The 1,132,326-nt window shown below is 40.4% G+C and overlaps 2 protein-coding genes across 5 annotated transcripts; one reads left to right on the top strand and one right to left on the bottom strand.

Moving 5' to 3' along the window:
• Positions 1–166,480: 166,480 nt before the first annotated feature.
• TLL1 (tolloid like 1) lies at positions 166,481–363,521 on the top strand. 2 transcript variants are annotated; one of them, XM_089670357.1, is made up of 22 exons: positions 166,481–167,523; positions 241,510–241,620; positions 264,772–264,852; positions 264,993–265,145; positions 283,610–283,727; positions 286,769–286,947; positions 289,298–289,403; positions 297,130–297,254; positions 299,698–299,813; positions 308,991–309,093; positions 311,324–311,440; positions 312,239–312,384; positions 320,769–320,964; positions 321,538–321,663; positions 323,406–323,566; positions 339,207–339,387; positions 347,563–347,685; positions 350,860–350,985; positions 353,587–353,714; positions 356,755–356,968; positions 359,255–359,505; positions 361,381–363,521. In XM_089670357.1, exons 1-22 carry the CDS (start codon positions 167,370–167,372, stop codon positions 361,510–361,512), a joined length of 3,147 nt encoding a protein of 1,048 aa, XP_089526483.1. In that variant the 5' UTR covers positions 166,481–167,369; the 3' UTR covers positions 361,513–363,521. The 2 variants fall into 2 exon arrangements, with proteins under 2 accessions (XP_089526483.1, XP_089526482.1); XM_089670356.1 differs by lacking the exon at positions 347,563–347,685.
• Positions 363,522–588,106: 224,585 nt separating this feature from the next.
• SPOCK3 (SPARC (osteonectin), cwcv and kazal like domains proteoglycan 3) lies at positions 588,107–1,114,106 on the bottom strand. 3 transcript variants are annotated; one of them, XM_089670354.1, is made up of 11 exons: positions 1,113,952–1,114,106; positions 1,113,664–1,113,843; positions 920,801–920,846; positions 828,109–828,223; positions 759,073–759,199; positions 720,904–721,018; positions 653,698–653,817; positions 639,755–639,976; positions 606,738–606,800; positions 596,655–596,792; positions 588,107–591,718 (listed from the first exon to the last, which is right to left on the bottom strand). In XM_089670354.1, the coding sequence occupies exons 2-11, from the start codon at positions 1,113,838–1,113,840 to the stop codon at positions 591,555–591,557; spliced, it is 1,287 nt and encodes a 428-aa protein (XP_089526480.1). In that variant the 5' UTR covers positions 1,113,841–1,113,843; positions 1,113,952–1,114,106; the 3' UTR covers positions 588,107–591,554. The 3 variants fall into 3 exon arrangements, with proteins under 3 accessions (XP_089526480.1, XP_089526481.1, XP_089526479.1); XM_089670355.1 differs by having other exon boundaries at positions 1,113,664–1,113,840; positions 1,113,952–1,114,088; XM_089670353.1 differs by lacking the exon at positions 1,113,952–1,114,106 and having other exon boundaries at positions 1,113,664–1,113,870.
• Positions 1,114,107–1,132,326: the final 18,220 nt, after the last annotated feature.

Here is a 1,132,326-nt window from a genome sequence, read left to right as displayed (position 1 = left end):
GAAAGGAGGACAGAGCTTGTCCTACAGATCCTGCATCTGTATGTGCAGCTGTGGCAACCTTTTGTCTCTGCCTCCCCTGGATTCAACTTTCACAGACTCCAGCAGCTGACTCCAGCCCTCCTCTGGTCCTCCTCCAGATCCTGCACATTCTGCATCCCAGCTCAGCTCCCAGCTTCTTCTTGTCAGCACCACAAAGTAAGGGGTGCACTGTGATGTAAGGCAGGGTGGGGAACCTTTGACTTCTGATGGTGGGGGGCTCTTCACATCTGATGTAAGAGGGGGTTTTGGTGCTCTGGACATCTACTTGCATTTATTCTGAGAATACTACAATTCAATGCCAAGTGAAAAGGAGGGTCGCACACTGCTGTTATCATCCCCAAAAAACTTTTTTGCTCATTCAGAACCCAATGGCAGAACTATGTTTTGTGTGAGTAGTTGAAAGAAATTAAATAATCAAATTCATGATTCAGTACTTATATTGATGGCAAGATTGTAAAATATTTTGTTTTTATGATTAATCATAATTAATATGTTTGAATAGTCTTTGACAAATGGTAGTATTACAATTCTTCAGTTATAGCTGAGACCGATAGATATGAGTTGAGCTGAGACTAGCTAAACCAGCTGATAGCTGAGTATTCTATATTTAGGCACAGCTGGTTAGAAATCTCTAGTAAATGTCAAAGGTATTAGAAGTGACTTACTATTACTTCATGTATTTTTTATAGTATCTGTGTGTATTTAGTATAGTTGTTAATATTGATACATATATAGATTAGTGATTATACATTGATATGTTGTAAAGATATGTTCTTAAGGTATATTATCATTTAAATATGAATAGCTGAGGCTTATAGTATTATGTACATCAGCATGTACCTGTCCATCAAACATCATATATATATAGCGTCCCCTGTCTTCTATGATATTGCTTTGCTAGCAGTACTGACTTCCTTACAAGGCCTTAAGAATCTCAAGCTATGACACTCATTCGCTTCACAAAAGGTCCATAAGGGACAGTGGAGAGAGACTCTCTTGGTTTCAGGCACACACACATCGGAGAACCTTCTGAGAATCTGGAACAGGTGTTTGCTGTAAGACAAGATCGTCACTTCCGTCTATTTCCGGATTCTTCCCAAAGTCTCAAGAAGGACAAGAACATGGAAGGTGCACATGGTCAGACAGCCATGACAATAATGGTGACTTTTCTTTAAACTTCTGCTTGATATTTCTACAGTAGTTTTATCTACATGGAACTGTTCATGATACGCTTTACATTGTTATTTTAAGCCATTGTGTGATAAAATAAAATCACACTTTATTTTTTTATTTCAACGGCTCTTTCATTCATAATCGCCTCAAGACACTAAAAGAAGTATTATATGTGTCTAAAATCCAACAGTAGTATTCAATAAAGTTGCTTATGGATGATACCAGCAGTGTGGGGCACTACATTTCCGACTTGCAGCATCTGCTACAGTAGTGAGAATGGGCTCTGTGCCGTTCTTCACATTTGCAACCTGCACTTGAGGGGTCATTGCATTGACACTGGCTGCAGATCGCAAGTGCAGTGTGTTTTGGAACACGGTGCAGGAAACGCAGATGGAAGGTAGGTTTCCCGTACCACCACTTCAAGAGGCATCCGTGTATTATCTTTTCTCTTTTCATACAGTATACCCTGCATTGTCAAGTTTATAGATTGTGGTAGCCTTAAAGTATTGCTGTTGATATAAGTTAACCCTTATTGATCATTGTGCTCCCCTGTGCATTAAAGGGGTATGTATTTTCATACTGCTGTTCTGTATTCCTTTATCTGTATGGCTGCAGTGTGGATCATCTAAGGCAGTACTGCCTGTGACTTCTAGTTTTACCAGATTTGGGTACCAGTCACTTTTAGGTGAAACAAGAAGTAGTTTATTACTCACCACACCATGGGAGAAAGGGTAAGGGTTACAGGTGCTCCATGCTAAACCCCAGTTCATACATATGCGGTAAAAGAAACAACGCAATCCCTGTGAGTTTCCTGCACCCTATTGCAATTGCATTATGTTTCTGATCTGCTACATGTGTCAATATAAAGTTACCGACACCCTAAATGCATTGCAATCACAGTGCAACCCATATAAAACAATCATGCGATGTAGTTTTGGTGCTGCTCCAAAAAAGGTACCTGCACTTCAAAATGAATGGGCTCAAATCGCACTGCACAGAATGGGATGTGAATTGCACAGGAATGCAGTGTGGTTCACATGCTAGCTATAGTGTGAATCCAGGCTAAAGCAGGATTCTTGTATTCCACATCACAGGAAAAAGGACCTTTGAGTCAAATCTTATAGTCCCATGTTTAGAAACCCTCTGTAGATAATGTGCTCAGCAACCATCTTTCTTTAGGAGAGTCAACCAGCACCAACTGGGACTCTATCCTAATCCCAATCTTCTGTAGGAGAGTGAAGCAGCCTCCATGGGACTCCATCCTGCCTCCAGACAGTACCAGTTTCCATATCCAGGCCATAGCTTGGGGGAAAGAGAGTTTGCTACAGCTCACCCCAATTATTTTATACCCTTTCCCATGATGCTCCACTGGCCAAGAAACTCTGGGAAAACATATCAGTATAATCCAAGCCTAATGTGTGATCCCACGCTAATGCCAGAGGTAACAGTGCTACCTACTGACAGAAAGGAAAACTGATAGCCAGTCTGAAGCTGAACAAGACAGTCTATACTGTAAATTGGCAATGGCTGACATCAGTCATGCAGTCTCAATATGTAGAGACACTCCTGCCTATGGCAGCCCCACTGTACTTCACTGTGCATCATGTATGGAGTTTCATTTTAATGAAACATTTCTGAAAGGACATTACTTCTGTAAAAGGTACGGCTGGATTGTTTGGGCTCTCTTGCCCTACTCCATTGATGACCCATCCTATACTTAGACCCAGGTGACACTGACACACCTGTAACATTTAAAATGTGATTTATTGAATAGGAAAAACCTTGTAAATGAAGTTTGGATAGACAACAGATTCAATGGAAATACAGATTCAGTATCACAGAACTCAAATATACTGTAGGTGCATGCCAGCTAACACAGGACATTCCTCACAAGTTCCTCCCCTGTGAAATAATTGGTCCACAACACACACTATAGGAGAAGGACACTGATATAGATATCACAGTAGTAACTGCCCTGATGCCATAAAGCATTACAAGCACAATTTCCAAATGGCCAGTGTAAAAATGATAATAACAGCAAGACAACCTAATTCTGACCCATGGCCAGTGAGCTAACAAGCCTGCTGGAATAGGGTTCTTAGGTTACTCATTGGAGTGCTCACTCCCAACTGGAAATATTTGTAATCTCAGGGTGCTAACAGGAAAATATAAATGTTCATATAACTTCAGCTGCTCATATCTGTCTACGTACTCTATCTTTAGGCATATACAGGCGTACGCAGCCCAGCCTTTGGGTCCCACCAGATCTCCTCTCCCCTTGAGCACTGAGCCTAAAAAGCTTAAAACGCAGCCATTGCGGTGGACAATTCTGCTCTTCTTTGGCTCCCCTTCCTTCTGTCTACTGGCATGTAGAAGTGACGTCCTGCAGAGTAGCTTAAAGGAGCTTAAAGGGGCTTAAAGGGGCTGTCGGTAGGGGCTGCAGTTACTTCAGAAAAACATTTCATGCAGTTAAAAAGTTTATGCACATTGTCTTAATTTTAAGGAAACTCATGGCAAAATGATCAATAAATCCACAGATGCAACAAGCTAAAGTTATATATAAATCAGTCATAACATTATGATGATCCACCTAATATTGATTAGGTCCCCTTTTTGCCAGCTAGACACCAATGTTGGCCATCAAAACAGCCTTGACTTGTCACGGCATGGATGCCACTCAATCTCTGAAGGTATACTGTGGTATATGCCACCAAGCTGTCAGTAGCAGATCCTTGAAGTCCTGTAAGTTGTGAGGTGGAGCATCCATGGGTTGAACTTGTTATTCCAGCACTTCCCACAGATGCTTAATTGCATTGAGATCTGAAGAATTTGAAGACCAAGTCAATAATTCACCTTGTTGTGTTCCTCTAACCATTCCTGAACCATTTTTGCAGTGTGGCAGAAAGAGGCCACTGCCATCAGGGAATATTGTTTATATGAAGGGGTGTACTTGGTCAGCAACAATGTTTTGGTAGGTGATACATCTCGAAGTAACATCCACATGAATAGCAAGACCAAGGTTTTCCAGCAGAACATTGCTCAAAGCATCACACTGCTTTCGCTGACTTGCCTTCTTCCCATACTGCATACTGGTACCATTTCTTCCCCAGGTAAGTGACACACACTCACCCAGTCATCCACATGATTTAAAAAAAATGTGATTCATCAGATCAGATCTGTGGTCCAGTTCCAGTTCTGATGCTCTTTTGCCCATTATAGGAGCTTTTGGCAGTGGACAGTCAGCATGGGCATCCTGGATCTAAATTCATTTGGCGTCCTTTATGCTATTTTTTCTTCTGAACAAATGTTCCTTTATTGTTGGCAGTAGTAAAATACTAAACATAAACAAATTTTAGTGCTATTTATACATATAAATGACCAGCACCAAAAGTGCATAAGTGAGTCCATGAAAACAAATGCATAAACACAAAGTCCCAAAATGCAAAAAGTGACTTCAAAAAGTGTCTTCACCTAGGGAGTATTATTCTTCCTCCTTCCACCTTAATGTTCCACCACCACCTTCTCAATTAAGCCCGCTTACCAGATTATGTTGACTCTCTAGATAACAGAAGTCAAATGCAACTACAGTGAAGGAAATAAGTATTTGATCCCCTGCTGATTTTGAATGTTTGCCCACTCACAAAGAAATGATCAGTCTAAAAATCGAATGGTAGGTGTATTGTAATACTGAGAGACAGAATACCAAAAAAAAAATTAAAAGAAATGCATGTCTAACAAATTATGCACTGATTTGCATGGTCATGTGGGAAATAAGTATTTGATCCTCTAACGTTTAGCAGGATTTCTGGCTACCAGGTGACTTTCATACAGGTAACAAGCTGAGATTAGAAGCAGTGCTGCTAATCTCGTTTTGTTACCTGTATAAAAGACACCTGTCCACAGGAGCAATCAAACAATCAGATTCCAAACTCTCCACCATGGCAAAGACCAAAGAGCTGTCCAAGGATGTCAGGGACAAGATTGTAGACATACACAAGGCTGGACTGGGCTACCAAACTATCGCCAAGCAGCTTGGTGAGAAGGTGACAACAGTTGGTGCAATCATTCGCAAATGGAAGAAACACAAAACAAGTGTCAGTCTCCCAAGGTCTGGTGCACCATGCAAGATCTCACCTCGTAGAATGTCAATGATAATAAGAACAGTGAGGAATCCTCCCAGAACTACACATGAGGATCTTGTCAATGATCTCCAGGCAGCTGGGACCACACTCACCAAGAAAACAATTGGTAACACACTATGCCGACAAGGACTAAAATCCTGCAGTGCCCGCAAGATCCCTCTGCTCAAAAAAGCACATGTCCAGGCCCGTCTGAAGTTTGCCACTGAACATCTACATGATGCAGAGGAGGACTGGTTGAAAGTGTTGTGGTCAGATGAGACCAAAATCAAGCTCTTTGGCATCCACTCAACTCGCCGTGTTTGGAGGAGGAGGAATGCTGCCTATGACCCCAAGAACACCATCCCAACTGTCAAAACATGGTGGTGGAAACATTCTGCTTTGGGGGTGTATTTCTGCTAAGGGGACAGGAAAACTGCACCGCAAGGGATGATGGATGGGGCAATGTACCCTCAAATCTTGGGTGAGAACCTTCTGCCCTCAGCCAGGGCATTGAAAATGGGTCATGGATGGGTGCTCCAGCATGACAATGACCCAAAACACACGGCCAAGGCAACAAAGCATTGGCTCAAGAAGAAGCACATTAAGGTCCTGGAGTGACCTAGCCAGTCTCCAGACCTTAATTCAATTGAAACTCTGTGGAGGGAGCTGAAAGTTTGAGTTGCCTTATGTCAGCCACCAAACCTTAAGGACTTGGAGAGGATCTACCAAGAGGAGTGGGACAAAATCCCTCCTGAGATGTTTGCAAACCTGGTGACCAACTACAAAAAACGTCTGACCTCTGTGATTGCCAACAAGGGATTTGCCACCAAGTAATAAGTCATGTTTTGTGAAGGGGATCAAATACTTATTTCCCTCATGAACATGCAAATCAGTGCATAATTTGTTAGACATACATTTCGTTTGAATTTTTTGTTGCTATTCAGTCTCTCAGTGTTACAATACACCTACCATTCGATTTTTAGACTGATCATTTCTTTGTGAGTGGGCAAACATTCAAAACCAGAAGGGGATCAAATACTTATTTCCTTCACTGTATATATATATATATATATATATATATATATATATATATTATATATACTCACATAGGATAGTCTGAACCTCCTTTTGCATGATTATTCAATATTCAATCATCATCCAAGTTCTAGGACTCCACTGTATCATAGGGAAAGAACTGAGGAAGCCACATAGTGTAAAACCTCTAACTGGAAGTGTATTATAATATACCATAAAGTCACAAAGATAGAATCATAAGCACTTATGTAATACAGCTCCCGAAGCTCAGACAAGCCATTTTTCCAAGTGTCAGGATGCATGATGATGTCAAGAACGTGGTAGTAGTAGTAGTAAAATACTGCATTATAGCTGCTAGGTGGCACTGAAGAACATAGGAAATATATATGCCTTTGCAACAAGAGACACTGGATGAGAATTAGTAAATAAATGTAACTATTAGAATTGACATGTTTCACCCAATTTAGGCTCAATACAAGTGGCACATATAGCTGTATCAGTTCAGATTAAAAAGCACCAGGAGTGTATAATGCACAGGGTGCAGGGGTCAGAAGTACATAATGTACAGGTTAAAAATGTACCCCAAAATGACTCCTTCCTCCCAAGTCTGTACTGGGTCAAATGTTAGAGAGGGTGGGTCTTAGGCGGGGCCCCAGTGATCTGTGTGACTTCCCTCTTTCCTGTTAACTTTCTTCATGGCCTTTCCCTGTCCACATGCACTACAGTCAAAGTAAGTGCATATGTCTTTTTCACAGGTCAAAGTGACACTAAAGAATATTTTATTCTACAAAAGTCAGCCAGATACTACCGGTACTTATTGGCCCTCTAATTCATTTTTATGTGGCTGCTATGTGCCCTAGAAAATAAAGTGGCTGTTCCGCATCCTTGAAGAGGTGGAGGAGGAAAAGGGTGCAAGAGCACTAGAATAAAAAATGACTGATATGCATTCCTAAAAAAGGAAGAGGGGTAAGAAATGTTGCCTGAGCAGGACTAGAAAGGAAAATTCCTTATGCATGTGGTACCCAATAATGGTACTTTTACCATGGTGGATACACTGTGAGCAGAGGCTGCACACCACACACATTCATTCATCCCTAATTCTCATAAAAAGGAAGCAGATTTGTTTCATAAATCTGGCTATGTATAAATCCATGTTGGCTATCATTTATCAAATTATTTTCTAGCAGATACTCTTGTATGTGGTCCTTTAGCAAACCCTGATATAATCCTACTATACAGTAAACGTTAAACCATCAGGTCTGTAGTTATTGTATATACTGTATATTTTGATCCCTTTTTAACAAGTCTCATTCCTTATCGTGTAGTATGAATGCTCCAAAAACCTCATAAACAGGGTATATGTAGCACACCTTGTCACACAGTGGCTAATGGCTGCTGTCAAAAATGGAGCGTCTGAACAGCGTTTGTAAACACAGTGTGATTCAGAAGTACAATGTAACATTGTTATTTTATGTCTACTCTGTTTTAATTATATGAAGTGTTAAGGTTTGACCTTTGGTTTGCATATGGCATCATTGAAGCAACCTTAAAGTAAAATGTATTTTTAAAAATAAAATGTGTTCCTATTTAACCCCTTAATGAGCCTTAGTTAACTTTAAACAGCTTTATTTCACTCCCATCCTTCTCCCCATAGCCATTATTTTTCTGATATTTTAGGTGTTTTTATTGGAAAAAAAACCTTCAATATATTATAATATATACTATTTCCTCTTTTTATTCATTTTGCTAATTTTATTTTAGTGTCACATAAAAGAAAAAAATAGCAAAACTGAAAAAAAGCCTTTATTTAAATTGCAAATATATTTGTAATTCTTTGATACATTATGATGTGAGGGAATTAAAGGAATCAAAAGCAGTAGTCAGGGCTGGGAGCCCTATAATTTACCCCTATTTACACCACTTTGTTATTACCAGAGATAGGAGACTTATTAAATGTACCATTTTATTCTCCTCTAAAACTTACAGTCAGGGGTGGGAGGCCTACAATACACATCCACAACTTATTTACACTATTTTCACAATTTATTAAACATAAAAGGCCAATTAGACTTCCATGTTTACATATCGTCTACTCTGATGGTCAAAGTGGGAGACCTATAATGCACATCCATAAAGATCTCATTTCTACTCTTTAGGGTCTATTTACACAAATTTGCATAGCCATTCATCCAGAGAATCAGCATGTACTTTCATTCTGTGGAAATAGGCAAAAACAAATGTTTAAGCTCTATTTTTTTCTGAACAAATGTTCTTTTTTTATGGGCAGTACTAAAATACTGCATTATAGCTGCTAGGTGGCACTGAAGAGCATAAGAAATACATGTATGTCCTTTTAAGAGAAGCTGGAGGAAATTGGCAAATAAATGTAACTATTGAAAACGGTTCATTACTTTTATTTGCTAATTTACTCCAGCATTCTCTAGAATTATTACATTGAATCTCTTGTTACAAAAATGTGTGTATCTATATATACACTATGCTCCTCAGCTCCATCTAGTAGCCATAATTCAGTATTTTGCTACTGCCCATGAATAAAAAAAGAATATCTGTTTAGAATTAAAAAAATAGCTTAAAGAACATCTGTTTTTGCCTAACTTACAAGCAACAAATGTACATGCAGATTTGCTGGATGAATGGCTATGGGAATTTTTTTTTAGAAAAGTTTATCCAAGACCAAATATGAAAATGTTATATAACATACAGTATCATTAGATTTGCTGGATTAAGTTTCTTTTTTTTCCTTTTTTCATCTGTTGACCCTTTGTGTTGGGACTAAGAACGCCCCCCCCCCCATCTCCTCTTCTCTATAACATGAATGGGGGGATTCTGTAGTCCACAGAAAGAATTTGGCAGGGTTGATAAAACTGCTTGGGATTGAGCTAACTACAGGAAGTAAACCTGCTGGATTTTAGACAGGAATAAAAGGTATAATTTTGTTCTTGCAACAAATCTATTCAAAGAATCAAAACATGAGGAAATGTACATGTTGGAGAGATATACTAAATAATCCTACTCAGTGGCATATTTACCACAAGGCAAACAAGGCACTAGCCTAGGGCGGCATTTTTCAAGGGGGCAGCAACCCCCCCCCAGAAGAAGAGATGAAAGAAGGGACAAACTCCATAGGAACCAGGTGAGATTCGAGAGAGGTAGCAGGCTGCTTGATGGTGTATGTAGAGCCTGACTCTCGCTCCCAGAGATGTCCGGAGCTGTGAAGATGAGTGTCTTTCTCTCTATTGCTGGGGGGGGGTTAGTGGAAAGCTCTGACAGGTTGGAGGTAGGGGTGTTGTTGGTTAATATCAGACTCTCTCCATGGGAGGGGGAAAGGGGGGTGTTGGTCAGTGTCCATGGGGGCAGACGATGTTTGTGTATGCCTAGTGCAGCACAAAACCTAAATACACCACTGTACCTACTTGCAAGCTGTAGCCAGAGGGCTACTCAGGAACTGAGGTAGTGGCAGGACTACTCAGAGACTAAGGTCAAGCAGGACTACTCAGAGACTGAGGTAGTGGCAGGACTACTCAGAGATTATGTGCAGGCAGGACAAACTAATCAGCTTTCACAGCCATTGGCTGAGAGCACTGATCAGATGCTGGTTTTCTATAATTTCCCTGCTACAAAAGTCAGTCCTTAGATTGGCTTCTGTCAAAATGACAGCAGTACACATGGTCTGAATGTCAGCTGGTTCAGCAGGAATTCGGACCGTGTGTACCCAGCTTAAGGTGCAGGCATGACCATTTAGAGACTAAGGTACAGGGATGACAACTCAGTGACTGAGGTGCAGGCAAGACTACTCAGAGACTAAAGTACAGGGATGACTACTCAGTGACTGAGGTGCAGGCAAGACTACTCAGAGACTAAAGTACAGGGATGACTACTCAGTGACTGAGGTGCAGGCAAGACTACTCAGAGACTAAAGTACAGGGATGACTACTCAGTGACTGAGGTGCAGGCAAGACTACTCAGAGACTAAAGAACAGGGATGACTACTCAGTGACGGAGGTGCAGGCAAGACTACTCAGAGACTAAAGTACAGGGATGACTACTCAGTGACTGAGGTGCAGGCAAGACTACTCAGAGACTAAAGTACAGGGATGACTACTCAGTGACGGAGGTGCAGGCAGGACTACTCAGAGACTAAAGAACAGGGAGGACTACTCAGTGACTGAGGTGGAGGCAGGACTACTCAGAGACTAAGGTACAGGGATGACTACTCAGTGACTGAGGTGCAGGCAGGACTACTCAGAGACTAAAGTACAGGGAGGACTACTCAGTGACTGAGGTGCAGGCAGGACTACTCAGAGACTAAAGTACAGGGAGGACTACTCAGTGACTGAGGTGGAGGCAGGACTATTCAGAGACTAAAGTGTAGGCAGGTTTATTCAGAGAACAAAAGCAAAACAGGGTGCTCTCTCTTCGTGCATTAACGTAGTAAACAAATTATTTATTATGAAACATAAAATGCATACTAACAAACCAAAGGGAGATAAAAACAGACAAGAAGAGTCCATAATGACAGTCTACAGTGATGGTAGACCCTTAGTGAGGTAGGCTAACGCGTTTCGGGAGTTTGAAGGGAGTTTGTCTCCTGAAATGTGTTAGCCTACCTCACTAAGGGTCTACCGTCACTTTGGACTCTCATTATGGACTCTTCTTGTCCATTTTTATTCCCCTTTGGTTTGTGAGTATGCATTTTTATGCTTCATAATAAATTCTTGGTTTACTACATTAATGCACAAAGAGAGTGCGCCCTGTTTTGCTTTTGTTCACCAGTATCAAGATTTCCCGATCTTTAAGGGCTGCCCCTTTACGAATGACAGTTTCAGTTATCCTAGTCTGCTTGAAGATTTGAGCGCTGGTTTCGTTTGTTCATTTAGGTTTAGTCAGAGACAGAGGTGCAGGCAGTTCTACTCAGAGACTATGGTCAAGCAGGACTACTCAGAGACTGAGGTAGTGGCAGGACTACTCAGAGATTAATGTGCAGGCAGGACAAACTAATCAGTGTTCACAACCATTGACTGAGAGCCCTAATCAGATGCTGGTTTTCCAGCATTTCCCTTCGACAAAATTCGGTCCTTAGACTGGCTTCTGTCGGAAGGACAGCAGTAAACATGGTCTGAATGTCAGCTGGTTCAGCAGGAATTCGGACCGTGTGTACCCAGCTTAAGGTGCAGGCATGACCATTTAGAGACTAAAGTGCAGGGATGACTACTCAGAGACTACGGTGCAGGCAGGACTACTCAGCTACTGAAGTGCCTACTGGAAGCCTCTGCTATGTACTGTGTACGAAGAAGAGTTTCTTCTTGTAGTAAGTTGGATTAATGAGCAGAAAAGTAGTCACTACTTCTCAACCCCTGAACAGCAATGAAAGTAACCTCTTACTACCAGAAAGAAAGTGACTAATAATTCTAAAATAAATATTATTTTTCACAACTACTTTTTTTTAAAGCTCGGACTCTGCCTCCCAGGTCACATAACATGGGATGTTATGGCTATAGTTACACCCTTGATATTAAACCTTCTAACCGGACTCATTTACTTTTGTAGGTTAGAATTCATTGTTATGGTTTTAATTATAAGGTTTGCAACATCAGTCATTTGAAACAAGCATTTTATTGACTTCTAGAAATCCATTAAATGCTCACATAACAAAAGCCAGGTATTGACTTGTTTTGAGCCGAAAAGGAAGGGGAAGCCAAGGTCAATATCCTTATGGCAGGAGCAATGACTCTTGATATCTAGCTACTTAGTCAAGAGAATGTGCAATGTTTTCACATTGATTTCAGCTATGTTTTACTTTTTCCTATTCACAAATGAAAATCACCCAACAGTTTAGCAAATTTAACTTTATTTTAAATTTTAAAAATCACATAGTATAATAAATTGTTAGTCAACAATTTTGAAAGCATACCTTCAGCCAGAACAGAATTGGTTTTATTTATTTATTATTTCTTTATTATAGGTACTTAAAGAGCGTTGTCAATCTAAGCAGCGCTTTACATGTGTTTTTGTTATTTACAGAGTCTGAGGTGTAAGTGGTTGTATCTCCAGTCAATCACATCACCCATGTAGCACAATTTGTTTCCAGTCACAGGCTAGGACCCATGGAACTAAGCTTATCTCATCACCATTTTTAGTGTGGGACATCAGCATGGTTTAGCCTGCAAATACAGAGCCAACAACCTCAGGAAATTAGGTATTCCTCCAAGGATGGATTTCTGCACAGCCAATGGACCAGAGCAGCAGGATTTCCATTGGCAGCACACAGCTACCCATCATGTTGCCCTTAGTAACACATTCCCATAACTAAAAGATTCCCATTGCCCCATTTGCCATTTTAACATTGAAAATCCTTGCACTACTCCTCTGTTCATCGGTTTTAGCTGCACTTACACAGAGAGGGCAAACTTTTTCTTTCAGCCTCTAGGTTCTCTGCATGCCTTGTGTTTCATTGTAGTCTGTACTTCCAATTAACAAAGGTGGCAGTGTTATGGTTGAAAGTACCCTTAACTGTTCAATGTGGTCCTATTCTCCTAGCTGAGGCCCTACTGTACACCAGTCACCCTACAACTAAATTGTGAATCCGTTCCCTGTCCTGGTTCTCAACAAAGACCCCAAGATCTGTCAATCTTGCATGGTGGCGGTTTCTAGACCCTGTTCACTCAATTCCTTGATTGACTTCCATATCAACTTACCACATGCCTGGAGCACACTCTTACACCTGGCCCTGCAATTTACATAGCTGCAGGTTAGGGCTCTGTATATCTAGCTGAACATCTGAGGCCCATGAGACAAAAGGGTCAGGAGCATGAAACATGACGGAGAGTCCTGTTTGTATCCTGGAGGGAGACCACTTTCCCTGACAACCACCAGTTCCTGAAGTATTTCCTCAGCTCTGCACTCCCTTAGCCTTACAATGCAGGTCCTTTTAAATACACTACTACTTCTGAAAGGGTTTACAGGCATTCAACTGCATACTTGAATTCAGAGAACCATGTGATTGGCATCACAGCCCTAATGCAAGTGCCAGTACCAGTTCCAGATACAGTACATCTAGCATGAAACAATACCAAAAATATGGTAAGGATTATTATTATTATTATTATACAGTATTTATAAAGTACCAATAGTTCGCTCAGCGCTGTACATTACAAAGGGGGACAGAACATGTGACAGAACAATACCAATACAATGCAAAACATGAGGGGTTCGAGGGCCCTGCTCTTTCGAGCTTACAATCTAGGAGGGAGGGGATGGTGGTACAGGAGGAGATAGCTGTGGGGGATGGAGTAGTAGGAAGAGTAGAGGAGGTCGGCAAGTTAGCATGGGGTGGAGTAGACTTCCCTGAAGAGATGGGTTTTCAGGGTGCGCCTAAAGGAGAGGAGAGTAGGTGATAATCTGATGGGTTGGGGCAGGGAGTTCCAGAGGATGGGTGACACCCTGGAGAAGTCCTGGAGGCGGGCATGGGAGGAGGAGACCAGGGAACTAGAGAGAAGGAGGTCTTGTGAGGAGCTGAGTGTGCGTGCTGGGCGGTACTTGGATATTAGGTCAGTGATGTAGATCGGGGCAGTATGGTGGACAGCTTTGTACGTCAGTGTTAGGATTTTGAATTTGATCAGTTGCGCAATCGGAAGCCAGTGGAGGGATTGGCAGAGGGGGGTGGCGGAAACGGAGCGGTTGGAAAGGTGAATGAGTCTGGCAGCCGTATTCAGGATGGACTGAAGCGGGGATAGCCAGCGGCGAGGCAGGCCAGTGAGGAGGGAGTTGCAGTAGTCGAGTTGTGATATGATGAGGGAGTGGATGAGCTGTTTAGTGTTTTCTGGGGTTAGGAACGTGCGTATTTTGGCGATGTTGCGGAGGTGGAGTCTGCATGAGTTAGTTAAAGATTAGACTTGGGGCTGGAAGCATAGGTTGGAGTCCAGAATGACACCAAGTACTCTGGCCTGCGGGGCAGGTTTGATGGTGGCGTTGTTGGATGTGATGGAGAAGTCAATGGGGGGTGGTGTCTGGGCTGGGGGAAGACAAGAAACTCGGTTTTGGAGAGGTTCAGTTTAAGGAAGTGGAGCGACATCCAGTCTGATATGTCGCTCAGTAGGTGTGTGATTTGGGCAGAGACCGAGGGGGTGAGGTGGGGGGTTGAGAGATAGATTTGTGTGTCGTCGGCATAGAGGTGGTAGTTGAAGCCATGAGAGTGTATGAGTTGGCCAAGGGAGGAGGTGTAGATGGAGAAGAGAAGGGGCCCAAGGACAGAACCTTGAGGGACCCCAACAGAGAGGGGGAGTGAGGGGGAGGTGGTAGCATTATAGGATAACTTAAAATCCTGCTAATGCTATTCAGAGGGAGGAAGAAGTCCTTTGAATTGGGTAAAAAAAGAAAACAGCAGACCTAAAGACCAGGTGAGAGACCAAAACAACGGCAGCTGTAGCCACAAACATAGGTCAGGCCTGGAGAGTCCAGCCTGGGACAACAAGGAGGTGGCACAAGGCATTTGCCTAGGTGGGGGGTGTTTGATATATGCAGCACCTTTTGAATATTAGAAAGCACAAGAACGGTTAACTCATTGAAATTAGTGTCAGTGCATATCTAAACATTAGAAACTCATTTAAAACTGCATGTTAACAATTTTTTCATTTCAAGCAACATTCTCATTTTGGTGTACAAGACAGCAGATAGCTTGGACTACTGAACACCAGAAAGCCTGGTCATCTGGGCAGGGCAGCACCTAAACCATTTCCTGTAATATAATCATCCTTGATATACAGATGTCTTAATTAGGTACAGCAGATGTAAAGCAAGTCTAGGAAAAAAGAACATAAGTTGTTATTGCACAACAAATCATCTAACGTAGAACCATGTGGTTTTGGTCAGCTAGTAACAATCATTTAGCACAATGGAAAAAATGTTATACAACTTAGGATCCTTGGCTTACACATTTGATAAGAAATCTTTCCAAGGTGTATATGTCCTTTTCTAGTATTAGTAAAGGATATATTTCAACCTTGAATAGCTGTAAAACTTATTTTGAGTTTTTTTTAGATATTAGCATACTGTATCTATTTTTTTGGCAGCAACTGTAGCCTTATGACACATACTATGTGATATACTGATACATACAAATGGCATATTTAAACTTTGTTATCCTCTTTAAAAAAAAAAGACTAAATTTAATATCTTCGGAAAAAGCCAGCGGCAAACCAAATTAATAATGTGCAAGTAGACTAACTAATGAGCTAGAAAGCTGTCAGCACATTGGATGTAATTTAAATGGCCAGGATACAGGCTTAACAAGGGTCAGATGCTAGCATCCTAGCAGTTTATATGTATTGGGAGATTGTTAATACATCTCCCAGATTTATGGAGCAATGATAGATAAAGCTGTAAACTACGCATGCAGATCATCACAATGTCCTTTATAAAGTGGATTGTATTGCCTGATAACAACCAGCCATCTTCAAACTTTCCAACACTAGCTATCAATTTTCCACAGCAAGTCTGATTTTTGATGTTATGAGTTGCTGCTAATTTCTCTATGCGGGTGATTTCCCTACACATCCTGTCCTAGTCACGCCAGAACATAAAATCAGCATGGGGTCCTCTGGACATGAAATTGCCAAACTCTTTTCCATTCTGCTAAAAAAATTATTTTTATTTCTGTCTCCATTAGAACAATTTCCAACCACTACCTGCCATGATAACCTTGCTATCCAAAAAAAGAAAACTCCAACAAAGTTTGGCTGAAATGTGCTTTAGACACCCAAGCAAATGCCTTATTGTTTTAGGTAGCCTGTCTCTTTTTTTTACAAGTTATTTATTACACTGTTCCTTGTAACAGCACTTTTATATATTTATTTTTCATTAAAATTTACCGATATTGAATTTGTAAAGTACCACAGTTGTAATGAATATAAATAAAAAATGTGGTTGTTTAAATTCTTGCTGGCTTTGGTCGTGACTCAGTGCTGTGATATCACATAAAGCATGCTAAGATAAAATATGGCAATATTGGTGGAGGGGCCACTGCTGTATACATAAAATGCATTATATGCTATTATGGGATGAAGCCACCTAGCATTAATACTTTCCCATGTGGCACCATTCCTATTTGCTACATAAACACCATGTTCTTCCATAATAAGTATGGAAGAATGTGCAATAAGGGGATTTTAAATATGCCTGAATAGGGATAAAACATTACGATCATATACTGTAAAAGAAAATACACTATTACATTGTTAAAATCATCTTAAAACAACAATATAAAGGTACATCAATGTCAGTGCGTTTCATACATGATTAGATAAGTCATATGGTTGTGCAATGACAAACAGGAGTAAGTAGCATACAGTCCCAAATTGGCACAATGGATCAATGCGTTTTACTTCTTGTTCCATAACAAGAAGTAAACAAAAAATAATAGAAATACAAAGTATCATAAAACAAAACAAAATACACAAAATACATTATATATTCATTCTTAAAAATATACATATGCATATAATATCATATATAAAAATACTGTATATATGATGTTATATCTGAATGTATATTTTTAGAGAAAAATATATAACATCTTTTGTATGTTTTGTTTTGTATTATGGTACTTTGTATTTCTATTATTTTTTGTTTTGTCACATCTTTTGTAATGGAATGGTGTGGATCTTAATGAAGCATTATTTCATGAAACACATTGATCCATTGCACCAATTTGGGACTATATGCTACTTATTCCCAACCTGGTCCTGAAAACCCATGAATTGTTTACTTAGTTTTGTTTGGGCTCATGCAGATCATGAATCTTAAGCTCACAAGTACTTCCTCAGTGGTGAGGGCTGAGGAGGACCTTGGGACTCCTCTTTGCCCCTCATTATTGTTGCTCCACACATGGATATAGCATCTTGCTGGCATCACTGTTTTCCATTCCTGTGATGGGAAGCATCCTGTTAAAGTTAAACTCTATGCAGATATAAACAACATAAATTAATGTATCAATTATTAGTACACAATTAAATGCAATTGTTTTAAGGACCTGAATTAGGAAGCAGCCTCTTGCAATCCCTGTACAGCAGAAATCAACTGGGGGAGAGAAATCAGCAAACATTGTGATGCAATGTAATGAGCATGCTGATAGGGGGAGAGAGCAGAATGACAGAAAAATTAACTCATCACTCTTTCACTCTCCAATCACTGGGTGGAGGTGGAGTTTGGACCTGTAAGTGTTAACGATCAGCAGCAGAGAGTGTGTGTGCAGGACTGTGTAAATCACAATAATAAATGGACAGAAATACAAATCCTTTAGTAGGCAAAACAGATCCGTATAGATGATTCAACCATGTTTTTTGCATTATATAAAGATTATTTAATTTACAATTCACAAGTTCCTTAGTTTGCAATGGACATTTTACTAAAGACACATATACTGGACCAATATGAGTTTTGTTTTTGTTTTATGAGCTCTACACTTGAGTATGGGTTTATTTGATGTTTCCGATTTGTATTTAATGGTGTGCTAGCTGCTGGTTTAGGGATTTTGCCCTTTAGTGCAATTTTACATTTAAAAGTAAAATGATGTTCCATTCCAGCATCACCAGATTTGTCAATCTTTTTATTAGATAATTACCGCTAACAAGGACTGACTCTACATCCACAGTGAAGGTTTGAAAAGTGGGGACTTCTAAATGAGTATTTATTTTTTAGTCCTTTAGATTGTAAACTTTAATGAGCAGGTCCCTCCTATACTTCTTGACTTGTATTGTAACTGTACTGTCTCACTTTATTTTGTGCTGTGCAAACTGTATAATAATAATGATCATAATATGCAGTTATTTATTTTATTGGTTATTTTTCTGCAGTTTACCTGAAATGTCCTCAAACCACCATTAGATGGCACTAAAACTTCTTTCACAAAATCCCTGTAGCCAGCAACCATTCCCACAAAACAGATGTATTTTAGTGCCATTATTGCTGCTCTGCTTGAATTGACTGTTAGAAAGAATCAACAATTTCAGGCAATAAACAAGAATGATTTCAGCGTCGCCAGATTACATTATGGGTTTTAACTAAATTATCATAAAATAAACCATATTTTGGGATATTAAACCTTCCCTGAAAAGGATCCTATAAGATCATTTTAAAAGAAAAGCGAAGAAGAGACAGAATTTGGAGGTAATGACTTTGTCATGCTTGTCATTGCATTAAATTAGGAACATAGTATAAGACTCAATCACTTAGCTAATTGTTAGAAGTGATTCATTTGTGAGAAATGTCATGACCTCTCTCCCACGTATGTATGCGTGTTAAAATTGAACTTCAACTGAACTGTGATTTAAGCGACAGCTACCTTCAGAACAATTCATGAACGGGAAGTCAAGCTGCGCTGAATCCATTCCTATATTTTTTAAGGTTGAATGTGCGGGACTATAATCTTTTTTTGGGGGGGGGAGAGAGATGGGGATTCTCATACGGTAAATATATCATATGGGGGGAAAGGTTACGACGACGCCTGTCATTCACAAAAGCAGTTAATATTGTTATCTGTGTGTAATAAAATTCTTATATCTTGGACAGCTTGTTGCAGCATGTACTCAGCACCACAAATCAGATGGCTTCATGACGTTATTCAGGTACTTAGAATCCCTCTGCCTGTAGCTCTTACCCCTGAAGGAGCTGCTTGATGTGTTAGGTCCTGTGTTCCTTTTCCCACGACTCTGTGAACAGATCCAGACACACTGACATACCTGGCCAAGCGGTGAATGTTTCCTGCAGATAACAGTCATCGCCAAAAATATTGGCACCCTGCACTTCTGTCAGATAATGCACCACTTCGCCCCAGACAATTATTGCAGTTACAAATATTTTGGCATTCTTGTGTTTATTTCTTTTGTTTGTATTGGTATGACACAAAAAAGTGGAGAAACAAAAAGCCAAATCTGACACATTCCACACAAAATTCCAAAAATGGACTGGACAAAATTATTCTCACCTTCTCAAAATTGTAATAAATAATTGTATTCCAAGTTTGTGATGCTCTTGTAATTTGTAATTAAACTCACCTGTATCAATGAACAGGTGCTGACAATATAGAAATCACACTGGCAACCCGTTAAATGGTGACAAATTGTCTCAAGCTTTCTGTGTGCCACATGGAGCATGGAGAAGAGAAAGAGCAGCAAAGAATTGTCTGAGGATTTGAGAACAAAAAATGTAGAAAAGCATGGAAAACCTCAAGGTTACAAGTCCACCTCCAGAGATCTTAATGTTCCTGTGTCCACTGTGCACAACTTCTTGTCAAGAAGTTTACAGCCCATAGCTAATCTCCCTGGACATGGATGAAAGAGAAAAATCAAATCAAAGATTGCAATAAAGGGTTGTTCAAATGGTGGATAAAGAACCTCAATCAACGTCCAGACAAATTTAAACTGACTTCATGCACAGAGTACAACTGTGTCAGCTCGCACTATATGTCACCATCTGAATGAAAAGGGATGCTATGGTAGGAGACCCAGGAAGACTCCACTGCTGACACAGAAACATAAAAAAGCCAGATTGGAGTTTGCCAAAATTCATCTGAGGAAGCCAGAATCCTTTTAGGAGAATGTGCTGTGAATAGACAAAACAAAATTACAGCTTTTTGGTAAAGCCCATCATTCTACTGTTTCCAGAAAAAGCAATGAAGCCTTTAAAGAAAAAAAAATTGTCCCTACAGTCAAACATGGTGGAGGTTCATTGATGTTTTGGGGGGGTTGCTTTGCTGCTTCAGGAACTGGATGTCTTTACCGTGTGGATGGTATTATGAAATCTGAAGACTACCAGAGAATTCTGGGTTGCAATGTAGGGCCCAGTGTCAGAAAATTTAGTCTCCATCAGAGTTCATGGGTCTTACAGCAGGACAATGACCCAAAACGCATGTCAAAAAGCACCCAACAATGAGTCCAGTTCTCAATCCCATAGATCACCTGTGGAGAGATCTCAGAACAGCAGTTGGGAAAAGGGACCCTTCCAATCTGAGAAACCTGGAGTAGTTGGCAAAAGAACAGTGATCCAAAATTCCAGTAGAATGGTATAAGAAACTCATTGATGGTCACAGGAAGCAATTGATTTCAGTTATTTTTTCCAAGGGGTGTGCTACCAACTATTAAATTGAGGGTGCCAATAATTTTGTCCAGTCCATTTTTGGGGGGTTTCGTGGAATTTGTCAGATTCGGCTTTTTGTTTCTCCACTTTTTTGTGTTATACCAATTCAAACAAAAGAAATAAACATAAGAATGCCTAAACATTTGTAATTGCAACAATTTTCTGGGCAAAGTGGTGCATTATTTGACATAAATGCAGGGGTGCCAATATTTTTGGCCGTGACTGTACACCCCAATGGCTTAAGGTGAATAAACACCAGGAATGACACATAAACTAGTTAAGTGATAGTAAAAAAAAGTATATTGCAACAGGGAAAACAAAGAAAAAAATATACTCCTGGTATGGTATGGTATGGAGAACAGTAAGAGAACTATAGTACAATGGTTAAACAGTATACAGTAGTAACAATAATTAAGCAATAGCAGTAATACACACACAAAACAAAACCTCTCCTGTAGCTTGTACAGAACAACCCTAACTAGGGAGGAGATGTATATATGGGGGGAAATGTATATACTGTATATGCCACAATAACAAATCAGCAGTCAGTAGTATGCTTCCTATTTATTCTGTTGGCCAGCTGCTTGGGGCACACCATTATGGTGGAACACTCAGGGTAATGTCCCTCTTTTTTGAAGGTGTATTGCAGGCTTGGACAGCAGCCTCTCACCACCCTGTGTCAGCAAAGAAATCTGCTTCTGCTTAGTAGCAAGTTGTACCTCAGTCAGTGTCCTCAGCATCCAGCTCCTCTCTTATGCAGCCGGCTCACCCAGCATTCAGGATGTCCTCTAATGTTCTGGAATGGTTGCCACTGTGTCCCTCTTTCACTCAGGTGCAGCGATCCCCTTTCAGCCTCATTTTTTTTTTGCAAAATGTCTTGTTAAATTTGTGACCTGGTTGTATTTTTTTTTATTTTAGGAGAAAGGTTCAATCCTCAACGAACTGCATGTGAATACCAAGGTAGTAGGACATATATTCTGAATCCCTAGTTTCAAAGTGCTTGCTGAGTACTGCACTTGATTTTGCAATTTGTTTTTCTCTGTGTGATCAGTAATTACCAATAATCATGCTATCAACACAGAGCAGCAGAGCATAGCCATGGATTGGTTATACTTTGTGTGACCCCACCCCCCCAGTCATCTCTTACTCTCTTAACATGCTCTTCAAAGGTGGCATTAAATCCATCACCATAGTTTTTGAATGTCCCTTTGTTCTAGGGGCTTACAAAGTAATTTTGGACTTTAAAACCCATTGACAGTCTATTGCGTGCTTGCCTTGAGATAACTGAGGTAAGCTTTTAAAGTGCAACTTCACTATCTCAATCAAAATTGACCATGTGTAATCCTTATGCTGCTAATATTAGTAAATAGATAGGAAGATATATTGTATTTACTTGTTTTAAACTTTTGTTTACATTTTTTCAGTCACTTAATGATTTACATGCCTAGGCAAATGATGTCATACATCCCAGGAGTCTTCAGGAGGTAAGGAGGGGCTTTCTCAGCTAAGCACACCCTCCTGCCTGTATGCCTGAGCTAAGGGAAGATGGCTTACAAATTCCATTAATTAAACTAATTTGCCCTTACATAAGATGGCCATTCCCAGAAATGCTAGAGGGTTGTTTTTCAGAGTGATTCCTCAGCAAAATAAAGCATGGATACATGAATGGATGAGGAATATTAACAAAATAGTGTTTTTGGTTTGTGCTACTCAGAAGCAGTGTAGTTCTGCTTTAGGCTTGGATCAGGTTGAGAAACTGTTTTAAACTAATTTGTATTACTATTGCACTTCTATCCCTGGGGACTTAAAGTGGAGTTCCACCTGAAAAAAAAAAAGTCAGCATCTACATATACTGTAACTGCTGACTTTTAAAATACAGACACTTACCTGTCCCTCGGTCCAGCGGTGTCCTCAACACTGCTGGTTTCACCGGCCACCTTCTCTCCTTGGCACTGGCATCTTCATTGTGGGCAACCGGCAGTGACAGCTTGCAGCTTCACAGCCGGGTGCCCACTGCACATGTGTGAGAAGCGCTGCGCTTTGTGATTGGCTCAGTAGTCTTCTGTAACCTGTAACGTGTCCCAGTGGACTACGGGGAGGGAGGGAGGCCACTTCCGCTTCCGATCGCCTAGCAGAAGTGGGAGCGGGTACCTGTCAAATACGGGTACCCCCCCCGCTCCCCAAAGATGCCAATCCTTATTGGGGAGCGGGGGACAAAGGCTTAAAGCACTTTAAAAGGTTTTATTTACTGCTGGGACAGATGGTAAGGCAACCATCTTGAGTGCTCTCAGTAATATATCATACTAGGGTCAATCAACTTAAAAGCATGTCTTTGGAGTGTGGGAGTAAACCAACACAAGCACAGGGAGAATATTCAAACTCCATGTAGATAGGTTCCTGAGCAGGAATTGAACCAAGAACTGCAATGCTTCAAGGCAGAAGTGCCAACCACCAAGCCACTGTGCTGCGCATCACTGCTTTATCTGCAACTTTAATTTACATTTGCTGTCTGTGAAGCCTATGTAGCTTTTGCATTTCCTCCCTTTGCTTGTAAATGAACACTTTTATGCAATTACAGCAAAAGTTTATTTTAAAGGATAAAAAGGCAAAAAAAAATGCAGCCACCACATCTAAGAATGTATAAGCTGCAATACATTGCGTTCTTGTTTTTAGATTCAATACTGTTTTAACTGTCCCCACTCTTGTGTGACACCTTTCTAATGAATGCCCTAAAACAATACATTAACAGTCCAATGCTAGAGTTATACTACCAGGTCAATATACGTACATCAGAAGCACTGAAGACCTTTAAGAACCTAAAGTCATAGTTTTTTTAGAGAAAGAATCAACTTATAATACTTTTATCATACACATGTTATCCATACCAACCTATTAGTTTATTCTTATATTGTAGCTTGGATTAGAAAAAACGAGTTTTGCGTCGGTTCGTGAGACGGCCCTTAAAGTTTTAACCAGATGGTATTATACTCCGTCCAGACTACATACATTGTTTCCACAAACATCCAATTTATGTTTCCGGGGCTGTGGCCGCACAGGTACTTTGGTCCATATATTTTTGGATTGCCCGAACATATCTTTGATCTGGCGTAAGATATCTGAGGTGGCTACCTCACTATTGGGCAACCCGATACGATTGTCCATACAGACCTGTTTATTGGGGGTTCATATCCCAGGGGTCCCTGATGCCACTTCTGAGATTGCTACATGCATTATGTATTGCCACTTTGTGGTCCATTGCCCTGCATTGGCGGTCCAATGTTGTACCCTTGGACTCCGTTTTACACAGAATTGACGCTGTAATGCTTATGGAACGTATTCATTATACACTACTGGATAAGATGCACTTATACGATAAAAAATGGGAGTCATGGAAGGATTGTAGACATTTATTGCATGATTGACAACATCCCCGGTAAAGATTGGCTGACATGTATTGTTGATAGATGTATCACTCAATCTATTTTATCATTTATGTATCTCATGCACTCATAACTTTCTTTTTTCCTCTATCTTCTTTTTTATGTTAATATACTTTTATGTATTGTACATTTCAAATATGCCTTATTTTTGTTGACAATATCACTTTCAAAATGTGCTGTTGTTTTACTGTCTACTCATGTACAATAAAATCGTTTGTAAACAAAAAAAAAAAAGAGTTTTGGTCTAATTGCCTGCTGAGAGCAATGGTCTCTTTTACTGTTTATTTCTTAAAGTTTTATATCTGAGGTCCATTGTGAGATCTGATCACTGTAGTAGCCATGGTCATGTATCAACTGAATTGCAAACTCTGTGACAATAGGCTCTACTAAATGTAATAAATGCCTGACTCAACATGCATATAAATATACCGTAGAGTGAAACCAACATGGCATTGAGCCAAAGTAGATTGGCTAGGTGCCTGCAAGAAAAATAGTAAAAGGCAGGGAAGAACAACAGTGGCGTGCCAAAGTACTAACTGTCAGCAGTCACTGTATAGTTCTATACAGCAATATGTTCCATTTGTAGTCAATAACAGCCAAACAAAATAGATTTTTGTGTACTGTAAAGTGAGTATTCAGACAGCTACATCAAACGATTGCATTGATAATATTTATCGTTCAATTCTTTATTCCCAAAGTCTGCTACTGAAAAGAAGTGGTATCTTTCAAATTGCTATTTTTTTCTTCCTACTTTCCTTACATTATAATAAAGGTATATAATACACTCCAATCAACACAGAGATGTATACTTTGAGAAAGGTACAGGGGGAACAGTCTACCCAGTCAGTGCTTCTGTCATCCACACATTGCTGTAGTGCATCAGTCCACCCCACTCTTGTTGGTCAGTGATTTGAGAACCTCTAATATCAAAGATTGCTATTTCCAAATAAATGTACTGCTGACTCTTTACAGGGAATTAACAAAGCTTTAAAATGGCACAGGAATAGGGTTGCCACCTCATCCCTTTAAAACCGAACACATATTAATTACATAGTTTTTGAGGCTAATTTAATGCAGATAAGGCACTAGGCGAGTTTAATTACCACCTTAATCAGCCACAGAACCTGTGTAAATAATATGTGCTCAGTTTTAAAGGGTAGAGGTGGCAACCCTACACAGGAAAGTGTATGCACAACATTATCTAACCAGATAGACCTGCTTCAGGTCTATCTGCACCTCCATCATAGTGAAGTAAGAACTAGTGCCACTAATTACCAGAAGAAATACAACAATTTTCCATATATAACAAGGTGTGACCTGTCATAGGGGAACTGTTGTTTAAATCCCTCTCTCTGCTCGTGCAGTAATTACACTACATAAGCAGAGCTTGGAAGCTTAATAACTCTCCTCCTGAAACTGATCTCTCCTAATTAACAAAAGGGGCTTGTGCCTCTTTTGTTAATTAGAACAGCATCTGCTCTATTTTTTATGTTTAGAGGAGTTTTGCATTTTGCTTGCACCAACCCGGTAATTCCCCCCTCCCCTCCAAAAGAATTTAATGTAATGAATATCATTACAATGTGTGGATGACTGTGACTGATAACAGAGAAAGAAGAGATAAAACTTCTATAACACAATCCTTAAGTGTATTCCCGCCTTTGCAGCCAAACTTGAGAGACCCCCCCACTATACAATATATTTGTTATGTGTTTCCATTCACACAGCATACTTACAAATTGTGCTAAAAACATATTTCTTACCTTTCCAGGACTCTATAGGCAACTTGTGGTGTTCAGAATAATTTGCACCACGCAATTAGTGATACTTTAGCGACAGATTGGTTTAACAGTAAATTAACATACTATACAATTTACCACTCGAGCCTTAAAAAATTTAACCCATTGTTATTACAGACTGTGCCAGTCTAGTTTTACAACTAATAATGAAGATCTCCCAACATAGTACAGACTGGGTAATTATAGTAGATATAACTACCCAGCCCCCTTACATAGAAAGAAAGAAACCTGTAGTATTTTATAGGGATTTTCAGCAAATAAAAGGATAAGCAGCAATTTTTCATTTTTTATATATGAATAAACATGATAATGAACATGTAACAAATATAAAGTAGGTGTTATACCAATTTGGCTGCAAACGTATGCATACACTTTTAGGCCTCATTCATACGAGTGTACTGATCTGTACAACCATGCTAAGAGCTGGCAGACAGACTACATTCTGATTTGTGGATTGTACGTGGGTGTACAATCTGGGAAGCACTTGGAGATCCATACAGGTCCATGCAGCTGGCTGCCATCATTATTCTGAACAAGCTGCCTGCATGAGGCACCTGTGCATCCTACACAGGTGAAAATGACCCTTTACACAGATATATAAATCCCTACGTCTGTGTAAATGAGGCCTTATGCAGGCCATACATTGGTCGATTTCCAAACTAATTTTCTTTAGAAAATCGGAAATTTTGTGCGTTTTGTAATGTGATGGTGCCACCATTGATTTCGGAATGCAACCAATCAAGCCTTCAATTTCTCCTCATGTTGCTATAGAAAAGAATTTTCATGGCCAAGAATTTTCTTTTCTTTCCAGGTCACAGCTTTCGATTTCTTGCACGATTCTCCCATCCTTGATTCGAAATTCATTTGTTTTTCAAAAAATTTCCAACATGCCCATTCACTCAAATTTGATGGTCACATAAAAATCGTCCATTTCTGTGACATTCTAATGGGGCAAAATTAGAACGAAAATTCGTATAAAAGATTTTTGAAAGAAAATAATTTCGGAATTCAACCCGTGTATGACCGGCTTTAGAAAGTACCTGCCCAATGAACCTGTGAGGAGGTGCATAAGAGTTGGTTTCAAGGTTTACAGACAAAGCAAATTCAGGCAAACAGAAGGGATTTTTTTGCCTGTAGCAAAGCTGCAGTTCTTTTCTGGATAGCATTATCTAGTAGCTGATAAATTGGTTTAATTTGTTACCTGGACTTTCTCTTCAAATGACGGCACCGTTTCCACAAGGCAAACAATTAACATTGTAATGGGAACCTATTTTTTTTAACTGTGATATACTAAAGTGGCCTATACGCTGGAGCATTTCCCAACAGATTTTAATGTACACCAAACTTATCCTACAAAGGTTCATAACTCTTTTCAAACATAATGTAATTCTATTATGTGACATCATAGGTATACACAGTAAATAGCTTTTTTAAATTGGTTGTAAAGGCATTTCATTCCTAGAAAAAAAAAAAAAAAAGTTTATACTTACCTGGTCTGTGCAATGGTATTGCACACAGTGGTCCCTTACCTCCACTTCTAGGATACCACGTTAGCTCTCTCCACTCTGTGTGCTCCCATAACAAGCCACTTGCACATGTAGGCCTGCTCCCTGGCCAACAACACCCCCCCCCCCGTTCCCTCTTCACAGGATTTGATTGACAGCAGCAGAAGTCAATGGCTCCTGCTGCTCTCAATCTGTCTTGTGAGAAGAGGACAAGAGGCCAGCACTGCTGCAGATGGGAACATCTCTGGATTGAGAAAGGGCGCAGGTAAGTGTAAGTGGGGGGTGGGGTTGGGGAAGGAACAGGCAATGGGACACTTCTTTACTTTAATACAGTGAATGCAAGGTAGAAAATTATTTGACTTCATAACTAATTTAAGCATATTCCATTGCAACTTTTCAGGAAGGAGAACTGACACAATTATGCATACTAATAGATGGCATAAAGCAGCTGATCCATGGCTTAGTTTACCCTGACCTATCTATATTTTTACTAGAGCAGCCTATTTTTGTAAAATTGCATAGAGATCCTTCCTTATGCAATAACACCCTTAGCCTAAATTTAGTTCATTTGGGCTGTAGTCAGCCTGAGCAAGGTTTCTGGTTTTGTCAGGTTTTCCCTAAGCTCAATGTCATTGTTTTCTTCAACTTGCTGTTGGCTAACCCCTCAACTTGCTGTTGGCTAACCCCTGACAAAAATGTGAGAATAGCCAATAACCTGAGTTATGAATATTTATGTCTCCCTGGCCAACCTCTATTAGATTTATTGCCAGTAGTGATTGCTGAGGAATGGTATAAATATTTGGGTTTAACCTTGGACAGCTCTCTTGCATCCCAGGCTCTTCCCGGTGACTAGGTGTGTTCTGTTGTGCTTCCTTTCCTCCTAGGCTTGCTGCTTGAGGAGGGTGTGCTGTGTTGCAGAAAGACCCAATCCTGGTGCCTGAAGCTTCCTGCTGTCCGGTTGGAGAGTATATCCAGGGGAAATAGAACATGAAGGTGATAGCCTGGATTGGAGCAACAGGAGTAAAGACTTGTTGAAGAGTGTCCTGGAGAGCCAAGCAGCTCTATTGCTGATGTACATTGCAGGAAGTTCTGGTGGCCCATCCAAGGAGTAAGTATGCTGACTTGAAGCTGTTCTACCGTCTGAATAGTATGGAGTTCCAGTCTGGCTTAAAGGTCAATTTTTCTGTATTGATTGTGAGTAGTGTCTGAATGACACTAAGGAGTTTCTTTACTATTTACTAGTCAGGATCACTTCTGCATAAAAACCAATATATCATTGGCTGTCCTGTGTCCCCGGTGCTGGCAACTTAAGTGTGGGCATCTGGCTGTGACAGCTAGTGGCTTCACAGCCGGGTGCCCACTGTGAATGTGTGAGCGGCACTGCCGCATTGTGAATGGTCCCGCAGTCCTTTGGGACCTGTCACATGGTGTCCCAGAAGACAGGGAGGTGAGAGCGGGTACCTGTCAAAATTAGGTACCCTCTTCCCCCTGCTAGCCAAAAGTACCGATCCTTAATGGGGAGCGGGGGACGAGGCCTTAAAATGGAACTTCCCTTTTGGGTGGAGATCTGCTTTAAGGACCTTTCTTATGTTCATCTCAGAGAGTAATCCTCCTGTGAGAGAATAATAGAGGCCAGAGGTATGGACCCTTCAGGAGGAGAACTACTCCAGTTCAGAGGATGGAACTCCCACAAGAGCTTAGAGGAGGCTAACTGTATGAACCTCTCAAGAGGGGAACTACTTAGCCCAAATTTAGCGTAAAGTCTTTCTAAAAAACTAAATGGACTAGTTGGTATGTACCTCTCAGGAGAGGAACTAAGTGGCTCAGCAATCCCAATAGTGCACAGTCACAGGGATTTTGCAGTAAAGCAGTACTCAAGAGGCCAAGGGAGCAGCCTTGCCCATTTATCTTCCTTCAGGTGTCTTCCAATGAGGCTATACTGACTGAATCCTTAGGTGAAGTCTTGGGGTGTCACAGAAACTTTCCAGTGTAGGCCCCCCTGGCTCTGCCACAGCAAGCCTACACTGAATGAACAGCATTTTGAAACAACAGTACGGGTTGGGGTAGGGGTAGCCACCCCTCACCTAAGCAGGTGGAATCCCATTGTTGTTCTAAAGCTCGGGGTTATTTATGTGCTCATCAGCCACCTTCTGGGCACACCTCCCCAGGGGACTGACTGCAGAACAATGAATATTCATGCTGCCTATTTGCCTTTCTCCACCCCAGAACTTTCTAGAAGTCTGGGAAGAGCAATTAAACCTGCAGTCTGGAATCCAGAACAACCAAAAAAAAATCAACAACTGCTCCACTGACAGAGGAGCCAAAAGAACTAAATTTACCTCACATGTTAACAAACAAACTAGGTGAATGCTGCACCACTGTTAAATGTTTCACTTCACACTTTAGCTAGAGGTTCAGTCAGGGCCAAACACCTATCCATTTGTCTGTTTGCACAGGAATCTCCATAGACAGTGTAATGCAGTGGTGGTCTTCCTGTTATTATTTCCCCTTCTTGTCAAATGTTTTTAACCTATAGTGTTAGGCTATTTTCTCTGTTGGTGAAGGTTCTTTAACGTTTATGATCAAATGTTCTTATAACTATTTTCTCTAGGATTGAATGATTAGGGAAGGTTACTTTTGTCTGGTGAAAGGCAACAGATACAAACTGACATTACACACATATTACAAAAATTACAGGTATTATTTGTTACTTTTGCGTGAATGATGAGAAATTCCCAAAGCACATTTTTTATACATAGACCCCCAGTATTATTATTATTATTATTTTTAAATCTTTCTCTTGTAGTGAGAAACAGCTTTTATTAATCTGTGTGACGCAATCCCTAGGCTTGTAAAGTTCTTACAGGGACAGCTCTTTGGAGGAGGAACTTTCAGGGTGCCCCAGGTCAGTTTACTATTGACATAGGCATGCTGCATAGAATTACATCTTCCATGGGCCCTTTCTCTACACACAGTGTATTTTTTACTGAGAAAAACAATTCAAAATAAGTATATGAAGAGGGAAAAAAGGGGTGGAGAACTGCAGAACTCGATAGTTCAGCAAGGGAAAACTAAAAAAAGGCGGACAATACTACTTGGGATTTTAGCGCAGTTTTGTCGGCCAACACCAGGAATGCAGAACAATCAAGTCCCTTAAGCAAGATCCTAGCAGGCTCAACAGTTTTTTTCCTCATACTTAGCGATGAGACAAACATACCTGGGTTTGGTTTGAGCCAAGTTCAGTGAAGATTACTGTTGTTCAGGAGCCGAATATGAACCCCACTGAGGTCACTGGGAGCAGAATGTTAAATTCCACAGTAACGGACATTTTCTAGGCAAATAGACGAGGGATCTTTGAACCAATGGCATGAAGAGCTAGGCATTGCCCTAGGGAACATGTACCAAAGCATAAAAAAAAATTCTAAGTGCTGATTTGCAGGAACTATCAATTTCATTAATGCTTTAAGGGCAAAAAAAGCTAAATTCCTTTCAATAACATGTGGGGGGGGGGGGGGGGTTGCCCTGACCATGCCTGTGAAGTGGTGCATCTGTATGCTGTAAAAAATCTGCTGTACAAAAACTGATATAAAAAAAAATGCTGTTTAAATTGCCAGCAAATGACAGCAGCTTCAACCACTTTACTTCTGTTTGTAAACCAGCAGCTGAGATTCCCTTCATCCCTTCGACAATGGCATGAGATTCCCTCTAAAAATACATACCAGACCCTTATCCTTGATGAGTCAAGTCCTGATGAGTCTTTAGGTCCCAAATGGATTTTAAGGAGGAAAAATTCAAGAAAAGAACCTGTGCCCCCCCCCCCTAAAAATAAAATTCAGACCAGCGAGCCTGGCAGGCCATGAAAGGGAAAGATGAGCTTGTACCCCCCTCCTTAAACATACAGGTCATATGCCATCATCATGCGGGGGGTATTTTTAGGTTGTTCCCCCTGGAAAAAGCATGTTGACGAGGACAAGGATACTGAAGGGGCTGAAACCTGGGTGCCACCTTATTTTTAAAGGGGGCTATCAGATTCCAATAAGCTTCCGCCCGCAGACCCCCACAACCACCTGGGCAGGGTTGTGCGGATAAGACCCTTGTCCTCATCAACTCTCTCATGTTGATGGAATGTGGCCTAGTAGAGTGCAGGGTTTGGGGGAAGATTGCTCAGTTCTTTCCTGGCTTGCCATGTTGCCTGCTCAGAAAAGGGTCTGTTATAGATATTCGAGAGGACTTCATACAATTTTTATTTTAAGGTTATCCCGTAAAATAAAACCAAACCCAAAGAGTCTTGTACAGATTGTGGGGGGATCCCCACACTTTTTAAAAAATTTGTTTGTGTGGGGTCCTCCTTAAAATTCATAAAATTCATAGTCCTAAAGGGCCTGGTAAAAATTAAGGGGGTTATCTGAAGCCATTTTGTTTTGTTTTTTTAACTATCCCCAGCTGCTTTGTTTACATGGCCAGGGATTCCCAGCCAGCAAGTGAAAAAAAAGTCTGGTGACATCTCTGGTTGCTAAGGATGCTGCAGGTCCCGGGACCCATTGCTTCCTTAACAACTATTGATGGCAGGAGAAGGAAACTGTAAGTAGTGGAAGGAAAACATTCTACTACATATTAAGTCTGACTCCTACCAAACAGGCCAAAAGTCAAGTGTTTGGAACATGCTAAAATTGGTACAAACTTTTGTCTTGTAGCTTTTTTCAAGCATTAAAACACTGAAAACGTGAATGTTTTTCAGAGATATACTGTATTTTTTTTTTTTTCAATTTTTCCACACATACAGCATAAAGAGACACTGTCGCCTTCCCCATACAGGCAAAGTGAAGGTGTCTATGCAATGGGCATTCCCCAACTCCAAGTGAGTGCTATAGATTGAGAAAAGTATGAGGAAAGGATATGCTTTGTTAATTTTTTATTACAAGGGTTTACAACCCCTTTATGTAATAAACCACCCATATCTTAAATAGTACTTTTGGGTGGAAGTATTTTAGGCGCATTCAGCAACAATATTGTAGCACCCTCCTTGTTTAGCTAGGGGGAGCTAGATCCTAATGGCTAGACAGGATCTGAGTAGTAGCTCAGGTGCAATAGCCAGAAGGGTCAAATTGTGCTCAGGGCTGAGAGGCTCTGCAGGCCAGCCGCTCTGGAATTTCCCCCTCCTCTGAGGCTTTTGAGAGATGGCCTTTGAGACAGTGTCTGGATCTGAGGAGTGGCTGACTGCACTCTTGAGGGACCTCAGCCAATCCCCAACAGAAGGCCTGGCAAGGGGCTTGACTCCCTTAAAAAGTGTTGAAGCCTGCTCAGTAGCAGGAGTGTGGTGATGGGAGAGGTGTAGAGAGTTTAAGGAAAATGTGAGGTTGGGGAAGAAGGCAGCCAGGAGGTCTAATGGGATGGGGCCTGCCTGCGAGCTTGGAACTGGAAAGGAGAAAAGCTTGGAACTCAATGGCCCCCTCAGTGAGAACCACCTGTATAGAAGGGAAGGAGCAGCCCAGCTGATAGGCCTGGTACAGGGGTAGGCAACCTGCGGCTCTCCAGCTGCTGCAGGACTACAAGTTCCATCATGCCTCTGCAAGTCATAGCTGTAACTGTCAGTTTCGTAATGTTGAAATGTCTCATGGGAACTGTAGTTCCACAACAGCTAGAGAGCCACAGGTTGCCTACCCCTGGCCTGGTAGAAGCAGCTAACCCGCAAGCAATACAGCAGAGGATCTGAGTGAGTACACCTGCACCATCTGGGCGGATAGGGGAAGGAGTGGTCGGAAACCAAATTAGCCCCTTACTAGTGACTGTTTACCTTATTAAAGGGATAGGAGCAAGATCCCCTGCTCAGAAAAATCTCCAGATTGCTGGGTGAAGAGGAGGATTTCATCTAGGGTCTGGGGTGGTACATCAAAAAGATGCTGGCTAGCTCTCCAACAGAGACTTTGTTGCTGAAGAGAAGCTTGTGAATGGTTCCAGGAAGTTTGTCCTCAGCTATCGGTTCCCTTGGGCATCCTATACCCCCCTTACCCTATCACAGTTCTAAATCCCTTCATTAAACAACAAATCAAGAGCTCAAAGACTTGTTTCTGACTTTGAACGCAAGCTTGTATGGCGAATGCAGATTGCCTGGCTGTGCAGGGTTACCCAAATTCTTAGCAACCCCAAGGGGTAGTGCTACAAGATTATCAAATATAAATTCTATTTCAGTATAAATGCATGATATTTTAGGAATTTCCTCTTCTAAATGGTAATTGCAAATTATGTTTACTAGGTACAGCATCTGTTGTAAGAAACAGTAGTCAGCCTTTATCTGGAGCCAGTTAATGACTTGGGGAAATTTCACAAACAGCTTTAAAGACCTAGAAGCCCTTGAGGTTGTACACAGAGTGTTACTCATTCACTGTGTACCAATACCATGGGAATAGTAAGCTGCAAACATGCCCATTCATAGTTAGGAATCAGGAAATGCTTACTTCATTGAGCTGTATTCACTTCTGGGTCAGTTATTTCCTGTATGCTGTTTATTTTAAATTCCAGGAAATATTTCCTCTTTACTCACATTTGCTTATAGTTTAATGAAGGCATCCTCCACTTGTTAAATGACCGGAAAGGAAGGATGGAATAGAAACTGTGTACTGCAGTATTATCAGAAAAATGGTCATCAGAGAGGTCGCTGTTCAACATATATAATGTAGGCTTCATACAACATTTACTCAGCTGTGAAAGCAAAGCCAGTAAGGTGAAAAAACCAAAACATGAAGCTAGGGATACCGGAAGAGATTAAAATGTTAGAGATTGACATGTATAAATATTGTTGTGTTAGAAGCTGATGATTAAATGATGGAAATTGTGACTGATGTCACAATGAGTTTCCTTGTGATAGCTGTGAGAGTGGCACTCTGATTTAACAGAACATCTTTCAAGGAAGGATAGGCTGGAAATTTAATTAGTGATCCAGCTGTATATTATTGAATGTAAAGGTAAACCAAATACGTATTGCACTTTCTAATTCCATAAGAACTCATTTGGAATATTGGCGTGCCATTAATAACTAGCATCAACATGAAAGGTAATGGCTCGCCAGAAATAATAATTTAGTTTTGGGTAGGGACGGTGACCTTATAGAGAACCAGTCATAGCAACGTTTATGCAGGAATCTGAAAATTCAGTCCTAAATTAATATATTTTATGCTGGGTGATATACTATTTGGCACATTAGGCCTGTATATTTCAAACTGTTATTTTTTTTTTAAAATGTATAATCAATACAGGCTGACTTATGAAAGATTGCTTAAGAAGCCAGTATTTGGCGTTGGGAAGGGGTTAAGGTATCTATTCCCGGGGCATGGACTTTTTGTGTTTCATTCGGTTCACCTGTGATATAAATCGGAGGAAGACTGAGGTTCTGAGTGCTCCGATGTACATTGGTTGTTGCTGTCCACTACGAAACTCAAGCCAAGACAAGACTGTTGTGGGCCATTACTACCACCAAGGGTACTGGGGTGCCACTAAGTATGGACTTTGCCACTATGGACTACCACTTGTAAAGGTATGCCTAGGCCACCAAACAGTTAGGTTAGCACATGTTTTGCATTGCACTTTTATATTGTGTTGCACCGAAGATGGTCAATAAAGACTGTTCAACTTCTCCATGAGCCTGGTCTGAACCTATTCAATGGGATGCATACTGGCACTGGTGTATGGACCTGGAAAGCACTAGAGGGGTATGAAGTACATTGTACTACAATGTCAAGTCAGCATATAAAAAGAAGAAAACAAGGCTGTTACGAAGGGTAACCAAGTACACATACATGACATACGGCAACCAGTTGAGGCGTGGTACCTGGGTAAGGTGAGGTGTCCTCCGGTAGCAAGGGGCTCCCTCCCTAGTAGTCCATCTACCATAGCAACTGGGAGCAACCAGTGTTATGGAGGCCCTCAGCCTAACCGCATGGTACGTGTGCAAAGGAGTTAACACAGAATATGCATGAGATTTGTGCTATGTGTTCTTTCTGTTACTGGAAATGAAGTAACAGAGGTACGCTGGCTGGTGGAGGCGGAGTGCCTCAGCCCGCCACTCTTAATGCAACAAGTAGAAGTCACAGTGTATAGAGCGATGGGACACCAACTAATACACACCTCAGCTTCATTAATATACACAGCTCACCTCTCAGTCAATAGACTGCCTTATTGTTAAACTGTTCACAAGACCACAGTTCCCATCTAGTCCAAAGCATTGGTGAGCGTGCCCTTGGGTAAAGGTACCCCTAGTGCATGGGTGTGGTAGGCCCCGCCCACAGGTGCTGCCCCAACAACCGCCTGACTTCACCCACTTGTCTCCCATCTTTTGAATGTGCAATGTATGTGGTTAGGAACATGTCAATGCAGACATCAGGTGTCCTTTCAGAGCAGTTTTATCTTAGTAGTGACAGGTAACAGACTCATATTAATGCCATTTTCCCAGGCTTTTGTCAAATTTCTATAGTCAAAATGGTAAGAAGTGGTTACAACTGTGACAAAGCAGGAACTTTAACCATGCTACATTGTAAGAGCCACAGGGGGGCCTTTTTGCATTTTTTTACTATTGTCAAAGCCATGGTGCTGTAAGTGATGCTTTTAACAAGGTTCCATGCTGCTGGTGTTCTGAACCAGGTCATTTACAGTATCTGTAGGTTGGAAAAAGAATGGGGCTGGGAATAGAGTACTGCATGGAAAGCTGTCATGTATTTAACACACTACATGATCCCTCTAAGTACCAACATACCTTTGTATACAAGCTCAGAGCTGCTCTTAAGTACCACCAGTTTCCTAATATCGGAAATGGCGGTAATTAAAAAAAAAACCTGGTAGCTGCCATAGCAACAGGTTCTTAAAGTGGCATAAGTAAGAACTTCCTCAATTTGCCTCACGTGTCGGTAATGTTACCAACACTGGAGCAAATGCTTGCCTGAACTAGGCGCAGGTAGTTCTTGAAAAAACTGCCTCCATAAAACTGTCATTATGACTTTATTGCATTCCCCAGAAGAACCTGGGGGTCGCTCTTTTGGGGAGCCCCTCACCCAATACTTGGTATTAGGCTGTGGCTGACCATGAGCAGAGAGGTCCACCAGGTCTTTTGGCTAGGTGAGCCAAGGGTGAGCCTTGCCATTGTCAGGAGCATTGCACCCCTGGAGGTTAGGGTAATGTCTTACTTCTTTGGGAGGTGGACTAAAGACAAACACCTTAAGTGCACATTTTATGTTCACTTACAGGTATTTGTGTGCGGGTAGTAAAAAAAAAGATATTTTATGCATTGAACAATATAAAGAATGTATGTCTGCTGTCCATTTCTGGTATTCACATTGATTGGCTGAGAGCTTCTTAAGCTTGCCAAAGACAGAGCAATTTTCAGCAATCAGGGTTGATGGGGGAATCCCTCCCCAGAGCTATTGTGGCAGAGGGGGGAAACCAGGGCCATCCTCGCCTGGAGAACACAGTGATTACTGCTAGTGGCTATAATAGCTGCTAGCGATAATAGTATGTAGAATCCAACAGACTGGTTGTACACAGGTTGACCGATCAATCAACTTGTGTACATTCAGCTTGCCATACATGGTTCGAATCTGAACCAGAATGCTGAACAGGCTTTAGCTTCTTATCTGTGCTCTGGAGATGTTAATTGCATCCCTATTAAAATAGCTTAGGCCAACCATTTTGTGAAAATAGGGAAGTTTTTAACATATGATCTTGGTATGAAAAAGTACTGTATCTATTACATCTGCTACTTATATTACAAGAATCTGTTACATTTACTTAACTCTAGTCTACATGTTTTTTATGTATCATTATTATCTATACACTTGACTCCAATGAAGCTTAATTAATGTGAATTAATGCACAGAAAGAGACGTTTCATGTTTAATTTGTACAAAGCCTGTAATGATAAAGGATTATCTGAGTATTTCATTCTTGATTACATGACATATTCAGGTCAAAGGTGCACAAAGAATTTTACATCAGTTTGAAGATATATATTTTGCTTTAGTTTCATCAGGACTTGTTCATTAACTTGTATTAATTCTGCATGTGAAATTCTTATATGCAATGGCTGCATTAGTTTTCTATTTTATAGGCTTTCTTTTTCCTTTATTTTTTTCTTTCCTTTACTTTCTTCTGGTGATCCATCAAGTCTGAAGTTTTTCAACAAAACACACTGTTTTGCAAATGTAGCAGTTAGAGGATTGAGCCAATCCATTGCCACTGACGGGGTGCCTACAATGGACAGCTTATATTTATGTAAAACCTTTATCCTAATAGAAAAAAACTGTTACTGTATCTGCTTTAAAATGTGTGAGCTGGAGTGTGACCTTAATTTGCTAGTGTATTTAAATCTACTAGTACATCTAGCACTCCCATCCCAGACTGACAATGCTGCTGTCTGCTGTGCGCTCTGTGCTCCTTCATCTAGAGTTGGACCCTCTAATACAGGAGCTGTGTTACTGCTAGATCACCAAGTGAAAACAGTGAAGAAATGAAAAAATAAAAAATAATGCAACCACCACATCTAATCATAAGCTGCAATATATTACATGTTTGGCTTTGGGTTTAATAGCACTTTCAGGTTTAACATAAAGAATTAGGATACAGTTATGAACAACTTGTTACCTAAAGGAAAGCGAAGAGGGACTTCTCCAAGGAAAATACAAATGGCATTAAAAAGACACTTTAATAAGATAAAAAGCATTAGAACTAGAGATGAGCGAATTATTCAAAAATTCGATTCGGCTGATTCGCCGAATTTGCGGGAGAAATTCGATTCGATGCGAATTATTAAAAGGGTTTCTAGGCTTCAGAGAGCCTTTATATTAGTGCAGAACACTGTACCTTTAATTTAAATGCCCTTGGAGTCTGCTGGGGAAGAGAAATAATACTGTCAGTCAGTATGACATGCAGATGAGTGCCGTCGATCTTAGAATCACCGCACACTTCACTCATTTGGGCAGTCACAGGGCACGACGAAGAAGAAAAAGAAGAATGAAAAGAAGAATGAAAAGAAGAAGCGGAAGAATGAAAAGAAGAAGAAGAACAATGAAAAGAAGAATGAAAAGAAGAAGAATGAAAAGAAGAAGAAGAAGAATGAAAAGAAGAATGAAAAGAAGAATGAGAAGAATGAAAAGAAGAATGAAAAGAAGAAGAAGAAGAATGAAAAGAAGAATGAGAAGAAGAATGAAAAGAAGAATGAAAAGAAGAATGAAAAGAAGAAGAAGAAGAATGAAAAGAAGAAGAAGCAGAATGAAAAGAAGAATGAAAAGAAGAAGAAGAAGAATGAAAAGAAGAAGAATGAAAAGAAGAATGAAAAGAAGAAGAAGAAGAATGAAAAGAAGAAGAAGAATGAAAAGAAGAATGAAAAGAAGAAGAAGAAGAATGAAAAGAAGAAGAAGAATGAAAAGAAGAATGAAAAGAAGAAGAAGAATGAAAAGAAGAAGAAGAAGAATGAAAAGAAGAAGAAGAAGAATGAAAAGAAGAATGAGAAGAAGAATGAAAAGAAGAATGAAAAGAAGAATGAGAAGAATGAAAAGCAGAATGAAAAGAAGAAGAAGAATGAAAAGAAGAATGAGAAGAAGAATGAAAAGAAGAATGAAAAGAAGAATGAGAAGAATGAAAAGAAGAATGAAAAGAAGAAGAAGTAGAATGAAAAGAAGAAGAAGAAGAATGAAAAGAAGAATGAAAAGAAGAAGAATGAAAAGAAGAAGAAGAAGAATGAAAAGAAGAATGAAAAGAAGAAGAAGAAGAATGAAAAGAAGAAGAAGAAGAATGAAAAGAAGAATGAAAAGAAGAAGAAGAAGAATGAAAAGAAGAATGAAAAGAAGAAGAAGAAGAATGAAAAGAAGAAGAAGAAGAATGAAAAGAAGAATGAAAAGAAGAATGAAAAGAAGAAGAAGAAGAAGAATGAAAAGAAGAAGAAGAAGAATGAAAAGAAGAATGAAAAGAAGAAGAAGAATGAAAAGAAGAAGAAGAAGAATGAAAAGAAGAATGAAAAGAAGAAGAATGAAAAGAAGAAGAAGAAGAATGAAAAGAAGAATGAAAAGAAGAAGAAGAAGAATGAAAAGAAGAAGAAGAATGAAAAGAAGAATGAAAAGAAGAAGAAGAATGAAAAGAAGAAGAAGAAGAATGAAAAGAAGAAGAAGAAGAATGAAAAGAAGAATGAGAAGAAGAATGAAAAGAAGAATGAAAAGAAGAATGAGAAGAATGAAAAGCAGAATGAAAAGAAGAAGAAGAAGAATGAAAAGAAGAATGAGAAGAAGAATGAAAAGAAGAATGAAAAGAAGAATGAGAAGAATGAAAAGAAGAATGAAAAGAAGAAGTAGAATGAAAAGAAGAAGAAGAAGAATGAAAAGAAGAATGAGAAGAAGAATGAAAAGAAGAAGAAGAAGAATGAAAAGAAGAAGAAGAAGAATGAAAAGAAGAATGAAAAGAAGAAGAATGAAAAGAAGAAGAAGAAGAATGAAAAGAAGAATGAAAAGAAGAAGAAGAAGAATGAAAAGAAGAAGAAGAATGAAAAGAAGAATGAAAAGAAGAAGAAGAATGAAAAGAAGAAGAAGAAGAATGAAAAGAAGAAGAAGAAGAATGAAAAGAAGAATGAGAAGAAGAATGAAAAGAAGAATGAAAAGAAGAATGAGAAGAATGAAAAGCAGAATGAAAAGAAGAAGAAGAAGAATGAAAAGAAGAATGAGAAGAAGAATGAAAAGAAGAATGAAAAGAAGAATGAGAAGAATGAAAAGAAGAATGAAAAGAAGAAGTAGAATGAAAAGAAGAAGAAGAAGAATGAAAAGAAGAATGAGAAGAAGAATGAAAAGAAGAAGAAGAAGAATGAAAAGAAGAATGAGAAGAAGAATGAAAAGAAGAAGAAGAAGAATGAAAAGAAGAAGAATGAAAAGAAGAAGAAGAAGAATGAAAAGAATAAGAATGAAAAGAAGAAGAAGAAGAATGAAAAGAAGAATGAAAAGAAGAAGAAGAAGAATGAAAAGAAGAAGAAGAAGAAGAATGAAAAGAAGAATGAAAAGAAGAAGAATGAAAAGAAGAAGAAGAAGAAGAAGAATGAAAAGAAGAAGAAGAATGAAAAGAAGAAGAAGAAGAATGAAAAGAAGAATGAGAAGAAGAATGAAAAGAAGAATGAAAAGAAGAATGAGAAGAATGAAAAGAAGAATGAAAAGAAGAAGAAGAAGAATGAAAAGAAGAATGAAAAGAAGAATGAAAAGAAGAAGAAGAAGAATGAAAAGAAGAAGAAGAAGAATGAAAAGAAGAATGAAAAGAAGAAGAAGAAGAATGAAAAGAAGAAGAAGAAGAAGAAGAATGAAAAGAAGAATGAAAAGAAGAAGAAGAAGAATGAAAAGAAGAAGAAGAAGAATGAAAAGAAGAAGAAGAATGAAAAGAAGAAGAATTCCAGTACAGCAAAAAGTGTATCTGCAGAGAGCTCCGCTATTTCTGACAGTTCTCTGACAGTTCCTTCACATTTACAGCGGTTGAAACATTGTATCTATTTATTTCCGAATAAAAACATCTGTATCCTAAATGGAAACAAATAGATACAATGTTTCAACCGCTGTAAATGAACTGTCAGAACTGTCAGAAATAGCGGAGCTCTCTGCAGTGACACTTTTGCCGGCTGATCGGGAAAAATTCGATTCGTGCACCCGAAGTTTGCTAAAATTCGGATTTGATGCGAATCGAATTTTTCCTGATATTCAAAACGAATTCCACTTCGCCAGGTTCGATTCGCTCATCTCTAATTAGAACCCCTGCCAAGTTTTACAGTGCCTTGAAAAATTATTCATACCCCTTGAATTTTTCCACATTTTTCATGTTATAACTAAGAATGTAAATGTATTTTATTGGGATTTTATGTGGTAGACCAACACAAAGTGGCACATAATTGTGAAGTGGAAGGAAAATGATAAATGGTTTTCAAGATTTTTTGAAATAAATATGTGAAAAGTGTTGTGTGCATTTGTATTCAGGCCCCCTGAGTCGATTATTATTTAGAACCACCTTTCACTGCAATTACAGCTGCAAGTCTTTTTTGGGTCTCTACCAGCTTTGCACATCTAGAGAGTGACATTTTTGCCCATTCTTCTTTGTGTTTCTATATTTTTGTCCAACCCCTGTATATGTTATTTAAAACAGTATTTGGTCTTAAAAGTACATATTGGAGGTCCACCTATTATTCATTACAGGCATTTATATAGTTATTAATGTACGAGCGCAATGCTTTACATGCTATTCATTCATATCAGTCCCTACGCTCAAGGAGCTCACAATCTAAAGCCTAGTACACACTATCAGTTTTTTTTTCATTCAACCCAGCAGGCTGAATGAAAAACAATGAAGAATTAGTACAGCTATTTACCCGCTGAGCTATTGTTCTGTTCTGACAGGGGGACACACCCCACCACCACCAGAACACACCGGTCAGTGTGTTTTGCTTTTTGGCCTAAAAGCAAAACTCTGCGTGCAGCAGAAAACTAACACTGCACATCACCCTGAACACACCATCCCCACCGTGAAACATGGTGGTGGCAGCACCAGGCAGGGATGCTTTTCTTCAGCAGGGACAGGAAAGCTGGTCAGAGTTGGTGGGAAGATGGATGGAGCCAAATACAGGGCAATCTTCAAAGAAAACCTGTTAGAGTCTGCAAAAGACTTGAGACTGGGGCGGAGGTTTACCTTCCAGCAGGACAACAACTCTAAACATACATAAAGTCCAGACCTAAATCCAATTAAGAATCTGTGGCAAGATTTGAAAACTGCTGTTCACAGACGCTCTGCATCCAATCTGACAGAGCTTGAGTTATTTTTCAAAGAAGAATGGGCAAAAATGTTACTTTCTAGATGTACAAAGCTGGTAGAGACATACCCAAAAAGACTTGCAGCTATAATTGCAGTGAAAGGTGGTTCTAGATAATAATCGACTCAGGGGGCTGAATACAAATGCACACCACACTTTTCACATATTTATTTTAAAAAATCTTGAAAACCATTTATCATTTTCCTTCCAATTCACAATTATGTGCCACTTTGTGTTGCTCTTTCACATAAAATCCCAATAAAATACAGTTGCAAGAAAAAGTATGTGAACCCCTTGGGATTTCGTGGAGTTTTGCATGAATTGGGCATAAAATGTGCTCTGAACGTCATCTAAGTCACAACAATAGAAGAACACAGTCTGCTGAACATAATACTACACAAACATTAGATGTTGCCACGGTTTAATTGCACATAACATGTAAACATTCACAGTGCAGGGAGGAAAAAGTATGTGAACCTTTGGACATAATAACTGGTTGACCCTCCTTTGTCAGCAATAACCTCAACCAAACGTTTCCTGTAGTTGCAGATCAGACCTGCACAACGATCTGGAGTCATTTTGGACCACTTCTGTTCACAAAACTGTTTCAGTGTAGCAATATTCTTGGGATGTCTGGTGTGATTCGCTCTCTTAAGGTCATGCCACAGCATTTCAATCGGGTTGAGGTCATTTTTGGTTGTAACATGACAAAATGTGGAAAAATTCAAGGGGTATGAATACTTTTTCAATGCACTGTAAAACTTGGCAGGGGTTATAATGCTTCTTTATCTTGTTAAAGTGTATTTAATGCCGTTTGTATTTTCCTCGGAGAAGTCCCTCTTCGCTTTCCTTCAGGTAACAAGTTGTCCAGAACTGTATCCTAATTCTTTATGTTAAACCTGAAAGTGGTATTAAACCCAAAGCCAAACATGTAATATATTGCAGCTTACCAATGATTAGATGCGGTGATTGCATTATTTTTTATTTTCTTAGGCTTTCTTCCCTCTGTTTTCACTTGGTGATCTAGCCAGTAACATACCTCCTGTATTAAAGGGTCCCACTCTAGATGAAGGAGCACAGAGCGCACAGCAGACAGCAGCATTGTCAGTCTGGGGTGGGTGTGCTAGATGTACTAGTAGATTTAAATACACTAGCAAATTAAAATCACACTCCAGTTCACACATTTTAAAGCAGATACAGTAACCACTTTTTTCCTATTAGGATAAAGGTTTTACATAAATAAATACAAGCTGTCCATTGTAAGCACCCTGTCAGTGGCAAATGGATTTGCTCAATCCTCTAACTGCTACATTTGCAGAATAGCTTGTTTTGTTGAAAAAGAGAGGACTTGATGGCCAGATCACCAGAAGAAAATAATATTTTTTCAAAAGAATAAGAAAGCCAAAAAAAAGAAAACGAATACACCCATTGCATATAAGAATTTGTAAGCTGCAATATAATGAATGCTTGTTTTTGAGTGTAATTCTGCTTGAAGTTGAAGCTGCTTATTTTGTGCCCCCCCCCCCCTTTCCCTATTAATATGCTAATGAAAGTTTAAAGTAAAACCTGTGCATTTCTTACCTTATTTCAAATCCCCTCTTTGCTTCTCTATGAAATGCAGGCAGATTTTGGTTGGTGGGAGGGGTCAGCAGGGTGCTGTAGTTTCCTGAACACATCACAACACTCTGCCTCTGTACTCCTTTTATTAGCCCTCATGCAAATATCATAATTCATATAATTATCATATGAATGTCAAATATCATAGTCTGGAGGAATTGCCATTTCTAGGCAGGCCATATTTGCATGTAGACTGCCATGGGCAATGCCCACATGGGATACTGAGCCTCCATGATTGAAAGAATTGAAACCCTGTAAATGAAAGGGATGGGCCAGGTATAGTAAGGCTGGAGAGGAAAGGGCTTAAAGTGTTACTAAACCCACAACAGTAAAATCAGTCTGTATATGCAGTAAAGCATGCTTGTTATACTTACTGTGGAACCTAAGGGCTTAATCATCTGCACTGTGTGAAAACGCTGTTTGAGCCTGACTTCTCTGATCCTCCATGTCTTTCAGTGTCCCCCTCTTATCTCCTGATAAGACATATCGTGTGGAGTCATTCTGCACATGCTCAGTTTAGTGTGTATTGCTAGAGTGTTTTTTTTTCCTTTGGAGGGTGCATGTGATCATGCCAATCAGCACTGTCCAGACAGAGGTCAGGGGTCCTGCATCTTCTTAGAGCAGAAAGAAAACTCCTCCTACAAGCTTTAACATGTGTTCAGCTGGACACTGATAGAAGTCACAAGACTGCTCTAACTGCTGATGAGAAAAGGTATTTAGCAGTTTATATTTACTAAAATAATTGCATTTCCATGTTCTATGTACTGTGGCAGACCAGATATAGTGAATACAGGGTCCTGGGTTTAGTAACACTTTAACTAAACTATTTTCATTCATCTTTTTACCATATGCCTTTGTAGTTATAGAGCAGCTTACCGCATATAAAGTGTAATGTGTGACACCCTGAAAGATTTTGTTACTGCAACTATCCAATTTACAACATGATACACATGATAATAATAAGTCAGGCTTATACAGAGCAAAACGGGAAACTCCTATTGCATTGAGGATCACATTTTTTGTGGTTCCACAGTGGCTATAGTGTGTCTATTGTCAGAGTGTTATATCATATATTTATTTCCACATTATGTTTAGCCTACTCCTATTAGCCTGAATGACTTTGAAGTCAGTAAACTCATTTTGTGAAGATCCCCACACATTTACTTCCTGCAATTCTGTGACACTATGCCCCCCGTGAGTAGACACTGCTGTGTCACACATTTCACAGAGCCTGCCTTCTGTGATACAGAGGTACTGAGAGGAGTTTCAGGAGGCGGTGTCAGTATCTACTTGCAGGCAGCAAGGTACCACAGGAATATGTAGTCCTTAGAAATTGAAGGGTAATTTTAAGAAATCCCCTTGGCAAGCCCTCCTTAATCAACCCATCTAAGAGACACCAAGACATATCAAAAGGCTGATCTCCTTCATCCACTTAGCAGCCAGGATAGCTATAGCCAGATCCTGGAAATTGCCCTCCATCCCCTTCGATCTGGTCAAAGTGATATTATCATAGATATGGTAAACGAGAAACTAACAGAAGTTCTTAATGACAAACTAGATTTATTTAGTAAAACCTGGGATCCATGGATACATTATCTTTCTTGAAGCTAGAACATAGACTGGTGTAGTGGGTGGTGATGCATCTTTGACTTCTGACTCTTCTCTTTCCGTAATTATTCCGTTCCTCGATTCTTCTCCTGTTCTTACACTCCTTTCAGGTATTTCCTGGTTTGGATTGTTAATTTGGTATTTTGGGTGTTAAGGAACACCTGCAATCATATGTGGAAGTTGTGCTTTCATTTACTGACACTATGATTATTACCTTGTTGCATTACATTGTGTAATTTGCATTGGATTACATATCGCTGTAACTTGCAATGTATACTATGTCTTGCCTTCCAGGCGATACGTATAACTGTGTTATATTTGTACAACATTTCTTTTGTGTACCTTATGCAAAATAATTAATAAAGATAATTGGAAAAGAAAATAAAGTACACAGCAGAGGAGAAGCTGCAAAGCATGCAGGAAATCCATGAAGTTGTATAAAGAGATGGGCAGTATTGAGGCAGTACTTACAACATGAAAGGAGATTGTTTAGTTTATATTGTCAAATGTAACTGTTGCTTGTATTGTTATTTCAATGCTGATGTTATAAAAAGTGAATGAAAGAAAGTGTAAGAAAGTGTATACTGGGACCATAGATTTCCTTGAGAGCTAATTCACATATATTTGGTGCGGACTAAAGCTCAGGTATCACAGCTAATTGATACAGTAGTTGTTCGGAGGTTCAGGTCAGGTTTACATCAGGTTCAGGACAAGATTAGCTCAGGATCTTATCTTGTTCTCAAATATGTGGTTTAGAAATGGTTCTCATAGAAATCAATAGCTTGAAATAGGCACCTAAACTGGATCCCACTGCTCAGAAATCGGACATGACTCTTTTTAAACCGCACTGAATTTGCACCGCCAGTGCACCGGACATACAGTATGTGAACAGGCACCATAAGAAGCAATGTTTTTTCACATCATGCGGATTGGATGCAGTTCAAACCGCATCCAATCCGCATATATGTGAACAGGCACTAAAGTTGTTTGGTGTGCCACACACAGGCGTACCTCGGTTTACGAATGCCTCGGTTAACGTAATTTTCAGTTTACGTATGAAAATCTGTTGAAAATAATGCCAATTTTTTTTTCGCAATACGAAGCAAGTTTTCCTAGGATGCATTGCGCCTGGGAGGTTTATAGCGCTGGCCCCGTGCCTTTAAAGTGCACTTTATAAAGAGTTTTGAACAGATAAGACTTTTTTTACTTTTTTCTGACCTTTGAAATGGATTAATTGGTTTTCAATGCATTCCTATGGAAAACAGCGTTTCAGTTTATGAATTATTCACAATATGAAACGTCCTGGACAATACATTAAATTCATAAACCGAGGTACGCATGTATTGCCAAAAGTATTGGGATGCCCCTCCAAATCATTGGATTCAGGTGTTCCAATCACCTCTATGGCCACAGGCATATAAAATCAAGCACCTAGGTATGCAGACTGCTTCTACAAACATTTGTAAAAGAATGGGTTACTCTCAGGAGCTCAGTGAATTCAATCATGCGTCAGCATTCCAAGACATTTGGACAATTTCATGCTCCCAACTTTGTGGGAACAGTTTGGGGATGGACCCTTCCTGTTCCAACATGACTGCTCACCAGTACACAAAGCAAGGTCCATAAAAACATGGATGAGTGAGTTTGGGGTGGAGGAACTTGACTGGCCTGCACAGAGTCCTGACCTCAACCCGACAGAACACCTTTGGGATAAATTAGAGCAGAGACTGCGAGCCAAGCCTTCTCGTCTGACATCATTGCCTGACCTCACAAATGCGCTACTCCAAGAATGGTCAAACATTCCCACACACTCCTAAACCTTGTGGACAGTCATCCTAAAAGAGTGCCTTCTTGAGGAGGGGGACCTTGCGGATGCTGCAGGATTTCAGTCCATGGCAGCATATTGTGTTGCCAATGGTTTGTTTGGTGACTGTGGTTCCAACTGCCTTGAGATCATTCACAAGCTTCTCCTGTGTAGTTTTGGGCTAATCCCTCATTTTTCTCATGATCGTCTTTACTCCATGAGGCAAAATCTTGCATGGAGCTCCAGACTGAGGGCGATTGATGGTTATTTTGTGTTTCTTCCATTTGTGAATAATCGCTTCAGCAATTTTCTCCTTCTCACCAAGCTTCTTGCTGATGGTCTTGTAGCCCATTCCAGCCTTGTGCAGGTCTACAATCTTGTCCCTGACATTCTTTGATCTTTGGTCTTTGCCCATGGTGGTGAAATTTGAATGGAAGAAAGAGGTTCTGTGGACAGGTGTCTTTTATACACATTATGAGTTGTCGTTAGAAGCACCTTCTTAAATTGACAGGACTAATCTGTGTACCACATGAGCACATAGCCAGTCTGTGGGACCCAGAGTTATTGTTGGTTGATAGGGGATCAAATACTTATTTTACTCACTGAACTGCAACTCAATTTATAACATTTGTATCGTGTTTTTTTCTGGATTTTTGGTTGATATTCTGTCTCTATCATTTAAAATACATCTATAATAAAATTTATAGACCCTTCATTTCTTTGTAAGTGGCCAAACTTACAAAATCTACAGGGGATCAAATAATTATTTTCCCCATTGTAATTATAAAAGGACAGAATCAATATTTTTACTTTTTAATTTTGATAAATGTATACATTTGTAAGGACACCTATTATTAGAGATATTTATAGAGCACCAATAATTTATGTAAAGTTTTAGACATTGTGCATTCACATAATTCCCTGCCCTCAGGGAGCTTACCTTCTAATGCCCCTTCCTCACATACGCATATTAGAGCCATTTTTTAGACAGGAGTTAATTGACCTGCCAGCATGTCTTTTTTGGAGTGGAAACCCACACAAGCACATGCAAACTCCATGCCGGCAGTATCCTGGTTGGGATTTGAAGCAAAGACCCTAGTGCTGCAAAGCAAGGCAGGCATGCTAACCAAGTGTGTTGCTCAGTACCTATTGACTCACTAACTTATAAGTTATACAGATACATTTCACCAAATTATAAAGAACTTCTGCCTATTTCTTTGCCAGGACTTGTGTAATTCATTATTTTTAATGGATGGAAGGAACTTTCCACAAGGTGGCTTTTTAACTTTTTAAAATACTTTCTTATGTATTTCATTATTTTCTGTCAGTGTGCCTACCTCCCATCATGTTTTTTGACTCCCAAATGATTAACATGCCAAGCTTTTATTAAATGGAAAAATTAGTGTTAATATGAAACTTGAGAGTAAACTACAGTCACAACCAGCAAAATGAAATGTGGTTACTTTGTCAATCTCTACGTACAGGAGTTTATAAAATAAAAAACGTTGCTGCTTTTTTGAAACTGCGCTGTGGTTAGATCATGTTGTCATGTTCTCATTTTTGATGGAGTTTCCTGTTACCTTTTACTCTCTCCCTATTGGATGCACAAAAAAGCTTGCTAAATGCACATACATCATGCACCATGCACATTTGTGGCTGATTCATCTGTTATTTTAGTGCTAAAGTGGGTGTATTGTTGCTAGAAGCAGGTGATATTTATCTGCTATCAAGCCAGATGGATCATTTTTTTAGGAAGAGTTTAGGATAAATAGCTGGTATGTTTTGGCTGTTTTTCTACAAAAGTTCACAATTATATTCATTTTGCGTTAAAAATTCTCCTAAATGCACATAATTTAGATTTTTTTCGGTTTTAAAGGGATGAGGTGGCAATTCTATTCCAGGTGCACATGGAAGAACTTTGCACAAAGCAAACTCAATTTCCCAGCACACTCAGCAGCTAGCCAGGAAAAAAAAAACACAAATGTAAAAAATGAACAAGGTGGTCTCTACAGCAGCGACATATATCATGTCTTTTTTTTATGCAAATTGTCACTTTTTTAAATGTATTAGACTAGGTTCCCACAATCTGGTTTTGCTCTGATTTTCAGTGTGGTCATGTAGTGTGATTTAGTTGCAACTTGGTATGATTTTGCATGTGGTTTTCATATTCCGTGGGGCCAAAATCACTCTCAGTTGCCTTGAGGTGAGTGGACATCATTGAAAACAATGTGATTCCCATTGTCAAGCAATTCTGTGTGACTGAAATTGCATCTTATATTGCACTAGTGTGAACCAATGTCTTCTGACAACTGTTTTGTCTAGCAGAATTAAAGGTCAATAGTTGCTTTCCAGATACACTCACTTCCCTGTTATCTTTGCTAGAGCCCTTTTTGTTTGATAGAGCCCTTTACAGGATATTAGCCAGGCACTCTGAAAACTTACAAGTTGCCTCATTCGTGCCTGACTAACAGGAACACCAAATGAAGAAATTATGGTATCCAGCAGCTTTCCCATGCATAGATTCTCCTCCAGCACTCTGCCCTTACGCTGCCAAATTAAAGCCTTATCTGTTCCAAAAGAAAGAAGATGCATAATAGGGTAGACTATAAATGATAAAAGATATAACGTGTGGAATTGAGTGATCACCATAATTAAGAAAAAATGCTTTGGAATTCAATGGGACCTGTGATGCCCACTGGTTTGCCAAACAGGAATATAACAGAGTTTACATTTTGGTAGTTTTCTTCACAAGGCAAGAATTCTTCACTTTCCAAAAGGAGCAAATAGTGAATCACTTAAATGATTTTAAAATTTAAATTGGAATGGGGTAAAAGAAATATTGTTCAAGAACATTATTTAAAATAATGATATTACAAAAAAATAACAGACAATAAAAACAGAAAAATAAATGCCATAAAAAGATCTCAAATACTTAAGAAGGTCTGCCTGTGGTACTTGTATCTGTACCCATACTGCAGAGTAATTCTGATTCTGGCAATATCCCTGGCCTTAGGAATAATTATATTCTTTTTTTCATTGAAACTGCATTTGTGCATAGTTTCAATGAAAACAATTGAAAGTACCCAGCTGCCAATTGCAGCTGATTTTATGAAACCTTTAGAGCATGTCAGTTGCCAATCTCTTAGATCGTAAGCTCCAAGGAGCAGAACCCTCTTGTATTAAACTGTATTGTTGCTGTATTGTCTCCCGTTATATTGTAAAGCGCTGAGCAAACTGTTGGCGCTATATAAATCCTGTATAATAATAATGCTTACCCAATCAAAAGAGCTGAGGAGTGGAAGGTAGACATGCCAAAGAGTTGAATATTTCACTAGCCACTCCCTAATTAGCAATTTAGATAACTGTATCAATATTTCCAGATGACCATAATTTACAGTCCAAAAACCAATGTATTATGGAATAGAATGAAGTTGCCATTTGAAAAAATCCAAACATGATATACATGAGATATATACATCTTTAATGATATTTAATGTAATCAGTTTGCCTGCTGTACATTATAGCTAGGCATTTCTGGTATCAAATTCATTATGGCATATGTATACATTGGGGTAGACACTTGTTATGATTGTCATTTTATCATATCAGGATTTATGGAATATAAATAAATTTTTAGAGCTTGGTTGTAAGAAAATTGCAGCTTCAAGTCACGTAGAGACAGACTCAAAATGTGCATTGCTTGAACTGCTTTGCTAAATCATTTACAATAGGCATTAGGTCTTGTTAAGGACTGTGCTATGGCAGCTAATTAGCCATTTACTGATTCCATTAAGAGGTTTTGCTGATCAACATGAGCAAAGTAGGATTTATGATCCTCCTGGAAATTTTGTTTATTTAACTTTTATCTATTAGGTTAGCTGCTTACACTCTAAAGTTGGGGGTGTTATATTTATTGTATTAGCTCTCTGCCTGGCCCAACAATATTTAAATGGATTGATTTTTCTCAGTCCTGTAAATGTCATCAAGATTTTCCTTACTCAGAGAGGGGTTCAATGGATGTCATTATTATCTCTGTCTCCTAATGACAATGTATTACAATAAAAAACTCATAAAGTCAATAAAAGCAGATACTTATTTCAAGAATCTAAACAAATTCAAGTTATATGCTGTATCATGAAAAATATTGCAAGGCTAAGCAACTTTTTGATACAGAGACACTGCTGAAATGACCAAGACCTTCACTGTAGGCCACCACTGCTGAAGGACAAGGACTTCAGGAAATGCAATAGTAGGAACCTAAAATAATATCGAACAAGGTAATTAGGTGCATGTATGTTTCTAGTTTACTTGATAATTTAACTGTATAGTCCTTTTCTTATGACAATTCCAATTCAACCTTTTTGTGCTTGAAGTGCAGTTACAATAATATCATTAACAAGGTTATTATTTTGGGGGATCAGAAAGGGATTATTTTCTCATGCCTGAGCAAATTTATAGCGTTTTTTGCCTTCCTCTGGTTTAACTGTGGGTATAGGGCTCCACATAAGGAGGTTTTGTTTATTTAGTTTTTTTACCTAGATGGACCTGTGTCTCTTTTTCAACCTGACTAGCTATGTATCTCTATTTAACATAGTCAAATAACATTTTTCTGCAATGACCTTATTTACCTATCCAGATTTAGATTTGCTACAGTGCATTGTCAAGTAAATCAAGTAAGTACAAATCAGCTTTACTGGCCAGCAATCTCTCTGTGGATGATGTTCTGATTCTGCTCAAGTTCAAGCACAGATGCTTTCTTGTAAAATGTTTAGGTCATATAGAGTATATTTTATCACATGTGTAATCTATAGATGGAAAGAGAGCCAAGGGAAATACTTGACTCCTACAATCATCAGGCCTAAATTAGGATCCAGGGAAAGTATTCATGATCAATCACTGGAAATCTGCATAGTTGAAACCCAAAAATAGTTTTATACACTTTTTTGCCTAATAAAAATGTTACTGCATAATAAATGGGGGTGCAAGTAAACCAGTGGTGGCTGTAGAGAAAACATTTTGTTGGTTATTAACCAATGTAAACCATGTTTAAGAAAAGTGCAGGATTTATTTCTACTTAAAACATTGTTTAAATGTAAAATTCGAAGGGCTTTTACAGAACTACTGTGTAACTCCCCATTGTACCGAGCAGCTTAGATGACACGAAGCTCTGATGACATGAAGCTTAGATTATACCTTGAAGCTTAGATGACATGCGGCTTATGTAGCCTACCTCAGCAATATATTGGTGTGCCTATATTACACTGAATATTGGGCATTGATACATTAAACTAAATATTGGGTTTGGCTTAAATAGGCTAGTTAAAAGAGATTTAGTCTACTTGCAGTACATGCTACATATGCATACCACAATAAGTGCCCCATAAGAGGGATTAGGTTCAGTTTCACTGCTACTAGAGATTTGCAGCAAATGCTGCAGGTGCGGAATTCATGGCCCCACCAAATTTATGTCCAAATATTTTTAAAATCATAAACGCTGCATGACCTTTGGACCATGGGCAGTAGGCTTGGAAGGATCATTAAGGTGGCTTTTGGATAAGCTAGTCCCCTCGCTGTAAAAGGGATGGGCACAAAGGAATCATAGTTTGACATAATTTATTCTGCTGTAGGGGAAGGTAAAGGAAAACTAACAAATTGCAAGGGGAAAAAATAGGGTGAGTTAGGAAACTTTACTTTATTTCTGATTGCCAGCTCTTTTGGACTAATAGCCCATTTGCTGCATTGTTTTTGTTATTGTTGGGGTTTTTTTTGTCTTTGATGTTATTATTAGGTTGATTTGAGGTCAGCTGTCACTTTTAGCTGCTGTCCTGTCTATAACAAACTTTTTTTCCCCTGTAAGGCTTTCCTTTATAAAAAGTGAGCTTTTATTTAATATGGTGATGTTTTGGGGTTTCAATTTGTTTTAAGGTATATTGGTTTTTATTTTATGTTGATAGGGCCTTTATTTTAGGTTACTGCTTTTTGTTACTTTAGAAAAAAAGTGGGCTTTTGTTTTAGGAATAGTATTTTGGGGTTATAATTTCTTTTGGGGGTTTAATGTTTATTTATAGTTTAGTTTATATTTATGCCTTTTTTAAAGATTTGGATTTTCAAAATGCAGCATTCACTTTTTATTGACCATCTGTTCTTGGAGCTGTGGTTTATTTGCAGCACACCACTGTGTTGTTTGAAAGAGAAAACTAAGTAGAAAAACAGTGGGCACCTAACCCACTTTAGATTATATCACATTCATTACCTGCAACCACAATTGCAATAGTAAAAATTAAAGTTAGACATACCCCGATCCTACTGCCGGCCATTTTTACACTGCTTTACAAATCTGAATAGTTAAACATCTGCCTTTGGCTAGTCTACAATTCAGCCAATATTTCCTCATTAAAAATGTTCTGTTGCTGGCATAGCTGACACAGCTATCAACTGTGCTCTCTTAATGCAGAACTAATGTTTTTTTTTTCTTTGGCAAATACTCTGAATTTACAGTTTCAGAGTGGAACTGAAGTTAAAATTGTGCATGTATTCATACTTGCAAATCTATGTTAACTTTTGCATTAGCCATATTTGATATTATCCATATGCCATCTTGTCTAATCTGTTCTATAGGAGGTGCTACTGTCTGAGGTAAGTGATATAATCATTCTCTCATATGAAGTTCTCCGTAGAAACAAATCTTATTTTTTGTTTATACCAGGAACCGGGTCGGTAATGGGGCAGTTCTGTGCCCGCTCAATTCTCTCTCTAGTTTGCATATTTAACCCATGTGTTCTTGTTTTAAAAAAATGCAGCTGTCAATGAATATAAAGCAGAACACAGTACAGAACTGGGAAGAGTTACACCGTCTGTCTGCCCCTCTTACATATATAGAAGTGAATGGGGAGTAGCCAGGTCAAGCTCTCTACTATATAAGAGAATTTGTTTATAGCACCACAGTGGCTAAATGATTAGCACTTCCGTCTGGCAGTACTAGGGTCGTTGGTTCAAATCACAACCACAGCACCACCTGCCTGGAGTTTGCATGTTCTCCCTGTGCCTGTATGGGTTTCCTCCCACCTCCAAAGACATGCTGGTAGGTTAATTGGCTCCTGTTTAAATAGGCCCTAGTACAGCAATGGGCAAACTACGGCCCGCGGGCCGTATACGGCCCGGCGGACCTTTTAATCCGGCCCGCGAAGCTAGGCTCCCGCTAGGCTCCTCTCACAGTCCGCCCTGTTTCCTATGAGGATCTGTCCCCCCTCGACGTATCTGCGCATGTGCCGGAGATCGCCGATCGGCTGCTAATGCCTGAAACTGGCACATGTGCAGATACGTCGAGGGGGACAGATCCTCATAGGAGACAGATTTTCATGCTACACCGAACGGCGCGGGAACAAGAGGAACAAGAGGAACGTGCGGAGCAAAGGTAAGTGAATTGACACAGGGGGGACTTGGGGACTTAATATGGGGGATGAATTAATATGGGGAATTAATTACTATATGGGGGATGAATTACTATATGGGGGATGAATTACTATGAGGGATGAATTACTATGGGGGATGAATTACTATATGGGGGATGAATTACTATATGGGGGATGAATTACTATGGGGGATGAATTACTATATGGGGGATGAATTACTATGGGGGATGAATTACTATATGGGGGATTAATTACTATGGGGGATGAATTACTATATGGGGGATGAATTACTATGGGGGATGAATTACTATATGGGGGATGAATTACTATATGGGGGATGAATTACTATATGGGGGATGAATTGCTATATGGGGGATGAATTACTATGGGGGACGAATTACTATATGGGGGACGAATTACTATATGGGGGATGAATTACTATGGGGGATGAATTACTATGGGGGATGAATTACTATATGGGGGATGAATTACTATGGGGGATGAATTACTATATGGGGGATTAATTACTATGCTTACTATGGGGGAATATTACTATACTTACTATGGATGACACATACACATCATTCATCTACTCTTGGTCCGGCCCCCGGGTCCAATATATGAACCCATTGCGGCCCTCAAGTCAAAAAGTTTGCCCACCCCTGCCCTAGTATGTGTATGTATGAATGTGAGTTAGGGACCTTAGACTGTATGCCCCTTGATTGTTAGAGATTGATGTGAATGTACTGTATATATGTAAAGATCTTCATAAATTGACAGTGCTATATAAGTCCCTGTAATAAATAAAAAATATTTCTCAGCATTAATTTCCTAATTTTGACTAGATCTACTGCACTGTTTGCTGAAACAGGAGATCTGCAATGCATACTACTGAGGTGCGGGGGGTAGCTTGAGCAGAGACCACCAGTGCAATGAGTCTAAGGTCTGCAGCAGTGGGCCAGAAAAAATGTTCTGGATGTGACTGTGAGCTGTAGTTTGGAGGCCCATGCTTTAGACCATAACTGCTTCACTGAAGCCTCTAGACAGGCACCAATGGACTTCTGCAACTCATAACCTGAGATACTGTAACCTTAGGATCATAAGATCCTCTCCCAGGATCTTATGGCTGTTGCTAAATGATTTATGGTCTTTTGGATATTGTAAATCTTTTGCTTGCTGCCTTTCCACGAGAATGGTTTCTTAGCTGCAACACATCATAGAAGTTTATTTCTTAGAAGACTTTTTCCCATGAACAAAGTATCTAGTGGTCATGCCAGAAGTTGCTGCCAGATGCTGAGAAAGTACTGCTTTTTCTTTCCTTTATTTATGTCCTTTTTTATGTTCTATTTGTCAGATATGGACAACTATTTGGGTGTTCCACTGTTGCTTCTGTCAGCCAGTTTTTTCACATTTCTGTGTGAAAGCTTAAAAGGAAAGTATCTTCTTTTGTAAATATACTAAAGTACAACTAAAGGCTCCTGTATGGCAGTTTAACCACCTCAAGGCTAGACTGTTTCACCCCCTCCCTGCCCAGTTTTATGTGCTGCCACACTGAATGACAATTACTCAGGCATGCAACGTTGTACCCAAAAGTAATTATAATTTTTTTTTAGACAGATGAAGATTTCTATTGATGGTATTCAATCACCACTGAGTTTTTAAAAATATTTTTTTGCTATATAAAGGAAAAAAGACTGACATGTTTGAAAATAAAAAATTTTTTGCAAATAAATAATCATTGTTCATGAATTTAGGCCAAAATGTGTTCTGCTACATTTCTTTGGTAAAAAATAACCCAAATCAGTGTATATTACTTAGTCTGTCTGCAAGTTATAGAGTCTACAAACTATGGTATATACAGTATAATAAAAAATTGAGCAATCCTGACGTACTGACAGTCTAAATTCTTGAGGCCCTAAAATGCCAGGACAGTGCAAACCGCCTCCCCTAATGACCCCTTTTTGGAAAGCAGACAGCCAAAAGTATTTAGTAAGAAATATGGTCAGTTTTTCGGCAGTAAAGGGATACCACATGTGTGAGACACAGCCTAGATGCATAGAGGGGCCCAAAATCCAAGGAGCACCTTCAGGCAGCAGAAATTACAGCTCTAATTTCTTGATTAACTATCACATTTGTGGAGGCCCTGGAGCACCAGAACAGTGGAAATACCTACAAAATGTCCCCATTTGGAATCCCAAACAATCAGAGGTATTTTCTAAAAAGCATAGTGAGTCTTTTGAAAATGTAAAGTTTTTGAAAAATGCAGGAAATTAAAAAGTATTTGTTTACATAAAGTTGTCAATTAATAAGATATTTCCAACATACATAATAGGCATACTTAGAATTACACCCCAAAACACATTCTGCTACTCCTTCAGAGTATGTGATACCAAATGCATGAGATTTTTCACAGCCTAGCGATACAGAGGGCCCAAAATCCATAAATTACGCATTTTCCTTCTTCTTCACATTTCCTGACTACCTGTCACATTTTTGGAGGACCTGGGGTACCAGAACATTGGAAACACCCACAAAATGACCTATTTTAGAAAGCAAACACACCATGGTACTTTCTAAGAAGCATGATCAGTCTTTAGAATACCGTATTTTTCGCACCATAAGACGCACCTAGGTTTTAGAGGCAAAAAACAAGAAAAAAAATATTCTGAACCAATGGACTGCGGACACAGTACAGGAGATGACCAGAGACTGCGGACACAGTACAGGAGATGACCAGAGACTGCAGACACAGTACAGGAGATGACCAGAGACTGCGGACACAGTACAGGAGATGACCAGAGACTGCAGACATAGTGCAGGGAATGACCAGAGACTGTGGACACAGTGCAGGAAATGACCAGAGACTGCAGACACAGTACAGGAGATGACCAGAGACTGCAGACAGTGCAGGGAATGACCAGAGACTGCAGACAGTGCAGGGAATGACCAGAGACTGCGGACACAGTACAGGAGATGACCAGAGACTGCGGACACGGTACAGGAGATGACCAGAGACTGCGGACACGGTACAGGAGATGACCAGAGACTGCGGACACAGTACAGGAGATGACCAGAGACTGCGGACACGGTACAGGAGATGACCAGAGACTGCGGACACGGTACAGGAGATGACCAGAGACTGCGGACACGGTACAGTAGATGACCAGAGACTGCGGACACAGTACAGGAGATGACCAGAGACTGCGGACACAGTGCAGGGAATGACCAGAGACTGCAGACAGTGCAGGGAATGACCAGAGACTGCAGACAGTGCAGGGGATGACCAGAGACTGCAGACAGTGCAGGGGATGACCAGAGACTGCAGACAGTGCAGGGGATGACCAGAGACTGCAGACAGTGCAGGGGATGACCAGAGACTGCAGACAGTGCAGGGGATGACCAGAGACTGCAGACAGTGCAGGGAATGACCAGAGACTGCTGACCTTTGGGGAGGGAGGGGGAGCAGGTACCTGTCAAATTCAAGTACCCGCTCCCACGGAGTTGTCCTTACCTCTTCTTCCCGGGCCGGCTTCTGTGACAGCCGGGTGCCCACTGCGCATGCGTGAGAAGCGCTGCGCTTTGTGAATGGCCCGGAGCCTTCTGGGACCTGTCATGTGTCCCAGAAGACACCGGATCATTCACAAAGCGCAGCACATGCGCAGTGGGCACCCGGCTGTCACAGAAGCCAGCGCGGGAAGACTGTGCAGCGCTGGAGCGAGGAACAGGTAAGGCCCTGCAGGAGACAACAGCTGAGCGGCCGGCCCGGTATTCTGACATGGTGGCCGCAAAAATACCGGACCGGCCGCTTTATATTCGCTCCATAAGACGCACTGACATTTTCCCCCCTTTTTTGGGGGGAAAAAAGTGCGTCTTATGGAGCGAAAAATACGGTACTTTCTTTTTTGCCACAAGTTTTTTTGGAAAATATGGAATAAAAATTTATATTTTTACACAAAGTTGTCAATTTCATAGGATATTTCTAGCACAGCATACTTAGGCATACTTAGAATTACAATTCAAAACACATTCTGCTACTCATTCCAAACGTGGCGATTCCACATGTGAGACTTTTTCACTGTTTAGACTGATTATGTGCTAGACATTGTATCTTGTATATCACACAAATCAACCAATTGTGTCAAAACCAATGTACTGTAATGGCCACTTCTGTACAAGTGGTCAGGGAATATAGCTCAGTGTAGCATCATCTATTGCAATTCCAGTTCCTATAAGCCAAGCCTAGCCTACTGGTGCAAGGCTGTCCCCATGAATGCCATGTTCACTGGCATTCATGCAAAAGATTTACAATATCCAAAAGACTGGTACAGGAGGCTGAAGAAAGAGTGAACAAAAGAGTTCATGTGATTCCAGGAGTGCAGTTGTCTGCAGTGGATGGCTAGGACTGGTGTCTCGCAGTAGCATAGTCAGTTGGATATGCAGATGGGTTAGTTAAGGCGGCAGGCAGAGACATGGACAGCAAACAGGCAAAGGATCTGTCTAGACAGCAGGCAGAAATTTGGTCAATAAACAGGTCAGGGTTAGTACAGGCCGCAGGAACAGGCAACACTGCATTAGTGATGTGATGGTTAGGAACACTGTTTTGCTGGTCTGGTGACAGTGGGACTTGTGTAACGGCATTCAGGAACACTGTTGCTGGTTTACACTGGTCTGGTGACACTAGGCACAAGTGTGGTCGGTGGGCAGTAAAACCTCAGTTGAGCTGCAGTTTTACCGCCCCTCAACCACTACCCCTTTTAGCTACAGAGGCAGTGGTGGGGGGTGTACATATGCCTCCTGTACCCCCTGTTTGCCCACTGATTGCGGCCCATTTAAGTTAATGGGGGTGCTTTTGCAGGGTCCAAAGGGTTAAATCAGGTGGTGAGGTAGCGATACAACACTTTCGCACTGCCTGTCAAGTGCTCTCTAAAGAGTGATCTGATTGTAAATGGCCCTTCAGAGAGAATTCTTATGGTGACAAAATGACTGGTGGGGCACTGATCAGGTACACTGGGACTGGTGTGGCAGTAATCAGGAATACTGTTACTGGTGTAATGGTGATCAAGGACACTGTGACTGGTGTTGTGGTGATTAAGGACTATAAGACTGGTGTGGTGGTGATCAGGTACATAGTGTTTGGCGTTGTGGTAATTAGGGACACTGAATGGACAGCAGTGTTTAAGGACATTGAGTGATGCAGCAGACTCAGATTGGTAGCACTGTCTGCTGACATTGTGCTGCTGTGGCAGTGACCAGAGATGATGGCTGGTAGCACTGACTTGCCCAGGTGTCAATTTTTGTTTAAAAACGTGATTCTTGTGAGCTACTATGGTGTATTTTGTACATACATGTCTTTGTAAAGTGGGTAAATGAAATCAAAAAACACCAATATAAATTTATAAAAATTATAAATAAGTGAAATATGTGCAAAATTAATATACCTGTGTGTATAATTTGAATGAATATTAATGAAATGAATAAATAAATAAATAATCAAGTGAGTGGGTCGCCTACACTATACACATACTCATACAAGTGTGTCACTATAATCAAGATCAAATACAAACATGTCGCGCTCCACTAATAACATTAAATGTGAAATATGCACAAAAGGATATATACATAAAATAAATAAATTAATGAATATAATTTAAAATAATTTTAAAAGACATATGTGAGTCCAACTTTAGTTTGCAATCCTACTAAAGCTGCGTGCTTATTTCAAAACAATCGGTGACTTATGTTGTGTCTTCCACTAGTGAGAAATATGAAAAAAGTCCACAAAAACTTTAACTTGTGTGCTCCTTCACCAATGTGCACTCACCTGACTTATATGACCAAACCATTAAGTGAGGTCAAAAACAGCTGTATAAGCCATCATTTTTGACAGCCACTGAGTTTTGATAGCTGCAATTGTCCTCAACTATCACATGGTACATGACCACTGTGATTAGTCCTGTACCATGTGATCACTGTGATCAATCACAGAGATCACAGTAGTAACAAATGGGATCATGAATAAAAGGCATTGTTTGCTACTGCTAATGTGATTGCAGTGATTGGTCACAGTGATCACATGGTATCAGGGTCAATCTCAGTGGCCCTGTACCCCAAACTGTGATCTGCAGTGTCTGGTGGGCACAGCAATCTCAGACTGCATTACTGCACACCCTGAGGGTGCACACGAGGCATGCTTCTGGGAGGATGTGCCCATAAGTCCTCCCAGAAATATGCTTCTCCTACTCGGTCTGTGTAAGTGGCAACTTTGCTCTGAATTCAGGAGCAGTGCAGCATCTTTGCCATTCCATCATAGAAAGCTGCATTAGGTGGACTTTCACCGAGAGGCTTATAAGGTATTTTTGGGATATGCAGGGAGACTAAGAGAAACCTAACTGTAGATGCATTTATAATTAAGTTCTGCAGCACATATTTTAATGAGAGGCCCTAGTTAAAGTTTCTATGTAGAGATTTAACCACTAGAGACAGGGTAGATTAGTTACTACAATACCACAGAGAATGGACTGTTTTTGCTGCCAACTCATAGACTTGTTTTGGAAAAAGGAGTACAGCAATAAGCAGAACCTATACATTAAATATATAATGTATGCATATATATATTTTTATACACGATAAACTGTATATAAATATGATTCCGCATGTACATATTTAGTAAAAAACTATATAGATAGAAACACGTTTTTTCCAACATACTGTAGATTGATAAAATTATCTACGTACTTTAAGACTTTACATTCACTTTAAATACCACATATTGAAAATCTAGTTTTGTGGAATATTGCCTGCTGGCTATAGCTTTGTAAAACTAAGATTTTACTGTTGTAAAAAGTCCTCTAAGCTATATGAAATGTTGGTACTTACTATAAAATAATAATATTAGTTAGGTTGAGTATCTGACATATTTTCCTGCAAAGTGACTTTGAATAACCACTCACATTCTATTATCCCCAATATCTGTATGTCATGTACCTCTATATAACCAATTATTTTCATGATAGAAATTAGACAAAGAATAGTATTGAAACCCAGTTTGTAAAAACACAGCTTCAAGTAATTTATCTAAAACTAAGTGTTGAGCTGCACACATAAAGCTTAATGTTAGCATATTTCCAGACCATAAGTGTGAGCTTTCCAAAATGAATGTGTTTTCTGATGCTGTACATATGTGAAATTATATATTCCATGGAGAAGAGATGTAAAGCTTTGCCAAACTGCTATAATTCTAGGGAAATTTCTACAGTGCATAACACAGCCAAGTCTACTAAAAGAATTCATTGTATATACTGTAACTTGTCCTAGTAGATATAAACATTAGTTAGAGTGCTAGGCCTTGTACGCCCAACTTGCCAGAAAAGGAATGAGTGCTCCCTAGCGCTGGCTGCTGAAACATGTTTTGTGGCCTAAGACTGAATGCACATGGGTGCAAGTGGAGTGATGGCTTAAAAACACATTATTTCATATTGTTGTAACTGTTTCTATTGACTTAAGTGCTTCATCCTTTGTAACCCACTGCCTAGAAGAACATAATTCATCTGAACCAACCTAAAACAGTGAGTAGTGGATGGTTGTTGGTAGATGGTTCTCGTGTGCACAAAGTATCTATAGATACTTATGATTTTATCTTTAATCATAAATTCAAAAGGCTTGGCTGATTACGGGGCTAGTTAGTGCCCGCTACAAAAAAGAGGTTTGGTTGGTTAGATTTGTCTGCCCAATAGCTACAAAAAAGAGGTTTGGTTGGTTAGATTTGTCTGCCCAATAGCTACAAAAAAGAGGTTTGGTTGGTTAGATTTGTCTGCCCAATAGCTCATCATTCTTCAAAATCCATCCTGGGCTTAATTTAGACTTCATTTTGCAAATAAATGTGAATGATAGTGCATTTAGCAGAGGATCCACCTGTTTAGTCCCATGATTACAAATGTAAAAATACAAATTATAATGTGCTCTTGGAACAACACCAACAACTATAAAACTCACTTGCCCCAAATTGTTTTGAAGAATTTACTTGCATATATTCAGAGGTGTATATAAACAGAAGCATTCACTGCTGTTCAGCACCAGGTATCCTTACTTTGCTGTGAAGACAGACGGTGCTCACAAGTGGCTCCTGTCAGCCATTCATCTTCATACCAAAATAATAGAGCAGCACACATCCTCAGACTTGCTTGATTCCTTTATCGATCACAGTAAAAGAGCCACATAGTCAGTCTCAGTGCTAATGCATTTCTGCCCTAAATGGGTCTTAGTCATAGCCATAGTCATGTATTCAGAGTTGGCCAGATAATATGATGAACTGAAGTCAGAAGTGTCCACATTTTGTTAATGTGGTGACTTCACACTTTCACTAATATATTCTTGGGTTGATTTACTAAAACCGAAGAGAGCTAAAACTGATGCTGCTGTGCATTATAGTCAATAAGCTTCCGCATTCAGCTTGTTCAGTTAAACTTTGAAAAAAACTCTGGAAGCTGATTGGTTTCTATGCAGAACTGCACCAGATTTTGCACTCTCCAGTTTTAGCAAATCAACCCTTTGTATTTAAAAATATACACACTTTGTATATTTTATTTACAGGTAAGCTTATAAAAAAGCCTACCTGTAAGTAAAATGAATATCTACTAAACGTGCACCATTTAGAACAGGGGTGTCATACTGGCGGCCCTCCAGCTGTTGCAAAACTACAAGTCCCATCATGCCTCTGCCTTTGGGAGTCATGCTTGTAACTGTCAATCTTGCACTGCCTCATGGGACTTGTAGTTTGGCAACAACTGAAGGGCCGGAAGTTTGACGCCGGAGATATTCAAGTTTTTTTGCAGCCGGCACATGTGCTCTGAAGGAACGGCATACCCATGTCGTTCCTTTGGAGCACTATGCCGTGTCCCGAGACTCCCATGCACATGCATGGGAGTGACATCATCACGGCCCCCGACAGTCAGATAGCCGGCGCTCGCAAACCCGGAAGAAAGACCGGGTGAAGATGGAAGGCTTTACAGCAGTGACAGTGTGCCGCTGGAGGGCTTTGTTTTAAGGTAAGTTTTACATAATGTGCTAATATGTGGCATACTAGCACATTATGTCTTTACATTGCAGGGGATTTATTTTTTTAATGGATGCGGTTTACTTCCGCTTTACAAAATTAAAACCATTATAAACATTATGAATAAAATATTTTCCTCTTTTGCGAAGAATATAAGAAACCCTTTGACTTGGTTAAATTATTTGGACACACAGCTTCAGCATTAATTTGTTTTATTGATAGACAATGCTGGCTCAGCAGTTCTCCTGGAGAACCATACCAACACCTTTTACTGGCCAGGGAATGCCATATACTATATTTTTGACAAATTCCCCTCAATTCATGTGTCCCTTATCAAGTTCCTAACTGATCAATTGATGACTTATTCCCTGTCTCATCTCTTTATAAATTTAGATAAACTGATAAGGGAAGTCACAGACAGGGGGCAAGTCACAATCAGGGAATTTTTTATTGCCTGAGTGTTTTTTTTTTTTTTTTTGCAGAAGTGTTAAGCAGTTGAACACAGCAGTTTAACTAAAGCAGTAAGAAGATTCAACAAGAAATAACTCTGCTCCACTCTGGACTGACTGCAAGCAAACCAACATTTTGTAAAGCATCTCTTACAAGTCTGATTCCCACCCCCTCTACCCTCTTACCTCTACCCTAATATGCCTCCTCTACACTCCTTCTCTTATTAGTATCCTCTGTTCTCAAATCTCATTGGTTTGCTTCTATCCCCACTGTGCACCTTTCAAGCCCTTCCTATCCCTACTTCTGTATCTTTCTCTTCTTTTGAGACTCCCTGTATTTGTCTGTTTTCTCAATTTCTCTATGGATTGCCTCTTGGACCAGTGTTATGCTTCCTTCATGACTGCCTGTCTACCCTACATTCTCTCCTCCGAAATACCCACTATCATTCTTGGTGATTTTAACATCCCCATTCATTTTAATAGCCTGGCTACATCTTGACATTTTAACTTAACCTCATTGTTTAACCTAACACAAGGGATACAGTCTTCCACTCACTCTAATGGTAACAACCTCACCAACACTCCTTTCCTGTCTCTGATCACAACCTTATCACTTCCACTGTTTTCAACCACCTATCTCTCCAAGCAATGAACCCTTACCTACAGAAACCTTTGCCACTTTAGTCCATCCCTTTTCTACTCTTTGCTACTCTATTGACCACCTTTATGACAAAATATCACTCCTGTCCTGCCCAGACCTTGCCACTTCTGTCTACAACAGTTCACTCTCATCCACATTGGACTCACTTGCTCCTATCACTACATGCAGTATCAGGCCCCAACCATTACAACCTTGACAGACTGATGACACCAGAAATCTTAAGAGACATAGCCATGCACTGGAGTGATTGTGGCATAAAGCCAAATCTCTGCAAGCCTTCACACTAAATAAATCTGTTATTCACTCATTCTGCAGTACCAGTAGCTCACTCACAACTTACGAGATCGACAATCATTTCATAAACAAGATTGATGAATTTTGTGTGAACATCTCCACTGTACAGATATCTATCCTACTTTACATACCATGTACAAAACCACTTTCAATGCTTTCCTCTTTTGACTTTGCTACTACAGAAAAGGTCCCCAAACGTTTCTCAGAAACCCGTCTTACACCTGTCTGCTGGACCCAGTTCCCTCACAACTACTATGATCACCCTCTTCTTTTGTCTAAGAAATACTAAAATAATAAATATAAATAATATAATAATATACTGTAGGAAAATGCCACCCTAACCCATAAAAGCATTTCATATCAATCCCAATGGGTTTGGTTTACTAAAGATAAATAGGCTGTTCACTTTGCAATGGAAATTGCACTTTGCAAGGCTTAGTGAATGTGGTGAACGTTCACATTGCAAAGAAAAAAACAACATGTGCAAGGAAAATTTGAAAAAAACATAATTTTTGCTCAAACATGATTGAATGACAAAAGCCAGCAGAGGTTCATCTCATTCACTAAACTCTGGGTAAACTTCCCATGCAAGGTGCTTCTTCCCTTGCAACGTGAACAGTCTTTTTGCATTTAGCAGATCAACCCCGATATGTCCAACACAATGATCCCCAAGGTAATAGATTATCTACAGCACTGGATTGCAGTAAATAATTTACATAATTCTGCCCATAAAATTATAATTATTATTATACAGGATTTATATATCGCCAACAGTTTGTTCAGCGCTTTACAATATAAAAGGAGACAATACAGCAACAATACAGTTCAATACAAGAGGGTTAGGAGGGCCCTGCTCCTCTTGCTTTGTGCACTGGTGCGCAGTTATGTTGGAACAGGAAGGGGCCATCCCCAAACTCTTCCCACAAAGTTGGGAGCAAGAAATTGTCCAAAATGTCTTGGTATGCTGATACCTTAAGAGATCCCTTCACTGGAACCAAGCCCAACCTTTGAAAAACAACCCCATATCATAATCCCCCCTCCACCAAACTTTACTAACTTATATTTCGAGAAGAAAGAGTCTGAAAATAAACAGCTTTTGCTGTGCTCTTTCTGTAGAAAAGCCATAAAGTGCTGTGCATCCTGTGTCAATATATTTCAGACATGAAAAAAACTGTAAAACTTAAAAAAATTGAAACTGACCCCAATCATTAAAACAGTATTGCAGATAGCAATTGTTAGTGATGTTAATTGTTCCCACAAGGTATTAACATTGAACATTTAACTGCATGGAGAAAAAGCACCACGTCTTTACAACTGACATACTATGAAAACAATACGGGGCTATGAACAATGGGTCATCATGTATATACAAGGTAATGGCATATCAGTACCTCTGGCTAATACTGATATGATAATTGAATGAAAGACTTTGAGGAAACACAGAGGAAGCTTGTCATTAACATTCTTGCTATGTTCCCTGCTTTTTTCCCTTTGAAACTACGGGACAATTCTTTAACTGGAATGAATCACCTCATTTGGAACGTTGATAAATAGTATGCATTTTGGGATATACTGGATGCATCATAGATTTCTATAAACTGTAATTAACGACAAAATGCTTAGGAAGATTTTGCATGTTTTTTGTACATAATTATCCATAATATATATATTTATGTTTGTTGACTGAACTGCATTTATTGTATTTATTTAGGTATTTATTTCTTAGCAGGCTGCATCATTATCAATCCATTCATCCAATGAAAGGTAAGTCGTTTGTATCCTGGGTATACTAATATCCACTTTTACTAGCTCTGGCAGAGAACACAACTATGCAAAAAAGTTTTTTTGCTCTTAAAGAACGAAATAATTATCAAGTAAATCTTCTGCCATGGAATGATATCAATTTTGTGTTACAAAGCTTCAGTGCTGGTTCACATATATGCAAATTGGACGCGGTTTGAACAGCATCCAATCCGTATGACATTTGAAAAAACATTGCTTCCTATGGCGTCTGTTCACATATGTCCAGTGCACTGGCGGTGCGGATTCAGTGCGGTTTGAAAAAGAGTCATGTACAATTTCTGAGCCTTCAGGTTCGGATTACAGGCTATTGAATTCTATGGAAATCATTTCTAAACCGCATATGTGTGAACCGGATAATCCTGAGCTAATCCTGTTCTGAACCTGATGTAAACCTGACATGAACTGGTGAACAACTATTGTATCAATTAGCTGTGAAACCTGAACTTCAATCTGCACAGTACGTGTGTGAATCAGCTACCAGACAATTGTTTTGCACAGTTTGTAAAGTTTGCAGCATTCCAGTCTACCAGTCCTAATGTGGTTGTCAAGTAAGGAAAGGGGTCAACAAATTTCTTAAACATTTTATTTGTGAGTAATCTGTCCTTATCACTCAGCTTCATAAGTGTTCAAGCCTTCTGCATCTTATTCAAAGAATATTTCCAAGCAAGAAAGGTCATATCTTGTGATACCATGATTGACCATAACTGCAAAGTTTGAACTGAAACTTGTCATTTTTCAGGCCTGTGGCCATGCCTAGTCTGTGTTCTTTGCCAGACAAAATTTAATGTAATTCTTTCTTGACTCTTGAGAACAACGTACAGTAGCGTAACTGCCAGAAAATAAATGTACATAAATAAAACATGTTTTACTATATTTCTTGAGCCAACAGCCTAATAAAAACACAACAGTCAGTCTTCCCTTTACGTTGTTGCAGATCAGTCATGGAAAAATAATAAACTTGTCTTATTAAGTTTACAAAGTCAACAATCTTTCTGTATATGTTTGTGTTCCAGGGTGCAAGTGGGACAAAATAATATATTACATTGATAAACGTTTTAATGAATTGTGTTCACTGACTGGTCATAAAGCTTGCTATGTCTCCAGTTTTGGATGTTGATCAAAAGGAAAATGTTGTTTTTCTCACAATATGAACAGCACAACCCAGGAAAATGCTTATGTCAGGGCAAAAAAATTATATTTCAAAAGTCTATCAAATGAAACATCAGCTCTTACAGTTTATCCCAAATCAGCAGTTCATTGAAAATGGCTGTAATTTAAAAAACACCTGGAGTCAGCTAGGGTTCAGAGTACCCAAGCGACAAGGAGAATGAGGACACAGACTGTAAATGTATCATGTGAATGACCTGAAGCCCCAGTCTTAATCCAAAAAACTGTAATTTATGGATGCTAATGGATGGAGTGGAGGCATTGCAAGCTAGGAGGGTTGTTAAGATATGAATGCAGGCTGGGATCAGCAGTAAGTGGGCAATCCAGCAGCGACAAGTGGATTTGAAGTGAGATTCAGATCAGGGTCAGCAACAAGGACATGCAGATCACTTTACAGTATCTTTTTTAAGGATACAAACTAGGTTTAGCAACAAGTGGTAATTCAACAAAAGGATAGCTGGCAGGAATATGATCAACTGCAAATTAAGTCTGCCCATAAGAAGAGGGCAGGGTTATAGTCAGAGAGGCAGATGTTCAAGCAAGCTATGAGACAAGACAGGTTACTAACAGAAAGGCAAGGACATATGTCATGTATACTGGTCAGGTAAGCAACTGAGGACCATTTAACAGCTCCAATTTGCAGAGCTGAGCCTCAAATAGGTCTCCTGGGACCAATGGCAGCATTTTGTATGCAGATACTTATCTAAAGGCATACCTGTAGACACTCACCTAGATATGACCCCATGTGCAGGGCCATAAACCAGAAATTGCCATCCGCGTATTCCTGCATCAGCTTCTATTCACTTTGGCCAGCAGAACCATCTTGGCATATGTTCAGAATAATACTTAGTTACACATGGGAGCCTGGTGGGCTATGGCTTCTTTATGTGTCTTGAATACTTCAGTGGTAAGGTCTCCTTGACTCTCTTCCTGTTGGGAGTTTTTGATATTTCCACCAACCTTTGCATGTGTCAGCATCTCCTGCTTTGTTTACCATAAAATTAAATGCAAATCCATCAGGAAGATGATAGCCTCTCATAATAGCCACAGCAGATGTGTAGACATATAAACTTAAAGTGCAAATATCCCAACAAAAGAGTCACCAATTTAATCAGACAGTTTTTCTTTCCAGCACCTACTAAAAATTTAAATATCAGTTTTGAACGGACTGATCTTTTAAAGATAAGATGCGAGCAGCTTACTATAGAAGTACTTGGCAGGGGGAAGGAGACAGGAGTTCTGACGGGGGAACCCAAGAAGAGAAGGATCAGGACTGCTCTGTTCAAAACCATGGCATGGAGCAGGTAAGTTTGACATTTTTGCTATAAAAAATACTTTTAGGTTTACAATCACTTTAATGTTTTATTAACTTATGTGGAGTGCCTGGATAATTTTAACGAGTTCTGAATGGCTCCAAGACATTGTAGCTTTTTAACAACATTTCTTCTTTACTATTCTCTGTTCCCTGAACCCTTTCTATCAATCTCATACATTTCACTGACCCTATTTGGCACCTACTTACATTCAAGGATCATTTTTGGTCACTTAGCAAGTCTAGTAACATAGGACCTGATATACAGTATATACACTATATTGCCAAAAGTATTAGGACGCCTGCCTTTACACGCACATGAACTTTAATGGCATCCCAGTCTTAGTCCGTAGGGTTCAATATTGAGTTGGCCCACCTTTTGCAGCTATAACAGCTTTAACTCTTTTGGGAAGGCTGTCCACAAGGTTTAGAAGTGTGTCTATGGGAATGTTTGACCATTCTTCCAGAAGCGCATTTGTGAGATCAGGCACTGATGTTGAATGAGAAAGCCTGGCTTTCATTCTCTGCTCTAATTCACCTCAAAGGTGCTCTATTGGGTTTAGGTTAGGACTCTGCACAGGCCAGTCAAATTTCTCCATGCCTTTATGGACCTTGCTTTGTGCAATGGTGCGCAGTCATGTTGGAACAGAAAGGGGCCATCCCCAAACTGTTCCCACAAAGTTGGGAGTATTAAATTGTCCAAAATGTCTTGGCATGCTGACGCCTTAAGAGTTTCCTTCACTGTAACTAAGGGGCCAAGCCCAACCCCTGAAAAAAAAACCCCACAACGTAATCCCCCCTCCACCAAACTTTACACTTGGCACAATGCAGTCAGGCAAGTACCGTTCTCCTGGCAACCGCCAATCCCAAACACGTCCATCGGATTACCATAGAGAAGCGTAGTTCATCACTCCAGAGAACACATCTCCAGTGCTTTACACCACTGCATCCGACGCTTGCATTGCACTTGGTGCTGTGAGGCTTGGATACAGCTGCTCAGCCATGGAAACCCATTCCATGAAGTTAGCACTGTTGTTGTGCTAATCTGAAGGCCACACAAAGTTTGGAGGTCTTTAGCTATTGACTCTGTAGACAGTTGACAACTTCTGCGCAATTGTGCTTCAGCATGCGCTGACCCCATTCTGTCATTTTATGTGGTCTACCACTTTGTGGCTGTTGCTCCTAGTTGCTTCCACTTTGTTACAATACTACTAACAGTTGACCGTGGAATATTTAGTAACAAGGAAATTTCATGGATGGACTTATTGCACAGGTGGCAACCTATCACGGTACCATGCTTGAATTCACTGAGCTCCTGAGAGTAGCCCATTCTTTCACAATGTTTGTAGAAGCAGTCTGCATGCCTATGTGCTTGATTTTATACACCTTTGGCCATGGAGATGATTGGAACGCCTGAATCCAGTGATTTGGAGGGGTGTTCCAATACTTTTGGCAATATAGTGTATGTCTTTATAGGTGAACTATAGGCAGTTGGTACATGTACTACCATGCTTCTGCTACAGTCAATAACAAAACAGTTCTAGGTCCATAAGAATACAATATTGTACTTTATCCTGAATGTATGCCATATGTGATTCAGACCTATTGCACAACTTCTATTTTTGTACTACCAAAACCCCAATAAACTTGTATTATTTAAAAAAACAAAAATGTTTTAATAAATTGTCTCTATAGTCTTTAATACTATCTACAATCAGGGACTACTACATCCATGGAACTACCTCTGTTAGCCATAAATGCTTCTTCTTTGCAACCCTCTGATCCTGGGTTCACTTTGTTACTAAGTGATTCATATCCAAGGTCAGCCCACCCCCTGCCCCATTTTCAGGAGTATTTATCTCTGCAGGTTGTTGGTTGGTCCTGTGTATCAAGGAAACCCAGAGGCTTTCTGAGGTAGGTCTACCTGTCTTAGCACAAGCCATGATAAGTTTGCGAAATTCAAACAAACAAAAAAATAAACACACAGATGTGCAATTGTATGCAATTAATGATTTTGAGTGTCTGCATGGCCTTATTTGCTTCCTGTTTCTCATTAGTTGAAGAATTATTAAGCTGTGTTATACTAGGGTATTATCCTTATTTATCTTATGAGGAAGTATAAAGGAAATTAATTTTAGGGTGTAACACAAACTGTACCCATAGATGATTTAATGAACTGACCTCTTGCTGTGAGGAGTCTTCTGTTTTTCCTTAGTGAAATGAAATACTGTGTACTTGGCAGAAATGGTGACTTTTTTGATCTGATTCAGCATTTTCAGAGTTCACTGTGCTTTTACCATAAAAACCTTATCCAGATCGTTGGTTAGGCCAGCTTGCAGTTACAATATGAATGGAAGAATTTTAGCGTGCTGTTCTGATACAGCTTAAATGAACAGTTTTCAATGACTCTTTATGAAAGCACTGAATGTTCTGGTATGAGAGCCATGTGGGTGTTATTCTTGTAGCATTAATGTTTTAAAGGTAAACAGAGGAGAGAAAATATGGTGTTTCAGTGAATGTAAAAAAAAAAAAAATGTTATGTAAGAGACTGACAATTAATTCACATGGAAAGGAAAGGGCAGCATATGCAACATTAGCATTTTCTAAACTCCATGATTATGCCTAATAAAATGTCCCGTTCACTTTGTTATGAAGAATAGAGCAGAATCTATACCATTACATTAAATCATGTTAAACTGAGCATCTGCTGAGTAGGTGGACCTCCTCATGATTAAACACACTTATCATACAATCTATCCTACTTAGGTACCTCACACAGTATAACTGACTTGTTAGCATTAATACATCTTTCAACTGATAAGTGTGCTGGACAGATATATGAGAAGTGTTCTTGCAATGCTACACTGGGAGCCAGGATCTTCTGGTGAATCTAACAATTTCACTACATTTGAATCACCTGACTTCAGTCCATGCAGTCATGCTTTTGCTGTGTTGTTGAGGGCTGAAGCCTCATCAATTCCAACTAATCACTTCCGCTTTACTGAGATGTCATAAAAAAAACACTGCACACCATGGCATAAATAGCTGTGGGTAAGAATGGTAGTTCATATACACTGTATCAATATGGTAGCATGTCTATTGGTAGAGGAAGGAAACAAGCATCCTGAATCATAGCCCGTTCTGGAATTTAGGGGACTAGAGGCCTTCTAGCAGTTGTTATCGCAGCTAACCATGAATGGCAATACTAAAACAAAAATCATCACCTCTGACAAAACTGTGAGTTTGCAAATACTTCATGGCTATAGTCTCTGATTCCCCATCAAGTGTTCACATATTGATAACCAAAGGCATTATGGTGGTTTAAAGAGTCTGTGAATTATAATGAAATGCTCTTTTTTCAACAAAGATTTTCCATATCATAAACAGATTTTATTTGGTTGGTCGAAGACCTCCTGAATCCAAAGCTGTGTGATTTCAGCTCTAACATTTATTAAAACTAAAAACAGCCAGAGGATGTAAATGAATTGAACATAAATGAGGTAAGGCTGCACAAGACTCATTCAGATGTTCATCGTGCCCTCTAGAAGCAAATGAAAAGATGCATTAGTCATAGAGTACATGGAGTACAATGATATTTTTATAGAGTGGTAACATGGTGTAGGCTGGGGAATGTTTGTCTCTCAGAATTCTCTGCCAAAAACCTGTTCCTAGCATTGCAAGTCAAACCATAACCTGAATATTAAACATATTTTATGCTTTGTATCTGTAACAACTAAAATTCTGTAAATATATATATATATATTTCCAATTTTTATTTTACCTAGATAAATATAATAAATAAAAATTTAAAGCCTCTACTTACTCGACCATTGTTCTACTGTTGCTTACTTTTTAGATCTAAGCCAGCAAAATACCATGGTTGTTAAAGCTACCAATGGATTCTATGGCCACAATGTAACATCAGAGCTCTCTTTTGGATGATCCTGGTAGGATGTATAATTTGAGCTGTTGGTCTCATAAAAATCGAGGACTAAAGGAATTGGGATCCTTTCATATTATCACAAAAACACACTCACATAAACACACGTACCCATGCAAAATTATAATCACAAACAAGTATAAATCTGCAATGTACTTTAAAAACAAACAGTGCCACTTTCTGTCTCTGTCCAAATGTCTCCAGGAGGGGTTTCAAGACATGTGGACACACACTCTAAATCAAGGGAGACAAGTGAATTTAGGATGGTAGCACTGCTTGTTTTTAAAATGTAAAAGATTTATAGACGTATGTGATTATTCAGTAGTGCTGGATACACTTGTGCCAGCCGAGTGTTCCCTCTCTTTCTGCTTTGGTTTTATAATAAACATATTACACTACAGTAAGCTTGTCTTTCTGTTTGCTGACGGAGGACGTGTGGACCTAATGGGGAGTACTCTTTAAGCCTGTCACTAATAAGGAGAAGGGATAGATATTATGTAAAGGATATCACAAGTGATTTTTTTTTACTAGCTTCATTAGTGCATTTTCACTACAAATATTAGGGCAGAAAAACTAATTAGGGTTATCTACATATTGTATTATGCATGTGTCCCTTTTATACAGGTGCATACAATTGGGGAAAAATAAAAAGTTTACGTTCATACAAAATAAATAAGTTTTCATTCATAAATGAATGTAGAACATGACCCAACCTGTCAAACCGATAGGTCCAACCTGGGGGAATGCAATGCAGCTTTCATTGTGTAATTATCGGCACTTGTGACAATTGGGCATTGTGTTCCCTTTTTCAGGAGCACCCAGAGCACCTAAAATAGAGCCAGTGGCAGAGTGCAGCAATCTCCCAGTGTAATTTGCAGGACTGAGATACCAGTTTGGCAGCTCAGTCCTGCATAGTGCTTAGGAAAGAGAGGCTCCCACACCAGTTGCACCTCACAATGCCCAAGGTGGGTGCCTTTTCTGTCTTGGACTGGCCCTGGTCATTTCTTTGCAGTGTGTTCCACACCACAAGGTGGTGGAATGTCACACCACAGCATGAACTGATGCATATTTGGGAATTGCTTCATAATTTTGCAAATGAAGAATGAACATAAGATTTGGACTATTTGTTTACTATTTCTGCCAGTAGGTAAGTTTAGTACATGTTTTTATATATTGGTTACACAGTATCATTATGTTTTCTCACATATTTGAAAGCATGTGTCTCCTTTGTTATCCTTGTTTCCTGTATGTTGCTGAGCATATTGCACTTGTGCACCTATCATGCCACCATATTTTACTAGACTTTAGTTGCCACCTTTGAGTCATACAAAAGGGAAAATGTGAACCTCTACACATCAGTTTATGAGCATAAAAGTAGAACTTGAGCCTCCCAGTAAAATAACATTTGCTTCAGCAATTGAGAATACGTTTACTATTAGTTCCTGTGTAAAACCCCATAAATAACTGGTGAGCTGGCCAGTGAAGGCCACTTTATGCAGCTTCCTGTGATGGTGTGGCAATGATGCCGAATGCTGTTGCACTGATGCACTGTTATGCAGGCGGTGCCTTCTTCTACCACAGGAGGCATAGCTATCAGCATGGTCGCTCCTTCTCACCAGCCTGTAGCTCATCAGTCAGCACCTAGTCCTGCACACTGCTTTCTGGACTGACAGCACTGCTTCTTTTTGCTGAAACCCTCCCACTGTAAGCCTAAAGTGGAAGTAAAGGCTAACTATAGGTGTTGTTAACCACTTCCTGGCAGCCACACACATATATTCTGCCTCTTGGTGAGTGGGCTTTAATACTGAACAGCCACATACATGCGTCTATAGGTAAACAGTTTGCAGTGCATAGCACACTCACTACATGCTCCCAGCACAGTAACTAAACTGACATTGAAAAGCTCCCGTTGATGCATGATTTTGACATGCAGCATTGCCATCTAGTGAGAGATAGCTTGATGGATTGGGGACAGGTGAGTATAAGACCAGGGTGGAGGGTGGTGCAATCCAGTGGCATAGCATGGGTTGTCAGTGCCCAGGGCATGGAAAGTAATTTGTACCCCCCAATCCATGGAATTTTAGCACTCCTTGATAGGGGCGGACTGACCATTTTGAAACTCGGGCACTGCCCAAGGGCCCGGGGTCATTAGGGGGCCCCATGAGATGCCCCTGGTACCTTTTTCATAGGCTTTTTTGAGTTTGGGCAAGGACACAGGGGCCCCATGGTCCCCTATTGCCCAGGGGCCCCATGAGTTGTCAGTCCGCCCCTGCTCCTTGAGTCGCTTCCACTAGGGTCATGGTTTGGGGGAGGGGGAGGAGTCAATGTCTATACTCCTCACCTTCCAGGGTCTCCTTCCCTGTCTTCTTTATTACCTGCACTGACTGGTCATAAGTGGCCTTCTAGAGGGGGGGTGGGGTAGAGGTAGGTAGGTTTGGGGGAATAGGTGGGGTAGATGTAGGTAGGGGGTGGGGTAGGTGCTCATTTTCCAGTGTCACCTCCTTCCCCACATTCTTCAGTACCTGAACCACCTGGTCATGGGTAGTTGTTGGGAGGGGAGAGGTAGGTGGTAGAGGATAATAGATAGTTAGGTGCGTGGAGGGGTGTTAGAGGTAGGGAGGTGGGTGGGGGAGAGAGGTAGGTGGGGGTAGAGGTAGGTAGGTAGGTAGGTTGGGGGAGTAGGGTGAGGTAGGTGTGTGGGTGTGGGCAAGGAGGAGGTAGATGGGGGTGGTAGAGGGAGGTAGGTAGGTAGCAAGGGACAGTGCCTGGGCTGCTCACCTTTCATGGTCACCTCCTTCCCCATCTTTTTCAGCACCTGCACCGCCTGGTCATGGGTAACCACCCAGAGGGTAGTAGGATAGAAGTAGGTAGGTTGGGGGAGAAAAGTGGGGTAGATATAGGTAGGGGGCTGGAGTAGGTACCTAGGCTCCTAACCTTCTAGGTCCACCTACTTCCCCACCTTCTTCAGCACCTGCACTGCCTGGTCATGGGTGGCTGTCAGGAGGAGGGAGGTAGGTGGTAGAGGGAAATAGTTTGGTAGGTGGGTGGTAGATGTAGGGAGGTGGGTAGTGGAGAGAGGTAGGTTGGGTTAGAGGTAGCTAGGTTGGGGGGTAGAGGAAGGTAGGTGGGTGGGTGTGGGCAGGGAGTAAGTGGGGAGGTGGTAGAGGTAGGTAGGTAGGTAGGGGGGCAGGTGCCCAGGCTCCTCACCTTCCAGGTTCACCTCCTTACTCGCCTTCTTCCGCACCTGCACCACCTGGTCATGGGGGGTGTTCCTTAGGACTCAAGGAGCCCACAGCAGGAGGCTCAAGTCCACACCACCGTGTCACTGAGAGCCACACAGGGGACACTTCCTGCTAAGGGCTCCTCCGCTGACCTGCCCCTCCTACTTCCCCACAGCCCTGCAACTCCCTTAACCCACCCTTCATAGTCCCTCCCCTCTCCTCCTTTAACCCACCCTCACAGCTCCCCCCTGCCCCTACCTCATACACACACGTGACACCTGCTCGCCACCCAGCAATGACAGACTGGTGTCTGTTCCGTGACATCTGGAGATGTGCTCTTCTAAAGACATGGAGATGATTGCTTGGTCTGCATCGGACCCAGCACACTCGGGGCAGCAGGACTAATTTATGCGCCCCTCACCTGGGGTAACCATATCGGCTGCCCCACACGCTATGTCACTGGGGTGATCTCATTGAGCATGGTAAGGGCAGGTGCAAGCCAAAGAGGGACACAAAAGAGGTTTTCTTACTATTTAAGGACCTTTGCTTTTGAAAGTGGTTGATTATATTTAGGTCTGCATAGTTTACCATTTTATTTATTATGGTTAGGAATAAAAAAAAATTACTTTTCATTCAGGTAATTATGAAATATTGAACAATGATATTTTGTATTTTTAGCCTCTAGCTCTCAGCTCCCCTAGCCCTTCTAAAAAAAAGAATGTTTACTGAAGCCTATAGTACAAGCCTCAATTAACACACACAAACAAGTAACTCTTTATGGTCATTCATTATTTTAAGGTACTTATAGCACAATCAATTTACACAGTGCTTTGCATATATATTGTACATGCATATCAGTACCTGCTTTTAACAAGATTACAATCTAAGGTCCCTAACTCACATTCCATTCATATACTAGGACCAATTTACCTACCAGCATGTCTTTGGAATGTGGGAGACAAAGGGAGAACATGCAAAGTCCAAACAGGTAGTGCCGTGTTTGAGATTCAAACCAACAACCCTAATGCTGCTAGGTGGAAGTGCTAACCACTCAGCCACTGTGCTGCCCACTCAGCCTTTATCAGACACATCCATTCTACATTTTAACCTCCTTGGCGGTATTCTCGAGTGTAGCTCGGGGTAAAGTTTTGGCACCACAAGCGGTAACCCCGAGCTACACTCGGGAATACCTTGCAGCGTTGCTCCGGGATCTTTTCTTCACTTAACTTGTCCTTCTCTCCCGCGATGTCCCTCCCGCAGTGTTCCCGAAAATGTCCTCCGACCGATGCCTGCATCTGTCTTCCGGGTTCCGTTCCCTGCGACATCAGGATGTACGGGGGACGAAACTGGTGGGAAATTTGAAAATTTTTAAAAGTGACATTCACTAAATCACATAGTAAAACATTACTGTATCAAACCATTTCACATACATATTGTCCCTAGTGCTTTGTCCTGTGCCCTGCCTGCATTTTTACTGTTCTTTCTGCCTGGAAACTGAGAAATGTCCATGGCATCCAAAAGCGTCCCTTTAGGTCAAAAGCAGTTTTAGACCAGCTAGAGAACAGCGATAGTAAATTAGAACCACTTGCAGAATTGAGTGATAATGATTCGTGGGGGAAATTCATTATCAGACACTGAAAACGATTTTGCGACTTTGCTCAGTGATGTGCGAACTTTGCGCTATGTTTCAAATTTCAGTGTTTTAGGTTTGATTAAATTATTGAATTAAATGTATTATTATTATTTTTTATGATTATATATTAAATTATCATTTATGTTTCAAATTTTATCATACCCGGAATGTTTACTAGACTCTTGTTCGGACAGATTTCAGTGAGTTATTCCTAAAAATTACAGGCCTATAATAAAAAAAACTACATATTTCCATGCAAAAAAATGTACCGCTTTGAGCACAGAAATATGGACATAATCAGACCGCTAGGGAGGCTACTGCAGGCAGCATGCAGGTAGCTACTGCCGTGTACATATAGTAAACACATATTAAACTTCAGTTTTAAATGTCTATATCTAAACCAAAGAAAAAAGCTGCACAGGAAGCTGACAAGATTTCTGGTAGGATCAACAGGTATTTTTTTCACTTATATAAACCACAATACTTTCAAAATGATATTTAATTGTTAGGGTTTACATTGTAGAGCTTACATACCTTTTAGGCAAGAGTTTGAATCCTTGATGTTCTAGCATGCTTAGGAATTACTATTTTTAAGGTATTACATAACATGAAAACCACAAAATTCGTACACAGATATTTATTCTTATATCACACAAGTGTATCTGCTTTGTTCTGGCTGTTGTAAATGCAATCAGTTCAATCCATTAGTTTTTTTTTCTCTTACGACAAATAGGACAGAGGTATCTGCTAAGATCTTAAAATGTCCATAGCATTACATCTCATATCTAAGATTTAAGAAATGTGCAGCTACAATATAAGTATATTAATTATTTTATCTATTTATAATAAACACTTGTTTGATCATGAAGTCTACTCAAAGTGTTTGTAAGCCTCAGACATTAAATCTGAACAAATCATATCCTCCTTTACAGGGGCGGACTGACAGCTCATGGGGCCCCCGGGCAATAGGGGACCATGGGGCCCTTGTGTCCTCACCCACACTCCAATCACACCCAAAAATGCCTATGAAAGGTACCAGGAGCATCTCATGGGGCCCCCTACTGACCCCAGGCCCTCGGGTGGTGCCTGAGTGCTCAAATGGTCAGTCCGCCCCTGCTCCTTTAATGTGTACAGTACTTGTCTCTATCCAGAGGTTCTCTATCACTAAGTGTTAGTTTAGTCTGCTGCTTTGTTTCTCTGCTATCAGCATGAATGACTTCTGACAAGTTTTCCTGACACAAGAGAAAAATGGTGGCAGGGGAGGGATCTCCAGCAGAGTGATAGTCTCAGCTCTGTTCCTATGTGCTGTGTGAAGGGTGGTGTGCCCGTTTCCTCCAATCATCGGTCAGAGTTCTCCTCTCTGAGCTCTGCAGTTTGTTACTTCAGCTCTCCAACCCTTCTTTCAACAGCTCAGACAAGCTGTATAAATTCTGGACTAAACAGACATAGAGAAGAGAAGACTGCAGGCAAATAAGTACAACTATGTAGGAGGATTTGTTTAATCTCTGTGTATCACCTGAGGCCAGTCACTTCACTGGCTATAGGTAAGGGTTTACAACCACTTTAATTCAGTTATTTCTACTCAGTCATGTGTTACTTTTACATTCCACTATTTTTGAATTCATTGAAATCCATTACACTTGTAAAGCTGTGAATCTGGAATTTTAGAGAACTACAGTACACAATATAGTGTTGGCTTATATAATTAATAAATCAAGAGTCATCCCCTTTCACTACAGAAGAACACACATTTTGTTTAAATTTGACAGTTTTTATTAAAAATAGGTACTTTTCTTCTTCACTTTAAAGTCACTTTATCAGATTTCTAGTTTTACTTTCTGCAGATCCCTGCGTAATAAATACTCGAAAAATTTGAGAGTATTGTTGAGAAAACCAGCAAACAAAAAAATTGAAAACTTTATACTTTCTCAGTAATCCAAAATAAGTCATTATTCCAACTGACATCAATTTATTTTAACTAAATGTGCTATCCCTGTTTACATATATTTTTACATTGTCAGAGTTGCAGGTTTTTTTCCCCAAGTATGTTTTCTACGTAATGGGTCCCTGTACAGCTGTAACATGCACAGGTGCATCTGATACTGTTACCACTTCCAATGTTCTGAAGCAGAGACATTTCCAGGAAATTTAAACTTTTGACTCACTTAGGAGGGCTGGTATTCAGTCAGTTTAGATATTTAATAAAAAGAACAAAGGGCTATGTAAAGTCTGAGCCCAAATCTTAAAGCAGAACCAAATTTACCAATTTAACTGTTTCCCAAAAAAGAAAGACTGGTGATAACTGTCGAGGTTGCAAATGAGCTTATATCACCTCTCCACTGATCTGCCAAACCATCAAGCTAGTGATATACTGTCATGGCCAAAAATATTGGCATCCCTGCATTTCTGTCAGAGAATGCACCACTTCACCCAGAAAATTGTAGCAATCACAAATGTTTAGGCATTCCCATGTTTATTTATTTTGTTTGTATTGGTATGACACAAAAAGGTGGAGAAACAAAAAGCCAAATCTGACATATTCCATGCAAAACCCCAAAAGTGGACTGGGCAAAATTATTGGCACCTTCTCAAAATTGTAAGAAATAACTGCATTCCAAGTTTGTGATGCTCCTGTAATTTGCAATTAAACTCACCTGTATCAATTAACAAATCTTAATGTTCCTGTGTCCATTGTGCGCAACATTGTCAAGAAGTTTACAGCCCATGGCACTAATCTCCCTGGATGTGGACAAAAGAGAAAAACTTGATCAAAGATTGCAATGTAGGATTGTTCAAATGGTGGATAAAGAACCTTAATCAACTTCTAGACAAATTCAAGCTGACCTTCAGGCACAGGGTACAACTGTGTCAGCTCACACTATACGTTGCCATCTAAATGAAAAGGGATGCTATATTAGGAGACCCAAGAGGACCCCACTGCTGACACAGAATCATAAAAAAGACAGATTGGAGTTTGCCAAAACTGACCTGAGGAAGCCAAAATCCTTTTGGGAGAATGTGCTGTGGACAGACGAAACAAAATTACAGCTTTTTGGTAAAGCCCATCATTCTACTGTTTTCAGAAAATGCAATGAGGCCTTTAAAGAAAATAATACAGTCAAACATGGTGGAGGTTCACTGATGTTTTGGGGTCCCTTTGCTGCTTTGGGCACTGGAAGTCTTGACCGTGTGCATGGCATTATGAAATCTGAAGACTACCAAAGAATTCTGGGGTGCAATGTTGGGACCAGTGTCAGAAAGTTGGGTCTCCGTCAGAGGTCACAGGTCACACAGCAGAACAATGATACAAAGCACACATCAAAAAACACCCAGAAATGGTTTCAGACAAAGCACTTGAGAGTACTGAACTGAGTCCAGATCTCAATCCCATAGAGCAGCTGTGGAGAGATCTCAAAACAGCAGTCGGGAAAAGGAACCCTTCCAATCTGAGAGACCTGGAGCAGTTGGTGAAAGATGAGTGGTCCAAAATTCCAGCAGAGAGATGTAAGAAACTCATTGATGGTCACAGAAAGCAATTAAGTGTGCTACCAACTATTAAATTGAGGGTGTCAGTAATTTTGTCCAGTCCATTTTTGGGGTTTTGCGTAGAATGTGTCAGATTTGGCTTTTTGTTTCTCCACTTTGTGTCATACCACTACAAACAAAAGAAATAAACTTGAGAATGCCTAAACATTTGTATTTGCAACAATTTTCTGGAAGAAGTGGTGCATTATCTGACAGAAATGCAGGAGTGCCAATATTTTTGGCCATGACTGTAGGTGGTCACATGTACAACACCATAGGAACTGCAGTTTTAGGGTCCATGCACACTAGCTTAAAAAAAAAACAGCGCTCTTGGCAGAAAAAAACACAAATTTTGAGCATTTTTTCTACTAGCTTTTAGTAGTGTTTAGGAGTGTTTAGGAGCATTTAGCAGCATTTAGAAGCGATAAGTGTATTTTTTTGCCAGAAAACCACTTTCAAAAAATACAAAACAGAAGGGGTTTTTGTTCTGCCTCTAAATGCTGAGTTTAAAATATGCTTCTAAACAGCCTAATGTGCATAGACCAGCAATGGGCAAACTACGGCCCGCGGGCCGTATACGGCCCGGCGGACCTTTTAATCCGGCCCGCGGAGCGTGATACATTGGCTGTCAGGATGTGTGTAGGTGGGGCAGCGTGACGAACGTGAGGGGAGCTAGGCTCCTCTCACAGTCCGCCCTGAAGACCGGAACGGCGCGGGAACACGGTGAGAGGAACGCGCGGAGCAAAGGTAAGTGAATTGACACAGGGGGGACTTGAATTACTATATGGGGGATGAATTACTATGGGGGATGAATTACTATATGGGGGATGAATTACTATGGGGGATGAATTACTATATGGGGGATGAATTACTATGGGGGATGAAATACTATATGAGGGATGAATTAATATGGGGGATGAATTAATATGGGGAATTAATTACTATAGGGGGGATGAATTACTATATGGGGGATGAATTACTATGGGGGATGAATTACTATATGGGGGATGAATTACTATGGGGGATGAATTACTATATGGGGGATGAATTACTATGGGGGATGAATTACTATATGGGGGATGAATTACTATGGGGGATGAATTACTATATGGGGGATGAATTACTATATGGGGGATGAATTACTATGGGGGATGAATTACTATATGGGGGATGAATTACTATGCTTACTATGGGGGAATATTACTATACTTACTATGGATGACACATACACATCATTCATCTACTCTTGGTCCGGCCCCCGGGTCCAATATATGAACCCATTGCGGCCCTCAAGTCAAAAAGTTTGCCCACCCCTGGCATAGACACATAGGATAGCATAAGTTGCTTCTACAGACAAAACCCGAAACTCCTCTAGGAGCAGAGTTTTTTAAGCCAGTGTGCATGGACACACTGCAAAGGCTGCACCTTTCTGGATGGTAAAGGGTAGGTGGGTTTAGTTCTGCTTTAATATCACTATTCTACAAAAAATCCAACTCTTAGATGTGCATTGGTAATGAGACAGAAGAAAGGAGGAATAAGAGATTTACAAATTTACATGGACTTTAATGGAAGGTTTTTCTTGTATGCCAGGGTATAATCTGATCAGGTTGTGGTTAAATAAATGTCTGAAAATTGCAAAAATGAACATGTATAGTTCAGTCCCAGTAAAAGCACAGTCTCTGGAAGTCTAATTTATAGTGTTGCCAAACACACTGGATTGTAGCCAAATATTCACTTACTTCTCTAAGTAGCGATAAACTCTGTGTTAAGTACATACAGCATTTGTAAAACAGATATTTTTGACAGATAAAAAAATATATGAAACACCATTTTACACAATTGTAAAATTTAACAAAATGAAAAGAAATTGACAAAAAGTATTTAACTGGATGATTCACTCTTATACATTGTCTAACTTAGCATGTATTTGCTTCTTTTAACATTCTGTGCATCTTGACATCCTTACGCTAGAACTCAGCTCTTTTTGAGAAGCCTCTCACTGTCATGTAAGGTCAAGTGTTTTGGCTGCATTTTGTCATCAAAAGATTAGGATGAAATATTGCAACAATGTCTTACATGAGCCCAAGTTAAAACCCATAAGAGCAGGAAACATAATACGTCAATGGAAACCCCTATAAACACATGGTACGCACCTGATTTTACACCTAAAGAATTTTTCTCTTATCCTATAGATGTGTTCTCCTTCCTTTGCCCAGCACAGGGAAACAGGCTCCTGAAGCTTGATACACATGAAAGAAATGCCTACGGAATGCCTGTAATATACTTGAAAAACACCTGGAAAAAAAACTCTCCAAAATCACCAGGAATACACTGTGCTTACATTCTGCTCAGGTGTGAGTGCAGGCTAAGTCAGCTATACCTAAAAGTAAATGTGTGCAGCTATTTTTGAATAAAAGAGCTTCCATTAACACACATATGGGCATATGGCTAAATGGTTAGCACTTCCGCCTGGCAGCGCTAGGTTCAAATCCCAACCACGGCACCACCTGTCTGGAGTTTGCATGTTCTCCCTGTGCCTCCGGGCACTCCAGTTTCCTCCCACACACCAAAGACATGCTGGTAGATGAATTGGCTCCTGTCTAAATTGGCCCTAGTATATGTATGTATGAATGTGAGTTAGGGACTTTAGATTGTATGCCCCTTGAGGGTTAGGGACTGATATGAATGTACAATATATATATGCAAAGCGCTGCGTAAATTGATGGCGCTAAATAAGTACCTGAAATAAATAAATAAAATGTAACTATGGGATCTGATCACTCACAAGTCTAACATTAACCTTCCTTTATTTTTGTATTAAAATAATAAATGTGTTATACTTACCTGCTGTGTACAACGGAGCAGTCCCGATCCTCCTCTTGTTGGGTCACCCGGTGAAGCACCAAGCCCAACCTTTTCAGCAGGTGGCCCCATGAAAATCCACTTTCCATTGGGGCACCTGTGCAGACTCTCTCCCAATATAATAAGCACAGGGTGGGTAAGCGAGCGCTAGAAGTCGCTACAGCCACTGAAACACCAAAAGGTTCCAAATAACCTCCAAAATAGCAATATAAACAATGGGTGCTGTGCTTAAATAGAAAATTACCACACATAATGCATAGAATATGAACATATGCAAAGTGACTGATAATAAAGTGCTGATAAATAAATAAATAAATGACGTGACTTAATGTGTCAAATAGTACTTGTCACTGCACGTGACCCATAATGGTGCATACAGTAAAGTGCAAAACCTGTAATCCACACATATAATCATTATCCGTGTCACTGCTCCGTGACTACACATGCATATAAAGTGATATACTGTATGTAAGCATATAGTCCACAATATCCCAGTGGGTTAGGTGCATGGAAGATCACAAGGATTCCCAAAATTGGTAGTTTAATCCAGCAGGTGATGGTGTATCCAAACTGATAAAAGACTGCGCACTCACCGGATGCGCAATCAATATGCGCATTTAAGAGATAACACTCTCAATGTTAGCTGGAAATCCCTCTGGAATATGGTGTGGTCTGCTGTCACTCACTGCTCACTCAGCTGTCAGCCATGGCTCTAACCTCGTTTCACGTGGCTCAGATAATGTGGATTCTCAAGCTGATATAGCTTTGAGAATCAAAAACAGGCTTAGAGGTGGATTGTAGTTTCCTCAGATGTTTTCTCCCTTTAACAATTTCTTACTGAATCTCATGGATTCAAATGCCTCCCAAACAACCGATGATGATCCCTCCTTAACTTCCTCCAAGCTCTCACTCATAGATGGATGGATGGATGAGGGTGATTCGATGAAATTATGACCAGCTTATATAGACATAAAAGCCTCCCAAGCTGCCGCTAATGATTCCTCCTTGATTTCCCCAAAACTCTCTCTCATGGATGGATGGATGAAAATGCATCAGCTCATCCCCCACAGTTATTATCTTTTGTATCACTTTACCCTCCCTTTTAGATTGTAAGCTCTAACGAGCAGTGGCTGTGATTCCTCCTGTTGAACACTATAACGTATGGCTTTGTCCATTTTTTTGATCACCCTTTTGTATGGTGATTTTTCAACAATAAAAGTCTTTTATGTGCAGCAATCCAATTTGCTTTTTTCTATCTATCTATCTATCTATTGTGACAGTGTGGCGATCTGTCACCCTGGATTCTCAACAAGGCAGGTTGAGGGGCTCCAGGGTAAAGGTTTGATATGGAGAAAAGTGGCTTTTCACGTTCCTCCTTTGTTTGTAAGGTCCATTTTGGGAGCTGGAGCCTGGAGATTTCGAAGCGATTTGGGAGGGATGAAATCTCCAATCCTGGGACCAGGTTTTGGAAATGGCCAGGAGACTGATTGCTCAGGTGTGTGCGGGCCTTTTCAGAGAGTCAGGATCAGGGTTCTGGGCTCCACCCCGGCAGATAGGAGTCAGGAGGGCTCCATCTGGAAGACAGGAGTCAGGTGGCCTCCACCTAAGAGAGGTGGAAGCCAAAAGCAGCAAGGGGCTGCTAGAGGCCAGCGGTGTGCTAGAGCCATAATTCTTGAAGAAGTCTGCAGGAGACAGACATCAAGCTGAGTATAAGCCAGGAGGCTGAATCGTTGTTTTGTGTGATGGTGGATACCCCTGCGTGGGAACCTCTTATGTTATTGAACTGTCATTTAAATAAAAGTGGGCTAAAAAGGCCCTGAAAAAGAAAGCGAGTAGCTGTGTGCGTTTAAAAGCTCTACCACTTTGAAGCGAGTGCCCACACTATCTATCTATCTATCTATCTATCTATCTATCTATCTATCTATCTATCTATCGTATATTTATTACACATTTTGGTCATTCTTTGTGTTTTACCACTGGAGGAGGTTTCAGTCCAAGGGGTTGGTGTGCTGTGATTATTCAGGGTGTTCACAAATTAGATCCTTTTTTTAAATTAAAATAAATAATATAGATAACTTTTTTTTACTGCTGTAAGGCTACTAGTGTATAGTGCGCCCATTGCACTTTGAAGAAAAAGGGGAGGATCAGGCAGAAAGACGAAAAACTGCAGTGAGAGCCAAAGAGAGAGATCAGATGTCAGCCTGACGCAGATTCCTAAGCAAACTGTGTCCCTCCTCAGTCCATTGCTTAACTTAAGCCCTGTTCACACAAAGAGAATATTGGATGAATGATCGTCTGTTTTTTTTTGCATGCTAGTCTCAATATCAATAATGAAAAGGTTACCAACGTTACGAAAATTCTCATAGGACAGAATAAAAATAGATGTCATTATTATAACTGTGCTGATTAAATGTAAATTTTACGATCTGGTATTGTATGAGAAAATTTTTTGTTAACGATCAGATTATTGTACGATTGCTTCAATTGCTTCCGCTCATATAATGTTTGTCCCTCTTCCCCAGCTGCTCCTCAACCAATAGTAAGTGGGTGGGGCAGTCCTTCAGAAGGACTTATATGAGCAATGGCTGCTGGAAGAGGCAGACATTGGAGTAGGCACCTGTCAATCAACCTGCTGGAGCTGTCTCTCCAGTTATGTAGGGCATCTACCAGAGAATAGAAGAAAGTGAATGGGGAACCAGGGGAGTTGGTTGAGCATGAGCACTGAGCAATCTAGGAGCCAGCAAATTGGCTGCCATTTCATTGCCACAGACAGGGAGATCTATGAGAAAGACGCAATCAACCAGGTATTCACTAATACAGAAACACTTTGTGCTTGTAAGTTTCTACACATAGGTTTAGTATATACTTTTAAAGAGATAAACATAAATATATATTTGGGTTTAATGAAACTTTAAGGCAAGGATAGCCAAGCACTGAAACAATGGAAACACAATGAAAAGAAAGGAATAATCCATAAAATGGACTTGGAACAAAAGTGTCATATTTTGCCTTACTAACAAAATGTTTAAATTGGTATTTTTAAGTCATTACCATAATAAAAAAATAAAACAATATGTACAAAACTATTAACCATTACCTTAATTATGTATGATATACTACAATACTGTATTTGTACATGAATACTTAATATTTCAAAGTTAGTGTAGAAAATGGCTAGGGAAAGTAGCTAGCCAACTTAATAATTTTTAATCCAAGAATCCCTATTATTTAATGCATATTTAGCCAGATATGGATATGGATGTGATGAGGATTAAACACTTCACAACTGGACGAATTCTGACATTTTTCACATACATGTAAAAGCCTACTTTTTTGCTAGAAAATTAATTAGAATCTCCAAACATTACATATTTTTTTAAGCAAAGGCCATGGAGAGTGAAATGGTTGGTGTTGCAATTCTTTATGTCAGACAATATTTCTGCAGCAAATTTTAGGAAAAAATAAATTTTAATGAATTTTAGTGCACAAAAACACAATTTCAAATTTTTTGTTAAAATGTAAAATATGATGTTACACTGAGTAAATAAATACCTAATATATCACTCTTTAAAGCTGCATACACTCATGGAACGGCGACAAACTATGGTACCTAAAAATCTCCATAGTTGGAGCTTTAAAAGTCTTTATAGGTTACCAATTTAGTGTTACACAGGAGGTCTGGCACTGGAATTATTGCTCTCACTCTAACGTTCGTAGTAATACCTCACCTGTGTGGTGCAATCACCATTTACATATGTGTGCAGGACCTATATATGACTTTACATCTTTTAATTTTCATTATTTAATTTTTTTTTTTTTACATTGTACCCTTACATTTTTTCTATTCAACTTTATTGCTTTCAGAAGGCATGCACAAAATCCCTGATATGTGACATCCCTGAGATGTGATGACACCTGCCATGACAGGTCCTCTCTGGAGAGATCTGGGGTCTATTAGACCATCAGGTGAAAACAGAGGGAAAAAAGTAAAAAACATAACTCTAATGCAGCCACCACATCTAAGGATTGGTAAGCTACAATGTATAACATTTTTGGGGGTTTAATACAGCTTTAATTTATAATATGTCTTTAAAAGTTAGAATTTTTAAGGGGTTTTTATTTTAACTGCAATATGTTCAAGCAACAGAACATCTGCTGATCTCAATTTATTAGTAGCCACTTTTAATAAATCTGAGATATGCAGTGAGTTCTGGTTGTGCCTCCAGTTTTCTCCTTTTATTCCACCTTTACCATAGTACAACCATCCAGTTCCATCCTTTTTGTTTTCTTACATAATGCACTTCCTTATTTTCAGTAGTGAAGGAAATATAATGCTGAGAACCGGACCTGGCTGCTGCCTCCTCAAAGGTTTTCCTATAAGTGGAAAAGGGAAAGTCAGCACTGCCAATATTTTGAGGATATAGCTTATCCTACAATAGCTGGCAATGCTGAGCTAGGCTTTTTTGTTGCCATACTAAGATGAAAGAAATCTATTTCCTGAAGTATTGTGTTAATATTTTGTTGGCAACTCTTTAGTGACTCATAAATCAGAGCAATTTCATTTTTTATTAAGAAAATGGTCTTCAAAAGAACCCTCATATTATATAAATGGAATTTTACAATAGAAAGTTGATGTAAACTATGTGTGTAGTTTCTGTTCTATTCATTTTACTGGACATTGCTAAATAATTAAGCTGTAAAGCTATCAGCAATCACTTTGTAAATGAAATGGATGTCTTACTGAAATAAAAAATGTATCTGTGCTATCATTTTATTGTGCCTACCAAAAACCTAGTCCTGGGTGTTATTTGTATTTCTGTATGTACACATACTGTACATTGGATATTCTATAAAATATAACCTTCTTTACGGTGTGTAGTTATGCCAATATTTATGGAAGGCAATATTATTATTGGCAATATTACTGTATCTATGGTATTATGGACTGCGGGATGATTGAAGTTGTCCATAAACAAATTAATAAATTACTGTATCAAGTAATTGTGTTTATACTGCATATAAACTTTACCTGAAGCATCATATAGTAATTCCATAATTATATCCATGATGGACTGATGTGAACAAAGAGAAAACAGAGCTGGAAGGAGAAAGATGGCAACCAAACTCTAAAAGAAGAAACCGCAATCGAGATATAAGGAGTGGAAGAAGATAATACTTGGAAGAGTCTCTTATAGATAAGAACTAATTAATAGGTGGATTAGTAAGAGTTAAGTTGAGAGCTGATTCTAGGATGTGTTTTTGTTTTCTTTCTTCTCTCTCTCTTCCTTGCCACCCTGCTTACCTCCACCTGCTTTCCTCCCTAGCCATGTGATGTATGGTGGGGGGGACGTGGGTGGTAGATGGGCGGGGGGGGAGAGAGATTTTTGATGGAGGTATGGAGTGTAAGGTATAATGAAGGCAGGAAAGAAGGAGGCATTTTGTTCCTGAACCTATACCCCTTAAAGAGTGGGATGGGGTGGGGGGAGACGTGCATGGACAGAGTCTCACCCCAAACTGAGGGATCAAAGGTGGGACCTGAACCACACCAGCTTCAAGGGCTTGGAATAGGCCACGGGTTTTTAAGGGGAAGGGGATGAAGGGGGGAGGTGTATGGGGGTTGTGGGGAGGGCATAGAAGGTGGGGGGTTTGGGGATGGGAAGGTAGAGAAGAACGGACCACCTTGGAGTCCTCTGGTTTTTCAAGTTAATTATATTAAGATCTCTCTCTATGAGGATTTAATGGAAGGAGAAAAGATGGGAAAAGAGAAAAAAATAAGAGCTGGTGGATAGGAATGTAGTTAATTTTGGGACCTATAATGTTAAAGGATTTAATACTCTGGTAAAAAGACATAAGATTATGAGGGAAATATATCAATGCTCAATAGATGTAGTATTTCTACACGAAAACACATTTATCTCAGTATTCAAGAATTATGTTACAAATCAAGAAATTATCCGGTTTGGTGTTATGCTGATTCCCTAATAATTTGGGCAAAAGGGGTAGCCATAAGGCTGGAAAAGAATGTAAGATTTACTATAGAAGATAGGTGTGTGGACCCAGAAGGTCATTTTTTGTTCTAGAGGGGGAAATTGTATGAAATAGAATGTATACTTGTAAATATTTACTGCCCAAATAAGAACCCAATGGATTATTTAGAGGATACCTTAAGGGAACTAATGGATTTCAAGAGAGGGAAACTGACTGTGGCAGGGGATTTTAATTTTTGCCTGAATCGCCAATTTGATACTTCATTGCATGTAAGGAGGGATAGAGGTAAATGTCTAAGATCTATTAAAAAGAAATTGCACTAATGTCAACTGGTAGACGCGTGGAGGATTAAACATCTAGGCATAAGAAACTATACATTTTATTCCCCTGTACATGTGACATATTCTAGACTGTAGTATATAATGATAGAACATAGATTATTGGAGTCATTGACTAAATCCAATACATGGATGAAGTTACATCACTATCGGATCATGCACCTGTCACAATAAGGTTGAGGACCAGGAGACAGAAGCCAGAATAAAAAAAGAAATAGAACAATATATTTTGTCAAATGAAACAGAGTGAGTCTCAGTGGCCACAGTATGGGAAGCACATAAGGGGTATTTTGATTGCCATAGGGGCGGAAAAAAAGATTGGAAAGGATAAAAATATGTATGTTTTAGAACAATCACATAAAAAGAGAACAGAAATTTAAGTACAACATAAGATAATCTTAGAGAGAAGAACTAAGTAACTTAATGGAACAGGAAACAAATAGGGTCTTTAATATGCTGTTCAGAGAAAGATATCAATGGGAAACATACCAGGAAAATATTTAGCAAGGATGGTCAAAAAAAGGAATTCAGTAAATTTTATAGAGAAAATTAGAAATAAAACTGGAGAAATAGGTAATCCAACTAAAATAATTGCTAGTGTATTTCAAAAATATTATAGTTCCTTATACACAGTTAAATCCAAGAACCAAAAAGAACTGGAAGAAGATAGGAGAATAAAAACCCAGATATATTTAAAAGCGGTTGGACTACCTAGAATAGAAGAAGAAAGATTGGCAATATTAGAAAGACCAATCTCACAAGAAGAAATACAAGTTGCACTAAGGAGTACAGCAGCAGGGAAGAGCCCAGGGCCAGAGGGATATACGGTGAGATACTATAGGAAATTTAGAGAACAACTAGTGCCGAAAAGGTGAATGTATAAAAATGCATTAGGAAAAGAAGTGCAAATAAGGAAGGTGTCATTGCTGGCACATATTACAATAATACCTAAAGAAGGCAAAGATTTGTCTCAATGTGCCAGCTACGGACCAATTTCATTACTAAACATAGACACGAAATTATATGCAAAAGTTATCACCAGTAGGATGAAGGACATTATGCCAGAGTGGATACATCTAGATCAGGTGGGGTTTATACCAGGAAGAGAAGGTAGAGACAATGGCCTGAGATCACTACACCTTCTACAAAAGAGCAAGAAGGAGAAGTCCCCAGTGCTATTCTTGTTGATAGATGCTGAAAAGTGTTCGACAGGGTAGATTGGGGATTTATGATAAGTACCTTAGAGGTGCTAGGATTGGGACCAAAAATGGTCCAGTGGATAAAATCTCTATATAGTCATCCTACAGCAGTGGTAAATATCAATGGTTTATTCTCTCAACCTTTTGAAATGTACAATGGAACTAGGCAGGGATGCCAATTTTCACCTCTTTTGTTTGTTTTATCCTTGGAACCCTTATTAGCAACTATATGGAAAAGTGTAGACATAAAAGGAATTCGGATAGGAGAAGCGGAACATAAAGTAGCAGCGTATGCAGATGATATGTTATTCTATATTAAAAACCCCAGAGTAACTTTGCCAAACCTAATGTGAACATTAAAGTATTACGTAAATCTATCAAACTTTAAAATGAATCTTTCAAAATCTGAGCTTTTAGATATTAATATACCGAAAGTAGAAAGACAGGCATTACAAGAAAAAAATGATTTTAGGAGGAAGGATAAAGAACTTAGGAGTAAAGTTAACCACGTCACTTAAGAGTATATACCAAGGGAACTATATACCATTATTAACCACTTGCCTACAGGGCACTTACACCCCCCTCCTGCCCAGGCCAATTTCCAGCTTTCAGCACTGTCACACTTTGAATGACAATTGCGCGGTCATACAACACTGTACCAATATGAAATTTTTATCTTTTTTTAGACAGATAGAGATTTCTTTTGGTGGTATTTAATCACCTCTGGGAGTTTTATTTTTTCTTAAACAAACCAAAAACCACTGAAAATTTTGAAAAAAAAAGTTTTTTCTTAGTTTTTGTTATACAATTTTGTAAAGAAGTGATTTTTCTCCTTCACTGATTTGCGCTAATGAGGCTGCAGTGATGGGCACTGATAGGCTGCACTGATGGACACTGATAGGTGGCACTGATGAGGAGGCACTGGTAGGTTGCACTGATGAGCATTGACAGGCATCATTGATGGGCACTGAAAGGCAGCACTGATACATGACACTGATAAATGGCACTGATAGGTGGCACTGATAGGCAGCACTGACTGACACTAATAGGCGGCACTGACTGGCACTGCTAAGCAGCACTGACTGGCACTGATAGGCGGCACTGACTGGCACTGATAGGCGACACTGACTGGCACTTATAGGTGGCACTGATTGGCAGCACTGATAGGTGACACTGATTGGCATTAATAGGTGTCAGACTGGCACTGATGGGTGACATTGAATGGCAGTTCAGATGGGCACTGATATGTGGCATTGATGTGTACTGGTAGGCACTGATATGTGGCATTGATGTGGCACTGATGGGCACTGGCATGTGGCACTGATGGGCACTGGCATGTGGCACTGATGGACACTGACAGGTGGCACTTCTGGGGCACCTATCAATCTAAACCTTGCTAATCTATAAGCCTTAGAAGGGATTTGTGAGTTATCAACCTAGGAAGAGCACCCAAGCAATATGGGATGCTGACAAAACTTTTGATGTCCAAGCACCTGGAAGTGCCTGCTATGTGCTGGCAATGATCACAAAGGTAAGTACATGAAACCTCATGTTTGTTCTAAATATGAGTCAGCCACAGTGTTCCAGTTAGTTTGATGTAGGGTTGAAACTTCATGTTTTACCTGCTTCCAAAACAGTTTATAGTTTTCTGTATGCTTCTCTTACACACAATAGTTGAGTGTTGAAATCTAATATTGTCAACAATAGATAGACAATTATGAAAATATGCAGTCAGAAAGTCAGGGAAAGTTTGACCTTAACAATTAAAAGCAATTGAGACTTTGAATTCAGGGTGTTCCTAAAAAAAAACAGAACATTTTGCAAGAATAACATTGCTGTGTATTACTGTACCAATGTTCAATTTTTTTATTTGCTGATTTACTTTTTTGGGTTAGGTGATATACAGTATTTATTTTAAGTAGCATAGGGATAACATCAGACAGTCTTTTTATCAGATGTGCAGGACAACTGCTGGTAAGGCACTGAGGTTACATCAAGTTCAGATATGAGGGGAGTCAGGTCACAAGCCAGGGTCAGTAACAGGTGAAAAGCAAAGCACCGGATTGTAGGCAGGATCAAAGTCAGGATTCAAGGAACAAGCAGAAGTTAGAAATGTGCAGTTAGTGTAGTACCAGGTCGATTAGCAAAATTTTGGAACAAAAGCAAGTCAGGGTTAGCAACAAGGGTCAAACACAATGTCAAACACAAAATGAAAGACCATTCCCCTTGCTTCAGTGCTCAAAATATGTTGTAGCTATTGTCTCTCAGATAATACACTGTAATGTTTATTTTAATATCAAACCTGTCTTGTCTTTCCCTCTTATATTGAGGCTTAACCAAGCTGCTTGTCCAGCCACTGTGCAATACTTGTGGCTATTGCCTCTCAAACCAAGGCAGACTTACTCAACCCTAGCTATGGGCCTGTTGGTTTATACTGTGCGGAATATGTTATTTTTAACATATACAGAATAATGTGAGAGGAGGAAGTTGGAAAGTCTAAGGCAGTGTCAAACTCAATTTCATGGCGGGCCACATCAGCAATATGGTTGCCCTGAAAGGGCCAGTTGTACCTGTAAGACTAGATGTACCTGTAAGACTAGATGTTCTGAACACCCCACCCTCCCCTACATCACAATACACCCCCGTTACCTGCCATTGCTGGGACTAAGTTGGAGGAGTTGCTGGGAAGCAGAAGGTGCAGGGTCTGGAGGAGGACCAGAGAACTTGAATCTGCTGAACGCAAACAAGAGGCTTTAGAGATGAGAGGGTGCTATGGCTGTACATAGAAGTGCAGGGTCTGTAGTTGTAGCTCTGTCCTCCTCTCTGCTGCCAACTGCTGAGACCAGGGGTGGGGGTTGCAGAGATGAGCCTCTCTAGGGTGCATGGAGAAGTGCAGGATTTGGTGGAGGAATTCTGTCCTTCTCCCTTCTGCCAACTACTGAGACAAGGTGGAGACGAGAAGGGTGCCACAGCTGCAGGGGAGGTCTGAGGGCCACATGAAATGGTCTGGAGGGCCGGACACATGTGGTCTACAGCATACCATAGGTGACGTGATTTTCTTTCCTGCAAGCACTGGTTTAAGGAAAGAAAATTGCTTGATTCTCCTATCATCACAGTCAGTGTTGATGGGGGAATCTCTCCAGCACTGCTATTGTGTTCTGCTGGAGGGGAGCTCTCCCTGCTGGCAGAACACAATGATTACTGCTAGCGGACATAGCAACCGGCAGTAATCGTATGAAAAGAATCCATACATAGGTTAATGATAAAGGGGCTATTTAAATAATTTGTAGGAAAGAGCTTGCTACAGTGACCTCATTTAATGTAAATGTAGATGAAGTATAACTGACTCAGCGACATGTGATCCCCAGATGTTGATTGTTGGAATAGTTCACTCTAAGAGAACTTAAGATAACTAGGAGTCTGTCTTATGTGTATAGTAGTAAATATTATTAATAGTACTAATGGAATTGCAAAATCATATTTTATTAACTGACTTTACAGGCTGCCTTGACAAAAGATTATCAGAGTAACCTTTGTTACTGATTTCCCTTTTCATTGTATCCTCAGGGATTTAGCTTCCTTTTCTGTTTTAAAAAAAATGCCTGTCAAATAAATTATAATAATTAAGGATCACAATGGTGATAAAACACGGGAGCTTTAATATATGAACTTGCTTTAACTGTAATGTTATGCATATAAAAGGCCAGCAAAGCTGTAACATACACATGCCTTTTTGTATTTGATAATAGCTATGATAGATAAATAAAAACTGCAAAAGTTGATGAATGATATGAATGAGAGACACCATACCATTTAGATTGATATTTTCCATTTACAATTTAATTAACATTTTTGATCTGTCAGTCTGTAACCTACTGTATTCTTAGACCAAATGAAGAGCTGGATTTACCATTAGGCACAGTGGACCTCTGCCAATAGGTAGTAAAAGCAATGAGGTGCATTTTCCTTATATAGTTATCTGCTACATATCTTTTACCATCCCCTGTACACTGTAGTCAATGTAGTGCCCATTTATATCTATGGTTATTGGATAGGTTCTCCCTGCATTGGTGGTCATTGAAGAAGTCGCTCATTACATTAAAGGTTAGTGGGAAGTATGTTTCCTTATATAGATGGTCAGTAAATACATATATCCTTTAATTGGTGGTCAGTGAAGAATCTCTACACTTTACACTGGCAATCATTCAAGAATTGTCCCCTTATACTGGCAGACATTGAAGAATAATTCCTTTATGTTGGAATTCATTGTAGTGCTCATGGTTGGTGGTGGATGCTGGGGAAGTGTTCCCTTACACTGGCAGTCAGAAGGAGCTTAAGAAATAAATTATAGGTGTCAGCGATGTCTTGATCTGATGCCATTTGCAAGTGATAGGATAGGCTCCATGACCTATTCTATTCTATTCTCAAAGACCTCAGCGGCAGAACTACTATAGGCAAACACTGTCGAAGGGAGATCACTCTACCCAACAGTGACTGTATTACTGTTGGATCTTGCTTGCCTACCATACAGTAGATCTAGAGCATCTTCCCCAGGTGTCGGGGTCTAGCAACACCCATGATCAACAATGATTGTTTGGATTGTTCATTTATAACCTCCCAAGCACACTCTACTAAAGCTAATCAACAGTAACTGGTAAAAGTAATTAACACTACATGATTAGAGAAATGTAAACATGCCAAAGCATGGGACACCTTGAGCTGATCACTAAAAAGAATGTTGATGGTTGAATTTTGATGCTGATTATGTTATGTCCCAAGACTGCAGGTTCAAAATTTTATACCTACAGTATTTTTCAGTGAAGAGTTCCACAACTACATTTACTTTTCCCAGTAATTATGATTAGTTGTGCCTGCTATTGGTTTATTAATAAATCTCACATTACGGGGAATGAAGCATGAGAAATGAGGCATGGGGTTTTCTCCCATGAGAATATTTGTCTTTGTTGCTCGGAGAGATAAATGGCAATTAGTGTTTTACCTAGTACCCTAGCAGTGCCCACCAATTATGGAAATAAACATTTTGGGTGGAGTTTAACTTGTCACATATGGTACTTTCAGCAGAAGTTCTGTGATGGTATTTTTATGCATTTTTATCCATTGCATAGGAATTGAGTTAAAAACAAACACATCCAATAAGATAAAACGAGCGCTGGATAAACATAAAAGTGGAGTTGCTAGCATGAAAGGTAAGAACCTCAAAACCCTCGATAATAAATAAAACACATGCAGCGCTAAGAGTATGTTAAAAAACGTAAAATCATAAAATGCATGAATCAAACATAACTAGATACAAAAGATAATATAAAAGTGACCAAATATGATATCCATATGAATTATAGTGACATAATTAGATAATATAAAAAAATGACCAACTATGATATCCATGTAAATTATAGTGATATAAATAAATACACGCACAGAGGCATATGGTGGAGTATAGATACACTCACTGAGGTGTATGGTGGAGTATAGATGTGATAAACATCCCAAGTTGGCGTTTCAAGGTGCAGACCTGAAATATTAAAGCGGTTAGTCTCTAATTCGTGTAGATCCGTAATGGTGAAAATATAATAAGTGGCTGTAGATTGCACTCACCAGAGAGCGCAAATAAATGCGCATTTGAGTAATTGGGACCAACTCCTGGTCATCAGCATCAGGTTACTTAAAACATCAGGTCATCTGGTGGGCATCAGGGGGGCAAACAGCACACCATCAGGATTTATTCGGCACTGAGATTGGACTTAATCAGCCACCAGGGGGATCACATTAGTAATTATAGCCAGGTCATCATGGGTATCCTTATAGAAAAGACTCACCAGAAGTGAGCCAAAGCAAAAAGACTTCCCATAGTAACTTTTATTCAATCAAAGGATAACAATAGAAGATGAAATGAACTCACAATAAATCAATGATGTCCAAATAATAAAAAGCTGGCAGCCAGGTGTCCATAGGATAATGCACCATGTGTTGTATGTCAATGAGGCAGGCTTCCTGACATGTTTCGTGCTCAAGCACTTTCCATCTATACTCCACCATACGCCTCAGTGCGTGTATTTATACTCCACCATACACCTCAGTGCATGTATTTATTTATGTCACTATAATTTACATGGATATCATAGTTGGTCATTTTTTTATATTATCTATTTATGTCACTATAATTTATATGGATATCATATTTGGTCAATTATATATTATCTATTATATCTAGTTATGGTTGATTCATGCATTTTATGATTTTACATTTTTTAACATACTCTTAGCGCTGCATGTGTTTTATTTATTATTGGAATTGAGTTGCTTATCTGTCCTTCAGCGGCATATGGAGGACTTTAAGAGGATATCCTTTAGTTCTCTTTAAGGCCTTTATGTGTATATAATTGAATCCAGTTAAACTCCAAGGCTTCTTATCTTTTAGACAGATAGTTTTTTTTTCTTCCAAATGACTAACATTGAATTTGTCTAACAGGTGATAAGTCATTTGATGATAAGTAAACTAAATTATTTAATTGTATACATTTTATTTAAGGACAAATGAGAAATGACCTCAAAGCACAAATATGAAGGCATTTTATCATTTAATTACTTTATAACGGTCATTATAGTCATCTTTTTTGTTCAGACAAAGCACATCTTGCTTCTTTGTTGGAACTGATTAAATAAGAAATGAAAAACCACTATGAACTCTGGATGCCAATTTTCCCTCCATATGTTATGGAGGTAGCTACAGGTTTTTGATCATAGAGAGCATATAATTCAAACTCCACATACCATGAATTAAGGTCAAATACAGTCTGAAGATTAAAATGTAATCATTTTTTTCCTTCCAGGCACTTTCAATTTTTTAATATTCGTCAGTTTTGGCCACATGCATTTTTTTTTACAAATTCTGAAGCTCATCTAGAATATCAAGAAGGATATAATATTATTAAGTTTTTAAGCCTAAACCAGATATTTCTTAAATTTTCACTTTGCAACACAATCATCTATATTAGAATTAAAATACTACAGATACAAAAAATAATCTAAAACAAATTTACTTCTGGTTGGAGTGTAAAAAGAGCTCTCATAGCAAAATTCTGCTGCTGCTGCATGTCAAAATCTTCTCCTAGCCTCATTCACGGTAAAGAAATATATAAACCTAATCTCATATACCGTACTTTAAGCTTTACGTTTAAATTGTCATTTCAAAAATAATTATTAATGGTTTTAAATCTGCAGCTTTTAATACAATAATATCTGGTGATCATCCCATGAAGACCCTTGTTTGGTCACTTCCTGTTATATCTCTCAGCTGTGCTTCTGTGTTGCCCCCCCATCACACATGCTTTGGATGGAAACTACAACTGCCTAATTTAACACACATTATGCAAACATGTTTCACTTTTGTCACCATTAGGAAGCTCTCCTGAAGATTGCATGCAGCCAGTGCCAGAGATGTTCTTTTATTTCCAGAAGCAATGAGCATTATATAAAGTGCTATCTTTAGATAACAACATCCGGATGGATAGCAAAATGTATGTTTATTTAATAAATGTAGAAATAAAAAGCATTAAAAGATATTGTAAATGTATAAAATAGATTCATTATATTAAATCACCACATTTTGGGTGGAGTTTAACTTGTCACATATAGTTACTTTCAGCAGAAGCTCTGCGGTGGTATTTTTATGCATTTTTATGCATTGCATAGGAATTGAGGGGCTTATCTGTCCTTCAGAGGCATATGGAGGACTTTAGGAGGATATCCTTTAGTTTTCTTTAAGGCCTTTATGTGTATTTAATTGAATTCCACCTCCAGGGGAAATTCTAACACTGGGTACAGATCTAATTTCTACCCATTGTCTGGGAGAGGGGGTTATGATAGTCACAGAGATGTCTCCTATCAATATGATCATAAAGCCAGACATTCCTATAACCATTACCCACAATTCAGAGGACCTCCTCTGAACTGTATTAATATACCACAACAAAATGTAAATCACTTTTACAATAAGAATTTTTTAGGATCAGGCCACAACAGAAAAATAAATTTGTATCCAGAAGAGGCCCAAGAAGAGGAAAGAGGGTCAATAGACCCCAAAAGAAGGCAAACATAACTAAAAATGGTATATTCAATTTGAGCAGGACAACTTTCACTCCTAATGAGACTAATTTACTGAACAAAGGTTTGAAATATGCCCCTCATGCTAATTTTAATACATTTCAGACATATATTGACATTCATAAATTCACAAAAAATGTTTCTTTGAAAAAGTATTTTCTACAAAACCCAATAGTTAGGAATTCTTTGGCCTTGAGCACAAATAAAAAAATTAGAACTTAAGGAACTCCTCTCTCTTTAATCCTCCAGCTGGTAACAATCCGCATATCACCATATTTGAAAATATGGTACTTAAAGATCTGGATGCATTAAAAGTAAGGCATCAACCAGTCTCATGCTGTTTCCAAGAGTATTGCCAGCCTTTTGGATAACAAGGATTTGGGCATTCAACCAGTGGATAAAGGGGGAGGTGTTGTAATTATGGATAAAATAGATTACATGACTGAAGCTTATAAAATCTTGGATGATAGTTGTACATATCAAATTTTGTCTAAAGATCCTACACTGGTTTTCAAGAAGGAATTAAAAAGGCTTATTAAAGTTGGTTATAGAGATGGTGTCATCACTTAAAAAGAAAGAGATTTCTTATGTCCATCTGCCCCAAGATTACCTATATTATATTGTTTACCTAAAATCTATAAGGAACCTGTCCATTCCCCTGGAAGTCCCATTATTAGTAAATTTTCGGAGGGCTCCAACTTTGAGGGATAAGTTGCCCCGAATGTTATTACCCTCCGCAAGAGAGTTCATTTTTCACCGATTTAAAAGGCTTTTTTCCATGTAATCCTTGCATGATCTGCCAATTAGGAGGGAAAAGACGTACTAAGCTAATTTCCTTTACCTCGAGTGTCTCTAATAAAAGTTACACCATCAACTCCTTAATTTCTTGTAACAGTCGATATGTAGTATATTTATTAGAATGTTCTTGCAATAAGCAATATGTCGGTAGGACAACTAGATGTATGAGAGAGGATGAGAGAGCATTTGTATAACATCAAGAAAGCTATAAGGAGCATTCTTTGTCCAAGCATTTTAGGGATTGCCATCATAAGAACCCGCATGGCATTAAATTTACAGGTATTGATATCTTGAATCCCCATTGGAGAAGGTGCAATAAAAGGAGAGCAGTATCTCAACTAGAGGCTATGTGGATATATAAAACGTTGATATTGACATTAATTGCTTTATTGACAATAGTTGATATGGGTTCGGTCTGTTTAAGTTTTTGTTCATAATTGACATGTATCCCACTATTTTACCATTTGTTATGGTCGGATTTACTCAGATCACCTGCTTTTTAATAATGGTTGTTATCTTTTATTTTTTAATTATTTTTTATGTGTTTGATCGTTACCTTATGGGACAGTATCACCGATCGATATTTCTGCTAATTCCATCATTATTAATTTTTTGGATCATGGCTCTTTGGTGACTGTCTCTTTTAACTTATTTTACCCTATTTTTAGCTAATTTTTTATTTTTGGTATTGGGGAATTTTTCCCCTCCTTGATATTTTTCATAATAGTATTTTAATATCAATCATATTAATTTATACCCTCTTTGCACCTGCTGCCGTGTAATCGTTTATCAGCGGTGTATGTGTTTCCTCACAGACTTTGGATCTATGGCTCCTGGATTGTTACTATATACGGTGAGCGTCTCCTTGTCTGTGAGCTTCAAGAAAATAGCGCCTGTCAATTGGTTGCACATCTTGCAGGCTATTTAAATGGAGTCTGTCCATGACGTTGGCAATGGGTGTACTCCTGAGGACATTTATTTATTTATTTCAGGTACTTATATAGCGCCGTCAATTTACGCAGCGCTTTACATATATATTGTACATTCACATCAGCCCCTAACCCTCAAGGGGTGTACAATCTAATCATGCATACACATACTAGGGACAATTTAGACAGGATCCAATGAACCCACCAGCATGTCTTTGGAGTGTGGGAGGAAACCGGAGTACCCGGAGGAAACCCACACAGGCAGAGGGAGAACATGCAAACTCCAGGCAGGTGGTGCCGTGGCTGGGGTTCGAACCAATGACCCTAGTACTGCCAGGCGGAAGTGCTAACCATTTAGCCACTGTGCTGCCTGTGAAGACATGCATGCGCACAAAATTCATTGGGTGGAGCTTATGTGCTGATGTCACGCTGCCGCATCCATGACTCGGAGCGGCGGCCATCTTGCTTTCTTCTTTAGGAGAAGTCCTTTTTGGTCTAAGATTCTGAGTATACCAGTATTCATTAGAGAAGTTAATTTGGTTAAATGGATCCCTGAGAGATCAGCAATATTGCTACTATACCAGTAGCTTTATGGTGAGTGCATAGCCATAGCGGTAGTGGATTCTCTCACTGGATTTTCACAGCACTTACTTGGAATTAAGCATTATCATTGCTGTGTCTTCTAGTGCCATGGGCACTTTTTTCTATCTTTATTTCTATTGATTTTTTTCATCGCTTTGCTATATTATTGGATGGACTTATGTTTATGCATTATATCACCCAATCACTCATTGATATTATTTATAAACATATTGACTGTTTTGAGTTGTTATCTATTGCACTAATGATGCTATTTAATATTTAGTGCTGCACTTTATTTATTTATATATTGTGAGATTTGTTGTCACTGTCTTTTGTGCTAGTGGCTTTTTATATCAGCGCTCACCATATATCTGTATTTAATATAATTGAATCCAGTTAAACTCAAAGGCTTCTTATCTTTTAGACAGATATAGTATTTTTTCCTTCAAAATGACTAACATTGAATGTGTCTAACAGGTGATAAGTCATTTGATGATAAGAAAACTAAACTATTTAATTGTATACATTTTATTTAAGGACAATTTATTTATTTAATACATGTTAAAAGATATTGTAAATGTATAAAAAAAATTCATTATATTCAATCACCACATTTTGGGTGGTGTTTAACTTGTCACATATGGTTACTTTCAGCAGAAGTTCTGTGATGGTATTTGTATGCATTTTTATGCATTGCATAGGAATTGAGGGGCTTATCTGTCCTTCAGCGGCATATGGAGGACTTTAAGAGGATATCCTTTAGTTCTGTTTAAGGCCTTTATGTGTATATAATTGAACCCAGTTAAACTCCAAGGCTTCTTATCTTTTAGACAGATATATATATTTTTTCCTTCAAAATGACTAACATTGAATGTGTCTAACAGGTGATAAGTCATTTGATGATAAGAAAACTAAACTCTTAATTGTACACCTTTTATTTAAGAATCATTTATTTATTTAATACATGTTAAAAGATATTGTAAATGTATAAAATATATTCATTATATTCAATCACCACATTTTGGGTGGAGTTTAACTTGTCACATATGATTAGTATACTAACCATATGTGTCACACTGATAGTATACTATACTGCATATTGTGGACTCCTAAAAACTATGTTGCCTTGATAAAAAGAAGCAGTGTACAATACCACCAGAGGTTCAAACAAGCAAAGATGGATGACTGCACACTGATAACAGTAAAACTCCCACTTCTTTATTGCAATGGTTGAAACATCCACAGCGCACAAAAGAAAGGCTAATGTTAGCGTGTTTCACGCTATAAGCGCTCTGGCATATTGCAATGGTTAAAACATCCACAAGATCACAGCACACAAAGGAGAGACTAATGTTAACGCATTTCACTTGGCCAGCACATAGGATAAGGAGTTCAGAGGGGCTGTTAGATAAAATGATTCAGACAAAATCATTCGGTGCATAAACCTTTATGTTACATATAATATATATATACAATAAAATAAGAATGCATATTTATTTACTATATTTATTCCTTATAACATATTGTTAAATCAGTATATCTTGTTGCTACCGTACAGAATAGTAGGCAACACTTGTTACAAATGCATTATATTGCACATATTGCAAATACCATGATACCCAGGATACAGGAAAACCCCCCACCTTGAGTAATCGTTACCTGCATTGAGATTGCTTAGTATACTAGGGGATCCCTCCAAGTGGGTACTGCATCTCCTATCACTAAAGGAAAGAAAAACCCATAATTGCTGCATATCATTTCTATTTACCTCATAGCTTTTATCCTTATGTGGGTTAGTTTACTCACTGCTCCCTCAGAATTATATAAATTCTGAAACAACAGATGTCACATGATGACCTATCATTATTAGATAATCAGATAAATCATTATACCTACAGTATACATCTCTGAATGACCTGCCCCAGTTTTCAAGTCTGGAAAATGCTCTCAGAGATCATTTTGAGGAATATAACAAAAAGAATTTACACAACCCAAAAAAAAAAAAATCTCATGTGACTGTCACATACGGCTTTTAAATGTTTTAGTATATGATATAAGAAGAAGTTCTTTTCTTTGTTTTGACCCATTACTATGATATGTCTGATCTTGTCAATTTACTACCAATAAACATGTACAGTTGTCATCCCTATAATATATAAAGCCCAGTAGCAATGGAGCTTTTAGAATGCTAATAGGAGCACATTTTGTTGTATGTCTGATTTTTGTTACTCTATTATATGAACTATAGTACATATTTGTACAATTACACAGAACTTTTTATGTACAGGAGAGGATATGCAGCAAATGTGAAATACATAATGAGCACTCTCATAGTTAAAGCGGTTCTTCAATCTTTTTCCAAAAAATTATTCTTTGCTGGTCTTTGGGTCCTTGGCGACAGCATGTTTGCTGTGGTCAGCTGTGTTTTGTTATGTGAATGGTCCCGCAGCCTACTGTGACTTGTGACATGTCCCAGAGGGCTGTGGGGATCCTTGCAGCAATCTGACTAAAAGTGGGAGCGAGTACCTGTCAAAACCAGGTACCTGCCCCCCCCTACAAAAAAAAATAGAAAAAATGGCAAAAACAAAATATGAGGGGGAAGGGAGAAACATCCCATTTACGGTGAAGTTGTGCTTTATTGTTCTGTTTATATGTAACATATAGGTTTATATCCTGCATGATTTTGTCTAAATAATTTTATATAACAACACCTTTGGACTTCTGATGAAGCCCTGAGCGAAATGTGTCAGTCAACAACTCAGCCCCTTCTCCTGTCACATGAAACAGTGTTGCACAAATATACATGGATGCAGGGCTCTTTTTCTCAGAGAATAAGTGCAGGAACTCCCCCCTTTGTCTCTGCCCCCACCTTCCTCTGAGTACTGTCCCTTGGTTCTGCCCCCTACCCACCTCCCAATAATGCCCCTTTTAGAGAACCAAGTATAATTTTGTGGTGCTAAATAATTTGTAAGGAATTTGTTAATGATAACAAGAAAAGCAGTAAAATAGACCCCCTACAACCAGCAACAATAGATCCCCCCAGCAACAATAGACCCCCAGCAACATTAGTTCCCCCACAAAATAATAGACTCCCCCAGCAACAATGGACCTTACCCCAGCAACAATAGTTCCCTGCAGCAAATATAGACCCCACAGCAATAGATTCCCTGCAGCAACAAAAGACCCTACCCCAGCAACAATAGAGCACCATACATTCTGAATCAGTCTCACCAATTCATGGAATGCACATCACCGCAACACAATAGTCCTTTCAGGTTACCTGCTATGAAAGAAACATGGAGGTTATTACTACTGACACATTATCTGGTTGCCCGGCTGTCATGTTGACCCACTAGCTTTAACACTTTGGGGCTGATTTACTAAATGTAAATAGGTTTTTCACTTTGCAAAGGAAATTGCACTTTTCAAGGCAATTTACCCTTAGCTTTGTGAATATGGTAAAACTCAGCTGAGTTCCCTTATCCAACCGTGTGCAAGCAAAAATCCATTTCTTTTTCTTTTATTTATTTATTTTGCACATGTTTGGGTACTCTTTGCAGAGTGAACTTTCGGCATATTCACTAAGCTAAGGGAAAATCACTTTTGCTGTTAGCAACGTTAGCAAATCAACCTCTTGGAGTCACTGACCTAGCACAAGCATGCAGATAAGGATTTCTGCCTTTACACTGATGATTCTGATCTGCACACTTGTTCTGGGTCAGTGAGTCAGAAATCATAACCACTAGGGAGCTAGCAAAGGCAGCCTCCATATTTATTCCATGACAGGTTAACTTTAATGGGTATGTGGGTAGTACAATAAAAAAGCTTTCAGCAGGTACAATCAGTGCAAATTCAGTACTGTTCTGGGGTCCAAGTGTAGTCATTTTTATACTTATACTTGCAGATACTGTTTAATATGTAGCAACATTGCATTTCACAATAGTGTCTGGTCAAAAAAAACTGGCAGGTGAAATCTACTTTCTAAGGACCAGCAATGAAAGTGTATAATCAGGGGCAGACTGACCATTTGGAAACTCGGGCACTGCCCGAGGGCCCGGGGTCAGTAGGGGGCCCCATGCGATGCCCTGGTACCTTTTTCATAGGCTTTTTTGAGTTTGGGCAAGGACACAGGGGCCCCATGATCCCCTATTGCCCAGGGGCCCCGAGAGTTGTCAGTCCGCCCCTGGGTATAATAAATGTATTATATTATTCATGAATAATATTATAGCGGTCTGTTGTTTGACTTATAGTATTTACGAGTCAACAGATATTCTAGCTCATACACATAATATAATACAACTGGATAATGATCACAGGGTGTCCACACATCAGGGTATGTACAATAAATAAAAATATACATGTACATATAACACAAAACATTTACATAGTACTACATGTAGGTGTTTAGGATTATTTATTGCACATACCCTGATGTGTGGGCATCCTGTGATCACTTTCCATTTCTCATTAGATTAAACTAGATTAGATTAAACTAGAATATCTGTAAAATAATTGTATTATGTTATAGATCATGTACAGATCTCTATACTATTAATGATGAATAATAAACTGAATGTAACCTTTTCACTGCTAGCCCTAAGTAAGTGGATTTCATGTATGAAACATGTCAAATAATAGCCAGTGTGAATTGGAATATTGTTAAAAAGTTCTTTGTCTTGTCCTGACAAAATGTGCTCTTTATTGTGTACCTGCATGTCTGAGTTAGAGACATCAGATTATAAGATCCTCTACGGCAGGTTCTGATGCTTCTGACTTAGATAACAACTCTCTATAAATATGGGGATGAAATAATCCATTTTAATTGACATATTTAACTGACATAATATAATTAATAATTATTTCTGCAACCAGTGCAGTAAAAGTCTTTGATCACTGGAAGGAAGTAGTGTAGACATAGCAAACTTAGTTTAGGATGCATTTGCTAACAGTTTTCCATTTAGCCACTAGTGGGAGCTCTGGCACACAGAAGTCATGCTGCAGTGCATACACAATCCTCAATGTGTAACAGTGATATAGACATGCTAATATTAAATCGGATTTGGCACATTGAAGTAAAAAAAAAACTTTAATTACACTAAACAGTTCAGTGCAATACACTTCAACCTTTAGCTTGAATAATGTTCCTCGGTAATGTCCTATTCACATTATGATGCCTGATGCCAGGTGACGTTCATAAAAATGTTTTTTGGCGTTGTCACACTACATGCGTAGGGCAGCCCATACAGTTTAAAAAGCTGCCTTACGCACGACAAAGTAGCCCATGTATTTTGTTTTTAGCATCAAGCTTCATTCATCTGCTTGCCACTTACGGGGTGCCTTTAATAATGAATGGCACTGCAAGTATTATACACATTTATTTTGCAAGTTTTGTAAATGCACGCATTTACTATAAAGTGAATACAGCCTAATTTCAGAATAACGGAGAAGCCTGCTAGCTCCTTCTCTAAATGCATAACCCATATCCAGGTATAGGCTGGCAACGTGGGAACCACCCTCAATGGTGTGTCTGCCAGGATTTATGGACTGCTATGCCTCCTGTAGGCTGTTCATCTGACTCTGTTCTTAGAGGAAGTAAAAGTAGAAAATTCTGTAATAGTTATTTCACATAGACCACTTTGACATCCTACTATCATTATTCAGTAATGTAAACAATTATGGGTAACCAATAAAGTAAATACAAGTACACATTGTTCAGTATGAATAGGGGAATTGTGAAACAACCTGGTGGTCCTCTGTATCTTCTATCATTAGAATGTAGAAAAATGTAAAAAACTGAAAAGTACATTTAATCATCTTTGAAATAATAGCTGATAAGTGCCCATTTTAGGGCTTAGGTGTAAAGTGAGGATAAGGTTAAAGTGCATGTCAGGGCAAAATTTTAAAAAATCTAGTAAATCTCTGCAGCACATTTACAAAAGTTGCCAAAAAATACTGAAAACACTGTCTGAACTGTCAGAAATGCACTCAGCTATTTTTGTAGTCTACAATCCAAAGAAATGGTGTCATCCCAGGCCAGCTGTATTTTAAATGCCTGTATCCCACCCCCTCTCCTCATCTCCACAGCAAAAGGGAACATTGTTCTGTAGTCCATGATAAGACACCCTGAGATAACACAGAAAGTGTACACAGGACAGCTGTGTTTAACACGGTTAATTTTTATTTTGCAGTTATGGAACAGGTATAACCAATTTTTTTCAATTCTATGTAACAGACCATAAGTCAACAAACTCAAGAGAACTTGACAGTGTAAGTCTACTTTTGTTGTGAAAAAAACAATCCCCTCTGGGCAATTTATGTACATTGCAGGGAATTTACCAAACTTTGTTGCAGATTCCTACCCCTTTCTGCTCTGAAGAAATAGGTGTTTGTTTGACCATGTCCTGTGCAGACTGATTCTGAATAGGAGGGATTGGTTCATTATAATCACCTGGTGCACCCTCAATGATCTGGTGAGAAAAGATGCAATATCTGCATCCTTCTAGAAATATTTAAGACCCTTCAGTCTTACCAAAACTGAAAGTTCTATTGCTGGGGATACCTAAATTTTGTATTGTATTCTAGTGTAAACTTTTGGGAAAATCAGCAAGCCAATCAAACGAGCAGGAAAATACATTTTTGGGGGCATTCTGTACAACAAAAGTGTACAGAACAGCTCTGAGAGGCCATAATTTATTGAATTTTATATAAATTTACAGCAGCTGCAGATCAAAAAGGAGGTAATTTTTAATAACATTAGATTACAATATGGCTTGTGTATCAATTGTATATACTACGTATATATCTGTTTTTATATGCTATTTTTTTCCATGAAAATAGACTTATCTTTAATTTTGGGTTTTACATACATATTAAAGGCTAAGTTCACATTTTCTAATATAAAATCCAGCTCCCCTGTGCACCAGTGTACCATTAATGTACCTCTGTTGCAAAAATATTCAAGCTCTCTTTGATCTGGAGAGAAAAGTCTTACCTTTGCCTTTGGTAAATTTCTTAGAAAGCTTTTTCAATTCTTGGAATGTAGACAGAAGACAGAGAGCCAGTAGGACCCTGGAAGCAGATTACCAGCTGATCTCATTATCACAGGCATCCTGCACTGACCTCATTAGTACACACTCTTCATCCATCAACTATTTTTCACAGCATCCCGGGACCTCTCCCTACGCGCATTTGCCTGGCTACCCCAGCGTCTCTACCCCAGTGGGCTTAGGTTGAGTGATTGGATAGATGCTGTGTCCTCCTATTATATAGTTTTGGTAAATCTAAAGGAGGTTGTACAGAGATTGATCACATTTATACACCTAAAATTAACTATTTGTGCTTTCAGTGTCATTAATTGTTAATGGCACACCAATAAAGACACAAACACACAATTTGCCACATGAAAAAATAGATGACAAATTCAGCAAAATGCGCAGCAAAATGCGCAGTAAAAAATGTGCAACACGCATCACGCCAAAATGTTCCATGAGCTACTTTGCCACGTGCAGTGCAGCCCATTGAGATCAACAGGCTGCCTTTTGTGTGTCACTGGAAAAAACAAGGCAAAAACCATGCGCTCCCTCTACCCTCGGCATGAATGGAGCCTGAAACAGAAATTGGTGTGTTTATACAGAACAAAGAGCCTCCATTCACATCTGTGTGTTTCCGAGTGCATGGCGATCTACACAGAAAATGCACACTTTGCCATGCATTTCAGAAACACATGCATTGTGTTTGTGTTGTCATTACATGTTAAAGGCACCCCAAGTGTGACAAACTTCAGTAACACACCATGCTCTGCTTCAAAAAAGTTCAGGAGCTTTTCTGGGGAGATTGTTGCTTGTATAGCAGACCATTCAATTGAATGCACTGCCCTCTGCGTGACAAGTGAAAATGCTCCAAAACACCCAAAACAAATGCATATGAGAATGTGAGTCTTCACTACACTACACTACAACTGAGTGTCTCCATCCACTCCCTCCTATGTACTTGTATAAAAATGACCATACACTATGCAATCTGATTGTACAATCTCTGTACAATTTCCTTTAGATTTAACAAAACTATGAAATAGGAGGACATGCCTGAACAATCTATTCCATTTGTATCAAATCAGACAGGCCCTTGTACTACATATCTGATGGGAGGAAGGTAGTATTGTAATAAGGGATGTGTGGTCCAAAGTGGTGAACACACCCTATCACACCCTGTTCTGTGATGAAACAAGGAAGTGAAGATTTCTGGGAAGTGGTCTACAGGAAGTGAATGCTGAAAGACCATCTAATGGAAATTATGCAAACTTAAAATTGTTCAAAATCTCACAGAAACTGACAAAAAAATGAAACGTCCTGTGAATGAGGTTAGTGAGAAAAAAGAACATTTGGATGGCTGGGCCAGAAATGGAATTGGAAAACACTTGTTGAAATTGTGCTAAAAAAGGTGAACGTATCCTTTGAGGGCTAAGTGTAACCAAAATAAAAAAAACAAAACTCAGCACAAGAGACATAACTTACAGTCAATTAGCTGTGTCCCTGGTGCTGATGTCTCTTCTTTTAGATAAAATCCTCCCTGTCCATGCCCCCAGTCCCCACAGCCAGAACTGTAACATAGGCTCTCATCAACAGAGCATCAGAATGCCCTCTATTTCCACCCAGATCTGCCATTCAGAGAAGCTGTACTATAGTTTCTAGGAATAAAATAGGATCTATGAATGAATGACAAGCATATGATTTTTAGGGTTGCCCCTTCCATTCATAGATCACGTTTCATTCATAGTTGTAGCACAGCTTCCATGAATATGGTAGCTGGAAAGGGTAGACATAGTTGGATGAGAGCCTATGAAAGCCAGAGAGCCCCTTGGTTGTATTAACCCCCATCGCTTTGAACAGTGGAGGATTTCACATAAAAGAAGAGGCGTCAGCACAAGGGGAAGATTCTACTGTAGGTTATGTCCTTTGTGTTGGTTTTTCTGGTAGACCTAAATGTGAAAGATAGCTACAATGTTTTCATTCTAGAAATGGTCAGCTTACCTGTTTATATTAGATCACAAGCATATAGGAATGAACAGACAAGATAAAATAGTAATAAAGTGAGCACTTTAAAATATAGCAGCTGTAACACTCAACGGCCTGGGATAGAACAATCTATGTTCTCGAACCATATAACAAAGTCCTGTAGGTAACAATTAGAATAAATAGTAGATGAAAACTCCCTCACCCTCTTTATGGCCAAAGGTTATTGAAGCCTAGATGCCTGGACCAAATATAGGAATTTCAGTATGCATCAGTGAAAAAAAACCCAAAACACCATGAACATTAATCTGTAAATTGCAGACGCTCTGCAGTTAACACCTAATTTCTGGAAGCTCACAAGCTGCTACACGTAACAATAACATAAAACACTAATACTACAAATTTAGTAAAATCAGAACACTGTAGTACTACTAAAACATTCTCAAATTTGGACAATGACTCACAAATTACTATATCATGTAAAAAGCTGTAAATAGATATCCCAATGATTACTAGGTTTTTCGAAAATTAAATATTAAGAGGGATCCAAAAAATGTAAGTTTTACGTATACAACACATTTTTATTTTAACTTCTTTACTGTCCCAAAAGCCCCATGGTCAAAAACTGTCAGAGTCTTGAAGCCCAAACAGCAGTATTAAACCCAAAGCAAAAATGTAAAAATTGCAGAATACCAACCACTAAATGCAGTCGCTGCATTTCTTTTCTTTTTATTTTTTGGGTTTTTTTTAAATGGGGTCAAATCAACATTCATTTTCAACCGAAGTGATGAGGGAATTTGAAGAAGCAGGATAGAAAATTTTTCTTGAACAACTAAATTTCATTCTGCAAAGTCGAGCCATTGAATGTACTGAGAATTTTCATACGAATTTTCAAAAGTTTGTCTTGAAAATCTACTGGCATATGGCCAGCTTTAGGGTGTCTTCACTCTGGATGGAGAAGAGCACTTCACTCTGGATGGAGATGGACCTTTGAAGAGCAGCATAAATGTACTGGCAGATTTAGATGGACTTGACAAACAAAGAGAACCTGAAATCCAAACACTTTTTAAGCAGTTACAACAACTGTTTTTTTTTTTATTTTACTTTTTGGATAACGTTTTTTACATAAATTAACCCCTTCACACTGGTGCCTCCTGGCCCTTCAAGGGGTTTCTGATGCCGGGAGACGGGGCGGTGTTTAGGTTCATGTGTCCGCCTTGATTGGCTGTCATGACAGTCACATGATCGGAAAAGGTCCCAATCGCAAGGAGAGATTGGGACCTTTCCGTGGGACAGGAAACGCACTCTCAGCACATGTTTGTTTACAAATGGTACGCAAATATGCGGCCACTGGGTATCAAGGCCCAGCCGCTGAGCGGCTGCATATTTGCGTACGGTCAGCGTGAAGAGGTTAATAAAAGCTGACCATTGTAAACAACCCTGTCAGTGTTAAATGGTGTCAACCCTCTAGCTGCTGTTTTTGCAGGATAGCTTGCTCTGTTAAAGAATGTTGTTTTGAAAAATACCGAACTTACTGACAGGATCACCAGGTCAATATAAAAGAAAAAAAAGAAAAAAGAAAACTAATGCAATGACAATTAGTGAGCTACAATGCATTTTCGTTTTTGGGTTTAATACTGCCTGAATGTAGATGCAATTTGAAGCCCCATGACTTGTAGTGGCAATTAAAAAAAGACATTATCATCTGTTAAGAAATAAATTCACATAAATGTCAGTGCACCTCCATCAATAATAAAAGTGTCAAGGACAATATGGAGTGACAGCAAAAAGAAAGAGCTGATGTTGCCAAATATGTTGTAAACTGCCAGCAGTCTCATCTCTTTCAAACATCTGACATTATGGAATGGATTGCTTGCCTGCCTGCACAGTCTCAGCAAGAGTTGAATATAACATGTCATTCACCACATCTTCTTCTGCCCATCAAAGCATTCTTCTTGTTTATTAGTCCCTTGTCATATTGCTTCTGTTGTAAGGGCAAGTTATAGCTGAGGAATAATAGGAGCTGTATGAAACATTGGAATGTGGTGAGGAATTGAATTTACAAGAGAGACACAATACGGAGCAAAGCATTGAAGGTCAAACAGTTGTCATCAACAACAATTGTGGTGGAAATGATGCCTGTGGCATCTGGAAAGATGAGAGAAGCCTTTGCTCTCAGGTTGTCACTGCTGTGTGGAGCTGTTGCTATTCACTTTCAGGTTGTCAGTTCAAGTTGCAGATGTGGGGTTTGACAGTCTGTAGTGGTGATATGAGGGGAAATCATGTCTGGCAGAATGTAACCATGTATTGTAACCTGTTATTTGCAAGGACAGTGTGGAATGCAAATACTCAGATGCAGACACAGACCCCCTTAACTCCTTTTGCAACATATTCCTGGGTTCCTGGATATGCCTGGGGAAGACACGTTTTTTTCTGAAGCAGAGATAGATTGGACTGCAGTCAGGTGAGAGGCCCTTCACTGTCAGAACTGGTGTATATTTATTTATTTCAGGTACTTATATAGCGCCATCAATTTACGCAGCACTCTACATATATATATGTTGTACATTCACATCAGTCCCTAACCCTCAAGGGGTGTACAATCTAAGGTCCCTAACTTACATTCATACATACACATACTAGGGACAATTTAGATAGCATCCAATTAACCTACCAGCATGTCTTTGGAGTGTGGGAGGAAACCGGAGCACCCAGAGGAAACCCATGCAGGCACAGAAAGAACATGCAAACTCCAGGCAGGTGGTGCCGTGGCTGGAATTCAAACCAACGACCCTAGTACTGCCAGGCGGAAGTGCTAACCATTTAGCTACTGTGCTGCCCATCCTGCTTATTACCTATATCACTATACATAAATGGCCTGGGCAGAAAAATCATCATACCCAGGGGCGGACTGACAACTCATGGGGCCCCTGGGCAATAGGGGATTCATGGGGCCCCTGTGTCCTTGCCCAAACTCAAAAAAGCCTATGAAAAAGGTACCAGGGGCATCTCATGGGGCCCCCTACTGACCCCGGGCGCTTGGGCAGTGCTCGAGTTTCCAAATGGTCAGTCCACCCCTGATCATACCCATACATTCTCCTATGCATGAACCTCACACAGCGGCATGATCTGTGATTGCTATGCCCCTTGAACACAGCAGATCACAGAGATCAAGTACATTGGCCCTGCACTATGAGATCATTGTGACCAATCATAGCGTTCACAGTTGTAATAGTGCACAGAGGCTTTCATTCATGCCTAAGTTTACTACTGTGATTGCTGTGATTGGTCTTAGTGATCACATGGTACCGGGTCAAGGAAATTGGCCCGGTACCATGTGATTGTTGTGTCCAATGACAGAAATCACAGTGGTACACATAGGATTCATGATAAAAATCTGAACAGTGTTAGAAATGATTGCTCACACTGTCATCATGACTGTATAAGCAACCACACTGTAAAAAAAAAAAAAACCTGATAACCCACCCCCAGAGTGATCATGTACAATGGATGGCTGTTCTGATATCACTGTATGTCAGTGTCTCCAGCCATTGTACATGATCACTGCCATATCAGTACAAGGTCACCAGGCAGTGCTGCCAGTCAGTGCACCTAATAACCACTGCAGCTGTTACAGTGTCCCTGATCACCCCCACACCATTCATAGTGTCCCTGATCACTGCCACACCAGTCACAGTGTTTCTGATCTGGAACCACAAGAACATTTTTGTTCACTCTTTGTTCAGCTCCCTGTACTTCCTAGCCAGTAAACATTGCATACCTGGGGCAGCCACATACGAGTAGGCTAGGCTTCACTGACTGATAGGAACAGGGACTGCTATAGGTGATACACTAAGCTATATTCCCCATATATAGATACACTAAGCTATATTACTCATATAGAGGCAGCCATTACAGTACATTTGATACAGTGGTTTGATACAATTAATTGATTTGCGTTATACACAAGATACAATGTCTGGCAAATAATCAGACCAAACACTGAAAAAGTCTCACATGTGGTATCTCCATACTTGGAAGGAGTGGCAGAATGTGTTTTGGAGTGCAATTATAAGTATGAATAAAAAAAATTAAGTGCAGTACTATAAACTCAAATACGATGCTAATAATATCCAATGTGCATCCAATAGTGAAAACAAAAATTGTGCTTAGTGACCATAACATGTGCTACATCAAATATATATCAACACATACATATAAATACCCATAAAATACCCATACAACTACATATACCAGCGCTAAATGAATAGTGTACACAGTACACGTTACATGCTAGCTGCAATATTTGTTTCATAGGAGGTCCATTGCGCTGAGCGTTTTTCATACACAATTATAAGTATGCCCATGCTGCATGTGAAAATTATCCTATTACATTGACAACTGTGTACAAAAAATCATTTTCATTTTCTTTCTACATTTTCCAAAAATTTGTAGCAAAAAATGAAGTTTTCAAAAGACTCATCAGGGGTGTTAACTCTATAAAATGTGGTAATTTTGTGGGTGTGGATGCCCTGGAGCACTGTCCTGGTGCTCCAGGGCATCTGAAAATATGATAGGTAATCAGGAAGTCAGATGTTTAATGTATGCCCTAGGGTAGTCTGAAGGTGCTCCTTGGATTTTGGGTCTCTCTATGTGGATAGGCTGTGAAAAAAAGTCTCACATATGTGGTATTGCCACACTTGGAGTAGCAGAATGTGTGTTGGGGTGTAATTCAAAGTATTCCTATGCTGTGTGTTAGAAATATTTTATTAATTGGCAACATTCTGTAAGAAAATACATTTTTATTTTCATTCCACATTTTACAAAAACTTGTGGCAAAAGATTAAGTTTTCTAAACATTCACCATGCCTCTTAGAAAATAGCTTGGGGTGTTTTCTTTCCAAAATGTGGTCATTTTGTGGATGTTTCCACTTTCTTGGTGCTCCAGGGCCTCCAAACTTGTGACAGGTAGTCAGGAAATTAGATGTGTAGATGTGTATGCCTGACGGTGCTCCTTGGAATTTTGGCCCCTCTGTGTGGCTGGTCTGTACAAAAGGCTTATAAATGTGGTATCTCCATACTAGGAAGGCATAGCAGAATGTGTGCTGGGGTGTAATTGTAAGTATGTCTATATTGTGTGTGAGAAATAACAAAAATGATCAAAACTATTTATTCTATAATTTCTTCAAAAATTGTGACCAAAAATTACAACTTCAAAAAACTCATCACACCCCTTAGTAAATACCTTGGACTGTCTATTTCTAAAAAGGGATCATTTGGGGGTGGATTTGTACTGTCCTGGCATTTTAGAGCCTAAGAAATTAGATAGACAGTCAGAACATCAGGGTTGATTAGTTTTCAATTATATATATCGTAGTTTGCAGACTCTATAACTTTCACACATACTAAAGAATATACAGTGATTTGACTTATGTTTTGCCAAAGAAATATAGCATAATACATATTTGGCTGAAATTTATGAGGAAAGATTATTTCTTTGCAAAGTTTTATAACAGAAACCAAGAAAACCATTTTTTCCCATTTTTTTCCTTCCAATGTTTTTCTTTTGATATAGAAAAAAATAAAAAACCCAGTGGTAATTAAATACCACCAAAGGAAATCTCTATCTGTCTCAAAACATATAAAATTGGCTGCATGTGCTGATTGAATGCTGGATTTCAGGTAGGACCATTTGACAGAAGCTGGTCATTAGACTGGCTTCGGTTAAACAGAGAGGAGTAAGCATGTACCAAAATTTGGCTGGTGCCTGCTGCACCAGCCAAATTTCAGTATGTGCATACCCAACTTAAGTGTTGTTGTATTGTATTGTGCACTTTGATGAATTAGCCCTGAGAATTAACTGAGCACTGTCTATGCTATTTTTTACATTGAAACAGGTATGTACTGTAAGTGACTGATGTGTTGCTGTAGAAGGACTATCACTGTCACACAAGGAAATAGAGGAAGATAAGAAAGATCATTACATGGATTGTAAGAAGGAATAATGATTAATAATAATAATAATAATAATAATAATAATGGCAAACTACTAGTCTCATCAATCTACCATGTGCAACAATGGAGATAAACAAAGGCAGACATGTTTGAAGTTGAACAAGTGTAACAACCATAGCTGCCCCCAAAGAAACAATGAAGGAATGAGGGTAGCCACCCAGGGACAGGACTTGTGCTATTTGCATGATTACCAGGTCAAAATAATAGGGAAAAAGCCTGAAGAAAATAAATCTAATGCAGCCACTACACTGAAAAACTGGTAAGCTGCAATATATACAGTATAATCTATTTTTGTGTTTTAACCAATAGCCGTTTGGCGGCCGGCAAAATGCTGTAGATTTCTGGGTGGACGCCATATGGCGTACTCCTGGGCATGCGCAGTTTTCATGCTTGCAGAGCCGCGCAGCAGCGTGATCTGTCACCGGCCATGTACCTCAGACACGGCCGATGACAGATCTGAGTATCGGCCCCCATTGCAGGTACCATGTGACCTGGTCACATGACAGTTGTATACAATGGATGGCTTCATTCATGCCATCCATTGTATACTAGTGTCTATCTGTGAATGGTCACAGCAATCACATGCACATGTCATGTGATTAGCTGTGGCCAAATCACAGCTAAGCACAAAAAAAAAAAAAAAAAAGCCTGAATGAATCGATTTCATTCAGGTAAATGCTTGCTTATATGCTTATAGCAAAGTAATTCTTTGCTATAAGCAAATTGTGTAAAAAAAAAATACTGATCACTTCTCCAAAATAGTACAATGTTACTATGGTAACATTGTACTACTTTGGACATAGTGAAATATGAAAAAAAATCTTAAAAAAAGAAAAAAAATGTAATAAAAAATTAAAAATAATAAAAAAAGTTAAAAAAAATTAAAAAAAATACATATTTTTTTTTCATACTGTCACCAGTCAGTGTCCCTGATCACCGCCATGCCAGTTATATGATGACGCTGTACTGCACTGGTGACAGTATGTAAAAAGAAAATTGTGAAAATAATTTTTTTAATTTTGTAATTTTCCGAATAATTATGACAAAAAAAATACAACTTCAAAAAACTCGCCATGCCTCTTATGAAGTACGTTGGACTGTCTACTCTGCAAAAAGGGGTCATTTGGGGGATATCTGTACTGTTCTAACATTCTTGGACCTCAAGATTGGCTGTCAGTACTTCAGGATTGATCAATATTCAGATCTTTACCATAGTTTGTGGACTCTATAACTTTCCTACAAACTAAAAAATACATCCTAATATGCGTTATTTTCACCAAAGACATGTAGCAGAATACATCTTGGCCTAAATTTATGAAGAACAATTATTTATTTGCAAACGTTTATAACAGAAACAAAGAAAAACGTGGTTTTTTTCAAAATTTTTGGTCTTTTTTTGTTAATTTAGCAAAAAATAAAAAACCCCGGCGGTGATTAAATACCACCAAAAGAAAGTTCTAGTTGTGTGAAGAAAATGATAAAATTTTAGTTTGGGTACAATGTTGTATGACCGCACAATTGTCATTCAAAGTGTGGGAGCGCTGAAACCTGAAAAATGGCCTGGGAGGGAAGGGGGTAAAAGTGCCCGGTATGGAAATGGTTAATACACTTAAATGCATATATAATATATCAGCAGCCCAGACATCTAGAACTACAGGTAGTGAAGGATAGCAGATTCCTATACTTGAAATGAATGATAGTTTGATATATCAGTTCAGTGCTCAGGACATTTCAAGGATACTAGTATTCTGGCAAGATAGCCAGTTTTTACTACAGCTCTGGCAAAACCAGATACACTAGTAGCAATGTCATCTGCAGCCAATATACTCCACTGGGCATGGCTTCAAAGTTTTTCTGGCACCAAACAAAGCTATATAAGTCTTTTAATTGATCCCAGAAGAGCTATATCATGCAGACTTGGTGACCTGAGCTGGCTTTCACTCTGCATTTCAGGTGCTTGCTTGCATAGACTATCGTATCATGTCTAAAACAGTTGTTGGTTTGCTAAAATCTCCCATTGGTGTCAAGAAACTTCCCACCACAATGGCTGCTATTTGGGTATTTGAAGTGGAACACCAGCACCATATCTACTGCAGATCAAACAGAGGCTAAGATGGCAGTTTCTTTGGCTGTAAAAAGCAGCCCATAGAATATGCAATTTTCTTTCCATCAAAAATGGGTGGAAGGAAAAGAAAATGCTTAATTTCCCTATCGACACAGTCAGTTTGAAAGGGAAATCCTTCCTGCAGTGTTTTTGTATTCTGCTGGTGGGGAGCCTTCCCCAGCGGGAGAACACAATGATCACTGCTGTTGGCTAAAGCTGCCGGCAGTGATTGCATAAAAATTCTGACAGTTGTACTGCAATCGACCAATGGATTGATTTCAGTACAACCAGCCTGTTTTTAAGCTATTACTGCCGGTGGTTAATGGTACAGTACAACCAGCCTGCCCATAAATAGAATGAACCTCAGCCAGTCCCTGCTGAACTAGCTGAGATTAGATCTATCTATTGCAGGATTTCATTTGCGTTTTGCCTTCATTGTTCTGTTAGCTGGGAGTGCTATCCCTTCATTGTTGTTTCAACACAATACACATCATTTAAATGCCCAATGTTCTTGGTCCCCCCCCCCCCAAGAAAAAAAAACAAAAAAACACAGAATTGGTAAAAAGAAAATAATTTCATGGCGTTCTTAGCAAACATATGTCTTTATTGTTTAAACAAATCAGTAGCTCTGCTTTTCCACAAAAAAAAAATTCTGCTCTATAAAAGCATAGTGGGAGAATGTATAATCACAATAGATATTCACAGTGCATTACAATACAAGCTGGTTTGTGGGGTGAATCACACAAATTATCTGTAGAACAGATTTTAAAGGCATTTATCTGAACTTAGGATACGCTCTGCATTTGCCAAGCTGCTCTTTTGTTGAACTAAATCCCAACTCTATATGTGATAAGAGATAAGAAGAATTCTGCTCGCATTATGCACTCTTTCCTTAAAATCTCATTTTGCCCTTTTCCACTTTCTGAATCTGCCAATGTGAGCACATTTTTTGTTGTCACTCTACCCATCAATTTACATTACCCCTTGTGCTTTCTCTTAGTATGTTATGCTTAGCCTCTGTTTATTTTTTATAATGTGTTTCCTATTATTCTGACAAAGAAAATAAACGTTTAGGACCTTACCAGGTCCACAGTAAAAGGTCCTGTCTTATTTTTTTTCTCTGTCCAAATGACTGAATAATTATCTCTAACTCATGGTTTTTCTTGGCCAGAAGAACTCTCTGACTTGACACTTGCTATATCAGACCTTGGATGCATTTCAGTACAGGGATATCCTTTAGAAAACAACATTCAGCCACTACATGAAAAATGTAGTCCGTATATTTGTTTAAGGCCAGGTTTAACAGTTAGGCCCTTCTCTGAAAAGGCAAACACTTGCACACAAAGTATGGCCCATCACTGACAATGGTCATTTTTCATTGTTCTTACTACTCTAAATTACTGAAAAATAAATGTGATTGGCAGGGATAGGTCACTGCTCGTCTTTTCCATATTAAATCTGCTTGTATCTACTCTATATAATTTTTCATTTAATAGCGCATTCAAGGAATGATTGAATGTGGTAGGAAAACTTGATCAAATATACATTACAAGTGTGCCAAGGTCAGATTAATATCAGTGTACCCAAACTCACTCTTCAGTTTTCACAGATGTTGGGGAGTTGATTGATAAGGATTTTAAGAGAAAGTGCACTTATCCTGTTTGCCCCTTTAAGCTGACCTATAAGATAACTCTTCATAAAGACACAAGTAGCTGAAACCAACACAATTTCAGATCGGTGCAATACAAAGGATGCTTTTTTTCAGTTTTTTGAAGTGTAAGCAGACAATGACTTTTCTACTCACTGTCTCTGTAAAGAACTAACACTGACTGAGGGAACTTGTAAGAAACAGGAAGGGTGTACCTGGGTATAATCTAACTAACATTAACCAGGAGGGGAGGACGGAGGGAGATACCAAGTCAAAAAGTAAACAAATTATAGTGGCCTAAAATCACCACTAGATTTCAGAGTGCAAAGAACAATAGTTACCTGATACAATATAATACAACAACAGAAAGATTAGGCAATACAGAAAACATCCATATATACAAATATTTTTGTAATAGTTTATATGTAATTATAACTATCAGAGAAGGGGGCGCATGCGCGGCCGGCTCACGGATGGACGTGCTGTAATCTCCGCTCCGTCCTCACGCTAGCAAAAACTCAGCACATCCCGGCCCCGAGGGACACAACTGTCAGAATCTGACAGCTAAGCAACACGCAACCCTCTCCAATAATGCCCCGCCGCCGAAAAACCCCTGGACAGCCAGGGAAGTTAATTAATTTCTTCCCTGCTGTCACAGGGATCCAAGATGGTGCCGGCTGCAGCACTGAAGTACACAGCAGCCATGAGGGGAACAACACAGCCCAGCAAGCAGATGCCAGGCTGTGATATCCACTATATCCTGGGGACCCTGTTGAGTCATCTCCTCCCCTATCCCCTACAACAAGCAGCCCAGCCAAATCGAGACCCTGCCTAGATTCGGACAACATATCTGCCTGCCAGACCCCCATCCTTACATCACCTCACCTCTACACTGACCCACCAGTGATAAAATCGTTCCCGGCATCCGACCAACCCATCACTGAAATATGCATGAAAAACATGCTACTATCGTTGAGACAAACACTACACAGCAATTTAATGTCATCACTAGCCCAGATTACAACCGTGGTTCAGCATCAAGACCACAAATTACACCATATTGAAACAAGAATGGGCGAAATAATTGTAGCACATAACGACCTGATCGACGCACATGCTGACCATACATCTGACATCGAACAAATTCATCTGAAACTAGCAGATCTACAGGATCGCTCTAGATGTAATAACATCAAATTCAGAGGTATTCCTGAAAATATCACCAATGATGCACTACTACCTTATATCCAACAATATATGAAACACCTCATCCCGTCTCTCTCATATATGGAGCTCGCCATAGATTGAGCTCACAGGATACCCAAACCTTCATTCCTACCAGCATCAATTCCTAGGGATGTTCTGGCTCACATCCACTTTTACCACATAAAAGAAAAGATAATGTCGGCAGCCAGAAATCCCCCTCCACTCCCACCATCACATGCAAATGTCAGGTTATTCGCAGACCTATCAAAGGCCACACTCCTTAACCGCAAAAAGATGATCACTATCACCAAAGCCTTACGAAACCACTGAATAGGCGATCAATGGGGTTTCCCCACAAAACTAACTGTCAAACATCATGGCAGAATCCACACAATTAAAAACCTAGAAGCGGGCATTGACCTACTGAAGATGTGGAACATAATACCCGTGGATCCACAACAATCCACCTCAACCAATATACAACAAATGGAGGCAGAATGACTCTGACTTCATCCACCTCTATTCCACCTCCAACACTAAACCTCGGAAGATATAACCCACCCTACTAATTTCTGGCGTTCGGCCCTGAATAGGAAATTTTCCTGTTACAACAATTTGTTTGGCATGACCTCCTTTACGGTCATTGCTTGTGCAACACCCCCGGTTTTGAAGTAGCACACCTAGCTACTCATGTCACTTGCATTTTACGCAAGTTTTTTTTATTCCCTTTCATCCCCTTCACCTCCTTCTGCTCCTGCACCACCAGTCAACCAATTGTACCACCTGTGCAACTGAATCCTACAAAACAACATGGAATACACCCCTTGATTCATCGATGGAGCCAGCACTACACTACCAAGTCTACAGAACTCTTCCTCTCACGACCGTATACATCCAACTTCCCTCAACATTTCAAACAACAACTCAACTACTCCACTAACCAAACCAAGGATCTACATTATGATTAACATAACATCTCTCAATGTACGTGGCTTAAACTCCCCCTTTAAGAGATCGATGCTCCAAAAGGAAACTCGATCATTTCATGCGGACATACTCTTTCTACAGGAAACACACTTTGCAATGACCAAGACCCCCAAACTACAGCTACATCGATTCTCCCACATCTATATGGCCACTAACTCCAAGAAAAAAAATGGTGTTATTACAGCTATAAAGGACTCTATACAGTTCAACTACATATCAGAAATGGCTGACCCTCAGAGCCGCTATCATATTTTAATCTGCAAAATCAATGATATTCCTTACACTCTAGTAAATGTCTATGGTCCCAACAATAACGAGATGCAATTCTATCGCAAACTCCACACCATCATCTCTTTTCAAAAACAAGGCAGACTTCTCATTGGTGGAGGCTTCTCAATGTCATCGGCAACCCAATCCTGGACTCATCTTCCAGCAAAAGATCTACCAAACAGAATTTCAACCGTTTCCTACATGATCACGACCTTTATGACATTTGGAGATGCCAACACAGTTCCGAAAGAGACTACACCTACTACTCCCCTTCTCACTTATCCTACTACAGAATCGACTTTTTTATTACAGATAAATGGACTCTACAACACGTAACATCATCCAAAATCGGTACCATAACCTGGCCAGACCACGCTCCAATCAACATAACCTTAGACGACAATCAACGTTCTGCAATTCCTCCCATCTGGAGACTGAACTCTACAATTTTGAAAAACCCAGACAACCAAAAATACCTGTTAGAAGCACACAACCAATTCTTTGAATTTGATGCTACACCTGATATTTCTATAACCACATTGTGGCCTGCTTACAAAGCATACATGAGAGGTATCCTCATACAACTAAATTCCCAAATTACTAAACAAAGATCCCAACAAATTGACCAACTTCTAACATCCATAAAACTAAAAGAAGAAATCAACAAAAAAAACCAAAGCACCTGCACCTCTGCCTCCCTAACCTCTGACAGAAACAAACTCCGATCCCTATTGCTTTACAAATATGACCTCAATCTTCAAAAAACGAAATCATAATTTTATTCCCTAGGAAACAAAGCAAATTCACTTTTAACAAAAATAATCAAACAAAGATGTCTTAAATCCAAAATCTCTTTAATTCAACACCCAACTACTCACAAATCGCTCACAAACCCGCAAGACATAGCTAACGCTTTCGCGACATACTACCAAATCCTGTATAATATCAAAGACGATCCAGACACAACCCAACCAACAACAGTATCCATACAAAACTTCCTAACCACCACTAATTTACCCCAACTTACTCCATCACAACTCACATCCACCTCTTTTCTGATCTATCCCACAGAAATAGAAAAAACTATAAAAACCTTACCTCTTAATAAATCTCCAGGAAACGACGGCTTCACAAATGAATTTTACAAAACATTTGCCCCTAACCTTACACCACATCTAACCGATCTCTTTAACCATGCAGCTTCTACAGGCGAATTCCCCAACATAAAACTCTATGCCAAAGTAATAGCTCAAAGACTGCTTCCCCATCTTCCTACATTAATTCACCTAGACCAAGTGGGATTTATCCCTGGTCGCCAAGCACCAGATGCAACTAGAAAACTCATATCCCTCCTACACAGATTAGAACCCACCAAACAACCCTACCTATTCCTATCCCTAGACGCTGAAAAAGCATTTGACCGAATACAATGGCAATTTATGAAACTCACACTTCCGAAATTTGGAATTACAGACTGGATGCTATCGGCAATCCTTTCCCTCTATTCAAATCCTTCAGCTAGAGTATTAACAAACGGCACTCTCTCATATACCTTCCACATAACCAACGGAACCAGACAAGGTTGCCCCTTATCCCCCATAATCTTCACTTTACTTATTGAACCCTTAGCTTCAAAACTTAGAGATGACCCAACTTTCACAGGAATCACCCACCGCAAAAAAGAACACAAAATTAGCCTATTTGTAGATGACATCATACTAATTATCACCAACCCATACAAATCGCTTCAAACGATCCGTACACATTTTCACAACTACTCGGAAGTTTCATACTATAAACTCAATGAGCCCAAATTCTCTATCCTAAATCTCCTGGGAATTAAACTCACCACTACGACCGATCAACTATACGCATCAAACCACAAATTATTACTTGAATCCATCCCACAAGAACTCAAAAATCTACGCACATCAATGCTATCAAAACTAGGAAGAGTGGCTACCCTGAAAATGTGCATACTACCCAAAATCCTTTACATATTTCGCACACTCCCCATCCCCGTACCCAATACCTTCTTCTCCAAATTACAAGCAGTACTTGCCAAATTCCTCTGGAACTCAAAAAAACCCAGATGTACTACAAATCTCTTAATACGCCCAACTTCTAGAGGAGGAGCAGGGCTCCCACATTTAAAATCATACTATAATGCCACGCTTCTAGACCAACTCTATTATTGGTGGCACCCAACTAATGAAGAATCTTGGACTACCATGGAAACATTCCCGCATCTCCTGCCTACATCGTGTAACATACTCTTCTTACCACAAACACCTCACTCCAAAATTCTACCCAAACACCCATGCATCCAGGCTTCCCTACAAGCCTAATATGATTTCTTGGTATCTAACTCGACAGATACCAAACTAATTCCTACTCCAATTACCACTTTACACTTCATTATCCCCTCTCTAAAAATTCAACGTTGGGAAAATTGAGGCATATCTCTTATACAAGACCTCTATACAAACCACAAATTAGACTCATTTTTGACTCTCCAGGAAAAATTTCACCTCCCAGACAATGAAAACTTCACCTACATAAGAGTAGCTCATTCCCTACAAAATATAAACGTTCCACATCTTTTGGAAATTCCTACTACCGCACATCAATTCTTTAATAAAACACAATACCCAAAGAAAGGGATTTCGACTTTCTACGCACTCATAACCAGCTCACAGTTCACCCTACAAACTACTTCTCTATCCAACTGGGAGAAACTTCTCCCACAACCAATACAACCGCACATTTGGGAAAAAACCTTCAACATTACTCACAAAGCATCCAGATGTAGCTCCCATTGGGAATCATATATGAAAATTTTACACCAGTGGTACTTAACCCCTGTTAAACTCTCCTTATATTACTCTCAACACTCATCCGCTTGTTGGAGACAATGCGGAGAAACAGGTTCAACTCTACATATACTCTGGACATGTAAATCTCTCAGATCTTACTGGAACAGCATTTTCCAATTGATCTCAACAGTCACTGATGCCCCAGTGGCTCCAGACCCGGCTCTAGCACTCCTCCACATAGGAATCGACAAACTCCCTAAAGACTCACGCACCATCATTATCCACACACTGGCAGCTGCTAAAACCAACATTACTAAACTATGGAAATCTTCCAAAATCCCTACTCTCTCTGCCCTTATAACAGACCTTAACTTTCAATGTGATATGGAAAGAAGATCAGCCCTCAACAACTCTTCCCATCACAAATTCAATTACCATTGTTCTTGTTGGCTACAGAACCCTAATTGTTCCATAAAATGATAATATTTCTATAAATATCAAACACTAAGACCGATACACTACACTGGTGTTCACGTCACCCCCCCCCCTTCCTCACCCCCTCCCTCCCCCCCGTTCCTTACCCACTTTATACAACATCTCTACCCTTTTTTTTTTTTTTTGGTTCACACTAATCCGAGCATACCTCTCAGGTAAATACGACTCACGTTTATACCGTCCCCAGCCAAATAGTGGGGAATCTACTTTACGCAAAAGTATTGTTGTACTTAACTGTGAACCATGTTAATGTACCTTGTTTTGTTTTTGTATTAAAATCTTTCAATAAAAATACTTAAACATATAACTATCAGAGAAGTTATTGTTATTGAAACAGTAAAAAAGTATATAAATTGCACATATCTGTCAGTTTTGGGGTGATTGTTCTTCCTTACATTTGGCATATGTGCTGTGAATTATTTGGTATTTATTAACCTTGTTCGGTGTGTTTAGAATGGAAACCTAGACATTAACAACTTTATGGAAAAGCATTACAATAATTTTCTTCCTGTTATCTCTTCATGATAGCTGTAAGACGACTTGTTTCCTGTTAAGCTTTGCTCGTTTCCTCGGCATTCATGTCTAAGAACATTCTCTATTTCCTTCTATATGTGGAAGATCACCACTTGGCAATGTCTTCAGACTTATACACTGTCAGTATTCATGCAAGTTTGAAAAGGGTGCTGATGAGGTAAACACAAAAAATTTCACAAAATGAAAAATAACCTTCAAAATGATGTGTATTATGAAATATACATGTTAAATGCGGGAGCATTAAACTGCTCATGCTGTGTTTAAAGTCAACTTCCATTCATTTGTTTTTAGATAGTGTGGGGAGAATTTTGAAGTTTTGTCAGGTTATTCCAATCAATGAACCAATTTGGTAGATCTTCCTTCACTTCCTGTTCTTGTGATGGTTGACAGGAAGTGAGAGGAAATCTTTCAACAGGAACACAGATCATAAATAACTGTCAGAAACTTTTAACTGTTCTTTACTCTGTTTAAAATGAAATAATGTTTTTAGGCTGGAGACTCCATACTCCTGACGCTAAGTTATGCCCTTGTAGGCTAAACCTCCTAATTTCTTCCTTTATAGGCACTATGGAAGCAGTTTCTGTATCAGCAGGAAGCACCTAAGGTACTATGAGCTGAAGAAAGAACTTTGTCTTGAGAATACAGTTTGGTGCAAAATGTTTATATTGCAGTTTAGCATTATTCCACTTTGGCAGTCAAATTTGAAAAAACACCACTGTATGTTTTTTTATGTGTTCCTATTCACATAGAATGCCTAAAAATGTTTTTAAAGAATGTCTTACCTTTTTAGATGTTTTTCAAGAGAAGGTGTCATGGCTGACTGCAAGTTTTTTTGAATAATGTTATAGTGAGCCTGTCCCAGGACTGTCCTCATTAACATACAATGCAAACAGTTTCTATACCTTTAACCATTTGTTAGGACAGACAGTGTTCAAATCTAGTTACATTTTATAATGAAGAATTGCCTGCACAGTATAGACAGGGTTAATTATGGCAAACACAGCTGTCCAACTCTGCTTATAAACAAAAATAATTACATCGGATTTTCTTTGCTGGAGGTTCTAGAATACAGCATGTAAAAAAAAATAAGCTACAGTTTTTAAATATGTTTTAACCTATACATTGTAGGATTTTCCTCACTGGAGGGCCCAGAATAGAGCTTCTAAAAAAGGTAAGCTGAAATTCTTTTTTTTTTATGTGAATGGGGCCATGTAGGTGTCATCCCAATTTGGCTGCAAAAGTGGAAATACACATAGTTACATAGTTAATCTGGCTGAAAAAAGACAAAAGTCCATAGTTCAACCATAAAAAAAAAAAAAAAAAAATTATAATCCTATACCCACAGTTGATGCAGAAGAAGGCAAAAAAAAACCCAGCAAAGCATGGTCCAATTTGCTCCTGAAGGGGAAAAATTCCTTCCTGATCCCCCGAGAGGCAATCGGGTGTTCCCTGGATCAACTTTATCTATAAATGTTAGTATCCAGTTATATTCTGTGTCTAGGAAAGAATCCAGGCCTTTTTGAAAGCAATCTACTGAGCTGGCCAGAACCAACTCTTGAGGGGTCTATTTCATATTTTCACAGCTTTCCGTATTTGGAGAGTGCCTCCTTGTCCTCTGTGATGACCTAAGGGTGCCTTTTATCAGTTTGGTTGCCCTTCTCTGCACTTTCTTCAGTTCCTCAATGTTCTTTTTGTGAATTGGTGCCCAAGACTGAACTGCATATTCCAGATGAGGTATTGCTAATGATTTGATCAGGGGTAAAATGATTCTCGCTCTCTGGAGTCTATACCTCTTTTAATACAAGAGAGGATTTTGCTTGCTTTAGAAACCTCAGCTTGGCATTGCATGCCATTATTAGTCTACCAGAACTCCCAGATCCTTCTCCACCATTGATTCCCCCAGTTGTACTCATTAACCACTACTCCCTGAATACGATCTTTTAGCCAGTTTTCTTTTTTTTTTTCCTAAAATATTTTTATTAGAAAAAGTAATGTATAGCATTGTACATACAAATACGGATCACAGTCCGAACATAGACACATCATGTAGCATCCCGTTTCGCAGACTTGCCATGGGTTTAAACAAAAGTACACATCTGGTTGAAATATATCCTTATTGCAAATGTATATGGCAAACCAGTAGATACAAAGAGTATAGCAATAGTAGATAAATCAAAATAGGTAAAATGCTTACTGACCTATGTACTGGTGAGCCCTTATGTTGAGTGAATGTTAAGTGTCAGGAAATGCTAGCACAGGATGATTTATATGGCAAAATTTGTGTGTCCATTTCGGGAGCGTGTAAGCCATGTGAAATCAGGCACACCTGTATGCTAGATGAAATGCCATATTTTTTGGGAATATATGAATAATGAATAGCTAGAGAAAGAGATGGAAATGTAGAGTGAGGTAGTGGGGGGGAATGAGAGGCGGAGGGAACAAAAAAAAGGGGGGGATGGGTAGAGAGTAAAGGGGATGTTAAGGTGGACAATTGTGGATAAAATCAGTCACATCATTTGGTACGAGCCAGAAAAAAATAGTCTTATAGTTTAGGATGCAATACATGCAGGGTCAGTCAAAGGGGTAACACGTAGGTCAAGAATCTGAAATGTAGGCCATGATGCCGAGTCACAACCCAACCAAATATGCATCAAATGCATCTTCGGTGGACAGGGCGTTCCCTAAAACAGCATAGTGTCTAATCATTCAGTCAGGGGATATAGGCTGTGCATGAACTAAGAGGCGATAGGTAGTGGTGGTTTTGAAATGGCTCCAACAAGCCCATGTCTTCCTGAATCTCTTGGGATGTTCTTTCACTACAAAAATCAATTCCTTCATTTCCTCAATTTTGCTGATCCTAGCAAACCATTCTCAGATAGTGGGAACATGTGTTGAGCACCAGTGGACTGGGATACACTGTTTTGCCGCGTTGACCATGTGCATGGTAAGTGATTTACGGTATGTCCTAAATGGAAGCGTGGAATGGTGGAGCAAGAATTGTGCGGGGGGAGAGGTCTAATGAATATGAGGTTACTTGCGTGATTATGGGTTGGATTTTCTCCCAGAAAGTCTGCAGCAATGGGCATTCCCACCAGATATGCAAGAGTGTACCCGTCGCCTGGTGACATCTCCAACACGAATCTGAAATGTCAGGGTCAAATTTGTGAAGCAGGGATGGAACTCTGTACAATCTAGAGTATAGTTTAAAATTGTTTTCTTGTGTGGAGACACATATGGATCCTTTATGTATATGTTCATAAATGTGATCCCAGTCTTCAGTCTTCTGGCGATAGTTGAAGTTGTAAGTCAGAGCACCAGGCCTTGCAAGCTTTTCTGGAAGGCAGGTCAATGGTGTCTTCGAGGCATGTGTAGAGCTTAGATATAACATGTCTCTGGGGAGAGTCAGTTGAACAAAGTTTTTCAAATGGGGTGAGTGGCCTAGAATAATTTTTAAAATGTGAGGAGCTATGTATAAAGTGGTGGAGTTGTCTGTACATCCACGGCGTCAAGATTAATGATGGCCATTTGATTAGAAGGAGGTCTCCGGGTAAGAGTGACTCATCTTTGAAAAGTTGATACAACTTCATGTTAGCCAGTTTTCTATACATTTACATAAAGATTTTTCCAAGGATGTAGACTTTACCTTACACATTAGCCATGTGTGGGGAACTGTGCACTTTAAAGCAGAAAGAACCTTTAATAAACCCATCATAAGCTAGGTTCACACTTGACCGCACTTGAGTGGGTGGTTGCAGGTGCAGGATTCACAGCTGTTCCTGTGCTCTGTAGAGACGTTGGGGGGCCGCCATTCATTCTCAGTGGCACCCCCATGTATCTCAACCCATAGTGCGTTTGCAGGTGTGTGAAATGCAGGGAAATCACATGGTGCAAAAGCACCATACGATTTCCCTGTGGCCATGTTTTTAAATATGTGCAAGCACCTTCTTTTGTGTTAAATGCAGGTACAACAGCTCATTCAAATGAATGGGCTGCCGTGCACGCACAAACATTGGCTGTAAACCTGCGCAGGTGTGAACCAGGGGTTAAGGTGATTACTGATGTAGAGACTGGACTGGTCATAACTTCACATATACAAATTTAATGTATCTATTTTTTTAGGATTTGGGTCAAAACTACCAAATGTAACTGCAAATCAAGCACACGCACAGCCATATTAATTTTATAAATGGACTTCTCTGATCATTTATGTTAATCTAATCTTTTTCTGTTCTCTTTCTTTGCATTAGCAATCCAGTGTGTCAGGTCTTAAAATAGCTTACAGGGTTAACGATTCCATGCATGTGGCTGATTCAGTTTCCAGGTGGCTCCGAGCTGACAATATCTGATTTACTTCTCGATCTTGAGTCTCCCACAGCGCAGAAGGTAGGACCTTGATGAAATCACAAAGGTTCTCTTGTTATATAAAAATATTGTAAGAGAGAGAGGAATGGGAATAGATGAGAGAAGTATCTTAACCACAAAGGTCAAAAGGGGAATTTAAAACATCTCTCAAGGCATGTTGGTGCTGTCTAAGCACTTAAAATGTTCATAAAAATGCAGCTGAAGGCTAGATGAATTTTATATCATGGTCAAGCAAAATACTTCTATGATGACTATTTTATTATGCTATCATTTATATGTTAATCTATTGATTTTTGTTAAAGCAAAATACTGCAACATCACTGTAGAGCACTTGCCAAATTATGTCTTTAAAGAAATGTTAATTTTTTTTTTAATTATTATTGTTTTAGATGTAAATTTAAATCAGTTTGATGTTTATATGCTTACAAATGTGTATTAATGTTTTATGCAAGCTTTATTTAAATGTATCATCTGCAATTATATATGTACACGGGCAGCCCTATTTATCTATATTCTTATGGTGAATCTGCTTCCTGCTTAGCAGCGCCACACAATGGTTGTGGTTTACTGCTACTCAACACAAAGCAAGTCTATTGGGCTGATTTACAAAAAAAGGGGCTGAGAATCTTTACACAACAAATTGTATGAATATTCATTTTGATGATCAAATCATGTGCAAATGAAATAATTCAACTGGATTGTTTTTCACATAATTGGGTAATTGAGGTTTTACCAGGGGAGATTCTAAACTCCTTTAGTAAATCAGCCTCTGTGATTCAAATTCATGTTTGCAAGGCAGGTTTGAATCAGATCTGAAAACAATAGAGGCAATAGCAATATTTTATTATGTAAACTTTATGTAGAATATTAACAGTGACAATCAGGATTTTTTTTGTCTATGGGATTTGATTTGCTTCAATTTATATTAAATTTTAGGAATTTAAGCTTAGCACTCCTGTAACAGTTATGTTCCTTCTTGTATTGTTTGCACATTGTTGTATGTGTTTAGCCGGGTGGCAGGATGTTGCTGCTTCCTGAAAAAAAGAGTAGACAAGCAAAAAAAAAAAAAAAAAGTCAAATGGGAGCCAAAACTTCCTAAAATGACCAATTAACTATGCACATTGAAACAAACAAAAACAAAACATTGTTCACGTATGCTTTGCATTTTCTCCGCTCTGCATGAGACCTGGAAAGTCTTGAAAAACAAGGATAGGGGATTGATGTAAACTTAGAGATGACATAATCACATAATGTATTGTTGATTTTCTTTCTGAATTGCCACATGTTTTTCACATGATCAATACAAGAGGTCTGATTCAAATTATAAGAAACATGTAATCTATTGCAAATAGAAATTAGTAGCAAACATCTCTAGAAAATATAATTAAATCCTATATTCACTTTAAATTTGCAGGCAGAAATTAATAGCAGGTGTAGCAGACCCAAAGCTGTCCACACATGTTACATCGCTTGTAGAGCTCCCTTGGATGACCAAAGTCCGGGAAGCTCTAATATACAACTACGGCCTTCAATTCTTGGCCGTGCCCCCAAACACATTTGCCAATTGATTTGCTCTTGTGATAAACAGTTTTATAATAATGAAGTGAAGGTGGATCTAGCTAAGCACAAATTCAAGGACTGTTTTTATATTACCATTGTTAAGCCATCAGTATCAGCAACCCAGCCAAAGGAAAAAGAATATTTCATTAAAATGTGCAGGTGTCTTCAGGCTGACCATTTGATGCATGGGTCAGGTGAGTGGTCCTCAATCATGCAGAAAGCAGCCCTGATGTGAAGACATCATTACCATTCTCTGCATCATTGTGTGTTAGTGCAGGGCAATATGGTAATGCCCAGGGGCGGACTGACCATTTGGAAACTCGGGCACTGCCCGAGGGCCCGGGGTCAGTAGGGGGCCCCATGAGATGCCCCTGGTACCTTTTTCATAGGCTTTTTTGAGTTTGGGCAAGGACACAGGGGCCCCATGATCCCCTATTGCCCGGGGGCCCCATGAGTTGTCAGTCCCCCCCTAGTAATGCCCCAACAGGGTAAAGACCTCATGGTCTCTGGTAACACGGTGCATTATGACTGATCAATGCTATTAGAGACTGTGAAAGAGTTAATTGTTTCCAATCAGACAGACCCAATAATAAGAAAATACAGCTACCTATATATATATATATATATATATATATATATATATACACACAGCATATGATTATAAATGACACATTGAAAGAACATACTGATATTTATCTTACTATAAACCTGTGGATAAAAAAAAGTTACAGAATAAATGTGTTTTCTGTAATAAAAATACATAAAGGCTTTCAACCAGATGTACTGCGTGGGTTTGGTTCTGCCATGGTGAGAGGTAAACAATGATAGCGGTGAGTCAGTGAATCTAGAGAATGGACTCCATAAAATGCTATAGTCTTTTTAATTATTTTTTAAATATATATGTAAAAAAGATAATTTTAAAGAGAATCTCTGAAAACAAAAAGTTATTCCGCTAATACTTACCTTCTATTGCATGAACCTTCAGGTGCCTGCATGCTGGGTCTTTTGCTCTGTCCAGTTCCTCAGATCCCAGAAGAGCGCAGTGGATATTTCTGCAGAAAGCAACCAATGCTATCCCTAAAGATGTGGTGCTTTGAAATTTTGGGAACGTACTGTACTCATCTATACATGGGTTGTTGGGAGAAACACCACAATTTTTGAAATATTAAACATTTTAGACGAAAAATACAAGTTTCATATCAAGCATACTGATTTTTGTGGTTGAAGGTGGATTGGAAACATGTCAATTTATAGGACATTTAAATTATAACCCGTATAATTTGAGCTTTGCAACTGTGGAGAATATTCATCAAATCTGTTTTTTTAAATCTGACCTTAAGAACTGCAATAGATGGTGACAAAGTAGGGATACAGTCATATAGGAAACCCGTTTCCAAGAATCTTCAGCAAGGACTGGACAAATTTTGATCCCTCTACAGCACTTCCTGCTTGAAAGAAGTCGATCTAATGCTTGGCTTCTCTTGCACGAGGATGTTGGGAAATTATCTTTCGATCAGTGCATGCAGATAATTGGCTACGGCACTAATCAATGTATTTTGACAGTGGAGCTGTTTCCCTGCTGACAGAATACAGTGGCACAACAGGGAGGATTCCTTCATCTACCTCGCTTGTGTGGATGGAAGAATTTGTTGTTCAGAGAAGAGGTTCAAAGAGATGGAAAAGAGAGTGCTTTTTTTCTACCCAATTTAACATGGAAATTTATGAAGCTAAAAAAGATAGCAAAGGGATATTTAATAATTTTACACAAGGATGAATCCAATTATTGGACATTGGACAATGCGGTACACTTTGGTGTCCGTTTAAGACACAGAGAATAGCTGCGATTCAGAGGATCGGAGAAGAGCTGGAGAATTAAAGGGACCGCAAACTAAGCAGCGATAATTTACCTCTGTTTAGTAAACTGATCTTTTACTGTAATCTCGGGAGATTATAGTAAAATCAGCCATTTTCAGGCATTTGTAGACCGTTCTCCAGCGTTTGTAGACCGTTCTCCCTTCGTTCGGAGAACGGCTTCATAAAAGGCATTCACAGGAGAACTGTGTTCTCTGAGAATGCCGGAGAACTGAGCAGCGATCATTTATCGCTGGTTCATAAACGGACATCTTTGTAGCTAAAATCACCCTAGCTTTGGTACAACAGTTATGTCCAAGAATGTTTCAAAACAAAACAAATAAGTACCACTTGGTTAAATGCAAATGGACTTGATGGAGACACTGGATGTTCTAGTTGTAGAGAGTTAGGATTGGTAAACTTTACCATCTTATGTTACAAATAAACAGTATGAGATAACACTGATGAACAGACCTGTGCCGGGCAGGAAGAGGGGAATCCTCACCAGAGGCTCGTCATGAGGTAAAGCTGGTGACATGGTGGGATTTCACTCCTGGGAAAGGAGACGACAGTGCTGCACCAGACATTTTTCTACACAGGTTCTAAAAGGCTAAACCAAGGTCATCTGAAGCAATTGACATTTGTGACTGCCCAGGAACAGATCTTTATCCCAATTCTCCTTAGTTCTGCTCTGGATATAACCGCACGGTCAGATCATGGAAGAAAAGTGAATTCCTATTGGAGGATCATCCAGTGCACACGTTGCAGAGTGTAAAATCACATGGCATGTCTGACCCACTGGGAACGGGGGTCTGATCTTGTGGTGGGTGCGGTGGGAGGGGCACATGTGGAGGCACCAATTTTGTTTTCCTTCACAGTGCACACAAGCACAAACAAAACGTGTTTGACGGACAGATCTTGTATATGAATTTATTGTCACATTCATGGACTATAGCACTATTCATCATTTATATTATGATTGTTTATTTATTTGTATCTAATTGTTGTGTTTAAACGGTTACTGCACAATACATTAGGGATACAGGACATCCCATGTTTTAAGGGAGGTGTATTGTAGTACCACATTTTCAGTTCACTGTCACTTTACAGCTCTTTAGGAAGAGGGAGGAAGTTCTTTACCATTTATTTTTCACATTTGCATTGGAGCATTGATTAATTTTCATTCACTCTCCATTGTTGCACTTTTGGGTTTGAGGAAACAGTTGGAGGAGGTGCATTATAGCACCACTCATCATCATATGATCACATTCATCAATTACTATTTGTATTTGAATGTTATTACACATTACATTAGGGATGCAGGACAACCCATGCTCTAGTGGAGGTGCATTGTAGTTACATATTTGAATAGTTCACTGCCACTTTTAACCCTTTGGGTAGAGGGATGAAGTTTTTATACCTCATTTTTTAAATTCAAGATGTGGAATTGATTGAGGAGGTACCTGCGGTTTTACTTACCCAACCTGGCCATAGGATATATCCCCGCTTCTCTCATTGACTAGTCCAGTAGGGGGAAGGTGTTTTGCAGCATGGGGGGTCTCTTTCACTATAGGCATCCCAGTTTGTCGCATAACACACCATCTAGTTCTCCTATCCCTCTAGTGGGGGTAGTAGTAACATTATCCTAGGAATAGCGCTACACCCCTATGTTTTTGACCTGCTTTTCACACATTTCTTATATTGTGTGATAGGTGTTGGCAGAAGTTCCTACCATTGTGCAGTACCCATTTTGCTATTAGTATGAGATAAAACTATTAAAGTAGAACTCCAGATAAAACCTAACTACTCTTAAAAATGTTCCTCTTTGTCCATTATGTGGCTCACCTAGACCTTTCCCCATGCATTGGTAGTGACCCCAATGGGACTTCACATCTTCTTATTACTTCAGGACATCTATGTTATTTGTAATAGCCATGAACAGCGAAACTGAACCAACTAAAAGTCAACCCTATCAGTTAAATCTATTTTTGAGGTCTTTGAACCTATTATATACCTGTGTGACGGGAGTCACTTTGGGTGGGGGGCCCATGGAACCCAACTCACTTTGGAGAGGTGGGGAGACCCCTGTCTCAGCTCCCCATATCCCTATTATGTGTAAGTCACCCTGTGCCTGTTAGGGGTACAGGGTGATCTGTCCTAATATTGTGTAGACATGTATAGGTGGGGTGGGGGTTGTAGACCCCCACCCCACTGACTGTGAGTCTGGCCATTCCTTAAATACAACCCCTGCAATCAGCTTCAGGTGTTTGGCTGACTGCAGGGGTGAGTCTCTGATTGCCGAGAGCACCCGCTGGCCAGCCCTGGTACTGCAGACCACAAGGCAGTTGAGTCCCACAATTATTGGCAAGTCCATTCCTGACACCCCTACCCTTCTTCACCTCCCCTTTTTCCGCTTCCTTGCTCCTTTTCAACCTCTCCCTATCATATTTCACATGCATTGTTGTTTGTCTGCCTTTAAATAACTTTGTCCCTTCCTCACTCTCTAGCTAGGAGATGCTAGTTCTGCTCTCTTTTCAGTGTATCTTTCGTTTATGTTCTGAGCAAAAGATCTGCACAAGTTTCAGAGGAAAGCTTTCTATAATCTGCAAGATTTCATTTTTTCTTTGTGCCTCTTTCCACTCCCTTCCCCCCCCCCCCATTTTTATATCCTTAGTTTCTCTCCTCCTTCCCTTTCCCCCTTTTATTCCTCCTTTATTCCCCCCTTTGCTTTCCTTCCCTTCCCTGTCCTATCCCTTCCCTCCCCTTCTCCCTCTCCCTTTCCACCTTCTCCCTGTCTCCACCCCTCTTCCTTCCTTTCTTTCTTTTCAGTATTTCTTTCCTTCCCTCCTCCACTAGGGGATAAAATCTGTCAGAAGGTAGAGCTATTGAACTGGATCAATAGAATTGATTATAACTCTGTGAAAATCGTGTAGTGTGGATTTATTATACATTAAATGATTTCAGTTATTAACAAGGGCAATAGGGTTGCCTCCTGTGTTGTGATGCCAACACTAATCAGGCTCTGCAAATGACTTAGTAGCATTGACAGACATGCGCACTCTTTTCCTGGACTGGAAACAACAGGATAGTGTGCCAAACCATGGCATGTCCGCAATATTTGCCGCCATCTCAGAGATTATACCTTTGGGAAAGGTAAGATGATATTATGAGTCAGAGAAACACAATCTCATTGATGGAAATTGTATTGAACTCGTCTTCTTCTCCATCTGGCCCACAGAATCATTGAGGACAGAAGACCTAGAAACCAAATGCAATCTCTTCAATCCCTTGCTGAGGCAGAAAAACTCTGCCCTGTGTCAAAACATAGCACCATATACCCCAGATAAATTGTCACTTTACACCTGCCTACATCCAATCTGATTCAGTCTGCTAAAAAAAAATGGAAGGTGACCCATCCCCCTCATACTAGAGTCCGTTTATACCCGCTGGTCCATAGAGCAGAGCGGACAAAAACTGAGAGGACTCGAATGTGTCACCTGCCCGTTCTGCTCTGAACGGCAGGAGATCAACAAACAGATCCCTTGCTGGTAATAAAGTAGTCTGCCCAGTGTGAAATGGGCCTTAAGCTCCAAATATATTATATTGGACTGCAAGTATACCTTATCCCTAATATGTAATACAAAAAGAAACAAAACCTAATGGGACACTACTGGTACATTAAGCGGATAACCTCATATTGTACAGTAAACATTTATTGAAATGCACCTTCCAAACACATTATGTAAAAACAGTACTTGGCTAATAAGCCCAAGAAGTCACAGCATCATGTTCTATGGCATCAATGTCCTCCACTGGTCGATGTGTTTCGCTTGTTAGCTTCTTCAGGACCCCAAAACTGGAGGCGAGGAAATCAAATGCCTTAGCTGGAAGATGTGTAAATACATATATATATATACTGTGTATATACATAATGCATGGTTAACAAATTATGCACTGATTTGCATGTTCATGAGGGAAAAAGGTATTTGATCCCCTTCACAAAACATGACTTAGTACTTGGTGGCAAATCCCTTGTTTGCAATCACAGAGGTCAGACGTTTTCTGTAGTTGGCCACCAGGTTTGTACACATCTCAGGAGGGATTTTGGCCCATTCCTCTTGGCAGATGCTCTCCAAGTCATTAAGGTTTGGTGGCTGACATTTGGCAACTCGAACTTTCAGCTCCCTCCACAGATTTTCAATCAGATTAAGGTCTGGAGAATGGCTAGGTCACTCCAGGACCTTAATGTGCTTCTTCTTGAGCCACTCCTTTGTTACCTTGGTCGTATGTTTTGGGTCATTGTCATGCTGGAACACCCATCCACAACCCATTTTCAATTCCCTGGCTCAGGAAAGAAGGTTCTTACCTACGGTACATTGCCCCGTCTATCATTCCTTTGATGAGGTGCAGTTGTCCTGTCCCTTTAGCAGGAAACACCTCCAAAGCAGCATGTTTCCACCACCATGTTTGACACTTGGGATGGTGTTCTTGGGGTCATAGGCAGCATTCTTCCTCCTCCAAACACGGCGAGTTGAGTTGATGCCAAAGAGCTGGATTTTGGTCTCATCTTACCACAATACTTTCAAGCAGTCCTCCTCTGCATCATTCAAATGTTCAGTGGCAAACTCCAGATGGGCCTGGACATGTGCTTTCTTGAGCAGAGGGACCTTGTGGGCACTGCAGGATTTCAATCCTTGATGGCATAGTGTGTTACCAATTGTTTTCTTAGTGACTGTGGTCCCAGCTGCCTGGAGATCATTGACAAGATCCTCACGTGAAGTTCTGGGATGATTCCTCACTGTTCTCATGATCATTGACACTCCACAAGGTAATATCTTGCATGGTGCACCAGACCTAGGGAGACTGACAGCTGTTTTGTGTTTCTTCAATTTGAGAATGATTGCACCAACTGTTGTCACCTTCTCACCAAGCTGCTTGGCGATAGTTTGGTAGTCCAGTCCAGCCTTGTGTAGGTCTACTATCTTGTCCCTGACATCCTTGGACAGCTCTTTGGTCTTTGCCACGTTGGAGAGTTTGGAATCTGATTGTTTGATTGCTCCTGTGGACAGGTGTCTTTTATACAGATAACAAAATGAGATTAGCAGCACTCCCTTTAAGAGACTGCTTTTAATCTCAGCTTGTTACCTGTATGAAAGACACCTGGTAGCCAGAAATTCTGCTGAATAATAGGGGATCAAATACTTATTTCCCTCATGAACATGCAAATCAGTGCATAATTTGTTAGAAATGCATTTCTTTTGAATTTTTTGTTGCTATTCTGTCTCTCAGTGTTACAATACACCTACCATTTGATTTTTAGACTGATCATTTCTTTGTGAGTGGGCAAACATTCAAAATCAGCAAGGGATCAAATACTTATTTCCTTCACTGTATATACACCATTAATCATACAAGTACAGTGTCACAAAAACATCATAAACCTTACAAAAACCATTGTCCGCAGACTCACATACCAACATAAACAGTGATGCGGGGCAACAGCACCCACATAGAGGGTCAAAACATGGTCTTGGGTAAGATTCCACATCCAGGGCCCCTCCCTCTCATCCCCAGTCAAATGGAACACTGCAGAAAGAAGTGACTTCTTGGGGTTATTAGCCAAGTACTGCTTTTACATAATATGTTTGGAAGGTGCATTTCAATAAATATGTTTAATGTACAATATGAGTTTGTCTGCTTAATGTACCAGTAAAGTCCCATTAGGTTTTGTTTCTTTTTGTATTGGCCCTAAGCTCCAGTAAAGTTTTTTCTTGCTTTAGCATTCCCCTCAACCATCACTGACTTCCTGCCTTTTGTCAGATCTGGTCAGACAGTGGTGCAGTTATGGTGGTGAAGTTGGGTACAGACCGTCAGTAGTTCCCAGCTATTCCCAGAAATGCCTGGACCTGCTTTCTTGATAGGAGGCCTCTTCTTTATTAAAGTGGAACTTCACTGAAAAAGTAAGTTCCCCTTTTCTTAATCCTCCCTTTTTTTATAATAACAATTTTTTTAGGGGGAGCTGATACCTAGTTTTGACAGATACCACTTTTGCTGGATTCCACTGGAGGTTTGCTACACCCCTTCCCTCCCTACAACCTCTTGGGATAAGTCACAGGACCATTCATACTTTGCAGCATGGCTCAAGCATGTGCAGTAGGGAGGCAGCTGTGAAGCTGCAAGGAGTCACGGCTGGCTTCTTCCACTTCACATGGAAGTGCAGCTAATCCGGCGACTGGTGAAGCACAGCGCTGGATCCCTAGACAGATAAGTGTCTTATTATTAAAGGCAGCAGCTACAGTATTTGTAGCGGTTGATTTAAAATTTTCCTAAACCTGACTGAAGAACATCTTTAACTCGGGCTTCACCAGATCCCTACCCACAACATACCATAGGTATTCTGCTTCTTCCACCCCAATTGCATATTCTCAAGGATAACAATGAAACCCCTTTTACTTAAGTAGTCCAACGCTGCTTTAACTCGGAGAAGATGGATTCCATAACTGTGCTGACGATTATCATGTTGTCCTGGAAGAATGAAGTACATTTTTGATGAAGTTGTAGCAATTAGTCCATTGCCCTTTGAAAGGTGGCAGGGGCAAAACGTTCTAATGTACTGGAAATGACCATTAGGAGTACAGAATGTAATTTTCTTAGTGGCTGCCTTGGCCAAGGGTATCAGCCAGCCCACTATTGTATTGTTAAATAGGATAGCAAGAAAAATGGCATGACTCTCTTTTCTGTTACTAATTCTTGAGCTCATCTGGTAGAATCAAGAGGGCAAGCCCAGTGGCAGTCCGTGTACAAAGAAATTCCACCGCAACGCTTGCAAAAACAGACAAAGCATTACCATGACAGACAACCAAATTACTGTGAAATTACCATGATATTCTGTCATTATTTGTGTGTTTAGCATGGTTGGTTTTCCCCTTATGAAAATAAGATCAAGATCACAGTGGTAAATGGGACTTCATGCTAATCTGGTCACTTATCATGGAATTTGTGTGTGATAGCATTCTCCCACACTGCCAAAAAGCTTCCTTTTACCGAATTAGTGAATGTGATCATCAGTGTGGAACCATCTTTGTCAGTCAACGTACATAATACAGCAGATGCAATATTCATCTAGCATCCCAAATGTGAAAGGTAATGAAAACATAACACAGCTGCTATAGGAAAAAGGACTGCAGAGGCATTTGTATAATTTTACTGTAACAGTCATATTTTAGCATATAGGTTTATATTTTTATAATACAGAGATTTTAATTTCAAAAGGAATGGGAAATATTGATTTTCTTTTTCTGATTTTGAATGCAAATCAATGGCACAAGCTTCATAGCAAGTGAGGTTTATATAGACTCACATATTTATTTACATAACTACACACTTAGGAGTGTATTTATAGAAAAAAATTAATAGACATTTGGCCAGTAGACGATCCTTAAGTATAATTCCTACCATCTAGTATCAAAATGCAATATTTTCCATTTTTTATCAATGAAAAACAGTTGTCCAGTGCAGGAATTAGCCTAATAACATTAATTTTTTTGGCCCATTTGCACACAACAAATGTATATGCACTTCCAATGCGCAAACTGCTATGCAATTTATTTTTATTAAATATGTGCTGAGATAAATATGTAAGCTGTCATTGCTGATATGATTTCTGAAAAATATTTTTGCCTGATTAAAAACTTTTTTTTTCCAGTGATTCACAGTGATTTTGTAGGTCAAATGTTATAAGAAAAACACTTTTTTTCAAATTTTTAAAAAAAAAAATGCTAAAAAATTCATATGGGTACAATGTTGCATGATTGCACAATTGTCATTCAAAGTGTAATAGCACTGAAAGCTGAAAATTGGCCTGGACAGGAAGGAGGTAAAAGTGTCCAAACTGGAAGTGGTTAAAGAGTAATTTTTTAGATGAACGAAAATGCACATACAAGCATAATAGATTAAAAAGCATCAATCCACAGAAACAAACTGTAAAATGGCGATTCTTAAGCATGATGTCAGAAGGGAGGCTCTTCCCAACGCATTTCGTCATAACCAGCCGTCTTCCGGGGCTAGTTTATTTTTATTGTTTTATAGGCCAAGTGTACATGAACCTATGTCACTTTTGTCAGGGATCACGGCCCATGGAGCCGCGATCGCGGCTCCGTCCCTCGCGCATGCGCGGTGGCGGCAGATCGCGCCGGGACACAGGCACCAGGGCCCGGCGAGCCGCGGCTGACAGGACGCCGCGCATGCGCAGTAGGAGCCGCGGGCGCGCCTCAGGCGTCCAATGACAGCCGGGGGCGCGTCCTAGCCGGCCAATGACAGTGCAGGGCGCACTATTTAAAGATGCCCTGCACTGTCACAAGTTGCCGCAAGGTCTTCCTGTGATCCTGAAGTTCCTGTACCTGCCTGAGACCCTGATTGACCCTGACTACGCTGCCTGCCCCTGTGATTGACCCGGATTGACCCTGACTATTCTGCCTGCCCCTGCGTTTTGACCTGGATTGACCCTGACTATTCTGCCTGCTCCTGCGTTTGACCCGGATTGCCCTGACCATTCTACGGATTGATACCCCCTGCTGACCCTGCGTGTGACCCGACTACTCTTGGCCTACCGATCCTGTACCCCGCTTGCCTCACGGGCTCACGATCAGTTGTTACCCTGCTAGGGCCGTTAGCCACTTCACATCTGGCTCTCCCGGTACCTGTCCCCAAAGGTCTCCTCGGCCGCTGGGGGGCCTGCTCGGAGGTCGTGACCTGGCCCGGGACTGTTTTAAGTCCATCCCCACCATCAGGGGCCCTGGTGAAAGCACAGCCCGGGCTTAGACCCCACGCTCTGAGTAGGTCCGCCAGTTGGCAGCCTGAGGCACCACCGGCGGATCATAACAGTACCTTGCGGCCATGACAGAGCCAGGAAGTGTACCGGCGTCCCTAGAGGATATTTGTCAGCACCTGGCAACCTTGACCCAAGCTTTCCAGAACTTCCACAGTCGCTGCGCCCGACTGGAGGACCGCATGGATTCATTAGCTCCCCTGACTCCCCCTGCGCAGAGTCCTCCACCTGCAGAACCTCCCGCTAACCCGGGATCCGGAGCGGTTGCCACACCCCTAGCTCCCGAACCCCGCGTTCCCCTGCCAGAGCGATTCCGTGGTGACCGGAACCGCTTCCGAGCCTTCCGAAGTGCGTGTACCCTGTACTTTGACTTACAGCCCCGCACGTTCACCACCGAGTCCATCAAGGTGGGGTTTATAGTCTCTCTCCTGCAGGATGAGCCCCAGGATTGGGCTCATCGTCTGATGGAGGGGCACGACCCACATCTTGACTCCGTGACCGAGTTCTTTCGGGCCATGGCCGTCTTGTATGACGACCCTCAGCGGGCTGCATCCGCAGAGACTACCCTATACTCACTGCGGCAGGGCCGCCGGGCAGCCGAGGAATATGCGGCCGACTTTAGACGTTGCATGGGAGACACCAGATGGAACGATGCGGCCTTATGTCACCAGTTCCGCATCGGGCTGTCTGAGTCTCTCAAAGACGAACTCGCACGAGTAGGTCTACCTGACACCCTGGAAAAACTGATCGAATTGGCCATACAAATTGACCGTAGACTAAGGGAACGTCGGCTGGAAAGGAGCAGCCAGGGTCAAAGGGTGGCATGGATTCCGTCCAGAGATACAGCTCCAACCCCAGGGAACCATCCGCGAAGCACGGAAACAGGGGACAACCCGGAACCCATGCAACTGGGATTGGCCCGTTCCCACTTATCGGTCGAGGAACGTCAGAGGAGACTATCACGGAACCTATGTCTGTACTGCGGGGAAGCTGGTCATCAGGTGCGCTCGTGTCCTGCTAAAATGAGTAAGTCCACGCCCGTTTCTCTTACTTTACCGGCAGGAAGGGATGATCAGTCGAGTTACCTGGCCATTCCTGTGTCTTTGCAGCTCCCCGGAGGAACATTGTCGGTGACCGCAATCGTTGACTCAGGAGCCTGTAGTTGCTTCATCGACCTGACCTTTGCCCACCGGCAAAAGATCCCACTCCAGACCAAAGAAAGGGGGTTCAACATCTTCTTGGCAGATGGGTCCCGTATAAAATCAGGGGTGGTGGACCAGGAGACACCACCCATTTTCACCACAATGGCAGACCATCACCAGGAGTTCCTCCGCCTGGATGCCATCGCATCCCCCCTTTTTCCAGTCATTCTGGGGCTCCCTTGGCTGAGGGCCCATAACCCCCAGATTGACTGGGAAAGGGGGACAATTCAATTTCGCTCCCCTTATTGTTTGAGTCACTGCCACGTCACAGGACCCATAGTGCCCCGGTTCCTCCTGTGCTTGGATGGCGACACCAATCTATCCCAGGTTATTCCTCCGGCCTACCACGACTTCTTAGACGTCTTTAGTAAGCGAGGAGCAGATGTTCTCCCTCCGCACCGTTCCTACGACTGCCCCATAGACCTCCTACCCGGATCTGAAATCTCATTCGGCCGTATCTTCCCCTTGTCCGAAACAGAATCGGGTGTGCTGAGGGATTATATTGACGAAAACCTACGGAAGGGATTTATTCGTCCATCCACATCCCCAGCCGGGGCCGGATTATTCTTCGTAGAGAAGAAAGACAAATCGTTACGGCCTTGCATTGACTACCGTGACCTGAACAAAATAACAGTAAAAAATCGTTATCCTTTGCCCCTAGTCCCCGAGCTCCTCCAGAGATTGAGATCCGCAACGATATTTACTAAGTTAGACCTGCGGGGGGCCTATAACCTAGTCCGTATCAGGGAAGGGGATGAGTGGAAGACGGCATTCCGTACGAGATTCGGCCACTATGAATATTTGGTGATGCCGTTCGGGCTCTGTAATGCTCCGGCGACCTTTCAGCACTTTATCAACGATGTTTTTCGTGATTTTCTCGACATTTTCGTGGTGGTCTACTTGGATGACATCCTAATTTTTTCCCCCTCACGGGAGGTTCATCAGGGTCACGTAATACGGGTACTAGAACGGTTGCGTCTACACGGGCTATACGCGAAGGCAGAAAAATGCTGTTTTGAACAGCACGAGATAACGTTCTTGGGACTGGTTCTCTCTTCCGCGGGGGTCGCGATGGATCCCCAGAAGGTCACGGCGATCTTGGATTGGCCAATACCCGCCGACAAAAAAGGGGTACAGCGCTTCATTGGGTTCTCTAACTTTTACAGGAAGTTTATTAGGAACTTCTCCGGTCTGGTCTCCCCAATCACACAACTGACGAAACTAGGGGTCCGCTTTAAGTGGACTCCCGAAGCGCAGACGGCATTTGAAAGACTCAAAGAATTGTTCACCTCTGCTCCCATTCTCTGCCATCCAGATTCTTCCCTCCCATATGTTTTGGAAGTGGACGCCTCCGAAAATGCGGTAGGAGCGGTGTTATCCCAAAGGAATGGTACCAAGGAACTACTGCACCCCGTGGCGTTCTTCTCCAGGAAGTTGACACCAGCGGAACGTAACTATGACATTGGAGATCGGGAGCTTCTGGCCATAAAGACTGCTCTTGAAGAATGGAGGTATTTATTGGAGGGAGCCACGCACCCAATTCTAATATTCACAGATCACAAAAACCTTGAATATTTAAGAACGGCGAAACGACTGAGACCTCGCCAAGCAAGATGGGCCCTTTTCTTTTCTCGATTCTCATTCCATATAACGTACCGACCCGGGTCTAAGAACACTAAACCAGACGCTCTGTCCCGCATGTTCGAGGACCCCGACGACGCTGTGCTGCCGGACACCATCTTGCCTTCTGGGAGTTTCCTCGCTCTACAAACGGAACTTCGCTCCCGGCTTCTCGATGCTTCCGTAGGATTACCAGTTCCGTCTGGGTCACCCCTCCAGAGCCAGGGGGGGCTGTTTTGGAAGGAAAACCGGATCATGGTCCCAGAAGAAGTGCGAACCTTGGTCCTGGGGCACTGCCACGACCATCCCATGGCGGGCCACTTCGGGGTAACGAAAACTCTGGATCTATTACGGCGCTCGTTCTGGTGGCCAGACATGATCAAGGATTGTGAGCATTACGTCCGAACCTGTCCCACCTGTCAAAGGAACAAGCCCTCCAGAACTAGGGCATGGGGACTGTTACGTCCATTGCCCATACCCAAGCGGTCCTGGCAGATGATAGCCATGGATTTCGTGGTCGAACTTCCACCATCCCAGGGCTACACTGCAATAATGGTGGTCGTCGACCGCTTTTCAAAGATGGCACATTTCGTGCCCTTGGAGAAGACCCCATCAGCACCAGAAACGGCACGGATCTTCATCAAGGAAGTGGTGAGGCTTCATGGGGTTCCCGAAGATATAGTGTCCGATCGGGGGGTCCAATTCACCTCCAGATTCTGGAAAGCCTTATGTAAATCGCTGGGAATCAAGCTATCGCTTTCATCCGCCTACCATCCACAGACCAACGGCCAAACTGAGAGGACCAACCAGACGATGGAACAATACTTGCGGTGCTACACGTCTTACCTCCAGGATGACTGGCTGTCGTTGCTGCCTTCCGCGGAATTCTCGTACAATAACTCGAGTCATTCAGCTACGGGTCAATCCCCGTTCTATGCCAATTACGGGTATCATCCCACATTCCTCCCTGACCTTATGCCTGAGAATCCGGTACCGGCATCTCAAGACGTCTTGGAATTCCTTTCAGTCAATAACAAGACAATTCAGGAAGCCATCGCTAAAGCCCAAGAGGACAGTAAACGAGCATTCGACGGTAAGAGAAGAGGAGAATTACTGCTTCGACCAGGAGATCGGGTTTGGCTAGCAACAACCAATTTGAAGATGCTGTGCCCTTCAAGGAAGCTGGGACCCAAGTACATTGGCCCGTTTCCTGTAAAACGAGTCATCAACAGGGTGGCCTACGAGCTCGAGCTTCCGCAGACACTCAGGATACATCCTGTGTTCCATGTGTCCCTCCTGAAGCCATCTAGACCGGATCCCTTCCCGGACCGTGAATCTAGACCTCCCGAGGCAGTCACCATAGGTGACCAGGAGGAATATGAAGTGGAGACTGTCCTCAGTTGCCGAAGGAGGGGAGGCCAGACGCAGTTCCTGATAAAATGGAAGGGGTATGGTCCTGAGGAGAACTCATGGGAACCCGCCCGGAACGTTCACGCGCCCAGGCTCATCCGGGAGTTTTTTCGTGCTCACCCGCGGTGGAGAGATCAGTGGGGCTCCCGGAGGGTGCCCATTGGGGGGGGGCAATGTCAGGGATCACGGCCCATGGAGCCGCGATCGCGGCTCCGTCCCTCGCGCATGCGCGGTGGCGGCAGATCGCGCCGGGACACAGGCACCAGGGCCCGGCGAGCCGCGGCTGACAGGACGCCGCGCATGCGCAGTAGGAGCCGCGGGCGCGCCTCAGGCGTCCAATGACAGCCGGGGGCGCGTCCTAGCCGGCCAATGACAGTGCAGGGCGCACTATTTAAAGATGCCCTGCACTGTCACAAGTTGCCGCAAGGTCTTCCTGTGATCCTGAAGTTCCTGTACCTGCCTGAGACCCTGATTGACCCTGACTACGCTGCCTGCCCCTGTGATTGACCCGGATTGACCCTGACTATTCTGCCTGCCCCTGCGTTTTGACCTGGATTGACCCTGACTATTCTGCCTGCTCCTGCGTTTGACCCGTATTGCCCTGACCATTCTACGGATTGATACCCCCTGCTGACCCTGCGTGTGACCCGACTACTCTTGGCCTACCGATCCTGTACCCCGCTTGCCTCACGGGCTCACGATCAGTTGTTACCCTGCTAGGGCCGTTAGCCACTTCACATCTGGCTCTCCCGGTACCTGTCCCCAAAGGTCTCCTCGGCCGCTGGGGGGCCTGCTCGGAGGTCGTGACCTGGCCCGGGACTGTTTTAAGTCCATCCCCACCATCAGGGGCCCTGGTGAAAGCACAGCCCGGGCTTAGACCCCACGCTCTGAGTAGGTCCGCCAGTTGGCAGCCTGAGGCACCACCGGCGGATCATAACAACTTTGCTTTTGCCTTAATATACAAAGACAAATGATTAGGGTCCTTAAAGTTTTTCTAAACCCACAACAGTAAAATCAGTTGGTATATGCAGTAAAGCATGCTTTTTATATTCACTGTCTCCACTGATCCTCCCCTTCTTCTACTGTCCCCAATCCATCTGCTGATAGAATAGAGCCTTGGGGGCAAGCTGCACATGCTCAATTTGGTGTGAATTGCTAGAGAGTTTTTTTTATCTTAGGAGAGTGCATGTGTGTCACTTACCTGACTGAAGGCTGCAATAGAGAGAGGGCTCCCCTTACGGCTAAGTACAATGCGCCCCTGGAGGTGGAAACAGGAGGTGCAGTGCCCAAAGAAGCACAGGTTGCCAGTAGTCTTGCTGCTTGGAAATGCCTGATGAGATGGAACCCGTGGGTGCTCCAGTTGCAGGATGAGTTTCTCCAGAGAACACATGGATCCCGGAGGATGGGTAGAGTAGTCAGTAGCCAGAGCCAGGATCAATATGGAACAGCAGACAAGAGCAACGTCAGAATCAAGCCAGGGTCATACACAGAGTAGCTGTAGACAGGAGCAAGGTCAGGATCAAGCCAGGGTCATACACAGAGTAGCAGCAGAGAGGAGCAAGGTCAGGAGCAAGCCAGGTCATACACAGAGCAGCAGACAGGAACAAGGTCAGGATCAAGTCGGGTCAGTAATGGGTAATCAGCAGTAAACTCAGGAACACAGGAACGGGAGGGGCTGATGATAATCCAGCAATCACTGAGCAGAGCTGCAGTCCTTTATAAAGGCCACTGAGTGTCAGCAATTAGTGCACCCTTCGTGTGCCTGTGCGTTTTTGTGCACAGGAATGCATGATTAAGTGCCGCCCGCCTATGCACATGCGCACTTCTTTGCGCGAATTGGACTGGCCATATTGCGCATTGGCGCATTTGCTCGGGCTTCCTCTTCTTTTTCTCTGGCAATGTGATCAGCACAGGGCCAATCAGCACTGTCCAGACAGAGGGTCAGGGGTTATACAGCCTCATAATTCAATCAGCGGGGAATGAAAACTACTCCCACAAGCTTTAACCAGTGCTCAGCCGGACACTGATAGAAGTCACAAGTCTGCTATGTACTGCGGATGAGAAAAGGTATTTAGCAGTTTATATTTACTAAAATAATTGCATTTCCATGTTCTGTGTACTGTGGGAGACCAGATATAGTGAATGCAGGGTCCTGGGTTTATTAACACTTTAAAAAAGAGCTGGATGCATTCCTAAATGCCCAAAATATAACTAGATATCAATATTTAGCAATAATGACATGGGTAGTTTATCCAGAGAATATCCAATTGCCTCAAGGGTGATCACAACTGGAGGAAATTGAATCATGTTTTATTGGGGGGGGGGGTGCTTTCCTTTGGATCAACTGTGGGTATAGGATTGTGTGTATGTAGGCTTTCTAATCGCTTGTGTGCATCTTTTTTTTATTGGTTAAACTGAATGGAATAGTGTTTTTTTTTAACCCAACTGTGTGACTATGTAAGACTGTATAATTACCGTTCTCCCACCTGATTTCCTCCATCAGTTCCCAACAGATTAATTTTTAGATCACCATTGCAAACAATTTGACTTTGGGGTTGGGAAATTTTTTTTATTGATTGGACCTTCCATTTTCATGGAAAAAAAAGCTTTTGATAAAAACAATTGCAACCGGCAACAATGAGAAAATGCATGCAGCCTATAATCAGTGGACGGGGAAGGCTGTAAAGACTGCAGGACATCAGCAGCATTAAAATGTAACACCTACAGGTCATGCAGTAAAACTGGGTACACACAGGAAGTTTTTTTTTTTTGTTCAACCCAGCAGATTGAAGTGTGATATTAGTGCAATCTCCAGGCTAAGCTATTGTGTTCTGACAGGGGGTATACATAGAATTCATCAATAAAATAAAACTTTCACAAAACCAATAGATTTAGATATTTAATATTTTTTGACAGGTACACACACACACACACACACACACACACACACACACACAAACAGCACTTCCAGACATTTTTGGCCACTTTTAGACCTGTGTGTACATAGCTTAAGGGTTTATAGCTATTTTAAAAGGCCTGCAACTGCCTACAAGCCCTACATTGATCTTCCCTATGCACTTTATCAGCAGTACCCACCAGGGGCGGACTGACCATGTGGAAACCCAGGCACTGTCTGAGGGCCCAGGGTCAGTAGGGGGCCCCATGAGATGCCCCTGGTACCTTTTTCATAGGCTTTTTTGAGTTTGGGCAAGGACACAGGGGCCCCATGATCCGCTATTGCCCGGGGGGCCCCATGAGTTGTTAGTCCACCCCTGGTACCCACTATGCTTTCCATATCACAGCTAAAGCATATTGCTAATGTGATTGCTATTACCTTACCCTGTTATAGTGAGGGGGTCAGTTTATCCAAAGGCACCCTTATTGTCTCCTCTAGGCCAGTTAGCCTAAGTTCAAATGCCAGGCAATGCGTTATGGTTGCAAAGAATTTGGTCTGGTGAATTCTTGCATTATTCACCAAGTCCACAGGATTTACTGCAAATCTACAGTATGGTACAAACTAGCCTCATCCCTTCCACTGAATGGATTGAAAACACTTTCAGGAATAATCTTATATATGTCTATCTTACCTATACCTTACCTGTGACTGCACCTACTTGCAGTCTTCAAAAAAAGCTGTGTTAATAGAAAAGGAGGCAGTCGTTTTACTAGCTGTGATAAGTGCTCCCTTTGTCCAGACTAACTGTAAAGGAAAGGTATATTGCTTTTGCATGAATTTTCTTTATTTATTATGCTCGGGATTACAAAAATATTTAAAAAACTTTTTCTATTTTCAGTCAGATAAATATTAGCACAATGTTGTAATACTATTGCACATGAGCATTTGATTTTATTATTTACAGCCAGCAGGTGGAGCTCAAGACTTCTTTTTTTGAGTTTACCTGGCTAATTTTAAAGTAGAACTCTAGCCAGGCTATAGAACTCTAGCCGGGGCTCAGCTCGCTCAGCTGTGTCAACTGTTTACAGTATTCTGAAAATGGGAAAACTACAAGTTACGACAGCCTTTGGGGCTGTCAGCTTGTGGTTCTCAATGAACAACCACGACGTTGTTGAGTGGTGTAGTAGTTCATTGATTCTTCCTGTCAGTGTGTATCTGCTTGCCCATACAATGTACAAACACACAGATACACGAACAGGTATGCAGGAGTCCTGAATGGTATGAGCAATCTGTGGGTCGCTGGTGCAATGCTTACCAGACTTCCAAAACAAACAATAGTAAATGCAAATTTTTTTTACCTGCAAAAAAATGTGCATTTTTTATTTTTTAGTTAAAAGGTGAACTTATCCTTTAAAGACAGTCAATATAAAAGCAAAGAGCTATTGTTGTACTCTCTCTTCAGAAGACCCGTATGACACAACAATATCAATCCTTCAATAAAGATTGTATTTAAAAAAGTTTACAAATCGTCAGTTTGTAATATGTAATAAATAAACACAATGCATATATAAAATAAAACTTTCACAAAACCATTAGATTTAGATATTTAATATTTATTTGACAGGTCCACTTTAAATGGACAATAATCCTATATTACAGCAACAGGAACACCAGAAGTGGAGATGTTTAATCCTATATTACATTTTGAATTATAACTGGAGTACTTACATTTTTTTCTGAAGCATATAAAAATGATTCAGAAGTTAATCATATCTATGATTGAGATAAATCTCTGATATCGTGGGAAGACATTTTCCTACACAAATTCTTTCCAATTAGTAATTTAAATGAAACACACATCAAGCAGGCTCTTGCCAGCCTCCTCCAGCCTAAAATAACTCACTTTCTTAAAAAAAGGGTACGCGTAGCAAAAATAAACACAAAATGCAAGCATCTCACATTTTTCACAGATATAGGAACTTTTACCTATAGATTTATATTATAAATTACATATATATTATATGATTTTAGTATGCCTTTTGGAAATACTGGTCCTCTAAAAGGTATGTATATGTAGGCATTCTTTTAATAGTATTTGAACATGATGTCCTTCAGCTCACATGATTTTTGGAAGAAGAAATAGGTATCTTTATGTATTTGTCAAAGACAAATAATAAAATCATTTCGATTGTATATTTAACAGACCTGTATGTCATTGGACTTTCAGTGTTTATACCGAGATAATACCTGCAGCTGCTGGCACCAATCTGGTATTGTTTTTTTCAGCCGGCAATGCTCTGTTTTTAAAATTAATCCTATTGGCTGAGCCACTGGATTACTTTTACAAGTGCAGAAGGGGGGCCCCCCTCCACTGCCTTCCGCCGCCTACCCAGGCTCTCCCGTACCACCGGGGAGCACAGGACTGCACCTGTCTGACCATAGAGCTGATTGCAGAACAGAATGGCCCTGATCATCTTTATGGTCTAAGAAACTGGAAGTGATGAGTATTATATTGTGCTTTTTGTATTGAAATAAAATTGTATTATTTCCAAAAAATTGGCTTTTAAAAAACTGCTGCAGAAATACTGTGTGACATAAAAAGATGAAACTTCCATCATTTTATTCTCTAGGGCTTGTGCTTTATAAAAGTACATATATTGTTTGGTCGTTTTAAGCAATTCTCTTGCAAAGAAATACAGATTTTTACATGTAAACAAAAGGTGTCAGAAAAGGCCTGGTATTCTATTGGTTAATTATTGAGGTTTACATACACTTTAACAACATAAAGGTGATTGAGTTGGCTATAAAGCCTAGTACACACTACTAGTTTTTTTTTCCTTCAACTCAGTGGGCCAAATAAAAAAAAAACCTGACAGCTCACGAGGTGCCGCTATACTAACTATCCGATGTTAGTAAAGCAATCTCCCCTGCTCTGCTATTGTGTTCTGTGCCCCCAGACAGAACACTCCAGATCCTATTGGCAGACCTTTTTCAGCTATGCCCCTTCGACAGAAGCCGACCAGGTGTCTGGCTTCCGTCGGACCGGCTGCCATACACACGGGCAGAATGTTGGCTGGTTCTATTGAACGGGCCAATGCCACGCGACATTTGGCCCATTTGTACTAGGCTTTAAAGTTTCATTGAAACCTGCTGCAAGTGACAGCTTAATAGATAGGCAATAGTGTATCAAGCAGCTGAATTCTTAACCATTATACCATTAAGAACAAATATAATTTATTAAAGCTACACTATGCCTATTCCAAATTGTTCCTGTAATGACAGAGACTCAAACCTATCTTGCAAAGGTTTGGATTGTGTTACATATTTAGGTAGACTTGTGCATTAGAATAAGGGTATTTACAAAAAACGAAAAAGTATGCTCCTGAATTGTAAGTTTGACTGGTGCCACAACGTGGAAGCTTTCTAATAAGAAATAAACTGGTACAGTAGGCCATTGCTTATAAAGAGTATAGCAACCTAATATGATATATACAATTTAGAAAGAAAAAAGGTATAATAAATTGTCCGAGGCTGAATGTTCACAAATGATAAATCATAAACTTGTACAATGCCAGCTACATGGGAAGAAAGCCTGATGCTTTCCCTTTAAGAAGTTTGTTCCTCTTTCATATCATATCTGATGATCTACAAATAGTCTATTTTGTCAGGAACAATGCCCCTACTTGCTGTGCACACACATAATTACAGTGATAAGACTGAGAAGCCTGAGAGGATTATATACTAAGCATGGGAGACAGGTACTATATATGGCAGGCGTGGACTAGGTTTAATTAATTGTTGACAAAACTGATAAACAACCTTTTGCCATGCTGAAACAAAATAAGATCATCTTCATAGCAGAGGTGGTTCTGCATTTCTTCATGTAAATTCATTAGGCCAATGATACCTCTAATTCATGAAAGCCTTTACTTGTAAAGCTTCTTCCATTTGTGTTTATTTACATAACCATAGGAGATAATTAAGTGGTTGTTGTGAAAATAAGCTCTAGAATTGAAGGCATACTAAGACATTCAATGACTGCAATATCTACAATATGCGTATAGTAGAAACATCTAGCCATTGATTCATGGGGGAAGGGTCATCACTTGAGTTGAATTTTTCTCTTTTCTTTTTCAAAGATAATGCAACATCAATAATTTCTGTCCACTCGTTGACTGATGTGGAACTGATGGCACGATCAATGCTTAAAAATATTTTGCCGCATATCTGCACCCTAGGATTATACATAAACCAAGCTGGACATGGTTCATAGACGATCTGACTGCCCTCAGGCACAAAGACATGCTGTACAACCATAATCAGGTATGTTATGCTTGATGCAAAGTTCCTGTTCATGTTAATGGTTTAGATAGGTGAAAGGGGAGTAGATGAGTGGTGCTAGCAGACACTTCCAACACTGTTTATCTTAAGAGCAGAAGTGATCAGGGCAGAGCAGTGCTTCTATCCCTGGCTAGTGGTCCCCACGCCACAGCCCAAGAGGCAAAGAAAGCCTGCACTCTTAACAGTTCCAGCATTATGAAAGCTTTATTGATTCAGGTAAGCCCCGCTCGGGACTTGACGTGTTTTACCCTGCACTTCTGTGCCAGGCTACCAGGTGCAATACCATACCAAAGGTTGCTCTCAGTCCCCACATTAAAGTCCTAAAGAAAAATTAAGGCTGTGCTCTACAGTTACAGTGTTAATTGGGGTACACACTATGAAAAAATCAGAGGAAACATTCCGTACAAGGAACGGTCATTCGGTTTTTGTATAGTGTGTACATAACTTCGACATCTGATTCAGATTTTCAAAACAAAAATTGTTTCTCGTATGTGAACAGAACTACTGATTGACCATGATCAGAAACAATAAACAACAATAATCTATGCTACAATGTTTCTATATCAAACATAAAAAAGAGCCTTTGTTGTTCTAGAATTTTCATACAGTTAGTACCATCCTCGGGTTAGACTTGCTGTGAAACATTAAGGAAATCTGAACGATCGTTCACTCGATTTTCTTATTTTGTTTAGCCAGCATCAGAGTCAATAAACTTTATTGATCATTGTGCTTGATAGCACAAACAATGCCCCACTTGGGAGCTTCCTCTTTAATGCATTCCACCCGGATATCAAGATGGAGATCCAATCATTCACATGAGATTGTCACTAATCTGGACATAAACTAATGGGTTGTGCGTCTATCTTCTAATATCAAGGAGAATGCTAACGTAAAACCCCAGCTAAATCATTTTTTTCTTTGTTTTAGATAAACCGAAGAAAATTTTGAACCTCTGTCTGACTTTTATTGTTGTCCTCAATGTTTAGGATCTCTGTCACTTCATGCCACTGTGACAGTAATCATGCTTCATTTCATCGGTGTCTGAAAATGTAGGTTATGCAGGCCATAGACGGGTCGTTTATCGGCCAAATTTTCGTCCGAACGAAAAATCGGCCGATATTCACACCGTTAGTGGGGCAATGCCGTCGGCCATTTTTCGCGGATCTTCTCATTTCTTTTTATCGGTCATGCTGGAAAATACACATCTGACATGAAAAGCATAAATATAATGCTGCTGCATGTTTGGATACAGTAGATATACAATAACTACTGAATGATATTTGTCATTGTGTAGGCTGTAAAAATGCTTCATGTTTGCCTACCAGAAGCATTTTTATCAGATAATTACTTTTGGAAGTTATGTTTTTTTTAATCCAAACAAAGCAGAATTCAACAATGAAAGACATTAGTCAGCATAACACCGATGTGAATGAAGATACCTGTTCTCTTGCCATTTTTAATAGTGAAATGCTATAATGTAAAAGCACCATTCACCTCCACACTTTATACTGAAAGTCATACAGTATGACCTCACAGTTCTGCAATTTCTGAGTCACACAACAAAGATCCAAATCATGATCACTCTGTAGATCAGGGACATTTCTGAATGCAGTGATCCTGTGTGTAAGATCATCAATTGGGCCCCCTTCCTCAAGATTCTATGATACGCCACTCTCTGCTATGGGCGCATAAATACTGAACTGATGCATTCAGCATGTATACAGCCAGTTCAAGACCCTGGATGCAAACCACCTGTGTCCAGGTTCGGCCAGAGACACTGGTCTCATGTAATCACGTGTGTACCATTGATTTGCACCCAAGAAAACTACTATGCCCTCATTATTCAGTGCTTAAGACTTCATACTATTATTATTATATTTTAAATTTTAATACATGTAATCATTTGTAGGGACTGAAGAAAAGCCTGGCCCGCCCATCTACTGGCATTAGCCCGTGTTATGTGCCTACTTGAACAACATACGATCGGCATTGCAGTGCCGGCATATGTGAATCTGAGTGTCCCAAAAAACAGTGTTGCAGAGAGGAGCTCTTCCCCAACTGAATCACCAGTGTGTGTAGTAAGTGGGCCCCTTCCCCATTGGGACATTCACTGCATGCACTTCACACATTTGGGACATGCTTTAAATACACATTATCTAGGATGTAATGTCTGGGATACAGGGGCCATTCAGCTAACTGTGCACTTTGTGTACAGAATAAAGCAGAATTATAATTAGCATGTTGATTTGTAGCCTGTTTTCATTATGTTATCTGTGGCTCTAGGAGGCTTATTAAATTGCGTCTGTTTATTAGCAGTAACAGGCCAGTGTCTGATGAAGACTCTAACTGTTCATGAAATATGAAAGAAGGTCACAGCTAGTTTTAGACTACTACACAAAGGTTTCTGGTGATGTAAAAAAAGGTTTCTGTGAAATCCTGAAATGATTTATCTTTGTCTCATTTTTTACAGCATCGAAACTTGACATTTTAACAGGGGTGTGTAGACTTTTTAGATCCACTATATCTTATAAATACATTACAGTGAAAATACAAGTTTTTTTTCTAATATAAAAATCGGAGAGATTAGATAATCTGACTTTTACAGTTGTACATTACCCTGTTGAGAAAGATTTCCCCTTCATTCCTGTAATAGTGATGGTTGTTACCAGCATAAGAAGTGAGGGTAAAGTTTTTCATTGACATTTTAATCCTACTAATCTCTTACAGGTAATCATAGATTGTTTACCACCTCTTTATACAACATTGTGATGGGATGTCATAATGATGTCAGATTCTGATGATCAAGAATCCAAGACATGGGGCATACAATGGCAGTGATTTGTTACCTCCAGTAACGGGGCTACTAGGCAGTATTAGCTGTCACTCCATGGTCTCATTGTGGTACAATTAAAACCAGTCATAAAGTTACCATTCCCTGAATTACCTGAGATAATTAGTGTGATGAATTAAAGTCTTGGAGTTATCAGCAACCACCAAGTCTTCTGACATAAACTGGTGTGATCAAGTAATGTTGACTAAGGCAGGCCATATATTATGCAATTTTCTTTCCTACAACTACAGGTTACAGGAAAGAACATCAATTGATCACCTGATCCCTCCCATGGAGCTATTGTGTTCTCTCCATAGGGAAGAGGGAGGAGGGGCTGCATGGGAGCTGTCTCTGCCTGGAAAAGAAATGAATATTGGTAGTGGCATTAACCACATGCTAAAAATCCGACATGCTGGTTGTACCCAAGCCAAAAGATCGGCTTGGGTACAATCGGCCTGCCGAGATTCGATCCATCTATGGCCAAGTTAAATCTGGCCATACAATAGTGGATTTCTTTCGTAAAGCCTGCAGACACGATGAAAGAAAACCAACAGATTTGTTCCTCCACAGAAACAGTGATGACTAACCCCCTTCTGCTCTGGGGTACTGAATTCTGCCAGCCTCTGGCACTGTCATAATATCCATACAGTTTCTCTGAATGATTGGCTGCAGGCACTGTTTGGCAGACAATTTTCAACCCAGCTCCTTTAACAAAGGAAAGTCAAGTAATCGACTTTTGTCAAGCCTGCAGGGTCGACAGCCACTGTTGGAATTTTAGTGTATGCCAAGCTTTGGTGATATCTGTGTTGATAACTGAATCATATATTACCAAGGCCAACTACTGGCCACTTGGGACAGAACTGAAATTTTAAACAAACATTTCCATTGCTCTTACCTAATCTAGACTATAAACCTGACTGTGGAATCTCTGGCTATGCGATATTAGCTATTCACACATTAACCAAATGCATAGGTCACCTTCACACGACAATTACCTTACTTCATCTTTAGAAGCTGTTTAGTAAGAATATTTTTACCTGGATATGTCAAATTCCAAGATTTTCAAATTAGTAATCCTATCAATATATATACAAAAGGTAGTATCTAATTCAATCCAATGCTCAATAATAATGTCACATTAGGACTAGAGTTTAAAATTGATAACAATTAAAGGATTAGTGATGTGAATTAGAAAATGTAATCAATGCTAATTGGAAACTTCAAATGCATTTCACAAGTTTACACTTAGGTTGCTTTGTAGGCTATATAAACATCAGTTTGTCCTATTACTGGTTATTCGAATAATCACCAATGGCCTTTTATCCCTGGTTAAGGCAATGATAAAATTAGTTATTGACAAGCTCTGCTGTAATCAATGTTGTTTGTTCTCAACACTCCTTTAATAATGCCACAATTCAAGATCATTGCTCAACCTCCACCTTTATCTGTACAAGGTCAGATCTGATTGTCAAAGTGATCACTGCAAATATTTAGATTAAAGGCATGCCACGCTCTCATTGTCATTTATCACTCAAGTCTTTAACTGGATCGAAGCACTATAGAAGACATGTAAAAAGCTAGCATTTATTTTTATAGATACTGAATAATTAAAGAAGTGAAGTTACTTTCATCTAAAAGGCAAACATTTTCCCTTGACAAATTACAGTATAAGGCTGTAAAGCTGGCCACACGTTACATTCTCTGTACCATATCCTTCAAAGAGGTATTAAACTCAAAAGCAAACATGTATTACATTGCAGCTTACCAATCCTTAGAAGTGATGGCTGCATTAGTTTTCTATTTTAGGCTTTCTTTTATTGTCATCTGGTGATCCAGTGAGCAAGTTTGGTGTTTTTCAAAAGAACAAGTTGTCCTACAGATGTAGCAGTTAAGAGGGTTGAGAAAAAACATTTTCCACTGACAGGGGTGTTTACAATGATCAGCTTTTATTTATTAATGTAAAACCTTTCTCCCAAAAGGACAAAAACTGTTACTGTAACTGCTTAGAAAGTGTTAGCTAGAACTGAGCTTCAATTTGTTAGTGCATTTAAATCTTCTAGTACTTCTAACACTCCCCTCAGACTGACAATGCTGCTGTCCAGAGGTGTCTCTGTGCTCCATTTTATTGTAGGCTCTCTAATACAGGAGGTGTGTTACTGGCCAGGTCACCAGGAGAACACAGAGAGAATAAAGTCTAAAAACGGAATGAAGTGACCAAATCTAATCATTGGTAAGCTGCAATATATCAGATTTTTAGTTTTGGGCTTATTACCACTTTGAGCTTGGCAAACCTGGGTCAGTTTTTTTCAATGGTATATTTGAGAATTCTGAGCACCGGAAAACAATAGCAAACTGTTGGAGCTATATAAATCCTGTATAATAATAATAAAAAATCTGTGGTGGTGTAAGTATGTAGTGCTACAATACACCTCCCCCTTCAGTGTGCAAATGTGTGAACTAAACAAGAATGCCAATGGTGCATACCATGTTGCAATGCACCTGTCTACTTAATGGGTGTAGACCTACAAATCACCGTATTGCATCATATTACAATACACCTCCTTTAGATGAAAGTACTTGTGCAACACTCTATAGTAAAAAATAGCAGATGAGATACCTTTGATAATAAACCATAGGTGAGAAGCCCTATGTGGCAAGCTGTGAATAATGTGGGGACTACAACACACCTTCCCCAAAAAATGGCACACTAATAATGCCGAATGTAGACCTATGAATTATATGTTCTTAGATATAAAGTATACCATAAACCATGAAATGAGGACACTATATATCAAACTATAAATGTAACAAGGACTACAAAACACCTTCCCCAAAAAAGTAACACACTATATTAGTTGTGCTGGAAAACATCCTTTTAAAAGAAAGTGTCCTTGAGAAATTAATATATAAATACAATAAATGTGCCAGATCATATTATAAAGTCCTGGTGCTACAAAGCACCTTCCACAATTTTTATGACATAGTGACTTGGTGATATTAAAAAAATGGTGATAAGTGTCATCACTCGTGCTCCCCCTGCAGAACCTCACTTACCGCAAGGTGTTGACCCCCTAAGATTAGGTAGGTCAAAAGCACTTTTGGGTGCTTTGTTTCTTCAAGCCCCTGCAATGGACCAGCCTCCTATGATCCCCTTAGACTGCTATCCGCTGAACCAGAATCTTCCCAGCCAGAAGGAAAACTCCAACACCAGACGACTACTTTTCCTCCTCCACCGTAGTAGGAATAATCAAAGGGAAACTCCCATAGTATTATATTGTTTTTATTCCAGTAAAATCAAATAACATTGCACTTACATCAAATCCATGTATGTAGCACTTTAAAAACAATATTTCCTAGGACGCTATTGCACTCTGTATACACCCACGTGTGAACCGTGTGACATAATTAGCCCCGCCCAATGTGTTTCATCATAGTGACGTCATCAGGAGCCCCAGGAACAGTAATGGGGAGGAGGCCTGAGGAAAATAATAGGGTGGGGGCTGTGTACAGTAATGGGGAGGTGGGCTGAGGACAGTAATGGGGAGGGGCCGGGGACAGTAAAGGGCAGGGGGGGTTTGAAGATAGTAAAGGTGAAGGAGGGTGAGGACAGTAATGGGGAACTGAGGACAGTAATGGGGAGTGGGACTGAGGACAGTAATGGGGAGCGGGACTGAGGACAGTAATGGAGAGGTGGGCTGAGGACAGTAATGGGGAGGTGTTCTGAGGACATTAATGGGGAGGGTGGCTGAGGGTAGTATTGGGGAGGGGGGTCTGAAGACAGTAATGGGGGGTTGAGGACAATAATGGGGAAGGAAGGTGAGGACAGCAATGGGGTGTTGGGGACAGTAATGTGATGGTGGGATTCTGATTTGAAGGGGAGTGACTGTGATGTGAAGGGGGGACTGAGGTTGCTGATGTAAAAACGGGATTATGATATAAGTCTTGTTTCAGATCTGTGCCGTTTGACTGTCATGGGTAGGGCAGACTATTCATTGCAATGGGCTGCCTTACCCGCGAGAAATGCAAGGAAAGAATTTATGACCCATTTTTCTTTTAAATGGTGCCACACCAAACCACATGGTGCTGCAGCACCTTGTGGTTTGGAATGCGTCAAAATGTGCTGGGGGTGCCATTACGAATTTATAGCATGTCCCCCATGTATCTGCTAAGGTGCAGCACATTTTTCTGTGGGTCAGGAATGCATGCGACTCCATGCATGTTCTCCAGCCACAGAGATGTGAACCTAGCATAAGGAGAAGAGGGCTGTGATATGAAGGAGCTGAAGCCTAACACAAATATGTAATTCGGGTCTCTACTGGAAGAATATTCTACTGACAGGACCTTTGTGAATTTTTATTCAGTACCCCTGCCCTACACTATGGAAAACTCGGCAAAACTGACAGGGGAGAGACCCGTGTGTAAACTGCACAGGTCTCTCTGCTGTCAGCATGGACATGCTGCTTTGTATCTCTCTGCACAGCAGAGAAATACAAAGCAGCATGTCTCCAATGTAAAACAGCACACACCACAATGTAAAACACACACAGCACACAGTTAACCCTTTGATCGCCCCAGATGTTAACCCCTTCCTACCCAGTGTCATATGTACAGTGTCAGTGCTTTTTATTGGCACTAATCACTGTATTAGTGTCACTGGGGATGTCAGTGGAATTTAGTCAGTTCCCACCCAGTGTCAGAATGCCCTCCGCCATCCCGCTATAAAATGCTGATCACCACCATTACTAGTATAAAAAAAATAAAAATTCCAGTATAAATACCACCATTTGTAACTGCTATAACTTTCACATAAACCAATAATATACAATTATTGTGATTTCTTTTTTAGCAAAGACATGCAGCAAAATACATTTTGGCCTACATTTATGAAGAAATTCGATTTTTTAAATTTTTTTATTGGACATGTTTTATAGCAAAAAGTCAAAAATATTGTTTTTTTTTTTCAAAATTGACGGGTTTTTTTGTTTATAGCGCAAAAAAAAAAAATTCTGAGGTTGTCAAAAACCATCAAAAGAACGCTGTTTTTGTGGGAAAAAAATTATATAAATTTAATTTATGTACAGTGTTGCATGACCACGCAATTGTCAGTTAAATTAACGCAGCACCGTAACACAAAAAAATGGCCTGATCAGGAAGGGGGTTAAATCTTCTAGAGGGCAAGTGGTTAAACTGGCCACACGTGGGTCCATTTTGTTTTGCTTACCCAGTGGGTTTAATGAAATGCCAATAAACAGCCCGTCTATGGCCTGCCTATTGCCTGTGGCACTGATTGAGAATAAACTGACAGGGAGGTTGAACAGAAGTCGATCAGTAGATCGACTTCTATTCAACCACAGTGACCACACATGGATCAAAATTTGGTTGGTCCCTGCTAAACCAGTTGAATTTCAATCCATCTATTGCCAGCTTTAATTTTCCATACACTAGTAGAATCCCTAGTAAATTTCTGTTTTACATTTTTCACTTTCAGAACGTTCAATTTTCTAGCCCTTAGCGGGTCAAATTGACATTTCTTTTTGACCATAGTGGCAAGAAAATTTGAAGGTACAGCATGGAATTTTTTCTTCAATTACTGAATTGCTAACATGTTAAAAGCAAACAAAAATTTGAAGTACTTTCAAACTCCATTTGTCAAGTCTGCATAGGCATTATCAAATACAGTGACCAGATTTTTCCTAGTAAAAAAAATCTAACAATATATGGCCAGCTCGAAGAGGCATCCCCTGAGACCTGAAACTGATCTGAAGGGTTGCTCTGGGGTACAAATGGTTGAGAAAGGGTGCAGTACCCCCAGGGTCAGGACAAGGGGTGGGCAGGAGGGGCATCTGTTCTGGGGCAGCAGTAGGGGGCACCCCCTCACCACATACATGCTCTAGATCAGTGGCTGGGAACCAGTGGGCTTCATGTCTACTCTGATAGCTACTGCTGTCACAAAAACACCAAGCACATGTGAAACTATATTTTAGAGAGCATGAGACTGGCCATACATCTGCAGTGCACCCTCCATGCCAACCATGTGGTGAGGGGGCAGAGAATGAGAACAGGGCAGTACACCTATTGTACGCCATGCCTTAGCACTAGATATGTGTGTTTCGTTATGACTCATTTTGCGGACTAAAATTTAATTATTGCAAACAATTCCCCTTACTGTATTTATCAACCTATCCAACGAGCAAAAAAGAATCGTCTCATCTTATACAGAGGGAAAAGTACATGCTATTTTTACCCATAAATTCATATCTTAATGTATTACACTTTAGCTGTTATTTATATAGCAAGTTATATCCAGGTCGATGTTTAGTCCAAAGCGATTGTTTGTCTTCCTTTGGTAAACCCACTTGGTCTCCATCCTAGAGATTTCCCTTCTACAATTACTGCCTCTGAATTTGTCAATCCCTAAAACTCTCAGTTCACAGATCCTTTTATGGCAAGCTGCAAAATGCTGGGAAATGCTATATTCTTTAAATCCCTTACGTGTATTATTCAAATGCTCCCCAATTCTTGTCTCCAGGGTATGAGTAGTTCTACCAATGTACTAAAGTCCACAAGTACATTCCAAAAAAACATAAAAAAATAAATAAAGTGGAGTTCCAGCCATTTCTGTGTTTATTAAAAGTCAGCAGCTACAAAAACTGTAGCTGCTGACTTTTAATAAACACACACTTACCTGTCTTGGGCTCCAACGATGTGCTTACCCACGTAGCCCCTTCTCTCCATCTGTCCTCCACGGTGCCGGCATCTCTACTGTGGGAACCAGGGTATGATAGCTTGCGGCTTCACAGCCTGGTGCCCACTGCGCATGCTCGAGTCGCGTCACACCTTCTGATTGGACCTGTGCAAGGAGGGAGCCGTACTTCCGTGTCACTTCGCCACAGTGAGCTGAGCTGGAAGTGGGAGCCGATACCTGTCAAAAACAGATACCTGCTCCCCCCCTTGCCCCCAAAAGGTGCCAAAAATAGTAGTGGAGGGGGGGGGGGGGGAGGAGACAAATAAGTGGAGCTCCCGCTTTTAAGTGGAACTCCGCTTTAATTATACATCTGAATCTCTGAATGGACATAGTAATGAATGTCAATTAAGCAAAAAAAAAGTTATATCGAAATTAACTAATGCATTTGTTTTATTTGGATGACATGATGCAACAGTAGATCAGGCCCATGGGAAAATGAATTCAATTTTCTACTTTGTTCAGTAATTCACATTTGGATAACGAATGGATCCAGGGGCGGACTGACAACTCATGGGGCCCCCGGGCAATAGGAGATCATGGGGCCCCTGTGTCCTTGCCCACACTGAAAGCACACCCAAAAAAGCCTATAAAAAGGTACCAGGGGCATTTCATGGGGCCCCCTACTGACCCCGGGCACTCGGGCAGTGCCCGAGTGCTCGAATGGTCAGTCCGCCCCTGAATGGATCTATTTGTTAATTTGGATGCACATGACACCAGACGGCTTTGTCCAATCAGTTCATGCCATTTCTCTTGGCGGTTTGGACTAGCGGCCAGAAATATCGAATCCATCTGATTTGATAATATATCGAATATATAACAATTTTACAAGAAAAACTGTAACATTTTTCAAATCCATCCAGACCAACAAACATACTAAATGAATGCCGATGATAGGAAACGAATTCTGAAAACGAATCGGGTCAACATAATGAATATGGTAAAGCGAAATTCACCAATGAACGAATGCATCTGAAAAAAACAAACTTTTTCGGTGTGCACGTGCCTAATTAGCGGCGGTGGTGGGAGTCACAATTCCGCATCTTTGCCCTGGGCGCTGGATGAACCTGTCCCTGTACTAAGTACCCCCTACAATCCTTGACTATGAAGGCAAGACATGAAGGTGTTGTTTCACCCAATATCCATGCCCTGGGGTCATGCAGGACAGAGAATAGAACCTGGCTCCTGATTCATAAGGACAGCAGAGCAGTTTTTCCAAACCTTGGTGTCAAATGTGACACCCTAACGGGATTAGAGAGATGTCTGTGAGGGAGCCCCCCTCCCATCAGATGGGGAGGAGAGGAGGAGGGGCGGGAGGCTGAGCTCTGTAAATCTCACCTTACTTTGCTACGACTTTCAAATGTAATTACTACACCGGGATTATCAATAGAGCGATCAGGCAGTGCTCTCCTGTGCCGCTTCCCTGAGCGGCTCCCTGTCCGGACCCCACAAGGCTCCAAGTTGGTCCTCCTGTCCCCAGCTCTGCGCACCATCCTCTCTCCTCAACGGGGACACACGTTCTGATTGAAGGATCGCCCCAGATTGTGGACTAGTCTCCAGGAATAGTTACATTTTATTTACATAGTTGACTTCTTTTTCTTGGCCTGGACTCCCTTGATCAATGAATGGATCTTTTATGAAGTGTGAAGGCTGAGCTGTGGGCACAAGGAGTGAAGTTGATGTGTGTGCAGCTCGGGAGGAGAAGCCCTCGTCTAGGTGTGTACATCGAGGTGTGAGTGTGCTGGTGTCCGATCGATCATTGATTGTAGGAAGGAGATCGCAGGATGCTCTGTGCATGGGACCAGTCTTGTTTGATTCCCCCGGTGTGAATGGGCCCCCTTAGTGCACAAGTGTAGTGCGATCCCTGCTCTTGGTTTATTTTTCTTTTTATTATTATTTCCCCCACCCCGATCCTAGCCTCTCAGATGTGCTGTCTGTCGGATCAGGTCCTCCAGGCAGCCGGGCTGTGTAGTGGCAGAAAGTGGAAGTGGATGATTGAACCGGAGAGCCCTGTCTACAGGCGGCACTCATAGGGCGATCGATCCATTGGTATGATCTCAAGTGATAAGCATCGCTCCGATCACTAGACAGCGGCCGATCCGACCAGGAAACTCTCCCCACACACCCCATTCTGTCCATGCATGCTGATCGCCGATCCAATCTGATGAGACAAGGACAAGGTTTTTGATTGGGGGGGTCGCCATTACCTAGCCGGCGATCGGTCACCTCCTGTCACAGATCTGCAGCAAAGTCGTGCGATGAAAATGCTCTCCTGGCTCCTTTTCCTGCTGACTGGCTGGACTTTCTGTGAAAAGTTATCTCTGTGCCATGGCCTTGAATTCAATGACGATCTGCTCTACTACGACGAGGAAAAAGCCGATTCCTTCGAGTACAACGATCCCTGCAAAGCACGTAAGTCACTTTTTATTTTTCTTGTAATTCACTATACCAGGGTGATGATGGTGGAGGATCTGCCTTGGCTCTAATACCGCTTTGTATCAACTGGACTTACTGCATTAAAGGGCTCACGTGTGCCTGGCACTGGGGAACTGACTGGGGGGTACTGGAGGGGACTGGGACTGTCATCCATCGCCTGGGATGGCAAGGCAGGGCAAGCGGATGCTCCTGTCATTGCTTCATGGTGATGATGGAAAAACATTGTTTGGCTGTCAATGATCCACAATGAAAACAAACATCAAGCAGCTGTCATTAGTCTGGTCATACTTTGTAGCTGGATGCTGGGATGTGCCCGATTGCTGCAGGGGCCCATCATTGATCAGAAACATCACAAAGGATCTGATGCCCCCCCCCCCCCCAGGAAAAAAATTATATATATGTGTATATATATATATATATATATTCCACTCATTGCATCAGCTGTAAAAAGCCCCCCCCCCCAAAAAAAAAACATAAAAAATATATGTTCACTTATTGCATCTACTCCATAAAGAGCCCCCAACTCCCCCCCCATAAAAGAATATATATTATTAGTCCCACTTATTGCCTCTGCTGTATAAATAGCATATATGTATATATATATATATATATGTCCCACCTACTGCATCTGCACCCCCCCCCCCCCCCCCCCCGCATAAAAAGTATATTGATATTTATATTAGTCCCACATTTTGCATCTGCTGTATAAAGAGCCCCCCCACCAAGAAGAATATATATATATATTCCCACTGATGCATCTGCTGTAAGAGCCTCACCAAGAAAATATATATATATATATATATAATCCCACTGATTGCATCTGCTGTATAAAGAGCCCCCTTCCCCCATACACAGGTATGTAGACACCAGGCTCTCCTCCAGGCATACACGTTTATATTGCTGTGACATCAAAGTCCTGGCGCTCTCCATGCCTGCTCCCGATTATTGGCAGCCTATAAGAAGTGTCAGGAAGGATGGGGGGCTCGTGGCTTTGTATGTCATGGGGTAGGAGGTGGACAGGGATTCCCAGCTTTTATGTTGCCTTCCTTTGATCCTGTGCCATGTCATAGCGCACTGCTACCTGTATTGTGTGTTACCGGTAGAAGTCCTCTTTGTTTATGAACATGTCACATCCTATCTCGGTCTTCACGTGTCAGGATGGAGAGGGTGGAGGAAGGAGAGAGTTGGGTGTAACTTTTTAAACAGGAGGAGGAGGTGCTGTCTCCTTCCTCTCCGAGCTTTATTACCCCCTCACGCATATCTAAGAGGCTGCAATTGTCCTGATGTCTCCCCTCACAGCCCGCGGCCTGGCCGGCTCCATTCTACTCCCTGTCTGGGCAGCATGTACCGCCCTCACATCTCTCTGACTGACCGGGTGCACACGGTGCTGGGGGCTCCACAGCCACCCAGAATACCACAGCTCTTCACTATATCACTGTCACTCAGTATACTATAGTTCTTCACTAAGCAATAGTCACCCAGTACAGTATAGTTACCCAGTATGTTATTTATTACAGGTACTTATATAGCACTGTCAGTATACACAGTGCTTTACATATATATACTGTACATTCACATCAGTCCCTACCCCTCAAGGTGCCTAACTCCCATTCATACACATACTAGGGCCAATTTACCTACCAGCATGTCTTGGAGTGTAGGAGGAAACCCACACAGGCACAGAGAGAACATGCATACTCCATGCAGGTAATGTTGTGTTTGGGGATTCAAACCAACAACCCTAGTGGTGCCAGGCAGAACTGCTAACCACTTAGCCACTGTGCTGCCCGTAGTCATTCACTGTACACTAGTCACCCAATATGCTACAGTCACCCACTATAGAATACTCACCCAGATTGAGACACTCATCCAATTTATCATACTCAGTCACCCAGTATAACATAGCTATTCACTATGCAATATATAGTCACCAAGTATATCACAATCATTCAGTATAGTACAGTCATCCAGTCAGCCAGTATATTATAGTATAATACAGTCAGCCAGTTACTTAGTATATCACATTCAATTACCCAGTATAGCACAGTCATTCAGTCATCCAGTATACTACACTCATTCAGTCACCCATTATACTACAGTCATCCAGTATACCACATTAACTCAGTCATCCATAATACTACAGTCATCCAGTCACCCGTTATACTACCATAACCCAGTATACTACTCACCCAGTATACCACAGTCATCCAGTCACCCATTATACTACAGTCATACAGTATACCACAGTAATTCATTCATCCGTAATACTATAGTCATCCAGTCACCCATTGTACTGCCGTCACCCAGTATACTACACTCATTCAGTCACCCATTATACTACAGTCATCCAGTATACCACATTAACTCAGTCATCCATAATACTACAGTCACCCAGTCACCCGTTATACTACCATAACCTAGTATACTACTCACCCAGTATACCACAGTCATCCAGTCACCCATTATACTACCATCACCTAGTATACTACTCACCCAGTATACCACAGTCATCCAGTCACCCATTATACAACCATCACCCAGTATACTACTCCCCCAGTATACCACAGTCATTCAGTCACCCATTATACTACCATCACCCAGTATACTACTCACCCAGTATACCACAGTCATCCAGTCACCCATTATACAACCACCACCCAGTATACTACTCACCCAGTATACCACAGTCACCCAGTCACCCATAATACTACAGTCACCCAGTATGCTACATTCGTCCAGTTACCCATAATACTAGTCACTCAGTATGCTACATTCATCAAGTCACCCATAATACTACAGTCACCAATTATACTACTTTCATCAAGTCACCCATAATACTACAGTCATCCAGTCACCCGTTATACTACCATAACCCAGTATACTACTCACCCAGTATACCACAGTCATCTAGTCACCCATTATACTACCATCACCCAGTATACTACTCACCCAGTATACCACAGTCATCCAGTCACCCATTATACAACCATCACCCAGTATACTACTCACCCAGTATACCACAGTCATCCAGTCACCCATTATTCAACCATCACCCAGTATACTACTCCCCCAGTATACCACAGTCATCAAGTCACCCATAATACTACAGTCACCAATTATACTACAGTCATCCCGTCACCCGTTATACTACCGTCACCCAGTATACTACTCACCCAGTATACCACAGTCATCCAGTCACCCGTTATACTACCATTACCCAGTATACTACTCACCCAGTATACCACAGTCATCCAGTCACCCATTATACTACCATCACCCAGTATACCACAGTCATCCAGTCACCCATTATACAACCATCACTCAGTATACTGCTCACCCAGTATACCACAGTCATCCAGTCACCCATTATACAACCATCACCCAGTATACTACTCACCCAGTATACCACAGTCATCCAGTCACCCATAATACTACAGTCACCCAGTATGCTACATTCATCCAGTCACCCTTAATACTACAGTCACCCAGTATGCTACATTCATCAAGTCACCCATAATACTACAGTCACCAATTATACTACAGTCATCCATAATACTAGTCACTCAGTATACTACAGTCATTCAGTCACCCATAATACTACAGTCACCCAGTATACTAAACTCATCCAATCACCAGAAATATACTACAATAATCCAGTCACCAAATATAGTACAGTCACATATTATACTACAGTCATCCAGTCACCCAATATATTACAATCACTACATTCATCCTTTATACTACAGTCATACAGTCACCCAATATACTACAGCCATCCAGTATATCACAGTCACTCAGTATACTACAGTTATTCACTCACTCATACTACAGACACCCAGTATCCTCACACCCCCATTGCCACAAAAACCCAACACAAGATCTATATTCTAACCAATGTTAATTTTGTTGATTAAAATATTTTCGTTGTCAAAATTAACACTATTTTAGTCGCCTAAAATACAACTAAAACGCCATTTTATTCAAAAGACTATGACTAAAATTAAATTGAAATTTGATGTCAAAATGAACCCTGACGCTAACACCAGGCTGTGTTCTTGGAAATTATGTACATGGGGGGCTATTTAGAAGCACACACCCAGGATTCACACATTTCTCCAATTGACACTCATCAGAAAATGTGTGAATCCTGGGGGAAAGTGGTGTGAAATATTCATAAACAGAATCCAGGGTCATTTTGTGGAAATGCGGGGATTCTTATCAGCTTTTAGTCACATTCCTATCTTCATTTCTACTGACTAGATAAAAAGGAGCTGTGATTTGATAGAAATGAGCTCATAATAGGCACTTCCAGTCCATCTCCACCCTGGTTTTGGTAGTTTGGTCACCAGAAACCAGGAAACGATTGTAGTTGGAAGCTGACTGGAAATGAGAGAATTGCGGAATGTATGTTGACTATTTGTGTAAACTGGCTACAGCATACACTGATAGATTTCTTTTTTCACCTTGCGGTATGAACATGAGAAATCTCATACATGGCTCCATCCTTACAAATTGTGTGGACGGACAAACCCCCTGTAGCAGGCTATTGTATACTGAGAGTGGATAGTGCCAACTGTCAGAATACACAGACAATGTCTGCTGCTGATTGGCTGAAGGTGCTGTTCGGCCAACAATGTTCACCCCATGTCCTTCAACAAAAGTCAGTTGAGTAATCGGATGAAATGTCAACAGTGTATGGATAGCTTTAGGTCTCATTTACATGGGTGGCCGAGGACCAGTAAAAACACGGTTGAGCCGTGGTCATGCTAAGCCAGTGGCCATATTAATACACACTGCCACGGTTGCGGTGTGATGAAAATTATATCCCTCTTGTATTTGGCAGGTGGAACTGCTACCAATTGTGACCCATTCATGGAACCCGCGCAGCAACTGCTCTGCAACTGTGTGTAATGCACCCATTGTATACAGGCTATACCTAACTAATCATAAAATGTCCCCTCCTCCTCCTAACGTCTATGTTGACCAACCTGTATACAGTATGAACTTACCTATTTTCAACCGGCTGTGTCCCAGTCACGTGATCTTCCCTGTGTCAGCCATCACCAACTGAAGGTGAGAAGAGAGAGCACTCTACAATGGTTGGTAATGCCTGGGAGCAGTGATGTCACCCTCGGGCTTCAATCCATTGTTGGCACTCCCATCACACTCCTGCAGCCGCTGCCGGCTGACACAAGGGTTCATATGACTGATCCGGAGCGGGCTGAAAACAGCTCAGTATATACATCTTTGTTACACAGTTTAGTCAGCATTGGTGTGAGGCCTCTTCCACATGGGGCGGGCTCCATGTAGAATCCATTGCTCAACGGGGGATCTGTCCGCTGATCCCCACTGATCAGGCAGATGGCTGGTCTTCATGCAGAGCAAACAGAGACACAGCCTGCTCTTCTCGGATGTAAACTGACCTGCCTGTTTACACTTGACTGCCATCTGATCTGATCCACTAGACCACATGAGTCAAACACAAGGCCCACGGGCCGTGTCCAGCCCGCCAGGCCGTTTCAGTTGTGTCACCACCCTTGTCTCCGCCCCTACTCTTTGAAAAGAGGAAAGAACTCCCCTACTTTTCCATGGAGCCGCAGAGAGGCTTGTCTCTGCCCCCCTTCCCGTCTCAGCAGTTGACAGCAGACAGGAGGACAGAACTCCTCCTGTAGATCCTGCTCCTCTCTTTGCAGCTGCAGCAACTTCTCATCTTCTCCTCCCCTGGTTTCAGCATTCAGCTGACTCAAGCCCTCTTCTGGTCCTCCTCCAGACCCTGCACTCTCTGCTTCCCAGCTCTGCCCCCCAGTTACTCAGTTTTTTCCCAGCAGCAGCACAAGGTAAGGAAGGGGGGTGGGGGTGCTTTTAACATTTAGTCGTAAAGATACAAACGGCCCTTTGAGGGCAACTATAATGCTGATACGGCCCCTGATGAAACTGAGTTTGACACCCCTGCACTAGACGAAAATTGGATGTTGCCGGGTGTAAATAGACACGTGCCGATTTAGTCCTGCCATTCCACAGAGGAAAATGGAGGGTCCGGTCAGGTCCACCTGAAAAGCTAACAGGCTGACCCGACTGTTCCACTCATGCGCAAGAGATTTTAGTGGGGGATGGATTTTTTTTGAGACTGAGGCCTGGAATTTTTCTTCAGCAGGCCAACATAACGCCCTTGAATCTCTTGGTTAACCGCTTCCCGTCTGCCCTGTAGCAGAAATACTGCTACAGGGTGGCACGGGTGCGCAAAATCACACATATATATACGTGATTTTACATTTCCAGGTAGGGGGCGCGCGCACACCTTACCCGCGCTGCCATTCGATATTCGCTGTAAATTACCGAGTCCCAGCCAGTAATTACTTGCCGACGCCCAGTGATTTCCGAAGATTTCAGACGTGGAGGAGGACTGTTTTGTTTACTAACAGTTCTCCTCCCTTTCAGCTCGGGCACACTGCTCTGGATGGCTGTGAACAGCACAGCCATCCAGAGCAGTGTGATTACAGTGAAGCACACTGACACAGCCCCCTAGTAAAACACTCCCTGCACACAGTTAACCCTTTGATCACCCCTCATGTTAACCCCTTCCTTCCCAGTGCCATTAGTACACTGTCAGTGCTTTTTTTTTTAGCACTGAACACTGTATTGGTGTTACTAGGGATGTCATTGACACCAAGTCAGTTCCCCCCAGTGTCAGAATGTCCATCGCAGTCCCGCTATAGGTTGCTGATCGCCGCCATTACAAGTAAAAATAAAAAAATGTAAAAATCCCAGTGTATATACTGCCATTTGTAAATGCTATAACATTCACATAAACCTATTGGGATTTTTTTTTAGCAAAGACATGTAGCAGAATACATTTTGGTGTAAATTTACGATGACATTCGATTTTTTAATTTTTTTTACTGGACATGTTTAATAGCAAAAAGTAAAAAATATTGTTTTTTTCTCAAAATTGTTGGTATTTTTTTTTATAGCACAAAAAATAAAAACCGAACAGGCAATCAAATACCACCGAAAGAAAGCTCAATTCGTGGGGGAAAAAAAGGATGTGAATTTAATTTGGGTGCAACGTTGCATGATTGCGCAGTTGTCAGTTAAAGTAACACAGTGTCGTAATGCAAAAAAAATGGCCTGGTCAGGAAGGGGGGTAAATCCTCAGGAGGGCAAGTGGTTAATGTGGTGGATGGCTACACAATTCAATAAATATTCACATACAATTTCTCACCAGTGCTGGTATCTTTTTCTGAGTGCCAGTCTCCATGCCTCTTCATTGGCCTGTATGGGATGATGTCTAGGGTTGCCACCTCATTCCTTTAAACCTAAACACATATTAATTACACAAGTTCTGAGGCTAACTTAATGCAGATAAGGCACAAAGTGAGTTTAACTACCACTTTAATCAGCCCCAGAACCTGTGTAATTAATATTTGTTCGGTTTTAAAGGGATGAGGTGGCAGCGCTAATGATGTCACTACTGCACCTGCGTAGGAGCCAGTCATCCTGGTACTCAGAGACCGGCATGTCGCTGTAAGCTGAGCTGCGCATGTGCCGGAAAAGACAGCGACCAAGCAGGTAGGACATTTGTATGTGTCTCCTATAATAAAAGCCTGCCTGCTTGCTGTTTTTTTACAGTGAAACTGTAGTTCCCATACCATACAACATATACAGACAACATGCAGAAAAGTCAGTAGTGAAAACCAGGACTGGGGCTCTCCTTGGGAAATGTAGACAGCTTGTACATACATTAACTGCTTCCTGACCACCCTATAGCAGAACTACTGCTACAGGGTGGCAGGGTTGTGCAAAATCACATATATATACGTGATTTTGTATTTCCGGGTAGGCAGCATGCGCGCCCTACCCATGCCACCTACAGCTGTCGATCACCGGATCCCAGCAGCGATTCCCTGCGGTCACCGAGGAACATTGATGGGGAGAGGTCTGTATGTAAACAATACAGATCTCTCGCTTGTCAGCTCCAGCACACTGCTTTGTATTGCTGTGCATAGCACAGCAATACAAAGCAGCATGCTTACACTGTGAAACACAGCACACAGTAAAACACACAGTTAACCCTTTGATCGCCCCAGATGTTAACCCCTTCCTGCACAGTACCATTAGTGCAGTGACAGTGCTTTTTATTAGCACTGATCATTGTATTAGTGTCACTGGGGATGTCAGTGACAGTTAGTCATTTCCCCCCAGTGTCAGAATGCCCACCGCAGTCCCCCAGTCCCGCTATAAGTCGCTGATCGCTGCCATTACTAGTATTAAAAAAAAAAATTCCACTATATATACCGCCATTTGTAGACGCTATAACTTTCACGTAAACTATTTAATTTACATGTATTGGGATTTTTTAGCAAAGATGTAGCAGAATACATTTTGGCTTAAATTTATTTCAAAATTGTCGGTCTTTTTTGTTTATAGTGCAACAAATTTAAAATGCACAGGCAATCAAATACCACTGAAATAAAGCTCCATTTGTGGGAAAAAAAGGACATAAATTTCATTTGGGTGCAGCGTTGCATGACCACACAATTATCAGTTAAAGTAATGCAGCACCATATCGCAAAAAATGGCCTGGTCAGGAAGCGGGGTAAATTCTCAGGAGGGCAAGTGGTTAATATAACAAACTGTATATGGAGTATGACCATTCCGTGTTCATGTTTGTTTTCTTTGTATACATTCTACATGACTATTTGTGTGGTACTTTGGTGTAGAGTACAGACTCGTGCTTTGATCTAAGTAAAATGTGGTTTCAATGCTCCATTTTGCAGATGCCTCATATGAAACCTAATACAAGGCAGCTTTCTCTAATTTACATGGAAGAACCATTCTGAAAGTGAGACATTTAGCCCTAGGTCAGCTGGGAGGTCTAGTGTTGGGTTGCCACTTCAGGCATTTCTAAGTGGACACCTGCAAAAGATACATTTGTACACACATTTCCAGACTGCTAGAATGCCTGAACTCTTACGCAGCAAAGCATGGTGTGTCTGGAATTCTGGCTTTTTATGTAGTTTACATTTTATCCTAAAGTGATATTGAGCCCTGTGTTTTTTAAGTACTTTCTGCAGCTGATTTATGGAGCAGTTTTGGTCCGTTTTGCATACCAAAACTGCAGGAGATAATAGAAGTCAAAGGGAAAGCATAGGTAACCTACATCAAACCCATGGGTACACTGCACTGCTCTCATGGCGTGGCTAACTGCACCACATCAGTGGGAAAGCAGCCTTAAGTTGCCCATAGATGGATCGAAAATCTGGCAGGTTCAGCAGGGACCAATCATATTTCGATCCATGTATGGGCAATGTAGTTGTACAGAAGTCGACCAACTGATCGACTTTTGTGCAACCACTCTGTCGGAAAATCAGTGCTGCAAGCTATAGACTGCATCGCTGATCTGTGTATTCTGATGGTGGGGGAGTCTCCCTACGGTCAGAACACAATGACATAGCGAGGAGGGTTCCCCCCATCCACATCGAATGTGTAGATGGGGGAATTAGGTTAGTTTTTTTGTTGTTCAGCCCGCTGGTTGAATGAAATAAACTGACCCATCTGTGGTACATTTTACTGAGCCTGCAGCTTCTTTAGCTATTTAATTATTGCCTATATACAAGTTGAAGAGGTGCCACGACAGCTGCCCCAGGTTTTCTTTTTTCAGGGTAACTCCTTTCTCATACAGTGTCCTGTGCAGCCACGCTTCAGACTGTACTAGTGTCAGGGACACCAGTGGCTGCCATGATCGCGTGCGGATCTGCGTATGCACGGTGTGCCCGGCCGCACTAGCGTGCGAGCATTGGGACTAGGGCACCCACTATTGCAGTGGTGCTCGCTCAAGCGTGACACCAATCAGGGCGCAGGGCGCCCTATTTAAAACAAGATCAGACTGCAATGAATTGCCATATGGTCTTATTTGTGTTCCTGAGTTCCTGAGAGTAGATTGTTTGTTGCCGACCCTGTCTGACCCTGATTTGCTGTCCGTCTCCTGCTCTGATCCCTAGCTTTGTCTGACCATTCTCCTGCTTAACCCCGTACGTTCTGACCTCCTGTTGACGAACCCGGCTTGTGACCTGTTTCTCCCTCTGCCTTCTGATTCTGTACCACACCGCCACCATGGTTACCGACCCGGCCTGCCCGACGCTGCTCTAGCTACCTCCTCACATCAGACTCTTACCCGCTATACACCTTCAACGGTGCTTCTACAACAGCTGGGTGAACCCAGGGGCCGCGACCTAGTCTCGGCCTGCTCCAAGTCCATCCCCACCATCAGGGGCCCTGGTGAACAAGTAGGTCAGAGCTTAGATTCCGCACCTTGGGGGATTCCGGTCTGTGGAGTGCTAGAGGCTACCGCGGTTGGATTCCTGACAGAACCATACGGCCATGTCAGAATCTGGAGGAGGACCTTCACCCTGGGAAGAGATGTGCCAACATCTGGCGGCACTCACATGGGCAGTGAAGACCCTGGAAGAGGGATACAAGCACCTGGAGGGACAGGTCCAGAGCCTGGCTGCGCCAGCACCCACAACTCCAGGCCCAGTGGGTACGCCTCCGACCACAGGTGCAGCGGGGTCTGCAGTTGGAGCAGCATTTACCATTCCCCCGCCAGAGCCAAGAGTACCGACCCCTGAGCAGTTCAGTGGGGACCGAGGGAAGTTCAGGGCCTTCCAAAATTCCTGCCAGCTGTACTTTGACCTGCAACCCTGGACCTTCTCTTCCGAATCGGTGAAGGTAGGATTTGTCATATCCTTGCTACAGGGTGAGCCCCAGGGATGGGCTCATCGCCTGATGAAGGCCCACCACCCACATTTAAGTACTGTCGCCACATTCTTTAAGGCGATGGCACAATTGTACGATGACCCGCATCGAGCCGCCTCGGCCGAGGCAGCTCTATTCATTACAACAGGGACATTGGGCAGCGGAGGATTATGCCGCTGAGTTCAGGCAATGGAGTGGAGACACACAGTGGAATGATGCAGCTTTACGCCACCAGTTTCGGTTGGGACTATCAGAACCACTGAAGGACGAGTTGGCGAGAACAGGAGTTCCAGACTCCTTGGAAGATTTGATCGATCGGGTCATACAGATCGATCGCCAACTGCGGGAAAGGAGACAGGAGAGGTCCAGCCAGGGGCAGAGAACTTCATGGATGATGCCTAGAGTACCAGTCATGCCAAGGGTCAGTGTCGGCAGTCAGAGCCCCGAGCCGTCGAGGGGGCCGAGCCTATGCAGCTCGGCCTGATGTGGCCTACTCTTTCTACTGAGGAATGACAGAGGCGTCGAGCCAATATACACGGACGTCGTGCGTAAGAATTTTGAGAAGGCGGAGTTAGTGTGGTAACGGATGAAACAGGAGCCTATCTAATCGATCGGGACCCTACCTACTTTGGGCCAATCCTGAATTATCTTCGACATGGGAAGCTAATACTTGGCAAAGAGCTAGCAGAAGAAGGCCTTTTTCCACGGGCTCTTTATTTCTGGGGAGCCTGTAATTCTGAAGGTCCTGGGGCTGTGCTTAGCAAAGGACACATCTGCAAGTGACATCCCTGGATCCATGACACAGCTCCTCCTGGAACGGATGACATCTAGTGGTCGCCCTATAGATGACATCCGCCTGATCCTCTAATACAGTGGCTGGACTCAGCTTCCATCCGGATAGATGACATCTAGTGGTCACCCTATAGATGACATCTCCTGGCTCCAGTGATACAGTGGCTGAGCACCAGGGGCAGGTCTTAAGTGCTCCATGCGCTTTAATATGCGCTATCTGGTTAGTGCATTATTTGGCTATTATCATTTCTGAAAGTCACTACTTTTGGTTCTTTACATATTGGAGACTGTATGCACTTTCAGCACATCTGATGAACTTACACTGACATTTTACTGATCCACTATCATATGTGGTCTATCATATGTTTAATCGCTATTTGGGTTAGCGCTGCACTCTCATTCTTTATCAATTACTTTGGAGGTTCCCGAGGTGCCTTTTTGTGCAAGCAGCTACCGTACTTACACCTATACACTGCGCTCGATTTTATATATAGATTTTATATATAAGTTTATTTTTTTTGCGTCGAGCCAATAACCTGTGTCTTTACTGCGGAGCAGCGGTTCATATGGTGCGTTCCTGTTCGGAGAAAGACTGTAAGTTCTCTTTTATTCTTTCTGATATATCTACTATATGTGCAGGCAACCCCACTCACTTGGCTGTACCTGTGTCTTTTCAGCTTCCCGGAGGAAGCACACAGGTGATGGCTATCATTGATTGCGGGGCCTGTAGTTGCTTTGTCGATCTCGGTTTTGCTACCCAGCACCAGATACCGTTGCTCGCCAAAGAACACAGGGTGAATATTTTTCTGGCGGATGGGTCTCAGATACAATCGGGGACGGTAGACCGGGAGACCCCTCCTATACACACCACGGTGGCGGGTTATCACCAGGAGTTTCTCCGCTTGGACGCCATCACGTCCCCCCTATTTCCAGTTATTCTGGGGCTCCCTTGGCTACGAGCTCATGACCCCCAAATTGACTGGAAGACCGGGTCGGTCCAGTTCCACTCTCGATACTGTCAGGAACATTCTCTACCTAGGGCATCACTAGATACCCTGGCCTTGTTAACCGTAAGCTCTGATGCCGAGCTAACGCAAAGGGTACCTGCAGCTTACCACCAATTCTTTGACGTGTTTAGTCCAGGGGGGGCAGAGGTTCTTCCCCCACATCGGGCCTATGATTGCCCCATCGATCTGCTCCCAGGCTCCGAGATTCCTGTCGGCTGCATTTTTTTATTATCTGAGCGGGATCTAGGGGCCTTAAGAGAATATATAGATGAGAGCCTCCGGAAGGGATTTATCCGCCCTTCCACATTCCCGGCCGGGGCAGGGATTTTCTTTGTTGAAAAGAAGGACGGATCCCTGAGACCATGTGTGGATTACAGGGACCTCAATAAGATTACGGTCAAGAACTGCTACCCCCTTCCTTTGGTCCCAGAATTGTTTCAGAGGTTGAGAACGGCATCCATCTTCTCAAAGTTGGACCTCAGGGGTGCCTATAACTTGGTGCGGATACGTGAAGGGGATGATTGGAAAACAGCATTTTGCACTCGGTTCGGACATTTTGAATGTCTTGTCATGCCTTTTGGGCTATGTAATGCACCGGCCACCTTCCAGCACTTTGTCAATGAAATTTTTAGGGACTTTCTGGATATCTTTGTTATTGTTTATTTGGACGATATCCTGATATTTTTCTCTTCCCTGGAAGCACATCGGGGACATGTTAAGAGTGTGCTCGAACGCCTCCATCAGCATGGCCTTTATGCGAAAGCCGAGAAATGCTGCTTTGAACAGGAAAGCATTTCATTTTTTGGCTTAATAATCTCCACTACAGGGGGTTGCTATGGACCCACAAAAGATCTCGGCCATCCTGGAATGGCCTGCCCCCACGGATAAAAAGGGAGTTCAGAGATTTATTGGGTTCGCCAGTTTTTATAGAAAGTTCATAAAGAACTTCTCAGGCCTGGTAGCGCCCATTACCCAGCTCACCAAGGTAGGAGTACGTTTCCAATGGACTCCAGCTGCACAGGCAGCTTTTGACGCATTGAAAAAGCTATATACAACGGCTCCCATTCTGAGCCACCCTGACGCATCCCTACCCTACATACTAGAGGTAGACGCATCGGAAGTGGCTGTAGGAGCAGTATTGTCACAGAGGGTAGGGGCCAAGGAGCTAATGCATCCAGTGGCTTTTTTCTCCAGGAAGCTATCCCCTTCCGAAACGAACTACGATATTGGGGATAGGGAGTTACTAGCCATTAAGACAGCCCTGGAGGAATGGCGATATCTGCTAGAGGGGGCCCTACACCCCATTCTGGTCTATACTGACCACAAAAACCTGGAGTATATAAAAACAGCCAAACGCCTCCGTCCACGCCAGGCCAGATGGGCACTGTTTTTCGCTAGATTTAGTCTTCACATAACGTATCGTCCTGGGTCAAAGAACACTAAGCCTGATGCCCTTTCTCGGATGTTTGAGGATCCTAGGGAGACGCCCAAGCCAGACACCATCCTGCCGGCAGGTAGCTTTCTATTGCTACACTTGGAACTATTGTCTAAATTGCAGGCTGCCTCCAACCGGGTTCCTGACCTGCCTGGGGTCTCCCTGCTGAACAAGGAGGGTCTTTTTTGGAGGGGGGAACAAGTCGTGGTTCCCTGGGTGTTGGGGTTTTGTCATGACCATCCCCTTGCGGGACACTTCGGGATACATAAGACTTTAGATCTGACACAACGTACCTTTTGGTGGCCAAACATGGCCAAGGACTGTGAAGCATATGTGAAATCTTGCCCCGTCTGCAACCGAACCAAACCCACCAGAGACAAGGCCTGGGGCCTATTGAAACCTCTGCCAATACCTGACCGACCCTGGAGTATGATCTCGTTAGACTTTATTGTTGAATTACCACCCTCACGAGACCACACCATGATCTTTGTGGTGGTGGACCGCCTGTCTAAAATGGCCCATTTTCTTCCACTAGCCAAGACACCATCGGCCTCCAAAACAGCCCAAGTATTTATTAAAGAGATTGTGAGGCTGCACAGAGTGCCAAAAGAGATTGTCTCGGACCGTGGAGTACAGTTTACTTCCAGATTCTCTAAAGCATTATGTGAAGGGCTGGAGATTAAGTTATCTTTCTCGTCAGCATATCACCCCCAGACAAACGGGCAGACAGAGCATACTAATCAAACGCTTGAGCAATATCTGAGATGCTATACATCTTTCCTGCAGGATGACTGGCTGACACTTCTACCAATGGCGGAATTTGCATATAACAATGGGAATCATTCCGCCAGCAACCAATCTTCGGTTTTTGCTAATTATGGGTTTCACTCTACCTTCCTGCCAGACCTGGTGCCTGAGAACTCAGTCCCGGCGGCCCAGGACACTTTAGAATTCTTCACTACCAATTACAAACTACTACAAGAGACAATGGCTAAGGCCCAAGAGGACAGTAAAAGGTTCTGTGACGGGGAGAAAGGGAGAATTGGCTATACATCCTGGAGATCGGAAGTTTGTGGGGCCCTTCCAGGTAGAACGTAAGATTAACGAAGTAGCGTTTAAATTGGCTCTCCCTGAATCCCTCAAGATACACCCAGTCTTCCATGTATTGCTGTTGAAGCCTGTGGTTCCAGACCCCTTTTTAGACCGCAGGTCTAGACCTCCAGAAGCCATAGACATCAATGGGGAAGAAGAATTTCAGGTGGAAGCAATTTTGGATTGTAGGAGGAGGGGTGGTCAGGTACAATATTTAATTAAGTGGAAAGGCTATGGGTTGGAAGAAAATTTGTGGGAACCTGGCCAGAACATCCGTGCCCCCAGATTAATGCGGGAATTCCTACATAGCCAGCCCCAAAGGAGGAATCGGGTGGGCATCCGGAGGCTGCCCGTAAGGGGAGGGCAATGTCAGGGACCCCAGCGGCTGCCACGATCGTGTGTGGATCTGCGTATTGCGCGGTGTGCCCGGCCGCACTAGCGTGCGAGCATTGGGACCAGGGCACTCACGATTGCAGCGGTGCTCGCGCATGCACACTCGCGATCATGGGCACGAGCACGGCACTAATCAGGGCGCCCTATTTAAAACAAGATCAGACTGCAATGAATTGCCATATGGTCTTATCTGTGTTCCTGAGTTCCTGAGAGTAGATTGTTTGTTGCCGACTCTGCCTGACCCTGATTTGCTGTCCGTCTCCTGCTCTGATCCCTAGCTTTGTCTGACCATTCTCCTGCTTAACCCCGTATGTTCTGACCTCCTGTTGATGAACCCGGCTTGTGACCTGTTTATCCCTCTGCCTGCTGATTCTGTACCACACCGCCACCACTGTTACTGACCCGGCCTGCCTGACGCTGCTCTAGCTACCTCCTCACATCAGACTCTTACCCGCTATACACCTTCAACGGTGCCTCTACCACAGCTGGGTGAACCCAGGGGCCACGACCTGGTCTCGGCCTGCTCCAAGTCCATCCCCACCATCAGTAGCCCTGGTGAACAAGCAGGTCGGAACTTAGATTCCGCACCTTGGGGGATTCCGGTCTGTGGAGTGCTAGAGGCTACCGCGGTTGGATTCCTGACAACTAGCCACTGATCCAGACCTCTGCTTAAGACTGGCCTATCCTGGCCTTTCCTGCACATGGTCAACTTGGCTGCCGGTCATCACAGTCTGTCTCCACTCTTTATTAAAAATAGGAAAGAGTCAGCCCCACTCCATTTAGCTCTTCTTGCAGTATTTTTTATTAATCAGTGCATTGACTGCGTTCAGTGATGTCTCCAACCCAAAACCAGCCTTCCTTGATGCATTTCACCACTCCTGGCTGGATAAGGACTTCCCCTGAGCAAGTCAGGAATGGTGATACGCGTCACGGAAGGCTGGTTTTGGGTTGGAGATATCACTGTTTGCAGTCACTGCAATGATTAGTAAAAAATAACTCAAGAACATCTAATTCGAGTGCGGCTGACATTTTACTATTTTCAATGTAATGGCCGCTGGATATGTCTTTCCTGTGAAGATCAGATGTTTAGGGAAGCAGCACTGAGAGAACAGGAGCCAGCAGCACTGAACATTGCACAATGCTGTTAATTTTATGAGTTAAGCTTAAAAACACAGAGGGTTTAATATTACGTTAAGTAAGCCAAGGCATACAAAATGACTCATTTCTCAGAGGATACTGTGATCTGTTTTACACCCTGTTTAAGTGATAATGTAAAAACACATTATGCAATTGCATAATTTGATGGGAAAGTGATTAATATTGTAAAAACACATTATGCAATTGTTGATTTTGTTGAGAAATAAAATAAAAAAAATGAAAAGGGAATAAAAGTGGAGCCGAAAAGCAGTAGTGTATATGCTTTGACACTGACACAGAGGTTCACACATGATATACCCATGGCTATGCTGCAGCGATCCAATGGGTATGACATTACTAAATGACCTTTATGAGGGGGCAGTATTGTAGTTAGAGTCACGTATGGAATGATTGGTTTTAGAAGAACTATTTCTAATGTTAACTTTAAGGGTGTAGACCTGGATATGTGGAAGGTATGCACTGTCAGCAATTCCCAAATACCAGAGTTTGGAAACTCTGACTTACAAGAAATCACTTTTTAAGGGATCTTGATGAAGGCTTAAACAAAACCTGTATAAACACACTACATAGCCTTCATCCTTATTCCTCGACAAGTAAAAGGAGATATAAAAATAGAGGGAATTACTGCTCCGGTAGTGAGATTTTTCCTCAATTCCTGTCCTGATGATAATGGAAATGAAGGAAACTGTCCATCAGCAACACTGACGCAAAAATATTTTCCTTTAGTAGAGTGGGGGAGTGCTAGAACCCTTCTTTATGGAGCGCCTGCATGGACGCAGCTTCTGCTCCCAATTTGACAGTCATGTGGGTGTAGCTGCACGACCCCAAATGCACACCGTTTGCATTTGGAGCTGTCAAATCGGGCTCGGTCTGTGCAGCTGCTGTCTCCCAATTGAAATGAATGGGACTTCCTGCTTCAGGGATGCAAGGAACACCTGTGCATACCCGTGGGGGCAAATACAGTCCTCGCATTGGCATCCTCTATATTACATGAACAAGGCCTAATTTATCCCCGCTCTAAAAAAACTATTGGATATTTCCTTTCTCCATTTCAGAGCAGTTTTTTAGGTTAATGCAACTCTCTATTTTTCAAGGTTTTTATAGCTGCTGGTTAATATTCCTTCCAAATATATATATTTTTTTGTTCCTTCAGCTTCTGCTTATAATTTGCCAGCGATCATTTAATACAGATAGCCTTGTTGGCAACAGTGTTTTTGTATATCTGCAATTTCTGGAAACAAGTTTAAATAATGTGAATGCATAATGATGATTAGCCAAATGCTACACAGATGCTATTCTGTCATATTCATGTAGAGAGGGGAGGAAGTGTTTTCCTTAGGGCCGATATGGATTGGCAAGTAAATATGAGGTCACTCCGCAGGCCGAATAAAAATTTAGAGCAGCAGATCAAGGTGAATGATTGTATACATATGTGTTGAAAAATGGTATGTGTGATCCCCAGCATGTTCACCTTTCATCAGTCCTATTTCTTATGCTTTCAGTTCATGCCACACCGCTGCCATGGAAAAAAAAATAGTACATGCTGTACTTTTTTCAGTGGAGCAGTTTGTAACATGAACCATCACATTACAGTGTGGCTGCCCCCGCTTTGTTGAAGAGACATTTTGAAAAACTTTTGGTGATCAGCAAATTCAGACAATGGCAAGTCCCGAAGTCAGAATATGCTGTCCTGACAGGGAAGATTCCTCCATCCACCTTGTTTGTGTGGATGGAGGAATCTGCTGCCCTTCTATGGCCAGCTTTAACCACTACAATCTTTGAATCAAATTATCCAATCATTCCATTTCATTTCCACATGTTAGACATTGGTCATACATCTTATAGATGACACTTCAGGACGGGCTGAAGGAAAGGTAAGTACACTCTCCAGCCAGTTTATTAGGTATACCTTGCTACCCGGTGTGGTGTTCTGCTGATGTAGCCCATGTGCTTCAAGGTTCGACGTGTTGTGTGTTCAGTATTAATATTCTGCATATCTTGGTTGTAATTAGTGGTTATTTGAGTTACTGTTGCCTTTCTATTATCTTGAACCAGTCTGCCTATTCTCCTCTGACCGCTAACATTAACAAAGCATTTTTGTCCACACAACTGCCACTCACTAGATATTTTCTCTTTTTTGGACCATTCTCTGTAAACTCTAGAGATGGTTGTGTGCAGGGGTGGACTGACAACTCATGGGGCCCCTGGGCAATAGGGGATCATGGGGTCCCTGTGTCATTGCCCAAACTCAAAAAAGCCTATGAAAAAGGTACCAGGGGCATCTCATGGGGCCCCCTACTGACCCCGGGCCCTCGGGCAGTGCCCGAGTTTCCAAATGGTCAGTCCGCCCCTGGTTGTGTGTGAATATCCCAGTAGATCAGCAGTTTTTAAAATACTCAGACTAGCCTGTCTGGTACCCAACAACCATGTCACCTTCAAAGTCACTTAATTCTCCTTTCTTCCCCATTCGGATGTTTGGTTTGAACTTCAGCAAGTTGCCTTCACCACATCTAGATGCCTAAATTGAGTTGCTGCCATGTGATTGGCTGATTAGCAATTTGTGTCACCAAGCAATTGAACAGGTGTACCTAACAAAATGGTTGCTGATGGGGATGGAAGGCACTTGTTGCCTTGCTCTGAAATCTTGTCTCTAGACTGCTAGGGTCTGAAAGTCTGAATGAGATAACTGGTTGTTTTCAGAACTCATTTACCAACATGTTTGATACTTGCTTACAATATTTGCTTTTATTGTTACTTGATGTAATGTTTTGCTGTATGGTTTCTTTCCAAGTCTTAAAATGTTTGGACCTGTAACAATGTGATTTTGGCCACTTTACATTAAAACACTTCCAATTTACCTTATGTATTGGAGCTTTTCCTTCCACTGCTGCTGCCTGCTGGCTAAGCTGTCTTTGTGGTTTGGTTTAGCATGTTGACTGTCTTTGGCGGCCATTCTCAACCAGGGTTCCTCCAGAGGCAGCTAAGGGTTCTATAAGCTGTGCCCAGCTGATCTCCCATATGATGGTTCCCACATAGTTCCAGTTTTTTTAGCTGACAGTAAGGTTACTTTCACACATATGCATTTTTACCGCATTTTTACCATGTTTCCAGTGCATTTTTTACCTGATGGGTGACTCTAAAAAAGCACCAAAAGTGCAATGGTGGGTGCATTGTTGATGCATTTTGCCACATTTTTGGTGCTTATTCCATTCATTTGAATAAGGGAGGAGCGTTTTTGATGCACTTTTCTTGCAGGTTTTTTATGCTTTTCAGTTATTTTCAAAGGGCAGGTGCATTTTTGGTGTGTTTTTTTTTCTTTACCACACCAGACATACACAAGAAAAATGCAGCAAGCAGGTTTTTGAAAAACACAACTGATTCGCAAATGAACACTGAAAAGTTCCATAGGCTTTTATAGCCATGCGTTTTTCTTCTGTTTTTTTTTAAATACAAAAACTAAAGAAAAACAGATCTGTGTGAAAGCACTGAAAAGGGAGCATTCTTTCCACAGATTACCAATGTAAAGGGCATTTTTTTTAATGATCCCCAGTTGACATATCTTAGCAGGGGTTTCCCAAGACCTAAAAATAATTTCTGGGGTTCCTCTGGGGTAGAAAGTTGAGAAAGGCTTGTCTAGGGGAATGGTACTAATTTCATCATAATGCTAGATTTGAATCCTTTTGGTGTTTGACATGTTCATCAGGATATCCATCCTGTTAAATTGTATGTAAAGTTTAGTCAACTGTGATTGTTATCCACAGTGCATGTTTACAGAGTTGCAACTTGTCACAATAGAAATATATGAGTTTCCTTTGTTGAGTCTGAAGCTCTGTACACATGATGAGAATATCGGACGAATAATCACCTGCTTTTTTTTTGCATGCTAGTCTCATATGGAAAATGAAGAGGATACTAAAGTTGCGAAAATTCTTGTTCAACAAAATAAAAATTCAGAAGTGATGTAATGTATTGTATTTTATTTGTATTGTATTTTTGGACGAAAACTGTACTGATTAAATCAAAATCGTATGATCTGGCATAGTACGAGAACAATTTTCATATTTGTCCCTTCAAATAATTTCAGACGAAAGCTGTGTACTAACAATCAGATTATCATATGATCACTTTAAAAGCGGTATTTTTGGTATGATTTTCTGATCATGTGTACTAGGCTTAAGTTTGATAGTACAAGTTTTGGGGCATCCTTCCTACAGTGCCTTGAAAAAGTATTCATACTCCTTGAAATTTTCCACATTTTGTCATGTTACAGCCAAAAATGTAAATTTATTTTTTGGGGATTTTATGTGATAGACCAACACAAAGTAGTTCATAATTGTGTTATGATTTTCAAAATTTTACAAATAAGTATGTGAAAAGTGTGGCATGCATTTGTATTTAGCCCCCCTGAGTCAATACTTTGTAGAACCACCTTCCACTGCCATTACAGCTGCAAGTCTTTTTGGGTATGTCTCTACCAGCTTTGCACATCTAGAGAGTGAAATGTTTGTCCATTCTTCTTTGCAAAATAGCTCAAGCTCTGTGAGATTGGGTGGAGAGCATCTGTGAACAGCAGTTTTCATGTCTTGTCACAGATTCTCAATTGGATTTAGGTCTGGACTTTGGCTGAGCCATTCTAACACATGAATATGCTTTTATCTAAACCATTCCATTGTAACTCTGGCTGTATGTTTAGCGTCGTTGTCCTGCTGGAAGGTGAACCAGTGCCCCAGTCTTTTGCAGACTCTAACAGGTTGTATAAGATTCTAAGATTTCCCTGTATTTGGCTCCATCCATCATGCCATCAACTCTGACCAACTTCCCTGTCCCTGCTGAAGAAAAGCATCTGCACAACATGATGCTGCCACCACCATGTTTCACGGTGGGGATGGTGTGTTCAGGGTGATGTGCAGTGTTAGTTTTCTACCACACATAGCGTTTTGCTTTTAGGTCAAAACGTTCAATTTTGGTCTCATCTGACCAGATCACCTTCTTCCACATGTTTGCTGTGTCCCCCACATGGCTTCTCACAAACTACAAACGGGACTTCTTATGGCTTTTTTTCAACAATGGCTTTCTCCTTGCCACTCTTCTATAAAGGCCAGATTTGTGGAGTGCATGACTAGTTGTCCTGTGGACAGATTCTCCCACCTGAGCTGTGGATCTCTGCCATGGGCAGTTACCATGGGCCTCTTGGCTGCTTCTCTGATAAATGCTCTCCTTGCCTGGCCTGTCAGTTTAGGTGGACGGCCATGTCTTTGTAGGTATGCAGTTGTGCCATACTCTTTTTATTTTCAGATGATGGATTGGACAGTGCTCCGTGAGATGTTGCTTGGAATATGTTTTTTATAATCTAACCCTGCTTTAAACTTCTTCACAATTTTATCCCTGACCTATCTGGTGTGTTTCTTGAAAACCATTTATCATTTTCCTTCTACTTCATGATTATGTACCACTTTGTGTTGGTCCATAACATAAAATCCCAATAAAATACATTTACATTTTTGGTTGTAATATGACAAAATGTGGAAAATTTCAAGGGGTAGGAATACTTTTTCAAGGCACTGTAGCTGGTGGGACAGTGACCTGAAATAAGTATATGTACTGTACTGTACATAAAATGAACGCAGATACTTGTTCTAGGTCACATACACCTTGAAAAAAGTCAGCATTAGCCACTCTATATGTCTATTGTGACAGGTTCCCTTTTAATAAGAGGCTTTTCCTTTCCTTTTTGCGAGGCTGTTGCTGTGTTGAGTTTTCTTTAAAACATGTTTGATTGTCTTTATTAGAGTAGTTCCAGTTGTTTTTGCCATTGCTGGACAAAATAGCAAATGTGGAAAGGCTGCAATGCCAAAATACCACTTAAATGGTGACAACGAGCAGCTGAAGAAACATTATGTAAAAGGGTTTTAATGTGTTTTCTTAATGCAGCCAGTGCTAAATAAAGTGTCTATTCAAACCCGAATTCTGATATAAGCTTGACAGAGATATAAAACATCCTCCGTATTTTGATAATAAGATGATAAATATTGTTTGAACTATAGACAGATACCTGACAGCATAGGCAATAACTTGGTCACTGGATGATAACTGTGCTATTGATTTTAATTATATATTGCTATTGATTTTAATTTAATATTGTGCTCTAGAATTTAATTCCATTTTAACACAGCCAAGTCCAGACTTCCATCTGTTTTATTTCAGGGTGTAAAACATTACTGTTATTTTTTTGGAAATATTTGCACAATTTTATAATGTACTGAAAGGCACACAAATATTGTATACATTCTAATACATTTATTACATTTAGCAGAACATCGATTTTCTCCAATACTGTTTTCACTGAAATGTGTTATTCTGGTGCTGCGAGCATTCACTATCCATTCTGCTGTATGCGGAATGTGGCTAACGTGTGTCAGTATGCTGAATACACAGATATTCATTCTTGCTGGCTGTCCTACTCTGGACTTCACTTCCTCTGCACTGGATTTCAGTTATTTACTCACCTTGGACATTTATTTCTCTCTACACAGTTCTATATGCCTTGTATAAATTCAATATGTATAATCCATATGTAATATAATAGCCTATATTCTTTCAGGTTGAAATTATATTGTGCAACAAAGGAAGTCATTACCTTTACATGTTCACACCATCGACCTAGGCCCAAAGCAACTTTCCAACTTTGTAAGTTATCCTATCTGGAAAGAATACTGCACTTGGACATAGTGTTTATAAACAGTGGATATAAAAAGTCTACACACCCTTGTTAAAATGTCAGGTTTCTGTGATGTTAAGAAATGAGACAAAGATAAATAATTTCAGAACTTTTTCCACAATTAATGTGACCTATAAACTGTACAACTCAATTGAAAAACAAACTGAAATCTTTTAGGGGGTGGAAAGTAAACATAAAAAACTAAAATAATGTGGTTGCATAAGTGTGCACACCCTCTTATAACTGGGGCTGTAGCTGTGTTCAGAATTAAGCAATCACATCGAAAATTATGTTAAATAGGAGTCAGTACACACCTGCCATCATTTAAAGTGCCTCTGATTAACCCCAAATAAAGTTCAGCTGTTCCAGTAGGTCTTTCCTGACATTTTCTTAGTTGCATCCTACAGCAAAAGCCATGGTCTGCAGAGAGCTTCCAAAGCATCAGAGGGATCTCATTGTTAAAAGGTATCAGTCAAGAGAAGGGTACAAAAGAATTTCCAAGGCATTAGATATTCCATGGAACACAGTTTAGACAGTCATCATCAAGTGGAGAAAATATGGCACAACAGTGACATTACCAAGAACTGGACGTCCCTCCAAAATTGAAAAGACGAGAAGAAAACTGGTCTGGGAGGCTGCCAAGAGGCCTACAGCAACATTAAAGGAGCTGCAGGAATATCTGGCAAGTACTGATTAAAAATAGCAATAAAAGTGAGCGCTCTTATGGTAAGCAGTTGAACACCCAAGGAAACAAAAGAAAAACTCGTCATATACATATAAAATATGTGCAGCGCTAATCAACAAATCAAATGGAGCATGGTATGATAAATGTCCCCAATATCAAAAAACGTAAATAAATGACAGTCTATATGATGGAAATATAGTGAAATATGACTTTAATCCAGTGGTGGTGCTCCCAGTGGTAAGGTAAGAATTACGCACTCACCAGAAGCGTAATTAAATTACGCAGTGTGTATATCAACAGGGATCCCCTTCACAGGTATAGGTCCGGACTGGAACACAAGGTGATTCTATCTCCAGGAAATAAGGATATGAGCCCTCAGAGGATGTGAGTAGATCCAGCTGGCCAGAGGTCCCTTTAAAGGGATAGGTGGGTACAGATACCTGCTTACAGGTGCTTCCCTCTCTGGGTAAGGTGGACCGGAAACTGGATCGCAGCAGGGCTCTATAAATAATATAGCTCCTCTCCTCTGCCTCCCTGGGCCACAACCATAAACAAGCAAGCCACCAGCAGACCCAGCTCAGCCAATCACAACAGAAGAAGCACTGAATGAGGAAAATGTGATTATTTACTTGTGGAAACGCAGGACTGTATTAAACAGAAGTTTATCTTAGCTGTGTAATACAAAGTGCTTGTGAGAGGAGATAAATGTAAAAATGATGCGTTTTGATGTACTGATCTTCTTCGTGCTGTACATCCACTCTACTGAGCTTCGCTATATGCTGTCTAAAACAGTCCCTCAGCCTGGGATCTGAGTAAATCACCAATCTGCAAAGTGGGACTTCATCTACTGCCACTTCTTTCCACCAGCATATACAATGTGAACTTTCCATTATTGTAATTACAAGGTGTGCAATCTTACTCCTGCACTCCTGTCAGCATCTTATGGATTTTATTCAGCCAATTGAAGGATGTCAATACCCTGCATGAGCAGGGTAAATCTTTGCATTCAGCATACTATCAGCAGTTTTCATGGCTCTTTGAAAGTGATTTCATTTCAGTCTTGGCAAAGACAGAGCAATTTAAGATTTTCAAAGGGAGTGTTCTTGTTTTGTTATAACTCTGCATTTCATTTATATACATGTGGTTTTGCCATTGTGTATGAGTATGTAGCCATTAAAGTATACAGTATCCTCCCTTAAAAAAAAAAGTATACAGTATCAAAAGCCAAATATAACATTTTTTTAAATTGTGGATGGAGTAGAGAAGGGTTAGAACCTTTACTAGGTATTTATTGCTGTCTGTGTCTCGTTGGGGTGAATCACCCTGTTCATTTGTCCTGAGGATCCTTGTTACCAGGGCTAAAAGTAAGAGAAAAGGCAACATCTTAGATTGTAAGCTCAAAGGAGCAGGGCCCTCCTAACCCTCTTGTATTGTCTCCCTTTTATATTGTAAAGCGCTGAGCAAACTGTTGGTGCTATATAAATCCTGTATAATAATAATAACATTTTGAGTTGTCGCTGGAAGGTATACACAGCCATTTTCTTTCCCCCATCCACTCTATACAGCACGAATGCTAAGGCTATTGTGTTATGACAGCCACAGCTGGTGCCTGAATGGCATTGGCATCTGATTGGATGCAGCTGCTGTTTGGCCAACAGTTTTTTGCACGGTTCCTTCAATATTTAACCCAAAGATGTCAGGCTGGAGGTGGCCAACAGGGCCACCCACGTAGCAAATTTTAACTAGTTCTTGAGGTACTGGACAAAATGCGTATAGTGTGTACCCAAATTTGTCCAGTATGTGTATGTATGAATGTGAGAGAGGGACCTTAGATTGTAATCTTCTTGATGGCAGGGACTGATGTGAATATACAAATGTGTGGAAATTGTTGGTACTATATAAACACCTTTAATAAATAATGAAATAAATGCAACTATGATATAGGGGAAATATTTAAATGGGGACACTTGTTCAAATGTACCTTCCTTTGGAGAAATCTTCACCACTCAATGTTGTGTCTCCAGAATAGAGAATGAAGAAAAATATCCTGAAAGTGACAATGAAAGTTAAAAATAAAGGACCTGACAGGGGTTTTCATCATTCCCTACTCTATCCAAAGCTTGTAAAATAAAAACAATAATTATTGAGTTTTAATATACTTCAAATATATCTGGCAGTCAGTGATCTGTGACAAGTTACTAGTGAGCAGTCAAAACTGATCTGCTTTGCTTGTTGCCGATCAGTGACTCCAAGTATTGACACTACTAGCCAATAGCATTTCAGGACTGGTCAACTTGTGCCAATGTTATTCTTTTATTACAGTCATCCTTTTAGATCCTAGCAGAACCCCCTAGGCCACAGGTGTCCAACTCAGTTTCATTGTGGGCCGCATCAGCATTATGGTTGCTCTTAAAGGGCCAGTTGTATCTGTAAGACTAGATGTCCAGAGAACCCCATCCCTCCCTATCTCAGATGTCAAGAGCCCCCCATCTTCCCTTACATCACAGTACACCCACCTTACCTTATGCTGCTGCTGGTAAGAAGCTGGGGGTGGAGTTGGGAAGCAGAAAGTGCAGGGTCTGAACTCTGGAGGTGGACCAGAGGAGGCTGGAGTCATCTGCTGGAGTCTTCTGAATGCAGAGACAAGTTGAGACAAGGGGGTGCTGCGGCTGCACAGAGAGGTGCAGGATCTGTAGGAAGAGTTCTGTCCTCCTCTCTGCTACAGACTGGTGGGATAAGGTGGGGGTGGAGACAAGGGGAGTGCTGCTCCTGCAGCAGAGGTGCCACATGAAATGGCCTGGTGGGCCACATTTGGCCCTTGGGCCTTGTGTTTGACACGTGAGCCCTAGGCTGATGAATCACATACTTTAATGGATGGGGGAAGAGGTTTCTACCAAGTTGCAAAATTTTTTGCACCCCAAATCACAATCTCATCACACGCTATAGTTCATTTATATATCTTAGCATGTCTGTGTACATATGTTGATGAAACCAAGAAAAAAACCTCCTGTGTTCAAATGTGGTGGTAAAAGAACTTTTAAGAACTCTCTACCTTAATGGCTTATAGACATAGCACAAAGCATCTTGCTGCCCACTCAGGACTCTGGGTGTCCTTTCATATATTAGGAAACAGCAACAAAGACAGGGCACACTGACCTAATGGATTACCATATCACAATTTTATTAGGGATATACAAAAAGAAGTGAATACTCACAAAGGCATGACATGCACAAGTGTATCAAGAGTTGCAAATGAGACCACCACCAGATCCACAGTGCCCAGTTGATGGCATGGGAAGACCTCATGGCATCCAGAACAGCTTATGTGTTTCGAGGTTTAGAGCCTCTTCTTCACAGGTTCTGAGGAAGAGGGTTTGACTCTGGAAATGGGTAATGCGTCGTAAGCCATTTTGGATGCTATGATGTCTTCCCATGCCATCCGTTGAGCACTGTGAACATGAATGCAGTCTCATTTGCAATTCTCGATACACTTGTGCATGTCATACAGTTGTTACCATTCACTTGTAACCACATATGTAAATGATTCTGTGGCCTGGACTCATTTCTATATAAATATCAGCCTAATAGCCCCTTCACATGATTGTGTTGTAACCGCTCTAACCTGTGTTCACAGTGCTCCAAAATTGCAGGAAAAATTGTTTCCTTTATAATCTATAAGGCTCTTCACATTAGTGCATTGTGTCACATTAGAGAGCGCTTTTTTTTGAAGAATCCTGTTTGGTTCTTGAAAAATGTCTTACGTTGTAGTCAATGGTAACACATTGAAAACAAACTAAAAATGTACTAAAAGTGCAGTATGTTTTAATTTGTGTGCTTTCAGCCACTTGTCCATGGATTAATGTTTGCAGGGAGTGAATAATGAAATTTTACATGTATAGCACATGTATAATTAACATTAAACATGCCTTGCTGTTTTTCACATTTTAACACCACCCCTGGCAAATACTTAATGCAGTTTTAATAAAACAGATATACATTTCCCAATGCAATGGTGTGAATGGATCCTTAAATTAAATGCACTACTTGGATGTTGCATTCATTTTGTTTCTGAATTAAACTAAAGACCACTTTTATTGTTTTTCATATATATTTTTTAAATGCCCAATTAGCGATGTAGTTTTGATTTTTGCTTAAGCAGCAGACATCCAGTTTAGTCCTATAAGAATGTGACACTCCAGTTCAGTCCAGTTCAAAGACTTACTGTAATTAACTTCTCCAAACAAATGTACATTTACTAAAACAAATAATTAGTGTTTTTTGTTTCTTTGCTAATGAACTACAAATTGTGATTTTAAGGAATAGTTGTTTTGTTTGCCCTTATCTTACTTAGTTCTTATCAACAAGCTGGTAAACATAAACAAAGGACCTGTAGTGATAGCTGACCATACACAGATCACATTTCATCTGATTCCTGCTCAATCCTCTGAAATTTGTTTCGTTGGTGGCTCTGTTGGCACCACCCTGCTCAACAAAATGTTTTTAAAAAGCCAGTTAGAAAATTCTTGGCCAAACAACACTTACATCCAATTAGATGCAGTCACAGTTGGGATATTTAGGCATTCATGACCGCAAATTTGTCCATCCACGATGTTTAGCGGGACTGGGGGAATCAAATGATTTCTCTTGTTAAGCCTGGAGGTAGGAGGATTGGTGAGCAAAAGAAAACTTAGGGCTTATTCAGACGTGCAAATAAATTTGAGCGCGCATTGATGTACCTAATGCATTAAAACACTTTAACGGCATTTTGCATTAAGAAAACTGTTGCCCCCTTTGTGTTGGTGTTCTATTGTATAGATTTTTGTATTATCATTTCAGCTAGTAATGCTTTCTAAACACATCTCAAACTCGCTGTAAACATCATAGTGGAGTTTGTGGCGTTTACATTCAGTGGAAGTGGTAAAGCCTGGCAAACAACACATGTTGGGTCTATCTTAATGCAATGCTAATGCTACCATGTGAGCAACATTGGGCTCTGCAATGCTTTCAATGTAGAAGCAGCTCAGTGTTATCCTAGGTGTCTTTGCACATTAGGACAATTAGAGGCATATTTTAACCTCTCCACGCCGAGCTTACGCAAATTTGCGGCCTCTCAGTGGCTGGGCCTTGACACAGAGCGGCCGCATATTTGAGTATCATTTGTAAACAAACGTGCTGAGAGCGCATGTCCTGCGCACTCCTAGCACATGTGTCGGCACCCCACGGGAAGGTCCCGATCTCTCTTTGTGATTGGGAGCTTTCCGACCATGTGACTGCCATGACAGCCAATCATGGCGGTCTCATAACCCTAAACCGCACCCTGTCTCCTGGCATCAGAAACCCCTTAAAGGGCCAGCGTTTGAGGCAGGTTTGCATTTTTGATTGGAGCTTTCTGGCAGAAAAAATGTTAAACTTGCCTAAATTGTGTACAAAAACTCTCTATATCAGTATTTTTTTCTGCCAAACTGACATTTTTTAAAGCCCAGTGTGCATGGAGCCTTAATGTATATTGCTAACTTTTTTAGACTATACACAAGCCCTCTGTTTGTTCTTCAGACTGCAGTTCTGTATAAAAAAGCATCTGATCTACTTATGTACTCATTAATAATCATTATCCAGCAATGCAGCCAGTGTTTGGCATTGGTACTGTATTCAGGCAGTCACTGGTGCGAAGTACAATATCAGCCAGTGGAGGTTCCTCCATCCATGCCCTTAGTCTAGGTTCACATCTAAGCGTTTTCATTTTGCAGTAATGCACTACCGTCCATTTAACATGATTTCCTATGGGACACGTTCACATCTCTGCGTTTTCACGCGGTACATTTTTGGGAAAGGGTCAGGGACTTTTTTAAACACAAAAAGTTGCATTTTTTGTTCTATAGACTTCAATGGAGACCCTTTAGAAAAGCATGTAGTGCGTGTTTGCTGTGTTTTTGAAGCACTTTCAGTTTTAATCTGTTTTAAAAATGCAAAACGCTGCAAAAATGCGTCAAAAACGCATGTGCAAAAACGCAACTGCAGAAGCACTGCAGAAATTGATCAAATGCAAAGTGCATAGGTGTGAACCTAGCCTTAGCCTGGGTGAGGGAATAGACTGATTTTCTGTTGGTCAGCCTGCTGGTTGAATGAAAATCTAGCCATGTATGGCTCTTTAGCAGTGTAGGTTTACTCCTGCTGCAGCTTGTAGTCAGCTCTAAATGTAATCCTGTATGCCTAATGCAAGCTTCCTCAGTCTGTAAAAATGTCTTCTCAGCTGAAAACTGAGAGCTGAGGTCTGAAGTTCTTGGAAAGAAAAAAAAATAAACAGTTTAAATAATGTTTCTATTCTTATTATATAGTAAGGGGGGGAATAAATAAACAATTACATAATAATATAAAATATTGTGATGGTTGTAGAGGTGGTTATTATTGCTATTAAGACTCGTGTGTGTGTGTTTTTTTTAATGACTAATAGACCATTTATTTCAGCTTTTGCTTGCTTTGTGTGGCAGTGAAAGGGGCTCTTGTGACTGGCAGTGTCACCTGTGGCTGCTTGTGGTTTCATAACATTGCTGGCTATGAAATGGTAAGTGGTTCTTTGGTCCACTTTACTACTTCACTGAGTAGACCGGGTTTTCTGGCAAAGTTAGTAGCTTTTCAAGGAGAGCCAGCCAGATTTGATAATATAATTGTTTAACCCTTGTCCCTCATACTTGCTATTAAAGAATATGTTACTCCAATATTTCACACTCCTGATATGTGTCTGTTGTACCATGTACTCGTGTTAAAAAGTATCCAGTTCTCTTTTTTTTCTTCCTTTGTGTGAAATACCTGGTGAGCCCACCAGTCTCCTTGTTTTGCTATTTCAAACTGACCACAGTAGGCTTGAGAGCACATACAGTACATCCCAACATGGTCAACTTTCTGGCTTTGCTGGGATCACAGGCTGCCTGTCCTCCAATGACCAATACTTTATTTATTTATTTAAGGTACTTATATAGCGCCGTCAATTTATGCAGAGCTTTACACACACACACACATATATATATATATATATATATATATATATATATATATATATATATATTGTACATTCACATCAAATGGGGTGTACAATCTAAGGTCCCTAACTCACTTTCAAGGGGTGTACAATCTAAGGTCCCTAACTCACTTTCATACATACACATACTAGGGACAATTTAGACAGGATCCAATTAACCTACCAGCATGTCTTTGGAGTGTGGGAAGAAACCAGAGTACCTGGAAGAAACCCACACAGGCACAGGGAAAACATGCAAACTCCAGACAGGTGGTGCTGTGGCTGGGATTCGAACCAACGACCCTAGTACTGCAAGGCAGAAGTGCTAACCATTTAGCCACTGTGCTGCCCATACTGACTTGTGCTGTCATGCCCCCCTGCAAAGCCACTTACTGGGAAGATCAGTGTACTGCTGCTTCTCCACCCACAGCTCTCAAAGCTCCTTATGCAGTTGAGAACAAAGATTAAAAAAAGAAACAAGAAGGAATTTATAATGATATATAAATATATACACTGCTCAAATAAATTTAAGGAACACTTTTTAATCAGAGTATAGCATCAAGTCAATTAAACTCTTGGGATATTGATCTGGTCAGCAGAGGGGGTTGTTAATCAGTTTCAGCTGCTTTGGTGTTAATTAAATTAACATCAAGTATACTAGATTAGCAACAATGAGACACTAGTTTTGCATTTATCTAGGGTCAGTGTCACAGCTGGAAGCATTTGGAAGCATAAGGCGATACTTGGACCCCACAGAGGTTGCACAGGCAGTTCAACACCTCCAGGATGTCTCAAGAGCATGAAGGAGATTCCAAGAGACAGGCAGTTACTCTAGGAGTGCTGGACAGGGCCGTAGAAGGTCCTTAGCCCATCAGCAGGACTGGTATCTGCTCCTTTGTGCAAGGAAGAACAGGAGGAGAACTGCCAGAGCCCTACAACATGACCACCAGCAGACCACTGGTATGAATGTCTCTGACCAAACAATCAGAAACAGACTTCATGAGGGTGGCCTGAGGGACCAACATCCTCTAGTTGGCCCTGTGCTCAGTGCCTGGTACCATAGAGCTCAATTGGAATTTGCCCTTGAACACCAGAATTGGCAGGTCAGGCACTGGTGCCCTGCGCTTTCACAGATGAGAGCAGGTTCACCCTGAGCACATGTGACAGACGTGAAAGGGTCTGGAGAAGCTGTGGAGAATGTTATGCTGCCTGTAACATCATTCAGCATGACCGTTTTGGTGGTGGGTCAAGTGATGGTCTGGGGAGGCATATCCATGGAGGGACGCACAGACGTCTACAAGCTAGACAATGGCACCCTGACTGCCATTAGGTATCGGGATGAAATCCTTGGACCCATTATCAGACCCTTTGCTGGTGCAGTGGGTCCTGGGTTCCTCCTGGTGCATGACAATGCCCGGCCTCATGTGGCGAGAGTATGCAGGCAGTTCCTGGAGGATGAAGGAATTGATGTCTATGAATAGTCCCCATGCTAGCCTGACCTAAATCCAATCGAACACCTCTGGGATATCATGTTTCAGTCCATCCGACACCACTAGCTACAGGAGCTCAGTGATGCCCTGGTCCAGACCTGGGAGGAAATACCCCAGGACACCATCCATCGTCTCATTAGGAGCATGCCCCGATGTTGTCAGGCATGCATACAAGCACATGGGGACCATACAAACTACTGAGTACTATTTTGAGTTGCTGCAATGAATTTTCAGCAAAATGGACTAGCCTGATGCATAATTTTTTCATTTAGATTTTCGAGGTGGCTTTGAATTCAGTCCTCCGTAGGTTGATAATTTTCATTTTCATCAAATGATGGGGCATCCTTACATTCCTAACATAGTACCCAGTCCATATCAGTATAGATATCTAGCATGATATCTTTCCCCATTTAGATCTGATGTGTTTTCAAAGTGTTCCTTTATTTTTTTTTTTAGCAATATATATAAATATATATATGTATATATATATATATATATATATATATATATATAAATATATATATATATATATATATATATATATATACTGTAGTATATATAAATGTTTTGGCTTTCATTTCTATTTTAAACTGAATGTTTTTTTTTTTACAAGGTGAGGGTTCACGTATACTTAAAATCAATTAAAGCTGTTGGTATTAAAATGTGATTTCACAGAATGTTTATGTGGAGACTAAATACTGCTAGCAGCATATTTCCATTTATACAAATGGTCTTTTTTTCCCAACATAAAACAAGTTCACATAGAAAAAATAACTTTAATTCAGTGCTGGGGGGGGGGATCACTACAAAAATAATTTCCAGATTGGCTTAGTATCTTAGTATGAACAGAAGTTAGTCAAGGGTCCAGGTACCTTTGCAAGTATGTAAGTAGAACATGCAAAGTTATTTATAGATAATTGTAAGCACAGTATTTGCTGCGTCACCAAGATGGGTCATCCCATTAAATAGTAAAACATATTGTACTAATTTTAAAAACTTTTGAAATCCAAGTTTTCATCAAATGTTTTGCAATGTCCAGTTTCAAGAGATCATCTGTGCAATCTCTACCTAGCCTTTGTCAGATGACGAACATGTTCTTGCAATTCAATATTGAATTCAGTTACATAAACTGCAATGAGTTGCAAAACCTTTTGGCATCTTCTTTATGAGAAGTAATTTGAGCACTACAAAGGGATATTGAAGTTCTCAGATGCCATTGTGGTCTTGTTCTAAAACTTTTTTCATGATGTTAGCTACCCACCTTATTGAAGGTCTAGCTGCGCAACATAGCCTTTATGCTTAATCCTTGTCACATTTAGCTGTATACATGTACACTTTTTAGGTGGCTATCTTTTAGGCACAAATCTGGCCACCAAAAGTTTTGTTATGCTTTTCTGACCAGAAAAGTGAAATAAAGCATCTAGTACAGTGTATTCAGCAATTTTTTTGGTGCATCATACATTGCTTTTTTTGGGGTGATATGGCAACGCTTAGTTGGTAACAACAGTACACTAGGTACTAATGAAAAAATGTGGTGACTTCATATTCAAACTTGATGCATTGGACATATATCAATGGAGGTAGTGAGACTCTGACTGTATAGACAAGGGATCTTCAGACTTTTTAAACAAAGGACCATGTTCCTTCTGACTGTTGAACGGTCAGTGGTTAGTGTGAATTCTCCGAAGTCAGTAGAAGTAAAATATGCACAGGGGGAATAAAATATTTCCCAGGTTTGGTGGGAAGAGGAATAGTAGCCCATCATTGTAGTCAATGGGATTGGGAAAGCCAATTCCAGCTTTTGTGTTCATTGGCCTCTTACCCTTGTGTATGTCTTAATGTCTCACACTGCTTCTGTATTGGGAGGGTGACATAATGGCCAGAACTAATGGTGACGCATCCTCCCCCTAGACTTCAGGGCAGGCCCAGGACCCACACCCTCTATCCTAGTGAGAAAAAACACATACAAAGTGAAAGGTGACAAAACAATGAGGAAATCAGTCAATCAATAAATAAATAAGTGGTCGTGCAATTGTGCACTGGCCAGGCTCCGAGGCCTGTAGCAAAAAAATTGTCCTGGGCTTAGCCTAGCCTAGCCCTAAAATGCGCAGTGCAGAAAAAGTGTTTAGAACAGTGACCATGTGCACTTTTCACACTTGGGATCCCTTCCCCATGTGTTACTAAGAGCACCCCTGAGGTGACCACTCCCAGGGGCACTGCTCCATGGACTCTCTGCCTCCCCGGCCCCTGACCAGACAAGGTAGACCCATTCAAATCAGGAGGAACTGGGCCCCTCCAATTTTTCTGGGGGAATTACTCCTGGGCCCCAACAGCCTGTGGGCGCTTCGGTTTCTCTTCCAGTTGGTACTAACCTTCAGAGCCCCCATCATACCAGCAGAAATACTATACAGCCAGCCATCCTCACCAAAAAACAAGAATGATAACGGAACACCCCTACTGGACACTGATAAGAACAGATACTACACTTGATCTTAGCCAATAGGCTAGTGCTACACTACATTGTTGGGTGCTGAAACCCTCTGAGCACAGGCATGCTGGGCCTTCAGGTATATATGGGATGCAGTTTGAGGACAGCTGGTATAGACAGACCTATCATGGCCATCCTGATTAGTATAACCAGATTGGCTCGGGCCACTGGGAAATCACTATATACTACAGTCTTAATAGAGTAACTTTCAATTGTTTGGGTTTGGAATGGCTTAAAAGGTTATCAGAGTCATATTGATAGGCCCCTATTATTTCTAAATTGTTGATGACATTTCAGAAGTCTTTATATTTATGTTTTTAAATGTGCTGGACCATGAAGGGCCTTGTTCATGCACATCACATTATATCAATTCTCTGTCCTCGTCTCTCAGTTGGCCTCTTCCATCGTCGCAAATTCACACACATTTCTAGAGGGTACTATGAGCAGCTGCACCAATGCACAGTGCATAGGTATTTGGTCACCCTGAGCAGTAATGTACAGCCACTATTAGAATACATAAATGTTGACAGGAAGGAGTTGCAAAGAGGATGCTTCATATCATCACAGTGGTGTAGTGGTTAGCACTTACAGTACTGTCTTTCAGCACTGAGGTCCCTTGTATGAATCCCAGTCAGGACACTATCTGCATGGAGTTTGAATGTTCTCCCTGTGCTTGCATGGATTTCCACTGGGTACTCCTGTGTCCTCCCACACTCCAAAGATACAATATGTTGGCAGGTTAATTGGCTCCTGTCTACATAAGTCCCAGTATGAGTATGTATGCATGTGAGATAGGGACCTTCAATTGTAAGTTCCTTGAGGGAAGGCACTGATGTGACTGTACAGTATGTTAAGCAGGTTAATTGGCTCCTGTCTACATACCTCCCAGTATGAGTGTGTATGTATGTATGTATGTATGTATGTATGTATGCATGTGAGATAGGGACCTTCAATTGTAAGTTCCTTGAGGGAAGGGACTGATGTGACTGTACAGTATGTTAAGCAGTGCGTAAAATGTTGACACTAAGGAGGTTATTTACTAAAACCGGAGTGCAAAATCTGGTGCAGCTCTGCATAGAAACCAACCAGCTTCCAGGTTTTATTAGCAAAGCTTAACTGAACAAAGTGAACTTAGAGTTCAGTTATAGTAATCTACTGTATTTCCTAATACAGTGTCGAATGTTCACTTTATGCTTGGATTCATTATATGAGCCAATGTTGGCTGTTCTTAGCCAATATTTAAGAACAGCCGTGACTGTCCTTGCACCAATCTATTCATTTATTGTGTATTTCAAGGCTTTAAAATTCTCTTTCCTGTACATTTTGTTAGAAAATTGCAGTCCCAGAAGATTTTCCTTCCTTATATCCAAACTTTCTGACCAAGTGCCAAGCTGGAATTTCAGAAAGGTTTGCAATGAAGTGTTTAACTTTTTTTTTTGCACATATAAACTCAGAACCTTGCAGTGAATTAGCTGTTGCAGTTTATATATGCTTTGCGTAACAATAGCACCGGGACTTCAATATTTGATTAGTTGCCTTTTATCAGATGAATAAGGGAAGTTAAATTCAGGAAATATACAAATCCAATGTTGAGATGATAAAGCTACTCTACTATTCTTGGTGTATCCTGGAGGTTTCTAAATGTTTTTAACCCTTAGGATTAGTCCTAGAGATGTGTATTTTGCATTAAAAAGCAGAACAATAAAATCTATAACTTTTCACCTTATAAACTTTATCCAGATTAATTTCATAAAATGCCAGCGAGTTACAAATCAGGAGCTCTATTTTTGCAGCTCTTGACCAGGCATAATCCATTCTTTCTAAAGAAGAGAAGTTAAAAAAATAACTGAAGATGCTGTTATTGCCTCTTTTGCCTGATCCTTCCTACCATTCTTAATTAGTAGGAAAGCAGTAGTGAAATTTGACAAAATTTGGCAAATGATTGCCCGATGCTTCAGAAATAGAAATCCCAAATATCACCAGGAAAGTCCAGCCAGTAGTACCCCGGAGTGCTTGTTGCTGAACTTTAAAGTGTTACTAAACCCACAACAGTAAAATCAGTCTGTATATGCAGTAAAGCATGTGTGTTATACTCACTGTGCAACCTAAGGGGTTAATCCTCTGCATTGTGTAAAAAGGATGTTTGATCCTCCCTTTCTTCTACTGTCCCCAATCCATCTGCTGATAGTACAGAGCCTTGCGGACAAGCTGCACATGCTCAGTTCTTGGGAAAGTGCATGTGACCAGCACAGGGCCAACCAGCGCAGTCCAGACAGAGAGTCGGGGTCCTGCAACCTCATAGGACAGTGAGAGGAGAAATTAAAACTCCTCCTACAAGCTTTAACCAGTGCTCTGCAGGACGCAGATAGAAGTCATAAGACTGCTCTAACTGCTGATGAGAAAAGGTATTTAGCAGTCTATATTTACTAAAATAATTGCATTTCCATGTTCTGTGTACGGTGGGAGACCAAATATAGTGAGAAAGGGGACATGTCCCAGAAACGCATCAGCAGGTCAACCTCACCACCAGTCGGGTACTGTTCCATCACATTGGGCCATCTCAGCAGTTTTACAGGCTTTTATACGCATCTCTATATGTGAGTATGTTCTTTGTTTTTCAATTTTTCATTAACCTTGGAGAATGTGCTAGGTGTTTGTGCCCCCTGTGTACTTTTCTTAACACTTTAAACTAGTTTGCCAAGTGTGCCCCCCACCAGTAACCCACAGTTTGGTTGTGCAGACTTTACATGGCAGTTAGTCAGGCATGCAAGATCCGGCTGCTAAAATATTAGTCTGAAATGGTGCAAGTTTGCATTTGGTGAACTTTTACGTTTAAGCCTGTAGAGTCAGTAGGGTACAAGGAGCAATAGTGATGCTGGATCATGGATTCTTCTCTGCGGAAGATCAGCTAAGTGGCAGTGTGGAAGGTTTACAGACGCATATGAACGCTTCTGATTAGGTTGAAAACAGCCTGACTGGAAGGATATTCCTTTGCACCTGCATCTTTGCCATACATTTCTAATTCCAACTAATTGGCTAATTTGAATCAATAAAGATAATTGCCCCCTGTCCTGAGCCCCGTAACAGCTATGTGGGCTGCTATAATTATGCCACTATGTTAAATAATACATCTTGTGATTGTCAGTGCATGAGTTCAGATTGCTAGCAAAATGTGTATATTTTATCACTGACTTTAAAGTGACTGTAAAGGTAAATTTTTAAAATTAATAAACATATCATACCTACCTTCTCTGTGTAATGGTTTTGCACAGAGCAGCCTGGATCCTTCACTTCTGGGGTCCCCCACCGGTGCTCCTGGCTCCTCTTCCCCCATAGCAAGAGCACCACTTGTGTGGACTCAATCCTAAACCGGTATGTGTACATCTATTACCCACAGCTCGACCCCACCTCTTGCTCCCAGGATTTGGTTGACAGCAGCAAAAGCCAGTAACTTCTGCTCTCAGGCACAGCACTGGATCGAGATCAGGTTCAGGTAAGTATTTTGGGAGGGGGGGGGTGATGATCAAAGAAGGTTTTTAACTTTAATGTAGAGAATGCATTAGGATAAAAATACCTGCCTTTACAACCACTTTAAATCAGAATGAAAATCCTCCCCTATTGTATGCAAAGTATTTCAGCTTTTTGTCAGGTAAGTACACCATTTAAGCCAGCTTTTATCACTTCATTTAAATATTGGTTCAGGATTTGCCATGTTCATGAGTTTAGGATTACCCTAATGGGGGTTACAAAAATGTTTGTTTTAATTATGTTTTAATGAAAAGCTTCATCTCTCCAGCTTGGTCTTTACCTTGATCAATGTTTACCTTACTTGGACACTAATGAAGTTTGGTTAGGGACTCAGGTCTTATCCAAAGTGTTGTCTTTAAGGAAATTAACAATGTAGTAACCTCATTGTTCCCAATAAAAGGATTTATTTAGATGTAAGAGGATTAAGCATTTCAGCTCCTGTCTCTAATACTTAACCTGTGAATGCTGGTCTGGAGCCAGTGTGCCTTGTATGCAAATCTGCTGTCCACTGCTTTGATGTCTTTGACCAGCCTGACTCTACTGACAGTAAATAGCTCTCCTGTTCTCACCAGAGGTGTTTATAGCAGCCATGTTTGCTTAGTGCAAAATAAATGTGTTTGTCAGTTGTTTAGTGTGTTGGGTCCTGTTAACTCCAGAAACTCCAGCTTGCATGGAAATAAAATATACAACCAAACAGTTCTCTGGTAGTAGCTACTACCTGTGTGGGAATGATAGGATTTTCCAATCACGTTTTGCCTTCTGGAAGAGTTTGTGTGGCTTATAGCCTCTGATCTCATTTCTTCTCTGAAGTGACGCCAAACTCTGGTAGAAAAAAATCTATTCAAGTATGTATTCTTAACTCAAAGAAAGTATGTTCGGTTGTTCTCAGTCTCCTCCAAATCTCCAAATTCCTTTTTTCAGCTGTGATCCAATTTCTTGCTAGAGGGTGACTATGTTTGTTTTTCATGGTCCCACTGTATATAGGAACTTAGCAACCCTCTCGGTCACTCCAGAGATGGACTAGGGACTATGGAACTTGTAGTGTGCATAGAGCAGTGCACATGGCTGCAATTAACATGGATTGCTTGTTCCAAATAATGGAAGTGAGGAGGATAAGGAGATGTTCAGGAGCTCGCATAGGACATTACAGAGTGGCAGGAAAATGCAGTATGGAAAAATAGATTACAGGGTCATTAAAATAGAAGTATGGGGTTTCCTTTTTTTTTTAATCATACCTAGATGGATGCAGCGTCGGTCTGCTGCTGCATCTGTCCCCTGCCGCTCTAAGTGTGATAACTCAGCGATCACATGACTGCTGATCGCTGAAATCTCACAGCTGCTCAGAGCAGAGAATGGTAACTGTCAGTCACCACTGACCTCTCCCCCGCTCACTGGAATGCTGGGCCATGGAGGTAGAGGGAGCAGCTGGCTCAGGCTCTCAGCAGATTGCTGACAGGTTGAGCCAGGTGCCGCTTCAGACTCTGCGGTGGATCCTGACTTTGAAGTCGGTATCTTTCCCCAGCATGGACTGGCTGAGTGATGTCAGCCGACAGCCCACTGTGAGCTGAAAATGGATCACAGGAGTGCAGAATGAACTGCACTCTTGTGATCTACAGAAGTACAGTCAAAAGAGCTTTGGCTGTACTTCTCCTTTAAGTAGTGCTTGTGTATGGGTTATTATTGAAGAATAAGGAAATTGTTTAGTGTCTCTATAATGTTTCTTGGACAGGTAAAAATGAATGAGTCTGACTGGCTGTTATGGACAACAGAGGAATACTTCTCAAACAAGTGTACATGGGCCCTTGTTGTGCCACGTCTCAATAAAGCATATCCAAACCCAAGAACAAAAATGTAACATATTGTAGTATACCAATCCCTAGGTGTGGTGGCTGCATTTGTTTTTTTAGACTCTTCCTCTTTATTTTCATGTGCTGATCCTGCCAGTAAGACACCATACTGTACCATACTCACTCCTCTACTCTTCTCTATAACATAGAGAGTTTGAGTCTGTAGTCCTGTCCTAAATTTTTATCCAAACTCATAAAGAAAAGGAGAATTCTGCAACATTGAGACTATGGAAATAGCATACTTTAAGGGCAGATATCACCATCACTGAATCCCTTGACTATGCAGGCATTTGATAAAAACAAACAAACAAACACATGAGGTCCAAAATATGAACATGACTTAAAAAAATGCAACATTAATGTATTGGTTGCTCTACATCAGGGGTCGGCAACCCCAGCACTAGTGCCAGAGGTGGCACCCAACAGCATCAAGTACGGCACTCAAGGTGAGTCCTGGGAGACCCACCTCCCAAACAGTAAAGCTGGCTAGTGCCTGCATACAGAAGAAACAGCACGGCTGGTGCTCAACCACCTCTTTATCTGTTGGTGTCAGTTCCTGCATTGCTCCCTCCACACTGAAAAGTCGAGTCGGATTCCCCAGGCTGCTTGCTCTCATTTTCAAGGGGTAGGTATTTTCAGTATTTTTCCTCCCCTGTGGAACAGTACTCCTTTAGCCAAAGACGGCTCATGGCCAGGCTTTTCCTATCGGTGTACCTGCCCTCCCTATGAACATTTAACTCCCTTAGCATCCATGTGCCTGGCTCAGTTTGGAGGGGATATAGCTAAAGAGGTTTATCTTCAAATGGCTATTAACCCCTTCCACAGCAAACTTTTATGAGCAAAATGTGCAGGAATAGGGGTGGGCTGAGGTTTGAAAGTGCATTAATTGGATGATCTGTGGTGTGAAGGTGCAGGAATAGAGGTGATCTGAGGTGTGAATGTGCAGGATTTGGGGTGAGCTGAAGTATGAAGGTGCAGTAATTGGGGTGATTTGAGCTGTAAGGGTGCATGAAGTGGAGATGATCAGAGGTGTAAAGGTGCAGGTATTTGGGTGATTTGAGGTGGGAAAATGCAGGAATTGGGACTGATCTGAGGCCTGGAGGAACAGGAATTGGGTCTAATCTGGGTTGTAAAAATGAAAAAATTGGGGTGAACTGAGGTCTGGAGATACAGAGATTGGGAGTGACCTGAGGTGTCAAGGTGCAGAAATTGGGACTGATCTGAGGTTTGAAGGAGTAGGAATTGGGGTGATCTGAGGTGTGAAGATGCAGGGACCTGCAACCTGTGGAAAGAAAATTGAAGCATCTACAGGTGAAACTTGAAAAATTAGAATATTGTGCAAAAATTCATTTATTTCAGTAATGCAACTTAAAAGGTGAAACTAATATATGAGATAGACTCATTACATGCAAAGCAAGATAGTTCAAGCCGTGATTTGTCATAATTGTCATGATTATGGCTTACAGCTCATGAAAACCCCAAATCCACAATCTCAGAAAATTAGAATATTACATGCAATCAATAAAACAAGGATTGTGCATAGAACAATATCGGACCTCTGAAAAGTATAAGCATGCATATGTGCTCATTACTTGGTTTGAGCCCCTTTTGCAGCAATTACTGCCACAATGTGGCGTGGCATGGAAGCTATCAGCCTGTGGCACTGCTGAGGTGTTTTGGAAGACCAGGATGCTTCAATAGCGGCCTTCAGCTCTTCTGCATTGTTTGGTCTCATGTCTCTCATCTTTCTCTTGGCAATGCCCCATAGATTCTTTATGGGGTTCAGGTCAGGCGAGTTTGCTGGCCAATCAAGCACAGTAATCCCACGGTCATTGAACCAGGTTTTGGTGCTTTTGGCAGTGTGGGCAGCTGCCAAGTCCTGCTGGAAAATGAAGTCAGCATCCCATAAAGCTCATCTGTGGAAGGAAGCATGAAGTGCTCCAAAATCTCCTGGTAGACGGCTGTGTTGACCCTGGACTTAATGAAGCACAGTGGACCAACACCAGCAGATGACATGGCTCCCCAAATCAACACAGACTGTGGAAACTTCACACTGGACTTCAATCATCTTGCAATGTGTGCCTCTCCATTCTTCCTCCATACTCTGGGTCCTTGGTTTCCAAATGAGATGCAAAAGTTGCTCTCATCAGAAAAGAGGACTTTGGACCACTGAGCAACAGACCAGGTCTGTTTTTCTTTAGCCCAGGTAAGATGCTTCTGACATTTGTTGTTCAGGAGCAGCTTGACAAGAGGAATACGACATTTGAAGCCCATGTCCAGGATCCATCTGTGTGTGGTGGCTCTTGATGCACTGACTCCATCCTCAGTCCACTCCTTGTGAAAGTCCCCAACACTTTTGAATGGCCTTTTCCTGACAATCCTCTCCAGGCTGCGGTCATCCCTGCTGCTTGTGAACCTTTTTCTTCCACACTTTTCACTTCCACATAACTTTCTATTAATGTGCTTTGATACAGCACTTTGGGAACATCCAACTTCTTTTGCAATTACCTTTTGAGACTTTCCCTCCTTATGGAGGGTGTCAATGATGGTTTTCTGCACAACTGTCAGGTCAGCAGTCTTTCCCATGATTGTGATTCCTACTGAACCAGACTGAGAGACAATTTAAAGGCTCAGGAACCCTTTGTAGGTGTTATGGCTTAATTATCCGATTAGAGTGGGACACTTTGAGCCGAGAATATTGCACCTTTTCACAATATTCTAATTTTCTGAGATTGTGGATTTGGGGTTTTCATGAGCTGTAAGCCATAATCATCACAATTATGACAACTCAAGGCTTGAACTATCTTGATTTGCATGTAATGAGTCTATCTCATATATTAGTTTCATCTTTTAAGTTGCATTACTGAAATAAATGAACTTTTGCACGATATTCTAATTTTTCGAGTTTCACATGTATAGTCAAACAGGCTAGAATACTTGCCCCAGTTGCAGTAGCTGCTGTTGATAAGCCAACAACAGCTACTGTTGCCCAATCTGTCCATTTACCATTTCTTGAAGATTTAACTACGAGATCAACTAAGTGGTGCTTGCAGATTTAAGTGGCTGTAGTGTTATTCTTTTGCCTGATGGTAGACCAAGGCCTAACAGGATTTTTACAATTCTTGACGCTATCTAACACTAAAACATTTTGGATTTTTGCAAAAATGCTGAAAGACCCAGAAAGGGGTCAATAAATCCCATTGCTCCGTAGTAAGTGAAGGAACAGCTACCTACACATATTCAAGGTTCATTTGTCAAGTCAGCTGGTCAATACCCTCCAAAGATGAGTAATCTATTTTGAATGGTCTTACCCATGAGACTGAGATGTCTTGTAGGAACATTGATCAAGCAGGTTGAAAAGTCTTTCACAATTGTTATTGTTTTTTCTTGAAATAAACACTACCAGTAGCATATGCCTGCTCTTCTTCCCCCTCACCTCTGCATCTCAATAAACGAGATAGGTGGATAGAGTTGACATTGTTCATTTATGTAGGGCAAGGAAGACAATGCCTGCACATCCAAACTTCGTCTAATATCTATGGGAAGCCTTGCTTTGGCTTCCGTTTGTCATTAATGCTGTATATATTGATTTTTTGTACTTGGCACACTTTATGCATACATTTCTGTGTTATTACTCATAGCTGAAACTTGACAGTTTAAGGTTTGGTTCCTGAGCCAACAGAGAGTGGGTAAACTATATAGTATATGATGTTATTGAGCAGCTGATCCAATGCTCACTAGAGATAGAATAGACTAGAACTAGCATTGTTTCTAAGTAAATAGCAAAGCAGGTACTATGAATGAATATGCATTAGCTACAGAGATGTATATGTGTGCTTGGAAATCTGTGCCTGATGGATATCCTGAAACAATAAACCTAAGGAGAACTGAATAGCTGTGGGTTCAGGCTAGCCATCCCAAAGATTTCAATGAGAATACACAGTACTTAAACCTTTTTTGTTACTTTTGAACAAAAGATGTCCCTTTGTACAACTGACCTGTACAGTGTAATACACAGCCAGGTCTAATCATCTTTGCTTACACAAAGAATCTTTAAAGAGATGCTGAAAGGTTCATTATACTGGCAACAAAGTCTGTACATCTACAGTCTGCAGCATTAGAAGGAATTTTCAGATTTAGGGATTGTGCACATGAGCACTGTAAGAGAGTCTTCATACCAAGTGCCCTCTGGCCTCCAGTGTATGAGAAGTGTATTAAGCTGGGTGGCACAATTAACTCTAGTGTGTCTAGCGTGCTGGTTGAGTATTCGAGATAAACTGCAGAATTCACTGACACTACAGTCTCTGTTCAGAACAAGTGCAGGGGCTCTTAAGCAAATCAGTTGCACACCGCTAGACATTCATATGTTCATGCTCTGCACTGGATTGTTTTTAAAGCCATTTGGTTGCTGTCCTTATACCTGACCAGCTGCTGGGAATTAAATAGGTAGTGCAATGTGAAGACAGGTTACCAGCCAGTTGACAAAGTGACTCTGATTTATAGGTGAGGACACATTTTTGCATGTCTGTGTCCTGTGTTTACAGTCAGTCAGATAACAGGAGATTGTTCATAGACTGTCTTTTTATATTTTAATGTGATGTGTGAAAGAATTCTTGTTTGTGTTTACTGTTGTTGATTTTTATTTTACATGTCACATATGTAGGCATTTTTACAATGCATGGGGTGTGTGTGTGCTGATTTTTTATTTTTATTTTTATTTGAATTACTTCACACTTCTCAAGAGTACCTGAGCTGGCATTCCACATACCTTTTTTGTTTTTGTTTGTCTGCAGTAACACTTTTGCTTCTTTTTTTTTAAGCATTCTGTCAAATGCTTACTTATATATTTGGCTAGCCATACATAGCTTAATAGCTCCCAGAGATGCAATTTATTTGAGTAGCTTTACAACAGTTGGGCCACAACTGCTGAACTCTGCTGGAAGTCTTTGTTGTTGGGTGCAAGCCTACATTGGGGTCATAGAAAAGAGCAGAGAGTGTATCTTTGCTTTAGTCTAGCTGTGGATTGGTGGGTCCTAAAGGAATAATTCTAATATTAGGAGACAGATCTAATCTCAGGGACTGCTTTAGCAAGTCATCTCTACCAGATTTCAACTGCCATGTCCTTTACAAATGAATGTGTCATACCTTGTATTCTCCATATTGTCACACACAATCATGGAATTCGATAGTAAAGGAGTGATACCTTTGGGGTGCTGATGAACACAGAAACCACTGCAAGGCAATCTGAAAAAAAAATGCTCATTCAAAACTAAAATACCAGTTTGTCTTGATTCAGCCTCTGAAGAAAATGTGTCAGCTGGAGGTGCCCACACATGCCTGCAGCAGCCAATATTAACTGACCCTTGTACTACTTTAGGTTTGGAGTTGATAAAAAAACAGTTATATTTAACTTATTCTTCATTCCACTTGATTCCGTCCCAACTGCACAAGTGGTCCCTCAAAGTTGCTTATCTTTGATGCTCACTCGATAGCAGGTACTCTAACATCATCACGTATAATGTGAGATCACCAGCTCCGCATTCTAAGTGATGATGCTGGGGCTCACCTACAACCCAGAGCATTGCAGAAGGAGAAGAGTGCTGGCTGCTGGGTGATGTGGGATAACCACTTTTTTGTTATGCCTAGACAAAAACAAGCAGTGCTGGAGAAGCCCCACTGCAAGGATAGCTTCTTATTTTACCTGGAGTTTAGATTTAAAGTAACTAGCCATTACTGTAGGTACATGTACAGTTAGGCTTAAATAAATGACATTTGATTTTGTAAAGCCCCAAACCTACATAATGTATGTTGGTGCAACTAATGGCACTCTCCAACGAATGACAGTATGATGCACAATTGAGAGACAGGAAGAGAGCTTTGCCATCCTATAATAGGAAGTGCCTGAACTAAGACCTTCATGGCAGTATTACATGTTGGTATAGTGAAAATTGCAGTTTTAAAAATGGTGAGTACTATTATTATACAGGATTTATATTGCACCAACAGTTTGCCCAGCACTTTACAATATAAAGGGGGACAGTACAATTAAATCACAGTTCAATACAGAAGGAGTAGGAGGGTCCTGCTCATGGAGCTTACAATCTAAAGGTTGGGGGGATATTATTTTTGAAATCACATTAACATGTTAAAGCTTACATTTAAGTGATTTGGGTTTACACGTTCTTTCATTTTGGGTCAATCAGTTTATTGGTGTATTTAAAAGGAAGATGTACATCTTCTGGTATTCCTTCGTTTTACAGCTTAGATAATCAACAGTGGGCCAGCTCATCTTTCTAGAAATGCCATGTGTTTCTGTCCACAGTACAAATGTTCAGTGCGAAAATGGCTCCAAGATAAATATCATGAAATTTTAACGCTGCCAGGTATTCCTGTGCATGTTATTGTAAGGAAGACATGATGTGAATTATTGGCTCTCCACTTATCTAATATCATCTCTGCTATTAAAGAGCAGAATGCACATTGCCAACCTTTTGTTATCTAGTTTCCCGACAGCAGTACAGTATTATACACTGCCAAACTTGCTTACATTTTTTTTAAGTATTCACCATTGACTTGGTTATCTCTTCCTGGTAGGCTGCATCCTGCCTCTTAGCTGGAAATGTCACATACTCATTCTCATTCATGTTTCCTTCAAAGAGATTTTCTTAAGTTACATAAATTGTGGAGAACAAGTCATTAAGTATGCTTTCTAGTGTTACACAGAGATATGGATAACCATAAAATGCTGACTATATGTCAGTACAGTATTTAAACCAATGCAATTTTTAAAGATAACCATCAACCTTGAAGTCCGTCTTTATTATGGACAAAACAATAAAAATGATAGACTGCAGTCTCTTTGAAAAATTAAAAAAAACGGCTCCTGCTCCTCACTCCAACTCTAGTGCTAGCATGATTACGTGATGCTGCTCTCATGCAGCATTCAATCCACCCACCATTATGGTTGTAGGGGTGCACCTCTGGGGAGGGGATGGGGACTCTTGAGCCCAGAGGCTGGCTTTAAGACAATCCACATAGTTATAAAAATGAATATTAGTGCATGTTTTATATTTGTTGCCACCAAATCATAATACCTTGCCAAATATACTTCAAACAAATGTGATTGGACCTATTTAATAAGGAAGAGCAATGCTAACTTGTAAAATTCAGTGAGCTATAGCTTCCACATTTCTAGTAGCTTCCAAATCTAATTCAATTTTATTATAATCTAGTCATCTGTTAAGAAGAATTCTGCTCTGGTTGGCATTGGTTGTTACCACAAAATAAGCCTGGTGTTACAGAAAAACCATTTGTAAGAGAAATATGCTGTCATGAAAATTCTAATTACCTGACTGTTTAAGTATTGTGACCTTCAAGAAGCATGTGTACAGTGAAGTCAGTACAGTGAAGTCAGAAGCCCTGATTTACATACCTGTTCCAAGTTGATAATAGTATTGAAGCTAAAGACTTTGTATGATGACCAAGTAGTTAGCAGTTTCAAAAGAAGATTGACTAAGGTATTGTATTTCTCACAGCAGAGCTTTCCATTCCGGATCTGTCCTCTTTTCTTGCCATACATTCACGTGTGTATGGGTCAAAAGAAAACTTGCATAATATCTGCATATACCCAGGGCTTTTTTTTTTAGCAGTAACGTGGGGGAATTCAGTCCCGGCACCTCCAGCACTAAATATATGTAATGACAAGGGATGTTGGGGGTGTACTGTTGATGTTGGCTACTGGGGGATGTATTTTTGCTGCCAGAGATATATTGTTGTTAGGGGCATCTCTTGTTGCTGGGGGATCTATTGTTGCTGGGGAGGGTCTATCATTGCTGGCTGCAGTGTATCTATTTTACTGCTTTTCCTATAATTATTATTAACAAAATCCTTACAAACTACTTAGCACCACATAATGGTCCTGTATTCCATAAAAGGTGCAAAACTGAGAGATGGGTGGAACCAAGGGACGGAACTCGGAGGTGGGTAGGGGGCGGAGACAACTTGGTGACTTAGGAGGAGGGAGTACCTGCACCTATTCTCTGAGAAAAAAAGCCCTGTATACACCTTTTCAGAATTATCAAGAATAGTTACTACATTCCACTATTTGTGATACCACATAAAATAATCAGAGTGACAGACTGATCAAACTTACTGCATGTTACTATTTACTTAAAGTTTAACTGAATTTTGCTCAAGCCATGAGCACATCTTAAACAAACATTTCCTTAACTGAGTGACTTCTGTGAGGGGTAAGTATTATTGCTACTGTCATTCTGTCAGTGGTCTCTCCTAGTTTTTATAGCTAATTTCAAGGCATTATTGATAAAATACAAGGGCAGAACTACAATAAAGGCCTCACTACCCTTACTGAGGATAGAAGATCAGTCGGACTGGAAGTAGTGGGAAATGTCTCCAGTGGGGAGAGAGACAGAAACAAAAACACTAATTTAATAATGTGAGGAAAGTTGCCAGTCACTGTGTAGTTGTTAGTGCCAACTTCGCCTTCCTGTCCCAGTGACTCCTAGTCTTCCTTTTTCTTGCCCTGGTGTCACAGGTATAAAAAGGTGCAATCTGCCCAATGGAGTCACAAACCTAAATAAAAACCTACCAGACCTTCCAACCCCTCCCACTGTTTCCAAACATAAAAAGAGGCTGTAACGACAATCTGTGCTAGAGTTTCCCAACCAGGGTTTCCTTGGAACTCTAAGGGCTCATGTACACTAGCAGCTGCTAAACTCGATTTTAGGAGCTTTTGGCATTTTTTTTGCCAAAGCTCCTAAACTCAACTTCATAAAAAACTATGTGTCCATGTACTCTTTTAGAAGAGTTTAGGAGCTGCCTTGTTTAGGTGAGGTTAAACCTCCCTCTCCTGAACGTGGAAGAATTGCGGTACCGCGGTTTTGCCGTGATTTGCGGTTTCCCGTGGCCGGCTGTAAAGGTAGGCCTCGTGTACATGGAGCCTAAGGTTCCTCAAGAGGTTGCTAGAGGCTCTTTGAACAATAAACAATGTCAGTAACTGCTGACACCAATGATCATTTTAGTTATCTGTAAGGAGGGTATGCTTCCCAATGATTAGAAGTGAAAGGAGAATTGTTCCCATTGACCATCACGCTAATACACCATGAGCTGTGGATATAGTAATTATCAGCTGGGGTTCCCTGAGGCCAGAAAGCTTTTTCAAGTGTTCATCCATGACTAAAAGATTTGAGAAAGGCAGATCTATGCGTTTGTAACCGTTATGGGACCCATTAAATTTAGAGGGCCTGAAACAGGATTTCTCCTTTTTAATTTCAGGGGTTTTCCTACTTAATGATAATCATATTCTATCTTAATATCACCTATTATTTGAAGCTTGTACAGCCTGTTTATGCTTCCAATGTGTGTCACCATAAGCAGTACAGCGATCTTGTAATTGGAGTATGGTCTCTCATTATGGATATTTCTTGACAGCATATTACTGAAAATTTCACATGCTATTGCTGTACATATAATGAAGACTCAAAAGCTGCATACTCAGCATTTTTTTTAATTCCTCATGATCTTGTTCCATGCAGAAAATACTCACATCATAATCAGCAAGAAACTTACTTTCGTGACTAAAGAATTATTTGCGCTACTGCTTACACAAGAAGCTCATGCTCATCTACCACATTCCAAGGGACAATAAGCACTCATTATTTTCCAATGTATGGATGGGAATGAATCGACAAGTCTATTAAAGTGGTGTTTAACAAGTGTAAATGTCATCCAGCTTAGCAATCATATCATGCACTACTTCTAGACCATGAATTCAACTGAAAATTCACTAATTGCTAGCTGCTTTACAGTAGCTTAGACTGTGCCAGCTAACACAGCCAGTAATCATCTGTGTTCTATTTATTTTCATGTTTGACTTTTATATATTTTCTAAGGTCGCAGTTTTTTGTTGTTTGGCATCTGTTCTTTATATATTTGATATTTAACAGCAAAATATTTCAAACTTGTTTCTGGTAATTTAGCACTTTCCAGCTGGTGGAATGAGCTGTCTATAAGCAAAGGTTTGCAAAGGGAAATGTAGTTCTGAATCAAGTGTTTATGGAATTTGGTGCAGAAGTACAAATGACAAATCAAAATATGATATAGAAATGTACATAATGAGCATATATGAGCTTTGCCAACCCTGCTGCACCTATTTGTTCAGTGGGTTGAGGGATAGGGAATGACTATTTATGGAATTGACTCAAATGCTGACCAATAAAGGTGTCATGGGAACATCCCATTTGTATATGCCTACATGGAAAGTTTGTTTCCTAAACTGTCCTCAGTGTCTACTAAGGTCAACATAGGTGTGGAAATTTAGCAAATCTTTAACCACTTCGATACTTTTAACCCCTTCCTGTCCAGGCCAACGTTCAGCTTTCAGCACTGTCATCATATGAATGACAATTGTTCAGTCATGCAACACTGTACCGAAACTAAATTTTTGTAATTTTTTTCCACACAAGTAGAGCTTTCCTTTGGTGGTATTTAATCACCACTGGGTTTTAAATTTTTTGCTAAATAAACAAAAAAGACCAAAATTCCTGAAAAGAATCAATTTTTATTTCTGTTATAAATATTTTCTGTTTTAAATATTTGCAAAGAAAAATTGTTCTTCATAAATTAAGGCCAAATGTATTCTGCTACCTTTCTTTGCTGAGAATAACCCAAATCAGTGTTTATTTTTTAGTCTGTAGGAAATTTATAGAAAATCGATCAACTCTGATATACTGATGGCCTATCTCATTTCTTGAGGCCCAAAAATGTCAAGACAGTACAGATATCCCCCAAATCACAGTCCAAGATATTTAGTAAAAGGCATGGCAAGTTTTTTGAAGTTGTACTTTTTTGTCATAGTTATATTGGAAATTAGTAAATTAAAAAAAAAATTTTTTTTTACATACTGTCACCAGTGCAGTACAGCATCATCACATAACTGGTGTGTTAGTGATCAGGGACAATGGTGACAGTATGAAAAAAAAACAATAGTTTTTTTTAATTTTTTTTTTAATTACTTTTTTCTTTTCTTTATGATTTTTTTTATTCCTAACTTTGACCAGAGCAATATAATATTACCATAGTAACATTGTACTACTTTGGGGAAGTGATCAGGATTTTTTTTTACACATTATGATTGCTTATAGCAGTGAATTTAATTGCTACAAGAAAGCATTTTAAAGAATGAAATCGATTAATTCAGTTTGTTTTGTTCTGATTAGCTATTATTGGCCACACCTAATCACATGGTACAGATGTGCAGGGATTGGCCATGTCTGTATCATGTGACCACTGACCAATCACAACATACAACACAACTGTAACAATGATTGGCATAAATCAAAGACATTTATTGTTTACAATTGTTATGTGATCTACTGTGATTGATCACAGCGATCACATGGTACCAGATCACGCCCGCAGCACGGCCTGTTGTGGGAGGATGTTATGTGATGTCCACCTGGAATGACAAAAGTCCCGCCCAGCCGTAAAATTACTATAGGCCAGGTGGAAAGTGGTTAGCAAATATTTTTTATGTGATCAGACAAGAGGAGCACATTTTTTAAAACATTTTTGGTAAACATTTGGTAGTGAAATGAAAATGTCCAGTTTGACTAACTGACTTTTCTTCCAATCTACTGACTGGAGGTTTTCAGTTCAATGATTTCATTAACTAATCTAGGTGTCCGTTTATAACACTGAGATCAGTGGTGATCCTGAGATCATTGCTGATCTCAGTACATTAGGGGTTTATGAAACAGAGATGATCAGCGGAGAACATGTTCTACGCTGATCATCTCAGTACACAGAGAATCTGTCATTGACAGAAACAGAAACAGCCAGTTTATGAAGGAGTGATATCAGCCCTTCACTGGCAATCTGTGTGAAAATTCTCCCTCCCAGATTCTGCAGCCCAGAGGTGAATCCTGGGAGATCTGAGGAGGAAGATTATTGACTTGGTTCTTTCTCAATCAGAGCCCCCAAGACAGTGGAAAAAACCCCTGACTTTCACAACCCCAGATGGGGTACAGAAAGTTAAAACCACAATATTTATTTTTATATGTGTGTGTGTATGCAGTATAGTGAGGTGCTGGGTGGTCTGCTCTGAAAGAGACGCCCACACAGCAGCAGTAATTTACTGCTGCTTCATAAACTGTGTTTGACTGATATCTTACTGTAATCTCACTGTATCAGTATATAAAACAGTAACAGCTGCCATTTTCTAGAGTTCAGAGTGTTTGTAGATCACTTCACTCCTCATTAGGAGAAGTGATCTATACCACTTCATAAACAGGCAGTCAGAGGAGAGCTCTCTCCTCTGAGAATGCCAGAGAACTCAGCAGCGGTTATTTAGCGCTGCATGAAAAAAGGACACCCTAATCATTGAATAATGGTTGGAAAACTGTTAACTGGGGAAAACATAGACAATTGAGTGATTTAATGGAAGGCTGAAGGAAACATGGAGATTGCCAAGGCTTACCCCTCTAGTTGCTTGGGAGCTATGTGGATCTGTGGCACATTAGTACTTTTGAATTACTGACCTGGAATACAGTCTTGCCTTCAGTCTTCTGTTGAAGCAGTCTTGCAGGGTTTCTAAATATGACTGCAAAGTCTAATAGACAACAGGTTTAGACTCCTTAGTGCTTCCAGTAAACAACTCTCAGTAGGGCTGACATACATGGATTGAAATTTGGCTGGTTCAGTTGGGTTTTTCGTGAATGATCAATGCCTACGCCTATAGCTGGTAACATTGATCAGTGTATTCTGATGGTGGGGAAGTCTCCTCAACGTCAGAATACAATAGCTCAATGGAAGGATTTCCCCATCCACATTGAGTGGGTGGATGAGAGAATCGAGCCTGTTTTTTTCAAACCTGTCGGTTGGTCAAGAAAAAAATTATTAATGTATGGACAGCTTAAAGTGGTTGTAAAGGCTGAAGGTTTTTGCATGAAGGTAAAAAAACCTGTGTGCTGCACCCCTCACAGCCCCCCACCCAATACTTACCTGAGCCCAATCTTGATCCAGTGCCATGCACGGGAGCCTTGGCTGTCCCGGATCTCTCTCTCCTCATTGACTGAAATACAGCAGCAGGAGCCATTGGCTGTCACAAGTTAGCCTGCAGCTTCTTGTGTGTTTATTCTTACCTCCTTGCTGCTCTTGATTTCTCACATGTGTGTTTCTCTGTGCTCACCTGTGGGCATCATCTGCTATTTCCTGGGTTTTAGGTCCTTCCCTTTCATCACTTTCTGGGCCGCCTCCTAGCTGGCTTGTCTATTTAAGACTTCGTATTGTTGTCAGAGCTCCCTTGTGTTTCTACTGAGAATCCTTTATAGTCTATCTGTGTACCAACCCCGGCTTTGTTCCTGACATTGCTCCTATATAGTCTATCTGTGTACCGACCTTGGCTTCGTTCCTGACATTGCTAGTTTTCCGCCTGTCCTGACCTTGGCTTGACTACTGGACTCCCTGTGTCTACTCCCGTTGTACCCTGCTCCCGCTAGCGGTCTCCTCTACCTCAACTGGGTGTACCTGGGGGCTGCGACCTGGTCCCAGCCTGCCCTGGTGAACAAGCAGGTTGGGGCTTAGATTCCGTGCCCTGGGGAACCCCAAGTTGTGGATCAAAGAGCTCACTACTACAGGTGCTGATATTGGCTTCCACTTCTGTCAATCACAGCCAGAGAAGAGAGAGCATGGGTTGGGGCTGAGCCGCACTCTACGGGGTTGATTTACTAAAGGTAAATATACTGTGCACTGCAAGTGCATCTGCAAGTGTAGTTGCTTTAGATCCGAAGGGAAACTCTGAATTTAGGTGAAGGTCTGCTACTTTCTTTCATGCAATCACCTTGGCTTGCCTACTGGACTCCCTGTGTCTACTCCCGTTGTACCCTGCTCCCGCTAGCGGTCTCCTCTACCTCAACTGGGTGTACCTGGGGGCTGCGACCTGGTCCCAGCCTGCCCTGGTGAACAAGCAGGTTGGGGCTTAGATTCCGTGCCCTGGGGAACCCCAAGTTGTGGATCAAAGAGCTCACTACCACAGGTGCTGATATTGGCTTCCACTTCTGTCAATCACAGCCAGAGAAGAGAGAGCATGGGTTGGGGCTGAGCCGCACTCTACGGGGTTGATTTACTAAAGGTAAATATACTGTGCACTGCAAGTGCATCTGCAAGTGCAGTTGCTTTAGATCCGAGGGGAAACTCTGAATTTAGGTGAAGGTCTGCTACTTTCTTTCATGCAATCATGTGCAGGCAAAGCAGTTTTTTTATTTCCTTGCATGTTCCCCTCAGATCTAAAGCAATTGCACTTGCAGTGCACAGCCTATTTGCTTTAGTTAATCAACCCCTATGTGTCTTATAGACCCACAGAGCTGGGCTTGGGAGTGAGCATGCACAAGTGCTCTCAGAGCAAGCCACTTGCTCTGGGAGCACTCAGCAGGGAGGAAAGGCCAGGAGCGCCAGTAGGGGACCCAAGAAGAGGAGGATTTGGGCTGCTCTGTGCAAGATATTATATAGATATTTTAAAGCATTTCCAAACAAATTAATTTACAGATAAAAAGGTATAAAACTTCAATTAGGCTTTTAAAAAGGTAGATAATCACTCATATTATATAATTTAGTATAATATATTTATTATTATTTATAAATGTAAATGCCGACTCAGCTTAGCTACTTCATACAAGCTTGGTTTAACATATTCCAGTGTATGCTTGTAGAATTTATATGGTCCCAACCATAACTCTGTAGTTGTCTTATCTCAATATATGCCAAAATGACTACAGATCAGGCTGTTCAGGTGCTAAAATATTAACTCATGAAATAACATAAGATGACAGATAGTGTTAATCATAGCTGAGTGCCTGAGTGCCTTGCAATTAAACACCAAGTGGGACTTGACATTTAAAATACAGACAAATGCTACTCACTGAGCTGTCTCCATTCAATTAGCACTGTTTGTAATTGATTTTTCTTGCACTGTAATATGAAGCAGATGATCTTTGAATAGATTAATACTATTGCTAACTGCTGCTAATTTGTCATTAATGGATACTTTATTTTACATATAGACTTGAAAGGGGCTTTCCTTATCTGCAGCTGTTGAATGATGTTCTTATTATGTTTGCTGACTTAAATAGATAAATGACTGAATGAGTAATCTTCTTAGACATATAAACAATGGATTTGCACCAGTCATTGTGGTGCCCAAGTTTACAATTACTAGTAAAGCAATAAGAATATTTGCGGACAAAACCAGTGTACATGTGATATCATATGGACAATATTAATAGGATGGGGTCCATTTTATATTTTACATGTAATTTGGGCACAGCTCATAAAAATGAAATCTAGGGATTAAAGGAGTTTGACCCATGCTATAGATCAACCCAGAAACATGATGCTTCAAAGACACGTTTGATATTGTTGCTCCCATGAAAACTTGTCATGCCAGTCAAGGCTATTTGGCTTATTAAAATGGACTTCAATAAGTCTGTACATATGCAGGAAAGCTTATGTACTGGGGCTACGGAACCTGAGTTTCTGCAGCTGTTGTGGAAAAGCAGATAAAGCTGCTAGATGCCAGGAACAGCTGGAAAGCCGCAGGTTGCCTAAGCCTGATCACAGCTTGCATCTTAGAACGGATGGTTGCAGATTTCTGGTAGGAAAATGTTCACAATATTTTGTATGCATTGACCAACAGTCACAGTTATTTTTAAGGTTATTAGGTAAATATCTAATTACATGGTGCCTGAGGATTGTGTTTGTGATGTCTATACCGAAAGCAAAGATATAGTATTTTATCCATACCAAACTTGTTTGATGACAGACTTATCATGCACGGCTAGAGTGCACCACTAGACACTACGCATTCTTGATTCAGGATAGCCATTTTTACATAATTGCTGTAGACCATTTTTTTCTGCTTCTCAAGCTTATGACGTGATGACATCTCATCTTGTTTTACTTAGAAAGGGTAATATTTTTGGCTATTAGTCATAAAAGGACCATTTCCCTTTACATTGTGGATATCTTACATTCACTGGAACTACTTGGAATGTCTGAAACCAAACCAATTATTTTGTTTTGTTACTGATGAGAAGGGAAAAATGTTGGAAACATGAGCTTGTTACCCAATCTAAAATAAACTGCAAAGGACGTGTGATGATAATAAGATATTTGTAGCTAGGTTTAGTTTTGTATCAAGTTAATATATCAAAACAACACAGTTTTAATTTTCATATCCGTGTAATAAAAAATAGAAAGTGAAATCTTGACAATTATCCAGACAACACAGCTTTCCTGTTCGGTAGATTTCCATCCACACATTGCTGCGGTGCACCTGCTCACCCAACTTCTGTTTGTTGGAAATCTACTTGATCTTGGAACACACTTGTTCGTGATGTTGGAAAATTCTCCGTTTCCTTTCACATACAACAAAAAAAGGCCAGTTAAAAGATATTTCCCACAGCCACCAATCACACCTCAAACCTCCATTGGATGTGATGCTGGTACAGGATACAAAGAAGTAAGTTGTACACGATAGGCTTTTGGTTTGTGTGCTGTTGTTGCCACAAATAGCAAAGCTGAGGTTCAGATAAAGTGATTGAAGTTTGTCATCCTAGTGCAGCTGCAGTGTGCTGGAATGCATTAGTTACTCATTGATTAGTTTACTAGTTGCATGGCATTGCTCAGGCTTTCCATCAAATTGGGTTGCTAGGGTGATGGGTGGTCTGTTGGGGGTAACCAAAGGAGATCTTTGTAGTCAAGCTGCCATACCTGCTGTCCTTCCCTCAGTGTAAGATGAGCATTTACACACTGACAGACCATGTTCTCTACTGTTCAGATGCAGTTTTGTTGACATCTCTAGCCACTCTTGCAAATTGCTTGACTGGTCTATTTCCTGAGGATCTCTCCTGTGAAAAAGCATCACTGGCCACTCCCACCTCTTCTCCTCTCTGGGCAGCAGTAACAGCCTGCCTTGTGGCTTTCTTTGTATGATTGAAACTTCTAATATCAGTTTGTGTAAGTCTGTGGAAGACAAGGAATTATATTTATTTATTTTATGCTGACCATATTAACTGTTTCCTGCCTGGCCTATAGACAAATGACAGCCAAGTGGGAGCTTTCCCATCCTGGGTGGACATCATATGACGTCCTCCCAGTCATGTGCCTTGCACGTGCCCTAGCAGCCATGCTGCAACACGATCTTTCACCTGCTGTGTTCACTTGACAAAGCGGATGACAGATTGTTGTCCCGGTACCATGTGATTGCTGTGACCAGTCACAGCGATCACATGACAGTTGTACAAAAATGAATGGCTTTCATTCATAGCCATTCATTGTGTACTATTTGGTGATCTCTGTGATTGGTACACACAGGGCCAATCACAGGACATCTGTACCATGTGATAGCTGTGGCCAATAACAGCTATCACAATAATGTATGCTGGCAATGAATTCATAAAAATGATTGTTTATAACAACTATCATCATTATTATAAGCAATCATAGTGTAAAATAAAATCTCGCCTCCCCAGAGCAATACAGTGTCACTATGGTAACTCTGCACTGCTCCGGTCACAGTATATTAAAAAAAATTTAAAAAAAGAAAAACTTTTTATTTAATTTGAAAAAAAATTTTTTTTTTACATACTGTCATCAGTCAGTATCCCTGATCACCGCCACACCTGTCATAAGATGACAATGTAATGCTCTGGTGATAGTTTATTTTAAAAAAGTGTCAAAAAAACAAATATTATTTAATTTCTTTTCCAAAAAAGTGGCAAAAATTACGACTTAAAAAAATATCACTATGCCTCTTACTAAATACCTTGAACTGTCCACTTTTCAAGAAGGAGCTATTTGTACTGTCCTTGTATTTTAAGGCCTCAAGAAATTAGATGTCAGTATATCAGGATTGATCAATCTTCAGATATGTATACAATAGTTTATAGATTATATAACTTTCACACAGACTAAATAACATACACTGATTTGGGTTATTTTTAACAATGAAATGTAGCAGAATACATTTTGCCCTAAATTTATGTAGAAAGATAATTTATTTGCAAAATGTTATAACAGAAACAAGGAAAAATTTGTTTTTTTTACAACATTATTTTTATTATTTCTATAGCCAAAAAAAAGAAATTTAGTGGTGGTTAAATACCACCAAAAGAAAGCGCTCTATGTATCAAAACAATTATAAATATTTCATTTGGGTACAGTGTTGCATGACTGAGTAATTGACATTCAAAGTGTGACAGCGCTGAAAGCTGAAAATTGGCCTAGGCAGGATAGGGGTGAAAGTGTATGATATTAAGGTGGTTAAATTATCAAAATGTGAAGAACATATTCAAATTGTCTTCTAGACAATGGGCAACAGTCCTTGATGCACAGTATTGTATAGCATGGTAACATAAATCTAGCAGTGATATGTTCACCTCTTATTTTACTTTGATCCTAGATTGTAAGCTCCAAGGATCAGGCCCTCCTAACCCTCTTGTATTGAACTGTATTGTTGCTGCATTGTCTCCCGTTATATTGTAAAGCGCTGAGCAAACTGTTGGCGCTATATAAATCCTGTATAATAATAATTAAAAAAAAAAAAGGTTTTCTGCCATCCCCTGCTGCCTATATTGTACAAAGCCATGCACTTTCTTTCCTAACAAAGAAAGCTGATATAGATTTGCTTACTAATAGGTTATTGTTCAAGCAAAAACAATGCCAGAATCTGTTCATCCAATTTCCATCTTTTTTTTCTTTTCTTTCTATAAATGTATTGACTATGAAATGCGGCAATCTGCCAAGAGCTATAGTTTTCTGCAAGATAAGCAATTACAACAACAGAGATTAGAATGCCTCGTAAAAGGAATTAATTAAAAAGGTTTTGCTTTTTAAACACAAAATTGCAGTTGAAATTTCTGTGTAATTTAAAATAAATTCTATGATGGGACTAGTTTTAAACCTGCTACTAAACTATAGTATATGGCATAGATAATTTTTCAGCATATCACCTTTGGTTGTAAGTGCCACCATTGTTGAAATTTATTTCCTTTTGAATACAGCTGCAATTTATTCAAAAAATATATTAAAAACTTATATCTCTCATAAGAACAAGATTAAAAGCATGTGTACAGTAGATCATGCACATAATGTGGTGTCCTACTCTCTCCTGCAACACTAGGATCACTGTCAATCATACAGGCGGCTGTGTATATCTCTTACTTTCAGAGCACTGTCCTCTGACCTCCTCAGATAGGCCTGACTTTGCCTGTAAAAGCGTTCCGTCATAAAGATGACTTCTTTTGAGGGAAGATGCGTGATTTAAAAGTGCTTTTAACCGCTTGCCCACTGCCCTATAGCAGAAATACTGCTACAGGGCAGCAAGGCTGTGCAAAATCACATATATATATATGTAATTTTGCATTTCCGGGTAGGGGGCATGTGCCATTGGTGGCTTCAGCTGTCGATCACCGGTTCCCCGCCGGCACCCGCCGATCGCTGAGTATCACTGACAGGGTAGAGGTCTCTATGTAAACAATACAGATCTCTCCCCTGTCAGCTCCAGTATGCTGCTTTGTATTGCGCTGCATAGCAATGTGCTTACACTGTAAAACACACACAGTATACAGTAAAACAGCACACAGTTAACCCTTTTTTTTTAGTAAAGACATGTAGTAGAATACATTTTGGCTTAAATTTATGATGAAATTTGATTTTTTTACATTTTTTTACTGGACATGTTTATTAACAAAAAGTCAAAAATATTGTTTTTTTTTCTCAAAATTGGCCGTCTTTTTATGTTTATAGCGCAAAAAATAAAAACCCCAGAGACGATCAAATACCATTGAAAGAAAGCTTCATTAGTGGGAAAAAGGACATAAATTTCATTTGGGTGCAGTGTTGCATGACCACGCAACTGTCAGTTAAAATAACGCAGTGCCATATCGCAAAAAATGGTCTATTTAGGAAGGGGGGTAAATCCTCTGGAGGGCAAGTGATTAATCTTGTTCCTAGGTGTCTAGATGTAAGTTTTCAATAAATTATTTGAATTTTAAGGTATTATACTATGTGGTGCTCTGTTTTTTTGTTGGGAGCTTTGTATATAATCATCTGGAACCGACTAGGAAGTCATGAAGAACTACGGTAGTTGTAGATCATGCATTCACAGGAAACTGTGGGCGCGTGGGCAGAGCCGCACTGCTTTTGAATTGTGGCAGCGGGTGCAGGGAGAAGATCCATTACCCGCTGTCACATTGAGCCAGGGATTGAAGGAACTAGCTGCTGGAGCTGGAGCATGTTACATGTTCCAAAAGGTGAACCTATCCTTTAATTTATTGCAGTTTAAAAGCCCTAATATGTTGTAGCCTAATTAGTTGTAGTTTTTCAGGGTTTTTTCCCTTTATTAACACCTGGTGATCCTGCCAGTAATACCCTTCCTGTCTTAGGTTGACAGTGCTCACTCTGTGGAGGAGCAGCATTATCACTAGACACTGCACAGGAAAACCCATCCTCTATCTGTATATGTGTGCATGATGGAATTGTATTGACATATTCCCTTTAAGATCCACAGGTACCGTGAAAGATTGTCCTACAATCCTGTATGTATACCCTGGATGAACCCTTATTTTTGCTTAAGATCAAGAAAGAGAAATCGGCAGTGATCGCAGAAAAAAACCCGGCAGACTGGTTGCACTGAAGTTGATTGGTGGTCTGCCCATAGATTAAAATTCTTCTGGTTCCTGCTGAACCTGCTGAATTTGGATCTGTCTATGGCCGACTTAAGGTGGGGGTTTAGTAGGAGATAAAGGTCCCTGGATCTAGATGTTTGTAGCAGTAGTGGACACCCACTGTGCTACCACTCTAACTAGTAAATGGAAAGATGGGTTCATACAGTGACAAGTCATTTTTCTTTCACTCTGGGAATAACCATTTGTTTCTGCTTCCTTCATGCACCTTTTTCTTCAGATATACAGTCAACCTTGAATGAGCAAATTGGTCAAGAAAGTTGGAACATGCCTGCTTATTTGATTAACATCTTAAAGTCCAAGAGTAGACTTGAATAGAGTCAGGAAGAGTTTATTGGGTGTTTATTGCTGTCTGTGTCCCTATTCGAAAGATTATCTTCACTTTCTAACTTTGATGGGTGTAAAACAGAATAGGAAGTGAAGGGAAATCTACCCAGCAGGGACCTAAAAGGCAATGAAAACATGATTTACTTGTACAGTAGGGGATGTTTAAAAACCTTTAACCAGGTTTTATAGCAGTTTGACTCCATTAGGAAAATGTACTCTTTGCTCCTATTCCTGTGACAGATGGCCAGCAAAAAGTAAAGGAACATTTCTTTGATAGGGACATTGAAATAACATAGGGACATTGAAATCCAGAAAAGTTTTAACTGTTCCCCACTCCAGCCAAATTTTAAAGTAAATGATTTGGCTGTAGTTAAACCTTGAATTTATGACCATGTTTGCCTCATTACACTAATTGTTTTATATAACATTGAATGTGCTGATTGTTTTCTGTAGTGAAATCACAACATTCTGAAAATCTAGGAAGAAATTATCTTGCTGATACGCTTGTTAAGGTAAATGACTACTGCAGGGCCTGAAAAAAATGTCTGCCATATGATCTTCAGAACATATGGCTTATTGTAAGAAACATATGTTGGACTATAATAACTATGTGGATGAGAGCACTTCACATTTTGCCATAAAAAGGAACTCTGGTTACTGGATACCGTGCACACTGAACCAAATGTCGGTTTTCTAGCCTACTCTTTCCAAAGAGGTAAATTCAAGCTGCATGTGGCATCAGGCCCAGAATAATGTAAAACCTGTAGATGGAAGCAAAAAACAGTAGCCACTGAGTATACATGATTGTGCTGTTAATTATTACTGGATACTCATTATATGGAAGAGAATCAAACTCAATAAAACACTCAGTCCTCAGTCAACTTCTCAACCCTGACAGCTTTAGTAGCCTACATAAATCTTATTTTTTTGACAGGCTGCTTCTGTCAAATGTTATAAACTGTAGCAAAGCCTCTCAGCATATTTTGCTATATGGATAGGAATAAGAATATTTAACTTTTGTCATCTGCTCAGCAGATTGAACAGAACGTGTTCTCTCAATGTTTTAATTGTGAGATATTTTAAGTATGTAGAACACTGGGATGACAGATACTGTATCTGTTTTTTCATATTTAGATTAGTAACGTTTAGCTTCCACATATTGTAAAAAAAAAAAAAAAAAAAACAAAAAAACTTTGTGAAACAACTATACCTAGAACCTATCTGTCTTTTTGCCTGCCTATCTGTCCATCTGTATTTCTGTCTTTCTGTTTTCATCTGCCTAGTTATGCCATGTGGGCCGGGTTGTTAGAGTCATAGCACTAGCTAAGAATTAAAAATGTAGGTAAAATAGTTCACTATTTGGGTTGTAATCCCTTTAAAGAAGATGGCTTGCAGTTATTGTTGAGTACTCAGGGGTTCTCGTCAATGCAGGGTGAAGGGTTTTGTGGTAGTCTGGTTGGTAAAGAGTGGACTACTTTTGGATTCCTGGATTCCTCGTTCCTTATTAGGGACCCAGAATTTTGGAGATTTAAAGAGTTTTGGGTGGCAAGAACTGACAAACCCTGATTACAGGGACTCTGGTCCTGAAGGGGTTTCACATGCAAGAGGAGTTCTGAAAAGGAAGAGGAAACAGTTGGCACCTGGCTGTGAGGGAGAGAGAGAGAGAGAGAGAGAGAGAGAGAGAAATGGACACACTTGAGCAGGGGTGGACTGAAAACTCATGGGGCCTCCGGGCAATAGGGAATCATGGGGCCCCTGTGTCCTTGCCCGAACTCAAAAAAGCCTATGAAAAATGTACCAGGGGCATCTCATGGGGTCCCCTAGTGACCCCGGGCCCTCGGGCAGTTCTCGAGTTTCCAAATGGTCAGTCCGCCCCTGCACTTGCGTGAGCAGCAAGATCTCCCAGCAGCCTGCATTAATAGACCATACAGCAGTCAGCAACAATAGACCACTCCATCAACAGTAGATCCGTTCCAGAAACAATATATCCTCCATCAGCAACAATGGACCTCCTCAGCAACAATAGATATATCCTGCACAGTGACAATGTATCCCTAAGCAGCTTGCATCAATAGACCCTCCAGCACATCCCTTGCCATTGCATACAGTACATTCAGTGCTGGAGGTGCTGAAACCACATTCTCCTGCTTTCTATAGATCTATATATCTGAACACAGATCACATCAATATAAAAACATTTATTATACATTGTTTTAATATATTGTCATTGATGGAATAATCATAACCTTTTATAAGGTTATCATTTTGGATGCTTTCCTCAAAACTTTGAGTCACTGGCTGACTTTTCTCTTCTTAACCTACCTATTTGGAACTCTGTGAAGAAGTCCTTTAGGTCAGCATTAAAGCCAGAACCTTTAATGTAAGTGATCACCCCTATATCTATAGCTTAACAATAAAAAAAACTTATAAACTATAACCCTTTAAGTAAACTAAACCTAAATTCATTAAATAATAATGTCAAAAATTAAATCTTGTAGGAAGTGAAAAATGTCAATGCATGACATACACCTACAATTTCCTAATGTTATTATTTAAAGAATATTTCTATGGTGTGTCTATGTCGTGCATATCAATTTCTGTTTTCAATCGGTGAATTGCTTAAAAAAATATATCTATGCTCAGATCTTGTGTAAGGGCCAGTTCAAAACCAAACCGTATGCTAAGATTGCCTGACCAGGAAACTGATATGATAGCATGGGTTAGGTCCGTAGGTGTACACTGCTTCCAAATGTCTGCACCACTACATTAATTCATCTAGTTTTGGGAGGAGTAGAGATACAAAAACCATTAGAACATGATATTTGTTTTGCAATCCATCTTGAGAAAAGCCTGATGTTCAAACAGACCCTGATAAAAACTCTTAAAAACACTTACCTCAGCAACAAGATGAATTTATAAGATGTTTGAAAGTTCAGAAAAATATGTCCAGCAACAGCAACTATCTCCTGTCTCAAAGGAGAGTTTGGTATGAGTGTTTAATAAGACCCAGATTTAAGAGCAAAGGGTGTGAGATGTACTAGTCTCCCTTAGGACTATGCTCATAAAAAGAAACAAAAAAAAATAATTCTATCTCTACAATAAGCCTTGCCAAGAAGAAGATTTTTTACAGGTGGCAGTATTTCCATTTAACATCTAGTGCAGTGCTGAGAAAACAGGAGAAGAATTAAAAAATGTTTAAGACAACATCATCTGTATATTAGCAAAGTCATCACATTATTCTCATAGGAAGATCATGTCAAACTGGCACATGATAAAGTAAAATGACGTATGCGAACGTAACAGATTGATGAACTCTAGACATGTGTTGAAACTTTTAGGGCTGATTTCATTTCCTTTTTGTAAATAATTATATACAACATTCTCCATCTGTATTAGAAATTTAACTTCTCCCCACCTATAGATCATCAATCATTTATTTTTTAAAGAAGGACAGTTTAGGGTTGCATTAGTAATGAAGGACAGTTGTATTAACAGATCGTCTTCTTTATGAAAATTCTCCAGCTGTTGCCAAACTACAAGTCCCATGAGGCATTGCAAGGCTGGCAGTTATAAACATGACTCCTAAAGTCAGAGGCATGATGAGACTTCTAGTTTCGCAACAGCTGGATGGCCGCCAGTTTGACACCCCTGGTCTACAGCATAACATACTTTATACATGTACTGTTCAAAAAGCATTACGTCCAGGGGCGGACTGACAACTCACGGGGCCCACGGGAAATAGGGGATCATGGGGCCCCTGTGTCCTTGCCCAAACTCAAAAAAGCCTACCAGGGGCATCTCATGGGGCCCCCTACTGACCCCGGGCCCTCGGGCAGTGCCCGAGTTTCCAAATGGTCAGTCTGCCCCTGATTACGTCATTTTGATGACTGCAATAGGTTCCAACAGAAGAACGTATATGTGGTTCTATGTTTTTCTGGGATTCTGATAACCTGGCAGGATATTAAACAAACTAAACATTATATAATAATGAAGAACAAGTTTAAAGTGTTACTAAACTCAGAACCAATCAAACCCACAATCAGTCCATATATGCAGTAAAGCATGCTTGTTATGCTCACTGTTAAACCCAGGGGGTTAACTCTGCCTTGTGTAAAAAGGCTGTTTGATCCTGTCTTCTCTGATTCTCACCTTCTTCCACAGTTCCCAATCTATCTGCTGAAAGCACAGATCCTTGGGGGCAAGGTTTTGTGTATATTGCTAGAAAGTTTTTTTTTGTTGGGAGGGTGCATGTGATCAGCAGTTTCCAGACAGAGGGTTAGGGGTCCTGCAGACTCATAGGACAATCAGGGGAGAATGAAAACTTTGGCTACAAGCTTTAACCAGTGTTCTGCCAGACACTGATAGAAGTCACAAGACTGCTATGTACTGCTAATGAGAAAAGGTTTTAGCAGTTTAAATTTACTAAAATAATTAAATTTCCATGTTCAGTGTACTGTGGGAAACCAGATATAGCAAATGCAGGGTCATGGGTTTAGTAACACTTTAAAGCAAACTAGATTTTGCAATTCTGTTTCCTTGAAGGAAAGAAAATCGCTTGATTCCCATTTTGACACAGCCAGTGTTGATGGGGGAATCTTTCCGTCTGCGTTATTGTATTCTGACAGCTGGAGGTTTCCCAGCCCTTAGAGTACAATGACTACTGCCGCCTGCTATAGCTGGCGGCAGTAATCACACAAAATTAATAGATAGCAATCGATATATCGACTTCAATAAAACCAGCCATCCCATAGATCTGAATTCAGCCTGTTTCATCCATCTATGGCTGGTTTTACCGACCATATCAGATTCCATTCTATGCCTTTTCCTATGCTTAACTATTATGCCTTTTTGCTTGCTATAAGTTGAATGCTAGTAGCAGCAAACCACTACATCAATCAGTGCTGCAACATCAAAGCTGATATAATTGAATTTTGCAAATACACTGTTGCTCCTCATCTAATACAATTAGCTGCTTAATGTGTGGCTATTCCATTTGAAGAGAAGGTGCTCTGATTACACAAGGATTTTCCTCGCAGATAGCAGCATCGTCTAGCTGCAAAGCTACATCTAGTGATACCGTTAATATCTGGATATGAAAGAGAACATTTTTTTAAATACCAGAATGCAATCAGTTGTACATTAACTTTAAATTTTGATAATGTCTGCCTGAAAAAAATGACTTTTTAATGCGACTAGAACAGCATCTACTTATCGAGTTACAGGTCTATGATCACAGATATGCATGCCTTTCGTCCATTATCTGTGTTTTTAGCAGGATCAGGAAAAAACAGCGGACATCAAGAACTCATTGGGGGGATTGTTAGCTCATAGCCTCTTAAAGAAGAAACATCTTTTCTAGGATATCTACTTGTCTCATACATGCTTTAAAGAAGCACAAACCTTTAAATAAATGGTGAAAAAATATTTGTTGGTGGAGGCTTTAAATCTTTTCCAGATATAAATGTTGCCTTGTACCTTTGGCTGTAATAACATACTTTAGAAAAGAAACTGAAGTCAGTGGGCACTGCGAAAAGCCACCTACAGAGCAACTTCTAAGAGCAAATCTGTGTAGGAAAATGCTTTTATACTAAACACTAGTATTCTAGTACATTATGTTCTTTTAAATATGCTAATAAACAGGGCCAGATTTAGACCTTGGGGGGAGCAGGGCACTTCAGGTTCAGTGGGCCGCTGATACACAAAATTGGTTTACATTCTCAATGACAATTACACATTTTCAAAAGGCATAACACAAGTCATGCACACACACACATGCAGTCATAGGCTACCTTCCTTAAGGCATGGTTCACATATATGCAGCTGTGCATGCCAAAGATGTGTGGTCACATCAACCCATTAATTTGAATAGGATGCGTTTTCTGCAGGGAAAAGGTCCCTGCGCCTCTTTTAAAATGTGGCTGCATGGAAAACGCATAGTGTTTTTGTATCATGTGATTTCCATATGTTGGAAACTGCACTGCGTTTTTCAAAGTTATAAGAGTTTTTCAGAGAATTAAGAGTTTATGGCACCCCCACACGGTTTCCGTGAAACATTGTGTTTTGTGTGCGGCTGCATGCGGGTGTGGGAAATGTGTGCGATTTACACACATTCCTGTACCCGCATATATGTTTACCTAGGCTTAGAATGTGTATGAGTGGTTTTCTTGAGCTGTCTAAAAATTAGTTTTTAAATGCGATACAATTTACCAGTCCAGAGCAAAAACTTTTACAGAGGATGGCAAGCAAAATTTTATTTCCTTGATACATTTAATAAAAGAGTCATTTTTTTATTATTATATATTTATATTATTTATTTTTTATTGCTTTATACATTTTCTTAATATTGTTTTATATTATTTTTGTATAGAGGGAAGCCCCTTCTGTAAAGGGTGCTCATGGCAGTTGCCCTTTTTGCCCCCTTAAAAATCCGGCACTGCTTATAAAACAAAGAACAACAACATCTTTCTTACAATTTATAAGGGCGCTGCTGCACAAGGGTGTACTGGGGCATGGAATGTAAAATATGGAGATTGATAGCCACAGTTGTTGCGTACAGACACCTGTACAAATGAATTACAGGATACGATTGCGTCCAGGGGCGTACACTGGCACGCTTGGAGCCAGGGGCGGACTGAGAACTCATGGGGCCCCTGGGCAATAGGGGATCATGGGGCAACTGTGTCCTTGCCCACACTCAAAGCACACACAAAAAAGCCTATAAAAAGGTACCAGGGGAATTTCATGGGGCCCCCTACTGACCCCGGGCCCTCGGGCAGTGCCCGAGTGCTCGAATAATCAGTCCGCCCCTGCTTGGAGCTGCGTATACCCACACACAGCCATGCCTGTGGCACTGAGATACGGTTGCATTTTACTATATGCTCCAGTATGCCTGTGTGGATGAGCCCAACTAACACAGCTATCTAGGGCTTCCAAACCTAGTCAATTTCCTAACCTACTGGATAATTTGTATTTATTCTGAAGCTGGGAGGGCTGAGCTGATATTCTCCAGTTTTTGCTAGCTGAATGGGTGCTCAGCAGGCAGGTCTGACTCCATTTCAAAGGCAAGGTTCTAAAGATTTTTAAGTGGGTACTGAGCCAAACTGGTGGCATTGTTTTCCACTTTATTTATATTCCAAGTACCACAGGGAAACCTGCATATTTTGGCACTGTATTTCACATACAGTCAATTGGAGGTGTTAGAAGCAAACAAGAAGTTTCCAAGCAGTAATTACCTGACTGATTACATTGTAAAAATGCAGCCTACAGCATTTTAGAGGATCTGATATTGACAGAAATATTGACTGGTTGTTGTTGAGCAGTCTTCAGACTGTGGTGCTATAAATCATCATAGTGATTTTAATTTAACACTGTTGTAGCAAGACTTAAAAATCAATTGTACTCTGGAAATACGCTGTGCATTTATTACCTCCCAGTAAATACGTTGCTGAGTACGTAACTGCGTGAGATCCCCAAACAGAAATCGGTACAAATATGCATAAGTACTGTATATATACACATATATTTGTTTTAGTCTTCTGTAGGGACTTTAGAATTGGCAGTAACATCCATTACAATACATATTATTCATATTAAATTTCTGAAAAAAAGAAGTAAAAGGAGAAGAAATAAAAATAAGCTCTTCAGCAGCCCAACAATACATAAAATGTAATTCCTGTAATATTTATCTTCTTCTAGAGACAGTTAATTCGTAAGCAGGCCATAGATTATGCAATTTTCTTTCCTTCCACCACAGGTAGAAGGAAAGAAAATTACTTCATGCTTTTCATGTGCTAAAAGCTGCCGGCAGTAATCATTGTGTTCTGTGAATAGGAAAGGCTCTCCGCCGGGGGATTCCCCTATCGATACTGACTGTGCTGATGGGGGAATCCTTCACGATTGGCAGAACACAATGATTACTATCGGTGGCTTTTAGTACTTGAAAAAAAAACTTGTATTTTGAATTGGCACGTGCTGTAACACGTTTAGAATGCACGCAAGACACGTTTGCAAAATCTATCTGTGCCAGTTTCTGCCAGTACTCCAAAATAGAGTTGGTCTTAATTAGCTCCACTTTTATAAGATGCGACGTGTCGGTATTTTATTTTGAATATGGTGCATTCATTGCGCCACAATGTAAAAGCAGCACATTGTAAAACTACCTGAATTTGGCGCACAAGTCTTAGTCGGAACCAAAAGTGTCACACATAAATTTGGCGCAATACGTTAACAAGAGGGATTAATGCCAGAAAATCCTATTGCTTTGACTGGTTGATTGCCATGTACTGGGGGATTTATGGTAGTTAATTTTCAAATTTTTTACCAGGGGATAAAATAACAAAATGCTTATTTTTTCATTATTAGAAGAAAATTCCTTGATCTGAACTTCTCCATTTATAAGTGAAATTTACTTGTTCAGTTAATTACTGTTAATGTAAATTTAAATATGCATGCTGGTTTTAGAGTATTACATGCTTATTATTTTTATTTGCTTTTGTGGCAATGTTGCAACAACAATATCCCCGTGAATTATTGCACATGAGAGCTTTGGGAAACTATTTGTTGCAGGGCATTTTGTGGTTTAATAAAATGTTTGCTTTGATCCTCACTCACTCTTGACTCTTGATTCTTAACAAACAGTAATAGAGAGATTGCTGAACAAAGGGTGTGTATTGGTGATGAAAGAGGTTGCTGAACCCTTAGCACCCAGGACCTGTGCCCTGGGGCTTTTTATTGCGTGCCTGTGGTCTCCTTTGTATTAATTATTGCCATTATTCCTTTTATGATCTTAACAACAACCATAGTGCAGTGTTTGATGATGTTTGAATTTAGTTTTGTACCTTTTATATCCACTTTCATACCTCTACTGATATCTGCTTTTTCTTAAAGGTCCTTAGGATAATTTTAAAGTGGAGTTCCACTCACCTACCAAAAATAAAAGCAGCTACAAAAGCTTTAGCTACTGACTTTTAAAAAACAGCCACTTACCTGTCCCTCGGTACCATGGTGTGTCCCCTGCAGCCCATTTCACCAGCCGTTCTGGATTCCAGGAGGCCGGCATCTTCAGTGTGGGCACTGTAGCTTGAGGCTACACAGCCAGGTACCCACTGCGCATGCGCGAGTAGCGCTGCGCTTCATAAATGGTCCTGTAGTCTTATGGGACCTGTCACGTGTCCCAAAAGACTACAGGAAGGGAGGGAGGGAGGACACCTTCTGTTTCTGATTGCCTAGGCGACTGGACCGGAAATGGGAGCAGGTACCTGTCAAATTTGGATACCTGCTCCCCCGGCCCTCCAAAGGTACCAATCCTTAATGGGGAGCAGGGGAGCAGTCCTTAAAGCGGAACTTTTCCTTTTGGGTGGAGCTCCGCTTTAAGTAATAAAATGTATTGTGAATTAGAGAATGTGGCATTTTGAATGAATCAAAGGGTTCCTATGTTTAAACTAACTTCACCTAAAGCAGACCTTTTAAGTAGATCCCAAACACATAAATCTCCCATGCTTGCATCTCTGCATGCTAATCCCTAAACAACTTCAAATAAAAGAAAAGGCCTGTGTTGAAATAACTCCCCACAATCAGGTAAACAATGTAAGTCCATCCCTATGTGTAAGTTTGTTTAAATCTGATGTTTGCGACTGTTTTCATTATAATTCATTGCAGTCTCGGAACCACAATGCTTCTCCATTCATACAGGTAGGGCGGGTGGTGGGTGTGTTTCCTTCCTCTTGTTAGAACACTCTCATGAGTGAGGATGCTTTTTTATCCTCATTCATTAGAATACATATGGCATCATAGACGGGGCAGGGCTGGGCTTGACTGTGGTGGGGTTGAACATGGCAGAGGCAGTGCTAAGCGGGGAGGAGGTGGGGATGACCAGGCCTTTGCTCTGCTGCTTGCACAGACACCGACAATGGTACCAGGAAGTGCCTGTTTTCAGCTGCACATGCACTCCGTTGTTGGTGAAGCACTGGAGAAAGGCTGACCGTCTAGGTTAGATAGTTGTTTCTAAAAAGACATTCAGTAACTATAATGCGTAATGTTAACCTTTACTATATTATTCATATCGGTCAAGTGTAAATTTTGCTATTTTTAATAAAAGTTATTTTTTTTATTTTTGTGATCCAACTTCCTGGTTTTGTATTGGCACTGGAAAGTAGTCAGGGTCTCACAGCTGCCTACTGGGAAGGATATGTCACCACTGTCTTCCCAGGGAACTCCCATAGGTAAACTGCAAAATCCATGTAGAAAAAAAAGGAATGAATGTTCTTTTTCCAAGATTTTGTGACATTTCGGGAAAAGACCATTTGTTCTCTTTTTCTATGAAAATACGGCACTGTCCACAAAATCTTCAAAGGGTTTATTCATAATGTTTAATAATTAGAGATGTTATGAACCTTATACTTTTGGAACAAATATAGAAGACAGGAAAGAGATAGTAGAAGGGGAGAGTGGATGGCAGAATTTCTGCTGCCAGCTATTTTATTCAGGTAGCAGCAGCACAGTGGTTGCTTTAATACCCAAAAAGTGACTGCATCTAATTGAATTCTGAGAATCTTACATCCAGCTGAGTCAATTTGAAAATATTTCTTGAACCAGGTGATGCCAACAGGGCCACCTGGAGCTCGTATTTTGGTTAATTCTGAATTCTATCTGAAGTTCAAGCCGTGTATGGCTAGCTGATGTAGAGATAACCTCCATATGAAATTAACTACTATGGCTGCCTCCACATGCATAATTTATTAAAAATTATATTTTTTTGAGACATCAATTTTAAATCTTTCGTATATACTTTTATTATATCAAGCTGTTTAATTTCACAAGCATATAAAAAAATATTAAAATCCCTCAAGTATTGCATGCGTTCTACTTAGCTCACCTTCTATAGTTACACAGCATGTCATGTTTACCTCTCAAGGGTTGGACAGCTCAAATACATAACTATTGTTTTTAAAGGCAATTTTTCTGCTGAAATAGAGATGTGTAAAAACATAACTTTAGTGTTTAGTACTATACCATGCCTTACTGTTTCCCCCTTTACCAGCAGTATGTTCTGCTGAATATAGGGTCATTGCTGAAATCTCTCCTTTGCAGCCTATTTCACACATAGGACAGGTCGTGATCTCTTCTGACTGGCTCCCTTTGTTCTGCATTGGCAATAAAATACTTATACTGTAAACTTCCTTTTTATGCTTTTAATATATTTATATATTTTGATAGTTTGATTTTCCTAAGCAACCCTTTACTTACTGCTACACACTGAGACAATTGGCCTGGTTTTGCCAACGAGGTTTTATAGTGCTAATTCCTTCATATGAGAATTTCAATCCCAATTTTAACACATGGGTGATTGTTAATAAGTAACCTGTTTTTCTTAATTTTTTTTTCAAGATTTAGTTTTACAAATTAATTTGCATGTCTAAAAGTAATGTAATGTGGCAATAGGTTTTACTACGTTTACAACATAATTGTTTAGTGATTTAAAACAAGTAAACTGTGTGGATGCAGTTCACCTTGTAGTGACCATGCCTGTCAAGCATCTGTCTTTGGTGATTAGATGTTGTTGATGGAAGCCATGCAGGCACACCCTCAAGAACTCTGCTTGGTAGTTGTACACCTGTCAGCTTGATGTGAGTGAGATCCAGATTATGGTCAGCTAATAGCACCCTGCATCACCATCAAAAGAACAGTATCCTAATTTTTTGACAACACATTATATTCTGCTTGCTTCAGTAATCTTTTTTTGTATTTTTCCTAATTGTTTGTCTTGTAATTATTATTATTATTATTTTTTTACATTGTTTTGCAATTATTTTATTGGTCACCAACTTATTGCTTAACTCTTTATATGTAATGCTCTTAGCAAAACATTATGATTTGATTTATTTATCGGGTGTTTTTAGCTATACAATTATTTGCACAGTACTTTACAATATCATTACAAAAAAGCATTAGATTATTTGTAAATAAATATTACTCTTTTCACAACAATGTATATAGGAAACCTCAAATGTGTTGCAGTCAGCTACACAGACATTTCGTTTTTGATGTTACAGATCTTTTGAATAAATGCATATATATGGCAACTGTAAATCAAATTCTTAATAATAATAATAATAATATTAAGAAGCAAAATGTATTTTACCAAGTATTGTGACAGAAATGGCTGCGTCATATTTGTAACCGAAAGGGCATTGCTATGTTACATGCCTGCTGTAAATATCTTTTGTGAACGTTTAATTACGTTTCAAGCATGTGAACATTCTCAGAGAATGCCAGGAATGTATGTCACATATTTACGAATGGATATATATGACCATGTCAGTTTTTGATTATCAGTCCGAAATACTACAGTCAGTGGCCTTTGCTAATGTGATGGAATGTTGTTCTCATAGATTTGAGAAATATTTATTTTTTTAATAAACTGAAGAGCGCACACAGTTATTGTTCCTAATCTTTCTTTTTATCTTTTTTTTTAGCTGTCTTTTGGGGAGACATTGCCTTAGACGAAGAAGACTTAAAAATGTTCCAAATAGACAGAACAATTGACCTCACTCAGCACTCTAATGATAACTTGGGACACACCACAGGTAAAGCTATACCTTCTTTTTTGACAATATATGTCTGCATGGTACAGTTTGAGTTGAAATATTTTCTTAAAGTAATCCTGCTACAAGCTTTGGTAATAGAATTAAGCACATGTGAAAAATTCATAAACTGAAGTAACTATTTGTGAGAACAATCAATAAATTAAGATATATGCAGAGCTGAAGTTAGTTGAAAATCTTGACTTTTCCTGTAAAGGTTGATATCAAAATTGCTACTTCCTCCTGGCAAGTCTACCTATTGGTCAGTGAAACAACTGTGCATGTTAAAGGGCCAACAGCAAGACAGGAAGAGGCAGGGCCAAGTTTAACTGTTACATGGAAAGTTGGGAATAACTTTAGCTCTTATATCTCCTAATTTACTGATTGGTTGATTGTGCGTTTTAACAAAATGCAATTCTGTTTTATCCTTTCTCATATCTGACACAACTGAATGTGGAGAACAGTCCTAAGGATGTATTACAAAACCACAGATACCCATAATTAGGCCTTACAGGGGTTAATATAAAAATGAAAATCTGTGAGATTGATGATGGTTCATTGACTTTTTGTGTGGTTAAGAATCCTCTTGCTGTTTATGAACATAAAAGAAATGCTACATATGTTTTAAAAGTCCAGTGGCATTGGCTGGAGCACTAAATAATCATCATCACTTGTTATTAGAAGACTCCTTGACCATTTATAGTAAAATATGTAAAACATTGGTGTCCATCTGTGCCAACTATTGTATTCCGACTACTGGTGGATAGTTGTGGCCATTCAGCCAGTACAAAAAAATGACAGAGAGCTGCCACACTTGTATGCAGGTGTTCGGCTGTAATTGCATACAGAGTGATTACCTGCGGTTAGAGACAGATGATCAACCCAGGATGCAAACAGCTTGCATCTAGGGCCATCATCTGTCCATGTGTGATTGTATTAGTGGACAGTATAAACTCTGCACAATACCACCTCTGCCAATATAAACACACCCAGAAAGAAAAGTCAAAGACTTTCACCCTTGAAAGTCAACATACATATTATCAAACTTTCCTTTGTTACTAAACTATCCCAATTTAAATAAATTCATACATCAATAAGTATTAAATAAATCCCAAAATTAAATATCCCAAATAATAAATGTCCAAAAAGTCTCTAAATAATAATTGTCTTTTCCACCTCCAAACCAAATAATATCTTTCTTGAGATGATCCCAACGAAACTTATCCAGAATCTTTGTTTACCTCAAAAAATATAAACTTAAGAAAATGTATTACCTTTTATATAAAACGATAAAATGCCATAAATCGTGTATCATGCAAACGCATAACAAGTGCACTCAAATCACACGTGGAAGGAAAAAAAAATGCATGATACACGATTTATGGCACTTTATCGTTTTATATAAAAGGTAATACTCTATCTTAAGTTTATATTTTTTGAGGTACACAAAGATTCTGGATAAGTTTCGTTTGGATCATCTTAAAGACATTATTTGGTTTGGAGGTGGAAAAGACAATTATTATTTAGAGACGTTTTGGACATTTATTATTTGGGATATTTATTTTTGGGACACTTATCATTGAGCATTTTGTGATTTATTTAATACTTATTGATGTATGAATTTATTTATATTGGGATAGTTTAGTAACAAAGGAAAGTTCGGTAATATGCATCAGTGGACAGCTGCAGGCCTCTCATTGCTCTGTATCAACTGATTGACATTATTTGGTTTGGAGGTGGAAAAGACAATTATTATTTAGAGACGTTTTGGACATTTATTATTTGGGATATTTATTTTTGGGACACTTATCATTGAGCATTTTGTGATTTATTTAATACTTATTGATGTATGAATTTATTTATATTGGGATAGTTTAGTAACAAAGGAAAGTTTGGTAATATGCATCAGTGGACAGCTGCAGGCCTCTCATTGCTCTGTATCAACTGATTGACTGTGACTATCTGAATCCTTCTGTGAATTCAACTTCAGCAATTCTTCAGATTCTTGCTGCAGGTGGCACATAGGTGCCATGTGCACGAGGACACTGCCTTCCCACCAGAAGCATAGTTCCAAATACTCTGATGTATAATTTCAGGGTTGGATGTTGGCTTCCAAACTCTGCTTGATGGAAGCTATGACAAATCATGGCCTGTACATAGCCAGCAACTTAGATCTTAAACCTTTGGATCTCAGGTTAGAAACTTGACTTATTAAGTTTGTTACAATATTAGCAATATTAACCCTAAAGCCTAACTCCAGATTTTTTTTGATGGAGAGAGTGAGATTTTAATTTTGTATTGAATTTTTTTATCTCTCTATGACCCCACTAGAGAAATTATCACTTCCTGTTACACAAGTACATGAAAAGAGGGAAGCAGTCCACAAATGTTTTTTTCTGTGTCCCTGTTGGAGAAATCTTCAATCACTTCCTGTATATATTTTCTGATACTGATACAGAATAAAGAGGACCTGTCACATGCTGTGTTAATGGCTTTTTCACGAAATACATAGCCGATTGCTTGCCTTGCATAACACATGGCAGATTCTATTTTGTAGAAGAGATACTATGCAAATTGCTTTGCATGCATATATGGAGTGTTGGATCGTCTGAGTCGTGCCTACACCTGGGCACCATCTTCCTACAGCTTTTCTAGAGTCTATTACAGTCTTTCCCAGCAGCTAATCACTTGCCAGTGCAACGGTTCACTAAAAATCATTCATCCTGTTTAAAAGGTGTAGGATGAAAATGTTCACCTGCCTGGATGATCCATCAGTCTGGTGGTAGAGCCTTTTATCCTGGCTGTCAGCATGGACTGTTCTGTGGGACTCGAGAACATCTAATAAATCATGTGGGATAACATTTTACTTGTAAAATGCATCATGAAGGCAGCGGATATATTCACTAAGTGTAACTCTAAAATTACTCTCTTCTTTATCATGGTATTAAAGAGACACTGTCATCAAAAAAGTCTTTTCAGACTTCTTGTCAGGAAGATGCTCGCCATAATGCAGCTGAGGTCTCTGGGCTTGCACACCAGCATAGGCGCAGATGTGCGAGGGACTGTTCTGCAGTGCATTGTCGTGCACATTTGCGTTTGCACACGCGGCTGCCCGTTGCTAATGTTGGCGCCAATCAGACTATTTAAACCTAGCAGCACTATTAGCCTGTGCTGTCTGATCTTTAGCTCCACCTGTATTCCTCTGCCTGTTCCTGTGAGTGATACCTGTGTTTGACCCTGGCTTGCTTCTTGGACTCCGCCCCTGCCTTCTGTCTCTGCTTGATCTGCTCCCACCATCACTGACCTTGGCTTGTGACCCGACCATTCTTCTGCCTGCCGTTTGTGCCTGATCTGCTTATCTGTTACCAACCTGGCTTGTCTGACCCTGCATACAGTCTGCTACCAGCCTGTTCCACTGCCTGCCTGCTCTGCCACCAGCCAGTCCAGCTGTGATGTCTGCCTGCTACCAGCCTGATCCACTGCCTGCCTGCTCTGCTACCAGCCAGCCCCGCCGTGCTGTCTGCCTGCTACCAGCCTGCTCTGCTGCCAGCCAGTCCAGCGATCCTATCTGCCAGCGAAGTGCCAACAATTCCTGCACAGACTACAGGACTGACCAGGAACTCATACACCGCCATGCTCTTGTGGTTGCTGTTCCACCTTCAGTGGCCCTCAAGCCAGAGCTGTACGAGAGGCCTTCCTCTGCCATCAGGCTGACAAGTAAGGTACGTGACACTGCTCACATAAATAAAAAGTTTACAAAAAGCACTTACTGATGCTGCTGTTGCTATAGCAGCTCATTTTGATTTTTGCCAGTAGCAGTGATGTACATTATATTGCCAAAAGTATTGGGACACCCCTCCAAATCATTGGATTCAGGTGTTCCAATCACCTCTATAGCCACAGGTGTATAAAATCAAGCACCTAGGCATGCAGACTGCTTCTACAAACATTTGTGAAAGAATGGGTCATTCTCAGGAGCTCAGTGAATTCAAGCGTGGTACCGTGATAGGCTGCCACCTGTGCAATAAGTCTATCCGTGAAATTTCCTTGCTACTAAATATTTCATGGTCAACTGTTAGTGGTATTATAACAAAGTGGAAGCAACTGGGAACAACAGCAACTCAGCCACAATGTGGTAGGCCACCTAAAATGACAGAGCAAGGTCAGCGAATGCGAAGCACATAGTGTGCAGAAGTCACCAATTGTCTGCAGAGTCAGTAGCTAAAGAGCTCCAAACTTCAAGTGGCCTCCAGATTAGCACAACAACAGTGTGTAGAGAGCTTCATGGAGTGGGTTTCCATGGTCGAGAAGCTGCATCCAAGCCTTACATCACCAAGTGCAATGCAGAGCATCGGATGTTGTGGTATAAAGCACGCTGCCACTGGACTCTAGAGCAGTGGAGACGTGTTCTCTGGATTGATGAATCATGCTTATCTGTCTGGCAATCAGAGAAGGACATGTCTGGATTTGCTGGTTGCCAGGAGAACGGTACTTGCCTGACTGCATTTTGTCAAGTGTAAAGTTTTGGTGGAGGATTATTATGGTGTGGCTTTGTTTTTCAGGGGTTGGGCTTGGCCCCTTAGTTCCATTGAAGGGAACTCTTAAGGCATCAGCATACCAAGACATTTTGGAGAATTTCATGCTCCCAGCTTTGTGGGAACAGTTTGGGGATGGCCCCTTCCTGTTCCAACATGACTGTGCACCAGTGCACAAAGCAAGGTCCATAAAGACATGGATGAATGAGTTTGGGGTGGAGGAACTTGACTAGCCGGCGCAGAGTCAAGATATCAACCCGATAGAACACCTTTGGGATGAAGTAGAGTGGAGACTGTGAGCCAGGCGTTCTCGTCCAACATCAGTGCCTGACCTCACAAATGCTTTTCTGGAAGAATGGTCAAACATTCTCATAGACACACTCCTAAACCTTGTGGACAGCCTTCCCAGAAGAGTTGAAGCTGTTATAGCTGCAAAGCGTGGGCCAACTTAATATTGAACCCTACGGACTAAGACCGGAATGCCATCATGTGCATGTAAAGGCAGGCGCCCCAATACTTTTGGCAAAATAGTGTAGTTTTCTTCAACCTCTGTCAATTCTGGACCTGAAATGTGTCCTCCTTCCCTTCTCCTGGCCCATCAGGGTGTTGACCTACTGCTTGTGAAGCTTTCCCTGCACTGTGAGTTACAGCAGACTGTGTTTTCTCTGCCAGTGTTGTCAATGATGACATACAGGCTGTCTCCCACACACAGCTTCAGGTGTCAGACATTTCAAAGGCAGCAGTCAGACACCTTGGTGACATCAAGGCCAGTACAGGAACTTCTACAGAAACCCTATCACACTTCTAAAAGTGTCTCTTTAAGGCTCACAGATTTGATGTTGACATAAAAAAACTGCAGTTGCAGTAGTTTCATATGGTGTGGGAAAACCATCTTGCACCTTATGCTGACACACGGAAAATATTAAAGATCTACCGAGCCTACCTAAAGTGGAACAGAGTGCCTATGGCCTCATAGCTGCACAGGTGAAACTTGCAAAATTAGAATATCTTGCAAAAGTTCATTTATTTCAGTAATGCAACTTAAAAGGTGAACCTAATATACGAGATAGACTCATTACATGCAAAGCAAGATAGTTCAAGCTGTGATTTGTCATAATTGTGATGATTATGGCTTACAGCTCATGAAAACCCCAAATCCACAATCTCAGAAAATTAGAATATTACATGCAATCAATAAAACAAGGATTGTACATATAACAATATCAGACCTCTGAAAAGTATAAGCATGCATATCTACTCAGTACTTGGTTTGGGCCCCTTTTGCAGCAATTACTGCCACAATGCGGCGTGGCATGGAAACTATCAGCTGCTAAGGTGTTATGGAAGACCAGGATGCTTCAATAGCGGCCTTCAGATCTTCTGCATTGTTTGGTCTCATGTCTTTCATCTTTCTCTTGGCAATCCCCCTTAGATTCTCTATGGGGCTCAGGTCAGGCGAGTTTGCTGGCCAATCAAGCACAGTAATCCCACGGTCATTGAACCAGGTTTTGGTGCTTTTGGCAGTGTGGGCAGGTGCCCAGTCCTGCTGGAAATGAAGTCAGCATCCCCATAAAGCTTGTTTGCGGAAGGAAGCATGAAGTGCTCCAAAATCTCCTGGTAGACGGCTGCATTGACCCTGGACTTAATGAAGCACAGTGGACCAACACCAGCAGATGACATGGCTCCCCAAATCAACACAGACTGTGGAAACTTCACACTGGACTTCAATCATCTTGCAGTGTGTGCCTCTCCATTCTTCCTCCATACTCTGGGTCCTTTGTTTCCAAATGAGATGCAAATTTGCTCTCATCAGAAAAGAGGACTTTGGACCACTGAGCAACAGACCAGGTCTGTTTTTCTTTAGCCCAGGTAAGACGCTTCCGACGTTGTTTGTTGTTCCGGAGCGGCTTGACAAGAGGAATATGTCCAGGATCCATCTGTGTGTGGTGGCTTTTGATGCACTGACTCCAGCCTCAGTCCACTCCTTGTGAAAGTCCCCAACACTTTTGAATAGCCTTTTCATGACAATCCTCTCCAGGCTTCGGTCATCCCTGCTGCTTGTGCACCTTTTTCTTCCACACTTTTCCCTTCCACATAACTTTCTATTAATATGCTTTGATACAGCACTTTGGGAACATCCAACTTCTTTTGCAATTACCTCTTGAGACTTTCCCTCCTTATGGAGGGGTCAATGATGGTTTTCTGCACAACTGTCAGGTCAGCAGTCTTTCCCATGATTGTGATTCCTACTGAACCAGACTGAGAGACCATTTAAAGGCTCAGGAATCCTTTGCAGGTGTTATGGCTTAATTACCTGATTAGAGTGGGACACTTTGAGCCGAGAATATTGCACCTTTTCACAATATTCTAATTTTCTGATATTTTCTGAGATTGTAGATTTGGGGTTTTCATGAGCTGTAAGCCATAATCATCACAATTATGACAAATCACAGCTTGAACTATCTTGCTTTGCATGCAATGAGTCTATCTCATATATTAGTTTCACCTTTTAAGTTGCATTACTGAAAATAATGAACTTTTGCACGATATTCTAATTTTTTGAGTTTCACCTGTATATCTAGCATGAGATTTGGTAACGACACTACTGTGCTCCTCGCTGCTATCTTTGCTGGAATATCTGACATGATGAAGAAAAAGCCCTGCCTCTACCAACATGGCCACCTCCTCACAGGGACACAGTGCAGAACAAGACATGGTAGGTCAGTAATGGGCAAAGAGTAGCTGCAGGGAATCTTAAGGCAATGCTGCTGAGTAGTCCTTTGTCCCTTGCTCACCTTGTTTTGGCCACAGCTTTGAGTTCAGTTCCTTTTTCATTGTAAATACAGTTTTATATATTGAAGTTCTAAAAATCTAAAATGCAGACTGCCTTTAATAACAACCGCCAAATTAAAAAGCAGGGTATTGCTTTAGAATGAACAGCTTTTAAATACACTACATTTAACACCTGAGACCATAAAACATTAATTTTTGTTACTCTGTCTACCCCTTTCACTATAGCTTGATGACAGCTTGGCTTATAGAAAAAAAAAATGATGCATCAGTGGAACATTTTTATTTTGTCCCTAATCTACTGTGATAATTGAGCAGAGTGTTGGTTGAAAGTCCTGTTTCCATAATTGTTTGAGATGTGCAGAGCCCATAAACAATGATGTTTTTTTACAAAATGGCTATTCTGCAGTTCTACTGCTTAGTTACATAGCTTAAAAGGTTCAAGGTTCATATGTAATGTAAATAATGAGCTATGCTTTTGGCTTTTTGTCTTTGCAAGTGATAAACCTTTTTTACATGTCTCCAAACCTGATTTCTTGTAAAAAGTGTACCGTATATATATTTTTTATTCCATAAGTCAAATTGAAGTCTTGTATTATAGGATCTGACTGAAAGACCGCAGAAAAGCCCTTTCTCTGAAATGTATTATAATCTTGTAATTTGTTAACAGAAATAACACAGCTGAAATATTATTTTAGCATGAATGTAAAGTAAATACCTGCCAGGCATACTACACATTCAGAAATATGCCAGCTATTTTGTAGTGCTAACAGACTGAGTAATGTGAATTATGTCAGCCATCCCACATTTTTCCCTCTCCATGGTCTGGCTGGGAATCATAGGAATTACAGCTCGAAAAGTGCAATGTCAAAGAGTGATACATAGATTTCATGCTTCACTCTATCCAACATGTTTGGAAAACAATTATATTCTCATTCCCAGCATACTGATCGTAATTGCTACATATGCTAATTATTTGACATGTTCCTGATGCATTTGACTGGTTTCCATGACTATATGTCATTGGAAAGAAATGCAGTCTTTTTGTAAATAATTTTGAACTTACGCATGTGCATATCTCTTTACTAATCTAAAATGTCCCTTTATAAAACAACTGTTAGAAAATACATATTATCTCATACTTAACAAAGCAGCCAAACTATTTGAGTGTCTAATAATTATTTGAAATACATATACGGTGAACACATATTACTGTATATATTGAAAGGGCTTTTTATTTCCAGTATAACGATAAAGAAAATCATGTAAGCCTATGATCTTATTCTGTCCTTTTGAAATATATTAGCACTTGGATAAAACAACTGTGTTTGAAAGGATGCTGCAATAGGAAGACTATTGCTATCTGTTTCCAGTAAACCAGTGGGCTGGCTATGAAAAAAACCCCTATGTGTCAATAGGGTCACCACACAAGTGTCCCCATTGGAAAATTTCCTCTCTGTTACTGCTCTGAAACCAACATTTGAATTTGGGAAAACTAAAAATAACTTTAAATCTAGGATAGGACTAGCTGCGTACTCTAAATAAAGGTACCTATATAAAATGTGATACACTCTCTAAACTAGTACTTACTATGTTAAAACAGATCTAGCCATCAAAATCTGGCCTATTCCTAAATAACGGTGGTGCCTTGGTAATTAAAATGAGCGTAGAGGCTGAAGGTTTTTTACCTTTATGCATTTTATGCATGAAGGTAGAAAAACCTCTGTACAGCAGCCTCCCCAGTCCCCCATAATACTCACCAAAGCCCCTCTCGATCCAGAGATGTGAACTGGAGTCTCGACAATCCCAGGACTTCCTCTCCTCAGTGGCTGAGACAGCAGCGGAAGCCATTGGCTCCCATTGCTGTCAAGCACAGCCAGTGAGCCAATGAAAAGAGAGAGTGGCAGAGCAAAGCCATGGCTACGTCTGTGAATGGACAAATGGAGCAGCAGGTGCCCCCATAGCAAGTACATTTTTATCCACATGTTTATTAATTTAAGGGGGAAGGAAAAGGTCTTCTAAAGTACCATGCCCTGCAATTCTGAAAGTAAGAGATTGCTGATATACCACAAAATGTGCTGCAAACTCTGTATCTGTATTCCATTCCATGTAAGAAGGCAAAAAAAGTCTGTGTGTGGCAGCCCACCCAGCCCCCCCCCCCCCAACACTTACCTAAGCCCCCAGCAATGTCCATTAGAGACTCAGTTCTCTGGGGACTCTGAGGCAGCAGTTGGAGTCATTGGCTCCTGCTGCTGTCAAGTACAGTCAGTGTGCCAATCAGGAGAGGAAGGGGGCAGGGCCAAGCCACGGCTTTGTGTGTGAATGGGCACGCAGAGCTGCGGCTTGGGAATGTGCTTGCTCGGATGCCCCCATAGCAAACTGCGTGCTGTGCTAGCACTTGACAGGAGGGAGGGACCATTAGCACTGGCAGGGGGACCTGAGTAGAGGAGGATCCGGACTGCTCTGTGCAAAACTACTGCAGAGAGCAGGTAAGTGTGATGTGTTTTTGTTATTTATTTATTTTTTTAAATTTAGGCCTTTAATATCACTAAGTTCATACTAACGTAGTATAGTACTAGGTTTATACTAACCTAGTATATAGATAGTAATGCCAGTATCATTGTAAATGTTTAAGTAGTATCTTTTAAAATATTTTTTATTGTTTTTAATGACCAAATTAGCGCTGTGGCAGTTTTGTGTTACATGAAGAATTTATAGGCTTTAGTTTAGATTGGGCTACTATAATTTGCTATAAACAATCGCCATATTAAATGTCAATGCATAGGTGGTCACAGCCCAAACATCACACAACTCAACTTAAAGCTTAAATACCAAAAATATAAATGCAGACAACATTTTGAATTTAACAGTCCAGCATAGAACAGCTAGTTTATAACATTATACTTGTCAGTTACTGCATAGGATAGACATGTCCATGTATCATAGCAAAACATTTATTGCAAACAGAATGTACAAATTGGCAGGAGCCAGCAACATACTTCCCGTACTATGGTGACAGGTCTCACTGTACTGTATCTGTTAATAATCAGTGTTGTCACCCTAAGACAAGAAGTGTGTTAGGGCTATAGAACACTTCACCCTTTGCTTGTCCCCATAACATAAGGGGAATTATGTTATGAGGCATAGCAACCACCCGTCTTACAAACAAGGAACCAAAGGGAATTATCGGTTTGATTTGAAGATGAATAGGTTTTCTGAGAGCAACTACTGAGTAAACGAAAAGAGGGATGACATGTTCAGTGAAGGTAGGAAATCAGCAGCAAGAACATGTAAAGAAGTTTTTGCCCAGAGTTCTGCTTTAACAGAGAAAATTGAAGCACGTAAGAGATGTTCATTGTTCATGTATACATAAAGTACAAGTTAGAAAACACCAACATTGTTCCTGTTCTTGCTACAGTGCTGTTTGCATTTTGTTTATGTATGTATGTATGTATGCATCTATGTATTTATTTATGTATTACGTATGCATGTATTTTTGTATCAAACTTTTATATAAGATCTGCACAAGAGGCAACCAACCAACACACCAAGCATATAGGAAGACACTGTTCCCTTTGCCTGGAGGGTCACAGGAGTTCTTATCTCAAGAAATAATGGCCTGGTCAGTCTTGAAAGCCTTTTGGCCGACTATAAAAACTGATTACATATATTGATAGTAACCTTTCAGCCTTCAAGTATCCTTATAAGAACCTTTACCAACCCCTTAGTACTTTTAAACTTTTATGTAAAACTACCCCATCTTTTCCATATGAGATTTTGTGTTTGGTTAATACATTTTAATAAGGCATTCAATAATACCATCCAGAATTCCCAAAAATCTCTGTATAAATCTAACCACCAACACTCCACTCCGCTCCCTCTTTAGATTAGATGTCTTATGCCCCGTACCCACGTTAAGAAGATTGTACAAATATTTTGCGTAACCACTGATAGAGCGATTTTCTCTTCGTTGATGAGCAGGATGTTTTAACCGATAACGATATTGTGAACGAAAAAATCCGGTTGAACAACAGTGAAAAATGTTGTCGTTTCGCATACGAACTACCGATTTTCTATGCGGTGGTATGACGGTCGTAGCGGTTTGCAGCATTTTACCACGTTTACCAGCATTTGAGCATTTTTACAGCTAAAACACTCCTCTAGAAACCCAGTTCTGTTTTTTTCCAGCCAAAAAACGCCCCTGACAAAAAACACTGATTAAAGCCTATGTGTACATGGACACATAGAATAGCATGCTGGGGAGTTTGCTGGCTGTACAAAAGAAGCACCAAAAGCCAAAAAGCAGCAGTAAAAACATTCAGTGTACATGAGACCTAATAGGCATTTAAAAACATAACAGACCATGAAAGGCTGCCAATTTAGAAGTTCACATAATTTCTTTAAGACCCTACAGCTCAAAAGTCTTATTCCCTATTCTTAGGGCTCATGTACATGGGGCGTTTGGAAAACTCTTCTGAAAGATGGAAACCGACTGCTGGAAAACGTATGTTAAAAAATGTCAGTTTAGCTGCGTTTGCATAACGAGTTTAGCCGCGTTTATGCACATTTGCGTTTAGAAGCGTTTTTAAAAGATAACCTCAGGAGACCTTCCCAAATGCACTGAAAAATAGTAAATTCACTAAAAAAGGCTACTAAAATACTGCATGAGTTATTTTATCAAGTCAAGCTGTATTTTAGTAGTGAAAATCATGCATTAATGTTTCAGCTGTCAGCGGAGTTCCCACTGACAACTGAATGTAAAAGAAAGAATTGCCGGCAATTAAAAAAATAATAAAAAAACTTCCATCCATACCAAGCCCTTCGGGTCTGGTATGGATCTTGGGGGGAAGCCCCATGCCAAAATTAAAAAAAAAACGGCGTGGGGTTTCCCCCAAAATCCATACAAAACCCTTATCTAAGCATGCAGCCTGGCAGGTCAGGAAAGGGGGGGGGGGCAAGCGAGCGTGAGCACCCCCCTCCTGAACCATGCTAGACCAAATGCCCTCAATACAGGGGGGTGCTTTGGGGTAGGGGAACTTTACCCCCCCAAAGCACCTTGTCCCCATGTTGATGGGGACAAGGGCCTCTTCCCCACAACCCTGGGCTGTGGTTGTGGGCGTCTGCGGCGAGGGGCTTATCGGAATCTGGAAGCCCCCTTTAGCAAGGGGTCCCTCAGATCCTGCCCCCCTCCCCCACGTGAATGAATATGGGGTACATGGTACCACTACCCATTCACAAAAAAAAAGCTGTAGTGTGAAAAAAAGACAGAAGTCATTCTTTGACAAGACCTTTAATAAAAGAATGTCCCCCCGAAGCAGATCCAACATCAATCACGATGTCACGATGTCTACCGCCGCCACTCTGCTCAGAAGCTGGTTTGACAGTTCTTAAATATGTAAGGGGCAGGGTCACCCGGTGACATCACCAATGCGACCCCGCCCCCATGTGACATCATCGACCCGGTCATGCTGGTCACTGATGTCACATGGGGTGGGGTCAACCCCCTAACTATCAATTTTTGTGGACAGCGTGGTCTGTAAATGGAAGATGAAAAGTAACAGACTTGCTGTCCAGATCATCAGGGGAAAATAAAGGAAAAAAGACTATAAAAAAAGAAAACTAATTTAGCCACCACATCTAAGAATTTGTAAACTGCCAAATATTGCATTTTTGCTTTTGGGTTTAGGTATACTTTAACCACCTCCCGTCCAGCCGTTGTATATAAAGGGCCGGACGGTGGCAGTGCAGGGTTGGGTGGCCGTTTATAAACGGTTTCCCCACACCCTGCTTGTGCGCTCCCTGGGAGCACGCAGCACCGCGATCCAGTGCTCGCTGTGTCCTCCGGACACAGTGGAACACCGATTGTCGAAGTCCCGATCATGTGATCACTGATTGGCCGATCAGTGATCACATACAGAGTAGTAAGCAAGATGTCACTTCTGACATCATTGCTTACTACATGTGAAATCTGTGAATGATCACAGAGGTCACATGGTACAAGGCTATTCACAACAGCCTTGTACCACGTGACAAGCTGTGACCAGTCACAGCTCACACAGTAGTTCTCAATGGCTGCCAGAATGCAGCCAGAGAGAAGGAGAAAGTATTGCTTTTACAGCCTTTATGGGTGTAAAAGCAATCAGTGTAAAAAAAAAAAAAAAACTTCATCACCCCCCACAAGTAGTACAGTGTCACCATGGTGACACTGTACTGCTAGGGTGAGAGTGTGTAAAAAAATAAATCAATAAATAAATAATATATAAAAATGTAAAAAAAATGTTTAAAAATTATCATTTTTGGTTATAAACTAATTTGGGTTATTTTTTTTTTAATAAAAAGATAACGAAATACATTTTGGCCAAGATGTATGAAGAAATACTATTTATTTGCAAAATTTTATAAGAAAAACACTTTTTTTTCAAATTTTTTTGACTTTTTCATTTACAAAAAAAATAAAAATCCCAGTGGTGAATAAATACCACCAAAATAAAGCTTTATTTTTATCTAAAAGAAATGCTAAAAAATTCATATGGGTACAGTGTTGCATGACCGTGCAATTGTCGTTCAAAGTGTGATAGCACTGAAAGCTGAGAATTGGCCTGGACAGGAAGGGGGTAAAAGTGTCCGGACTTGAAGTGGTTAATAACACAATTTAAAATGTTTTTTTTGTTGGAATTAAATAACATTATGGAGGTTTGCTATTTATAACTAGGTAATTTTAACTTATAGCAAGGCAACTTTGGCTAATATGATTGCTCTGTACATTGTTATGCCTGTATATGCTTTACTTCTTGGTTTTTACCTACCTTTTGTTTTACTTTTGTACTTTATATGACACTAGCCTAAGAGAATGAAAGCCTTGATTAGCATGCTCTCTTCTTGGTCAAAACAAAACAAAAAATGCAGCTAATAAAAAGGAACTGGGTTTAGTCTGCTTGAAAGACAAAACTTTTGCATTTGCTGGTTTAATTAAGAGGTATGTTCAATGTGTCTGTCTTTATTCAGAAACCCCATTGGTGGTTACATTTGGGGCAGCATGTCTGTGTTGTGGTTCTAATAAAGAATTAATATAGGAAGCAAGTCCTGGACTAACTTTGGTTTTCCAAGCTGTCATTGGTTAAGTCGTTTATTAACTTAGTGTAAAAAGGAAACCTAATCACAATAGTTCATATTCAAACAGTTGTTATTGCCCATTAGAACAACCCCACACATCCTAATTGTTAACATTCTGTGGCTGTGAAGAACCAACCTTACAGGTTCATAATGAGCCAATGTTTTGCTACAACATGACAACCTGTCAGGCAAAGTTCCTGAGAGAAATTATTGCCATGGTTGCTACTTAGCTCAACTCTTCCATCAAGCCTATGGTAAATGAGGCCAACCATAACCACCCATTCATTAATGCCGAAAAAAAACACCACTGGAAGACTTTTTGCCTGGTATCTTACTGATGTCTGTAGACGTGCATAGGTTTTATGGCTGAAATAATCTTTCACATACCAGTTACTTATTTAAATCAAATCCTGTTGCTTATTTTAATGTCATGTAATAACATATGCTTGAAGCTGTATAATTTTTTATTATACGTGTTAAACAGAAAAGACAGAGGGAGGTATTGAATAAATACTGACACCCTCCACATGTGCATATACACTTTAACAATTACAGCCTTGTCTAGCCTCATTTTCTACCAGAGCTCATTGTATATTATATTAGTTTGTAAAAAACAAAGCACATGTTGACTTATAATTGATCCCTTTGGATCAGGAGTAAGTAACCTTTGGGCTCATTTGCACCATATGTGTTGTTGTAAAATTTACATTGTTTTCAGTAAAGTCTGTAGAGTACAGTAGTGTATTTAAAATAAATAAATGAGGCCCTGCATGCTGAATTTGGGTGTATTGGGCTAAAGCTAGTCATTTGCATGGGCTTTGAATGATTTGAGCTAGGCTTTGAATGATTTCAAAAATAATTTGCATGACACTTCAAAGCAATCTTTGTTAATCTTACAAGCTGGTTGAAAATAGCCTTTCACAGGCTAGAAATCTGTTTGCAATACACTGAAATGAACATTTTAAATTTGACATTTTGAATTTTGACATTTCTGTGGTTTGGCATCCAAACGTCTTTTGAAGTGCGACGAACAATGCTCGAATCAAACCCAGGTCAGATCATCCCTTGTCAAGATGGGTTTATCTCGTTTTCTTTTCTCTCTTCCTGGAAGTAAACAGTTATCCACTCCCTCACTCATGAGACTGGTTCATAATCACAGACAGTTTCTCATGTTTCATGAATTCTCTTCATCAGTTTTCTAAAAAAACTATCTTCTCTGATCTTCATCTGAAGGCTGCAATATTTTTTTTCTCCTTTGGAAAAATGTAAATCTGAATGAGTGACTCTTGGACTGGATAACTGACTGTCCACTTTAATCATTGTTCAGGGTATATTTTTTGTCCAATTCATTTCCTTTTGTTCTCTCAACTATTGCTGTCAGATACATCCAACTGTTGTTCCATACCTATTACAGTGGGGATGGGGGTAATACATGTGAGTGTGTCTTTTTCCTTACACAGAACATCCTTCTTTTATCAATCCTGTTCTTCCTTGTAAGGTCATTGGACAGGGCTCAGTTACCTAGTCACAAGGGGTATTCCGGCAGTAGCTTAATGCAACTTTATACACTTTTTGTGGGACCTAATCATCGGAAGATTGATCCTCTTCCTACCCTCTACCTCTACCTAATTGTCCCAGGTGATAAGTTGAGTACTACCACATCCCTTATACAACCTTTGGACATGAGCTGAAAGGTCTTCTCACCTTTCTGGTCCTTAGGCCCTTTTAGCCAATTTATCCCTCATTAGCCAGCCTGCCCTTTTATATGGATGCAGCATATTTCCTAACCCTATGCCTGAAGACATTTGGGATTACTACTCATCTCTAATTCCTATATTCTCCATGCAAATATCTTATTATTGGAGCTGTCTTACTCATTCATATCACTTGAGAGAATTCTTCTGTGTCAGATACATTCTGTATTTTAAGGATGTTCCTTTCCTTGAACCTAAGGATTAAGGGTGTTCCAGCTGTTAACTGATTACATGTTTTATCCAAATATACCTGATCTATTTATCTTTCCTTTCCCTGAAGTCAAGGGTTAAAGTATAACTAAAGGAAAAACATTTTTTTTAGTTTTGTAGAGAGGGATTAGAACACCCATTAATTTTTTATTGCTGTCTGTGGCCCTGTTAAGATTCACCCACTCTCTTTGTTACCATTATCATTGAAAATGAAAGCAAAAGAAAACTCCAACTTTTCCGCTGTCCCCAGAACCAGAATGGTTGTATGGTTTTTATACATCAAATATGGACTTATACTATGAGATGTCCTTTGATGGGTTTTTTTAACATGGATTTTCTGATGAGGAATTGGAGAAGAAGCCAGTAAAGTACACTTACAGAGGATTTTGGGTTGATATTAAAACGCATTTGACCTATATTCCTTATAGGTCAAAATGGGAGGTGAGCGTGCACTCTAGCTGGTGGAGGAATTTTAAAGCCACGTGTGAAATATATGCTGATTTGAAGATTTTCTGCATTACAGATCTCGATTTTTCTACATTTACAGGCTTTTATTCACAGACTGTCACTGTGTTGAGGGCCCAGCCGGGTGTTTATTTAAATTAACCCCTTAATGCCTAAGGATAAAACAAATCTTAAAGCCTGAGCACAATTTTGCAACTTTGACATGTCCATCCAGGTGGATTATACCTTGTTTTTTTCAGGACAAATTGGGCTTTCATTTGGTGGTAAATGGCAATGGATATCTTATGATTTTTTTTTATTATCAAAGGAAAACTGACCCAAAATAGTAAAAAAAAAAACATTTTTTTAATTTAGTTGTATATTTCTTGCTACTACCATATCCAACCACCAAAGAACAACCCAAAATAATTTTATCCTGCTCCTGATGATTGCAACGATACAACATATGTGTATGATAGTTGTTGTTTGTACCCTTAGTACGGCCAGAAACAATAGTGCACATTTTGCTGTTTTTTATCCTGTCACTAACTGACACAGATACTAATAAAAAAAATATTGACCCTTTACCCTGACCTTGACCTTTGTCCCTGACCTTGACCCAAACACTAACCCTGGCACTGACCCAAATCAAACCTTAATCAAGGTATTTTTTATTTATTTATTTTATTTTTATTTTATATTTTTTCAAACACTTTTTTTTTCTCTCTGAAAAGACAGAGACAGATAAAATGTGTCTCCTCCATTCAGTTAGAAAACAAGGGGGGCGGGCTTCACAGTGACTGATCACTGTGATATTCAATCAGAGGCTTTCACAGTGATCATGTGACCTGGAATCTGGAGTTCTGGGTCTCGTTTGTTAGAATGGGACCCTGGGCTTTCACTGACATCGTGGTCTTTGTGCTGGGAGCATGCCGTGCGGCGCGCTGCCAGCACAAAGGTAGGTGCGCAAATTAGCAGCCCCATGGAAAAAAAGCCCAGTCTAGTGTGGCTGCTAATTTGCGTACCCTCAGTGCCAAGGGTTTAATATTATTTAATGTTTTCTTTATATTTTGGGTGTTTTATTATATATATTATTATTATTATTTATGCCTTGATATATATTACTCAGATTATCTGTTTTCATATATGTTGAAGTTGTACGCATTGTATTACCTTAGGGGCTCTGTCAGGTGTTTACTCTTTGCTTTATGGTTAGGCTTAGTGAGTAGTGTAACGCTATTTATTTATTTTTTTAGTGTTGTGGGAACGCAATTTTGTGTTTGCAACCACTCGTAATTTATCATATCAGGTTTGGCAGTGCAAGAGGATTTTTTATTTATTTATTCTAGCTGTATGTTTTCTAGTGCTGGTTAGGAAATAGGGGTCATTCTGTATTCCTACTATGGGCAACCCAGATATTTTTTTTACTTCACGGTCCAATTGAAAGTGTGTGCTGTTACATATAGAAATCAATTACATCTGATTGCAGTTCTATTTTTGACAGGCAGGTCTATTATAAATGGCCAGGTGGCAGATCTATGCCAATTGAATTGAATTTAATCATACTGCTCAAAGAGTATATATGTCTTGTAGCTCTGCTGATTTCAGCTAGCAATTTAATAAAATCTCATGAGTGAAATATGATTTATAATTTGTTGATATGGGTTACTGCAAAGGTTTTGACCTACCCCCATCCCCATACACATAAAAAAAGCCACGATGTGCAGTGGCCCTTCACAGCAGTTTATGCATTAAGTAAGATGTGCTGAAGGAACAGCTGGATTAACATAGACCACACATTCCCTCGTAAATGCCATCTCTTCCATTCCACAAATAAGCATATAATAAAGTCAAAGCCTTTATGGTTTATAAAACAAATGTAACCTTGGATGACTTCCGCACTTCTACCACCAAGAATGCACTAGTTCTTTTAGCAAAGAAACATGTCTGTGAACATTAATATTTTGGAGTCATTAGAGGTTCTCATGAGACCGGACACATACTTTCCCAAAATTAACAGCGTTGTAGGCTGTTATTCTATTGAATTATCTCTATTAGATTGATTGACAGGCGAGACATTAATTCACAGGTTTCACATTTCAGTGCTGCAAAACACTGTGGAGCAGTGATTGGCCTGGAATATTTGCAATGAAAACAGCACCCATAAAAGGTATAAAATATGTCTTAGGAATCCTATTTGCGAGGGTGAGAAAATGACTTCATTTATAAAATAAACTTGATCTGAATTTATTTTTGAGAATGCTAGTTAATGAGCTTAAGTGACAGAAATATTAAGGGGGCAGCTATATTACCTGTTTTGTTGCACTTTTCTTGTAATCTGGGGTGGGGTGTAGTCAAATATAGTGATGTATAGGATGTACATCATATTCATGCAACAAAAAAGGTCTTTCTTAGAGAGACATTGCTGAATTTGGCATGAAAAACAGTCCACATTTGTGTACAGCCATGCTTAGCCTAACTCACTTTTAAAGGGATGCATAAGTGTTTTTCTGACTCGGGGCAGCTAGAATACATGTTTGCCTGTTCATATTGAGGGCTGAAAAAAGCAAAAGAGAATTTTTAGTACATATTTAAAAAAAAATACAATTTGTGGAAAAAAAACATAATTGAAAAAGAGTTCAAACCCCTATATGTAGAGTCAGCAATTACCATTCACTGCACTATTTACTTATACTTCCGTGTAAGTATGCATAGACCTAAGATAATCTTCCGATGGTCGGTACTCCAGGGGGTTCCAGTTCTTTAATCAATTATACGCTAATCACCAACTAAACTCCTTTCAAGATATACAGCAGGAATTTGCTATCCCCTCTCATAGGTTTTTCCAATACCTCCAACTTCATCCATGCCAATTGTGGACCAGTTAGCTACTATTAAAGATAGTAAAGGCATCATTTCTTCCATGTATAAATAATTGCTGGATAGTTCCCTTGGTAAACAGCAGCTCCCTGGTAGGAAAGGATGGGCTAAAGATATTGCTGCTGTAGATGGGGATGTATGGCAGATCGTGTTAGAACAGGTTCTACTAGTGTCCCTTTCACCAATACAATGACTATCACAACTCTTCGTCATACATAGGGCGTGTAGAATGCCACATAAGCAATACTAATGACACTGTAAAGAAAGTCTGGATTGCCCCAGATGTGAAGGATCCCCTGCGGATCTGTTGCACATGCTTTGGAATATTACCGCTTCTATTAACATGGCATTCCAGACTGTTTTACAGTATGACCCATTGACATGTATACTGAGATTCTTGGATGAGGAAGTATATAAGTTTAAAGAAAGACAGATTTTGCTGCAACGGGACACTCCTTACAAATTTGACAAACTATGGGACCCATGACTGCAGATTCCAGGACTAGCCCCTCTTAGCATTAGTGACCATGCAGATTCTACAATATTACGTTTATTGACGTTGATGTTTATTTTGGAATGACTGGGGTATAGTACTGGTGGATATAGATGGCTGGGACGCACAGTGGGTAGACACGCTTTAGTTGAGAAGTGCTTGTTACTTGTACTGGACAGAGTGGTGGTGATGCTTCCTTGTCATCCTTGTTTGGCACGTAAAAACCCTTCTTGCTTCCTCTCACATCTGTGTGCATAGTGGGAACTGGGTTGCACTGAATATGTTCTGTGGTAATTGATGCATAGCTACTGACCTGTATGTATTTATGATGTTTTGTTATTTATTTTATTTATTTCAGGTACTTATATAGCGCCGTCAATTTATGCAGCGCTTTACACACATATATATATTTTGTACATTCACATCAGTCCCTAACCCTCAAGGGGCGTACAACCTAAGGTCCCTAACTCACATTCATACATACACATATTAGGGCCAATTTAGACAGGATCCAATTAACCTACCAGCATGTCTTTGGAGTGTGAGAGGAAACCGGAGTACCCGGAGGAAACCCACGCAGGCACAGGGAGAACATGCAAACTCCAGGCAGGTAGTGCTTGGTTGAGATTTGAACCAACGATCCTAGTACTGCCAGGCGGAAGCGCTAACCATTTAGCCACTGTGCTGCCCATATTTCTTTACATATGCTTAAATGTATAGGAATTGCTACTCTAGGTGCCTGTTCCCAGGGAAAACATGACTGCTACTTATTTATTGTAGTTTGTTTTCTTTCCTCTGTTTTTTTTCTAATTGTTTTTTGTAAAACTGCAAAACCTTGAATAAAAAGCACCTGAAAAAAAAAAGATTATCCTCCTATTATGTTATCAGACTATTGCATGTCTATGGTTACAAAGCAGCTGTGGATATAGGTTCCATGATGCCTAACACAAAATTTTTTTATGGTGCCCCATTACATTGGAAAAGGTCATTCTTTCTCTCCCTGACACAACAAAATGTCCTTGAGAATGGAATGCTTTACTGGTTTCCCATATCCTTATTGCTTTTTTAAACTGAAATAATACTATGTTGCCACAGTGATGCAAAGGTTCTAGATTTATTTAGTTAATTATATGCTGTGATTTGGAAAAAAAAAGATTTACCAGTGTATTTAAGAGGCTCCTGCTCCTTTTCTCTGCTCATATTTTGCTTTTTACTTGAGCCATCCAAATAAGGCTAGAGGCGCCTTGGTACACCACCTGTTTAATCTTTGCACCAGTTTCCTAAGTCTGAATGAGACTTCACATTTTAGAATAAGAAATTTACCATACTGTGGCTGAAGGAGTTAAGAACCTTCACAAAATATTGTTGAAATATTCACTTCAATTATCCAGTTATGTAAAATGCTAATTCCTGTTTATTTATTTTATCTGGACATGATTAGATAATTGAATTGAGTATTCTCACAATTTAATTTGTGCACATTTGCAGATCCCTTAGTGAATCGGTTTCACTGTGTTTGCCCTCCTCAATTTTAGTTGATGCAATGCATGCAAATGAACACTTGGATTATAAACCCATATAAAATGTAACCCTTCTACATCAAGTCAATGTATGTTAACACCAAAGCCTGCATTAATTTTGACATGTAGATAAACAACCATTTGAGCTGTGTATAATTACATTTCCACTGTTCCCAGGTGAGGTATACTATATTTGTATAGTATATACAAATACACTATGGGGGAGATTTTCTGAAACTGGAGCACTCAGAATCTGGTGCAGCTCTGCATGGTAGCCAGTCAGCTTTTACCTTTTTAGCTTGTTCAATTAAGCTTTGATAATAAAACCTGGAAGATGATTGATTATTATGCAGAGCTGCACCGGATTTTGCACACTCTAGTTTTAGTATATTTACCACTATGAAACTATAATTTAACAGATCAAGGTTTTTCTTTTCTTACCAATTTCTTCACAGGTAGATAGTAATATATAACATTGGTTTACAAGGCATTGCTTAGTATTGCTACATGTTATCTCTGGTCACTGCTTTTAACAAAATTACAGGATTGTACTGTGACTGCTGGCATACATTTTTGCCTTTGGAAGGGCTGAGAGCAGAAAGAGAGGTCTCCAAAATGTAAAGAAACTACTCACAACTTCTGGATTACTTTATGATAATGAGCAAAGCTTGTTATTTTATAACTGTTGTCCCCTGGCTCTTGGCTAGGTAAATGGATAACAGTGCGCTAAATGTACTGGATGTTTATTATGACCCATTTTCTTTGAACAAGGCTTTTGATTTATTGCACTTGTACAGTAAACATTTTCCTCTTTCTTTTTTTCCCACCCCCTTTGATCATTAGCCCTTTTCAGCTTGTATCTGAGGCTCTGAGCTATTGATTATAAAGCTACACAGGAGAGCCTCTGAGATCCGATTACAACCCACCAGTGCTTGATAGCTGTGCTGTTCTAGTGTGATTAAAGGATGTGGTTTCTCAGATCCATTTCAAACCCAATAAAGGTTTTGAAAAAATGTTACTACGCTGCATTTTTGGGTGTTCTTTTTTTAGAAGGTGTAATTGCTTCTAGTTGGAAAAATTTCATTACCAGAAGATGAAAACAGTCAGCGGTATGCAATCTAGATGAAAGCAAAGCATCTGACTGCCAATCAATATGGCACAAAAGATGTGAAGGTCACACAGAGCAGAGACACTTTAGATAATAATTTGGTGATGTCATTGTCATGACTTGTCTGAAGAAGGGAAAAAAAGATCTTGGCATAGGCCCTGGAATTTAGATGAAAATGACTTCAGTTGAATGTGCTTTCCAAAGTCAGATGCAAACTTACTTCCTTATAAATTGGTAACATTGTTGGTGATCTTGTACTTGACCTGGCAGGGACAACACTCATGATTTTCTTTATTCCATTTTCAAGGTGGCCTTGAAGAGCATGATCTATCAAAAAAAAGAGGCGCACTCTATCAGCTTATAGAGAGGATAAGAAGATTTGGCTCTGGTATTTGAACTACTTATATATGCCTTTTAGATCACTGCAGTGGCATTTTTAAAGCTGCATAAATAGTGTCATTCACTATCATTTTATTAGGTTCTTGACCCGTGACAATAGATATAATAGTACTTTCCCTTTCAATGTAGGTTATGAGCGCTCTAATGCAACTAGTGAAAAGGTAGATCCAAAATCCTCAGGGAGAAGTGAGAAGAGACGAATTCCCAGAGCTGCTACATCACGCGCTGAAAGGATATGGCCTGGGGGAGTCATTCCATATGTTATTGGAGGCAACTTCACTGGTAAGATGCATTCCTGTATTACCACTCAGGAACTACACTACAGTGTTTTCTTTTTTTTGCGTGTAAACTTGTGCAACTAACTAGCTTCTGCAATGAGTGTCACCAATCTGATATTAAGCTCAGCCCATGAGGTCTTGGCTCTTCTGCCAGAGAAGAGTCTAGCGCTGCAGGCCTGGGCTACAGATTATACACCAATTCCTATAGGGCTCAAAGAAACAGTAAGCAGGGGATAAATAATAACCTTGACCCATGTTGTCTTGGTGTTGGAGCAGCGGTGTTTGTAAGAGAAGGTTTATACTGATTTAAGTTTGAAATGCCCTGTGAGTAAATGTTACAGAATAAGAAATATTAGCTGAAATATTAGTTGAAGCCAGAAAACTTCTGTTACAGTCAGTTAGTTTTCATCGGACTTGTTTTGACTGCCTGGTCTATTTCACTGCCAATAAAATGCTGTCATTTTGATACATATGGAAAACCCACTTTTTATGTGTGTCTTTCTTTGTGTATAATAAAAGTTGTAAAGTTATTATAGAATAAATGAAAATACAAATAGCCATCAAATTGAACCTTCCACAAACCTAATTAATTTTGGTTCAAAGGAAAGCAAGAGAACACCCCCTGAGTAATGATTCCCAATTTTACTCTTTAGGTTGAAAAACAATCTTAAAAAAAGCGGTTGGATCAATATCCTGGATCAAAATATTACCGTACTGTCTGTAGTAGTAGCTTTAAATTTGGAAACCACTAGTCATAAAAAAATCTTCCAAATCTGCTTTAAATTCCATTATTATCTCATGTGTTTGAAAAGCTAAAACACTCTTATCATAAATAACCTCTTTAAAATCTTGTTCCCTCTAGATACCACTGACATTCCATGAGAAAAAAAAATCTGGCAAATGTTTATACTGACTGTTGATATAAAAATACATATTATTTGATCATCTTTAAATCTCTTTTTCCCAAACTGAACCTGCCAAGTTTTCGAATCTCATTTTAAGTGAGACCCCCCTTTTTCTGCTAGATTGGTTGCTTGTCTTTGGCACTTCTCCAAAACTGTTGATATCCTTTGAACAGTGTGGCACCCAAAACTTTTGTTAATTTTCAAGATTTATCCTTTCTAATGATTTTTGCAAGGACAGTTCTATACTTCTGCATCTTTCATTGGCTCTTTTATGCATCACTATGATAACCAATAATTTCACTATGAAAATGGACAGTAAAATCCACAATGATGGACCATTTGGCGTGAGGATAACCACATTTTTTGGGACACGGGGTATATGAAGGACAGAGATGGCCAGAATAACATCAGTTATGAACAGTTAATTTTATAAATGAACGTTTCAGATATGCACTCTCAACTGTTAGACTCAACTGTCATGTTAGAAATGCACTGGTATTATTATTATTATTATTGTTATTATTATATAGGATTTATATAGTGCCAACAGTTTGCCCAGCGCTTTTCAATATAAAGGGAGACAATAAAACAACAATACAGTTCAATACAAGAGGGTTAGGAGGGCCCTGCTCCTGGGAGCTTACAATCTGACAGGGAGGGGCTGGTGGTACAAAAGTTCATAGTTGTGGGAGATTAATTTATAGGAGGAATAAAACATTCTGTTATTAGCTGAAGGCAGGATACACTTCCCTGAAGAGATAGGTTTTCAGAAATCGCCTAAAAGTGGGCAGAGTAGGCGATAGTCCGATAGATTCGGGCAGAGAGTTCCAGAGGATGGGGGGGCTCTGGAAAAGTCATGGAGATGAGCATGGGAGGAGGAGACAAGGGAGCTAGAGAGCAGGAAGTCGTGGGAGGAGTGGAGAGGATGGTTTGGGAGATATTTGTAGACAAGATTTGTGATGTAATTTGGGGCAGAGTTATAAATGGCTTTATATGTTATTGTTAATGTTTTGAATTTTATCCGTTGGGCAATGGGAAGCCAGTGGAGGTATTGGCAGAGAGGGGTGGCAGATATGGAATGGTTAGTAAGGTGGATGAGTCTGACAGCAGCATCCATGATAGACTGAAGAGGGGATAGCCTGCGATGAGGCTAATGAGGAGGGAGTTAGAATAGTCAAGGCGAGAGATAACCACGGAGTGAATAAGTTGCTTAGTGGTTTCAGAGGTTAAAAAGGGGTGTATCCTAGAGATGTGAAGTCTACAAGATTTGGACAGTGATTGGATTTGGGGCTGAAAGGACAGATGGGAGTCTAGGATTACACCTAGCACCCTGGCATGAGGGAAGGGACTGATGGTTGTATTATTGATCTTGATGGAGAAGTCAGGGGAGATGGGAACGGGCTGGAGGGAATAGTATGAGTTCCGTTTTGGAAAGATTTAGTTTGAGGAAGTGGAGTGATATCCATGCTGATATGTCACTTAGTAGGTTAGTAATGCGAGAGGAGACTGAAGGGGCGAGGTAAGAAGTAGAAAGATAAATTTGTGTGTCATCAGCATAGAAATGGTACTTAAAGCCATGGGAGCTTATCAAGTGACCAAGGGAGGAAGTGTAGATGGAGAAGAGAAGGGGTCCAAGGGCAGAACCTTGAGGGACCCCTACAGAAAGAGGAAGTGGAAAGGAGGAGACAGAGTTATAGGTAACGCTGAAGGAGCGTTTGGATGGGTAGGAGGAGAACCAGTAGTCTTAGAGGCCAAGAGAGTGGAGTTTTTTGAGGAGGAGGGTATGGTCAACAGTATCAAAAGCCGCAGATAGGTCAGATAGTAAGAGTATGGATTAGTGGCCATTGTTTTTAGCAGTTAGTAAATTATTAGTGAGTTTTAGTAGGGCAGTTGCAGTGGAGTGGAGTGAGCGAAAACCAGACTGTAAAGGGTCAAGAAGGTTGTCATTGAGGTAGGAGCTGAGGCGATTGTAGACTAAGTGTTCTAAGAGTTTAGAGGTAAATGGCAGCAGGGAGATGAGGCTTAAGTTGTTCAGGTTGGTGGGGTCCAGCGAGGGCTTTTTAAGTATGGGAGTGATCTGTGCATGCTGTAGAGGGGCTCGGAAGGCACCATTAGAGAGGGAGAGATTGAAGATGTGAGTGAGTGAGCATAGAACAGAAGAAAAGGGTGACTGTAGTAGTTGAGAGAGGACAGGATCCAGGGGGCACGTAAAGAGACAGGCTTTTGAGAAAACTTTAGTGACCTTTTCAGTAGTAGCAAGGTCAAAAGAGGAAAGTGTTGAGGGAGGTTTAGTATAAGGTATGCTAAGTGAGATAGATGTCTATGTAGCAGAGATGAATTGCATCAATCTTGTTTTTGAAATGATTTGCAATCTCGTAAGCAGTGAGTGAGTTACTGGGTGGAGGTGGAGGTGGAGAAAGTAGAGAGTTGAAAATAGAGAAGAGACGATGAGGACTGGATGACAAGCTATTAATAAGAGTGACAAAGTAGGCTTGTTTGGCAGCATGGAGGGAGGAATTGTATGTTAAGAAAGCAGATTTATATATTGCGAATACTTGCCCATATTTGGTTTTATGCCACAATCGCTCCTGTGCATGACTATGATTTGATTATGATTAAGAATATGATTAAGATTTCTGGTGTCATCAGTCTGCCACAGTTATAATGGTCGGGGCCTGATACTTTGTGTAGTTAGAGGAGTAAGTGAGTCTAGTGTGGATGAAAGTGAACTGTTGTAGACAGCAGTGACCAGGTCAGGGCAGGACAGGGGAGAGATTTTGTCATAGAGGCGGTCAGTTGCAGAGTGGGAAAGAGAAGGGTTTAAGTTGTGAAGGTTTCTGCGGATAGTTGTTTGCTGCTTGAAAGGATAAGTGATTGAAGATGAGGACATTGTGAAGGTGATGATATGATCAGAGAGAGGAAAGGGGGTGTTTGTGAGGTTGTAGGGAGTGCAAAGATGGGAGAAGACAAGGTCTAATGTATTCCCATCAGAGTGAGTGGAGGACTGTGTCCATTGTGTTAAGGCAAAAGATGAGATTAGGTTGAAGAGTTGGGATGCCACATTAATGCGGATGCTAAAATCTCGAAGAATGATAGTGGGTATTTCTGAGGAGAGAAACTAGGGTAGCCAAGCAGAGAAATCATCAAGAAAGTGTGACTCCGTTCCAGGAGGCCGGTAGATCATGACAATCCTCAGAGAAATGGGAGAAAACAGCCAAATGCAGTGAGTCTCGAAAGAAGAAAGGGATAGAGAGGGAGGGTTAGGGAGGACTTGAAAGGTGCTCAGTGGGGATAGAAGCAAACCAACTCCGTCTCCTTTCCGACCACTGGGTCTGGGTGAGTGGGTCCAGAGAAGGCCTCCATAGGAAAGTGCTGCAGGAGAAGCAGAATCTGATGCTGGAAGTCAGGTTTATGTAATTGCTAGTAGGTTAAGGGAGTGGGAGACAAAAAGGTCATGGACAGAGGTGAGCTTATTACAGACAGATCGGGCCTTCCAGAGTACACATGATAAAGGGATGGTGTTTTTTTCGGAGCATGGGGATTGAGATTAAATTGAATGGATTGCAGCTATTCCTGGAGGAAGGAGGGTGTCTGGTGTAAGGGTAAGATACTGGAAGACCAGGGTTTAGGGAGATATCCCCAGAGGGTAGGAGAAGAAGGAGGGTGAGGGAAGTAAGATGAGAGTGGGATGTATACGAATGCACATGCCATCCTGTCCTGGTGTTTGGGTCAGCAGGTGTGTAAAGTATTAGCAGGAGGTGATGAGAGCAGTAATAGGGAGATGGTAGAAGTGAGGGTGATATGTATAAGCCTTGGGGTAAAGAAATTAGATTTTTAGAACAGAGGATAGTAATATAAAAAGAAGGTGTAGAGGAAGCATATTAAAAGGTACATGGAGTGAGAATCAAATTTATAGGAGATGTTTCCCAGGGTGTTTTTGCTTGCAGTCCATCCAGCATGCAGTAGAGTTATTTGTTGTATCTTTCTGCTGCTTTAGTTATCCTGCTTTAGTTAAATTGCTGTGTTTAACTGCTGTTTTGCACTCCAGCAGAAAATGCACTCACGCAGGACAGTGCCCCATCTGTGACTGTACCCCCCCATCTGTGATCACCCATATCAGCTGGTCTAAATTTATAGGGAGATGATCAGATGAGCAATTCTTCTCCGCCCCAATTAGGAACTGATAAGGATCACATGAATTTGGGGGGAGGTTGGTCAAAACCAGACCAGCCACAGACACAGGCCAAAGTCATAAAAGATGATTGATTCTTTGATCACAGAAAGGCAACGGAGGTGAGAATCAATCACCACAAACAGACAAAAAGATATAGGACTAATTATCCTGAGTTTTGCAGAAAGTCAGTGCATAGCAGGGAGACAGTTTAAGGTGGAGATCACACAACAGCATTTACCCCACGTTTGCAGAGAGTCAGTGCATAGCAAGGAGACAGTTTAAGGTGGAGATCGCACAGCAGCATTTACCCAAAGTTTGCAGAAAGTCAGTACGTAGCAAGGAGACAGTTTAAGGTGGAGATCACCCAGCAGCATTTGCCCTAAGTTTTCAGAAAGTCAGTGCTTAGCAAGGAGACAGTTTAAGGTGGAGATCACACAGCAGCATACAGCTACAATCTTGATTTAGTATTTCTAGTTTCTGAGGGTTCTGGGGTGTTTGAATTGTGTTTTTTGTAGCCTTCTTACTCATTTTTTACTTAGGGTGATATTATATAACAAGTGATGAAAGTAGACACATAGGGCACCACATCCCCCAATATTATATCAAAAACACAAAGGTAAAGAAACTGGTAATTTTAAGCTGCTCATACTCTCAGGAAGAAACATACGACTGAAACATAATATTAAAAAATGATTCCATTTATTTAATTTGCAAAGGTAAAATATGCCCCTAAAAGCATGCTAAATATTTGTAATAGCATTTTCACAAGAAAAAGAAAGGTAAAACCTAATGGTTAGACACCTCATATTAGACCCCAACCCTGTGGATTTATCTACAACTAGTCCAGTGATTGCCAACATATAATCACTGAGGTGCTAGTGATAAAAACAAAATTTATTGGAACGTTTCCCATGTACTGTATATCAATGCATAAAAACAAAACAATTAAAAAATGATATATTGCAAATACATTTGCAGAGGTAGCACCATGTGATATAGAACAGGGAGCAAACAGAGAGCCCAGCATCATATATGGATGAGAAGAACAGCAGACAACTGTGAGCCCCAGATTATGGACTATGAACAGGCATGTGCATCTATATACAGAGATGATCCAATACTGTAATATATCTTTGGGGTATAATATTACATTGAATTTACACACAATACATGGAAAGTGCCAAGAAAAACTAAACCCATCCCCCCCAAAAAAACAACCCAACCCCCCCCCCCAAAAAAAAAAAAAACAGAAAAAAGGGGAGTGTGGCAAACGCTGAATGGAATATTTAGCTGTGCTCATGTTACATCAAAGAGAGCTGTTACATTGAAATATAAATGTGTATATATATATATATATATATATATATATATATATATATACACACACCCATATATATATTTATATACTATATTGCCAAAAGTATTGGGGCACCTACCTTTACAGGCACACAAATTGTAATGACATCCCTGTCTTAGTCCGTAGGGTTCAGTATTGAGTTGGCCTACCCTTTGCAACTATAACAGAGTCAACTCTTCTGGGCTGTCCACAAGGTTTAGGAATGCGTGTGGGAATGTTTAACCATTCTTCCAGAAGCGTATTTCTGAGGTCTGATCTCGGACAAGAAGGCCTGGCTTGCAGTCTCCAGTCTAATTCATCCCAAAGGTGTTCTATTGGGTTGTGGTCAGGACTCTGTGCAGGCCAGTCAATTTCCTCCACCCCAAACTCACTCATCCATGTCCTTATAGACCTTGCTTTGTGCACTGGTGCGCAGTCATGTTTTAACAGGAAGGGGCCATCCCCAAACTGTTCCCACAAAGTTGGGAGCATGAAATTGACCAAAATATCTTGGTATGCTGACGCTTTAAGAGTTCCCTTCATAAGAACTAAGAGGTCAAGCCCAACCCCTGAAACAATCCCACACCATAATCCCCTCTCCACCAAACTTTACACTTGGCAAAATGTAGTCAGGCAAGTACAGTTCTCCTGGTAAGCGCCAAATCCAGATATGTCCATTGGATTGACAGACAGAGAAGCGTGATTTGTCACTCCAGAGTCCAGTGGCGGCGTGCTTTAACCTTCCTGGCGGTATGATTATTTCCGATTTTTGGTGCTGAAAGCAGTACCATTTTTTTGCATGGAAATATGTAGTTTTTTATTGTAGGCTGTAATTTTTAGGAATAACTCACTGAAATCTGTCCGAACAAGAGTCTAGTAAACATTCCGGATATGATAAAACTTGAAACACGAAATCATAAATTATAATTTAATTAATAATGATAAAAAATAATAATATAATAATAATAAATTTAATTCAATAATATAATCAAACCAAAAACACTGAAATTTGAAATACAGAGGCAAATTCGCACATCGCTGAGCAAAGTCGCAAAATCGTTTTCAGTGTCTGATGACGAATTTCCCCACGAATCATTATCACTCAATTCTGCAAGTGGTTCTGATTTACTACCGCTGTTCTCTAGCTGGTCTAAAACCACTTTTGACATAAAGGGACGCTTTTTGGACGCCATGGACTTTTCTAAGTTTCCAGGCAGAAAGAACAGTCAAAATGTAGGCAGGGCACAGGACAAAGCAGTAGGGACAAAATATATGTGAAATGCATTGAAACAGCAATGTTTTACTATATAATAATCATTTTTTAAAAATTTCAAATTTGCCGCCCGTACGCCCGTACGTCCCGACATCACAGGGACCGGAACACGGCAGCCGGATGCCGGTATCGACCGGAGGAGATGGCAAGGGATGCTGCAGGGGACACATTGTGGGAGCGAAGGACAAGGTAAGTGCTGCAGGGACTCCCTGAGCAACGCCGCATGGTAAGCCCGAGTGTAGCTCGGGGTTACCGCTCTTGGTACTGAAATTTTCTCCCGAGCTACACTCTGGAATACCGCCAGGGAGGTTAAACCACTGCATCCGAAGCTGTACATTGCACTTGGTGATGTAAGGCTTGGATTCAGCTGCTCGACCATGGAAACGCATTCCATACGCACTGTTGTGCTAATCTGAAGGTCACATGACGTTTGGAGGTCTTTAGCTATGGAGTTTGCAGACAGTTGTCGACTTCTGTGCACTGTGCGCTACAGCATTCGCTTTCAATTTGCTATAAGACCACTAACTGTTGACCATGGACCCATTCTTTCACAAATGTTTGTAGAAGCAGTCTGCATGCCTATGTGCTTGATTTTATACACCTGTGGCCATGGAGGTGATTGGAACACCTAAATCCTATGATTTGGAGGAATGTCCCAGTACTTTTGGCAATATAGTGTGTGTGTGTGTGTATGTATATATATATATATATATATATATATATATATATATATATATATACATATACAGAGCTCAAAATAATTAAAGGAACACTTTTTAATCAGAGTAGAGCAACAAGTCAATTAAATGCCTGGGATATTAATCTGGTCAGTTAAGTAGCAGAGGGGGTTGTTAATCAGTTTCAGCTGCTTTGGTGTTAATGCAGTTAACAACAGGTGCACTGGATGGGCAACAATAAGACAAACCCCAACACATTTTTTCCCCTACTCATCCTTTCTGACTGTTTTTCACTAGTTTTGCATTTGACTAGGGTCAGTGTCACTACTGGTAGCATGAGGCGATACCTGGAACCTACAGAGGTTGCACAGGCAGTCCTACTCCTCCGGATTGCACATCAATATGTGCCATTGCCAGAAGGTTTGCTGTGTCTCAAGAGCATGGAGAAGATTCCAGGAGACAAGCAGTTACTCTAGGAGAGCTGGACAGGGCTGTAGAAGGTCCTTAACCCTTCAGCAGGACCGGTAACTGCTCCTTTGTGCAAGGAGGAACAGGATGAGCACTGCCAGAGCCCTACAAAATGACCTCCAGCAGGCCACTGGTGTGAGTGTCTGTAACCAAACAGTCAGAAACAGACTTCATGAGGGTGGTCTGAGGGCCTGACATCCTCTAGTGAAACCTGTACTCACCTGCCGGCACCAAAGAGCTCATTTGGCATTTGCCATTGAACACCAGAATTAACAGTTGCGCCACTGGCGCCTTGTGCTTTTCATAGATGAGAGCAGGTTCACCATAAACACATGTGACAAACATAAATGGGTCTGGAGAAGCCGTGGAAAATGTTATACTGCCTATAACATCGTTCAGCATGACCGTTTTGGTGGTGGGTCAGTGATGGTCTGGGGAGGCATAACCATGGAGGAACACACAGACCTCTACAGGCTAGACAATGGCACCCTGATTGCCATTAGGTATCGGGATGAAATCCTTGGACCCATTGTCAGACCCTTGCTGGTGCAGTGGGTCCTGGGTTCCTCCTGGTGCACGACAGTGCCCAGCTTCATGTGGGGAGAGTATGCAAATATGCAGACAGTTCCTGGAGGATGAAGGAATTGATACCAACAAATGGCACCCACGTTCACCTGACCTAAATCTAATAGAACACCTCTGGGATATCATATTTAGGTTCATCTGATGCTGCCAGGTTGTACCTCAGACTGTCCAAGAGCTCAGTGATTCCCTGGTCCAGATATGGAAGGAAATACCCCAGGACACCATCCGTCGTCTCATTAGGAGCATTAGTATCATTTTGAGTTGCTGCAATGAAATCTCAACAACATAGACTAGTCTGCTGTATCATTCTATCACTTTGATTTTCGGGGTGACTTTGAATTCAGTCCTCTGTAGGTTGACTATGGGGCATCCTTACATTCCTAACACATTGTTTATACAAAAAAACTTATTCCTGCGCCAAAACTTTCCAAATAACACTCTAAATCTGCTGCTGTGCCAATCGTGAAAACACAAACAATATGAATATAAATAAACAGCGCAAATTTAGATGATTAATCAATATAGTAAAAAATATAAAATAGGTGCATAAATTAATCGTGTTTGTCCTTAATCTTTAAACAAAAACACCCAAAAGTCCATGTGCTGAAAACATAATTAAATTGTTAAAATAAAAGTGCAAACTTCTTTTCTTCAAAAAATACTTTCACCTTCCACCCGTGCACAAACCAACATCGAATACACTCACCAGAACTTGGTGAGTAAAGGACCTTTAAGGAATTTTTAGGGATCCTAAACCCTCTTTGGTGCCACGCTAGGGAAAATCTTCACCCTCCGAATAGACTCCACCATCCAACCAAAAGAAAAAAACTCACATAGCATAATATTGTCACACAATAGTAACTTTTTCCAAATGGAGATTAAGGCCACTCACATGTTAAACACTTGCTTAAAGGCATGTTTATTATGTATAATAGGCTTCAGTTCCAGCAAATATACAAACTTTTCCTTCTAGGAATCTCACATCCACAGTGGAACAAAGACAGGACTCCTCTTAGACCCAAACAGTGAACCAAGATGGCCGCTGGAACGCACCGCTCAGCGTGCGTTCCACTCACCGGAAATGACGTCAGGCGCATGGAGTGTGGACCGGAAATGCGTCAACGCGTTTCGCCCCTCCCATAGGGCGTTATCAAACTCCTAACACATTACCCAGTCCATATTAGTATATATATATATAGTATAGTATATATGTATTAGTATATATATCCAGCATGATATTTTCCCCATTGAGATCTGATGTGTTTTCAAAGTGTTCCTTTAATCTTTTTGAGTAGTGTACATATATATATATATATATATATATATATATATATATATATATATATACATACATACACATATAGTATATGTGATAAAAATTTGAAAAAGTTGACCGGACCACACGTTCCAATATGTCTAGATTTATCTATTGTCCCTCCCAACTCCTGGAAATTTGCCCCCACCCCCCTGTTCCTCATGGACCACATGATGACAGCTCCAACTGAGGCCCTACATGCAATCTATAGTGACATACTTACAAAACATTAAATGCAACATAAATCAAAATTAAAGCAAATAAAGTTGATACATGTCTAAGGGTACAATGGATAATCTAATAATCAATTTATTTTTGAAGTAGTCCCTATATTTCAAATTATAGAGACATAGTAATATACAGTATCTCACAGAAGTGAGTACACCCCTCACATTTTTGCAAATATTTTATTTTATTTTTTCATGTAACAACACTGAAGAAATGACACTTTGCTACAGTGTACAGCTTGTATAACAGTGTAAATTTGCTGTCCCCTCAACATAACTCAACACAGCCATTAATGTCTAAACTGCTGGCAACAAAAGTGAGTACACTCCTAAGTGAAAATGTCCAAATTGGGCCTAAAGTGTCAATATCTTGTGTGGCCACCATTATTTTCCAGCATACCTTAACCCTCTTGGGCATGGAGTTCACCAGAGCTTCACAGGTTGCCACTGGAGTCCTCTTCCACTCCTCCATGACAACATCACGGACCTGGTGGATGTTAGAGATCTTGCACTCCTCCACCTTCCATTTGAGGATGCCCCACAGATGCTCAATAGGGTTTAGGTCTGGGACATGCTTGGCCAGTCCATCACCTTTACCCTCAGCTTCTTTAGCAAGGCACTGGAGGTGTGTTTGGGGTTGTTATCATGTTGGAATACTGCCCTGCGGCCCAGTCTCCAAAGGGTGGGGATCATGCTCTGCTTCAGTATGTCACAGTACATGTTGGCATTCATGGTTCCCTCAATGAACTGTAGTTCCCCAGTGCTGGCAGCACTCATGCAGCCCCAGACCATGATAGTCCCACCACCATGCTTGACTGTAGGCAAGACACACTTGTCTTTGTACTCCTCACCTGGTTGCCGCCACACATGCTTGACACCATCTGAACCAAAAAAGTTTATCTTGATCTCATCAGATCACAGGACATGGCTCCAGTAATCCATTCCTTTAGTCTGCTTGTCTTCAGCAAACTGTTTGCGGGCTTTCTTGTGCATCATCTTTAGAAGAGACTTTCTTCTGGGATGACGGCCATGCAGACCAATTTGATGTAGTGTGCGGCATATAGTCTGAGCACTGACAGGCTGACCCCCCACCCCTTCAACCTCTGCAGCAATGCTAGCAGCACTCATACGTCTATTTCCCAAAGACAACCTCTGGATATGACGCTGAGCACGTGCACTCAACTTCTTTGGTCAACCATGGCGAGGCCTGTTCTGAGTGAAACCTGTCCTGTTAAACCACTGTATGGTCTTGGCCACTGTGCTGCAGCTCAGTTTCAGGGTCTTGGCAATCTTCTTATAGCATAGGACATCTTTTTGTAGAGCAACAATTCTTTTTTCAGATCCTCAGAGACTTCTTTGCCATGAGGTGCCATGTTAAACTTCCAGTGACCAGTATGAGAGAGTGAGAGCGATAACACCAAATGTAACACACCTGCTCCCCATTCACACCTAAGACCTTGTAACACTAATGAGTCACATGACACTGGGAGGGAAAATGGCTAATTGGGCCCAATTTGGACATTTTCACGTAGGGGTTTACTCACTTTTGTTGCTAGCGGTTTAGACATTAATGGCTGTGTGTTGAGTTATTTTGGGGGGACAGCAAATTTACACGGTTATACAAGCTGTACATTCACTACTTTAAATTGTAGCAAAGTGTAATTTCTTCAGTGTTGTCACATGAAAAGATATAATAAAATATTTACAAAAATGTGAGGGGTGTACTTACGTCTGTGAGATACTGTATATTGGTACTACAGAAAAGGCTTAAAGCTAATTTTCTCATGGGAGACCTGAAAATTTCACAGCCTGCAATGTGTAGTCCATTTTTTTTCTAATTGTAGGAGCTGCTTGCCAATGTCCCCCCCTCACCGAACCCATAACATGTTCCAGGGCAGAAAAATGTAATAGCTGAAGAATTAAAGCTATGGTATAAGCCTACGCTTCTACTCACTGTGGAAGTCATCTTGCCATTGTGAATTAAATAAATGTGGTCTTGCATTCTTTTCATTTTTTTCTCGCATAGAAACCACATTGCAAGAGCAATGCATGATGTATACCCACCAGTTGTTTTACAATCGATGTCAAAGCATGGGGTCAAATGCTTTCCATTTATTAGTTGTATACTCCTAAATCTGGAGGGTATCCATTCTGGTATATCTGTAAGATGACTTCTAATGATCGCGAAGATATCTCATCCATCTAAAAGTGATTTCTGGCTTCATCCCATATACATGGGAACATTCTAATATAATATGTTTTTAATATATTTATATATGTTCAGGGTGGGGGTTGGGGGGAATCTAATATGAGGTGCAGGGGTGTTGAAAGTTTTGAAAAAAACACTTGTCCAGGGACTAAATTGGGTTCCAATTTACTTGTCCCTCATGACAATCTGCTTGTCCAGATAAATAAAATACATTTTAACTAAAAAGGTATTTAAATCTGAGATTCTTTATGGTGACTTGAACGTTTAATATTTTTAACATTGCACTGTTTATCTCCTCCTCCCCTCCCTACCTGTCTCCAGCACCGCACTCGGGGACTAGCAGGGAGGGGAGAGACCTTGCAGTGTAATGAGCACTGATTGAGTGCTCATCAGGAAAGGAGAGTGTCGGGCTTATCCTTTATCCCTTTTGCTGCCAGACCGTTTTTGTGTTTTTTGCACACATTTAAAAAATAATTTTAGGTCTGAAGATGACACAAAACCCCCAAATATTATATATTTTCTGAAAGCAGGCACCCTATAGAATAAAATAGTGGTGGTTCAAATTTTTTATGTCGCACAATATTACCGATATTACCACAAAATTTCAGTAAAAAATACACTTATGTTTATTTTAGAGCACAAAAAGCAATAAATACCCTATTTGCTTGTAAAGTATAAAAAACGAAGTTGCAGCGAGTAAGTAGATATCCAACATGTCAAACCTTAAATGTGTGCACACTCGTGAAATGGCGGCGAACTTCAGTACCCTATGTTTTCTATAGGTGACACTTTTAAAGGTCATCAGTGTAGTGTTAAGGAGGAGCTCTGGTGCTTGAATTATTGCTCTCATTCCGGGGTGCACGGCGATATATAACATGTGTATCGCAATCAACGTTTTCATGCGTAGGCACCCCAGTGTGTGCTTTTACGTTTGTATGTGTGTATATGTGAGGGTGGGAGGCCTCAATTTTTTATTTGAGGGGATATTATGTGCTTGGCTGTAACTTTAATTTTTTACAATTTACAATTCATCACACAGGGGACAATAAGTCCCCTATGTGAAGATTTTTGGTGACAGGTTCTCTTTATTGAGACATCCGGGGTCTAAAAGACATCGTAATGTCACTTCCGGGTCAGGCCAATGGCGGTGAATCGGTCCCGAGACCCCAGATGGGCAAGCGGAGCCCGGGAGACAGTGGGCGGGGGGCAGGTTCACACGGGGGGGAGGGCAGAGGCTGGCACTGTGGGCTGTGTGAAAGCATTCGGTCGGCAGTGCTGCCACCCAAATGCTTTCACCTGACAGGTGAGTCCTGCTCCTTGCCCACAGTAGGGCTAAGGGTTAAAAAAAACTACCTGCCCGGCATCCAGAACTGCATGTCCTGGTAGTCGGGCGATAAGAATTCAACATCCCTGAGGTGTCTAACCATTATGATTTACTTTTTTTTCTCATGTGCAAATGCTGTCACAAAGATGTGACATGGTTTTAGAGAGCTATTTTAACTTTTCAAATGGAGCAATTTTTTAATCTTATGTTGTACTTGTATGTTTCTTCCTGCGAGTATGAGCACTTTAAAAGTCCCAGTTTCTTTTCCCTTTGTGTTTATCATTTAGAGTGGCCTAAATAAAACCCCAATGAGTACGTGATTAAAATGGTATTTTCTCTGTGCTTGCTTACTTGCATGGATTCCACACGGTCAGTCTTAAACTCCTTAAAAGAAAAGTTTGAGATTTTTTTAAAATTACATTCACCTAGGTGGATGCAACATCGATTCGATGCTGCATCTGTCTGCCGCCTGCTCTAAGGCTGAGAAATGAGCAATCAGACACTGCTGATTGCTCAGTTCTCTCTACTGCTCTGAGCAGTCACCCTGTCTGCTCTGTCCTTCTAGCGCTCACTGGAGCGCTGGTCTGTGGAGGGGGTGGGAGTAGTTGGCTCCTGGGTGGATACCAAACATATGGTCTCGATCTTTCCCCAGCCTGGTCTGGATGAGTGACGTCAGCCAACAGCGGACTTTAGCCCACTGTCGGCTGAAAATGAGTCACAGGAGTACAGAATGAACTGCACTCCTGTGATCCACAGGACAAGTACAGCCAAATATCTCTTTTAACCCCCCTGGCGGTATTCCTGAGTGTAGCTCAGGGTAATGTTTCAGTACCACAAGCAGTAACCCACGAGGTAACACTCGGGAATACCATGCAGCGCTGCTCCGGGATCCTTCGATCACTTACCTTGTTCTGCGCTCCAGCGATGTCCCTCCTGCAGTGTCCCTGGCAATGTCCTCCGGCGGATGCCGGCATCTGTCTTCTGGGTTCCGTCCCCTGCGAGCGACGGGATGCACGGGGAACGGAACGGCCGGAAATTTGAAAATGACAAAAAGTGACATTCACTAAATACACTAAAATCGCATAGTAAAACATTACTGTATCAAGCCATTTCACATACATTCTGTCCCTAGTGCTTTGTCCTGTGCCCTGCCTACATTTTTACTGTTATTTCTGCCTGGATTCTGAGAAACGTCCATGGCATCCAAAAAGCGTCCCTTTTGGTCAAAATCGGTTTTAGACCAGCTAGAGAACAGGGATAGTAAATTAGAACTACTTGCAGAATTGAGTGATAATGAATTGTGGGGAAATTCGTCATCAGACACTGAAAATGATTTTGCGACTTTGCTCAGTGATGTGCGAACTTGGCGCTATATTTTAAATTTCAGTGTTTTTGGTTTGATTATATTATTGAATTAAATCTATTAATATATTATTATTTTTTATAATTATTTATTAAATTGTAATTTATGATTTCGTGTTTCAAATTGTAACTGGGGATGTTTACTAGACTCTTGTTCGGACAGATTTCAGTGAGTTATTCTTAAAAATTACAGGCCTACAATAAAAAAAATACATATTTCCATGCAAAAAAATGTACCGCTTTGAGCACAGAAATATGGACATAATCAGACCGCTAGAGAGGTTAAGCAATGTCTATCACACAATGGGGTTGATTTACTAAAGGCAAATACACTGTGCACTGCAATTGCACTTCAGGTGCACTTGGAATGCACTGCAAGTGCACTTTCAGTGCAGTTGCTCTAGATCTGAGGGGAACATGCAAGGTAAATAAAAAAAAATTATTGCTTGCACGTAATTGGATGAAAGAAATCAGCAGAGCTTTGCCTCATTTCAGAGCTTCCCCTCAGATATAAAGCAACTTCACTTGCAGTGCACAGTATATTTACCTTTAGTAAATCAACCCCAATGTGTAACCTTCCAAAAGTATTTACCACTGATACTTTATTGAGACAGTTTTTTAAAATCTCTAATATGTCAAAAGCCGTGTCTATTAAGAGCAATTTGTTAAAAATTTCATACATGTTAGCAGCATATGTAGTTTTAATCACCTCTTTACTCATACTACGCCCACCATATGCCCAAAAGCCTTTGCTATATTTTCCCAGATTCCAATTTCACCTCTCCAGCATTCACATAATTCTTTCCCTCTGCATAACCTACCCATTAAAGTGCAGCCTGACTTTAACATAGATTCTGTAGCTTATTAAAATATCAGAATTAACTTCTCTTATTGAATTCAAAAAGCTACTAATGTTTTTCTTATGTGACATCTGAAATCTTGGTGGCTCTAATTGTGTGTATGTCTGCTAATACTCTTAAATAATTTTGATGTGATGATGTGTACTGTAACCACCAGAGGTCTTTCCATCAATCTGTATATCTGATCTTTAAATTGATCCTATATAGTGATCTTTAAATAAAGAAAACTCAGGACCAGTTTGGCTACTGTTGAACTACAACACATGAAGTTATTTCTTCACTATCGGCCAAACAAGCATAACTATTAAGGTGGGCCAATGCAAGATTAGCTGAGTCTTTCTGAAACTCAAATTCTTTCTCCCCTTACCTTTCCACTGTCCTTGGCTGGTGCCTGTTAAAAAGGTACCTTTTAAACTGTTAATGTTGCTCATTAAGATACAGGACAGTGGCTTCCAGATACCCAGGCACACCGTCAAATGCCTGTGCAAAAGAAGTACTCTGGACACACACTATTAAAGTGTTAGTAAACGCACAACAGTAAAATCAGTCTGTATATGCAGTAAAGCATGCTTGTTATGCTTACTGTGGAACCTAAGGGGTTAACCCTCTGCATTGTGTAAAAAGGATGTTTGATCCTCACTTCTCTGATCTTCCCGTTCTTCCAGTGTCTCCCAAATATCTCCTGATAGAACAGAGGCTAGGGGCAAGCTGCACATGCTCAGTTTGGTGTGTTTGATCCTGTCTTCTCTGCTCCTCCTCTTGTTCAAAGTTTCACATCTTGTCTCCTAATAAGAAAGACTGAACCAAAGCCATTCTAGTTTAGTGTGCATTGCTAGGGAGGTTTTGTTTTCCTGGGAGAGTGCATGTGGTCAGCACAGGGCCAATCAGCACTGTCCAGGCAGAGGTAAGGGGGTTTGTATCTTCCTAGAGCAGAAAGAAAACTCCTCCTACAAGCTTTTACCAGTGCTCTGCTGAACACTGATAGAAGTCACAAGACTGCTCTAACGGCTGATGAGAAAAGGTATTTAGCAGTTTATATGTACTAAAATAATTGCACTTCCATGTTGTGGGACAGATATGTACTGTGGGAGACCAGATATAGTGAATGCAGGGTCCTGGGTTAGTAACACTTTAAGCTACTATATATTTCATCATACACTGACACAGTTATAAATGCACATGCACTCATGATATATGTAATAAAATGAGCACTTAAACTTTACCTATGCCTAAATGATGGCCTGCATCTGGACTGGTTTTATTATGTTGTAATTTTAAGAATTTTAACTTCCTCTTAACGTCCAAAAACTGTAAAACTGCATTATGGTACCTTTTTAATTATAAATTAGAATTATTGTGTCGTTCGTTCAATTAATCACCATTTCTGTACCTGGTAAGTTTAAAAACAGTTCCAGGCATATGATATAGGACATCTATGCCTGTAGCCACATTGAAGATTAAAAGGAAATCTATTCTGGTCTCATTAATCCTATACTGATTTCAGCCTCTTTACACACGTGGTGAACATTAAACTGCATGGTAATCCACACTGGTGGTGATGACAATTCAGTCACATAATTCTAATCACTAAAAAAAACAGGAATATGAGAAGTTGTAAAAATAGTGAATGATGAAAAAAACTGTACATTTTTTTAAGATGGTTATAGTGCCAGTTACTGGTGATTATTTTTCATGCAACAGCCCAACATATTTAAAATTGTTGCATTTTCTTTCTCACGTGCATTTCTTCTAGGCAGCCAGAGGGCTATGTTCAAGCAGGCCATGAGACACTGGGAGAAACATACTTGTGTGACATTTATAGAGCGCACTGATGAGGAGAGCTACATTGTGTTTACATATAGGCCTTGTGGGTAAGTATTTCTGGTTTACTACCTTGTCAGGTTATGTTTTCAGTTACTTTATGTCTCTGGGTATATTAAGAAGAACAATGTGTTTTAAAGGTACTGTAATCATTTAGGATCTATGCACACTAGCGGTTTTTTAAGCTCCTAGAAGCTATTATCAGCAAATATTTTTCTGCTCCTAGAAGATAAATAGTGTTATCATTTGTGTCCATGCACACTACTTTAGGCTATTAGCATTTTTTGAGCTTCAGCGTCTAGGAGCAAAAATAAAATTGTTTTTGTAGAGTTGTTTAAGTGTTTTTTCAGCAGAAAAAAATGCTAAATGCTCCTAAACGCTACTAAAATGCTCTAACGGCTTTTTTCTAGCTTTCCTTTTTTAAATTCTACATGTACTGTAAAAATGCTAATAAAACGCTAATGCTCCTAAACATTTCTGAGCGGTACTAAAATGCTACTATAACCAGCATTTTTTAGCCAGTGTTTTTTCCCAGCTTAAAAAAATGCTAGTGTGCATGGAGCCTTAAGGTTTTATGAGCATAGTTTTGCCAATATGTGTTTTTACTTCAGAATCAAATGGCATTTTGATTTATTACATTGCACAGTGAAAGAACCAAACACTTATGCAACAGTAAAAAAGAGAGTAGAGTAGAGTAACATTATGTACATCAGCCATGCATGCTCGTAAAATACGAGTGTGAATGTAGGATTTTTTCTTATTGTAGCGCCTTTAAAAACATATATATGTGAATTTGAACAATGGAGTTATCATTTATTACACTGATGACAATGAATTTAAAGTGGTACTAAAGCCTTGTTTTTTTTTTTAATAACAAACATGTCATACTTACCTGCTCTGTGCAATGGTCTCCTCTTCTCGGATTCCCCGCCGGCGCTACTTCCTTCCTGTCAGGTTCCCCCAGAGCAAGCAGCTTGCTATGGGGGCACCCGAGCAAGTGTGTTCCCAAGCCGCTTCTCTTCTTGTTAATTCACAAACAGAGCCGTGGCTCGGTCCTGCTCCCTTCCTCTCCTGATTGGCTGACTTGCTCCCACTCCTGCCTTAGAGTCCCTGGAGAACGGGGCTCTTGTGGACATTGCTGGAAGAAGAGGAGGCGCTGGTAAGTGTTGGGGGGCTGTTACACACAGAAGGAGTTCTACCTTCATGCATAGAATGCATGAAAGTAAAAAATGTTGAACCTTTAGAATCACTTTAAAGTCCCAAATTTTAAATGATAAAAAAGGGAGTACAGATACAAAGTTCGCAGCACATTTTGTGGTATATCAATAACCGCTTCCTTTTAGCATTGCAGGCATTGTACTTTGGAACACCTTTTCCTTTCCCCTTAAATGAATAAACATGTAGATAAAAATGTTTTTGATCATTATCAGTAAATTCCAGTGCCATGATAGTATGCATTACAAGGTATTTTTAGGAGCCTGGGCAGTAAATCTCACCCTAGATGTACAAAGATATAATCTCCATTTAGCATGCACTAACCTTAACTCACCTCTTGTAAACATTTGGGCATATGATTTTCTGATATGAATAGGTTTTCAGTGATGTGAGAGACAATTAACAGGTAAAACAAATTGTTCCTGTTACTCTTTGTTCCCCAAGCGGAAGCACTTGAGTTTGGCAGGGACAGTTTAATGTAACATTTGTTTTGCCAAATGGTAGTAGAAGATAGACTTTTATTATTTCAAAACTATTAATATATAAAATATTCCTTAAGATGAATGGAGTGTTTATCTAGTAATTTATATCTGGTTCATAGCCGAATAATTTTTCAGGGGATCTTCAATGCTTAGTCCCAGGCCAAACAACAGAGAAACTTTTTGTAGCATTTTTCAGTGCTTCCATTCTTCTTTAAATGCGTTGTGGTGCACTAAAGGACTGGGGCATTGGATGCCAATAAAAATTCATTGCAACAAATCACAACCTACATACAGTGTGTGGTTGTACTTTACATAGAACACATATTCATGTGAATGTAGCCTTAGCGATGACAGGTCTGCCTATTGTAAACAATTTGAACATAATAAAATTAGTTACAATGTGTACAGTAACAATGCCTACAAAAATGGCTGCCTACTATCCGGTACAAAATTGTGAACAGGAATGCCTGCAAAACTATTATTGTGACTAGATTGCTTTTATTCAAATCATACACAAGAAATGTGCACAATGGCAGACTCTGGTAGCCATTCTGATAGAATCTGCAACTGGATTGTATGCAGTAATTGTGAATCATAAGATAAGTGCAAACTGTAAGGTTGAATCCAACAAATGGGCACTATCAAACAGGGTAGCATTTCACAGATACACTTTATTTTATAAAGAATTGTAAAAATCAATGATTCAAAATAGGAACCTAAACTGCCACAAATTTGCAACTCAGTGTTAAAAAGAACAAAGTACTATCATCATAGGAAATAATTTGTCACAACAATTTTCAAACATAGCCGAAGGGCCTAGAAAGTTGTCTGTCTTAGGTACGTGATAGCTCTTAGTGCCCTGTTAACATTAAGAACACTACATAAATGTCTTTAAATCTAACTGAAATATACACACTGAATTGTCTGAATATATTAACACTACTCCAGGCCCTTCCCATGATATCCTTCCATTTTGATGTTTGATGGACTGTTTATTTCACCATGAATTACAAATAAAGCACTTAGAAAATCATTTTAGGAATGTATCATCTACTGTATGTCTGAACTAGATGTGAAATAAAAATTTTAGAGGAAATCTGTCAAGGATACAATTAAACATTTGCACTAAAGATAAATAATAAGATGTCACCATGCTAAACCGTATTTTTAGTAAAAATCAATACATTGTGCAGTGTTCTCAGAATGGTTGTTGCTATGATACGATGGAGATCTGTGAGTGTAACAGATGTGACATATAATAAATGATTCAAGTGTTTCTTCTATTAATAAACTTAACTCCTTTACTGTTTGAAATGCCTGCAAAGAGGTTAATAATTAAGTGGGAACCTGTGACCGCTTCTAGGTGTTATGGCTGTGCTTCATTTATTCAACAGGTGTTGCTCTTACGTGGGACGAAGAGGAAATGGCCCCCAGGCAATATCAATTGGCAAAAACTGTGATAAATTTGGCATTGTAGTCCATGAGCTGGGTCATGTGATTGGCTTTTGGCATGAGCACACTCGACCGGATCGAGATGATCATGTGACAATCATCAGGGAAAATATACAACCGGGTATCTATTTTCTTATTATGGTTTTATAAATATATTACTAGTAACAAATGGCATTTGAACTATTAAGCTACAGCAATTCAATTGTGTTCACAGAAGTCGAAAAACTCAAACATCACTGAGGTCCCATGAAGGCATAACACACTTTGTTTTAAAAGGAATGATATTTAAAAATAGGTAGTTAACCACTTCAAGACCGGACACTTTTACCCCCTTCCTGACCAGGGCAATTTTCAGCTTTCAGCGCTATCACGCTTTGAATGACAATTGCGCGGTCATGCAACACTGTACCCAAATAATTTTTTTACCATTTTTTTGAGACAGATAAAGCTTTATTTTGGTGGTATTTATTCACCATTGGGATTTTTATTTTTTTTGCTATGTAAATGAAAAAGTCCAAAAATTTGGAAAAAAAGTTTTTTTTATAAAATTTTGCAAATAAATAATATTTCATCATAAATCTTTGCCAAAATTTATTCCGTTATCTTTTTAGTAAAAAAAAAAATCCAAATTAGTTTATAACAAAAATTATAATTTTTAAACATTTTTTTTAACATTTTTATTTAATTTTTTTATATTATTATTATTTTTTTTTTACATACTGTCACCCTAGCAGTACAGTGTCACCATGGTGACACTGTACTACTTGTGGGGGGTGATGAAGATTTTTTTTTTTTTTTTTTTTTTACACTGATTGCTTTTACACCCATATAGGATGTAAAAGCAATCATTTCTCTTTCTCTCTGTCTGCATTCTTGCACTCATTGAGAAGTACTGAGTGAGCTGTGATTGGTCACAGCTTGTCACATGGTACAAGCCTGTTGTGAATAGGCTTGTACCATGTGACCTCTGTGATCATTCACAGATTTCACACGTAGTAAGCAATGATGTCACAAGTGACATCTTGCTTACTACTTTGCATGTGATCACTGATTGGCCAATCAGTGATCACATGATTGGGACCTCGTACAGAGGTCCCGTCCGACGATCGGTGTTTCACTGTGTCCGGAGGACACAGCGGGCACCGGATCGCGGTGCTGCGCGCTCCCAGGGAGCGCGCACAAGCAGGGTGCAGGGAGGCCGTTTATAAACGGCCACTTGACCCTACACTGCCACCGTCTGGCCGTTTATATACAACGGCCGGTCGGGAAGTGGTTAAATGAAGAAACAGAAAAAGGAGTATTCAGTATCTTCACATTATAAAAAAAAATACAAACCTAGCATGAGACGTGTGATAAGTAATCTGTAACTGTACCACATGTATTTTTTACCTCTCACAGAGATCACATGACAATAACTTAATTTGCTTTTCCCACTAGAAGGATGGTACTATCTTTTGTTCAGGCAACAAACAGGGCATCATCTTTTTCCTGGACTACAATACAATTCACAAATGTCTGACACATGACAGTTCTTAGTGCAGCTTCTCACCTTACTACAGAACAATTTGGTCAATAGGGGTGAGCAGACTTAGGAAATGCTTTTACCTGTCTGCAGCAGATTGATGGCATCCCAACATAGGCAGTTTCAACTGGGGCTTTTACTAATAAAAAGTAGAGCTTTTATGAAACATTATACTGTTGCTGTATTTTGTGACTTGTCAAAAATTTACTGATACAGATTTCAAATCTGAAGAGCAAAGTTACAGATTGTCCACTTTAATGTTTTACTCTAATGAGAGAACATAACTCCAAAACTGGTATAGAGGCACTCACGGGTCTTGCAGATGAGATAAAGGTGATGAAATACAACAATATTTTTATTGTCAATGTTTCCAGGAAGCTCAATCCATCTTTCTCAAGACTGAGTCTTTTTCATCTACCTCCTCTGCAAGACCCATGGGTGCTCCTATACCATTTTTGGATTTATATGGATTTCTTTGTGGGTGAGCACCTGGGCATTCACTTCAAACATAGAGTGCCGTGGCTACCCTTGGAACTGTCTATTGAGAGAACATGATATTGGTCTCCACTAATTACTTTTTTGATTCTACTAATACTCTATAATGAAATAAGTGTTTTGATTGACACATTATGAATTTTTTGTTAAACTTTGACTCCCAGCTGCACCCTGATTTGCACAAAACCAGACAAGGGCTGTAGCTGTCATGGCAAACTAGCTGAAGCTGAGGTTTCACATGTGGGATTTCACACTTTTTAGAAACCTCAGTAAGACAGTAGACAGGTAAACTTGCCTAAGTGCAAAAAATAGACATGTGTGGATTTATCATCTAAAGTGACTCTGTCAACATATTTTTAGTTATGTCATTGCATTGTAGTTTCAGTCATTTAATATGTGTTGGTAACTGTGCACTTTAAATATTGCTTACATGCTAAGTGTCTTTAATTTCTAGGTCAGGAATATAACTTTCTGAAAATGGAGCCTGGGGAGGTGAACTCTCAGGGAGAGCCATATGATTTTGACAGCATCATGCACTATGCAAGGAACACCTTCTCAAGGTTGGAACCTCAGGTTATAATTTTTGTCTTTTAATTCACTTTTTCATATTTGATAATGAACTATCATTTGCTTAGTGATGTGGTATAGTGAAAATAAAGATAGATAGGTAATAAAAAAAGCATTTGCAGATCCACAATATTTTTCTTTTTACCATTTATGCCTGAACATTGAAACCAGTAATTTCAGCAATTCATTAAAAAAAATGGGTTAGATGGATTCAGGTGTTAAGTATGTTTAAAGTAAGTTTTTCTTCCTAATGTAGAGATTTTATGTGCATAATTTTCTGGTGTAAATATAAATAGTTGCATCAATAGCAGCATAATTACAGTTTTGTCTGCATTTAAGTATGGATCTTTGTACATATACATCAAGATTATGCTAGATTCTTAAAGTCTAAAATAGGCCTTACCATAATCCTAAAAATCCTATGCAAATGCTAAGGTGTTTCCTGATAGATTGTTGACAAGCAGTACACCTGCAATGTAATTGCTGCAACTTGACAGCTACTTAACAACCCTAAAAATGTAGATTGTTTTAACTGTGATATGTTTATTCCAATGTAGCTAAAGTAGTATAAAATGCACCGATACCAATGTTTAAAACCAATGTCTGTATTTAAAACTCATTTACAAATTGCCCATACACATGCAGAACATCTTTAGACAAAATTCAGCATCTGCTGAATTTTAACGCTAAGAGCTACTGTATGTACATGGATGCTAATTGACCAAGATGGACGATTGTACAAGTGCCTCATGAGCATTAAGATTTTGTAAAGTTTCTTCCAATGTCCCCTTATGGTATGAACAGTAAGGACTTTCCGAAAATTCCCATGTCTGTCAGGTTTCAGGTTCAGGACTGTCCAAGGTTTATTTTCTTTTGACATCCCCATCATTTATATCACATTATCATCATTATTAAAATCATTTATTATTCTATATCTGAATAAAAATTATTTCCATTTAAGCACACTACATTCTGGAGACAACAATTTCACAAGCTGAAAGTGTCTATATGTGGACTGACACAGCAGTTTCAGGAAACAAAACAGCAATGGCAGCCCACATACTGTATCAGTTTTCCCTACACTCCTATAAACTTTTACTCAAAACTTCATACATAAAAGGAAAACCAAAACACAAATTTAGCAATCTTCTTTATTCTGTATTATAATAATGTTACAACTAGGGGCTATGTCAGCAATGGGCAAACTACGGCCCGCGGGCCGTATATGGCCCGGCGGACCTTTTAATCCGGCCCGCGGAGCTAGGCTCCTCTCACCGTCCGCCCTGAAGACCGGTGTAGCATGAAAATCTGTCTCCTATGAGGATCTGTCCCCCTCGACATATCTGCGCATGTGCCAGAGATCGCAGATCGGCTGCTAATGCCTGAAACTGGCACATGCGCAGATACGTCGAGGGGGACAGATCCTCATAGGAGACAGATTTTCATGCTACACCGGAACGGCGCGGGAACACAGCGAGAGGAACGCGTGGAGCAAAGGTAAGTGAATTGACACAGGGGGGACTTGGGGACTTAATATGGGGGATGAATTAATATGGGGGATGAATTACTATAGGGGGGATGAATTACTATGGGGGGTGAATTACTATGGGGGATGAATTACTATATGGGGGATGAATTACTATGGGGGATGAATTACTATGGGGGATGAATTACTATATGGGGGATGAATTACTATATGGGGGATGGGGGATGAATTACTATATGGGGGATGAATTACTATATGGGGGATGAATTACTATGGGGGATGAATTACTATATGGGGGATGAATTACTATGGGGGATGAATTACTGTGGGGGATGAATTACTATGGGGGATGAATTACTATATGGGGGATGAATTACTATGAGGGATGAATTACTGTGGGGGATGAATTACTATGGGGGATGAATTACTATATGGGGAATGAATTACTATGAGGGATGAATTACTATATGGGGGATGAATTGCTATGGGGGATGAATTACTATGGGGGATGAATTACTATATGGGGGATGAATTACTATGGGGGATGAATTACTATATGGGGGATGAATTACTATAGGGGGGATGAATTACTATAGGGGGGATGAATTACTATATGGGGGATGAATTACTATGGGGGATGAATTACTATATGGGGGATTAATTACTATGCTTACTATGGGGGAATATTACTATACTTACTATGGATGACACATACACATCATTCATCTACTCTTGGTCCGGCCCCCGGGTCCAATATATGAACCCATTGCGGCCCTCAAGTCAAAAAGTTTGCCCACCCCTGGGCTATGTGAACAAAGGGGTAGTACTATACCACGTATTTAATAAGACAATTCAGACATCATCTTCCATTGTTTACACTTAAAAAAAAGTGATTAATTGTGATGTCATACTAAGTACGTTAAATCATTTGTACCCCTCTAATAGAGGGTAACTTAATTTGCCATTACAAGCATAGAAAGCAGAACAGATTTGGAGTAGGTGATTGGCAACATGATGGTAAGTGCAGTTTACATAGAACACTCACCTGTTCTTGCTCCCTCTTGCTGCGCTTTAAAAACACCCAGGAGCTTCTTGATGATAAATATTGTTAATCAATCCTTTTACCATTTATAAATGGTGTATTTGTTTCTCATAGCAGCTCATCAGATTCAACCTCTTATTTTTAAGTGTAGATTTAACCCCTTCCCGCCTAAGGGTAAAACAAATGTTGATGCCTAAGCACAATTTTGCAACTTTGACATGTGTTAGTAAAATTGTACATGTCGTCACAACTACTTTCTGTATCCAGGTGGATTATACCTTGTTTTTTTCTGGACAAATTGGGTTTTCTTTTGGTGGCTAATGGTAATGGATATCTCTTGATTTTTTTTCTTATCAAAAGAAAACTGGCCCAAAATAGTAAGAAAAACATTTTTTTTTAATTTAGCTGAATATTTCTTGCTATTACTATGATTTACCACCAAAGAACAACCCAAAATAAATGTTCCTGCTTCTGACAATTGCAACGATACTACACCTATGTATGTTAGTTGTTTTTTGTACCCGTAGTAGGGCCCAGAAATGATGGTGTGCATTTTACATTTTTTTTATCCTGCCTAAAACACACTGACACTGATACTAACTAACACTGATTCTAATTTAATTTTTCTTTTTTATTCTACCAAAAATTTCCTGACCATGACCTTTGTCCCTGACCTTGACCCTAACACTAACTCTGGCAAACCTTGATCTTGATATTGTTTTCTTTATTTTGTTCTTTATTTTTTATTCTTTATTTTTAATTATTATTTTTTTTACACACTTTTGTTTGTGCATATCTTCCTCTCCTGCTAGAAGAGAAAGCTACAATATATCTTTCTCTTCATTCAGAAAAAGAAGTAAACACAGGGACGGGCTCACAGTAACTGATTACTGTGATAGCCAATCAAGGCTATCACAGTGATCAGGTGACCCAGGACCAGGAAACCTGCAGTCGCTGAGAGCTCGGTCTCTGTGCTGGCATGCACTGTGTGATGCACTCCCAGCACAGTGAGAGATAGAAAAGACTCACTTCCGTGATGCCACATATGTCCATACGGATGGTGAGAAGGGGTTAAAATAGAAGATTATATCTGACTGATTGCAATTCGAAATGTTTCCTTTTCTCCAGTATCTATGTATGAATTCCTCTGGGGAAACACGAAAAACATTAAAAACCGCACATTCACAAAAGCTGACAAATTGTTTATGTGACTGGATTTTGCAAGTTTGGTATTCTTTTTCTGCTTCAGGCTATTGTGTGGGCACAGATGGTGTACACCTGGGACTATGAAGTCCTGGATATCCAACACAACCTTATCTGCTGTCTGAACAAACCAAAGATATGTTGCTTTTTCCTTCGCATCCCTTATTCTCTTCTCCTACTTTCTGATTTCAGCCTTGTGTGACCTTATGAGGACTTTCAAAAGTGAAGCTCTACCTAATTAGGATAATAATACAAAAAAGTACCACAAGGCCTGAACAGGTCAGCCCAAAGATCCAAAGATTTTTTTCATACAGTACCTCTTTTTGTCTTGCGTGAGAACAGGTGTTCTGTACTTGCAAAATCAGAAAAAGATAAATTTGAAACCCAAGTTAAGAAAGGAACATGAGATAAATAGAGGAGCTACAGTAGTTCCACTCAGTTTAATTTACAGTATACTGGACTCAGAGAAAGGAGCTATGATTTATTAGTTGCAAATACTGTAAATACAGTATTCAGGAGTCAATAGTGGGGAAGAACCCAGACTGCGCGTGCTACATGTCCACGCCCCAGCAAATCATGTATAACTATATACAGAATATGTAGTCATGGACTTTGTGTGGACATATAGAATTGAAACGGAGTACTGTAAAAAAAAAACTTTGTTATGTACCATTAAGAATCTATTACACAACATTGTGCTCACCTCAAAGTTTGACCCATAGTGACAGATCAAACTACACTTTTCCCTTTTAACCTGGGCAGGTATATATGGTACAAAGTCTTCCCACTCTTTGCCAACTCTTTGCCAACACTTTGTATAGATCCAATCCACTGCATAATCATGTAAAGAAATTCTGAATATTGTGTAGTATGTACAACCAAAAATAGCCTTTATTAAAAATATATATATCCACTCACATTAAAATGTGTCCTCCTGGGACACCACAGTGTAAAAAAACTCACTATACAGTGCTCCATATTGTTTAGATGCTGTAATCCCACTTGCAAAATGGCAGCACGTAGACTTCTGGTTTGTGGCTTGACATCATCGGCACACCAAACGCGTTACGTCACAACATGTGACGCCTGATGATAGGTAGGAGGAGAACCAGGAGACAGCAGAGTCTTGGAGGCCAAGAGAGTGGAGTTTTTTGAGGAGGAGGGTAAGGACAACAGTATCAAAAGCCACAGAGAGGTCAAGTAGTAAGAGTATGGAGTAGTGACCATTAGTTTTAGTAGTTAGGAAATCATTAGTGAGTTTTAGTAGGGCAGTTTAAGTGGAGTGGAGTGAGCAAAAGCCGGACTGTAAGGGCTCAAGAATGTTGTTGTCAGTGAGGTAGGAGCTCAGGTGATTGTAGACTAAGCGTTCTAAGAGTTTAGAGGTAAATGGGAACAGGGAGATGGGTCTTAAGTTTTTCAGGTTGGTGGGGTCCAGCAAGGGCTTTTTAAGTATGGGAGTGATCTGTGCATGCTTTAGAGGGGTGGGGAAGGTGCCAATAGAGAGGGAGAGATTGAAAATATGAGTGAGGAAGCATAGGACAGAAGCAGAGGGTGACCGTAGTAGATGAGAGGGGACAGGATCCAGGGGGCAGGTGGTGAGGCAGGCTTCTGTGAAAAGTTTAATGACCTTTTCAGTAGTAGCAAGGTCAAAAGAGGAAAGTGTTGACCGAGGTTTAGTACAAGGTATGCTAAGTGGGATAGATGTCTGTGTAGTGGCAATGCCTCTACGAATTGCATCAATCTTGTTTTTGAAATGATTTGCAATCTCGAAAGCAGTGAATGAGTTACTGGGTGGAGGTGCAGGTGGAGAAAGTAGAGAGTTAAAAGTAGAGAAGAGGCAACGAGGAATATATGACAAGGTATTAAAAAGAGTGACAAAGTAGGCTTGTTTGGCAGCATGGAGGGAGGATTGTATGTCAAGAAAGCAGATTTATATAGGGTGAATGCTTGCTGAAATTTGGTTTTACACCACAATTGCTCCAGTGCACAACTATGTATCTTAAGATTTCTGGTGTTGTCAGTCTGCCACATTTGTAATGGTCAGGGCCTGATACTTTGTGTAGTTAGAGGAGCAAGTGAGTCTAATGTGGATGAAAGTGAACTGTTTTAGACAGCAGTGGCCAGGTCAGGGCAAAACAAGGGAGAGATTCTGTCATAAAGGCAGTCAGTTGCAGAGTGGAAAAGACAAGGGTTTAAGTGAAGGTTTCTACGGGTAATTGTTTGCTGCTTGGAGGGATAAGTGTTTGAAGATGAGGACACTGTGAAGGTGATGAGATTGTGATCAGAGAGAGGAAAGGAGGTGTTTGTGAGGTTGTAGGAAGTGCAAAGATAGGAGAAAACAAGGTCCAGTGTATTCCCATCAGAGTGAGTGGAGGGCTCTATCCATTGTGTTAAGGCCAAAGATGAGGTTAGGTTGAAGAGTTGGGATGTAGCTGGGTTGTTCACAGTAATGGGGATGTTAAAATCTCCAAGAATAATAGTGGGTATTTCAGAGAATAGAAAGTAGGGTAGCCAAGCAGAGAAGTCATCCAGAAAGCGCAGCACCGGTCCAGGAGACTGTTAGATCATGGCAATCCTCAGAGAAATGGGAGAAAACATCAGAATGCAGCGAGTCTCCAAAGAAGAGAAGAATAGAGAGGGAGGGTTAGGCAGGACTTGAAAGGTGCTCAGTGGGGATAGCAGCAAACCAACTCCATCTCCTTTCCGACCATTGGGTCTGGGTGAGTGAGTCCAAAGAAGGCCTCCATAGGAAAGTACAGCAGAAGAAGCAGAATCTGATGCTTGAAGTCAGGTTTTTGTAATTGCTAGTAGGTTAAAGGAGTGGGAGACAAAAAGGTCATGGACAGAAGTGAGCTTACTACAGACAGAGTGGGTTTTCCAGAGCATGTGGACTGAGATCAAATTGAGTGAATTGCAGCTATTCCTGGAGGAAGGAGGGTGGCTGGTGTAAGGGTGGGAAACTGGAAGATATCCCCAGAGATTAGGAGAAGAAGGAGGGTAAGGAAAGTAAGATGGGAGCGGGATGTATATGAGTGCACATGCCTTCCTGTCCTGGTGTTTGTGTTAGCAGGTGAGTAAAGTATCAGCAGAATGTGATGGGAGCAGTAGTAGGGAGATGGTAAAAGTGAGGGTGATATGTATTAGCTTTGGGGTGGAGCAGAGGAGTAAAGAAATGAAATTTTGAGAATGGAGAATAGTAATATAAAAAGGAGGAGTAGAGTGGGCATATTAAAAGTTACATGGAGTGGCAATCAAGATTGTAGGAGATCTTTCCCAGGGTGTTTGCTTGCTGTCCATCCAGCGTGCAGTAGAGTTATTTGTTGTATCTTCCTGCTGCTTGAGTTATCCCGCTTTAGTTAAACTGCTGTGTTCAACTGCTCTTTTGCACTCCAGCAGAAAATGCACTGCTGTGTTCAACTGCTGTTCTGTACTCCAGCAGGAAATGCACTCACACAGGAAAAATGCCCCCATCTGCGACTGAACCCCCAGTCTATTGCACATGCTATGAATTACAGTCTACCCTACTGAGTGATATTACTCTATTAAACATTAGGAGTGGGTTTCAGTGTGCTGATTCCATTACATGTGCGCCTCAAGAAGGATTCCCAAAATACATTGAGGTCACATGGGAACGTTAATCAGAATCTTTGCATGTTGTGAACCCCTATGTGGAGAGTGATTTTTAATGTTGTGTAATAGATTTTTAATGGTACATAACAAAGTTGTTTTTACAGTACTCAGTTTCTCTTCTATATGTCCACACAAAGTCCATGTCTGCATATACTGTTTATAGTTGTACAGTGTCCAGGAGTCATATGTTTGTGCAGCTTTATAGGTGAACTGGTTGCGTGTTTGATGTTTTATATATATGTTTGCCTCAAACACACACTGATAAACATGAAGCAAACAAGTACAATTTAAAGCCAAGTGTATATGATGTGAGTGTAATAGAACTGATGATTCTTTTTGTGTGTGTATCATATTTTAGGGGTATGTTTCTGGATACAATTCTTCCATCCCGCGATGAAAATGGTGTGAGGCCTCCTATAGGTCAACGAACACGTCTCAGTAAAGGAGATATTGCACAGGCAAGGAAGCTCTATAGATGTCCAGGTACTGCAAAACTGTGCATTGTTCAGCAAAAATACTTCAGTAGCTTAATTCAATGCTGCCAGAGTTCAGAGGTGGAGGAATGGGAAATGTGACAGCAAGCTTAAAAGATTTGGAATTGTCAGCCAAATGAGCACGCCCTAATATCATGTAACCTTTGCTAGCATTTCACTTATCAGCTTTTATTCTACTTTACTAGTGTAAAAAGGCAGCATGATTTTACACGCAGAGCCTCTTTATCTAAATCCTGATAACTAAAGAGAAATGAGCCCTCCCAGGTCTGCCATTTTGGTATGTCTCCAAAATAAATACAGTCAGCAGTCATAGTACCCATGTAAGTAGTTAACTCTCTAAAGTTACTGTTATGTATGCACTATAATAAATGAATTAACACGGTTTCTAGATGAGATGTAACATGCCATTTTGGCTATAAAATCCATTGGATTAAAATCCACATATCTGTCATTTTGTTATGCAGCTTGGTGCATTCATGTTGAATTAATAATTCTTATTGGGTATGAGAATGGCAGCTGACGTGCTCACAAAGTTTATCTTCATATCTTCTCTGGCAATAAGCTCATATTCTGTGTGACAGTGGTTCTATTAAATATATCTGTATGCGGAAATAGCTTTTTGCTTTTAGATCTGAATTGTCATTCTTGACTATGTAAACCTAAATGTACTAATTCTGTATAAGTATGAAAGAAAGCACAGGGAGTTGTTATATGAATTATTTTTTGGGAATTTTGGTGTAGGCATATATTTTGTTAAAACATTTAAAGGAGCAGTTTGCCTAAAATTAATAATGTTAAATCACTGAGCTGCCAAAACACCTGTCAGAGCGCCAGAAAGGTCTTTCTCACATGTCCTGAATTTTTCAGTTATTTAATATTAAGGAAAATACAGCATGGTTCCTGAAATACTCCCTGCTGCAGCAGTAGGCACAGACGACTTGGGAGGCTGAGCTGGGGAGAGCTTTGATGGTAGTACTTGATTAATTTCAACCAGGACCATCTATATCTGAAATAGCAGGAATGAGAGGATTAATCATTTTACAAATATATACATCACCCAGACAATTTTCATGGCTTTTCATTTTGTGAGTTACTTAATCCTGCTGGCTACAGGAAACAGAGAGCATATTTATCACAATTGTGTATAACCTAATTTTTGCACCCTAGATTTTATTTTGAGACACAGGTGTATTGTATGTTTATTCACTCATACTGTATATGATTTGTTGACATTTATTGTTTTTCTTATTTTATGGAATTGCACATTTACATAGATACTTATCATTGACTTTACAGAAAGGGTTTAGGGCAGCACCTTTTTTTTGCAAATAGGGAGCACTGCATTGATATTTATTCAGTGTAGTTGATAGTCAGTGTAAATTGGGTACTTTCTTTTTTTATAAATAACTATCTTTATTGAACATTTTTCAATACAGAAGTAAGAAACCATGTACATAGCTCAACAGCAGCAAGGCTGAACAGCAGGTTACAATGATCCGGTTGTCAGGAAACAATAGAGTTCCATGTAAAGTCAGAGTAAAACATGTTAGACATTCTCATATATGATCTGATACTAAAGTAGACTGATGTAACTAAAAATATTGTATGCATTTACTGAGACTATCGGGGTACCGTGTAAGATACCATCCCAGTTAACATTGTGAGACATTGGGTAAACAATATGGCTATGTAACAAACTAAATAAATTAAAAGAGAAAGAAAGAAGAGAAGAGGTGAATCCATGTCTCCCCGTATCCTAGGCCCGAACACTAAATTAATAGTCAGGTTATCCAAAGCAGATCAAGAGATCCTCTAGGATGAGACTTCTTTTAAGTGTCAGGTTATCCAAAGCAGATCAAGAGATCCTCTAGGATGAGACTTCCAAACCTGGTTATACCTATGCATTGTAGCCCTTAGGCGTGTGGTCTTCATTTCAATAAGTTCCACATCCCTAATTAAATGGGGTACTTTCAAAGTTAAGATGCAATATATGGAGCCCAATTAAGGAAGGATAGCTACTTAATTACATAGATGGACCAGAAACCACTAAAAAGTGGAAAACATCTACTCACAAGTAGATGTCTAAGATAGTCAAAGAAGACAGTATATAGACGGGATTAAAAAATATTTGTAAATGCAACCCATGTGGTGTCAATACAACCAAACTTTGGGAATGGAGTACCTTATGACTTTTTTCGTTTATCAACTTTCTCACTGTGCTGGTTCTTGCTGTTTGATTGCTCAGACACCAAGCACTGCCACATAGGGGCAGGGAGATGGTTATTGGCCTCTGAATTTTTCATGCATTATTTTTTCTACGAATAAGGACATAACTGGCTTGACTCATTTTGAATTTTTTTTCCTGTCATCTACATACTAGTTTTTCATTGTGACTTAATATTGTAATCACCTTTGTACTGTATGTCTTGCAGCTTGTGGAGAAACATTACAAGATTCCACAGGCAATTTCTCATCTCCTGGATTTCCAAATGGTTATCCTTCATACACACACTGCATTTGGAGAATTTCCGTGACCCCTGGAGAGAAGGTAATCATTCCTTAATGCGATTTTGACAGAGTAAATGTTTATCTTATCTTTTCATCTCTCTTGTGACTTATAACCATGTGTTCTTAGCTCAAAACCTGCACTTTATTTGCAGAAGTACCACATCAAAATCCCTGTAAATATTTTTGATCTTCTTCTCTGTCTACTTCTAAATGGTCTCTAAAATAGTAATTTACTGTCTTGATAATGGATGAGCTAGAGTATAAAAATAACAGTTATGACTTTACTACAAACTTAGCGTATTCCTCTACAGCTTTTCTTTATGTGACCCATAAATCAATTGTGTAACACTTGTCTTATAAAAGGAAAGCTTCATCCACTGTATGCAGCATTGTGATATTTGCACCTTCATGACATTAAATTACAGAAAAAAATGTTTTCAGTCCAGGTAGAAGAATGAACACATTGGGGTTAAATTACTAAAGGCAGATAGGCTATTCACTTTGCAAAATAAATTTCCCTTCACTTAGGGAATGTGATGAAAATTAACTTTGCAAAGAATACCCAATCACGTACAAGGAAAAACAGTATTTTTGCTTGCAGATGATTGAATGATGGAAGTCAGCACAACTACACCTCATTCACTAATATAAGGAAACATTCCCCTGTGAAATAAAATGTCCCCTGGGAATTTTAAAGGGACATTTTCCTTAATAAGGTGGAGTCACTGGGAAGAAGTGCCTAGTGGACAGAAGGCGTTGGAGGATCAACCCAGCTGAGGAACCTCAGTGTGTGAATCCTTACAGGCGCATTGATATTATACTGAAGGTGTCAGTTCTGTGAGCACTGAGGTGGCACAACCTAAATCAATGGAGCACTCACTATCTAAAAGGGATACTTTGCATAAGAGTTTCTGTGTCTATCACAAGTTCCTGAACTGTATGGACATTTAAATAGGGACATTTGGATTTACTAGACATTGTGAGAAGCAGTTGGATAGTAATATATAAGAAGCACTTAATATATGTTTTTTATAGCATTTATACGTTGATGTATGCACTTCAAATACTTATATTTAAATTTTCTTTATTATTTTTCCATCAGCATATTTAGGTTGATGGTACATATACATGTTATTAGATGTTAGTGATGCAAACCACACAAAATGTTAATTTTTTTTTAGCAACACAGCATTTCATTATTTTATTTGAGTTCACAGCTAGATTGTGGGAACACAATTTTGATGCTAGCAGCTGTTTACATCAAATTCATCCACCGGATTTGTTTGCAAACACTATTGCAGGTAGCACAGGAGTAACACTTTGCATATTTCTAAGTATTAGAATTGTCCCATATTTTACATAGTGGGTTTTATGGAAATGGCAAGTTTGGTATACACACTGCTCACAAAAATTAAAGGAACACTTTGAAAACACATCAGATCTCAGTGGGGAAAATATCATGCTGGATATCTATACTGATATGGACTGGGTAATGTGATAGGAACGTGAGGATGCCCCATCATTTGATGGAAATGAAAATTATCAACATACAGGGGACTGAATTCAAAGATACCTCAAAAATCAAAGAGAAAAAATTATGCAGCAGGCTAGTCCATTTTGCTGAAATTTCATTGCAGCAACTCAAAATGGTACTCAGTAGTTTGTATGGCCCCCACGTTCTTGTATGCATGCCTGACAATGTCGGGGCATGCTCCTAATGAAATGATGGATGGGATCCTAGGGTATGCCTCCCGTATCTGGATCAGGGCATCACTGAGCTCCTGGACTGTCTGAGGTGTAACCTGGGAGCGTTGGATGGACCGAAACATGATAACCCAGAGGTGTTCTATTGGATTTAGGTCAGGCAAGCGTGAGGACCATTCAGTGGTATCAATTTCTTCATCCTCCAGGAACTTCCTTCATACTCTTGCCACATGAGGCTGGACATTGTCGTGCACCAGGAGGAACACAGGACCCACTGCACTACCATGGGGTCTAATAATGGGTTCAAGGATTTAATCCTGATACTTAATGGCAGTCAGGGTGCCATTGTCAATCCTGTAGAGGTCTGTGCATCCCTCCATGGATTTGCCTCCCCAGACCACCACTGACCCACCAGCAAAACGGTCACGCTGAACAATTTTACAGGCAGCATAACCTTGTCCACGGCTTCTCTAGACCCTTTCATGTCTGTCACATGTGCTCAGGGTGAATCTGCTCTCATCTATGAAAAGCACAGGGCATCAGTGGCGGTCCTGCCAATTCTGGTGTTCAATGGCAAATGCCAATCGAGCGCTATGGTGCCGGGCAGTGAGCTTACGGCCCACTAGAGGACCTCGGGCCTTCAGGCCAAGCGTATGAAGTCTGTTTCTGATTGTTTGGTCAGAGACAATCACACCAGTGGCCTGCTGGAGGTCATTTTATAGGGCTCTGGCAGTGCTCATCCTTTTCCTCTTTCCACAAAGGAGCAGATACCAGTCCTGCTGATGCGTTTACGACCTTCTACGGCCCTGTATCGCTCTCCTAGAGTAACTATCTGTCTCCTAGAATCTCCTGCATGCTCTTGAGACTGTGCTGGGAGACACAGCAAACCTTCTAGCAATGGTAAGTATTGATGTGCCATCCTGGAGGAGTTGGAATGCCTGTGTAACCTCTGTAGGGTCCAGGTATTGCCTCACACTGCCAGTAGTGACACTGACCCTAGTCAAATCCAAACCTAGTGAAAAACAGTCAGAAAAGATGAGTAAGAAAAAAATGTCAGTGGTCTCCTCCTGTAAAACTATTCCTGTTTTGGGGGTCATCTCATTGTTCCCCATCTAGTGGTTAATTTCAATAACACCAAAGCAGCTGAAACTGATTAACAACCCCCTCTGCTAATTAACTGACCAGATCAATATCCCAGAAGTTTAAATGACTTAATGCTATACTTTGATTAAAAAGTGTTCTTTTAATTTTTTTGAGCAGTGTGTGTGCACAGAAGTATATTCAAGTTCTTTAGAGTAAAAAAAACAATCTTTATACAGACTCCACAGACTAGTAGAATGAGGTGCTGAAACTCTGCTGCATTTGTTTTATGCTACATGCTTATTAGAACACAAGACTGATATACTCAAACACTATTGTCTCAAACTTTGAGCTACAGACAAATTTCCCACACAATGTGGATACAGATGTATTCTGATGTGTCTATACAGAAACAAGTCTGTATTAAACATGCCAATGTGTTTGTGTAAAATCAAACCTTTTGCGTTTTTAAGAAAAACGGATTATTTAGATTACAATCTTTACCATATAAAGAACCAACATCAAGGAAAAATGGTTTGTGTTTGATTATTTTTCATTGTTTATTTTTCTTAATGGACCTTTTTGTATCCTTAAATGTATTTTGGTGCTTAGATAAAATAAGGTTACTATTGCGAAATCCAAGTCACCATTTTGTACCTATAATAGAGTAAGCATCTTTGATATGTATTCATTTTCACATACTTTTTATAGTTCAAATCAATTACTATTCATATTTTATATATATATATATATATATATATATATATATATATAATATACGGGCTGATTTACTACAGGAGTTGAAAATCTTCACACCAAAAATTTGGTGAACATTCATTTCAGTTATCCAATCATGTGAAAAGCATTTGCACGATTGTGTATTCACAGTGAACAGGAATTAGCTTTTCATATGATTAGATAATTGAAGGCGAACATTCACAGAATTTTTAAGTAAAGAATGTGTAAACAACAAAGTGGCTACCCCATCAAGCAATGAGCATCAGCAGAGTAGGTCTAGATAGTACAGTATTTGCTTTGGCCTAGGTTCACACTATTGCAGGTGTGGGAGCGTGGATAAATCACATGTATCCCAGCACAAGCAGCCAGAGTGGGCTGCTCTTTAGCAGATGCACGTGAGTGCCATACATTCTTAATGGAACCCCCACACGTCTGAAAACTGTATGGTTTCACAGCACCATGTGGTTCGCTGTGCTACATTTCGAGAAAGGGAAGTAAACATGAAAAACCTTTTCTCTGTGTTTCCAGCAGGTACACCAGATGAATCAAATAAATGTGCTGCTGTGTCCACATAAATGTACTTGCACAGAGCCGTGTGAACCTAGCCTTACTGTTAAATTTGATTTATGGTTATATTAATTTATTTCTCCCACACAGATCTTCACATACACAGATGATAAACATTACTGTTAGAACGATTTTTCATAATTCTGTTACAAAATTTTCATTTTGATATTATCCTAGCTGCAACTGTGCGCTGTACATTGAACTATTGAAGCATTATATCTAAATACTATGATGAGTTTTGTCCAACAATGTTAACAAGTTTATAAACTGGTTTTCTATATATTTTATTTTGCTTCCTTTTTTTTCTTACATTGCCTGTTCACTTGTTGGCTGCTTCTATCTAATTTTAAAACTTATACAAGCTTTTATGAACTAGGTAATGGAAAAAAGGTGTGTTCCTACGCCTGAGTTTAATAATTCCTTGTTAAATCAACATATACAAAAACACTCTATATTCACTTTAGGTAATCTGAACAGCATTTGTGCTGTCAAGGTCAATGAGATGCATGACAAGTTACATTAACTGATGCTATAATGCAGTGGCAGAATTTGCTTACGAGGCCAATTCTGTGCTAACTAATCTGACATCCTGTGTCTAATTATTTACAATGGAGATTCAAAGCAGTGCTTTCTCCTGATCTGTCAGGCTCAGCAATCACTACTGCTACATAATGCAAATAGATATAATGAGATTTCACATTACACACCTCTTCTATCTCCCTCTTGTAATGTATGGCAATAAACCTGTGTATATAAGGAGGGAATTGCATAAGTGATGTACAGCAATTTGTTATGCTGACAACAGAAGGGCAATGATACAATCTCAACAAGCTGATCTTGTGTTAATAATAAAAATATTCTACATGTTTATTTCTACTCATTGCTAGCAGTAGAGAGGAAGAGAGAGAGTATATATATATATATATATATATATATATATATATATATATATTTCATTATTACAGGTACTTATATAGCGCTGTCAATTTAAGCAGCGCTTTACATATATATTGTACATTCACAGTTCACAGTCCCTAACCCTTATGGGGCATACAATCTAAGGTCCCTAACTTACATTCATACATACATACACATACTAGGGCCAATTTAGAAAGGATCTCCATGCAGAGGAAACCCACGCAGGCACAGGGAGAACCTGCAAACTCCAGGAACTATATATATATATATATATATATATAGAGATATACAGTGGATATAAAATGTCTACACACCCGTTAAAAGGTCAGGTTTCTGTGATGTAAAAAAATTAGACAATGATAAATAATTTCAGAACGTTTTTCACCTTTAATGTGACCTATAAACTGTACAACTCAATTGAAAAACAAACTAAAATCTTTTAGGACGGGGGGGGGGGGGGAGTAAACATAAAAAACTAAAATAATGTGGTTGCATAAGTGTGCACACCCTCTTATAACTGGAGATGTAGATGTGTTCAGAATTAAGCAATCATATTCAAAATCATGTTCAATAGGAGTCAGTACACACCTGCCATCATTTAACGTGCCTCTGATTAACCCACAATAAAGTTCAGCTGTTCTAGTAGGTCTTTCCTGACATTTTTTTTAAGTCGCATCATACAGCAAAAGCCATGGTCCACAGAGAGCTTCCAAAGCATCAGAGGGATCTCATTGTTAAAAGGTATCAGTCAGGAGAAGAGTACAAAAGAATTTCCAAGGCATTAGATATACCATGGAACACAGTGAAGACAGTCATCATCAAGTGGAGAAAATATGGTGCATATGGTTACCAAGAACTGGACTTCCCCCCCAAAATGAATAAAAAGAAGAAAACTGGTCGGGGAGACTGCCAAGAGGCCTACAGCAACATTAAAGGAGCTGCAGGAACATCTGGCAAGTACTGGCTGTGTAGTACATGTGACAACAATCTCCTGTATTCTTCATATGTCTGGGTAGAGTGCAAAGACGGAAGCCTTTTCTTACAAAAAACACCTCCAAGCCCGACTAAATTTTGCAAAAACACATCTGACGTCGCAAAAAGCATGTGGGAAAATTTGTTATGGTCTCATGAAACCAAGGTTGAACTTTTTTTGGCCATAATTCCAGAAGATATGTTTGGTGCAAAAACAACACTGCACATCACCAAAAGAACACCATACCCACAGTAAAGCATGGTGGTGGCATCATCATGCTTTGTGGCTGTTTTTCTTCAACTGGAACTGAGGCCTTAGTCAAGGTAGAGGGAATGATGAACAGTTACAAATACCAGTCAATATTGGCACAAAACCTTTAGACTTCTACTAGAAAACTGAACATGAAGAGGAACTTCATCTTTCAGCATGACAACGACCCAAAGCATACATCCAAATCAACAAAGGAATGGCTTCACCAGAAGAAGATTAAAGTTTTGGAATGGCCTAGCCAGACCCCAGACCTGAATCTGATCGAAAATCTGTGGGGTGATCTGAAGAGGGCTGTGCACAGGAGATGCCCTCGCAATCTGACAGATTTGGAGTGTTTTTGCAAGGAAGAGTGGGCAAATATTGCCAAGTCAAGATGTGCCATACTGATAGACTTATACTCAAAAAGACTGAGTGCTGTAATAAAAGGTGCTTCAACAAAGCATTAGTTGAAGGGTGTGCACACTTACTGCAACCATATTATTTTAGTTTTTTTATTTTTACTTCTCTCCGTCTAAAAGATTTCAGTTTGTTGTTCAACTGAGTCACACAGTTTATAGGTTACATTAAAGGTGGAAAAAGTTCTGAAATTATTTATCTTTGTCTCATATTTTACATCACAGAAACCTGACATTTTAACTGGGGTGTGCAGACTTTGTATATCCACTGTACCTTGAAAGTCTACTGGATTAAACATGTCCAGGTTTTCTCTTATCACCTCCTCCCATGCTCGACTCCAAGACTTCTTCCAAGCTTCTCCCATCCTATGGAATTCCCTACCCCAATCTGTCCGATTATCTCCTAGTCTATCAACCTTTAGATGACCCATGAAAACCCTTCTCATTAAAGAAGCCTATATATTATGTTGCCAAAAGTATTGGGACCCCTGCCTTACACACACTTTAATGGCATCCCAGTCTTAGTCCATAGGGTTGAATATTAAGTTGGCCCACTTTATGCAGCTCTAACAGCTTCAACTCTTCTGGGAAGACCGTCCACAAAGTTTAGGAGTGTATCTATGGGAATGTTTGACCATTCTTCCAGAAGTGCATTCATGAGGTCAGGCACTGATGTCGGAAGAGAAGGCCTGGCTCGCAGTCTCTGCTCTAATTCATCCCAGTTCATTCGGGTTGAGGTGCAGGCCAGTCAAGTTCCATCATCGCAAACTCGCTTATCCATGTCTTTATGGACCTTGCTTTGTGCACTGGTGCGCAGTCATGTTGGAACAAGAAGGGGTCATCCCAAAACTGTTCCCACAAAGTTGGGAGCATGAAATTGTCCAAAATGTCTTGGTATGTTGACGCCTTAAGAATTCCCTTCACTGGAGCTAAGGGAACAAGCCCAACCCCTGAAAAACAACCCCACACCATAATCCCCCATCCACCAAACTTCACAAGTACCGTTCTTCTGGCAACCACCAAACCCAGACATGTTTATCGGATTGCAGAGAGAGAAGCATGATTCATCACTTCAGAAAACATGTCTCCATTGCTCTAGAGTCCATTGGCGGCATGCTTTACACCCCTGCATCCGACGCCTTGCATTGCACTTGGTGATGTAATTTAAACATCTAAAATTACCCATTTAATTTAATTAAATATAAACATCTAGCCATGCTATAGAGATGGGCTTAATTAGTGAGCAGTCCATCTTCCTATGTACAGAGAATTAAGAACCTCTTTAACCTTTTTAATAGTAGTGTGAAAAATTATATTTTTTCTCAGTTTTTTACCAATGGTTAACAAGTGATGTAATTAGTAGAGTATATAGGCAAGTAAAAATACAATGAACACATAGTTGTAGCCCTCAGAAATAAAACATTGGTGCCTACCATCATAATCTTTCTCTGTACACAGAAGACTGTTTAATATAGATATCTTTTCCAACCACCACCATCCTTAACATTTTGAAAGCATTTTCTAACTTCAGAGCCCTGAACAAGTACCAATAAGTTAGATGTTCTCAATATCTCTTTATCTTCCACCTTTCTTACGCAACCACTCCCTTTTACATAGCAATCAAAAGCAATTCAACATTTAGGCATCTATATACCAGCTGATCTGCGGAATATGCGGAACTTTGCTGAACCCACTGACATTATTCTTGATTTCCTCTCCAGATGACATTCTCTCTTGCTTTCCTATCTACAAAGAGTAAATATCATCTGGATAGACATTGTCTCCCAGTTTTTTTTGCAAATTCTAGATGATTACACTACTAAGCTCATTATTTTAACATAAAACACCTCCCTTGGTAAATGTTTACATGCTGACCAGAAATATACTGATAAGAAATACAAAAGTGTCCAAATTTATCCATCTAATTTAAAAAATTGCACTACAATAGGATGCTGATTCTTTCCTACTGTAATATTATAACTAAAGCAATGCATGTCTGAAAGATTACTAATGAATGTGTAAGTACCTAAATAAAAGCCATTATGTGTTTATGTAATTTTTTTTTAAATGAATACATAACTGCATTATTTTTTACACGCTATATTGCTTAGAGCTCAGCTTTAAGCCTATGGAGAGTAAAGCGTCAGGAGGAGAGAGATCCAGAATGATTGCTTATCTGTCAGGAAATAATGACAATTAAACAGGTTGGGCTGCAGATCAGTCGTTTGTGGCTGCCTGAAGGTACCACAAGCATGAAGTTGAAAGGTGCTTACCTAAGGGTATCCTTAGGGAAAATGAACTAAGGTATAGAAATTTGAGTTTGTTTTCAATGTTAATAATCAAAAATATAGAAAAAAGGTCTGTCTTTACTGGCCTAATGATCCTGGATTGGCACTACAGATTGGTATTCCAATAGCCACAAAAAGTAATTGCAACTTCTAATACATTGGCACAAGTGTTTTTACTACTTCTATATTTGTAAGAAAAGTTTGACATATCAATTTGAGAAGGTTGTAGTTCCAACATAACCCTTTGTTAAACAGCATGCATAATCCAACTTGTTGTTTTGCAGATTGTCCTGAATTTTACAACTATGGACCTTTATAAGAGCAGTCTCTGTTGGTATGACTATATTGAAGTTAGAGACGGTTACTGGAGAAAATCCCCTCTGCTCGGTATGATGTACAAAGTACCTTTGTTTGACCTATTTTTAAAGCAATACTCTGCTTTTTAAATAGACTAGAGTTGTTCTTAAGTTTGAACTCCTAGATAACATTATACTCCCCCTTTTCTTTTTATTAAATACCCAGATTGCCTTTGTATACTGCTGATATATTTTACATAACATCTATTACACAAACCAACACACATTTTGGTGCATCAAATGTTAGGCCTGTTTCTGGGTATATTTGACCCTGTGTCCAGTTCTGAAGACCTCACTTACAAAAAGATATTGATAAGATAGAACGAGTCCAGAGACAGGTAACAAAAATGGTGAAAGGTCTGGGTGATAAAACATATCAAGAGCGACTTCAGAAACTTACCATGTACAGTCTGGAGGAAAGAAGGAAAATGGGAGACATGATTGAAACCTTTAAATACTTCAAGGTGAATAAGGTTCAGGAGGGCAGTATTTTCAACACAAAACCAAAATCAAGAACACTGGGACATGACCTTAAACTAACTGGAGGAAAGTTCAAAACTAGTCTCAGAAAGTACTATTCTACTGAAAGAGTAGTTGAGCCAGTCAAAAGTAAGTAGCTTCAATATGCTCGGGCCAGGCATAGATCTATACTCAGACAAAAGAGTTAACAAAAAACAAACAAAAAAACAACCCCCCACACACACAAAAAACCCCCACAAACAAACAGAAGCATACAAACACCCCCCCCCCAAAAAAAAACACCCCCCCCCAAAAGAAAAACAAAACAGGCAAACTTGATGTTTAATACACACATGTTCATTTACTTTTATTATTGATACCTGTAGCTACATTTGTTTTCAAAGAGAGAACACTGCTTTTTATATGAACTTTTTCATGGCCCTAAAATAGACACTATGGGGTTCATTTACTAAAACTGGAGAGTCTAAAATCTGTTGCAGCTGTGCATGATACACAATTTGCTTCTATTCTAACCACAGCTTGTTCAAATAAGCTTTGACAAATAACCTGTAAACTGATTGGTTTCTATGCACAACTGCACCAGATTTTGCACTCTTCAGTTTTAGTACATCAACTCCACTATATTTATTCAGTGTATCAATGCTCTGTAACTGAAACACAGGTACTGTAGATTAAGTTCAGTTTAATGGTATTTGGCACAGATAATTCCCAGTGTAGGTATTTGGTGCCAAGACAAGTTAGTGTTTTTCAACATTTCCGTGGATCTGAACCTTGAAGTATACTTGTCATTAAAGAGATATACAGGTTTTCATTGCTGGCTTCCTTGTGAAAATGCTATTTACTCTGCTGTGTTTGGCTTCAACATTTCATGACCTGGAACAATCAAACAAGCAAATTAAAGTCTGAGAAAAGTCAGAATTCCTTTCCCCCATACTTATTCATGGTTAAGCCATGTCATTTGCATGGCAGCCATGGAACTAGCTTATTCAGAGTTGAGAGGTCAGTGGTGCCATTTTTGTTTAATCTATGCTGAGACCCTGCCTTTACTAAAACACTGCATTTTATCCTAATCCCTGAAATAGACATGTAACTTCCCCCCAGCAACAGCTAACTAAGCTTAATCTTTAATACATAAAGAATAAGTCTACATACAAAGTCAAACAAACTCACACTTGCCTTTCCCAGTTGCATCCTTTGGTGTTTCCCGAGTTACTCAGGCCTGAAGACCTGAGACTTATGAGCATATTTATAAAGCAGTGAATGTGAGATTTACCAATTATTCATTGCAGGTGAATCTGTCTGTGTTTTAAATGACAGGGAATGATAACGCATCTTGAAAACCTTAATAAAACCTCCAATGCAAAGTAAATCCCCTCAAATGCTTACCCACCTTGTTGGCATCATCAGTGGAAAAGTGTCCTCTCCTATTCTGAAATCTACCAGTGCCAAGAAATTGGCACTGAGAACCACTGATCTGGAAGATTGTGGCCACAAGTGTAGCTGCTGCTTGGAGCTTTGTTAATATATGGGACCTGGACTCTGTAGTTTTTTTGTACATCTATTACAAATTCTAATGTTTCAGCAAACTTAAATGCCCTATTTCTGCATGTACTGTATACATGAACCCATGCAAACATAAGGTGAAGGCACAAGCCCAATTCTGATCTAAATATCATAAATGTTAGCCTCCAAGCTGATGTGTTTTTATGTAATAGCATGCATTCTTTGGTCATTTAACATGTTAATTTTTCTAAATTAGAGTATATTCTTAATTATTTTAGGCAGGTTTTGCGGTGATAAAGTGCCAGAGGTCCTGACAACAACAGACAGCAGAATGTGGATAGAGTTTCGAAGCAGCAGCAACTGGGTTGGCAAAGGATTTGCTTCAATCTATGAAGGTGAGATAATGTATACAGGGTGACTTAGGAAGTCAGTTTATTGTCTTGGAGTAAAGTATATGTTTAGCCCAAACTTTTTCCTAGTTTTAGATTAAAGTATGGAAAAATGAGTAGCTATGTCATGCGTACATTACCGCCTGTGTCTCTACTGGTTAGATTTCCTCTTCTCTGCTTGTCCTACTGACCATTGTCACAAAGACAGAAAGTGATGGGAAATGGAAAATGTTTTCATTGTCACCAAAACAAGAGGTGACAGTAAATCTTTCAGTGAGACATGTGCTCTGGTGGCAACTGTCTAAAAGGGGATTCTACCCCATTTTGTAGAGATTTCCTCTCACTTCCTGCTGCATCTCCAGGACAGAAAGTAAAGGGAAATTTCCCCAACAGGCTAGAGACAGGACTTTACACCTTTCCTTTTGCTACCGAAGTCTAAAGAAAAAGGTTTTGGCTATTTAAACTCTTAGGCAGTTCAAATCATGCTGTGCAGTTACTAGTGTTGTACATGTACAATACATGCTTTAATAACCCAAGAGTTAGCTATGATAATTTTAACATACTGTATCTCTGCATTGTCAGGGAAATTTGAGAATTGTAGTTCATTAGCTGCTAAACTGGTTTTTAAGCTGTCCATATTTATCTTCAAATATGTGATCTTTCTTAACAAAATTGCTAATTAGATATATTTTACTTTCATGATCTGAGATAACAATCAAATTTAATCATTTACACTATCATATATTCACGATAACAGTACCTTTTGTCAAATCTGATTTTTTTCTATTTACCCATTTTTTTCAGCTATTTGTGGAGGAGAAATTCACAAAGACTCTGGCCAGATTCAGTCCCCCAATTATCCAGATGACTACAGGCCATCCAAAGAATGTATATGGAAAATAACAGTAGCTGAAAATTACAATGTCGGATTAACCTTCCAGGCATTTGAGGTAACATTATCTGACCTAAACTGGTGTTAGGATAAATTATATTGCTTTCAGAAATCTCTAATCCAGACTGCAGTGAACAAATTGCCATTGACAGGCCAACCTCCAGGCTAGACTCCTTTTCTATGCATACATTTTCAAGAGGATTAAATGAATATAAGCGTATTGGTTCTATTTGCATTAAACAGGTTTAAAGCCCTGATAATAGGCACTTTTCTCAGCCTCTTAATTATTTTAAATCAAGCCATAATGTAGCACCATTAAGTAAAACATCATTTAGTGGTGATCCATCTTTTTCTAATAAAACTAATGGTGTGTGTACATGTGTTGCATTTCATAGCCACTTCTATAAAAAATCCTTAATATCCAACTATATTTATTATGGTGCAGTACAATTTTGTGATGTCATTTAGCTGCTTGGTTTTACAAAATGTTAACATAAGGGCAGTGAAGGCTTGGTAACATTGTCTTATGACTTCATTATATACTGTATTTTCAGTATTGTTGCTTTGGCACTGTTTAGGAGAGCTTTGTGAAGAAAAACTGCTTTAACGATGAATCCCAGTTTAAATAAACAGCCCTGGTTGCTTCTTACTACAAACAAGGTGGGGATTAATCAGGGTCAGCATTTATATTGCCAGATGATTGCATGCTATTTTTATATTTCAATATTTTTATTGAAAAAAGAGATATACAAAAACAAGAACATAGAGACTTAGCCCACCTACAGGGTGAGTAGAGGCAAATAAACAGGTTCATAAGTATATAAGCACGTAATAAATATCAATCAATAATATTGTAAGCAAAAAAAATACAGCCCCCATGTGGAAGCAAATGTTCCATTGGTCAGTAAAATGGGCAGTTTAGTAACAAAAAGCCAAATAAACAAGAACATAACAGAAGAAAAAAAAAAGAAAAGAAGAAGGGGGGACGAGGAGAGAAAGAGAAGGAAAAAAGAAGAGGGGAAAGAGATGGTCAGCCACATTCCCATTAAGTGATAGAGATATACCTAACCCATGGTTCCCATGTGACCTCAAATTTAGAGGTATTATTGATAATGATACTCGTAAGTTTATCATTTATCATGATCCAATTAAGTTTTTGTTTGACCCAGTCTCGCGGAATAGATGACTGTTTCCAACTTCTAGCTATTGTAATTTGTACTGCTAACAAAATATAAAGAATTAATTTAACTGATTTCTTGGGAATATCAATGGGCAACAGATGAAATAGAGCTACCTCCGGAGTTCTGCGAATATTAATTCCCATTACTGAATAAAGAAAATTAAATATTCTAATCCAAAATCTATGGACCACTGGATATTTTCACCATACATGGAGCATAGTGCCCTCCTGTCCACAGTGTCTAAAGCAATTGGGTGACACGGATGGGTACATTTTAGCAAGATGTGTTGGAACTAGATACCAACGAAGAAATGTTTTATAATTGGATTCGATAAGAGTAGTATTGATCGAAATTTTAGATAGGGTATTGGCTGTAGTCCGCCAAGTGTCTAAATCTAAAGAGCTGTTCAGATCCCTTTCCCATTGAATCATATAGGATAGCTTGGTGAGTGGATCAACAAGGGGAGCATAGATAGCGGATAATCGACCCTTCATCCTCCCAGTAGCCCCACAGGAGATCTCTAGATGGGTGAGTGTGCAAGGTTCTGTGAGTAGATTGAGTTTACTGGTAATAAAGGACATCAGCTGATGATAACGGAACCGTTCACATGACGGCATCTGAAAAGTTGCCAAAAAGTATTGGAGAGAACGAGGATGAAGACCATCGAAGTAATCCCTAGTATGAAAAAGACCCTTATTTATCCACCAATGGAATACAGATGGCGATAGGCCATTAATAAACTTGGGGTTACAAAAGACAGGAGCTAATGGGGTATGTGGAGAGCAGAGAGATTTACGCGCCCGTCATCTATCCCAGACCGTTAAGGAATAGGATAATGTAGGACAAAGGATAGGAGGATGCAACCTTTTAGGAAGCCACATGAGAGCGCCAATAGCATGAGAATGACAAGATAAGGTCTCAATACGAACCCATTGGGGTACATAGCCCCTGGCAGTAGTACAAGAGAGCTGTGCCATCTGAGCTGCCTGAAAGTGAATCTGGAGATTAGGAAGTCCCAGACCACCATGCTTTTTTAGGGAGAATATAGTTGACTTGTTAACCCCAGGGTGTTTTCCTTTCCATATAAATCTAGATACTGCTGTTTGTAAAAGTAGAAGTTCCTGTTTGGGTACCATGATCGGTAAAGTCCTAAAGTAGTATAAAAGTCTTGGTAAAAAGGTCATCTTGATAGAATGGATTCTACCAAACCAGGATAGAGGAAGGTCCTCCCAGTCATGTAAGTCAGCTTTAAGTTGTTTGAACAGCGGGGGATAATTAGTCTTATAGAGTGACGAGATAGAGCTCGTGAGGTGAATTCCCAAATAAGGGAGAGAGCTGGAGGCCCATTGAAAATCAAAGTTATCCTGCAGATGTTGAACCTCTGCATCAGGTAGAGAAATGTTTAAAGCAGTTGTTTTGGAGGGATTAAGAGTGAGACCAGAGACCGTAGAAAAACGACGGAACAGGTGGAGGAGACTAGGTAAAGATGTTCGAGGGTTAGATATATACATGAGAACATCATCAGCAAATAAGGCATATTTAAGATCTTACTGGCCACAGTGGATACCAGAAATAGTGGGGTCGGAATGGATAGCTATAGCAAGTGGTTCCATTACCAAAGCAAAAAGTAAGGGGGAAAGGGGGCAGCCTTGTCTAGTACCTCGCTCAATAGGTAGAGAAGCTGATTTGTATCCACGGATGGAAATCTGAGCTGAAGGATTAGAATAGAGAGAGCCCGTGTTAGGGTCAGGAAAGAAAGGCCCAACCCCAACCTTCCCAGGATCTGGAATAAATATTCCCAAGACAAACTGTCAAATGGTTTGTGGAGATCTAATGATAGTAGTAGAATTTCCCTCGGTGAGGATCTATCCCAGTTGGTATGGACAGCTGACAACAATGTCAAATTTGGTCTGAATTTTGTCGACCGCTGATGAATCCGGATTGATTGTCATGGATATAAAGAGCTAGAAATTTATGGAGGCGTAAAGCCAGCATTTTAGTAAGAATCTTGAGGTCACAATTAATTAATGAGATAGGACGATAGTTAGAAACCAAGGTAGCGTCTTTATGGGGTTTAGGGATAACACTAATAAATGCTTTATTTTCGTCGGGAGATACAAGTCCCCCATCCCATAAATAATTGAAATAGTGGGCCATACGTGGAATCAGAAGATCAGGGAAGGTCTTATAATAACTATGAGGAAGGCCATCTGGTCCTGGGGATTTATGAGGGGCAAGAGTTTTCAAGGCATTCCGAATCTCCTCACAAGAAAATGGCTACTTCATTGACTCCCTGTGGGCCTTCTAAAGAAAAGGAAGAGCAACAGAGCTCAGAAAGCTGTCAGAAGATAAGGAAACATCTCATCGAGGCGATTGGTATAGCTCAGTGTAAAAGTAATGACATTTTTGAAGGATCTTACTGGGATCTTGAGATAAAGTACCGTTATTTAATCAGTAAGTTTAGGGAGAGCCATTTGAGAGTATTTAAGGCAATTTACGTGCTAAAAACGTACCTGGCCAATCTCTCCAAGTGAAAAATTTATGGTTAGCCCATCGCAACTGCTTGTCAGCGGTAGTAGTGAGGCATAGGTTAAGTTCCAAATGGGCTTGGTCAAGTTTAACCAATAAGTCTGGATCAGGGTTCTGTTTGTGATGAGTTACCAGGTCAGTATATATTTGAGTTTTAGTAAGGATTAAATCGTTACAAGCTTTTTTAAGCCTTGAGGAAAGTTGAATAAGAAACCCCCTAACCGAAGCCTTATGGGCTGCCCAATTAATAGCCGGATTCATATCATCTGCTTTGTTGATTTCAAAATACGCTTGTAGATGTGACAAAATATCCTGACAATATGAAGCATTGCCCAAAATAGCTTCATTGAGGCGCCAATGAGGAACAGTCCTACCATGGGCCCAGGATAGAAATGTTAGAAAGATCGGGTCATGAGGTGTGGAGAGGATTTTAGCTGGAAGAAGTCTGGGAAGTGAGTGTGTACCAAGAAATACATGATCAATACGTGAGTAGCAATTATGAGCTCTAGAGTAATGGGAGTAATCTCAAGAAGTTGGGTTAGCTTCTCTCCAGGCATCAATAAAGTCATAACAGTATAGCAGCTGAGCAAACTTAGGACTTTGTCTAGAAGGGGACTGAAGCATGGCGGTCCGGGAGTGATCCAAAATCTGATCCAATGTTAGGTTAGAATTACCAGCCAAGATAACATCGCCCTCAAATTCCGAGGCCAGGGAACTCAATAAAGAGTGAAAAAATCCACCTGATTGGTGTTCGGAGCGTAATAAATCAAAAAAGTAAGTAAATGTCCGCCCAAGTGGGATCAGAAGATAGCGCCCTTCCCGATCCCGGATAATTTTAGATTCAGTGAACGACAAACAGCGGGACAAGCAAAGGGCAACCCCTCGCTTCTTTTCCATAGCATTAGCAAAATAACATAGGGGATAGTCCTTGTGAACATATCATGGTGCAAAAGAAGGGGGGAAATGTGTCTCATGTAGGGCTACAATATCCGCCCCAAAGGAGCGGTACGAATTAAAGGACTTAATACACTTAGTGGGAGAGTTAAACCCCTGAAGATTGTGGGATAATATGCGGAGGACCCCGCTGTTAGACCGTTAAGGTGACATGGTGAACAGTCGATACTCTGTGTACAATGGGAACCATTCGCTCTCGGAGCACAGGAATGGTCCAGAGAAACCAGGAACGCAGACAGCTGACCCTCAAAGAAGGAGAAAAGAAAAGCAAAAAAAGACCCAAAGGAAAGAAGTAAAAAGGGACACTCGGAATGTAAACATCCTCGTGTCCGGTAATCAAAGGTATGGTACATAATGATAAAGTCGAATCAAACAATATACCAATATACCAACAATTTCAGGACTAAAGCCCTGTAGAGGAATGGATCTACCCGGAGAGACAACTCAGGGAAGAGTCTTCCAAATCGAGGAGGGCCCATAGACACTCCCCGACACCAACAAAAACAGTTACCCATTATAAACATAGTGCAATATAGAAATAACCGAGCCCCATAATATTACTAATCAACAGACGGACTTATTACAACCTCCAGAATAACATGAGGGGGAGAGAGAACCCCCCCCACTAAGGTGTAGTACTACACCCACTAGTTTTTTTGATATACTCTGTTGTGTGATTTGTTGAGAGGTATTAGCTAGAAAGTCATGCAACCTTTTTTCTGTTTTCTTGTATATTTACTTTGGGATGTGGTGTAAACTCTAATTCTCTAGTAAATCACTAAATTCTGCACTTTGCCTCATATTTAGAAAATGTTAATCACCAGTCAATATTAAAGCTTCATTCCAGGCAAACATGAGACAAATTATTGCAGCTCTTTATACTTTACCCCTCAGCGACTGGCTGCAATTTATCCATAGAAGATCGGTAGCTTGTCCCAGTGTGACATGGCAGAGGGCACATTTGCTCACATGTTTTGGTCTTGTTCAAAATGATGTACTTTCTGGGCAGGAGTGTTGGATACAATTAACACAGATACCATTAACACTAGGACTTACTGATTCTGTGGAGGCATCTAAACATGTTAAACAGTGTATTTCCTTTATGCCATACTGCTAGAAGGGAAATCCTGTTGAAATGGAAATGGCCTACTCCGCCCATGGCTTCTGGCTGGAAGGCAGTGGTCAATAGGGCTCTTCCCTTATATAAGCTTATGAACATTAGCCAGAACTGTCCTGCTAAATTTGACAGAATCAAGGCTGGCTGGATAGAGGCACAGGGCATTACTGTCTAGACATTGTGACTAGACATTGATACCTCTCCCTATATGACTGGGGTATGGCATTGTGAATAAGAGAGGGTAGAGGTTCATAAATATACTGTATCACCCAATATATGGTTTCTGCCCAGTAACCAAAAAACATGCATACAAAAAAGAGGGGTTGTGAAAGAGATTCACGGAAAAGTGGTTACATCATGGACAGAATGCGATACTCAGAATAATTCCCAAAAATTATGCTTTATCACACAATGATTATAGACAATAGGGTAAATACCCTGGTTCACCATCACCTCAGTATGAAATAATATACAAAGACCTAAAATCACATAAAAGCAACATCATGACCGGTCTTAATAAAAATGTGCTGCATATGCAATGACAGAAACCTGTCTAGTGCATTTGCAGCACCAACACATTGGTTACACCACCGGCAGGGGGTGTGTCAAAAAATTGTACCATCAGGCATAATACTGTACAGCGCTATGCAATAATGGCTGATAACAGGCACCATATATTAATGAGATTACCCATGACCCAATCAAGGCAATGTGGGTGAAAAAATTGAAAATATAAATGGGGGTACGGATGCTCCTATAATGACAGGATGATAGGATAATAGCAATACAGCCCCTATGTAGGGCACGAGTGAGTAACATGTACAGATTCACAGTGGACATGCCCATATGTAGAGATGCAGTCATTCATGAAGGAATCACTGTTGGTATCCTTAGTGAGATAAAGATGGCAGCACCCTGCTTCACGAGGTTTCTTGCCTGCAAGATCCTCCGTCTCTTGTAATATATAATTGGTGCCTTGCGCCTAGATAGTGAATCATATTGTCCCCATCCTGCAATAAATTGATGACAAATGGACAGTCAATCAATATATTCTGGCCAATGTATGTGTAGAGTGGCGAATAAACGCCTTTTCATCTAGCTGTGTGACAGTTCACTCACCACCCGAGCCATAGGTGATACTTTCTGGAAGTTACCTCCGTCTGGATTACCAGGCATAGTCCCGGCAACAGCCGCTAACATTGGGACTGTGACTGGCAGGCTCCGTTCTCCCCTTGGTGCCTGTGCAGCCTTGCACAGCTCGTGGCACACAAATATGGCCGCTTCCCTGCTGGTCAGCGTGTATGGCGCCAATGCGTGTACCCGGAAGTGACGTATCTGACATATGACGTATGGGTTAGGCATTGTACCTCGGGTATTGTTCCCTGCCCACAATGGTCCTTTCCTGCTGTTCTCTCCCCCCCTCCCCCCCTTCATTCTCTCTCTCTCTCTCTCTCTCTCCTCTCCTCTCCTCCCTTTTGTCCCCTTACTCACTAAACTCCTCCATTCTCCTTCTTCCATGTCCCTCTTCTTTTAGCTACACTCTGATCCATGGTACGTCCAGGTTCTTGGTAGCCACATCTCCCTAGGCTATTTCTTAGTCCACTCACTGAACTGTTTTGGATTATTGATTGATTCTAAAGCACTCTGGGGCACACTTGTATGTGTTAAGAAATTGTGCTGTGACTGACCAGTAATAATACTTGCACATTTGCAAAATCCAACTTGGTATTAGTTTGGTGCCCACACCAGCTGTTCTGAAAATACCAAAGTGATTATCCACATCTGGCTGTATGAAATCTGAATTCTGGGTGTGGACTATTTTGCATGTATGTATACATGTTCCATACCTGGCTGATCTCTGTGAAAGCTGAAAATCGCTATAGTGGACACTGCTACTGCAGTGATTGCTGATGGATTCCATATCCCCTGCTGAGTTTCTGTTCTGCTGCTTAGTAAACACAAGAGGTAACTCGCTTTTCATGGGTGCCAATCAGAGGACAATTTTAAAGTTCTCAATGTATGCAAAGCATTCTCTGATTAGATGAGGTGGATATTGTGATGTCACCGGCTCACCTCTCCACTTCACCCAATCATTGAGAAAATGCAAAGTGTTTTCTGAATGGCTCCTGTTCCAAGCAAGAGATTTCCTGTGTACACTAAGCAGCAGGGCAGCTGCTCATTTTGAGACCCAAAAAACAGATGTAATCACTGTAGTAGTGATGCTCACTACATCAATGTCCAGCTTCCACAGGGATCCTACTGGTATGACACATACATATCTACACTGGTCCATGCTGGATCAATGTCCCTATGCAGAAAAAAAAAACATACCTGGAATTCAGATTTATACAACAATTTGTAAATATATTTTTTAATAAAATAATCTATAAGATAATAATCAATTTAATGTTTCCAAGGTAAAAGCAAGGTATCTTCTGGAGTAACACCATAGTGGCATCCTTTGTGTGAGACAACATTCATATAATAGTCTGAACTTCCTAATGAAGGCTTTTACCTCTCATTTCCTATTGTCTGTCAAAATCTCTGGTATTAAAATAATTATTAGAGATCATCACATTGTCATGAACTTGTACTGTGTTGTCATGAACTTGTGTCATGCATATTTTTCAGTAATCACCCAGTTAATGATTTCCTTTACAGATAGAGCGTCATGACACCTGTGCTTATGATTATCTGGAAGTACGAGATGGGAATAGTGAGAACAGCCCCCTGATTGGACATTTCTGTGGCTATGATAAGCCAGACGATATCAGATCTACCTCTAACACCCTGTGGATGAAGTTTGTCTCAGATGCAACTGTAAACAAGGCTGGCTTTGCTGCTAATTTCTTAAAAGGTGCTTTATACTTCCTAAAGCATGATTGGCTATGTAGATTTGATTTAAGACATTTTTTGGCTTTCCATTATGACATAAGGTTAAAGAACAATAAATTGTCCATTGCAGTGTAACAAAAGCAAGCTAAACCTCTGCAGTGCTGTTCAACTTAGATAATACACATACAATTAGAAGTGTTCATTGAGCCAAAATACATTGGGATGCAATCTTTGTGCATTTTCTTCCTCGCTTAAGGAATCTATAATTTCTTTTAACAAAGCAACTGTGTTTTATCTTGACAAACAGTGTGCAGTTTAGATATGTCTGTATCCTTAAAACATGCCACTTAATACTCCCTTTTTCATCACTGAAAAAATATGTCAGGATTTAGGGATTCTGTTAATCTGTTTTTGAATATAGCCTAATGTTCAGGACAATGTGTAATTTAGTCTCCCATAGAAAAAAAATCCTTCATATGACCCTGAGTGGTATTGATATCATTCATTGTTGTTATTATTTCTTTATATTTTGGTTATTATTTTTTAAGACTAATGGAAATCAGTGTACTTTACACATATATTTTCTTATATACAGAGGAAGATGAATGTGCCAAACCAGACAATGGGGGCTGTGAACAGCGCTGTATTAACACTCTTGGAAGTTACAAATGTTCCTGTGATCCTGGCTATGAGCTTGGTCCTGACAAGAAGAGTTGTGAAGGTAACATTTCATCAGTGATGTGTAAAGCTAGCACTGTGAAACCAGTGTTCTTTGTGCTTATTTCTTCGAATTTGAAAATGGTGTACAGTGGAATTCAAGCCACAATATCTTGTTTTGGAAGGAGTAGGAAGAGATACATTCACTGTCAAGTCTAACACTCCTCCCTTTGTCCAACGTTCTGCCATAAACCATGGTTTGATTAATATTGTGACATGGAAGGAAGAGAGTCTTGTGAGGTCCCAGTTTGTGCAATGAGAGAGATGCATTTGCTCACAAAATTTATGTAACATGGATCATACACATCAAATGACACAGTCATGGCTCATCTACCATTTGCAGAAGGTGTCAGAGGGGACACCAATACACATCCAGACTTTGACTGTTTTGTCTGCAGCAATTGGTTTTTTGTTTGGTTGGGGACGACTGGATAAATGAAGCTTTTGTACACACTTGTAATTAGCTAAAATGCCTGGCATGAAAGCTTATCATTTACTATACCAGGCACAGTTTCTTGCCCAAATTCTGTAAAATGCTGCGGAAATACAGCAAGTAACATTGATAGATCATCAATTGCCTTTCTTTTTGCCTTTTCAAATAAAGTCTTATAATCAGAATAGTAAGCACTATGAAGTGTCTGTATATTTCCTGGCACTGCTGAACAAGCTCCTGTGCACTTCAGGAGTCCCTGAACACAAAAAACCTGTATGCAAATACTGACTTCTCTCTAAGGGCCCCTTTACAATTGTGTTAGCCCTCTAAAGAGTGATTTCTTGGTGGATTGTTTATCAGAGGGCATTTGATAGGCAGTGAGGAGGTATTATGCTACTTCCCTGCTGCCTGTTTTGGCCTCATTTTCTAGAATGTACCTGAAACAAGTATGCAGAAGTGAATTCTGACACTTTAATGACATTGCTGATTTTTATACTTGTTACAAGTTAGTGACTCAGACATATTGAACCTGGGGGTATCCAGGAAATAGGTATGCTAGTAGAAGGAACTCAGAAATGGCAGGCTGACGTTTTTTTCATGAGGCTCCATGCAAACTGGCTTAAAAAACACTGATCTTAGAGGAGTTTAGCGTTTTGCTTGTAGAAGCAACTAATGTTATCTTATCAGTCCATGCACATTAGGTAGTCTAGAGGCATTTTTTAAGCTCAGCGTTTACTTGAAGAAAAAAAAACCTTATGGTTTGTGTTTTTGAGAGCATTCTCTGGCAGAAAAAAAACATTATAAATGCTCCTAAAAGCTGCTAAACACTTCTAAACGCTAGTACAAAAGTGCTTAAAATTAGCTGTTTTTTTCTGCCAAGAGCACTGGCATTTTTTTAAGCCAGTGTGCATGGAGCCTGAATGTGAGTAAACTGATGCTGTAGTAAAAAAATAGTATCATTACAGCTTCGTACTATGTAATAACAGACATGCTCAATGTAGTAAGGCTTGACTTTAATGCATTTATGAGTTTATATATTGGAAGGACAGCTCTCAATCACCTTTGTTTACTACCAAACATCCCAAGGTCCGTTGCTATAACCAATTAATGCCCATTCAGGTAAATTTCAGCAGTGGCCAGGAAGCTCTGTGGTCAAGCAAATATGCTCTGTACTAAAAAAAATTCTGCACAGACATTTCATTATTGGCCTCAAGTAGTCATTCTTGCCTAAACAAAAGTAACTTTAGTTTAATAGGTTGTTGTGAGTAAATTCAGGGCTATGTTTTGAGATGATGTGTATTTTGTCATTTCAGCTGCATGTGGAGGGCTGTTAACCAAGCTTAATGGAACAATAACCACCCCAGCCTGGCCCAAAGAATATCCACCAAACAAGAACTGTGTCTGGCAAGTTGTTGCTCCTTCTCAGTACAGGATATCAGTGAAGTTTGAATACTTTGAATTAGAGGGTAATGAAGTAAGTATTTGCTTCTGTCCATTGGCCTTAAAGCTACACAAGGGTGACTAAACCCAAAGCACAACCCTAACCTCGAATGAAAAGATTAAGACATTTCAAAACTCTTTAGATTGGATTTCCACTTTTCAGTCAAAGTTGAGAAAACCCCACTATATGTTATGTGCTTCTTTTTACCCATCATACAAAAAATATATATTTCTTATCTTTTAGATGTTTCTCAGGAGAAGCCCTCCTGGCTTTTTGAGCAGTGTCAGCATGAGCCTATCCTAAGGACAGACTGAGTCTCCTTTCATTAACATACAATGTAATAAGCCTAGCTTCTATGGACCCCAGAGATATGGGGGTTTATTTACTAAAACTGGAGATTGCAAAATCAAGCTCACTTCTGCATAGAAACCAAACAGCTTCTATTAAGCTGCTATTCAGTGCCTCTGGGTCACACAGTACACTACCTTTGGTCACCGCCATAGATTTAGCTATTGATTTAATTACATATAGTAAGCTGGAGAATCTAATATATAGGTATTAATGATTAAAGGAGTAAGCTGAAAAGACAATATCGTTGTTGTAGCAAATGGCTGAAGTAGAGCTGGTGTTATAAATGGGGTGAAGGAGCAGGTCTTGTTTATACATCAGTCTCCCCTGGCACCCCCACCTAAAAGGTTTACTTGTATTTTATAAAGTAAAGAACTTTCTTTATAGTTCACTGAAGGATACATGAATTTAGTAATTCTTGGGCATGTGGGTTATATCCAGGTTCCTTCACAAGGTGGACACTGGCAAACAGAAAAAAGTTGAAGGCCAGCCTGTGTATAACCCCAACTCTAAAGCCAGCCATAGATGGTTCAGATCCCGGGATTCAAACCAATCTATGGGCAGGCTGATTGTATCCAAGTAAATTGTTGTAGGATTTGGTTACAGCCAGCATGTCAGATTTTTCATGCAATTATTGCTAGTGGCTATTATAGCTGCTAGCGATAATTACTGTGGGGGAATGGGTGGGGTGGGAGTCATCCCTGCCAGGAGAACACAAGCAGGAGGGATTTCCCCCATCAACACTGACTGATGAATATCTTTCCTGAAACCAGTGGCTGTGGTCATGTATGGCCTGCTTAACTCTAATGTTTCCGTTTTTTTCTAGTATCCTAGGGTTTTGGGTGCTTTTTCATCAGCTTCACTGAGGAAAATTTTGGATTTTTTACAAAATTTTAATCTTCCATCAGCATGCTCTGTATTCCATAGATTTCTTTTGTTTCATCAGTCAAGACATCCAATATGCTGCTTGAGCTGGTCTCTATACAGCAGCTTTTTGGATCAGCACATCCTCAGCAATAGCTTTGGAGGCTGTACCCAGACACTGCTGTACCCAGTAATGTGGGGCTAGCCTGTAATGTCACCATCAGACCCTGGGCTCTGTATTTCCGAACGTTGGTGTACTGTGTTAGTCACAGAGCACTTTCCAGGTCCAGGGCCATTGCACAGCCTCTGGTGTGACAGAATTTCTAATGGTTCTCTTTGTGAATAAGGCTCTGGCAGTACCAACAACAACCTGGTAGGTCATCTTCTAACACTGCGCTCTGCATTGCAGTTATTTCTAGAGTCTTGTGCACTGTGTTAGCCACAGAGCTATGTTCATGTCCAGGGCATTGGCACAGCTTCTGTTATGACCCAGTCTTTGCTGTCTCACTGAGTGAATCTCTGATTGTTGTTAACATGTCCTGATGTGTGACCTTTGGGTAATGAACTCTTTTTGGTACTTTTTAGTCCTTTGTGTACTCTATTAGTAGTTCACAGAGCTCATTCTAATTTTGGAGTCATGGCACAGCCTTGTAGTGTGCCCCAGTCTCTCACAACCTATTTTATGTGTATGGCCGGTCGAGCTGCAGTAAGGCTACATTCACACCAGCAATTTAGGCCGGTACAAATTGCAGCAGCAGGAATCTTCTGATTTCTGCTGCAGTTGTCAGCGGCTAGGTATGGCAGCTGTCCCTGTTCACTATTATGACAGGTCGCCACCAGCTGCAGCTATTCACAGCTGTCCGTACAGCCAGCAATTACTTACGGAGATCGTTGCTGGATGTACACAAAATGCGATTTGCACTGGCCTATATTTCCAGGTGTGAATGTAGTCTAACAGCAGCTATCTCACAGTTTTGACCGTTGAACACCAATTTAAAATTCCTGCCCTTTTTACTGAGGTAAAGTCATACCTGAGTGAACTCAGTACTTATATTACCCACTATGTGGAGTTTGTGTACACACATTTCTTTCCCACTTTTCCTTTGCCTTTGCACTGCTGCTACTACTGCTGCTGCTTTATAGCAAGTCATTTATCATCTGTTCTCTGATATTTTTCCACGGCCTCTATACAGCGACTTGATCACCTCTGCCCACTTATGACCCTTATCAGTACCAGCTGCCTTGGTTTGTAAGTATGAGAGGCCTTGCTTTGGTCCTAGTTGTTTACTGATGAGTACTGCAACATGTCTTTTGAAAGACATTGAAAGGACAGTTCCACTGCAATTGGTGACCCCTAATAAGAGAAGCAATTAACTGATATCCTTAGAAGGTACCAACTGTAATCTCTATCCTGGGACTCCTATTTCTATTAGGTCATTTTCATCAGCAATATTTATAACCCTTACTGCCTGAGTATGAGAGAGCTGTACTGTGTCTTTTAGGACACTTATATCCATCTCTTAACTTGTGTCAGTCTGTGCACAATTAACCCAGAAATCTACTTTACTCTACTCATGCTTTTGGTGCCTTCCATCAAAGAATTTACTTCTGATTGTGGTGGGCCTTTATATCTCAGAGAGCCTGAGGCTCCTATCACAATCTCTGATTCACTACCAGTGTTGTTACAACCTACCATCTAATGAAACCATCTAATATTATTGAGCAGATGCTATATAACTCAGATATGCAAGCTGTTGTTTTCAATCTTATTGATGCAGTACACTCTACTATGCATCAAGTGGATGAATCTGTTGTACCTGGTATAGGGCCTTTTAGATCTTAACTGCCACAAAGACTTTCCCTTTACACTCAGTATTTAAAACTTCTTCTATGGGGACTGGGAACATCCCATGCAATCTTGACTTCCTCCTGATGATGTGATGAAGCTATTACCTTTGGCTAGGCAATCTTTTTTTTAATGATCCCTGACTTCTGTGAACCCTCCATTTCTTCACCTTTAGACCTCTTTCACACGGGCTTTCCATATGTCCATTTTTCATCTGTCCGTTTACGGATGAAAAACGGACCCCCATGTATTTCTATGGACTTGCAAATGTAATCTTTTTACATCCGTTAATGTCCACATCCGTTAACATCTTTTTTTTGAGCGGAAGAAAACCCTATTTTTCTTCCACAAAAAAGACCGGATGAAAAATGGAAAACGGATGTCATCGGATTGTATGTAGCCTGGCAGGTCAGGAAAGGAACGAGTGAGCACCCCACCCTCCTCCTGAACCATATCAGGCCACATGTCCTCAACATGGGAGGGTTGAGGCTCCCCACTGACAGCTGATGTGAAAAAAAAAAAAAATTGGCGGCAATTAAAAAATAATTTTAAAAATGGCGTGGTGTACCCCCTCCATCCATACCAAGCCCTCCGGATTTGGTTTGGATTTTGAGGGGAACCCCCACACCAAAATTTTTAAAAAAATGGCGTGGGATCCCTCCCAAAATCCATACAAGACCCTTATCCGAGCATGCAGCCCGGCTGGTCAGGAAAGGGGGGGGGGCGAGCAAGCATGAGCCAAAACTTTGTAGAACCAGCTTTCGCTGCAACTACAGCTGGAAGTCTTTTTGGGTATGTCTCTACCAGTTTTGCACATCTTCTTTGCAAAACAGCTCAAGCTCTGTCAGATTTGATTGAGAGTGTCTGTGAACAGCAATGATTATGTCTTGCCACAGATTCTCAATTGAATTTAGGTCTGGACCTTGACTGGCCAATTTTAACACATGAATATGCTTTGATCTAAACCATTCCATTGTAGCTCTGGTTATATGTTTAGGGTCGTTATCCTGCAGGAAGGTGAACCTCCACTCCGTTCTCAAGTCTTTTGCAGACTCTAACAGGTTTTCTTCTAAGATTGCCCTTTATTTGGCTCCATCCATCTTCCCATCAACTCTAAACAGCTTCCCTGTCCCTGCTGAAGAAAAGCATCCCCACAACATGATGCTACCACCACCATGATTCACGGTGGGGATGGTGTGTTCAGGGTGATGTGCAGTGTTAGTTTTCTACCACACATAGTGTTTTGCTTTTAGGTCAAAAAGTTCAATTTTGGTCTCATCTGACCAGAGCACCTTCTACATGTTTGCTGTGTGCCCCACATGGCTTCCTGAAAACTGCAAATTGGACTTCTTATGGCTTCCTTCAACAATGGCTTTCTTCTTGCCAATCTTCCATAAAGGCCATATTTGTGGAGTGCACGACTAATAGTTCTTCTGTGGACAGATTCTTCCACCTGAGCTTTGGATCTCTGCAATTACCATGGGCCTCTTGGCTCCTTCTCTGATTAATGCTCTCCTTGCCCGGCCTGTCAATTTAGGTGGATAGTCTTGTCTTGGTAGATTTCCAGTTGTGCCATGCTTTTTCCATTTTCAGAGGCTGAATTGCACAGTGCTCCATGAGACGATCAAAGCTTGGAATATTACTTTATAACCTAACCTTCCTTTTAACTTCTTCACAACTTTATCCCTGACCTGTCTGTTGTGTTTCTTGGCCTTCATGATGCTGTTTGCTCACTAATGTTCTCAACAAACCGCTGAGTGCTTCACAGAACAGCTGTATTTATACTGAGATTATTTACACACAGGTGGACTCTATTTACTAATTAGGTGACTCCTGAAGGCAATTGGGTCCACTAGATTTTAGTTAGGGGTATCAGAGTAAAGGGGGCTGAATACAAATGCATGCCACACTTTTCAGATACTTATTTGTAAAAAATTTTGAAAACCTTTTTTTATTTTTCCTTCCACTTCACAATCATGTGCCGCTTTGTATTGATCTATTACATAAGCTCCAAATAAAATATATTTATGTTTTCAAAATGTGGAAACATGAGAGGGGTATGAATACTTTTTCAAGGCACTATATATATATATATATATATATATATATATATATATATATATAGTTAGGTCAATATATATTTGGACACAGGCACATTTTAACTTTTATTCAGGTATTTACCAAAACATATTCAAGCTGTAGTTATCTAATGGATATGGGCTGAAAGTACACGCTCTCAAGTTTAATTTGAGGGTATGTACATCCAAATTGGAGGAAGGGTTTAAGAATTACAGCTCTTAAGAGTAGCCATCCCCCATTTTTCAAGGGACCAAAAGTAATTGGATAGTTGAATCAAAAGCTGTTTCATGGCCACGTGTGGGCTACTCCATTATTTCTTCGTCAATTAAGCAGGTAAAAGGTCTGGAGTTAATTCTAAGTGTGGTATTTCCATTTGGAATCTATTGCTGTGAATCTACATCATGCGTTAAAAGGAGCTGTCCATGCAAGTAAAACAGGCCATTGTAAGGCATCAAAAATTAAACAAATCCATCAGAAAAATAGCAGCAACTTTAGGAGTGGCCAAATCAACAGTTTGCTACATTCTGAGGAAAGAAGAACTCACTGGTGAGTTCAGCAACATAAAAAGGCATGGCCGTCCATGGAAGACAACAGTGGTGGATGATCGCAGGATCCTCTGTATGCTAAAGAAAAACCCATTCACAACATCCAGACACTCCCCAGGAGGTGGGCGTATCATTGCCAAAGTCTACAATCAAGAGAAGACTTCATGAGAGCCAATACAGAGTGTTCACCACAAGGTGCAAACCATTCATAATAGAATAGAAAAGCCATATTAGACATTGCTAAAACACATGTCATCTGTCTGTGCTCATGCTGGACTCAAAGCCTTGTTTTTGTATCTTTGCACTCAATGTTTCCTTCCTTTCATAATAAGGGTTCTGATCATAAATGCAATGCCTTTTCCTTCCTTACAAGGAAATAGCCATTTTCCCAGAAAGATGTATGGTACCTGGCTGCAGAGTTTCCCAAGGTGGAAAACTGTAATTCAGGAAGTCCTTATGGGACTTATTTACTGGAAGAAATATCACATTTCTTATCTTCATCACACTGATTATTTGTACATATAATCTGTCAATTGTTACTATCACACCTCTGTAACAACCATGGGTGTGAGTAGGAAGATCTATCTTCCTTCCTTTCCTCTTTCCCTTTGCTGCTGAGAGGGCTGTTACATTGTGAAATGACCCTTTCTCTTTTCTGCTTCAACTTTGGTTGTTCACTGGTTGGTCTTTGGTCAGGACATACTGTTTTGCCCAAGCTTGCTTTCCCTGAGATTAAGGGTTAGGTATCCTAGGCCTTGGCTTTACCCTAGTAAATATTCATATTTCCTGACCACTTTAGGTGTTGGTCTGAGTTTCTTTCAAATATTTTTTTTATGGTGTTTGGTTGTTCTCCATATTTTTGTTGAGGTCTATCACTTTTTCATCTATGCAGTCTCCCCCTAGTGGTACCACCTGTCATGCTCTGGAACACCATATTTATTTTTTTGTGCCTTTTCTCTTTTTGCCTGCCCCACAGTCAGATTGCTTTCTGATGTCCCACATGTCCATGAATTACTATATTCCTTAGTCCCTCAGAGGATGGTAAAAAATATTTTTTAATTACCATAAAATCTTTTTCTTGGTGTCTGTTAAAGGACACTTGCCCTATCCTCTGTTTCTATTGGCTATATGTATGAGATGCTTGCAAAACTGAGGCATGATAGGGTTGGGTTATATGGGGATTGGACCTCAACATTTTTTTTCCCCAGTGTCCACCTCCTGAAGGCAGCTGCATATAAGCCACCTGTTCACAAATTACTATTTTACAGTGACCCTCAATGGACTGCCAAGAAAAAGATTTTACAGAAGGTACAAAAATCAAATTTTCTTTCTCATTCATTGAGGGACACAGGATTCAGAGAAAATTCAGTTATTCTGCTACCTACAGAAGAATTTTGCAAAGGCAAGCAAAAAAAAGTGACCTGTCATTGTATCCCCTCCCACTCCCAGCATATCCCAGTTTTTTGCTAATGTCCTGGGATGATGGACTTCTATCTCTTCTGAGAAAAGTTTAACCATTTTTGCTAGTCATTTTTTTTCTTTCTTTATCCAATCAATAGTTCTCTGCTTGAGCCGATCTATTACTATCAGCAACGTCTTTAAAGGCCATATCTGGACCCCATTGCACTAAAGGATTGCAGGGCCTATCTGGAAAGTGACCTTCGAGCACTGAGCTCAGCTTGCAGTGCTTTCCAGACCTTGGGTACTATGTTAGCCAAAGAGTGCTTTGCATGTCCAGAGCCTTGGCACAGCCTGTGGTGTAACCCAGCCTCTGAAGATTCATTTTTGAGTAAGCCATGTGGGTTGAGCATGGGGAGCTACTCTATCTATTAGAACCATTGGCTAACATTTTTTCCCTTTATTTCCATTTGTCTTCAAGGAAAGGGTAAAATGCAGAAGTACTGAGTGCTGTATCACTAGGTAGAATTTTGAGCACACTCCTTGCTACTGTATGTTCCTGTCATTTTAGTGTGAGGTAGAATCTTCCTACCTTGTCACCTCTGGCCATTTGAACCTCTACTGCATTCAGGAACCAGTGTAGGAGTAGCTAACGTTTTTCCTCAGCTGATTTGTCTCTGTTAACCATGTCAGATCCTAAACGCAAGGGGAGCAATCCCTCTCTATCCGATCTCTCCAGTTCATAATCCAATTACAGCTCCAGGGCGGCCTGCAGTACCCCTTCTCATAGGCCTGACATTGACAGCCTGTCCCTTGCTATGGAGTCTTCCTTAGTTCATTTGGGCATGGCCCCCACCTCAGCTCTATCCAAGGAGGAATTCTCCATAGTTATGAAGAAGATTATGGACCAAATTGCGACACTGATTGCTGATTCTGAACATAAAGCATGTAAGCTTACCTCAATAGCTCTCCAGAATCTTTGTCTGATATACCTGCAGCAGCATCTGAGTCTTCTGCTGTGAATGCACTGTTTGGTGCAGACTCGCAAATCCTTGCTGGATGATTTTGTCCCTGAAGAGTCACAGGCATGTGCCATAGCGCTCAGCTTTCAAGTAACCATCTTGACCCTTATTGATGCAAAGTGTACCACTTCAAAAATAGAAAAGCAGCCTTTGGCTGTTACTGTGCTGCCACTAGACTGGGATCCCTGAGAGGCCCCAAGACTAATAAAACCTTTTTGGTACACAAGGTACTTCAAGGCATCATGTATGGAGGATGAGGAACTCTCGATAAACTATTCACGTCTCCCAAATACTTTTCAGAGGAATATTCCATTTAATTAGGTGGGCAGTCCCACTGTTGATCAGACAGTGCTCCATCTTAACAAAGCATTGACCATTCCTGTTTAGGATGAGAGAAAGAAAAGACAATTTCTGATAGATTGCCACCATCCCTATACAACTGGATAAGGATATAGAAAAAGCCCCTAGACTAAATGGAGCTTTAAAGGCATCATACATAAAATTGAAATTGTGAAATCTTTATTTTATCAAAATTTCCATATAATTTATGGCATAAAACACCATATTACAAAACAGTCATGTTTAAAATAATATCATATCACCATAAAAGGATGTCATGCAATTGTTAAACAATGGTCCTGAATTACAGAGATGATTCTGCAAAATAATGACACATTTCAGAGTAATGTAACTCCTTCCTCAAGGATAGCAAACACTCTGTGTAAGGGTGATATAGTAGTATGAGAAGATCAAAATGTGTATGAGTTTTCAATCGTATAAAAAACAGACTCCAAAATGCCAGCACCTCCCGACCAGCACACCTGCGGGCACTGGGCATCTAAGGATCCCATCAAGACAGAACACAGGGGCCACCCAGATCACCTTATACTTAACAGAGGTCTCGATGGTCCTAAACAGATATATTGGCATCTGCATAAATAGGCCATAGGCCGTATATACAAAGATATCCACTAATCTCTGTCCAGTCACACCATGTGCCCCATCACGGACAATGTCAAGGCATAGTCATAAGAGATCCATAATGGCACCTCTAAGCAAGGAATGTCTGACATGAAGCCCCATTTAGTCTAGAGTTTTTTTCTATATCTTTATTCCTGTTTAGGATACACAAATGTTTAAGCATCTCATTGACAATGTATCAAATCCCTTGCCAAATCCGTGTTTTCGCTAGCAGACCCTGCATTGCATTCTGTCATGGTTGTGATGTTAGTCTGGACTAAAGCTTTGACTAGACTAAATGCCAACAACTCATACACTGTTGTGTAGACTGGTTAGTTAATATCTCTCCTATTAGCGAATATGCAAAGTACTATTGTTTGAAATGTGGGTCTGTGAAGCAGGCATATACAAAGTGTCTGCTGCACATGCCCTTTCAGGGGGAATGCCTCTTTGGAGCTGCTTTGGACACTCTTATAAAAAATATCAAAGGGGTTAAGAGTACTCATTTACACCATCTCAAGAAGCCTAGGCCTCAAGCTTGGAAAATTCCTATTCCACCCCTCTCCGAGAGTAAGAAGGGTTTCTTACTTCTCCCAGGCTTTATCCTCCAAGGTGAGACACAAGTATGGAACCGAGCATGGCTGCTATTAAAAGCTAGGAAGTCTACCTCCCACATGGTCAGCTATTGAGCATGGGTAGCACACGTTAACATGTGCAAGGAAATACATTTTCACACGAGGAAATACTCTTTGGTACGAATCCAGACCTTTTTGCAATCAGGCCTGGATCAGCTTTTTTCCTTGAGCACCGTCAAAGGGCAAACCATGACCCATTCAATCTTATTCTAAAAACCTCCCATTTTTTTGCTAAAACGTTTGTACAAAGTATCTCTCATGTAGCTCCTCCTCTGCATCCTACTGTGGCTCTGTGAACATTGAACTTGGTTCTGTCAACACTTCAGAAGTGTTGACAGAACTTTTGAACTTCTTGTGCATTTAATATAGATCACAAGTGCAGTGTCAGGCTCCTGCAGACTCTCAGTATAGCTGTCTGTCCATGCCTCCCGTATGAGCAGACAGTTACTGAAGAGCAGGAAGATCAGTCAGCTACGAGAGTGCTCACTAGCTCCCTCACAGTTCATTGAGAACTACAAATGATCTGCTTTAGTGGCAAATGAAATTTGTAGTCCATTCATTCGCTGTGTTTACATGACACGGTTGTGTGAGCAGAGCACCTCACAGCCACACTTTTTTAAAATTGTGACAGCAGAGTTCGGGAGAAGAACCCCGGCCTACTTCCACAGGGGGAGGATGGAGGGGTGCGGGGGGTGTGGTACTGCTGGAGCATGTTACACGTTACTCCCTAACAGTGTTAATTTGGTCGACTAAAACATTTTCATTGAAGAAATTACACTATTTTAGTTGACTAAAATACGACTAAAACTAAAACAATTCAGATGACTAAAATATGACTAAAACTGAAATGGCATTTTAGTCAAAAGACTATGACTAAAACCAAATTGAAATTTGACATAAAAATGAACACTGGTTATATATCACAGCAGCTAAACCTGTGTCTGTAGTGCATGTTCAAATCTTAATACCATAAATAATAAGTTATTCAATTTTTACTCCTGGAGTTTGAAAATTCTAGAGAAATGCCTAAATAACGCATTACAATTTAACTGGATTTTAGTCTACTAAAATGATTTTAGTCAAATAAAAGGTACTGGAGATTTTAGTCAACTAAAATTTAGGAGATTTTAGTCAACTAAAATGTACTGGAGATTTTAGCAGACTAAAATATGACTAAAACTAAAATAATTCAGATTACTAAAATACGAATAAAAGTAAAATGGCATTTTAGTCAAAAGACTAGGACTAAAACTAAATTGAAATTTGATGTCAAAATTAACACTGCACCCTGAAATATGGGTGTAACGTATAACATGCTCCCAAAGAACCACATTTTTTGGTAAGTACAAAAATCCTATTATATCAAACAGTCTGCATTGAACATAGCAACCATCCAGATTATCCCTTTCACATTCTTAGTACAGTGCATTTCCGAAAGTCTGCAATGTGGAGCCAAATACAAGTCTCCAAAAAACAGATCATTGTTGAATATCATTAGTTCTGTTGAGCTCCTAAAACTGTCACTTCAAGCAACTTTATAAGGCCCATCTTCTATTTTAGGTTTATTTGGGTCCTTTAATGAACCTGGAATAGATCAGTACAGACATCCACATTTATAGCCTGAGGTCTCACACATTTTTTCACACAGCTGGGTAACACATAGAATCACACATAATGTGGTTCTCACAATTCTTAATATTAGAATCATGTTACTTTCCCTGATCAATGAAGTTACATTTGGCTTCAAGTATTGCACCAATTTTTTTGTACAACAGAAGCTGTGTTCACACAGCAGTAATAAATGAAGAAACATTAATGAAAGCTACAGGAGGTAGCAACTTTAGCCAGGATTTTTTTTTTGCATAATTTGTTCTTCCGTCTGTTTTTCAGTAACTGACTGTGATTTATGGACTTTGAATTAATAACACACATTGAGCCTCAAATAAACTTTCTTAAGCATAGTTGTGACTGGAGGGAATGACAAAATTGCTGCAAACAACTGGTGTATTCTCTGAAGCAATTTACATTTCATCATAAGAAGCTTAGAAAATTCCTGCATAAAACACTTTCTATCAAATTCATCAGATTATGTAATGGAACAATAATTCACACATTGACATATTGAACACAGTTTGTAAAATGAACTTTAAAATTTGGAAGTTAACTCTCTGAATGCAAAGCTGCAGAAGGATACATATCAACAAAGAGTTAGTGTAGATGTTCAGAAATTTTTGATGGTCAGCCAGATGTTAAAAGTACTGTAATGGTAAAAGTTTGTTCATTAAGGTTAGGAAGTAGGGTTGAATGTAGTACGTCATCCACTTCAATTGGGACCAGGTACCCCACATGCACCCAGGAGTGTGTTGAATGCTGAATATTCTATTCTATTCCCACTATTACTTTATAACAAAACAACATTTTATTTACCAGAGGGGTAAGTATGAAGAGTCTTCATTTGCAGAAACCATAATTCCTTTTTAAACAGTCACTTTAACACCCTAAAGTAATTTTATGTTCAATGTTTTAAATATGAAGTTTTTAATAATACCTTATGATCCTGCCATGTTCTTTTTAAGGGACTTTTTGTTATAGGATGACAACCCCCTGCCTCCCAGTTGCTCTCCTGCAAGGACACTCACTTTTTATTTTTTAAAAAGAAACAAACATTCTTGCCAAAACCATTGCACAGAGCAGCCCCGATCCTCCTCTTCTGGGTCCCTAGCCAGCAGTTTGGGCTCCCCCTACCCCTGCTGGATGTCACCAGAGCAACTCATGTGTGCCTGCTCCTGAGCCCAGCTCTGTGTGTCCATAGGACACACAGCACAGTGCTCACCCCCCCATGAGTGACAGCAGTGGGAGTCAATCTGAGCCAATGAGGCGTGAGAGAACTGAGACAACCTTGGTAGATTGCTGGATCGAAATCAGGCTGTGTATTTAAGGGGGTCTGCGGGTAAGCTGCATGCAATTGCTGCATATAATTCATTAAGGTAAAAAAAAACCTTCTGCCTTCACAGCCACTTTAACAAATGCACCCAGTGAAGATTATATGTGTTGTATACAACATATATATATATATATATATATATATATATATATATAAATGGCATACCATAATAACTACAACTGAAAGGAATGCAATTAATGAACAGATCAATGCATGAAAATAAATAAAAACTCATAATAAAAAATGTTGAAATCAAAAAGGTGCATAAACGAAATGCATCATTAGTTCATCCATCAAACAATACAGTGAAAAAGAGATAGTATATAATAAAATAATCAGAAATCCATTAACCCATGCAATGTGTAAACAAACATCTTCCACAAGGTGAGGAATGTTATAGCAAGTGTTCAAGTGCCTGTGTTTCACACCGTTCAGGAGTGGTATAACTCACTCACCAGGGGCTTGCCTCCACACTCATCTCTAAGGCTTTGGCTCACTGATCGAAATCGCTAGACAGCTTATGTCTTGGGTAACACTTCCTTGTATCTAGATCTGCAAGGTGTTTTATGTGCTGATCACTTAACCCTCCACAGAAGACAGTATTTCTGGCTCTTTTTACTCACAGCTGTTTACAGTTAACCAGAAGTTAATATTTAGCCCATCTTGGACTTAAAGGTCCTCTCTCAATGCCTCTGTTTGCCTTCAAAAGTTTCAGATGGAATCCATTTTACATCAATATAAGGGATGCATATGTTCACATTCTCATCATTCCAGATCATTGGCATTTTCACTGCTTTGTTGGGGGCGACAGCCACTATCAGTTTGTGGCTCTGTTCTGTGGCTTTGGCGTGGCCGATAGTTTTTACATAACATTGAACCTTTCAATGGAACATTAACAAGGTGTGGGACAAATCCAGTCTGCCACTGGACAAGTAATTTGGTTATGTCCTTGAACCAAGACATCTCTGTCAAGGTGGTTTCTGTCCTTGTGTGGTTACAGACCAGGTTCTTTTTCCCCTTACAATGAACAGTTTGTATTGAAAGATGCCAGTCTTCTGTGTCGAGGTAAAGTTTTGGACCCTTTGTCTGTTCAGGGTTGTTGGCCCCAGTCAGAATCTTCACTTCTAAAATTTGACAGATTTTTTTCTCCAGGAAGTGGGGTTTAACAGTGAATACAGCAGATGCCCTTGTGGCACCGTATCAGTATGCCCTGTTCTATACTTCCACTGAAGCCTTTGCCTTGTCTACTGCCAAGTAAAGAGATTGATAACATTCCAGTCATTCTGATAGCTCTCAATGGCTTTACAGAATAGTACACTGACCTGTATGTGAGTTTCACCATGTGCCTTTTCAGTGGGCCATGTGTTTTTTTTCCTTCAGTTGTGGTTCAGTTGGCCCCTAGTACCATCAAAGGTCTGCTGTTTGCCCTGTGCATTCTTTTCTAATGCCCTCTTGCTAATCATTCGCTGATTCATACTGTTATACAAGGGGTTGCACACATTGCTTTGTTAGGACTCTTCTCCAATCTTCTCCAAAAAGTAAATATACTTTTTATATTTCATAAAAGTCTAATTTAGTTTATATAATATCAGTGGATTATTAGTTAACCCTTAAGGTTCCCTCAAGCTTTAACCAATCTCATTTTATGGTATCCATTAAGCCTCATATCCAAGTTAAATCAAATGTGTTTTAAAACATAATTTGTAATTTAATGTAGGAATCTGTAGCATGCACTAGGCATCTGTAGTATCCATGCATAAAAGTGGCCACCCGCCCAAGTCTATAACTGGCTTATGAAGCAAGGACACATAAACAGGCATCACATAGTGAAAAAAAGGGGGAGAGAACAATGTTCTTGGACAACTTGCCAGCCAGCTTGCTAACAACCGAATTAACCTGTCTAACAGTATGCGTTTATAACAGGGGTTTAGTTAGCACACATTTGCAAATACATACGTAAGCCACAGAGCCACGACACGGCACCCTGATCATCTGTGGTCCTAACTCTAAAATTTGTGAGTCCCCATAGTAGAGGCACATGCATTTAATGGATAGATCAAGGGCAGGTGGACCTGAGGAAGCCACCCCTCTTAAAGGCAAAGGAGTGCACTGGACCCCAGCATGTAGCACAATGGCAACCAGGGCCCTAGTGCACCCACGTACCAAAAAACTCAAACATGCATAAAAGTGGCCACCCGCCCAAGTCTATAACTGGGTTATGAAGCAAGGACACATAAACAGGCATCACATAGTGAAAAAAAGGGGGAGAGAACAATGTTCTTGGACAACTTGCCAGTCAGCTTGCTAACAACCGAATTAACCTGTCTAACAGTATGCGTTTATAACAGGGGTTTAGTTAGCACACATTTGCAAATACATACGTAAGCCACAGAGCCACGACACGGCACCCTGATCATCTGTGGTCCTAACTCTAAAATTTGTGAGTCCCCATAGTAGAGGCACATGCATTTAATGGATAGATCAAGGGCAGGTGGACCTGAGGGAGCCACCCCTCTTAAAGGCAAAGGAGTGCACTGGACCCCAGCATGTAGCACAATGGCAACCAGGGCCCTAGTGCACCCACGTACCAAAAAACTCAAACATGCATAAAAGTGGCCACCCGCCCAAGTTTATAACTGGCTTATGAAGCAAGGACACATAAACAGGCATCACATAGTGAAAAAAAGGGGGAGAGAACAATGTTCTTGGACAACTTGCCAGCCAGCTTGCTAACAACCGAATTAACCTGTCTAACAGTATGCGTTTATAACAGGGGTTTAGTTAGCACACATTTGCAAATACATACGTAAGCCACAGAGCCACGACACGGCACCCTGATCATCTGTGGTCCTAACTCTAAAATTTGTGAGTCCACCATGCTTGCTGTTTTTCTTAAAAACGACAGTTTTTAATTTTAAATAGGAATATTTTAACTCCGTAAATCATTTTAGGAAAAACAAATGCTTTCTTAGCAAAAGATATCTTGGCCCGTTTAGCATATTTCTTAACCCTTTTGAATATTTTGTCTTCAGGTATGCAAGTATGATTTTGTGGAGATAAGGAGTGGGCTATCTTCAGATTCCAAGTTACATGGGAAATTCTGTGGAACAGAAGTGCCTGAAGTCATTACTTCGCAATACAACAACATGAGAATTGAATTCCGTTCTGACAATACGGTTTCAAAAAAGGGCTTCCGTGCACACTTCTTTTCAGGTATGGTAATACCTTCCTTTACTTTTTGCTTCTCTATTTCAGTCGTATTTCATCTGTAATTTTTATACAGCCATACAAAACAAAGCATCTCAGTGGTGGTCGTGCACTACACCTACTTTCCTCTGCATTTAATACAAACGCTTTTACATGCCAGAATTAAAGAAGGAAAAGGGTTTGTATTGTGAACAACAAGCAATAAGGACTGAGGTTTTTATTGAAAGCAGGTTAAAATATTAAAGATAAGAGCAGGGTGTATCTTCTGAATACTTAAAACAGATTGCAAAAGTGCACATATGAAAAGACTGGTAATCAGATTTGAGCCACTGTCATCATTCTCTATATAACTCAGATTAAGATTTTCTTTTGTGGCACTCAAAAAGTACCACAAACCAAAAACACTATTTAATTATTTTTTTATAATATTCAAGCCAAACTCACCCATCTATCCATGTCTTAAAATTTTATTATGTTGGGGAATCACTTTGAAAAACATCCCCTAACATTTATGACTGTGGGCATGTTAAGTAAGAGCAAATGATTCATGTAGAATTTACTTCCTGGAATCCATCTGCCTTTAGTACAGGCATGCAGGCAGGAGGATGTGCTTAGCTGAGAAAACCCCTCCTCCCCTCCTGAAGACTCCTGGGATGTATTACATCCTTTGCTTAGGACTGGAAACCAGGAAGCAATTGGAGAAATGTAAAAACAAAGTTTAAAACAAGTAAATATGATATACTTTCCCATCTATTTACTAATGCTAGCAGCATACTGAATACAAATAGTCTTTGTTGATCAAGAGAGTGAGGTTCCACTTTAAAGCATTTACAAAATATTTTTTGCAGCAGAGGAAGCATTTTCAGTCCAGAAAAGGAGGTTAGAAGCACAGTGGATTTCTGGCAATATCAGCATGTATTTTTCTGTATTTTAAGCATTTTTAAAGAGACAGATCATGGGAAAATGTACATGTATTGCAGGGATTTGCTGAGTACGTTTTGCCAGATATACACTTTAGCTCACCTTTTTTCCTACAAAAACCTAACCTCTGGTCTGGATAGAAATATACAAATGAAATGCAAATATGTTTGTATTTGTAGCTGTCTCATATAAAGTAACTTCTTATTTACTAGCCTAAAGCACTCTTAAAAGCATATTTGTAAAATAATGGCTTAAATCAAAAATGCACTGCTGGTGATTCAGTCACTGTCAATTCAACACATATGCACATGGAATATTTGGAATGATTGATTGTTTGTAACTAGGTGTCATTCTAGACTCCAATCTGTCTTTCCAGCCCCAGATCCAATCGACAAATTCATGCAGACTCCACCTCCGCAACATCTCCAAAATACGCACGTTCCTAACTCCTGAAACTACAAAGCAACTCATTCACTCCCTTATCATATCACGACTTGACTACTGCAACTCCCTCCTCGCCGGCCTACCCCAACACAGGCTATCCCCGCTTCAGTCTATCCTGAACTCAGCGGCCAGACTCATCCACCTTACCAACCGCTCCGTATTCGCCACCCCCCCCCTCTGCCAATCCCTCCACTGGCTTCCGATTGCCCAACGCATAAAATTCAAAATATTAACATTGTCGTACAAACACTTAACACTGCCCCAAACTATATCACCGACCTGATATCCATCTACCACCCAAAACACACTCTCCACTCCTCACAAGACCTCCTACTCTCCAGTTCCCTGGTCTCCTCCTCCCATGCCCATCTCCAGGACTTCTCCAGGGCTTCCCCCATCCTCTGGAACTCACTACTCCAATCCATCAGACTGTCACCTTCCCTCCTCACCTTTAGGCGCACCCTGAAAACCCATCTCTTCAGAGAAACCTATCCCGCCCTCACTGCTGATCTCCTCCGCTCTTTCCATCACTCCATCCCCCACAGCTATTTCCTCCTGTACCATTATCCCCTCCCTCCTAGGTTGTAAGCTCCAAGGAGCAGGGCCTTCAAACCCCTCGTGTATTGTATTGTATTGTTACTGTACTGTCTCGTGTACTGTCTCCCATTATAATGTACAGCGCTGAGCAAACCATTGGCACTATATAAATACTGTATAATAATAATAATAATAACTATAAATATGCCCTTTAATCCTTTTGCTTCCAGGCCTGTATGTCCTATGGACCTACAGCACAGCCTCTAGCTGGCCAGGTCCTCCTGTGCTAAAAAGCTTATGGTCACTCCTCCTCTGCTAAAAGCTCATGGTCACTTCAGACGCTGCTGAACAAACTGATGAGCCAATGATTAGAGCTATTTACCTAAAATGTGACAAATCCCCACCCTCAAAGAAAAAATGTAAAAAAATAAAAATGTACCTCTACAGAAAACAATTAAGTTGTAAAAAACAAAACAAAAACAACATAGTATGGGTAGATTTACACATGTGTCTAAATCTCCTTCAGATCACGCTCCAGTGGCTACTGACAGGTGGTGCCTCCTCAACGCTTGTTTTAACCCCATTTGACCAACAAATGTGCCACAACCGCATGCATTGCATGAGGTTGCGGGGTGTTTGTTGCACTTCCCAGTTGACATGAATGTGTCATTTTCAGTGGACAGCATCGCTACACGTTGGCTTCACTTTGCCATGGGCACAAAGCATCATGGCATCAGCACCCTGTCCACTACCTATTACAGCTTAAGGAGGGGCATTTAGCAGGTGGCAAATCTACCGTGCATTTTTGCCATCCCCAACCACAAGTCTAAACAAGGCTTAAGGCCTTGTTCACGTGGGGCATGCTACAGCCAGGCCATGTTAAGCGGCACAGGGATGCATAGGTGTTCTGTGTATCTCCATGCAGGCAGTCACATTGATGTCAATTGGGACACAGTAGCTGCAAGGGAATGCACAGGTGTCCCATGCATTCTTGTGCATGCAATCTCATCCATATCAGTTTTGACGGAGTGGCTGCATCAAGACAGCCACTGCTCTAACTTGACATCCACGTGGGTGTATGTTCCTGAACTCATACTGTCTGCATTTGGGGCCATGGAGCTACATCTGCACAGATGTCAGATCTATGCTTGCAGCCACTGCATCCCAGTTGGTGTGATTATGACTACCTGCACAGGGATACACAAAACACCTCTGCATTTCTGTGCAGGTAAAGACGGCCCTCCATTCATGTACGCATTAGTACATCACATTGAACGAGGCCTTAGTAGGAATTTAGCAGGTATTTTGTAAGGTATGTTGTGGTTTTGTGTGCAAATAAGGATTTTAGTGTTTTTCTAGCAAAAATAACAGTTTGATAAACATTTGTGCAATTATTGTGAAGCCTAAAAAATCAGTAGCACATTCTTTTTATTATACTGATGATGTGCTTTCAGAAAATATGTGGTTTGGAGGGTCTTTTACAAACTCTTAAAGCTGTAAGTGAACAAAGAAAACCTCCAGATTTTTAGAAAGATTTGGTTATTTACATTTTTGCGTAAGCTCAATTTCACCATTTTGCAAAAAGGCACAATTTAAAATTGACAAATATTTGATATTTATTAATTAAATACAAGGTAATCTTGTATATGTAGTAGGAATACAGCAGGAATTTTGCTGTGTTTGTATCGGCTAATAATGATTTAAGTGTATTTTTAGCAAAAATATTGTTTTAATAAACATTTTTGCAAATATCGCAGGGCCTTAAAAATCAGTATTACCTTCTTTTTATTCTACTTGTAAAGTGCTTTCAAAAAATATATGGTTTAGGGGTATTTTACAAATGTTTACAAATTTATTGGGTCTTTTACAAACTGTAAGAGAAAAATAAAAAAAGCAATGGAAAAATTCCAAAGTCTGGCCACATGAGTTTAACCACTTCCAGTCTGGACACTTTTACCCCCTTCCTGTCCAGGCCAATTTTCAACTTTCAGTGCTATCACACTTTGAATGACAATTGCACGGTCAAGCAACACTGTACCCATATAAATTTTTTAGCATTTTTTTGAGACAGATAACGCTTTATTTTGGTGGTATTTATTCACCACTGGGATTTTAATTTTTTTTGCTATGTAAATGAAAAAGTCCAAAAATTTTAAAAGAAGTGTTTTTTGCAAATGAAAAAAAGTGTTTTTTGCAAATAAATAGTATTTCATCATAAATCTTGGCCAAAATTGATTCCATTATCTTTTTAGTAGAAAAAAAAAACAAATTAGTTTATGACCAAAAATTATAATTTTTAAACATTTTTTTTTACATTTTTTACATTTTTTTATATTATTATTTATGTTTTTTTTTTTTTTTTACATATTTGTCACCCTGGTGACACTGTACTACTTGTAGGGGGTGATGAAGATTTTTCTTTTTTACACTGATTGCTTTTACACCCATAAAGGCTGTAAAAGCAAGCATTTCTCCTTCTCTCTAGCTGCATTCTTGCAGCCATTGAGAACTTCTGAGTGAGCTGTGATTGGTCACAGCTTGTCACATGGTACAAGGCTGTTGTGAATAGCCTTGTACCATTTGACCTCTGTGATTATTCACAGATTTCACACGTAGTAAGCAATGATGTCACAAGTGACATCTTGCTTACTACTCTGCGGGCAACGGATAGCAGTGCTGCGCGCTCCCAGGGAGCGCGCACAAGCAGGGTGCGGGGAGGCCATTTATAAATGGCCACCCAAACCTGCACTGCCACCGTCCAGCCATTTATATACAACGGCCGGATGGGAGGTGGTTAAAAGTGAAGCACAGGGACTGGCAACGAAAGGGTAAAGCAGGGGTGTCAAATTGATGGCCCTTCAGCTGTTGCGGAACTACAAGTCCCATCATGCCTCTACCTGTGGGAGTCATGCTTGTAACTGTCTACCTTGCAATGCCTCATGGGATTTGTAATTCTGCAACAGCTGGAAAGCCGCCAGTTTGACACTTGTGGGTCAAAGTGTATCTAAAGTCAAAATTTATTTTTTTTGTTTTTAGTTTTTCAAGCAGTTGTTAAGGATTCCTGTTGGGTAGATTCAGTTTCTCTTTTTGTCTTGGTGACCACTGTCCTCAATTAAACAGATGACTACAATAGAAAAAAAAAACAATTAACCATTCACTGCTGTATTCAAAATGGAGAAAAAAGTTGGCTTTAAATATGTTCCAAAGAAAATATGTTAAACATGGTACATCTTTTACACAGTGCTGCTGTAGATTGCTTTTGCTGTGAAGTTAACACAAATGTAGAATCAATCAAAATGTATTCATGTGTAAGGATACATGTATTTAAAAATGTTACATTCTGCATTTCATAGCTTTACATTGAGTGACTTTTCCTTTCTATTTCATGGTAAAAGTAAGGACATTTCAGAACAGTTTACAGTGCCTATACAATATTACTTAAATATATCAGCAGATAAACCTTTATCTGCAATATACAGTAGCTTCTGTTTGCCATAGTTTCTGGCTATTTTTACATTCCCAGTGATCTTTCCCAATGCCTTAGATTTAGAGGCCTAGGTTAAGTCTCAACCATATTTTATCAAAACTAAAACATTTTTTGTGGTTTGTGAATAGGATGTTCCCACCAAATTAAAGATGAACAGATTGTATGGCCTTAAGATATAAAGGTTTACAGGTAAACCAGTAACACCTGTGAATATTTGTAATACATTATTTATTAGTGTAAGGCCTCTTTAACACGGGCGTTCCATATGTCCGTTTTTCATTTGTCCATTTACAGATGAAAAACGGCCCCCCATGTATTTCTATGGACTTGCGTATGTTAATGGTTGAACATCTCTTTACATCCATTAATGCCCGCATCCATTCACCTTGTTTTTTTTTAAATGGAAGAAAACCCTATTTTTCTTCCGCAAAAACCCCCGAAATGGATGAAAAACGGATATCAACGGATTGTATGCAGCCCGGCAGGTCAGGAAAGGGGGAGAGGGGACGAGCGAGTCCCCCCCCCCCCCTGAACCATATCAGGCCACATGCCCTCAAAATGGGGGGGGTGAGTTTTTAGTCATCAGCTGTCAGCAGGGTTCCCCACTGACAGCTGAATGTAAAAAAAAAACAATTGCCAGAAAGTAAAAAATAATAGAACAAACCGGTGTGGGGTCCTCCCTCCATCCATACCAAGCCCTTCGGATCTGGTTTGGGTATAGAGGGGAACCCCCATGCCAAAATTTTAAAAATAATGGCGTGGGGTCCCCCCCAAGATCCATACCAGACCCTTATCCGTGCATGCAGCCCGGCAGGTCTGGAAAGGGGGGAGCAAGCAAGCGGGAGCGCCCCCCCTCCTGAACCATACCAGGCCATATGCCCTCAACATGGGGGGGTGCTTTGGGGGGTGGGGAGCTCCACCCCCCCAAAGCACCTTGTCTCCATGTTGATGGGGATAAGGGCCTCTTCCCCACACCCATGGGCTGTGGTTGTGAGGGTCTGCGGGCAGGGGGCTTATCAGAATCTTAAAGCCCCCTTTAGCAAGGGGGCCCCCAGATCCTGACCCCCTCCCATGTGAATGAGTATGGGGTACATGGTACCGCTACCTAGCTCTGCTTTGTTTACATAAGCAGAGCTGTGTTCTGTCAGTCTCCTCGGTGATCTCCTGTGTTTCCTGTGTCCAATCACAGCACAGCGGCGCCCCCTATGGTGGATGTACAAAATCACGTTTATATACGTGATTTTGCATAGAACATATGCCCTGTAGCAGTAAATCTGCTGTAGGGTGGATGGTAAGTGTTTAAAGAAAAATCAAGCTGAATGTTACCAAACTACCACTAGCTGTACAATTATCTGTATAAATAACACCCTTTATACAGTAGATATGCTTTTCTTCACTCATCCAGTTACATTTGTTAGCAGAATATAAAGGGAAGTGATAGAACCTGTGATACAGGGAGAACAGCAACAAAGGTTGAGGTTAATATATATAGCCTTATCCAAATATGCTTTCCTTTATTATCATCTTGAGCAGTTACAGCAGTTCTTATGGTAAAGGTGGAGGGAGTTCTAGAAGTTAATAGTGTAGATAAGTGCAGATAAGAAGCTCTGAGAGTTGGGGGCTTTAGACACAGTAGGTAATGGAGTGTGTATGTTAGATTCAGAGAATCATTGGGTCTGTGGATTTAAAGTCTGCAGGTAATGAGTACAAATTAAACTTGGTGCCCTGGTTCATATCCTGCACAAGTGGCCAGGCTTGTCAAGCTATGGCATTCTACAGAATGTTGCATGCCAAAGAACAGGGATCCATTGTATTTTTCTTGTTTCCAAAACACTATTATACCCTAAGTCAAAATCCTAATGCTGATGTCTTGGGCAATTTCTATCATTTCTATAATGTTAACATTAGCCTGTGCTTTGTCTATGCTGGTTAACAGCTTTACGTCAATACTGGACCCATACAATTACATATACTTACCTTCCATTCTCTCCCAAACCAGACTCTTCACACTCACCTGCAAGTGTTGGCTGTCTGAGCAGCCAGTCAACAAGCACCAGTGCTGTCAAATGGTCTGGAGGGGTGTGAGTTACATTGTTCCACATACCTGCTTGGGCAAAATACAGGTTTGTTGAAAGGAGGCTATAGCCATATGAAGATTGTAGACTACAATGCAGTAAAGTGCCCCTATCTACTGACCTTGAGGTGTCTGGACATTCACCTCTCCATGATAGTGTGAATTTTTATCTGACAAGTTAAAGAAAGCTTTTGGGAGATAGAAAATGCCTGCAAGTTCAAGTCCACAGCCTTTGCTTTCTTTCCCAAGCTGTAATGCCAAAAATGTATGGTTGTGATAAGCACATTCATTTTACTAATTGATTGTTGTACTTTTGGTGAAAAGAAGGAAATCTGCCTCTCATTCAGTTTGAATACATTTTATGCATTGATAAATGTGTTTTATGTTGAATATTACTTATGTGTTTTTTTTATGTATTTATTTTGTATTTGTATAGCATACCACAGTTTTGCAGTGTGTATATTTCATCACATTTATTATCATTATGTATAAACTTTTCATTACAAAGCATACAACATTATTCCAGTGTATAGAGTTTATTATGCAGAATTAATAACTGAATTATTGCAATGTAACTCAGTATTTATTGTGTAATGCTGCATGTTTATTAAATTATTTTTAGAGACTGTGGACACTTGGTGATGATAATGATGCAGAGGGGTCAAGCTTACTGTCCACACTCATTTCTTTGCTGTTGCTGGTAAATTTTTGTTCACAGACAAGAAAGCTGCCTGCAGAGAGAGAATTTTTATTTTTGAATCTTGCAAGGACTTGACAAAAAGTATCCCGTCAGGTCGTGTACGTATATTTGACAGACTGGTGGCCTCTGAAGGGATCAGAGGTACGACCACCCCGTAAGATCATTTGTGGTGGGGGAAGGATGTTTGCTTCTTCTTCGGTCTAAGGGAACAAACATCCATTGAAAGCTGGGGAACTGCTTTCTTCTCATTTACTCACAAATGTCTTGGGGTTAAGATATGCCCAAAGCATTTGTTTTCAAGACTTTATAACTTCAACTAACCACAAGGGAATTTCAGACTGTTACTTTTTAACACATTTTAAACTTACTCCAGCAAGCATCCCTTAAGATCATGTCATTATCTACGTTTTCTGTATCTTGACATCAAGCTCTGTCCAAAATATTTTGGAGCTCATCTACACAAAAAATTATAGGGGGACTCAGGTTAACCTTAAGCTAGCAACTACAGTATTGTTTGCCTGGGTACACACGTAGAAAGTTTTTTTCATTCAAGCCAGTGGGCTGAACGAAAAAACAAAATGAGAGGTTGCCATGCTTTCTAAGTGATGTTAGTGCGGCAATCTCCCCTGCTAAACTATTGTGTTCAGCACAATGTGTGTGAACACATTGATCAGCGCTTGCAGCCATTGGCTGCCAGTGCTGATAAAATGCTGGTTTTCCAGCATGCTCTGTATGAAAGCGAGCTGTACACATGGGTGGAAAGTCGGCTGGTTCCTGTCCAACTGACCATTTCAGATGATTTTTGGCCCGTGTGTGCCCAGCTTAAAGCTATTGCTTACCTAGTCTGTGGTCACTATAGGAAAATAGTAAAAGTTTAAAATACTGGCCTTCTGAATCAATAGGTTGAGTTCCTAGTGTTTACTATGTTCCCTTTGTTTTAGTACATGGTAAAATAGAAATCTTAGGAATTTCAGAAATACCTATGGAGTGTTCTATATCCTATTTCTTTCCTTTGGTAGATATTCTTTTTTACATTTATTTCATAATCAGTAATGTTATTATCATGTAATTACATTACAACAGAGCTAAATTTGAGGTATCTGAAACAGTGCAAGGTTAAGTCAAATTCCATTGTTAATGCAAATGTAGCTTTACTTAGGCGGATCCTTTAAATGCTTTTTGATAGTTTATTAGTAAATATTTAATTAGAACAAGACAGCATAGGCAGTGGTTCAGTGAATCAGTGATTCATATTCTTAAATGTGTCCATTAACCCTGGCTGGTATAAGTATATGGCAGTTAGGAAAAGTCAATGGGCAAAAAACTTGAGTCTCATGGTCAAGGGCATACTGTACATTATAGATAGAATTGATTTTTATGTCATGCCAATGACAATATTGTTAAAATGTGTAAACAAAACCACAAAACTATGCCCAACTGACATTACATGTCATTATTGAGAACTATCAAGATTGATCAAGTGTACCTTTTTAATAATAAGCCATGGGCTGTGTTAATAAAGCCTCACTAAAGTTTTTGAAAACAAAAACTTGTGGAAGCAATGGTCTCTCTGCAGCAGTCTGAAATGCTGCCTGTCTGTTTAGAGCTATCAAAGCCACAAAGCCCATGGGCCCTGCTGATTGCCTGATTGCAGAGCTGTACTTCTGAACATGAACAGTGGTCCTTCTATGGAGCTTACTGCCAGGAGTGAGAAGTCTGTGCAGGTGCTGGGGAGCAATTAAACTCCTAACAATAGCAACAACTGTACATTTAGGCCTCATGCACACAGGGCATTTTTGGGGCCACTTTTAGGGGTGTCAGGCTTTTTTTTTACTGCTTCTAAACAGCTCTCCATGTTATCCTATGTAGACTTTTAGAAGCTTTTATTAGCTGTAGTGTTTACCAACAGGAGAAAAAAAACCCAGGGCCGGTGCGTGGAGGAGCATCAGCGTTTTGGCAGAAAAAAACACTTGATGCGTGTAAACGTGGCAAAACAAGCCTAAGTGCGTTTTGCGCTTGAGTGTTCGTTCATTTCAATGGCCAGAATAAATTATTTATTAATAATAATAATAATAATAATAATAATTTATTATTAATAATTATTTATTCTGGCCATTGAAATGAATTAATGCCCAAGTGCCTGATGCTTCTAAACACACCTAAACACTTGTAAAAGCGTTAGATATCTTTATAAGCGTCAGGCATTTTTTTGCCAAAATGCTGCTGTGCATGAGGCCTTAAGCTTTCTGCTCAATATTTTATGTATCTACCTATGTTTATCTGTGTATCTACTAGAAAAGGTTAAGGTGGTAAGGAACTTGTTTTTTTCAGAGCTATTTGAACTTGCAAAGCATTAATGCCACCTTAATGCCTGTGAAATTGTAATAAAAAAATAGAGGAAGAATAAAAAATGAAACGTCTTTTTAACTGTGAAAAACATATAAAAACGTTTTTTAAAAAACTTAATTTTGAACATATTAAATGACAACTCCCTTCAGGAACAATGATGACTAATAAGCCCTTAAAGGATGACACACAAGATAAAACTTTTAAGCATTGCCTTGTGTCGTCTCTAATTAATTGCTATTCATTTGCATTATGCATTGCCATGACATAGCTTTTTCTGTATATGTCAAGACCAATCTGTCAGTTCAGATCTGAAGCTCTGACCAGGTCTGCTGGATAATGACATCTGACACATTCCTATTTTAGTGGATGCCTCTCTCTGGAATGGCTGCTGTTAAGAATCCTTCTTTATGCAAAAACACTGTTGACCTTCTGAAAATTGCTCTCCATCTTCTCATCTTTACTTTAGATCTAATGGTGGCAGTATGCATATTTAATATTAATTAATTTTCCTAGTAAACTGGTCTATAGCCATCTCCTTTTTACATATTAATAACTTTTAAATTTATGAATTGATCCCGAATGTATAAACTGATTTAGTAGGATTTATTATATTGTTCTTCAGGGCTGTACAACTATGCTAATCTTTAAATAAAAAAACATGTTACCTGCAACCTTGTATTTTCCTAATCTGTAGAAACATCAACAGCGTTTAAGTTTAGCTTCAGTTTTCTAAATAATATATATTAAAATCTGATCATTTTTGAAAATGCATTAAAATGGAACAAATTAATTCATGATAATAAACAAATATTTATGTTACCTGCAGAGTCATATGTGTACAAGGTTACAGGCTAACATGGTTTTGCATGATATGCTTTGCTTGATTTACCAGTAATTTTGGTAATTTTGGTGCCACATAATGTGCTGTTTTTCAAAGGGGTAACAACACTTTTTTCTCACAAACAGACAAAGATGAATGTTCAAAAGAAAATGGAGGTTGCCAACATGAATGCATCAACACAATTGGCAGCTATGTTTGCCAGTGCCGCAATGGATTTGTACTCCATGAGAACAAGCATGATTGTAAAGAAGGTAGGAGTCCCAAGGAAACCATTGCAATGCTAAATTGTGTACACCAGTAAAGAGAACTAAACGTTTTCTTTACATTAGAGTGCTGTAAGCAAAGCAATTAATTTGCTAAAAGTCAGTGAATAGCATAGTAGGTATCTACAGATTGCTCTGGAGTTAAAAATATTTGGATTAGCATTTTAAAATGAAAATAAACAGCTTCTATTTAACTATAGTGCAGCAAAGGGAATAAAATACACCAGTGTTTCCTCGCAATGTTTTTTTTTCTTTTTTTTACAAATTTTGATCCATTGATCACTGATGGTACACATTTTCATCCTGATGGTACATGGCAGAGAGTAGCACCTAGATGAGGTTCTGGACACTTCTGGTCTACAATGTGTTTAAATATGTCCCTTCTTCTGCCTGGCAAATTAAAGTACTCTGATTATGGCTGAATTTGATAAATATATATATATATATATATATATATATATATATATATATATATATATATGCATTGTTTAATTGGATAGATATTAAATATTACAAATTATTATCTTGTATATTTATATGCAGCCAGCAGGTGGAGCTCAAAGCTCTTTATACCATGTTTTTTAGTTTACACCTTCTGTTGGTAAAAACCTGTTGTTGTAAAGCTTAAACACTCAAGAGGTAATTTACACAATATTGTATTCTGTTCTCTCTGTGTCCTCTCTGACAGCTCTGTGCAAAGTTTTAGTTACAGATATCATGCCTGAAAGGCAAGAAACACTGCTGTACTCTTTTTATAAAACCCAGAGTACTCTGGGGAATATGGTGTTTGTTTACTAAAGGCAAACAAATTGTTCACTATGCAAGAGAAGTTGCATTTAGCAAGGACATTTTCCCTGGACCTTACTAAATGTGGTGAGACTTTGCTTTGAAAAGAACACCCAATCACATGCAATTAAAAAAACATCTTTGCTTGGACATAATGGGATTAAGGAAGTCAGCAGAGCTTCAATTTATTTACTAAGCTCTGGGGAAAATTCCCTTGCAAAGAGCCAAGACCCTGGCCCAAATATCTGAACAGCAGGTTTACAAGTGGCACCTGGAAATGACAAAGTAGTAAATATTTAAATTTGGGAAATATTGTGCTACACCATCAACCAGAACTGTTCTACAAAATACAAGTGAGCTTGAACATTTAAAGAATTCCAGGCATGGTATATTTTACATAGTATAGCTATGCATATACTACACCTGGAAGCTGGAAATCTCTGAAGTAGACATCACTACTCAAGGTAATTCCAGGTATTGTGCTGAGTACTGAGATGCCAGCCTGATGCATTCTGAATACAGGAGGTGGACCACTCAGCACAGATACCATTCAGAGAATGCGTTGCATTTTCTGGATAAATGCAAAGACATCTCTGATTGGTCAAGGTGATGAGGCGGGGTGGTGATGTCACACTCTCTGTCAGGGCAGGGCTGTGGAACGGACAGGTAGGCCTAGTGGCAGGGTAATGCACTGGCTGACGACAACCACCACCAACAGACCGAAGTCCCTCAGGGCGCGGAGTCTAAGTCCCAGGCTGCCCTTCACCAGGGCTCCTGATGGTGGGGATGGACTTGACGCAGCTAGGAACCAGGTCGCGGCCCCCGAGACACCCCGGCTGCGGTAATGGCCGCCGCCAAAGGCGTGTAGCTGGTGAGAATGACAATAGCGTAGTCAGACAAGCCGGGTCAACAACAACGGGACAAAACAGTACAGAACAGTAGACAGAGAATCACAGGTCACGGGCCGGGTTCAGCAACGGAAGGTCAGATCAAAGGGAAACACAGAGAATGGTCTTAGTCACAAGCTGAGTCAGAATACCAGAAGAGTCACGAGCGTATACACAGAGCTGTAGCAAGACCAAGACACAAGTGCAAAGAGCATGTGCAGATCCCAGGCTTATATGTACTCAGCCACACCCCTCTGGGGGATGGACCTCAGAGACCTGAAGGCATAAAAGATTCCCATCATGCTCAGCAGAAATCCAAGATGGATGCCAGCACATGGAGTAACATAACCTCTGGGAAAAGGTAGGACCTTGACACTCTCCCCCTTGTCCAATCAGAGAATGCTTTGCATTTATTCCGAAAATAAAAAGCATTCACGAGAATGGCACCCATGCAGTGACGAAACTCCTGTGTTCACAATGTATCAGGCCTGGTGCTCAGCACAGGACTCAAAAGCTAGTGGAGATCCTCGGGGAAGCAGTGTCTACGTCCGTGATTTCCAGCTTTCAGGGGCATTGGCCAGGTATGGTATATACATGCTCATATTGGCCCAAACTGGACCAATGTAACCACAGTATGTAAAAATATACCATACCTGGAATTCATCTTTAAGCATAAAAAAGTTTATATAGCATCTGAGCAATAAAAGACAAGCCACTTACAATATAAGTGAACCAAAAATATGATTTACAGGCTGTTTGGATAGTATAGACATACCAATGCCTTTACTGTGATTAAAATATTGTGTACACCTTCATTAACATTTTAATAATATACATCTCCCCTGCCTAATATCTTGACTAACTTTTCTGTGAATTGAAATTTACTGTAAATTAAATCATTTCTTATCTTACACAGCTGAATGTGAACATAGAATTCATAGTCCGAATGGATTTATAACAAGCCCCAACTGGCCAGACAAGTATCCAAGTCGTAAGGAATGTACTTGGGAAATAAGTGCCACTCCAGGTCATAGAGTTAAGCTAGTAAGTACTTGTATGTGTTCACCTTATTTAAGGCTAGGAATACTACTGTGAAAATATAAAATTGTGGTAAAAGGCATGACACAGTAAAATTGATTACAAAGCTGCCTTTCTTTCTCTGTTCCTTTTTTTCTTTTAATAAATACCTGTAATGTGGTCTTCTAGTTTTGCACAGCAGAACAAACAGCAGAGTTATTGCTGGAACACAAGGTGAGATATCTCACTGAAAATCACCTAAGATGATAGATACAAAAAGGACTCGACCCCTGCTTGAATTTTATCATTCACACACATGATCAAGTATCTACCTAAGAAATTCTAGGCATAACAAATCTATGTACCAATCAAAATTTGCTCGGCCATATTCATGTCAATTGGTCACAAATCACACATTTCATCAAAGCAGAATTTTAAAGTTTTTTGATAGGGTTGCTGTCTAAGGCTAATTTTTAATTTCTCAACATTCGGTACCATTCTGGACATGGGATGAAGGTGATGGAAATGATGTGGGTACAATGTACATACACACACAGTATAAAGTTTTAGACTGATTGGAGACTGTTATCATAGACTTATGGGAAGAGTGTTTCTCTTGGTGGAACAGTGTTGAATGGTCCCCCCCCACCTTCAAGACAACATGTCTCTGTCAGACTCATCATCAAAGTTCTAGCTTCCATGTTGGGCCTGCAAAGGTTTAGGTAACCAACCAGTTCACAATCTCTGCTGTGGCTAATGGCTCTGCTGAACGTCTGTTGTAAGTGTCAGCAAAAAAAAAAATCACAGACAATCTTACATGCATGGGTAGCCATTGAGTGATCTAAGGGGAGAGCTACAGGCTATCCATTTTGCTAAAAATATATGGTTACCAGATCTTCAAAGTATCAGTTCTTTTACCATGACTGAAATTCTTGGTGATCTTCAGATGTAACCATTTTGGTTTGTTCCTCCTTAATAAGGCCGTTTCTGTAAGATATACTAGAGGATAATGGTGTCAGACGTATGCTGTGTTTTGTCTATTGGTAAAGTATGTGGTATACAATATAATAATGAGCTATAAAAGGATTTAGCATTCAGTTGTCAACGCTTGCATTTAGTTAACACAGTAAGAAATGAAACAATAATCCTTACTTATCAAATTATCAAATGAAAGAACAGTGTTAGGTAGGCCATAGACAGTGCAAATTTCTTTCCTGGGACCACAGTCAGTGTTGATGGGGGAATCCCTCCCACCGAGCCATTGTGTTCTCTCAGTGGGGACATGGGAAAAGCCGTCCCTGCTGGGAAAGACAGGGATTATTGCTAGTGGCTATAACAGTCGCTAGTGATAAGCGCATGTAAAATCCAGCAGCCTGGTTGTACTCAAGTTGATCGATCAATCAATTTGGATACATTCATATATGGTGTGAATCGTCTATGGTCAGCTTAAGTTGCCCATTACAGTAAATATTTCCCTAGTAGAATATAAGGAAGAATCTTATTGCTTGTTACATGCGAAAAAAAACAATTTTCATTCACACTCTTTGTTATACAAGGCCTAGTGTGCAGAGAGCAGCTGTTTTTGAGATAAATTGTCCATGTTTTTATTATCAGAAACTATATGTTATCAATGTATGTGAAAAACCTTGTGAGCTGCTATGCAATTGTATCTAATTAATTGCTGCTAGCACCAAACACAATCCCATGAATTTATGTGCTAAAGTAAATATCAATATAGTGGTGCGCTCATACTACTAATTCTACACTAATAGCGTAATGTTATTACCCAATACATTAAAGAGAAATAAATCCAACAATCAATCAAAGTGAAATACATGTACATATATAAAATATTCTTAATAAAAATGTCCGTGTAATGAAGTCCCATACATCTTCCAGTGCTTTTTGTGTCCCGCAGGGACCCGATGCATTGCTCCCAGACAAACTCCAATCTCTCTTCTCCTCTATTTCATATTCTGCTAAGGTTCTGTGCCTCTTCCCTTATTCAATACAACCAGATTACATAAGGGGGAGGACAGAAAATACCCACATAGTTTATTTATCCCAAACCATAGGAGATTAACTCACATTAAAAAGGTGCTTACAGCGCACCACACATATCATGCTTAAAAACAACAGAGCAGACAATCGTGCATATCGGGATTCAGAACGGTATAGTTACTACTCACGCCTACTCCTGGAGCGCCATGACATCATATTCCCTTCCCTCAAAAAGATCAGAGGTATTCAGGTGGGAGCACATCCAGTGGGGGAAATCACAATTTTAATGCAGTAGAAGCTCACTTGTTGGTGAATGTCACTAATGTGATTAAGAAGAAATGTTAAGCTTTGAAGCACTGGAAGATATATGGGACTTCATTACACGGACATTTTTTAAAGGATATTTTATATATGTGCATGTATTTCAGTTTGATTGATTGCTACTATTTTTCTTTTATGTCTTGGGTAATAACATGATCCTATTAGTGTAGAATAGTATAAGCGCAGCACTATATTGGTATTTATATATTATCAATGTAAGGGGGTAATTCACCAACATTATGGGCTCCTCACATTTCGATTCTGATTAACAGTAAATGTGAAATTTCTAGCGATAGTCAGAAAATTAAGCTATTTGAGGTGGAGATAGAATACTGATTTATACAGAATTTTGAAAGTTAAGTATTCATTTAGGTAAGTAAATTGTAAATTAGCTGGTTAAAATAATACATGCATCTTGGCGGACTGGATAAAAAAATATAATATTGTTTTTGTTTATTTAAACCTAAATCCTTTAGCCTGGCTACCTAGAACACCCAAAGCAGTGAAGCACTTGAAAAAAATGTCCATCTGGCATGTACTAAATCCGGTCGTGCTTGTTAACATTTTTTAAGATTTGATCCATAGGAAAACCCTGTGCACTATGCAGTTTGTGTTGTAGCTCAATTCATGAATACGATGTCAGATCAAATTTTATGCTTATGGTGACACAGGATATTTCATTAAGCCTCTCAGCTGTACAAACATAAGGCTATATCTTATATTATGTAATCTACTTTCACGCTAGGCATTCAGTGAATTTGAGATTGAGCAGCATCAGGAATGTGCATATGACCACCTAGAAGTTTTTGATGGTGAAACGGACAAGTCATCCATCTTGGGAAGATTATGTGGTAACAAAATTCCAGAGCCTTTAATTGCTACAGGAAATAAGATGTTTCTTCGTTTTGTGTCTGATGCATCAGTACAAAGGAAAGGATTTCAAGCCACTCATTCCACAGGTCAGTGAAATATTAATTAATTTAGTTTGCTGCCCCTGAATAAATATAATAATTCTGGGAAGATTCACCGCATCGTGTACATGGTCAAGCACAGACTGACCCTCCAAGCATTTACCCCTCAGTACAGATGCACCCCCCTCCACGAACACAAACCCCTCAGCAAAGGCTCCCCCCAACACAGACTGATCCCCCTAGCATAGACTACTCAGCACAGAAAGATTCCCCCCCCCCCAACACAGACCCCTCAGTATAGGTGGAGTTCTCCCCCCAGTACAAATTTCTGAGTACAGACACCCTCCCCCAGCACAAATCTCTCAATACAGACTGACTCCCTTAACATGACTAAATCCCCCCCAGACTGACCCCTCAGTACAGCTTCCCCCCATCTCTACCTGTACAGACACCTCAGTACAGACAACCCCCATTTCCCTCCCCCACATCCCAGGGCAGAACCCTCAGTACAGGCACCCACCTCCCTAAACTAACTCACTAGAGTACTATATGCAGTGGTAGCTCAGAGTGATGGGAAATCCTTTTTTCAACTCTGTCATATGAGCAGTACATCATAACGCTACAAAAAAAAAAGGAATGGCAGGCAGCCACAGCTCCCCAGCAAGTCTGCACCTGGTGCAGACCACAAACCCCCCCTTATAATGCCACTGGATATACAGTATATATTACTCTTTTCAGCTATCACATTTTTTCTTTAACAAAAAAACCTGCTAAACAATCAATTAAAAATAAGTATGAGTGTGATTATTTTAATATTATAATGCAGCGCACTAAGATAATAATTATTTATGTCTGTCGTGTGCTGACTGTAGAGTGGTCATATCGTATAGTCCCAATATTCCGCTATGTCCATGCTACTGCCAATGGCAGCAGCTTTGATTTGACCTGTCCACAGTAGCTGCTTCTGAGCTAGAGGTGTAATAAATGTTATTTATTAAGGTGATTATTTCCATGCAGTAGCTTACAATATGAGTTATGCCAAAAGGGTTCAAAAGGCTGATTTTCTCCATCTGTTTAAGGGGTTCTGATGCCTCAGAGCAAATAAAAAATAAATGGCCAAAAAAATACCAGCCTTTAAAATAGCAGTAAACCAGTGATACATTTTAAGCAATTCTTTAGTATCCGCACTTCAATTCTGATATAAATATTGGAATCTCTGGGTAAGCATTATTAAGTAAAACAGACAATAAACACTGCCATTCTGGTAACATTCACCTTGCCTGGTTAGTAATTGTGGCCACAAAAATTGCATTACACTGACATCTAGTGGGTAAATAGCTTTTTCAGTCTATTTGAATCCTCCAACTCCTATTAATAGATCTACGGTGAGTCATTTATTTACCTCTCAAAGTATTTCTACACTTCTGCTAGCTAAGTATACTTTATTTATTTACTTGTAGATGTTACATATACAATGTCCATGGTGCATTTTATTTAAAGCTTAACGTCAAAAATTATTCTCTCTGTGACCACAAAAGAAGTGACAGTCAGAATACACCCAGCAAATAGAATATGCTATCCAATTTTCTATCCAATTATTTAAACTAAAGTGAATTTTAAATAACTGTTGAGGTTTGAAATTTTAATCCTATCACTAGGACCAACAGAAGGATTAGTCATTTCACATCACAAGTTTAGGAACTCAAGGAACTTCCTGTCCCAAAAATCACAATAAAAAAATCTGGCCAGCGATTATGTACGTTACATTATAAACTCAAAGCCAAAATGTTGTTTTAAACAGAGCAGGGACTGTTAGAGCCTATATTGGGTTTTTTTGCCATCTGTTTCTTTTGGGGAGACTTCCCTTCATTCCTGTCAGGAGTGGAAGGGAAAATCTCTCCAAAAAGGACACAGACAAGGCACAGGTAGGGTTAGAGCTGCAAAGTGTTTTTTTGCTGTCTGCACTACCCTTTGCAAGTGACAATCCGCAGAGGACCTAAGGAAAAATCTTCCCAATGAGGTCAAAGCCAGGAAAAAAACCTGATTGAAATTTGAGCTCTTCTCTATACAATCCAAAATGATTTTTAGCTGGAGTTAGGCTTTAACATGTTCTTGCCCACCAAAATGTTCCTCAACATGATGCCCTATATTAGAGATATGTTCTAAACATTCTTCTCTTTGAGAGTTTAGTACAACCAGTGTTTTTTGACTTTCAAGCCAAGGTCCTCACTAAAGGATCGTGAAAAAATCAGCATGGTTCTTAAAGATGTGATCACTATGTCAATTCTATCTAGTTGAAAATACATTCATGTAGGATCTATTTCTTTTCATCAGAGTGTGGCGGCAGACTGAAATCAGAAACAAAGCCCAGAGACCTGTTCTCCCATGCCCAGTTTGGTGACAACAACTACCCTGTCCAAACAGATTGTGAGTGGTTGTTAGTATCTGAAAGAGGTCTTCGTGTTGAGCTAAGCTTTCCAACATTTGAGGTGGAGGAGGAAGCAGACTGTGGCTATGATTACATGGAGCTGTTCGATGGCCATGACACGTCAGCAATGAGACTGGGTCGTTACTGTGGATCAGGGGTAAGAGCATATTCGGTGATTCATCTGTCATTTATTTGGAGCAAAACCCTATTTTCTCATGCATTTCATTAGTATAAGTGTCAGGAAAAGTGTACAAAATAAAGGAAATGGCTGTCTCACCACCTCTCAAGCACTAATCAATAATGTTTTATATGCTTGATTCGGGTTTGTATTCTCTGTTGCTTTTGGCAATACAATAAATCCTTAACAGTGATGGCTTGTTGATTAATTCCCCTTATTAGCACTGAAGATCTATGTAGTGTGGCCACATGGAAGAGTCCAGAGAGAATATGTTTCTATTGTTGATATAGCAACCAATCGGCTTCTAGTTCTAATTTTTTGAAATTCACTGGAAAATTATATAAAAGACTTTGCATTTGAAAAACCATGTTCTCTCTAATTTTTATAGATCTCTGAGGGCCTTTTATCTGGGTGACTGTAGATCAAAACTCAGAACCTTCAGTCCATTGTATCTTACATATTATTCTTTACATATTAGCTTTTGAATGGACTAGCACTAGCATACAGTGGTCATACTGCATATGCTCCTGCACTGGTGCTTCAAAGAGTATCTTTTAGTCAACCATTAAATGGCTAGATATTTACTCCTATTCCATACTCCTTTTTACTAATTGCCAAGGCCCCTTTATAACGTTACCAGGATGATGTCAAGATTTTGAGGGATGGACTCCCTCTAAATGATACATCTGAAGCCAGTAATGACATTGAATGGTTCCTTGCATTAATGGGCTAGACTAGAGTAATATATAGAACCATGTAGACAGTTATTTGCTGAAGTGCTTGCTGAGACAATACTCTGGCCAGACACTAGCCAGAAAAAAGTAGGTGGATAAAGTACTGTATGATAACTGTTATTTATGTAGAAGAGGGGTTCATGACATGTTTTTGCAGCTCCTCTTATGTCTCTGTCCACACTAAACACCCAGCAACAGCACAATGGCAGCAATTGTATCCAATGTGTCCCCTCACCAATTCACCAACAGTACAAACAAATGGTAACCACCCCAACCTATAACTCACCTTTGCAGCTATGGCACACAGAGCACATGGAAGGACAACACGTAAAAAAAAAAAAAAGTTTCTGGTTCACTACCAGCCAGTGCACAACAAACTGAATCACCCTGTCGAACACGGTTAAAACAAAGGGCTTAGTTTGGTGAATTGGTGAGGGGACACATGGGATACCTTCTCTGCCCTTGTGCTATTGCTGGGTGTCCAGTGCATCCTTATACCTTTAACGAGGGGTGAGCTCACTCCAGACATTGTATATGTGCTCCAACTTTGAAGACTCTCAAAATGTATAGTTAGGACTGCAGTACACTGGGGGGGGGGACCTCTGCAGCTTACGCATACATTTGCAAATGTGTACAAATTCAAACCCTTGTTTTAATGTGAACTGTTAGACAGGGTAATTTGATTTGTTGCAGGCTGGCTGGTAAGTGAGCTGGTAATTCGTTTGTTGTTTTTTGTCATGCGTCGGCTCCTTGCTGCAAGGGCCAGGTATAGGTTGGGATGGTTGGCATTTGTTTGTACAATTACTCATGAGTGTCCTGTTCCACCTTTATTGTATTATAAGTCAACAGACTGGGGGAATATGTTCTTTGACAAAGCTGTGCTGCTAAACTGATGGAAAGCGACCTGTTTATACTTTCTGTCAGAGATACCTGGTTCATTACACTGGGATACCAGAAAACCTATGGGGGGGGGGGGGGTAAAACCATTCCAATATATTGTATGTATTTAGCTGCTTGTTTGGTGTTCAGATTTAATTTTAATAACTTTAACATTTTATAGTTGAGGCAGATATGGTTATGGATATTTTTTTTAAATGTTTATATATATTTCTCATTTCAGCCTCCAGAAGAAATTATATCCACTGGAGATGCGATACTAATTCATTTTCACACTGATGATACAATCAGCAAGAAGGGATTTCATATACGATACAAAAGTGTAAAGTATCAAGATATCCTTCACACCAAATAACACAGGAGTCCTCTGTAACCCAAGAATGGGGATAATAGGATATGTTGCGTGAACTTGCGAAAGGAAATATTTTTTTTACTAACGTTATTAGTGCAAATGTTTTATATCGTAAATAGAAATGGAAGAATCATTGCAAAGACTGCACTGATCATGTTTGGACCATGTCGTCACCTAAAAGACATTGACAAGTAGGCAGGCTGATGTCCTTTACTGACATTGAACACAGGGTATTGCATGCTGCTAGGGAGGCTATGGAGGAAATTTACACCAAAATGACCACAAATAAACATTATGTGAAATATTTCTTTCTGTTGTATTTTCCAGCAAAGTGTTAAATATAGCAATGGAAAATGGTCATTGAATCTGGTGGCATTGACCTAAAATGTTGAGCTGTTTTACATTTTGACAGTCCACAGCATCAAAATAAATACTTCAATATGTAAAAGAAAGGTCATTACAATAATTTATACTCAGTAGAAATCGTTGTAGGTCAGTTTTTGTGAATTTCCCCGTAAGCGCTTTCATACTTCGCTTGACATTTGTCAATGTTTCTTGCAAAATCAATCTGCACCGCTCACTGAAAGTCACCCCAAGGACAGCTATACCTTCTGACTATTGCCTGGAAAGAAAAAAACAAGATGAAAAAGGTCCTGCAGGCCATAGACTTACGTGTTCACAGAATTTATTAGACTTTTGTGCTTGACAGGCTGCTTATCATGCAAATAAAATGGCATACGGAATACAAAATGAGAAGATGTTTAAGAAGATGATCTGAAACCAAGTCAGGATTCCTCCATTTATTCAGTAAAACAATGATGCTTAGGACCTGGGAACCTAAAGCTTCTTTGTTTCTGCACAGACGCCTGTTTTATTTCCAAGAAACAGTTTTGTTCCATCGTTGTAACCATCATTTATATGAATGTAAATTTTCCCTCCTCTCCATTACATTCATAATGTAAATGCAATTCCGAAAAGGATGTTTTCAATTTACTGGTCTACTATGCCATGCGTTGTAATGCACTGTTCCTTTGCACCAGATGTAATCAGGGAACTGTTACTGGTTTGCAAATCTGTCATACTTCTCAGATTCCTTATTCTCCAAAGGAAAAAAAAACAGTTAATTAAACAGGAACAGTCAGCTGAATTGCGAATGCAAAACAGTTTTTCTTTCCACCTTACAAAATCAATATGTATAATGGCTGCTACTTTGTGAATAGAAAAAGTAGACTGTCATTTAAATTCTATTAAATGCAGAAGTAAGTAGTATTTGCTAAAAGGAGCCTGTTTGACCCTAACGATTACAAATACAAATGATTCTGCTTATATATGAATTGTTATTGGAAGAACTTTCTACAATGGTGCTATATCCATTAAGAAGCCACAAAGTGACATTGATGAAAAGATAAACGAGCCAATCAAGGTGGAAATATGAATGTTTCACAAGCCCTTCTGTATCTTAGTGCTGAAGTCTAAGCACATGTATGACGAAATCATTTTTCTTCAGCTCTGTGTCCTGTTCAACAACAATTGTTGCCTTAGAATTCTTGCACATGATCAAACAGATCTTCTTGTAGATACATCTGTAATTTGATACGTCATTTGACAACTTTAACATTTTAATTATATGTTACAAAAGATCTTTAAGAACATTGTAAACTTAGTCGTAGCATATACTGTAAGTATAATGCTTTCTTCATAGGTGTAATGTGTATTTTTTCTGAACTGTTATGTGCTTGTAGACCCTGTACAGCGCTTGCAATGATGATATATCTGCAAATGTCAGTTTGTATGAATGTAAATGTTCCTGATGTATGGAAAATCTTGTATGGTTGACCAGTTAAATTGTTCAGTTATGTGCCAAATTCTTTGAAACTTTTTTTTTTTTTTTGACAGTAGCAACTTTTGTTTAAAGTTGTACAATTCAGTAAAATATGAGTTTATTTAAAGATAATGGGATTGCAATTGAAACTGAGTTTGTTTTATTAAATAGAATTCTTGTTTTGATACCATTTGATGTATGTGGTTATATATATATATTGGCATCAAGCACCTGTCACCTAGATGCATTTAATTGCACTATTATTTTGAATTAAAACAGCTGTCATGAGCTGTCATATTTTCCTAAATAGGCACTCTTTCTAATGTCACTTAGTTATGTAATAAATTGTCACATGATCTTAGTAATATCCTTAGGACCTCTTTGAAGACAAGCATCCATCAATTTTCTGAATAATCTTAAAGAGCTTAGTGCATTGTTATTACTCTGGGAAGAGAATGCTTCTGGTTACCTGTCTTGTAAATTAATTCAAGCACTCTTTAACCCATTCATGTTGAAGGGTAAAAACAAATCATAATGCCTGAACACAGTTCTGCAACTTTGGCATGCATTAGTTAATCTGTACATATTATTGCAGCTACAAAAGCCTGGTACACACTAAAAGTTTGAGGTTTTTTTTTGTTAAAAAAGAAAATGACAAATTGCTGTACTAACACAAGCAATGAGCTGTTGTGTTCTGAGAGGGGGACCTCTCCCTCGCAGGGACACACTGGTCAGTGCTCGCAGCGATAGGCTGCAAGCGCTGATTGGATGCCGGCCAGATGCTGGTTCTCCAGCTTACTCTGTCGGACAGGCAGCTGTGCACATGGGCTGAAAGTCATCCAATTTCTACTGTACCAACTAATTTTGCGCAATATTCGGTCTGTGTGTACCCGGCCATAGGGCCAGTTCACACCAGTGCATTTTAGCGCAGCTGTAAAATGCTGATCAACAGAAGAACATCTGAAAAAAAATTATTTCCAATGCGTCCCATTCACACCATAACATTGCATTGCATTGCACTGAAATACAAAATGTTACAAAATGTATGTTAGTGAATGTTAGCGTGCTTTAAAACGCAGCTAAAAATGATTGAAATGTATATGCATTTTAGCACAAGTCAGTGTGTACTGGCCCTTAGTGTATCCAGCTAATATATACATTTTTTCAGGACAAACCAGGCTTTCAATTGGTGGTAAATGTAATGTATGTCTCAGTTTTGTTTGTTTTTTTTTAATCAAAGGAATACTGGCAAAAACTGGCAAAAACAGAAAAAATATATAAAAGAATAATCCAAAATATTGATGATTCAAGTGATTACACATGATTTGTTATTTGTTGTCTGTGTCCATAAAAGGACCCAAAAATAGTGCACGTTTTGCTTTTTTATCCTACCTAAAACACATTGATGCTGGTACTAAATCAAAGAATGCTTTTTTTAAAATCATACCTAAAATACACTGACCCTGACTTTTGACCCTAACCCTGACACTGACCTAGATCAAACCCTGATCTAGCTATTTTTCTCTTTATTAGGTGTTCTTGCATGGCAAGACCACTTATTGTTATCTCACATATATATTCTTATTATAGCCAAATTTACCACCCTATCTCCTCCCACAGTTTTTACACTACATAGACAAGTAATATACTGAAACGCGCGGATTGTTCCCGATTGGTGTGCTTTTACTTTGTGGAACGTTTCGCCAAATGGTTCGCGAAATATCAGCGTTTTTGTGGTGAAATTGGTCCATAGAAATGAATGGAGAAATGTTCAAAACTAGAGTGGAAGCTGACAAAAGCTAGAGTGTGAGCCATAGTCCTGATAGTTTTCACAATATGACCGTTTGTTTGCAACTCACGCCGCCCATTGACATTCATTGAAACTCCACTCTAGACACCTTTAAAGGGCAATTTCTAAACTGCGACTGTGCCTTCATTTTTAATATTTGAGAGACATACTATGCATCAAAATGTAGGTCTGGGTCTTGTGATTCTCACAATATGTAGGATTTATAGTTTTATAATTACAACCGTTTGAAGATGGCAACCGCCAGTGAAGTGAGCAAGTTGGAGCAGTTTGTTTTTAACCGCTCCTCTGCCCTTGCTGTAGAGTGAGTTGCCATAGGAACCCAGGTGTGTGAGCAGGCAGCAGAGTGACAAAAGCTATTCCGCCCACTCCAGTTGTAGACTACTGGTGGAGGCAAGAACACTTCACACAATTTCCCCAGAAATTGTAGCTTTTCTAGTTTGTATTATTATTTTTAAGTATTCTTGCATGGCAAGACCACTTACTGTTATTAAGTGTTCTTGCATAGCAGGAACACTTATTGTATTCTCACATATATATTCTTATTCTTATCTCACATATATATTCTTATTATTATAGCCAAATTTACCACCCTAACTCCTCCCACAGTTTTTACACTACATAGACAGTAATATACGGAAGCGTGCGGATTGTTCCCGATTGGTGTGCTATTACTTTGTGGAACGTTTCGCCAAATGGTTCACGAAATATCGGTGTTTTTGTGGTGAAATTGGTTACATAGGAATGAATGGAGAAATGTTCAAAACTAGAGTGGAAGCTGACAAAAGCTAGAGTGTGAGCTGAAAAATCAGGACATGATTTCTAAACTGCCATCACTCCCTCATTTTCAAGCCCACCTACACAAATCTTATATCAAAACATTCAGCTATCCCTGCTGCCACTAAAGATGTCCACGGCTAAGCCACAATCCCTAGTTTTCACAATATGACCATTTGTTTGCAACTCACGCCGCCCATTGACATTCATTGAAATTCCACTCTAGACACCTCAAATTTAAAGGGCAATTTCTAAACTGCGACTGTGCCTTCAGGCAGAGTGACAAAAGCTAGAGTGTGAGCTGAAAAATAAAAGTTGAAATGCATTTCTCACTCTATCAAGCTTGCCATGTGCACTTTTTAAATTTGATCAATCAATTGGTTAGTGTAATGTTTACTATCTTTACTCACTCCAAACACTCCATACAGTTACTCTGCCTACTCCATAAAGTTACTCTGCCCTGTCTAACCTTTTCACAGTTACTCCAGCCACTCCAACCACATAACAGTTACTCAAGCCACTCCACCCAGTTACTCTGCCCACTCCAGTTGTAAACTACTGGTGGAGGCAAGAACACTTCACACAATTTCCCCAGAAATTGTAGCTTTTCTAGTTAATAATATTTTTACACACATTGATTTGTTTACATTTTTCTCCTCTAACAAGGAGAAAAAGATAAAATGTGTTATAGAATGTATCCTGTATGTAATACAATGTATCTTTTTCTCCATTCAAGAGGAGAAAAAACACAAGGGCATGCTGAACAGTGACTGATCAATGTGATAGTCAACAAGAGGTTGTCACAGTGATCAGGTGTTGTGCAGCGTGCTCTCAGCACAAACACCCATGTGCATGTATGAGGCTCCATGAATAAGGACTTGTTCTTGAGGTCGTGTGTATGCATTCACTCACTGGGAAGTGGTAATCACTAAAAACAAATTGCATCCACTGTAGATGGACTTGTACAATGGAGAAAGCAGGTGAGTACAATCTAATGATTACACACGTGTTTCCCCGAAAGTAAGACCTACCCCAAAAGTAAGCCCTAGCAGTACTTTTTGACGTACCGCTAATATAAGCCCTCCCCCAAAAATAAGACCTACCTCCACCAGGGGAGAACTTTCCCCTGGTGGAAACTACCCAAGGCACTACCCAAGGACCCGGGGTCACTGCAGGTCCCCATGAGAGGCTCAATCCGTCCCTGTATGTGCTGCTTCTGAAATAAGGAGGTATTGAGGGGACGGACAGTGAGGCAGGCACTGCAGGCACCTCTCCTTCTCGGAGTTTCAGCAGAGGGGCGGGTCCACATCCCTGCCACGGTGCTGAAGACGGAGTGCTGGAGGGGCGGGCAAAGTATGCAGCAGGTCAATGTAATCCCATGACCCTGGTGACAGTACTGCAGCTTCATGTAGGAGGAGGGGGGAGAAAGAGGGCAAAGAAAGAGAAAAGAGAGAAGACAAGAGAGAGTGAGAGAGAGACAGAGAGAGAGATAGAAGGCAGAGAGAGAGACAAGGCAGAGAGAGAGTGAGAGAAGGCAGAGCGAGAGAGAGAGAGGGGCAGAGAGAGAGAGAAGGCAGAGAGAGAGAGAGACGGAGAGAGAGATAAGGCAGAGAGAGAGACAAGGCAGAGAGAGAGTGAGAGAAGGCAGAGCGAGAGAGAGAGAGGGGCAGAGAGAGAGAGAGACAGAGAGAGAGATAAGGCAGGGAGAGTGAGAGAGAGACGGAGAGAGATAGAGAGAAGGCATATAGACAAGAGAGAGAAGACAGAGGGGGGGCAGAGAGAGAGAGAGAGAAGGCAGAGAGAGAGAGATGGCAGAGAGAGGGACAAGGCAGAGAGAGTGAGAGAAGGCAAAGAGAGAGGGCAGAGAGAGAGAAGACAGAGAGAGAGAGAAGGCAGAGAGTATGTGTGTGTGAGTGTGTGTGTGTGTGAGAGAGAGAGGGCAGGGAGAGCGAGAGAGAGAAGGGGAGAGAGAGAGACAAGGCAGAGAGAGTGAGAGAAGGCAGAGAGAGAGGGCAGAGAGAGAGAGAAGGCAGAGAGAGTGAGAGAAGGCAGAGAGAGTGAGAGAGAGATGGCAGAGAGAGACAAGGCAGAGTGAGAGAAGGCAGAGAGAGAGAGAAGGCAGAGAGAGAGAGAAGGCAGAGAAAGTGAGAGAGAGACGGAGAGAGAGAGAGAGAAGGCAGAGGGAGAGTGAGAGAAGGCAGAGAGAGAGAGAGGGGGCTTGCTTTAAAACGTACCTTTTTTTGGAGCTGGTGGAGAGATCAGTTAGGTTGCAAGTCGACGATCCCAGCAGGATGGGTCGGATCTGCAGATTGGAGAGGATAATGGATCGGACTCCGATCCATTATGCTTAATCCGAAGATCCGATCCATCCTGCGGGGATCGTCGGAGGGGGTATCAATAAAAATAAGACCTACCCGAAAATAAACCCTAGTGCATTTTGTTAACCTAAATGTCTTATTTTTGGGGAAACACAGTATATATGGAATGACAGTGCAAGGCCAGTTTATGGCAGATTTGGTAATAGACAAGCACACTAATGGCACAGGTGTGTGTGGGTTTCATATAAAAGCCAGGATGAGAGGTTAGGGCCCCACCCTCCTGAGGGAGGTAAGCCTAGAGCTCCCAGTTGGAGACCGCTCCCGATGTGGGAGACAAAAGGTCTCATTGAGGGGTCAGAGGACCCAGCCAGAAGTCAGGAGACAGAGGTCTCAGTTCCAGGAGTCATGTCAGCTCCTATCAGGGTGTCAGGAGAACCCCCATCCATAGACCAGAGGTCTTTCAGCAGGGTGTTGTGTCTAAATGCTAGAGAGCCAAGTATCCAGGAGAGGTACTGCAACTGAAGCTGAGTGAACTTATGAACCAGGTGGCTCTGCATATTCCAGTGTTTCTTTTTTGCTGAAGTTAAAGAGGATCCTCTGCAGGGGAAGTCATTCTGTGACATTTTTCCTTCTTTTAAATTATAGCGAGCTACCAGGCCCTTAAAAATAGTTCCTGTTGGCCGTGGTCTCACCTTATAAATACATCTACCTCTAGAGCTAACTACCCAATGTCACAATATATTTGGACATCCTTCCAAGTCATTAGATTCAGGTGTTCCAATCACCTCCATGGCCACAAGTGTATAAAATCAAGCACCTAGGCATACAGACTGCTTCTACAAACATTTGTGAAAGAATGGGTCACACTCAGGAGCTCAGGGAATTCAAGCGTGGTACCGTGATAAGTTGCCACCTGTGCAAATAAGTCCATCCATGAAATCTCCTTGCTACTAAATATTCTACTATTCAACTGTTCATGGTAATATAACAAAGTGGAAGCAACTGGGAACAACAGCAACTTAGCCATGGAAAATGACAAAGCGGGATCTGCGCATGCTGAGGCTCACAGTGCGCAGAAGTGACCAACTGTCTGCAGAGTCAATAGCTACTGACCTCCAAACTTTGTGTGGCCTTCAGATTAGCACAACAACAGTGTGTAGAGAGCTTCATGGAATGGATTTCCATGGACGAGCAGCTGCATCCAAGCCTTACATCACCAAGTGCAATGCAAAGCATTGGATGCAGTGATGTAAAGCATGCTGCTACTGGACTCTAGAGTGTTCTCTGGAGTGACAAATCACTCTTTGTCTGGCAATCTGATGGACGTGTCTGGGTTTGGCAGTTTCCAGGAAAGTGGTACTTGCCTGACAAAATTGTACCAAGTGTAAAGTTTTGTGGAGGGGGGGATTATGGTGTGGGGTTGTTTTTCGGGAGATGGACTTGACCCCTTAGTTCCAGTGAAGGGAACTCTTAAGGTGTCAGCATACCAAGACATTTTGGACAATTTCATGCTCCCAACTTTGTGTGAACAGTTTGGGGATGGCCCCTTCCTGTTCCTACATGACTGCGCACCAGTGCATAAAGCAAGGTCCATAAAGACATGGATGAGCAAGTTTGGAGGAACTTGACTGGCCTGAGTCCTGACCTCAACCCCACAGAACACATTTGAGATGAATTAGAGTGGAGACTGCGAGCCAGGCCTTCTCATCCAACATCAGTGCCTGACCTCACAAATGCACTTCTGGAAGAAGGGTCAAACATTCCCATAGACACATTGCTAAACCTTGTGGACAGCCTTCCCAGAAGAGTTGAAGCTGTTAAAGCTGCAAAGGTGAGACAACTCAATACTGAACCCTACGGACTAAGACTGGTATGTGCATGTGAAGGCAGACATTCTAATACTTTATGGTGTATGGTGCTAATTATTTTAGTACTTAAAGAGTGCTTGAAGTGGTTTACAACAAGGGTAGTCAGAAGCCTTTGCTTGCCCATAAATGATCACTACCACTATTCTACAACGTTCAATGGAAGCAAACTAAAGCCAGAAAACACACCATCTGTTTTTGTCTTTGGCATGTTCTGTAAAATGAAAAAAATTTAAAAACTGTTACAGAGTGTGAAAGTTAATTTACAGAGCTTATACATTTCAATTATATCAGGAAGACCCTTACACTGTACAGCTGTTGGTAAATTTAGTTGATGGATAATATCCAAAACAAAATCTCACACTGTATGGCCAGCATTACTTTCCAGAGATGGACAGGGGTTATTAATTCTTAAAATTTACATTCATGAATATTAGTAAGTAAAGCGTACAAGTCTCCTTCCTAACATTTTCTCTGTAAATATTTGGAGAATCAACATAGAGATCGAAGGTGAGAGATAAACATAGAGATAGAAGGTGAGAGACAAAGTCTCTGAGGGCTCAATTACAAGGGATATTATTAATCAACAGTATAATGGGGTTCGATATTTTTACTCACGGAACAGTGATTTCAAATGGTAAAGCTGAACTCCAGGCAAAGAGGAAAGATCACCAAATAATCTAGTTATGTATTTCTTAAAATAAATGATTCAATCCAGTTACATATCTCTATAAAATAAATAATTCATGGTTTTAGCTTGCAAAAAAAAACTCTGTGTGCAGCAAGCTTTTACAAAGTATTTGCAAAGCTTTCAGCAAGCCATGAGCAGCTTTCCTGAAGTCTTTAAAAGGCTCTTCAGCAGCAGTTTGGGATGGTAAACACAGATCATAATGGGATTGCTGTCACTTTAAACAAGCTGCTAGTGGGCTTCAGCCAGCTCTCAAGTAGTGTATTTAATTTATTGGTCTAATCTGCCATGCTATGTAATGCACTGTTTCTTTGCACCACACATTTTAACCTTTCTAAAAGCATGCTGCCAGCTTTTTTTTTAATTACTCAGCACTCACATTTACATACGGATTACATCCCTAAACTGCTGGTAAAGGTTGTCTTTAAGTGACCCTGTCTCTCCTTTAGCTGAACTTCATGTCACTACCCTCATCTGTAATCAGTGGAATTCAGGTAAAGGAATCGCACTGGATTTGGCAGAATGATTTAACAGCATTGGAGCAGTGTTCAGTGGTGTGGGCAGTGATCTATCCCAATCACTCCAGGCTGTGCTACCCGTCCTGCTAGCACCATATTGAAATCTATCCAGTGGTTCACTTCCTGGCTGATGGCACTTCCTTCACCAACATCATGAGGACTGTCAACACTGTGGATGAACACAATAGCAACGTATGCCAGGGGAGCGGAAGTGATGTCACCCCCACAGTGTGCAGAACAGATTCTGGAACAGCAAAGATGCTGAGACCACTGCATGTGGCTCTTTTCCATGGTAAAAAGTAGACAATTCCAAAGAAAACCTCTATGTCAGTCTTTTTGGGGTCTTACCCACCTTGAATAGTAATTTTTTATAGGTGAGCTCCAATATGGGATACATTTTAATTGAAGTGTGTTTTCACAGATCTAGAACATATAGTATATAGAGATATAGATTTTTTTAAAGATCTGTAACTCAAAAGTATTTCTGAGATGGAGGCCGGCAAAGGCACCACCTTAAGCCGGCCATAGACAGTTTGAATCTCAGCCAGTTCAGCAGGGGCCGGCCAAGATTTGAACCATGTATGGGCTGGCTGAAGGTACCCAAGTTGATTGATCAAGCACCTTGGGTACAACTAGCCTGCCAGAGTTTACATGCAATTAACTCTAGCTGCTGTTATAACCACTAGCAATGGTCACTGTTTTCTCCCAGTGGGGATGGCTTCCCCCACCCTCCTGCCAGGAGAACACAATGGCTCTGTGGGAGGGATTCCCCTGTCAACACTGTCTGTGCTTTGATGGGGGAATCAACCGAATTTATTTCCTGCAACCAACGGAAGAAATTTACACCATCTGTGGCCTGCCTTACTTCAGAGTAATTTCAAAGAAAAAAAGGAGGAGCTTTGACAATGCTTTGTTGCACCTTGCTCTGCACAGGGTTCCTACACATGTGAAGCTGTCCTGTAAGCCTGGGTTCACACTGATGCGGTGTGGAATTTGCAGAATTTTCTGTGAAAATTCCGCACCACATCAGAATCGCACCCCATTCATGCGAACCGCTGTGGGTGTATGTTAAGTCAACAACACCCCAAAAATGGCTCACAAAACGCGGTGTGATGTGCAGAATCGAAGCACTTATGCGATCCCATTCTAGTGCAGACTCAAAAAAGGATCCTGCACATTTTTGGTGCGGGTGCGGTGAGATTAGAGCCATAGAGTTCCTGTGCAAATCACATGTGATGTACCGCACCGCACATATGTGAACCCAGGCTAAGGGTGCAGGACAGATACGATTGCACACACAACTGAATACCTCAGAGAAAGGATACGCTTTTCTACGTAAAAAAAAAGGTTAGAATTGATTGAAACCACTATACTTTCCCTTTAAATGCATTTTAAATACTATCAGTATATATATTTGAATCTGTCTTTATGTTAGCTTCTTGTAATTCCCTGCACAACTAGACTTTGACTAGGTGTAGAAGGGTCAACACTGAAAGCCAATCAGGTTTAATTAACTGTTGCAGAGTGGAGTCAGTCTTATGCAGGCCATAGATGGGTCGAAAATCGGCCGATTTTTCGGCCGAAAATAAAATCGGCCGATTTTCGGTTCGTTAATGGGCTAATTGTTCAGCCGTTTTTTTGGCAGTTTTTTTTTTAATCAGTAAAGTTGGAAAAAAAATCGGCCAACTTTGCCGATCGGATGATTTTCGCGGCAATGATGGGCAAATTGGCCGATCTTTTTACCGATAAAAAAATCTGCGCATGAGCAGTGACCTGCAAGAGGAAGACAAAAAGAAGAAGAAAAAAGAAGAAGAGGAGGAAGAAGAAGAAGAATAGAATGAAGAAGAGGATGAAGAAGAAGAGGATGAAGAAGAGGATGAAGAAGAAGAAGAGGATGAAGAAGAGGATGAAGAAGAGGAAGAAGAAGATGAGGAGGAAGAAGAAGAATAGGATGAAGAAGAAGAGGAAGAAGAAGAGGATGAAGAAGAAGAAGATGAAGATGAAGAAGAAGAAGAGGATGAAGAAGAGGAAGAAGAAGAAGAGGAGGAAGAAGAAGAATAGGATGAAGAAGAGGATGAAGAAGAAGAGGAGGAAGAAGAAGAAGAGGATGAAGAAGAGGATGAAGAAGAGGATGAAGAAGAGGAAGAAGAAGAAGAAGAGGATGATGAAGAAGAAGAGGATGAAGAAGAGGATGAAGAAGAAGAGGATGAAGAAGAAGAATAGGATGAAGAAGAGGATGAAGAAGAGGAAGAAGAAGATTAGGAAGAAGAAGATGATGAAGAAGAAGAGGATGAAGACGAGGAAGAAGAAGAGGATGAAGAAGAAGAAGAAGAAGAAGAGGATGAAGAAGAAGAAGAAGAGGATGAAGAAGAAGAAGAAGAAGAAGAAGAAGAAGTGGATGAAGAAGAAGAGAGGATGAAGAAGAGGATGAAGAAGAGGATGAAGAAGATGAGGAAGAGGATGAAGACGAAGAGGAAGAAGAGGAAGAGGAAGAAGAAGAAGAGGATGAAGAAGAAGAAGAGGATGAAGAAGAGGAAGAAGAAGATGAAGAAGAGGATGATGAAGAAGAAGAGGAAGAAGAAGAGGATGAAGAGGATGAAGTAGAAGAAACAAAAGAAGAAGAAGAAGAGGATGAAGAAGAAGAGGATGAAGAAGAGGAAGATGAAGAAGAGGATGAAGAAGAGGATGAAGAAGAAGAAGAGGATGAAGAAGAAGAAGAGGTAGAAGAAGAAGAGGATGAAGAAGAAGAGGAATTCCAGTCCGGCAAAAAATGTCCCTGCAGAGAGCTCCATTATTTCTTTGACAGTTCCTTGACATTTATTGCGGTTGCAACAATGTATCTATTTGTTTCCGAATAAAAACATCTGTATCCGAAATGGATACAAATACATTGTTGCAACCGCTATAAATGTCAAGGAACTGTCAAAGAAATAGCGGAGCTCTCTGCAGGGACACTTTTTGCCGGCTGTAGACAGGATGAAAATCGGCCGATTTTTTTTACCGTTGCTGGTAACGTCGGCCGCTTGAACGACCGATTTTTCAATTTTTTTAAAAAAAATCGGCCGATTTTCTCCCCATCTATGGCCTGCATTAGGCCCCATGTACACGGGACACTTCTGAATGATGGAAACTGACTGCTGCAAAACGTAGGGTAAAAAAAATCTGTTTTGCTGCGTTTGCACACCGCGTTTATGAGCGTTTGAGTTTAGAAGCATTTTTTAAAGATAACCTCAGGTTTTAGAGAAATAGAGAAAGCAGAGATAGCAGTATTTGTTGAGGTTAGCTGTCTTTTTTTGTGGTGTTTGGATGTGTTGCAGCTCATTTCAGTGCAGAAATTATTGCAGCAGTGTCTAACATATTTTCTTTCATGCAAATCCTCAAAGTATGGTGTACCAGATCCATTTGAGTACCAGAAAAACGCTTTGCATGCATTTTTCATGATGAAAAAAGGCTCTGCACAGCATCTGGAAATGGAAGAGTTAAAAACATTTTTAAACGCAAACACTTATAAACGTGGTTAGCCACGTTTACCAGCGTTTGGCGTTTGAAACGCTGATAAAATCTAATGCTGAACGCAAGTTTTCTGCATTAAAAAAAATGACTGTAAACACAAATGCCTGTAAATGACTGTAAACAATGATGTGTACATGGACACATAGGAAAACATTAGGGAGAGTTCAGGGGCTGCTGAAAAAAAAATGCTCAACAGCTCCTAAACGTGAGTTTATCATCTGCAGTGTACATGAGCCCTAAATCTGGGTTTACACACTGACTTTCTTCTTTTATGCAACCAGCGGGTTGAACAAAAAAAATAAAAACATCCCTGCATCAATACATATTATGTGTATGCAGGAATCTCTCCCACTGCACTATTGTATTCTGACAAAGGGGACTCCCTCCCCATCACTGCTGCAGCCTTTGGGTACAAGCATTTACTGAATGCTAGTATTCCTGCATGACCATTCGAGCCAGAGAGGCTTCTGTCGAACAGACAGCAGCACACACTGAACCCAACTGACTTTTGGTACAAGCTTGAGCTTGATGATTGCAAGAGTACTAACCTCACCATTGTGATCATGCGCTTTTATTATTCAGCAGATTGATGGCAGATAAAAAAAGTATAATGACTATTGGTTAGTTTTCTTAAAATTAATGTAAACTTTTGCTCGACATTCGCTCGATTTCCCATTACCACTGTCAGTGTTGATAGAGGAATCACTCCTGTCAAGTGCCATTGTGTTTTACTGGTTGGGAGGAGCTGTCCCCACTAGGAGAACAAAGTGATTATTGCTAGCAGCTATAACAGCCACTAGGAATAATCGCATCCAGCAGGCTGGTTGTACCCAGGTTGATCTATCGATCAACTTGGGAACATTCAGGCTGCCCATACATGGTTTGAATCTCGGCTGGTTCCTGCTGAACTGGCTGAGATTTGAACTGTCTATGGCCGGCTTATAGTTCGTCTATGGCCGGCTTATAGTTCGTCTATGGCCGGTTTATGGTTCATTGTTTAACGCTGCTGGGTCACAAAGCGGATGAGATTATTATACTCATAACGCAAAACAGAACCCCATAAGTACAGGATTGACGCCCTAGAGCTTGAAACTGAGGACCTTAAACCAGAGTGACTCTTAGGATTTGGTGGATACCAGAGCATATTTTTATCTTAAATTATATAGATCTTTTCAGCACCCTGTTTCTTCAAGCAGGTAATAAATCTTCAGAATTGACAGAATAAATAATGGGGAATTCATAAAGGGTGTAGTAGGCAGTGAGGTCAGAATGTCCATACTGGACTGATAGGTTTTATAGCAGGGGTGGGTGGATCCTGATGGGGATCTGAGAGATTAGTTCCCCACCAAGTCTGCTTTACTTCTGATTGACAGCTCATGGCAGTGGGTAAATCAATAGCCACTATTAAGTTCAATAACAATTTTGAATCCACCCACTGCTGTGTGCTGTTGATCACAGGCAGGGTGGACCTGATGGGAACTAACCTCAGAGTTCCCCATCAGGCTCCGCCCACCAATAGATGCCACGACCATGAATTTGAGTTGTCAGGGGGCTGAGCCTGATGTGGAGCTCTGAGAATAGTTCCCCATGAGGTCCACCTTGCCTGTGATTGATAATGCAGATATTGGACTGAATAGCTGCTATCGATCTTCCCACTGCTGTATTGTTAATCATGGGCAAGGTGAGCCTGGTGGGGAACCAGCTGCTCAGAGTTCCCAATCAGGCTCTGCCCACTGTCGGTTTTGTGGGACTTGCATATTATTATTATTATTATTATTATACAGGATTTATATAGTGCCAAAGTTTACAATATAAAGAGAGACAATACAGCAATGATACAGTTCAATACAAGAGGGTTAGGAGGGCCCTGCTCCTTGGAGCTTACAATCTATGAGGGAGGCGCTGGTGGTACAAAAGGTAATAACTGTGGGGACAGACCGGTAGGAGGAATAGAAGATTCCGTTATTAGCTGAAGGTGGGATAGGCTTCCCTGAAGAGATAGGTTTTCAGAGATCTCCTAAAAGTGGGCAGAGTAGATGATAGTCGGATAGATTGGAGCATTCTGGAGGAAGGGGAAGTGTTCTGTCTCTCCAATCTAAGCATTGAAAGTGTGATCTCTGTAACTTACAGTTGTGATGAGATATCGATAACTCCAATCTCAGTTGGATACCACAGTCAGTGACTCAATCAAGATGATATCTTGTAGATCTTGTGAAGTTTATTCCATAAACTGAGAGAATCTTACAACAATGAACATCTTGATAGGTCAGAAGATCATAATGTGTCCTGCTTCATGACATGAGGCTAGAGCTGCAATGCATTTCTGGGAAAAAGGGGTGGACTATCTATACAGCATTAACTAAACCAAAGGAAAGAGAGGAGCACAGACAAAATATAGAGAATACTTAAAGGCATATGACAGTCATGTGAAACATAACAGGAAGGCTCAAGAGAAGTCCTGGAGTCAAGCATGGGAGGAGGAGACAAGGGAGCTAGAGAGCAGGAGGTCGAGCGGAGAGGACGGTTTGGGTGATATTTGGAGACAAGATCGGTGATTTAATTTGCAGCAGAGTTACAAATGGCTTTATATGTTATTGTTAATGTTCTGAATTTTATTCGTTAGGCAATGGGAAGCCAGTAGAGGGATGACAGATACGGAATGGTTAGTAAGGTGGATGAATCTGGCAGCAGCATTCATGATAGACTGAAGAGGGGATATCCTGCAATTAGGTAGGCCAAGAAGGAGGGAGTTATAATAGTTAAGGCGAGAGATAACAAGGGAGTGAATAAGTTGCTTAGTGGTTTCAGAGGTTAAGAATGGCCGTAGCTTGGAGATATTGCGGAGGTGAAGTCTATATGATTTGGACAGTGATTGTATTTGGGGCTGAAAGGACAGATGGGAGTCTACAATTACACCTAGTACCCTGCCATGAGGGGAAGGACTGATTGTTCTGTTATTGATCTTGATGGAGAAGTCAGGGGAGGGGGCACAGGCTGGAGGGTATAGTATGAGCTCAGTTTTGGAAAGATTTAGTTTGAGGAAGTGGAGTGACATCCATACCGATATGTCACTTAGTAGTTTAGTAATGCGAGAGGAGACTGAAGGGGTGAGGTGAGGAGTAGAAAGATAGATTTGTGTGTCATCAGCATAGAGATGGTACTAAAGGCCATGGGAGTTTATCAAGTGTAAATGGAGAAGAGAAGGGGTCCAAGGACAGAACCTTGAGGGACCCCCACAGAAAGGGGAAGTGGAGAAGAGGAGACAGAGTTATAGGTAACGCTGAAGGAGCTCTGCGATAGGTAGGAGGAGAACCAGGAGAGAGCGGAGTCTCGGAGGCCAAGAGAGTGGAGTTTTTTGAGGAGGAGGGGATGGTCAACAGTATCAAAAAACGCAGAGAGGTCAAGTAGTAAGAGTATGGAGTAGTGGCCATTGGTTTTAGCAGTTAGTAAATAAATAGTGCGTTTTAGTAGGGAAGTTTCAGTGGAGTGGAGTGAGCAAAAGTCAGACTGTAAAGGGTCAAGAAGGTTGTTGTCAGTGAGGTAGGAGCATTTTCTGTTACTGGGCCTTCTTCATAGCAACCAATGATGTAAATGTAAAACACATTCAAAAACATATAAAGTACTGAACACACAACACCTCCCCCCCTCCCCCACATGTAGGGCAACTTTAAGTTGGTTTTAATTACTGCCAGTTTGCTTATCTGTGCACTGATGGCATTTATTTTAGAATCTGTTGCAGCCATAGTGACAGATTCTAAGAGTGGTGGTAGAAAGAACTGACTGATTCTGTTGCATGCATTGGTATTTGTACCAAAACTAGCACAAAGCTTTCATAAATAGGTACAGGCCATACTGCCATAAAAGTGACATTACTGCTTTTAGATGGAGCTGTGACCCAGCCTCAAAATACTAATGCTCTGCATTATGTCATTTTAAAACATTCACTGTTCTTGAGCAAGAAATTATCTCCACAGCCTGAGGTCTATGTCTCTCCCTGGTGCCCAGAGTACTGCTAGGTTTTTGAAATATTTGATCCCAATCACCCTAGCTAAGCTACTAGAATTTATATAGACCTATCACTTCAGCAATATTAATAAGTAGTAAGGTGAGGATATTCCTTTTGACATGATAGTCTTTCAACATGATAATCAGCACCATATAACTAATACCTTTGAGAAGATGAAACACACTTCGAAAACAGAAGGCTTTGCCTTGAATCTTTTCCATATTTATGCATCTGGGACCCCAGGCACCAACAGCTTATAGATAAGCCCACCCAAATCCTTGTAATAACCTAGAGTAGACTCAATGGCATTCAAGATAAGTAACATGAATTAAACGGTCTTCTCTTGGATTATTTCTCTGTCTCAAAACCTTCCTATGACCCATATACCATACTATTTGACATTTGCTTGGCACTGTCCTGCTAACTCTGGCTAATATGAATGACCAGTGACTTTCATCTGAAAATGCTTGTATTGTCAAATCTACACTCCCTAACGCCACACTAACAATTGTTTAGGTTGACAATAACACTTCCAGGACCTTCTAAAGTTTTCTCTGGCAGTGGAGGCAATTGTATATGTGATGAGTACTGCTGCTCTCAAGGAAAAAATATTTACATCATTTTGTAAAGAGATGTTTAGGCACATGACTTCAAAGGATGAGGGGTGCATTACCTACTTAAAAAATTCCTCAAGACCTAAAGAAGTTTGATATATACAGAATAGTGTACAGTATTGTCCATTGGGTGAATGATTGTATTTAGAACAAAATTGAGACTATTACCTCCCTCAGAAAGATGGTGCAGTATTGTTAGATGGTGATAAAACTACTATGGTACTGTAAATTGTGTTTAGTGATGCCACGTTTAGGAAAAGATTGGTTAGGGGTGCTGGGGTTGCCTGAAGATTTAAATTGAATTATGGGTTTGTGTATTATAAATTTATCATATTTGTTTTTTGTTTTTTTAGAAAACTATTTTCTTCATTGTCCATTAAGGGACACAGGGATATTGTAAGCCATAGACATGCGGGTTTATATGCAGTTTCTTTCCAGAGGTGGATACTGGCAACACAAAAAAAAATATTGAAGGTCCTCTCACTATAACCCCACCGATAAAAGTCATGCCTCAGTTTTTTGCTAGTGTCTTAGGAGGTTGGATACTTTCTCATCAGCTGTGGTAAACTCTATTATATTTTTTCTTTTTTTCATTCAACACAGTCAGTACTTTGTGGATGTTTCCCCTTCAATCAAGACTTTTGTTAAGATACTTGAGCTGGTCTCTACACAACTGCTATTCAGACTGGCTAATCCTCAGTGCTGCCTTGACCACCATACCCAGACGTTGCTGGACCGAAGATTGAGGGGTCTGCCTGTAATGTGATTCTTGGGCACTGGCCTCTGCTTGTTGTGCTCCTAGACAGCTAGTGTACTGCTTGTTAGCTGAAGAGTGATTTAAAAGTCCAGACCCGTGTCACAACCTCTGGTGTGACCCAGCCTCTGAAGACCTAAAGCGACACTAAACAATATTTTTTATTCTCTACTTAATAGCCCTGTAATCTATTTTGATGGAATAGTTTCTTACTGTGTTTTTCTTCCCCTTGTAACATCCTCTGTGTGCTTATTACTGTTTTTGTTTTGCTCCCCTGTGAGCTTCCAAACCAATTATCCCCCCAACCCCACGCCCAATTGTTTGAAACATGCAGTGCATGTTATTTGTGATCATGTACACTGCTCTATGCACACTACAGATCCCATATTCCCTAGTCCATCTTGGAGCGGGAAATAGATGCAATGGGGACCATGAAGAACAAACACAGTCACCCTTTAAAAGGATGTCAGATCACAGCAGCTAGAAAAGGAATTTGGAGATTTGGAGGAAGTTGAGAGCAATAGCAGGTACTTTTTTGAGTTAGTGCTCTCTTGGACAGGTAGCTGGGGGATGGTAAAAATGGGTGGTTTTACTGCACCCAACCATCCATCTGAACTGTGCCAATACAGCCGGACAAGGCTGTACAGATGTCATGGCATTTTCAACTTGGTGAGTGGAATTTGATAGGAGGTACCATTTGTCAAACTTGCCCATTGAGTTTATTGGGGCTGCACTGCAACTGCCTATCCCCACTGCCTGATAAATGCCCTCTGAAAAGCAATACGAACACAGATTGCTCTTCAGTGGGCACCACAGGGTCCAGCAAATCTGAAAGAGCCCTTAAGAACACATATTTGGCTAGATTATTTTATTTTAAATCAGAGCTTAGTGCCATTTTAACCTGTGAGTAAAACCCATGGTCAGGGTGAAGATATTCCAGAATGTGACCTTCAGGCACGGGGCCTAATGGTGCTTTCCAGACCTGTGGGTTCTCCGTTGATTAGCCACAGATCTCTGCACAGTTCAGGAGCAGGGGTACAGCCCCTGGTGTGCACAGTCTCTATTGTCTCCCTTTGATGCAGATATCTTAGTAAAGGATTTCCGCACTATGAGCTGTCCATGTGGCACTTTCCAGATTTGTAGGTCAGTTAGCCGCAGACTGCTCCTTAGTTATAAAGCAGTTGTGAAACCTCTAAGTTGTAACAGTCTCTTGTGTCTTCCTCTGAAGCAACTGGTATCTGCACTATAGGCTCTTCATTTTGTGCTTCCAGACCTCTGTGTATTAGTCAGCTACAGAGTGGTACCCAAAAATTGGAGCAGTGGTGCACCCTTTGGTGTAACACAGTTGGATATTTTCCTTTAAATATATGCCTCAGGAAATAATGAAGGAATACTGGTATGTTACCTCCACATTGTGATATCTCCTAGACCTGTGCATTTTGAGTCTATTAGCCAAAATGCACTCTCATTAGTTGGAGCAGATGTAATAACTTGCCTGGTCTGTAAAATGTATCCTTTGAACATTCAACTTCATGGTATCTCCCAGATGTTGTACTTTGCCTGTCAGTGCCAGCACAGTGTTTCCAAACCCATGACAAGTCAAGTCACACCCAGAACTCTGTACACCCAAATTAGCCCAGCACTTGTAGTGGAGATGGCCATCAGGGAACACATACCAGCCAGTGGGGTCCTAGTGAAGAACAAAGGAAGAGGAACCACCAATGATCCACAGATGTAAAGATCAGCTCCAATCCAATATACAGTATACAGAGTTCTGAATGTGATCCTGTTTTAACCAATTCCTTCTGTTCATCTTACTATGCTTGCTGAATACATTTAATTTATCTACGGATATTTTGGAAGTGAGTTCCATTTACCAGTTATCCTTGATGTTTACTGATATCCCTACCCACACTAGTGCGCAGCATACAGGTTTCTTTATAGTTCCAATTTCTCCAGTGGATTGCTAGCAGCAAAGGAATGTGGGCTTTTAACTGTATTTTATACAAGTCCACCAAATGTCAATCTCCTCAGGTCTGTTTTTGGATTATTTGATCTTAGAATTACTGCACTCAAGTTGAGCTTATATCTCTTAAAGCATAAATTTAGTCAGAAAATTACATCCTACTAGATCAGTTCAGACTGGCTTCTTTTGCATGTATAGCTATGTAAAATATTAAAAATAAGTACCTATACTGTTTAAATTCCACTGTCACACCCTGCTCTGCACATGCTCAGTTGCTTTCTATTTATGGCACTGTGCTGAAAATCAGAGCCAGTAGAGACCAATCTGCTGACAGGCTAAAGATTTACTGCTGCTCAGGGACTTTCGGCTTAAGCAAAATGGTTGCCTCCAACAAGAAGAAAGAGGAGCAATTGTGAAGGCAGTTTACAGCACACACAAAGTTTAGTAGCATAACTGTTAATGTGGAATGTAATGTATGTTCCTTGCTAAAGAACATTATATTTTATTAAGTTGTTATGGGTAAAGTTCCACCTTAAGACATTTTTCTCTCAAGAGGGATATCTCAACCTACATTCAATAGACAGCACCCCAACCTGACTGTTACAGCACTGGCTTTTAAGTCTACGATTTGTAATTTCCTCATCATGGAATGCTTCATAGGTTCCCACTGAGATATTTCAGTGTCACAGTTTATAGAACATTTCTGTTACACTAAATGTCATCTCCTCTCTTGAGTATGAAAAACACATTCTCCCTAAGGGGTTGTGAAAATTATGGGAACTCTGACAACATACTTTTGTTTTAATACTGTTCCTCGAGTTGCAGACTCTGGATTTTCGACTAGGCATGAATGGTAGTCCACAATCTCACAGATCTAATTTTCTTTCTGGATGGGAAGGAAAATCTCTCCTATCCTTAACTTAGAAGCATTTTCTGTCTGGATGCATGAGTCAGTCTTTACATTGACTACCCTTGCATGTCAATTGAGTGTACATGACAATTTTTTCTTGAAGGACCTATCACCACTGAAGTCTGTTTCCTCACTTCAGAAATCATTAGTGCTCTCATAGTATAATTACTTACTGCAGGACTCATACATTTTTTTTCCAGATTCCCGCATCTGAATTCATCCTTATAACTGTGAGTGTGCTATTCTCAAATACAACAATATTTTATTCCTCCCAAGGAAATATCCTTTTGGTTAGTTCTGTACTTCCCTGGAAGATCGACACTCTATTACCTAAATATAGAGTTCCCCTAGCTAGTAACCAGTTTACTCAGAGTTCTTCATGCGACCTATTTACTAGATGAAGTACCATTAGATCTATCTCAGTCTAATTTCTACACAGATAAGTATTCAGATGTGTTGTATTGTAACTGTCACACCTCTGTGTCAGATATCGGTGTGAATTAGAAGGTCTCCTTCTCTTTCTTTCTGAGGTCTCTGTACGTGTATCTTTACTTAGCACTCCTTTTTATATGGGCCTGTGAATATATCCAACCCTTCCTAAAAAGGAACTTAGTATTTCACTCTTGTTTGTTTCACATTAAAGGTATTTTCCCTCTCTTCCTTCATATTACTCTTGAGAGGGCTGTTTTATTTTTGATTCTCCCTTTTCCTGAATTCAAGGGTTGAGGGTATTCTGTTGCAGCCCTTAGCTGTTCATTCGTTAGTCCTTAAATTTTATTTGTTGACCATTTTTGCTGTTGGTCTATGTTTTCCCACACCTGTTGTATCCACATGGTAGTTGCTGAGTTGTCCTCCACATACTGTTAAGGTTCACTGTCCTCTCAGATAACAGTCCCCCTCCAGTGGTGCTACCTCTTCTGTTCTGGAATGCCAGAATAATTCTTGGCGCATTTCCTTATAGTAGCAATTTCCATATTGTTCTCCCTTTCTTTCACCCAATTATTATTTTCGATACTCTTCTAGGGAGATTTCCAGATCCATTGGATCAGTCAGTCAGTGAATAGTAATTAAAAAAAAAGATTTTTGTACTTACCATCAAATTTTTTTCTTGGAGTCCCTTGAGGAACACGAGACTCACACCTCTTTATCTGGACCACATGTGCTGCTTGCTCACAGAGCTAAGGCAGGACTGTTAGGGATGAGGTTATGGTGGGTGGGTGGGCCTTTAACTTTTTATATTTGTCAGTCTTCATCTGCTGAAGGTAGCTGCATATAATCCACACGCCATATTATTATTTTAGCCTTTTGAAGCTTGAAGCTCAGCACTGCCGAATTTTTGCAGCCTCTTTGCAGCCACTTATTATCCACATGTATGCACTTCTGAGTTAGCTATGCAACTGCCAGGGCCACAACTTAGGAGCAGAATTTGGAGACAGTGACAGAGTGTGGTTACCCCACAGCAGGAAATGCCTAAATAAGGACCTACAGGGCAGGATTATTGTTTTTTTTTGGAACATGCAAATTTAAAAAATCTTGAAAATTACTTCTTATTACAATAACATATAATTTCCTGTAAGCTTACATAAGATTTTAGCAATTGAATTTATATACAGCATACTTTTAATTCCCAGATAGGAGAGGTAATGTGGTTCTCTATAAAACCTAACACTTCAGGATTGTGCTTCAGAGTCCAGTTCTATCAGTGGCACAAAGAGTTCACTAATTCTGAAAGGACATACAATCTAAGGAAAAGAGGAAAATTCTACAGTTACTTGTGCTTGGACCACATGTCATCTTCTTATTAATTTTTTATATATTTTTTAATTTTCAATATATAATAAATAAAGCCAAGTTAAAAAAGCTCCGTAGAACTGTAAGCATCTGTGGTAATCCTAAATTAGGAATTATGTTTGTTCTTTTCTTACCTCTCAGAAATTTGATTTGTTTTTGCAATGCCATGATTTCATGAAATGTGTATTTTGGACATGCTGGATGTCAATGAAAGCCAAGAAAAAGATTTTACAGTGAGTAGAAAAATCCACTTTTTGTGTGGTGTCTGTTTATTTACATTTTTCTCTTACCGGCACACATTAGTTGACTATTAGGGTCAGAGGGATCCCTAAAACCAGTTCAATGGGGAAATGACCACACAGTTGAGCCCCCCATGGGTGAGAAGTAAAATATGAGCCTCTCTTTGCAGATTACTGCTTCTGGGCACTGGAGGTGCCATAAAGTCTGGTGCTTGTCAGCATTGGGCTATGGGGCTTTAAGGACATTAATTTTTGAGGGAACCCCTCTCAAAAGACATTCCAGTTTACCAGGATTTGCCCTTAACAAAGATTTATCCAAAGGTGAAAAATAGCTGGGACAGAAAATGCTAGGGGAATCCTGTTGAATCTTACTAGGTTTGGTTTATCTATTTTATCATGGGGTGAATTTCACCAGTGAATCATTGATAAATACACCCCATATATGTTTGAATATTCTTCTTGACAGACAATGCCTAACCCACACATCAAGTTAATTGGAGAGATATGCTACTTTATTATTTGTGTCAACAAATAGAAATTGGTTTGTCTTTTGAAATACTGAAAATAATAAAAATGTTGAACTAAAAGCTGAGGAAGCATAGACTACCTGTTCAGTGCTTCAGTTTTTCATTCAGTCACTGCTCTATTGAACCGGTCCTCCCCAATTTCTTTCGTCGGTAAAGTTAGTTTTCATAAGTGAATATCTGCTTCTGATTCAATGCAGCTATTATCAAAGACCCTGCAAGTTCCATACAAAAACCCAACTTAAGCTAAAAATCAGCACTGGGAAGTTTTTACAGCTACCACTGAGATGCAAACCTGCCCTGAAAGTCTGAATATGATATGAAAAGGTACACTGTCCAGAATTTAGGAAGTATATCCCAGGGACAAATGACGACCTGAGATACAGAGCATTCCAGATTAAAGGGGTTGTGCAGTCTTTTTTTTCTACGTATTACATTCAAAACTAAAAATTATGAAAAGTTTTTTAGTTACATAAATGTTAGATATTGCATTAAAAAAAAAAAAAAAAAAAAAAAAAAAAATATATATATATATATATATATATATATATATATGGCAGGTAGAGCTCTGTGCTTCTTTTGAATTTTCAGTATTAACCTAGCTGGTTTGATTGTTTACAGAGCTCAGTAGCTAAAACTCAACTTTATACACAACTAAGTGGGCTTTATTTAAATTGTTTAAATCATACTAAATCATTTGAGAATGTTTTCTTAGCTTTGTGAGTAAGAAATAAGGTAAAATAGAGTAACTGGAACAATTAATTCCCGATCCCTTTTTAGTTTTGTTAGGTTAAAGAAAGACAGATTTAAAGTACTGTTTAGAAACTTCACAATGCTCTTCACAAACCAGTTTCTTAAATGTTTACAAAATTAAGACAATGTTAAAATGTCAAAATAAAATATATAAAGCATCATTTTAAAACCATTCACTGTATTTGCTGGATAGCAAAAATAGTTCACTAGTTGGTTTCACTCGTATCCAGGAATTGTTATTTATTAATAAAAGTTTGAAGATTTAAAAATGAGAGATTTTTAAATCCATGCCTAAATAGAATGTATCTATTAAATCTATTTATCTATCTATTAAATTTATCTATCTATCTATCTATCTATCTATCTATCTATCTATCTATCTATCTATCCATTAAACCTTTTCAATGTAATAAGATCAAACCTTTGTCAAGTAAGCAGTGTGTCCAATTACTTTTATCCTGTAAAGGACAACAAAAAATCTAGTGCAAGATATAATTGTTACATGTAAAGGTAAATGGCCACCTGTGAATGCTTTGTTGAGTACTGAACTTAGTGATGAGCTTGCATGTTTTCCAAAGGTCACAAAGCTGCTCTGTCAGCAGCTGAACATATACTTTGAAATTGTATAACTTTTTTTTACTTTAAGCTGACATCTGTGAAAATGTGTGCTTCTTCTATTCTCTGATATAATCAAATTAATGTCAAACTCCAAAGCAAAAATAAATAACTAGAAATGCCATTAAAAAAGCAAGCTGTGCATAAGGTGTATCTAATAGTGATGCAAACTATGCCTTGTGCTGAAACTAATCAATCACATGAATGGTTTGAATAAATGTGTTATTTAAAGCATTGGCAGGGGTTTGAGGTAATTATTTATGCTTTTAAACTTTTTTAAACCTACTTTGATTTTTTATTTTACTTTAGATATACTGTTTATATTTGTGTATTATTATTTTTTGTTTGCATTCTCCAGTGTTTTAGGATTTAGATGTCCAAAATCTTGCCTTGAGAGGCCTTTAAAAATATGTAACTGTTCAATTCACTGCAAGAAAAGTAGAGCAGCCCTCAGATAGGAAGACAATCCTTAGTAATTCTGTTCCACTTATAAGACATTTGCCCAAAGTCAGCCTCCCTATTGCATATTATACACAATTCAGAGAAGGTTAGTAGCCAAGTAAAGGGAAAAGGAGGGTCCCTCCACTCATAGTGGACTCTTGGAGCAGCTTCTCTCAGAGACTGAATCATGTCTCAAATGTATTTATTTTGGTCTCTGACTGGTTTAAACTTGCTGAACCCACACAGGAAGCACTAACCTCATTCACCTATCAGGAATGAAGGCCAACCATCAGGGAACATTTTGTTTTACATGGGGTAACCTGACCTCCTTGGTGTAAGCATAGTCTGCAATTAAAGTTGTTCTAAAGTCTAACATGCAATCCCTGCATTAAGGTAAAAAACTGCCCAATAACTGTTCGTCCTTCCCCCCAAGAATTACCTGAATCCTGGCAGTGATCCAGCACTGTCCCAGCTGCAGCTCTTCACCCTTCATTTCCTGATCTCACAGGAAGTCATAGGCTCCTGCTGCTGTCAATCAAATCCTGTGAGGAGGGAATGAGGGACATAGCCGAGTCACACTAAGTGTGACTATGGACGCACATACAGCCAGGCTTAGGAGTTTGCCTGCACTTGGCTTGCTATGGGGGCACCTGCAGGAAGAAGGAGCCATCAGCAAACTCCAGAAGAGGAGGTAAGTATAAACTTTTTTATTTTAATAAAAAAATAGGCCTAAATATCACTTTAACATCCAGCCCCCTCTTATGTAACCCAGAGCTTTATAGTCCACTTGTGATCACATAATGACTTTTACCAGAGGCGTAATTAAAATCTTTAGGTCCCTGGTGCAAGAAACCTTGAAGGGCTCCCCCCTCATCGGTCCCAGGGCCCCTTCTGTTCCTGCGGCCCTCCCCAGTGATCCTGGGGCCCTTTACTCCTGTTGTGGGGCCCCTTCACATGTTCTGCAGTGGGCCCCCTCCCTACCGAATGTATACATTCTTCACAGCTTTATTTTAATTTTAATTTTAGCCATCTCTATTGTGTGACACGGGAATTCCTGCACATATCCTATGGTTGGTGCATTGGATTTTATGCGTTGCACTTTGGGAATGTTAAAATTGTTGTTCGTTGCAGAACTGTCTTTACCTTTAAATCGGTTTGGGGTAGCAGGAGGTGGACCCAGTGATGATCAGGAAGAACAACTGTTGCTGGTGCTTAAAACCAACACTTTGTACATGGGTCCACTGGGTAAAGAATAAGTGCTGTCTTTAGCATGAAACGCATTTACTTGCCAGTCCCTCACTGTATTTCCACTGTCTGTACTGGTTTTATCTTGGTTCAATAAAGTGGATTGTTTGGAGTGCAGCCGACTGGATATTTCAACTTATCAACCAAAACGTTGCCAGAGAAAGAAGGTGCTAAAAACCTTTTTGGAAGCCATTATGAAGGAGCTCCACTATCCTATTACTGGGATAGTTATTTAGCAATAGATACATTTTTGATAATCTCACTGGCATCAAGTCTTTAAACATTAGCATTTCTTTACTGAGACTGTGTGACAACAGCTGAAACTTTTTAAAAACAGCAAAAAGCAGGGTGAGCACCAGCACAGAATCATATGCAATCTTAAATATTTGCACTGTGCAAAGAATAGTTTTTTTATAAAAGGAAAAACTGTAAACTGTGGAAATTTTCTGTTGCTTCTGAGATCTCTGAGGCACCTTTAGATTGAGACAGAGAACCACATTGATAAAACCCCAACATAAGGATGGGCGAACCAACAGTTTTTGCCTAAAATTCTCATTGTAAATAAAGCATGAAATACCACCAAAATGTCAAAAGGCTTCGTCAACAATACCCAAATGCTAATATTCAAAATTGTGCTATAAACACACCCACATAGTGTACAAAATAAAGTAGCTCACCCAATTATATTCACATTAAAGATAATCTACATATACCGGGATATGTGTAATGTAAATATTTACCACAAAAATTCTTATTACTATAATCACAATCCACTTATAATTTCACAAGAGCATATGTCCCCCAAATATTTTACAAAAATGTCTTTAGTGAAACATTTTTAAATCAATGCTGCACCCCTCACCAGTTTTTATGGTGTTATACTGATAATGAATGGGCCTCAAAATTATAGGAGGTCAACTGGTCTTTTTAAGAACTCCCAGGATGATATCCACAATTCATTACGTCTCAGTTCATTTGACCATACTCAAATCCTCAGTGAAAAAAAATAATTCAAAGATAGTGTTCATTGCATTGAAAGGTGATCATTATATAATAGGTAAGTTAAAAACACTCACATTAAAACATGTGTAAATATACCAACTCTTTCTGTGAATCTTGTAAACACCACCCACACTTATGGTATTATGCTCACCACACATATGGACCACTAAATGGTAAGCTTGCTCTTAAACAACTCCCAGACTCGTGGCCTTCAATCAACACTTCATAAACTGATTGCCCAGCTCAGGTCCTTAAATTAAAAAAACATAGTGCTCCAATTGGAAATGTATTAAAGAAAGCAGATTCAAAATACTTACATTAGATCCTAGGTACACTGGCTCTTGTCACTGGCTAGGATCTCCCAGGAAGTTGTGCTTCTTTTAAATCTCTCAATACAATTCTAAACATTAAAACCTCAGTAATGCAGAGATAGATATAGTGATCACTGTTTCCCAAAAAGCTTGTTAAAACCAGTAAAACACTCATTAAAACTTGAAGCACATGCTCTACAGCATCTACAGTGTCATACTCCTACATGCAAGCATGTCCCATCTCTGTATGCCACCATACCAGTTCCCGAAAAACATGATGTCATCCAAAGATAGCTCTGAACTATATCTTTCTCTGCTTTACTGAGGTTTTAATGTGGAGAGCTGCAGTGAGAGACAACTGCCTAGGATATCTTAAAAAGCCAGTGTACCTGGGATCTAATGTGAGTGTTTTGAATTTGCTTTCTTATGACATTTATAATGGCAAGTGGTGAGCGCTATGTTTTTTTCTGCCTTTGAGGACCTGAGCTGAGGAATTGGAGTATGAAGTGCTGATTGAAAGGCACCAATTTTGGAGTTGCTAAAGGGCCTGCTGACCTTCTTTTTTTAGGTCCATGGTGTGCATTGAGCATAATAACATAAGTGTGGGTGGTGGTTACAAAATTCACAGAAAAAGTTGGTGTATTTACACGTTTTAACATGAGTGTATTCCTACCTATTATATGATATTCACATTTAAAAGCAAAGAACACTATGGGTTTTTTTTTTATCAAGGATTTGAATGCAGCCAATTGATTTGAATTAATGAATGGGGGATATTATTTGAGAGTTCTTAAAGGGCCAGTTGACCTCCTATGATTTAAAGGGCATTTATTGTGGTGCACATAACACCAGTGTGGAAAAAGGGTACAGCATCACTGAATTTAATTCCTTGGTGACTGAAGGTTAAGCAAATTTTGCCTGAACACAATTTTACAACTTAGTAAACTGTGCATATTGTTGCAACTACTTAGGCTGCTTTTAGAGGGGCAGACCCAGGCAGACCCGATCAGACTTTCCATTGCTCTCAGTGGAGCAGTGGATGTAAATAGACATGTGTTCATTTACATCCATCTGCATCCAATCCACTAAAAACAGATGGATGGGAGATCCGTTACCCATCCGTCTAGCGGATCAGATCAGATGATAGTTGGATGTAAACGGACAGGTGGTCCATTTACATCTGACCACTCATAGAGGAAAGTGGGCTGTGTCTGCCTTGTGTAAGCAGACATTGACCAGTTATCCACCTGCTCAGCAGGGATCAGTGGACAGATTCCTTGCTGAATGAGAGAACCGATGGAGTCTGTCAGTGTGAAAGAGGCCTTAGTGTATCCAGGTGTATTATACCTCATATTTTGTCAGGGCAATTGGGCTTTCTTTTGGTGGTAAAGAGTTACAGTTATCGCCTAACTGTTTTTTATTATCAAAGAAAAACTGGGCCAAAACAGTAAAAAAAATAATTTTTTTTAAATTAGCTGTATATTTCTTGCTAATACCACAACTTACCACCAAAGGTCAACCCAAAATAAATTCTTCTGCGTCTGATTATCAGATTGATACCACATATGTTTTGTGTTGTCTGACTTAAAACATGCTGACACTAATACTAACCTTTGATCTTGACCTTTGACCCTTACCTTGACCCGAACACTAACCCTGACACTGACCCAGATCAAAACATGATCTAGCTGTTATTTTCTTTCTTTTGTAAATTTTTAAAATTATTTCTTTTACACACTTTTTTTTGTTTACATCTTTCCTGCAAGGTGAGAAAGATTCAATGTATCTTTTTCTCCATTCAGAAGAGAAAAAACCTTGGGGGCGGGCTGCACAGTGACTAATCACTGTGACAGCCAATCAGAGCAATCAGGTGACCTGCAACAGGAGTCCTGGGTCCTGGTCATTAGTACGAGACCTGGGCTCTCAGTGAGCTGGAAGTGCACTGTGCGACAGAGGCCACATATATGTGTACAGGCAGCATCAAAGGGTTTAGAAGATATTTCACTAAAGAAGTTTTTGTCACATTTTTGGAGGGTGTATACTTTAAAAGTGATTATGTACATAATTTTTTTGTGTGAAAAATTTACATTACACATGTATGTGTAGTTTATCTTTAATGGGATTATAATTCGGAGAGCTACTTTATTTCGTACACTGTGTGGGGGTGTTGATAATAAATATCGGTTTATGCTTCTAGTGTTGTAATCCACAATAAGTGTAAGCAGCTGAGGATAAAAGGATATTGCTAGTAGCACAATAGTATTCTGGTATAGAATTTCCAATGCTGAAATAATTTAGAATGTATTTTCTGGAAAAAATGTTTATCTACAACTGACGCCGAAATGCAAAAAACCTGCAGCTAGTTCTGGAAAGTTTTAGACACTGCTCTCCTCCATTCCTCTACAGACCTATCATCAATTTCTTTTCTCAAGTTTGGATAAATATTCTTTGGAAGATGGTAATAAAAATAAAATAATAAAATATCAACCAATTTGGCCTTCGAAATTTGTATTTATTTATATTTTTTATTTATTTTTTACAGATGAAGCTAAGCAGTAATGTAGAGGAGATAGCTTACATGGGAGGGCCTCTTTTATACAGAGCCCTTGTATATAGGACAGCTATATGAGATTTTGGAAGAAAAGGAGGGAGACTTGCAGTTAGAAACTGACGGATAAGCCAGATTAGAAAAAAACAGCGTTTGAAGCATTCAGGATAACACTAAGGAAAAAGGGATTATCCACTGGAACAGAAAAACTAACAGAAAAAAAACTGAAGGTATTCTAGAATTGACCAGAACTGACAGGGTTAACATCCATGCTAAAACCACTACCATTTCCATCTGCACTAATACTCTGTGCACCTTGTTGTAAACCAGAAGTACATTTGCTGAGAAGCCAACTAATATACTCAAATCACTAAGAGAAGAAGCATGAAAGCTCCCTGAATTAGAGTTGGCCCTACTCTTCTGCCCAGCTCTGGCTCCCCCTGGAGCAAATCAGAAGGGGGATTCTCACTGCTGGAGGCCTGCTGCACATGTCCCAGGATTTATGGTGTTATGTCAGCAGGGGTGTCTTCTTCCAAGCAAAGCCCTAACTACTGTTTATTCTTTACTCTTAACTGCTCACTGCCTTCTGATTCTTCCATTAAAAGACATGCAAGGTCAGGAGGGAAGCTATAAGAGGTAATGCAGAGGCAGCTGTAGTCCAGTCCTCTTCACTTGGTCTGATAAGAAAAAGAACAGACTGTGGGTGTGTGGACACAAGTAGCCAATTGTTGCTGCACAGGAAAATTTATGCTGCAATCTCAAATAGCAACCTACAAAAGAAATGGGAAGAGAAGCAGAACAGTCTTTCTACTATCCCATGGGGTTCCTGCTGAACGCATATGACCTAATCATTCTGTTTGAAGTAAGTATTAATGTGTTCAAGTTGTTTATTTCTTTATAAATAATAAGCAATACTTAATTTCATATGTATTTAAAAAAGCAGAGAATGTTACCATTTAACATTGGCACATATTTTACTCTTGAAAAAATGTCCCCACATAATTGCCAAATCAAGCTACATCCACCAGCATTTACCAACATCTGAAAATGGCAGTTCTTCAGTTTATTATGGTGTACAGTGTACCCTATGACAAATTACACGTTTATTGTGCAGAGGCATATACTCCATGTGTTCATTGTGTGCTGGAAACATGGGCCCAAGGGAGGATGGAGCCCACTTTGCTCTAACACACTGCAACATGTTGTGTGGTGGGTAGTCATTATTCTGAGTTAATAATAAAATATATGTCTGAAATACTGCATTGCATTGTAAAGAACATTGTGACAGACCCAACCAGGACACGGTCTTTTGGAGGAGACTGCAGGCTAGCCTCTTGCCTAATGACTATTGGCCCTGGCCAGGGGCGGACTGACCATTTGGGCACTCGGGCACTGTCCGAGGGCCCGGGGTCAGTATGGGTCCCCATGAGATTCCCCTGGTACCTTTCATAGGCTTTTTTGGACGTGGTTTGAGTGTGAGCGAGGACACAGGGGCCCCATGATCTCCTATTGCCCGGGGGCCCCATGAGTTGTCAGTCCGCCCCTGGCCCTGGCATTTGAGGGGGCTCTATTATTTGAGAGGTGTGTGCCTGGGGGACCTTTTGGAGAAGTTTTATCTCAATTCCTTGTCTCCGCAAAACACAGACTCTGAGAACTGGAGGCCCAGAATACAGATTTGGAGTCTCTGTGTCCAAACCAGCACTGAATGTTTCAACCCCCCTCCTAGACTCAGAAACTCTAAACAGATATTAATATAATCAGCTCAAAACAACTTGATGCTGAAGTCTGTTTATTAAGGTTTTATGTGTTTACTAGAGATGAGCGAATCGAAGTATCCGAAGTGGAATTCGAGTCGAATATCGGAAAAATTTCGATTCGTGCCGAATCCGAAAAATAGCCTAATTCGGACGCGCGAATCGAAATTTTTCAGAAAATGGCGGCTGACATGTGCGGCGACGGAGCGGGGATGTCTGGGAAGGCGCGCAGACAAGGCGCGCTGACCCATAATGCATTCCTCAACTACATGTGATCGCATCAGCCTATCAGCAGCCAGCCAGCCAGCACTGTGTAATGGTCGAGCTATAAATAGCGGCCATTTTGGAATTCTTCATTTGCCTGCAGTTATTGAACAGAGGCAGACCGCTCTGTACTAGGGACAGGGACAGAGTTAGGGCCACAGAAACGATAATTGGGGACAGAGAAAAGTTACTTAGGGACAGAGAACCATTACTCAGGGACACAGACTTGTTAATGAGGGCCACAGAATCGTTATTTAGGGACAAAGAAACGCTAGTTAGGGCCACAGAATTCATAATCAGGGACAGACAGAATTGTTACTCAGTGCCAGAGAATTGTTACTTAGGGCCACAGAAACGTTATTAGGGCCACAGAATTGTTACTCAGGGACAGACAGAATTGTTACTGAGTGCCAGAGAATTGTTACTCAGGGACAGACAGAATTGTTACTGAGTGCCAGAGAATTGTTACTTAGGGCCACAGAAACTTTAATTAGGGCCACAGAATTTTTACTCAGGGACAGACAGAATTGTTACTGAGTGCCAGAGAATTGTTACTCAGGGACAGACAGAATTGTTACTGAGTGCCAGAGAATTGTTACTCAGGGCCACAGAAACTTTACTTAGGGCCACAGAATTTTTACTCAGGGACAGACAGAATTGTTACTGAGTGCCAGAGAATTGTTACTCAGGGACAGACAGAATTGTTACTGAGTGCCAGAGAATTGTTACTTAGGGCCACAGAAACTTTACTTAGGGCCACAGAATTGTTACTCGCACAGACACAGAATTGTTACTCGCACAGACACAGAATTGTTACTGAAGGCCACAGAACTGTTACTTAGGGCCACAGAATTGTTACTCGCACAGACACAGAATTGTTACTCGCACAGACACAGAACTGTTACTGAGGGCCACAGAACTGTTACTTAGGGACAAAGAAACGCTAGTTAGGGTCACAGAATTCATACTCAGGGACAGACAGAATTGTTACGGAGTGCCAGAGAATTGTTACTCAGGGACAGACAGAATTGTTACGGAGTGCCAGAGAATTGTTACTCAGGGACAGACAGAATTGTTACTGAGTGCCAGAGAATTGTTACTTAGGGCCACAGAAACTTTAATTAGGGCCACAGAATTTTTACTCAGGGACAGACAGAATTGTTACTGAGTGCCAGAGAATTGTTACTCAGGGACAGACAGAATTGTTACCGAGTGCCAGAGAATTGTTACTCAGGGACAGACAGAATTGTTACTGAGTGCCAGAGAATTGTTACTTAGGGCCACAGAAACTTTAATTAGGGCCACAGAATTTTTACTCAGGGACAGACAGAATTGTTACTGAGTGCCAGAGAATTGTTACTCAGGGACAGACAGAATTGTTACCGAGTGCCAGAGAATTGTTACTCAGGGACAGACAGAATTGTTACTGAGTGCCAGAGAATTGTTACTTAGGGCCACAGAAACTTTAATTAGGGCCACAGAATTTTTACTCAGGGACAGACAGAATTGTTACTGAGTGCCAGAGAATTGTTACTCAGGGACAGACAGAATTGTTACTGAGTGCCAGAGAATTGTTACTTAGGGCCACAGAAACTTTAATTAGGGCCACAGAATTTTTACTCAGGGACAGACAGAATTGTTACTGAGTGCCAGAGAATTGTTACTCAGGGACAGACAGAATTGTTACCGAGTGCCAGAGAATTGTTACTCAGGGACAGACAGAATTGTTACTGAGTGCCAGAGAATTGTTACTTAGGGCCACAGAAACTTTAATTAGGGCCACAGAATTTTTACTCAGGGACAGACAGAATTGTTACTGAGTGCCAGAGAATTGTTACTCAGGGACAGACAGAATTGTTACGGAGTGCCAGAGAATTGTTACTCAGGGCCACAGAAACTTTACTTAGGGCCACAGAATTTTTACTCAGGGACAGACAGAATTGTTACTGAGTGCCAGAGAATTGTTACTCAGGGACAGACAGAATTGTTACTGAGTGCCAGAGAATTGTTACTCAGGGACAGACAGAATTGTTACTGAGTGCCAGATAATTGTTACTCAGGGCCCCAGAAACTTTACTTAGGGCCACAGAATTTTTACTCAGGGACAGACAGAATTGTTACTGAGTGCCAGAGAATTGTTACTCAGGGACAGACAGAATTGTTACTGAGTGCCAGAGAATTGTTACTTAGGGCCACAGAAACTTTAATTAGGGCCACAGAATTTTTACTCAGGGACAGACAGAATTGTTACTGAGTGCCAGAGAATTGTTACTCAGGGACAGACAGAATTGTTACGGAGTGCCAGAGAATTGTTACTCAGGGACAGACAGAATTGTTACTGAGTGCCAGAGAATTGTTACTTAGGGCCACAGAAACTTTAATTAGGGCCACAGAATTTTTACTCAGGGACAGACAGAATTGTTACTGAGTGCCAGAGAATTGTTACTCAGGGACAGACAGAATTGTTACCGAGTGCCAGAGAATTGTTACTCAGGGACAGACAGAATTGTTACTGAGTGCCAGAGAATTGTTACTTAGGGCCACAGAAACTTTAATTAGGGCCACAGAATTTTTACTCAGGGACAGACAGAATTGTTACTGAGTGCCAGAGAATTGTTACTCAGGGACAGACAGAATTGTTACGGAGTGCCAGAGAATTGTTACTCAGGGCCACAGAAACTTTACTTAGGGCCACAGAATTTTTACTCAGGGACAGACAGAATTGTTACTGAGTGCCAGAGAATTGTTACTCAGGGACAGACAGAATTGTTACGGAGTGCCAGAGAATTGTTACTCAGGGACAGACAGAATTGTTACTGAGTGCCAGAGAATTGTTACTTAGGGCCACAGAAACTTTAATTAGGGCCACAGAATTTTTCCTCAGGGACAGACAGAATTGTTACTGAGTGCCAGAGAATTGTTACTCAGGGACAGACAGAATTGTTACGGAGTGCCAGAGAATTGTTACTCAGGGCCACAGAAACTTTACTTAGGGCCAGAGAATTTTTACTCAGGGACAGACAGAATTGTTACTGAGTGCCAGAGAATTGTTACTCAGGGACAGACAGAATTGTTACGGAGTGCCAGATAATTGTTACTCAGGGCCCCAGAAACTTTACTTAGGGCCACAGAATTTTTACTCAGGGACAGACAGAATTGTTACTGAGTGCCAGAGAATTGTTACTCAGGGACAGACAGAATTGTTACTGAGTGCCAGAGAATTGTTACTTAGGGCCACAGAAACTTTACTTAGGGCCACAGAATTGTTACTCGCACAGACACAGAATTGTTACTCGCACAGACACAGAATTGTTACTGAGGGCCACAGAACTGTTACTTGGGGCCACAGAAACGTTAATCAGGGACACAGAATTGTTACTGAGGGCCACAGAACTGTTACTTAGGGCCACAGAATTGTTACTCGCACAGACACAGAATTGTTACTCAGGGACACAGAATTGTTACTCAGGGACACATAATCGTTTAATTAAAGAGTATGTCAGACAACATGCAGAGGAGTGGCAGAGGAGGCAATGTTTTAGGAGCGAGCAGACGTGGCAGCAGAGGAAGGGGTCGAGGCAGCACTATTCGCAGCCAGAGGCCAGTGCTCCCGGTGTCATCCAGCGGTCGTGTCTCCACCGACAACCCTGCCGTCGTCGATTGGTTGGCTCGGTCGTCTTCCTCTTCCCAGGTCACCTCTGACACCTACAGCCAACGGTCGGTGGGTACGTCAGACACAACCGTTAGTTGGCATGGCCCGGGACCAAGCCCACTGAAATCACGTGTCCTCTACCTGCCCCTGTCCTTTGGTGTTCCCTCACCAAGCGAAGTATCGCATGCTGTGGGCTCAGCCCCACTGTACAGTGAGGAAGAGCTAACAGAGGGCGGTCAGGAACGGGGGGAGACATCCGCCTTTTCAGCAGCCAGGCGAAGAAGTAGTGGCGAGGAGAGTGGCTCGGTAGCCGGTCTAGAGACAGGTCTGTCTCCTGACCCAGACGCAGCCGAGGGGGCTAGTAGTGAGGCGGAGACCCTACTTGATGATGAGGAGGTTGATCGCACTTGGCAGCCTCGTCGTCATCAGGCAATTTCTTCCGCATCATCAGGAGAAGAGGGTGGCAGCTTGGCAGCGAGCAAAACAGTCGGTGGGTTGCCCAGGAGACAGCAGCAGGGTCGCAGCAGTGTCAGTGGAGCCAAACGTCCACGGAGTAGAGCACCAGCTCCACTGCAGCCTACCACCACGGCCAGTAGTGGTGCCGGTGTGCACGGAGGAAGCAGCAGTCAGCCAGTGAGGAGTATCGGGGGCAAAGTTTCCTACTCGGCGGTGTGGCAATTTTTCGTCAAGCCGCCCGAGGAAGTAAACGTAGCCGTATGTCGACTATGTGGCCAGAAAGTCAAGCGTGGCCAGGGGGCCCATGTTGGGACTACAGCGTTGCGGCAGCATATGCAGCGTCGCCATTTGGTGGCCTGGGAAAACCGTGATAAAGATACGGCGGTTCTGCCCGCCCCAGCCCCCGCTCCATCACCCGCTCCGTTACTTGCTCCGTCACCCGACGTCAATCGCCCTCCATCAGCCAGTCAAGGCTCCAACACCTCTGCTGAGGGGAGTTGTCGCTCGTTGGCATCTTCCGCTCGTTCAGATGCTCCTTCTCCTGCTACTCCTCTTCACGGATTCCGTCAGCAGTCTTTCTTGGAATCCGTTTCCAAGAGACAACAGTTTGCGAGCACGCACCCGACGGTGCAAAAGCTGAACGTCCTCCTGTCCAAGTTGCTGGTGCTGCAGTCCCTCCCTTTCCAAGTGGTGGACTCAGCACCTTTCAGAGAAATGATGGCTTGTGCCGCGCCGCGGTGGAGAGTGCCAAGCCGTCATTTCTTCGCCAAAAAGGCAGTGCCAGCTCTGCATTCACATGTAGAAGACATGGTGGGCCAGTCTTTGAGCATGTCGGTCTCTGCCAAAGTGCACGGCAGCGCCGACGTGTGGAGCTGTAACTACGGTCAGGGACAGTACATGTCATTTACGGCCCACTGGGTGAACGTGGTGCCGTCACAGCCGCACCAGCAACTTGGACAGGTCACGCCGCTTTTGCCTCCACGTTTGCACGTCCTTGGTCCGGCAAAGATGTCCGCCTCTACCACCTCTTCTTCCGCCGTGTCCTCAGCCGCCACCCCCGTGCCAAGTCCCATTACCCGACCGGCATATCACATGTGCAGGGCGCAACGGTGTCACGCTGTTCTGCACCTGGTATGCCTTGGCGAACGTAGTCACACAGGGGAGGAACTTCTGAGTGTAATGAACAGAGAAATCGACAGATGGCTGTCTCCGCGCAAACTGAAAATCGGAACCATGTTGACCGACAACGGAAAGAACATGGTGTCTGCTCTGCGTCAAGGAAGGTTGTGCCATGCGCCATGCATGGCTCACGTGTTCAATCTGGTTGTCAAGTGGTTCTTAAAATCCACCATCCCACTGCAAGACATCCTTAAAATGTCACGTAAACTTTGCATGCATTTCAGCCATTCCTACACCGCAAAGCACACCCTCCTTGAGCTGCAGCGGCAGAACGGAATTCCACAGCATCGCCTGATCTGCGACGTTGCAACAAGGTGGAATTCAACCCTACACATGTTAGACCGCCTTTACGAACAGCAAAAGGCCATCACCGATTTCCTGATGTTACAAGCGGATAAAGGTACTCCCCTGTGTAACTTCGATGTCAGCCATTGGCAGCTCATGCGTGACACCTGCCGCTTGCTCAGGCCCTTTGAGGAGGCCACGCTATTCGTGAGTCGGCAGGACTATGGGATGAACGACGTCATTCCTCTGTTGCACGTCCTTGAACAAATGCTGTTAACAATGGCTGGTCAGGGTGCGGTAGACGTGGCGCACAGATCTCAACGCCACATGACCCCTGTGGGGGCAGGACAGGAAGAAGAGGAGGAGGTAGAGGAGGACATTTGTGCTCAGGAATTATTGAGTGAAATGGGTGGTTTTTCCACTCAGCGGACAGGAGTGGAGGAGCAGGAGCATCTGGTAGAGGAGGAGGAGGAGGAGACAGAGGACCCAGACGCACCGTGGCAGTATGCTGTGGAGATGGAGGCAGGGAGTCCCTCGCATTCCTTGGCACAAATGGCCCATAGCATGCTCGGTTGCTTGCGTAGCGACAGCCGAATAATAACCATCAGACAGAGGGATGACTTTTGGCTGTCCACCTTGTTGGACCCTCGCTACCGTTCCAAAATGGTGGCCTTTTTCACACCTGCTGAGAGGGAGGCCAAAATAACGTACTATAAAAACCACCTATGTAGTCAGTTGGTCTCTGCCTTTGTGCGCCAACGTCCATCCTCAGACACTGTGGGCCCTGTGCGCTCGCGTTCCGCTGCCATGGCAGCAGGGGAGGGGTGGGGTGGTAGGAGCAGTGGCAGCTCCACCAGCAGCAGCTGCCTCAGTCTGCAGTCGATGATGAGTAGCTTTCTTCACCAGCGCAGTGAGGAAACTACTAACCAGCCGCAGCAGCAGCAGCAGCATCAGGTGGACCTGGAGCAGGACCTCAAACAACAGGCTTGGGCCTACTTGGACAGCACCCTGCCAACCGAGGTAGACAATCCCCTTGACTACTGGGCAACGAAACTTGACCTTTGGCCCCAACTAGCTGAATTTGCCCTTGAAAGGCTGTCATGCCCAGCCAGTAGCGTGGCATCGGAGCGCGTGTTTAGTGCGGCAGGAGGTATTGTAACTCCGCGGAGGACACGACTGTCCACCCAAAGTGTGGAGAGACTCACGTTTGTGAAAATGAATCAGGCGTGGATTAGTCTGGATTTCAAACCACCAGTTCCTGACACAACTGACTAAATCCGCCATGAATCATGCCTCAAACATGTGCCACTTTGAGGTCTCCTCACACACTGCTGGTGTGTAGAATTTTTTGACATAGGGTGCTGGCAGATTATGGGCCTCCTATAGCTGCTGCCAGGCCCCTAATCTGCCATAGGCCCCTATATACCGCTTCCTCATGCTGCTGCCAGGTCCAGAGTCTCTCATGCCATGTGCCACTTTCAGGTCTCCTCACACTGCTGGTGTGTTGAATTTTTTGACATAGGGTGCTGGCAGATTATGGGCCTCCCATAGCTGCTGCCAGGCCCCTAATCTGCCATGGGCCCCTATATACCGCCTCCTCATGCTGCTGCCAGGTCCACAGTGTCTCATGCCATGTGCCACTTTCAGGTCTCCTCACACTGCTGGTGTGTTGAATTTTTTTACATAGGGTGCTGGCAGATTATGGGCCTCCTATAGCTGCTGCCAGGCCCCTAATCTGCCATAGGCCCCTATATACCGCTTCCTCATGCTGCTGCCAGGTCCAGAGTCTGTCATGGGTCCCTGTACGGCCTCCCATTGCTGCTGTCTCCATCGCCACACTCTGCCATGTGCCACTTTCAGGTCTCCTCACACACTGCTGGTGTGTAGAATTTTTTGACATAGGGTGCTGGCAGATTATGGGCCTCCCATTGCTGCTGCCAGGCCCCTAATCTGCCATAGGCCCCTATATACCGCTTCCTCATGCTGCTGCCAGGTCCAGAGTCTCTCATGCCATGTGCCACTTTCAGGTCTCCTCACACTGCTGGTGTGTAGAATTTTTTTGACATAGGGTGCTGGCAGATTAAGGGCCTCCCATAGCTGCTGCCAGGCCCCTAATCTGCCATGGGCCCCTATATACCGCCTCCTCATGCTGCTGCCAGGTCCAGAGTCTGTCATGGGTCCCTGTACGGCCTCCCATTGCTGCTGTCTCCATCGCCACACTCTGCCATGTGCCACTTTCAGGTCTCCTCACACACTGCTGGTGTGTAGAATTTTTTGACATAGGGTGCTGGCAGATTATGGGCCTCCCATTGCTGCTGCCAGGCCCCTAATCTGCCATAGGCCCCTATATACCGCTTCCTCATGCTGCTGCCAGGTCCAGAGTCTCTCATGCCATGTGCCACTTTCAGGTCTCCTCACACTGCTGGTGTGTAGAATTTTTTGACATAGGGTGCTGGCAGATTAAGGGCCTCCCATAGCTGCTGCCAGGCCCCTAATCTGCCATAGGCCCCTATATACCGCCTCCTCATGCTGCTGCCAGGTCCAGAGTCTGTCATGGGTCCCTGTACAGCCTCCCATTGCTGCTGTCTCCATCGCCACACTCTGCCATGTGCCACTTTCAGGTCTCCTCACACTGCTGGTGTGTTGAATTTTTTGACATAGGGTGCTGGCAGATTATGGGCCTCCTATAGCTGCTGCCAGGCCCCTAATCTGCCATAGGCCCCTATATACCGCTTCCTCATGCTGCTGCCAGGTCCAGAGTCTCTCATGCCATGTGCCACTTTCAGGTCTCCTCACACTGCTGGTGTGTAGAATTTTTTTGACATAGGGTGCTGGCAGATTAAGGGCCTCCCATAGCTGCTGCCAGGCCCCTAATCTGCCATAGGCCCCTATATACCGCCTCCTCATGCTGCTGCCAGGTCCAGAGTCTGTCATGGGTCCCTGTACGGCCTCCCATTGCTGCTGTCTCCATCGCCACACTCTGCCATGTGCCACTTTCAGGTCTCCTCACACTGCTGGTGTGTTGAATTTTTTGACATAGGGTGCTGGCAGATTATGGGCCTCCTATAGCTGCTGCCAGGCCCCTAATCTGCCATAGGCCCCTATATACCGCTTCCTCATGCTGCTGCCAGGTCCAGAGTCTCTCATGCCATGTGCCACTTTCAGGTCTCCTCACACTGCTGGTGTGTAGAATTTTTTTGACATAGGGTGCTGGCAGATTACGGGCCTCCCATAGCTGCTGCCAGGCCCCTAATCTGCCATAGGCCCCTATATACCGCCTCCTCATGCTGCTGCCAGGTCCAGAGTCTGTCATGGGTCCCTGTACGGCCTCCCATTGCTGCTGTCTCCATCGCCACACTCTGCCATGTGCCACTTTCAGGTCTCCTCACACTGCTGGTGTGTTGAATTTTTTGACATAGGGTGCTGGCAGATTAAGGGCCTCCCATAGCTGCTGCCAGGCCCCTAATCTGCCATGGGCCCCTATATACCGCCTCCTCATGCTGCTGCCAGGTCCAGAGTCTGTCATGGGTCCCTGTACGGCCTCCCATTGCTGCTGTCTCCATCGCCACACTCTGCCATGTGCCACTTTCAGGTCTCCTCACACACTGCTGGTGTGTAGAATTTTTTGACATAGGGTGCTGGCAGATTATGGGCCTCCCATTGCTGCTGCCAGGCCCCTAATCTGCCATAGGCCCCTATATACCGCTTCCTCATGCTGCTGCCAGGTCCAGAGTCTCTCATGCCATGTGCCACTTTCAGGTCTCCTCACACTGCTGGTGTGTAGAATTTTTTGACATAGGGTGCTGGCAGATTAAGGGCCTCCCATAGCTGCTGCCAGGCCCCTAATCTGCCACGGGCCCCTATATACCGCCTCCTCATGCTGCTGCCAGGTCCAGAGTCTGTCATGGGTCCCTGTACGGCCTCCCATTGCTGCTGTCTCCATCGCCACACTCTGCCATGTGCCACTTTCAGGTCTCCTCACACACTGCTGGTGTGTAGAATTTTTTGACATAGGGTGCTGGCAGATTATGGGCCTCCCATTGCTGCTGCCAGGCCCCTAATCTGCCATAGGCCCCTATATACCGCTTCCTCATGCTGCTGCCAGGTCCAGAGTCTCTCATGCCATGTGCCACTTTCAGGTCTCCTCACACTGCTGGTGTGTAGAATTTTTTGACATAGGGTGCTGGCAGATTAAGGGCCTCCCATAGCTGCTGCCAGGCCCCTAATCTGCCATAGGCCCCTATATACCGCTTCCTCATGCTGCTGCCAGGTCCAGAGTCTCTCATGCCATGTGCCACTTTCAGGTCTCCTCACACTGCTGGTGTGTAGAATTTTTTTGACATAGGGTGCTGGCAGATTACGGGCCTCCCATAGCTGCTGCCAGGCCCCTAATCTGCCATAGGCCCCTATATACCGCCTCCTCATGCTGCTGCCAGGTCCAGAGTCTGTCATGGGTCCCTGTACGGCCTCCCATTGCTGCTGTCTCCATCGCCACACTCTGCCATGTGCCACTTTCAGGTCTCCTCACACTGCTGGTGTGTTGAATTTTTTGACATAGGGTGCTGGCAGATTAAGGGCCTCCCATAGCTGCTGCCAGGCCCCTAATCTGCCATGGGCCCCTATATACCGCCTCCTCATGCTGCTGCCAGGTCCAGAGTCTGTCATGGGTCCCTGTACGGCCTCCCATTGCTGCTGTCTCCATCGCCACACTCTGCCATGTGCCACTTTCAGGTCTCCTCACACACTGCTGGTGTGTAGAATTTTTTGACATAGGGTGCTGGCAGATTATGGGCCTCCCATTGCTGCTGCCAGGCCCCTAATCTGCCATAGGCCCCTATATACCGCTTCCTCATGCTGCTGCCAGGTCCAGAGTCTCTCATGCCATGTGCCACTTTCAGGTCTCCTCACACTGCTGGTGTGTAGAATTTTTTGACATAGGGTGCTGGCAGATTAAGGGCCTCCCATAGCTGCTGCCAGGCCCCTAATCTGCCATAGGCCCCTATATACCGCCTCCTCATGCTGCTGCCAGGTCCAGAGTCTGTCATGGGTCCCTGTACGGCCTCCCATTGCTGCTGTCTCCATCGCCACACTCTGCCATGTGCCACTTTCAGGTCTCCTCACACTGCTGGTGTGTTGAATTTTTTGACATAGGGTGCTGGCAGATTATGGGCCTCCTATAGCTGCTGCCAGGCCCCTAATCTGCCATAGGCCCCTATATACCGCTTCCTCATGCTGCTGCCAGGTCCAGAGTCTCTCATGCCATGTGCCACTTTCAGGTCTCCTCACACTGCTGGTGTGTAGAATTTTTTTGACATAGGGTGCTGGCAGATTAAGGGCCTCCCATAGCTGCTGCCAGGCCCCTAATCTGCCATAGGCCCCTATATACCGCCTCCTCATGCTGCTGCCAGGTCCAGAGTCTGTCATGGGTCCCTGTACGGCCTCCCATTGCTGCTGTCTCCATCGCCACACTCTGCCATGTGCCACTTTCAGGTCTCCTCACACTGCTGGTGTGTTGAATTTTTTGACATAGGGTGCTGGCAGATTATGGGCCTCCTATAGCTGCTGCCAGGCCCCTAATCTGCCATAGGCCCCTATATACCGCTTCCTCATGCTGCTGCCAGGTCCAGAGTCTCTCATGCCATGTGCCACTTTCAGGTCTCCTCACACTGCTGGTGTGTAGAATTTTTTTGACATAGGGTGCTGGCAGATTAAGGGCCTCCCATAGCTGCTGCCAGGCCCCTAATCTGCCATGGGCCCCTATATACCGCCTCCTCATGCTGCTGCCAGGTCCAGAGTCTGTCATGGGTCCCTGTACGGCCTCCCATTGCTGCTGTCTCCATCGCCACACTCTGCCATGTGCCACTTTCAGGTCTCCTCACACACTGCTGGTGTGTAGAATTTTTTGACATAGGGTGCTGGCAGATTAAGGGCCTCCCATAGCTGCTGCCAGGCCCCTAATCTGCCATGGGCCCCTATATACCGCCTCCTCATGCTGCTGCCAGGTCCAGAGTCTGTCATGGGTCCCTGTACGGCCTCCCATTGCTGCTGTCTCCATCGCCACACTCTGCCATGTGCCACTTTCAGGTCTCCTCACACACTGCTGGTGTGTAGAATTTTTTGACATAGGGTGCTGGCAGATTATGGGCCTCCCATTGCTGCTGCCAGGCCCCTAATCTGCCATAGGCCCCTATATACCGCTTCCTCATGCTGCTGCCAGGTCCAGAGTCTCTCATGCCATGTGCCACTTTCAGGTCTCCTCACACTGCTGGTGTGTAGAATTTTTTGACATAGGGTGCTGGCAGATTAAGGGCCTCCCATAGCTGCTGCCAGGCCCCTAATCTGCCATAGGCCCCTATATACCGCCTCCTCATGCTGCTGCCAGGTCCAGAGTCTGTCATGGGTCCCTGTACGGCCTCCCATTGCTGCTGTCTCCATCGCCACACTCTGCCATGTGCCACTTTCAGGTCTCCTCACACTGCTGGTGTGTTGAATTTTTTGACATAGGGTGCTGGCAGATTATGGGCCTCCTATAGCTGCTGCCAGGCCCCTAATCTGCCATAGGCCCCTATATACCGCTTCCTCATGCTGCTGCCAGGTCCAGAGTCTCTCATGCCATGTGCCACTTTCAGGTCTCCTCACACTGCTGGTGTGTAGAATTTTTTTGACATAGGGTGCTGGCAGATTAAGGGCCTCCCATAGCTGCTGCCAGGCCCCTAATCTGCCATAGGCCCCTATATACCGCCTCCTCATGCTGCTGCCAGGTCCAGAGTCTGTCATGGGTCCCTGTACGGCCTCCCATTGCTGCTGTCTCCATCGCCACACTCTGCCATGTGCCACTTTCAGGTCTCCTCACACTGCTGGTGTGTTGAATTTTTTGACATAGGGTGCTGGCAGATTATGGGCCTCCTATAGCTGCTGCCAGGCCCCTAATCTGCCATAGGCCCCTATATACCGCTTCCTCATGCTGCTGCCAGGTCCAGAGTCTCTCATGCCATGTGCCACTTTCAGGTCTCCTCACACTGCTGGTGTGTAGAATTTTTTTGACATAGGGTGCTGGCAGATTACGGGCCTCCCATAGCTGCTGCCAGGCCCCTAATCTGCCATAGGCCCCTATATACCGCCTCCTCATGCTGCTGCCAGGTCCAGAGTCTGTCATGGGTCCCTGTACGGCCTCCCATTGCTGCTGTCTCCATCGCCACACTCTGCCATGTGCCACTTTCAGGTCTCCTCACACTGCTGGTGTGTTGAATTTTTTGACATAGGGTGCTGGCAGATTAAGGGCCTCCCATAGCTGCTGCCAGGCCCCTAATCTGCCATGGGCCCCTATATACCGCCTCCTCATGCTGCTGCCAGGTCCAGAGTCTGTCATGGGTCCCTGTACGGCCTCCCATTGCTGCTGTCTCCATCGCCACACTCTGCCATGTGCCACTTTCAGGTCTCCTCACACACTGCTGGTGTGTAGAATTTTTTGACATAGGGTGCTGGCAGATTATGGGCCTCCCATTGCTGCTGCCAGGCCCCTAATCTGCCATAGGCCCCTATATACCGCTTCCTCATGCTGCTGCCAGGTCCAGAGTCTCTCATGCCATGTGCCACTTTCAGGTCTCCTCACACTGCTGGTGTGTAGAATTTTTTGACATAGGGTGCTGGCAGATTAAGGGCCTCCCATAGCTGCTGCCAGGCCCCTAATCTGCCATGGGCCCCTATATACCGCCTCCTCATGCTGCTGCCAGGTCCAGAGTCTGTCATGGGTCCCTGTACGGCCTCCCATTGCTGCTGTCTCCATCGCCACACTCTGCCATGTGCCACTTTCAGGTCTCCTCACACACTGCTGGTGTGTAGAATTTTTTGACATAGGGTGCTGGCAGATTATGGGCCTCCCATTGCTGCTGCCAGGCCCCTAATCTGCCATAGGCCCCTATATACCGCTTCCTCATGCTGCTGCCAGGTCCAGAGTCTCTCATGCCATGTGCCACTTTCAGGTCTCCTCACACTGCTGGTGTGTAGAATTTTTTGACATAGGGTGCTTGCAGATTAAGGGCCTCCCATAGCTGCTGCCAGGCCCCTAATCTGCCATAGGCCCCTATATACCGCCTCCTCATGCTGCTGCCAGGTCCAGAGTCTGTCATGGGTCCCTGTACGGCCTCCCATTGCTGCTGTCTCCATCGCCACACTCTGCCATGTGCCACTTTCAGGTCTCCTCACACTGCTGGTGTGTTGAATTTTTTGACATAGGGTGCTGGCAGATTATGGGCCTCCTATAGCTGCTGCCAGGCCCCTAATCTGCCATAGGCCCCTATATACCGCTTCCTCATGCTGCTGCCAGGTCCAGAGTCTCTCATGCCATGTGCCACTTTCAGGTCTCCTCACACTGCTGGTGTGTAGAATTTTTTTGACATAGGGTGCTGGCAGATTAAGGGCCTCCCATAGCTGCTGCCAGGCCCCTAATCTGCCATAGGCCCCTATATACCGCCTCCTCATGCTGCTGCCAGGTCCAGAGTCTGTCATGGGTCCCTGTACGGCCTCCCATTGCTGCTGTCTCCATCGCCACACTCTGCCATGTGCCACTTTCAGGTCTCCTCACACTGCTGGTGTGTTGAATTTTTTGACATAGGGTGCTGGCAGATTATGGGCCTCCTATAGCTGCTGCCAGGCCCCTAATCTGCCATAGGCCCCTATATACCGCTTCCTCATGCTGCTGCCAGGTCCAGAGTCTCTCATGCCATGTGCCACTTTCAGGTCTCCTCACACTGCTGGTGTGTAGAATTTTTTTGACATAGGGTGCTGGCAGATTACGGGCCTCCCATAGCTGCTGCCAGGCCCCTAATCTGCCATAGGCCCCTATATACCGCCTCCTCATGCTGCTGCCAGGTCCAGAGTCTGTCATGGGTCCCTGTACGGCCTCCCATTGCTGCTGTCTCCATCGCCACACTCTGCCATGTGCCACTTTCAGGTCTCCTCACACTGCTGGTGTGTTGAATTTTTTGACATAGGGTGCTGGCAGATTATGGGCCTCCTATAGCTGCTGCCAGGCCCCTAATCTGCCATAGGCCCCTATATACCGCTTCCTCATGCTGCTGCCAGGTCCAGAGTCTCTCATGCCATGTGCCACTTTCAGGTCTCCTCACACTGCTGGTGTGTAGAATTTTTTTGACATAGGGTGCTGGCAGATTAAGGGCCTCCCATAGCTGCTGCCAGGCCCCTAATCTGCCATGGGCCCCTATATACCGCCTCCTCATGCTGCTGCCAGGTCCAGAGTCTGTCATGGGTCCCTGTACGGCCTCCCATTGCTGCTGTCTCCATCGCCACACTCTGCCATGTGCCACTTTCAGGTCTCCTCACACACTGCTGGTGTGTAGAATTTTTTGACATAGGGTGCTGGCAGATTAAGGGCCTCCCATAGCTGCTGCCAGGCCCCTAATCTGCCATAGGCCCCTATATACCGCCTCCTCATGCTGCTGCCAGGTCCAGAGTCTGTCATGGGTCCCTGTACGGCCTCCCATTGCTGCTGTCTCCATCGCCACACTCTGCCATGTGCCACTTTCAGGTCTCCTCACACACTGCTGGTGTGTAGAATTTTTTGACATAGGGTGCTGGCAGATTATGGGCCTCCCATTGCTGCTGCCAGGCCCCTAATCTGCCATAGGCCCCTATATACCGCTTCCTCATGCTGCTGCCAGGTCCAGAGTCTCTCATGCCATGTGCCACTTTCAGGTCTCCTCACACTGCTGGTGTGTAGAATTTTTTGACATAGGGTGCTGGCAGATTAAGGGCCTCCCATAGCTGCTGCCAGGCCCCTAATCTGCCATAGGCCCCTATATACCGCCTCCTCATGCTGCTGCCAGGTCCAGAGTCTGTCATGGGTCCCTGTACGGCCTCCCATTGCTGCTGTCTCCATCGCCACACTCTGCCATGTGCCACTTTCAGGTCTCCTCACACTGCTGGTGTGTTGAATTTTTTGACATAGGGTGCTGGCAGATTATGGGCCTCCTATAGCTGCTGCCAGGCCCCTAATCTGCCATAGGCCCCTATATACCGCTTCCTCATGCTGCTGCCAGGTCCAGAGTCTCTCATGCCATGTGCCACTTTCAGGTCTCCTCACACTGCTGGTGTGTAGAATTTTTTTGACATAGGGTGCTGGCAGATTAAGGGCCTCCCATAGCTTGCTGCCAGGCCCCTAATCTGCCATAGGCCCCTATATACCGCCTCCTCATGCTGCTGCCAGGTCCAGAGTCTGTCATGGGTCCCTGTACGGCCTCCCATTGCTGCTGTCTCCATCGCCACACTCTGCCATGTGCCACTTTCAGGTCTCCTCACACTGCTGGTGTGTTGAATTTTTTGACATAGGGTGCTGGCAGATTATGGGCCTCCTATAGCTGCTGCCAGGCCCCTAATCTGCCATAGGCCCCTATATACTGCTTCCTCATGCTGCTGCCAGGTCCAGAGTCTCTCATGCCATGTGCCACTTTCAGGTCTCCTCACACTGCTGGTGTGTAGAATTTTTTTGACATAGGGTGCTGGCAGATTAAGGGCCTCCCATAGCTGCTGCCAGGCCCCTAATCTGCCATGGGCCCCTATATACCGCCTCCTCATGCTGCTGCCAGGTCCAGAGTCTGTCATGGGTCCCTGTACGGCCTCCCATTGCTGCTGTCTCCATCGCCACACTCTGCCATGTGCCACTTTCAGGTCTCCTCACACACTGCTGGTGTGTAGAATTTTTTGACATAGGGTGCTGGCAGATTAAGGGCCTCCCATAGCTGCTGCCAGGCCCCTAATCTGCCATGGGCCCCTATATACCGCCTCCTCATGCTGCTGCCAGGTCCAGAGTCTGTCATGGGTCCCTGTACGGCCTCCCATTGCTGCTGTCTCCATCGCCACACTCTGCCATGTGCCACTTTCAGGTCTCCTCACACACTGCTGGTGTGTAGAATTTTTTGACATAGGGTGCTGGCAGATTATGGGCCTCCCATTGCTGCTGCCAGGCCCCTAATCTGCCATAGGCCCCTATATACCGCTTCCTCATGCTGCTGCCAGGTCCAGAGTCTCTCATGCCATGTGCCACTTTCAGGTCTCCTCACACTGCTGGTGTGTAGAATTTTTTGACATAGGGTGCTGGCAGATTAAGGGCCTCCCATAGCTGCTGCCAGGCCCCTAATCTGCCATAGGCCCCTATATACCGCCTCCTCATGCTGCTGCCAGGTCCAGAGTCTGTCATGGGTCCCTGTACGGCCTCCCATTGCTGCTGTCTCCATCGCCACACTCTGCCATGTGCCACTTTCAGGTCTCCTCACACTGCTGGTGTGTTGAATTTTTTGACATAGGGTGCTGGCAGATTATGGGCCTCCTATAGCTGCTGCCAGGCCCCTAATCTGCCATAGGCCCCTATATACCGCTTCCTCATGCTGCTGCCAGGTCCAGAGTCTCTCATGCCATGTGCCACTTTCAGGTCTCCTCACACTGCTGGTGTGTAGAATTTTTTTGACATAGGGTGCTGGCAGATTAAGGGCCTCCCATAGCTGCTGCCATGCCCCTAATCTGCCATGGGCCCCTATATACCGCCTCCTCATGCTGCTGCCAGGTCCAGAGTCTGTCATGGGTCCCTGTACGGCCTCCCATTGCTGCTGTCTCCATCGCCACACTCTGCCATGTGCCACTTTCAGGTCTCCTCACACACTGCTGGTGTGTAGAATTTTTTGACATAGGGTGCTGGCAGATTAAGGGCCTCCCATAGCTGCTGCCAGGCCCCTAATCTGCCATGGGCCCCTATATACCGCCTCCTCATGCTGCTGCCAGGTCCAGAGTCTGTCATGGGTCCCTGTACGGCCTCCCATTGCTGCTGTCTCCATCGCCACACTCTGCCATGTGCCACTTTCAGGTCTCCTCACACACTGCTGGTGTGTAGAATTTTTTGACATAGGGTGCTGGCAGATTATGGGCCTCGCATTGCTGCTGCCAGGCCCCTAATCTGCCATAGGCCCCTATATACCGCTTCCTCATGCTGCTGCCAGGTCCAGAGTCTCTCATGCCATGTGCCACTTTCAGGTCTCCTCACACACTGCTGGTGTGTAGAATTTTTTGACATAGGGTGCTGGCAGATTAAGGGCCTCCCATAGCTGCTGCCAGGCCCCTAATCTGCCATAGGCCCCTATATACCGCCTCCTCATGCTGCTGCCAGGTCCAGAGTCTGTCATGGGTCCCTGTACGGCCTCCCATTGCTGCTGTCTCCATCGCCACACTCTGCCATGTGCCACTTTCAGGTCTCCTCACACACTGCTGGTGTGTAGAATTTTTTGACATAGGGTGCTGGCAGATTAAGGGCCTCCCATAGCTGCTGCCAGGCCCCTAATCTGCCATGGGCCCCTATATACCGCTTCCTCATGCTGCTGCCAGGTCCAGAGTCTCTCATGCCATGTGCCACTTTCAGGTCTCCTCACACTGCTGGTGTGTAGAATTTTTTTGACATAGGGTGCTGGCAGATTATGGGCCTCCTATAGCTGCTGCCAGGCCCCTAATCTGCCATAGGCCCCTATATACCGCCTCCTCATGCTGCTGCCAGGTCCAGAGTCTGTCATGGGTCCCTGTACGGCCTCCCATTGCTGCTGTCTCCATCGCCACACTCTGCCATGTGCCACTTTCAGGTCTCCTCACACACTGCTGGTGTGTAGAATTTTTTGACATAGGGTGCTGGCAGATTACGGGCCTCCCATAGCTGCTGCCAGGCCCCTAATCTGCCATGGGCCCCTATACCGACTCCTCATGCTGTGACGTTGCAACAAGGTGGAATTCAACCCTACATATGTTAGACCGCCTTTACGAACAGCAAAAGGCCATCACAGATTTCCTGATGTTAAAAGCGGATAAAGGTATTCCCTGTGTAACTTAGATGTCAGCCATTGGCAGCTCATGCGTGACACCTGCGCTTGCTCAGGCCCTTTGAGGAGGCCACGCTATTCGTGAGTCGGCAGGACTATGGGATGAACGACGTCATTCCTCTGTTGCACGTCCTGGAACAAATGCTGTTAACAATGGCTGGTCAGGGTGCGGTAGACGTGGCGCACAGATCTCAACGCCACATGACCCCTGTGGGGGCAGGACAGGAAGAAGAGGAGGAGGTAGAGGAGGACATTGGTGCTCAGGAATTATTGAGTGAAATGGGTGGTTTTTCCACTCAGCGGACAGGAGTGGAGGAGCAGGAGCATCTGGTAGAGGAGGAGGAGGAGGAGGAGACAGAGGACCCAGACGCACCGTGGCAGTATGCTGTGGAGATGGAGGCAGGGAGTCCCTCGCATTCCTTGGCACAAATGGCCCATAGCATGCTCGGTTGCTTGCGTAGCGACAGCCGAATAATAACCATCAGACAGAGGGATGACTTTTGGCTGTCCACCTTGTTGGACCCTCGCTACCGTTCCAAAATGGTGGCCTTTTTCACACCTGCTGAGAGGGAGGCCAAAATAACGTACTATAAAAACCACCTATGTAGTCAGCTGGTCTCTGCCTGTCTGCGCCAACGTCCATCCTCAGACACTGTGGGCCCTGTGCGCTCGCGTTCCGCTGCCATGGCAGCAGGGGAGGGGTGGGGTGGTAGGAGCAGTGGCAGCTCCACCAGCAGCGGCTGCCTCAGTCTGCAGTCGATGATGAGTAGCTTTCTTCACCAGCGCAGTGAGGAAACTACTAACCAGCCGCAGCAGCAGCAGCAGCAGCAGCATCAGGTGGACCTGGAGCAGGACCTCAAACAACAGGCTTAGGCCTACTTGGACAGCACCCTGCCAACCGAGGTAGACAATCCCCTTGACTACTGGGCAACGAAACTTGACCTTTGGCCCCAACTAGCTGAATTTGCCCTTGAAAGGCTGTCATGCCCGGCCAGTAGCGTGGCATCGGAGCGCGTGTTTAGTGCGGCAGGAGGTATTGCAACTCCGCGGAGGACACGACTGTCCACCCAAAGTGTGGAGAGACTGACGTTTGTGAAAATGAATCAGGCGTGGATTAGTCTGGATTTCAAACCACCAGTTCCTGACACAACTGACTAAATCCGCCATGAATCATGCCCCAAACATGTGCCACTTTCAGGTCTCCTCACACTGCTGGTGTGTTCCATTTTTTGTCATAGGGTGCTGGCAGATTACGGGCCTCCCATAGCTGCTGCCAGGCCCCTAATCTGCCATGGGCCCCTATACCGCCTCCTCATGCTGCTGCCAAGTCCAGAGTCTCTCATGGGTCCCTGTACGGCCTCCCATTGCTGCTGTCTCCATCGCCACACTCTGCCATGTGCCACTTTCAGGTCTCCTCACACTGCTGGTGTATTCCATTTTTTGTCATAGGGTGCTGGCAGATTACGGGCCTCCCATAGCTGCTGCCAGGCCCCTAATCTGCCATGGGCCCCTATACCGCCTCCTCATGCTGCTGCCAGGTCCAGAGTGTGTCATGGGTCCCTGTACGACCTCCCATTGCTGCTGTCTCCATCGCCACACTCTGCCATGTGCCACTTTCAGGTCTCCTCACACTGCTGGTGGGTTCCATTTTTTGTCATAGGGTGCTGGCAGATTACGGGCCTCCCATAGCTGCTGCCAGGCCCCTAATCTGCCATGGGCCCCCGTACCGACTCCTCATGCTGCTGCCAGGCCCGTAATCTGTCATGGGCCCCTGTTGTCGCTTGTTGGCATATTCCGCTCGTTCAGATGCTCCTTCTCCTGCTACTCCTCTTCACGGATTCCGTCAGCAGTCTTTCTTGGAATCCGTTTCCAAGAGACAACAGTTTGCGAGCACGCACCAGACGGTGCAGAAACTGAACGTCCTCCTGTCCAAGTTGCTGCTGCCAGGCTCGTAATCTGTCATGCGCCCCTGTACCGCCTCCTCATGCTGCTGCCAGGTCCAGAGTGTGTCATGGGCCCCCGTACCGACTCCAAATGCTGCTGCCAGGCCCGTAATCTGTCATGGGCCCCTGTACCGCCTCCCCATGCTGCTGCCAGGTCCAGATTGTGTCATGGGTCCCTGTACGGCCTCCCATTGCTGCTGCCAGGCCTGTAATCTGCCATGGGCCCCCCTACCGACTCCTCATGCTGCTGCCAGGCCCGTAATCTGCCATGGGCCCCTGTACCGCCTCCTCATGCTGCTGCCAGGTCCAGAGTGTGTCATGGGTCCCTGTACGGCCTCCCATTGCTGCTGTCTCTATCGCCACACTCTGCCATGTGCCACTTTCAGGTCTCCTCACACTGCTGGTGGTTTCCATTTTTGTCATAGGGTGCTGCATGGCCTCCCATTGCTGCTGCCTCCACCGCCACACTGTGGCTCCACACTCTGGTTTTGGCCCCGTGACTGGCCAAATGAGTGAAGTGTGCGGTGATTCTAAGATCGACGGCACTCATCTGCATGTCATACTGCCTGACAGTATTATTTCTCTTCCCCAGCAGACTCCAAGGGCATTTAAATTAAAGGTACAGTGTTCAGCACTAATATTAAGTCTCTCTGAAGCCTAGAAACACCCTTTTTTAAGTTAAATTCACAGCGAATATATTCGACTCGAATCGAAATTTTTCTACGAATTCGCCGAATCAGTCGAATCGAATTTTTGAATACTTCGCTCATCTCTAGTGTTTACCATTGTACAGGTGAAACTCGAAAAATTAGAATATCGTCCAAAAGTTAATTTATTTCAGTAATGCAGCTTAAAAGGTGAAACTAATATATGAGATAGACTCATTACATGCAAAGCAAGATAGTTCAAGCAGTGATTTGTCATCATTGCAATGATTATGGCTTACAGCTCATGAAAACCCCAAATCCACAATCTTAGAAAATTAGAATATTGTGCAAAGGTGCAATATTCTCGGCTCAAAGTGTCCCACTCTAATCAGCTAATTAAGCCATAACACCTACAAAGGGTTCCTGAGCCTTTAAATGGTCTCTCATTCTGGTTCAGTAGGAATTACAATCATGGGAAAGACTGCTGACCTGACAGTTGTGCAGAAAACCATCATTGATACCCTCCATAAGGAGGGAAAGCCTCAAAAGGTAATTGCAAAAGAAGTTGAATGTTCCCAAAGTGCTGTATCAAAGCACATTAATAGAAAGTTATGTGGAGGGAAAAGTGTGGAAGAAAAAAGGTGCACAAGCAGCAGGGATGACCGCAGCCTGGAGAGGATTGTCAAGAAAAGGCCATTCAAAAGTGTTGGGGACTGAGACTGGAGTCAGTGCATCAAGAGCCACCACACACAGACGGATCCTGGACATGGGCTTCAAATGTCATATTCCTTCTGTCAAGCTGCTCCTGAACAACAAACAACATCAGAAGCGTCTTACCTGGGCTAAAGAAAAACAGACATGGTCTGTTGCTCAGTGGTTCAAAGTCCTCTTTTCTGATGAGAGCAACTTTTGCATCTCATTTGGAAACCAAGGACCCAGAGTATGGAGGAAGAATAGAGAGGCACACACTGCAAGATGCTTGAAGTCCAGTGTGAAGTTTCCACAGTCTGTGTTGATTTGGGGAGCCATGTCATCTGCTGGTGTTGGTCCACTGTGCTTTATTAAGTCCAGGGTCAACGCAGCCGTCTACCAGGAGATTTTGGAGCACTTCATGCTTCCTTCCGCAAACTAGCTTTATGGGGATGCTGACTTCATTTTCCAGCAGGACTTGGCACCTGCCCACACTGCCAAAAGCACCAAAACCTGGTTCAATGACCGTGGGATTACTGTGCTTGATTGGCCAGCAAGCTCGCCTGACCTGAACCCCATAGAGAATCTATGGGGCATTGCCAAGAGACATGAGACCAAACAATGCAGAAGAGCTGAAGGCCGCTATTGAAGCATCCTGGTCTTCCATAACACCTCAGCAGTGCCACAGGCTGATAGATTCCATGCCACGCTGCACTGAGGCAGTAATTGCTGCAAAAGGGGCCCAAACGAAGTACTGAGTACATATGCATGCTTATACTTTTCAGAGGTCCGATATTGTTCTATGTACAATCCTTGTTTTATTGATTGCATGTAATATTCTAATTTTCTGAGATTGTGGGTTTGGGATTTTCATAAACTGTAAGCCATAATCATCATAATTATGACAAATCACAGCTTGAACTATCTTGCTTTGCATGTAATGAGTCTATCTCATATATTAGTTTCACCTTTTAAGTTGCATTACTGAAATAAATGAACTTTTGCACGATATTCTAATTTTTCGAGTTTCACCTATATCTTTGTCCCATTGATAATTGAGTTAATTGAGTCACCGATTGTTTTTGTCTGTTGGCTAGTTCTCCTGGAGGTTACCACATGATGGGATTAGTCTTGTGTCAATTTGACCTCGTTATCTAATAAATGTGGGATATTTATCCCAATGTGTAATGTTTTTTTTTATTATACATGTGGGATTGCCCCTATTTCTGAAGTGTATAAAAATCTGTATTTTGATTCAATAAACTGTTCCGGTTTGCACTCAAGCCAGTGTCGTCTAGTTCTTGGGTACAATGCCCAGCTATAATACCTTTGTTCTGTGTCCCAGCGGCGAGGCAGCAATCCTCTGACGGAAGCACCCAGGCGGGGTGCAGGCAGTCTGTCACAAACATTATTAGCAGCACTAGGGTCGTTGGTTCGAATCCCAGCCACAGTACTACCTGTCTGGAGTTTGCATGTTCTCCCTGTGCCTGCGTGGGCTTCTTCTGGGTATTCTGGATTTATCCCACACTCCAAGGGCATGCTGATAGGTTAATTGGTTCCTGTCTAAATTGGCCCCAGTATGTATGAATGTAAGTTAGGGACCTTAGATTGTAAGCTCCTTGAGGGCAGAGACTAATTTGAAAGTACAATATATGTGTAAAGCACTGTGTACATTGACAATGCTTTGTAAGTACCTGTAATGCATCTATAAATATTTCTATATGTGCTCAAGGTCAGGTGCTGATGTCACACTGGGAAAGCTGCTGCCGTAACACTAACCTTCTCTGACATTGGCAAGTGCAACAGGAGCAGATATAGCACGTGTAGTCTGAAGCAGTGACTGGCCTGCAAATAGTGTGCTTGGAAAGCTTTGAATGTCCTCCATTTGCAAACTCCCTGAAGCTTTCCATGTATGTTTGTAGTCTACTAAGGGTTTGTCCTGATTTACAAACATATTGGCAATTTATTTTTTAATGGTGGTAATCATAGGGTTGTACTTATTGCTCACTCTGCCATCTCATCAGATGTAAGCATTGATTGTGCAAGTTCCATCTATCTCCACTGGGATGTGAGGGGTGTGCTTTGGCATCTTTGTCCCCTCATTCTGTATGCCGTGCTGTACATTTCCTTTTCCACACCACCTCATTCTTTACACTGCACTTCACATTCTCTAGTCCCATTTTCTGGCTCCCATTGACTGTGCTCGCACTGTGCTCATGTGGTACACAGATTAGTCCTGTCAATTTAAGAAGGTGCTCCTAACGACAACTAGTTATGTGTATAAAAGACAGCTGTCCACAGAAATTGTGTCTGGGCACTACCATGGTCAAAACAAAAGAGCTGTCAAAGGACATTAGGGACAAGATTGTAGACCAGCACAAGGCTGGAATGGGCTACAAGATAATCAGCAAGAAGCTTGGTGAGGAGACAACTGTTAAAGCAATTATTTGCAAATGGAAGAAATACAAAATAACCATCAATCGCCCTCGGTCTGGAGCTCCATGCAAGCTTTCTCCTCATGGGGTAAGGATTGTGACAAACACGGTACCTGACCTCTGCCCTTCTCACCAATTCGTGACAAAGGACCAGCCAATCTCACACCGTGCTGTCACTTGCATAACAATGCCACCTTCAGCTGCACCCTGCACAGAAATTTTCCAGCTCGCGGGACCACAATCTATGTGCCAACAGCCTGAGAGCGCTTGTTACTGGGTTAATTAATTACGCAATTAACCCTTTAAACTCCAAGCTGCCACCAGATAGCTTTGGAACTATCAACCCTTTACAATGTTAGTAAGAACTGCTGTGAACAATAAATGTTTGTAACACACACTGTCACCAGAGAAAGGTATATTCAGAGGATTATTATATACAGTAACACTTTTCAAGAGACAGGGATTCTTTAGTTTGCATTAAAAACCTTAAAGATAATTTTAACACTTTTCAAAATAGGGTTTATTAAAGAAAAGGTCAAATGGTGCAATTAAAATATTTATAGAAAGGGATGTTGCAAAGAAATAAAGAGAACAATAATGCAACAGAGAGATAATAGAAAGGAGCTAAGAAGGCAGAATACTTGCTAAGTCCTTGGTTTTAGCAGAGTCCAATTGTCCAAGCAAAAACAATGCCTTGGTTTTCAAGTCCGTTAAGATGTTCCTTGGTTGATGTTAAACGAGAGCTCCCCTACTAGATCCGGTCAGTCCCTTTTCTATGATATCAAAGGGTGTCGCCCAAGAACAACTGACTAATCATCTGGTTTAGGGGATGGGTGCTAGGAGGTCACCAAATTTATGACCAAGACCCGACTACAGTTTCATACTAATATTAACAACTTCCAATACGTGCAGGTGGTATTCTAGCAACTGGCAGATCACTATTCAGTGTTATGTTTCAAACACAGGGATACCAAACACAGCATACCTTAGTCACCCAGGAGGGAGGAGACTGCTTTCTCCCCTTTCATATGTGCTAACATAGTCATGTATGACCTTGATTTGTTTGGTATGATATTCCATATTTAAATATATACCGAATATTAATGTGCCCTGTTCCTGTTGAATTCTATGAGTTGTATGTGAAATTGTTAGCTGTGGAATAGACCTTTATGGCACGCTCTACATTCCTAGAGCCTTAAAGGCCTTACAGGTTATGTGTGACAGTTTGACTAAGTTAATATTATTTTACGTTAGGACAGAGGAGTGTTTTTCTTGGTTCATGAAAACAGACATTCTGCTAAGACTAATTAGCTGTTTACAGCTCTGGTCAGGTCTGGCCACTGCATCTATTTGTGTTTTAATTAAGATGAGAGGTTCTTTTGAAGTTGGTTAAAAGGTACAGCTAGAAATTCCATAGTTTGCAACGGGGGGGGGAGTGGGAACACTGCTTCTGAGACTTTCACAAGATGGCTGTCATGTACAGCTTCCATGTCTCTATTGCTCACAATGGCTACAGGTATGATCAGGAGAAAAGTGAGGGATCAGCCCAGAAATACGCTAGAGGACCTTGTGAATGATCCCAAGGCAGTTTGGACCACAGTCACCAAGAAACCATTGGTAACACAATACACCACCATGGATTGAAATCCTGCAGTGCCTGCAAGGTCCCCCTCCTCAAGAAGGCACATGTACAGACCCATCTGAAGTTTGCCAGTGAACATCTAAATGATTCAGAGAAGGATTTGGAGAAAGTGCTGTGATCAGATGAGACCAAAATTGAGCTGTTTGGCATCAACTCAATTCACCATCTTTGGAGAAAGAAAAATGCTGACTATGACTCTAAGAACACCATCCCTACAGTCAAGCACAGAGGTGGAAAAATTATGTTTTGGGGCTGATTCTCTGTACAGGCTGACTTTGCTGCTTTGAGTGGCCAATGGACAGGGCCATGTATTTTAATATCTTGGATGAGAACCTTCTTCCCTCAGCCAGAACACTGAAGATGGGTCATGGATAGGTCTTCCAGCATGACAATGACCAAAAACATACCACCAAGGCAAGAAAAGAGTGGCTCAAGAAGAAGCACATTAAGGTCATGGAGTGGCCTTGCCAGTCTCCAGACCTTAATCCTATAGAACATTTATGGAGGGAGCTGAAACTTCAAATTGCCAAGCAACAGCCAAGAAACCTTTAGAGAAGATCTGTAAATAAGAGTGGACCAAAATCCCTCCTGAGATGTGTGCAAACCTGGTAACCAACTACAAGAAACTTCTTACCTCTGTGTTTCCAACCAAGGGTTTCTCCACCAAGTACTGAGTCATGTTGTGCTTGGGGATCAAATACTTATTTTACTCACTGAACTGCAACTCAATTTATAACATTTGTATCATGTGATTTTTCTGGATTTCTGGTTGATATTATGTCTCTATCATTTAAAATACACCTATGATAAAATTATAGACCCTTCATTTCTTTGTAAGTGAGAAAACTTACAAAATCTACAGGGGATCAAGTAATTATTTTCCCCACTGTATATACATCTCCAATTTTTTCATAACCACCCAACATTACAAATGTTACAAATGTTGTATTATAAAAGTCACATGTGAATCCCAACCCGTTTCAACACCCTTCTTCAGGGATAATTTGGGGGTCAATATCAGAAGCTACCAAACTGGGAGAAATTATCGGCCCATAAATCAAAGGATAAGTATAGCCAAAACTATTTTGGCTATACCTCTCCTTTGGATCACAGGAGTGCACTTCGTTCTGCACTCCCGTGACCCATTTTCAGCCAACAGAGGGCTATGTCTGTTGTTGGCTGATGTCGCTCAGCTGGTCCAGGCTCTGAAAAGATCCCAACTATATGGTCAGGATCCACTCAGAAGTGATCCACCAAGAGCCTGAGCCAGCCCCTTCCGCCCCTGCACAGAACACAACCCAGTGAACGCTGGAGGGGCAGAGTAGAGAGGCGGAGACAGTCATCGCTCTCTGCTCAGAGTGGAGGGGCAGAACTGAGTGATCAGCGGTGTTTAATCACTCAGTTCCCACAGAGCTAGCAGAAACAGATGCAGCATCAGATCAATGCTGCATCCACCTATGTGAGTATAACTATTTTTTTTTTACAATCCATACTTCTCTTGTACAATAGTAAGTCTGTAGAATATTGGTGACCCCCACAATGTAAGGAGAAAGGAAGTGGAAGGAGCACCAGGAATTTCTCAACAGCGCATACACCAGAGAGGAGGAGGGAAAAATTAGAAACTACCACGAATGTTCATAAAGATTTCCACAGTACACACAAATATTTTCAACCCAATAGTTGGGAATTATATATACAAGGTTGTCAATTACTCCCACATCTGAAAGAGTATTGGGAGCACCAAAGGATTCATCAATGGAATAAACAAAAATTGGGAAATAAAAAGGGCAAACTATCCAAAAGGACTTGTGAGAATTCCCCTGATCTGCAAAGAAATTTTCAATCCAAATGTGAAGCACAAAGGGGCAAACAAATCCCCAACAGGAAGGACACAAATTGATCAACAGCCTCCTATCTATCTCCTATCTCACAATTGTTAAATGAGATCACGTCTATAAATATAATAATAGCAACATTATAAGTGGAAGTTTCCATGCGTTCTTTAGCTTGTGATTACCACCCTTTATGTCAACCATGGACATCTCCATGTTCCAACAAGGAGGAATATCAAAGAGCTGGCTGTGGGTGCCTGCACTCCTTATTTGGTTTGCTTTTTTGAGTTGGCTGCAAGTTGCAGTTCCTGCAATAAATGTATTAATATTTTACAAGGTTTATATAGTGCCAACAGTTTGCCCAGGGCTTTACAAAGTAAGGAGAACCAGTACAGTTACAATACAATTCAATACATTAGGATTAGGATTAGGGGTGGACTGACAACTCATGGGGCCCCCGGGCAATAGGGGATCATGGGGCCCCTGTGTCCTTGCCCAAACTCAAAAAAGCATATGAAAAAGGTACCAGGGGCATCTCATGGGGCCCCCTACTGACCCCGGGCCCTAGAACAATGCCCGAGTTTCCAAATGATCAGTCCACCCCTGATTAGGATGATCCTGCTTACACTCTAAAATGAGTGCAAAGTGAAGCAAAAGGTAACAACTATGAGGGATGAATTAATAGAAGAAGTAGATGTACAGTTTTAGGTGGAGGCAGGATAGACAGACCTCTTTGAAAAGATCAGTTTTAGGCCTAGTTCACACTGGCATTGAGAGCAGGCGTTTGAGTGGTGTTTTTATTGCTCCTCCAATGCCTATGAAAATGATAATATGGACAACACACAGTGCTGCTCACATTATCAAAACATGAAGTGTTAGCATTTTGCTTCAAAATTGAATCCTCATGTCAAGTCTGGAGGAGTTAAAAGCTTTCAATGCCTCCGATTAAAGTTTAAGGTGATGCTCCGCAAATGCACTGGCAGGCGTTTGCAGGGTGTTTTCAGTGCAGTTGCAGCCCATTAATAACATTACAGTTTATTATAGGCATTTGTGGTGAGGTTTTAACACTTGTAAATCGTTTATAAAATGTTTCAAAACTGCTCATTGGGTATTTGGGCAACATTTTGTAACGCTTGTAAAATGCCAGTCTAAAGCCCATACTAAAGCTCATCAACACCTGTCTAACACCCATACTAAAGGTCATCAACACCTGTCTAACACCCATACTAAAGCTCATCAACACCTGTCTAACACCCATACTAAAGCTCGTCAACACCTGTCTAACGCCCATACTAGTGCTATAGGAGCGTTTGTTAAGAGTTAGAAATGTATTCAAGTGTGAACAAGCCCTTAGGTACTCCAGAAAGTAAACCTTTAGTTATCTCATCCAAATATTTTATTAGCTACTTTCATTAATATTTTTGGCTACTTAAGGTGAGCATTTATTGAAATTCAGCAACACCACTTTGTGCTTTAGAATGAATGACAAATTTTGGTTAATATGAGGTAAATACCAGAAATTCTGGGCCAAAAAATTTTGTAAATAGCTTCAGGACGAAATTACTAAAAAATGAATTTTTTTTCGAGAACATGGTAGAAAAGTATTACAGTCCACCACTAGGGGATGCCAGTGTTATTTAATTTGAGTGAAGCAAACTAAATTCCTTCATAGAATAAAATAAGCCGTAGCAAAACTGGTTTGGAATGACACAAAAAAATATTTATAGTAGTTTAAATTAATGACTGGATATTGTTAAATGTTTGTTGCTTTTCTTTTTAATGACAGTGTGTTATTTGTTTCTAGCAAGTCACAAGAAATGAAAGGTGACAATGAAAACAATTTCAGCACCCAGCTTTCTTAAAGCAGTATCACTAATCACCGTTTAGGTCTGCATTTTGCAGCACCATCCTCTAAGCCTCCTTTTCTAATTTTCATTCACTGAAATAGAGTGATTGTGTGATTGACATTTTTTAATTTAGATTTAGGTAAACTGTGCTTTCGTATAAGATCGAGGGCAGCCTTCTAAGCAATGGCTGAGTAGAGTATTTACAGAACTGGGGTCCCTGTTTCGAATCCTGGTCAGGAAATTATTTGTAGGGTGTTTACTTGTTCTCCCTGTACTTTAGGGGGTTTCCTCCACCACTCCGAAGACATGCTGGTAGGTTATGATAAGTGATACTAAAGGATACATTTTTAAAAAATAACAAACATGTTATAGTTACCTGCTCTGTGCAGTGGTTTTGCACAGAGCAGCCCTGATATTCCTATTCTTGAGTCCCCCGCCAATGCTCCCTCTCTCCCCTGGCTGAGTGCTCACATAGCAAGCCACTTGCTATGGAGGCACTGAAGCATGCTTTGAAACACAGAATGAGGCTCAGCCCTGCCTCCGCCTCTGCTCCCTCCTTACTGGCTGTGATTGACAGCACAGCAGTAGCTGTCTCTGAGCCAATGAGGAGGGAGAGAGCAGGGAGAGCCTCTGCTCTCATGCACATTACTGGATTGAGACTGGGCTCAGGTTTGCAAAAGGTGGGGCTTTGGAGCTGCACTCAGAAGGTTTTTTTACCTTCATGCATGAAGATAAAAAACCTTCAGCCTTTAGAACCACTTTGATTGGCTCCTATCCAAAATAGCCAGAGTATACTGTATATGTGCACATATGTATGCATGCAGGTGAGATAGGGTCCTCAGATTATAAGATCCTTGGGGGCAGGAACTGCAGCACTGCATACACTGTAGGCACTGTATAAAATATCTGTAATACATTACATTAATGTTATATCTCAATGCTGATTTATTTGAATGTATTCACTGTGGACTTTTGGGTTTTAATTTTTATTATTCATTTATTTATATGGTGAATAGTCTGAATCATGTATTTCATTCATTTTTAGTGATTTTATTTATTCATATTGTTTGCATATATTATATTATCAATCACTGTATAACATAGTTACATAGTTTGGCTGAACGAAGTCCATTCAGTTCAACCATAAATAATGCAACATTTTATATTACATAATATTAATAATATAAAATTATATTAATAGTGCTGAATCTGTAATAAAGTGTTATTAAAAATACCTTCCATAATTTACATTCAAATGTAACTTTCTACAACTGTTTCAAAGTTCTCTCCCTGCAACAGTACATTGCTGGTGTACAGAGCTTGGTTCCATGTTTTCCTGGATACTGTACAGAACAGAAAGTCTGGGTATTTCCTGCAAGACATCACTGATACAAATGCTGCTTCACCTGAACTATACAGTATATACAGTCATGGCCGAAATTGTTGGCACCCTTGATATTTTTCCTGAAAATCAAGTATTTCACACAAAAAAGGTATTGCATTAACACATGTTTTGCTATACACATGTTTATTCCCTTTGTATGTATTGGAACAAATATAAAACAGAGGCAGAAAAGCAAATATGACATAATGTCACACAAAACCCCAAAAATGGGCTGGACAAAAGTATTGGCACCCTTAACTTAATATTTGGTTGCACACCCTTTGGAAAACATAACTGAAATCAGTCGCTTCCTATAACCATCAATAAGCTTCTGACACCTCTCACCCGGAATTTTGGACCACTCTTCCTTTGCAAACAGCTCCAGGTCTCTCTTATTGGAAGGACACCTTTTCCCAACAGCAATTTTAAGATCTCTCCACAGGTGTTCAATGGGATTTAGATCTGGGCTCATTGCTGGCCACTTCAGAACTCTCCAGCGCTTCTTTGCCATCCATTTCTGAGTGCTTTTTGACGTATGTTTGGGGTCATTGTCCTGCTGGAAGACCCAGGATCTTGGACGCAAACCCAGCTTTCTGACACTGGGCCCTACAGTGCGACCCAAAATCCTTTGGTAATCCTCAGATTTCATGATGCCTTGCACACAGTCAAGGCACCCAGTGCCAGAGGCAGCAAAACAACCCCAAAACATCATTGAACCTCCACCATATTTTACCGTAGGTACTGTGTTTTGTTCTTTGTAGGCCTCATTCCGTTTTCGGTAAACAGTAGAATGATGTGCTTTACCGAAAAGCTCTATCTTGGTCTCATCTGTCCACAAGACGTTTTCCCAGAAGGCTTTTGGCTTACTCAAGTACATTTTGGCAAACTGTAGTCTTGCTTTTTTATGTCTCTGTGTCAGCAGTGGGGTCCTCCTGGGTCTCCTGCCATAGCGTTTCATTTCATTTAAATGTCGACGGATAGTTCGCGCTGACACTGATGCTCCCTGAGCCTGCAGGACAGCTTGAATGTCTTTGGAACATGTTTGGGGCTGCTTATCCACCATCCGGACTATTCTGCGTTGCAATCTTTCATCAATTTTCCTCATCCGTCCACGACCAGGGAGATTAGCTACAGTGCCATGGGTTGCAAACTTCTTGATAATGTTGCGCACTGTGGACAAAGGCAAATCTAGTTCTCTGGAGATGGACTTGTAACCTTGAGATTGTTGATATTTTGCCACAATTTTGGTTCTCAGGTCCTCAGACAGTTCTCGTCTCCTCTTTCTGTTGTCCATGCTTAGTGTGGCACAGACAGACACACAATGCAAAGGTTAAGTGAACGTCTCTCCTTTTTATCTGCTTTCAGGTGTGATTTCTATATTGCCCACACCTGTTACTTGCCCCAGGTGAGTTTACAGGAGCATCACATGCTTGTAACATTCTTATTTATCCGCAGTTGTGAAAGGGTGCCAATACTTTTGTCCAGCCCATTTTTGGAGGTTTGTGTGACATTATGTCGAATTTGCTTTCTTTCCTCCCTTTTTTTGTTTTGTCCCAATACACACAAAGGGAATAAACATGTGTATAGCAAAACATGTGTTAATGCAATACGTTTCGTGAGAAATACATGATTTCCTGGAGAAATATCAAGGGTGCCAACAATTTCGGCCATGACTGTAATTTGGCCAATCAATACCATTATGATGCATTCTACTTTGACACGTACTGTACAGTACTTACTGGGTTTAACTGGTTCAGCGGAGAGATTTTTGCTTCCTTTAATCCCTCGTTGTCATAACCTTCTGGGTTATACTTTATCATTTAAGTTCCAAAGGTCTACACAAGGATATAATTTTATCAAGCTCAAAATGAAACACAAGTTGCTAAAAGAGTAAGACAAATACAACAAAAACCTGATAAAAGGAGCATTTAGGCCCCGCTTATCAATGGTCAATGAAGACAAAGAGATGATATACTTATTTAATACCTTCGTTTGCTCCCTGTATGCAAAGGAACATGGTGGTTTATATGTACAAGATGAGAATGATTTTTCAAGGCTAATTTACAAGTTATTGATAAAAAAGGGCATTTTTAGCTGGGCACTGCCATCCACTGTCAGGAGAATAAGTACAGGTGTGCTTAATATTAATAGGATGTACCCCTATTATTCAGTCCCAGAAATGTAACATTCAAATAAACACCAACACCAAAGAAAAGTCCTTTAACCACCTCGATACAGAGCACTTTTACCCCCTTCCTGCCCAGACCAAATTTCAGCTTTCAGTGCTCTTACGCTTTGTATGAGAATTATTCATGTAACTCATTCAGTCATGCACATTGTTCACAAAATGAAATGTTTGTCCTTTTTTCACATAAATAGAGCTTTTTTGGTGGTATTTTATCAGCACTGGCTTTTTTATTTTTTGCGCTATAAATGAAAAAATAACAAAATTTTGGAAAAAATCCCCACATTTTTCTTCGTTTCTGTTATAACATTTTGCAAATAAATATTTTTCTTCATAAATATTGGCCAAAATTTATACTGCTACATTGCTTTGGTAAAAATAACCCCAATCAGTGTATATTATTTGGTATGTGTGAAAGCTATAGCGTCTACAAGCTGTGGTACCAATCATTGAAAACTGGTCACACCTGATCACACCTGACGTACTGATGGCCTATCTCATTTCTTGAGACACTAACAAGCCAGGACAGTACAAATTCCACCCAAATGACCCCTTTTTGGAAAGTAGACATTCCAAGGTATTTATTAAGAGACATGGTGAGTTTTTGGAATTTTTTTTCCCACAAATCTTTCACACAATTGTCATATTAACAGGTTATTCCTCTTACATGGCATATGCATATTGGGCAACTACACCGCAAAACATATTCTGCTACTTCTTCTGAGTATGGGAATACCACATGTGTAAGACTTTTCCACAGCCTAGCCAATTTCCTGACTACCTATCACAATTTTGAAAGCAAACACCACAACATATATTCTATGAAGCATAATAAGGCTTTTGAACATGTAATTTTTTTCCACACGTTTTCATAAAATGTGGAAAGAAAATGAAAACATATTTTTTTTTTTCACAAAAGTGACCATTTATAAGATACAGTATTTCTAACACATAGAATTTATATACCAAGAATTACAACCCAAAATACATTCTTCTACTCCTACTGAGTATGGGGATACAATATGTGTAAGACTTTTCCACAGCCTGGCCACATACAGTGGTGTAGTCAGTTCATGTGGCAGGCAGAAGCATGGTTGATTAGTAGGCCAAGGTCAGATGGCAGCAGGAAGAAACATGAGGTTTAGGGTTTTCGGTCAGGTAATCCCTGGACACAGGGGTTGAGACTTCTTCCAACTCAAATCTCTTCGAAGCCTCTGATCTGCAGAACCTAATCTGAGAATTGAAAAACCTGGAGAAAGCCAAAAACGTATTTTTTTCCACCCAGAAAAACTATTTTGGGGCCCCTCACATACATGAGACCCCTGTGTTGTCTCTAATCCCACTAATACAGTGGCAGGGCAAAAGATCAGTTCAGGAGACAGGCAAAAAGCATGGTTGATTAACAGGCCGAGGTCAATTAATGTGGAAGGCAGAAACATGGTTGACAGTTCAAGCAGCAGGCAGAGTCATCATCAACAAACAGTCCAGGGTCAGTTCAGGCAACAAGCAGAGGCATTGTTGATAAACAGTCCAGGTCACACAGGGAAACAGCAGATAGTGCACACTGGAAAAATATCTTCACTTCACATATACTTCACTAATAGTGTAGTGATCTGTGATAGATCCAGAAGCACTCTCCAATACAGAGACCTGGCTGGGAGGGACATTGGGGACAGTAGAATCGGGTATCATGGCAAATTCTGTTACTGGAACATACACAACATTTTTGGGAGGTTTTGTTTGGATAAGAGGGAGGATATAGGGGAAATGCCTCTCATGGAGTCTGGTCACTGAATGAGAGCGAATTTGTTCAGGGGCATGGCCATATGGATAAAGAAGGGCTGTAACAATATCTTAGTATTTCAGGTAGGTTAGGGATCTTTGTGTACACTTAGAAAAGATGACATATGAATTGTACTGAGCTAACTGAAACAAGTAGATGGCGACATTTTTATACCAATAGATTGATCTGCTGGTGGCTTAATAGGGCTGTAACATCTGGTCGTTCATATCCACCTCCCTCATGAAGTGGTTATAGTCATGTATGTATTTTGGTTTATGAACTGGACCTTGTCTTGTTTGAAGTTCCACCGAGTTGTCATCAGGAATTAAGGAAAGGCTATAGACATCTCTTTTGCCTCTACACTGGCTATTTCCCTTCGCTTTAGTTTTGTGGTGACCAATATTTGTGGGAATCCCTTGCGGTTGGCTCGTGCTGTCCCACAGGCCACAGTTTTCTTTAGAAAGAGATGGCGGAATAGTGGGAGACTTGTGTAAAAATTATCTATATACAGATGGTAATGCTTTTGGAACAGTGGTTCTATAAGTTGCCAAATAATATTGACACTTGTCCCCATATAGTTAGGGCATCCAGGGGGATCTAGCTAGCTGTTCTTTCCCTCATAAATTTTGAAGTTGAAGGTATATTCCGTGGCCCTGTTGCATGCCTTGTAGAAGTTTACCCCATATTTAGCCCATTTGCTTGGGGTGTACTGTTTAATGCCAAGCCTTCCAGTGAACTGGACTAGGGATTCATCCACACAAATATTTTTGTTGTAAGTAAACATTTCCTTGAATGTACAGCAAAAAAAGTTGATTAGTGGACGAATTTTTAATAGTTTGTCATAATCAGGATGATTTTGAGGAGAGCAATATGTATTATTATTGAAATTTAAAACCTTATCATCTCATAGCGTGTTCTGGACATACAAGATGAATAGACTGGCACATGGTGTATAGGTTGGGTAGACCAGTAGGCATGGCCTTCATTTTTTTTTTGTCAGTCCTATGTTCAGAATAAGCCCAAGAAAAATTTTTTAAATTCCTTCACAATGAGGGCTTTCCATACAAATGGGTGGGCATATGACGAATTGGGATTGCTGGCAATTTATTGGCTGGCATACAGATTACAATGCTACACAATGTAATTTAGCAGATTATCAGTCAAAAATAAATGAAAAAAATAAATTGGGGTAACATTTTCTGCTTGTATCTGAGGGTGTGGCTGTGCTGTAAAAGGGTGAATTATAGGTTCTGCCGAGTTAGCAGGAAGCCATGTGGGATATAAAAGCATGTCTGGGAGGTTAGTATGGGCCCTACCTCAATGTTGTGGATGGTACTCCCTGCTACTATTGCCTGGCCTATCATCTGGGGATGCAGCCCTGCCTGTACCCGCCACTGCACTAGGATTTACAGCGCTGCTGGTGGATGCCTGCCTATCTTCTGGGAGTGCTGCGCTGCTTGTACTTTCCACTGTGCTACTGGTGTATATCTGCTCCTCCTCAGATCTCCTGAACCTCTTTGTTTGGACTCTCTCCTCCTGAGAATCTGTTGCTGACCCACTGCTTTCAACTGGCTCATACTTGGAAAATGAGTCTGACAGAGAGAGTTCCTCGCTACTCTTGTCCGTGATACTTAGTATCTGGAAACCCTCCTCGCTGCTGTATAATTTTTTAGACATGTTGATGTTGATACTGCACTACTGATATTGCTGATGTTGATTTTGATGTTTACTAGTACACTGTCACAGATGTTAATCACTGGTACGCTGTTCCAGATGTGAATTTGACACTTGTACACTGTGACAGTTGTTGATCACTGGTACATTGTGACAGATGTGGATTTGACACTTGTACAATGTGACAGATGTTGATCACTGGTATGCTGTGGCACATGTGAATTTGACACTTATACACTGTGAAAGTTGTTGATCACTGGTACATTGTGACAGATGTGGATTTGACACTTGTACAATGTGACAGATGTTGATCACTGGTATGCTGTGGCACATGTGAATTTGACACTTATACACTGTGACAGATGTTGATCACTGGGACAGATGTGGATTTGACACTGGTACTGTGTGACAGATGTTGATCACTGGCACTCATGTGGATTTGACACTGGTACACTGTGACATGTTGATCATTGGTACTGATGTGGATTTGACACTGATACTGTGAGACAGATTTTGATCACTGATACTGATGTGGATTTGACACTGGTACTGTGTGACAGATGTTGATCACTGATACTGATGTGGATTTGACACTGGTACTGTGTGACAGATGTTGATAACTGATACTGATGTGGATTTGACACTGGTACTGTGTGACAGATGTTGATCTCTGATACTGATGTGGATTTGTCACTGGTACTGTGTGACAGATGTTGATCACTGGTACAGATGTGGGCATGACACTGTTACTGTGTGACAGATGTTGGTCACTGGTACAGATGTGGATTTGACACTGGTACACTGTGACAGATGTTGATCACTGGTACAGATGTGGATATGACACTGCTACTGTGTGACAGATGTTGGTCACTGGTACAGATGTGGATTTGACACTGATACTGTGAGGCAGATTTTGATCACTGGTACTGATGTGGATTTGACACTGGTACTGTGTGACAGATGTTGATCACTGGTACTGATGTGGATATGACACTGCTACTGTGTGACAGATGTTGGCCACTGGTACAGATGTGGATTTGACACTGCTACTGTGTGACAGATGTTGGTCACTGGTACAGATGTGGATTTGACACTGATACTGTGAGGCAGATTTTGATCACTGGTACTGATGTGGATTTGACACTGCTACTGTGTGACAGATGTTGATCACTGGTACTGATGTGGATATGACACTGCTACTGTGTGACAAATGTTGGTCACTGGTACAGATGTGGATTTGACACTGCTACTGTGTGACAGATGTTGGTCACTGGTACAGATGTGAATATGACACTGCTACTGTGTGACAGATGTTGATCACTGGTACAGATAAGGATACAACACTGCTACTGTGTGACAGATGTTGGTCACTGGTACAGATGTGGATTTGACACTGGTATATTGTGACCAGGGGCGGACTGACCATTTGAGCAGTCGGGCACTGCTCGAGGGCCCGGGGTCAGTAGGGGGCCCCATGAATGCCCCTGGTACCTTTCATAGGCTTTTTTGGGTGTGGTTTGAGTGTGCGCGAGGAAACAGGAGCCCCATGATTCCCTATTGCCTGGGGGCCCCATGAGTTGTCAGTCCGCCCCTGACTGTGACAGATGTTGATCACTGGTACATATGTGGATTTGACACTGATACTGTAAGAAAGATTTTGATCACTGGTACTGATGTGGATTTGACACTGATACTGTGAGGCAGATTTTGATCACTGGTACTGATGTGGATTTGTCACTGGTACTGTGTGACAGATGTTGGTCACTGGTACAGATGTGGATTTGACACTGGTACGCTGTGACAGATGTTGATCATTGGTACATATGTGGATTTGAGGACTCTGAAGAAGAGGCAAGTCCTCGAAACATGTCAGCCTATTGGATGTCTACACTCCCTATTGCGGACTGTTACTCAGCACCGTGTTGACCCAGCTGTCCTTTTATGACGTGCCTTGACTTTATTGTTGTTTGTGAGTACAACACCTACTTTATTTCTTATTAAACATTTTTTATGGTAATGTACTAGGCCTGTGCGCCTTCTGTTTGTTTCTTTCCTCATTCAGTATATTTGGATTTCCCCGATCTATTGAGGGCAGCAAGGTCTGCATGTTCCAGGACATTCTTAATGTGGTTGTAACCTGCATCGAATCCATCCCAAAGCGCAAGAGCATTTGTGTTTGCTGATTATATGTGGATTTGACACTGGTACACTGTGAAAGATATTGATCACTGGTACAGATGTGGACTTTACACTGGTACTCTGTGACAGATGTTGAGCACTGGTACGCTGTGACACATGTGGATTTCACACTGGTACTCTGTAACAGATGTTGATCACTGGTACAGATGTGGAAGACAACTGGTACACTGTGTCAGACGTGAATCACTGGTACAGATGTGGATGACCATTGGTACATTGTGACAGATGTGGATCATTAGTACAGATGTGGATGATCATTGGTACACTGTGACAGATGTGGATCATTAGTACAGATGTGAATGACCACTGGAACACTGTGACAGACATGAATCACTGGTACAGATGTGGATGACCATTGGTACATTGTGACAGATGTGGATCATTGGTACAGATGTGGATGATCACTGGTACACTGTGACAGATGTGGATCATTAGTACAGATGTGAATGACCACTGGTACACTGTGACAGAGGTGGATCACTGGTACAGATGTGGATGACTACTGGTGCACTGTGACAGATGTGGATCACTGGTACAGATGTGGATGACCACTGGTACACTGACAGACGTGGATCACTGGTAGTGGATGATCACTGAGACATATGTTTTTGACATTGTAACAGATGTGTGGGGGGGGGGGACACTCTGTGAGTGATCTGGGTAGTGTAGTGCTTGAAAACTCACCGTTCACTTTGCTGGCAACACAGATCAGTTCTGCTTCTCCTCATTGGCAGGCTCTGTGTGAGGAGAAGCAGAGCCAAACAACTGACAGGCAGCCATGTTTACATTACATGATGGCTGTGATTGGACACAGCCATCATGTGATCAGAAGGGCCAATCACAGAGCCCTTCTGCTGAGCGGTGTTGCGCTGTGTCCAGAGGACACAGGCACACCGAGAGTGCACAGCTGTGTGACCACACGGCTGCACCTGCCCATGTTCTGAGTGACGGAAAGGAATGTCCCCTCAGAACGGCAAAGCTCCCACCTGGCCATTTAAGTGCAGTGGTCAGGTGGGAAGTGGTTAATAAAAATACAATAAAAAGAAGTTTAAACAATGTTCCTCAATGTAAATTTATTGACACATGACCTGAAAAAGTTTGACCATCGCCATGATGACCTGCTGCCCAATAATGCTTCCAAATCAAACTCCCACTGCAAATTATATAGTCCCCAGCACTGCAGTAAAGCAACAACAGCTCAGGGAACCCTGGGTGTCATCACTGACCAAATGTGGCCATGACTATAATTGGCCATGTTTACATCCTAGCAGTCAGTATGTTTGGCCCTTTGCTGAACTGCTAATAGGATGGATATGGGTCATACTCATGTTCAACTTGAATCTTATTCCTACTATTTAATGAAAGATTTGCCATTAAACAAATGTGTGCAAAAAGGAATAAAGGTCTTAACTCACTATCTGAGCACCTGTGTATTGTAGAAAAGATATTTGAAGAGTTGGTCATGGACCACATACAAGAATATGTGCTAGAAAATTCTGTAGAATTTATGAAAGAGGTTGACAGATTTACTTTTAAATGAGGATTTAAGCAGAAACTTGGGCAGAGGTTTGGCTGCAGATGTAGAAAATGTAAACTTTGCTGAAGTATTTGACTTGGCTACTCAAACACACCTAATATGTAAAATGATGTTTAATTGCTTGGAAAATTAATTATGTTAAGTGCTAGAAAACTGCTTTAAAGATAGCATTTAGAGAATCCTGATGAAAAAACTGGTCATTACTAAAATGGAGCCTGTGGAGATTTTCAAGTTTGAAAAACAGGTGCCTAGTGTATAGTTCTATTTTTGTTTAAGGAAATATGTCAGAACAGTAGTTACTTGTCACCGTTAAGCTCCCATTACAGTGCTGTAGCTTGTCATTGCCTTATTCCTAGAAGTAGTGCTAGTTCTAGGGCAAGAAAAATGTCTACAGCATCATCTATAGTGAATCCATAATAAGCACTAATTATATGGTGTCAGGGTGCCTTCATTGCTGGATGAGAACCTCAGATATGACTTTAATAAAATGTTGTGGTTTTGGTTCTATTATGGGGAAATATGTTCATTAGGTGGTGTGTTTCAGGATGCAGGATGTTATTAGTCATACAGGCTTGTAAGCAGGCCCCTAGCTACTCCTTGTGGCTGAACAGCTAGGACTCTACTTTTAAACATGGCTATCCAGGCTATCTTCTGCACTCTGAATCTGCCCAAGCCCTTGCAGACCTGCCTGTCTGCCAAACATGTGCGTGGATGGTGCACCTGATCTATGTCTATAAAAGCCCCCAAACGCCTGGAACACTTCGTGCAGGGCCCTGCAGTTTCAGTGTTTTCAATTAGGCCTCTGGAAGGTCAGCTGAACACCCAAGGCCCATGAGATATGGGGGAATTGTTCACCTTCGATGTGTCCCTGTCAGGGGGGGGGGGTCCTCATTCAACACCAGGAGGGAAATCCCTTTCCATAACCACCACAGCTTCTGGGCTAATCAGGCTTGTACTACTTACTCAAAGATGTTCCATTTCCAGGAATTTATGTATGCCTCTTACAGTGAAGGAAATAAGTATTTGATCCCCTGCTGATTTTGAATGTTTGCCCACTCACAAAGAAATTATCAGTCTAAAAATCGAATGGTAGGTGTATTGTATCATTAAGAGACAGAATAGTAACAGAAAACTCAAAAGAAATGCATGTCTAACAAATTATGCACTGATTTGCATGTTCATTAGGGAAATAAGTATTTGATCCCCTATCATTCAGCAGGAGTTCTGGCTACCAGGTGTCTTTCATACAGGTAACAAGCTGAGATTAGAAGCAGTCGCTTAAAAACCCTTGTTTCCTGTGCTACTGGGACAATAGGGTTACATTAGAACACTGGGTTAAAAAGAACTGGCCACCAAGAATCAGTTTGACACCTGGTGACAAGAACATCAAGAATGAGCCTCTGGTTGATAGGAATAAAATTTTAGTTCCCCCACTGCACATAAAACTTGGGTTAATGAAGAAATTTGTCAAAGCTCTTGATCACACTGGAGACTGCTTCAGCTATATATTTTCAACCTTTTCAAGCCTCAGTGCCGAGAAGAAAAAGGCAGGAATATTTGATGGCCCTCAAATAAGAACACTCATCAGGGATCCACACTTTGTTACAACAATGACTGCGGCAGAGGCTAGAGCTTGGAATGCATTCTCTGATGTGGTGCAGAATTTCCTTGGGAACAGGAAAGCGGACAACTATCGAGAGATTGTGGAGGAGCTGCTCTTGAGTTTCCAAGCACTTGGATGTAGAATGAGCATCAAGGTTCACTACTTACATAGTCACTTGGCCCAGTTTCCAGAGAACATGGGTCAAGTGAGCGAAGAGCAAGGTGAACGCTTTCATCAAGATATTAAACTTATGGAAGAACGTTGCCCAGGCCGATGGCACTCAAACATGATGGCAGATTACTGCTGGTCCTTGATAAGAGACATTCCACAAGCTGTACATTGGAGATCATCAAAGAAGAGGTTGTTTCTGCAGATGTAATATCACTATTGTGAATTACCTTCTTGTACATATTTTTCTTATCTTCACAATTCAATTCTTACATGGTAATATGCATTCACTCACATTGATATGCAGTCACTCACAACTTTGTGCTACGGCTCATTAAAAGTTTGTTTCATTATTATTGTATATTGTATCTTATCTTATTCTTGTATGTATGCCTGTATAGCTATTCGTATATGAGCATAACTTTGCTGTTTTTATTGAAAATGCAATATTTGATATCTCTAAAACCTGACGTGATAGACTAAAATTTATGCCAGATTTGGAATCAGCACCCCAAAATGACCTTAAAACCATTGTAATACCTTATGGCAGAAAAAGTGTGTTGACCAGTGATTCGAATTTGAGTAAATTTGTGATTTAAATTGAATTTGTAATTGTAACAGTCAGTTCAATTCCACAATCTTATGCAATTCTTAGGTTTGAAAAATTCAGGGGCTGACACGTTTTTCATTATTTATTCCCCTGCTTCCGATATACAGTATATAGAATCCTTCAGAATGGTTACAATATTTGAATAATGAATCTACCCGAAATATTGAAGCTGAAAACTAATATAAAGCAATCTTCTGAAAAAATGTCAACATTTTTCAAATCCACCTGGACCAATGAATATACAAAACGAGTTCCAAAGAAATGAAACAAATTCTGAAAATGAATCAATTCAACATAATGAATGTGATGAATAAAAAATCTTCAATGAATGAATGCATCCAAAACAAAACAAAAACTTTCTGGTGTGTACATGCCTACTACAGATGGGATGATTCCTTACATGAATGTGAAAAAAAAAAAAAATGTAAATGTAGCCAATGGTCTCCTGACTTTTATTTATAGTCATACTTTAAAAAAGGATTTCTGTGTCTATTCTTTAGAGACCCAAGTAATTTTAAAGACATCTACTACCCAGGTGTCATTGCTATGGTCTAAATGTAATTTCATTTAATTTGTCCACCTGCTGATAAGATCTTATTAAATGAAGTTATAATTCTTGCCATATAAACCTAGTTATCTGTAATTGTATTCTTTTGGCACCCTGGGCGAAAAGAATACATTCAGCCAAATGACTAAAAAACAAGAGCTCAACAAAACCTTCATATCCCTACACTAAACTGATAACATAATAATAGTTAACTTGGCAGATGTGCATGCAGAGTTGCCTTGTTGAATTTCATACACATGATATTTTCTACTAGTTTTAACTTCTGGATGAATACAAATTCTCCATATGCACTTCGTCTCTTTTAATCAAGCAGATATATTTGCTGTTCAGTTTATAGCCTGTACAACATGTTTTTTTATCAAGAGGTTTACAAGTATAAACCATTTTTAAAATTTGTATAAATTAAAAATAGAAATGTTATAGATATATTTTTTGGTTCTTTGTGTATGATTGCACCTTTCAAATCCCTATTTTTCCGTGGTCTCAACCCCCCCCCCCCCCCCCCCCGCCTTAAGGGGAGGTAAGGTTACAGAGCATGCTACTTTGTAACTTCTGAATAAGTCTACGGGCTTGGAAAAATCCATATGCAAATGGATAGAAAACTGGCTAAAATATCATATTCAGAGAGTAGTGGTTAATGATTCATACTCTGAATGGTCTAGGGTTGTCAGTGGTGTACCCCAAGGTTCAGTGTTAGGACCCTTACTTTTTAATACATTTATAAACGATATAGGGTCTGAGATTAAAAATCCCATTTCAGTCTTTGCAGATGACTCCAAGCTGTGCAGTGGAATAGTGTCCTTACAGGATGTCTTACAAGCCGACCTCAATGCACTGTTTAATTGGGCAACTATGTGGCAAATGAGGTTTAATGTTGATAAATGTAAGGTTATGCACTTGGGGGCTAAGAATATGCATGCATCATACATACTAGGGGGAGTACAACTGGGGGAATCAATGGTGGAGAAGGATCTGGGAGTTCTGGTAGATCACAAGCTTAATAATGGCATGCAATGTCAAGCTATGGTTTCTAAAGCGAGCAAAATCCTCTCTTGTATTAACAGAGGTATAGACTCCAGAGAGAGAGATATCATATTACCCCTGTACAAATCATTAGTAATACCTCATCTGGAATATGGAGTTCAGTTTTGGGCACCAATTCACAAAAAGAACATTGGGGAACTGGAGAAAATACAGAAAAGGGTAACCAAACTGATAAGAGGCATGGAGGAGCTCAGCTATGAGGAGAGATTAGAGGAACTGAATTTATTCTCTCTTGAGAAGAGGAAATTAAGATGGGATATGATCAACATGTATAAATACATCAGTGGTTCATATAGTGAACTCGGTGTAGAGCTATTCACCCTGAGGTCATCACAGAGGACAAGGGGGCACTCTTTACATCTGGAGGAAAAGAAATTTAATCTCCAAACACGGAAAGGTTTCTTCACAGTGAGAGCTGTGAAAATGTGGAATAGACTCCCTAAAGAGTTGGTTTTTGCCAGCTCAGTGGATTACTTTAAATAAGGCCTGGATTGTTTCTTGGATACACATAATATAACTGGATACTAACATTTATAGGTAAAGTTGATCCAGGGAATATCCGATTGCCTCTCAGGGGATCAGGAAGGAATTTTTTTCCCAGCAGGAGCAAATTGGATCGTGCTTTGCTGGGTTTTTTTGCCTTCCTCTGGATTAACTGTGAGTATAGGATTATAACTTTTTTTTTTTCCCTATGGTTGAACTGGATGGACTTTTGTCTTTTTTCAGCCAGACTAACTATGCACAGTGAGGAACAGAAGTATTTGAACACCCTGCAATTTTGCAAGTTCTCTCACTTAGAAATCATGGAGGGGTCTGAAATTCACATTGTAGGTGCAGTCCCACTCTGAGAGACAGAATGACAAAAAAAAATTCAGGAAATCACATTGTATGATTTTTAAAGAATTTATTTGTCTTGCACTGCTGAACATAAGTATTTGAACACCTAAGAAACAGCAAGAATTCTGGCTCTCAAAGACCTGTTACTGTGCCTTTAAAAAGTCCACCTCTACTCCACTCATTAATCTAACTTAGTAGCACCTGTCTGAGCTCTTTAAAGACACCTGTCCATCCCACAGTCAGTCAGACACCAACTACTACCATGGGCAAGACCAAAGAGCTGTCAAAAGACACCAGAGACAAAATTGTGGACCTCCACAAGGCTGGAAAGGGCTACAGGGCAATTGGCAAGCAGTTTGGTGAAAATAGATCAACTGTTGGAGCAATTGTTAGAAAATGGAAGAGGCTAAAGACAACTGTCAGTCTCCCTCGGACTGGGGCTCCATGCAAGATCTCACCTCGTGGGGTATCACTGATGATAAGAAAGGTGAGGAATCAGCCGAGAACTACAAGGGAGGAGCTGGTCAATGACATGAAGAGAGCTGGGACCACAGTTTCAAAGGTTACTGTCGGTAGAACACTACGCCGTCATGCTTTCAAATCATGCATTGCAAGGAAGGTTCCCCTGCTCAAGTCATCACATGTCCAGGCCCGTCTGAAGTTTGCCAATGACCATCTGGATGATCCAGAGGAGGCATGGGAGAAAGTCATGTGGTCAGATGAGATTAAAGTAGAACTTTTTGGTCTAAACTTCACTCGTCATGTTTGGAGGAAAAAGAAGGATGAGTTGCATCCCAAGAACACCATCCCTACTGTGAAGCATGGGGGTGGTAACATCATGCTTTGGGGGTGCTTTTCTGTGAAGGGGACAGGACGACTGCATTGTATTAAGGAGAGGATAAATGGGGCCATTTTTTGTAAGATTTTGAGCAACAACCTCCTTCCCTCAGTCAGAGCATTGAAGATGGGTCGTGGCTGACTCTTCCACTATGACAACAACCCAAAGCACACAGCCAGGATAACCAAGGAGTGGCTCCATAAGAAGCATATCAAGGTTCTGGAGTGGCCTAGCCTGTCTCCAGACCTAAATCCAATAGAACATCTTTGGAGGGAGCTGAAACTCCGTGTTGCTCAGTGACAGCCCCGAAACCTGACAGATCTAGAGGAGATCTGTGTGGAGGAGTGGGCCAAAATCCCTGTTGCAGTGTGTGCAAACCTGGTCAAGAACTACAGGAAACGTTTGACCTCTGTAATTGCAAACAAAGGCTTCTGTACCAAATATTAACACTGATTTTCTCAGGTGTTCAAATACTTATGTTCATCAGTGCCAGACAAATAAATTCTTTAAAAATCATGCAATGTGATTTCCTGAATTTTTTTTTTTAACTTCTGTCTCTCAGAGTGGGAATGCACCTACAATGTGAATTTCAGACCCCTCCATGATTTCTAAGTGGGAGAACTTGCAAAATCGCAGGGTGTTCAAATACTTCTGTTCCTCACTGTAACTATGAATAAATAATTTACTGTATATAAGAATATACTATAGCACAAACAAACTGTTGTGTGTGACTCTGGAAAGTTTAGTTACAATATTCATTCAGCCTGGGTTCACATATGTGCGATGCGGTATGTTGCATGTAATTCGCACAGGAACCGCACTACATTCCTGTGCAAATCACATGCGATCTGTGTGCGGTACGATTGGAGCCATACATTTTATATGGCTCTATTCGAACTACACCCGCATCAAAAAACGTGCAGGACCCTTTTTTGGGTCCGCACTAGAATCGGATAGCTCAGGTTTTCACACCTATGCAATCCAATTCTGCACATCGCACCACAATTTGTGGACCGATTTCAGGGTTCTGTTAACTTAACATACACACCCACAGCGGTTCTGATGCGGTGCGAAATTCGTACTGAAAACGCTGCGAATTCCGCAACCCATCAGTGTGAACCAGGGCTCAGTCTACAAGACGTAAAGAATACTGGGGCTAATACTGAATTCTGCATTAAAGTTGCTACCCATATGAACCCACAAAAATAATTATCTCATTAACTTGTTCAGTCTGTATGTGTTGCTCTTGCCTTATTTTTTATTTTCATAAATCATCACTGCTATTTTTATCGAGAAAGAAAATTGCCTTGGATAGTTTATTTTTATGAAATACAATATAAATATTTTTGCTAAGCAGTAGTTAAATGGAATAAAAACATAAAAAAAGTTGAATTGTATATTGATACGAAATGCAGAATGGAGAAATCTGTTGCATATGTATAAGGATTTTCATGCTGTCCTGCTGCTTTGTTGCTCATTTCATTTTTTGAAAAAAAATATGACATAGCATAACAATTCTGTCATCCATTCTGTCTGTTTTTCTTGGTGATGGGGATAGTTTATAGTCTAGATATCATACAAGGACTATTTGAGCTGCCAATATCTAAATACCATGAACACATGGTAATTCACAATGATTGAAGGCTTAATTAAAAAGAGATGTAGTGTGTAGTAAGATTTTCCCTGTGCCTCTTATCAAAGTTCAACAGCACTGCCGAATGGTTTTACTTGCACAATCAACATCATCACTTAGTGATGAGTTATGAAGTGTTTCTGAAGGAATAATTAACCAATTGCCACAAAACCAAAATAAGCTTCACTTTAATTTATAAGGTGTCCAAACATAATTCTCACAGTTTGTCTTCAACAGTGGATAATGTTGGAAGAACTTCAATATTTCTTCTTAACAGCATATCCCTATGTAGAGATTTAACAAAATGAAAATGTTTTGGTTGTGGCAAAATAAAATAAATATAAATGGCCAATGACCATGCACACTAAACTACTATGGTCATTAACTAGTTCCAGTCCAGGCCAATTCTGACATTCTTCTTTTAGGGCTCATGTACACTGCAGCTGATAAACTCACGTTTAGGAGCTGTTCAGAGTTTTTTTCAGCAGCCCCTGAACTCACCCTAATGTTTTCCTATGTGTCCATGTACACATCTTCGTTTACAGACGTTTACAGGCATTTGAGTTTCAATCGTTTTTTTTAACGCAGAATCGCATTTATAAGTGTTTGCGTTTGAAATTGTTTTTTTTAACTCTTCCAGTTCCCAATGCTGTCCAGAGCCTTTTTTCATCATGAAAAATGCATGCAAAGCATTTTCAAGGTACTCAGATGGACAAAACGCTGAACACAGGATGTTCCTTTCAAGCTTGTCACACATTGTAATGACCAATTCACACCTCAGATCTCTCCCACCCTTGGAAACAAAAGATATGTTATTGACCATTCACACCTCAAACTCCTCATGAAGACCCCCTGCCAGGTGGCCTTAATGACTCACTCCACCAGACACCTTCCCACCCTTGGAAACAAAAGAAATGTTAATGAGCAATGCACACCTAAGCTAATCTCAACACCTACTGCTGACTCTGCTTCTACTCTCTGTATTTCTATGAAACAGTCTGAAATAATTAATAATTTACCACTTTTTAGTGCATTCTGGGCATTTGGGAGGTTCTCCTATGCTTATCTTTAAAAAGCGCTTCTAAACGTAAACGTACATAAACACGTTATGCAAATGAGGCTAAACAGACATTTTTTAACCTACGTTTTTCAGCAGTCATCTTCCATCGTTCAGAAGTGTCCAGTGTACATGGAGCCTTAAATGTAAAAATCAGCATTTTTTTTTACTAGAAAACTACTTAGAACCACCAAACATGGTTATTTTTAAAGAAGAAGCCCTAGAGAATAAAATGCTGGGTGTTGCATATTTTTATGTCATACAATATTTTTCAAATTCAAATGCTTTGGAAAAATACACTTTAATGATTTTTAATGCACAAAAACACAATATAATACCCAATTGTTTGGTAAAATATAGAAGATAATGTTAAGCTGAGTATATAGATACCTAACATGTCATGCTTTAAAATTGGGTCATCCGTGGAACAGTGCCAAACTGCTGAACCTAAAAATCTCCTTAGGCGACATTTTAAAGGATTTTACAGGTTACCAGTTTAAAGTTACACAGGAGGTATGGAGCTAGAATGATTGCTCTCACTCTAACTTTCGCAGCAATACCTTACCTATGTGGTGCAGCCACCGTTTACATATGTGTGCAGGACCTACGTGAACGTTCGCATTTAAGCATGAGCATGGGAAGTGGGTTGGTGGGGATGGGGTGTTTTTTTTTTAATTTAATTTAATTTTTTTTTTTTACATTGTACCTTGTTTTTTTTTTGGATCAATTTTATTGCTATCAAAAAGGTTGAACGACATCCCTTGTGATACAATGAGCTGTGACAGGTCCTCTTTAAGGAGAAATCTGGGGCCGTTTATAAACGGCCTAAGGTCAGGAAGTGGTTAATATCATTCATTTGTAATTACAGCATTGGTTAAATGTACTTTTACAAGGCTGTGATATAGAGCAGCGGCTCTCAATCAGGGATAAATTACCCCCTCAGGGTTTAAAAGCAGTATAGCTGTTCATTAATGGGCTGAAAAAGAGGACTTTTGATTGTTTTTAACAGCTCACAAAGGCAACTATGTGGACTTAAAACCAAATAAACCTTGTGCTCAATGTATAAAAAAAACACAAACCAGGAAGCTGCACATAAAAAGTATTTCAATACCAAGGAGAAGATCCTTTCTTCCCCTGATGCTGTGCGGGTTGTGACAAAATGTGTAGGGTAGAGATGTGCTTGGTGACGTCATCACGCACGACGGTTGCATCTCAGCGGAGTGTTGTATATGCTTGTTATACCGAACATTCGTTTAATAAAATATACAGGTATGTATTTTTAATTACAACACTATGAAGTTTGCTCTTATTTCTTCCCTTCCATGGTATATGTGATCTGGTTAGACTTCTTACTGAGTATATTGCTGCTGGATGGCTTGCTTGGTGTGTGGTGGTACCACATGATATACATCTTATGAGCATTTGATTTAATATAATTTGAGATCATATACGTCTGGCAAGAAGATTTTTGATACACTGGGCTGGTAAGATACACAGATGGGGACACGCTTTGGTGGAATGATTTCTGTTATTTTCATTGACCTATTATTGGTGGTGGACTGCACTCAAGGATTTTGCACTCAAAGGGACATGCACATTATGTGATATGTGTGATAATTCATTGGTTTTATTTGCAAAGTATTTTTTTTTGCTTTTCCCTCTTGGACTGTTACTTCTCCTAAAGAGAGGGACATTTTTTCTATTTATGTTTATTTTGTGATTTCTTTGTGTATTATTTTTTACATCACGCTGATGGAGTTTTATATCTCATTAATTTAAAGGGAATGCAAACTTATATGTTGTAACTATGTGGACTTTCCTGTACCCCTTCCTGATCTCTAATAAAAGGGAATGCTGTTAGTAAAAGAATGGATTTAAATGAGTTCATGAACAATATTGGGATATCATGGATCTTAGTTTGGGAAGTCCCCAAGTTCTAATTTGAAACCATTCTTCTTAAAGTATGTAGTATGTTTTTTGAGGGGGAGGTTTCTTTCCACACACAGTATATTTAACTGTGTAGAATGAAGGGTTAAGAACTATACATACAGGGTTTGCCAGGAGAGAACTATAAATAAATGTCTTCCTATAGTTCCAAGGAGCAAAAAACATAATGCATACCCTATTCTGTGTGTTCTTTCAGGAAGCTCTGCTAGCCGCTAGCAATGTTATCAAGACAATTCTTGCTAATAATCATGGTCCACTGGAATCCTTAGGGTTTGTACACATGGACATTTGTTTCCTTCAAAACTGTTTTTATCCCCATAAAATCAATGGGGATGCAAAAGTACATCAAAACAGCTCAGTTTGAGGTTAGCTTGGCAGCTGTTCAAACTCATCTTAAAATCAAGCTGAATTCACCCGAAAGCATGCTACATTAGCCCATCTACACAAACCCTTGTAGTCTCATAGGTGCTCTGCTATAGAGCTCAGCCAATGAAATAGCTAGCACTCATAGCACTATAAGGAGGGCAGTTACAACTGAAATTCGTTAGCCCAACACCTTTTGTTTTAGAATGTGGCCGATAAAGATTTGCATTTTTTTGGATCTCACAGAGTAGCCAGCTTGAACTTAATAAGAAACATGAAAATGAAGAGATGCCGAAATGGGTGGTCAAACTGTTTGCAAACAATCTTGGAACCCACAAAGATGAAACTGGGACATTTTTGGGACCCTGACCCAGAAGATAAAAACATCTAGTCAAATATAGTCAAATAAAATATATGTGAAAAACAGTTATATTATAACATTGGAATTTATCTTTTCATTTATACACTATATTGCCAAAAGTATTGGGACACCTGCCTTTACACGCACATGAACTTCAATAGTATCTCAGTCTTAGTCTGTAGGGTTCAATATTGAGTTGGCCCACCCTTTGCAGTTATAACAGCTTCAACTCTTCTGAGAAGGCTGTCCACAAGGTTTAGGAGTGTGTCTATGGGAATGTTTGACCATTCTTCCGGAAGTGCATTTGTGAGGTCAGGCACTGATGTCGGATGAGAATGCCTGGCTTGCAGTCTCCACTCTAATTCATCCCAAAAGTGTTCTATCTGGTTGAGGTCAGAACTCTGTGCAGGCGTGTCAATTTCCTCCACCCCAAACTTGCTCATCCATGTCTTTATGGACCTTGCTTTGTGCACTGGTGCACAGTCATTTTGGAACAGGAAGGGTCATCCCCAAACTGTTCTCACAAAGTTGAGAGCGTGAAATTGTCCAAAATGTCTTGGTATGCTGATGCCTTAAGATTTCTCTTCACTGGAACTAAGGGGCCAAGCCCAACCCCTTAAAAACAACCCCACACCATAATCCCCCCTCCACCAAACTTTTCACTTGGTACAATGCAGTCAGGCAAGTACCGTTCTCCTTGCAACTGCCAAACCCAGATACCTTCATTGGATTGCCAGACAGAGAAGCGTGATTGGTCACCCCAGAGAACACGTCTCCACTGCTCTAGAGTCCAGTGGCGGTGTGCTTTACACTACTGCATCTAATGCTTTGCATTGCACTTGGTAAAGTAAGGTTTGGATGCAGTTGTACAGACATGGAAACCCATTCCATGAAGCACTGTGCGCTTCAGCATGCGTTGACCGCACTCTGTCATTTTATGTGGCCTACCACTTCGTGGCTGAGTTGCTGTTGATCCTAGTTGTTTCTACTTTGTTATAATACCACTAACAGTTCACCCTAGAATATTTAGTAGCAAGGAAATTTCACGGATGGACTTATTGTACAGTTGGCAACCTATCACGGCACCACGCGTGAATTCACTGAGCTCCTGAAAGCGACCCATTCTTTCACAAATGTTTGTAGAAGCAGTCTGCATGCCTAGGTACTTGATTTTAAACACCTGTGGCCATGGAGGTGATTGGAACACTTGAATCCAATGACTTGGAGGGGTGTCCCATTACTTTTGCCAATATAGTGTATAGTCATTGTCTTTTACTGTTTACAGTAAGAGAAAATCAATAATACACACTATCATAAACAACATGCAGTATCCAGTTACTGTAGTTTTAGTATTACATGCTACTAGTCTGTGCCTAGTTCCTGCAGCTAGGTATTTACAGTTGCAAGAAAAAGTATGTGAACCCCTTGGGATTACGTGGAGTTTTGCATGAATTGGGCATAAAATGTGCTCTGAACGTCATCTAAGTCACAACAATAGAAGAACACAGTCTGCTGAACATAATACTACACAAACATTAGATGTTGCCATGGTTTAATTGCACATAACATGTAAACATTCACAGTGCAGGGAGGAAAAAGTATGTGAACCTTTGGACTTAATAACTGGTTGACCCTCCTTTGGCAGCAATAACCTCAACCAAACGTTTCCTGTAGTTGCAGATCAGACCTGCACAACGATCTGGAGTCATTTTGGACCACTCCTCTTCACAAAACTGTTTCAGTGTAGCAATATTCTTGGGATGTCTGGTGTGAATCGCTCTCTTAAGGTCATGCCACAGCATTTCAATCGGGTTGAGGTCAGGACTCTGACTGGGCCACTCCAGAAGGCGTATTCTGTGCTGTTGCAGCCATTGTTTTGTTGAATGACTTGTATGCTTTGGGTCATTGTCCTGTTGTATCACCCAGCCTCTGCGGAGCTTCAGTTGGCGGACAGATGGTCGTACGTTTTCCTGCAAAATGTCTTGATAAACTCTGGAATTCATTTTCCCATCAATGACAACAATCTGTCCAGGCCCTGAGGCAGCAAAGCAGCCCCAAACCATGATGCTCCCTCCGCCATGTTTCACAGTGAGGATGAGGTTTTGATGTTGGTGTGCTGGGCCTTTTTTTCTCCACACATAGTGTTGTGTGTTCTTCCCAAACAACTCAATCTTGGTTTCATCTGTCCACAGTATATTTTGCCAGTAGTGCTGTGGAACATCCAGGTGCTCTTTTGCAAACTTCAAACGTGCTGCAATCTTCTTTTTGGCCAGCAATGGCTTCCTCCGTGGTGTCCTCCCATGTACTCCATTCTTGTTTAATGTTTTCCTTATTGTAGATGTGTCAACAAAAATGTTAGCATGTGCCAGAGATTTCTGTAGGTCTTTAGCTGACACTCTGGGATTCTTCTTTACCTCATGCAGCATTCTGCGCTGTGCTCTTGCAGTCATTTTTACAGGACGACAACGCCTAGGGAGAGTAGCAACAGTGCTAAACTTTCTCCATTTGTAGACAGTCTGTCTTACTGTGGACACATGAGCATCAAGGCTTTTGGAGATACTTTTGTAACCCTTTCCAGCTTCATGCAAGTCAACAATTCTTGATCGTAGGTCTTCGGAGAGCTCTTTTCTGCGAGGCATGGTTCACATCAGACAGTGCTTCTTGAAACCAGTAAACCCAAAACAGGTGTGTGTTTTTTAAGGGCAGGACAGCTGTCAGCAACACATCCAATATCATCACACTGATTGGAGTCAAGGTTGGCTCACTCCTGGCTCCAATTAGCTCTGGGAGAAGTCATTAAGCTAGGGCCTCACATACTTTTTCCTCCCTGCACTGTGAATGTTTACATGTTATGTGCAATTAAACCATGGCAACATCTAATGTTTGTGTAGTATTATGTTCAGCAGACTGTGTTCTTCTATTGTTGTGACTTAGATGACGTTCAGAGCACATTTTATGCCCAATTCAGGCAAAACTCCACGTAATCCCAAGGGGTTCACATACTTTTTCTTGCAACTGTATATGGATTTGATTAAAATACCACATGCCCAACATATACCTGAACAGTGAACGGACACCAGCATACCTACTACATCAGATCTGCAACTAAAAAATGGGAAAAAAAAGAAAGAAAACACACTAAAACAATAGCAACAGTTTTAATGCCTGCAGTAGGCTTATGGTGGAATAACTTCATAGGGTTAACATAGCAATTTTGGAGTTATCCCAGACAAGGTTATAGGTGGTTATCACATCAAACTTTCTCTCCCAACATGCACCTCATCATAACCAAGGCATTCATGTTACCTTTTATCAGTCATGGGATTCTTTACTTCTTTATCATTTTGCCTTCTCGCTGCACCATTACCAAGGGATGGTGTACTACACATTTGTACAGCACATCTCTGAAGTTCAGAGGATTCCCTGCACTTTGATTAAGATACATTCAGCTTGCTACCCATATACTTTAGATGGTTGTCTTCTGACCTGGCCAATTTTAGGGCACCTTTGGATTAAAATAGATATCTCTCCCCAAGTACCCAATGTGAAGTTATTACAGATAATCAGCGAAAAAGAGCGTGACTTGGGTACAGCTGGTTCAATTTTATTCCTAGAGAATAGAACTACAGCAACATTCAGACTTACATTTTGCATAATTATAAGCAAAACAGTTTGTGTTTGGTATTCTTGCTGTAGTGATATTTTCAGCATATTCTTTGTGATGTTAAAACATAAATCAGCAGGCTCTCTGTAGACAGCACTATACGGTGCTTATTTTGTGGTTTAGTGTTTTATGTTACATGAGCCAGGGAAGTCTCCAGGGCACGACCACTGCCTTCAGATCTGTATTATAGAGATATAAAAGTTTTTGTCCTTTCCTTCCTCATGTGCAAATTACACATCAAACTTAATCTACCAGCCAATGTATTCCCAACAATGTAACAATTTGTCAAGTCCTTTGCCCCATACAAGTGCTCAGCAAAGTCTAGTAAACACCTCAGCATTTTATAATTTGCAAATGAGCCTGCATGTTTTTTTTTCCACAGCTTGTTAAAAAAGTAAACTTTACAAAGTTTGTCCAATTTGCGGCAGATCATAAATATTAGATGACAAACTTGCAGAGTTTCCAAATATATGCACTGCTTATTTTCTGTTTTGTGTTCTGTGTTCTATTTTTTAACAAAAATAAATTTAAATGCAAGAACCACTTATCACCTTGAAAAGTTTCTTGAACTGAAAACTGAATATAATAGAAACGCAATGAGAGCTATGTGTATTAAAGGATATGTTCAGTTTATATTCTTTAACATGTAAAAACAAAGCTTGTGTCAAATAATTGAGTTCCAATTCAGGCAAAGGCATGTTCAATGGAAAGAATTGCAATTATTTTGATAGTTAAGGATCTTATAGGACTAGCATAATTGATTTATAATTAATTAAAATATACAATAGGAAATTGTGACTCTCTCCTTCACCTTCCCTGGTACTGGACCCACCCTCACCAGTTCCACAGCACCCCTTACCTGCAGCATGCTTGATGGCTTTCCTTCTCACCCTCCTTCCAGCTTTTGCCACTGCAGGGGAGCCTCAGGGGTCCACTAATAATGATTTTAGTGTATTTTTTTAGCAAAAATATTGTTTTGATAAACATTTGTGTGAATATCACTAAACCTAGAAAATAAGTAGTAATCTATTTTTATTCTACTAGTCCTTTGCTTTCAGAAAATGTATGCTTTGGTGTGTCTTTAGCAACTCTGAAAGCTGTAAGTGAAAAATTAAAAGACAATGGGAACATTGCAAAAATGGTCTGGCCACCTGAGTTTCATAAGTGGAGCACAGTGCCTGGCAGCGAATGGGTTAAGTGTAGGAAATAATCTCATATGGTGACCTTTCCACGCTCTACACCTAAACCCTATAAGCAGCCAACACTCCAAACATTACAAAACTGATACAATAAAAAAAGTAATTCTTGTATAGCGCAGTGATCAATCATACAACTAAATATAAATGCAGTGCAAAGTACCAAACTATCAAAAAGAAAGTGCATACAGTAATAGTGTGCTTAAATATCTAAACACATTTTAGAGCCACAAAAGCCATAAAAAAGTCCATCAATGTTAGTGAAGATACATAAAAACTGTAAGTGTCCACACAGTTTTCCAAAAAAGAGTGTCCTTGCATCAACTCCATCAAAATGTGAGCACACCTTCATGTCATTCTATAGGACCAATGCTCTTACAGATTATTTGTATCTTCACTGACACTGATTGACTATTTTTGTAAGACTTTTGTGGATCTTGTTTAACCCCTTGACGCCGACGTAACACAAATATGCGGCCTTACGGAACTGGGCTTTTTTCAGTGGGGCCGCATATTTGCGTACCTGTCTTTGTGCAGGGAGCACGGTGCACTCCCAGCACAAAGACCATGGCACGCCCGACAATCGGGACCCGGGACTCCCGATTCCGAGTCACATGATCGCTGTGATAGCCTCTGATTGGCTATCACAGTGATCAGTCACTGTACAACCCGGCCCCCTTGTTTTTTTCTTTCTCTATAAATGGAGGAGAGAGATACATTGTATCTCTCTAACTCCTGGCATAGAGAGTAAAAAAAAGTTTTTTTTAAAAAAAGAAAAATAAATAAATATTAAAAAATAAAAGAAAAAATACATAGATCAAGGTTTGATCTAGTTCAGTGCCAGGTCTGGTGTTTGGGTCAAGGTTAGGGTCAAAGGTCAAGGTCAAACCATCAGGGTCAAAGGTCAGGATTTAAAAAAAAAAATTTGGTATCAGTGTCAATTAGTGTCAATGTCAGTGTCAGTGTGTTGTAGGTAAAAAAAAAACCAAAAACAAAATGTGCACTATTGTTTCTGGGCTGTACTACGGGTACAACCAACAAATAATATACACATATATGGTATCGCTGTGATTGACAAGAGCTGGAGACCCAACCCATTTATCTTGGGTTGCTCTTTGGTGGTAGTATATGGTAGTAACAAGAGACACACAGCTAAATAAAATCTTGCCACTTAAGTTGCAAAATACATGATCGTGACTAGTATTACAAGGTCTAGTTCTTTTACATGAATGTCATATGATGAAATTCATCACTCACACACCCAGTAACCTTGTACTCATTGCTGTTTGACCAAGAGTTTTGAGTTCTTATGTTTTGTTACTCTGAAAATGACTCAGGCAGCTAAATCTTTTATATGTACCTGTATTTGGTCTGTCTTTACTAATAACTATCAAATTGCTTTCTACTCACTTCTACATCTTAGGGCATAACACCATCTGTGCTTCGGCTTTGAAATTACTTGGCTTATTGTTGTTATATAAACTTTTTTTTAATGCAGACCAAGCTATTTATTTAATACATTGCTTTAATTTCATGTGTTCTGTATTTTATTAAAATATTTTTTAAAGTAAGGTAAGGAGCTACATTGAAGTGATACCCACAAAGTACATGGAAACAAACATATACTTCCTACAAGTAGTCACTGGCTTGAGTTTTGATGTACCTGTAGTGTGAGAATCAATGCTGTTTTAGTTTCCTTCCTAAAAGATCAATCTCACTTGTATCAGGAGTGATCATGCATAATCTAGACTACAATGGTATTGCTGTTTCATTTTGAAGTTCATGTGAAATGATTGTCACTCCTTTTTGTTGGATTTATTTTTACAATGACACAAATATCTGTTCTGCCACAAGGCATTTTTAACTGTCTGAAAATGTTTTAATAAAAGGAAAAACTAAAAAAACAAGGTCACTCTGGTGCTCACCTAAAATGAAATTGTATTTTCATAATTTTCATAGTACTGGGGTACACTTCTGTGAATGAGCAAGGCAAAAGCATTGTTTTTAAACTAAAACAGAAAAAGTTGATGAACCTGAACATTGAAAACCAACCCTAAATTAAACTTTAAAATGAAACTGTGCCCAATGGCAATGTTGGTTTTTGTAATGCAGTATGCAATGCTGGAGTTTACAGCCCCAGAAAACACAACAGGAGATACTTTTTTGGTAAGAAATCCAACACAATAGTGTCAGTAGCTACATTTTAGCATTCATTTAGCTGAAAGTTATATGTACTGATTCTCATTAAAAATGAATGTAAAAGCCATTTAGAGGGTTGAAAACCTAAACATTTGATCAACCAGTTTAGGTAGATTTTGCAACAATTGTAAAGACAGCTGTTATAACTGTATTATTTTTATCTTGGTCTAAGCCTCTTTATATCCACTTAACCAGTTGCCGACTGCCCACAGTACATATACTGTGGGCGGGTGGCATCTGTACATCACTTAGCACATGCGCACTGGCATGCCCCCTGGAGTGCACCTCTCCTGTGACCTCTGTGTCCACAGGAGACAGCCAGTTGCGACTTCCAATACCCTTCCACTTTTATCCTCAGGGGGATCATGTGATTGCTATGCAATCACATGATAACAATGTCAACAAAACTGTTATGAATGAATTTCATTCATAACAGCTGTGATTCCTATAGTGATGCTGTGATTGTCCCACAGCTATCACATGGTATCTGGATGAATCACAGCACAATAATAAGCACAGCTGTTATGAATGTAATCCATTGCTGTAACATCAAATTAAAGTATCGGGAAAAAAAATCCTGATGAACCCCCCCCCCACCCCGAGTAGTACACTGAACTACTCTGATGAAAGTAAGTAAAAGCAAAGTTTACAAATAATTTAAAAATGTTAAAAGAAAACAAAAATATATTTTAAAAAATGTAATTAAAAATTATTTTAATATTGTTATTTTTTTTTAACTTACTGTCACCAGTCAGTATCCCTGATCACTGCAACACCAGTCATATGATGATGCTGTACAGCACTGGTGATTACAAGTTCAAAAAACTCGCCATGCCTCTTACTAAATACCTCAGACTGTCTACTTTCCAAAATGGGGTTATTTTGGGGATATACTGTACAGTATGTACTGTCCTGGCATTTTAAAGACCCCCTAGAAATTAGAAATTAGATAGGCTGTCAATACACCAGAATTGATCTATTTTAAAATAAATATATATATACCATTTGTAGACTATAACTTTCACACAAACCAATTATTGGGATTTTTTATTGGATATGTTTTATAACAGAAAGTAGAAAATATTGTTTTTGGTCAAAAATTGTGGTCTTTTTTCATCTATATAATGAAAAATAAAAAACCCAGTCATGATCAAATACCACCAAAAGAAAGCTATATTTGTTTATTTTTATATCTATTTATATACATTTCATTTGTGTACAGTGTTGCACGGCTGCGCAAGTGGCAGTTAAAGTAATGCAGTGCCGAATAGCAAAAAATGGCCTGGTCACGAAGGGGGTAAAATCTTCAGGAGCTCAAGTGGTTAATTACACTATTAGTACATTGTAAACAAATAAAAACTGACTGATTAGTCTGGTATGTGTCAAATAGGGATTAATCAAATATTATTGTTATTATTATACAGTATTTATATAGCGCCAAAGGTTTGCTCAGCACTGTACATTATAATGGGAGACAGTACACGAGACAGTACAGTAACACTACAATACAATACACGAGGGGTTCGAGGGCCCTGCTCCTTGGAGCTTACAATCTAGGAGGGAGGGGAGAGTGGTACAGGATGAAATAGCTGTGGAGGATGGAGTCGTGGAAAGAGCGGAGGAGATCAGCAAATTAGGTGAGGGCGGGGTAGGCTTCTCTGAAGAGATGGGTTTTCAGGGTGGGCCTGAAGGTGAGGAAGGAAGGTGACAGTCTGATGGATTGGGGTAGTGAGTTCCAGAGGATGGGGGAAGCCCTGGAGAAGTCCTGGAGACGGGCATGGGAGGAGGAGACCAGGGAACTGGAGAGAAAGAGGTCTTGTGAGGAGTGCGTTTTGGGTGGTAGATGGATATCAGGTTGGTGATGTAGTTTGGGGCAGTGTTATGAACAGCTTTGTACATTAATGTTAATATTTTGAATTTTATGCGCTGGGCAATCGGAAGCCAGTGGAGGGATTGGCAGAGGGGGGTGGCGGATACGGAGCGTTTGGTAAGGTGGATGAGTCTGGCCGCAGAATTCAGGATAGACTGAAGCGGGGATAGCCTGTGTTGGGGTAGGCCAGCGAGGAGGGATTTACAATAGTCAAGTCGGGAGATGATAAGGAAGTGAATGAGTTGCTTTGTAGTTTCTGGAGTTAGGAACGTGCGTATTTTGGAGATATTGCGGAGGTGGAGTCTGCATGAATTTGTCAACGATTGGATCTGGGGCTGGAAAGACAGATTGGAGTCTAGAATGACACCTAGTACTCTGGCTTGTGTGGTGGGGCTGATGGTGGCATTGTTGGTTGTGATGGAGAGGTCAGGCTGGGGGGAAAACTAGGAGATCGGTTTTGGCAAGGTTTAATTTGAGGAAGTGGAGTGACATCCAGTCTGATATGTCGTTCAGAAGGCTAGTGATTCGGGAGGAGACTGAAGGAGTGAGGCGAGGGGTAGAGAGATAGGTTTGAGTGTCATCGGCATAGAGATGGTAGTTGAAGCCGTGGGAGTGTATCAGTTGGCCAAGGGAGGAGGTATAGATGGAGAAGAGAAGGGGTCTGAGGACAGAGCCTTGGGGGACCGCAACAGAAAGGGGGAGTGAGGGGGAGGTGGCAGCATTATAGGTAACACTGAAGGAGCGTTGAGATAGATAGGAAGAGAGCCAGGAGAGAGCAGAGTATCTGAGGCCAAAAGAGTATAGTTTTTTGAGGAGGAGAGGGTGGTCGACACCGTGTTGATAGCTGCGGAGAGGTCGAGGTGTAGTAGCACTGAGTAGTGGCCATTGGCTTTGGCTGTTAGCAGGTCATTGGTGAGTTTGAGTAGGGCAGTTTCGGTGGAGTGTAGGGGGTGGAAGCCAGATAGTAGGGGATCAAGGAGGTTGTTGTCGGTGAGGTGGGAGCTTAGGCGGTTATAGGCTAAGCGCTCAAGGAGTTTGGATGAAAATGGCAGCAGGGAGAAGGGACTAAGGTTGTTTAGGTCGGTGGGATCCAGGGAGGGTTTTTTAAGTATGGGAGTGATGTGCTCGTGCTTCAGGGGGGAGGGGAATGTGCCAGTAGAGAGGGAGAGATTAAAGATGTGAGTGAGGGAGCGTAGGATGGAGGAGGAGGGTGATCGTAGGAGTTGTGTGGGGACAGGGTCAAAGGGGCAGGTGGTAAGGCGAGCTTCAGAGAAGACCTTAGTGACCTCTTCGGTGGTAACGGGGTCGAAGGAGTGGAGTGTTGAGGAGGTTTTAGTGTGAGGAATGTTGGGCCGGGTGGAGGTCTGGACAATGGCGAGGTCAAAGGAGAGGACTGTTGAGGGGTTTTTCATGTGAGGGATGCTAGGTGGGGCGAAAGTCTGAGCAGTGGTGATGTCCCTGCGAATTGCATCAATCTTGCTTTGGAAGTGGTTAGCAATTTCGTGGGCGGTGAGTGAGGTACTGGGTGGAGGTGGGGGTGGAGAGAGCAAGGAATTGAAGGTGGAGAAGAGCCGGCGAGGGCTGGAGATGAGGGTATAAATACAGTTAGCTTATATCAGGAAATGGTCAGCGCAGTTGCTAAGCAGTTAGCCCTTCCGACTAGCAGCACAAGGGTCATTGGTTCAAATCTCGACCATGGCACTACCTTCCTGGAGTCTGCTCTCCCTTTGCCTGTCTGGGGTTTCCTCCCACACTCCAAAGACATGCTGGTAGGTTATTTTTTTCTCCCGTCTAAATTGACCCCAGTATGTACTGTATGTGTATGTATGAATGTCAGTTATGGACCTTAGATTGTGTACTCCTTCAGGGTTAGGAACTGATGTGAATGTACAATGTATATGTAAAAGCTCTGCATAAATTGACAGTGCCATATAAGTACCTGTAATAAATAAAATATGAATGCCTAATAAAGCCATGATAGATAACAAGATCCATACAGTAAGGTATACAATCACAACTAATGTAAGAGAAATTCCCCCTTCCCAGAGCTCTCATAAATACTGAAATCTCTGGCTATAGAGAGAAAAAGCAAGCAGTCAAAGCTGTAAGGTGGAATAACACCTAAAATAATTACAAATACTGAATGTTAGAAAGTCAGTATTTACTTTGCAGGGTCCAGGAACATAGGGAGATTTTTTTTATAAAAAAAAGTTACAATCAGGTGTCCTTATTGCTCATTACCTAGTGTCACATTGATTTTTAACTATTTACTCTGATTCAGCTAAAAATAAAAAGTAAGCTTTCAGATTCACACAAGTCTTCCATCTTAGCAAATCATTTTAGCCATTGCTTTATTGGCCACCCTACTGACTTTTGGTAATCCTATGATCATGGAACACACCTGCTGGTGATGATGGAACACCCTCCTTGCTGCCTCTTACAAACATAAAACCTAATTTAAAAAAAAATAACTAAGATTTTTCTAAGCTGGCTATAGATGATTACCTTTTTTTGTTCAGACAGCTCGCTGAACCAAAAAAGTCATCAAAGTGGGGGAGGGGTATATAAGAAGTAGAGGACCCAGGGCTGTGATAGTTTTGTATAAAAGGCCTGGAAGACTAACTCCCTTAATATAGTAGAAGTTAAACCCAGGATCACTAAAGTTTTAGTAAGTTAGTCTTTTAGGTCTTCGCTGTAGTTTGTTTAGAAGCCGTTGTTATTTAAAGCAACAGTTTTAATTTGGCCTGGGATAAATCTAGCCAAATTTTGATCTATCTATGGCCAGCTTAAAAGTGATCTGATTAAAATTTGCCTTGAAAGTTTAAATGTGGCTGGTGACAGGGGCGGACTGACCATTTGGAAACTCGGGCACTGCCCGAGGGCCTGGGGTCAGTAGGGGGCCCCATGAGATACCCCTGGTACCTTTTTCACAGGCTTTTTTGAGTTTGGGCAAGGACACAGGGGTCCCATGATCCCCTATTGCCCGGGGGCCCCATGAGTTGTCAGTCCACCCCTGGTTGGTGATACAACTGCCCTCCTACTGACCTATTTAGATGTTCTGTTATTGCTGTGGATATAGATTCAACAGATCTCAGATTAAGGTGTCAGAACATTAAGATAAATGTGAGAGGAAAGTATTATTTGTTACATATTTGGCTGTCATGGGCACTACCATTGTTATATTTTCCACCATTAATATTTTTTTTTTCCTTTAGTTCACATATCAAATTCATGTAAACTGTTGATTAGGAAACCAGAAGTACAGTCACCCCGGTCTATTTTCGTAATGCATGTTTATGCATTTTACATTCAGCATACTGTTTTGTATGTGTTTCAGGCATTTCTTATACAAGCAATAACATCTCTAGAGAACCTAAATATATTTGAAAACACTTCAATTATGTTTTACTTAGTTTTCTAGATTAAATAAACAATTATGTACAACTTGCCACTATTTGTAAAACAAATTTTTTCCTTCTGGATTTAATTTTAATATTTAAGAAATATTTCAGTGTGCGAAAAGATTAATAATGAAATGTGCTTTTTGCAGATATCAGTTTCATTTTCTGCTGTCAATTCAGCTAGTTATCTGAAAGAAGCACATTTATGTGTGATTAATTTTTTCATTGTGTCAGTGACAATTACATGAGCCAATGGATAGTACATTTGTCTGTAATGTGACAAGGAGTAATCATTTGCTACATGCATTGTAATAAAGAACTTTAATTTATTGTTTATATTTCTGGGTTCCAACAGACTATCATACATGAGCTACACACCATTATTCCTTGAAATGACAATATAAACTCATTACAAAGACTGATATAAGGATTATAGATCCACAGTGAGATAGATAGGCGGAGAGATTAAGAAATAGAATGCCTTAATTATCACTGCATTATTATTATTAATAAAAAAAACTATAGATAGATAGATAGATAGATAGAAAGAAAAATATCAAAATATAACATAAATAGCATCATTTTTTGGTAAATGAAATACTGAAATATGTCCATGTTTTTTTTATGTCATCCTACCTTACTAGTTACTCTTCACATTATTTCTTTATTTCATTGCTACATTTTAAAGTGAACCTGTGAAAAAAATCAAATGTCAGCAGATGTAGATGACATCATAATACAGTCATGGCCGAAATTGTTGGCACCCTTGATATTTTTCCTGAAAATCAAGTATTTCACACAAAAAAGGTATTGCATTAACACATGTTTTGCTATACACATGTTTATTCCCTTTGTATGTATTGGAACAAATATAAAACAGAGGCAGAAAAGCAAATATGACATAATGTCACACAAAACCCCAAAAATGGGCTGGACAAAAGTATTGGCACCCTTAACTTAATATTTGGTTGCACACCCTTTGGAAAACATAACTGAAATCAGTCGCTTCCTATAACCATCAATAAGCTTCTGACACCTCTCACCCGGAATTTTGGACCACTCTTCCTTTGCAAACAGCTCCAGGTCTCTCTTATTGGAAGGACACCTTTTCCCAACAGCAATTTTAAGATCTCTCCACAGGTGTTCAATGGGATTTAGATCTGGGCTCATTGCTGGCCACTTCAGAACTCTCCAGCGCTTCTTTGCCATCCATTTCTGAGTGCTTTTTGACGTATGTTTGGGGTCATTGTCCTGCTGGAAGACCCAGGATCTTGGACGCAAACCCAGCTTTCTGACACTGGGCCCTACAGTGCGACCCAAAATCCTTTGGTAATCCTCAGATTTCATGATGCCTTGCACACAGTCAAGGCACCCAGTGCCAGAGGCAGCAAAACAACCCCAAAACATCATTGAACCTCCACCATATTTTACCGTAGGTACTGTGTTTTGTTCTTTGTAGGCCTCATTCCGTTTTCGGTAAACAGTAGAATGATGTGCTTTACCGAAAAGCTCTATCTTGGTCTCATCTGTCCACAAGACGTTTTCCCAGAAGGCTTTTGGCTTACTCAAGTACATTTTGGCAAACTGTAGTCTTGCTTTTTTATGTCTCTGTGTCAGCAGTGGGGTCCTCCTGGGTCTCCTGCCATAGCGTTTCATTTCATTTAAATGTCGACGGATAGTTCGCGCTGACACTGATGCTCCCTGAGCCTGCAGGACAGCTTGAATGTCTTTGGAACATGTTTGGGGCTGCTTATCCACCATCCGGACTATTCTGCGTTGCAATCTTTCATCAATTTTCCTCATCCGTCCACGACCAGGGAGATTAGCTACAGTGCCATGGGTTGCAAACTTCTTGATAATGTTGCGCACTGTGGACAAAGGCAAATCTAGTTCTCTGGAGATGGACTTGTAACCTTGAGATTGTTGATATTTTGCCACAATTTTGGTTCTCAGGTCCTCAGACAGTTCTCGTCTCCTCTTTCTGTTGTCCATGCTTAGTGTGGCACAGACAGACACACAATGCAAAGGTTAAGTGAACGTCTCTCCTTTTTATCTGCTTTCAGGTGTGATTTCTATATTGCCCACACCTGTTACTTGCCCCAGGTGAGTTTACAGGAGCATCACATGCTTGTAACATTCTTATTTATCCGCAGTTGTGAAAGGGTGCCAATACTTTTGTCCAGCCCATTTTTGGAGGTTTGTGTGACATTATGTCGAATTTGCTTTCTTTCCTCCCTTTTTTTGTTTTGTCCCAATACACACAAAGGGAATAAACATGTGTATAGCAAAACATGTGTTAATGCAATACGTTTCGTGAGAAATACATGATTTCCTGGAGAAATATCAAGGGTGCCAACAATTTCGGCCATGACTGTATATGAACGCATACTTGATGCAATAGAATCAGAACAGTCAGATTCCCCCAGAGACTCCCAACTTAGGCACCATTCACACTTGCGAATTGGGCCATTAGAAATTCATTGCCAGAGACCCAGCAGGGGTTTCCAGCAATTAGCTTCCAGTGGGAAGCCCCACCAAAAGCTATGAGAAACTGACAATTCCTGCAGCTATTTGTGGGTGCTCATTTATAACTACTCAATCAGAAATTACCTGAGAATGGTCAGCCCTGGATGCAGACTGTCCGTGTTTAGGGATGATCATCTGCAGTTAATTGCTTGGGTCATAAAGAGACATTGGGACTTTGATCATTACATTGCTGGATGGCTTATGAAGAGGTGTTTCACATCAAGACTGAGGAGTAAGATAATTGATACAAAATTAACTATTTAAATGTTATTTTTGCCTGGAGTTGGACCTTTGATGGACATATGACCACTCTCATATATTGGGTTTTGAGGGGTTGATTTACTAAAGGTAAATAGGCTGTTCACTTTGCAAAGGAAGATGCACTTTGCAGGGGAATTTCCCCCAGCACTTATTGACTATGCTGAACTTTCAAAGAATACCTACCTACAAAGAAAACACTTAAAAACAGCATTTTTGCTTGCACATGATTGGTTGATGAAAATTAGCAGAGCTTCACCTCATTCACTAAGTTCTTGAGAAATTCCCTTGCAATATGAATAGTTATTTTGCCTTTAGTAAAGCTACGTTCATGCTATTCCAGTTTACCTGCAGTCATGTTTGTCTGGGCACAGCAGCCCATTAATTTGAATTGGCTGCTGTGGGAAACATTGGAAAATGGCCCTTTTTTAAAATTGCAGCCGCAGGGAAACCACACAGTGCTATGCGTTTCCCAGCATGGGGGGTCCCATTAAGAATAAAAGGCGCCGCCATGCGTCTTCTAACAGCAGCATGAGTATGCTGTGGGTGCAGGAAAGCGTGCAATTTTACGCACAGTCTGACACCTGCATACTTGCCTAAATCAACCCCAATGTGTCTCATTCATTGTTGTGATGTATGGGTTAAAGACTCATGGCTCAGGGGGAAGTAGAAGAGAAGAGAAAACAGGATTTATTTGTGAAAGCGAAAGAAATGTAACCAACTTTACCAATTTATTTTATGGGTGGAATTGATCTCTACTCCAGTCAGTAAATGTTGTTTATCATTTAGAGAAGATAGAAATGGCAAACATTGCAACCGCATGCTTATTTGTTCTGTATCGTGGATTGCAACAGTTTTCTTGAAGTACTACATTTGAGGATAAGGCCACTGGGTATTCCTCACCACACTGGTGCTCTGTTTTTGCCATTTCTGGTAGAAGAAGCAGAGCCTATAACAGCCACAGCAGCCCAGGTCAGTATCCTTAAGCTGGCCATTCACAGAGCAAAATTCAACTGGTTTAGCCAGGACAGTTCAGCAAATTGTGCATGTTTTTGAAGTTAATAAAAAAAATATTTATTTTTGCCAAAGAACTTACAGGTATCCTTTGTTACAATTAAATATATATAGCCAGAATGTTTTCATTTTGTAAAGAGTGGTATTAAATTAGAAGATCTGCCAGGTTTTACTGCCATTGGGGGCTCTGTTGGAAAGATACCTTCACTTCCTGCCTGGTAAGAATGTTGTCCCCTAGACAGTGCATGAGGGGAAATCTCTCTAAAGCTGGCCATAGATGGTTCCAAATTTGGTCTGTTCAGCAGGGAGCGGCTGAATTTTGATCCAACTATGGCCATTCTTCAACCGGCTTATTGGAAAATCTGCAGCACTGATCAGTGTATTTTGACAGCGAAGGAGTCCTTTGATTGTATGGATGGGGGAATCCAGTCAGTTTTTTCGATCAGCCCTCTGGCTAATCCACAAAAATAAACTGATATGCGTATGGCCAGCTTAAAGTAGAACTATAGGTTGTTTTTTTTTTCATTTTGGATAGAGCAAGGGAGAGTGATAACACCTCTCAGATTTTTTTATGCCATCTGTGTCACATTGCAAAGATTTCCCTTCACTTCTCGTCCCACAGCCAAACAGGAAGTGAAACAAAATCTCTGCAAATTAGGGGAATTCTTAGGGGACCCCCAGGTCACCAGAACGAGTGTCTCCATTGGAAGATTTCCCTATTACTTGGGACAACCCAAAATTTGTGATTTTCTTTTACTTTCACTTTCAATGATAATGATAACAAGGACAAATAGAGAGGGTTGACCTCCTTAACGGGGGGCACAAACAGAAACAGAAATTGACAGGCATTATAATCCCTCTTCCTTCTATACAAAACTAAAAAAAAAACATTTTGCCTTTACTTATACTTTAACAGCAACACAGACAGAAGGAAAACATTTTTTCCCTCACTTCCGGTCCAGATAAAAGTTTATCCCCTGAAAGCAATAAAACCTGATAGGGGTAAAACCTTTCCCCATTCCATCCCAAAACAATTTTGGGTATAGATACACTTTGATGAATCATACATGTAAAGTTTTTTCAATTCTATGTTTTGTTTCATTAATAGACCTCATAGATATGTTTTTATGCGTTATTTTTCCATAAATTATTTAGTCACTCTTTGCAAACGGGCAATTTGTTATCAATACTATAACCATACCATAATGTTTGAGTGTAGCCATTAGTGCCGATATTATTAGCGTAATGTATATTTTATTTCGATATGTTCAAATACGTTGTTGCAGCGCTGTAAGCCCTTATCCCAGGCTGTAAGCCCTTATCCCTATGACTATGTGCAATGCACGAAACGCGTCAGTGGGGCAACAGCAACTGGACATCTAACCACAGCATACCCTGAATACATGGTCAGTAACTTTTGGAACTTTTTGAAAGTTTGTTTTTACCATTGCACCTATTATCCTTGAATAAAAAGGTACCTTAAGCAATATCACACTATGTGGTCTCTCATTGGACACTCTGTGTGAGTGTCATCATTCACAGTGCCCTTTTGGAGGTCAGATGACCCTGATGGTGATACCTGGTAGCGGTTTCTGGTGACCTTTTCTGTGGAGCTGGGATAGTGACTCGTATGGTAACCTGACCCGAGATCTGATGACCTTTCTATAACCTGATGACGCAGGATTTACTATTGTGCATTCTAAACGCACATCTGGTGAGTGCGTTTTTTACCCATTCGTGTGGCTTGCACCTGTTGTCACTCCCGGATCAGGACGTCCACACACTTTGGAATTGTGATCTCTGATTGATCCACACGATTATTTTGAACTATATATCACGATTAATCACCTCAAGGTGATATCACCTATCCACATTTATTTGAAATTGCATGGCAGTATGTTTATCAATATGTATTACTATTTAGCGCTGCACCAACTTATTTGAACATATATACTATTGGAGGTTTTCTTTTGGTTGCCTTTCGGTGTATCAGCTGCTTATTTATTTGAATACATATACATATATGTGTGTATGTATGTGTGTATATATGTATCTACATATATATATATATATATATATATATATATACTCTTTGTTGTTCTTTTGGTAGCGCTCACTAAAATCTCTTCTATTGCATATTTTATTTCGAACTTTTATCATGGTATACAAATATCTATGGTGTATAGCGACCTTATTATAAAATTGTGCTGACCTATAGCTAGCAATATGAAAATATACATATCTTTAAGTCTATGATGACTGATAAACTAAGAACAACACAGGGGATGCAGTCTTGTATCAAACAACCTTTTAAATTCCTACATACAGCTGAAGGACTAGAAATGTCTTCAGAAAGTCATCGCAGTATCTGCTGATGTGATGGTTCAGTATGTTCATCTATACATTATTGATGAATGAAGTCTGGAGCCTTGTAGACACTGTTAAATATGCGTGCTAGCAGATGTGGAGGAAATGTGAGACTTGGCACTAGAGGAACTTTACCAGCCTGAAAAAGTGATCTACTCTGTATTTACATTTTATTTTTTCAATCTGTATTAGCATTTTATATTATTTTACTTTACAACAGATGAAAAACAGTGACATGAAAAACGCTAAACATAGTACAATTTTCAAATATACAAACTGTGTATCATGAAGTATGAATATTGAACATAAATGTAACATTTTTTCAATACCTTATTTTTTTTAACAGACACCTTCCTTAGGTAAAATAAAAATAAACATTAATGTATAGTCTCATAACGTTAGCATTGGTATAGTGTTAGGTGAGACTCCAGTATTTGAATGTGGGTGGAAGGCACATGTGCACTGTCTAACCCCACTGTCAGCAGCCTGCAGATTCACTTTTATGACTAAAGTCTTGGAGGCAACCATCTGATACGTGATTTGGAAATGTTCTCTTTATAGATGTAGCACTACCCCTTAAGAGCTGCTGAGTTATTTTTGGGCTCCCTGTCATTCTGGACCCCTCTCTGAAAGCCCAACCCCTGCTGACACTAAAGTACTCTTTTCACCAGTGTAAATTACCACTTGAAAGTAGATTTACACACAAAATAGAGTAAACTGGTATGATGTTTATATTAGACTTCAATGTAAACTTGGGTAAACAGCACAAAGTAGTATAGGTGAGTGTAATGGCATTTGTCACACTTAGCAACTTTAAGCAAAGAAGCAACACATACAGCTGAATCTCTATCAGTGTTAGCAGGCCTACTCTTCAGAAGTTAACCTAATACCTCCAATCTGAGGTGTTTCTAGTACCCAGTGAGCAAGGAAAACTACTAAAGGTTAAACTAGCTCACTTTGAACCCTCAGAATCAGATGGCTAGGTTTAAATCTGAGATTGAAAAGAGCTCTTTGACCAGGTTGGTAATATCCTTTGAAATGCAGTCAGAAATCTTCTGCGTGCTCTTTGAGGCCCAGTTGGTGCACAAGTAGGGAGGGATGAAATTGACAGTCTCTCAAAGGAATAATGCAAGAAAAGGAAGAACAACTACTTTCCCATTAAGTGGCACTTGACTTGGGTGTTGTCCCCTTTAATGCACTGAGAAAAGGGCAGCTTTGGGCAAATAAGGTGTCAAACTGGCAATAGGGCTTGTTGGCCAAAGGCAGCTCCACTCTGGGCTGCAGTAATCAATGGAAATGGTGGTAGAAGTCCTTTAGGAGGATAGGCCAACTATTAAGGGAGAACTGGTGTGACCCGGCCTACAGGAGGCATGCCCTGCGGTTAGCACTGTTGATTGGACTATGCTTCAAATGTATTCAACAGTAGTGGCTGTGGAAACTAGGCCGCAACACGTGTTAACTGAATGCAATGTTTGCAACTTTGTGCAGAAAAAGTAGCAGATATGAGGAGAATGTCAAAGTTCTCTTGTTTAACTGGTGTATTGGACTCTCTCACCTGATCGGTGGCTTCCAGCAGGTCCTGACTGTCTCTTTCTGTCAGCGGATGGTGCCCCCACAGGTTCTCTGGCCTCACTTGCAGCATTCCGTCTGGTCACTGAGCCCTGGGTCACCTGCTGGCAGATGAACAATGTGGTAAGGCTAACGTTCAGCAACGCCTCCTTTCCTCCCCTCTCTCTAGCTCTGCAGCCTGGTCTGGTTCTCTGGCAGTCAGCACAACTCTCTCTCTGCTTCTGCTCTTCAGCTCTCTTTCCTCTCACTTCCTGGCAAGTCTCCTGGGCTTCTGTATATAAATGCCCCCCACCAGCATGCCAGCTCCAATGGGAAATGTAGTCCTTTAGTGCATTGCTCCTCTGCATACAGTTCAGCATACAAGATCATTGGGTCTGTTCTACAGAGCGTGAGTGCCACTGAATAGAGATGAGCGAATCGAACCAGGCGAAGTGGAATTCGTTTCGAATTTCAGGAAAAATTCGATTCGCGTCGAATCCGAATATTTGCATAATTCGGGTGCGCGAATCGGATTTTTCCCGATCAGCCGGCAAAAGTGTCCCTGCAGAGAGCTCCGCTATTTCTGACAGTTCTCTGACAGTTCCTTCACATGTACAGCGGTTGAAACATTGTATCTATTTGTTTCCATTTAGGATACAGATGTTTTTATTCGGAAATAAATAGATACAATGTTTCAACCGCTGTACATGTGAAGGAACTGTCAGAGAACTGTCAGAAATAGCGGAGCTCTCTGCATATACACTTTTTGCTGTACTGGAATACTTCTTCTTTTCATTCTTCTTTTCATTCTTCTCATTCTTCTTTTCATTCTTCTTCTTCTTTTCATTCTTCTTCTTCTTTTCATTCTTCTTTTCATTCTTCTCATTCTTCTTTTCTTCTTCATGAAAAGAAGAATGAGAAGAAGAATGAAAAGAAGAATGAGAAGAATGAAAAGAAGAATGAAAAGAAGAAGAAGAATGAAAAGAAGAATGAGAAGAAGAATGAAAAGAAGAATGAGAAGAAGAATGAGAAGAATGAAAAGAAGAATGAGAAGAATGAAAAGAAGAATGAAAAGAAGAAGAATGAAAAGAAGAAGAAGAATGAAAAGAAGAATGAAAAGAAGAAGAATCTTTTCATTCTTCTCATTCTTCTTTTCATTCTTCTTTTCATTCTTCTTCTTCTTCTTTTCATTCTTCTTCTTCTTCTTTTCATTCTTCTTTTCATTCTTCTTCTTCTTCTTTTCATTTTTCTTCTTCTTTTCATTCTTCTTTTCATTCTTCTTCTTCTTCTTTTCATTCTTCTCATTCTTCTTTTCATTCTTCTTCTTCTTTTCATTCTTCTTCTTCTTTTCATTCTTCTCCTTCTTCTTTTCATTCTTCTTTTCATTCTTCTTCTTCTTTTCATTCTTCTTCTTCTTCTTTTCATTCTTCTTTTCATTCTTCTCATTCTTCTTTTCATTCTTCTTTTCATTCTTCTTCTCATTCTTCTTTTCATTCTTCTTCTTCTTTTCATTCTTCTTTTCATTCTTCTCATTCTTCTTTTCTTCTTCATGAAAAGAAGAATGAGAAGAAGAATGAAAAGAAGAATGAAAAGAAGAAGAAGAATGAAAAGAAGAATGAGAAGAAGAATGAAAAGAAGAATGAAAAGAAGAATGAGAAGAATGAAAAGAAGAATGAAAAGAAGAAGAAGAATGAAAAGAAGAATGAGAAGAAGAATGAAAAGAAGAATGAGAAGAAGAATGAGAAGAATGAAAAGAAGAATGAGAAGAATGAAAAGAAGAATGAAAAGAAGAAGAAGAAGAATGAAAAGAAGAAGAAGAATGAAAAGAAGAAGAAGAAGAATCTTTTCATTCTTCTCATTCTTCTTTTCATTCTTCTTCTTCTTCTTTTCATTCTTCTTCTTATTTTCATTCTTCTTTTCATTCTTCTTCTTCTTCTTTTCATTCTTCTTCTTCTTCTTTTCATTCTTCTTTTCATTCTTCTTTTCATTCTTCTCATTCTTCTTTTCATTCTTCTTCTCATTCTTCTTTTCATTCTTCTTCTTCTTCTTTTCATTCTTCTTTTCATTCTTCTCATTCTTCTTTTCTTCTTCATGAAAAGAAGAATGAGAAGAAGAATGAAAAGAAGAATGAAAAGAAGAATGAAAAGAAGAAGAAGAATGAGAAGAAGAATGAAAAGAAGAATGAGAAGAATGAAAAGAAGAATGAAAAGAAGAAGAAGAATGAAAAGAAGAATGAGAAGAAGAATGAAAAGAAGAATGAGAAGAAGAATGAGAAGAATGAAAAGAAGAATGAGAAGAATGAAAAGAAGAATGAAAAGAAGAAGAAGAAGAATGAAAAGAAGAAGTAGAATGAATGAAAAGAAGAATGAAAAGAAGAAGAATGAAAAGAAGAATGAGAAGAAGAATGAAAAGAAGAATGAGAAGAATGAAAAGAAGAATGAAAAGAAGAAGAAGAATGAAAAGAAGAATGAGAAGAAGAATGAAAAGAAGAATGAGAAGAAGAATGAGAAGAATGAAAAGAAGAATGAAAAGAAGAATGAAAAGAAGAAGAATGAAAAGAAGAAGAAGAATGAAAAGAAGAATGAAAAGAAGAAGAATCTTTTCATTCTTCTCATTCTTCTTTTCATTCTTCTTCTTCTTCTTCTTTTCATTCTTCTTCTTTTCATTCTTATTTTCATCCTACTTCTTCTTCTTCTTCTTCATCCTCATCCTCGGAAGAAGAAGAAGAGGATGAGGATGAGCATGAAGAAGAAGAAGAAGTAGGATGAAAATAAGAAGAATTCCAAGCCGGCAAAAAGTGTATCTGCAGAGCTCCTCTATTTCTGACAGTTCTCTGACAGAACTGTCAGAAATAGAGGAGCTCTGCAGATACACTTTTTGCCGGCTTGGAATTCTTCTTATTTTCATCCTACTTCTTCTTCTTCTTCTTCATCCTCATCCTCTTCTTCTTCTTCTGAGGATGAGGATGAGGATGAAGAAGAAGAAGAAGAAGTAGGATGAAAATAAGAAGAATTCCAAGCCGGCAAAAAGTGTATCTGCAGAGCTCCTCTAAGTGTATCTGCAGAATAGAGGAGCTCTGCAGATACACTTTTTGCCGGCTTGGAATTCTTCTTATTTTCATCCTACTTCTTCTTCTTCTTCTTCTTCATCCTCATCCTCATCCTCAGAAGAAGAAGAAGAGGATGAGGATGAGGATGAAGAAGAAGAAGAAGAAGTAGGATGAAAATAAGAATTCCAAGCCGGCAAAAAGTGTATCTGCAGAGCTCCGCTAAGTGTATCTGCAGAGCTCCGCTATTTCTGACAGTTCTCTGACATTCACTCCATACAGCGGTTGAAACATTGTATCTATTTGTTTCCATTTATGGAAACAAATAGATACAATGTTTCAACCGCTGTATGGAGTGAATGTCAGAGAACTGTCAGAAATAGCGGAGCTCTGCAGATACACTTAGCGGAGCTCTGCAGATACACTTTTTGCCGGCTTGGAATTCTTCTTATTTTCATCCTACTTCTTCTTCTTCTTCTTCATCATCATCCTCATCCTCTTCTTCTGAGGATGAGGATGAAGAAGAAGAAGAAATAGGATGAAAATAAGAAGAATTCCAAGCCGGCAAAAAGTGTATCTGCAGAGCTCCTCTAAGTGTATCTGCAGAATAGAGGAGCTCTGCAGATACACTTTTTGCCGGCTTGGAATTCTTCTTATTTTCATCCTACTTCTTCTTCTTCTTCTTCATCCTCATCCTCATCCTCTTCTTCTTCTTCTGAGGATAAGGATGAAGAAGAAGAAGAAAAAGAAGTAGGATGAAAATAAGAAGAATTCCAAGCCGGCAAAAAGTGTATCTGCAGAGCTCCTCTAAGTGTATCTGCAGAATAGAGGAGCTCTGCAGATACACTTTTTGCCGGCTTGGAATTCTTCTTATTTTCATCCTACTTCTTCTTCTTCTTCTTCCTCTTCATCCTCATCCTCATCCTCTTCTTCTTCTTCTGAGGATGAGGATGAGGATGAAGAAGAAGAAGAAGTAGGATGAAAATAAGAAGAATTCCAAGCCGGCAAAAAGTGTATCTGCAGAGCTCCGCTAAGTGTATCCGCAGAGCTCCGCTAAGTGTATCTGCAGAGCTCAGCGGTTGAAACATTGTATCTATTTGTTTCCATTTATGGAAACAAATAGATACAATGTTTCAACCGCTGTATGGAGTGAATGTCAGAGAACTGTCAGAAATAGGCTATTTCTGACAGTTCTCTGACATTCACTCCATACAGCGGTTGAAACATTGTATCTATTTGTTTCCATAAATGGAAACAAATAGATACAATGTTTCAACCGCTGTATGGAGTGAATGTCAGAGAACTGTCAGAAATAGCGGAGCTCTGCAGATACACTTAGCGGAGCTCTGCAGATACACTTTTTGCCGGCTTGGAATTCTTCTTATTTTCATCCTACTTCTTCTTCTTCATCCTCATCCTCTTCTTCTTCTTCTGAGGATGAGGATGAGGATGAAGAAGAAGAAGAAGAAGAAGTAGGATGAAAATAAGAAGAATTCCAAGCCGGCAAAAAGTGTATCTGCAGAGCTCCTCTAAGTGTATCTGCAGAATAGAGGAGCTCTGCAGATACACTTTTTGCCGGCTTGGAATTCTTCTTATTTTCATCCTACTTCTTCTTCTTCTTCTTCTTCTTCTTCTTCTTCTTCCTCTTCATCCTCATCCTCATCCTCTTCTTCTTCTTCTGAGGATGAGGATGAAGAAGAAGAAGAAGAAGAAGTAGGATGAAAATAAGAAGAATTCCAAGCCGGCAAAAAGTGTATCTGCAGAGCTCCGCTAAGTGTATCTGCAGAGCTCCGCTAAGAAATAGCGGAGCTCTGCAGATACACTTTTTGCCGGCTTGGAATTCTCCTTCTTCTCATCCTTCTTCTTCTTCTCATCCTTCTTCTTCTTCTCATCCTTCTCCTTCTTCTCATCCTTCTTCTTCTTCTCATCCTTCTTCTTCTTCTCATCCTTCTCCTTCTTCTCATCCTTCTTCTTCTTCTCATCCTTCTCCTTCTTCTCATCCTTCTTCTTCTTCTCATCCTTCTTCTTCTTCTCATCCTTCTCCTTCTTCTCATCCTTCTTCTTCTTCTCATCCTTCTTCTTCTTCTCATCCTTCTTCTTCTTCTCATCCTTCTCCTTCTTCTCATCCTTCTTCTTCTTCTCATCCTTCTTCTTCTCATCCTTCTCCTTCTTCTCATCCTTCTTCTCATCCTTCTTCTCATCCTTCTCCTTCTTCTCATCCTTCTTCTCATCCTTCTCCTTCTTCTCATCCTTCTCCTTCTTCTCATCCTTCTCCTTCTTCTCATCCTTCTCCTTCTCCATCTTCTCATCCTTCTCCTTCTCCTTCTTCTCATCCTTCTCCTTCTCCTTCTTCTCATCCTTCTCCTTCTTCTCATCCTTCTCCTTCTCCTTCTCCTTCTTCTCATCCTTCTCCTTCTTCTCATCCTTCTCCTTCTCTTTCTTCTCATCCTTCTCCTTCTCCTTCTTCTCATCCTTCTCCTTCTCCTTCCTCATCTCCAAGGGCATTTAAATTAAAGGTACAGTGTTCTGCACTTATTTAAAGGCTCTCTGAAGCCTAGAAACCCTTTTTATAAGTTAAATTCGTAGCGAATAAATTCGCATCAAATCGAATTTCTTCCTCAAATTTGGCGAATCAGCCGAATCGAATTTTTGAATAATTCGCTCATCTCTACCACTGAATTGCAGGACACTTCCATCTTATATCTCTATTGAAATCTTGCAATAGAAATTATTGCAGAGTGTTACATAGACTTGCAGGATGTGTGGCTAATCATAATAATAGTGAAGCATGTTACAGTTTAAGTTACCAAATATTTTGCAGGCTTTCCTTTGTTATGTTTCTGGACTCCAGGTAGATATAAAACACAAATAATGCAGCTCTAAATTAACAAATACATCATGTGTGCGTATACTAAGATTCCACTTAATGCAACTTACTTTCTTAATGTAAATATACACCCTAAGCAAAATCAGCAGACACAACCTAAATGCCAAGAAATTATCATTTTCATCTATAGGTTCATCATTGAAACACCTTCATTTAGTCAGTAATTTTGTGTTCTCAGACTTCATTAAGTGTTAGGTATTCCCAATCCATCCAAAGGTTCAGTTACTCAAATTATGTACTTTTACGCTTATATTAGGCCACGCTTGTCTTCAGATCAGATGATTCTATTTGAACGAGTGTGCAGTCGTGCCCCTCACTCTCCAGGCCTCTGTACGTATGGTATTTCTGTACTTGCACTTACTAAGCAAACCTGATTTCAACCTTCCCACATGCACTTGCCAATTGGAACACAACCTCACATAAGATTGACTGATACAACCAAAAAAACTGCTTGGAGGACATTTGGGCTACAGACCAATCCTTGGTGCAACATTTTGGTGCCCTGGAAACTAATTACAAAGTCTTGAACCACTGGTACCTGATTCCTGCCAGAATCATCAAATTTGACCTTAATTACTCATCAGCTTGCTTTCAAGGTTGCTGAGGGTTAGGTACACACCTTCTTATATGGTTGTCCTGCCTTATAGATGGAAATATTTCAGATTATCTCCAACCTATTCTCCACTCTCATTTCCCCCCATCTTCTCAAAGGCACACTACATTCCGCCCTCCAGAGCTGTCTATTTCACTTGCTTTTACACGTAACCACTGGTGCAAAGCAGATTATAGTGGAGGCCTGGAAATCTAACTCTCTTAACATAGTGTAAACTAACAATAGGATTTCCCAGGTCATGATACATGCTATAATTGAAGCTGTCCTTCAACACAGAGTCATGAAATACACAAAACTATGGAAAACATAGGTGAACCACTATCTGCCCCACATTTTGAAGCCTCTTTGCTGCTCCCTTGATGACCTCATTCTTGGTCCTACTTGGTTCCTTTTTCTTTCTCCTTACAGCCAGGCCTCAAATGGATCAAAGGGAATTCTCACTATCAACCCCCCTTTCCTTTTCCTTCCAGTAGTGACCTGGCACTTGAAAGTTAGTTACAATGATTCAGATTATGATGGTCTCCACATTCCACTTGTTAGTAGTTTTTTTTTTCTCTTTTTTGGAATTGCTTGTTAACGAATGCTAATGATTATGGTCTCCATTTTCACCCTCTGGATCTATCAATCAGATTGTTCAGTCTCTGGCAGTAACATTTATTACTGCCTTGCCAACCTGAAGTTTTACTGGTTGATATTAATCCACCACGGACCTCTGTAGTCCAAGAACTTTTTACTAAAATTAATAAAAATATTGAACAAGAACACATTTTCAGTTACTCTATCCCTAAAATGAGCATTATCCTACTTCCAAACCTCTTCTCCCTGTTACCCATTTTTTCATCTTACTACCTCTACTTCTGCCATTTTTCTTTCCCTATGGTCCTGAATTCTTACCATGATGATCAGGAAGCTGCCCCCGCCACAATGACATCTTGGGAGGGAAGGGGCACCGCATGCTGAGCTACCCCCTCCCAAAATTTGCCAACCACCTCTGCAGTGTTGCCCCAACTGGCATTTACTGTACTGCCCCCAGCCTGCAGTCCCCACTGGAAGGGAACAGGAGTCCCATACAAGTACACTTTCTTTTCCTGCACAGCATGTGGCTACACTCACCTATAGCCGCTGGAATCTTCAGGGGGACTGCAGTGAGTTATACTGTGGTGGGGGTCCGCATTTCATGTATGTGCGATGGGGGAGGCATTTGTCTGCATTCTATGTGTAATGAGGGAGGCAGCAGGCTGCATTATATGTAGGTTTAGGAAGAGGGGCAGGGGGTTGCTTGGAGTGTGAGTGCGAGGAGAAGGGCAGAGGGATTCAGGAGTTAGTAGTACTGGAAGAGGGGTGCAGCAGTTAACAGTAGTGGAAGAGGGGTGAAGAGCTGAGTGGTAGATTGTGATTTTAAGGGTCAGTTCTTTTGGAGGAAGAATGTTTCTAGAGTGGACAAGGTAGTGCAAAGAAGAATGGTGGCCAAGGAGGTGTAAAGTTGACTGACAGGCAGGTGGTGCAAAGATGCAGTAGCGGACCAGAGGTGCGGGAGGGTTTTGCTTGAGGTAATGAGGGTTCCTTTTTGTGGGGGGGGGCTTTACTGGGGAAAAGTTTTCCTAAACACTCTTTGCAGTGTGTTAAGCAATCCTGAACTCTGCACACTGTATGCTGGGAGTGCAACAGTCAGGAGTGTGCAACATATGGCACAGGATACAGAGAGCAGCAGTATATTTTGTGTACCAGGACTGGGACATAAAAGTGCTGTGTGCTCAGGTCTTATAGAACTGTACCCCTTTAAGACATTCACAGTGTTGCCACACTCTTGCTATGTACACCATATCTTTCTTCTAATTACAGTGCCCAGGAGTGTGCCAGGTCTTTCACAATCCTAACAATGCCCTAGTGCCCTGCCTTTTGTTCTTACTTTGGCTGGTCCCTTGTTATTCACAATCAGTACAAGGAGACAGGCAGAGTCAAAAAACACATAGCGGGAAGGTCTCACATTGTGTCTGCGCACTTCAAGGTCCATGTGAAACTCAACTGACAGACCTGGAGCTATGCAGTGACACTAGTACAAGCCCAAAGGAAGCTGAGAGTCGGAGCAAAGTGGTAAACAATGGGTAAATGGGGGAGCAATTTGTCATCTTTGCTCTGGGTGCTGGGTCACCTTGTCCCAGCATCATTCCAAATATTTTTCACCTGTGTCAAATCATTAAAAAGATTAGAATTTTAAAATGCATTGACTTTTTTCATATATAGCTATCTCTTGCCTTTAAATTATTTAATTTGATACAGATCTTGATACTGGTTCTGAAAACCTGTGTGAATGAACCATTAACTTTTGCAAAACAGCTTTGATAAAGGATAGTAAACTAGGTGTTGTTTAAGAACATTATAATTAGACAACTTGTTTTTTTCTTTAACAATGCTGCATCGACACTTTCAATTTTGCTGAACTTTCTGTTTTGTTATATACAAACTTTCTGGTGTTACAGGACCAGAGTAGACTGGATTTCATTTGATAGTTAACAAAATATTTTTTTTTTCCTTTTAAAAGCACACACTGACTTTTGTGTAGTCGAGGCAAAAAAATATTTCATACTTTCATATAATTTCTAGATATAGATAACATTCCTATAACTATAAATGTTAATAACTATTCTTCTGTATTCATTTATTGTTGCTACAGGTGCATGCGCTTGAGCTTTGGTTTGAGTTTAATTAGGGTAAATGCATGTGGGCACTTAGGCTTGACTGTTGTCCAAAATCATCAATATTGTCTTCTTTCCCCGGGAATGAGATGTATTCTGTTCATCAGCCATTAAATGGAGCACAACTGAGCTGAAATTGACCAGGAAAAAAATATCATTCCTTCCCTTGATAACTGCATGGCTTGTTCACATGGTCACTGATGCAGTGCAAGGAAATACTTGAAGGGACATGATTTGTGTTCGTCTCTTCATACTTTTTAAGGTATCCTTACATGGACAGATTTGACCAAAAATTATCAGTGTTTTCTACAATATAAAAATGAAGGGATAACATCATCTGTGGCTCAGTTGTCTCTATTGCAATACATTAAAGCTGAACTCCAGGTGAACAGATAAATATTATTGTGAAATACATATATAAGGTAGCTTTTTTATGTGTCAAAGGAATTGTATCTCTGTCTATTTTTTTACAAATCTTGTCCCTCCCTCAGCCTGTGGCTGGACAGTGAAAGGAGAAGCATCAAGCTGATGAACTTATGTTTTTGCGCTCTTCTTTCTCCACCTTTCTTCTCCAATCCTGTCAGTTACATGCCTTGGAAATGTCTTTAACCACTTGATGGCATGTTAAATTCCACTTCCTTTTTTTTTTTTATATATATATATTATTTAAATATTTTATTATTAATTACATTTTAAATTCAAAACTCTAACAATGACATATAAAGCCATCCACAACACTGCCCCAATTTACATAACCAATCTTATCTCTAAATATCACCCAAATCGTACACTCCTCTCCTCGCAAGACCTCTTACTCTCTGGCTCCCTTATCTCCTCCTCCCATGCTCATCTCCAAGACTTCTCCAGGGCGTCACCCATCCTCTGGAACTCCCTACCCCAATCTATCAGACTATCACCTACTCTACTTGCCTTTCAGCGATCACTGAAAACCTTTCTCTTCAGGGAAGCCTATCCCGCCCTCTGCTAATTCTGGAATCCTCCACTCTTCCAACCACTCCATCCCCCACAGTGACTACCTACTGTACCACTCACCCCTCCCTCCTAGATTGTAAGCTCCAAGGAGCAGGGCCCTCAAATCCCTCTTGTATTGAACTGTATTGTTACTGTATTGTCTCCCACTATAATGTAAAGCGCTGAGCAAACCGTTGGCGCTATATAAATCTTGTATAATAATAATAATTATTATTACATTTTCAAATTACAAGTTTGTATAAACAGACCATTTAAAAAAGATAAACACAAAAAAATAACCTCTAATTTGCTTGTCAGGATATCTAAATATTAACCTTAATATTTTTCCCCCCGCCCATCCCCCTCCCTTCCCAGTGACACTTTCTTTACCTGGAGGAAAAACTCTGTGGACCATAAGGGCATTAACAGTGAATTATATTCCAACCCCTTTTGTTTATGTAAAACATCCCATACTCTTAACACATTAAGTGTAAAAATACTTGTGCTGTCTGCTAATCCTCGGAATTGTGGAGGTAACCATACAATTCTACTAAGGTTAGTGTGACTTAGCATCTTTTTTGTTTTTACCCAACTCTTCCCATGTGCATTATGTGTCCAATCAAAAATTCTTGTCAGTATTACCGAATTATAGTACCTTTTCAAGTCTGGAACTCCCAGTCCACCTTTCTCTTTATTTCTACTTAAACTTTCATGACTTATTCTAGCTTTTTTATTCCTCCAAATAAATCTTGTTAACATTTTTTTAATTATTCTAAAATATACTTCTGGTAGTATAATTGGTATAATTTGGAATTTATATAACAGTTTTGGAACAATTACCATTTTTATCAGATTTATACGACCTATCCATGACAGAGTTCCCCCACCTAATTTTCTTAATTCATCCTTAATCTCATTTAATAATGGGATATAATTTGATCTATATAAATTCTTGGAAGATATAGTTAATTTTATACCTAAATATTTTAATTATTTTTCTCTCCATACAAAAGGAAATTCCTCCTGTAACATATTTTCCTCTCTATTTAGAAGATTTATATTTAAAATCTCTGTTTTAGTTGGATTAATTTTTAAATTTGACATCTCCCCATATTCCTTCAATTATTTCATTAAATTTGGCAATGTTATCCTTGGATTTCCCACATAGAACAACATGTCATCTGCATAAACTGCCACCTTATGCTTTGTATCTCCTATCCTAATGTCTTTTATATCTATGTTATTCCTTATCGAAGCCAGCAGAGATTCCAAAGATAAAACGTACAACAGGAAAAGGACATCCCTGTCTTGTTCCATTTTGCATCCCAAAATACTCCAGTGTATCCAACATATAACCCCAATCTACTCTATCAAATGCCTTTTCAGCATCTATCGAGAATGGCACCGCAGGGATTTCTTCTTTCCTACTTTTTTGTATGAGAAACAAAGATCTTAATCCATTATCTCTACCCTCTCTGATCCATATGTATCCATTCCAGCATCAGGTCTTTCAACCTATTTGCCAGAACTTTTTCATATAGTTTGGTATCTATGTTTAACAAGAAAATCGGTCTATAACGTGCACAGGGAGTATCATCTTTACCTTCCTTATATATAAGACCTACATGGGCTTGTAAAGATTCCCTCCTCATTTCCATCTCTCCTCCCAATGCATTCATACATGTCCTCAATTTGGGTACTAATAGTTCATTATATTTTTTGTAATATCTCACTGTATACACGTCAAGTCCAGGACTTTTCCCAGCTATAGTACTTTTTAATGCTAAATATATTTCTTCCTGCGTTTTTGCTGATTCCAAAGATTTTAATTGTTCCTCACTTAATTTCGGTAATACTGCTTCTTTTAAATATGTCTGTCTTTTTCCTATTTTTCCTACATCATCTTTACTATGGGAAATAATATTATATAGCTTATTATAGTATTCTTTAAACACTTTAGCTATATCTTTAGTTGAGTACACTAATTCACCTTTGTTGTCTCTTATTTTCTCTATATAATTCCTGGATTTCTTTTTCCTCTGAACCCTCATTAAATATTTTCCTGGCCTATCTCCCCATCTATATCTTTCACATATTTTCCTAAACACTCTTCTCTTATCTTCTTCCACAAAATTATTTAATTGTTCTCTTTTGTTTATTACCCTCTGCATAATCTCTTTTGTTACTCTATGTTTATGTGTCTACTCTAACTCACAGAGTTCCTTAACCTCCTTGGCGGTATTCCCGAGTGTAGCTCGGGGTAACATTTCAGTACCAAAAGCGGTAACCCCGAGCTACACTCGGGAATACCATGCGGCGCTGCTCCGGCATGTGTTTTTCACTTACCTTACCCTGCGCTCCAACGATGTGTCCCCTGCAGCGTCCCCGGCCATCTCCTCCGGCCGATGCCGGCATCCGGCTTCTGTGTCCTGTCCCTGTGACGTCGGGACGTACGGGCGCCGCCGGCGGCGGGAAATTTAAAAATTTTAAAAAATGTCATTTTTTTTTTTTTTCATTTTACACAGTAAAACATTGCTGTTTCAACCTATTTCACATACATATTGTCCCTAGTGCTTTGTCCTGCGCCCTGCCTGCATTTTGTCTGTTCTTTCTGCCTGGAAACTGAGAAATGTCCATGGCGTCCAAAAAGTGTCCCTTTAGGTCAAAAGCGGTTTAGATCAGCTAGAGAACAGCGATAGTAAATCAGAACCACTTACAGAATTGAGTGATAATGATTCGTGGGGGAAATTCGTCATCAGAAACTGAAAACGATTTTGCGACTGAGCTCAGCAATGTGCGAACTTGGCGCTCTATTTCACATTTCAGTGTTTTTGGTTTGATTATATTATTGAATTAAATTTTTTATTATTTTTATATTATTTTTATGATTATTTATTAAATTATAATTTATGATTTTGTGTTTCAAATTTTATCATACACGGGATGTTTACTAGACTCTTGTTCGGACAGATTTCAGTGAGTTTTTCCTAAAAATTACAGCCTACAATAAAAAAAATACATATTTCCATGCAAAAAAATGGTACCGCTTTCAGCACCAAAAATCTGAAATAATCATACCGCCAGGGAGGTTAAGAAGCATATTTATTTTTTCTCTCCTTTCCCTCTTCTTTTTTGCTCCGATCGCCATCAGGACACTTCTAATATAGGCTTTATAAGCCTCCCACACCGTTGCTACAGACACCTTTTCATTTTCCTCCAAAAATTGCTCTATTTCTTTTTTAATCTTTTGGTCGGTCTCTTGATCCTCCCTTCCGGATCTACCAATCTATCTTCCAAATTAAACCTGATATTTTTTGCAAAACCTATTGCCACTCCCTTAGCTCGTTTGATTGGGGAATCTGCATAGAACCATATTGGATATTATCTGGAATTTAATTTCACATTTGCTTCTCGTTCTAAATGTGTCTCCTGTAAAAAAAACACTGAAGAAAATCTATGCTGAATTTCTTTGAAAATCCTACATTTCTTCCCAAAGCTATTTAATCCTTTAATATTATAAGTCGCAAAATTGATCTCTTCCATTCTACCTTTCTTCTCCTCTCCTCCATCTTTCCCCTTCTCCTCTCTCCTCCATATCTTCCCCTTTGTTTTCTAGGTTTTCTCCAGACTGATACATTTCTTACTATTTTGCAGAGTCTTAAACTACCTAACCCACCCATACACTCCTCCCATCCGCCCACCCCCCCCCTCCCTCCCATCCCCCCTCCCTTTTAAGGCAAAAAATTAGCCTATGAATCATTTGTGGTCTAAATCCTACCCTTGATTCCACTTTAGGGTGAAGCTCTGAGCATGCCCACCTCAGCCTAGTTACACTCCCCCCGCGCCCCAGCCGCCAGCTTAACCAAAAGGAGGAATATAAAAATTAAAAAAAAAAATCTTCTGGAGGAAAAGGGAAGAAGACAGACAACATCATCCAAGGGAAAACAGGAAAAGAGGAGGACAGAAGGGGGAGATAAAGAGGAGGAGAGAGGGGGAAAAAAAGGGGGGAGGGAACCCCCCTCAAAACCCTCCTCTCCTCCTCCCCCCTCCCCACCTCCTCCCACCATCCCCCTTAAGTTCCCTCCCAGACCCCCTGCCACCTTTCACTTTATATATTCCCACTTTCTTCTTCCACCACACCCCATCCAGGGATATCTATATACTGCAACTCAAGTCTCTCAAAGAAGTCTTTCAATTCTTCAGGAAACCTTAATCTGGCAGAAATCCCATTTCTCTAACCGATTAAACATGCTGGGGACCCCCAGCTGTATCGAACGTTCTGCTACCTCATTTGTTCTACTAATGGTTTCAAAGTTCTCTTTCTTAACAATGTCTCAGCAGCTAGATCCACAAAAATCTGTATGTTTATTTTCCCGTATTTTATAGCTGCTCTTCCTTTCATCTTCTTCCAGATCTCTTTTTTATCTCAATAGTAATGGAATTGAACAGTGACATCTCTCGGGTTTCCTTCTCTACCTTCTTGATGGAGTCTCCCAATTCTGTACACCCCATCTATTTTATATGGTTCCGCAGCAGATCTATTCATTATTGTGTCTACCATTTTCTCTATTGTTTCCCTCAAATCTTCTCCTTGAGAGATCTCTGGAAAACCTTGCATCCTTAAGTTGCTTCTTCTAAGCCTATTTTCCTGATCTTCAAATTTATATAGCGGATTTCTATGTTCTTTTTTCATTTCCACCATTTGTTGTCCTATGGACTGGATCTCTTGGGAATGTTTGTTTATTTTTCCTTCCATTTCCTCTACTCTGGATTGCACCTGCCCCAGATCTTTATGTAACTTCGTCATTTCCTGTTTTATAGATTTTTCCAAAGCTTTAAACATTCCTGCTATTTCTGCTTTAGTTGGCAGATGTGTATCCTGCTCTTTTAAGTTCTCCTGTGGACCTATTTTCTCAATGTCTACTTCTTCTAAATTTTGGCTAATATTAGCTAGTCCCAAGGATAGTCTAGAGCTTTCTCCAATACTGTTTTCCAATAAAAACTTTTCATTTATTTCACTTTGCCTCTCAGGAATCCGTTTTTCCTGCCCGTCTCCCCACCCGTTCAGGAACTCAAGTTCTTTTCAAATTGTCTCTCTTTTATTTAACCTTCATTCGTTTGTGTCCAAGACCTTCAGTAGTCACCATGATGACCCCCTGAGTGCAACCCCCTTAATCTTATCCATCAACATTCTACTTCCATCACAGTTGAACTTTTAAAATATATCACATTTTATAATCTTCTGCCACTCTCACGCACCCTTATAGCTCTTTTTCCTTCAGTTCAAGGGGGAGGGGGTGGGGGCGTCCAGCTCTGTTTCACTGCAAGGGGGGTTGCAAAAAAGAGAGAAACCATCAAGTCAGTTCAGAATTAGGGTTCTCATCCTTTGGGTCCAAGGCTACCCTAATATCACCGAAAAAGACGGTTTCCAATTTAGGGGGATGAGGGAGACAAGGAGGACCGCAGCCACACGTCCTCCTGTATGCCAGCTGGCATCTCTCTCCTTCCGACACTCCTCCTCTGCTGCTGATCACATGCCGCTGAGTTCTTAAAATGCTGGGACAGTAGAAATACCCACTGTGAAGGACCACCTGGCACCATGCCTGGGTGCTTCTGTCAGAGAACTGCTTCCTCATCGCTGGGACACAGGACCAAGGTATTATAGCTGGACATTGCACCCAAGGACTAGACAACTCTATATTAGGTGCAACTGGAACTGTTTATTGAACAGAAATACAGGTTTTTATACACTTCAGAAATAGAGGCAGTCCCCACATGAGCAATAAAAACAAACATTACACATTGAGATAAACATCACACTCTGATTAAGTAATGAGGTCATGTTAACACAAGACTAATTCCATCATGTAGAGACCTCCAGGAGGACCAGCCAACAGACAGAAACAATAGGTGACTCAATTAACAATGGGACAAAGAAACATGGTAAACACATCACACCTTAACAAACAGATACAGCAAGAGACTTCAGAATCAGGTTGTTTTGAGCTGATTATATTAACATCTGCTCTGAGTCTAGGAGGTAGGGTTGAAGCAGTCAATGCTGGTTTGGGCAAAGAGACCCCAAATCTGTATCCTGGTCCTCAAATTCTCAAAGTCTGCGTGTTTTGTAGAGACATGGACTTGAATCCGAAGTAAAACTACTCTAAAGGTTCCCCAGGCACACACCTCCCAAGAAATATAGCCCCTTCAAATGCCAGGGCCATAGTCAGTAGGCAAGAGGCTAGCCTGCAGTCTCCTCCAAAATACCCTGTCCCAGTTGATCCTGTCACACCTCCAAAATGACCAATTTTCTTGGGAAAGTAAATACTCCAAGGCATTTAGTAGGAAGCACAGTGAGTTTTTTTGAAGTTTGTAATTTTTTTGCTCCAATTTTTAGAAAATGAAGACTGTAAATAAAATGTTATATATTTTTTTTTAAGGTTGTCATTTTAAGTTTTTTTCAGTCATGGCACAAGCACATTTACAATTACACCCCAAAAAACATTCTTCTACTCCTCAGGAGTATGGGGATACCACATAGATTTTTTCACTGAATAGATGTCTAGAGTGGTCCAAAATCTAAGGAGCACTTTCAAACAGTCAAGGAGCATAAATAAGGCATCTGATTTACTGACTACCTAACACATCATACAGGAGAAACACCCACAATATGACCACATTGTGCAAAGCAGATCCTCTAACCTATTTAATTACTAACATATTGAGTCTCTTGAAAATCGGATTTGTCAAAAGCTTTTGGAAAATGAGGAAAGAAAACCAAAAATTTTTTTTTTTTTTTAACACACAGTTGTCAGGTAAGAAGATATTTCACACAGCATGGGTATACTTGGAAGTACACCTCAAGTCACTTTCTGCTAAGTCTCCCAAGCATGGGTAAACCACATGTGTGAGATTTTTTTGCAGCCTAGCCATATAGCCAAAGATTGCATTAAAATCTTTTTAGTTAGCTAGTAAATGGTATCACCCTAAAACCAAACTTCTACATAAAGGAAGAAAAGTAAATAAAAACATACACCCACGCTATTGAAAAAGTCCTTTATTTAAAAAATTCAATGTAGATCAACATCTTTCATAATGATCTGCCAATGAACAATGTTGACCCACCAACATAATGCACAATGATCTTCACCTTCCACTACTTCCATTGCAAATGGCAAATCCTCATACTGCTGCATGTTAACAAACCTGTTGGGAATCCTGGATGATGTCATTGACCAAATATGACCATGACCATATTTGGTCAATGATTGTCTCTCAGGATGCCTGACCCTTTTGTTCACAAACTAAAACAAACCAGATGGGGATTTGTCATTTAACAGCAGTATCATTACTCACAAGCACTACTGCTACTAACTAGAACTGACAGATTCCTGGCTGTTTTTTGTTAACGAAACTGTTGGGGATTCTATTTGACATAAATTATCATTGATTAAATATGTTCTTGTCCCACCACACACACCTACTGCCCCCTTTTGAAAAGGGAAAGACCATGAGGATGAGGTACTTGTGCCATTAAAATAGGGGCAATATGCCCTGCAAGGGGGAGGCTATACCTCTGGGAATACTGGGTGACTTAATTAACCAAATATGACCATGACCAGGGAAACCAGGGATCTGTTACTTAGAAGGAGTAGTACTATCACCATACTGAAGCTAACATTACTGCTGTGCTAAAACTAGTGCTACTGTGCTAAAACTAGTGCTACTCTGCATTACTGCTGCCAAGCTAAGTGAAGATGATTGGGCGTGGTGGTATAAAACCAATAAATAAAAAAGGTGGGGTCTACCTAAAAGTTAATTAAAAGCTCTTATCCAGTTATGCAACCTGGCTGGCCAGTAAAGGGGGGCAGTGATTATGCTCCCTACTTTTGAACCATACAGGCCATGTGCCCTCAACATTAGGAGGGTACCTTGCAAGTTGGCAACAAAGCCTCCCCTCATAATAGGCACATTGTTCTTATCCTGTCAACCAAAAGGAATATTTACATATATAGTGAATGTCAAATGTGTGTTTGGGGTGGAACTTGACTGGCTTGCACAGAGTCCTGACCTCAACCCGGTATAACACCTTTGAGATGAATTAGAGTGGAGGCTGCAAGTCAGGCCTTCTCATCTGACAAATATGCCTGACCTCACAAATGCACTTCTGTAAGAATGGTCAAACATTCCCATACACTTCTAAACCTTCTGGACAGCCTTCCCCGAAGGGCTGAAGCTGTTATAGCTGCAAAGAGTGGGCCAACTCAATATTGAACCCTATGGACTAAGACTGGGATGCCATTCAAGTTCATGTGCATGTAAAGGCGGGTGACCCAATGCTTTTGGCAATATAGTATATATATATATATATATATATATATATATATATATACACACATCAGTATTTGCAGTTAATATGCTTGATATCCCTAGTCTAGCCAGGTTTGTCGGAGTGTGAAGAGCTGTTTATATAGTCATGGGCACAGGAACAGGGGACCGAATGCATCAAGCAACTCCTCAGCGGTAAGCTCTTCAGTAGCATAACACTTTTGGTAGTCTAACTATTTTGTCAGCTAAATAGTCCATGTTTTATAGATGTCTGTACATCAGACTACAAAGAAGGACACTTGAGAAGGAGAGAGGGACAAAGGGATTTGGTTCTAAAAGATGGATAGTCCCTCTAAATCAGGGGTAGGCAACCTTTTAGAGGTGGAGATCAATCATGACAACATGGATGAGGGAAAAGATCACTGGGGTGCCGCACATTTTTCTTTTGAAGAAGTTAACTAGTAAGTACCCAGAGGTCAGTAGTGGGTAGGACAGTGTATAGAAGGTAGTAGTAGGTAGGGCAGTGTACAGAGATCAGTAAGATGTGTCAGAGTACAGAGGTACAGGGTTAGCAGGGCAGTGAATAGAGGGTGAACAGGGCAAATGAACGGAGGTCATCAGGGCAAAGAAGGGAGGGGTAGGAAGGCACAGTACTGAAGGGTCAGGAGGGACTGTTACAGGGGAGTCAGAAGAGCCTGGTACATGTGGGTCTGGAGGGCATGGTACAGGGGGTTTGGAGGGAACAGAACAGGGGGGGCAAGAGGGCACAATGCAGGGAGGTATGTTACAGGGCCTGATCAAGAGGGCATGTTATTGGGGGGGTGGGAGGGCACGGTACTGGTTGGGTCAGGAGAGCATGGTACTGGGGGTCAAGAGGGCCCATATGTGGTTTCCTAATGCAGAGCACAGCAGGGAAGCTGCTGCGGCAGATCTACTTTTTCTGGTGCGCTGATCCCTGCCTGATTCAGCACACTGCATACAGGGTACAAGAGCCTGAAATTGTTCGAGCACTATTAAAGCTGACAGCGAATTCTAGGCAGCAGAGACATTCACTGCCCTGCAGCCGCACATGCTATAGGGCGTGCTACGAGGTGGAGAAGGCCTCTGCTACCTAGGACTTACTTTGACTGCTTCTTGGCTTAAGAGTTCAGGCAATAAGACCCATTGCTTCTGTGCTTTGCTCTTCCATACTGAAGGGAGAGGAAGAGCACTTGAGGGTCGGCAAGCAGGGACTCGAATGTGATTTAACTGTTACCTTCTGGCGGTCAACAGGTAGATCGTGATCAACTGGTTGTTTACCTCCGCTGGACAGTTGAGAGCTATGCACAAAGTAGAAAGGAGAGAACAGGCAGGTTTTATTATGAAACAATCATTGGAGTGTTTTATTTGAGAGAATAGCAACAAATACTGTATAGTCGCTGCCAGAATGTAAGCAGCTTGATTAGGCCACAATGCAAGTGGGAGAAATGAGTCCATTTTTATCTTGGAATAAAATTAGAGTGTATTATTTCAGACAATAAACACAAATATTGTACAGTCACAGGAATCTTGTATGTATCCTAAATTAGGAGTCACTGATATGGTGAGAAAAAAAGAGCTTCCCAAAGCTTGTCCCCAGTTTGTATTCAGTCTCAGTGTACAGTCTGTTGCTGCTTGTGCATCCAGTAGCCAAACAGCACATTATTTTATACTGATACACATAAAAGGCAAGTAGCTCTAAAAAGTACTTTTGTGTCTATGTAATGTGAACATAGGGGGTACACACTAATATGTAGCCCATCACACTACAATTCACAGTAATGTAGCACAATACAGCACCATGTATAGCTCTCTAAAGCACTGTGCAACACGATATAGAGTATTGTACAGAATTACAATCTCTCCATGCAAACACTGTTAGCTTTCCCTATCTACTCCCAACACATATTGACAAAAGGCTGTTGGAAACCTTGCCTTTTCTTTTTAAGGGGCTAGCACATAAGAACCCCCCCCCCATTACTGGCCCCTCTAAGTCAGATGATCACAGTTCAAAGCCATTAAGTGCATTATTGGTAGTTGGTTGCTAAGGTGGTGAATGACAGCATTAATTTGGCAGTTTTGCTAATCGCTTAGGTTGAAAACTCATGCTTGACCAAAACCTGAAGTCCATCCCTGCTCATCTCTTTGAAGCATTTGTAATATCCAACACTCATTTATGCCAATATAAAGTTTTTCTCTATTTGTAAAACTGTATATATCTAAGATATTTTCATTTGTTTTATTCCTTGCTCGCTGGTCTGATAAAACCCAGGTTGCTTTGTGCTTCTCTCCGTTTTCATTTACACCACTACCACGCAGATAGTCAGAGGAGTGATGGACATTATTACCAGAGATTGTAACAGAAGGTAGGGAATCTACTTTCACCTACTGTATCCCATGCTTTTATTATCTATCGATAGCATGATTGTCTTCAACACTGCCAATGACATGTTTGACTTTCAATGCTCTCCTTCCTTCATCATATTCATATTCTCAGACCCTAGATGAATCCTTCTCTTCACCCAGCTGCCTGAGGCAATCCCTTGTCAAGGGGACCCAGAAACTGCCACTTGGTAAAGCATCCCCAGATGAGCAGCTAGTTGGGTTTGCCACCTGACTGCCCTCTCCCCTTATCCAGCTTGTGGGTTGGTGGCTGCCTTCAGGCCTTATGCTGGGCTGGCTCCTTCCCTGTTTCCCAGGCTGTCCTCTCAGGGAACAGTTGAGGCTAAGAGATCCTCCTTTCCAGCTCCTGCCTGCAGGTAGGCCCCTCCCTAGGCCCCATCCCAGGCTCCACACTTCAGCCCTCTCACTTCATCTTCCACCTGACACTGACTAAAATATAACAATGCAGCACTAGTAAATCAATGACAATCTCAGAAGTGTCAAATAAATTATAATATCAGATAAAAGTTCCAAAACAGATAGTGCAGGGCAGGGTAGAAATTCCGTGACTCCTGAGATGGTGGGAAAGAGTATAGATTTACACTAACCAGATAGATGAAATGCTTGAGCATGGAGTATATAAGACCTACTCCTGGTACTCTGGATGTGAATCACTGGAATGGATAGTAGTTATCTATGCCTTAGCCACCAGGTGTCATACATCTGGAATACATCAGAGGTCTCCCGGGATGCCAACTTCAGCCACCAGAGGGGGTATTCATCCCAAACATCAGATATCAAGTAGGCAGGAATCAGGCAAACCTTCAAAGAGTGGGGCTCCCATGGCGAAAACAGAGCCCCAGACAAAGCTTCTGATAGTGCAGTAACTTTAATAATGGTGGTAATAAGCATACAAGGAAATACACTTACATAAAGAAATCCAAGATGTCCGCCGGCTGTGTTTAATAAGCCATGCGGTGCAGTAACACAGCAGTCCAATAGGGGGCCCTCTGACGCGTTTCATGTATAAGACACGTTATCAAAGGGAGTGTGCATGTGGAAACAAGTCCATTAAATAAGCCTTGGCGCGCATGCGCTCTGTGCTGCCGCAACGTCATCGCGGGAAACCCGCGCATGCGCAGTAGATGCGCGCAGTGGCCATTTTCTTGTAGTGCAGAGTAATGGTAAAATCCGAGTCGCGCATGCGCAGTAAGCGCCGCGGTGGCCATTTTACCTGATCAGGCTCTCCCATACTTAAGGGCTGCCCTGACCCCATGCCAAGCCTCCTGCTTGAGGATTGGTCAGAGTCTTCTCAATTTTTAGGTAAGCTCCTCCTCATCTTCACCCACTGCCTTCTAGAAATTTCTCAAGCTTCTAAAGCAGGTGGAGGTATCAGGGAACTGACCTGAAGAGCCCTTAGCCCTGACCTCAAGTTAACTAGCTGACTCGTCCCAGGCTGACTCATACCAGGCTGCTATCCAGCCTCTAACTAAAAAACGTTGCTAGCTCCCCCTGGCTAACTAGAGGGGAGCTACACTTATTCATACAGGTACTTATATAGCACCGCCAATTTACGCAGCACTTTACATACTGTACATTGTACATTCACATCAGTCTCTATGAATGTTGCCTATTTGGATTTTAAATCTCCCACCAAAAAACGATCAATGGTAGGCATAAAAAAGGAAGACACAGCATGTCCCCAAACTATGGAAATGTCATGTGATGAAAATCATGTAGTTTGAATTGTACCAAAAAACGTAAAAGTTATGCATCAAGTAAATATTTTCTTGCCTAAACTTTGATATTTAAACAAATGTACATGCCTCTTTCCAGGTTAGTCTGAGCTACATCTACATTTTAGACAGTATTTTTTTTCATAATTACATTATAAATCTTAATTGCTGACAAAATGAAACAGCGATTTCCAGGAGTGTTGGTTATATATATATATGATGACCTCAGTGAGTCACAAAATAATCATTAACCTCCAACATATTAATTAAATGTCCTTTAAATATATTTACACTATTCAGCAAAGATCAAACCAATTATTTCAGTGAGATGATTCATGAGTAGTAGCAATGTTTGTTTTTAAAGGTCTATGAGTTATTTAATCATACATATTTTTAAAGGAATCCTTCACCATAATTTTGATATATACAGTAGATACAGGGGCTACACAAAAAAATGGAATACTACACAATTTGTAGGTGTGAAAGTGACAACTTGTTTCCAATTGAAAGCGGAAGTGATATAACATTCTTTTGCTTCCACTGTATGATGAGACATCTAATTAACAGGTGGGAAGCCTCACTTTTGTCATTCACTACATGTGCTGCTTGTAATACTGAGTCATTTCAGAGTCATATTGAGCTTCAAAGAGGGAAAATTGTTGGTGTCCACTTAGCTGGTGCCTCTGTGACTGAAGTTGCCAATTATTTAATACCCCTGCACACAAAATGTGGCAACAGTAAAAGATTGAAGATTGAGTAAAAATTGAACTGTAGGACACTAATGGATGAGGTTGATTTGCCGCAGGAATATTTACACAATTTAATAAACAATACATCAGACCATCAGCCTAAGTTTTGCTTTCATCACCCATAAGGCATCATTTAGAGTAATTTGCAACCTAAACATAAATTCCAGATATGGCTATATAATACATCGTTACGTTGGTCCAACTTGAATCAATCTAACTATGTATATACCATACTAGACTGATGCTCCAAGTTCAGCGATCTCAACTTGCTTCCAGCTCCCATGCTGATGCAGTGTGAATACAGGAGGCAGGCTGCACTGGCGCACATTTTCAGTATGAATGCAAAGCTTTTTCTGATTGGATGGAGTGGAGAGCATGATGTTTACGCCCCACCTTACAATATGGCACCAACTATAACACCATCATAACATATTATTGCTATTATACAGGATTTATATAGCGCCAACAGTTCATGCAGCACTTTACAACATAAGGGCAGACAGTACAATTACAATACAATTTAATACAGAAGGAATCAGAGGGCCCTGCTCGTTACCATGAGAGGAGGTGACAAGGGAGCTAGAAAGCAGGAGGTTTTGGAAGCAGGCCCGGATCTAGGGGGGTGCTAGGGTGGGCCGTGCCCCACCAGATTTTATTTATGCCCCCCAGGTCTCTTAGAGTGCATCCAGTCTATTGGGGACAATTGATATAAGGGGGCACTCTGAAGAGGACATTTGTTGTAAGAGGAATCTCTGATAGGGACAGTTGATGTAAGGGGGCACTCTGATGTTGACAATTGATGTAGGGGGGTACTCTGATAGGGACAATTGATGTAAGGGAGCACTCTAATGAGTGGCCCTGATGTATAGGGAGACACCCTTGAGGACTCCTGATGTAGAGGGACTCTGATTGGGACACCTGATATAAGGGGGTATGGAGGTAATCCAATGACAGCCTAATACATAATGGTATCGCCTCTGCACTACCTGTCAGATGTTACTTCTGTGTGGAAACTCATGTGACAAGCTGTTAGTCAGTGTTATCATTATGGGCAGCACAGTGGCTAAATTGTTAGCACTTCCACCTGGCAGTAATAGGGTTGTTGGTTCAAATCCCAGCCACGGCACCACCTGCCTGGAGTTTGCATGTTCTCCCTGTGCCTTAGTGGGTTTCCTCCAGGTACTTCGGTTTCCTCCCACACTCCAAAGACATGCTGGTAGGTTAATTGGATCCTCTCTAAATTGGCCCTAGTATGTGTATGTATGAATGTGAGTTAGAGACTTTAGAGTGTACACCCCTTGAGGGTTAGGGACTGATGTGAATGTACAATATATATGTAAAGCGCTGCGTAAATTGAAAGCGCTATATAAGTACCTGAAATAACTAAAATAAATTATGCCCCTTTACTTTTTTTACTGCACCCCCAGATCAAATAAGCTAGATCTGGCCCTGCTTGGAAGAATGAGGAGAACGATTAGTTTGGTATTTTGAGATTAGGTTAGTGATGTAGCTGGGGCAGAGTTGTGGATGGCTTTGTAAGTTGTTGTTTGTATCTTGAATTTATTTTGTTGGGTGAGCAGAATCCAATGAAGGGATCAGCAGAGAAGGGTAGCAGACACAGCCTATGTAATAGTAAGCTAATGAGGAAGGAGTTGCAGTAGTTGAGGCAAGACATGACCAGAGAGTGAATTAGAAGTTTTGTGGCTTCATTGATTAGGAAGTGGTGTGTCTTTGACATATACTGTATCCCTACCTCTGTGACCTGTCATATATAAGTTGCACAGAAAAAAACCCAAATACTGTAGCTGCTGACTTTTAATATTAAGGCACTTACCTGTCCAGGGCTCCAGTGGTGTCCTCACCTCGAGCCGATTCTGTTGCTGGTGCTGGCATCTTGACTAAGGGAAAATGACTTGTGGCTTTACAGCTGGTTTCCTACTGCGCATGCACAAATTGCACTGCACTTTGTGAATAGGCCGCAGTCCTCTGGGACCTGTGAGAAGTCCCAGAGGGCTTCTAGGGGAAGGAGAGGGGCCAAACCTCCAGCTCACTTTGCTAGGCGGAAAGTGGGAGCGGGTACCTGTTAAAACTAGGTAACCTGCACTGTCCTCCCCCTCAAAAGGTGCCCAATGTGGCAGTGAAGGGGGGGAGGAGGCAGATAAGCAGAGCTTCCACTTTTGGGTGGAACTCCGCTTTAAGGTTTTTGCCACAGAAATCAGTTGACCTTCCAGATACAGAGAGATTTTGTAGATTGTGCAACCAGGAAACATACTGGATCTACAAATTAGATAGTTTAACACTAAATCCCATCTCCTCCACTTAACCTCCTCCTTTGCACTTGCACAGTGCATACAATTACCACCCACTCTGACGGTAATATCCTTGATCTTGTCTTCTCCAACCACTGCGCTCCCCACAACCTGATTTAAATGATTTAAATGAGGAACTAGAGAATCATACCATTTTATAAGCCAATAGGTCATGCCTGTATGTCAGCATGTTTCTTAGGGATTAAACAAGGTCATTGTTTTTGGAAGTTTTGCTTTATTTCTCTTTGTAGTATAAATAACTTCCCAGTAACATTTATGGCTATCAAAGTGATTTCCTAGATTTGTAAGTATCATATTATTAGTAATTAGATTGGTACTACTGTGAGAGGGAGAAAAAAATAAACTTAGTATAATATAATGAATGTCAATTAATTATAATTAATTTTAGTATAATAAATGCAATTTTTTCTTAAATGTTTTAATGTTCATATCCAATGGGGGAGATTTACTAAAACTGGTGCACTCAGAATCTAGTGCAGCTGTGCATGTTAGCCAAACAACTTCTAACTTCAGCTTGTTCAATTAAGCTTTGGCCATTAAGCTGACTGGTTTCTATGCAGAGTTTCACCAGATTTTGCACTGTTCAATTTTAGTAAATAACCCCCAATATCTATACATTTTTATATCGGGGATGTGCTCCATTATACATTATGCTTGCAAATGTATTTATTATATGAACATAATTATATTATTAATGTTATTATTTTAATATATCAATATTATTTTATTATATTATATAAGCTGGCTGGTTTCTATGCAGAGTTTCACCAGATTTTGCACTGTTCAATTTTAGTAAATAACCCCCAATATCTATACATTTTTATATCGGGGATGTGCTCCATTATGCTTGCAAATGTATTTATTATATGAACATAATTATATTACTAATGTTATTATTTTAATATATCAATATTATTTTATTATATTAATATATTTATTATATCAAACTTATTTATGTTATTACCGTTCAAATGTATAATATATGGTTCTCTGAGAGATTCTGCCATGTAATATATAGCTATTATGTGTTCTCTCTCCTCCCTTGTAAAAAAAAAATAAAGTGCTACATAAATATGATCAATAGTCTTCTATGAATAGGCGTAAGAAAGAGGGTCGTATCCTTGAAATGCATCGCCTAGGAGACAGTCCGCCTGGAAATAGTCACTGAGCTAACAGCTTCAGTTGCTGTTCAGCGGTGAAGATATCAGTGTTTATATCTTCCTAAGAAGCTCCTGCTACTATTTCACCCCAAGCTGCAGCACTTCTTACCACGGAAGAGGGGATGATAGATTACACATCAGCTTGGATGGAAGTTTCTTCCTATTCCCAGGTGCTTCACTATTAGCACACATGTGAGTGGATATTTTTTAGCTTAATAAAATTGACAATTTAGGAGGTTTTTTTTTACCATGTATCAAAGAAAGTGTTTATCTTACCACTTTCACTTAGAGGCCTCTATCATACAGAGTGCTCTGCTTTCCAGCTACTGACAGTTTCTTTACTGTTATACTCTGAAGACCATTAAAACAGCACCCCCTGAGCTCTTTTTCCTCACTTCCTTCGGTGAATTTTTCACTATTTTCACTATTAGGAAAAGTGGTCTCGCCAATCCAGTCAGTCTGATTTTCCATATAACATGCACTGTAGTATTCTGCACAAGGTCAAACAAGATGGCCACCATCACATGTGGCTAGCCAGAACATGATTCATCCTCTGTGTTCCGTCCATGGCTCCTTAATGTACAATGCAGGAGGCGGCTGCCCCACCCAGCCTTTTACATTGGATGACACAATTGCACATATTGTAATGATGCAATGCATGCATAAAACATGGTGGCACAGCGTGTGCATAGCCTCCCTGATGTACCCACCCCTTCAAAGGTACCATACATACTGGAAAGAGACAGTCTTCTCTGTACAATCACAAGAACAAGAGGTGCAAATCTTTCTAAGATAAGGGAACATAATTCACACATAAACTGTATGTATGCAAAAGTCTAGTCAATTACTCTAATGTTATATTATTGTCAAAAATACTCATGATACCATAAGCAGTACATTCTCTCATCCCAGTCTTAGGCCATAGCGTTCAATATTGAGTTGGCCCACCCTTTGCAGCTATAACAGCTTAACAGCTGTGTCAACGGAAATGTTTGACCATTCTTCCAGAAGCACATTTGTGAGGTCAGGCACTGACGTCAGATTAGAAGGCCTGGCTGTGCAGGCCAGTCAAGTTCCTCCACCCCAAACTCATTCATCCATGTCTTTATGCTTTGTGCACTGGTGTGCAGTCATGTTGGAACAGAAAAGGGCCATCCCCAAACTGTTTCCACAAAGTTGGGAGCATGAAATTGTCCAAAATGTCTTGGTATTCTGATGCTGAAGAGTTCCCTTCACTGGAAGGGGCCAAGCCCAACCCCTGGAAAACAACCCCACAGCAGATTGCCAGATAGAGAAGCATGATTTGTCACTCCAGAGAACTTCTCCACTGCTCTAGAGTCCAGTGGCGTTGTGCTTTACACCATTGTATCTGACGCTTTGCATTGCACTTGGTGATGTAAGGCTTGGATGCAACTGCTCGGCCATGGAAACCCATTCCATGAAGCTCTCTATGCACTGTTTTGTGCTAATCTGAAGGCCACATGAAGTTTGGTGGTTTTTAGCTATTAACTCTGGCGAGAGTTGGCGACTTCTGCACACTGTGCGCTTCAGCATGCGCGGATCCCACTCTGTCATCTTACGTGGCCTACCACTTTGTGGCTGAGTTGCTGTTGTTCCCAGTTGCTTCCACTTTGTTATAATAGCACTAACAGTTGATCGCAGAATATTTAGTAGGAAGGAAATTTACCTATCACAGTACCATGCTTGAATTCACTTGGCTCCTGAGAGGGACCCATTCTTTCACAAATGTTTGTAGAAGCATGCCTAAGTGCTTGATTTTATAAATCTGTGGTGATGGAGGTGATTAGAACACCTGAATCCAATGATTTGAGGGGTGTCCCAATACTTTTGGCAATATTATATATATATATATATATATATATATATATATATACACAGTATATATGGTATATACAGTTAGGTCCATATATATTTGGACACAGGCACAATTTTAGTTTTTTTCAGGTATTCACCAAAACATATTCAAGCGCTATAATGGATATGGGCTGCAAGTGCACAATCTCAGGTTTAATTTCAGGGTATGTAAATCCAAATTGTAGGAATGGTTTAGGAATTACAGCTCATAAGACTAGCCATCCCCCCTTTTCAAGGGACCAAAAGTAATTAGACAATTGAATATAATCATAAAAAAATATTCATTTTTAATATTTTGTTGAGAATCCTTTACTGACAATGACTGCCTGAAGTCTGGAACCCATGGACATTACCAAACACTGGGTTCCCTCCTTTCTGCTGCTTTGCCAGGCTCTAACTGCAGCTGTCTTCAGTTGTTCTTTGTTTGTGGGTATTTCTGCCTTTAGTTTTGCCTTCAGCAAGTGAAATGCATGCTCAATTGGATTGAAATCAGATGTTAGACTCGGCCATTGCAGAATATTCCACTTCTTTTTCTTCAAAAGCTCCTGGGTTGCTTTTGCAGTGTGTTTTGGATCATTGTCTATCTGTTCTGTGAAGTGCCGTCCAATCACCTTTGCTGCGTTTGGCTGAATCTGGGCTGACAGTATATCTGTAAACACTGCAGAATTAATCCGGCTGCTTCTGTCTTCTGTCACATCATCAATAAACACTAATGACCCAGTGCCACTGGAAGCCATGCATGGCCATGCCATCACACTGCCTGCACAATGTTTTACAGATGACGTTGTGTGCTTTGGATCAGGAGCTATTCCAAGCATTCTCCACACTTTTTTCTTCCAGTCATTTTGATACAGATTAATCTTAGTTTCATCCGTCCAAAGAGTGCTTTTCCAGAACAGGTCTGGCTGTTTTAAGATGTTTTTTGGCAAAGTCTAATCTGGCTTTTTCAGGCTTATGAATGGTTTGCACCTTGTGGTGAACCCTTTCTATTTGCACTCGTGAAGTCTTCTCTTGATTGTAGACTTTGACAATGATACGCCCACCTCCTGCAGAGTGTCCTTCACTTGTCTGAATGTTGTGAATGGATTTTTCTTTTCCATAGAGAGGATCCTGCGATCATCCACCACTGCTGTCTTCCGTGGACGTCCATGCCTTTTTATGTTGCTAAGATCACCATTGCTTACTTTTTTCATCAGAATGTACCAAACTGTTGATTTGGCCACTCCTAATGTTGCTGCTATTTTTCTGATGGATTTGTTTAGTTTTTGAATCCTTACAATGGCCTGTTTCACTTGCATGGACAGCTCCTTTGAACGCACTTCAAAAAATGCAAAATCTAGGAATTTTTAATCTGAGTAACACCGCCCTAACTACACAAGAATTAGGGCTTCTAAATAAGGGCTTAAAATTTGCCCCTAAAAAATCATTAAATAAGTTCCAGACATATATAGGCATCAGAAAATACATCAGACAGTTATCTTTGAAAAAATATTTTTATAATAAACCAATTATACAAACCACACATAACAATAGCAGCACTAACTCCAATCTTCGAAACGCATCATTATTTAACCCCCCTCCCCAAAATAATTCGTATATTAACGCCTTCAGGGACACAGTACTTAAGGACCTGGAAATGCTAAAAATAAAATCAGTAAGCAGATTTGACCCCACTAAGAAGGCTATAGACTCTCTATTGGAGAAAAAGGACCTAGTAATACATCCTGCGGACAAAGGAGGAGGGGTTGTGGTGCTAAAGAAAACTGATTATATAGAAGAGGTTTATAATATTCTAGACGATAATGAAACATACTCCCTTTTATCAAAAAATCCTTTGAAACAATATAAAAAAGCACTTACAACAATTATAAATAAAGGATACACTGATGGGATTCTCAATAAAAGAGAGAAATTGTATCTATGCCCGATGGCACCTAGACTTCCAGTCTTATACATATTGCCAAAAATTCATAAAGACCCTGTTAACCCCCCAGGTAGGCCTATTATTAGCGGTATAGGGTCCCTTTGTTCACGAGTTGGTGAATATATTGATTTTTTTCTACAACCGCTAGTAACAAAAATCCCGGCCTACCAGAGGGACACAAAACAAGTTCTCCAAGATATAGATAAGATTACTACAAATAGGACTACATTTTTGGTCACAGCGGACGTGGCATCATTATACACAAATATAAAACATTTGGATGGTATGGAGGCTGTTGAGTTCTTTTTAAATAGTTTTAACTATATGTCTGATTCACAAAAAGATTTTATTTTGATCCTCTTGGACTTCGCGATGACAAGGAATTACTTTTGGTTCAATCATAAATTTTATTTGCAGAAAAAGGGCGTTGCCATGGGGGCATAATTTGCCCCCAGTCTGGCGAATTTATTTATGGCCAGATGGGAGGAGGATGTCATCTATGCAAGAGATTGGCCGGAGCTTTCTTTCTACCGTAGATACATAGATGACATCCTCCTCATATGGAACGGTGAAGAGCAGACCCTTTTAAATTTTTTCACTACCTTGAATTTTAATTCATTAAATATTAAGCTTACTTTTGAATACAGTCAAACAAGTGTCAATTTTTTAGATTTGGTTTTAAAGAACCACAATGGGAAAATAATAACAGAAACATATTTTAAGCCAACGGACAGAAATGGTTTTATCCCGACAGACAGTTGCCATCATCCCATGTGGCTACGAAATATTCCTAAGGGTCAGTTTTCTAGGATTAAACGCAACTGTACCGACACAAATACATATTATAGGCAAGCGGCAATAATCAAAAACAAATTTGTTGAAAAAGGCTATGATGAAACTACCCTTAATCTAACTATGGATGTTATAGGCAAATCAGATAGAAATTTAATGTTGGGTGATCCCCATACACAGCAATCACAAAAAATCTGTCCTTTTATTACCAACTATTCTATACAGCATAAAAGGATAATCAAAATCATTAATAATAACTGGAAAATTCTGAAATCTGATCCCATCTTGAACTCAATATTGCCAGAAAAACCAGAAATCATTTTTAGGAAAGCGACACCGTTGAGAAACAAAATCGCGCCCAATATTGTCGATCCCCCTAAAAATACGACTATGTTTACAAACTTAACAGGTTTTTTTCCCTGTAAAAAGTGTGTTATCTGCCAATGCAGCAGATATACAAGCAAAATCAATCGTTTTAAGTCTACAGCAAACGGTAATTATCACAACATAGATGATTTTATTACCTGCACTAGCAGATTTGTAGTCTATCTGCTCCAATCTCCATGCAATCTCCAATATGTTGGACGGACCACTAGACGCCTCAGAGATAGACTGAGGGAGCATGTCAATAATATCAGAAAAGGATATAAGGAGCACTCCCTGTCGCAACATTATAAAACTCATCACAACAAAGATCCATCTTCACTTAGATTCATGGGCATTGGTATCATTAATGCGCACTGGAGAGGGACCAATAGGAAACGAGCAGTGTCGCAACTCGAATCACGATGGATATATGAATTGGCCTCTTTACATCCCAGGGGACTCAATATAGACTTTGATCTAAATTGCTTTATAGATAATAGTTAAAATGACACTTGCTAAGTTCTAATATGATTTTGTCTTTATTCGCATTTTTACGAATACAGATACGATTGCGCTTTATTATATTTAATAATTGATGTTGAGAGTTGACATGCACATTCCTTGTCATCGCGATTTTAGAGATTTTTGGAATTTTGAGTATTTTAAAGATTATGAATGTTTTTAATACCTTGGATCTTTTTATACGCATTTTATATATTTTTTAATAATTTTTACATTCTTTTAATTCTCTGATGTTTATGTCCTAGATTTTGCACAGGATTAACTTTGACTTATTTTGATAATATTCTATTTTATTTTATATATGTATCAATTTCACTGTACGTTTACAATTTGACCATGCGTTTATTTTACTCTATCTGACCATGTATTGTATTATATATTTTATTGCTATTTATATTATATTGCGTAATTTAACATCGTATGATGTTCTAACTGGGAATTACCATTCAGTTATGCATTTTATTTCATATATTTCCTTGCACATAATGAAGGATATGAACAATGTAGTCATATATATGTGCATATAGGGTGGGCTCTGCATACAACTCATGACATGCTCATACATCATACTGGTTTCTTTTAAGGGGCCTAACGGATCCCATACAATGAATTCATAATTCGATATTTCCCCTATATTGCACTCCTCTGTGGAACAGTAGCCATCTGTTTCATCTTATTACTGCCATTAAAATGGCGCTGCACTGTAGTATACTAGTTTGCTGAATACAGTGACTAGTAAGCGCTCCCGCGATCCACGGCAAAATGGCGCCGACGGACCGCGCATACGCCAATAGCCGGTAAAATGGCGGCCGTAGTATACCAGTCTATTACATACAATGACTGGTAGACGCTTCCGCGATCCACGGCAAAATGGCGCCGACGGACCGCGCATGCGCCAATAGCCGGCAAAATGGCGGCCGCGCCAAGCAGAATTGGCATTTAAAAATATAAATAGCACTACAATGGATGTCCCTGCTGTAAGCCCTTTCTCCCTATGACTATGTGCTTTGCACGAAACGCGTCAGGGGGGCTACAGCAACTGGACATCTGACCACCGCTGGTGGCCATCCTGAACACATGGTCAGTACCTTTTTATTGTTATATCATTGATTGTACCCACTATCTGGAATAAAGGTACCTTATACAGTATCACACTATGTGGTCTCTCATTGGGCTCTCCGTGTGAGTGCCATCATTCGCAGTGCCCATACAGCAAAATGATGACCCCAGGTGGTGATACATGCTAACGCGACCAGGGAATCCTGCACGCTGACGAGCCTGGACGGTGATTTATGGTGTGATCTGACCTGGAAACAGATGACCTACTTATTGCTTGATGACGCAGAATTTCATATTGCGTATTTCAAACGCACTTCTGGTGAGTGCGTATTTCATTCATTTTTGAATCACATCATCTATCACTCCTGGATCAGGACACCCGCACATCTGGAATTGTGATCCCTCAGGATCCACACGTTGTTATCACTTTGAACTATCTAGTCACTAATAATAATCACCATTAGGTGATATTCTCCTGCACTTGCTGATATTGTATCATACAGTATATGCCGTATATATTAATAATTTTAGCGCTGCACCTATTTACTGTGATATATGATGTAGGTTGACAGCAATAGATTCCAAATGCAAATACCACACTTAGAATTAACTCCAGACCTTTTACCTGCTTAATTGACGAAGAAATAATGAAGGAGTAGCCCACACCTAGCCATGAAACAGCTTTTGATTCAACTGTCCAATTACTTTTGGTCTCTTGTAAAAGGGGGATGGCTACTTTTAAGAGCTGTAATTCCTAAACCCTTCCTCCAGTTTGGATGTACATACCCTCAAATTAAACCTGAGAGTGTGTGCTTTAATCCCATATCCATTATATCAATATAGCTTGAATATGTTTTGGTAAATGCCTGAAAAAACTAAAATTGTGCCTGTGTCCAAATATATATGGACCTAACTGTATATGCAATTTAAATATTCATTTAAACTTTCTCCACAAAAAATGGGAAGCAAGAGAGACAACTTATTCCAAAAGAGGTTAAAGCTCAAATTAGCATTCAGTACTAATAGATTCATTGATTCCAGTTCCCAGATGTGGCTTCTTTTTGTAATACTAGCTGGTCAAAATTTCCTCCATATAGATTTCTATACTCAGCATTTTAATGTGCTTAAATCCCTATTATGTATTAAGCAAAATGCCTCTCTACAGGGGATCTAAGAATGAATGTGGTAATCCCATAAATGTGATCATATGGACATTTTCTAGAGGGTTTATGTCAGGGATGGACTTGCCAGTAATGGTGGGACTCACCTGCCTCGTGGGCTGCAGTACCAGGGCTGGCCAGCGGGTGCTCCCAGCAATCAGAGACTCAACCCTGCAGCCAGCCAAACACCTGAAGCTAATTATGCAGGTGTATTTAAGGGATGGCCAGACCTGCAGTCTGGGCCTTGATGTGTGTTTTTCCTGGGCCCCTGTATCTTGTTACCTGCATCCCTGTTCCTGTTCCTGTCCCTGTCTGACTGATTCGTTGCTGACCCTGCCTGATCCGGACCTCTGCTGACTTCTCCTGTTTGATCCCTGGCTTATGACCCCGACCATTCTCTGCCTGACCCCCTGTACCTACCTGCTTGTTAGTTGCTGTACCCGGCTCGTGACCTGACTACTCTCTGCCTGCTCCACCTGTTCCTACCTGCCCGATTGTTATTGACCCGGCCTGCCTGACGATGCTTGCATTGTATGCATTGTTATCTGTGGATGGTTTGGTTTGGTTCGTTTGCACTGTGTTATGTTTTAGTATTGCACTGCGTTTATGTTTGTATTGTTAGTCTTTAATAAATTGTCTTATTGTTTATACATATCTGAAGCCTGCGTTTCCCTGCGTCAGTTCACATACCTCTGGTCATACCCTGGAGCCCTGACAGTTTACTTCTTTTCCCAACATAGAAGGCTCGCAGTCCAACATGTAGACTACTCCCTCAGTACCACAGTCCAAGCGTTTTCAGCATCTGAGGAGCTTTCCTATAGACAGATGAAAAGACAGAAGTCTGATCCTGCTAATATATATATATATATCACAAGCGCCAAAGACATTACATCTTTGTGACTCCTATGCATCTGTCTCCTCCAGGAAACATCACTGTGGGTGGAAAATCTCCCAATGATTGTTCTTTTCTGAACATACATTGTAGATGTGCAGAAATAAACTTCTTAATCAACTCATCACTTGCCCATAGGTGCCAATGCTTTGCACAAATGTTTTTAACCTGTTCCTGCCCGGCCAAGGCCAATAGCAAAATGACGGCCGATCGGGACTCTCATCGATCTGGGTGGGTGTAATATGTCACTGGATCTGTCACTGGCTGTGTACCTCAGACACAGCTGATGACAGATCTGTGTACAGGCCCGTTGCCATTACCATGCGACCACTGTGACCAATCACAGCAGATCACATGACAATTGTAAACATTGGTGGCTTCCTTTTCTGCCATCCATTATTTATTTATTTATTTATTTCAGGTACTTATATAGTGCTGTCAATTAATGCAGCACTTTACATATATATTGTACATTCACATCAGCTCTAACCCTCAAGGGGCGTACAATCCATTGTATACAATTGTGTCACTAGCTGTGGTTGGTCACAGTGATCACATGTACAGACTGGGTCAATCCCAGCCCATCTGTGTCATGTGATTAGCTGTGGCCAATCACAGCTAATCACAACAAAAATACCTGGAATAAAACGATAAATATACGAGCGCTAGGGTAGCATAAAGTAAATATTGAAATGTAAAATCAGCCGCCAGCATATAAAGGAAATACCTGAATCCTCTAATGTATAATACAATAATAGAAAAGAATGCAGCGCTTCATATTGAAGGTAAACATAACAGACAAAGGTAAATAAAAAGTCTTAAAGTGTGCAACGTGGCATTTATTTATTATGTCCTACCAGTGATTTCTATCCTGATTTATTAATATGTCCTACCAGTGATTTCTATCCTGATTTATTAATATATGTAATGTGCCTCTACTTGATTTTACTTCATTATCTTGATTATTTGTTTTTTCAATTTTATTGATACCTGTTTTTATTCGCACACCATGTATATTTTTAATCTTGTATTACCTTTTATGCTCATTTGCTACTATGAATATGCTTTTTCTATATTATTTGTTTTAACCCCATTATCAGATGGGAGTTTATATATTGTTTATGTGGACTATTTATCACCTGTTTATGTGGACATCGTTTTTATATCCATATACATGTATTAGTGAATATCTTAATAATTTAATTAATGCTAGCTACATACCATCCTGTTAATGCCCATTAGGTGGCAGTGTCATTATGGCTCATCTGTACTTACCACCTATTATTCACATTTTAACATTTCTCCATCTCCCCATTCAACTCCCTGGGGCTAGTGAAGGATGCCTAACATTTGCATTTATAGCCCACATATGAATTTTAGCACCGATCCCGCACATGACACAGAGCCCACAGCTATTTATTATAGCTTTTCTTGTGAGCTCAATATCCACAGTAAAATGGCCGACCTAATATCCAACTGCGCATGCGCGACTCCTAATCGCGCTCTAGTCACTATAACCGGCAAAATGGCCACCGCAATCTCGTAGTACGCATGCGCGGGTAGTCCGCGGTGACGCGGGACCGCAAAAGTGCGCATGCGCGCCCATTTATCCTCAATATAAATAGATGAACCATATCCACAGGGCCCTCTCCCTTTGAAAATGAGTTTTAACTCAAAATGCGTCTGGGAGACCCCCCTGTGCAAGGACTTATGACCCACATGTTACCATAGCATCTTTGTATGTAAGTGCTAGTTGCTTTTCTCCACCAATTTTTTTATCTGCTTGCAATTGTAACTCCTGATGTTTTAATAAATACTACACTATTGGAGTTTTTCTTTTTCTCTGGGCTCATTTTTTGGAAACTGTGAGCCCCCCACCCCCCATTAAGGTGATCCATGGTAGGAGACGTACACCCATGTGCATGATCCCCCTGGTGGCCGAAGTTCATATTGCATGATGTACCCTAGGTGATGATTATACATTATATTGGAATGAGGATATCTGCGCTGGTTGGATGACATCTGGTGACTCAACCCCACCTGACGACCTCACCTGTTGGCAGAGTTCCGGTTCCCAGAGTACCTCTGGAGTAGGTCTTATTTACTCCAACGCACATATACATGTGCTATCTGGTTAGTACATTATATACTCACCTCTCATGAACCACGGAAGTCACGTTATTTCAAATAACCACCTAAGGAACCACGAATGCCACGTTGCACACTTTAAGACTTTTTATTTACCTTTGTCTGTTATGTTTACAACAAAAATACCAGAATAAATTGATGTCATTCAGTTAAATGCTTTCTTATAGCAAAGAAATTGTTTGCTATAAGCAATCATAATGTGTAAAAAAAAATATATATATATATTGATCACTATAGTAACATTATACTACTCTGGTCAATGTGTTATGAAAAAAAGAAAAAAAAAAAAGAAAAAAAATGTAATAAAAAATTTAGATATTTTTTTAAAAAAGCTATTTTTTTCATACTGTCACCAGTCAGTGTCCCTGATCACCACCACACCAGTTATATGATAATGATGTACTGCACTGGTGACAGTATATAAAAAAAAATGTAAGAACATTTTTTTTTGATTTCTTCAGTTTCCAAAAAAATATGAAAAAAATTACGTCAAAAAACTCCCCATGCCTCTTACTAAATACCTTGGACTGTCTACTTTGCAAAAAGAGGTAATTTGGGGAATATCTGATCAATTTTCAGATGTATACCATAGTTAGTGGACTTTACAACTATCCTACAGACTAAATAATAAATGCTGGTTTGGGTTATTTTCACCAAAGAAATGTAGCAGAATACATATTGGCCTAAATTTATGAAATTTTAATTTAGCAAAAAAAAAAAAAACCCAGTGGTGATTAAATACCGCTAAAAGAAAGCTCTAGTTGTGTGACCAAAATGATAAAAATTTAGTTTGGGTACAGTATTGCATGACCGCTCAATCGGCATTCAAAGTGCTAGAGTGCTGAAAGCTGAAAATTGGCCTGAACGAGAAGGGGGTAAAAGTGCCTGGTATTAAAGTGGTTAATCCAGGAGAGGTTTGTATACTGCAGATTAAGTCTCATAGTGTGTTTTGGATCAGTATTTTTGTACCCATATAAGTTTTCTCAACTGCATCCTTTCGCTCGATGATAAACCGCACTGAGCACTTTTATTATACCCACATTTTGTAAATCTCGTTCTTAATTTTCCTGCATCTTTCTCAAAACCCCATAGATTTGAACAGTAGTGGCAGGCTTTCACATATTGTCCTGTTGGATTATTTCTAATCAATGCCTTGTGGGGGAAACGATCTGCATGAACAAAACTATTTGTGGCAGTATGATTTCTGTATAGTTTAGTAATGATTTCTCCCTCCACCCCAATCAGTTGCAGTCACTTTATGCAGCAACTGCTGTATACTGATATCTGTTTCTGGTGGTTGATAGAATACAATACCCTCGGCAGGAGATCCATCCATCGGTGCTGTTTAGCATGGATGGAAGAATCAGCCCAGAGGCTGAATGCAAAGTATCTATTAATGTATGTGTTAGAGATTCTGTATATAGCCCTACAGAACAGACAGTGCACAGTCCACATCTGTTTATCTGCAGCTTCTTTTGCTAACAGGAAACAGGAACTTTTTTATTATAGAGAAAAGACATAGAGTTTAACCATAGATGCAGCTACAAACTTATAAACACTGCCATCTACTGGTTGAAGAATACAACTCTACCTAGTACTGACAGTTGTTGCACAAAATACATGAAGAAGGTATTCCAACAGTATGGCTTGCATACCAATATGCCAGCTTAGAGTCATTCTATACACCATTGTTGTTCATAATGCTTTTTTAAATCTGACTTTATTACTTGTGTAGTTGGCTCATTCAACCCCCACGTTCAACCCTCACTTACAGACAAACAGTTAAATGCATAGATGAATAACATGCTGTATGAGAGCTTTTCTACCGAGAGTCTTTGTGTTTCTGTACACCCTCCCGAGATTTACACAACTCTGCCTTTAGGGGAGGGGTCCCCAGTCTGTGAATGGACAGTGAAAAGATGAGCAGCACATCGAACAGCTCATTGCTCTGTGACTGTGTGCTCTTTCTCAATCAGCATGCACTTTACACTGCAGCATGCTTGATTTGGTTTTGGTACTGTTCTCTGCTCTGCTGTACAAGGACTGTAAAATGCTGATAGGAAGTCAAATACAGGTACTTGCACTTCTTGCATTTAACACATCCATTTATTGATGTATTAATGATTACAGAGCTGCATTAATGGGTACCTTTTATATCTGCTAGGAATTCAGTAATGATTACAGAGTTGCATTAATGGGTACCTTTTATATCTGCTAGGAATTCAGCTTTAATCTTTGGTCAGATGCTCTCTGAGGCTCATCCACTTCCAAAGGGATGCAATTCAGCTCTTCTCCTTACAGCACTGAGCCTGCACTAGGGGACTATTTCAAAGGCCAAGCCTTTCATTGAGACAGGACGTGGTACAAACAGCAATTTATTCAGAACAGAGAAAGGCATGACTCTGCAAAAAAAAGTTAAATTACTTGTGAGGTATATAGTTTCTTTAGAAAGTTTTTTTTTTTACGAAACTGAAGTTACAGTTTAAATGAGTTGGCAGGGGAAAGCTCTGTGCTGTGTTAGACTGCTGCTGGCTATGTCCATATAAAGGCTGTGTAACAATAACCTGACTCTGAGATTATTTTCAATATTTCATAACTGATTTGTGGCAGTTTGGGGGCATATGGTTCTAATTAAAGAGATCTTTTTGTGTTGTAAAATAAAATAATAAAAGGAAAGAACATCTGATCACAATCTTTACAAATATTTTGTAGTGCTATGGTGTATTGAAAGCCCTCTCCAAGCAAAAATTTGATTGAACCAAAAATTCACAAAATTCTTTCCTGAAACCCCAAATTAATAAAATACTCCCTGTGTCACTATGCTATAGTGTTTCTTATAAATATTAATAGCCAGTTCAATTTTGTCCATTTAGTGAAAAATAATTCCGGTGGAAGTCTGCATTTTTACATCTTATTTGTTAAAGAAGTCTTTCAGTATCTGAGTTAAAGAGGGAAATACTAAGTAAACTTTAGACCCCTTGCATACAGGGTCATAATTTACTGATGTTTACATTACTGATGTGACCTGAGTAATGTTGAGTATAGGCGAGTAAAGTTGTGTAAGCGTATAGATAAGTATACACAAGTAAAATTCTTCATTGCCAGTATTGTAATATACTCATTTATACTTGAGTAAAAAAGGAAACAAGTAAACACGCAAGTACATTACTGCACTCAACTGAAAAATGTTCTATTTTTTTGTTACTGCTCTGTACTGTACGCTGTATTACTGATCTTTACTCAGCTCTGCACAATGTCCCATAGGCATTAATGCATCTCATTTCAGATCAGTAAAACATTCAACATTTTTTACCCTATGCACGAAAGGCCTTAATGTTTCTTGCTTTCTGCCTTTACTAATGCTGGACATTATTTTTAATATTAACCACTTCTCGTCCGGCCCATGTACATAAACAGCAGCGAGCAGTGCAGGAACGGGTGGCCATTTATAAATGGCCTTTGCATTCAATGCCTATGTGCGCTCCCTGGGAGCACGCAGCACCGCAAACACCGATCGCTGTATGGGACCTCTGTGTGAGGTCCCAATCATGTGATCACTGATTGGCCAATCAGTGATCACATGAATAGTAGTAAACAAGATGTCATTTCCTGACATAATTGCTTACTATGTGTGAAATCTGCAAATGATCAAAGAGGTCACATGGTACAACAGCCTTGTACCATGTGACAAGCTGTGACCAATCACAGCTCTCACAGTATTTCTCAATGGCTGCAAGAATGCAGTCAGAGAGAAGAAGTGATTGCTTTTACAGCCTTTATGGGTATAAAAGCAATCAGTGTAAAAAAAAAAAAATCTTCATCACCCCCCACAAGTAGTACAGTGTCTCTATGATGACACTGTACTGCTAGGGTGACAGTATGTTAAAAAAACGAATAAGAATATAAAAAAAATAAAAATGTAAAAAAATGTTTTGAAAAATTATCATTTTTGGTTATAAACTAATTTAGGTTTTTTTTTTTTTACTAAAAAGTCAGATGAATACATTTTGGCCAAGATTTATGAAGAAAGATTATTTATTTACAAAATTTTAAAGGAAAAACACCTTTTTTTTCAAAATGTTTGAACGTTTTAGTTTATATAGCAAAAAAATTAAAATCCCAGTGGTGAATAAATACCACCAAAATAAAGTTTTATCTGTCTCAAAAAAATGCTGAAAAATTCATATGGGTACAGTGTTGCATGATCGCGCATTGTCATTCAAACTGTGATAGCACTGAAAGCTGAAAATTGGCCTAGACTGGAAGGGGGTGAAAGTGTCCGGACTTATCTGTCTCAAAAAAATGCTGAAAAATTAATATGGGTACAGTGTTGCATGATCGCACAATTGTCATTCAAAGTGTGATAGAACTGAAAGCTGAAAATTGGCGTGGACTGGAAGGGGGTGAAAGTGTCCGGACCTGAAGTGCTTAAGCAATGTAAATACCTGTTTTAGCTATTTTTAAGTGGTCCTAAAAGTGCACAGCTCCAGGTCCTGGGTGGCTGCTACCAGAGCTGACAATGGTGAGGAATTCCCAGAGAAGTGATGTTACCCCACCAGCGCCAATCCTCTGGAAGTTTCAAGTGTCTAATTTTGCCAGTCGCAGCAGCTGTACGATCATTTGACCATTAGAAAACAGTTAAAAAAGGTGCTCATTATTACAATGTGCAGGTGATTGCAAAGAGCTGGCAATATTTAAAGCTTACTTATAGTACGTAGCCTATCCTTATTCTTGAGGGTATATTCACACCACATGTGGTTGGACTGTGTTGGGCGGCTGTTCCAGCATAGTCCCACTGTGTGATCAAGGCAAAATGCCTTGTCTCCTGTGTGCGCAGTTCACTCCACTGCATTGCAATGGTGTGTAGGCACAGTCAATTGATAAAATATATTGCATGCAGTACTTTTTATCAGGGCAGTGCAGTGAGAGGCAATCTACAGCCTGCAATTGAACTGTATGAGATGTCTTAGTGACATTGTTAAAAAAAAAATAGGAGAAGAAACAGTGCAATCTGCCGAGCTCAGCACTTCATCACTGCTGAGCTCAGCCAGACCCCACTGCACACCAGCTGCTGCTCTGCCGGGCACAAATACTGTCTCCTTGCCATTTGCTAGGACAATAGAGTGAATAAAATGTGTTTTTATATATATATATATATATATATATATATATATATATGTATAGATATATATCTCATATCATATCCCTTCTTAATCACTTCTTAGTAAACAAATTCTCTTTCATTTTATCTTTCCCATAGCTAAGGTTCTTCATACCCCTGAATTAAGTTTCACTCTATACTCTTTCCACAAGATCGTATTTGTGAACTGGTGGCCAAAACCTGTCTTCACTGCCTTGTTGCTTTGGCTATACTTTGGTTACAACCCTGCTGTAAGATGAACCTCAGCCCCAGTCTTAGATCTCTTCTAGAATCACCCTGTTTTTTCACTATCTATCTGGACTGTTGCGATCCTAAATGGTTTGCTGTCTTGAGTGATAAAATGAATTTCTCATTATGATGCTACTATAAATATAGTTCAGGTGGATATGGCGTTCTTATGGTAATAAACAATGTTGACTTACTGCCATGCATGTGCAGTGTTCTCCACTAAATGGTTAAAAAGTTACAATTTTGTCTCCTCAGCCAAATGATCTTTTTCTACAGAATTGTGTGTGTGTGCACATATGCTTTCTATGAAGGGATTTTTCAGTAGTGACTTGCTTCTTATTACTGTGCTTAAAGCCTGGCTTTATGAAATGGTCAGGCTCCAGTTGTCCCATGGACAGTTCCTCCCATCTCATATACAGTATGGAACCCTGTAGTGCTTTCTGGAGTTACAATTGGTCTCTTCAAATTGCTTTAAGTTTCATAAACAGTAGTGTAATTTCAGTTGCGACTTGAGTCATATAGAATAACATGACAAAGGAAATCACATTGTTTTTAAAAGTGCCCTTTCCCATCAAAGCAACTCAGCACAGTACAGTTTTGGGAAAAGTTCCAGTACTACTTTAGTGTGATTCTAGCATGGTTTTGGCCCCATCGAATATTCAAACCACTTCAAAGTAGCATCCAAGTTGCACCACATAACCACACTGAAAGTAGGATCGAAATCAGATTCCAGCAGTGTGAGCCTAGCCTTATTGCCTTGCTGTCCTTATTAACTGGTTACCAGTATTTAGTGGATGGCATTAGCTAAACATGATTTTGCTAGGTTCTTTCTACTGTTCTAATAATTATTTTAACAGTGTTCCAGCAGATGTTTAGTGCTTAGGGTATTTTATGTACAGGTCAACCTTATGTGTGTTTGACTAGATCTTTATCAGGGACGTTTGATAGAATCTTGTTCTTTAAAATGCTATTTTTTAACATACTGTATGTAATCTAACAAACTCTAGCACCTTGCACAAAGGAATTACCTATTTTGGGATCACTTGACCTTTTAATTGCGCACAGATGGGCTCCAATCAATTAATTATGTGACTTGTGACAAGAAAATTGGTTGCACCAGAGATAAAAGAGATGAATGGCTTTGCAATTATGACTACCCATTTTTTTATTTGTAAATGGTTTACAAAATATAGATTCACTTCTTCATTATAGGATAAGACATGTAGATTATTGCATAAAATCCCAATAAAATCAATGACTACAACTAGACCAAAGAAAACCAGACCAGTTTTGCAGCTGTTCTAATAAAATATTGTAAAAGAACCAAACAAATGAACTCTGGAATGGCATGTTTAAGAACATACAAACGTATAAGCCACAGTGCATGCCACATTAATATACATAAATTATGAGTCCAGTTGCTTCTTTCTTTCAATACAGTGTTTCCATGCTCAAAACAATTACAAAAATTGTGCTTGGTGCCCTCTACCCCGATGCACACCTCACTCACCAGATGAGTTGGACTCAGCTTTTTGGGCTCAAGAGTCAAAATTGCTTTTCTCTGGTAAGGTGTACTCTCAGATATTTCCGGGGTTCCTTCACAACATTAACCGGATCCACAGCTTCCTACGCCTCCTCCTCCTGATAGATAGAGAGGTGGAGGAGGAGGCCGGCAGCTGTACCCATCTATCCTGCACTGTGGGATTCATCGGTAAGCTGACCCTTTTACATAACAGCTGTGGATCCAGTTAATATTGTGAAGGAAACCCTGGAAATATCTGAGTGTACACCTCACCGGAGAAAAGCAATTTTGACTCTTGAGCCCAAAAAGCTAGGAGTCCAATTCATCTGGTGAGTGAGGAGTGCATAGGGGTAGGGGACAGCAAGCAACATTTTTTAATTGTTTTGAGCATGGGGACACGGTATTGGAAGATACAAGCATGAAGCACTGGGCAAATGGACTCATAATTTATGTATATTAATGTGGCATGCGCTGTGTTTTATAAGTTTGTAGTACTATTAGTGTACATCACTTGAGCAGCAGAATTATTTTGCACATTATATATATTTTTGAGCTTTCTGGCACAGTAGCATGGGTGGTTTGTTGTTTCTGTTTAAGGACATGTCTATCTTATAAAGGAACTGACCTATGGAAGCTATGCAAAAAACATCAGGCAAAGAGCAAAGTACTAGTCCCCAGTATTACCCGTGGTCTTCTTGCAGCTGATCTTTTCACCAGTTGAGACTTACTGTGCTTGTTCTGTGCTGTGTCTCCTTGTGCATGGGATCTAGATACTGTATATGCAGAGCTTTACTTCCTCATGTAAGAGCCTAGAGGCAAGGAGAACAGTGGGAACAAATCTCCTAAAACATTTAGAGGCATTTTTCAGTTTTTAGGTAAAATTAATATTTTTAGATTTCTCTCGGGATATGGAAATTCTTTACTCTTTGAGTTCAGGTTCACCTTAATACACTAAGCTTACCTCAACCCTAACCCTGCAGATGTCTACTTACCTTCTTCAATGGCAGTGGCCTCTACATCCCATTCAGTAAACGTCTGTGCCAGGTTGTCTGCACCTACTCACTTACATCTGATAGAACCTATGAGCCCACCACTACATTTTTTTCCTTCAGGGATGTAGACAGCATGGGAGGCTGTCACCATCATAGGAGATAAGTAAGTACTTGGTGGTGAGAAGGTGAGGATTGGTCAGCTTAGTGTATTTAGGAGGCTAGGGAGGGGGGCTGGGTATTTTTATATTACTAAACTTATGCAGGCCATAGACGGGCCGTTTATCGTCCGAATTGTCAGCCGATAAACGAAAAATCGGTCGGTGCCATTGCCAATGCTGCCACCAATGTCCACGAAAAATGGCTGCTTTTCGTGGATTTTCCAGCATGACCGATAAAAATAAATGAGAAGATCTGTGAAAAATGGCCTACAGGCTGGCCCCACTAATGGCTTGAATATTGGCCGATTTTTCGTGCGGACGAAAATTCGGCCGATAAACGACCCGTCTATGGCCTCCATATTTCTTTAAACTTCTTTGAATATTAAGAACTTTCAAAAGCACAGCTTCAGTAAAATGGTGAGTTCAAAAACTGAAATGTTTAGTAAATGATATTACTATTATTGCTAATAAGATTTGCACTAATAACAAAACCTACCTTTCAATGATTTTATCATAAAATGTGATATCTAAAAAAATTCAAGATTTCTAGGACACAAAGGGGTCAAGGTTAGTTGTCTTCAACAGTGACTTAACAATAGAAGTGTTAAGACTGCAAGGGAGAATGCACAACTTTTTAAAAGAAATTAGTGGGTATAGAATCAAAAGAACAAGTAAAAATTTCAGTGATGCTATCACATTAATAAATACATTAAAATCAATACCTAGAAAGTAGATGTGTCACTTTTAAGACTGCATGGGAAAATCCCATGAGATAGTGAGAGATTAACAATGCTCAAATCATCTGTTAAAAAAGAATTGATAACCTTTTTTGAAGAATCTTTTCCCAAGATGTAGCTGTAGACAAAGAATGCATAAGATTCATGAAAGACACAACAGAATTAGGAGTTACAAAGTGCTTAGTAAAAATCCTCTGATCTGACTTTGTGTTACTGCACTTTTTCAAAGAAACACACAAACGTGATCAGAAACTGTAACATCTGTCACTTGAGAAACTTTAAAATCTAAACATAGAATATGGCTAAACTGGAAAATTATCCTTGTAAACTCAAAATGTTTTTTTTTTTTAAATTGTAACTAAATATAATAATGCAAATGTATAGTGTGGCCAAATTAAGAGACTGCAGACATTACATTCTTTCTACAAATCTACATTCTAAAATCATGTGCTCATTTTGGGGTAATCAGCAGTGTAAAGCTGAAATAAGCGGCACACAGTTTTTAAAGTGACTGATATCATCCTCTGGGAACAGTAAAAAAGATAAAGGGGATGGTGGTGAAATGGGGGAAAGCAAATGCTGTAAAAACTGATGATCATAATTGTTTAGGTCTGCAAGGCTCTAGCTTTGTAAACAATAAAAGTTATCTTCAGTCTTTTACTGTAAATTCATGCAATATATTAAAGATATAATTTAGAGGTATTGGTGAAAGAAGGTCAAAGGTTGTGGAAGTGTTACTGCTTTATATTCAGATTCAAAATACTTTATTAATCCCAAAGGGAGATTGATATATTATTATACTCAATGAAAACAAAACAATATCACAAATCAAACTATAGGTCACCAATAACAGCAATTAATATATACAACAACAACCATGAATTGAAAATAAAATAAAAAGCTAAGTTAAGTACTGTACTGTAATAAACCATACAATCCTAATAAAACACTGCAATGCATAATTAACACCAGGTAAACAAATAGCGAATACTACAAAAATGCAAATATTGAACCACTTCCTGTAAATGTTACATTACAAATTATTCTAAATAAATTAACCTAATACACAGTAAAATACAACATAACAATCTGGATGAAGTCCAGATTAAAACCCTTGAGTCCAACTGTTAGGGCCTGGATCAACTGTTGGTTGCACTGTCCTTCCCAGAGCGGAAGGTTGTAGCTCTGGTGTCCACCTGTCAGTGTCTCCTAGCAGCCAGAAGATCCCAGCAATCAGTCTCCACCTGATGCTGGCTGCTGTGAGGGTATTTAGTTCTTCCTCTGCATTTCCTTCTTGCTCCAGTGCTTTGCTGCCAGATACTGCTTGCCGTTTATCCTGTTCCTGCTCCTGATTGTGCTTTTGCCTTGTACCTATGCCCTGTACCCTGCTGCCTTGTATCAACACCCCCTTTTTCCTGATCTAAGTTTTGGTTCCTCCTTCTCATTCTGCACTTCTAGTTTTTCCCTGTTTTTCTGTGTTCCCCATTTTGTATATATTGTATATAGGTAGTTTTTTAGTTATGCTTTTGTTACTCAGTTGGGTATTTTGTTATATGATTATATATCTTTATGTTTGTGGTGTTTCCTGTTTACTGGTGTTTGGATGTCTTTTGGTTTACTATAAATTACATTTACTTTACTATATATAGTTTGGCCTCAGTTTTTTGCATAGCTATGCATATTTAACTATCCCTGCTGTTGATTCCTGACACCAGCTCTCACAGAGAAGAATTGTATAATTTGATGACCACAGGCAAATATGATTTCCTGTTTCACTTTCTGGTGCATCGCAGGTGTAACAATCTAAGTACTCTTCAGACTGATCAACGTATTGTGCAGTGGGTAGGAGTTGTCCAAGATTAAACGTACCTTGGACAGCATCCTCCTCTCTCACACTGTTATTAGAGACTCCAACTCCAATCCAACAACATCAGTTGTAGATCAGCTTACTGAGTCTGTTGGTGTCAGCTGCCCTAAGCCTGCTTCCCCAGCATGCCACCGCATACAAGAGAGCACTTGCCACCACATACAAGGGACCACTTGCCACCACAAACTCACAAAGAATCTTCATCATCAAGGTTATGCTAAGGCTTTGATTTGGACTGTTTTCATATTAAGTGTAACTTTCATTCTGATAGTAAGACAGGACCATTTTGCTGTGATTTACATGATTTCCACACAATGTTTACATGCTAGAATAACTTTGATCTCTGGTTCTTTTCCACCCAAATTAAAAAGGCTTTAAACATGCAATGTTCACCCCCCAGCACTATTTATCAATAAATCTGAGCCCCTCACTGGCGGCAGCATTTTGTAACTTGATGCTTTTACCTAAGGTGAGCTCATGTGCTGACGTAGGGATAAATAGGGAAAATAACATTTACAGGAAACACTGGTAATTAACTTTCTATTTTCTAGTACATATTACATTATATTATATTTATCAGTAGCAATAGAGAGATTTTTGAAGTTGTGAGTGTGCCCAGATCTACACTATCTACAGCAATTAGACAGGAACATGTTTAGCAAATATATGGTGGCTTTGAAAATAGAACATGAAGAGGTTTGGCGAATGGAAGAATGCAGTGAAAATGTTGATGTTAGTAGATTCTGTCATTTTTCTGCAAGTGGCGGAAGTCCAAAAAAGTTTGGGAACATTGTTTAGAGACCTGTGCACAAGCTGTATGGGTGGTAATTAAACATTCCCTATGCCTAAATATTTCAGTGACTTACTTGAAGGCCTGCATTAATAAGGACTTACTACACTGCATTATTAATTTGGACACTAATAAATAAAGAGAAGATATAGTCTAATTAGTGCATTAATGAACTTCTGCATATCCATGTGCATTATAAAGTTCTCTTAATTGACAAAAATAAATATTTTTCCATAAACTGTATAGATATTTATATATCATTGTTAATCCTTTTCCACCATTCATCTGATTGTTCATTGTATTGACTAACAAAATTTTCCTATATGTAATCAGCTTTCATAAATGTGTTTGGAAAAAAAAGCTGCCTTTTATATAATCAGTGTGGTGTGTTTAGAAACAATAATCCCAATATTAATTTATTCTAATGGCTGTGTGAACATTTTAATAAACAAATATTGATTTATGGTATTGTAAAGCAGAACAATCAAGATAGATATATTTTAAATTATATTCTATGTCCACTTTTTTCCAGCTGGCTAGACTTTATTCGAACAATAAATTAGTTTCAGAAAAAAGTGAGTTAGAGAGATTAGTTTTCTCCTGACAATACACCATAAATTCCTATCCTGAGCAGCCAAGCAAGTAAGAAAATATCATTGTGAAAAGCACTATTTGCGCATTATCTTGCCTTGTGACATGTTGTAAAATGAAAATCCACTCCAGGCAGTTAGTAGCTCTTGATGGAATTCCAGAAGTATCTTCTTTTTTCACTCAAAGAAAGCATTAAGTCTAACATGTGTCTCCATCTTGTGTCCATAGGGAGTTCTGGAATGACTCCAAAATCTTTAAAATTCATTTAATGTGTTATAGAAGAGCAGATAATTTTCTGTCTATCTTCAGTGCAAGCACTTATTTGCAGCTACGCTAAAGGATAAAAAAAAATCTTTAGAGCTGGAAAGTTTTGCATTTTTATTTGTCAGATAAAACATTTTAAACGTATATAACTAAATGGCTGATAATAAAGCTGTATATTGAACTTATATTTTTACAGAATTAAATAAGTATACTATTAAACGACCGTGTAAAGAAATATTGGAAAGCAATAATTACCACATTTGAAATTCTCTATCAGAAATGAGTGAACCATTCACGCAAAGCAAACCTGTTGTGAAAGAAATGTTGCATTTTCTTTTTCTGAGAATGCTAGCTGTCTGGTTCTCATGCTGATCCTCTTACTTCAGTGCTCTATTTAATAATCTGTGGTCCTGCCACTGGAGGATCCTGGCCACCGACTTGAAACTGGTTGTGGCCCTATATTATTTAATAGAAAGGAGTTGGGCTTTAGGGACCATTAACACTTTGCTGCACTTGTACTTTTGCATCAACACACACTATATCACACGTTAATGTGCATTGTTTTAAGACAGGCCATTTATTTTGAAAGGACTATGAATGCACCAGAATGAAATTAAAATGTAAATGGAGCATTTTATTTGATGCAGTGAACCACAAAGCATAGTGGTGCTGAGTATGCATCAGAGTTGCTTTGCCTTGGGGGTGCCATCCCAAATGAACAACATGCTAATGTGAATAACATCCATTGACCAGCATTGTGGTAATGTATGTATTACTGCATCTCAAAAGCGTGATTCAGCCCTAAAAGCCAATGAGTCAATATGACAGTCAGATGTAGCAGCTAACTGTATGGACCTACCTGTAATGTGGATTTTAGGTTGCAGCTAGGGAATACTGTAATATTTAGAGTGTGATCACAAGAGGCCGATACCATCTATCTCACATTAAACTCATAACACAAGTGAGCAACAAGGTCTTCTGTGCGCTCTTTCACCTAATACAGGTTAATCACACTTTGATTATTTTATCCTCATTCATTTTAAAAATACATTTGTTCTTGCATCCTTTATCTGTGTTAGTATTCTATTTGTTAATATTGGTAACATCACTTCAAAAATCGGTGTGATTTTCTTTGTGGCCTGCACTGTCACTACACTGAAAGTAATTATCTGTATGCTGTTGTCCATTTCTATTTATACTTTTACACATTAACCCCTTCACACTGCCTCCCCTAGCTCTTTATGAGGGGCTTTAATGCAGAGTGGCAGATTGGCATCATTATCGCCTGAACACTGTGGTTGGCTCCCACAGTGATCACATGATTGGCAGTCCAACCTGCTGGTTCCCATTCAGAAGGCATGACCAGGAGCTATCACAGACAGCTTGCTCAGCACACAAACACAGACCACCAAGAATGCTTATATTTGGTGGGTGGGCATTAGGGCCCAATTTTACTGCCACCACATAAATGGACTACATGGTCAGCAAGAGTTAAACTCAGAATGCCAGTGAGCAACACATGTTCTTATGTGCTCTCTGTTACCCAATTGTAGTACTACAGGCTGCCTTCTTGTTGCACCTTTAACTCAGACTGACAGATTTACAACCAAATAGCAGCCCCTGTGCCTCTATTATGAGAGGTGTACATAAAACAAGGAACAAAATGTATTCTCAGAACAGGTAGCTTATGGTAACAAGGTGTTTTTGCAAAGTGAGCAGTCTTGTAGACTTTAGTCATTGCTGGATGAAAAACTGAAGTAAATCCATAGTATGCATTTATAGTTTTGCAGGAATTACACCATTCAGTTGTAGGAAGAAACCAGCATGAAACAGAGCAGCAGTTAGGTGAATGGTGAACTGACTACCATCTTTGAAAAGTTCAAGAAGGAAAGCATCTATTTTTAGAAAATAGTAACATCTAAAAAACAGGCTGTTGGGACGGAGCTGCATATATAACCATTTTCAAAAAAATTCAGTTCAATTGCCATTTGAGAGAATAAATTACCATGTTAGGAACTAAAAAAGAAAAGAAGATTAAAACTTTTTAAATCTGAAAAAAAAAATGTTGGTAGATGCTGCACATCACGCTGAAAGACCTGTCACATTGGATGATCTATGCAAACACCTGTTTGTGCTCTCCATGAAACCGATAGAAATGAATTCCATTCATTTCACTCATCAGTGGATGTATCCCAGCAGAAAATCCACTCTCATTGACAGCAAAGTAAGTGGTGTTTCATCTCCATGCTAATTGCTTGATTGTTTTAATAAAAGTGCCTGAACGACAGCAGGTGCGATTGCCAAGTGGCCATTGTTACATGACGTGTGTGATTGATTACACCTTCAAGGATACAAACCATTTGTCATACTTGAGGGGTTTACTCTTTAGAAATAGGGGTCACTTGGATATGTGTTACTATGCATCATACCTGAAATGAATAAAAATAGATTAAATGTTTTTAATTGCTTTTTAATACTTTTATGCCTATGATCTGAAACAAGAGTGCTGCTGTAGAAGGACACAAACCTATAAAAAAAAACAAAAGGTGCTAATTTGCACTAATAACTAAGATTATTTACTATATATTATTGTATATATTACTTCTTTTTTCCCACAAACATGTTTATTTGGAGCAAAAAAGATCTATGCATTACAAACTTTTCAAACATTAGTTGAAGGTCCATGGCAAATATAATCTAATGGGTAAGCATCAGCAAAATTATAGATTGAAACAATGAACACAGTACAGTAGTTCAAATCATAATATCAAATTATATACCAAACAAAGGTGAGACAGTTAGCATGTCTGTATTCCTGAGCAAAGGTATTATTATTTTCCAGTCCCACACGGTAAATCTCTTGAGATTCAATAAATTTGGGGACAAAGAAAATAAGAAGCAGAGAAAAGAAAAAGAGAAAGAGAAAAAAAGGGAGGATGGACGGATGAAGAGGGGGGTGGATGAGGAAAGTCTTGGGGGATAGAAATGGTAAGGGCATAGGTGGCCAGGGATTATGCCCATTTCCCATTGCCTGGTCGTCTGTCCCTGATAGGACAAATACTTGTCTTAACACTTAAATTGCAGAACAGTAAGATTGAAAACGCTCAATGATTTTGAAATGAGTCCAGCAAAGCCATGTTTTCAGGAATTTTTGTATTTCACTTTTGGAGATATGAATGATCGTTCCATCTCCTCTATTTTGTAAAGCTTACAGAACCATTCCCTGATCATTGGGACATGTGCGGATCACCAATGTTCAGGAAGGCATAGTCTTGCCGCATTCACCATATGCATGGCCAATGGTTTATGGGAGTCTTTTTGGGTAGAGTCGTGTGATGTAGAAGGAATTGCACTGGGGTAAAGTCTAAAGTGTATGTGGACACTTTTAAAATAAGCTCATGAAACTCTTTCCAGAAGGGTTGTAGTAGTTCACAGGACCGCCAAATGTGCAGCATGGTGCCTTCATATATTACTCCTAGTTCTGTATGAAATACTGTCATAAAGACTTCCATTGTAGAACTTGTTTTACTAGATAAAGCTGGAACACTGCTAGTATCTCCCAGAAAAATCAACAGCTTATCAATAATTAAAACCACTAGCAAGTGAACAAAATTGAAATATTAGTGTTGGGTAACCTTGACTTCAAATAACTTTAGACACCAATCACTTCTTTGTTTTAAATACAGTGGGCTTTTAAGAAGTAAATGTGATACTAAAGAAAGCAATCTTGATGGCGTGTTCATATTATCAAAGCATTTTGTTTTACAACAAATTAAATGTACAGTTACAATGTATAGCTACATGCCTTTAAAAGTTGCTATTATGGAACTAGAATTTCATCCTGTGCTTTGGAGTTGATTTACTAAAGGCAAATAGGCTGTGCAGTTGCACTCTTTTTTCTTAGTAATTGTAAATGTGGAAAATCTCCTGAGGATGTCAAGTGCTATTATGTAACGCATAGAGTGGGCCAATGCTGTCAAGCTGCTAAACAGGAAGTTTACGAGCCACCATTTTGGAAATTCCTAAACACATGGAAAATACATTATAACAATGTTTTTATACTGTGGTGTCCCAGCAGGACACGTTTAAATGTGAGTGCACTTTGTTTTTTTTAATAAATCACGCTATATTTATATACTACACTATGGCAAGCGTTTCTGTTTACATATGCAGAGAATTTGTGGGATACAGAGAAGACAGTATCGTTTGCAGCAGAGTGAGGAGGAAAGTAGAGCCATCTATGCAGTATACCTACCCGGGTTAAAAGGGAAAGGCAGTATTTGACCTGTGCAATTTGGGTCATAAAAAGAGGTGAGAGTATATATGTATGTCTCTGGTGGAGGAGCACCTATAGGAATATATGTGGATATAAGCAATAAAGAGCACCTGTTTTGTGAACAAATTATAAACGCATGGATCAAGCACACGTTAGGAACTTTTAAGTTGTATTCAGTGTATTCACCATTGTTGCATAATCACATGGTTTGGATGCTTTAATTCATATATGAGGTTATAGAGATATATACATGGCACTATTTTATCACATACCTTCACTTTCTAAAGAATAACCAATCAGGTGCAAGGAAAATGAAAAAAAGCATCTCTGCTTGCACAAGATTGGATGATGGAAATCAGTACATCTCTGGGGAAAATGTAAATTGCACTTGTAAATTGCACAGACTATTAGCCTTTAGTAAAGCAACCCTTTAGTGTCAATGTTTTAAATAGAGAGACATATTCCATGGAGCAGTGTGCCTAGTCATAGTCTTACTTTGGCTATCACACTTATGACTCTAATACAGTAAAGATGGTAAGAAGACAAGTAGAGATCAATATGTCTATCACAGTATAGTGAGGACATGCGACTGATCTCCATGCAGTTTGGAATTTTAGATATGAATCTCTCTAGTCACTTTTCATAAAGTGTGTGTGTATGTGCGTGTGCAGAGGGGGGTGTACAAAAGGAGTAAGATCATTCTCAAAACCTCATAAATCTAAAGGGGTGAAGCAGGGGCGGACTGACCACTTGGGAACTCGGGCACTGCCCGAGGGCCTGGGGTCAGTAGGGGGCCCCATGAGATGCCCCTTGTACCTTTCATGGGCTTTTTTGGGTGTGGTTTGAGTGTGGGTGAGGACACAGGGGCCCCATGATCCCCTATTGCCCAGGGGCCCCATGAGTTGTCAGTCCGCCCCTGGGGTGAAGTAAGGAAAGGCAGTGTATGCTTCAGAAAACAAAACATCTTTTATTTGAACACAAAATTAATAATAATATTGTAATAATAATTTTGATGTTCTGAGAAGCAGTGTCTATTTTTTTTTAGAACTACTCTTCCTTACATAAAATGAAGAATACTATAATGAATTCTGAGCTCTGACAGAACTTTGTATGCTATGGGGTTGATTTACAGATACTAGAAAGTGCAAAATCTGTTGCAGCTGTGCATTGAAGCCAATCAGCTTCTAACTTCAGTTTGTTCAATTAAGTTAAAAAAAAACAAAAAACTGGAAGCTGATTGGTTTCTATGCATTGCTGCACCTGATTTTGCACTCTCCAATTGTACTAAATCAACCTGTATGTATCTTTTGTATCCCCAAATTTCTGACCTTCTATTTATGAAATACAGTTACAGTACAGTATCTCCAGTTGAAAAGGAGGAGGCTAAAAGGCCAGTACAACTCTCTGGCTTCTTTTTGAATTTTAGTAGTCATGCGATCAACCTTAAGTTGTGCCTGAAATTAACTTTTGGGTGCAGTGCAGAGAATGTGAATTTAATAAACAAAGCACAACTCTAGTATGATTTTTTCTATGCCTTAAGCTGGGTACACACTATAAGAAAATCAGGCGAATGATCATCTGCTTTTCCCTCAATGTTTCACAGCAAGTTGAACCCAAGGACGGTGATAATTGTATATAAATTCTCGAACGACAAAGGCTTTTTTTTTTGTTTGACATAGAAATGTAGTAGTATAGCTTATTGTTGCTTAGACTGTACGCCCCTTGAGGGTTAGGGACTGATGTGAATGTACAATATATATGTAAAGCGCTGCATAAATTGACGGTGCTATATAAAGTACCTGAAATAAATACATAAATAAATTGTAGCTGGTCATGTGCAGTCTTTTGTTTTCTCCAACCAAAACAATACACATTAAATGAAAATCCGTAGTTCTGTTCACATACAAGAAAAATTTGGGAGTTTGACCCTTTGGAATATTTGTTTTGGAAATCAAATGTATGAAGTTCTGTACACACAATACGGTAATCAAAAGATCGATCCTCATACGGAATTATCTTCTGATTTTCTCATAGTATGTATGTTTTAGACTGTAAATTAAAAAATGTAGCCCAGGCTGCAATAGTCAACCTCTGCTCCAGCAGTGTCACCTACATTTAATTCTGCCCTTAGATGTCTCTGTTTTCTATCTGTTTTCAGCCTCCTCCAAATTTCTAATTTTTGCTCCTGTAGCAGACTTCCTGTTAGAGGGTGGCTGCATTCATTATCCAAGATCCAACTCTATGCAGGAATGTAGCCATCCTCTCTTGCTTACTACTAAATGCACTAGGGACTATGGGATTTGTAATGTGCATAAAGCAGTTCACATGACTGCAACTAATGTGCACTGCTTTTTCCAAACAAACAGAAATGCAGAGGGAAAGATCTCAAGGGCCATTGCAAGGAGCTAGAAGAACACAGTAAGAATCAATTTTATGAAAAATAGATTACAGGAGGGGCATATTTGCCACAAGGCAAACAAGAAATTTGACTTGGGCTGCATTTTTCAGGGGTCAGCACTGCCCCTGGAAAAAAAGGACACTGGTTCTCCTGGGTGCCAGGACTGAACGGCAGAGTGGAGTAAGGTGAGCCATGGTAGTGGCTGTGAGACTCCGGGAAGGGAGCTGCTGTGACATTCTCTCCTGGGGGGGGTGACCACAGGGGCCATGGTTTATGAGGTGGTCGCAGGTGGAGGGCTGGTGGGTGTCAGGTGGCAGGGGCTGGGGGGACTGGTGGCAGATTTTTTCTGTTGCTTAGGGCAGCACAAATTCTAAATACACCCTTGGATTACAGGACTACAGGCATAGATGTGTGGATTAGTGTCAATTTAACTGCTTTCCTGCTGCCCTATAGCAAAAACACACACACACATATATATATATATATATATATATATATATATATATATATATACAGTATATATATATGTATATATATATATATACAGTATATATATATGTATATATATATATATACAGTATATATATATATATATATATATATATACACACATGTGATTTTGCATTTCCAGGTAGGCCATTGGCGGCTTCGGCTGTCGATCACTGGGTCCTGGCTGATGATACCCTGCAGGCACCTGGCGATCGCCGAGTATCATTGACGGGGAGAGACCTGTATGTAATCAATACAGATCTCTCTCACCAGCAATGCAAAGCAATATGCTGACACAGTGAAACACACAAACAGCACAAAGTTAACCCTTTGATATCCCCAGATCCTAACCCTTTCCTGCCCCGTGTCATTAATACAGTGTCAGTGCTCTTTATTAGCACTGATCACTGTATTAGTGTCACTGGAGATGCCAGTGACAGTTAGTCAGTTCCCCCCCAGTGTCAGAATGCCCATCTCAGTCCCGCAATAAGTGGCTGATGGCCTCCATTATTAGTATAAAGAAAAAAGAAAAAAATCCAGTATACAGTCAGGTCCATAAATATTGGGACATCGACACAATTCTAACATTTTTGGCTCTATACACCACCACAATGGATTTTAAATGAAACAAACAAGATGTGCTTTAACTGCAGACTGTCAGCTTTAATGTGAGGGTATTTACATCCAAATCAGGTGAACGGTGTAGGAATTACAACAGTTTGCATATGTGCCTCCCACTTGTTAAGGGACCAAAAGTAATGGGACAGAATAATAGTCATAAATCAAACTTTCACTTTTTAATACTTGGTTGCAAATCCTTTTCAGTCAATTACAGCCTGAAGTCTGGAATGCATAGACATCACCAGATGCTGGGTTTCATCCCTGGTGATGCTCTGCCAGGCCTCTCCTGCAACTGTCTTCAGTTCCTGCTTGTTCTTGGGGCATTTTCCCTTCAGTTTTGTCTTCAGCAAGTGAAATGCATGCTCAATCGGATTCAGGTCAGGTGATTGAATTGGCCATTGCATAACATTCCACTTCTTTCCCTTAAAAAACTCTTTGGTTGCTTTTGCAGTATGCTTTGGGTCACTGTCCATCTGCACTGTGAAGCGGCGTCCAATGAGTTCTGAAGCATTTGGGTGAATATGAGCAGATAATATTGCCCGAAACACTTCAGAATTCATCCTGCTGCTTTTGTCAGCAGTCACATCATCAAGAAATACAAGAGAACCAGTTCCATTGGCAGCCATACATGCCCACGCCATGACATTACCACCACCATGCTTCACTGATGAGGTGGTATGCTTAGGATCATGAGCAGTTCCTTTCCTTCTCCATACTCTTCTCTTCCCATCACTCTGGTACAAGTTGATCTTGGTCTCATCTGTCCATAGGATGTTGTTCCAGAACTGTGAAGGCTTTTTTAGATGTCGTTTGGCAAACTCTAATCTGGCCTTCCTGTTTTTGAGGCTCACCAATGGTTTACATCTTGTGGTGAACCCTCTGTATTCACTCTGGTGAAGTCTTCTCTTGATTGTTGACTTTGACACACATACACCTACCTCCTGGAGAGAGTTCTTGAACTGGCCAACTGTGGTGAAGGGTGTTTTCTTCACCAGGGAAAGAATTCTTCGGTCATCCACCACAGTTGTTTTCCGTGGTCTTCCGGGTCTTTTGGTGTTGCTGAGCTCACCGGTGCTTCCTTCTTTTTAAGAATGTTCCAAACAGTTGTTTTGGTCACGCTTAATGTTTTTGCTATCTCTGATGAGTTTGTTTTGTTTTTTTTCGCCTAATGATGGCTTGCTTCACTGATAGTGACAGCTCTTTGGATCTCATCTTGAAAGTCGACAGCAACAGATTCCAAATGCAAATAGCACACTTGAAATGAACTCTGGACCTTTTATCTGCTCATTGTAATTGGGATTATGAGGGAATAACACACACCTGGCCATGGAACAGCTGAGAAGCCAACTGTCCCATTACTTTTGGTCCCTTAACAAGTGGAAGGCACATATGCAAACTGTTGTAATTCCTACACCGTTCGCCTGATTTGGATGTAAATACCCTCAAATTAAAGCTGACAGTCTGCAGTTAAAGTACATCTTGTTCGTTTTATTTTAAATCCATTGTGGTGGTGTATAGAGTCAAAAATGTTAGAATTGTGTCGATGTCCCAATATTTATGGACCTGACTGTATATGCCGCCAGTTGTAGAGGCTATAACTTTCACGTAAAAGCAAAGACACGTAGCAGAATACATTTTGTCCTAAATTTATGACAACATTTGATTTTGTACTGGACATGTTTAATAGAAAAAAGTCAAAAATATTGTTTTTTTTTCTCAAAATTTTTTTCTCAAAATCTCTTAGATCAGTTGCACCCATTAGAGTACTCCCTTATACCAGGTGTCCCCATCAGAGTGCCCCCTTACATCAGGTGTCCCCATCAGGGTGCCCCTTTACATAATGTGTCCCCATCAGAGTGGCCTCATACATCAGGCACCTCTATCAAAGTACCTCATTCATCAGGTGTCCCCATCAAAGTAAGCCCATAAAACAGGAATCCCAATCAGCATACCCTCATATATCAATTGCCCCCATCAGAGTGCACCATTATATAAGGTGTTCTCATCAGAGTGTCCCCAAACATCAAGTTCCCCCATCAGAGTGCCCTCAAACATCAAATTCCCCCATTAGAGTACCTCCATACATCAGGTGTCCCCATCAGGGTGCCCCCACACATCAGGTGTCCCCGTCAGAGTGCTCCCATACATCAGGTGTACCCATCAGAGTGCTCCATACATCAGATTCCCCTATCAGAGTCTCATTATAGATAATCACAGTCTATTACAGGGGAAGAAGCGTGCTGCACGGGGCAGGGGGGGGGGCACACACACATGACATCAATGATTGCTATGACGCCTGCAGTCCTAGCAACCAATGATTGCAACTTAGTGAGGATCCAGTGCAGCAGAATGGTAGGCTAAAGGTATGAACTGGGCTGTCAGTTGGTCTGGATTGGAGTCGCGGTCCACCATTTATTGAAGGCTAACGTAGAGGCATCTACTACTCCAGCAGCTCAGAACCTGGGACATTGACTCTTCTATGCCCACCTTGCCATTTGCCTAACATTGTGAGTGGGATATAATATGACAGATTTCACTGAAAAACAAGCAGCACAAGAATATAAAAGAGAGTCTGAGACTCTTACATGATGCAGTAATACGTTTTTAAATTGTTTTAGACAATGAAAACATTAAGCTTCACAAAGTGCACTGAAAGTATGAAAAATACAAAAATAACAGGAAATGATTTCTTTTGCTGTTAATTCTGTCACCACATGTCAAAAATGCATGTTCATATATAAGAGATAAAATACTAAGGTTCTAATTATTGTCAGTTATTTTAAAATGTTTTCCAGAGTGTGTTTTAATAGTTTACACCAGTGACCTGAAAGCTTAAACTATAAAATAGAGAGAGTATGGCAAATTCTTTTTATAACACCCTACTGTGTTAATGCCCTAGAGAAGTGTTCATTGAGTTAAAAATCCACTGCTGAGCAATCTGCTTTTATTGACTATTAAAATCTGACAATGACCTCACCTACCTCTGTGTATAACAAGTGAATTAGATGTTAGAATCCCTAGAAAATGATTGCCTATGGGTTAATTACAAACCCCACTAAATGAAACATCTGTTTCATTCTATGCCAGTGGTACTAATAATTAATGAATGAAACTCATAAAAGTGATGCAGTTCAATAGACAGTATTCAATTTTATAGATTTCAGGATCTTTGCAGAGTTGATTACAATATAATTTCTTAATATGAGTATAAAAATAGCATTCTTGTTTAATTTTTGTTATTACCTTTACTATTTATAAATAAATTACACCCCAAATGCTTTGGAATCTGTTTTAAGCTATAGACTAGATCCCCAGGACATGTCCTTTCTACTCATAATTCCTCTATACAGAGAATAGGGGTGAATGGGGAAAAAGGTGAAGACCTCTTCCTGAAGACTTGATCTATAAATGATTACATTGTTATTTGTGCTTTTGGAAGGACTTCATACATAGTACGTTTTCCGCTCACTCCTGGATGCACCACAACTTTCCTAAGCTGCACTTTTGTATTTGACATGAAATAGACATGTAGGCAGGGCTAGTTGATTGGCACCTGAGATAGACTAAAGGTATCCAGAAACCAAGGAAGGTGACACCATTATTATTTGGTAAAGCAGAAGTAACAATTAACATGTGGAAGACAGCGGTAAGAAGCTCACCCACAGTTCCAAAAACCATGGCAATTGAACCTCAATATTACAGGCAACCTAAGTATATCAGCTCTTAACAATGTTGGCAGTACTTTAACACAGTCTCTGTACTTGAGAGGGCACTTTGAGTACATTAGAGTACTTTAGAGTACATTACCGGAACAGCATCTTATGAAGGGGGTGGCTGATAGGAACAGCGGTGCAGGCATTCCTGGCACTCCTCTGAGCCTCTATTACATCTTCAGAGCTGCTGCTGAAAAAGCACTGCCTACAGAGGACAGGCTGAACTGCACCTGCCTAAAAACAGGTCACAAAGACTACAGAAACTCCACAATGACCTCCATTCAGTGAAGCATTGTCGCCCAAAACTGCATGAAGATCATTATTGCCCAGCTAGACAAGAGGATCTTTAATAAAACAATTTCCTCTCTTGTTTTGACCTGTGAATGGTGATAAAGAAGAAAGTTTTGCTAGATTTCAGCCTGAAACTAATAATAAAAGAGACCCGGGTTCTGAAAGATTAGCAGGACCAGGTCACTGGAAATTAATATTATTACTATTATTAATTATGTTTATATAGCACCACAGATTTTCAGTCCCTGCATCCAAGGAGCTTTTAGTCTAAGGTCCCTATGCATACACACATGGGCCAATTTAAACAGGAGCCAGTTAAAGCGGAGCTCCATCCAAAAGGGGATGTTCCGCTTTAAGGACTGCTCCCCCGCTTCCCATTACGGATTGGCACCTTTGGGGAGTGGGTACCCGAATTTGACAGGTACCTGCTCCCACTTCCGGTCCGATTGCCTATGTGATCAGAAATGGCAGGTATCCTCCCTCCCTGTAGTCTTTTGGGACAGGTGACAGGTCCCAGAAGACTACAGGACCATTCACGAAGCGCAGCACTACTCGAGCATGCGCAGTGGGTTCCCAGCTGTGAAGCCGCAAGCTGTCACAGCCGGGTGCCCACACTGAAGATGCCGCAAGCTGTCACAGCCGGGTGCCCATACTGAAGATGCCGCAAGCTGTCACAGCCGGGTGCCCACACTGAAGATGCCGCAAGCTGTCACAGCCGGGTGCCCACACTGAAGATGCCGCAAGCTGTCACAGCCGGGTGCCCACACTGAAGATGCCGCAAGCTGTCACAGCCGGGTGCCCACACTGAAGATGCCGCAAGCTGTCACAGCCGGGTGCCCACACTGAAGATGCCGCAAGCTGTCACAGCCGGGTGCCCACACTGAAGGTGCCTGCCTCCTGGAATACAGGATGGCTGGTGAAACGAGCTGCAGGGGACACACTGCGGGACCGAGGGACAGGTAAGTGGCTGTTTTCTAAAAGTCAGCAGCTACAGTTTTTGTAGCTGCTGAATTTTATTTTTTGATAGGATGAGTGGAACTCCGCTATAACCTAACAGGTATGTCTTTGGAGTGTAGCAGGAAACCGGATTACCCAAAGAAAAACTACTCAAACACAGGGAGAAGTCACATAACATGCAGAAAGTGTCCAGGCAAGGATTCAAACTGAGAACCCCAGTGCTGAAAGGCAGAAGTGCTAACCACTAAACCACTGTCCGGAATGCAAAGAATAAATAAATACCATGCACAGGTAAGCAAGACAGAAGATTTGAGGAAGTGTTTACAGATCACTGGAACTAGAGAAGTTTAGAGCTGAGTTGCATCAAAATTAAAACTAAAAAGGGAAAATAATACAGCACCTAAGAGAGGATACATCTGGCTAGAAGTAAAATTGCCTGTGCTTTCTATTTCTTGGTAACCATCAGGATCAAGGATAGTTATATTATTTGTGCTAGAATATGCCCACACTACTAGATTGGCTACCATCCACTAAAGGTAGAGGATGTTTGATGAGTTTAATTACAGACCAGTAGGCATTTAGATCAGACAAATTTTGATGTGCTCACACTATATATTTGTGTATACAGTATCGACTGTGTGTGTGCATGTATATATATATATATATATATATATATATATAGCGCTACCCTCTTGGGGGCTGGATTTTGTTGGTCCCCCTAGGCTCTGTACAGCCAGGCAACACACATATTTCCACATCTTGCACCCAAAGTCAATAATACAGTCCTTGAGCAGGTTTTTAGTTCTTTTTATTGAGCCGTTAACACCTTGGGTGGGGTGTAGGGGTATATGAGATGCCCAAGGAACTGTAAACTTGAGGACAAACATTTTAGCAACCTGTACACTGTACAAAAAAAAATGTAGATCCGCAAAAATAGCAGTGTCTCTTTAAAAAGCTCTAACATCCCCTTGGTGTACCTACTCAGACCCCAGATGAATCCTTCCTCTTCATTGCACTGCACTGAGGGTAACCCTGGACAAGCATATTTAAGGGCTGTCATACCATATTTAAAGGCCTCCTGCCTGGGGATTGGCCCACAAATATTCAGATGTGGGCATCCTTCCCTGCTTCACCCCTCTTCCAGAAAGTTCTCTACTTTTCTGGAAGGGTGGGAGGGTCCTGAAGTGAATTTCCGTCTCTCTCTTAGGCTAACCCACCCCAAGCTGCTACCCAGCCTCTAATTAACAAACACAAAAAATCTAACAATCTAGAGGGCACTGTATATATATATATATATTAGTATATGCATATGTACTGGCATAAACAGGTACAGCTGAAAGATATGGTCAGAAAGTGTTAAAGTGTTAGTTCACCTTTACAGAAAAAATAAAGGTGAACCAACTCTATATACCCCCCCCCCCCCAACTACTTATCTCCAAAGAAGCTGAGCTGTCAGTGCCCATGCTGCTGGCCCAAAATCTCCACTGTTCTCCCTTTTCTCTATGCAGTGCTTCCAGGGCTGACCAGTTCAATTCTGTTTGGTCAATACCATCATAGTGAATTGCTCAGGCCCATCCCAGAAGCACTTTACATAGAAGAGGGAGAGGAGCTGTGAAGTCAAATCCTCAGATGACTGGATCGGTTGTGGGGGAGTTGACAGCTCAGCATCCCCAACGGTAAATACAGTGGGGATAGAGGGTGGGAGTTGTGAGGTGTTAGGTCACCATTACATTTCTTCTGTAAAGATGAACCAACTCTTTAAGTGTAACCTGTAAATATTTTTATATTTTTTCTAACATACTTGCTATTTCATGTATTCTTCTCCCAGAATGCAACATATTCTGTGAATGGGCAGGGGTGATCCCTTCATTCATCTACTCCTCCTCCATTCACAGAACACATTGCATTTGGGAGAAGAGTACTGGGAGCTTTGTGAATTGACTAGGGGACAGGGAGAGGAGAGCGAAGTAGCCCAAATCCTGGCAGCTGCTGCTATCAACATCCAGAGCACTAGCAGTTCACAGCACCACTGCCAGGAATACTTTTACAGCAACCAGAAGCCAGTAGTATATGGGGAGTACATCATTAGAGATACATTATTCCCCTGCTGCTATATGCTCCAAATTCTTTTTTTTTTTTAAATAAACTTCACTTAACCTGAATTTAGAGGCAGAAATTATTAAAGAGGAAATACATTCTGGAAACTCCACAAAAATGACAGGCAGAAGGCAAATAAATAGTCACCATTTTTGCTGGTGGGCTCACTGCAGCTGATCTTTTCCCCATTCCTGACTTACAATAAATTGTTCTGCACTGTGTCTCTGTGTAGAGGCAGCCATTCCTAATTTTGGGCAAAACATTGTTTCTGTTAATTACTGTTAAGTAGGTTCCAGTAGTCTGAAATACAATTTGAATAATGAGTTATGAATGTTTAGCCTCTCAGACAGTTGCTAAGAAGTTAGCCAAGCTGGGATAGTTAATGAATGTTTGGCACAACCTTCCACAGCCATTTTTTTTCTTTTGCCCAAAAGAGTTTCCATGAAATATTTTTTACCTGCTCAGTTCCTGTGCACTTGGAGTTATGCCTGTAAACCTTTTATTATTTCTGAGAAAATTCCTGGGGAAGTAACTTAAATATTGAGACTCACTGTAACTAAGTGGAAAGCACCTACAGTTGCCAACATAGAAAAAAATATTGACTGACAGGCAAGAGCAGACACTAGAACCTCATGGCATACCTTCAGTTGCAGATAAAATAACATAGCACATACAAGACACAAGAACCTTTGCTTTAGTGATTCTGTCCCAGCTTCCTACCTTGAATGGTATTGGGCCTTTCCTGGAGAGGCTGCCACAAATGTAGCAGCCACAGAGTCTGTTGATCAGAAGTTTTGGGTTTTGGGTATTGTTAATTTTGGGTATTTTGTTCGCTTATCATCTCTCCTGTCAAGTGTCTCAGCAAATGAAACTACAAAATCTATAATGTGACTGGTGTTTATCTGTTTTAACCCACTACATGCCATGGATCCAACCTTTGGAATATAAAGTGTCTTGGGGTTTTTCTTAAAGTATTAATAAATACACATTTTGTTTTAGATTAAAATAAATATATAATCCTCACCTGCTCTGTGTAATGGTATTGCACAGAGCGGCCCCCGAACTTCCTCTTTTGGGGCCCCCTATGAGAAATCTTGGTTCCTCTTCAACGTGTGCAGAAGCGGCTTGCTATGGGGCCACACAACGAGTTCTTGCTCCCAAGCTGTGAGTGTCTAAGGAGGGTTTGGCCCATCCCTGCTTCCCCATCCCAACATTTGATTGACAGCAGCAGAAGCCAATCTAATGCCCGAGTCCCTGTGTGAAGAGGAAGAGAGGAGAGAAGAGATCCAGCTGTGTGCACTGGATTGATTGAGCATTCAAGCACAGTAAGTGTTTAGGGAGGTGGGGGAGGACAGCAAGATGTAAAATGCTTTTACCTTAATTCAGGGAATGCATTAAGGTAAAAAATGTTTGAATTAGAAAATCTTTATGGCAGTGGACTGTTTCATTTATAGTGAACACGTATTAAAGCTAAACTCCAGCAAAAATACAGACCTGATACACGCACTAAAGCCACCCATACACAAGTCGAATTCTGGAAGAATTTTCTTTCGAAAATCTTTTGTAAGAATTTTCGTTTGAATTTCGCACCATTAGTGGGTCACAGAAATGGCCGATTTTCGTGTGACCATCGAATCTGAATGATCGGCATGTTGGAAATATTTTTGAAAAACTAAATTCATTGAAGCCGTCCCAACCTGTAATTGTACAGTGAAAGAAGTAGCAGCAGACTAGTTAGCTCATCTCTTTGTTCCACTGCTTTTCATTCCTATCAACATGCTTCTTGTACTGTTTCTTCCACCCCCACTCAAGACCTGCTGTACAAGGGCTACAAGAGGAAGAAACAAGGTCAAATTTATATACACTGCTTGCAAAAAACTAATGATGTATAATAGCTACACCAACTAGCTCTCCATATGGGCGGGTGTGAAAATCAATGTGATCATCCACAGCATCCCAGCAGTATCCAGACTGTTTTCAGACCATCCAGACACCCCTAGACACTTGTGCCACATCTTGTCCTGCTGCAGCCTGTCACCAACTAATGAAGTGTTGGACTAAAGGTGTATGGGAAGCCCCTTTGTCAACCTGACCTCTACCAGGTAGATGACACAGGTGCAATTTATTTACAAATACCATACACACCATGTACAGGCATCAAAACCATAAAACCAAAAGAAAACCAGAAAATAAATTATTATTAATATTATTATTATACAGGATTTATATAGCGCCAACTGTTTGCTCAGCGCTTTACGATATAAAGGGAGATAATACAGCAACAATATAGTTCAATACAAGAGGGCTGGGAGGGCCCTGCTCCTTGAAGCTTATAATCTAAAAAGGAGAGGCTGGTGGTACAAAAGGTAATAACTGTGGGGGATGAACTGATAGGAGAAATAGAAGATTCGGTTATTAGTTGAAGGCAGGATAGGCTTCCCTAAAAGTGATAGGTTTTCAGAGATCACCTAAAAGTGGGCAGAGTAGGTGATAGATATATTGGAGTAGAGAGTTCCAGAGGATGGGGGAGGCTCTGTAGAAGACCTGGAGACAAGTATGGGAGCAGGAGGTTATGGGAGGACTGGAAAGGATGATTTGGGTGATATTTGGAGACAAGATTGGTGATGTAATTTGGGGCAGAGCTATAAATGCCTTTATATGTTATTGTTAATGTTTCAATTTTTATTCATTGGGCAATGGGAAGCCAGTGGAGGGATTGGCAGAAAGGAATGGCAGATATGGAAAAGTTGGTAAGGTGGATGAGTCTGGCAGCAGCATTCATGATAGACTGAAGAGGTGATAGCCTGCGATTAGGTAGGCCAATGAAGAGGGAGTTACAATAGTCGAGATAACAAGGGAGTGAATAAGTTGCTTAGTGGTTTCAGTGGTTAAAAATGGACATATTTTGGAGATGTTAGGAAGCTGAAGTCTACAAGATTTGGACAGTGATTAGATTTGGGGCTGAAAGGACAGATGGGAGTCCAGGATTACACCTAATACCCTGGCATGAAGGGAGGGACTGATGGTTGTATTATTGATCTTGATGGAGAAGTCAGGGGAGGTGGCACGTTCTGGAGGAAATAATATGAGCTCAGTTTTAGCAAGATTGAGTTTGAGGAAGTGGAGTGACATCCATGTTGATATGTCAGTTAGTAGGTTAGTAATGTGGAGACTGAGGGGGTGAGGTGAGGAGTAGAAAGTTAGGTGTGTGTGTCATCAGCATAGAGATGGTACTTGAAGTCATGGGAGTATATCAAGTGACCAAGGGAGGAGGTATAGATGGAGAAGAGAAAGGGTCCAAGGGCCCTTGAGGGACCACTAAAGAAAGTGGCAAGGAGGAGACAGAGTTATAGGTGATACTGAAGGAACACTGCGATAGGTAGGAGGAGAACCAGGAGAGAGCAGAGTCTCGGAGGTCAAGAGAGTGGAGTTTTTTGAGGAGGGGATGGTCAACAGTATCAAAAGCCGCAGAGAGGCCAAGTAGTAAGAGTGTGGAGTAGTGACCATTAGTTTTAGCAGTTAGAAAATCATTAGTGAGTTTTAGTAGGGCAGTTTCAGTGGAGTGTAGTGAGCGTAAGCTAGACTGTAAAGGGTGAAGAAGGTTGTTGTCAGTGAGGTAGGAGCCCAGGTGATTGTAGACTTAGAAGTGTTCTAAGAGTTTAGAGGCAAACAGGAGCAGAAAGATGGGTCTTAAGTTGTTCAAGTTGGTGGGGTCCAGTGTGGGCTTTTTAAGTATGGGAATGATCTGTGAATGCTTTAGAGAGGAAGGGAAGGTGCCAGTAGAGAGGATGAGATTGAAGATGTGAATGAGGGAGAAAAGGATAGAAGAAGAGAGTGACTGTAGTAGTTGTGAGGGAACAGGATCAAGGGGGCAGGTGATGAGATGGGCTTCTGAGAAAACTTTAGTGACCACTTCAGTAGTAGTAATGTCAAAAGAGGGAAGTGTTGAGGGAGGTTTAGTATAAGGTATGCTATGTGGGATAGATGTCTGAGCAGTGGCGATGCCCCTATGAAATGCATCAATCTTGTTTGTGAAATGATTGGCAATTTCATAAGCAGTGAGTGAGTTACTGGGTGGAGGTGGCGGTGGAGAAAGTAGAGAGTAAAAGTAGAGAAGAGATGATGAGGACTGGATGACAAGGTTTTAATAAGAGTGACAAAGTAGGCTTGTTTGACAGCATGGAGGGAGGAACTGTATTTTAGGAAAGTAGATTTATATAGGGTGAATGCTTTCTGGGATTTGGTTTTACGCCACAATCGCTCCAGTGCAGGACTATGTCTCTTAAGATTTCTGGTGTTGTCAGTCTGCCAAGGTTGTAATGGTTGGGGCCACATACTTCATGTAGTTAGAGGAGCAAGTGAGTCTAGTGTGGATGAAAGTGAACTGTTGTATACAGAAGTGGCCAGGTCAAGGCAGGACAGGGGAGAGAGTCTGTCATAGAGGTGGTCAGTTGCAGAGTGGAAAAGAGAAAGGTTAAAGTTGTGAAGGTTTCTGCGGGTAATTGCTGCTAGGAGGGATAGGTGTTTGAAGATGAGGACACTGTGAAGGTGATGAGATAGGGATCAAAGGAAAGGGGGTGTTTGTGAGGTTCTAGGGAGTGCAAAGATGGGAGAAAACAAGGTCTAATGTATTCCCATCAGAGTGAGTGGAGGACAGTGTCCATTGTGTTAAGGCAAAAGATGAGGTTAGGTTGAAGAGTTGGGATGTAGCTGGGTTGTTCACATTAATGGGAATAATAAAACCACCAAGAATGATAGTGGGTATTTCAGAGGAGAGAAAGTAGGGTAGCCAGGTAGAGAGGTCATCAAGAAAGTGTGACACCAGTCCAGGGGGCAGATAGATCACGGCAATCCTCAGAGAAATAAGCAAAAAAAAACAAATGCAGTGAGTCTCAAGAGAAGGATAGAGAGGGAGAGGTAGGGAGGACTTGAAAAGTGCTCAGTGGGGATAGAAGCAAACCAACTCCACCGCCTTTCTGACAACTGGGTCTGGGTGAGTGAGTCCAGTGGAGGCCTCCATCGGAAAGTGCTGCGGGAGAAGCAGAATATGATGCTTGAAGCCAGGTTTCTGTAACTGCTAGTAGGTTAAGGGAGCGGGAGACAAAAAGGTCATGTACAGAGGTGAGCTTGTTACAGACAGAGCGGGCCTTCCAGAGTACATATGAAAAAGGGAGAGTGGTTTTTAGGAGCATAGGGATTGAGATTAAATTGAGTGGATTGCGGCTATTCCTGGAGGAAGGAGGGTGCCTGGTGTGGGGGTGAGATACAGGAGGACCAGGGTTCAGGGAGATATCCTCAGAGGTTAGGAGAAGAAGGAGTGTGAGGAAAGTAAGATGAGAGCGAGATGTATATGAGTGCAATGCCTTCCTGTCCTGGTGTTTGGGTCAGCAGGTGGGTTAAGTATTAGCAGCAGGTGATAAGGGCAGTAGTAGGGAGATGGTAGAAGTGAGGGTGATGTATAAGCTTTGGGGTGGAGCAGAGGGGTAAAGAAATGAGATTTTGGGAACAGAGGATACTAATATGAAAAGGTGGAGTAGAGGGGACATATTAAAAGGTAGATGAAGTGAGAATCAGACTTGTAGAAGATGTTTCCCAGTGTGTTTTGCTTGCAGTCCATCCAGAGTGCAGTAGAGTTCTTTGTTGTATCTTCTTGCTGCTTCATTTATCCTGCTTTAGTTAAACTGCTGTTTGGCACTCCAGCATAAAATGCAATTGCTGTGCTTAACTGCTGTATTGTACTCCAGCAGAAAATGCACTCATGCAAGATAATGCTTCATCTGTGACTTCCCCCATAAGCTGGTCTAAATTTACAGGGAGATAATCAAATGAGGAATCCTTCTCCACCCCAATTAGGAACTGATAAGGAACACATGAACTGGGGGGAGGGGGATGGATTGGGCAAAGCAAGACCAGTCACAGACACAGGCCAAAGTCAAAATCGATCATTGATTCTCTGATCACAGAGAGGCAAAAAGGAGGTGAGAATTAATCACCACAAACCTAAAAAATCTTATTTGCAACTTGGCACACAGGGTCCCTGGCTAACAGACCTGAAGCAACCTACTGCTGCCCAGGTACCTAACTCTTTGCAAAGTAAAGTCCTCATCAAACCGGCTGTGTTTAAGAAACAGGAGCTCTTTTTTTACCACACAGATAGTTTAAGGTTGCCCAGTCAGACATGTACAGGAAAGGAGTCCAACCTGGAACAAAATCCCTGAGTAGGCTGATGGATTTATAGAGTCCAGAACACTTAGACCTCCTTCAGCTGGGCTTGTTATCAGCCAGCCAAAAAACCTTAGCTTCCTCACTAAGTAAATCAAAGAAAGAAAAATATTCAGCAAGCTGTCTGATCCTGGACAAATACATTTTCCATCTTGGGCACAACCAGTTTTTTTTATTAGCCTGCTGTCACAAAATAAACAAACAAATACATAAATATACTGTATATATGTATATATATATATAATCATATCTACCGTATTTTTCGCTCCATAAGACGCACTTTTTTCCCCCAAAAAAGGGGGGAAAATGTCAGTGCGTCTTATGGAGCGAATATAAAGCGACCGGTCCGGTATTTCTGCCGCCACCATGTCAGAATACCGGGCCGGCCGCTCAGCTGTTGTCTCCTGCAGGGCCTTACCTGTTCCTCGCTCCAGCGCTGCAGTCTTCCCGCGCTGGCTTCTGTGACAGCCGGATGCCCACTGCGCATGTGCTGCGCTTTGTGAATGATCCGGTGTCTTCTGGGACACATGATAGGTCCCAAAGGCGCCGGGCCATTCACAAAGCGCAGCGCTTCTCGCGCATGCGCAGTGGGCACCCGGCTGTCACAGAAGCCGGCCCGGGAAGAAGAGGGAAGGACAACTCCGCGGAAGTGGGAGCGGGTACCTGTCAAATTCAGGTACCCGCTCCCCCTCCCTCCCCAAAGGTCAGCAGTCTCTGGTCATTCCCTGCACTGTCTGCAGTCTCTGGTCATCTCCTGTACTGTCTGCAGTCTCTGGTCATCCCCTGCACTGTCTGCAGTCTCTGGTCATTCCCTGCACTGTCTGCAGTCTCTGGTCATCCCCTGCACTGTCTGCAGTCTCTGGTCATTCCCTGCACTGTCTGCAGTCTCTGGTCATTCCCTGCACTGTCCGCAGTCTCTGGTCATCCCCTGCACTGTCCGCAGTCTCTGGTCATCCCCTGCACTGTCTGCAGTCTCTGGTCATCCCCTGTACTGTCCGCAGTCTCTGGTCATCCCCTGTACTGTGTCCGCAGTCTCTGGTCATTCCCTGCACTGTGTCCGCAGTCTCTGGTCATCCCCTGTACTGTGTCTGCAGTCTCTGGTCATCTCCTGTACTGTGTCTGCAGTCTCTGGTCACCTCCTGTACTGTGTCCGCAGTCTCTGGTCATCCCCTGCACTGTCTGCAGTCTCTGGTCATTCCCTGCACTGTCTGCAGTCTCTGGTCATTCCCTGCACTGTGTCCGCAGTCTCTGGTCATTCCCTGTACTATGTCCGCAGTCTCTGGTCATCTCCTGCACTGTGTCCGCAGTCTCTGGTCATCTCCTGTACTGTGTCCGCAGTCTCTGGTCATCTCCTGTATTGTGTCCGCAGTCTCTGGTCATCCCCTGTACTGTGTCCGCAGTCTCTGGTCATCTCCTGTATTGTGTCTGCAGTCTCTGGTCATCCCCTGTACTATGTCCGCAGTCTCTGGTCATCTCCTGTACTGTGTCCGCAGTCTCTGGTCATCTCCTGTACTGTGTCCGCAGTCTCTGGTCATCTCCTGTACTGTGTCTGCAGTCCATTGGTTCAGAATATTTTTTTTTCTAGTTTTTCGCCTCTAAAACCTAGGTGCGTCTTATGGTCAGGTGCGTCTTATGGAGCGAAAAATACGGTAGTTAAAACACTACAATCTAGCAAATTATTTGAAATCACATCAACTTTATACCCATTCCACCTCCTTAATCATTTTGCTGCAACCCCCCCCCCCCCCCAGAAATTCTTCCCCTCTAGGCTTTGATAGGGATAAAATATTTAATATTTCTGGTCAATCAGAGAAAACTGCTATCTATTGTTTTTGCAGTGGACAGTGGTTGGTGATACTAAGTGGTAGATCTATTTATTCAGATTGGGTAGAAATTGTCACTTTCCAAGATAAATTCATTTTTAAATCAACTTGGTGACATGACCTATATTTATGAATGCTGTCTCACAGAGTACATTTTTGGTAATGAGATTATCAGCTTCTCAAAATAAATGCTCACACCCCTAGCCTAGTCTGCATACACAGAAGTATGGTGAGACCTGGATTTGGTTATTTGCAGCTAGGAGACAGCCCAGAAGAATATTTCACATGCTGGTTTCTTCTGGTGTATAGAACCTATGGATTTGCCCACCACCTTGGTTCTTTGCTCTGTATGCTGCATTGGTAATCTTGCAAGTAAGAAAAATTCAACAGGGAGGTAGATACCCCCTTAAACAGCATGAGGGAGAAACTATGAAAACACCACTTTTCTGCTAGGTTTCGGTCTTTTACAAAGACTGATATAACTGACAGCAAGACATATTACCAAATGCATGACTCACTGTGTCAATATTCCTCTGCTAACAAATATAATAAATTACTTTTCACCTCACTTAATATAAAACATCAATAAAAATAATCATAATTGAGATGTTTGTTTTAAAGCAGTTTACATAAGCACAATTTATTTCTTCCACTTATTTTGATACACTCCAATAACTTTACATTGCTGCGTTCTGCAAACATCAGAAACCTGATCTGCTTTAGATTAGAGCATTTATATAAATTAGGAGCACTATAATAATTGGAAGTCATTGCTGTTGCAGCAGGCCAAAACCTTTTCATTTTCAGACTGGAGCAGTTTGAAAAACATTAGAAATGTTGCAATTATTTTTAATTGCTCTGTTCAGGATAGAGCAATTTAAAATTACTAGAGCTTCAATTTTTAGCACTTTAATTTGGAAGTGAATCAAGTAATTTTCTGCCATGCAGTTTAAGATATATTAAGCCAATTTTCAAATGTGGCATTTAGAGAAAATCAAATCAAATTTAACTTATGTTAAAAGCGGAGAAGGTCATGTCAACAACGTTGCCAGAAAGAAAAAGCTAAACAGCATAAAACACTGCAAACAACCTACAATTAACATTAAAGCATTTTGTGGCATAATCTTTCAAAAGGTGCAAAGTGTAAATAAGGTAATTACAGAAAGTCCTAACAATGTAACAGGTTTTTTTTTCTAATTAAGCTAAAATTTTGAAAAAAAAAATATTTTATATAAAGGGAATGCAGAGTAGTTTTGTAATTTATTTTTGCATATTACATCGAAGACTTTAAAAAAACATAAAAAATAAAGTCTGGTAAGTATAAAATAGCTGAGCAGCTCATACTTCAATTTACACATAGAACTGAAAGAATCACAGAAGTGACTCATTCCGTTCCTCTGCTTGCTGTGTTTATAAGGGGCTGTACACAATGTCAATTGGAAAGAGAAAGTCCGACAATCAACTTCTGCTTTGCTCTCTTTAGAAAACCCATAATCCTCTGTGGGTCTGATTTTCTGCAAAAAATATTTACATAGTAAACAAAAAAGATATAGAACATCAATTTAAAAACTTGCACATTTAAAGATACTGTAATAAAATTTAACCAAACAATTATAGTTTGCCATTGGAGGAAGGTTACATTACAGAAAAAAAATAATATTCTTGGACAATAAGTATCTGCCCTGACATATTTCATGATACCATGGTGTTTGGAATTAGGGATAAGTGTGTTTGGTCTGTATGTGAGTTTGGACCAAACACTGGTTGTTTGGATGTTCATCCAAATGCCAAATGTTTAGGGTGTTTGACATGGATGAACGTGACAGTTTTTGGCCATCAATGGATGCTAAGGAAGCAGCGGGTGCTTGCACTTGCCTCATCCTTGCCAACCATTGTCCCCACCCCATTAACTTACGTGGTCAGGAATTCCCAACCACAAAAGCAAATGGGTGAGGAGTGGAGGGGTTACATCACTGTATATATATTTATATATATATATATTTATATATATATATACTATATGTGGGCATTGATGTCAACACTATCCCAACACCTTAGCTTATATAGCTGATGAGAATTCTGGAAGCTTTCGTTCCATTAGTGGTACCACTGGTCATGTGCACTTGAGTCGCTAAGGTTATTGTTTTTGGACAGGCATTATGATTGACTATGGATCTACAATGATGGACTTTTTTGGATTTTTTTCTAGGTTACATCTGTTTTTGTTTCTTTTATTAGGTTACATCTTTTTTTGTGTATGAGTAGGGGTTTTATGTACCTGTTACTCATGTACATGGGGGGGCAGTATTTGGGGGTCCATTATTAAAGGAGGTTTTCAGATTCCAATAAGCCCCCTGCTTGCAAAACCCCACAAACACTGGCCAGGGCTCCCCTGGCAAGACCCCCCTCGCCCAATGTTGGGGGCATGTAGCCTGGTATGGTTCAGGAAAGGGATACATGCATGAGGGTCTGAAATGGATTTTTATGGGGGCCTTAAGCATTTTTTTTGCTTTTTGTGCATGAAGACCCCCTTATTTTATACATGTTTCTAAAGGGAATTGGGCATTTTTAATGTTTCAATTTAACTGCTTAAAAATGCACTGTTCACTCTTTCATGCTTGCTAGACCACGCATCTGTGGTCACGTGGACCCTGCCACTGGCAAATATTGCCAATATTGAATTCCATTTGCTGGTGGAGGGTAGGGACGGCCTTCTGAGCAAAATAATTGTGGTTGGTTACTGCTACTATAGTGTAGCACAGACCATAAACTTACAGACGGAGGCCAAATCCTTGAGCTAGAATGGGACCGCTGCAAAACCAGCAGTTTTACTTTTGCTCGCGTAGTTGTGTAGGAGACACCTGCCTGGTCAAGGATATAGCTATAATAGCAGGGTGGGTGTTGAAAACTTATGAGGAGGTTCAAGTCTAAACTAAAGTCTAAAAGCAGGACACATACTGAGCCTCTTTACTGCTTGATTTGGCCCAGCATACACCTCTGAAACACTTGTGAGACTTCCCTTCCTGTCATTAGAAACTTTGGTACTGTGGTACTCAAATGATTGGTAGTTTTACCATAGCTCCACTGCAAGCAGAGGAAGCAGACAAAAATGGTGCTGTTGGCAGCAGATTTATTAAAAAATACCCAGACTGTAGAGCTTTGTGGACGTGCAGTGGGGTTAGCAGTGGCCTGTATCCTTGGGAAATTGCCTCATGCTGCACCTTTTCTGCTGCAATAGGAAGGCTGCAGCAGAAAAGTCTTCTGTAAACTTCCATTGCATTTGAACAAAATCTTCCCTCACTGCTCTTCTGCTTCTCTCTTTCCTCTTCTCCTATTGCTGACACCTACATACAATTTGCCACCTTGTCATCCCCCCTCTTCATCTGTGGAGCCCACTTGGCAGTAAGCTGCAGCTGCAAGAACATCACTGTCTTTTTCGACTCCTTGACTGTTGTCCCCTCCCTCTATCTTCCTGGCACTCAATTTCTCATTCTCATAATCTGAAATGAGGGATAGTTAAGCATGGCCCAGATCCTCCTCTTTCAACATGTAACTTATTGTTTGACAAAATTATTCCACTAATTCCTCTATGCCAGTTTGTGGGGCTATGGTGGGATTAGCAGAAGAAGAAGAAGAGGAAGAAGAGGGCACATTAACAGCAGTTGCAGAAAATGTACTGCTCTGCTCTTGGAGGAAGGAAGAAAAGAAAGGCTTTTTCTGCTTCTCAACTACCTCTAGCTGTATAGAGTGGCCACTTTCAGAAGGAAAAGGCAGATATGCCCTTCCTCTAAATGGTGTATTCCAACCACTGCTTTGTCCTACACAACCAGCCTGCTCCCTACTACATTCCCATGTAGAACCTTTTATTTTCCATCTAGCCTTGCCTTTGCAGCTATAGCAAAAAGGGAATAGAAATGTGATGCTTTGGTGCACTAAATAAGTGGTGCTTAACTGCACAATACTTTACCACACAAGTATGTGGTAACATGCTGTGAACAAAAGGTAGCTTTATCTTTGTAACACATTAATGCTGTGAATACAGCACTGTGTAACACTGAATAGCAGCAAAAATCCTTCCATACAAACACTGTCAGCTCTCCCTATCTACTCCAACACACACTGACAAATAGCTGGGAATTTCTAGTGAGGAGGCTGGCACATAAGAGAGCCTATTATTGGCCCTACTAAGTCACTTGAAGTAAGAACAAAAAGTGCATAAGTGTCAGTTTGTTGCTTTGGCAATGAAATAACCTATTAAACAGTTGTATTCATGAGTTGCAAATGGGTTGGGTTCGCCTCAGACTCATGCTCTACCAGAACCTGAACACCATCCCTAGTTACGGGTTGGTGGGAGATGTTAGTTAAGGGGTTAAATGGTTATGTTAAGTTTTATAGCTCAGTTGTAGAGTGTTGTGGACCTTTTGAAATTATGTATCAAAAACATGACTTTATCTGACAGCAACCCAGCCTAGCCGGATGTTAAGGATTAACTTGCCTTGGTTGAAAAGTCGAATGACCATCCAGTTAAGAAATGTAAATGATGGGTGAAGGGATTTTTCCTAGAGACAATATACTATTTGAATTTCTACAGGTGGTCAAACACCATTATTTAGACTTCGATGGCAGGTAAACATATACAAGGGCTGGACATGACAATAGAGGAACCAAACTGATTGTCTGAGAGCTCACAGGAAACTTTGCAAAGTGTAATGAAACAACAAACCTCTGGAACTATCACAATATGCTATTATCCACTAAGGTTGAAAGTATAAATGTCTGTTTACTCTGACTCCAACACAATAGCCAGGTAAACAGAGGACCTTTCCCACCTATGGCAATGTTTGATTCTGAAACAAAGGTTGAATTCAGGACATTTAAGGCTAAGAATTGAATATATCTACCCACAGAGATATTACTAAAAAACATACTATCAAATGGATGTTATAAAGAATCTGTTTCACACACCACAAAATATTCAGCAATGGGAATTGTATATCACTAACTTGAGTATTGAGATGATGAAAAGTAAGATATATTGTGAGTTAGCATCAGTTGTATGTCTTATCAGGAAACAAATGCTTTCACACAGGCTTGTATCTCAGGGAGATGAATAACCGAATATACACATATATTCCATGGTTCTTATTTAGAACATTACAGCTATGATCAACTATATATCTGGATAAGACGTATATTTAATACCTGAAATCACCTTGAGTTCCACCCGAGGTGTGAGTCATTATAAATACTCAAATTGTTCTATGATACATGACTGCCATCTGGCGGATAGGTGAGAAATAGCTTATGTACATACATTTCTCAACTAGCCAATCAAGAAGCCTGGTGGGAGGGTATCTTAGAACAATAGTTTAGTTGGTATAAAAGCCCATGCACCTTATTAGAAAGAGAGCTAATTAAAAAAGACCTCATTAAGAAAAACCTCACTAGAAGAAAATCTGAAGACATCTGAAGAGACAACTCTGCTGAATAACCCATCTTCCATCCTTTCGAACTTTTAAAAACTTTCTCCTAAACTTCTAAACCTCTGAATCTCTACTATACTACATATCTATCACTTGCCCCTGTGGCATCATTCTGAAGGCGTTCCATTGCCAGCTGAATCCACTGGAAAGTTTCATAGTCTGAATTCCGGGTGTGGTGAGACTGTCCATTTAATTTTGCATTGCATATTTTATCTGTTGTGTAGAGTAATAAGAATTACCTTAGTGTATCACAGCTGTATTGGGTGGTTATATATATAGAGAGAGAGATCCTGTATTACTGCTAAAATTGTTTGGTGTCATATTACAAATTTTTCACATTTCATGAATTATTAAATATTAATAATTAGGGTATAATTTATCAGAGAATATCTTCTTCCAATCCTATGGCCACGGTTTGTGAGAATATAACCTCTGAAATACTCTAAATTATTAGTTATTAATAAATTAAATTTTTAATAATCATCATCATCATTTAGAAATTTGTTATATTGATTTCATTATTTAGAAATATTATTATTGTGTATGATCTTGATATAGTATATCTTTGACCGTGTGTATCAATATTCATTCATCACCAGTCTTTTGCGTTTTGTGTTAATATATATATAATTTTTGTACATAAATAAATTTTTATATTTATCTATTATAAGGCAAATTTTGTGTGTATGGTACAAAATCATACTGGCTAAAAGAATTCAAGGTCTAATAATAAGTGGTGATCAAATTATCAAGGTGTCCAAATTATTGGTTTACTAAATATTTGCCGTATTTTAACGGCTGGAGGCACTGTAATATTTCATCTAAGGGAAAGGGACACCGCCCTTTATAAGTAGAATAAATCCTTACATAAACCACCACAAGAGGAGAGTTAAGTTTGAGGAGCAGCCTAAGGGTGAGGTTTGATCAGGAGGTGGAGGCACTTCTATTGAGTCTTCTTCAAGTTAAAAAATAAAAAGCATAACAGAAATTGGTGAGTTAAAATTAGCCAAATAACTTAAGAATCTTTTCTTGTGTTTTAAAGAATTTCATGAAACAACTTCAACTTCTGTTTAGGAAAGGATAGTAAAAGGATACTGACATACAGAGAGACAAAATGTTCGCATCATCTTCAGGTAAAAATTACTAAAACTCACTAATGACCTACTAACTGCTAAAACCAATGGCCATTACTCCATACTCATACTCCTTGGCCTTTACACTGCCTTTGACACAGTCGACCAGCTGCTCCTCCTCAGTAAACTCTATGCCATCGGCCTCCCTGACTTTGCTCTCTCCTGGTTCTCCTCTTACCTTTATCAGCGCACTTTCAGTGTCACATACAACTCCTCCTCCTACGCTCCGCTTCCTCTTTCTGTTGGGGTACCCCAAGGTTCTGTTCTTGGGCCCCTCCTTTTCTCTCTCTATACCTCCTCCCTGGGCCAACTGATAACCTCCCATGGCTTCCAATACCACCTCTATGCTGATGACACCCAGATCTATCTCTCCACTCCCCAGCTCACCCCATCAATCTCTTCACGTATCACAAATCTACTAAGCGACATATCAGCATGGATGTCACATCACTACCTTAAACTCAATCTTTCAAAAAGTGAGCTTGTAATATTTCTTCCTCCCCCGATCCCCCACTCCTGACTTTTACATTAAGATTAACAGCACTACCATTGGTCCTTGCACTAATGCCAGGGTGCTTGGCGTAATGCTGGACTCTGACCTCTCCTTTGGGCCCCATATCCACTCACTGGCTAAATACTGCTGCCTCAACCTCCGGAACATTTCCAAAATCTGCCCCTTCCTGATCAATGACACCATAAAACAACTCATCCACGCCTTGGTTATATCCCGCCTTGATTACTGCAACTCCCTCCTCACTGGTCTACCGTTACACAGGCTATCCCCCCTTCAGTCTATTATGAATGCTGCTGCTAGACTCATACACCTTACCAGCTGATCAGTGACTGCTGACCCTCTCTGCCAATCCCTGCACTGGCTTCCACTAACCCAACATATAAAATTCAAAATACTAACCACAGCTTACAAAGCCATCCACAACACTGCCCCTAGCTACATCACCAACCTCATCCACAGATACCGCCCAAATCGCCAATTACGCTCCTCCCATGATATCCTCCTCTCTAGCTCCCCCATCACCTCCCCCCACGCTCACCTTCAAGACTTCTCTAGAGCCTCTCCCATCCTCTGGAACTCCCTACCACAGCATGTCCGGTCAGCCCCCACCCTGCCTGCCTTTAGGCGATCTTTGAAAACTCACTTCTTCAGGGAAGCCTACCCCACCTCCACCTAAGAACTGTACTTGAATCACCTCCTCCAGATCATCTCCCGCAGCTATCACCTTTTGTATCACTTCCCCCTTCCTTTAGATTGTAAGCTCCACGATCAGGGCCCTCCTATTCCTTCTGTACTGAAATGTATTGTAATTGTACTGTCTCCCTTATATTGTAAAGCGCTGCGCAAACTGTTGGCGCTATATAAATCCTGTATAATAATACGCATTTTAATGCACCTTCTAGCTGCAGCTTGGCCTGATGTTTAGAGATTTTGTTTTACCTTTATTTTTACATTTGCAGCTTCAAAGCTTGTAAACTGTTCTTTCTACGCATTATTAATGCTAAGAATAACCAGTAACATTCAAATAATAACAATAAATAAATAAGAAGCCATACTGGCCTAGAGATAATAAAAACTGTTTTTTTTTGTCTTCATTCAGTTTATAGTCATTCCAATACAGATTGGCAACGACGATGGCAAAAATATGGGCAGATCATTCACAAGGACATATTTACACATCTGATGATTGAAATGAATAGCTTAGTTGTTTTTTTCTCAGGTTCCTTTTCATTAATAAAAATAGAAAATCTCTGTAATACGACTGGATACCTGAAGTGCTGATAAAATTGCATTCATGTTTCGGTCTTTGTCCCTACCTGACAAATTTTTGTTCCTGCTTGTCCTATGTTAAGGAAACTCTTCCCAATTCAAATAAAAACCTGACTGATGGGGCTTTAAATATAGTTAGGTCCATATATATTTGGACACAGGCACAATTTTAGTTTTTTTCAGGTATTTACCAAAACATATTCAAGCTATATTTATATAGAGGATATGGGCTGAAAGTGCACACACTCAGGTTTAATTTGAGGGTATGTACATCCAAACTGGAGGAAGAGTTTAGGAATTACAGCTCTTAAGAGTAACCATCATTATTGATGATGTGACAGAAGACAGAAGCAGCCGTATGAATTCTGCGGTGTTTAGAGATATAATGTAGGCCCAAATTCAGCCAAATGCAGAAAAGTTGATTGGATGGCACTTCACAGTACAGATGGACAATGAAAACACACTGCAAAAGCAACCCAGGAGCTTTTGAATGAAAAGAAGTGGAATATTCTGCAATGGCCAAGTCAATCACCTGATCTCAACCCAATTGAGCATGCATTTCACTTGCTGAAGGCAAAACTAAAGGCAGAAAGACCCACAAACAAAGAACAACTGAAGACAGCTGCAGTTAGAGCCTGGCAAAGCATCAGAAAGGAGGAAACCCAGTCTTTGGTAATGTCCATGGATTCCAGACTTCAGGCAGTCATTGTCAGTAAAGGATTCTCAACAAAATATTACAAATGAACATTTTATTTATGATTATATTCATTTGTCCAATTACTTATGAGTAATTTCTTAAGAGCTGTAACTCCTAAACACTTTGGATGTACATACCCTCAAATTAAACCTGAGAGTGTGCACTTTCAGCCCATATTCAATATGTAACTATAGCTTGAATATGTTTTGGTAAATACCTGAAAAAAAAAATCTAAAATTGTGCCTGTGTCCAAATATATATGGACCTAACTGTAAATGCACCTTTTCTGGCTAAATATAAAAGCAGAACTGCAGCCCAAAAAAAATTAATAGATAATTTAAAGATAAAAAAGGGAACTTGTGCTGAAATACTCATCTCCAGTCCATAGCTGTCCTCCACACCACCACTTTTTCTATTACTAGATGTCCTCAGCCTTGAGCCCAGAAATATATAACTCACTTTTCTCAGTCTGCCATGGACCCGCCCCCATCCTGTGACTGGAAAGTGAATTAGAAGAAGTAAGGATTTTCTCCTTCTGTTACTCTGCTTTCTCTTCCTATCAGCACGCTGCTTGCGCTTCTTCTTCACACTCCAGCCCTGCTGTATAGAGACTGCAGGAGGTTGATAGCAAGTCAAATTCTGATTACTACACTGCATGCATTTAAAAAATACATTAAGTGATGTATTAATGATTGCAGAGCTGCATCAAAGTACAATGAAAGGCTCATTAATGGAAGTTTAAGTAAGTATTACATCCAGTTACTATATGATGCACAAGCCTCATAAAGTAAACAAAAAATGTTCTTTACCTTTCATATCTGGGCCAAATTTTTTCTTAATTTGTACCTCACATGCTCTGTCTCCCAGACACTGCATCTCGTAGTGGAAAGGTTCCTGCAACAGGGACAGTGCTGACAATCCAGAAAGCAATAGGTAGGATTTGGTGTGGCCAACTGTTGATTGAGAAGCTACAGGCATGCGAATCAGCAGTAACAATACATATAGCCATGTCCCTTCACACATTTTTCATGTAATGCAAGCAGGCATAGCCTATATGAGAGTGGCAACTCTGCTCTCAATTGTGGAGCAGAGCAGCATCATTACCATACCATCACAGAACGCTACATTAGGTGGACTTTACTGGTAGGACCAATACGTATTAGTGAGACTTTTATAAAAAGAGAAGATGCCATCCCACATAGATGAAAAACAAAAACACAGGCAGCTGCCCCTTTAAGTGTGAACAACACTTTCAATGTATGCAGTACTAAAGATAGATGGTGATCCTTTACAAAATTAAATGTGTTCAGAAACATGTAATATCAAATATAAATAGTGAATTACTGCCCACAATGTACTAAAAATTAAAAAAGTTTGAAATCAATATAAAGTCCAACAAAATAAATACAGAAGTCCCCAATCACCATGTTTTTGTAGAAAAAAATGAAGCAACAAGGTCTTTAGAAACCAAGGTGCTTCAGCACGTGTTCAGATAAATTCTTCACTCGCGAAATAACAGCGGCCAACAAATCAGCCACCAAGCATTAGATGTCAGATCCTATGCATGGAATATCAGCTTTTCTATGTGGGATCACTGAAGCCAACCAGCTCATGAATGTCACTGTCAAAATTTCTCATTCACCAAAGACAAATTAACAAAGAGTCCCAGAGGGAGTATTCATAGTGCAGTATATTTCATTATAAAGGAGAAAATTAAAAGCAAAAGCTATATGGAATCATATGACACGGGTGCTAAAAGGGACACCAATACAAGCAGCTCACTGAAGGATACTTTGATTCACACCAATGCTCATAACCATGAAGACAGCATGCATTCCAAGGGACCGGATATGACGATGGCGTTCACTTTTTCTACAAGAACACGATGATTGGGGACTTCTGTATTTATTTTGTTGGAATTTATATTGATTTCAAACATTTTTTCTATTACATTGGGGGTAATATTTCACTATTTATATTTGATATTACATGCTTCTGAACATGTTTAATTTTGTAAAGGGCTAATGTCTATCTTTAGTTCTGCAAATATTGGGACTTTGCTGGTAGAGTAAAATTAACTGCAGATGCGCTTATAATTAGGTGCTGCAGTACATATTTCTTTTTTCTATGGGAGACCTTTGTTTTACTTTAATTGGTATCTTTTATATTTGCCTCAAATTCAGCTTAACATTTATCTAGATGTAATTCTGCATAGATACACAGAAAAATATCAGTGCAATGTTTTATTTTAATGGGAAACTACAGTATATTCCTTTTTCTGTTTTAAATTTCAAAAAGTCATTGCCTTCACTTGAAATTTGTAAGAAGCCAGCAGGGCATTGTACCATACTATTAGGATGAAAACAGTGACCAGCAATTCAACAGAGTTTAGAAATAACACTGTGAAGAAAGAATATGGTCACAGAACTGTTGACTGGTCTAAAATTAATGACTTAGACACTACTACACACTGGGATTATTTTCTAACTTTGGATTCAGTTATAATCTCAAATCCTTAGACATCTTAGTTACCTTACATTGTGGTAGTAATAGAAAGCAGAGGTGACTGTGTTTAAAACAGTAAATTGAAATATGTGTGAAGGGATGAATGCTGCTCAACCTACCCCAGGAATCCAATGTTGAGGAATGGTATCATCCACCATTCAGGCCACGCCCTCTGATGCGTTTCACCCCACCCACCGGGGCTTGGTCACAGAGGACCTCTGTGACCAAGCCTCGGTTGGCGGGGTGAAATGCATTAGAGGGCATGGCCAGAACCACAGCTGAAACCATTCCTCAACATTGGACTCCTGGGGTAGGTTGAGCAGCATCCATCCCTTCACTTGTACTGGCTGACCCTGGAATCGCTCAGACTCAAGCTAGCCTCATCTCAGTTGCTGGTGGGGTGATCTTTTTCCTTTCATTCATAGCTTGGAGCGGCGCCATAAGGTATACTCTTTAGTAAGAAATACATCATTGTATTTCACTTACTGTATATATCATGCTAGGAGCATCATTTTTCCGTAGAAACTCTTCTCTCTATTATTAAAGGATAAGTTCACCTTTGCACAAAAATAATACATGCACATTTTTTTTTGCCGGTAAAAAAATATGCATTTATTATTTCTGGCTGCAGGAGCCTGGAAAGCATTGCACCAGCAACCAGAAGATCACTGGTGCCATGCAGGTCTCCTGCAGACATGTCAGTATATCTGTTTGCCTGTACGGGATGTACGAGCAAGCAGATATACTGACAGGAAGATTCAATGAACTACCACAGCGATCCATAGTGCCATGGTAGTTCATTTGAGACCTACAAGCCAACAGCTGCTAAGGCTGTTCACTTTGTGAATGAATGACGTGGCCGCATGAACGGAAGCCTGTACGGCTGTGTTGTTTTTAAATACTGACAGCTAGTAAAGGGAACTTCTCCGGCTACTTCTGTCCCAGGGAGTGGGGGCAGGGGGCTGCAGCATTGGGAAGCATTGGGAACATGCTACATGTTCCACCCTAAAAATGGGTGAAACATATAACATGTTCCACCCTAAAAACGGTGGAAATATGTAACATGTTCCTAAAGGTGAGCTTTTCCTTTAATACATCAAAAGTCACACCATACTGTTTTTTCAAAGAACCGGTTTATAAGGAACATGTTGCTAGAATAAGGTATATGGGTTTGTACATATATCAGTGATGCATTGTTTGGGCTATCTATACTCATACTGAGGCTGATTTAAGGAGCAATGAACAAACAGAAAGCCTCCTAAGAAGCATTCACTTTCAACCACTTAATTGCAGACAGACGCAAATATATAATTTGGATATAATGGTATTGACAACTGTTCATTTTGCTTTTTTTCAGTTTTCCTGAATCAGACATACTAAAATACTATAGAAATTGGCTTTAAATCTGAAGTCCAGCTAAACACATTATTAGACACTGGAAAGAGTCAATTGCTTTCATTTAAACAGACCGTGACTGGTAGACTTACAGTGAGATAAGAGAACTGGCGAAGCAATAATTTTTCCCTTAATCTGTGCACAATTCAAATTCCAGTCATATTCATGTCCTTTGAACCTGATTTTACGTGAATGCATGCTTTGGTTCACGGGTACTCAGTGTGCAAATCATCTTTGTCTTTTATCAATGTAAAAATAATTGGATTACCGCATAATTTACATAATATTTTTTTTAACTACAGAGACGCAGTTTTCCTTTCTTCTGTTGTAGCACCTCCTAACTCCCAAAGGCTAGTGGTAGCCCTAGAGGCAGGGTGGGCAAACTCAGGGTGTAGTCCTTGGCAATAGTGGAACAATGTGTACAAATGGGCATCAGCAACTTTTATATACAAAACAACTGGATTTTATTGACTCTTACTCAGTACTCCAGAGAGAGGAGGTTTGGGGCACAGACTCTGGAAAAGGGGGAACACAATTATTTACAATCTTCTCATATTTAGAACCTTAACACCAACCTGGCACTCCATAAAGGTAGCTGACTGTACAGCACTTGTTAGTTCAGCTGCCAACACCCTGGGGAGAATACATCATACAAAGGTAAGGTCCAAGCTTCAGATCCCAGCTTTTACAGCCCCTCAAGACATCTGGAGTTCCTTCATGGTTCTTTAATCTTCATGTTTCACAAACTAGGCCTCAGGCTCAGCCCTTTGTCTATCCACATGGTTGCCTTCCTCAGGGCAGCAGGCCTGAAAGGATTCAATAGCCAGACACATCCTTCCCCTAGGCAGGAAGTCCAGGGGAGAACTATCTCCCCAAGGTCTCTCTATGAATATTTAAACCTTCTGCCAACCTGCATCACTGGCAATAAATCTCCAACTAGTTGTCCAGGGAGAGATATATTTTCATAGCTCTGATCAGTGCAGCCTCTCATACTATTGCCAGAGGCACCAGTGACACCTACCAGCAGAAGAGAGAAATTAATAGTCACCAATGCCTAGGAGAAAGCTGAACTATCAATTCAGCAAAGCTGTCTGCAGCTTAGCTTTATTAAATTTAAATAAACACACCTGCATAGTGCAGGGTGGCTACACTGTATATAAAAGCCACAGTGGCATTACAATATCCACCCCCATATTATGGAGCCTGGGTGTAGATTTTGTCCCCATTATGGGAGCCTTTTGGTAAACTGCAGTTGTTTTCACATTTATAGAATATTTAAAATAGATAGTGCAGATTCTTTATATATACACCTGAGATTTGTGATGCTGAAAAATACTGGTGGGCTACTGAGGACAAAGTAATTAGCTGGAATATTAATGTTAAAAGTTAATTCCCTACATTGATGCCCTCCCTCCCTGACAACTTTTATCCACAGCATTGGTCCCTAGTAATGTACTAATTATGCTGACAGTACTTCTGCTACCTCTCCCCAATATAGACATTTTGTGCGTAAAGATCAAAGACGGTGGGGAAGTCTGAGAGGGGCCCCATCAAAGTTGTGCCCCCATCAAAGTTGTGTCCATAATCTGTAGTTATGCCCTTGTGAGTACTAGTCATAAAGCAGGCGCTTGCACATCCTCTTAGACCTTCAATGGAGACTGAATTTATTGGCCACCAATGTTTGTTATACACGTTGTACTTTTATAGATTCCTATTAGCGAATAAAGTGTTAAATCAGACATCATCAATCTGATGACTTGTTAATGTATTCTTAATCTGGTTGTGCATAATGTATCAGTCCACAGAGAATCATGCAATCCTTATTGCCTGGAATTATAACTTGTGTACTTTTTCACAAGTTGAACAAATCTGCTTGAGAAGAACCAAAAATTTAAAATAAGGAGACCTATGAGTGCTTGTTTTAGTAAAGCTGTGAACAACAGTGAAGAATACTGGTTTAACCAGTGGTTTTTATGAGATCATTTCTTCCCTCAACCTCTGTATGGAAAGGAGGGTGGAGAGACATGATGGTGTTGTACAAATGTTTATATGTACATAGCAATCAGTTTGCTGTAGTTGGCCAGTTTAACATGGACTGCAACATTGAAACAAACTAATGGTATTGGAAGCTATTTAAAACATTCACATGTCCTACTTTCAAGCACTAAAGTTATCCCAGCATTCATTAAATTCCAAAGGTGACAGACTTATTGAAAATGACAGTAAATAGTGCACAAGCCATATGTAAAGTGTGTTTATCCTTGGAAACCAGTAGGCTTTCATTTTTTCCCTGTTTGTGTAAAGTGAAATATGATTGATTGTCATAGGTTACTGTGCTTTGTACTTAATCTTTTCTCTTTGTGGTACGATACTAAAAAAGCAAAATGAACAAGTACCATTTAATACCTAGTGCCCACACTAGATAGTCTGCTTGAGAGCTCTTTTTGATTTATTATTATTTATTATTATTATACAGTATTTATAAAGCGCCAACAGTTCGCTCAGCGCTGTACATTACAATGGGAGACAGAACATGGGACAGTACAATAACAATACAGTGCGATACACGAGAGGTTCGAGGGCCCTGCTCCTTGGAGCTTACATTCTAGGATTTAGTTTATTGCAGGGACATCTTGCTATTGATAGATATATGACAACAGAGATATTTTGACAATGATGTTGTTGTTGGTCTTCTAACTCCATATTTTTGCAGGATTTTCTTTATAATACCGCATGTCTGCGGCACTTTTATTTATAGTTCTGCATATAATACAGCACTAGAAAGCCGGAAAGCACTGGAAAGGCATTATCTTCCTTTTCCTCCTCACTTTACCCTTCTCTATAAAAAGCAATAAGTAGACCAGAAAATATAAATGGTAAGACCCTAACTTGGCCCAAGAGAGTTATGTCTTATCTAACCCTCATGTGTGCGTTGGAGTTGTTTCGCTCTGTAAGAGGAAGGCTTAATCCCTCTTTATAAGAAGATTAATACTGGTTATCTTTACATATATTAGAAGCTGCTAATATATTTAAATAGCAACATGGTTTAGAAACTGCGTTTCTTCCACCACGCTACCAACTAATATGAATCCTAAAGAAATTATATAAAGGCTTTCAGCTACACTAATATGTGTTCCCATGTACACCCAAATAACAATAATATAACTAAAAATGTAGCAATTCCAAACTAGCACAATAGTGGTGTGACCCTTCTTGGTAAAAATAGTGTGATTGCTAATAATAACTAAATATATCACATAGAATACATACATCAAAATAAAAAATGTGTATAATAAGATGAATCTGAATATCAATATTGTACCCTCATATATATGATCCACTGTAATACTGTCATAGAAAATATATTGGTGAAATAATTGTAGAATTGCACTTCACATACTTTAAAAATATTGCACTGAAGGAACCAAACCTACAAACAAACTGAAATTTCACAGTGATGAAGGAAACCCCTAACTGTGCTGTGGATATCAAAATAGTCTCTGTGTTCAAAATGAAAAACTATCATGATACATCAAAGGAAATCAGTCATTCAGATGCTACAGTATTTGGCAACTTTGAAGCACTAGCATATTTAACCAGACACTCTTACCTGGGTCTGCCTTTTGCTGCTGCAATGCATACTAAATGTTCTAATACTTTATTCCTTATAAAGTGCACAGTGAAGCCCTGGTCCTTTAGGACACTGGCAAAGAGGAGACCCTGTTTGTAGGGGCCCTGTGTTTTTTTCTGAGTAGGGAAACTTACAGTAAAGCAGAGCACGTCTGCCAAGATGTAAAGCCATTCAGCTGGAAGATTTAATTTGGACTGAGTGGTTGTCTAAACACTTGACTTTTAGCCTGTTTGGTGGGAATGGATTGTCATATATTGTGCAGATTCTTCTAATGGTGCCACCAAAACATCTGCCCTTTGTTTGTGGTGAAACATTACAGATCGTCAAGCTGCTGTTTAATCCACCAAAGCACCACAGTTTACAGTGCGCCCAAGCACCACTTTCCCCATACAGCTTTTTCAATAGCTGCAGTTAAAAGTAGAGCCCCACATTTTCAGCATCATGTTTGGCCGGTCTACAGGAAGAGGCAGAAATCTCCATAAATCCATAAGGGGGCAAGCAATCACTGTTTCCACAGGCCAAAGCAATGGTTGTGAACATGTATCATCTACAGACAGGGCATATTTGCCATTTTTTTCTAGTGGTGGGTGTGCTATACAGCCAGAGAATGCAGAGATGATAGTGATGTTGCTAACCAACTTCTTTCTGTTGGGTGCACTGCAGCTGCAAAAGTATCCTATTTTGCTTCTTCATCCACAGCTGCTTCTACCATTGCCCTTCCAACTGTCAGGGTTTCTCTGATTTAAAATGATGGAATATGATTTCTTGATGAAAATGACTGGATTTCAGATAAAGCCCAACTGAATCTCAAGAGATCACTGCAGATGGTAATCCAGGCAGAAAACCAACAACTATCTGTGCTTCAGAACTCAAGGATGAGGAGAGTGCATCAACTCAAGAGAGTTTGACTGCCACAAACAAGCCAGACAGATGCCCACAAAAGGGGGAGGTCATTATCCATTCCTAACAGCAATTGAAAGGGTCAGTGATAATTTACTTGTCTGTCTCAAGATCACTGACTTTGGGAAGACAAAATACTCCCAGTTAAATTTGAGACAGGAATATACAGTTGCAAGAAAAAGTATGTGAACCCCTTGGGATTACGTGGAGTTTTGCATGAATTGGGCATAAAATGTGCTCTGAACGTCATCTAAGCCACAACAATAGAAGAACACAGTCTGCTGAACATAATACTACACAAACATTAGATGTTGCCATGGTTTAATTGCACATAACATGTAAACATTCACAGTGCAGGGAGGAAAAAGTATGTGAACCTTTGGACTTAATAACTGGTTGACCCTCCTTTGGCAGCAATAACCTCAACCAAACGTTTCCTGTAGTTGCAGATCAGACCTGCGCAACGATCTGGAGTAATTTTGGACCACTCCTCTTCACAAAACTGTTTCAGTGTAGCAATATTCTTGGGATGTCTGGTGTGAATCGCTCTCTTAAGGTCATGCCACAGCATTTCAATCAGGTTGAGGTCAGGACTCTGACTGGGCCACTCCAGAAGGCGTATTCTGTGCTGTTGCAGCCATTGTTTTGTTGAATTACTTGTATACTTTGGGTCATTGTCCTGTTGCATCACCCATCCTCTGCGGAGCTTCAGTTGGCGGACAGATGGTCGTACATTTTCCTGCAAAATGTCTTGATAAACTCTGGAATTCATTTTCCCATCAATGACAACAATCCGTCCAGGACCTGAGGCAGCAAAGCAGCCCCAAACCATGATGCTCCCTCCGCCACGTTTTACAGTGGGGATGAGGTTTTGATGTTGGTGTGCTGTGCCTTTTTTTCTCCACACATAGTGTTGTGTGTTCTTCCCAAACAACTCAATCTTGGTTTCATCTGTCCACGGTATATTTTGCCAGTAGTGCTGTGGAACATCCAGGTGCTCTTTTGCAAACTTCAAACGTGCTGCAATATTCTTTTTGGACAGCAATGGCTTCCTCCGTGGTGTCCTCCCATGTACTCCATTCTTGTTTAATGTTTTCCTTATTGTAGATGTGTCAACAAAAATGTTAGCATGTGCCAGAGATTTCTGTAGGTCTTTAGCTGACACTCTGGGATTCTTCTTTACTTCATGCAGCATTCTGCGCTGTGCTCTTGCAGTCATTTTTACAGGACGACCACGCCTAGGGAGAGTAGCAACAGTGCTAAACTTTCTCCATTTGTAGACAGTCTGTCTTACCATGGACACGTGAACATCAAGGCTTTTGCAGATACTTTTGTAACCCTTTCCAGCTTCATGCAAGTCAACAATTCTTGATCGTAGGTCTTCTGAGAGCTCTTTTCTGCGAGGCATGGTTCACTTTAGACAGTGTTTCTTGAAACCAGCAAACCCAAAACAGGTGTGTGTTTTTTAAGGGCAGGACAGCTGTCAGCAACACATCCAATATCATCACATTGATTGGAGTCAAGGTTGGCTCACTCCTGGCTCCAATTAGCTCTGGGAGAAGTCATTAAGCTAGGGCCTCACATACTTTTTCCTCCCTGCACTGTGAATGTTTACATGTTATGTGCAATTAAACCATGGCAACATCTAATGTTTGTGTAGTATTATGTTCTGCAGACTGTGTTCTTCTATTGTTGTGACTTAGATGACGTTCAGAGCACATTTTATGTCCAATTCATGCAAAACTCCACGTAATCCCAAGGGGTTCACATACTTTTTCTTGCAACTGTAGTTATGTAAACCCCAGTTTAATAAAACAGATAGCTGATACAGAAATTATCTAATTTCTTATACTCCAGAGTCACTAGATTTCAGTGACTGCCATTTCAGACTGCCAAAAGTAGGTCAAAGACATGTCCACAAAAGATGGAGGTCATTCTCCATTCCTAACGGCAATTGTAAGGGTCAATGATAATTTATTTGTCTGTCTCAAGGACACTGACATTGGGAAGACAAAATACGCCAAATTAAAATTTGAGACAGGAAAATAGTTATGTCAACCCCAGTTTAATAAAATCGATACTTGATACAGAAATTATCCAATTTCTTATACTCCAGAGTCACTGGATTTCAGGCTCCAGTGATGATTCTAAAGATTACAATTCAAATGCAAAATGTACATTACCTGTAATCATAGGTAGTAAGACATCTAAGCATATGTTCCTAGTGTTAAATAATCCCTAGGACCAAATGTATGTTGACAACAAGTTATTGTATTTCACCAGCCAGATAATCTGATAATTGACTGCTATGGAGTGGACTAAGTGTGGATCCCAAGCAATTTCAGGATACAAGTAAGGCACTAAAAGTACAAGCTACTTAGTATGTTATTGAAAATCAGTTGTTATAAATGTGTATCTGTCATGCAGGGGCGGACTGAAAACTCATGGGGCCCCCGGGCAATAGGGGATCATGGGGCCCCTGTGTCCTTGCCCAAACTCAAAAAAGCCTATGAAAAAGGTACCTGTCAGGAATGGACTCGCCAATAGTGGTGGGACTCACCTGCCTTGTGGTTTGCAGTACCAGGACTGGCCAGCGGGTGCTCTCAGCAACCAGAGGCTCACTCCTGCAGTCAGCCAAAACACCTGAGGCTGATTGCAGGAGGTGTATATAAGGAATGGCCAGTCTTGCAATCAGGGCCTTGGTGTATGTTTTCCCAAGAGCCCCTGTACCTGCATCCTGTCAGCTTCCTGTCTGATCCTGCTTGATCACTGACTCTGATTTAACTCCGCCTGTCCTGACCTCTGCTATTCCTGACCACTCTCCAGTCTGCTCCTTTGGTACCTTGTCTGCCTGATTGTTCCTGACCTGGCCCGTCTGACTATGCTCTGCCTGCTCCTTTGTACCTTGCCTGCCCATTTGCTACCTACCCGGCCTGCCCGACTACGCTTAGTATTGTTCTTTTGTTATCTGTTGGGGGTTTTGGTTTGCTTGCACTGTGATTATGTTTAGTCTTGCACTGCATTTATGTATTGTTTAGTCTTAAATAAATTATATTGTTTATACTATATCTGAAGCCTGCATTTCCCTGTGTCAGTTCACACACCTCTGGTCATACCCGGAGCCCTGACAGTACCAGGGTCATCTCATGGGGCCCCCTACTGACCCCACGCCCTTGGGCAGTGCCCGCGTTTCCAAATGGTCAGTCCACCCCTGCTGTCATGCTCATGTAGTCAACTTCTTTCCAGAACTAAAAGCCATGGAACTATTCGATGACCACCCAAAAGTCTGAAATGTTGGGGATGTCCAGAAAGGGGCCGTTTGAAGATTTCTGGGATACTCTTGATGGCGTGTCTACAAGGCAAGACCAAGATTATTGCCAGGCCAGGACTGGGTAAGGGCTGCCAGTACCAGAAGGGCCTAGATTTATTCATCTTCACAGACAGACAGAGGACCACCCAGAATGTGTATATTGGCGTGGGCCCAAAGATCTCTGTTGAGGAATTACATCAACCTTAGAACACCTAATCATCAGAGAAAAGACTGGCACACAACATAAATAAAGAGAAAACAGATTTGACTAAAGGACCTTCTGGTACCAGCTCAAGAACTGCTTGATTCTGTTCTTCAAAAAATAGGAAAGAGACCAAGTGGATCAAAACCCTGTCTAAGCTAATTCTCCCACACAGTTCCAGCATACAGGAGAATTAAAAAGAGGTTAAGTCAGGGATTCTCTGATATGAAATGAAATAATATGATTTCTTAATGAAAATGCCAGGATTTCAGATAAACCAAGACCTTGTCTCTGAATGCAGAAACCTGAAGAGTTTGTTCTATTAACAAAGTTGTGTACAGATGAAATAAACCTATACACACTCCAAGCTGAGAAACAATGAAGGAGTTTATGATTCATACAGTCGTAGTTACTTTTTATAACTCGCTATTTACGCAGCTGGCCTGTGGAAATACTCTTTCTATATAGTGTAAGCTTTGTCCAACATCGAACCTAGATGGACATCAATTATTGACACCTGAAGATCTGTGGGCAACATATACTCAAAAAAATATAAGAAGGTTAAGTAAGGGGCATGACTCTATGCCCTCATTATTCATATCAAAATGATATGGAACAGAGACGTGATGGACTTTTCTATAAAAAATATGTATACTGTTGATTTCAATTTACTTTCTGCAATAGTATTTTAGGTAATGGGTTTTATTATAATCAAAACATTTTTATCATAGAATCATATGTGTTATGGTTCTTTTTAGAGCTGAATCACTGTTAAAATTTAACAATAAATGTTTTCTGAAGTAAGATGGAAAATGGTGCAAGATGTATACAAACATCCTTTGAGGAGTAATAATTAATATCTTAACATGGATCACTGTATAACGTCACACATAAAGTCACATAACTTTAGCCAATGGTACATGATAAAGATGATAGTACATCAAAGATTATTTTACAAATAATATTAAAACACACCAGGGAATATAACTATGTACACTATAAGCAAAATTACATATTGTGATTAATCCAGGGATAAAAATCTTATCTCACATATAAGACTGAATTCTTCCAAGCTACACCCTCTAGGCTTGTACCTAGATACCTACATGGAAGAAAAATATATATGAAATATATAAAAAAAACACATTTCAACATGCAGTATACAGTATATACAGTGGGGATCGAAAGTTTGGGCACCTCAGCTAAAAATTTGTATTATTGTGCATAAAGAAGCCAAGGAAAGATGGAAAAATCTCCAAAAGGCATCAAATTACAGATTAGACATTCTTATAATATGTCAACAAAAGTTAGATTTTATTTCCATCATTTACACTTTCAAAATAACAGAAAACAAAAAAATGGCGTCTGCAAACGTTTGGGCACCCTGCAGAGTTAATATCTTGTACTGCCCCCTTTGGCAAGTATCACAGCTTGTAAACGCTTTTTGTAGCCAGCCAAGAGTCTTTCAATTCTTGTTTGAAGTATCTTTGCCCATTCTTCCTTACAAAAGTCTTCCAGTTCTTTGAGATTTCTGGGATGTCTGTCACGCACTGCTCTTTTAAGGTCTATCCATAGATTTTCAATTATGTTGAGGTCAGGAGATTGTGAAGGCCATGGCAAAACCTTCAGTTTACGCCTCTTGATGTAATCCCCCGTGAATTTCGAGGTGAGTTTAGGATCATTATCCATTTGTAGAAGCTATCCTCTCTTTAACTTCAGCTTTTTCACAGATGGCATCAAGTTACCATCCAAAATTTGCTGAAATTTTATTGAATCCATTTTTCCTTCTACTCGTGAGATGTTCCCTGTCCCACTGGCTGCAACACAACCCCAAAGCATGATTGATCCAACCCCATGCTTAACAGTTGGACAGAGGTTCTTTTCATCAAATTCTGTGCCCCTTCTTCTCCAAACGTACCTTTGCTCATTCCGGCCAAAAGTTCAATTTTAACCTAATCGGTCCACAGAACTTGTTTCCAAAATGCATCAGGCTTGTCTATATGTTAATTTGCAAAGTTCAAACGATAATTTTTGTGGTGAGGACGTAGAAGAGGTTTTCTTCTGATGACTCTTCCATGAAGACCATATTTGTACAAGTATCTCTTTATAGTGGAATAGTGTACCACAACTCCAGTGTCTGCCAGATCTTTCTGGAGGGATCGTGCAGTCAAACGTGGGTTTTGAATTGTTTTTCTCACAATCCTGTGAGCTGTTCTGTCTGATATTTTTCTTGGTCTTCCAGATCTTGCTTTAACTTCCACTGTTCCTGATGACTGCCATTTCTTAATTACATTCCGAACAGAGGATATTGACATCTGAAAACGCTTTGCTATCTTCTTATAGCCTTCTCCAGCTTTGTGAGCGTCAACTATTTTCAGTTTCAGTTTTCTAGACAACTGCTTAGAAGAACCCATGGTGCTGATTGTTGGGGCAAGGTCAGATGAGTCTGGGCATTTAAAACCTTTGAGATTGATATCACCTGGTCTTCCCAGACGATGATTGAGAACAATTCATGACACTGGCAGGTCTCAGCTTTGCAAAGGGGGCAGTGCATGCTATAAATTCTGCAGGGTGCCCAAACTTTTGCAGACGCCATTTTTTTGTTTTCTGTTATTTTGAAAGTGTAAATGATGAAAATAAAATCTAACTTTTGTTGACATATTATAAGAATGTCTAATGTGTAATTTGATGCCTTTTGGAGATTTTTCCATCTTTCCTTGGCTTCTTTATGCACATTAATACAAATTTTTAGCTGGGGTGCCCAAACTTTCGATCCCCACTGTATATATATATATATATATATATATTGAAATATATTGAATAAGGGCAACATTGTAGTATTTCAAATATATGTCAATATATTTGGGAGGAATATTTTAAAATATATTTCAAATATATTTTATTCAGCCAGAATAATCTGATAATTGACTGCTATGGAGTGGACTAAATGTGGATCCCAAGCAATTTCAGGATACAAGTAAGGCACTAAAAGTACAAGCTACTTAGTATGTTATTTAAAATCAGTTGTTATAAATGTGTATCTGTCATTTTCTTCCATATGAGTAAGAGGATGTTTGGGAATAAAAAGTGGTATTCAGAAAGAAAAGGGAGCACTATCATCATGAACCATTACCATCTTTATCTTAGATCATCTCCCTCTTAGGAAGAAATATCAGCCGATACAGATAATCATCATTATTGCCCACTCGATCGATTTCCTCGAAGGCCCCTCAAGGTGTGGCTCTAAATTTAGCATCTATACCTTTCTGGGTAAAGTATTTGATAATGACTTTGGTAAAATTTCCTCTTACTTCTGAATTTGACTAACTATATTGTAACATTTATGGGATAGACCTTTTTTGACCTTATACTTCATTCACGGTTTCACAAACCCTAGGGTTTAAGTTATTAAATCTAAGCTGTATTAGCACAACCTGTAGCATAGATGTGACTCCTTTATTCTGCTGCAGAGGAAGATAAGGGGACAGTCTGACAGTGCGGACCTGATTGTCTGCTAGCCTAATCAAATTATTGGTACTCTGTACAGTGGTTATGACATCTATGGGTGGACAGTAAATTATTCAATTAAATTCAAGCTTTTACAACAAGCTACCTTGCAGTGGACACTCAAGACTGTATCATACCATGGATTCTCTCCCCTATTAGAAATGTTATTGGTGACACCTAAGAGAGCTCAATTGTATCTGTTTCATTATTCAATTAATTCTATTCCTAGGCATACATTCTTAGCTGTGTTATTTTTGGTTTTAGTTGAGGGGTATTTATTTAATGTGTCTCTGTCATGTCATTAATCCCACTGATGCACCTTATTGTTAGTGACTTACTTGTTAAATAAATTTTTATTTATTTTTCATTTTTTGTAGTCCAAACCTTTGTAATTTGCATTGTGCTTAAAAATCTCTGCACAGAGTAACAAATTCAGGTAGTGATTAAGTGAGTCAGTGTTTGTATATTTACTCATTTTATTTTATGCAGAAAGGCTGGAGACAGTTACTGCATATCAATTGATTCAATAACCAATATCACTGACTTGACTAATCATGCAAACTTCCTGACACAACAATCATGGAGGAGTCTGTCATTTGAGCCACTTTCTGTAAGAGGATGTGTAGCAATTATTGAGCTCTGAAGTTGAGGAGGAGAGTAACAGGAGACTAGAGGGAGGGGACACTAGGCAGGGAGAATCAATTGGCAATGATGTTCCTACAGCTGCAAAATGCTGCCACATTGGCTCCAACGCTAAGGAGGAAAGTGAGGGAAATACAAAACCCCAACAAGGCAGGATGTCATCCAGGGACAGCTTGCATAAAAGTGGAAGAAGATGATGCCCTCTACTTCTGGATTGCTGGGATCTATGGATGCAGGGAATTGCTGTCCTCCAGTCCACTCCCCAGAGCATGGACCTTTTTCTTCAAGCATGCAGCAGACCATTGTTATAGGCAGTCTCTGCCTCCAGTGTGTTAAGTGTAGCAATACCGTCATCCATTTAGGTACTATGTACCATTGTTATAGGCAGTCTCTGCCTTCAGTGTGTCAAGTGTAGCAATCCCATCATCCATTTAGGTAGCACTGTTATAGGCAGTCTCTGCCTCAGTGTGTCAAGTGTAGCAGACCATCATCCATTTACGTACCATGTGTGTGAAGAGACATCTGAACTCTCAACACGCAGCTCACTGGAAACAGTACCAAAATTCTAGTCAAGAAAAGGGCTTCACTCTTCTTCTATATCCCCATTATACACATTTCCAACTCAAAAGCCTTCAGTGATAGGGATGACAGTATATCAATGGTAGGGATAAGTCCACACTCAAACTTTCACATGTTCATCCCCCTGTTCATCAGGAGCTGAGCATAATATATAGAAGCAGCATTTCTACTGTTTCTTTAAATGACAGCTGTCAATAGTTCCTGCTGATTAAATATTTAGTGGAAGCTACCATCATTATCTAAAACTGGGGCTATAGCTGTGGTTCTGTATAATGGTACTTTTAATGTGGAACCACAATTTGTGTGCAGCTGTTTCACAGTTTCAAAGCTTTTATTTTGTTTTTAGTACATCCAATATTCTGCAGGAATTTATCTGTGGGGTTATGGTGTCTGGGTACCACCAACGCCTGAAAACCATTTATGTTTCCTCATGCAGCTCCTCAGTTGTGAAATTTGGAAAACATACAGTTGATGTTTATCCTTACATAAACCTGTGAAATTCTGGCCTATAAAATATTCTTTAAAATATGTACAAATAATTCCTCAAAATATGTTTCTCCTTTGTCCTAGGGAGAATAAAATGTAAATTTTTGGATGTAGAGATGTAGGCTGCATGTTCCTCTCTACTAAGATTGTCCCTGATGAGCACTATTTACTGTTTTCTGTGCAAAATATTGGTATAGTATATTGGTATGATTATATTTTATTTGCTGGATGAAATATACAAACTCTCTGTCTTCATATTTGCCTTTATAAAAAAAGATTTGTCTATGGTCCAAAAATATTTCTGATTTTCATTATCTGTGTGCACGTAAATAGAATTTCCTTTAAAATTTCTGGCTAAAATAAGCTGACTCTTCTCTGTCTCCAAACTGGCCTCCCATTATTAGGATTAGATTCTCCTCTGACTCCTGTACAGTATTTAGTGTATATCATATTTCTTTAAATATAAAGCCTTATTTAATTATTAATGTTAAATCTGGATGATCTTTCCATAGTGGCCTCCCCAAAAAGGGTATAAATGGTGTGCTGCCAAGTACATTCAATTTGAATCTTCTTTGTGGAACAATAAACATAAATAGTTGTAAGGAGCAATATGCTTGCTCTATCTCTCTCTCATTCTATGGAAAAATAGGATAAGTTCTTGGAGCAGTTCACAGTCTGGTTTTTCTCTTCCTTATAAATTGTGGCCTTGAGAACAAAGGCTTCAAAGTTGTGTTGCAAAGATGTATGCTGTTTCCATCTTTAGTGTCTAAAACAGAAGCAATAATAAACAATTTACTAGTTTAAAATGCGTGCCTGCTCTATCCCTTGAAAACTGTGGACTTTCCACACTGGCTTGTTAGCTATTTCCCTGAATCCTTATCTAAATGTATGCTTAATCTCTCAGAAATTGTCTTCCAAAATGGTTTCAGTTTTCAGACTTAGAAAAGTGTAGCCTGTTCAAACAGGCTTTCTAGCTCTCATGCAAACCTGCATACTATTTCTATAGTCAGTGTCCAAAAAAGAACATTAGTTTATTTTTTTATGGATGATAAATGCCTGCTCAATTGTTCAGAAATTGCAGTCTGTCTATGCAGGCTTAATAACTGTCCTGCAAAACTGTTCCATTTTACCTATCTGTAGCCTTCAAAAGAAGGTTCCCGTTTTCATACTTGGCTACAAAATAGCTACAAAATGTACCTCTAAATTCTCTTTACACATAATTACATAATCTGCCTGCTCTCTTCTTTTGTAATCATGGAATAGCGAAAATGCCTAAGAAATCTGCATTTTAAAAATTGTTTTGTCTACTTTCTGAGAAAAAGTATATCGTGATTAGTTTATCCCAGATCAGGTTTTTTGGATCTCCCTTTGTTATAAAATTATAGCAAGTAAGGAGTACATACTGCTCAGCTAATCAGTTGAGCTTTATTGGATGAATGCTCTGAAAAAACACACTTAAAGTGGAACTTCACTCTCTTAATCAACATGGACTAGTTTTAATCCTTATGATGCTAGCACTAGTAAATGGAAAGGAAAGTATAACATTCACTTGTTTTAAACTTTTTTTTTTTTTACATTTCTCCTGTTACTTCCTGGTTTCCATGCCTTGGCAAATTATGTCATATATCCCAGCAGTCTTCAGCAGGATAAGGAGGGTTCTCAGCGCCAGGAAGTAAATTTTAATCAAGATGGCAACTGCCAGAAATGCCAGGGGGTGTTTTTCAAAATTATTTCTCAGAGATTTAAAGCATGGAGACATGAATGGATGGGTGAGTTTGCTTTGAATATTAACAATGAAATAAATAGCATTTTTAGTTTGTGGTGCTCAGATGCAGTGCAGTTCCACTTTAACCACTTGCCCTCTGGAAGATTTACCCTCCTTCATGACCAAGCCATTTTTTGGTATTCAGCACTGCGTTATTTCAACTGGTAATTGCGCGGTCATGCAGTGATGTACTCAAACAAAATTTGTATCCCTTTTTTCACAAAAATAGAGATTTCTTTTTGTCAAGCTGGTAGCCTTCCAGCTGTTGCCAAACTACAAATCCCATGAGGCATTTCAAGGCTGACAGTTACAAGCATGACTCCCAAAGGCATGATGGAACTTGTAGTTCCGCAACAACTGGAGGGCTGACAGTTTGACATCCCTGCTTTTGGTGGTATTTTATCACCATTGGGTTTTAATTTTTTTTATGTACAAATTTTGAGACAAAGATATTTTCAACTTTCGGTTACAAAATATATCCAATAAACTCAGAGTTAGTCAAAAATGTAGGCCAAAATGTATTCTAGTACATGTCTTTGGTAAAAAAAAATCCCAATACCTGTATAATAATAGTTTGTGTGTCAGTTATAGCGTCTACAAACTATGGTATATGTACCATATATGGTATATGTATAAATACTGGAATTTACGCAGCTTTTACTTTCTGATTGCCTATAACATTTCTTGAGGTGCTAAAATGTCAGGGCAGTAAAAAGACCCCCACAAATGACAACATTTGGAAAGTAGACGTGAGAGGCACGTTAAGTCCATGGAAGATTTTATTTTTTGCCACAAATTTTTGAAAAATGTCAATTTTTTTTTTTACATAAAGTTGTGATTTAAATGATATATTGCTCATGGATATATGTCGAATAACACCCCAAAACACATTCTGCTACCTCTCCCGAGTATGGGGATACCACATGTGAGAGACTTTTTGGCAGTCTATACATATACAGGCCCCTGAAATCCAATGGCCACTTTCAGGCTTTCAAATGGCATATTTCCTCATATCACTTCTTCGCTACCTATCACAGTTTTGGAGGACCTAAAATGCCAGGATAGTATAGACACCCCCAAAATGACCCCTTTTTAGAAAGGAGTCAATCCAAGAAATTTGATAAGAGGCATGGTGAGTATTTTGTAGATATCATTTTTGTCATAGGGTTTTGAAAAAGAAAAAATACATTTTTGTTTTCTTTCTTCATGTTCCAAAAACTTGTGGCAACAAATGAGACCTTCAAATACTCACCTTTCCCCCTAGCAATTATTATGGAGTGTCTACTTTCCTAAATCTAAGCACTAAGCAGATACAGGACTCCAGCTAATGTGTTTCACGCTCCACCAGCACTTAGTCATAGCTGGGCTATGACTAAGTGCTGGTGGAGCATGAAACACATTAGATGGAGTCCTGTATCCCTATCATGTTTGTGGAATATGCTATAAGAAGAAATAAAGGGGATTTTACTGGATGTGTGGCCATCGGATGTTTGTTTGTATACATGTTATTTATTAGAATTGCATAATTTTATGTTGCACTTTGAACCAATCTAAAGAGGCCTCTCCCCATTGAATTCTACATTTTCTATCTTTGGAACAAGTTGCCTGGTGCCCCATTCCCTGTTCTTTGCCAAACACTTGACTTTTATCTTTGAAAATGGCCATTACTAGAGATGAGCGAATCGAACCAGGCGAAGTGGAATTCGTTTCGAATTTCAGGAAAAATTCGATTCGCGGCGAATCCGAATATTAGCATACTTCGGGTGCGCGAATCGGATTTTTCCCGATCAGCCGGCAAAAGTGTCCCTGCAGAGAGCTCCGCTATTTCTGACAGTTCTCTGACAGTTCCTTCACATGTACAGTGGTTGAAACATTGTATCTATTTGTTTCCATTTAGGATACAGATGTTTTTATTCGGAAATAGATACAATGTTTCAACCGCTGTAAATGTGAAGGAACTGTCAGAGAACTGTCAGAAATAGCGGAGCTCTCTGCAGATACACTTTTTGCTGTACTGGAATACTTCTTCTTTTCATTCTTCTTTTCATTCTTCTCATTCTTCTTTTCATTCTTCTTCTCATTCTTCTTTTCATTCTTCTTCTTCTTTTCATCCTACTTCTTCTTCTTCATCCTCATCCTCATCCTCAGAAGAAGAAGAGGATGAGGATGAGGTTGAAGAAGTATAAGAAGAAGTAGGATGAAAATAAGAAGAATTCCAAACCGGCAAAAAGTGTATCTGCAGAGCTCCGCTAAGTGTATCTGCAGAGCTCCGCTAAGAAATAGCGGAGCTCTGCAGATACACTTTTTGCCGGCTTGGAATTCTCCTTCTTCTCATCCTTCTTCTTCTTCTCATCCTTCTCCTTCTTCTCATCCTTCTCCTTCTTCTCATCCTTCTTCTTCTTCTCATCCTTCTTCTTCTTCTCATCCTTCTCCTTCTTCTCATCCTTCTTCTTCTTCTCATCCTTCTTCTTCTTCTCATCCTTCTTCTTCTTCTCATCCTTCTCCTTCTTCTCATCCTTCTTCTTCTCATCCTTCTCCTTCTTCTCATCCTTCTTCTCATCCTTCTTCTTCTTCTCATCCTTCTTCTTCTTCTCATCCTTCTCCTTCTTCTCATCCTTCTCCTTCTTCTCATCCTTCTTCTTCTCATCCTTCTTCTTCTCATCCTTCTCCTTCTTCTCATCCTTCTTCTCATCCTTCTCCTTCTTCTCATCCTTCTCCTTCTTCTCATCCTTCTCCTTCTCCTTCTTCTCATCCTTCTCCTTCTTCTCATCCTTCTCCTTCTTCTCATCCTTCTCCTTCTCCTTCTTCTCATCCTTCTCCTTCTTCTCATCCTTCTCCTTCTTCTCATCCTTCTCCTTCTCCTTCTTCTCATCCTTCTCCTTCTTCTCATCCTTCTCCTTCTTCTCATCCTTCTCCTTCTTCTCATCCTTCTCCTTCTCCTTCTTCTCATCCTTCTCCTTCTCCTTCTTCTCATCCTTCTCCTTCTCCTTCTCCTTCCTCATCTCCAAGGGCATTTAAATTAAAGGTACAGTGTTCTGCACTAATATAAAGGCTCTCTGAAGCCTAGAAACCCTTTTTATAAGTTAAATTCGCAGCGAATAAATTTGCATCGAATCGAATTTCTTCCTCAAATTCGGCGAATTAGCCGAATCAAATTTTTGAATAATTCGCTCATCTCTAGCCATTACTAATAAGAAGTGTGGCTCCCATTGATTTCAGTGGGGTTCAGATTTCAGATGAAATCTTCGGTAATGTCTGCCAAACTGAGCCAGGGTATATGCGGCTCATCACTAGTCATCACTAGTACAGGGCAGAAGGGACCAAACAACCCAGCGGTTCCTTTGAGGTAGCTTTACATTTTACAGTTCCTAAAATTTAAAATGAGACTCCATGCAACAGCTAAGGAAACACATTATATTCATATAAGGTAGCTTTTTTACCTGTCAATGGATTTTAGTTTTGGTTCACCCATTTGTAAGGCCCCTTTCACACTAGTGGACCAATTGTGTCCGCCTGTCCATTTTTCAAGCAGACGCAATCAGACCCTACAGACTCCTCTATGGAGCAGTGGATGTAAATGGATGTGTCCATATACACCCACCTACTGTACATCTGATTCAATCCTGTCTACTAAAAACAGACACTAGTGAGGAGAACAGGCTGTGTCCACTCTGCAAGCAGAGCATACACAGACCAACCATCCCCTTGCTCAGTGGGGATCAGCGGACAACTCCCACACTGAGCAAAGGAGCCTGCCCTGTGTGAAAGGGGCCTTAGCTTTGCTACACAGCACAGACCTGAAGTTAACGAATACTTACAGGTTTTGTCCTTGCCACATGTGATTAGACAGTGAGAAACAGCTGACTCCTAAGCCCATCTCTGTGTCACTCTGTTTTCTCCTTCTAGCTGTGTGTTCATTGCAAACACAATGGATTATGGGCTCTTTCACACGGAACAAACCTGTTTAGCGGATCTGCTGATCCCAGCTGAGCAAGCGGATGACAACTCTGTGTCCCCTCCGCTACTGCAGAGCAGATACAGAGCTGCTCGCTCTCCTCAATGGGCGGTTGGATGAAAACAGACAATCTGTCCATTTTCTTCCGATCCGATCTGATGGATGGAAGAGGAATTGGATCCCCAACTGTCCCTTTTTTGCGGATCGGATCGGTTGTCGGCGGGTGTAAATGGATACATGTCCCTCTCTACTGGCGCCTTCCCCTCCCCCTTAAAGCACGCGCACATCACCCCCATACTCAAAAAACCCTCCCTGGACCCCACTGACCTGAACAACCTTAGAGCCATCTCTCTGCTGCCACTCACTTCCAAGCTCCTTGAGCGCTTAGTCTACAATCGCCTAAGCGCCCACCTTACTGACAACAACCTCCTTGATCCACTACAGTCCGGCTTACGTCCCCTACACTCCACCGAAACCGCCCTCCTCAAAATCACTAACGACCTGCTAACCGCCAAAGCTAACGGCCACTACTCAGTCCTCCTACTCCTCGACCTCTCCGCGGCCTTTGACACAGTCGACCACCCCCTCCTCCTAATGAACTACACTCCCTTGGCATCAGGGACTCTGCTCTCTCCTGGTTCTCCTCTTACCTATCCCAACGCTCTTTCAGCGTTACCTATAATGCTGCCACCTCCCCCTCGCTCCCCCTCTCTGTTGGGGCCCCCAAGGCTCTGTCCTCGGACCCCTTCTCTTCTCCATCTACACCTCCTCCCTTGGCAAACTTATACACTCCCACGGCTTCAACTATCACCTCTACGCCAATGACACACAAATTTACCTCTCCACCCCTCACCTCACCCCCTCAGTCTCCGCCCGCATCACCCACCTCCTAAACGACATATCAGACTGGATGTCGCTCCATTTCCTCAAGTTAAACCTTTCCAAAACTGAGCTCCTAGTTTTCCCCCCAGCCCATGCCTCCCCCCATCCTCTCCATCACGACCAACAACGCCACCATCAATCCCACCCCGCAAGCCAAAGTCCCTGGTGTCACCCTGGACTCAAACCTTTCCTTCCAACCTCATGTCCAATCACTAGCAAATTCATGCAGGCTCCACCTCCGCAACATCTCCAAGATACGTACTTTCCTAACCCCGGACACCACTAAACAACTCGTACACTCCCTTATTATCTCACGCCTAGACTACTGCAACTCCCTTCTCACTGGCCTTCCCCAACGCAGGCTATCCCTGCTTCAATCTATCCTGAACTCAGCGGCTAGACTCATCCACCTCACCAACCGCTCCACTTCTGCCACCCCCCTCTGCCTATCCCTTTATTGGCCCCCGATTGCCCAACGCATTAAATTCAAATTACTAACTCTGACATACAAAGCCATTCATAACGCTGCCCCAAACTACCTCACTGACCTGATACCCAAATACCACCCTACCCGCACCCTTCGCTCCTCACAAGACCTCCTACTTTCTAGCTCCCTAGTCTCCTCCTCCCACGCCCGACTGCAGGACTTCTCCAGGACTTCCTCCATCCTCTGGAACTCCCTACCCCAATCCATCAGTCTGTCACCTACCCTCCTCACCTTCAGGCGCTCCCTGAAAACCCCCAACCTTATTGTACAGTGCTGAGCAAACCTATTGGCACTATATAAACACTATATAATAATAATAATAATGTCTGTTTACACCCGCCATTCCAAAGCGGAGAATGGAAGTTCCGATCGGGTCTGCCTGAAAAACGGGTAGGCGGACCCGATCAGAACGTGTGAAAGAGCCCTATCTCCTTGCGCTGTCCCTATTCCAGACTTAGATCTGTGCAGGAGGTTGTTGATTCCAAGTCCACTCCAGGTACTTGATTGCATTAAAAAATACATTTAATGATGCATAAATGAGCTGCAATTTCTGTAACTTTTTATATTTTTCTTGAGTTTAGCCTCATATAGGTTCTTTACTTTCTATGTAATTGATATTAAATTTCACCCTTCAAACAACACTTTTTTTTTAATAAAATTTTTAGATTGCAACATGCTGCACTATATTACAAACTGATTTGCTCAATAATATATATATTCTAAATAAAACCATTGTATGATTGTATAATTTGATTATTATTAGTTTACCAAACCATCATTCATATAGATAGTATTATTTATATATATGCTGTTTAAAAGCACTATTTTTCAGCAAGTTGAATTAAGGTTGAATAATAACTCATGTAAGACATGCTAGAGAAGATTAGAAAATATGACATGCCTTGTGAAATAAAATATAGCACACAGACTGTATTTTTCAATTTTACTTAAGAAAACACAATGGGAAATAAAAAAAAAGTCTATTTTGAGGGAAAGGTCATTACATTTCTCCAAGGGCAAAATCACATACCATCAAGCCTGAACATAGAAAGAGTGACCCTGGAGCAGATGGGCTGCACATGTTACCTGGGCTCTGTGATGAATGAGAAGTTCAGCTGCTGTCATGAAAACTGCAGGAGTCTAGCAATTTCTCTCTGAAGCATCTCCTATCTCAAAACGAATTGTAGGGATGAGTGCAATATAAATGACTAAGAAACTCCAAAATAGAATATTTAAACATGCTGTACTTGTGTTAGTCTTATATTCAGGATACAGTCATTTTATCACCATGGTGATATCATCTTACTATGGTTTATACAGGACTTAATTTTCTATTTTCTAAAGCTAAATTAAAAGGTAATAAATACACAACATATTATTTCAGTATCTGTATTACAATGTTGAAAAATGATCTGTGATTTCAGTTTTCATTTTCAATTCTAAAAGATTACATATTAAAATGAATTCATTTTTCACGTATACAAAGTGTCATATGCACAAGGCTTCTGGTGCCCACGTTTTTTTTACACTCTCAGTGAACATCCTGTCTGTTCTTTTTCTTATTGTTCACTCCCATTCTGGGAATGAACTTTATACCTTCATGATTTGTTAGCCTTTCTTTCTTTGCTGTGTCGCAACCCACCCCTGCTTAGCTCTTTCCTTTGAAATGCTGCATTTTGCTGAATGTCCATTTCTTTCCCCCTTTGTCATCCTGTGATCTCACTAGAGTTCACAGACTTTACAGTGCTTGCTTGTCTAGGATATTGAGGCTGTGGGTTACCTCCACCTACAGCATACAGCAAATGGAATGGGCACACACAAGCCACAGTTTAAAATATGTATTCTTTATAAATACGGGCGCTCAAAGCACAGGTTACACAAAGCATTAGCTGTGCATTAGGAAACAAATTTGTTGCAAACAGGCTGCAACATATATTTTTATGGGCAATAAGTTTAAATGGCTAAAATGAAAACCTATAGAGCAGAGGGCCGGTGACTGACTGTTACCTGTTTTCTGTTCACAGTCAGTGGTCTTTGATTACTCAATTCTCAGTCTTTGAGACAGCGGGGGACATATGCAGCATCAGACCTAGGTGAGTATAATTTTGTTTTTTTAAAGAACCCCAAACTTCTGTTTTCATGATGGGCTTGGTGCCAATGGATTGGAGCAAAGTTCTTAGGGTACCTACAGTATAGTAAAAAGGGATCAAAGTCTTTACCAAGCAACTGGAGACCTGTAAGCTTAAATTCTGTAGTTGGTAAAATACCTGTTGTGGGGGTCTGTGTGTGTGAGGCTTAGCAGACTCTAGCAACCCTATATCATCATATCTAGCCCCAGATATTGTCCCCTCATGCAGATAAGTAAGGGGTAGATTGTATGAATTTTATGGAGGAAGCCCACACAAAAAAAAAAAAGAAAAAAGTTCCAGGAATCCCCATAACAAGGGCATGATATGGTTCAAAAGTGAGAGTGCATGCATGTTCCTCCCATTCCTGGCCAGGCTGCATGTTCAGATCAGGGTATGATATGAATATTGGGGGGAGGGGGTATACACCTTTTTTGCGTGTGGGGGTCTCTGTTTTTTGGTTGTGGAGTCTGGTATGATATTTTTTTAGGGGGGTATATAAAGGACACATGGGGGGGTGGGATATGAAGACCCCCTTGTTAATGGTGGCTTCCTCATTCCACTAGGCCCCCTGCCCATAGACCTCCCAAGCCACTGCCCAGGGTTGGGGGAAAAGGCCCTTGTCTTGGAGGGCCTGGTGTGAATGGGGGAGGACACCCATGCTGTTTTTTTTATTTCTGAAACTTGTTTTGTTTACATTTTACTGACAGTGGGGAATCCCACTGACAGTAGATAAGTCATGGTTGTTACACAGTGATCACCTGCTCCTTAATTACTAATGATATTCCGAATGAAACAAAATAATGCCAAAGATAAGAAACAAATTCTGAAAATGAATAGGTCTATTAACAAATGCATCCGAAAACTAATTATTAAATCAGCGAGTGGATCCGAAAACAAAACAACATTTTTCATCATGCACATTTCTAATCTGTACCATTTTAAACTATGTTTCATTAATGTATATCAATAAAATGATGTTTAAACTCAAATATGTATTCCCAATATATGTGCAGAGAGGGCTGATGAATACACAGGGAAGAACACTCCATGTCTGGCTGAGACATGTAGTGCCAATGTGTTGGACTCTGTTGAGATGAAGTTTCCTGGATGAAGCAAGGCTTATTCTTGCTTTTTTGTTGATAGGACTAATCCTACCTAAAAAGAAGCATTTGTGTTCTCTTTTGGTTGATGTGGACCTTTTGTTTTGTTCCTGTTAAGCCTTTTTTTAAATTTTTAACAAGAGACTATAATGCTCCACAAAGCAAGTGTACTGCTATCCCACTGACCCCCAAAAATTTCTAATAATAGAAATGTATACTCTTCAGAAAACAACTTTTATTAATATATGCATTATATGTATGTACTAGTATTTCTGTAGTTACTAGACTATATACTGAGTTATGCACCTAAAGCCTCATAAATAATCTTAACTCTAGTTTGAAAAATGCATTCCAAAAGCTCAACAAAAATGTCCACTGTTCTTTAATTTTGAAAGCAGACACAGCATACATGTACAGTATCAGAGAATGGATACCTTCACACATCATTCAGAAATCTAGATTCAAGTGTAGAATGACTCCATAGATTTCCATAGATAACAACACATACCTTATAACGATGTATGTACTACATGAGGCTTAAGAACAATATACTACAATATAGTATGTTTGAAAATGTAAAAAAAGAAGGGGAAGAGAAGGACCAGTTGGAAATGTTGTTGTGATTGCTACTACTGCTACAACAATAGCAGTTATAATAGTAATTAAAATGTATACATGATACTGATTGACTTGTTTATTTCAAGCTATAAAGTGAATCATAGGGCATTTGCTCAGAGGACATTTTTTAAAATCTAATTATACAGAGGAAGTGGAACAATCAAGATCAGTGTAAAAGCCTTATTTTAAAGGATTAATGCCTTATCTACGAATTTAACTACTGATCCAAAATCACATATTGCTCTGCAAACTGAAGATAATTTCACTTATCTCTATTAATAGATTAAAACACCATCGACCCTGGGCCTTTGTGAAGGATAATTGCTCTCCCTGCTCTTCGGACAGACATGAACAATATGCACATTGACTTTGTTGCCAAGGATGTTGATGTTTCCCATAAACTAGCCTGATATTCTATTAGTTGACCTGAAACATCTAGACAGGTGTGAAAGCTTTTAAGTCACATGCTGTAGAATCATTCAGTGTAAGTGATTCATGACAGTGATGTATCAGTAACATTTAGATTTCCTCAGAAGAGAATTTCTCATTACTTGATTAATTAAACTCATTGTGCTGATAAGCCACATAAGAGCATTTCATGTCATTTTCTTCTTTCACATTTGAGCTATAAAAATAGCTTAGGGTTTTTCAGGTGAATCCTATTACTGTATGGGGAATATACTTTTAACTCTACATAAGAAACTTTGCTTATATACAGTTGCAAGAAAAAGTATGTGAAACCCTTGGGATTACGTGGAGTTTTGCATGAATTGGGCATAAAATGTGCTCTGAACGTCATCTAAGTCACAACAATAGAAGAACACAGTCTTCTGAACATAATACTACACAAACATTAGATGTTACCATGGTTTAATGGCACATAACATGTAAACATTCACAGTGCAGGGAGGAAAAAGTATGTGAGGCCCTAGCTTAATGACTTCTCCCAGAGCTAATTGGAGCCAGGAGTGAGCCAACCTTGACTCCAATCAGTGTGATGATATTGGATGTGTTGCTGACAGCTGTCCTGCCCTTAAAAAACACATACCTGTTTTGGGTTTACTGGTTTCAAGAAGCACTGTCTGATGTGAACCATGCCTCGCAGAAAAGACCTCTCAGAAGACCTAGATCAAGAATTGTTGACTTGCATGAAGCTGGAAAGGGTTACAAAAGTATCTCCAAAAGCCTTGATGTTCCTGTGTCCACGGTAAGACAGACTGTCTACAAATGGAGAAAGTTTAGCACTGTTGCTACTCTCCCTAGGCGTGGTCGTCCTGTAAAAAAAAAAGAGCACAGCGCAGAATGCTGCATGAGGTAAAGAAGAATCCCAGAGTGTCAGCTAAAGACCTACAGAAATCTCTGGCACATGATTGAGTTGTTTGGGAAGAACACACAACACTATGTGTGGAGAAAAAAAGGCACAGCACACCAACATCAAAACCTCATCCCCACTGTAAAACATGGTGGAGGGAGCATCATGGTTTGGGGCTGCTTTGCTGCCTCAGGGCCTGGACGGATTGTTGTCATTGATGGGAAAATGAATTCCAGAGTTTATCAAGACCATCTGTCTGCCAACTGAAGCTCCGCAGAGGATGGGTGATGCAACAGGACAATGACCCAAAGCATACAAGTAATTCAACAAAACAATGGCTGCAACAGCACAGAATACACCTTCTGGAGTGGCCCAGTCAGAGTCCTGACCTCAACCCGATTGAAATGCTGTGGCATGACCTTAAGAGAGCGATTCACACCAGACATCCCAAGAATATTGCTACAGTGAAACAGTTTTGTGAAGAGGAGTGGTCCAAAATTACTCCAGATCGTTGTGCAGGTCTGATCTGCAACTACAGGAAACGTTTGTTGAGGTTATTGCTGCCAAAGGAGGGTCAACCAGTTATTAAGTCCAAAGGTTCACATACTTTTTCCTCCCTGCATTGTGAATGTTTACATGTTATGTGCCATTAAACCATGGCAACATCTAATGTTTGTGTAGTGTTATGTTCAGCAGACTGTGTTCTTCTATTGTTGTGACTTAGATGATGTTCAGAGCACATTTTATGCCCAATTCATGCAAAACTCCACGTAATCCCAAGGGTTTCACATACTTTTTCTTGCAACTGTAACTGTGCTTACATATACATATAAGGTGGGGATCCCTGTAAAATGATGTATATTTTTTTTCATCATAGCAAGTAAAAGGAGATTGTGGAGACTGCCACTACTGAACTCTCCGAAATAATTTTTACCTGACTTTCATGATAATGCAATAGTTTAAATACTTTCAGAGACTCTAGAGCAGGAATGCTGATCCTGACATTTGTCCTCACTCTAAATTGCATACTTCTTTCAGGTGTGTGACTCAGAATGTATGGAAGTTAGAAATTTCCAGGCAGCTAGTACTTTTAATAGTGATCAGAATTGTCAGCAGCCTATTTTCTTTATCTGTAAATAAAATCCTATTTAGGCTTAATGCATACAATTTATTTAACTCATTCCTTGAATCTTCTATGCCAATTGTATTCTGCAAATTGTTTATTCTCAGATACATTCAAAAACCTACATGGATCAGGCATAACTTTTTGACCATCCACCTAATATTGAGGAAGTCCCCCTTTTGCCCCTAAAACAGCTCTGACCCATCATAGCATGGATGTAACTAGACTTCTGAAGATATGCTGTGGTGTCTGGCACCAGGTCATCAGTAGCAGATTCTTTAAGTCCTGTAAGTTGTGAGGTGGGGTTTCTATGGTTTAGACTTGTTTTTCCAACACATCCCACAAATGCTTGATTGGACTGAGATCTGGAGAATTTGAGTCAACATCTCAAAACTGTTGTTGTGTTCCTCAAACCATCCTTGAATCGTTTTTCAGTGTGGTACGGTGCATTATCCTGCTGAAAGAGGCCAATGCCTTCAAGCAATACTATTTTCCCAAATGGGGGTACTTGGTCACCAACAATGTTAAAATAGGTGGTACATGTCAAAGTCACATCCAAATGATTCACAAGATTTCCCGGAGAACATTGCCAAAAGCATCACACTGCTTCTGCCAGTTTGCCTTCTTCCCATACTGCACCTCGGTGCCATCTCTTCTTGACACGCACCTATCCATCTACATGATGTTAAAAAACATGATTCACCTTTTTCCATTGCTCCATGATCCAGCTGTGATGATTATATGCCCATTGTAGATACTTTTGGCTGTGAACACAGGTCAAAATTGGCTACTCAATAAACTGCAATGCCCATTTTTTCTGCTTTCAACACATCAACTTCAGGGACAGCATGCTGACTTGCTACCTAATATATCCCATTGACATTCAGATGACACTGGAATGAGATAATAAATGTTATTCACTTAACATGTCCATGGTCCTAAAATCTATGACTGAATGGTATATTTTCTGATTGTGTGTTGCCCTTTCTCCTTCTGAAGTCTTCAGAAACTTCTGATAGCACCGATTACATGACCAGTAGGCCAGGAAGTAATGCCTCTCATTGGCACAGGTAGAATCAATTATTTGGAGCTTGAAGGGCCAGACCTGTTGCACCAAAAGATATCATAGGTAAGGTTTTTACACATCATACTTAATCTTACTTGGGTTACCAATTTTATTGGTTGTTGAAGATTATACTGACTAAAACGTTTTACAAGAACTTACATTTATGCTATTTTCACCCCCTTGTAAGTTTGCTACTGTCACCAAGAAGTTTGCAAGCATGTGCACCCTCAGTAGATCAACAAAAACAACTGAATCAACTGGATTGCACAAATAGATAATATTTGCTTCAGAGATGATGATGATGAGATGATGAAATAATTCTCTGAATACTGAAAGTGCCCTCATGCTCAGTAATGAGCTCCAGATCTCTTTGCTAAGAGAAAGGTATTACAGGTCCTGAGTTGGAAATGAAAAGCTGCATTTTACATTTACTAAGGTCTTTACAGTTAAAGCGGAACTTTACCCATAACAGCTTGATAAGAAATAATGTTCTAATGTAGCAAGGAACATACTGTACATTCCATATTAATAAGTATGCTACCATAATTAGTGTGTGCTGTAAGTACCTCCACAATTGCTCCTGTTTCTGCTTGCTGGCCATTTTGTTTCTTCTTGCTGGCCAATCTGCTGACAGCCTTTAGGCCTCTAGTGGCTCTAACTTTCAGAGCAGTGGCAATAAAATAGAGAGCAACTGAATATGTGCAGATCAGGGTCAGTCAGTGTATTACTGCATTTTAAACAGTACTTACTTTTAATGTTTTACATTGATATACCTGCAAAAGGGGCCAGCCTAAAGTGACTTAGCAGGACTTAATTTTCTAACTAAAGCTGCACTTTAATCACTTCCTACCTGGCCACTGTACATAAACGGCCAGGTGGGACAAGTATTGTATTGACTGGATGTACCTGTACGTCTTGTCAGAACCTGGGGCTGTACAGCAGCACAATCCCATTATGGGATTGTGATGTGCTGTGTCCCTCGGACACAGCACATCACAGATTGATATATGGGCTCCCTGATTGGCCTTCCTGATCATGTGACGGTGTCTAATCACAGCCATCCCACAATGTAAACAGAGTTACATGCCTCTGTGTCGGCTCTCCTCCTGAGCTCAGTGAGAACTCAGTGAAGGGAGGGAGAGGGGGATCGCTGTAGCCTGTTAGCGATCTGTGTGTAACTGATGATTTTACTCTTCAGCTACACACAGATTACACATACTGCAGCTATCCCACACTAGTGCAACAAGCATAATCTGTCCCTATCCACAATGTACATTAACATCTGTACCAGTGTCCCATAAACATCTGTCACAGTGTACCCATGCACAAACACATCTGTCACAGTGTACCCATGCCCCATCACCTATCTGCAATAGTCTTCCAATGCAACATTCAGACCTGTCAGTGTCCCATTGCAACATCAACATCTGCTGGTGTGTGACAGTGAACGATCAACATCTGTCACTGTGTACAAGTGCATAAAAACATCTGTCAGTGTACTAGTGTCCCATCAACCTCTGTCAATGTACCAGTGTCCCATCAACATCTGTCACAATGTATTGGTGTCTCATCAACATCTGTCACAGTGTACCAGTGTCCCATCAACATCTGTAATAGTTTCCCATTGCAACATCAACATCTGTCAGTGTCCCATTGCAACATCAACATCTGTCAGTGTCCAATTGCAATATCAACATCTTAAATAAAGGAATGCGCTAAAACCACAAACTATTCCTAATTTAGTATAGAAACATTAGTGCAAAAGATATATATATATCTATTCTCAATTAATATAAAAAAATATCAAAATTATGTGCAAAACTATTTTTTAGTGCATAAGTAATTTAAATTATTTAAATTTGTGAATATAAAAAATGTCCAATTCTGAATTTCTTCAAATGTCCAAACAAATCCTTTTCAAATTCAGGTGCTCTCAAAGAAATTGTGCCAAAATCCACCACCAAAGTAAAGTTGGGTAACTCACCAGAGCTCCATGCTGATCAATCTCTATATCAGCAAAAAATGCTTTTTGCTCTGGGAGCAGATGCAATGAATCAACTTCTCAGGTGTGATGATCAATAGCTACACAATCATCCATAAGGTAGGTATCCACCACTCAATATAATGGTTCCAGGAGCATTATATCACTCTCTCTTTTTATATCTCTCCACCGAGGTCATGTTTGGGAATGAAAGAGAAAATCATGGTGCAGCCAGTTTTTTTATAAAAGTATCCAACAATTTAATAAAGATTTACACTCACAAAAAGGGTGTCTTCACCGACACCAGTATAACAGCATAAAACAGCAAATGGTATAACAGTCTCCTGTTCCCCGCACACTCACTACAGCGCTCGTGACTCAATTTTCTCCACAGACGTCAGCATCCAGCAAGTCCAGATTGATCAGCATGGAGCTCTGGTGAGTTACCCAACTTTACTTTGGTTGTGGATTTTGGCACAATTTCTTTGAGAGTACCTGAATTTGAAAAGGATTTGTTTGGACATTTGAAGAAATTCAGAATTGGACATTTTTTTATACTCACAAATTTAATTATTTAAATTACTTATGCACTAAAAAATAGTTTTGCACATAATTTTGATATTTTTTGATATTAATTGAGAATAGATATATATATCTTTTGCACCAATGTTTCTACACTAAATTAGGAATAGTTTGTGGTTTTAGCGCATTCCTTTATTTAAGTTATAGCACTAAGAAATGTATTTGGTTTCTTTGAGGTGGAATTGCTGCTTTAAAGTATTAAGGGTGTGGCGCTTTTATTACACTTGCAATATCAACATCGGTTGATGTTTCTCCACCCACTGCCAATCCCACCAGAGATCCCAGAACTGAAGCCAGCTGTTCCACCGGCTAACCATAGAGGCCACGGAAGACCATAAGGTCTCCAATGGCCTGTATGGTGTATGAAACTGGAAGTGGCGAGTGCTGTCATCACTTCAAGTTCTACTGTATGTAAACAGCACCATTTTTAAATAGGACAAGCATCTGAACACACCAATCTTGGTGTGATCAGATGCTTTTAGGGCAGAGGAGACATCTGGGGTTTAATAGATCTCTCCATAAAGAGTACCTTTCACTGCCTATCACTGCTGTCATAAGTGATGTTTACATTACTTGTGACAGAAATAAAAGTGCTAAAAAAAATAAAGAAACAGTGTAAAAATAACATTAATTAATTTAAAAAAAATTACCAGCTCACGTGCAAAGACAAATGCATGTGTCCCATACGCATAGGTAAACAACGATCACATCACTTGTGAGGTATTGCCACAAACATCAGAGCACCAGACCTCCTCTGTAACTCTAAATTGGTGACCTGTAAAGGCTTTTAAAGCATTGCCTATGGAGATTTTTAAATACTGTAGTTTGGCACCATTCCACAAGCATGTGCATTTTTAAATCGTGAAATGTTTGGTATCTAATTCTCAGTACAATGCCATATTTTATATTTATCAAAAATGGGTATTATATTGTGTTTGTGTGCATTAAAATTCATTAAAGTGTATTTTTTCCCAAAAAATTGTGTTAGAAAAACCGCAGCGCAAATACCATCTGACATAAAAAATTGCAAAACCCACCATTTTATTCTCTAGGGCCTCTGATAAAAATATATAATGTTTGGAGGTTCTAAGAAATTTTCTAGCAAAAATACCTTAGATCTGGTATGGATTTTTACTTGTAAACAAAAAGTGTCAGAAGAAGGCCTGGCCTTAAAGTGAATAATGCCTGAAGGTGCTCCATGGATATTAGGCCTATGTGGTTAGGCTGTGAAAAAGTCTTACATATGTGGTATCATAATCAGGAGGAGTAGCAAAATGTGTTTTGGGGTGTAGTTGCAAGTATGTCTATGCCCCTTGTGTAAGAAATAACTTGTTAATATGACATTTTTGTGAAAAAAATAATTATATTTAATTTTTTCATTTTCCAAAGAATTTTGGGAAAAAACTGCAACTTCAAAAAACTCACCATGCCTCTTACTAAATACCTTGGACTGTCTACTTTCTAAAAAGTTGTAATTTTGGGGGTATTTGTACTGTCCTGGCATGTTAGAGCCTCAATAAATGAGATAGGCAGTCAGTACATCAGGTGTGATCAATTTTCAATGATAGGTACCACAGCTTGTATAATTTTCACACAGACCGAATAATTTGCAGTTATTTGGGTTATTTGTACCAAAAAAATGTAGCAGTATAAATTTTGGTCAAAATTTATGAAGAAAAATTACTTATTTGCAACATTTTATAACAGAAACTAAGAAAAACACATTAAAATATTGTCTAGTATTGTCTAATAAGTCTAGTATCACCAAAAGAAAGCTCTATTTGTGTGCAAAAATGATAAAAATGTCATACTGGTACAGTGTGACATGACTGAGTAACTGTCATTCAAAGCGTGAGAGCACTGAAAGCTGAAAATTGCCCTGGACAGGAAGGGGGTAAAAGTAGCCAGTATTGAAGTGGTTAAGCTCATTTGTAGGCACTTACCTTCTTTAAATCTACCATACAGGACAAAATGTGTCCGGCACCAACAACAATGACGGTTGAGATTAAGATTATCACAGCTGACCTTGAGTATTTTATTTGTGTTGATACTGTTATCGCACAACATTGGTGCACAATCTAGTTTGATCAATCATTATTTTAACTTGCTTTGCAGAAACTATGAGGACTTCTTGTCTTATGCAAGCCATATCACTTGACTCTCCCACCAACACAGTCAGTGTTGATGGCGGAATGACTCCTGCAGTGCTATTGTATTCTGCCTACAAGGGAGGTGGGGAGCGGGGTATGTGGGGAGCCTTGATGATGTGTTTTAGGGAAAATGTCACATGTTGCAAACATCTGTGTGGAAAGACAGTTTTATTATGTGAACCTGGGACCCCAATTACATCTACTTATGTCAACAATTGTTTAAATTGATCATTTTAATTTAGGCTTTGGTTCAATTAAGAAAAATACCATATCCATCTTCAATCTGCACTTATATATCAAAATGAACACACACACTCACAGTTAAGCCATTTTATAAAAAAAAAAAAAAACATTGGAGCAGAATATTTGAATCCACTCTTTACAAAGAGAGAAAAAAAATTGAACCCAACTCCTGTCTGTATATAAAGGCCAAGAAAACACAGTCATACATTCAATTATTCAATACATATTATTTTATATTTTATTCTTTTCATGGAAATGAAGAGTGCTAAAAAATAAATATATGTACATTGCCTCCAAGTATCAGGTTGTGTCCAAGAGGGTATTGCAAGAATGAGTAACACAGCCTAAATTATAGATTAAAAAACAAAAGTCACTTTTTTTAGTTATAACAAATTATAGTTTATCTATAGAAATGAATAATTAAAATAGCACAAAAATACATTATAACACAACACATACAAGATATAAAATAACATAATAAATATGCATGGAATACTTTTTCATATTTGAAGCAGGTTTCCTATGGGATAAATAGCAACATTATGCAAGCATGCAATGTGAAAAACAAAAATCAGGAATATGTACCAAATACAGATGATCACAAATGTCTCTAAAATTATTTAAGTGTAGGAAAATTACATTACCAAAGTTTGTTTTATTTAATAGTAGATGTACAGTGTATGCACTGGGATGGAGAGGGAACACCACTATCATATGTATGGGAATTTAGGAAGAAGTACTGCTTCCACCAGAAAAGGAAGCCAAAACCTGTCTCAATTTTCCTAGCCACCAACTTTGCCTGCATGTAGCTCATGCAGATCTCCTCTTTCTGCAAGTGTCTTTTATGTCTAGGTCAGTTTCTTGTGCTTTTATCACTTATACTGTACTAATTTAATTTGTACTTTGGCAAGTTAGGCTAACTCCCATAGTGAGCAGCTACCCCACTAATGTTAAACAATTTTTGCTTTTCTGTGCTATGTCTATTGAAACGTGTGCTTCGCCACAACATACCTAGCACACTTTCATATATCTCAAGCAGATTCCCTTCAGGTTCTTTTGACTTCAAGCACACTAGAGAGCTAAGAACTGCTTTAGAAATGCTGGACAAAAAACATTTTAGCATCTTATGCCAGCGTTAAGCAGTGTTTATCCCAGTGTTTAAGCTACGTTTAGTAGCTTCAGCATTAAGGAGCAGGGTCACTGGCATCCTTAAAAACCAGTGAATAGCTGGTAGCTAAGGAGCGGGCTGGGAAATCGGACGCTGCATCCTTAACAACGGATGAGCCATCAGCTGTCAGCAGGGTTGGCCGATGACAGCAAAATGTAAAAAAAACATAGCTGGCAATAAATAAATGTGAAAAAAATGGTGCGGGGTTCCCTTCCAATCCATACCAGGCCCATGTTGATGGGGACAAGGACCTCTTCCCCACAACCCTGGCCAGCGGTTGTAGGGGTCTACGGGCAGGGGGCTTATCAGAATTTGGAAGCCCCCTTTAACATAGTACCCCTACTCATTCACAAAATAAGTGTAAATAAAAACACGTTTTTGACACGTCCTTTATTAAAAAAAAAAATTGTCCCAGGTATAGATCCATCATCAATCACAATGCCTGCTGCTACCTTCAACCCAAACAAAGAAAAAAAAACCCTCAGATTCCAACAAAAGCTCCTGCTGTCTGACAGTTCTGCTGCCTGACAGCCCCGGTCAATGATGAAACAAGGGGGCAAGGTCACTTGGTGATGTCACTGGGTGGCCCGCCCCTTAGTTATTTAAGAGCTGTCAGCCAATGGAGCTGCCAGATGGCGAAAGCCTTTGTCGGGACCAGAGCTTTTTTCTTTTTTTTCAGGTCAGTGGTGGCAGCAGGCGTCATGATTGACCATGGATCTACACTAAGGGACATTTTTTAATTTTTGATTTTTTAAATAAAGTACTTTTCAAAAACTGCCTACTGTTTTTTTTCATTACACTTCTTTTGAGTGAATGACTAGGTTTACAATGTACCCCATAGTCATTCACATGGGGGGAGGCTGGGATCGGGGGGGCCCCTTGTTAAAAGTTCCAGATTCCAATAAGCCCTCACCTGCAGACCCCCACAATCAATGGCCAGGGTTGTGGGAAAGAGTCCCTTGTCCCCATCGACAAGGTGCTTTGGGGGTATCCCCTTTCCTGGTCTGCCAGGCTGCATGCTCAGATAAGGGTCTGGTATAGATATTGGGTGGGGGGCATTTTTTAAAACAATTTTGGAGTGGGGGTACTCCACAAAATCCATACAAGACCTAAGGACCCCTGCACCATTTTTTCGCAAAACTTTACTGCCAGTAATGTTTTTTATTTTTTCAACCGTCAGCGGGGAACCCCTGTCAAAGGCCTATGGGTGCATGAACACATATAATAACATGCGGGGGAGTTTAGAGGCAGTTAAAACAGAGTCTGATGCCCAAAACAGTGGCCGTATACATTCCCTTGTGCATGAAGCCTAAATAGGGAGTATCATTGCCCAGAGGTCTTGGCAATGGGAAGTGCAATTTTGTGAACGTATGCCTTGGCAGACTTTCGCTGCAGTCATGTTAGCTTTAGTAAACCGTACCCACAGGATAGAGGCTGCTGTTTACATTTTAAGAGACTTTTTGCATAGAGAGTTGTTCACTGAAATAAGAAGATTGATGGACATTTATCAACTTATATAGTGTTTTTATTTTTTGTTTTACTGTACAAAAGTTGCAATACAATATGGTAATAGTACGCCATTTATATATATATATATTTTGTTCCAGTTTTAGAATAACTGGGACAATACATGTCAATCACAATCAGCAGTGCAAAACAAAAAATGATCTAATAGTATGACCTGAAAATTAATTTATTTGAAGGTGGAATAAAGTGGTTTACTTTTCTGTTGGTTTTGTCTCCATAGCTTCCAGTTGTGCTACCTAATTCTGATTTTCTATCAGTGGGAGGAGCGGAGAAGCAACATGGTGGAGCACCCCAAATATCACCAGGCATTAAAAAACAGCTCAGAATGTGAATTTTATGTTATTATCCTTACTGAATAATTTGGTGCAAATTTCAGCTCCCACTGCAAAAAGAGATGCACATTTTTCATTTTCGGGGTTTATTTTTGTGTTTGAAAAACCATTTGCATATGAACAGTTGCAATTTGAATGGTTGAACTGGATGGACTTTTGTCTTTTTTCAGCCAGACTAACTATGTAGCTATATAATTGACTGTGTCTTTTAAAGCAGACTGGGACAGATTGCTGTATCTCCATGACCTGATTTGCCTGAAATAATCATTTGTAGATTTCACAAATACACTATAAACATCAGATCAGTAAAAGCCTAACATGCCTTTTTAGACAATATTTTTCCGTTTAAACATAATAGATTTAAATTTCACAATTATGTAATTTATTATCAGATTGTAAACATATTCCTTCTGAGTCTACAGCAGGGGCTGTTGTGGGTACCCCGGCTTCTCAAAGCCCTTTATCAATACCAAACTTACCTTACTCAGTGCTATGGATTCTCCTCTTCCATTCAAGCAGGTGTCCTTCATTTACCATGCACATTCCAAGGAAAAATGTATTTCCTAATGGGAAAAAGAGGAACAGGTATGGGCAGTTATTAAACTCTCTACAATAGCTAGGACCTTTAATAAAAAAGCTTCTCCATCACAAATTATTACCAAAAATCACTGTGAAGCTAGTGTATATTGGTAATTACCACAAAGAGTCATGAGTGGTTACAAGAGTCTTTATTTTGCAAACTATACATAAACTGTATAAAAGAAAATGCATTTTTTTTTCTTTTTCTCCATTATACATAAGATAAACATTAAATTTAGTCAAGAATACTCTTTAAATCAAATGAATTATATGCTTTGCAGTAATGTGGAAAGGATAATAAGAATTTCCAAGGGACCAACTTTGAAAGTAAACTGTGTAGAAATACACAGCTGTTCCCACGTACTGTGGGTATATTACTGATATACAAGAAGGTAGTGAAGTTTTTATAAAGGTCTTTACAATGAAACAACATGCCAACATAAATATAATGATTAAAGTAAGCCTTATACTGTTACAGATTTAATGCAAACATACACAGTAATCATAAGCATTATCAATTTCACATGATTGTTACATAACAATAAAAGAACAAACAAAAAGGTTTTTTTCCTTCGGCTTGGCTGTAAATCAGTAAAGTGGTAGATTAGTTTGTGGCAAATTTTTTTTTGGTGCATGAGGTACCCTAAATAAAATATTTTTGATAACAAACTATAGATGATGAAGCATTTGCTGTAATTGGCCAAGTCATAGTAATACAATACCTGTATTGTATCTGTGAATCTTGATTAGCCTGTTCAACAAGCAACAATATTTATTGACTAGTAAGCCTACCTTCCAAAAAATTTTAAACTTTTTCATTACTGTCAGAGAGTCATGCATGATGTGATCAACCAATTAATGCATATAGGTTTTTCAGATTCATGACAACCTATGGTCAAAAATTCACCCACAATTATATTAATAATCAGACTACATGTTATAATAAAAAGTTATTAAAACAAACACAAATCTTACATTTGTTTTCAGCATAGGTCATTTTGCATCAATATGGTCAATGGGTGCATGGGAGATGATTTTCTAAAGTCAAATAGGCACTTTGCAATGGTATTTTATCCAGAGTGAATGTGGTGAAATTTCACTTTGCAAAGTATTGTCCAGGGAAAATAAAAATAGCATTTTTGCTTGCACATGATTGGATGATAGAAATCAGCACATTTTCACCTCATTCACAAAGTTCTGGGGAAAATACCCTTATATAGTGAACAGCCTATTTGCCTTTAGTAAATCAAACCCATGGTCTGTATTGGTGCAGAGGATCTTTGTGGACTGACACCAGGTCACACAACTGACTGAATAGTGTGAGCAATACTCTTTGACCTTTTGGACCTATTTGCAGCTATACTGTAGCTCCCCATAAAGTGTAGCTAAACTCTAAAGAAATTAATTGATTGTACACCCTACATTAGTAAAGTAAACTTACTAAAATATTATTAAAATATAGTTTTGTGCAGGCAGTTCTACTGTGTGGCAAACACTGCTGTCTCTGTTCAAGGCACCTTCTGCACATGATCCCCTCCTGCCCTTGGCATGATCCTAGCCTCAGCATCTAGCTCTCAGAGAAATCTCAAGCTTGGAGAATTGTAAATATTCTAGTTGGATATCTAGGGCAAGGGGTGTAGAACAGCTTAACGTTTTTGGGAGTTTGCATCAATATTAAACTGGACATGCATATGTTGAAAATCTTCAGTAGTCCTCCATTCTAGAATATAAATTTATATATTTAAAGACCTCAACTGAGCAGCATGATCTGTCTAAATTATGGACATGGGTCTCCTAGGAAAGGCCCTTTATAGCAAACTACTTAATCACACACCTTTGACTTCACATTGTGCCTAGCATCACTTAATCAATGCTCCATGCAATGCATGCTGAAGTTATTTTTGTTTGTCATGACAATGCATAAATTCCATATAGAAAGATGCTTTGTGTTGGAATGTGTAAATGCAAACATACCCAAATGGGAGGATGATCTCATATTACATCAGTATATAAAGTACCACGTTTAAAATAAAAAGGATATTAGAAGCAAATAAGAGTTCCATAACCAGTACAAATGACTAGGATGTAGTAATGTATAATAATGAATTATCAATTTAACAAATAGACAATACTTTACAGGTTTGAATGACTTGACTTGAAAGGTACACTACCTTCCTACTGTACTTTCTTACCCAGATATTGCCTTCTTTCTTATGAAATTGTGTAGCTGTCAATAAGCATTAGTTTGAAAGCATGAGTCAAATATTTCATAACTACAAATTCCACTTAATAGTAGAGTTTAAAAAAATATGTGTACATACTTCAAATTAACTAAGTAAATAAGATTTTAAATGCAATCTTATTTATAAATATTAAGTATAATATGTTTTTCTGCTAGGCTGAAAGGTATGAAAGTGTGCAGGCATAAACCAATATTTTTTTTTCTTTTTTACTACAACTCCTAACATTCTGGTGCCACTGAATATAATAAAAACACTATATTAGTATATACTAACAAAATGAATAAAATAATAATATGAAATATACTTCTGGTTTTAAACACTCAGGCAACCTTTTCCAGTTGGTCCCAACTTGCAATTGCATTTATGTAGGATTTATCCATAATACTGAAGTAATACCTCCACTACAATCATTGCTAATTTGCATAACTAAAATTATATTATGTAAAAAATGAGAAAACAAAATGAAATACAAAAGTTCAAACTCAAACTGCTTCAAACAGTAAATCTAACACAGTATGTAAACCTGTGTTTTTTTAACCGCTGCTCTTATTGTGGAACCAGTGGAACATTATTTCAATTTAGTAGGGATGTCAAAGAAGAATACAAGAAAGGCTTATAGTATATATGGAACAGAGCTAGTGGCTAACTGCATATGACAGTGCTCATACATATTGTAGCATATTCTTGATTATATGACTGGTGCTGATTACCTGCTCAAGTAAACAGTTTTCAGAGAAGAATTGTGTTGGCTAGATTATACTTATCATCATGCTGCTCTGCTAATAACAAAACTCATACAATGCTTCTAAAATAATAAGAAGAAAAAGCTAACATAATAAGACAACAAATCTAAAAGCCCACTAAACAATAAACAAACACATTTCTGTATAAGCTGAGGAAATAAATGTAAACAAAAAAGAGGAAAATTTTCATTGTCAGAGTTTTTCACTAACGTAAGTTCTTACTTAATACTCTTTTCTTACTTAATACTCATTAAGGAAACGCACAGCCATTTAGTCAACGGCCACTACCTTTACACTTTGTTGAATTATTTTTTCTTCAACTGACGCGCCGGTTGTTTTATTTTCTTTAGGTTATACTTCCAATGCATTTTTCTTCTTGCCAAAAGCATAGAAAAGCTCAAAAGCACATAAATGACTCTGAAACATAAGTCTATGACTCCAGCTTTAATAACTGATATGATCATACAAAATATACATGTTTAGTTTTCTTTTCAAATCCTTTTTTTCTTGGTGGCGATGTGAGCAAAAGGTATTTCCTAGGGGATGTCTTTTACTTTGTAGACATGAAAAATAGAATTATCTTGCATTATGTTATGTCAAATATATCCATCTTCATCTTCTTCATCATCATCACCTCCTTCATCCTCATCATCATCTTCAATCTCATCTTCGTCGTTCATCATTTCATCATCGTCTTCATCATCAGACCAGTCATGAAAGTCTCCACTTCCAAAATCCCCTGATGTGTCTGAATCACTGCCTGCCATAAAAATACATCAATAATTACTTATTTAGGTTTTTTTAAAAAAACACTCATTTTTTTCATTACAATAAACAAAGGGCCAACAAAATATTAATTTTATATCCAAAATTCACAACCATGACAGTTTTTCCTTTTACCTTTTTTTTAAGATAAAACCAGAATTTTACACAATTCTTTGCAGAGTATGCATGTGTCCACTGTTCAGGATTTTGTGCCAGTGAGGAATTAAATCAGGACCTGACTGTTGTAAAGAATTAGAGTACACCATTCTAGAAACATTACATTTCAATTATAGATTGAGTCTGGGGAACTCAAAGTGTAACATTCTATTTTTTTCCACCTCAACCCATTATTAAATTAAAAGGTGTAAACAGGCAACCTCTCCTTTCTACATTCCAGCACTGCCATCTGTATCCTGCTCTGCAGCCAACAGCAGGACCTGTTCTGGGTTAAAAAAGAAAATATTCACAAGTCGCATCTGTGGAGGAGACTGTGGATTAGGAGATGACAGGCAGTAGTAGGTTGGAATGGAAACATGCACTGGGCAGCACTTCTGAGAGTATGAAGCAAACTCTGAGTGGAGGAAAGATGGGACAAGAAGGTGCTTCTATGTGCACTAACTCCAAACTGGCTTTAATAAGAATGGTTAAAAACACTTACAAGATAGAGGAAATAACAGTCTCTTAATAATCCGTCAGAGTGCGGGGCTCTATCCACCATGTGGCACCCTGCTGTGCTGGCCAGCAGCTGCAGGGGGAGCTCAGGAGAGGTGTCAAGATGGCTGCTGCTCTTTCGGGAATGCTGGAGCGCACGCTGGAATGCACGTTGTCCAGGTGGAACTCAAACTGGAAGTGATGTGTGCGTGGGGCGGTGACATGTTTCTGACCATGCGGAGAGCTCCTTTTTCAAGACCGATCCCAAGGAGATAGAAGAGCCTCAAAAATAGGGAGGAGGGGTGGGAATTGGGTGGCCAGGGAAAATAGTATGTGAACGTCCCCGGAAGACTACAGAGTGTGGGCAAAAAGGACTTTAATGAAAACATGAAAAAACGGGATGCAAATTGGCTAAAACCCATATAAGAGGATACAGAACTATATATGGAGATAAAAAAATAAAAAGGGGGGGAAATAAGTCTATACACAGGATGCTGGTACACAGTGACAGAGTACCCCATGTACCTCGATAAGAAGTGGTGCTCATGTGTCATGCACAGATAACGCATGAGCAACCCTGATGCAATATGATAAATGAAAAATAGAAAATAAACTGTAAAAAATAAATCATAAAATATAAAACAACATAAGTGGACATATGATGAAGGACAAGCATAAAATAGAAATGTATAAATTATGGTAAATAAATTAGATAAATACATTGTTGCACAACACATAAAGGCTTTGGTTTGACTTATGGTTTCACCCCCCCTCCACACTCTTTAGTCTTCAGGGGGCATGCACATACTATTTTCCCAGGCTACCCCGTTGCTGCCCCTCTTCCCTGTTTATGAGGCTCGTATATCTCCTTGGGATCGGTCTTGAAGAAGGAGTGCTGCGCATGCTCCGAAACACGTCAGTACCCCAAGCTCATGTCACTTCCAGTTTGCGTTCTACCTGGACAGTGTGCATTCCAGCGTGCACTCCAGCATTCCCAGAAGAGCGGTGGCCATCTTGACACTTTATCCTGAGCTCCCCCTGCAGTTGCTGGCCGGCACAGTGGGATGCCACATTCTGATGGATTATTAAGAGCCTGTTATTTCCTCCATCTTGTAAGTGTTTTTAACCATTCATTTTATTTTAACCATAAAAGCCAATTTGGAGTTACCTCTTCTGGGTTGAATGATGGCCAGCAATGTTCAACCTATTGCCAGTGATCCCAGGCTGTCATGGACCCACCCCCTAGGGGAACATTATTATGCAGCTTAGGCTCATGGTACTCTTGGACTGAGCAGCAATCACATGTCATTATGTGAACGATACTTAATCCAGGAGTAAGGACTGCCTGTTGTTGGAATTGTAAGAGAACAAGAAGGATCCATGATATTGATGTGCTGGCCAGGAGACTGCAGGATTAAAGGTATGTATTAAACACCTTTTTAAAAGTGTCAGGGCATCAAAGAGGGGAGGGGGAGGTTAGAGACAGAAGGAAAGATAAGCTGGAGTTCTGCTTGAACTACCTGTGGGCTTCTTATATATCATTAGGACTGCAATATTATCAACATTACTGGCTCTGTTTGGGTATTCTTACTTATATTTTTTGTTCCTGCTACTCATGTTGCTTTACAAAATCCAGTGAGGAGTATAAGGTTACCCTATAAATGTCTTGGCAGGTGTATAGACCAGGGAAGTGCTTTCTACCAGAATCCCCAAGACGCAAAATAAATCATTAGATAATTTTTCCAGCACTTGTGTAGTAAAAATTTGGAGTTTATTTATGTGACTGTAAACGTGAGTTTATTTATGTGACAATTTAATCTTCACATGTTTGATGGGACACATTTTCAAGATTTATTTTGTATATAGAAAAAGATTTCCTTCTGTGGCTTCCTGTGTATTAGGGATGGTTGTCAACCTTCCTGTCATAGAACTGGTAAGATTGAGCTTGTTTTTACCATCCACCAGATTACAGATGTGCTTCATATATAAACCACCAGACTAAAGGTCTATTTTATACAACAGCCCCCAGATTACAGGTCTAATTTGTGCATCATCCACAAAACTATGGGTCAACCCTATATACACCAAACAACTGGTAAAGAAAACTGTGTGCAGTTAGGCCTCTGGAAAGTATCTCTCGATGCCTCTCTAGCATAGCTATAGGAAGAATTTATCAAAGTTTCTAACTTTCCACACTCAACCCCAACTAGCCACTATGTCTGGGAATTATGAAGAATCTTCATAAAGTGAACACACAGCAATACAAATTGTACAGAGTTTCTAACCCTTCCTGTCAATTTTGTATGGATTTTCAATTTATGGGCAGTTAATAAATATACAGGTTTTAAAGGCCAACTTAGGCCAACATTTTTTTTAAATTTTGGATAGTACTAAAATAGTCTAGTATTTTGTCATATGTCAATGTTGTCTGTGATGCCACTAATGTAGATTTCATCTAACTTCCTGTGTCACAACCAAGACAGGGAGCGAGGGCGCACAGTAAATAAATAATAAGCACTATTCATTTGCACTTTTTCTATATCAACCACATAAGAAAGGACAAGCAGAGGGCATAGGACTAGTCAACAATATTGCCTGTAGCCTTTCTGAAACTGATCTTTCCTTTGTTACTGACTTTCCATGTATTGTTCTGCACTAAAATTATGTATGGAGGTTGCTAACTGGGTAAAGGCAGGGTTTTGTTTCCTCGTGTATGAGTCTTCAGAAAGGAGAACAGTGAGCAACACAGTAGTGACATCACCAATCTCCTAAGATTAGCTGTGAGCAGGGGCGGACTGACAACACATGGACAACTAACAACTCATGAAAAAGCCAAGGAAAGGTACCAGGGGCATCTCATAGGGCCCCCTAATGACCCCGGGCCCTCAGGCAGTGCTCAAATGGTCAGTCCGCCCCTGGCTGTGAGAAGCAGTAATGCCTTAGATATGACACTGCATGTGTACAGCTATAAGGCTATAGACCAAGGAATGTCTAGACCAGGGGCGGACTGACAACTCATGGGGCCCCCGGGCAATAGGGGATCATGGGGCCCCTGTGTCCTTGTCCAAACTCAAAAAAGCCTATGAAAAAGGTACCAGGGGCATCTCATGGGGCCCCCTACTGACCCCGGGCCCTCAGGCAGTGCCCGAGTGCTCAAATGGTCAGTCCGCCCCTGGTCTAGGCACTCAAGTACTGGAAATTGCACTGTTATCTTTCATAAGGGATTAAGAACAATTATGTAATTTTTTTCAGGGTACTGCTTATGTACAATTAATGTTTTTATATCTCCCATATAACATAACAAAGCTGCACTTTAGGTCCAGTTTAATATGTACAGCATTATGTATATTCTATGACTGCAACAAAATGAAATAATTTTTTTTTGCATTCACAAAGTATATATTTTGTTCCAACAACAATTAGGAAGTTCATTTATAACGTTCACGCTGGTATGTGTTCACATCAAATCAGGTTCAAGAAAAGCAAAGATAAGAGACTGCTTAAAGCAGAACTACAATGTACCTGAGCAACACAAACCAAAACACTATTTAATTCATTTGTAATATTCAAAGCAAACTCACCCATCCATCCATGTCTCTATGCTTTATTTTGCTGAGAAATACTTTGAAAAACATCCCCTAGTATTTCTGGCCGTGGCCATGTTGAGTAAGGGCAGATGATTTGTGTAGCATTGACTTCCTGGAATCCATCTGCCCTTAGCTCAGGCATAGAGGAGCAGGAGGGTTTGCTTAGCTCTCCTCCCCTTCAGAAGACTCATGGGATGAATTACATAATTTGTCTAGGCAGAAAACCAGGAAGTAACTGAAGAAATGTAAACAAATAGTTGGAATCCATCTGCCCTTAGCTCATGAATGCAGGCAGGAGGTTGTGCTTGGCTAATAAATCTCCTCCTCCCTTCCTAAAGGCATCTGGGATATATGATGTCAATTACCTAGGCCTGAAAACCAGGACATAACTGAAGAAATGTAAAAATTTTTTAAAACAAGTAAATATGATATACTTTCCTATCTATTTACTAATGCTAGCAACATAGAGACTAAAAATAGTCGATGTCGATTGAGAGAGTGAAGTTCTACTTTAAGGTTTTCAATTGAACACAGGACAGGGTGTTTCATATGTATAAAAAAGGAAAACATTAACATAAATCTAAGCATTCACTCCTAATTATATTGGTAGTATCAGAGTAGGTAAAACATTTTGTCCTTTTGTAACACAGTATTTTCATCTAACTCATCTAAGAGAACATAAAAGAAAATTACCACATTCCACTGAGCCAACTTTCCTGGATCCTGTCACTTCATTTCCATATCTGTCAACGCACCAGCACTGACCAATACTAACATGACATTGAGTTGATTTATAATAGCCATCTTCATCACATGCTGGAATGTAGCGTCCTTTAGAAACAAAACATTTGTAATATATAGCGTTACAAAATGAGTCAGATTTTTTGGCAAATTATAATGATTGACTTTAGAAGCATGTAGGACAAATGGATTTTTAACAGTTAATATACTTTATATAAAAAAGATGGTTACATTATTATAGTACTACATTGGAAATGAAACATTTTCCTTTAACATGTATAAGCTCTTTTAGCAAGGCCAACATTTTATACAGACTTGGAAATGCAGGAATGGAAAATACAGTTACTATTCTGCTTCACTTCCTGCATAGACTGTGCACTAATACCCCAATCAAAAACTCAGTTTCAAAGTTCAAAGTACATGCAAAGAAAATGCAGGATAAGACACTTGTGTGTCACCGTCACATGTCCAGATACTGAAGTGCCTTGAATTGACAAGTCTGTACATTGATTTTTCATCTGTAAGCAGATAATGAAAGACGGCCAGTCTGGGGATGTGTTCTATGGTAAACCATACATGAAACACTTTCCTTCGTTCAACCAGTGAGTTAAAAAAAAGAAAATGAATCTAATCCCAGATTCATACATTCAAGGTGGATGGGGGAATCCCTACTGTGGAGCTATTGTATTCCGAGAATGGGAAAGCTTCCCTGGTTTCAGAATACACTCATCAACACCCTTCGCTATAGCCAGTGGCACTGATTGAGTGAATATTTTCCAACAGGCTGGTTGTACAGAAGGCAATTGAGAGATCAACTTCTGTATAACCAGCCTGCCCAAAGATGGATTGAAATTTGAATGGTCCCTGAAGAACTGGCCAAATTTCGATCCATCTATGGCCAGCTTAAGCTAGGTATAGGTACAGCCAGGCACATTGGGAGGGCTTTAAAGTATAAATGTCAGAGTACACAGCACCACTGAACTCAAATTCTATTCAAACCTAGGCAGACTGCAACAAAAAAAATGTACAATTTTCTTTGGGGTCTGTCAGTGTATATACAATGTCATGAGGGCAAGGAAGGAGGACAAAGGGTAACTGCATATGAAAATTATTTCAGATTGAATTTTCATCTATTGTTAGCTTATAGTGGTTGTAAAAGTAATTAAAAAAACAAAAAAAAAAACAAACAGGTTCATGCTCACCTGGAATTGGAATAGAATTGCACAGAGTGGTCCTGAACCTCCTCTTCTCAGGTTCCCCGCTGTAGCTCCTGGCTCCTCCCTTCTGTCCAGTGCCCAATAGAAAGAGGCTTCTTGTGCGTGCTTGCTCCTGAGCCCTGCTGTTTGCATCCATTGGCACAGACAGCAGGACGTAGCCCCACCCCCACCTCCCTTTTCAGTGGGTTTTATTGACAGAAATGGGAACCTATGACTCCCAGAGACCCAGCAAAGCCTGTGAGATCTAAAGGGAGAGAAAAGCTGCAGAGTGCTCGATTGAATGAGGGCTCGGGTAAGTAAAAGAGGAGGGGAATGCATTATGGGTAAAAAATGGTTAGGCTATATAACCACTTTAAACGTTGAAAAATGATGACGTCATCATTTCATTTCTATAAAAATTTTGAAGTAAAAGCAGAAATATGTGTAGGGGATATATGATAGACATACAGTTGCATGCTAAAATGAGGGCATTCCCGCCCAAAATTTTGTTAATTTCGTATGTTAAAAGTAGCAAACAACTATTGCTTCCATCATTCAACCATGTGCAAGCAAAAATACTCTATTTTTTTCTTTCTGCATGTGATTGAGTAATCTTGCAAAGTTAATTTTTACCACATTTACTAAGCTAAGAGAAAATTCAGTTCTTGCAAACTGAACAGCTGAACTGGGTGCAAGGGTTCAAGCAGGTACCTGGAAACCAGAAACAAGCTACTAAAAGTAATGAGGTACATAAATACCCAAAGTGTGTAAAACATGTAAGGTCAGGAAAATGCAATGAGCCAGGAAGTGTTAGGGATAGAAACTAACAAATGTAGACATTTGAATGAGTTATACTTTAAGCTGGGTTGATTACTGGTGGATCCATATTTTTCCCAGAAGCGAATCAACAAAACTACATGAATATGACCATAGGGGAAGGTCAAGCCCAGGCAGATCACCTCACCACTATCAAGAAGAGTAGGGATAAGCTTCAGTTTCAGTTGAAAATGAATTTGACCCAAGCCTAGCCTGTTTGCAGTTTGGTGAATGGATGAACAAAATGACCATATTTGGCAGTGGTATAACTAAAGCTTCTAAACAACAGCAATTGTAAACAAGCTAGCAAGGATCCTGGGTGAGGTTATTTTGCTCTATGATGTCACCCAGGTTTAACTGCTCTGTATGTACATCCCACAGTCCTGGGGAGCAATTATTTGTGATGGGAGTAATGTTGGTGCAACATCATCACAACGGGTCTCAACAATGTAAACCCACCACCACAATGACCTGCTGCCACAATGATGCTGCCTCCTGTGGCTACTCCTATCACAAATGACAACTTCATGACAGCACTGGAATATAAATATCATGCTGTAAAAAACATTATGATTGACGTTGATCCACATCGCTGGGTGACGTGATTGACATTATATTTGCATCAGGGGACATTATTTATTTCTGTGGAGCCGGTGTTTTTATTTACCATTTACTTCTTTGTGAATGAGTTACAAGGGGTATGTACCTCATAATCATTTATGAGGGGAGTCCAGATATCTGGGGCTGGATATCAAGAGGCTATTCTATATGAGACTGCCAGATTCTGATAAATCCCCACTGCAGAGCCCCATATCCTTTTTGGGGCACAGAGTGTTGATGCAAGGGATAGGGGTTTGGCTGCCCCTCCCCTCCAAGGTACACTCCCAATGTTGAGGACATCTGGCCCTTTAGAATAAGAAGGCAGCCAGATATCTGGCATCCTCCCTAGGTGAATGATTAAAGGGTATATAATACATAAAACAACCAAGTTGTTGAAAATGTTCTTTAACCTCCCTGGCGGTATTCCCGAGTATAGCTCAGGGTAAAGTTTCAGTACCACAAGCGGTAACCCCGAGCTACACTCGGGAATACCATTCGGCACTGCTCCGCGATCCCTCGATCACTTACCTTGTCCTGCGCTCCCGCGATGTCCCTCCTGCAGTGTCCCCGGCAATGTAATCCGGCGGATGCCGGCATCTGTCTTTTGGGTTCCGTCCCCTGCGAGTGTCGGGACATACGGGGGACGGAACAGCGGGAATTGACAAAAAGTGACATTCACTAAAATCACATAGTAAAACATTACTGTATCAAACCATTTCACATACATTTTGTCCCTAGTGCTTTGTCCTGTGCCCTGCCTGCATTTTTACTGTTCTTATTGCCTGGAAACTGAGAAATGTCCATGGCGTCCAAAAAGCGTCCCTTTAGGTCAAAAGTTGTTTTAGACCAGCTAGAGAACAGCGATAGTAAATCAGAACCACTTGCAGAATTGAGTGATAATAATTTGTGGGGAAATTCATCATCAGACACTGAAAACGATTTTGCGACTTTGCTCAGTGATGTGCGAACTTGGCGCTATATTTCAAATTTCACTGTTTTTGGTTTGATTATATTATTGAATTAAATTTATTATTATTATATTATTTTTTATGATTATTTATTAAATTATAATTTATGATTTTGTGTTTCAAGTTTTATCATACCCGGGATGTTTTCTAGACTCTTGTTCAGACAGATTTCAGTGAGTTATTCATAAGAATTACAGGCCTACAATATAAAACGCCAAATTTCCATGCAAAATAATGGTACCACTTTCAGCACCAAAAATCTGAAATAATCATACCACCAGAGAGGTTAAAAAAAAATAAACAATGTTCCCCAATGTAAATGTGGCCACATGTTTTGTAACCACTACAAAACCTGTGGCCACAAGTATGCTACTCCCATCACAAATGATAGCTCCATGTAACTGCTGATGTAAATCACAGATCCCTGCTTGCAGCTTGCAAACAAAAAACGGTTGATTTACTAAATGCAATTAGACTGTTTACTTTGCAAGGTAAGTTGCATTTTGCAAAGGAATTTTCCCCAGAGCTTAGTGAATGTGGTGAAATTTCACTTTGCAACAAATACCCAAGCAATAAAAAACTTAGCAAGATATTTAAAATAATTATTTTCAATGCTTCCCTTAACAAGATTCAACTGCCACAGACTTCAGTGAGGTTCAGTACTATGTTTGATTTTAGCAGATTTTTTTCCTGAGTTTGCGAACTTACTACCAACCAATGCTGTTTCCCTCATCATTATAGAAAAGGAAATCATTACTCTACATCAAGATCTTGTTACAGAGATTCAGATTAAGAGTGCCATGTTCCTAAAGTTTATTGAAGTTAAATGTTTGAACTCCTAGGCTTATGCTGTCTGTGGATTCTGAAAAAAGCATTTACAAAACCAAAAGTGAGTGGCTATGGTCAGTTAAGTCATATCAGCCACCTTGTGAAGAACATGTAAAAGAATGTGAGATGACATAAAGATCATGTTGTGAAGACATCTAAGCACCTTGCCATCCAGTCTTGTGTTAAACTATGGTGTTTCTTCCTCCAAAGCCCTTCTGTGTTATCATCAACGATAACATGAATAAGGTGCTGAAGGGCAATACGAAAGGTATGCATTTGGGTTTTGAAGGATATCCGGAAGATTTTGAAATATTTGGCTGTTATTTCACAAGTTGAAAGGCATGAAACCAAAACTGAAAGATCCACAGAAAAAGGCAAAGCAAGCTGACTTAAAAATGAATGCAAAGAAAAAGAAAGCACCAGTGAACATTAGCTTCAATCAGCCAGATATTCAGTTTTTTTGGGCAGACAGTAGTGTCACTGATGTCACATCAGCAGTACAATTAATAAGTCAGGGCAGCTTTTGCCCAGCTACAAGCAATCCTAAGTATAAATCAGCTTGGCAGAAAGAATAAAGAACAAATGGGTTTGGGACATGAAATAATAAGAAAAAAATGCTGTTCAGACTACAGATGTTTATCAACATTTCTTCAGCTGCTTCACTAATTGAAATCAGAAGTTGTATTCAGTGCTGAATTATGGATTGAGCATAATTAAGCAGCTAAACGTTAAAAATGATCAAATAATGAGGGCTGGTTCACACTAGAACGTGCCCATTTTTGCTCGCTCCACTTTTGACAGCCTATTATTTTCAATGAGCTGCCGAACGCACAAGAATGCAAAAAAAGTAAGGCACACACTACTCCTAAAAATCGCACCTCATGGTACTGTGCTGCATTTGCAAGATGCGCTTGGGGTCCATTAGTGATTAATAGCACCCATGTGTTTCTAGCAAAGGCAGCGAGTTCCTATGTGGGCACCTTTCCCATCCCTATTCTCCCTATTCTGGTATGATTGGGCCCTTAAAGTGGCCAACAGAAAACTGTACCTCATAACTTAAAGAGAGGGACAAAAAGAAGGAGTGAAAGACAGTAAGGGCTCATTCAAACCAGAATCGCACAGGAACACGGTACGCGTTCCCTTGCAATTCCTGTGTGATTCAGTCTATTCATTTGAATGGGTTGAAATTGCATTGGACTGCACAAAAAAGTAATGCATGCATTACTTTTCATAAATGCACCGCATTAAATCGCATGGCACTGTGGTACAATGTGAACTGGTGCAGACAAATGTAGTGCATTCGATTTCTGTATTTGGGGTGTCGATAAAAATATATTGACGCTGGCAGCAGATCACACAGGCTGTGAATTTTGAGCGCAGTGCAGGAAAGGAGCATGGAATGTGCCTTTCCTGCACCATGTTCTGGTATGAACCGGCCCTTAAATAACTTGCAAAATAGAGTGTGGAGTAGTAGTAGAGAGCTTTACCATGTTAGCCATCAACTAATGCAGATAGTTTGGAGTTTAAGTAATACCCTTTACTGGCTAACTTGTGTTATTAAAAATGCAAGCTTTAGGGATAACTCAGATCCCTAATTTGGCCTTTACACATTTTTCAATATACAGTACATGAGTAGATAGAGGCTTTGCAAAAAAGAAAAGTCAAATTTGAAAATATCCTGTACAAATGATTAAAAAATGTAACAGTTCATACATATGTAAACTTTAAAACTTCAAATGTAAATTAAAATTTACCAAAAACTATCATGCTTTCAGAAATATATCACTATTTTGTCTGATATCTTATGCAAACCAACTAAAAAAAACGAACCTTTTGCTTTTTAATAATATCTTGGCAAATCCTATGAACAAATTAACTCTTTTTCTGATGACCTATAAAGTTTGGTTCCCATAGAAGGCGCTAATGAATTCTTAACAAATTCAGTAAATTAAATGCAGTGTCTTTTTTCTGATATAGCCTAACAAATTTAGTAATCTATAATCTTGTAGAATGTTAATTTGCAGAGAAAATGCTCATAAAATTATTTTTACAATTAGCTAATTTTCATTATTTACTAAAGCTGATATTATGGAATTGAATGTTTAATGATTCATACTAACAGTGGCACCAGACTGGCAGATATCATCTAAAAAAATAGTGGGAGAGGAAACATTGTCTCATTCTCAAATGAATAGGCTGAGTGCTTGGCCTGCCATGATACCCACACAATGTTGACAGTGTAACATATTTGGTGACATAATCCTTTTCTGTATTTCACAGCACAGGAAATTATTCCGTCTCCACTTATTTGCCAAGTTGCAAAATCTCCCTGTGTAGCCATAAGCATCTCTGACTTTTTGAGGAGTTTGTTACCACATACAGTATGTAATTCAAAATACCCAGCTCTGTAAGCTGTGTTGTACATTATATACTCCTGACAACTACATTGTGTAAGCTGCACTATATGCTGCACAACCCTGACTACTGTAATTTGTTAAATGTGCTTTAAGTTACATAAACCAAACCCATCCACTCTGTAAGCTATGCTGTACACTCTACAGCCCTGGCCAAACGTTTTAAGAATGGCACAAAAATTAATTTTCCCAAAGTCTGCTGCTTCAGTGTTTTTAGATCTTTTTGTCAGATGTTACTATGGTATATATACTAAAGTATAATTACAAGCATTTCATATTTGTCAAAGGCTTTTATTGTCGATTACATTAGGTTTATTCAAAAAGTCAATACTTGCAGTGTTGTGCCTTTTTTTCAAGACCTCTGCAATTCACCCTGGCGTGCTGTCAATCAACTTCTGGGCCACATCATGACTGATGGCAGCCCATTCTTGCATTGTCAATGCTTGGAGGTTGTCAGAATTTGTGGGAGGGGGGTTTGTTCACCTTCCTCTTGAGGATTGAGCACAAGTTCTCAATGTGATTAAGGTCTGAGCTTTTTCCTGGCCATGGACCCAAAATTTTGATATTTTATTCCCCAAGCCCTTTAGGTATCATTTTTGCCTTATGGCAAGGTGATCCATCATGCTGGAAAAGGCATTGCTCATCACCAAATTGTTCTTGGATGGTTGAAAGAAGTTGCTCTCGGAAGATGTTTTTGTACCATTCCTTATTCATGGCTGTGTGTGCAAAATTGTGAGTGAGCCCACTCCCTTGGCTGAGAAGCAAGCCCACACATGAATGGTTTCAGGATGCTTTACTGTTGGCAAGACACAGGACTGATGGTAGCACTCACCTTTTCTTCTCCAGACAAGGTTTTTTCTGGATGCCCCAAACAATCAGAAAGGGGATTCATCAGAGAAAATGACTTTACCCCAGCCCTCAGCAGTCCAATCCCTGTACCTTTTGCAGAATATCAGTCTGTCTCTGATGATTCTCCTGGAGAGAAGTGTTTTTTTGAGACCAGGCCATCCTCCAAAAATGTTCACCTCACTGTCCGTGCAGATTCACTCACACCTGCTTGCTGCCATTCCTGAGCATGCTCTGCAATGGTGGTGCCCTGATCCCGCAGCTCAATCAACTTTAGGAGACAGTTCTGGCGCTTGCTGGACTTTCTTGGGTGCTCTGAAGCCTTCTTCAAAACAATTGAACCTCTCTCCTTGATGTTCTTGATGATCCAATAATTGGTAGATTTAGGTGCAATCTTGCCTGTGAATCCCTTCTTGTGCAAACCAATGATGACTGCACCTGATCGTGTATACTTCTGACCACTGTATTCTATACAATATGTTGTAAGCAACATAGTTTTGACCACTGAACTCCGTACACAGTGCTGTACATCACATACTCTGGATTTCTCCACTCTGTAAGCTGTGCTTTAAAATACATACTACTATCCACTGTATTTGACAAACTTTGCTGTATGTTACTTACTCTGGACCACTCTACTTTGTTACCTGTGCTTTCTTTTGCTCTGAACTGATCCACAATATACACTTACAAGTTAGATATTACATACGCTTGATCTGTGTACATCATGTTGTACAGTTTGTTGTATAGATCCACTGTACTCTACAGATGTAGTATACAGTGCTGTATACATGTAGCTGTCAAGGTTATATAGCATATAGTACACCTTACATGTAAATAGCAAATTGTATATCGTGCTTTAAATTGTACTGTAAATCACATACTCCTGACCAAAGTGTTCATTATCTCAACAGTTTCTGGTTGCTAAGTTTTCTCTAACTATTTTAATAATGTTTTCTCATGAGACAAACTGTTAACTTTATATTCATATTCTCTATGCAGAAAAGCAAACAGCAGTTCTCTGTGAAACACTGTATAATTCTAGCTGTAATCACTGCACAGTTTTAGCAGAAAAAATATGTGACTATGAACTATGGTTTAGGAAAGGTATTGTTTGTTGAGGCACATGCAGGGCTTACCAGCAGGAGAGCTTCAGCAAACAACAAATATTTATTGCGTTTCCGATGTTAGGTGCAGTGTAGCTCACCTTTATCATGGCAACAAAGCATCTAACAAAGGTTAAAAAAATGCCCAATAGTAAAACACCACAGTGTAACTGCACCACCCAAAGTGAATCTAAAAATGGTGGGCAGTGGGGGTAACCCATGGGAATCAGTAAGGTAAGGAACCACCTAACCATACAGTAGCAGTAGACATAGGGCTGGATCACTAACAGAAGTATGAAACAATGAATGCACTATGCCTGGTGTAAGGCTGTGACAGCAGGAAGATAAAATAAAATGGATTACAGTAATCAGGAAGATACTGACATCATGATCATGAGAGCCTCTAGGCAGTAGCTGGTCATTGGCATGTGTACCATCTGGAAGAAATTGCTAAGGAATGGGATGTTTTGATGCTGTCAAACCACACTGCAAACCAGCCTTTCTCAACCTTTTTACTTCATAGGAACCCTTATAATAATTTTCAGGTCTCAGGAACCCTACAAACACTAGTCCATCAGGGGTCAATAGGGAAATGCCGCTTACATTGGTGGTCAGTGGGAAGAATGTCCCTCTTTTAGCCAGCTAAAAAGGTACTTGGTGCTATACTACAGACAAAGTAGTGCTGGACCTGGAACTATGTAGGCGCAGTAAGCTGGGAGGACAATTAGTCACTGCTCAATGAACCCCTAGCAACCTATGGAGGAACCCTAGGTTTCCACAGAACCCTGGTCAAGAATGGCTGCTGTAAACACAAGGCTGACTGGCAGATCACATAGTGCTGTCCAGTGGCAGTAATAAAACAAGTGGCAAAACCATGATACCAAACAACATTAAGACAAAAAAAAGAAGGCTAGCAGGATCAAAACAAAAAAGGGAGAGCTATAATGATATATTCAGTCCCAAGGATAGCCACTGCACCACACTCAAATGTGAACAGGAGCCATTGAAATGAATAGACTTTTCCTTGAGTGTTTTTGAGCTTCGAGCTACAAATTGCTCAAGCATGGATGGAGCCTTAGCAAACCCCTGCAAATATGTACTGATTTCAAAGTGTGCAGAAAGTGCCAGGCCATTTTGTGCCCATCTTGGTGTTCAATGCTAGCTGTTCTACAATAATTTTTTAGGAGCATGTTAGATGAAAAATAGATATAGTAATAATACCAGAATTAGAATTATTTAGAAAAACAAAAAGTTAACTTACCAAGAAGCTTCTTTAATCCTTGCTGCTTCTGAATATTACTGAGCTCAGTTTGGCAAGGAGGATCTATGGCAAACAAAGAACAAACCAATGTTATTACCAATCCATTTGCATTAAAGCAAATGTAAATCTCTGCAGAAAATGGTAAATTCTGCCCCCCAGGAGCTTTTTGCCATAATGTGCAAGCCTGAACAGTATATTTGCACAATATGGCACAAGGCATCCATCATTACCCATTAAATGGGAGGGCCAGAATTACAAAACTTTCATGCATTTGCGTGATGAGACTGTATACTGTGCTGTGCATATGTGACTCAGTGAATACTTATGCTGACAGGCGGGTAGAAACATCTAAGACAGAAGAGATATACATTGTCTTTTCTGTGATAAATAAGCCTACATGTCATCACTTTCTTTAAAAAAAAAAAAAAACCTTTTCCTCTTTAATGCACACTGTAACAGTATATAAGAAATAAGTTCATATGGTATATTTAAAGTATAACTCTACATTTGTTGAAAAAAAAAAAAATCTTCCTATAGGTTGCAAGTATAGTATTTTAACAATCTTTGTCTCAGATTGCTACCTTTTCCTTATAACAGGTGGAGTAAATCTTAGTGTTCTAATGAGGAGAACTGTGACAGTAGGAAAAGCATCTGTTGCCATGCATGTGTCTAGAGACTTTATAAAAATGGCGCATTCGCACTATATGGGCCTCAGTGTCTGTATAAATGAGGCCAACATGTTACTTTGGGGTGATTTACTAAAACTAGAGAGTGCAATATTTGGGGTAGCTGTGCTTGGTAGCCAACCAGATTCTAACTTCAGCTTGTTCAATTAAGCTTTGACATAAAAAACTGGAAGCTGATTGGTTTCTATGCAGAGCTGCAGAAGATTTTGCACTCCCCAGTTTTGGTAAATGAACCCCTTTGTATCAGACGTCTTAGAAATGAGTGAGCCAACCACACAAACAAGAAATGTAAAGAGCTCCTTCAGGTTGCCATACTGCATTGATTTTTTTTTTATTACAGAAAATTACATTGGCTCTAGATGGAGATGGAAAGCTAATTAAAAAAAACACAAAAACATTACAAAATAGTTTGTGTATCAATTTAACATGCAATATTACTTTTTTAAAAATAAGTTTTTTTTTTCTTTAACCACTTCCCCTGGGTGGGACGTCATATAACATCCTCGGATTGAAGTGGCTGAAGTGGTTATACTGGGATGATGTTTGTAGCTGCAGGCATCATCCCAGTAGGTATAACAATTTTTAGCAGCTCATGCTCTTTCATGTAGAAGTGATTTGAGCGGCTATACAGCTACTCGATCACTTCTATAGGTGGTGGAAGGGGGTGTGCTGCCATGGGCTCTCCTGTCCTATTGGGCAGCTCAGCACTGGCCCAACTGGCAGCCATGGCTGCACTATACAGAGAGAGGAACTGACGTTGTTCCTCCCTCTCTGTGAAATCAGAAACTGGAAGCGATGAGGATTTCATCACTTCTGGTTTTGGCTCTTTGTTTACAAGCCATTACCAGCTTGTACAAGTATGTGATTAAACTGATATTGGTTTGATGAGATGCAGTGAAGGCCAGGAAACATCTGGGCTCTAATAGACCCCAGATCTTGCCATAAAGAGGACCTGCCATGCTTATTGCTATCACAAGGAATGTTGTTCATTGCTTGTGATAGAAAAAACATTGATAAAAAAATAAAGGGACAGTGTAAAAAAAGTTTTAAATAAAATAAATAATAATAAGAAAGTTTATAGTGCCCCTGTCGCTCAAGAGCAAATGCGAACTCATACATAAGTCCTACACGCATATGTAAATGGTGATTGCATCACGCATGTGGGGTATTGCTGCGAACATAAAAAAATAATAATCATTTGATCTCTAGACTGTAACTCTAAGCTGGTAACCTGTAAAGCTATTCAAAGCATTGCCTATGAAGATTTTTAGGTACTGTAGTTTGGCATTGTTCCACGGGTGTACGCAATTTGCATGAGAAATTGACAGTATTTACTCGGCATAACATCATCCTTTATATATTGGTTTTATGTGCACTAAAATTCATTAAACTGTATTTAAAAAAATGCATTTGAAAAACTGCTGCGCAAATACTGTGTGACATAGCAAATTGCAACACCCACCATTTGTTCTCTAAGGCCTGAGCTTAAAAAAAATATGATGTTTGGGGTTAAGTAATTTTCTTGCAAAAAATTTAGATTTGAGAAGTTTCAAAATCGGCCTGGGAGTCAGGTGGTTAAGCTCCCTGCTACTCATAGAGATATCATTACAGAAATGTATAGGTATGTGCAGTTTCATTAAAAAAACAAAGGTGAAATAACAGGATGTCTTTAACTTACTATGCAGGTACGTATCCAAACATGACTTGTACTGTATAGGAGATAGTCGGGTGGATTTACTAAAGGCAAATAGACTGTGCACTCTGCAAGTGTTTCACTGATTTTCCTCAGAGCATAAAGAATGTGGTTAAGCTCTGCTGATTTCCATCATTCATCATCATGTGCAAGCAGAAATGCTGTTTTATTTCTATATTTCTTATATTTGTACAGTCTATTTGCTTTAGTAAATCCACCCCCAAGTTCATTAATATTGAGCTTCCACAAGCATTAGAAGTACTTTTGTGAGATATATTCTAAAGAGTGTGAAAATCTCACCACTCAATGAAAGCTTGAAAAAAGACTTCTACTGCATGAGAAATTAGATCTGGTAATGTCAGAGGCAGGTTACAAATTCCAATGACCTTGATGATGCGCGCTCAGTCTCTGATAAGGAGCAAGACTTCCTTTGCATAGCAAATATTACTAGTAATAGAATCTGAATTAAAGGTTAAGGTCGCCTTTTGGAACATGTTACAAGTTGCACCTGTTTTAGGGTGGAACATGCAACATCTTTCAGCAGCTGAAGCCTCTCCCCCCTCCCTGCGACAGAGGGTGGGGGTTCATCTCCCTGCGCCCGCTGTCACAATTTAAAAAAAGTGAGTTTGGGGCTCCGCCCACATGGCCACGCCATTAATTCACAGTTTCCTTTGAATGAATGACTACATGTACTGTCAGCCTTTGTGCCTGACAACTTGTAGTTCTTAATGTACTGTGAGGGCACTGGTGAGCACTCTCATAGTCCATTGAGCTTCCTGGACTGCAGTAACTGCCTGCTCATCTGCAAGAGCCTGACATTGCACCCGCAATCTACTTATCACAGGTTCAATGATTTACAGGTTCCCAAGAAAGAAAATAATAAATACACATTTTTTACCTGCAAAAAAAAGTACATTTATTGTTTTCTTTTTTATTTGTGAACATATCCTTTAATATTTTATTAAATTTTTCTGTGATGATGTACAGTGCTGTGAAAAAGTATTTGCCCCCTTACTGAATTTTTTTTTCTTTGCATATTTTTTCACACTTAAATTACTCAGATCATCAGACAAATGTTAATATTACACAAAGATAACCCGAGTAAATACAAAATGCTGATTTAATTTATTAAGGCATAAAAGCTGTCTTCAGCTGTCTGGCCTTATGTGAAAAAGTAATTGAAAAAAAAATGTTTTTTAGTTTCTGTTAAAAAGTTATGGAAAAAAATAATCAGTTCTCATAAATTTAGGCCCAAATGTATTCTGCTACATTTATTTGGTAAAAATAACCAAAACCATTGTATATTATTTAGTTTGTGTGAAAGTTATAGTTCTGGCAGTTGTGGCTGCAATCTTTCTTGGTCTACCTGTACTTGGCTTGGTATCTAGAGGTCCCTGAATTTTCTACTTCTTAGTGGAAGTGATGACTGCATATTGAAGGCTTTGGACATATTTTTATGCCCTTTTTCATCTTTATAAAGTTCCATTACCTTGTTACGCAGGACTTTTGACAGTTCTTTTCTGATCCCCATGGCTCAGTATCTAGCCTAGTCAGTGCTTCCACGTAAGAGATAACAAACTCATTGACTAGTTATACACTGATACTAATTGCAATTTAAAAAGCCACAGATGTGGGACATTAACCTCTAATTGGCACTTTAACCCGTGTGTGTCACCATGTGTGTCACCTTGTGTCTCTGTACCAAGGCCAAACATTCCAGGGTATGTAAACTTTTGATCATGGCCATTTGGGTGATTTCTGTTATCATTATGATTCAAAAAGGAGACAAACAACTATTTGATTATAAATGGCTTCATATGATCATCATCCTTCAATAAAAGAGCATTTTTTGGCATGATCAGTCATATTTTCAATATCAATATCAAAATTTCACAATTTCTGCCAAGGTATGCAAACTTTTGAGCACAACTCTCTCTCTCTCTCTCTATAAATATATATACATTTTTTTTTTTCATTTGAAAATTGATCATTACTGATGTACCGGCTGCCTATCTCATTTTCCTGGGGTCCGAAAATGCCAGGACAGTACAGCCCTCGGCCTCTCAAATGACCCCTTTTTAAAACATGGACAGCTCAAGGTATTTAGTAAGAGGCATGTTGAGTTTTTTGACGTTGTCATTTTTTGTCACAGTTTTTTTAGAAAATAAGATCTCACTAGACTAGCAAAATTTCTCTTTAGATCTCTCATTCGTGAAGTTGCTGGCACTTAACTATGGTTAGTTTGTTTAGTTATAGATTTTTGTTGAATGAAAAATTTTTTTTTCACAAAGTTGTTATTTTCACAACTTATTTATACACACATTACAGGTATACTTACAATTAAACCCCATAACACATTCTGCTATGCCTCCCATGTATGGGGATACCACGTGTGAGACTTTTTTTTTTACAGCCCAGCCACATAGAGGGGCCCAAAATCCAAGAAGCACCTTCAGGCATTCCAGAGGCATACATTACACATCCATTTTTTTGACTACCTATCACATTTTAGGAGGCCCTGAAGCATCAAGACAGTTGAAACACCCACAAAATGACCCCATATTCGTTAGCAAACACTCCAAGGTATTTTCTAAGTGGCATAATAAGTCTTTTGAAAATGCCATATTTTGCTACACGTTTTTGGAAAATGCAGAAAAGAATATGAAAATATATTTTTATGCAAAGTTGTCAATTAATAAGATATTTCTAACACACATCATATGCATGCTTAGAATTACACCCCAAAACACATTCTGCTAATCCTCCTGAGTATGCGAATTCCATATGTGAGACGTTTTCACAGCCTAACCACACAGAGGAGCCTGAAATCCAAGAAGCACCTTAAAGCTTTCTAGGGGCATAAATTACACATCCTATTTTCTGACTACCTATTACATTTTTAGAGACCCTGCAGCACAGGGACAAAGGAAACATCCATAAAATGGCCACAATAGTTTTTGGAAAATGCGGAATGAACATTAAAACAATTTTTTTATACAAAGTTTAGTAAGATGTTTCTCACATACAGCATGGTCACACTTAGGATTACAGCCCAGAACACATTCTGTAACTCCTTCAAGGTGAGCAAACAAGCACAGGATTGGTCCAGGCAACAGGCAGAATTGTGGGCAATTAACTGGCCAGGGTTAGTACAGGCAGCAGGCAAAAGCAACATTGCACTGGTGTCATGGTGATCAGGAACACTGTTGCCAGCCGCACTGGTCTGGTGACAGTGGGACTTGTGTAGCGGCAATCAGAATCACTGTTGCTGGCTTACACTGGTCTAGTGACACTGGGGACAAGCATGGCAGCAATCAGGAACACTTCTGCTGACTTACACTGGTCTGGAGACACTAAGGCTGGTGTGGCGGTGATCAGAAAAATTGTTGCTTGCTGCATTAGTTTGGTGTGGTGGTAATCAGTAACACTGAATCTAGCTATACTAGTCTGGCGACACTGTGGCTGGTGTGGTGGTTATATGAAAACTGTGACTGGATGCACTATTAGGGTTTGTTCACAAGTGAAGCTGAGGAACAGTAAAACCACATTTCTACCACCCCTCAACCACTACCCGCTTTAGCTGCAAAGGCAGCAACTGGAGGTGTACATGTGCAGTGGCTGTCATGCTTTGCTTCCAAGCTGTGTCAAGAATTATAACCCCTGTACACCAGCCGATTGTGACCATTTAAGCAAATAGGGTTGCTTGTGCAGGGTCCAAGGGCTGTCAAACGCTCTCTGAAGAGCCATCCCAACAGGCTCTTCAGAGAGCATCACACAAGTCTTTATAATGACATTATGACTGCTGTGGCAGTGATCAGGGACACAGTAACTGGTGTTGTGGTGATCAGGTGCACTGTGATTGCTGTGGCAGTGATCAGGGATACTGTAACTGGAGTGGCAGTGATCAGGGATACTGTAAATGCTGTGGCAGTGATTAGGGATGATGGTTCTGGTGTGGCAGCGATCATGGACACTGTAACTGGAGTGGCGGTGATCAGGGATACTGTAAATGCTGTGGCAGTGATTAGGGATGATGGTTCTGGTGTGGCAGCGATCATGGACACTGTAACTGGAGTGGCGGTGATCAGGGATACTGTAAATGCTGTGGCAGTGATTAGGGATGATGGTACTGGTGTGGCAGCGATCATGGACACTGTAACTGGTGTGGCAGTGATCACGGACACTGCGACTGGTGCAGTGATGATTAGGGACACTGTGATTGGGTGGCAGAAATTAGGGACACTGGGCTCCATTCATACAAAGTTGTATCTTCATCTTTAAAATTTGTGGCACATTACCTCATAGAGTTTTTAAAAAATGTTTTTTCAATTCACAAAAAAACACTGCTAAAATAAGACATGGGGTATTTCATCAAAATATGAGGTATTTATCTCATGAAACCATGCAGTATTTTATCTCATATGATGTCCCGTGGGATTGATACAGTGGAGAAGAATTAGAACCCTTGTCAGTTTTTATTGCTAATACAGAGGTAAAATGGCTTAAACCGTAGAAATGTGCCAACTCACTAAGTCAGTGCGGTCCTTGCAGCATATGTATTATTACAAAGGAAAATAGGTTACTGGAATACCAGTCAAATGGAAGCTGCTTTCACAGGCTACATATGGTGTATCAAAATCAACTAAGTTAAATTAGGGAAATACAAAATAACTTTCTAAATGTCAACTACTGAATGAAAATAGTATAAAGAATCACACACATATATAAATACCCTTTTTCTACAACGTTGTCTGTTTTTATTGGTGGAAGAAGGATATACGGTATATATATATATATATATATATACTGTATATATGTGATTTTTTTATATTATGTTCTTTCAATATTTGACATTTAGAAAGATATTTTGTATTTACTTAAAGTATAACTAAAAGAAAACGTTTTGTTTGTTTTGGATAGTGTGGAGAGGAATTAGAACACCTATTAGGTTTTTTTTGCAGTCTGTGCTTCCATTAGGGAGATTTCCCCTCTCTCTTTGTCCTGTTACCATTATCATGAAGGTAAATTTCCCTACAGGGACAAAAAATTACAGGGGTTCTAACCCTCCATTACTCTATCCAAAATGAAAAATAAAGTTTTGTCTTTACAGTAGTTACACTTTCAAGCAACCTTTATCAACCATTTCAACACAGAGGAACCCTTGAACTATTTTTTTCGTGTCTCTGGAAACCCTTGCTAAAATGTACTATATCTACAACTCATGATACATTAGAGTGAAGAATGCTCCTTATACAGTGCCTGTGGCCACTGCGATTATTTACCCAATATAGATAGCTAAAAAAAGATCAATTATGTCAATGGGAACCTGTCAGTTAGAAGATATCTCTAAAAATAATTGTAAAGTATCCCCACTACATATTATTTATTATTATTATTATTATACAGGATTTATATAGCGCCAACAGTTTGCTCAGCGCTGTACATTATAATGGGAGACAGTACACAAGACAGTACAGTAACAATACGATTCAATACACGAGGGGTTCGAGGGCCCTGCTTCTTGGAGCTTACAGTCTAGGAGGGAGGGGATAGTGGTACAGGAGGAAATAGCTGTGGGGGGTGGAGTGGTAGGAAGAGTGGAGGCGTTCAGTAATTAGCTGAGGGCGGGGTAGGCTTCCCTGAAGAGATAGGTTTTTAGAGTGCGCCTAAAGGTGAGGAGAGTAGGTGATAGTCTGATGGATTGGGGTAGGGAGTTCCAGAGGATGGGGAAAGCCCTGGAGAAGTCCTGGAGACGGGCATGGGAGGAGGAGACCAGGGAACTAGAGAGTAGGAGGTCTTGTGAGGAGTGGAGAGTATGTTTTGGGTGGTATTTGGATACCAGATCGGTGATGTAGTTTGGGGCATTATTATGAACAGCTTTATATGTTAGCATTTTGAATTTTATCCGTTGGGAAAGCGGAAGCCCGTGGAGGTATTGGCAGAGAGGGGTGGCGGATACGGAGTGGTTAGTAAGGTGGATGAGTCTGGCCGCAGCATTCAAGATAGACTGAAGATAGACTGGGATAGCCTGCGATGAGGTAAAGGACATACACTATATTGCCAAAAGTATTGGGGCACCCCTCCAAATAATTGGATTCAGGTGTTCCAATCACCACCATGGCCACAGGCACCCAGGCATGCAGACTGCTTCTACAAACATGTGTAAAAGAATGGGTTGCTCTCAGGAGCTCGGTGAATTCAAGCGTGGTACCGTGATAGGTTGCCACCTGTGCAATAAGTCCATTCATTAAATTTCCTTGGTACTAAATATTCCACATCAACTGTTACTGGTATTATAGCAAATTTGAAGCAATTGGAAAAAACTCATGTATTTCAACAACTCAGCCATTAAGCCATTAAGTAGTAGGCAACGTAAAAATGACATAGCGGGGACAGCACATGCTGAAGCACACAGTGCGCAGAAGTCACCAACTGTCTGCAGAGTCAATAGCTACAAACCTCCAAACTTTGTGTGTCCTTCAGATTAGCACAACAGTGCATAAAGAGCTTCATGAAATGGGTTTCCATGGCCGAGCAGCTGCATCCAAGTGCAATGCAAAGCGTCGGATGCAATGGTGTAAAGAATGCTGCCACTGGACTCCAGAGCAGTGGAGACATGTTCTCTGGAGTGACGAATCACACTTCTCTGTCTGGCAATCTCATGGACGTGTCTGGGTTTTGTGGTTGACAGGAGAACGGTACTTGCCTGACTGCATTGTGCCAAGTGTAGTGTTTGGTGGAGGGGAGATTATGGTGTGGAGTTGTTTTTCAGGGATTGGGCTTGGCCGCTTAGTTCCAGTGAAGAGAACTCTTAAGGCATCCGCATACCAAGACATTTTGGACAATTTCATGCTCCCAACTTTGTGGGAACAGTTTGGGGATGACCTCTTCCTATTCCAAAATGACTGTGCACAGTGCAAAAAGCAAGGTCCATCAAGACATGGATTGGGGTGGAGGAACTTGACTGTCCTGCACAGAATCCTGACCTCAACCCAATAGAACACTATTGGGATGAATTAGAACAGAGACTGCGAGCCAGGCCTTCTCGTCCGACATCAGTGCCTGACCTCACAAATGCGCTTCTGGAAGAATGGTCAAACATTCCCATAGACACACTCCTAAACCTTGTGGACAGCCTTCTCAGAAGAGCTGAAACTGTTATAGCTGCAAAGGGTGGGCCAACTCAATATTGAACCCTACGGACTAAGACTGGGATGTCATTAAAGTTCATGTGTGTGTAAAGGCAGGCGTCCCAATACGTCTGGCAATACAGTGTATGTTCTAACAAGGGATTAGCGCATTGTAATATGCATAGGCATTGTAATATGTTTGGAGTGATTGGGTTTCTTTTTTTGCAGCAAATGATGTATATAATTGTATATGCACAAAAATGTCTATAAAAATAAGGCAAAATGACAGGAGAAAATAAGTATATTTTATTACATGTAATGGGGTGGATTTACTAAATGAAATCGGGTTGATTTACTAAAGGCACATAGAGTGAGTAATTTGCAAGTGAAGTTGTTCCAGAGCTTAGTAAATGGGGAAGGGGGGGGGGGGGCTCTGCTGATTTCCATCATCTAATCATGTGCAAACAAAAATGCTGGGTTTTTTTCTTGGATGTGATTGGGTATTCTTTGTAAAGTGAAGCTCTACCTCATGTGTTAAGCTCTTGAGCAACATGCAAATTGCACAGTCTAGTTGCCTTAAAGCAACACTTTTTTTTCTATTTTGGAGTAAGGAAGGGTTAAAACCCCAGTCAGTTTTTCTTTAATTTTTTTAATTCTGAGTCCCCATTGGAAGATGTCCCCTCTATTACTTTTCTGGGGACAAAACAAAATGTAGGATTTTCTTTTACTTTCACTTTGAATCATAATGGAAAACAGGGCAAATGGAGAGGGTGAATTTCCCTAACGGGGACACAGGCAGCAATAAAAACCTGACAATAGTTCTAATCCACCTCCACTCTATCCAAAAGTAATAAAAAAAAATATTTATTTATTCTTAAATAAATCAACCCCAATGATTTCCATATTTAGGTTTCTATGCATCACTATTGATAGAACTGATCCAAAAAGGCAGAAATTACTCAAAATTGTATATGACATTTTTACATTTCGTAAATACCGCATGCCTGGACCACTAACTTATTAATGTATGTATTTAAATATTTCTTTCTTTCTGTGAATTGACTTTAACACCTTTTTCATGTGGTATTTACTCAATGTTTTGCAGGAAATACTGCAAAACCGTATAGTGAATTGACAGTTTAACCGCGACAGGTACTTTTACTGCGGCAGGGTGGACCCACTGCACAAAATCATGTATATATACGTGATTTTGCATGTCCGAGTAGGGGGCACGCGTGAGGCGCATGACCTCCCTACCCGTGCCGACGATCGTGGCCACGGGTGTCAATCACAGGGTCCTGGCTGGTGATTACCCGCCAGTGCCTGGTGATTACCGGCAAACACCGAGAGGGAGGAGGGCTGCACTGTTTACAATGTAGCCCTCCTCCCTGTCAGTTTGGGCACACTGATCGGGATGGCTGAGCACAGCCATCCCGATCAGTGTGCTTACAGTGAAGCACACACCCCCTGCCCCCTAGTAAAACACTCCCATCACACAGTTAACCCTTTGATTGCCCCCAAATGTTAACCCCTTCCTCCCCAGTCCCATTAGTACAGTGTCAGTGCTTATTTTTAGCACTCATCACTGTGTTGGTGTCACTGGGGATGTCAGTGACACCAAGTCAGTTCCCCCCCAGTGTCAGAATGCCTGCTGCAGTCCCGCTATAAGTCACTAATCGCTGCCATAAGTCGCTGATCGCCATCATTATTAGTATAAAAAAAAATTCCAGTATCTATAACACCATTTGTAAACACTATAACTTTCACGTAAACCAATTAATTTTCACATATTGGGATTTATTTTAGCAAAGACATGTAGCAGAATACATTTTAGCAAACATTTATGATGAAATTTGATTTTTACATTTCTTTACTGGACATGTTTTATAGCAAAAAGTCCAAAATATTGTTTTTTTTCTCAAATATTTTTTTTATAGCGCAAAAAAAGGAAACGCACAGGCAATCAAATACCACCAAAAGAAAGTTCAATTTGTGGGAAAAAAGGCTGTAAATTTCATTTGGGTTCAGCGCTGCATGACCGCGCAATTGTTAAAGTAGCGCAGCACCGTAACGCAAACCGCTTCAATGACCGCTTGCTGACTGCCCTATAGCAGAAATCCTGCTACAAGGTGGACTGGGTGTGCAAAATCACATATATATATATACCTGATTCGCACTCTTGTGGTTTCCACGCCTCTCCTGGATAGTGTCAGATTGCCTGTCAGTACACCAGTAATCACATTTAACCCCTTGATTGCCAGGAGCATGCTCATACACAATAAACCTCCATTGCTAGTATAGTGTCTGAACGGATCAATATCTTTGATCAGATCAGCACTATACCAGCGTTCACATTAGTATAGTGTCCCCAAAAATGCAGCCTTAGCGGGATCAGCCTCGGCACCTGCCAGCACCTGCATTTAGCCCCTACGCTTCCCCCCCCCCTACTCCCCCAGCAAGTGCAGTGTCAGTAGGTCACTATCACTTGATACATTGCACACAAAACCGCAGTGTTAGCAGAATCAGCACCCGTACTTCCCCCATTCACTACCCAACCCGGAACTCAGGCGGAAACAGCAAACTACTTACCTTGATTTTTTTGGAGCTGTTTTTCATGGAACATCTGTATGCATTGATTATGGATCAAAGCACTTTATATGCACAACAATTTATCGCCGCCAACCCAAATTCAAACATTGCCAGACCATTTGCATGGAAACTTCAGCAATCCCACTTACTCCTCTCAGGTCCCTCTAGGATCAGGTACTGATGATACCCTGATGAAGTCATGTGACAACGTGATGCAACACGTAAGTACGCAACTTCCGGTGACGTGGTGACGCACTTCCAGGTGTGGGGGCCATCTTGGTACACCCAACAAACCTATGCAGTACACCCATAGCATGAGGTTTAAAGGTTTTATATCTATGGATGAAATATGAGTGTGCAATTTGTTTTTTATGAGAATTATTGATTAATAAAATGTTATTGCACCATGGAGGATCTTTTTTCTGTCCTATTAATATTATCCTAAGTGGAGAGTGAGCTGGGTTGCAGTACTTGATCCTGGAGGGACCTGAGAGGAGTAAGTGGGATTGCTGAAGGGAGCTTATGTGACATCTTTCTCCTGTGACAAGATAACATCTATAAGGATCATAGGGTGATCCTAAAAAGCGAGCTGGCCCTTGTGGTCACGGTTTGGAGGTGAGGGGCCATTTCGGCTATTTGAGGATTTGTTCACAAGAGTAAAGATCACGTATTTTTTCACCTGCATGAATTGTGTGAAGATCACAGTTATATGTTTATTGTGCATTGGACATAATTTATGTTTTTTTATTTATTTACATTTATGATATTTTTTATGAGGTTGATTTAATAGATGATTCATTTGACATTTATTACTCATCACTATTATTGATTTTCCCCGGGAGGCGATTCACTTGGTACACCTTTAATTTTGGTTTTGATTAGTCCCATTATTGGGGCGGGGGGGTGTATATATATTTATATATGTATCTAATTTAATTTGAGTCACTTTAAGTGTGTATACAAACAGGTCATTCCTGTTTTTTCACCAGTGTGCACCTGCATATTTACGGATTGGATCCATATTGGATCAGAGCACTGTTTGTGGATTATAGTATGTTTATGGTATAATTGTTTCATGTATTTATTTCATAGCGCTTCACCATTTTGTATACAAGAAAATAGAAAAAGAACACAGCATATATACCCAACAACGACCAGCGACGTACTGGTACATCACTGGAATTTGAATGGTTATACCAGGATGATGCCTGCAGCTGCAGGCTTCATCCTGGTATCATTTTTTCAGCCAGTGATTGGCTTTCATGTAAAAGCAATCCTAGTGGCTAATCAGCTGCAGGATTGCTTTTACAAGCAGTGGGAGATGATTATCCCCCACCCCGGTGCTTTCCACGGTCTTCTCGGGTAGTCCCGTGCCATCGGAGGAACCTGAGTATGTAGCCGGTGTTTCTATCAGCTGACCATAGAGCTGATTAGAGACTGGAATGGTGCCAATCATCTCTATAGTCTAAGAAATTGGAAAAAGAATATATGACAATGCCCATTGAAATTATAGGGGATATTTGCATTCCCTGTGATAGGGTTTAAAGTGATAAAAAAAAAAACAAGAAAGAGTGTAAAAATAATTTAAAAAATCAAAATAACTTAAAGAAAAAAATCACCCTCACCCTCCAACGCGCACGCACACCTGCATGCCCGAGCGTTGACCCTGTGCTGGTATGTAAACAGTGGTTGCGCCATGCATGTGAGGTATTGCCGCAAACATCAGATCAAGGGCAGTAATTCAAGTACTAGAACTCCTCTATAAATCTAAAAGGGTAGCTTGGAAAGATCTTTAAAGAGTTGCTTTTGGATATTAAAAATGTATGCAGTTTGCCGCCATTGCACGGGGCATACGCAGTTTTAAAGCATGTCATGTTTGGTATCTATTTACTTGGCATACCATCATCTTTTATAGCTTACCAAATAATTGTCCAATATATTGTGTTTTTGTGCATTAAAAGTAAAAAAAGTGAATTTTTTGCTAAATATTTGCGTTTGAAAAATCGCTGTGTGAGTACTATGTGACATAAAAAATTTCAGCACCCACCATTTTAATCACTAGGGTGTCTGCTTTAAAAAAATATATAATGTTTGGGGGTTCAAAGTAATTTCCTACCAAAAAATACTGATTACTTTCATGGGAAGAAAAAGTGTCAGAAAAGGCTTGGTCTTCAGGTGGTTAGAAGAGTGAATGATGTGTGTTATGAAGTTCTAATACTGGGCATAAAATGCCTCCACCCCCCAAAACTACCCCTTTTTGGAAAGTAGACACCCCAAACTATTTTCTGAAGCAAGAAGCATGGTGAGTATTTTAATAAAGTGAATATTCATCTATTTAATATCGAGTCCTTTATGGTTTTTTTATGTCAATTATCACATGGTATTATCGCTACACCACCTAATCTACTTATGGGGAGTATTTTGCAGATCGTGTTTGTTGCCACAAGTTTTTCGAAAATGAAGAAAGAAAACAAAAACATATTTTTTCTTTTCTTTTTTATATTTCAAAACCTTGCGAGAAAAAATTAGATCTGCAAAAGACTCACCATGTCTCTTTTTAAATTCCTTGGGGTGTCTACTTTCTAAAAAGGGGTCATTTGGGGGGGGATGGTGCTATCCTGGCATTTCAGGGCCTCCGAAACTGTGATGGGTAGTGTGGAAGTGAAATGAAGAAGTTACGCACCTTCAGGCTTTCAAAGTGGTCATTGGATTTCAGGCTCCTGTATGTGGCTAGGATTCCAAAAACTCTCACGCATGTGGTATCCCCATACTCGGTAGAAGTAGCAGAAGCTATTTTGGGGTGTAATTCCACATATATCCATGGCTTGTGTGAGAAATATATAATTTAAATGACAACTTTGTGTAAAAAAAAAAAAATGTTTTTGTCATTTTCCAAAAAACAGCACTGCATGACCGCACAATTATCAGTTGAAATAGTGCAGCACCAAATAGCAAAAACAGGCCTGCTCATTAAGGGGGGTAAATCCTCAGGATGGCAAGAATTGCATACGATATTTAGGCAAAATGTGTCCAGACACCTAAGTACCGCAAGCATTCTGCTTTTGTGAATGGAGCCCACTGACTGGTGATGGTATGTGAAAAAGAAATAAATAAATAGAAAAAAAATTAAAAAAAAAAAAAAAAAAAAAAATATATATATATATATATATAAAATATATATATATATAATATTTTTTTAAATTTTTATTTATTTTATTCATAATTTTTTTTTACATATTGTCTCCAGAGTAGTGCAGTGCCACTGTAGTGACACTGTACTACTCTGGGAGGGGATGATCAGTATTATTTTTTTTTTGTACACTACACTTATTACAGTGATGATCACTATAAAAGCAATCATTTTAACTATTTTAACATGAATGGCGTTCATTCATGATTCATTGTTTACTATTGTGATTGCTGTGATTGACCATGTACACCTATGTTCTCCTGAAACTAGACAACACCCACCTAGCTGTTTATATACGTTGGCTGGGTGGGAAGTGAAGGGGAGGGTGTTTTGATCTGGGGGTGTAGGAGCTGTCAGGGCCACTCTGTGCAGTAATGTTTCCATATCTGAATGCCCATTATACTTAATATCAAGCTACCCATTATTGGCAATCTCCAGAACTGAACACATCTTTCCTTTTCCTGCACCCATATTTATAAGCAATTATACCTTATAGGCATTGGTGGTGGACTGAGCCCTATCAAGGTAGCCTTGGGAGGCCATTGTTGGATTCTTGGGGGTTGAGTGCCGAACCGTGTGGCCCGTGGGGGTCCTCAGGTCAACATTTTAATGACCTTGTCTTGTTTCTGGTAATATGTACCTTTGTATGCTCCCCCTGATGAAGATTATATTATATGTAATTGAAATGCATCAGAAACAAATACAATTATAATTACAACAGGGCTATGATGCCCATTCATTATTGATTGTATACCATTTGTTGAAAGGTACAGATTGTAAACATCTATGTCAGAAATATACAAATAGTTGTTATTGTTTTTCCATAGGACATTTTGTATCAATAAAAATATATTTTTTATGTGTTTATGTAGTTATGGCTGCTTTAAAGTCGCATGGGATACAACTTTCTGGTTTGGTATAATATAGGGACAAAGCAGTGCTAGACTTAGGAAGATCCACTCATCTTCAATTTTAAGGCATGGTGAAGGGAACACTACTGGAGATTAGTTTGATTCCATTTAAGATCCACTGGGTGTTGTTTGGGGTTGAATATACACTTTATTCTAGATTTTGTTTTACACTATTTCACTGACCTTTTATTGGAAATTTGCATATGCTCTGATTTTTATACGGTTACAATGATTTTGATCTTTAGTGATCATGGACACATGATTTTTAAATTTTAGATATTTATTGAATGTTTGAAATCAGAATATTTTCTTTCATTTTATATTTGTGGTAGAGGGATATAAGCACACTGCTGGCACAGGATGGAGGGAGGAGCCTGAACATGGGGCTGAGGGAGAGCTCTCCGCTTGCCAGCTACCTATGCCCCAGATGACCTGCTAAAAAAAGCTGGAGAGATGTCAGCCGACAGCAGGGAGACCTACCTGTGAGAGGGGGGTCTGAAGTGGGCTGCAAAGTGCAGAGGTCGTGGGACAAGCCAGCTGGAGAGGCGGACAGAGCTTCGGGCGGGCGCCGCAGCGGGACGGCTGTGAGTCCTATCCGGCGCGGCAGGCAGCCTGGAGCCAGGAGGATGCGGGGGAGACCACGTGACCAGCTGCAAAGAAGCACTGGGAGGGGGAGAAGCTGGTCCTCCTCGGCAGTGAATGGGGCAAGTGCTGTGTTCCCAGCCCTACAGGAACAGGGAAGAAAATTACCCAGTGGGGGGAATCTCCCCCTAAACAGAGGACATTGGTGTACTAAGCAAGGGGTCTGTGGGGAATCACAACCCCCGAAGGAAGATCTTGAAGCTGGCCTGCATATAAGAGAAGACCATAGGAGGATGAGTGAGAGCAGCAAGGCTTATTACAGGATTTCAATATAAGATTGCATTTTATGGAAAAAGAACTGAACTGTAATGGGAACTAAAGGGGGAGATCACCCAGGGAGTCCAAAGGAAAAGGGGGACGGAAGTTATACAGCACAAGCCCTTGGAGATATGCTGGTTGAGGGGGAATTTATGTGACAAACGGGATAATAAGGAAAGAAGGGAAAAAGAGCAAAGAAAAGGAGGAAATCCCCCCCCCATCTCCTTAGAACTTGGATAAGGAATTAGGTTGTTTGGCAGCATGAAAAATAAAGTGGCCAAAGGAAGTGGGACACAAGGTTCCCTAACAGGTTCAATTAAAAAATGTATACCCTCACAGGGGAATTTGACCCCAGAAAGACAACAAGGAATATGTGATAGGAGTGAGCTGTAAATCAGTTTAGAAGATAACCCTAGACTATCCCTGGGAATGGCTAATGGTGGTCAACAAGTATAAAAAAGAGCAGAGGTGGTAGAACAAGAAAAGGACCTACAAATTCCAAATAAAAAAGAAATAGCAGAAATGTTTAAAGATCTTGAAAGATCAATAAGACAAGAGATGGTGATAATACAGAAAGATCTGGGGCAAATGTTAACAAGAATGGAAGAGATGGAGGGAAAAATGAACAAAAATGCCCAAAATATTTTGAATTTTGAAAAATGGAAGGTAGAAAGAAGAAAAGAACAAAGAAAGCTGCTATATAAAATAGAGGACCAAGAGAACTGGGATAGGAGAGGTAATCTAAGGATTTGAGGAATACCAGAGAGTTCACATGGAGAAGACCTAAGGGGTATAATTTGTAAATTGTTGAATACTATAATGGACAGACCTGCATCAGAGACTCTTAAATTGGATGGAGTATATAGAATAGGAAGGCCCCAAGATGAAAGGAGTAAAGAAAAATCGAGAGATGTAATTGTACAGTTCCATAATTATGGGGATAAGGAAGAGATATGGAAGAAGATTATAGGAAGAACAAGTATCAAATATGGAGAAATAAATATTCAGATTTTTACTGATTTAGCAGCAGAGACATTGATAAGAAGGAGATCTTTAAAACCATTGTTGGAGCAAAGGAGGAAGCAAAATGTACAGTACAGATGGGGCTCTCTGGCGTGTTTAATCGGATGGAAAAATGGGTGTACAGAAAGACTGAGATTTCCTGAAGATATGAGAGACTTTTGTGAGAGATTTGGTTTGCAGAGAATGGAGATACCTGGGTGGGAGGATGAGGAAGGAGAGATAGGGACTATTGGAAAAGAGGATTGGCAGGTAGTTAGAAGGAGAAATAGAGAGTAGGGAGGGAGAGGGGGGACGGGGGGGGAGAGGAGGGGGGGGGGAAGGAAAATCCACCCCCTTTTTTTGCCCTTTGCTTTCTACCCCCCTCCCCCTTTTTTCGTTTTGCCTCCAACCCTTCCATTCGGAGGGGTTGTCGAAGTTTTTCTACTGGAGATAGAGAGTGGCAGGATATGGAGGGGGATAGGTGGCTGGTGTATCGTGCATGTTCGAAGCAACACCTCAAAGTGGAATCTAAAGTGGGATTAGGGCCACAAATGATTTGTAGGCAAAAAGGTAGCCTAAGAGATGGGGAAGGTGAAGGGAGGGATGGGAGGGGGGAGAAGGGAGGAGGGAGGGATGAGGGAGAGATGAGGGAGACACTCAGCATAAAGAGAGAAGTAGATGTAGGGAGAATCCTGGGGAAAGAAAGAACCGAAAAAAAAATATAGTAATGGAGGAGGTTAATTTTATGACTTATAATGTTAAAGGGTTAAATAGTCCGGGAAAAAGATTCAAGATACTTAGAGAAATACAAAAAAGATATATTGATATAGTGTTTATACAAGAAACCCGTCTAATACAAGAAACAAATGTGAAATTATATTCTAAGCACTACCCAACATGGTATTATGCAGACTCCCCAACTGAACATGCTAAGGGCGTAGCATATGGGTTTGCGAAAAGTATAAGATTTTATTTGGAAAATAAAATGGAGGATCCGGAGGGGAGATTTTTATTTTTAAAGGGGAAATTGCAAGAGGTAGAATGCACACTGGCAAATATATACTGCCCTAATAAAAAAACCTAAAGTCTATTTAAAGAATATATTAAAGAGGCTATTGGATTTCAAAAAAGGCAAATTAATTGTGGCAGGAGATTTTAACTGTTGCATGGAACCACAGATGGATACGATGTCACATGTGCTGAGAGAGGGTAATAAATATTTGAAAGTATTAAGGAAAACAATACAATACTGTCAGCTGGTAGATAGTTGGAAAATTAAAAATCTGAATGATAAAGACTATACATTTTATTCTCATGCACATGAGACGTACTCAAGATTGGATTATATATTGCTAGACCATAGACTTATAGGGGTTTATTTACTAAAGCTGGAGAGTCCAAAATCAGACTCACTTCTGCATAGAAACCAATCAGCTTCCAGGTTTCATTGCCAAAGCTTCATTGAACAAGCTGAGGTTAGAAGCTGATTGGTTTCTATGCAGAAGGGAGTCTGATTTTGGACTCTCCAGCTTTAGTAAATAAACCCCATAGAGTCTTTGGTGAAAGCAAAGATAGAAGTTATAACACTATCGGATCATGCACCTGTCACAATGAGGTTGTTATGGGGAAGAGAACATAAAAATATGAATACGTGCAGATTAAATGAGACAATTCTTCAGGATAAGGAGACGGTACAGATTATTAAAAGAGAAATAGAACAATATTTTGAAAGAAATGAGACTGAAGAGGTGTTGGTGGCGACGGTATGGGAGGCCCATAAGGCCTATATCAGAGGAATCTTAATAGCGATTGGGGCAAAAAAGAAAAAGGAAAGGAAAGAGACTTAACAAGCTTCTTACAGAATTATTTGAATTAGAACAGGTACATAAAAAGAAAATAACAAAAAAAATTAAGCAAGATGTAATGGAAAAACGAGAAGAATTAAATAACTTAATGGAGGAGGAAAAAAGGAGAGTGTTTAATAAGATGATTAGTGAAAGATATCGGTGGGGAGATAGACCAGGAAAATTTTTAATGAGAGCTCAAAGAAAAAAGAAAGAGAAGAACTATATAAAGAAAGTAAGAGATAATAAAGAACTAAAATATTCTACTAAAAATATTGCAAAAGTGTTTAAAGATTATTATAGTAATTTATATAATATCAACCCTCAACGGTCTATAATAGAAGAGGAAGAAAGAAGTAAAAAAAAGACAGACATACTTAAAAGAGGTAGGGTTACCGAAATTAAAAGAAGAACAGCTAATATTTCTTGAGAGATCAATATCAGAAGAGGAAATTCAATGTGCACTGAAGAGTACTATGACAGGGAAAAGTCCAGGACCGGATGGGTATACAGTGAGTTACTATAAGAAATTTAAAGATCAATTGATACCTAAATTAAATCTATATATGAATGCATTGGGAGGGGAGATGGAAATGAGAGAGGAGTCCCTACAAGCGTATATTACAATAATACCAAAAGATGGGAAAGATAGTACACAGTGTTCTAGTTATAGACCAATATCCTTACTAAATATAGACACTAAATTATACGTAAAAGTCTTAGCAAATGGGATAAAGGACTTAATGCCGGAGTGGATCCACATGGATCAAGTGGGGTTTGTCCCTGGAAGAGAGGGTAGGGATAATGGATTAAGATCATTATTGCTTATACAAAAAAAAGTAAAAAAGAAAAAATTTCCTGTATTGTTATTGTCGGTAGATGCGGAAAAAGCGTTTGATAAATTAGATTGGGGGTATATGTTAGATACATTGAAAGCTCTGGGAATGGGTCCTAGAATGAGAATATGGATAGCGAAATTATATAGTCAACCATCTGTGGCTATAAAGGTTAATGGAGAAATATCAGAGAGCTTTAAGATGTATAATGGGACCCGTCAGGGATGCCCATTGTCACCTTTGCTGTTTGTCTTGTCCTTAGAATCCCTTTTAGAAAAAATAAGGAAAAATACAGATATTAGGTGAATTTGGATAGGAGAGACAGAACATAAAGTAGCGGCATATGCCGATGATTTGCTGTTTGATGTAGGTAACCCAAGGATAACTTTACCCAATTTAATAAAAGCACTGAAGGAATATGGGGAGCTGTCTAACCTAAAGATTAATCCAACTAAAACAGAAATCTTGAACATAAATCTTTCAAGAAGAGAGAAAAAAGCTGTACAAAAAGTATTTTTTTTTGTGGAAGGAAAAAGAATTAAAATATTTAGGAATAAATTTAGCCGTATCCTTAAAAAATTTATATAAAGCAAATTACATCCCATTACTAAATGAAATAAAAGATGAAATGAGAAAATTCGGGATAGGGGGAATATCTTGGATAGGACAAATAAACTTAATTAAAATGGTAATTGTTCCAAAAACTCTATATAAATTTCATATGATCCCAATAAAGTTGCCAGGATTGTATTTTAGGATATTGAAATAAATTTTGATAAAGTCTATATGGAGAAATAAAAAAGCTAGAATAAGTTACGAGGGGGGCGTGTCCAAGATGGCGACCGGACAAGCCGCTTAAGCCAGAGCTCCCGACGGCCCGATCCGCATCCACCGCCATCCGGGTGACATCAGCTGGCAGGAACAACCGGGAGACCCCGTCGTCTCTGTCAGAGACATCACTGAGTGGGTCTGGGCGTTTTTGGCTCGGGTCCGCTGCGGCAATCTGGCGTGGCCTACCGCGGCTGAGTGAAGCCGCGATACTATCCAGCTCGCGCCCGCCCCGCCGGGTGCCAGGTGCACGTAGCGTGCGGTGTCGGAGGAGGGGATTGCTGATCATCTTCCCCCCTTGCCCGGATCGGTGGCGGCTGGATTCCTCCATCCCCGTTGCGAGTGTCGGCTGCTCCTCGTCTGTGGCAACGGAGCAGTGGGGCTTGTCGCAGCCCGGCGAGACCGAAACCACACCCAGTGCAAAGGACGGGTGAGTGAGTCACTCGGTGTGAAAGAGGATTGCAGGTCCTCAACTCCTTTCCACAATTATAAGTGGGCACCTCTCCCTTACCCATCGGGGCACCCCCCTCATGAACCCAGAGAGCATCGGCCTACAATAAGGGCCTATACAATCCCCTGCAGTAGTGAACTGTGTGGCAGCTAGGCCTGAGGCAGCTGACTCCCATGTAAAGATTCACTAGGGGAAAACAGAGGCAACCCCTACATTCCCTCAGAAGCCCAATATTCTGCAGAAGCCACAGACCCAACAGTACCAAACTCTGCCTTTCCTCTCACGCATGTTGAGGTATACACTGCGATACCTAGTCTATCCAGGAATAATTATCCCCCCTTCTTTCGCAAGTTTTGGGGGTCCCAGCCCGATCCCACTGAAAATGTCTACATAAATACCTAGATCCTTGACACACGGAGGTGGGATTACGCAATCATATCACAGAGAGTAACCGCTAACATGGGGAAATCTGACAAGAAATCTACTACTCCTCGTTCCAGATCCCCTCGCCGTCTGAACGGCCCTGTCAATCGCAGCATCCCGGAGTTATTCCGATCTCAGACGCCGGAGCACGCGGAAGCCTCTTCCCATGTATCTCCCCCACATTTGCCTCGTACGGAGACTCCTCTACAGTGCATGACTAAAACCGCAGCTACCGCAATCAGACATTCTGAAACCGCTCCTCTCACCATAGGGGACCTGAAAGCGGTTGCATCAGATATTAAAGGGACTCTCTCTGCGGCAATCGCTGAGTTACATATCGATATGCAGGCAGTGGCTAACAGACTTGACGCAGTAGAGGATAAAGTAATCACACAAGACCTAGCCATTCATGATATGCGCACACAGGTTGACACGCACACTATGCATTTGAGGGAGCTCGATCGTCACGTCGAAGACCTGGATAACAGGGGAAGACGACATAATTTAAGGGTACGTGGTGTCCCTGAGGCAATCGAATCTGCACAACTTTCCCAGGCGCTTTTAACCATCTTTAATGATATTTTGGAAAGACCGCCTGAATCACCAATTGAAATCGAACGTCTACATAGGGCCTTGCGTCCTAGAGGCAGAGACACTGAGCCACCGAGAGATGTAATTTGCTGTCTGGTAGACTTCAGACTTAAAGAAGAAATACTACGTAGAGCTCGGGATAAACACCACTTGCGGTATCATGAAACAGAAATTAAATTATTCCAGGATCTATCCCACCTCACCTTGCAACGTAGGAAAGACCTACGCCCATTACTAGACCTACTTCGCTCCAAGGGAATAGCATACCGCTGGAAGTTTCCGTTTGGCCTATCAGCAACACACCTGGGGAGATCAGCTCTCATGAGATTCCCGGAAGACCTTCCACTATTCTGTGAAACTCTGAATATCCCTTTACTGGACATTCCCAACTGGTCCAGTGCATCTCTTTCCTCATCACGGTCAATTGAAGACCCCATGGAGCTGCAATTCTCTAGACACTCTGGAGGAGAAAGACGAAGCAGATCCCCTCACACCTCAACCACCCCTGTACGACGGCGGCTCATTACTGGAGATAGTTTACCAGCATCACCTGCACATCGCAAGGCACGTCACGAATGACTCTCCTCAGTTTTCCCTTCTCTATCCATCTGTATAGCATCAGTCTCCCAATCGGAGGCCTCTTTACACAAGGCCCAAATGAGTTTTATATTTTTCTTGTAGTTCACGGTTCCATACCACAGTCTATCGCAGACCACCTAGGATCCCGGGGAGTGGACACTGGGGTATGTTTATTGTATCAAATCAGCATATTTTTTTTGTACACTATTTACCAGTTATATATATTTATATATCTTAAATATACCTGCTGAAGTTATTCTCGCTCTTGGCCCCAGGGGTCTATATGTGACACTGCTAATGGAGATGTGGGTTGTACCCCTGTTGACTTGGGAGTTTGCTCACCTGATCAGTACCGGCCTAATGTATTAACTTACTAGCTCTAACAGAAACAGAAATGTAGGCCTATTTGAGATCTAGAGATGCAGGCCAATTCCATTTTCTGGATTTCCGCCTGACTCCCTGAAACTCAATGTCTTATGTGTTGGATGCACTTGGATAGGACATCCATATGTTCCTGCTTTTTGTGTCTTAACACCAAAGTTGTGTAAAACCAGCTGATCCTATCTGGAGGACACGTATTTTATATCCCTTGAGACACCCCGGGAATAGCCTCCATACTCTTCCTTACTATCTTTAAAGTGACTCTATGGTAATGCTTGTGCATGATCATATAATACTTGGCTGTACAACTTGCCCCTAATGATTCCCAGAGTTTGCTACCGCTATACGGTCCCATAGGATTCACTCTCAGTTTAACATGCTTTCCTCCATACCCATCATTCAGCCTTGATACGGGTGTATAATTACCTGGGTTAAGTAGACACTATGGTAATATCCTGATCCCGTAACCTCCTCACTCTCCCTATAATATTTTTCTCCCACATAGTATCCGGAACTCCTTCATATGCATCGTAGTACCTGGTATATTACATACCTTCTACTCACTCATGGACTAGGTGGTGTTTCAGATATGAGATATGGGACCTCCATATTCGATGTTCACATTCATGGTTCATCTCGCTGTTGTGTTAAGTTTTGACCTATACAGTTATTCGATTTGATCCATGCTCTCAGCTGGCCACGGATTATGAATGCCCTCTCTTTGATGATCTGCCACGGTTTGGTAGGCGGTGGGGAGTCCAGCATTCCTTAGTAGTGACCTGCTGTATAGCATAAGATCCCTCGGTTGGGACCAATATTTACCTTGTTTTTGGAAAACAGTTCAACGGAATGAATGGCCTAAGGCCTACATCCCGGAATATTCATATGTTATGTTATTGCTGTTGTCCTGCATTGTTTCGCATAAAGATGGTATTCTTGCTCGGAACTGATACAGTTTATGAAGACCATCCTACAATGGCACGATTGTTTGCCGTGCAGGATCGAAGTCATTTAGAGGAATTGTCTAATTATTTCCTATATTATGTTTAACTTGTGATTGTATAGTATTTTGGAGGTATGAGTATGCTTGCTACATTCTATTGAATAACACAGCCTCAGTGTGTATTCACATCAACACTTTCTACATTCAATCTCATAAGACCTTTCCGTTAGCACATACCTCCTTCACATCAGTTCTAGTGCACTTACTCCTGTGAGCCTTACTATCTACCCTCTTGCTCATCTACAATATTTTTATTCCCCCAGCTTTATACATACTATTTTACACCGACCTCCCTTTCCCAATAGGAATAGATTACCTCTCGGTATAAATTAGCTACTTCCCACATAGTTCTGTGTGTCAGGGACACCTTATGTTAGACTAATTCCTTTGTATACCTCTCGTTTGAGAGAATAAGTCCTCCTTACGATTATATTGTATACTCACAATACGGCTGTCTCTGGGTTCGACACATCTCCACGTGTAATTTTGTAATCCTGTACACAGTTTTACATACAACCATTTTATAAGAGCTTTAATAGGAGATAGAGTAGCTGGTCTATCTCTTCTCTGGAGTTTAGTTTGTTCTGGAAGTAGAAGGAATATATATCAATACATATATATGGGTTTCTATGAGACACGCCTGACACTTCTTTTCTTCTCTGTCACACTCTTTATTTCTTCCTCCATATAATTACTATCCCTATTTCTACCTCTACACGTCCCTGTTTTAATCCCCCCCCCTTTTTTTTTTTTTTTTTTTTCTCGTCCCGCCTCTCATTTGGTATACCTATAGACTTTGAACAGGTTTTTCTGGTATACAACATCATGGCTATCAACCACACATCTACATGTTCAGCCCGCACGCTCTCAGTGGCCTCTCTTAACGCCAAGGGCTTAAATATACCTGAGAAACGCTCACAACTTCTAACATACATGAAAAACCTTCGAGCAGATGTGCTCTTTATCCAAGAAACACACTTTCGAACGGATCACATACCTAGATTTTCAAATGCTAATTACCCAACGGCTTATCATGCAGTCAACGCGGAAGTGAAAGCAAAAGGTGTATCCATCTTACTTTCCAAACAGCTCTCATTTAAAGTTACTGAGTCTCTCGAAGACCCTGAGGGGAGGTTCCTCTTTCTCAAAGGTACCCTTTTTAATAAGCCGTTTACTTTTGCCAACATCTACAGTCCCAATACCGCACAAGTATGCTTTTTTCGTAAAATCTCCAAATTACTTGCTATGTTTCAATCAGGTATTTTGATTTTGGGAGGTGATTTTAATGTAGCTTTGAACCCGTTGGAAGACACTTCAACTGGTTTTTCCTCTAAACCTTTCAAAGCACTCAAACAGATTAAACTTGAACTTCATGACCTTCTCCTTCATGATACCTGGCGCACCCTTCACCCTACGGACAAAGACTACACCTTTTATTCCGCACCACACAAACGCCATTCCAGAATCGACTATTTTTTTCTCTCGCAAAAGGACTTACATATATTGAAATCGGCCTCGATCGAACCAATGATTTTATCTGACCATCACCCAATTATGATGACTTTACAATTCCCGGATACACCAGCCGCATCCAAAACATGGAGATTGGACCCCTTTCTTCTTACAGACTCATCCGTCACCCTCCAGATCCGTGATTCTTTGACCAACTACTTTAAAGAAAACACATCTCCAGATACGACCCCTCTCGTACAGTGGGAGGCGCACAAATGTGTAATGCGTGGCCTTCTAATGTCCATATCCGCTTTACGAAAACGCCTAGCTCAAACATCTTTTACTGCCTTAATGCAAAAAGTCTGTGCACTTGAATGCACGCATAAACGCTCTAGAGCCTTGGAATCTTCAACAGAACTAGATCAGGCGCGAAAACAACTTCAAGATGTCGTTGAAAAAAAAAACAAACGTAATTTTACGCTACAACAGAAACTTTTCTATGAACATGGAAATAAGAGTGGCAAATTTCTAGCCAGGGCCTTGCAATCTAGAAGGGCAGCTCAGCAAATCTCTCAGCTCACTTCCAAGCAGGGTCGCTTACTGAAAACATCAACGAATATTGCAGCTGAATTTGAGCAATACTATTCCTCTCTCTACAATTTACCCGTACCATCTAAACCGACAGGAGACACTAGGCCTCGTGAGACTATTATTCAGACCTTCCTGACCCGATACCTTCCAAACTCTATTTCTAGAACACAAGCGCAAGACTTAGATGGCGCCTTGACCCTGACGGAAATACAACAAGCCATTGCACAACTGAAACCTGGTAAAAGTCCGGGTCCTGACGGGTTTATCACTTCGTACTATAAGTCTTTCAGTGACATCTTAGCACAGCCATTTCTACGGGCCTTCAACACTTTAGATACACCAGGGCAATCCATGCGCCATCTCTCTGAGGCCCATATTATGGTCATACCAAAAGAGAATAAAGACCAAACCTCTCCTGCGAACTACCGTCCGATCTCTCTATTAAACGTTGATCTAAAGATCTTTGCCAAAATCTTGGCCAATCGTCTATTACGCATCATAGATCCCATCATATCAACAGACCAGGTGGGCTTTGTACCAGGGAGAGAAGCTAGAGACAATACAATAAGGGCCATAAATATTCATCATTGGTTAACTCAAAAGCAACAATCTGGCTTCTTTCTATCTCTAGATGCAGAAAAGGCATTTGACAGACTGGCGTGGGACTACATGGAGGCGGTTCTGATTGGACTTGGATTGCCTCCGCGTTTCCTGGCATTTATCATGTCTCTATATACCACTCCCACAGCTAAAGTGCGAGTTAATGGTCTCCTTTCGGATTCCTTTTCGATAGGCAATGGGACTAGACAGGGATGTCCTTTATCCCCTCTCCTATTTATTCTGACTCTGGAACCTTTGTTGAATTGTATCAAACAGAATGATAACATCAAGGGGATTCTGATAAATGGCAAAATTCATAAAATAGCAGCCTTTGCTGATGACATACTACTTTTCCTAACAGACCCACATATCACTTTACCTAATCTGCTGCAAGAATTCAAGCTGTTCCAGTATCTGGCTAACTTCAAAATCAACTTCTCTAAATCCCAAGCCCTTAAGGTCTCCTTGACCCAAGATGTGTTTAGACAAGCGAAAATGAATTTTCCTTTTACTTGGCAGTCGGCGGCGATCACATATCTGGGTATCCAATTACCAACTCACCTAACGGAACTTTACGATAAAAACTTCTTACCCCTCTTGCGTAATATCTCCACAGACCTTCAGACTTGGAATAAACCCTGGTTCTCTTGGTTTGGTAGAGCAGCCATTCTCAAGATGAACGTACTTCCTAGAATATTGTATCTACTGCAGACAATACCGATTAAACTACCAACTTCTTTCTTCGCATCCTATAAAACACTCTGTACCTCCTTTCTTTGGTATAATAAACGCCCAAGAATTAGCTTTGCCCAACTCACCATGCCCAAGAAGGGTGGAGGTATTGGATTACCTGATATTGCCCGTTACTACAGGGCTTGTCACCTAGCAAGGGTAGTAGATTGGACCACGACCCACAATCGTAAGGTCTGGGTTGGTTTGGAGGCAGATTTCTCGACAATACCACTTGCCCCTTCCCCTTGGCTGGAAAACTCTCACATTCCTTCGGAGTTTCGGGAACACCCTCTTATAGGTCCTACCTTAAGCTGTTGCCATCAGTTGTTCCAGAAAAAAGAGCTTTCTTCCTTTCCAGGTCCTTTAACTCCGATCAAAATGAATCCAGAGTTTCTGCCGGGTATGTCTCGGGCCTTCCTAGCCGGAGATACTCGTCCAGTTAATCTGACAGTACATCAACTCTTCAAAAATAAGAAGTTCTTATCTAGAGAGGACATTATGAAGACATGGCCATCCCTGAACTTTACGCCATGGATGTTCAGACAACTTCATCACTTTATACGAAGCTCCCCACATCTACAAGATTACTCAAGGCCACTTACTCCGTATGAGAAACTTTGCTTTACGGACTTCCCCCAGAGACATGTTATATCCAAGCTCTATTTTTATCTGGATACCGCCAATACGTCTCAACCTCGAAAGGCCTGTGAGGCCTGGTCGCTTGATCTACAACTGTCATTGTCACCGGAAGATTGGGATCACATCTATGACCATATGCATACAGGTTCCATTTGTGTCTCGACACAAGAAAACAACTATAAAATATATTCCAGATGGTACAGAGTTCCATCCTTGCTTCATAAATTTGACCCGGACGTTTCGGATTTATGTTGGAGATGTCAACAGGCAAAGGGTACACTCCTACATATATGGTGGGACTGTCCGCTGCTACAGCCCTTTTGGAGTAAAGTGCGAGACTTAGTTTCACAAGTAACCACATACAATCTAGACTTCACCCCGGCACAATTTTTACTCCACCACTCCTCACTTCCTTTTTGGACTTATCGTAAGTCTCTTGCCTTGCACATGATAAATGTGGCAAAACAATGTATCCCTGTTCACTGGCGGTCAAAACAGGTTCCCACTGTACGAGAGTGGTTTCTTAGGGTCATCAGGATTGCGGAGATGGAGGAGCTGATTTCAGTGGCAAAAGAACACCCCGAGAGATTCAGGAAGACTTGGGCATGTTGGAAACACTTTCAAACCACCAGTATTTATCGTTTTTCTATGAATGAATGAGACGTGATTCAAGAACACAAAAACCTTTAGAGCTCTCACCTCTAGAATTGCTCCATAGACTGAGTCTACCCGGACTATCTCTTACATAAAGGTATAATCCACGTCACCATAAATAATGTTCCGTTATTTATTATTTGACCCCCTCCATCCCCCCCCCCCTTTTTTTTTTTTTTTTTTTTTATCCCCTTCCTTCTATGATGCTACTCTTCACACTTCCTTTCACCTGATGTGCCTTTCTCTCTTCTTTTCCTTTCCTTCTTTCCTTCACACCTTTGTCCTCTACAAATAACTATATCTTTTATGAGGGACAGGGTGCCCTTTCACATATAGGTATGATTGTCCTTCACAATAAGAACCCTACATTGCCCGGCTACGGACACAGAAGAATTGCACGCCTTCAAATGATATTTTGTACTGCGCCTCATGGTCCCATTATTTGAATAATCCCTACGCATCAGAGCAGCATCCACTATAATCCTCTAGACTACCTATTATAATCAGTATTCTTTTTTTTTAGGTTTAGTTTACTCAACTGCTATAATGTGATCTTTTGTATAAGGGTAATTCACACTTCAAGTAAACAACTTATGACCCGTCTGCGCTACGGGAGATTATGACAGATGTTTATGCGCGGACTGTGTTCCGTATCCGTATATGACTTGTTATGCCTTTCTTATTTCAAAATAAAAATAAACCTTTTTTTTGGAAAAAAGAATAAGTTACGAAGTTCTAACTAGAGACAAAGAAAATGGTGCTATGTGTTCCCGATTTTAAAAGATATTATAACAGTATTGATAGCACGAATTTTTGACTGAATACATAATGCACAGGGGAAAAGTTGGATAAATATAGAAAATACATTAAGTAAAGCACATTTGGAGAGGATAATATGGTTGCCACCTCAATGTCGGGGAATGAAAGAGAGCACAAGTATATTTACAAGAATGGTTTTGAAGGTTTGGGACACAATGCACAAACAGATGGGATGGGAATTCAATTCTTTGTTGATGCCTATTGTAAATACAGATTTCTTCCTGCCAGGGAATGAAAGGGTTTCAGGGAGGTGGATAAGAAAAGGAGATGCACAATTAAGAGATCTAATGAAAGGGGAAATAATTTACCCCTTAGTGGAAATGAAAGAAAATAAGGAGTTGTTTATTAAAGTGGATGAGTGGCGGTATTTACAAATGAAACATTTTATAGAAAAACTCCCAAAGCCCTTAAGGAAGAAAGAAAAGTGGAATCTATTTGAATTTTTGTTTAGTAAACAGGGGGATGGGAAGCATGGTACTTCAAAAATATATAAGATTTTCACTAAGTTAGTAACATACACGGTTCCCACATATATGGAGAAATGGAAAGGAGAACTAGGATTAAGGATAGAGGAAGAAACACAAAAAAAGATTTATAAGTTAACACATGGTAATATAAGTATGAAAGACTTAGAGATGAACTATAAATGTTTGGAGAGGTGGTATATGACACCAAATATAGTGCACAGACAGAATAGGGATAAATCATCTTTATGTCGGAGGGGTTGTGGGGAACAGGGCACAATGGGTCACATTTGGTGGGAGTGTTGTAAAATCCAAAAATATTGGGAAGAAATAATTCACCACATACAGGAAATAACTGGGATAAAAATATCAAAGGACCCAAGATATGTCTTTTTCATGGAACAGAACTAACGGTTGAAAAATATAACAATTCTGGGTTATTGCATTATATTAACGCAGCAAAAAGTTTGATTCCTAATATTTGGGGAGAACAAGAAGCACCAAAAACAACGGATTGGATTAAAAAGGTAGATCAGATATATAGAATGGAGGAACTATATCATATAGATGAGGATTAAATGGAGTGGTTTTGTGAAAAATTGAAAAAATGGGAGGAGTTTAAGAAGGTAAATTAATTGAAAGCATATAGGAAATAGGAATGGAAGGAAATCCCGGACCATAAAAGAAGAGGGGAAGGACATTGAGTGGCGGGTGGGGTGGCTGAGGGGCGGGAAGGGGAGGTGTGGAGTGGGGAAGGGAGGGGGGGTTTGTATTTTTGTAATTTGTATTTTGGGAGAAAATAGTTGAATAACAGATGTTGTTTTATAGATGGAATATAATGAAATGTAAAAGTTAATAAAATATTAATATATATATATAAAAAAAAAAAAAAAGCACACTGCTTCCAGGCTGATGGTCCCTGTATCTGACATTTCAATTTATGAGCAAAACTCCTTGCAAGTGACTTTTTTGATCAGGATGTAGGGACAAATAAAAAATAGAGAAAATATACTGAAAATGAACTTAAGCTGGCCACACGTTATACAATTTTCTTATTCAATTTTCTTTAGATTTCCCTTCAACTATATAGTGCAAGGTTCTGCCTGATTGCATACAAATTGAAAGTGTTTAGGTTTGACCCCATATTATATGGTTCTGGTAAAACTAAAGGAAAATTGAACAAGAAAATTGAATTTTAGCTATAGGTGTATTGATACGGTGATAACATTTTCATTACTTATGATAAGAATATAATACATATATGACTTTTCAGGACAAACTATGTTTTATCTTGTCAATATTGTCTTTAAAATTGTATTTAAAAAAAAATGTTTTAAAAACAAACACTCCTGTCAATGAAAAGCACATATTTTATTTTATATTTCTCCTGTGTATAATTAAGCTTACTTTTTTTTAACATTAAAGACTGCTTTAACTGATACCATATGCAGATCAAAGGTCATCCCTTTGACCTGTCATGAGAAAACCAGAGAAGTTACAATGAAGCAATAATAACATTGCTTAATTGGAAGTCTTCTTGACACTACATATGCTGTTCTGTGAGTGCGGGTTTACACAGGAGCATAAATATCTGTAATAAGAAGAAAACAAACAATAAATCAAGTCTAAGCTGTCATTTTGACAATTTTGAAATGGTGACAAATATGGCTAGAGAGCTGCAGGTGAGGAGGGGGACTGGACATGCCGCACACGCACATACCAAAGTATTTAGATGAATATTGTTAGGCATGTGTAGTAATGTTCCCAACTGTTTAAAACATTGTTTAAAAGGTATCCTTGCTAAAACAAAGCATTTTCATAGAACACAATTGTCTGACAAGTTTTTCATTGAGATGCCAAACAGAACACTCTATTCTCTCTTTACAGTATAAAAAAAAATAAACAAGCTACAGATGTTAGAATTTCTGTTAAGCACATATAAACAGCAATATTTTTTCCTTTAATGAGAACTGTATGTTTTAAAAGTCAATTTATTTTATTACTATAGAATTTTCATTATTTTAGTTACCTTGCTGCCGCTGGAAGCAGTAACACCACTCGTTGTTGGATATTAAGCTGTCCTTGTATGTGTCACATGTATTGAAGAAAGCCTTGGTACATTGTTCATTCTTGTCAATATAAATGCTTCCAAGCTCAGACTGATCCAGTAGCAGGTCATAATTTCTATCAAGTCTATTAAACATCCACCCAAGAGAATCCCTGCATATTGGTAGAATACTGGTATCAAATCCTGCAAAGGGTGATAGAGAAAAGTTAGCATGTACTCAAAGGGTACATACATCATTGTTTAAATGTCAAAATAACATAACAATGTAATATACTTTATTAAAGAATCATAATATATGCAGTTCTCAAACACTCTGTTTATCAAGCCCGGTTTCATCTACTATGTATAATAGTCATACTGCCTAAGCCACATACTGTATACCATGCAAAACTATGAGTAAGGTTTCAGCTGAAACGCGTTAGTTTATTATTGTCTTGTTGTTTCTAAAGATGCTCAAGACTGCTTGAAATATTAAAGAATAAAGCATTATTCAGGATTATATGTGGATTCCAGCTTTTGCATTATTCAGTGCATATACAATACACAACACTCAGAAGAGATGGTGACAGCTGTGGCTGGAAAGAGATACCTATGCTGATAGAATAATGAAATTGCCATTGCTAATTTTTCCTTTCGAAAAAGCTAGTTGCCTAGCTATCATGATGATATGGTGGATTCATTAATCTCTGGGATATTCACTTGGATCAAAGATACAAATTACAGATTCTGACTTTATTGACTGGTGTACTTGTTCCAAGGCGGGAAAGTAGTATTCTTAGAAGGAGGCCAGCAGTGCCTCCTTATTTCTCACAAAACAGGTTTTATTTAATTACTCTTTCCATGATTTAAATAGGCCATATAGTGTTAATGTTATCTTGAAAAGCAAATCCTAGCAAACATTGAACTTCTGAAGCTATCTCTTAAGAACTGACACTTGTGCTTAAGTAAGAAAGTGTGCTAAATGTAACTTAATTAGATATAAAGCCCAATACAGATTTAGCAGATGTCTCACAGGTCTTTTGGGCAGGACCATTTCTGTCATTCATTTTGTGTTGTGCCATCTGCTACAGCTCAGTTATTGGATTCTTATTAGGCAGGAGTGGGCATAAATATAGCAGGTGATTATATACCACATTAATGGTTCACATGGACAGAGTTGAGAACTTTATGAGCACAATCATAAACTCCTCATCAGACTCAGGAAACACGATTTTCAGGGGTTTTCTTTACAGTTTTACAGTTACAGGATTCTTGTACCCAAGACATAGATGCCAGCTTTGGATACAGTTCAAATGTTTGTCCTCTTTAAAAAATTCACTTCACAGTCCATCTGTGAATTTTCCTTTTAGTAGCTTTAGCACATTTTCCTTTATACACAGCTTCAATCTATACTATTGCCAAATACAAATGGGCTAATTAGATCCAACCAGTTTGTGTGCAGCCAGAATCTCCACTGCATCCATGGTCAGGGCAAGGGTTCTATTTGCATGTAACTTCTTAGTTGAGTGGTTACATGTAAACAGAGGTGGCCCTAGCCATTTATTTGTACAGAGCACAAAACTGACAGCCTCAGCCAACAGCCACTAATGTTAGCACACAGTGTGTGCAAGCAGAGTATAGCTTGCCCACAAGAATCTACTGATTCTCACCAGCAATCTTTTCTGCCCACTCATCTGAATGTATCCTAAGAGTAGAGATGAACTGAACTGCCCTGGATTTGACTTGAGCAGGGTTTGGCGAACTTCAAAGACATTCAGACAGCGAACCCAAATCCCACTGAAATGATTCTGTCAGATCAAAACTGCCCACTTTATGGGCTAATAGGCAAAGGTTTATAAAAAAAATAGCATTGTGGTCACTGCCCTAGGGAACAAGTACCAGTGCAAAAATATATTTTTTGGTCTATTTGGCCAGGTGCAGTGATTTTTTTTAAAGCACTGCCCTTTACAAAGAATAAATGGGTTTTAAACTGCTGACAAATGACATTACTTTCTGGCCTCTAGTAATAAAAAAAATCAGCACTCATTCCCCTCCAAAGCTCCCCCAAAATACATAGCAGTCTGCCATGTATTTTGAAGGACCTTTGGAGTGGTCTGTGTGCTGTTTTTTCTTAAAAAAGCATAGCAATGAAAAGTTATTTGCCTTCAATTTAAACAATATAATGTTTTTCTTTGTAAATGTCGCTTTTGCTGTAGCACATCCAACAAGAAAAACATTGCAAAGAGTCCCCTTCAAAAAATGTTTGCCAGATCCTTTAAGTCCGGTATAGATTAGAGGGTACTCCATGCAAAAAAAAATGTGCATGAGGCCCCCCTAAAAATCTATACCAGAACCTTAAACCCACAATGCAGCCTGACTGGCTAGGAAAGAAGAGGAGCAAGAGCCCTCCAAACCATACTAGGCCACATGCCCTCAGCATGAGGGTTGCTTTGACAGGGGGGACTGCTGACATGGAACAGCAATGTGCATATCAGCTATCAGCAGAGCTGTGTTTAAAAATCATTCTTCTCAGGGCACACTTAAAAGATGAGCTGAGTTTGAGTTTTGATACTAAAGGCTTGTTTTTGTAAAAATAACAAGCATGTTATACTTACCTGCTCTGTGCAAGCATGTTGCACAGAGCAGCCCCAATCCTCCTCTTCTAGGGTACCCTACCAGCACTCCTGGCTCCTCCTCCCTGTCAAATACCCCATTAGCAAGCCACTGGCTCTGGGAGCACTCGTGCATGCAAGTTCCCAAGCCCATAAGACACTCAGAACAGGGCATGGCCCTGTCCCCACTCCCTCCTCACTAGCTGCAATTGACAGCAGTGGGAGCCAACGGCTTTCCCTGCTGTCTTTGAGACAATGAGGAGGCAGAGAGCCGGGACTGCAGCCGTTCTCATGCACATCGCTGGATCGGGACTGGATTGGGGGGGGGGGGGGCTGCGGGGGGAGCTGCATACTGAAAGTTCTTTACCTTCATACATAGAAAGCATGAAGACAAAAAAAACCTTCAGGATTTACAACTACTTTAGGCTCCAGCCTATCCTGTCATGTGATAGATGAGCTATTGAATAAATCAAGTGTTCTTTATTGTAAACTATGCTACAGAAGGCACTTTAGAGACCACCAGAAAAGAAAAAATAGATGGGTATGAACTATACAGATCCTTCTGACTACTCCTCCTGACTAAACCCCCTCCTCCTTCAGTTCACTTGCTAAATATATTAGAATTTTGGTTAGAAGAGGTGGCCACAATTTGTAAAGATTAAAGTTGGATCTGCCCTTTGTAACAGTGCTGCCCACAAATCGTGTGAAATGTCAACTAAAGTTTATACTTTCTACATCTTTTTCTCTGAAAACCTACCTTGGCTTTAGCTTTTATACAAGTAATGATCTTTAATTCATGCTCAACTACTGTTTGCTATCATTTCTTTCAGAGGGAATTCAATTGTTCCTATCTCGCTTCCAAGTAACCTCTTTACATAAATGAAGCATATTAAGGCTAACAGCTGTTTTTAACAGATCAGTTAATGGAAAACTAATGTAATGTAAAAGATGATTGCCTCTTAACATCATATTAATTCACCAAGCAAATCTTTTATTTCACACAGCATTTATCATGCAGGGGACGATAGCCTTATCCTGTGACAATATGTCCTTTTCCAGATCATCCTGTTGCTTCACCGCTATTCATTAAGAAGTGGCTTCCTGTTCTCTTTTCAATGTTCTAGTAGAAAATGTATGGCTATGTGAATTAAACTGCAGCACCACATTTGATTTGTTAAAGCGTCCCCGTAACCACAGGGTCACTTCTATACAAAGTCACACAAAGCCATTCCTGCTAAAAGAACAGTGAATATTCTTACCTCTCAGGCAGCCCATGCCTTGAAAAACTACCACTTTACTACTCACCAGGGATAAGGTGTTCTATCGGGTTGAGGTCAGGACTCTGTGCAGGCCAGTCAAGTTCCTCCACCCCAAAATCGCTCATGCATGTCTTTATGAATCTCTTCTCATATGATCCAATTCTTTATAAACTTTATGCTCATTTTTTTAGTCTTGGGCGTTTCATGGACCTGATCGACTTCTTCAAGAGCCAACCAACATCTATTTGGAGGTAATGTTTATTTAAATATTTAGATTTTAGATGCAAATACAGTGTGGCTCAGATTCCATCATCCCCTTTGGGTCCCCATGGTGCCCTCTAGTTTTTCTCCTACCCCTGCCCCCCCCCCCCCCCCATTGTGCCTGCAATATGATACTCTATGTAACCAGAATGAGAAAATATCGATTTTTGACTGTATGTTCTTGTTTTTCTTTATATCAGTAGTTAAATGTCTATATGGTGATGACTCCTGAAGAAGTGGATCAAGTCCATGAAACGTATTGAGCCCAAGCCTAAAAAGAATGAGCCTAATATTTATAAAGAATTGGATCGTATGAGAAGAGATATGCTCTTCCTTGCTGTTGTAAACTTTTTACTTTTTATACGATTCAGTATTGTTGATGTGAAATAGAAAGATGTCACATATGTTGGATTCTGATAAACAATAAATTATGTTTTTATGTCTATGCTGTGCCTCAAAAGTCTTCTTCTTAGGTCTTTTTCTGGTTTAAATATACAATAATAGGGATGTGGCACTAATATATATTTTAATACTGTTAACTACATGTTTTTATGAACCTTGCTTTGTGCACTGGTGCACAGTCTTGTTGGAAGGGGCCATCCCCAAACTGTTCCCACAAAGTTGGGAGCATGAAATTGTCCAAAATATCTTGGCATGCTGACATCTTAAGAGTTCCCTTCACTGGAACTAAGGGGCCAAGCCCAAAGCCCTGAAAAATAACCTCACGCCATAATACCCCCTCCACCAAACTTTACACTTGGCAAAATGTAGTCAGGCAAGTACTGTTGTCCTAGCAACTGCCAAATCTAGACACATCCTTCAAATTGCCAGACAGTGAAGCATGATTCATCACTCCAGAGAACAAGTCTCCGTTGCTTTAGAGTCCAGTGGCAGCATGCTTTACACCACTGCATCCAAAGCTGTTGCATTGCACTTGTTGATGTAAGGTTTGGATGCAGCTGCTCGGCCTTGGAAACCCATTACATGAAGCTCTCTATGCACTGTTGTTGTGCTAATCTGAAGGCCATATGAAGTTTGGAGGTCTTTAGCTATTGACGCTGCAGACAGTTGGTGAGACAGGCAGTCCAACTCCTCCAGGATGGCACATCAATACGTGCCATTGCCAGAAGGTTTACTGTGTTTCCCAGAACAGTCTCAAGAGTATGGAGGAGATTCCAGGAGACAGGCAGTTACTCTAGGACAGCTGGACAGGCTGTATAAGGTCCTTAACCCATCAGCAGGACTGGTATCTGCTCCTTTGTGCAAGGAGGAACAGGATGACCACTGCAAGAGCCCTACAAAATTACCTATAGCAGGCTACTGGTGTGAATGTCTCTGACCAAACAATCAGAAACAGAGTTCATGAGGGTGGCCTGAGGGCCCAACATCCTCTAGTGGGCCCTGTGCTCACTGCCCGGCACCATGAAACTTGATTGACATTTGCCATTGAACTCCAGAATTGGCAGGTCCACCACTGGCACCCTGTGCTTTTCACAGATGAGAGCAGGTTCATCCTGAGCACATGTGACAAACAAGAAAGGGTCTGGAGAAGCAATGGAGAATGTTATGCTGCCTGTAACATCATTCAGCATGACTGTTTTGATGGTGGGTCAGTGATGGTCTGGGGAGGCATATCCATGGAGGGATGCACAGACCTCTACAGGCTAGAAAATGGCACCCTGACTGCCATTAGGTATCATGATGAAATCCTTGGAACCATTGTCAGACCCTACGCTGGTGCAGTGGATCCTGGGTTCCTCCTGGTGCACGATAAAGCCCAGCCTCATGTGGCGAGAGTATGTAGGCAGTTCCTAGAGGATGAATGAATTGATACCATTGAATGGCGCCCACACACGTCTGACCTAAATCCAATAAAACGCCTCTGGGGTATCATGTTTTGGTCTATCTGATGCCGCCAGGTTGCACCTCAGACTGTCCAGGAGCTCAGTGATGCCCTAGTCCATATCTGGGAGGAAATAACCCCTGGTATCTTATTAGGAGCATGCACCAACGTTGTCAAGCATGCACACAAGCATGTGAGGGACATGCCTGCTGCATAATTTTCACACTTTGATTTTTGGGGGTGTCTTTTAGTTCAGTCCTCTGTAGGTTGATCATTTTAATGTCCACCAAACGATGGGGCATCTTTACATTCCTAACACATTACCCAGTCCATATCATTATAGATATCCAGCATGATATTTTTCCCCATTGAGATCTGATGTGTTTTCAAAGTTACATAGTTAGTCTGATTGAAAAAAGACAAAAGTCCATCCAGTTCAACCATTTAAAAAAAAAAGTTATAACCCTATACCCACAGTTGAACCAGAGGAAGGCAAAAAAACCCAGCAAAGCATGAACCAATTTGCTCCTGCATGGAAAAATATTCCTTCCTGATCCCCCGAGAGGCAATTGGATATTCCCTGGATCAACTTTACCTACCGTATTTGCCGGCGTATAAGACGACTTTTCAACCCCTGAAAATCTTCTGAAAAGTCGGGGGTCGTCTTATACGCCGGTATACGGCGAGCCGGTGTGTCAGGGTGGCACTTTTTCCAGGGGCGGTGTCCTCCAACGGACACTAAGTACAGGGGTGGGCAGAGGGGCTGCTGTACCTTACCTGGCTCCGGTCCCGGTCCCACGATGATCCGGTCCAGGAAGCGCGGCTGCTCCTTCTTTCAGTTCAGCCACTCGATGGTCGCGCGGCCGCTCGGCTCCGCCTCCTCAACGGTGATTGGCGCCAGCGCACACAGGCGACCAATCACCGGCGAGGAGGCGGAGCCGAACGGCCCCGCGAAAATCAAGCTGCGAACTGAAAGAAGGAGCAGCCGCTCCTCTCCCCCACTGACACTAACAATGGGGCACTATTCCTCCTCCACACTGACACCAATGATGGGGCACTATTCCTCCTCCCCACTGACACCAATGATGGGGCACTATTCCTCCTCCCCACTGACACCAATGATGGGGCACTATTCTCCCCCACTGACACCAATGATGGGGCACTATTCCTCCCCCACTGACACCAACGATGGGGCACTATTCCTCCCCCACTGACACCAACGATGGGGCACTATTCCTCCCCCACTGACACCAACGATGGGGCACTATTCCTTCCCCACTGACACCAACGATGGGGCACTATTCCTTCCCCACTGACACCAACGATGGGGCACTATTCCTCCCCCACTGATACCAATGATAGGGCACTATTCTCCCCACTGACACCAATGATGGGGCACTATTCCTCCCCCACTGACACCAACCATGGGGCACTATTCCTCCTCCCCACTGACACCAATGATGGGGCACTATTCTCCCCACTGACACCAATGATGGGGCACTATTCCTCCCCCACTGACACCAACGATGGGGCACTATTCCTCCCCCACTGACACCAATGATGGGGCACTATTCCTTCCCCACTGACACCAATGATGGGGCACTATTCTCCCCACTGACACCAATGATGGGGCACTATTCCTCCCCCACTGACACCAACCATGGGGCACTATTCCTCCCCCACTGACACCAACCATGGGGCACTATTCCTCCCCCACTGACACCAACGATGGGGCACTATTCCTCCCCCACTGACACCAACGATGGGGCACTATTCCTCCCCCACTGACACCAACGATGGGGCACTATTCCTCCCCCACTGACACCAACGATGGGGCACTATTCCTCCCCCACTGACACCAATGATGGGGCACTATTCCTCCTCCCCACTGACACCAATGATGGGGCACTATTCTCCCCACTGACACCAATGATGGGGCACTATTCCTCCCCCACTGACACCAACGATGGGGCACTATTCCTCCCCCACTGACACCAACGATGGGGCACTATTCCTTCCCCACTGACACCAACGATGGGGCACTATTCCTTCCCCACTGACACCAACGATGGGGCACTATTCCTCCCCCACTGACACCAATGATGGGGCACTTTTCTCCCCACTGATACCAATGATAGGGCACTATTCTCCCCACTGACACCAATGATGGGGCACTATTCCTCCCCCACTGACACCAACCATGGGGCACTATTCCTCCTCCCCACTGACACCAATGATGGGGCACTATTCCTCCTCCCCACTGACACCAATGATGGGGCACTATTCTCCCCACTGACACCAATGATGTGGCACTATTCCTCCCCCACTGACACCAACGATGGGGCACTATTCCTTCCCCACTGACACCAACGATGGGGCACTATTCCTCCCCCACTGACACCAACGATGGGGCACTTTTCTCCCCACTGACACCAATGATGGGGCACTATTCTCCCCACTGACACCAATGATGGGGCACTATTCCTCCCCCACTGACACCAACCATGGGGCACTATTCCTCCTCCCCACTGACACCAACGATGGGGCACTATTCCTCCCCCACTGACACCAACGATGGGGCACTATTCCTCCCCCACTGACACCAATGATGGGGCACTTTTCTCCCCACTGATACCAATGATGGGGCACTATTCTCCCCACTGACACCAATGATGGGGCACTATTCCTCCCCCACTGACACCAACCATGGGGCACTATTCCTCCTCCCCACTGACACCAACGATGGGGCACTATTCCTCCCACTGACTAATGATGGGGCACTATTCCTCCCACTGATACCAATGATGGGGTGCTATTCCTCCCACTGACACCAATGATGGGGCACTATTCCTCCCACTGACACTAATGATGGGGCACTATTTCATCCACTGACACAAATGATGGGGCACTATTCCTCCCACTGACACTAATGATGGGACACTATTCCTCACACACTGACACTACTGATGGGGCACCATTAGTGTCAGTGGGAGGAGTAGTGCCTCATCATTGGTATCAGTGGGAGGAATAGTGCCCCATCATTGGTGTCAGTGGGAGGAATAGCACCCCATCATTGGAATACCATACTGAAATACCATACCATATTGAAATCAAATCTGATGTTTTTTCATTTTATTTGGTGTGCGTTGGAAGAGGGGTAGTCTTATACGGCGAGTATAGCTCAAACCCTATATTTTAATAGGAAAAGTAGGGGGTCGTCTTATACGCCCAGTCGTCTTATACGCCGGCAAATACGGTATAAATGTTATATCCAGTTATATTCTGTGTATCCAAGAAATAATCCAGGCCTTTTTTAAAGAAACCCACTGAGCTGGCCAGAACCAACTCTTGAGGGAGTCTATTCCACATTTTCACAGCTCTCACTGTGAAGAAACCTTTCCGTATTTGGAGATTTATTTTCCTCCAGACGTAAAGAGTGCCCCTTGTCCTTTGTGATGACCTCAGGGTGAATAACTCTACACCAAGTTCACTATATGAACCACTGATGTATTTGTACATGTTGATCATATCCCCCCTTAATCTCCTCTTTTCAAGAGAGAATAAATTCAGTTCCTCTAATCTTTCATCATAGCTGAGCTCCTCCATGCCTCTTAGCAGTTTGATTGCCCTTCTCTGCACTTTCTCCAGTTCCCCAATGTTCTTTTTGTGAATTGGTGCCCAAAACTGAACTACATATTCCAGATGAGGTCTTACTAATGATTTGTACAGGAGTAATATGATATCTCTCTCTCTGGAGTCTATACCTCTTTTAATACAAGAGAGGATTTTGCTCGCTTTAGAAACCACAGCTTGGCATTGCATGCCATTATTAAGCTTGCGATCTACCAGAACTCCCAGATCCTTCTCCACCATTGATTCCCCCAGTTGTACTCCCCCTAGTATGTATGATGCATGCATATTCTTAGCCCCCAAGTGCATAACCTTACATTTATCAACATTAAACCTCATTTGCCACAAAGTTGCCCAATTAAACAGTGCATTGAGGTCGGCTTGTAAGCTGGAGATATCCTGTAAAACATTATTCCACTGCACAGCTTGGTGTTATCTGCAGATGAAAAGGTATTTATAACCCCATACCCTATAAATATATTAAAAGTAAAGGTCCCAACACTGAACCTTGGGGTACACCACTGACAACCCTAGACCATTCAGAGTGTGAATCATTAACCACTACTCTCTGAATATGATCTGTTAGCCAGCTTTCTATCCATGGATTTTTCTAAGCCTGTAGACTTTACCTTACACATTACACAAAGTGTTCCTTTAATTTTGTTTAATATATATATATATATATATATATATATATATATATAATGTTTGGGGGTTCTAAGTAGTTTTCTAGCAGAAAAAAAAATGCTTTTTACATGTAGGAGCAGAATGTCAACAGACTGGAACTAGTTAATCAACCAATCATGTGCTAGCATACATCCACATCCAGTCTTTTAATCTCCCAAAATGAACACAATATCACCTTTTTCTAACATTCACTTTGCTTAATGAACAGCCTCTACTAGTGAATCAACCCCATTGAATAACCTTTGGTTGAACCTGACCTGCAAAAGTGTACCAAAAGTTGAATGATCCACTTTGGCTAGTCCTGCCTTTTCATGTCTGTATATTGTCAGTTTTTTTTAAATTAAAAATAAAAAGTTTAATCTTTGTAGCTAGCAACTGAGTACATAACAATGCACAAAGAAACTTGCAAATAACCCTGAAAGTGTGCTTTTCATATAAATGTAAAGTGTGCTTTTCATATAAATGTAACACAGATGGCAGCCATAAACTCTTTTGTATATACTTTCCTATGAGGTTTCAAGCAAGATAAAAGACTTGATAACAGTGTGAAAACTCTTAAGCATGCACTAAATTGAACCTGTCATGCTGGTTTGAACAATGTTATTTTGATAGGGAAATCTATCTTATGTCATTTATATCATCCAGAAAGGTGTGCTTTGTTATATGTCTCTTTGATATGACAATAGATAAGCTCTGATTAGATGTATGCATGTATCTATGCAGCAGCACTGCTGCCACAAACAAGGACAAAGAAAAGATTGAAATCTGCCTATTGTTTTGTACATTTTGATCGAAATTTACATCTTGCATGTACACAATACTCAAGAAAGAAACAGCTGCAAATATTTGTCCTTAATAACCATTCAGGAGATGAGAGATGATGTGAATTGGAAAATGGGATCTTCAAGTCATAAAAAATATTATACATTATAATATTCCTCTTTCATTTTCTAAAAATATTGTTTATCAATACATTTAATGGCAGCTCCAACATTTTCCAATATTACTTAATTTGCCCAAAATGTCTATTTTCACATAAAGATTTGTTTTTTATCTGTTTTTTTTCCTTATCGTTTTTGAAACTCCTCACCATAGTAAAAGATTAAAGAGAATCTGTTTGCTTCAAGGCAACTTTTCTGGGCTCCTTGTTGGATTTTTTGATACAGAGGGGAGAGAGGGTATGAGGGGGTACCTGAACCAACGCGTACCATGTGGAGGGTGTGGGTGGTTGCTCGGCATTGTTTCATGATTCTAGTAGAGTGGTCTCCAGCCCAACCACTCTGGGGCAACCCTTCTTTTCCCAAGTTTTGAACTATCCCAAAACCCCAAAACAGCCTTGACCCATCGAGGCGTGGATGCCACTAGAAGGTATACTGTGGTAACTGGCACCAAGCTGTCAGTAGCAGATCCTTTAAGTCCTGTAAGTTGTGAGGTGGGGTCTCCATGGATCCGGCTTGTAATTCCAGCACATCCCACAGATGCTTGATTGCATTGAGATCTGGAGAATTTGAGTCAACACCTCAAACTTATTGTGTTTCATGAATCATTTTTGCAGGGTGGCAGTGTGCAGTATCCTGCTAAAAGAGGCCACTGCCATCAGAGAATACCGTTCCCATGAAGGGGTGTATTTGGTCAACAACAATGTTTAGGCATTGCAGGTGTCAAAGTAAATCCATATGAATGGTAGGACCCAAGGTTTCCCAGCAGAACACTGCCCAAAGCATCATAGTGCCTTCGTCAGTGCATCTTCTTCCCATCCTGGTGCCATCTCTTCTCCAACAAATAATCACACCTAGCCATCCACATGATGTAAAAGAAAACATAATTTATCAGACCAGGCCACCTTCTTCCATTCTTCCGTGGTCCAGTTCCGATGATCACATGCCCATTGTAGGCACTTTGGACTGTGGATATGGGTCAGCATGGGCATCCTGACAGGTCTGAGGCTACGCAGCCCCATATGTGACAAACTGCAAAGTTATTTTTTCTGCTTTCTACATATCATCTTGAGTGACATGTTTACTTGCCGTTTAATACATCCCAGCAACTTTCAGATGCCACTGATCAATGTTATTCACTTTACTTGTCCATGCTGCGTGCGTGTATGTGTGTGTGTATATATATATATATATATATATATATATATATACACACACACACACCGTATATATATACAGAAAGTCGGGTACCCTGCTGTGCAAATCTGCATGTGGCTCCCTTCCTGTCACCCTCCTCCCTATCTCCACAGGCACAGCGCGATCCCGATCTCCCGCGCTCGGTGCCTGCCAGAGACAAAGGCCACACTCCCTGTGTGGGGTCAGCGTCGAGGGGGCGGGGTCCATTGCCATGGTAACCCAATGCTAAGTCTTGGGTTACCACGGCAACGCGCCCGGCTTCGTATATAATGCGGAGCGGGCCCCCCCGGTCCCTGTGTGTATTTTCTGGCTGCTTCCCCTGTCAGTGTGAGTGAGGTCTGAGCTGCAGCCAGACCTCCTTACTGGTCTCCCCTCTCACTAGCATACTCCACTGTGAACCTGCTATGGATCCCTCTGCCTGTGTGGACTTTAACCCTGTGTTGCCTGGATCTCTGCCTGTGTGGACTTTAACCCTCTGTGTCCTGGTCCCTGCATCCAGTAACTGGATTAACCCCGTGCTGCCCGGATCTCAGCCTGTGCTGGACTTAACCCCAATTCTGCCTAAAAGACTTAGCCCAGTTCTGCCCAAAAGCCTTGCCCATGGACTCCAACTCCTGCGGTACCGCCGCTCTGTCCTTTTGAACCCGGTAAACTATCTGCCCCCTGTTGTCCCATATTGCCATCCTAAGAACTTTATTGTATCGCTGTGTCTTGTGTTGTTCTGTGTACTAGCTGCCTGATCGTCTGTAACCCCATGAAACCCCCCAATAAACACCCGTATGTCGGGTTCCGTGCAATCTGTCTCCGTGTGCTCTCTCTCTGCGCTCCTAGTACGTTACAGGTAAACTTCAGTACAGTTAAAGATGATCTCTAGGAAACCCCTCAGTGTTTCCCAATTTCCTTGGGTAAAACAGTACATTAAAAGCCCAAAATACTTACCTGAAGGCATGTCACATGGTGTGCCTGGTCCTGAGTTTTTTTTCTTCTGGAATGCAGAGTAGGGATGTCCAACTTCAAGTGTCAACGTTGGTGCCTGAGGATGTGGACACTTCCCCTCGGCTGTTCATCAGTGTTCTCACAGGTCTTGACTACTCTACCAACAGTGTGATGATGAAGAGAAGCAGCAACAAAACCGGTTATTTCTGGACCAGACTGCAGCAGTGGATCACTGTCATCACTCCCAGAAGAGTCACTATAGAAAATTACGTGAATGAGGACTCAGGAAAAAGAAAAAAGATGGGCTATAATGGGATCAAGGGCTCTAGATTTTGCCCAGAGTGACTGCAATGGGATAGTAAAGAATCAGTAATGAAATCACTCCTATATCCTCCTGCAAGCAAGTTAGATTGAGAGTACTGTGCACTGTAACAGTGCTGCTCTTTTGTATAAAAACACTTGTGATTCATTTTTACTGCATACATAACTGGACTGGGTTTTCAAATCTTTCTACATATCTGCAGTAAATATCATAAGCTTTAGAACAATTATATTTTCTTACTGCTTCTCTCTGGTCTTGAAGTTGATTTAGTCTTCTTTTTCTGGAATCCACTTTCGTGAAGTGCTTTAAACCAATCTCTTAGTCGGTTAGCTATTTCCCTGAACTCCTGATCAGTGCAAACTGAAAGAGAAAAAAAATGTAAACTTTTTTTTTTCATTTACACAACATATTTGACTTAAATAATAATAGCCACGTTCAAAATAGTCAGGGCCCATTTACATCACAACTCATTATATATTTTTTGTGAGTTGACACCAGTTGCAGTGTACTGTGTTAAACTCATTTAAAATAAATGGGCTACAATGGATTATAGCACGAAAACATAAGTGCTGTCTACATTTTTTCTCAGAACAATGCAACACACAAGATACTGTACATTATGCTGCACTGCAGTTCATTACAGAGCACATACATTTTGGAGGTGTGTTGGTCATTAAAGGTCATTAAAATGCTAAAAATTAATTGTAAGTATATTACTTTTTTTACAGTCTGCAATGGCAAAATTAATAATTAAAAATATGTGTATAAATCTCGTGTATACATCAAATAAAGAAAAGCTTTTTTAATCAAAAAATCTAAATACTAACATGTTTAAAACTGAAAAAACAAATCATAATTCATAACCCATACCAGGTATATATTTTATAGATAAGCTTGAAAGGAAGAAAACAAGTAAAATACTAAGCTACTTTACATTTCTGTGTGGCCTTTCTTCCTATTGAGCAACTACATTTGAAATCTTCACCCAAAAAAGTAAATGAACTGGTGCTTTCCTCTACAAACTTGACTTTTATGGGGCTTGCACATTAATGCAAGTTATTAATATCCACGTATGACTCAGTACAAATATCGTTGATCTGGAAAACATGTTTTTTATTTTTCCATACAATGCATTATTTTATTGCAAAATATATTTTTCTTTGTTCCCTAACTTTTTAAGTTGACATCAAAAGGTGTCATCCAAACATCTCAAAGTCCCAAAGTGTAAAATACAGTGAAAATACAGTGAAAACTTGAAAGACTCACAATTAAGAGCACAAGAAATTACAGAAAAAAATTAGTTTGAATGATCAAAGTTTTACTAAACCCAGGACCCTGCATTCATAATATCCGGTCTTCCACAGTATACCGAACATGGAAATGCAATTATTTTAGTAAATATAATCTGCTAAATACCTTTTCTCGTTAGCAGTATATAGAAGTCTTGTGACTCCTATCCATGTGTGGCCAAGCACTGGTTAATCTTGCAGAAGGAGTTTTAATTCTCCTCTGACTGTACTATGAGGTTGCATGACCCCTAGCCCTCTGTCCTGACAGTGCTGATTGGCCGTGTGCCGATCACATGCACCCTACCAAAAAAAAAACTCTCTAGCAATACGCACAAAACAGAGCATGTGCATACTTGCCACTGCTGCTATGTACTATGGCAGGTGGATTGGGAACAGTAAAAGAAGGGGAATATCAGAGAAGACAGGATCGAACAGCCTTTTAACACAGTGCAGGGGATTAACCCCTTAGGTGCTACCAGGGGCGGACTGACCATTTGGAAATTCGGGCTCTGCCCCAGGGCCCGGGGTCAGTAGGGGGCCCCATGAGATGCCCCTGGTACCTTTTTCATAGGCTTTTTTGAGTTGGGGCAAGGACACAGGGGCCCCATGATCCCCTATTGCCCGGGGGCCCCATGAGTTATCAGTCCGCCCCTGGGTGCTACAGTGAGTATAACAAGCATGATTTAATGCATATACAGTCTTATTTTACTGTTGTGGGCTTATAAACACATTAAAGTTGCTTCTCCAAGCTCTCTCTACTAAAATTATGGAATATGCCAGTTACATAATGATGCAAACTATTAATTTTGGGGAAAAGAGTAACTGGATGAATAGGCAAGAATACCAAGATATCAGTTTTAAACAGTTTTAAATAAACAGCATATATAAAAAAAACTATAGAAACAGCAACAATAGAAAAAAGCAAATTTGGCAAATTAGAAAAAAATAATTGGGTATAAAAAGCAGGGAGATAGTCTGACACTTGTCTAACACTTTTCTACACATCTTCACTTAGAGCTTAACAACTCCTCTGCTGTGCTAAAATAGCTAACTCTTTTCAGCTTTCAGTGCTATCACACTTTGAATGACAATTGCGCGGTCATGCAACACTATACCCGTATGAATTTTTTAGCATTTTTTTGAGACAGATAAAACTTTATTTTGGTGGTATTTATTCACCACTGGGATTTTTATTTTTTTGTTATATAAATGAAAAAGTCAAAAAATTTTGAAAAAAGTGTTTTTCTTATACAATTTTGCAAATAAATAACATTTTAACATACTGTCACCCTAGCAGTACAGTTTCACTATAGTGGCACTGTACTTCTTGTGGGGGGTGATGAAGATTTTTTTTTCTTTTTTTACACTGATTGCTTTTACACCCATAAAGGCTGTAAAAGCAATCTATTCTCCTTCTCTCTGGCTGCATTCTTGCAGTCACTGAGAAATACTGTGCAGGCTGTGATTGGTCACAGCTTATCTCATGGTACAAGGCTGTTGTGAATTGCCTTGTACCATGTGACCTCTTTGATCATTCACAGATTTCACAAGCAGTAAGCAATAATGTTAGAAGTGACATCTTGCTTACTACTATTCATGTGATCACTGATTGGCCAATCAGTGATCACATGATCGGGACCTCACACAGAGGTCCCGTACAGCGATCGGTGTACGGGACACAGCAGGCAGGGAAAGACTTTGGCACAGCTCCCGTCCTGCCGGTTATGTACATGGGCCAGACGGGAAGTGGTTAAAGCTTGATCAATAATAAAGAAGTCAAATTTTGCATCACACATATAGGTGTATGAATTGCATTTTTCCCAAAGGAACTGGATGTTTGCATGGAGGAGGCTGGCATAAATTGATATTCCTAACACCAGACAGAAGAAAACCCCACCTATTTTTACATACAAGCAGCGTATACTTGAATTTTACCCAGTATCAACCTATTGCAGCCTCTGTACAGTGAGCTGGAATGTAAGAGGAAGAATCAGTACAGTGAAGCAGTCAGTTCATGTATTGACAGGAAGCATGGTGGTAGAAAGAGATAACAGAGTGATGAACAGATGAGCTCAATTCTCAGCTGCTTCTCCTTTCACTGTCCATTCACAGACATTAAGTGGTGATCAGAGACAGAGGAAAGGAGAAAGACAGTGAGGCAAGAGAGAGGCAGAGGGGGAGAGAAGTGTCAACTCTGTCAAGTGATTAATAAAAACGCTTTTACAGTTTCCAATGAAAATTTTAAAATACAATCAACTTAATGCTGGAAAAAGAACACAAATCCTGCAAAGCACTGCCTTACTTTCTGTAAAAGAGTGTCTGCTCCATTTTCTTAGTACTGTCAGAACAACAGAATTTCAACCCTTAGGCTTCCAATTGTTCACCCATTTAAAAACTGTTTTCTTTCTCTAGTTGGTGCACATGAATTCAGTTATTCAACTTTGCTTGACACACTGTCAAATTCTTACACACAGTTTTGTGATATACAGAACAAATAAAATGAATTATAGTACAAGGACTGTCAAATTCATTTTACAAGAAGTCAACTGGATGAAAAAAAACAATCTTTGTAGATCTAAAATATTTATTATACTTAGCTTTAAACTGAAGAAAAAGATAGAATGTTAACACTTAAGCAAGCCTCTTGTTTGAGCATGTAATACTTTATCAGTTGCTACAAACAAAGATATTTTCACATTATAATGCCTCATACACACTATAAAAAAATCGTACAAAAATTTTCGTAGGAGGACCGATCGTCCGATAATCGGATCGTTAGTACACAACTTTTGAGAGCTGATCACGACAATTTGTACGACAATATCCGAAGAGACAAGCGCAAAAAAATATTCTCGTACAATACCAGATCGTACGATTTTCGTTTAATCAGTACAGTAGTTGATTGAAAATACAATACAAATACAACGCAATACATGACATCACTTTCGAAATTCTTTTCTTTCATAGGAGAATTTTTGTATCTTTAGTAACCTCTTCACTTTCGATGTGAGACTAGCAGACGAACAAAAACGGCTGATCGTTCGTCCGATATTCTCATCGTGTGTACGCGGCATAAGGTGAGTTTACTTTGGTAGCTCGCCTTTATGGGTTAGGATTCTGGCACTAAAATTATATTTTACATATCAAAGGTTCGAGAATAGAGATATAACATTAGATCAGTATGAATGAAGAATTACATTGTATTCATTTCATTGCCTTTATACTGTAGTGCCTAACAATGCTACAATAAGTAGCAAAACATGTCCCTTTCTTAAAGTATAACCAAAGGCAAAACTTTTGTTTTAGTTTCAGGAGTGGAGAGGGATTAAAACACCTGTCAGTTTTCATTGCTGTCTGTGCCCCAGTTAGGGGGATTCACCCTCTCTATTTGACCTGTTTACCATCATCATTGAAAGTGAAAGAAAATCCCAATTTTTGGGTTGTTCCCAGAAAAGTAATTGTGGAGACATTTTCAAATGGGGACACTAGTTCTGGAGACCTGGGGGTCCCCAAGAAATTCTTTTAATTTGCAGGGATTTCCTCTCACTTCTTGTTTGGCTATGGGACAGGAAGTAAAAGTAAATCTCTCAAACGGTACTCTGATAGCAAAAAATAAAATGACAGGGATTATAACCCTCCCTTACTCTATGCAAAATGAAAAAAAATTGTGAGTGTTATACTTTACTAATAAAATTTTACTGGTTTTAAACGTACTGCACTATCATATCTCTTCTGATTCCTCGAGCTTTGCCCATGTTATTGGAAGACCGTTTTGCTGCTTAGCTGCTCCATATGTGCTGCCTAGCTGTTCCATATGTGCTGATTGGATCACTATTGGTTGCTGTTCCTCTACTGGGATATCCTGCAGATCATCGCTCACAGAGCAAAATGCTATCATGCTGGTTTATAATTTAATCAGCATATAGCTCTGGTGAGTGTATTCATTTCATCTGGTGTCGGATTCGCACATGGGTGTTTGTTTCAAGATTGACATAAAGTTGATACTGGATTATCACTGTTTATGGTGGCTGGACTTGTGTTTATATTATGTACATTCCAGAAGTGGCAGGAATGCTGGGAGCGATGTATTGCTGTGCAGGGGGACTACTTTGAAGGTAACATCACTGGAACACGACAAGAGATCAGGAAGAACTTCAATGAGCTCAGCCCCCGAAAATGTCAAAATGTCAAAACCATTTGGCAACTTGTGATGATCATCAGAAAACAATCCACAACATTGTTGCCATTGTTGGTGTGTCAAGCGGAACAGTCCAGGCAATCCTCAAGTGTGATTTGAACATGCACCATGTTGCTGTCAAGTTAGCCCCCAGGCGGCAATGATCTCACTTCTGCACCCACCCTACTCAGCAGATTTGGTTCTTGCAAACTTTGCCCTCTTCCCAAAGATGAAGATCCAATTCAAAGGCTCTGACAATATTGTGGAGATCTAGCATCAATAGAAAAAGGTGCTTGACATGATTCGAAAAGAAGTCTTCTAGGACACATTCCAGAAGTGTCAGGAACACTGGGAGCACTGTATTGCTGTGAAGGTAATAGCGTGTAAACATAGATAAAGTCTCAAAACTTTTTGATACCACCTTATAAAGCAGCAGCAGAGGAGAGATCAAGAATGCAGAGATTGGTATGGAATATACAACAAAATGAGGGATGAAGAGTGCACTGAAAAAAGGTGGGTAAGTTACTGGGGCTAATAAGGGGGTACATTTAAATGATCTATAGGCCACCCAGTTTAAAATGGAATGGAAATGGAATTTAGTTAACAGAGACTACCAAACAAAAGTCTTTCTGTGTATGTTCAGGACTCTTTTGCTGAATACTACTTGAATATTTCACAGAGCTGTGCAGCCAGGCAAAAATATATGCTGTCATTAAGCCCTCATGCACACTGGACATTTTGATAACGCTGGTAACGTTAGCTGTGTAAAGTCATGTTAAAAACAGTATTCAGCTGTTTTAAGCGTTTCTGCATTAGTGCTTAGCCGCGATTAGTGGTGTTTTCCTGAGTTTGCATTTTTTTAGTGCTATTTTTACCCCCCAAAATTTTTTGGGGTCAAAAAAAGTCCAGAAATGCTGGTTTGCAACGTTTTACCGTGTTTTGCTGCGTTTTTCAGCGTTAGAGCATTTTTACAGCTAAAAACTCCTCTAGAAACCCACAGCCAAAAAACGTTGATTAGTCTATGTGTGCATGGACATGCTGGGGGGTTTACTGGCTGTAGAAAAAAAAGTGATAAGCCAAAAAACAGCAGCTGTAAGTCAACATTGCATGAGGACAAAGCCACCACAAGTGCTGTCATTGTCACATCTTCCTTGTGCCCCCTTCACTGTAACACGTGATCACTCCATTGGCCCCTAGATAGCACACATTTCCATGAAAAAACACTTTCCAAATTGCATCCCAAGTATGAGTTGGAGGTTGGAGAATGACTGAACCTATTTACTTCTGTGTTGAAATCTTTCAAAAAGAATAACACAAAGGGTTGGATCAGCTGTCAACCAGCCACCCACTGGATAATTCGGAATACTGTCAATTAGAACATGTACTATTTGTAACTGCGATGGATGATGATTTTTGTTGCACTGATTAACAACAGCCCTCAATGTAAGGGTGATTGAGAATAAGGATGGCACAGAGAAGCAGTAAGAGAAAGTATGGTGCTAAGTGGGTCAGATAAGCAACATTATTAAAAAGAAGATATAAAATAGCCTGAGTATTTTAAGGTATGACTGGATACATACCATACACAGTAGTAAAAACAAATGAAAGAAAACATCATCTATTTGGCTAACAAACTGAGTATCTGTTCATAGCAAGTGATGGGGGTTCATTTGAAGCTCAGAGTAAAAACAAAGTGTGCGTTTCTCTTCCAGACTACTAACCTCAGGACTGCTTTATAATAGGGTAACAAAAGCAAAGTTCCAAATCAGTGGAGTGGCCTGGCCAGGCCAGGTGGAAAACAATGAATAGTGATTTCCAGGAGAGGAAGATCATATGCAGGGGCATTACAAGTCCCATCACCTGGGAATGCGCCCCAGATCTCTTGTTTGATACTCTGCCTGCTTTAGGCATCATTCTGTGGGCTGACCCTCCACCCAGCTGTGCACAAATAGTTATAGTGCTGACTGTATTTGGCAGAGCCAGCAGTGGTTTAGCTCATCTCTCATGCAAGTCATCACTGACACCAATGCCGGGTCGTTCTTTCAAAGCAAGGGGTATTCTTTATGTGGAGGGTGTGTATTGTAGTAGAGAACAAAAAACAAAGTGCATCAACCTTGCACATTACCTCAGTAAGTAATTCATAAATTTATTGGTAAATTATACTCGCAAGAGTAGCAGTAAAAAAGCTCTGAGGAAGAAGGGACCCCCCTTCAAAACGCGTCAGTTGACCAAGACTTTATCTCCCTTCCGGATGGAACTTGCACATGTCTCCTAACCCTGTGTTTGGTTTTGGATGTCATATGCCTTTTTTACTTCTACTCTTGTGAGTATAATTTATAAATAAATTTATGAATTGATTACTGAGGTAATGCGCAAGGTTGTTGCGCTTTGTTTTTTGTTCTCTACTACAGTCTATATCAATGAAAAAGTGTATCTGCAGCGCACAAATAATGCTCTAATATACTAGTGTTATAAGTAAATGTATACCATAAACATATATCATTGTGTGTAGTAAACAGAAATACTCCAATAAATAGCAAATATACATACAAAAACGTGCACATCCTTGTGTCATAAGTGACAAACGCATGTGCCCAAATGTGCGTTGAAATTATCCAAGATTAAACATATGTCCATCAAAAAAATGATAAAATAATAAGTTCCAAATTTATCATTAATCACTCATATATCCACGTGGTAAACAGTTTTTATAGTGAATTGTGCCTTTAATACTGCCGTGCTTCATGTGATATTCAAATCCAACCGAAGTGCAATAGTGTCCCTCTTCAGTGTCCACACACCCCCGACACACTATTGCACTCACCTTAATGTCTGACCTGTATCCCAGGGCAAACTGCGCTTTTCCCTTTTGACCGGGTAGGTATATAGATGTAACTACTCTTCCACCATCAGCTTACTATCTCCTCCAACTCCACTCCATACATATGAAAAAGATACTCCTCATAGTGTAGTATTGTAAATAAAATACCTTTATTAAAATACAAAAATTTCCACTCACATTTGAAAGTGTCCATCTGGGACATTGCAGGATAAACTCTCTGTGTGTTCAAATGATGTTTTCCTATACTAAGATGGTGGCCTGTGTGCTTGCTGTAATGTGGCTTGACGTCCCCAGCATACTCTACGTGTTACATCACATGTTGAGACTTCATCAGGAGTTGGATGAACATTTATAATTTTATTCGATTGACCTTCTTTTGATCTGGGTCCCTGAGCGCAGGAGGTGTTGGATTTGCGTGGAGGGTATGTTACATACTCCTGGTTACTACACACTGTGTTTCATGCTATATTCTGCTGACCACTGCATTCTGTATTTAGTACTGTACATTACATATTTCACTTTGTATACTGTGATTTATGTTGCAGACTTATGCCTGCTCCACTCTGTATGCTGTACTTTATGTCACAAAGTCCTGATCACTGCACTCATTGCATTATGTTATATGTTACACATTTCTGAACTTGGCACACTTTAAAGAATGCTGTATGATACATACTCCTGACTACTGCATTCTATATGCTATGTTACAAGGATGAAACTGCTCCTAAGAACAATGTATCCTGAACTTCAACTTGCAGCTGCTCACTCTTTGAGAGTTTGTTTCTCCCATACACCTTTAACAAAACTCTGGAGACACCCACCACTTTCAAAGGGCAAAATCAACTTTATTGTTCATCACAAACAATGACCCTCCACCCAGGATCCTAGCTCAGAGGAATGATGCTGGTTTGAGTGTCTTTCTGCATTTGCCGAACAAATAAGAGGATTTAAAAAAAATAAATAAAATAAAACTCACAGTCTGCGCTAGTGGTCTGTACCAGGGCAGCTAGCAAGGAGCTAATATATATTAATTCCCTAAAATATCTAAAACAAATGTAGCACCCCCAACTAAATTAATTGTGCAGAGCAGAGCAGTGCACTGCAATAAACATATAATCATAAAATCAATCCTTGTATCCATAAAATTAACTGAGATAATAAATAAATTGAATAAATTAAATAAATCCATGTGTCATACATATGGGGGCAATTTACTAAAACTGGTGCACTCAGAATCTGGTGAAGCTGTGCATGGTAGCCAATCAGCTTCCAACTTCAGCTTGTTCAATTAAGCTTTAGCAATAAAACCTGAAAGCCGATTGCTTTCTATGCAGAGCTGCACCAGACTTTGCACTCTCCAGTTTTAGTAAATAGAACCCATAATGTCCATAACCAGTTCATAAATATATAAATTAAATTTAATAAATTCAATTGAAATGTGCCATACATAAAGTGTCCATAAACAGTTCATCAATATATAAATATAAATAATTGTATCCTATGTATAATCCACCAACAGGCATGAAAAATACAACGTGGCATTCAAATCCTGGATGTGCAGATATCAGGAATGAAGCACACAGAAACCCGGTAAGTAGGTATTAAGTTTACCAGAAATATTACCTCCCAAACAGAGGCAAACAGCACATTGGTTATTTTCCTTGGGATCTCCAACAGTAACCAGAAACCCAACACCAGGTTTTGCCACAAAAGAATTTTACTGGCAAATAAACACAACCACAAATGCTGGAAGCATACAATAAATTTACATACACCCAGCCCAAAGGCTGAGACCCTTGTACTGCACAGCACGGCACCTTCTGATGGATGAAGGTAGAAAGTGAAGTAATTTACCTACTGGTGGGCACAACTAAGCTGCCACACCTTACCTGTTATTACCCTAAAAGAGCAGGAATCAGTGTATGGGTGTACGGTATGGGCTAGCCTGTGGTGCAGCACAACAGCTTACAATCTTACACAAATCTACAGTATTCCCCCTCCCATAACTGGTCCTGTAGCACATGCCTGAGTATTCCTTCTGAGCAAAACGCCAGTCTGGCTTGAGTTTGTAGGATTTTATTAGCTCTCCAATGTGAAATGTCACTTTAAGTTGTGGAGTCCTTCCAATGATCAGTAACAACACTTGTGGCCTGACACAGAGACCCTAACTAACTAACTATAAGCCTGTCTCAGTCTCTGGAGGTGCCAACACTGACATGAGGTGCATGCACGATCTTACTGACCTGGGTCTGCCTTGTATTCGCTGGTGACTCAGAACAGAACAAATGTCTCTCCAACAAGCATGCAATCTCATCAGCCTTCCTGTCAGCGATCTTCCTTTCTCTGAACAGGATCAGCGTCTTGAACACAATCAGCTTCACTAGCTGCAGTTCTCACACCTGGATGCCAACGGATTCTCTGCTCACATGACTCTTTTCCTTCACCATCATCAAAACATGGCTGCAGTCTCTCTTCCTGTTCACTGAGCTCCCATGTGTAAAACCCCACCCCTTCCTGAATATAGAAATATCTATGCAGTCTGCGGCTGTGTTAGAAAAACAGTGACATCTTGTGGCTAAAAAGCAGAATGTCAGTAAAACATTTCAAAACATTTAATTCACAATGAGAGCTGTTTCCCCATCTCACAAACTCAATAACCAAAAATGTATTAAAAAGATGCAAAAACATACTCACAAGCCATAAAAGGTCATAAAAACAGAGACAAGAAGTCAAAGGTGCCAATCATGCTCTGAGGAAGGGAGTTCGACTCCCGAAACGCGTTAGCACTCTGCCTGAGGACGCATGCTGTCCACGATTAGCAGCTTTGACTTCTTGTCTCTGTTTTTATGACCTTTTATGGCTTGTGAGTATGTTTTTGCATCTTTTTAATAAAAAAAAAAATTTTGGTTATTGCATTAATGCACGAGGAGAATGCGCCCTGTTTCATTTTTTTCTGCTATTTTCCTTGGGATTGATGTTTCTGTACCTCAATTACACTGAAGACTGATCCACCACAGCTCCTGCACAGCAGCCCTGAATTTGCAGCCTTGCTTTAGAGGATATATGCTGCTCAGTGCCACAAGAAACATGCATTGAGCTTGCTGACGTCACATTCTGCTGTGTGGAGAGGCAGTGGCAGCTTTGCAATTCTTTCAGCCAGGTTTTATTTTTCATTTATTTAATTGGTTTTTAACAATTAAAATTGTTAATACTGCACTATGAGAGCCCCCTTCGTATCCTGCATGTTTATTCAATGTATTTATTGTTTCAATTAACATTAAGGATACCAGCCTTGATTATATGTTTATTGCATACGTTTATTGCATTGCACAATTGATTAAGTTGGTGAGTGTTGCATATGTTTTCAATAAAGTTAATTTTACCCCTTGGAAGTGGTGCGCAGCTCCAGGGCTTTACTAAATATTCCATATGCTATGTATTAAATTGAATCAAACTGTGCTAAGTGCACTTTTTGAGCCCAGGATATATCCCATCAAATAATGTAAACATACTAAAAAACAGCTGCTGTGTCAAACTGTGAGAAACAATATGCTGTTGGGTGTGAACACCCTAATGTCCTCTTCACTGTAACGTGATCACTCCATTGACCCATAGACAGCTCACATTTTCTTGAAAACGACATTTTAAACTAGGACAAAAGTATGTAAGTCAAAAACAAGGTGCCGCGCTCCACTGCCAATGGTGATGATATAAAATGTATAAACATACATAAATAAAGAAATGATAAATTAGTTAAATTAAATGAAAAAGTCCAGGATCAATTCAGCAGCGTGATAGCGCAATCATGCTGGTGCTCCATGCATGTCTTTGAATAATCCGTAATTTTGGTGTATCTTCTAGTGGTGTAATACAAAATAAATAGCGTGTAGTCCACCAATCTTAGATTGTGTGTACCTTCACCAGTTGTGCTCTCACCTGACGTATATGACCAAACCGTTAAGTCAGGTTATAAAAGCTTGTGTTCCTTTAATTGGACTCAAAGATCAACAGATGAATGTATCCCTATTTCCTAGATGGATCGATGAATGGAGTTTTTCCCTTTTCCCAGCAGAGGGTCTTGACGCTTCCTAGGGACCTTTTTCATGAAATTCAAATCACTTTTCTGTACAAAATACAGGATCCTCAATGTGTTTACCACACTCCAATATACTTGCTGTGTTGTTGCCTTTAAGCGTCCTGACGTCAGAGCCCCTCCCCATTCAAAAACTCCATTCATCCATCCATCTATCTAGGAAATAGGGATACATTCATCTGTTCATCTTTGAGTCCAATTAAAAGGACACAAGCTTTTATATCTATATATATAATCTTATATCTGTCTCCCCAAAACCACCCTGCCGTTCTCATACGCACTCTGGAACGCCCCCTCAGTCTGCAACAAGCTCACCTCCATCCATGACCTCTTTGTCTCCGGCTCCCTTAACCTCCTAGCGATCACTGAAACCTGGGTCCAAGCAACAGACTGCCTCCCCCGCAGCACTCTCATCTGGACCCACTCACCCAGACCCAGTGGTTGAAAAGGTGGTGGGGTTGGTTTGCTCCTGTCACCACTGAGCATCTTCCAAGTCCTCCCTAACCCTCCCTCTCTTTCCTTCTCCTCTTTCGAGACCCACTGCATCCGGCTATTCTCTCCAATCTCTCTGAGAATTGCAGTGATCTACCAGCCTCCTGGACCCATGTCCTGCTTTCTTCATGACTTCGCCGCCTGGCTACCCTTCTTTCTCTCTTCTAAGCTACCCACTATCATTCTTGGAGACTTCAACATCCCTATCAACATCAATAACCCAGCTACATCCCAACTCTTCCACAAAACCTCTTCTTTTGCACTAACTGCATACAGTCCTCCACTCACTCTGACGGGAACACTCTTGACCTTGTCGTCTCTCACCTTTGCACTCCCTGCAACCTCACAAATACCCCATTTCCTCTCTCCGATCACAACCTCATCACCTTCTCCATCTCCTCGTCCTCAAACACCTATCACTCGAAACGCCAAACAATTGCCAACAGAAACCTCCGGAACTGGAACCCTGCTCCCTTCCACTCTGCAACTGACCAACTCTACAACACCATCCATCCCCTGTCCTGCCCTGACCTAGCCACTACTGCCTACAACAACTCGCTTGCAGCCCCTTTAGACTCACTTGCACCCCCAACCTCAAACGACATAGTCGTGCCCTGGAGCGACTATGGCGTACAACCAAATCCCAACAAGCGTTCACCCACTACAAATCTGCCTTCTTAACGTACACTTCCTCCCTTCACGCTGCCAAACAGGCCTACTTTATTACCCTCATCAATACCTTCTCCTCCAATCCTCGCCGGCTCTTCTTAACTTTTAACTCCCTACTTTCTCCGCCTCCACCTCCGCCCAGTACCTCACTTACTGCCCACGAGATTGCCAACCACTTCAAAAACAAGATTGACGCAATTCGTAGGGACTTCGCCACTGCTCAGACACCCATCCCACTTAGCACTCCTCACACAATAACCCCCTCAACACTTTGCTCCCTTGACCTCACTACCACCAAAGAGGTCACTAAGATTTTCTCCGAAGCCTGCCCCACCACCTGCCCCCTGGACCCTGTCCCCTCACAACTCTTGCAGTCCCCTTCCATCCTATGCTCCCTCACTCACATCTTCAATCTTTCCCTCTCCACCAGTACCTTCCCCTCCCCTCTAAAGCACGCGCACATCACCCCCATACTTAAGAAACCCTCCCTGGACCCCTCCGACCTGAACACCCTAAGACCCATCTCCCTACTGCCATTAACCTCTAAACTCCTAGAACGCTTAGTCTACAATCACCTAAGCTCCCATCTCACCGACAACAACCTTCTCGACCCTTTACAGTCCAGCTTCCGCCCCCTACACTCCACCAAAACTGCCCTACACAAACTCACCAATGACTTACTAACTGCCAAAACCAATGGCCACTATACTATACTCTTACTACTTGACCTCTCTGCGGCTTTTGACACGGTTGACCATCCCCTCCTCCTCAAAAAACTGCACTCTCTTGGCCTCAGAGACTCCGCTCTCTCCTGGTTCTCGTCCTATCTATTGCAGCGCTCCTTCAGTGTTACCTATAACGCTGCCACCTCCCCTTCACTCCCTCTCTCTGTCGGGGTCCCTCAAGGCTCTGTCCTCGGACCCCTCCTCTTCTCCATCTACACCTCCTCCCTTGGCCAATTGATAAACTCAGGCGGCTTCAACTACCATCTCTATGGCGACGACACACAAATCTATCTCTCTACCCCTCACCTCACCCCCTCAGTCTCAGATCGGATCACCAGCCTACTAAGTGACATATCAGACTGGATGTCACTCCACTTCCTCAAACTCAACCTTTCCAAAACTGAGCTTCTAGTATTCCCCCCAGCCCATGCCCCCCCGACTTCTCCATTAAGATCAACAACACTACCATCAGTCCCACCCCTCACGCCAGGGTACTAGGTGTAATCCTAGACTCCAATCTGTCCTTTCAGCCCCAGGTCAAATCACTGACAAACTCATGTAGACTTCACCTCCACAACATCTCCAAGATACGACCGTTCCTAACGTCGGAAACCACTAAGCAACTCATCCACTCCCTTATTATATCACGCCTTGACTACTGTAACTCCCTCCTTACTGGCCTACCTCATCGCAGGCTATCCCCACTCCAGTCCATCATGGATGCTGCTGCCAGACTCATTCACCTTTCTAACCACTCTGTATCTGCCACCCCTCTCTGCCAATCCCTCCATTGGCTTCCAATTGCCCAGCGGATAAAATTCAAAACACTAACACTGATGTACAAAGCCGTTCATAACACTGCCCCTAACTACATCACCGACCTTGTCTCTAAATACCACCCAAACCATACTCTCCGCTCCTCGCAAGACCTCCTGCTCTCTAGCTCCCTTGTCTCCTCCTCCCATGCTCGTCTCCAGGATTTCTCATGGGCTTCACCCATCCTCTGGACCTCCCTACCTCAAGCTATCAGCCTACCCTACTCACTTTTAGGTGCACTCTGAAAACTCATCTCTACAAAGAAGCCTACCCTGACCCCGGCTAACTACTGGAATCCCCTACTCCCCCAACCACTCCATCCCCGACAGCTAATTACCTCTTGTACCACTATCCCCTCCCTCCTAGATTGTAAGCTCCAAGGTGCAGGGCCCTCTAATCCCTCTTTTATTGAACTGTATTGTTACTGTACTGTCTCCCTCCATAATGTAAAGCGCTGGGCAAACTGTCGATGCTATATAAGTCCTGTATAATAATATATCTATATATATATATATATATATATATATATATAGATCTACACGTACTATATTGCCAAAAGTATTGGGACGCCTGACTTTATACACACATGAGCTTTAATGGCATCCCAGTCTTAGTTCATAGTGTTCAATATTGAGTTGGGCCACCCTTTACAACAATAACAGCTTCAGGCCCTCCACAAGGTTTAGGATTATGTCTATGGGAATGTTTGACCATTCTTCCAGAAGCACATTTGTGAGTTCAGGCACTGATGTCGGACAAGAAGTCCTGGCTCGCAGTCTCCATTCTAATTCATCCCAAAGGTGTTCTATCGGGTTGAGGTCAAGAGTCTGTGCAGGCCAGTCAAGTTCCTCCACCCCAAATGCCCTCATCCATGTCTATATGGACCTTGCTTTGTGCACTGGTGCGCAGTTATGTTGGAACAGGAAGGGGCCATTCCCAAACTGTTCCCACAAAGCTGAGAGCATGAAATTGTCCAAAATGTCTTGGTATGCTGATGCCTTAAGATTTACCTTCACTGGAACTAAGGGGCCAAGCCTAACCCCTGAGGAACAACCCCACACCATAATCCCCCCTCCACCAAACTTTACACTTGGCACAATACAGTAAGGCAAGCACCGTTCTCTTGGCAACCGCCAAACTCAGACACGTCCATCGGACTGCCAGACAGAGAAGTGTGATTCATCACTATAGAAAACACATCTCCACTGCTCAAGAGTCCAGTGGTGGCGTGCTTTAGACCACTGCATCTGATGCTTTGCATTGCACTTGGTGATATAAGGCTTGGATCAGCTGCTCAGCCATGGAAACCCATTCCATGAAGCTCTCTACGCACTGTTGTTGTGTTAATCTGAAGGCCACACGAAGTTTGGAGGTTTTTAGCTATTGACTCTGCAGACAGTTTGGTGACTTCTGCGCACTGTGCGCTTCAGCATGTACCGACCCCGATCTGTCATTTTACATGACCTACCACTTTGTGGCTGAGTTGCTGTTGTTCCCAGTTGCTTCCACTTTGTTATAATACCACTAACAGTTGTCCGTGGAATATTTAGTAGCAAGGAAATTTCACGGATGGACTTATTGCACAGGTGGCAACCTATCATGGCACCACATGTGAATTCACTGAGCTCCTGAGAGCAACTCATTTTTGCATTTTTTCACAAGTGTTGGTAGAAGCAGTCTGCATGCCAAGGTGCTTGATTTTATACACCTGTGGCCATGGAGGTGATTGGAACACCTGAATCCAATGATTTGGAGGGCTGGCCCAATACTTTGACAATATAATGTGTGTGTGTATATATATATATATATATATATATATATATATACACACACACACGGTTTGTTTAACCTTTAATGCCTAGTCTTAAATTCACTGACAGTAATTTGTATCTATTGAAGCTACGTGTAATCTTACTCAAGAGACTGACAAATGAATATTTAATAAAAAAAAGACAAGTACCAAAGGTTGTAGAAGGTTATGTAGTAATCAAAAAATGCATACTTGATTAGATGAATTCCTCTGCCAAGAATTACTTTATAATAACTATAGGCATTTCTAGTATTCAAATCAATCTTTCTAGATATAAAACAAAGTTCATACAAGTCAAATTTAATCTAGTAAAAAATTATATATTGTAATTAATAGTTATCTAAACCAATTTTTCTGCTAAAATAGTACTTTACAAGATATCTTTTTTGTTTAGAATATGGGTCAGCAGTGGGCAGCCACCTAAAATCGGGAGACCTTTAATCCAACTTTTGAGACCTCCTCCAAAGGGTTTTACATAGATTCTCTAATTTTGCTTATCAGTAGATAAAACCAGAAAGAATATAATATTTAGTTGTTTTATTACTGATAACACCACAGCTGGTTTGGGCTGCTGATTCTACAATAAGTAAACAATTAGACTCTTGTGAATTGATATTAACTGCTTCCCATCCGCTCTATAGCAGAAATACTGCTATAGGGCGGCACGGGTGCGCAAAATCATGTATATATATATATATATATATATATATACGTGATTTTGCATTTCTGGGTAGGGGGTGCACGCTGGATGCACCTGCGCCGCCGCTGTCAGTCACCAGGTCTCAGCTGGTGATTACTTGCCGTGGCCCTGTGATTTCTGACGATCTCCGACGGGGGGAAGAAATGTTTTGTTTACTAACAGTTCTCCTCCCTGTCAGCTCGGGCACACTGCTTTGGATGGCTTTGCACAGCACAGCCATCCAAAGCAGTGTACTTACAGTGAAGCACACTGACACCGCTCCCTAGTAAAACACTCCCAGCACACACTTAACCCTTTGATCGGCCCTCATGTTAACCCCTTCCTGCCTAGTGCCATTAGTACAGTGTCAGTGCTATTTCTTTAGTACTGATCAACCAACTCAGTTCCCCCCAGTGTCAGAATGTCCACTGCAGTCCCGCTATAAGTCCCTGATCACTGCCATTACTAGTAAGAATTAAAAAGAAAAAATCCAGTATCTATACCGCCATTTGTAAACGCTTAATTTACAGAAGTATTGGGATTTTGTTTTTTTTAAATATTGTTTTTTTTTTCTCAAAATTGTTGGTCTTTTTTTATAGCAGAAAAAATACAAAATCACAAGCGATCAAATACCACCAAAAGAAAGCTCAATTAATGGGAAAAAAGGGACGTAAATTTCATTCGGGTGCAGTGTTGCATGACCGTGCAATTATAAGTTAAAGTAATGCAATGCCGTGACGCAAAAAATGGCCTGATCAGAAAGGGGGGTAAATCCACAGGAGGACAAGTGGTTAAAGGCCTTGTAAACATTCCTACCTGCACCTTGTGTTTTCACCTGATTAATATGTGCACTGATCATATAGTTTCATGGTGTCATTTGTTAACCAGTACACAAAGCCTATAGTAGAGTAAATATTCATACTTCTGTGTAAACAGTTTCTGTAGAAATATCAGCTATTTGTCATGGCAATGCACAGGATAATGCATGACCTTGTCTGCAATGGGAGAACTGACATTTCCTGTGAAAAAAACTGTATATCCCACAATCCTTGGGTCTCTCAGTCTAGTGCTAAGTATGTGAAAGCTACACAGGGTGCCTTCCATGCAGCTGGTATTTTATTGCATTGGCACACCCACATTTGACATGCAAAACAGAGGGGATGGAGAGGCACGGACTGAATACTGTGTGACACTACCCTGTCTTCTTGGTGGATTGAAACAGGGTAGCTAGCAATATATGGACATAGGGGAACCAATCGGCCACAACACTACAAACTGTAGATATAACATGTGAGCCCATCATTTACAAGCAAAGGCAAAAAAAGCTCAGGAAATATAACTGCTTTAATACCCAGTTAAAGCAATGAAAACATTTGAAAGCATACAATACCTTTAAGGTACCAGCACTGTGAATTCTCATTAGCAGTGCAGTAAATGCTTGTTAACCAGAACGTTTTTTTGCCATTTCAAAGTATGTCATCTTATCATCTTAAACTATTGCTTCTGTAGTTTATTCCAGAATATTTCAATATTGTGTGTGTGCTTGGTTTAACATTAGTATCAGATTACAATATATACATAGATTTTTTTCATAGGCTTTCACTTGCCGATCGCATAACCTAGTTATACGGTGGCAGAATGGCACTCCTGTGCCGGATCACATAGCGTGAAGAAAATAAGTATTTGATCCCCTGCTGATTTTGAATGTTTGCCCACTCACAAAGAAATGATCAGTCTAAAAATCGAATGGTAGGTGTAGTGTAAAACAGAATAGCAACAAAAAATTAAAAAGAAATGCATATCTAACAAATTATGCACTGATTTGCATGGTCATGAGAGAAATAAGTATTTGATTCCCTATCATTCAGCAGGATTTCTGGCTACCAGGTATCTTTCATACAGGTAACAAGCTGAGATTAGAAGCAGTCTCTTAAAGGGAGTGCTGCTAATCTCATTTTGTTACCTGTATAAAAGACACCTGTCCACAGGAGAAATCAAACAATCAGATTCCAAACTCTCCACCAGGGCAAAGACCAAAGAGCTGTCCAAGGATGTCAGGGACAAGATTGTAGACCTACACAAGGCTGGACTGGGCTACCAAACTATCGCCAAGCAGCTTGGTGAGAAGGTGACAACAGTTGGTGCAATCATTCGCAAATGGAAGAAACACAAAGCAACTGTCAGTCTCCCTAGGTCTGGTGCACCATGCAAGATCTCACATCTTGGAGTGTCAATGATCATGAGAACAGTGAGGAAACATCCCAGAACTACACGTGAGGATCTTGTCAATGATCTCCAGGCAGCTGGGACCACAGTCACCAAGAAAAGAATTGGTAACACACTATGCCAACAAGGATTGAAATCCTGCAGTGCCCGCAAGGTCCCTCTGCTCAATAAAGCACATGTCCAGGCCCGTCTGAAGTTTGCCACTGAATAGCTGAATGATGCAGAGGAGGACTGATTGAAAGTGTTGTGGTCAGATGAGACGAAAATTTAGCTCACTGGCATCAACTCAACTCGCGGTGTTTGAAGGAGGAGGCCTATGGCTGCCTATGGCCCCAAGAACAGCATCCCAACTGTCAAACATGGTGGTGGAAACATTTTGCTTTGGGGGTGTTTTTCTGCTAAGGGGACAGGACAACTGCAACACATCAAAGGGACGATGGACAGGGCAATGTACCGTCAAATCTTGGATGAAAACCTTCTTCCCTCATCCAGGGCATTGAAAATGGGTCGTGGATGGGTGTTTCAGCATGACAATGACCCAAAACACATGGACAAGGCAACAAAGGAGTGGCTCAAGAAGAAGCACATTAAGGTCCTGGAGTGGCCTAGCCAGTCTCCAGACCTTAATCTGATTGAAAATCTGTGGAGGGAGCTAAAAGTTCAAGTTGCCAAACGTCAGCCACCAAACCTTAACAACTTAGAGAGGATCTGCCAAGAGGAGTGGGCCAAAATCCCTCCTGAGATGTGTGCAAACCTGGTGGCCAACTACAGGAAACATCTGACCTCTGTGATTGCCAACAAGGGATTTGCAACCAAGTACTAAGTCATGTTTTGTGAAGGGGATCAAATACTTATTTCCCTCATAAACATGCAAATCAGTGCATAATTTGTTAGACATGCATTTCTTTTGAATTTTTTGTTGCTATTCTGTCTCTCAGTGTTACAATACACCTACCATTCAATTTTTAGACTGATCATTTCTTTGTGAGTGGGCAAACATTCAAAATCAGCAGGGGATCAAATGCTTATTTCCTTCACTGTACCTATGTAAAGAAAGCAGAGCTCTATCCTGTCAGTGGGGACGTGCTGGATTTTGTTTTCCTGAAAAGCAGAGAATAAAATCCAACACATCCCTTAGTGAAAGCACCTGAAAGTACACACAAAAAGACTGGTTAGGCACACATTTAACCCTTTGATCGCCCTAGATAACTCTTTCCCAGCCAGTGTCAGTGCACATTTTTAGCACTGATCACTGTATTAGTGTCACTGGTTCCCATAAAGTGTCATTTAGTGTCAGATTGTCCGCTGAAATTTCACAGTCCCACTATAAGTCGCTGATCGCTGCCATTACTCATATTAAAAAATAAATAAATTCCAGTATATATATATTGTAGTTTGTAGACACTATAACATTCACGTAACCCAATCAATACACACTTATGGCGAAATATGTAGCAGAATACATATTGGCCTAAATTTATGAAAATTGGTTTTTTATTAGATATGTTTTATAGCAGAAAGTATTATTGTTAAATAATTATATTATTATATATTATATAAATCATAATATATTATAAATAATTTTTAGTTTTTCAAAATTTTTGGTCTTTTTTGTTTAAAAAAAATAAAAAACCTACTGGTGATCAAATAACACCAAAAGTAAGCTCCATTTGTGGATAAAAAATTATGTACAGCGTTGCATGACCGCACAATTGTCAGTTAAAGTAACTATGACAGACCCAACCAGGACAGGGCCTTTTAGAGGGGACTGCAGGCTAACCTCTTGCCTACTGACCATGGCCTTGGCATCTGAGGGGGCTCTATTCTTTGGGAGGTTTGTGCCTGGGGGGACCTTTGGAGTAGTTTATTTTGGATTCAAGTCCATGTCTATCCAAAACACACAGACTCTGAGAACTAGAGGACCAGCATACAGATTTGGGCCTCAGTGTCCAAACCTGCATTGACTGCTTCAAACTCCCTCCTAGACACAGAGACTCACAGCAGATGTTAATGTAATCAGCTCAAAACAACCTGATGCTGAGGTCTCCTGCTTTTTATGTGTAATCTCTTTAAAGCGGAGCTCCACCCTAAAGGGGAAGTTCCACTTTAATGCATTGTCTCCGCTCTCCGTTAAGCATTGGCACCTTTGAGGAGCAGGTACCCAAATTTGACAGGTATCTGCTCCCACTTCCGCTGCGATCACGCTGTGATCGGAAACTGAAGTTGTCCCCCCCCTCCCTCCCCGTAGTCTTCTGGGACACGTGACAGGTCCCAGAAGACTATGGGACCATTTACAATGGGCATGCGCATGCGCAGTGGGCACCCAGCTGTGAAGCCACAAGCTATCACAGCAGGATGCCTACACTGAAGATGCCAGAGAGAGAAGACGGCCGGTGAAACCAGCTGTGGTGAGGACACAGCTAGATCGTGGGACAGGAAAGTGTCTGTATTTTAAAAGTCAGCAGCTACAGTTTTTGTAGCTGCTGACTTTTATTATTTTTTTTAAATCAACTGGAACTCTGCTTTACTAAGGTGTGATGTGTTTACTGTGGCCTTGTCCCATTGTTAATTGAGCTAATTGAGTTACCTATTGTTGTCTGTTGGCAAGCCCTCCTGGAGGCTCCTATATGATGGGATTAGTCTGGTGTCAACTTCACATTGTTATCTAATCAGTGCGGGATGTTTATCATAATGTATAATATTTGTTTTATTGCTCATATGGAGACATATTTTTTGCCCCCCTGAATTTATCCAGCCTACCACCACCATGCACCACTGAAGCTAAATATTGCTTAAAGGTGAGGTTTAGCCATATAAAAAAATATTTCCACAAAATTAGTGAGTTAACTAACTTGTAATGAAGAATGTCCGACATCATGTAGGACACTGGAGCCTTGAGAAATCTTTACTGCACATATGCCCTTTTCTCTTCCTGTCTCTGAACTTCTTCACTGCTGGGGTTAATAGGATTGAGTCTTCCATGAAGCTGCTGTGAAACAGTCCCAATGACCCACTCCCTTCACTCTCTCTTGCTTTTACTTTCTGTAGCATGATCTTTAAATGCAGGAGAGCCTGATGAGTTACTGGGTTCTCTCTACAATTCACAGATCATGTTACAGGCAGTGAAAGAAATGAAAGATGTTTCTCAGTGGAGGATAAGGGAGGAGGAGGTGGGTCCTCATCAGGAACGTTTTTTTACAGCAGCACCATAATTTCAGCAGTAGTATGAGGATGGGAATTCCTGTATTGAAGATTTGTCCAGAATCGAGCTGCCTGATTGGCATACCCTTCATTACAAATAGGTTAGCTTACTATAGTTATAGAGAATTTTTAAGCTAGACTTCTGCTTTAAAACAGTGAGCTATGGATTAATCTTGTAGTTATCTATTGCTGAACAGGCAGGCTTTCGTATCACAGCAAGTTCTTATGTTGTAAGAGATTTACCCTGTGCAAAAGGATTGGAATATCAGGAAAAGATAGATTCACTTGACCGTGACTGCCACTTTCGGCCACTCCAGCTGTTACCTCCACTCCAGCTGGCAGTAGATATGCTGTTTTAAAACCACCCTCTGTAGCATCAATTTAGCCGAGCAGTTTGGCTATAACGCAGGGATGTCCAACCAAAGAAAAATATCCCACTCTTCACAATCAAACCTTACTCATGTCATCAGTTTTCAGCAGCACCTATATTTATGAAAAACTATTTTCAAGTATGAAGCAAACAAAGTGCAAAATTAGAACCGAAATATCTCAGCGCCAAGGGAATTCATTGAGAATTGCTACTACATCCATCCAACCAGATATTGGTACTTTAGTTTATAAATAACAGTGTCCGATATAACACTAATTTTATGTTGACCTCTTTTATTTTTCTAATTAAAAATATTACAAAAAAAAGTGAAGTTTCAGATAGGTATATTGTCCAAATCAGCGATCGTTAACTTGGGATCTACCTGACTTTTTCTGCTCATCAGCTATCCTTATTGTTAGTGTATTTTGCAGTATGTGTGGGTCAAGACAATACATCTTCTTCCAATGTGATCCAGGAAAGTTAAAAGGTTCGACACCCCTTCTATAATGGCTATACATAGCAACAACAGAACAAAAAATATGATATCAGAGAAGTGTTCTAATTTCACTCTTGGAAATACAGTATGTAAAGGAGGGAAGAGATGGTTTTGTTTTTTTTCATCTTTTTTGAGGGTTGCTGAGGCAGTAATTAAGTCTTCCATGACAGAAATGTTCCGCTTAAAGCAGGACAATTCAGACTAAACATAGGGTGACAAAGTAATGTTGTTTATCTAAACCAGCTAACTCCATACTTGTTCATATTTGAAGGGTAATGTTATAAAATATTTTGTCTTTAAAACATAAATATAATCTGCAACTGTACTGTAGATTTGTTCTTCCTGTTGATAATCACTACTAATTTGCCTTCAGTGCAAACTGTGAGTCCAAAGCAGCAGAAATGTAAATATACAGAGCTACAGGCATTTGAATAATTACACACTTTTCCTGTAAAAATTAAAGTTGGTCCTAGCCCTCCCACTCCCAAGCCTTCCTATTAGCCAGTGGGGTGCCCCTTCATTAGGACAATCAACAGTAGATATGGCAAACAAGATCAGGAAGAGCAAATATTGACCGAAATAGTTGATATTTGCATTTCAATTCTGCTGTTTATATCTCTGAATCTTCTGAATATTTTGTCAGTTTTATAGTGCATATTACTATCATAAATGTTAGCAAAATATGTCCTTTCCTCAAACAATGCCACCTCAACAAAGGGTAGGAGGATGTATAGGAGAAGGAAAGAAAGGACCAAAATGTAATTTAACTAAACAGAAATTGATATGGCGTATAGGACAGGATTAAGGCTGAATGGTACACAGAACAGTGGTTCAAAAGGAAAGGTGGGCATGTTACTGAGGATAATAAGGAGTAAATGTAATAAGGAGGTGATGGGATACAGTTCATCCAGAAAGTTTTCACAGCGCTTAACTTTTGCCACATTTTGTTATATTACAACCTTTTTCCAAAATGGATTAAATTCATTTTTTTCCTCAACATTCTACAAACAATACCCCATAATGACAACATGAAAGGAGTTTGTTTTGAAATCTCTGCAATTTATTAAAAATAAAAAAATAAAAAAACACATACAGTGGGGATCGAAGGTTTGGGCACCCCAGCTAAACATTTGTATTAATGTGCATAAAGAAGCCAAGGAAAGATGGAAAAATCTCCAAAAGGCATCAAATTACAGATTAGACATTCTTATAATATGTCAACAAAAGTTAGATTTTATTTCCATCATTTACACTTTCAAAATAACAGAAAACAAAAAAATGGCGGCTGCAAAAGTTTGGGCACCCTGCAGAGTTAATATCTTGTACTGCCCCCTTTGGCAAGTATCACAGCTTGTAAACGCTTTTTGTAGCCAGCCAAGAGTCTTTCAATTCTTGTTTGAGGTATCTTTGCCCATTCTTCCTTACAAAAGTCTTCCAGTTCTTTGAGATTTCTGGGATGTCTGTCACGCACTGCTCTTTTGAGGTCTATCCATAGATTTTCAATTATGTTGAGGTCAGGAGATTGTGAAGGCCATGGCAAAACCTTCAGTTTACGCCTCTTGATGTAATCCCCCGTGGATTTCGAGGTGTGTTTAGGATCATTATCCAGTTGTAGAAGCCATCCTCTCTTTAACTTCAGCTTTTTCACAGATGGCATCAAGTTACCATCCAAAATTTGCTGAAATTTTATTGAATCCATTTTTCCTTCTACTCGTGAGATGTTCCCTGTGCCACTGGCTGAAACACAACCCCAAAGCATGATTGATCCAACCCCATGCTTAACAGTTGGACAGAGGTTCTTTTCATTAAATTCTGTGCCCCTTCTTCTCCAAACGTACCTTTGCTCATTCCGGCCAAAAAGTTCAATTTTAACCTCATCAGTCCACAGAACTTGTTTCCAAAATGCATCAGGCTTGTCTATATGTTCATTTGCAAAGTTCAAACGATGATTTTTGTGGTGAGGACGTAGAAGAGGTTTTCTTCTGGTGACTCTTCCATGAAGACCATATTTGTACAAGTATCTCTTTATAGAGGAATAGTGTACCACAACTCCATTGTCTTCCAGATCTTTCTGGAGGGATCGTGCAGTCAAACGTGGGTTTTGAATTGTTTTTCTCACAATCCTGCGAGCTGTTCTGTCTGATATTTTTCTTGGTCTTCCAGATCTTGCTTTAACTTCCACTGTTCCTGATGACTGCCATTTCTTAATTACATTCCGAGCAGAGGATATTGACATCTGAAAACGCTTTGCTATCTTCTTATAGCCTTCTCCAGCTTTGTGAGTGTCAACTATTTTCAGTTTCAGTTTTCTAGACAACTGCTTAGAAGAACCCATGGTGCTGATTGTTGGGGCAAGGTCAGATGAGTCTGGGCATTTAAAACCTTTGAGATTGACATAACCTGGTCTTCCATGACACTGGCAGGTCTCAGCTTGGCAAAGGGGGCAGTGCATGCTATAAATTCTGCAGGGTGCCCAAACTTTTGCAGACGCCATTTTTTCGTTTTCTGTTATTTTGAAAGTGTAAATGATGGAAATAAAATCTAACTTTTGTTGACATATTATAAGAATGTCTAATCTGTAATTTGATGCCTTTTGGAGATTTTTCCATCTTTCCTTGGCTTCTTTATGCACAGTAATACAAATGTTTAGCTGGGGTGCCCAAACTTTCGATCCCCACTGTAAGTATTCGCAGCTTTTGCCATGACACTCAAAGTTGAGCTCTGGCACATCCTGTTTCTACTGATCATCCTTGAGATGTTTCCACAACTTGATTGGAGTCCACCTGTGGGAAATTGAGTTGATTGGACATGAATAGGAAAACCATAAACCTGTCTATATAAGGTCCCACAGTTAACAGTACATGTCAGAGCACAAACCAAGCCATGAAGTCCAAGGAATTGTCCGTAGACCTGCAAGACAGGATTGTATCAAGGCACAGATCTGGGGAAGGGTACAGAAAAATTTCTGCAGCATTGAAGGTCCCAATGAGCACAGTGGCCTCCATCATCCATAAATGGAAGAAGTTTGGAACCACCAGGAATCTTCCTAGAGCAAGCCACATGGCCAAAATGAGCAATCGAGGGAGAAGGGCCTTAGCCAGGGAGGCAACCAAGCACCTGATGGTCACTCAGAAAGAGCCCCAGCGTTTCTCTGTGGAGAAAGGAAAACCTTCCAGTGAACAACCATCTCTACAGCATTCCACCAATCAGGCCTGTATGGTAGAGTGGTCAGACGGAAGCCACTCCTTAGTAAAAGGCAAATGGCAGCCCACATGAAGTTTTCCAAAAGGCACCTGAGGGACTCTCAGACCATGAGAAACAAAACTCTCTGGTCTGATGAAACAAAGATTGAACTCTTTGGCCTGAATGCCAAGCGTCAAGTCTGGAGGAAACCAGGCACCACTCACCACCTGGCCAATACCATCCCCACAGTGATGGTATTGGCCACCATCATGGTGGTAGTAGCATCATGCTTTGGGAATGTTTTTCAGTGGCAGGAACTGGGAGACTAGTCAGGATCAAAGGAAAAATGAATGCAGCAATGTACAGAGTCATCCTTGATGAAATCCTGCTCCAGAGCACTCTGGACCTTAGACTGGGGCGACAGTTCATCTTTCAACAGGACAACGACCCTAAGCACACAGCCCACATAACAAAGGAGTGGCTATGGGCCAACTCTGTGAATGTCCTGGAGTGGCCCAGCCCGAGCCCAGACTTGAACCTGATTGATCTGAAAATAGCTGTGCACTGACGCTCCCCATCCAACCTGATGGAACTTGAGAGGTACTGCAAAGAAGAATGGGAGAAATTGCCCAAAAATAGGTGTGCCTAGCTTGTAGCATCATATTCAAAACGACTTGAGGCTGTAATTGGTGCTAAAGGTGCTTCAACAAAGTATTGAGCAAAGACTGTGAATACTTATGTACATGTGTTTTTTTTTTTATTTTTAATAAATTGCAAAGATTTCCAAACAAACTTCTTTCATGTTGTCATTATGGGGTATTGTTTGTAGAATGTTGAGGAAAAAAATTAATTTAATCTATTTTGGAAAAAGGCTGTAACATAACAAAATGTGGCAAAAGTTAAGCATTGTGAATACTTTCTGGATACACTGGATAATTGGGGAAAGAACAGGAAATAGTTTTGCTATATTTTCAGTTACCTATGGATCTGTAAGCCACACAGTTTAAAAAAAATCCCTTTATTACCAAGAGACCTGTATATTGCCTGTCACGGTGTGCCTGCCAGGGAGCTTCCCCCCCACCCCCCTTCTAGTGCCTGTGTCCTGTGTCCCTTCACACCCCCCCTTCTCATCCTGTAGCGGCCCTTTGAATCCGGGCCACATAGGATGAGAAGTGCTCTCGAGAGCCCTGGCAACGCAGCATGCCGCCCGATGTTGCCAGGGCAACCAGGAGCGTCTTGCAAAGCCTTAAGAAGGCAGATGCAGGGCTCTCCTGGTTGTTCTGTTCCACTGCAAGCTGCTGGAAGGTCACCGCTGAGGCAAGACCCTCGCAGCCACTCTGCTAAGACCCAGGGATTGCAGGATCATTACCCGCTGAGCACTCTGCATCACCCCAGGGAGATTGAGGATTATTACCCACTGAGTACTCTGCATTACACCAGGGAGATTGAGGATTATTACCCGCTGAGTACTCTTGTCCATGTTCAGGCTTCCCTTTAAATATCCCCTTCTGTATTCTGACAACTTTCCCGAATTGAGCGGGAGTGACGCCCACTCCAGGAGAAGCTAGCAGAAAAGTCCATGAGGATAACAGAGTCACACCCAGCCACAGTACTGAATAAAGAACGTCTTATCTCGCAATATCACACTTTTGCCAAAATCAGCTTCTTATCTACCCTTAACTTAAAGATTTCTAACTTCTCAAACAAGTAAACATCTTTAAATGCACAAACAAGTTCTTATCTATCTTAAGCAGTCTAATGTAACATCTCTAGATGTCACAAACAGGTTGAATCCTACAAACACTTCTTATATGCTTTAAGCAGTCTAATGTCTGGTGACTCTGTTCCTTTAGCCTAGAAAATGACATCAATGTCATTTCTCATGCTTCTGGCATTTGGGCAACGATGCTTTATTGTAAATGATCCCCAAGAAACAAAGGGTTCAAGGCCAACACATTTTATAGTCATTACAGGATCAAATGGAGGAAAAGAGCTTCAGGGTTATCTTACAAGTTGTAGGGCTGAGAATCAGGCATTCTCAGAACACATGTAAGAGGATTATAGAAGGCATCATCACCAGACTGGGGAACATTATAGGTAAAACTTATTGGTGGACAGATGGTCATTTGCATCATCTGCAGAAAAGTTTAAATCCAGTCTCAAGGATTATACTAGATATGGATGTTTTATGTGCAAAATATAAAATGCATTCTTTTTGTCTGAAAGAGAAAGTGATACCTAATTCCTTTACTTCTGGATATATACAGTGAAGTGTCATAGGTGCCAAATTTGACAAATGTAATCTATAAAATGTTTATATAAAACTAATTAAATTCTATTTTATATAAAACTTTCACCCACCAGGCAATGTACAGACTTGCTAGTAAGAGAGCTAACTTCACTCCCATCTCTGCATCATTGTGAATAAAACTCCCAAAAACCTTTCTGGTTTTTTTTGGAAACTGATTTCTTGTGTTTATTATCAAGTTAACTGATTCTATTGCTTTATGTTTACTAATGGTATGCAGAGGTGTCACATTTGAAGTAAATAGTATATCATTAGAAAAATATTCTATACTTTCTAAAATTTGCAGTAAATGCTTAGACTTTTTATACAGGCACTGGAGTTTCTCTAATTATAGGTTGTAAAAATAATGAATTCTCAAGTCTGTGAAGTGATGGAATCAATTCCACTCACTATGAGCCTTCCATAAGTTTTTGTTCTATGTTCATGAATTTTAATGCAGATAGAATATTATTGATAATTTTTGGACAGTAGGAATAAGATATCCTGCTTCTTTAACATTTAGAATTTTTCTTCTAACACCTTCTTCTGACACGTTTGCTTCCGATGATTCAATTCCCTTTAGTATTGTATCTATATGTTTTGATCTCCTCACCTTCATCATTTTTATGTCATTTTCTACCTTTCTCTTTAAATACTTCTAGAAATTGCTTAGAACTGTTAGAGGGATTAAAAAATTATTTGTTTTTCTCCACTAGAGATATCTTACACTTTGTTAGTATTTTTGTTAGTAGGTCTTCCTGCTGAATGAAAATATTTTTTACACATTAAATTTCTATACAAAGCTGTTGAGATCTATAAATGTACATGAGTTAATAGCCCCTTTTGGTGCATATGCAAGATCCAAAAGCATGGCTTTGATTTTTGATCATTCTAAACTATTAATGTGAGTTTAAAAACTTCTTCCCCGAAAATTACCCTTTTTCACAAGCATTCTCTCTCCACTTCAACCTTCAACAGCTTTCATGAAAGGGAAAGAGTTTCAACTCCAGTTTTGATCCCTCTCTCAAAAATGTTGGGGTGGATGTTGAGATCTATTGTCCGCACAATACTATTGCTATTGATTTTCTCTAAATCTTCCTCTATTATAACCATCAGGTGTGGCATATTTTTGTTTAAAATTATTTAAGTGGTCATACTGTATCTAATGTAGATATGGACTTTAAACCTTTCTTTTTATCTGTCTACATATCCCATTTCCCTATTTACCTTTCTGATTTTTTTCTTTCACAATCCAGTTTTAATCTTTACCATCTGTCAGAATAAATCTCACAGGCTTCCTATCTTCCCTTCCTTTCTTCTGTGTTTTTTTCATATACCTTTCTTTGGTAGGGGAGCAAGTCAGCCAAACTCATTCCTGTCTCTAATTTATTTTGCCATTTATACACTTTTTTCTGTCATATCTCTAATAAACATTTTTGATTTTTCACTTTAGTCTCTCCATCTGTTTTTTTACAAAAATGTTTGTAGACTTTTGGAACAGTCTTCATTTTCAGGATTTTTTTGAAAGGCTCAGTTACATAATTTATATTAAGTAATGTTCAGTTCTACTTTAATTAGCTCACTCCCTTTTATTTTTGTTAGAAGCACTCTTCATTTTCCACAATGGTTAAAAACTAATCAACTTTTCCTCAGACTCATCGTCACTTAACGCTGGTGTAGGCAACCTTTGAGAGGTGGAGGTCTACCTGAACAACATGAAAGAGATCAAAGATCACAGGGGTTCATTGCCATGTAAAAAAAAAGAAATTAACTAGCAAAGGCCTAACTAAATAGTAAGGAAAATTTAGAAAAATATAATAAAACAAATGTCACTGTAAAGATACAAACTTAGCCTACCTTAAAAATGGACAGTGTCAGCCAGTAGGGCAGTTGATGGTGTCAGTAGGGCAGAGGTTGTTGTCAGTCAGTAGAGCAGCGGATGGTGTCAGTCAGTAGAGCAGTGGACAGTGTCAGTCAGCAGGGCAGTGGATAGTGTCAGTAGATTAGTGGACGGTGTCAGTTAGTAGTGCAGTGGGCAGTGGTTGGTGTCAGTTGGGCAGTGGATGGTGTCAGTTGTTTTTATTTTTACAATTGTATTTTTTAGTTTTGAAAATATTTTTAGGAGCCCTGTAGAACTTGGGGGAGGGGCCAGGCAGAAGAAAAAAGGAGGAACAAGGATGGGAGGGGCACCGGGGGGGTGGCATTTACTAGAACTGATCCCTGGATTTTCCTTCTGCAGCAGCTGTACGCTGGTGGGAGGGCGAGGAGGACATTCTAGCTTTCAGCTGCTCCAGGAGGACAATAAAGGGGATCGTCGGACAGCAGGCATTTTAAAAATCTGAACTCCCAGCAAGTGGCTGGGGATTTGGATTTTCTGCCTCCCCCCTGGCCAAATGATCTTTTCATAGTAACAAGCTGGTAATTGGTTGCTAGGAAAGGCAACCGTAGATCATGTCAATGTGGGCCAAAATGTCTGAGGAATGTTTCCAACACCTTGTTGAATCTATGCCATGAAGAATGAAAGCAGTCCTGAAGGCAAAAGGGGGTCCAACTCGGTAAGAGTGTACCTAATAAAGTGGCTGGTAAGTGTATTTATGTATGTATCGCCAGGAATAAATAAAAAGGAAAAAAGGTCTAAAAAAAAAAATAAATGAATGCAACTGCTACATTAAATTCATATGTATGATATGTTCCTGCTGTAGCATGTACTTGTATGAAAATGTATCCTGTTCTCTTTATACTGCTTCCTTTGTGTGAAATACCTTTTGTTCCTGCTAGTCTTCCTGCTTTCCTATTAAAAAATGACCAGGCTAGGCATGAGAGCACAATGTGGTCAGTGTTCTCGCTGTGCTCCTCCATTGATCAGACTGGTGCTGACATGCCTTTCCCTACCCGCACAGCCATTCACTAGGAAGATCAGTGTCCTGTTTCTCCTTCTCAGCTCTCTGAGCTCCTTATGAAGCTGGGAACAGAGATTATTTGATCACTCTTAAAAAAGGGGAAAACGGGTTTTATTTATAATGTTTTTATACAGTATGTATACACAAATGAGTTGTCTTTCATTTCTATTTTATACTGAATGGGTTGTTGTACAAGGTGATGATTCACATACACTTTAACCACTTGCCTACCAGGCACTTATACCCCCTTATTTACCAGGCCAATTTTCAGCTTTCAGCGCTGCCGCACTTTGATTGACAATTGCACAGTCATTCAACATTGTACCCATATGAAATTTTGATCATTTTTTTCTCACAAATAGAGCTTTCTTTTGGTGGTATTTAATCGCCACTGGGCGCTTTACTTTTTGCGCTATAAATAAAAAAGTGCAAAAAATTTGAAAAAAAAAAAAAAAGTTTCTTTGTTTATATTATAAAATTTTTCAAATAGGCATTTTTTCTCCTTCACTGATGTGCGTTGATGAGGCAGCACTGATGGGCACTGATAGGCGGCACTGATGGGCACTGATAGGCAGCACTAAAGGGCACTGATAGGCAGTACTAATGAGGTGGCACGGATAGGCGGCACTGATAGACAGCACTAATGAGGTGTCACAGATAGGCGGCACTAATATGCAGCACTGATAGGCGGCACTGATAGGTGACACTGATGATGGGTACTGATAGACGGCACTGACTGGCATCACTGCTGGGCACTGACTGGCGGCACTGACTGGCACAATCCCTGGGCACTGACTGGTGGCACTGACTGGCAGCACTGCTGGGCTGCACTGGTGGGTGGGCACAGGTGGGTGGGCACAGGTGGGTGGCACTGGTGGGCACAGGTGGGTGGGCACAGGTGGGTGGCACTGCTGGGCACATGTAGGTGGCACTTCTGGGCACAGGTAGGTGGCACTGCAGAGTGGCACAGGTGGGTGCACTGCTGGGCACAGGTGGGTGATCTGCTGGGCACAGGTGGGCGGAGCTAGTGGGCGCACTGCTGGGCACAGGTGGGCGGAACTTGCGGGTGGCACTGCTGGGCACCGATCATCAGGGCACTGATCATCAGTGCCCTGATGATCGGTGCCGATCCCCACTCTGACAACTGCCGGTTCTCGGCAGTACTTTCCTCACGATCTGACAGCGTGAGGAAAGTGCAGCCGAGAACCGGCACTTGCATTTCCCTGTGATCAGCGTGTCATTGGACACCGCTGATCAGGTGATAAAAGGCCGCTGTGATTGGCCTTTTACCACATCACGTGATCAGCTGTGTCCGTATGACACAGCGATCACAGAGATCGCAGGGTGCGCGCCCCCTGGGGCGCGCAGGAGAGCGCGTTCTGGGGGGACGTCATATGTCGTCCACTCAGAACTGGCCGGCCGCAGTGAAGCCGTCATTCGGCTATCTGCGGTCGGCAGGTAGTTAAGGATTGGTAAACTGCAATATTTTAATATATTATATATTTTGGGGTTTAGATATGCTATACTAAATATTTGGACACTTTAATAGATGTACACAATTACTTCACATTATATTTTGTATTCATTTACATAATGAAAGTGTTTTTTATTTTTTGCCCTGAGGTCTTTTTGTGTCTGTGACACACCCACTGTTTGCTGCAATACTCTATGGGTGCAACATTTTTTCTCTGCTCAGCCTACCCAAGCTTATTTCAGGTCTTTTACAATCCTTGTAACATCCCTGGTCATACCCAGAGTGACAGAAACAAACATTCTAAGGACACACAAAAACATTTACTTAGGCACCACCCTATCAAGTATGCATGCTTTCAATATGCCCAAAACGTTTTTACCTAACTGAACTTGTTAAGTGTTATTTACACTCACTGGCCACTTTATTAGGCACACCTTGCTAGTACTGGGTACCAGACCCCTTTTGTCTTAAGGACTTCCTTCATTCTTCATGGTATAGATTCAAAAAGGTGTTGGCAACATTCCTCAGAGATTTTGGTCCATATTGACATGAGTTACTGTTGCCTTTTTATCATCTCAAACTAGTTTGGCCATTCTCCTCTGACATCAACAAGGCATTTTTTTACACACAACTGCCACTCGCTGGATATTTTCTCTTTTTTGGACCATTCTCTGTAAACCCTAGAGATGGTTGTGTGTGAAAATCCCAGTAGATCAGCATTTTTTTAAATACTCAGACCAGCCTGTCTGGCACCAACAACCATGCCACATTCAAAGTCACTTAAATTCTGTTTCTTCCCCAGTCTGATGCTCAGTTTGAAATTCAGCAAGTCGTCTTCACCAAGTCTAGATGCCTAAATGCATTGAGTTGCTGCCATGTGATTGGCTGATTAGCAATTTGTTTTACCATGCAATTGAACAGGAGTACCTAATAAAGTGGCTGGTGAGTGTAACACACACATATATATATATATATATATATATATATATGTTCAGATTGTATGAATAGCCAAAGCTTTTATTTGTTTTGTTTAGAGTACAGGATTAATAAAATCTCAGTCATATATTTTTTGCTGTCTATGTCCCTCTCAGAAGATTTCTGTTCACTTTCTGTCCTAAGCGCAAAACAGGAAATCAGAGGAAATTTCAACAAAGTAAGCAGGATTCCCATATTAGACAGCTGCCACTGGTACATGTCTCACTTTTGGATTATTTACCCTTAACTCTTGCACTGGTGGCAACTATAAAAGTTTTGATTTCTCCTCATTTCTGTATAGGTGACAAGGACTGTTGGTAACCAGAACTAATAGAAGGGTAAATCTCCTGAGCAGGGACACAAACCGCAATAAAACTGGGCATAGGGTCTAACCTTTCTCCATGTTGTCTAAAACCAAAAAGTTTGCCTCTACTTTAAGAAGACATTTAAAAGTATTGATAGTCAACAACTTGCATGGATAATATTTTGTATGCATTTTCTATTACAATAAATGGTCTCAGTAAAGCTCAGAAATGGTTACAACAGTAAATGTGTCACCATTTACAAGCTATTTTTTCTTTTGATGCAATGCACATGAAATGGTACCTTTATCACATTCATGTAAAATTTTAAGTCTATCTCTTACGCCACACACTTCTTTTTAGTCAGCTAATTTTGTTTTATATATTTCAATTTGTTTTTTGAAGTTTTCTTATTTCAACTTGCCAGCAGGTAATATTGAACTGTTTTCCCTGAGTTTTTCTGATGTATTTTTCTTATACAGCTGTAATTTAATCATTTTCAAAAAGGGATTGGTGCCTTTATATTGCTTTTCTCAGTGTACAACTAGAAACACTGATCCACACATTGTAAAGCTGGCCATACACTGATCAAAATTTGATCCTTGCATGGCCATCCTGTTCAGCAGAAGTCACTTGAATTTGTGTGGCTGGAGGAATAAGTAAACTTTTTCAATCAGCCTGCTGGCATTTTTATAATATGGGCAGAAATGTTATCTTCCAATATAAGGTGATCTTGTCATCAGAATTGGTAAAGCAATTATAGATTTAATGGAATATAAAAGCAACACAGAAAAAAAAATGGAAAATGTAATATACATAATCTTCTGATTGCCACATACCATAAATGGCACTGCTAAGTGGTGTAACTTGCTTATCCTACTTTTAATTGATTGTCACCTCTTTATTCTAATGTTATCAGTGTTTTTGAGTATGTATGATGCCTCATTTCCCTACATGTAACTTTTTAGTAGTGTACAGCAGACAGTCCAGGTGGGTAAGTTAATATTTAATTTATTATTTATTTTTTTACATAAAATCATTCATTTATTCATTCATTCATTCATTTTCTGGAAACATAACCCAGGGACACCAGAGGCAATTGGCAACTAAGACTACTAAGACTTTACAGTTAGTTAATACAATATCACCCACCAACCTGCTACAGAAGCAACATCTACCTTTTTGATATTTTAAATCTTGCCAGTCTTACATCTACTCAATTAACTAAGCTTAACCTTTCCAATCTACTTGTTTTAAACTATTTTTTTTACGTTATTTCAGTTACTTCCTGGTTTTCTGCCTAGGCAAATGATGTCCTGCATCCCAGGCGTCTTCTGAAGGGCAGGAGGGTTTTTTCAGCCAAGCACACCCTCCTGCTTGAATGCCTGAACTAAGGGAAAATAAATTCCAGAAAGTCAATGCTACACAAATCATCTGCCCTTACTCAAGATGGCCTTGGCCAGAAATGTTAGAGAGTGTTTCTCAACGTGATTTTTCAGCAAAATAAAGCATGGAGACATAGATGGATGGGGGAGTTTGCTTTTGAATATTAAAAATGAATTAAGAGCATTTTTGCTTTATGGTGCTCAGATGCAGTATAGTCCCATTTTAAAGAAATATTATCCCAATGCATTCCCTGCTTATTCACCAGAGCTGCATTCTCTATAACCTTCCCACCAGAAATGCTTAAATCTATTTTAGTAACGTTATCTAAATCATGTGAGGAATCAATTTACACACAAGACTGCAAAACCATATCCTTACTAAATATTGCATTTAAACTTTATGCTAAGTCATACTAAATATAAATCTCCCAATCAAAGTGGGAAAGAGATCTTCTCTGCTACTGGTGTTAGAAGCCAACAAGGCATTTGATAGAATCCATGGGAGATATATTGAACTAGTTCTCTGAAAATGTGGATGACAGGTACTATCCTTTAATATATTTATATATTAAAATATAGTATATTTATATACTAACCCCTCTGTCCTAAATGTTGTCTCAACCATTTCCAATGAATGGCACAAGGCCAGTTTTTCCTCTCTCCCTAATGCTATTTAACTAAAAGATGGACCCCGCAGATTAAAGGTAAACTATAAATGAATACAATTAAAAACATGGCCTATTTGAAAATGATATAAAACTAATAGTCAGTGAACAGCTTTTTCCTTACTAGAAGTACAAAGAACTCCTACCTGTTTGATTGCTTTTCGTACTATAAAATTAAACTCAGAAATTCTTAAATGTATAAAATGCCACACTCTTCCACCTATTGATGATAATTAGCCCAACAGTTCTGTTAGGAAACTTCATAGTCATGGGAGGTATGTGCTCATAATAGGGCCCCTCTTAGTAAAAGATCTTTAGAGAGTGGTAAGATAAAGAGTGATGTGTAAGAAGATGTCTATGTAATCTTTGGACAATGTGTGTATTCACATACCAGTGTCTCCATCACCCACATTCTTGTTGGTCTTAGCCAGAACTAGCAGTGAAGGTACTGAGGTGGTATTTTGTGAGACACCATCTACAGGGCAAGGATTACAGATTAGGTGTTGTATCCTAAAAAGTTTAATATAAAGTAGAATGTATATTACATGACATTTTCACTTGTCTAATCCGAAGAATGCACACATTAGTGGGCTGTACTGGAAAAGATAAGCTGCACTTTGAAAGAAGCTTTAACCTTCAACTCCAGTATTATGTATAACACACTTGAACACATTCAGTCTCTATAAAGTCAGTCTAAAGAAAGGGTTTTCAGCCAAAGCCTTACAAATGGGTTTTGTTAAAGTTTAGTCATGCTCACAGTTCTTATATTTGCATTGCAGTCATGGAGATTATATTTTGTTGTAACAAATTAAATCAGTTTTCACAAAGAATGCATTATTGGTTAAATAGATCACTATCTATAAGGCATCCGACTTTAATATAAAACATGCAGATTAAGAAAAATAATTCAAATCAGCCCATGAGACAAAGTCAGCTATTGGGTTCTATTACTTGAGGATTTATTTTTTGGCTTTGTTCCACATCAGTACATTATGTTCCTATTATAAACCATTTGCAAACTTTTGTTCCCTATTTTTAAAGGGCCACTTCACCTATAATAATATTTTAAGTGAAAACTAGTGGTCTGGATATTTTTTACATTTACTATAAGGTAAATTTCATCATCCATATGATTTTATTTTTACTACTTGTATCCAGCAGCTGAAGTATTTGAGGCAGCTCTTTATGCTCCTAGACCATTTTACTACTATATTGTGAAAAATCTGAATTATAGTGATTTGGTCTCTCACTATTCAGTTTTATTCTCAACACACAACGCAGAATGAATCAGCAGTGGAAAACATCCCATCCCTGGCATTTGCTCATATGACCCATATGAATTTATGTTTAGAGAAAATTAAAAATTCAACATGTACTGCTGGTCCTACTTAAAAATCCTAATATGCTCAACAAATAAAGTGCGACAGAAACTCTCTGCATTATAGTAGATGCAAACACAATCATTAAAATCGCATATATAATTTTTCCACAACAATGCTATTTCAAAACTTGTTTTAGGTTATAAAAATGTTATTAAAGTAATATCTGGTGTTACAGTACTCATGTGCTCCCTGTCAGTTTTACAGCATTCCTTGGACCTCAGCTACCTCCAGGACTTCTAGAATTCCTAGAACCCGCATCAGCGTGCATCCACCTGACTCAGCATGCACTGACACTGGGCAAGTCCTCTGACCAGAAAGGTATTTGTGCCTTATCACAAGCTTCCTGAGAACTGATGACCTATAAAAAACTTTCCTGCCAGTAGACCTGGCCACTCTCCTGCTTGCCACTCACTAAGACCTGTGCCTGGACCTGACTATTCACTTCATGCTGCCTATGAAGACCTAGGCTCATATCTAACTATTCTCCTGCCCTGAGGCCTTGTGAACAGTCTAAGCATAAAAGCTCTCCAGTTCCAGCCTCCCTTTGGTGGGACAATCCTGATGGCCATGACATGTTGCCAGTTTGCAACAAAGAAAACTGGTGACTACAAGGGTCTCCAATCCATCATCCCTTCTGGTGTGCTCTGGTGAAGACCAACTGTCACAAAGACCAACACACCTCAGATAAGCCTGTGCCACCTGCCAGGGGGCACCATAACAGTAAGACACAGCCACGCACCCAGCTACTGAGGACAGTTCCTATTTTGATGAACTCTGCAACCAGATATCTTAAGACATCTATAGTGGATTATTTTAATCAGAGAAATACATCCAATTCTTTTTACAGTCCATCTGCATCCCTGACAGTTCTCTTTCTGCTTCTTCCTCAGTGTCATCTGCCACACCTAAGCCCAAGGTACAGCTTTTTGAATTGATTGGAGACCACAGCTAGTTCAGGGTCTTTCACAGTTCTTGTGTCTGTTACTTCTCTATATGACCTAACACTTTTGCTAACTTAGGCAACATCATCTCTCTCCTTCAAGGGCAGCCTCAAGCCTGGGTTTTTTATCTCATAGAAAAGAGAAATTAATTTTTTTACCAAAATGTACAATGACCCTCAGCGAGTTGCATGTGCAGAGTCTACTCTAGGTAACCTTCATCAGGGCTGAAACCTATTGAAGACTATACTTCTAACTTTCAGAGTGTAGATGCTCATAGGAATGATTCTGCATCAAGCAACAGTTCCACCTGGTCACTCAAAACAGTTGAAGGACAAACTAGCTTGAGTTGGAATTCCAAATACATTTAATGAGCTCTCTTGGCTAGCTAACCAGATCAACCATCATCTCATGGAGCAGAAACTTACTGTACATGTTCAATCTATTTGACTAACTGATGGTTCTGACATTAAAACTAGGTTCATTTGACAAGAAAACTGTCCTCTCCTGGCCACTTTTTTGGACCACCAGATGTAAATTGGCTTTGATATAATACATTCACGCTCTGTTCCCTGTCATCCTTGGAGTACCTTTGTTGCAGATCCATAAGCACAACATTATTGAGTCACTTTCCATTCAGTTTACTACCCTAGATGTGTTTGTCTAAATCAGGAAGTCTCATCTATATGGATGTAAAGAAGATAGTATGTATTCCCCAAGCATATCATACCTTCCATGACGCTTTTAACAAGAAAGGGGCCAATAACCTTTTTTTTAAGACACTGTATCTATGATTAGTCAATTAAGCTCATTCCCAGTGCAAAGATTCTATTTGGTTGGGTCCCTCTACCCCTCCCCAGTACAGATCCCTCCTAATAAACCCCCCAGTACAGAGCTCTACCCCCAACCCCTCACAGGGCAGTGCCCCCCCCAGTACAGAGCTCTCCCTCACTCCTCCAAAATAGAGCTCTCTCTCCAACTCCTCCCAGTTCAGAGCTTTCACATCAACCTTGCCCAGAAGAAAGCACTCCCCACAACCTCCCCACTACAGAGCTCTATACCATGGACAAACTGACCACAGAAAGAAAGGACTGCAGTTAAGAGATCAGGTCATATATAGCCTATGGGGTGTAGATCCACTGAGGGTTAATACAGTGGGGATCGAAAGTTTGGGCACCCCAGCTAAAAATTTGTATTAATGTGCATAAAGAAGCCAAGGAAAGATGGAAAAATCTCCAAAAGGCATCAAATTACACATTAGACATTCTTATAATATTTCAACAAAAGTTAGATTTTATTTCCATCATTTACACTTTCAAAATAACAGGAAACAAAAAAATGGCGTCTGCAAAAGTTTGGGCACCCTGCAGAATTTATAGCATGCACTGCCCCCTTTGCAAAGCTGAGACCTGCCAGTGTCATGGATTGTTCTCAATCATCGTCTGGGAAGACCAAGTGATGTCAATCTCAAAGGTTTTAAATGCCCAGACTCATCTGACCTTGCCCCAACAATCAGCACCATGGGTTCTTCTAAGCAGTTGTCTAGAAAACTGAAACTGAAAATAGTTGACGCTCACAAAGCTGGAGAAGGCTATAAGAAGATAGCAAAGCGTTTTCAGATGTCAATATCCTCTGTTCGGAATGTAATTAAGAAATGGCAGTCATCAGGAACAGTGGAAGTTAAACCAAGATCTGGAAGACCAAGAAAAATATCAGACAGAACAGCTCGCAGGATTGTGAGAAAAACAATTCAAAACCCACGTTTGACTGCACGATCCCTCCAGAAAGATCTGGAAGACAATGGAGTTGTGGTACACTATTCCACTATAAAGAGATACTTGTACAAATATGGTCTTCATGGAAGAGTCATCAGAAGAAAACCTCTTCTACGTCCTCACCACAAAAATCATTGTTTAAACTTTGCAAATGAACATATAGACAAGCCTGATGCATTTTGGAAACAAGTTCTGTGGACTGATGAGGTTAAAATTGAACTTTTTGGCCGGAATGAGCAAAGGTACGTTTGGAGAAGAAGGGGCACAGAATTTAATGAAAAGAACGTCTGTCCAACTGTTAAGCATGGGGTGGATCAATCATGCTTTGGGGTTGTGTTGCAGCCAGTGGCACAGGGAACATCTCACGAGTAGAAGGAAAAATGGATTCAATAAAATTTCAGCAAATTTTGGATGGTAACTTGATGCCATCTGTGAAAAAGCCGAAGTTAAAGAGAGGATGGCTTCTACAAATGGATAATGATCCTAAACACACCTCGAAATCCACGGGGGATTACATCAAGAGGCGTAAACTGAAGGTTTTGCCATGGCCTTCACAATCTCCTGACCTCAACATAATTGAAAATCTATGGATAGACCTTAAAAGAGCAGTGCGTGACAGACAGCCCAGATATCTCAAAGAACTGGAAGACTTTTGTAAGGAAGAATGGGCAAAGATACCTGAAACAAGAATTGAAAGACTCTTGGCTGGCTACAAAAAGCGTTTACAAGCTGTGATACTTGCCAAAGGGGGCAGTACAAGATATTAACTCTGCAGGGTGCCAAACTTTTGCAGACGCCATTTTTTTGTTTTCTGTTATTTTGAAAGTGTAAATGATGGAAATAAAATCTAACTTTTGTTGACATATTATAAGAATGTCTAATGTGTAATTTGATGCCTTTTGGAGATTTTTCCATCTTTCCTTGGCTTCTTTATGCACATTGATACAAATTTTTAGCTGGGGTGCCCAAACTTTCGATCCCCACTGTACATATTTACAAACCAAAAAAATCTTTTATTGAAAAATTATTATCATAATGATACAAATGCAAAAAAAATTGAAGAACACTACCCTCCCCCACAATTAAAAGGACAACGTTGTCTTACACATAAACCACATGCATACACGCACTCAAGATAGGCAACCCTAAATGTAAACATCATATATAATAAATAATGCATGAATCCAGTGTAATAGGTTAGGTTCAAACATAAATAAAGTTCATGACTGGCATGGGCTTAAGCCCAGTATAGAGGCACTATTGATCACAGGTAGTGAGGCATACGAATCTCATAACCTGCAAGCCATAGGAACAGCATGAAGCAACAGATAATCTTATCTAATCATGAGGAACATAAAGTTCAATGGACAGAGCAGTGAAAGCAGCTACAGGGAAGGAGCCATACAAACATCACAGGGTAAGCAAAACAGCATGGTGGATTATCTCACATTGTGTAGCAGCCATCCAGTCCTGCAGTGAGTAGGAAAGGAGCATAGTATGCATGTAAAGCAGGTAAGTAAGATAGAAATCAAAGCACCGTGCCTCTGTCTTCACCTGCAGCAGTCCGCTGAATGTGTACTGATGTAAGGTATGAAAGAGTTCCCCGGGAAAGGCAGTCGGCTAACTCACCTGCTTGAACAGTTTGGGCCATATATATTTGGACACAGGCACAAGTTTAGTTTTTTTTCAGGTATTTAGCAAAACATATTCAAGCTATAGTTATATAATGGATATTGACTGAACACTCTCAGGTTTAATTTGAGGGTATTTACATCCAAATTGGAGGAAGGGTTTAGGAATTACAGCTCTTATGAGTAGCCATCCCCCTTTTTCAAGGGACCAAAATTAATTGGACAACTGAATCAAATGCTGTTTCATGGCCAGGTGTGGGCTATGCCTTCATTATTTCTTTATCAATTAAGTAGGTAAAAGGTCTGGAGTTGATTCTAAGTGTGGTATTTGCATTTGGAATCTATTGCTGTGAATCTACATAATGAATTCAAAGGAGCTGTCCATGCAAGTGAAACAGGCCTTTGTAAGGCTTCAAAAACGAAACAAATTCATCAGAGAGATAGCAGCAACATTAGGAGTGGCCAAATCAACAGTTTAGTACATTATGTGGAAAGAAGAATGCTTTGGTGAGCTCAGCAACATAAAAAGGTATGGACATCTAAGGTAGACAACAGTGGTGGATGATTGCAGGATCCTCTCTATGGTAATGAAAAACGAATTCACAACATCCAGACAAGTGAAGGACACTCTCCAGAAGGTGGGAGTATCACTGTCAAAGTCTACAATCAAGAGAAGTCTTCACAAGAGCAAATACAGAGGGTTCACCACAAGGTACAAACCATTCATAAGCCTGAAGAATAGAAAAGCCAGATTAGACTTTGCCAAAAAACATCTAAAAAGCTAGACCAGTTCTGGAAAAGCATTCTTTAGACGGATGAAACTAAGATTCATCTGTACCAGAATGAAGGGAAGAAAAAAGTGTGGAGAAGGCTTGGAACAGCTCATGATCCATCGCACACAACGTCATCTGTAAAACATGGTAGAGGCAGTGTGATGGCATGAGCATGCATAGCTTCAAGTGGCACTGGGTCATTGGTGTTTATTGATGATATGACAGAAGCAGCTGGATGGATTCTGCAGTGTTTAGAGATATACTGTCAGCCCAGATTCAGCTAAATGCAGCAACGTTGATTGGACACACTGCGAGAGCAACCCTTTTAAAGGAAAAGAAGTGGAGTATTCTGCAATGGCCAATTCAGTCACCTGATCTCCACCAAATTGAGCATGCGTTTCACTTGCTGAAGGCAAAACTAAAGGCAGAACCTGGCAAATCATCACAAAGGAGGAAACCCAGTCTTTGGTAATGTCCATGGTTCCAGACTTCAGGCAGTCATTGCCAGTAAAGGATTCTCAATAATCTATTAAAAATGAACCTTTTATTCATGATTATATTCAATTGTCAAATTACTTTTGGTCCCTTGAAAAAGGGGGGGGTGGCTACTCTTGAGAGCTGTAATTCCTAAACCATTCCTACAATTTGGATGAGAGTGTGCACTTTCAGCCCATATCCATTATATAACTTGTGACAGGATGAACGGCGAGGTGATAGAGGGACGCTATGTGTCACCTCGCATATGCTCATACCTGACTGTTTAGGTGGAGTCCACTCCGGGTTTTCGGGGCCACAGTTAAGCAGGTGGGTCCGGACCAGAGTTTGGGCTCCACTAATGACCACCAACAGGTGGTATAAATAAGGCAGGGCTGGAGCAAGGAGTTGCTCGTGGCCTGGGACTCAGAGAGCTATTCTGAGAGAGCTGTGTGTGTGTATTATACCTACAAGAAAAGGTTTGCTTTTGTTTTATTGTGGTGACAGGGAGAAGCCCTTCACCTCTGAGAGAGGAAACGTCTTTTGTGTAGTTAGTGCCTGGATGGCAAGGGTTTATGTTCATGTTTTTGTTTATTTTCTGCAAACCTTTTAAATAAAGCTGACAACCAGTCAGATTTTGATGAAAGCCTGCTGTGCGGTCTACCTTTGTCCCAGGGAAGGAGATCCCCCACCTGAGCTAACCCCACATATGGTGGAGGATGCGGGCACTTCCTGAGCAAGTGGGAAGATAGAGGAAATAATAAGAGCCTTGCTGCAGGCCAATGCAGCACAACGGGAGACAAATCGCCAGTTTGCGGAGGCCCAAGAAGCAGACCGAGAGCTTCTTAAGCAGGTGGCCCAACACCTATTAGAATTAAAGAAGGAATCTGCAGGTCTGCTGCCAGTGGAGCAGAAAATGTCACGGGCCAGCTATGTTTTGCAGAAGATGACACCTGCGGATGATGTGGAGGCCTACCTCTCAACTTTTGAAAGGGTTGCTGTTCGGGAAGGATGGAAAAAGGAGCAATGGGCAGGACTGCTTGCACCATTTTTGACAGGTGAATCCCAAAAAGCCTATTATGACCTGGAACCAGGGGATGCCCAGGACTATGAAAAACTGAAGGCTGAGGTCCTTGCACGCCTGGGTGTCACCATTGCAGTCCGGGCTCAGCGGGTGCATCAGTGGCATTACAGGGCTGACAAACCACCCAGATCTCAGATGTTTGATTTGATACATCTCTCCAAAAAGTGGCTCCAGCCGGAGGTATTGTCAGGCCCTCAGATTGTGGAGCGTGTGGTCATGGACCAATATTTACATGCGCTCCCTGCCACTTTGAGGAAGTGGGTTGGCCGTGGAGACCCTAAATCTGCAAACGAGCTGGTGGACCTGGTGGAGAGATATGCAGCCGCTGAGGACTTTTTCCATTCACCTGGGCCGTACCCCAATGTCACTAGGGGTGGAAAACTATCCGGAAGATCCGGTAAGACTGTTCCATGGGCCAAAGGCTCAGGAAAAAATGATAAGACTATTGTGTCAGATAATGAGACTGTAGGCTTAGGACCTAGAGACTGGCCAAATAGGTCAGGAAGGTCCCCAAAGCCGTTTAGAGGTCTAAGTACTGAACATATAATATGTTATCATTGCCATGCGTTAGGTCATATTGCTGCAAGCTGTCCTTTAAATGATGAACCTATGCAATGTGAAAATGCTTATTTAGGAAAACGCATGTCTCTTTTTGCACAGGTGGTATGTACTGCAGCATGTCAGAAACGCATGGAAAAGCAAATGTGTGTGATTGCCATTGATGAAAAGCCAGTAACTGCTCTGCTAGACTCGGGTAGTGTTGTGACCTTAGTTAAAGGTGATTTGGTAAACCCTGCCAGCTTACACCCTAGCACGATTGGGGTTATTTGTATTCATGGTGATACACATAATTACCAGACTGCTCTGGTGGAGATTGGTACTCCCTGGGGCCCTGTGACCCATTCAGTGGGGGTGGTGCCCTCTCTGCTTCATGAAGCCATAGTGGGGAGAGATTTTCCCCATTTCTGGAAGTTATGGGATAAGGAGGGGAGTCAGGAGGACCGAGCTCCCCCTGCTGGGGAAACGCCGAAAACTCCTGAACTCACTCCTGACCCCTTTGACGGCAAGGTGGAAGGGGAAACTGTTGGTGTGTCCGAGGAAGGTGTAGATCTTTTTCCTTTCTCTGTAATGGCTGGGGAGCAGGAGGAGTTGGATCCAACCCCAGACAGTGAGGATATAGAACAAGAGATGATCGCTGGCTCTAGTGAGAGTGGACAGAATGTGGTGCCTGACCTAGAGGTCAGAAAAGAGGATTTTTGTACGGATCAACTGAAAGATTCCACACTTAATAGAGCCCGTGAAAACATTAAAATGATTGATGGGGAACCAGTTGAAAATGATGTAGCGGTGTCTTTTCCCTACATGGCTCTTAACAATAACTTGCTGTATCAAGTGGTAAAGCAAGGGGAGGAGGTGGTAGAACAGTTAGTGGTCCCCAAACCCTTTCGCCGGATGGTACTGGATTTAGCCCATGGGCATATAATGGGTGGACACCTGGGTGTAGAGAAAACAAAGGAGAGAATAACCCAGAGATTCTTTTGGCCAGGCTTACATGGAGACGTCAAAGCACATTGTGAGTCATGCCCGGAATGTCAATATTCTGCGCCCTCACCCCATTTTCGCAGTCCGCTAGTACCTCTACCCATAATTGAAGTACCGTTTGAAAGAGTGGGCATGGACCTAGTGGGTCCAGTAGTAAAGTCTGCCCGGGGCCATCAGCACATACTGGTTATACTTGACTATGCCACCCGGTATCCTGAAGCCATCCCCTTGCGTAATACCTCCGCTAAAAATATCGCCAAAGAGCTTGTCCGGGTGTTTAGTCGTGTAGGTATTCCAAAGGAGATATTAACGGATCAGGGCACGCCATTTATGTCTAGAGTTATGAAAGAGTTATGCAAATTGTTCAAAATCTCCCATCTCCGTACCTCGGTCTACCACCCCCAAACCGATGGGCTTGTGGAGAGGTTTAACAAGACCCTTAAGAATATGTTAAAAAAGGTGGTGGACAAAGATGGGAGAAATTGGGATTTTTTGCTACCATATCTCATGTTTGCTATACGGGAAGTACCTCAGGCATCTACAGGATATTCACCTTTTGAACTACTGTATGGTAGACATCCCAGGGGATTGCTAGATGTTGCAAAAGAAACCTGGGAGACAGAGTCCACGCCCTATAGAAGTGTCATCGAGCATATCTCACAGATGCAGGATAGAATCGCAGCTGTCATGCCACTTGTTCGGGAACACATGGAGCAAGCCCAGGAGGTCCAGAGAAGGGTTTATAACCGGGGTGCCAGGATCCGTACCTTAAACCCTGGGGATAGAGTGCTGGTGCTAGTCCCCACCGTGGAAAGTAAATTCCTCGCAAAGTGGCAAGGTCCCTTTGAAATTAGGGAGAAAGTGGGGGAAGTAAATTATAAAGTTTACCAGCCAGGAAAAAGGAAACCCGAACAAATCGATCATGTTAATCTCTTAAAACCTTGGAAAGACAGGGAAAGTTTGTTGGCAGTACCAAGCCCCCAAAAGGACGTGGGTCCCGTGGCCCCTCAGGTACCTATAACGGAAACCTTGTCAGTAGCCCAACAAAATGATGTTAAGGAGTTTGTGAGGAAAAATGGAGATTTCTTCTCCCACCTACCTGGACTGACGACTGTCATACAGCATGACATAGTTACCCAGCCCGGGGTCCGCGTAAATGTCAAGCCCTATAGAATACCCGAGGCCAGGCGGGAAGCGGTGGCAAAGGAAATAAAGGACATGTTAGAGTTGGGAGTGATTGAGGAATCTCACAGTGAGTGGTCGAGTCCCATAGTGTTGGTCTCAAAACCAGATGGAACAATTCGTTTCTGTAATGATTTCAGGAAACTGAACAGTGTGTCCAAGTTTGATGCGTACCTGATGCCTCGGGTGGATGAGCTCATTGACAGGTTGGGAACGGCTCGGTACATAACCACCTTAGATCTGACCAAAGGCTATTGGCAGATTCCGTTAACGGAAGCTGCAAAAGAAAAGACAGCATTCTCCACCCCCGAGGGGTCCTTTCAGTATAAGCGGATGCCGTTTGGTTTGCATGGGGCTCCTGCATCATTCCAAAGGATGATGGACAAGACGTTGAGACCACATCGCCAATATGCAGCTGCCTACTTGGACGATGTCGTCATCCACAGTCCCGACTGGGAATCTCATTTGTCCCTCTTGCAAGCGGTCGTAGATTCGCTGCGGGAAGCAGGTCTTACCGCCAACCCCAGAAAGTGTGCCATTGGCTTAGAGGAGGCCAAATATCTTGGCTACATCATTGGTCGAGGTCTCATTAGGCCTCAGATCAATAAAATTGAGGCAATTCAAAAGTGGCCCCAACCTGTAAATAAAAAACAAGTCTGGGCATTTCTTGGAATCATGGGGTACTACAGGCGGTTTATCCCCAATTTTGCCACCATTGCAGCCCCACTGACAGATCTGACAAAAGGTAGGGGGTCAGTCATGATTAAGTGGAATCCTGAGGCGGAGACCGCATTTCAAAGGCTGAAACAAGCTCTCTGTGCTCAACCTGTGCTTGTGACCTCAGAGTTCACAACAGAGTTTGTGGTACAGACTGATGCCTCTGATGTGGGACTAGGTGCTGTCCTGTCCCAGATCAGAGATGGGGAGGAGCACCCTGTGGTCTTCCTAAGTAGAAAGCTCAACAAACATGAGAGAAACTATGCCATTGTGGAGAAGGAATGTTTGGCCATCAAATGGGCCTTGGAGGCCCTGAAATATTACCTGTTAGAAAGACCGTTCAAGTTGGTTACTGATCATGCCCCGCTCAAATGGATGTGTGATAATAAGGAGAAAAACAGTCGAGTGACAAGGTGGTTTCTCGCGCTACAAGTGTTCAAATTCACAGTGGAACACAGAGCGGGGAAACTGAAAAATAATGTAGATGCCCTCTCCCGGGTCCATTGTCTGGTTGGGACAGTTGCTCAGCCGCAGGGGCTTGAGCAGAGGGGGGGGATATGTGACAGGATGAACGGCGAGGTGATAGAGGGACGCTATGTGTCACCTTGCATATGCTCATACCTGACTGTTTAGGTGGAGTCCACTCCGGGTTTTCGGGGCCACAGTTAAGCAGGTGGGTCCGGACCAGAGTTTGGGCTCCACTAATGACCACCAACAGGTGGTATAAATAAGGCAGGGCTGGAGCAAGGAGTTGCTCGTGGCCTGGGACTCAGAGAGCTATTCTGAGAGAGCTGTGTGTGTGTATTATACCTACAAGAAAAGGTTTGCTTTTGTTTTATTGTGGTGACAGGGAGAAGCCCTTCACCTCTGAGAGAGGAAACATCTTTTGTGTAGTAAGTGCCTGGATGGCAAGGGTTTATGTTCATGTTTTTGTTTATTTTCTGCAAACCTTTTAAATAAAGCTGACAACCAGTCAGATTTTGATGAAAGCCTGCTGTGCGGTCTACCTTTGTCCCAGGGAAGGAGATCCCCCACCTGAGCTAACCCCACAAACTATAGCTGGAATATGTTTTAGTAAATACATGAAAAAATATAAAATTGTGCCTGTGTCCAAATATATATGGACCTAACTGTATGTAATACACCTTACCAGCTCATATGGTCCCCCAAAGTCCATTCCAGCAGTCTGAATGTGGACATATGCCGCTGAACAAGTCCTCTGCTCTACTCCCTCATGAAGCTGCCATCCATCATGGAATATACTGTTGAAAAGCACGCCGTTCAAGCTGGTCACGTGCTCATGTCAGGCTGGGAGAGTGACATCCAGTGCTGCATGACATCAGGTGCCTTATACCAGCAACGTCAATGCATTTCACCGTAATAGCTTCCTCAGGACAAAATGTCCCCTGGAAGCTATGCATATTGTATATATAGAATCAATAACCCTGGCCACTTAATTTCTTGAAGGGGATCTGCTATAATAAAAATATGTATACATTTCACCCACACACACCTCGAGTAACATAAGTCCCGCTGTAAACTCCCCCACCATCACTGATTACAAGAGGAGGAAAAAAATAACTTTTTTAGTTTGCATCCAACTCTCTAATATAATTTACTCAGCAAAAGGGAACAAAGGAAGGAGTGTCATCAGTCTATCAGACATAAGTTAAATATAATTAACCGGTATAACCTCTTGAAAAGTCCCTAAGGATTTCACAAGAGAATCAAAGTACAAGAAAATAAAAATATATATAAATAAATAAAATTAAACGATAACAAAAATAAATCCAAACAAAAGACACAATCAAAACAAAGAAGAAAAATAAGTTACCGTGGGTAACTGGGCAGTTAAAGGGGATACCAGCCAATGACAAATCATTTATCCAGAAAAACCTGAAGATTAAACTCTTATTTAGCCCTCTAGGGGTATACCATGCCTTTCCCACTATAGAACGGCACAGAGAGGAGCTGCTGTGGATGAGGAGCTAGTACTCTCCTGAGAGTGCCAAAGAGAAGTCATTAGTGGCAGCTGGGGGCAAGCACTGCATAAGAAGCCACTGTTGTGAAGCTGGACAGGGTGACCTTCTCCACTATTTCATATGGATGGGGCTATCAGAGGAAGTGAGTAGTTAAGAAGACTTCCTTTACTGAATTCTGTGTTTACAGTACAAGTAACAAGCTGACTGAAAGAACAAATCAAACTCTGGAACAATATCTCAGATGCTTTGACTCTGCTATTTAGGACAATTAGGACTCATTTTTTTGTGATGGCCAAATTCACATACAACAATGCAGCCACTTCTCATCCCTATTTTTTGCCATCTATGGGTTTCATCCTATATATTCCTGCACAGCGCTGTCTCCACCTCTCAATTAAAATGTGCTTTTATTCCTGGATCATCAAAATAACTCCAAGTCTTCAGGAGCCCGATTGGCTAGGTGAAACGCATTGGGTGGGACTTTGCGGGCGGCATCCCTGTTGGCTCATGGAGCGCATGCCGTGGCAGTGCTTCTGGATACATAAGCAGTTTCGTTTCATACATTTGTGAGTGTAATGGCTATTTCTTTTATCCAATAAATATGTTACTACACTATGGTGATTCTGCCTTTTGTTGACTATTTGAGACGTCAAAACTCCCAGGAGGACCAGAGCCGAAGGATAACAGTACAGAGGCAGATGACCATTGGCAAAATCCATGAGGGCAAAATCCACAAGTGTGTGAGGCTCATACACTGAAAAGCACTGGGTCAACAATCTCTGGTAAGTGCGGGAGTGCAGGGGGAGCACACAAAGTTTGTTTTTCATGAAGCACAAAGAAGAAGATATATGGAATATAATTGAACTGGTGAACTGTTTATAGGAATGAACACTTAATATTGGATGGGACTTTTTGTGGTTAAACACATTCCTATTGTCTGGTTCAGCTTGTAGCACTGCTCAGAGCCACAGAACTTGAAATAACCCTGCCGGTAACAGAAAGTGGGAGCCAGTATCCTTGTATTGATTCAGGAACAATTAAAGTATAGAAGGACGGACACCACATCAACCATCCCCAGTAATAGTACTGTGTTGTCCTCAGCCGTCACTCCAGCCATGCCCCTTGATGCATTTCACCCCGTCCACCGGGGCTTGGTCACAGAGGTGGGGAGAACTGACAGAGCTGCTGGTTAAATCTGCATCATCTGCGATTATTATCAGATGTGTGTATTTAGTGAGTTGAAAAAGAAACAGAAGGCACAATAAGGATAAATAGATTATTTGGAAACGGGGAAAGATAAGAGAAAAACTAAACCCAAAAAGTGAAAACAATGTGAAAATGTAAAACACAAATTGAGGAAATCAAAAAACAATAGACAATAAGTGAAAATAACATGAAAATGTAAAATTCAAATTAATACAAAAAGGGGAAAAAAGTTATAAAAGATGGAGGGAATTGATGTCTATGAAAAAAATAAATGAAAATAGAAAAGAAAAATATTAATAATGAAAATAAAAATGAGAAGAAAAGAAATTAGTGTAAACAAAAATGTATGAAATAAAAAACTGTGGCAGAAATGAAAGTGTAAAATGTAAATACGTATACAGTATAATGAGGTGTCATGGGAATGAAAAAAAAATAAATCAGAGGATATATTTATAAAACCAAAACTTTGTTGTCCTAATCAGGGACATCATTTAGGACATTGAAAGGGGAATACACAATATGGAGCATTACTAAACATAATGTACGTGTGGAATGTCTTGCAGGGCATCTAGAAAATTAATGCTCCCCAAAAGGGGTCAAAAACGGAAGAATGCCCATAGTGTAGTAACTTTAGGTAAACAATTTATTTATTAAAAAGTTGAAGATGCATCCATAAAATAAATGTATGTAACAAGGTGATTCAGACTAACCATCCCTGATTAGAGATGGCCACTGGAGCTCCACGATGCTCCGACGGCGTGACGTCATGGTGTGAGTAGGCTCCTCCTTACGCGTTACGTGTGCACGCACATCATCAGAGGAAGATACCAGGTATCTTCCTCTGATGATGTGCGTGCGCAGAGGAAGATACCAGGTATCTTCCTCTGATGATGTGCATGTGCACGTAACGCGTAAGGAGGAGCCTACTCACGCCGTGACGTCACGCCGTCGGAGCATAGTTACTACACTATGGACATTCTTCCGTTTTTGACCCCTTTTGGGGAGCATTAATTTTCTAGATGCCCTGCGCTAGTCTATTGCCTCCAGAGAGGGAGCCTCCAGTTAACCCTTGTGAGCTGCACCCACATATCCCTTAAGGGGAACTCTGGATATTCCTGGATCATCAGCATCTAAATCATCGGGACCCATCCATTTTGAGAGGGAGCCTTTTCCACCTACTGGCCCAGATGACTACCTTGATGACACCAGAATATTATCTATAACGCAGAATATTATTGCACGTCCGGTGAGTGCGCATTTCTTCTGTTATCACAAGCACAAGCACCGACTGAAGCATTTTGGGACTATAGGGGCATTACCTAGGCACCGACACCCATTCATTGCCCCACTTAATTTTAATTTTATTTGTATATTTTAGGCACTGACACGAACTATATGTCATATATATTTATTTATTTTCTATGATTTTCCATGCCTAATTTTATTAGTTGTGAGCATTATACTACATGGTTTATTTTGCCTGTTATGCTGTTGCCTGGTACTTAGCTGGTTATTAATCTATATTTGAGTTTTTGAGTAAGCTCATATTCTATTATTACTGCTTTTGAATTACTGCTCTAGCGCTGCATCTATATATTTGGAAAAAAATATATTAAAGGGGAAGAAAGAAAAAAAGAAAAAAAAAGAGAAAAAGGGGGGGATGAAAGGATTAACAATAGAAGAAGGGGGGGGGGAGGGGAGGGAAAGGGAGGCAAGGGAGAGAAAAGGAAGAAAGGGGGGGGGGGAAGAGTACTAAGTATAAAGGAAAAAGAAAGAAAAGAGAAGAAATAAGGAGAAAGAGAGAAGTCAGTCATAGAAATGAGTGAAAAGGGGGGGGGGAGTACTAAGTAAAAAGGAAAAAAGAAAGAAAAGAGAAGAAATAAGGAAAAAAAGAGAAGTCACTCATTGAAATGAGTGACATCCCTCTCGAAACTCAATCCCTTCGGGATTTGGGTCTACATTGTAAATATCCAGAATGCCGATCTTTTACAGAGGAGGGGGAACCAATCACCTCCTCTGACAAGGATATCTACTCGCTCAATAATTTGAATTTTGAGGGAAGCAGTATCTAAGTCACCATTCAATCTAAAGTGCTTGTCGACATTCCTGTCTTTACCTGTTTTTATATTTGATATGTGGTCATGCATTCTGTTACAGAGATGTCTTGTTGTCCGGCCGACAGATTGCACCTTGCATTCTGAACAAGTGATTACATACAACACATACCGAGTCTCATAGTTTACATGTTTCTTGATATTATACTGATTGCTATCTGTACAAAACATGACTGTATATGAATCCACAATAAATCGACAGCTGGAGCAATGTGTTACTGCATTTTAAAAATCTGTTGTGTGTAACCAGGTTTGTACTTGTTGTTTAGAAGATAAAAGGCTTGGAGAAACCTTATTTCCAATTGTTCTTGCTCTCCTAGCCATAAATTTTACTTGTTTGGATAAAATAGATTTGTCCTCAGGGTCACTATAAAGTATTGGCAAGTATTGAGAAATGATCCGTTTGATGTAAAATTGATTACAATATCGTTGTGAAAAAACTATAGATGTTGTGGCCATGTCTTTCTTCTTCATCAGCCCTGAGGCTCTGTTATCAGGAGACTTTCTCTAGGTGTTTTACTAACTGAACTATAGGCTTGATTGACCACATGTCTATTGTAGTCGCATTCCAATAATATTTTTTCCATATTCTTGGCTTCAGCTTCAAAATCCTCAGTAGAGGAACAGTTTCTTTTTAAGCGAGTAAACTGACCCTTCGGAATAGCATGAATAACATGGTAAATGGAGGCATGAAATATGGAATATGTTGGTTTTCTGAATGCTGGTATTAAAGCACAATGTTGTTGAGGTGAGCCATTAAAGGTGATATCCAGGAAGTTGATTGAATTTAATTGTTGCTGTCCAGTACATTTTAGATTCAACGTATTAGTGTTCATATATGTGAGAAAATCTTCAAATAACAGATTTTTATCCACAATGAAGATCAGATCTTTGCAATGAAAAAATGCTTTAATAAAATGTCTATGAGGATCATGTGTACTGTTCTGACGATCTGTTGAACATGAAGCTGATGAACAGAACATGTGACTGACATGACAAACTGTTCTTCCCAGCTGACCATGTAGAGATTGGCGTATGTCAGTGCAAACCTAGCTCCCTTTGACACTCCCTGTTTCTGAAGTAAGAATTTCTAGTCAAACAGAAAATAGTTGTGTTTCAATAGAAAAGAAACACTTTCTATAATAAACCATTTTATCTCTTGATCATATTCAGTATATAAGTCCATGTGATACTGTAAGGCTGAAGGCCTAAGGTGTGTGGAACACGGGAGTATAGTGACTGTATCGCAGCCATCGTCAGCCATTTTAGATTGTTTGTCCAAGGCAAATTCTCCAGCATTTGAATTATGTGTTTGGTATCCCAAATATAAGACGGTAATCACTTAAGCAAAGGTTGAAGCAAATGGTCAGTGAGGTTTCCTAAAGGTTCCCCTAGAGAACCAATGCTGGCTACTATAAGTCTTCTCTTTAAAGGGTGTCCAGGTTTATGAACCTTTGGTAGATAAACGTAAATCAAAATAAATGGAGATGAGGGAACATTCCAATGAGTACACTAGTTCGGTGACAACTCAGGATTCCCTCACTTTGGAGAGATTTCCTCTCACTACCCGATTTAGTTAAGGAACAGGAAGCAAGGGGAAATCTCCCCAATGGGACACAGATGGCAAAAAAGACTGGGGTTATAACCCTCCCTTGCACTATTGAAAAAGAAAAAAAATGATCTGCCTTTAGTTCTACTTTAGGGTTTATATCTACTTTAAATAGTTATTTGTAAGATAACAATTTTATAGAAAAATGAAAGAGAAAAATTGTATACATTTTTAAACATAAAAATATCAATTTGACCAAAAACAGTATAGTTTCTCTTTAAGACCCCAGATTTATTGAATTTTGGTGGATATACAAGAAAGATGTGTTTTTTTGGAAACCTATATTCCGGAAAGTTTTGAAAAGAAAAAAAAATAATACCAGTATCACAGCTCAGTAGAGGTGCCATAAATATTATAAGTATATACCGTATATTATTAATATTCTAAGTATATTAATATGAATAAAAAAGAGCAACATTGGAGTTGTTTCCCAAAGCAGCAAATTATAATTGTTGTTTCATTTTTCCATATACTGAAAGTTAAAATTGTATTGCTAACAACTTAGATTGGGTGGCTGCACTCACTCTCCATGGTGCCACTGTAAGTAGGAATGTAGCTAACTTGTCTTGCACATTCTGTGATGGACTGGGGATTATGGTCAATGGGATTTGTATAGTGCATAGAGCAGAGCACATGACTGCAACTATAATGCACTTCCTATTCCAAACAAATGAAAGTGATGTGGAAAAGGAGAGGTTTAGCAGTTTAGACGATGTTACATGGAGGCAGAAAAGCAGTACAGGGCCATTAAGTACTGAATGTGTCTGCATTAGTTTTGGAGAATGAGGATATAATTTAGTATCACTTTAAAGTTTTAAGAGAACATTCTGATCTCAAATACAGAGACACAATTCTAAGAAATAGCACCCATGTGGAATGTTAGAGGAAAATCTATCTAGTTATAAATGCGCTTGTTAATCACAAAGCATGGACATTATTTGAACGAACTGGATGTGTTGATTATCAGCTCGATTGCTTTCAGCTCAAAGGATCTGTCATACTCTATCAGCCGTGTGCTTCTTCTTAGCTCCATGCCAGTGACTCAACAATGAGTATATTAAGTCCTATAACTGCATCACCATTCTATAGTGCTTGATAGATTTGTGAAACAGAGACTGATTGCTGTGTCATGATGACATCAGCAGTTCTTCACTCTGAAAGCAATCTGTCTGCAGTTTGTGCCTAAAGAAAGAAAATAACAAATGGATCATCTTTTCATTGTGCCTGGGCCACGGCTTCAAATAAATTCATGAAAACCCACCAGGGAATAGTCAATATCTCTTTTTATTTTTCAAGTTTGACAGTTGCTGCAAAACTATTTTTTTTTCATTTGTATATTTTTCCACCTGAGTTGAAAGTTTAATCAATATTGGTGAATTATTTACATTATCCCAGCAGGGAGTTTTATTTATTCTAGGATACTCAGTATAAGGCAGTAGAGTGTACTGTTGTACAGGGGGCTACTTGTCATGATGAAAAATGAAAAGATACTGTGGGTGCCATTTACTATCAAGATGTTGAAATAAAAAAATGTCAAAGATGGTCAAAATGTTCTCAAAACATATGTGTACATTAAGTTCATATGGGCCAAGTTTAGTTTTTTCTCAGATATTGCCACACTGCCCACAGACCTTTGTTTTCACAAAATGGACCTGCCATAAAGACACATCAGCAGATAAATCTGACGTATAAACAGATGAAGCACATTAAATATAATACTACTAAATACTTTAACAATAATTCAATTCAATACAATACACTTTAGTTATGTTATACAGTAGCTGCACAATTTCATCTAAGCATTTACATGTGCATACATTGCCATTATCCTAACAGCTGAGAACCTCTATAAGAATCTGTTACAGTGATTTCTGCCCATTTACTGAAAAATACCATATACTCAATACTGGACTGAAAGATCACTTCAGCATAGTAAACTGATATCTGAACAGACAGGTAAAGCTAGGCACAACATATACGGCTTACAGTTACAGTAAATACTTCATCTTTTCAAAGTAGGAGGAAGTTGCAATCATTTTAAAGCAGAACAACAAACAAGGACCTGTCCATGCCTGTCTCTGGACAGTGAAGGGTGAAGTAGCGCAGTAATGAGCTCACCTCTCCTTACTTTGCATTCTCTTCCAATCAACATGATTTTTGTCAGCTTATTTTTTTTAATGAATATTTATTGGGTTTTTAAACAAGCATTGTGGCGAATAAACAGGCGACATACATGGGACTTCATGTCAAAATTAAGAAGTAGAAATCTCCAATCACATTCTACAGGAAAGGAACATTGCATGAAAACAGTTAAGTGCATTTGGATTAGAAAGTTCCCATTCCAGGGCAGATGCAAACAATTAAATAAGGAGGCGCTGTGAGAAATGGTGAGTGAGAGGAAGAGGACTGACAATTAGAGACAATGAATAAAGAAGTTGGTGAAGGCTACAAAGTGTATGGTGTAATCTGTTTCTGGATAAGCGGGGTGTACAGAGATGTCAGCTGATATCCACCAAAAACATGAAGAGGAAGGTATACAATTAACAATAGAGACGGAGAAGGATGAGCTACAAAAAGAAGGGTACACGGGGAAGAAAGCAAAAGAATACGGAAGAAAAGGAAGACTAAAGTAGAAGGAGAAGGTGTGAGAAGACAGAGAAGAGGCAGATGAGACAGTTAAGGTTTAAGTTGTGGAGCAGGAAGAACGATGAAAAGGAAAAGGAGAAAAAGAAAAGGAAAGGGGGGGAGGTAATAGAAAGGAAGCAAACACTACTCGGGGGACCATATAGCCTGAAGAGAAAAGAAAAAAAAAAGAGCAGAGAAGTAGTTAGGCTGGATCTGAGTTCGAGAGAGAATAGTAGAGTGAGTGGGGGTCAGAGGGGAGGGAGGCCCATGGGTCTGGATTCCACCAAGAATAAAGGGAGGGTGTGGACAACTCCAGTTGCTTGGTATAAACCTATGATGCATCCTGACAGCAGATGTACAAATAGCATGGTGTCATATATCATATCAAGGGTTCAAATCCGTGTTGGGAAAAGAAGAGAAAGAAAGTTGGGAAAGGGGGGAAGAAACATGAGAAAGAAAAATGTTACACATCAATAATATAGCAAGGCTTCTAAACAGCAACTGCCTACTGTAGGTAGGGCAACATTATGTCATATGAGAGGTTTCATAGAGCGGCTTAAAACACTGGAGTCCTGGAGGAAGAATGATTGCTCCTGTAAGGATCGAGATCCTGTGATGTAGAGCTTCCACTTCCGGTGGTATTGATCCGATCTGTGGTTGGATGGTGAGGAGACTAGGTTAAGCCTGTCTAGGCGTAGGAGAGAGTTGAGGTCTTGCTTTAAGTCTGGTAAAGTCAAAGGACAGTTGGAGACCCATTTTCATAGTATGGCCCTTCTTGCTATCAAGAGACAGGTAGATATCCATGGTTTGTTGTTTCTGAGAGTTAATAATTGAGAGGAGGAGATTCCTGTAGTTGATTGTTCCATGTTACCAAAGAGAAGAAGTAGCGGATCATTGGACAATTAGAAAGTGGTGATAAAAGTTGTAAAAGTGATCACTTGCTTCCAGAAGACAGATATAGATGGGCAAAGCCAAAATCTGTGGTGTAATGAAGGTTTGAGGCAGCCGCAGAGTGGACATGTGGACAGAGTCGGGTCAGTTTTCAAATAAAGACAGGGCATATAGCCACGGTGTATGATCTTAAGCTGTTCACGCCAGAACTCGTTGAGATTGAAGGCACAGGTGGTGTTGAAACCTGATAGTAATTACTCTATTGTGAAGGCATTATCAAAGTCCTTGACCCAGGAATTCACAGAGTTAAATGATTCCAAGGGTTTAGTGTAATGAAGATTTAAAGTTCCATAAATGTTTGATATTTAGTATTTTCGGGATTTTGCTAGAACATCTATTTTTGTTGTGCGGAATCTAGTCGATTTAGGTGGAGAAACGGAGTTGACATAATTTTTGACTTGGAAAATATAAAGAAAATGATGTGAGGGTAGCATAAAAGTTTGTTGAATGTTATGAAGAGGCTTTGGGGAACCCGTAGAGGTATCAAACAGGTGTTGTACCAGAGTGAGATCTTGAGTGACCCAGGTTTCATAAGCTGCTTATAGTTGTGAAGGAGAAAAGAGGGATTATGATGGATAGGAAGAAAGCGAGAGAGCCACGGAGAGACCCTCAACTTACATCTGACTTCCCGCCATGTAATGAGGGTATCACGAATGAGCGACTTATGTTTTAAATGGGATGGGAAAGAGTTTACATTTGAATGCAAGAGGGCTGTGAGATTAAATGGGTGGACCATAGCAGACTCAATATGGTAGTTAGAGTACCTGGAGGATTGGGTAAGCCAATTCTAGGCAGATACGTAGCAGGCAAGAGAGGTTGTAGACACGGGTGTAAGGAAGGCCGAATTCTCCTTTACTCCGCGGAAGGAACATTTTATTCAATGCTATGCGTGGACATCTGCCCCTCCATAGAAATTTGGATATTGCCCGGTTTAGCTTTGTTATGTCGCTTTGCCTCAGGAGGAGAGGTATAGTTTGGAGTGCATATAGGAGTTTCAGGAAGCTCACCATCTTGAAAAGATGTGACCTGCCCAAAAGTGATTTTGAATAGTTTTGGGACCACACGGGAGGGCGGGCGTGAAATAATGGAAGAACCTCACTCTTAGAAAAATGTATACGAAGCCCTGAGCAGAGGCGAAAGTTGGAGAAAATGTCTTGAATATATGGCAGATCTAAGGACGGATTAAAGGTAACAATTAATATATTGTCTGCGAATAGGGAAATTTGCAGTTCTTGTTGACCAATTGTAATTCCATAGAGGTCAGAGTGAAATAATAAAAACCATGCCAGAGGCTCCATGGCTGGATTGAAGAGTAAAGGGGATAGGGGACATCCTTGTCTGGTTCCCCCTGTGAAGTTGTATGGGATTGGATATGTGACCTGCCGCTAAGACGTGGGCTATTGGTGTCGAGTACATAGCTTGGATCAGGTTAATGAACGGGCCCTCAAATCTGAATTTCCATAGGGTTAAGAATAGCCAGTTGAAATTGACATTGTCGAAAGCCTTTTCAGCATCTAATGAAATGATTGCTGTGTCTAAGAGAAAAACATGTTTGGCCTGATTCAAGACTGTTAATACCTTGCGTATGTTTGAAGCAGCTGAGCGACCCTGTATGAAGCCCGCTTGCGAAGGGTGAATAAGGGGGGGTAAAATAGCAGCTAGATAAGTTGCGATGATTTTTGATAAAAGTTTTGCATCGGCCATGAGTTTGTAAAATTCCACTGTATAGCCATCAGGCCCAGGAGCTTTACCATTCGTAAGAGATTTAATAGCTAGTAAAATGTCTGATTGGGATACTGGGGCGTTCAAGGATTGGAGTGTGGCTGGGTCTAAATGCAGGAGAGAAATGTGTTCCAGAAAGGAGGTGGCCTGAGCGACATCTATAGGGTCTGAGTTGTATAGGTTTCAGAAGAAATTTTCTAAGATGGAAATAATTTCCCTCAGAGATGCAAAGTGGGTGGGGATAAAAGGTTTTCTGCATAGACGTGCTAGCAGCTTGCCTGGTTAGTTGCCAAATTTATGATAATGCAGATCAAGATGAGATTGGTATATAGATTCCTGGGCTACTGCCCATGTGTCAAATTGGTATTTAGCGTCCGCCCATGCTTTCCTGTTTTCGTGCAAGTTACAATTCGCTAAATCTTTCTGCGTCTGTCTAAGATGATTGCTCGCCTCAGGGTATTTACAGAGGAGGTTTTTCTTATAAGTGGAGGTATAAGCAATGATTCTACCATGAAGCACCGCCTTGCCCATTTCCCAAAACAGATTTGGATTTGATAAGTGATTGTTTCACAGAACTCAGACTATGTGTTATTCACAATCCGAAGCAAATCTTGGTTGTTTGCCAGGAAAGATGGAAAACACCATGTCCGTGTGTTGACTAGGTTGTAAGTGATTTAGGGATACTGTCAGGAATTGACTCAAGTCCATCCCCACCATCAGGGGCCCTGGTGAGCAGCAGGCTGGGACTTAGACCCTGCGCCCTGAGGGCGTCCGTGCGGTGGGCTGCTAGAGACTCTGCCAGGTGGCTTAACAGTACCAAACGGCCTGCCTGACCATTCCACCTCTCCAGCCCTGACTACACCTGTGTTCTTGAAGCCGGCTACTTCCCTGTGTCAGTCCACACATTTCTGGTCACACCTGGATCCCTAACAGAACACCAAGGCCAGTCCTGACCAGAAGTGGCTGCACAGGGAAGCCATCTTGGCTTATTGTTGTGAAGGATGCATCCTGAGGATGTTGTATATTTGTGTCTGCTAGTCTTTGATGACAGAGATTATGCCTATGAGACTCTTCAGGAGTATACCAGGGATCAGCTGCTAGAATGCATACGGATCGCTCATTTTCTAGTGGATCAGGGCACAGAGTTCTCTGAGGTGCAGCCATTAATTCAGGTTTGTGCAGAGTTGGCTTCGTCTGGTGCCCCTGAGGGAAGAGATGACTTTTTGCCACCATTTAGTGCAGACCAGGTAGAGTCCCTGGTATGGTTATTAGAGGATGATCTGGAGTGCTTCTTGGAGCATTATTCTGCATGTTCACAACAGGTGCTTAGGGATTGTATAAACGCAGTGCAGTCTTTGACCAGACAGGCTTTGTGTAAGCTGAGCTTTGTTCAGCCAGTACTGCAGACATGGACAGATTTGTTACATCCAGCCTCAGTCAGCTTGCAACAACCCAGTCCTGCTTCTAACCATTACTCTGCTCAAAGCTCTCTTCCTCCAGTTCCCACAGCACCCCCGGTGACAGCCCAGTATACTCTGCTACCTACCACATGTCAGTCCCCTGTTCCCACTTGCTGCACCTATCCTGCCTTTTACCCTGTAAAGAAGCCCTCTGTAGCAACTGCTCCCTCCTTTGTTCCATCCTCTGGCTCTTCCCTGTCTTCAGCTGCTCCATCCATTTACAAACCTGCACTTACTTACAGTACTCCGGTAACTAAAACCAGGAAAAGGCGAAAATTCTTTCCAACCAATACCATCCTGCCAGTATCCAAACTGGTCAGCCTGCCATCTGAGAACCCGCCTTCCGTGGTGCAGCCTGGTGCCTCGGCGCCCACAATTCAGCCTGATGCCCTTACCCAGCCTGATGCCCTTACCCAGCCTGATGCCCTTACCCAGCCTGATGTCTCCACCCAGCCTGATGTCTCCACCCAGCCTGATGAACTGATCCAGCCTGATGATCCTATTATGCCAGTTGACTCGATGCCCGCAGTCTTGCCAGACGATTCGATGCCCGCAGTCTTGCCAGATGACTCGATGCCCGCAGTCTTGCCAGACGACTCGGTGCCCGCAGTCTTGCCAGACGACTCGGTGACCGCTGTTCCGCCAGTTGACTCAGAGCCCGCTGTCGGGCCGGTTGACTCAGAGCCCGCTGTTGTGACTGGTGACTCGGTGCCCGCGGTCTTGCCAGATGACTCGGTGCCCGCGGTCTTGCCAGATGACTCGGTGCCCGCGGTCTTGCCAGATGACTCGGTGCCCGCGGTCTTGCCAGATGACTCGGTGCTTGCAGTCTTGCCAGACGATCCAATGCCTGATGACCCAGTGCCCGCTGTCATACCTGGTGACCCGATGCCCGCTGTCGTGCCAGTTGACTCAGAGCCAGCTGTCACGCCTGGTGACTTGGTGCCCACTGTCTTGCCAGATGGCCCGGTGCCTGCTGCTCTGCCTGGGGGCCCGGTCCCTGCCGCCCTGCCTGGTTGCCCGGTGCCCGCTGCTCCGCCTGGTGGCCCGGTGCCCGTCGCTCCGCCTGGTGGCCCGGTGCCCGCCGCTCCACCTGGTGGCCCGGTGCCCGCCGCTCCGCCTGGTGGCCCGGTGCCTGCCGCTCCGCCTGGTGGCCCGGTTCCCGCCGCCCTGCCTGGGGGCCCGGTGCCTGCTGCTCCGCCTGGTTGCTCGGTGCCTGCCGCTCCGCCTGGTGGCCCGGTGCCTGCTGCTCCGCCTGGGGGTCCGGTGCCTGCCACCCTGCCTGGTTGCCCGGTGCCCGCCGCCCTGCCTGGTGGCCCGGTGCCTGCCGCTCCACCCGCTGCCTGCCTGAGGCCGCTCCTTGAGGGGGGTACTGTCAGGAATGGACTCAGCACTGGTGGTGGGACTGCAGTACCAGGGCTGACCAGTGGGTGCTCTCAGCAGCCAGATGCTCACTTCTGCAGTCAGCCAACACCTGGGGCTGATTACAGCAGGTGTATTTAAGGAATGACCAGGCCTGTGATCTGTGCCTTGGTGTAAATGTTTCCCATGAGCCCTTGTAGCCTGTTCCTGTGTTGCTGTATACTCCGTTGCCAACCTCTGCTTGTTACTGATCCTGCTCTTCTCCTGTTTAACCCCTGGCTTGCCTGACTACTCTTCCGTCTGATCCCTGGTATTGTATTTGCTCGCACCCTGCTGAACCTGGCTTGTGACCTGACCATTCTTAGCTCGCTCCTCTTGTACCTCGCTGCCCGCATAATACCGACCCGGCCTGTCTGTCTGACCACGCATACTGTACCCGACCTTCCATCCATCCATCCGGCTCGGATCAGACCAGTGTATCTGTCTGCCTCTTCCAAATTAGATTCCGTTCCTGCACTCCCCTGTCAGTACTCTCTACCACCGCAGGTCGCACTCGGGGGTCGCGACCTGGTTCCAGTCTGCACCAAGTCCATCCCCACCATCAGGGGCCCTGGTGAACAGCAGGCTGGGACTTAGACCCTGCGCCCTGAGGGCGTCCGTGCGGTGGGTTGCTAGAGACTCTGCCAGGCGGCTTAACAGTACCAAACGGCCTGCCTGACCATTCCACCTCTCCAGCCCTGACTACGCCTGTGTTCTTGAAGCCGGCTACTTCCCTGTGTCAGTCCACACATTTCTGGTCACACCTGGATCCCTAACAGATATATTGTCAGCTTATAAACTAATTGGCTTTTTGTTCTGCTTCTTCCTCCCACACTACCCAGAAATGCTAGAAGATGATACCAGGTCAAATCCAACCCTTTCAATGCCACTGAGGTTTTACACACACTCCCAGTAACTATGGGTACCCTCTGCGAATGCTTCCAGACCATGTTTCCTGGGCTCCACATGTCCATTGGAGGACCCAGTATCAGCATGGTGGGTGCCACCAGGTAGAGGGGAGGGAGATCATTGACACAGAAGGGATGTGTAAAATGTCACCTCTGGGTACTGTTCTCACTGTCACTGGAAGGCAGGTGAGATATCAGGGATCTTTTAGACCCTCTGATGTCTTATTAAAGAGACCTTGTCTCCAAAAAATGCATCATATAGGGCACATTTTGTTCTCTGTGATAACAAAAAAAAAGTTTAGTTAAAAAGTAAATTAATAGATAAATAAAAAATGAAAGTTACACCCAAGTACTTAATTTTCCCACCACCAAAAATCTCAGAGCCCCCCCCCCCCCATACATAAATGTATGAATATAAATGCACACGTTCAGTGTGCCTATGCCTGAAAATGTCAGTTGCACTGCACATATTACATATTGATGCACAAGCTAGAGTGAGGGCAATAATTTTAAGGTTTGACATGTTGGGTATCCATTTACTAGGCACAATCTCTGCTTTTATAATGTACCAAAAATATTTTTTTTTTGCATTTGTGAGCCCTAAAATTAACTTTAGTGTATTTTGTACTGACATTTTGCATTTTCTAAACTGTTGCACCATTATTGTATGACAAATTATTGGGACTACCATTTTTATCTTCTAGGGTGTCTGCTTTCAGAAAATATATAATGTTTGGTGGTTTTATGTAATCTTCAGGCCTAAAATGATTTTTAAATGTGTATAAAAAATGCAAAAACAGCTCTGGCAGCAAAAGGGCTAATAATGTACTAATGGTTACAGTGCAACACTAATTTGTGTCCTTTATATTTGCCTAGAGTTCAACTTTAATACCTTTAAGCAAACATGACATTCCAAAAATGCAGTATCTGCAAAGGCCCTGCGTTAATCTACCAGCATGTAAGGAAAAACTACCGCGTTACTAAAGCAGGCCACAAAAATGAAAATCTAAATGCACAATCTCCTTTCATGTAAAGCATCTTTGACTTTTAGTGAAGAACCTACCAAAACGTATATATGATAATCAAAGGGTTTTTTTTTTCTTTCCTAAGGTTGATCTGTGAACTATGAATATTATGTGAGAGTTGTATCTCTGTTAAGACCAGACAACCACTGCTGTGTAACGCTTCATGAATAACCAGCACCAGAAGACATTAAAAGGCACTCCAAAGCCTGCAGACATATGAACATCAATGCCCCTGTGGATGGACAGGACACCCAAGCCTATAAAGGTAATGCTGCATCAGGTGTGTGGAGGGCTTCAGCATGGGAGGACCCAGGAGAAGAAGCCAAAATGCAATCGAACTTAGAAAGTTCATCAGAGAAAGTCAGAGCAATGGGAATATGAGTGAAGTGTATCAACAGAATGAGGCAGTGAAGACTGTGTATGATGTGGACAGACCCAAGCTGCCTGACTGGTTGAAAGCTCCACAGGTGAATCCTTGACACTAGACAGGGAAGCTGACAGTGATATAATATACAAACACAGATTTTTTTTTATATAATATAAAAACAAAGCATGAATTTTAAATGCATGTTCCTCTTCTGCAGTTTTGTGAATATTACTTTGAACAACTGTTTTCATCTGAATTGGTATCTGAAGCTATTAAGAGAGTAATTTTGATGTACTTACACGAAGATAAGAGGATTAGTAAAGCTATGTTGTTGAACAACAAGCAATATAAGTATATAAAATGTCCAAATACTGTATGGTTTCCCCATGCTCAGGGTCACATTTATTTGATAGTGTTAGAAAAGCTTGGATATAGTTAGTTTTCTGGCATCCTGTGTATTGAAAAACTGTCCCTCTACTTCCCAGGTGCTTGATTTTACACTTCTACACTACACTTTCAGTCGCAAAGACAACTTGTTTCCCCTCCTGCCTCTGTAGTTTCTTCTGCTGGCTTGTATGTCACTACAGTATGTTCCAGCTGGTGGGAGGAACCAAATAGTGCAGTGGGTGGGGAGCAAGTATTCGACCCATCTGAGCAGTTGAATACATGCAATGATTAGGGAGCAGAGTAACGGTTGCTACTTGGCTGTTGCCTAAACACTGTTTTTTTCTAAATATATATCTCCCTTACTATAAAGGAATAGAAAAAGACAGGCTGCTACAAAATATCAACTCAGACTATAGCTGCTTACAAAGAAAAAGATAAAATAAAAAGCATTATGATTTCTGTTTGGAATTACTCCAGTCAATGAGCTACAGACAAATCCAGTCCATAAAGAGCTAATTGCATAAATTCACATTACAGCTTTTCCAATAACTCACTTGCACTAGCTATCATTGGCCACATTTTAAAGAGCAGCTTACATGAAAACATGAATGAATGAGTTAAATGAGCATAATCGAATCAAGGTGAGGGATCACCATAGCCGACACATTAATTTCTGCCTTGGGCCTCTTTTTGTCTTGCTAACTCATTTACAGTTATGTCTCTCTGGGTTTATTTCTTGTGAGGAGTAAACAATATGGTCATGGTCATGTAGTCAGCCTTACTGCAGAACACCATCTGTAACAACAAGTGAAACATAATATAACATCTTTCTATCTGGCCCCTCCAGCCATCCTTTTAAACTCTGAAATAAAACTGTCAGGAACTGATGAGCTCAAGAAAATGTCCTTTCTCAGTTTAATCAACTGTCATATACGTATACCCTTCTTTTTTGTTATAGATAGAGTAGGGAGGAGTAAAAACCCCTGCTGTGTTATTTGTCTTCTTTCTGTGTACCATTGGAGAGATCTCCCTTCATTTCCTGTCTCAGAGAGGCAACAGGAGTTTTGTACTATGTATTTGTTAATACTTTTGGCAACAGTCAATTTTATTACATTTACAAAAACATATATAATCTTACCTCTTTTTTTATTTTTATTTACACTTCTTGATTTGCTTGAAGAACATGGACAATGTCCCTCACATTTCACTGTTATTTGTTTACCCAAGATGCAGGCTTGATATTCTAATTTGCACTAAAATATAAAAGACAAATCGGATAATTAGATTATAGCTATTGATTAAACACCAACTAAACAAAACCAAATTTCCCATACAATCGTAAGAAAAAAACTAAAGTATATGGTGCTTTTCAGTAACGAGTATTATTCAATGAGAACAGAACGGTTATAAATAGTTTTGGTCAAATGTAATTAATTTTGAAAATGTATTTTATATATTTTATTTCAGGCATCATGTTCCCAAACTCAGAATAATTTATATATCGTTGTCATGGTTCTGGGAAGAAAAGTATTGCCACCAACACTTCATCAATCCTTGGCTTCTCCATCCTCTTTGTGTGTTATCCTTAAACTAATGTACTCCCTTTCCCCCAATCACCTCAAAAAGGATAATGTTGATACTGCTCCACTATGGTTCAAAATACAGTTCAGATTACTAATTTATACTTCTGTAGTCCCAGATCCTCCAGCCTCAAGTTATCACACTGCAGTCCAGCTTTCACACAGGTGGTCTGTGGACTAACAAGCAAGATCGCTATCCAAAGCCATTTTTTGGTTTTCCCCAGAACAGTCTGTCTTTCCACACTTTATTCTCACTCCAGCTGATCAGCACTGCTAGTTGTACACATAGACTTAAAGAGGTTTCCACCACCGTTTCTTTAATGACATAAAAAACATCACCTCCTTGTGCAGGAAACCATAACAATTTATTTATAAAAAGCAATTACATGCGCTCACATACTGTCAGATTCATCAGGAATAACACTTGTTGGCTTCTCGCAAGGGGTTGGCCTCACTCATGTAAATCTCTCAGTCATCTGATGATCCCACAGTCAGGCTCTTTCAATCCAACACATTTTAAGGGGGGAACGAATCCACATCCCCCTCCTTAACAGCACTCCCTTAATCCCTCCATTTCCTATGTTGATCCACAGACAGTTACACATTAACCCCTTAATGGCTCACTATAGCAGAAAGAAACATAGAAACATATATAACTTAACAATTTTCAGAATAAATATCATAATGCATAAATTAGAATTAATCATGACATGAATATAATATTAAAACTAAATTCATAAACCCTATTCCATAATAAAACAAGGTATAAAACAAATTATCATTGGTTAAGAGACACATACTCCTTTAAAATCTGTCTTATAAAGCCCATAGCCCCAACAATAAATAATGCAGTACTAAATAACTCAAAAGCTGTTAGTGTTAGAGGCAACACTTTACCGGTATATTAAAATCAATATGAAGACCCTTTGGGATTAATGTTCTCAAATTATAAATGCATTCATTTTTTGGTGTAAATAAATCACTAGATCACAAACTCTTCACTTTGTTACTAATTTTTGTTGTGATAAACATTTGAATTTACTTGGATACACCCACATTATTAACAACATAGGTTCAGATTTGGTCTTATGGAAAAGGCACATTGACAATTGCTTATTAGCATGGGGAGGTACTGATGAAGGTTTGCAGGAGATTATAGACCTGTTAAAAACTCTGGAATGGAACTTAGATTTTTCCACTACCTACTGCAAAAACCAATAGATTGGAGGTATCTTTAAGGGGTAATTCTTGAAATATAGAATTACTTGTTCTAAGAAAGGAGTCTATAGTATATACATAGTCTGAAGGTCTCAAACAGACGTCTGTGGAAAAGAACTAAAGGTCTGAGGTAGTGGAAAATGCAATTAATCGTTAAATTACATTATGATGGCGATAACCTATTGGAAGATAAGAGATATGAGAATAAGGATAAGGAACCTGTAGCTTGCATTCCTTCCTCCTTACTGTGAAAATAAAGGAAAAGTTACCAATATCATCAGGAAATACTGGCTTACAGTGAGAAAATATCCCTTTTTAAGAGAAAATTTACCCCCTGTGCCAAAAATTGTTTTTAAAAGGGCATCAACATTAAAGTTATGTTAGTGAAAAGTTAGAAGTTCCCAAACTGACCTTTTTTATGGGTGGAAAAGGGTTTAGATGCCGCCAGATGTATCATGACTTCTAGGCTAGGCAAAAATAAAAAATTACAGCCTACTTCTCTGGAAGGGAATTTGAAATGGAAGAAATCTTCTTCTGTAATACCATCAATGTAATGTTTCTTTTTGGTGCAGTCAATTTTTCGCGGCTGCAGTCAATAATATATAGGCAGCACTAAACACACCTTGGTGAAGCACATCAATTAACATATTATTAACATGTTAGATATATTCTTAAAGGTACCTAAGCACTTCATGAGCTATCATAATTGGGACCCAAAAAATTTAAATTTTAACAATTGAAAAAGCTGTAATGAAGTGGAGAGGAGGTCATTTAATGATTTATTTAAGCCAAAAGGAAAGTGAAAGTATCGTTTAGGAACATTACCCCAAAGGGTCCGAAAGTTGATTTGATATAAATTATTATCTATAACACTAACTGCTTTTAAACTTCTTCTGGATAGGTTTTAGTATTATATTTATGTCATGATTGCTTGTAAGTTATTTATTACGATTTTTTCTGGATAATTTATACATGTTTCTATCCAAATTAATGGCCTGTTAAAGGTTAATGTATAACTGGATGTGGATCAACATGGGGAATGGAGGGATTAAGAGAAGTGTTTTTAAGGAGGGGCTTGTGGGTTGCTCCCCTCCGCAATGAAGAAGATTTTCTATGCTTTGAAATGTGTTGGGTTGAGGGACCCTGATGGTGGAATCATCAGATTACCAAGAGGTTTGCCCTTTGTGAATGTAAGTGAAGCAGGCCTCTCATGGGAAAATAAACATTGGGGACATCTCTTAAGTGGTATACCTGATGAATCTTACCCAATGTGAGTGCATTTCAATGTGTTTTTTTATTTTAAAAAAAGTGTTATGGTTTCACACGCAAGGTGGAGGTTATGTTATTTATATTATAATAGAAACAGTTGTGGAATTCCTGTTAAGTCTATGCAGCGAGCTAACAGTACTGACCAGCTGGAGTGAAAATGAAGTGTGCAAAGAAGACCTTACCCTGGACAGAATGTGCTAAGGAAATCCATAATGAAGCTTGGATAATGCGGACCACCTGTGTAGGAGCTGGATTGTGGTGTGATAACTTGCAGTTAAGAGGACCAGGAGCTATAATGTATAGTGTGAACTATATTTGAAACCATAGTGGAGAAGTAACAGCAGTATCCTTTGTTGAGATGACTGGGTTAAATGAAACACCTAAATTCTAATGGTAACACACTATATATGCATATGAATGTGATATGCCTATGGTGGCTGTCAGGAATCTAGGAATGACCAGAAAGGTGTGGACTGACACAGGGAAACGCAGGTTTCAGGTATAGTATAATAATACAGTTTATTATTAGCCACCCAGATATATATATATAAACGCACAGTGAACAAACCAACCTTCCACTAATCTTAGGAGGTGCAGGAACACAGGCGTAGTCAGGGCTGGAGAGGTGGAATGGTTAGGCCGGCCGTAGGGTTCTGTAATAACCGTTTGGTGGTACCTCTAGCGGTCCTCAGGACAGGATTCCCCAGGGCGCGGAGTCTAAGTCCCAGTCTGCTATATTCACCAGGGCCCCTGATGGTGGGGATGGACTTGGAGCAGACAGGAACCAGGTTGCGGCCCCTGAGTACACCTGCTAGTGGTAGAAGGATCCGCCAGAGGTATGTGCAGGTACGGCTGGATCCGTGCAGGATGGATGGATGGCAGAGTAGTTAGCGTGGTCAGACGGGCCAAGTCAGCAACGTGCGGGCAGCAAGGTACCAAAGGAGCAGGCAGAGAATGGTCAAGGTCACAAGCCGGGTTCAGTAACTCACGGGCAGCGCGGTACAGGGGATCAGGCAGAAGGATGGTCAGGCAAGCCAGGGGTTCAATAGGAGACGGTCAGCAGAGGTCAGGATCAAGCCGGATCAGCAACGAAGCAGGAACACAAGATACCAGGTACAGAGGCTCATGGGAAAACATACACCAAGGCCCAGATCACAGGCCTGGTCATGCCTTAAATACACCTTTCTGCAATCAGCCCCAGGTTTGGCTGATTGCACGTGTGAGCTTCTGGCTGCTGAGAGCACCCGCTGGTCAGCTCTGGTACTGCAGCCCACACGGCAGATGAGTCCCACCACCAGTGCTGAGTCCATTCCTGACAGTACCCCCCCCTCAAGGAGCGGCCTCAGGACGCTCCAGACAGTCTTTAGTGGGCAAAATGTTCCACCGCCCGGGTCAGGTAACTGGCTGAATATCCAACTGCCGGAGAAAACCGGCTGGCTGGGTTTCCTGCTGGTAGACTTCTCTTTGTGTAGGAGAACCCAGGAAGGCAGGTCACTGGGCACAGGATTTCCAGGAGCAGGCTGGGAATCAGTTATTGGCCAGTTTAGCTGGACATCAGGGGCTGGCATGTTGGGCTGTGCAGCGGGCAGAGGCACGTCAGCGGGCACCGAGTCATCTGGCACGACAGCGGGCACCGAGTCACCGGGCACGTCAGCGGGCACCGCGCCATCTAGCAGAACCGCGGGCACAGAGTCACCTGGCAAGTCAGCGGGCACCAAGTCACCGGGCATGTCAGCGGGCACCGAGCCATCTAGCAGAACCGCGGGTACCGGGTCACCAAGCTCGACAGCAGGCACCAAATTAACTGGCACAACAGTGGGCACTGAATCAACTGGCACGACAGCGGGCACCAAGTCATCAGGCATCAGGTCATGTGGCTCAACAGCGGGCACTGGGTCCTCAGGCATCAGGTCATCTGGCTCGACAGCAGGCACCGAGTCAACTGGCACGACAGCGGGCACCGAGTCATCAGGCATCAAGTCATCCGGCTCAACAGCGGGCACCGAGTCAACTGGCATGACAGTGGGCACCGAGTCAACTGGCACCGAGTCAACTGGTACGACAGCGGGCACCGACTCATCAGGCATCAAGTCATCTGGCTCGACAGCGGGCACCGAGTCAATTGGCACCGAGTCAACTGGTACGACAGCGGGCACCAAATCAACCGGCACGACAGTGGGCACTGAATCATCAGGCATCAAGTCATCAGGCTCGACAGCGGGCACCGAGTCAACTGGCACCGAGTCAACTGGCATGACAGCGGCACCGAGTCAACTGGCACGACAGTGGGCACCGAGTCAACTGGCACCGAGTCAACTGGTACAACAGCGGGCACCAAGTCAACGGGCACGACAGCGGGCACCGAATCATCAGGCATCAAGTCATCTGGCTCGACAGCGGGCACCGAGTCAACTGGCACCGAGTCAACTGGTACGACAGCGGGCACCAAGTCAACTGGCACGACAGCGGGCACCGAATCATCAGGCATAAAGTCATCTGGCTCGACAGCGGGCACCGAGTCAGCTGGCACCGAGTCAACTGGCATGACAGCGGGCACCGAGTCAACTGGCACGACAGTGGGCACCGAGTCAACTGGCACCGAGTCAACTGGTACAACAGCGGGCACCAAGTCAACGGGCACAACAGGGGGCACCGAATCATCAGGCATCAAGTCATCTGGCTCGACAGCGGGCACCGAGTCAACTGGCACCGAGTCGACTGACACGACAGTGGGCACCGAGTCAACTGGCACCGAGTCGACTGGCACGATGGTACAGCGAGTGGGAGCAGGGTACTGACATGTGGTAGATAGCAGGGTATACTGGGCTGTCACTGGGGGTGCTGTCGGGAATGCAGGAAAAGAGCTTTGAGCAGAGGAATGATGAGAAACAGGACTGGTTCGTTGCAAGCTGATTGAGGCTGGGTTTAACAAGTCTGACCATGTCTGCAGTAAGGGTTGGACAACGCTCAGCTTACACACCTGTCTGGTCAAAGATTGCACTGCGTTTATACACTTCTTTAGCACATGTGGTGAACATGCTGAATAATGCTCCAAGAAGCAATCCGGATCATCCTCCAACAACCATACCAGTGATATTATTTGACTCACCCTGAATGGAGGAAGGAATTCATCCCTGCTTTCAGGGGTACTAGATGAAGCCAACTCAACACAAGCCTGAATCAATGGTTGCACCTCAGAGAGCTCTAGGACCTGACCTACTAGGGAATGAGCGACCTGTATGCACTCTAGCAGCTGATCCCTGGTATACTCCCGCAGAGTCTGATAGGCATATTCTCTGTCATCAAAGACTAGCATAGACAAATACACAACCTCCTCAGGATGCATCCTTCACAACAAGTCACTTCTGGTCAGGAAAGGCCTTGGTGTGATGTCAGGAATCTAGGAATGACCAGAAAGGTGTGTACTGACACAGGGAAACGCAGGTTTCAGGTATAGTATAATAATACAGTTTATTATTAGCCACCCAGATATATATATATATAAACTCACAGTGAACAAACCAACCTTCCACTAATCTTAGGAGGTGCAGGAACACAGGCGTAGTCAGGGCTGTAGAGGTGGAACGGTCAGGCCGGCCGTAGGGTTCTGTAATGACCGTTTGGTGGTACCTCTAGCGGTCCTCAGGACAGGATTCCCCAGGGCGCGGAGTCTAAGTCCCAGTCTGCTATATTCACCAGGGCCCCTGATGGTGGGGATGGACTTAAAGCAGACAGGAACCAGGTCGCGGCCCCTGAGTACACCTGCTAGTGGTAGAGGGATCCGCCAGAGGTATGTGCAGGTACAGCTGGATCCGTGCAGGATGGATGGATGGCAGAGTAGTTAGCGTGGTCAGATGGGCCAAGTCAGCAACGTGCGGGCAGCAAGGTACCAAAGGAGCAGGCAGAGAATGGTCAAGGTCACAAACCGGGTTCAGTAACTCACGGGCAGCGCGGTACAGGGGATCAGGCAGAAGGATGGTCAGGCAAGCCAGGGGTTCAACAGGAGACGGTCAGCAGAGGTCAGGATCAAGCCGGGTCAGCAACGAAGCAGGAACACAAGATACCAGGTACAGAGGCTCATGGGAAAACATACACCAAGGCCCAGATCACAGGCCTGGTCATGCCTTAAATACACCTTTCTGCAATCAGCCCCAGGTTTGGCTGATTGCACGTGTGAGCTTCTGGCTGCTGAGAGCACCCGCTGGTCAGCTCTGGTACTGCAGCCCACACGGCAGATGAGTCCCACCACCAGTGCTGAGTCCATTCCTGACAGTGGCAATTTCCTACAGTGTTTAGTAAGTTTAATCCTTTTGTATTTGCGATTTTCTTTTTTAAAGCCGCCACAAAAATATTAGCGTCTAGAAGAAATTATTACATCATCCCTCCATCATGTGACTGTATTTGGGTCTAGCAATGGGCTTCTAGGCCCTAGGAATGACAAGCTTCCTTGTATTTTTCAGCACTGCAGAGTTTGCAGTGATGGCAACAAAAGAAGGAGTGTTAAGTGAACGCTGGAGTGTAAAGTGGTGGAGGTGGGGGGTGGACATGACACAGACTCTGTCACTGTGCCTGAATGAGAAAAGTGTCAGTGTCTCTTTAATGCTCCATGCACACTAGCATTTTGTTTTGTCTTTTTAAGCGAAAAAAAACGCTGTATAAAAAATGCTGGTAATAGCATTTTAGTAGCATTTAGAAGCATTTAGGAGAGTTAGTGTTTTATTAGTGTTTTTACAGTAACAATGGCATGTCATTCAGGGAGCTACAACTAGCTTGATTGTATTAGTGTTTACTTACATTTAACACAAGATGGATGTTTCTGATGATCAGAACTAAAATAGCAAGCAATAAAAGCTTTAATACACAAATCAGGACCTGAGCTGTCAAACTGACAGCAGGCAGCTACACATTTGGACTCAGCAGGAAAAGATTTCAGGACATATCTGGTGCTTAACTAGTCAAATAAACTTGAAATGCTTGGCTGCACATCATGGTCAATAAGAATTCCAAGATATTTTTGTGATCATACATTTTTACTTTCCAAGCCACAAACCTTGACCCTCAACCGTAAAAGCATTAAAAGGATAATGCTTGTTTGTAAAATAAAAATATGATAAATGTGATCTGTACACAAGGCCCTATGTAATTTTCAATTGAAGTAATTACTTTTCCATTTCAATCTGTAGCCTTTTGTTTTTCTAAAATCACTAGACAATGTAAAGTATTTCTGTGTGCATTTTCTTTATTTATCTTGTTTAGGACAAAATAAATAAAACAAACATCTCATACTTGCTATTTCTAGAAAGCAGGTGAAACCTTGCCCATGTTTACCAGGCTAACCTTAAAGTATATTTCCACTTTTGTAGACAAATTTGAAAATAAAAATACTATATGTTTGTTAAGTAATCTCATTCACACAGCATACCTAAAAATAATAAAAAATATATTTTACCTTTCTATGTGTTTATTTGAAGCAGGCTTCTGGGCTGACTGCAAGGTGCTCTGAACAATTGGCAATGAGAGGAAAACTCAATCTGTCCCCACTGACAAAAGGGACACCCTGACTTCCCCCTTGTTAACATAGAATGCAGAAACCCAGCCTCTAGACCAGGGGTGGGCAAACTTTTTGACTTGAGGGCCGCAATGGGTTCATATATTGGACCCGGGGGCCGGACCAAGAGTAGATGAATGATGTGTATGTGTCATCCATAGTAAGTATAGTAATATTCCCCCATAGTAAGCATAGTAATTAATCCCCCATATAGTAATTCATCCCCCATAGTAATTCATCCCCCATATAGTAATTCATCCCCCATATAGCAATTCGTCCCCCATATAGCAATTCATCCCCCATATAGTAATTCATCCCCCATATAGTAATTCATCCCCCATAGTAATTCATCCCCCACATAGTAATTCATCCCCCATATAGTAATTCATCCCCCATAGTAATTCATCCCCCACATAGTAATTCATCCCCCACATAGTAATTCATCCCCCATATTAATTCATCCCCCATATAGTAATTCATCCCCCATATAGTAAGTCCCCCATATAGTAAGTCCCCCATATAGTAATTCATTCCCCATATAGTAAGTCCCCCATATAGTAATTCATTCCCCATATAGTAAGTCCCCCATATAGTAATTCATTCCCCATATAGTAAGTCCCCCATATAGTAATTCATTCCCCATAAAGTAAGTCCCCCATATAGTAATTCATTCCCCATATAGTAAGTCCCCCATATAGTAATTCATTCCCCATAAAGTAAGTCCCCCATATAGTAATTCAATCCCCATAAAGTAAGTCCCCCATATAGTAATTCATTCCCCATATAGTAAGTCCCCCATATAGTAATTCATTCCCCATATAGTAAGTCCCCCATATAGTAATTCATTCCCCATATAGTAAGTCCCCCATATAGTAAGTCCTCCATATAGTAATTCATTCCCCATATAGTAAGTCCCCCATATAGTAATTCATTCCCCATATAGTAAGACCCCCATATAGTAATTCATCCCCCATATAGTAAGTCCCCCATATAGTAATTCATTCCCCATATAGTAAGTCCCCCCTATAGTAATTCATTCCCCATATAGTAAGTCCTCCATATAGTAATTCATTCCCCATATAGTAAGTCCCCCATATAGTAATTCATTCCCCATATAGTAAGTCCCCCATATAGTAATTCATTCCCCATATAGTAAGTCCCCCATATAGTAAGTCCCCCCTGTGTCAATTCACTTACCTTTGCTCCTCCGCGCGTTCCTCTCGTATTCCCGCGCCGTTCTGGTCTTCAGGGAGGACTGTGAGAGAAGAGTTCGTCACGCTGCCCCGCCTACATCCTGGCTGCCCCGCCTACATCCTGACAGCTGCAGAGTCCTGACGCCCGAGAGGAGGGAGGGGGCGGCCATCCTAGAGGGGGGGCGGCCATCCGAGAGGAGGGGAGGGGAGAGGAGGAGAGGAGGTCGCCCGCCCGCCCGAGAGGAGGGAGGGGAGCGGGCGCCCGGCACACAGGAGAGCCGCATCTATTGTAAAGAGCCGCGGCTTGCCGACCACTGGCCTTGCGGGAGCCTAGCTCCGCGGGCCGGATTAAAAGGTCCGCCGGGCCGTATACGGCCCGCGGGCCGTAGTTTGCCCATTGCTGCTCTAGACCTTTAACCCTTTGTTAGGACAGAAAGTGTTCAAGTATAATTTACTTGTTCAAATTAGATCCACCAGTGTGGAACATACAGGGTTAATAATGGTAAACATCACAGCCTATTGCTAGGGAAAAGTAAAAATCCTTCTTTGCAGTGGGAATGTCCTTGTGCTGCAAGTGTAGGTGCTTGTTTAGACCTAGGGGACTGGAAACAGCAGTTTTACTTTCCTGATCCTCCGTTCCCCCAGCAGTCAGCACTCTCTAGTTTTACCAACTGGTGCTGGACTGTTCCTCTGTGCCATCATGTCCAATGCAGGGCTGTAGGCTCTGCAATGTACATGATGATCTCAGGGGACATGCAACCACTGGAGCACAGGGCCTTGACAAGCAGCATAGAGGGAGCCTGAGAGAGTGGGTAAGTCAAAGTTCTTTTTCTGATCGTTAGACCTTAGCTAACTTTTTAACCTATGCCTTATGAGGCCAAAGGGAGGATTTTTCTTTCCCCGAAATTCAGTCTTAACTCTCCAGCCCCTTCTGCACAACTGAAAAAACCTATGTGTATGACAACATTTAACAAATATAAAATAGGTGCTATCCCTTGCTGTAAAAGTGGAAATACACTTTAACCTCCCTGGCGGTATGATTATTTCAGATTTTTGGTGCTGAAATCGGTACCATTATTTTGCATGGAAATTTGGCGTTTTATATTGTAGGCCTGTAATTCTTAGGAATAACTCACTGAAATCTGTCCGAACTAGAGTCTAGTAAACATCCCAGGTAGGATAAAACTTGAAACACGAAATCATAAATTATAATTTAATAAATCATCATAAAAAATAATAATATAATAATACATTTAATTCAATAATATAATCAAACCAAAAACACTGAAATTTGAAATATAGCGCCAAGTTCGCACATCACTGAGCAAAATCGCAAAATCGCAAAATCGTTTTCAGTGTCTGATGACGAATTTCTCCACGAACCATTATCACTCAATTCTGCAAGTAGTTCTAATTTACTATCGCTGTTCTCTAGCTGGTCTAAAACCGCTTTTGACCTAAAGGGACACTTTTTGGACGCCATGGACGTTTCTCAGTTTCCAGGTAGAAAGAACAGTAAAAATGCAGGCAGGGGACAGGACAAAGCACTAGGGACAAAATGTATGTGAAATGGTTTGATACAGTAATGTTTTACTATGTGATTTTAGTGATTTTTGTGAATGTCACTTTTTGTCATTTTCAAATTTCCCGCCAGTTCTGGTCCCCGTACGTCCCGACGCTCGCAGGGGACGGAACCCAGATGACAGATGCTGGCATCCGCCGGATTACATTGCCGGGGACACTGCAGGAGGGACATCGCGGGAGCGCAGGACAAGGTAAGTGATCGAGGGATAGCGGAGCAGCGCCACATGGTGTTCCCGAGTGTAGCTCGGGGTTACCGCTTGTGGTACTGAAACTTTACCCCGAGCTACACTCGGGAATACCACCAGGGAGGCTACAAGCTTTGCCAAAAAGGCTGTTTATTGATCTGAATAGTAAAACCTCAAATTACACACAGCTCAATGAATAATAGAATTGACAACCCTGTCTCCTCTGTGTAGACAGGACCAAATAAAGATTCAGTTAGATTCAATTCAATTAGAGGGACAATAAAAGGCTTCTGTTATGCACTCCGTTTAGAAAACACAGAATGCACTGCAAAAGCAGTTTCATGTGTATACAGTATTAAATAATAATTTGTAAATTAAAGAATTTAAAGTAATTAAACATTTGTCCCTTAAATCTATTTATTCCTATTTTAACAGTACTTGATTAAGCTGATTTACTAAAGGATTTGAGAATGTCCACACAATAAAATTTGCGAAGATCTGTATTAATTGTCCAATGATATACAGATTAAGTAGAGATTTTCTTTTCACATCATTGGATCATTGAAGTGAATCTTCACGTATTTTATTGTGCAAACATTCTCCAATGCTTTAGTAATCAGCCTATATGTACAGGACTTCCCATAATTTTTTTTTTATTATTTGCTTTTCCCAGATATCCACACAGAGCTTTAGGTAACATTTTGGGCATTCCAAACTATGCGCAACACTTCACAAGCATGTAAACCTTTACCACCAATGATATAAATTGGTATTTGATGATCATGACAACCAACAATAAGTTGCATATAGCCTTTTCTTATATTTGTGGTTTTAATTTTTTTTTTTTTACAATATAAATAGCACCCATTTTAAAAGGAATCTATTTATTTCTAAAATACACTGTTCATTTTAGTTCTCAATCAAACAATGCTATCAAGTCTTCTCTGATGTTGATATAGTGTCTATGTTGTACATTCTTTACTGATAAATGTACAAAAAAAGGACACAGTCGTATAATTTGTATAATGCTATGCAATTCAAACTAGATCCAGAGAAAGAGTGCTAAAGCTATATGCAAAATTCAACATTTCCAGTAGAAGTCATGTTGGGCCCTGCCCCTTCCACCCCCAGAGCTTCCCTAAAGGTTGGTAAGATCTCCCAGAACATTATGGGGTTTATTTACTAAAGCTGGAGAGTCCAAAATCAGACTCCCTTCTGCATAGAAACCAATCAGCTTCCAGGTTTCATTGCCAAAGCTTCATTGAACAAGCTGAGGTTAGAAGCTGATTGGTTTCTATGCAGAAGGGAGTCTGATTTTGGACTCTCCAGCTTTAGTAAATAAACCCCTATGGGTCCAATAGAGAGACTTCTGAGATTGGATGAAATAGGGCCAAATTCAGGTATAAAGTATATACATATTTGATTGTTTATAATTTTATAGCTATTTCATTATCTGTGAAATCAATATTAGATTTGAAATGTTAGTCTGGAATTATGTTGCTAATTTTATGCATATTCATTTCAAAATCCCTTTTTATTTTCCTTAACCTTTCCTATGTTTGCCTCATGCTATGGCTAAATATGCTCTCTTGTCTTTGTGATTCTGATTAGACATGGCAAAGGTTACTTTTATAATGTGCTGATTTATGTGAAAATAACACATCCAGCTTAACAAGTCTGCTCAAAATGTGCTAGTATCAGAATCTAAAATTCCTCACTATAAGACTTAAAAGCTGACATTCACTGATTACGTTTCTGATTATTAATCAACTTCAGCTTCTGTAATTATAGAAAGTCTGCCGCCATTTGTAACACATAAATGCAGCAACATACTTCACAAAAGATGAGATGCTTTAAGAATTTTGCTTCTTCATGAATTTGATTTTATTGCTTCTTAAACACAGTAGTGCTGACAGATTAGAGTAGGGATGACTCAGCTCTGGACTCATATTGCAAGACATTGTCCGTTAGTTCAGTGAATGACGCAAAGCTCTGCTGATTTCTATAAGCAAATAATGTGTAAGCAAAAACATTTTTGTATAGATTTTTAATAGTTTTTAATATAATTTCCTAAAAGAAATTCTGAATATACATTTTTAGAAAGTACATTACATGTACTTAGATTTTTATTATACATAAATATATTATATATGCATATATATGAATTTTCTGTATGTGCATGAAAAATACTGCATATACTGTAAATTGATGTTTACGTTTTACAAAGGTAGTTGATTGTTGTTAGTAATGGGTTTTAGTCTCATTAAAATTGATGTGCTAACTAGCTGTATATGAAGGACTAGTACATCAAGACTGGCTGGAATAATTCCGGGTATTGGCTTGACCGGTTTGTTTATTGGTTTCTATGACAGCCACTGGTTGTTTGTATCTACCGAGTGGTGCATCCTTGACCCCTCCTACCTTTAAAAAAAAAAGTCCATTCAGGGCACAATGTGTTAGGCATGGCTTGTGACGTCATCTAGCTGGACGGGATCACCGCGGGGCATAACGAGATTGCTGCTTGGTAGCAATAGCTATTGGGGATACACTATGATGCTTGTTTTTGCTTTTTAAATTGTGTTTATTATCTTGCTTCAAATAAATAAATATATGCAGTGATCACTATAGGGTCATTTTATATCCCTTTATGAATTATACTGTACCCAGAATGGTGATGAAAAACTGGAAAACTAAGGAGCTGGTTGCTCAGGGGGAGTCCTGAGGAGGCTTAAATTTCATGCTGTTTTTAACCTCTTTTAAACATTGAGGTCCATCTTAATAGGTGAGGGCACAAAGTGATACAAGGGGAAATTGGTGTTCATGGCACAGGATGAAGTTTTCTGGCACATGCAAAAATAACCCAGTATATATACTGTGGCAGGTTGGTACCTGCAGGCAAAATCATGTACATGTATGCTTGGGTTGAGGGGGGCATGCAGTGCCTACATTTATGACAAAATGTGATTTTATTGATTTGGTTTTATAACAGAAAGTAGTAAACATCGCTTTTTTTCTAAACTTCTGGTCTTTTTTTGTTTTATATAGCAAAAAATTAAAAACCCAGTGGTTATCAAATACCACTAGAAGAAAACTGAAAAATTATATAAATTTCAATTGTGTACAGTATTGCATGACTGCACAATTGCCAGTTAGAGTAGTGCAGTGCTGAATTGCAAAATATACCCTGGTCATGAAAGGGGTAAAGCCTTCCGTAGCTCAAGTGGTTACATGTTTTTTTTTGCACAAGCTTTATTCATGATTTGATGGCAATTAGTTTTTTCACCGTATGGCTCGTTGACCAATATGTGTCTTTGTATGTGTGGCATAATTCGCAGAAAGGGGTTTTTTTTTATATCATTTACTATTTATTCATTTATTATTAAACTGGGAATACATTTTTCTTTTTGTTTATTTATATAGAAGGAGGTATATGGTTATGTAAGGGATCACACGGTATAACAAGGAATGATGCACTATAATATTATTTCTACTTTTAAATGCATTCTTTATTTTTGTGGCTCGTGATGTACTAGTATTTGCAAAGTTAATTTTCCACACTTTCACTAAGCTAAAACCAAATTCTCTTGCAATGTCAACAGTTTATTTGCCTTAAGTAAATAAACCCCATAGAGGGAATCTTTACAGACTGCACTAAATGCTTGACAGGCAGTCTAACCAAACGAACAAAAAAAAAGCACTTTGTCACTAGATATACTTTGATAGTTTTATCCTGTTGTCCAAGAGAATTTGGGGTTTTCTAAAGAGAGGGCACTGCAGAAGAGTTAATTGTGATGTTGCTCACTGATAAGTTAATCTCTCTGTCTTTCTTGTTCTTTCCGTCTCTTAGCATGCTCACTGCATTAAAACATAACTGGCTGATGCCTTGTGTCTCCCGGTGCCTAGTGTATGTGAAAATAATAAAAATAATGCTTAATAGTCTTGCTCAAGGGTGGATTGACCATTCGGGCACTCGGGCCCCATGAGATGCCCCTGGTACCTTTCATAGACTTTTTTGGATGTGGTTTGAGTGTGGGCAAGGACACAGGAGCCCCATAATCCCCTATTACCCGGGGGCCCCATGAGTTGTCAGTCCGCCCCTGGTCTCACTTTGCATATCATAATAATTATAATTATTATTATACAGGATTTCTGTAGCGCCAAAAGTTTGCACATTGCTTTAAAATCTAAAGGGCTTACGAACTAAAAGGGTGGGACAAGTGGGACAAAAGGTAACAACTGTGGGGGATGAGCTGATGGAAGAGTTAAAAGTTCAGTTTTTGGAGTTAGTTGGAGGTGTGATAATAATAATATTAATAATAATACTAATGATAATAATAATAATATCAGACATATTCTAGGAAGCATGTTGGCAGAGTAATTTTTTTTCTAATGCCACATCATTTAGCTTAGTTGACTGAAATGAGCAATAGCATGGCATGGAATAAGTTGACACATCGAATTTATGGTATTTTGTTTCAAATATAGAAATGCATATTTATCAATAGTAGTATTATTTCTTGTTCCTAGTTATTGCTTCCAAGGCCAAATTTATTCAACTAGCTAGTTGTTTTGGCGAAAGCCAAAAGAGAGACGCATTTTGGGAAGATGCCTAGATAAAAAATTGATTGCTTAACAATTGTATAGAACCTCCTTATGTGGTGGATGAGGAGGACCCCAAGAAGTCTCAGTAGGCTAGCATTTTAAACATCAGAGTGAAATATTTAAATCTGTGGGGTGAAAGGAATTGAGTGCCCATCATTTTAGCATGTTTATGAGAGTTTTTTAAACCAGAACAAACTCAGGAGAGCATTAGGGCACAAGATTACTAAAAATAGGCAAAAATGACTCCAGACTTCTCTTCTAGCAACAGTCAATTCAGGCTATGGGCCTTCAAGCAAACACCAGAAATCTATACTAGTAGACACTATTCAGGTGGGAAGCTTCTTTCAAGATACAGGCAGCCATCTTCCACTGCTTCTGGATGTATCCTCCAGCAATCCAGCATACACTTCCTAGGCCTCTTTCAGTAAAAGCTCATACCAGGCAGTAGGCCTGGGAGATACAGACTTCCAGCAAGAACCCTTCTCCAAGGTCATCCCAAATATTTAGATCTTTCCTCAGCATGCACCACTGACAATAAACTTAGTGATTTGCCCACGAGACATACATATTCATGACTTAGCAATATTGTTTTTTTCTTGCTATATCTGCCAGGGAGACTCCCATACAACAAGCAGAGCCAAACAATATCCTGAACCTGGGGGAAGCCCAATGAATACAGAAACAATACCCCCCAGATGCCAACTAAATCTGGATATTGCAGATTAAGGCAGGGTCCTTACAACTTTGAATATTTCTAACCATACTAATTATAATAAAAAAGCTAACAGAAGTTAATGATTGGTAAAAAAAAAAACAAAACAGTACATTAATGGGTAGAGTTTTTCTAGTGTCTTATCAAAGACAGTCTGACTGAACTTCACTAAATGTTTTATATAAATGCAGTTTTTGCCAAAATATGTTATTGCAAAATGTAAGCTATTTTATTTTTAAAGAGCATTGTCAAAGTTCTGCAAGGTATATTAATCCTATTTTTTAAAATCCTAAAATATTTATGACCCTAAAAACAGTGCATGGAATAATAACTATACAGAGTTTTTTCACAGACACTTTAGAAGCATAATTATGTATTCTAGCTATATGTTTAATGAATAATTGAAGTTCTCAACTCGTTAAAACAGTAAATGGCTGATTCTGATCATTCCATGTAAGCAACATATCCTGGGATTTGCAAGAAGTCAATGTTACTTTAGTTTTTGTGTCAAACTAACTAGTTGGAGCACTTGAAAACTCCCAGCTTGTTACAATGATAAAATATAGAATTTCATTGAGACATGCTTTACTTTGTACCCAAAGGGGAACAGAGTTGGAGGTTGGATAATCAAAACAGTTTTACTTTGGATGATGAGAAACCATGCAGCAACTGTCAGTGGCACCCTATTCAATTAAATAAGGCAATAAATGAGGAGTTGTCAATGTTGGACTCCATTCAATAAGAAATGGAATCAGATAAAAAAGGGAAATTCTTATTTAAAGTGCATTTCAGATAACAAATATACATTACATCTCTGCAATACATACATGTTTTATGTCTTTAGTTCTTTTGCTGCCACCAGCATTAGGCTTACATCAGCAGCAGTGGGGGGTTTTACATACACTGCCAACTGCTACAGCAGCTGGGAATGCATGTAAGATTTCACAAGCAAACTGTCAACTTTTGAGATAGAAGTGATCTGGTGGCTGTACAATGACCTGATTCCTTCCAAGGACCCCAAAATGGGACTATCCCTTGCAAGACCACTCTCCCTCCTGCTATGTTTTCTGGGCTCAGCTGTCCCATCTGTGGGCTTCGGGCTTTCAAAACAGATAAAGGGATGGAATGGGAGATCAATGAACCTCTGTTCACTGATCTCTCCTAGCTAGCAAGAACCCAGAAGCAACATGGATTTTATCACTTCTAGTTTCAGCTGTCACTTTCCTGGCCAAGAAAGAAGGGAATTGAGCATGAACTGTGCTATATTGGTTTTAGTGGAGGGGAGACATCAGGGGTCCAATAGACCCCTGATAGCTTAGGAAAAAGAACCTGTCACAGGAGAATGCTATCACATAGCATAAACATTTAAACAGCTAAAGTTACACGCAATGTTGGAGTGAGAACAGTGATTCTAGGGAAATCATTTATGGTAAACAGATAACCTGTAAAGGCTTTTAAATCATGTTACGTGGAAAATTATGTGTACCCTGTGACAGGCGCGGCATCAGACCCCAGCCCTTCTCACCAACTTCTGACCGAAGGACTAGCCAATCTAAAACCGCGATGCCACTTGCGAAACAATGCCACTCTCAGCTGCGCCTGCACAAAGATTTTCCAGCTCACTGGACCCTAATCTAGGTGCCAGCAGCCTGAAAGCAATTGTTACTGGGTCAGGTTAATTACGCAATTAACCCTTCACATTGCCACCACCACCTTTTTACAGAGAAGGAGGAAACTCACAAATCTTAGCAGTAACACTACTGTATGAATAAGTATCTGTATACACCCTGTCACCGCAGACAGGTGTATCCAGAGGTTTTAAAACACACAGTAGCACTCTTCAGATTTTAAGGATTTTTAGTTTGCATTAAAGAGCTTTAGAAACAGTTCAACACTTTTCAAAAAATAGGATTTATTACTAAAAAGGTTAAAATGGTGCAATAAAAATATTTACAGAATAAATGTAACAAATATATATATATAAATAGAGAGAGCAATAACACAACAGAGAGATAAAAGAAAGAAGTTTAAGAAGGTAAGATACTTGCAGAAGTTCTGGTTTAAGCAGCGTTCAAGTGTCCTGAACAAAGGGGTGCCTTTTCTCCCAAAGTTGGTTCCTGATGTTAAAAGGGAGAATTTCTTCATCTTCCTCTCCAGGCATGACAGCCTTTTTTTTATAGGAACCCAGCAGGGTGTCTCCTTAAAGCAGAGAACCAATCACCTCATTTGGGGAGGGGTGTTTAGGAGGGGACTCAGGCTATGACCAAATCCCTTGCTCGCTTATACCATGGCCAATACCCTTCACTAGGTACATGTATCAGCCTAGCCACTGGTATATTAATATGCAGAATGATGTCCTGAACGTCAAGACATCAAATATGATATATCTTACCATTCCAGATAACAACATATTGCTTTCTACTCTCGTGTAGGTGCCACATAGGGGAGTAATGTGTCAGGTGACTCGTATTAAACTGACCTATATGAATATATGCTTTGTTTTATTGTACCTTGTTCCTGTCAGGATTTATGAATTTGCATGAAAAAGTGGTTTCAAGTGGGATGTATGTTTTACTGCCATTCTGTAATGCTTTTCATGTCCAGTGACAGACTGATTTATAGCTTTATGACCAGGCCAAGGCAAGGGTCTGACAGACATCATGGAACCAGCTAATTGCCCCTGGTACCTTTTTCATAGGCTTTTTTGAGTTTGGGCAAGGACACAGGGGCCCCATGATCCCCTATTGCCCGGGGGCCCATGAGTTGTCAGTCCGCCCCTGACAACAACATAAACAGGAGCAGCTATACTGCCAGTTAAGCTTCTTTTGTATAAGGACCCAAATATAGCAATTAGAGGTTATAGAGGAAGCCATGTGGTTCCTAATTAGGGCGGAGAAGAGTTGCTCATTTGATTACCTCCCTATAAATTTAGACCAGCTTATGAGGGAGGTCACAGGCGGGGGGTTCAGTCGCAGATGGGGGGCATTGTACTGCGTGAGTGCATTTTCTGCTGGAGTGCAAAACAGCAGTTGAACATAGCAGTGCATTTTCTGCTGGAGTGCAAAACAGCAGTTGAATACAGCAGTGCATTTTCTGCTGGAGTGCAAAACAGCAGTTGAACACAGCGGTTTAACTAAACCAGAATAACTCAAGCAACAGGAAGATACAGCAATGATCTCTACTGTATGCTGGATGGACTGCAGGGAGACACCCTGGGAAACATCTCCTACAAGTTTGATTCCCACTCCATTCCCACTCCCCTCCTTTTCATATTGCCATCCTCCATTCTCAACATTTCATATTGCCATCCTCCATTCTCAAAATTTCAAAAGCTTAAACATATCACCCTCACTTCTACCATCTCCCTACTACTGCTCTCATGACCTCCTGCTAATACTTTACTCACCTGCTAACCCAAACACCAGGACAGGAAGGCATGTGCACTCATATACATCCACTCCCATCTTACTTTCCTCACCTTCTCCTAACCTCTGGGGATATCTCCCCAAACCCTGGTCCTCCAGTATCTCACCCCCACACCAGGCACCCTCCTTCCTCCAGGAATAGCCACAATTCACTCAATTTAATCTCAATCCCTATGCTCCTAAATACCACCCTCCCTTTTTCATGTGCACTCTGGAATGCCCGCTCTGTCTGTAATAAGCTCACCTCTGCCATGACCTTTTTGTCTCCCGCTCCCTTCACCTACTAGCAATTACAGAAACCTGGCTTCAAGCATCACATTCTACTTCTCCCACAGCACTTTCCCATAGAGGCCTTCTCTGGACTCACTCATCCAGAGCCAGTGGTCGGAAAGGAGGTGGAGTTGGTTTGCTTCTATCCCCACTGAGCACCTTTCAAGTCCTCCCTAACCCTCCCTCTCTATACTTCCCTTCTTTTGAGACTCACTGCATTTGGCTGTTTTCGCCTATTTCTCTGAGAATTGCAGTGATCTGCTGGCCTCCTGGACCGGTGTTGCGCTTTCTGAATGACTTCTCTGCTTGGCTACCCTACTTTCTCTCCTCTGAAATACCCACTATCATTCATGGAAATTTTAACATCCCCATTAAAGTGAACAACCCAGCTACATCCCAACTCTTCAACTTAACCTCATCTTTTGCCTTAACACAATAGATACAGTCCTCCACTTACTCTGATGGGAATACATTAGATCTTGTTTTCTCCCATCTTTGCACTCCCTACAACCTCACAAGCACCCCCTTTCCTCTCTCTGATCACAATCTCATCGATGGTGATGAGCACTTATCCCTCCATTCACATCTTCATAGGTTGAAGTCCCAGTTGTGGGGACAACAGGGTCCCCACATATATATATATTTAATACCTTATGGGATTGGATTCACTATATGTTAGTCACCTATTAGGGCCGCTGTGACCTGAGTTGTCTTAGAGCACCTAGTGTCACCGGTATTATAATTTCTATGTGTTATCTGTATTGTGCATTTATCTGTTACTGAGCGCTACACCATTTTTTTCAGTACTATTTATTTACCTATAGGTATAGGATCAGGTGGTTAGCTGCTGGTTTTATATTTTAAATATTTCTATTGTCCTTCTCAGCGTGGGCAGACTCTCTAGCTATTATTAACAATACACATACTTTTTGTGTATTGAATGGTGTCCTGCCAAATTGTCTTTTGCTAAATTACTGAATCCCTCCACTCTCCCTATTTTCACAACATAGGAATCAATTGTTCTGTAATCCAAGATCAAATTGGGGGGACTAATTACACTCCTTGCAAAACTCAGGAAGTGTGTACAGGACAGTGATGATAGTCTAAAATGATCAATAAGTAATTGTTGCACTTATTAAACACATATAAGAAAATTAATTATATGGTGTGTTCAACAGGCCAACCTGGAGAAAATAAGAGAAATTAATTGCTGGAATTCACATACACTTTAAAAGGAAAAGGTGCAAATACCAAGCACAATGAGGTTCCAGAGGAACTGAAGATAACCACAGGATGGGCAGCTCCAACAACTGATCTGACCAGCAAAGAGACATGAGCACAAAAAAACAAACAAAGGAGTGCTCCCAATCCTGTGGAAGTCAATAGCTTCATGCATTTGCATGCATTTTTTATTTGACATGCGTTTGATATGCAGTTCCTAGTGTTGTACACCTATTTCTTTCCAAATTTGCACACCTTTCTCTTCGAGGTTTGAATGAGGAGCTGGGTCATTATGGTCAACCTTTTCTATTTATATGTACTCTTTATTTGATATGCGTTCTCTTATGTATTTCCAAATGTTTATGTGTCCTTCTATCATTACTGGGATTATTATCTTTTCTTATGACATTATTTTTCTTTGTTACTGTTTGCATGTGTTTATTTACCTTCATGCTTTTTTTTTCTTTTTTGGTTTTTTTTTCCTATCCAAAGGATTTGTAGTAAGCTCATTTGATATATGATTTCATGTATTATTGTGTAAAAAAATTGATCTTTGTTTTTAATACATTTTTATTTCGTTTTAAAGATGTATTGCTATAGAGTTACAAAGTTACATATTGTGATATTGTAATGCTCAAATAGCATCTCAGGTCAGTTGCTCACCTAGGATGCAGAATTAGACATAGATTAAGCATTATTTAAGACATTTTTTTTAATTAAAATAACAAACATATTATAATCACCTGCTCTGGGCAATGATATTGCACAAAGCAGCCTCAAGCCTCCTCTTCTGCAGTCTGCATATACATAACACATTAAGGTAAAAAAACTTAAGCCCTTATAATCACTTTAGAGTTGTTATTGGAGACTTGGGAGCAAAAATAGGTTCAATAAACATAAAATTAGGTTTTCTGTAAAGTTTTCTCCACATTGATAGATGATATAGACAACCTCATTTTGCAATGTATATTATTACTGTATATCATTATCATATTATGAACTTTAAAAAAAAAGTTTAATATTTTGCCATTAAGATATGTGTTTGCGATTACAGGTTTTTATAAAGCATATTAAGCACATTTTCCTGTTAGATAATCTCTGTGGTCATCAGTTACAAGCATTTCTTCTTCATATTACATAGTTACATAGTTAGTCTGGCTGAAAAAAAGACAAAAGTCCATCCAGTTCAACCATTAAAAAAAGAAGTTATAATCTTACACCCACAGTTGATCCAGAGGAAGGCAAAAAAAACCCAGCAGAGCATGATCCAATTTCCTCCTGCAGGGAAAGAAATTCCTTACTGGTCCCCCGAGAGGCAATCGGATATTCCCTGGATCAACTTTTCCTATAGCTGTTAGTATCCAGTTATATTCTGTGTATCTAAGAAAGAATCCAGGCCTTTTTTAAAGCAATCCACTGAGCTGGCCAGAACCAACTCTTGGGTGAGTCTATTCTACATTTTCACAGTTCTCACTGTGAAGAAACCTTTCCATGTTTGGAGATTAAATTTCTTTTCCTCCAGACGTAAAGAGTGTCCCCTTGTCCTCTGTGATGACCTCAGGGTGAATAGCTCTACACCGAATTCACTATATGAACCACTGATGTGTTTATACATGTTGATCATATCCCCCCTTAATCTCCTCTTCTCAAGAGAGAATAAATTCAGTTCCTCTAATCTTTCCTCATAGATGATCTCCTCCATGCCTCTTATTAGTTTAGTTGCCTTTCTGTGTACTTTCTCCAGTTCCCCAATGTTCTTTTTGTGAATTAGTGCCCAAAACTGAACTGCATATTCCAGATGAGGTTTTACTAATGATTTGTACAGGGGTAATATGATATCTCTCTCTCTGGAGTCTATACCTCTTTTAAAACAAGAAAGGATTTTGATCACTTTAGGAACCGCAGCTTGACATTGCATGCCATTATTAAGCTTGTGATCTATCAGAACTCCCAGATCCTTCTCGACCATTGATTCTCCCGGTTGTACTCCCCCTAGTATGTATGATGCCTGCATATTCTTAGCTCCCAAGTGCATAACCTTAGATTTATCAACATTAAACCTCATTTGCCACATAGTTGCCCAATTAAACAGTGCATTGAGGTCGGCTTGTAAGTTGGAGACATCCTGTAAGGACATTATTCCACTGAGCAGCTTGGTGTCATCTGCAAAGACTGAAATGGTGTTTATAATCCCAGACCCTAGATCGTTTATAAATATATTAAAAGGGTCCCAACACTGAACCTTGGGGTACACCACTAACAACCCTAGACCATTCAGAGTATGAATCATTAACCACTACTCTCTGAATACGATCTTTTAGCCAGTTTTTCTCCATTTACAGATTTTTCTAAGCCCGTAGACTTTACCTTACACATTAGCCCTGTGTGGGGAACTGTGTCAAACGGTTTTGCAAAATCCAAGTATACCACATCCACCGCCACCCCTCTGTCCAAGGTTTTGCTCACCTCCTCATAAAAAGAAATCAGATTTGTTTGACAACTTCTGTCTTTCATGAATCCATGCTGTCTGTTGCTTAAAATACTTTTTTGCAGCAAAAACTCATCTATGTGGTCTTTTATTAAACTCTCCAGTATCTTCCCAACTATAGAAGTTAAACTAACAGGTCTATAATTACTTGGTAAAGATTTTTAATAAAGATTTTAAATATTGGCACCACATTGGCCTTACGCCAATCCAGTGGTACTATGCCAGTCATTAAAGAGTCCCTAAAAATGAGAAACAATGGCTTTGAAATGACAGAGCTCAGTTCTTTAAGGACTCGTGGGTGTATGCCATCCAGTTCAAGTGCTTTATTCACCTTTATTCTGTCTAAATATTTTTGGATCATATCAATTGTGAGCCAATGTGGATCATCTGGAGCTGTGTCAATACCATACCCATTATGGACAAGAGCTCCCCCATGCTCCTTTGTATATACAGAACTGAAGAAGGTATTTAATAAATTTTCCTTCTCATTGTCCCCAGTCACCCACTCTAGATTATTTTGTAAAGGGCCTACATGCTTGAACCGGACCTTTTTACTATTATTATACTTGAATATTTTTTGGGGTTGGTCCTGCTATCTTTTGCAGTCTGTTGTTTGTTTTCAGTTTTTGTGGCCTTTATTTTCTTTTTGCATATTCTGTTATATTCTTCGTAATGTTTAAAGGATGATAGTGTTCCTTCATTTTTATACTTAATAAATGCTCTTTTCTTATTATCTATAGCTTTTTTAACTTTGCCGTAAGCCACATAGGTTTGATTTTTAGCCTTTTAAACTTGTTGCCCATGGGAATATATTTTGCACATACAGTCTTTTTGAAGAACTTCTATTTTTGTGTTGCGTTCATTGATGCCAATATTCCCTCCCAGTCTAAGTCATGGAGAGCAGCTCTCAGCCTTGGAAAATTAGCTCTCTTAAAATTGAACGGTTTTATTTTACCCGTATGTGCTTGCTGTTTACAGCTAACAATAAAAAAAATCAGGTTATGGTTATTGCTACCCAGATGTTCTTTTATATGGACATTCGTAATAAGCTCTGCATGGTTTGAGATTACCAGGTCCAGCAGAGCATCATTCCTAGTTGGGGCCTCGATGAACTGTACCATAAAATTGTCCTGTAGTAGGTTTAAAAATGTTTGCCCTTTAGCAGTACAAGTACTCCAGTCAATTAGCGGGTAGTTAAAATCCCCCATTATTATCACTGTCCCAGCCCTTGCACCCATTTCGATCTGTGAAAGGAGCTGAGACTCCACCTCCTCATTAACACTGGGAGGCCTATAACAAACTCCAATGATTACCTTTGTAGTACACACCCTCATGTGCAGTTCCACCGGTAATACTTCAGCCTCATCACACTCTCCATCAACTAGGTCTTCTTTCACACTCACTCTGAGATAACTTCCCACATAGAGAGAGACACCACCACCTTTCCTATTTACCCCGTCTCTCCGAAAGAGAACATAGCCAGGAATATTAATGGCCCAGTCATGTGAAGAATTAAGCTGAAATTCAGCAATACCAATTAAATCATAGTTCTCTTCATGCAACAAAGCTTCCAACTCACCTATTTTGCTTCTGACATTGGTGAACAAACACTTTAGTTCATTGACACCTTGTTCACACGTATTCTGCATATTTGATATTTTCATACAAATGGTACCAATTCCACTGGTTGTTTGTAACATGGGAACCTTCTTATTATCTGTCATAGCCTTCCCCACATCTTTTCCCATTCCACCTACCAATAAGTACTGACCCCTGTCTGATCTGTCTACCTCGTTATAATCTAATTCTCCCTCCCCTATCAATCCTAGTTTAAATATTCCTCCAGCCTTCCCATAAACCTCTCCCCCAGCACAGCAGACCCCCTTCTGTTTAGGTGCAAACCACTCCTGTTAGACTCCTGCTATAAACTCCTGTTTTATGCTCCAGTTTTTTAACTCCACTTCTCAAATGTCAACTTAGTCAAAGGTCCAGCAAGCAAAATACAGGCAAGCTCCAAAATGAGCAAGATCAGAGTGAGCTCTACAGCAAGTTATATAGGACCTGTATCACCTGTGAACAATTAACCCCTCCCCTTACTTAGCAGACTGAAGGAAGACAAGGAAAGGAAGAAATAAAATGCTATTTAAAAAGTAATTTAAAAAAGTAAAAGCTTTTAGCAAGATCCAAAGAAGAAAATAAAACAAACTTCAAGCACCAGCAAACACCAGCAGTCAAAAGTAAAACTTTTTCACTCTCCACTCAAATTTCTCACTCTTTTTATCTATCAGCCAGCAAAAAAATGCCAGGCGAGGTTAATATATGTGGCTATTAAGGATGACACACTCCCCTGGCCCTTCCTATATATATATATTTTGATCTGAGGAAGGAGCAAGTCCCTGAAACATGTTATCATGATGACTGGCTTCTCTCCTTTTGTTTGACTTGGTTTGAGTGCTCCCCTAGGCTTCTAGTTTGCCCTCACCTGCCCTTGTTCGGGCGGTCTTTCGCCAGTTGTATGACATACCAACCGAATCTGGGACATGTGACTTCCAGCGGACCCACCATCTTAGTGTTCCTATTGGCTGCCATCCACACACCCTTCCCACTGTCCTGAGGCTCCTAGGCTGAGCAACCTACTGTTGGGTCCAGGATCATGTGTCATTCTCCAGCTTTTGGGAATAAGTGTTTCTCCTCTCCACTGGCTTGGTGATGCATCAACCTAGGCACTCCAACATGTCATGCTTCTTAACCCAACATTAAAGTGAATTGCGATTTTAACTATTCCTGGGCTTGTGACTCTATTGACTTCCACAGGGTTGGGAGTGCTCCTTTATTTGTTGTTTTGTACTTTAAAGGGAAAGTATTTCCAAAAGGTATATAGGGCAGGGGTCAGAAATATATACTTTGTAGAATTTAGGGGTCAAAACATAATTTGAAGAATTTAGGGGTCAAAATTATGTTATGTATAGAGTGCAGGGGTCAGGAATATATACTGTACAACATAAATATATATTGAGAGCAGATATAGGGGTTGATTTTCTAAAACTGGAGAGCGTAAAATCTGGTGCAAATCTGTACAGAAACCAATCAGTTGTCAGGTCTTATTGCCAAAGCCTAATTGAACAAGCTGAACTTAGAAGCTGATTGGCTTACCATGCACAGCTGCACTAGATTTTGCACTCTCCAGATTCAGTAAATCAACCCAATAGAGTATTTTTAGTGAGTGCAAATTTTTAGTCATTATTGCAGTGTTTTATCTTAAACTAATTTTTGATATAACAATAACATTTTTAACATATGTTTCCATTTTTTTTCTAGTATATTAAATGTACCAATATGTAGACAAGACAATAGAGGGAACTTAACTGCTCACTGCAACTATTCTGTCTCTCTCTTAATAACAGGAAAGATATGATATCAGCCACTTAGAAAGTTTACTGCTTTCAATGAAATCAGCCAACTCATTGATTTGCATTATGAGATGAAGCAGCAAAGCAAAAAGCAGTGTAAAGCATAACAATGCAGGAAGTACAGTCTGCATAAGTGAGCAAATATGGCTGTCAAAGATACATGTAAAATTAAAAATTTTACACAGGACAAGGTTTTTAACATTATAACGCCTCCCACTCCCAGCTAGTCTCAATTTTTGTAGCAAGCAATAGTAGGAGTGGATCAAAAGAACAGAGTATCTTCCTTAATGTACTCCAAAAGATGCAGAAGTAGCAGGACAGAAAAGTTAGAACAATGTCCTGGTTGAGGTGAAAGGAAGAAATTACCCAGGGAAGAAAAGCTGCCTTTGACCTCAAGACAACCTTGTCTCTGTGTAGCACAAGAAAAGGTTCTTTACAGGTTAAGGAAGGTAAATCATGAACTCACATGTCAGAGTGAGTTCATGATTTATGAAAACTAGGACAGAAACCTATGAGTGAGACTAGACACAGGAATATCCCTGTGAGGTTCAAAGGGAGATTTTAAAGAACTGAAAGGAACAGGTTAGGTTTCCTGGAAGTTCTGTGTCACTGGGGGTATACAGAGGGAATAATGTGAAAGACATATTATACAAATGCTTTTGCTAAGAAGTAAGAGAAAAGGGGTCTCTGAAAAAAATAGCTGGGGATAGGATTTGACCCTTTATGGTGCACAAAACCAAATGTTGATTCTGAACAGGCTAGATAAAAGACATGATGAGTCCCAGGCCCAGATACTGCAAGTGATGTAACTGATCCAGCTCTGACTTATGGAGGTTTAGGATCCACCCAAACCTCTGTGAGTGAATCAGAGCAAGAACATTTATCAAAATGCAAAGTGCAGTGGACAGAACAAAGGGAAGGGCAACAAAAAGTTAATACTGTGTGCCCATTGTAAAACGAAGGTAGCGTTGATGCACCAGCAAGATGTAGACATGCAAGTAGTAGTATACTTAATTTACACAAGGACCATAAGGTCTATAGGATGGAGAGAAGCAATGACTGACCTGACACATTACATACAGAATTTGTTTACCCAGAGAAAGGTGTTGAGAACCTTCAGATCTGATATGGGGCAGAGGTCTACTTTGGCATTAAGGATGGTATGCAGGTTTGGATAGAAACCCTGGAACTCAGTTTTCAGGACAATGGTTATGACCCTTTGAGAGAGGAACAATCTTAGTAGGGATGCTGGCATGCTTGACAGCATAAAGTGGGGTAGATGCAGAGTCCAAAATGTCAGTCTGTAGCCTCTGAATACAACAGTCTTAAATAAAACGCCTGAAATATCCTGGGACCAGAGGGCCACAAAGGCTGACAGACATCCCCCCCACCCTCTGACAAGTGGATTCACCCCTCATTGTGAAAAGAACTTGCTTGTGGATTTGGAGATTTTTAGAGTCTAGGACATATGGCAGTATTAGGGTCAACACTTGCAAGGGGACTTCCTGGATAAAGTTGTCTTGGAATTTATCAAAGACACACTCCCCATCAAACAGCATATGCCAGAGGTGTTTCTTGTACTGATGCTCCACAAACAATTGAGCTTAAGGGTCCTCTGCATATGTAATGCAGGCCTGCTAGGAAGAATAAGGCCTCAGAAAGGACTTTCAGACCTTTATCCACAGGGTCTTTAAACACCAGCACTCTCTCTACAGATTCAGTCAGAGTCTTTTTAAAACAGGAAATGGGAAGGTCCAATATAGGGACACCCCACTTTTTGAGGAATTACTCCTCAATAGGGTATTGATGAGCAACATGTTTAGGAGGAAAAAAGACTTTAACTGGATAGAGCCAAGTACCATGGAAAATAGAACAGAATAGAAGGCATGGAAGCACACCTGCAGCCCCTGCACTGAGTCAGCAAACATGGCAGTTTTTTTTCCCAGTAAATTCAGACATAGTAGCAGGGAGTTCCTCCCTAGATAAGACAGAGGAAGGAGTTATCCCCGAAGAGATTAATAATACCAACAAGGCCCCCAGGACCACTGTCCTTGCACTTGTGATCCACCATCCTAGGTATACAAGTGAGGGATCGCTCTAAAAAGGTGCACACAAACAGGAAGGGTTAATGCTGCCTTTGGCCAGTTTACTGTAAGGCAGGGGAAGCCCAAGTGAATGTTCAAAGGACTGTAGAGATGGTGCATAGGCAGATAAGATAGCAGGAAGGAAACAATGTCTGTACTCGGAAAGTGGAGTAGAAGGTCACTATAGTGCTAAATTCAAATATGGAGCAGATCCCCTTCCCAACACCAATATAGTTGCAGCTGGAGACATTTTAGCCCCCTAAGGAAAATAACAAGAGCAATGAAAGCACCATCAGGCTCCCTGCACACATGGGCCAAAGCCCAAACTCATCACAGTTGAGGTCTCGTGGGGTCTTGCAGTTCCCACACAGTCACACTGGGGATAGAGAATCAGGTTTTAGAGAAAATGCCACTTTCAGTAGTCTTCGCCTTGCTGTTGCAAACACTCCCTTAAGGACAGAGTTAAACAACACGAATACACTGTGGCTCTAGATCTGTAAAGCGGTCTGCAGCTGACGCACGCATTACACACAGTCATCTAGGTGAGCTCCTTCAGCATAAGCCAGTACTCAATAACACATTACAGGACAGCCCCTCTTCTTCCTTTAAGTGGATTCTGGGTATGGCTTCAGTGGCAATTCAAAGGATTGGTCAATCCAGAAAGCTACAAAATAGGCCTCTTGTGCCCACACTGCAAGGGTTAATTGCTTGTTCAGGTCTGGGGACACAGAAAAGGAGAGTCACTTACCAGATCCTCCGTTCCTCCATGCTGCTAGACGGGCCCTTACAGAGTCTTCTCCCCATGTTCAAGCAGTCTAAGGTCCTGACATCAAGACCAATGCAAGGTCCATAGCCCTGCCTTGGATGAGATGATGCCAAGGGAGAGTCCCTTGCTGGAAATTGTAGGATTGGAGGATCAGGTAAGTAAAAGCACTTCTCTCTCCTAGACAAAGCAAGCAGGTAATGCCTGCACATGGCACAGACCAATTGCAAGGTAAAATGTTTAAATTACATAGAGCTGGGCTTTAGGAAAAAGGTTTTTCTTCTTTCAGAGGAGAGATGTCTTATTATTCACTAGCAAAAAAAATGTGACATAATGTGGGAAGGAGGGGTTATACTAAGTTGTCCTTACAGCTTTGTTTATCAGTATCCATTCTCCTGAAGACTGCAGCATAACCAAATGTACCTGCATTACGCCATCTTGTGTCCCTTATGTATGATTAGGAAAAAAACAACTGTTATATGTAGGATACAATTAGTGGCACATTTTTGCTGAATCATTGCAGCACAATTTTCTTCTATGATACCAACACTGAACTCTTGTAATTGCCATTTAGCCTTTCATGTGAATTTTATTTTTTCAAAATCAAGTGTTGTTAGGATGTAATTTCGAGGGACAAGGCTACCTCCTTATTATTGCTTATGTAGGGCAAATCAGCAGCTTTGATGGAAATAAAAGTATGTGAATCTAGGAAATAAATATTAACGAGTATCTGTTGCTTTGCACTGTATAGACAAAGCACAGAATCACTTCAATTTTAGTTCACAAAAAAAAAAACATACTAGGGAGAGATTTGCTTTTGCTCCTAGAATTGCCATGATTTATAACAGTGTCAGATATGTACAGACCTGGAGTGCTATGATAAAAGCCCAGTATATACCCATTTATTATGATACTACTTGGTTGAATTGTGGGCAAGCATCTCATTAATGGAAGTATAGAGAAATATAATATTAATCATACCTTTTTCTTACTTTCCTGAATGTTTTAGTTTTTGACCTCAAACTTGCTATGATTTTCAAACATGCAAATACAGATGCTGCTTATTAGTTAAAGAAAACATTTAAATGTTAGAGTTGCAGTTACAGCATCCTGCTTAGATGCTTCTGAAACCATCTGAATTTTGAAGTCTTTTAAAACCGCTTGCTAAAATCTAGCCTCAACAGAAATCACTTTTTAGTTTGTGACTTTGCGTGAGAAGTGAGAAGAAAACTTTCTTTGAAGCAACTGTTATAAATAAAAGCATTGAATGTTTTCTAAATAAGAATAACTGCACAGCTGTAGGATCACAGTGTATCAAAAACAGCCATATGGGATGCCCATCTCACAGCCGTCAATGTGTTCACAATCTACTGCACATACAGAAGCTTTAGTTCTGCAACTAGACAGGGAACAAACATTTTGAACATATCTTTTTTTTTCAGTTTTAAAGAAAAAAATCATTGTATCAGTTAGTAACTTTTCAGTGTAAGTGCCATAGTTGTGCACCATGCAGTTTTACAGCATTTTGTTGTGTTAAATATACCGTATTTTTCGCTCCATAAGACGCACTTTTTTCCCCCCAAAAAAGGGGGGAAAATGTCAGTGCGTCTTATGGAGCGAATAAAAAAGCGACCGGTCCGGTATTTCTGCCGCCACCATGTCAGAATACCGGGCCGGCCGCTCAGCTGTTGTCTCCTGCAGGGCCTTACCTGTTCCTCGCTCCAGCGCTGCACAGTCTTCCCGCGCTGGCTTCTGTGACAGCCGGATGCCCACTGCGCATGTGCTGCGCTTTGTGAATGATCCGGTGTCTTCTGGGACACATGACAGGTCCCAATGGCGCCGGGCCATTCACAAAGCGCAGCGCTTCTCGCAGTGGGCACCCGGCTGTCACAGAAGCCGGCCCGGGAAGAAGAGGGAAGGACAACTCCGCGGAAGTGGGAGCGGGTACCTGTCAAATTCAGGTACCCGCTCCCCCTCCCTCCCCAAAGGTCAGCAGTCTCTGGTCATTCCCTGCACTGTCTGCAGTCTCTGGTCATCTCCTGTACTGTCTGCAGTCTCTGGTCATCCCCTGCACTGTCTGCAGTCTCTGGTCATTCCCTGCACTGTCTGCAGTCTCTGGTCATCCCCTGCACTGTCTGCAGTCTCTGGTCATTCCCTGCACTGTCTGCAGTCTCTGGTCATTCCCTGCACTGTCCGCAGTCTCTGGTCATTCCCTGCACTGTCCGCAGTCTCTGGTCATCCCCTGCACTGTCCGCAGTCTCTGGTCATCCCCTGCACTGTCTGCAGTCTCTGGTCATCCCCTGCACTGTCTGCAGTCTCTGGTCATCTCCTGCACTGTGTCCGCAGTCTCTGGTCATCTCCTGCACTTTTTCCGCAGTCTCTGGTCATCTCCTGTACTATGTCCGCAGTCTCTGGTCATCTCCTGCACTGTGTCCGCAGTCTCTGGTCATCTCCTGTACTGTGTCCGCAGTCTCTGGTCATCTCCTGTATTGTGTCCGCAGTCTCTGGTCATCCCCTGTACTGTGTCCGCAGTCTCTGGTCATCTCCTGTATTGTGTCTGCAGTCTCTGGTCATCCCCTGTACTATGTCCGCAGTCTCTGGTCATCTCCTGTACTGTGTCTGCAGTCTCTGGTCATCTCCTGTACTGTGTCCGCAGTCTCTGGTCATCTCCTGTACTGTGTCTGCAGTCCATTGGTTCAGAATATTTTTTTTTCTAGTTTTTCGCCTCTAAAACCTAGGTGCGTCTTATGGTCAGGTGCGTCTTATGGAGCGAAAAATACGGTAACTGCATTTTGTTATAGTTGTTATTGTTATAGTTGCATTTTTTTATACAACAGAAATGCGTGAACTTCTTCATATTACTTTCTTGCTAAGATAACACATTTGAGGATTATATACAAAAATAAATAGACATCTTCAATGTTTATATTACTGGTTGTAAGAGAAATGCAAGCAAATAAAGATTTTGTGAAAAAATATAGCTAATACTTATTAGTCTTACCAACGTTCACCTGCTGCCTTATGTGAGATTTAAAAAGCACCTATCTTAAATAAAATCATTAAATATGTAAAGCACATACATTTGAAAACTTTATTTTATGCGTGCACAACACACCTAAAATATGTGTTATAAAGTGATTTATCCTTTACAATAGTATTGTTGAATTTACTGATAATACTGTGAAGGTCTGAGTCTTTTAAAAGTAAATCTGTCATGAAAGAAATATAGGGGTCTGCCATTGCTGGCCTCCTTCTTAAAAGGTTGATTGCCTGAATGTTACGGCTTTAGCTTTATATGAGTGATTGAACAAGTACTCTGAAATGTCACTTCAAACGCTTATTCTGCATTCTTCATGTAAGCTCAGTTGGTGAAAGGCAGCAGGAATGACAGGCATGGAACTTACATTTTCAGAAGAGGTCAACAGTGGTAGCAACCAGCGGTAGACCTGGGGCACCCTGAGGACAGTAATGATGTGGTGCACCTGAAAAGTGGTGGGCCGATCCCATTGCACTTACAGTAGGAGGGGCTTACAGATGAACAGTTATATAGTCTTAGAACCTTAAATATATACTTACAAGTATACCCTGTATACACTGCACACATATGCCACAGCACTTGTACCCACTAAATATGCATTAATTACTGTGTGACTAGAGATACTCTTACAGACATATTGGGGTTGATTTACTAAAGGTAAATAGGCTGTGCACTGAAAGTGTATTCAATATGGCTGATTTACTAAAACTGGAGAGTGCAAAATCTAGTGCAGCTGTGCATGGTAGCTGTCAGGGCTCCCGGGTATGACCAGAGGTGTGTGACTGACGCAGGGAAACGCAGACTTCAGATATGTTATAAACAATGTAATTTATTAACACTAACCATACAAACATAAACGCAGTGCAATACTAAAACATAACACAGTGCAAACAAACCAACCAACCACCCACAGATAACAGTACATACAATGCAAGCGTCGTCAGGCAGGCCGGGTCAATATCAGTCGGGCAGGTAGGTACAGGGGGAGCAAGCGGAGAATGGTCGGGGTCACAGGCCAGGTTCAGCAGGTAGCGGGCAGCGTGGTACAGAGGGTCAGGCAGAGGAGAATGGTCAGACAAGCCAGGGATCAGAGCAGGGTCAGCAGAGAATCAGACAGGAACAGAGAGCAGGAACAGGATACAGGGCCCAAGAGAAACACAACACCAAGGCAGAGTCTGCAGGTCTGAATGTCCCTTAAATACACCAGTATAATTAGTTCCAGGTGTTTGACTGGCTGCAAGGTTGAGTCTCTGATTGCTGGGAGCACCCGCTGGCCAGCCCTGGTACTGCAGCTCATAAGGCAGCTGAGTCCCACTATTGCTGGCCAGGCCATTCCTGACAGTAGCCAATCAGCTTCTAAATTCATTTGTTCAATTAAGCTTTGACAAAAAACCTGGAAGCTGATTGGTTTCTGTGCAGAGATGCACCAGATTTTGCACTCTCCAGTTTTAGTAAATCAATCCTAATGTGTACTTGGAAGTGCACTGCAAATGCACTGAAAGTGCAGTTGCTTTAGATCCGAGGGGAAGCTCTGAAATGAGGTGAAGCTCTGCTGATTTCTTTCATCCAATCGTATGCAAGCAAAAATGCTGTTTCCCTTGCATGTTCCCCTCAGATGCACTTGCAGTGCACAGCCTATTTACCTTTAGCAAATCAACCCCAGTAATCCCTGCACAAGTTTTTTTTTTAAGTGATACTCTCCCATTTTGCTGTAAACAGAATATAGACATTATTACCATACAGACTAATACTTTATCTGAGTCTACATAAAACAAAAACACCTTAGAACTAAAATAACCAGAGATAACCTAGCAAACAGCAACCCATGGAAAATGAACAGTTTGGTTATAAGTATGTAAGGTACATTGTATGCACGGGTAAATAGTATGTAATGTCCAGCATTGCATATATAACGCAAGTAAATAGCCTACAGAGTGCTGGTATTAGGGGTATGAAACATACAGGTTATCATACACAGTGCTGTGGTAAAGATCATGTAACATAAGAGTTCAGGGGTCAGGAATATGTAGCCTATTATTATTAATATTACACAGCATTTATATAGCGCCAACAGTTTGCTCAGCGCTGTACATTACAAGGGGAGACAATACATGAGACAGTACAGTAACAATACAATAAAATACACAAGGGGTTCGAGGGCCCTGCTCCTTGGAGGGAGGGGAGAGTGGTACAGGAGGAAAGAGCTGTGGAGGATGGAGTGGTGGGGAGAGCGGAGGAGATCAGCAGTTAGGTGAAGGCGGGGTAGACTTCTCTGAAGAGATGGTTTTCAGGGTGTGCCTAAAGGTGAGGAGGGTAGGTGACAGTCTGATAGATTGGGGTAATGTGTTCAGGAGGATGGGGGAAGCCCTGGAGAAGTCCTGGAGACGGGCATGGGAGGAGGAGACCAGGGAACTAGAGAGTAGGAGGTCTTGTGAGGAGCGGAGAGTGAGTTTAGGGTGGTAGATGAATATCAGGTTGGTAATGTAGTTGGGGCAGTGTTACGAATAGCTTTGTACGTCAATGTTAGTATTTTGAATTTTATGCGTTGGGCAATCGGAAGCCAGTGGATTGGCAGAGGGGGGTGGCAGATACGGAGCAGTTGATAAGGTGGATGAGTCTGGCCGAAGATTTCAGGATAGACTGAAGCGGGGATAGCCTGTGTTGGGGTAGGCCGGCGAGGAGGGAGTTACAGTAGTCAAATCGTGATATGATAAGGGAGTGAACGAGTTGCTTTGTAGTTACTGGGGTTAGGAACGTGCGTATTTTGGAGATGTTGCGGAGGTGGAGTCTGCATGAATTTGTCAGCGATTGGATCTGGGGCTGGAAAGACAGATTGGAGTCTATAGCCTATAGCTGAGTGTACTGAGTGCAATGGTCAGAAGTAATGTACAGTCCAGGGTACAAAGTGCAGCGGTCAATGGAATGTGATGTACAGCCCAGCATACAAAGTGTACAAGTCAGGATTATACCCCACAGATTACAAATTGTACAAGTCAGAAGCATAAAGCAAAGATTTAACTTTAAAATGATTGTATACCTCAGGCATGAGAAATAAATAAAGCAAATGGCGCTATAGTGTGTACCAACCTGAATCCAAAGCAGCAAGTCTGGCTGCTCTCTGATCTCTCTTCTCTCTGCTATCTACATGATTCACACTCTATAGGTTAAAGTGGAGCTCCACCTAAAAGGGAACTCTCTGCTTGTCTGCCTCCTTCCCCCCTCTGCTGCCACATTTGGCACTTTTTAGGGGGGAGCGGGTACCTGGTTTTAATACGTACCCGCTCCCACTTCTGGCTCAGTTCGCTACTGAGAACTGAGCCAGAAGTCTGGCCTCCCTCCTTCCCCACAATCTTCTGGACACATCACAGGTCCTAGAAGATTGGAGGAACAATCTCAAGGCGCAGCGCGATTCGCTAATGTGCAGTAGGAAACCAACAGTATTTGTAACTGCTGACTCTGAGGAGCATGACCCAAATGACCAGGCCTAAGTATCTTTCATAACAGGTTTCCTTTCAATGTGTTGTTTACGATCATGATATTGAAACCGAATATTTACACTAAATTCAGACCCATTACCCTTACAACTGTCTGTAGAATTAGAAATAACACATCCTAATATAGATGCAATTTCCCCCACCCCCACCTGAATTTATACTGTACTTACGCATGAATATTCTCTATCAAAAATACCTCCTTACACAAATTTCACCTTTCATTGAAAGCTTGGTTCAATCATTACTATTGCACCATATAATATACCAATTTCCCTTTATCGGTACCGGTTAACGATTAAAAAATAATAGTACCTGAAAAAGCCGGGTATTTGTATAATGTCTTGCTATAGCCTGTTCACTTTGACAACTTGTTTGTCTATCTGTGTAACTAATACAGTATGTTAGATTCTGTATAGTTGACATGTTATTTTACATATTTTTTCCTCTGGATTTCTCATCAGATAATGTTTCTTTCTGAACCGAAAACTACTGCAACTGTAATGTTCATTTATTTGTGCTGAAAACGCTATTAACAACCAATTGAAAATAAATGTGTTACTTAATGTGAAAACTACGATAGCTGCAGTGCACTGAATTATCAGTTTGCCTCTTATATCCCATAGAAATTCTAATTCTGAGATTTACCTATAATCCCTACAATATTATATTTCATAGGCATTCTAATCCTTGGATTTACCTATAATGCCTACAATAATTTTGGCAGTATTCACTCACACATGGCAAGCACAAAGGCGTCATTCACTTCACAGTTCACAGTTGTGTATGTATATTACACTGCCAAGAATCCATTAAGGGTGCATGACATCAAGGGGTGTCTGATGTTTGCAATGTCTGCTCAAATGTGCACAGAGAATTAGGTGATATATTTTCACTTTGCAAAAAGAATATAAATAAGGTGAAACTACATTTACTGTGAATACCCAATCATGTACAAGAGAAATAAAAAAAACAATAGGATTTTCCTTGGCATATGATTAGATATTCAAAGTTAACACAACTTTGCCCTATTTAACAATATTTACTTGGCTAAAGGAACACCCTCTTTTTTTTTAGTAAATGAACTCCCATAGATCCAGTGTGTGCCAATACAACTGTAGTTGTACCACAGATTACAATGAAAGTAAAAAATACTAAACATCATGCAACTACATTTCATTTATTTTGGGCTTTGCAAGTTTAAATTTTTTTTTATTTAAATCCTACCTGAGATGAATATGAATGTCCATCAGACCCACATACAGGACTTGTATATGCAACTGGACATTGCTTGCAACTCGACGTAAGAGGAACACCTCTCCAGTACTTGTAAGTTAATCCAGCTTCTTTCATGCTGTAATAAAATAATATGTTAGGTCTGCCTATGAAAGGAAACAAATAGAAAATCCACTCTTTAGATGAAATTTCCATATACAATCCTGTATTTTAAACACTAGGCAGTAGAAGTCAATCACACAGAATTTGAATGTTGCTAGCCACCATGTTGAATGTGACAGACTTGTACTATCTTTAGCATGACTTGGTTTATGAAAACCTTAAACAATTCAAAGCGCTTATAAATGTTTACTATGATTGTATTAATAATTAATATATACATATTTTATTACACATATTATTATACTATTAAAGTAGCTTATCGCAAACACATGTCTCTGGTTATGGTAACAGCCCTTTTTCTGACTTTCCAGCAGCACTCTACTTTTAAGGCACTTACAAAATTTGCATTGAAGCTGAACAGCTTAATGGGAATGTATAGTTATTTTCAATTATACAGACTAGAGACTTTCACCCCGTTCCTGCCCAGGCCATTTTTCAGTTTTTGGAACTGTCACAACAATTACTCCGGCATGCCACACTGTACCCAAATTACATTTTTATCATTTTTTTCAGACAGATAGAGCTTTCTTTTGGTGGTATTTAATCACTACTGTGTTTTATATTTATGTTTGCTATATAGATAAAAAAAATACCAAAACGTTAGAAAAAAAAGTTTTCCTTAGATTATAAACTTGTGCAAATAAATAATCTTTCTTCATAAATTTAGGCCAAAATGTATTCTACCGCATTTCTTTGGTAAAGATAACCTAAACCAATTTATATTATTTAGTCTTTGTGAAATTTATAGAATCTACAAAGTACATTATGTTATATATATATATATATATACACACACACTATACTGTCAAAAGTATTGTGATGCCTGCCTTTACACGCACATGAACTTTAATGGCATCCCAGTCTTAGTCCGTAGAATTCAATATTGAGTTGGCCCACCCTTTGCAGCTATAACAGCTTCAACTCTTCTGGGAAGGCTGTCCAAAAGGTTTAGGAGTGTGTCTATGGGAATGTTTGACCATTCTTTCAGAAACGCATTTCTGAGGTCAGGCACTGATGTCAGACGAGAAGACCTGGCTTGCAGTCTCAGCTCAAATTCGTTCCAAAGGTGTTCTATTGGGTTGAGGTCAGGACTCTATGCAGGCAAGTCAAGTTACTCCACCCCAAACGTGCTCATCCATGTCTTTATGGACCTTTCTTTTGTGCACTGGTGCGCAGTCATGTTGGAACAGGAAGGGGTCATCCCTAAACTGTTCCCACAAAGTTGGGAGAATGAAATTGTCCAAAATGTCTTGGTATGCTAACACCTTAAGAGTTCACTTCACTGGAACTAAGGGGCCAAGCCCAACCCCTGAAAAACATGCCCACATCATAATCCCCCCTCCACCAAACTTTACACTTGGCACAATGCAGTCAGGCAAGTACCATTCTCCTGGCAACCGTCAAACCCAGACACGTCCATGGATTGCCAGACAGAGAAGTGTGATTCTTCACTCCAGAGAACATGTCTCCACTGCTCCAGAGTTCAGCGCTGGATCTGACGCTGTGCACTGCATTTGGTGATGTAAGGCTTTGATGCAGCTGCTCAGCCATGGAAACCCATTCCATGAAGCTCTCTACGCACTGTTTTTGTGCCAATCTGAAGGCCACATGAAGTTTGGAGGTCTTTAGATATACTATGCAGACAATTGGCGACTTTTGCACACTGTGCACTTCAGCATGTGCTGACCCTGCTCTGTCATTTTACATGTCCTACTATTTCGTGGCTGAGTTGCTGTTGTTCCCGGTTGCTTCCACTTTGTTATAATACCACTGACAGTTGACGTGGAATATTTTGTAGCAAGGAAATTTCACAGATGGACTTATTGCATAGGTGGCATTCTATCATGGTACCACACTTGAATTCACTGAGCTCCTGGGAGCGACCCATTCTTGTAGAAGCAGTCTGTATGCCTAGGTGCTTGACTGCATACACCTGTGGCCATGGAGGTGACTGAAACATCCAAATCCAATGATTTGAAGGGGTGTCTCAATACTTTTGGTAATATATATATATACACTATACCCAAATAATATACACCAATTTGGGTTATTGTTTACCAAAGAAATGTAGTAGAATACATTTTGGCCCAAATTTTTGAAGGATTATTTATTTGCAAAATCTCATAACAGAATCCAAGGAAAACACATTTTATTTTCAAAAGATTTGGTATATATACAGTATATATATATATATATATATATATATATATATATTGTACTGATCTCATTTCTTGAGGCCTTAAAATTCCAGGTCAATACAAATACCCCCTAAATTCCCTGTTTTTGGAAGGTACCCATGGTGAGTTTTTGAAGGTGTAAGTTTTTGCCTCAATTTTTTGAACAATGAAGAAAATAAATAAATTTTTCTTCACAATGTTGTCATTTTATCAAGTTATTTCTCACACACAGCATAGGCATGCTTATAATTACATCAAAACACATTGTAATATGCCTATAAAGTATGGGAATACCATATGTATGTGACTTTTTCACAGCCTAGTACAGGGAGGGGCCCAAAATCCAAGGAGCACCTTTAGGCTTTTAATAAGCATACATTCTGCATCTAATTCCCTGACTACCTATCACATTTTTGGAGGCCCTGGAGCACTAGGACAGTAGAAACATCGACAAATGACACCATTTTGGAAAGTAAACACTCCAAGGAATTTTCAGAAAAAGCATAGTGAGTCTCTGGAAATTGTCTTTTTTTGACACAAGTTTTTGGAAAATGCAGGAAAGTAAATGAAGGTGCACCTTCACTCATTCCAAGGGCATAAATAACACATCTAATTTCCTGACTACTTATATTTTTGGAGGTCCTGGAGCACCAGGATAGGGGAACACCCACAAAATGACTACATTTTGGATTGTAAATACCACAAGGTATTTTCTTTTTTTTTTTGTTTACAAACGATTTTATTGTACATGAGTAGACAGTAAAACAACAGCACACTTTAAAAGTGATATTGTCAGCAAAAACAAGGCACTTTTGAAAAGTACAATACATAAAAGTATATTAACATAACAAAGAAGATAAGAAAAAAAGAGGAAGTTACAAGTGCATGAAGTACGTAAACGACAAAGTAGGTTAGGTGATACACCTGTCAATAGTACATGCCAGCCAACTTTTACTGGGGATGTTATTAAGCATGTAATAAGTGTCTGCAATCTCTCCATGACTCCCATTTTTTATCGTATAAGTGCATCTTATCCAGTAGGGTATAATGAATGCGTTCCATAAGCATTACAGTGTCAATTCTGTGTAAAACGGAGTCCAGGGGTACAACATTGGACCTCCAATGTAGGGCAATAGACCATAAAGTGGCAATACATAATGTGTGTATCAATCTCAGATTGGCATCAGAGACCCCTGGGATATGGGCCCCCAATAAACAGGTCTGCATGGACAATCGTATCGGGGCACCCGACAATAAGGCAGCGACCTCAGAAATCCTACGCCAGATCAAAGATATGGTCGGGCAATCCCAAAATATATGAACCAAAGTACCCGTGCAGTCACAGCCCCGAAAACATAGAGGGGACGTTTGTGGAAACAGTACATGTAGTCTTGACGGGGTATAATACCATCTGGTTAGAACCTTAAGGGCCGTCTCACGAACCGAAAGAGATCTAGAGCTCTTGCATATATTATCCACCATGGAATCCCAATCCTCATCCGAAAAAGTGACGCCACAATCCTCCTCCCATTTTCGTCTGTACAAAGGGGGAGCATGAAAAAGACAGATCAAAAATTGGTGATAAAGATTTGAGATAAGACCCCTACCCCTGGGAGAGTCACGGCTGATACGTTCAAAAAAGGAAATCGGAGAGGATGGGGTAAGGCCAAAGTGCGCCTTAAAAAAGTGCCTAATCTGTCTATAACGAAGGTACTCACGAAGAGGAACATCAAATAACACGCGCAGCATATCAAAGGTAATATAAGATCCTCCTCTTTGGAAATCAGATAATCTGATAAAAGATCGATCATACCACCAACGAAACATATGAGGGGAAGAAAAGGCTACAACAAAAGTAGGATCCCCAAAAAATGACACACCTGGGGGAATAGGAGAGACTAAACCCAATTTAGATTTGTGTTTGGATCAAAGCGTCAGTGAGTGAGTCACTATGGAGTTATGAAAAACAGTCGATCGGGGGGAGATGTTAGACCATAAAATTCCTGGTAAATAAAAAGGACGTATCGACTGAGACTCAAACTTGATCCACGGGATTTGAGAGTTAATAGTAGCCCATTGTGACAATTGCGCAAAACGAGCCGAGAGATAATATAGCCAAAAGTTAGGAAGACCGAGACCTCCCGACCGTTGTGAGCGATACAAAATGGATGAGGCAAAACGTGGATGTTTATTTCCCCAAAGAAAATTATTAATAGTCCGCTGAAAATGATCCAAAAACGTTTTTGAGACCGGAACTGGAAGTGCTCTAAAAAGATAAAGCAATTTGGGCAAAATATTCATTTTAACCGCCGTGACTCTACCCAGAAAGGAGATATGATAACCATGCCAGATCTTCAGTAGAGTAGAGAGACGCGATACACATGGTGGATAATTAGCCGCAAATATATCCGAGTATCTGGGAGTGAGGTTAATCCCCAGATAGGATATCCTGTCCTTGACCCAGCGAAATGGGAAAGAACTACGGAGAGATGCACTTAGGGAGTCAGGAACATTAACAGGCATGACCACAGATTTGGTAAAATTAACGGTGAGACCTGACACTGTGGCAAAATCGTTCAATACAGCACACAAGTTAGGTAAAGAAGTCAGCGGGTTAGTAATAAAAAGCATAACATCATCAGCATACATGCTCAGCTTAAAATGTGAAACTAATAATGAATAGCCAGAAATATCCGAATGTGATTTAATCGCCAATGCCAAAGGTTCCAACACCAGCGCAAATAAAAGGGGCGAAAGAGGACAGCCCTGGCGGGTACCTCTACCCAATGTAAAGAAGTCAGAGTTACAGCCAGGAAGCCTAATTCTCGTTTTAGGAGAGTCATACAGGGCATGTATGCCTGCCAAAAACCCCTCACTGAAGCCCATTTTCTGTAGCAAGGAGAACAAGTAGGGCCAAAGAACACTATCAAAGGCCTTGTTTATATCCAAACTCATCAACAGAACCTCTTTGGAATGTAAATTGGCGTCTTGAATAACATTTAGAGTGAGACGAATGTTATCAGTAATAAATCTGTCGGGAATAAAACCCGACTGGTCTGGAGAAACCAAAGAGGAGATGATAGGGGCCAACCGGTCCGCCAAAATACGGCTAAATATCTTTAGATCATTATTCATGACTGGGATTGGTCTATAGTTTTGTGGCAAACAGTGGTCCTTCTGTGGCTTGGGTATTAGAGACATGTTAGCCAATAACATCTCCTCAGGGAACTTACCCCCCTGCAAAACATCATTAAATAAAGTTATCAAGTATGGAGCCAATGTAGAGGCAAAATGTTTATAATAGCTAGCGGTAAATCCGTCAGGACCCGGCGCAGTAGAGCGCTTGAGCGCGCCTATCGCACATGTTATTTCCTCTAAAGTACAGGGGGCATTAAGAGTGACAATCTGAGAGGGTGTAAGGGCAGGGAGGGGTATAGAGTCCAGCCAAGAGTCCGACAGAGGGACAGAATCCGACTGCGGAGGAGCTAGTAGTTTAGAATAAAAATGTTCGAAAATACCCAAGACTTCCTGAGGTAGAGATGAGATAGCACCCGAATTTGTGCGTAATTTATACACGTGTGGGGGGCGCAGAGAGTGGTTCAACTTCCTTGCGAACATGGTAGATGCCGAGTTACTATGTAATAGGAATGAGGCCTTCGACCAGCGAAGGGCCTTTTCAGTTTTTTGGGAAAGCAGGGCATTCAGTTCCAAGCGCTTTTGGGACAGTAGCTGTTTATTAAGTAGAGATGGATTAGCGACATGGCTTCTATAGTGTGCTTCTAATTCTCGGGTTAGAAGTAGTATTTGCTGCCAACGTTTTCTATTTCTGGATGAGGCCATGGAGATAAGTCGGCCTCGTAGGACCGCCTTGTGGGCTACCCAGAGTGTGGCTGGGGAAATAACAGGGGTTAAATTAGATTGAAAATATTCCTGAATAGATGTAACCACTTCCTGGCGAGAGACAATATCGGTTAGCATAGAGTCATTAAGTCTCCAAGAGAAGGGAGTAGGTGCCAATCCCACAAATGTGATAGATAAGGCCACAATACTGTGATCCGACCAGGGACTCAAATGAATGCAAGCTACCCTAGAATTAGCTAGTAAAATCGGGGTACAATACATATAGTCTAATCTAGCATAAGAGTCATGTGGGTGGGAATAAAATGTGTAATCCCTGGCTCCGGTGTTGTGCGCTCTCCAGGCATCCACCAACTGGAGGGTATCTAATTTCTTAGTAAGGGATTTTGGGAAAGCCTGGGAAGAATGCGAGGGGGAACTACGGTCCAAAAGAGGATTTGCCACCAGATTAAAATCCCCACCCACCAAGAGATGAGGAGACAAAAACCTATCCAGAGTACCAAAAAATTTTGAAAAAAAGGTAGCTTGTGCTGAATTCGGTGCATATACATTAGCAATAGTAAGTTCTCGACCTGAAAGGGTGCCTTTAAGAATGATAAACCTACTGTCCGGATCACGATACACATGTTGAACCTCAAAGGGGAATGAGTTATGTAGAAAGATGGCTACGCCCCTACTCTTGGAGGAATGCAGGGTATAATACCCCTGCCTATTAGATCTATGAAAATATGTCGGGTGTTTTGCAGCTGCAAAATGTGTTTCCTGTAATAAGATAATCTTGGCTCCCAGTCGTTTATATTGAAGAAAGGCCGTTTTGCGCTTGTTTGGCGAATTGAAACCCTGGACATTATGCGAAATACATTGAATTACCATAGTAAACAGAGCTTATTACTATCATCATAAAAGTACACATTACAAGGATATCCCCTAAAATTAATTGGCTAGACATAGAAATCCGCAGGTCTATAGCATACAGACGTACAGGTGGCAGAACCAGCCCAGGGGACCCCCCGGCCCCAACATGGGGGCCATGATGTCCACAGACCGACACAACACCATCCTCATGCACTAAAGTGTTGAAAAAAAAGAAGACAAAAAACAATAGAGAGGAGAGATGAAGAGCTCCTACAAATAAGAGGGTAACTGAAGAACATGGATCAGGCTGAAAATTTGTCATACCTGATAAAACAAAAAGTTCAAATATTAAGGGGCCAAATGGGCCCAAACCCTGTCTCCCTAAAACATGGAAAACGGAACTGCCACCCCTCAATCGGGCGGCGACACTTCCGGCCATGTCAGGAGGCAGGGTGGGGTAACGTGTCAAAGAGTTGTGAAACCATAAACCAATGGGCGCAATTAAGAGGGACCAAAGACCCTTGTTATACCTTGACTCGTCCAGCTATCAATGCAAGGCACACACATTACTCAGGATTATAAAATTAACATAGCAGTAACCATAGAAATACACATCCTGACAGCGTAAGATGTAAGAAACAAAATCCCTGTGTCTCAATTCTCGGTAAAGTCATAAAAGACAATAGGCAAGACCAAGGACTGTCAAACAATAGGTAATAGGCAAGTGAGAATGGACCTGTCAACCCGGATCCTGTCTGACTCTCCTTTTATCTCTCCGTGGAGATGGGGTATGCCAAATGGGAGAGACACGAGGGGTGGAGGGTGGACGTTGAGGTGATGTGGCATCCGCTAGGCCCAGTTTGGCCAAGATTGCTCTACCTTCAGAAGGGGATGTAGCTATATATGTGCTCCCATTATGTGGAACAATCAACTTAAAGGAAAAGCCCCATTTGTAGCGGATACGAGCTGAGAACAGGACCGTTGTGACTTCTTTCATTTTTCTACGCTTCTCCAACGTGGCCGGGGAAACATCCGGAAAGATTTGTAAGACCGAGCCTTCAAAGGAGATCGTAGGGGTATTGCGAGCAGCTATGAGTATTTCCTCTTTGGTCAAAAAGTCCCTCATGCACAGGACAATATCCCTAGGTGGCTTGTCAGTAGGAGGTTTAGGGCGCAGGGCTCTATGGATGTGGTCACAGGCAAAAGACCCAGGGTCACGATCCGGGAGGAGTGATTGAAATAATTTGGTCACGATTAAGGAGAGGTCAGACATAGACTCCGGGATTCCCCTGATTCGCAGATTATTCCTGCGATTGCGATTATCAAGGTCCTCTACCTGCGCCTGTAGTTGAAAAAAGGCCGTTTGTAAATGATCATGCTCTCTGGAAAGTTCACCATAGGCAAGGCTAAGTTCATCGTGTTTGGTTTCTAAGCGGTCTGTCCTGGAGCCCAATGTGGCTATTTCCTGAGAGAGAACATTAGTGCTTTTATGCAATTCTGATTGAAATTTGGCGGCTAGTTTGGCGTACATAGATTCCAAGCAGGACTCCAAGTCTCCTTTTGTAAGTTGCTGTGTATTTTCACTGACCAAGGCCGATAAGGGAGCGGTGGTATCCTGTGTGGGATCGGACAGGGATGCTCGCTCTGTATTGACTGGAGACATGTTACAAAGCTCGTGTGCCTTAAGTAGGTATGTCGTGAGGGACTTCTGGGCTTGTCCCTTTTTTTTCTTTGTGGACGGCATACAGGGAGTCTCCTGGGGGTGATCAACTGAAAATAGGATAATGAATGGAGATTATAACCCCAGGGGACCTATAACACCCATAATAGGTTTAGGATTGTAGTTACATGAATGCGGTTAGATCCATCTGCGAGAACATTATATTGTAAAGATATTTAGCAAGCCATGGAAGGGTAGAGAGGACATAGATCACAGTAACACGCAGATATAGCACACCGGAGCAGGATGATGGCACCAGATCCCAACCTAGGACACAAGAGGGACAAGTGGGAAGCAGAGGACTTCCAACACCAAGCACAGGGCCCTCCAGGGAGACACTCCACGGGGCAATATTAAGGCCCCAGTAGGCCTCTGAGCCCAACAGGGGCCGTGGTTACAGGAGATGGCAGGCTCCGGGGTCAGCAACGTGAGGCCCACTCCCCAAGTCACTGTGGGGGGAGCTAATGATAAGAGAGCACCCGCATCCCCCACTCACTGTGACCAGATGGAGGCTCCAGACAGATGATGTAGGCCGCAGATGCCGCCGCCACCGCGGGAAGCAGCAAGGCTCAGCGGGGTCTCTCCCCCAGTCCCAGTAATGCAGAGGGCGCCGCGGATGTCCCCAGGCGATCTCCCACAGCCCGGATGGCAGCAGGGGCGGATGGGAGAGCTGATGGGTTCCGACTCCCCGAGATCGGGGATACTACCCGGGTCCTCCGCCGTCACTCCGTGATCCGCTGCCGCATGGATGGCAGCGGATTTAGAAGCTTGGCTCCGGAGCTCCGGATTATGCGGCCGCTCCGGTCGCCATCTTGGACACCTACCACAAGGTATTTTCTAAGAAGCATGGTGAGTCTTTTGAAGGCTTTATTTTTTCCACAGGTTTTTGGAAAATGAGAAAATAAAATAAAAATCATTCTTACACAAAGTTGCCATTATAACAAGTTAGTCTCACACACTGCATGAACATACTTTTATATATATATATATATATATATATATATATATATATATATATATATATATATTTTTTTTTTTTGTGTATATATATTTTATTGTGTGTACATTCATGTGTATGACAATACCACATGTATGAGACTTTTTCAGTGTCTGGACTGATTATGTACTGGACATTGTATCTTGTTTATCACAGAACAGCAATGGATTGTCAAGACTATACTGTAATGGTCACCACAGGTACCAGTAATCAGGAAATATAGCTTAGTATAGCATCACTTACAGCAGTCCAAGTTCCGATAAGCCAAGCAAGCCTAGCCTAATTGTACATGGTTGCTTTCAGAAATGCCATATTCACTGGCCAAGAAGTACAGGAGGCTGAAGAAAGAAAGAACAAAAGAGTTCCTGTAGTTCCAGGAGTGCAAATGTTCACAAGGAATGGCTGGGACTGGTGTCTTGCAGGAATGTAGCCAGCGGGATGTGCAAATGCACCAATTCAGGTGAAGGCAGACACATGGTCAGTAAACAGGCAAAGGACTGGTCCAGGCAGCAGGCAGAAATATCGTTAATATACAGGCCAAGGTTAGTACAGGCAGCAGACAGAGGCAATACTGCACTGGTGTGGCAGTGATCAGGAGCCCTGTTGCTGGCATACACTGGTCTGGTGACACTGGAGACTAGTGTAGCATTAATCAGGAACACTGCCGCTGACTTAAACTAGTCTGGTAATACTCAGACTGGTTTGGCAATGATCAGGGACACTATAACTGGTGCAGCGGTAGTCTGGGACAATATAACTGGTGTGGCGGTGATCAGGGACACTCTAATTGATGTGGCATGATCAAGGACACTGTAACTGGTGTGGTTGTGATCAGTGACAATATGAGTGGTGTGGCGGTAATCAGGAGTACTGTTGCTGACTGCTCTGGTCTGGTGACAGTGGGACTCATGTATTGGAGATCAGGAACACTGTTGTTGGCTTACATTGGTCTGGTGGCACTGGGGACTAGGGTGGCAGTATTTAGGAACACTACTGCTGATATACACTGGTCAGCCATCAGAGACAGTGTCGCTGGTTTACACTGGTCTGGTGACACTGGAAGAGGGGTGACAAGGTTTGGGGACACTGTAACTGGTGTGGTGATGATCTGGGACAATATGGCTGGCGCAGCAGTGATCAGGAACACTCTAACTTGTGTGGCAGTGAACAAAACCCCTTAGGTGGCAATGATTAGGGACATTATCACTGGTGTTGTGGTGATCAGGGACATTGGGACTGGTGTGGCATTGATCAGGGAAACGCGGACTAGTGTGGCAGTGATCAGAGATACTGTAACTGGCGCGCCAGTGATCAGGGACACTGTAACTGGTGTAGCAGTGATTAGGGACAATATGACTGGTGTGACGATGATCATGGGCACTGGAACTGGTATTGCAGTGACCAAGGGCACTGTAATTGGGGTGGTAGTGATTAGTGACAATATGCCTGGTGAGGTGGTGATCAGGGATACTCTAACTGGAGTGGCAGTGACTGAGGACACTGTAACTAGGGTGGCGTTGATTGGTCAGAGTGATTACATGGTATCAGGGCCATTCACAGTGGCCCACTGCCGAAATCGGTAACTGAGGTACACAGATCACCCCACACATGAGCACCAGATGTCTGAGGGTGCATGGTTGCATACATCCAAATCAACACTTCTCCCACCTGGCCACATATGTGCAGAGCCTGAGTGGGAAGCGATTAAAAAAAATACTTTCATTTTTAGTTGGGTAAGTTAATATTTAGCATTTTCAGCCAGAAGTTGGAGCTTTAACCTTTTCTCCACATTTATCTGGCTATCCTTTTCTGAGTTGCTGAGAAGTCTATGGTTTACAGAGCTCAATAGAGCAAGCTGAGCAGTAACTATCCCCCTTCATGTTTTGTACAGTTGAAATTTCAATCAGAGACAAGGAGTCTGAAGACAAATAGTGTTTATTTTGCTGTTTTTAGAAAATCGAGAATCCTTTGATATTGGGTGCATGCCTTTGTTCAATTTTTTTTTGTAAAACAAAGATTTTTTTATAAAAGTAAAAAAAATGCACTAAAACTAAATTTTATGAAGCATTAAAATGCGTTTAAAAAGCATCTTAAAATATAGTTTTTCAGTACACCAATTATGCTATTTCTAGAACCAGAAAATATGATTAACAACTTGGGTAAATTAATATTGTTATTAATATTATTAATATATTACATATACATTAAAACATTTTAGCAGGCATTAGTTTAGCTACTTAAAAGTTGGGTGGATATTTTAAGAGACAGAAGCACCCTTTTAGAAGTACCAATAAGCACATAAATACTACAATGAATCCGTAAAATGTAAAACACTGCCTAATTGTATAACAACTCTTTACCTAAAGTTAGAAGACTATGGAAGCTCTTTCTGTATACCAACATACACAAAGGGTAATATTTATAAAGAAGTAAATCTGCCATTCACAAAATAGTTTCTGCAGGGGAATCTTCCTAGTCACGTTCTTCATGATTGATGAGGATCTGCATTGCTGGGCCACGTTACTGACAATGGATTTACATTGTGGAACTTTTGGGGGGTTATTTTTTTAAAAAGGGGATTTCTTCATTTACTGTATACGTTTTTGTGAATGACTAGGGGGTCAAGGAAATAGGTAAGAGGCCCTATCAGCATGGGGATGAGGTGCTTTGCCAAGGGTTGTCCTCTTTGTCAAGCACCCCCATTTTAAGGGCAAGTGACTTGGTACGGTTTGGAGTGGCAAGCACATAGTGGTCCCCCCCCTCCATGACCTACCAGGCTGCATCATTGGATAAGGGTTTGGTATAGACTTTGGGGGAGCTGCATAATTTTTTGGGTTTTTTTGTGTGGGGTTGCCCCTTAAGATCCATATCAGACCTCATCAAGGAAAAGGGTCTTGCTGTGGATTTTAGGGGGAGCCCCATGATATTTTTTATTTTGCTGTACGATGTGTTATAACAAAAAGGACATTTTCAAAGAAAATGTAACAGCCAGGTGCACAGAAATCTGTGGCCACATAACACTCCAGGATGATGCTCGATATCTGTTTGGTCAGGGCTGTCTTTAATATTGACTGGACCCTGGGCAAACATTTTCTTGGGCCGCTCCCATGCAATTTCGCTCTCCACCCCAACATCCCAAGTGCTCTAGGCAGTTCATTGAAGTTTCCTGTCATTCAGTAACGCTGTGCTCACCCAAGGTATGAGCAGACAGCACCATACACTGACAATCTGCAGGAGTTCTGCATTGCACTTGTGATCAGCTGATCACAGATAAAATGCTTTACAGGCTCCTAATAAAAAAAAAAAATAAATGCACATTTTTTTACCTGCAACAATATGTGCATTTATTATTTTTTTAAAAGGTGACATTATCCTTTAAGTGGCAATAACACACCTAAAGTCTTATGTAACAGATTTCATGTCAATGAGACCAATAAAATGACTTGACTTCCTTATGGATGAAAAAAAGTCAGGCTTAGTTAAAGTGGTTTTACAAGTTTTTTTTTTAAATTAAAAATAATAAACACATTATACTTACCTGCTCTGTGTAATTGTTTTGCACAGAGCAACCTCGATCCTCCTTTCCTTGGGTTCCCTGCACTTCTGGCCCCTCTCCCTTACTGAGTGCTCTCAGAGCAAGCTGCTTGCTCTGGGGGCACTTATACGTGCTCGCTCACATGCCACCTCTGTATGTCCATGGGACACACAGAGTGTGGCTCAGCCATGCTCCCTCCTCAATGGCTGTGATTGGCAGTAGTGGAAGTCAATGGCTTCCGCTGCTATGTCTCAGCAATGATATAAGAGAGACCTGGTAGAGTTGAGGCTCCCGTGTACAGCACTAGATCGAAATGGGGCTCAGGTGAGTGCGGGGACTGCACGGGGAGCCTAGGTCCACATATGTGTGGTGCAGGAAACATAGCGAATCCTGTGCATTTCCTGCACCACATGCAATCTGATGTGGGTGTCAATGTTAAGTTAATGACACCCCAAAAGGTCGTAAAAGATTTGTTACCTGAATCGGATCATATGGGTGTGAACCCCCAATTGATCTGACTCCAATGCGGCAAACAAAAAACTGCCCACACCTTTTTCATGCGGGTGCGTTGCGATTTGAGCCCATACAAAATAAATGCGCAAAAACCCGGTGGCTAAAAATTCACATTTGATTTGAATGAGCGTGCAGTGCAATTCCTGGCCAAATCACATGAGGTTTCCCACACTGCTAATAAGTAAATAGAGGCTGAAGGGTTTTTTAGGTTAAAAACTTTCACCCTTTACACCCACTTTAGGCCTTAGGATAAACTATGGATTGGACATTTAAGAGATTACAATAGATAGCAAAATATTTCTATTGCAGAGGAACACTGCTGCCAACTGGATTACCCCCATTCAGAGTAATTGGACATGTCATCAACATTTAAAGACCATCTAGCTGTGTGTTTCATTATGTTCTCTAACTTGCGCAGACAAGGAATCAATCCACAGGCAGTCTATGGGACATAATGGCATGGGGGACAAGGATCTACTTGTCACCATCTGATCCACTCTGTTGGGGCTCTCACTGCTGCCGTTCTCACTGCTGCCACTCCCACTCTAATCCCAGCTACTGGTGCAGCCACGGCCTTCGACCATACAGAGGCTACATGGGGCGGGGTTAGAGCATCAGTGGAGCTCCTAGCCCCATACCCTCCCTGATAGCTAGGGAATATGTACAGCCCTGCTTCCCATGTGTCCTGATCACTCAGCTGTGCCCAGCGTGGGCTCAAGGGGCAGCTGCTTTGGGTCCCACAACAATGATAGGGCCCGGGGCAGCTGCCCCCTTTTGCCCCGCATTAAAGATGGCCCTGTGTTTACTAAAAATGTATCCAAAGAATGAAAAGGCAATGAAAATGTATGCAGAGCTGGACAAAGTAATTGGTCACTTGCACAGTCACAATTCTGTAATAGCTTTGACATTAACCAAGTACAGCTCTATGAACACTGAAACACATACAGGGACAATGGAAACTTCAGGAAGAAGAGCTGTCAGCATCACTTACATTGGGATTGTGAACTAAGTGGAGTTTTAAAAAGAGGAGTTGTGCCTTTGTTGAGATTTACATTGGGATTGATTTACTAAAACTGGAGTTCAAATTCTGGTGCAGCTCTGCCTAGAAACCAGTCAGCTTCCAGTTTTTTTTTTGTTGACGTTAGAAGCGGCTACCATACACATCTGCACCGTATTTTGCACTCATTGGTTTTAGTAAATCAACCCCACTGAGTGCTTGGTATTTTCTTCTTTGCAATCTTCTATTTATCTGCTTACAAACACTTATTTCTCTCATTTTCTGTCTATTTTTCTTTCTTCCTGTCAGGCTTCTAATTAAGGGGAGTGGTTACCTTTTCACGGCTGTGATATAGACAGCTCTTTAATTTACATGTGAGCTTTCTCACATTGGCATTGTGAACTAAGTGGGATGTGTATAGTAGTAGAGTTTTAAACACAGGCATTTAAAACAAAACAAGTCTTCAAACTTGTAAATAACATTTTTATTTTTTAGTAAGCAATATACAGTATATATCGGAATAATGAGTGCTACCATGTTTAAATGTTTTGTCCAATGCACATTGTGCTACATGCATGCAATAATGGAGTAACAATTCCAGAATGAACACTGAAGTGACCGATGAGAGCAGGTTGTCCTCCTGGAAACTCACATTAGAAGTCTGGATGAATAAACTGCACCATTGACGAGACTGAAAGACTTTGAAAGCAGTATTCCTGCTCACTAAACAGGCAGTTAATGGGGTTGATGTGGAAGGGGAATGGGAGAGACAGGATGATCAGACAGAATGTTGGGTTACTGTAACTATAGGGAATAAAAGGGGCTCATAGAAAAGAGAGACCAGTCCTTTGTTTGAGCACCCAAACACATTTGCCAAATTAGTAGAGGATGTGTGGGTGGCAGCCCTAGACCCCACTACTACAACTAAGACCCAGAAGAGGATTGCATCTAGTAGGGGTGGTGAGGGTAAAGCAGGAAGGCCTAGACAGTTGGTGGTAATAGGGAATTCTACAGAATAAGTTGTCACTCTGATCACCTTTAGCAATTGGTTTGCTGTCTCCCTGGTGCCAGGGGTCAACATATGGTGGACCAAGTAACATTTAAATATGGAATTCCCTACCTCAATCTTTCTGACTATCTCCTACTGTTAGACGATCCCTGAAAACCCTCCTCTTCAGAGAAGTCTATTCTGCCCCCACCTAACAGCTGTACTTTTCTACATCAGCTCATCCCACAAAGCTATTACCTAGTATCACTTGACCCTCCCTCCTAGATTGTAAGCTCTAACGAGCAGTGCCATCTGACTCCTGTATTGAATTGTATTGTAACTGTACTGTCTGTCCTCATGTTGTAAAGCGCTGCACAAACTATTGTAGTTATATAAATCCTGTATAATAACAATGATAATATTCCAAAACAAAGAAGGGAGAGATGCTCTTCATAAAGCCGACTTCTGATTTATTAATAAATATAATGTGAAAATGATATGAGTATAATGTGAAACCAAAAACACCCTTGCACCTACACCAATTCCAAAATGGAAAAAACTTTCAACCCCCTGAAAGCTTAAACTCAAATCAATAGATCCAAACAGGAATCTACCCTCTTTCAATAAATCAACTATTTATGTAACTACAAAATATTCCCCATATACTTTCTACAAAATCATAAATCCAGTGTCTCTGTGATTTCAATCCAATAATATAAAGTCCAGTGTCTCAATAAAGAAAAAATAAAATTAAAAAATAAAAATAAAATAAAAATAAATGAAAAAGTATATTTCTTGCAGTGTTGATTGTTGTGAAGAACCTCAAAGAAAAAGAAACTCACAATAGTGCATTACCATAATATCATAATAAAAAAAAAATAAAAAAAAAATTTATGAATATATATATATATATATGTATATATATAAAACACATGCACACACAAATGTGTATCAAACAATTGTGCAACCTTTAAGTGAAAAAATTTTTTATATATGGAGGATTTCCAGTTATATATATATATAAAAGGTGTGAGTTTCATCTACTGTTGGTAAGGGTATATTGGCCTTACTCACTAGAAGTGTCACGTGTGGGGAGGAATCTCACTAAGTAGATCACTTCATGATTTTATTATTTATGAGCACAAGTGTTTCATTACCTTTCTCTTTTGGAAGGTTCTCACAAGTGTTAAATATATAAAAAAAAATTTCACTTAAAGGTTGCACAATTGTTTGATACACATTTGTGTGTGCATGTGTTTTATATATATACATATATATATATATATTCATAAATTTTTTTTTTTTTTTTTTATTATGATATTATGGTAATGCACTATTGTGAGTTTCTTTTTCTTTGAGGTTCTTCACAACAATCAACACTGCAAGAAATATACTTTTTCATTTATTTTTATTTTATTTTTATTTTTTAATTTTATTTTTTCTTTATTGAGACACTGGACTTTATATTATTGGATTGAAATCACAGAGACACTGGATTTATGATTTTGTAGAAAGTATATGGGGAATATTTTGTAGTTACATAAATAGTTGATTTATTGAAAGAGGGTAGATTCCTGTTTGGATCTATTGATTTGAGTTCTGATTTATTAAACCCAAGTGATGCACAACACATTTCATAGCACATTTTGAACCAGCAAACAAAATACTGGGAGGGGCTGGGCATGACCCAGCTGTTTTGGTTCATCTTGAGACCCATAACAGAATACATGGAGGATGGAGAATCCCTAAGAATCAGTTTAAACTAGGCAGCAAGTAGAAGGGATGGACCTCCAAGGTTATTCTCAGGAATATTACTTAAGCCATGTGAAAAAACACAGGAAAAAAAGGATGAACTTAGAGAACTAAACACTTGGCTAAAGACCTAGTGTAAGGGAGATATCTCGTATTTAAGGGGCACTGGGCTTACTTTTCATTGGGGAAAAACCTATATTTCAAAGATGTCTTGAACCTAAAAGGAAGGGGTTCTGCAGTGCTAGGGATAAGGTTTATGGGAAGGATAGATCAGTATTTAAACTACGATTGAAGGGGGAAAGTTAGTATATAATGGGACAAATAAGTCAGAAAGGAGTAAGACAATAATGGAGGGTGGTATGAAAGAAGAATAGGGGAAGAGCTTTGGCAGGTGATAAGATAAGTTCCATGTTACAACAACATTGGCATTTATAGTACTGTTTATACTAAGATATGGTTAACAAAAATGTAAAATGCAACAATGGCTTAAAGTGTTTATTCACCAATTCCAGAGGTCTGCCAAGCACAATAGGAAGGTTGGAAGTTGTTAATATTCCTGGATATGCTCTCTTTTGGAGAGAAAGGGTAAAACAAAAAGGTGGTTAGAAGTGATCTAAAAAGTGAGCATGAAAGAGGATCTTAATGTTTCAGAGCGTAATGGTGCTGAGGCATTATGGGTGGAGTTGCATATGGGTTGGTATACTGCAAAGATAATTACTGGAATTTGTTAGAGGCCCCTTGTTTTAATTTATGAGGTACAGATCCATCTATTTAACCACTTTTATACCAGACACTTTCACCCCCTATTTGTCTGTGCCAATTTTATGATTTCATTGCTGTCTCACTTTCAATGCCAATTACTCAGTCATGCATCACTTTATCCGAATTACATTTTTATCACTGTATTGAGACAGATAAAACTTTCTTTTAGTGGGATTTAATACGGTTTTCTTTTTTTCTGTATACTGTAAATGAAAAAATACTGAAAATTTTGAAAAACAAATTTTTCTAAAAAAATAGCCGAATCAGTATATATTATTTACTCTGTGTGAACGTTATAGAGTCTAAAAACTATAGTATATATATTTAAAAATGTATCACTCGTGATGTGCTGACAGCCCATCTCATTTCTTGAGAACCTAAAATGCCAGGACAGCAAAAACACCCCCAAAATAACCCCTTTTTCAAAAGCAGACACCCCACAGTATTTATTAAGAGGCATGGTGAGTTTTTGGAAGTTGTCATTTTTTCTATCATCATTTTTTTGGACAATAAAGAAATTCAATACATTTTTTTTCAAATGTTTACATTTTTCTTATACTGTCAGCAGAGCAGAACAGCATCAACATATATGCCGCGGTAGTGATCAGAGACCCTGAGTGGTAACAGTATATTAAAAAAAATATTAAAATTGTATTATTTTTCCTTTTTTTAAATTATTTTTTTTTTTAAATAATTTGTTTTAGTTACTGTGACCAGAGCAGTATAGTGTCACTATAGTATGCTCTGGGGAGGTGATCAGGATTCCTTTTTCAATATGACTGCCTGTTACAGTGATGATTGCTGTTATAAGCAATCATTTTTATGAATGACATCCATTCATGTGCCATTATATACTATTGTGATAACTGTGATTGGGCACTTGGTGATATCACAATAAAACACAATGAATGGCTATGAATTAAATCTACAACTGGCATGTGATCACTGTGATTGGGCACAACAATCACACGCTACCAAGGTCAGCCCAGTACAACGATCTGTGTTCTCCTGTGTCTGGTGGACACAGCGGGTGACAGATTGTTCCACTGCGCACCCCCTAGGGTGCACATGAGTGGGAGGACATCATATGATGTTAATAAAAATAAAATAGGCAAGGGCTGAGACAGTGGTAATAATGATAGACTTAAATTACTATGCATTTAATTGGTGTAACAGCACTGCTGGAAAAGCAAGAGGGTTGAATTTCTCTAGAGTTTATTCATGCTAATTTTATGGTACAGTTTAAAGAAACCCCAACAAGAGACAATGCTGTGCTAGATATGGTAATCTCAAACAATACACCGTTTATTACAAATGTCCATTAACCACTTCAAGTCTGGACACTTTTACCCCCTTCTTGTCCAGGCCATATTTCAGCTTTCAGTGCTATCACACTTTGAATGACAATTGCGCGGGCATGCAACACTGTACCTATATGCATTTTTAGCTTTTTTTTGAGACAGATAAAGCTTTATTTTGGTGGTATTTATTCACCACTGGGATTTTTATATTTTTTTGCTATTTAAATGAAAACGTCCAAAAATGTTGAAAAAAAGTGTTTTTCTTAGAACATTTTGCAAATAAATAATATTTCATCATAAATCTTGGCCAAAATTTATTCCGTTATCTTTTTACTAAAAAAAAAACCCACATTTTATACCCAAAAATTATAATTATTAAACTTTTTTTTACATTTTTATTTTTTTTTTATATTATTATTTATGTTTTGTTTTTTTTTTACATACTGTCACCCTAGCAGTACAGTGTCACCATGATGACACTGTACTACTTGTGGGGGGTGATGAAGATTTTTTTTTTACACTGATTCCTTTTACACCCATAAAGGTTATAAAAGCAATTATTTCTTCTTCTCTCTGGCTACATTCTTGCAGCCATTGAGAACTACTGTGTGAGCTGTGATTGGTCACAGCTTGTCACATGGTACAAGGCTGTTCTGAATAGCCTTGTACCATGTGACCTCTGTGATCATTCACAGATTTCACACATAGTAAGCAATGACATCAGAAGTGACATTTTGCTTACTACTTTGCATGTGATCACTGATTGACCAACCAGTGATTACATGATCGGGACCTCGCACAGAGGTCCCGTACGACGATCGGTGTACCGGGTACCGGATCGCGGTGCTGCACGCTCCCAGGGAGCGCGCACAAGCAGGGGGCGGGGAGGCCATTTATAAACGGCCACCCTCCCCTGCACTGCCACCGTCCGGCCGTTTATATACAACGGCCGGATGGGAGGTGGTTAAAAAAGAGAATCTGTGTGGCAGTGACCATAACAATATAACAAACATATTTTGCAATGCAGAGAACTGCTCTTTAAAGAATTAGATTAGGAGGGAATATTATCATCAAAAACACCAAACAGAAATAGGAATGTTGCAAATCACCTATATGTAAACCCTGCAAAATACATTCCCAAGGACCATAAATTTAAAAGGCTAAAAGTATGTGACTCACATCCAGTGTTAAAAAAAGCCATAAAGAATAGGAAAATGGAATTTTATAATATAAAAATAAAGGAACGCCTTCATCATTTACAGTGCCTTGAAAAAGTGTTCATACCCCTTGAAATTTTCAACATTTTGTCTTCTTACAACCAAAAACGTAAATGAATTTTATTGAGATTTTATGTGATAGACCGACACAAAGGGGCATGGAATTGTGAAGTTGTTGTAAAATTATAAATGGTTTTCAAAATTTTTTACAAATAAATATCTGAAAAGTGTGGGGTGCATTTGTATTCAGCCCTCCTGAGTCAATACTTTGTAGAACCACCTATCACTGCAATTACAGCTGCAAGTCTTTTTGGATATGTCTCTACCAACTTTGCACATTCAGAGAGTGAAGTTTTTGCTCATTTTTCTTTGCAAAATCTGCTAAAGTCTTGCAAATTTGAAAAGTCTTGCCACAGATTCTCAACTGGATTTAGGTCTGGACTTGGACAGAGCCATTCTAACACATGAATATGCTTTGATCTAAACCATTCCATCGTAGCTCTGGCTGTATGTCTATGGTCATTTTCCTACTGGAAGGTGAACCTCTGTTCCAGTCTCAAGTCTTTTGCAGACTCTAACAGGTTTTCTTATAAGATTGCCCTGTATTTGGCTCCATCCATCTTCCCATCAACTCTGACCAGCTTCCATGTCCCTGTGAAGAAGAGCATCCCCACAACATGATGCTGCCACCACCATGTTTTACGGTGAGGATAGTGTGTTCAGGGTGATGTGCAGTGTTAGTTGTCTGCTACACATAGTGTTTTGCTTTTAGGCCAAAAAGTTCAATTTTGGTCTCATTTGACCAGAGCATCTTCTTCCACATGTTTGCTGTGTCCCCCGCATGGATTCTTGCAACCTGCAAATAGGACTTCTTATGACTTTCTTTCAACAATGGCTTTCTTCTTGCCACTTGTCCATAAAGGCTAGATTTGTGCAGTGCACAACTAATAGTTGTCCTGTGGACAGATTCTCCCACCTGAGCTATGGATCTCTACAGCTCCTCCAGAGTTACAATGGGCCTTTTGGCTGCTTCTCTGATTAATGCTCTCCTTGCCCAGCCTGCCAGTTTAGGTGGACGGCCGTGTCTTGGTAGGTTTGCAGTTGTGCCATTTTCTTTCCATTTTTGGATAATGGAATGAACCGTGCTCCATGAGATGCTCAAAGCTAGGGATAATTTTTTTATAACCTAACCCTGCTTTAAACTTCTCCATAACATTATCCCTTACCTGTCTTGTGTGTTCCTTGGCATGATGCTGTTTGTTCACTAATGTTCTCTAACAAACCTCTGAGGACTTCACAGAACAGCTGTATTTATACTGAGATTATTCACACACAGGTGGACTCTATTTACAAATTAGGTGACTTCTGAAGGCAATTGGTTCTATTAGACTTCAGTTAGGAGTATCAGAGTAAAGAGGGCTGAATGCAAATGCATGCCACATTTTTCAGGTATTTATTTGTAAAAAAATAAAAAAAAACATTTATCATTTTCCTTCCACTTCATAATTATGTGCCATTTTGTGTTGGTCTATCACATAAAATCCTAATAAAATAAATTTACATTTTTGGTTGTAACATGACAAAATGTGAACCATTTCAATGGGTATGAATACTTTTTCAAAGGTACTGTAAAAGTTGTAACAAAAGTGACAAAACCCACAAAAAATCTTTACATTAATAGAAAAAAGATTAGCTGTGAGCACGTAGGCCCTTTACATGGATACACAAAAAAACAACATTGTCAGACAGATCTGCTTTCTTATTATGAAGAAGTAAACAAAGACATACCGGTAGAAGAAGAAAATATATTAAAAACATGATACTTTCCTCGGAAACAAGCTAAAAGTACACATGACTTCTTTAAGAATAAGCACACATTTCTAATTATGCATTGCAAATCTGTAATTTATTTTACATCTGCATATACATATATTTTCTATTATGATTATTGTTGTATCAGTCATAATTAAACACCATATGTCACAAAAACAGTATAATTCTCACAAGGAGGACTTGACTTCAACAGAACAAAGGTAAATCATTAAGTGGCAGAATGCTCATTAGTTTCTATAGCAATCAGAATTCCCAGCAGGTGTGATATTGCAATAAAAAACAGTACAGCTATCATTTTCACTGCACCCCTTGGGAGATTTTACAGGTATGAGTAAAACCAAAGGAATATAATTTGCTGAATTTTGGTGTTATTTGTTGGATCATTATGCAAATAATTATTAAAAATTTTTATTGGAGGACCCCCAGGAAATACTCTTATTGAATGTTCACGTATCTTATTGAAATTTAAAGTAAAAAAGGAAGATAACTAGAAGTTAAAATGTATTGGTCTGTACCTATACGATTGGTAAAATACTCAACTGATTTTATTTTTGAAGAGCAAAGTTAAAAATGTATGTACAGTATATAGCTATGTAGCTAATTACATGCTGACTTTAAAACTATATATTGTAATATTGAGTAGGAAATTTAACAATTTTTTTTAGTTCTTAATGCAATAAGGTTAAGATAACATCCACCTGAACATAATGACTTCATTTATTAGGCATTAGTGACTGAATATCCCATGACTATTTTGGATCATGTATTGTTCTATCACAGGCAGATGCCTAATCCTACAGCTCCAAGCATTTCCTGAGACAAAAATCTGCACTTAAAGGGGAATTATATTGTTTTCAGTATAAATAATATTTTGAAAATTGTTTTTGAAGAAAGCCCAGTGCTTTCTTTTCACTTTGACAGTGACAGTAAATATCTAACTTGGATTTCATACAAGTCAAATCTGCTAGCAGTAGAGAAAATGGGTTGTTGTTCAGCTGCATATGTTGTGAAAGTGTCTAAGTAACAGCTGATCAAAGTATGCAGTTTATTTAGGATTTTCACAACACAGTATTTATTTATTTCAGGTACTTATATAGCGCTATCAATTTACGCAGCGCTTTACATATATATTGTACAGTCACATCAGTCCCTAACCCTCAAGGGGCATACAATCTAAGGTCCCTAACTCACATTCATACATATACTGTACATACTAGGGCCAATTTAGACAGGAGCCACTTAACCTACTGGGATGTCTTTGGAGTGTGGAAGGAAACCGGAGTACCTGAAGGAAACCCACGCAGGCATAGGGAGAACATGCAAACTCCAGGCAGGTGGTGCCATGGTTGGGATTTGAACTAACGACCCTAGTACTGCCAGGCGGACGTGCTAACCATTTAGCCACTGTGCTGCTCTGTAGCAAAAGTAGCAAAATGTTCTGCAGAAAAACTGAAGTGTGCTACTGGCTTACTGCAGATGGTAAATATTAAATATTTGATAGTTACCTAATTAGAAACAAATGTACATTTTACTTTTTAGTCCTTTATGTAATAAAGAAGATAAACTAAAAAAACACTACATACTATAGCTGGTTTACTAACGGGCACTGATAGGTGGCACGTAATGGCGGCACTGATAGGCAACACTGATTGTCGCTGATAGGCAGCACTGACTGGCACTGATAGTTGGCACTAAAAGGCAGCTCTGATGGGTACTGATATGTGGCATTGACGTGCACTGGTAGGCACTGATATTTGACATTCATGTGCACTGATGGGCACTGGTATGTGGCATTGATGGGCAAATACAGGTGGCATTGATGGGCATTGACAGGTGGCACTGATGGGGCTACACTGATCATCAGTGCCCTGATGATCAGTGTAGATGTCCCCTCTGAGGAATGACGCTTACTGGTTCTTCTCTCCTCATGCGCTGTCAGTGTGAGCAGAGGACTCCCGATAACTGGCATTTCCTATTTACATGTGATCAGCTGTGATTGGACATGACAGAGCTGATGTCATCGGCTCTTTACTCTGATCGGTGATCCGCTGTGTCCCAGGGACACAGCGCACCACCGATCGCCACGCTGCGCACCCCTGGGGGCACGCATGCGCAGTTAGAGTGGGAGGACGTCATATGATGTCCTCCCAGAACAAGAGAACCGCCACCCATCCATTTCCTTATATGGCGGGCGGGAGGCAGTTAAACAAATCAACCCTTATGCAGTTAAAAATTTCACTCACTGGCAAAGTCTATTGTTGCAATGTGACCTTTAAAAAGAACATTTACATATTATAATCAACAGCAGTTGGCAATCCTGATATTATTTACTAATTGACTGTTGAAATTCAGTTTCAAGAAAGTTTGAGAAAAGTTGATAAGTACATTACCAAGAGCCTGAGAATAATTTTTTTTCCTATAAAATTAAACTGTTAAAATGTAATTATTATGGTGTTGCAATAACATCAGGTACATGTTATGTTGATAAAACAACTCCAACCACAGATTCTCATAATAGTCATTCAGAGATTTTCTTGCCTGTGCCACTGCTTTGTAGTCTCTTTTTAAAGCCCAACTCCAGCATTTACCACTGCAAGGGCAGATTTTTTCTAATTCCCAGAGTTGGACTTTAATAGAATACCAACATTGTTACGGACATTGGATATACTTTGTTATATTGCGAGTAATATAATAGTAGAAGTGTGGATGAACGTGCTTTTGAAAGCTGTTGAAGAAGCCAACATGTATTTTAGTCTTAATTGGTTTCTATACAGGAATTATTGTAAAGGTGAGGCTGACATATTTTATAATACATAAAATATAGACTAGTATACCTGTAATTGTATGGGTAATTGTATTTAAAACCATTTTTTTTTATTGGATAGAGGAAGGTGGGTTGAAGCCATGTTCTTTATTGTCCCTTTAGGGAGATTCACTCTATTTGTCCTGAAGACAACTGTCACAAAGACAAAAACTGATCCAAAATATTACTGTTTTCACCAGAACATGAGAGGAGGGGAAGTCTTTCAATAGGGACACCACTTACGGTGACTTCTTTTTGTAGAAATCTCCTCAGTGGGACATGGACTTAAAAAAAAAAAACTTACATGGATTGTAAACATTACCCACTCTGTCCAAAAACAAAAAAAAGAAATAACTTAAATCTTCAATAAAATATTTATATAGATCTGGATACATTTGAAAAAGGAGATGATTTCTGCTAGGTATTTATTGCTGTCTGGGGACCCATGCAGGAACAGCTTCATGTGCTAATTAAAGGTTTCTACATTGGAAAGAAATTGCTAAATTCTTAGTTCTGAAGGCATGGGTGACATAGACAGAAGAAGAACCTGATGTTCCAACACTATCTAAAATCAAAACTTTTTTGAATAGTAATAAAACTTGTCAGTTCCACATGAATTTCTGCAGAAACTGTAAAAAATAGTTTGCTAGCTTCATAATTTAGTAAAAACGCCCACCCTTCTTTCCACTCTTTAAATTTAGCAGAAGACAGACTGTGAAGTAGGTGAAGGTGTTCCTGTTCAAAGAAACATGTTGCTACCCCCCCAACACACACACACATACAGTTTAACCTCCTCCCATCCGCCATATAGTACAATGACGGGCGCAAGGTGGTTCTCTTGTTCTTGGAGGACGTCATATGACGTCCTCCCATTCTCACCACGCATGCACGGCGTGCTGTGTCCCTCGGATACAGCGGATCACCAATAAACGAAAAGAGCCGAAGATGTTGGCTCGGTCATGTGATCAGCTGTGTCCAATCACAGCTGATCACATGTAAATAGGGAAATGCCAGTTATCGGCATTTCTCTCCTCACGAGCTGTCACGCTGACAGCTCGAGAGGAGAGTAGGTAGTAATTGGCATCCCTCAGAGGGGACATGTACACTGATCATGAGGGCAATGATGATCAGTGTGCCCTGATGATCTGTGTAGCCCCAGCAGTGCCACCTGTCAGTGTCCATCAGTGCCAGCTGTCAGTGCTCATCCATGCCACCTGCCAGTGCCCATCAGTGCCACATTTCAGTGCCTACCAGTGCACATCAATGCCACATATCAGTGCCCATCTGAGCTGCCTTTCAGTGTCACCCATCAGTGCCAATCAGTGCCACCTATAAATGCCAGTCAGTGCCACCTATCAGTGCTGCCAATCAGTGCCACGTATTAGTGCCAGTCAGTGCCGCCTATCAGTACCCACCAGTGCTGCCTATCAGTGCTGCCTAACAGTGCCAGTCAGTGCCATCTAACAGTGCCAGTCAGTGCCACCTATCAATGCCAGTCAGTGCCGCCTATCAGTGCCATATGAGTGCTGCCTTTCAGTGCCCATCAGTGCCACCTACCAGTGCCTCCTCATCAGTGCACATCAGTGCAGTCTATCAGTGCCCATCACTACAGCCTCATTAGCGCACATCAGTGAAGGAGAAAAATCACTTATTTACAAAACTTTATAACAAAAACTAAGAAAAATTTTTTTTTTCCTCAAAATTTTCAGTGGTTTTTGGTTTGTTTAAGAAAAAATAAAAAACCCAGAGGTGATTAAATACCACCAAACCACTGGTTACAGTGTTGCATGACCACGCAATTGTTATTCAAAGTGTGACAGCGCTGAAAGCTGGAAATTGGCCTGGGCAGGAAGGGGTATAAGTGCCCTGTAGGCTAGTGGTTAAAGCTCATCATTTGTATGTGCATTTTACCTACATCAGGCAGTAACTCTGCACCTACACTTTTATTTATAACCACATGGCTTCCTCTATAACCTCTAATTGCTATATTTGAGTCCTTATACAAAAGAAGCTTAACTGGCAGTATAGCTGCTCCTGTTCATGTTGTTGTACTTGAAAATGGGAGTTGTGTTAGTAGAAGTTGCACTGATTCTTCATCTAATCACAAATTGTTATGCATTACTGGAAATTATCTTGTTTGTTTCAAATTTCCATCTCTTATTTGTTTTAAACAACATAACTACAAATGACCACTGGGACTCAAACATATGAAGAATGAATCCAGTTTCATGGATTGATTACTAATGCCACAAATAGAACAGGTGCATCTATCATAGGGCAATCTATGAATCTATAAAGCTGTGGTAAGTTGTTATTTGAGGTTGTGGTAACCCCCTTCAATTAGAGTGGAGTGATGTTCCGGATTACCATTTGGATTCCTGACAAGCAAACATTTCTTGCTAAATACATTTAGATTATTTTTATCATTACAAAATAGTAACATTATCTCAACCAAGAAAAACATGACATATGTAACTAACTGAAGATGTTTATAAGGAAAAGAACGTGGATGGAAAGAAAATAGTTTCTTTATATTTGCTACTATGTCTACCACAAGGAAATAAGCCAAAAATTAGATATTTTAATAAAAAAGCACCAGGATCATTCAATAAAGCATAAAAATAATATGAAGAGTGCAGGATTCTGTTCAATTAGAAATTAGAACTCAAATTTTATTAATCTCTTTTCAGTAAGCTGAAATATAATTGGTTACTATAGGATAATAAATACAGTACACAGGATCATTGCCTTTCACAAATTTTTAACCATTAAAAAAACTACCTTAATCACATAAACCTAAAGTGTTTAAAGAAAAAATATTTTACATTTTGGAGAACATTTACACTGCTGAGAATTCACAGCCAATGATTGACTGATATAATCAAGGGGAAATAAAAATGCAATTTGTTCTTGTAGAATCCCCTGCAGCTTAATGCTTTCATTAGTGTACAACTCTCAAAGCTTTCATATTGTTTTATATGTGTGGACCACCTTGTATTTAAGTTAAAGACAAATCCTTTAAAACCCATTGAAAATTAGAATGTTTAAAGCATTCAATTCAAATTCAATTACTGCTCTCAGCAAGGATTTTTTCATGTGAAATAGAAATTATACTTAATTTCTTCTATTTACATATCCAGAGCCTAATACACACATTCAATTAATTCCAAGTTTCAGCTATTGTCTTTTTGAGAACAGATTCCATAAATGTGGAATTTGGTAATTACATTTTTTAAATTATCATATGTTTACATAGCACCATGTGCATCACTGTACATATCTAATATTATAAAACCATATATTTAGAATTAAAGCTTTATTCTAAATATATTCTATTTAATATAACTGCCCCATTTAAAAACAAATAATTTTTTGACCTGAAAACACTCTACATATCAAAACTAATTACAGGCTATGATTCTATTTCAGTAAATAATCTGTGGACTAAAAAAAGAACCTTTCTAAAATGTACCACTTAATTTCTAATCTAACTATGTGTGCATGAAAAACAGTTTGGAGGCAAATTCATTATCAAAGGATTGGAACAGAATTAACAGAATGATTAGTAAAGGTTCCATAAATAGTTTATTACAGCGTTTATGGTGCTGGTTCTGTTGAAGTGGTATACAGTGCCATTAAGACCATCTCTTTTTTTATTCCCAACTATAGTTCTACATGGTAATCTTCTTGAAAAACTGAATTTGACTATTACAATTCTGCTACTTATACACTTAAATAAAATGTGATACAAGCTCTATTACATTCCAAAAAATCCTGGAAAGTGCAAATGTGCTTTTAAATTTTAAACTGATCTCTCGTGTTTTATAGTAGCTAAAAATAGCAACATTTTGGAAAATTACAGTTGTTAATGCTGAAATAATAAAGCACTATGCAAAACTGAGTCTATGATAATTATATGACAAAGAACAATTGAATAAAATTTGGAATGTTTTTATCTCTTGTGCTCTACAATATCAAACTGCTATACTAAACAATTCAGTAAAATTATCAAGTTAATTTTATTATTCTGACCTATTATTCTGACCTATGTCTACATGCAGCTAGCTAATAATAATAACTGCAATTCAATGATCTTGTGTGTCACATATGCACTTTAATTTGGTTACAACAAAGATATTAAACCTAGATGTCAGTCCAAACTCCTGTTCATCCCTTCACTTACATCAGTGTAGAAATTGTGTAGCTCATGGGAGGATGAAAAGTTGTCTTCACTGTACTAAGTTTCTTGATTTTAATATAAAGTTTTTGTAAAGTTGGAGAAGAGCATTTATGAACAATACTTTAGGCCTTAGTAGGATGAATCAGAATGAACTGTTCTTCCACATGGGACTGCAGCCTTCTCAACTAAGAAGCTAAAGTTATACAAAGGAAAACAGAACAAAATACAAGAATACTTCTGATTTTTAGCACTTTTACATGTTCAGGTAAATAACAGTTTATATTGCAAGAGAATACCAAATCTCGAGGTTAATAAAAGGGATACAGATGACTATAGAAGCCAAGTAATATTAACTGGGATATTTATATTGAATTTTCAGATTTGATTACACAATAATAATATCTGCATGTCTATGATGACAATGTTATGCTTTTATTTCTGCACTTATACAAACATATAGCTAGGTGCCAAATGCCCGGTTCTGATACATTTTGCCACATAAATATAGGGTTATATTGGGTGATCTCTACTTTAAAATGTATTTGGTCCCCTTTTCAAAGCAAACTGAAATGTTGTATTTGAATAATTAAGGACTGTATGGCAAACCTCATTTATACACACTTTCAGTTGGGGTGCACATAGCAATGATCCTGGGAAAATGCTTTACAAACAACAACTAATTAAAAATGATTATGCCTAATATGACTTTAGTATATAGGATAGGAACCAATTTCTGATCTGTACTTTGTGCATTTGTCATTGCTTCTGTACCATCTAACTGAATTACTGAAGAGAAATTGACACATACCATAAAAAAATGAAAAGGAAAGACTGGCTGTTACATTTTAGCTTTTGGTATTATGACCTTAGATAACATAAAACAATTACATAAGAAATAGTCTACACAAACAAAAAGCAGATTTCCTAAGCGCAGAAGACTCACTAAAAAAGTTCACCGTATTTCTTAATTAATGTAATTCTAAAATGTTTCAGGATCTTCGTATGTAGAAAAAAAAGAAATATCATCCCAAATCAGTCCAGATATAACCCAATCTGTTCACCTTTAGGCAATCCCTGAAAACCTTCTCCATCAGCTCATCCCTCAGTTATTAACTTTTGTACCACCCGCATACTACTACGAATAATAATGTGTTATTTTCATACTCAACGTTTTTACTCAACATTTATGCCAACCCTTATGATGAACTTCTTTTATTGCTCCCTTATGGTAGGTTAACTTCTGTCCTAGGGTGACAATACTGCTCCTTTGTAGATACAGTACAATACAGTGATCATTGTCACCCCAGGACAGAAAGCATGTTATTGGAAAGATGGGGTAAAATTAAAGTGAAAAAAAGCCAGAAAAAAGTACAATTAATACTGCATCTAAGAAATGGAAAAGCTGCAATATATTAATTAATTGTTCTTAGGTTTTAGATATACTATAGCAACCATTTACTCTACCTTCTGCTCAATTTACTGCTCTGTTTCCATGTGATATTTTGTCATGTGCAGGTTTTAAATTCAGTCAATGTCAAGTTACATTAGATAGAATTTTCAAACAATCATACATAACTGAATAAATTATTTTACAAGCACAAATGTGCAGCAACGTATATTAAACTAGCTTACAATAAAATACATATTTCTCTAGATATGGTCCAATTGGATTCCAAAAGCATTTCTCAGCTGTTCGCTGGCTTTCTATGTCACTTGGTTATAGACTAATATATCTGCCTAATCTACTTTACCACCTGGCAGTCAGACCTCCGCATTATCATCAGTCATTAAAATTCCTCAGGTTCAGCTGGGTCCAAATGACGATAAAAGCACTTGAATGATCATCACATGTACAGTGCTTATATACAGTATATTAGGTACTTGTATATTAGCATAATGTAGACATGCTTTTGAAAGCATAAAGGTGCCCATATATGGAGAGACAGCCAACACTTGTTGCATATTGGCATCACCGCACGAAGAAAGTGAGGATTTCAGGGACTGTGTTTTCAAGCTGTGTATACTATCTGATTAAGTTTCAAGACAAAATATAAGAAGTATGATCACAGAATCAATTCTTATAAACAATAACTTATATTAGTATAGATTAGCACTCTTAACTACTTTCCTACGGGCACTTTTACCCCTTTCCTGCCCAGGCCAATTTTCAGCTTTCAGTGCTGTCACACTTTGAATGACAATTGTGCAATCATGCAACTCTGTACCCAAACAAAATGTTCAGCATTTTTTGAGACAGATAGAGCTTTCTTTTGGTGGTATCTAATCACCGCTGTTTTTTTATTTTTAAACAAACTAAAAAGACAGAAAATTTTGGAAAAAAAAGTTTTTTCTTAGTTTCTGTTATAAAATTTTGTAAATAAGGAACTTTTCTCTTTCACTGATGTGCGCTAATGAGGCTGCAGTGATGGGCACTGATAGGCTGCACTGATGGGCACTGATAGGCGGCACTGATAGGCATCACCGGTGGGCATTGAAAGGCATCACTGATGGGCACTGAAAGGCAGAACTCATATATGGCACTGATAGGCGGTACTGATGAGCATTGATAGGCGGCACTGACTGAGACTGTTAGGTGGCACTGATTGGAACTGTTATGAGGCACTGATGGGCACTGATATGTGGCATTGACTGGCACTGACAGAAGGCACTGACTGGCACTGATTGGCAGCACTGACTAGCACTGATAGGCAGCACTGAAATGCAGCTCTGATGGGCACTGATATGTGGCATTGATGTACACTGGTATGTGGCAATTATGGGCACTGACATCACGCTGCTGTCAGCTTGAGGAGAGGACTGCCGATAACCGGCATTTCCTATTTACATGCAATCAGCTGTGATTGGACACAGCTGATCACATGAGAGAGCCTACATCATCGGCTCTTTACTGCAACCGGTGATACGCTGTGTCCCAGGGACACAGCGCACCACCAATCACTGCGCTGCGCACCCCCAGGGGCACGCATGTGCAGCTACAGTGGGAGGACAGCATATGACATCCTCCCAGAATGAGAGAACTATCGTCCTTCAATCATTACCTTATATGCCGGGCGGGAGGCGGTTAAAATGACCACAGTGATTCATTATTCATATATTTGCATAAATTATTCATACAACCTATGTATGTGGATAGTCATTTTTTTATCTAGTTAGCTTTAAATCAATTTGTGCAGTATGGGGTAGATTTACTAAAACTGGTGCACTCAGAATCTGGTGCAGCTGTGCATGGTAGCCAACCATCTTCTAATTTCAATTAACCTTTGACAATAAAACCTGGATATATATAAATAAAGGACCAGCGCCATGAAATTATATAAAACAGTAAGCTGCAAAACCTAGACTATAAACTTATAGGATATACAAAACTTCAAAAAAATAGGTTGCGTTTAAATACATACAAAAGTAAACAAGAAAATAAATAACAAAACAATAAGAAACAATATTTTAAATCAAAATAAAATCCAGCAAAAACGAAAAAGTCCAAATGTTTTGGACATTATCGATTATTTGAACTTTTGGACTTTTTCGTTTTTGCTGGATTTTATTTTGATTTAAAATATTGTTTCTTATTGTTTTGTTATTTATTTTCTTGTTATACTTTTGTATGTATTTAAGCGCAATAAAACCTGGAAGCTGATTGGCTTCTATGCAGAGTTGTGCCAGATTTTGCACGATTCAGTTTTAGTAAATAACCCCCAATGTGTCTGAAGAGTAAAAAACCGCCAGCCATGACATGCTGTCATCATATATGACCAACTGAAAAAAGTGTCTAGCTGAGAACATACAATACTTGATTGTAAGCCAGCTGCAGTTGCTGCACCCAGTATAAGTTCTCCCAACAAATGTATCAGTTTGAACTCAGAGACAGCTGTCATTTCTCTGGATAATTCACCAGGATCTTTTGCAGATATGAAATATAATTATAGACATATCATTCACCGTACATGCCTCTAAGCATACTGTGATAGAATTTGCTTATATACCAAAAAGGCTTTCAAAAATAGGCAACAAACTGACTCACATTATTGTTATTATCAAATAACATCCTATGTATAATTTACTACTCTATCCAGAATGTCATATTTCTATTTAATATGACTGCCATACCCATATTTTAATTTCACTGGCTCACTCATATAATATTTTTATGACTTTGTTTTCTTCTCATGGTTCAAGAGTCATCATTGCACATAAAATTGAATTGACCAATTTTAAATTAGATGTGTTTTTGATATCTGGCATGATAATAGGTTTTTGGCTGCTGTTACGATTCTGTAATATTGTTTATTTTATGTGTATCATCTTCACAGTCAGTAAAATCTTGAAAAGCTTGGGATGAGACTTCCTCTTTGTAGTGTAAATCCAAATCTTTCCTATGTATGAAACAAATAACAATTCAGCCTTATGACTAAACTAAAACCTAAATCTTTTACATCTACACTTGCTACACCAATAGAGGTCTTTACCATAGGATATAGGGAGCACACTGTAGAGATACTAAAAAAACAAAACAAAAATAGATGTAATGCTTACATTTGAATATTTCCTGCAATGATACATACTCCTAATAGAATGCTCTGAATCATATAATTTTTTGCAGATTAATTTCTAAAGGAAAAAATACAAGATTAGAATTTTTCTTAGTTACTAGAATATATCATACAGACTTTTTATCAATATGCCGTTAGGGCAAACCATCTGCATCTAGTGGATTGAAATTGCGATATTGTAATGCTCAAATAGCATCTCAGGTCAGTTGCTCACTTAGGATGCAGAATTAGACATAGATTAAGCATTATTTAAGGCATTTTTTAAATTAAAATAACAAACATATATAATCACCTGCTCTGGGCAATGATATTGCACAAAGCAGCCTCAAGCCTCCTCTTCTGCAGTCTGCATACTAAGACACATTAAGGTAAAAAAAACTTAAGCCCTTATAATCACTTTAGAGTTGTTATTGGAGACTTGGGAGCAAAAATAGGTTCAATAAACATAAAATTAGGTTTTCTGTAAAGTTTTCTCCACATTGCTAGATGATATAGCCAACCTCATTTGCAATGTATATTATTACTGTATATCATTATCATAGTTTGAACTTTTAAAAAAAAGTTTAATATGTTGCCATTAAGATATGTGTTTGTGATTCCAGGTTTTTATAAAGCATATTAAGCACATTTTCCTGTTGGATAATCTCTGTGGTCATCAGTTACAAGCATTTTTTCTTCATGTTACATAGTTACATAGTTAGTCTGGCTGAAAAAAGACAAAAGTCCATCCAGTTCAACCATTAAAAAAAAAAGAACGTATAATCCTACACCCACAGTTGATCCAGAGGAAGGCAAAAAAACCCAGCAAAGCATGATCCAATTTGCTCCTGCAGGGGAAAATATGCCTTTCTGATCCCCAAGAGGCAATCAGATATTCCCTGGATCAACTTTACCTATAAATGTGATATCCAGTAAAATTCTGTGTATCCAAGAAATAATTTTTTTTAAGGCAATCCACTAAGCTGGCCAGATCCAACTCTTGAAGGAGCCTATTCCACATTTTCACAGATCTTACTGTGAAGAAACCTTTCCATGTTTGGAGATTACATTTCTTTTCCTCCAGATGTAAAGAGTGCCCCCTTGTCCTCTGTGATGACCTCAGGGTGAGTAGCTCTACACCGAGTTCACTATATGAACCACTGATGTATTTATACATGCTGATCATATCCCCCCTTAATTTCCTCTTCTCAAGAGAGAATAAAGTCAGTTCCTCTAATCTTTCCTCATAGCTGATCTCCTCCATGCCTCTTATCAGTTGGGTTGCCCTTCTCTGCACTTTCTCCAGTTCCCCAATGTTCTTTTTGTGAATTGGTGCCCAAAATTGATCTGCATATTCCAGATGAGGTCTCACTAATGATTTGTACAGGGGTAAAATGATATCTCTCTCTCTTTGGAGTCTATACCTCTTTTAATACAAGAGAGGATTTTGCTCGCTTTAGAAACCGCAGTTTGGCATTGCATGCCATTATTAAGCTTGTGATCTTCCAGAACAACCAGGTCCTTCTCCACCATTGATTCCCCTAGTTGTACTCCCCCTAGTATGTATGATGCCTGCATGTTCTTAGCCCCCAAGTGCATAACCTTTATCAACATTAAACCTCACTTGCCACATAGTTTCCCAATTAAACAGTGCATTGAGGTCGGCTTGTAAGTTGGAGACATCCTGTAAGGACGTTATTCCACTGCACAGCTTGGTGTCATCTGCAAAGACTGAAATGGTATTTTTAATCCCAGACCCTATATTGTTTATAAATGTATTAAAAAGTAAGGGTCCCAACACTGAACCCCGGGGTACACCACTGACAACCCTAGACCATTCAGAGTATGAATCATTAACCACTACTCTCTGAATATGATCTTTTAGCCAGTTTTCTATCCATTTACATACGTATTTTTCCAAGCCTGTAGACTTTACCTTACACATTAGCCGTGTGTGAGGAACTGTGTCAAACGTTTTGCAAAATCCAAGTATACCATGTGCACCACCACCCCTCTGTCCAAGGTTTTGCTCACCTCCTCATAAAAAGAAGTCAGATTTGTTTGACAACTTCTGTCTTTCAGGAATCCATGTAATCAGTATAATTCTTAATCAATACCCAAAGTATGTCTGTTGCCCACAATATTCAATCCTCTTTTGGTGTAGTGTCCCTATCTTCCAATGCACTGATGGAGAACAGAAACAGGAAAGTGGCAAAAAAGGCTGGTACACAACAGTTTGTCTTTATTACATAAGTAATCCGCCAAATGTAATAATGTAATGTAATTCTTCTTTTCCACTTCCCTAAATTGTGTAGTTTGAGCAGAAAACAGATATAGGCTCCCAGTCTCCCACTTGTTTACTGACTAAACTCATGGCCAGGGTGTTGGTGGAAAAGTCACTTCCATACCAGTTAACGTGTTACTAAACCCACAACAGTAAAATCAGTCTGTATATGCAGTAAAGCATGCTTGTTATACTCACTGTGGAACCTAAGGGGTTAATCCTCTGCATTGTGTATAACGCTGTTTGATCCTGACTTCTCTGATCCTTGCCTTTATCCAGTGCCACTCTCTTTTCTCCTGATAAGACATATCGTGTGGAGTCACTTTGCACATGCTCAGTTTTGTGTATATTGCTAGAGAGGGTTTTTTTTTCTTGGGAGTATGCATGTGATCAGCACAGGGCCAATCAGTGCTGTCCAGACAGAGCTCAGGGGTCCTGCATCTTCTTAGAGCAGAATGAAAACACCTTCTACAAGCTTTAACATGTGCTCCACTGGACACTGATAGAAGTCACAAGACTGCTCTAACTGCTGATGAAAAAAGGTATTTAGCAGTTTATATTTACTAGAATAATTGCATTTCTATGTTCTGTGCACTGTGGGAGACCAGATGTAGTGAATGCAGGTTCCCAGGTATAGTAACATTTTAAATTATTCAAACTGCTTTTTGGAAACTTATGATTAGTCCTAATGGAGGACAACCAGTCACCCATCCTTCTATAAAAAGGCTGTCCCTGCCCTCTAAGGTTTGCTTGGAACATAGTGCATCCTTGGTGAAAAAATAGATTAGGGCTTTAGAGCATCTGCCTTGGTATCATTCTGTGCTGGAAGGGTTGGTCTTTAGTACAGAGAATCACAGAATAGGAGAGGTAAGTATGCATAAAGGGCTTCAGGTATTGCCCCTGGAATTTTCCTTGTGTAGCTATGTACAACAGCTGAATGACAATGCACTTTTAGCAGAAAACAACAACACTGTAGCAAATGCCCAAGACCAGACATCTACCCTTTTCCTTAAAAGCCTGCAACACCATCACAGCAGGTGAGCTGCTGGTATTTTTACACCAGCAAGTTTTTTGTTGATTTACATTGCATTTAGAAAAATCGACACATACTTTCTGCATGTTTTACATGTTAACAGGTCACCATTAAAAAATCATGGGGGTTCATACAGCTTACCTGAGAGGCACCCCCCTGTACAACTAAACTCTCCATCCCCTACAGAGGTGTAAAAATCCAGAGGCACCCTTGGGCACCCAGAGGATTAAAATGAAGTGGCTTGCACAATGCAGTGCAGCAAATTGTTGGTGTGCCAAGATTGTGTTACAAGTGAGAGAGGCTTTAAACTTAAATCTGTGTTATGAGTACAGGGGAAAGACGTATTTAACTTAAGGATTCGGGAGTTTGTCATGTAAAGACTAAGCAGGTCCGGAGTATGCAGTGTACAAAGTGTAGGGGACACATGTGTGTACATAGTACAGGAGTCAGGGCTATGTAGAGTACATAGGGCTCCAAGGAAGAGATGCAGTGCAGGTGCCTGTTATGCCAATGCTATGAATGCTCTGGGGGGGTGGGGTAGTTTGGACCTTTTTATCCCTCCAGCCCATGCCACCTCCCCAGACTTCTCCATCAAGATCAATACTATATCCATCAGTCCCTCCCCTCATGCCAGGGTACTAGGTGTAATCCTGGAGTCCCATCTGTGCTTTCAGCCCCAAATCCAATCACTGCCCACAACATCTCCAAGATACGCCTGCTTTTAACCTCTGAAACCACTAAGAAACTTACTCACTCCCTTGTTATATCTCGCCTTCACTATTGTAACTCCCTCCTTATTGGCCTACCTCATCGCAGGCTATCCCCTCTTCACTCTATCATGAATGCTGCTGCCAGACTCATCCACCTTACCAACCGTTCCATACGCTTTCATCCCTCTCTGCCAATCCCTCCACTGGTTTCCCATTGCCCAACGAACAAAATTCAAAACACTAACAATAACATATAAAACCATTTATAACTCTGCCGCAAATTACATTGCCAATCTTGTCTCCAAATATCACCCAAACCAACCTCTCCACTCCTCCCACGTCCTCCTGCTGTCTAGCTCCCTTGTCTCCTCCTCCCATGCTCATCTCCAGAGCCTCCCCCATCCTCTGGAACTCTCTACCCAAATCTATACGACTATCACCTACTCCTACTCCAAGGAGCAGTGCCCTCCTAACTATCTTGTATTGAACTGTATCGTTGCTTTATTGTCTCCCTTTATATTGCAAAGCACTGAGCAAATTGTTGGCGCTATATAAATCCTGTATTATAAAAATAATAATAACTCCCTCATTTAGTTACATATATATAATGTAACTGTGTGTGATGAGCTTTATCTTTCATGGACTGGACCAGGGGACTCGTTAAGATGAAAGCTAGCAGCTAGATTCTGGGATTCAAAGATCAAGGGAAGGAAGATTATAAAAACACAAGGATCTCTAGTGTCAGCTGTGGCCCAGCTCTCTGCAGCCTGTGGGTGGGGCCCAGCATTTATATTTCATCTCAGAATCCCTGGGGTCACCATATTAAATTTTAGGACTGGGCCCTTATGGACTCTGCCACTCACAGGAAGCCTGGGCTCCGTGCTGACCTGCCCAGGCCTGGTATGAGAGGACTGCCTGTACCCTATCAACAGATAGTTCATATTAAGTTTGGTGGTGAAAATATCCAGAGTTGGAAAAGGTCATGAACATTTTTACAAGCATCACATCTTTGTCATTGATTACTTTATGCATCACAAGACCCAGTATGTCCTTTTTTGAGCCAAAGCATTGGCAGTTGATCAAAAACATGTCACCTAAAAAGGAACTTTGAAAAAGAATGTTGATTTGTCTATAAGAAAAACTGAGCATGAAAAATAAAATTGAATCCATTTTTATATAGAGAAAGTGTTGACATTATGGCAGCAAGGTAAAGAAGAAAAACAACTGCAAGGTCTAAGTTCATGCAGTACTGATGTCTGAGGCCTATATGAGGGAACTATCATATAGGAGAAAGAGTTAAAACAATTGACTATGTGTGGTTTTATCTGACTTTATATGAAAATAAAACACATGTTAACCTACAAAAAACAGTGTAAATATCAACAAAATATCAAATATCAGCATCATATTGTTTTCCAGCTCCAAAATGGTCCAGGGGTTGTATCAGGGAAATCATTAGCTCAGTAGATTTCAGGAATTTTACTCACTCTGCTCATCAATTCTGTTATAATTTGTAAGTAACACATTCAGCGAGACATTAATGACACAGTATGTAAATAAACTTTGCAATTGTGCTAATTATTATTATTATTATACAGTATTTATATAGCTCTAAAAGGTTTGCTCAGCGCTGTACATTATAATGGGAGACAGTACACGAGACAGTACAGTAACAATACAATACACGAGGGGTTCGAGGGCCCTGCTCCTTGGAGCTTACAATCTAGGAGGGAGGGGAGAGTGTTACAGGAGGAAATAGCTGTGGGGGATGGAGTGGTGGGAAGAGTGGAGGAGATCAGCAATTAGGTGAGGGCGGGGTAGGCTTCTCTGAAGAGATGGGTTTTCAGGGTGCGCCTAAAGGTGAGGAGGGAAGGTGACAGTCTGATGGATTAAGGGTAGTGAGTTCCAGAGGATGGGGGAAGCCCTGGGGAAGTCCTGGAGACGGGCATGGGAGGAGGAGACCAGGGAACTGGAGAGTAGGAGGTCTTGTGAGGAGCGGAGAGTGCGTTTTGGGTGGTAGATGGATATCAGGTCGGTGATGTAGTTTGGGGCAGTGTTATGAACAGCTTCGTGCGTCAATGTTAATATTTAGAATTTTATGCGTTGGACAATCGGAAGCCAGTGGAGGGATTGGCAGAGGGGGGGTGGCGGATTCGGAGCGGCTGGTAGGGTGGATGAGTCTGGCCGCAGAATTCAGGATAGACTGAAGCGAGGATAGCCTGTGTTGGGGTACGCCGGCAAGGAGGGAGTTACAGTAGTCAAGTCGGGAGATGATAAGGGAGTGAATGAGTTGCTTTGTAGTTTCTGGAGTTAGGAACGTGCATATTTTGGAGATGTTGCGGAGGTGGAGTCTGCATGAATTTGTCAGCATTTGGATCTGGGGTTGGAAAGACAGGTTGGAGTCTAGAATGACACCTAGTACTCTGGCTTGCGGGGTGGGGCTGATGGTGGCGTTGTTGGTTGTGATGGAGAGGTCGGGGGGGGGGGCTTGGGGGTAAACTAGGAGCTCGGTTTTGGCAAGGTTTAATTTGAGGAAGTGGACTAACATACAGTCTGATGTCGATCAGAAGGCTAGTGATTCTGGTGGAGACTGAAGGAGTAATAAATGTTTACCAGGTTTAGCTATATCTGTGTGCTGTGTATTTTTCTGCAGCCCCACAACTAGTTGGAAGGGGGACTAAGAAATGCATTTCCTTAAGCCTAAGCTATGTAGCTCTCTCTATCCCTAAATCCAGCACTACAAATCGCATTCAAACTTCCAAGATAGGCTAAAATATGTAGAAACAAATACAACACCTCCTGCACTCAGGGACCCAGATCAGAAGTGGGCCGATGAAACAATATATGAAAATTTGTCCAAAAATCGATCAAAGGTTGTGCAGCTCTAACACAAGACTGGGGAAGCCCGATACAAACTGTAGTGAAGAACAAAAACAAAAGTGCACCAATCTTGCACATTACCTCAGTAAGCAAATGGTAAATTTATTGAATTAAGAAATACTGTATACTCACAAAAGTGCCAATATATAAGGCATATAAAATCCAAAATCGAAGCACTGGAATAGGAGACACATGCGAATCCCATCGAGAGGAGAGACTCTTAGGGTAAAGCTGATGCGTTTCGAAGGGGGATCCCTTCTTCCTCAGAGCTAACCAGACTGAGACTACCCTCCTCTATATATAGCACAGATCTATGTATGAGCTTTCCAATATGGGCGGAGCATTCACAACATGGGAGGTGGGGCCACAGTGTCAAAGCACAAATGCAGATAAAAACATGCTAAAATGACAATCCTCTTTTTAGCATGTTTTTATCGGATCCCCCTTCAAAACACATCAGCTTTACCCTGAGAGTCTCCCCTCTTGATGGGATTTGCACGTGTCTCCTATTCCAGTGCTTCAATTTTGGATTTTCTATGCCTTATATATTGCCACTTTTGTGAGTATATTTCTTAATTCAATAAATTTACCATTTGCTTACTGAGGTAATGCGCAAGGTTGGTGCGCTTTTGTTCTTCACTACAGGCTAAAATATGTTTCTCGGGTATTTCAGCATCACTGGAATGTAATGGGGATCACCAGGTTGAAGAAAATAGGGAGCGGGTGGACTGTTCCATTGCAGTAAAGTCTAAGTATAAAGCTGAATTATCCAGCAGGTAAGCTATTCCTCTTTATTCATGTCAATGTTTAATTTTCTCATTAAGTATTCAATAATGTGATTAATAAAGAAGAACAAATCACTACTTAGATTTCATCTGCTTAATGTGATAAAGTCACAAATTTAATTTAGGAAAATCAGCCTCTGAAAATATTTAATGGTTATAATAGTCAGGGAAACATAGAAGAATTACAACTGAGGGAGAAGACACAAACATAGTGTGGTTCCTATTCGCTCCCAATGATTTTAAAGCAGTTCGAGTACACAGTATAGTTCAAGGGGTCTGGTTTATAAGAACAGCTAATTTGTATATTAACTCTCTGCTCTCTCTCGTGAAATGTCATAGAAGGGATTGTCTTTTTTGGAATTTAGCAACCATCTCTTTAACCTGTTGGCACCAGCGGTATGCATGTGTGGCCCTTAACACCAAGAGTACCCAAATGTAAACAGAACTGTGCTGGGAGCGTGCTCCATGCATGTGCCCAGCACAGTTACCTGCGATTAACGGAAAGCTCCCAATCTCTACTTGTGCTTGGGAGCTTTCTAATCATGTTATCGCTGCAACAGCCAGTCATGGCAGTCACATGATCAGAAATCCCGCCTGCCTCTAGGCATCTGAAACCCCTTAAAGGGCTGGGAGGTGCCGGTGCCAAGGGGTTAAATGTCTGGCAATCTTTGTCAGTGAGCTTAACCAGTTGCAGGCCATGCACCACACTTTTACTGCAGCGGGGCAGCCCCACTTTGCTGCATCAGGTACATGTACCTGAACTGGCATTTCCGGTTAGGGGGCACATGTACCCACCGCCTGATATGTGCTGTCATTTGCTACAGCCCAATTTGGTCAGCAGCTCCCGATCAGTGATTTATGTCTGGGACCTGCTGATTGGCTTAGCAAATGACAGCACAGAGCCCTGTGTTTACTAACATCCCAGGGATCTGTACTGAAAGCAGTGATAAGGCTGTTTTTCCCTACCTGCAAAGCAGCACACATTACACTTTGTTAGACACACAGGTAACCCTTTGATGGCCCCTAGATGTTAACCCCTTCCCAGCCATTAGTACAATGACAGTGTATTAGTGTAGTTTGTAGATGCTATAACTTTAACACAAACCAATCAATATACACTTATTGGAACTTTTTTTTTTTTACAAAAGATATGTAGAAGAATACATTTTTGCCTAAATTTATGAAAAAATTAGATTTTTTAAAATTTTCTTATTGGATATGTTTTATAACAGAAAGTAAAAAAACATTTTTTTGTTTATATAAAAAAAATATAAAACCCAGTGGTGATCAAATACCACCAAAAGAAAGCTATATTTGTGTGAAAAAAAATTAAAGAAAAAATGGTATAAATTTTATTTGCATACAGTGTTGCATGACCAAACAATTGCCAGTTAAAGTACCGCAGTGCCAAATAGCAAACAAATGTCCTGGTCATAAAAGGGGTAAAATCTTTTGGAGCCTAAGTGGTTACAGAGAAATCTTACTTTTGGTTTCAAACAATGCTGCACAGCATTAATGCGTGTGGCATAATGTGCTCTTTTTTTTCTAAATACACCTATAATTAACCTAATATGACTCATCAGCTGTGATTGTAATTGTCATTTATGTACTTCAAAGTTAAACTACTTCATATAGCATTTCTGTAATTTTGCACATCCCTGTACATAACTATTTTAAACACTTTTAATTAATAAAAATTTTTTTTTGTAAATTAATGCATCATATCCACTGATTATATTAATACAGCCCTAGATTATGACCAAAAAATCATGTAGTCCAGGGTCAACGTGGCTAATTAGGTTCATTTTCTAATTAATTTCAGCAAAACAAAAAATGGCTTTTATTTGATTGTGGTTCTCAGAAGGATAATCCTTAACAATTTTATGTACCTCACTGAATACCTCCGGTAATTGCTGATAAACCTTGGATTAGACTACAAAAGATATGTTATCATTATAACTAGCCAAATAATGAAATGCTATTAGCTTGTGTGATGCCCTACTAAAGACATCCGGAAACAATAAACTGTTGCTCAATACAGTTAAAAATGTCCTGCCAATCTCATGTCTGTTAGAATCTATATTATTTCCCCACCACTACCACCAGAAGCTGGAACCTGCAGTGACCTTTTTCCTCCTCTTTCCTGCCAAGCTGGATTGAACCGAATGCTGGTCATATGTGACTTGAATTTTGGATGATTCCTGCTGAACTAGCTGAAATTTGAGCTGTGGGTTACCCTGCTGGCACTACCTGGCCAGATAAAAATTCAGTTGAAAAATCAAAGGTGCTTTTCAGCCAAATCCAGGCATCCAGGCAAATGCAGTTATTGTTTAAAGTGGCTGTAAAGGCTGAAGTTTTTTTACCTTCATGCACTCTATGTATGAAGGTAAAAAAACTTTCTGTGTGCAACTCCCCCCTTAATACTTACCTGAGCTCCTTCTGAATTCAGCGATTTGCACGAGAGCCTAGACTCTCCAGGGACTCTCTCTCTTTATTGGCCGAGTCAGCAGCAGGAGCCATTGGCTCCTGCTGCTGTCAATTAAAGCCACTGAGCCAATGAGGATAGAGAAGGAGTGGGGCCGATCCTCAGCTCTTCGAATGGACATGCAGAGCAGCAGCTTGGGAGTGACCCTGCTTGGGTGCTCCCATAGCAAACTGCTTGCTCTGAGGGCACTAGGCAGGAGGGAGGGGGCAGGAGCGCCGATGCAGGACCAGAGAAAAGGAGTTCGGGACTGCTCTATGCTCTCTTATTGAGAAATCAAGCTATTTCTCTTATTTATCCTGTGGGACTGAACATGAGAAATCTAAATATGTTTGGCTAGCTTATAACATTGTTATCTTGAGGAGGTTGATGCTTACTCATGCCATGTGTACAGACAACACTAAGAACAACAGACTATTAAAAGACTTTATGGTTTTAAGTAAACAAAAAGCTACTAATATGTAGTGCTCAGGGGTGCCTGCAGATACCTGTGGCAGCTTTCAGTACCTTCTGCTTTGCCTAAATGCCAGCCATATGACAGGCAAACAGAAAAATGAATACCATGAGATAACTAATGTTGATAATAATCATAATACATGCTAACATATGCTATAGGTGAGCGCTATTGTTGGCGCAAAAATGGTGAAGTGATGATAGCTTCTATGAGTGACGCATAAATGCAATATAAACCAAATATTATGGTGACAATGGTGGTAAGTCCAATCACAAAGTGTAGCTGGTGTCAAGAGCCAGGAAAATTATGCACTTACCAGAAGTACATATAATATGCGCATTATATGTATATCCTTATAGTAAAGTCATCCAGGTGTGGTCTAAGGACTGTGGGGTCATCAGGCTCAGAAGTGGACACCCAGAATGATCTAACTCACACTCAAAGGGTCTCACTCCTTACAATTACTTGTTTTAGTATATTTATTATTAGGCTGGGATTTGTAGTCCCATAATTTAACCACTAGCATGTTTATGTACATTGCACTTTAGACTACAACAAAATGGAGTCTGTTTATTGTTTTAGTATGTGTATTCTTATTGTACATTTTTATTGTGAGAAAAGATTTGGATACAGATTCATAGATTGCCCATTGAATTTTAATACAATTGCTCGTTTTAGTATATTTATTATTAAGCTGGGATTTGTAGTCCCATAATTTAACTACTAGCATGTTTATGTACATTGCACTTTAGACTACAACAAAATGGAGTCCGTTTATTGTCTATTTATCATCATATGTATAGAATTGGACTCCAATAAAATGGCACTTTCTATGTTATTAATACTTATAAATAAATTTTTGCTTCCTTAATAATCCTCTTCAGGTTGGGCATAATCTTAATAATCTATATCTTTTAAAGTGTGTACCCATTCCGTATAACACTGTACTTTCCGGATATGGAGTGATCCAATCCCTGTCTTGCACATGTGCATAACTGTATTGTGACGTGTATGCGCACGTGCACGTCACTCCGCATGACGCGCGCGGTGATGTGCCCGCGCATGCGCACATCTCTCCGTATGACGCCCGATCGTGTCTGCGTATGCGTGATTCCCCATTTAAATGTCGGCGTCTTCCGGGTGGGCTCACCTCTTTGACAACGTGCTTGGTGCACGAAACGCGTCAGTGAGCCCACCAGAGTGACGCCAAGCTGCACACGGCCACGAGGAAGGCCAATGGCTATTTTGTGATCACATGTGAGTTGATTTTATACCTGGATTTTTTATTCAAATTTAATAAACATACTACACTATCAGTACCATTTTGTTCTCTGGCTTGGTCATTACAAGCCCCATAAGGTGGAGCCATCTTGGAATTTGGAGCCATCACTTGGAGCTGTCTTGATGGGTTTATGAGCGGAGTGAGACCCGTTGAGTGTGAGTTACATCATCCTGGGTGTTCACTTCTGAGACTGATGACCCCACAGTCCTTAGACCACACCTAGATGTCTCCTCTATAAGGATATACATATAATGCGCATATTATATGTACTTCTGGTAAGTGCATAATTTTACTGGCTCTTGAAACCAGCGGTTATCAGCACGGATCACCCCGTATTATGGACTGCTACACTTTGTGATTGGACTTACCACCATTGTCACCATAATATTTGGTTTATATTGCATTTATGCGTCACTCATAGAAGCTATCATCACTTCGCCATTTTTGCGCCACCAATAGCGCTCACTTATAGCATATGTTAGCATGTATTATGATTATTATCAACATTAGTTATCTCATGGTTTTCAGCGCTGCATATTCATTTTTCTGTTTGTCATTTTAAGGTGTTGAGGTTTTACCTTTATATGCTTGCTGCTTCGATTCTTTTATATTTCTGCGCTCGCAATTACTCATGTTATATGACAGGCAAAGCTTTGTCACTTCCTGATGGTACTTAACCCCTTCACACCGATGTCACACAAAAATGCAGGCTCACAGAGCTGGGCTTTTTTCCATGGGGCCGCATATTTGCATACCTGTCTTTGTGCTGGAAGCACAGCCACAGGTCCCAGTCGTTAGAACTCCAGATTCTGGGTCACATGATCGCTGTGATAGCCTCTGATTGGCTATCACGGTGATCATTCACTGTACAGCCTGCCCCCCTTGTATCTCTCTCTCGTTGTAGCGAGAAAAAAAAACCTGTTTGTTAAAGAAAAGATAAATACATAAATAATAAATAAATAATAAAATAAAAAATAAACAAAAAAATACCTAGATCAAGGTTTGATCTAGTTCAGTGCCAGGGTTAATGTTTGGGTCAAGGTCAGGATCAAATATCAGGGTCAAAGGTCAGGGTTTTTTTTTTTTTGGGTATCGGTGTCAGTGTGTTTTAGGTAAAAAAACAAAATGGGCACTATTGTTTCAGGGCTGTGCTGTGGGTACAAACAACAAATAACATACACATATATGATATCGGTAGGATTGTCAAGAACTGGAAAATTTATTATGCATTGTTCTTTGGTGGTAGATTATGGTAATAACAAGAAACACACAGCTGAATTTAAAAAAAAAATATTTTTTTTTTACTATTTTGGGCCAGTTTTCCTTTGTTAATAAAGAAAATCAGGAGATATCCATTACCATTTACCAGCAAATGAAAGCCCAATTTGTCCTGAAAAAAACAAGGTATAATTCACCTGGATGTACAAAGTAGTTGTGATGATATGTACGGTTTTATTAACACATGTCAAAGTTGCACAATTGTGCTTAGACGTTAGGATTTGTTTACCCTTAGGGGTGAAGGGGTTAAGCTTGTGCACTCCTTCAACCTCACTGTATATTTTTATTGGCCAGTGAGCCCCCTCAGCATAGTGATTGGTCATTTAGGAATGTGGTAGGTGGACAAGCAGGCTCCAACACTACTCTAAAGTATCACAGTTTTACCTCTTGATATCAGAAAAAAACTATTTCTGATTACTATCAAACTTCATTTAACCACTTGACTCCCAAGCCTATTCTGACACTTCTCATATACATGTAAAATTCTGTGTTTTTTCACTAGATAATTTCTTAGAACCCCCAATATTATATTACTGTATCAAACCATTTCACCTAAATTTTGTCCCTAGTGCTTTGTTCAGTGCCTTGCCTGCACTTTCACCGTTCTTTCTGCCTGGAAACTTGAGAACGTTCATGGCATCCAAAAAGCGCCCCTTTAGGTCAAACACGGTTTTAGACCAGCTAGAAAACAGCGATAGTAAATTAGAATCACTTGCAGAATTGAACAATGGTGATTCGTGGGGAAATTCATCATCAGACACTGAAAGTGACGGCAGCGACGATTCTGCGACTGAGCTCAGTGATGTGCGAACTTGGTGCTCTATTTCAAATGTCAGTGTTTTTGGTTTGATTACATTATTGAATTAAATTTATTAGAATATTATTTTATATAATTATTTATTATATTATAATCTATGATTTCGAGTTTCAAATGTTATCATACTAGACTCTTGTTTGGACAGATTTAAGCGAGTTATTCCTAAGAATTACAGGCCTACAATATAAAACAACAACTTTCTATGCAAACCAATGAACCACTTTGACATTCAAAAATATTGACACAATTAGACCGCCAAGGAGGTTTATAGAATTGTAGTAGGAATTATTTTTTTCTTAAAATTACATACCTATCCTGCATGTAACACCTTCTTTTCAGTAAAACAAGCATTACAAGGCTAAAAAGGATACGTTTCACCCAGATAACAGACTAGCTATCACAACTTCTATTGGATTTGTAAAGCCACTGATTTAGCTTGTTTTTCCTCTTATGAGGCAAATTTATTCCAGTCAGTTCTTTCATTATTCTTCTTTGGAGCTTTAAGGATTTCGGAATTAGTTCACCCCACTAAAAAATCCAAATTGGGTATTTTATTTACTCACGTTTCCATAAAAAGTTCTAAGGTTAGGATTTTTATTACCAAATCATAAACTGCTTATTCATTCTGATGGCTCCCCAATAACTAAATTCCAATTCAATGCAGTTTTTTTATAAATGTTTAACTATTTTGAACTTGATGGATAGCAATCTATCTCCCCATTCATTCTGTATAGGGGATGCCATGGAATCTTCCAGGCTGGGTCTTGATGTCAGCAGTATTAAGAGGATTGGGAGATGGAAGTCTGACATACAAATTATACATTCAGCCTATTTATTCTAATTTTAGGTCAATTCTTGTCCTCATAGATTGTGGGACACTCTTACATGTTCTGGGCTGAAAGTTAAACTTTGCAAGGAATTTATAGAAAGCTTGAATTTTAACCCCTCACTGGTGAATATTTGCTGGCATGGTAGGAGGGGGATGCACTGGCAAGATTTAATTTTTGAGCTGAGCATGTTGTTCCAGTCTTAGCCAGCACCTGATATTTTATTCCTACACTTAAGGGAGCAACGATATAGGGCCAATTTAAACACTTGACTTGATTTTTCAAATTAGGAATGACCTGCATCATTTCCATTTGTCGTTTCCAAATACGATGCTGTTTTTTTCTGAAACCATCACCAGGCTAATTTATTTTAACCCCCCTTTTGAAAAAGTTAGAAAGAGGACAAATATTGCAATTGAGAAGTTTTTACCTAATATTGGAGGCTTTTCTTTCAGACATGAGGATCTTGAAGGGGGCGTAGTTGGGCTCTATAGTGGATGGGGTCCACTTATCAGACATTGGTCTTGATATCTTTACCAGTGAGGAGGGACCAGTAATAAAGGTGGGATATAACCAAGGAGTGGATAAGTTGTTTTGTGGTTTTATTGGTCAGACAGGAGCAGATTATGATGTTAGCATCATACAATCTTGCATAACAGCCAATTATCTCAGAAAAATACCTTTTGTATAGGTTGGATTTATGGATTTATAACCAAGGAGTGGATAAGTTGTTTTGTGGTGTCATTGGTCAGACAGGAGCTTTGTTGTAATGACTAAGTTTGTTTACTAGTCTGTTGTCTTGAGATTATTTATTATAACAGCTTATATTTATTGTACATTGATATGTCTAAACCTTTAATATTAATAATAAAGAGGCCGCAGCCATGTTAAGGAAGAATCAGCTGACCTATGTCTGTCAAGCCCGCTCTGCCAGTCCTCATGACCTCCTGCCTGTGAGGCCCCCCCCCCCCCTTTTTGTTGCAGCCTATTGATTTTGTTATGTGGTTGGGTCACCTTTCACTTGACACTTGACAATTAATAAATGTTTTTCCTATTATTACAACCCGAACCATAGTGGCCGGGGTTTGTTTACTAATCTGTTGTGTTGAGATCATTTATTATAACAACTTATATTTACTGTACATTGATATGTCTAAACCTTTAACACCAATAATAAAGAGGCTGCAGCCATGTTAAGCTTCACTCCTTGTTTGTAGATTTTTTTTTCATTGCTCATTGCTGTCTATGGTCCCATTAATTTTCTCATCTCCATGTTTGAAATATGATTTTAACCACACACAAAAAGAGTTCAAGAAATCCAGCATTTTAAGGGCTTTAAAGGCTTTCAATTTAATAAAAAAAAACAAATGCAATTTACAACACTGTATTTTGCCCTGTTAGGCTTGTTTTACCTTTCAGGCCTTGAGCAATACAGTAGTGTTGAAAAAGAAATTGTTTGGTATGCATATATGCTGCTCACCAAAATCTCCATGACACCCTATATATGAAAATTTTATTGAGATATATGGCTTACTGCCCAAAACAGCTCAGAAAAGCATTATATAATTTACAATAAGGCGAAACAAGAGAAAATGATCACACTGATATGCATTAATACTGCAGTCAACATTTCTCTCTACGTTTTCTAAAATTGAAAGCAGATTCTGCTGTATACCACAGTGTTTACTCCACCCAGCACCTGCATTTTAATTTTAGGTGATTTATGAAATGCAGAGTGCATTCTGGAGCCTGATGTGTTCTTATGAAGGTTATCTGCATAACATTGCACATAACACTTTGTGATAGGAGAGCTTGGTCTCATGAATTTGACAGGTCAGACTACCAAGCTCTTTCCCCCCAACACTTACTTTCTCCCATTAAATAAAATTAATGGGACTTTGTCTGCGGTGGAGTTCTACAGCAAGCAAAGCAGTGGGCACATCTGTAAAGTACAGCAACATTTGTTTTTAAAGTAAGTAGTATGGCCGTAATAAATCCATATCACTGCGTTGTTAAGTGTCCCCTACCACTACTGTGTGGAGAACTCCACATCATACAGAAGTATAAAAATGACTCATGATAAAATATTTGTGGTGATATCACTGTTTTTTTGACAACTATAATGGAGTAGCAACAATTGGTTTGGTTTATTAACAATTGGTTATAGGTGTGAAAACTAAGGCTATGATTACACTTGATGAAAAATAGTGGAAGGGTAAGCAATTGAAGTCAGCAGCATTCAAGCCCCAACATTGCATACTAGATTTTGGTCAGCATAATTTTGAATTTGGCTAAGTAAATGCTGGCCTGTGTTTGGCTTAATATACTTTGTCAGACATAGTGCCTGGGGAGGATGTGTCATTTGAGAGTCAGAAATACTCATCAGATGCCCCATTTGAATACTAATCTGAATATTGCCTAAATGAGACAATTTTACTAGAACTAAATGAAGGGTAACTAGATAGTGAATGGCTAGTAATTAAATTTTTCCTTTACTCTATATTTTTTTAAACTGAGTCCAAGGACTAAGGTTTCATATATTATATAATCTATATGTTGAGCTGTGCTATGGAATTTTATGATGATTATTATTATACAGGATTTATATAGCGCCAACAGTTTGCACAGCACTTTACAATATAAAGGGAGACAGAACAATTACAATACATTTCAGTACAGAAGGAATAAGAGGGCTCTGCTCGTGGAGCTTACAATCTAAAGGGAAGGGGGAGATGGTACAGAAGGTGATTGCTGCAGGGGATGATCTGATGGAGGTGGCTCAAGTACTGTTCTTAGGTGGAGGTGGGATAGGCTTCCCTGAACAAGTGAGTTTTCAAAGATCACCTAAAAGCAGACAGGGTAGGGCTGAGCAGACATACTGGAGTAGGGAGTTCCAGAGGATGGGAGATGCTCTGGAGAAGTCCTGGAGGCGAGTGTGGGAGGAGGTTATGAGGAAGCTAGAGAGCAAGATGTCTTGGGAGGAGCGGAGTAGGCGATTTGGACGGTATATGCGGATTAGGTTGGTGATGTAGCTAGGGGCAGTGTTGTGGATGGCTTTGTATGTTGTGGTTAGTATTTTGAATTGTATATGTTGCGTTAGTGGAAGCCAGTGAAGGGATTGGTAGAGAGGGACAGCAGTCACTGATCGGTGTATGAGTCTAGCAGCAGCAGCAGCATTCATAATAGAATGAAGGGGGTTAACCTGTGTAACAGAAGACCAGTGAGGAGGGACCAGTTATCAAGGTAGAATATAACCAAGCAGTGGATAAGTTGTTTTGTGGTGTAATTGGTCAGACAGGGGTGGATTATGATGTTAGCATCATAAAATCTTGCATAACGGCCAATTATTTCAGAAAAAAACTTTTGTATAGGTTGGATTTATGAAGCACACCTCACACAAACACAAATAAAATGTAAACAATTGTATTACCAAAATTTAAAAATTAAATTATTTATCAAATAATTAATAAAGATTTTTTAAATATTGATTACAAACTTAAACATTATACATTTTAAATTCAGTGATAATTATGGCTTTAAAATAATAAATATTTGTTGTACAAATATCAAAATCATGAATGGAACTAAAATAAAATACCTTTTTGAAGATTATGAAAAGAACGGGTGTCAAGCTTAAGGCTGCAGTGATGGAAATAAATAACATAAATTGGGCAATTTTGTCCAAAGAAAATGGCCAAATTACTTACCATTGTGTTTATCACAATGCATACATTCTCACATTCTCTGTCTCTGAACATGTCTCAAAACACAGAAAAAAAGATAGCATTGCTCTTTTATTCTGGTTTCGATACATTGGCTTTGTTTAAAAAAATATATGCATACAAACCCTGCCCAACCTTCATAAAAAAATATACAATCTGAGGATACAAAATAAAGTTTGCTAAAGCTAAAACCCTCCCTATCAATGTCAACTCTTAACTATGCCAACTTTCCTAGCTCAAATATCCCTATGCTTGGATGATTTAGAATACTAGGAATACTATGTATAATACATTGTATGTCCACGACTAAGTCCCAGTCTATAAGAATAACTCCCCCCCCACCGACCCTACTCAAATGAAAGATTTTTCTTTCATAGGATGGATAGCCTCAATTAAAATGTCAACTATACCTAAAGTATTATATCCATTTGAGACACAAAGGTTCCTGGGAGAGATTTTAAGAAACTTCTGGTTGTCTTTCCAGACTTTATTTGGGAGTGTAGGCATCACAGACCCTTGATATGTGTCCTCTGCACACTTACATCCCAACCTCCTAGTCTACTCCTTGGACCTATAACAGTTGGATCAAAATCAAGGAATCAATCCATCCTAACTCAATGCTATGGAGTTCCTCCTTAACAGTTCCTTCCTTTAAACTACAATCTGCAATGCAATTTTGCTATTCTATATAGAGACAAACCATGGAATTCAGGTAGCTTAACTTCCCATGTGGTTCGTGGTCCGTGGAAGACTCGCAAGCTATATAAGATAGGTCAACAGACCAACCTCCCCAAAGACAAATACCATTTACCATCATTGAACACAGCTATGATTTAATTTTTTCTTACATTTATTTATACCCTAGCTATTCCGCATAGCTTAACTTACCATACAGTTCAACCCTGAAAGAGGCTATATAAGCTGGGCCAACTGACCAAGTCCCTGATTAGGAGGTTATTCTACAGAATAAACATAAAATTTCTCTCATGGATTTTTCAAGCTATCTTCAGATTTACCATTATGCTAGTTCACTGGTGCAGGATCTTACGATCAGCATGTTTACTCCCTTTAAGCATGTCTGTCAGGACTGGCCTTCTGTGACCTTTTCTAAATATATAGGCTACTTGTAGAGCTACCTAAGTATCCTTTTATCAAACATCCCTACAGATGGCAACAGATCCTTGGATGGGAAATACCTCTCCCTGAGTGAAAAATTCTATGAACACAGGCACATAACTGCTCTATTTATACAATCTATAAAGAAAACACTATTAAAATACTCATGCGTTGGTACTATACATCAGATGCGTTACATATTATATTCTTTCAGTAAGTAATCAGTGCTAGGCTGGTACTCAAAGGAGGGTACTCTTTTCGATGTAATTTGGACCTGCTGAGGTATCTCTCCCTATCGGGGAAAGTTAATGCTTTAATAACGCAATTGTCTGGCTGCCACATCCCACTTGAACAGGGGTGTCAAACTGGCGGCCCTCCAGCTGTTGCAAAACTACAAGTCCCATCATGCCTCTGCCTTTGGGAGTCATAACTGTAACTGTCAATCTTGCAATGCCTCATGGGACTTGTACTTTGGAAACAGCTGGAGGACCGCCAGTTTGACACCCATGCTCTAGATGCTATTGCGCACCCTTAGCTCTTCCCTAAAAAAGGATGCCTAAATTCACTAAAAAGCTCATTGCACATACACTATATTGCCAAAAGTATTGGGACACCTGCCTTTACATGCACATCAGCTTTAATGGCATTCCAGTTTTAGTCCGTAGGGTTCAATATTGAGTTGACACCCCCTTTGAAGATATAAGAGCTTCAACTCTTCTGGAAAGGCTGTTCACAAGGTTAGAAGTGTTTCTATGGGAATGTTTGACCATTCTTCCAGAAACACATTTGTGAGATCAGGCACTGATGCCGAACGAAAAGGCCTGGCTCACAGTCTCCTCTCTAATTCATCCCAAAAGTGTTCTATCGGGTTGAGGTCAGGACTCACTCATCCATGTCTTTATGGACCTTGCTTTGTGCACTGATGTGCAGTTACGTTGGAAGAGGCCATCCCCATACTGTTACCACAAAGTTGGGAGCATGAAATTGTCCAAAATTTCTTGGTATGCTGATGCCTTTAGAGTTCCCTTCACTGGATCTAAGTAGCCAAGCCCAACCCCTGAAAATCAACTGTAGATCATAATCCCCCCTCCACCAAACTTCACACTTGGCACAATGCACCGTTTTCTTGTAAACAGCCAACCCAGACACGTCCATTGGATTGGCAGACAGAGAAGCATGATTTGTCCAGTGGTGGCATGCTTAACATCACTGTATCCAGCACTTTGTATTGCACTTGGTGATGTAAGGCTTGGGTGCAGCTGATCGACCATGGAAACCTATTTCATGAAGCTCTCTATGCACTGTTCTTGTGCTAATCTGAAAGCCACTTGAAGTTTGGAGGTTTTTAGCTATTGACTCTGAAGACAGTTGGCGACACTGTGCGATTTAGCATGCGCTGACCCCGCTCTGTCATTTTATGTGGCCTACCACTTTGTGGCTGAGTTGCTGTTGTTCCCAGTTGCTTCCACTTTATTATAATACCACTAACAGTTGGAATATTTAGTAGCAAGGAAATTTCATGGATGGACTTGTTGAACAGGTGGCAACCTATCACGGTACCATGCTTGAATTCACTGTGCTCCTAAGAGCGACCCATTCTTTTGCAAGTGTTTGTAGAAGCAGTCAGCATGCCTAGGTGCTTGATTTTGTACACCTGTGGCCATGGAGGTGAATCCAATGATTTAGAGCGGTATCTCAATACTTTTGGCAATATAGTGTATATTAACTGCAAGTCAATATCTCATAGCTCTCAAGTGGAAGCAAAAAAACCCTCGCGCTAAGACAGACATACATAATGGGATCAAAGAGATTAGGCTGATGGAAACCCTTCCATCCAATCTCTTCCTGGGGCAGGGAAGCTAGAGATCCAGTTTTATCCTTTTTGCTTTTAACAGCATGGTAGCCCTCTTGAACCACTGAGACCACAACTGTAAACCATAAGCACTCTTTTATTGAGCAAATTCTGCTAAATTCTCTTTATAACAATGGTATCCACTTCTATAGAGACTGCAAATGGTAACTTTGCCAGAAGAAGGAGATGGGCTTACTCCTTTCCATTTTTCTTACCTAATGTTTGCTCGGCAATACTGAGATCATTTTATTCAGACAACCAGTAAAGTAAATAAATGTGGTTTTAGGTGAAGACAATGATAAGGTTCTATAAAGAGTATCATTTTACACAGCAGGAGAAAAAACAACTTATTGGAGATCAGACTAATTTGTTTTGGGTATGGGATGTACTTTGGTGCCCTACAAGGCATTTTCAACGCGCTCTGTTGTGCCATGTACAGCACTACAGCTTGTTTACTATCACTGTTCTCTGCTAGAACATAAACACAACAAAAAGGTAGCATGTACATTCCAATTAATTAAACATTTTCATTGAGACCACATTAAGGTGAGATTTATATTTCCCACCCCACTAGATGAACCGTTTTGTGCCACCTACCTCCTATTCAAATTGCATGGTTAGCCTTAGTGTCACACCTATGAGATCAGATCTCATATGCACTCACAGCCCCTGGGGGAGGAGAACCTGAAAGAAACAGTCTACCCACTCAGTAGCCTTCCACCTAGACCCAACATCCAGAAGAATGGGACACACTATTGCACAACTCTTCTAGCAGTTTAGCTCTAGTATATGGATCCAAGTGGACTGTAGTGACACAGTACACCAAAAAATATGCACTAGACAGGGCCAGCAACAATAAAGACCCAGTGAGACTGCACTGTCAAACAGGACTGCAGTGTGAAACCTTTAACTGTAAGCAGAAAAGCTTACCGGGAACTTATATGCAAACAGTTTGGGAGAAAAAGGGTTGGGCCTGTCTTAGGTATGGGTGTACCTTGCCTACTAAGTGCAGCAAGAATGGGTTACTGGATTTGTGGGCTGTATTGGATGGTAACTTAGTAAGGAGTTGTCCTCAAGCCAGTGTACATGTGGCTGGGGGCCTTGGAAGTTGGTGACAGATATAGCCGGTTATTAGTTTTTCTGTGCCTTCAAAAAGATCTATCAGTAAGGTATTTTGTTATGGCTTTTTACATATGATGCTAAATAAATATGCATTTTTGCTATGGATGTTATTAAATAAACTGGCTGCTATGGCCATTAAAATTCCAAAATAGAAGTGTTAGTGTGTTTTATTATTATAATGACGGTTGGTGGGGGGTATTAGTATTGGGTGGTTTCATAGCAGCCAGGACATAGGCAATACCCCAGTCAAGTGTTATCAACAAATTGTATTATATGAAGGTTACTGTGCGCCACCCCTGACACCTTTTCCGCACTACACTATGGCCCCTATGCAGAAATCTGGTTCTGAGCCTCATTCCCACTGTGAATGAAAATGATGGCTGTATATGTGTACAGTAAGCCAACAGGCTCTGCAAACATGTCTATGGGCAAGCCTTGCAGACTGAAGGTTGGATGTGATGCTCAGTTGCAACTGTCCATTAGTCACTTCTCTTCCATCAGGAATAGTTTAAATATTTATTTATGCTAATTCAAAGGGCACAGCCTCCTTTAAGAAGAGTTACAGTATAATTTTCACTCTGACATTCACCTTTCACACTCAGAATTCTAAAAATGCCCTTATTCTTCTGAATGGTCCAAGCAACAATGCATTGTTCCATAGTTGTAGCACTGTTTTCTCTCTGAAGGCTCAGCTATATTTATTGGAGACAGGGTGGGATGATAAACAGATCAAACAGAACTGCCTGCAGCTGACTGGATCAGTAACTCTTACAGCAGCTGCATTTCAGTAACCTGTAAACTCAGTTGCTTTTGCTACCATGAACTTATAGCAGAAGGGACCTCTGATTTGATGAATAATGAATAGTTGTGATCAGCAGCTGACAAGCTGTGATCACAGCCATTCTTATATCATGTAAACACCCCCCAACCCACCCTTGCTGCCACTGAAGTCCTGCAGTTTGTCCTGTCTGTCACTAGATCCTTCCCCTGTGTGCATGCAATCTTATTCCCTCCACAACTTGCTGTCTCCTGTGTGCCCCCCAATCTCTGCCGCCCCCCCCCCCCGCCTGTACCATCAGAGATGGTTTGTTGTGAAGGGGATCATATTGTGGGCTTACTGAAGGGAGAATCAGATCCCTTCAGAATGGTGTGTGGGGAAATTAGTAAATATGTTTCTCATGAGCAAAAAGGAAGTCATATCGGCTGCACCCCAAACAATCCACTCTACTGAACCAAGAAAACACCAATACAGACAGTGGAAATACAGTGGGGGACTGGCAGGCAAATGTGTTTCACGGTAAAGACAGAGCTTATTCATTACCCAGACTGGGTAACCGATTGGACAACCTTTGTTCTCATCTATGCAGCACACGAGCTCGGCTAGAACCTACAGGAGGAGTTGTGCTTGGGAGACTGGGAGTGTCTCTACCTTGAGCAGCGGTAAACATTAATATGTTTCTCATGTTTACTGATTCCTTCAGTTTTTTTGAATGAACATGGCAGTACTCAGTACTGAGCAATCCTGTGTTCATTTATAACAGAAGGGATCAGTGAACGTCAATTACATGTTTACTATCTCTTCCATTTATGATTGAACACAGGAGTACTCAGTACCGAGCATTTCTAGGTTTAGTAAGTGCCAGGCAGCAAAGGAGAATGAGATGGAGGATGCTGTCCTCCATCTCTTTCTCTATCTCAAAAATGAAACATCAGGGGTCTGTTTAGATCCATGATATTTCCTCACAGCCCCTTTTGTTAACAGTATTGTTAAAAGAATTGAAATAATATAAAACATTTTTTAACTAAAACATCCCTATACCCTCATAAATTACACATATACATAGAGGTGGATTTAATAAAACTGAAGAGTGCAAAATCTGGTGCAGCTCTGCATATAAACCAACCAGCTTTTAGTTTTTTTGGTCAAAGTTTAATTGAACAAGCTGAAGTTATAAACTGATAGGCCATCAAGCACAGTTGCACCAGATTTTTCACTCTCCAGTTTTAGTAAATCAACCCCATAATGCTCTACACTATGCAGGTGACTATATGCATGTCAAAATTTTGGCACCTTGCAACATGCTATGCTGCAATAAAATGTACGCCTGCATCATTTTACCACACCACACACATAGCAAAGTATAGAGTTGCCACAATAGCACACATGGTGTTACAACAATGCACAAAGGTAATTAGCATAATTTGCTTATTTGCAGTTGTGCATACCTTCAATTCTCACCATTTCACAAAAAGGCCAAATTTAAAATGTTCAAACATTTGTTTATTAACACAATACAGTTTTATCTTTTAAATTTAGCATGACTTTTGTAAGTTTTGTTGTCTTTGTGTGCATTAATAATGATTTAAAAGTAGTTTTATAGAAAATATTATAATGATAAACATTTGCACATCTTTCTGGAATGTACAAAAGAAACACCATATTTTATTTTACAGGTCCTCTGCTTTTAGAAAATGCATGATTTGAGGGGCATTTTACAAATTTTCAAAATTTCGAAATTAGTGAAACATGACAGAAAAAAGAAAAACATCAAAAATGGTCCAGCCACCTAAGGTTAGATCAAGTCTTGAATGTGCCGCTCAGTGTGCATTCTGCAGAATATTGCAAAATGCAGATACGTTTATTTTATTGCATGTCTCCTCTGCAGTAAAGAGCATGCCTATTCACATTTTTTTTTTATTCTACTTTAAGTTCCTCCCTAGTCACACGTATTTTTTACTGAACCTTTATAAGAAGTTCTTGAGTGCAGAGAGCAAATAAGATTTCCATTTCATTCATTCCTCAAAAGCTAGAGGTTTTACTTCCTGGACAATGATTCAATATCACAAGACACGCAGTTCAGGAGCCAGACCTGTATGACAGCCTTTAAACAAAGAAAATCCTGACCCTATACTATGTAGTTTTCCTATATAAAAAGAAAGAGAATGAGCGGTTTCATTTTACAATATATCATAGAAAAGAAATATATGTGCAGCACAGTACTGATTTCAAGTTTTAAACAGATGGTTTATTGCAAATTTGCTAATTTATTGCAAAGTCTCCTACAAATATAGCAATAACAGCTACAAAATCATATTGCTGCACAGGGACTCTATAATAAAGACACCATTATATTTCTATTGGATTTAAATTGATATTGAGTAGCCACTGGTTAGCCTGGGTAAGTGATTCAACACTGAAAAAAGGACATTTAATGAAATTGCAGAATAAATTACAGTTTGTGAGTAACCTATAGCATAGCTACAAGTGGAAAGACAGAAATTAGCAACAAAGGGCAGATTGGAATTGCCAAAAGGACCTGTAGCAAGATGTTTCAAATCCCATTTGTTTCACAGTAACATGCTCCGACTTAAAGTGACACTAAACTCTGGTTTAGAAAGAAAAATAAAATCAAGTATACAGTATATGTTTAACTCAAAAAGCACATTCTATTGCTCTCAGCCACCTCCAAATTTCCCTTATTCTGCTTCTGCGATCTGACTTCCTGTTAGAGGGTGGCTATGTTTGTTATTTATGGTCCCACTGTATGTAGGAACATAGCCACACTTCTACCTGCTTCTGAGATGGACTATTGACCATGGACTATGGAAGCTGTAGTTTGCATAGAGCAGTGCACATGACCAAACAAACGTACTTCTCATTCAAAGGAAGTGGGAGGGAAAAGTAGAAGTTTGGGAGCTCACAAAAGACATTACAAAGAGTCAAACAAACACAGTAAGAAATTAATTCTTTAAAAATATATTACAGGATCAATAAGTAATGAATATGTATGGATTATTTTTGGAAAAAGAATATTGTTTAGTGTTGTTTTGTTAATAAAAAAAACCCTGGAATTTTGTGAGAGATAACTATACTTTGGGAGTAGAATTTTAAAAAATTACAACTACAATCATATAGAAAGAGATTGTCCAGTCATAACAGATTTGCTAGAAAAATATTATAAATGCACCACCTTTTCTACCATGGTCATTAACATTTTTGGGACTTAAACAATTGGACTCCTGCTCTTATTTTTCATACACACGGCATTGAAGAACGATCAAGAGTGCCAGTTTTACACATCCACACTGGGGGAAGGTGATTGATAAAAACAGCTAACATTCTATTAGTTGTATGTGATTTTGTTTAATAAGGTATACTTGTGGCCTGTGTTACATAGGAGAAACTATTTAAAAGCTGAAAGACATGTTGGACCAACATACATTTTCTGTTTGAAGAAAACAATTATGATTGCCATTGGTTCCAAATTTTATTCAAAACTGTCACACAAATTTATTGATTTTTGATTTATAGTATCTACTCACATCAAAATATAATTTTTTTTTTTATTTGATACAAAAAAGATTTAACAGCATATATACGATACAATTCAAAATTATTTTCACAGACTATTTGAATTTACAATGCTAACTCTCTATATGTAGCTCTTCCATCTGTCACTGATCAAATATCCCCATGCATAACAACGATAATAAAGCCTTTTGATACACTTATTACATCAAAATCAGATATGTATCGATGTACTAATTACCCAGCAGCACAGGGGTAGTTCAATGCATTTCACAAATATGAAAATTCATCAATTCCAAAGGATGTTGATCAGAAAGTTCAGTAAACTAACTCCCTAAAATCCCTGAGAGTATTCAGTTAGAGGATACTCCAAAGTAATAAGGCTCAAACAGATGTCTAACGTGTATTTGTCCAGAGCAGGAATGATGGTATTATGAGGTGAACCCAGAATGGTCACCCACTGCAGAGCACAGCCAAGTTAAACTGGGAGTTTAATAAACGGGTTATGGAGAACCACGTTCTCAGCCCCACCTCTTGGAGGTAATGGAGTGAATCTCTACTCTCTGGTTTCATTGTAGTGTAGTGGATAGTCTGTGGATGACTCAGAATTATTTCTCTGACTATATGTGTGATTGGGTAGGGACACATACTATGTAAGTTGGCCATCTATTTAGGTCTTATCACATTGTGGTGTCCTCTGACAGAATGACTCTAGGATTTGTTGGGACTTACATCTACTGCACTTTCTGACTGGTACCCTATGAGATTCTCTAGTGTTTGAGGAACATTCCTTTGACTTGCCTCCAATGCATTCCTGCAAAATGAATCAAAGCACTTCAATGCAACTGGATATTTATTACACAGATATGCATCTAATTTTGATGTGATAAGGCTGTACAAGGCATTATCATTGTTATGCATGAGGATAATTAATCTGTGACAGATAAAGGGCTGCATATTGAAACTTAGCATTATGTATTCAAATGATCTGTGAAAATAATTAGTTTTATATTGTACCATACATATGTTTTTAAATCTCTTCAGTATTAAATAAAAAATGCATTTTATAATTATGTTATTATATATTGTAATATATACTGTGAGTGGGTACCTGAAAAGTCTGAATCTTGTTCTGTAAAGGCTTTTTCACATTTCCATTTTATATTATAAATACAATTTAATTCATAATAATTGATCATATATGAAGCTTATGCAGAGGTACAGAGAATTAAGAGTATAAAAGAAGAAATTGGATTATGAAATCTTATAATTCTTGTAATCAAATACTATAAAATCTAAGGGGTTAAAGTATTTAAACCCAAGAACATGCATTTAGTAGATTACAGATATTCAGTCCTTAAATATGGTATTTCTTTTTTTCAGACTGGATAGAAAAAGTAAAGAAAACTACCTGTTGATTCTGCAAAAAATCCACTGCCTTTGTAACTTGTTCTGTATTGTTCTGATGTTCTTTACTCCAAATCAGTATTGGGCAGCCTAGGGTAACAACTCTGCTCCTTCATAAATACAATTTAGTAAGTGATTGCTGTCACCATAGTAAGGGAATTGTGTTATTGGCAGGATCACTAGATGAAAATAAAAGTTTAAAAAGGCCCGAAACAAGAAAACTAATGTAAGCACATTTAAGGACTGTAAAATGGTTGTATATCATATATATATATATATATATTTTTCGGGGGGGGGGGGGGGGGTTCTACTGTTTAAATGATGCCTTTTATATTGATTTGTTTCTGAAACAATACAGGTAAAAGCATTTTACTATATTATACATATAGTGATCCTGTGACAGCAATACAAAGCTGACAAGGAAGCTAGATTTTCCCTACACTAAAAAAAACTCCATGATAATTTTTGTGTCCCTGTCTCATCTTCTCCCACTTCCCCTTTGGTAAAACTGTTATCACAGCAAGTGAAGGGAAAGCTCCGTAGTGGACCCCCAGATATTATTAAAAAATGGGCAAAAGTTCTAAAGTTTCTATATCCAGAAATAAAGAGAAGGTTCTATTTAGACATAGTATTGTTATAGTGATCTGGTACACATGGTGATGTACCAGCATCCACAATATTCAAATACACATCAAAACAAACTAACCATGGGATTCTTAAAGGTACACCACCATTTATGTAATAACCACATTTGATTAAAATGAATATGCATTTTATTAGTAAGCACTTAAAAGTACATCACTAGAAGACTAAAAGCCATACAGCTGAATTAGTACAGTTTGTGAAGTTTAACATATTAACAGCATGCACATTGCAAAATGTTTGTACAAATCAAAAATTGTCTCCGCCAACTTTGTCTGAAAGATGTTCTCATACAATTCCAATAGATGGAGAAGCACATCCAGGGGCGGACTGACAACTAATGGGGCCCCCGGGCAATAGGGGATCATGGGGCCCCTGTGTCCTTGCCCAAACTCAAAAAAGCCTATGAAAAAGGTACCAGGGGCATCTCATGGGGCCCCCTACTGACTCCGGGCCCTCGGACAGTGCCCGAGTTTCCAAATGGTCAATCCGCCCCTGAGCACATCACATTTCTCAAAGCATTTCAGGAACTTTAATTCACTTCATCAGGAATAGATTCTATATACTAAATAAGCTGTATGTCTTTTAATGTTTTAATGTATTTTAAATGCTTTTTTGTACTGACAAAATGCCAATTGATTTCAAAGAAATTTGGTTATTACATAAATGGTGATGTTCCTTTAACCACTTGCCTACCGGCACTTATACCCCCTTCTTTACCAGGCCAATTTTCAGCTTTCAGCGCTGTCGCACTTTGATTGACAATTGTGCGGTCATGCAAGATTGTACCCATATGAAATTTTTATCATTTTTTTCTCACAAATAGAGCTTTCTTTTTGTAGTACTTAATCGTCGCTGGGCACTTTACTTTTTGCGCTATAAACAAAAAAAGTGCAAAAAATTTGAAAAAAAATAAGTTTCTTTGTTTCTATTATAAAATTTTTCAAACAAGTAATTTTTCTCCTTCACTGATGTGCGTTAATGAGGCAGCACTGATGAGCACTGATAGGTAGCACTAATGAGGTGGCACTGATAGGCGGCATTAATGAGGTGTCACGGATAGGTGGCACTGATAGACAGCACTGATAGGTGGCACTGACTGGCATCACTGCTGGGCACTGACTGGCGGCACTGCTAGGCATTGACTGGCGCAACTGCTGGGCACTGACCGGCACAGCCACTGGGTACTGACTGGTGGCACTGACTGGCAGCACTGCTGGCCTGCACTGATGGGCACTGGTGGGTGGCACTGGTGGGCACAGGTGGGTGGCACTGGTGGGCACAGGTGAGCGGCACCGCTGGGCACAGGTAGGTGGCACTTCTGGGCACAGGTGTGTGGCACTGCTGGGTGGCACAGGTGGGTACACTACTGGACACAGGAGGGTGCACTAATGGGCACAGGTGGGCGCACTGCTGGGCACAGGTGGGCGGAACTGGTGGGTGGCACTGCTGGGCACCAATCATCAGGGCACCGATCATCAGTGCCCTGATGATCAGTGCCGATCCCTGCTCTGACAACTGCCGGTTCTCGGCAGTACTTTCCTCACGCTCTGACAATGTGAGGAAAGTGCAGCCGAGAACCGGCAATTGTATTTCCCTGTGATCAGCGCGTCATTGGACACGGCTGATCACGTGGTAAAAGGCAGCTGTGATTGGCCTTTTACCACATCACGTGATCAGCTGTGTCCGCAGGACACAGAGATCACGGAGATCGCCAGGTGCGCGCTCCTGGGGGTGCGCAGGAGAGCGTGTTCTGGGAAGACGTCATATGATGCCCTCCCAGAACTGGCCGGCCACAATGTAGCCGTCATTCGGCTATCTGCGGTTGGCAAGTAGTTAAGAGTCCAATGGGCAGTGTTGTTTTAATGTGTATTTGGTTGAGCACAAACATTCTTTAGCTAACATTCTTTTTATTTTGTGTAACACTGAGCCCAGTTTACAGTAAATTACTGCTGTCCTGTCCCAGAAGTTCTTTCCATGACCTGGATAATTAACTAATTTCAGGTACAGAAGGTGAATAGTGACATCCAGTGGATAACATTTTATAACATTATCTAGCAACAATACCTAAACTGGCTAGTGCAAGGTGCTTGGCAGTTGGCTTAATCCTTAGTAAGACTAGGTTCAAATCTGCGCGGGTGGTTCCTGCTGTGGGTCCGCTCCTGCTCCTGCTCCCGCAGTGGCAATCATCTGCACAGGGAATGTCACACCTGCATGCCACATGCACTAGAAATCGCTTCTGCAGTAAGAACCACACTGCACTTGTGGTTCCTGTGTGGGCTGTGATTTCTAAAATGCTGCAGAGACCTTTTCTCTGCATTTCAGGAGGCATGGCAACCCATTCAAATAAATGGGTTGTTCAGCCAGTGAAAAATGCAGCTAACAGAGCCGCATATGTGTGAACTTAACCTTACTATAATAAGTAATGCTGAGCTTTAGTTGAGGGGGTTTTATTCCTAAATAAAAGACACTAGTACTTGTTCACATGGGCAGTACAGAAAGCAGGCAGTCATGTTGCAGTTTTAAATACAGCAATACCACCATACAAAGCTGTACCCATACTGTTGGCTGTGATGCTTTTGGGCACGGCAACAATTAAACAGCCTGTTGTATTAGGCAGGTGGTGGGAAACAGAGGGGCGCCAGACTAAGCGCAGCATTGAAGAAGAAAAAGAAGAAGCGGAAGCTTCAAAACGCGTTACCGCCCATTTACATCATCACATTCCTTTGCTGACGTGATGTACAGTCTGGTGCCATCTTGCACTCCATGTTGGTCAATGTGGCGGATGGCTGCGTTGGGATGTTTTTCAGCTCCACAGTCCAGCCACGCATAGATTGCCTGGAAGTGACAACTTACAGGGGATACATCCGGACACATTACCGACATGCCTGTCTTTGTCGACCTTTCAGTGAGTTACCAATTGTATGTTTTTATTAAACTCCACTATTAATGTTGCACTTAGTCTAGCACCCCTCGGTTTCCCTCTACTTACAGAGTCTCAGCTTTGCTCTAAAGGGTGCTGCTACTGATGCCGGTTATTAATCTCTCTTGGACTTTTATATGGTCTCTTATATGGACTAATACATGGACTTCTCCAGCACCATTCATTATATTCTTTTTTGGCAGGTGGTGCTGCTGCTGAACAAAGCCCAATCAAATGAATGAAGCCACACCACAACCCTCTTCCACCCATTGATAAAATGCAACTGCTGAAGTGCAGTGTGAAGGCAGTGATGCCAATGCACTGTAAACAGCTCATTGCACTGATTGTTTGCTGGCTGCAGTGTGGTGTAATGAGGTAGAATGTGTTTCACCAGGCTACCACATGCTGTACTTTTTTCAGCAAATGCCACTGCAGTGGTTTGAACTGGCATAGGAAACATGATTTTTTTGCCTTGTCTACATTGAGACTGCGCCGAACAAGCCATTTTCTGTTTCAAAAAATATTATAAAGGAACAAAACCCAATATCTATTTATATGCAAAATACAGAGACATGATCTACCTCATCTTTTATGGAAAGCCATTTCTTAGTGAATCAAGCTTTCAGACATTTTTTCTTTTATTAATACTGTCAATGCTAACTTAATCCATGATAATTTGAATGATACACAACAATATTCTATTCAGACCATCCTAGTGACCTTGGAAATATGGTAAATCAACTGATTCTGTCTAAAAAAAAACTGCTTATATCTCCATGGTATCTTTAGTCACTACAATAGCACTTGCTAGGTAGTTTGAAAGGATATGCATTTTAAAACATGTGTACTGATTTACCACATAATTGTAGCAATCATAAAAGGCAGAATCCAGCTAAAGTGGATCCCATCTCTATTAATGGTGGATGTTTAAGGCTCTAAAGCATTTGGTTTTTGTCAGTAAGCAACAGCCTTTATGTAGTTTATCATGCAGCCAGCAGGTGGAGCTCTGGGGTTCTTTCTTTATTCTCTCTCCATAATATGGTATACATAGATAAGGCTACTTTCACACTAAGGAGTTTTTGAAGCATTTTTATTTTTTAAAAAAGCACCTGAAAAGTTCAAGAAAAATGCTTCCCTATGTATGTGAATGTATATCTATGTATGTGTTCACACTGAGGAGTTGCGATTGCTGTGCGGCGTAAAAACTCCTGCTTGCAGCATTTTTGGGGCATATTTGTGAGTTAAAAAAAGCCCCAAAAACACCTCTTCCCATTGAAATCAATGGAAAATGCCTGAAAAAATGCCTAAAAAATGCCTGAAAAGCGCTTCAAATACGCCTCCAAGAAGTAGTTTTTAAGTCATGTGTCCTTTAAAAAATGCTCAGAAAGCATGGCAAAAGCACAGTAAAAATTCCTATGTGGTTTTGCTGTGTTTTTGCAGCTTATCAGTGTGAAAAAAGCCTTAATGTGAAATTTGACACACACCTCAACAGTAATAAACTAATTCATATATCTTACTTCCCAACTTGAAGAACCACGGACTCTCTCTTGGGTGAATAACAAGGTTTTACACACCCATCTGTGATTAAGACAATGGGAAAATGAATTGGAGATGCTTGATTTTTTTGAACCTCCAGATGACATGGATTGGGAGTAAGTGCCACTTATATTCGATACTTCTGAGAGTTTTTGAGATTTACAGACAGAACTGGGCGAGCAACCACTCTTCCCTTATCAGACCTTTTAGTATGGGGTTATGGCAGGGGCGGACTGACAAATCATGGGGCCCCCGGGTAATAGGAAATCATGGGGCCCCTGTGTCCTCGCCCACACTCAAACCACACCCAAAAAAGCCTATGAAAGGTACCAGGGGCATATCATGGGGCCCACTACTGACCCCGGGCCCTCGGGCAGTGCCCAGATGTCTAAATGGTCAGTCCACCCCTGGGTTATGGTGAGAGACAGTTGGGAATAAAAGTGAGGTCGTCTTCTGGGTTGTCTCTTTAGCTAACCTAAAGTGCTCTGGGAGTTCCATGCTATGTAGAAAATGTTTACTTTTAAAACAAATAATGTGCTAAATAATGTGGTAATCTACTAAAACATTTATAATAATCTCAGTTTAAAAACATTTAAACTAAATTTAAAATAAAAAAACATTGGACGCAATAGCATTATGATTTCACTTTAAAGAAGGATTCCAGGTATGGATATTTACATGTCCAGATTGAACCATTGTAACTATGCATATATCATACCTGGCTGATGTCTCTGGAAGCTGGAAATCATGTGGCCCTCTGCCTTCGCTTCTGGATCTCATAACTGAGCAGCTTCAGCACAGTCACCATTCAGAGAATGCTTTACATTTTATGAATGAATGCAAATTGTTCTCTGATTGGAGGAGGTGGAGAGCAAGATGTCACGATCTCACCTCTCCACCTCAACCAGTTAGAGAATGCTTTGTATTTATGACAGCTGTGCAGAGTGGCTGACCTTCTGTGTTCAGAATGCATCTTTGACAGCTCAGTCACTGTGCTTGGAGCATGCATCCCCTTTCCGCTGCACATAGGCATTACGTGGGCAACAAGAGGTTAACATGTCAATGCCTGTATCAGATTTTATTGATTGAATTTAGATCTACTTAAAAGCCCAATTACAGAGTTATTTCAAAAACATTACATCAGCCATAGTTAAAATAAATAAAATGCAGCTGTCACTGCAATATCCACCATTAAGCAGAGAAAAATAACATCCAAAATGTTTCCATTATACGTTCCACTTCTTAAAATAGCTGCATGGGTTCAAGAACTAATGTTGAGTTGTAATTGTTTTGACTTGAAACTTACAAAATAACTGCAAAACATACATATTTAACTCATCAGAATGAAATCAAAATCATCACATACCTGTGGGTAAGTCTTCTGTGGCTGACACACACTGCAGTTTCCTGATTCTGGGCAATGCATACTTTATGCCGACTGCATTTCATTTTTAAACACGGATCTTTTGCTGGATCCAGAGCTGAAAAAACAAATATTTACTGAATACTATATTGTGGTCTTTTGATCCAGAGCCTTGCCAACATTAAAACAATTTTCCTACAATAATAAGGCATCTACAGTATTGTACATTATTTATATTTAACATTTAAAATTAATAAGAAATAACACATACATCCTGAATGTACTAAAGAAAGAAAACCATGGAATGATAAAATGACAAATTTTGTGCCTGTACATTATATCTCATATGTTTATTGTGTTTACTATATAGAAGAATGTACACAATGTTCTAGGCTCACATAGAAAAGCTTTGCAAAAAAGTAACCAGCATTGCAATGTTCATTTTCATTCTTTTGTTCTTTGTTATTTTCTAAACCTTTTGCCTAGTGAGTTTCAAACCTTGTAATTATTTGCAAATCATGCCACCAATACTGCTGACCTAATGTGCTCTGATACACTGATTGGTACAATATTTCTTGTATGCTTTACCATTTATATAGGGTATGGGCATGGGAATCTGGACATTCAAGGACATGGAATTGTGGTTATGTCATGATTAGTATCATCTAATGCATATATTAATGGCTTTTTCACCACACCTGCAGTGTTCTCTAGCAATCCCTAGATAGGGATTACTGCTTTAACTTTTAATTTCTTAATCCCATTTCTTACCATTTGCTAACCTCGGCCAAGAGACATATATAATTAAACAGTACCTTAAGATAGTTTACATTTAGAGAGTTGTGTGGTATTACTACCACTGCTAAATTTGACAACTCCTTCTTGGGGTTTCTAGTTGTCAAGGAACTGGCACCCGTTGTTGTCCTAACAACCAGTGACTCATCCCTGCCTGGCTCAATGCTTAATGCAAACAAAGAAGCATGGACAGCGCTTAATAAAAAAAAAAACAATGTGGGGATTGCCCCATAATTTATACCAGGCCCCTGGTCTGGGTCTAAATGTTAAGGGAAACCCAATGAACATAAACAGGTGTGCCCCCTTAAATTCCATACCAGACCCTTATCCAAGCATGAAAAGGGGGATGAGATCCCACTCCCCCAAACCATACCAGGCAACAGGCCCTCAACATGGGAGAGGTATGTTTTGGAGGGGGGGCAGAAGAATATGAATTTATGGGAAAACCAAGCCTTTGTATTCCAATGCCCATGCGCTTCTAGTGGGTCTTTAATGAGATAAGCAGCTTCACTGATCAATAGATAGGCAGAAGGACTGAGCTGAACATAATTTGACCTTTGACACACAGCAGAATTTAACTTCTTAACAAAAAACATAACAAATTAATCAAGTACACCAATTATACCGTACATCGATAATATACCTATTAACATGATATATTGATAGGGATAAGATGAGAGTAATGATAAAAAATGAACACATACTGTGAAATTATTGTAAAAAAATAACATATAGTTTGAATTACACAATCAACAATATTATAGCAAGTTACAATTTTCCCATTGCAGACAGGGCTACAGAGTAATATCTAAAATTACTTTTATAAAAAAAAATGCAATAATATATTTAAGTCGTAGCAAAGACTGCATTTTAGGAACATGCTGGTTTTATACTGATGACAAAATGTTTCTTAATTAGATAGGAATGCTGATACTATAAGCAACTGTCTAGAGACACTTTGATGAAGATGTGTATGTATACACCATACTTTGGAGTTTATAAACCCTGTGGTGCAGGGACTCCTGGCTATTCCCAAGACCTTTCAAAACCTAGACATTTCCTCTAGAAATGTAAACACCATTAAATTAAAGCAAGAAGCATGTGTTAAGTTTCCCCAAATGCATTTCAGTAACAACGTTCTAGAAGAAGTAACAGTTGAAGGGATGTTGAAGAATGACGACTGACAACTGTTTTAATTTTTCAGGCAGTCTTCCTCATCACTGCCAACTCCTTAGTATTAACACTGCTACTGGTACCCTTGTTAATTGCCCTACTATTTGTGTAGAAAGTTGTGCACAAATACAATCATAATCACTTCCACTTTTTGTTTTTTTTTAAACAAAAATTAAATATATTTATACAGTAACCGTGTCCTAGACTGTGTCAGACTGAGGTATCACAAAAATACCAGTGTATCACAGTTAGGTGTGAATGTGGACCCTGGTGAGAGACAAATGTGTGTGATGGGGATCTATTGGACTTGCATTGGAAGTAGATTAGTCAGCGATGTTGCAGGTGAAATTTCATGCTACATTCACTCCAAAGGGCAAAATTCTCCAACAGTGAAAGCACAAATTGCAAGCAGCTCTCTTTATATTACACAGATTGAAGGAGATTGACAAGTGGTATGAGAAACGTATCAAAGGTGATCAGGATTACAAGATGCAGGCACCTACACTTTAAGAATTCTCCAGTTAAAATGGAAGTTACCATCTCTTTTTATAGAGAATATAATGTTTGTTTTCATGACATCCATTTTACTTTTTTAAATCTAAAAACCAAGCTGCATATACAAAAAAAATCTTCCTTATCACATACATTAAGATAACCACAGATCCATGACTTCACCCCATTTCATCACTCTACTTATACACTTACACATTTCATCAATCTGATACTCAACCTCACAAGTATATTCAAAAATCAAGAAAAATTATAATTTTACATTATTAATTTTTTGCTTGTGGCTGATGTTTTGGGTGTAAAAACACCAGACTACCCAGAAGGAGAAATGCATTTACATTACACTCTACGGGCATACAATATGAAATAGAAGACTGCATCATATGCAGAATGGAAGGAGTGGTGTATTGCATTCAGTGTCAGTGTGTATTACAATATGTACTGTAGGTCACACAAAATGCATGCTGGCAAAGAGAATACAAGAACATGTCAGCAATATTAAAAAAGGATGTAGCAAACATAATTTGTCAAAACATTTTGCAGTACACCATAACAAAAACCCAGTAGGATTACAATTTTGGGGAATCGAAAAATATAAACCCCACTGGAGAGGCTTAATAAAAGTAGAACTTTAAGCCAAAAGGAATCAAAATGGATCTTTCAATTGCAAACGATGGTGCCGCAAGGGTTAAATGTGGATTTTGACCGTAATTGCTTCATAGAAGATTTTTAAATATTACCATACATAAATAGGCATACAGTATTATCATTTAATAGATGTCTGTATATAGGGAATCCTGGGCATTACTCCACACATCACCTTCTCAGCATATATAATGAATACATAGGATTTGCATACACATGGAACAGTGAATGTTTTTTTGTAGTCATTGGTATGGTGTCATCAGGGACATCTGATTGATTCCACACACTTTACATATTGCATACCTAGTACCTCCTTTACATTTAATTGGTATATATACACCCAGAGCATACAGTGTGTATATATTTCTAGCAGATAGAGTTTGAGGAGTATATTTGAAATAATTTTTAATATATTAATTGATATGTATGTAGGGGTATGTTTGCAATGTATACACATACCCTTTTATTTTATTATTTATTTATTTGTGCCTTTGTATGATATACACCATTAGGATGAGTTTAGGGTGTTAGCACTATTCACATTGGGAGACAGCTATAGGAATATGCATTTACTCCCATTTTGGGACACAATGTATGTACATGCTTATTACATGTCTTATAGAACATGTAGCATTTACATTTATAACCTATTTTTTCTTTTTTTAGTAACTGACATTTCAGATGTATTTATCACAATTATTCATTTATATACCACATCTATCTAGGGAAAAAAACAAAAACATTTAATATAGTTCACATATGAGATATATATATATATATATATATATATATATATATATATATATATATATATATATATATATATATTTGTTTAATATGGGGTGTTCTTGGTCCCCATTGTTTATATACATTTTATCCAGTAGAGAGCAATAGTAAGCATATTTCATTAGCCACAGTTTTAACAGTAATTATTTTTGCCCATTGTTTTATAATTTTAATAACACTTAATATATGAGTAGGCATGCTCATATTTTTTAAGCATTTAATTTAAGTTTTAGGGAAGCACAGGAGGTTATCCATGTGGACAGGATCCCCCTCTGTGCCTGTCACCTTGGACTTACTTAGATTGGCATATATGTTAGTATAGGTCCACAAGAAAATGGGGCCCGAGACCATGTGACAGTCTCTGACAAAATGGCGCCGACACAGTTGTTGTACATTGCAACATTGCAGTTAGTGAATGGGTATAAATGGAAGGCTTGACATCCAATAGGCTACTCCTGATGAAGTCACGTGACGTAATGCGCAGGGTACGCCGATGACGTCAAGCTGTAAACCAGAAGTGGACATACCGACATTCTGAAATAAGGGATCCATGTATTTTCATTCAAGAAAAAACACGGTACAGTGAGTCCTTAATCCTGTAGTGACCCTGGTGGACACTTACAAATGTGAGTGCATTTTATCAATATTTTAATAAAGTTTAATACATTTGGCTATACTTCACTATATGGAGCATTTTTTTAATTCATTTGTGGAGCGTTTTGGAGCTTAGAAGTGCTGAAGGTGGTGGAGATCTTTGTACCAGCATACACTCTCAGGTTAAAGGGCAAGGCGTAGTTTGACCTGAGTATTCAGGTCAAACCTAAAGGTGAGCGCAATAGTGTGTCGGAGGTGGATAAGCACTAAGGGGTGACACAGGAGCACTGTATATGTATACGCAGTAGAGTGATTACACAAATTCACTTGGAGCACAGTGGTCCTAACCACTTCCAGTCCGGACACTTTTACCCCCTTTCTGTCCAGGCCAATTTTCAGCTTTCAGTGCTATCACACTTTGAATGACAATTGCGTGGTCATGCAACACTGTACCCATATTAATTTTTTAGCATTTTTTTGAGACAGATAAAGCTTTATTTTGGTGGTATTTTTTCACTACTGGGATTTTTATTTTTTTTGCTATGTAAATGAAAATGTCCAAACATTTTGAAAAAAAGTGTTTTTCTTATAAAATATTGCAAATAAATAGTATTTCATCATAAATCTTGGCCAACATTTATTCCGTTATCTTTTTAGTAAAAAATAACCCAAATTAGTTTATAACCAAAAATTATAATTTTTAAACATTTAAAATTTTTTATTTTTTTTTATATTATTATTTATGTTTTTTTTATACATACTGTCACCCTAGCAGTATAGTGTCACCATGGTGACACTGTACTACTTGTGGGGGTGATGAAGATTTTTTTTTTTTTACACTGATTGCTTTTACACCCATAAAGGCTGTAAAAGCAATCATTTCTCCTTCTCTCTGGCTGCATTCTTGCAGCCATTGAGAACTACTGTGTGAGCTGTGATTGGTCACAGCTTGTCACATGGTACAAAGCTGTTGTGAACAGCCTTGTACCATGTGACCTCTGTGATCATTCACAGATTTCACAACTAGTAAGCAATGATGTCACAAGTGACATCTTGCTTACTACTCTGCGTGTGATCACTGATTGTCCAATCAGTGATCACATGATCGAGACCTCGCACAGAGGTCCCGTCCGACGATCGGTATTCCACTGTGTTTGGAGGACACAGCGGGCACCGGATCGTGGTGCTGCGCGCTCCCAGGGAGCACGCACAAGCAGGGTGCGGGGAGGCCGTTTATAAACGGCCACCTGACCCTGCACTGCCACTGTCCAGCTGTTTATATACATGGGCAGGACGGGAAGTGGTTAAAGGGACAGTTCACCAGCATTTTGATACCATAACATTGGGACACTTGTTGATGGTATTTGGTACATGATGCACAGGAGACATATCGCATAAGCACATGTGAAGATTTCGAAGTGTTAAAGGGACAGTTCACCATTTATACGATTCATTTGGTATTTGGATACACTATTTATTTAGCACTGGTATATGCAGTTTATTTACATATATGTGTTGATATTTATTTTGATGTAGCACATATTATTGCTACAAAACACAATTGTATGTTTCACTATTCACAGATGCAAATTGGATTTATTTAGCACTATATTTGAGTTTATAGTTCTGCACTGCATTTTTTTGATTTATGGTTTACATGTGGAAACACAGTACATGCTAGCTGCAATACTTGTTTTATAGGAGATCCTTTGCGCTGAAAGTATCTCATATACAAGTGGTATGAGAAACTTATCAAAGGTGATTAGGATTACAAGATGCAGGCACCTACACTTTAAGAATTCTCCAGTTAAAATGGAAATTACCATCTCTTTTTATAGAGAATATAACGTTTGTTTTCATGACATCCATTTTACTTTTTTAAATCTAAAAACCAAGCTGCATATACAAAAAAAATCTTCCTTATCACATATATTAAGATAACCACAGATACATGACTTCATCCCATTTCATCACAAGTATATTCAAAAATCAAGAAAAATTATAATCTTACACTTATTGGCAGGTATCTTAGTGTAACTGTTATCTTACTTAATAACCATGCAACTCACTGTTGAAGTATAATGCAGGGAACACAGCAATATATGTGCCACTAATCAGACAATATTAAGTCAAAAAGTCCTTGGACTCATTCTGCAAATTCATATGGTAAATTCTTATTCTTCCAGGATTGTCACCAGATTAATTATGGTGGCACTTGGTGAGGTTTTGACACTATTTGAGCCCTTTTATGTGAGTTCAATTCAATTTTGATTTACAACATGTGAAAGAGATAATGCACTGTGCGGATTATTAAATTTCTTTGGAGGGGTAATACTTTGAAAAAGAGGAAGAGGACCACATTATCTTGGAGATATAGGAACTGAGCACGTAGATATCCATGGTGATAATCCTGGAAGAATAAGAATTTACCATATGAATTTACAGAATGAGTCCAAGGACTTTTTGATTTAATTGGGACACTGAGCAACAGTTTATTTCTTGACTTCCTAGGGAGGAAGTAATACTTTAGCGACCAGGAATTCAAGTGGATGTGTTTATTGATTTTTATACATTTTATTCATTTGTGGTAGAAAATTGGTATTTTGGGTTTACCCTGGTGTTGGATTCTATATAGTAATCAGACAATATGCTTTTGTATCTACTGTGAGCATAGATGGCCACTAAGACTTCAACTCACTCATATAACAAATATGGCCAAATTTCAGTCAGTGGCTAAGGGGTTAGCACTTCTGTGTACTCTCCTTTGGTACTCCAGTTTCCTCCCACACTCCAAAGACCCGCTGGTAGGTTAATTAACTCTAATTAACTCTGTCTAAATCGGCCCTAGTATGTGTAAATATGAATGTAAGTTTGGGACCTTAGTTTGTAAGATCTTTGAGGACAGGGACTGAATTGACTGTAAAATATATATGTAAAGCACTGCACAAATTGACAACACCATATAAGTACTTGTAATAATAACTACATAAAGCTGGTGGCTAAGATACATTCATTAGGTCACAATGCTGGATTCCAAAACATGCACTATACTCTTTAAGAACTTTACCACAGTAATTCTAAATCAATTAGATATTATTATGAGCAGTATTTTCATGATGTATGTACAGTGTGTACATCAATACATTTTCTAACAAACCCAAGGAATGATGAAACCATACTAGCAGCTTGTAAAGTAAATTATTGTTATAGTTTCTTATTACTGGAAAGTATTCTTCAGACACCCAAAAAGCACCTTTTGAGTCAACTGCACAGCCTGATAAGCAGGCTATGTATGGGACATACATGACCATCTCTAAGCATCAGGCTTGTTTTTAGAGGAAACCTATGCCATTGATGACCTTCCTATGAAAATGCTAGGTGTCATTCTGATGCAGAGGCACTGACCTGGAATAAGCATGCAGATTAGCAAAGTCAGTGAACCTGCATATCAGGCAACTAGCATTCTCAGGAGAAGTCATTAATGGTGGCCGCTTTTGCTTCCTCAGCACAGGTGTTTCCTTACTGTGAATGTCACAGCAGGTCCCTGAATAATATTAATGTAAAGATGGGGAGATGTGGTAGTCATCTATGTATTCCAGAAATGGCGTGAAGAAGCACTGGACTTGAAGCTTGGTGGTAGTTACAATTGTTTCAAATGATTGGTATAGTCTATTACCTGGTGAAGCCCAAACAGGGCTCCCAGGGGTGTCAATGTAAATGGAAAGGATGAAAGTGCCAAGACTTAGAATTTGTTCCAAATATTAATCTTTATTTTTAAGAATAAGAAGGGACTATCAGAAGTTGACAGCCAATGTGTTTTGGGGATCATGTAAAAATCACCCTTGATCAAGATTTAAATACAACAGACATGTGTTTAATATAACAGTCGTTATGGTAACACAGTTGTGTGAATACCTAATTATTAAAAAAAAAAATAAGACAAAGACAAGATTTTAATAGGCTAATTTCATAAAAGTACATCAGCATTATACCTGAAGTACTTTTTTGAACACAGCCAATTGAAGTTATATTTTTTTCTTGCATGCATTTCAGGAATTGGTTAACAAAATGTATGTTAGCCCTGATGAAGAGGGATTTGTGCTTGACCCCCAAAACATGTTGGCTGTCAACTTCTGAAAGACTTTTTTTATTGTGAAAAATACAAATTAATATCTGGGCAAATCCCTGTGGCTTGGTGCTCTCATCCTTTATCTTCATATCTGTCTACATAAGGACAGCTTTTAAATTTAATGAACAAAGGTAAAGGAAAGTGATTGTGCGTAGACACGAAAGACTCAGAAATAAAAAATCATACAAAATATAAAACCTGACCGCTGGCTAGATACTGGATCAATTCACAAGGGATTTTCTATTTATTTCATGAATACTTCCACTTAATCAAAGCATAACTATATTTTCCCTAAAATCAATTATGTAGATATTTAATTTTGCAAGTGGAAAGTATGCAGATGTCACAACAAGTATACAACATATCCCAATGTAATCTTTGATAAAAAAAAACATATGCTATTAAATATTAATCTTTTAATCTTAGCAAAAGCAAAGTAAAGGGTTATTATCTTTCTGAATGTAATTGCATATTCACTAGACTTATTCATGTGTAAAAGAAGAAATGACCCCTAAAGTCACCTTAGTTCAATCTTATATTAGTTTTAAAATAAATTAGTTCTTAGATAAAAAATAGTAGAAATATTCTTACTTATCACATTTTGGCATTGTTTTCCTTCTCGGGTAATCTTTGCATACAGAAGCATAGAGTAGCATCTCTCAAAACGGGCGGGGGGATTAATTAAAAACATTTGAGACAAGTTCTATTTAAACTGCTGACTGTTGCCTATGGCAACCAGTCAGCTTCTATCTTTCATTTTTCCACACAGTTTTGAAAATTAAAATGTAAAAACTGATTGGCTGCATACCAGTTGAGATAAAATTGAAACACTTATTATTAATCCCACATTATGTACATAGTGTGAGTAAAGCAGACTCGAGAAAAATGTATTTGTTTTACTTATATTTATTCTGTATAGTGCCAATGTATTACATACTACTTTGCTATTTGGTACTCATAACAGTCCCTGCCCAAGTGGAGCTTTTAATCTACCGGTAATTTCTAGACTCTACAATATTATACTCATTCCTTGACAAAAACAGTAGTTTCTGTTGAAACTCAGTTAATGTGACCCAGCAACCAACAATATCACTGGTGCACAGCATGCTGGACTTACAGACACACTGCTTGGGTGTTGCCAGCTACAGAAGTTGGCTGGAACTTCAAATTCAATGGACCTTAGTGCCTACTGGAGGCAGCCTTAGCAACTTCAACTTATGCTGAATAAGACTGCAGTTCCCCTATGGTATGGGTTTCTATTAAGATCATTTGATATCCCATTGCTGATCTTTTTGTCCAAAGGCAGTGGTGCTTTGTAATATGAATATATGATTCTGTTAACTGGCCTGTGATTGGGGAAAACATTGGAAGCATATGTGAATATATGGAAGCTGGATATGTGAAAAAATAGGCTCAAATCACACAGATAACACTTTAAGATATGTATACTTATTTTCAAAAAAGTCCAATGAGATTTGCAAATTGCAGTTACATGGCTAAATTTCAGAAACTTCTCCTTGTGTTAAAGCTCTTGGAATTGAGTCTTAAGCTGCCATAGATTGATTAAAATTCATCAGGTTTAGCAGGGACTGCACTGAATTTTGATCCATCTATAGCCATTCCCGCTCCAGAAAACTCGATCTAATGATCGGCTTTTCTCTAACGGGTCTGCTGGAAGATAGTCACTTGATCAGCACATGCAGTCAGTTGGCGGTGGCACTGATCAGCATATTCTGACAGCAGAAGAGTACCTGCTGTCAGAATACCAAAGCACAGCGAAGAAGATTCCTCCCATCCACCTCAACTGTGTGGATGGGGGAATCTGTGTTTTTTTTGTTTTTTTCTTTGGATCAGCTGGTTGGCTGAGAAAAAAATGAACCATCTATGACCAGCCTTACATCTGTTTTGAATTCTTAAGTATGTAAATGACTAAATCAATGAATAACATTAATGAATTAGTTAATTAAAAAATCATTTGTGTTTTATATGTGTTTGTGACTTGATATAAGATAAACCAAAGCACCAAGTTTGCGTCTATTTACAGACTTGTAACTATTCATTTGTAAGGTGATTGTTGCTGAATATTTTTGTTAGACTCTACAACAATGACACATGCACATATAGCCATTTTAGACCAACCTTTCATAAGCAAATAAGGCTAGCAGCTGCAGGAAGAAAACAGAGAACCTGGAAGAAAGCAATACAAACATACGGTAAAGGATATACAAGCTCCATGTAGGTGATGAGAAGCTAACTCAGGACCCAAAAGCTGCAAAGAAATTATGCCAATGATTTGGCCACTTAACAAGTCCACCTATTACTTCCTGCCAGTAAACTGCAAATACAATTCATAGTGAAATTAGAAATCAATTCCATCTACTCCAAACTTCTTAAATGCAAACATGACTAAAGTGTTACTAAACCCACAACAGTAAAAGCAGCCTGTATATGAAGTAAAGCATGCTTGTTATACTCACTGTGGAACCTAAGGGGTTAATCCTCTGCATTGTGCATAAAGGCTGTTTGATCCTGATTACTCTGTCCCTCCCCTTGTTTAAATGACCACCTCATATCTCCTGATAAGACAGACTGAACCGTAGGCATTTTGCACATCCTCAGTTTGGTGTGCATTGCTAGAGAGGTATTTTTTTAAATTGGGAGAGTGTATGTGATCAGCATGGGGCCAATCAGCACCGGTGAGACAGAGGGTCAGAGGTTTTGCATCCTCCTAGAGCAGAAAGAAAACTCCTCCTACAAGCTTTAGCTAGTGCTTGGCTGAACACTGATATAAGTCACAAGACTGGTATTTACTGCTGAAGAGAAAAGGTATTTAGCAGTTTATATTTACTAAAATAATTGCATTTCCATGTTCTGTGTATTGTGGGAGACCAGATATAGTGAATGCAGGGTTCTGGGTATAGTAACACTTTAAGACATCATCAATGCCCTAACATGGCTAATACACACCTAATAGCAGGTCAGATTTACAATGTAGCTTTTAGAATAAACTTCTGTCATCCTTGTGCAATTTATTATTATAACAAGGTTACTATGCAGACATGATTCTGTAAATTACCAAGGATTAGTCAGTATTTTGACTGCTGTTTTGGAACTGAGTAATAAGCTGTTAAAAATCTGCTGCAGACAGGTGATCTTTGAAATAATAAAATATAAAAGTGCCAAGCCATAGCAGAATCCATTAAAATCCAGACTGAAAGTCTCCAGTTTTGAGAACATTATGAGAGATTCAAGAAAATTGCCGTACCATAATTGTGGCAGTCAAACCTCAATGTCAAGAACTGAAAGGAGGGCAGTTGTGAAACATTAATCAAAAACAGGCTCTTGTCGATCATCTCTCAATCAGAGAAGTTTGACACAGTACAAAAATAAGAGTGTTTGCTGGAGGTATTAATGAAAGGTGAATCAGATCGTAGAATGCTTTCCATTAGGTGGCCTGCCCTTACAAAATTGTCATGACTGTTAAAGTGATACGAATCCTTGTCTACATTGAGAGTAATGCTGCAATAGCAGAGTTATATGACCAGGTGAGCAAATATGTAGAATTTGGCGTGCAGTTTTAGTGGATACGATTTTTTTACACTGAGGCTTGGCTGATGTTAGATCTCAGCACAGAAGTTTATGGTTTCAATACTTTTTACAACCCATATGGTAAGAACACATTTTCAGGGGTTCATTTAACATTAAAGCAGAATTATAGGCAAAACATTTTTTTTCATTTTGGATTGAGCAAGTGTGGGTTATGTATGATTTTTATTTCGCCTTCTGTGTCCCTTTATAGAGATTACCCTTCACTTCCTATCCATAGCCAAACAGGAAGTGGGAGGAAATCCCCGCATATTAAAGGAACTCCTTGGGGACCCCCAGGTCACCAGAACTAGTGTCCCCACTGAAATATTTCCCATCTATTACTTTTCTGGACACAACCCAAAATTTGGGATTTGCGTTTACTTTCATTTTCAATGTCAATGGTAAACAGGAAGGACAAATAGAGAATGTGAATCTCTTTAACTAGGGTACAGACAGCAATAAAAACTGACAGGCGTTTGAATCACTCTGCACTCTAACCAAAACTAAAGAATAGTTTTGCCTATAACTAAAGTCCCAACTTTTTTTTATAGTTTTGGATAGAGTGGAGATGGATTAGAACACCTGTCAGGTTTTTATTCCTACCTGTGCCCCATTAGGGAAATTTATCCTCTCTATTTCTCCTGTTTACCATTATCACTGTAAGTGAAGGTAAAAGGAAATCCTGAAATCCCCAGAATAGCAGTAGGGAAGAAATCTTCCAATGGGAACAAGAGCTTCTCTTAACTTGCAGGGTTTTCCTTGACCATGGGAAGTGAAGGTAAATCTCTCCAGTGGGACACAGATGGCAAAAAAACCTGGCAAGGGTTATAACCCTCCTATACTCGATCCAAAATTGTAAAAAAAGGTTTTTCCTATAGTTCTACTTTGAGTTAAGTGTTGGAAATAGAAGTCAAGAAAGCTTCTTTAATAATAATTTTACATTCGTGTTTAGACAACTGAGTACACTTCTGTATGTCTCCAGCTTCCCTATTCCTCATCCCTGTGTGATTTCCAAAAAGTAATATGCCAAATATTGTACAAATTGTATGATTGGTAAAATCAGAATCAGAATAAAATAAACATTTGGAGATCTCATATTTAGCAATACAGGCCCAGTTATCACAAGATCACAAGAATGCCATTGTGATTTTCAGATTTTCTGAAATTGGTCCACAGCCTTAGTGTCACCATCTTAAAATTGTGTTTCTTCTTGACCAACTGGAGTACAAGTTTAACTTGTTTCTTGGCACTGAAACCCAGTGCTGAGAACAGCAGCCAACCCTTTCACAGCACAGGTAGTTGCTCAAAGGTAATAAAAACACCTGCACTATATAAACAATGTATGGGCAAGGGAAATTGTGATAATATCACAGTTAACTATATAGACTAGAATGCCTTCCTCGTGTGAATGCAGTTACTTATTATTGATCCACAGTTATTATAAGAAACAAACTACAAGTTTTCCCCAAATCTTATAGTCTACCTTGACAAAGGGGCCCTGGGTGGTCTTGAAATGTTGGCTGTTCTTCTTATAATGACTATGAAGGTGATTCACTAAAGGTAAAAAGGATGTTTACTTTGCAAGGTAATTTTCAGCTTTTAAGGGATTTTATTTCTTAAAGGAAATCTATTGTAACAGCATATACACTTTAATTTTATAACATTGGCGTTGGTATATCAATCCATGTTGTGAGTTCTGCCAGTCTGCTGACCAAGGGCGGACTGACCATTTGGAAACTCGGCCACTGCCCGAGGGTCCGGGGTCAGTAGGGGGCCCCATGAGATGCCCCTGGTACCTTTTTCATAGGCTTTTTTGAGTTTGGGCAAGGACACAGGGGCCCCATGATCCCCTATTGCCCGGTGGCCCCATGAGTTGTCAGTCTGCCCCTGCTGCTGACCATCTCTTTCCACAACTTACCGGATTCCTTGCTTTGCAGCTTCTCATCTGCTATTACTTTCCATTTCTAAGGACTACATATCCCATAGTACCTTGTTGCCTGCAAGCAGAGATTCCTGTTATACCTCCTGAAACAGCTCCTCTCAGCACCTCTGTAGTTCAGAAGGCAGGTTCTGTGAAATGTGTCACACAGTAGTACTTATCCACAGGACAAAGTGAATACTTGTCATAGAATTCAAAGAAGTAAATGTGTGGGGATCTTCATAAAGTAAGTTTATGATGTTTCAGGTCACAGGAGTGCAGAACAATCTGCACTGCTGTGGTCCATAAGAGAAGCAGGGCCAAAAACGTTTTGGCAATACTTCGCCTTCAACTTGAATGAATGAGGTGAAGCTCTGATGACTCCCATTATCGAATTATGTGCAAGAAAAAAAAGAAACATTTTCCTTGCTAGTATTCTTTGCAAAGTGATTTTTTTCCACACTCACTAAGATAACCGAAAATTCCCTTGCAAAGGGAACAGCCTATTTGCTTTCAGCAAATCACTACTTATGGCCCTGTAATAAATATTCAACTTCTTAGGACACGTTTATGTTAGACTGTCATCTGTCTCATCACTATAGTACTTGCCGTACGTGTATGTGACTAAGGACTGTTGGGTGTGGGACAAGTACCTGCATTGTTGATAAATGTATCAACGGGACATAGCACACTTTTGGCATCAATCTACAAGAAGGAGCATTGATTTGTTAAGAAGTGGCTTATTTCCAATTTAAAGCAGAACTCCCAGCATGGTTTTTGAATCTGCAGTATAAATATAAATTAAGTCTCCAGAGGTGTGTGCCACTTTAAAGTATGTATGGTCCTGTCTTCTGTAATATTTACACTTTCAGTGAGGCCTGGGATTATAGCTCTCATTTATTCAGCTGCATTGTCTTTTGTCTGCTGTCAGCACTGCAACCATGTTGCAATCTGAACAAAAACGTTCAAAAATCTACTCCTACTTTTCTTTACAATTTTTTAAAGTGCAAGATCTAGGTAACATCTCAGGTTATTTTGTATGCAAATGTAAAGAACTCCAGGCAAGTTAGATTTTTTTGTTAGATTGAGGCTGAGTAGAAGCCTGGGATAGGTCAGCCTGGGAATGAGGCAGTGAGTTAACCTCAGTCCAGGTTGGGAGGCTCTACAGGTCAGGGCTTCTGGAGTCTTTCCACCCTTTCAGAAACTCAGAGAACTTTCTGGAAGAAGGGTGGAGAAAGGAAGGAGGCCCAGATCTACATGTTTGAGAGACCTTGGCCAATCCCTTAGCAGGAGGCTAGGCATGGTGACCAGGGCCACCCTCAAATATGACAGAGTCTGGGGAACTAGGGGAGTCAGATAGAAGATGGATTAAGAGAAGGTTGGAGTGCGGAGAATGTGACCAGGCCCCATGGTGGGGCGCCTACTTACAGCCTCGTTGCTGGATGGGAGGATCTCCACTGCCTAAAGTCTCCTGGGGGAGGACATTCTGAGAAGCAAGGAAGACGCCAGCCCAGCGAAAGCCCTGATAGCAGCTACCAACCCACCACACTGACAGGACAATTTGAGTACTCCTACATCCCCTGGGACAGATAAGGAGAGAGGGTGGTCAGGTGCAATACCAAACTAGTCTTCACCTGGGACTACTTAACTGCAAGCTCTAGGGACCCCCTTGCTCAGGGATACCTCCAGCACAGTTGAGTGAAGAGGAGGATTCATTCAGGGTCTGAAGAGGTACAACTAAAACGGGACAGTGCTTTATTTTTGCCAGTCAACCCTTTTTGTACATAGTTGCAATGCATATTAGCACACTATGCCTTTGCCTTGCAGGGAGATCTTTTTTTTTTTCTTTTTTACAAGTTTGCTACCACTTTAATTTATTCTTTTACAAAACATACACTTCCCTCCCTGCAATGTGCTGCCTAACATTCCAGTTCGATTTGGCCCAGCGTGCTGTGATAAAATGCAGAATGTCTGCATTTTACCACAGCACTCTGCAGTGCAGTGCTAGGTTGCATTGCAGTTTGAATGGGACATATAAGAATTATGTGATTTAATGTGAATTAGCTATATGAATTGCTCCTGTCACTCTGCATTGCAGTGCGAATGAGCCCTCAGAGTGCAATCTCAAAGACAAACAGAATAATAACATATACATGAATATCTTACCCCACTGGAAATTGGAATTATTAAAATGTTCTATGAGTTGTATGTAAATAGCTTTAGTAAATACCAATTAATTTAGCATTTTTAACAAAAACCTTTTGAAACAACACAGTATTCCTGCTGCCAGACTAACAGAAAAAGGCCCAGAAATGATAAAATTGTGAATATTAGTGTGATTTATCCACATTAGTCACTGTATAAAATGAGGATTATAGAAAACTAAAGCATATAAACCGCAGACAGGCACATGCATCTTTAACAACAGCCTATGTACTTTATAGAATGGTGTCTGGGTGAGATGTCTGCATCTCAAGGAGTTACTGGAATTATTTTTCAATTTCTGAAGTTTACAGCATTGTTGAGCAAATGCCATTCATGGCCTTTGTTTTTGTTATTCCTGCTAAGCATTTTTAAAAAGAACTGAGCTTTGTTTGTCTTAGTTTTCTTGTACATTTAAATTTGACATATGAAAAAAGTTTACCAAATAACAAAGAGACCTAACCTGTTCTTTTGTAGAAAAAAATGACGCAAAAACTTTTCAGTAATATTTCCTAATTCATTTGTATTTTGTGAACCTTACACTAGAGCTTGCCTTCTGCTTTTTTTTCTGATAACTGCATTCCTTGTTCTTATAATGTTGGCTTTTCTGGGAGAGTGTCCTTGGCTCTTCTGTTTGTTTTCCATGTGTTACATTTTTCATCTCTTTATCTTTACTGCTTTATTTTTTTCCCATTTCACTCAAGTGCTGTTTGCCTGATTTACATTTGTACTTACAAAACAATAGCCCGTGAGGGGTGCTACCACTTAATTAGAAGGCTAATTATTTTGTTCTGTGATGGAAACCACCCAAAGTTCTCATCTTCCTTTATGTATTCCTTTTTTGATTTGTTATAGGTAAATACATTCTGTGTTAAAAAGGTGATGCTGTATTTCTCACACTTGTGCTGACAGCTCTGCTCTGAAAGAAACCACAGCTGAGCTGTCAGTGCCCATAACTTATGATCTGACTCAACAAGGATCCTTCTCTCTTCTTCACTAGCAGCCTCCAGTTCTGTAAAAAAAAAAGTATATTTGGGAGACAAGACTGCAGTGTAGAGGTTTTCAAGAGCAGGGCCTTTGTTGTTTAGCTGTGGCCTGGTCACAATGTCTATTCCATAGGTATTGCACACTAGAATTATATTTTACTCTCAGGCAAAAAATACGGTGCTAAAACACAACACATCGTGCCTGCAATACAATACAAAGACGTTATATAGTTATATAATGATAAAGTGCTATATCCTCAGGCAATTGTGATTATGTTTTTATGTACTAGTACCAAGTTATTAGAAGAAATGCAACACATTTAAAGTTCTTTACATGTATTCTGCTCATGCACATGAATTATTTAACTCAAACATTAAATGTATTCCACAAATAATTCTTTTTATGTTAAGTAACTCTCTAGTAATTTCTGGCGATATAAAATTTTTAAATGTTCAGTGCTGACCAGGTTTGTTATATTATCAGAATAAATAATGTATTTTTTTAATCAACTGACCTTTAAAACTTTTATTAGAGCATCCTCAAAGTGAAACTTCGCTCAGACCATGGACATTAAAGTATTTACATAATTTAGACCACATCCATATTTTTGTTTTGGCCTGGCAGCATGTAGAGTTGAGAAAATCAGTGGGGGGTCCCGGTGATTAGCTGTGGGAGGCAGGCCCATTGAAAGCAAAGTGAGACTGCCTGTTCCTGCAACTACTTGCAGCCACTGTCATGTTATCACTATGAGGTGAATACCTGCGAGTGATCAGCCCTAGATGCAGTCTGCGTTCAGGGCTGATCACTTGCAGGTAATCGCCACATAGCAATTACATGCTAGTGGCTGCAAGTAGCTGCTGGAGCTGGAAGCCTCTCTTTGCCTTCAATGGGGCTGCCTCCCATAGCTAATCACCAGGTTCTCCCACTGATTTTCTCACATCTACATGCCTCCAGGTCAAAACAAAATGTAGATGCAAAGGGGACCATTAGTCTGCATTCCAAAATAGTGATGGGCTGTATGTTTGAATCAGTTAGTTTGACTTGAACATCAGCCGTTTGTGTGTTCAGCGAACACACAAATGGCAAGGGCATTTGGCAGGCTGTTCACTCACTATGTCCCACAATGCACTACAACCTGACAGTGCATTGTAATTGGCCAAAGCAATGCACCTGACCACAGGTTGAGTGCAATGCTTTGGCCAATCACAGCGCATGATGACCCCACCCCCTTGTAACATCTTCACACTAATTAGGTACTGTCATCTCGGCACAGCTGTCAGATGGCGGGAGCCATCATTGAGATTGGAGCATTTTTTTTCTTTTTCGGGTCAGGGGTGATGGACATTGGATCTACTTCGGGGGAAATTTAAAAAAAGTTTAATAAAGGACTTGTCAAAGACTGTCTCTTGTCATTTTTCCAGTACAATTTTTTTGTGAATGGGTAGTGGTACCATGTACCCCATACTCAATCAAATGGGAGGGATCTGGTTACCTTTTATTACAGGGAGCTTCAAGATTCTGATAAGCCCCCCCACCCGCAGACTCCCAAAACAACCGGCCACGGCTGTGAGGATGAGGCACTTGTCTCCATTAACATGGGGACAAGGTGCTTTGGGGGAGCCCTCTTTTCCCAAAGCACCCCCCATGTTGAGGGCATGTGGCCTGGTATGGTTCAGGAGGGGGGGCGTTCGCTCATCCCCCCTTTTCTTGACCTGGTGGGCTGCATGCTCATGACCTGCTGGGCTACAGTGGGGAAGCCCGCTGACAGCTGAAATGATAAAGAATGTTTTTATTATTATTATTATTATACAGGATTTATATAGCACCAACAGTGTGCTCAGCGCTTTACAATATAAAGGGAGACAATACAGCAACATTACAGTTCAATATAAGAGGGTTGGGAGGGCCCTGCTCCTTGGAGCTTACAATCTAAGAGGGAGGGGCTGGTGGTACAAAAGGTAATAACTGTGGGGGATGAACTGATAGGAGAAATAGAAGATTTGGTTATTAGCTGAAGGCAGGATAGGCTTCCCTGAAGAGATAGGTTTTCAGAGATCGCCTAAAAGTGGGAAGAGTAGTGGGAGGAGGTGTTGTCCTCGACTAAGATGGTTTCCCCGAGGTTGTCAGACCGTCTTACTCTGCTATATATTATACACAGAACCTACTTGACACCAATTTGACTGTCTAAATACAGGCCACAATATAGTCCACTCTGCCCTAACTGCGGAGACACTGATAGTAATTTTTTTTATTTATTATGGTCCTGCCCCCTCATATGGGGCTACTGGTCCCAGGTGGTCCAGTTCCTTCATGACAAAATGGGTTCTCCCCTTACACTGTGCCCTGAACAGTGTCTGCTTGGACTGTTTCCTTGCTCAGAAACTGACAAATTTCAGACTCTTTTCTTGCATGAGATGCTATTTATGGCTAGGCTTCTACTTGCCCGTATGTGGTTGCAGGCGCTGACACCTATGTTTTCAGAATGGATAGCTGCGGTAAATAGTACTTTACCTTATAAGAAGGTCATTTATATGCATAGAGGATGCCCTGATAAGTATCACAAGGTTTGGGATAGATGGCTTGACTCTACATCTACTTGTGACAAGGAGGAGGTGGAATAATTATCCTTTGTAAATTCATTATGTTGGTTGTTCCTCCTTTCCTTGCCTACGGCAAAGGCTCTAAAATTTGTATAATGTTTTATTTGATTGTGTATTTGTCCTATGGGTTTTTTTTCATTGTTGAATGTGAAATGTGGCTGCATATCTGTTACTCTCAATAAAAGTTTGCTTGATTAAGAAAAAAAATGGGCAGAGTAGGTGATATTCATGTAGATTGGGGTAGAGAGATCCGGAGGGTGGGGTAAGCTCTGGAGAAGTCCTGGAGACGAGCATGGGAGGAGGAGACAAGGGAGCTAGAGAGCAGGAGGTTGTGGGAGGAGCGGAGAGGACTGTTTGGGTGATATTTGGAGACAAGATTGGTGATGTAATTGGGGGCAGAGTTATAAATGGATTTATATGTTATTGTTAATGGTTTGAATTTTATTCATTGGGCAATGTGAAGCCGGTGGAGGGATTGGCAGAGAGGGATAGTAGATATGGAACGGTTAGTAAGGTGGATGAGTCTAGCAGCAGCATTCATGATAGACTGAAGAGGGGATAGCCTGCCAATGAGGAGGGAGTTACAATAGTCAAGGCGAGAGATAACAAGGGAGTGAATAAGTTGCTTAGTGGTTTCAGTGGTTAAAAACGGGCATATCTTGGAGATGTTGCTCAGGTGAAGTCTACAAGATTTGGACAGTGATTGGATTTGGGGCTGAAAGAACAGATGGGTATCTAGGATTACACCTAGTACCCTGGCATGAGGGGAGGGACTGATGGTTGTATTATTGATCTTGATGGACAAGTCAGTGGAAAGGGCACGGGCTGGAGGGAATAGTATGAGCTCCGTTTTAGAAAGACTGAGTTTGAGGTAGTGAAGTGACATCCATGCTGATATGTCACTTAGTAGGTTAGTAATGCGAGAGGAGACTGAAGGGGCAAGGAGTAGAATGACAGATCTGTGTTTCATCAGCATAGATATGGTACTTGAAGCCATGGGAGTAGTATTTTTAATAGCAGTGCGGAATCTTACCGCATACCCAGATGCGGAAGGAAACTGTTTAGTGAATTGTCCCCTTTGTTCAAAGTTCAGGGTCAAACTTTCCTTATATTCAAATGTTCGACCACGCACTGAACAAGGGGGTGTTCGGCCCATCACTATTCCTCAATATGGGCTTGCTGGTCCAAGTTCAAAATTTTAACTGTATATAAAGCTTGGTTCACACCAATGCAGTTTGCTTTTGATCCATTTCTGCAGTGCTTTTTGTGGTGTGTTTTTGTACACGTGTTTCTGCTGTGTTTTTCATACTCTTTGACGCACTTTGCTTTTTTATGCCTTTTTTTGCCATTTGTTGTAGGGCAGATTGAAAAATGCAAAACACATCAATAAAACACTACATGCTTTTCTGCAGTGTCTCTGTTGAAGTCTATTGAACCAAAAATGCACCGTTTTGCATTTTAAAAAGTCCCTGACGCTTTCCAAAAATGCAGCAGCTGCAAAAAGCATAGATATGAACATGTGCCATAGGAAACCACGTTAAATTGACTGTAGTGCATTTCTGCAAAAAGCACCAAAAAAGGCAGAGATATTATGTCCAGCTCCCCCATATTGTAGTCATATATTGGTTGCATACTACCTTAGATTTCTGTGTTACTCCTAGCGATGGAGTTTCCACCACCTGATATCGGCTCCCCTCCCCTTCCCATCCCCCCACTTCACTTTGTTTTCTTTTTTTAAATCCTTCTCTCATGTTCCTTGTTTTGGTTTTCATTCCTCTTTTTTATCTTTCCTTGCACGAGATGTGTCACATTTGTTGTGTTTTTCATACCAACACGAAATCAGAATGTCAACAACTGTTTATTACTGGTTCTTTTGATTTAACAGACCCTGTGGTTCTTGGGAATATTTTCTTATGTAAATGGTATTCCTAGTGAACTTTTATATCTCTTGGTATACACTTGAATGTATATTGTAAAACTGTCTTTCTACTTTGTATATCCTGATTTTCAATGAACAGTTATTAAACAAAAAAAAAATGCAGATGTGAATGTAGCCTAAAAGTATATCTAAAGACATAACCTTTTTACATTTTACAGTAAAGAAGGGTCTTTTGCCAACTGTGTTAGGGAGATTTGCCTTCATATCCTGTACTATAGACTTAACAGGAAATTTTCACAGAAACAATTGCCTATTGGAAGATGTACCCTCTATTGCAGTTCTAGTGGCTGGATTTACCCGTACTGTCATTTCTGGTGATCAGGACAGTTAAAGAGAATACATCTCCCTAAAGGAGACATGGATAGCAAAACAAAGTGACAGTGGATCTAATCCTTCAGCACACTTTCTAAATCTAAAAAAAATTATTTAGTTACTTTCACAAGCAGTAAGGGTGCTTTTAACCCTTTCGACACCAGGGCCATTTTTTATTTAAATTTTTTTGGCCTACATGTTAAAATGCAGATTTTAGGCCTGAATATAAGTGGAAATTCCCAATCATTATCTATTTTATGAAAGCATGGATCCTGTCAAATAAAATGGTGGCAGTTTGCAAGCTTTCACTGTGTCACTGGATATTAGTGCAATGGTTTATCAAACCCATATTGTCGGTAAAAATAGAAGTTAAAATGGAACTGCACTACATCTGAGCACCACAAACCAACAATGCTATTTAATTCATTGTTAACCCCTTCACGCCTAGGGGTAAAACAAATCTTAATGCCTAAGCACAATTTTGCAACGTTGACGCGTAAAACCGTACATATCATCACTATTTTGTACATCCAGGTGAATTATATCTTGTTTTTTTTTAGGACAAATTGGGCTTCCATTTGGTGGTAAATGGTAATGGATATCTCCTGATTTTTTTTTATTATCAAAGGAAAACTGGCCCAAAATAGTAAAATAAAATATATATTTTTTAAATTCAGCTGTGTGTTTCTTCTTACTACCATAACCTACCACCAAAGGACAACCCAAAATAAATTTTCCAGCTCTTGATGATCACAGTGAAACCATATATGTGTATGTTATTTGTTGTTCGTACTCATAGTACAGCCCAGAAACAATAGTGTGCATTTTGTTTTTGTTTACCTAAAACACCCTGACACTGACACTAATACTAATTTTAAAAAATCCTGACCTTTGACCCTGACCTTGACCCAAACACTTGACCCTGGCACTGAACTAGATCAAACCTTGATCTAGGTATTTTTCTTTATTTTATATTTAATTTTTTAATATTTATTTATCTTTTTTTTTTTAACAAACATCTTTTTTTTTTACCTCTATGCCAGGAGTTAGAGAGATACAATATTTCTCTCTCCTCCATTCATACAGAGAGAAAAAAAAAACCAAGGGGCCGGGCTATACAGTGACTGATCACTGTGATAGCCAATCAGAGGCTATCACAGCAATCTTGTGACCCAGAAACGAGACCCGGGGCTCTCAGTGACACCCCCGTATTTGTGCTGGGAGCGTGCAGTGTGGCGTGCTCCCAGCACAAAGACAGGTCCGCAAATATGTGGCCCCATGGAAAAAAGCCCAGTTCTGTGAGGCTGCATATTTGTGTTATGTCGGCATCAAGGGGTTAATATTCAAACCAAACTCAACCATCCATCCATTAGTGCTTTATTTTGCTAAGAAATCATTTTGAAAAACACCCTCTGGCATTTCTGACAGTGGCCATCTTGAGTAAGTGCAGATGATTCATGCAGCGCTTTCTGGAATCCATCGGCCCTTAGCTCAGGTATTGGCTGAGCTGAGAACTCTCCCCCCCCTTCTGAAGACTCCTGGGATGTATGACATCATTTGCCTAAGAAGTAACTGAAAAAATGTAAAAAAAAGTTTAAAACAAGTAAATATCATATACTTTCCTATCTATTTACTAATGCTGGCAGCATAAGGATTACAAACAGTCCATGTGTTGATTGAGAGAGTGAAGTTCTGTTTTAAAGGTCTTATTACTCAATTGTTGGTAAAATCTAAAAGATGTGTGGCCATGAAACAATGACAAACTACCGTATCCAAAGCCAGCCATAGGCAATGCTTTAAAGGTCCTTACGAATTAGAATTAGTGCTTGATATGGAAATCATGACATCATCCATCTGGCTCTCCACCTCAGCCAATCAGACAGGGTCTTGTATTCATTGATAAATATACAAGGCTGCTCCTAAATAGTAGAATAGTACACAGTCCAACTCTCCTTAGTTCTGGCAGCAGACAGGAACTCGACTGTACTACTGCCAGAACACAGACTACTGTATATAGCAAATGCATACAGCAGCATCATTCTGTAATGGAAATAGTTTATTTGCCCAAACAAACTATTTAAAGTGACTTTACCCACTTGCCGCCCCATCACAGTAGATTTACTGTGACAGGGTGGCAGCTGCAGGCTCAGCAAAGGAAATAAGAGGGAAATAAAAAGCCAAATCTCTTAGTAAAAGCAGCACATATTATATACATTATACTTGTTAGGCACACAGTTAACCCTTGGATTGCCCCTTGATGTTAACCCCTTCCAATCCAGGTGACAGTGTACAGTATTAGCACTGATCACTGTATTAGTGTTTCTAGTGATGTGAGTATCAGTTAGTGTATCTCCCAGTCAGTATCAGCTACTATCACAGTCCCATTATAAGTCTCTGATCACCACCGTTACCAGAATAGCGTCATAGCTGCATAAATTCCAATATACTGTATATACCATAGTTTATAGACACCTTTATACACCTTTCGCACAAAGCAATTAAAATACACTAATTGGGATTTTTTTTGACCAATGACATGTAGCAGAATACATTTGGCCGAAATGTATGAAGAAATTGTTGGGTTTTTTTTTTTTGGTTATGTTTTATAACAGAAAGCAGAAAATATTGTTTTTCCCCCCAACATTTGTTATTTTTAAAATTAAATAATAAAAAAAAGTGGTGATTAAAGCAAAAGAAATCTCAATTTATGTGAAGAAAATGCTAAAAATTTCATTTGGGTAGAATGTTGCATGACAGAGCAATTCCCAGCTAAAGTAGTGCAGCGCTGAATAGCAAAAAAAATGCTCTGGTCATGGAGGAGGTAAAACCTTCTGGAGGTCAAGTGGTTAAAGCTGGAATTCCAATTTAAGCTACATTCACACATGTAAAGAGCATCCAGAGCCAGTTTTGTTCAAGCCAGGATTGGGGCTTCAGTTGTTATGCTCTCCTGGTGCTTGCTAAAGCCACTGAAACAAATACTTAATGCAATCCAAATGCTGTATGTAATGATCAGGTCAGTGTAACATAATGCCCAACTAAGGCATACATCTGGTCCAAGCTGTTCAGCTCAGTATATTCTTTCCATCTGGCATTTGTGGGTCTACAACAAAAAAACTGACTAGTGTTTAATACGAAAACATTGTTTTCCGGAGCCAAGCACATAGAAGCCCCACTTTTAGTATCAAACTACATTACATATAATGTTGATAAACCTGACTAATATACACTCACCAGGCACTTTATTAGGTACACCTATTCAATTGCTTGGTAACACAAAATGCTAAGCAGCCAATCACATGGCAGCAACTCAATTCATCTAGGCATCTAGACAAGTGAAGACGACTTGCTGAAGTTCAAACCAAGCAACAGAATGGGGAAGAAAGGGGATTTAAGTGACTTTGAATGTGGTTGTTGGTGCCAGATGGGTGGTCTGAGTATTTAACCATTTCCATACCGGGCACTTTTACCCCCTTCCTGCCCAGGCCATTTTTCAGGTTTCAGTGCTCTCACACTTTGAATGACAATTGCGCGGTCATGCAACACTGTATCCAAACTAAAATTTTATCATTTTCTTCACACAACTAGAGCTTTCTTTTGGTGGTATTTAATCACCGCCAGGGTTTTTATTTTTTGCTAAATTAACAAAAAAAGACTGAAAATTGTGAAAAAAAACACGTTTTTTTTGTTTCTGTTATAAAAGTTTGCAAATAAATAATTGTTCTTCATAATTTAGACCAAAATGTATTCTGCTACATGTCTTTGGTGAAAATAACCCAAATTAGAATGTTTTTTTTAGTTTGTAGGAAAGTTATAGAGTTCGCAAACTATGGTATAGATCTGAATATTGATCAATCCTGAAGTACTGACGGCCAATCTAATTTCTTGAGGTCCAAGAATGTCAGAACAGTACAGATGTCCCCCAAATGACCCCTTTTTGCAAAGTAGACAGTCTGACGTACTTCATAAGAGCCATGGTGAGTTTTTTGAGGTCATAATTTTTCGGAAAATGAAAAAATGAAAAAAATTATTTTCTCAATTTTTTTTTTACATACTGTCACCAGTGCAGTGCAGCGTCATCATATAACTGGCATGGTGGTGATCAGGGACACTGACTGGTGACAGTATGAAAAAAAAACAAAACATTTTATTATTTTTAATTTTTTATTACATTTTTTTTCTTTTTTTAAGATTTTTTTTCATATTTCACTATGTCCAAAGTAGTACAATGTTACCATAGTAACATTGTACTACTTTGGGGAAGTGATCAGTATTTTGTTTTTGTTTTTTTACACAATTTGCCTATAGCAAAGAATTACTTTGCTATAAGCAAGCATTTACCTGAATGACATCGATTCATTCAGGGTTTTTTTTTTTTTTTTGTGCTTAGCTGTGATTTGGCCACATCTAATCACATGACATGTGCATGTGATTAGCTGTGACCATTCACAGCTAGACACTAGTATACAATGGATGGCATGAATGAAGCCATCCATGGTATACAACTGTCATGTGACCTGCTGTGATTGTTCACAGCATGTCACAGTACTGGCAACAGGGGCCGGTATTTAGATCTGTCATCGGCCGTGTCCGAGGTACACAGCCGGTGACAGATCGCTCCGCTGTGCGGCTCTGCAAGCGCAAAAACTGTGCATGCCCAGGAGTACGCCATATGGCATCCACCCAGAAATCTACAGCATTTTGCCGGCCACCAAACAGCTATTGGCCGGGCAGCTATTGGTTAAAAAACTGCTGATCTACTGGGATTTTCATGCAATGTTTGTGGTGCATTTTTTTACAGGACATGTGACTCAAAAACTGCACTGAAAACGCAACTTGGGTGAGTTTTTGATGCATTTTTGCCACTTTTCTGTTGATTTCAATAGGGAGGTGTGTTTTGGTGTTTTTTTTACCAAACGAAACTGCATATGCATTTTTGCTGCATTTTTACCTTGTTTGCGGTGCATTTTTAAAGGACACGTGACTCAAAAACTGCACCAAAAACGCAACTTTTTATGCATTTTTGCCACGTTTTCCATTGATTTCAATAGAGAGGTACGTTTTGGTGCATGTATTTTCATCACACCATACGTGCACCAAAAATGCAGCAAGCAGGATTTTAAAAAATGCACCAGACCTGCAACGGGTTAATGTGAAGAGTTCCATAGGAATGCATCATCACACGTTTTTCTTCCAGATTAGTGTGGAAGCAGCCTTATGCAGGCCATACATGGGTCAAATTCTGAACAAATTTTCTTTACAAATTCGGAAATTTTGTGTATTTTGTAATCCGATGGTGCCACCATTGATTTCGAAATTCCACCAACCAAGCCTTTAACTTCATGTTGCTACAGAAAGTAATTTTTGTGGCCAAGAATTTCTTTTCTTTCCAAGTCACAGCTCACGCTCATTTCTTTTTCGATTACATTTCTCACAAGATTCTCCCATCATTGATTAGAAATTTGTTTTTCAAAAAATGTTCAACATTTCCAAATTTGATGGTTGCTCGAAAATCAGTCATTACTGTGGCCCACTAATGGTGCGAAATTCAAACGCAAATTCTTAGAAAAGAGTTTTCGAAAGAAAATTCTTTTGGAATTCGACCTATGCATGGCTGGCTTTAGGGTCCTTTCACACAGCGCGGACCCGTATAGCAGATCCGCTTGCTCAACAGGGGATCTCTCTGCTGATCTCTGCTGAGAAAGCGGATGACAGGTCTGTGTCTGCTCCACTGCTGCAGAGCGGGCTCAGAGCAGCTCACTGTCCTTAATGGCTGGTCGGATGGAAACGGACCACCTGTCCGTTTCCATCCAACCCGATCCGATGGACAGAAGGGGAACTGGATCTTCGTCTCTTTTTTGCGGGTCGGATCGGATTGGATGCTAGCGGGTGTAAACGGACACATGTCTGTTTACACCCGCCGCTCCACAGAGGAGAATGCAGGTTCCTGAAAAACGGGCAGGCGGACCCGATCAGAATGTCCATGTGAAAGGGTTCTAAAGGGAATTGGGTAAATTGGTTTCAGAACAGCTGCAATGTTAATTGGATAGTATTGGTTTCATCTGTAGATCTCATCTAGAAAAGCTTTTTGCCTTCTTCACTCATAGCAGATTCAGGGCTTTGAGGAAGAGGCAAGTCCTCGAAACGCGTCAGTCTATTGGATGTCTACACTCCCCATTGCGGACTGTTACTCAGCGCAGTGTTGACCCAGCTGTTCTTTTATGATGTGCCTTGACTATATTGTCGTTTGTGAGTACAACACCTACTTTATTTCTTATTAAACATTTTTTATGGCAATGCACTAGGCCTGTGCGCCCTCTCTTTGTTCTTTCCTCATAGCAGATACAATAGCTGTGAAGAGTCGTTCATGGCACAGAAATCTCTTGTCTATTATTTCCAAGAAACACAAAATCTGAGGATTCTGAGGACAATCCATCGGTATCCGAGTATACTTTGCCTTCTCTTTCTCCTTCTGTATTTTTTCAGTTAGGTATCTTATGATAATAGAGCTCTAAAGATTATATGTGTATATATATATATATATATATATATATATATATATATAAATATTTTTTTTTTATAAATAAAGCAGTACTAATTTATATAGGGTTGAGCAGCCATTTAACTACATCTTACTAGTGGCTATGGGTTGAATTTAAAAACATTGGTTCTCTAACTGTTTCTTTAATAAATCTATGCTTTCTGCATTTTAACAGGTACCAGTGCTTAACTGTTGCTGTCACTTTTCATTTTATTCTTTGAAATTGAAATGTTACAGCTTGCTCCATAAAAATACAACCAGCATGTAACACATAAGCTGAACTTATAAAACCTAAAATCTAAAATAGCCAGGATTTATAACCGCAAGACATTAGTTTAAGCTGCACTTTTAGACTGATCCATCCCCAGATGCAGCATACAATTATGTTGTAAATTGATGTCAATTGGAATAATTGCTAGCATACCACATCATGGCCTGGTGTGAATTGGGCTGGCATGTGAGAGCATTGCTAAGTAAAAATCTTTTTCCCAAATTGTTTTAAATTGAGTCTTGTTATTTTTGTCCCACTTTTTTTTTCTAATTTCTGAAGCTCAGTACAATTGTTCTTGCAATTACAACATCTTCCCTCCAGAAAAATGTCAAGACTCCATGCTATACTTTTCACATTTCCAGGTAACAGTTATAGGCCATTTTCATGGAATAGTAATGCATTTTCTCATACAGAAGCCAGATGTAGGATAAAGACATTTTAGTGGTAGTAATAAAGAATTTTTAACTCAATTTGTAGCAAAATTGGAACTTATAGCAGGAAATAAAAGAGCTTGGTTCAATGATTTAGACCAGAGGTCTCTTAACTTTTCAATATGAGGGCTGCATTGTATATTACAAATATTTCCGGGCCGAAAAAAAATCAGTTTAAGGCTACGGTCACACTAGCTTTGTCAGCAGGCGTCAGACAGGAGTTTGGGAAGCTTTTTTAACGCTTCTCAAACACCTATGAAAATTCTGCACATGGCAGCACACAGTGCTGTTCACACTGAAGCGTTAGGGTCGCATCTCGGCAAACCTGATGCCTCATGTCGAATCAGGAGGAGTTGAAGCCTTCCATTCAAGTCTATGGTGGTGTTCCTTAAACGCCTGGCAGTCGTTTGCGAGGCGGTTGCGAGGTGTTTGTGGAGTGTTAATACTGTTTAACTTCATTATAGGCATTTGTGGTGAGGTTTTAATGCTTAGAAAACGCCTATCAAACGCCTCAAAACCGCGCTTAGGGCATTTGGGGAGCATTTGGGAAGCGTTTGAGGAGTGTTAAAAACGCTTCCCAAATGCCTGTCTACCGCCTGTCAAATGCTATAGGGGCGTTTGGCAAGAGTTAGAAATAAGTCAAGTGTGAATGAGCACTTAGGGTGAATCCACTCTATAATGGAAAATGAGGACTCCAAAATATGAGCCCGACATCATAAGCATGCGGACGCCAACCCTATATATATATATATATATATATATATATATATATATATATAATTAAAAATTCTCTGAAGTAGGTAGAAATTAGGTTAGGGCCCTTTAAGAGAAGAGGATAAAGAAAAGAGCGGGAAGAGGTGAAGCACGTGACCATGGAAAAGGTGGGAAAACTTGGGGCTCATTATATAAAGGCACTCTGTGACAGGGAATTTTGCAGGTGGTCAGAGTTGGCCAACAGGCTCCCCACCCTCCCTCCCTTGTTGCAAGGCACTATTTATGTGGTTTGTGTCACCTTTTCTGTAGAAAAGAGGGACTTATTGATATAATTATTTCAGATAGCTCGAGTCCTGAAAGACTGAGCAAGTTTATTCATGGTTGATAATAAAGTGTAAGATGTTTGAATAAATTATATTGCAAATTTAAGTTATGTTATGTGTAGTTACTAATAAAAGTGCCACGGCCAAAATTTATGCCAAAAAAAATGTTGTGTGTGTGTGTGATCATTTGAGAGCAAATTATTAAGTATAGATAGTCGGGAAAGAGGGATAAAGTGTGGCCTGCATTCCCATGAAAAACGAGGGCTCTAACATAGGCGCTTGATAGCATGGCCATGCAGACACCATCCCTCTATATTTAAAATTAAAAAAAAAATTCCTCAGAAATACAGCAGGTAGGACTTAGGTTAGGGCCCATTAAGAAGGACAGATAAGGAAAAAAGTAGGATGGATTAAGCACGTGACCATGGAAAAGGCGGGAAAACCACGTGACTTGGAACATTCTGGAATATTGGAGGCTTATTATATAAAGGCACTCCGTGACAGAGATTTTTGCAGTTGGTCAGAGTTGGCCAATGGGCTCCCCACCCTCCCTCCCTTGTCGCAAGGCACTGTTTATGTGGTTTGTGTCACCATTTCTATAGAAAAGGGGGTCTTATTGATATAATTATTTCAGATAGCTCAAGTCCTGAAAGACTGAGCAAGTTTGTTCATGGTTGATAAAAAAAGTGTAAGATGTTTGAATAACTTATATTGCAAATTTAAGTTATGTTATGTGTAGTTACCAATAAAAGTGCTGTGGCCAAAATTTATGCCAAAAAATAGAAATGTAGTGTGTGTGTGATCATTTGAGAATATATTAGTAAGTATACTGTAAGTAAACAACAAAAAAAGAAAGCGCCAATCAACAGTATCAATCCTCTCCAGCAGCAAACCCAATGGGCGGAGCTTATTGGATGACGTCAGGACGTTCCCTGGAGCTGTCGGCGAGGTGTCCGCGGTGAACGGGGCTCGTCCATTCCGTATATCTGATCGTTTGCTATACCAGTGTCAGGTGGACACTTTATTTTGTGAGTAGGATGCGATTGAAATAAAAGTTTTAATGGTTCTTACTTGCTGCACCATCATGCCTTTTCTTTATTTTTGAGTGATGTTACTATACATTTGGAGGATGATCGTTTTATAAGGAGTCTTGGCTATACCTCAAAATCACTGCAGAGTATTGTTCCTGCTATCTGGAAGTGTCTATACTATAGAGTGCTGCTTCATGATCTACTTATTCATCGCTCCCAGAGCAAACGCGCTTGTGCTGATTTATAATCTAATCAGCATTGAGCTCTGGTGAGTTTATTCCATTCATTTGGTGGTGGATAAAGCACGGTGGAATTACATGTTTAAAGAAGAAAATTTTCTGTTTTGGGGTGTTGGACATTTCTTCTATACACTTATATGCACGAAATTTATGGATTATTTTCACTGAAAAGTTTTTTGTATTTATAATGTTGGGACTTTTATACACATATTTGTGATATTAATTTTGATATATTTTAGCGCATTCCAATTGCTGATTTTTTAGTATACTGTAAGTATTCGGGGAAGAGGGATAAAGTGTGGCCTGCATTCCCATGGACAGCTGCTAGAGCGCCTTACCTCTCCAGTAGCTGTGTGTTCCCAAATGTTGGCGGGAGCTCCAATTAGAGCACCACACATCTCCCTTTCTTTTGGTTTTGATCAAGCGTTATTTGAAGTGCACAAAAGTACACTAATTCATGTCGCTGCTGTAGAGAGCCATACGGTTCTGTATAGTACGCTGCAATAAAATGTGAGCTGCAATAGGATGCAGCTTACTGCAACTCTGGGCTGCATATCGATGTGAATGACACACATGGAAAACAATTGTTTTTTGTGCATTCTGGCAGTAACAGGTGTTTTTCAATGCATCACACTATGTATGAATTCACTCTTATACCTGAATAATGTTGAAATGAATGAATATGTTTTACTTGGAGCTTTTTGTTTTCAGCATGACATGATTTAGAACAACAGAAAAAAACGTCTTCAGTAAATCAAAGCAAAGAAAGGGCAAGAAATCTTGAGACCATCATAGTCCCCATCAAAATCTGCCCTTACATCAGAGTCCCCAAAAGAGCCCCCTTTTACATCAGGGACCCCATCAGATTTCCCCTTACATCATAGTCCCTCTTACATTTGGGTCCAGACAGAGGCGGACTGACAACTCATGGGGCCCCCGGGTAATAGGGGATCGTGGGGCCCCTGTGTCCTTGCCCAAACTCAAAAAAGCCTACGAAAAAAGTACCAGGGGCATCTCATGGGGCCCCCTACTAACCCCGAGCCCTCGGGCAGTGTCCGAGTTTCCAAATGGTCAGTCCGCCCCTGGGTCCACATTACAGTCTCCATCAGAGGCACCCCACCTCTTACATAGGAGTCCCTATCAGAATCCCCCTTACATCAGAGTCTCAATCTCATTCTCCCTCACTACAAAGTCCCCCTTGCATTGCAGTCCCCTTAAAGTAGAGTCCCCCCTTACATGAGAGGCAATAGCAGCAAATAGAGGCAGAGCAGATCTGGACAAAGGAAGGGTCCATCCTCCTATGAATTCTGGGGCAAGCACACAATTGTTTGATAGGATGCTGGTTGTCCTAACAACCAATGTGATACAATGACAGTGTAGAAGCTGTGCTCACTTTGATTAACCAATTATTTGTGAGGGAAATTTAAAAAAACAAACAAAACAAATAACTAACTCATGATTGGGCATTTAACTTTAACCACAAGCCTACAGGGCATGTATACCCCCTTCCTGCCAGGCCAATTTCCAGCTTTCAGCGCTGTTGCACTTTGTATGACAATTGCGCGGTCATGCAACACTGTACCCATATGAAATTTTTTTTGTGACATATAGAGATTTATTTTGGTGGTATTTAATCACCTCTGGGTTTTTAATTTTTTCTTAAACAAAGCAAAAACCACTGAAAATTTTGAAAAAGTTTTTTCTTAGTTTTTGTTATAAAATTTTGTAAATAAGTGATTTTTCTCTTTCACTGATGTGCGCTAATGAGGCTGCAGTGATGGGCACTGATAGGTGGCACTGATGGGCACTGATGAGGAGGCACTGGTAGGTGGCACTGATGGGCACTGAAAGGCAGCACTCATATATGGCACTGATAGGCGGCACTGATAGGTGGCACTGATAGGCGGCACTGACTGGCACTGTTAGGTGGCATTAACTGGCACTGTTAGGCGGCACTGATAGGCAGCAATGACGGGCACTGATAGGCGCCACTGATTGGCACTGATAAGCGGCACTGACTGGCACTGATAGGTGGCACTGACTGGCATTGATAGGTGGCACTGACTGCCACTGATGGGTGACACAAAGGCAGATCAGATGGGCACTGATATGTGGCATTGATGTGGCACTGAAATGTGGCACTGATGAGGCACTGATGGGCACTGACAGGTAGCATGGATGAGCACTGATACATGGCACTGATGGATACTGACAGGTGACGCTGCTGGGGCTACACAGATCATCAGGTACACTGATCATCAGTGCTCTGATGATCTGTGTACATGTCCCCTCCGAGGAATGCCAATTACCGGCTCTCCTCTCCTCACGAGCTGTCAGCGTGCGTCTGTCATATTACTATATGGCGGGCGGGAGGCGGTTAAAACCACTTCACCTTATTTACTAACATTAATTTTGTAAAGTGAGAGCACAGTTTACAAGGGGAATTGCTTCTACTCCTTAATATATGAACCCCTGTATGTGTGATCAGACAGGGCATTAAACAACAAAATTTCAAGAGGTCACTGACCATTATTCCCTTCATAAAAGCATGACTGAAGTATTGCTGATGTGCGGCTGCCATGAAACCTCATCATAACCCATAAACCTTTACCTTAATAAAAAAATGACACCAAACACTTAACTTGGATTTCAAATGGCCATAGCAGCCCTTTTATTAACAAAACCATAAATTAATATAACAAATTCTTACAACAAACGTTTTAGCAATAAAATTCGTTCTGAGCCTTTCCTTTTTGTCTCAGGTTCCTGAAGGCCCCCTTTTTACTACCGCACCGGCTGCATCATCCACCACATTCCTATTCTGGCCCCTAGCCGCAGTTACACCGGCTCAGGGACAAATTGTTGACCCTTCTGACATTTGATACAGCCCCATGACCGATAACCCCAACTGCTGTCACTTCAATAGGTAAGGTATACCCATACCGAGATGGGCCCTACCCATTGCACTCCACATACTGTTTTTGTACCATACTGGTCTACACGAACCTGAGACCTGCTATAACAACAAAAAACCCAACCCCACCTAAAAAACCCACAACCTAAAACACCATGAACCGGTTCTCGGGAAAAAACTGACCCCACCAGGACCTCACAGCTTCCATACCAAACGACATGGAACTGCAGAACCAATGACAATGGCAAAACGGGAGGGCAAGTTTCTTCTTCTCGGACCAAGCTCCCACTGACCATCAAGGAACTCCTCCTTTCCATTAAGCCACATCTACCACTCCCCACCGCACCCAGATCCACCCTCTCAACCACCAAAAAGGTAAGTCTTACCATCCCCTTTTAAATTAACCAATTAGCACGTCTGTCTCTAGCTTTCCCAGCCAACTCAGTCATGCAGGGCCTACAATTATGCTGCGCTTACAGTTCCTGGCCCTTTTTGTACCCACGTCTGTCCTCACATGTTCCATTAAATTTACTTAATTTATCAGACGCCGTCAGTGACAGATCTATGTCACACTAGCAACTCCCCCTCAACGGGATTGCCAAGACAGCAGAGAGAGAACACTCACCTGCTCCTCTGACATCACTCACTCATTGACAATTACGTGTAACAATTTAGCCACAACACATTTGTGGTCTGACAAATACTACAAAACCTATGTGCCTTATAAAGATAATATCTTAATATCCAAAACAATTCTGCCCCTGGAGGACGTCAGATGACAAAGCGCATAGGGCGGGGTTTTGGACGTGACATAACCTCACTCGCTGGGTTGTCAGTTCGCGGCCAGAGATTGCTGTCAGAATGAGCCCCGGGTTTATATTTATGCTGTGTAACTTGTCTCAGTGGAGCCACGTGAAAATGTGAGTGCTCATGTTTTTTAAAAAGAAAAATTTAATTTTAAGGATTTTACACTATGCAAATTCTTTCTCTCCTCCTCCCCTGTTATTGATGATCAGGATATCATTGGTGATCGAGAGCTATTTATTTATATTTTATTGGGTCTGCAGATTATCACTCTCAGAGGGGAATGCACTGTCAGCTGGCTGTTCACACACACCAGCATGCACCTCTGGTGAGTTAATTTAGTATTTTTCCGTGGTGAAATCAGAGTGGTGTTTGGTGGAAGAAAGAAGAAAGAATAAGAATAAGAAAGAAGCAACCATTATTATTCGGTTCATCACATGGGACTGTTTATGAATCAAGGAATGTGCTAAATGTAATTTGATTTATAGAGATTGAATTTGCTTATGGCACACAACTGCTTTGCATTGTAAGTGGGATGGGGTATGCTTTTGGTCATTTTACTTTTCATTGTATTTGACTTTCATATTGATTTAGAAGAGGTTTAATGTATATTATAACACAGTTTATTGAAATCTTAGATAGTAAGCTCCAAGGATCAGGCCCTCCTAACCCTCTTGGATTGAACTGTATTGTTCCTGTATTGTCTTCCTTTATAGTGTAAAGCACTGAGCAAAATGTTGGCACTATATAAATCCTGTATAATAATAATAATTAGATGAATGCACTACAAGGTATTTATTAAAAATACAATACGGTGAGTGCAGCACCACCCTTTGTGTTAAAACTTTATCACTCACTCATTGACTGATCCTTTTTTGCTCCATCATCACTCCCTTGCTGGTGTGCAGTATTTTGGCCAGCAAAGTAATGATGTCATAAGAGCAATAAAGTACTCTTTTTAGCAATCCTGTTGCTGGCAAATTGCTCCCAGTAACAGGATCATGAGTGTGACATGGCCCAAAAAAGGCAGATATGAGTTTGAATTACGCACCACGCACTCATCCTTTTCTCTCTAGTCTGCAAACTGTCATTCCAGTACTATCATAAAAATTACATGAAGTTATAAAACAAGAAGTATATTAGGGCTTTAATATTCATATCAGACAAGAACAAAGGAAATTACAACACAGTAAGCTTCAGCCCCTTTAATGATTATCACTATAGCTTTTATTTTATTTTTTTCAATTGCTTGTCACTTTTCATTTAAAGCAGTCCATTTTCCATTACAGCAGAGATAATTGTTCTCTGTTACTATTCTTCTGTGATCATCATTTCACTCCTGAAGTTGTACTTAGCAATGGGGATTGACTTTACAATTACATTAACATAAACCTGCATTTTCTTTTGTATGCTCCCTGCTTCATGCATTGATAGAGTCACTGATCTGGAAAGCGGGAGCTCCTGTAAACATCAAAACTTGGGAGTGAACTGTAGATAATAATATCTGGCCCATGCATGCTGCCATGATTTATAATCTTACATGTCATTTTGTTCTTGACCTTCTCTATTCATTACGACCTCGTGCCTCTCAAGTGTCCCTGAATTATCATGTTATATTAATTGCCAACATATCTACAGAGAGATTGCTCGCAAACTCAACTCTCATTCTGCAAATTAGTTCTTACATTTTCTCTTTCTTTCTGCCACCTTCAGCAAGACCTTTTGCCTCCTATTATCCTTATGTTTCATTAGATCAGCCACAAATATTCCTCCGGTAGGTTTTATCTTAAACAGTCCACTTGAAGAAAATGAATTCCAGTCCATGGCCGAGTGAGTGTTTTGAATGAAGTCTTTGTTCATAAAATGAACATAAATCATAGCCTCAGGTCAATATGTTTTGCCACACAAAGTAACCACACATGAAACATTACAGGGGTTTAAAGACATTAAAATCAACCTGTGAAAACTGAAATCTGAAAAAAATAGAAGTTGCCATTGCTGGCTTTAAATCTGCAGACTATGGAACCGTCATCTTTATCCTGGCTTCATTATCTTATGATTCTGTGACTAGGAACAAGCAGGTAGGGTGGACTTTAACATTTTTATTCTTCCCTGGGTGCATGCTTGTTCCAGATCAATGATTTACTAGATAATAAAGCAAGGGTCATGGATATATCTACAAAGACTGCAAATGTGATCTGCAGCTCCAGTTACAAAATACAAAGTTCCACAGACACTGGGGTAATGTTATTTCCTTTCATCATGACTCATATAAAGATAACTAATTTATATTGAATCTATATTGAGTTTCTGGACTCTTCAACAATTCATGTGGCTAGATTTCAGTAGGTGTAAAAGTTTTGAGTAAACTACATATAACATAATTATAACACTGTTTCCAGAGGTGCAGAAGAAAAATGTGTTTTATTTTGGATTCATTTGTTATGTCAATCATTTTGTTTGTCAAATGATTTATGTTAGCATGATTTGTTTTCGAAATTAGTTTTGCATATTCAGATTTGTTTTAAATATTCGTTGTCCCGAATCCATTTGGAAGTTATTTTAGAAGATTTATATTCATTCGCTATGTCGTAATGTTTTTTCAGTGACTTGTTTGCCATTTACTTTGATGCAACTTGCTTGCAATTTCGATGCAACTTTGATGTTTTGCTTAACTTTGGCCAATCAGAACAATAGAGTATGACACATAACTGAGCTTACAAACCCTCTGAAGTCACAAATGAATGAAACAAATGAATATTAATACATTCCTTGTTTTTGTTATCATTTATTTTGGATTCATTGAAATTTGTTACGATTGTGATTTGGAGATTCAGATACATCTGAATCGGCGAATAAAAAAAATGTTGTCCATATTTCAATTTGTAGATAAATGAATCTCACAAGTCTAATACTGTTATAACAATGCATATTGCATTTTGTCTGCTGTGTTGCACATGGCCTCGGCTGACACTTGTGCTGGATAGCCTCCCTTTACATATTCCACCCTTACCTTTCCTCCCATTGTGTGGGTGAATTTTAAATGGCAAAATCAAAATGTCAAAGCACCCCAATTAAGAAGTTAGGTAAAGTCAGGAAAAAGGCTAACACACCATTCTGTGATTATAATATGCAGATACAATAACTCAATTGCAAGAAAGGGTACTATACAAGAACCCATTTTTAAAATAACTGGCTATGGACCCTATGAGAACATTCACTGTGTCAAATAAATGACTCACCACCCAAATCAATTACTTTGCTTTGGGTAGAGTTGGACAACATGGTGTCTTCCCTGTTGTCTGAGAGCCTGGTAGTGAGATCTCTATCCCATCATGATGTAGTCAAGATATGCATGACATGGTAAGTCTGGTTGACAAGCTATGTAACTTGATGTTATTGACCTGTGGGCACTTTATACATTCTTGTGTATTGTTTTATGCGCACACAAGTATGTGCTCCACAAGAGTGTATCAGAAAAACCCTAGCCAGTAACAGCAAAAAAAGGTGTAGAGGGGGAGTGAGCCTTACTCTATTCTACCAAAACAGAGAAATTATTTGGGTGTATTTTTGATTCAAAGTCAGTAATTAGAATCACTGATCATCAGAAATAATTCAAGATTTTACATTTATATTTCACACACAGTATACATAAACAATATATGGGTGCATATGAGCTTCCCTGACCTTCCTTCCATCCAACAGGCTAAATGGTAGTATTTATGTTTTTCTGTGTATCACCATATTTTGTCGCTATTGAAATGATTTCACTTAATATCTTCACTTAACCATCATTGACTGAGTCTTTCTTCTAGCAGGAACACTGCTTTTATTTACAAGACTGCTATGTATATAGATTTAAAAAAAAGCTCACTTAAATAGAAAATCTGTGCAAATCAGAATTTATAACAATACACTACTACTTTTTCGACAATATGCAGGTCACATAAAATGTGACTGAATATCACTAGAATGTTACATAAAAACATCTCTAGCTCAACCTTTTATAAGAAGCTAAAACACAATAACCACACCGTGCCTTATCAAAGAACACTTTAGCTTAGCACAGTATTTCCATGGGATTTACATATATGAATTATGTAAATTTTTCCTGTTCTGTTTTCTGAATCGATTACAATGGATAATATGTTTTACAACTATTATGAAGCATCAGAATGCCTGAACAAATGTTTATTGTAACCCTTCTTACAGGTTTTGCGGTTTATTTACTAAAGAAAAATAGGTTGCTCATTTTGCAAATTAAGTTTTCACTTTGCAACAGAATTTTCATTTGCTTAATAAATGAGGTAAGCTCTGTTGACTTCCATCACCCCATCATGTGCAAGTAAAATTACAGTTTACTACACTTTCCTTGCATTTAATTGGGTATTGTTGGCAAAGTGAATTTTCATCACATTCACCAAGCTAAGTGAACAAGGGGAAAATGCTTTCCTCCTTGTGTAAAACACCCCCATTATACCACCTTGCTAATTTGGTGCAAAGTGACAGTTTCTTAAAAGATTGCCCAACTCAACTATTCTCACCATTGCTATGATCACTAACTGCTTTGTGGCTCTGTTAGAGTACTTTGGAAATACTTGGTGCCTCTGGGTATAATGGAACATGTGACAACATCCCAGGATGTGATGCACAGGCCTGAATGGAAAATCACCAGGCTCAGACGCTGTCATATGTGGGTTGTCATGGACCCTACATAAGCTTCAACATCATCAAACATGGAGCTTACACAAGGTTTGGACTCATGGTAATGTAAGGGAAGGTATCGTGGGGAAGGTAGGCATAGTTGGGTAAGGGGGCAGTTACAAGAAACTTTCTGTTTGTCATGAGCTCCTCCTTAGATCAGAATTAACTGAGATCAGTTGTTTCACCAATAATTCAATGGTAAGCAGAATGAGGTCAAAGCTGCACTTATTAAATACAGTATGTTGCACAATTTGGAGCAAAGTTCCATTTCAGGTCTCCCAACTGTTGGAGCATTTTTGATCCCAAAACCTCTGTGAATGTGCTCCTAGCAATGGTATTCACATTGAGCAGAAGGTCCATCTAACATTTTTAAAGGCGTGCAAGTATGTTATAAAAACCCTCAAACTGGTATGTCCAGACAGTGGATGAAGGTTTGAGTGCAAAGAGTGCCGAGGAAGTGTCACTATCTGAGAATGATAGATTTTTGTGGTGTCAATGAAAGTAATTTAGACTCTGCTGTCATCTACCATATCAAAAATAGGTGCAGCAAATTGGAAAGGGCAGAGGAGGCACCTTGCAATCAGATCCAGCAGTATATTAAATGTCAGCAGACATAATGGAGATCCAGTAAACCGGTGGCCACCTCACATTCCAAGAATGGTGGCATCCCAGGTGCAGTATATGCACAAAAATAATTAGTAAATTGGTACATTCCTTGGGACTTGGCAACTCAGACACCATTCAAAAGTGTAGTTCATTCAGATTGACATTTAGGCGGGGCGCAGCCCACCTTTTTTAAGACAAAGTCCCTAATGACAAGACAAGCTTAACACACCAAAAGCCCATAAAATAGCCCATAAAATACATATAAGTGCAAATAAAACAAAATACAGCACTGTATCAATGAGGGCCCACAAACTAAATAGAGGACAGTGACAAAAAGCAAATTGGCAGCAGCACCTAGCCCACATGTGATGGCTGAGACACAAACATAGACCCCAAGAGTGATGGGTGTGTAGCACAGTGGGAAGGGTAAGCCCAAGATAGAATGAACCTGCAGAAATCAGACCCTGCAGGCCATTTGAGAGAAACATCCATAGTGAAACAAAAAAAAAGGCATCAAAGAGCCAACTGCCTCTAAGTAAAAGATGGGAGTTAATGAGAAAAAAATACAGTATAAAAGTGACACTAAAAGAAAAAAAGGATCACAGTATTCCTTAGAGCCAGCAGTCAGTAGTATATGCCAGAGATCCCAGTGGCCAAATAAGGAAATTAATTGAGGAAAATATACAGACAGATATAGAGAAATAACACTCAAGGCCACCATAAAAAGCCAAAAAAGTAGCCATAAAGGTAATATGAGAAACACTCTATAAACATTAGCTATACATCCAAGAGGTGAAAGCCCAAACCTTAGGAGACTTGTAACATAAGCATTTGGTGAGCTCTATCTCTGAAGCAACCCATAAATTATGCTGTTTGCTTTCCTTCTACCATGGGTGGAAGGAAAGAAAATTGCTTAATTTCCCCATCAATACAGTCAATGTTGAAGGAGGAATCTCTCCTGCAGTGCTATTGATTTCTGCTGGCAGTTAGCCTTCCCTGCCAGCAGAACACCATTATTGCCAGAGGTTATAGCTACCGACACTGTTCACAAGAAATGAATCCAACAGGATGGTTGTACTGAAGTTAATCAATGGTTTGACTTCAGTACAACCAGCCTGCCCATAAATGCATTGAATCTCAGCCAGTCCCTGCTGAACCTGTCCAGATTCAATCCCTCTATGTCTGGCTTTAGGGTTTGCACCTGGTGGTGGAGGAAGAGTATGGTTTTAACAGCACATGGATGCAATGTGTTAAGGACTGATTTTAGGCACTTGCTGACTTTTGCTCTGGGATATTAAAACGATTTTGGAAATGCCCTTCCACTGTTTTGCACTGAAATTGCAAAGGATGTTTTTGCACGCACACACACAAACACGCCACACAAATAGGCATATGCACACACAAACCCACACTTGCACACATTTTTGCAATTTTTTCCACATATTTATATGCCATTTGCACACTTTGGAATAGTTTTATTCAGGATTGATTTATGCTTTAGTTTTTTCCATCAAACTAAACCTTTTTTGCTGCTACGCTATAAAAATAAATGATATATAAATATTATAACACCTCTTACATGCACATATTACACATATGTGCGTGTTACACATATGTTATATTTTTGTCTTACTATTATTGATATGTATGAACTATATCTGTCTAAGTATAAGCCAACTCCCATAACATCTGTATTACATACATAAATAAGAACTGTTTTCCCAGTCAGCACAGTTAAAGTGATACTAAACATACAATGATTAATCTCCATCATCCCTTCTATTTATGCATAAAGATCATGTCACTGTATTTAATTTAGTAGAAATAAGCATCTGAGTACCTTATCTAATTGTTGCTACTCAGCGGTCGCATGGCGTTTCCCAGGTCTTTCCTGTCCTCAGGGAAAGATCTGAGGGAGGAGCTTCTAGTACTCAGCTGATACAAGTATGTTGAATTTATATCGCCCGACACCCGGGATAGTTTTTGTTAACCTTTAGCCCTTCTACGGGAAAGCAGCAGAGCTCACTTGTCAGGTGAAAGCATTCGGGCGGCTGCGCTGCTACCCCATTGCTTTCACACAGCCTACAGTGCCAGTCTTCCCCCCCGCGTGAACCTCCACCTGCCTCCCGGGCTCCACTTGCCCATTTGCAGGACCAGATCAGCTTACGCCGTCAGATAGAGGTGAGGGAGGAGAGCGTACACATCCACTCCCCTTCTTGTCCTGACCCGGAAGAAGTGACGTGTCCTAGATTGAAAGCCCTCAAATCCCTCTTGTATTGAACTGTATTATTCCTGTATTGTCTCCCGTTATATTGTAAAGTGCTGAGCAAACTGTTGGCGCTATATAAATCCTGTATAATAATAATAATAATGAGGGCACTTCCGGGTCCCCATTGACAGATTCCCGGGAAGGAACCTAATGTAGTGTGATCTGCATTACATTCAGTGGAGCAAAGGGGAGACATCCTTGTCTTTTAGGTCTTTGATGTCTTAATAAAGAGAACCTGTCACCAAAAATTGATCACATAGGGGACTTTTTATCCCCTATGTGATGAAAAAAAAAATTTTAATTGTAAAAAATTAAAGTCACAGCCAAGCACATAACATCCCCTTAAATAAAAATTTGAGGCCCCCCACCCCCCATATATATACACATACAAATGTAAAAGCACACTCTGGGGCTCCTATGCATGAAAACGTTGATTGTGATGCACATATTACATATCACCACGCACACCAGAATGAGAGCAACAATTCTAGCACCAGACCTCCTCTGTAACACTATACTGATGACCTATAAGGGGCTTTAAAAGTGTCACCTATAGAAAATATAGGGTATTGTAGTTTGTCGCCATTTCATGAGCGCACGCAAATTTACAGATTGACATGTTGGATATCTGTTTACTCGGTGAAATCTCGTCTTTTATATGTTACAAAAAAATAGGGCAATGTATTGCCTGAAATTAACTTAAGTGTATTTTTTACTGAAGTTTTGCAGTAATATCGGTAATATCATGCGACATAAAAAATTGGAACTACCACTATTTTATGCTCTCGGGTATCTGCTTTCAGAAAATATAATGTTTGGGGATTTTGTGAAATCTTCAGGCCTAAAATGATTTTTTAAACTTGTGCAAAAAATGCAAAAATGATTCTGGCAGTAAAAGAGATAAAGGATAAGCCGGACACTCCCCTTTCAGGACAAGCACCCAATCAGTGCTCATTACACTGCAAGGCCTCTCTTCTCCCTGCTAGTCCCAGGGTGCGGTGCTGGAGACAGGCAGGGAGGTGAGGAGATAAACAGCACAATGTTAAAAATATTAAATGTTAAAGTCGCCATAATACAGCTTTTGATTTAAAAAGCCCCAAAAATTCCTAAAAGCACCTCAGATTTAAAAACAGTTTTGGTTAAAATGTATTTATTATTTTTATCTGGACAAGTAGATTGTCATGAGGGACAAGTAGGTTAGGACCCCAATTTAGTCCCTTGGACAAGTAATTTTTTTTAAAAATGTCCACACCCCTGTAATATATGCTCTGTAGCAGCAGATGATGTCTGGAACATTGATCTGTGTCTGCACAGTGCTGACTGTCGTTGTGCTAGTCACATGACATTAAAACAACAGTTTTCAGAATAGAGAATCAAAAATAACTAATAGCTACAATGTGTTTTGAAATGTATTACAAATCTGTATTTCAAAGCAAATTTATATTATTTTTGCAATAACATGGTGTAGGCAGAGTTTATGTTGACTGACAATAGCTTTCATTTTGTTCACACTAAAGATATCTGGAGAAGGTTCTGCCAATCACAAGCTGTTGAACACCCCTGCAGCCTATGTCTATGGTGTGTATGTGCTGGGACTAACAGGGATGTGAATCCTCTTTCAACTAATGTCTTATATCCCGCCCTCATTGTGTTTAGTAATATGAGGATATGGAGGAGGAAGGAACAGGAGACTGCCATTTACCGCTATGTACATGCCCACATGAGTGACTCAATAGGCACATGGGCTGCACAGATAAGGAAAAAGAGGAAGTGAATATTTTACAATGGAACGGACACTGGAGTGTGCTCAGTAAATGTGGCAACAGGTGCTCTACACAATCGCAGGCTGCAGTGGGGACACAGACAAGGAGGGAGGGACAGTGAACCAACCAGTGATCAACCACTGTTTTTGCAATCTACAAAAAACAAATGCTCTAGTGGCACAGTGAGCATGCACACAATGTAATATAGCATGTTTTGACAGTTTACAATGATCTGGGTTTAGTAAAACCTTAAAAACTGTGCAAGAATTAGATCAGCCAGTTTTTACCTTACTTTTGTCTAATACAGCTTGAACTTGAACAAAGACTGTGATAGGATCATGAACGCGCATGTGAGGTCAGCCCTGAGTTTTCCATAAATCAGCAATGTAGGAAAGACATTTGCCTATTAATTCAGAAATAACTTTACCTATAAAGCAAAAGTGAACTTTTCTTTGGGAGGGGGGGGGGGTGTTGGGGGGGATGTAAACAAAGATTTTCAGGCAGTAGAAACTTTAATTTTTGTTCATTTTTAAGGCAAAAAAGAAAAAATATGCTTCTTTCCAGCTTCATCATTTATAGTTTTAAAACAAAAGTTTACAAAGATATTTGCTGATAATTTTAATTTGTATCATTTATCATGCCACTGCACTAATGTATCTGATAGAAAGCTTGATTTTTTTCTCCCACATTTGTGTTTTTTTATCTACAAACTAAAAAACTCTCTACAATCTCTACAATACATGTCTATTTCACCAGGTATTATCCCTTTAGAGACCCCCCAGGTGCAGAAAATACCCATTAATCTGCCAGAAATGCACCTAGCTTATACTGTAAGTCCTTTTGTAGGCTGACACTAAACAGTATTTTTGTGTATGAGTGAAGTCAGACTGGCCCTGTTGTCTTTTGCTAAATTACTAAAACATTCCATCTATCCTATTCTCCACAACATAAAGGCTAATTGCTCTGTAGCCCCTAGATAAGAATTAGGAGGGATAATTGGGCTTCTAGAGATAACACAAAGTACAAGACACAGAACAACTCTCAATGTCTGACAAGATAAAAATTAATTTTGTGCACTTACTGAACAGATAGAACAAAATGCTTTCAGTGGTATGTTTAAAGCCTTAAGCTGACCATAAATTAGTCAGTTTGTTCATTCAACCAGCGGATTGAATGAAAAAAATGGACCTGGTATTCCATCCACAAATTCGAGGTCGATGTGGGAATCCTCTCCACTTTGTCATTGTATTCTGGCAGCGGGGAGACTTTCCCACCATCAGAGTACCCAGATCAGTGCTGCAGGCTATGGCCTGCAGCACTGATCAAGAGGAAATTTTCCAGGAGGGTGGTTGAACAAGTGGAAGATCGACTTCTGTTCAACCACTGTGTCCCTACATAGATCAAAGTTTGGCTGGTCCTTGATGAAGCAGACAAATATTGATCCATGTATGGCCATATTAGGTTTAGTTCAATTTTTCACAATGGACAATACTTACATTTAAAGAGAACTGTCCTTTGTGCTACTGTTGGCTGTTCTAGTTGAAATATTCCATCCTCTGCTGCCCCAACACTGGTAACCTTCTGGTGCTGCGGGGTTGAATACAGCCGCTGGATCTGGCACTTCTCAACAGTGCCAACTATTCCCGCCCTATACACTCCCCTCTGCCATTCACTGAAGCTGAACTATAACTTTCATCAGTGAAAAGCACTGAAGGAGGTAGACCTTTCATCCACACATCTTACAGTCAAAGAGCTCTTTTCATTTAAGGAAATTATAGTATGGCTTCTATGAATGGGGATGGAGGGGCATGGTCAGCACTCCTGACAAGTGCCTATGGCACATCCAATGGCTGTATTAACCCACACAGCACTGAAAGATTACCTCTGCAGAAGTATGGGGCAGCAGAACAGCAGATTTCAATTAGGACATTTTGCACCAGCACAAGGGACACTTCTCAATAAATGTAAATACTATCCCTTATGCTGACTTTAAAAAAAATGCATTTAACTAAAATTAGGCTTTAACAGAGAAAATAGGAGGTTAATTACTGGGCTTACATACACATTAATTTAAAAAAAGCTGTGAATCCTGTCTGGTTTAAATCTACCAGGACACAGGAGTTGGAGTGTGTGATTTATTTACCAGGCTGTATGATCTGATCTTCCGAGCTCTCCTGCTCCTGAGTCATTTTAAGCTGCTGTTCTGCTTGGAGCTCATCACCTGCTTGTTACAGCTGGTAAATATTCATAAGTAATATTTTTACATTTATCTGATACAATTAAATAAAACCATATGCTTAAAATGGTATATTTTAGCTTTGAGTATAAGGAATATACAAACACTCTATGTACAATATATTCCCATTAATATCCCTTGTCATTTCATTTATTCACACATGTATTCATACAAGGCATTATTTATTATATACAAGTTAATCTCTGCATAAGTTATCCGCCTTGGTGTTGCTATTTATTTTAAAATGCCATGGAATTCCATTACACTCACATAGAGTACCTGAACTCCAGATGTTACAGAGATCCAAACCCTGCAGCAGTCCATATATGATTCTGTTCAGCCATCAATGATTCCCATGCATCAGAGATTTTACAATTTTCTCTACATCAGTTGCCAGTATTATAAGATCCCCAAGCAATGCAGAAGATTGGAACGTCATTTTTAATACTATCTTTCCCTAGGAGGTGCTCAGTTATCCTGTGCTACATTTGTAAGAACACTGCATTGAGATTTAAACTGGAACTAATGCTTAAGGTTTGTTTTCTATCCTATTTTTTTTTTTTATAAAAAATCAAGTGGTAGATGGACATGTTTGTTTTCTTTAGGTAACATAGAATGAACAGAAAGCCACTTTCCAAATTAAATAAAACATGACATGACACAATCATGTGAGCTGCCATTCCTGACCATCTTCTGAAATGCCAGTTGCATTTGTGATTCTAGTTTAAAGCTGAAGAATATGCTTTTATGTAGTCTTTCCCTCTTTATTAATATGCACCATATTGTTTTAATGAAAATTTTACAATTTCATTACATGCTACATACATATGCATATTACATACATTATTTTAGACTTAGTGATGTCATCAATGGATCTCTTAGCGCTTCTCTATGCAATGCAGGCAGATCATGGCTGGTGGGAGGGACCAGTAGGGAGTAGTACACAGCTTCTAGAAAACATTACAGCACTCTGCCTCAGGACTCCTCTTAAGAGCCTTCAGCCTCATGCGTTCATGGGAGGGTGTCAGTCTGGAAGAGTGGATGTTCCTAGGCAGACTGCATTTTCATGCAGGTCACCCAAGGTGATGCCCACATATGATACTGAGCTGTCTAGAACTGATAAAACCAAATTCTAATGAATGAGAGGGGCAGACCAGGGACAGTAAGAGCTGATTCACACATGTGCGGTGCGGATTGAAGCTCAGGTTTCACAGCTAATTGATACAGTAGTTCAGCGGTTTATGTTAGGTTTACATCAGGTTCAGGACAAGATTAGGTCAGGATCTTATCCTGTTCACATATATGTGGTTTAAGAACAGTTCCCATAGAAGTCAATAGCCTGTAATCTGCACCTGAACCCAAAGCCACTGCTCAGAAATCGGACATGACTCATTTTAAAACCACACTGAATCTGCACCGCCGTGCACCGGACATATGTGAACAGGCACCATAGGAAGCAATGGTATTTCACATGTCATGCGGATTGGATGCAGTTCAAACTGCATCTAATCTGCAATATATGCGATTGGGCACTAAGGCTGGGGAGGAAAGCACTAGATGATGCCAGATGTCCTCCAGTCCAGAAATGAGGCAGGCTCTAACTGAATATCTGAAATTCAGTGTGCACTGAAGTCAGACTCAGCATTTTCAGTACAGGAGAGGAGCCTACACAGCTGTGCAAAATCATGGTAAGGCTGGGGTAACTACTTTCTCTGTCACGTACCTGGAACAAAGATATTCTGCACTTTTAATTTGCTTTCTTGTACAGGTTAGTGACTCTCACGTTCCTAGTGTAGCTGCATATTGGGACAGATTCAGAGATTTATGCTACTCCTACATAAGAATACAATTTTAATTACTACATAAAGTGATTACATTGTGTTTTATATATGTTGGGAGTTTATCTAATAACTTAAGGCTTTTTATCTTAATACATTCTCTGCATTAAGGCAAATACCTTCTGCATGCAGCTCCCCGAAAGCCCCCCCCCCTTATACTTACCTGAGCCCAATCTTGATCCAGTGATGTGCAGGAGAGCAGAGGTTCTCTCCGCTCTCTCTTTCCTTATTGGCTCAGAGACAGCATCAGGAGCCAATTGCTCCTCACTACTGTCAATCACAGCCAGTGCAGAGAGAGCAGGGGGTGGGCTAAGCCATGCTGTCTGTGTCTATGGACACAGGCAGTGTGGCTCAAGATCGAGCCAGCACAAGTGCCCCCATAGGAAGAACCTGCATATGGGGACCATCACTGACCAGGAGAAGCCAGGAGCACCAGTGTGAGACCCCAGAAGAGGAGGATTGGGGCTGTTCTGTGCATAACCATTGTACAGAGCAACTAAGTATATGTTTGTTGTTTAAAAAGAAATAATATCAAGTTGCTCTTACTCTCCTCCAAATATCTAAATTCCTTTTTTTATGCTGCAGCAAACCGACTTCTTGTTAGAGGGTGGCTACATTCATTTTCCGTGGCCCCACTGTATGTAGGAGCATATCCACCCTATCTTGCTCACTCCTGAGAAAAACTAGGGACTAAAGGATGTGTAGTATACATAGAGCAGTGCATATGATAACTAATGTGCATTGTTTGTTCCAAACAAATGGAGGTGAGGGGGAAAATGAGGGGTTCAGAAGTTTAGAGAGCATGTTACAAGCTGAAAAACACAGTAAAGCTGGCCATAGATGGATCAAAGCTTGACTGGATCAGCAGAGACCAAAGTTTGATCCATCTATTGCAGACTGGTTGTGCCCACCTCAAGCCATCTATTGACTTGGGTAAAACCATACTGTCTGATTTTTTACATGTGACTACTGCCGGCGGCTATAGCTGTTAATAGTAATTATTGTGTTCTGCTCGCAAGGAAGGCTGCCTGCCGGCAGAACACAATAGCGCTTTGAGAGGGGTTCCCCCATCAACTCTGACTGTTGATGGTGGACTGAGCGATTTTCTTTCCATCCACACATGGTGGAAGGAAAGAAAACTGAATCTATAGCTTGCTCAAGAAACAATTTCATGATAAATAGATTACAGGGCCATTAAGTAGTAAATGTGTATGGATGATCTTTGGAGAATAAGGATATTGTTTAGTGTCACTTTAATAAATGTTAAACAACTTCCATGCTGAATTATATCAGGATTTGACCAGCTTTACAGTGATTCATACAACTGCAACTGGGAATTATACTTGTTCTTATTAATTAGGAGTTATATAGCATCATCATCTCCTAATATTCTGGCTCAGGTTCTGAATACAAATGAGGATGAGCAATACAGATAACAGCCACACTTAAATTGTTCCCTATGACAAATACAGACTTCATAAAAGCATAAACAAAAGTATAAAGATACATGAGAGAGGCCTTCACATATAAGTTTTATTTAAGATTTATAGTCACAACATGCACTTTCATTTTATAGCATCAACATTGTAATAACAATACAAACAATAGTTATTTTTCCAATATAAGATTACATTTTAAATCCCCTTCAGTAGGCTGGAAATAATTGAAATACAATGTAGAAAAAAATTTATGATTTTACATTTTAACCATAGATACACTTTACGTGAGATAACATTCAAACATTTGCTACCAACTCATAATAATAGAAAGAGATGAATATGTGGATCACTGAGCAGTATTAGACATACTAGATTGTCCGGATATGCACATTTGCAAAAAGGTAACAGAAAGGAGATTTTAAATGTTTTTACATCAATTCTAACTTGTTAAAGTGATACTAAACCCCTAACCCTGCATTTACTATATCTGGTCTCCCACAGTACACAGAACATGGAAATGTAATTATTTTAGTAAATATAAACTTCTAAATACCTTTTCTCATCAGCAGTTAGAGCAGTCTTGTGACTTCAGCAGAGCACTGGTTAAAGCTTGTAGGAGGAGTTTTCTTTCTGTTATAGAAGGATGTGAAACCCCTGATCCTCTGTATGGACAGTGCTGACTGGTCCTGTGCTGATCACTCTCCCAAGAAAAAAAAAAACCTCTCTAGCAATACGCACAAAACTGAGCATGTGCATGTGACTATGGATTCAGTCTGTATCATGTGGTTATTTCAACAAGAGGAGAGGCAGAAAAGAAAGGATCAAACAGCCTTTGTACACAATGCAGAGGATTAACCCCTTAGGTTCCACAGTGAGTATAATATACTACATATACTGTGGCTGGGCGGCAGCTGCAAGCAAAATCACGTACATGTATATCATTTTGCCTGCTCCGGTTCAGGGTCGCACTGTGCGCCCCCCCCCATTGCCGTTGTGTCCACCAGACACAGTGGAATGCTGATCCAGGTTATCCAGGTCAACGAAAAGGTTATCAGGTCAACAAAACTGTTATGAATGAATTCATCCATAACAACTGTGTTTTCTAGGCTGTGACTGTCTACTTTCCAAAAAGGGACCATTTGGGGGGAATTTGCATTGTCATCACATTTTAGGGCCTCAAAAAATGAGATAGGTCACCAGTACATCAGAACAGCAGATCAATTTTCAAATATACATGTCATGGTTTGTAGATGCTATACATTTCACGCAAACCAATAAATATACACTTATATTTTTTTTTACCAAAGACATACATTTTGTCCTAAATTTGAGACAAAATGTGATGTTATTGGATATGTTTTATAACAGAAAGTAGAAAATATCATTATTTTTTTTCACACATTGTTTGGCCTTTTCTCGTTTATATTGCAAAATATTAAAAAATGCATTGGCCATGAAATACCACCAAAAGAAAGCTCTATTTGTGTGAAAAAATTATAATTCCATTTGCGTACAGTATTGCATGCAGTATTGCACCGCGCATTTGCCAGTTAAAGTTGCACAGTGCTGAATAGCAAAAAATTGCCTGGTCATGAAGGAGATAAATCTTTCTGGAGCTCAAGTGGTTAAAGTCAATGGAAGCTGAATCTTTAACATAATTTCTGGCCATTTTAAAATCTAATAGACAAGAAATTGTCAAACGAAGGACAGGCACTGCTATCGGTATTGTTTCTTAATTTTTATTCAGTGGGGAGGAGCTCTGTTATTGCTTAAAAATTGCTTAAAAGACAACATTAAAATTTAAATTTCCTTTAACACTTCCCGACCGGCTGTTGTATATAAACGGCCAGACGGTGGCACTGCAGGGTCGGGTGGCCGTTTATAAACGGCCTCTCTGCACCCTGCTTGTGCACCCTCCCCGGGAGCGTGAAGCACCGCGATCCGGGGCCCACTGTGTCCTCTGGACACAGTGAAACACCGATCTTCGGACAGGACCTCTGTACGAGGTCCCGATCATGTGATCACTGATTGGCCAATCAGTGATCACATGCAAAGTAGTAAGCAAGATGTCACTTCTGATATCATTGCTTACTACCTGTGAAATCTGTGAATGATCACAAAGGTCACATGGTATAAGGCTATTCACAACAGCCTTGTACCATGTGGCAAGCTGTTACCAATCACAGCTCACTCAGTAGTTCTCAATGGCTGCAAGAATGCAGACAGAGAGAAAGAGAAATGATTGCTTTTACATCCTATATAGGTGTAAAAGCAATCAGTGTAAAAAAAAAAATCTTCATCACCCCCCAAAAGTAGTACAGTGTCACCATTGTGACACTGTATTGCTAGGGTGACAGTATGTAAAAAAAAATAATAATAAAATAAATAATAATATAAAAAAAAATAAAAATGTAAAAAATTTTTTTTAAAAATTATAATTTTTGATTTTAAACTAATTTGGCTTATTTTTTTTTTTTTACTAAAAAGATAACGGAATACATTTTGGCCAAGATTTATGATGAAATATTATTTATTTGCAAAATTTTATAAGAAAAACACTTTTTTTCAAAATTTTTGGACATTTTCATTTACATAGCAAAAAAATTTAAATCCCAGTGGTGAATAAATACCACCAAAATAAAGTTTTATCTGTCTCAAAAAAATGGTAAAAAATTCATATGGGTACAGTGCTGCATGACTGCGCAATTGTCATTCAAAGTGTGATAGCGCTGAAAGCTGAAAATTGCCCTGGTCAGAAAGGGGTTAAAAGTGTCCGGACTGGAAGTGGTTAACTAACATGCCTGAAAGCTCCCAGTGAAAAGGTGCATCTATAGTAGGTACTACAGAAAAAGTGACATTTACAGAGAAAACAAATTACAATGTGCCCTCAAATTACATTTTCCTGCTGGATTTTTTTTTAAAAGGTATAGGGCTTTTTTCTTTGTAAAAAGCTATTCTGAAGTCATTCCAGTCCGGTCAGATGATCTCTCCAATGTCAGCTTCAGTACGGAAGAGACAGCAGTCACAATGGCAGCAATGCCTGGAAAATGATGATACCCATAGACTTACTATAGGGCATCCAAAGTCACCTGCCCCTCCTCTACACTGAAGCCGAAACTGGGACCTGATTGTGTGATCAAACTGGAGCGACTTTAGAATAGTTATAGACTTCTTTCCTTTTACAGGGTATATAAAACATGCTTAGAATGTGGATGGGAGTAGATTTAAGCTTAGTTAGGTTTTGACTGGAAGTACACTTTAATCATCTTTGATAGAGTTTGATGAAATCTAACGGGTCTGCATCTAGGGACTTCTGAAAGGATCCAGCTTCGTTAATGATTTTTGAAATCATCATTCAGTATTAAAATGGTTTAATGAATACGGCAAATATATGCAGGATATGCCCTAAATGGAACTGGCAGATTATTAACATTGATACCAAGGCTAATGGTTTGCAAATCCTATCTACAGTAGGCACTAAAAAAACTAGCCTTGCAAAAAGATGCCGAAAATCTTTAGTAGTCTTTTAAGGCTTTTTAACATACACTATGTTGCCAAAAGTATTGGGACACCCCTCCAAATCATTGGATTCAGGTGTTCCAATCACCTCCATGGCCACAGGTGTATAAAATCAAGCACCTAGGCATGCAGACTGCTTCTACAAACATTTGTAAAAGAATGGGTCGCTCTCAGGAGCTCAGTAGTACCGTGATAGGTTGCCACCTGTGCAATAAATCCATCTGTGAAATTTCCTTGCTACTAAACATTCCACGGCCAACTGTTAGTGGTATTATAACAAACTTAAAACAACTGGGAACAACAGCAACAGCATGAAGTGGTAGGCCACATAAAATGACAGAGTGGGGTCAGACCATTCTGAAGCGCACAGTGCGCAGAAGTCAACTGTCTGCAGAGTCAATAGCTAAAAACCTCCAAACTTCATGTGGCCTTCAGATTAACACAACAACAGTGCATAGAGAGCTTCATGGAATGGGTTTCTATGGCTGAGCAGCTGCATCCAAGCCTTATATCACCAAGTGCAATGCAAAGTGTCGGATGCAGTGGTGTAAAGCACGCCACCACTTGACTCTAGAGCAGTGGAAACGTGTTCTCTGGAGTGACAAATCACGGTTCTCTGTCTGGCAATCCGATGGATATGTCGGAGTTTGGCGGTTGCCAGGAGAACGTTACTTGCCTGACTGCATTGTGCCAAGTGTAAAGTTAGGTGGCGGGGGGGATTATGGTGTGGGTTTTTTTTTCCAGGGATTGGGCTTGGCCCCTTAGTTCAAGTGAAGGCAACTCTTAAGGCGTTGGCATAGCAAGACATTTTGGACATTTTTATGCTCCTAACTTTGTGGGAACAGTTTGGGGATGGCCCCTTCCCATTCAACATGACTGCACACCAGTGCACAAAGCAAGGTCCATAAAGACATGGATGATCAAGTTTGGGGTGGAGGAACTTGACCGGTCTGCAACCTGTTAGAACACTTTTGGGATGAATTAGAGAATAGACTGTGAGCCAGGCCTTCTTGTCCAACATCAGTGCCTGACCTCACAAATGTGGTTCTGGGAGAATAGTCAAACATTCCCATTCCCCCCGCACTCCTAAACCTTGTGAACAGCCTTCCCAGAAGAGTTGAAGCTGTTATAGCTGCTAATGGTAGGCCAACTCAATGTTGAACCCTGCGGAAAAAGACTGGGATGCCATTAAAGTTCATGTGCGTGTAAAGGCAGGTGTCCCAATACTTCTGGCAATATAGTGCATGTGTCCTTTTACTGAATTTCTACACACATTCACAGTTTTATATTTATTTTTTAAAAAAATGTAGGTCTTATCTCTCATGTAGACCATTCCTTGGATGAGTGCACAACCTGTGAATGCTGCAAGATTCAGTAAGCATCTTTACCCAGCCCAGTAACCACCCTGAAAGTATAATCAAGGTGTTCCTTTATGGAGCTCCTTATTAAGGAGGAGTACATGTATCCATACTGATACATAACAGTAATCTACATACAGTATTTGAAATCATAATTTTGAGTCTCAAAAGCTTTAACAATTGTATTTTGTTATAATTACCACAATTTTCATCATTGACAGCTAAAAGTAGTAGTCACTAAGTCAGATAACAAATGCAGTACAGCATGGTAAATTAAATAAGATATGTTTGTTAATACCCTGAAGGTTCTTTTGGTTAAACATGGAAAACTTGTTAAACTTAATAATTACATGATAAAATCTTAATTGTCAACGCTAAAATACTGTTATTTCCATATACATATGTAATATACATTAATTAGCTACTTGCTTTCAATATAAAATAGAGTAAATGGCTTGTATAATAGTCGTTAGTTCAATATGTTAGAGGTAACTTTATTTCTTCTTCCTACCCTTTAATTAAACTAATGAAATAAATTACTTACAGTTCTATTCAGTTACTTTTACAATAAAGAATAAAAGACACTAAATGAACAAAGACACTAAAAGAAAAAAATACACTAAATGATCAAATGTAAATAAGTACTGAGCATTCTTATGATCAATCGGAGAAATTTGCTGGGTACTTTTGGCCAAATGTAAGTTTCTTAAACCTGTTACAAGTTTGAGTGACGACTCTAGAAAATGCAAGTTGCTTGGCTGTTATGCTGACTCACAGGCTTCAATGATTTCTATGTCATTGACTGGAACAATCTGAATGTCTTTATCTGCATACTTATGCCATACCAATACTGCAAAGTATAATAGCAAGATGGTCAATCTGACAGTCGACAAACTGACAGCCAAGAAACTGGCATTTTCAAAACGAGATCAGTAATGTCAACTTTCATGTTTACACTTTACACCATTACAGGAGTGGGTAAAATTGGGTGTAGTCAGGTGCTGATTGAGAAGGTAAAACATGTGAATCAGCAGTGGCAATGCAGATGGCCACAAACCCTGCAACAATTTTTTTCACCCCACTGTAGTTCAAGCAGGGGTGTGGCAATGATGCTTGGAAGTCAGTAGCAGTACAGCATAACAGTAGCTTTACTGGCAGGTATCTGTGGGACTTTGCATGGGCTAAGAGAAAGTTGTAATTGCAGGTGCAACGCTGCAGCACATTTGTTTTTGTGTGTTTATTTTGTTATGGGAGAGCAGAGTAGATAGTAAACAGACCCACTATGGACCAGACCCACTGAAAATGTATAGACTTGTACTTGAGCATCCTTTTCAGGTTCTTCTAGACTTTTTGGTCAACTAGACAATAAATGCTAAACTTCTACTGAATGTATGTCGTGCTTTAGCTTTTCACAGCAAATTCTACAGATCGCATTGAGTTTGGCCTTATCCATAACCAATATCTCATCTTTTGTGTACTATACATTTGTATTGACTGTTTGATTAATTCCAAGCCCTTAGGGCACATGTATCAAACACAAGGCCCATGGGCTGTGTCCGGCCCTCTAAGGCATTTCATGTGCTCCTCGCACCTTTCCTGCAGGTTCTTCCCAGTAGCAGCACAAGATAAGGGGGGTGCACTGTGATGTAAGGGAGGGTGGGGGGCCTCTAATGGTGCTGGGGGAGCTCTTGACATCTGATGTGGTGGGGTGTTCTGGACATCTGTTTATCATTATTTTCAGAATAATACAATTCTACGCCAGTTGAAAGGGAGGGTCATACACTGCTGGTATTATCCACAAGAAACTTGGATACTGCTCAGAGAGAATACCATGGCAGAACAATATTCTATCTGAGTAGTCTCCAATAAAGTCTCTTGTGGTTGATAACAATGGTATGCAACCCTCCTTTCCAGAAATACATCATCTGCTACAAGAGTATGAGTGGTCTCTGTGGTCTGACGGTCTGCACCTGTCCTTCACAGCTATTACTAAAATCAGTATTAATCTATAATAAAGGGTAGATACATTTATATAGTCTTACAGATACAACTGGACCTTTGAGGGCAACAATAATGCTGATGCGAGATGATATTGAAATTGACACCCCTGCCTTAGGGCATACATTATCAGTTATGGATTGGACACCAGGGAGTGTTTATTGTATTATGTGATCATTTCTATGTTGTATGGCTTTATATGCATGTTTTGTCCATTATGAGCTTGGATTCATAAAATTCTATGATCTTACAATATACATCTGTACATTGACATTTGAGAGACAACACAGTAAAGTCCCATTTCTTATCTTCTTGTTAATGTGACGTGAGTTGCATTAGATATTTGGATGTGGTGTAGGATTTATCCACTGAAACCTGCTGTGTTTCCTAACAATTTCTACAGATCCCCACTTGATGGAATTATTTCATCAACCATTTAGATTTAGACTTAAATTATTTTTTAGATAAATCATTGTAAAAAGTATACAAAGATTAACAACTTCCTCCCGTACGAACATAACTTCAAGCCAAAAATAAAAATAATTTTTTTTCCATCCTTTCTTGTTTTGAACAAGGAATTTGATTTTTATTGAAAGGGACAGCTATGATTTCTATTTTCATTTTGTGCTTTTCATTTCTTCATTTTCTGTCAGATTTACAGAGCAAAACCATCTATTCCAACATAGGGATAACAGGGACTAGTAGTCACCGACATACATTTTAAATAAGACTTTTTTATCTATATATAAAATGTACTATTTTCTAAAAAAAAAAACTAAACAGTTCAAGAGGAACCGGGAAATAAGTGTAACTGTACAAAAAGTAATCACACCTGTTTCCCATTACTAATATTCAAAGTTTAGAATTCTATTGTATTCAACTATAACGTAACATCATATCTTTCACAGTATAAAAACTTAGCTTGTGAAAGTTGTATCAGTAGACCTGGAAAATATATTCCAGGTAAAAATCTTTAGCTTGATTTAAAAATAAAATAACCAGAAATGCTAAGGATTCAGATTTCACAGTGAATGAAAAGCTGACATTATAATATGTTCATACTTCTTTTAATAAAAAAGTAAATGTTACAATAGCAAAAAATACATTTAACAATGCTGGGGTCATTTGCAATTGGGAAAACTAAACTGAGATGTAACACTTCTATCTGTGGAAACTTGGGTCTGTCTTTCCACACCTGGACATGCTACCTGTAGTTGGCCCCTCACATCACAAGGCACACAATATTTAAGAAAAGTAATGCTGCAGAAAGCTGTAAGAGACTGTAGACATGCAATAGGAGACGGTGAGGTACTACACAGACTGGAGATGCATTACATGAGATTGCTGTAGATAACTGTTATTACAGCCCCTTTACAAATCAATGCTCCCACATTTGTGCTCCCTAAAGTCACCTTAGAAATTACTTCTGCAATGACTGATATTTTTCTCAGCAAGATTCATTATATAAAATCTGAGGGGAAAAAATATAAAAAGTAAAAGGATGGACAGCACAAAGTAGCGTCAAATAAATAAATCAAGACATTTAAAGCAGACCTTGCAGTAAAGTGTAAGGTATGCTTACACTGCCTGTGCCTACACCCCTTCATAGACCACCAGTAGATGTAAAATGAAGAAACGTTAAGGTTTATACCTATTTCCGCCTGTGATGCCTACACGAGAATGGCATCACACTCCTTTCAGCTAGATCCTGGAAAATACACAGCAGCTGAAATCTTGTGAGAAGATACTCTTGCACTGGACTGGAGTGTCTCTTGTGAGATTTTGCATGCTTTGCATTCTCTAGTAATTGTCCCAAACTGACCACGATAGTAAATAAGATAAGCATAGATCTAATTTTACATCTACTATCAGTAGATGATTTGTAAAGGGCAGGGGGGGGGGGGGCAAGCAATTGGAGAGGGCATTGCAAGGTCCAATTTAACTGCTAAATTCCAGTCTACAGAATATTTTCCTTTACTGGCTCAAAAGAGAAGTACAGTCAAAGCTTGTTTGGCTATACTTCTGTGGATCACAGGAGTGTGGTTCATTCTTCACTTCTGTGACCCGCTGTCAGCTGATGTCACAGAGCCAGCCCAGGCTGGGGAAAGATCTCAAACATATGGTCAGGATCCACCCATGAGCCTGGACCAGCACCTGGCTCAGCTTCTCAGCGATCCACTGAGCCTGAACCAGCTGTTCCCTACCCCTCCACAGCCCAGCACTGCAGTGAGTGTGGGGTTGGGTGGACAGAGCAGACAGCGATGACTGATACCAGCTCTTTGCTCATGGAGCACTGAGTGATCCGCAGTCTTTGATTTACTCAGTTCTCAGTCTTAGAGCTGGTAGGGGACAAGTGCAGTATCAGACTGATGCTGCATCCACCTAGGTAACTATGATCCCCCCCCCCCCCAAAAAAAAGCAAACTTCTCTTTTAAGTAAGTACCTAGATAATGAAAACACAGACTATGGTCTGAAGAAGCCCCGATGGCTGCACAATAAGAGTTTCGGTATTTGCGCATTATATTATATTTTTCTGTCCTGGAATAGGAGATTAAAATCGTTGGTAACATCATAGTAGGTGGGTTTCCTCTGTATAAATTGTTGCCTTTATTTCTATGGCAAGCTCTCAAATGTTAACAATTACAAATTACAAAATCCTTTAGCATTGTCAGGTTTATATAAGTCAATTTACTGCACAGATTAATCAGCCTAAGAATAAAACTGGCCTACCTGTTGCAAAACATGCTGAGAGCTGGAGGTTTGATGACTATGTGTAACAGCTGAGCTGTACTGCAGGTTATGTTCAGGCCTATAATGAGGTCTAAGGCCTATAATGAGGTCTTTAGTAGCACAAAATCCTAGTGATGACTATAACAAGACTTCTGTCACAATAGTTATCCCTCCCTTCCATACCTAGTCACACATTGTTGTGTTGTTATTGTCATTAGCGTCTAATTTGAGCTTTAATATCAATGTACCAAAATAACATTTTAGTTCCCTCATAATGACAGACTGCTGCAACTGGTGAAAAAACTGCAACCATTTAGGATCCTGAGACACAATAAGAAGAATTATATTACAATTACAGTATATTAGAAAGGAAAATACATCAGTTTATATAACTAACAAATGCAGTGACAAATTGGGGTTGATTTACTATAACTGGTGCCGCTCTGCATAGAAACCAATCAGCTTCCAGGTTTTATTGTCAAAGCTTAACTGAACAAGCTGAAGTTAACAGGGGATTGGCTATCATGCACAGCTACACCAGAATCTGATCACTCCAGTTTTAGTAAATCTCCCCTATTAGGTTTTTCTGCACCCTTTTCCACTCAACCTATGTTTATCACATACATCAAGAAATTACCAGTGGATATGGTGCTAAATACCCTATTAACCAGTTCCAGATAGGGGGGGCGCACGCCCGGCTACCCTAACCACACTGCCATTCACAGCCTCAGCTGTCAATCACTGGGTCCCAGCCGGTGATTACATGCCAGCACCCAGTGATCACCAAGTATCTCCGACGGGGGAGAGACCTGTATGCAAACAATACAGTTCTCTCCCCTGTGAGCTCCTGCACAGTGCTTTGTATGACTCTGCATAGCAGAGGCATACAAAGCAGTGTGCTTACAGTGAAGCACACACACAGCCCCCATTATGAAACACCACACAGTTAACCCTTTGATCTCCCAAGATGTTAAACCCCTTCATGCCTTGTGCCATTAGTACAGTATCAGTGCATTTTATTAGCACTGATCACTGTACTGGTGTCACTGTGGATGTCAGTGACAACAAGTCAGTTCCCCCCAGTGTCAGAATGCACGCCACAGTCCCATTATAAGTTGCTGATCGCCGCCATTACAATAAAAAAAAAAGAAAAATTCCAGTATATATACCGCCATGTAACTTTAATGTAAACCAATTAATTTACACGTATTGGGATTTATTTTTAGCAAAGACATGTAGCAGAATACTTTTTGTCCTAAATTTATGATGAAATTAGATTTTTTCAATTTTTTTTACTGAACATGTTTAATAGCAAAAAGTAAAAAATATATTTTTTTTCTCAAAATTGTTGGTTTTATTTTATTTATAGTGAAAAAAAATAAAAACTGCACAGGTGAACAAATACCACCGAAAGAAAACTCTGTGGGGAAAAAAGGAATTACATTTAATTTGGGTGCAGTGTTGCATGACTGCCCAACTGTCAGTTAAAGCGCAGCGCAGTATCGCAAAAAATGGTCTGATCAGGAAGGGGGGTAAGTGGTTAAGCTATCAAACCATCTAAGGATACCATTCCACTGCACACTTTAACACCACAGAGGTACATCTTTGAGTATAGGGCTTCAGGTTTAGATAATGGAATTATGAGAGTGATACATAAACATTTTTAAAGCACCAATATTTATAACTTACAGGAAAAGTTGTAAAATGAATGTGTCATGTCAACTGATATTTGAACTAAATAAATCATTAGAGAATTTAAACTGTTCAAGGTATTTATTGTTAAAGTATATGTAAACACTGACCTTGTAGAACAACTCATTCAGTTTTAAATAGAAATAAAAGGCAATTAATTTGTGTATATATACTTTATAAAAAATATATATATAAAAGCCTTTTTTAATTTTTTCATAAGTGATTATATAACCTCAACAGCATAAGGGGCTTGGAGAAGTGGGGGTGGAGAAAGAGAAGTACACTGGTCTTCCAATGGCTCTGCAGATTGACGTATCAGCACAAGTCTTGGCCACTGGAGGACAGGGAGGCAGAGCTCCCAGCACAGCTGGGAAACTGTCACACTGGGATGAATGTGCTCTCATGCCTAGTGTGATCAGAAACAGGAAAGCAGGGAGACTGGCAGGATCACCAGGTATTTCACACAAAGGAAGCAATACAAAGAGAACAGGATACTTTTTAACACAAGTGCAGCCCTGGCTAAAAGTTTTGAGAATGACACAAATATTAATTTACCTACAAGGAAACACGTACAGTCATCATTGCTTTGCACAAAAAAAAGGGATTCGCAGACAAGGATATTGCTGCTACTAAGATTGCACCTAAATCAACCATTTATCGGATCATCAAGAACTTCAAGGAGAGAGGTTCAATTGTTGTGAAGAAGGCTTCAGGGCACCCAAGAAAGTCCAGCAAGAGCCAGGACCATCTCCTAAAGTTGATTCAGCTGCAGGATCGGGGCACCACCAGTGCAGAGCGTGCTCAGGAATGGTAGCAGGCAGGTGTGAGTGTATCTGCACGCTCAGTGAGGCGAAGACTTATGGAGGATGGCCTGATGTCACGCTGCCACTTCTGTACAGGAAAAACATCAGGGACAAACTGATATTCTGCAAAATGTACAGGGATTGGACTTCTGAGGGCTGGGGTAAAGTCATTTTCTCTGAAGTATCCCCTTTCCGATTTTATGGGGCATCTGGAAAAAACTTTGTTCAGAGAAGAAAAAGTGAGCGCTGCCATCAGTCCTGTGCCATGCCAACAGCAAAGCATCCTGGGACCATTCATGTGTTGGGTTGCTTCTCAGTCAAGGGAGTGGGCTCACTCACAATTTTGCCTAAGATCACAGCAATGAATAAAGAATGGTACAAAAACATCCTCCGAGAGCAACTTCTCCCAACCATCCAATAACAGTTTGGTGATGAACAATGCCTTTTCCAGCATGATGGAGCACCTTGCCATAAGGCAAAAGCGATAACTAAGTGGCTTGGGGAACAAAACATCAAAATTTTGGCCAGGAAACTCCCCAGACCCTAATCCCATTAAGAACTGGTGCTCAATCCTCAAGAGATGGGTGAACAAAAAAGTCCCCACAAATTCTGACAGACTCCAAGCATTGATTATGCAAGAATGGGTTGCCATTAGTCAGGATGTGGCCCAGAAGTTGATTTACAACAGGTCAGGGTGAATTGCAGAGGTCTTCAAAAAGAAGGGTCAACACTGCAAATATCAACTCTTTGCATAAACTTAATGTAATTGTCAATAAAAGCCTTTGCCACTTATTGAATGCTTGTAATTATACTTCAGTATACCATAACATCTGACAAAAAGATCTAAAGACATTGAAGCAGCAGGCTTTGTGAAAAAGAATATTTGTGTCATTCTTAAAACTTTTGGCCAGGGCTGTACGTTGTACAACAGACACTTATCAGGATATGAAATGTTGTTATAATATATTCTTTAATTTCTAGTTAGAATCCTGTAAAGGATCTATCGAAAATATTGTAAGGGATCTGCATTTGAAGATCAAGTTGCATTAACGGACCAAGACCAGTTCCTGCAACCTGAACTACAAATTACAGCACAAAGAATAGATTGCTCCTCTTTTACTGCCTCTGGCTAGTGCCTGTGACAGGTTTAAAATTGAAAGCCTGGAACACTGGAATTCAGAGGATTGTTGTGGCAGGACTCAATTGTTGCATGATACAAAATAGGTTTGTTGGAAGTGGAACACAGGGCTATATATCACTTGGGAGGAAAAGAGTCAGCAGCTTCATGCTCTTAGAAGTCAGTTCATGACAAAGGGGTTTTCTTGTCATGTAAAATCTGTGTAAGGCCAACATGCCATAAGTATGCAGTAAAAAGATGTGTACCAGGATAATTGTACATATTGCTAATCTGCAGCAGCAAAAATAAAGAATTTTGTGCAAAACAGAATTTGCAAGGACAGTGCAAACCTTGAAATAAAGGTATCCAGCCTCTCATTTTCTTGGTTTTCTTATCAATGTATAGCTTTATTTTGGTATATACAGTACATCTTAAATTGTTCATCAGTTCATTCGTTTTTGTCACTGTAGTTCATGACACTATGCTTTCAGCACTAAGGTCAAAATAAAAAAGTTTCCCTAAATGGTCCTAACCAGGGGCGGACTGACAACTCATGGGGACCCTGGGCAATAGGGGATCATGGGGACCCTGTGTCCTTGCCCAAACTCAAAAAAGCCTATGAAAAAGGTACCAGGGGCATCTCATGGGGCCCCCTACTGACCCCGGACCCTCAGGCAGTGCCTGAGTTTCCAAATGGTCAATCCGCCCCTGGTCCTAACCTCTGACCTATCCCTAAGAGTTAAAGTATGCCTGAAGAAAAATATATTTTTTAGCTTTGGATAGAGGGGAGAGGGATAACGACCCCTGTAATGTTTTCATTGCTATTTCCCCATTAGGAAGATTAACCATCTCTTATTGTCCTGGTGACCATTATTACCAAAAGTAAAAGAAAATCCCACATTTTGAGTGACCAGGAAAAAAAAAAAAAGTGTTGCCTTTAGCTCCACTTTAGGCAGATCCTAACACTAAACTCTGGTTCACACTATTGTGGGCTGTGCGACCTGCATTTTCTCAGGCATGGCAGCCCATTACAGGTGTACCTCGGTTTACGAATTTAATGTGTTCTCCGGGACGTTTCATAACATGAAAAATTTGTAAACCGAAATGCGGTTTCCTACAGGAATGCACTGAAAACCAATTAACCCGTTCTGGAGGTCAGAAAAAAGAAAATAAAAAAATCGCTGTCACTATAGGTCATTGCCGGTTTTTAAATGTAATTACCGACTTTTTTTTTTTTCTTCACTATAGCTCAGAGAATCAGCTGTCACTTTCCCCCCAGCTAAAAGAAAGAGAGTTTCATTTTAGTTTATTTCCCCCAGTTAAAAGAAACCTAGAAACCTAGATAAGCTCGAAAGAGCAGGGCCCTCGATCCCCTCATGTTTTGCATTGTATTGTTATTGTTCTGTCACATGCTCTGTTCCCTTTGTAATGTACAGCGCTGAGCGAACTATTGCCGCTTTATAAATACTGTATAATAATAATAATGTTTCCTTTTAGTTTGTTTCCCGAGATAAAAGAAACAAAGTATCCTTTAGCTCTGGAGAAAGTGACAGCTAATTCTATGAGCTATAGTGAAGAAATAAACAAGCCGGTAATTGCATTTAAAAATTGGCACTGGTATACACTTTTTATTGTGAAAAAATTCATAAAAAATTGTAAACTGAGGCATTATTTGCAATGGATTTTCATTAGTAAACCAAAAATTACAATAACCGAGGCGTTCGTAAACTGAGGTAGACGGGTAATTTGAATGGGCTGCTATGCCCGTATTTTCCACCGAAAAAAAGGTATATTCACGTTTTAAAAATGTGACCAGCAGGGAAATTGCATTGTCCTTTTGTCCATGATTTCAGTGCGGTTCTCGCACCTACAAACGTGCTGCAGGCTGAGATGTGTGGGGGTGCCATTCAAGAGCAGTGCGATTTGGCTGCGCATGGTTGCTGGTGCGGGAACAGATGTGATTCTCGCACCCGCAACCAGCCCACACAGTGTGATCTAGGGTTAAAAGTGGTTCTAAAGGCTGAAGGTTTTTTACCTTCATGCATTCTATGCATGAAGGTAAAAACCTTTTGTGTGCAGCTCCCCCAGTAGGCCCCGAGTCTGATTTCAATCCAGCAATGTTCACCATTGCAGCAGCTCTCCCAGGACTCTCCCTCCTCATTGGCTCAGACACAGTAGCAGGAGCCATTGGCTCACACTGCTGTCAATCACAATCAGTGAGGAGGGTTTGGGGGTGGGGTTGAGCAACTTAAAGTGGTATGCATTTTTCAGGTTATTTCCTCTAACATCACATTATTTTCCTACTTGGTTGAGAGCAGTAGTGAGGGAGAAAAGTAAAAAGAGACAAACACATATTTGTTCTGAAGAGGAATTGGCAAACGAGATGTCTAGCATAACAGCCCTAATCATTGTGATTGAGCTAGCTATACTGAGATGGAGGAAGAGAGGAAGAGATTGGGGCAAACCAAACGGCTCTATGAAGTGCACCTACTGCTCACACAATGTGAGCGTATAGGGCAGTTTAGGGCCCTATACCAGGATTTATGATGCCATTCATCTATTTCTAGATTGAGACACCTCACTAGTCAGCTTTCCATGGCACACTCTCTACTTGGCTGTCGTAAGGGTTCTTGTAAGGGACAAAAAAATAAAAAGCTTTTTTTTCTCAGTAGACTTGTGTTTTGTTGATGTGCATTTACATTCATTTATCTGCATTGCATTGTATTAAAATGCATACATGTAGTATTTTAATGCAACACACCCAACGGCACATTACCTCAGCATTGCGGTGTGAGCAGGACACATAGATAACAATTGTTTTCTATATATTCTTGCAGTGACCTACTGTCTTCCAGTGCGGTAAAACGCAGGTCACGGCAATATGTGCGAATAGGACCTTAAGCATATCTAAAAACCAAAACATACCTAAATATATTGCAGCTTAACAGTCCTTAAATGTGATGGCAACCAACCAGATTCCAGGATTTATTGTCAAAGCCTAACTGAACAAGTTGAAGTAAGAAGCCGATTGGTTATTGTGCACAGTTTTAGTAAATCTCCCCCTTCCTGTCTTAGAATGACAATACTTACTCACTGTACTGTATTTATAGGAGATCAGGACTGCAAACATATCCCCCTCTCCATTACATATGATGGCATTCTGTAGTTTACAGAATATAGTTTGGAGGCCTTAGATTGTACACCCCTTGAGGGTTAGGGACTAATGTGAATGTACAATATATATGTAAAGCGCTGTGTAAATCGACGGCGCTATATAAGTACCTGAAATAAATAAATAAATAAATATAATATATAATGTTTGGGATTTCAGTTCAGTGCATAGGAATTTACAAGAACCGGATTTCTGGCTGGATCAACAGGTATTTTTCCTGTACTTAACCACTTGAGCTCCGGACGATTTTACCCCCTTCAAGACCAGGGAGTTTTATTCCTGTTTAGCACTGCACTACTTTAACTGGCAATTGTGCGGTCATACAATACTAATAACGCAAATTACATTTTTATCATTTTTTTTTCACACAAATAAAGCTTTCTTTTGGCAGTATTTGATCACCACTGGGTTTTCTACTTTCTGTCAAAAAACATATCCAATACAATCATATTTCATCATTAATTTAGGCCAATATGTATTCTACTACATGTCTTCAGTAAAAAAATAATAAGATAAAAAATGAAGAGAATGCATACATAGTGAAGTATGCCCAAAAGGACTCTTTATTCTTTAAAATCAAAGTTCACATCCAAAAAGATGCAAGATAAAAAACACTGCATTTACATAACAAACGGTGTGGCAAGCTGATAGCTCCAGCATGGAAAGACGCTCAACTCGGCTGGCAACACACAGACCAACGTAGCAACGTGATGATGTCACACATACAAGCTATGCCTTACATGTTTTATCATACAGACATCTTCCAGGGGATTCAAGGGGACTTTAATTGCAATATGAATTTGTAATTTATGTTTCACATGGTCACTTTACTTTTTACTTTACTTTAAAATGTTATTATTTATTTGTTTTTGTTCACTTTTTACTGACTGTATTCACTGTATGAAATTCACTGTATGAAAATTAACTGTTATGTAATTATTGGATTTTTAGGTTTAGTATTAGCGCTGTTATTTTCTTTTTTTCACCAGGTATCACAGTGGTCAGCAGCTGCTTTGTTTTCTCTTTTTGATCTTAGTGCAGATGTATTTTTTGTTTATTTAGTCTGAGGTATTAAGTAAGAGGCATGGGAAATTTGATGGGGACAAGGGCCTCTTGCCCACAACCCTGGCCGGTGGTTGTGGGGATTTGCGGGCAGGGGGCTTATCGGAACCTGGAAGCCCCCTTTAACAAGGAGGCCCCCAGATCCCGGCCACCCCTAAGTGAATGAGTATGGGGTACATGGTACCCCTACTCATTCACAAAAAGTGTAGTGTAAAAAAACAGCGTGGGGTCCCCCCTCCCACTCATACCAAGCCCTTCGGGTCTGGTATGGATTTTGAGGGGAACTCCCACGCCAAAATTTTTAAAAAAATGGCGTGAGGGTCCCCCCAAAATTCATACCAGACCCTTATCCGAACATGAAGCTTGGCAGGTCAGGAAAGGGGGGGGAGGATGAGTGAGCACCCCCCCCTCCTGAACCATACCAGGCAACATGCTCTCAACATGGGGAGATGCTTTGGGGAAGAGGCTCTTGTCTCCATGTTGATGGGGACAAGAGCCTCTTCCCCACAACCCTGGCCGGTGGTTGTGGGGGTCTGTCGGCGGGGGGATTATCAGAATCTGGAAGCCTCCTTTAACAAGGGGGCCCCCAGATCCCAGCCCCCCCATGTGAATGAGTATGGGGTACATGGTACCCCTACTCATTCACAAAAAACAAAAAATGGTGTGAAAAAAGACAGGACACGGTCTTTGACAAGTCCTTTATTAAAAGAAAAAACTAAAAGAATGTCCCCTGCAATAGATCCAACGTCAATCACGATGCCCGCCGTCATCGCTGCTGCCGCCGCCGACCCGTAAAAAGAATTTAAAGCAAAAGGCTCTTCTCCCGACGATGGCTTCCAGCCGCCTGTCTGCTCCGATGGTTTGACAGTTCTTAAATATGTAAGGGGCGGGGCCACCCGGGGACATCACCAGAGTGACCCCGCCCCATGTGACAATTCTTTTACATTCAGCTGTCAGTGGGGAGCCCCGCTGACAGCCGAAACATTAACACTTGGTTGTCACTGCTAAAATACCGCATTACTTGATAAAATAACTAATGCAGTATTTTAGTAGCCTTTACTTTTTTCTGACCTCTGGAACGGATTAATTGGTTTTTCAATGCATTCCTATGGGAAATGGCATTTCAGTTTACGAATTTTTCGCTATACGAAAAGTCCTGCAGAACAAATTCAATTCGTAAACTGAGGTATTATTGTAGAACAAAGAAAGCCTAAAAAAGAAAAACTAATACAGACACCACATCTAAGAATTGCTAAGCTGCAATATAATAAATGTTTGCTTTTGGGTTTAATACTGCTTTAAATTGCAGCTTACCATTTTTTAGACGTGGTGGCTGCATTTGTTTTCATTGTTTAGGCTTTATTCCTTCATTTCACCTGATGATCCAACCAGTAACACACTTAGGGATGGATTTACTAAATGTGGTGCTTTCAGAATCAGGAACAGATGTGCAAGGTAGCCAATCAGCTTTCAACTTCAGCTTGTTCAAGCAAGCTTTGGCAATAAGGCTTGGTTCACACTTAGCGGGTTGGTGCAGATGCGGGTATCGCATCTGTTTCTGCACCAGTAGCCACCCGCAGCAGAATCTTGCCGCTCTTAAGAGACATGCAGGGTTGCCATTCATTCTGAATGACAGCCCCATGCATATCAGTTCACAGTGTAATTGCGGGTACGGGAACCACAGGGAAACTGCATGGTCAAAAAGACCATGCGGTTTCCCTGTGGTTGTGTTTTTAAAAATGTGCATGCACCTTTTTTTGTGCTGGAAATGCAGGCACAGCAGCCCATTCACCACAATTGTGGAAACTGAGCCTAAACCCTGGAAGCTGATTGGTTTCTATGCAGAGTAGCACCAGATTTTGCACTCTCCAGTTTTAGTAAATAATTTTCTGTCTAAGAGTCTCTGCATTCTGGATGAAGTAGCAAAGCAAACACCTTTGGTGAACAGCATTGCTAGTCTGGGGAGAGGTTAGACTAGAGAGTAGCATCAGACTAGCAGATTTAGATGAGCTTGATGAACACTTTATAAGCAGTTATAGCAAACAGTTTTTTTCTTTTGGGAAGAGTTACATAAATTAACAAAAGTTGACCATTTTAAGCATCCTGTCAGTGTTAAATGGTTTGTCTCAACCCTCTAACTACTACTCTTTTTGAACAACGCGGTATATTAAAGTAAGTTGAAAAATACCAGATTTACTACGTGGATTGCTAGGAAAGGAATAAAAGAAAAAAAGCCTAAAAAAACCCAACAATTCCAGCCACCACATGTAAGAATTGATGAGCTGTAATTAAGTCCCGGTTCACATATATGTGGATTGGATGAGGTTTGAACAGCATCCAATCCTCATGACGTGAAATAACATTGCTTCCTATGGTGCCTGGTCACATATGTCCAGTGCACTGGCGGAGCAGATTCAGTGCAGTTTAAAAATGAGTCATGTACAATTTCTGAGCCGTGCCTTCAGGTTCAGGTGCAGATTACAGACTATTGATTTCTGTAGGAACCATTTCTAAACCACACATGTGGGAACAGGATAAGATCTTGACCCTAACCTGTTCTGAACCTGATGTAAACCTGACATGAACCGCTGAACAACTACTGTGTCAATTAGCTGTGAAATCTGAACTTCAATCTGCAGCGCACATGTGTGAACCAACTCTTAATACATTTTTGTTTTTGGGTTTAATACCATTTTAACTAAACCTACAACCTACGGTAAACCTAAACCCTTAACCCCCTAAGCCAAAACCTTAATATTAACATTTGACACCTAATCCTAACACTAACCTATCCTATGCCCAAACCTAACCCCTAAAAATATGTTACTGCTGCAGTAACACACTTGAATGGATGCCAATAGTTGCTAGTTCCTCCACGGGGTCTAAAAGTGCTTACATTAAATTATGGCACTTCATTACAATGTTGGTACAATTTATGCACTACACTTTTCTTTCTTGCACCACTTATTTGAACAGATCACTTTACTATTTTTGGCTTTTTGCAAACATTTATTTAACAAACTAATATTTCTGGTAATTATAAACCTTGTGTACAGTACATATTGTGTAAAAGCTACACAGCTAAATCTTTCTACTTTATTTATAAATGCACTGCTTTGCGATTTACTATATAGGTGCCACTTTATTCTATTATTGTGCTATTAATCATATGGTATCCAAAGTATTTATTAAATGTAATTATCTCCATGTTTAATCATGTTTCCGCAATTGGTTTCCCCTTCTTACATATCGTGTTTGATATGAGAGGTACATATAAGCTATTTATGACAGGCTCCTTAGTAGACTGACATGATAATACCAACATAATATACCACCTGACAATATATTCTCTTCTTTATATACTTGATATACACAGCTATTTATTTATACAGTATTATATAAATTACATACAAATATTACCTTTCCTGAACCGCTTTCCAAGTGTTGATTTACTAAAGGCAAATAGGCTGTTTGGGAATCTGCATTATGCAAGAGATTCTTTCCTTAGCTTAGTGAATAAGGTGAAGCTCTACCAACTTCCATCACCCATTCATGTGCAGGGAAAAAAATGTTTATTTTTTTATTTTTTTTTATTTTGAATGTTATTGGGAATTATTTGATTAAGCTAAAGGCAAAGTAGCCTTGCAAAGCGAACTGTCTGTTTGCCTTTATTAAACCAATAACTTGAAAAGTCTGTCTAACACAGGCAGTGCCTGGTATTCTATTTGTAACATGGGTATTCCCTAACAGAGTTGACTGACTACTTTAGTAGATAAGGGGGTATAAAGGTCCAACACTGACTCAGAACATCCATCTGTAGGACAGAGGCAACAGCTAAATTAGAAAGCTTGATAGGTACCTGATAGAGGTGGCCTATACCCTAAAGCCCCATACACACAGGCCAAATATCTGCTGGTATTGGCCGGTTCAACAGAAACCATTCTACACTCATCCTGTGTGTACACCAGCCTGTCCAACAGAAGCCAGATGAACAGCTGGCTTTTGTCGAACAAGCATGCTGGAAAACCAGCATCCAATCGGTGCTAGAAGCCAATGGCTGTGAACGCTAATCGGTGTGTTCTAGCTCAGTAAGGAGGTTGCTGTACAAACATAGTCAGTACAATGAGCTCCTCCCGAGCTCTTCAGTTTTCTTTTTGTTAAGACAGCTAAGTTGAACAAGAAAAAACTGATAGTGTCTACCAGATTTAGTCTGGACAAGGACATTTTAAATGTTACTCAGCACTCTGCAGAAAGCATGAAGAAAGAGTTTGAATATATTGGGCAATGAATTGAACTAAACATGGAGACACTGGGGAGGGCATGAGGGTTAAGCACAAGGATGTGCTGAAAAATGAATTTGAAAATGCTGGGGAACTGGTAGGTTTAAGCATGAAAATGCTGGGGAACTGGTAGGTTTAAGCATGAAAATGATGGGGAACTGGTAGGTTTAAGCATGAAAATGCTGGGGAACTGGTAGGTTTAGGCATGAAAATTCCGGTGGAACTGGTAGGTTTAAGCATGAAAATGCATGGGAACTGGTAGGTTTAGGCATGAAAATGCTGGGGAACTGGTAGGTTTAAGCATGAAAATGCTGGGGAACTGGTAGGTTTATGCATGAAAATGCTGGGGAACTGGTAGGTTTAAGCATGAAAATGATGGGGAACTGGTAGGTTTAAGCATGAAAATGCTGGGGAACTGGTAGGTTTATGCATGAAAATGCTGGGGAACTGGTAGGTTTAAGCATGAAAGTGCTAGTACAGTGTGTTGAATGTAAATGATAAGGAAGGCAGGAAGGTAGAGAAGGTGGATCTTTGGAAACTGAGAGACTGGGACAGAATGGGTTTGATGTACTAAAGGTATACTGTGCACTGCAAGTGTAGTTGCTTTATAACCAAGGGGATGCTCTGAAATGAGGCAAAGCTCTGCTGATTTCTTTCATCCAACTATGTGCATGCAAAAATGCTGTTTTTTATTTCCCTTGCATGTTCCCCTCAGATCTAGAGCAACTGCACTTTCAGTGCACTTACAGTGCACAGCCTATTTGCCTTTAGTAAATCAACCCCATTATGTTAGGTGGGAGGTGGGAGCTGATCCTGGAGCTGCATTGAGAAAGGAGTATATAGATTTGGTGTGGGTATAAAGATGCTGCGGAAGGGCAAGTACAGAGTGCAAAGAATAGTATTTGAGGTCAAACATTTTTATGATTATAATGTTTTAGAAGTCCTGTGGCTTTTTCTGAAACAAAACTGTTTGAACACATACAGTAGCTTATGCAATGTCTTGTAACACTACCTTAATACATGGCAGCATGAACTTATCAAGAACTGGTACAAATGTTGACTCATCATTAAGTGCATCTCCTTGCAGCGGCATGCTGACTGTGCTCCACTGGAGCTCTCTGTGAGATCAGCAGAAACTATGAAAAATGTAATTCCCAGTTCAGAATCCTAAATCTGTGTGTGACTCAGCAGAGATGAGTAATATAGTACCCATACTCATTACAGTTCCAGCAATTTTCTGTGCACACATCTTTCTTTATTTAGAGATGTATTTCATATTTTAAGATGAAATAGCAAGTGATGAGAGATAAAGTGACCATTTCAAGCTTCATTTAATGAAAGGCCACATAGCCCAGTCTTTTCCTTGCTGTGTGGCATCAAGCGTCATACATACACAGGGGCGGACTGACCATTTGGAAACTCGGGCACTGCCTGAGGGCCCGGGGTCAGTAAAGGGCCCCATGAGATGCCCTGATACCTTTTTCATAGGCTTTTTTTAGTTTGGGCAAGGACATAGGGGCCCCATGATCCCCTATTGCCTGGGGGCCCCATGAGTTGTCAGTCCACCCCTGTACATACATTAATGGGGAAAATAATCAAGTCAATTTACTAAAGAAAAACATGACCACTTTACAAAATTAATTTTTACTTTGCAAAGTAAATTTTCACTTAGTTTAGAGAATGTAGTGAGACTAAGATATGATTTATTTTGAATGAATACCCAATCATGTGCTGGGAAAATATATATATATATATATATATATATATATATATATATAAAAACATATTTACTCAAAAATGATTGGATGATTGAAGTCAGCTTCACCTCATGTCCTAGGGTAAGTGACCAAGGTAGCATCTGAGCTCACCTATCTGTGTCTGTGTCTTTATGCTATATTTTACAATAGTTGCTAGCTGCTAAGTGGTCACTGGCTATATTAAAGAAAGTCTTGTTCAGCCTGCATACAGGCCATGTGCAAAAAAAGTAGAGAATGGAAAAATTGTATTTTTTACAAACAATTGTTCTGTGGTTTGTAGACCCTTGTTGTAACATATTTAAATTAGATCATGATTAAAGCATATTTTGTGGGTACAAGGACAGCTGCATATGTTACCATGTACGCAGTGAGTAGGCTCTAATTCTAAGCCTCTCCCACTGTTAGCAAAAATCTGCTATGACCCTGTTGTTTAGTATGCCACCTTTGTAGCTATTTTCAGATGACTGGACACAGGCTAAAAAAGAAGAGACATCCTCTATATAATTCCTCCCACTCTTACTGTCAAGTAACTTTGGTTTTGTAGAAAGCAATAAGGAGATAATAAATAACAGAGAGGAGGGGCCCAAGTCCTATACTGTACTCCAGGAAACACATTTTACTGAAAAGTCAAAAATCCTATTTTCTTAGTTGTACAGTGCAGAACACATGATCTTTAGCCTTTAGCCATTAAACATTCAAAAGCAGTCCAACTTAGGAGTGGTCAACAAATGCCAACATGCCCACATCATAAAACAGCTCCAGAAGGGCTTGAGACATTCAGAGAGCAGGTTGTCGCACCTTACACCCAAAACTGCAATCATAAGAGGCCTGAACATTCACCTGTTAAAACCTAACAATTGTGAAACAAAGACCAGGTGTCAGCATTGCAAATCTGGGAAACAGATGTGGAAACACACATGAAGCACTAACAGATCTTGCAGAGTGCTCATTAGGAGGAACCTGTGACCTGCGGACCAGATGTGGCATCCTGCTTGCAGTTACCTAACCCATGGTTCCACTCATTGAAATGAAGCACTGTTCTTCCCACACCATTGTTGAGGCACCATTTGCTTCACTGAAACCAACAGCGGGGCACTATCCTTCACACTGACATCAACGATGGGGCATTTGTCCTACTGACACCAACAATAGTGTACTCTTGCTCCCACTATTCCCAGTGATGGAGCACTATTCCTCCTCCTACTGACCACAGGTGCTATGTAGTTTTATTACTCCCACTAACCACCAAGCCTGGGGCATTGTTTTCTTCCACTGATGCTGGTGCATTTTCTAATCCCATTGGTCACAGTCCAGTCCCCCTAAAGTCTGAAGGACAGCAATTTGGCCTTTGCTTAGAAAGTCTGAAAACACCTGTTTTAGACCATGGACTCAAATCCAGCTATAGAGGAGCAAGAAACAGGGAGTCCCTTGTGGGCACCCTTAGGAAGCACAAAGAGGGAATTATATTGCCTAAGTCAAGTAGTGACTGAGAGGTAGGTTCTCAAAGCATGTGCCATGTCAAGACAGTGGAAACACAATTCTTTGGGATGTTTTGCAGCAGGACATAAGGAGGGAAGGACAATATTTTGGTTGACATGAAAGGAAGAAACCACCGTAAGAAGAAAAAGGCTTTATACCTCAGGACAATCTTGTTTTTGTGTAATACTAGGAAGAGCTATTTACAGGATAAGACCACTAACTCAGAGACCCTTTGTGCGGAGCTGAAAAAAATTCCACTTTGAGAAAAAGGTCAGATAAGGGAATATTCTTAATATGTTGGAAGGGTGGCCACTAAAAGACCGAAAGAACCAATTAGGGTACCATGGACTTACAGGGGAATGTCAGGGAAAGAGATGTGTGCGATACTCTGCACAAATGTCTTAAAGTGTTACTAAACCCAGGACCCTGCATTCACTATATCTGGTCTCCCACAGTACACAGAACTTGGAAGTGAAATTATTTTAGCAAATTTAAATCGCTAAATACCTTTTCTCATCAGCAGTTAGAGCAGTCTTGTGACTTCTATCAGTGTCCAGCCGAGCACATGTTAAAGTTTGTGGGAAAAGTTTTCATTCTGCTCTAGGAGGATGCAGAACCCCTGACCTCTGTCTGGACAGTGCTGATTGGCCCTGTGCTGATCACAATCACCCTCCCAAGAAAAAAAAAAACGTTCTAGCAATACACACCAAACTGAGCATGTGCAGATGGACCCCACATATATGTCTTATTAGGAGATAAGACGAGGACACTGGAAGAAGGGGAAGATCAGGATCAAACAGTGTTTTTACACAATGCAGAGCAGAGGATTAACTCATTAGGTTCCACAGTGAGTATAACAAGCATGCTTTACTGCATATACAGATTGATTTTTACTGTTGTGGGTTTAGTAACACTTTAAGTAAGGAATAAGAAGTCAACAGTCTCTGTAATAGCACATTAAGGCTGAGATTTGCCCTTGATGATATTCAAGGTCATACATTGATATAGAACAGACTGAAGGAAGGACAGGATGCAACCCTCAGAGTTTTTCAAAGATCCTATCTTGTACCACACACCAAGGTAATGGTAGACTTTGCAAGAAGTCAACTTCTTAGTCATTAAGAAGGTAGGGATGACCGAATCCAATAGGCATCTGTCCCTTACAACTTGGGCTTCAATAGCCATGCAACAGAGCCAGCAACAGAGAAACAGGATAGTGTACCCAATCCTGGGACAGAATGTCAGGATGATCTGGAAAGGACAGGCTGACAAAAGTCTGTGTATTTCCAAGTACCACATCTTTCTTGGCTAGTTCAGTGTGTGATGAGAATAACTGGAATGCCCCGTGGAGAAGACAAAGCAGAAGCTGAAGAGATCCGGAGGAACTGATCCCAGGCAGTCACCAGAGCATTCATTGTGGCCTTAGGGTCCCTAGACCTGGCAACAAATCTGTCTTATTTGTTGCTGAATCTGGACATCAGAAGATCCATGTATGGTGTCCTCCATCTGCAATAGAGGGCTTGGAACATCACTGGATGGTGAGCCCATTTTCAGAGATCCAGGAGCTGAAGACTGAGAAAATGTTCTCGACAGTTTCTTACACCTGAGATGTGGACAGGGCAGGAACAAGCAGTTCTCCCCAAGACAGGATCAAGTTTGCTTCCCTTTCAGAGGCATGACTTGAATCCCCTGGAAATTACATTCTAGATCCAAATGTCTGATATTTCCAGGGACCAGAAGGCCAAAGGGTTGATAAACAGCCCCCACATGTGGTTCTAATCTATCTTTGAGAAGAATGTTTGGAGCATGACTTTCCTTGCTTGAAGGACCATGTCTTCCGGTGAAGGTTTTTTTCCAGGCTTAGACTTGGAAATGATTGCCTGTACATTTCCATAGCCTTAGATCAAAACGTAAGGCTGTAGAAACCCGAACCTTCTTTTTCTGGGGGAAGAAGTGTATTCTTACCCCTTGTCATCTCTTTAATGTACTTATCCAAGGAGAAACAATAGAGACATTCTCCATCAAAAAGTAGGTGCTCAAACTGTTTCTTTCATGGGAGTCATGTTAACCAACATTTGGACCAAAAAATTCCTCTGTGTATGGACAAAGAGGAGGCTAGTCCTGGAGATCTGGAGAAGCGTATCTGCCAAGCTGTTCAAGCAGCAGCATAAGGACACAGGTTAGAACTCTAGTGGATGGTGAATAGACGTTCTGATAAGAAAGAGCTAGGACCATGTGCAGATAGCAAGAGTCGTGGAAACTGCCATAGAAACAACAACTAGTTGCATAGCAGCGCCTGAAAAGGAAAGAAGGGCCTTAAAGAGGTCCTCTAATCTTTTGTCCACTGGGTCCTTGAACACAGAATGATCCTGATATGATATTGCTATGTCCTTTACTGTATGTCTAAGAAAAGCAAAAGTTTTGGCTAGAGTTGATTATATTGGGTTCACCGATCAAATCAGTTTAAGAGTACTATGGGATTCAAAAGCAGGTTGCAGGAAGAATTGCAGGGTTCACAGTTAAGGTTGGGTGTAAGTCTGAATTGTAAAACCAGACTTATGTAGGCTTTTACTATTGGTGTGATTTAGCAAGAGCTGAAGAAATTTACTGCTCTCATCTACTTGTGCCAGGAGTCCTAATGCTACTTTGAATCTTTTTGGTGATTTCCCACAGACAATTTTCATCAGTCATCAAAGCTTCCAATATATGTGAAGTTTAGGATCATAGTCTGTTTGCTGCCTGGAAGCCTGATGAATCCTTCATGCACGGTTCTAAAGAGTGATAGAGGAGCAAAGCTTTGCAATGACTAAGATGTTCCTTGCTCCAGGGGTTCCAGCCTGCTTTTCTAATGCTTTTTCATCATGACAAATATATTAAAGAATATTAGTCTTCTATTTTTAAAAATAACTTTAACATGAGCTTTTAAGTATGCAGCACTTAACATTTTCTACTTCAAAATACTTGTTTTACAATGTGCAAGAGTGCCACAAAGGTAATCCAAGCATTTGTTATTCTGCAGAAGATGTTACAAAAACAAGGTACAATTTACCTGATTATAATTCTTAACTTTAATAAAAGCAACATAAGGATTGCAGGGTAAAGGTGTTTGTCTGCCTTCAGTAAAAAGCGAAAGTGGTTTTTTTTTATCTAAAGTTATTAAATACAATAAGGTACGTCATTGAATCAAAGCTTTTGTAGCCTAATTTAATAAACTGAAAACAAAAATGCTATATGGAGCATAGATATACGGCACGTAAATTCTAGACATGATTCTTAAAGCTTTTATATGTGTAAGGGGACCATTAGAAAATATTGAGGATTGTAATAGAAATGATTATAAATACTGTATCTACTTCCCTACCGGGCCACTTCTGATATTTCTTTCCCACATGTAAAAATCATGATTTTTTTTGCTAGAAAATTTCTAAGAACCCCCATATATACTGTATATATAATGGTGGGTGTTGCAATTTTTTTTATGTCACCCGGTATTTGCGCAGAGGTTTTTTAAACGCAAATGTTTTGGAAAACACTTTAATGAATCTTAGCACACACAAACACAATATAATATCCATTTTTTGTAAAATATAAAAGATGATGTTACGCAGAGTAAATAGATACCTAAAATGTCACACTTTAAAATTGCGTACGCCTGTGGAACCATGGCAAACTACAGTAACTAACAATCTCTGTAGGCGATGCTTTAAAAGCCTTTGCAGGTAACTAATTTAGAGTTAGGAGGTCTGGTGTTAGAATTATTGCTTTTGCTCTAATGGTTTTCGTGATACCTCACATGTGTGATGCGATCAACATTTTTTTTATCAGTGCCGGGCTTCAGTGCCAGGCTCCTCGTTGGGTCAGGAGAGCCCAGAGAGGTACTGGAGGGAGGGCGCCCCCTCCCGACGCTTGTAAAAAAATCCAGGGTCTAATTAGCCACTAGGGTGGCTTTTACATTACAGAGAATTGACAGCCCTAAAAAACAATACCTGGATGATTCCTGTAGCTGCAGACATCATCCTGGTATAACCACTAAATGTACGGGACGTCATATGACGTCCTACAGGCGGGAAGTGGGTAGAGCAGTCTTACTCAACCTTTTTACGAGAAGGGACCCTTGGAAATAACTTTCAGGTCTCAGTTACTATAGCTATACCATATGGTGCCTTAGCATGAACAGTTAGTTGAAATATAAAAATAAAAGGAAGAAGGAAGAATAGGGAATGTGGCTAACTGTGCATGTTTGACACCCACTTTTTTTGACAGTTACCTACAATACTAATACTAAAATCATATAAACAATAATAACGGCCAAAAAAGAAACTCAAACTGTAAAAACTCTTATATTGTGGTCAGCAATATGTCCCTTTTATTTGGTGGTCTGTGGAGAAAGGTCCTCTTTCATTAGTGGGCACTGAGAGATTTTATACCTTGCATTGGTGATCAGTAGGAGAAGACTCCTACTACACCGGGAAGTCAGTGTACTCAGAACAAGGCTCCTTTTATTGGGGGTCAGTGGGAAGATTGCTTCTAATGTTGGTGGATAGTAGGAAGAATGGTTCTTACATTGGGGATTGCCTGGAAGAATTCTCTCGCTTACAGGTAGCTAAAAAAGATCATTGCTGATTGTTGCCAGTGGTAACAATTCTAAGAGGCATACATTTCTGATTGCTCAAGGAACCCCCAGCAGCCACCAGAGGAATCCTAGGGCGCCAATGAACTCTGTTGTATATGGTGTAACCAGTTACATGAAATGCATTAAAAGCATAATAAAGATGCTTTACAATCAAACATGAAATGTCTAAATTGACTCTTTTTCATACTGGCATTCCCCTTTTTCAGTCAGATTAACGCAGGTTTAAGCAGTAACTGGATACACCGGGTTTGATAAAGTACAGTGTATCATAAACAATTGACTTTTTTATTTATTTCAATTTGGATAGATAAAAAGAGGGTTATAGCCCCTGTCCAATTTTTTTTTTGCCATCTCTGTCCTATTGGGGAGATTTCCCTCCACTTCCTGCCCCATAGCCAAAACATGAAGTGAAGAGAAATTCCTTCAAAGTGAGGGAATCCCAGGGTCACCAGAACTAGGGTCTGCATTGGAAGATTTCTCCTCTATTCTTGTTTCAATGTCAGCCCAAAATTTGGGATTTTCCTTTACTGTCACTTTCCATGATACCGGTAAACAGGACAAACAGAGAAGGTGAATCTCTCTAATGGGAACATAGACAGCAATAAAAACTGAGGGGTGTTCTAATCTCACTCCACTCTATGCAAAACGTTTAAAATAATGCCTTTAAATACCTTTTGCGCACCTTGGCACTGCTGATCTTTTCTAGCTACTTCCTGTCTACATGTACTCGTTGCAGCACTATCTGCACATTATTGCTTAGTAACGGCTTCTGTTAGTAACACGGCAGATCATGTCCATGAAATGTGATGATACGGCCGCTTATAGTCTTCATCAGCCTGGCAGCATCACCAGGTATTATTTTAATGATAGCCTCATATTAATAAATACTGCAAACAACCTTGGAATTATATTATTACATTAAGGCTTATATGAATGCAATTATTATTACATTTAATAGATTAAAGTAATATAACATTAGGGCCTATGTGAGATTAACAAAGTAATTTCCTATGATGGTTGAAACCCTAATGAAACTGTTAATATATGGTTAAAGTAACTTATTTCCTCCACCACCACATGTGAAAGAAGTTGGACAGATCAGACTCATAGGTCAAACGTTTGACTCAAAGCTCTGTAATAAAACTATTGAATCTTCTGTATGGGAAAAAAAATGGATGGATGCCCCCATCTGCAAAAGTGAGGTGGACGGAGGAATCTTCCCCACTGTACTATTGTATTCTGACAGCGGGGACTCCTCTGTTACTAATTGTTCAACAGATGTCGATCGTTAGATTGACTTCTCTTGAGTGAGAACGGCCATAAGTGGATCAAAAGTCAGCGGGTTTCTGCTGAATCAGCAGAATTTCCATCTATCTATGGCCAGGTTTTGGGTAAAGTTCCACATAGAACATTCACAGTGTACTTGATGTTTGAGTTAGGCTAAAAAAGAATAGCATTCTATCTGATATTGATAGTGATTGAGCGGTACTGGTAACAGCTAACGACTAATGTTATGGAAAAAATATAGAACGCCATGCCTGTAATGAATTGTGCTTTTTTATTCAAAGAGCAGGAAATAGAAAATGTTTCTGCATCATCTCAAATGTCCAAAAGGAAACTTTGCAATTCTGGAGAAAAGTCATAATTTGCTCATTGATCATAACAGCCAGGGGAATAATAATTGAGAGGTCTGCCCATGTATAGTCATCCTAAAGCTGCTTGTACACATCAGATCATGGTCACCACCCAATCTGGCCAGCAGATGGCAGCAAACACCTTTGGTCATGTGCTCCTCTGGGAAATTAGCAACCTTTAGTTTTGCATAGTTTCAACAATAGCTATTGCTTATCCCAAGGTCAGGCTAGGGACTAGCATTTAAGCTCACTCTCTTCCTCTCAGAGAAATAAACATGCATTCCTGGCTGGTTTATGCATGCATGTTAATAAAATATTTTCTAAAAATTAAAATCATTGGCACTCAAATGTGGTCATATTTTTAAATGAACAAACAGAGGATTTCCCAGCACACTTACCAGCCAGCCTGCAATACAACTGAATAGGCCCTGTCAAACCATTCATGTTTTAAAGCAGGGGGTTTTTAACGTAAACGTAGACAGGGCAAATTTGGTTGTTCTGCAGGCTGGCTGGTAAGTGTGCTGGGAAATCCTTTGCTTGTTTGTGATGTGCATTGCCCTTCCATGTGCACCTTGCTGCAAAGGCCAGTTATAGGATGGGGTGGTTGCCTCTTTTATGTATAGTTGGACAAATTGGGTGCCGGGATGCTTTTGCTGTCAATGTGTTCTTGCTGTGTGTGTCACGTGCATTCCTGTGACTTTAAGGAAGGGTGGTCTCCCTCCAGGCATACTTGCCCTTAATCTATCTATTCTTAAATGTGCTCCTACTATGGAGGCTCTAGAAATTTAGAGTTAGGACAGCAGCATATACAGAGGTCCCTTGGCGTGGGCACTGCATCTTATGCACATATTTGAAAATGTATGCAAACAAGACCCTTTGCTTTTAACATAAACGGTTAGACATGGCCAATTTGGTTGTTTTGCAGGCTGGCTTGTAAGTGTCCTGGGAAATCCTTTGTTTGTTTGTGATGTGCATTGCTCTTCTATGTGAACCTTGCTGCAAAGGCCAGTTATAGGTTGGGGTGGTTGCCACTTGTTTGTACATATTTCCGAATGCCATTTTCTGTCTACCAGTCTGGATGGAAAGCTTCAAGATCTGCTGTCATAATTATTTGCCTGCCTTTATTTATATATTATAGTACAGACTGTTTAATTTATTCACCTTGTAAAACATTCTGGCTGATATTGGGCTCAATTTTCTGCCTCCATCTGCAACATATACTATAGCGTATGAGCTGTGAGGACATGAGCCAGCAAAGCTCCTGGTTCACCAACTAAAAAGTCAGCAACCCTCATCCTTCCTGACAGCAGGGGTGGAACAGATTGGTAAACCTAAAAAAAAACGTATTGTAAAAAATATCACAAAAGAATTCATATCAAGTTGTCTGTATACATTTTGTGGTCCAGTTACTTGTAAGCCATTGAAAAATCAAGACATGCGGACAGCTATCATTTTAAGTAGAGATCAATAATAGTAGCCTACATATTTCTCTCAACGCAGGCTTCCTCTAAGTACGTCAATAATTAAAAGAGAAAAGCTGGCAACGCTAGTAGCAAGAGACAGAAAGAAGTAGAGAGGGAGGGACAGAATGTGCAGAAAACACATTTTAAAAGGGCTACAGCTTAGCAACAAACCTCAGGACTTGAATTCCTATAAAACATGCATATTCCAATAAAGGTGTCAGCAGTTTTGAGACTTACGAAGTTTAGCACTGTATCAGATAAATGTAAGAGGACTAATCAATCACAACATGAAAATTAAGCAGGTAATACAGTATGTCTATAGGATACTGCTTGCCTTATCAGCACTTAGAACTCTGGCCCATTGCCCTAGGACATTATAACTTGGCATATATTATACAATGCAATTTGCCCAACTTCAAGGTAATTGTTTATTGCTGGGCACTACAACTACAACCTGTCTTGAGTCTTTGAAATTATACAACCAAAACATTCAGTGTATGACTCTTTTGATTGCTGAAAAATCTATTTGACCAGATTTGTGCTTACGTTTAATTAAAGTACATTTTAAAAATAGATATACAAACACACCTGTGCTCAAATATAATCTTTCTTAGGAGATGTAGCTAAATGAAACCAGCTACTGCTCAAAGAGGTACCTCCAATACATCAAAATGTAATTTATTCTAAGGAGTGGGAAGCAGCACCCCTTTAAAATGTTCACTCACTAGCCTGAATTGACCCCTTATATAAATAAGAGGGTCTTGATGGGCTTTAGAAAGCACTCTTCACACTCTCTTGGTTATCTGCTATGCAACCTCCTCCTCTCCACCAGTGGGTCCTCTCCTTTCCTTAACCACTAGAACTTCACAGAACTCTCTTGGATATTGCTATACAATTCCCTCTCCACCGGCGGGCCCTCTCCTCTCCTTAACCACCAGAACTGTAGGGAAACCACCACAGCTTTAATTATGCCCAAAGGGGAGACACAGACTAGGACGAAGATTTCAAAGTTTACTTCTCCTGTGGATAGCAGACTAGTGGTGTTTCCTAGTAGTACAGCAGGCTGATCATTCCAAGTGCCAGGTCAAAACATTCTAATGTGTATACTGTTGTATTTTTAAACAATTTGTTGGTAAACGATGAAGTCTTCCTGATCGGTGTCTCCCTTCGGGCATAATTGAGCACCATTGAGGCTGTGATGGGTTCCCAGAATTTCTGGTAGTTAAGGAGAGGAGAGTACCCACTGGTAGAGAGGAGGACATTGCATAGAAATAACCAAGAGTTTGGAGAGTGTCTTCTAAAGTGCATCAAGACCGTATTTATAAAAGAGCTCCAATTAGTCCGTTGATTGAGCATTTTAAAGGGGCCAAGGCACACAAGAACATGAGTGTTTATACTTCTTTGCTGGGAAGAAGTTAGCACAGCATGTGTCACCCTTGCTTACACTCAAATGTGTTTGTGAACTTGCATAGCACTTTATAACAACGTTTGCACAAATATTAAGATGTTTTACACAGATATAAAATATCTAATCATAATTGGGCAGCACAAAGGCTAAATGGTTAGCACTTCTGCCTGGCAGTACTATGGTAATTGGTTCAAATCCCAACAATGGCACCACCTCCCTGGAGTTTTCACGTTCTCCCTGTGCCTGCATGGGTTTCCTCCGAATTACTCCAGTTTCCTCCCATACTACAAAGACATGCTGGTAGGTTAATTGGATCCTGTCTAAATTGGCCCTATTATGTGTATGTATGAATGTAAGTTAGGGACCTTAGATTGTACGCCCCTTGAGGGTTAAGGACTGATGTGAATGTACAATATATATGTAAAGAGCTGCGTAAATTGAAAGTGCTATATAAGTACCTGTAATAAATAAATATAAAAGGTTCATATTGTTGGTTCACTTTGACATATGGGTATTTAGTTACATATTAAGTGTTGTTTCATTTCATGCAAAAGGTTGTAAAATTAATTTTGCACCTTTACATTTTTTCATTATTTTTAATTTCTATAATTTCACTAAATACGTTTTTATAATTGGTAATGCATTTTTAGATTTGCAAGACAATAGATTTAGCCATACACACTTTATTTGGTAAATAGCATTTTAAAGTAGATTATATGTAGAGTATTCCTCCTGTGCTACATATGTACCCAAAAGGTAATTAAGCAGCTAACACCTAGATCCTATACCTATAGGTGAACAAATGCAAACAAACAATTATAAAGCAACCCAGGAGCTTTTGAAGGAAAGCAAGTGTAATATTCTGCAATCGCCGAGTCAATCACCTGATCTTAACCTCATTGAGCATGCATTTCACTTAGTGAAGGCAAAACTAAAGGCAGAAAGACCCACAAACAAAGAACAACTGAAGACAGCTGCAGTTAGAGCCTGGCAAAGCATTAGAAAGGAGTCTTTGGTAATGTCCATGGGTTCCAGAATTCAGGCAGTCATTGCCAGTAAAGGAATCTCAACAAAATATTACAAATGAACATTTTATTAAAATTGTAATAATGATTATATTCAATTGTCCAATTACTTTTGGTTCCTTGAAAAAGGGGGGGTGGCTACTCTTACGAGCTGTATTTCCTAAACCCTTCCTCCAATTTGGCTTGAATATGTTTTGGTAAATACCTGGAAGAAACTGAAAGTGTGCCTGTGTCCAAATATGTATGGACCTAACTGTATTTTGTTATTGTACTTATATCCCAAATTTTTGGGAGTCACTGTAGACACAATTGTTTTTTTTATCCCGCAATAGGGATTGGGTTTATTTTATGCGTGTATTTATCACTGATATTTTATAGGTCACTTATTGGGTCCAAGTCTAGGACCTCTTTTTTGTGTGGATTCACATATGTTCACTATTTTATATGTATAATATAGAATTTAAAAGGATCTTATTACTATTTTATATTATTTATTATTTGTAGCGTTACACCATTTTATAAAAGTAGATTATATATTGCTGTACACAGGAACACGTAATTCATTTGAGCACTGGTAGACAGCACTACAAACAGATATTTTTTGCACTTATCAAACATATATTGTGAACAGGAGCAGACTGACAACTCATGTCGTGCAATAGGGGATCATGGGGCCCCTGTGTCCTTGCCCAAACTCAAAAAAGCCTATGAAAAAAGGTACCAGGGGCATCTCATGGGGCCCCCTACTGACCCCGGGCCTCGGGCAGTGCCTCGGTTTCCAAATGGTCAGTCTGCCCCTGATTGTGAAACACTTTCAAAGGTAGATTTATATTTTAAAAAAAACACTTTGAATGGTAGGTTTAACAGACGAAAAGCAAATAAGAAATGTTTATTGTCAGGGTATTCCTACAATTTAAGTGCTCTCAAACACTATGGGGCCCATTTAAAAAGCAGAGACGGTGACTTTCACAAACATTTGCTGGTGGAGAACCAATCACTTCAATTTAAAACACATACACCTGGATGGATCTCCTCCAGAAAATATTGGAACAAGTCCCATTCTCTGCTTTATAAATAGACCTCCATGTGACTAGATGTATACATTGGAAATCCAGTGGCCACAGTGGTGCAGAAATAATCCTGAGACCTTTAATAATATCAACACTACAAAGTATGTAAGCTAAAATTAATGTAAGTACACAGTTGCTATCAGCGTCAATGTACTTTTCTTTGTGTTTGCACTAGTAGAAAGTGAGGCAGAATGTAATAGCAGGAAAGCTGTTCATGAAGAAAATGTCTAGCTCAGAGTATAATTGATAAAGATCTTTAAATTAAGCCAAAGCTGTTCTTGCATGACAGGTTCACTGCAGACTTTTGGAGGAAAAAAAACAAAATGGTATTAGAAAGGAAAATACCAGCAGTATGTTTGTTTGTTCTCTTCCATATAAATAAAAATGTTGACATACCGCTTAAAAATTATTGCATTAAACAGTACTTCTTTTGTTAATATTACCCCTGAATTTACAAATAAATAGCAGAAAGAAAAAAAAAACATTAAAGCTGGCCATTCATGGATTGCATTTTGCCTGATGAGAAATCATCCAAAATGTGTTCTCTATTTATACCACCTGGCTCAACAAAAGTCTTTTTTTCAATCATGTTTAATCAAAGTGGCCAGGAAGAAAAACTAAATCTCAACTGAATGCTGCCTGCATCCAATCAGATGCAAGTATTGTCGGGTATTCTGACAGCCAAAGGTGCTGCTGTTTAGCATGGAAGGGGAAATCGACTGATTTCTCTTGTGCAGCCTAAGTGGTTTCTCTTGTGAAATCGAGTGATTTCTCTTGTGCAGCCTAAGGGATTGAATTAGAGAAATCATAATAATATGTATGACCAGCTTTTTCCAGAATTTTGATTGCTGTGTCACTGCAGGGGGCTGCCTTGTGACAAAAGTGATATTGCCTTTCTGAGCTACTAAATTTCATCAGGGATAGAGCTAACATACACTAATATTTGTATGCATCTGAGAAGCTTGCTTCCCCATTCAAGTGGAATGCAGTCCCAGGTGTGACTCAGTCTCAGAAGTATCACCTACTGAGTAAGGTCAGTCAGGCTGAAGCACCAGGAGCTGCTTGTTAAAAGTTCCTGCCACCCATAGTGGTTAAGGCTGAGGGATGTAGCGCTGACATAATCTACTGGGTAAAATTCTACATGTGCATGCTCTGCTGTGCATCATCCTGCTGCTATTCCTGAAGAAGCATGTGTATCTCCAGTTTCAATAGTCAGCTCAGTGAGTATTGAGGCCTTGCCTTACATTGAGCATAGTTGCTTACAGCTATGCAGCACAACATGTCTTCCCAAAGACACAATGAGGACAGTACAGCTGCCACAGGTGACATTTGGCCATATTCCTCTAGTAGTTCAGGAGGTGTATACCTGGTATCCACAGATGGATCTGATGCCTGTAACCTGGAACCAAGACCCCTAATGTTATAGGGCTGTCATCATCTGAGTCTCCTTCAAGTCTGTGAGGGGAATGCGCTTCCCATGTCCACAGGAACCTTCCACTTCATTATAAAGTAGCGGTTCGTCTGTGCACAGTTACAGGAGCCATCTGCCCATAAAGTCTCTGACCCCCGTGTTCATGACTCATTCTTGGCCTGAAACCCCTGTTGCTATTTCTGGTTTAGATTCAAATCCCCAACTGTCTATGTTGAGAGAGGCTGTTTTTGTGGGGTTGTTTTTAACCGTATTAATGCAGTACATATTACACAATATCAGGGGAATCAGCTTGCTCTTCTAGGCTTTGGGCATTTAACAGTTCCTGGAGCTGCAAAGTCCTTTCTGCTGTTTGAATAATTTCACTCTGTGAACAGGAAACATTTGAAGGGTCCTGGGCCCCACCTGAAAGCATGCATACATTTCCATTTTGACTAATGATTTGTAAACTGGTGGTCTGTGCCCACTGTGAATGCTCCTTTGATCTATATTAACAAAAACATTGCTAATATAGGTGTCCGTTTATGAACCAACGGTAATAGATCGCTGCTCAGTTCTCCGGTATTCTCGGAGAACACAGTTCTCCTGTGAATGCAGTTTATGAAGCAGTTCTCCAAACGAAGGGAGAACGGTCTCCAAACGCTGGAGAACGGTCTACAAACTCTGGAAAATGGCTCATTTTACTATAATCTCGCGAGATTACAGTAAAAGATCAGTTTACTAAACAGAGGTAAATTATCTCTGCTTAGTTTTCGGTCCCTCTGATTCTCCAGCTCTGGGCTGGAGAATCTGGAGGGAGAACACAGATCTCCAGAGAAGGGCTGACATGATCTCCTGAGTGTCATAAACTGTGAATGACCAGAGAATAGCTGAGATCTGTTGAATCGCAGCTATTCTCTGTGTCATAAACGGACACCATAGTGGAAAGTATGCTCACATTTCACTACTTCACTTACAGATAACTGAATTCCTTGAGATTCTAGTTTGAATGAACTGGTTTGACTTTCTGTATTGTGTTGGTGAAAATCCTGATCTGTTAATTCATGTCAGAATGGGTAGAATAACCTAAAAGGGATCGTTCCACCACAGGGGTAGGCCTGCATTTTATGGGGCAAATGTCTAGATCCTTGTTTTTTATTTGTAATGGCTTACTGCAAGCCTCAAAACCTGTATAAGGCACTCTGACTATGTGCGTGGGATGCTTATCCTTTGAAGTATATGTCTTTCCATTTGCCCTAACGCAGGAGATCTGTAGAAGGGGCAGAGACATTTCACGCTTCCCTCATTTGTTTTGAGAGTAGGCCTTCAGAATTTAATTCATATTTAGGCCATAGGGCCTAGAATCAAAGGTCTGCTTATTCATCTGATTGGATTTGTTTATGAAGGTGCATCCCCCAGTTCTATGAGTTTGGGCTGTGTGTCCATCCAGGCAAGGTCTCAAGCAGTTTGCCTCCCCAGCATTTGGGTGCTCAGGAAAGCCCTTTAGGCTCAATGGCTAGCTCTTTGTTTGCGACATTGTCTTCAGCTGCCCTTTATGCTTGTTCTTATGCTACTGCTTTCAGCAGTGTTTTCTCAGGTCTTCCTGGATTCCTCACACTCTGGGAGCCCCCTTTTCGATGTAGGTGGGAAATTAGCACTGGGAGTTGTTCAGAATTACACTCACTTGAATGTCAGATGCTATTGAACCCCTTGTACTAGTTGGGTCCCTCAGCATTTCCCCTCTCTGGAAGACCCACCTAACTTGGAGGGTTAGTAGGGTTGGTAAAGACTAATTTGTACTGCTCTCATTCTTCTCAAGGGCCTGTCCCCTCAGCTTACCATCGGCTGTCTTTGGAGGCATCCACTCCTTCACATATTTCAGGACCTTTCATCTTTCCAAAGGCTTTTCCCTGGCATCTCCATTGTGAGATGCTTAGGCAGTCATTCTTACAGAAGTTAAACCTTTTGGATCCTTGCAGTTGGAATATGTCTGAGGGGCCTATTGCCTGCAAACTTTGACCCAGTGGTGCCTCACTGATATCTAATGTTGTTAGCTATTGATCACCAACAAGTAAGACTGTCCACCACAATCTTTGTTGAGGAAATCTATTTCATGTGGGTCAGTGGACCCTTCTAGCGGTTGGGGACATTTCCTTTCTTCCCCTTTAGGAGCAGGTGGTGTGTTGAAGGAACAACTCCTCTCAATACTGTCTCACCTACTCTCATTAACGCTCAGTCTTCTTTACTTTTTTCCAAGGTATCTACTGTAGGTTTGAGGCAAGACATCTGCATAGTCCTTATTGTCCAAGAAGTCCCTGGTGTGCCAATTCAGTATTTCAGTGTCACTAGAGTAGTCTCTTGAGCCCTTTCTGAAGTGACTCCCTTTGCAGGGGTGTACCCATACCTAGGGCTTCAGTTTGAATCCCGAGAACAGTTGGTACTGTTTCTTTAAAGGGTACCACTTTAAATCAGATACTTGACCAAAACTGGAAGGTTTGGGATTTCTTCCTGTGATGGGATGAGTGATCTGGTCTCTATGCCAGATGCCACTGAGTATGCTACCCTCTACCACATGATATCTCTTGGAGATGTGACTATCTAACTCTCCTCAACCAGTAGCCTCTCCTCTTGAGAGATTTGCATGCCTTAGTGTGCCTTATCTCCTACATTGCAGGAAGACACCATCACTGAAGGACCTTGTGTTCCCCTGGATTGCCAGCAGACAGCTTCCACTGAAGACTGCTACAGGTACTCCCTGCATGGGATGGGGAATGAGCAGAAACCTTTGTGTCACGAATCACCTAGGGTTAAGTTTTCCTTCTATGGTTAATCTGCAGGAAGTTCATTCAGATCCTTTAAATGGTTCTGTACCTTATCAGGTCTTTGCAATTAGCTGTTTTGCTAAGGTCCTTTTTCCTCACTCCATGGCTGTGGATCCCTTCTTGGTGCTTTCAGTGACTGCCTCCCATTCTCAGTTTTACGGTTTTTGGACATCTGTTTTTGAATTGCTGTGTTCCTCAACATGTTATCCAGAAATGGAGATTTTTGTACTTTTTTTAAGTACATTGAGGAACACAGATTCCACCCTTCTGTGTTTTTGACTGTGTGTATTGCTCTCTCACAGAGGCACTTTGAGTAGAGAAGAGGTCATATGGGGACTGGCTTACAACTTTTCTGTTTTGCCAGTGGCTCAGCTGTCTGTAAGCAGCAGTATAAACCATTAGGAATTTCCATGTCCCTTAATAGCCTCAAAGAACATTTTATGGTAAGACCACAAACCTTATTATTTAAATGTTGTCATAAACGTTCTGCTATTGTAAAAACCACACATTCATTTTGCCAGAAATCCTGTCGGCTGATAATTTTCTTTGCCCTGAGCGCATGCTTACTTTTATTAGTTACATTTTTCCCAGCTATCTCTGAGAACTTCAGAACCCCTCTCCTCTATGTTATGGAGAATATGAGAGGGGAGGATTCTGTAGTCCTGCCCCAGGGTGAGAATGCTGTTTCTCCATAGATATAGTACAGTGAATGTGTATTGTCACACTAAGACATGAAATATGTTACTGGCAGAGCTACTAGATAATAATAAATGTAAACAAAGCAAACAAAAAAAATAGTGAAGCCACCAGGACTGGTAAGCTACCATTTATTCAATATTTGTTCTTGAGTTTAGATCTATATATGAAAAACAAACAGGAGCCAAAAGTCATTAAAGTTGAAATGCAGGTAAAAGTTTTTGTTAAAAAGGTGGCTGCAAAACTCTATTAATCCACTATTAATCCGGTACTATCCCTTGTAATACCTCTTCATGGCAACAAGATGTCCTCAGTCTTCCAGGTTGAATTATATTCAGCATCACGCTACCCGAAAGACTGAGAATAGTATTGTGAATGCAGAGCATCATGGTCCCAAGCACTGAATGGGTATTACCATGTTGCCCTTCATTCACAGTGTACTTGTGCAGAAAGTGGCACTTATGTCAGCATAGCATTCTGCATTAGTAAGGATTGCCCAGCTAGAAAAAGAGGCATAGATGAAGAGTACCCTGTGCTGTCATAAAAATAAAGTATAAAATACAGCCAACATAGTCTACAAGGGAATAGCAAATTAATTAAGGGAAAGCATATGGACTATAGTGTTGGACTTCTATGGTTTTTCTATAGGGCCTCATCACACATAACTACCTTCTTGGTCTCTACTTTTGATGCATTTAATGTATACTAAGTTAATTTGTGCCAAGAATGAAATTTGGATGGCAAGAGGGTCTTATTTTTATACATTTGTTCAGAAACATAATATATTTTCCTTTTCAATCACAGGTCATTGCTTTATGTATGCACTATAATATACATACTACAAGGTTCCTTTTGGTTACTTTTGCTCTCCCTGACTCTTCTGTCAGACAAATCCACTGAAAGCCATGCTGAGCCGATGGCAGTTTTTCAACTCAGCACGAGGAGAAGAAGCTGTGATTTTCAATTAAGAAAATAACATTGCATAAAACTGTTTGTTTGACCTTGCCCTTACATAGTATAACCCTAAGAGAAACCCATGCCCAACTAACTATATTTCAAGCTGTCTGGGCAATCAGAGATTAAAGAAGAGGATGGTGAGGATGGTGACAGCCAAAATTAACACAAAGATTATACATTATTCATTTAGAGGGAGTAAATAAGCTCTCCAGACATGACGATTAAAAAAGAAAAAGAAAAAATGCATTCCTATATATGCATATACATCTACAAATTTTACCGGACAAAATAATAAAAGTTGTCTTTTATCCTACCTTGATCAAATGGTCTTCCTGGATTCCAAGTACGGAAGTAATCATCCTAACAGATAAACAACAAAAGCAAAATTAATCATCATAAATACACCTTTATTATGGAGTAGGTAAAACATGCAGTACATCAACAAGCATATGTATAAAAAAAAATTATACAAACCTCTACTTCCTGAATGGGCAAGCAAGCAAAATAAATAAGAAAGTAAATGACAGTGAGAACAATACAATATAAAATACCCTTTAATATAAAGTGTTTTTATTTCTTTTTTCCTTTCTTTTCCTGGTTAATGTTCTATTAGTCACACTGAATGTCAAACTGTTTCCCTCTGTATTTTGATAGGGTGGTGATAGAAAGAAAATAGCACATAATAACATACTTAAATAAGATATTATTGATTATGCCTTGTTTCATAGAGGAAAATTTGCAACAATAGAATTCTACAAGAAAACATTGAACAATATAGCCAACAAGCTGCAGGAGACTGTGATTAAACGAGCAAGGTATGTAATTTTACTGGTGCAACTTTAATCATTTTAGCCACAGTTGCTCTTACACCCATGGAGTGTAGAAAATGATTGCTTCTATAGCTCAAAGACATGCTAGAACAAAGATATCTGCAAACGTCTAACGCTTATATTTTTCACTTAACTGGCCATTCTGGTTAACTGACCTAAGTATGACAAGTCATAAAACATATTAGTTTGACTACTCTTGTATCGCAGAATAATAGTTTCTGTGACAAATTGTGCGTATGATGCCACTTTTTAGAAGGTAGTAAACAATATATCATAAGTACCTAAAGACAACTTTTGACATAAATGAATTCATAAGACATGAAATGAAAAAGGACAAGAGAAGTAACATAAAATACATACATTTCACTGTAATAAAAAAATGTAGGGAATACTAAAAAGTGTACAAAAAAAAGTATAAATCAGGTCAGTTTCCAAATGATGATCCCAGCAGGTTATAGTCAGCAAAAACGTACCCCACCTTGGATGCTACCTCAGGAATTATGTAAGAATTTGATGCAGTAGCAAACCTATCGGACCAGAGGATAATAAAAAATATGATTCACTCCCCTTTGCCATAACATACATAGATCCATAGAGAACCAAATGCCAAAAAAGAAATGAGTTAACATTTCTAGAGCAAACATGTCATTCTTGAAGACAGGTGAACAATTGCTAGTATAAATACAAATTCACAATATAACATGAAAACAATTCAGAGGGAAGCCAATACACATCTATAGATCATCCTGGATCATCAAAATAACTGTGGTTTGACTTTAGATTACAACATCCCAATTATATTACGAAGAATGTTTTACTAAAGAAGTTCTTTCTTACATGTAGCCCAGTATCATATCCTGTTCACTTGATTGGTTGTTTGTTATAAATAGAGGTTCTCTGGGATAACATACTTCTGTATAAGTGTGATGACAAGATTTGTTTTTACCTACCCAAAATACTTATTTTTATTTTTAACTTGCACTACAGAAATGAAAGCTAAATGCTGATTGTTTGCTATAGTTTACCTAAAATTCTATAGTTAATAGTTTTTTTCTAAGTGAAGCACTAAGTGCAAACCGTATTTATAAAATGTATGTTACTACTTGCACTGTGCTAAAATGAAGCCTTTTTACATATACTTCCCAAAATGTATCATTGCCATGCATTTTCAGGCTAAGAGCAAAACAGTTGATTCATGGTACCTTTGACTCTGCTATATAGTTGTGAAAACTACTAATGTTCTTTAATCTTTCCAAGAGTTAATAACAACAGCAAAAAAGGGGATTATTCACAGGGTTGATCCAATAAATTTGGTCCCATTATCTAATATACTTTTGACCCCATAGACAGATATTTCATGCATAACTTTGAGTCTCATTTCTGGAAGAATGGAAGAATGAACATGTAATAAATGGAATGCAAAACATTGAGGTGAATTCTGAGACAAACTTTATCTACGAAAGTTTCACAAAAACTACACATAATAGAAAAATTCCATAATGACTACTTTATTTAATGCATTACTCTAATTTTTCACATTCTACAACATAACTTTCAAAAAGTTAAAATTTTTTGTCCAAGGCTTGAAAGCCCCAATAGCACATTTGTGAACCTAATGCTGATGTAATGACAGCCATGAAAACTATGGGTCCTATTTGCAAAAAAACACCTTTCAACCACACCACACATAAAAAATGAGTTTGTTCTACAACTTTCATGTACATATTACCATCTGACATAACAACTAAGCAGTTGTAGGCCTACAGTGATAAACGTAATGCAAATACAAATTCAATAAACGCAATTAGCTATGCATTCACTTAAAACAGAACTATAGGCAAAACTTTTTTTCATTTTGTGAGGGAGAGGAGAGAGTTTATTTTTTGCCATCTGTGTCCCATTGAGGAGATTTACCTTTACTTCCTGTCCCATAGCAAAAACAGGAAGTGAGAAAACATCTGCAAATGAAGGGAATTCCTTGGGGACCAGAATTAGTGTCCCCATTGGAAAATTTCCCTTCTCTTACTTTTCTGGGGACAACCCAACATTTGGAGTTTCTTTTACTTTCCCTTTCAATGATAATGGTAAACAGGATGAATAGGGAGGGTGAATCTCCCTAACAGGGGAACAGACTGCAATAAAAACCTGACAGGTGTTTAATCCATCTCCACTCTATCTAAAAACTAAAAAAGTTTTGCCTTTAGTTATACTTTAATCAATTTTATTACACTTGCATGCAGGGTATGTAGTCCATGATGCTATGTTTTCTTCCTGTAATAAAGATGAAAGTAAAAGAAAAACCATACAATTTTTCAGAGATCTCATCTAACCATAATATTACATCTACACTAAATCTTGCCCAATTATCATCAAAAAGATTTTTCAATGATTGTGTGTATGATCACAATTGTTTTAGGTTTGTCCTTGTTAGCTCCTTTTTTTCTTTTTCTCTCGTTGGAACCACTTATTGAATGTAAGTATAAACAAGTAAATAAAACAGCAAGGTAGTAGCATTCTCTTTTGCAGCAGCTAGAAAGTGAAACTGTTCTGAGAAGTACAATGTTTACATCTTCAAATACAGACTACACAAAGTAAAGCTGTCAGGTCCATCAACGTACAAAAAAAAATCACTTGCAACATCTTTGGGTGTGCTTGACTTCAGTGCAGTTCTTTGGTGACTGGGGAGACCCATGATACTAGATAATACTAGGTTCTGAATGTCTAAAGAGTTTTGACCTCTGTCCAGCTTGGAACTAAAGTTGGACAGAGGAATCGGTCAAAATTCTAAAAGTGGGTGGCCCTACCAGCTTGAAAAAGTTGATTACTCAAACAACTTTTGTGAAAAGAGCTGAGCCAAAAATTGCTAACCAAACAACACCTGCAGTCAATCAGGGGGCTTTTTTTCATTACAAAAACACACAAGAAGAGGGTGCACCAGCCTAGCATATTATGCCAGTAACCATTTAAATAAAGATAAAATATCTATTCATAAATGGCAAAATAAGCAGGGCTCATCAAAATAACAGTGTTGTTCTGTCCACTCTGCAAGCTCCTAGGCTTGGGAGATCCAACTGGCTTATACGTTTAGGGCATAGTACCCTCTTCCTCAGAGGTATCGCGTTGAGGAAGAGGGTTCTATCCTCGAAACAAATAAGCTATTTGGATCCAGGTAATGTCCTCCCAAGCCTAGAAGCATGTGGCCTCCCAAGCTTAGGAGCATGTGGAGAAGACAGAGCAATGCTGTTATTTTGATGAGCCCTGTTTATTTTTGACTTTTATAAGTAGATATGATTTTATCTTTACAATACATGTTTACTGTGGTTATGCACTAGGTTGGTGAGCCCTCTCTTTTTTGTGTTTTTCTAGTATACTATTGTGACTTCCCCAGTCCTGAGAGGGCAGCAAAGTGTAGTGTGTTCATGTCTACAGCCAAGAAAAGGATGTGCAAGGAAATCTGGTATTAGACCACAACACTTATGCTCAGGAGGTATTTTGTTTGGTTGGCATTTTGTCAATTCATGCCATGTGTGTGGATAGAGGAATCTGTTATATTTCTTTTGTTCAGCCTGCAGGCTGAATTAAATAAATCTTTTAGTGTATGGCCAGCTTTAGTCCAGCCTCCTATCATTTAATTGTCAAATGCAAGATATCCTACTAGCTACTGAGGTTCTGGCATTTGACAGATGAATAAGGGAAGTAGGGTTCAAGCTAGTGCTTACATGAAGGAAGGTTAAGGCCCTGTATATTGCTCATGCTCCCTGAGCACAAATTAGCTAAAGCTAAATTAAAGACACATACTAGTAATAACAGGCATCAGCATTTTACTAGCAATGTTAGTTTATACACTTTGATAAACCTGACATCGTTACATAAAATAATAATCAGTTGAAAATAGCTATAGGGCTCAGTAAATATACATATCTGTATATTTTCTTCTAATTAGGATGATGGTATCCATTATATGTGAATCTGCCACTACCCACTTGACTTTGGCCATTATTGGCCATTCAGGCACTCTCATCAAGGAGGAGTTCTAAGTCAGGCAATATGTAATGTCTATTCAGTGTGTGCATGGAATAAGAGTGATTCCCTCAGCATACAGATAAGAAGCATAACAAAGGCATTTGCAGACACCCTATAGCTTCTAAGCATGAGCAGTACAGTTAATTTATAAATGCTGCAAACCGTGACAGCTGTGCTTTCGATAAATTCTAAGTAAACTTACACAAAATAATGTATTTCTTAGTGTGTACTAGAGACTAAAATAAAAGAATTCAATCATATTCTTTCTAAAGCCTGGTTAGAGATATGTTTTAGTAATTATAGTACATAGAAATCAGAGCAGATGTAACATTAATTTCTTCTCATTCCCTAAGGAAAGCTATCTGGAGTACTGTGAACATTTCCATGAATATTTAATTAAGAATGGTGAACAAATCAAAGCTACAGCACCTATGAAAATTCTGCATTTCCTGACTAAGCAAAAGTGATCATGACCTATATACAACACTCTACTGCAAATATTACGACACATTTGTCTCTTAGCTTCTGCTATTACAGAAAATCTTCTAATACGATGTTATCCCTACATTTAGCAAGTATGGTTTGATGCATATAAGCCAGTATTTGTGCTTTACTAATGCAAATAATGCAGTAAACATGTGCCTTTGCCTGCTAATAAAAATAAGTGCTGTTATCAATTGCTAATTACATTAGACATAAATTAATAAGTGTCCCAGTCCTAGATTAAAGTGACATTAAACCTTAGTATTTTTTTACTAAATTAACAAACATGGTATACTTAACTACTCTGTGCACAGCTCAGCCTTGCTCCTCCTCTTCTCGGGTGCTCCAGGCTCCTCCTCTTCAGTGGGTGCCCCATGGAAAGCTGCTTTCCATGGGGGTAAGCATGTAGGCTTGCTCAGTCCCACCCCCTGCTGGCTCAGCACAGCATTTGATTGACAGCAGACGAAGCCAATGGCTCCCACTGCTTTCAATCTGCCCAGGGAGAAGAGAGACAGCGGTGAAAGCCGCTGCTCTTGTGCACATCCCTGGAATGGATCAGACTCAGGTAAGTATAAGGGGGGGCTGGGGAGGATCCTGCAGCACAAAAGGTTTTCCACCTTAATGCATAGAATACATTAAGGTGAAAAACCTTAAGGCTTTAGGACCACTTTAACTATGGCATGTGCATTGATAAAGAAATCATCAATAAGGTGAGTACCAATATGCACTCTACAATTTCATACATGGAAAATCTTTCCAATACTAAAGCTATATGTATTAGTTCACAGCTCACAACATGTAGCAATACCCAAATTAATAGAACATATGGATCTATAGAAGGCCTAGATTGCTTTCCAGCTTAATTGTTGGATTGGAGTCCGTTTGATCATATAAAGGTTACATAAATTCCAAATCCTGCTTAAATATATCTGAAATTACATATAAACTACCAAGAAATGTAAGAAATCATTCAACATAGACTCCTTTTAAAGAGTAATGTTGGTAGGCAGTTTATGTAACAATTCAAGGTGCAAACAGCAAACATTAGATTATTATGGTAGATTAATATAGGATTCAATGCAAATCTGTGAAAAGTTGTACAGGAAGTGCTAACTTTCCTATACTGATGGTTAACTTTGAGTTTAGGTTGAATTAGGTCTGCATTTTGCTTATTCAGGGTTTGCCAAATGGGTGAAACAAAGAGGGTGTTTGCCTACCAAGCCAAAGTATGTGGTGTGTTAACTTATTGTTAACATTTTTACAATTTATGGGGAATGAGTGTGGGTACTATGTACCCCTTGCTCATTACCATGGGGGGGTGATATCCAGAGGCCCCTTTATTTTTAGAGTGGAATTACAGATTCCTAAAAAGTCCCACACCACAGACCCCCACAACTACCATGCCAGGGTTGTAGCAAATAGGATATTATCTTCATCAGCAAGGGCAAAAGGTGCTTTGTCAGGGGCATCCTCCCTGACAAGGTACCCCCCTTTGTTGAGGGCATGTGACCTGGTATGGTTCAGGACAGGGGGTCTGCATGCCTTTTCCTGCATGCTGAGATGAGGGTATGGATTTGGGATTTGTGGGGGGGGGGCACACTCTTTTGTTTTTTTTTGTCTGTGGTTTCCCTAAAATCAATACCGGTAACTTATTATTTTATTTATTACAGGTACTTATAAAGCACTCACAATTTATACGGCACTTTATATATATACAGTATATTGTAGATCACATCAGTCCCTAACCCTCAAGGAGCGTACAATCTAAGGTCCCTAGCGTACAATCATACATACACATACTAGGGCCAATTTAGACAGGAGCCAATTAACCTACAGGCATGTCTTTGGAGTGTGGGAGGAAACAAGTACCTGTAGGAAACCCACGCAGGCGCAGGAAAAACATGCAAACTCCAGGCAGGTAGTGCCGTGGTTGGAATTCAAACCAATGATCCAAGTGCTGCTAGGCAGAAGTTCTATCTACTTAGTCACTGTGTTGCCCCAGGGTTATTAGGGATAAGGGTTTCAGCATGAATTGTGGGGGGACCCCACTATTCTTTTTGTCATTTTTCTGTAAGATGTTTTACAGGAAATGTGACATTTTAGAAAGAAAAAAACATTTGCCGGTTATTTGTATCTCCCTGCTGGCTTCTTTTTTTTGCATATACAATGGCAAGGGGACATCATGCTGTTTTTACGAAGAAAGCCAAGCTGACATGGAAATTTCATTTACTGGCAATCTAAATGGCATTTTTTAATTTGTAGATTACATAGTTACATAGTTAGTCTGGCTGAAAAAAGACAAATGTCCATCCAGTTCAACCAAAAAAATAAAAATTCTAATCCTATACCCACAGTTGATCCTGAGGAAGGCAAAAAACCCAGCAAAGCATGATCCAATTTGCTCGTGCAGGGGAAAAAAATCCTTCCTGATCCCCAGTTGGATTTTCCCTGGATCAACTTTACCTATAAATGTTAGTATCCAGTTATATTATGTTTATCTAGGAAATAATCCACGCCTTTTTATAAAGAAATCCACTGAGCTGGCCAGAACCAACTCTTGAGGGAGTCTATTCCACATTTTCACAGCTCTTACTGTCAAGAAACCTTTCCGTATTTGGAGATTAAATCTCTTTTCCTCCAGATGTCACTTTTGCTGTAGTATATTGTGTAAAGTGGTAGGTAGGCGGGCCACTTCACAGGAAGGTTTAGGGCATCCTCCAAGCACGTAATTAATTTAGGAATTGGTCATTTTTAATGTTTCATTTTAAGCAATATTAAAATCACTGCATCCCACTAAACAGTATTCTTACACATTCTTTTTTGCATCAATACATTGTACATGTCCCTGCCAGAGCGTGCCCTGCCCCCTATGCCATTTATTTTACAAACCCCGCCTATTGGCATTGAAAATACCTAGAAATGATTTGAAAGATTCTGCTCCCAGAACTTCAGCATAGTTCCCCAAACTTTCCACTAACTGAACCCAGATATGTTTGGCTCATTTACTAATTATGGCAAAGTACTAATTTTACATTGCATTGGTACCCTCTCTAATGCAGAAGCCAGTGTGAAGTAAGTATATTTTCTAACAGAGGAAGCAGCCTCATATTAAAAGTGGACCTTGCTTTTTAGTGCAAGGTCTGTTAATTAGAAAGCAATATACAAACACATGCAGTATATTATTGTGTTAAAGCTTAGTTAGTTTGAATTTTAAACAACACAGAATAGACCCTCACTGTGCCACATCCTCAAAAGCTGTGCAAAATTTTGTGGAACAAAAATTGTTACCATAAAAGGCAGACTTTGTTGGCACTCCTGTTGTGCCGATAAAGTTCACCATTTTTGGTCCAAATAACTTTGCTTAGTTTGAATTTTGCATGAGTTGTGATAAGGATGGACACATTCTGGAGCATAGAAACGTTGGTTGCAAAGTATGCCTATGCAACTGATGGGTAATTAAAATCCACTGGCATACTTCCACATTATGGAAGTATGCCAGTGGATTTTAATTATCTTGATAATATTAAGATATCCCTTAAACAAGAAACTTAAAGTGAAAACTTACTGCACATAAGAGGTTCTTCAACAACTTTAATTCCCAAAAACTTTTGATAAAATGTAGAGAGTGATAATAACACATCAGAAGCTGTAAGTGATATGTTCATGAGTGGGTGTAAGTAATAGATGTTTTTGTCATGATAGTAGTACTGGTGTTAAAATACACTTTGGCAATTTGGTGGTACTTTTATCTTCTATTTTAAGTATAGCACCATAAAAAAGTTAAGCAATGAATATTTAGTTCACAGAACCCTTAACAGTTTATATTGTTGCCTCTTGCTAAGTATGCATTACTACTTTACAACCAGCGTCATTTACACTTTGCGCATAAAAAATATGTTCTCTAGCCAATCATGCAGCACAGACTTGTATCCTTATATACATTGTATATTTCCATACAGTCTTCCATCATTTATGTTCATTAAGGCCAATCATGCAATCACATAACTATACCACTTATACAAGACATTTTCATCTCCCTGATACAAGTTTTGGCTTTTGCTGTGCTATTGTGCCTTTAAGGAGTAAAGGGCTACCTCCAAAACATAGTTGCTCTTAATTTTTTCTATGCTATACACTGTTTACAGCATGCCCAATTTTGGGAACTCAATTTAGATTTAGGGACCACATGCTACAGAGGTGCATTCATGGCTTCACATGCACTTGTAAATGAAGGCAAGTAAAAACTTCTGATTTAAAGTATAACTAAAGGCAATTTTTTTAAAGTTTTGGATAGTGTGGAGAGAGATTAAAATGGCTGTCAGTTTTTATTCGTGATTCAAAATCTCTATTAGCCCTGTTTATCATGTTCGGCTTACACTTATTATTTTGTATTAAATAGAGTGAGGAAAGATTAGAATCTTAGTCAGGTTTGTAGTGTTATTATGGGCTCAGTTAGGGAGATTTCCTCTTATTTCCACCCTTGGAGTCAATGGCATCACCAGACAGGAAGTGAGAGTAAATTTTGTGACATGTATTCCAAGATATACTATATATATATATATATATATATATATATATATATATATATATATATATATATATAGATCTCCCTTTCTAGCTTTCTATCTGTATCTCTATTGCAGACTTTCCATCACTTCCAATCTGGTAAAACCATTCATTCTGGGGCAGAAAGTGAGATATATATCTCAAGTGAAGTCCCACCAGAAAGCAGTACAAACCCAGCAAAGGTTCTAACCCATTCCTTCTCTACCCAAAACTAAACCAAAAAAAGTTTGGGATGTACTTACACTTTAATGGAAGCCAAATCATGTTTTATTATTTTTTAAAATTAGCTAAAATTCAAAAGCACAATGGCATTAAAATTCATAAGTTTGTAGATAAAGAAGAGATGCAGGTAAATATTACTATGTTAAAGTGATACTAAACACACACTGTTTAATTTACATTATTCTCTCTTTTTAGGTATATGGATGATGGCACTGTAATTATTTTAATAAAACAAACTACCCTTTTCAATATCAATACACAGCTGTCATGTGACCCAGCTCTTTCCCAGCCTTTCTGCAGGGAAACATTAGCAGAAAAAGCTTCTAGTCCTCTGCTGCCAGTTACATATTCAAATAAAAAAGAGGAAACATACCTAATAAATAATAAAAAAATAATATTCATAATTTCTGTGAAAAAACATGGTGGGAGCTATCTAAGGGGATATTCTGCCAATCAGTTACATGCCCTGTGTCTGTTGTTTCTATGTGCTTAAAATTACAGTGAGGGGACACCTCCATCAATCTCCCATAGTGTAAAGTTGCTAACTGGGAATGGAGGAGGGAGGGAGTGGGCTGTCAGTTATCAGGAATGCTTATGCCCACGTGTGTGACTCTATAGTCATGTGGGCTCCACAAAAAAAAAAACAAAGGAGGAAATTAACAGCTTAGAAGGGAACTGAAACTGGAGCATGCTCAGCAGATGGCTGGTCCACACAATCTCAGGCTGCAGTGGGGGGACACAAACAAAGAGGGAGGGACAGTGAACAGCAGGATCAATCGGGTTTTTTGCAGAATACAGAAAACAATCCCATAGTGACTGAGTATGAACAGCATGCAATACAGCATGTACTGACAGTTTTTAATGTTGTGGGCTTAATGACCCTTTAATAATATATATATATGGCTATCACTGTGGATTACAAGAAGGAAAGATGAAAAAAGCTTGTAAGATGATTTTTAAATGAAAAATAGCAAAAATGAAAATAAAAAGTTAATGAGAAAAGATGATAATGGCACATTGTATGCATTTTGAACAAAGCGAAGAACCAATTGAAAAGAGAATGCACAGCATAGAAATTAATAATAGAAAACAGGTCAGTGATAGATGTGTTCAGGGCAAGCTGCAATAGAAACAATATGATGAAGTACAGTGTAGATCCTTGAGGTTGCTATTGTTTCATTCCTTATTATCACTACATGACTCTACTATGTGCTAGCAATACAGCTTGTATAAATCAGTGCACATTCTATAAATCAAAAGTTAAGGAATAATGTATTGGAAGTCATTATTTTAAAGGACAATGATTATTAAACCAAATTAACTACACATGTGGGTAATATATGCAACATGTTCTCTACATACTGTCTTATATCTCATTTTTATTATCCTAATGGCCTTATTTCCTTCCTGATTTATTTTGTGAAGGTACTGCTGGGACCTGACATCTCACATATACAGAGAATATGGATGGATTGTTTCACGACCTATCCCCACGGTTTAGTCCACTTATATTCACTAATATACAGTCATGGCCAAAAATATTGGCACACTTGCATTTCTGTTTAATGATACAGCTGAGTTTAATTACAAATTACAGGAGCATCACACAATTGGAATGCAATTATTACTTACAATTTTGAGAAGGTGCCAATTATGTTGTCCAGTCCATTTTTGGGGTTTTGCGTGGAATGTATCAGATTTGGCATTTTGGTTGTCCACTTTTTTTTGTCATACCAATACAAACAAAATAATTAAACATAAGAATACCTAAACATTTATAAGAGCAACAATTTTCTGGGTGAAGTGGTGAATTATCTGACAAAAATGCATGGGTGCCAATATTTTTAGCCATGACTGTAGTTAGAAATGCATAGAGAACACACACACACACACACACACACACATACACACTATATTATCCTTACATTGGGTACATTTGACAATCTCTTTGAGGAGAGATAAGAATTATGAAGCAGGAACTACACCATATGGCCAAATGTTTTGGACATCTAACTATCACACCTAATATATGGGCAAAAATATGTGGACGCCCCTCCAAATGATTGAGTCCAGGTTTTTCCAGTGAATTATAATGTTAATGCTGCAGCATACAAAGGTCTTTTTTGAAAATCATGCAATTTGTGGCAACAGTTTTGAGAAAGCCCTTTTCTTTTCCAGCATGTTGGTGTGCAGTGCACAAAGTGAGTAAAGATATTTTTCATTGGTTCAATAAGTTCGGTATGGAGATACTTGAGTGAATTGCCCTGGGCCTGACTGTAGCTCTATTAAATACCTTTGGGACGAATTGGAATGCCAATGGTGAGCCAAACATTCAACAGCAATATGTGAAATTACAAACTATTACAGATACTTAATTTAGGGAGTGTGTTACATATAAATATATAATATATATATATTGTACATTCACATCAGTCCCTAACCCTCAAGGTGTGTGCAGTCTAAGGTCCCTAACCGACAGTCATGCAAATTACATACAGTACACATACTAAGGCCAATTTAGACAGGATCCAATTAACCTACCAGCATGTCTTTGGGGTTACCTTAGACACACTCCAACATTCTTAGAGGAATGGAGAAGGGAAGCGGGGAGGGGGGGGGGGGGTTTACAGGGCAGCACCATATAAATGCATCTGGTAACAGACACATTGCAACTGATTGTTTTCCTCTTCTCAACCTCCCATCCTCCCTTCCCTTCTTTGTTTTTGCTTTCTAGTTCTTTTCTGATTTTGTCCTCCTTTCTCTTTTAACATGTGCTTTCAGCCTATAGTGTTTTTAGAACATCCGATGTCAGATACCAACAAGATGTTTTATGCAACTTGTACACATGTTGCTAATATGCTACATCTATATTGCTTTTATAATGCAAGATCCCCAATGAATCTGGGCTTAATCTTTTTCTGAGAAAATTTTGTCGTATTGTAGTTTGTATCCTCTTTGTAATATGCAAAAAAAAAAATTAAACAAACAAAAACACATGACATAAAAGGTACTTCATGAATATGTTAGATACAGGTGAATAGGCCAAGAAATAATACATTCTCTAGAAATTAGCCAGAAAGATAGAAATGGACTTTTGATTGTAAAAAGTTACACTCAGCAATTGGAAAAATTAAAGAGTAACTTCACCTTTGGAACATATTCCACCCGTATTTAGGGTGGAACATGTAATATGTTCCAGCTCCTGCCCCATTTCTCCTTGATCCCCCTCCTTGTGACAGCAGGCAGGGGCTCTTCTCCCTGCACTCACTGTCACTTTTTAAAAAACAGAGCGACTGTGCAGTGCTCCACCCACACAGCCGCATCATTCTTTCACAAATTCCTGTGAATGCATAAACTACAAGTACCATCTTTTACTGATGGACTTGTAGTTTCATTTGTTGGGGGGTGCTGATGAGCACTCTCGTAGTCCCCTGACATGTCTTCCAGCTTTCAAACAGAAAGCCTGTACGGAGGTATGGGCTCAAAGCCTGAGGACATGTCTGCAGACACAGAGGATGCCATTGCTACTTTTCATTCTGCAAATACTTGTTTCCTGCATGTCAAATTTACCCTTCTGCTTCAACATTTTGAGGCATATTCATAAAGCAATGAAGGTGACTTTCACTAAACAGTGACCATGGTTATTCAATTGTTGTTATTTAAAGCACTTACAGGGAATATTTGGTCAGTGTCAGATTAACTGCTTTAAAAATATACACCTTTGTGTTCAGTGTCAGTGCCATAGAGCCTAATTAGAATAGTAAGGAGTCATATGTCTCATTACATCACATAGCCCAAAAATAAGAAGATTATTCCTTATTTCAGGACAGTGGGCAGAGCCACACAAATCATTCCTTTACACCCTAATGGCCAGATGCCTATCCAAAACTACTGGACCACAGAGCAAATATAGCCTAATATTAAGGAGCAATTTATTCTAAACTGTATCTGGCTGTTTCAGGCTTTTTGGCCATCATCAATGTGTTATATGCAAACCTTGGTTTCTATGAAGTAGGGCTACAGGCCCAAGAAACAGATATAACCATTATGTTAATGGTGACAAAGGACTAAAGGAATAAAAAAAACAGCCTTAACAGCTATACTTGCTTGTTGGTTCTAGGTGTGCATTTGGTCATTGGGATGTAAACGTGATTCGCATGGCTCTGCCACTATGTTCAATTTTTGGGGATATGTTATGGAATAAGACATATGAATACCTGTTTTAAGAAGGCTCTACTGTGTTACATGCTGATTGAGACAAACAGTTATCCCATCCATTTAGTCCCCCTTAACCACAAATGTAATACTTATAAGTGCTTATTAGAATAAAAACTAAATAGGGATGTCTGACTCGGCTCTATCATTATAGATACGCATTAAAGATACTTGCTCCAGGTCAGTGGCTTAAAGTTACTTGCCCAAACTAGTCAATGAGCTAGCTAGACAATGAGCATCGTTGGTAGTTGCAGTCGCCATGTGTCTCTCAGAAAATGTTTGCTTAACCTCTTTCGTGGTCAAGGCCATTTTTACATTTTTTGCACACATTTAAAAACTTATTTTAGGCCTGAAGATTAAACAAAACCCACACACATTATATATTTTCTGAAAGCAGACACCCTACAGAATAAAATAGTGGTAGTTCCATTTTTTTATGTCACACATTATTACCGCAAAGGTCTAAGAAATGCAAAGTTTCAGTAAAAAAACACACTAAAGTGAATTTCAGGGCAAACAAACGTAATAAATTACCCACATTTTTGGTAAAATATAAAAGACGAGGTTCTCCCAAGTATACAGATTCCCAACATATCAAACCTTAAATTTGTGTGTGCCCGTGAAATGGTGACAAGCTTCAGTACCCTATATTAAATATAGCCCCTACAGGTCATCAGTTTAGTGTTACAGAGGAGGTCTTGTAATAGAATTGTTGCACTCACTGCAGCCTGCACGGTGATATGTGACATGTGCATTGCAATTGACATTTTATGCGCAGATGCCCCTGATGCATGCGTTTACGTTTGTATGTGCATATATGTGGGGGTAGGGGACTTCAAACTTTTTTGGGGAGGGAATGTCATCTATTGGGTGTAACTTTTTTTTTATCATATAGGGGACACAAAGGAATACATGGGGGGGCACATGTGCAAGGGGGGGGGTTCTGTTTCTGGGTATGTGTCGAAGCAATTGGGCAGCAGCACAACCACCTGACTGCTTCCACTTGACAAGCTGGAACCTTGCAGCAAAAGCAGCGGAGCAGTGCTTTTACAGTAAGACAGGAAGTGTTGGCCTAAATAAATAACACCCCTCCTTTCCTAATCCCCATTACATAGGGTAATAACAATCATCACAAGACTACTGACATTAACATGTATTTTTACAGTTATTGAATATATATATACTGTATATGTATATATATATATATATATATATATATATATATATATATATATATATTCCAATAGTATACACTATACACTAACAGACCAAAAAGGGGCAAATAAGAATTCTTTGCTGCAGTTTAGAGATGTTTATTAGAGCCATAAAGCCTTAATTCTACATGTTGGATACTGCTGGAAACACAAGGTTCTACCACATTTTCCTATTATTCAAACAAACTAAAGTGATTACATTCTAAAGTTCAATCACTAAAATCCTTTACAAAGGGATATTGCAGTTCCAATAATAACATTAAATTCCTATCCAGTTTTCTGGAACATATGCACTATTATACTAATTAAACAGCGGCACAGGTGTGCCTCAGTAACTTGCCAGATTTACTTATTTTTGATCTTTTTTATATCTTGTACAGCATGTTTTTCCTGTGATTGTCTAAGCAAGCATCATTTTGTGCACATTTGACAGAGCTGTTTCAGGGTATCATTACTGAACAAAGCACAGACAATGCAGTTACAGGCACAGACTACAGGGAGCTTTTCTTCTTTTTTGGCATCTTTTTGTAATTCCTTTTCTTAATACTGTGTATGAAATGCAAATATTCTAAGATATAAAAGATGCTTTGGAGTTTAGATTGTGAGACATGGCAGCAATTATCTCACACAATTCAGATCAGTGTACAGTATAAAAAATATCACAATATAGAACAATAATAATCATGTTCCTATTGAGGACTGAAAGGAGATCTTTATAAAAAAAAATACATCTTGAAAGATATACTTTTACTAATTCCTGCATTGCAGAGATTCATCTGCTGTTTAGGTTACCTATAAACCAGGGCAGCCTGACAACTCATGGGGCCCCTGGGGCAATAGGAGATCATGGGGCCCCCAGGTTTAAATATGGCTACCATCCAGCTGCCATCTTTTTGTTGCAATATTAATGTACTATGCCCAAGTGCAGGGGCACTGAGCTTGGTTACATGCGGAGTGGCAGGAGATTTAAAGCTGGCGATCCAATAAAGGTACCAGGAGCCTGTCATGGACAGTGACACCCAGCATCCTGGGCCTGTACCAAGGAGATGGTGACCTGCATACAGTGGGTGTTGCTAAACTGTGCCACATATTGAGCATGCCTTTTTTATCTGATTAGAAATTTTAGTGTGATTTTCTTTTTACAATTTATATTTTTATTACTTTTTTTTAGATTAATTTTAGCTTAAAGTCTTGTTTAAAAAAAAACATGTTATACCTGCTCTGTGCAGAGGTTTTGCACTGAGCAGTCCAGAATCTACTTTTCTCATGTCCCCCGCTGATGCTCCTGGCCCCTCCCTCCTGTCGGATGCCCCTACATGGGGACACCCGAGCAGGCAGACTTCCAAGCCCTTGTTCTGCATGTTTATTTACACACAGAGCCATGGCTCGGTCTGTCCCTTCCCTTTCCTGATTGGCTCACTGGCTGTGATTGAAAGCAGCGGCTCCAGCAAATAAGGAGTGAGAGTCCCCAGAGAACTGAGGCTTTCATGGACATCCCTGGATTGAGATGGGGCTCAGGTAAGTGATAAAAGGGGCAGCTACACACAGATTTGTTACCTTCATGCATAGAATGTATGAAGGTAAAAAACCTTGAGCCTTAGAACTACTTTAATAATTTTACATTATTTTCACAACATTGTTGGGGGGGGGGAGGCTGTGGTGAGATATCTAGAGATCTAAACAGATTCTTGAAGTCTAATTTTTCATACAGAGAAAGGAACTGAGGACACATGCCCCAGTCCCTTTCTCTGGAGCCTCAGCTGCACTGCAGATGAATGAACAGGAGACAGAGGCTCCTGTCCATTCATAGTTTACTATGCTTCATTTATGAAGGAATACAGTCACTCATTGTGTTCACTTAGAATAGGAAGGGGCCGGTAAATGACACAGTTACCCACCCCATTCCCACTCTCCATCCTGAAGATCCTGCAGCTGCTGCCGAAGGTAAAGGAAAGGAGAGAAGCTGCCAATGTTGTTGGGGGCATATGGTGAGGTGCGTGTGGGAAATAATCAAAACTGATCTTTTGTGGCTCTCACTGCAGCAGCTGGAGCAAGAGATGATTTCCCCTACCCACTGCACTGATCACCTGCTCTGTCCACACACGATCCCACCTGTTCGGAAGGGGGATCTGAAGGGTCCCCCCATGCACCTGGGGGGTGGCCCTGCTCATGGGGCAGTGTTTCCAACCCCCATGCCTTTTTTTTTACTGACAAGACGCAAAAAAAGTTACTGATGGATAATTTTTTACTGACAAGCTGAGACATGACAAAAACTCCTATTAGAAACAGACAATCAATATTTAAAGTCTAAATTCACCATTAAAGTGGTTGTAAACTTCAAGTGCAAGAAACATAAAAGAAATGCACCATAGTAATGTGTCCACAGTTTAAAAGCAAATCGCTGGACTTTTACCTAAAATTTTGACCCTTGCGCCTGTCTCAGCCCTCATAAAATCACCAATCACTGAGTGTGTCTACATGCCAGAGCTTGGGAGGCAGAGCTGTGATGTCACTGGACTCTTCCCCCATCTCTACTCTCCCCCCGGCAATCTCCAAGCTGACAGTGGGATGGCGTGAACCCCCATCAGCTGGCCAAGCCCTTCATGAGCACCAAACAATCGGAAATTGTGGAAGGCACCACCTGACTTTAGCTTGGCCAATAAAGTTCAGGCGCGGAGCAGCCAATCCTGGGTGAGCCAAAGGAGGCGGGGGATTGATCTTTTGGGGAATGCTGGACACACGCCCTCTTCTCTCATGCTCATGGGAGAACTAATTTAGTCTGTCAGTCACAGGAGTGGGGTGTGGCAACACACTATTTTTTTTAATGTGTCAGCTTTTAACGCTGCAGGAAAGCAGATAGGATTTCAGATTGCTGGATGCTCGTTACTTTGCAAGACAGGGGACAGATGACTTCTGATGCTTAACTGTACCAGGTAAACTGCTTACTTTTTTTATTTTTCAGGTTTACAACCTCTTTAAGGTAAAATAATAAATGTACATACAGTATATTTGCAGGAAATAAAATGTGCATTTATTATTTTACCCACAGGAGCCTGCAAAGCATTGCATCTGTGCTCAGTGGATCATGTTCCTTAAAGAACAAAGAGGCACTTTGAAGCATGTAAGGGTGCACTCTGGGTAAGGAGGCACTCTGGAAGTACTATTACATCCAGAGCTCCCCCTCTCAGCCTTCAAAATGCCCCCATACATCCATTAGAGTGTCCTCCCTGAGTGCCTTCAGAGTGTCCCTTACATCCTCAAGTGTTCCCTTAGTGATACTGTACTAAGGGGGCACTCTGAAGGATGTAAAAGGGCCCTCTGGAGAAACAAAGGGGGCATTCTGGAGGTACTAAGTTAGTACCTCCAGAGTGCCCCCTTACATTCTATTGGCTGGCGGTAAAACTTTATAAAAAAAATCCTTGTCTGTGACTGAACTTTGTATGTGCAATCTGGAGCCATTAGTGAACTGCCGATCTAGGCCTCTACTTGTGTGGTGGGGTGTGTGACTATAAGTCACATCCCACTGCCTGATCTGAGGCTGAGCCCAGCAGTTCTCTAATCGGCTGTCTCTAGACAGTTCAGAGTCACAGACAAGGATTTTTTCCAAAGAGTTTTACCGCCAGCTGCTCACAAGTTGTGTGCGGCCAGACCAGGAAGTAAAAAGGAAGTTTTTTTCAAAAGGAGCGGGATGTTCTCGCTGCTCGCTTCCCTCTTGTCTTGGCCAGAAAAGCTTGGGAGAAATCACAGGTGCAACAAAGTGTCGGTAGCAGAGCCAGAAATTATGATGACAGACCAACCTACTGCTGGCAAGACAGGTGCTCTTAATTTGTCTCCTCTCCTACTGTGGTGTTTGAGGGAGCTCAGGAAAATTCACAGCAGCAGGCATGTAGAGAATGCAGGGGCGAGAGGTATGCTGGCTGGAAAGCCAAGAAGGAACAGATGCAGTGGCAATGCTTAACCTCTGTTATCAAGGCCAAGCAGAAGAGAGGGGAGAGCCCCAAATGTTCAGTCCACCCTTGCTATAAACCCAATCGCTAATAACATTTTAATGCAATTTTTAATTATTTGAAATATTTAAATCTTTTACATCTAAGTTTGGTTAAAAAAATCATCACAAGACTTAAATAATGTAATTGCACTGATTTTATTTATTTATTTTACTAAACTTAGACATTCTGTTTTTGCAAAAATAATACCTGGTGATCCTGACATGAAGTTCCTTGTTCAGGAACTTCATGTTTTAGAATGACATGCTCTGTGCCTATCTTATTATTTTGTTCATGAGTTGTTACCCTGTTACCTCCAAAATAAGTTGACTGGAACTCTTTATACGGACACAGAAAAACTCAGGTATTGTTACACTTGATTAATCCTACAGTATTACAATTTTCAGAAATCCACAGCAACATCAGTGGACGGGGGAAACCATAAGCAAACCCATTACAAAAGAATCCTCTAATTCTAAATGTGTTACATGTATTTTTTCTCTCAAGCACTGCACACCTATAACGTTCTTCAAATATCTAAGCACAAACCTTTTTATTTGAAGTCTTACAGGACTATGACTAGAATTTTTTGGTTTTGCTCTTTCATATAAAATCAAAAATCCTGATAACAAATATATAATTCAAGTGTAGTACAAAATAGATCATAGAAAGAAATTGCCTTACTATGACTCTCCAACTTATCATACTGAATATCGTAATAAGCCACTCTGGACACTCCCTAGTTAGTCATGCATTCAAATATGTACAATTGCAAACAAAGCTAAAGGAAGTCCAAACCCAAAAATGAAAATGTTATGTTTTGCAGCTTACAAATCTTTACATAAGGTGGCTACATTATATTTTATAGGCTAAGAACATTTTCAGCAAATACAGAAAAAAACTTGTTGATCTTTCAAGAAATTCACTGCCCTTATAAATTCAATTGAATTACATTTAAATCACAAACCGTGTTAATAGCCTTCTAAGATATTTTCTGTACACTGTACATCCCCCCATTCCCCATATAATGGAGATGAAGTAGGGACAATTTGCTTATAGGTCAAATTGGGAGAGCAGCCTAGATTGACAGCCATAGCTTCCTCTTAGATGCAGTGGAGGGGAGAGCATTTCCACCCAGTGACATGAGATGTGATATTCAAATGATTATTAAGTGAAAATATAGGGAAAAGGGTACAAATGGACCTGTAAACAGCAATGTATTACTATTTTATTATTTATTTAGATACATATTAATTATAATGTACAGTATATTTCTATTTAGTAAAAATTATGGGGAAAAAACTGATTTATTTAGCCAAGTGTTTAAATATTGGAAACCAGACCTGTGGTATTTTACAGGTGCAAGTTTATCAGGATAAGGCCACTTATTTTCTTTCATCTATATGAGTTATGCTTTTCTCCTTTGCTATGAAAGAAACTAAGACCTGTTGGTCTAAAATATATAATTCCAATAAACATGACTCCTATACAAATAGTACAATAATATCTGTATATAAGCACTCATCAAAAAAGTGATCCATTTAGATTTAGTGATTAAATATTGGAAACCAGTCTTGTGATATTTTACAGGTACAAGTTTTTAAAGATAAGGCTGCTTATTGCCTTTCATCTGTATGTGCTATGTTTTTATTTATTTATTTCAGGTACTTCTATATCGCCATCAATTTACACAGAGCTTTACATATATATTGTACATTCACATCGGTCCCTAACCCTCAAGGGGTGTACAATCTAAGGTCCCAAACTCACATTCATACATACACATACTAGGGCCAATTTAGACAGGATCCAATTCACCTACCAGCATGTCTTTGGAGTGTGGGAGGAAACCCACGCAGGCACAGGGAGAACATGCAAACTCCAGGCAGGTGGTGCCATGGTTGGGATAAGAACCAACGACCGTAGTACCACCAGGCAGAAGTGGTAACCATTTAGCCACTGTGCTTTTCTGCTTATCTATGAAAGAAACTAAGACCTGTTGGTCTAAAATATATCGTTCCAATAAACATGACTCCAATACAAATAGTACAATAATATCTGTATATAAGCACTCACCAAAATTACCCTAAGATTGGCCTTTAACACATACGACAAATAACAAACGCGTACAACAGATGTATTTGTCATTTCAAGTTTCTTTGAGTTTCAACAATTACTTGCAAAGCCAATAATGAATCCCAGTACTTTCAAACTTGAGTCTTTCTCTGTAAGCTTTGGGTTTAGAAAAACTATCTCAGCAGTAAATTGTTCCTTGTAGTTTGAATTACTGAAAGCAAGCACAGGCTAAAACTGAGTCCAACGCACATTTGATGTCTCATTTTTTAGAACTAAGAATTATTGAGTGTCATCATTGTACCATTTCATGTGTTTTGTTCTTGAATAATAACATCCTGCCCATGCTATGGGGAAAGTAATTTTTCATGTGCATTTACAAAAATAGGAACTTCCCATTTACGTAAATGGATGTTAAAAGTAAACAGAAACAATTGAGTACTGTCAGTGATACTTTTCTATTTTCAATTTTCAGGACAAGCTTTGTCCCCTTCTTCAAAGTCCAAGCAGTACCCCAAATTCACTGAGCTATATTAAAATCATTAGCCCTTTAGTAAGCAATTCTTACAATTGTTATGTGAGTGCAGCCATATAATGCTGTATGAATCTAAAATGTAATAATCTCACAACAAAAGCGTCACTAGAAGTAAAATTTCATTGTGAAGTACATACAAGAATATGTATCAGGTCACCCATCACCATTCAAAACTTGAGGCTGATGTCAAAAGGTGCTTTCAGCATTGCATCTTACGTAATTAAACACGTAGCATATAATGTCGTATGTTACACAAGCAATTTTGCAGCAACAATTTGCAGCAGCTACATAATCACTCACATTAGCATTTCAGTGCCTAGGAAAAATTAAACCGCAGTCAATGAAATGTCTGTGTTGCTGCTATTCTAGCAATTTGTACCTGAGTTGCTGGGTGATAGGATTTTTGCAGCATTTGAACCTAGCTACAAAATCACCTGCATAGGCAACTATTTATCTTATTAAAGTATAACTTAAAGTGGAACTGCACTGCATATGAGCACCACAAACCAAAAATGCTTTTTAATTCATTTTTAATATTCAAAACAAACTCCCCCGTCCATCCATGTCTCCATGCTTTTTCTTTTTACTGAGAAATTGTTTTGAAAAACACCCCCTGGCATTTCTGACAGTGACCACCTTGAGGAAGGGCAGGTGATTCATGTAGCATTTACTTCCTGGAATCCATCTGCACTTAGCTCAGGCATAGGCTGAGCTGAGAATCCTCCCTCCTCTCCTGAAGGCTGCTGGGATGTATGACATTATTTGCATAGGCATGGAAACTAGAAAGTAACTGAAGAAATAATAAAAAGAAAAGGTTTAAAACAAGTAAACATAATACACTTTCCTATCTATATACTAATGCTAGCAGCATAAGGATTAAAAATAATCCATGTTGATGGAGAGAGTGACGTCCCACTTTAAGGCTACTGTGACAGTGCCAAATCCACTTACTATGTGATTAACAAGCCTCACCGAGTAAACAAAAATCTTCCATTATCTTTAATGACTGAGACAAATCCTTCTTTACTTGTTCCCCCTCTCAGACCTCTTCCCCCTAACAGCTGCTGTTATTCCAGAAAGCAATGGGTAGGACTAATTATGGCCACATGATGACCGGCAAGCTACAATCTTGTGAATCAGCAGTGATAATGCTGATTGGCTTGCCCCCTCCGTCCCAGCAAGATTTTTTTTCATACTAATGTGCAAGGTGCACAGCCTACATGAGAGTGACTACTATGCTTTGAATTTGTGAGCAGTGCAGCATTGTTACCGCATCATAACAGACAGTTGCATTAGGTGCTGAAGCACATATTTACTTTAATAGGAGACTATAGTTCTACTTTAATGCAGTGGCTGATGACCATATTACACAAGTGATTTGTAGCTCACAGACAAGTGTTATTACCAGCTACTGCAATGTGTATGTATGTGTAACTATAAAACTGGCTTGAAAAATGTCAAAATGGCATTTCCATTCTGGAACATCTGTTAGCCTGTAATCAACCAGTATGCTGTCAGACAAGCATCAAGGCAGGTTACTTATTAAAGAAGTGATATATAAAGTGTCGTAGCAAAAAAACATTTCAGGTGTGTAGAAAATGCAATGCTATGAATGTTAGTAGAAAGATCTGATATCCTATAACAAGAACACATCAAAATGATGTATTAGTAGCAAAGAACTGTTGTGGCAGGGTTGCTGTAATCTGGATGCTGAGGAACTATACAAATACATAGCTTGCCTTGCCAGTCATGCTGAGAGATGTAGTATCTCAACAGATGAATAAGCACAGCTAGTATTAGAATGACTATATGTTTCATCTGTTCTAATTTCCCATTTTTGGAGCAAAAACTGAAGAGCTTTTTTTTCCCACTAGTTTCAATTCCACTTTTTAGAAGGTATTTTATTGATCTTTCTCACACAGAGCTTGGTAATAATGTACAAAATCACAAAAGAAAGCAGAGCCTAAAAATAAGTCTTTATTTTAAACGTCTCCACAACAATATTACTAAATCAAAAGTCACACAAAAACCGCAGGAATGCAAGCAATAAATTCATCCTCCTGTCATAATCAATACATTTCTAGTACAGCCTTCAAGAAATCTAGTGGAGGCACTGTTGGCTTATTGTGGCAGCAAAGAAATGCATCATAGTGACTCACAGATCTGTCACACGTTAACTCCCTACAGCTTCTGTGCTCCTTATAGTACTGCCACTCAAAATGATTCTATTGCAGATGAAAATATCGAAAAGACTGCTTCATAAATACTGCTTCTTGTGTCCTTATCAAGAAGACAAATAGTGTATTACTGTTATAGGTTTAATATATCACTTGCAAGCTGACTTTATACACCACAGATATTATCATTTAAACTAAATCAGACTCAAACATGTGTAACGAGAGTTCTTTTCTGTAAGTTAGCCTATTTTGAAAACAACATCCAAATTTAGGAAATTCTATATTATTAAAAAAAATAGCAAAAAATGTACTTACGCCTTTCCTTAGTCAATTTACACTTGCGTCCATGGACATAGTATCACAATGACTAGGTCGGGCGATAGAATGACCAACTGCCTCCCTGTGCAATTTGAAGGCTGATGTTTTTCATAGGAATATAAGCTGCTTTGTTGTATGTTAGTTCCCTATAAAACAACTGCACTTATTTAGATATAAAAAGGAATATGTGGATGGATCCATTTCTCATGTTGGATATCTACCACTTACAACCGTCAGGCTTCCTTGTAGACTATAAAAAGGTGTTAACAGTGGTTTATGGTGACATGTAATGTTTTGCAATGCATTTATTCAGCATATCATTCTGCAGATGTATAAGGTTGACTGATAGATATGCACAGAGAAAAATACAGAATAATTATATTTATTTGAAATGGCTACAGAAAAAAAATTCATCTGCCCAGAACATTTAACCACTTGCCTACCAGGCACTTATACCCCCTTCCTTACCAGGCCAATTTTCAGCTTTCAGCGCTGCCGCACTTTGATTGACAATTGCGCGGTCATGCAACATTGTACCCATATGAAATTTTGATCATTTTTTTCTCACAAATAGAGCTTTCTTTTGGTGGTATTTAATCGCCACTGGGCGCTTTACTTTTTGCGCTATAAATTAAAAAAAGTGCAAAAAATTTGAAAAAAAAAAAAAAGTTTATTTGTTTCTTTTATAAAATTTTTCAAACAGGTATTTTTTCTCCTTCACTGATTTGCGTTGATGAGGCGGCACTGATGGGCACTGATAGGCGGCACTGATGGGCACTGATAGGCAGCACTAAAGGGCACTGATAGGCAGTACTAATGAGGTGGCACGGATAGGCGGCACTGATAGACAGCACTAATTAGGGGTCACGGATAGGCGGCACTGATATGCAGCACTGATAGGCGGCACTGATAGGTGACACTGATGATGGGTACTGATAGACGGCACTGACTGGCATCACTTCTGGGCACTGACTGGCGGCACTGACTGGCACAACCCCTGGGCACTGACTGGTGGCACTGACTGGCAGCACTGGTGGGTGGCACTGGTGGGTGGCACTGGTGGACAGCACTGGTGGGTGGGCACAGGTGGGTGGCACTGGTGGGCACAGGTGGGTGGCACTGCTGGGCACATGTAGGTGGCACTGCTGGGCACAGGTAGGTGGCACTGCAGAGTGGCACAGGTGGGGGCACTGCTGGGCACAGGTGGGGGCACTGCAGAGTGGCACAGGTGGGGGCACTGCTGGGCACAGGTGGGGGCACTGCTGGGCACAGGTGGGGGCACTGCTGGGAATGGGTGGGCGGGGCTAGTGGGCGCACAGCTGATCGGAACTTGCGGGGGTCACTGCTGGGCACCGATCATCAGGGCACTGATCATCAGTGCCCTGATGATCGGTGCCGATCCCCGCTCTGACAACTGCCGGTTCTCGGCAGTACTTTCCTCACGATCTGACAGCGTGAGGAAAGTGCAGCCGAGAACCGGCACTTGCATTTTCCTGTGATCAGCGTGTCATTGGACACCGCTGATCACGTGGTAAAAGGCCGGTGGGATCGGCCTTTCACCACATCTCGTGATCAGCTGTGTCCGTAGGACACAGCGATCACGGAGATCGCCGGGTGCGCGCCCCCTGGGGCGCGCAGGAGAGTGCGTTCTGGGAGGACGTCATATGACGTCCACTCAGAACTGGCCGGCCGCGGTGAAGCCGTCATTCGGCTATGCGCGGTCGGCAAGTGGTTAAAGTGCAATGCAATGCCCAGCATTCGTATACACTGGGGCTTATTTTAAATTTCTCTTACTCATAATTTGATATTCACAGTGCCAGCAGGTTTACAAGTGAACAGTCTCTACTCCTTTGATAAATAAACCAGATTGTATTTATTGAGGTTCAAGAATTTTCAATTTGCAATGTAAATGTTCACTTAGCTAGGTAAATTTGTATTTACTTCAGTTATCCAACCATGTAAATGGCTACAGGAAAAAAAATATTCATCTGCCCTTAACATATAAAGTGCAATGCCCAACATTTGTATACATTGGGGCTTTTTTTTAATTTCTCTTGCACAAAATTTGATATTCACAGTGACAACAGGTTTACAAGTGAACCGTCTCTACTCTTAATAAATAAACCAGATTGTATTTATTGAGGTTCAAGAATTTTCAATTTGCAATGTAAATGTTCACTTAGCTAGGTACATTTGTATTCACATCAGTTATCCAATCGTGTGTGAGCAAAAGTTGTTTTTTATAATCTACCTTGCAGGTGATTATGCATTCAAATATGTAACTAGTTTCAGCTTATTCACTAAGTTGACATTCACATTGCTAAGTGAGCATTTTTCACTGGTAAACCTTACAGGGTAGGGCATGGAAGAACAGAACCCCTTTTGCAGTCACCCAGATGTAGAAATATGCCTACTGTAGCACAACCTGAGGCTGCCACTTTCACTGGTAAACCCACTTACCCCACCCTTAAATATATATGGACTTCCATAAAAAATTCTATGAAATACAATGGGTTTACCTCACCAACGTCCCAATATGGAACAGTACATAGTTATATTTAACTTTTGTATACTAATTACATTGCATATCATGCTGCCACGTTAAAGTCTTGTAGTAAACTGCAGGAAGAATTGGAGCTCCATACACAAAAATTCCACCAGTATCTCCAACTGTGACATGTCTTTCTGGATTCGGGTGCATCATGAACAGACTTCCTATTTTTCTCCTCCTGGTCTAGAGCAAGATATGGTTTGGGTGCAATTTTGGAAGATCTTACACCTGCTAATACAGAGCTCTACTATCTTGTAACCTTATGTCTTCTTCGTTAGGCCATGCCCCCCAGACTAAATTCCTTCCCCCCAAAAAATTAAAGCTGCCACCATAATCAGTTCCTGTCACCTCTCGACCTATTCTGGTGCTCGGGTGCAGTAAAGGTGCCACACAATGTTCGGCAGCTGTACCCCAGCTGCCAAATTTCTAATGTTTGCCACTAGCTAAATTCTGCTTTGTGCCTTGAAGCTTACAGCCCATTTCAGTTGCCAAGTTGGCAAACTCACAAAATCTGCGGTGAATCAAATATTTATTTTCCCATATACAGTGGGGCAAAAAAGTATTTAAGTCAGCCACCAATTGTGCAAGTTCTCCCACTTAAAAAGATGAGAGAGGCCTGTAATTGGCATCATAGGTAGACCTCAACTATGAGAGACAAAATGAGAAAAAAAATCCAGACAATCACATTGGCTGATTTGGAAAGAATTTATTTTCAAATTATGGTGGAAAATAAGTATTTGGTCAATATCAAAAGTTCATCTCAATATTTTGTTATATATCCTTTGTTGGCAATGACAGAGGTCAAACGTTTCCTGTACGTCTTCACAAGGTTGGCACACACTGTTGCTGGTATGTTGACCCATTCCTCCATGCAGATCTCCTCTAGAGCAGTGATGTTTTGGGGCTGTCGCTGGGCAACACAGACTTTTAACTCCCTCCAAAAGTTTTCTATGGGGCTGAGATCTGGAGACTGGCTAGGCCACTTCAGGACCTTGAAATGCTTCTTACAAAGCCACTCCTTTGTTGCCCGGGTGGTATGTTTGGGATCATTGTCATGTTGGAAGACCCAGCCATGTTTCATCTTCAATTCCCTTGCTGATGGAAGGAGGTTTGCACTCAAAATCTCACGATACATGGCCCCATTCATTCTGTCCTGTACATGGATCAGTCGTCCTGATCCCTTTGCGGAGAAACAGCCCCAAAGCATGATGTTGCCACCCCCATGCTTCACAGTAGGTATGGTGTTCTTTGGATGCAACTCAGCATTCTCTCTCCTCCAAACACGAGGAATTGTGTTTTTACCAAACAGTTCTATTTTGGTTTCATCTGACCATATGATATTCTCCCAATCCTCTTCTGGATCATCCAAATGCTCTCTAGCAAACTTCAGACGGGCCCGGACATGTACTGGCTTAAGCAGGGCGACACGTCTGGCACTGCAGGATCTGAGTCCCTGGCGGCGTAGTGTGTTACTGATGGTAGCCTTTGTTTCGTTGGTCCCAGCTCTCTGCAGGTCATTCACTAGGTCCCCCCGTGTGGTCCTGGGATTTTTGCTCACTGTTTTTGTGATCATTTTGACCCCACGGGGTGAGATCTTGCGTGGAGCCCCAGATCGAGGGAGATTATCAGTGGTCTTGTATGTCTTCCATTTTCTAATTATTGCTCCCACAGTTGATTTGTTCACACCAAGCTGCTTGCCTATTGCAGATTCAGTCTTCCCAGCCTGGTGCAGGTCTACAATTTTGTTTCTGGTGCCCTTTCGACAACTCTTTGGTCTTCACCATAGTGGAGTTTGGAGTGTGACTGTTTGAGGTTGTGGACAGATGTCTTTTATACTGATAACAAGTTCAAACGGGTGCCATTGATACAGGTAATGAGTGCAGGACAGAGGAGCCTCTTAAAGAAGAAGGTACAGGTCCGTGAGAGCCAGAAATCTTGCTTGTTTGTAGGTGACCAAATACTTATTTTCCACCATAATTTGAAAATAAATTCTTTCCAAATCAGCCAATGTGATTGTCTGGATTTTTTTTCTCATTTTGTCTCTCATAGTTGAGGTCTACCTATGATGCCAATTACAGGCCTCTCTCATCTTTTTAAGTGGGAGAACTTGCACAATTGGTGGCTGACTAAATACTTTTTTGCCCCACTGTATATATATATATATATATATATATACACACACACACAAAATGTTTGCCTTTCATTTCTATTTTAAACTGAATGGGTTTGTTTAGGGTAAGGGTTCAGACATACTTTATTTTACACATCCAAAATTTAGCATGTGATTCTAGAATACAGTTTTCTGACGCTCTATGTGAAAATCCTACTGTTCAATAACACCACATACATCTTAAAGGTATTGTATCTCCCAAGCATGTAATTTAAAGGGTTGGTGTTTTTAAAAGTTTCGTTAAAAGGGCTCTCTCCTCACTGTACAGTATTTTTTTTTTTAAATATTTGCTTTCATAAATGTCCCCCATGGCAGTACCCAGTTCCCTGTGCCCTATTATTAACAATAACATCCCATTAGCAATAAATATGGCCAGAATTTTGTATCAAGATTTGCCCTTTAGACTTCAAAGGGATTCACCATTAGGTTTGGTTTTATAAATTTCAAATGGGATTCAGCAAACCCCCCTCAAACTGAACTCGGGCAGATTCACACATCCATAATTGCCAATTGTGCCTGCATGAAAACACAACATAACTGCTTCCATATCACTGTCACTTCTCATAAATGAGTATCGTATATATCTTGCAAATCTTGGTAACATTACTGTAAATTGAAAGTGCCATTTTAGTGAGAGCTAAATCATTTACTTTAAGGCCATTATTTTGACATAAATCTGACATGTTTCATTATAGCTGTAAACTGATGGAAAAACAGCGTCTGTTAAAAAATGTACAGTATATACACATTTTCCAGAATTATTGTTTGCTGTAAAGTGTAGCTGATTTTGTGCTTACATATTTATATTTATATATATATATTAAATATTTTCATGTGACAATAAACATTTTATATATGTTACATTTGTGACGAAATAACATTTGACTAGTTTCATGTTTTTGCTTTTTGTCTTCTTGTTAAAATTACAAGAAATACAGAGAACCCAGTGTTACAAGTTTGAACTAATGATATTTTTATAGTGACAAATAAGCAACAATACATTAAAGCATAAACAGCAAATTATGGTATTTTAATATTTTAATAATGTAACAGCAGAAGGATGTGGACAAACATAATGGGCAAAGGCTGTAAGGCAACAGAGCAAGAACAAATTGATAAACTATCTCTAAATGGAATCACCAACTATGAGTTTGCACCTGATATCCTCTACATTTGGCTTTACTGTTTTTCTCTGTCTCAGAACTGGATTATCCCTAATCATCTGACTGGCAGTATAAGTGCCTGGGGACTGTTATTTCTGTTTAACAAAACAATAATTTAGACCCCCTCAACCTCATCAAAGGTACAGAGTCCTTGGTAAAATGAACAATTATCCACTAGAACCAAAACCCTGCTTTATGGATTACAACACACTAATTCACAAAATATTTTTTTAATGACTATATGTGTCTTAAGAAAAAATAGTTAGAGCTGTATCTCATTAAAAAAATCAATGTATTCATAAACCATAAAACCACCATGGAAAGTTGAAATATAGTAGACTGCTGTATGTCTAATCCTAGATAATTATATATTTTCTAATCTTTTTTATATATTACACCTATACATAGTGAAATAACAACTATTTAGAGTTCAAGGAAAAACCCTTTAATGGATGCTCAAAAATAAGAAAAAAACATTGTGAGCTAATTACTGAATAAGACAGTACAATGTGCTTAAAGCTCTAAGCTTAAGTAAGCATAAGCATACAGTCATGGCCACAAATATTGGCAACCTTGCATTTCTGTCAGATAATGCACCACTTCGCCCAGAAAATTGTTGCAATTACAAATGTTTAGGCATTCTCATGTGTATTTCTGTTGTTTGTATTGGTATGGCACCAAAAAATGGAGAGAAGCAAAACCCCAAAAATGGACTGGACAAAATTATTGGCACCGTCTCAAAATTGTAAGAAATAATTGCAAATTTGTGATGCTCCTGTAATTTGTAATACAACTCACCTGTATCAATTAACAGGTGAGCAAAATATACAAAATCACACTGGCAACCAGTTAAAATGGTGAAACATTTACTTAACTTATGCTCCATGTGTCTCTGTGTGCCACATGGAGCATGGAGAAGAGAAAGAGCTGAATAATTGCCTTAGTACTTGAGAACACAAATTGTGGAAAAGCATGGACAATCTCAAGTCCATCTCCAGATATCTTAATGTTCCTGTGTCCAGTGTGCAACATTGTCAAGAAGTTTACAGCCCATTGCACTATAGCTAATCTCCCTGGACGTCGACAAAAGAGTATAATTGATCAAAGACTGAAACAAAGGATTGTTCGAATGGTGGACAAAGAACCTCGATCAACTTCCAGACAAATACAAGCTGATCTTCAGGCACAAGAAACAACTGTGTCAGCTCACACTAAACGTTGCCATCTGAATGAAAAGGGACACTATGGTAGAAGACCCAGGAGAACCCCACTGCTGACAAAAAAACCATTAAGCCAGATTGGAGTTTGCCAAAATTTATCTGAGGAAGATCTTTTGGAAGAATGTGCTGTAGACAGACAAAATCAAATTGCAGCTTTTTGGCAAAGTCCATCATTCTACTGTTTTCAGAAAAAGAAATGAGGCCTTTAAAGAAAAGAATCCTTACAGTAAAAAATGGTGGAGCTTCACTGATGTTTTAAGGTTGCTTTGTTGCTTCAGGCACAGGATGTCTTGACTGTGTGTATGGCATTATGAAATATGAAGATTACCAAAGAATTCTGGGGTGCAATGTAACACCCAGTGTTTAAAAGTTGGATTTCCATCAGAGATCATGGGTCTCATAGCAGGATAATGACTAGAGATGAGCGAATCGAAGTAGGCGAAGTGGAATTCGTTTCGAATATTGGAAAATTTTCGATTCGCGCCGAATCCGAAAAATAGCCTACTTCGAAATTTTTCCTAAAATGGCGGCGGACATGTGCGGCGACGGAGCGGGGATGTCTGGGAAGGCGCGCAGACAAGGCGCGCTGACCCATAATGCATTCCTTAATGACATGTGATCGCATTAGCCAATCAGCAGCCAGCCAGCCAGCACTGTGTAATGGTCGAGCTATAAATGGCGGCCATTTTAGAATTCTTCATTTGCCTCCAGTCATTCAAGAGAGGCAGACCGCTCTGTATTAGGGACAGAGTTAGGGCCACAGAAACGTTACTTGGGGACAGAGAAACGTTACTTAGGGACAGAGAAACGTTACTTAGGGACAGAGAAACATTACTCAGGGACACAGAATTGTTAGTGAGGGCCACAGAATCGTTACTTAGGGCCACAGAAACGCTAGTTAGGGCCACAGAATTGTTACTCAGGGACAGACACAGAATTGTTACTGAGGGCCACAGAATTGTTACTTAGGGCCACAGAAACGTTACTCAGGGACACAGAATTGTTACTGAGGGCCACAGAACTGTTACTTAGGGCCACAGAAACGTTAGTTAGGGCCTCAGAATTGTTACTCAGGGACAGACACAGAATTGTTACTGAGGGCCACAGAACTGTTACTTAGGGCCACAGAATTGTTACTCAGGGACACAAAATTGTTACTGAGGGCCACAGAACCGTTACTTAGGGCCACAGAATTGTTACTCAGGGACAGACACAGAATTGTTACTGAGCGCCACAGAACCGTTACTTAGGGCCACAGAATTGTTACTCAGGGACAGACACAGAATTTTTACTGAGGGCCACAGAATTGTTACTTAGGGCCACAGAAACGTTACTCAGGGACACAGAATTGTTACTGAGGGCCACAGAACTGTTACTTAGGGCCACAGAAACGTTAGTTAGGGCCACAGAATTGTTACTGAGGGCCACAGAACTGTTACTGAGGGCCACAGAACTGTTACTTAGGGCCACAGAAGTGTTACTCAGGGACACAGAATTGTTACTGAGGGCCACAGAACCGTTACTTAGGGCCACAGAAGTGTTACTCAGGGACACAGAATTGTTACTGAGGGACACAGAATTGTTACTTAGGGCCACAGAAACGTTACTCAGGGACACAGAATTGTTACTGAGGGCCACAGAACTGTTACTTAGGGCCACAGAAACGTTAGTTAGGGCCACAGAATTGTTACTGAGGGCCACAGAACTGTTACTGAGGGCCACAGAACTGTTACTTAGGGCCACAGAAGTGTTACTCAGGGACACAGAATTGTTACTGAGGGCCACAGAACCGTTACTTAGGGCCACAGAAGTGTTACTCAGGGACACAGAATTGTTACTGAGGGACACAGAATTGTTACTGAGGGCCACAGAACTGTTACTTAGGGCCACAGAAGTGTTACTCAGGGACACAGAATTGTTACTGAGGGCCACAGAACCGTTACTTAGGGCCACAGAAACGTTACTCAGGGACACAGAATTGTTACTGAGGGCCACAGAACCGTTACTTAGGGCCACAGAATTGTTACTCAGGGACAGACACAGAATTGTTACTGAGGGACACAGAATTGTTACTGAGGGCCACAGAACCGTTACTTAGGGCCACAGAATTGTTACTCAGGGACAGACACAGAATTGTTACTGAGGGACACAGAATTGTTACTGAGGGCCACAGAACCGTTACTTAGGGCCACAGAATTGTTACTCAGGGACAGACACAGAATTGTTACTGAGGGCCACAGAATTGTTACTTAGGGCCACAGAAACGTTACTCAGGGACACAGAATTGTTACTGAGGGCCACAGAACCGTTACTTAGGGCCACAGAATTGTTACTCAGCGACAGACACAGAATTGTTACTGAGGGCCACAGAATTGTTACTTAGGGCCACAGTAACGTTACTCAGGGACACAGAATTGTTACTGAGGGCCACAGAACCGTTACTTAGGGCCACAGAATTGTTACTCAGGGACAGACACAGAATTGTTACTGAGGGACAAAGAATTGTTACTGAGGGCCACAGAACCGTTACTTAGGGCCACAGAATTGTTACTCAGGGACAGACACAGAATTGTTACTCAGGGACACAGAATTGTTACTGAGGGCCACAGAACCGTTACTTAGGGCCACATAAATGTTACTCAGGGACACAGAATTGTTACTGAGGGCCACAGAACCGTTACTTAGGGCCACAGAAACTTTACTCAGGGACAGACACAGAATTCTTACTCAGGGACAGACACAGAATTGTTACTCAGGGACACAGAATTGTTACTGAGGGACACAGAATTGTTACTGAGGGACACAGAATTGTTACTCAGGGACACAGAATTGTTACTGAGGGACACAGAATTGTTACTGAGGGACACAGAATTTTTACTGAGGGACACAGAATTGTTACTGAGGGACACAGAATTGTTACTCAGGGACAGACACAGAATTGTTACTCAGGGACAGACAGAATTGTTACTGAGGGCCACAGAAATGTTACTTAGGGCCACAGAAACGTTACTCAGGGACACAGAATTGTTACTCAGGGACACAGAATTGTTACTCAGGGACAGACACAGAATTGTTACTGAGGGACACAGAATTGTTACTGAGGGACACAGAATTGTTACTGAGGGACACAGAACTGTTACTTAGGGCCACAGAACTGTTACTTAGGGCCACAGACCTGTTACTCAGGGACACAGAATTGTTACTGAGGGCCACAGAACCGTTACTTAGGGCCACAGAAACGTTACTCAGGGACACAGAATTGTTACTGAGGGCCACAGAACCGTTACTTAGGGCCACAGAATTGTTACTCAGGGACAGACACAGAATTGTTACTGAAGGCCACAGAATTGTTACTTAGGGCCACAGAAACGTTACTCAGGGACACAGAATTGTTACTGAGGGCCACAGAACCGTTACTTAGGGCCACAGAATTGTTACTCAGGGACAGACACAGAATTGTTACTGAAGGCCACAGAATTGTTACTTAGGGCCACAGAAACGTTACTCAGGGACACAGAATTGTTACTGAGGGCCACAGAACCGTTACTTAGGGCCACAGAATTGTTACTCAGGGACAGACACAGAATTGTTACTGAGGGACACAGAATTGTTACTGAGGGCCACAAAACCGTTACTTAGGGCCACAGAAACGTTACTCGGGGACACAGAATTGTTACTGAGGGCCACAGAACCGTTACTTAGGGCCACAGAATTGTTACTCAGGGACAGACACAGAATTGTTACTCAGGGACAGACACAGAATTGTTACTCAGGGACACAGAATTGTTACTGAGGGACACAGAATTGTTACTCAGGGACACAGAATTGTTACTCAGGGACACAGAATTGTTACTGAGGGACACAGAATTGTTACTGAGGGACACAGAATTTTTACTGAGGGACACAGAATTGTTACTGAGGGACACAGAATTGTTACTCAGGGACAGACACAGAATTGTTACTCAGGGACAGACAGAATTGTTACTGAGGGCCACAGAAATGTTACTTAGGGCCACAGAAACGTTACTCAGGGACACAGAATTGTTACTCAGGGACAGACACAGAATTGTTACTGAGGGACACAGAATTGTTACTGAGGGACACAGAATTGTTACTGAGGGACACAGAATTGTTACTGAGGGCCACAGAACTGTTACTTAGGGCCACAGAACTGTTACTTAGGGCCACAGAAACGTTACTCAGGGACACAGAATTGTTACTCAGGGACACAGAATCATTTAATTAAAGAGTATGTCAGACAACATGCAGAGGAGTGGCAGAGGAGGCAATGTTTTAGGAGCGAGCAGACGTGGCAGCAGAGGAAGGGGTCGAGGCAGCACTATTCGCAGCCAGAGGCTAGTGCTCCCGGTGTCATCCAGTACAGTGAGGAAGAGCTAACAGAGGGCGGTCAGGAACGGGGGGAGACATCCGCCTCTTCAGCAGCCAGGCGAAGAAGTAGTGGCGAGGAGAGTGGCTCGGTAGCCGGTCTAGAGACAGGTCTGTCTCCTGACCCACACGCAGACGAGGGGGCTAGTAGTGAGGCGGAGACCCTAATTGATGATGATGAGGCTGATGGCACTTGGCAGCCTCGTCGTCATCAGGCTATTGCTTCCGCATCATCAGGAGAAGAGGGTGGCAGCTTGGCAGCGAGCAAAACAGTCGGTGGGTTGTCTCCATCGCCACACTCTGCCATGTGCCACTTTCAGGTCTCCTCACACACTGCTGGTGTGTTGAATTTTTTGACATAGGGTGCTGGCAGATTACGGGCCTCCCATAGCTGCTGCCAGGCCCCTAATCTGCCATGGGCCCCTGTACCGCCTCCTCATGCTGCTGCCAGGTCCACAGTCTCTCATGCCATGTGCCACTTTCAGGTCTCCTCACACTGCTGGTGTGTTGAATTTTTTGACATAGGGTGCTGGCAGATTACGGGCCTCCCATAGCTGCTGCCAGGCCCCTAATCTGCCATGGGCCCCTATACCGCCTCCTCATGCTGCTGCCAAGTCCAGAGTCTGTCATGGGTCCCTGTACGGCCTCCCATTGCTGCTGTCTCCATCGCCACACTCTGCCATGTGCCACTTTCAGGTCTCCTCACACACTGCTGTTGTGTTCAATTTTTTGACATAGGGTGCTGGCAGATTACGGGCCTCCCATAGCTGCTGCCAGGCCCCTAATCTGCCATGGGCCCCTGTACCGCCTCCTCATGCTGCTGCCAGGTCCACAGTCTCTCATGCCATGTGCCACTTTCAGGTCTCCTCACACTGCTGGTGTGTTGAATTTTTTGACATAGGGTGCTGGCAGATTACGGGCCTCCCATAGCTGCTGCCAGGCCCCTAATCTGCCATGGGCCCCTATATACCGCCTCCTCATGCTGCTGCCAAGTCCAGAGTCTGTCATGGGTCCCTGTACGGCCTCCCATTGCTGCTGTCTCCATCGCCACACTCTGCCATGTGCCACTTTCAGGTCTCCTCACACACTGCTGTTGTGTTCAATTTTTTGACATAGGGTGCTGGCAGATTACGGGCCTCCCATAGCTGCTGCCAGGCCCCTAATCTGCCACGGGCCCCTATATACCGCCTCCTCATGCTGCTGCCAAGTCCAGAGTCTCTCATGGGTCCCTGTACGGCCTCCCATTGCTGCTGTCTCCATCGCCACACTCTGCCATGTGCCACTTTCAGGTCTCCTCACACACTGCTGGTGTGTTGAATTTTTTGACATAGGGTGCTGGCAGATTACGGGCCTCCCATAGCTGCTGCCAGGCCCCTAATCTGCCATGGGCCCCTATATACCGCCTCCTCATGCTGCTGCCAAGTCCAGAGTCTGTCATGGGTCCCTGTACGGCCTCCCATTGCTGCTGTCTCCATCGCCACACTCTGCTATGTGCCACTTTCAGGTCTCCTCACACTGCTGGTGTGTTCCATTTTTTGTCATAGGGTGCTGGCAGATTACGGGCCTCCCATTGCTGCTGCCAGGCCCGTAATCTGCCATGGGCCCCTGTACCGCCTCTTCATGCTGCTGCCAGGTCCAGAGTGTGTCATGGGTCCCTGTACGGCCTCCCATTGCTGCTGCCAGGAGGCAGCAGGGTCGCAGCAGTGTCAGTGGAGGCAAACGGCCACGGAGTAGAGCACCAGCTCCACTGCAGCCTACCACCACGGCCAGTAGTGGTGCCGGTGTGCACGGAGGAAGTAGCAGTCAGCCAGTGAGGAGTAGCGGGGGCAAAGTTTCCTACTCGGCGGTGTGGCAATTTTTCGTCAAGCCGCCCGAGGAAGTAAACGTAGCCGCATGTCGACTATGTGGCCAGAAAGTCAAGCGTGGCCAGGGGGCCCATGTTGGGACTACAGCGTTGCGTCAGCATATGCAGCGTCGCCATTCGGTGGCCTGGGAAAACCGTGATAAAGATATGGCGGTTCTGCCTGCCCCAGCCCAGGGTTCCATTTTGTCATAGGGTGCTGGCAGATTACGGGCATCCCATTGCTGCTGCCAGGCCTTAATCTGCCATGGGCCCCTGTACCGCCTCCTCATGCTGCTGCCAGGTGCAGAGTCTGTCATGGGTCCCTGTACGGCCTCCCATTGCTGCTGTCTCCATCGCCACACTCTGCCATGTGCCACTTTCAGGTCTCCTCACACACTGCTGGTGTGTTTGAATTTTTTGACATAGGGTGCTGGCAGATTACGGGCCTCCCATAGCTGCTGCCAGGCCCCTAATCTGCCATGGGCCCCTATACCGCCTCCTCATGCTGCTGCCAGGTCCACAGTCTCTCATGCCATGTGCCACTTTCAGGTCTCCTCACACTGCTGGTGTGTTAACTTTTTTGACATAGGGTGCTGGCAGATTACGGGCCTCCCATAGCTGCTGCCAGGCCCCTAATCTGCCATGGGCCCCTATATACCGCCTCCTCATGCTGCTGCCAAGTCCAGAGTCTGTCATGGGTCCCTGTACGGCCTCCCATTGCTGCTGTCTCCATCGCCACACTCTGCCATGTGCCACTTTCAGGTCTCCTCACACACTGCTGGTGTGTTGAATTTTTTGACATAGGGTGCTGGCAGATTACGGGCCTCCCATAGCTGCTGCCAGGCCCCTAATCTGCCATGGGCCCCTATACCGCCTCCTCATGCTGCTGCCAGGTCCAGAGTCTCTCATGCCATGTGCCACTTTCAGGTCTCCTCACACTGCTGGTGTGTTCAATTTTTTGACATAGGGTGCTGGCAGATTACGGGCCTCCCATAGCTGCTGCCAGGCCCCTAATCTGCCATGGGCCCCTATATACCGCCTCCTCATGCTGCTGCCAAGTCCAGAGTCTCTCATGGGTCCCTGTACGGCCTCCCATTGCTGCTGTCTCCATCGCCACACTCTGCCATGTGCCACTTTCAGGTCTCCTCACACACTGCTGGTGTGTTTGAATTTTTTGACATAGGGTGCTGGCAGATTACGGGCCTCCCATAGCTGCTGCCAGGCCCCTAATCTGCCATGGGCCCCTATACCGCCTCCTCATGCTGCTGCCAGGTCCACAGTCTCTCATGCCATGTGCCACTTTCAGGTCTCCTCACACACTGCTGGTGTGTTGAATTTTTTGACATAGGGTGCTGGCAGATTACGGGCCTCCCATTGCTGCTGCGAGGCCCGTAATCTGCCATGGGCCCCCGTACCGACTCCTCATGCTGTGACGTTGCAACAAGGTGGAATTCAACCCTACATATGTTAGACCGCCTTTACGAACAGCAAAAGGCCATCACAGATTTCCTGATGTTAAAAGCGGATAAAGGTACTCTCTGTGTAACTTAGATGTCAGCCATTGGCAGCTCATGCGTGACACCTGCGCTTGCTCAGGCCCTTTGAGGAGGCCACGCTATTCGTGAGTCGGCAGGACTATGGGATGAACGACGTCATTCCTCTGTTGCACGTCCTGGAACAAATGCTGTTAATAATGGCTGGTCAGGGTGCGGTAGACGTGGCGCACAGATCTCAACGCCACATGACCCCTGTGGGGGCAGGACAGGAAGAAGAGGAGGAGGTAGAGGAGGACATTGGTGCTCAGGAATTATTGAGTGAAATGGGTGGTTTTTCCACTCAGCGGACAGGAGTGGAGGAGCAGGAGCATCTGGTAGAGGAGGAGGAAGAGGAGACAGAGGACCCAGACGCACCGTGGCAGTATGCTGTGGAGATGGAGGCAGGGAGTCCCTCGCATTCCTTGGCACAAATGGCCCATAGCATGCTCGCTTGCTTGCGTACCGACAGCCGAATAATAACCATCAGACAGAGGGATGACTTTTGGCTGTCCACCTTGTTGGACCCTCGCTACCGTTCCAAAATGGTGGCCTTTTTCACACCTGCTGAGAGGGAGGCCAAAATAACGTACTATAAAAACCACCTATGTAGTCAGCTGGTCTCTGCCTGTCTGCGCCAACGTCCATCCTCAGACACTGTGGGCCCTGTGCGCTCGCGTTACGCTGCCATGGCAGCAGGGGAGGGGTGGGGTGGTAGGAGCAGTGGCAGCTCCACCAGCAGCAGCTGCCTCAGTCTGCAGTCGATGATGAGTAGCTTTCTTCACCAGCGCAGTGAGGAAACTAATAACCAGCCGCAGCAGCAGCAGCAGCAGCATCAGGTGGACCTGGAGCAGGACCTCAAACAACAGGCTTAGGCCTACTTGGACAGCACCCTGCCAACCGAGGTAGACAATGCCCTTGACTACTGGGCAACGAAACTTGACCTTTGGCCCCAACTAGCTGAATTTGCCCTTGAAAGGCTGTCATGCCCGGCCAGTAGCGTGGCATCGGAGCGCGTGTTTAGTGCGGCAGGAGGTATTGCAACTCCGCGGAGGACACGACTGTCCACCCAAAGTGTGGAGAGACTCACGTTTGTGAAAATGAATCAGGCGTGGATTAGTCTGGATTTCAAACCACCAGTTCCTGACACAACTGACTAAATCCGCCATGAATCATGCCCCAAACATGTGCCACTTTCAGGTCTCCTCACACTGCTGGTGTGTTCCATTTTTTGTCATAGGGTGCTGGCAGATTACGGGCCTCCCATAGCTGCTGCCAGGCCCCTAATCTGCCATGGGCCCCTATACCGCCTCCTCATGCTGCTGCCAAATCCAGAGTCTCTCATGGGTCCCTGTACGGCCTCCCATAGCTGCTGTCTCCATCGCCACACTCTGCCATGTGCCACTTTCAGGTCTCCTCACACACTGCTGGTGTGTTGAATTTTTTGACATAGGGTGCTGGCAGATTACGGGCCTCCCATAGCTGCTGCCAGGCCCCTAATCTGCCATAGGCCCCTATATACCGCCTCCTCATGCTGCTGCCAGGTCCAGAGTCTGTCATGGGTCACTGTACGGCCTCCCATTGCTGCTGTCTCCATCGCCACACTCTGCCATGTGCCACTTTCAGGTCTCCTCACACACTGCTGGTGTGTTGAATTTTTTGACATAGGGTGCTGGCAGATTACAGGCCTCCCATAGCTGCTGCCAGGCCCCTAATCTGCCATGGGCCCCTATATACCGCCTCCTCATGCTGCTGCCAGGTCCAGAGTCTCTCATGGGTCCCTGTACGGCCTCCCATTGCTGCTGTCTCCATCGCCAAACTCTGCCATGTGCCACTTTCAGGTCTCCTCACACACTGCTGGTGTGTTGAATTTTTTGTCATAGGGTGCTGGCAGATTACGGGCCTCCTATAGCTGCTGCCAGGCCCCTAATCTGCCATGGGCCCCTATACCGCCTCCTCATGCTGCTGCCAGGTCCAGAGTCTCTCATGGGTCCCTGTACGGCCTCCCATTGCTGCTGTCTCCATCGCCACACTCTGCCATGTGCCACTTTCAGGTCTCCTCACACACTGCTGGTGTGTTCCATTTTTTGTCATAGGGTGCTGGCAGATTACGGGCCTCCCATTGCTGCTGCCAGGCCTGTAATCTGCCATGGGCCCCCGTACCGCCTGGTCACGCTGCTGCTGGGTCCACAGTGTGACATGGGTCCCTGTACCGCCTCCCATTGCTCCCACTCTGCCATGTGCCACTTTCAGGTCTCCTCACACTCCTGCTGGTTTCCATTTTGTCATAGGTTGCTGGCAGATTACAGGCCTCCCATAGGTGCTGCCAGGCCCCAAATCTGCCATGGGCCCCCGTACCGCCTCGTCACGCTGCTGCTGGGTCCACAGTGTGACATGGGTCCCTGTACCGCCTCCCATTGCTCCCACTCTGCCATGTGCCACTTTGAGGTCTCCTCACACTCCTGCTGGTTTCCATTTTGTCATAGGTTGCTGTATGGCCTCACATTGCTGCTGCCTCCACCGCCACACTGTGGCTCCAAACACTGGTTTTGGCCCCGTGACTGGCCAAATGAGTGAAGTGTGCGGTGATTCTAAGATCGACGGCACTCATCTGCATGTCATACTGACTGACAGTATTATTTCTCTTCCCCAGCAGACTCCAAGGGCATTTAAATTAAAGGTACAGTGTTCTGCACTAATATTAAGTCTCTCTGAAGCCTAGAAACACCCTTTTTTAAGTTAAATTCACAGCGAATATATTCGACTCGAATCGAATATTGTCCACGAATTCGCCGAATCAGTCGAATCGAATTTTTGAATACTTCGCTCATCTCTAATAATGACCAAAGCACACGTCTAAAAGCACCAAGAAATGCTTTAGGACAAAGCAGTGAAGAGAGATCTGGAGCAGTTGGTGAAAGAAGAGTGGTCCAAAATTCCAGTAGAGCGATGTAAGAAACTCATTGATGGTTAGGAAGCAATTAATTTCATTTATTTTTTCTAAGGGGTGTGCTACCAAATAGTAAATTGAGGGTGCCAATAATTTGTCCAGTCCATTTTTGGAGTTTTGCATAGATTGTGTCAGATTTGGCTTTTTGTTTCTCCATTTCTTTGTGTCATATCAATACAAACAAAAGAGATAAACATGAGAATCCCTAAACTTTTGTAATTGTAACAATTTTCTGGGAGAAATGTTGCATTATCTGATAGAAATGCAGGCAATATTTGTGGCCATGACTGTAAGTAAACACTCTGTAATGACAGTATAGGTAGTACTATTTCGCTAGGTGGAATCCTCCACTGATAGAAACCAGTCCATAGATTTTAGGTGACAACAGTATCCAAGAGTAATCTCTGTGGGTGAAGTGGTATTAGCCAATAGCTGTTTATTTCTCAAAAAGGTTTTCAAACAGAGGCAGTGTATTTATAATAGCTTAAATATCATGTTATCATTAATTTGTAACTGCAAATCACACTGATACCAGCACAATAGCCTCTGTTGAAAAGATGATATTGGCCATATGCCATTTATCTCCCAGGCCAGTTTATTCCATAGAACTGGAATCTGCCTTTCAAAATGAAAGAGCGCAACTAATCACCATATATTCCTTCCACACTCTGATGTGTCTCAACTACAGTATATATAATCAGAACAGTATAAATCCATTCAATATAAATTACATTTACAGTCCTTCAAAATCTCAAAAACAGCAGGCACTCATTCACAGTGAACACATGCATGGCATCCAAGATTGATGAGGGTTTAATGCATTGTCTGTTCCACATTGTCCTCCACCTTCGGTAATATGCATTTGAGGGGTATTACCAGGCAGACAACTATCAAGGGTGTGACTTTGTTATCCCTATTTTGAATATACAGTTTTTTTTATTTATTTAAATATTTATACATTTTTCAGATAAACAAGTTATACAAACATACTCATTAAAACTTTAGCTTATTATCAAAACATTTATCGTTTCATCCCTTTCCCCCGTCCCCCCTCCCCCTACCTATTTACCACCCATCCCCCTCCCCCATCCAATCCCTGACCTCTTCTGCTCTGCATTTTCCTGTTCATTTCTGGAGATCATAATCCCTATAAAAGAAGAACAAAATATGTTTCCATATTATTCTCTGTTAATCCCCCATAACCTCTAAGGCTAGCCTTGACTTTTTGAATTCCTCCCATTGGTTCCATCCTGTATGGTGACTCTCCATCTTATCTTCATTCAAATGATAAAGTTCCTCCAATTTACATATTTGATTCACCCTATCCACCCAGTCTTTTATTTTCGGTACCTCCTGTCTCCTCCAATACTTGGGTATCAGTCCCTTTGCTGCATTCAAATAGTACCATAAACCAGATTCTTTGTATTTTTTACCTGAAAGCTTAGTACTATGAAAAAGGCAAATCTCTGGGTCTACTAGAATATCAACCTCTGTAATTTTCTGAATCAAGCTTACTATTTTCCCCCAATACTCTTGTATTTTAGAACACTCCCACCATATGTGATACATTGTGCCTCTACCTCCACATCCACGCCACCATAAAGGTGAATTATCTCCACTCAATCTATGTGCCACACTCGGTGTGATATGCCATCTTGCCAAACATTTGTAGCTCATTTCTACCTCCTGCATATTTATATTTCTGTGGATTATTCTATACATTTTCCTCTGTTTTTCCACATCTATTGTAACTCCTATTTCTCTTTCCCATTTTTCTATATATGGAGGACTTATATCTGCGTTTATTTCAGTGAGAATCTTATATATTTTAGAGGTTCCGTGTTTCCCATCTCCCCATGTACCTAACAAGTGCTCAAAAGGATTCCAATCCTCTCTTATTCTTAAAGGCTTTGGAAGCTTTCCTATAAAGTGTTTCAATTGAAAATAACACCACTCATCCATCCTCGTAAAAGCTTCTCCTCTTTTTCCAATTCTTCAAGTGATCCTATTTCCTCCCCCAACATTATATCCCTTAATTGTGCATCTTCCTTCTTAATCCACTTCCCTGTGATACCTTCTTTACCTGGGGGGAAAAACTCTGTGGACTTTAAGGGCATTAACAATTAAGTAAATTCCCATCCTATCTGTTTGTGTAAAACCTCCCAAACTCTTAAAACATTAAATGTGAACAAACTTGTACTGTCTGCTAATCCTCTGTATTGTGGAGGTAACCAAACAATTCCACTTAATTTAGTATTACTTAGTATATTTTCTATTTTAACCCAGCTTTTCCCCTCTGCATTATAAGTCCAGTCAAAAATTCTCGCCATTATTACTGGGTTATAATATCTTTTTAAATCTGGGACTCCCAATCCTCCTTTCTCTTTATTTCTACATAAAATTTCCTGGCTTATTCTCGGTTTTTTATTCCTCCAAATAAATACTATTAATATTTTTTAATTGATCTAAAGTATACTTCTGGTAGTTTAACTGGTATCATTTGAAATTTATATAATATTTTTGGAATAATCACCATTTTTATCAAATTTATACGAACTATCTATGACGGGGTTCCCCCTCCTAATTTCCTTAGTTCATCCCTGATCTCATTTAACAATGGGATTCAATTTATACAAGTTCTTGGAGGATACAGTTAATTTTATTCCTAGATATTTCAATTCTTTTTCTCTCTAAAGGGAAATTCCTCCTGTAACCTATTTTTCTCTCTATTTGGAAGATTTATGTTTAAAATTTCTGTTTGTGTTGCGTTAATTTTTAAATTTGACATCTCCCCATATTCTTTCAGTGATTTCATTGAATTTGGCAATGTTATCCTTGGAATTCCCATATAGAACAGCATGTCATCTGCATAAGCTGCCACCTTATGCTCCGTATCTCTTATCCAAATTCCTTTTATATCTATATTATTCCTTATTGTAGCCAAAAGAGATTCCAATGACAAAACATATAGCAAAGGAGACAAAGGGTATCCCTGTCTAGTTCCGTTCTGCATTCCAAAATACTCTGACAATTCCCCATTAACCATGACTGCTGCAGAGGGGTACTATATAATTTCCTTATCCACTCTCTCATTCTAGGTCCCATCCCCAATACTTCCAACATATATCCCCAATCTACTCTATCAAATGCCTTTTCAGCATCGATAGAGAGTACCACCGCAGGAATTTTCTCTTTCCTACTTTTTTGTATGAGAAACAGAGATCTCAGTCCATTATCTCTACCCTCTCTCCCAGGGATAAAGCCTACTTGGTCTATGTGTATCCATTCCAACATTAGGTCTTTCAACCTGTTTGCAAGAACTTTTGCATATAGTTTGGTATCTGTATTTAATAAGGAAATCGGTCTGTAACTTGAACAGTGAGTATCATCTTTACCTTGCTTATGTATGAGAACCACATGGACTTGCAGGCATTTCCTCCTCATTTCCATTTCTCCTCCCAATGCATTCATATATATCCTCAGTTTAGGTACGAATAATTCTTTATATTTTTTATAATATCTCACTGACTCACTGACTCACTGAGTCAGGTCCTGGACTTTTCCCAGCTATAGTGCTCTTTAATGCTAAGTGTATTTCCTCCTGCGTTATTGCTGATTCTAGGAATTTTAATTGCTCTTCACTTAATTTTGGTAATCCTGCCTTTTTTAAGTATGTCTGTCTTTCTTCTATGTTTCCTACTTCATCTTTACTTATGGAGCTGTGGGGGATAATATTATATAGCTTATTATAATATTCTTTAAACACTTTAGCTACTGTATATCTTTAGTTGAATACATTAATTCTCTTTTGTGGTCTCTTATTTTCTCTATATAGTTCCCAGATTTTTTTTTTCTCTGAGCCCTCATTAAATACTTTCCTGGCCTATCTCCCCGTCTATATCTCTCACATCATTTTATTGAACACTCTTCTCTTATCTTCTTCCAGAAATGTATTTAATTCTTCTCTTTTATTTATTACCCTCTACATAATCTTTTTTGTTACTTTATGTTTATGTCTCTGCTCTTAACTCACAGAGTTCACTAAGAAGCGTATTTATTTTTTCTCTTCTTTCCCTCTTCTTTTTTGCTACAATCGCTATCAGGATTCCTCTATCATAGGCCTTATGAGCCTCCCACACTGTTGCTACAGACACTTCCCCAGAATCATTTCCCTCAAAAAATTGCTCTATTTCTTTTTTTATTCTTTGATCCACCTCTGAATCCTGGAGAAGTGTCTCATTTAACCTCCATAATTTCCCCCCGACATGCTCATTTCCCCATAATAATTACATTGTGACAGGGGCATGGTCCGATATTGACATCACTTCTATTTTTACTTTGACCAGAGACTCGATAAGTCGATGGTCCAGCAATATATAATTCAGTCTTGAATATATCTCATGTGCTTAATTCTCCATATATCTACAAGTTGACAATGTTATATCACTTTTTTCAAGGATTTCAGAGACCTACTACCATCTCTCTGCACAGGGGACGTCAAATCCATCTGGGGGTCCATGCAGAGATTGAAATCACCTGCCACAATTAAATTGCCTTTTTTGAAATCCATTAACTTCCTCAGGGCATTTTTTAGGAATACCTCTGGTTTCTTATTCGCGCAATAAATATTTGCTAGTGTACAGTCTATTTCCTGTAATTTTCCCTTCAGAAACAGAAATCTCCCTTCCGGATCTACCAATCTGTCTTCCAGCTTAAACCTTATATTTTTCGCAAAACCTATTGCCATTCCCTTGGCACGTTTAATTGGGGAATCTGCATAAAACCACATTGGATAATATCTGGAATTTAATTTCACATTTGATTCTTGTACCAAATGTGTCTTCTGTAAAAAAAAAACACTGAAGAAAATCTATGTTGAATTTCTTTAAAAATCCCAAATCTCTTCCCAGGGCTATTTAACGCTTTAACATTATAAGTCACAAAGTGAATCCCTTCCATTCTTCTCCTCTCCACACCTCTATCTTCCCCATCTCTTCTCTCTTCCTCTTTCCACCACATCTTCCTCTTTGATCTCTAGGATTTTAATCCAGACTGATGTTTCTCCCACTATTTTGCAGAGTCTTAAAATACCTATCCCCTCCCCATACCCTCCTAATAGTTCAAAGTTCTCCTTCTTATTAATGTTTCCGCTGGTAACTCAGCAAAGATCTGTATACTTATTTCTCCATATTTTATTATTGCTCTTCCTTTTATCTTCTTCGAAAGCTCTTCTTTATCCCGAAAATTATGGAATTGCACTATTACATCTCTTGGCTTTCCTTTCTATCTTCTTGTATGTATTTTCCTATTCTATATACTCCTCCATTTTGAGAGGCTCTGTTATAGTTCTATCCATTATAGTGTTCAGCATTCTTGTTATTATTCCCGTCAAATCTTCTCCTTGGGAGATCTCTGGAAAGCCTCGTATCCTTAGATTGCATCTCCTATCCCTATTATCCTGGTCTTCCAATTTATATAACAGATTTCTTTGTTCTTTTCTCATTTCCATCGCCGCTTTTCAAATGTTTGCATAATTTTGGCATATTTATCTATTTTTTCTTCCGTTTCCTCCACCCTTGATAATATTTGCCCCAGATTTTTGTGTAATGTCGCCAGTTCCTGTTTTAGGGATCTTTCAAGTCCTTTTAACATTTCTGCTATTTCTGCTTTAGTAGGTATCTGTGAGCTCTCCTCTTGTTCTTCTACTTTATCCATATCCACTTCTTCCATATGTTGACTACTGTTAGCTATTCCCAGGGATAGTCTGGAACATTCCTCGCTGTTTTCCCTCTCACCTCTTACACTTATTCTCTGTTGTCTCTCTGGAGTCTGTTTCTCCTGTGAGGGTATGTATTTTTTAATTGACCCTGTTTGGGAAGCCTTAGACTCTCCTCCCTTTGAAACTTTGTTTTTCATGCTGTCAGGGACTATTTCAATTTTCCGCAGTTCTGGTTTTTTTTTGGGGGGGAGGTCTATTTTTGATTTGATATCAAAATTTGTTGTCTTCCATGGGTATCCCCTTCTCAGTTCTTTTCTTCCTTTTTCTCTCCCCCCACTCCCGAACTGATCTACCTGGGTCCTCTTCTTCTAAGTCTTTATCTGTTTTACATTGTCCTCCTTCTGATTTTCCTCTAAGACCCCCTGGGTGAACCCCTCCTCAGTTTAAACATATAGTTCAATACATACAGTTCAGTTCCCATGCAATATATTAATCTCAGTACTTTTACCGCTCTCACTCACCCTCTTATCCCCAATATGGCTTTTACCCCGTATGAGATCTCTGTCATATATGAAGAAAACGGCTTCTCTGAAAAACATTTCCCGCACTCCGAACAGGTATACAACTTCTCCTCCGTGTAAGATCTCTGATGTGTGTGAAGACTAGGCTTCACTGAAAAGTATTTCCCGCACTCAGGACAGACATATGGCTTTTCACCTGTGTAAGATCTCTGATATATGTAAAGTCTAGACTTATCTGAGAAAACAATTCCCGCACTTAGAACAGGGATATAGCATCTTCCTCATGTGAGGCCTTTGATATATATGCAGGCTGGACTTTTGTGAAAAACATTTCCCACACTCTGAACAAGGGTATGGCTGCTCCCTTGTGTTATCACTGGTATATATAAAAATAGGACTTACATGAAAAACATTTCCCGCACACCGGACAGTTATTTCCCGCACTCAGGACAGACATATGGCTTTTCACCTGTGTTAGATCTCTGATATATGTAAAGTCTAGTTTTGTCTGAGAAAACATTTCCTGCACTTAGAACAGGAAGGAGCCTACCATGGCTTGGAGCGGGAGCTTGATGTGAGGGCTCCTGGCTCCCAAGCACCTCCAGTGTTCTGCCGAGAAGGGGAGAGATGTGCGGTAAGCCCTGGAGAGACTAGCCAAAATATATTCTGCTACATGTTTTTGGTAAAAAAAATCCCGTGCATTAGCACAAACTGGCACTATATTGGAGGGGCGCTAACACTATCGGAAGTCACCAGTGACACGAATACATTGATCAGTAAAAATCTGTTCACTGTAATCAATGACACTGGTGACAGGACAGTGAAGGGGTTAACTGGGGGGGGGGCGATCAAGAGGTTAAATGGGATTACTGGTGTACTGGCGGGCAACCTGGCGCTATCTGGGAGGGGCGCTAACACTATTGGAAGTCACCAGCGACACTGATACAGTGATCAGTAAAAATCTGTTCACTGATCAATGACACCGGTGACAGGGCAGTGAAGGGGTTAACTCGGGGGGGGGGGGCGATCAAGGGGTTAGACGGGATTACTGGTGTATTAGCGGGAAATCTGGCGCTATCTGGGAGGGGCGCTAACACTATTGGAAGTCGCCAGCGACACTGATACAGTGATCAGTAAAAATCTGTTCACTGATCAATGACACTGGTGACAGGGCAGTGAAGGGGTTAACTGGGGGGGAGAGATTAAGGGGTTAAATGGGATTACTGGTGTACTAGCGGGCAAACTGGCGCTATCTGGGAGGGGCGCTAACACTATCGGAAGTCGCCAGTGACACTGATACAGTGATCAGTAAAAATTGGTTCACTGATCAGTGACACTGGTGACAGGACAGTGAAGGGGTTAACTGGGGGGGCGATCAAGGGGTTAAACGGGATTACTGGTGTACTGGCGGGCAATCTGGCGCTATCTGGGAGGGGCGCTAACACTATCGGAAGTCGCCAGCGACACTGATACAGTGATCAGTAAAAATCGGTTCACTGATCAGTGACACTGGTGACAGGACAGTGAAGGGGTTAACTGGGGGGGGATTAAGGGGTTAAACGGGATTACTGGTGTACTGGCGGGCAAACTGGCGCTATCTGGGAGGGGCGCTAACACTATCGGAAGTCGCCAGCGACACTGATACAGTGATCAGTAAAAACCGATTCACTGATCAGTGACACTGGTGACAGGGCAGTGAAGGGGTTAACTGGGGGGGGGGGGCGATCAAGGGGTTAAACGGGATTACTGGTGTACTGGCGGGCAATCTGGCGCTAACACTATCGGAAGTCGCCAGCGACACTGATCAGTAAAAATCGGTTCACTGATCAGTGACACTGGTGACAGGGCAGTGAAGGGGTTAACTGGGGGGGGGATTAAGGGGTTAAACGGGATTACTGGTGTACTGGCGGGCAAACTGGCGCTATCTGGGAGGGGCGCTAACACTATCGGAAGTCACCAGCGACACTGATACAGTGATCAGTAAAAATCGATTCACTGATCAGTGACACTGGTGACAGGGCAGTGAAGGGGTTAACTGGGGGGGCGATCAGGGGGTTAAATGTGACCTAGGTGTGTTCTAACTGTAAATGTGTAGTGTTTTACTCACGTTTACTGTGTCTTCTTCTCTGTCTGGAACGGAATGTGTCCAGGCAGAGAAGAATGACATCATATCCTGTCCTGTGTAAATGTCAACACAGGACAGGATAGGACAGGGACTGATCATCTGATTTCAGCCAGACATCACTGGCTGAAATCTAATGATTGATCCCTCCGGGATCGAATGGTGTCACCCGCGGGTCGGCGGGAGCGCACGCACCCCGTGCCGGCGAAAACGTTGGGAGCGCGGAACCCGTTTTAAAACGTGGTTTTGCGCTCCAGTGCCGCCCTACACACGTATATATACAGTGGCAGGGCGGCAAGCGGTTAATTCATATGGGAATAAAAATTATGATTTAAATTGGGACACTGCCTTTGATTGTTTTGTTAATATCAACAGAGAGTACCAACAGAAAATGTAATAATGCTTTAGCACGAAAACTACATTTCTAAATTAACGTGAAAAATGATGTTAAAATAATGAAGATCACAATTTAAACATACTGTTTACCCTGGGAACAATTTTCACACATCATTCAGTATATTTCACAGCAAATTAAACCAACAATTAGATTCAATAGTTCATATACAAAGGATCTAGGCAGATGATTTACTAGAAGCTGTATGTTCCAAATCAGCAATGATAAATTCCCATACCTATATCTTTAAAGGGAATTCAAAACATATATATTTTCTAGCATATTAGATTTAAAGCAACAAACAGTCAAAAGCTGTTGTAAAATGTGCATCTTAGGTAGATCATTATTATTATTATTATTATTATTATACAGGATTTACATAGTGCCAACAGTTTGCTCAGTGCTTTACGATATAACGGGAGACAATACAGCAACAATACAGTTCAATACAAGAGGGTTAGGAGGGCCCTACTCATTGGAGTTTACAATCTAAGAGGGAATTTGTCTTAACTGTTCAATAATTCCTTTTTTACAGTACACGTCACAATGAATTTTAGTTCAGTTCCTTCTAAATGGAGCAACTATGGTGCAGGTGTCTTAATTAGTTGATGAAATACAGTAATCTTATTTCTATTGTTTCCCCAAGTTTTTGTTTAAAGAGTATTTAGTGCGAGCCCAACTCAAAATAATATATTGCAACTTACCAACCCTTAGATGTTTTTGCTCCATTAGTTTTCTTTTTCAGGGATTTTTCACCTAGAGATTCTGCTAGTATCACGCCTCCTGTTCTAGGGTGACACAGTTCACTCACCCTACTGTATCAACAGGTCTCCCTTCACCTCTTTTCTATAACATACAGGGGTTAGACAAAAAAATGTAAACACTACATGATTTGCAGGTGTAAAAGTGAAAACATATTTTGCATTGAAAGCGGAAGTGATGTAAAGTTATTTTGCTTCCGCTGTGTGATGAGACATCTAGCTAACAGGTGGAAAGCCTCACTTTCATCATTCACATTGTGCGCTGCTGGGAATATGGAGTCGTGTCAGACCTTACTGAGCTTTAAAGAGGTCAAGGTGTTTGTGTCCGCTTAGCTGCTGCCTCTGTGACTGAAGCCGACAATTTATTTGCCGTGATGCAAGTATTAAAGGTTATGATAACATGTACAATTTCCAGGAAAACGACGTCTGATAAGCATAAGTGCCGTTGACATGATCAACTGACCGAAAGAGACAAAAGGACATTGCACAGGATTGTGGCCCAGAATAAGAAAACAACTGCTGCAAAAGTGACTGGAGAGCTCAATAAAATAGGCAAGGTTCTGCAGTTCTTCGAAAAAATTGTAACTGATAAGAATCCAGCACAGCAGAGAGCGCAGGAAGTTATCAGCTGACATAATTTCTAGCAGGATGAACAGCTTTTCAAGCAGACGTGACCAAACGCTTTCAATCCTTTAGGGACTATAGTGAGTAGTGACAATGGCGGTGCAGAGATTTAAAAACCTATTCTCTGTCACTCAATGCATACTTTTAAAACAGCTAGAGGAATGTGTACATGTGACCTACATGTCTGTATTCCTTGCGATAAACAATCAGTTGTTAGCTATGGGCAAGGTTGGGTGCTAACACATGAAAAGCACTGCCTTAGGTAGCATAAATAGGTGGAAAGCTACAATGAATAATTTTACATTTTCTGTGCTGTTTGAATTACTTTACCAAGTTCTCTTAGAAAATCCTCACAATTTACTTTGTGCTAAGGTACCTTTAAGAAGGCTGAGCTATTTATTTAACTTTGAAAATACATCTTTGCAGTTTTGAGCATTATAATTACATTTCAACACAAGTGTAAAATCTGTCTCCTGCTGATATCTGTTTCATATGACACAAGGACAACACAGAATTAGTAATTTCAACTTTCTTGGTGAAATGAAATTATCTCTGTGCTGCAAATTATATTTTTAAATGGAAAGTGGTATAAAACACATCATGACATGTTACTTGGAGGAAAACAGAGGCTACGGAATTATATCCAGTGTTTTTTTTCTTTTATATCCCAAGGTAAGAATATATTGTTAATTTACGTTTCTTATAGAAAATTATAACAAAAGTTTTAAAGTTCTATAAAATACTGAAATTCGTAATAAGTAAAACATATCGGCAATAAGTAAAACATATCGGTACATATACTTATAGAAAATTAAAACAAAAGTTTTAAAGTTCTATAAAATACTTAAATTGGCAATAAGTAAAACATATCGGTACATTATTATAGTCCATCATATCTAGTATTTGTATTCAAATGTGTATTCTTTTGTTGGCACCTTAAAAGTGGTTGTAAACCCAAAAAATCAAAATTGAAATGACCAGTCTACCTCACACAGCATAGCAACAGGTCATCTGTCCTTAGTCTGGCCAAAAAAGGAGCAGCCAGTTATCTGAAATACTCTCTGCTTTCCTACGGTGTAAAAACCCAAAACATGAAAAAAAAATTGTGTCACCACACCCCCTCTCGTGTGGCTGATAAACTAACTAGAAGTCATCTCCAGCCTGAGGAAACTGATAAAACAGTTATCCCCATAAACACTGGGCAGCATTTGAGGCACCAGAGACTGCAGACTTTCATAGGCTGTAGGGAGCCAAGCAACTGTCGGGAATTACTCAGCGGGACCCTACAGACACTATGTGCTTATCTCTACTAAGGAAGGAGGAGGGGGGATACATGCTTTCACTGGTGATCGTTATCAACTAATGGGAGCCAAACAACCTCACACAGATTTAACCCCACAGCTCCTGGGGAGGGAGCTGGGTAGAAGGATCACAATTAACCCCTCAATGGTTGGGCATTTTTACTGTAGTGCCCTTCTTTCAAGTGACACCCGATGGTTACACAGGAAAGTCATTGAGGGGTTGTGATCCTCCTGCTGCTCGGCTTTCTTCCTGGCAGCTGTGTGAGGCTATTTGCACCCCCCTTCCCCCGTGATAACCTGTGAAAGCATGTATCCCCCCTCCTACTCTGTTAGTAGAGATAAGCACATAGTGCCCGCACGGTCCGCTGAGTATTAATTTGTCTGTCAGTCACAGGAGAGGGGGTATGGCGACACAATTGTTTTTCACGTTTTGGTTTTTTTACCGTAGAATTTCAGATGACTGGCTGCTCCTTTCTTGGCCTGACTACAGACAAATGACTTCTACTGTTATGCTGTGTGAGGTAGACTGACCATTTCAATTTTGATTTTTGGGTGTACAACCACTTTAATCTTTTGCATTGGCTCATCTTTTTTATCTAACCATTGTAAATCATTAATAGTTAACCAAGAACATCATGTGCTTGTGTTCAAGGCAAGATGGCAATATGAACTGGAATTCCTCCTTTTGGTGTTGGAGAATACAAGTTTGTAGTTGTTATTCACATTCAACTGTATACAATCTGTAATGCTGAATATGTTTTGCTGCTTATCCAAGCAACTTCTTCAGTTCTAATTAGTTTAGGAACATAATTATTTATAGCCACAAAGGCTATAAATGCTTGAGCATGTTCCTGGCACTCATTAGAACTGATGAAGTGGCTTGGATAAGCAGTGAAACGTCATTAACATTACAGTAGTCCAGTTGAATGTGATGAACTACTACTAGCCCATGACCTGGACTAATGAGAATCTTTACAGACACACCAGGAGAGGAGAATGTGAGTCAGACTGCCCACTTCTTCACTGATATCCACATATCAAGGCATTTTGGTATTTACATATTTCCTGACAAGAGCCAATCTACTGCTTGAATCAGGACTCTTGATAAGCATATTAAAGCAGAACTAAAGCAAAATGTTTTTTCATTTTGGATAGAGTAAAGGAAAATTGTAACCCATTAGTTTTTTTTTGGCCATCTGTGTACCAATGGAGAGATTTCCCTTCACTTACTGTCCCATAGCCAAAACAGGAAGTGAGAGGAAATCCTAAAGTAAAGAAATCCCTGGTTGTCACCAGAGTCACCATAGCTAGTATACCCAATTAAAGATTTCTGTTTGACAACCTTGATTCCTGTTTGACAACCCAATTTTTTTTTACCTTCACTTTTGACGATAATGGTAACCATGACAAATAGAAAGGTTGACTCTTCCTAACGGGAGCACAGACAGCAATGCCTATATGACAGGTATCCTAATGTCTCTCCACTCTATCCAAAACCAAAAAGTTTTTAGTTATTTTGCCCTTACTTTATGACAGGTTGCTATGTTCAGGAAGCTATAAACAACACCCTGTTAGCCCCTCAAAAGATTCTAATGTTAATCACAGGACTTTAAAGGTACCATAGCATTACTCCGCGACGTTCAATAATTTTTTTTAATAACTTGATCTAAAAATAGCTCTGTAATGAAAATGTAAGCGCAGGAATTATGTAAATTATTGTAACCATTGGTTTTACGGGATCCTTGTTTATTTGCTAATTCCTTCCAGCATTCTCTGGAATCGCTACATTGTATCTCACAACAGTCGGTTAGGCAGGCCACAGACAATTCAATTTTCTTTCCTGTAACCAAGGGTTGCAGGAAAGAAAGTCTTTAGTATTGATGGGGGAATTCCTCCCACAGAGCTATTGTGTTCTCCCGGTGGGGGGGCCTTGGCATGGGGTGCCGTAACTGCCAGGAGAACACAATGATTATTGCTAGCGGCTAGAGCCACTGGCAATAATCGCATGGTAAGAATCCAACATGCTGGTTGTACCCAAGTCGATTGATGGATCGACCTGGGTACAATCAGCCTGCTCATAAATGGATCGAATCTTGGCCAGTCCCTGCTGAACTGGGCAAGATTTGATCCCTCTATGGTAGGCTTTAGTTTGCCAAAACAAATATACGTGCAGTTTCACTGCACAAACGGCTATGCAATTTTTTCATAAATAGGCCATAGTAAATTAATTGTGAAATATTTGTTTAAAAAAGAGAAAAATATCTTTTTAACAATATGAAACTCAATTTCAAATTTGTGTATCTAAAAGGTATACTTTTTTTTAGATACTCTAACCAACTTATTACTATAGCCAATGTCATTTATTTACAAGGAAATCTGCGATACAGAACAACAAAAATCCAAAACAAAGATATGTATATTAAATAGTTTTTATTCATATGTCATATAGACCTAATAATATGGTATATGGTAAGACCTTTAACATATTTATAAAAAAAGAGCCAGGAGTGTGTGGGTTTTATGCACAAGAGATAAATAATACTCACTTTTACACTCTTTGTATTGCCAGAAATTGAGTCACTGCCCACACATTTATCCTTCTGTCAGATCACAGCTGTTGTCTTGATAAGCCAATAGATACATTGGCAAAGGAGACACTATACATGACTATTAGGCTTAAAGAAAGTAATCCTATGCATCATAAATAGTAGAAAAATATTGGCAGTATCAGGGAGCGTGTTTTTAATAAATTATTTTATATTATGTATGTAAAAGAAAGTTCTTGAAATTATTGCAGTTTTTAAAAAAAAAATCCTTTACTACCTTTGGTTCCTTCAGTTGGCCACTAGCAGCCTATCAGGTCTGTCAGATAGGTTGTCACCAAAGATCCATTATCTCCTGCGCTCAAAGACTCAGATCAAACGGGCGTTAGTAACAAGCAGCGTGTTGTGTGTTCATCCACTGGTGATCAGAGGTTGTACAGCTCTATCATGAAGCTGGGGAAGCTTGATAAAACTGTAGAAGAAGATGAAAGAAAGAGCGCACAAACCTTGCGCATTACCTCAATAAATAGTGACTAATTTTATTATTAAGGAAATATACTCACAAAGTGATGGTATAACAGGCATAAGTAACCATAGTCCAAACAGGGTTACAGGTAAATCCAAAAGGGGGGGGATGAAGTCTAACGCATTTCGAAGGGTGCTCCCTTCTTCATCAGAGCTGGGTTGAGCACATAGAGACTTCAGTATGGCAGAGTTCCGATGGCAAGGAGATATTCAGCCACTGAGTGTCAGTATTACAGCAGTAATACTAAACAGGCTGAACTGCTGTAATACTGACACTCAGTGGCTGAATATCTCCTTGCCATGGGAACTCTGCCATACTGAAGTCTCTATCTGCTCAACCCAGCTCTGCTGAAGAAGGGAGCACCCTTCAAAACGCGTTAGCCTTCATCCCCCCATTTTGGATTTACCTGTAACCCTGTTTGGACTATGGTTACTTATGCCTGTTATACCATCACTTTGTGAGTATATTTCCTTAATAATAAAATTAGTCACTATTTATTGAGGTAATGCGCAAGGTTTGTGTGCTCTTTCTTTCATCTTCTTCTACTGTCAGATAGGTTGCACAGGGCAGGTTGATAATCCTGTTTATTGCATGGCAGTGGCTAATTTTTGTCAGCCTGCCACATGAAGAGTTGTTAAAGCAGATCTTGCTTCTAAAAGGTGAGGACTGCTTTTTGAGTGAGCCCCCATCCCCTTTTAGAAAAGGAGCATAGACATAAAAAAAATATGTGGGGGAGGGCAGTGAGAGAGTTTACTTACCCTTCCACTGGCTTCCATCTATGTTGCCTAGGCGAGAGTGACACCATGCTACTTCTAGCAAGATCTTGGGAACCTACAGTACTCAAAATCTGACTGAGATGACACTATTAGCCCTGTAATGCACATCTCATGAGATTTAGGGTGCTTACACCAAGATTTTGTCAACAAGAGGAAGATGTCACCCCCTGCATCATGGAAGCCGGAGAAGAATTAAGTATCTATTATATCTTTACCCTGGCCCACTTACAGGTTTACTTTTAAAATGTATGTGCAATTTTAGAAAGAAGGAAAAGGGGAGGGGCACCTAAAATGTAGACCTTGCACAAAGTTGTAGGCAACTTTGCTATAGGTTCACAAAATACAGTATAATATTTAAGATATTTCAATATATTTATTAAGTTGCTTCATGTAATGCTAGAATTGATACTATCTATAAATAAAAACCACTGGAGCATATATACAAATTTTGGTTCTGTATAGCCAAATGTAAAGTCATTGAAACATGCAGTTTTATTTTATGCCAGAGCAAATTGTAATTGTACATACATTTCTTTCATGAGAAAAAGGGAACCCCAGGCTTAAACAGCACCAGCTAATGTCTAATAGGAGACAAGTGTCTCACCTCTCCTTCTGACCTACCAGCTTCCCCCTGGTCCTGGAAACACAACTGATCAGGAATCTGTACTGCACTGTTTTCAGACCGTCTACACGGGCAGGATTTTTTGCACTGGATAGGTAGAGGGCTTACGGCCAGTTACAAAATCTATTGTGAGAGAGTGTAGAACACTTGAAGTGCTGCCTCAGGTCACACAAAGAAGCAAAACACTCCTGTACTTCCGTCATGTCTTATCACAGTATTACCAGCTAGCATTCTAAATAAAGCAATTAAATATTTAAAAGATGCTCATTTCCATAAGACATATTCCTGCAGCACTGCAGCAAAATTGTGTAGTCATATAATACAACATTATGTTGAAAATGGTAAATACAGTTTAATTGACTATGACAATCCTCTAAATCTCTATTTTTTTAGTGTGAAGACTCCATGCTTTGTGAAAGAGTATTTGTTGCACTACTTATATACTGTATCTGTAAGACATTATGCCTTAGTGAAAAGATTTTTTAAATAAGTGAATATATATACTATTGCAATTTTATTCTTTCTAAACTGCACAAAATTAAAGCTGCAAATAAATATTGTAAATACGACAGATGTTATCACTACACTGTGTATATTGTTGTCTGCTGATTTTATATTTGTAATATCTTTTAATGTTCCATACTTAGTTATGGAACAATTTATCTATGCTGATCCAAATGCTGATACTGGCATATATTATGGGGCTACTTCTATTAATACAATAATGTTCTGTTGTGCATTTCTGTTTTTACTATTTTTAGCTACCAAAATGCTCCTGTATTCATTGCTAAAATGAAAAAGCAAGTAGCTTGAAGTGTTAGTAGAGGAGCTGCATTATAAAACAATAAAAACAGAAGCTTCCCTATTTATATAACTCCATTATTAGCCCTTCTATAGCAGAAGAACACTAGTTTGCATTGCAATACAAGCTTCTCGTAATACAGATGTAGCAATAAAGAACACTTAACACATAGGTTAGTGCAGGCATGTCCAAAGTCCGGCCCGTGGGCCATTTACGGCCCGGGGTCGGTTTAATACGGTCCTCCAACAGCCCTCCCTGCTCTGTGTAATGTGGCCCTCCCACAGCCCTCCCTTCTATGGCAGACAATCTGCTTGAGAGCAGAGGGCAGTGCGCATGCCTGACTGCGGCACGCTGAGAGCGACAGAGGGCGGTGACGTCAGGGCGTTCCAGCGTGAAGTGTCTCTTCCCCTCCCGGCTGACGAGCAGAGACTTCAGCTCCAGCTACCTCCTCCGTGGGACTGCTGTATTTGGGGTGTGAGACAGACCGCCATTTCATGGGCTGGGATGCAGGGAGCTGGACAGAGGTAGGTAGGGCCCTGACCTAGCAGAATCTGTGACGCCGTGGAGTGGTGGAAGGGTGTGAGCTGCTACCAGAGAGTCTGACCGTGTCAAATAACTCAGCTTACACCTGCCAAGGTCAAACAGAAGCAGAATCATGCAGAATTATGCTTGCTAAATATGAACAAGGAACAGATCTCCAAAATGTAATTCCTGCCAAATTACTCTCATAAACATATTTCCAGAAGGGCCACATTTTTACTCTGGCACTGCACCATTCACTCTTCCCCTTCTGGCCAATTTATAAAATGGCGACTATAAATAAAAAAAGGAAAGTTGACAGTGAGGGCCGCCGTTTCCAGGAAAGGTGGAAAGTGGATTTTTTTTTCACTGAAATACGGAATCACTGTGTTTGTCTGATATGTCAAGAGACTGTGGCCGTTTATAAAGAATTTAATGTCAAGAGACACTACAAGACGAGACATAGCACATACAACAATCTAACAGGGCGCGACCGCAGTAAAAAGTTGAAGCAACTTGAAGCGGTTTTAATGTCACAACAGCGATTTTTCACAAGAGCCCGTGAGTCAAATGAAAATGCCACAAAGGCAAGCTATGAGGTGGCAACGTTAATTGCTAAAAATTGCAAGTCTTTTGTTGAGGGTGAATTTATTAAAGAGTGCATTATGAAAATGGTTGAGAATATCTGTCCCGAGAAGAAGCAAAGCTGCAACTTTTCCAAAGGCATTTGTCACAAACACAGCCCAATACCATACATTTTTCAGCATTGCAGGAAGTAATGAACAGTTTTTCACAGGACAATATCAGTGCGCAAATGAGCAGGTATGCAGCAGACATCGCATCTCTGGCTGAAGAGTTTAAACAGCGCTTTCAAGATTTTGCAGCTATTGAAAATGAGATCAGCCTTTTCTCCTCTCCATTCTCTGTTGACCCCAATGATGCTCCAGATCAGCTGCAGCTGAGCTCATTGAGCTGCATTGTGACAGCGAGTTACGCAGTCGTCACCAACAGCTCTCTCTTGTGAACTTTTACCGCCAACTGGATAAGGGCAGGTTTCAAGAGATTCGGACATTGGCTAAGAAAATGCTGAGCTTGTTTGGCTTAACATATTTGTGTGAGAAGACATTCTATGCTATGAACTTTAACAAGAACCGTGTGAGGACAAGACTAAGTGACTCTCATCTGCGTGACATTTTGCGCATCAAAACCACTGCCTTTGTACCTGATCTAACCGATGTGCTGCAGTCCAGATCTCAGTTTCACCCTTCACATTAGTGCAGGTAAGTTTTTTTTTAATTTATTTTCAATACATTGTGAAAACTCAGCTGTCAGTTGATCTTAATGTTATGAAATGAAAAGTATGTCGTTTGCAATTAACTTGGCATAAAATAATTTATTTGCATTTAATTGTAATGGTTCAAAGAATGTTCGGAAAAATGTTCGGCCCTATACCATGTTCACTTCATCCAATCTGGCCCTCTTTGAAAAAAGTTTGGACACCCCTGGGTTAGTGGGTATGGTTATAAGATAAAGTTTGGGACATCCAAATTGGTAGTTTGAGAAGTTAGATTTGTCTCAGAATTTAGATCTAGAATACTGGCACCTCATGAAATTAAACTATCCAAAATTTTGGATAGGCTGGAGATGGATTATCACACCTGTCAGTTTTTATTGCTGTCTGTGCCCCCGTTAAGGAGACTCACTCTCTCTGTCTGTGCTGTTTACCATTTTTATTGAAAGTGAAAGTAAAAGAAAATCCCAAATTTTGGGTTCTCCCCAGAAAAATAATAGAAGGGAAATCTAATGTGGACACTAAATCCTGTTAACCTGGGTCCCCCAAAAAATGTAGTTAATTTTTGGGGATTTCCTCTCACTTCCTGTTTGACTATGGGACCTTTGGCTAAGATAAGGGAAATCTCAGCAATGGAACACAGGTGAAAAAAAAAATCTGGCAGGGGTTAAAACCCTCCCTTGCTCTATCCAAAATGAGAAAAAAAACTTTTTCCCTATAGTTCTACTTAAAGTTAGTAATATGTGAACATTGACTGCCTTATGTATGTAAGCTCCAGGTGGTCTTCTGACCTAGACTACCACTACTCCTGGTTGATGCAAATTTTGACACATAAATGAAATTTCTTACAATGCTTTATTTTTGTGATCACCGTTGTACAGGTCCAGTATTGGCAAGATTGTTCCACCCCTGTTTATCAAAACCCACACTTTGTTGTTAGTTTTTTGTGGCTGCTGGACACTGTACCTCAAACATCAAAGGGCAGTATATTGTAGTTATTGCAGGATTACTTTGAAACCTTTGAAAAAACACCGCACAGTCACAAACACATTGGTTATGATATCTTTCTATAATATTTACCATTTCTATTAATAAAATTTACACATACACCACACTTACCTACTCTGCTGTCATCCTCCTCAGGGTTTACAGCCCTCTTCCGGTAATATTTTCCAGGACTTTCTGTGTAGTAACTCCTTATAGACCTCAATGAAAGTAAACCCATACTATTGTAGTATGGCCCCATTCAAGTCTATCAGGAGGTACTGCACAAACATGGATGAAATTTCAGGAAAAAGGCTGAAAGCACTGGAGAAGGCTACTACTGTCAGGAGAAAGTAAATAGACATAAGTGGTTAGCACTTTCTCCTAGCAGCACTACAATCGTCAGTTTGAATCCCAACTATGGCACTACCTGCATGGAGTTTGCATGTTCTTCCTGTGCCTGTGTCAGTTTCCTGAGTACTCAATTTTCCTCCCACAATCCAAAGGCCCTAGTATGTGCATGCATGAATTTGAGTTAGGGACCTTAGATTTTAAGTTCTTTGAGGGCAGGGACTGAAGTGAATGAAATTTATTAAAGGAAAATGCTGCATAAATTGATGCTAGCTATATTAATATCTGAAATAAATAAATCTGTGTGTGTGTGTGTGTGTGTGTGTGTAGGGGGGATGTTGAGGCTTGAATTGGGTTAGGGGGCTAGTGGATTTTTTTTAACGGTAGCTTGTTATTTAAGAAATGCCATGGTGTGACCTTTCAATCAGGAGCCTGCTAATTGAACAAAAGTGGATGATATCATGAAAGATTTAGGTACTTATGCTAGTTTTATGAAAATATATATCTAGTTATTTTTTTTAAGAAATATACAACTGCAATAAATGGTGTGTTTTTTAAATATCTGCCTGAGCTTTGGGAAAAGAGTAACTGGACATTTGTCAAAATTCTCAATATAAACACCTAAATTGTTATAGCAGTACAGCCAATACTAATATTAGTTTGTATTCCTTCATTCTCAGACCAGTAGTGTTTGCTCATGTGGGGATGAAAGCTTTTACAGATGCTGTCGATCTCAGATAAGTGCTGAAAACTAACTGTTTGGGCTTCTGAAGAAGGATAAAACTGACAACCTACAACCCTTTAATTCTTATTAATGTAATCCTGGCAGTACTTGTTATTTCACACTTTTATTAGTGTCTGTATATAAAATACAGGACAAGTAGGGCTGCACAATTACAACTATTCAAGAAAACAGATTTGGATCATTACAAATGCGTGTTTGTGATTTGTTTTCTTTTAAGCTATATCTGTATAAATACCATTTTGTCTTCTTTTCTTTTATTGAATCATTTTGTGATATCTTTCTAGCATTGTTATTGCCAGAAATACTAATCAGAAGCAAATTTATGGTGATACATTAAATATATTTTAGAAAATGTGCCCTTCCTGCAACAGAATATTTAAAACAAAAAGTTAAAAAGGAGGCCATATGAAAGTTGTATGAGATAAAATAAAGAAACACAGCTTTGATATAACTTTGCTTTACCTCTTCTAGTGCACTTCAAACACTACCAAGCAGTTTGTGTTTCTCAATAAGGTGAACAAAAAAACCTGCTCAGACCTCCACATCACAGTCTTAAAAAAGCAAACAAAAAAAGAGCATATTTTTGTGGTGCCCTTCAAAACTATGAAGTAGTCAATCACTTGATCACACCAGGACCTGCAATTCAACTTCACTTACGTAAAGTATTATGGAATTTTGAATTAGTATGGGTATATACTGTATACAGTGCCTTGAAAAAGTATTCATACCCCTTGAAATTTTCCACATTTTGTCATGTTACAACTAAAAACGTAAATGTGTTTTATTGGAATTTATGTAATAGACCAACACAAAGTGGCACATAATTGTGAAGTGGAAGGAAAATGATAAATGGTTTTTAAAATTTTTTACAAATAAATATCTTAAAAGTGTGGCGTGCATTTGTATTCAACTCCCTTTACTCTGATACCCCTAACTAAAATTTAGTGGAACCAATTGCCTTCAGAAGTCACCTAATTAGTAAATAGAGTCCACCTGTGTGTCATTTAATCTCAGTATAAATACAGCTGGTATGTGAAGCCCTCAGAAGTTTGTTAGAGAACATTAGTGAACAGACAGCATCATGAAGGCCAAGGAACACACCAGATAGGTCAGGGATAAAGTTGTAGAGAAGTTTAAAGCAAGGTTAAGTTATAAAAGAATATCCCAAGCTTTGAACATTTCAATCCATTATCCGAAAATGGAAAGAGTAAGGCACAACTGCAAACCTACCAAGACATGGCCATCCAGCTAAAATGACAGGCCGAGCAAGGAGAGCATTAATCAAAGAAGCAGCCAAGAGGCCCATGGTAACTCTGGAGGAGCTGCAGAGATCCACAGCTCAGATGGGAGAATCTGCTACAGGACAACTATTAGTCGTGCACTTCACAAATCTGGCCTTTATGCAAGAAGAAATCCATTGTTGAAAGAAAGTTATAGAAAGCCCCATTTGCAGTTTGCAGGAAGCCAGGTGGGGGACACAGCAAACATGTGGAAGAAGCTACTCTGGTCAGATGAAACCAAAGTTGAACTTTTTGGCCTAAAAGCAAAATGCTATGTGTGGCAGACAACTAACACTGCACATCACCCTGAACACCCCATCCCCACCATGGGAGCATCATGTTGTGGGAATGCTTTTCTTCAGCAGGGACAGGGAAGCTGGTCAGAGTTGATGGGAAGATGGATGGAGCCAAATACAGGGAAATCTTAGAAGAAAACCTGTTAGTATGCAAAAGACTTGACACTGGGGCAGAGGTTCACCTTCCAGCAGGACAAAGACCCTAAACATACAGCCAGAGCTACAATGGAATGGTTTAGATCAAAGCATATTCATGTGTTAGAATGGCCTAGTCAAAGTCCAAAACTAAATCCAATTGAGCATCTGTGGCAAGACTTGAAAATTGCTATTCACAGACACTCTCCCTCCAATCTGACAGAGCTTGAACTATTTTACAAAGAATGGGCAAACATTTCACTCTCAAGATGTGAAAAGCTGGTAGAGACATCCCCAAAAAGACTTGTAGCTGTAATTGCAATGAAAGGTGGTTCTACAAAGTATTGACTCAGGGGGCTGAATATAAATGCACACTACACTTTTCAGATATTTATTTGTAAAAAATTTTGAAAACCATTTATCATTTTTTTTCCACTTCACAATTATGTGCCACTTTGTGTTGGTCTATCATATAAAATCCCAATAAAATACATTTACGTTTTTAGTTGTAACATGACAAAATGTAGAACATTTCAAGGGGTATGAATACTTTTTCAAGGCACTGTAAATGATAGTGACTATATCAGAACATTCATAATTTGCTTGATTTGTATTTCCTGGAGTTCCATTTAATCCAAGGAAACCCATCAGTTTAGGAGTAAAGGCAATAATGGTTTAAGAGTTTCATGATTTTGTTAGATTGGACAAATCCTCATGCATATACCTTATTTACAAGAATGAACATTTTTCTGAAACCAATCTGGTCAGTATTTGTGGATATAAACTGGAACTCATCACATCGCTGTATTTCTTCTTTTTTTTTTGATGTTTCTGCTTTGTTCTGTTCATGACATTCAAGCTTGACTGTATGCTGTATCCTGTCATTAATACTTTCCTTTTAAACACATGTACCAGTGTATATGCTTCTACTATGATTATGTGCTCTGCATGACTTTTTGCTCTGTTCAATAAACTTTCTTCTTGAATTAAAAGGAGGTGAAGAATTATTGACAATATTCACAAGCAAAGGCAGAGTCAGTATTTGAACACACAGTTAGAAACTTGTTCTTCAAAGAAAAATCAAACGTTGCAAAGTAAGACAATGGGCAGAACATAGAACAATTAATCAGGCCTTATTTCTAGACAAACATTTAGAAGACCCTTTTACCAGATTCAATACAGGGAAAATTAAATACTACTCTAAGCCCTGGTTCACACTGAATATGACTTTGAAATTGCACTACTTCACTTGAAGTATCGAGATTTCAAAGCTGTGGCTTGTGACTTCATTTAACAGAAGTCAATGTAAGTCACAATGAAATCTGAATTAAAAGTAGTGCAGGAACTATTTTTGCAATCACACTACTTCAAATCGTACTGATTAAGACAGTGCCGTAGAAATACATTAGATACAACTTCAGGTGTGATTTGGAATTTGCATGTTGAACCTGAAGTCGCACCGGCGTGAACCAGGACTTAAAGCAGAGTTCCACTCAAAATCAGAAGCTCCGCTTATTTGCTTCCTCCCCCCCTCCACTGCCATATTTGCCACCTTTTGGGGGGGAGGGGGGAGGGGGGAGCAAGTACCTGGTTTTGACAGGTACTTGCTCCCACTTCCGGATCAGTTCGCTGCGGCAAAGTGAGCCAGAAGTTCGGCCCCCTCCTCCCTCTCGCAGTCTCCTGGGAAATTTCACAGGTTCCAGGAGACTGCCGGACCAATCAGGAGGCACAGCGCAACTGTGAAGCCTGGTGCCCACAGTTGAGATGCCAGGGCCATGGAGGAGAGAAGGGGAGAATGGACGGCATGGGTGAGTACATCGCTGGACCTTGGAACAGGTAAGTGTGTGTTTATTAAAAGTCCGCAGCTACAGTTTTTGTAGTGTTGACTTTTCATAAAAATAAAAATGGCTGGAACTCCACTTTAATAATACTTGGTGGTAACTATCAGTGTTCTAATATTCCACAAATATGAGATATCATAGTATAATAATATATGTTTTGAAGAATTTGCCTATCAAATTTGGGATGATCTTTCCTGACATTTGAAATGACTCGTGCCATACATCTTGCTATCCCATTTAGCAGTACTCTTGCATAAAAACTGTTGTAAGGTTTATTGCTTTTGCTCTCGTGTCATAGTTGTCTTGCGATCATTCGATACCATCTATGAAAACGCAATATAGCCCATATCATTTCTCTTTTCCTTATTCGCTAAATTTATTTAAAATGTATTTATACTTCTAAGCAAACAGGAAAGGCTGGATGATGAAACTGTATTCAGAATGGTCACTACACAAAAAATACCTAGGCTTTTTTTTAAACTATTAGTGTATGATGCCGTTAAACATACGCCAATGATCTGGGAACAAAACTCAGTTGATAAAATATGCACTGATCATCAATGATTTTTACAACTGTTTGTAAATATCAGGGGCTGATAAATGTTTAATCTGTGTTGACTTTTGTAAATGTAAAACAGTAAAATTACTTGTTATGGGCATTTTCAGGGTTTCCATATTGTGTTCATACTGTTTAAATATTAATTGTCTTAAGTTAATGTCATTTTTCAGGCTGTCAGTAAAAAATGTGCTCTGTCAGTAAATTTTCCATGTTTTGACAGTAAAAAATGCTGCGGGACGTAACAATGGCCTTAAATATTTCGGGAACATGAATGTTAGTTTTCTGGAAACATTTAAAAAGATTTATATTTAATCTGTTAACATAATCTATTAACATAAACAACTTGCATTAAGGTTTGCATACAAATAGGCACAATACCAGCCAATAACAAGCATACTGTATATAATCAAATAAACCAGCAAACAGGGTCCCGAGTCATACATTAATTCTAAAATTGCACAAAAAGAAATGTGGAGAGTATACCACATGAGGGTTTGTTATACCAAGCAATTAAGGGAAATGCAGGGCATAAGTAGAGTGGAATTGGCACCATACAAAATTCCTCCTTGCTCAGAGAACTACACCGACAATGAATGGAACAAAAGTGGATTATAAACATCCAAACCTTAAAGCTGATCTCCAGTTTTTATTGAAGTTTAAATAATTCATTTTGACCAAGCGGGACCAAATTAACTATTTACTGCACTAAGAGATGTAGCGGCTCTCAGTATACTACTACATGTAATATACAGTGCTATGTTTTAGCAGTTGAACAAGATCTTCATGTCCTATTCCCGAAACAAAATTGAGTCAGGCTGTATGGCAATCAGCCTTTCAGAGGGAACTTTGTATTCTTTAAATTAATACAAAACTTCCTCTAACTGGCTGAGTCGGAAATCATGATGTAATAAGTCCACCTCTCTGCTAATTAGAGGAAACTGTGGCCAAATAGACCATGTCACAGTAAAAGTATACGTTGTGTCTCTGTCTCTATAATGTATCTGTTCCATTTGATACATGTAATCTGTCTCACACACCCACTCCAAAAGTGAGGGAGTGTCTGCCTTGTGCCAATGTCTGTACATAACAGTGTGGGTCTACACCAAAAAGTGTTGGAGTAGACCCCACTTAATCTGCCTTTAACGGGTCAGGAACATAGAGAGAATGGTATTTTGAAGTTTATTAAGGATCTTTTCATGTGTGCTTGTAATATATTTGTACAATTTCTTTTCTAAAGAGAATAATAGAGGGGCAGGAACTTCAAATACGTAACATCGAGCCAGATGATGCCAGCTTATATGTGAAACAGAAAGGTTCAACTTGTGCAGGAATGTAGGGAAATGGTACCAATGAAAGAAAACCTTATTAGTGTGTTCCTCTATTCAAGAGGAGAGGAACATTTTATGGTTAAATAGCCATATGTTATCACAATTCAGATTCTCCGGTGCAATATCCAGTTCTGTCTCCCATTTGGAAAGGTGATTGTAGTTGTATTAGTGCACTTGCGACAGAAACAATTGAGTACTGTGTGTGTTACTTTTTTTTATATGCACTAACATACAATTCTTCAGAACAAGCTTTTGGGGTGTACCCCTTCTTCAAGGTCCAAGCAGTACTAATGCACAAAGTTTTAGCAGAATATTAAAATAAGGCAAGCTCCAAAGAAATGTACACAGCAATGGTAGGTAAACTAGCATAGGTAGTGAGATAAGACAGAGAAAGAGCTATAGAATGGGGGAAAGAGGGGGCAGTCACAGAGGGGCTCATAAAACTGTTTTATAGTGATTTAGAAAGCCTTGATCTAGATTTAGGCCATCATATTTTGTGTCAAATAGAACTATCATTCTTGTTTTTCTTTCCTGAATAGTTTTGAAATTCCCTTTGAGAACTCAGACATTAACGACTTCCATAGTGTGTTCTGGTTGTGAGAAACGATGTCCCACAGGTGTGCAGGAACTATCTTCCTTATGCTCCTTGATGGTGTGCCTGTGCAAGTTCATCCTTGTTTGTAACTGCTGTCCTGTCCTGTACTGCTTGGACCTTGAAGAAGGGGTACACCCCGAAAGCTTGTCCTGAAAAATTGTATGTTAGTGCAAATAAAAAAGTATCATGGACAGTACTTAATTGTTTGCAATTTCTGTCCCATTTAATGAGAGATTTTGGGGTTTGGGGATAGGTTTAGAGTAGGGTTTAGGGTAGACACCATGGGGTAGATTTACTAAAACTGGAGAGTGTAATATCTAGTACAAGTGCACATGGTATCCAATCAGCTTGTTCAATTAAGCTTTGACAAAAAGCCTGGAAGCGAAATGGTTTCTATGCAGAGCTGCGCCAGATTTTGCACGCTCAAGCTTTAGTAAATCAACCCACATGTGTTCAGGTCCATCAGTTTAAAAGAGTAGATTTTTTAAGCCATTACAAGCCCAGGTAATGGGCCATTTGAGAGTACTCATCCATTACTTTTTTTGTGGCAGAAGGGTATGAAATGTGATAAAGCAAATAATCTGGTATGTTAGAGAATTTGGAGTCCGAACGACACTCCCTGTTGCCATATCAAGAAATGAGGTTGAGTCATATCTGGAGGAATGCTGATTAACAGAATAATTGGATCAAAGGGCTAGTACCTTGGCTGAATAAGAGAAATCTATTGATTGTCTCATCCATGCTAAACAGTGTGGATGGACAAATCTCCTGCTTCTGGCTACTGTAGTCTGGCACTCGCTGTCAGAACAGTGGTTGCAGTTGAATGGCTGACAATGTTGCACTTGCTTTCTTCATTTTTTTAGATTGAAAGATGTTGGATGGAGTGGTGCCACCCACAACTCGAATTTCATTAGAAGCCAGCAGGAACTTGTTCCATGTATGGTTGGCTTAAATCTCCTTTAACAGCAGGAAAGCACAATGATATCAAATGATGACCGATAGCCCCAGTAATTTCAAATTTTATGCTTTCCACACATATGGTAAGTTTAACTTGATTCATTTCAGTTTTGCTGGAGGGATATTCAGTGGAAGTGCTCCTGTTTTCAAGCCATTGATTTTATAACCTGACAACGTGCTATAAAGCTCATTCAGTCCATGTAAATTAGGTAGGGATACTAAAAACTGACACTTTAAATTCTCTAAAACCATTTTAAATCCATGTATATTATTCCTTACAGATGACTGCCACCAAGGCCTACATTTACTGTTAGTACGTATGATGATTTGATTTTCAAACAGAGGGCTTTTCCACACCAGTGGCACCTGAAAACACATCCACGTCAATGTGCATTGCCAAATGTTATCCATTCATAAAAAAACAGAAAAACTAGTCTTTAGAGACATTAAAAAACACTAAAAGGCTTAGTCATCAAACAGTGCCATGAACAAGGTAATGCGTGCAAATGGCAGTAACCAACAGCAATCAGTTGGAATTCACTTAATAAATAAACTCTTAGAGTGATAAAAAAAATGGATTCCAATCGGTTGCAATTATTAACACATTTTTGTATGAACAACATTTTTTTATTAAAAAGCTCAAATAGCTTTAATGGATAAGTTCACCTTTTAGAAAAAAAAAAATAAATTCATATTTTTTTGCAGGTAAAAAAATGTGCATTTATTATTTTTATCTACAGGAGGCTGTAAAGCATTGCACCATTGATCAGTAGATCACTGATGCTATGCAGGTCTCCGGCAGACCTGTCAGTTTATCTGTTTGCTCGTACGGAATGTACGAGCAAGCAGATATACTGACAGAAAGAATGAATGGGCTACCATGGCACTTCACAGCGCCATGGTAGTTTATTGAGGACTACAAGCTGACAGCCGATAAAGCTGTCAGGACCTGTAGTCTCTCATTCACAGATGACTGTAAATGAGTGACATAGCCATGTGGGTGGAGCCCTACATGGCCAAATTTTTTTCAAATTTGACAGCTAGCGAGGGGAGAGAAGATCTGCCACTAGCTGTCCAAGCGGGGAGCGGGGGCCGGTCTAAACGTAACATGTTACATATTACACCCTGAATATGGGTGTAACATATTACGAAAGGTGAACTTATCCTTTAAAGTGGCTGTAAAGACTCAAGGTTTTTTACCTCAATGCATTCTATGCATGAAGTTAAAAGTTGTTCTGTGTGTAGCAGCCCCCCATGGGAGTGCACCTGCTTGGGTGTCCCCATAGCAAGCTGCTTGCTGTGGGGGCACCCGACAGGAGGGAGAGGCCCGAAAAGCTGGTGGGGGACCTGAAAAGGGTTGCTATGTACAAAACCACTACACAAAGGAGGTACATATGACATGTTTGTTATTTTTTTATGTTTAAAAAAAACAAGACTTTAGTATCACTTTAAATTATTCTGCTATGCAGTGATTCTTTTATTATTTAAAAAATGCATTTATGTAGTGTCAGTGCCAAAACTTTGTGTTTATGTTTATTCCTTAAAAAGACCTTGTGAGGGTTGAATCCTAAAGGCATTGTGCTTTCTCTAAAGCAAAAAGTGACAGGAAAGTTAAAGCAAATTTAAATGAGTATGGGGAATTTACTTATGACTGTAAAATCAGAACAAATACAATTTAACTGTACAAAAGAGTGGCAACACCCCAACCTATAACTGGTCTTTTCAGTAAGGTGCAAATGGAAGGGCAATGCACATCACAAACAAAGGATTCCTCGTTTAATCAGAAATGTCACTGGAAATATTTACATCATTGGTTTTAGGGCTAGACACAGATAAATTAATCTGCAGCTGTCTTTTTTTGCCATAATTCTCTACGTTCTTTCTGCACCAAAGCAGCAGCACATTCTCTACAGCACAGAAAGACACGTTTCTGATAAGGCTCCATGCACACTGGGCATTTTAATAACGCTGGTAACGTTAGCTGTGTAAAGTCACGTTAAAAAGTTGAGTTTTTCAGCATTTTTTAGCGTTTTTGCATTAGTGTTTAGCGTCGCTTTGCTGCATTTGCATTTTTTAGGACTTTTTATTACCAATAAAAGATAATTTTTGGGTAAAAAAAATCCAAAAAAGCTGGTTTATGGTGGTTTGCCACGTTTTTCAGCGTTAGAGCATTTTTACAGCTAAAAACTCCTCTAGAAACCCACTAGTTCTGGGTAATTTTCCAGACAAAAAACACCCCTGCCAAAAAACATTGATTACAGTCTATGTGTGCATTGACACATAGGATAACATGCTGGGGAGTTTACTGGCTGTAGAAAAATATATCAAAAGCCAAAAACAGAAGCTGTAAAAGTGTCCAGTGTGCATGACGACTAAAGGCTTTCTAGGACATAAACAATATCTGTAGAGCCAGTGACCTTAAGCAGCCTGTACTCAAAATGACAAATTAAGATGAATGACCTCCTAGCACAGAAGAACATAAGAGTAAGTTCCTTTCTTCTGTCATACACACTGATTATAAAAAAAGGTGGCAGCTGATGTGGCATTCCAATTAAAGACCAATCTTTTCTCCATCAGTTAGGTTATCTTATAACATATGGCACCCTTGCAGGTAAACATAAAACCAGAGGTCAACAAATTTCTAAGGTGAAAAAGAACACCTCCCTGGGATTTTTACAATTACCCTCTGTGCATCTTACCTATGGTTCACTGTTGCTATAGACTGCAGCAATATTACAGAAACATCATCCAGGTGTAATAACTTATGAAATGGGGGGTCCTTGAGTGTTACAAACTTAGAGAACTCAAGGCAAGCCTCCACAGAAAATTACGATTAGCTAATTTGACTTTCTATAGAGGATTCACTTTCTATAGGTCTACAGAATATTTGGAGAAAACTATTTTTTTTTATTATTTCACTGAGGTGAAAAAAGATTAAAGTACGATTTCAAACTGAATTTCTAGTTCCTGGTAAACGGTGTATTTGATTCATACTATATGGCAGTCATCAAGATCTACACTTTGCATCCACCTGTCCTCCACACAAGCATCAGCCATAAGTGAATAGAAGAACAGTATCCAGTGGCATACCTTATGTCTGTAGTTGACCTAATCTTCTTATGTTTAACCCCTAGCCTACCGGACACTTATACCCCCTTCCTGCCCAGGCCAATTTCCAGCTTTCAGTGCTGTCGCACTTTGAATGACAACTGCGCGGTCAAACAACACTGTACCCATATGAAATTTTTATAATTTTTTTGTGACAGATAGAGCTTTCTTTTGGTAGTATTTAATCACCTCTGGGTTTTTTATTTTTTCTTAAACAAACCAAAAACCACTGAAAGTTTTGAAAAAAAATGTTTTTCTTAGTTTTTCTTAAAAAATTTTGTAAATAAGTGATTTTTTTCCTTCACTGATGTGCGCTAATGAGGGTGCACTGATGGGCAGTGATAGGCTGCGCTGATGGACACTGATAGGTGGCACTGATGGGCACTGATGAGAAGGCACTGGTAGGTGGCACTGATGTGTATTGACAGGCATCACTGATTGGCACTGAAAGGCAGCACTGATATATGGCACTGATATTTGGCACTGATAGGTGGCACTGACTGGCACTAATAGGTCGCACTGACTGGCACTGCTAGGCGGCACTGACTGGCACTGACAGGCACTGTTAGGCGGCACTGATGCGCACTGATAGGCAGCACTGACAGGTGGCACTGATAGGTGGCACTGATTGGCATTGATAGGTGGCACTGACTGGCACTGATGGGTGACACTGAAAGGCAGCTCAGATGGGCACTGATATGTGGCATTGATGTGCACCGGTGTGCACTGATATGTGGCACTGACGTGGCACTGATGGGAACTGGCACGAGGCACTGATGATCACTGACTGCTGGCACTGATGGACACTGACAGGTGGCACTTCTGGGGCCACACTGATCATCAGGGCACACTGATCATCAGTGCCCTGATGATCAGTGTACATGTCCCCTCCGCGGAAAGCCGATTACCAGCTCTCCTCTCCTCTCGAGCTGTCAGCGTGACAGCTCGAGAGGAGAGAAATGTCGATAACCGGCATTTCCCTGTTTACATGTGATCAGCTGTGATTGGACACAGCTGATCTCATGACAGAGCCGACATCTTCGGCTCTTTCCATGATCGGACACAGCGCACCGCCGATCACCGGGCTGCGCGCTCCCTGAGCCGCGCATGCGCAGTGAGAATGGGAGGAGGTCATATGACCTCCTCCCAGAACGAGAGAACCACCTTGCTCCCGTCATATTACTATATGGCGTGCGGGAGGTGGTTAAAGAGTAGGAATTGATCCTAATTCTACCTACAAAATCTTTTCTGAATCACTGCAAAAATGAGTTCATTAAGTTCACTTGGACAGATGTCTTTATTTTTAATTTTATTGCATAGCACAATAAAGCATAGCATTAAAACCTAAAGTTGGCCATACATGATTCATTTTTTTTTTTCATTTAACCAGTACGTTAAACAAAAAAAAAAAAAACTATTTTCCCATCCATACATTCAATGTGAATGAGGGTATATTTCCCTATGAGCTATTGTATCCTGACAGTGGGGAAACTTCCTCACCGTCAGAATACAATGATCAGTGTTGATCAATAAACTGTAAAAAGGTATGGCGCTTACACTTGAAATTCCATAAATTTATAATGACATTAAAATCTATAACATAGTAATCAAAATTTCTCTAAAAAGCCTCAATCCACAATGTGAAAAAAGTGCTCTATGGTGAATACTGTAAATACATATCTCTCGTCTATCTTATCAACAGTGCTTCACCTCGTGTGTCACTCACCACAACTTGATGACCTCTTAATGAAAAGGAAGGTCAAAAGAACTTAATCCCCAGGCTCTGATGCAGCATCCAAATGGTTTGATAGACCAATATCAATCCCTCTCTTCAGACACTTCCAGTCCAGTGGTACTTACAATTTCCCCTCAGGAAATGAATCATGCGCACCAAAAATATTAAAGACTAGTGCAGTATTTATTAAATCAATAAAGGTGCCCATGTCTTTAAAACATTATGCACTCACATATGACGAGCATGTTGACTGCCTATACATGTTTTGAAAGCCCCTGAAGAGTCAACCCTGAAGAAGCCTGATCTGATTGAACGAAACATGTCAGAGTTCGTATCATCACGCAAGTGACGTACGTGATGTCACCACGTATGGCAGCAGCTCCAGCCAGATATTCATGGCTATGCACCCAGCTCAAGCCCTGCACGATCTATGAGAACTAGACAGATGGTCCTGCCAGCAAAAGCCACGCTCTACACTGCCACTTGGTGAGCTGCGGATTTACTGCAACAACTCTGCATTCCCCCCCTGATGCCGGTGGATGCCATAAGTTTGGGTGAGCCTCACAGTGTGTAGTCTTTATATCAGATTCCATGGCACATGCTATCTGGGGTCAGTCCCAATACAAATATTGCCATATATTGAAATCCAGTTTGGTATTGGAGAGACTCATTATTCTGTGTCATCCTGTGGATTAGTCTAGTTGTTACCAGTGTTTGGACTTTGTGGCTTTCATGAGCTCCATCATCACTGACTTGTCTTACATCCATTTAGCTACAGATCACCTCGGTGACTGAGAACTGAGTAGATACCATTGGGCTTTGGATCACAAATTGTTATCCTCATTATCCACCTGACTGGAAGACTATTATTTAGTTCCATTGGCCTGCTTATGTCCACCGGACTTTCTCTTGATACATTAATATTCACCCTAGTCAGTTGTCAGTGGATGGTGTGAGTGGTATGTGACTGTGTGTGCTGGCTGTGCAGCCACAGTGGTGATGAGACAACATTATCTTTTTAATCTATATGTGGTGGTAGAAGTGGTTTTTATGCTATTTTTGATAACTTTTGTATATTTATATTTCTCAATGAAACCTCATATTATATGCCACATGGTCCATCTGGTAACTTCATTCTGGGCGTCTGTCAACCCATGTTGTATCTATGTCCATGTTGGGTTACTTGGATGACACCATTTTCATTTATGAAGAGTCGGCAGTATAGGGGCTGATAGTATATCAACAGTTTATTTTTACCATCCTTTGAGTTACTCCTTAGTGGGGCCCTTGGTGGTTTTTAATTATTTTTCAGATTCTACTTTAATGCTCCCTAGCTGTCTATTTAAAATGCTTACCAATAAAGAAGTCATTTGCTTTTAGTGAAGTGCTGGGAGGTTTAAGAGCTAGAGTATGCACTCTGTCTAGTTTCACATGTTTCATGTATCACTATTTTAGTATTATGGTACCATGTGTGAGACAATGTCAGTGCTGTTTGTTTAAAGGACCACATTACTATATTTTAATCACCCGCAGATTGGTCACTATCAAACCCAAAACACTGTTAGCCCCAAATTAGCCATCAGGCACTACATTGCTATTAAACCACTGCTTCCACTTTTGGCCTGGTACAGTTTTACACTACAATTAGCCCCTGCCTTTGTCACAACACCCTAATCTCAGGCTCACTGACACTAGAGAGCTCCCAGGAATACTCAATCACTAAACTAAGGGAAAATTGCCTTGCAAAGTGAACAGCCAATCCGTTTTAATAAATCAACCCCCTAGTGTTTAAAGTGGTAGTAAACTGTTTTTTTTATTTTTACCTACAGGTAAGCTTACAATACAGCTTACCTGTAGATAAAATGAATATCTCTTAAACATGTACCGCTTAGGAGGTATTCTAGTGAGTGGCAGCCGGTGACATTTACAGCAAATGCACACTGAAGGAAAAGCATACCCGTGGCATTCCTTCAGAGCTCTGTTCCCTGCCCGTGACTTCTGCACACACGCATGTGACATCATGTGGCTTGGCAATTCAAGCTGCCACAGCTCGGGAACCCAGAAGGAAGACTGGGTGGTGATGGAAACCTCTGCAGTGGTGACAGCTCGCCACTGGAGGGCTTTTTTCAAGGTAAGTCTTTCATAATGTGCTAGTATACAATGCATACCAGCACATTATGCCTTTACCTTGCACAGGAAATCTTTTTGTTATTTCTTTTTGCAACTCTACCTCCAGTTTAAAACCCTCTGAATCAATATTTATCAAGAACTACTGAATAAGGAGGGTGAGGGGGGGACCAGAAAACTGAAAAAAGTCACACAGCTAATTCAGACAATACAGCATCAAAATCCGAGGCACAGACAGTTACTCAAGCATACATATTGTAGAACTGGAAGGCAGCCCAAAAATCTTAAACTGGTATTAAACCCATAAAAAAAAATATGTATTGAGGCTTACCAATCCATAAAAATGTGGTGGCTGCATTTGTTTTTTTTATTTTAGGCTCTTTTTAAAATGTGTTTTACCTTGTTATCTGGTCAGTACTACAATTCCTGTCTTAGGGTGTCTCCTCTTTGGATGGAAAAAGAGGGACACCTTTGGACAGTAGCACTGTCAGAGTATTTAGATGGACTTGACTAGCAATTTAAGCTGAATGCCAGATAACATGTTTTAAGCAGTAACAGTAATAGTATTGTTTTCCTTTTAGGATTAAGGTTTTTCCAAAAATGAATAAAAGCTGATCATTGTAAGCATCTCTGTCAGTGTTATATGGTTTGTCTCAGCCCTCCAACTGCCACTTTTGCTGAACTGGACTTTCTTTGCTGGTCTAGGAAGTTGAAAAATAACATACCTACTGCCTATATCAGCAGGTGAAAATAAATTAAAAAAAAAGCATAAAAAAAGAAAACTAATGAAGCAACCACATCTAAGAATTGGTAAGCCACAATTTAATATACTGGTATTTTTGGTTTTGGCTTTAATACCACTTCAAAGTGTGTTATCCTGAAAGATGGTAGCCATGGTAGCAAAGACACTGAACACCATTACACTTAACACACAGGATACCTTACACAGTGACTGGAGGACTGGAAGGTGAAAAGGCCATGAACTCAGCATAGATTTTTTTAAATTTTTATGCTGATTGAATATATCAGAACTGAGATGAAGGACTAAACCGAAAGAATGTCACTGTATTATAACCCATACCAATTGTAAGTGGATTTCTGTGGTCAAACGGTACTTAACCTGAATTATAATTATGCATGATGGCTTACTGTTAGTAATGATCGAATCATCAGAACTGAGATTGCTGAAACATTTGCTTTGTCTGAATATTTACATACAGAGATCTGCTGAGAACCACACAAATAAAGAGTCCAGGCAATAATAATAATTAATTCATGAATTGTATCATTCTCTGCAGACTGAACAGATATGCATGCATATAATCAGACAAATCAAAAATGTGCAATCCAATGATCTGTCTGATTTGAAAACTGAATCACTCACCATTACTCATAGCACTTGACTCATGTTATTAAATAAGCACTTATATGCATAATTTTCATGTTTGAACATGGCTACAATCACATAGATGTTCCTAGAGAATCACAGATACATCTGCGTTTTGTTCTTAGGCATAATCTCCATATTTATGTTGTTATGAGCGAAAGGAGTGCTATAAAAATTCTGCATTATATTAATTTTGCCTTTCAAAGCCATTGTGCATACTGAATAAAAATATAATTTGCATTCAGTAGCAGAAAACCTCTGGCAATATTTGAGCAGAATTATTTTCTTGTTACATTGTCCCCATGCAGACTTATGGTATGGTACAGTAATATATTTTTAGATATTTTAGTTCTACATGTCGAAAAGGCAGATTATGTGCATGCAACAAGAAGATAATATGTGATTGATCTGTCAAATGCACTAAATCTTCTAAAAGTCAGCTTTGCTGGAGTCCCATTGTAATATCCATCATTGACATTTGAATGTGACATTTCTGCTTGATGATTTATTACTTGTTCAAATAAATTAGAGCGACAATATCTAAGTGTTATATTCAAAGCATAATTTTATTACTAAGAACCTTTAACAAGCTTTTATAAACTTGAAAACTCAAGATATGTAACATTCTTGATTGGCTGTGAAGTTGAATGAATAATATCACTAACTAATGTACTTTGCATACATTACTAGAAGCCAATATAACTTTTACTGTATGAAACCTGCAAAACTAATTTTTTTCCTTGGCCATAAACTCTGTACCTGCTTATTACATTACTACTATGATGAATTAGCAGATTATTTCTGGAAGACCCAACAGTGTATTTGAATTTTTAGGTTGGATGAAAATTATTCTAATCTGTGCATACTAGCAAACACTTGGGTGTTCATTCCTAAGGAAATGGTTAAATTACCAATTTTGTTTTCATCTACTGTTTCCTCCTAAAAATAGGCTTGTGCTGAGGATATCTAAGCCCTCTCTTGGGTGATACAAGAGTTCATATTAATACAATTATTCTTAAAAAAAAAAAAAGTGTGGTGGTCTTATGATGTCCCCTTAACCAACTGTCACCTACTGTTTATGGCTATGCAGTTTAAATATGAGCTATATATTAGTTTGAGTATTAGTGCATGCAGTGATGACAAACTGCACCGAAGATGATAAACTATATGCACCACTACTCAGTACATTCATGATCACCCTTTGTGTACTTTGTTTAAACAACAGATAAAGGAGGTATCTGGAATTCAGGAGGGAGCAAAGTTCTTATGAGAAACTGAGATAAGTGATGCCTGAGATGCCTCACCATTAAGTATACTTAGATACTCCATATTATCAGCTATGAGACCAAACTAGCCTGTCATACTCCCAGCAAAATAGGAAAAGTAAATAGGGTGGAGTCTTAGTGGTAGTATTTATTGTCTTCCAAGCATCATGCATAATTTGATTTAGGGTTCTTAGTTTCATTCTTTACTACATGCAGGCCAACATTTACAAAAAAGCTTCATGGGCTGCTATATGAGCTGGAAATTTGGCTTTCCCTTGAGCCACTATCCTGAAAAAAGTATGACTAAAAAGGAGGTTATGGTGTGGTGGGCTAAAAAGAGCCAACAAACACTCCACTAGACTAAAGTAAAATGCATTTACATGTCTTTACTTCAAACACACATCCAGCAATAACAGGTTTCTGCATTAACGGGTTTATACATAAGTATATAGCAGTGCAAATGGGTCCTTTACGAAAACTGTGCATCCAGAACCACTGGGTTACAGCTCAGTCACAGTCTAATATTATAGAGGTTTAGTAGTTAGTTTAGTTAGTATAAAGGTGTGTTTGTGCCCTATATTTGGGAAAATACGGTGCTTAAGATTTGTGCAAATGTACAGTGGTTAAGTGGTTATTATTTCCGCCTAGCAGGCCTTGGGTTGTTGGTTCCAATCCTAGCCATGACACTACCTGCCTGGAGTTTGCATGTTCTCCCTGTGCCTGCGTGGGTTTCTTGACATGCTGATAGGTTAATTAGCTCCTGTCTAAACTGACCCTAGTATGTGTATGAATGTTAGTTAAGGACCTTAGATTGTAAGCTCCTTTGATTATGTGAATGTACACAATATATGTAAAGCGCTGCATAAACTGATGACTCTATGTAAGTTCTTGCAATAAAAAAATAAATAAATTGATACAGTACATATATGCACATTCTAAAATACAGCCCCAATTATTAAATTAGTTCAAGACTGTTCTACAACATATATGCTTTGCCAGTTTTGATTAAATGCCATGACCTTGCATATTTTACACGGCTGCACCATTCTCTATCTATGTATAACAATGATCAAAGCATTGCAAAATAAATGTAAGGCTGCAATAGGGGCCATTTTTTTTATAACAAGTTTAATGGTCAGCATGCCTAGCAGTGACTGAAAACTTCCTGTGCAGGGATGTTCGCACTTCAAAGCATTGCTTGTAAGTTGATGAGCGGACTGTAGCTATCGCTATACTCCCAGCACTTTGACATGAGGCTGCTCTATGACTGCCTACCCATCCGCACCTCTGTCTATTCATCGAAGGCTTTGTATTTTGAAAATGCTTTCATATAATATAAAGTTTTCTGTGGCTGGGCAAGAAGAGAGGAGGGGTGGGCAGAATGGCTGCAGGATCTGAAACCCCAAGTTCAGTGAAAGCGCAGGAGGTATAATGGTAGCTATCCTCCCTTGTGCTCAGTAATATATAAATAAAAGAAACAAGTCCATAAGGTAGCATATGGCTCTTTGGCCTTAGCATATTGTAAGCCAGTACATTTTAAATGGTGACTTATTTCTTGGAGTTCTTCTTTAAAACATAAAAAGGAAAAAAAGGCTGCTGTTTCAGTTATTTTCTTTTTTTTTAGTGAAGATGTTTTCAAACAAAAACTTTTTTTCTCCTGTTGTATTATATAAATCCTATACAAGAGGGTTGATTAAGGTTAAATTTTCAGAACAAACTGCCTGCAGCATGTTAATTTAACAGCTTCACAATTTCCTAGTAATGAAAAACTCATCAACTGATATACACTAAATTATTGATTTGAAACACAGCTGCTACCTCGTTAAAAAAAAATCTTAGGGTGCTATACACATATACACACACACATAAGAAACCTGTGAGTATGAAGAAATTAGACCCACCATTGCCATTTTGTTTTTAATGGTGTCAGCTTTGAGGTCATTATCAAAAACCACAGCCCTGTATGGGGTTTTCTATGGACTCTGTGGCTATTTGAAGGATCACTGTAATCCTCATCATGCTGTGTGGCCCGTCATGCCCCCCCCTCGAAAAGTTAGTTAGAAGTTACGTTTTTTAACAAATTAATATAACTTGAGGGGTCCTGAGACCCCTCTAATAGTATAGATATTTTTGTTTAAATTTGGGACTCAACGATTGGGGATTACTGCTGTCTCAAAATAAATCATTGATCCGACAGCCACCATATTGGTCATACCTAAACTGTGATCTTGGCAGCTAGGCCCAGGTTTTAATGTAGAGTTTAGGGAGCCAAGGCAAGGGGTGAGGACAACCGCATTGTTGCTTTTTTTTTTTTTTTCTAGAAACTTCTCCCCACATTTAGCTAAATTCTAACTCTAGGACTAGTCTACCTTATTCCTCCCCCTTCCCCATTTTACTATTACTCCTACCACCTTATTTGGCACATGGAAGTGGGGAGAGGGCCCTTGTCCCCTAACTTTAAAGTAAAACTAAGTGCAAAACTTTTTCTTCATTTTGTATAGAGCAAGGGAGAATTACAACTCCTATATTTTTTATGCTATCTGTGTTGTTTTGGAAGAAAAGCCTAACTTTATCTATTCTTAAAAAATGTTCCCCTTCTACCTTTCCTGCCTAACCTGTATAAAAAAGATCTGCATACTTACCTATTTTTAATCCACTTCAGTCTGGTCACATGATCTCACAGCTCTGACTCCCCTATGTCAGTGAACAAGCACTGGAGGGAAGCAGAGGGATCGCCGACAACATCTGGGCTATGGGAGCCTATATGTGATGCCACTGCTCTCAGATTTCTCAGCCCTTGACAAATGATCCCTTACACAGGGCTGCAGGATCATGTAACAGGACCTGAATGGGCTAAAACTAGGTAAGTATACAAATCTTTTTTATACAGATTAGGCAAGATAAGTAAAGAGAGGGGTGGGGGGCATTTTTAAGAATAGATGTTGTTTTCCCCCTTTACGTTCCTACAGTTGTCTTGTTTATGATCATCTTTAGTATAGAGAGTTCATGAAACATACAAATGAGCACTCATTTGTCCATCTACAACAGTATACTAGACACTATTAATAAAATGATTAATACCACCAAGTAATGGTTAATATCAACAGTGACTCAATTAAGGAAATCACACATAATGAGTCAATTAATAAGCCATACAGTAGGAAAAGCAACACGAGTCATTTTAAAATTAGTATGCATATTCTAGTATTGAATTAGATACTCATTAACCGTAACCTATTAGATATAAGACTTCTAATAGGAACATATGTAAAAGACATAACATACGCTTTTAATATAATGAATTAGTTGTTACTTTTCAGTTTTGACTGAATCCACAATTTATCCATGGTCTCTTCACCTTGACTTCTGAATCTACCTTGTCTTCTACCTTAAAACCTTTGTTCATTCACTTGACAAATGGAACTTCTTTTTCCTTAAAATCAGAAATTCCAGCCTATTTCTTTTCAGCTGGAAATCCCAAATGAAAATCCGTCTTGTTAATAATAAAGCATTTACATTAATAACTTCAAGCCCTGACAATGCTGCCTCTAAATATAACTTGACTTCCTGACAAGACACTACAAATCAGTGAACTCATGTTAGTTCCCAGTCTCTGAGACATAATTGTGTTGATGGCTAAAAATTGTCTATCTAGAGCTGAATACTTCCTTAAAACCTAAACTGTCTCACTCACCTCTAGTATTTTGTTCAAGCTATATAAAGAAAAAACTGTTAGAACAATCAATCTAATGTCAGTTTGTTGAGTTAAAATCCATAATTTACAGATTCTTATTTTTTTTTTGGGGGGGGGGGGGTGCTCACAAAAACAGACACACATCCTTGACCTGGAAGATCCATCTTAAGGGCATGGCGACTAAAATTATTTTCTAACCGCCATGACAAGCATGTTATCTCTTACATCAAACTAACTGTCACTCGATATTGAAAACAGTCATATTACTTGCACTGAAAATAGGCCAAAGAACAGAAGCTGTTAATATTTGTTCATGGTAAAGTGTCAGCCCAGGTGACTCTGAAAATACATGGAAATTGGACGTGCAGGCTATTCTAGCTGAAGATACTTCTTTTGTAGGCTGTCACATAAACACATACGGTTGCATTGCCCAAACAAAGATGTTTATGCCGATGCCAGCAGATGGGAACACAACCAGTCACTTCCAGTAATGGCTGAGAAAATTAAAGGAGATCAGGAGAAAGGATATAACACAGCTGATCTCTGTTCTCTTAAGATAAGATGACCATTCCATATAATATATTTGTAAAAAATGGTCCAAAATATTGTCCGTATTTAAAACTAAATAAATATATACCCACTCTTCTGTTTCTGCTTCTCTGATCAGCAAGTGGAACAGGATGGGTAATCGGTCGAATGATCAGATAATGTAACCTGCAGTTTACTAAATAGGTGCAAAATTAGAAGCAATAATGCATAACAGGGTCAAAATGGCAAAGGGCATGCATACACTGCAGATACATAATACAAAACGGATTATGAAATCAGGGACTCACAACAACGGCTCTGTGGCTCAACCAGGGTCGTGTGGCTGCATAGCATAGTCACTATGTGACTCTAAAGCAGGGTTTCTAAAGTGGGGTTCTGTGGAACCCAAGAAGTCTGCAAGAGGTCCCCAGGGGTTTGGGCACTGTTGTAGCAAATTCAATAGCCGCTTTGTTTTTGCCCCCAGCTACAGATAATTTACTACTCCCAAGGCGGGGGCTTGAAATGGCTCTCTGGAAATGTCACGCTAAACATCCCTGTCGCCCTGACAACCATCTACTGTCTGGAGCCCCTGCACGTGTGCACCGCCAAGACAGGCTGGATTTTTAATTTAAAAAAAAAAACCCACAAAGTCCAAAAAGTAGGTCTAAAGGCAGAACTTTTTTTTTTAATTTTGGATAAAGTAAGGAGAGGTTATAATCTATGTCAGATTTTTTTTATTCCATCTGTGTGCCATTTGGAGAGATTTTCTTTCATTTTCTGTCTCATAGCCAAAACAGGAACTAGGAGGATACTGTGATATAGAATCTCAAATGTTTAAACATTTCACCAACCTATTAACTCTCCCAACACCATATGGTACCTCATCTCATGAAATCAAAGCAAAAATATACATAATAAATAGTTTTGTGTATCATATTAGTTCTGTATATCAAAATTATTATTATTGCTATTATACAGTTATTAAACAGTTTGTGCAGCGCTTTACAAAAAAAAGGTAGACATTACAGTTACAATACAATTTGATACAAGAGGAAACAAAGAGCCCTGCTAGTTAGAGCTTACAATCTAGAGAAAGGGTTGAGTGATACAAATGGTAATAGCTGTGGGGGGATGAGCTGATTGAGGAAATAAAAGGCGGTTTACTAGTTAGAAGCAGGATAGGCTTCTTTAAAGAGAAAGGCTTTCAGGGATTGTCTAAAGGTGGATAGAGTAGGAGATAGCCAGACAGATTGGGGTAAGGAGTTCCATAGGATGGGAGAAGCTTGGGAGAAGTCCTGGAGGCGAGCACGGGAGGAGGTGACACAGGAACTAGAGAGCAGAAGGTCTTGGGAGGATCGAAGAGAGCGGTTTGTTGGATATTGTGAGACCAGGTTGGTGATGTAGCTGTGGGCAGAGCTGTGGCTGGCTTTGAAAGTTGTTGCTAGTATTTTGAACGTTTAGAACATTATCTTCGAATCCAGCAGAGAGGTGACTTTAAAGTGGTTGTAAACCTCAAATATGAACAATTCATATCAATCTATAGTGTGTACATGTCTCAATTAAGAGCACTAAGTGTAATTTTTGTCTGCTGCCTTGTTACTTTGCTATCAGTATAAATTTCTTCTGACAAGTTTTTCTAACACCAAGAGAAAAATGGTAATGGAGGGGGGGATCTCCAGCAGATGGACAACCTTAGCTCTGTTCCTGTGAGCTGTATGGAAGGGTGTGTGTCTCTTCCCTCCAATCAGCTCTCAGAGCTCTCCTCACTGAGCTCTGCAGAGTGTAAGTTGGGATCTCCGCCTACTTTTTCTCAACTTGCAGACAAGCCTTATAAATTCAGCACTTTGAACTGCCGTAGAGAAATGGAAAATCAGATATACAGGTACAACCTATGTAGGAGGATTTGCTTCATCTCTGTGTATCACCTGAACCCAGTCACTTCACTGGATATATATATATAAGGGTTTACAACTACTTTAACTATAATATTAGCAGAGAAAATGGCCCTTCTGGGTATTTTCAAATTATAAGCCATCAGACCCTGGAATAATAAATATATTGCAATTAAACATACCCTTGGTTGTTTACTAAAACAGTCCCTTTAGAGTTATACTTCCTTCCACCACTGTATTGTACCATAAATAATCTGTTATTGCCAGAAATTATTTATTTATTTCAGGTACTTATATAGCACTATCAATTTATGCAGTGCTTTACAGATATATATATATATATATATATATATATATATATATATATATATATATAGTACATTCACAACAGTCCCTAACCCTCAAGGGGTGTACAATCTAAGGTCCCTAACTCACATTCACACATACACATACTAGGGACAATTTAGACAGGATCTAATTAACCTACCATCATGTCTTTGGAGTGTGGGAGGAAACCGGAGTACCCGGAGGAAACCCACGCAGGCACAGGGAGAACATGCAAACTCCAGGTAGGAGGTGCCATGGCTGGGATTCGAACCGACAACCCTAGTACTGCCAGGCGGAAGTGCACTTGCACATTTAATGTAATGTATATAGGCAGATGTGCTCCCAAAGCTTGGCCCTTACATTATGCACATAGCACAATAATGTTTACATACAAGTGCTTGCATCCATATCATTCAGTAATCCATCAAAATATATACTTACCTGTGTATCCATGGGCATGGGTAAAGCAGTGACCACATTCCTTGCTTTTTGCCTCCTGGTTTACACATGGCAAGGTGCATCCAATGCAGCCCACGTTTTATAGACTTCATCAGAATAGGCAAGTGAGAAATGTGTCAATAAAGATAATATCTGATGGATTAGTAAACTATATTGATGCGATGTACTTGTAGACAATTCCTACAAGATCAGGTCCAGTGGTAAGATACCACTGATTTAAAATTTCCAAAGAAAAAAGGCTACACTGTTCAACAGGTAAAAAGTTTTGGGCATAAAATTAGCTAATCTTACATAATTTTGGGGTGCTGAAAACGAAAATGACCCTAAAAAATGTTGATTGGCTCTAGTTTCCATGATATATTCACCCATCTAATGACGTAAGCCATTCAAAATTATGATGCAACTTCAGCTGCATATTGCGCAATTGATACTGGTGACCAATAGAAAATTGCATGTATACTGAGATGATGCAATATTAGCCTTTAATTGCATCACTTCACTGCATAAAAGCTGCAGTATCTGTAGCTGATTGTAGTTCGACAGCGTCTTTACATTTCGTTTTATGCTTATATAGGCTACTCAGTAATGCCTCGAACTTGTGTGAATAAAGCAGATAATTTCTGCTATATCTGCGGTAAAATAACTTTTATCTCACAAAAAAGGAGGATAACAGGAATGATTAAGAAAGCCTACAACTTGTATTCTGGCTGCAAGATAGGAGACCAGGACAAGAGCTGGGCACCACATATATGCTGCAATTCTTGTGGGACGGCACTGGAGCAATGGTTGAATGGAAAAAAGGCATCTATGCCTTTCGCTGTGCCAATGATTTGGAGAGAGCCAACAGATCATGTTAGTAATTGTTACTTTTGTATGGTGCCTCCAACAAAAGGGCTAAATGAGAAGAAAAAGTTATCTGTGCACTATCCAAATATTCCATCGGCAATACGTCCAGTTCCTCACGGAGAGGGGCTACCAATTCCTAAAGCACCAGAATCCTTCGTGGTTGAGTCAAGTGAGGAAGAACCTGAAGCGAGTAGTCATCAACCGTCAACCTCACATGACCCAGACTTTCTTCCATCCACACCCACTGAACCACACCTCATTACACAAGTTGAATTGAGCGATCTTATCAGAGACCTGGATCTTCCCAAGAACAAGGCAGAGCTTTTGGGGTCAAGACTACAACAGTGGAATCTCCTAGCAAGTGATGTTCGTACGTCTTTCTACCGTCATCGTCAGAAAGATCTGATCCCATTCTTCGTCCAGGAAGGTGATATTGCTGTATGTAACAATGTTCATGGTTTAATCTCAGCCATCGGCGTATGCTATGATCCCGATGAGTGGAGGCTGTTCATTGATGCTTCAAAGGCGAGTCTTAAAGCTGTTTTGCTCCATAATGGCAATCAGCTGCTGTCAGTTCCAGTTGCTTATGCAGTTTCAATGAAAGAAACGTATGAAAACTTGAAAGAGCTTTTAAGGTGCATCAACTATGATGAACATCAATGGTCGATTTGTGGTGACCTGAAGGTGATTGCTATCCTACTTGGACTTCAAGGTGGATATACTAAGTACTGCTGCTTCCTCTGTGAGTGGGACAGTCGTGCGAGAGAAATGCACTATGCCAAAAGAGACTGGCCATTACGCCAGTCATTGCAGCCTGGAGAAAAAAATGTTAACTATCCAGCACTTGTAGACAGCAATAAGATCTTATTACCTCCATTACACATCAAGTTGGGATTAATGAAAAACTTTGTTAAGGCAATGAACAAGAATAAAGCAGGTTTCAAGTACCTGATTAGCAAATTTCCAGCACTTAGTGCTGCAAAAATAAATGAAGGAGTCTTTGTTGGGCCACAGATTCATAAACTTATTCATGATGATGAGTTTCTTTCTCTGTTGCGTGGAAAGGAAAAGGCTGCCTGGACAGCATTTGTATCAGTGACATCAAATTTTCTTGGAAACAATAAAACACCAGACTACAAGAAAGTGGTAGAAAAACTCATCCAGACTTACAGAAATCTGGGTTGCAACATGTCTCTAAAAATTCATTTTCTACATTCGCATCTGGATTTTTTCCCACCAAACTGTGGAGCAGTGAGTGCTGAACACGGAGAGCGCTTCCATCAAGACATTGCAGCTATGGAAAGAAGATATCAAGGTAAATGGAGACCATCAATGCTTGCTGACTATTGCTGGACAGTTGTAAGAGATAGCCCTTTCCTCGAATACAAGAGAAAAGCCAAGAGAAGCAAAACCGACACAAACTGAAGACAAAACTAGTGAGAATCCTAAGTATTAAAATGATTCAACTTAGCTTATGGCTATAATTTTTCTTGGTAATCCTATGCAATATATTATGCCATTTAGGCTTTGTTATGTAGTCAATATCACTTGCTTTATATTTGTGGAAAGACATCTATCTATATAATTATTGTGCATTATGTAGTCATTACGCCTATAGTAGAAAACTTTCCGTTTACAGAAAAACTAGAGCCAATTGACAAATTTCATTGTTATATTTGAACTCAGAATGTGAAATTCATTAAGAAATGGATCCTTTTGTTTCCAAAACTGGCAAAAAATAAAAATTTGTTGAACAGTGGCTATCAGGGTGGAAACACTGGAAATGCGTCAGAGCTGATTTTAATATAAGAAGGATGCCATTGTTTCCCAATTGTTCACTTAGATGTCTTATCTATCTACTACAGGGGTGTCAAACTGGCGGCCCTCCAGCTGTTGCGAAACTACAAGTCCCATCATGCCTCTAGCTTTGGTAGTCATGCTTGTAACTGTCAATCTTGCAATACCTCATGGGACATGTAGTTTGGCAACAGCTGGAGGGCCGCCAGTTTGTGACCTGTGATCTACTATAACAGGTCAATGTTCAGATCTACTATCTCAACTGGTCTATTTCTTGTTTATAGATATTTACTTTTTCTTACTTTGGCTTGTCTCATTTTACTGTTTCTCCATACTTTTAGAATACCCTAGCTTTCACAAAAATATATTCAAGTACAGAGTAAGAACTGCATCGTTTACAGGCCTAGGAACCTCATAACAACTATTACAATACCTATATACTGAATTTGTGTTGTCCAAACTTGAACTACTACACCTACGATGCCTTCAGTCAAGAAAGAGAAGAACCTGATTACTATGATGATGTAATCTGTTATAACAGCATTAATAGTAAATTGGCATGGAGGATGCTATAGCAACAGACAGATTCAAGGCTGCTGAAAACAATACAAATATTTCCAGGTTTCTAAGTCATTTTATATCTCAATACAGCTTAATTTGAGTATAATACAAAATGGTTGTTTTATCTCTTTTGTATTGCTTGAATACAAGGTTTAACCTGGAATTCGTATTCAAGAAAAAATAAATAGACATCAGCTGAGCTCAATTACAGCCCAGCAAAATATGGCTTAGGACTGACACAGTAGAGCCAACTGTAGGGGCTAATACCGGATTATGCCTTATGATGCAGTAAAAAAAACCAGTAATACAAAACAGGATTATGCAGCTAGCACTTGGATTACTGTGCGATCCTATTTGCAAAGCTCCTTGTAGAAGACATCAAGTTTACCTGTACTTTTATTTACAAAGAGAGTTAAATAGATTTTTTAGAATAATGGTGTATAGGTTATTTTATGCATGGAACTCCAATCTTCAAGATGCCAAGTGCTGAATGCATTTCATTTAAGTAAATTATTTATAAAAATTCTATGGCTTCCTCTGAGTGAGTTGGAAAGCATAGCATTCAGAAAATGCTAAGTAAAATATAGTTACTCCTTGCCTTTCCAATCTAATAATTCTATTATTTAAGCAATGGTAAGTAAATAATGGAAAATCCTTTCCAGAGATATGTCATCCATGGAATTTTAAAAAATTATTTTTCTTTCTTTAACAGGTTTTAAGTTACAATTCTAGACAACATTAGAAGGAAATCATGAAGCTATTAATGCACTGCAGCACACTGGAACTGTGTTAAAATTTTCATCTCTCTTCGGTAATCTAAATTAAAAGGTATGCGCTAATAACAAACTTATACAAAAGTGTATGTCATCATCCAAAAAACATTAGTGTTTTAAATAAATTAGAGTGTCCAAACATAAATTAGTGTCCAAAAAAATATATATATCTTCAGTGACTTGAACCAATTGTGAGAAATCCACCACCAAAGGAGATTAAATGAACTCACCAGAGCTAATGGCTGGTCAGATTATAAACCAGCAACAGCGCTTGTGCTCTGGGAGCAATGAACCCGATGTCCAAATAGATATGGTGATGTTTCAGATACTTCCAGATAATAATCATAGCCAAACAACTTTGCAGCCCAAGCTCTTATGATGAACTTCTCCACTCTGTCTCATACCTCCATGAGAGCATGCAGTACACTCAGGGACAAAAAAGAGAACATAATGGTGCAATACGTTTTTTTCATTTATCTCTTTAATAAAAAAGGTATAAGGAAACTCACAAACAAGGTGTCCAATAGACACCAGCTTCAATCGCAAAAAAGGGTTGAGATACAGTTAACGCTCACCGCAGATCTCTCCCATACAGCACAGACCAGCAAGGCTCTCTAACATCCACATCAAATAGGCTACGCCCAACCGGTTTCGTCACACCGACGTCATCAAGGGGCGGTACCTTTGGTGGTGGATTTCTCACAATTGGTTCAAGTCACTGAAGATATATATATTTTTTTGGACACTAATTTATGTTTGGACACTCTAATTTATTTAAAACACTAATGTTTTTTGGATGATGACATACACTTTTGTATAAGTTTGTTATTAGCGCATACCTTTTAATTTGGATTATTGTTGCCAAAATTTATTTTGGGTGGGATATGCTGCTGACACTTTGGTGTTTTTTGTAAGTGGCGCTTTTTTCTTCTTTTTTAATTTGGCTCTTCGGTAATCTCTCTGAATCCACAGCACGCACACGTTTGCCTAGGTGTATGATGTTCCAGGGGATGGAGGGGCCTGACAATTAAAAAAATATAAAACAGTTCTATTTGTGGGTGAAGATCCACTTTAATACCAATTATTAACTTTATACATTTGTTAAATAGTGCATAGCTAGACCACAACTAAATTACCTTTATTTAATCTTTTAGATCAGTTTATGCAGTAATTACGGTGTGTTTTTTATTTTTGCCATAAAAACTGCATAAACTGATCATGAATTGACATTTTCAATATTGTCTGCAATATTTGGATAATATGAGTTATGTGATCCAAATATCGCCTACATTGTTGCTTTGTGAATTTAGCCAAAAGGCTGGTATCCAGACAACTAGAGAGCGTAGGTCCCTGTCCTATGTTAATAGAAATCCCTTTGCATTGGGCAGGCGCTTCAAAGTAGGCTGATTTTCTTTTAACAAAATGTCAGAGTAGCCTAATCCTATTCAATACTATAAAAGCCACGTAGGGATGTGCTTTGGGTTAAATGAACCATAATTTAGACCCAAACTCATCTTGTTCGGAGTTCTGAGAATGGGCCAACTTAGTGGAAGGATCTGGACAATTTGCCAGTCTGAACCCTCTGGCCCATACATTATAGATTTCTGCATTGTAAACAAGCTGACGGTGATCAACATCACTGACCAAATAAGGTCATGACCATAAGTGAGCATCAAGGGGTACTATGTACTCAGTACTCATTGATGTAGGAGAGGGCCTAATATCTGGAGATCCCTTATATGCCAAAAGATCTCCACCTCATCTTGCCTGGTGCTCTCTCAATGTTGATGGCATGTGATTGGTATGGTTCAGGAGGGGGGGACTGTATACTCACTGAAATCCCCCCCTCGCCACCATTCCTGGTCAGCAAGGCTGCATAGGTATAGTGCAGGCATTTAGGGAGACCTTACATCATTTTTTGTGTGTTTCAAAATCCATACCAGACCCTTATCCTGGATAAGTGGAGCTCTCCCCCTCCCCACCAGTGCTGGTAATGCACCTTGTTCCCATGTTGATGGGCCAGGGGCCTCATCTCCACATTCCCACCCCAGTGGTATGGGTCTGTGGGGGGTGGTTGGGGGAAATAACAGAATCTGGAAGCCCCTGTTAGAATAAAAGGGTCCCCAGATATTCTGCCACCCCTCTATGTGAATGATATATACCCCTTGTTCAGCAATAATGGTAAAGGTCTTATGCGCTGCCACACAAACCTAAACTACAAATAAAGCTAAAAATTAAGAAAGTAGCAAGCACCTTTAAAGCGTTCCACAACTATGAGAAATACAAAAGAAGAGAAAAAATAGTGCTACACTAACAAACAAAATAATAATACAATTAAATTCAATCTATATAAAGGTGTAAAATATAACATTGTCAGGCAATAAACAAAAATTAAATACAGTGACATGTATATTACACTATAATGACTGGTATAGATGAGGTCCACATAAACCGAAAAAAACCTAGCAAGGGGTGTATAGCATGCTGGACCAATATAAAACAGTGGATAAAATATATGTAGTTAAATTAATTTAACATAAATATATTTAACATAAATAAAGTGCAACATTTTATTTATTTTTTTATTAAGAGACTTTTTTAAGGTGTGGGTCGATGCCACCACACAGATCTCCATATCCACTGGGCCAAGGATGTGAGGATAAGACCCCCCAAAGGTACCAAAGTAGAGGGCATGTGCCCTGGTATGATTCAAGACACACAGCCCGAATGCATGCCTGAAAAAGAGTCTGATATGGATTTTGTTTGGTGCATGTGTGAGAAAAACAAAAAAAGGCTCTGGCAGTGGAATGCTCAAAGGACAATGATCAACAAATATTTTATTCTGTTAACTGTATGTGGATAACATGTAATTATAGTATTTTGTATATTATTAGCATTTTTTCACATCTTTAATTACATTTTCCTTCTCAATCACTTTAAAATCACACTGTCTAGTCAGTTTCATTCACAGGGGTCAAGACAAAAAAAAAACACTATTAGGAGTGCTTACAATGATTCACATGGATTAAAGCGGCTATTCACAATACACATGCTCTGCGTTAAGGCACCCATTCATTTTGAATGCACTGGCAGCTCACCAAATATACTGTTGCCTTGCCATAAGTGCTCATCAAAATACTGTATTTTTCCTAAGAGTGATCCTTTATTCATCAAAATATATTTATGTCCAGTGTATCACTATATTCTCTTTGCATTGTTTCATCTCAAACAACACCCACCAGAAGCTATGGCATTTTGCATATGCATGCATCATACATACTAGAGGGGGTACAACTGGGGGAATCAATAGTGGAGAAGGATCTGGGAGTTCTGGTAGATCACAAGCTTAATAATGGCATGCAGAACTGGAGAAAGTACAGAGAAGGGCAACCAAACTGATAAGAAGCACAGATGAGCTATGAGGAAAGATTAGAGGAACTGAATTTATTCTCTCATGAGGAGATTAAGGGGGGGGGGAGTAAGATCAACATGTATAAATACATCAGTGGTTCATATAGTGAACTCGGTGAAGAGTTATTCACCCTGAGGTCATCACAGAGGACAAGGGGGCACTCTTTACGTCTGGAAGAAAAGAAACTTAATCTCCAAATATGAAAAGGTTTCTTCACAGTAAAAGCTGTGAAAATGTGGAATAGACTCCCTCAAGAGTTGGTTCTGGCCACCTCAGTAGATTGTTTAAAAAAGGCCTGGATTTGTTCTTGGATACACAGAATATAACTGGATACTAACATGTATAAGTAAAGTTGATCCAGGGAATATTCAATTGCCTCTCGGGGGATCAGGAAGGAATTTTTCCCCTGCAGGAGCAAATTGGATCATGCTTTGCTGGGTTTTTTGCCTTCCTCTGGATCAACTGTGGGTATAGGATTATAACTTTTTTTTTTAATTTGTTTTATTTTATGGTTTAAATGGATGGATTTCTGTCTTTTTTCAGCCAGACTAACTATGTAACTATGTAAAGAACAATAACCTTTGCAATCATTCCCTGACCTAAATTTTGTGTTTGTACTAAAGAAAAGCACAGTAAAGCACAGTCACTATTTTGGGAAGGAAACACAGACTTACTCTGTAATCAGTGAACATGGCTTTTGCAAATTACATGCACTCTAAAATATGTAAAACAAAGTTTTTAACACATTAACATACACATTCATGATGATTTATATTAACCACTTCCTGTCCCTATGACGCACTGGTCCATCATTGGATAGGAAGGGTGATATTTCTGTCATGGCTCCAACAGCAGCCATGACTGAGATGTCATTGTTTACAGCTGACACTTCTCTCCACTGTAAAAGTAACCCTAACGGCTATAGAGCCACTGAATTAGTTTTACAGGAGGAAAAAGGGGGTCCCCCTCCTGCAATTACCAGGCTCTCCCATCCAATCGGGGAGCCTGGTAAGGATGCGACCAGTGGCATCCAGTTCCTGGGGCACAGTGAGAGGAACTGATGTTGTTGCACCCACTGTGTGATGCCAGAAACTGGAAGCAACAAGGATTTTGTCACTTCTGGTTTTGGTTTGTTGTTTACAAACAGTGACTGGCTTGTAGAAGCATCTGATTAAACCATTCTGGGTTTGGTCAGATAGTTTGGAGGCCAGATGAGAGATATGGAGTCTAATAGACCTCAGATCTCTACATAAAGAGGACCAAGGGATCAGAGCTCTAGATAGCCGAGGCCTCCTCCCGGCACCATGCTCTAGAACAAGATAAATAAATGTGGTTACAAAAAACAATATGATGGTTTCATTTTTTTTATTTTGAGCACCGTTGACGAACATACTGTATATGCACCAAGTAACATCATAAAGATCAGTGGAGCTAAAATGTGTGTATGTTGTAAAATAAAGACCCATCTGGGCTTTAAAACCAATCCAGGTATATTTAAATTGCAGCACAGTATCTTGGGATATACATTTTTGATTGATAGTGCGTGGAACAAAGGAGGATTATAGCAGCAGCAATTGAGATTTAAATTCCATATTAGGATGTTATTGGTTGATCACATATAATTCTTTTTTATTCTTTTTATGCTTTGCAGACTATATAGGTGGATGTGCAGAAGGTTTATTAGTCACATAAAGATAATAGTAAGATATGACCATCTCATTATTTTGTCCTAAATTAGACCTATAGATAGCAAAGCATGTGTTTTGTGGTTTAGAATATTATTCCATATCGGATTTGGTATAATTCAACGTGTCCTCTGAAAATCGTTCCACATCACCATGTCATTTCCCCCAGTGCTATGTGTTTATTGATGTATAAGAGTGAATAGACAGGGAATAAACCTCATAATAAATCTGCCTGTAAAGGTAAGGATAGGCAGCAGCATCAATGTTCTATGCTAACATACTGACAAACGAACTGTCCTTCTCCATATATAAACATGCTTGTTTGTGCCATGGGATTTCCTCTGCTTGTTTGTTAATATTTGATTTTAGTTTAAGTGGTGTCAGGGGGCATGTTGCCAGCTATGGCTGACTTTCAACTGATAGCTCTAGTAGAAATAATTACAATGAGTCCTCTTGCACATTGCTCACATCAGTTCACAAGTTCATGTACTGGATACTGGGAGATATGTTAACCATCTAGATAAATCTCTATGAACTAACGGTGTAATGTTTAACAGCTTACTTTGTAATTTTTTTTTTAACTGCTTAGGGAATGCTATAGGCATTTGGTAAACTGTGGAATTAAAGTGTTACTAAACCCACAACAGTAATATCAGTCTGTATATGCAGTAAAGCATGCTTGATACCTAAGGGGATCACTGTGGAACCTAAGGGGTTAATCCTCTGCATTGTGTAAAAAGGCCATTTGATGCTTTCTTTTCTGTTCCTCCCTTTTTTCAAGCGACCACCTCTTATCTCCAGACTGAACCATTGGCATGCACATGCCATGTATTGCTAGAGAGGTTTTTTTTTTCTTGGGAGAGTGCATGTATTTAGAACAGGTTAATCAGCACTGTCCAGACAGAGGTCAGGGGATTTCCATCCTCCTAGAGAAGAAAGAAAACTCCTACAAGCATTAGCTTGTGGTGGGCTGGACACAGATAGAAGTCACAAGACTGCTCTACCTGCTGATGAGAAAAAGTATTTAGAAGTTTATATTTACTAAAAATATAAGCAGTAACCTCTGAAGCTCAATCCAAATGTGGATCGAGCTTCAGAAGAAAGAAAGATTTTGGCCCACATCTAAAGTAGCCCATAGATTATGCAATTTTCTTTTTTTTCCACACTGACTGTGTAGATGGGGGACTCCCTCTCCAGCGCTATTGTGTTCTACCGGCAGGGAAGAACTGCTGGAAGCTATGGTCGCATGAAAAATATCTGACAGGCTGGTTCTATTGAAGTAGATCAATAGATTCAGTACAACCAGCCCGCCCATTGATGGATCAAATCTCATCCAGTCCCAGGTGAACCAGCCAACATGTGATCCATCTATGGCCAGGGTAAATCTACTCTGACAGTGCCTCTTGGGTGCTTTTTTTCTTCTTTTCTTCACTGAACCTTATGTTGCTGCCTATGTCCCTATTTGGAGGATTTTCTTTACACCTTTGTCTAGGTTATGGATGTCAGACAGAACAGAAAGTGAGGGAAAATAGTTCAAACTTGGCATATAATGTCTAACAAAGGTTGTAACCCTTTCCTTTCCCATCCAAAACAAACAAAAAAAAGTTTTGTCAAGAATAGGCATTCAAATGGTTTTAGAACTAGATTTTTTTGGAAAATAGGGTTAAACCCTCCACTTAGTAACATGTTATTTTTTTAACATTTTATTTGAAGGGAAATAAGTAGTAAACTAATATCCAAATGATTACAAACATCAATTCTAACCACTCAAAGACAATGCATTTTACAATTGTTTTGACAAAATCATCCCATTTTTTTGTGAACATAAAATCTGCATAATGTATTTCTTTATTTCTTTTACTGTACAGCCTTATATTTATTTCATGCATTAGGATGCTGAAAATAAGACAGTTTGTTTTTTGGTATTATACACTTGTTTATGTTCGCACAGCTCAGTATGCTATGTTCATCGACGATTGCTTCGGTATGTATGGTATACAGATAAACAAATCTCAGATATATTCTAAAACAAGCTCAGAATTAATCATTTCTATTGATTCCTACAGTTCCAATACTTTCAGAAAAGAGGAGTTCTGCCATCAGCAACAATAAGGCTACATGTACATTGGAACTGCCATAGATGTTAACTCTACTGGCAGAAGAAAAATGCTAAATGCGGTAAAAATGCGTATAAATGCAGTTCCGCGTTTGGAAACATTTAGTGTTTGTATGTTTATTCATTTCAATCGTCAGAGAACTTGCCATTGAAATGAAAAATAAAACAGCTCACTGCGGCTAGGCCGCATTTACACAAGTTTTTTGGCCAAAATGTTCCTCTTCTGAATGTGATTCTTCTGCGTTCAGGAGATGGACATTTAACTGGATAAAAGAATATGTGTGCATAGACACATAGGCTTTCATTGAGTTGAGTTCAGGGGCTATTGCAAAACAAACTCCAAAAATTCCTATACTCACGTTTAGGAGCAGCAGTGTAAATGAGGCCTAAGTGGGTATGTCATTTCTCACAGCTATGTAAGTATATTACAAACATGCAGGGGAGTATTTACCACAAGGCAAACAAGGCACTTTCCTAGGGCGGCATTTTTCAGGGGGGCAGCACCTCCCCACAGAAGAAGTGATGAAAGAAGGGGCATGAGCACCATGGGAACCAGGTGGGATCTGAGAGAGGCTGCGGGATGCTAGGTGGTGTATGTAGAGCCTGATTCTCGTTCCCAGGGATGTGCAGAGTTGTGAAGATGAATGTCTTTCTCTCTATAGTGGAAGCATTGGAAGGCTGTCCCAGGTGGGGGACAGGGGTGTTGTTGGTCAATCTCAGGCTCTTTTCGCAGGAGGGGGATGAGGGGTGGTGGTGTGGGTTAGTATCCATGGGGGCAGATGTTTTTTGTGCTGCCTAGGGCGGCACAAAACCTAAATACACCACTGCATACATGCATAGAAATGGAAAATGCTTCCAATAATCACCCAAATTCTGAATACCAGGCCCCCCTAGTCTGTCCAATTTCTTGAAACTCTATAGTCTAAAGACAGCCTAGGATTATAAAAATAAGGTAGCCCTTGATTCGCAAAATTGCATGTAAAACATAGAGACTGCATAGTGGGAGATTGCCTATTTTAAATGAATTTTTATCCAAATGAACTAAAGGATCTCTCAGTCAGCATTGGCGAAAAAAAAGATAAACAAATCAGCTGGGACTAGAGGATCAACACCTAACCTACATAGTAAAGCTGGTGCTTTAAGCCAATAATAAACCATGTCCATATTACAGATGAACAAACTGAACGACGTTCAGTTTACTGGACATTTGCTAAACCCAGCGTTAAATACCAGAACCCAGCATCCAAACCCCATTGAAGTCTATGTAAGCAAAATTATTCTACTCTTCTTCTGGCCTTTTGCAGGTAATTTCTCAGGGTTGTGTTAAAAAAAGAGCACGAGAAGCTGGGAACTACCTTGGCAAATATGTACAAATGCAAAAAAAAAAATACCATAAAGCGGATCACAGTTTTTTAATTGAGGCATAAAGGGCAACATTAGAAATAGACAACTTTAAATAACATGTTTCATTGTCTCCAGATGTAAATCTAACATCAATAACATCACCCAGCAAAATAGATTCAACATCAATCAGGATGGGCAACTCACCAACAACCCATTGGTAGGATGATTCAGATCAGAATGATCCTCTTCTACTATTACTCCTGTCATATCCCCCAGCTGGGTGATGTTATTGACCAATACGTTCATGACCATATTTAGTTAACTGCTTTCCCGCAGCCCTATACTGTAGAAGAAATACTGCTACAGGACAACAGGGGCCTGCAAAATCACGTATATACACCTGTCGATCACTGGGTCCCAGAAGGTGATTCCCCGCCGGCACCCGGCAATCACCATGTATTACCGACGGGGGAGAGACCTGTATGTAAACAATACAGATCTCTCCCCTGTCAGCTCCTGCACACTGCTTTGTATGGCTCTGCATAGCAGAGCCATACAAAGCAGTGTGCTTACAGTGTAAAGCACACACAACACATAGTAAACCAGCATACAGTTAACCCTTTGATCGCCCCAGATGTTAACCCTTTCCTGCCCAGTGTCATTAATACAGGGACAGTGCTTTTTATTAGCACTGATCTCTAGATTGCTGTCACTGGGGATGTCAGTGACAGTTAGTCATTTCCCCTCCAGTGTCAGAATGCCTGTCGCAGTCCCACAGTCCCGCTATAAGTCGCTGATCGCCGCCATTACTAGTATAAAAAAAATTCCAGTATATATATACTGCCATTTTTTGGCGCTATAACTTTCACGTAAACCAATTCATTTATATGTATTGGGATTTTTTTTAGTAAAGACATGTAGCAGAGTACATTTTGGCCTAAATTTATAATGAAATTTGATTTTTTTACTTTTTTACTGCACATGTTTATTAGCAAAAAGTCAAGAATATTGTTTTTTTTTTTCAAAATTGGCAGTCTTTTTTTCATAGTGCAAAAAAAAAACCGCAGAGGCGATCAAATACCACCAAAAGAGCGATCAAATACCACCAAAAGAAAGCTCTACTTGTGGGGAAAAAAAATTTCATAAATTTCATTTGGGTGCAGCATTGCATGACCATTCAATTGTCAGTTAAATTGATGCAGCACTGCATCGCAAAAACATTACCTGGTCAGAAGGGGGGGGGGGGTAAATCCTCTGGAGGGCAGATGCTGTCCAGAGCCTTTTTCATCATCAGAAATGCATGCAAAGCGTTTTCCATGTATTCAAATGGCCCCGTACACCAGAGCAGTCAGTTCCAGGTTTCACGTAAAGAAAAAAATGGTAGAACGTGCTGCATTATGCTCATGATGAGATCCATAGTGAATACAACCAGAAAAGACAGGTAATCTCAACACATACTGCTCTCTCTCTATTTCTCTCAAAATGTCTGAAATAGTTAATTTTTACTGTTTTGCAGTGCATTCTGGGCATTTTGGAAGGTCTCCTGAGGTTATCTTAAAAAAACGCTTCTAAACGCGAACACTCATAAACGCGCATAAACGCAGGATGTAAACGCGGCTAAACAGACGTTTTTTAACCACCTCCCATCCGGCCATTGTATATAAACGGCCTGACGGTGGCACTGCAGGGTCGAGTGGCCGTTCATAAACGGCCTCCCCACACCCTGCTTGTGCGCGCTCCCAGGGAGCGTGCAGCACCGCGATCCAGTGCCCACTGTGTGCTCCAGAGGTCCCGATCATGTGATCACTGATTGGCCAATCAGTGATCACTTGCAAAGTAGTAAGCAAGATGTCACTTGTGACATCATTGCTTACTACGTGTTAAATCTGTGAATGATCACAGAGGTCACATGGTGCAAGGCTATTCACAACAGCCTTGTACCATGTGACAAGCTGTGACCAATCACAGCTCACTCAGTAGTTCTCAATGGCTGCAAGAATGCAGACAGAGAGAAAGAGAAATGAATGCTTTTACATCCTATATGGGTGTAAAAGCAATGAGTGTAAAGAAAAAAAAAACTAATCTTCATCACCCCCCACAAGTAGTGCAGTGTCACCATGGTGACACTGTACTGCTAGGGTGACAGTATGTAAAAAAAAACCATAATAATATAAAAAAAATAAAATAAAAATGTAAAAAAAAGTTTACAAATTATAATTTTTGGTTATAAACTAATTATTTTACTAAAAAGAAAACGGAATAAATTTTGGCCAAGATTTATCATGAAATATTATTTATTTGCAAAATTTTATAAGAAAAACACTTTTTTTCAAAATTTTTGGACGTTTTCATTTACATAGCAAAAAAAATAAAAATCCCAGCGGTGAGTAAATACCACCAAAATAAAGCTTTATCTGTCTCAAAGAAATGGTAAAAAATTTATATGGGTACAGTGTTGCATGACCACGCAATTGTCATTCAAAGTGTGATAGCACTGAAAGCTGAAAATTGGCCTGGACAGGAAGGGGGAAAAAGTGTCCGGACAGAAAGTGGTTAACCTATGTTTTCCAGCAGTCAGTTTCCATCATTCAGAAGAACTCTTAAGGGATAAACTGTTGGCGCTATATAAATGCTGAATAATAATAATGATAATATTTAATAATAATGTGCACTACATGAAGAACTTGTGTCAGTATGGTAATACATTTTGGATACTGCATAGTCCAAGCAAAATAAGGCTCCTCTAATAGGATGATTCTACAATGTCAGGTTCTATAATCCTAGCAGTCCAGTGTAGAGAAGATGAAATGTTGTGGCATAAGTGTGACTGCATCTAAATATAGTGATATCTCTCATGTGGCAATATGTCTTATAACTTGGCAGTGTCTCTAATAACATAGCAGTATCTCACACTTAGCAATCCGTTTGGTTACTTGACAGTGTCTTTGATAACATCGCATTTTCCTGCATTTGGAATCAGCTCTAATAACTTGCCAGTTTCTCTGACACAGCAGTGCCTCCAGCATTATAGAGTTTCTAATAGTATGGCCGTCTTTCCAGTAACATGCAACAGTGATCAGTAAAAATGTAACAATCCATTCTTGGCAACTGCATGTATAGACGTTTACACCAAGATTCTGCTTTTTTTTTTTTTCACCAAGAAGTGGATATTCCACAAACCGATGTGACAAGCCACACCCCCTTTTATATCCATACCCCCTACAAAAACAAGCCACACCCCCTTTTATATCCCTTTTATATCCATACCCTCTACAAAAAAGCCACACCTGCTAGTTTATGACTTATTGAGCTACATTCATAGTTATTTTTTTCCTTTTGTTCAAGTCAAAATGTATACTCATTGGAATCGATTTACTAAAATCAAAAATGCTGTTCACTTTGCAACAGATGCTGTGTTTTGTAAGGGATTTTGCCCCATAGCTTAGTGAATGTAATGAAGTTCTGTTGACTTCTATCATTTAATTACGTACAATAGGGCTGCAACTACCGATTATTTTCTTAATCGATTCGTTGGCCTATTATCGTTTTGATTAATGGATTAATCGTATAGAAACCTCAAAAAAAAATGTGGTGTATAATTTAGTTAATATGTAAAGTTTTAAACAAGACACATTTATTCTTATGGTTAGATTAATATCTAATCCACTCTGAGAATAACAGACAGAAGAAATGTACTGTACATACTGTTGGAGGTTGAATCATCAGACTCAAAGATCAATATTTTATTGAACCTTTTCGCTGCCAGAGCTGTTTTTTGCCTTTTTTGCACACATGATTAAAAATCATTTTAGGCCTGAAGATTACACAAAACCCCCAAAACCTTATATATTTTCTGAAAGCAGACACTCTAGAGAATAAAATAATGGTAGTTCTAATTTTGTATGTCACACGATATTATTGCAAAGATCTAGGAAACACAAAATGTCAGCAAAAATCACACTAAAGTGAATTTTAGGGCAAAGAAACACAATAAATTACCCACATTTTTGGTAAAACATAAAGGATGAGGCTGTGCCGAGTAAATGAATACCCAACATGCCAAACCTTAAATTTGTGTGCACCTATGAAATTGCGTCAAACTTCAGTACCCTATATTTTCTATAGACAATGCTTCAAAAGCCTCTATAGGTCATCAGTTTAGCATTACGAATGAGGTCTGGTGCTAGAATTATTGCTCTCACTCTAGCGTGCGTGGCGATATGTAACGTGTATAGCAATCAACAATTTCACATGTAGGTGCCCTGACACATGCATTTAAGTTCATACGTGCGTATATGTGGGGGGCTCAACATTTTTTTGTGGGGGATGTTATTTGCCTAGGTGTAACTTTATTTTTTTATTTTGGATTTAGTTTTTGCTTAACTTTTTTTTCATCACATAGGGAACACAAAGTCCCCTATATGATGATTGTTTGGTGGCAGGTTCTCTTTATTGAGACATACAGGGTCTAAAAGACCCTGCATGTCTCCTCTGGGCTCCATTAGATGTATTGCAATGCAAACTGCATTATAATGCATCTTTTTCTGGCTATTCTAGCCAGGAAAGTGACAGCCGTGATCGGGAAGTGACATCATGGACGTCACCTTCCAGGTCACACAAAGATGGGGAGGAGAGCGTCCACTCTCCTCTTTCCCCTTCAGCTGCTGGCACCCACCATGGCTCTCTTTAGGCCTGCAGATGGGCAAGCGAAGCCCGGTTACATGGCGGGAGCGCTCCTGCAAGGAGGGGGGGTAGTGGAATCGGGGGATGTGGAAGTGATCAGCGACAGCAGAGCCGCCTGTCTTCTTCCACTTGACAAGCAGGAACCTGCCTGTCAATTTTATATGCAATCTAGGTGGCTGCAGCCACTGGATTGTGTATAAAACCCCCTGCTGTCAGGTCCGTATGGCATATACACCTGGTAGTGAAAAAAAAATATAATTGATTATATCCATTAGTTGTTTCAGCCAAAATGTGCCAGCAAAATGTTTTTTTTTTGTTTCCTTGCATCTCATTGAGTATTCTTTGCAAAGTGAAATGATCACATTCAGTAATCTTGGGGAAAGTTCCCTTGCAAAGTGCAACTTCCTTGAAACGTTAACGTATTTTCCTTTAGTAAATCAGCCCCAGTGTCTGATCTTAATATCCACTGTTCTATTCTAATTACACATTCTTTTAAACAATCAATAGGACATTACTACACACTCTTGGCTATTCAAATCATGGCCCCTAAAAGCAATGTATGAGAGGGAGGGAGCACAGGGCAATGCAATGAGAGGGAGGGAGCACAGGGCAATGCAAAGAGAGGGATGGAGCACAGGGCAATGCAAAGAGAGGGACGGAGCACAGGGCAATGGAAAGAGAGGGACGGAGCACAGGGCAATGCAATGAGAGGGAGGGAGCACAGGGCAATGCAATGAGAGGGAGGGAGCACAGGGCAATGCAAAGAGAGGGACGAAGCACAGGGCAATGCAAAGAGAGGGACGGAGCACAGGGCAATGCAATGAGTGGGAGGGAGCACAGGGCAATGCAATGAGTGGGACGGAGCACAGGGCAATGCAATGAGAGGGAGGGAGCACAGGACAATGCAATGAGAGGGACAGAGCACAGGGCAATGCAATGAGTGGGAGGGAGCACAAGGCAATGCAAAGAGAGGGAGGGAGCACAGGGCAATGCAATGAGAGGGAGCACAGGGCAATGCAATGAGAGGAAGGGAGCACAGGGCAATGCAATGAGAGGGAGGGAGCACAGGGCAATGCAATGAGAGGGAGGGAGCACAGGGCAATGCAAAGAGAGGGACGAAGCACAGGGCAATGCAAAGAGAGGGACGGAGCACAGGGCAATGCAATGAGTGGGAGGGAGCACAGGGCAATGCAATGAGTGGGACGGAGCACAGGGCAATGCAATGAGAGGGAGGGAGCACAGGGCAATGCAATGAGAGGGAGGGAGCACAGGACAATGCAATGAGAGGGACAGAGCACAGGGCAATGCAATGAGTGGGAGGGAGCACAAGGCAATGCAAAGAGAGGGAGAGAGCACAGGGCAATGCAATGAGAGGGAGCACAGGGCAATGCAATGAGAGGAAGGGAGCACAGGGCAATGCAATGAGTGGGCGGGAGCACAGGGCAATGCAATGAGAGGGAGGGAGCACAGGGCAATGCAATGAGAGGGAGGGAGCACAGGGCAATGCAATGAGAGGGAGGGAGCACAGGGCAATGCAATGAGAGGGATGGAGCACAGGGCAATGCAATGAGTGGGAGGCAGCACAGAGCAATGCACTGAGAGGGACGGAGCACAGGGCAATGCAATGAGAGGGAGGGAGCACAGGGCAATGCAATGAGAGGGAGCACAGAGCAATGCACTGAGAGGGACGGAGCACAGGGCAATGCAATGAGAGGGAGGGAGCACAGGGCAATGCAATGAGTGGGAGGGAGCACAGGGCAATGCAATTAGTGGGAGGGAGCACAGGGCAATGCAAGAAGTTACACTAAACCTGTTCGTCCTGACTGCCTAATATCACTGTACACTCATTAAACATGCTTTATGGTAAATTAACACAACTTAAAGTATTTGTGTATATTAGAAGTTATACTGTTGAAAAGAGAATTTCAAAACCTTTATCCTTTAAAAACCTGACACAGTTTTTCTAGCATGCTTATATCCCTAAAGTTCCTATGCTGTAATTTTTGTGACCTCTTTTTTCTTTAATCCTTTGTTACTTTGCAAAAGAAATCACAGTCATTAAAGATTAAATGCGTAATGATGCCATCTGGCCATTAAGAACTCAATATCATGTAACTCTAATATGGTCACTCACCTACAAAAATAGATTACAAGTTGAATAGTATGCTTTACCATAATTTACTACTTATTTTATTATGTTTTAAATCACCTTGATGGCATTCTTTACTGTGTCTTAACAGTATACAGAAACAAAGGATATAGATATGAGCTATGGCACTATTTTTTCATTAAATGATTAAAGCCTTATTGACGTCTCAACTTTTTTTCTTTAGAGTTCAAAATATTATGATTTGTAACTGATTTTTGTTTGTTTAAACGCCTTTTCTACTAGAGAAAATATACTTCTTGCTCTCCCACTCCTATGTTGGAAGAGAACAGTACTGGCTCGCATCCCAAGTATCCTTATACATACCTGTAGAACTCAGAAAGAAAGGGGATGTATCTGATGAACTGTGCTTTATATATTCTATTTGTTAGCACATGCTCATATAAAGGTTGCACGTGGTTCCCATTTAAAGGCAATACCAGACTTGAAGGGTCTGGTATGGATTTTGGGAGGAGGGGGCATGCTTTTTTTCATGGGACCATTCTTAAAACTTATTCCAGACCTAAAGGGAATTTTGGGGAAATCAGAAATCCTGACTGATAGCTGAATGTGTCAAGCTAGGATGAATTACTGGTTGTTAGGATGATGGTAAATGCTGGCTTCCTAACAACCAGGAAGAATCTGTTACATTTAGCAGTGGTATTCATACATTTGGCAGTTTGCACAAGATTCACCATAGATCTCCTTCATCTTATTCCCTTGCTGGTTGAGTGTTCTTAGAATATAGTTTTAGGCTATTTTCTCTATTGGTAAATATTAACTCTTATGGTCGCATATTCTTATAGCTATTTTTTCATAGGACTGAATGTTAGGGAATGTTACATTTGTCAAGTGAACAAGGAAACTATTGCACACATATTACAAAAGTTATGGATATTATTCCTTACACTTGCACAAATGTTAAAAAATGTGCAAAGTAAATTTTTTATAACTAGACTCCTTAGCGGGGCTTAAAATTTCAAGTCCTGGGCTACTAGCCAGAGTTATTCACCACCAACAAATACACACAAACAGAGACACCTGTACACACACGCAGACATGTACATACACACATACACACAAACATGTACACACAGACACATGTACACACACACATACAGACACATGTATACACACGCAGGCACGTACAGACATGCATACACACAGATACATGTACATACACAGAAATACACACGCGCAGACACATGTACCTACATACACAGACACACGTACATACATACACAGACACATGTACGTACATACACACAAACACACATGTACACACACACATACATGTACATACACATGTACAGATACACACATGTACATACACACAGACACAAGTACAATAGTACATGCATACACACACACACCCCATAAAAAGTTGCAGTACTTCGTTGTTCACTCACAGATCCGGGTACTGCACTCTAGGGGGAGGCAGAGAGCACAACACACACTCCTTGCTTTGCTTTCACTGCGCTCAGCTATTGAGCAGTCTGACGGCTCCCAGTGCCAATGACAGATCCGGCCTGAGCTCCGAGCTTGCTCAGCAAGACGGCCCTGGGGGACACACTCGCCACCACCATAATTTCCACTCGCCATTTGCGAGCAGGCCAGTGGAAATTTCAAGCCCTGCCTTAAAATATCTGCCCTTTCTGTTGATATGTTAAAGATTGTTGGGGGGGATAGCATTTTAGACTTCACAGAATAGAGTTCAGAAAAGAGGCAGTGTCAACATTCACTAGAGTCATAATTGTACTAAAATAAGCATAAAATTGAGCTCTGTTTTGGAAGAAAATATTGTTGCAATGGGGACCTCTACATTGCAGGGGTTAAATGTTTGTCTAAGGGGCACAGAATAAGGAGCAATGCTTACGTTATTCCTAACTCCAGCAGGTTTCCTCCATTCGTTTGACTGGTCCTGCACTGCTGCCACTCTAAAGCACTCTCCTTTCCCTTCCAAGCTATCTTCTGCAAATTATTAATTCCAAGATAAAATGAATAAAGGAAGATCTATATGTAGTTCAAATTAGTAGAACAACCTGGATGACAACAATGGAGGAGTGGGCATTGCCCACCAAATGAATAGGTAGAGTTGTTCGCACAATCACGAGGTGAAAATAAAGGAAAAAGCCTGATAAAAGGAGTTTAATGCAGCCACCCCATCTAAGAATTAAAAGGCTATATTGTACAAGAGACATTAATAGAAATAACTGATGTCTGCACAGCTCAAAAAAAAAAAAAAATATGTGTAGGCAGTGCAAAATGTAATTGTCAAAAAAGTTTTCATTGATCACACAATTCCTTTACATTGCAGGAAAGGCTATAATTGAAATTTCTTTTTCGTGACAAGTTATGATATAATTATTAGCTATAAACAGAATAAGAATCGGTAAGTGCCAAAACATGGATACTTCAAGAAAGATAACAAAAATATAATTACATTCCTATATTTTCAAAGATATATGATTATTCATTGTCCCTGCTATTCAACAACTCAAAGTCTCACAACAATAAATTGTATTGTGCCTTACTGAAAAGACGAATGGGTGCTCTATGTCCTGAAGAGAAGAGGAATTCTAGGAAGTATAACTATTCAGTATACTGCAAATGCTATCCAGTAAACATTGTGCTGTGTTCATGAACAGATAATATTCAAAGCATTGCACTGCACTGAGAGAAATACAATGGCTGCTATTGCCAACATCCATATAAAGCATATAAGTGAAACATACTGTATAAATTAAGCATGTACCAGTAAATAGAAGATGGAATATGTCCCATCCCTACTGCCCACACTGGTGATCTCCACTTTATTTGTGAGAAATAGTCCAAAAAAGTTTGCTAGGAAACTGCCAGTGTTTATCCCCATGGTCCCCTGAAGCTCTCACTGGTTCATTCTGCTGACCTTCAGATCACTACAGGAGACAGCAGTAAAAAGTAGGTCAGCAAGAGGAATGAGTAAGAGCTGTGAGGAACCTAATAGATTGACACTCCTGAAAGTTTTGGCTTCCCAGAAGACTTTGGGGAAATTTTTTTTACAGTCAACATGCTTATCATGGTCAACTCTTATTTAGAGATGTGCTTTCTTTGTACACCTTTTTTTAAAGGTGTTTATTTTTCCATTTTGTAGTAATGTAACAACCAACCAAAATGCACACAAGCAGGTCTGCTAACAAGTACACATATGCACACACATAAATGGATCAAAGATGGATGAGTCTCATCACACAGAACCTGGAGATGACCTCATACAGGTTGAAGACAAGATGGTGGGAACCTCTATAGAAGTGAACTTTAGCAAATACTTATTGCACCTAAAGACCAAGAGACCATTAGTTCCATATTAAATTTGGCCAAAGGATTGCTGAGGATGGAGATGGATTGAAGAACATCTGGGCACTGGAGTAAGGAGATCAGCCATGGTTTATGTGTCCCCTACTTAAAGGGTAAAGCACATGGCAGCATAAGTGTGTTGGTGATGGGATATGGGCAAGTGGTGAAATAAACATCCTAGAGATTTATTGTCAGTGGAATTTCAAAAGATTTTTTTTTTTTTCAAAGAATCTTTGCACGTTGTCCTATGAACATTCACGTTTTGTGATTATGTGTAATTTTAAAAAATGGACACATTGGACTTTTGGTTAATGTTTTATTTTTAATAAATATTGTGTATTTAACAGGATATGAATGATTTATCATCTATTGATTTATCTGCTGTTGAGTATATTAAGTACTGCACGACACTGTTTTAATATGTTTTATATGCACACACATACACACCTATTTTGATCAAGAGCAAAAGAAAATCATAATAATACACATAACAAACCTCAGTAAATTACATATTAAGGAATAACCAATTTCCATCATCAGTCTGCCAAGTTAGATTGATGAGCACAACCATCCAAGATTACCATAATAGAATTTTGGGGGGCTGACTCTACTAATATTGATTGTTTTGATTTTGGGTAAAAGATCATTAAAAAACCCTCACCAGCTGAGTATATTTAAAAGAAGATGCTTTAGGCCTCGTACACACGGTGTACATAACCATACGCCTATGGAAGCCTGTGTTTAACTGCACAGGGATGCACAGGCGTACCGTGCACCCAATGCAGGCAGTCCCATGGCTGTCATTTGGAACACATCAGTTGCATGGGCACAGCCACTGCTCCCAATGTGATCTCTCTGTGAGTACATGAACCTGAATGCATCAAGGAGTCATGGGACTGCCTGCATGGGAATGCACAGAACACCTGTCCATTCCCATGCAGATAAACACGACTCTTAATGGCAAACAGTTAAGTATCTCCCATGTGAAACAGGCCATACACATTTAACAGGGTCACATTAGAAAAATAATTTGCCTGACTGTCTGTATATTAAATACTTAGGGTCTCTGGGAGATGTAAGATCTCCTTATCTGCATGTTTGTTCCAGGTCAGTGACTCAGGAAGTCTTAAATCCGTCAGGCAGCTAGGCAACTGACAATTCTGCCAGCACAGTGTTTAAGTGGTTTGCACTTCTGCCTGGCAGCACCAGGGTCATCAGTTCTACTCCCAACTATGGCACTACCTGCATGTAGTTTGCATGTTCTCCCTGTGTCTGCGTGGGTTTCCTCCCACACTCCAAGACATGCTGGTAGGTTAAAAGGCTCCTATTTAAATTGGCCCTAGTAGGAATGTGAGTTAGGGACCTTAAATTGTACACACCTTGAAAGTTAGGGACTGATGTGAATGTACAATATTTATGTAAAGCACTGTGTAAATTGATGGCACTATATAACTACCTGTAATAAATACATTTCAGGAGAGCTCCAACTGCAGCTTCCATATTATCTCAATACAGGTTCCCTTCAAAGAGAAGTTCCAGGTAACAATTGAAACTAGTCAGTGTACTTCTAGAGTTTTCCAGTTACTAGTGTAGGCGTGCTAAAATTAAAGTCCACTCAGTTTATCATAAATTGAGTTCTCTGTAATCTTTTGCAGCCAATTTTCATACATAGTGGGAGGGTCTGCATCCTAAGCCTGTGACATCTATTCTCTCCTCCTGATGTATTAACAACGAATTTCCAACATCCAATGCAGGTTAGACTTTGGTGGCTTTGAAAATCTTCATAGAAGAATTGTCTGGGAGATTTTACATACTTACTACAAGGACAATGTGTAGGAATTTCTCTTCTGAATTATAAAGAGGTTATTAGGGGGTTATCAGACCAAAAAAATGAGAAAAGGGATGGTTTGTGCAGAACAGCACTGCCTGAAAAAGATAATAGGCACAAGCAGGAAGGCCGTGTTGCCCACATGCATTTCAAAGCATCATATTCAGAGCTGACAGTAGTGTATCTTTAACAATAAATATAGCGTTTTATTATGTATTGATTACAAATGGAATAAAGATCATCAAGCCCACACACTGACATTATGTTTGTGATAAAATATTCCTTGCTGGGCTGTGTAAATGGAATGTGAAAAGGTCACATCAATAGATGTTTATTAGGTAATGCATTGGGACTACAACATACTAATCTGCCTTATGTGAGATCTGTAAAGACATAAACAAATCACCATTGTTAAATTGTCAGGTTTGAATGGTTTCACCAAACAGGAATAGTGAAGGGAAATCTGCGAAAGAGACACAGGCAGAAACAAAAACTGTGTTCTAGTGTTCCCCCATTTTACCAAAGAAAAGCATTTTATTTCTATTTGCTTTTGGGGGACCCTCACTTCTTGTCTGGTTGAATATTGCCAGCAGGACAGAACATGAGCATAAATCTTCTAAAGTCCCAGAAAGCAGTACACCTGACAGGGGTCGCAACCATTTCCCACTCTAAAACTAAGAAAAACATATGACATACAGGGGTTGATTCACTAAAACTGGAGAGTGCAAAATCTGGTGCAGCTCTACATAGAAACCAATCAACTTCCAGGTTTTATTGTCAAACCTAAGCTGAAGTTAGAAGCTGATTGGCTACCATGCACAGCTGCACCAGATTTTGCACTCTACAGTATTTGTAAATCAACCTGATAGTACTTTACTGCAAAATGTTTATATTACGCTATATTCTAATTTTTTATGCGCTTATTTTGGTTCACTCTGGAATTGGTATCCACTGGCAATACCTATATTTACAAAATAATTTTTTTGCTAAACTCGCATCATAAAATGGAATTACAGCAGACTTTGGAATGATTTATCCAGTTAATAAATCTGACATTTCTTCTTATCAATATGATAATAGTGCTTCAGCCAAGTATGAGATGTTTGAATCCTTACCAAATTTTTTGACCCAGCTATTCTTTTAATGGATCTTTATCAAACTTTTTGACCCAGGTATTGAATGATGATCCTAAAAAACGTTTTGACCCTCTATTGGGTGATTAGATCCTTAACCACTTCAACTCTCATATTTTTGTACTCCGTATGGATAGAACAGAGCATTTTTTTTACATTTCCACTAAGGGCCTGTTTATTTGGCAATAACATTATTCATTAATTCAGATGAAAAGTAATGCATACACTGATTTTTCAGGGACAAGCTAGTTTTCCTGGCAACATTTCTTAGCAAAAAGTACCGGTATCTTATTTTTTATAATCTAGAAACAAAGACAAAGCGAAGTGAAGAAATGTAAAAAGGATTTTTTTTCTATTTTGACAAGCATTATTTTACAAAAAGTAGTTTTACTGTAAATAAAAGGTATACATGTTACATTTAAAATGACATTAAAAGAATGCTTTTGGAACAAAGCATAGCAAAGTTATTTGCAAATGAAAAAATAACCCTTTTTAAGATTTTGCACTTTTTTAAAAAAATATGACACTGAAAAATTAAAGAAGCCAAAAACAAGAATGAAAAAAAAACTGTAAACAAAAAATGTTAGAATATAAAAAACAGCACAAATTTAAAGCTAAGGCTGGGGGACTTTATTAAGATTAAATAACAGTTAATATATAGGTTAACCACTTGACAACCAGGCTATAGCTGAATGACAACTATAGCGAGTTTGTCCAGTTCTGGGAGAGCATCATATGACAACCTCCCATAATGCGCCCCCTGCGCGACACTACGGACACAGCTGATCACATGACAAAGTGAGGTAAATACAGTTGTCGGTTATCAGCAGCACTTTCCTCACGCTGTCATAGCATGAGGAAAGTACTGCCGATAACCGGCAATTGTCACAGAGGACATTGGTACTGATAATCAGGGCACTGATCACCCATCAGTGCCCAGTAGTGCCACCCATCAGTGCCGCCCAGCAGTACCACCCATCAGTGCTGCCCAGGAGTACCACCCATCAGTGCTGCCCAGCAGTGCCACCTATCAGTGTCCAGCACTCAGTGCCGCCAGTCAGTGCTGTCAGTCAATGCCACCAGTCAGTGCCCATCGCTACCGACTATCAGTGCCCATCAGTGCTGCATATCAGTGCAGCATCATCAGTGCCTTCTCATCAATTACCACCAGTGCTGCCTGATCAGTGCCGCCTCATCAGTGCCGCCTATCAGTGCCCATCAGTGCAGCCTCATCAATGCACATCAGTGAAGGAGAAAACGTACCTGTTTGCAAAATATTATAATAGAAACAAAATTCTAACTTTTGATATTTTTTTGTTTATAGCGCAAAAAATAAAAATCCAGTGGCAATTAAATACCACCAAAAGAAAGCTCTATTTGTATGAAAAAAATTATAAAAATTTAATATGGGTATAGTGTTGCATGACCGTGCAATTGTTATTCAAAGTGCAACAGCGTTGAAAGCTGAAAATTGGCCTGGGCAAGGAGGGGGTAAAAGTGCCCGGTAGGTAAGTGGTTAAATAGGAATACATTTTTAAAAAATGTAATCTTTAGTTTCAAGGTTTCTTTGACTGAGACTATATGCCAATTAAAGGTCACACCTTAAAACTGGAAAGTGCAAAATCTGGTGCAGCTCGGCATAGAAACCAATCAGCTTTCAGGTTTTAATGCCAAAGCTTAATTGAATAATCTGAAATTAGATGCTGGTTGTCTACCATGCACAGCTGCACAAGATTCTAAATGCACCAGTTTTAGTAAATCCCCCCCATGCAGACTATATGCAACCAGGGCTTTTTTTCTCAGAGAATAGGTGAAGGAACTTAGTCTTTCTAAATCACCCCTTGTCTCCGCTCCCTACCCACCTCCGAGCACCATTTCTTGGTTCCACCCCCTACCCACCTCCTAGCACCACCCTTTTTAGAAAATACAGAGCCAAGTATCATTTTGTGGTGCTAAGTAATTTGTATGGAATGTGTCAATGATAACAAGAAAAGTAGTAAAATATAGGTGCATCTCAATAAATTATGATATCATCAAAAAGTTAATTTATTTCAGTAATTCAATTCAAAAAGTGAAACACATATATTATATAGATTCATTACACACAGAATGATATATTTAAAACATTTTTTTCTTTTAATTTTGATGACTATGGCTTACAGCTAGTTAAAACCCAAAATTCTGTATCTCAGCAAATTAGAATATTACATAAGACCAATACAAAAATAATATTTAATACAGAAATGTTGGCTTACTGAAAAGTATGTCCATGTACAGTTTAGTATGCACTCAGTACTTGGTCGGGGCTCCTTTTGAATGAATTACTGCATCAATGTTGCGTAGCATGTAGGCGATCAGTCTGTGGTGCTGCTGAGGTGTTATGGAAGCCCAGGTTGCTTTGACAGTGGCCTTTAGCTCGTCTTCATTGTTGAGCCTGGTGTCTTTTATCTTTCTCTTGACAATACCCCACAGATTCTCTATGGGATTTAGGTCAGGCAAGTTTGCTGGCCAATCAAACACATGATACCATGATCAGTAAACCAAGTATTGGTACTTCTGGCAGTGTAGTCAGGTGCCAGGTCCTGCTAGAAAATGAAATCAGCATCTCCATAAAGTTGGTAGACAGAGGGAAGCATGAAGTGCTCTAGGATTTCCTGGTAGAGGGCTGCTCTGACTTGATAGAACACAGTGGACCAACACCAGCAGATGACATTCTCCCCAAATCATCACTGAATGTGGAAACTTCACACTTTACCTCATGCAACTTGGATTATGTGCCTCTCCACTTCTTCCAGACTCTGGGATCTTGATTTACAAATGAAATGCAAAATTTACTTTAATCTGAAAAGAGGACTTTGGACCACTGAGCAGCAGTCCAGTCCTTTTTCTCCTTAGCCAAGGTAAGACGCTTCTGACGTTGTCTCTGCTTCAGGAGTAGTTTAACGCAAGGAATGCAACCGTTGTAGCCCATGTCCTGGATACCTCTGTGTGTGGTGGCTCTGGAAGCACTGACACCAACCGTAGTCCACTCTTTGTGAATCTCTCCCAAATTCTTGAATGGCCTTTGCTTCCCAATCCTCTCAAGACTACAGTTATCCCTGTTGCTTTTGCACCTTTTTTACCACACTTCTTCCTTCCACTCAAATTTCCATTATTATGCTTAGATACAGCACTCTGTGAACAGCCAGCTTCTTTAGCAATGACCTTTTGTGACTTACCCTCCTTGTGGAGGGTGTCAATGACTGTCTTCGGGACAACTGTCAAGTCAGCAGTCTTCCTCGTGAATGTGTAACCAACTTAACCAGATTGAGAGATCATTTAAAAGCTCAGTTAAACCTTTACAGATGTTTTGAGTTAATTAGCTGATTAGAGTGTTACACCATGAGTCTACAATATTTAACTTTTTCAAAATATTAAAATTTTCTGAGATATTGAATTTTGGGTTTTCACAAGCTGTAAGCCATAATCATAAACATTAAAAGAAAGAAATGCTTGAAATATATCTGTGTGTAATGAATCTACATAATATATGCGTTTCACTTTTTGAATTGAATTACTGAAATAAATTAACTTTTTGACGCAACATCAGACCCCGACCGCTCCAGCCCTGGCAGACTGATCACACCAAAACCCTCAAACGACACAGTCATGCCCTGGAGAGACTATGGCGCAAAACCAAATCCCAACAAGCCTTCACCCAATACAAATCTGCCTTCCACACCTACACCTCCTCCCTCCACACTGCCAAACAAGTCTACTTCCTGACCCTCATCAAGGCCCTCTCCTCCAATCCTCGCCGACTCTTCTCCACCTTCAACTCTCTACTCTCGCCACCCCCACCTCCACCCAGCACTTCACTCACTGCCCTTGAGATTGCCAATCACTTCAAAAACAAGATTGACACAATTCGCAAGGACATTGCCGCAACTCACACGCCTTCTCAACCCGTCCCCTCTCACACAGATACCCCCTCATCCCCCCTCCCCCTCGACATAACCCACAGGGACTTCGTCGCTGCTCAAACTCCCTCCAACCCCCTTCCCCCTCACTCAGCTACCCCCTCTACACCCCTCTCCCACGGCCCCACCACTGCTCTGACCTCCTCTCCCACCCCACCCTACATTCCTCATACTGAAGCTCCCCCAACACTCCGCACCTTTGACCTTACTACCATCGAAGAAGTCTCCAAGATCCTCTCTGATGCCCGCCTCACCACCTGCCCCCTCGACCCTATCCCCTCACAACTCCTACGACCTCCCTCCCCCTCCATCCTACGCTCCCTCACCCACATCTTCAATCTCTCCCTCTCCTCCGGCACTTTCCCTTCCCCTCTGAAACATGCACACATCACCCCCATACTTAAAAAGCCCTCCCTGGACCCCAATGACCCGAACAACCTCAGACCCATCTCCCTGCTCCCATTTACATCTAAACTCCTCGAGCGCCTAGTCTACGCCCGCCTATGCTCTCACCTCAACGACAACAACCTCCTCGATCCCCTACAGTCCGGCTTCCGTCCCCTACACTCCACCGAAACTGCCTTACTCAAACTCTCCAACGACCTGCTAACCGCCAAAGCTAATGGCCACTATTCAGTGCTTCTACTCCTTGACCTCTCTGCGGCCTTTGACACAGTCGACCACCCCCTCCTCCTCAAAAAACTACACTCCCTCGGCCTCAGAGATTCTGCTCTCTCCTGGCTCTCATCCTACCTGTCACAACGCTCTTTCACCGTTACCTATAATGCCACCACCTCCCTCTCACTCCCCCTCTCTGTTGGGGTCCCTCAAGGCTCTGTCCTCGGGCCCCTTCTCTTCTCCATCTACACCTCCTCCCTTGGCCAACTCATATACTCTCACGGCTTCAACTACCACCTCTATGCCGACGACACACAAATCTATCTCTCAACCCCCCACCTCACCCCCTCGGTCTCCGCCCGAATCACACACCTGTTGAGCGACATATCAGACTGGATGTCGCTCCAATTCCTTAAACTGAACCTCTCCAAAACCGAGTTTCTTGTCTTCCCTCCAGCCCGGACACCACCCCCCTTTGACTTCTCCATCATGTCCAACAACGACACCATCAAACCCGCCCCGCAGGCCAGAGTACTTGGTGTCATTTTGGACTCCAACCTATCCTTCCAGCCCCAAGTCCACTCTTTAACAAACTCGTGCAGACTCCACCTCCGCAACATCGCCAAAATCCGCACGTTCCTAACTCCAGAAACCACTAAACAGCTCATCCACTCCCTCATCATATCACGACTCGACTACTGCAACTCCCTCCTCACTGGCCTGCCTCGCCGCTGGCTATCCCCGCTTCAGTCCATCCTGAATACGGCTGCCAGACTCATTCACCTTTCCAACCGCTCCGTTTCCACCACCCCCCTCTGCCAATCCCTCCACTGTCTTTCGATTGCGCAACAGATCAAATTCAAAATCCTAACGCTGACGTACAAAGCTGTCCACCATACTGCCCCGAACTACATCACTGACCTAATATCCAAGTACCGCCCAGCACGCACACTCCGCTCCTCACAAGACCTCCTTCTCTCTAGTTCCCTGGTCTCCTCCTCCCATGCCCGCCTCCAGGACTTCTCCAGGGTGTCATCCATCCTCTGGAACTCCCTGCCCCAACCCATCAGATTATCACCTACTCTCCTCTCCTTTAGGCGCACCCTGAAAACCCATCTCTTCAGGGAAGCCTACCCCACCCCCTGCTAACTTGCCGACCTCCTCCACTCTTCCTACCACTCCATCCCCCACAGCTATCTCCTCCTGTGCCACCATCCCCTCCCTCCTAGATTGTAAGCTCGAAAGAGCAGGGCCCTCGATCCCCTCATGTTTGCATTGTATTGTTATTGTTCTGTCACATGTTCTGTTCCCCTCTGTAATGTACAGCGCTGAGCAAACTATTGGCGCTTTATAAATACTGTATAATAATAACAATAATATTCTAATTTATTCAGATGCACATGTAGATCCCCTTCAATCAGCAACAACAGACTCCCCTATCAACAATAGATCCCCTCTACAACAACAGACACCCCAGCAACAATGAACCACCCCAAAACAAAACACTACCCCAGCAACAACAGATCTCCCAGCAATCATCATTAATATACCTCTCCCTCAACAGTAGATCTCTCCCAGCAACAATTGAACCCCCTGCAACATAAGACCCCCCCGTGCAATAATAGGTTCCCCACAAGCAACAACAGACCCCCCAGAAACAATAGACCCCACTCAAAAATAGATCCCTTCCAGCAACAATAGATGCTCCAGCAGCCAGCATCAATAGATCCTTCAGCGCAACCCAAAACCCCTTGCCATTACATACATTCAGATTTGGAGGTGGCGGAACTGTGTTCCCTCTGAAAAAACGCCCTCTCTGCAAGTATCATTTTATACAGGGGCAGCTGCATTTTGACTGTGTCTCCTGCTATGTCATACAAAGCAATTCCCAGGTGTCATTTTGACAGATGGTAACTCCTGTAATGATCGTTGGTTTGATATTGGGGATTTGTGACAGGGGGAGAGAAGCTAAATATTGGTGATAAGGTAATTTAACATATAGGTAACTCAACAATACAAATTTTTATCACTTGTTTGTATTGTATTGAGCAAACTGAGGCTCTTCGATGATCACTGTTCATTCAACGTAACAGATCTGCATGATAACTCAGTCCCTCTGCTGCAGATACTTTTCCTGGGCTCCTCTACATCTGTTCGTCCATTGGAGTGCTGTGATATACTCTGTACACACAAGTAAGGATGACCAAGTGTTTCTTCCTTTCCACTCATGATGAAACACTCACCATTTAGGCAGCCAATTCAACATTCAAGCTTTCCTACTTTTATCCTGATTTAATCTTTTTTTTTTCAAACATCTCCTTTCATTGTGCCAGTAATTTTACTTTTTCTATATGCTTTAAGTCCTCTGTATAATACACTTTTATTTTCTAAACAGGTTTCATTTGACACCCAAAATGCCTTTTTCTGATTTAGCAGGCCATCAATTCATGCTATTGACAGATTTGTTAAAAGCATAGTTTAACGTGCAGAACACTTGGGCCAGTACTCAGTCTTCTAAAGTACTTTAAAATTGTCTAAATGTGGCTTTTAGAGATTTTTGCACCCAAAATAACTATACTGCGGAAGTAAATTAGTTAAAATTGCCTCTGACATCCTACTATTGACAGCCAAATTTTCTGCTTTTTCATGGTGTTCCTTTTTTGACAAACATAAGAAATTTGTGAAATAATAATGCATGCTATACTAAATATATTTTAGGTACAAAATGTTGAAAACAAGAATCATAATAACATTGCAATAGCTGAGAAACATCAGTATTAGCACATCGCCAGTGATGGATTCTGTGCTGTGCACAATACGTCAGACTAGAAACCAAGTGAAATGTAGTGGTTTATGAGTGGCCTGGACCCAAGGTCACTGCTGGATTGTTATGCTCCTGCACAGGAAGATATTCCAAACATTATCAGTAATTCATAACTATGCTGCCTGGCTTTCTGTAAGTATATGTGGCTTGTTAAGGCTTTTTTCATTTCACTGTAATAATACAAAGAATTTATGTTCTGTACGCTGTGCTTGCTGACTGAATGTATTTTGTGTTTGTTAATCAGATGGTAATTCTTCATCTTCTGTTCAAATCATAGTTTAAACCCCAACTGTTACAGGATCCCTCACACATATGTTGTGGTGCTGCCCTAAGCTCCATCGCTATCGGAAGTCTATTGTATATTCGCTTCTCTAAACTCCCAGAGTTCAGCCCAGGTACCGTTAGATCCCAAACGTGCCCTCTTGGGAATTATTCCAGAGGCTGTACTTTATGATGAAATGCACTTAATGTGGACGAGATCTCTCTATTGAGCTTAAAACCTCACACTACACAAATGGGTCTCACCCACACCCCCTACATTGGCGTGAAGCACTTTCTTTTACATTACAGAGAGAGGAGCTTACTTATAAACACAGGGGATGCCCTAAAACATTAAAAAAATATGGTCCTAGTGGCTGGAATCTAATGAACCTTCCCATTCCTCATATTCTCAGATAGAGGAAATAGATGGTTAAAAATGGTGGTAAAGCTGCAATGATGTGAGACTCAGATAAAGAATGGGTAAACTAACTAGTGGAGCAGGGATAATGTAGGAGTACGGAATCTAAAAGCCATGGTCCAGTTTCAATGGATATTATTTACAGTACATTTCTTGCTTCTGATGTATGATGGACATTGTTTGCGAGTTGCAAGTTCTTGAAGTTACATTTTTTGTAACCATTTTAAGTCAAGTGTAAGGTATGTGAAGTGTACTATTTTATTCATGCAAAAATAGTTCTTTGTACCTTGTATTTTTGTTCTTGCAAATCTGGTTAATGAAAATTACCTGATTCAAAAAAAAAAAAGAAATAACAACTCTGGGTTCAGCCTCTCAATCACCCCCACCCCTTACCCCGCCTGCAGGGATGCACTGGGTCTTCTTCCTCTTTGTCTCTTCTCTGCCACATGACATGTCCTCTGCCAATGCAGAGAGGGGGGCAATGACTTAATAACAACAGTGGTGATCTCTGCTTCAATACACTTTGAATAAAGGGAGCCATGGTGAGAACCCCTTAGGGGATAGGGCCATGATGCAGTTAACAGGAAAAAAACACCACCACAGCATTTCAGCAAAAATGGTAATCCTTTATTCAAAAATAGTGGAAAGCAGCTAATAAAAATTTTAATCATTTTAGTCCTTAGACCATAAAAGATAAGTTCATCTTTGGGAACATGTTAGAGTTCCTCCTGTTTTTAGGGCGAAACATGTAACATTCCATCACACTGCCTCCTGCTTCCTTTCCCTGTGACAGCAGTACGTAGAGAAGTTCCAAGTTCTAGCTGTTGCTTTTTTGAAAACAGCGCATTCTGTGAATGAATGAACTACAAGTACTAACATCCTTTGTGCTGTTCAATGCTGTGGTAGTTCACTGAGTCTTCCTGTTAGTGTAAAACTGTGTCTGTATGAGATACAAGCAGACAGCTTACACTCACAGTCTACTGGAATCTTTCAAGGCACCAGTGATCTGCTGATCATTGTTGTAATGCTTTCCAAAGAAAGTAAATGCACATTTTTTTTCCTGCAAAAAAATGGGCATTTATTATTATTTTTTTTTAAAGTGAACTTATCCTTTAATCATGGTTAATGTGAAAATGTCACAGACACTTAAATATTGCAAAAATAATACTATGATTACTATGAGTCAGATGACAACACAAGGGTGGTGCAAACAAAAAAAACAAACATAACAACATTAATAAAATACTAGTAAATATAACAAATATAGCAAAATACATAAATACATGATCATATGCAAAGTGCCATACAGATAACATCACCTTTGGGCCATGATGGCCTTTCAGACTAATTATGCTGAGTGTCACTGAACCCTGATGATTACATACAGCTTGTTGTGAAAAAGAAACAATAGGTTAGGGAAGGTGAAGCTGTAGTTCGAAGGTGAGAATTAAAGCCTAATCTTCTTTTTGATTTTGTACCCTGCCTGGGGGGGGGGGGGGGTTATATTTAAAAAAAATGCCCAGAATTAGGCTTTAAGGGAAAAAAAGCTATGTATTTGTTGTGATCAAAATTAGTATAAATAAGTATCATCATTTCCAAAGAAAGACAAACTCTTCACTGTTGCTGTGGTTTTTTTACTCTGGGATTCTGGGATTTCACTTTTGTTGTTCTACTTGTAGTGATAAAATGAATCTAGAAGTCATCATGTTTGCATATCAAAGAAGCAGGGGGAACACTGAAAAATATATAAAAGAATAACCCCTATTAGACTCCTAACACCCCAATGTATCCAGGATTTCCACTTCACTATGTTCAGGACTGTTCCTAAGTAAACCCCACATACTCTTAGTTTAAAAATTGCCATGTTAAAGGCTAATACTTGGAACTTGGAAAAAAGGGATTAATTATAATCACTGTTGATTTTTTTTTATTCAGTGTTTTTTTTTATTTGTATCTGTTTCTGTGCTTTATATTTACTTGGACAATGTGATGCAAACTAACAATGAAAATACAGTTAGATCCATATATATTTGGACACAGGCACAGTTTTAGTTTTTTTCAGATATTTACCAAAACATATTTAAGCTATAATTATATAATGGGCTGAAAGTGCACACTCTCAGGTTTAATTTGAGGGTATGTATATCCAAATTGGAGGAAGGGTTTAGGAATTACAGCTCTTAAGAGTAGCCATCCCCCTTTTTCATGGTACCAAAAGTAATTGGACAGTTGAATCAAAAGGTGTTTCATAGCAGGTGTGGGCTACTCCTTCATTATTTCTTCATCAATTAAGCAGGTAAAAGGTCTGTACTTGATTCTAAGTGTGGTATTTGCATTTGGAATCTATTGCTGTGAACCTACATTATGCGTTCAAAGGAGCTGTCCATGCAAGTGAAACAGGCCATTGTAAGGCTTCAAAAACTAAACAAATCCATCAGAGAGATAGCAGCAAAATTAGGAGTGGTCAAATCAACAGTTTGGTACATTCGGAGGAAAGAAGAATGCACGGGTAAGCTCAGCAACATAAAAAGGCATGGACATCCATGGAAGGCAACAGTGGTGGATGATTGCAGGATCCTCTCTATGGTAAAGAAAAACCCATTCACAACATCCGGACAAGTGAAGGACATTCTCAAGGAGGTGGGCGTATCATTGTCAAAGTCTACAATCAAGAGAAGACTTCACAAGAGCAAGTACAAAGCGTTCATAACAAGGTGCAAACCATTCATAAGTCTGAAAAATAGAAAAGCCAGATTAGGCTTTGTCAAAAAACATCTAAAAAAGTCAAACCAATTCTGGAAAAGCATTCTTTGGATGAATGAAACTAAAATTAATCTGTACCAGAATGACGAGAAGAAAAAAGTGTGGAGAAGGCTTGGAACAGCTCATGATCCAAAAAACACAACATCATCTGTAAAACATGGTGCAGGCAGTGTGATGGCATGGGCCAGCCGAATTAATTCTGCGGTGTTTAGAGATATACTGTCGGCCCAGATTCAGCCAAATGCAGCAAAGTTGATTAGAAGGCGCTTCACAGTACACATGGACAATGATCCAAAACACACTGCAAAAGCAACCCAGGAGCTTTTGAAAGAAAATAAGTGGAATATTCTGCAATGGCCGAGTCACTCACCTGATCTCAACCCCATTGAGCATGCATTTCACTTGCTGAAGGCAAAACTAAAGCAGAAAGACCCACAAACAAAGAACAACTGAAGACAGCTGAAGTTAGAGCCTGGCAAAGCAGCAGAAAGGAGGAAACCCAGTCTTTGGTAATTTTCATGGGTTTCAGACTTCAGGCAGTCATTGCCAGTAAAGGGTTCTCAACAAAATATTACAAATTAACATTTTATTTATGATTATATTCATTTATCCAATTACTTTTGGTTCTTTGAAAAAGGGGTGATGGCTACTCTTAAGTGCTGTAATTCCTAAACCCTTCCTCCAATTTGGATGTACATACCCTCAAATTAAACCTGAGAGCGTGCACTTTCAGCCCATATCCATTATATAACTATAGCTTGAATATGTTTTGGTAAATACCTGAAAAAAAACTAAAATTGTGCCTGTGTCCAAATACATATGGACCTAACTGTAGATGTCTATGTAGCTTGCAAACAGTTGGCTAAATGGGCAGCCAAGTCTGACCAATCCATTACAAGTACATAGGCAGTTCTTCTTGTGAGGCCCAGTGTGCAGATCACTAGCACCGAGACAATTCTAGCTTCTAGCTACCTCAGTGGGTTCCTCCTGCAGACTGAATGGAACTGAAAGAAATATGACTACAGGTATTAAAATATCACACCCTTTCTCTATGATTATGATGGCTACCAAAGATTAAATATTTTCAGATATAGGTATATTAACCATTTGCTGATCAATGTGTGCATCTCAACATCAACAACATAATCTTGGTATTGTTTCTTTTCAATTGGCACTCAATTTTTTTTTAAGTGCTTTACAGACACCTAATCACTTTTACAACATTGTGACCATGGTAAACAGCCAGGATGGCTGCTCAGAGAGGCAATGGAGGAATATTGTGGAAAGTGGAGGAAAGTGATTGTTGATTTAAAATATATTGTATGCGGGGGATATTCCCCACTAAAATGTTACAGTCAGTAATTACAACCATTCCCAAACCAAACAAAGATCCCCAACTGGTACAAAACTATAGACCGATCTCGTTATTAAACATGGACATAAAGCTATATGCCAAAATAATTGCCCAAAGATTACTTCCTTACCTCCCCACGCTAATCCACCCTGACCAGGTAGGTTTTGTCCCCGGTAGACAAGCACCGGACGCTACTAGAAGAATAATATCCCTCCTCCACAAGCTTGAAACCACCAAACAACCATCATTATTACTATCTTTAGACGCTGAAAAAGCATTCGACCGAATCCATTGACTTTTTATGAAACTCACACTCCAAAAATTTGGTCTTACAGACTGGATGTTGTCGGCAATACTCACCCTCTACTCCAAACCTTCTGCTACAGTTTTAACTAATGGCACACTCTCTAAGCCCTTCCAAATCTCTAATGGCACTAGAAAAGGCTGCCCCCTCTCTCCCATAATCTTCACTCTATTAATTGAACCCTTGGCCTCTAAACTTAGAGATGACCCAATATTCACAGGTATTACACATTCCAAAATGGACCATAAAATTAGCCTTTTTGCTGATGATATCATCCTAATGGTCACTAATCCCTACAAATCTCTTCAATCGATACGCATGCATCTTCACAATTACTCTGAAGTCTCCTACTACAAGCTCAATGAGCCAAAATCCTCCATTTTGAACCCATACACCTCTCCTAAGACCCAAGATATACTGAGCAAGCAGTTTCCCTTCACATGGGAATCACACAGCATTCCATACCTGGGAATACAACTTACCCCCTCAACTAACCAACTATATGAAGCTAACTATAAACTTCTACTTGACTCCATTCCATGAGAGCTCAAACAACTCCATACTCCCACATTATCGACAATGGGTAGAATAGCATCTTTAAAAATGTGCATATTACCTAAAATACTTTATATTTTCCGTACCCTTCCTATTCCAGTTCCTAATACCTTTTTTCACAAACTCCAAGCGATACTAAATAAATTTATGTGGAACAACAAAAAGCCTAGATGCACGACAAATCTACTAATAAGACCTTCCTCCAAGGGAGGAGCAGGCCATCCTCATTTAAAATCTTACTACAACGCTGTGCTCCTAGACCAGCTCTTCTTTTGGTGGCATCCTACAAAAGATAAATTGTGGACTCACTTAGAAATTCCGTCACATCTCCCATATACTCCTGATAATCTATTATTCCTCCCTCTAAATAGCCAAACTCTTTCATTATCTAAACATCCATGTATAAAAGCCTCTTTACAAGCCTGGTTTGACCTCTTGTCCTCTCATTACCCAGGCAATGAAACAACAAAAATTCCTACTCCAATCTCTACATTGCACCTCATCATCCCCTCACTAAACCTCACGCAATGGGAAAATCAAGGTATAACCCGTATCCGAGACTTATATACAGATCATAAGCTAAAATCCTTTGTTAACCTCCAAACACAGTTTCACCTCCCTGACAATGAACAATTCTCATACATGAGAATTGCTCACGCCTTGCATACAATGGATATATCTCAAGAACGAATAATTCCCTCCAGAGCACACCTTTTCTTTCAGAGATCACATTACCCCAAAAAGGGAATCTCAATCTTCTACTCCATTATGAATAACACTCAGTTTAATATTCACACTACTTCCCTGATTAACTGGGAAAAAATATTCCGTCAACCAGTCTCTCCTTACACTTGGTCGAAAACCTTCAATACCACATACAAGGCATCCAAATGTAACTCCCATTGGGAAGCATACATGAAAATCTTACATCAGTGGTATCTAACGCCTGTTAAGCTCAATCTCTATTACACACAACATTCGCCCAAGTGCTGGAGACACTGTGGAGAAATAGGAACGCTCCTCCATATACTTTGGTCTTGTAAATCTCTCACATCGTATTGGAACAAAGTATTTCAGCTGATCTCCACCATATCTACAGTTTCAACGACTCCAAACCCAGTTATAGCTCTCCTTCATATAGGAATAGATAATTTTCCTGTGGACTCTCGTACTATCATAATTCATATACTAGCAATAGCAAAAAACAATATTACTAAATTATGGAAATCTACCACATCCCCTTTGTTCTCAACCCTCATTATAGAGCTTAATCTCCATTGTGAGATGGAAAAGAGAACAGCGATCCAAAATTTTTCATACCACAAATTCTGCTTTCAATGGTCTCGGTGGCTCCAAGACCCTAATTGCTCTGTTAAGTGACAACTACAATAATATACCACCATACTGTAATCAACACATTGGACTGGTGCTCCCCCCCCCCTCCCCCCTCCCTCCCCCCCCTCTATCTCCCTTCTAGCCCTTCTCCCCTCTACGGTTTATCACATATTCATCCACACTTAGTTCACAATCTTCTGAGCATACCTCTCAAGTATCCGAGGCCCTGCTACATCATTCCCGGCTAAATAATGGAAAATTGTTTGTTTTCTCTCATAATTACCTGTTTTCTTGATTATACATTTTCTTATTGTGAACTTTGATCGTTTTATATATCTGTAATATGTTGTGGTAAATTGTTGAAAATTTCTTCAATAAAAACTATTTGAATATAAAATATATTGTATGCAATAGAAAGAAAAAAACGTATTCTATAATATATAATATTCGGGGATAAAATGAACACCTTCAGTAAATATATCATATACTGTATAGTGAATTACATTCTATTGCTTAAAGCACTGAAGACAGAATTGAATTCATTAAGATATAGGCCTCTTCAATGGATGGGCAGAATAAACGCGATAAAGATGAGAATCTCACCCAAGGTCTTGTTTTTACTTCAGATGATCCAGATTAGCATATTTTAGGGTAGTAGCCTCTTCACGGTGACGGTGCGCAAATATGCGGCCTCTCGGCGGCTGGGCCTTGACACTGAGCGGCCGCATATTTGCATACCATATGTAAACAAGCGTGCTGAGAGCATGCGCCCTGCGTGCTCCCAGCATATGTGTCATTGTCCCACGGAACGGTCCAATCTCTCCTTGCAATCCTGACCTTTCAGATCATGTGACTGCTGTGACGGCCAATCATGGCCGTCACATGACCCTAAACCCCGCCTCGCTTCCTAGCATTAAAAACCCCTTAAAGGGTTGGGAGAAGCTGGCGTGAAGGGGTTAAGGTTAGTAGTGTTGAAATTTATATGGGTATATAGGTGCCCAAGAATAGCATATGCCATGTTGGCAAAAGTAATAGAAGAGGGTGGATTTGCACTTCCATATTTTAAAAGATATTATCAGGCAGCAGGTTTTTAATAGATGCCTGAATGGGTTCATATACTTTTAATAAAGTTTGGGTTGAGATAGAATTTACATTAAAGTGGTTCTGAAGGCTGAAGGTTTTTACGCATTCTTTGCATTAAGGTAAAAAACCTTCTGTACAACAAAATCCCTCCTCACCCCCCCTATACTTACCTGAGCCAATCTTGATCCAGCGATGTGCATGAGAGCAGCAGCTCTCTCCTCTTTTTCCCTACTCACAGAACAGATTGATTGCCGCAGGAGCCATAGACTCCCACTTCTGTCATTCAAGTTATATGATGAGGGAGCAGGGCTGAGTCCCACTGTCTGTGTCTATGGATGCAGACAGCAGGGCTTGGAAGCAAGTCCGCATGAGTGCCCCTATAGGAAGCAGCTTCCTATGAAGAAACCTGCCGAAGAGGAGGAACCAGGAGCACCACCAGGGGAACCAAGAAGAGGACAATTGGGGAGGCTCTGTGCAAAACCATTTTACAGAGCAGGTAAGTATAATTTTTGTTATAAAAAAAAAAAAAACATACATTTAGAATCACTTTTAGTAAGGTGGCACTAGATAAGATGATATGAACTCCACAAAGTTCTCGTGAACTAATCACAAACACTATCCCACACACTAGGAATATGCTTAGGATCTGAAGTACACAATTTGCCCAGGAGTACAAATCCCCTTTGATTTCTTTGATTGACACTATTTTTTTTTTTTCCAGAGAAGGAAGATTTTTTTGGTTTTTTTTCCCATTGGGTAAAGGACACATTACAAGTGAGGGATGTAATAAATGGTAACAGTTTATGTTCACTTTATGTTCAAGAACTTCGGGGAAAATGGAATACAATACGACTGGATAGTTGGAGATACGCTCAAATACAGCACTTTATAACAACTATATCTCAGCCAGTACTTTCTGGAGATAATATATTGTCAATAGAAAATCTCTTTAATTCTTCAAAAAGCACTTAATGCTCTCATATCTATGTATACTTGTAAGAAACACAGAACCAAAAATACCACCATATTCAGGCAAGTGGAAACAAAAGTTGGTGCTTTTGGAGAATGATCACCAGAGATTAAAAACCTTAAAACTGGCGTACTGGCGAGTAAAGAGGAACTATTTAAAGGGGGACTATTTATTTACTTACTTATCTATTATTTATTTATGGACTTTGCTTTGTTTGCTTTTGCCTACCTTTATTAGCTATGTTTTAATGTTGGTACTACACAGGGGTGCAGTAAAAAGAGAAATAAAAGAAGATACTTTTTTGTTTTAAAGAAATGATCCAAGGGGGGTTGGTTGGGTCTTTGTTTTTAAAAAGGGGGGGGGGGATGTGGAAAGCATAACTGTGAAGGGATATGAATAGAAGTTTGTTTTTATTTCGGTAGCTTTTTTTATTTTTCTTGTTTTTTTTTGTAAATTGAAGGTGAAATAAAGAGAGAATAACTAAAGTACAAAGCGAGCATGCTAAATGTTCCCTGTTTTGAGTACTGTATAGTGGTTTTTACACAATGTTTTTTATGGTCAGGAATAAAATTACACACAATGGACAAAAAATATATAAGCCTGTTGTTTAATGAACACAGTTGTTAAAGCTCAAGATTTCATGAGTGTGAGCAGAGGTTCTTCCCTATGAAACAACTAATTTCAAAGTTTTGATGAATGCAAACCACAAAGAAGACAGCAGCTACTGTTCTCTTTTTAGCTTACCCATGGTGCTCTGGGAATTTTTTGTCAGTTATTAAATGTGTATAAGTAAGGCAAACATTGTGTCAAAATATAGTAAAATAGAAAACAGTAGGATAAATTACATTTTAAAAACCTATAAATCTAAACCAAATACAAATAATATCACTCCAAATTGTTGTAGTTGGAGTCCTCTCCTAACAGTTTTGTTAGCATCATACAGTATATAATGGTAGGAAATGTGGAAGCAAACTGTGTGCTCCTGCACTATTAATGATAAATGGCTGTTCTCCAAACAGTAGTTGGAAGAATAGTGGCAGTCACCTTCACAGCCCATATGCCTATGTCAATGCATAGCTCATAATGCAACTGCTACACTTTAACTTATGGTAATTCTTTCCCAAATTTAGTACATTTTAGTTATAAATAATGGAGTTCATTGAAGAACAGATTTTTCAAACAAATCTGACTATTTCTAATTACATTAAACAGAATTTATTTCAATGCAAGTATCTGCAAATGGTGTTTTGCTTCATTTAAGAATTTGTCCTCACAGAAATATAGATGGCCATTGTTAACCTCCTCCTGAAAATGTAGGTTCCTTGCATCTGATCTTTTCCGCATTACATACGTACCATACTTCTGTGTCTAGGAGTTGAGACAGCCCTCTTTGAAGGGAGATACAGAATTTGCTCTATCATGCCCAAGCGGCCCCCATCCCATAACTGGTGATCTGATAACTGGTGGTTTAATGCTCAAGCAAGAAAAGTACAGATCCATAGAATACGTGAATGCAGTGCAGGTCCTCATGTACAGATTTCTCTCCAGAAAAGTGGCACAGTAGTGATAGTGCTACTTATTCCAAATCTTGTAAATCCAGCAGTCACAGGCCTTAAAGGATAAGTCCACCTTTGGGAACATGTTACATGTTTCACCCGTTTTTCTCACTTCTGCAGCCACTGCCTGCTGTCTCCTCTCCCTGTGACAGCAGTATGGGGAGAAGTTCCCCATACTAGCTGTCACAGCGTGGCTGTGCAGTGCTCCGCCTTCAAGGTTACGTCATTTATTCAGAGAGTTCTGTGAATGAATGAACTACAAGTCTCCACAGCCTTTGCATCTGTCTTGAAGTTTTCTCCGAACTATCACGGCGCTGTTGAGCGCTGTGGTAGTACATTGAATCTTCCTGTCACAGTGTATTTGCTTGCCTGTACAAGGTACGAGCACACAGATACACTGACAGGTTTTCAGGAGTCCTGCATGGCACCAGCAATCTGGTGTGTATTTATATTATCTATTTTTAAAAAAGTGAAATTATCCTGTAATCATTGCACTGAAGATGAACAGCTATGAGTCTATATGCACAGGAGTGCCTAGCCTAGGCACCCTTGCATACCAAGACATTCACTGATATTTTCATGGGGAATTCCAGATAAAAGGTATATTTTTAGGATACTAGACACAAATAATATTTCTAGATGTTGCCTATGTATAAGAAGAAAATCTACATTCTTTGAGTTTAGGTCGACATTAAAAAGGTTGTTTCATTTAATTCCTACTATTATGACCATAATAATTCTAAAATATGGCAAAATTGATCCTTTTAATTCAGGAGAACATGGCCTTCATATTTTATTAAATAATCTGTGACCTTTATATTTGTAGAATGCCTTCACCATCAAATTCATGGAAAACTAAGAACAAGACTTTTTACTTAAGAAATTATTATACTGACAGATGCCAAACACACAACAGTAAACAGCTATGTCTTTTGTTCCCCTAGCATGGCTCACTGCTTTTGGCAGGTTCCTTGGTCTAATGAGCAAGTTGCCTGGCTGAAAAAGATCTAAATTAAGCAACTGAAAGGCCAGCTGTCATACAGAAAATACTACATGTGTGCATTATCATTTTCAGACTTTACATTTTTATTACTGTACCCAATACATATTCTTTATTGGTAGAAATTGCTTTCACTGCAGTGATAAGAAATCATATGCCTATGTTATAAAAAAACAAAAGAATATATTTTCTGCAGATACACATTAACTGGGAACTTTAAAATCATTGTCCTAAAACATCCCAGAGGTGTGCAATATGGAAAGAGCCGGAGCAGCTTGAACTTAGACTAATGAATTCATCACTATGCCTTCAAGTAAATCTACATGTTGCTCATAAAGGGTAAAGCAAGTTTCAATTAAATTCACAACACTGCAGCCCCAATGAAAGCATAGCAAGGTCTTGTGAAAGCTATCAGCTTCCACATTTGCAGTTTACACAGGGCTATGAACCATAGTTACCAACAACCACAGATTTGATGGGACAATCATGATTTTTTAAAGAGGTGTACCACGAGATGTGTGTCTCGCAGTGTCCCTGTATCAGAACCTGTCAGTACTCCAAACTCCTCCCCTCCCCACCCTGCTCTCATTGTCCCGGCAGCTGGGCACACACAATGTCCAGTATGTGGGCACCACTTGGCTTAGAATGTCCTCGAATGAGGGATGAGAGTTTGGAAGAGCTCCACTCCTGCTGAAAGATGTCAACTATATCCCTCTCCTGCACTGGCTTCTATCTGAATGACATCAGTACACAGGTGAGTCCTGTAACAGTACTCATCACAATGCTGAAAGAAGGCACAAAATTTCACTTGCACTGTATCTGTACTGGGGGTAGAAGTAAGAGAGGCCATCAGAAAAGCAGGCAATGTATGGATGGAGTAACAATGTTGGGAGGTATATATAGCAGTGTTTCTCAACCTTTTTTCAGTCAAGGCACCCTTTAAAACTATGGGCAGTCCCGAGGAACCCTTTAAAATTATGGACAGTCTTGAGGCACCCCATTCTAAAATAGGGTAACTCAAGATTGTCCATAATTTTAAAAGGGCACCCCATTCTAAAATGTGAAAAACTGTTCGAATAGTATTATATAACACACCAACATCCACACATGTAGGACACCCAACATTAGAGGTGAATTCTTCCAAAGCAAATACACTTTTGCACACTGGCACTGAGTAGTATTCCAGTGTTTCTCTTCTCCCTCAGTTTTAATCCATCACTGAGCTAATGTGACCCCAACACTGACGGAGAGGGGCAGGAGAGGGTCAAACTAGGATGCTGTGCAGGCAGCTGACATCCTCCTTATCAACTGATGATGTGATTGATTGTCAGGACACCAGCGGCTAGAAGGTTGTAATGGGGCATAATGAAAATCTGTGGCTTTGTGTAACTAAAAGGCAGGCTTGTTCCACCTGCTGGATTGTATATACGTTTTGGACAATTTTTAGACATTTTTCCAAGGCACCCCTGAAGAAACCGCAGAAGGGGGGAGGAATGTGAGTGTATAGGTGGTTTCTAGTGAGTAGATGGGTCACAGTCCATGGGGTAACTTGGGTGGTCATAGTGCTAAGGGTGTACAGGGGTTACAGTGCTGGGGGTATTGGTGGGTAGAGGGGTCACAGTGATTGGGGTATTGGGGGTAGAGGTGGCAAAGTTCTGTGGATATCCTGCTTGCTCATAGTGCTGGGAGGTAGCTGGGGTTTAGAAGAGGTATTAGTGCTGTAGGAATATCCAGGGGGATGCTGAGGGGTTAAAGTACTGGGGAGATATCTGGGGTGTAAAAATGTTGCAATGATGGGGGGAATAGCTAGGTTAAGAAGGAGTTAATTTATGTAGGTATTGGTTTTCCCATTGTTTTTCTGTGCAGAATAAATTGTTCTCGTATGTCTGCAAGTCTCCTTTAAAACCCTGGGATCATTGTTTACATGTTTATTGCTTGTACCAGTGTTCTGTTGTGATTTTTGAGCAAAATTCCAATAAAATTAAACCACTTAATTTCCTTGTTTGTCTTGCTTGACCATAATTATTCTCATGATTAACGCAGTAGCAAAGTTAGCTTTTTCTATAATAAGGCTTACCTATACAATGAATATCTGCTAAAAGTGCACCATTTAGGGGATATTGACGCTTGTAGCAGGCGGTGATATCACTGACGCATGCATGGTCCTGACGTCAACACGGCCTAGCCATTCAAATCACTGGAGTGTGCAAACCTGGAAGGAAAACCGGGTAAAAACGGAAACCTTGTCAGCAGTGACACTGCACCACTGGAGGTATCCACTTTTCAGGTAAGTGTCATAATGTGCTAGTATGCGGTAGATACTAGCACAATATGTCATAAACCTGCAGTTGGGCCCTTTTTCTTAGTTGTTTTTTAACAAGAGTTAAGCACTTTGTGTGAAACTCAACAAGGTTCTTTTTATGATGTCTGTTTATCTGTGCATGTCTGTATGTGTCCAACCATTTGACCTTCATGGGCCACATTGGAAGAAGAGGAACTGTCTTGGGTCAGAAAATACACTGACAATAAGAATAGCTGATGAGCAGAAAAGGTCAAGCAGATCACAATTAACGATCATTGATATAGGTAATGTACCTGTCTGAGTTATAACACTTCATATTTTTAATAGTAAAGTAAAAGAGGGCAACATAAAACAAATGTGATATTTGACACTGTTTTTGATAAACGATCACATCATTATTTAGCTTGATGGATAAAGTAGCAATTCTGCTCATTTTGGTTCTAATTTTGCCCTTCGTGTGCTTCATCCTTGAAAATAGTTGCTCGCAAATATAGGTGCTGCCGAAAACTGATGACATGAATAAGGCGTGATTGTGAAGAGTGGGATATTTTTGGGCGAAGATAAAACTTAAGCCCAATAAAGAGATACTGTCAAATTTTTCTTCTGCCACATGTGTTCACTAAGTGTAAGCGCATTTAATAAAAAACAAAAGTCAACATTTTTAAGTAAGTTTATGATTTGTGTTGGGCCCCATTCATAGCCGTTTTGGGCTGCATGCGACTCGTGGGCCGCAGGTTGGATACTTGGTGTATACTGTTAGACCAGAATGCCCCCCACTTCTATCACCACCCACACAGCTGATTGCAGTTTGGAGTCCCTCAACCCGCCTGGATGAGAATCCATGGTGATAGAAAACCCTTTCAACACCATAGCAGGGCACAGAGCTATTATGCTGTCACATTCTCACACACATACACTCATGGCATTTGATATTTTTTTCTATCATTACAACTACAACTTTACATCTTTACTACTGCACAAAACCAGTCCCAAGGATTGTACATTCTGTCCTCGTACATTTTTTTTTATAACTTTGCAAGTATAAACAAATCGCTGGTCTAACCTTGGCCATTATGTATAAGTGCATTTATATAACAAGAAACATTAAATAAAAAGATGTAAGTCAACTGTCCAAACATTTTTTTTCAAGAAAGAATCAATGCCAAACAGAGCCTTACAGAATATCAAACCTTAGGAATGAGTTGACTTTTCTGTTTCTAAGCCTGATTCTTGAAATAAAAGCATCAGTTAAGAAGATTTGACTGAATTTCATGCCACAGAAAGTCATAACTACATTTTTTTCATTCATTGCCAAAGGTATAAATTATGCTTAAATATATGCTTTAGTTTAATGTGTTGAGCAAAACATTTCAATACTACTTTGAAATATAACGCCATTCACAGAGAATGGGTAGAACCACTGGCTGGCTTTTGTTGCAGAAACTTGCTTGATTTGTCTTGGTAACAATGTGTCACCAGGACAAGATGTGGGGTAGAATTTCCTAAACAGGGGTAAAGGTGACAGTAAAAATTTGCCAGAGGTTCTGATAACCCTTTTGCCTCAAAAGAACTGTGCACTGCTATTGCTGTAGGGAAAATTACTCTTTATTTCCTCCATGGGTCACCACCTGGCACAGAAGCTGGACGCGAGGGGGACTCTAATAGCGAATCAGTAAAGCAATGAAATTCGACATAAAACCTGACCCTTCCAACTCAAAGAAAAGCAGGTTGGAGTTATAATTTAGTTCAATAAGTTCAATCACATGCAACAATGTTGCACAGTTTCCTATGTGTCATTTGGAAATATATACTGTATATTTAGTTCATAAGCACTTCTTGCTTAGCGGTACAGCACAGTGATTGTGTTTTACCTTGCTGCAGGTTTAGGGATCATCCCTAACCAATAACGATCTACCAAACATAATCTTTAAGTGATTTAACATGTAATTGATTTTATGACAACAGTTATTCTTCAACATCAGCCAGGTAGTCTTTAATGAAGGAATTTGAAACAATGTAAAGAGGGATGATGTGGCAGAGGAGATGGTGGCAGCAGCAGAGGACAGAGTAACAAGCAGGGATGAATGAAAATACCAGTCCTGTTTGAGTCAGGTTTGCGAAAACAGGCGGGAAGTCCGCATGCCTACAACTTAAAACTGAAATCCATTAGAGTCTATGAGAGACAAAACTAGCTATTTTTATAGCCCTTTTTCAAGACTAATAGGCAAACTATTGATATAAAAAGAGCATGCATGCTGGGCATTGTCATGGGGGATACATACCAATGCAAAAAAAAACCCAAAAAATACAATGCCATTCAGTGGAAAGAGGGTATTTTCTTTTAGCTTAATGGTCAGCATTGGAAATAAACACAATCTTTTAAAACTGTATGTGGTGTTATGGAACAATACAATTTAGTGCTTTAACCACTTGCCTACCGGGCACTTATACCCCCTTCCTTACCAGGCCAATTTTCAGCTTTCAGCGCTGTTGCACTTTGAATGACAATTGCACGATCATGCAAGATTGTACCCATGTGAAATTTTTAGCATATTTTTCTCATAGAGTTTTCTTTTGGTGGTATTTAATCGTCGCTGGCCGCTTTACTTTTTGCGCTATAAACAAAAAAAGTGCAGAAAATTTGAAAAAAAAAAACTACGTTTCTTTGTTTCTATTATAAAAACAGGTATTTTTTTCTCCTTCACTGATGTGCGTTGATGAGGCAGAGGTGATGGGCACTGATAGGCAGCACTGAAGGGCACTGATAGGCGGTACTGATAGGCACACTAATGAGGTAGCATGGATAGGCAGCACTGATAGGCGGCACTGATGATGGGTACTGATAGTCAACACTGATAGGCGGCACTGAATGGCGTCACTGCTGGGCATTGACTGGCGGAACTGCTGGGCATTGACTGGCGCAACTATTGGGCACTGACTGGTGACACTGACTGGTGGCACTGCTGAGCTGCACTGCTGGGTGGCACTGGTGGGCACAGGTGGGTAGCACTGCTGGGCACAGGTGTGTAGCAAAGGTGTGTGGCACTGCTGGGCACTGGTGGGTGGCACAGGTGGGTGGCACTGATACGCACTGGCGGGTGGCACTGGTGGGCACAGGTGGGTGGCACTGCTGGGCACAGGTGGGTGGAACTGCTGGGCACAGGTGGGTGGAGCTGGTGGGTGGCACTGCTGGACACCGATTATCAGGGCACTGATCATCAGTGCCGATCCCTGCTCTGACAACTGTCGGTTCTCGGCAGTACTTTCCACGCGCTCTGACAGCGAGAGGAAAGTGCAGCCGAGAACTGGCAATTGCATTTCCCTGTGATTAGTGAGTCATTGGACACGGCTGATCATGTGGTAAAAGGCCGCTGTGATTGGCCTTTTACCACATCACGTGATCAGCTGTGTCCGTAGGATACAACGATCATGGAGATTGCCGGGGGCGCGCCCCCAGGGGAGTGCAGGAGAGCGCAGTCTGGGAGGACATCATATGACGCCCTCCCAGAACTGGCTGGCCGCAGTGTAGCCATCATTTGGCTATCTGCGATTGGCAACTGGTTAAAGTGCTGGTAAAAAAGAAAAAAACTTGAATAAAAAGCAACATGGGGTTTCCCCTTAAACTCCACGCAAGCCCTTATCCAGGCAGTCTGGGTGGTCCGGAGAAGGAAGTGTGTGTGTGGCCCCTTTCCTGAACCAGAACAGGCAACAAGCCTTTCAACAATGGGGGAGGGTAATTTTCAAAAGGGTAGTGGGGGGGTGGTAATGCCTCTCTTTGCAAGGTACCTTGTCCAAATGATGAGGGACAAAGGCCTCTTCCCCACATCCGGTCAACCAAAAAGGGTGTGGAAGTTTTACCATGAATAGTTACAGCCCAACTACAGGAATTTAAAAAAAAAAAATCTACCCCTTGCAGTATCCACCTTGCAATGCAAGGGTTAAATGTTCATTATATCTAGGGGGATACAGTAACAGGCATTATTACTTACACCCCCATTCGGGCCAGCACCAGTGCTCTCCTCTTCCTCTGGTCTCCCTGGTTTTTGAGCAGTCCTTCACCATCATCACATACAGTATAATGCAGGGCTATTAACCTTGTACTGCATGATGAGGAGGAAGGAGTGTGACTGAGGCCATGAGCTTCTTACAGAAGAGGTTGCAGGGGACTGGTTGCACTGCTGGAGAGACCCAGTTGGAGCATGAAAAGGTAGAAGTATTCCTCGTTATTCTGGCAACCTTAGACATAATCAGCATTAAACCCTTGCAGTGTGGGGGCCCACCGCAGGTATAGACCTATTTTTAATTCATGGAGTTGGGCTTTAAAGATAAATAAAAACGTCCACACTGTGAATGGCATGGTTAATGACCAAATATGGTTAAGGAAGCTACTCAAAATCCCCAGCTGTTTACATTACAGTAGCTGTAGATTCAATAAGGCAAACTGGCCAAGTTGGACCAAATAGTTTTCTGGGTCCAGAAATGTCAAATGGCTACCATGAAAATCTGCAGGAGCCAGACATTGCACTCACAATCTGCTGATCGCGGGTGAAATGCTTTCCAGGTTCCTAAGGAGAAAAACTGTAAATGCACATTTTTATACCTGCAAAAAAGTGTGCTTTTTTTTTTTAAAGTTGATCTTTTTCTTTAAATGACCTGTTGATGGCAAAGTTGTGCATGTTTTTTCCAGCTGGACTGCCAGTCAACTGATGTACTTGCTCAGGCAATAAACAATTTGGCCAGTCATGGAACCAAAATAAAAAGTGTGTTGGCACCTTTAGTAATTAACTGTGCTACTATCAAAGGCAAAAGAAAATTACGCAAAAAACTGGTTTTATGTTAATAAACAGAGAGGAAACAATGCATAAATAAAATTTACTTTTGCTAGATCATCATGGCTTTAATTAAAATGCATATTTTTCAGCAATGTCTTTATGCTATTTATCATCCAAATAAAGTGATGTTGGTATTTTAATGCATTGTCCCTTTTCATCTGGGATTCATCTAGCGAGTGGGCCTAGGATAGTAATAATACACTGTAATCAAACAGCGGGAGTCTGATTTTCTCTGATAGGTGAAATTGGAAACCTGGTTTGTACAACACAAATGTGGATGGGACCTGCTGTGCCAGAAGACAGCCTTTTAGTAATGAGCACTGATTACACTCATATTTTAAGTTCTGCAATGCACAAATGAAGGACATGTGTGAAGGTCAATAAAACATTCAAAAATCTAGAACATTTACTTAAAGTAGAACTCCAGACAGAAAGCCTTTTGTGTGAGAGCCTGGAGTGTTGAAAAGTTACCTGTACACCACGTCTAGATCTCTACCCTGTTCTAAAAAAAAAAAAAAAAAATTATATATATATATATATATATATATATATATAACTTTTTTTTGTTTTGTTTCATGTCAGATAACACAACTCATGCCATACTTCTGGCTCACTGCGCATATGACAGCCAATGAGCTGCAGCCACTGATCAGTGTACTCTGACAGCAGCAAGTGCAGTTGTCAGAACACAAATGTTCCAGCAGTGGAATCCCTCCATCCATTTTCCACCTTGGTGTGGACGGATACATGTATTATATATATATTTTTTCTGATCAGCTAGCTGGCTGTATGAAATAAACTAACAGGGTATGTCTAGATTTAAGCAGTCTATTGCAGTGCATTAACATGCAATGCATTAAGGCAGCCAGTTCATTATGAATGGGCTCTCAAAAATATACAATATTCCAGCAGGTGATTCTAACCACCAAAGCCCATTCTAAACACATACGACAAGAACTGCAAACAAGCAATGTTGCATAAAACGGTTTTACAATGCCCTTTACTGCTTTTTCTGTCTACTTTGGTTTCACTTATGGATATCTCAGAATATCCATTATAATATTGTAATGAGGCAAATAGCTTCTGTGTGCAGCCTGCAGTTTTATTTCCATATTTAAACAGGCAAACTCTTCTTTCTTCCCATATCTACTGTACATGGTAAAACATTTTTGTAATGAAAACCTATTTACGTGTACTTTAAAAATGGAAGTTTTACCAAGAAAAAGAGGGAAGGAGGGGTCTTTTCTGCACTTTGGTCTAAAAAAAACTGGATTTTATGTAGGCTGCTGTTAATAAAAAATGAACTAAGAGATATGCAGGTGTTCTCTGGCTGCCCCTATCTTTGATACTTTCTGACTAAGGCTTGAGATTGAGGGTCAGTAAAAACACACAGCTGAGGCACACTTTTACTGATCCCTGACTGCTCCCCCTAAGCTGCAAAGGCAGCTGTACTGGGGTATATCCATGCCACAGCTGTTGCACTTGGTGGGCGGTACTGCATTCTGAATGTGACCCATTCAAGTGGGCTTTTAGGGGTTAAAACAGGCAGGAAACAATATTTCTCTTTCACCTGGAACAAACGATCTATTAAATACTTGGGTATCAATTTGACAGCAAATCTATCTAAGCTATATGAAGAAAATTATATTCTACATCTTCAAGCAATAAAGGGTGATCTGGCAGACTGGGATAAAGCTACCTTTTCTTGGCTATGAAGAATTATTATTCTAAAGGTGATTGTGCTGCCAAAAATGTTATTTATTATGCAGATGATACCTAGCTGACTCCCAAATTCATTTCTTGTTAATGTTGGGGGATCTTTACAGAATTTTGTTTGGCAAAAAGCAAAGCCTAGCTTACCATATTCTTACAAGTACTAAACTGGATGGTGGGCTGGGTCTCCCCAATCTGAGGAACTATTATAGAACAATTGTTTTAATTAGAATTCTCAGTTGGAAATACTATACCACCAGGGGTGTATTTACCACAAGGCAAACATGGCATTTGCCTAGGGTGGCATTTTTCAGAGGAGGCAGCACCGTCCCCTGGAAGAAGGGACACTTGTGGCATGGGGACCAGGTGGGATCCGAGAGAGGCTGCGGGCTGCTTGATGGTGTATGCAGAGCCCATCTCTCGTTCCTGGGGATGTCCGGAGCTATGAAGGTGTGTGTCTTTCTCTCTCTCGCCGGGGAGGAGGGGATGTTTGTTAGTGGAATACTCTCTCGGGGGGTTGTTGGTCAATGTCAGGCTCTCTCCGTGGGGGGGCTACAATTTTTATGTTGCCTAGGGCAGCACAAAACTTAGATACACCACTACATACCACTCAAAATGCCTTGGCATCACGATCTGGCCTGTGCCCCTTGGGTCCCGCATATAGAGATCTTTCTAATTCCACTTCTTTTCTCACTATTCACACTTTAAAGCGTAAGAGAGTTAATTAACAAACAAGGAGCCCTCTCTCCACCAATCTCTCCCTTACTCCCATTAGTTGGTTTCTGTCGGCTCCCCCTGAGAGTCACTGTCCTTTTTCAAATCTTTGGCAACGGATGGAGACACCAGATGCCTTACGTTCTTTCTAAATAGGAGACTGTACCCATTGAGGGAACTTAGAAAGATATATGATAATTTCCCAATGGATGCTTGGAAATATCAGCAACTACAACATTTCTGTAATGCTCACCTAAGGAAGATCAGAACATGGATTCTCTTACTGACCTTGAATCTCTGGCTCAAACAGCCCAATGATAGAGGTCTGTTATGTATTTCTTATAAATTGTCTCCCATTACCTAAGGAATCTGAGGTGGCATTGTGTTTGTTCAACAGAGTTAGACTGCCCTTTCACAGATTTACAGAGACGTAATACTCTATGATTGGTGCGCATCTCCTCTATCTGTACCAAAATACGGGAGGCTAATTATAAACTCATGTCTAGGTGGTATAGGGTCCCGAAGATATTGGCTGTTGCATAACCTTCAGTCTCGGACAGGTGTTGGTGTGGTTGTGGGTTACAGGGATGTCCATACTTGATGGGATTGCCACAAGAGTAGGCCGTTTGAGGCTGTGATCAGGAATTTAGTATCTGAAATTACTACGTTATTGATTCAGGAGGAGCCTGTACAATGCCTTTTTCTTAACACTGTAAGCTCCATCAGGGCATATAAGATTATAGCCCCCCACTTGTTAGACGCTGCTAAGGAGCTAATTCCATTTTTTTGTAAAAAGTCACAAACATGTACTATAGAACGCAGAGTGAAACAAATTAATGAAATTATGGAAGCTGAGAAATGGGTGCATACCGATAGCAATAGACTGCAAGAGTTTCATGTTAAGTGGAAACCCTGGATTTATGATATAAATAGCACAGAGAATGAGAGCTAAATAGTTATGTATCCCATGATAGGGGGTATCTCCTGTTTATTACATAGTTCAGAAATTATAATCCCACTGTGTTAGAGAATTATGGACCATCCCACCTTTTACGTTATATATTTCCTTTTTTCCTTTCTTTCTTCCTTTTAGGTTGTATTTAATAGATATACATTTTGTGATCTCGGTTTAAGTCTGTATTTTGTGTGGGGATTTGCATTTTTGTACGTTTGTTCTTGTTTGTATATTGATTAAGGAGAAATAAAGTTTAAACGAGAAAAAGAAAAAAAAAAACAGGTGGAGGCTTATAATGCCTCCTCATCACCTGTCAAATGCTCCCTGGAATGTGATCCGCCACAAATTACTCTTCAGTGAGTGACACCAATGTAAATGAGTCCTTACTAATTGGTGTCAGAGGGAACACTGAACACCTGATGTACATACTTCTTCCAAGTCAGTTAGTCAATGCACTATCACCACTGGATTACTTAGACAACTAGTATTTTCAGAAATTAAGCATATATCTGCCGCTACAGATTTACAGTTTAGTTTATTCTTCTAAAGGTGTACCCTTACAACAGTTACCTTGTTCTGCCTCATATATTCATTTTTAAATTTGCAGAGCTATTCATCTTGTGAAACTGCATGCACATTAGTGTGCAAACACTGGCAAAATCATATGTTTATAGTCTATTTTTCCTCCCAGTTGGCTGTTCTTCATTCATAAGAAAGCATGAATCAAGAAAATATCACATTTGGCCCACTAGATGGAGCTGATGATTATACAAAATAAGTATTTACTATATGTCAGCTCCATCTAGTGGCCATAATGTGGTATTTTTCTGATTCCTGCTCTCATAAATAAAGAACAGCAGACCTGGAAGGGAAGTAGCCTAGCATCATTTGATTTTGCCAGCATTTGCACAAAATGCAAGTACATGCAGCTTCACAGGATGAATAATCACTACACCTTTTAGAGTTGTTGCTAACCACCCTACAACACATGGCCATCCCATAAAAGTGATCTGATTTAAGCAGCATTCCCCCTGCTCTCTGTCTACATGTGGTTGGCCAGCTTGGCCAACAGCACTTGTGGTTGTCGGACTACCAAGCACAGAGGGATGACCTGGAAAAGTAGATTGGCAATCAACCTGTACTTGCTGTTCAGAGTGCTGTTGAGTTTGTGTGCTTTTGAAATAGTGGCCTACTGTTCTAAGTGACCACACTGAAGTACAGCTGAATTTGCTCCTCAGATAACGATTTTAGGTCCACTAGTCTATGGTTCTAACCTGCTAAAAAACTCCCTGTGAACTACAGAAATGATAACCTGTCAGCTACTGTAGCCTCAATCAGAGGAAGCCATTCAGTGACTCACGCAGAGCTGTAAGTGTAGAGGTAGAAGCAGAAGGGAAGACAATATTCAATGTGACCCAGGTTGATCTAAGGAATAAGCAGCCTGATGGGTTTTGTGCTGAAATGAAGTGCTTAGAGAAGCTTCAGTTGTCATTTTGTATGAACTGTCACATTTTGTGCTTGTGCGGTATCTTTCTTAAAGTTATGTGTTATATATGTCTTAATAAAGGAGCGCAGTGCTGCTTGGCTGTGAAATATTGTACTATGTTGTGATTGTATTAAAAAATGGACTTAAAGTGTGCTCTAAATGTTGCACATAATGCCAAGCATACATTGTTTTAGGCCAGTATGGTGTGCAGGCTGGGATGTTTATCTACAGTATATTTCTGAAAGCGGCACCAATCAAAGCTACGCATGGAAGGCAGCTGGCAGAGGCAGAGTGGCTGCCAGGGGTGGTTCATAACAGATGCATTTTTTAAGGTAGGATAATAGGCAAAGCCTAAGTTTAGTAAAAAATAAAAATTAAAAAAAAAGTGTCCCTTGTGCTGCTGGCTGCAGTTTTAGTTGAAATCTGAAGTCCTCTGATTCCACTCCTACCCCTGTAGCAGTAACCTTCCAGTCCTGCAGGGTCTAAAGTAGAACTATAGGCAAACCTTTTTTTTCATTTTGGATAGAGAAAGGTGTGACGATCGCGGCGTCAGACCCCAGCCCTTCTCACCAAACTTGTGACCAAAGGACTAGCCAATCTAAAATCGTGATGTCACATGCGTAACAATGTCGCCCAGCTGCACCCTGCACAAAGATTTTCCAGCTCACTGGACCACAATCAATGTACTGGCAGCCTGAGCGTGGTTGTTACTGGGTCAGGTTAATTACGCAATTAACCCGTCACACTGCCACCACATCCTTTTTATACAGAGAAAGAGGAAACTTGGCAATATCAGCAATAACACTATGATGGTTGAAATAATCGTCCGTATACCACTGCTACCACAGACAGGTTATACAGAGGGATATGCACACACAATAGCACTCTTCAGCGGCAGGAATTCGTAATTTGCATTTAAGAGCTTTAGAAACAGTTCAACACTTTCAGAAAATAAGATTTATTACTAAAAGGTCAAAAGGATGCAATAAAAATATTTACAGAAAAAGATGTAGCCAATATATATATATATAAATATACACAGAACAACAGCACAGCAAAGAGATAACAGAAAGGAATTTAGAGGGTCAAAGTACTTGCCAGTCAGCCTTGGTTTAAGCGCCTTCAAGTTTCATAAGCCAAAAGGATTTATCTCCCACTGTCAGTTTCAATGTTAAAACAGGGGACTCTTCTCTTCTCTCCCTTAACTCAGCTTAGCTTTTCTAATATCTCCACCGGGTGCCTCCCTGGAGTAGTAAACCAATTGTCTCCTTTTGGGGAGGAAGGTGTAGGTGGAGCCCTAAGTTATGACTAGAAACTCTCCTAGCTGCTATTATGATTCATAACTCCTTCTCGGGGCATTTGGCAGCCTGGGCACTAGTATATTAATACTCAGCAGCATCTTCGGAATGGTTAGAGATGAAACATGTCATATACACTTGAATGGTTCAGGAGATACTTTCCCGCCCTCCTATATATTCCAGCTAGGGAATGTAATATACCAAACGGTTTGTAGTAACTTGGCCAATCTGACGAAATGCCTGGTTTTTATGTAAGTCTCTCATATTCCAAGATATGAAATCATAGGGGAAAATGGATGTTGAATGTGGTGTCTTGTTTTATGCCTTCTCTGGAACGTCTTTGAACTCCCGTGAAGGACTTGGTTTATGTTTTTACGATATCCCAGATTGCACAGCTACCAGACAGCTAGGCCCCAGCTGTGTTGGGGGTTCTATAGCTCTGGAGCTCTCCTGCTGTGCTTTGGCTGCCTATAACCTCTGTCATCACCCAGATCACATGTCACTCCACAGCGAGGGAGGGGGGGGATGATTGGAGGAGGCAGCCTGCTTTGGGAGTGAGAAATGGCACAACATGGAAAATTCTTAACAAAATGGAGGTCCGCGTCCATCTCTGTGGGCACGATTGCTACAAAAAGGATGGTTATAACCCCTGTCAGATTTTTTCTTTTTTTTTACATTTGTGTCCCATTGCGGAGATTTCACTTCCCTTCCTTTCCCCATTGGAGGATTTCCTCTACATTACTTTTCTGGAGACAACCCAAAATTTGGGATTTTCTTTTACTTTCGCTTTCAATGTTAATGGTAAATAGGAGGAATAGAGAGGGGGAATCTTCTCAACAGTGACACAGACAGCGATAAAAACTCACAGGTGTTCTAATCCTTCTCCACACTGTCCGAAACTAAGAAATAAGTTTTGCCTTTAGTTATACTTTAATATGAACTGCTCGACCCATCACAGGCATTCATCAAGAGTGCCGACTATGACCACCCTTTCTGCTCGCTCCTCCATCCATAGAAGCCATACTATAGCTTCCATCATTGAAATGTGATCTATGAATGAAGGTGGGGGACCTTCCATTCATCCACCTGTCCTCCATTCATAGATAATGTTTTATTGATGGAAGTTATAGTACAACTTCTATGAATGAAGAAGGGGGAAGGAAACAGCAGGCTAGTTGGCATTCTTGACTAGTGCCTATCACAGGTCACTTGGCTCATATTAACTCCACACCACCAAATTATTTTGGCTGAAAAGGTATGGAGGGGAAGAGAATGAAAGATTTCAACTAAATTCACAGCCAACAAGGGTCACATCCCATGGACTGTAAGTACTGTCCCTTGAGCTGATTTAATTTAAAAAAGGTTTTGACTAAACTTGGGATTTGACAGGAATATTTTTTCTCTGGATAATGTATAATTTTGGCTATAGTAGAAAAATTTGAATATGTACAACCCTGTTCTTTACAAACTGAATAAATAATAGTGCAGAAAACATCATATTTTTCAGGATTATGCAATAGTTTATATTCTCACAGCAGGTAAGTAAACATCTGGTCCAATAATTCTCAATCTGTGTATGACCTTTTACCAGAAAAATAAGACACAAGCTTGCAAAATGATAAAGCCATGTAAAAAAAATGTTTCACGGTAAATACAACATCACAAAGACAACATTTTTAATAAAAGAAAGGTCCCTTTTAATGAGCAAGGATGTGCAATTGTAGAATACAATTTCTTACAAAGTATGCAGTATAAAACAAGCTGAGCTCAAATGCAATCATGCCATCTTCCAATGTTCAGTGACATTTTTAGCTTTTATGTTTTATTTTTTGAGGTACATATCTTCTGTCACCATAAATATGTCTGATGTGTATGTACACAATTACATTACATTTTTTTATGCTTCTGTAAATATGTCTATTTTTGTTAAGCTAGCAAAAAGGGAGACATAGAAAAAAACAGAAATATCAGTGCATACAGCTATTAGAAATTGAATGTTATGAAAATCCAAGTCCATTTTACACACAGGGAAACTGCAATTTTATGCTTTTGAAAGCTAAACTTTTGCATAAAATCGAGTTAAATGTAGTGGGAGTGTTAAGCAATAATGGTCATATTTTCATTTTTGGGTTATTCTATACTTCAGCTTAGTGGTGAGAAAAAAGACCTTGGAGCACCATATAAGAATTTAATAGAATAAAAACAAGCAGAAAGCATAGTACATCATACCACATATACAGTGCTATTAAACAGACATCAGAGTTTGACCTAATGCACTAGTCATTTAACAGACCTGGTCAGACAAACCCTCTTCTCTTCCTTTGCACTACCGTGTCTGTTTGAAAATGCTTATGGTGAGGGCTTTCCAACAGGAATAAAGAAGATTTTGCAGGATTTTTTCAAGCAAACACTAAATATGATGGAAATCCCAAAACGTAATTGAACAACTTAATTGTAGCATGGGTGGCCAAATTAAAGTGGTTCTTCACCCGGTTTGAAAAAAATTAAAAATCAGCTGCTACAAATACTGCAACAGCTGATTTTTAACAAAAGGACACTTACCTGTTCTGGGGTGCAGCACTGTCCTCACCTAAACTGGTTCTTCGAGTCCTCGGTACTAGTATGTTTACTGTGGGCAACCGGCTGATTCCTTGCTGCTTCACAGCCAGCTGCCCACTGTGTTTTGTGAATGGTCCCACAGCTTTCTATGACCTGTGACATGTCCCAGAAGGTAGTGGGCTGGAGTAGAGAAGGACTTCAAAAGAAGAATGTCAAAATCAGGTACCCCCCCTAAAAAAAAGTGCCAAAAAGGGCATAAAGTGGAACTTCCTGTTTAGTGTGAAGTTCTGCTTTGCTAGATCCTATGTAAAGAAAATCTAACCATTTCATGACTATGTTTAAAGCAGAATTCCAGGCAAAATGTTTATTCCCCATGCAGTAGCGCTGTGTATGGATTCACTGCTCATTTTATTCTAGGAGCTAGGACAGTGGGGATATACTTACCTGACCCGCCAATCCTCCCAGCCAATCCTTTGGCTCCTGTCCCCCGCTGTCCAGCAGTCTTGAAAATGGACTGTTCCTGATGTCAGCATGCTCCCTTAGACACCCTAGACAGGAACAGTCCACCACTGGACCCTGGAGGAGTTTGGCTTTCCAGAGGATCTGGTAAGTATGAACTTTGTGCTCACCCATAGAAAAGCTGACCCATGCAGTGGGGGCACAGACCCACTGCATGGTGAAAAAAAATTGGCTTTGAGTTGGGTTTTAAGTGTGGCCAAATGTAACTGCACATACAACAATCAACAACATAATATCATTCCTCCATACATTGATTAATGTGGTTGAACTAATACCTCATTTTCCATACAGGAGAACATTTTGAAGCTATTATTGGCAGATAAGGTGTATAATGATGATCATTTTTTGTGTAATTAGCCAACTTTAACCTACATGGGCCAAAAATGAGCTATGCCTTGAGCTCATTTACAAATAATTAGAAAGCACATAGATCAATTATGTCCAAAGTGCAGTGACACAGAAATTAAAATTCAGTCTACTGTAATAACATTAAAGAAATAGGAATTATGATTGGTTGCACAGATTGTATCTGTATTTCTAGCATTACAGATCATCATAAACGGACTGGATGATTACAGCAAAATAAGTATAGGGTGTAAAATAAACTCAACTGCAAATGGTATGGTAAATAATTCCTTGAAAATAAAGCATAAATACATATAATGAAAAATATATAAAACACACGTTTATTAACATGTATAGTTTAAAAGAATAAAATGATTATAGTTTTCCATTACATATCAAGATCATTAACATCAGAAGATAAGAGGGTTATAGGAAGTCTGAAGTCTTTTTTTTTTTTTTAACTCACCCCTGTAAAGAAAGACAGATTATTGGGGGATGTACATTACAGATACTTATTTGTCAGAACAAGTCTACTGCCACACAGCTAACCCCGCTGGCTACCCTTTGGAAGTTAAAGGGCAGTAAATGAATAAACATTCCCATCTGCGGAAGCAGATTTTTGCTGGACATTTATATTTAAGGTAAAAAAATACACATTCCGTATGCTCAAAAATGTAGAGTATACTCATGTTTTTGGAATGTCCCTGGTTTATTAAAGATAACTAATTGTTGATATAAGTATACACTGTACATGATAAAGATGGTCCTGTTATATTTCATATTTCAGCAAGGTGAAGAGGTAATTCATACTGGATCTTGGAAGAATGCCAACATGATAGACACTGCTGAAATGAAATTTAGTTACGGTAGAGAATGAAAACTTAAACAGTCCCTGAAGAATCAGGCTGGCAGAAATAAGAATGGCACATTAGATTAGGACAGAGGAGGAAATGTCTATTGGAAAATCCTCAGATTGCAACTACAGCACTGATAAGCTGTCACCAAGGACAGGTGCCAAGTTGCTCTTTTCGAGAGCAAAATCTTCCTAGCTTTGTGCACAGTTCAATACAAATAAAATCCAGTATCTAGAAGATGTATCCTCCTCTAGCCTTACTGACTTTGCATACATACTAACCATTTTTAAGCATTTAGAAATAAATTACTGCTACAAGTCAATTAATATCTAATTTACAGCAAAACAAATGCTTTACATGAACGCCATTCCCCCTGCTTATAACAAATATTCTAGTGGGCTAGTACCCTCCTAACCCTCTTGTGTTGAACTATATCGTTGCTGTATTGTCTCCTATTATATTGTAAAGCATTGAGCAAACTGTTGGTGCTATATAAATCCTGTATAATAATAATAATAATTTTTTTTTTTATAGTTATAGTTATTTTTAGGTAGGAAGAACATGAAGATTCCAGTTTCGATAAAAATTTTGTTAAAGGGTTTGTTCCCTTTTTGAATAAAACAGCCCATGCTATCAAGGAGCCCCAATAGATGTAAATGCATATCTTTGTGAAGAAATCTTTTACTTAATTTAAGTTGCATACTTGTGGGCCATGTTGGTCCCCCCTGAAGCCTTTCAAATAAACAGCTCATGGCTGCTCCTCACCACATTCCTATCCTTTTTTCCACAATGCTAGAGCCATTGGGCGCTTGACCCTCAGCATCACAGGAGCAAGCGCCATTGCTATTCATGCGCAGTGCATGATCTCTTTCCCTGTAGCAGCAACACTGAGCCCAGCCAAGGCTGCTACAGGGATCACAAGTACAACACATTTCTTCAACTTCTGAAGGTGGGAAGAACATTTGTAAGTATGTAAATTATGTGGTCCAACTGGAACACCAAGAACAATTTCTTGTCTGTGTGCACCTTGCTTAAAATGTTCGATTCAGTGGGAGCCATTCTGTGTATATGCCAACATCCAATGATGGACAAGCAGGTAAGTGAGCATGATTAATGAAGACAAAGTTCTTTTTTATTCAAGGTTTAGACCCATTTGGTTATGAAATGAAGCAGAAGTTTATATTTTTTTTAATTCTTACCAAGATGTATGAGTGCTAAACAGGGTGGATAAAAATCAATGTTTTTTTTTAAAAAATCGGATTTTTTTAATTTAAATCGGATATTTTTGAATAAAATGCTTTTTGAGGAAAATATATTACCATCCAAAGGTTATTCCATCATGAAATAAAGATTAGTTTTCTAATTATGTAGAATAAGGCTGTATATGTTTTATTTTTTTGGTAAATAAATTCCATTAATCCATTCACAATGTCATGCTCTTCCAGAGGTTTTTGTAAGATTATTGGGCAGTTTCTCTGCCTACAAGATATTATCACAGATGCTTGGCTTACTTTTGCAGTTCTCAAAACTGAATTTGACTCAGCGGAGATCACATGCCTCTTCTTCACAGCAAAAATGTTATAACATGAACAGAGTTAAGAAAAAGACCTTAATCCTAACTTCTACAAACCTATGAATACAGAATCAACCCCTTCAGTGCTAAGTTTCAAGAAGCTCAGTGAATAGAATAGAAACAATATTTTTCTGATTGTTTGGAGTGGAATAGATCTGCACAAGAAGAAAGTGAAACTAAGTGTGAGGAGGAAGGGGCTGACAGTCTAAGTTTCTTAAAATATATATATTTTGTTCAGCCAAATTAGTTAACAAACATGGATGTTTGTTTAAGCAAATAACATATGCTGGAATGTTATTGTTTCAGATGAATAAATCTATTTAAATTGTTATTATTAAGGTAATGATTATTTTTCTCCTTCCTAAGTACAACAGAAAAGTTGTCCAAATATGAATGATTAACCTATTAAACTGGGGATAAAAAACTAATATGAAAAGTTGTTATTCTAAAAATCTTCATCTACTTGCATATTAAAGTTATACCAGCAAGAATTAGTTTATGTAGAAAACTAGGATTTAAATCAAGCCTTACTGACTAGTGATTTGAATCGTGATTTAAATTGTGATTTAAATCAGTTTGATTTAAATCAAATCCACCCTGGTGCTAAAGCAGCCCTAAAATGTTTTAAAGCAAGCCTTATCTAAAATGGCTGCTGCTAACGACCACTCTGATTCGGAGAAACATTTTACTGAAGTTGGCACTAATCCAACACTTCTAAAAGTCCTCCTGGGTCTTCTGCAACTCCCACTGGTTCCTCCTGATGATTTCCACATCGCTACAGTATCCTGTAATGGGTGGAGGTCAGGGGGAGCATGGCTGGGATGAGGGGTAGGCAGAAGGGACGGCTGCCCTGGGTACAGTGGGAATTTTGTGGGGTTGTGCAAGAACAGTTGATTTGGTGGGTAGAATTTGTCCTAGTATAGATTTCTGTTTTGTGTGTGTGTGTATGGGGGGGGGGGGATTTGTGCTGGTATAGAGGGGATATACCAATACCCTTTTTGTATCGGTGAGTAAGAGTACCAACTGTTTCTGTCAAGTACTTGCCGAGTACCGATACTTTGCGGTGTTATTCGTGTCCATACAAAATGAATAGGTGCAAATCGCACTGCAACGAATGGCATGCAATTTAAACAGGAATGCGGTGCGATTCCTGTCCAAATTACATGCGGTTTCCCACCACTCATGTGTGAACCCGTCACGGCAATGACCAATCAGAAACTGTCAAGCCCACTGCAAGGAAAAGAGAGAAAGCTGCAGGGAATTCAAATTCCAAGACCCATGAAGTGGATTTTCATTTTGTGACAGCATGGGAGTGGTGCAGGGAGGTTTCCAGCACTGCTCCTGTGTGAAATGGGAAACCGCATGCAATTTGGAAAGAAACTGCACCAAAAAGTCCATTCATATGGACACAAATTGCACCGCATAGTATCGGTTTCGGGTACCGGGGGCATTTTCACGAGTGCGAGTATGATACTCTGTATCGGTTCATCCCTACTAGTAGGGATTATTGGGGGGATTTGTGCTAGGAGGGGAAATTTGGGGGGTATTAGTGCTAGGAGAGGGTATTTGTGCTTGGAGAGGGGGAGTTGGAGGGGGGATTAATGTTTAGAGGGGACATTTGAGGATTAGACAATTTGTGTTGGGGGGTAGAGGATTTGAGCTGGGAGAGGGGATTTGTACTGGAAGAGGCGAGTATTTTGGCTTGCAAGGGGAATTTATGCTTAGGGGGTAAGTGTGAAAATTAGTGCTCAAATTTTTTTTAGGGGGGGGTATTTTTGCTGACATATAATGCTCATACATTTATTTATTTTTTTTGGGGGGGGGGGTGCCGTGTGGCATTATCACCTTACACCTTTTTGGCGCTAGATGGCGCTGGAGGGGAAGAACTAGTGAGAGCCATGGGGGACCAAGAAGACTGACGCCTGTAAGTTTGAACCGCATCCAATACATATGACATGCAAAATAACAATGCTTCCTATGGTGCCTGTTCACATAAGTCCGGTGCACTGGAAGTCCAGATTCAAAATGAGTACTCAAAAAAAAGAGTACTGTCCGATTTCTGAGCAGTGCGGTCCGGTTCAGATGCAACTTACAGGCTCATTGACTTCTATGCGAACAGCTTCTGAATCGCACATGTCATGAGTTTTTTAACACGATTTCAGGCCGGCTTTCTCTCCTGATCCTGATGTAAAGCTGACCCAAAATGCTGAACAACTAATTTGTCAATTAGCTGTGAAAAAGAAGTTTCAATTCACATGAAATGCGTATGTGAATCCACACTAAGTGTTGGTTTCAGATTTCTTAGATTCGCAGTGGCCTTCTATGGTACAGGCAACAAAATAGGTAATGGTCCTTTAAAATCAAGGGCATCCATAAGCAACAAGTGTTTTTTCTTTTTTCACAGTAAGGTTGTTTTTTTTTTGGTGGGGAGGTGGGAGGGGGGAATCATTAATTTATATGTATATAATGTATGTGTAAGAATGTAATATGTTAGTTTTTAGTGTATTTTTCTTCACTTCACTTTTGAATGCTGTATTGAAAAATACACTTCACTATATAATTTCTGGAGAATCATTTAAAGTCTGTATGCACTGTGCTGAAAAGTAAAGCGAACAGTAATACACTTCTCAAAAGATTGGCTTCCTAATCTTTTTGCAAAGAAGATAATGCCATTTCATCTTGCCTTGATCTTCTTTCTGTGAGCAATAATCTTTGTTTTACTAGCAGAAAGGTTACTTAGCACATATGGAAATCCACCATTCATCTTGTCTTACCTCCTAAATCTTATTGGGATTGACTGTAGCCATCTGTGCTGATTATCACACAGAGTAAATAGCTCCATAATATTAAAGGACCTTTCAAAATGAAATAAATTGTCTCATAAACCATGATTTTGTATAAAATAAATGCCAGTATGGGAAATGTTTTATTGTAATGTTTAACAATGTTTATTCTTATACTCTAATTTTTTTTTCCAATCTGTGCATAGATTTTTACAGAGTTCCCACCCAACGGGGCTTGAAATCTACTTTCGTCTACGGCACCTGGGACAGCAGGAAACAGACTTCTTCTCTATCTAAATGTCATTTTGGATTATGACAACAACTTTATTCAAACACACGGCATGAGAAGACCTATGAACTCCAATCATTTGAAGACAACAGATGGGAAACATGTTACATCTATATTATTATTCATTTTAAAGCTTCAGTACATATTTGTGATTGCAGCTTATCGGGTATGTAAACCCTAACAATGAACTTCTCTTATCTGCTCCCTTTTATTCTGCTAAATATACCATTAAAAGAATTTTGCTATATCTAAATGACAAGTGCAAATAATAACTGTAAAGGAGAAGTGTGGGAAATTAAAGTGATTCTAAAGACTTTTTTTTTTAAGAAAAAATAACAAACATGTCTATACTTGCATGCTGTGTGCAGTGGTTTTGCACAGAGCAGCCTGGATCCTCTTCTCCAGTCCCCCGCCGGTGTTCCTGGCCCCTCCCTCCTGTCGGGTAGCTCCAGAGCAAGCAGCTTGCTCTGGGGGCACCCGCTGCTCTGTGTGTCCATTCAGAGCTCGGCCCCGCCCCTCTTTCTTCTCATTTGTTAACTGACTGTGGGAGCCAATGGCTGCCGCTTCTGTCTCAGCCAATGAGAAGAGAGAGTCGCGTGATAGCCGAGACTCCAGTGCCCATCATTGGTTTCAGAGGGGGCTTAGGTGAGTATTAGGAGAGGCTGGGAGAGATGCTGCACTCAGAAGGTATTTTACCTTCATGCATAGCATGCATGAAGGTAAAAAACCTTGAGCCTTTAAGCAAACATACATACTCAACTCTATGACTGAAGTATCGGTCCAAAGATGTAGCTGTCCCCCACGGCCCTTAAAGCAGAGTTCCACCCAAAAGGGGAATTTCCACTTTAAAGATTTGTCCCCCACTCCCCATTAAGGATTGGCACCTTTGGAGAGCGAGGGGGGAGCGGGTAACCGAAATTGACAGGTACCCGCTCCCACTTCCGCTGCAATCGCCTTCTCCCCCCCTCCCTCCCTGTAGTTTTCTGGGACACGTGACAGGTCCCAGAAGATGACAGGGCCATTCAGGAAACGCAGTGCTACTCGCGAATGCACAGTGGGCACCCGGATGTGAAGCCGCAAGCTGTCACAGCCGGGTGCCCACACTGAAGATGCCGGTGCCTGGAATACAGGATGGTCGGGGGAGGCACGGGATCGTGGGACAGGTGAGTGGCTGTTTTTAAAAGTCAGCAGCTACAGTTTTTGTAGCTGCTGACTTTTATTTTTTTTACAGAGTGAGTGAATCTCTGCTTTAAGATGAAAATGAAGTGATCACATGACCACTGATCACTCAGTGCTCGGTCTGCTCTGAGCAGAGAGTGGTGACTGTCAGTCACTGCTTTCTGTCTGCCCTTGCAGCATTCATTGAGCACAAGGTTGGGGAGGGGCAGGAACAGCTTGAGAGTCAGCTGCTGGTCAGGCATCTCAGTGGATTCCAATATTTTTGTTGGGATCCCTGCAGAGCCTGGAATGGTTCTGTGACATCAGCCATTTGGGGTCACAGGAGAGAACAAACAAGTGCACCCATGTGACCCGAGGAAGAGTATAGCCAAAAAAGCTTTGTCCATTCTTCTCTTTTCAAGTGGAAGTAAAGCTTAACTATAACTTTTCTCAAAAATGTTCCCTCCCCCTTGCTCTTACGTAACCTGCCTACCCTGTATGAAAATGGTATACTGGGGGTGTGGAAATGTATTTAAAAAATACTTGTCCAAAGGACTAAATCGGAGTCCCAATCCACTTGCCCCACATGATAATTTACTTGTCCTGATAAAAAATAATAATAATAATTTAAAACTGTAATTAAATCTGAGGTGCTTTCAGGAATGTCTGGGACTTTTAAAAACGAAAGGGGCTTCATGGCAACTTAAACTTTTAATGCTTTTAACATTGCTCTGTTTATCTTCTACTTACTTTCCTGCCTGTCTCCAGCACTGCACCCGGGGACTAGCAGGGGAGAGACCTTTATCCTAATTGTGTTGTGCCCACAGATGAAAAATACATGTGCATAACAATGAAACAGTTAATAATAAAAATAAACATAAATCAAATTTATAAAACGTACAAAAAAATCATATATGTGCTCATAAGTCCAACATAATTAAAAGGTGCTAAATACACAGTCCATAACCAAAGAAGAAAACGTGCTGATATGGCAGCCCAAGTAGTCCCACAGACAAATAGACCCTTCACCGCTTGTGCACACCAACAGTCGCAAACTGCTCACCAGATCCTCAGACCTAAAAGAGAAGGAGGTCTGGCTACACATTAAGGGAGAAAACTCAAATGGATGGATGGATGAAGACGGAGCTCATCCCACCAACAGCAGCAATCCACCATATGATAAGCCGACTCAAGATTATATCAATGACAAGCAAGAGGAAGAATATCCATCATGGTGTAGTAATTAAAAAACAACTTTTATTAAAATGGGAAACCTACTGACAAGTGTAAATGTTAATACAGCATCTCAGTAACAATATATCTCGATCAACACCACGGAGGGCGTGATGACGTCACCACTGTAGCTTCGCCCAACGTGTTTCCTCCTATAGAACGTAGTCACTGGGGCAACGTAGTATAGTGGTGATATTGCACATACGGTATAAATAAGCATGGCTCAGAGGGACTACAAGAGGGCGCTTCCACTTGCCAATACCAGTAAAAGCTGGCAGCCATGTTTTTGAAGCCCAAACATCAGGAAGGCTCTAAAAACAAACTACAATGGCCATGGTGATGAAAACTGAGATAAAAAATAAAATTATTGAAAAGGAAATAATAATATAGATTAAAGAAAAAAATTAACCCATATGAGGGGAGAGACCTTGAAGTATGACGAACACCAATTGGGTGCTGGTCAGGAAAGGGGAGTGTCGGGGTTTCTTAATGCTCAGCAGAAGCACGTCTGCTGAGCGAGTAAATAAGGTGCCAACTCCAGTGAGAAAAAAAAAAAAACGTTATTCCTTTAAGTTACCCTCACACACGGAAGCACTTGGGTGCTCAGTACTATCACCTGCTAAGCAGCCAAATCAAGCTGCGGCATCCGCTCCGTTAGGCCCTGTCCACACCTGGGTGTTTTGGGATTGTGGCAGAATTGCTACAATTCTGCCCAAAATCTCAAAACATGCTACAATCGCGAAACACGGTTCAGGTGTCATTTTCAACTTTAAAATGTGGTGCAGTTTTGCCACAACTGTCGTACGATGTACTGCGTAGCAGATCACATTGCGTGAAGCTGGTCACCCAAAAAGGAGAAGGAGCTTCTTTTGGGCAACAAGCTTCACGCGATGCGGTCAAGGCAAATCAAGGCAAAACTGCACTATGCTTTAGGTGCCACTGAAAATAATATTCACCTGAACCTGCGTTTTGCAATCATGGTCAGGAATCACAGTGATTCTGCCACAATCCCAAAATGCCCAGGTGTGAATGGAACCCCTGGTTCATACATATGTAATTCTGAATGCGTTTTTTAACCCACAGATTTGTATGACAGGCTAGATATTATGTGTTCCTACTGAGGTGGTTCACACAGATGCAATCCACATGCATTGTTTTTTAAGTGCCGTTATGAAAAGGGTCCTGTACAAATTTGTAGTGGTGCATTCAAGACTCGCAGGTGATAGAGTAGAGTGGTATGTGGAGATAAATGTTCACATAGGTTCACTGCATTTTTGCAATGAAGTGAATGGAGAGCATTTTTGCATGGAAGTCAATGGGATGCGATTTTTCATTGACGTCAATGGGACGCAATTTTACACTGGAGTGAATGGGATGAGTTTTTCGCTTTGAAGTCAATTGGACTCGATTTTGCATTGAAGTCTGTGGGGTGCAACTTTGCATTGAAGTCAATGGGAGGCAGTTGGGAAACAGAGCTGGCAAAATCGCGCCTGTACTGAAATCACACAGAAACTGGAATGATATTGCCATTTCAGTACACGCATGTGTGAACTCAGGCTAAAGATGCGGCTTGCCCACAGCATAGCTAAACGTAAGTAAAAACCCACCTGCCCAGGTCCTAGAACTGCATGTTGGGCGATATAAATTGTGCATCCCTGTGTGTACTTACCTATTTTTTAATCTGCTCCAATTTGGTGATGTAATCCTGAAGCTCCGGCTCCCCTATGTCAGTAGGCAACTGCTGCAAGGGAAAGGAAGGAGCACTGACAATGCCTGGGCCATTGGAGCCACAGTTCTGAGGATTCACAGTCGAAAAAAAATGCTTTCAATAAAGTCTAATGCGCCCACCACAGCTAAGCATTGGTATGCTGTAATATATGATATTATTATTTTTTGTGAAATTAGATATTTTTAACTATGAGGAACAAAACTGATAAAATGGAAACACTTATATTGCCCTGCCCATAGCAACCAGTTTTTTCATTTGGTTTCAAGTTGGAAAAATTTACTAATCTCTTTGACTCATTTAACTGCCTTTTCTCGCCCTAAGCACTAGCATGTATCTGATGGGTGTTGTAGGATGGTGATTTACCAATTAATACCATATACACAAACACCAAATCTGAAAGCACTCATGATAAATGTCTAAGATACCCTGTGAGCAAAACAGAAGTCAAACATTGTCCAAATAAAGATCTCATTAACAGGATTTCTTTTATGCCCCCACACATACATTAACCTGGGTAGAGTCATCTCAAGAATTTGATGCTAACGTAAGAACAGGTGATCGGGTGTTCAGAATGGAGATGTGGGTGTATGAGTGTATGTGGTAAGGTTGGGGTGCAGTATTCAGCTTTTGGCATCAACTGGTAAGCTCCCATAGTTAGATGTCTTACCAATAATGCTTTTTCTATAAGATTGTTGCTTTACTATCTACATCTAATAAAATTTGGTGGAATGAATCAATGTTTGCTTCTCATTTCCCTTGTATTAAAACTATAGGCTCTAGCAACATGAGCTGGTATTTCCCAGAATTTGCATGAGTTCTGAACTAATCAATACAACTGAAAAACTAGCCATTCTTCAAACATCAATATAATGGCAAAAATTATAATTGAAAAATATCTTGATCTACACTGCTCAAAAAAATTAAAGAAACACTTTTTAATTAGAGTATAGCATCAAGTCAATTAAACTCCTGGGATATTGATCTGGTCAGTTAAGTAGCAGAGGGGGTTGTTGGTCAGTTTCAGCTGGTTTGGTGTTAATGAAATTAACAACAGGTGCACTAGATGGGCAACAATGAGACGACCCCCAAAACAGAAATGTTTTTACAGGTGGAGGCCACTGACATTATTTTCCCTACTCATCTTTTGTGACTGGTTTTGCATTTGGCTAGGGTCAGTGTCACTACTGGTAGCAGGGTCACACTGATGAGAGCAGGTTCACCCAGAGCACATGACAGATGTGAATGTGTCTGGAGAAGCCATGGAGAACGTTATGCTGCCTGTAACATCATTCAGCATGACCATTTTGGTGGTGGTTCAGCAATGGTCTGGGGGGGGCATATCCATGGAGGTACGCACAAACCTCTACAGGCTAGACAATGGCACCCTGACTGCAATTAGGTATCGGGATGAAATTCTTGGATCCACTGTCAGACCCTACACTGGTGCAGTGGGTTCTGGGTTCCTCCTGGTGCACGACAATGCCCAGCCTCATGCAGAGTATGCAAGCAGTTCTTGGAGGATGAAGGACTTGATACCACTGAATGGCCCCCACGCTCGCCTGACCTAATGGAACACCTCTAGGATATCATGTTTTGGTTCATCCGAGAATGTTTTGGTTGCACCTCAGACTGTCCAGGAGCTCAGTGATGCCCTGGTCCAGATCTTGGAGGAAATACCCCAGGACACCATCCATCGTCTCATTAGGAGCATGTCCCAACATTGTCAGGCATGCATACAAGCACATGGGGCCATGCAAACTACTGAGTACCATTTTGAGTTGCTGCAATGAAATTTCAGCAAAATTGACTAGATTGCTGCATCATTTTTTCACTTTGATTTTCATGTTTTTGAATTCAGTCCTCTGTAGGTTGATCATTTTCATTTCCATCAAACGATGGGGCATCCTTATTCTCCTAACACATTATCCAGTCCGTATCAGTATAGATTTCCAGCATTATATTTTTCCCCATTGAGATCTGATGTGTTTTAAAAGTGTTCCTTTAATTTTTTGAGCAGTGTAGAAAGGCAATATCTACTACAATAAAAACTTGCAGAATTATAAAATCTAAAGCTTTGATCCTATTTCACATACAAATTACCTAAAATGATGGCAAGCAATTGTATCCTAAAAAAACTGTACAAAGTAGAAAATTTTAATCATAAAAGGAGAAACAGGTGATATTTTAAACAGTTATATCACTGAGAACCACAACTAACACTTAATAGAAACAGTCTCTAATTGCTACCTGCCAGGCTTTCAACATAGTTAAGTTAAACTGCATTGGGAATAAAATAATTTGTTCTACTAAGTGTTTATTGTATCGTTTTGATAGCCTTTCCTTAGATGTCGGTGTTCACAGTTGCTGAACATGGCCTAATATTGCTTCATATCAGTTCATTTATTTTTCCTACATTAAAATACATTATAGAATTATGCTGTCCAAAGCTAAGAAACATACATGTTGTTGGAAAGATGAATCTCTTAGATCTCATTTACACATATTAATGCATGCATTAATGCATGACTTAATGCATGCATCTTAACACATTCATTTTTATGCACTCACATACATTTGTATGGGCTCTTAGGGCGCCCCAAGGCACCGAATAACACATCTCCACAATCTATGGAGATGCAATTTTCACATCTATGAACTGTGGTTCAACATAGTTCAGGTGTGTTTAGGGCTACTGTATATCTGTGTTGAGGTGACAAATGAAGAAAACACAAACACATGACAAAAGAAACTTGAATTCAACAAAATCCATTCTAACTAATGTTCAGCCTTGCAATGCATTGGTAAAGTCTAGCATGCTACATTTCAAATTAGCTGACTTGCAGTTATGCATCCAATCAATTGAAAAGTAACCCAGAAGCACGCATAGTCAAGTATATTCCTAGCTATAACTCCTCCTGCTTTCGCAGTTGTGGCACGGAGGGGACCATGTTCCACATATGGTGGTCGTGCTCTGTAGCTCACTGCTTATGGATCAGTCTATAATTTGATCAATTCCATTACACAGTGTAACCTCTGGAAGAATCTGGAAGAATCCAGGAAAGACCCTCCTTCATAAGCCACTTCAAGAGGTCCCAAGACATTCCTGTAGGCTCATCTAATTTTTCATCATGGCGACAAAGCAGACTTTAGCACATTGTGGAGGACACCTGCCCTCCAATTTGAGGAAGTTAAATACAGAATTCAGGGATTCTTGATCAAAGACAAATAGACAGCGATATTTGAGGACAAACCTGATAAATTTCTTTTGATCTGTCAGCCCTGGCTTTATTACCCACCTGTTTTTCGTTTTACCTCGAGGGTGGCCCATCGCTGATCGTGAGGCTTGTTGCTCCCCTAATGGAGTCTACTGAGGTATAGAATATGGCCCCCCTCTCTTCTCAGTTCCCTCCTTTCTCATACCCCCCCTTCCCCTTTTTGTTTCTCCTCTGCTGCTTCTCTTTTTTCTGTCTTTTCCTTTTTTATTATCCTTTTTAGGGGATGTTCCCCCTCCCCGCTGTCACCAGTTGATATCCTTGCAGAGAACAACATCCCTCACATTTTTCTCTCCTTCCTCATTACATGTGACCTTAATAGCATGGGTCTAGGGCTAGGTTACCAGCTTATGCCACCATGCCTTTTGAAGCTAATATTACTTTGTGTAGTTCTGTCTCCTGATTATCACACGCTGTTACACTACTGTTAACCAAACATGTTGGTTTACGAACCCCTATATGGGTTCCGACTTTGCTAGCTTTTTGTACGATTTCATTATTAATTCCAAATATTTTTACATGTCCTGGTCTTGGATATTTTAATAAATCATTTGTAACAGAAAAGAAACACAGAAAATTGTCCACAATTGGTGCCCAGTGTATAATAAAGCCCAATTTCAGGAATTGTGAAAAAAACACCAGCACTACAAGAGTTAAAAGGATATTTGTTCTAGGGGACAAGTAATAAGGTGTGGTTTTTACCTTACTCCTCTCTTCCACACTCTCCAGTGCTCATTCCTGAAGGTAGCCCCTTACAGTCCTCACATACAATGGAGGGCTATTGGCCCTACATTGTACCTAATGACTCCATTAGGCGACCACAGCCTGGAGCTTTGGAGGGCTGGATGCAAATATGGAGCGAGCCTATAGGAGCAATGAGTAAGGTGAATATTATACCTTATTGATCCACCCCTACAATTAAAATGGAACTTTAGGTAGAAAGTAAAAATGGGCAGATATGCAGGATTTTTAATGCATAAGAGACATGATTTGTGTCTTCTACATAAAAGCTATCCACCTGCCTGTCCACCCTGCACAGTGAGCCACGCAGGCACAACCCACTGTACAAATTTGGCAATGGCGAATTTGATAGAACTTTTGCACATACATGGCATTGATGTCATTCCTGGCTGGCCAACGACAGCGGACGGTGTTCGGGACCTGGAAGTCGGCCGCTCGAAGATGTCAGTGGCCAGACGAGGAGCTCTGGCACAGCGCATTGCATGATCGAAAATTAGTATTCTTCCGCTTCAAAAAGCATTTAACCCTTGCAGTGCAAGGGAGGGAACTACAAAGGTAGCTGTTTGTAATTTCTAGATGTGGGCTTTAACATGTTAAACCATCTTTGCATTGTTATATTTCATCTTAAAAAGATAACTTACCTTTTTTTTTTAGACGAAATTAAAAGGCGTACTAACACCATACACCCTCCCTGCTATTCAAAACTAAGAAACCTACATGTTTTTGGAAAGATAAATCTCCTAAGGTCTCATCTACACATGTTCATGCTTTATTGCATGCATCGTAATACATGCATTTTTATGCACTCTCATACATTAGTATGGGCTGTTAAGGCACTCCAAGCACAACATAACACATCTGCAAAATTTTGGGAGATGTAATTTTTACATCTGTGTGCTGTGGTTTTAACCTCCCTGGCGGTATGATTATTTCAGATTTTTGGTGCTGAAAGCGGTACCATTATTTTGCATGGAAATATGTAGTTTTTTTTATTGTAGGCTGTATTTTTTAGGAATAACTTACTGAAATCTGTCCGAACAAGAGTCTAGTAAACATTCTGGATATGATAAAACTGGAAACAAGAAATCATAAATTATATATTAATTCAATAATATAATCAAACCAAAAACACTGAAATTTGAAATATAGCGCCAAGTTCGCACATCGCTGAGCAAAGTCGCAGAATCGTTTTCAGTGTCTGATGACGAATTTCCCCACAAATCATTATCACTCAATTCTGCAAGTGGTTCTGATTTACTATCGCTGTTCTCTAGCTGGTCTAAAACCGCTTTTGACCTAAAGGGACGCTTTTTGGACACCATGGACTTTTCCCAGTTTCCAGGCAGAAAGAACAGTCAAAATGCAGGCAGGGCACAGGACAAAGCAGTAGGGACAAATTGTATGTGAAATGCTTTGAAACAGCAATGTTTTGCTATGTAATAATCGTTTAAAAAAAAAAGAAATTTTTTAAAACTTTCAAATTTGCCGCCGATTCCGGCGCCCGTATGTCCCGACGTCACAGGGACAGGAACATGGAAGCCGGCATCGGCTGGAGGAGATGGCCGGGGACGCTGCAGGGGACGCTGCAGGGGACACAACGCGGGAGCGAAGGACAAGGTAACCGCTGCAGAGAATCCCTGAGCAACGCCGCAGGGTAAGCCCGAGTGTAGCTCGGGGTTACCGCTTTTGGTGCTGAAACTTTACCCCGAGCTACACTCGGGAATACCGCCAGGGAGGTTAATATAGTTCAGGTGCATTTAAAGTATAACTAAAGGCTAAAATTCCTTTTTTAGTTTTGGATAGAGTGCAGGGGGATTAGAACACCTGTCAGGTTTTATTACTGTCTGTGTCCCCGTTATGAGGATTCACCCACTTTATTTGTCCTGCTTACCATTATCAACGAACATGAAAGTAAAAGAAAATATAACATTTTGGGCTGTCCCCAGAAAAGTAATAGAGGGGAAATCTTTCAATGGGGACACTAGTTCTGGTAACTTGGGTACCCAAGCATTTCCCTTAATTTGCAGCAATTTCCTCTCACTTCCTGTTTGGCTATGAGACAGGAAGTGAAGGGAGATCTCTGCAATGGGACACAGATGGTATAAAAAAAATCTGACAGGGGTTATAACCCTCCCTTGCTCTATCAAAATGAAAAAAAAGTTTTGCCTATAGTTCTACTTTAAGGCTACTGTGTATTTATGTTCAGGTGACATTAAGAAAGAAAGGGAATGCACATTACCACACATTGCAAAATGAGTATTAAACCATGGGTTTTAGTTTGCATTACCATAACATAAAGCCTAACACTTTCTTGTATACAGGGGGTTCAAGCAGTAAGATCCTAAGTGTATAACGAAAACCAGAGACTACAGTAGGAATATCTTGCCACATGAATACTCAAAAGATAAAAGAAGTTAGGGCTTTTTTCAGCTGGAACTTGTTGTAACTCAGTTCCGCTACCTCTGTCTCAGGCCATCTGCACAGAGCTCACCACTATCACTTTCAGAAGTCTGGCTTCTGTGATTACAAGTGACAGCTTGATTCCCAATGGCTCCCACAAATCTGATCCCCTGAGTGGCTCCCACTGAGTGAAGGCAGGGAACAAGGGAGATGCAGGTATCTAGGGTGCAGTTTGGATGCTGACACCACCACTGGATGATTTATCTGCAAACGAGAGAAGTGGAACCACCTACAGTATGCGGGGTGGTACTAGAGCCGGCTGGGTGCTTCAGCTAATACAGCAACAAAAGTAAGATATGTGGAAGATTGTGGAGCTTTTAAGGATGGAGGTAGTGGGGGGAGGGAGGGGGGGTATGCATGCATAGGTCAGAGCTGAGGAAGGGTGAAAGTGAGATGTGGATGGGGGATGCAGAGGTAAGCAGTTGTAGAAGAAGGCTGAACTCTGTACTCTGCATGCAGCGCACCCTTGAACTCTGTACTCTGCATGCAGCGCACCCCTGAACTCTGCATGCAGCGCACCCCTGAACTCTGTACTCTGCATGCAATGCACCCCTGAACTCTGCAAGCACTGCACCCCTGAAATCTGTATGCAGCACACCCCTGAACGCTGCACTCTGCAAGCACTGCACCCCTGAACTCTGCACTCTGAATGCAGCACACCCTGAACTCTGAACTATGTACACATCACACCCCTGAACTCTGCACGCAGCGCACCCCTGCAATCGGTACATAATGTACTTGTGATATTTAATACCCCTTTAAGAAACTCCCGCTGTTAGTGAAATTGACCATACCCACTATTTGATGAAGTTTGGAAGGTGTGTGTGTGTGTGGGGGGGGGGGATGGTTGGAGGGGTCATGGTTGAGTTCCTGCACCTATTTTCTGAGAAGAAAAGCCCTGTATAAGTTGTTGGTAACTAAGGCCTTTATACTCCAATTATATAACTAAAACATCAGTTGTAATGGCTGAACCTTTACCTAGACTTTTATGAGTTCAAAATGAAACTTTCACATGCTTTATATAAACATTTAGCCTTTCCTGCTAGTGTTCTAAATTCTCCAGAAAGCTTCAGAATAATGAAATGTCTATAAAAAATAAATTGCAGTACTCAATCCTCATGGACATCCTATTCACATATAGTGGGGAAGAATACCAACAGATATTGTATTGGATCTCTGAACATGGAACAAAGCAGAGTACTATGGGATTACGACACTTAGAATACTGATTGCCTAACTGAACCACAAGTGTCAAGACTCATCCACTGTGCATCTTGATACATTTTCCCAACTGGAGAAAACACAAACACATGACAAAAGACACCTGATATCAATGAGATCCATTCTAACGATCAGCCTTGCAATGCATTGGTACAGGCTAGCATGCTGCATTTCAAGTCAACTGACTTGCAGTTATCCATCCAATAAATTTAAAAGAAACCCAGAAAATTGCCCGCAGCATGTGCAAAGATATATGGTGCCCAATGTGTATTAAAGGAATTGTGAAAAAAAACTTTTCTGAAAAGATTAACTTACACTTTAAAGGTACATTTTAATGTTTGGTAGACCACTAAACTGTTTCATAACATACTTTAAAACAAACATACAAAGAATTCCAAAAAAGGATGAATAACACAAGCACAAAGAAAGCATTTAAAATCATCTGTGCTTAGATTTGCATAGCAGAATATAAACAGCAAAAACAAGACACAGTAGAATTTTACAAGTTTACAATCTAGAGATATATAAAGGGGTAAACTAATAGTGAGCTATTTATCATATAAGTAAATGCCTTGCTAGATAAAAGGGTAGCAAATCAATGAACACAGCCAAAACATGTAATGAGTATTAGAGACAAAAACCTAACAAAGGGTGTGAACATCGAATTGTTGCGATTTATTGACCACTTGCCCATCGCCCTATATTAGAAATACTGCTACAGAGCGGCAGGGCTGCACAAAATCACGTATATATATATATATATATACACACCAGATTTTCATTTCCGGGTAGGGAGTGTGCGCACACCGCCCTGCCTGCACCGCCATTGGTGGCTAGGCATGTCAATCAACGGGTCCAGGCAGGAGATTCCTCGCCGGCACCTGCCGATCACCGTGAAAAGCAGACAGGGTAGAGACATGTGTGTAAACAACACAGGTCTCTCTCCTGCTAGCAAGGGCATGATGTTTTTCATTTCTCTGCACAGCAGAGAAATACAAAACAGCATGTCTGCAAGGTAAAACAGCACACAGTACACATAGTAAAACACACACAGCACACAGTTAACCCTTTGATCGCCCCAGATGTTAACCCCTTCCTGAAAAGTAAAACAAAAAAGAGAAGCACACAAACCTTGCGCATTACCTCAGTAACCAAAATGTATCAATTAAAGGATGGTACTCACAAACAGCGAATAAAATCAGGCATGTAAGTCCTCCGAGGGACTTCAGAGATAAGGAGCCAGCGTGAATCCCATCATGGGGGTAGACACTCAATACAGTTGACGCGTTTCGAAGGCCATGCCTTCTTCATCAGAAGATGACCTCTGATGAAGAAGGCATGGCCTTCGAAACGCATCAGCTGTACTGAGTGTCTACCCCCATGATGGGATTCGCACTGGCTCCTTATCTCTGAAGTCCCTCGGAGGACTTACATGCCTGATTTTATTCGCTGTTTGTGAGTACCATTCTTTAATTAATACATTTTGGTTACTGAGGTAATGCGCAAGGTTGGTGCGCTTCTCTTTTTTGTTTTACTTTGCAGTATTGGTCGGCCTTCCCCAGCTTTGTTTGGAGCTGCACAGCCTTTTATGCACTGGTGGCCGCTTTTTTCTGGTTTTGGTTCCATCCACTCGCTACCGGCCTGGGTCCTAGAGTGCAGGAGAAATCGCATCTGGTCTGTTAACCCCTTCCTGCCCAGTGTCATTAGTACAGTGTCAGTGATTTTTATTAGCACTGATCACTGTGTTAGTGTCACTGGGGATGTCAGTCAGTTCCCACCCAGTATTAGAATGCCTGATACAGTCCTGCACTCCCACTATATGTTGCTGACCGCCGCCATTACTAGTATATAAAAATTAAAAAATTTCAGTGTATATATACCGCCTTTTGTACACGCTATAGCTTTCAAGTAAACCAATTTATGATGAAATTTGATTTTTTAAATTTATTTATTGGATATGTTTAATAGCAAAAAGTAAAAAATATTGGGTTTTTTTTTCCAAAATTGTTTTGTTTATAGCACAAAAAGAAAATGCAGATGAAATCAAATACCACCAAAAGAAAGCTCTATTTGTGGGGAAAAAAATTACATACGTTTCATTTATGTGCAGCGTTGCATGACCACGCAATTGTCAGTTAAGGTAAGGCAGTGTCGTATTGCAAAAAATGGCCTGGACAGGAAGGGAGTTAAATCCTCAGGAGTACAAGTGGTTAAAACATTGTCCTTCCCTCTGCTTGGTTTCTGTTTCTAGTGCTAAAGTCTGGAAGATTTATCCAACCCCTGTTTTAGAGGAGCTGCAACATTCCATGAGTGACTGTTGATTACACTGAACTATTGAGAGACCAGTCTACACCATATACTCAATTACTAATTTTTGTGCCATAAGATTTACTGTTTATTCCTATGAAATGAGTATACTGGTAAACATTACATTCAAGGCACAAATCTCATTAAGTGAGGTCAATTACTTTAAACCTTTTCTGGGTAATGAGAGTTAAAATAAAAGGAAAACACTATTTTAAAATGCTGTCTCCCTATTCCTCCCCGCAGTCACACATACACAGAGGAGCTTTAGCTTTGCAATCACGTGACTACATAGAAAAACAAGGTTTTTACAATAGGTTTATTCTTTACCATTTCCTTCTACTTTAAGAAATTGCACCCCAATCAGCCAGCCCCAAACTAGGCAAGAACCCCTCTATGATTCTCCAATTTCTTACTCCAATAGGCCAAGTATCTGTCTCTATCAGTTACAGATTTAGTTCAAAAACTTCCCAAAAAATGCCATGAAACTGAATAATATCCTAAATTCACAAGTATTTTTACTAGTTTAGTGTTTAACACATAATGCATAAAGGCAAAAGAATAAAAATACTTACTGATATACAATACAGACATGTCATTGTATATATATATATATATATATATACACACACACACACACATACACATACACACACAATGTGAATATACCCAGTGGTAAAAGGTTCACAAAAAAACATGTTAAGAGAGAAAACCTATGCTTTGCCCACACCAATACTTTCAGGTATGGAGGACCATGTAAACTACTCCATGTGACAGTGATGGGCCAATCAGTGCCTTCACACTGGGAATCCCCAGGCACCTCCCTTTGCTTCTGATAGTTTAAACAAAGCAACTGAGTAGAAAAAAATATAAGTGAACTTGTTTTTCTGCCCCATGTGACCTAAGTACAGGTTTATTTTTTGGGGGAATTTATCAAAACTGGAGCAGCCAGAATCAGAAGTTGAGTGTGGCAACCAATCAGCTTCTATTTTTCACTTTCAAAGATTAACTTAACAAGCTTAATATAAAAGCCGATTGGTTGTCAAGCATAACTTCTCCAGATTCTGTTTGCTCCAGTTTTGATAAATTCCCCTAAATGCAAAGCTAGGGATGGCATCCCAAAAATCATGTTCTTGCATGGGCCCTTACTGGGAGGTGGTAGGTGCAGGCCTGGGTCCCAGAGAAAAAAAAAGGGTGCAGCTGTGACCACTGTTCTTATTCTCCTGGATATATTACATTTCTTTGCACATTTGAAATCTGCTGAGGAGAGTCACTTCTTTAAAGCAGGCATGGGATCAAAAGAGAGCAGGGAAACAGACAAATATGTTATATGACACTTCAAGCGAGTATCTATATTGGAAAGCATCCTTGTGAAGAACGATCTGATTGTAAGTACAAAGAATTTTGTAAATCTGTCCCAGTGCTCCATATATGCTAAGAAGTATTCCTATACCTGTCTGTCTCCCCCCAGGAATCCCAGGGATTAGCTGTAAAACTGATCCATTTTGACAAAGCACATAGACAAGATTCTGTTAATTTTCTACTTTCAGATTATCAAACAATAAGTATGGCTTCAATTTGCTTATTGCAGTGGATTGAAGCTGAGTACATACCATCTGGACAGTGTAATGAAGATAAATGCTCATTTGAATACAAGGTAATGATATGCATGATAAGTATGCTGAAAGTCAATATACAAATGTTCATTAACAATCATTTACATAATCCCTTGTGACAGCAACAAAAACTTACTGCAGCTGTGAATGTTGCTTTAATACTGCCCTACTCCTATTACTGCTACATAGCACTATAAAGTCCTTTAATCCTAATGTGCTTAGGTAAACCTATCACTTCCAATTCAAACTGCACATTTGTGATTAAAGTAGTATTAAATGGTAACGTTTTTTTAATGAATGACTTCATATCAACCTCTTCCTTATTCCTCAGCACGTAATTCATTAAATACTACTAGCACCGGCTCCAGGTGGTACAGTGCTGCTTCCCTGAACTTCCAGGAAAGGCAGTGCACACCCTCTGGATCTCACATACACTGTTCAGAAGGGATAGCACAGGTGCTGCAAGTGTGTGTGTGTGGGGTGGGGGGTTTGGGGAGAGGCTTGCTTTGGGACTGTGTTTGAGTCCTGGTTAGGAGCATGCGCTCAAGGGTGGCTCCATAGAACCAGGAAAAGTGAAGAAGCCACCCTGAATCTGGACAGTAGGCAGAGGCTGATGGGACTAGGTGAATGTGGGGTAAAGGACCAGTTTGATAAAAGACATAAATATATAGGAATGAAACTGCCAAACGATTTGTGTTTCTGTCCACCCAGTCCAGAGATTTACAAAGCTCTGCCACATTGCACAACAAGCCTTGTGTCCTGGTTTTTCTGTAATTTCTGTAATCAGGGGCTGAACTCTATACTGAGTGATACCCGTGTTAATCCCTTGGTGCCTCCCAGCCCTTTAAGGAGTTTGTGATGGCGGGAGGCAGGGCGGGATTTAGGGTTATGTGACTGCCGTGATTGGCTGTCATATGATCGGAAAACTCCCAACTGCAAGTAGCAATCAGGACCTTTCCGTGAGGTGTCCGTGAATGTGCCGGGAGTGCCCAGGGCGCACGCTCTCAGCACATCTTTTGTTTTAAATTTGGTATGGCAATATGCGGCCCCTTGGTGCTAAGACCCAGCCGCCAAGAGGCCACATATTTGCTCGGTGCCAAGGAGTTAAGGGCCTTAAACAGGGGTACCACTTGGTACAACATTCAGCCCCGCCTAGCCGCATCCTGCCATAGACTTTGATAGACTAACTGCCTGCAGTGGGGATGGACGCAGCACCTCTTCCTCCTCCCTGATGCACTAAAATGCCAGGAGGGACACACTGCTTCTAGACAGCTGCATGTAGAAGGGACCCTATAGGAAAATTCAAGTGAAATGTTTCCTTTGCACTTGATAAAGTGGGAGGCTGAGTAAATGCAGTGGAATTGAGACACCAGAGGGAGCATCTACAAATCTGCACTAGCAATACAGTAATGGAAATAAAGTACAGCACTAATGAAAGAAGGTGAAGTTAAGAGTAAATGGTACAATTATGTACACAATAAATATTGCAATTATTTTAAAGGATAAGTTCACCTTTGGGAACATGTTACATGTTCCAACCCTTTTTAGAGTGGACCATTTAACATGTTCCCACTGATGCAGCCACTCCCTGCTCTCCTCTCTCCCTGTGATAGCAGTACAGGGAGAAGGTCCCCATACTAGCTGTCACGTTTAAAAACAGCGTTCCGTGAATTAATGAACTACAAGTCCCAATAGCCTTTTCAGCTGTCGGCTTGCAGTTCTTAAGGAATTACAAAGGCGCTGTTGAGCGCTGTGGTAGTTCATTCATTCTTCCTGTCACAGTGTATCTGCTTGCCTGCATGAGGTACAAGCAGACAGATACACTGACAGGTTTGCAGGAGTCCTGCATGGCACCAGCAATCTGCTGACCGTTGGTGTAATGCTTCCCAGGCTCCAAGAAAAAAAAATAGAAAATTCAAAATTTTTTACCTGCAACAAAATGGGCATTTTTTATTTATTTATTATGCAACTGTTAAATAACCTCCATCAGATTGCACGGTTGCAGTGTTCGGTAAAGCAGAACCTGGGGCAAAACACACAGTTCAGTAATACTTAAGATTAGTGGTTTGTGCGCACAGAAGATTTAGCCCATAATGACCCTAAAAGGCTCTGTAGAGATCTTATGGCTTCAGTATGTCATTAGGACACCATAGCCATTACACAAAGTCAAATGAGAGCCTTTTAGGTAGCAATATTTAAAAAAAATCTTTACAAAGCTAAAAATCAGTGCAAATTGGTTTGGAACTGAAAGTGGATATGAAACACTGGAAACGCATCAGCAGTGCAGCTTTTGGAAGAAGCTCCTCTTGTCTGAGAGGCATCAAGAAAACATCTACTATTATAGGTGCTAACTGGTAATCTTTTTTTCTTACTGAAGTTTACTATTGAATGGAAACTACAATGGGTTTGTTCCATTTTATTTTTTTTTTTATTGTTTATGCAGTTATAAACAGTTTTTTTTAATATACAGTAGATCATTTTAAAAAGTGTATGTATAGCCAAATCTTTTTTACTTTTGGATAGAGTAGGGAAGGGTCAAAACTCCTGCCAGTTTATTTTTGCTGTCTGTGCACCACTTGGGAAATTCTCCTTCACGTTCTGTAACAGAACCACAACAGTAAGTTAGAGGACATCTCCAAACCAGTTGTCCCCAGAACAGGTTTGCTCATTAAAAGATTTCCCCCACCTCTTATTCTGGGGATAATTCTAATCGTTTGGATTTTCTCCTTACTTTCTTTTTCAGTGCTAATGGTCACAAATACAAATGAAAGGGTGAATTTATCCAATAGGGGCACAGACTGAAATAAAAACTTGACAGAGGATCTAACCCTTCTCCGCTCAATCAAAACGGTAAAAAAGTGGTTTGTCTAGATTTATAATTATGACATTGGTCCCATGGCCAAGAATTTTCTCTGTGGGTTCATTATCATATAAAAGTAAAACTATATTAAAACATGTTCCAAATGAGCAAAATGGAGATATCTAATCATGTCCTTATGGTACATGGAACATGAATACATCTGTACGTGCAGATATGAAAAATAATGAATCAAATCTCAAGTTGCTTTAGGAGAACCGATTAGAGAAATCACAGAAAAAATCTAATATTTTAAATGCTAACTTGCAGTGTCTTTCCTTTACTAGAATCAGTTTTAATTTATCTGCTAGGTGCCTTTGAACTTGATAAAAAGAATTTTGGTACAACCCCCTCCCTCCTTGTAGATCATAGCACTCTTCTCATCCGGTAGTGTCTAACTACTTCCTGTTCTGGCAAAGGTCCTCCACCCTTCCATTCATCTCAATAAATAAGCTTTAATGCAGCTGCCAGGGGTGGAGAAAAAGGGAATACTTTAAGGTGTTGTTTGGGTGACAGCTTTAGGTCTTCTGGGGCTGCTGATATAACATCCAAGGGATCTCAGGGATTTTGGATGTCTACACAAGAGAGTATTTTACAAGTCAATAACATACATAGAATATGTTACATGCACATACAACCTTACAGAAAAATTGTTGTTAAAATGAAAGATTTGAATCTCATTCAAGAATACCATTATCAAAACCTGGCACAAGAAATACACTCTAAAGGCATTCTATGCATACACATTTTGTCAGATGTCTGTGGTAGGGAGCCCTTGTAGATCACCAACTCAGGGTTCCCCAACATGCGGAGTCCAAGCTCCAGTCTGCTTCTTCACCAGGGCCCCTGATGGTGGAGATGGACTTACAGCAAGCTGGAACCAGGTCGCAACCCTCAGATACGCCCAGCTGAGGATGCGGAGACCACTCACATGTGCTGAGTACAAACAGCAGAAAAATGAAATCCAAGAAACAAGCTAAGGTCAGAATGGGTGGCAGGCAAGCAAGCACAAATGGTAGACAAAGCCGGGGTCAGTACATGGGAACTCAGACACTGAATTCACTGAACACACGTAATAGACAAACAGGAACTGAGAGAACTGGGCAGTTGCTCAGGTAACGTAGGCTGCACTAAGCATTTCTTATATAGGGAAGCAAACAGGGGTGTAGGTCAGAAAGTGATTGAAAGGAAAGAAAATCTAAACCCACAGAATAGCAGGCAACACGCAGGTGAGCACTGTAGCCAAACAACACGAGAATGGAATCACAGGTCTAGGAGAAGCACTGCAACAAGGAGGTAAGCATTACAAAGGCAGGAAAACTGCAGGCTAAATTGTGACACATTTTCAGTTCTGGTTGGACCATAAATGTCAACGATTTTAGTATAGGCCCCTGGATAAAATTAGGTTCTAACTTTGTCAATGGCTCTCATGGATATAATCCTATTTACAAAGTGATCACTGCTTTTGCTTCTGGAAAACTCGAAGAGCTGTCCATCATGAAAGGAAAATCAGTTGTAAATAATGGCTAATTTTTGACTGAAATTATTTGGGCAACAACATATTCGCAAAATAAGGGATATTTTCAAATGACACCTGGATTTCCCAAAGCAGAGTCAGATTAGGGTTTGTTGGAATAGGGTTGAACAGTGGAATTAGAAAATCACTTGCCTTGTGACCTTTCTCCAAAACCTTATTTCAGAATCTCAAAAACAAGCCACCATTTTCATGCAAATAAATGACTGACTTGCTTCAACAAAGATATAGTAACTTTTAATTTTCTATTGTTGGCCAGCAAATGTTGAAGTTGTTGTATCTTAACATGCTAGTCTCCTTGTATCTGTACACAGTATAAAAAATATTATTACAGTTCTTCAGTCTTAATCCCTCAACACAGAATTCATTGCAAATTGCTTAGAAAAAATAAAAATTAACAGTTATAACAAAATCCTGTTACCATCAGGCAAAAAATTAAAGTTCTGTTTTTGTGCCCAACTTTTTATTGCAAAAGTATTTCCTTTGTAAATAAACACCAAACCTATTTAGGCCTAACTAAACATAAGTACTTTTCTTACAGTGTCTCAGACTCAGTCAGGCACAAAAAAGACATCTAAACCAGACGCTGAAATAAAGAGTAATCCTAAAGAAAAACATTAGGCTGGCAATGTGTTAACCAACAAAATATTGCAGTTTGCTAGAGTGTCTCAGATACCTTCAAATGATGGATGTGATGAAAAAAGAATTCATACAGTAACTGAAAGTTCTACAATTAGTTTTAGTGGCAAATCTAATGGTAGAAATGATGTAGGTGGATAAGGAGCACTTCATCCAACAACCCCTGTTGTTTTCTCAAATAATGCTACTTATGATGCATCTGAGCCACGTGTTATAAATGATTCAATAGTGTGCATGGTTTGAGGTTCAATTTAGGGAGACAAGGAAAAGGCAACATAAGAGGGAGGCAGAGAATCAAGAAAAAGAAGACATTATCCAGAGGAGGAGCTACAACTAATTTGCCACCCCTTTTTGTTTTTACCCTTGCTCATCTTCATCCAGTTTCTACACAGTTTGAATAGTCACCCACCCAGCAGATACAGCATTGTCCTGCCAAGATCCTCTTCTCAGCAACTGCCGTTCAGGTCCTGCACTGCCATGTTTGTGTGTGACGTCATCGGGAATCCCACTGGCTCTTCTAGGTTAGGCGGTGGGCCTCCCAGTGATGCACCTCTAGGCCCTCCTTCTGTATGAGTGAAACTCTAAAGTCAACCTGGGATATGTGACATACATATTCCTTAAGGCACAGCGGGCACAGTACACACCGTTTACTAAGCAAATGATGTATATCGGAGGCAGGATCGAACCCTTTTTTCTGAAAAAAAGGGTAAACAAACAAAAAAAATGCTATACAAATAGCGGAGGAGGAATGGCCGGGAGGCAACTTTCTATTTATGAAGATCTGCTTTAAGTTTCAGTATAAGCAAATTAGGAGGTTATACTGTCTTAAAGATATATGAAGGTCAACAAGCACAAAAAAATAAAATCCTCAAGTGTTTGCTTACCTGGTGACAAAAATGTCACCAAACAATGGTGTAACAGTCATTCATTCATTCGTCCTATATTCATTAGTTGATAGGCTAAAGCATACCAATTTAACTTTAAAAAAATATACCGTATAAGGGCCAGGAAATTATGTGCATAAGGAGCTAACAACATACCTTGACCTCCCAAAAATACGTGGGACAGTAGCACTAGTGCTTTGGGACTAAAACAGCACAAAAATGGCCAGGAGAGAATTTATCTCCTAATCTTTTGTGCTAGATGGTTTTCTTCAGATAAAGTACCTGCAATAAAAAATGAAACACCAATATGCTATGTAATGACAGAAGAGAAAAACACAGCCTTCACTTGTCCAAAAAAAAAAATACAACATGTAGAATATCTATTTTTTACCCTATGTTCATGCTTTGTTGTTGGCATCTTTGAGCACATAGAGGAGCTGTTTATGGTGTAATGATTACAAGGTGGAAAGACTTATTAGATTTTAGGAAAATGTTAAAGCTCTCACTGAACACTGTTCTGTTCACCAAAAATCCTTGACTAAGGTTTTGTCAACAGACACTTTCAAGGGTGTTAATCTCCTGGTCCTCCACACACCTAAGATATAAGCCACATCTATTTAGGCCACCAGCACTTTTCTGACTGCCATCCGGTTTCTTCAATATTAACGGATGGTTTGCATTCATACCGAGTACACAAAGTATAATACTTTACATTTATGTTAGTATGACCCCCTGTCCTTTGGCCTCCAACACCTCTCTGTTCCCTGGTCTTACTCCAGCAATATCCATTAAAAATTCCAAGTATAGGAACTTACAAGTAGGGTGAGTTGCAACCCTCTACTAACTAGACTAAATCAACCAAAGTTTGGTATTACTATATGGTTGTAGAAAGGGTTCAATGGGAAATAATCAGTCTTCTGAACAGGTGGCTTAATTGGTTGGCTAAATATAGGTCCATGCTGCTTTTTGGATAATGACTTGCTGGTTTACTGCTACATGAGTACTACTTAAATCACTCTATATTTTGTACTTTATTTTTTGCTACCAATAAATATAGTCCAGCTGTTGCCAATGACGTTTCCAGTTTCAGCTGTGAAAGCTGAGCAGTAATCATTATGCAGATAATCTGCCATGGCTTTGTCTCCTTCAATACATCTTTGTTTTCGGAGGAATATACAAATCAAGGTTTTTAAATAGGCTTCATTACCGAAGAGCCTGGATTTAGCAGCAAAGTAATTGGTGCCAGCTTTTTTTTTTTGTTTTTAATTATAATCTGTCTAAATAAAAACACATTTATAAGAAACTGCAAGCCATTACAAGTTATTATTTGTAAATGGACCAAAATGTTTAGAAGCATATGCATGGACTAAATATTATAGGGGTAAAAAAAAGTTGTATTCTTCTGCCAAATGTCAGTGCCACCAAAACATCTTTCTGTAGCAATATTCCTTTGAACTCTGCTGAGAAGCTGACACTAGATCTCCTGGGTCCCCGGCAGCTCTCACCTCCTGCTGACCTTCCCATCACTACTGTATCCTGCAATGGGTGGAGATCTGCAGGAGGAACCAGTGAGCGCTACAGGGGACCCAAGGAGATCTGCATTCCTGAAGGTGTTGGTTTCCCTTCTTTTCCAGGTATGGCTGGGTTTATTATTTGTATCATAGTGACAGGGTCGCTTTTAAAGAGGGCCCTTATTAAACTCTGTAGTTCAGTCAGACAGTTCAACTAACCCTGCCCCCTGTTCTAAAACATGTATTCCGTATGTACATTAGAGATTAAAAGGTTTGAAGGCTGCTGCCTAGTTGCTTAGAGGAGAAAGGAGATTGGAGCTGCTGAGAGATCAAGAATTGCTGCTGGAAAATTTGAAGATGAATTGCTCCACGGTGCATGCAGCTACAGAGGTCAGTGAGGACTTTTTTTTACAGCTAATTTATTGCTTGGTCCTTAACTGCATACATACTTAAGTGTCACCAGGTCACAGAAACAAGTCATAATTCCTTCACAGATGTCGGCCAAATCGCCCACTCCGCTCCTCCCATGATATCTTCCTCTCTAGCTCCCTCATCACCTCCTCTCACGCTCGCCTCCAGGACTTCTCCAGAGCCTCTCCCATCCTCTGGAACTCCCTACCATAGTATGTCCGGTCAGCCCTCACTCTGTCTGCCTTTAGGTGATCTTTGAAAACACACTTCTTCAGAGAAGCCTACCCCACTTCTACCTAAGAACTGTACTTGAATCACCTCCACCAGATCATCCCCCGCAGCTATCACCTTTTGTATCATCTCCCCCTTCCTTTAGATTGTAAGCTCCACAAGCAGGGCCCTCCTATTCCTTCTGTACTGAAATGTATTGTAATTGTACTGTCTCTCTTATATTGTAAAGCGCTGCACAAATTTTTGGCACTATATAAATTCTGTATAATAATAATAATACCTTAATACTAGGATTGTTGCCTCATAGTCTGTAGAAAACTGAGGAAGGGGTGGGAATGGTTTTGGTTTACCTAAGGCCCCATGCACACTGCACATTTTTACAGCTGCTCCTAGGGGAGTCTGTCTTTTTTTTTCCTGCCTCTAAACCCCCCTGCATGTTAGCCTATGTGTCACTGCACACACAGTTTTGGAGGCGTTTACTGGCAGGAGAATTAAGAGGCAGGAAAAAAGCCCCACTGCCAGTGGATCCAGGAGTAGCAGAGTTTTGTCAGAAAAAAACAATTGACACTTCTAGACACATGTAAATGCATGTAAACTTGCGTTAACACTTTTCAATGGCCAGAAAAATTTGAAGAAGCTTGATGTGGCTAAACGTGCCTAAACCTGTTATACAGTTTTCCAAGTGTCAAGATTCTAGGAGAGTTAAGAAAACATCTGTGCGCACGAGGCCTAAAGTGGACTTTGTTACATAGTTACATAGCTAACTATGTTGAAAAAGACACACGTCCATCTAATTCGTTGGAAACCAATAGCAAAAAACAAGCAAATAGTAAAGCTTTGTATACACAATCCTATACTCACAACTGATCCAAGGGAAAGCAACCCCAAACCCCAATAAAGCATGATCCAATTTGCTCCAGTGGGAGAAAAAAGTCCTTCCTGATCCCTTTGAGGCAATTGGATGTTCCCTAGATCATCTATCCCTGGTGTTAATATTCTAAATGTTACTATCCAGTTACTATATTGTGACAATCACACTCTCAGATCCAATTCAAGCACCAGCAGATAGCTTAGATGACAGTGCTCATCACTGAAGCAAGTTAAAGGAACAGTTAACCCTTTAGACAAATCAAGTTGCCTCCATGTGTTATAAAGGAAACACACTGTTCACAGTATCCACTGTTGTGATTATGATCTTTTAGAAGAAATGTTTTTATCACTTGCTGCCACACCAAGACAGGAATGCAACAGAGTGTACAATATGGTGGCTCCTCCAAAGAGGCAGTAGTTTCTGTAAAATCTGGTTGGAGCATTCAATGATTCAGCTTAACAATTTGTAAATAGAATTTTAAGGATAGATAAGAAAAGCAGTGCAAAGAAAAAAATTACAGAAAAAATATTACAAAACAGACAACAAACAGCTTCTTCCCATACACTGGTGTAACCACTTTTCATGAATGCAACTACACTACAGCAAGAATTATGGAGATTGTATTTCACCTTAAATCCAGACAGTTTATCTGTTTATTACTATCCCTATTCTCCTGACTATTTACAACAGGGCACTTACGACATGACACCATTAGCAGTCGTTTGAAGACTCTGGCTGGTGGGGGTTTATAACAGTTCTGTTTTGCTTCTAGCTCAGGGCTGTTTTCTGTCAATTGTGTTATAACTGGAATTGTTATTGTCTAATTTGTCACCTTACATGACTGCCTAGCACAGACATCAGATTTAAAGCATACTGTTTTGTCACTGATCCTACATTTTGGGGGAGAGGATAGCATTGTGTCCAGTATGGCGCCTTCATTCTCCTCAATCCATTTGCGGTGCATCAGTCCTCATTGTTACAGGTGTGGCTGAAGAGGCATGGGTAAGCCAGTGTGCCAATGTTAAGCAAGGTAAAGAATATCCGAGATCCACTGCACTCAATCTTTATTTGTTATTGATAAAATCCATATCACAGACAGTGTCAGGGACAAAAAGGTTAACGCGTTTCACCCTGAAAACTAGTGCTTATTCATAATGGTGTGTCAATGTTGTTTGGTCATACAAAGCATTGTCTAATAGCGCCACGTTCTTGTTAACATTATAAAGGTTTATAACAGTAGCAGGTGGTATGGACAGAGAAAGTGCCATGCTTCACTGAACAGAATGCATGGTCATAGGAGTATATGTACAGAGACATTACACATTCCCTTTATATCTGAAAATTATGATTACTGCACTAGCCCAGTCATGACTGATTCTCTTTAACATGTCCTCCATGTTACAAGGAGCTTCAAGGAGTTTTAGTTAAATTTAATTTTGCTTACACATCTTACACACCCCTCTGTGCTTGGAATACAAAGGCCTTGTGCCAAGATTATTTGTAAAATACATTTTCACTGAATGCAAAATTAAGCAGACTAAAAGTCATCATTCTCTGATTGGTTGCCAGTGTAAGCAATCAGATGACCATACATATTAGTCCAGTCCCGTATCTCTGGCAAACACTGTTCAACTGCTAAAACATGTGAGCAAAAAAAGAATGATCCAAAGTGCATGAGTAAGGTCCAGTTTGATACTGTGGGCATATGCAATTGCTTAAACCCTTAACCTTGCAGTTTTTCTATCATGTAAGCACTGTGATTAATCCTCATAATGGTCACTTGATCAGAAGACCATATCACTGGATTCTGATCAGAAATGAGATTAGGATCTGTTGGTGACAGCTAGGTCAGTGTGCCGGAAGCGTGCAGTGAACGCACTCTTAGCACAGCCCATATTTCGTACTGCTGTGTATATATATATATATATATATTTATATATATATATTATATATATGTTACACGGTCAGCAAGCAGTTATATATACAATATATCAATATATCATATACTATACATCATTAAAAATGTTTTTCTTGCCTGATGATCTGTATTCCTATCCATATCCAGTCCTGGTGACCAGCCTGTTCTCTACTAGCAGTTAAGCAATATAAGCTCATCATCTCCCTGACCCTAGCCTGTGAATGGATAATAAAGGTGCAGCTACTTTATATCTGCCTACATCTGGGTTTGTTCAGGTTTGTTGGATCACATACAATAAATTTATGTACAAGTTCAATTTTCCTGACCTGACTGGATGTGGACAGATATAGGCGAATGCACGTCCAGTTACATCCGGACATAGGTTTTACATGGATCTTTTTTTTTATCACAAGATGGAGGAAAGATTGAAAAGAACACGTGTCACACAGGGGCGGACTGACCATTTGGAAACTCGGGTACTGCCCGAGGGCCCGGGGTCAGTAGGGGGCCCCATGAGATGCCCCTGGTAGCTTTTTCATAGGCTTTTTTGAGTTTGGGCAAGGGCACAGGGGCCCCATGATCCCCTATTGCCCGGGGGCCCCATGAGTTGTCAGTCCGCCCCTGGTGTCACATATGTGACATCTGTGCTGTTCTGATCTAACACAGCAGGGAATCATTTTGGGATCCCCTGTTGAGATGAAACAATGGGTGCGAGTGTCAAATGGGCATAAGGGATGATTCACAGATATGCAGTCTAGATATGTTCTGGATGTGTTTCTGTATGCAAGTTATTGATGCATTTTTGATGCATTCCGGTTAATTTTTTCCCCTCTCTTTTTCTTCAACTTAAATAAGTACATGTGCGTTCCAGTGTGTTTTTGATGCGTTTAGGTGCGTTTTTTATGCAATTTCCAGTACAGTTCAGTGCATAAAAAATGCAGCATGTTCTTTTTTTTTCCTGAAACTGGAACATACTGGACCTGATTGCACTAGTGTGAACTATGCCATTGGAAACCATGTAAACTACTATCAATGCATTTTTGATGCAGAAAAAAAACGCACTGGACTACATGTGGTGTGAACTGGCCCTAAGGTTTTCCCTGCTTACACTGAGGCTTTTGTGGCCTTTCCAGAGTTTAGACCTAACTGACAATACAGCACAGAGCTGGGAATACTTGGCATTGATCTTTGCCTGGATACTGCAGTAAATATTCAACAAGGCTACACCAATAGTAAACTTTGGATCATATTGAAACATTAATCTGGACACTGACATCCTAAGAGGAAACATGTTATTTTATCTGATTTGTTATCCACTTCACATTCAAACACTCTTTTGCTCATAACAGACTCCTTTCAAATAGCCATAATGTTTGTTGTAGAAAATAAGACCTAGCAAATAAAAGTTATATTTACTTTGCATCCATGTTATATTGGTATATTTATTATTATGACTGACTATTTTTATTATTGTTTTTACATTTCACTATCTAATACCAGATCGGCAATAACCACTTGCTCTCCTGAGGATTACCCCCCTCCTGACCAGGCTATTTTTTTTGTTACGGCACTGCGTTATTTTAACTGATAATTGCACGGTCATGCAACACTGCACCTAAATTACAAAAGGACCAATTTTGAGAAAAAAACACAATTTTTAACTTTTTGCTATTAAATATGTCCAATAAATTTTTTTTTTAAAAATCAAATTTCATTATAAATTTATGCCATAATTTACTACATAAATTTATGCCAAAATGTATTCTGCTATATGTCTTTGCTAAAACAAATCCCAATACGTGTAAATTAATTGGTTTATGTGAGAGTCATAGCGTCTACAAATGGCGGTATGTAGTATATACTTGTTTTTTTTGTAATTTTTACTAGTAATGGCGGCGATCAGTGACTTATAGCGGGACTACGGGACTGCGGCAGACATTATGACACTAGGGGGAACTGACATCCCCAGTGACACCAATACAGTGATCAGTGCTAAAAAGAAGCACTGACACTGTACTAATGACACTGGGCATGAAGGGGTTAACATGAGGGGCAATCAAAGGGTTAACTGTGTGCAGGGAGTGTTTTACTAGGGGGCTGTATCAGTGTGCTTCACTGTAATCACACTGCTCTGGAGGGCTGTGCTGGTAACAGCCATCCAAAGCAGTGTGCCGGAGCTGACAGGGAGGAGAACTGTTAGTAAACAAAACAGTTCTCCTCCCCATCGGAGATCTTCAGAAATCCCCGGGCGCCGGTGAGTAATTAAATCCCCGGGCCCCGGTGATCGACAGCCAGGAACAGCGAAGCGGGTAGGGCACGTGACCAAGTGGCTCGCACGCCCCCTACCTGGTAATGCAAAATCACGTGTGTATTTATATTTATTTATACAAACGCGTGATTTTGCAGACCTGTGCTGCCCTGTAGCAGTATTTCTGCTATAGGGCAGTCGGGAAGCGGTTAAAGTGGTTCTAAAGGCTTGTTATTTTATTTTTTTTCTTTAAAATAATAAACATGTCCTACTTATCTGCTTTTTTAAATGGTTTTGCATAGAGCAGCACTGATCCCCCTCTTTTCGGGGGCTGCTTGTGCATGCTCACTCCCAAGCCACCTCGTGTTCTAGCCAATGACTCAGAAGAGCCGCTGCTCTCGCGCACATTGCTGGATCGAGATGGGGCTCAGGTAAGTATTAGGTGGGCTGAGGAGGGAGCTGCACACTAAAGGTTTTTTACCTTCAAATATAGAATGCATGAAGGTAAAAAAAATGTCAGCCTTTATAACCACTTTAAAGAGGCCTGCAAAAGTAATAGTGTTCAACTACTATGTTAGGTTGAAAAAAGGCATAAATAGAGGATTAATAAATCATTAGAACTTAAATTCTAAACTGGAGCTCATTTATAGAGCAGAAGGCAATCTCTCTGAAATGTGTGACACAGCAGTCCCTACTCCCAGAGCATAGTGAATAGGTGTCACAGACTTCAAGGAAGTAAATGTGGAGATCTTCACAAAGTAAGTTTACAAAATTCAAGGTGGTTTACAATATTAGGAGTAGGCTAGAAACAGTTAAAAATTATTATATGATTTTAAATTTTGACCATAGATAATCAAATAAGTGTTAATAAACCCGCAACAGTAAGATCAGTCTGTATATGCAGTAAAAAATGCTTGCTATACTCACTGGGAACCTAAGGGGTTGATCCTCTGCATTGTGTAAAAATTATGTTTGAGCCTCTCTTCTCTGATCCTCGCCTACTTACAGTGTCCCCCTCTTATAACCTGATAAGACATATCGCATGAAGTCACTCTGCACATGCTCAGTTTGGTGTGTATTGCTAGAGGTTTTTTTTTCAACAGAGGGTGCATGTGATCAGCACGGGGCCAATCAGCACTGTCCAGACAGAGGTCAGGGGTTCTGCATCCTCCTAGAGCAAAATTAAAACTCCTCCTACAAGCTTTAACCAGTGCTTGGCTGGACACTGAAAAAAGTCACAAGACTGCTCTAACTGCTGATAAGAAAAGGTATTCAGCAGTTTATATTTACTAGAATAATTGCATTTCCATGTTCTGTGTACTCTGGGAGACCAAAAATAGTGAATGTAGGGTCCTGGGTTTAGTAACACTTTAACTGCTTATAGCAGAAATACCATTACAGGGCGGCATGGGTGTGCAAAATCACAGATATATATGTGATTTTGAAGTTCTGGGTAGGGAGCGTGCACACCCAACCCGCATGGCCATTTGCGGCTGTCAACCACTGGGTCCCAGCTGGTGATTTCCCGCATGGCACCCGGCGATCTCCGAGGATTTCCGAGGGGGAAAAGACTTATATGTAAACAATACAGATCTCTTATGCACACTGCTTTGTATGCCTCTGCATAGCAGAGCCATACAAAACAGTGTGCTTACAGTGAAGCTTGAATGAAGCTTACTGTAAACAATCAAGCTTACCATGAAGCACACACACAGCCCCCATAGTAAAACAGCACACAGTTAACCCTTTGATCGCCCCTCATGTTAACCCCTTCCTGCCCAGTGCCATCAGCACAGTGTCAATGCTTTTTATTAGCACTGATCACTGTATTGGTGACACTGGGGATGTCAGTGACACCAAATCAGTTCCCCCCCAGTGTCAGAATACCCGCCACAGTCCCGCTATAAGTTGCTGATCACCACCATTACTAGTAAAAAAAAAAGTTAAAAGTTAAAAAAAAAAAAAATCCAGTATATATATTACCATTCGTAGTCACTATAACTTTCACGTAAACCAAATAATTTACACGTACTGAGATTTATTTTTTAGCAAAGACATGTAGTAGAATACATTTTGGCCTACATTTTTCTGCCCTTTTTTTGTTCATAGCGCAAAAGATTAAAACCGCACAGGTGATCAAATACCACCAAAAGAAAGCTCTATTTGTGGGAAAAAATTATGTAAATTTAATTTGGGTGCAGCATTGCATGACCGCGCAATTGTCAGTTAAAATAATGCAGCGCTGTATTGCAAAAAATGGCCTGGTCAGAAAAGGGGGGGGGGGGTAAATCCTCAGGAGGGCAAGTGGTTAAACATTATCTCCATCAAGGTACATACGTGTTCCGTCATAAAATAATCTAAGAAGTTCCTAACTAATAAATCTATCCAGCAAGAGCCTTAAAGAATCTAATCCAAAGCACTCTACAGGCCTTGTTTATAAAGCATGCTAATATATTATTATCCTCTATCAGCAAATAATATACAATCTGTACAAACTGATGTACGGCAGAACCTTTCCTGTACTCATAGTAAGCACAGCAGACATTGTCCAGTTATACCCCTTCTGTATTCTATTTTCTTAATCCAAATAAAAAAAAGAAAAGAAAAAAACAAACTTTCTTTCTGAATTGTCTTCAACTTTACTTTTAACAAAATGGTTAGAAGCAAGAAATAAATTTGCATTATTATTGGCTAGCATCAATTTAATTCTATAAAACCTAAATTCAGTTTGTCATCAATTTTTCCCAATGTTTCCATCAACTGTACTATCAGAAGATAAGGCCAAGTTTGTCATTCGTTATGTAGAAGAAAGTTTATCTTATACTGCAGGCAGAACTGTCTATTTTATTGTTGGCACTATTTTCTCAGTAGTTCCGGATATTTTAGTGTAATCAACAGTATTTATTTTAGTACAAATTCGATTGCATGCTTCCCTACACTGTGTCCTGTTAGTGCTTTAGTCCCCATTCACACCTGTGACAATGCTTAGCAATAGGAAACCCATTCTTGTCAATACAGGATGTTCACATATCTGCACTTAGTTGCTGGAAGCCTGGCACTCAAAATTTTAAAATGTACATGAGCATTTTTATTTTTTTTTTTATTTTTTAGGAGGTGTGTCACCTGTTTTTAGCCCCATAGACTTAAATGGAAGCACCTCTAAATGCGTAACATAAAAGTTGCACGTGTTTTTACACCTGTTTTCCTTTGATCTTATCCTACTCTCTTCCCACCCAAGAGCCTGCATGCACATGAACAAATTATTATTATTATCATCATCATAATACAGGATTTATACAGGACCGACAGTTTGCTCAGCGCTTTACAATATAAAGGGAGACAATACAGCAACAATACAGTTCAATACAAGAGGGTTAGGAGGGCTCTGCTCCTTGGAGCTTACAATCTAAGAGGGAAGGGCTGGTGGTACAAAAGGTAATAACTGTGGGGGATGGACTGGTAGGAGGAATAGAAGATTCTGTTATTAGCTGAAGGCAGGATAGGAAGAAATAGGTTTTCAGAGATCGCCTAAAAGTGAGCAGAGTAGGCGATAGTCTGATAGATTGGGGTAGAGAGTTCCAGAGGATGGGGGATGCTCTCGAGAAGTCCTGGAGATGAGCATGGGAAGAGGAGACAAGGGAGCTAGAGTGTAGGAGGTTGTGGGAGGAGCTTTCAAAACACCTAACCTCTTCCCACCGACTGTACATATATATGTGGCCTTGTGAAAGTGAATCTTTATGCCACATATATGTGTACCTGCATACCTATACGTACCTGTGTCCAGCACAAAGACTGAACTCTCACTGAGAACTCCTGTTCTTGTACTAACAATCATGGATCAGGAGGCCCGATTCCCCATCACCTGATGTCTGCGATAGCCTTTGATTGGCTATCACAGAGATCAGTCACTGTACAGCCCACCCCAGTGTTTGTTTCTCCTCTTGAATAGATAGAACGATGGGGGAGATTTACTAAAATTGGTGCACTCAGAATGTGCTGCAGCTGTGCATGGTAGCCAATCAGCTTCTAACTTCAGCTTGTTCAATTAAGCTTTGACTATAAAACCTGACAGCTGATTGGTTTCTGCGCAGTGCTACACCTGATTTTCCACACTCCAGTTTTAGTAAATCAAACCCTTTGCATGTTTTTCTCCTTGCTAGAGAAAAACGTGCAAACAAGCAAAACTGTGTGTAAAAATGATAATAATAATAAGAAATAATGAAAAGATAGCAAGATTAGGGTTTGATCTAGAACAGGGTTAGGGTTAAGACCAATGTTAGGGTCAAAGGTCATCATCAGGATCAGTTTTTTTTTAGGTAGGATTTTTCAAATTAGCAACAGTGTCAGTTAGTGTTAGGGCTCATGTTCACTGCAGCTGTAAAACTGACATTTAGGAGCAGTGTCTGTTTTTTCAGCAGCCCTCGAATTCTCCTTTGTTTTCCTATGTGTCCATGTACACATAGTCGTTTACAGTAGTTTACAGGCAGTTGAGGTTACAAATATTTTTTTGAAAGCACAAAATTCACTTTCAGGAGTAGAGTTTACGGGCGTTTTAAACGCCAAACGCTTGTAACCGCGTTTATGCGTGTTTTCGTTTCGACGCATTTTTGGGCTGGTCCATATCCAGATGCTGTCCAGTGCCCTTTTTCCTCATCAAAAATGCATGCACAGCGGTTTCCATGTATTCCAATGGACCTAGTACACCAGTGCAGTCAGTTCCAGGTTTCACGTGCAGGAAAAAAAATGGTAGAACGTGTTGCATTATTTCTGCACAGAACTGTACTGGAACACATCAAAACACAGCATAAAAGCACAAGGAGTGTTGTGTGCACTCCAGAATGCGTCCGGAGGCATTACAGCACTATGTAGCTCCTACCACAGTGCCAAGCATGTTTCACAAGCAACTTTTGCTACAGTTGCAACACCCATCAGAAAGTAGTGCTTTCTCTGCTTCTGCTCTCTCTATTTCTCACCAAATGTCTGAAATAGTTAATTATTTACTATTTTTCAGTGCATTCTGGGCATTTGGGAGGGTCTCCGGAGGTTAAACTTTAAAAACGTTTCTAAACGCAAATGTGCATAAATGTGGCTAAATGCGCATATACGTGGTGGGTAAATGCGGATAAACTGACGTTTTTAGCTTACGTTTTCTAGCAATCAGTTCTCAGCGTTCAGAAGAGTTTTCCAAACGCCCCGTGTACATGAGCCCTTAGTGTGTTTTAGGAAGGATTAAAAAAGCAAAATGTTTTTGGGCCCTACCATGGGTACAAACAACAAATAACATACACATATGCGGTTCCGTTGCAATCAACAGGAGCAGGATATTTTATTTTGGGCTATCCTTTGATGGTAGGTTATGTTAATTGTAAGAAATAAACAGCTACATTTAAAAAAAAAATGTATATTTTTTTTCACTATATTGTGCCAGTTTTCCTTTGATAATACAAAATAGGAGATATATTATTTACCACCAAATAAAAGCCCAATTTGTCCTGAAAAAAAGCATGGCATAAATTTACCTGGATACGCTAAGTAGATGTAATAATATGTATAGTTTTACTAACACATGTCAAAGTTGCAAAATTGCACTCAGGCATTAGGATTTGTTTTACCTTCCATCATGAAGGTGTTAAAGAACATGCATATGTTTGCAAAAAGCACTAGAAAAAAAAAAGTCTTTAGTCGTCATGCACACTGGATGTTTTTACAGCGGCTGTTTTTGGCTTTTGGCATTTTTTTCTACAGCCAGTAAACCCCCCAGCATGTTATCCTATGTGTCCATGCACACATAGACTGTAATCAACATTTTTTGGCAGAGACTTTTTTGGCTGGAAAAAAACCCAGGACTAGTGGGTTTCTAGAGTTTTTTAGCTGTAAAAACACTCTAACACTGGAAAACACGGTAAAATGCAGCAAACCAATATTTTTGGATGGGTTTTTTTAGCAAAAAAAAAACTCCACTAAAAACGCAAATGTGAAAAAACGTGGCAAAACTCTGCTAAACGCTAATGCAAAAAAACTCACGTTTTTAACGTGACTTTACACAGCTAACATTACCAGCGTTATTAAAACGCCCAGTGTGCATGGAGCCTGATAGGTACTTCCTGGATGAAAAAGCAGACTCAATATTATTTACTGGGTTGAGAAAATGTCAAAAAAAAAAGTTACATTCATTCTTTTATATTAGCAATGTACAAGTAGTAACAATATATAGTAACCTGCCATAACGAATCAGCTCTGAGCAGCTTAAACAGGGCAGACTGATAAAAATATATATTCTGATTGGTTGCTAGGGGCAGAGGCGGACTGACAACTCTTGGGGCCCCCGGGCAATAGGGGATCATGGGGCCCCTGTGTCCTTGTCCAAACTCAAAAAAGCCTATGAAAAAGGTACCAAGGGAATCTCATGGGGCCTCCTACTGACCCCGGGCCCTCGGGCGGTGCCCGAGTTTCCAAATGGTCAGTCCGCCCCTGGCTAGGTATTACTACATGCCAGTGATCTTTAAAATATGTTAATAAACGTAGTGTTAACCCCTTCCAGTCCAGCCCCGGCGACCCTGTGGGTCTATACTGCCAGGGGGCCGGACTTACTTCCCAATCACGTGACTGCTGTGATAGGCTGTCTTTGACACCTTGGTCTTGGTGCTGGGGATGCGCAGTGAGCGCACTCTCAGCACAGAAACCTTGACTGTCCATGGACTCATATGTATGGCATGTGCGCATTAAAACCGACTCCCTTTGCTGCCACACATATGTGGACAGAAAGAGGTTAAAATGTCTCTAAAACCAGAAAGCAAAACTGCTTCAATAGCTCATATATGGCACATACTGTTATCCCGCATATTATTAATTGCCCCTACCTAAATTGTCCAAAATACCTGTAGATCAGGGGCGGAGTGAACATTTGGAAACTCGGGCACTGCCCGAGGGCCCGGGGTCAGTAGGGGGTCCCATGAAATTCCCCTGGTACCTTCTTCATAGGCTTTTTTGAGTTTGGGCAAGGACACAGTGGCCCCATGATCCCCTATTGCCCAGGGGCCCCATGAGTTGTCAGTCCGCCCCTGTAGATCCTTCACTTTGTGCATGTTCCTGGTGATTCCTGACATAGGAATAAAATGCTGTTCATGGGCACCTATTGCTGTGGTTTTCTTGCCACCCTGCCTTGTGTGCCCCTTTTTCTGGATGACAACATGCCCTTAATACATGTAGTCCCGCTGGTACACAGGAATGGGGTGCTGGCTGAAAATATCGCCATCCAGTATTGTGTATCATACTTAGAAAAATTGCCGCTCAATCCAATTCAGTCTATTTGGTTAACATGTGTAAGACTGGATTGGGTCAAGCTGAGATTTTTCTAAGTACAGCGCGCCCTTAAGGTCCCATATTCACTGCATTTTGGTGAGAAAAGCTACAAAGGAACATGGAAGTTGTAGCCAGGAAGCCAAGAGTGAGATAACCAGCACCGGTGACCAGTGCAAGGACAAACTCCTTTAGGGCCAGCTCACACTACATGCGTTTCAGTTGCGTTTTTCCTGCATCCAAAATGCACAGAAAGTAGGTTATATGGTTGTCAGTGTCATAGTTCACATCAGCACTTGCATTTCCAGTGCGTTCCGGTTGCAGAAAAAAAAGTAGAACATGCTGCATTTTGTCTGCACAGCACTGCACTGGAACTTGGTAAAATGCATAAAAAACGCACCAGAATGCACCGAAAATGCACTGGAAAGCACATGTCCCTATTTAGATTGAAGAAAAAGAGAGGGGAAAAATGAACTGGAATGCATCAAAAATGCACTGAAACGCATAAAAAAAAACGTAATGCACATAAAACGTGTCAAAAACGTGCATGCAAAAACGCATCTGGGCTGTGTTTCGACAGTGTGAACCGGCCCTTAGGCAAAAAGGACAAAGTGCACCCCCTTCCTACATGAGCTGCAAACTACATTGGTAGTATAGGTTGCAGGCTCTGCTCTTTTTGTACCCCCTCCTGCTGAAGTGCCCAAGGAAGATGCCTCTTCTGCTCAGTCCTGCTTTTGACCACCTGCAGTTTCATTCTACCTTCAGTCATGGCTGTTCAGATAGAGGGGGGCAGCATAGCACAACATTCAATTTCAATGACAACATTTCTGCCCTGCAAGACCAGTGACACAGGACAAGAGTGTCCAGATGCTTTCAGCAATGTACTCTACAGTCCATTAAAAAATGACAAAAAAATGTTTGCTCAAATGAAGTACTAGGCACTAAAGTAGTCTCCCTGTGCCTGTGTGGGTTTCCTCCAAGTACTCCGGTTTCCTCCCACACTCTAAAGACATGCTGGTTGGTTGATGCTAATTTAATGCAGATAAGACACTAAGTGAGTTTAATTACTATCTTAATCAGCCACAGAACCTGTGTAATTAATATGTGTTGGGTTTTAAAGGGATAAGGTGGCAACACTGGAGTTTGCATTTTCTCCCTGTGCCTGCATGGGTTTCCTCCGGGTACTCCGGTTTCCTCCCACACTCCAAAGAAATGCTCGTAGGTTGAGGCTAATTTAATGCAGATAAGACACGGAGTTTAATTACCGTCTTAATCAGCCATAGAACCTGTGTAATTATTATGTGGTGGGTTTTAAAGGGATGAGGTGGCAACACTGGAGTTTGCATGTTCTCCCTGTGCCTGCATGGGTTTCCTCTCGGTACTCCGGTTTCCTCCCACACTGCAAAGACATGCTCAGGGGCGGACTGACAACTCATGGGGGCCCCGGGCAATATTGGATCATGGGGCCCCTGTGTCCTTGCCCACACTCAAACCACACCCAAAAAAGCCTATGAAAGGTACCAGGGGCATCTCATGGGGCCCCCTACTGACCCCCGGGCAGTGCCCGAGTTCCCGAATGGTCAGTCCACCCCTGGACATGCTGGTAGGTTGAAGCTAATTTAATGCAGATAAGACACTGAGTTTAATTACCACCTTAATCAGCCACAGAACCTGGGTAATTAATATGCGTTGGGTTTTAAAGGGATGAGGTGGCAACACTGGAGTTTGCATGTTCTCCCTGTGCCTGCGTGGGTTTCCTCTGGGTACTCCGGTTTCCTCCCACACTCCAAAGACAGGTTAATTGGATCCTGTCTAAACTAGTATAGTGTAGTAGTAGTATGTGTATGTAAGTTAGGAACAATAGATTGTACGCCCCTTGAGGGTTAGGGACTGATGTGAATGTACAATATATATTTTTTAATTTCAGGAACTTATATAGCACAGTCAATTTATGCAGAGCATTACATATATATATTGTACATTCACATCAGTCCCTGTGTTCTCCCTGTGCCTGCGTGGGTTTCCTCTGGGTACTCCGATTTCCTCCCACACTCCAAAGACAGGTTAATTGGATCCTGTCTAAACTAGTATAGTGTAGTAGTATTGGTATGTGTATGTAAGTTAGGAACAATAGATTGTATGCCCCTTGAGGGTTAGGGATTGATGTGAATGTACAATACATATTTTTTATTTCAGGAACTTATATAGCACAGTCAATTTATGCAGAGCATTACATATATATATTGTACATTCACATCAGTCCCTAATCCTCAAGGAGTGTACAATCTAAGGTCCCTAACTTACATTCATACATACTATGGCCAATTTCGACAGGAGCCAAATCATCTACCAGCATGTCAGCAGGCACAGGGAGAACATGCAAACTCCAGGCAGGTGGTACCATGGTTGGGATTTGAACCAATGACCCTAGTGCTGCCAGGCAGAAGTGCTAACCATTTAGCCATTGTGCTGCCCACAACATATATATGTAAAGCACTGCATAAATTGACGGCGCTATACAAGTATAAGTACCTGCAATAAATAATAAAGTAGTCCACAAACCAGTAGGAGAGGAAATTTGATATAGTCCCCGATGAGTTTGTAAATGGACTTTCAAACTTGGCATACAGGGCAAATGTATTTCTTTGGTCGCCTCTACTTTTACCAGCAGCTGCCCGAGCCAAAACAGAACAGTTTATGTACTCCGCTGAGGTCCTTGTGGAAACATCTGTATTTTTCCTGCCTCCTCCACACCACAAATGGTACCACACACAGCTCTGGCCTCTCTCCTTAGAAGTCACAGTGCACAGTGAGAAGTCAATCCAGCCCTCAGGAGGTGAATGGATGTTCACATGCGGGCAGCTCTATCCACTAACACCTATGTGCTGCATTCTACAGCTCACCCACAGTCTAGCAGGGACGGTTCATTCCACGCATCAGCCATTCACTGAGCCTTGCTCGCCTGTGCACTCAGCATCGTCATCTCAGCTATAGGCTCAGTGAAGCAAAGCAAGAAGTATTTAATAAGAAAAAAAAAAGCCTTGTAAATGTAGCCATGCAGAACAGGCCTAGAAATGATGCTGCCATACCCACTCATTGGGAAAGGGTTAACAATGCAAAGAAAATAAAATCGTCATCTCATCAATGGACTATGGCAGACGTATTTGCAGCTAAACGCATTCTCTATTAACGCTTATTACACGCTGATCACTCCAGGTAAAATGCTCCAGTGTCACCAATCAGGGCATCAATCAACACCTCTGCAAAGGGCACCAATTAGCTCTCTTTTCCCAGCAGGCACCGAGAACCAAAAATGCCTAAAATTGGGCTGGATGAGTTTTGTTGGGTGACCTCTGTGGTGCCGAAGTTTTTAATTGTGTTAAGAAGAGCCCATTTCTTCCCGTCTGCTATAGAAATAGGCACCTAGCGGCAGAACGGTAGTGGGTAATATAAAAGTTACAAAGGAAAAACCATGAATCGCGACAAGGTGGTAGCTATGTACTAAGGGATGGATTGGGGGGTGCGGGTGTCGCTGCATAATCCAAGTTAAAGGGCAGAAGGAGAATAGAAGACAGATGAGAACTTACATCTCGGAATCGATTCCAGTGTCCGGCATCCTTGTCATACTGGGATATGGTGGTTAGCCATTGTTTATCATCCAGAAAATTGCCTCTGTCTGACCTGCCCGTTGCTGCTGCAGCTGCTGCCAGAACCCCACTGCAGGCTGCTGCATACACACATAGGAGGGCTACCTTGGCCATCATCTGCTGGAGACACAAAGAGGGGAAAAGCATGAAATGAGGGAGCCAAGGCTGCCTGCTGTCTCACCTTCCCTGGGAGCACTGGAGGGATCACACAACCACAAGTCTAGTCACCTTGCTGGGAGAGCCTGCGCTGCCAACTAGTAGGAGCTGCTGCCGCTGCGTGCGCTGGTCTGGAGCAGAGCTCAATGTGCTCAGTGCACCGGTGTTATATGGAAGCCGGCATCCCCGGCATCCCTTTACATGTGCACTGCCCGTCCCTGGCAGCCGCTGGGTGGTGCAGGCTGCCGATCACTGCTCACAATGCAGCCAATCTTCACCATTGCCTCCCCGAGACACTCTTCACGGGCACCACCTATTTATTTCTTCCAAGAAAATCTGATGTCAATCAGTCCAGGTTACAGCAGATAAAAATGAAAGCAGTCCTGGAATCATGAACGCAGGGCTTGACAGCTTTGCTCTGAATGTAGGAGCCAGCTAAAAAAAAAAGTTAGGAGCCAAACTTCAGTACCCAGGGGTGGACTGACAACTCATGGGGCCCCCGGGCAATAAGGGATTATGGGGCCCCTGTGTCCTTGGCCAAACTCAAAAAAGCCTATGAAAAAGGTACCAGGGGCATCTTATGGGGCCCCCTACTGACCCCGGGCCCTTGGGCGGTGCCCGAGTTTCCAAATGGTCATTCCGCCCCTGTCAGTATCCTATATTTTCTATAGGTGATGGTTTAAAAGCCCCCCCCTATAGGTCATCAGGTTGGCGTTACGAAGGAGATCTGGTGCTAGAATTAGTGCTTTCATTCCGGCGTGCGCGGCGATATGTAACGTATTGCAATTGATGTTTTCATGCGTAGGCGCCCCCAAGGTATGCGATTAGGTTTGTATGTGCCTCAGCTCAACTCACATGTGTTTATAAACGCCATATTATCTGTATCATATTTATTTATATATGTTTGATGTACTCAAATTTTATCCATTTGCACGCCACATTTTTTTTATATCTATGTACATAGTCTGGCTGAAAAAAAGACAAAAGTTCATCCAGTTCAACCATTAAAAAAAAAAAAGTTATAATCCTACACCAGGGGAGAATGGGAATATCCTCCTGCGCTTAATATGGATGAGTCCCTATCCTAACAGCTGCTATCACTCTGCCTTAACCAATAAGTAATAAAGTATCAAACACAAAAATAGTGAAGCGCTTAAAGTGAATCCCTATATACACACACAGTGAATATAATGTTAACCAAAAATAATATATATAAGTTCCATATACTCCAATGAAACTGTATAACCATCTGTGGGATATCTATACATACACAAAAAAAATTATCATACGGAAAAAATACCTTTTGATAATTTTTTTTGTGTATGTATAGATATCCCACAGATGGTTATACAGTTTCATTGGAGTATATGGAACTTATATATATTATTTTTGGTTAACATTATATTCACTGTGTGTGTATATAGGGATTCACTTTAAGCGCTTCACTATTTTTGTGTTTGATAATCCTACACCAGCCTTTCTCAACCAGGGTGCTCAGGCACCCTGGGGTGCCTTGAGGTTTCTTCAGGGGTGCCTTTCCAAAATGTCTAAAAATTGCCCAAAACCTGAATACAAGCCAATGGGTGGAACAAACCTACTTGTTAGTTGCACAAAGTCGCAAGTTTTTATTGCGCACCATTTAGGACCTTCTAGCCACCGGAGTCCTGACAACCAATGGCATCATCAGTTGATAAAGAGGATGTCAGGTGCCTGCACAGCATTCTAGTTTGATACTCCCCTGCCTCTCTTTGTCAGTGTTGGGGTCACATTAGCTTAGTGATGGGGAAAAACTGAGGGAGAAGAGAAACCCTGGGATACTAGTCAGTACCAGCGTGCAGAAGTGTATTTGCTTTGGAAGAATAAATCACCTCTAATGTTGGGTGTCCTACATGTGTGGATGTTGCTGCGGTATATAAAAGTAATAGAATAGTTTTACACATTTTAGAATGGGGTTCCTTTTAAAATTATGGATAGTCCCAAGACACCCTTTAAAATTATGGACAGTCTTGAGGCACCCCATCCGAAAATGTGTAAAACTATTCTATTACTTTTATATACCGCAGCAACATCCTTCCTGATCCCCTGAAGGGCAATCAGATATTCCCTGGATGAACTTTACCTATAAATGTGATATCCAGTTATATTAGGGGCTGGAGGGCCTAAACATTTTTTTTGGGGGGGGGGTATTTTATGTGCTTGGGTGTAACTTTAAAGCAATATTAAAGGTTCAGGTTTTTTTCTTTTTTACCACTTTCATGTCTGGACACTTTCATTCCCTTCCTGTCCAGGCCAATTTTCAGCTTTCAGTGCTATCACACTTTGAATGACAATTGCGCGGTCATGCAACACTGTACCCATACACATTTTTTAAAAATGTTTTGAGAAAAATAAAACTTTATTTTGGTGGTATTTATTCACCACTGGGATTTTTATTTGTTTTTGCTATACAAATGAAAAAGTCCAAACATTTTGAAAAAAAGTGTTTTTCTTATATAATTTTGCAAATATATAATCTTTCTTCATAAATCTTGGCCAAAATGTATTCAGCTATCTTTCTGGTAAAAAAAAAAAAAACCCAAATTAGTTTATAACCAAAAATTATAATTTTTCAAAAATTTATTTTACATTTTTATTTTATTTTTTAAATAAAATTATTTATGTTTTGTTAGTTTTTTTTTAACATACTGTCACCCTAGCAGTACAGGGTCACCTTAGTGACCCTGTACTACTTGTGGGGGGTTATGAAGATTTTTTTTTCTTTTTTTACACTGATTGCTTTTACACCCATAAAAGCTGTAATATCAATCATTTCTCCTCTCTGGCTGCATTCTTGCAGCCATTGAGAAATACTGTGAGAGCTGTGGTTGGTCACAGCTTGTTACATGGTACAAGGCTGTTGTGAATAGCCTTGTACCATGTGACCTCTATGATCATTTACAGATTTCACTAGTAGTAAGCAATGATGTCAGGAAGTGACATCTTGCTAACTACTATTCATGTGATCACTGATTGGTCAATCAGTGATCACATGATCGGGACCTCACACAGAGACGTACAGCAATCGGTGAGGACACAGTGGGCACCGGATCGCGGTGCCGCGCGCTCCCAGGGAGTGTGCACAGGCAGGGAATGCGGAGGCCATTTATAAACGGCCACCTGCTCCTGCACTGCTCCCTTCCAGCCGTTTATGTACATGGGCCGGATGGGAAGTGGTAATATAACAAACATGTAATACTTACCAGCTCTGTGCAGTGGTTTTGACTCGGCCAATGATGGGGCATAAACTCAGGACAGCCAAGGTTCTCATGGGCATTGCTGGATCGCGTTGGGGCTCAGGTAAGCATTAGGGGGGCTGGGGGCACTGCTGCACAGAGAAGGTTTTTTACCTTTATGCATAGAATGCATGAAGGTGAAAACTTTGAGCCTTTACAACCACTTTAATTTTTTACAGTTAAAAAAAGGTTTTTTTTACTTAAAGAGTAACTTCACTCTCTCAGTCAACATTGACCATTTTTAATCCTTATGCTGCTAGAATTAGTAAATAGATAGGAAAGGATATTATATTTACTTGTTTTAAACTGTTTTTTTTTTTACATTTCTTCATTTACTTCCTGATTTCCATGCCTAGGAAAATGATGTCATACATCCAACATCTCCATCTTCAGGAGAGGAGGAAGGGCTTTCTCAACTAAGCACGCCCTCATGTCTACATGCCTGAGCTAAGGGCAGATGGATTCCAGGAAGAAAATGCTACATGAATCATCTGCCCTTACTCAAGATGACCACAGTCAGAAATGCTTGGGGGTCTTTTTTCTAAATAATTTCTCAGCAAATAAAGCATGAAGACGTATGGATGAGGCAGTTTGCCTTGAATATAAAAAATGAATTAAATAGCGCTTTTGGTTTGTGGTGCTCAGATACAGTGCAGTTCCTCTTTTAAGTGGTTCTAAAGCCTTAAAGTTTTATAGAATGCATTAAGGTGAACAATCTTCTGTGCTGCAGAATTCCACCCAGTGTCCCCTTGTTCTTACCTGAGCCCAATTCGATCCAGCGATGTGCACGAGAGAGTCTCCCTCTTCCCTAGACAGATTGATAGCAGCAGGAATCTTTGGCTCTCGCCGCTGTCAATCAAATGCTGTGCCGAATGACCGGGGTGCAGGGCCGAGCCACCCGCTGTGTGTCAATGAATGCAGATAGGGGAGCTCGGGAGCGAACTCACACGGGTGCTCCCATGGAAAGCTGCTTTCCACAGGGGCACTCGCCAAAGGGGAGGGGCCAGGAGAGCTGGCAGGAGACCCAAGAAGAGGAGGATTGGGGCTGCTCTGTGCAAAACCATTAAAAAAGGCCAATTACACTTTTTTTTTTATCACACAAGGTCAGGTTCTCTCCCCTGTGCTCCACTAAATGCTTTGACATTGCTTCTGGGTCAGAAACACATATCCACTCTCCTCCCTCCCCTCTACCCTTCGGTACCCGCTATGCTGGTTGCCGGGCCCGCAGATAGCCAAGCGGAACCCGGGATAAACAGCAGTGAGCGCACACAGGGGGACATTTTACCTGCGTGTGTAGAAGCAATTGGGTCGCAGTGGAGCTGCCCGAATTCTTCCACCTGACAAGTGAGCCCTGCTGCTTGCCCACAGCAGGGCTAAATGTAGAAAAACACTTCCTGCCCGGCACCCAGAACTGCATGTCCTGGGTGTCAGCGCGATACAAATTGTGCATCCCTGCAACTGTGAATGGGCTGACAAAAGCCGAGGCACCAGGATGCAATTTCCAATTGTCATGGCGACCTGCCATCTTGGATTTGTTGAGCCCTGCATTAAGTATAAGTTTAGTTAAAACAGTAGTAAATTCTAAATATAAACTTTTACCTACAGGTAAGCATGTCGTATCTGTAGATACTGTGAATATCGCCTCAGCTTGCGTCATTAGGAGATATTTGCATGGGCTGCAGCCAATGACATCACCAGTACATGCGCAGTAGTTCTGCGTTCATGTGCCCTGATTGCAGAGAGCTCCATGCCGCAGAAGTGACATCATTTCAATCTGGCCTATCAAACAGAGAGTGTAACCCCAGCAGTGTTGCCAACCTCCCATCCACAGTATTTATAGTTACACTGGCCCAGCTTAGACCCAAGTAACTATACATGTACCATACTTGTGGGATCAATCTAGAACAGGGGTCTCCATACTTTTCAGTTCGAGGGTCACATTATGTATTTTACAAATATTTGTCCCCCCCCCTAAAAAAAAAATCTTCTGTTACATCAGGGTACCCATTAGAGTCTCCTCCTTACAGCAGGGTACCAATTAGTGTCTCCCCTTTACATCAGGGTCCTCATCAGGCTCCCCTCCTGTGACCGGATCACACTTGAATTGCCTAGGAGCACGATCAGTATTCTTCCACGATTCCTGTGAAACTCATTTGAATGGTCTAAAGTTGCAGTGGATCACACCAATAGTATTGCATGCACTACTTTTTAAAATCTCACTGTACCAGATTGCATGATACTGCATTACCATGCAATCCAGCTCAGGCAAACACACTGCATTTGCGATCTGCAAATTTGAGGTGCCATTACGATTATATTGACACCGACAGCAGATTACACATTCAGTGCTCTGTCAGCGCAGTGTGTGAAATGAGCATGGAATTCTCTCCTCTCGGAGCAGACAGAGAACTGAGTGATTAGTGGTCATGTGATTGCTCAGTTCTGATCCTAAAGCCAATGTGGGACAGCTGCAGAATAGAGGTAAGTATGTGTGTTTGTTTTTTTCCAAGTCAACACTTCCAAGTATAGATATTTTTATATAGATTTGACCAGGGGTGGACTGACAACTCATGGGGCCCCCAGGCAATAGGGGATCATGGGGCCCCTGTATCCTTGCCCAAATTCAAAAACGCCCATGGGAAAGGTACCAGGGGCATCTCATGGGGCCTCTACTGACCCAGAGCCCTCAGGCAGTGCCCGAGTTTCTAAATGGTCAGTCCACCCCTGGATTTGACCAATGTAACTACGCATATACCATAATACCATACCTGTGGGATCCCTCTAGAACATGGGTTTCCAAGCTTTTTATTTCGAGATCACATTATGTAAAAAGTCCCCCCTTACATCGGGGATCCTCATCAGAGTTCCCTCATACATCAGGGTCCCTATCAGGGTCTCCTCTTTCATTAGGGACCCCACCAGAGTCCCCACCTTACATACTGGTCCCCATCAGAATGCCCCCTTACATCAGGATCCCCATCAGAGTCCCCCTTTACATCAGAAGATCATAGGCAGCCTCTGCTGACCTTAATCCTCAATCAGTACACAATAAGGATATCCCACTGCTCCTAGCTATAGTTTGAAGATTCCTACTCTAGAAATGAAAATCACTACAGTAGAAACGGCTCCTCCAGTGACCTCCACTAGCATCCAGGTCTCATGCCAAATGACTGTACTGCTGCATTGGGAACATAGGAGGTCAGCTGATCGGCATAGGCACCATTCAGTGAATGCTTTGCATTTTCTCAAGGAATGCAAAGCATGCTCTGATTGGACAAGGTGGAGAGCAGGATGTCCCCACCCTGCCACTCCACCTGGTCCAATCAGAGAATGCTTTGTATTCATTGAGAGAATCCAAAGCATTCTCTGAATGGTGCCCATGGAGAAAAGGTGACTTCCTGTGCTTAGAATGCAACAGGGCAGTTGTTTTGCATGGGACCTGGTAACTAGCTGTGACAACTACAGTGATTTCCAGCTTGTAGAAGTATCTCACAGGTATGGTATATGCATAGTTACATTGATCAGAACTGAACCAAAATAACTATGAAAAAATGCCACACCATGAATTCCTCTTTAAATGTGATGTAATAAATCAGCACAAGGGGCAGTACTTTGTACTTCCCAACAATCTGAGATGAGAAAGAGGGACACCTTATTATAAGGTAGTGAAGCACACGCCTTTGTGATGTACTAAGTTACATTTATTGGTTGAACCTACAAGTTTTTGTTTTTTTTCAAAACTGTGTTGTAGTTCTTTATAGTGGCATTTCAAACAAATTCAATAATTTTATGGTTTGATGTTCAGTTTACTCTAGTAAAAGAATGGGTGCACAAAAGGGATACCAAAACAGAGAGGCCAGACTTTATTGCCTATAAAGTCAGGCCTCTCTATTTTGGGTTTCCTATTGTGTAGCCTATCAAGTCAGGCCTCTCTATTTTGGGTTCCCTTTTGTGTAGCCTATAAAGTCAGGCCTCTCTATTTTGGGTTCCCTTTTGTGTAGCCTATAAAGTCAGGACCCTCTATATTTTGGGTTCCCTTTTGTGTAGCCTATAAAGTCTGGCCTCTCTATTTTGGGTTCCCTTTTGTGCACCCATTCTTTTTCTGATATTTTCAGATCTGGCTTGCGAAAGTCAAACTTTTTTCCCAGTATACTGTAGTATAGCTCTTCTAGTAACTAACTAGTACTTCTCCCCATATAGGTCTATACAGTACATCAGACCAAAAAGAAGGACAAATGAGAAACAAAGAGGAACGAAGGGACTCCAAATCAGGGACATTGGAAACTATGGTACTTACATTGAATGGGAAGTGTTCCTACTGGTGGCTGCTCTCATAGTTGAAATCTTCTGTTCCCCCCCCCCCCCCCCAACCATATCCTCATATCCTGACAACAGTAATCTTCTGGTACTGCTTGGAGTTACTACAATCATTAGACCTGTCATAGACATTCAGCTAGAGTGCCAGCTATGCTCTCTCTTTTCAATCTGTACTATCAGTTCCCGTAATGAAAAGTGCTCTATGAGTAGATGAAGCATTTCATCCATCCACCTGTCCTCCACTCATAGAGTTTCTGGAAGCTACAGCTTGGCTGCTTTGACAAGTCCAGCAGCTGTATTAACCCACGCAGCACCACTATGGGGGTATTGGTGGTGGGGCGGGAGGGGGACTGGAGACAGAAGATTTCAACTAAAAGATCAGCAACCAGTGCTGCATAGGTTCCTATTGTATTTTAACATGTAAATACACACTGAATCATATATGCACCCACCTGAGCTGCTGAGGTCCTCCAAGAGTCAGGGTCCCTGCTGTTTAAGACAGAAGGGAGAGCATCTGGTGTTGGAGCACATAATGACCTTTGTTTTGAGGGTCAGTACAGAAAGGTGAGAGTTTGCCCATAAGAGATTCACCATGGTGGTGGTGTTTTCTACTTGCATGTTCTTGCAGCACTTACCTGGGAGTGATGAGTAACACAAGTTGTATGGGACTACTACATTCACAAATATATTGACTTTTGCTGTTTTATTGTTTATGATTGGCTGATACTTGTTTTTTTTTTATTAGTAGACATAGAACACCAGATTATGGACAGTGGTTATTACTGACAGATACATTATTGATAGCACAGCATTTACTCTATAATATACATTCAGTTGATTTTTATGCTTTAATTATTCACACACAATTGCTAAAGTGTAAGGCTGGCCATACATTATACAGTTTTCCTGAACAATTATATTTACCAAAAACACATAATATGAGGTCAAACCTAAATGCTTTCAAGTTTTATTCAATCAAGCAGGCAATTGCACTACATACAGTAGTTGAAGGTAAAGCCTTAGTAAATAGATAGGAAGGAATATTATATTTCTTGGCTTTAAACTTTTTTCTTTACATTTCTTCAGGTGCATCCTCATTCCCGGGCTAGGCAAAATGATATCATACATCCCAGAAGTTTTCATTTGCATCATCTTCAGTTATTTGGATAAAGGCACCCTGCTGCTTGCATGCCTGCTCTAAGGGCAGATGGATTCCAGTAAGTTAATGCTACATGAATCAGCTGACCTTATTTAGGATGAACTATAAATGCTAGGGGATGATTTTAAAGTAATTTAATAACAAAATAAATCATAGAGACATGGGTGGATGGGTACGTGTGCTTTGAATATTAAAAAATAGTTAAATAGCACTTTTGGTTTGTAGTGCTCAGATATAGTTAACTTCCGCTTTAAGATGTTTAGAGGAATAGCTTTGTTATATATAACTAGTTCTGGTCCAGGGAGTATCTGGTTGCCTTTGGGCATTAGTGATTTTTTTGTTACACCTGGCTTGGAACAAATTGTACTATGCATCCTTTATAAGGGTTTTTTTTGCCGTTCTCTGGATCAACCACACGTTTAGGATCACAAGGATGCAAGGTGTTTGTTTTACTGGTTAAATAGAAATGTGCCGCTTTTTATCTTGGTTAACTACTGATGTAACTCTGTAAAAGTGGAAAGGTCTGCCATTTCAGTGTCTACTGGTGCTGCAACACAGAGAAAATGTTTGCCAAGTGCAAGTCTCTGATGAAACAATTTGCTGTAAAAATCTTCTGCACCAAGTGCCGAGGGTTGCTGGAGTGTGCCAGGATTGTGCACTGAGCGCTCTATTTTGAATCAATTGAGTGTACAAGAGAGGAACACTAGGGATACAAAACATTAACTTGCAAAAATGAAAGTTAACTTTTGATACTTTTAAGGTACTTTGCGCAGTAACATACACTGTATTAAGGCAGCTGAATAAAACTTTAAATCACAACAGATGAAACAGTGTACATGCACCATTTTCAATGCAGTGAGCCAAAGTACATAGCATGTGCCTCCTGATATCCTGCAACACACTTTTTTTCTTTTTTCTATTTTTAATTATTTATTATTATTTTTAATAATGCAACTGTATCTGACAGTTACACTATTAAATAGATGGCGCCGCAGAATACTGTAGCCTGTAGGTGGCCGTGTTCATCTGCTGGTCTTCATTGTTATCATTGAAGCCTCCAGCTTTTATGTATTTGCTGTGTTTGTGCCAGCATAGTGATCACATGATCAAGAACCACTCTGATTAGTTCCCAATCATAAATGGGGACATTGGCTGTGATTGAGAGCTGAAAGTCTTTCAAAAGGAAGGACATATTCTCAGCACACGGCATCTTGCTGGGGAACGTTAATAAGCAAATTGGAGACAGGAACAAAATAATACATAAGGGACAACTTTAAGGATACATCTTCTGGGAGACTGTGGTGGCAGCCATTGATGACCTCTTTTTCTGCTAGTGCCTAGTCTGTCATGCTGACCTAATAGCTTCAGCAAGTTCTGAGTCACTGATCTGAAACAAAAAAAAGCATATCATTTTTTTTAACTTTGCCTGCTGGTGTAAACTTGTTGAGTGACGCAGAAAGTCAGGGGTAACAATAAAATTAGTATTTTTAGATGGAGGTCAGCAACATCTCACAACACAGGTTTCTTCTTTATATTGAAGTTGCCAAAGCTGTCATAGTGATGGTTCAACAGTGAGGAGCAAGAAGCAGTAGAGGGCAGGAGCAAGTGCAGTTTCAGGAGCAAGAAGAGTCTGCAAAAATAATCCGTTGGTAGTCCGATCAACAGAGGCGTCCAAATGTATTTATAGAAAGGGTCAGATAGATCGCAAAATGGTGAAATAAAGACATTTGATGTTCATTAAAGCAGATGACTCTGACCCATTCTTAGACATATAACTTTTTGCACCTCTCCCAATTGGACCACTGGTGGGTTATTGTTGAAGACTCCTCTTGTACCTATCAATTCCATGTACCCATCTGAGAATTCTGCAGAAGACCCAGAATGGGAACTCCCAAAGCATAGAGAGTGACCACTCTTATTCTGTGTGGAGACAGGTTTTCTCCATACGCATACTTGGAAGGTTGCATTTTCCCACCCATTTGGGGTGACAACAGACTGAACAGATGTAAATTATTTTTTATTTTCTCTTTTCCTATTTTGGGAGCATGTGTGAAGTCATTTGTAAAGTATTTGATCTTTTTTGACTCAATTTACGACACTATGTGGGCTCTCTCTCCATGAGCAACACCAGAGACCACTGGCTTGCTCTTCAGAACCAAACCCATCAAGCCACAGCTGACCACCATACCCTAAATTTAATTTCAGGAGCAGGCATTGCACCATAAATTAAACATTTAATTGTCTTTTTCTGCCCCTTGCAAATTTTGCTGCATTTTTTTATTTACTATTTCTACAACATAGGGACATTTTAAGAACAGCTGTGAATTTGATTTGAAAGTTGCATGGTCTTCCTAAAGTCACTGCTGTTTGGGAGCTCTAGAATAGAACATTCCGTATGTGTACTCATTTACAAAGATGCCTAGAGATTCTAAACTCTGAACTGAAAGGTTGCTGGAAGGATGTGCCTTTAGTAAACAGCATTATGCTACATGGATATCCACAGACAGGTGAGCAATGATTACCAGAAGTGATTTAGTTACCAATTCTATTTTTGGTGGGCAGGCTGGTGTTTGGAGCTGTTTACAAATCACTGCTTTACCATTCCTAATTGTTTAGCAATGGTAGTTTGAATATTTTACTAAAACTGGAGAGTGCAAAATCTAATGCAGCTCTGCATAGAAACCAATCATCTTACATGTTTTACTGTCAAAGCTTAATTGAATAAGCTGAAGTTAGAAGCTGATTGGCTACCATGCACAGCTGCACCACATTCAGAGTGCTTCACGTTTAGTAAATCTCCCTCACAATGTTTTACATTGAATTTACATTTGCATGATACATTTATACTTGTAAATACATTTGTTTTTATGTACTGTATTTTTTGCTCCATAAGACGCACCTGACCATAAGACGCACCTAGGTTTTAGAGGAGGAAAACAAGAAAAAAAATATTCTGAACCAATGGACTGCAGACACAGTACAGGAGATGACCAAAGACTGCAGACACAGTACAGGAGATGACCAAAGACTGCGGACATAATAAAGAAAATGACCAGAGACTGCGGACATACTACAGGAGGTGACCAGAGACTGCGGACAAAGTACAGGAGATGACGAGATGACCAGAGACTGCGGAAACAGTACAGGAGATGACCAGAGACTGCAGACACAGTACAGGAGATGACCAGAGACTGCGGACACAGTACAGGAGATGACCAGAGACTGCGGACACAGTACAGGAGATGACCAAAGGCTGCAGACACAGTACAGGAGATGACCAGAGACTGCAGACATAGTACAGGGGATGACCAGAGGCTGCAGACACAGTACAGGAGATGACCAGAGGCTGCAGACATAGTACAGATGACCAGAGACTGCAGACACAGTACAGGAGATGACCAGAGGCTGCAGACAGTACAGGGGATGACCAGAGGCTGCAGGCACAGTACAGGGGATGACCAGACACTGTGGACACAGTACAGGGGATGACCAGAGACTGTGGACACAGTACAGGGGATGACAAGACACTGCGGACATAGTACAGAAGATGACCAGAGACTGCGGACAGTACAAGGGATGACCAGAGACTGTGGACAGTACAGGGGATGACCAGAGACTGCAGACAGTACAAGGGATGACCAGAGACTGCGGACAGTACAGGGGATGACCAGAGACTGCTGACAGTACAAGGGATGACCAGAGACTGCAGACAGTATAGGGGAATGTCCAGACTGCGGACAGTACAGGGGATGACCAGAGACTGCAGACAGTACAGGAGATGACCAGAGACTGCGGACACAGTACAGATGACCAGAGACTGCGGACACAGTACAGGAGGTGACCAGAGACTGCAGACAGTACAGGAGATGACCAGAGACTGCGGACACAGTACAGATGACCAGAGACTGCGGACAGTACAGGGGATGACCAGAGACTGCGGACAGTACAGGGGATGACCAGAGACTGCGGACACAGTACAGATGCCCAGATACTGAAGACAGTACAGGGGATGACCAAGAGACTGCGGACCTTTGGGGAGGGAGGGGGAGTGGGTACCTGAATTTGACAGGTACCCGCACCCACTTCCGCGAAGTTGTCCTCCCTTTAGTATGGGCACCCTGCTGTGACAGTTGAGTGCCCACACTAAAGAAGCCGACGCCGGAAGCCTCTACAGTGCTGGACCGAGGAACAGGTAAGGTCCTACTGCAGAGAAGAGACGAGCGGCCGGCCCAGTATTCTAACACGACAGCAGTGGGAATACCGGACTGGCCGCTCCATATTCGCTCCATAAGACGCACTGACATTTTGCCCCCTTTTTTGGGGGGAAAAAGTGCGTCTTATGGAGTGAAAAATACGGTAATTTACACATCAATTTCTGCCCCTGTAGAAACATGCAGCTGGCCCAGGGGTGTCAAACTCAATTTCATCATGGGCTGCATCAGCATTATGGTTGCCCTCAAAGGGCTGGTTGTGTCTGTAAGACTATATAAATGTATCTACTCTTTATCTTATTAAATAATTGTCTTTCTTTCGATTAATGCTGGTTTTAGTAATAAGTTAAGACAGCTGTGAAGGACAGGTGCAGACCGACATGGTGCCCAATTACACTTCTGTAGCATAGGATGCAAATCTGAAAAGGAGATTCGCACACCTAGGACCAGATTTAGACCTGGGGGGCCCGGGGCACTTCAGGTTTCGGGGGCCCCTCATTCATAGAGTTGGTTTACATTCTCAATGACAGTCACACATTTTTAAATTGACACAACATCATTCTGAGGTTATGCGTACACACACACATATACACACACATACACACACAAACAGTCATAGTGCACTATGTGTGGTTCTCTTCACTTTTGATAACAATATGATATACCAGTCCAGGGTAAATATATTTTTACAGATGATGGCGGGCAAAATATTACTTCCCTATATACATTTAATAAAATATTTTGTTTTATTATTTTATATTATTTTATTATTGTTTATTATTATTATTGTATATAATTTTTTATATTGTTTTATATTATTTTTGTATAAAGGAGGGACCTTTCTGTCAGGGGGGGCCTGGGCTGTTACCATTTTGCTCCCTATATATCATCCACAAGAAACATTATTGGAGACTGCTCAGACTGAACATGGTTCTGCCATGGTGTTCTGGTGCCTTTTCAACTGGTATAGAATTGTATTATACTCAGAATAATTATAAGAAGATGTCAACAGCACCCTATCCCTCCCCCCCCCATTAGATATCAAGAGCCCCACCCGGTATCAGAAGTCAAGTTCCTCCCCACCCTTCCTTACATCTAACTGAACCCCCTTACCTTTTTCTGCTGCCGGGAAGAAGCTGGAGGTGAAGCTCTGCGAAGTCAGGATCCTCTAGACAAGCCCAGTAGCAATCAGCTTGGATTTCTGATACAAGTTGACTGTTTGCAAGCTGCATGGCTTCTAAATGAAATATGAGAATGCTCATGAGCCCCCTCACAGTTCACTGGTTACCACAAGCCGCCAGCTGTAGTTCTTTCATTCACAGGTCACTGGCGGAGCCTCACACAGCCGCATTATTTTAAAAATGTGACAGCGGGTGCGGGGAGAAGATCCCCTGCCCACTGTCACAGGGAGGAGGTGGATCGAGGGGGTTCGTCTGGAGCATGTTATACATTACACCCGAATTATGGGTGTAACATGTAACATGCTTTGAATGAACAGATGCAGCCACTGTTTTTTATTTTGACAGTCAGCTCGGCTGGCTGCCAAAATACAATAGGCTCAGTAGAAGTTTTGTCCATTCACTCTGTATGCAGCTATGGCATCATTCAGCAGCAGGGAGGAGCCAGGAGTTTTTATTTTTTTTTTATTAAACATGAGCCTTTAATATCACTTTTGGAGTAAAGCTGGCCTATACTAGTAACATTTCTTCTGACAATTCTCATCAGAAAGTTCTTTGAACATTCTTTCTTGTCATCATTGAGCCAACTAACTTTGTTTGAAAGCCCTTCACCCAGATCTGCTATTTGAATGTAATTCCAGGCATATTATAACAGTTTCATTACAATATGTATCTATTTTGTGGAATTTTACCTGAACAATAACCACATTCACAGAATGACAGAATTTTTATCAATCGAGAAAAATGTTCCATCCTGTTCCTTTGTCTTTTTTCATTACTATGGTTGAAAACGAACCCACTAACCATAGAAAATCAGCAAACATTATAAAAATGAACATTTTGTACAAAATTCTACTAGAGTATGGCCAGCTTATTGAACTGAAGCACAGAAAAAAATCTCCATGGAGATGCTGTTCCAGTAGGGAACCCAACCCAAGACCCTGGTACTGCATGAAATGCTAACTAGGTGCTTATATCACCATTATTACATTTACTGATATACACCCCATTTCTAGCCAAAACCTTTTGTTTGCATTTAGTGTTTTAATTGCAAAACAATAAATGCAGCCTTCCCCAATTATCAAGGTAGATTACATTCATGAGCCAAGTGTATCAATTCTAAAATAAAACTACCTATATGGTCAAATAGCTACTAAAAGATTCAGACTTTAAAGTGTTACTAAATCCACAACAGTAAAATCAGTCTCTCTATGCAGTAAAGCATGCTTGTTATACTCAATGTGGAATCTAAGGGAGGAATCCTTTGCATTGTGCAAAAATGCTGTTTGATCCTGACTTCTCTGATCCTCCCCTTCTTTCAGTGCCCCCTCTTATCTCCTGATAAGATATATCATGTGGAGTCACTTTGTACATGCTCAGTTAGGTATGTATTGCTAGAGAGGGTTTTTTTTTGGGGGGGAGAGTGCATGTGATCAGCACAGGGCCAATCAGCACTGTCCAGACAGAGGTCAGAGGTTCTATATTCTCCTAGAACAAAATGAAAACTCCTCCTACAAGCTTTAACCAGTGCTCTGCTTTACACTGATAGAAGCCACACGACTGCTTTAATTGCTGATGAGAAAAGGTATTTAGCAGTTTATATTTACTAAAATAATTGCATTTCCATGTTCTGTGTATTGTAGGAGACCAAATATAGTGGATGCAGAGTCCTGGGTTTAGTAACACTTTAACATTTGTTCATTTAGGTGCATTGGTGACCATCTGGTAGATAGTTCACAGCTTTAGCTATTTTCTTCATGTTGAGTGCATACTGTACATAATAAAGCCCTCCATAGATGAAGTGGTTTCCTTTCCTACAAGCATGGGTCAGGGCAGCTGTCCCTGCTGGGAAAACACAGTGATTATTGCTAGCAGGTAACGGTTGTACGCAAGTCGTACAACAATTAAATTGAGTACAATCAGCCTGCCCATAGTTGTTTTGAATCTTGGCCGATCCCTGCTGACCTGGCCGGGATTTGAACCATCTATGGCCATCTTAAGCAATTTGTAAGTGTATCACTTACAGGTATTTATTGTCTTTCCTAGAGATAACTGTACCTCCCCTGACAATGCAATTATCTGCTTTTCTCTCTAAAAGGACAGAGTAATCTTTAAAGGGGCAACATCCAGGTCCAGCATCCTGTTGTGTGTGGAGTTCTTTTCTGTTTTTTGAATCCTTGACACAGATTAGCCCCCCGCTATGGCCTCTCACCTGCTACAAAGTTACAATGTTAAAAAGGTGCAACTTTTTCTGAAAAAATATTCTGTTGCTTTATATTGTGACATGACATATTCATCCAGATTTGTAAAATTACTGAAAGTCTCACTTTCCATTGCTACACTACCATCTGAAATTGACTAAATTCACCCAAAATATTTAGCAGTCTTTCAAAAAAAACTGCAACATTTTTCTAATCCACCCGTAACAACAAATATACGATAGAATGAAGATGATGCGAAACAAATTCTGAACATGAATTTGTTCAGCATAATGAATTTGCCAAAAGAAAATTCTTCAAGAAACAAAGGCATCCAAAACTGAATGAATATATCTGGCATGCACATGTCTAGTAACATATAACATAGTGTACAACATTTAGAGGTAAGGGCTGTATAGCATACAAACTGGCTTAAAAAGTGCAGTGGTCAGGATTATGTAGTGTATAGAGTGCAGTGGTCAGGACTATGTAACATACAACACAGCATATAGAATACAGCGGTCAGGACTATGCAGCATTTACAGTGCAGCAGTCATGACTACGTAATATACAGCATAGTACATTCAGTGCAGCCTTCAGAGTGCAGTGGTCAGGACTATGTAACATACAACACAGCATATAGAATACAGCGGTCAGGACTATGTAGCATTTACAGTGCAGCAGTCATGACTACGTAATATACAGCATAGTACATTCAGTGCAGCCTTCAGAGTGCAGTGGTCAGGACTATGTAACATACAACACAGCATATAAAATACAGCGGTCAGGACTATGCAGCATTTACAGTGCAGCAGTCATGACTACGTAATATACAGCATAGTACATTCAGTGCAGCCTTCAGAGTGCAGTGGTCAGGATAATGCAATTGCACAGCACAGATTGCAGAGTGCAGTGGTCTGAAGTAATTGTCCCCTTTTGTTGGTGGTCAGTGTGCCTTCTTCATTGGTGATCTGTCTGCCCTTTTATATCAGTGATCCCCCTTATAATGGTGGTCAGTGGACCCTCTCACATTGGTGGCCAGTTGCTCCCTTTATTGGTGGGCAGTTTTCCACCTCCATTGGTGGTCAGTGCATAGGGTGCCCTTTTACATTGGTGGTCACCTCATGTCCCCTTTATTGCAGTCCAGTTTACCCCATTATTTGGTTGTCATTGTGCCCTTTATTGCATTGATAGTCAGTGGCTTTTGCCTCCTTACTGCTGGCGGTCAATGGGAGTTATATTAATTACATAACTGGTAAAAACTGCAAAGGTCCCATGTGGCTCTCTCCCAGACTCAGGGTCTCTGCATGGTGACCCTTGGCCAGCTTCAAGTTGGATATCCCTTCTCCCAACACTGTCTTCATAGAACAACGCAAGTTGTTCTGACAGTAGGAGAGATTTGTTATGCTAACATGCTTTTGCTAGTCCCAGGGCATCGGGCACGGGATACATGTCATTGCCTATATTTCTTTATCCCCTCGGTGAAAAAGTTTTGTGAATCAAAGTAAATATCCCAAGGGGACAATTTAAATTGTTAATAATGCTTGAAGTATTTCCTTTGCTTTCATCTTTGATGAATCAAGTGGTATTATCACATACTATAGTCAGATGATAACACTTGAAAAATCACATTTCATTTATAGTTCAGTACACTGGGGCCTTTGCAGCACATATATTCAGCTGACTCTTCTCCTTGTGGTTGATATTGATCACAGACCAGATACAATACATCCCTAATCAGCTCTTTGATCACGTCCGACCTCTGGGATGGTTAAATAACTTACAGATAGACTACTACAAAATGATAATAGAATGAAGCATGTACTCTTGCATTTTTTATCCTTATGGTGGCCACACATGCTTCGATTTTATTATCTAATAAATGAGCGATAAGATTAATGAATTTACAAACAATCAAATAGCCATAACTTACATTCCGACTGGTTTAAGCTGGCCATAGATGGATCAAATCTTGGCCGATTCAACAGGGACTGACTGATATTCAATCCATTTTTGTGCAGGCTGATTGTACCCAAGTCGATCCATTGATCGACTTGGGTACAACCAGCCTGTTAGATTTTTAGCATTTGATTAATGCCTGCAATTATAGCT

The sequence above is a fragment of the Staurois parvus genome, unplaced genomic scaffold (assembly GCF_062004578.1).
Source record: "Staurois parvus isolate SC_StPar_1 unplaced genomic scaffold, SC_StPar_1.0 ptg000090l, whole genome shotgun sequence".
In the NCBI taxonomy this organism is placed as follows: Eukaryota; Metazoa; Chordata; class Amphibia; order Anura; family Ranidae; genus Staurois; species Staurois parvus.
The sequence above is the reverse complement of the archived record's forward strand: the minus strand, read 5'-3'. Positions and strand labels throughout refer to the sequence as shown.

Bases quoted from the DNA above. Each gene is read 5' to 3' on its own strand.
- TLL1 (XM_089670357.1), top strand. From the start codon at position 167,370: ATGAAAATGCTCTCCTGGCTCCTTTTCCTGCTGACTGGCTGGACTTTC. The intron at 289,404-297,129 runs GTTGGAACCTCA...ATCATATTTTAG, and splicing joins GCAAGGAACACCTTCTCAAG to GGGTATGTTTCTGGATACAA. The intron at 309,094-311,323 runs GTATGATGTACA...TAATTATTTTAG, and splicing joins GAGAAAATCCCCTCTGCTCG to GCAGGTTTTGCGGTGATAAA.
- SPOCK3 (XM_089670353.1), bottom strand. From the start codon at position 1,113,870: ATGCTTTTCCCCTCTTTGTGTCTCCAGCAGATGATGGCCAAGGTAGCC. The intron at 653,818-720,903 runs GTAAGATTATAT...TTTCTCTTTCAG, and splicing joins AAATAAAAATAAAAAAAGAG to TTTGCACTGATCAGGAGTTC. The intron at 639,977-653,697 runs GTAAGAAAATAT...CACCCTTTGCAG, and splicing joins TTCAAGACCAGAGAGAAGCA to GATTTGATACCAGTATTCTA.